We start from the raw sequence: 1,153,433 nt of genomic DNA on the forward strand, positions 1-1,153,433 counted from the left end.
GTGAAGGCCTAAGTACAACCATGTCTACCTGCATGATTATTCAGATGATCTCAACATGGATAATAGCGCTGCCCATCAGCATCTAGATCGTATCCTAAACCACGTGATTCTGCATAAGATTAAGAACTACCGTTTGGAATTGGCAAAGATTCAATGACAATCTCAGAAAACATCACTTGAAAATCACTTCATCTCACCTGTGACAACTATGACTATTCACTCGAAGAAAAATAAATAAATATGACCATCATAAGTCACTATCATCCTTATACCAATTCTATAATATGTCAATTATCACTCTTACTTCACGTATAATAAACCTCTCACTATATTATATGCATATCAATTCATTAAACTGCACGCAAAATGTGCCACGACATTCTTAAAATATCACCTTACTTCCTACCGTCATAGTGTCAAATTTAACATTATAACTCTGAGCAGTACAATGCCTTATTCCTTCATAAACACTTCATATATACGATCTCGTACCATGTGACCTTAATTATATTAGTAAACACTCGTATTAATACCAACTTCACACTTTACTCTTCACTGATAATAATAACAACACTAATCATTTACTCTCACATATCATTGGAAACATCATCATCATCTGTTTACCCTCCAGGTTCGGTTTTTCCCTTGGACTTAGCGAGGGATCCCACCTCTACCGCCTCAAGGGCAGTGTCCTGGAGCTTCAGACTCTTGGTCGGGGGACACAACTGGGGAGTATGACCAGTACCTCGCCCAGGCGGCCTCACCTGCTATACTGAACAGGGGCCTTGTGGAGGGATGGGAAGATTGGAAGGGATAGGCAAGGAAGAGGGAAGGAAGCGGCCGTGGCCTTAAGTTAGGTACCATCCCGGCATTCGCCTGGAGGAGAAGTGGGAAACCACGGAAAACCACTTCCAGGATGGCTGAGGTGGGAATCGAACCCACCTCTACTCAGGTGACCTCCCGAGGCTGAGTGGACCCCGTTCCAGCCCTCGTACCACTTTTCAAATTTCGTGGCAGAGCCGGGAATCGAACCCGGGCCTCCGGGGGTGGCAGCTAATCACGCTAACCACTACACCACAGAGGCGGACCATTGGAAACATTACGATCGGAATATCACTTGGTGACCACGCCTACTAATGGATCTGACGTTACACATAGATGAGTACCTACTTCCTACAACCTCACCTAGACGTTTGTCTACGCACTGTCTTCGCACGGAAGTACACATATCAACATTTAATTATAAAAAGGCACTGTTCTCTTACTTACGAAAACGACTCAGATAATGGACTTAGCTTGTCTTAAGGTGGTCTCGATGTCTTCTCATTTCCGGTCATCTGAGATTAGGATCTCGTCATCTGGTTCCTTCACGAATGATCGGGTTCATCGTAGCTCCTCACAGCTGATTACTGGTCATCTGGGCTGATCAACATCGTATCGCCTCATCAAGGTCCAAGTAGCGTTGCCTTGCTTCTTAACAGGTTCATAGTGGAGTCTCGTATGTATGGAACAGAGCAACAACAAAATATGTGATTCATTGCAGTCATTCTTCAGTTAATATATCTCTTGGGAAGCTTAAATTGTGTAGGTTTTGTTATGGTACAGTTTAGTTCAATATGACAGCTTCAAATCGGCTAGGATAATTGCTAAGTGTTTATTCTGTTTGGAAAATGAAGTTCGCTCCTCTATGTTTTTGTTAGTGCAAGTGCACTCGACAGCTGATCAGTACGTATGCTTTTTACTATTGAGCGGTATCCGATAAATTTATATATACTCTGCGTCAATTCGTGACGTATCTCTATTATAATCTGGGTAATCTCCTTTTTATTGCATTTTAAATTTCGTGCAGCGATTAGATCTTGATAATAGATGTTATGCGTGTAGCCGCGAATTATATTTTCTTCTAAATTACGCTGTTTGCTTCAGATAAGTAGATCCTTTCAATCCAGTTCGATGGCTTCTTGCTGCTTCAAGGTCTGATTGTGTAATGAATGATGAGAGAAATTTTTTTTTATAATAATAGGTTTAAATAATGTCCATTTGTCATTCTTTTCCTGCGCCTTCTAGACATGGTTCTTTCCGTAACCAACCGATGAAAATAACTACACTTCCGTCCGAATTGACGTTAAATGCATTCACATTAACATCTTAATAGCTGGGACTCCATATTTGTTCCCACCAGCTCGCATAAAGAACTGTGAAACGGCACAATAAATACATACATACATACATACATACATACATACATACATACATACATACATACATACATACATACATACATACATACATACATACATACATACATACATACATACATACATACATACATACATACATACATGCATACATACATACATACATACATACATACATACATACATACATACTGTACCGTTTTCATCGTCCTAATGTCGGAATGAAGGTCGTCATACGAAGTTATAAGTTTGCCATGCACGGTAATGATCGCGAATATTACGTAATTGGGCCATACGTCACAAAGGAATGCATATATTAAGTAAATTAGGCCGTGATTTCGAAGTGTATACATTTTACGAGCGTGTATATATTCAAGAAGGCCGTGCACGTGACGGCAAAGATATTTATTTGATGAATTAAAGATGCCTAGATCACGGACCGAGACGGAAAATTGTCAAGGATCCATGCGGCCGTGATAAAATAATAGAAGGTTTTTCAATATTGTTAAAACAAGATCAAGAAGCTGAACAATAAAAAAATCCGCAACGTAAAATCGAAATAAATTTATCCTCAAGAAATATAGCCAGTCTTCGTGTGAATAGAAAGGAGATATTATACAAGTTACCGAGTGGAGAACTCGCGAAGTGAGAGAATAAATTGGAAAACAGACATTCACAAAGGAATATCGTGAAGAGAGTTAGGAAATACCCTAACAGTAGTCGAAGTGGATATTCAAGTCCGTACAAGCAACCAAGTTAAATATTACGAAGTGTAAATTGATGAGCCGAACAGAAAAGAGAATATTTACAGAAATAACTTGCAATAATTTAACTGTCAAATTGCTACTAAAGATTAATATTGAAGTATTGTTTAAAAAAAAACTGACATTAATTACAAGCCTGATATTTATTCCTGAGAGTATGGATATGAAACTAATTCATGGTTTGGAAATGTTTCTTTCTGTTATGATTGACTGCAACATCATGATGCAAGGCTAAACTGGATATGGAGCCGGCTGTCTGACGGATACCGCCCAGCTGTAACTGCTATTCCGAGTCCCGAGTCACAACCTGATGGTGACGTAGCAGAGGATGAAGCTGTACGACGCAATCCCTAGATGACAACATCCAGTCCGAAGCCGACCATCTAACGTCAGTGATCACAAGATAAGTTCCAAAGAGATATGTTATTTTCTTGAAATTGAAATGTAGTAAATTTGTAATGATATTATAGTGTATATTTGGTACGTTGTTTAACCTAGTTCTTCGTGATAAAATCACAGACGTTGTTATCTTCGAAATGAAATTGTCCATGTTGAGCTATTATTACTAACAGGGGAATAGGTACTTCTTCCAGATTCTACAATCTATGCCATAAGATAGGAATGCGTAAAACTAAACCAGGAGAGTTTTGGAATGTAATTTCTAACCATTATGGGATAAAAACTTCGTATTTAAAGTGACGTAACCTTAAATATATTCTTGAAGAAGATAGTTGATTTACGAATAACCTGAATGTGTTTACCGATACGACGCAATGAAATGTGAGTAGATATTAACTTATTTGATTTATATATGCATTTCATTTTTAAGCTAGCGTGTTTACGCGTATGATATATGAATTTTAACCCAAAAGAGTACCATTGTAGTAAAGTAATGTGATGTTGGAATGATTTGCCGTCATGTTGGTGATGATATATGTTTACAGAGAGAATTTATGATTTGAATGGCATGTTTATGTGCAAATGTGAATAATTATTCGTCGTGATATGTTTATGAGATTGAATTATATGATATGATGGTAATTAATCGTAGTAGACGGAGAGATAGATATATTTATGAGTAATTTTGGCGGTAAATACGACGTAATATGGGCCGATGGTGATGATTACCATTTGCGGCAGAATAATAAAATGGTTATGAGTGGTATATAGGGTTAATGGTATACGCGTACGATGTAATACACCGCATATTTCGTATATTTAGGTTACCATACACTGTCTTCGGAAGAAATATCCAAATAGGAAATAAATGAAGGGAAACTTGTCGTCTTCATAGTTAATTTATACCAACGTTGTACTAAATATTACTGGAAGTTTGTTGTCAAGAATGAATTTGATTCAAATAATAATCCCATAATTTAAAATCTTTACCGCAATTACATATAAGAGTTAACCAAATGCATTCCTACGGAATCAGTGATACCTGATTAATTAATGCTAAACCCTAAAACATGTTTGGTACAATTTCTATTAGAAATACAATGATAATTAAACTTTGAACGATACCTACATTTATTTAAGATGTTATTTGAATATTTTAATCTAATGATACTTTCGAGGAGACCAATATTTTTCAATTTAAGAACAAAATATATTTGAAATAGCCATTTTTGGGCCAAAATAATTTGGAACTTACTTGTGATTACTAACGTTAAGACGCCGAAAAGAGTGAATAATGAAATAATGTTGAAATGATAATGACGAAAATAAGCATTTTTTTTCAAATCATTTTTCTTTATTATTTTTTTAATTATCAGTTGATTATGTATAAAAGTAACAAGAACTGTTGGACTTAAACTAAATAATGTTATTAAGAAATTTAATTAGGATTAGGGACTCAGACTTATTTTTCAACCAAAAAATTTCTTTAGTATAGAAGAAGAAGAAGATAATTGATAATGATAAATATTATTTTCTTTTGTGATTCCGGAATCAAGAAATAAAATATAGATTTTCTAATTTAGAGGTTATTATTTTAGGAGATAGGCTGATATTATTAAGATTTAGGTAATTTTTGAATTAATCCATTAAAAATATTTTATTTTTTTTCCACTTATATTCGGATGACTGGACTTGGAAAACATAATAATGATTTTGGATGATGAATGGTACCGAGAATAATTTGTTGATATGGAAATGTGGTGCTTCAGTTGACCTCACGTTAATATAGTATTTTTCGAAAAAGTAATTTAATTATCCCTGAGAGGTGTCACGAGGCAAAGTAAGGATTACCACATCATATATTCTGATGGGAGAATTCTAAGTTACGATTTCGCTAGAATTTTATGAGGCGATAACTGCGTATTTGATGAATATTTAAAGCGAACTTAGCCAACGACACTTTGCATCAAATTTATTATGCATTCATCCATTAAATGAACTATTAGAGTGATGGGAGATTGAGGGGAAAATAGACGGAGCAATCGTTACCCAAGTTAATGTTCATATTAAAAATGATCGTCCAATATGGTGCAAGGATGAAACTACCCCTCAGGATGGTGCAATACATACATACATACATACATACATACATACATACATACATACATACATACATACATACATACATACATACACACACACACATACATACATACATACATACATACATACATACATACATACATACATACATACATACATACTGTGACTTCCCCTCTTGGAGAACAATCATTGAACGAGAAATGCAACCATGCAAGCTAAGGGCGCCAATCTTTAAGTTGATGACTTAAAGATAAAAATTTATAATCAAGCTTGGACGGACTCTTATCACAGGGGTGGGGTGATAGTGCACTAATCATTAAGCAGGAGAATTAGAAATCAAAAGGCTAATTAAGGCAGATTGATTAAAGTGAACTAGGAAAATACTATTTATTATATTGAATATAAATGACGACGGTTTAACGAGAACTGAATTTAAAATAGGAAATGAATTTAACAAAAAGTTGAATGACTCTACTTCGCGAAAACTTGCAATATTTTTAACTCGCTTGCTCACCATGTAGTCTTGTTCTGCTGGTCCTTGGAAAGCTTCCATCCTTGTAGCTGGAACATCACCGGTCGTCTTTGAGATATCTTCATCTGCAGCTCATTACCATTCCTGCCTTGCTAAGTGCACCTCCCACTAATTGGAAGATGGCTTCAACACTAACACTCCCTATTATGCTCTATTCCATATATTGGAGATGAGCCCTAAGTCATAGTTAGAAAAACCTCCTTGGGTTATGTGGAGAGGATACTCAATTAATAATCCTTCCAACTTTACTGAAAATGTGCCCTGAAGTTTCATTTCTATCTAGTTTAATACTACCTATTGTCTTAGACTGGTACAAACCGGTCTAGTAGCCGAGCTGTACGTACTTCCTGATGAGAGTGGCTATACACCCCTCATTCAGAAATTCCTAAGTACCACGTCGTGGTAACGCAGTAATTAATGTAGAAGTGATAAACTATCACACTAGTCCACTATGGTACAACAACCATAAGACAAGTTCACAGACCTACAGCGATATACAAGATCGAAGAATCAAGAATCCAGAAGAATAATAATAATGAATGCAGAATCAAGAAGAAGAATCAAGCCAAGAGCTCCAACACGCCCTTTTATAACCTTCTCTGGCTCTAATTACAGGTCGCTACACGTGGTCCAATCAGTTGACACGTCTCTCCCCACTCCAGATATTAGATTTGATGGGTCTTAACCATGATATCAACTGTTCTTCTATTAGCCCTTTCACTCAGTATCCATGGCAACATGACGCTCCTTTGAAAATATAGGCGGTGATCAGTTTGAATTATTCTGGTCGAAATACGGTAGCTGTCGTTATAACGCTTGAACACGTGCTCGCTTTTCCCAGAATTTGATGTCTAAATTTGTCCTTCCTTCTTCCTCGGTGATGTGGCAAGATAGAGGAAATCTACTGCAAGTTAAATTTAAACGAATGTCGCAAGAATCTAAGTGAATACTAGGATATTCAGCCCTCGTTTACAAGTCGTAGTTACAAAGTAATGAAATGATAGTGAGCAAATGATCAACCATGAATTATAATACAATTACATACCAAGATAAATATCATGACGTTAAATTCCTGAATTAATTACATATAATAAAATTAACATAATTACACTGTGACGTCTGGAACGTTACATACGCCCCCATGAGTTCTTAACAAATATCACATGAGTTGAGAACTCACACTCTTACTCCCACATTGACTTGAAATACCTCTATTACCTGCCCATTACGAGCGACATTATTTTCATACAATTAATTATATCTCACTGTTTCCATATCTCTCTTAGACTGCTTACCATTGCGAATGTCTGTTATTTCAGTTCATCTTGAGGTTTAGATACTAAATTATGCCCAACATGAGCAAATTTCCATTTTTTTAAAAACAAGATTATCTTTGAGAATATAACATAATATATATACAATTCAGATTACAAACTCTCCCGAGTGTCTATTAGTCCTTTTACTCTCCATCTTTCCGACATTCTTTGCTAGATAGCAGTAACACGTTCTCCTCCCATCTTTTACATTAAAACCATGGAAAACAAATGATACAATCAATTTACACCTTAATCACTCTCTCGAATGTTTCAACCTTATCTTGAAGCAGGATGCAATACACTTCACACGAATACACACGCGATTTAAGCTCACGGTAAAATTATTGCAAGTTAGAAATGCACATACGGGAAAATTAATTATTTGCCGTCGTCAGCTTTAATTAGCCTTCGGTAACATCTCAGTAAACAGATAAAATATAAAATTTCATGGCCTCACATACAGAAAACAGATGATCTATCGGCATGAACGAGCGTAAATCTACCGCTACACACAAACACCTCCCTTGTTTACAAACACAACTAGGAAATACCACCACAATTGAGACGGAAACTCATTCCGCTCGTAGTCTGACATAACAGGTAGCAACTTCCCCGAGTTACTGACCTATATCTTACAATCCGGTTCAGCCACCTCACACGACAGGTATCTCCGTAAACTACTAATGTTATATGAACCATTCATTATGCTCTCGCCATCCGCTAACTTGTAAGCACAGGGTCCTAGTTTTCTATGTACTTTATAAGGACCTTGATATAAAAGAAAAAATTTCTTTGTTACCTTATCCTCACTGTTTGACAACATGGGAACTCTCACCAAAACCATATCACCTACCTCAAAGTTATCAAGTACCTTACGTTTCTGCTGCCTTTTACGTTTATCTCCAGATTTAATCAGGTTCTCCCGTGCCAGTCGGACGTAAAATTCAGCATTACGAGGTGGTTCCTCAGGCAAACCTAACACTCTCACTAGTTCATTCTGGGGCTCAACAATTAAGGGATTAACGTATTGACTGTTTGATAATTCAATCACATCGTCTGCTAACATAGCTTGAATTTGATCCTCTACGGCTATGGCATATTTGTGTGGTATCGGATACCGCGGTCCGCTGAATGGACTCTTATCCAGCACAGAAAAAGAATGCTCGTACAGATGGGTAACACCAGGTTTCTCAGAGAAAATCTCCATGTGTTCATATAACACTTCAAATAACTTGTCCTTCTGGATTTCATTTAACTGATTTCTACCTACGGCTTCTTTCAAGCCACATATTTTATCCTCATTAATCCACAACTGGCACAACTTCAGGCCCTCACTAGCCTCTTCATTAACTTTAGAAACCTCTCTCATTCTCCACACTGTACTACCTTCCGTTTTCCGCTGAATTTCCTCCTCAAACTTGACCTTGATATCCTCATTATTCCACCTCAAATTTAGCACTGCATCATAGTAATTTAACTGAGCCAATTTTAACGTTAACCAGTCAGATCCCAAGATAAGATCAAATATCAACTGCGGAATTACCAAACATATCTGAACGCTAATAAAATTATTAATACAGATCGGAACAGCTACTTGTTTACAAATTTGCTTAGACTTCTTTCCAACAGCCGTAATGATGAAAGTAGACTTAACAGGCATTTCCTCCAACTGAATATCCTGTTTCACTAATGATTCATACCACTGAGAACTAATACATGATATATGGCTACCAGAATCAATCAAAACTTTAACCCACGCCCCCCAAACTTTCAATTTAACAACGGGATTGACTACTTTATTACTTGAATCTTCATTATTCTGCTCGGGTTCATACAACAAATCGTCTCTAACATCTAGGTCATATGGTAACACTTTCATGACAAGACACTTCGCTACCTTCGTACTAGGCTGGAATTCTGACCTAAGATTACAGCCTCTAGTTAGTTTAAAGGTTCCCTTTGTGTATTGACGTTGGACTCATTAGTACATTGCTCTGGCCCCCGTTGGGAATTTCCTGTCCTATATTCAGGTGCTCCGCTCCTATTGTTATGCTGAGGTCTGAACTGATTGCGAGCTTCGTGATTCTGTGTTCTTCCGTTATGTCTCATTCCGTTGTGATGACTAAAGCTCTGAATATTCTCCGTTCTACTCCTAAGGTTACCTAAAGCATCAAAACTGCCTAGTAGGTTCTCCATCTCCTGAATAGTACCAACTCTTTGCATGCAGGCCGCTTCTCTCACCCTGTCCGGAAAATGTCTCAAAAGTAGTCTTACTACATCAGACCCCTCGGTTATACCATCTAAGTTCTGACAAATCATGACATGGGCCAGGAAGTACTCGGTCATAGTGACTCCCTCATGCTGTTTGTATCTCCCAAATACCACCCTTTCTCTCTCCCGATCTTGTATCGCTTCATTCCAGAATTTATCTCTAAACTTATTTCTGAATTCTTTCAGATTCGTCATCGTTTGCCTATATACCATGAACCAAGACCGAGTTTCTCCTACAAAAGCATGGTCAATATTTTCCATAACGTCTTCCCAGTCCATAGACCCTTCCTCTAGAAGCATTTCAAACCGTTTTTCTATCATCTTAAGGAAATCTAGCGGGTTCGTTTGTTTCCCATTAAATTTAGGTAGTTCAATTTCCCTAATGTAGCTATTTCCTAGACATTGCTTTCCCGTGAAAACCTGTTTATCCTTTGCCACCTGTTTTAACTGATTTTCTGCTTTCTCCATCCGGCATTCTACATCTTTGTCTCTCCTATCAATTTCGCTCTCCAAATTAACCTGCTTCTCTTTCAGTGTCCGAATTTCAATCTTATTCTCTTCAGCTATCGCAAACCTTTCTTCACTTGTTCCGGGTCTCATCTTCTATTCTAAGCTTTACTGTGTCAATCTCTTGTTGGACGTGGTCTTTGAATACCCGTATTTCTCCTTTTTGAGTCTCAACTCTCTTATCAATACTAGTAACCTGCCTCATTACTTCCTCCCTAGTAGAGTTGTTTTCCTTCCCCATTAATTCCAGGAATTTACTTCTCTGCTCCGCAAACTTTTCTTCTACCTCTTTCCCTTGCCGTTCACATTCACTTTTCTGTTCCTCTAATCGCTTATTAAAATGTTCATTTTTTACCACCAGATCGCGTAACTGCCTACTGTGTTCATCCATTCTCCGATTCGCTTCCTCCTTATTTTCTCTCATCTCCCTGCTTAATTCAGCTTTAGTTTGCTCTAACTGTTCTTTAAGTTCATATTTAATATTCTCAATTTTAGTGTTAGTTTGTTCTAATTCACTTTTAAGCTCAGATTTAGTTTGTTCCAATTCATTTTTTATTTCAGATTTACTCTCCTCTATCTTACTCAACATTAACTGCATCATTCCCATTAACTGATCATTATTATTACTTTCATTGTTAGTGTTTAGTTCCGCTTCGCCCCCCATCCTACTATCATCTGACTCCATACTGACTTCTTTCTGCTTGCCTTCACTCTCCATACTACTTACACTTCTATCTTCAATTCCCTCTACTAGACTACACAACTCTTCCTCTGAACTCAATACGTTATTGCCTTTTATCGCCCGTCCACTGCGCAACATCCTCTCCTCTTTCGTCTGATCAGCCATGACCCTCCCCACAATCAAACACTCCTAATGCAATGTGGATATCCAAATTTTGCCCATAATACGAATTCTGATATCGTTACTGTCATTAACTGCTCCGTACTTAATGATTTTCTCGCCCTACGTTGGAGCGGCATTTATGTGACTTCCCCTCTTGGAGAACAATCAATGAACGAGAAATGCAACCATGCAAGCTAAGGGCGCCAAACTTTAAGTTGATGACTTAAAGATAAAAATTTATAATCAAGCTTGGACGGACTCTTATCACAGGGGTGGGGTGATAGTGCACTAATCATTAAGCAGGAGAATTAGAAATCAAAAGGCTAATTAAGGCAGATTGATTAAAGTGAACTAGGAAAATACTATTTATTATATTGAATATAAATGACGACGGTTTAACGAGAACTGAATTTAAAATAGGAAATGAATTTAACAAAAAGTTGAATGACTCTACTTCGCGAAAACTTGCAATATTTTTAACTCGCTTGCTCACCATGTAGTCTTGTTCTGCTGGTCCTTGGAAAGCTTCCATCCTTGTAGCTGGAACATCACCGGTCGTCTTTGAGATATCTTCATCTGCAGCTCATTACCATTCCTGCCTTGCTAAGTGCACCTCCCACTAATTGGAAGATGGCTTCAACACTAACACTCCCTATTATGCTCTATTCCATATATTGGAGATGAGCCCTAAGTCATAGTTAGAAAAACCTCCTTGGGTTATGTGGAGAGGATACTCAATTAATAATCCTTCCAACTTTACTGAAAATGTGCCCTGAAGTTTCATTTCTATCTAGTTTAATACTACCTATTGTCTTAGACTGGTACAAACCGGTCTAGTAGCCGAGCTGTACGTACTTCCTGATGAGAGTGGCTATACACCCCTCATTCAGAAATTCCTAAGTACCACGTCGTGGTAACGCAGTAATTAATGTAGAAGTGATAAACTATCACACTAGTCCACTATGGTACAACAACCATAAGACAAGTTCACAGACCTACAGAGATATACAAGATCGAAGAATCAAGAATCCAGAAGAATAATAATAATGAATGCAGAATCAAGAAGAAGAATCAAGCCAAGAGCTCCAACACGCCCTTTTATAACCTTCTCTGGCTCTAATTACAGGTCGCTACACGTGGTCCAATCAGTTGACACGTCTCTCCCCACTCCAGGTATTAGAGTTGATGGGTCTTAACCATGATATCAACTGTTCTTCTATTAGCCCTTTCATTGCCCCAGGGGCTCTGAACTTTGGAGCGTGGGTTGGCGACCACGGGGCCCTCAGCTGAGTCCTGGCATTGCTTCCACTTACTTGTGCCAGACTCCTCACTTTCATCTCTCCTATCCGACCGTCCTTGGTCAACTCTTGTTCTTTTCCGACCCCGACGCTATTAGGTTTGCGATGGCTAGGGAGTCTTTCATTTTCACGCCCTTCGTGGCCCTTGTCTTGCTTTGGCCGATACCTTCATTTTTCGAAGTGTCGGACCCCTTCCATTTTTTCTCTCTGATTAGTGTTATATAGAGGATGGTTGCCTAGTTGTACTTCCTCTTAAAACAATAATCACCACCACCACCTTAGCCCTTTCACTCAGTATCCATGGCAACATGACGCTCCTTTGAAAATATAGGCGGTGATCAGTTTGAATTATTCTGGTCGAAATACGGTAGCTGTCGTTATAACGCTTGAACACGTGCTCGCTTTTCCCAGAATTTGATGTCTAAATTTGTCCTTCCTTCTTCCTCGGTGATGTGGCAAGATAGAGGAAATCTACTGCAAGTTAAATTTAAACGAATGTCGCAAGAATCTAAGTGAATACTAGGATATTCAGCCCTCGTTTACAAGTCGTAGTTACAAAGTAATGAAATGATAGTGAGCAAATGATCAACCATGAATTATAATACAATTACATACCAAGATAAATATCATGACGTTAAATTCCTGAATTAATTACATATAATAAAATTAACATAATTACACTGTGACGTCTGGAACGTTACAATACATACATACATACATACATACATACATACATACATACATACATACATACATACATACATACAGTTTCTCAGAAGATGGCTCTGTGTGAATTTTGATGTGTTTTTGTTTGTCATTGATCAAGAAGTGTGGACGTTCTCTACCAGATGTCTCTACAAAAAAAACTATGATCATGCACTCTGGTGCAATGGAATGAACTCTCTTGAAGAAATGTTGTATTCATAAGTTTTGTCCTTACTAAATTTTGTTCTGTGGTTTGTGGGTTGGCAACGTTAATCCTTTCTTTCCGCCTGTTTTGAATTTAGCCAATCCGTAATTTCTGTAATTAATTTTCCTCCAATCATTGCTTTCTTCTTCGAATTTCCATGTGTAATTATTAGTGAACCAATAAAATTGAGGGGGTGTGTCTACTCATTCCTGAAAGGTCTCGAATTTTCCACGAGGGTATAAAAACTGCTGATTTTCTTGTCCCAGCGCCACTAGTTTAACATCTAGCTCAGTGTGTGGATATGTAGCAGGGGGCGGGAAGCGCCTCTTTCTTCAAGCAGCAGCATTTCAACAAGGTAATGGCCTTTTAACATCTTCATTTCTGGCTAGCTCAGCAGTTTAACTCTCGAGGAGGGTTCGAAACCTTTAATATGTAACCTACTACTTTAAAATGTAAATTCCTCTTCTGTTTATGTGAAAACTACAAATCTCTTTCACTGTAAAGCGGGGATAGAGAGTGCTTTACCCTCTCGAACTCCCCTTCATTTTGAAATTGAGGTGACTACGTTTTTGTAACCGTTTCTTCTCTTCATTAATGTATTAAAGTTTCTCATACGAGTCACCTCCCTAGCTTGGGATTAGCCCCTGTATTATCGGCCTAGCGCTACACAGGTTTTAATAAACTTAAGTGTAGGAGTGCATGTATTCGCCTCCATTCAATTTTGTATTTTGGGCCATTTAATTATCCTGATGTTTTGTTTTCTTCATGTGAAGGCCCTGTAGGTTGGGTATTAAATGCCCCTGCTTCTTTGTGTGCATTGAGGGCAATTAGAAGTGAAATTTGTTGCGGCCTTGGATAGGCTTGTTAAATTGAGAGCAGGTCCGCTCTTTCTGGTATTTGGAAAGTGCCTCTAGGAGGCTTAACATTGTAATTAGGAGCAAGTGCTCCTTGGCATGATGGGGTTTTCTGCCCCTTTGTTCAATTTTGTACCTTGGTAAAGTTGGGCTAATAGCTCAAGGATTGTGATTGTGGGGCTCGAAGCCCAAAACCTTGTAAAAAAACCCCTGAACGGGTAAAATTATTTTGTACCAACCTTTCGTTGTTATTTCACCTAGTGGAAATTGTTAAATGTTGTTATCCGTTATTTGTTGATTTTGAAAAGAAAATATAACCTTTGTTAAAGTTTTAAATTAACTTTAATTTTGTAGTTGAGACCTATTCCAGCCCGCACCTTCTTTCACCTCTGCTGTTCCACAGATACCTCGGAATACATACATACATACATACATACATACATACATACATACATACATACATACATACATTGCCAGGCGAGTTGGCTGTACGCTTAGGGGCGATTCGGGAGATAGTGGGTTCGAACCCCACCATCGGCAGCCCTGAAGATGATTTTCTGTTGTTTCCCATTTTCACCTATACCTTACTTAAGGCCATGGCCGCCTATCCCATCGTCGCCGTAAGACCAATCTGTGTCGGTGCAACGTAAGGCAAATTTAAAAAAAGAAACGTACGTATAGAGTGTCCCAAAAGTCCGCTAACTCTTGACGAGGCAATACTTCACAGAATATTGGAGGTAGAGAGATAATAATTGACACACATAATTGGCATGACATGGGGTTTTATTGACACCAAAAAATACACGAAGTGACCAACAGATGGCACTGGACAGCAACACGGTGCATGAGATCCGGTTTGACCGGCCGGGTAGCTCAACATCTGTACTTCAAGCTACCCGCCGGACTCAATAAAGCAAGCGGCCGACACCACTCCTGTGCTTCCGTCTGCCGCCCGAAAGCGCCTTCCTGGATTGCGCCAGGGTGATAGGCCCCTTCTGGTAGGCCTTGGTCTGCGTCCACTTCGAGAAGGTGGTCCATGGTGGAACGGTCTGCGTCCACTTCGCAGTGCCGGGCCGCTCGGCCTGGGTCGCACAGTCGCGGCGCCAGGGGGCGACATGCTTCACCTCCGTGGTGGCGTCGCTGGTCTCCGGGTGGATGGCTTGGGCTAGGTCTGTGTTAACCGCCCCATGCCTTAGCCTCCTCGGCGTCTGGGTGATGGCCTCCCTGGTCTCCGTCTCGGCCCTCCTCCTAAGGGCGCCGGCGTTCATCCCTGGCACGCCGTACCTCCCTGGTAGACGGATGACCTGGAACAGAGTAGAGAGCTCCTTCTCTGCGTCGCGCATCCGCTCCTGGTCAGGATGCCTGATGATGAGGCCTCCTGGTAGGAAGCTCTCGACGGACATGGTCGTCGAGATGATCCTGCCTCCGTGGCGGGGGCGCCGCATTCTATCCAGGACTAGGCCCTGTTCAGAAGATACAGGGCGCCCAGGCCTGTGGTACACGAGCAGCGCCTCGTACTCCGTGTCCGTGTAGCCCTCGGAGAAGAAGAAATCGTTTGGGGGGTCGCACCCGTCCCTGTACGGCTCCATCTCCACCTCGATTTCCGGCGCCTCCTGCTGCAGCTCCGGTTCGGGTGCCAGCGTCTCCGGCTCCGTGTTGCTCTCCGGCGCCGGTGGTACTCAGTTGAAGAGGCTTCGAACCATGTGCCCGAACTCCGTCGCAAGTTCTTCGGCCGTCTTCTGCTCCATCTGGCTGCCCTCTCTGCTTGTCTGCCGTGGTCCTCCTGAAATAAATCTCCTGAAATAGAAGGTGAGCACTGAGAAGTGCTCGGCTCAGACAAAATCTCTTTCCGAAGTGTACCAATAAGTTCAGCTGCCTGACTAGTACTTGGGAAGTACAGATCGCCTGGCGAGGAGAGGTGAGTCAGCGGGAAGCACGTATGTCTTCTCGCTACGACAGTCAAGCTCGTCCTCACTCACGATTGGACTTCAGCTTCTCCATAATGTACTCATACATCTCCGCCATGACCACCACCACCACCACCTCTGTACTCCCCCTTCTATCGGTTCCCATCACCACTATCACAATCTCCCATTCTTCACCAGTTGTACCATCATCCCTTCCTATACCACCAACCTCTGAACGACCCAGCCTCCTCTACATCCCGCCTCTCTACCTTCAACACCAGCAAACTGAAGACGAATCTGCTACGCCACCGATTACGACCGCAACTACCTCAGCAGAAGCCGCACCACCACCGTCGTCACCAAAGCCAGCACCATGTCAACACGCAATGTTCAGTTGTGTTATCAGCGGCGTCGATCCCACCATCTCCGAGAACTCCGCGCAGAAGGCATCCCAGCACGCAGAGCATTCTGGATCATGAACACCTCTGGTACACATCCATCTCCTCACAGAAGAAGACATCCAGCGCCTCCTCAACAACGGAGCATACATCTATAGACATCTGCATAAAGTGGAACCCTCTCGCTCCCCTCCTAAACTATTTCCCAGACATTCCCCCACCAACACACGTAGTCGAACCCAGCCAGCCCCTCCTCCATATCTACCTCGTCATCACGTCCGTCCACCCCTTCTCCCAACTCGTTCCTTCTTCCCCGCACCCTCGACAAGTAACCGCATAAGACTCCTCACTACTTCTCCGTACAATATCGCCCCAACACTCCAAATCCTCACCCTTCACTTCAACCCTGGCACTCTGGTCTGAATGTACACTCCTTTTATACACCCTCCCTCATTCACATCTCCGTAGCCAAGAGGCCCCCTTCATTCCTCCTCCACCACATGATAACTTCCTTTTTCCCATCTTCTTCATTCAGCAAGTCTCCTGATTTCTAACACTTCCCCTGGCTTGTGAGAGGGTGTTACCCTCTGACTTGCCCGCCCCGCCCATGAAAACGCCTCGTCGTCGTCGAGATGGCGTCAGATGCGCCTGGAATCGCATGTTGACGTTACCAGAAAAGGCACTGTTAGTGAAGCCACGGTAGCCACCGTGAGTGAAGCTTTATTTACTTTATTTTATATTCATCATGGTTGCAGTGTATACAGTACAATAGTAATTGTTGTATTAATAATTCTCGTGTGTATATATCGTTGTTAGACAATGAAAACATCGTAATTCCACTCACAGGGGCACTACGTTTCTCCATCTGTCTTATGAAGGCTTGTCCCGTTGTCTGAGAAGGGAACAGAAGACTCCAATGTTCGAATACTTGGGGTATCATTAAACAATGAAAATCCCAGAAACAGTTCTCCGGTCATTGCTGCCCGCTGAGTTTTGGACTTCTTCTGTAAACTTTACTCTGAAGGAGTTACGAGGTTTCCTTTGTCCGGAGACAATTACAGTATATAGACCTACAAAACATCATCGTTATTATTGGGGAACAGGTTGGTGCTTGCCTCTCATCCCAGCAACCGTGGTTTTATTCCTAGTATTGCCGGGGTGAAATCCCGTGGTGTCAGGTAGGGCGTGCGACCTTAAATCCCCGGTCACAACTCTTTTATGCCTCAGTGTTATTATTATTATTATTATTATTATTATTATTATTATTATTATTATTATTATTATTATTATTATTTGCTAGGGGCTTTACGTCGCACCGACACAGATAGGTCTTATGGCGACGATGGGATAGGAAAGGCCTAGGAGTTGGAAGCGGCCGTGGCCTTAATTAAGGTACAGCCCCAGCATTTGCCTGGTGTGAAAATGGGAAACAACGGAAAACCATTTTCAGGGCTGCCGATAGTGGGATTTGAACCTACTATCTCCCGGATGCAAGCTCACAGCCGCGCGCCCCTACGCGCACGGCCAACTCGCCCGGTATTATTATTATTATTATTATTATTATTATTATTATTATTATTATTATTATTATTATTATTATTATTATTATTTGGCATCCAGCAACAATCATTTGTTACTTCTAGTATAAGCGCAGTATAATCGTATTTAGGGGGTACGAAGGTAAAACATTTAATTTTGGAGGTACGCCAACCCAAAAGTTTGAATGCCACTGCTACAGATGGGCGGTTGGCGGGTAGAGTTTGGCATGCCGACTATCATAATTCACCTAATATTCCTCGTGTTATAAAAATAGTCCGGCCCCACGGTGTAGAGTGCAACGCGTCCGCCTGTCACCCGGTGGCTCCGGGTTCGATTCCCGGCCGGATCAGGGGTTTTTAATTGTAAATGATTAATGTTTGTGTCGTCCTTAACGTTCCTTTCCTCACATTCAACACTTTACACTTCCGCCATTTACAAAATACACGCAGGTTCCTCACATATGGTGTAAGGAGGGTAAATATATATGTATATATTAAGGCGCTGGCCTTCTGACCCCAACTTGGCAGGTTCGATCCTGGCTCAGTCCGGTGGTATTTGAAGGTGCTCAGATACGTCATTCCGGCACCTCGGCGTCTCCGAAAACCGTAAAATAGTAGTTAGTGGGACGTAAAACAAAAAATTATTATTATTATTATTATTATTATTATTATTATTATTATTATTATTATTATTATTATTATTAAATGTTAATTCATTGCATCATATGTGTAAGGAATATCTTTCTGTTAGTAGGCTTCATGTTAAGAGGAAAATTGTCCAGCTATTAAATGTTTATTCATTGCATCATATGTGTAAAGAATGTGCCGATATTTTTATTGACAAGTGTCTTAATGTGATGATACAATGTTTTTAAATGAGAAAAAAGACAAATCCAACCGTAAGAGTTCAGGCAGGAATGCTAAAGGTAAAAAAGTAATGCATAAATGAGAGATCAAGCCCAGCAGCGGCTGCTGAGGGGAACTGGCGGAGGGGCACACTACTTTTTCACAAATTTACGTTCTTACTAAGCACACATGAGTAAAGAAATGCATACCCGGATACACACCACACAATGTTAAATACTTGATCATTTCTCACCTACTTCACTGCCATCTTCATTTTAAGAGAAACTGTGGAATGAAATGTTGGTGTCCATTCGAAGAAGGCAGCGATCCAGACTCTTCATCACCCCAAGTACACTGACTGACAGAGCAAATGCAACACCAAGAAGGAGTGGTCAGAACTTTATGCCAATTGCAGGGTAGACTGACGTCACTGAGGTATGCTCATGATGTGAAATGCGCCGCTGTGCTGCGCACGTAGCGAACGATAAATGGGACACGGCGTTGGCGAATGGCCCACTTCGTACCGTGATTTCTCAGCCGACAGTCATTGTAGAACGTGTTGTCGTGTGCCACAGGACACGTATATAGCTAAGAATGCCAGGCCGCCGTCAACGGAGGCATTTCCAGCAGACAGACGACTTTACGAGGGGTATGGTGATCGGGCTGAGAAGGGCAGGTTGGTCGCTTCGTCAAATCGCAGCCGATACCCATAGGGATGTGTCCACGGTGCAGCGCCTGTGGCGAAGATGGTTGGCGCAGGGACATGTGGCACGTGCGAGGGGTCCAGGCGCAGCCCGAGTGACGTCAGCACGCGAGGATCGGCGCATCCGCCGCCAAGCGGTGGCAGCCCCGCACGCCACGTCAACCGCCATTCTTCAGCATGTGCAAGATACCCTGGCTGTTCCAATATCGACCAGAACAATTTCCCGTCGATTGGTTGAAGGAGGCCTGCACTCCCGGCGTCCGCTCAGAAGACTACCATTGACTCCACACCCACAGCATAGACGTGCACGCCTGGCATGGTGCCGGGCTAGAGCGACTTGGATGAGGGAATGGCGGAACGTCGTGTTCTCCGATGAGTCACGCTTCTGTTCTGTCAGTGATAGTCACCGCAGACGAGTGTGGCGTCGGCGTGGAGAAAGGTCAAATCCGGCAGTAACTGTGGAGCGCCCTACCGCTAGACAACGCGGCATCATGGTTTGGGGCGCTATTGCGTATGATTCCACGTCACCTCTAGTGCGTATTCAAGGCACGTTAAATGCCCACCGCTACGTGCAGCATGTGCTGCGGCCAGTGGCACTCCCGTACCTTCAGGGGCTGCCCAATGCTCTGTTTCAGCAGGATAATGCCCGCCCACACACTGCTCGCATCTCCCAACAGGCTCTACGAGGTGTACAGATGCTTCCGTGGCCAGCGTACTCTCCGGATCTCTCACCAATCGAACACGTGTGGGATCTCATTGGACGCCGTTTGCAAACTCTGCCCCAGCCTCGTACGGACGACCAACTGTGGCAAATGGTTGACAGAGAATGGAGAACCATCCCTCAGGACACCATCCGCACTCTTATTGACTCTGTACCTCGACGTGTTTCTGCGTGCATCGCCGCTCGCGGTGGTCCTACATCCTCCTGAGTCGATGCCGTGCGCATTGTGTAATCTGCATATCGGTTTGAAATAAACATCAATTATTCGTCCGTGCCGTCTCTGTTTTTTCCCCAACTTTCATCCCTTTCGAACCACTCCTTCTTGGTGTTGCATTTGCTCTGTCAGTCAGTGTATTTTGAACTATTTAAATGTACAGTACCTGCTGTCACTAAAGTATCTTAAACTATTTAAATGTAAAGCACCTACTGTCATTAAAGTATCTTGAACTATTTAAATGTACAGCACCTACTGTCACTAAAGTATCTTGAACTATTTAAATGTACAGCACCTACTGTCACTAATGTATCTTGAACTATTTCAGTGTGCCTACTGCCACTGAAGTCTATCTGAAATACGTTCACAGCGCTATATACATTATGGAACTACCGTTGGATGGCCTTGTAATAAAGAAGTTCATTCAAATTACTGTACCGACTGATAGGCCTTCTAGTGAGTCTACAGGACGAATGAAGTACAGTCTACTCGCTCTGGCCACACAAATGAATACGGTAGAACCTTGTTCAACGACCGCAGTGTTATCCCTTTATTTAAACACGAATTCCATTCTTCTATGCCTTAAATTCACAAACTTAGAAATGACTTTATCGTCAAAGTCAGGCATATCGTAAATAAGGTCTTTCGCAATAGAAATCATTGCCAGAGCAGATACCGTAGTCGTTCTTCGGTCATTGTGTTGCGTAAAAATGTCTTAATACGAGCCAGTGTCGAAAAACAGCGCTCTGCTTCGGCTGTGGACATGGGTGTTGTCACAATTATCCTGAGATGCTTTAGCGTTTCTTTGAACGTTGATTTCAGATTATTTTCTAAAATAAAAGCAAGAAGTGGTAGAGCTCCTTTGACTTGCCTGAAATCTGTCCGTTTATAAATCACTTCTAATTCCGTCTTTAGCCTTTCTTTCTGCAACATTGGATAATGTAACGTAGTAGAATTTAATACATTTTGTGGAAAGTTTATAGAAAATTTGTCAAATGAATCGGAGTACAGTAGTGTTGCAGCTTCAATGTACCCAGTAAATGCAAACCTATCATGCACCTGATTCATTACTACGTCACATACTTCTTTCGCTGCAATGGTCCTTGTGTCACTTACTCTACGTCTTTTATCGGAATTATTGTAGTCCGTGAGATCACATGAAATTGTATCTATTTCTTCACGTTGTTGTGCTACGCACTTTGCGAAGTCAGAAATAGCCTTTTTTATTTGGACTGAATCTGTTTCGCGTTTTTGTAGCTGATTGTACAAAATGTCAACATGCGGCATTAATTTGTGAAAAATAGACAACCAGAACATGAATATGGTATCCTCAAGAGCACGTCGCAGTCCACTGGCTTCATTTACGCTAACAGACGTTTTACCTTCTTCTTCTATTCTACGAAAGCACTCGATCAGTTTATCTCTATTCTCATAAACTATATTCACCGTACGAATGTTGTAGTTCCAGCGAGTAGTGATTGTCCGAGGGAGTCTAGTCTTCATTATTTCATTCAAGAGGTCACTTCTGTGAGACGAGTTGGAAAAAAAGTTGGAATTGCGGACAGGTTACAGAAAAATAATTTGACTTGGGGATTGTACGAACAAGCCTTCTGCATTGTCAAATTTAGCTGGTGTCCATAACAATGAATGAAATGTGCATTAGGGTAGTGTACTTTCAATTTCGCCTGCACACCCCCTGTCCTTCCGCTCATTACGCTGGCTCCGTCATAACTCTGACAAATAAGTTTATGTGGTGTGTCCCTTAATATGGGATTAATTTGCTCTAACAGACATTGACTCAATCCATCCGCTGTCCTGTCGGTTGGATTCATGAACCCCCAGAATCTTTCATGGACGTGACCCTCTAATGCATATCGAAAAACAAGTACCAATTGGCATTTGTTTGAAACATCCGTTTGTTTCATCTGCTTCTATTGTAACGAATTGGGATTCCCCAATTTCTGAAGAAATTTGTTCCCTGCACACATTCAACATACAATCAAGAAGCTCGTTCTGAATGGTGTTTGAAGTGCCTTTAAATACAGAAGCTTTGGCCAGGTGTTCTTTCATAGCAACGTCTATTTCAGCCGTAAAATTAATGAGACCTTTGAAAATTCCAGGATTTAGAGAATTTTCTGTCTCATCATGGCCACGGAGTGCCACTTCACATACGCCACAGAATTGTATGCACTGAATAATTCTGCGTAATATGTGCCTATTTTTCCTAACCTGATCATTGTGTTTGTTAACGGATTGGCGATAAGCAGAATCCAGTTGAGTCACTATATTAACTTTCCCTAGCACAGCTAATTCCATGCATGAATTGATATGTTGGGAGGAACTTTCGTGTTTTTTAATTTTTTCTTTCAAGTGTTTGAGATCTGTTACTCCGGTTTTCGTCCTCGTCTGGTCATGTCCGAATAACATGCACGGAAAACAGAAAAACGCATTCCTTGAATCACAGCCACACAACCACTCGTATCCTGTATACACCCCTGGCTGGAATCTACGTCGATATTCACGCCCTTTATATTGTCCTACTTGCTCTAGTTGTAAATGAGGCGTTGGTCGACCGAGTGTCTTTATCTCAGTCTTTTCCGTTAGGGACAGTTGAGAAAAAGGTCTATTTAAAATATTACTCACAGAATTCATTGTACGTAGCCTAGATATTAATCATACCTGTGTGATATACCTTAAGAGACTCTTCATAGGGATTCTCTATGTCCGCACACAAAACACGACAGATTTACTTTTAATGACACCACACTAAATATTACAAGATAGGATACTGACTAATTTCATTAGCCAGTACAGCATGTTTATCAGATTGCAGATGACAGACTTGGAACACGATGTTCTGCTCGGCGCGATAAGCCTTCGCGTATTTTCGTAATCGTAGCGGGCTGGCTTCGGTAATGACCCAATCTCCCATTCAGTGCATGTTAAAAATTAGTTAGTTCCACGCATGCGTGAACGAAAACTACGTAAGAAAGAGTCAGCAGCTAAGGGCACAGGGCCCAGCATGACCGGCCAGCGTAGAGCCCGCCGGAGGAAGCAAAGTACGTGTATGATGAAAACATTGACGCTCTAGCTGCATGCGGCGCCTAATATCAAAACTGAATGTATCACCATTCAAATTGCCAGTATTTATAAAACCATGCATTAACAGTTACTTAGCTGGAGGGGCACGTGCCCCTCTGCCCTTTAGAACGAGCCGCTACTGATCAAGCCATTTCATACCAGTCCATTTCACTTCCTGTTTATATGTCTAATTTCAGTCTTTGAATAATAACCTTTTAAACAATTCTTCATTCATTTATCCAGAATTGCTTTAGCAACTTCGAAGTTAATATCTCAATAACACTTTCTTTCTAGACATAATTTATTTATCCATTTCGTATATACATTTCCATTGATATTTGAATTTAGCACGATTTGTTCAGGTCAAGTCACTAGGAGCGCCACCGTCGAATTGTCTCCCATTTTAGCAAGGCGAAATCCGTAAGTGTCGCGTATTATCTCTACTGTATTTGACACCCTATATAGTTTATCCTTGGGGCTAGTCCGTTCTTCATCTTTCATCCTTAAATTAAATTACAATTTTTGTAAATAAATAATAAACATGGACTGTTGAAGTGGGAAGCCTAACCCGTCAGTGACAATCAGTTTGTTATGTGATGTAATAAGGTCCAATTCCCCATGTGTTTTACGCTCCCTCATAGTTCGCCCCTACTGACCGGATCGCCCGGCTGTGGAGTCGTGACCTTAGTTCCGTCTAGTCACTAACCTGCAGCTTCTGCCACGGAACTAGCACGTGAACTGCAAGTAAACAAGTAGGGTTTATCTCCTGTTTCTGACATCAGATCATATTAAGATAACTTAGGGCCACCCCCACTTAGTAGGGGCGGTATAATACATCCACCCTGTCCCCTGCTTGTCGTAAGAACCCGCTGAAAGGGGGATCAAGGACTTTCAACTTGGGCGCGTGGGTTAGTGACCGCTGTTCTGGCATTATTTCCTCTTATGTCAGACTTCTCAGTTTCATTTTTCCTATCAGTAGTACGAGCAAAGTATGTTCTGGAACAACAGGTCCTGAATCTGCGTTTTCCCACGCTGAGTCACCACTTTTTTTTTCTAGTACCGTAGTAGGATAATGCTAGTTCGTTTCCAATAAAATGAAATGGCGTATGGCTTTTCCACTGGGTCTAGTAATGTGACAAAGAGGGTTCTCAAGGGGTTCAATGCCTTTTTGACGAGGTTAAGACGTGAAATAACGTCATAACCTTACGTACGAGAGCAATCCGAATCTCACAGGCGTTTTGGGAGGAGCTTGGCCAAGACAATGGGTGCAATGACAGGGGGTATGGTTGAGACGCCATTACCCTACGTACGTGGGCAATCCTAACTTCATTGTCTTCCCTCGGAGGAGCCAAATCGGTCAGGTGACCTGTAGGTGAGGTTAGGACGTCATAATAACGTGTTAACCTAACCTCGCTACCACGAACGCTAACCTAACCTCACACAGGCTCTTTGCAGGCTCCCCTTGGAGGAGCCCAATCGGTTAAGTGACCTATAAGTGAGGTTAGGACGTCATTATGACGTGTTAATCTAACCCTGCCCACGAACGCTAACCTAACCTCAAACAGGCTCTTTACGTGCTCCCCTTCGAGAAGCCGAATTAGTCAAGTGACCTGTAGGTGAGTCTTAATGTAACCTTGCCCACGAATGAGTAGTGTATTTTGAGGGCTTCATCTGCATCCTTACTCCTCACACCTAAGGAGCAGGCCTGCTCCTTACGGAGCTGTGAAGTCACAGTGCGGGTGATTTGAAATGCGGACTGCTTTTTCCTACGGGACTAGGGAGGTAGTATAAGAGCTAATACGTATGCATTGCTTGTATATGAATTACTTTGGAAGGCGACCTCAGGGCCTCGGAGCTGATCTTGGAATTTTGAACAAGTTGGCGACTATAAATTGTTTGTTTGGGACTAGGGGGGGAGTGGTGTAAGATTTAATACGTATGCATTGCTTGTATAGGAGTAACTTTGGAGGGTGACCTCAGAGCCTCAGAGCTGAGCTACTACTTTAAAACAAGTATGGAGCTTATGTAAGGCCTAATATGTATGCATTGTTATAGGAGTAACTTTTGGGGGCTACCTCAGTGTCTCGGTTCAGAGTGACCACTGCAGCTCTAGTCAGCAGAGACATGAGAGAATGACAAAAGTTATCAGTGATTCAAAGGTACTATACAAAAATAATTGGTCCTCCACTTCTACTTTGGATATCTGCTATGGTGATGAGAGTGTTGGCAACCTTTGTGACTTCTTCCACATGTCAGACAAGAGGAGGTACGTTAATGCTTTCAGAAAGTATGCCGAGACCAGGGAAATTTCAGTGGAGCTGATGCCTTTAATCAAGACTGTACAGACCACTCCATCTCTTCAGCAGAAGCTGAAAGAGCTTTTAGTACCATGAATGAGATCCACACCGAAAAGAGAAATGGGCTGCTGGGTGCAAGATCAAGCGGACTTATTTTCATAAGCAGCGTTGGACCTCCTGTGCATATATTTAACCCACAACCATATGTAAAGTCATGACAGATAGGAAATCTGCCACCTGGACGACTGCCCTAAATGCAGATCAGTAGTGATTGATTGATGCAAACGATAGTACCAAACATTGACACACTACTATCTAAACAAGTAGAAACAAGTACGAAAGGGGAAACGTTCAGCTGATGAAAAATAATTGTCGGAAACACGAGGCCGCTGATTTTGACACCCAATATGAGTCCATTTGGAAATTGCTGAATTAATAAGGTGAGTTCCTGTAAATATTTTGTTCCAACTAAATCACTGGTTATGGTGCCATTTATTGAACTGCGCACCACAGACCTTTGTCTGCAGTTAATGCAGTAGTGTGCAGCACTTGATAGTTTAACCTCATTCTTCTCCATTGCTCCAAAACAATAAAATCAGTCAGGATCTTCATTCATAATCTGACAGAGTTTCATTCATTTTTAGTAGATCCTCAAAAAGAGCTCTTCTTCTGGAGTCCAAAGGATTCAGACTTCCACAAGCATGGAGCTTTCATTCCAGAGCAGTCCACACAATATTTTCGCACTATGATGCTCTAAAAGAGAATTTTGAAGACATTGCAGAGAATGATGAGTGTTGGGACAGTGAGTCATACAATGAAATTCCGCTGTTGGGTTGCTTACCATACTCAAGAAGGCCCAATTCATTTATTTGCTCTGTTTCTATAGAGAAATTGTTATTTATTTAGACCATCTCCTTGCTCTACTGCAACATAAAAGCACATCTGATTTAATTCTGTCCAATACTGAAATTAGAAAACCCACTGGTATCCTCAAGGACATGCGATCAGAAAACACAGTATCCTCTAAAATTGAAATACGTTGCAAAATAAATAGTGAGATAAATGTAGATGATAGGACATACCAAAAGCTCAAAATGTTAACATATGAAGTTCTTGACACTTTAATTATTATGCAAATGGCAATATGGTTTGGCGTTCTTGAAAGCATCCAGTTTGTTGAGTTGTTGGATCCAACTCACTTCATAGTTTACAAAGACAGCTTCCCTGCTATTAAAATGTCTTATGAACATTTACCCCCTTTTAATAGAGAAAGATTGGAAAATGAATTGATTAACATTTATTCCGATATAGAAAAACATTTGCCCCTCATCCCCTCAGAAACGTTTACATTATATTGTCCTCAATGACCTGGAACCAGTGTATATGGAAGTGTCAAAATTGATATGTTTAATATTAACATTTCCTGTGACCACGGCTTCCTCTGAAAGGAGTATGAGCACTCTGAAGAGGATAGAAACCTACTTGCTTAATACAATGAACAATGAAAGACTCAGCAGTCTTAGTACGTACCATTTCTATAAAAAATAATGCTTGTGAAGGAATTGATGAGTGATCGAGTACTGAAGGACCGTGTGATAGACCATTTTGCAACCAAGAAAACTTGACATTTGGAATTGGAATTTATTTACAATTTATTTACAATTTATTTCTAAAATATTTACAAGAAACTTTCAGGTAAGATTTCCTGCCTACCCATTCATTAACTAATAGCTTCGCCACTGCTGACATCCATTCATATAAGACAAGGCAAAACAATACATATTTTCAAAACTATACAACAAAGTTTGGCATTAAGGGAGTGCAACACTTTCTAATATAACAGCATTCCTGACAACATAGCAATCATCTTAAAATGGTGCAATTTTGTACTAAGCTTAAAAAGTACCTCTTAGGCACTCTGAAAATGTAACAGTTATTTCTCTTATATTTTTGATTTCCAAAGTCACTTTAAAAGTCGAAACAGTTCTTCCTCCTGTATTGTTACTTTAATAATAATCCACTTACTTAATGTAATCCTCTCCATTAGGTAAATAGTGATAGTCAAAGCATATGTAAAACCACTATTATTACTCTTTCACTTTTAGACCTCAGACCTTAATCCGCCATTGTTGTGAATATCTATGTATTGTTCCTCTTGACAGAACTTCTGGTCTCTCTAACCCTATTTATCAATAAAATAAAAATAAAAAAATGCCACGTGTGTTCCTATTCCAGGAGGTGTGGCTTGTGACGTTACGCACTCACGGGTCACTCCCAGCACCATTTTCTTGGGAACTGATTAAGATGTTTCTATGGTTAAACATTCTGGCTATACTGGCTTCTCCTTATCAAGGAAAACAATTAATTACCTGTAATTTAATTCTTAAGAAATATGCACAATGTAATCCCGCCGCAATATGTATAGCATTTAAGTGTTTGATCAGCGCCGACAGTAACTCCATAGGAAAGGTTTTTCAAACACCCTTGCATTTCTGATGATCATTAATTATTTAATGCCTGGTTATTTTTATTTTGGTTATAGAGGGTAAAATAATAATAATAAATAATAATAATAGGTCGTTGCATAAGTTTGTGCGGTATTCTTTTGGGTTGGCAACAATGCGGCGTGAAGGGACTGCTTATCGTTATTCCATTGTTTTATCTGATTATGGAGTTTGTGTGTTGTGAAACACAGGTTTTCTTGATTGTGAACGTATTATTTGTGTATATTTCAGACAAACAGATATGGAATGTCAAGTTGAGAAAAGTGAGCATTTCCGACAAATTTTAGTCTTTGAGTTTAACCGAAGATCCAGTGCAGCAGGAGCTGTGAGAACAATTTGTGAAGTGTACGGGAATGAAGCAATTGCTGAAAGAACAGCACAAAAATGGTTTTCCCGCTTTTGAGCAGGACGGTTTGACTTGTCTGATGATCCACGTTCGGGAAGACCTTCAGATTTTGACGAAAATCGCTTGAATGAGTTGTTTAATTAGAATTCTCATCAAACAATGCGGGAAATGGAGCAAGTTTTTGAATGTGATCAGTCAACTATTGTACGCCATTTGCATTCGATGGGTAAGGTACAGAAATTTGGTATATGGGCACCACATGTGCTAAGTGACAGTAAAAAAAATCAACGATTAAACATCTGTTCATCATTGCTTGCCCGGCACCGGTTGGCTTGTGATAGGCACGAAGCATTCCTTTCGAACATTGTCACCGGTGACGAGAAATGGTGTCTATATGTCAAAATGAAGAAGAGGAAAGAGTGGCTCGGCCCATCAAAAGAAGCAACTGCCCATGCCAAGGATAGTGCCCATTCACAGAAGATCATGTTGTGTGTTTGGTGGAACAAAGATGGCATTCTTTACTAAGAACTTCTTCTGAAAAATGTACCGATTACTTCTGCTGTGTATCGTGACCAGCTAAGACGGCTTGACGTTGCTATTGACAACAAAAGACAAAGACAACAACCAGTCTTATTGCTTCATGATAACGCCCTTCTGCATACAGCACAATTGACCAAAGATGTGATTGCTGAACCTCTTTCTCATCTTCCGTATTGCCCTGACCTTGCCCCCTCAGATTTCCATCTTTTCCGCTCTCTTTCTAACCACATTAAGAATCAAGTGTTTCCAGACGAAGCTTCTCTTGACCAATGGCTAACAGATTTCTTCCAGTCAAAACCAAAACACACCGAGCTCGATAGCTACAGTCGCTAAAGTGTGGCCAGTATCCAGTATTCGGGAGATAGTAGGTTCGAACCCCACTATCGGCAGCCCTGAAGATGGTTTTCCGTGGTTTCCCATTTTCATGCCAGGTAAATGCTGGGGCTGTACCTTAATTAAGGCCACGGCCATTTCCTTCCCACTCCTCGCCCTTTTCTGTCCCATCGTCGCCATAAGACCTATCTGTGTCGGTGCGACGTAAAGCAACTAGCAAAAAAAAAAAAAAAAAGAAAACAGTTCTACAGCCGAGGCATTCAATTGCTATCTGAACGTTGGCAGAACGTCATAGAGAGTGGAGGTGAATACATCACTGAGTGATTGTGAGTTACAGTGCATGATAGTGACAGTAAAATAAAATATAAGAACTGCACGAACTTATGCATCAACAGTAATAATAATAATAATAATTGTTATGGGAATACTGTGGTTTACAGAGGTGAAAAAAGGTGCCGGCCTGAATGGAGGGATGTACGAAGATTGAAAGATTGATTTACAACTTTAAAATTGGCAGTTTTATTTCTTTCCCCATTTTTCCTTTTCTCTTTTCAAATGTTAAATTTTAATAAAACAATTCGCTAAGCGAATAACAAAATCTCAGGTACCGGTACAACAATGATTTCGAGAAGTAATATTATGAATTCATAGAACAATTAAACAACATTAATTAACAATACGAGCTTGAAGCTCCTATATTGCCAATGTGACAGGAGTGACCACTGCTCCATTCAATAATATCACTTACAAGACTACCTTTGCTCCACAAAATTATCTAGGAGACAATTCTCCAAACTTTATACCATTCCAGCCTCCCAAAGGCACCATTCAACCTTTACATTAATAGGAAGAGCGTCTTTGCTCTATCAATTTACACTTAGGAATCTATCAAAGGCACAACCTACTGTATATTTAACAAAATCAAACAGTATTCACTGTCTTAAAAATGCCCAACAGTCTGATACCTTTAACCTGAAAAGGAATGCCATTGATTGTAACAGGGGTAGCACGTACCCATTCTACAAGGCCTTTGGTAAAAACAAAAGGTTAACCGACTGGCCCAAAAACCAAACAGGAAAGGAGGCGATCTTTTGCATTCCTAGAACTTTACAATTGAATGCATAAAACCCTAGTTGGGCTTGTGGCCCGACGTTACAGGGGCTACTGAGGTGACTCGATGGAGAGAATATTTAAGTTACGGAAATTAAAACATAGAAAAGGTTACAAAATCATATTCACCTCAAAAGCTAGTTGAAAGGGAATTCGAGAGGGTACCTCACTCTCTGTTCCCTGATTTTGGTTAAGTTCTTTCGACTAGTTTGAAATTTATATTTAAAGTTTGAAACTTACACTGGAGAAAAGAAAAGTTACATTACTAAGACCGGAAACCTTCCCCTTGAGCTAGATTTCAAAGACTATCACATGGTTATACTGAATCTGCCATTACCCGAGCTGGTAGACCTCTCGAAGATGGACGAGGCACCCTCGCCTCCTTTATAAACACACTCTAGACTGGATCGATCACAAAGACAAATTTGTCCCAAAAGTGCAGCTTTTATAGCCGAGGGGAAAGTTCCAGAAAACTCTGGGCTAAGGCCTGACACCCCCCCCCCCCCCAATTCTGATTGGATAATTAAATAAATACCAGAAAATTTTGATTGATAGAAAAATAAATGTACAAAATTTGTCATTGCCCAGCATCTCAAGTTGGCGGGAACAGACAGAAGTGTTGTAAATTTTAACACACTGAAAACAAAGAATAAACAATTCAGTTTAGTTAACCTTAACATACAAAATTACTCTACAATTTTAATAGTTCATCATCACACCAGAGAGCATAACATAAGTTTATAGTAGTGACATCTGTTGAGAAATGTTCAAACTACTTGCACTAGTTGTTGCAAGTATTATATTTTAGATGGCATTCTCCATGGCGCTTAATTTAAATGCACGGGGTGGGTGTACCTCCGGTACAATAATAGTAATAGTACACCCAATGGGAAATAAACTCAGCAGTTATTTACAATTCAACAGTTTTATAAAGGTGGAAAGAATGGTCATAATAGGAAGAAATATTATTGTGCCACATGGCAGTTTGTGAAGAAAAGAAGAGTAAAGACTTAGAACGTTTCCCCCTGTGAATAACTTCTGGACATGTATTTACGGCAATGTAGAATAGCACACAGCACCTTGACCCATTCGAAAATTGATCATGATTAGGCTTGCATGAATACGGATATTTCATGTAGTTCACGTTTCCAAACTATTAAAAGAATGGAGTAGTCGGCGACTGTTATAAGTTTTCAGTACTTTTACTCTACCGTCTCACTAGAAGACACAGTTTGGTTTTAGATAAGAAGGTACCAGGAAGAGGGCAAGGAGGGCCTTAAAACTCATAGAAAATTGGGGCTACCTAAGAAGACAACTAGGAAGCAAGATAGATATTTTAGAAACCAGAAATGAAAATCCTTTCTCATTAGCAAAGTAATGAAGAACCATTGAGTTTCCCTTTTCCCCTGATTATTTCCTCCAATTATTTGAATGGCTATAAAATTATTATTTTTGTGGAAAACTAGTGCATTGTTTAAGATTACATACATCGTCATTATAGACTGTTGTGTCTTTCGGTATTTAGTCTTCAAGCCTCTATGAATTTACTAAACATTGCCACAATCCTCTGTTTGCAGCTAGTGCTCTGGCCTCATTTAGTTCTATACCTCTTATCTTTAAATTGTTAAAAAGTGAGTATAACCAATGTCGTCTTGGTCTCCCCCTACTTCTCTAACCCTCCATAACAGAGTCCATTAATCTATTATTCCTCTAGGTAATCTATCCTCCTCCATTCACCTCACATGACCCCACCACCAAAGCCGGTCTATGCGCACAGCTTCATCCATTGAGTTAATTCCTAACTTAGCCTTTATCTCCTCATTCCAAATACTCTCCTGCCATTGTTCCCACCGTTTGTACCAGCAACCATTCTCGCTACTTTCATGTGTGTTACATCTAACTTATGAGTAAGATATCCTGAGTCCACCCAGCTTTCGCTCCCGTAAAGCAAAGTTGGTCTGAAAACAGACCGATGTAAGGATAGTTTCGTCTGGAAGCTGACTTACTTCTTACAGAATACTGTTGATCGCAACTGCGAGCTCACTGCATTAGCTTTACTATACCTTGATTCAATCTCACTTAGTATATTACCATCCTGGGAGAACACACATCCTAAATACATGAAATTATTTCCAGCTTTGTATCACCAATCTGACATTCAATTCTCTCGGATTTCTTACCTACTGGCATCAATTTAGTCTTTGAAAGGCTAATTTTCATATCATACTCATTGCACCTATTTTGAAGTGGAGAGATGGCGTGGAATGACATCAGTACATGAGTAAGTTTGAGTGGTGTCTTTAAAAGTCGGAAAGATCACAATATGAAGATAAAGTTGGAATTCAAGAGAACAAATTAGGGCAAATATTCATTTATAGGAAGGGGAGTTAGGGATTGGAATAACTTACCAAGGGAGATGTTCAATAAATTTCCAATTTCTTTGCAATCATTTAAGGAAAGGCTAGGAAAACAACACTGACAGCCCGGTCTTCCCAGCCCAAACTTTGCAACATTTTTGTAATGCTACTCTTCTGTCGGAAATCACCCAGAACAAATCGAGCTGCTTTTCTTTGGACTTTTTCCAGTTCTTGAATCAAGTAATCATGGTGAGGGTCCCATACACTGGAACCGTACTCTAGTTGGGGTCTTACCAGAGACTTATATGCCCTCACCTTTACACCCTTACTACAACCCAAATGCCCTCACAACCATGTGCAGAGTTCTGTACCCTTTATTTACAGTCATATTTATTTGATTTCCCCAATGAAGATCTTTCCTTACATTAAGACCTACAGTAGGTACTTACAGTGATCCCTTAAGGGGACTTTCACACCATCAACACAGTAATTAAAACTGAGAGGGCTTTTCCTATCTGTGAAACTCACAACCTGACTTCTAACCCCTTTTATCATCATACCATTGCCTACTGGCCATCTCACAACATTATCGAGGTCATTTTGCTGTTGCTTATAATCTTGTAACTTATTTATTACTCTGTACAGAATAACATCATCTGCAAAAAGCCTTACCTCTGATTCAACTTCTTTACACATATCATTGATATATATATAAGAAAACATAAAGGTCCAATAATACTGCCTTGAAGAATTCCCCTCTTAATTATTACAAGGACAGATAAAGCTTCACCTACTCTAATTCTCTGAGTTCTGTTTTGTAGAAACGTAGCCACCCATTCAGTCACTCTTTTGTCAAGTTCAATTGCACTCATTTTTGCCAGTAGTCTCCCATGATCTACCCGATAGATAGGTCAATCACACTACAGTTCAATTGACCTCCCGAATCCAGGATATTTGCTATATCTTGCTGAAATCCTACAAGTTGAGCTTCAGTGGAATAACCTTTCCTAAACCCAAACTGCCTTCTATTTTTGTGTGCAGGAACCATTCATTTTATTTATTTACTTTTGTCTTACAAAATGCACTCCTACATTTCTACGACATTTTACTGTGATATTATGAGAATATTTTATTTACTACAGCTCACCTATCGTTATTCTTTTCTTTTGGATTGTGAAGAATATTCTTTTATTTACATGTCTTTTAAATGTAAGCATAGTCTCTGTCTTATTTTTATGTCACTATATCCCATTTAATTTATATCCCATTTAATTTATCTCCCATTTTCCATAATTACATTAAGAAAATGCATGGTATGATACTTCAGTAAAAGAGTATGCCTTTAAATGAAACACTAATCACCTCACTAAGATTTTAGTGAAAGTTACACTTCTTCATCTTAATTTCTTGTGTCGCGAGCACCGATTCGCAACACGTCCTTCCGTGGGAAATTATGGGACAAGCGCATCGAACGAGATTCGATCCGTGACCTCCCAGTCAGAAATCCCTAATACTCATGAGTAGTTTAAGTGTAATATATAAAAGGAAGATACAGCAAGAAACAGTGGAAGTGAATAGGAAGTGTAATGGAATATCAGTGCAGTGAATAAGTGCAGAATTGCAATTATGATTAAAAGCATTTCTTAAAGCTAGTCTCAACTTGGAACATTTCAGTGAGCTGAGAATGAGGCAAACTTGTGCAATCAGAATATTGGTCAGAGAAACAAGTAAACAGACTACAAGGTCATAGTTAGAAGCTTTTAGAGGGTGGACCAGGAAAAGCAAACCTGTTGTTGGTCACGTAGCAAGGTGCCCTGTAAAAATAAGAACGCACGCTGTGGTGCAATAATTCTTTCTAGAAAGAATCTCTGGAAGGTCACCAGTCACATGTACATCCATGAGACGGGTGGGACCACACTTGAAGTAACCAATAGGAAACTAACAGATCAGGGATGTGAGGGAACATAGTAGTAGGGGATGACTTGTTCCAGAAGCTCAGAGAAATGATAAAGGAGCCTCTTGGTCATTTGGTCATTTGGTCATTGGTCATTCAGTCATTCGGGCATTCTGCATCATTCTATCATTCTGTGTCATTCTGTTGGTAGTAATCCTGATATCATTCAGGCAGTTATCCTATAACATTGGAAAGGAACGTTCTCTTGGGAAGGGACAGACACTAGATCACTTGGCAGAGAAGAGACACTGTAGACAAAAAAAGTCAGTGAAGATAGCAGAATATGAGGTTAGTCAGATTAGGCACTAGTTGAGCCTGCCATCAGTATAAGAAGTTATTCAAATTAGGCAGCAATTAAGACTGTCAAGCAGTAGAACTGGTTAGCAGTGTTCCACAGGGTAAAGTACAGAGACAGTACTTAGAGAGCTCACCGAGTGTTCGAAGAAGACTGTAGCTTCAGTTAGCATTCACCTTAGAGTTCTGTGTTCGAGTCCTGAAACCGTCAGGGAAGATTCGGAGGAACACCATAACGAGGTTTCAAGAGAGAAGCAAGAAGAAAGAAGCTTCAAAACCCGAGATACGTATCAACTAGTTAAGAAACTTTAAAGACTGAAGGGAATTTATAAATGTTGTGAAGTAAATCATAGAAGTGTGTGTATTTTCCAAGGAAGTCAGAGACTGATAAACTGGTTATTTAAAAGTAATATTGAGAAGAGAATAATTACAAGCGTGATGTAATATTATTGGAAGGGTATATTTGATAGTTTGTTTAAATAAATTAGACTAAGAATTTAATGGTGTCAGAAAGTGTTTTATATAAAGGTCAATCTGATATTCGAACCCAAGTCCTCAGCCTGTCCTGTTCATAGAATACGACACTTGCATCCGAAATTGATATCCGTGCATATTTTAGTGCACAAATATATCAATTCTTCTTGAAAGTGCTTTGCAAAGTTATTAATGTAGAATAATTTAATATGGCCTATATAGACAAAAATAAGGGTCATTCTTTCTTACAATAGTCAGGTGCGATGCCATCTGACAATATGGTCATGGTTGAGACCGCTAACAATTCAGCCAGTCTTTGCACAAAAGAATTACAAAGAAATAGGGGAATGTGATTCCCAATGAATTAACATACAAGTCCTCTCTCTACTGCATATTCCAAGTCGAGCCAGGGGAGCGCGTGGGCAGGTTGGGATGCAATTACTTTCCCCTCTGTGCGTGTTCGGTTCATGTTAGATCTCCCATCATTCGCTTTCTCTCCCCGCTCTTCAGGCGTGTCCATGTGTTATGCTTTCAGCATGGATCTGACCAATGAGAGAGTGTAAGCTGGTACCAGGCGGTTCTGAGGGCTGTACTGATTACTTTGCCTGAAATGAATATTTCTGGCCACGGGATTTTAATGAACACTAGTGCATGTCCCACTAACTACATTTTTTTGGTGGTGATAGTATTTGGTTACATATTTATTTCTTATACCAAGGGTTGATTAATCTTATCAGACGTAATGGATATATTACGAGATGATGAGTTAGGACATGAAACTGAGTATATATTTATTGAACCACCGGGTGTTAATGTTAACACAGATGAAGACTCAGTGAACAGAGGTGAGGGAGGATGTCATTTGGATGTCATTTGCATCCTGTGGCTGAAATACGCTTAGCAAGCAATGAACACATTGGAGAAGATTATCAACCCCTGAAATTTCTTCTGGTACCTTCTCACCATCCATACAGCCTACAGAGAAAATCAACAATAACAACAACAATCTGATAAACAAGCTCCTGATTTGATTATGAAAATATTAGCCAATTCTGATATTTATGAAAGTATTGATGTTGGTATTCCCTTCCCTCCTGAATATGCAAGCTTTTCTAATATGTCTTATGTTGATTTAAATGAATTGTTTCTTGATGATGAAACACTAGAATACTTTCCTGAAGAAATTAATCATTAATGCACAGTACCATAATGAAACCAGCCTTGAAATAACCATGCCAGACCTGTGATGCTTCATTGCTATTTTGATTCTAAGCGGGTACAGCACTTTGACTTCATAGAGGATGTAGGTACTGGGAAACTATGAAGACATTAACAATGTACTAGTCAGCTCTGAGAAGGATTCAATTTCTGTAGTTACAGAGATTTCTTCACTGTGCAGACAAGCTGTGGAAGATGTGACCACTGATGGATAGATTTTGTTCATACTGCGTCGTCGTATAATTAGGTACTATGGACACCATGGTTGTAAACAATTTATACATGGTTAACCCATAAGGTTTGGTTGCAAAATGTGGTGCCTGAATACAAGTGATGGATAAGTAAAATTCAGGAAACTCAATCATAAAAAATTACCAGTGTTTTGCCCCAGTGCGGCATGGGCTCATCAGTTGGATACCACAACTTCCCAAGACACTGGCTGGCTAGCACACCGGTAGCGACACCACTGCAAGCTATTCATATGATAAGCACAATGCAGTACCGATGTACTAGGGGAGAATTGCATCTCCACTTGCTATATATGCCCTCCCGGGCTAGTATGACCAAAATATGGCTTCCGATTGAGATAGCTAGTATGCCGGCACTGCATTGTGCTTATCACATGTATAGCTTGCAGTGGTGTCGCTACTTGCGTGCTAGCCGGCCAGTGTCTTGGGAAGGTGCGGTATCCAACTGATGAGCCCATGCCACACTGGGGCGAAACACTGGTAATTTTTGACGATTGAGTTTCCTGAATTTTATTTAGGTATCTCAATCGGAAGCCATATTTTTGGTCACAAGTGATGGATATTTGATAGATTTGTATGAGGGTAAAAACCTGTGTGGTGACAGTGATTGTGACAAATTATTTGGTAAAGCCACATCTCCTATGCTGGATGAACTGCCTACTAAGTGTATTCTGTACAACATTCATATGGACATTTTGTTCACAGGAAAAACATTATTCAGTTATCTCAGGCATTTAGGGTACAATGCAATTGGTACCATAAGAGAAAATTGCATACCCAAGTTATGCCCTTTGTCAGATGAAAAAGCTTTCTTCAAAGAGCACCGTGGGAAGTTTCAGCATCTTATTGTCCACTTCAATTTGATTCCAATAGAAAATGTGAAGATGTATTCCCAGAAGGACAAGAAGAATGTTATGGTTCTGCGTCCAGCCTGTATTGCAAAATGTTACCCCAGTATGGGAGGAACAGACATTACAGACCAAGGTATTGGTTAATATCGTGTCAGTATTCATGCCAAAAGAAGAAAAGAAACAGAAAAAAGGCACAAGCTCATTCTCACTTGGCTACTGAATACGGCCATTATGAATGCATGGTTCCTGTACCACACGAATCACAAGCACACATCACAACTTGACGTCCGAAGGAAAGCTGTTCAGGTGTTTCCAAGACGCTATGGTGTCCCACAACAATTTCCTGAGAGAGTAAGTGTTGCCCAAAATGCACTGCCAGGTTTGAGATTTGATGGACTCAATCACTTTGTTGTCAACTGTAATAGGAGATGATGTGTCAATGAAGGGTGCAAGTCATCCGGCAGAAAATTGTGTCTGAAGTGTAATGTAGGTTAGTATGTGGGATGTTTTATTAAATACCATACTCAGTAAGCTGTGTCAACAGGTTGGAATAATATTAAAACTCAATTGTACCCTGTACAATGGTAGTAGTGTAAGCATCTGGTATAATAATATTTGTATGGGCTCAGCTACTATATCCAGACATTTTAATTTGATGCCATCTGGCTATTCGCTCTTCACCATTCCATTTTACTTTAGGCCTACTAGATGGCAGAGTAAACGGCATCTCTCTTGGGTGTCTGTGGCTGAGATTTAATGAATGTGGATGCCAACCCAATTTTGACGGGTAAACACCAAATGTGTCACCAGACATCTTTTACGTGCCAATATCGTACGACGTGAGGTATCGAATGGACTTTTTTCCGCTCTTCAAGAATCCGACTACCCACGCTACTCTTTTGTCCAAAATCACCCGGAACAAATTGTGCTGCTTTCCTTTCAATCTTCTCCAGTTCTCGTATCAAACCGGCCTAAACATTCTTTTTTCTTTTAATGCTATAAATAAAATTTATAAGAAGTTATACCTGGAGTGTTATTCTGTATTGGTCGGAAACCTGGAACGTTGGCAAAAATGGAAAGAGAAGATTCGAGACATTCAAGTTTTGGTGTTGGAGATGGATTGAAAGAATACCCTAACGTAAAAGGTGACTAATGAAGACTTGTTTACCAGAGTTGGAGAAAAGAGAAGTGTTTGGAAGGAGGTATTAAAATGAAGAGATTGGTTTACTGGGCCCTTATCCCTGTCAGGGTTTGCTTGTACCTGGCTTAATCAAGTCTATCACCCATGTTCATCTGGTATCATTAGTATCAACCAGGGGTAGGGCATGGTATTGTTATAGTGTTGCACAACTCCCAATAATTTTACACTTCACTTGTCGTCTTTTCTTCTAATTTTTTAGTTAAATAAACCTAGTGTGCAGGGGTCCCGGGTTCGATTCCCGGCAGGGTCGGGAATTTTAACCATCATTGGTTAATTTCACTGGCACTGGGGCTGGGTGTATGTGTCGTCTTCATCATCATTTCATCCTCATCACGACGCGCAGGTCACCTACGGGTGTCGAATCGAAATACCTGCAGCTGGCGAGCCGAACATGTCCTCGGACACTCCCGCCACTAAAAGCCATACGCCATTTCATTTCCATTTCATTCTAAAATATGTTCAAATCAACCATCTTTGGTCATTCAATGTACTAACACTTCGTAATAGACTAATAAATGCTGCTGGCTTCCAATCACACTCAAGGGGTTTGCTTTCCTACAGCAACTTCCAAGTGGTAAGCCTAAGCCTGTATGTAGCTCACCAATATTGGTCCTTGGGTGTTGTACGAGACCAGCAAACCCTCTATCGAGAAACAACTCCAAATGTCCCCGTCGGATTGCTCCACTCTGCGGAGATGACTTCATGCCTGCTTTCTCTCCTCTCGCAACAGTAATTTCTTTTCCACATCATTAGGGTAGGCCATACCAGTCCACCCACAATATTACCAACATTTTGCATCAATTAAAAACAGGAGGGCAAATTTTCAGTTCAAGTGAGGTAAGAGTAACTGAAAGGTAGTTATACTGTATAATTAGCCTCTTATTTCCTGTGTTTTAATTACTGGATATATTTCAGTTTTAATAAGAATGTAGTTCATTACTTAATGATTATTATTATTATTATTATTCTCATATCAGAAACATACATGTTGTACACAGTTATAATTACTATATTACATTTGCCCAAAACTTGGCCACTTCCAATGCATTTTTTGATGCTTGATATAGTTCATCTTCTGTGCAGGAGGCTGGACATAGTCGACACTGGAGCATATGTTGGACGGTCTGGTCTTCTCCGCAGTCACATTGGATTTTTTCTTGATCTATGTAGCCCCATCTTGCCAAATTAACCTTGGATCTGCCAACTCCAGATCTCAGTCTATTCAGGGACTTCCAGGTCATCCATTCTTCGTCGTAGCCAGGAGGTAGAGTTTCAGAAAATCTTATCCAGCCAGGAGGAAGGTAGAATGTAGCCCTCCATAATTGCAACCTGGCTTTTTCAGTAGTGGTTCTAAGTTACTTTGAGGTTCTGAGAAAACTCTTCCTTGACTTTAAACGTTGCAGATGCGGTTCATGCCCATATAGAGGATGGGTCCTTTCCTGTTCCACTGTCTGTCTTTCCTTTTTCACAGCTATTTCTCTTCGAACAGAAGGAGGTGCTATTCCTGCAAGGTGGTAGAGCCATTCAACTGGAGTGGATTTCAAACAACCTGTTATAATTCTGCAAGTTTCATTGAGAGCTATATCCACCTGTTTTGGCATATGTTGAATTATACCAAACAGGACACACATACTCTGCCGCAGAATAGCATAGTGCCATTGCAGAAGTTCGGATGGTTTCAGGTTGGCTACACCACTGTGATCCGGCCAGTTTCCGTAAAAGATTGTTCCTGGTGGAGACTTTCGATTTGCAGTTCATGCAGTGCTTCTTGAAAGTAAGAGATCTATCAAGTGTCACTCCTAGATGTTTTGGAGACTCGCAGTGTTCCAGTTCGACCCCTGACCATACTATCTTTAACTTGCGAGTAGATTACTTAATGATAATAGAGTTTATTGTTATTTCTGTAAGCTTCTCATTAAAAATGTGACTAGAATATTCTGGTGCAACACCCAGCTTCAAATACCACCAGCTGCTACTGGTATCAATGTCCCCATGATAACAACCAGTTGCTTTTTGTAACACTCTGAGTGACTGCACATTCATGGTTGGTAGCTGAACACTTTTTTTTTTTTTTTTTTACAAGTTGCTTTACATTGCATCGATACATATGATGATGATAGGACAGGAAAGGGCTAGGAAAGGGAAGGAAGCAGCCATGGCAGCCCCAGCATTTGCCTGGTGTGAAAATGGGAAACCACAGAAAACAATCTTCAGTGATGCCGACAGTGGGGTTCGAACCTACTATCTCCTGACTACTGGATACTGGCCGCACTTAAAAACAAAAAATGCTGAAGACAGAACACAGTGGAGTATGACTTGATTATACAGTACCTGCATCAGGCAATCTTGATATGTTGATGGCAAACTCCAATTAATGTTATTCTGTAGATACAAGTAGTAGTAGTAGTAGTAGTAGTAGTAGTAGTAGTAGTAGTAGTAGTAGTAGTAGTAGTAGTAGTAGTAGTAGTAGTAGTAGTAGTAGTAGTAGTAGTAGTAGTAGTAGTAGTAGTAGTAGTAGTAGTAGTAGTAGTAGTAGTAGTAGTAGTAGTAGTAGTAGTAGTAGTAGTAGTAGTAGTAGTAGTAGTAGTAGTAGCCGCCACAAAGTTACAGTGATCAAAGGCAGTTACACACACAAAAAAATGTTTTGCATCACCTCAGAATAAAGAGTTCCTGACTCTTTACAAAACAAAAAAAAGAGAGACGTACAGAGGTACCATTTCAGTGTAATTTATTGCCCAACAAAACAACAAATGAGAGCTTCTACAACAACACAGCCATGCTTACTCAATTTGAGTTACTGAATACAGCACACACTGGTATCTTTAATACCAGGTAACATGTCCCCTTGCATGCCTGAATTTGTCTTGACATACTGTCTACTAAATATTGTAGATAAATGAGGTAATCCACTTAATCAATACAATATAAAATTAGTACTTCAATTTATTTTAATCATGCTACTAGTTTCGGCCTATTGATATTAGGCCATCATCAGCCGTAAGGTCTTAAAACATTAAAAAAACTAATTGGCCATAGATATAATAAAAATAGATAGCATAATATTTGAAAATGGTTCCGAATATGTCATTGTATTGAGCATGTAACACAACAATTGAAAATTCTTATGATCTGTTGGTATACGTCAATAAATATAAATCACTGTCTTGAAGTTATAAATGAAAATAATACATGACAATTTAAAAGTAAAACTATAAAATATTAGATCGGAACAATTTTCAAGTATCATGTTATCTATTTTCGTTATATGTATGGCCAATTAGTTTTATAAGTGTTTAAGGTCTTATGGCTGATGATGGTCTAATATAAATAGACCAAAACTAGGGCCATAATTAAAATAAATTCAAGTACTAATTTTATATTGTATTGATTAGGTGGTTTACCTCACTTATCTTCAATAAATATATTGTCATCAATACAAAACATGAAAATTATAAACTTTGATACTACCCACTAGTTCATCTAAATTGTTAGTCCAAATTGACCCACTCCTCAATGGTGATTCAGTATGGATCTTGCAGAGTGGTTGGTGGGTCATAATGTTTATAAAAATGCTTTTGAAATGATAGGGATTATGTCCAGATAACATGGCGGCCACTCTAGTCGAATGATATTGTATTGACAAAGGAAATCATTAACCACACGATGGATGCCTGCATTATCGTCCATTAAGACAAATTTCCCTACAAAATGCTAGCGATATAGTGTCACTGTGGGTTGGAGTATATCATCCCTGTGCCGTACAGCTGTGACAATGCCGTGTGTGACTAGGAGTGGTGCCCCATATAATGCCACCACAAAAGTTCAGAGAACCACCACCTTGCTGCACTGTTGGGCAATGTGTCTTGGACGTGAAGCCTGACAACATTGCCTCCAAACGCATTGCTGACAATCGTCAGGAACAAGGCTTATGTGACAAGGACTTTATGCCAATTCTGAAGAGGACGTTCAGAATAGTTGGGCCCATCTGTACTGCACCCCATAATGTCTCTGTTTGAAAGCTGGTTCTCATCATGTGTGTCAAGAGTGAAGTTGTGCCTCATGCAAACTGTTTCTCACAGTTTGAGTTGAAATGTGGTAACCTGTGGCTGCCAAAGATCATTATTCTGCACGGTCGCATTGTGTTCGGGGTTCCTCCAAGCTGTAATTCGAAGGTAATGGTCATCGACTGCAGTTGTAGCCCTGTGCAAGGCAAGTCAACAGTTCCTGTCTCCCTGTACTGCTTGTATGTTCAAACCACATCACTTTGTCCAGGAAACAGAACCAGTGTTTCTCACCTTTACACATGTTAGCGAAATACCCAACCTCCCTCTACAGGACATGGACTCATCTATCCAACTCCGTGAGTATGCGCTCTGTTACGAAGAAGAGCGACATCTGTGAGAGATTGGTTGAACGGTTAGTATCCAAACTGTTTTTGAAACAGGAACAGCAAAGTTGGACTAACACGTTCAGTACCTGCTTCTGAGCGGGACACTTGAATGCCTGGACCGGCCATTTTCATGCCCGGCCCTCTTGACGTGCATCACTTAATACAATTTACAATTACTCCTAAACTATAAGTGTTAGAAAAATGATACTTTCTGCTTACCTCTTGTAAATATTTGAGGTGCGATATATGGTGTGACAGGTTTCAAAATACGTCTAATTTTATACAGCCTATCTATATTTTCGGCATAACGATTACTGTCACCGAAGTGAAGAAATGAATATGAAGGAAGTGTATTCGGAACATTGTTTTAGAAAATATCGTAGTATGAATAACAGGGTCTTCGGTCCAGTACATTTTTATATCAGGATTTTGGACTAATCGGTTTCCACGATTGCATGATCGAATTCTTTGTGAAAGGCCGGGGCACCGTACTTATCACTTGACTCGCGTATAGATTGGTCTGCTCACACATACTGATAAAATTCGTCATTCATGAAAATACTCACGTAACTCAAAATATCCTGCTTATTTTCTATTTGAACGTTTATACCTGAAGTCTCTGTAAATGGTGGAACGGGTGGACAATAACTAGAATGATATGTACCAGGCACTTCACTTTTCTCTATAGGCCTATCGGATTCGGGAATCACAATTTCCTCACCACTCTCACTTTCACTATCTGAGTCTATTTCAGGAATAAGTTCATCACCAGAATAATCATTGTGAACAATATCTATTTAATCTTCCGTAAGAAACTTTGTATTATAAGCCATTATACTACACTCGGTAAGGACGACACGCACTGCATTGGAATCTCAAGTACCGACTTGACGCGCGAGGAAGTTATGAGATTTTCCAGCTAAAACTGCTGAGATAAACATGAGCCCACTCAACGCGAGGGTTATCTCAACAAGGTCAACCAACTTCCTGCTACAACCAGTAACGCTGACTACGGTGTAAAAATGCATAGATGACGAATATAAACAGCATTGCTTCGCGCGAAACATTAAACGTCTTACGCCGTCCACGGCCCGCAGCATAGGAGCAAGCTTGAACGTCTTACGCCGTCCACGGTCCGCAATGAGTTAAAATTGAGTGTGCCTGTGGCTGTACAGCATGACAGTATCACGAAAAGTTTATTCTTAAGGGCCTAAAAAATTCCAGAATTTACTATCATGTTTACTATCATGTTAAAAAATAAGATCTCTGCAATTAAGCAACACAGGCTAGGGAGCGTGTGTAGATTACGTGTCATTGGTTGGAAGAGAAGCAGAAAGCATCTGATCATACTACTGGAGGTAAAACTGGCTGAAACTACCTGATCAGTTGTCATACAGCTCAGCTGAGGGCACTCACAAGGCCAGCAATTCCCACTCTGAGGTGAGAATGCTGACTGCTGATTTAACTTAACATATTCTCTGTTCCTCAAAAATTTAATAAAGTTTATTTCAGACTGTATCAGGAACATGCAAGTATCATTAGCTGACCACACACACGAAGCGGTAACTCTACAAGTTCCTTCCCAAAGATGAATCTTATGCTTTCATTTCAAACTCCACTTAATCCCAACTTTCTCTTTTAGGAAAAAAAGCAATTTGCCAAGCCAATTTTCAAGTCCCTTATGTTGTTTTGTCGTGTACTTTCATTGCTTGTGATTTTCCAATGGCCAATATGGGCACTGTGGGATACAGGGCTTGCTTAGGATTTTACGTTACCATCATCAGACACTTTGTTTTTCTTACCAAGACACCGTCTTGTTTCTATAAAGTGAGGAAAGAACTTTGATTCATCTCTCCGGCTAGACAGTGTTATATCAGGCTTGTATTTTCTGAAGTTTCATGTACATATTGTTAATATCAGGAAAGCAATTGAGAATATTTCCTTTTGTTCATATTTATTTTCTGAATGTGATCAGAACTGTTATTGTATAGCAAGTGCAGATAGACTTGCCCTTGTGTATAAATTTATACGTCTTGTAAACTTTACTGAGACACAACAGCAATAGTTTTTGACATTTTAAGTGTATCAGCCCACTGATAAGTTAAAAGCTATGTTTACATGCGAATGAAAAATCTCGGCACGGAGGTGGTGAACAGTAAATTGGTAACTCAGCACTTAGAAGGTTGAAAATGAAAGACTTCAAAATGCAATCAGCACTGGGAAACATTGCACTAGGCCATCAACATCCATAATGGATATAAAGCACTATATTTGTCTGTTATACATTTCACCCATCTACAGAGTGTATCAGAACAGTACTGACAAAAGAATCAGGGATGCTCTTTGTGTTATATTAAGAATGATGGTGCAATATGATTGGTGGATAAAATGAGGTTACTTTTTTTACTTCCGGGCGCATAATTCAAAGTGAAGAACTCACCTTATTTGCTATGCCAGAGCACAAGCTGCTGTTGTGCTTCAGGGATGAGAGGGGAAGGGAGGGGAAGTGGGGTGTATGATGGAGACAGATATAACGCTCCACGTGTGTGCACAAGTTTCCTTGTTCGACTCGCACATGATTGTCCTTGTCTCTTACAGGCAATATCCACAATTTTTTTTGTTAAACTGCACAAACAGTACAAGAACACACTGGAATTATGACACACTTGTCAGTCAAGGAATGCTCCAGATCATTTCTCCTCTTGTCTGTTGGCTGCAGTAATGTTCTTTAATGTGTTCAAAGATGCTGTGCTGCCACCCCATGATTGTGTGTTCCTTCACTCACAACATTGTAAATGGAATGAAATATTGAATGACAATATGCTCAATGGTTTGATAAGAGTAGATTTTCAATATGCTCCCCCTCCTACTTTGATACACAGTTTGATGTAGTAGTGACCGTTGAACTCTGTTCAGGATGTGTGACGTGTCACGAACGACCTGGAAAGCTGCCTATATTCTTGGTGCTAGTTCATCTCTTCCTAAGCATAGTAGTCCATTTGTGCAGAACAAACTGTAGACTGCCTACTGGGTCAAATGGACTGTATCGCGATTGACCTATCTAAAGCATTTGACAGGGTGGACCATGGGAGACTGCTGGCAAAAATGAGTGCAATTGGACTAGACAAAAGAGTGACTGAATGGGTTGCTATATTTCTAGAAAATAGATCTCAGAGAATTAGAGTAGGTGAAGCTTTATCTGACCCTGTAATAATTAAGAGGGGAATTCCTCAAGGCAGTATTATCGGACCTTTATGTTTTCTTATATATATAAATGATATGAGTAAAGGAGTGGAATCGGAGGTAAGGCTTTTTGCGGATCATTTTATTCTCTATAGAGTAACAAATAAGTTACAAGATTGTGAGCAACTGCAGAGTGACCTCGAACATGTTGTGAGATGGACAGCAGGCAATGGTATGTTGATAAACGGGGTTAAAAGTCAGGTTGCGAGTTCCACAAATAGGAAAAGTCCTCTCAGTTTTAATTACTGCATTGATGGGGTGAAAGTTCCTTTTGGGGATCATTGTAAATACCTAGGTGTTAATATAAGGAAAGATCTTCATTGGGGTAATCACATAAATGGGATTGTAAATAAAGGGTACAGATCTCTGCACATGGTTATGAGGGTGTTTAGGGGTTGTAGTAAGGATGTAAAGGAGAGGGCATATAAGTCTATTTTTTTTGCTAGTTGTTTTACGTCGCACCGACACAGATAGGTCTTATGGCGACATATAAGTCTCTGGTAAGACCCCAACTAGAGTATGGTTCCAGTATATGGGACCCTCACCAGGATTATCTGATTCAAGAACTGGAAAAAATCCAAAGAAAAGTAGCTCGATTTGTTCTGGGCGATTTCCGACAAAAGAGTAGCGTTACAAAAATGTTGCAAAGTTTGGGTTGGGAGGAATTGAGAGAAAGAAGAAGAGCTGCTCGACTAAGTGGTATGTTCTTTTTTTTTTTTTTTTTTGCTAGTGGCTTTATGTCGCATCGACACAGATAGGTCTTATGGCGACGATGGGATAGGAAAGGCCTAGGAGTTGGAAGGAAGCGGCCGTGGCCTTAATTAAGGTACAGCCCCAGCATTTGCCTGGTGTGAAAATGGGAAACCACGGAAAACCATTTTCAGGGCTGCCGATAGTGGGATTCGAACCTACTATCTCCCGGATGCAAGCTCACAGCCGCGCGCCTCTACGCGCACGGCCAACTCGCCTGGTAGTGGTATGTTCAACAACAATAAAGGTGTTTTAATTTGTTCCACCTATTCAATACAATGAGGTTTATAACAGTAATGTAAGTGGTATGTTCCGAGCTGTCAGTGGAGAGATGGCGTGGATTGACATTTGTAGACGAATAAGTTTGAGTGGCGTTTATAAAAGTAGGAAGATCACAATATGAAGATAAAGTTGGAATTCAAGAGGACAAATTGGGGCAAATATTCATTTATAGGAAGGGGAGTTAGGGATTGGAATAACTTACCAAGGGAGATGTTCAATAAATTTCCAATTTCTTTGAAATCATTTAGAAAAAGGCTGGGGAAACAACAGATAGGGAATCTGCCACCTGGGCGACTGCCCTAAATGCAGACCAGTATTGATTGGAAAGTAACTGTGTGGAAACAAACCAGAAACTTGTGCATTCACACTGGGAATTACCTCTCTCTCCCCCTTCTCACTTCCCCTCCCTTCTCTTCCCTCCTCTAACGCACAGCAACAGGCAGCGACTTGCTCTCTGGCATAGCTAATACAGCAAGTTTGTCAATATGAATCGTGTTTGGAAAACAAAGTAACCTCATTTCCTCAAAAAGAACAATTTTCTTTGCCAGTCCAATTTCACTGTTGCTCCCAACATAACATGAAGAGCATCCCTGATGAATTTTTGTCAGTATAGTTCTGATACACCCTGTATAGAGGGGCTGGTTAAATAGTTTCAATACATTCAGCTCAGGTTCATTTATTTTCATTGCACAACCATGTTCAAACAAATCATTCTATCTAATTTGTTTGTGAGCACATTTTGTTTGAGATGGAAGATGTTGACTGACTAGACAAATGTTGCCAGGCTCAAGAGGAGCATCATGATGGTCAGAGACATGCTGACGACCACCGGTGTCGCTGAAGCAGAAAAATCCTTAAGGCTGCCATCGGCCATAAGACAGCGGAGACCTTCTTGACGGAAGGAAAATCGCACCTGATCTGGGAAACGGCAGTCATCCTCTGAAACATATCACAAGAACGAATGTTAGTTCATTCCTTACATCTCTTGTGACATATTCTCTCCAAGTTCAGAATGGTAGGTTAGGTTAAGAGGCAGGTCACTCCACGTTCTACAGTAACACTGACAAGGGGACTACTTGTGATTACATGAAACTTGGGCGATAATAATGATTTTGCTATAAATTGAGTGGTTGTTATAGATTTCAATTCCCATCTGTCTATTCGGTCATCAGCCCAGAAGCTGGTTGGATCCTCAAATAGCACCACCAAAGGTTATGCGGTTATAAGGAAATCCCAAAAACCAATGGCAGCACCAAAATGAGGCGTACTAGGCAAGAAGAGGAGTGAGGTAGTTTGCCATTGCTTTCCTCTCTGGGTCAGAAAGTACTATTGCAGCACGACTGACCCTATGAGCAGCACCTTTCATAACACTCAGATGCACTAGTCATGCCCCAAATGTCATTACTCAGCACCACCCATACCCCAGCAACTTCCATATTGTCACAGCCATGGATGTTGACTGCGACTTCGGTGGAAGCTACTCTTTACTCTGGCCTGTGCCAAGAGATGGATGTAAAAATACTGTATCCATCAAGAAATGACAGCAGGCATTCATTTCCCGTAGGAAACTTGAAATATTTGTTCTGAACGAGAAAAATCATAATTCCAATATAATTGGGCTCCATGGCTAAATGGTTAGCATGATGACATTTGGTCCAGAGGGCCAGGGTTGATTCCTGACCAATTTGGGGATTTTATCCTTTGTTGATTAATTCCTGAGGCTTGGGGGCTGGGTGTTTGTGCCATCTTCATCATTAGAATTCATCATAGGTACGGCCCCATCCTCACAAATGCGCAGGTCACATATATGGCGTTAACAACTAGGTAAAGTAACCAAATGAATCCACCTAATCGATATAATATATTTTTTGCCTTAGGCAAATTTACATTTCAGTAGTACATGTTTTGTTTAGTATCTAAATATCAGCTACAGCGTGTTTAGGTGACATAATTAAAGGATATAAAAACATTCTTCTCATATTAGCCCTAAAACATTCACAATGCCATAAAAACCTTTGACTTTGTTAAGCCTTGAAGGGGATGAACGAAATTAACTACATCTAGTCTTAGATTAAAACTTATTGCCTAAAAACCTTGTGATAACATATCCAAATATGTTTTAAAATATTAGTCTGCGTGTTAACATGTGAGAAAAAAAAATTATTCCCGTCTTCTTGTAGTATCGTGTCTTGTTTAAGATATTCTGAGTAATGCACATATGAAGAAAACTGGCAATGTTTGCAGTGAAATTTGACACATCATTAGAGAAATGAGTGTGGATGTTTTGCATTTGACTGTGCTTTTTAGGAGTTTGGTGGTTTGCAACTCGATCTGTAACCGGAAAAAGGAGAATAGAAATGTAAGTGTATAATTGTTTAAAAACTGTTTAGAACTTTGTAGACTTACCATAATATTAGAACTGTCACTCTTTCCTCACATTTCTCGGGAGTAGTCTCCCAGCTGTTGCTTCAGCTCTCTGTCTGGTGTTATACTGGTATGTATAAGTTGGAATAGGTTCGCTAGTGCAGCAAGGTGGGGAGGTAGGGGAAGAAGGCGTGTCCTCAACCTCAATGTTGCTTGCTGTTTCTGAGGGGAGGGGGGATTTTGACTGAGAATCAGGGGATCCAAGCTTATTTATGCTGATCTTTGGAATGTCATGTTTCCTTCCTAATAACTTCAGGTAAATTAAGATGTGCTCGTAAAGTGGATTCGTATGTTCGAAGGTGTCGTTCAGACTTTTATCTTTCGCAACGAGCTGGTCTAAATAAATATGGATGTTTCAAGATTATTTATTAGTTTACCTTTGTTCATTCTACTTATGATTGTAAGGTCTTGTTCGATATTGGTAAAACCATGACCTGTCGTGCCCATATGGACCCCGTGGCTGAGAATCTTCTATGTTTTTCGGCATTGACATGCTCCTGGGTACCTCCATCCAGATTGTCTTATATAGGATGCTTCACAGTGGAAGCACATCAACCTGTATATCGATGAATTAAGGTATTTTCCTTTCTTGAGAAAGTTTACCATGTTTTGGTTAAAAGATCTGTGTTTCGTTTTGTTTGTTGAGAATGCAATTTTGTAGGTATATTTCTTAAACAGATTTGTCAGTGCATAAATGTTAGGCTTGTTTTAGGTTAACCTTAGGTATTTCTCAGCCTTCTTCAGTTCTAACGACAAATTAGATTGTTGTTTAACTGTAAATTTATTGATTATTTTATTTATGTGATTCAAACTAAAACCATTATGGAGGGCTTCTTTACAAATAAACAGTAGTTTTTTTTCTTGCTCAAGTTTAGAAAGGAGGATCTTAAAAGCCCTATTGATGAAACTATAATAGGTGGATCTTTTTTTGTGCTTCTTGGTGCAGGGAACTTTTTTATTCCTAAGTGTGTTTATGATGTTGTACATGTTCAGTCAAGCGTTCATCAGTCAGAAAAGGCTGGGAATCAATGGTCTAGATACTTCCATTAATGACTGCTAACTTACCTGTACACTTATTATAGGATGTGGTGACATTCACACTTAAGTAGAGAGGCCGACATGGCCCTGCACCTCCGCAAGGGTTGTCCATATTGACCAGACTCTCCTCATGACCACTGACCTCTATACAGCTGTCGGGTCGTGATACCACCGGCAGCTCCCGGTTCCAGCAGACAGATAGTATTCCATAGCCACTGCCACGAAACTATCATATACATGAAAAGCAAACAGAAGAAATCAAAGAAAGTTATCTTTTTCATCAGATGGCAATAAAGTTAACATTCAGTCAACACTATTTATTATGCATACATGTTTCATCCTATCTTGAAGGCTTCTTGAGTGCATTAGATTTTTTAGATCAACATTGTAAATATTATTTAATGATAACTCAGTGTATACTGAGTCCAGGAGAGAAGGCGCAGGTTAGGCCAATGCGGCATTCGCCCACTAGATCGCACAACCACTGCTTCCTGTGAGTACAGTGTGTACATGAGAACTAAAGCTATTTGTTGGATGTCACATGGTGCAAGTGATTTGCTTGAAAATAGAGTATGTCTTCTCTACCTTCAAAGTTCTGTTAATGCATGATAGAAAAGCCCACTGACTGGGTTACTGGAGCTAAATTAACTTTGCATCACCACAAACAGGTGAGTACACTAGGTTTTTTGTTTTATTTTTGTTAGTGGCTTTACGTCGCACCGACACAGATAGGTCTTATGGCGATGATGGGATAGGAAAGGCCTAGGAGTTGGAAGGAAAGGGCCATGGCCATAATTAAGGTACGGCCCCAGCATTTGCCTGGTGTGAAAATGGGAAACCATGGAAAACCATCTTGAGGCCTGTGGACAGTGGGATTCGAACCCACTATCTCCTGGATGCAAGCTCACAGCCACGCGCCTCTAACCGCACGGCCATCTTGTCTGGTAGTAGGCTAGTCAATGACTATGCTGGTGCGATATGTGCCATGTTGGGCTGACACATTTCCTGGGGCAGGGACGCATTATCTCTCCCCAAACGTCAAGTGAGATGGCGCATTACATTTCTGGGAGAGATGGCGTGATATTCTCCTATGCCATCTAAATATATTGGTCCATTTTCAAGTGCTGAATCTACTCCAACAAAGGTACTTCATAAGATCAGTCGAGTTACAGAATTGATGGCACCAAAAGCGATTTTAAAAAATATTGGCCACTCAGTTAATCACTCCTGAGAATATTTCCAAAAAGAAAGAAGAGAAATCTCAATGAACACAAGGAACAAATTACAAAGAAAAGTTGCAACTACTGCCACAAAGCGAAAGAGTAGGAAAGCAGAAAGACCTCAATCCAATGATATAGCTAAAAAAGATTCAAGATGGGCAAAATAATGCAGAATCTGATGATTGTAACAAGTGTGTGGAGTGTTGGGAGAACTATTATTTGACAAAAAAAGAAGGATGATTGGATTAAGTGCACCAACTGCAACAAGTGGCTGTATGAATAGTGTTCAGTGCATAACAACCTGTGTAATGATTGTGGATGAGAGAGAGTGAGGAAAAACATATCCAAAATGGACTGAGGGGTAATAAATCTTTAAGGTTAGATAATTAATTGATTAATTAATGACCAGTGAATATCAGACAGGTGAATATAAATAAGGCAAATAAATATATCAAAGTTGTAATCATAGTTTACTTCAAAATTTCTTCTCTCCTTAGCAAATCAAGTACATAATGCTGTAACGAATAAAACTCCATCTGTTTCATTACTCCAATTTATTTCAGGATCATCCAATAAAAAGAACACACACACACACACACACACACACACACACACACACACACACACACACACACACACACACACACACACACACACACACACACACACACACACACACACACACACACACACACACACACACACACACACACACACACACACACACACACACACACACACACACACACACACACACACACACACACACACACACACACACACACACACACACACACACACACACACACACACACACACACACACACACACACACACACACACACACACACACACACACACACACACACACACACACACACACACACACACACACACACACACACACACACACACACACACACACACACACACACACACACACACTCTCTCTCTCTCTCTCTCTCTCTCTCTCTCTCTCCCCCCCCCCTCCCTTTGCCGGGCTGAGTGGCTCAGACGGTTGAGGTGCTGGCCTTCTGACCCCAACTTGGCAGGTTCAATCCTGACTCAGTCCGGTGGTATTTGAAGGTGCTCAAATATGTCAGCCTCGTGTCGGTAGATTTACTGGCACGTAAAAGAACTCCTGCGGGACTAAATTTGGGCACCTCAGCGTCTCCGGAAACCATAAAAGTAGTTAGTGGGATGTAAAGCAAATAACATTATTATTATTATTATTATTATTATTATTATTATTATTATTATTATTATTATTATTACTACTACTATTGTTATTGTTATTATTATTATTATTATTATTATTATTATTATTATTATTATTATTCTCTCTCTCTTTCTTTTTTTTCTTTTTTCATTTTTTCTTTTCTAATTAGGTATGAATGGCCACACTTACTAATTACTGTCTATTTACAAATTGCTCTTCCTTATGGCGCAGCAGGCGGTCCAGCACGTTGCTCTACCTGGGGACGCTTAATCTTTACTTTCACTTTCCCCAAGTCCAGTCACCTCATACAGCAGCTGTGTGTAGACCGCTGGATCCGAACACAGGACTACGGGCCACTCGACAGTCGCCAACTGTTCGTTGGTTTGACTCCACAGATAGTCCAGTAATTCACACAGTCACATGCAGTGAACAACTAAACAGCTCAACAGTATTCAACAGCAGGACGATACTCACAACAACAAACATTAACACAGGTCCATTTATCCTCGCACTCATGATAATGGGTTTCCTTGTTGACTCATGACGATCTTCAGTCCACAGAAATACACAAGCACACCGTTCTCTCAGGTAGTACACGTTTTCCGTTCCATCGTCTCCATCCCACCTACTCATTGGATTCTCCGACACAACAACAGCTCCTCATTCAGACCTTGGTGGGATACTAGCAACAGCCAATACCTCTGTTGCCCTCAGCCCAGCCACCAAACCCCAACTCACTGAGAGTCTTACTGACTCCACCACAGAGCCCAACCCTGACTTATAGCTTGGGTGATTTGAGCCAGAATTTTTGAGGTGGCTAGAGACAGAACATTCCCGTTGAATCTCCAAGAAACTCACAGGTAAGGCGGTCGATAAGAATAATACACGGAAAGACCGGCCCCATCCCACAAGCTGGCTGAGAGATCCCAGGTCGTCTGAGTCACTAGCCCCTTCCTGGATGTACTGAAAGGGCTACCAAGGGGCTGGCACATAACAATACCATCTCACCCGGACACTAGGGGAGAGATGGCGCAAGTGACACACCTTCAATCGAAAGAGCTCTTCCGGTAATCTACTTACATTAAGACCATTTCTTTCGTAAGGCAAAGAAGAGAGATACAAACAATGACATCAAGTATGAACACAAGTTAGTCAAAATCTTGGCAAAGACTTGCTGCATGATCACTACAAAATGCACACCATCTCTCCCTCATTTACTCTATACAATAACATAACTCATTATCATTAAAAAAACTCAGTATAAGAAAAGTTATTCAATTAAAAGTGTTTAAAACAAATTAAAATTAAAAATAGGAAATTGAAGGACTAAGACTTGCTTTCAAGTTCTTCAGAATCATAGTCTAAATTACATATATTTTCTTAACTTTAAGTCTGATTTAAATATTTGTAGTACTGGAGCAGTTTCCAACCACAGGCTGAGTCTGTTTGGAACATAAGCCTCTCCATCGTTTTATGCTCATCCACCACTTCTCTTCTGGCACTCTCATCCAGTTCCTTCCTCTTGCCTTGATATTCCTCTTTACACCTTTCAGTCATTTGACCCTCAGTCTTCTTCTAAGTCTCCTTCCCCTCAATTCCATTTCTAACATCTTTCTTGGTATCCTCTCTTCTCCCATTCTCTTAACATGTCCATACCACTGCAGCCTTGATTTTTCTTTTCCTGTAGGGGTACCTAATTTACCATTTCCCAAACTCTCTCATTTCTTACTCTGTCCATTTCTGCTTGTATTCTACATTTATTCTTCTCCTTCATCACCCATGTTTCTGATCAATACATCAAAATTGACACAAAATAAGTCTTGTAGATATTTTCTTTACATCTCTGTGGTACATCCCTGTTCCATTTCAATCCTCCCACACTCTTAAAGAATCCATTTGCACACCTTCCTCTTTCATTGTTTTCATCCTGTTTTTTCCATTTTCTTCTATTACACTTCCCAGGTATTTAAAGCTTTCAGCTCTTTTCAACTGCTCCTCTCCTAATGTCATCCATTTGGTTCACTCTCACTATTTCACCATATTAGTAGGTCATCTGCAAACAACACTCTCTACGCTCCCCAATGGTCTGTGCTACCTTCTGTATTACATCATATCACCACTATATATAGTAGAGGTGAGAAGGTACTTCCTTGCTTTACACCATTTGTTAAATTAAACCATCCAGTTCTTTCAGTTCCAACTTTAACACAGCTTTCGTTTCCATCATACATATTTTTCACCATTGTCACTATCTGCTCATTTATTGCTTTTGCTCTCATAGCTTCCCAGATCTTGTTTCTACAAACACTGTCATATGCCTTCTCTTTGTCCATGAAGGCCATCACCACACTTTCCCCATACTCACAGTGCAGTTCTTGTAACTGCCTCACTGTTAATATGAGGGTCAAGAGTATATATAAACAGTTAAATTCAGTGAACACGAGTCACTGAAAACACTAACCAAATTGATGTCATTTGTAGTCCCACAAACTCTCCAACAATGATTTATTCCTCTCCTTCATCACCCACGTTTCTGATCAATACATCAAAATTGGCACAAAGAAAGTCTTGTAGATACTTTCTTTACATCTCTGTGGTACATCCCAGTTCCAAATCAGTTCTCCCACACTGTTAAAGAATCCAGTTGAACACCTTCCTATTCATTGATTTCCAATCCTGTTTCCTCCATTTTCTTGAATTACACTTCTCAGGGATAATTAAATTTTATTTTCTTCTGCATGTAACTGTAGGTGACCTCAAGGATCCAGCATATGAAACTGTGTGCTACACTCAGTTGATAGCTCATTGAAATAAGATAATATTAATGCTTCAATAACTATTACTGAGTCCAAACATAGCTGACAGGCCAAGTGAAAGCTAGAAGTAAAGATGGTGAAATATTGGAGCCAGTGGACAATAGAAAGGATTACTATGCACCTTTCTACTGCTTTCACTGTGCACATATAGCCACACTCACTTTCACTGTCTGAAGCTATCAAATCATCACCTGAACCATTATTGCGCAAAATATCTTCTTCTTCCAGGATCACCCTATTATTAAAAAATTTACTCATGTTTGAAACTTCGTCTGCTACACACACGCTGTCATTTGCCATTTCACTCTGTCTGAGGAGCACCAAAATTGGCTTGTAAACAATGAGTAAAAGAACACAACAGGAGGATTGTACAGTGTTGAGAAAAGGGGACACTCGAGTCATCTACCAGAAGAAAAAGAAACTTCTAAGTAGAACACTTCTGGTCCCCAAAAACACAAGTATATCAGAGCATGCTACACTAAACGAGCGTTAAACAACTTTCCTCCTCTATGAGCCACAGAAGACGACGTGCTTAAATGACCATACTCCTCACTGGGAGCGAAGGTGTTAATACAGGAATTGTTATAAATTTATGTATGTACAAAGTCTCTCATACAAACCCAGACCAAACGCATGGTGTTTGTACTTTGCGCTACAACAGCTGCAGTATGGGAGGCGCGCACACAGTTCTTGCAAGCAGCCTGCACGTGTTTGACCTGGCAAGCATGAGTTGCCAGTCTGAATCTCAGCTGTTAATATGGTGAGATAGTTATCATTGCAACGCCATATTTTTGTACGTACAAGTTCTGGTTTCATCTTAATGGTCGTGTGAACAGTCATAACTCTCGCTATTGATGTGCAGAAAGTCCTAATTGTGTTTATGAAGTCCCTCATTATGATAGGAAGTTTGGTGTTTGTTGTGCTGTTAGTTCAAGACGAATAATTGGGCCTGTTTTATCCAAGATGACAGTAAATGCAGAGAGATACCAAGATGACATTTTGACGCTATTCTTCCATCAGTTAAAGGAAGAAGAAAAATCACGTGGGTGGTTTCAACAATATTCAGCCCCTGCTCATACAGCAAAAGATTCCCTTCTTACAATCTCGGAAGTGTTTGCAGACAGAGTGATCAGTGCTGGTCTATTTCCTCCTCATTCTCCAGATCTAACAGTGTGTGATTTTTTACTTGTGGAGTAAACTGAAAGAAAAAGTGTATCGAACAAATCCTCACACATTGGAGGAACTGAAAGAAAACATTACGAATGAAATCTGAAATATTACAGTGGCAGAACTCGCTCCCATCAGCCAGAATGTGGTTCCAGGATACAATGCCTGTATAACCCAGGAAGGAGGACACTTTCAGCATCTTTTATAAAGTAAGATTTCATATAAGATTGGATACACGCTTAAAACAGGGCGGCCGCGCATGACATAAGATCGACTGAGGCAGCTGCCATGGCGCAGAGTCCAAACATCGTGCGTTCATTCTGGGTTTGTATGAGAGAACCTGCCTCTGTGTATTTTACTGTGTTCATGCTGATGTGTCTTCCCTTGCTAAATGCTTAATAATAAAATGCAATTTTAAAAGGTATCAGCTAGGAGGATTTGACATTACCTTCAAAGTGACTTTTTTCACTCCCTGGAGATAATCAGGATGTATCCGGTACATGCTTTGCTGGCCAGGTGTGACATAGTCCTCCATCTCACCAATAACTGCTGTGGCATTGCTGTCATCACACAGTCTGCCAATCACATACCAAGGAACTACAAAGAAAAGTTGTAAGATTAAAAAAGTGATGTACAGTAGAAAAACAGTAAATGAAAAAAGCTTGCTCCTCATTCAAAATTCTGTCTAGGAAATGCTCAGCATTCTGTCTGTCTGTTAGGTCATCAACCCAGAGGCTGGTTGGATCCTCAAACAGCACCACCAATGGTTATGCGGTTATAAGGAAACCCCAAAAACCAATGGCAGCACCAAAATGAGGCGTACTAGGCAAGATGAGGAGTGAGGTAGTTTGCCATTGCTTTCCTCACTGGGTCAGAAAGTGCTATTGCAGCACGACTGACCCTATGAGCAGCACCTTCCATAACACTCAGATGCACTAGTCGTGCTCTGAATGTCATTACTCAGCACTACCTATAACCCAGCAGCTTCCATACTGTCACAGCCATGGATGAGACTGGGACTTCGGTGGAAGCTACACTTTACTCTGGCCTGTGCCAAGAGATGGATGCAAAAGTACTGTATCCATCAAGAAATGACAGCAGGCAGGTGCTCAGCATTAGGGGAACATATTTGAAATTCTTGGTAAATACGAGGGCCATCCAGAAATTAAGTTTCTCTATTTAAAAAGAAAAGGACAACATAGTTACACAAGAAATTTTATTGGCTCCTGATACAGCAATGTTGAAGCTATTTTTTTAAATATAATCTCCACCAGAATTGAGACACTTGTCATATCGTGGGATCAACTTTTGTATGGTGATGTCATAGACTGCTGCCTGGGAATGGTGGTGGTGGTAGCAATTTTTGTTCTACGAGGAAGTACAACTAGGCAACCATCTTCTATATAACACTAATCAGAGAGGAAAAAAGGCAGAGATCAGACACTTCAAAAAATGAAGATATTGGCTAAAGGAAGACAAGAGCCATGAAGGGCGTGAAAATGAAAGACTCCCTAGGATTTGCTACCTAATATCGTCGGGGTCGAAAACAACCAGAGTTGACCAAGGTAGGTCGGATAGGATAGATGAAAGTGAGGAGCCTGGCAGAAGTAAGTGGAAACAATGGCAGAACTCAGTTAAGGATCCCACGGTCGCCAACCCGCGCTACCAAGTTCAGAGCCCATGGGACCCCTTTTAGTTGCCTCTTACAACAGGCAGGGATACCGTGGGTGTTATTCTACCGCCCCCACCCATAGGGGGATGCCACCAGGGAATGGAACCAGCATGTAACATTCATCTTCAGCTCTTCGTCCATGTGAAAATGCTGACAGGAGGACAAGGATTTCTTGAGGTGCAAGAAGAGATGAAAATCACTGGGAGCAAGATCAGGGCTGTACGGTGGATGATCAAACACTTCTCAGCCGAACTCTTGCAGAACAGCTGCTGAGCGCCGAGATGTATGTGGGCAAGCATTGCCATGGATCAGCACAACACCTGCATTAAGCATTCCACACCTCTTGTTTTGAATGACCCATTGCAATTTCCATAGAAACTTTATCACAGAACAAACCTTGCAGGCAGCAGGAGAAAGAATACGAGCCGCCATTTCGGGCCGCTGCTGCTGCGCTACTGACACCATGCGGGACTTATGCGGTCCATATACGATTTCTATGTTAGAGATCTGTTGCGCACGCTCATATTTCCTGGCTGAATACATTTACTTTACAAGACAAGAAATATCAAAACTGAATTTCTAGATGGCCTATGTACTTTTGAAATGCACAAAATGAATCATATTTGTTATCACCAGGGCATGAATTTTGATGACATGTTATCTTGTAATTGGTACGCCATACACATTGCTAACTTCTACTAACTCCTGACCATTGGTCCCTCATTACAGAAAGGCATATTTATTATGTCATTTTGTTACCATTTTTTGCCTTTTATACTTACAGGTACTTTTTTTTTTCAAATTTGCCTCATTATGTTGTCATTTCCAGCAATTTGTTGCATTCATTTCTTGTTTTTAAACCATTCTTCTTTGTTCTGCATTATTGTAATTTTTATGCATTTACGTTGGGTAATCAGTGCCTCCGTGGCTCAGGCAGGAGCACACCGACCTCTAGAGGATGGTTGTCCGACTGTACTTCCTATTAAAACAATAATCACCACCACTCTCACCACTGGGTTCCGTGATTCAAATCTCGGTCACTCCATATGAGATTTGTGCTGGACAAAATGGAGGCAGGACAGGTTTTTCTCTGTGTGCTCTAGTTTTCCCAGTCATATTTCATTCCAGCAACACTCTCCAATATCATTTCAGTTCATCTGTCAGTCATTTAATCGTAGCCCCGGAGGAGTGCGACAGGCTTCGGCAGCCAGCACACTTCCTATCCTCGCCACTAGATGGGGGCTTCATTCATTCCATTCCTGAGCCGGTCAAATGACTGGACACAGGCTGTGGATTTTCATTTTCATACTTTGGATAATCGATTTATCTAAGTATCGTAAGAGCTTTCAATAAACGATAATGCTCAAACATCAAGAGGTTCAGTACTCAATTCAAAAACCATGAAATAAAATAACCATCGTAATCTTTCACATCGAGTGAGTTGGCCATGAGGTTAGGGGCGTGCAGCTGTGAGCTTTCATTCGGGAGATAGTGGGTTCGAACCCCACTGTTAGGAGCCCTGAAGATGGTTTCCAGTGGTTTCCAGTTTTCACACCAGGCTGTACCTTAATTAGGGCCATGGTCGCTTTCTTCCCACTCATAGTGCTCTCCTATCTCATCATATGACATAAAACAAATTGTAAAATTGTAAATAAAGTATTATTATTACTACTACTACTACTACTACTACTTGATGACATTTATTAATTGTATTCACTCCATTAGTAAGTTGAAGGTAATGTGGACAGGATTTACGTTCATATGTTGTCATTTTCTCATTCATTTTAAATCATTTTTTGAGGATTTTAGGTCATTTTATAGGTCAATTTTGGGCATTTATTAGGTCATCAAAATCCAGGTGCTGGTTACTTTGAAAAGTTCACTAGTTCCAAATAGGAATCACTTGTACCATTAGTAAAGATTGTATAATAACTTACACAATACTCTGTTAATTTAGGTCAAACTAATCAGTACTTGTATCACTCTTGAGGAGTTACAATTGGTCAGTACATGTTTCGGCTTGTTTCAAGCCATCATCAGCTGACAAACAATGGTAAAGAATAATCTTTCTCTTATAAAATAAAAGACATACATAAAATATACATTAAAAACATATGAATCTACACAAAGATCCTTAAAGTTAATGTCTCTTGAAAACAGTGGAATGTGATGTTAAAATCAATGCACATTAAAATAACTGAACTGGTTTTTTTAAAAATGATATTTGTTCATAGCGTTGACCCCTGTAGATCTTTTGCCACTACTGCGTGTAATTGGAATTGTGGAAATGTAGAGTGTTGAATGTGAGGAAAGTAACATTAAGGACGACACAAACACCCAGTCCCCAGGCCAGGGATATTAATAATTTACAATTAAAAAACCCTGACCTGGCTGGGAATCAAACCCGTGGCCACCGGTGACGGACGGACGCATTGCTCCCTACACCACGGGGCCAGACTTGACCCTTCTTAGGAATTCCTAAAATTAATTTCTCTAAAAAAGAATGTCATGTTAAAACACTGCACATAAATCTTTGGAACATCATGTAACACAGCTTGCTATGGTCGGAGGTGCCAGAAGACACGATGCCATTGGGTTATACTGATGTAGCTGTTTTGGTAGTAACTAAAAATTTGGAGCTGGCTCAGTTTAAGCTGAATTAAGTGATGCGACGTGTAAATGAATGGATGGTCAATCGCAGATTACAACTGGCAGATCCTAAAACAGAAATTGCTCTTTTGTCAAGAAAAAGGATTTCGATCCTCTTTCCAATGCAGGTTGAACAAATAGCAAACAAAACGTCTAGAAGCATAAAGTATCTTGGTGTAACACTTGATACCATACTTCCATTCTGGGATCATATTAAATTTGCGACAGATAAGGTGGAGAAGTCAACTATTGTGCTATGCAGATTAATGAGCAATGTAAAAGGTCTGAAATCCAGCAAGCAGTGGCTTTTGATGTCGATAGTTCAGTCGATAGTTCTATATGGTTCAGAAATTTGGGCTGAGTCTTTGAAGTTTGAAAATTGCCCGCAAAAGACATCTGCAGTACAGCGGAGATCAGCTTTGAGAATTACAAGTAAATATCATACTGTATCCGAACCTGCAATTCTTAGGGTAGCAGCAGTAATGCTGATTGATTTACTTTGCCTCAGAGAGACAGGAAACTGACATACTCAAGGAGAGTTAATAAAGAAGCATGCTAAGAAGGTAGCTTATAGCCAATAAATGTAACAATGACAGCAAAGATGAGGGGGAAGATTCGCAACAGAAATAGACTAAGCAGCTAAGACTATGTTTGATGGACTGGTTATCCCTGGTTTATGGTGAAGTTAACTATTACCTTACACAGCTTTTGACACGTCACAGATATTTTCAAAAATTTCTACACAGAATAGGTAGAGCCAAAGGTCCAGCATGTATTTATTGCAATGATGTTGATGATGTACTTCACACCTTTTAAAAAAATATGATCATTAGTCAGCACAAAGAAGATGTTTAGAAGTTGAGCAAGGAGTACCGACACCAGAAACTATTGTTTTTGTAATGTTGTGGAACCAGGGATGCTGGGATGAGATAGCTGTATGTGTAAAAAGTATCCTGCGACAGAAAGCGGAATCTGGATGCTGTCCAAAGAACTCGCTTCTGAAAAGAAAGCTGCTCATGACAAATATATGAAAGGTATATGTTCTTTCAGGGAAAATGGGTGGAAAAATCTCTATAAGTATGTTAGGAAAAGGAAAGGAACCAGCCATGATGTGTCAATGATAATGTTCAGAGAAGGTGAGGTAATTACTAACAATCTACTAATAGCTAATGAATTAAATCATTGGTATGGGAACATTTTTAATGAGCAGAATAGCCTAGCGATAGACATTATCGATAACATTGATTGTTCTCTCTTCCAAATTAGGTGTAGAAAAATTTGGGAAAGAATTAAGAGCTTAAGGGAAAAGAAGTCAACAAGGCCTGATAATATTGCTGGGGAGGTTTTGAAACTGGGAGGTAAAGCTATTCTACACTATGCCAGTAAAGGAGAAATGAAGGAAGAAAAAGCCTGAGAAGTTAGAAGCACGACGCCACCCTGAAGTAATGCAGGAGCGGTTCAAGGGTGGAGATATGCATGGTAAAAATAGTGTGTGGATTTTAGTAGTAAGAATCCCATATGCTTATGGAGTGTGGACCCTTCACAAGTGAGTAAGTGTCCCATGCAAATTTTCCACACTCCCATGTAAAATAAAAAATAAATAATTTATAATTATAATCATTATAAATTATCATCATCATCATTATCATCATCATCATCATCATCATCATCATCATCATCATCATCCTCTCTCTGCAAGATCTTTTATCCTGTGTACCCAGGTCCTGAACTTACTTCTTTCTTGAAGCAGGTGTCAGGCATTCAAGAGAGACGACTGTAAAACACGACGGCCCTCAAGGCCGGTATGTGGTATGTGCAGCTTCTCTCCATTGGGGGTGTGCCTAAACAGAGTTGCACCACATTGGGATGAGGAAATGTGTTTACTTAGCTATGGACTATTAAGAAGGCCAACCACCATCATCTTGATGCCATGGAAACATGGTGCTATAGTCGGCTGCTTCGAATACTCTGGACAGTGAGTCGTGCCAGTGAATCAGTAAGATGACAGCTTGACATCAAGACGAGACAGTCGACCAGTGTGAGAAAGCGGTAGTTCAGGTACTTTGGCAACGTAGCCAGAAAATCAGAGTCATGGAAGAAACTCCTTGTAGAGAAAGATACTGATGGTTGTCAACCACAAGGACAAACTTGATAGATGGACCAAATGAAGGCTCTGACTGGAAATAATGTGCAGCAATCCATCCATCTCATCCATGACAGGGACACTTGGAAATAAATCATACAACAACTTGCCATGTGATGTTAGACTGAGAGAGGGAGAAGTAAGATGAACTGCCACAGTAGACATTTCAGACTATTCTCAATTGCGCTCCAAAGAATGTTTTCTGACAAGTTGCCGAGAACCAGGCATCCCATTAATCTATCCATGCCATCATGAACTGAATCAAATTTCAGCACTGAGATATGTATAGTTCAAGTTACCTAAGGCAAAGTTGTAATATGACGTATGTTACAAGTTACTCAGTTACTCCACCCCAAGACTTCTCTATCTTTTTGATTTTCCTCTCATTCTTACACTGTCTTTTTAAGTGGAGAAATTCTTGTCCTTAGTCATGATAAACACTGGAAATACTGTTCTTCATTTATAACATTCATACATTGGCTTGAGTAAGGCACTGGCCTTCACTTCATTTCATATGTATTGTGCTAATAACCAATTATGATGTTTATAATATTCTTACCCTGTTGCAACTTCTCCAATGCCATATTCACCACAGTATCATGGTAGCTGTTATCCAATACAATGACAGAATCCATATTGTAAGTATCAGACTGAACGAGGCTTTGGTAGTGATTCACATTTCGACTGGAGGCTACATATAGGAAGTGAACATCTGAAACAGATAAAAGTAAGAAAATTAAAGAGCAGTTAAATTGGCTGATTTCATCTGACAAAATAATGTGAATTAAACTTATAAGATAAATGACTCCAGAATAATTTATTACGCATTTATGACCTGGACCAGTGATAAAAACAGGTGAAAAATAATACTCCCTTATTAGGTGTCACACTTCCATCTTTGAATGCAGGTACAGTAAAACCATGCTTAACCAAACTAAAGGGGCAGAAATATTTTGGCTAACACATTTTTCTAGATAAAACATGGAAACTATTTTTAGAGTGAAAGACTCAAGTATTCCTCACCTATGTACCTGCAATATTGTTTAAATTCAAAACACAAAGTACAGTATCTAGACACAATAATTCATAAAATCAGAAATTTTCTTTTAAAATTTATTCTTGCAACGCTTGCGAACAACCATATCATGTCACCATCTGATGAGCATTGTAATCAGCTTGTATGGATTTGGTGCTTTGTTTGACAAACTGCAAGTGAAACAATGAAGAAATTCCTTTTGTTGTTGTTGTTTAAGTAGTATCATAATAAATATTTCATGTTTGATCCTCATAAGATTTGAATAAAATCTACCTCTAATGCTTTAAATAATTAAACTACTGTTACTCGGCTGACATTGGTTTCGCTTGAGTCTGCTTCCATGTCATCCACAATATCACAATCTGCCATGCCACACTTGGAATCATCAGACTACAGCCATTCACTGAGTTCATATTTCACAATGTCTTCACACGCTGGAATTTGTTGTACTAATTCTTAAAGATGATCACACTCTTCTTTATCTCAAGGAGAAACAATTCCATCATACAGTTTGGTCCATGATTTTGCAATGGACACACATGTAAATTTTACCTCAAGATTGGGTACGCCAATACAGGACATGTTTCAATTTATTTTCAGTCAGATTTTGCTAGATGATCCACTCTCTTAACAAAAATCCATGGTGATGGCATTTCAATGATTCTAGAACACCATGGTCCATGGATTGAAACAAACTTATAACGTTGGTGGGCAGAAACCGAACAACTATATCACCACACTCTAACTGATTTGTGTGTGTTGATGGATGATCTATTAATAGGATGGCTTTTCTTGGTAGCTCTTTAAATTTAAAAAATTTCTCCACATTAGGAACAAAATACCAGGTGGTTCACCTGCCCCTTGCGATTTAGTTTCATGCATCCCGCTGCTTTTACTACAATTCTGAAATACATCGGCCCCTCCCCCCGAACCGTCGTAATATAACAAGATGTGTGGTTATAGGCCAAAAGCCAGCATGAATCATGAGCACCACTATTAATTCATTGTGAGAACCCCGATGGAACCCGTAAACAAAGCACAGATACGAAGAATAAGTATCTTACAACAGGAGGTGCACACACAGACCAGGTACAGGTATTGTATAGGCTGGAAACTTGCGCTGCATGTCCAAGACTGACGTAATATCATTTACTTGATATATTGTATTTTATTTCTTATAACTGCATGTCAAGCCTTGCAATAGCTCACTTTGCAGGGACATGGTGGGAGTTGTGATAGTGAATGGTGTTGGAAGGTTCAAATCCCAGGCAAGTTTATTATTTTGCTGCCAATTGCCTGGGATGTAGTAAGCTTCCACAGACTGATTTGTTTATTTGGCTTTGTAATGGGCCGTATGTATCATGGCATGGGTTGGACAAGGATGAGGAGGTGATGGTCTGTGGCTAGGACACAGGCAACCAATTAGCTACATTGTACATGTTCCTAACTTTGTAGACCACATACATTCTCATGCCATTGTATTCAGTTGATTTACAGAAATGATCAAAATTATTGCTTAAAATTTTCATATGTATAATTTCCCTCTATGTGGGCCATCAAGAATGACCATGTTGAAGGCTCCAACAACAGTCTACCATAATATGTCTATTCCATTTGCCTTGATACCTTTCCTCCATCCACTTCATATTTTGGTGGAACCTTTTCCCCTTGTTCTTCACACATACCACAAAGGTTTCCTGGAAATCTTTGTAAGTGGCTATGGAGATAGTTTACCTTTATCATCATTTTAACACCCAGATTTTTAAATTCTGAAAGCATGATTTGTAAAAGTTCTTTATAATTTTGTACTTTACGGCTACCAGAGTTCTTGACAACCATGAAAAAGATACACCTGGCAAAAGGTTCAGTATCACTCATGCTGTTTGTTGATGAGTTTACAAATTTGAGGGCCACCAAAAATTCCCGGTTTTAACCCAATCACATCATTTGATGACCCTAGCTCACAAAATTTATTCGTGGCATATGAATCCAATGACAAGTTCAGCTCGCTGCGATGCACTCTGTATATCAATATATCTAGTTCAGTTACTAACTCACAGACACCACTTGTATGCATTCTGAGCTGAAGTTTAGACATATGGCTTCGGTTATTTCCTGTGCTCCAGGTTATCACACACTTCTGGAACAAGAGATAAAAGAATCTTTGTTCATATTATTTCGCTCATGGCGTCAAGCAGATGTGTTGATGTTGATGAAGATGGAATACGAAAGCTAATAGATAGTGTTTTAGAGAGTGATTATGAAGACAGTGATGTTTTTGATGATGAAATAGACCCTGAAGGTCTTAGTTCGAGTTCAAGTGATGCGTGTAATAGTGCTGATGACACGGAAAGTGATACAAATGACGACGGTGGTCCAAGTCTTTCGAAACGAGTTCGTACCTTGGCTCAGACTAACTTGAATGACTGGAACTGGACAAAAAGTGATAATATCCCTGTTGTAGATACATTTAGTTCATACAGCGGGGTTAGTGATAACTTACTGAAAAAGTATGATACGCAGCCACTATCTGAACTTGCAGTTTTTTGTGAATACATGAACCCTTTGTTTGACAAAATATCTGACGAGACAAATGCTTGTGCAGCAAGACAGTTGAGCAATCCTGACACAAAGAAAGTGAAAGACGATGACAAATGGTTTGAGACTACACCCGACGAAATTAGGGCATACTTTGCGTTAGTTATACTAATGTCACAAGTGCGAAAATCAAGAATTCAGTTATACTGGAGTAAAAACAGGTGTATAGACACTCCCATTTTTCGTGAAACTATGAGTAGGTGAAGATTCATTATAATTTCACAGTTTTTACATTTTGTTGACGATGAACGAGTCGATAGTAGTGACAAACTCGGAAAGATTAGACCTATAATACAACATCTCTGTTCCAAATTTTCTGAATTATATTTACCTTCACAAGACATTGCTCTAGACAAAAGTCTAATAAATTCAGAGACTGTCTTCCATATGTCCAGTGCAATAGGTCTAAACGTTCAAGGTTTGAATAAAAATTTACAAAATTTGTGAATCTAGTTTTGGCTACTGTCTAACCTTCAAAATTTATGTAGGTGATGAGGTAAAGGATCCACTTCTGCCGGCAAGTACAAATGTGCTCAATATGTGTGAACCATTGGTAGGCCGAGGGCATACATTGTTTTTAGATAACTGGTATTCCTCCCCAGATTTCTTCAAAAATGCAAGAAGACAAATGTAATTGGAACTGTTAGACAAAACCATGATATCAGTAAAACTAAACTCAAATGTGGCTTCCAACAGTATATTATGTGTGAAGTGGAAAGATAACAAGGATGTTTGCTTTCTCACCACTGAACACAAATCAACTGACATGGCAGAGACAGGCAAACTCAGACGAAAGAAATGACAAACCCCTAGGGAGGAAGTGATAAAGCCCAAGTGTGGCCTTGAATACCAGAAGGGAATGGGTGGGGTTGACCTTCAGGATCAGGTGAAAAGCTCTGTTCCCTGTCATACGACGCACAGTAAAAAGATATAGAAAAATATTTTTACCTTCTATATATATGCATTCTCAATTCCTTCACTGTGTATCACAATATCGCTGTTAACAAAAAGACGAGCTACACTGACTTCAGAACTAGCATTGCAAACCAGCTACTTGAAACTATTCATTTGCTGGAGTACTCTGTTCGAGGTCGACCTTCAGCGAGCACCACCCCTACCAGATTACAAGCTAAATCATGGGCCCACTTTCCCATGCATATTCCCCCAGCAGTGAAGAAAACAAAAGTCATGAATAGGTGTATTGTGTGCTACAGCCGGGGTAAGAGAAGTGAAAGTTGCTGGCAGTGCAAAAAGTATGGTGTAGCACTTCACGTAGAAGAATGTTTTGAGGTGTACCACACTCAGCAGATGTACTAGAAAAGCGGCATTGGTAAGCTAATTCCTTCGTTATTTTGCAGGCAAATTTTCTGAAAGGAATCTTTACTGGTTGGTTTTGTATGACTTTTTAAATAATACTATGCGGATGACTGCTGTAGTGCAGGATTTAAATGTGTTTTCTCAGTGAACTGCTATGGTATTTAAATAGGATGCTCAGTCCGGGAAAGAATCTCTACAGCATCCTCCATCTTTGTTCAGCACCCTAACAAATTGCTTCACCAGTCCCACTTAATATTGAGCGGAAGGAAACGATTTTTGAATGTTAATAGAGAAGAGAGAAAATGGAATGAATATTGAATTGTCATGACCGCATGGAAAATGGAAGTTTTTCAGATGGATAAATATGTGAAAAAATGATTAAATAAAGAGAGATTATTTATTTGTTTATTTATTTATTTATTTATTTATTTATTTATTTATTTATTTATTTATTTATTTATTTATTTATTTATTTATTTATTTATTTATATCATGTCAGAAGCAGAGTTTCATATATATATAAAGATATACAAAAAATGTATATAGAAAAGAAATCAACTATGCACCAAAGGTTCATATCATGGTGCACCAGAAATTAGCAACATCGAGTGCCTTCCTTGTCGCCTCAAGCAGCTCTTTCTCAGTGCATGTGGCAGGACAAAGATGTCAGTCCAGCAGATGGGCTGTAGTCTGCACTTCACCACAGCCAGACAAAACAGAATCCACTGAATATCCCCACTTGTGCAGATTGGTCTTGCACCTAGTAACACCCGAGCACAGCCTATTTAGAGATCTTCAAGTCCTCCAGTACTCCATATGTCCGGCTGCTAATTTTTCACCACAAAGTAAGTCTTGCTTGCTGTTGTGTTCTTTCAAGTTTCTGTCTTCAAGAAACTTTTGCGTGAACTTAACCATAATGATGCTGGTTGGAGTCCATGCAGTAGATGAGCTTGGAATTTTAATGATGTGCTCGTGTCCTTATATGCTGCTACCTCACATCAGATATCAGGAGGTGCGATGCCAGAAAGCTAGTACAATTTCTCGTGGTGTAGGTCTCAGACAGCCTGTGTTGGTGTGACACGTTTTCCAGCCTGGTAGAGGTTCCAGTATCAGTCATGCTGTTTGTAAACTTTGAATCGTTGATCAGTTAATGAATTTGAGGACCATCAAAAATTTCTGGTTTTAATACTTCCATACTTCTCTAGTATGGCAAAATCTGTACCGTACTGGGCAAGCGTACTCTGCTGCTGAGTAACATAATGTTAGTGCTGAGGTTCTCACTGTGTCTGGCTGTGCTCCCCAGGTTCTTCCAGTCAGCTTCCGTGCCACATTATTCTGGCAGCCATTTTATTCTGGTGTTCAGACAATGTCTTCTATAAGAAAGTGGGCGGTCTAAAGTAACCCCGAGATATTTCACATTTTTGCTGATAAATTACTGTTTGTTTGGTAAAATCACAAATTCAGAATTCTCTATTGCAAGAAACAAGAGCCAATTCAAACAAAAATGAAGTCTTTTCTGAATCCAGCACACTGCCGAAATACAAGAAATTGGTTCCAACATTCTAGGCAAGTGATTAATTTTTTTATATTTTGTTGAGCTGTGTAACAGAAGTTAAAATATTGTGTAGTATGAAATCTTGTTCATCTATATAGCCTATAAACATGCATCTTATTAATATAATCTTTAACTAGGATTCCTGTTCACAAGCCCCCATTTTGTCTTGCTGTGGTCAGCCTATGTAATCACTGCAGGCAAGCAGCCTTGTTGATCATCCTGCAGAGTTTCATTCCAATTGATGCATTCGATACACTACATTCCATTTAAAACTGTAGCAACGAATTGCTATTATATAAAGTACATAAATACTGTACTATTTTATGGCAGAGTGACCACTACCATAAAGTTAATTAGTCTTAATTGATCATCCTACACTAACAGCACCTTTACATCTCATATTTTGCAACTTTGTACATATTACTAGTATGTACGCCTATCTTTGATGGTCAAAATTATAATGTAAAATGTAATTGAACAACTGAAATGAGCATGTTAATGTTTGTATCTTATGAAAAAGTTACACTTTCCATGTTACGTACTGTACATGTCAATTGTACAGAATCATACAGGTATTATGAAATTTCCATATGAACCATTTTGAGTGTAGTTGCAGATGGCAGTTGTACTTGACATCTATGGATCTCAGGGATCCCATGTTCGATTCCTGGCATGGTCGGGAATTTTAACTGTAATTGCTTCATTCCGCTGGCACGGGGGCCAGGTGTATGTGTTGTTTTCATCATCATTTCATCTTTATCAGGACGTGCAGGTCACCTACGGACGTCAAATAAAAAGACCTGCATCTGGCAAGCCAGACTTGTCCTAGGACACTCCCGGCATTAAAAGCCATGTGCCATTTCATCTATGGACCTATGAACTCATGAGAAAGCTACATATAGGCCCAGTTGTCCGTGGCTAAACAGTGGAATGGAGAGATTTGTCCCAGATGTATGTAAAGTTTTAGAGGAAATTACCTCCATTTAAGAACGAAAGATATGTTAGAATTTTCAGATCTATTCCTGAAATAAAACACGTTCTTCCTGAAGTAGAGTCCATCGGAATTTTATTATGAACAATAGTTTTGAGTAGCTTTACTGTGAAATTGAAATAATAAATAAGGTAGTTCAACCTATTTAATACAAATAAATACAAAATGTAGAGTTACATTCCTATTTAATTATAAGTGGAAGCGGTACCGGTTTCGACCCCAATCCAGGTCATCATCAGCCGAATAAAACGCAAAAAACAATGCATAGGTAAGAAAGAAATTAAAAACAGTTGAAGAGGCAAAATAATGATGACCCGGATTGGGGTCGAAACCAGTACCGCTTCCACTTATAATTAAATAGGAATGTAACTCTACATTTCGTATTTATTTGTATTGAATAGGTTGAACTAACTGATGTATTATTTCAATTTCATTGTGATACATTTCAATACGGAACATTATGAAATTTTTAGCTTTACTATGGTAAGTCACTCCGTTGCTCTATCCAGTATCATTATTTAGATTGTGAAGAAGAATATTACAAGCTTTAAAAGTCGTAAGTTGATCAATAACAGAGAGCAACTGGTATATAATATTTTGGCTCGAACAATATGGCAGCCACATGAGTCCATCTGCTTAAGCTCTGGCAGCACATAGGTATAATGTTGTTTTATTTTCTTCTCGTTGGCTGGCAATGATAGTATTGTTGTTATATTGGTTGATACGGTAATAGGCGCAAAATTCAGCTTCAGCGAGTGAATGCATTACAGTATGTGTCACCCTCTCTCCTTGTCCACTTGAATGAAGTCCTACGAGGACCATAAAGAAAGCCACGTACCTCCCAAGTAAAATCATTTATGGACAGACAAAGTTCGGCCTCATGACAACATGCACGTCAACATGGCACAATCAATTCTCTGAAAACAATGTACTTTTCTTTTAACAGTTACAAAAATCATGGACCTGAGATGTTTGTTATATTTTTATTATAAATGGCAGGTAAGAATATATATATGGTGCCAATTTCAACTGCTGAAACGTCATTATCTCAATATTGCTGCGAATGACACAATAGGGATTTTATACATACAGATTCCCTGTCAAGACAAAGTATAACACCCTCAAGAACTATTCATGAGACAAACTACTCCTCCTCCTCCTCCTTCTCTCACCGCTGGGTTCCATGGTTCAAATCCCGGTCATTCCATGTGAGATTTGTGCTGGACAAAGTGGAGGCGGGACAGGCGTTTCTCCGGATACTGTGGTTTACGCTACCGCCTTTCATTGCAGCAACACTCTCCAATATCATTTAATTTCATCTGACACTCTTTAATCATTGCCCCAGAGGAGTGCGACAGGCTTTGGCAGCCAGCTTAATTCCTATCCTCGCCGCTAGAGGAAGCTTCATTCATTCCATTCCTGACCCGGCTGAAACAGGCTGTGGATTTTTTTAACGTGTGTGTTATGTTTACAGTAGAGTATCAATAATCTGAGGTAAATGGTGGGGAAGGTACCTCGGATTTGGAATAACTCAGATTACACAGACCAATACAGGGAAAATCATGAAACATGAAACAAATTGGCAACAATTGAAGCTAAGGTCCTGTATTGTCATTTGTTACGGAGTTATGGCATGGATTAAGGTTATTTTTTGAAACAAGTTCTTAACTCACTTCTGTTTCTGAATGTTGCATCATTTCTGTGCAGGAATGTCATGCCATCGCTTGCAGAGCAGAGTGGTGTCAGTGGGAGTTGCCTCTGGTTGTTGTTCTGTGTAGAGTAGTGCCACCTCCAACACAATGAGATCCTCACTATTAGACAAATTTGTTGCCATCTATACTAAAACTTCTTCCTCGATATCTTCTGTTGGTTCATTCAACATTTGAATGACTGATGCGTCTATAAGTTCATCACTCTTCATCCATTCTGTAACTTTGATTTCACTAGCATCTTTACACCTGGGTATCTGTGAGATTAAATCTGACAAGTTTGGTATGTCATCATCATTGCTGTCATTGGAGTTACTGTCAGCAGACACAGCACTTCCTAAAATCTTCTTCCATGATTTAGTGAGTGTGGCTTCACTTCATCCCAGGATTCTGCCAACCGATAATACACACTGTTTCTCACGTTTATCTGTTTGGGGAAGTTCATGATGTTTTCCTCACGTTCTGTTGCTTCCAGGAGTGAAAGTAGCAGGTGGTGCTGATACTGGTGTTTTTTTTTTTTTTTTTTTTTTTTTTTACAAATTCCAAAACGCCCTGATCCATATGGTGCATCATTACTTACATCATTAGGGAGCAAAAATAAAGCATGAATTCTATCAAATAGTATTCCTGTTTATCTGGATGTAATGCTGCCTTGTTCAGCAATAAAACTGCTTTCAAAGACAGACCTTTCTTTCTCAAAAATGTTTTAGTTTCAGGCAAGACAACAAACATGCACATGATCTCAGTAGAGAGTAGGCACAGTATGACGATGTTGCGGGAATAAGCAGGGAATAAAATGCTGTAGAAAACTCACTTTAAATTTAAAAGAAAAATTCAAATAATGCTCGGATTTAACAGAGCTTTGGATTTTGGAGACTCAGATTTGCAAAACTCTACAGATTCCCTGTCAAGACAAAGTATAACACCCTCAAGAACTATTCATGAGACAAACTATTCCTCCTCCTCCTCCTTCTCTCACCGCTGGGTTCCATGGTTCAAATCCCGGTCATTCCATGTGAGATTTGTGCTGGACAAAGTGGAGGTATGTATATTTGTAATGTTCATATTGTAACAATGTTTGACAAAAAAAAAAAAATCCTGTTTCTGCTTTTCTGCTCTTCTTACCCAGTTGAACCAACGCCTCAGAATTTCAGATTCTGTCTGTCCGAGAAATGCAAAGCATCCATCCGTACATCCACATTTCGAATGCCTCCACTCTCTTGCAGAGAGTCTGAGTAAGTGCCCATCCTTCCATTCCATACAGTAACATGGGAAAGATGCATACATGGACAAAATGGAGCCTTTAGGTTCAATTGTACTGTAGGTTTTGGTTGCTGAACAATTACCAAGGTATTAATTCTTTGTTTTTTTAATACTTGAGATTTTTAGTTACAAAAAGGATTGATATAAACCTGCAAACACAGCATGAAATTTACCTGTCAGATTATCATGAATTTGAGAATAGATTCGACTTACCTCGCTGCTGCTTGCGAATCAGCTGTACCATCTGCTGAGTCCTCTTACGATCTGTATCACTGATAGTAGCACTGTATCCCAATACAAGGACTACATGGGAGGGTCCTCCCACCATGCCTTCTCGTAAATTCTCCTTGGTTTCCATTGCTAATGTTCCTAGCAGTGTACTCAAGGAAAGAGGCAGGTCCAAGTCTGTGGGCCCTGAAAATATAATATTGTCTATAAACAAAATGATGACCAAATTTTAACATGAGAAAAAACATTGGTAGAGTCTTTCTTTTCTTTACTATTTAGTTATATGTTGTACCTGCCATTGACAAAACAACCACTTTGCATGTGCGTGGTTACATTTTTGTTGACTATTTACTGTGATAATTTGCTTATATTTACTGAGCACCGAGTGGGTCAGCTATGTGGTTACAGTCACGCAGCTGTGAGTTTGCATTTGGGAGATAGTGGGTTCAAACCCCACTGTCAGCAGCCCTGAAGATGGTTTTTCATGGTTTTCCATTTCCCACCAGGCAAATTTAGGGGCTGTACCTTAACCCCTCAGCAATGGGGAACATTGAGTGTCGCTTTACCCAATGGACAGAGGTGATTCGGGTGTGAACAATAAAAAAATGCAGCGATCTCTTTAAAAATTCATTGTTACAACAGTTAAGTCAAATTATTTTCAAATGTTTACTGTAGAGACTCAAAAGAATGTAGTTTACATTCATTGACTTAATATTTATCTTATAGTCTACTAATGAAGAAGAAACCTTCCACACTTTATATGGAATGAAAGTGATGTTCTTGGATTTACATGAGCTGCTTCACAATGCAATAAAAACTAGAAAAATTGTTCCCTTGGGAACGTCGTGCAGAAGAACCACAAACAATAGTTCAAAGATTCATTTAGCACCATGCGCTTTCATTTCTCATGTTATGCACCCACTCTCACTTTGCTCAGTTCCGTCTGATGTAGTGCTGTTATTGTCTGACTTATTGAAACTTATTTACTTCTCTTTCATTCAAACTGCACTGTGCCATGCTTCTGCAACATGCTATATCTTATTTCAAACTGACAGCGAGTCAAGCAATTACAAGTTGGAAGAGGTTTCAAGGCATTAAAAGAATATTATAGTAATCCTCACCAGATGATGCCAACATGGATATCAGTGAAAGATGCTGATCTATACTATCAATCCACATAACGAAACAACTTGTAATGTTACATACATCTGCTAAAATGCAGCAGAAATTTAAGTCTATATGTTCTAATGCAGAAAGAGATCAGACTATTTCAAACTCTTTAAAAAGAAAGAAAAGAAACACTGATTTGGGCTGATTCATACATAGAAGGAAGGTTTTTAAAATTTTACAAACTAGAACAAAATGAAGTTGGTTACATTTGGTAATGTTGTTAAGTCCTTGTATGAAGTTACTGTAGCTGTTGGTTGTATTCACCAACCATCCTGTGGCATAGCCTCGCATGGAGGTCGACAGGATGTAAAGAAAAGCAGGTCTACATGACATATGGAGGTCAGCGTCAAGTGGCTAATTAAGGCCACAGCCACATCTCTCCCACTCCTAGCCCTTTCTTATCCCATCATCACCACACAACCTATCTGTGTTAGTGCGACGTAAAGCAGATTTTTTAAAAATACTATGGATGCAGTAGTTAGCTCGTTTAGTGTGTAGTCATATTTCCACGTGACGGCCACAAAACACTTTTCGGCACTGTAAGTGTTAAGCGTCTTTCAGATATGTGTATTTGTCCAATTTTTAGAAGATTTGGCATCAAATATTATGTAATGATTGATATGTAAAATTTATAATGATTTAATGCTAAGAGGTGTAGAACAAAATTAGGCTACAGAGTTAGTTGGAAATAGAAGATTGTGGAGATGCTTAGTTAATTTACATTGGTTTGTTTTTCTGTAAAAAAAAAAAGAAAAAAAGATGAGTGCCTAAATACAAAATTTAAAATCCTAAAACATGGCTTGAAGAAACCTAATATTAGTTTTTCTTAACCTAAAAAAATGGTACTCAGTGATGATGATGATGATGATGAGGAGGAGGAGGATGATGATAAAAAGAATTGTAAAGTTCACTGTAATGAAGAAATTTCATGAAAAGCCTGTTCTATCTTATTTCCATGAATGAGCTGATACTTACATTTGGTAATGTTGTTAAGTCCTTGTATGAAGTTACTGTAGCTGTTGGTTGTATTCACCAACCATCCTGTGGCATAGCCTCGACCTGCCAGTATCCCCATACTGCTGCCATGGTGAGATACGTACACTCCTTCGGCAAGAGCCCTAAACACAAAATCAACATTAACCTGGCAGTGGTGAGCATAATCAAGCTTACTGTCAAGAAAATGTGAACTGAATGGACTGAGGTGGAATGATACGTATGTCGAGTCATAAGTCATGGCAACTATTTTTTTTCTCGCGAACAGGAGACAACACGAAGAATCTGATATATGTATTTGGAAATGTACGGTATATACTTGTGGATGATGTCACTAGATGGTGTATGTAAACAACAGTGTGGGTCTAAGCATGCCCCCAAGTTCAGTGTGTGAGCGAGAGAATCACAAAATGGTGATGATGGTTGTTTTAAGGGGCCTAACATCAAAGGTCATCTGCCCCTCACAAAATGGAAGTCAACAAGCAGGAGCAACGATCGTATATTAAAATAGCAGTTCTTTGTGGCAGAAATGCACGCCAATGCCATGCAGAGCTGCGGGAAGCATTAGGTGTGTGACTATGATCTAATCCCCAAAGTCAAGAAGCCATTACGTGGACAACGGTTTGCTAACCAAGAGGACATCGAAACAGTATTTCGGAGAGAGGTGTCACACGTTAGCGATACACATGCAGCGAATGGTATTCAGCGCCTGCCCCATCGCTGGCAACGCACAATGGAAACCGTGGGTGATTATTTCGAAGGTCTGTAACCAGTGCAGACCTGTCCTTTGTACGTAGTCTTGTGTATTTTCTGTCTATACCATAATAAAACAATGTTTACCAATGGCCGGTGTTCTGTCACTTTCCTACGAGAATCTCCTGGAGTCAGAATTTGTCTTCAGGCACTATGCATAAGTACATACCCTATATTTTTAAATGCATACCTTAGATTTTCTGTGTTGCCTCCTGTTCATGAGAAAAAAAATAGGTGCCATGACTTATGACTCGACCCTCGTATTTCATCTTGTGACAGGTTGTCAGGGTTCCTAAAACTAAAGTGACTACTCAGTTTTCTACTACAGACTAGATTTATTAAACTAGTGTTGTTGTTTGGGCCATCAGTCCATAGACTGGTTTGAAGCAGCTCTCCATGCCACCCTATCCTGTGCTAACCTTTTCCTTTCTACGTAACTGCTACATCCTACATTTACTCTAATCTGTTTGTCATATTTATACCTTGGTCTACCCCTACCGTTCTTACCACCTACACTTCCTTCAAAAACCAACTGCACAAGTCCTGGGTGTCTTAAGATGTGTCCTATCATTCTGTCTCTTCTTCTTGTCAAACTTAGTCAAATCCATTTCCTCTCACCAATTTGATTCATTATCTCTTCATTCGTGATTCAATCTGTCCATCTCACCTTCAACATTCTTCTGTAACACCATGTTTCAAAAGCTTATATTTTCTTTCTTTCTAAGCTTGTTATTGTCCATGTTTCACTTCCATACAATGCCACGCTCCATATGAAAGTCTTCAAAAACATCTTTCTAACTCCTGTATCAATGTTCGAAGGCCTTCCTTGCTTGTGTTAGTCTGCATTTTATGTCGTCCTTACTTCTGCAATCGTTAGTTATTTTACTACCCAAGTAACAATATTCATCCACTTCCTTTGAGACTTCATTCCCTAATTTAATATTTCCTGCATCACCTGTCTTTGTTCGACTGGCACTCCATTACTTTTGTTTTGGATTTATTTATTTTCATACCGAGCTCAATAGCTGCAGTCGCTTAAGTGCGGCCAGTATCCAGTATTCGGGAGATAGTAGGTTCGAACCCCACTGTCGGCAGCCGTGAAGATGGTTTTCCGTGGTTTCCCATTTTCACACCAGGCAAATGCTGGGGCTGAACCTTAATTAAGGCCACGGCCGCTTCCTTTCCACTCCTAGCCCTTCCCTGTCCCATCGTCGCCATAAGACCTATCTGTGTTGGTACGACGTAAAGCAAAAAAAAAAAAATCATCTTGTATTCTTTCCCCAAGACTCTGTCCATACCCTTCAGCAATTTCTCCACTACTATTTACTGCCACTAGGCCTACTATTATTTACTATTACTACTATTTACAGTTATTAACAAGTTCACTTGAGTATACAATATCAAATAGAAGGAAGGATCCACCTTTCAATACTCTGTTGTTAAGTTGAACCAAATAGAAGTTACAACCTGTTCATTTGTGACTGGTTTCAACACATTTGAAGTGTCATCATCAGCCAATGAGCAAAGCAGTGCAAAAATTAAGTCTAAAGGTCTAAAAACAATGAACACAATGATCACAGGCAAAAAATTAACACTATTTTGTGCTGAAGCAATTCTAGTTAATGTTCATAACACAATACCTACAAGACCTGCCTAGCAACAACTATACATAACTGCATATCACAAGTTCAGTTTTGTAACTACTTATCCTTCAAGTTTGCAAATTAGAACAAGTTCTTTAACTCGTTATTGATCTCAAATACAACATCTTCTTACATCTTCATATGTGAATGCAACATAACAGGATTGTACTAGACCTGCTTATGAACTTCAACTGCATTTGTATTGAAAGGTGGATCCATCCTTCATTTAATATTGTATATATCACTATTCAATACGGAACAATCATGAAATTTTTAACTTTAAAAGTTCACTTGAAATCAAGTTTTACACTTCACACAGTTTGTACGCTCTCCAGCAGGGCCTCTCCCAACACAGTGTTGTTCCCAGAGTTGTCCACTTCACAACTCACCACACTTCGCGTAAGCAAGACTGTCTTAAGGTAGGCGCACATCTGCCGGATTGCATGGATCAGATTTGTCTATGTGTCTATGGCACACCTGATTCAGAGCATCTGCTTTTCCAGCAGGGAGTCTTGCCTTCAAAAAGTGCCCAGTTCATAGCGTAACATTGTTCAGCAAAGTTCATCTTCTTGACTATTCTTTGATTTTTAAAAATTTATTTTCGTTAACTGTTGTGGATAGTGAGGAAGAAGTTGTAGCAGTCAGTTGCTTGCTGGTAGAGGAAGAGGAAGATCTGAAATGGATGCAAAAAGGGAGAATTTGGGTTCACAAAATGAATAAGAAAAGAGTTGATTATGGAAAGTATCATACATTGTTTCCTGATTCGGTCAGGATATCTCAAATTCTACAATTGTTCTTATTGCTGCTCTGTAACAATCAATTATGCTGAATCCATAAAGAGTGATTTGGAAAATTCACAAGTAGAAAGCAGACCGAATAAAAATGAGCTAACAACTGCTAACAGAATGACAGGTTCATTCACACACTTATCGGAAAATCCTAAAGATGTCATCTGCTCCATATGGGCTGATCAAACTGAATGCTCCTCCTGGGAATACCCATCAGCATTAGTACGTACAATGCAGATGAGTGAGCACAGGCTCATTTGAAACAATGTATATAATAAGAAAATCTGATCCATGCAGTTCATCCTATGACAACAGGTATGAGTCTACCTTTACTCCTCACTGACAAACTCCCAAATGGTCGTCATTGACTCTCGACTGTTTTGCGCTCACTCAAGACTACAATTTAAGAATCTCATCATTGATCTTTATTGACTTTACAGTACTCAAGCCTGACTAACTCTCCCCCAGCTTCGCCAATGTTACTTGAACATGTTCAACTACGTCAGTTTCATGTCCGTAATTTACCGGCATGTTAAAGCACTCTTAAAGGACAAAACTCTCAGTACACCAACAACCCTGAAAACCAAAGAAAGAAGTTACTGGAAAGTAAAAACAATAGCATCATTATTATCATCCTCTGATTCTGTAGTCTCTTCAGAATTATTATCTTAATCACCAATTTCAATATTGTCAGGATCATCACCTGCAACATCATCAGTTAAGCCTAAATTACCGTCTTCAGAATAAAGCTGCCTTCCAGCCAAATCTTGTTGAATTTCAAGACATTCATTTACTTCCAGTTCTTCCTTGGCAAATTTCATATTCTGTATTCTTTTGTTTCAACCATTTCTATCAACAAAACTACCGAGCTTGACATGCTCTATTGGTGGAAAAATATCTAATTCCCTCCCTTGGGAACTTAGAATTTCCATTCGGAATTGCTAGGCGGGCAATAATTCCATTGTGGAGTTTTATCTCCCGTATGCAGTTATCAGACTGTGCCTCTTATATAGGGCTTCTGATAAGTTCACCTGCATACACCCCAGCGTCAGTGGGTAGGGTCTGACACATCCCACTCTGATGAGTCTAGTGTCAGACCTAAGACAAAACGCTGGTTAATAGAGCAAACGCCTGAAAAGCCTTAAATCTGATCTGTTTTTCGATAGCTGCAGTCGCTTAAGTGTGGTCAGTATCCAGTAGAAAGGAGAACAATAAAACTTTGTTTTACACCTATTCAATACTTAACTAGCATACAAAATTAAGATTTCATCCTTATTTTATTGCCAAATTATTCAAAACATGGTACATGTTTCGCTCAGTTTCTGAGCATCTTCAGCCATATTGTCATCACAAGGTTAATTAAGAACATTGATCTTGAATTTGTATACATGATTTGAATATCTTGTGTGAGTGAGCAGGGCCTAGGTCTGATGGGGACTCTCAAGCTTTATGTTGATAGTTGAATTGTGATTTCACATAAGATATTCAAATCTTGATTAGACAACAGCAAATGTTGAATTTAACAAGTTTCAACAAATGCTAATATCAAAGTGTGCAACATCATCATGGCACATTAGAGTTTCAGATATTATGATGACGAACACAATAATAATTGTGCCTGATCTCATAATGTGTTTTGAGAGTGTAATATAGTTCATTCTCAAGTTTATATGAAGTGACAATGATTCTTCAAGATTTTAATAAAACATTTTAACCCTCTACTGCATACTGTTGCCTTTAGGCAACAAATAACTTTTCACCTGTATAAATGGATAAATATTGTAGACAGAGGTAGTTTTACGGCACACCTTCAACTGTACAATCAATTAAACACTTATCCCAGTGATGCCTTGTTTTTTTTTTACATAACATAAGACAAAATACAACCAAAGGTACTCCTTCCACCCCGTCAACATCCACGCTAACTAACCACGTGGGCCCTCCCCATCACATTACCACAGGCTTCAGGAGTACCTCTGGCTCAACCTCTAAGACATTACCGACCTACGGTTCTGCAAGTTGTACTTGCGCCTTGCAGTACGTACCCATGGCCAGTAGGTAGTAATGTTCGGTCTTTGAATGTTAAAAGCTTAGCGTAAAATCCTGGAAAATCGTATATATATTCAACTATGGCAATCCACATCACATAAGAGTGTTAAGCTATTAGCCCCAGTTAAGAATTGCTGGTACATCTAATACACTGAACGTATGTTGAACATTAAAGCTTGAAATTTTCTTCACCAAACGAAAACAAAAAATAATTCATGCAGTAGAGGGTTAATTTCGAACACAAACTTTTAAGAATAGTTTTAACAGAATGTGAAAAAAATTGTTACACTTAGATCAACTAATTGACGTCACATACGGGAATATTGTAATAGTTTTAATTTCAATGTTAATAATTTTTATATCCTATCACAGCCATACGAAGTAATATATAAGATAATTATATTTAATCAGGTTGCTCAAAAATGGTATTATTTAAGGTTGCTAATGACAAATTCAAGATCAGTGTTCCTAATAAACCTTGTGGTGACAATATGGCTGAAGTTGCTCAGAAAATGAGCAAAACATGTACCATTTTTGAATAATTTGGCAACAAAATAAGGATGAAATCCAAATTTTGTATGCTAGTTAAGTATTGAATAGGTGTAAAACAAAGTTTTATTATTCTCCTTTCAATTGATTTTCAAAACTGGATTTAAAATGAGAATAGTCTCTTGCAGTATCCAGTATTTGGGAGATAGTGGGTTGGAGCCTCGCTGTCAGCAGCCCTGAAGATGGTTTTCCATGGTTTCCCATTTTTACACCAGGCTGTACCTTAATTAAGGCCATGGTCACTTCCTTCCCATTCCTAGCCCTTTCCTGTTCCATCATCGCCAATAAGACCTCTCCGTGTCGGTGCAACATAAAGCAATTTGTAAAAAAGAAAAAGAATCAACAAAACTGTTACTTTAAAAGTGAAATGACCATAAAATAAACATGTAGACAATTAAAAACATCTATTGTTGTAACTAAAACCCAGATTTTTAACACATTTCAGTATGGACTTCATTCCTTTGAGATTTAGTGCTATCAATATCTGCTGAGACTAACATGGGTTGATAGAATACATAGCAAAAAGCTAGTGATCATGCACATCAAAAAGAACAAATTTGAGTACTTTGGACATATCATTTGAAATGATAAGTATAGACTCCTTCAGCTTATCTCACAAAGTAAAATTGAAGGAAGGAGGAATAGGAAGTATCTACGAATCTATGAAATCTACGAGAATGGTATGAACTCATTACCCCCACTCTTTTCTGACTTGCTGAGAACAAGAATCAGATCATCCTGATGATAGCCGGCATCTGATGAGGATATGGTACAAGAAGAGGAAGTATGGACTATGAAATTTATAACAGTTACTCTGGTCTTTGACAATTTTCAAACATGTTTTGAGGTGACTCGTGTTTGGAAAGTGAGCATCACAAAATTTTGTTTTTGGGTCCGTGGCAATTACCCCTCTACAGTAAGCAATAGGTTTTAATGCAAATGTACCCTTGGATAGGTTGTTCCTTGGACTACATGCTTCACAGAGAATCGTATTGTGCTGATGCCACCAGCAGTGAGCTGCACCATGAACCTTTGAACTCAAATGATTCAGTGCACTTCAAACCACTGCAGCGAGCAAATGGCTCAAATGATGAGAGCCATTCTGGTGTCAATTTGTTTGTAAGAAAACCGACTAACTAATACAATAACCAATAAACATAAGTAATGAACATGCATAGTGAGTTACTAACCAAAATAAAAATTTCCTTTACAGGTTACAAGTGAAATCATCAATTTGACTGTCAAAATATAAATTCCAATTCCCCACAAGGGGTATTGTTAGAAAGCTGTTTCTGAGCCCAACATGATGGTATCACAAAGGTTGCCCTACAACCCTTAGAGACAAAGTTGCAGGAAATGTGAGAATTCCTACATTTGCTTCATATTGATGTCTGAATTTAAGTTCCAGCCCATGATGTGTGTATCATTCAATAAAGATTGCTTCACAGAATGGTACCATTGCAGCAGACTTAGGACAGTTATGACAGAAATAACATAGTTTTCAACTTGCATAAGCACACACGTGCAAATTGGTGTGGAATGATATGGTATGATATGCATCCTTGTGCCATACTATTAGCCATCCATGTTGCCAGGCAACAATCCAGGTCAGTCAGTTCACAATAAATAAATAATATGTCTTTCCTTTCATCCGACCTAGGTCAGGCAAAGTTGTTATGAAAACCGAGCAGGAGAGTCCTTCGCCTGCCCTCGCCTGTATTTTTTTCTGCAACCGTTACAATTCTTTGTGAGCTTATTTTTGTGTTAGATTGGGTTTGACTTTCTACATTCATTTTGTAAATAAATCTTCAACAGCTTGCATAAGTTATTTTTCTAATCTTAAAAATAGTAACCATGATTTCATTAAACATCATTAATGTCAACCGATGAATGTTGTACATATTTTTGTTGCAAAAAACAATAAACTTAATTCTAAATGGGATAGAAAATGTTACTTTTAATGACAAACTTCTATATTTGCATAAATTTTCAAATCTTCATGAATACCATGTACATATTCAAATCGTTGGACATTACTTTGTTTAAGAATGTAATTAAAAAGCATGATGAATCACATGTTGTACATGTTGTTTTTCCCCATGTTTTTAAGGCAGTTGAGGATGATCAATACAGATTGGAACTGGTACTGTAAATAAAGTATTTTTAAGTATAAATACATTGTACTTTTATAAGCAGTATTGATTAGGTGGAATTATCCCCCACTTTACAATCATGAACTTCATCAATACAGACGTGAAAATAATAAACTGTAATAAGATCAAATAGACGGAAAAATTCTAATATATGTATCTATATTTTTTAAGCAGTTGGTCGGTCGGTCGGTTTATAGCAGTGGTGAAGTTAGGACTCATGGTCCTCTCTTACACTTAATCACATCATTGTACAGAAAAATTTTGGAGAATTGTTTTTAAAAGTAAAATAATTTGATCTGTTGGTTCTAAAATTATGTCTCTGAATATTTAGTTTATTGTTTATTAATAGTTTCTGTTTATTTTATTTTTGTAAACATTCCAATGGTGGGTACAAGACCTTTTAGTCTCTATTAAGCAAAAGATGAAAAGAGATTAGTACTGTATGTGGAAATCTTTCAAAGAAGAATTGTGCCTGATTTTACAAATACACACTGTACAGGGTTGGCACAAAGCCCATTACCCACATCCACCCTCACAATTCCTCCTAGTATCTACAATATACGCCACTACTATATGCAAACAAACAAACAAACAAACAAACAAACAAACAAACAAACAAATTTACATAAAAATTGGATTTTAGATTGTAATTTGAACATACCATTCACTGTAAAACCGTTGTCCTTGATCATATCAGGGGTTCTAACTCCCAGTAACCCCCCCGCCCCTAGTTGCACCCCTGAAATCAGTTCCTCTGCAACTAATCAAAACCAGTTAATAAAGAATGTATTGAATATAAAGCATTCTTGTGAAGATATCTGTCCAGCTCTTTGGCTGAATGGTCAGCATCAAGGCCTTTGGTTCAAAATGTTCCCGGTTTAATTTCCAGCAGGATCGGGGATTTTAATTGTGAATGGTTAACCCTCTAAGTGGCGGTCATTAATCCTGTAATGGCAGCGATATTTTACCGGTGTTGCAGACTCTTAGTGTAAACTGTGTTAAAAATCGTTGACATGTTATACATACATAAACAGCACAACCTTTTATCCTCAAAAGTGTACAAGGAATAAGATGATGATGATTCTAAAGCTTTTATTTATCATCCACAAAGTGTAAGACCAAAAATATATTGAATTTGTTTATATTATTTACTTTTGCAAAAGTTTTGCTATATATAATATGTTTATATTTATGTAAATTTAAAAAAATAACACATACAAAAGGAGCACCAGTTCATAGTAAATAGTTGCATACTGGTATATAGTTTATAATACTGTTTTTAGCTGGAAAAATTATACTACAATGTGAACAACAATGGCATGCTACCACTTGTACATTTCACTCAGAGTCACTTGGGTGGGACTTTCTTTTTACTCCACGATTGTCAGGTCTCCAGAAGTGCACTAGTTTATGATATCACACCTGGTGAATACCACCATTACATCCTGGTCATCAGAATTTAGATTTCTTCTTCTTCTTTACTTGCAAGCACACAACACATAGGCGATTGTTATTCTGTGGCAATTTTTCGAGAGCATGAGAGGGGCCTCCTGCATGACCTGTTGACCTCACAACTGGAATTGGGAACTGTTCATTTAGCAATCCCCTAATTATACTGACCATGAAGCCACATCTTGCTAAAGGCTTATCAGTGTTCTTTATGTACAGGATGTATGCGTCAAATAATGTCATATCTAGAAGATATGAAAAAATTTGTTTCCAGTACCTTCTGATGGGTCTGGAACAAGTGGCATGAAAAATGTACTTGTCTTTATTATCTACACCTCCCATGAAGGTATTGTACTTATGAATCAGTAGTGGTTTCAACCCTTCATTTCCGTTTCGACTCCTTACAACATTGTCCTCAGCATGACATCCCGTTTTGAGACAATAAACTGGTTGCCGTGTTTTCGTCTCTTTGTAAGCAACCAGTAGAATGTCACCTTGACTAAAGTAAACGGTTTGCCTAGGTTCAAGTTTTGTACCTAAAACAATCTGAGACAGTCCCTTTGAAGATTTATTCACTCTCCCTGTGAGGAAATGATTCAGTATTGCTGACATGAATGCATATCAACACTTCAGATTGATATTAGAAGGAAAACTGGCTACTAAATATAGCTGGCTCAGCTGAGACATACATGTGGCCGGCCATTGAATATATAGCAGCTAGCACAAGACAGTGGAATTATGACGCTATTTTGGCAACGATTTACACTAGATTAGTGCGAGATGCTATTATACAAACTATTTCATGATTATGACTGAACATTTCTCCTTCAATTGATTCGTAATTAGCACATTTCGATAAATAATAATTATTGAAATAAAATAAAGAGCATGTCGAAACGCCTGATAGCAGGCATTGCCACTGGGCAAACGTATAAAACGCCTGATATCAGGCTTTTGCCACTTGGAGGGTTACTTTCTCTGACTTAGGCAGTAGGTGCTAGTGTTTGTTCCAACACCCTTCTCCTCATATACACAAGATATTACACTACGAACCATCACAGAAACACGCGACAGTGAACACATCTCTCCACAGAAGGTTGGCGGCAGGAAGAGCATCCGGCCGTAACATTGGACCAACTCCACATATGCAACACAATTCGTACCTGGAACCCCATCAAAATGTGGAAGAAGTGGAGTAGAAGAAGAAGAATATTGTGAAGATATTTGCCAAAGTTTATATGAGATGATTATTTGATGGATAATTATCATACTCACTCACCCAAGTAGGCGGACTGCTTCGTAGCCCCACCAAGTAGCATCCAAAATCACATGTAAGATAATCTTTGGTGGCAAGGTGCTGTTATTTGTACAGCTTGCACTACACAATATCTTATCTGAAAGAAATAATAAATTTCCATTAATCATTTCACATACTTCTCGCAGGATGGTTGTTTATTACATACAACTGAATCAAGATGCAGCAAAACTAATACAGTGAACTCATTGTTGTGATCAACAGTGTTTGCTGTACTTGGTTGTACAGGAGTGAAAGTTCAATAGACCTTTTTTGTCAGTTAGAAGTAAGAGACATGAAGGTAGCACGAATGATTGCTGGCAGAAACAGGAGTGTACAATGTCAGATGGGTAAGCAGAATGAGGTGCTAAGTTAAGAATAAAACTGATAGATGAAGCTGTACATAAAAACCAAATTCGGTGATGGGGTGACGTGAGGTGAATGGAGGAGGATAGGTTACATATTAAAAGTCTCATGTAGCTTTTCACTCTGTTGAACACATAATTTCATTATATATATATTACACTATAATATACCTGTAAAAAATAAAAAAGCACACTATTAAACAAAGAAAATAAAAGTAAATCTTTGAATATTAAAGAAGCAATTGAAATTTACATCACACACACACAAAAAACCCACCTAAATGAGCATACATTTAAAAAATCCCCCCCTTCCCCTGCTCCCCCTCTATTCACCCTACTTAATTAACATCTGGACAGCATGTACATTTTTTGCATCAGCACTTAATGAATCCCACAGGAGGTAATCTCTGACTTAAAGGTCTGGAATGTGGGTTAGGATATTCTTATCTGTAGTAAATTCTTTGCCATCCAAGATGATCTTTTAAATCATCATTTATCACTAAAAAAACATCATATAAGAATTTTCTAATTAAAAAAATAAAATTATTCGTATAATAGGCAGACTGTTAAATGATTATTAAGAGCCCTTACATAGTTTTTAAAATGCATTTTAATATAAGAAAAAATAAGGATAGCAACAACAATGATAATACTAAGAGGACACTAGGGGTAAAGCACCTCAAAGGGAACAAAAGAGCTGGAGTGCAGACAAAGCAGGACTTCATTGAGATAAGTTCCAAATTTCAAATTCCTAGGTGTCTGGAGAGAAATAAACATAAGATATTCCCAAATATTGAGTGTTACTTGTATCTGATGATGTTCTTTTAACAACGAAACATGTCATTCTTTGTTTAATAGTGTGGAGTTTTATTTTTACAGTTATATTTGTATTGCCGGACTGAGTGGCTCAGATGGTTGAGGCGATGGCCTTCTGACCTCAACTTAGCAGGTTTGATCCTGGCTCAGTCCAGTGGTATTTGAAAGTGCTCAGATATGTCAGCCCCGTGTCGGTAGATTTACTGGCACTGCAGGACTAAATTCTGGCACCTTGGCATCTCCAAAAACCATAAATGTACTTATTGGGCCATAAAGCCAATAACATTATTATTATTATTATTATTATTATTATTATTATTATTATTATTATTATTATTATTATTATTATTATTATTATTATTATAAGCGGAGCAAGTGGAGCAAGTTCCGATTTACAACTATGGTTGTTAACCACAGAGGTCGTTAATAATGGCATAATTAATAATGGCATACTACAGAAAACAAAACAAGCATATAGTAATAACATTTGACGACTTTAAGAAGGCATATGATTGTATACATAGACCTTCAATGTTAAAAATTTTATGGAATTTTGGACTCCATCCTAAATTAATTAAACTGATAGAACTTACTTTTACTAAAAGTAAAGTTTAGAGGAGAGGTTCCTGAACCATTTTTGATCAAAACAGGTTTAAGACAAGGAGACTGTTTATCATCATTACTACTGGTGTTTAATTGTGCATTAGAATAAGGAAATGGTACAAGGTCAACCCAGTTGGAAGCTCCAAACAAAATTTAAGTTTAAATTGTTTAGGATTTGCTGATGACCTTCCTCTATTGTCCAATAATATTCAGGAAACTTGACACCAAATTAAATCTCTACAGGAAATAGCACAAGCAATACGTCTTACAATATCATTTGAAAACACTGAGATCATGTTTACACATCCCCCACTGGTAAATAAAACAACAACTGATGGGCAAGAAATCAAAATTGTTGATAAATTTAAGTATTTAGGAGAAATCATAACTTATAATCTTAATGAGAAACCAGCTTGGCATAACAGAATAAATAAATTAAACAAAGCAAATTATATTACCAAGACTACATACAATAAAAAAAGTTTATAGATAGCAGCAAAATTAAGACATTATAAAATAGTCGCACAGCTAGAAATAACTTACGCTAGTGAAACAATTTTTAAAACTACTAATACAGCTGAAACAGACAAAATACTTAAGACAGAAAGAAGAATTAGAACATGCATAAATAAACAGTACCAAGTTAACGGAGAATGGAGAATAGCATCAAGTAATACAGTTTATAAGGAAATTGTTATTTGTTGTTTATTATATTGATGGATGAAATCATAAAACGTATTAAAAGAGTATCGTAGCGATGAGTGAATGCTTTGGTATTTGCAGATAATGTGGTGGTTTGGGTAAAGGGAGAAAAGGAAGTACAAAGGAGACTGGAAATTTGGAACGAAAATATGAAGGAGTTTGGAATGGTAATTAGTAAAAAGAAAACTGTAGTCATGCACTGTAGAAAAGGGAAAAAGAGAAGCCAAGTGAACATAGACGGAGAACGGTTTGAGAATGTAGAACAGTTCACACATCTGGGTAGCATTATTAATGGAACTAATGAAATCAACCCTGAAATTAATAACAGACTAAGTAAAGGTGCAACATTTTACCATCAAGTCAGAGAGCTTTTATGAGATGACAAAGTACTGGTACCAAGAAAATGAAATTAACATTATATAAACAGTATTTCATACCAATTGTAACATACAGACTAGAAATGCTGGTAACTAATGAGAGACAAGATAGTAAGATCCAAACATTAGAAATTAAATTTTTAAGAACATCAGTTAAAAAGAAAATAAGAGATAGAATTCAAAATATTAAAATCAGAGAAGGACTAAATATAGAACCGTTAGTACAGAACATACAGAAAGCAAGACTGAGATGGTTCGGACATGTAAAAAGAATGGGAAAGGAACGGGTAGCAAGAAGGGAATTGGAAAGAGAAGGGAAAGAGACCAGTTGGAAGACCGAGAAGAAGGTGGATGGATCAGATTTGGAAGGACATTAAAGAAGCTGGACTGGATGTGGCGGAAGTAATGGAGCAGGAAAAGTGGAAGGACAGAAAGGAGTGGAAGAGGCTTGTTAACCACATCTGGGTGACTGGAGTGGGACATTGACGATGACGACGACGACGATTGAGCACGATTAGGAAAAAATGTATATCATTCTTTGGACATTTTATCAGAATACCTGACACCAGAATTAGCAGAAGAATAATTGAAAAATTATGGAATAGCAAGACCAAGATTAAATGGATCACAGAAATTAAGGAGGAAATTAAAGAACTACAAATAACAATAGATGATCTAAAAAACAAAACAGAAAAAATTAAGATACTTCAAGACACACTACACACCAGACTAAAGACCAAGATCAATAACAGGTCTAATGGGAGGGTATTTTCAACAGAACAAAAGAAGGCTGTATCTCTCAGAATGAAAAAATATTGGGCTGATAGGGAAAAATGTTGTATAATTGACTAGAGTGGTCCAATGCAGGCCATAAAATGTAAAATAAAATCATTATTATTTATATTGAACCTTTGTGCTCGACAGACTGAGAAGCTTTTAAGTTACATGTCTTTTTGAGGCAAATTGAGTAGGATGGGTTACCTAGGAGGATAATGGACAGTAAGACAAGTAGAGGGAGACCATAGCAACTCAGTTTTTAATGATAAGAGGCGTATAACTAAACAAGGCCACAGAGCTAGCAGGAAATAGAGGATTGTGGAGACACACAGTTCATTTACAGAGGCTTACATACTGACACTGGAAAAGATAATAATAATAATAATAATAATAATAATAATAATAATAATAATAATAATAATAATAATAATAATGGCGTGTGGTCTCCAAAGAGGACTGATGCAGGTCTTTCAGTTGATGCCCTACAGGCGACCTGCATGTCTATGTGTATGATGCCCTACCTGTGATGAATTCTAATGCTGAAGACGGCACACACACCCATCCCCTGAGCCATTGGAATGAAGATTTAAATCCCCAGCATGGCAGGGAATCGAACCTGAGACCCTCTGGACCAAAAGCCACCACGCTAACCATTTAACCATGGAGCCAGACACGATGGGGCCCCCTGCGGGTGAGGGATGCACATGTAGATTACACCCACGGTATCCCCTGCCTGTCATAAGGGGCGACTAAAAGGGGCGACCAAAGGATGATCAAATTAGAACCATGAGACTACTTGTAATTAGTACCATCATGCAGGGAACACCATGGGTCGCATTTACTTGCACATAGTACCACTATGTTAGGTACGCAATAGGTTTGTGATTAGTAGCAACAGTGTGTGAATCAGTATGAGGGTCTTATAGTACCTGTGATTTGTAGCCCTATATAAGCAACACCATGGGATGAGCGACACCATGGTTCTGCCTTGCCTATGGTTAGTTCCCACTATGTGAGGAATACCATGGTTTAGTTCGGGTCCCTGTGGTCAGTTCACTTATGTGAGGAACACCATAGGTTTGCGTTGCCTTTATAGGTTTGCATTGCCTGTAAATACTGTCGCAGTGTGCAAAACACCATAGTGCCCCCATTATTGCCTAGCTAAGCCCAGCCAGTGAGCGAGAGATCCCAAGGGGGACTGTTCGTTCATTGGCTATTGTTTTCTAGAGGCATTTAAGGGAAAAGGGTTGATGACCAAGCTCAAAATAAATTTTAAAAACAACACTCTGACATTTATTAACATAAGCAAATCACAAATAAAAATATTCTGGCTGATATTATCTTTTTTTTAACATTGGAACTTTCATAACATCTATTTCTTCCTCCTTCTTTGAGAAGCACGTATTTCTTAATGGACAGCCTTGCTGGTCTGTAACGAAACGCCCCATGTTGGGCGCCATCTTAAATGCCCCCATGATTGCCTAGCTAAGCCCAGCCAGTGAGCGAGAGATCCCAAGGGGGACCGTTCGTTCATTGGGTATTGTTTTCTAGAGGCATTTAAGGGAAAAGGGTTGATGACCAAGCTCAAAATACATTTTAAAAACAACACTCTGACATTTATTAACATAAGCAAATCACAAATAAAAATATTCTGGCTGATATTATCTTTTTTTTTAACATTGGAACTTTCATAACATCTATTTCTTCCTCCTTCTTTGAGAAGCACATATTTCTTAATGGACAGCCTTGCTGGTCTGTAACGAAAATCAAAGAAAAATTAGGCCTACAGCCTTAAAAAAAATCAAAATATAATCGGCTGAAAGAAATTCAGAAACTCAATAAAGATGTTCACAAAATAACTTGATAACTTCTTGCTAGTATTTTACAATACAGTAGTTAAAGGCTTCATGACTTTAAAGTAGCCTCCACACATGGTTTAAGCTGAATTCTACTAAGTTTTATCATTTAAGACATTTAACACTGGTCCATAACACCAGTATAAGCTTTAATAGAAAGTCGAAATTAATTTCAAAAATTCAAAATTAATTAATTATTGTTTTTATTATTATTATCAATCTCTCTCCTTATTTAATTAACACATTCTTCACTATCACACGATAGTGTTCCTAATTAAATTTTCACTGCATCATTCACTTAGCAATTGTCATTAACACTCCAAATAATTATTTTCCAATTAATTATTGTGACTTATTATCACCAGTATTCAAAGTAATTATGCAGCTAGTGAACGTCTACTTCTGATCCTTGCATGGCATTTTATGTTTGAAATTAATTTTAAAATGTTTCCAAATTCAAATATAAATGTGTTAGAAAAACCTTGATATCCACGTGTGAGCTAGTTAATATTTCATTTTACAAATCGATTGCCTTTGTGAAGATAACGAGATGATCTTTCCTTTTAAATCATGTTCATCAACAAAAATAACTCCTTTCCTAGTCTTCCTCGACTTAAACTTATCAAATTTTCCCTTAAGGGTACGAAAATTATTTCTTAAGGTAGCACACAACGATGAATGTAATCTGCATCGTCACTAGCACGTGACCAGATTAAGTTAAATAGAACAAAACATGAAACAAGAAAAATACACATATTTACACACACACACACACACACTAATTCATACTGGGAAACACGTATTTTATATACAATATTTACATCAAGTCCTATTCCTGCAAGTTTACTTTTGATTTTTAGAAGGGTCAGGGCACGTCATATCCAGTAGGAGATAATTTGTGTACAGAAATTCTTCTCATCATTAATGGTGACTAGTGATCGAAGTTAGGGATATCACTTGGGTAAGAATATGCTTCTCATACAGATGGAAATCATCTAACTTTGAAATTATAATCGAAGATTTCAATAAAATCCGTAATCACTACCAGTGCATGGGTTACCAGTTGAAACTATCGCGTCCGTGAGCCTCAATCGCATTATTATTATTCCCTGTCCGTGAAATACACACGCAACACGTGCTCCAATAATTATAATTCATCTTGTGCTCCCAATAACACAAGAACAAGTCAATAATCATACATAAATCATCCAATAACTCAATTATCTAATAAATATCCCGCAGGATTGGTTATATTCCAGACACTTCATAAACAGAGCACATTCAATCTCACATATAAGGAATCTACTGTAAAGTTATGGCTCACGAGCATTTAATTCTCTTTTACCCGATCTTTAGTCATTTTTATTATTAGTCAAGTGATTATTACATCTACTGATCCTCGTGAAATATCATAAAATCAGATGACTCGATCCTAAGGAATGCAAGTGATCTTGAAAAGACTCTAGGTTCGACCCTATCTCACAAAATGTACACGTAAATTCAAGTCCGATAAAATTCAACATTACACAAAAGTAGATTTATCGCGTGGTCAGTGATTTTTAAATATTTAGCTCAAAAGCACGGGAAATCATCCAAAGACAAGCTACATGTCTACTCTAACAGATTCAAAATTCTATTCACACATGTGACTCGTCTACCATGGCACCTTAAGAATTGGAAAAATGAAATGCTTCTAACTACAACAAAACTAATAGCTGTACGATTTAAAGAAGAAAGACCTCTAGTTTACAAAAAGGTGAGACAGCAATTAAATTAAGTGGTACTCAAGTTTTAGATGAAGTTCGATCCCAGGCAGCAGTCAATCATTCCAGCATTTTCCCAGTCAGTTTCCTTCCCATGACCAGAGACGCCTCACATTTTAGAACTCCATGGAGACTTGGTCGTCGATATCCCTCGATGACGTTGAGTTGCAGATGATTGTAGAATTATCCATGTTGGTGTACTGTAGCTTTCAAGACGACTTCTCCAGGCAGAAAATAACATTTTTAATATCCGCTTGTTGGAAATATACTAAATATCGCCAGATTTGACGGGGACAATAGGTCTATGTTACATGTGCGCATTACACTACCTGTGAATAGTACCATAATGTGTGGAATACCGTGAGTCTATGCTACTTTTGATTAGTACCGCCAAATGACAAATAGCATGGTTCTACTTTCCTAGCAATAAGTACCATTATGAGGGTCCGATGACCTGGATATTGGTCCCGTTTCGACTATGCAGCACTGTGGGTCGGTTCCACTGATCGTTTTAAATTCATATCCATCCATTCATTCTTCATCCTCACGCTTTGAATTCTGGTCAGTGGAGGATTTTGGACTTTTAATTTGTCATAACATTTCATCTCACTTCATACCATTAGGGGCCAATGACCTTGATGTTAGGCCCCTTTAAACAACAAATATCCTCATCATCACTAGACATGATGATGATGATGATGATGACAATGATGATGATGATGATGATGATGATGATGATGATGATATTCTTACTGCACTTACCAAGCTGCACCTGGAAGACTGCTGCAGCTTTCTTGCTGACTCCCTCCACATCCAACAGCTGTACACTCTCTCTAGCATTGTAATACAAGACCCGTGCAAAGTTGATGGTCTAAAACAAGCATTTGACCACTATTCAATAACGTAATGCAGACTTAAAATTTAAGCAACTAAAATGAGCAAACAAGTGACTACAGAAAGCTAGGAACATGAGCACATTGGGATATAGACAAAGACAAGTCATATAAAGAGAGATGTACACTGCCAGCCAAAAGTTTCTGAACAAGCATTGAACTGTTAAAGAATGGACTGAGATTAAAAGAAAACAACATACCTATGCAAGGAATTGACAAATGTATTGAGCCCTGACAGCAATCCCTGTGACCACTTTGCACATCTTAATTCTGTATCTCAGTGTTGGGTTACGCCGCGGCAAAGCAAAGCAGTCGGAGATCCATGAAGCCTCCACTATAGGGACGTGCAAGTCCGACGAGTCGGGTCACAGGTTTATATAGTGGACTGTTATCAGTGTGGTTTAAACGTAGAAAGTAATCATCTTTTCTGCCCAAAATTACGCGAATATTCCGCAACAGAATGTTAAGAGATCTAGGATATTGGCATATTCATCAAGATACATTGACCATCATTTCATTTTATCCTAAATTAAATAATTATCCTAGTATTCCTACGCTACATCAAATGAGAACTCTGTAAAATGTTTCATTTATGGAAGGATTTTCCGTTTAATGACTTCAAATAACTTCGAATGTCAGTTACATAATGAGCAAATTATTAGCAACACAAACGGATATGGAAAGAAAAAAAAATGTTACGTTAAAATTGAAATAAACACCTAACTTCTTGCTCTTGTTACAAAGAAATTATAACATCGTCGATCAATAGAAAATCGAAAAACAAAAGAGACAAAGTGTCCCACTGCTGAAGGCTTACAGTGAAAGATCTATTATCCATCACGCATTTCGAAATAAATAACTTGGAATTATAGAATCGTCCACTTCAGAATGCTGTTCCTACTCAAATATCTCATAATATTCCGTCATTCTCATTCAAATCATCGCATTGTTTATCGGTAAATTATCTGCCTAACAACTTGAAAACACCGTTATTCTAAATTCATAAATCATCATAAATGCAAGAGAAATGTTTGAAAGACACAGGATCGTTGTATAATATATCATCCACCAACATCATGCATTTAAAGACAGACTCGATCCTCTCGAACATTCCTCGAAGACTGCACCTAGATAAAGGACATCAATAGACATTGCAGCATCTACAATAACCTTCTCTAACTACGTTGATTCTGCGCCTCCGGATTCCATTCCGACGTTTGGCCTGAAATAACTACATCAGCACTAGGCGTCAACTCAAATGATCTACAAAATATCCAACTAGCAAAGAAATGATTTACTTACCATAGGAGATCATATTCCCTTTACGACATGACCCAATATCTTTACGTTACCGATTATTTTGCGAAGATCCTAAACATCCCTTTAATATCGTGCGTTCTGGTCAATCTTGTATTTAAATAGGATAAATGTGACGACCATCTATTAGTGTTCGTGAGTGCAAAATCCTATAACATTATTCTTAAATACGGCCTCGTGCCTAAATAAATCATTCATCACAGCAACATCAAAATTCACGCATGACCAACACAATTCCTAACGCCAATGCCATTATCAGGACCTTCACATTACATCATCATAAAATACGCAATCCTAATGACACGTCTATAACCATCCACATCTCTCTATCCACGTACATATTTTCAAAGATCCTACCGTATCAAACACCTTATCACGTCGCACAGATCGTCATGCAGAGCGAATTCACAATACCTAAGAACAATCTATTCAGGCAATTACGTCAAAAAAAACTACTAAATACGTTGCCGCATTAACACCATATCACCACAATAATATCACGCTTCCATTATCAAACACCGTATTTCTGCACAAGCACATAATATTTGAAGACCATAGAATCGCACGTCGCAAATACTGAGCTCCTCCGAGGTATTTTGAGCCCCGAGTTAAGTTAACGTTCATCACAATAACATCATAACGGTACCAATATCATCGATGCCGAAAAATCATTCCGTAAAACCTTGCTAGAAGACATTAAAAGAAAACTTACACGACCCATCGCATATTACCACAACATAGATTGACTCACTGCACTAGACGCAACGATCATAAGTAATACAACGCAATGATTATCAAATAACGGTCGCCTTCAAGTTGAAATTATACATGTCAAATCGACATTAAAAATAAATACTACTCTACATCTGAAATAAGCAACTACATGGCGGAATATATATACGATATTCAAGTACTCATCCTGGGTTGTTGCTCCACGACGGTGTCACCTTCCATGTTCAGCTCTCAATTATTAATATTATCCATTAGTGTCCATCACATTCCTGGCCAGATCCTTCGAGGTCCCTCTATTTTAGTTGTTCATGTTAATACGTGCAGTCATCTCATATATATAACCAGTAACTGACGGTTCCATGTTACCTGAAACTCAGAGATATCAATTAGGACAGGGTTATACACCTTGATACAATTTTTACAGTTTAATTAACACACTTGCCTTTGTGCTTTCAATAACAAGATATCTTGTTTTACAATATAATATGTGTTTATAATATGCCAATATCACGCTAATATATCTTCTCAACACAATCTTTCTCCCACGAATTTTTCGCTTCCGATCCTTCTAAGATACAGATTGAGAGTCAACTTCCTCAGAGACAAAACAAATTCTACAACAACATAATAATCGCAGACGGTTTGCTTTTTAGAAATTCTTCTATGCTTCCAGCTCCCATATGCTCTTGACAATTGGAAACATTTGACACATAATGCGTAACGATCTCGTATAAATCAGCTGTACTAGCAAAGGAACTTATTTAATAATTGCTGCCTCGTATTTAGGTTAGTAATCGACAGTTTCATTCTTCATCTCGATCATCGAATCGTGCGAGACTAGATGTACAAGGTATGGCCCTCTCATATAAACTTATTATTCACACATTTCATGGCCCCCAGTAACATTCTGTCATTGATATTCTACCGTTCATGTATTTCAGAAACTTTACTTGAGGGATGTGTATTATTCATTTAATCCTGCCCTATGTTCCACGATGTTTTATTGTCTACCAATATTTCCAAGGCACCACGGGGTTTAGAGCTTGTTATCAATCCGCCGCTATCTTCAATTCAGCGATGCCGTTCACATAATTAGACAAGTCAACTGAACTCAAATTCACCTGGAGATGTGATAACCAGACATAAGATTTCATTGACATTATTTCTCAACATAAACTTCCAATGTGTTCACCAATCTCATCCTGACATACATTGGAAGGTTATAGTTCCCCTCTACTCAAAAATGAAATTTCGTATGAAAGGAGAAATTTCATGTTTATGCAAGATCCAATCATAATTCTCTTCTTCAATGAAATCATCTTTTTTCACGTCTGAAACGATCGAAAATAACTCTGTTCTTGAGATACTGTTATACAATATCCTGCCTTCCAGTCTTGTTTGAACTTCATCACTCGTCATCTGATCCGTCGGTCAGCAAATAAACATCCCAAGCATCTCCGTTTCCTTCGTCTTCCACAAAGATATTAACTTCTTCCTCATCAATGATAGGGAAACTGTACTGCTTAAGACTCGAAGCATTGAAAATAGAAATGTTGTTGGAATCCAGACTCTGTATTTTATATGCGTTATTGCCCAACGCTTCAATAACCCTGAATGGCCCGATGTACAAATGTGCGAATTTGGAATAGAATTTTTCCGTAGGACAGGATATGGCTGGTTTTCTTACGAGAACATAGGTTCCAACCTCCAAAGGTTCTCGAAATTTCTTATGCCTTAACTTCTTGAGACGTTTTTCGGCCTGCCTTTTTATACACGCCTGAGCTTGCTTTATGTTCTCTTCGATGCTAGGACTTTCTTCGACTGGTCTAGCAATGATCTCGTTCCATGGGCGTCTTGGTTGTTCGTTCATGTGAAGAATGCTTGGAATATTGCCGATAGACTCGTGCCATGTAAAATTTATACAATCGGCTATTGTCGGTAAACATGAAGTCCATGTCCAATGACGTTCATGGCAGAAAATTCTACAATATTTCGCAATTTCTTTCATGACCCTCTCAGCCGCATTAGATTCAGGGTGTCGTATGGAACTAAACCGGTGTTGAATGTTCATTTTCCTTAAAGCTTCCGCAAATTCATTTGACGTAAACTGCGTTCCATGGTCCGTTATTATGCATTTCGGTTTACCCATTTTTGGTATCGTTACTCTTTCTAAACTCCTAATAATGGACTTACAGCTGGCCTTCCTAATGGGCTGAAGCGATACGAATTTTGACATCACATCGAGGACTACCAATACAAAACGGTTTCCACGTTTACCTACGGGTAAACTCCCATACAAGTCCATGGCGTATACTTCCCTAGGACGGTCTGGTATTACAGCTATCGGTGGTTGATACAATAATACGGAGTTGTATTTCACCCTCTGACATATATCACAGGTTTTTACTATTCTACCTACGGTTCTCCGCAACCCAGTCCATGTGAACGTCTCTCCTATTGTAGCCGCTAATTTATCTAGTCCACCATGACCAATCATCCTATGGATGTACCATATGAGCTTACATCTTAATTTGCGTGGCACCACCACTCTTAATTTCTTCCGATCTTTATCTATGTATTTATACAAGATATTATTCGCCAGCACATAATCATTTATTTGATCTTCGGGCCCATCGTTAGCTGATCTTCTCTGACAATACTCAATAATCTCTTTCAGAGATGAATCCTCAAGTTGCAACTCCGGCAATCGTTTTAGGCTTTCCAAACATTCCTCATCCTCTTGAGTTACTTCGATCATATTGACTTCCAGTGGCTCTTCTGTTGGATTTCGGCTTAGACTGTCTGCCAACACATTATTTTTACCCGGGCAGAATTCAATTCTTAAATTAAACTGCTGCGCATAAAGTGCCCATCGTGATACTCTCTCGCTGGATAATGTGGTTTTTAACACAAACGTTAGTGCCTTGTGGTCCGTCCTAATGACTACCGGATACCCATACACTATTTTCCTCCACTGTTGTAATGCGTAAACAATGGCCAACATCTCAAGTTCAGTAGTCGTGTACTTAAGCTCATGGTTCCTCAATTTTCTACTAACGAAGGCCAAATAGTTTATATTATTCTCCCTATTATTCTCCTGATACAGTACAGCTCCAACTCCAACTGCTGACGCATCGGATTGAATAATAAACTCACGATCAAAGTCCGGATATCCAAGTTTTATACTGTTAGCTAGTAATTCCTTCGCGTTAACAAAAGCTCGATCATGACTCTCCTTCCATCGCCAGCGATTATTGGTCTTCAGTAAATCTTGCAGGGGAGCTAATATCTCTGTATATCTTGGACAGTGGCTAGCGAAAAATCTCGTCATTCCCAAGAACTGTCGGATATGTTTAATCCTTCTGGGCTTCGGAAAGTTACATATGGCCTGGATCTTAACTGGGTTTGGTCTTATACCAGTTCCGTCAATTACATGTCCAACAAACAAGATTTCGGATTGGCAAAATTTCGACTTGGACCGATTGATTTTGAATCCAGCCTCATCCAAATTACTTAGCAACCGTTCCAACTTGACTACATGCTCCTCGAAAGTTGCTGTCGCCAGTACGATGTCATCAACATAAATGGTTATAAATTCTTTTACTTCCGGCTTCAAGTTCCTGTCTAGAGCTCGTATAAGCGCGGCCGAGGAGTTAGAAATGCCAAATGGGAGTCTTTCAAAGATATACGTTTGATTGTCAAACATGAAACCAGTAAATAATCTAGATTTACTCTCCAAGACTATGTGGAAGTATGAGGAAGTCAAATCTAATATCGTGAAAACTCTCTTGTTCCGAAATCTCCTTATTATCTCCTTTATTACCGGAGCTTTGTCATACTCAGGAATTAACTTGGCGTTGACCTGTCTCGCATCAATACACACACGAATCGACCCGTTGCTTTTTCTTACCACTACCAGAGGGCTAACGAATGGTGAATGTGCTTTAGATATTATGCCAGTATCAATCATTTCCTGTATTACCTTCCTAGCCTCGGGCATGAATTTATCTGGTATTGGGTACGGTTTGATCTTAAACGGCCTCCAATCCTTCACTAATAACTTGTACTCAAAGTTCTTTATTGCTCCAGGCTGGTTCTTAAAAGCATTGCTATACCTTTTCAGCAGATTCTCAATTATCCCTTGCTGCTCGGGACTTCCTGTTATTCCACTGTCGACTGTGTGTCCACATATAGCATCTTCTGTGTCATATCTTTCCATTATCTTCTCGGCAACATGTGTAGCTTCATTTATTGAAATGTTCATGGTTTTCTGTAGCTCACTCGTTTCCTTGTTCTCTATTCTAGCTGTAATATCCTGTCCTCCTTCACCGTCACATCTGATCCTTATTTCTTCTCTATTTAAATCAATTATTATGTTGTTTTCCCTGATGAAGTCGGATCCAATAATTAAGTTGTATTGGATTTTATCCATGACTACAAATGGGTGTTCCATTAAATTTCCTCCAATCTCTATTGGCAAATAAGTTTGTATCTTACATTTCGTAACCTTGTCTGGGATTATGCCCTTGATTTTCATATTGGCTATCGGAATTACAGGTAAGTGTGTTTTGTCTTGTAACTCTGAGAATAATAGCTTGGAGATGATACTAATACTCGCTCCAGTGTCCAATAATGACAACACTCGAATACCCAGTATTGTGACATAAATAACGCGTAGTCCTCTCTTTAATTTCGTTCCTTCAGGTTGACCATCTTCGTGCAGCAATTCCTCGGGTTCAAATTCCCACGATTCGATTCCAGCTATAACCCATTCGTGTTGCTTATAATTTGGATTTAATTTACTAATTCTATCATCTATTGCTGATTCCAAAATGAAGTTTTTTTCCACCCCGTCATTGCCTTGATTATTCTTGTCAAATGGTGTGGCTGCGGGATTTAACGTTTTATCGACGCTTTCTTTTCTTTGCTCCTGCTGATACAACAGACTAGTCGCGCCCACGCAATCAGCGTTCATATCTTGATTTAATATTGCTCGTTCCCATTGTTTGCCTTCCTGCTGTTTTCTTAATTCGCTAAGGTACCTTTCCCTTTCTTTGTTTATCTCCTCGTCCTGTCGAATATCTGACTGTCTCGAATTTTCTCGATACCTGTTTCTGCGATACGGCCATTTGTCTCTGTTCCGATTCCACCTTGTATTTCTGTAGTGCCTAGGATATCTTCGCTCTTCGTTCCGAAACGGTGTCCACTTCTGGCGCGTCTTATCACTCTTCTCATCCCTATGTTCCATTCTTCTGTAGCCTTCATTCGCCACAGGTCTATCTCCTTGACCACGACTGTTATATCTCTCGTTCCTTTCTACACTTTCATCTCCTGCTGGTGTTACAACATTTACCGTCGGATCGACGTGTCTTACTATGCGGCTATTAGTATGCATTGTCGTGCTGTCAATTTGTCGAAGTATTGACTCCGCTTGCACGGCTGATTGAATGTTCGCCGCCGTCAGTAATCTCTGTATATCCGCGGGAAATTGTTTGACTATTGCTCGTACCATTTCTGTCTCGGTAGGTGGAGAATCAAGCTCTTTCAACCGATGAAATTGCATCGTGAAATACTCTGCAAATCTACTCGGTCCCGATAGAGAATATTTCTTTGAGTATAGTTCGAGTCTGATTCCTTGTTGAACGTCGACTCCCCAGAATTTGTCCAAGAAAGCTTGTTTGAAGCCTGCATAGTCCTCAAAAACGTAGCGGAAAGCCTTAAACCAAATGAGTGGTGCACCTTCTATGTGTTTCTCCACTGTCTTTAACTGACGCTCCGTAGATACCTTCGCTTCCCTAAAGTACTCTTCTATCTCTCTGAGGAAACCACGAGGAGTCATACTAGATCCTATATTCCCGTTAAATTTCTTAGGCCTATCCTCATAAGTACGTATAATGTTAACAATCTGGGTTCCACTTCCTGTATGAACTGTCCCGTTGTCGTTAATATCAACGCTAAGTTGCGGTATCTCAAATTGACTGTTTACTTCGGTTTTCCTTCCATCCTCAATTATCGTCTGTCGATCGGTCAAAGATGATACCAAATTTCTATTTGTTTCATTTTCAATCCTCAAGTTCTGTACGTCCTTTTGGATAGCGTTCAGATCGTCTTTTAATCCTTTTATTTGCTGATTCATCAAAGCTTTATTCTCGTCGGATTCTTCCGTTATCAAATTGAATCTGTCATTGATTTGTTCTCTTGCTTGGGCTATCTCCTTCCGTATATTCTCATTAGTGATATTGACTTCATCCGTTACTTTCTTGAGTTTTCCGTCCCAATTATTATCAGACTCTTTCATCTTCTCCTGCATCACATCTACTTCTTCTTTGAGCTCTTTAAGATCATGGTCAACTTGGACTTGCAACTCTTGGATGCTCGACTTAAAATCAACCTTCAATTCTTCGAATTTTTCTTGAAAATTTCTCTTATTCTCATTCATTGCCGCATTCACCTCTTCTTTTAAATTTAATACTTCTCCTTGTACTTCAGCGACTTTCGATCCTAACGATACAATCTCTTCTTGCATTACCTTCATGTTTTCTTGCACCATATCAGTGATTCTGTCAAAAGTTCCTTGCATTTTCTCGTGTGATTCGTGGATTTCTGCTCTAGTAGTATCCTGTGATTCCTGTATTTTCTTCTCCGTATTTTCTTGCGACTCACGTACTTTCTGAATCTTTTTCTCAGTACTTTCTTGTGCCTCCTGAATTCTCTTTTCTGTACTTTCTTTGCTTCTCGTACTTCTTGAATTCTCTTTTCTGTACTTTCTTGCGATTCTTGCATTTTATTCATTTTCCCAGCGAGCTCCTCCAATAATAACTTTACTTGTGCAAGAGACGCCATCCTAATTTCCTATATCGTTCCTTATTAAGAATATATAACTCTCAATCTCTCTATACAGTCCTTAGCCAGTGTTCCCACAACACCTATACTTGCCTAACACCTCACGAATTAAATTCAATAAATTGAACGTATGGGTCTCTCCGGATCTGACCCGAAATATGACGGACATCCAACAATAAGTGACACGGAACAACATATCGTGCTATCCAAGTTAAATGACTCACTATCCCGATTAACAAGAGCTGAAGTTTTACGGAATATCCTTCCATAATGTCATAAAATAAAATTAAGTAAAATCGTAGTACTGTTTAACGGCCAAATCCTTACAATATTATTCATAAAATATACGATTAAATAAATATTTCAAACATCCTTCACCAACGACGTTATAAATTCAATGTTCTCTCTGATTACCAATGTCGTCTCGAGTTTTCTTTTTTTTTTAGTGAAATAATCTCTGCTCTGCTCTCTTCATCTTGGATTCCACCAATAGGCATTAAACGATGATGTATACAGCTCAAGTCCACTGCCAGGTGATAAATAATTCGACTCTCGCTGTTGGGTGATAATATAATTCAACTCTAGCCCCACAGTTGGGTGAAAAGTAAAATTTATACCCTATATGAGCCCTGACAGCAATCCCTGTGACCACTTTGCACATCTTAATTCTGTATCTCAGTGTTGGGTTACGCCGCGGCAAAGCAAAGCAGTCGGAGATCCATGAAGCCTCCACTCTAGGGACGTGCAAGTCCGACGAGTCGGGTCATAGGTTTATATAGTGGACTGTTATCAGTGTGGTTTAAACGTAGAAAGTAATCATCTTTTCTGCCCAAAATTACGCGAATATTCCGCAACAGAATGTTAAGAGATCTAGGATATTGGCATATTCATCAAGATACATTGACCATCATTTCATTTTATCCTAAATTAAATAATTATCCTAGTATTCTTACGCTACATCAAATGAGAACTCTGTAAAATGTTTCATTTATGGAAGGATTTTCCGTTTAATGACTTCAAATAACTTCGAATGTCAGTTACATAATGAGCAAATTATTAGCAACACAAACGGATATGGAAAGAAAAAAAAATGTTACGTTAAAATTGAAATAAACACCTAACTTCTTGCTCTTGTTACAAAGAAATTATAACATCGTCGATCAATAGAAAATCAAAAAACAAAAGAGACAAAGTGTCCCACTGCTGAAGGCTTACAGTGAAAGATCTATTATCCATCACGCATTTCGAAATAAATAACTTGGAATTATAGAATCGTCCACTTCAGAATGCTGTTCCTACTCAAATATCTCATAATATTCCGTCATTCTCATTCAAATCATCGCATTGTTTATCGGTAAATTATCTGCCTAACAACTTGAAAACACCGTTATTCTAAATTCATAAATCATCATAAATGCAAGAGAAATGTTTGAAAGACACAGGATCGTTGTATAATATATCATCCACCAACATCATGCATTTAAAGACAGACTCGATCCTCTCGAACATTCCTCGAAGACTGCACCTAGATAAAGGACATCAATAGACATTGCAGCATCTACAATAACCTTCTCTAACTACGTTGATTCTGCGCCTCCGGATTCCATTCCGACGTTTGGCCTGAAATAACTACATCAGCACTAGGCGTCAACTCAAATGATCTACAAAATATCCAACTAGCAAAGAAATGATTTACTTACCATAGGAGATCATATTCCCTTTACGACATGACCCAATATCTTTACGTTACCGATTATTTTGCGAAGATCCTAAACATCCCTTTAATATCGTGCGTTCTGGTCAATCTTGTATTTAAATAGGATAAATGTGACGACCATCTATTAGTGTTCGTGAGTGCAAAATCCTATAACATTATTCTTAAATACGGCCTCGTGCCTAAATAAATCATTCATCACAGCAACATCAAAATTCACGCATGACCAACACAATTCCTAACGCCAATGCCATCATCAGGACCTTCACATTTCATCATCATAAAATACGCAATCCTAATGACACGTCTATAACCATCCACATCTCTCTATCCACGTACATATTTTCAAAGATCCTACCGTATCAAACACCTTATCACGTCGCACAAATCGTCATGCAGAGCGAATTCACAATACCTAAGAACAATCTATTCAGGCAATTACGTCAAAAAAAAACTACTAAATACGTTGCCGCATTAACACCATATCACCACAATAATATCACGCTTCCATTATCAAACACCGTATTTCTGCACAAGCACATAATATTTGAAGACCATAGAATCGCACGTCGCAAATACTGAGCTCCTCCGAGGTATTTTGAGCCCCGAGTTAAGTTAACGTTCATCACAATAACATCATAACGGTACCAATATCATCGATGCCGAAAAATCATTCCGTAAAACCTTGCTAGAAGACATTAAAAGAAAACTTACACGACCCATCGCATATTACCACAACATAGATTGACTCACTGCACTAGACGCAACGATCATAAGTAATACAACGCAATGATTATCAAATAACGGTCGCCTTCAAGTTGAAATTATACATGTCAAATCGACATTAAAAATAAATACTACTCTACATCTGAAATAAGCAACTACATGGCGGAATATATATACGATATTCAAGTACTCATCCTGGGTTGTTGCTCCACGACGGTGTCACCTTCCATGTTCAGCTCTCAATTATTAATATTATCCATTAGTGTCCATCACATTCCTGGCCAGATCCTTCGAGGTCCCTCTATTTTAGTTGTTCATGTTAATACGTGCAGTCATCTCATATATATAACCAGTAACTGACGGTTCCATGTTACCTGAAACTCAGAGATATCAATTAGGACAGGGTTATACACCTTGATACAATTTTTACAGTTTAATTAACACACTTGCCTTTGTGCTTTCAATAACAAGATATCTTGTTTTACAATATAATATGTGTTTATAATATGCCAATATCACGCTAATATATCTTCTCAACACAATCTTTCTCCCACGAATTTTTCGCTTCCGATCCTTCTAAGATACAGATTGAGAGTCAACTTCCTCAGAGACAAAACAAATTCTACAACAACATAATAATCGCAGACGGTTTGCTTTTTAGAAATTCTTCTATGCTTCCAGCTCCCATATGCTCTTGACAATTGGAAACATTTGACACATAATGCGTAACGATCTCGTATAAATCAGCTGTACTAGCAAAGGAACTTATTTAATAATTGCTGCCTCGTATTTAGGTTAGTAATCGACAGTTTCATTCTTCATCTCGATCATCGAATCGTGCGAGACTAGATGTACAAGGTATGGCCCTCTCATATAAACTTATTATTCACACATTTCATGGCCCCCAGTAACATTCTGTCATTGATATTCTACCGTTCATGTATTTCAGAAACTTTACTTGAGGGATGTGTATTATTCATTTAATCCTGCCCTATGTTCCACGATGTTTTATTGTCTACCAATATTTCTAGGCACCACGGGGTTTAGAGCTTGTTATCAATCCGCCGCTATCTTCAATTCAGCGATGCCGTTCACATAATTAGACAAGTCAACTGAACTCAAATTCACCTGGAGATGTGATAACCAGACATAAGATTTCATTGACATTATTTCTCAACATAAACTTCCAATGTGTTCACCAATCTCATCCTGACATACATTGGAAGGTTATAGTATATTCTAAAACTAATATTTTACAATCAAACTACGTTTTTACATTACATCTGAGCAAGAAATAGACAATATGTACACATTTACTCCCACAGATCACCAGAACACATCAAACACTCTTCTCATCATAGAAATCCCGCTTTGCTGCAAGTACAGTTTTAACTATTCTCGGCATTCTCAGAACAAGTTTTTCTAACACCGATGCAGGTATACTCTGCCAGACATTCTGCAAGATATCCCACAGCTTTTCTGATGAAGGACACTCTTTTCGGACTTGCCAATCCAACTCCTCCCACAGCAGCTCAATTGGATTTAAGTCTGTGGATTCCATTCCAATAAAAACAATTCCCCAGAGTTTTGTTTGTTTTGCAGATAATTGATGCAATAGCAAGACGTGTGTCTGGAGTCATTGTCTTGTTGGAGGACAAACCCATGTTGCTGTCCAGATGGAAGAGCATAATGAGATAGGATGGAATGGTAGCCATTTTTGTCCAGTCTTCCTTGAATTTGGTGCAGTCTACCAACCCCAAACCATCACAGAGCCCCCTGCACGTTTCACTATAGGTGTTATACAGTAGGGTGCATTTTTTCTGATGCTGAACATCAAACATAAACTCATCGCCATTGCCCAAAAACCTTTGAAACTTGGTTACAGTAATATATTATGTCATTAAACAACCATTAAATATATTTGTACGGGTACAAATGTTTTGTAGGGAAACGTTTGGCTGGCAGTGTATGTTTTCAGCACTCTACCATCAGCTGGCTTAGATGGCCTAGGTGTCACTGAAGAAGCATACTAGGAAAATGAGTGGTGGGGTAGTTTCGCATTGCTTTCCTCACCAAGCCAGAATATGATGTTACATATCAGCAGGGTTCGGATGTTCAGGAAATGTCATACAGTAGAGTCTCGATTATCCGACCTAAACGGGACCTGGAGTATGTCGGATCAGCGAAAATGTCGGATAATACAGAATACTCAAACAAACAGGAAGGTCATACTGTATTACTAAAACAATGACGTGTTTTACGGTACATTATTTATTGAAGTATCAATTCAATTGTACAGTACATGCAGTACTGAACCAAAATATTCCAAATGTCTTACGAAAAGAAACTTGTCAACAATTCAGGATGAAAGGAGTTTCCGCCGACATTTCCTCTTCAGTGTTTCTAGCACGTTGGAACATGAATTTGATGTCACCACTTCTAAGTTGCTGTTCATTTGCGTGTGATGGAGCGTTGTCAAGTTGAAGAAGAGGTTTTGTAGGGAGATTGTTTGAAGCTGGAAATGTTTCTACATCTGGAACAAACTGTGTAACGAAACAGTCTTTAAAGATGTCAGCAGACATCCAGGCAGCCTTCTGATTCGTGTAATGGACTAGAAGAGAAGAAATATTTTTAAATGCCCTAAGCTTCTTTGATTTACCAATCACAAGCAATTTTCCTTTTAAGTTGCCAGTAACATTACTACAGCCAAGAACAGTAAATCTGCGAGGGCTGCGAGAGTTTTTGATGGCAGCATCTTGAAATTTCATCCAGTCTGATAACAATTAAAAATCTGATAACCGGTTAATCCTTCAGCAAGTATTAATACTTGACGTTCCTTTTAGAATGTCACAACCTCATCGGAGTTTTTCTCCACAGATATTAAACTGCCTAATGCCGTACCGTGTTTTCCACTGATGAAGCCAACCAGCACTGGCAGGCAGTAAATGTAAGGTCGGTCCCCTTCCTTCTGGAAATACACCGCCTTTTCTTGCAGAATGGGGCCAGATATTGGCAGGCCCTTTTCCCGGTTTTGAATGAACCAAAGAAACAGTGCTTCACTTACTTTTTCGTACACACATTTCTTCATTGTTTTTCTAATTTTCAGTGCTTCACTTGTTGCTCTGGTAGAGCACCATTTTTAAAAACCTTCCCTCTTTATTTTTCCACTCTCCCACTGTAACACGCCCAATACCATATTCTGAAACCACTTTTGAAGAGCTTCCCTTTTGTCCAGTCTTTTTAACGCACTCAGCTTTTCTTCCATAGAAAGAATCACTTTCATTCGTTTACTCGCCATACTCACAGAGGAAAGTATAACATTCGCACCCAACCGATACTACACTGAACAATGACTGAATAATCGCTCCACCTGTTCTTGAGAAAAAATCGGTCCTACCGCCAGCAGTCAGGCCACTAGTGTTCCAACGATCGCACCCTCCACTCCGGGTGTTCCAGAATTTAGTCTCCATCAAAAGTTCTACCAGTGTCGGATAACACGGAATGTCGGATAAGCGAAGGTCGGTTGAGCGAGACTCTACTGTATTTGACTTCCGTCTTGACTCATCATCATCTTGAACCAGCTCCAGTTTCCCAGGTGTGGTGAATAAGCGCTCTCCATTTACTTCTATCCATGTACATGTCTTCTTCCGTCACCTGCTGCAAATCCAAACCTCGTTCAGCTACATCATTTCTAATCTGATCGATCCATCTTTTCCTTGACTGACCTCTTGATCTTTTGCCTTCGAGTTCCTTCTCAAACCACATTCTAACTGTTCTTTGCGAGTCCATTCTTGTGAGATGACCAAACCATTTCAGTCTAGCTTCAACACAGATCTCCTTCTTTAAATTATTTTATTTCCTGCTTTGCTTTATGTTGCAATGACACAGATAGGTCTTATGACAACGAAGGGACAGGAAGGGGGTAGAAGTGGGGAGGAAGCGGGGAGGAAGCGGCCATGGCCTCAATTAAGGTACAGCTCCAGCATTTGCCTGGAGTGAAACTGGAAAACCATGCAAAAACCATCTTCAGGGATGATCCAGACTAAGAATGATACCCTGGTCCTCCAGGTTGGGGGTTGGTATGTGGGGCTAACAACTCCACTACCACAAAACTACATATTGTTCAGAAACCAAATCAAGATAACCGGACGGTCCCAAACTTACGACGACTAAAGCGCGCTAAATGACAATGATACGGATATATTGGAACATGGAATGTGAGAAGTATCTTTCAGGCCGGGGCTAGTAGAAAATTGGAGGAGGAAATACTTAAATATCAGATAGATGTGGCAGCATTACAGGAGATAAGATGGAAGACAATCGAGGTGACAGATCTACAGCACTATATTTTGTTCAATAGTGGGGAGGAAGAAAACAGAATAGGAACAGGGTTTATGGTCAAGAAATCAGTCAGTCACAATGTGATTGAATATGAAGCAATAAGCCCCAGACTATGCAGGTTAAGATTGAGAGGGAGATTTGCCAACATATCACTAATTAGTGTCCATGCCCCAACAGAGGATGCTGAAGAGGAAGAGAAAGAACAGTTCTATGAAAAAATGGAGCATGCCAAAGTAGGCAAAGAGAAAGAAAACCACCCAGTGGCAGGGTATCACAGTAAACACCAAGAATCCAATGAAAACGGGTGGAAATTGATTGACTTTGCATTTAGGAAGGAGCTGGTGATTAAGAGCACATGTTTTCCCCATAAGGAGATCCATAAAGAGACATGCATATCACCAGATGGTCTGACAAAGAACCAGATAGACCATGTGCTGATAGATGCGCGACATGCCTCCAATATAATGGATGTGAGAAGCATGCGTGGTGCAGACAGTGATTCAGATCACATACTGGTGAGGATCAAGTTCCGACAAAGACTGGCAATTAAACCCAGGGACAGAGCTGAGCAGAGCAAGATCTATAATGTAGAACTATTAAGGGATCAGAAGAAGGAGGAAGAGTATAGAGACCGGCTGCAAAGAAAACTACAGATGGGCAGAAACGGAGATGTGGACATCAACACAATGTGGGAAGAAACCAAGCTACCAATAAATACAGTGGCATAGGAAGTACTTGGAGAGAGAAGGAAACAGTAGAAATAAATGGTATGACGAAGAAGTGGATAAGGTTCTGGAAGAGAGAAATCTTGCCCGACAGAGAATGCTAAAGAGACCCACTCGAAACAATATGGCAGTTTTTAAAGAGAAACGGAGAATAGCAAAGACATTGATAAGGAACAAGAAAAGAATAGAAGAAAGGGAGAGAGTGGATGAAATGCAGAAGAATTTTGAAAACAAACAAGGTAGAAAATTCTTCCATGGGGTTGGACAAGTAAAGAAGGGATATCAACCTAAAGTGAATATGCTTAAGGATGAGATTGACAGACTCATTGTTGGGAAAGAACGAATTCTGGAAAAATGGGCAAAACATTTTGAAACATTACTTTCTGTCAGACCAATAAATGAAGAAAGAGAAGGATCAGACCGTATGGAAACTTCAGAGAGAGATGAGGAGGGTGAATATGGAGATGAGTGTGAGGAGGAAGAAAGGAATGAGGAGAATGGAGATGAGGATGAAGATGATATGGGATCACCATCGAGTGAAGAAATAAGAGAAATTATAAAACAATTGAAGAGCAGTAAAGCCCCAGGGAATGACCTCATAATGGCAGAAATGGTAAAACATGGAGGAGAAGTGTTGGTGAAGAAAATACATGAGATAATTTAAAAAGTATGGGAAACAGGTACAATGCCGGAGGACTGGACACTAGCAAATATATGTCCTATACATAAGAAGGGGTCACGCATGCAATGCAAGAATTATCAAGGCATATCCTTACTGAGTATAGTATACAAAATCCTCTCTACAACCATAACAAAGAGAGTTAGTAGTAGAGCAGAAAGAATTATAGGGGAGTACCAAGCTGGTTTCAGACCTGGAAGATCGACGATGGACCATATTTTCACCATGAGAATGACTCTGGAAAAGACATATGAATACAACGTTCGACTGGGACATCTTTTTATAGATTTTAAACAAGCCTATGACAAAGTTAAGAGATCGACATTGTGGGAAACAACGAAGGAGTTTAAATTCCCACAGAAGTTAATAAAATTGACTAAAATGACCCTGGAGAACAGCAGAAGTCAGGTAAAAGTGCAGGGAAGTCTGTTAAGATATTTCAGAACCGAAAAAGGCCTAAGGTAGGGAGACCTCTTATCACCAGTGTTATTTAATCTAGTGTTGGAGAAAGCTTTAAGATCAGTAACTACTAATCCGGGTGGTAATATTTACAATAGACTGATCCAAATTTTGGCTTATGCAGATGATGTGGTGATATCTGCTAGAAGTAACGAGGCACTTACAACTGCCTTGAGGGAGCTGAAAGATGCGGCTCGGTCCTTCGGCTTGGAGATAAGTGAGGCTAAATCTAAATATATGGTAACGGAGAGAAATGGAAGGAACACTGAAAAACTCCAAGTTGATGGTTACACCTTTGAAGCAGTAGATAGCTTCACATATCTTGGCTCAGTAATAACATAAGAAAATAAAGTTGAGACAGATATTGTAAATCGAATTAAGGCTGCCAACAGATCCTACAGGGCACTGTATCCCCTTCTGAGAAGTAAAAACTTAAGCAGGAAATTAAAACTGACTCTCTACAAAACAATAATTAAATCAGTGCTTATATATGGGAGTGAGCATGGGTATTGACTGAGGCCACAGAGAGGAGATTAAATGTGTGGGAAAGGAAAGTACTGAGGAAGATATTCGGACCGGTGAAGGAGGGAGATTTATGGAGAATCAGAACAAATAAAGAAATAAGATTATTGTATAAGGAGCCGGACTTAGTGACATCAATCAAAATGAGATGAATTGGAAGGCTGGGGCATGTACAACGGATGGAGGAGGGAAGACTTCCAAGGAAAGCACTGGCAGGACACCCTGGGGGAAGGAGAAGGAGAGGTCGGCCCCGCATGAGATGGCTGGAGGTGTGGAGACTGATCTGAGGACCGTTGGAGTCAGGAGGTGGCGCAGACGTGCTGAAGACCGGGGCTACTGGAGAGCTGTGGTTAAGGTCCTTAAAGGACCGTAGAGTGAGTGAGTGAGTGAGTGAGTGAGTGAGTGAGTGAGTGAGTGAGTGAGTGAGTGAGTGAGTGAGTGAGTGAGTGAGTGAGTGAGTGAGTGAGTGAGTGAGTGAGTGAGTGAGTGAGTGAGTGAGTGAGTGAGTGAGTGAGTGAGTGAGTGAGTGAGTGAGTGAGTGAGTGAGTGAGTGAGTGAGTGAGTGAGTGAGTGAGTGAGTGAGTGAGTGAGTGAGTGAGTGAGTGAGTGAGTGAGTGAGTGAGTGAGTGAGTGAGTGAGTGAGTGAGTGAGTGAGTGAGTGAGTGAGTGAGTGAGTGAGTGAGTGAGTGAGTGAGTGAGTGAGTGAGTGAGTGAGTGAGTGAGTGAGTGAGTGAGTGAGTGAGTGAGTGAGTGAGTGAGTGAGTGAGTGAGTGAGTGAGTGAGTGAGTGAGTGAGTGAGTGAGTGAGTGAGTGAGTGAGTGAGTGAGTGAGTGAGTGAGTGAGTGAGTGAGTGAGTGAGTGAGTGAGTGAGTGAGTGAGTGAGTGAGTGAGTGAGTGAGTGAGTGAGTGAGTGAGTGAGTGAGTGAGTGAGTGAGTGAGTGAGTGAGTGAGTGAGTGAGTGAGTGAGTGAGTGAGTGAGTGAGTGAGTGAGTGAGTGAGTGAGTGAGTGAGTGAGTGAGTGAGTGAGTGAGTGAGTGAGTGAGTGAGTGAGTGAGTGAGTGAGTGAGTGAGTGAGTGAGTGAGTGAGTGAGTGAGTGAGTGAGTGAGTGAGTGAGTGAGTGAGTGAGTGAGTGAGTGAGTGAGTGAGTGAGTGAGTGAGTGAGTGAGTGAGTGAGTGAGTGAGTGAGTGAGTGAGTGAGTGAGTGAGTGAGTGAGTGAGTGAGTGAGTGAGTGAGTGAGTGAGTGAGTGAGTGAGTGAGTGAGTGAGTGAGTGAGTGAGTGAGTGAGTGAGTGAGTGAGTGAGTGAGTGAGTGAGTGAGTGAGTGAGTGAGTGAGTGAGTGAGTGAGTGAGTGAGTGAGTGAGTGAGTGAGTGAGTGAGTGAGTGAGTGAGTGAGTGAGTGAGTGAGTGAGTGAGTGAGTGAGTGAGTGAGTGAGTGAGTGAGTGAGTGAGTGAGTGAGTGAGTGAGTGAGTGAGTGAGTGAGTGAGTGAGTGAGTGAGTGAGTGAGTGAGTGAGTGAGTGAGTGAGTGAGTGAGTGAGTGAGTGAGTGAGTGAGTGAGTGAGTGAGTGAGTGAGTGAGTGAGTGAGTGAGTGAGTGAGTGAGTGAGTGAGTGAGTGAGTGAGTGAGTGAGTGAGTGAGTGAGTGAGTGAGTGAGTGAGTGAGTGAGTGAGTGAGTGAGTGAGTGAGTGAGTGAGTGAGTGAGTGAGTGAGTGAGTGAGTGAGTGAGTGAGTGAGTGAGTGAGTGAGTGAGTGAGTGATGTGAGTGAGTGAGTGAGTGAGTGATGTGAGTGAGTGAGTGAGTGAGTGAGTGAGTGAGTGAGTGGAGTGAGTGAGTGAGTGAGTGAGTGAGTGAGTGAGTGAGTGAGTGAGTGAGTGAGTGAGTGAGTGAGTGAGTGAGTGAGTGAGTGAGTGAGTGAGTGAGGTGAGTGAGTGAGTGTGAGTGAGTGAGTGAGTGAGTGAGTGAGTGAGTGAGTGAGTGAGTGAGTGAGTGAGTGAGTGAGTGAGTGAGTGAGTGAGTGAGTGAGTGAGTGAGTGAGTGAGTGAGTGAGTGAGTGAGTGAGTGAGTGAGTGAGTGAGTGAGTGAGTGAGTGAGTGAGTGAGTGAGTGAGTGAGTGAAGTGAGTGAGTGAGTGAGTGAGTGAGTGAGTGAGTGAGTGAGTGAGTGAGTGAGTGAGTGAGTGAGTGAGTGAGTGAGTGAGTGAGTGAGTGAGTGAGTGAGTGAGTGAGTGAGTGAGTGAGTGAGTGAGTGAGTGAGTGAGTGAGTGAGTGAGTGAGTGAGTGAGTGAGTGAGTGAGTGAGTGAGTGAGTGAGTGAGTGAGTGAGTGAGTGAGTGAGTGAGTGAGTGAGTGAGTGAGTGAGTGAGTGAGTGAGTGAGTGAGTGAGTGAGTGAGTGAGTGAGTGAGTGAGTGAGTGAGTGAGTGAGTGAGTGTGTGAGTGTGAGTGAGTGAGTGAGTGCAGTGAGTGAGTGAGTGAGTGTGAGTGAGTGAGTGGTGAGTGAGTGTGAGTGGTGAGTGAGTGAGTGAGTGAGTGAGTGAGTGAGTGAGTGGTGAGTGAGTGAGTGAGTGAGTGAGTGTGTGAGTGAGTGAGTGAGTGAGTGAGTGAGTGAGTGAGTGTGTGAGTGTGTGAGTGAGTGAGTGAGTGAGTGAGTGAGTGAGTGAGTGAGTGTGTGAGTGAGTGAGTGGTGTGAGTGAGTGAGTGTTGAGTGAGTGAGTGAGTGAGTGTGAGTGAGTGTGTGAGTGAGTGATGAGTGAGTGAGTGAGTGGAGTGAGTGAGTGAGTGAGTGAGTGAGTGAGTGAGTGAGTGTGAGTGAGTGAGTGAGTGTGTGAGTGATGTGAGTGAGTGAGTGTGTGATGTGAGTGAGTGAGTGAGTGTGAGTGAGTGAGTGAGTGAGTGAGTGAGTGAGTGAGTGAGTGAGTGAGTGAGTGAGTGAGTGAGTGGTGAGTGAGTGAGTGAGTGAGTGGTGGTGAGTGAGTGAGTGGTGAGTGAGTGAGTGAGTGGTGAGTGAGTGAGTGAGTGAGTGAGTGAGTGAGTGGAGTGAGTGAGTGAGTGAGGGTGAGTGAGTGGGTGTGGTGTGTGAGTGAGTGAGTGAGTGAGTGTGTGAGTGAGTGAGTGAGTGTGTGAGTGAGTGGTGAGTGAGTGGTGAGTGAGTGAGTGAGTGGTGGTGAGTGAGTGTGTGAGTGAGTGAGGTGAGTGTGGTGAGTGAGTGAGTGAGTGAGTGAGTGAGTGAGTGAGTGAGTGAGTGAGTGAGTGAGTGAGTGAGTGAGTGAGTGAGTGAGTGAGTGAGTGACGATACACCCAATACCATATTGTATGTGGCTAAGTATAGCGAATTTTTTTGTACAGGATGGGAAGCTAGCAGCTAACATAATACATATCTCCAGGTGCAGGGGCCAAGTAAATGATAAACACCTACACCTTGGTAGAGACCTGGCTATTTAAAGATTCCATCGAACCATTTCAAACGTGATACAAAATCAAAATAGCTTCATGAAATATTTCATAAAATATAATTTGAATCATGGTGTCAGCTCCCACATAGAGGAAATGGAGTCCACATATATGAGGAATCCCCTAAGGCAAGCTCATGTGTGAGCACCATGTTTTCTTCAGAAGGCTAGGCTGAGTGGCTCAGACGGTTGTGCTGCTGGCCTTCTGACCACAACTTGGCTGGTTCAATCCTGACTCAATCGTGTGGTATTTGAAGGTGCTTAAATACACCAGCCTCGTGTCGGTAGATTTTACTGGCATGTAAAAGAACTCCTGCAGGACTAAATTCCAGCACTTCAGTGTCTCTGGAAACCATAAAAGGATTTAGTGGGATGTAAAGTCAATAACATTATTACAGTATTATTTTCTTCAGAATATGCCAGTGGCATCAAAATGTCATGTAACCCTAAAGCACTGCAGTCTACACCTTATAGGGTCTTCAACACAGCACATTAGAACGAGACAGAAACTATTAAGATCTTCTTGCATCGATCAGGAGTAAGTCAGTTGCTTTAATAAAAAATATTGCAATGTATTCAAAACATCAGCAACATAAGGTACATAAAACAACAACACGGTTGAACCCAGAAGAAGAAGTTAATCATAATTTAACAGACCATGGAAGCTTCACATCTAAAAGGCAGAAACCCTCAGACATGTGTTGTCGTTCTGTCAGAAGGGAGAGCTGTCGACTATCGCCAGGCATCATCACACCCCAACTGCAGTCTCTGAACTACTTCTACCGTAAGGAAGACTAAAGAAGTCTAATTGAAGAGCTGACAAAATTGTCATCAACCCACAGCAGTAGAAGAGGATTGTCCTCGATCCCACAATATACTTCGAGAGAGATCCTGCTATTTCTTCAGGTATATGCCATGCTTTAATTCCTCAGAAATAGTTCAAATGTTTACAAGCAGAGGTCAAATTCCTTCCCCTGACGAACAGAAAGGAACCATTTATCGCAAGAATGCCATTATATATGAACATATTCAGAGCAAAGCACATGTAGAAGCATTGAAAGCATATAGGCTGTCTTTCCTTCCCCAAGTTGAAGCACTTCAGTCCAGTTCAATGGGCAAGGTTATCAACTAAAGCTTCCCAACAGCTTCCAAATAAAATAGGATTCTTGATGATTCATTATTGTAATGTGAACAACATCTGCCTCTTACCCGGAGGCCCCGGGTTCGATTCCCGACCAGGTCAGGAATTTTTACCTGGACCTGAGGGCTGGTTTGAGGTCCACTCAGCCTATGTGATTAGAATTGAGCAGCTATCTGACAGTGAGATAGCGGCCCCGGTCCAGAAAGCCAAAAATAACGGCCGGAAGGATTCTTGTGTTGACCACACGACACCTCGTAATCTGCAGGCGTTCGGGCTGAGCAGCGGTTGCTTGGTAGGCCAAGGCCCTTCAAGGGCTGTAGTCCCATGGGGTTTGGTTTGGTTTTTTGATGTGAACAACATACCTCGGATTGTACAAAGCTGTCATAACAAGAGTTCTTCACTGGCATATTCAGCTATGCCAAGAAATGTGAAAGAGACAGCCCATAGAAGAATAATGATACAAAAAAAATTCTAAGATACTGTTGGCTGATACGAGTTGCATAATTGTTCACATTAGTTGTACCTTTTTGTTAATTGTGCTGGTGATGATGATGCTTGTTGCTTTGAGGGACCTAACATCGAAGGTCATCGGCCCCTACTTGGTAATTGTAACAAGGTCTTCTTCTTCTTCTTCTTCTTGCACCATATCCTCATCGGATATTGGCTGTCATCAGGGCAATCTGATTCTTGTTCTCAGCAAGTCAGAAAAGAGTGGGGGTACTGAATCCGTACCATTCTCATAGATTCCATAACGAAGATATTTTCCTTCTTCCCCTACTTCTCCTTCCTTCAGTTTTACTTTCTAAGATAAGCTGAAGGAGTCTAAATTTATCATTTCAAATATATGGCCAAAGTACTTGAATTTCTTCTTTCTGATGTTTTTTGATGCGAGCTCTTTGTTCAGGTGTTGGAGTACTTCACTGTTACTTATTATATCAATCCATGATATTCTGAGCATGTATCAGTAGAAACACATCTCAAAGGACCAAAGTTTTCTGGTAGTATACTCCATTAGGGTCCAAGACTCAGCACCATAAAGTAGGACAGTGAAAACCTAACACCAAAGTAAGCAGAGGCGGAGATTAATATTTAAGTCCCTGTTAAAGATGACTTTACTCAATTTCTTGAAAGCAGCCCTTGCCCATTCAACGTGGATCAAATACACAACCAAGATACTTAAAGTGTTCCTTATATGTTGCAAATTTCTGTGAATATAGTGCTGTTACTTTCACTTGGTATCTGCTGTTATTTTTTTAACTTTTACTATCTAACAAAATTTGTTTTATTACTGTGTATATTGATTTATTACTGCACAAATTATGTAAGATTACACACTAAAATTAACTCTGGAGCCTTGAGTCTTCAAAAAATGCTTTTAGTAAGGCAAACCAAATTCCAGTCTGCAACTCAATGCAGTAAGATGTAGCCTCTTTCTGCTCGCCAGTAGACAACATTACAGCCAACTACTCAACAGCCAATATTGAAGATATTCTATTAGCATCAAGAAACACGCAGGAAGCCACACTAGTTCACAGAATTCTTTCCAAAAGCACCCACATAATTTTTAAAACCTAGTTGCTAATATATTGCACCATGGTTTTAAGGGATAATTTTGGTCCTCTAAAGCAGATTACATACCTCATTTAGCAGCCGCTCAGGGTCGACGAGCTGGCGCGCTTTGTTCCCTCGCATGCAGGCACTGTAGGAGTTGTCGAAACTGATCCCGCGGTTCGAGTAGTACATGTCTAACACCTGCGAAAGTCTAAGGCGGCTCAAGACCTTTGTCCACTGCGTCACTTTACTCGCCAGGATCAGACCTGGAATAAAGGTGCAGTACCTGTATAACAAATGCTGCTAATTCTACTGCTGCAGTGGAATGTGCAGTACAAAAGGTAAATCTTCATGGTAACCAGGGTTTGTGAAGACCAGAGAGAGAGGACCGTCACACATCAGGTTTTTTTTCCTTCTTAATGCTCTCAGTTTGTTGGCAATTTTGATGACTGGCTAGTATTCTAACTCCCAAAAACACCAGGATGGTTCAACATAGCTGAACAAATGTACCTATTACACACATCCATAATTCTAGGATAGGATGGGGTGGGGTGGGGTGGGGTGGGGTGGGGTGGGGTGGGGTGGGGTGGGGTGGATTGGATTGGATTGGATTGGATTGGATTGGATTGGATTGGATTGGATTGGATTGGATTGGATTGGATTGGATTACAGAAGTGATACCATTTCTTTTGCAACCTAGACTGCTAATTAGTTTCCCCTTATTTTGGGTGCTATTATTCCAGTCTTCTGTAATGGTTCTAAAACATGGGCATTGTTAGCTGCAGATCCGTGTGTTAGAGGTATTTCAAATGTGGTAATTGTTCGACTCTTATACCGCTCATAGAACTCACATATTAGAAAGACATATTCTAATCAATTGGTTTGTACAAACACCTGCATTATGAAGAAACCTGACTTCCAAAGAAACTATTGGATCACTGTTGTCTTTCTGGTTCAAAAATTGCATGCAATGTTCCAAAGAAAATTTGGATCAGCCAAGTAGAAACAGAGGCCAAGCAACTGAGGTCAACAATAGAACAACTGAAGAAAGCGCCTACAGATTGACTTGGAAGTAAACCATCAAGAAAGTGCTTGCTGTGGTCACCACAGAAGCATTGGGGGTGCCCTCTCAGCTCAGTACACTACTTCCTGCTAGTTCTAGAGTGACTGACTAAGTGATTGACTTTGCTGCTATTCCTATTTATTCACTGAAATGAGCTCTAAGAATCAGTATGTATGTGTCATTTTTGTATTTGCACAAACTGCAGAGTTACACATTATAGATGCTATTCAGTTAAGGTAGAAAGATCTTTGCCCAAGCATTATCATAAATGAATTGGCATTCAACAATCTTCAACCACAGATCCAAACATGAAGTAATCATGCATCCAGAAACTTGTGAATGAGACTCTAGAAATACTACCAGCAGAATGAGGCTTTTGTATTCAACTTTGATTCATAGAATAGATCTAACTGCCATTGTGATACCTCACCAGGAATTCAGAGAAGCCAAATCCCAGTTCAACTCACAACACAAGCTATCAAAATGGATCCGTCGTCGTCGTCGTCGTCGTTGTTGTTGTTGTTGTTGTTGTTGTTGTACAAGTTGCTTTACGTTGCATCATGTCCTTCAGCAGGCCATGACATACAGTACAATGATACCAAAGTACTGTCAACTACAGTGTTTTACCATGCCCGGCTACAAAGGGAAGCTATTGAAATCTTGAAGCACACCAACAGCTTCAGATGTAAGGAGGAATCTGAATGGGTAAAGATAGCCTGGTTTCCAGACTTAAAGTCTTAAATCCTGAAGGATACGATGGCTAAGGCAGAACAGAAAAAGCAATGGATGATCAGTTGCCTGTCTCCGCCAAGGCAGGTTGATGTACATCGGGCTCCTTAATGCTTCAATCATTGGCCGAAGAACAGCCAATCAGCGACTGCCCCTCCGGCATAGTGGGCAAGTAGGTGAGCAGTGCTCCGTAGCCTGCACTATATAATAAGTTGAAATTACAACACCACTTCATTCCACTGAGAGCTTCACTGCTATTGAAGTCAGTCAGGACCCTTGACAATGCCGAACACAGTCTTTGGTGAAACGTCAGGACCATCACATGCTCCTGGACACCGCCTACAATCCGGAAAATACTGACATGATTTACTAATTGTTTTGCCTGTAAATCATTAATGAGAACTGTGGAACTGTGATGAAACAGAGAAGAACCTTCTGCTGGTTTCCAGCCATCCTTTGCTACCTAGAAATCTCTCAACCAACTTTACACCGGTGTACTGAGATGTAAAGGAACCTTATTAAGTGGCACTATCTTGAAGAAGGCCCACTCTGCCAACATGGGCTAGTCCAAGATGAAGAACAACTTCTGGTCAGTGGGCATCTGACTAGAGTATGCTCTAATGATGACCTTCTTTCATCCAGTGAAAAAACCAGATATATTGCACGATAACATAAGGACACAGTTTAATCACGATGCTGGGTATGGAAACACGCTCAGGTAAGAAAGACAGCAGGACCAAATATACAGGGTGGTAGGAAACAACATGAATCAGGTATATGAGCATTAGAGGGTTGGTTGTACTGATAAATAATTTGAACTATTAACACGGATGAGAAGGTCCACTTATTCAATACTGTATATACAGTTAATATTATGTATTACATCGCGATAAGATTCGACCCTTGTACTGGATCATCTTCAGCCTTAAATTATAAATGGAAAAAAACATTAAATGTAACTTGAAAACACCAACACCTAATATAACACTATTGGCATGTCTTGAGGCACTGATGAGATACGTTGTGGTTACACATGAGTCCATTAAAATTGATGTCTCTTGCACATATTGTAACTGTACGGTCCCCTAAGCTTCTCATTAGAGGAGAAGAAAGTTAATACCTGGGGACACATGAATATAAAATAAACTATATGTGGCTTGCCCGCATATTGCCACGCAAATAGAATTATCATTCCATGGTTTCCCATTTCTCTATGTAATGTTTGGGTGCCAGCGTTACAGTTTTAAACAAAACTGTAAAGCAAAATTTATATTTACTAGCATAGAGACTTATACTTAGATCACAGGGGTAGGATTTTAAATAATTAACCATTAAGTATTGCTTAAGAAAGAAAATTAACGCAATATAAAATACAAATGAATTTATTATACAAAAAAGAAAAGAGAGATGAATCGGAAAAAAAGTTCCTTTAAGCGTGGAGGGATTTGAAAATTTATGTTACTGAAATTAACTGTTGCTTGCTTTATCTAATTGAAGCTCACCAATTGCAGCTTCCGTTGAGGTCATCTATTTTCCGTGGTTACTCGTTCCCCTCTTCACGTTGTAGAATTGGCTCCATGGACATCCTTCCTTCCTCCCTTCCTTCTGTGATATGGTTTGGGCTATCTGGACTAGCACTCCCTAATTGCCTAGTCTTTAAATTAGACATTGGCCCTATACTTGTGAAAATTGATCAGCGTTGATCGTAGGAGGAGAAAATTCAGAGATATGAAGTTTTCCATGTTAACAGAAATCTCTATCCAACTTAGCTGATCTACTGATACTGTACAGACTTGTACCAAATGCCATGGACTTGAACTAAACGTAGTTCTTCGTCCAGAATAATTACTGAATATCTCACAAGCCGTAAGCTTGTTTCGTCTCATGCCGATCCGACAGCATCACAGCAGCTAAGTACTGTGTTGAAGCGATACACACTGTACGAAAATAACTATGTCTCAGAGCGACCACTCACTGTCTCAAAAATCAATAAAGTAGTTGACGTTCTCGTAGTGATGTGAGTCGAGGATTGCTCCGCACTAGATAATATATCTCCGGGCTCTCCCCACTCTTGGTAATAGCTCAATACAAAAAATCTATACAACGAAGCATCTGATTTGTAGATCGCATTATCATCTCCCTCTCTTCATTCTTGACAAGTGACCCATAGGCGTGGCGATGATGTAGTTTGCTGGCTTGCTAGCCTTGCACGCGGGTCGCTGTGTAATACCTTGTGCACATGAGTTTAACCCACTGACTCATCCAACTTCCCCGTTTCAAGAATAACTTTTCCGTGTACACAAGTATGAGATGAAATGACAACAACTCTGTCTCAACATTGACCATATTTACAATACATAATGAATTCCTATCCTACATACTATAATAATTTAAATAATAAATGATGTTCTAAGATATACAATATGATTCCAAAAACCTTATTTACAAATGATTGAAGTTAAAATAAATATGTCATATAAATAATTGCCGATCGCAGATAAACTTGATATCGAGTGATATCGCGTAAAAGGATGGCTGGAGAAGCCTGGGCGGTTACAATATGTCTAATACTTTTGCATCACTTTTTCTGTTAAGATAATCATAGTCCAAATATAAAGCAGTACATTGCACATGTGTCCAACACTTTTGTGTCACATTTTTCTTATAAGATAATCCAAGTCTCAATATAAAACAGTACACTGCACATGTGTCCAACACTTTTGTGTCACTTTTTTCTTTTAAGATTGTTACCGGGTTTTAGCGGTAGTTATGCGTAAAAGAAGGTGCGGGTGTGAATGGGTTTCAAGCTACGAAATTATAGTGCATGTAAAATTAATTTAAAATTTAACAAGGTTATATTTTCTTTTCAAAAACAAGGCAATAACAGACATGGCAGGTACAATGTAGCAAAACAAGGGGAGTTACAATATTTACAGGTTTTGGGCTTCACGCCCTGACTTCAGCGATCAGCTCAGTTTTACCACAAACACAAGTTTTAGCAAAGGGGCAGAAAACCCCATTCATCCCTAGGAGCCCCTGGCTCCGAATTACACAGAAAAGCCTCCACGAGGCATATGACACTCCATTTTCAAAAGAGCGATCCGCTCTTAAAATTTAAGCCTCTCAAAGGCCACACCAAACTCTACCTTCAAGCTGTCCTCTAAGGACGTATTCACAGGGGTAAAATACCCAACCTACTGAGGTCTATTACATAAAAAAAAGGTTGATTACATGACCTCTAAAATAACAATTTGAGAGGAGGCTAACCGCACTCCTTGCTTAAGACCAACTTGGCACTGGGCCGTTAATACAAGGGCTACTCCCATACTACAGAGGTGACTTAAAAAGAACCAATTTACATTACGTTAACGAAGAATAGGTAGGGAAAAATAAGTTCACCTCAAAACAAATGTGAGTGGGAGCTTGAGAGGGTTAGCACTCTCTATCCCAATATGTAGCTTTACAAGAAAAAGATGAAAAGAGTAATTACATTTTAGGAACAGGTTACATGATGGAAATGCTTCGAACCCGCCGCGAGTGTTAAACTGCCGACCTAGCTAGAAAAGAAGTTATTAATGGGCCATTACCTGGTGTTGAACGGCTGACGAAGAAAGAGGCGCTTCCCGCCTCCTGCTATGTACTTAATACACTGAAAGATGGAACAGAAGTGGCCCCGAGACCCTAAAATCAGCAGTTTATATCCTCTCGCGGAAGATTCTAGGCGTTAGGGGAAAGAAAACACCCTCCCACAAAATTTTTATTGGCTAGGCAAAAGAAACCCCTACATAGAGGAAGAAGAAACACATTATTGGTGGAAAATTAATTAAAGAAATTCGGGATTGGCTAGATCCAAAATAAGGGGAAAAAAAAGGGGTATACAGCCAACTTAAACAATGACAGAAAGAAATTTAACAAAGAACAAACTCTTGAAATAAAAATTTCTCCAACAAAATAGTTCTTTGACTCCGCACTAGGTTGCACTATTGTAATTCTTCAGTAGTGTCCTCTAGAAGAGAAAGTTCACACTTCTTACTTCAAGCGAAACAAAAACACATCAAAAGTGACACAGTTCAAAAACTCAAAATTTTCCACGTGGTGACATCTTCTGAGAAAGTAGAGAATTAATAGAATAGATAAAGTTCAACCTTCCTCCAGAAGAGGAGTTTCAACTGGCGCAACTTTTAAATAAACGGTGTAGAGGTGTACCGCCCGGTACAGACCTCCCCCCCCAAAAGTTCCTCCAGGGGTGACACATGAAATCAGTTTGAAACAAGTTCCAAGTTATAAAGTGAATATGAAAATAGATTACAAGATTTTCAGAATGTTGTGCGATTCAGTTTCACAATTTGTTGTTGCAGGAGAAGTAAAGTCTTTCTGTTTGTAGAAGTTGAATTTCTGAAGATAAACTTTTAATACTTGAAGGTGATGAAAAATTTGGCAATGTCCACCAAATATTGTTGTTGAATTCCCCAGTGTAGTCATTGCTTATAGTAACTGTTCATGTAGTTGATGTTGATGAAGTGAGGTGGCCAGACCGGCCGTTGCAGCTTGCGTCCAAAGGAGGCCGCTCGGACCCCTCAAGTACCCTGAGATACCGCTCGCCCGCACTATGAGGGGAGCAGAGGTGTTGAAGCACGCCGCGCCCGCGGTGAACATATACAGGCTGAGGGCAAGTAGCAGGTCGTGCGCCGCACATCAGCCTTGGCCGGGAGGAGAGCTCCGGCTCGCCGGGCACATGTCGTCTTCGCTGGAGAGGAGGGGGCCCATCCCCCTCCCCAGTTGCTGCACGGCGCTGCGTGGCTGCGGGGGCACTGAAACATTAAAGCTAGGCGGCAGAATTGTGTTGGACCATCATGTTTCTTTGAGGGCACAGGCTTGTGGAGAGGTTGAGGGGCCAGCGGCGTGTAGATATCCATGGCATATACTATTATGAAGCCACAGTGTAAGGTGGAGCAGGAGACGGGAGCGTGGTAATGGCCGTGGCAAGAACAGGATGGCAGTTTAACGGGTCGGGGCAGGTTTTACACAAGGCTTACATCTAAAACCAAAATATTACAGAAGGGGCAGAATGCCTTAAAGTGAAACTCAAAAAAAATATAACCTTCATATCCTTTCAAAATAATATGAAGCAAGTTAACACAGAAATTACACCGGTTTCACCTGGGACAGGTGAACTCTAAATATCCTCTCGGTGGCTGGATTACTTAACAATAAGGTAACCGGCGTAAGAAAATCGAGGATGATACAAGGCCCATGAAATCTGGGGGCAAGCTTGCCCGCGGGAACAAAATTTTTGACCATAACCTGGTCACCTACCTTCAAAGGGGTGGGTCTCCGTCCACGATCATACCTTTCCCTAACCTTTTCATGAGACACTTTAAGATTGGCTTTAGCCTTCTTCCAAAGATCTTTAATGTTGTCCGGATCTATTGTCTCGGGCAAAATGTCATTCAGAGACCAGAGGTTAGAGAGCGGCGAGTTGGGAACAAACTTAAACATCAAAGAAGCTGGAGTAAACTTGTGAGATTCATGAACCGCCGAATTCAAAGCAAAAGCTAACCAATGCAGGGACGTATCCCACCTGGAATGATCTTCATGATGATAGGCAATAAGTGCGGACCTGAGATTACGGTTAACCCGTTCAGCCAGAGATGGTTGAGGGTAATAAGCAGAAGTAGTTACATGAGAGATTGATAAGTCAAAACAGAATTTACGAAATAAATTAGATGTAAAAGCCTTAGCATTATCGGATACAATATATTGACACGGACCAAAAGAAGCAAAAATAGAATTTAAGCAGGTAATGGTAGACTGAGCGGTAGCCAGCTTAGTCGGAAATAACCAAGAAAATCTGGTAAAACCATCTACGCACACAAAGATGAACTTGTTAGCGTTACCCTTTGACTGGGGGAAGGGTCCTACATAATCGATATACAGACGTTCCATGGGGCGCGACGCTTGATGCGAAGACAAAAGGCCTACCTTGGTGGACATGGTGGGTTTACTGAGCAAACAAGACTTACAAGCTTTTACAAGTTCACGGATTTCACCGTCCATACCTTTCCAGATGAACATTTCACGAATCTTCTCACGAGTTTTAAAGATACCAAGATGCCCTCCTAATGGGGTCTCATGATAATACTTGAAGATCATAGGTACAAGAACAGCTGGAACGACAACTTTCATCATCTTATCATGCCTCGAAGGGCAACATAGAACACCATTCCTTAGAACATAAGGGACAGCATGTTCCCCAGAAGAAAGGGTTTCCATTATCAGACCCAGCGTCGGATCTTCACGTTGGTATTTCTCAATATCCCTAAAGAGCATGGGAGCATCTGTTAAGATGGCATTAACATCAGATAGTATGGACTCGGAAGGTGATGAACTGCCGACCGGTTCATGGGTCTCGACGTCGTTAGAAAACATACGGCTGAGTCCATCAGCAACAACATTTTCAGTACCTCTGATATGCCGTACATCGAATTGGAAGGCAGAAATACGGATGGCCCAACGGGCTATACGACCTGTACGACGCGGCCTACCTACGACCCAGCTTAAGGCTTGATTATCTGTCTCCAGATCGAATTTGACGTGTTCCAGATAGAGACGGAACTTTTCTAAGGCGAATAAGACTGCCAAACCTTCAAGCTCATATATGGAGTACTTTGCTTCTTGAGCCGATAGAGTCCTAGATGCATAGGCGATGGGTCGCCTCCCTAGTTCAGTCTCTTGAAGAAGGACTGCCGCTACTGCTGACGACGATGCGTCGGTTTGGACGATGAATTTCTTCGAGAAATCAGGCATAGCAAGTACAGGGGCATTACAGAGAGCTAATTTCAGATCTTCAAAAGCGGCTTGTTGAGAAGGTCCCCATTCGAATTTGATGCCTTTCCTACGAAGAAGGTTTAAGGGCGCCGCTCTATTAGCAAAATTAGGAATGAACTTCCTGAAGAAATTCACCATGCCAATGAACCTGGCGATACCTTTAATGTCCTTGGGAGGTTTAAAATCACGGATGGCCTGTGTTCTAGAATGATCGACTGCTACACCATCAGGTGACACAATATGCCCTAGGAATGACATAGAGGGCTTAGCAAAGGCAACCTTGGACAACTTAACAGTTAACCCAGCCTTACGAAGGCGATTGAGAACTTCTCGCAAATGATCTAGATGTTCTTCAAAGGTCTCTGAAAATACGACGACATCATCTAAGTAGTGATATAAGTACTCGAATTTGATGTCGGAGAAGACCCTATCTAGCAGCCTAGTGAGTACAGCTGCTCCCGTAGGGAGCCCGAAAGGCACGCGGTTGTATTCATATAAATTCCAGTCCGTGGCAAACGCTGTAAGATGTTTAGACTCTTCGGCAAGGGGAATTTGATTATAGGCCTGATTTAAGTCCAAGATGGTGAAGAACTTGGCCTTACGAAACCATGAAAAACAAGAATGAAGGTCGGGAAGGGGCACAGATTGCAACACCACCTTCCGATTGAGAGCCCTGTAATCAATGACAGGCCTGAAGCCTCCTTGGGGTTTCGGGACTAGAAAAATAGGCGAAGAATACGCTGACTTAGAGGGCCTAATAATACCATCCTTCAACATCTGATCAATGATTTCTTTTAATGCCTTCATTTTAGGTGGAGATAGCCTATACGGTGGAAAGCGAACAGGAATCGAATCCGTGACCTCAATTTTGTATTCAATAAGGTCAGTAACACCAAGAGTATCAGAGAACACCTCGGGAAACGACTGACACAATTTGCGAATACTATCAGCCTGCTCCTCAGGTAGATGTCTAAGGTCTAACAACATCTCATCCTGGGTAGGCGAAATAGATGAACATGATGCAGAATTACACTTTAATAGAGGGATTTTACAATTAGAGGCAAATTTGAATGTGCACGACTTACTCTGAAGATCGAGCACAAGACCAGTGTGAGACATGAAGTTCGCTCCCAGAATGATGGGGCAAGACAAGTGCTTAGCCACAAACAGTTTGGTTTTCCATGTAAATTTAAAAATACGAATTTTGACATTTACAGAACCTAGAATTTCTAATGGGGATGAATTAGCCGAAACATATTGAACAGGAGATGAATCATAGTCAGGTAATTTACAAACAGACTTCAATTTAGAATACCAATCAGCCGAAATAATGGAACAAACACTGCCTGAATCTAGGAGAGCTGTTATAGGCTCGTTATTTAACTCAATCTTAAGAAAAGGAACAGGTGCGGGGGTATCCGCCGCAATCCTAAGACACTCTCTGGGGCATTCAAAAAAAGAATTTGAAGATTGCTCATTCCCTGAATTCTCGACCTTTTTGCCCGGGGCTGAGCCTTGGAAAGCAGGATTAGTCGACTCAGCCGAAGCCGCTAGTCACTTTTTATTATTGGCATAGGTGGAATTTGCCCCAGAAGTTGAGCAGGAGGGGGTGCTATTTGAGTTTGGGCAATTCTTGGCGATATGTGAGAAAGCCCCACATTTAAAGCAGCCTTGTGATGAACCAGCTCCATTCCTAGTCCCACTTGGCTTGATCAGTGGACACTTGTTGCGCAGATGGTCAGGCGACCCGCAAGCATAACATTTACGGGGATTGACTGGTCGGCGAGGTGGAGGCCGAGTGTTACTAAAGGAAGGCGGGGGTTCTTTCGCGACACGCAAAGAATCGGCGTATCTAACTCCTTCCGCTGAGACGGCCAATGCTTCAAGTTCAGAAAAGGTTTGCGGACACGCCGCGAAACACAAATATGACCTGTAGGATGGCGAAATACCTTCTACAATAGCCTGCACAATCTGATCTTCAGGAAAGTGCAGAGCAAACACCCTAGTGTAGAATTTGATATCTTGTATGAAATCAGCCAAGTTTTCATCCAAGCGCTGTACACGGTAATAGTACTTCTGAATCAGGGAGGACCTGGCCCTAGCTGGGATGAAGTTAGCTAGCAAATGGGCATGGAAATCCTCAATAGATGATTGCTCGGCAATGGCTCTTACGATTTTATCAGAGAGAATACCAATAGCATACGGATAGATAATTTGCAAAATTTGACATGGCGAAAGAGAAAAAACAAGAGCATGATCCTGAAATTCCACTAGAAATCTTAAAAATGAAATTACATCGTTGGTGGTGTTGACGGAAAACTTAGAGATACCTCTAAGCAACATTGCCAATGGATGAGGCAAGCTACTGAACCCAGGTGACATAGTCGTTAAAGGTTTCAATGGCAAAGAAGTTAATTCAGAGCGGATGTTACCCAATGACGCACGGCGTTCAGATTCGTTGTTCGATGGGGCAGAGATAGTTTGAGCAGCAACGGTTATCCTATTGACTTCTCCCTGAGGAGGCTCTTCATCACTACCTACATTCACTGTGGCGGGTTGATCAGTTTTGGGAGGAACTTCGCCGGTTAGCAATTGAGTGACCTTATTAGACAATTCAGAAATAGTTTCAAGGAGCGTATTAGCGTCCTTCCTCTGAACATCATTCACCTTTAGAGACAACAGATCATTAACTCTATTTGCAAAGTGATACAGCCTGCCTTGCACACGCTTAATTTGATTAGGAGACGGATCGTTTTCATCAAAAAGCTGACTACAGATGCTAGCCCAGTAATATTCTCGACGATCGTGGAAAGAGAGTCATCAATTTCTTTCTCTCCCAAATTGGGGATGGAAATGGGCAAATCAAGGGACTCTCTAAGCTTGTTGGTGTCGATTGCAACCGTGCCTCCAGATTGCACATTTCTGATAGTTAACTCGTATATCAACTCCTCTTTGCGCAAATAGTTAAGGAGGAGAACATCGCGAGGGCCGGGCATGATGACAGAACAATTTTGAAAAACTCAAAAATTCCAGCAACTGAGAAAATTGTTAGAGTTCGAATCAAAGCAATGTTTAGCCGTCAAAAGGGGCTAAATTGAGACCCATTCAACCACGCTCTGCTACCACTTGTTACCGGGTTTTAGCGGTAGTTATGCGTAAAAGAAGGTGCGGGTGTGAATGGGTTTCAAGCTACGAAATTATAGTGCATGTAAAATTAATTTAAAATTTAACAAGGTTATATTTTCTTTTCAAAAACAAGGCAATAACAGACATGGCAGGTACAATGTAGCAAAACAAGGGGAGTTACAATATTTACAGGTTTTGGGCTTCACGCCCTGACTTCAGCGATCAGCTCAGTTTTACCACAAACACAAGTTTTAGCAAAGGGGCAGAAAACCCCATTCATCCCTAGGAGCCCCTGGCTCCGAATTACACAGAAAAGCCTCCACGAGGCATATGACACTCCATTTTCAAAAGAGCGATCCGCTCTTAAAATTTAAGCCTCTCAAAGGCCACACCAAACTCTACCTTCAAGCTGTCCTCTAAGGACGTATTCACAGGGGTAAAATACCCAACCTACTGAGGTCTATTACATAAAAAAAAGGTTGATTACATGACCTCTAAAATAACAATTTGAGAGGAGGCTAACCGCACTCCTTGCTTAAGACCAACTTGGCACTGGGCCGTTAATACAAGGGCTACTCCCATACTACAGAGGTGACTTAAAAAGAACCAATTTACATTACGTTAACGAAGAATAGGTAGGGAAAAATAAGTTCACCTCAAAACAAATGTGAGTGGGAGCTTGAGAGGGTTAGCACTCTCTATCCCAATATGTAGCTTTACAAGAAAAAGATGAAAAGAGTAATTACATTTTAGGAACAGGTTACATGATGGAAATGCTTCGAACCCGCCGCGAGTGTTAAACTGCCGACCTAGCTAGAAAAGAAGTTATTAATGGGCCATTACCTGGTGTTGAACGGCTGACGAAGAAAGAGGCGCTTCCCGCCTCCTGCTATGTACTTAATACACTGAAAGATGGAACAGAAGTGGCCCCGAGACCCTAAAATCAGCAGTTTATATCCTCTCGCGGAAGATTCTAGGCGTTAGGGGAAAGAAAACACCCTCCCACAAAATTTTTATTGGCTAGGCAAAAGAAACCCCTACATAGAGGAAGAAGAAACACATTATTGGTGGAAAATTAATTAAAGAAATTCGGGATTGGCTAGATCCAAAATAAGGGGAAAAAAAGGGGTATACAGCCAACTTAAACAATGACAGAAAGAAATTTAACAAAGAACAAACTCTTGAAATAAAAATTTCTCCAACAAAATAGTTCTTTGACTCCGCACTAGGTTGCACTATTGTAATTCTTCAGTAGTGTCCTCTAGAAGAGAAAGTTCACACTTCTTACTTCAAGCGAAACAAAAACACATCAAAAGTGACACAGTTCAAAAACTCAAAATTTTCCACGTGGTGACATCTTCTGAGAAAGTAGAGAATTAATAGAATAGATAAAGTTCAACCTTCCTCCAGAAGAGGAGTTTCAACTGGCGCAACTTTTAAATAAACGGTGTAGAGGTGTACCGCCCGGTACAAAGATAATCATAGTCTCAATATAAAACAGTACATTGCACATGTGTTCAACACTTTTGTGTGACTTTTTCTGTTAAGATGATCATAGTCTCAATATAAAACAGTACATTGCACATGTGTCCAACACTTTTGTGTCACTTTTTTTCTTTTAAGATAATCATAGTCTCAATATAAAACAGTGCATTGCACATGTGTCCAACACTTTTGTGTCACTTTTTTTTTTTTTTTTAAGATAATCATAGGCTCAATATAAAACAGTACATTGCACACGTGTTCAACACTTTTGTGTGACTTTTTCTGTTAAGATGATCATAGTCTCAATATAAAACAGTACATTGCCATGTGTCCAACACTTTTGTGTCACATTTTTCTGTTAAGATGATCATAGTCTCAATATAAAACAGTGCATTGCACATGTGTCCAACACTTTTGTGTCACATTTTTCTTTTAAGATAATCATAGTCTCAATATAAAACAGTACATTGCACAGGTGTCCAATACTTTTGTGTCTCTTTTTCTTTTATGGAAATCACCAAATGGACATACGGTAATAATAATGTACTGGTTTATATTAAGACTATGATTTCCTTTAAAAAAAAAAAAGTGACACAAAAGTGTTAGATATATGTGCAAGAGATACCAATTTTAATGGACTCATGTGTAATCACAACATATTTCATCAATGCTTCGAGATATGCCAGTAGTGATATATTAGGTGTTGGTGTTTTCAAGTTACCGTACATTTAATGTTATTATCCATTTATAATTTAAGGCTGAGGATGACCCAATACAAGGGTCGAAACTAGTCGTGATGTAATGAATAATATTAACATATTATACACAGTATTGAATAGGAGGACCTTCTCATCCTTGTTGATAGTGATAAATCATCAATACAGATGTCCGGCTCCATGGCTAAATGGTTAGCGTGCTGGCCTTTGGTCACAGGGGTCCCGGGTTCGATTCCCGGCAGGGTCGGGAATTTTAATCATCCTTGGTTAATTTCCCTGGCATGGGGGGCTGGGTGTATGTGTTGTCTTCATCATCATTTCATCCTCATCACAACACGCAGGTCGCCTACGGGTGTCAAATCAAAATACCTGCACCTGGCGAGCCGAACCCGTCCTCGGATCTCCCGGCACTAAAAGCCATATGCCATTTCATTTCATTTCATCAATACAGACTAAAATGAAATTCACTTCATATGAAATCATTTGAAAGAATTCAAAAATGAAATTATGGTTTCCTTCTAGGAAATTTATTTTTTGATATAGGTCAAAGGCAGGCATTTATACAAGTGGAGGCACATGCTTCTGCTAGAGCACCATCACTACATTGTCTTACATAGGAGGCTTGCAGTGGTGTCTCAACGGCACACTAGCGCCAGAGTCTTAGAAAGGTGTAGCATTCCAACTGATGAGCCCACTGTTACACTGGGATGAAACACTGGTAATTTCAAGACTGAACAGGCCTACAGGCTTAAGAGCTTAAATATTTTTGAAAGAAATAATTTGATATCTTGCACCATTGACATTTTTATCAGCTTCTGAAGTTAGCCAATCAGATTGCTTCGCAGGTGAATTCTGTATGGCAGTATTACTAAATCTGCACGGGACTTATGAACAGCTTGAGAGCTATGCCGATAAATCAGCATCAAACATAAACACACACTTGGTTTCAGTCAGTGTCACCGTAGCGTACTTGCTTTGGTGTGATCCTGTCAGCTCGGAGGTCTGTATTCAAATCCCCCCAATGGCAAATTTTTTCTTCAATCGGTGCTCTCAAGCTGGTCTTAAGCCACATACAGATTTAGCAACTCCACCTTGCAAAGCCCATTGGAATACTCGATTCACATTGTTTCTGACCACTCTGTATATTATATATATGTATAGGAAACATACGGAAAGATATGACTTACCACGTAAGAATGCGTGGATAGAGTACACACATGTATCTATTCCTTATAAGTATAAACGTAAAACAATAATTATCTTTGATCTAATTATAGGGTTACAGTGTAAGGTGTATTCCAACTTACGGTACTAGAGTGTCTAACATCTGACAATTTACAAATCTGCCGATCCATGTTAATATAACCTTTTTGCCTGCGTTGTGTATGAGGAATACTACCATGCAGTGTTCTTTTACAACACACTGAACTAGGTATTTTTACATCTTCAAATATGCACTGATTAGGTAGGAAATGCTAGTTCATGCTCTATATGTTTATTGAGAAACCTAACCTCTTTCCGGACAGCCTGGGCTGCCACAAGGACAACATATAACTACATAATAAAAGGTAACAAAACTAAATCTGAACATGTAATATTAAACATCTGTCAAATAACTTTAAAATATCAAAGACTAATAACACAATATATATATAGTTTCCTCTTTGTTGAATCTTACCATCCAATCCTCCATTTATTTCTGCGGCGGTCATATCCCAGGGCCCAGACTCCTTTAGGTAAAAAGCACGAGGCACAGTTGTGTCATTCCAGTATCCATTCAGTCCAAGTTCAAATGTTAAATATGGACCCTGATACACTGCCACCTCTGACAGATCACCTTAAAAACATCACAGGCATGCAGTATTTTAGTCATTTAAACCAAAACTATAAAAAATATGGCATTCTTTATTCACTAATAATATAAATCATTAGATGTTCAGATAAGGAAAGATGACAGGAGCAAAATGTATATAAACAGTCTATATGTATACAGAGTGTTTCAAATATACAGGGTAACATTGCAGGATTGGATTCCTCGTATGTAGAGGAGAGAAAAAAATTATAAAAATGTGGGTCCTTAATTTTGTAGTTACCTGAAAGTCTGATATGTCAGTATCATATCTTAAGCTGGAAGGTTGTTTGCTAGAATTTAGTTTGAATTTCCTGTAATAATGCACTTTGTTGATTACCTTACAAGAAGTGTTGGAATTGCCCACCTCCTGCCACATTGCAGACTTCTGTTCGTTGTCTTATTGCATTACAAACATGCTCAAAAATGCCTGGAATTTTGCATACATTTTTTGACAAGTCTGTCCAATTGTTCTATAAAGTGTTGCTTCATCCTCCACAGCAGTTGTGAAAGAAGTCTAACAAGTTCAGATCAGGTGAGAGGGGAGGCCAAGCAATTGGTCCACTTCTACCTAATTAGAGATCAGAACTGTATGTAAACTAGTGCTGACCCATTACAATTGTAGGAAATAACATTCTAACTTATGGTACTAGAGAGTCTGACATCTCACAGATTATGAATCTGTAGACCCATGTTTATATAACCCTTTTGTCTGCATTATATATGAGGAATCCTACCTTGAAATTTAGCCATGTATTTTTGAAACATTCTGTATGTGCAGGAAGCAAGGAAGGGAGCAGCTACAAACTGTGTAAGCACACATGGATAGAGTACACATGAAAGAAAGATGTGTGACCAAATTTTCAGTTGCATTCTTTATCAGTGGAGGAGAGAATAGGATAGGAGGATAGGAGAATAGGATAATAGTGGTAGTTGCTATTGAGTATGTGGCCATTGTATTAACTGCAAAACCTATACCGATAATATGGATCTTCCTATCCTTATTCACACCTGGGCTCCATCAAACCATATTTGATGATTGTTTCACAGTAAAATCCTTCACGTTCAACACCACCATATTTCCACATGGACACTGGCTGTGAACCGAGTCTTTTTCCTGAATTTTAATACTTTATTACACAACAACGAAACATAGTACATACCGGATTTTGTATCATATGAAGGGGTCAGCCAACCAAAATGATGTTAATCAGGGAGTACATATATAGTATAATTTAATTATACTAGTCTTATGAAAAACATTAAAAATGTATGGGAAAAAATTTCACATTCAAGTTATATCAATAAGCCTGCTCAAACAATAAAAATGAATAATTTAATGTGGCTACTTAAGCCAAAAATAAACACACTTACATTTGAAATACAAAATTTACCAATTTAGAAATAGCCATGATGAACATTCTTATATGTTTTCACACTAGTTTTATTTATGAACATTCTGATTGACTGACTGGTAGCAATGATATCCTATATGATATTAATTATTTTGCTACCAACTCTGTATTGTACTTTACGTTTTTAACCTCTGTCAACACGATTGTGTGTTTCTCTCTTAGCCATGATGAACATTCTATGTTTTTCACACTAGTTTTAAGCCTATTTGATTTTCTATAATGTAAATGTTGAATCTTAGGGTACCATATATTTTAAGGACACTATGTTCGGGGCCCTGACCTAACTTTAGGCTAAGATATATTTCAGCTGATGATGCTTACAACAGTTAAGCGAAACATGTCCCAACTTACACCTGTTGTAATGTTTATATCCTAAATGTAAGGAAAGATAAGTATTGGAAAGGTGGTGTAAACTATTATTCTTATTTTAATGTTCATAATCTGATGTCTAATATGGTCTACAATGAGATTTATTACTTGTAATAGTTTGTTTTGGTAGAGTAGCCCTGAAAACATTGGGCTATGTACAATTCAACCTTGCACTACCATCTACTTTCTTTTTCCGGTATAGGTGAATCATCAGCCTGTGTGTCTTCATTTAAATGAAAAAGTAACCCCAAATTTATGGAGGGGAGAAGTGTTTCTCTTGTTTGTATTCAGACTAAAATAATGCAGCTAAAATCTTGCATTCAAAAGTGATGTAACAAATAAAAATCTTGCCCGAACATATCACTTGATACGTTATCTGATTCATAAGCAGAGAATTCATTACTGTTATCTATTTTTGAACCTGCTACTCCAGATAAAATATCCAAGATATTACCATCATTGAGCAGGCATAAGGACATGTTTGTACAGTAACACAGCTGACAGTGCGACAGATTTGGTGCACTCAGTACCTGGAACATCCAATGTTTCGGTAGAGGTCACGGCAAGGAAAAACTACCCTTTTTTTTTTATCATTTCAGTTTAAACTTCCCAATAACTGCTGCATTCTAGTGGACACTAGATAAACTACTACCTCCAAGCAACGGACGGGAACCTATGGGATATATGCCCATATGGTATACAGGCGCCGTCCACAGCCAGGAAAACAGTGCGCCCGTATCCTGTACGGGCATGGTGTTAAAAGTGTTAAACATTTCCCCGCCCCTCAAACATTTTCCCATCCTTTTGCCTTTAGAGATTCTGAAGGTGGACATTCAACTGGTGCTCAGTCAAATCTTAACATTAGATAACTGCTCCTTTTCTATTTTCTTGTTTCACTTAACTCTCCCTTCTCCCTTTGCTTTACAACAGCGTCTGCTTGACGACAATAACTACTTCGCTCCTGCATTATAGCTTCCTACCTGAGGGACAAACAGTGAGCCACTGGTATTATCTTGAAGAGATGACTGAGAGAAACTTCCACCATGACAATGTGGCAACTCATGCATTGCTTTTGATTAGTGAATTGTTTACAAACACAATGGCAACTACCAACCTACTTACCTGATCTAATCGCAGCAGACTACTTTTTATTTCCCAAACTGAAATTCATCCTGAAAGACAATAGTTTCTGGCAGTTGACAAGATCAGACTGAAATCACATGCAGAACTCCATTCCTCTAAATTCCCTATCAAGACTGCTTGTCTAAGTGAAAACGGCATTGGAAGCATTGTATTAACCATACCTCACCCAGTTATGCAGTAATACCACACATCATCATTAATACAGTGAAACCTCATTAGTGCATTCCTCACTGACACGTTTTCCCGCTTAGCGCATTGTAAATTTGAAGTCCTGTTTCTCATCGTATTAAATCTATATAAAAAGTACCTCACTTATAGCATCACAAATTTTTGCTATTACCACTTAGTACCAGCATATTTTTACTAGCCCTGAAAATGTTGTTTGTCATCCCTAGTGAAAGAAACAGGATTTCCAACTCGGGTAAGAGCCTTGAAAAGGCCTTGAATTCCTGAACTTCACAGGATAAATTGCACCTTTGGGGAGCAAGCCATTAGCCTCGGGAATGTTCAATTTCGCTTGCTGGTTAGCAGTGAGATTGCTCAATAACACAGTGAGCCTATTTGTGCTTCTGTTTCGTATTTCTTTCAGAAGTTAGACATTTATTTTGTGTTGAATGTACAGTGAAGTGTAGCAAATATTTTTCATGTGTACAGCAGCCTCTATCTGGATTAGGAACATAATCATGTGAAATTGTGGTGCATATTTGTCACCTATTGGTCCGCCATGCTGAGGAGGCAGTCGCTGATTGGCTGCTCTTTGGCCAATGGTTGAAGTGTTAAGGAGCCCGATGTACTTAGACCTGCCTTGCAGGAGACAGGCAACTGATCACCCGTTACTTTTTCTGTTATGGATGCGGAAAAGGTTGTGAAATTCCTTACTAATAAAGACAAAATTAAAATCTGTCAAAGTGGACAGATTCCCACATCTTTAAGCATGCAGAGCTCATGAATATTGAAACACGCATCTTTGAGTTTCGACTTGATCACTCGAGTTGGTCAAAGTTTTGTCGGATTCAAAATGGCGGCCAAAGTCATTTCTCGCAGTCGCACATGGTCGAGTGTAACTTTCAATTCATTTAGCAATTGAGGCTTTCACGGCCGGTGCTACAAGTCATGTCAGTGTTTTCCGGTCTTATAGGCCGTGGTCTAGGAACATGTGATGGCCCTGATGTTTCACCGAAGACTGCGTTCAGCAGTGTCAAGGGTTCCGACTGACTTCGATAGCAGTGAAGCTCTCAGTGGAATGAAGTGGTGTTGTAATTCCACCCATCTAGTGCAGGCTATGGTATGCTGCTCACCTATTGGTCCGCCATGCTGGGGTGGCAGTCGCTGATTGGCTGCTCTTTGGCCAACGGTTGAAGCGTTAAGGAGCCCAATGTACATAGACCTGCCTTGCAGGAGACAGGCAACTGATCACCCGTTGCTTTTTCTGTTCTGGCTCGGCCATCGTAAGGCTTTCAGGACTGGAAACCAGACTTTGGTTACCTTTCAGATTACTACTTATGGTTGAAGTTGTTGGTGTTCTTCAGGATTTCAATGGTTTCCCTTTGTAGCCAGGCATGATAAGACACAGTAGTTGACAGCACTTTGGTGTCGCTGTACTGTATGTCATGGCCTGCTAGCAGCGAGTGTTCAGCGACTGATGATCTATCTTTACAATGGCGAAAAATGAGAGTATCCTCCTATTCAATACATCATATATTCCGTCATTAGATGGAGCAAACAAATTCAAACATGTTTCAGCTCACTTGAGCCATCTTCAGTGAAAAAATTACGGGGTTTGGAATAATTTACATAATATAAGTTGAAAAAATGCTGAAAAACATAATGAAAGAGCAAATGAAAAAACAAACAAAAGAGAGCCTAGACGGAAACAAAATTAGCACAAATATGCAATATTTACATCAATATGCAGAGCAAAAAAAACAACTTATTGCGACAAAATTCAGTGAAACAGGTGTTAATTTAAAATAATAATTAAAACTAAAAACTGCGTTAACCTAAGAAACAAGGGAATGAGAAAACAAATGATGCAGATGGAAATGAATAATAGTAGCACATGGTGAGGTTGTGGACCTCATAGTTTACAAATTATTGGTTTAGTAAAAATGTCAAAACAGTTTGAAATTGCTGTCAAAATCATCCTAGTGGAAACCCATCACATCAAATTGGTCAGGAGGAGAGCGGGAGCAAACATTTTTGAGAAACCAAGCCTGATATAACCTGCAGGCGAATGAATGTAATGATGATCTATCTGAATGTCCTAGCCAGTTATGTCTGTTGTGTTCAATCGTGTGACGATGCTGCGTTTTGTAATGCCTATGTACATCTGGCTGCAGCTGTACGGAATCTTGTAGACACCTGCTGTGGAGAGAGGATGGTGCTTGTCTTTGGCAGACCTGAGTAGTTCCTGGATTTTCTTTGTTGGCCTATATGTGGTTTTAACCCCATGGGACTCCAGTAGCCTCCCTATTCTCCCAGTTGTTTTCCCAATATACGTCAGAAAGGCTTTAGCTACTGGTCACTCCTCTTCTTTCTCCCTGTTTTTTGGACATCTGGGATGGATATCTTTGTGGCTGTACCTGTTAGTGAGTAGGGCCATATTGAGATAGCTCAGCTCCTTGTTTAAGCGCTGAGGTAGACAAATTCTCCTAGTAAGGCTATCATTTTAATCACGCAATATTTTAATCGCGGGTGGTGGTTGGACATCTTCTGAAGATAGCAGTTTGTGTGGATCGGCTTGTGGTACACTGTGTGCCCCAAGTTTGAATCGGCAGTCTTCATTACCAGAACATCGAGGAAAGGGAGTTTTCCTTCATTTTCTGTCTCCATAGTGAACTGAATATTGGTGTTAATACTATTCAGGTGCTGTAGAAACAGCTGTAGTTGTTCCTTTCCTTAGCTCCAGATCACAAAAATGTCATCAACGAAGCGCAGCCACACCTTAGGTTTCAGTTGTGCAGTCTGAGTTCTGTTTGTTCGAACTTTTCCATAAAGCTATTTGCAATCACCGGACTCAGAGGACTGCCCATGGTGACACCATTGATTTGTTTGTAGAATTTGCCATTCCACAGGAAATAGCTTGTGGTGAGGCAATGGTTAAACAAGTTGGTAATGCCCTCGGGAAAAATCTGAGCGATGTGGTCCAGGGCCTCATTCACAGGTACCTTAGTGAAGAGTCAAAGCTGACAAGAAGATCTTTGGCTTCTAGAAACAGACTGCCAGTAAATATCTCAGTAACTTTTCAAGATATTCATTTCTTGAAATAATTTGGACTAGGATGAAATAGAGTAGAGGAGTACTTTGAAGGACACAAATCTAATTAGGCTACAGATAAGCCCTCTAAAGTTATTTTAAAAGTTTGGATATTTTTTCAACAGGGCTTGTATCCCTTTTTTAAAGCTTTTATCAAAATATAATTCTTATGATGCGACAGTACCAGACAATGTTGCAGCCCACGTGTTGGTAACAGCTTCGCTGTCAGGCAACTCTTGAAGCCTGTCATAGTAGTCCCTTTGTACTGCCTCGAAAATTTCAGGTGAAAATCTGTCTTCCTCTTTATGATGATGCAAGTACCCCAGGAATCCTGAATACTGCTTTAAGTAGCCGTCTGTTTGGAGAGGATCTTGTGTGTGCACATCTTTGGTGTATCGTTGAGAATTTGGGAGTTCCACAAGGCGACCCACTCGGACTTGCTGTGGTTCTAGAGCAGCAGCAATGGCACCGATCACATGGCCTATGCTCACCGTTCCCCACTGGGTATGAATCACTCCACCTTCCACTGGACAGCAGCTTTCAATATTCCTAAAACACAAGGTAGAAACACTATGAATGATCAACAAAAATGGTACAGCTACACAGTTACTTCAGAAAACCAAAAAATTAACTATAGTCTCTGATGATGATGATAATGATGATGTACATCTTCCAAAGGGAAATTCTGAGATTTCTGAAGCCTTTCAAATCCAAACAGGAGTTCAGCAAGGAGATGGACTATCACCACTACTTTTCAACTGTGCTCTCAAGATGTTCTCCAGTCTAAAATAATTCCTAATGGAGTTCAAATAAGATAAACTCGTAATTGTATCAATATTGATTGCCTTGCTTTTGCAGATGACCTCACTGTCCTTACTTCTTCTCCTGAACTCAATTACCTGCATGAATGCACAGTTATGATTGGCCTCAGAATCTCCTACATCAAAACCCACTTCATTTCTAACATCATACATGCTCCGCCACATCTTCTGACTACCCACGTTAGACTCTTGAGAGTGGAAAGATTCAAATACCTTGGTTAATGGATTGAATCCAACAATTCTGAGAAGTTCACCATCTTAATACATGTCAACGAGTTTGAAACAGCCTTCCAACTCACTCAAAACATATATAGCAAAAAGTCTATCTCTTGAAATGCAAAAATGAGACATTATCAAACTGTAATTAGACCTAAAGCATTTAATGCAGCAGAATGTTTAACACTTCAAACACAGAGCTGCTTGAAAAACTGCCAATTAAGGAAAGAAGGATGGTCAAAAAATTCTTGATCCCAACCTCAAAGATGTTGTTTACAGACTTCGGAGCAACTTAGAAATATAAAAAAAAAAAAAAAAAAAAAAAAATTCTTGATCCCAACCTCAAAGATGTTGTTTACAGACTTCGGAGCAACTTAGAAATATATATTTAAAAAAAATTCTTGATCCCAACCTCAAAGATTTTGTTTACAGACTTCGGAGAAAGTTAGAAATATACACCCACGCCAAAAAGATATCAAGTATAATCCGGAAAAGAAGGTTAACTTTTTACGCTCACTTCTTCAGATTGCCAATTGAAAGAATCTGTCTTAAAGCAATTCCTCCTTGGTTGGTGGAGACTGGTAAGGATCGTTTAAAGCAGAAACAGACATTCGACTCAGAGTACCATACCACTCAAACACAAACTTAGAGAGGTTCATCAAGAAGAAGTCCCAACTCGACTGAAGCATGACCATTCTGATGCATGGAAGAAAGCACACTCCGATAGGATGAAAACCTGGTGGGCCCGCAAGAAGACAAACAAATGAGCTCTCACGGTCCTTAGTGGCCGTAATGAATAATAATAATAATAATAATAATAATAATAATAATAATAATAATAATAATAATAATAATAATAATAATAATAATAATAATAATAATAATAATAATAATAATAATCATCATCATCATCATCATCATCATCATCATCATAATCGTATGGCCTCAGCTACCATGTGCAGACATTTCAAGTTGACGCCATCTGGCTGTCTACTCGTCAATTTTGACGTTCCGTTTTACTCTAGGCCCACTATATGGCAGACCGAGTAAACCGAAACTCTCTTGGGCGTTTATGGCTGAGAATTAATTAATTTTGTCGGGTAAACACCAAACGTGTCACCAGAGATCTTTTACATGCCGACATCGTATGGAGTGTCAAATGGACTTTTTTCCGCCCTTCAAAAATCCGACTACCTCTGCCGGGTTTGAACCCGCTATCTTGGGATCCGGAGGCTGACACTCTACCACTGATCCACAGAGGATACTGGATGTTCAAATCTATGGCTACTAATTTAGTAATTCTAAGCACAACCTTCCTAGTTCATAGATCCATCGTGGATTCTGTAGTGGAATTTCAAGCCATTTTTCCCCATCTGTCAATTCCTACTATCAAGTGCATCACCAAGGTTTACATACTAATCAATGCACATACTCCTATCAATCAAGACACTCCAGCAATACTGAGTAACTTGAGACTTTCTGGACTCAATTTGATAATGACCTCTATGGAATTAAGACTCCAATCATTTTTTTTAGGTGACTTCGATGACCAGTTGGGTAAGAAGCGGAAGTTTAGATACACCACAACAGGGAACGCTTCATTGACACCTGCAAGCTTAAAACTTAAAATTACAACTATGACCACCTACTTCAAAAATAATCCGCATAAGTGTATGGCCTGGCACTCACCTAATGACCTGATTAGTAAATGTCAGATAGACCCTGTTGTTACCTCCCATTGCAATTTCCATGAAATATGGAATTTATTAATTATTTATTTATTATTTTTCCATTAGGTCAGGTATATACTGCTATGTATGCGACAATAGATGGTACTACCTGCGACTGTCTGGCCGAGGGTTGGGCGGCTGTTACCAAACCTGACAAACTAAGGGAGAACCAATGGCTATGGGCAGAGAAGTTCACTCTTAGGGGGCTTGTTGAAGCCACTGTGTAGGAAATGACACATAAATTCAACTGGAAGCTGCTGCCTTGCAGATGTGGCAGGGGACTGCTAAAGGCTACGGGAGATAACCCTGACAGAAAATCTTCTCTAATGTTAGGCATAGCAAGTCAGTTGGAGAGTAACTGCAATCGCTTTCAACACTTATACGAACCTCGGATGCAGATAAAGAACTCGGAGTAGATAACAGCACCTGCAGAACTATCCCAGGTGTAATGGCTTCCAGCCTGATGATAGGCCAAGCCTTGTGATTGTGCAACAACCCCGGAGAAGACAACACACTCAAATAGGAATGATCAATGTACTGAGTTTGACTGGGAAATGTGAAGAGTTGGTGGATATCATGGAGAGCAGGAAAATATCAATCCTAGGACTAGGTGAAACTAAATGGAAAGGTAAAGGGAAGAAAGAGTTGAGGAAAAACTATACCCTCTACTGGAATGGTAACAACAGAGAGATGAGAAATGGAGTAGGATTGATATTGTCTAAAGAGTTAGATGGTATTACAGAGATCCAGTACATCAATGAGAGGACAATAAAGGCAACAGTTCACCTTGGGGAAAGAGAAGCTGACACTGGTGCAAGTGTATGCCCTTCATATGAGTTGCAATCAAGATGAAAAGAACAAGTTTCTCGAAGACCTAGAAGAGATCATCAGTGAAGAGAGGGCAATCATCATCAGGGACCTCAACACACAGCTCGGGACAGACAGGAAAGGCTATAAGAAGGCAATGGGACCACATGGCTATGGGAGAAGGAATTCAGAAGGTGAACATCTCCTAGATTTCTACATAAGAAACTGTTTGGTAGTAAAAACAGTTGGTTCAACAAAAGAGTCAGTCACAAGATTACCCGTTACAGCTGGGATGGAAAGAGCAAGACGGTCATTGACTATGTCATTACCTCATTACAGATAAAGAAAGAAGTAAACTTGTGACTGACGTCAAGGTGATTCCAAGTGAGAACCTCAATAGCGACCACCAGTTATTAGCAGCAGATCTGAAAGGCATTAATGTACCAAATATAACAACCAGGAAATTACCTAAGATTAAGGTGTGGGAACTACAACAGATCAGAAAAAGGACCATCTATCAGGACTGTATAAGAGGACAACTGCCTACGGAAGAAGTGGAGAGTGGTAAGGTAGAGTGGACAAGATTTAAAACCACCTTGATAAAAAAAGCAATAGAGGTTTGCGGGAAGACAAGTGCGAGAGTAAGGGGAAAAGAGACACCTTGGTGGAATGAGAGAGTAAGATCCTCATTAAAGGAAAGAAACATGGCACAAAAAGAACGAGATAGAGAGAAATCCTAGCCAAAACAGGTAAGGGATGAGGGGAAGATCAGAGACCTCGAGCAAGTTTACCGGGACAAGAAATTGAGAGTTAAAAGTAGTAGAAGAGGAGAAGATAAATTTACTAAAAAACTGAAGGAAGACAGCAGAGGAAATATAAAACTATTGTTCAGAGTGATCAAAAACAAAAGGAATTTTGTTGAAACCATCAAAGCAATTGAGGATCCTAATGGAAACCTGGCCAGGAAAGAAGAGGACATCAGAGAGGTTCTGAGGAATCATTTTGATCACCTATTGAACAGGACACAAGCAGATCAGAGAACAAAACCAGCTGTTGAAACCTGCACAGAGGTACTTCCCATTACATGGGCAGAAACAGAAGCAGCCCTTACGAAGATGCCACAAGGAAAATCCCCAGGAAGCAATGAAGTCAGCACAGACATGATTAAAGCAGCAGGAGTCCAGGGTTTATAGTGGCTACATAGAGTGCTCAATGCAGTTTGGAAAGGTGGCAAGATACCTACTGACTGGAGCAAGGGTGTCATTATCCCCCTGTTTAAGAAAGGAAATCGCTGAAAATGTTCCAACTACTGAGGAATAACACTCCTTTCTCATGGGCTTAAGATACTTGAGAACATCTTAGAGAGCAGATTGCGAGTCACCTTAGAGCCACAGTTTGAAGAGGAACAGTATGGCTTCAGGCCTAACAGGTCCACAACAGACCTAATCTTCAGTGTCCATATGTTAATGAAAAATATTGGGAAAAAGGCAAAGATCTGTTTATGATTTTCCTTGACATTGAGAAGACATACGACAGCATTGCAAGAGAGAAGATATGGGAATGTCTGAGAAAAAGAAATGTGCCAGAGGGACTGGTGAGAAAAGTTTAGATGCTGTATGAGAACTGTACCAGCTGTGTGCGATTGGGTGACGGACATTCATCCTGGTTCAGCAAGGCAATGCACTATCCCCATTATTGTTTATCACCATCATGGATAATGAAGAACATCAAGAAAACCTCTGGTGAACTAAATGCAATGGCCTTTGCTGATGATGTTTTGATCTGGAGAGAAACTGAGAAACAAGTACAGTCAAGACTCAATGAATGGAAGGTTAAGTTCCAGGAGTTCAATCTCAAAACAAGTGAACTCAAAACAGTAGTTATGGCAATAAACAGAGAGGGACGACCAGCGAACATCACGCTAGTAAACCATCCACTAGAAAGTTCATAAGTACACATATCTTGTCACCACCACAAATGACCAGTGGAATCCTTCTGAGAGGTGAGGCCTTGAATTTGGAAAGCCAGGGCAGTTTTCATTGAGAAGAGTAATCTGTTAAAAAATCATGGGTTGGCAATGACTATGAAGGTCAGACTTCTGCACTTCTATGTTCACAAATAAACACTTCTATGTGTTCTTTGCTCTCTTCTATGGTGCTAAAACATGGACTTTGACAGAGTCTTTATTAGGGCTCAGAAATTGAGGAAAAATATTTTTCTTCTCTAGAGTGTCCAAAGACGAGGCCTAACATAATATATATTCATTCTGGATAAACTGTAGGCCAGATAATGGTGGGTTTTATTTGTCCTTTTTTTTCCTTTTTCACCATTTTTTGGCTTATTGGTCCTTTTTTAGACTTTTTTAGGTCTCAATGGCTTTGTTTTGCAACTCCACCTTTTTTTGACTGCATATTTACTGCCCATCTTCAATTTGAATCTTCGTTAGGTCGTCCATCACCTCATAAATATCTTTTCTGTAGAAAATATATATGTTTGAGCCATATGTGAAAAGAGAGGAAATAAAATGAGAATGAAATTAAAAATGAAACTAGTGCTTTGAAAAAACTAGGGGTATCAAATTATGTGCAAGATAAGTGAAATATTGAAAAAGGAGAAAAGTTTGATGTGAATATCTCATTTGATTAAAGTATATGAACCCTTAACATCAGTTGATGTGCAGAGAAGTTTCTCGATATTTCGGAACACGTCTGAAAACCGATGATTCTTTGCGCCGAAGAACCTGAAGATGACTATTATGCTATACTGCAAAGCCAACTGAGATAAGGTTTCCGAATTCCAATTTCTGTAACCCAAGTGTGGTTAAGCCAAATGTGATTCCAGTTATACTAATTTCAATTTCTTTCTCCAGAATGTCCAATGTGAGTTTGCTAAATTTATTCTCTCTCTCTCTCTCTCTCTCTTTTTTTTTTCTTTACGTTGCACTGACACAGATAGGTCTTATGGCAACAATGGGATAGGAAAGGGCTAGGAGTGGGAAGGAATTGGCTGTGACCTTAATTAAGGCAAAGCTCCAGCATTCACCTGGTGTGAAAATGGGAAACCAGGGAAAAACATTTTCAGGGCTGCGGAACCCACTATCACCCGAATACTGGATACTGGCCACTCTTAAGTGACTGCAGCTGTTGAGCTCAGTGTATTCATTCTAGGTGGAAAAAACATTTCATTCTAAATAAATACTGCAAGTACTTTTTTTAACAAACACAGAATTCCTTTTTTAAATTATGTTAATCTTAAAAATATATACTGTCTGAAAGAAGACTTATTTCCCTCATATATTTTTGGAATGTTGCATACCATGAGAATTTTGCATTTTAAAATATTATATTCCTTCATTAAATATGTAATTAAAACTAAAATAATGACAGAATTTGGATTTAATTTTTTATGTCCTTTTTGCCAGTTCTTAGGGCCTTTTTTATATTTTAGGCCTTTTTATAGGTCTTTTGAGGCAATTTGTAGGGCTTCAACTTCCAAGCCCTAGTCATTAAGTAAACGATTTTAGGCTTTCCAGACGTAGCTATACAGAAGATTATAGAGGGTGCCGGGGACAGACCATGTCACAAATACTGTGATTCTCCAGGAACTGAACAATGACAAGGAAGTACTGATCACTGTAAAAGCAAGAAAGATTCAACACCTTGGACATGTCATGAGAAATGAAAGTAGATACCATCTCCAACAGCCTATTCTTCAAGGAAAAATACCGGGAAGGCGAAGTGTTGATCGGTTTCAAAATATCAAGCCAATCCAAGATGGTGCCAACATGAAGAAGAAGAAGAAGAAGAAGAAGAGTCAAATTTTGTAAACATCAAGTAGAAACCAACTGGGAAATTCCACTTCAAAATAATCTAGGTGTGAGTGGGTTCTTACATTCAGGTCCCCTTAAATGCTAGACATACCAAGTCTTCAACTTCCACCACTCTATGAACTTGTAGGAGGTATCTGCATGGTTATGACAATGTGTTTTCACCAAGAAGTTCAACTTACAATTGGCGCAGACTTCTGCTGTTGAGACTGTAAGGACAAGATGTGTCTTCATCCCCTCTTTGCCAAGGATCTACACTGCTAGACAGCATCATGTGGAGAGCACACTGAAACAGATAACAGGTAATTATTTTGAAGACTGTATTGATTGATCTAATCATTTAATGTTTCATTTTAAGCCCTCTGATAAATTAGACGGAAGTACATGGATATGATGAGTGAGAAGTTTTGAACAGTAGACAGTAAGCAGGTTCAGGATATAGAAAGAGAATGGGTGGCATACAGGGATGCTGTAGTAGAAACAGCAAGGGAATGCCTAGGAACAACTGTTTGTAAAGATGGGAAAAGGTGAACGTCTTGGTGGAATGATGAATCGAGAGTAGCTTGTAAACATAAAAAGAAGGCTTATCAGAAATGGCTCCAAACAAGGGCCGAGGCAGACAGGGATTTGTACGTAGATGAAAGAAACAGAGCAAAACAAATAGTTGTTGAATCCAAAAAGAAGTTGTGGGAAGATTTTGGTAATAACCTGCAAAGGCTAGGTCAAGCAGCAGGGAAACCTTCTTGACAGTAATAAAGAATCTTAGGAAGGGAGGGAAAAAGGAAATGAACAGTGTTTTGAGTAATTCAGGTGAACTCATAATAGACACCAGGGAATCACTGGAGAAGTGGAGGGAATATTTCGAACATCTTCTTAACGCAAAAGGAAATCTTCCTGGTGGTGTTGTGAACAGCCAAGCTCATGGGGAGGAGGAAAATGTTGTTGGTGAAATTGTGCTTGAGGAAGTGTAAAGGATGGTAAATAAACTCCATTTTCATAAAGCAGCAGGTATAGATGAAATTAGACCTGAAATGGTGAAGTATAGTGGGAAGGCAGGGATGAAATGGCTTCATAGAGTAGTAAGATTAGCATGGAGTATTGGTAAGGTACCTTCAGATTGGACAAAAGCAGTAATTGCACCTATCTCTAAGCAAGGGAACAGGAAGGATTGCAACAACTATCAAGGTATCTCATTGATTAGTATACCAGACAAAGTATTCACTGGCATCTTGGAGGAGAGGGTGCGATCAGTGGTTGAGAGGAAGTTGGATGAAAACCAGACCACAGAGGGGCTGACAATTGTGATGGGAGATTTCAATGTGAAAGTGGGGGAAGGTAGGACATCAGACATGGTAGGACCGTTTGGACTAGGAGAGAGGAATTCCAGAGGGGATGATCTTGAAAGATTTGTGATGTCAAATGATTTAGTGATCATGAACACTTGGTTTAACACTAGAACGGCCAGAGCGGTCATTTTGACCGTTAGCGAATTTCAAGGTATTTCCACGCTCGTAATTTTTTACGAACGAGGTTGTTCTTTTGTGACTTTTAATATTTTAGGGTTATGTACATTCACGCCAAAAATTACATCCGTAGATAATAAGGGAACACCGATATTGTCCCTTATACCTAGGAAGGCCATAAGCGGTCATTTTGACCGCTTCACTTCCTTGATACGGAGAGCTCTATTCTGCTCACTGCTTGCTTCCTGTGATATATTTACAAGTGGCGCTATAGGGGCGTATGATGTAACTAAATAGTAGGTCCTATGTCTCTAGCAGTGGTTGCGAGTGGACGAGTTAGTGCCTGTCCCTTGTGTCGTATAGTGCGTAATAATGGCTCGGCGTCAAAAACTTACTCCTGTTCAATTATTAGCAGAACTTGAAAAACTAGGAGAAGACGAATCAGGTGACGAGGATACATTATCAGATATAGACGCAATGAGTGACGATGAGGATTTTATACCTCAACAGTGTGATAATATGTCGGATAGTGATGGTGATTCGGCTGATGAAAATATGCACACAGTAGACTTCGCACCTACGATAGAGCTGGATGTCGAAGGTGTATTTTACAACGTAATTGATCTAGCAGCAATAAATTCATGGATAGTCTACAAGGTAGTAACGGGACAGAGAATCTCTCGACATGATTATATTCTTGAAGTAATACAAGAACTAAGATCTCATTTTGTGAACACAAGATCCCGGTTGATTGAACTCCCTACACTTCAGCCTGAGCCTCAGATTGAGGTTCAATGTGCCAGTCGTAAGCGACGACAATGTCAAGTGAACTCAACAGAACAAAACCTCTGACACATGTTCTTCGTGCAACAAAGTAGTCTGTGGAAAATGTTCGTGTAAGGTAATAATTTGCATAAATTGCTTGTCAAGTGCCTAAATAGGTTTGTAAACAAATAGAAACCGTTATTTTTATCATAATTTTTCACAAAGGCATTCATTAGCAAGTCCGCCGAAATATTTCATTTTTACCTGTTAGAAGTGAGAGAATATGAACAATTATTAATATTTAACAATGGACTGGTCTGTATACAATATATCCTGATGGTTAACTGTTGTTTTAAAATAAATTATTGAACATTCGCATGTTTCCCAGATCCTGGATGCTAGATATATGTCAGTAAGCGGCAGCGGTCAAAATGACCGCCTGCGGCCTTTATAGGTATGAGGAATGTTCGGCCGTTCTAGTGTTAAACTCCCACCTAGAAGACTATATACATGGAAGTCTCCAATGGACAAACCCGGGAAATGTGTGAGAAACCAGATTGATTTCATATGGGTAAATAAACGTTTCAGGAACAGTTGCACCGCAGTAAAAACCTACCCAGGTGCAGACGTCAACTCTGATCGCACACCACTTATTGGAGTTTTCAAAGTCAAGAAAGTGAAGAGGAAGAACAGGCAAAACTACAATTTGAGGAAAATCAAAGACCCAATAGTGAAAGAGAACATGCAAGTAGAACTTAACTTGAAGATTATCACAGAGGAAAACATCACCAGCAATAATGTCAAATTAGAATTAACTAAACTACAAAACGCCGTTCAGCAAATAAAAGAGAAGTACATGAAACTGGATGAGAAAAAGAGAAAGTCATGGATGACAGATGAAATACTGAACCTAATGGAGAAAAGAAGAGTCAATAAAGGAAAACCTGCAGAATACAGAAAGATAAATGCAGACATCAGAAGAAAGATTAGGGAGGCAAAAGAAAAAGAAAAAGTGGAGCATTGTGAGGAGATTGAGTTATATCAAAGTAGGTATGACAGCTTCAATATACACAGGAAAGTAAGAGAAGTAACAGGGAAATACAGAAATGGCATTGGTGGAAAGTTAATAGATGAAGCCGGGAACTTAATGGTGGATTTAGAAGACAAGAAAAAGATTTGGAAAAAATATATAGAAGATTTATTTCATGATACTAGATGTGCTTTTACACAAAATACAAATGCAATAGGCAGCACAGATATATTAGAAGAAGAACTTCAAACAGCCATCAATCAAATGAAGGACGGAAAGGCAGTGGGACCAGATAAAGTAGAAGCAGAGTTCTTAAAACTGATGGATGAACATCATGTAAAATGGTTGACCAAAATTTTCAACTGAATTTATGTATCCGGGAACATTCCATCGGAATGGCTCAAATCAGAGTTCATCACCTTGCCAAAAAAGCCAAACACAAACCAATGTGGAGATTACTGCACAATAAGCTTGATGAGTCATCTCTTGAAAGTGTTCTTGAGAGTGATACACAGAACAATATACAGACTGTGTGAAGATCAGATAGCCCCTAATCAATTTGAGTTTATTAAAGCAGTAGGTACGAGAGAAGCTTTGTTCAGTGTGCAGGTCCTCTTTCATAGATGTAGAGATGTAAATAAGAATGTATTTGCTTGTTTCATAGACTACCAGAAAGCCTTTGACTGTGTAAAACATGAAAAATTGATGGAGATTTTGATAAATATTGGAATGGAAGAAAGAGATCTGCGAATCATCAAGATGCTGTATTGGAATCAAACAGCGGTGTTGCATGTTGAAGGAGAACACACCGAAGAAGTCAAAATCCTGAGAGGAGTGAGGCAGGGATGTATCTTGTCACCTATACTATTTAATTTGTATTCAGAATACATATTTAGAGAAGCCTTGGAAGATATAGAAGAAGGAATTTTGATAAATGGAATGAGATTAAACAACATCCGGTATGCTGATGATACAATTATATTTGCTGATACTATCCAAGCGCTACAATCACTAATGGATAGAATTGTAAGAGTCAGCAGCCAATACGGGCTTGAAATAAACACCGCAAAGACAAAACTCATGGTTATAAGTAAGGAAAATATTTCTGGAATAAACTTGGTTGTAAATCAAAAGAGTATAGAAAGGGTAAAACAATATTCATACCTTAGAACTATAATAAATGAAGACTGGGATTGCTCACAAGAAGTCAAGGTATGCATTGGAAAAGCAAAAAGTGTGTTCCAGAAAATGAGTAATGTGTTTAAAAGCCACAATCTAACTTTAGGGACTAAAATCAGACTTCTGCACTGTTATGTATTTTCTGTTCTTTTATATGGTGTAGAGACATGGACCTTAAATAAAAACACAGAGAAGAAGCTGGAGGCCTTTGAAACATGGCTTTATAGGCGGATCCTGAGAATATCTTGGATCCAGAGAATGACAAACGTGGAAGTAATGAGAAGGATGCACACAGCACCTCAATTGATCAAGATAGTGAAATGCCGAAAGCTGCAGTATCTGGGACATATAATGCGCAACACAGATAGATACAACCTACTCCAAAAAATCCTTCAGGGGAAAATCAACAGCAAAAGAGGTCCTGGAAGAAGACGAATATCTTGGCTTGACAATTTTAGAGGCTGGTGTAATATGTCATCAGTTGAACTGTTCCGTGCTGCCACAAACAGGACGAAAATATCCATCATGATCGCCAACATCCGAAACGGATAGGCACCGAGAGAAGAAGAAGAAGAAGAAGAAGAAGAATTGAAAAATGTTACGACAGGAATAGGCAGTTGTGTTTCATAGATCTAGAGAAAGCATATGACAGGGTACCGAGGGAAAAGGAATTAAATGTAGATTATTAAAATCAATCACAGGCATTTATGTTGACAATTGGGCTTCAGTGAAAATTGATGTTAGAATGAGCTCTTGGTTCAGGGTACTTACAGGGGTTAGACAAGGCTGTAATCTTTCACCTTTGCTGTTCATAGTTTACATGGATCATCTGCTGAAAGGTATAAAATGGCAGGGAGGAATTCAGTTAGGTGGAAATTTAGTAAGCAGTCTGGCCCATGCTGAAGACTTGGTCTTAATGACAGATTGTGCCGAAAGCCTGCAGTCAAATATCTTGGAACTTGAAAATGGATGCAATGAGTATGGTATGAAAATTAGCCCTTCGAAGACTAAATTGATTTCAGTAGGTAAGAAATTAGACAGAACTGAATGTCATATTGATGATACAAAGCTAGAACAGGTTGATAATTTCAAGTATTTAGGTCGTGTGTTCTCCCAGGATGGTAATATAGTATGTAAGATTGAATCAAGGTGTAGTAAAGCTAATGCAGTGAGCTCGCTGTTGTGATCAACAGTATTCTGTAAGAAGGAAGTCAGCTCCCAGACAAAACTATCTTTACATCGGTCTGTTTTCAGACCAACTTTGCTTTACGGGAGTGAAAGCTGGGTGGACTCAGGTTATCTTATTCATAAGTTAGAAATAACAGACATGAAAGTAGCGGGAACGATTGCTGGTACAAACAGGTGGGAACAATGGCAGGAGGGTACTCGGAATGAGGAGATAACGGCTAATTTAGGAATGAACTCGATGGATGAAGCTGTACGCATAAACTGGCTTCGGTGGTGGGGTCATGTGAGGCGAATGGAGGAGGTAAGGTTACCTAGGAGAATAATGGACTCTGTTATGGAGGGTAAGAGAAGTAGAGGGAGACCAAGACGACGATGGTTAGACTCAGTTTCTAACGATTTAAAGATAAGAAGTACAGAATTAAATGAGGCCACAGCACTAATTGCAAATAGAGGATTGTGGCGACATTTAGTAAATTCACAGAGGCTTGCAGACTGAAGCTGAAAAGCATAACAATCTATAATGATAATGTATGTATGTATGTATGTATGTATGTATGTATGTATGTATGTATGTATGTATGTATGTATGTATGTATGTATGTATGTATGTATGTATGTATGTATGTATGTATGTATGTATGTATGTATGTATGTATGTATGTATGATTTCCAGATCTGAGCCAGCCAAGTACTTTTCACCTATTCTGAGCCCCTTCCCAGAGCGCAATCATCTGTCTTTTGTACACACATTTCCCCTATCAACGCTGCATACTCAATACCTTGTAACCCACAAAAATGCCAAATCGAGTTTTTAACAGGAACATTTTCAGTCTTTGTCGCCTCTCCCTACTACAAAATCTTGCAAGCCATTGACAATGATAAAGCATTCATTTTCCATTATAGTGTAAGCCACATGCAAACTTACATCTGAATATGTGGAATGCAATTTCTCGTATCCTAATGAGAGTGGTTTACGAGTTTTTCAGCTTATAAATCTCATATTTTGTCCCATATTGGCTCAACACAACTAAGGTTAAGTTATAAGGAGATTCCCACCTTCCAATACTTATCAATTTCTATATAATGGTTTTATTAATTACATGATATAATCCAGCTTAATCTCTAGGACATGTTTTGTTCCGAAACGAGTTTTTGCCGATCAAGTTCTGCCACACTCGGGTAAGAATCCCTCAACAGAACGTTGTAACAGTATGAAGTTCATTTAACATGTTCCTGAGCATTCTGCGTAATTGATATTTAAACAGGGATGTGCATGGGGCTTCTAGTTTTATTGGCATGTGACTTAGGATGTATCGAACATTAGAGAAATGGATAACATCCTCTGTTCTTTTATGTGGAGAGTTCATTAATTATTGAAATAGAAGTGCGTGTTTAGAATATTGTGAGATTATTCAAACTTACAATTATGATGTTGGTTTGTTAGTTCTAATGCTACAGTATCATAGGTTCATTATCACTATCAAAGGGTAGGAAGGGTCCACCTCTTCAATACCATTAGTTTGTATATTGTCTTATAAAATTGGGACTAGTTTCGACCCCATGTATATTGGGTCATCTTCAGCCATGCTACAATTGGAAGACATAAGCACACATATAACCAATAATGATATAAACACTCTGGTATGACACAATTTTTAGTCTTAATTTAAAATATTGATAAAGTCCGAACAACATATCCAAACTTGAAACTAAATGACACATCATATGGTATTGAGTAGGTGAACCCTTCCTACCCTTTGATAGTGATCAATTGTCAATACAGACCATAATGAAATTCATAACTTATGATCATAGGTTCTTTCTCATGCTATTCAATATGAGCATGATTTTTGATTACAGTATTTAATTTTCTACTTCCAAATGCTGATTTATATTATAATCTGAGTATGGATTCAGATGAATGACCTAGTTCCTGGTTAATGATGAAATTGAACAGTTTTGTGAGCAAAATCTATTTCAAAATAAATGCAGGAAATTAGACAACGTTCCACTCAATCAAAACCGCATATGAAAAATATGGAATTTAATGAAGCTACGGAGTTATCACCTGAACAGCTACCTATAATTTTGAAACCTTGTATGTGTTCTATTTCCAGGTATCCAAAAAGTTTTGTACCGTATTTTTCAGTGAGAAATAACGACTCAATAATTTCTTGCAAATGCATTTTATTCAGCACATTAATCCCCTTCAGCTTCAATTACATGTTCTCAATGAGATAAAAGCTTATAAATCCTGCCTTTATGAAAGTTCTTGTCCCAAGAAGGGAAAATATTCTCTTATGGCCTGCGTGACATAATCTTGGTTTTGTAGCTGTTGCTGACACAAATGATTATCTATTGACAAAAACAGGTGATAGCCTGATAGAATAATGTCCACCAAACACAGATGTTGATGAATGTTTTGTTTGAGGGCAAATGCAACAGAGCCAGGGAATGGACCAATGATGTTTTCTTTTGTCGTTACCGTATAACACACATTTCTGTCACATGTCAATATCTGGTTCAGGAATGAGACTTCCTTAAGGCGTGACAGCAATGAAGAGCAAGTGATGACCCATTGGAGTTTGGTTTCCTCAGTCAAAACATGAGGAGCCCACTTACTGAGCTTCCAGGTCTTCCCAAGGTTGTGCAGATGCAATAGAATAGTTTCCTCCAACATTTTAAACCCTGTGGAAATTCCTTGCACATTTTATGTGGATCACACTCGATGTTCTCCTTCGTCAGGGCTTCATTGATACTGGATGGACATCCATGTCAAGGCTTGTCGTAGAGGTTCTCATCTCTCGATGCAAATCGACAGAACCACTTTCACGCTGTGCTCTTACTCACTGATGCCTCTCCAAACACGAAGTATATTTTTCGAGAGTACTGCTGTCTAATTTGAACTCACAAAGTAAACACGGCCATAAAACATCCTTTGACACTGACATGTTCATTACAAGTAATGAACTTCATTCTGGTTCCGTATTCACTTTAAAATATCTAAGATAAAAATCCTAAAAGAATTTAATTGTATAAAGTCCACCTGTTCAATACACGTTTGCCATTAGATAAAGGGTCTGTCTAATAAAGCTACATAGGACATGTTTCAACCTAGCCCAGAGCTAAAATAACAAAGAGGAAAGACATATACAAAAAACAGTGACACGCCACGCTAGATGTAATGCCATGCTACATAAGTGGGGACATCGAGAATCCCCTGCTTGTGACTGCGGAGCCCCTTTCCAGTCAGTGCAGCACATTATTGAGGAATGCCCTCTGAGAAAGTATGGTGGACCAGCCCAAGATGTCATCAGCCCTACACCCCCTTCTTAGAATGGCTACGGCAACTGAACATGGATTTGTAAATGTGAACGCTACCAACATTCTTGTCCTTGTATATAGTGTAAAATTTCTTTTTCTTTTGGATACTTGCCGTACAATAAATAAATAAATAAATAAATAACTTCAGATAAAATACAATCAACAATTGCAATGGAAATCTGTGTTCAAAAATTTTAGACGAATTTAGTTGTAAGCATGGGTCCAACTGTATTTACAACTGTATTTACTTACAACTAAATTCATCCAGAATTTTTGAAGCTACTGTATGTACATTTTAAACATAGATTTCCATTGCATTTGTTGATTATATTTTATCTCAAGTTTTTTATGTATCACTGCTTTTAGTATAAGTCTTTGTTATTTTAGCTGACAAGGACCTCTAGGCTAGGTCGAAACATGTCCTATGTAGCTTTTCAGACAGACCATTTATCTAATGGCAGAGGTGTATTGGATAGATGGACTTTATACAATTTAATTATTTTAGAATTTTTATCTTAAATACTGACATGTTCACTTCAGGAACTGCTTTCAACATGACCAACATGCCTCACAGCTCTGCAATGACTGATGGTCGACGGGATTGTTAACATCTGACATCATCCACACAGGGTTGCCGACACTTGCCATTGGAATTTAACTTTTCGTCCCAGTGACACAAACTTTTTTGGATACCTGGTACATCAGATTTCATTCCATTCAGAGATTTATATGTACTTTTAAAAACTCACCATTTCTACTTCATTGAGGCTGTTTTCAGGGAAAAACTTGTCATGCCCAGCAAGTAACTTCCCCAGAAGGACAGAGTACTTAGTGTACTGACTTCCTTTCTGTGAGTATGGGATAACATACTCAGTCTCCGACACGTATGGGTCACGTTCAATGCCATCAACCCGTAACCTGAAACATGAGCAGATTTGTACGTTTTAATTATGGGCCTTAATTCCATTAACATAAGTCTCATCTAATGGTCAGTCTTGTAAGCTGTTGACTGATGGAGGAGCAGAATGAAACTTGCTGGTGAACTGGAAGTGAACTCCAAGTAAATGTACTTTAAGCTCCCTCTGTAGAGCGTCAGCCTCTCTGGATCCCAAACTTAGCAGAGGACCACGCAGAATCAACACTTGTTGGCTGTTCTTTTAGCCCAGTATTCCTTCATATGTAGTGAATGTGTGTGTTTCCGTTGCAGGGACCATACTTTGTACAGTTTGCATATTTGCTGGGAGATCTTTAGAAGAAAGGTTCAGCAGCTAATGTTGTTGCTTCCTTAGCACCACCCAGGGGTCACGTGTAGGGCATTTTAAGGTTTAACCTACGGACATGAAGCAACTCAACTCAACAACACAATGAGGATTATTTCAGGTGTAATAAGATCAACTCCTACCCACTGGCTTCCTGTCTTGAGAACATCATTCCTCCTTCATTCCGTAGAGCACAAGCACTGTTGAGAGAATACTCCAAGATAAATGAGAACCCTGACTTGCCATCCACTTTAATATTCCTGACCTTCAGAGGAACCGGTTGAAATCTAGACATCCGCCAGTTAAGTTCGCTCAGAAGCTCACAGAAGACAACTTCAACCCCTATGCCGAATGGAAAGAAGATTGGTTCTCAAAAACAGGTGAATATCTCTGGCCTTTCTTCCCACCTAATTCGAGATCTGATATCCCAAGAAGAACTTGGACCATCCTTAATAGGATTCGATGTGGTCATGGTGTCTGTGCTGCGTCCCTGTATAAATGGGAAAAGATACAATTCCTCAAGTGTGACTGTGGTGCTCCTTTTCAAACCATCGAACACATTGTAAAGGAGTGTAGCAGAAGAGCCTACCGAGATTGGTTTGATTTTCTAGAGGCCAATACAGAGGCTCTAGAATGGATAACATCCTTGGACATTAAAATATAATGTACTTGCTTTCTTGTTTCTGTATATATATATGCCATACGATAAATAAATAAATAGGTACCATACATGTCGGTTAGTCTTTCTCTCATCATCCTCATAACCCTGTGTGAGTGTGGTTTTTCTGATTTCATCTTGGTCCAGTAGATTTGGTGATCCTAATTCCTTCAGGTCTTTCTCTGCCTCTTTGTACCAATTTGATCTAGTGGTTTTATTCTTTAAGAATGTGTCAATTCTGTGACTCAGTCTGTCTGAGTCCATTCTTTTTAAGTGCCCGATGAATCGTATTGCGCATTGTGTCTGTAATTTTGGAGATTATTTTATATATTTCCACATTTGGTTTTGGAAAATGTACTCCATCTTTGATTCTCGGTCCTATGATTTTTCCCTTATTTTACGTTCTTTCACTTCTAATAATTGTCCTTTTAGTGTTTTGTGTTGGAGATTGAGAGTTTCTGATGCACAGAGAGCTTTGGGTTGGATTACTGTAGTATAGTGTCGGATTTTGCAGTTACAGGAGAGAGTTTTTTGTTATGAGTATTTTTTGTTAACTGAAATGCAGTCTCCATTTTCTGGAGTTGTGATTCAATAGATTTCTTTTCATTACAATTCTCAGTAATCCATTCACCTAAATATTTAAATTCTTTCATTTGAGAGATGTGGTTGGACCCAATTTGAAGTTCGATGGGGCAGTTTTGATATCTGTCAAAAATTTTGATTTTTCTAATGAACTTTCTAACCCAGTTTTCCCTGCCTGTTTTGAAGGAGTTTTGGGCAATTAGTGCCATGTCATCTGCAAATGCTAAATAGTCCAATTCTATGCCTTTATGTTTTGGTCCGATTTGATGTATTGGTGCACCTGGTTTTTGCCATTCTCTTACAACTTTTTCAAGCACACAATTAAAGAGTACTGGGGATAATCCATCTCCTTGTCATGCTCCTGTATCTATAGGAAATTCTCTGCTTAATCTATGCAAATAAATAAAATTGAAGTGTCTGTTTGTAATGTCAAAATAACAGCATTTTACTAAGTGCATACGAAAGTATATACGGTACTTATATCTGAAAACAAATTTTTACCATGTCTGTCTGTCTGTCTGTTCTAGCTAATCTCCGAAATGGTTGGACCAATTTTGACGGGACTTTCACTGGCAGATGGCTTTTTTTTTTTTAAATGCTATTTGTTTGGGGTGTCGACCTATAGAGATCTTTTGCCCCCACTTGCACAATATGATATGAACCTGCATGTAATTGGAATTGTGGAAGTGTAGAGTGTTGAATGTGAGGAAAGGAACATTAAGGACAGCACAAACACCCAGTCCCCAGGCCAGGGATATTAATCATTTACAATTAAAAACCCTTGACCCGGCCGGGAATCGAGCCCGGAGCCGCCGGGTGACAGACAGACATGTTGCCCCCTACACTGCGGGACCGGACATGGAGTAACTTAATCTACTTTTAAATTTTCTGTCTGTCTGTCTGTCTGTCTGTCTGTCTGTCTGTCTGTCTGTCTGTCTGTTTGTTCCGGCTAATCTCCAAAATGGTTGGACCAATTTTGACGGAACTTTCATTGGCAGATAGCTGATGATATAAAGAGTAACTTAGGCTACTTTTAAATTTTAAAAACAATTAGGAGTGGGGGGGGGGGGGGCGACAGTAGGGGAGATATAAAAAGAATAGGCAAAATATCGAATTTGTCATACAGGGACTAGACAAAGCTCATTTTAAGCCCCTTGATGCAAAGAACAAAACTTGGTAAGCCCTACAGGCCTGAAAACCATGTTTTAAGGTCCTAAAACCATTGCAAAGAAGCATTATAGAAGGTTGTATAATATCCAGATGCGGAAAAGGAGAGACGGTATTTATAACACGGATTCCCTGCCTGAGCTGGAGCGCTGCTCACTGAGCTGAGTGGTGGCTGCCTTTGATTTATAGCATAAGAGAGCTATGGCTATTCCAGCTGGGTGGTTCATCCTATTGAGTAGATGAGTAATTGCTTCTAAAATGGCCCTAGGTGGGGTATAAGTGCTTAAGAAGAAAATGCAAAAGTAGTCACAGAAAGTTGTCTAATACTTCCCATCTCTGTCACAATATTACATTTCTCTGTCATTTACACTTCTCCCTGTGGGTGGGGATGGTAGAATAACACCCACAGTATCCCCCGCCTGTCGTAAGAGGCGACTAAATGGGCCCCAGGGGCTCTTAACATTTGGGAGCGTGGGTTGACGACTGCGGGGTTCTCAGCTTAGTCCTGGCATTGCTTCCACTTATGCCAGGCTCCTCACTTTCATCCATCCTATCCAAACTCTCTTGGTCAACTCTTGTTCTTTTCCAACCCTGATGGTATTAGAGCAATGGAGCCAAAGGGACTCTAATTTTCATGCCCTTCATGGCCCTTGTCTTTCTTTTTCGAAGTGTCGGATCTGTTCCATTTTTCCTCTCTGATTAGTGTTTAATAGAGGATGGTTGCCTAGTTGTATTTCCTCTTAAAACAATTATCACCACTATCACCACCACCACCTGTCATTTATACTGTCCTTTCTACTATCCTCCTCCCTTCAAACCTTCCTGGAACCAGCAGCACAAAAGCAGAATTCGTTTCTGTTTTATTAACACTGAAATCAGGACGGGGAGGATTGGTTAACAAATTTCTAAGAAAATTATTCTCAACAGTAATCACAAGGTTGCTTTCCTGTGATGTAGATTTCTGTTTACTTGTAAAAACCAGTGCTATTGCAAATATGTTTTACATATGTTTGTAATAGTAATAGCCTAAAACATGTGTGTTATACTGGTGGAAAACAATGTTAGTATTCACCAAGAAACTAACTTTTCCCATTGGTAAAAAAATTCTAGAAATCAAGGCTTTGAAAGGTTGCTCCTGCTTCTGACCAATTCTCAGGACCATTTTTTGCTACAACCATTCAGCAGCAACAACATCGAATTCCACATTTTTGGCTTAGGTAAGTGTTTATTTGATCCTTATGATCTGACTACCTAAATTTTATCTTATAATAAGTTCATATCCACGGGAAAATTAAAATGGTCAAAGTTAAATATGGGAAGCTTCATCACCCAACTTCAAGGAACTGCCACTGGCCTACATATTAACCTTGTGTAAGTGTAGCAAAATACTGAAGCATGTTTAGTGCGATTGGTCTCTGAGACTGGGTATTTATTAAATTGGGAATGGTAAGAATAGAACAGTGCTATGCAGAATATATTACTTTCACCTCTTGGTTAGATCATTGGTTGGATCATTGTAAGTATATCTAGGTGTTATTATAAGGAAAGATCTTCACTGGGGTAATCACATAAATGGGATTGTAAATAAAGGGTACCGATCTCTGCACATGGTTATGAGGGTGTTTAGGGGTTGTAGTAAGGATGTAAAGGAGAGTGCATATAAGTCTCTGGTAAGACCCCAACTAGAGTATGGTTCCAGTGTATGGGACACTCACCAGGATTATCTGATTCAAGAACTGGAAAAAATCCAAAGAAAAGCAGCTCGATTTGTTCTGGGTGATTTCCGACAATAGAGTAGCGTTACAAAAATGTTGCAATGTTTGGGTTGGGAAGAATTGAGAGAAAGAAGAAGAGCTGCTCGACTAAGTGGTATGTTATAGATTTTGATTCCCATAGGGAATCTGAAATATTTGTCCTGAATGAGCAAATTTATAATACCAATATAAATGGTCCGTTATTGGACATTATAAATTTTCCAGCTAGCTCATTCTTGGTTGCCAGCGTTTCGCCCTCGTGTGCTAGGGTGGGCTCATCAGTTGGTACCTAGCACACCTACCAATACGCTGGCTAGTGCATACCGTGGAGGCCACTGCGTAGGCTAACTGGAGCCACCAGCAGTGCCAATGCACTAAGAGACTTTGTCTCATCACTAAAAATTGATGCCTGCTTGGCCATCAGATGATATAGATTTTGATTCCCATAGGGAATCTGAAATATTTGTCCTGAATGAGCAAATTTATAATACCAATATAAATGGTCCGTTATTGGACATTATAAATTTTCCAGCTAGCTCATTCTTGGTTGCCAGCGTTTCGCCCTCGTGTGCTAGGGTGGGCTCATCAGTTGGTACCTAGCACACCTACCAATACGCTGGCTAGTGCATACCGTGGAGGCCACTGCGTAGGCTAACTGGAGCCACCAGCAGTGCCAATGCACTAAGAGACTTTGTCTCATCACTAAAAATTGATGCCTGCTTGGCCATCAGATGATATAGATTTTGATTCCCATAGGGAATCTGAAATATTTGTCCTGAATGAGCAAATTTATAATACCAATATAAATGGTCCGTTATTGGACATTATAAATTTTCCAGCTAGCTCATTCTTGGTTGCCAGCGTTTCGCCCTCGTGTGCTAGGGTGGGCTCATCAGTTGGTACCTAGCACACCTACCAATACGCTGGCTAGTGCATACCGTGGAGGCCACTGCGTAGGCTAACTGGAGCCACCAGCAGTGCCAATGCACTAAGAGACTTTGTCTCATCACTAAAAAATGATGCCTGCTTGGCCATCAGATGATATAGATTTTGATTCCCATAGGGAATCTGAAATATTTGTCCTGAATGAGCAAATTTATAATACCAATATAAATGGTCCGTTATTGGACATTATAAATTTTCCAGCTAGCTCATTCTTGGTTGCCAGCGTTTCGCCCTCGTGTGCTAGGGTGGGCTCATCAGTTGGTACCTAGCACACCTACCAATACGCTGGCTAGTGCATACCGTGGAGGCCATTGCGTAGGCTAACTGGAGCCACCAGCAGTGCCAATGCACTAAGAGACTTTGTCTCATCACTAAAAATTGATGCCTGCTTGGCCATCAGATGATATAGATTTTGATTCCCATAGGGAATCTGAAATATTTGTCCTGAATGAGCAAATTTATAATACCAATATAAATGGTCCGTTATTGGACATTATAAATTTTCCAGCTAGCTCATTCTTGGTTGCCAGCGTTTCGCCCTCGTGTGCTAGGGTGGGCTCATCAGTTGGTACCTAGCACACCTACCAATACGCTGGCTAGTGCATACCGTGGAGGCCACTGCGTAGGCTAACTGGAGCCACCAGCAGTGCCAATGCACTAAGAGACTTTGTCTCATCACTAAAAATTGATGCCTGCTTGGCCATCAGATGATATAGATTTTGATTCCCATAGGGAATCTGAAATATTTGTCCTGAATGAGCAAATTTATAATACCAATATAAATGGTATATAATGTCCAATAACGGACCATTTATATTGGTATTATAAATTTGCTCATTCAGGACAAATATTTCAGATTCCCTATGGGAATCAAAATCTATATCATCTGATGGCCAAGCAGGCATCAATTTTTAGTGATGAGACAAAGTCTCTTAGTGCATTGGCACTGCTGGTGGCTCCAGTTAGCCTACGCAGTGGCCTCCACGGTATGCACTAGCCAGCGTATTGGTAGGTGTGCTAGGTACCAACTGATGAGCCCACCCTAGCACACGAGGGCGAAACGCTGGCAACCAAGAATGAGCTAGCTGGAAAATTTATAATGTCCAATAACGGACCATTTATATTGGTATTATAAATTTGCTCATTCAGGACAAATATTTCAGATTCCCTATGGGAATCAAAATCTATATCATCTGATGGCCAAGCAGGCATCAATTTTTAGTGATGAGACAAAGTCTCTTAGTGCATTGGCACTGCTGGTGGCTCCAGTTAGCCTACGCAGTGGCCTCCACGGTATGCACTAGCCAGCGTATTGGTAGGTGTGCTAGGTACCAACTGATGAGCCCACCCTAGCACACGAGGGCGAAACGCTGGCAACCAAGAATGAGCTAGCTGGAAAATTTATAATGTCCAATAACAGACCATTTATATTGGTATTATAAATTTGCTCATTCAGGACAAATATTTCAGATTCCCTATGGGAATCAAAATCTATATCATCTGATGGCCAAGCAGGCATCAATTTTTAGTGATGAGACAAAGTCTCTTAGTGCATTGGCACTGCTGGTGGCTCCAGTTAGCCTACGCAGTGGCCTCCACGGTATGCACTAGCCAGCGTATTGGTAGGTGTGCTAGGTACCAACTGATGAGCCCACCCTAGCACACGAGGGCGAAACGCTGGCAACCAAGAATGAGCTAGCTGGAAAATTTATAATGTCCAATAACGGACCATTTATATTGGTATTATAAATTTGCTCATTCAGGACAAATATTTCAGATTCCCTATGGGAATCAAAATCTATATCATCTGATGGCCAAGCAGGCATCAATTTTTAGTGATGAGACAAAGTCTCTTAGTGCATTGGCACTGCTGGTGGCTCCAGTTAGCCTACGCAGTGGCCTCCACGGTATGCACTAGCCAGCGTATTGGTAGGTGTGCTAGGTACCAACTGATGAGCCCACCCTAGCACACGAGGGCGAAACGCTGGCAACCAAGAATGAGCTAGCTGGAAAATTTATAATGTCCAATAACGGACCATTTATATTGGTATTATAAATTTGCTCATTCAGGACAAATATTTCAGATTCCCTATGGGAATCAAAATCTATATCATCTGATGGCCAAGCAGGCATCAATTTTTAGTGATGAGACAAAGTCTCTTAGTGCATTGGCACTGCTGGTGGCTCCAGTTAGCCTACGCAGTGGCCTCCACGGTATGCACTAGCCAGCGTATTGGTAGGTGTGCTAGGTACCAACTGATGAGCCCACCCTAGCACACGAGGGCGAAACGCTGGCAACCAAGAATGAGCTAGCTGGAAAATTTATAATGTCCAATAACGGACCATTTATATTGGTATTATAAATTTGCTCATTCAGGACAAATATTTCAGATTCCCTATGGGAATCAAAATCTATATCATCTGATGGCCAAGCAGGCATCAATTTTTAGTGATGAGACAAAGTCTCTTAGTGCATTGGCACTGCTGGTGGCTCCAGTTAGCCTACGCAGTGGCCTCCACGGTATGCACTAGCCAGCGTATTGGTAGGTGTGCTAGGTACCAACTGATGAGCCCACCCTAGCACACGAGGGCGAAACGCTGGCAACCAAGAATGAGCTAGCTGGAAAATTTATAATGTCCAATAACGGACCATTTATATTGGTATTATAAATTTGCTCATTCAGGACAAATATTTCAGATTCCCTATGGGAATCAAAATCTATATCATCTGATGGCCAAGCAGGCATCAATTTTTAGTGATGAGACAAAGTCTCTTAGTGCATTGGCACTGCTGGTGGCTCCAGTTAGCCTACGCAGTGGCCTCCACGGTATGCACTAGCCAGCGTATTGGTAGGTGTGCTAGGTACCAACTGATGAGCCCACCCTAGCACACGAGGGCGAAACGCTGGCAACCAAGAAAGAGCTAGCTGGAAAATTTATAATGTCCAATAACGGACCATTTATATTGGTATTATAAATTTGCTCATTCAGGACAAATATTTCAGATTCCCTATGGGAATCAAAATCTATATCATCTGATGGCCAAGCAGGCATCAATTTTTAGTGATGAGACAAAGTCTCTTAGTGCATTGGCACTGCTGGTGGCTCCAGTTAGCCTACGCAGTGGCCTCCACGGTATGCACTAGCCAGCGTATTGGTAGGTGTGCTAGGTACCAACTGATGAGCCCACCCTAGCACACGAGGGCGAAACGCTGGCAACCAAGAATGAGCTAGCTGGAAAATTTATAATGTCCAATAACGGACCATTTATATTGGTATTATAAGTGGTATGTTCCGAGCTGTCAGCGGAGAGATGGCGTGGAATGACATTAGTAGACGAATAGGTTTGAATGGCGTCTATAAAAGTAGGAAAGATCACAATATGAAGATAAAGTTGGAATTCAAGAGGACAAACTGGGGCAAATATTCATTTATAGGAAGGGGAGTTAGGGATTGGAATAACTTACCAAGGGAGATGTTCAATAAATTTCCAATTTCTTTGAAATCATTTCGGAAAAGGCTAGGAAAGCAACAGATAGGGAATCTGCCACCTGGGCGACTGCCCTAAATGCAGATCAGTATTGATTGATTGAACAGGCTAACAAGTACATTCATATCAATAAAACAAAATAAACTAAAATGCAAACAAAATTAATCCATTGCAATAATTCTTCTTCTCTTTGATAGTCCATTTTATCTAAAGCATAGTAAAATATAAACTAGAATGAAAAGTTCAATAATTCTTAAGTGTAAAGTAAATAATGTACAATAAAAATATATACATTGCCAGGTGACTGCAATGATCACAACATACATAGTGTGGGTAGTCTCAGGAAATGCATTACAGCGTCTTGTCATAGTGGTCACATTTCCCACTACCGAGAGTACGAGCTGCCCGTACAAGGTACAGTAAAATCTTGTTGAGACATTTATGCAGGGGACAAGGAAAGAGAACTTGTTAAATGAGAAAACGTACTAGTGAAAACGCAAATAAATCTTTCCAACAGGGATGTGGAAACACTTGAGACTTTTTCTTTGACATTCATGCAATTTACAAGGTGTACAACTTTGCTTCCGCCATTTGACAATGGATGGCGACAATGGTATGTAGCGGTCAAACGACACAGATCGCAGACGTCAGGCAGTTAGCTTGGACCTCGGTCAACATAACCCCATTCAAACATTAGTCGATGTGTGTCTGCATCATAAAGTTGTTTTCGATTGAGCATGGCAGTGTACGAGCCAAATTCTCGGCATTTGCAGGAGGTGTTACTGTTTTGTTTCAATATGAAGAAAACAGCGGCTGAGTCTCATCGAATGCTCTCACGTACGTATGGTGAGGACGCTATTAGTGGAAGCACGTGTCGTAAGTGATTTCAACGCTTCAAGAACGGTGATTTTAACGTTGAAGACCGGCATAGTGGTGGAAGGGAGAAAGTTTTCGAAGATGCAGTATTGGAGATATTGCTGAGTGAAGACTTGCGTCAAACTCAAGAAGAATTGGCACGATCAGTGGGAGTGACACAGCAAGCCACTTCAAAACGTCTCAAGACCATGGGCATGATTCAGAAAGAAGGAACTTGGGTCCCGTATGAGTTGAAACCAAGAAACGTTGAACGGGGACGAAAAATGGGTTCATCACGATAACCCTAAATGCAAAAAATCATGGGGATATCCCGGCCATGCTTCAACGTCGACGGCAAAACCGAATATTCACGGCTCCAAGATCATGCTCTGCATTTGGTGGGACCAGCTCGGCGTCGTGTACTACCCTTGTATGAGGTGTTAAAACCAGGTGAAACAACCACAGGTGCTTGCTATCAAACGCAATTAATGCGTCTGAGCAGAGCATTGAAAGACAAACGGTCGCAATACAGCGAGAGGCACGATAAAGTGATTTTACAACACGACAACGCTCGACCCCACGTTGCAAAAGAGGTCAAAACATACCTGGGAATGTTAAAATGGGATGTCCTACCCCACCCGCCGTATTCTCCAGACATTGCTCCCTCTGATTATCACCTGTTTTGATCAATGGCGCATGGCCTGGCTGACCGACAATTCCATTCTCATGAAGAAGTCACAAATTGGATTGATTCATGCATCGCTTCAAGAGATGAACAATTTTTTCGACACGGGATTTGAACACAGCCGGAAAGATGGGAGAAAGTTGTGGCCAGCGATGGACACTACTTTGAATGATACATGTGTAAGTAATCTGTTTCATTAAAGCCTCCAATGTTGGGGACACAACGGCAGAAGCAAAGTTGTACACCTTGTATGTCGTGTACATATGCGTACTATGAAAGTTGTATCTACTGTTTCTGAAGATGAGAGGAGAATATTAAAAGATGTGAAAAGCATGAGAGAACAAATGTGAAAACTTTTTGCACTTGGGCTTATAAAATAACAGTGTATTAAAAGGTGTAAAAAAAAAAAAAAAACAGAAGACAACAGATATGAAAACATTTTCACCGGAGCCCATGAGTATCAGTATATTATTGCAGCTCTTCCTAAAAGAAATGTAGCCGGGCTGAGTGGCTCAGACGGATCAGACACTGGCCTTCTCATCCCAAGTTGGCAGGTTCGATCCTGACTCAGTCCGGTGGTATTTGAAGGTACTCAAATACGTCAACCTACTGTCGGTAAATGAAATTAAATGGTGTATGGCTTTTAGTCCCGGGAGATCCCAGGACGGGTTCGGCTCGCCAGGTGCAGGTCTTTTGATTTGACTCCCGTAGGCGACCTGCGTGTCATGATAAGGATGAAATGATGATGAAGACAACACATACACCCAGCCCCCGTGCCAGGGAAATTAACCGATTATGGTTAAAATTCCCGACCCTGCCAGGAATCGAACCCGGGACCCCTGTGACCAAAGGCCAGCACGCTAACCATTTAGCCATGGAGCCGGTACTGTCGGTAGATTTACTGGCATGTAAAAGAACTTCTGCGGGACTAAATTCCGGCACCTTGCGTCTCCAAAAACTGTAAAAGTGTTTAGTGGGACATAAAGCAAATAACATTAAAAATTAAAAGAAATATAATGTACTGTTAACTGAAACCTTATATTTAGCACCAGTGGACTAATAAACATTGTTTTCTAGTCACACCAACCATGATTTACTCAGAGGTTACACTCACCCATGTGCAAGAGAATGACGCTGGTTGCCATCTTGAATGCGACAACACTTCGGCAATAGCCGGCATTGGTTGGGACTGACTCAAGTCGAAACAGCAAGATGCAGAACTTTAACATTCATCCCAAATATACATGCTTGAGATGCAAATTATAGTTTTGTTTTCATTATTAAGCAATTTCATTATTTTTTCCATATCCATAACTAGGCTATTGCAAGACATGTGCATCACAGTATTCAGCTTCCTATGATTATATTACTACTCCTTATGTTTGCTATCAACAACAAATACTCACCACCCTTGACTGTACAAATCTACAGAGAATAAATTTCTGGCTCAAGTGCAAAATACAAGCACAAGCAGGTTCACTGGGTTATTCAGCAATCTAACTGCCAAGTTACACTGAACTTGGCTCAGGCTAACAACTTGCTCCTCTAAGGTGCAATTTACCCTATGAAGTTTAGGAATTCAAGGTTTTTGCTGTTATCATACAACTTTCCCCGGCCTGACTCCTGCGACAAAGGCTCTTATTTGTGTAGGAAATCACATTCCATTCACAAGGGATGACAAAGATCATTTTTAGGGCTGGGAAAAACGTGATTGTACTACATGGTAATAGCAAAAATTAATGACGTGATAAGTGAGGTATTTTTATGTAGATTTAATACGAAGGGAATCGGGACTCTGAATTTATAATGTGCTAAGCAATAAAACATCTTAATGAGGAACGCACCAATGAGGTTTCACTGTATAACAATGTACAATTGCTGAGCTCCAACAGTTGGAAAAATAAATTAGCTTTGTTCCGAAACCCAGAACAAGAGACTGTGCCACACAAACCACAGGTTAAATTACCTCTAGCTCTTATCTTATCTACTCAATGTCACCTATCCAATGACTTTATTCTTTGGAGTTGTATTTACAAATGGTAGGTTACTTGTGGAGCAGCGTGAAGGCCATGGTGCGCATGTCCAGAGCAGCTCGTGGGTTCATCTCAACCTTCTGTATAAGCTCTAGGAGGGTTATCATATTCAAAGGTAGGCCCCTCTCTTTAAGCAGCCCAGCACTATCCTTGTAACATGCCGTTAAGAAATCTGGAACCATTCTTCCAGCCCACAATACATCCACACAACCTGGAAAACACATCATTGTAAATAATAATAATAATAATAATAATAATAATAATAATAATAATAATAATAATAATAATAATAATGTTTAATGCGGCAAATGGCCAAAAGTAATTATAGGATATATACATGAATTATACCTTACTTAGTTCAGGATTTACAAATCAAAAAGTGATGATGAATAAACTGTAGAACTTGCCATGTTTTTAATTCAAAATCATGAATAATTTGAACTTTTCTCATGGTCCCTAAAATTGCAATACTACAAAATTAACAAGATTTGTCTTTAATTCAAATATTATATTGTTTGCTTTGAATTAAAAATACCATGTTAGAACTCTCATATTTTCAGAAAATGTTGTTTATGGATGATTGAACACCACCTGAGCAGAAGAGAGAAATAGTGTAAAATCATGTTGGTACTGGAAACGGAACTGTATATTTTATGAAGTTAAGAAAAGGTTCAAGCTCTTGGCTATCTGAGGGTTTGTTCCTTGAAGAGTCTTCTAGGTGCCAAACTTTGAGTTACAGCAACTGTAGGGTTGCCACCTGTCCTGATTTAGGTGGGACATTCCGAATTTACATGTCAAGTCAGGATCATATTGTTACCAGAGGAATACATTTCTGCAGAAAGGGTGCAAACTGTACTGGCATGGAAAAAGAGGGAAACAAGGAATGGAATGGCATTCATAATCAACAAGAAAATCGATGCTATGGCTGATATTGAATATATTAATGAATGAATTACTAAGCAACATCAGAAAATCAACAAGAACACCCTGACCATTGTTCAGGTTTATGCTCCACAGATTGGGTGAAATCAGGAAGAGAAAGATGATTTCCTTCAAGAATTATAGGACGACGTCGAATAAGACAATACTCTTCTTATGGGGGACCTAAATGCTCACGTAAGAAATGCAAGGACAGGGTATTAGGCTGTGATTGGTCCTCATGGTATGGAAATAGGAACCACGTGGGCAAATGACTCCTTGACTTCTACATACAAAACACCTAGTTTTAAGAACACCTGGTTCAAAAAGCAACTGAATCATAGGATCACAAGATTCAGCTGAAATGGGACATTTATTGGAGATTCTTCCCTTTCTTTTCCCGTTTGCCATTATCCTGCCCCTGCCTCCAAGCATGAGCATGGATTCCATACACTCGTCCTCAATGCCGCCCGCCTTAACTGCACCGCCAATCAAAAATCAAACTCTCTCCATTAAAACAGTCACTGTTGCCCAGGAGATTATTGCTACATTGCCCTAATGTCATCTGAGGCCATGTCACAACAACTGGCGAGAGGTGCTGGTGCAGGGTAAGGGCTCACCCTGTTCCGGCCCAGTCTCCTTCATTATGGCGAACTTGGACACCATCATTAGTGGCAATAGCTGGGATGTGGTTCCACAACAGCCCACGCCATCATTGGGCAGAACTTCAATATTTGGTTCGTGGTGACGATCCCCATGACTATCCCTCTCAAGGTAGTGGGAGAGACGTATCTGAGAGTACTTGGGAGTCAGGGGGACCCCACCCTGGCATCGGCAGTGGCGGCCACTCTTGCCATCAACCGTCACCATTCTACGAAGTCCACAATTACCTCAAGAATTATTTTCTTCAAAATACCTTGTGAAACTCTTCATCAAGAAATTTTCTGACTCCGATCTCTAAATTTCAAATTTTTCTCAAATGCTAAACTTCAAAAACTGTATCAACCGGAGGTACACCCACTCCGTTCATTTAAAGTGAGCACCGTTCAGAAGGCCATCTGTCATATAACCAGTGAAACTTATCTCCGAAGAAGTTTCGAACTTTGTCTTCAGATGTATCTACTGTCGACTTATGTGCCCCCTCTGTTGGGAGGATGTACCATTAATTTTCAAGAGAATTTTTGTATTCATAAGTTTTCTAAACTGAATTGTTTGTAGATTGTTTTTGGTGTTCTAATGTGACTAGCACTTCTATCTCTTCCCTCCTTCTTAAAATTTTATCCAATCTGGAATTTTTACATTTATTAAATCAACAAATTGGAATTGTACAGGACTTCGGCCCAGAGAGTTCTGGAACCTTCCTCTCCGCTATAAAAGCTGGGACCTTTTGTGCCATGTTGTCTTTTCCATCACTCCAGTCAAGAGATTTAGAGTGTGTTTGTAGAGGAGGCAAGGGGGCAAGCCTTGCTCATCAACAGAAGGCCCACCAGCTCCAGGTAATGGCAGACATCTTTTAATCATGTAATAATCTCAGAAAGCTAACTTGAAAGGAAGGTTTCAAAATTCAAAATGACCAGTGAAACTTTATCTCCGAAGAAGTTTCCAACACTGTCTTCAGATGTATCTACTGTCTACTTATGTGTAATTTTCAAATGTCAATTTTCAAACAAGTCTAAAGACCTTATTCTAACTTAGGGAATAAAGAGTGTGAACCCTCTTTTAATTCTCATTCAACTTGGTATTGGGGTGACTGTGATTTTGTAAAAATGAAAATTTATCTCTTCCTTTTGTAATTTAAAATGTTCTGTTCATCAAATCATCTCTGTAGTAATGGCTTAACCTCTGTAACTTTGGGTCATAAATGCATGTAGGGTTTTAAGAATTTTCAAGTGAACTTCAAAGGAGTGCAAATGTTCGCCTCCTGACGTTTTGGTTTTCCACCAACATATTAAATCCTTTTTTTTCTTCTTCTTCTTTTCAATAAGGCCAGGTACAATGGGCACTTATTGCCTCTGTTAATATTTAACTATTCTTATTTAAATGTGACTTAGACTGTAAAGTGAATAAGAGAGTGAAAACTGTTTGTAGGTATTTGATCGAATGTAACAGTTAGATTATGCCTTGGAGAGGCTTGAATCTTGTAAATTTTGGAGAGTAGACTCAAGACGCTCTTTCGAATGTGGTAAATTTTGGAGCCCCATCTCCTTACTTGTAACTGATTGGAGCAGTAGTGCTCTTAGTAATAGTGTAATGTTTGAGCTACCTAACTCATCTCTTAAAAATCATTATACTGGGCGAGTTGGCCGTGCGCGTAGAGGCGCGCGGCTGTGAGCTTGCATCCGGGAGATAGTAGGTTCGAATCCCACTATCGGCAGCCCTGAAAATGGTTTTCCGTGGTTTCCCATTTTCACACCAGGCAAATGCTGGGGCTGTACCTTAATTAAGGCCACGGCCGCTTCCTTCCAACTCCTAGGCCTTTTTCATCCCATCGTCGCCATAAGACCTATCTGTGTCAGTGCGACATAAAGCCCCTAGCAAAAAAAAAATCATTATGTCTATTGTACCTGATCTCTCTTAGGTTTTCAAATAACTATTGTAATAAGAGCTGATGAGCTCCCTTTCTGTCTATCCAACTGTTATTGTTTAAAAAAGTTTAAAATCTGAAAAGAGAGAAAAAAGGAAGGAAAAAAATCTCAAATTTTAGAGTTTTAAATTAAGATTTGATCTTTTCTCTGTCCACCCATTCATGCCCGCACCTTCTTACACCTCTGTGCTTCACGGAGAGTCCGTAACAATTATTATAATATAACCAGAGCCTCCCTGGCTCAGGAGTCAGTGCGCTGGCCTCTCTCCGCTGGGTTCCGTGGTTCAAATCCCGGTCACTCCATGTGAGATTTGTGCTGGACAAAGCAGAGGCGGGACAAGTTTTTCTCCGGGTACTCCGGTTTTCCTGTCGTCTTTCATTCCAGCAACACTCTCCAATATCATTTCATCTGTCATTCATTAATCATTGCCCCAGAGGAGTGGGACAGGCTTTGGCAGCCGGCACAATTCCTGTCCTTGCCGCTCACTCCATTCCTGACCCGGTCAAATGACTGGAAACAGGCTGTGGAATTTCATTTTCGTTATTACATAAACAAGTCAATAAGTATCTGCAATTTTGCCCTAATTGTCTTTAGGTTGGCTCTGTGGTGTTGTGTGCTCACCAGCCGCTAGATGGCACCAATGTCCACATCTGTGGTAGGTTTCAGCGTTATCACGTCAGATCAGTACAGCTTGCGCCTACTCATTCTCTTTGGCTTGCGCTGTTGCGAAGTAATAACGGCCGTGCCACTCTCTGTTTGCACCAAGGAAGAACAGCGTTCCATAATCCGTTTTTTGTGGTCTGAGCGGAAATTCATAGAAGACTTTCAGCAAAGTACGGGGGAAATGTTTTACCACAGCGAAGTGTTTACCAGTGAACTGAACAGTTCAAAAGGGGTCACACGAGCCTGAAGGATGAGGAAAGATCCAGACATCCATCTGCAGCCGTAACTGATGCCAATATTGAACAAGTGCGTGATATAATCCTGATAACAGACGAGTGACTGTTGAAGACGTGGCAAACCATATGCACATTAGTCATGGTTCTGCATATGAAATCATGCATAACAGCCTTCCCTTTCACAAAGTCTCTTTGAAATGGGTTCCAAAACAACTCAATGAAGAGCAGAAGCGCAATCCTGTGAGAATCCATCAGCACCAACTGTACCGTCATGCTAATGAAGGTGAAAAGTTTCTGAAATGGATCATCACATATGAAACTTGGGTTCACCACTTCGAACCAGAGAGCAAACGTCAGAGCATGGAATGGAACCATTCTGGATCCTTAGTCAAAAATAAATTCAAGTCAATCTTCTGCAAGAAAAGTGATGCTCACAATGCTGGAACATTACCAGAAAAAGGGGGAACGTTACAGCAATATGCTGGTTAACATGCTGAAACCTGCAATTCGCAACAAACGCAGAGGTCGATTGTTGGAAGGAATTATTTTGGTGCATGACAATGCGCATCCACATACCATCGCTCACACTCTTCAGATGCTGCGTTTCGAAGTGTTGGAGCATCCTGCGTACGGTCCCGATCTCACCCCATCGGATTACCATCTGCTTGCTCCACTTAAAAATGCTCTTAAGAGGCCATTGATTCAGCTCCGAACAATAGGTGAAGGAAGCGGTGTATATGTGGCTTGCTGTGCTATAAAAAACCTTTTTTTGCAGAGGGTGTCAGAAAGCGTGTGAAATGGTGGACTATGTGCATTGGAAAGCAGGGTGACTATGTTGCAAAATTATACTCTTTTTGTACTCTTTTTGTACTCTTTTTGTAATAAATTTAAAAAAATAATTGTAGATGCTTATTGACTTGCCCTCTTATTATTTCTATTCTCCCTCAATGGATCTATATACTAAGATTCAAGATTGCCATGGTTCAAAACTGGCACTGACCCCAACTTGGCAGGTTTGATCCTGGCTCAGTTTGGTGGAATACGAAGGTGCTCAAATACGTCAGCCTCGGGTCGGTTGATTTACTGGCATGTAAAAGAACTCCTGCGGGAATAAATTCCGACAACTTGGCGTCTCTGAAAACCATATAAGTAGTTAGTGGGGCGTAAAGCAAATAACATTATTTATTATTCAAAACCGGCAGAGGTAGTCAGATTTCTGAACAGTTGAAGAATGTTTCGACACTCCACTTCGTACTATGTTGACGATGCCCGATATCGGCATATAAAAGATCTCTAGTGACACATTTGATGTTTACCGACAAAATGAATCAAAATTCAGCTAAGAGAGATCCAGTTTATTTTGTAATGTGGTAGAGTACAACGGAATGTTGAAACTGCATGTAAGCAGCCTAAATGAAATATTTGTACACGGTAGCTGAGGTCATATCTTCTTCTTCTCCTCGAATGGGACACAGGCCAGTATTCCTTCATACGTAGTGAATGGGTGTGTTTTCATTGCAGGGACCAGACATTACAAGATATTAGAATCATTCTGTATTGACGGTTTGATGTAAATATTGTTATTGTTTTTATTTCCGTCATGTCTCTTTTGTTTTCCTTTTGTTCCTTCATTATGTTTTCAGCACAATTTTAGCTTGTATTATGTAGATTACTTTAACCCCCACCCCCCTTATTTCACTGAAGATGGCTCAAACAAATCAAAACATGTTTGAATATTGCTCCATCTAATGATGGAATTATGATTTGTATTAGGATACATTTAATTTTTCCTTTGTAAAAGGACCATACATGTCTGTTAGTCTTTCTCTCATCACTCTCAAAACCCTATGTGAGTGTGATTTTCCTGATTTCATCTCGGTCCAGTAGATTTGGTGATCCTAATTCCTTCAGGTCTGTCTGTACCTATTTGTTCAAGTGATCATATTTTTATTATTACTATTATATATATATATACAAAATTCGCTGGGGCCATCAGGGACCACGTTAAGTCTTGTTGCATTTGACACTGAACTTGACCTCCTTTAGAACCCAAATTTCCCTCATTCTTTGTGACGGGGCCTGCTTACGCTCCTCTGTCCAAGGGGCACCGTGTCTTCTCTTCGGTTGCTTGTCTGGGTTTAGCCCGTTCATCAATATTTTCTTGCAGAAGAGATCTCTGTTAAGGGCGTCTTCAGCTGAGACTTTTATTATTATTATTATTATTATTATTATTATTACTGTTATTATTATTATTATTATTATTATTATTATTATTATTATTATTATTATTATTATTATTATTATTAAATAGATTGTGAGCTGATAATGGTGCAATATTGTAGTGATAAGAGCAACTTTTACTGGGTGTAACAAAATTCAATACTCAAATTTCTAGAGATGATAGACGAGACTCAAAGAAATATGTTTTATTAACCTTCCGGTGGTCGCGCTCGAAAATATAACGCCAGTAACTTAGTCGCATGGATTACAATCGTAGCCCAATTTTCAGGTGGTATTTTATGAAGTATTTTTGTTTTAAAATATCAATTTTCAAAGTTATAAGAAGGCTGGAGTGTGATATATATACTAATCAGAGACAAGTATATTAAATATAAAATATTTTGACGCAGCATGGAAAGTTTACTTAATTTGAAATTTTTAAAGAAATTTGGTTTCATTTCCTGTAATGAATAAAACCATGGGATATTTGATAACAGATGAGCATTTTTCTAGAATTAATTGTTTATAATGTATTCAGTATTCCTATCGTATACAATGCTATAGCTATACAATGAAACCAACGCAAGTGAAGCGTTCTAATCTGAACCTGAGCCACTGTTCAGCACTCTTAACATTTCACACAAACCTTCTTCGTGTGCTCTTGACGCACCCAATCATGCACTTACTGCAATGCTGCCGGGTGCTCTTGTTCCTCTCGACTGCAAAGAAAACATCCTCCTACATGTCCTTTAGGTGATTCCGCTGGTATTGCAGTCTCTTCTTGAATGCCGAGTAGCAGCTATCCACCTACTCTTATCGCTAGAGCCCGGAAGTTAGGCAAGATGCCTTTTTCATCTAGGTGGATATATCAAAGTGTAACATAGAGACAAACATCCATCTGTCTTTCTGTTTACCCTCCACCTCTACCGCTTCAAGTGACCTGAAGCGTGAGACTGGGTGGGGGAATACAACTGGGGAGGATGACCAGTATCTCGTCCAGGCAGTCTCCCCTGCTATGCTAAACAGTGGCCTTGTGGGGCAGCTGGGAAGATTGGAAGGGACAGGCAAGAAAGAGGGAAGGAAGCGGCCGTGGCCTTAAGTGAGGTACTACCCCGGCATTTGGCTGGAGGAGAAGTGGGAAACCACGGAAAACCACTTTGAGGATGGCTGAGGGGGAATCGAACCCACTGCTACTCAGCTGAGACCTCCCGAGGCTGAGCGGACCCCGTTCCAGCCCTCATACCACTTTTCAAATTTAGTGGTAGAACCGGAAATCGAACCCGGGCCTCCGGGGGTAGCAGCTAATCGCACTAACCACTTCATTACAGAGACGGACGTCAATTATTTTATTCGTAAAATAAATGGTAAATTATTTGAAACGCTAGAAGTCATTAACTGGATGGGAAAAGATCATTTCGAAAGTTCGAAGGTCTCGCTTATAGTTAGGGACGACAGCCACTTTATGTCTCTATGCTAAAAAAAAAAAAAAAAAAAAAAAAAAAAAAAAAAGTGCCGGTAATAGCCTATTTTTTCCTTGCAACTGTTGTATTATTCCAGCTCCATGCAAAATAAACAAATAAAGTTTTCCTTAAGAATGACGTTCTGTGGTAAATTGTAATTTTACCGATTACTTGTTCAAAGCGTAATTTGTACTTGTAATTGAGTAAAATGTTTGTCAGGTAGGCCAATTCAGCCCAGTTACTTTTTTCTTCTACTGGTTACACACCGATTGAATGAAACTATTCCCAGTCCTGAGCAATATCGATAAGAACGAACAATCTTTGCAATAACTTCCACAAATATTTGATATAGACCTCCGAGTCTTTATCTTGGGCGAGATAAACTGCTGAGATAAACCCTTCCCGGAAGAAATAAATTGACAGATTCGTCGATTCGTTGCCGATATGACGTAACAACTGTCACGTGACTGCGGGGAAGAAAAGAATTTGAAAACAGAAAACCATTAAAATCGTTTGCCACTTTTTGAATTCAAACTGACTTATTGAAATTAAATGTAAAAATCGTAATGTAGCCTACTAGGTAGTAATTCTATAGTTAACAATATTTCTGACCAGCCTTATATCAACGCTGTCAAAAACAGCCGCTGTTGGCATTCGATCTCGTTTTGCTACCACTGACCAGGTTAGCATAGTGCGTTGCGGCAAAGCCAGTTATGGCTTTTTTTTAATTAAAAAGTTTAATCGTTTTTCTGGTTCTTATTTTTCTCATTCTTTACTTACGTTTCCTTTTATTTTCTAATTAAAGACGACACATACACCCAGTCCCCAAGTCAGTGGAAATAACTAATTAATGTTAAATTCCCCGACTCCGCCGAGAATCGAACCCAGAGCCCCTTGAACCCAAGGCCAGTACGCTAACCATTCTGCGCGGACAATAGATTTGCTCTCGGGAGACAGGACGTGGCTTGGAATCCCCGTCGCCCGTCCTCGAAGAGGTTTTCCGTGGATTCCCCATTTTAATTCCAAGAAAATACCGGGATGGTATCTTTCTCAAGGGCACGACCGCTTCCTTCCCATTACTTGCCCGTACAATCACACCTACAGTATTTGTATACCCACAGACAACACCCTCACACAGCTGCGCTGTACGTGTAGCTCACTGGGAAAAGCAGCTACAGAACTAGCGAGCCGAACATGTCCTCGGGCACTCCTGACACTAAAAGCTATACAATCATAATAGGGCCTGATAATAACTGTAATTATACACTACAAAGCGTATCTAAACATCTGCACCAAACGTTGGGGGTGATTCCTCGGAACAAAACAAGTAAAAATATCTATAGGCTATGAACCGATGTCCTGCAATGCGTTGGTACATGTCCGTTTGGTTCATCGATGAGGCCTCATTTGGAAGAGAGGGCACCATAAACTTGCCGTTACTCTTGGATTTCTAGACCGGGGCTCTTCAATTGTAATCACATTGGCTGAGTGGGCCTCGAACCAGCCCTCAGATCCAGGTAAAAAAAATCCCTGACGTGGCCGGGAATCGAATCCAGGGCCTCCGGGTAAGAGACAGCCACACTACCCCTACACGCGGGGTCGGCCCATGTTACTGTTATATGATCAATATAACTTCATATCAATAACAATGTTATCATTTCAGTTATTAAACATGCGTTGTACACAAGTTCGTTCCTCATCTCTATTTCCACAGGAATAAGAAATTCATACCTAATTACCGGGCGAGTTGGCCGTGCGGTTAGGGGCGCGCAGCTGTGAGCTCGCATCCGGGAGATAGTGGGTTCGAATCCCACTGTCGGCAGTCCTGAACATGGTTTTCTGTGGTTTCCCATTTTCACACCAGGCAAATGCTGGGGCTGTACCTTAATTAAGGCCATGGCTGCTTCCTTCCCATTCCTAGGCCTTTCCTGTCCCATCGTCGCCATAAGACCTATCTGTGTCGGTGCGACGTAAAGCAAATAGCATACCTAATTAGGCTATTTCTCCGAAACCCCATTATGTGAAATTCATGTATATGTGAGAAAAACCTATCGTTCGCAACCCTCTGGCAGAGTTCATTCTCCTTGACAGGCCTGCTGAAGACCGTCAACGGAACTCAATGGGCCTAGTGTTTTACATAAATGTAAGTCAAAGCTGATAACACTTACTCATTAATACTAGTACCAAGAAGAATGCCGGCTGTCCTGAGCGTTCCATTATAATATCCAACTCAGTCACTTCACTGTTAAACAAAAACTATCTCTAATGAAATGATGATAAACCTACAATACCATAAAAAGATAATCTTATCGAATGCCTGCACTGGGTGATAAGATAGCACAGAGGTGACAGAGTATTTCCTCCCACTTTCTTTCAATGAGTTCATTTTACCATCGATCCCGGCTCACTCCGGTGGTATCTCAAAGTGCAAATTGGGGTTGATGACGTGACTCAAGTAAATGAGTATCCGGCAGTTATCCGGACGGAAAAATATTGTACCAAGTACCCGTTACATCTGGTAAGGATCCGAAAACCCGGTTGCCCGTTACACGTACAGTGGTTTTCGGTCCTGGGTAAAGTGACAATTTTTTCCATGGCTCAAAGCGGGACACACTGATTCCGACAGCCTTCACATAAACGAGAGGTAAAATTTTGACACAGCTATTTTTTACACGTTAAAGTTGGTATTGCAATATTTCTCCACCACACACTTTAAGATAAAATTGTAATTATACAATACCTTCCCTTGTGATACATTCCAGTGTTACTCGTAGGCTACTTCTCAGAGGATATAATTAGCTGTAACAACTGTGGTGATGATTTCAAAAACTTATGAAATTCTGCGAAAAGTTAAACTTGATCATTAACAAAGCCTTAACAACCGGGAACACTTTAACATTTCCGTGGTGGTGGTGATTATTGTTTTAAGAGGAGGCAATCACTAACAGTAATAAGAGAGAAAAAATGGAAGGGGTCCGACACTTCGAAAAATGAAGGTATCGGCCAAAGGAAGACAAGGGCCACGAAGGACATGAAAATGAAAGTCTCCCTAGGCCTCCATACGTAATACCGCCGGGGTCTGAAAAGAATAAGAGTTGACCAAGGAAGGTCGGATAGGATAGATGAAAGTGAGAAGCTAGGCACAAGTAAGTGAAAGCAATGCCAGGATTCGGCTAAGGGCCCCGTGGTCGCCAACCCACGCTCCAAAGTTCAGAGCCAATGGAGCCCCTTTTAGTCACCTCTTATAACAGACAGGGGATACCGTGGGTGTTATTCTACCGCCACCACCCACAGGGGGATAACATTCCCGTGGTTCGAGGCATCCGTTAGCAGTGTAAAGCAATGTGCTTGTCCGAGTTGTTGTTTGACTTGTTGGTCAGATAAGGGGCGCAAACACTTTAGTAATTACACATTCAGTTTTGTCCGTGCACACCTGAATTTTGGCACTAAATATGTTTGGAGAAGTTTCGAAGCGCAGTCACATGAGCGAAAGCTTTGATTTTCTTTAGCTGTATGGTAAGCCCAGGCTCCTTCAGCAGCTTCGATTTCCAAGTCCTTGGACGTAGGTGTTGCACTCTTGAAAAGCTCGTCAATGCTTTGCTGGAACTTGCAGTACTTTCAGCAATTTATGTTTGGTAGAGTGCAAATGTTTGGTTATATCATGCCCACCGCCATGTGCAATGCTAAAAGCCGCCCCACAAGACCGACATCGAACATCACTGTCGGATATTGTTCTCTTAATAAATGGGAATTTATTTTGCAAATCCGTATTAAATATGCATTTGCGTTTAGGCATTGTGGAATCACAGAAAAGAAACCAAACGTTCCAAACCACACCACATCAAGCCAGGAAGCAGGAACTACAGTATTGTGAAGTCTGAAGGGAAGTTCGGAAATTTCGATATCGTGAATAATGAATCGATATAGATAAACGACTTTTTACCAGTTTCTACTGAAGTGCGATGTTTAAAATTGTCAATCTGCAAAGCGGGACATTTAAGCGTCCCCAGAGTTTTCGAGGGGACAGCGGGACAGAATGCCTATAAGCGGAATTGTCCCGCCGAATCCGGGACGTCTGGTCAGTTAAGTCCTGGGCGGACGATTGCATGTAAGCGTGGGGTTGGCGCATGCGGAGTAGGTTACGGCATACAAGTGGCCTCAGACCAGTGGCGTATGCTGAGTCCAAGACGTGGACTACCACTAGACTTAGGTTACCCATTTTCGATGGTTGGTTTAGTGAATGTCAAGCTTTGAGCTGCAGCCGATAGCCTGCTGTGCTTCACAAACTACTGCCCTGGCCTCTGCTACTGTCAATAACCAACACCTGATCAATTGACATGGTAGCCTAAGGTTTAGCAAATTGAAGTCCGGCTTTGTGACTAAATGGATAGAATGCTTGCCTTTGGTCCGATCGCCGCGGTTGAGTTCTCAGATCAACCCCTACGTACCGTAATTTCCCTTGGCTTGAGGACTGGGTGTTCATGACGTCTTCGCTGTTCATTTCATCCTCATTAGGTCACCACCAAACCTATACAGATGTCATGCACCATTATTATTATTATTATTATTATTATTAAATACAAATTTTGAATTTTACAGCATTACCAGAGGTGGTAAATATCGTTCACTGGTTTATTAGCTTCCTCGGGAGATCAGTGGTGGTGTCGACCCAAGATCACAGGTTCAATTCCAACCAACAAAAGAGAACACTACTCCTGAAAGATTGCATTTCATTTTAGCAGATCTACCTATAAAAGGAAAACTGTATTAATCCTATCACGGAAGCACTGCAGTGTCTTTCTACAATGATGTACTGTTTGTAGAAGTAACGGGAGTGAAATGTCAGCACTGTTATCCATGAGTATGAGGTGAGGAATTATGTACGATGAGGAACGCATGGCTGTTAGAAAGCAGTGGCGATCTGATAGACCGAACCCTAGCACACGTATCCCCGCGGTCCTCGCACCTATCGAGCATACCAGCAAGCCGCGCGACTTGCGTCGAGGGGAGAGGGACGTAGAGTCTGGGCTGTAATATCGTTCATCGATGCCTTGCCCTCAGAAATACGTGCAACGTTTTTTCTCATTACTTTGCAGTTTTGTAAATGGAACAATGTGTGAAATGCTTACATTGTAATGTGCTTTAGATTTCTATAGTTTTCATTTTTGAGGTTTGGGCTTCACCGATAGTCTTTGGTAGCGCTCAGTATACGCCACTGCCTCAGACACATGTTCCAAGTTTCATTGCCATGCACTAAGGACAACTAAGTCAAGAGAACAATAAGGGGTGTAAGCGCAATCAGACCCACGCAATTACCACCTTTATACAACTCTCGTTCTATAATGTATATGTATTCATAACACAATATCTGTAATGTATATCAGGCGTAGGATTATGAGGAAAAAATAAAATACCGTATATACTCCTCTTGAATGTATGTATCTAATTCTATGTATGTCATTTGTGTAACTTGTCTAAACAATATTGTAATCAAACATGACAATTCAATACAACTTAGCCCCAAGGCCATAAATTTCCCTTCCATCTCCATTTCTCACATCCTTTAGGGCCTACCCACCTCCCTATTCCAGCACATCTCCCCAACCCGCCCGAATCTCTTGGCCAGAGGGAGGACTCGCCCCACCTCCTCAAGGTGGGGGTGGGGATGAACACATCATCATCTTGTTGGAAATATCCACTTTCTTTCTCATTATCTGACAACAATTTTAAAAATGGTGCATATTTCTGCGGCATCTCTTATGAATTTACCGTATTATTAAAAATAAGTATTTTTAAAAGTAGGAGAGACCATAATATGAAATGAAGTTGGAGTTCAAGGGGACGCACTGGGGAAAATATTCATTTATAGGACAAGGAGTAAGGAATTGGAATAATTTATCGAAGGAAATGTTCAATTCAAGTTCTTCGAAAACATTTAAGAAAAGTGTCCGAGGACAGATTCGGCTCACCAGATGCAGGTCATTTGATCTGACACCCGTAGGCATCGTGATGAGGATGAAATGATGATGAAGACAATTCGTAGGGAGTCTGCCAACTGGGCGACAGACCCAAATGTAGATCATTGATGACTGATTGACTCTTATGCTGATATGGCACACCATACTCCAACTTTAGCATTATGCAAATGCAATGGAACTTCATGAATTAAGCGGGGATTTTCTGTGCTCCAGTAGTTCTGTGAAGCAACATGGCCACTTACGTGTTCGGCTCAATGCCTAAATGGTTAGCGTGCTGCCCACAGGGGTCCCGGGTCCAATTCCCGGCAGGGTCTGGAATTTTAACCATAATTGGTTAATTCTGCTCGCACGGGTGCTGGGTGTATGTGTCGTCTTCATCATTTCATTCTCATGAACTTGCCCTCGGACCCGGCACTAAAAGCCATACGCCATTTCATTTCATACCACTTAAGTGAAACCATGTTTCATCAGAAATAAGTATTCAGACCTTCTAATATCCAATTATAGAAATTACTCGACAAGGGCTCTTAATTCATGGACGATATCGGCAGTTATTCTGTACGATTTCAAATGTAAAAGTTTAGTAGCCGGTTGGGGTGTTTTTTTTTGTTTTTGTTTTTTGTGAGTATTCTAACGATGGGCTAATTTCAGCGATTTTTTCTCGGTTAGAATCCTTCATTCAAGCTTAGGAATTGTATCGTTTATGGTCTGTTTATGGATATAAACAACACTAGAGCATCCCTCTGCGCAAATCTAACATCGGCCTCCTAAACCACGAAAAGTTCGCTATCTGAAGTAGGCTACAGCCTACGGAGTGTGAAAAGAATGATATTCATTCGACGTTATTATTCGTACGAGGTGAGGTACAGTGATCTCCTTGTTCTTAATTTGTTCACAAGACATTTCGCTAATTGAAGCTGCGATGCCAGTAAATGTCATGAAATTGTCTACACACCTCTTTACACGACTTGGTTTTTATATACGTGTCATACATAAAACTCACGGGAATTGAACCAACTTTTCCCGTGATTTTAAAATCTGCGGCCGTGAAAGTCATTTCTGAAATACGCTACATAAAACTATTTGTTGAAGTGGGAATTTTTGGGTTGGTATTCCCATGGTCTAATACACTGATGTAAGTAAAGCAAACGCAGCTTTTAATGAACTCATCGCTCTTAAAACCCCTATACACGACCGAATCTGCAGCGTGACGCGAGTTGAATGGTGTGTCAGTGCGCATCCAGTCTCTACCGCAGTGACGTCCCACTGGTAGCAAAGCAGGGAAGGCGGTAACATTTCTTCCGCTGTAAATAGCGCGCATCGTTCAAAATTTACTTATTTAGGGTTGGACAAACAATCGAGAGACCGCTAATATATTACTATAGTCAGTTTATTATTATGTCATTCATACTCCATGCCTTGTACATTAGCGTTATATCTCTAGCAGTTCGTAATTTTTGACATTTTCTTGGACTTTTTAGTCTGTTGAGCTGTTTTAAGCGAATATAAGATCTTGTTTGTCAAATGTGTAGGGTTCCCCACTAAGGTAGTTACTGTGAAGGTCATTAAATTCTTTCTCCAGTATATTTGTAACTGTCAGTAACTTGTCACCGGGACTCATTAAATTTCCTCTTGAGACCATTTTGACCAGTCTGGTCGTTCGTTTGTCGCTTCTGGCTGCTGAACAATTGTACATAAATAGGAATAGTCGTTACATTACTGGCTATAGCGCTCAGAAGTTTCGTATTTCAAGCCGTCTTGATTAAGAGTTTCTTATGATAGCACAACTTCGAAAGCTTACGTGTTACGTGTTTTGGAGTCGTATTGAAATACATCATGCCCACCTCACCTCTGATTTTCAGACCGAATGAAAATAGTAGCATTGGTTTCCTCGTTTTCGCAATTCTTTCCGTTATCATCAACCAAGCTTTTGCTTAGATGAGCAAGCATGGTTTGTGTAAAGCAATAATCATCGTCATTGTCATCAGCATTATTACGTAAATTATAACAATCATGTAGTGGCTTAAACACAATTCGCTGTTGTCGACTGTGTTCTTATTCTGAGTAAATACAGCAGCAGAATGTTTGTCACAAAATGTACCACCATAATCTAGGTTTGAAGTCCAAGGGACTTCGATGATCATAAGGACCTCCCGTGTGTAGGGCGGTTATACAACTCGGTCGATTTGTCGATATCCATTTCTAAAATCGATCGGTTCTACTGTAGGGGTCTTACTAATAAAAAGTCCTTATACCGCTGTTTAACTCTTGTTTAGTTATACAGTGGATAAACCCTGTATAAGCGTTTTACATTTTTCTTACTAATAAACGAGGTATACGCATTGTATTACTACACAGCACGTATACACTCGTTCCAAGGCGTAGGAATCTCTTCCTGCAGTTCACTGACGTATTTCGCACGTTCACCGCCTTTATGATCGCTTCTGCTGGTTATCTACGAGCAAAACTTTCCGGAAAGTCGCACAGTAGCACGGCATATCGAAAAGGCAGTGGCAACACTAAGTGAGACATCTGGAAATTCGCTTATACTGATGTCAACATTTCTTCAGCTTGCTTGTGTAATGAACGCCAAAAAAAGAAATGGAATGGCTTAAGAAAAGATCAATAGCTCCTAACTGGGATAGTACGGAAAACGTAAGCAATTGTAATTGAATCGGCGGGTCGAAAAGGGTACACATTCCAAAATCCTTACTTTTCAGGAGAAAGGAAAACCTGTTTTGTAGCTAAACGAAAGGTTAGATCAAAAAAGTTTCTATTAGGCATTTATACACCACATTTCTACGTATTCAACTACAAAGTATGGAAATCATATTACGTACGGTTTTCAAGTTATACCATTTTTTATGTCAAGGAATACGTCCCTTTTTATACTCAAATTTGAGAAAGATCTAAGATCTTTGTAGAGGCAGATAATGTATAATAAACTCGCAATTTAAAGTCTATTAAGCAGTGACACCTTAATACACAAACATACGCCCAACCACAATTTCTTTTATAGTTATTCATAGTCATTCCGTGAGACAGCTGGAAATTGACTTATATTGATATCAACATTTCTTCAGCTTGCTTGTGTAATGGACGCTAAAAAAATGGAAAAGCTTAAGAAAATATCAAAAGCTCCCAACTGGGGTAGTTCGGAAAACGTGAGCAATTGTAATTGAATCGGCGAGTTGAAAAGGGTACACATTCCAAAATCCTTACTTTTCAGGAGAAAGGAAAACCTGTTTTGTAGCTAAACGAAAGGTTAGATCAAAAAAGTTTCTATTAGGCATTTATACATCACATTTCTACGTATTCAACTACAAAGTATGGAAATCATATTACGTATGGTTTTCAAGTTATGCCACTTTTTATCTCGAGGAATATGTCCCATTGTATACGGTAGGTACCTACTCAATTAAGAACAATCTTTGTAGGGGCAGATAGTGTATAATAAACTCGCAATATCAAAGGTCTATTAAGCTGTAACACATTTTTACACAAAAATACGCCCAACCATCATTTCTTTTATAGTTATTCATTGTCATTCCGTCTCTTTAAAGTGTTTTACTTGACGAATATGTCTAGCTTCCATAACCTCTGAATGGTGCACGGTACCGTATGTCTTCTATGTTTAAAATATCGTGAAGATCATCAACGTTATCGTCATTCTTTCAACGTGTGTTCAATGTTAAATGGACAAGTCGAATATTTTACAACGATTATATTACTGTCGACAATAAATACCACGAAAATAAACTGCTCACTCGTTTCTTTTTTCCCGCTACACGCTGCTATACAACGCTTATACAAGGGTCCTGGACTGTATAAGCAATTCAGTGAATAACTATAACAGATGTATACATAGGAGGCTTATACACGGTTTATTAGTAACGAATTTCGCGTAAACGGTGCATAAACCTTGTATAAAAGTTATACACCGTTTATTAGTAAGACGGTAGTTCTGTAATAATATTTGTATGACTAAATTCTTTTCTCTATAATAACCACTTTTTAGCCCAATACTTTCTCTTTTGTATCGACTTCTGTGACAACAAAGTCAATGCAATTTCTATTTTTTGAAACGTGGGAAATGAAGAAGCCATGATCACGCGTTTTCAGAGCAGAGCGATCCTCTGTGCCAGCCAGCCAGCCTATCGCAGATCAAGGTCGTGCCCAGCAGATTGTGTTGTGTGGATAACACCACCCGATTTACACTACCCAGCAGATAGTGTCGTGTGTAGAGGTATTTACGTTTTACAAATATAATGTAATGTAATGTAATTCACTGCACTACACTCGACACAGACAAGCGGACACTGGCTGCCTCGGAACTTGTTCTTCGTGTACAATACACCACATGGGTGTCCGACTCCTTGATTAGCACAATGCTCTTCGCTTCAGAGGGCCCCCGGGTTCGATTCCCGGCAAGGTCGGAGATTTTAACCTTAAATGGTTAATTCCAGTGGCCTGGGTGTTTGTACTGTCCCCAACATCCCTGCAACTCACACCAACACATACAACACTATCCTGCACTATAGTAACACGCAGTATCCTATATACGGCAGATGCCGCCGAGCCTCGTCGGAGGGTCTGCCTTACAAGGGCTGCACCAGGCTAGAAATAGCCCCATGAAATCTAAAAAAACACGCAGGTAACACCCGTGTTTTTCCGCTCAGCTCGCTTGCATCATCATCTTCCCCATAGGTTGTTCTGCTATCCAGCAGGTCCAATCAGGGTTGTAACCTCCACATTTCTCGATCTTCCTTTCTTTTTCTAATGCTGTCTAATAACTGATATTGTCTCCTTCCCCTTTTATCATCCCTTCCACTGCTTCTTGTAGTAAAGTATTGTGTCTTAGATTATGCCCTATCCATTTTTTCTTCCTTTTTTTTTTTTTTTTTTGATTAAGGTCAGCATGCTCCTTACTTCTCCCACTCTCTTCAGAACATCCTCGTTTGATATTCTATCTTCCCAGCTTACTCTTTCAATTCTTCTCCAAATCCACATCTCAAATGCCTCTATTCTACTCTGTTCCTCCTCCCTTAATGTCCATGTTTCAGTGCCATATAGAGCTATACTCCATACGTAACACCTTGCAAGTCTCTTCCTCAGATCTTTCTCTTGCGGGCCACAAAACAGTTTTTTCTTGATGAAGCTTCCCTCGGCTAAGGCAATTCAAGCTTTTGTGTCTGTTACAGTCTTCATTCACAATACTTCCAAGATACTTAAACTTATTCACCTGTTCAATAATTTCTCCCCCTATCTTGATTGTTGATTTTTCACCTTTACAAGTATCATGCATTTAGGTTCTTTTTTTTTTTTTTTTTTTTGTTTATGCTCATTCCATACTCTTCACACTTTTTGTTTAATTCTCTCAGCATTTTGTGGAGGTCCTTCACATTTTCAGCTATTACTGCCATATCGTCAGCAAATCTTATGCATTCAATTCTCTTACCTCCAATGTTGACACCTCTTTTACAATCCAAATATTCACAAATAATTTCTTCCAAGTAAATATAAATAAGTTAGTAATGGAATGGTGGATGACTTTTAGTGCCTGGAGATCCCAGGACGGGTTTGGGTCGCCAGGAGCAGGTCTTTTGATTTGACTCCCGTAGGCGACCTGCGCGTCGTGATGAGGATGAAATGATGATGAAGACAACACATACACCCACCCCCCATGCCAGGGAAACTAACCAATGATGGTTAAAATTCCCGACCCTTCCGGGAATCGAACCCGGGACCCCTGTGATCAAAGGCCAACATGCTAACCATTTAGCCATTGCCCTAATACACAAGATGGCGTCGGGAAGGGCATCTGATCGTAAAAGGGAGGTTAGGCTTGCTCTTACGCGAATCCACATTTCCCTACTACTCAAGATGGCGTCGCGAGAATTCACATTGCCCTACTACACAAGATGGCGTCGGGAAGGGCATCTAACTGTACACGTGAGGTTAGGCCTCTCCATGACGTTAGCCTTGCTCTTACAAGAATCCACATTTCCCTAGTACTCAAGATGGCGTCGCGAGAATCCCCATTGCACTACTACTCAAGATAGCGTTGGGAAGGGCACTGGCCGTAAAAGTGATGTTAGGCACCTCCAAGATGGCAACTGTTGCTGTCGGGAAGGGCATCTGCCCGTAAAACTAGGCCGTGAGTTTAGGCATCTCCAAGATGGCGACTGTGAGGTTAGGCCCCTCCAAGATGGCGACTGTGAGGTTAGGCTTTCTCTCTTATGCAAAATCCGGCAGGGAAAGTATGTATGCTAGGGGTCAATGACCTTGCCAGGGTCAATGACCTCGGGTGCTGACTCAGCGCAAAGAAATGCTGATGGTTATTTGTTTTAGAACATGCAGGGCCCTACTACTGATAGGAAGAAGGGGAGAATTGAATATCAGGTTGGAAATACAAAACCGGAATAGGTAGACCATTTCAAGTATTTAAGATGTGTATTCTCTCAGAATAATAAGTAAGTGAGATTAAATTATGGTGCAGCAAAGTTAATGCAATGAGCTTGCAGTTGTAGTCAACAGTATTCTGAAAGAAAGAAGTCAGCTCCTGGATGAAACTATCTCTACATCAGTTCTGTTTTCAAATGAACTTTGCTGTATGTTAGTGAAAACTGGGAGGTCTCAGGATATCTTATTCATAATTTAGAAGTAAGGGATATAAAAGTATTGAGAAGACTGCTGGCACAAATGGGTGGGAACAATGACTGGAGGTAATTCAGAATGACCCTATAAAGGCTAAGTTAGGAATGAACATAAGAGATGAAGCGGAACGCATAAACTGGCTTCGGTGGTCAAGCAAGGCAAATGGAAGAGGATAGGTTACCTAGGAGAATAACTGACTCAGTCATGGAACATAAGAGAAGTAGAGGGAGACCAAGATGATGAAGATGGTGGTGGTGGCTAGATTCAGTTTCTTATGATTTAAATAAAAGAGGTATGGAACTGAACGAGGTTACAGAACTAGTTACAAACAGAGGTGTTTAATAAATTTACAGAGGCTTGCAGATGAATGCTGAAAGGCATAACAATCTATAATGAAGATGTATGGAAAGGACGTTCCAGTTACAAAATATATGAAATAGAACATAACTGCTTCTACAATAATTTTCATTGTTGTCTGTCAGATGACAGTAAGACTGACACCAACACAAAATTAATTAACATCCATCTTTCTCGACTCCTCTGGGTCTTGTGGTTCTGATAATCCTTCCTCTGTGTCAAATTACCAATAACAATAAATAGCTTTCCACGCCTGTGTGTCAGTATGTTTATTATGAAGAATCTGAGTATATGGCAATATGATTACAACTTACAATGAAAAAAATAAAAATATATTTTTCTTGTGAGTGTAAGCAGCATAAAGGACACATTTCGTGTTATAAAAATGGCCGTCACATTCACAATTTGCTGCTCTAGGCCCGGGACTATATCTTAATACACTAATGTGGATACTATGAACAACAGGGGTGAAAGATTACAGCCATCTAACGCCTGTTACTACTTTGAACCAGGAATTAATTCTACCAACAATTCTCACTGTGGCCTGATGGTTGACATAAATGCCTTTGACTGTAATAATCTACCCCCAATCTCATAATCCCTTAGTATATTTCCTTTGGTACTCTGCATATGCCTTCTCAAGATCTTCCTTTCTTGGTCTGTTTACCGTCCAGGGTTGGTTTTTCCCTTGGATTGGGCAAGGAGACCCACCTCTACTGCCTCAAGGACAGTGTCTTGGAGCGTGAGTCATTTGGTCGGGGATACAACGGGAGAGGAGGACCAGTACGTCCAGGCGTCCTTACCTGCTATGCTAAATAGGGGCCATGTGGGAGATGAGAAGAATTGAAGGGATAGGCAAAAAAGAGAGAAGGAAGTGGCCGTAGCCTTAAGTTAGGTATCATCTTGACACTTGCCTGGAGAGGAAGTTGGAAACCACAGAAAACAATGAGGTGGGAATCAAACCACCTCCATCTAGGTGACCTCCTGAGGCTGAATGGATGCTGTTCCAGCCCTTGTTCCACTTTTCAAATTTCATGGCAGAGCCGAGTATTGAACTTGGGCCTCTGCGGGTGGCAGCTAATCACACTAACTACTACACTAGAGGCTGTTGTTCTCTAGATCTACAAAATATAATAGTAACATATAAAACATAACAGTGACATATAAAAAGATTTTTAATCTAACAAAGAAATATATATATGAGAAAGGGTTGCATTTTATTTGGTATTTGCAGTAATATACAAATTATTTACACAACAGAATAATATGGTCAGTCTTGCTAAAATTCAGCTCACTTCATATTTCTGATGAACTGAAAGTTTTAGTGACACTGATTATACCAGAGAAGACTTCATCACTGTTAGAATTATGAGGGATGATGCCCCAGACACTAATAAATAGATACTGTATTATTGAAACTATTTATTTATAAAAGAGTCATTCAAAATTTGACCACATAGGCGTACAGACCATATGCCCAAAACATTGAAAAATGAGGTAAGCTAACAGCATGAAAGTGAGGCAACATACAGTAGATGAAACAAATATATTCTTTAAAAAGAAATTAAATTTTAAATACAAAAGGCTAGTAATATGTCAAAGATGTCAGTTGGTCCTGTAATATTTGCATAGTTTTGACACAATTTTGGGCTTGGAAAGCAGGTTATTAAAGATAGCACCATCACAGTGTTGAAAGACTCAGTATCCATCCGCAGAAAAAAATAATCTCTGCAGCAAATGAATCCACCATTGTACCTTATACACTCTATTCTAATATTTTAAAATTTCATTTACCTACTATTAGCTTTGTCAATACAGATCTATTTACATTTCTTCCTCTCCTAGTTTCATTTTAGAAAGTAGCATTAGTTGTATCTGCTGTGAAAAATACCATTATTTATTAATTTTACCACAGAAATTTCCGCCTTCGTAGTGTAATGGTTAGTGTTATTAGTTGCTGTCCTCGGGAGGCCCGGGTTTGATTCCTTGTACTGTCAGAAATTAAAGAATGACAGGAGGGTGGATATGTGGTTGAAATGGCACACGCAGCTCACCTCCATTGGGGGTGTGCCTGAAAAGAGCTGCACATTTCGGGATGAGAACACAAGTCTACTTTTATCACATAAATGTAATATATATTTTGGCAATCCCTAATACAGGGAAGTATTAACAGAAATGCATCTATAAAATAATTTAATTAGCCACCAAGCTTCTGATATAATCAAAAGAATATTTGAGACTTTCAAAACTCTGCACGTATGAATCACAACAATCTCACCTTAAAAAAGCCTTAACTGACATAATATGATCGTAATGTATTAAAACAGAATAAAACTGTGCGTTCATTTCTGATGTATCAACACATATTCATTTTTAAGAAGTATGATAGGAAAGACAAGTAAGGACATGGTAAGAAATGTTGTCAGGAGGGAAAGTAAGGTCAGAAAAGCTTTCAAACAGAATGGAGAGAAATAATATGAGATAGTTTGGATGAGTTTAAGAGAATGAAAGAGGGGAGAATACCGAAGCGGATGATTGAGGCTAAGACTGAAGGAAGGAGAATAAGAGGTAAACGTAGACTACAGCGTTCGGATTCGATCAAGAACAGCATAACAAGAAGGAATCTAGACTGGAAGACAGCTGAAGAGCAGCAATAATGGATGGACAGGGGAAAGTGGAAGGATACCGTCAACATCCCGACCCAAATGGAGCTAGAAAAAGGAAATTGTAGATGATGATTATGATGACTATGATGATGGATGTCAATATATATAGATCTATGCCTATAAACAAAAAATCTATATGTTTCCTCACTTTCCTTTTGCTGTAGAGACTTAAAAAATTCACAATCTTTTAGTATAAAATTACCTTCCTGCAGGGTATACCGTCAGCAACAGTATACTGGAAACTAGACTATTTAATAATTATTTTGAAACTAATTCTGAATAATAAAATCATATTTTACTGAGTGAATAATTTATATCAATTTTCAACCAGATCAAAGATTTCCTATTCACATAGAAGATTAATAAAATTTAACAGAGAAAAAAACATTGATTTTTACACATAAATAACAGCAATAATACACTTAAACAGTATGTTACAATGTTTGAAACACATCAATTGAGATATTCAAAATCAAAACAGAAGAACAGGAACAAAACAAAGAACACATTTCTTCTTATTCTTTTGGCATCATCCCATGACATATATTTAATTTACAGGTAACAATACAAGCAAACAATTTTCATACTTCATTACAAAATATCTGTAAGATTGCACATCTAAACTTAATAACAACACTGATTTCTTCCAAATTACATGCCATGTAGAAGTTCTTAGGATTTGAATGTAAGAAAAGAAGAAGAAAAAAAAACACTGAACAATCATTTCAGTATTAGAGGTCAAGCCTCAGAACACATCTGACTGGTCTAAAGTTATGGAGCCCTATTTGGAACCATATGCAGGACATGTTAATGTATACATTATTTAACTAATATAAACCAACTGTTAATTATAACCTAAAACTTGTGACATTACTAACATAATGACTGACAGTGAAACAAACCATTATGTAAACCACAGAAATAACTATGTTGCTTACTGTCTGCACCAAATATGGTTAAAATATTTAGAATACAGTATTAATTAATTGAGAGTATACAGTGTAAACTCACTTATCCGATGTAACTGAGACCGAAGATATCTTGGATAAGATGGAACGTGTAGCAGATCGTGGTTCCCTATTATAAATTACAAAATTGTTGCTACTTGTATGTAATGTAAATATTTAATTAATTCAACTTGTCTTATAAATATGGAAATTGTATATGCAGTACTTATCAGAATAGGCCCTAATACCCCCTTTTTAAATAAAGTTAAACTCCCTTTGGAAAAAAGCCCTGTTCTGTTCTATTCTGTTAGTCTTCTTGCTGGCCACAATCCCAACCAAAGCTAATCATGTGTCCTGGGCTCCTCTTGTTATTCTATCGAGACCAGGACTGCCTCGATCATGTAGGCCCTCTGTATGAGAAATACGTTCAACACCTTCTGAACCTAAAACTTCAACAATGGCATTTTCTGTTAGTTTCCACTCCTCATCTCCTTTCAACCAACTAGTGTAGTCGTCTTGATTTGCAGCCTCAGTAACATGAAGACTGCTTGTTGATGCCACAAGTTTGTTATTGATCAGTTGAACATTTCTGCTGCATGTTGCATTTTGCCTTCAATCCACAATGAAGGTGTAGCACTATTCTGAAGAAGTCTGGTATGCATTATTAAAATGTTACCATTAATTTAATGAATTAAATTGACAAAACAAGTGCCTTGGATAATCAGATCTTGGATAAGCGGGTTTATACTGTATTAGAAAAATTACCATTCATTTTGTGTTGATAAAATTCTTCATCAGACAGCCACTTTTAATAACGTTCTTTCTTCCATTTGATGAAACAAGTTCATTTACGCTAATTGAGAAGGATTTGGAGCAATGATTCTCTTTATCATCACATCATTAGACTCGTCTAATGGGTAAGGGTTGTTTGAAGCCAAAATACTGCACTATGCCAGTTCTAAACTTGGGAGTTGCTAGATTTTAAGAATCTTATACAACAAATTCTTGCAGTATTTCAAGAAGAGTTATTTATGAACCATGAGAAAAATACATGAGCTACCTCTACCAGTACACATGAAAACTAGTCTATTCAAAGTGTACTTCTGAAGAATAAAATTGATATAAAGGCCCTTTTCCATCTTTACTGATTCACTAGCAACTTTTTATCATATATCCTAATATGAAATGTAGCAACTCTGAAATGCCATTACAGATACAGCTGTATCGGAAGTGATGGCTCAAGTCACAACGGTGGAATGTACATGACAGGAGAAGCAGAAACGTCTCAGGGAACATGGGGTTGCAATCCGACCATTTGCAGCATAATGGTGGCTGTACCTTAACGCTCTGCCACTGTTGCGATTGCTTGTACACATAGACACATCATGTGCTTAATACATTTGTACGCCCAGTGCAGTTGTCTTAGTACCAAATAACAAAAATACACTCTACACATTGTTAACTATAGCTTTTATTAAAACACATTGTCTGGTCTATAGCTCTGAACAAGGGCAATGTTACATTTTACAATACAGTACAATATTTTGAGCAACTTCTGTAACAAATATGAGTACATAATACTATACTGCAGGTCTACAAACTTTTTATGTCATGCTCCCCTTCGGAAAATAACATTCCTTGTGCCCCTTTATTCTTCCTTCGCACTACTCATATTGCTGGTTGCACATACAGTAATCTGGGGAAACTTTCAAAACCATGTCACCAATTACTTCTTTTACCAAGTCACATCTACTATTTTGTTTAGTTCTGTTAGAATGTATATATATATACAGTAGAGTCTCGCTCATCCGACCTTCGCTTATCCGACATTCCGTGTTATCCGACACTGGTAGACTTAATTTGAACTTTTGGTGGAGACTAAATTCAGGCACACCCGCTGTGGAGGGTGCGACCACGGGACAAGCACTGGCCTGAGGACAGTTTTTTTCTCAAGGATAGGTGCAGTGAGTCTTCAGTCATTGTTCATTGTAGTATTGATTGGGTGCGGATGTTATAGTTTTCATATCCTCTGTGAGTATAGCGAGTAAATGGAAGAATGTGATTGTTACTATGGAAGACAAGTTGAGTGCATTAAAGAGACTGGACAAAGGGGAAATTCTTTAAAATGTGGCTTCAGATTATGGATGTTGGATGTGTTACAGTGGGAGACTGAAAAAAACAGAGGGAAGAAATTTAAAAGTGGTGCTCTACCAGAGCAGAGAAAAAATGAAAAATGTGAGTACGAAAAAGTAAGTGAAGCACTATTTCTTTGGTTATCTCAACACCGAGAAAAGGACCTGCCAACATCTGGCCCCATCCTACAGGAAAGGGCTGCGTATTTCCAGTAGGAGTTTAAAGAACGGGACCCTAATTTTCCTGCCAGTGCTGGGTGGCTTGATCGGTGGAAAAAAAAAAACGGTACGGCATTAGGCAGCTTAATATCTGTGGAGAAAAGTTTCCTTTCGTAAGAAATCTGGAATGTTTTCGTTCAATACTGCATGTACTGTACAATTGAATTGATAATTCAATACCGGAAAACACGTCATTGTTTTAGTACTACAGTACAGCCTTCCTGTTTGTTTCCGTTCGTTTTCAAAGTTATTCTGTATTATCCGACATTTTCGGTGATCCGACGTACTCCAGGTCCCGTTTAGGTCGGATAATCGAGACTCTACTGTATATATATATATATATATTTCAAAGCTCACAACTTGTCAAAACATGAAATAATATAAAAGAGTATTCATAAAAACATTTAAATGACCGGGCGAGTTAGCCATGCAGTTAGGGGCGCGCAGCTGTGAGCTCGCATCCAGGAGATAGTGCGTTCGAATCCCACTGTTGACAGCTCTGAAGATAGTTTTCCATGGTTTCCCCATTTTCACACCAGGCAAATGCTGGGGCTGTACCTTAATTAAGGCCATGGCCGCTTCCTTTCTCATTCCTAGGCCTTTCCTGTCCCATCGTCGCCATAAGACCTATCTGTGTCGGTGCAACGTTAAGCAAATAGAAAGAGAAAAAAAAACAACATTTAAATGTATTAAGGATCAGACCACAGCCATGCCCATTTGAATTACTCTATGGTCCACTGGGTGGGAGACACCACACTTTGCAGACCACTGCTTTTATCAAGTAACATCAAAGCTGAAGACCAGGCACTGGGTTTAATAAAAGCTATTGATATAAAATAAGGTGTGTTTTGGTTATATGGAGCTAATTAGAAGTCAACACCGGGTGTACAAACGTGTGAAGCACACGTGTCCCCGTAAACAAGCAATCACGACAGATCCACCATCATCTTGTGAACGGTTTGATGGTGACCTCATGTTAATCAAGATTTTTTCCTTTACCAACTGCGTATGTTCCATCATTTCAGCTAGTGCCATCACTCCTGATACACTCTGCATGTGAATGACAAACTGTCTTCAACCGTACCTTTTTCTTTGCAAAAAAGGCTAGCTTCACAGAGAAAGCATTCACTACAGGATATGAAAGAAGAATTCAAAATTTCAAAATAACAAGGAAATAAATCTATTAGAAGTATTCAGAGAGAGAGAGAGAGTATAGTTTTGATTCAAGAGAGTGAGAGAACCAAGTATTTTTAAGACAGTATTTGTTAATTTGAGCAACTAAGGAAAAGTGTAGAAATAAAACAAGTGCTCTGTGATAAGAGTAATTTCAAACATAATTCCTGTAATATGTAATGTAAATATTTCTGAAGATATTTTAAATATAGCATTCTGTAACAATCAAAGAGTGTTTCTGAAAAATATACTTCCATCACATTGGGTAGGCTGTACATATATTTAATTAAATTGATCTAATGGGAGGCCAATAAATAAATGACAGTGTTATCTCAGATAAGCAATTCAATAGAAAAATACCAGTGGAAAACACATTTTTTTCTCCTGATTCACATTAGCTGTTCTCTTTGGTTTTTGGAGACATCAAGGTGCCAGGAATTTTGTCCTGCAGGTGTTCCTCTATGTATAAACAAAACATATTGACATGAGGTTGGCGTATTTGAGCACCTTCAAATACCACTGGTCTGAGCTGGAATATAACCTGCCATCTTGGGTTCAGAAAGCCAGCGCTCTACCACCCGAGTCACTCAGCCTGGCCAGAATAACTTTATGACATAACCAGTAGACAAGGTAAGCTGAACTTCCCAAAAATGTTCCGAGGAAATAAAACCAAATATCCAATTTGAATTTAATATACTACGAGAGGACCCGATGCTGCTCTGCAACATTCGTTATAAATAGGTCAGATAACTGTCACAGTCATATTGTTTTGTCTGCCCTTTTCAATGGTTTTAATAAGAAGCATGTTATCGTATGCATTGGTTCATAGTCAGCACTCATCCCTTCTGACATCATCATGCCATCTGTTTGGTAAACATCCATCCATATATTCACTTTTTTTATCCTGCAGTTCTTGATGTAAAGCTTGGTATTGTGAATTGCAGTTCTTCTATATAGATTGGTTGTCCTGTGAGCTCATAGCCTAGTCTCAAAGGAGAGTTTTTTTCAGGCAGAGAACTTTTTTTAAGATACATGGTCTTCTCTCTCTTTAGTGTAGCTAGGTTATCCTCCCATACGTGTTCCCAGATAATGTCCATGGCATATGTGAGGATGGGATCTGTTTATACGTAGACTTTTTTCTCTCAGCAGCATGTTAGTTATTAGGAACACACTGTTATCTGTTGAATATATTTAGAAGCTGGGAAAAGTTAGAGAATCAAAGAGTATCTAGCAGGAAATAGTATTTTTCCATGATCGGAGGAAGTGTATACTCTCTGGCTTGACAAGTAGTAATCAAAAATGGCTGCTTACATTGACATTACTAAGGAAGAAAATCACATAATATATCAGAATATTAATGAAAGTTTTAGTCGCTTAGCAACCTGCTAAGTACAGAATGTATTGCAGGTTAGTGTAAGCCTTCGCCTGCAATTACTGGAGTGATCATTTAATGATTTGATTTTATGATTACTCAAAGTTGGCTGAACTTAGAGACCTATCAATGTCTCATGATTCACCGGCAGGTAGTTCTGCAGAATAAAATAAAAATGAAGCAAGTCGGTCCAGTAGAACAGACGGACAGATTTGCCAAAGCTGTTTTTGGTAAACTCTTAACATATAGATTGAAATGCAATTACAGCAAATGCCTACCTAGCAGCAAACAATGTTTTCTTCTCGTCGAAGCCCAGGGTAAGCGAAGTGAGTTCAGCCTTCTGTGGTTGCCCGATGGGGGGCAAGTGACTAAAGGGGCTGCCCATGATGCATGTAGTTACATTCTCTCCAAGTGCCCAGCTCCAGCATTTTTAAGCTAGCTTTCCCTACTAAAATATTATTCTTTAGAGTGAAGAATAGTGCATTTTATGGCTTTCAGAAAGATATGTCAACTTAATGTTATATAAAGTTTCAAATACTGTAGGTGTCTTACATTTCATATATCACTTCTGTAGACATAAATGCAATTTCAACTGTATCTAACATGCACAGCTGAAGGTAGCCACCTGCTAAACACACTGCTGTATAGGACCTAGAACGAAACCAAATGAAAGAGATAGAACCGCAATAAAATAATTGTAAACGCTAATAGAGAAAAGTTTTGTGTACCATTAAAGAGCTGAAATGGTAATTTCTGAATCCTGTATCTCCCAAATAGGAGGCAGGGAACTTCAGATAATTTACATTGTATTTACCTCAGGCATGCACTCAACAAATCTCTGGCGTGCACAGTGGTTCCATTATTATTATTATATTGTGCTTTTTGAATAAATAGGAAGAAGTTTTTGGGTTATAAATATTTTATGTAAATACTGTATTAATATTATTATTTCATGAAAGGTTCTGTTCAGCTTTCTAAGAAAATAACCAAGATTCATCACTGGGCATTAAAAAATAAGAGAAGTTCATGCAATTAGTTTGATATAAGAAAAAAAATTCTTACTGTTTATTTACTGTGTAAGGAAAAGTGTACACTGGTATGATAAGATATGCGATAAGATATGATTATTAGGTTATTATCCCAAGACGGCATTTATCAAAGAAACATTCTCATTGGAGTAATACGGTACACTATTTGTATACAATAAGCAACACAATATGAGGAAAGGATCACTTTTTGGCTCAGTTTTTATCATGACCTCCTCAAATGAAGAAAATGTTATGGCATATATGTATTTTGCAGCAGTGTGAGAGACAAGCGGGCCATAGAATGTTGCACATATTAACAACAGTTCGATGACTGTCAACACAGAGAAATTTCATGAATTCTACAGGATGAGCCCAGACAATTTTCACAGAATGCAGTTTCAGCACAGTTCCAGAATCAGGATACAAACTTTAGACTCGTTATTTCATCAACTAAGAAATTTTCATTTAAAATCGTCAAATCTGTCTTGGAGTAATTTTTTAATGTGCAATTCCATACACAGGGGTTAGTTTCAACAAGTTTGATGAATGAATACATAGATATTATGTCTTCTTGCGTTTCCATCATGTTAGCAACCCGGTGCAGAAAGTGATATTGATTATACTTCATGTCTCCTCAAGCAATACGACAATGAAATAATTTGCTAGTATGTTGCTATCATACAAGTGTGCACCTGCTTGGTCGCTTCAATAAACTTTATATTTATCCTCACAATCCATATCACGTCAATCATTTATCTCATCATGCCAATATGCAGCATACCTCTTGCTTTGCATTCACTCCTTTTAGGCAACAAACAGAAAATTGTCCAACTTATTTTGCTTATCTACCATTGAAATCTAACCTTTCTTCATTGTTTTATGATGTACCAACTACTATGAAATCGAATAAAAATAGCTGCACAGGAAATGTGAAACATTAAAAAGAAATTTTTTTTAAAAAGTTGAAAATGATGCAAAACATTTCTGAGACGGAAAGGAGAAAGAAACACTATGGTTTATATACAAGTGGAAGTCAAATGAAAACCTTTAAAGTGTAACAAAAATCTGAAATATTGTGACTTGTATCTGTCCATTGGCAGTACTGTTACAAAAGCTTCAATGTATATTCTATAGGTGGCAGCACCATGCAATCATCACCAGAATACCAGTGAAACAACAGCTATCCCACTTCAGACATGCACGAAAGAAGAACAGAAATATGTTATTGAGTTTTTCGTAAGTGAAGGTTTGAAAGGTACTGAAATTCATTGATTCAGCATAGTGACGCATGTTTGCCACAGGAGCAACATGATAATGCGCAATCCCACACTGCCCATGCAACAGTTGCAACCATACAAGACCTGCACTTTTAAGAGTCTTCCACAACCACCACATACACCATATCTCGTCCCTAGTGATTACTACATGGTTGGGCCACTCAAACGAGAACTGGGAAGAAAGACATTCTGTTCAGATTAAGATAAGAGCTGTGTACGAATGACTGTGCAGACAGCTCAAGGATTCTTTTTCACCTATCCATGCACTTTTTACGAGCTGGAGGACTTGCACTGAATGCAATATAATGTAATGTACAGTTGTGTACTCTTCTCAGTCAATAAAATAAATTGAAAACAATATTCAAGGTTTTCATCTGAATCACCTTTTAAAAAGTTGCAAGGTACTGTAGAGCACTTTGGTGCTTTCAAGACAGACATACTTGTTCTACTTTCTGCAACAAGGAAGAAACCAAGTCAGATTCTAGATAATTTAACTACTTTCCTGCAGAGTTGCTATCTGTTATTGCTGATTACGGGTCGATTCATTTCATATATCAAGGTTTAATTTTTCACTTTCACATCACAGTCAAAAAAATTAGCATCAGGTCTTTTCTGTACAACCTAATTTTGTGCTACTTGAAACTACTACAACCAACAAGAAATTGTCACTTTACTTTCAACCATACCACAATCTCAATGCCCAACTATATCATCGCTAGCAGAGGATGTGGGGATATACATACTTCAGACACAGGCACTAGCTGAAGACATTAAAATCTATTTATTCTCTCTATACAGTAAACAAAAATAATAATCACAAATGTGATCTGGGATAGAAGTGGCATCAATATTTCCCTTACAACAAAACAACAATGTCAGAAGATAGGTATTTGTATACATCATATTATTTGCAGAGTCTCTGCAGGCAGTGCTACGGGTAGGCATTTTTTTAAAACTCTTTTTCACCAATCCAAATATTTGAGACAATCCCTATATGCCATCCTTTAAAACATAAGAAGTGTCATGGCTTCAGCAACTCCCTTATTTTTAACAAAACACAAGTATCATGATGAACTGTATACAATATAGAAACACAACAGTATAAAGGGAAGATATTTAAGGCTAGAGAGTAACTCCAACTCTTACAAAAGGAGACCCCAAACAGACTGACAAAGTAAGGTGGAAAGTGGGCAATAGTATATTATTCCTGCATCAGTCACAACAGCTGAAGTTGCATAGTTAGTTGAACTGTTCCTGACAGATTTATTTTTCAGATATTTTGTTATAGACATTAATTATTTAATATGTTTAGTCTCTCAGAAACAAACCAATTCATGTAAAATACAGAATTTATTAAGAGGAAGGTCTTATGAAAATAAGACAAAAGGCACAAAAACAGTTATAATAAGAGCTAGGATCTTAAATAAATTGTACTTATATGAGTAGGTGTTTGGTAATTTATTCAATATCCAGCAGATATCATCCTCGGTAACTCTGCACACCTATCAACTAATCTTTGTTTAACAGTGAGTTTAATTTACTGGAATATTTTATTATTATTATTATTATTATTATTATTATTATTATTATTATTATTATTATTAATAATTATATACAGTCATATCAGCACACACTTTTTTAAAACATAACCGGTTTTCGGACACTAAGGTCCATCATCAGTGTTAAAATTTAAATTTAATTCCACATGATTGTGTCATTAAAATTGGTTAAAATGAGTTTAAAACGTAGCCCTGTTGACATCAACTGTAAAATAAGAAAAAGAAAAAAGAAGTGTAAAAGTATGAAAATAATACATATAAACTTACAATGTTGTTGTAAAAGGTATGGACATACCATAACATAACAACAACATTGTAAGTTTATTATGTATTATTTTCATACTTTTACACTTTTTTCTTTTTCTTTTTTTTACAGTTGTCAACAGGGCTACATTTTAAACTCATTTTAACCAATTTTGACAACACACTCATGTGGAATTAAATTTAAATGTTAACACTGATGATGGACCTTAGTGTCCGAAAACCGGTTATGTTTTAAAAAAGTGTGTGCTGATACGACTGTATATAATTAATAATAATAATAAAATAACTACATCAGCACTGTTAATAAGAAATGGCTTTGATATTTTATAATGATTATAAATACTGGAATATGCTAGATTTCTGTTCAGCATTGTCCTGCATAAAAGAAAAGAATGTCTAGAAAGGCTAGTCTCTGCTAAATAAAATGAGAAGGGTAGAAACAACTTTACAAGAAAAAGGAACATAAAGAACCCAATTTTCTCAGGAAGAAACCTTCTCTGAAGCACGTAAATAACTCGCTAGTCAGTCCCACTCAGAAAATGTGAAGAAACTAAAATGTCACAACTGCCAACATTCTGTGTTTGTTCAGTCAAGGGAAGAGAAGTTGACTGCATGTAAAATGCATTTATTCAGTTTCCCAATAATCAATTATCAAAAATCACTTTCCCAACCAATACATTCATTTGGTTATAAATCAGAACCTTGATTATCTGTCTATCAATTAACAGCTCAGCAGATTATCTGATGGTCTTCCCATTCTTTAAATAATCAATAATCACAGCTACAATTCTATGTGCTTGTTAGAATATAATAAACAACATAAAAGTAAAGTGTAAAACATCCAAGAAAAGACCCTGTATGAAGCTATAGTTGCCCTACACAACACCTATATTCTCATCTGCTGAGCGAGTGGGAGCCTTATTGGCTACTGTTGAGACCAGCTTACCAAACATTACAGATTATTCACAGAAGTTTTAAAATTCAGTCACAAGGTTGCATCCTACCAACTATAGTCAGTTTAGTGTCAGTTCTCACTTTGAGCACAAGTGTTTTCTGTGAGACAATATCTTCAAAACAAGTTAATAAGAGGAAATGGACACTGAAACCAAAGTTAGAATAATTGAAAGATTTGAAAACGCAAAATGGTGGCTGTGGACAGTGATGGAAATGGCAAGGAAGAAGAGACTATACCTCAATTCCATAATCCTATACAATAACTGCACTTGAATCAGCAGAAAACCTCATGCATTTATGGAGCAAGATGATGATACTTCATTCTTGGACATTATTTTACTCCAGAGAATTAGAAAGGGCATCAGAAAAAAAAAGTGCTGGTAGGAAAAGTCCAGAGGGACTTCCTTAAAAGAGTATTAAATAAATGGTAAAAACAAGGTGAACAAATTATATCCGTCTTCACCAATTGTCCATTCCTTCCCTACCCTGCATTTTGATGGACAATTGAGATGGTATTGTACAATTAATTATTTCAATGAATGCTCGACTTCAGCATTATACAAAAATTAAGGCCCAATTTTATTTCAGGGCATGACAAGCTGTTAGGTTATAAGAAGTAGGTCAATTACAGTAAATTAAGAAAATCACTGCACATCACCCAACGGTTAGGACTCTGTTTATAACCTGAAGTACAAAGGGTGTGATAAACACGATACCGTACTTATCAAAACAGGGATATACTTTTACTGAATATTTAAAACAAAATTCCTGTATAACTAATGCAATAACAATATATCTGAACAGTATGAATGCTAACTAAAGACCTCTATTATATTTTTTCACGAATGTTGATTTTGCAGTCGTAGCCACAGGAACTCCAGTTTTAAATGGAATTTGAACCATAAGAACATGGCTTTCCATTTTTAAAAATTCCACATCTGCTGACTGAGATTCAAACCTCGGGTGCCTAGATGAGAAGCCAGTGACCATATCACTCAGCTACCATGCCTTTAAGATCTCTATGATACAGAAAATTCACAGTAATGAATTCTGTTAAGATTCTGCAGATATCTAGTAATTCTCTAGAACTATGGGAAGGTTAGTAATACTGGAAGAAGAAAAAAACAGAGGGGAGGAAGAAAGACATGAAACTCTGAGATCACCTCTCCAGACAAGCATATTCTGATACAGATTTTAGGGTGCAATATCAATAAAGAGCAGGAAAAGAAAAATACAATAAGTCACATTCAGTTTCTATTCCTAAATATGAAGGTTGTTTACACATCTATTATCAGTCACTGAAATCACAATATTTGAATTTCTTAACAATAAAGGCTGTTACACTCAAAGAGAAGTAATGTCAAGTTCAACTGCCCTTTCAAGGCAACTTAACCTTCCTACACAAGAGTATTATTATATAAATAGAGATTTTGCCATAATTTCATTAATAGTTCCTATAGAAAAGTACCATAATAAATAGGGACTGTCTCAACCAATACTGTGCAACTTCGAAGAGAAACTGAAGGCAAATTTGAGGTAGGTTGCAGTAACAAACATTCATTTTACAGGATTTAGAAAATGTTCAAACTCAAAAATGTAAAATAGCATTAGGATGTTCTAAGTTACAGTACAAACTTAATTTGCATGATGACTACAAAAAGAAATTGACTTTAAAAAGCACTCAACAATCTCTGGTCAAAGTGTTAACAATATCAGACAAGGCTGTATCGGGTTCACAGTGGTATCACGATATGTATTGTCGAAGTAAAATATCTAATCAGTATGGGTTTGACAGTTTATCTTAAATTTAAATAAATTTAGACATCTTGAAGATAAAGCCGTGTGTATATGTTTCTGTGTCCAGCGTGATGACTGCATCAACACTGTGTAGGAATTGCACTGTATACCACCAAGTCTCCCATCCTGCTGGCCGACATTCAGATGGTAATTTTTTTCGACTAACGGGACTCAAACTCACTAACAGTGGTGTCAGACCATAAAGAATTCATGCTTTAACATTCATGACCACCAGATGGACAGAAGCAAACCTTTAAAATTAGTTAATTCACTATCTGTACTTGCATGGAACGAAGTTGACAATGAGTTGCTTTTATTAACCTGAGTGATTCATACAAATAGTGTTGTTAAAACAATAGTTGTTAATAAAAAATAGTGCCTGTGGGTTTGGCAGGGTTTCAAGTGTAAGGATATCAATATACGAGTCATTAAGAGAATGTTTTATGATATTTGAAGACCGAGTGAAATGGCCATGTGGTTAGGGTTGTGCAACTATGAGCTTGCATTAGGGAGATAGTGGGTTCGAACCCCACTGTTGGCAGCCCTGAGGATGGTTTCCTGTACCTTAATTAAGGCCAAGACTGTTTTCTTCCCACTCCTAGCCCTTTCGTATCCCATCGGTGCAGAAAAAAAAAGAAGAAGAAATATATCTGAAGCCATCTCTTTTCACACTCGACTTGGTTAATTTATAACTGTTAAGTTCTTCAGTCTGACAAAACTAATTTTGTATACATAAATTTATAAGGATTGTTCCTTTTCTATTTCAGGTATAATTCTGTTACCTTATGTTTTCTTTTTCAAGTAGTTTAGAGCAAAGAAGCCAAAGATCTAATTTCAGAGACTGGTAAGAAGTTGCAGATTGTAACTTGTGACGACTGAAGAGGATGCGAGGAACATGTTCAAGCATTAGTATTTCATATCAAAAGTGGCTTTGAGATGAAGATAAACATGGGTGTGTTTTTTGGTCTGACAGGTGCCTATGACACAGTATGGCAAGACAGACTTCTACCGAAATACCTAAGTGTCATACCTTGTCTGAAACTAATCACTCTATTCTGTGATATGCTGAGCAATAGATAATTTGAAGTGTTCTCAGAGGATTCAAAAAGCAGAGTGCACAAACTCAACAATGGACTTCCAAGAGGTTGCATGTTAGCCCCTTTTACTGTTCAACTTGTATAAGGCAAGACCGGGTGATGTGCTTGCTGCACTCCCTTCAATTTGAAAGTTTGCCGCTATATGTCACTATATGTGCTGAAAATAGTTGAGTTAGGTCAGTAGCAAAGATTTCTGTCGATTGTGTGCACACTTTCACGTATATTTTCAATGTGTTCTTGGTTTTAAACATGTAAGTACAATATTTTCCTTGCAAAAGTTTTAGGAACTCCTCACTTCATTGTTTTGTTACCTGTGTTTTTCTCAATTCTTTTGCATTTAGTAGTTTTAATAGATAAAGCCTTGAAAGCAGGATGCGGCATGTGCCCTGTAGGTTTGGGACAGGTATAAGAATAAATTGACAAGAGGGTCCACTTTTTCAATACAAAATATCAAGTTAATATTACATAAGACTTGGGACTAGTTTCAACAACTTAGTGGCTGTCTTCAGACAATAAACATTAAACAGATTATGTGATAACTAAAACATATGTATAACAGACAAAGACAATGTTGCAGGAATAATTATAACATTAAACTACATATAATAACAAAATTTATGGTTATGATATTCTTGTCATGATATGATGTCTTAAAGTTCACTTACGACCTCAGGCAAAGAAGTAAATCTCTGTCTGATGTAAAACAAGCACTGACTTGCTGCAGGAAGCAGGCAGGCTACCCACTCCTTTGTTACATTCACTTCAATTTTTTTTAGTAGCAGTGTATATAGTAAAATAGTAATTGTTGCATTAACAATTATACTCGCGCACGTGCATGTCATATATTGTTAGGCAATGAAAACCTCGTAATTCCACTCTCGAGAAAACCACATTTCTCCGTCTTTCTTGTGAAGGGTTGCTGCCTTTCCTGAGAAGGGAACAGAAGACTCCAATGGGCTTCTTCTGTAAACTTACTCCGAAATCCCTTGGTGATAGGAAGGGCATGCAACCTTAAATCCCTGGTCACAACTCTTTAATGCCTCAGTGCGTGCAGGGACCCTGAGCAAGCAGGATAAGCTGCGGAAGATGATGATGATTATTATTTATACACTGCTACTAAAAAAACATGAAGTAAATGGGTGGATTTCAAAACAAAGAAATAAAAAAGAGCGATACAGCATAAGGAAGCATTTTTACATACCTAGTCACTATAGTCTGTTAATGTCCGCCGCTGTGGTGTAGTGGTTAGTGTGAGTAGCTGCCACCCCTGGAGGCCCGGGTTCGATTCCCACCTCAGCCATCCTCAAAAGTGATTTTCCGTGGTTTCCCACTTCTCCTCCAGGCAAATGCCAGGATGATACCTAACTTAAGGCCACAGCCACTTCCTCCTCTCTTCTTCTCTATCCCTTCAAATCTTCCCATCCCCTCACAAGACCCCTGTTCAGCATAGTAGGTGAGGCCTCCTGGGTGAGGTATTGGTCATTCTCCCCAGTTGGATCCCCTGACCCAAAGTCTCATGCTCTAGGACACTGCCCTTGAAAAAGAAATGAAATGGCGTATGGCTTTTAGTGGCGGGAGTGTCCGAGGACAAGTTCGGCTCACCAAATGCAGGTCTTTTGATATGATGGCCGTAGGCGACCCGCGCATTGTGATGAAGATGAAATGATGATGAAGACGACACATACACCCAGCCCCCGTGCCAGCGAAATTAACCAAGGATGGTTAAAATTCCCGACCCTGCCGGGAATCGAACCCGGGACCCCTGTGACCAAAGGCCAGCTCGCTCAGCCATGGAGCCAGATGACACTGCCCTTGAGGTGGTAAGAGGTGGGACCCCTTGCTGAGTCCCAGGGAAAAACCAACCTGTTAATGTTTTTTTAAGGTATAAGGCCTAGGCTTGATCATCTTACTATCAACAATCTCCCACAGGCCTGGACTAATAAAATTAAATATCTCGGGTTAACAATGGACAAATGTTTTGCATGGAGAGGAAACATCGAATAGGCCCTGCAGTGAGCATGGGTATGTGTGGTTAACCTAAAACCTCTGCTTTATAATAAATATATCTCCATTTCCATCAAGAGAAATATTTATATAGCATGTATTAGGCCCATACGGTTCTTTATAAAATTATGTTATACTAATTTCAACAGACTGAGGAACCTCACAGTTATAAATTAACTAAGTCAAAACTATTAAAAAAAATGGCTTCCATTATGTAACATATGCATACAGGGTGGTCGGAAACAACGTAAACTGGGTATATGAGCATTAGAGGGTTTGTCATACTGATAAATAATTTGAAATACATAATTCAGTACCTCGCACCGTTGTCATTTTATCAGCTGCTGAAATTAGCCAATCAGATCACTTCGCAGGCGAATTCAAACAGGCTTTGTGCTGCAGTGTTGTTAAATCTGCATGTGACATAAGGAACAAACTGTTGGTTACAGCAAGTTTCACTGTAGTGTACTTGCTTTGACGCGATCCTGACAGCCTGGGGGTCTGAATTTACATCCCTCCCCTGGCAAAGTTTTATTCTTCGACTGGTGCTCTCAAGCCGGTCTTAAGCCACGTACAGAAATAACAACACCGGCACACAAAGCCCGTTTGAATTCTCCTGCAAAGTGATCTCGCTGGCTAACTTCAGCAGCTAATAAAATGATAACTGTGAGAGATATCGAATTATTTCTTTAGAATTATTTATCAGCATGGCCAACCCTCTAACGCTCATTTACCCAGCTCACGTTGTTTCCGACCACCCTGTATATTCTATATTTTAACAAGTACTGTATATTGTAAATGCCAGCCCTGTGGTGTAGAGGTAGCGTGCCTGCCTCTCGCCTGGAGGCCCCGGGTTCGATTCCCCGCCATGCCAGGGATTTTTCTCTCGACCTGAGGGCTGGTTCGAGGTCCACTCAGCCTATGTGATTAGAATTGAGGAGCTATCTGACAGTGAGATGGTGGCCCCGGTCTCGAAAGCCCAGAATAATGGGGGAGAGGATGCGTCATGCTGACCACACGGCCCCTCGTAATCTGCAGGCCTTCGGGCTGAGTAGCGGTCACTGGGCAGGCCAAAGCCCTTTCAAGAGCGTTAAGTGTCGTGGGGTTTGGTTTGGTATATTGTACATAGTTTCCTATCATACAATAAATAAAATAAAATAAACTGGTGACAGCAGAGCAACTAAATATTTGTGGCAAAGGGTTGGAATCGCCATTCAGTGTGGTAATGCAGCTAGCATTTTGGGATGTTATCAGATTCAAAGTCTCTGGATAATGTATTTTATCAACTTAAATCTTTGTACAATTTCTAACTTTTTCTTTGTTCTTTAACTTTTCTTCCACGAATTACTGTTATCTGCCTGTATTAAGTTTATCCTCTCTTACATTTTTTAATGAACAGAAACTATTAGAATAATATGTATACATACCTTAAAAAATGTATTAAGTTATACATGACAGTTACAAATTCCTCCAAAACAGCAACCTCAAATATGCCTTCAGATCTTCCAAGCAACATAACAACCCTCCATTTGAGCCTTTCTCACACACTTAATATATCAGTATAAAAAAATGGGATATGAAATATGGCAATCTATCCGTCGAAAATATTAGTTCTTTTTTCCTTTCTTGCTACTGAACTACAATGTTATTTTTAAATTTTTACTTCTATTTTGATATATTAAGTGGTATAAACTGCTCCCAAAGACAAAGGAGGAGAATAACCACTGTAAGATATCTCAGAGGTTAACCAGTCTTTAAACACTATTTACAATATATTATTTGGATCCTGAGGCTATCTCTTCTAAACGGTTAGATGATACCAAAGTCTCTCTCAAGGACTCTGGACTCTCTGCAGCCACAGAAGGAAGGAAGGGCACACAAATACCCAACTCACAATACATGTTTGTTCCATACAATATTTCCAATTACTTAAGCTCACAACTGTTTTCTGACTACCTGTATGTTTATTTACAGTTGCTCTCATCACCAAGCAAAACAGCTTTCAGAGGAAAAGAAAAGATAGAAAAATATTTCAGAGGTCTTCAAAAGATGCTAGGTATTAATAATGTTTAATATTGTGACAATGAAGGGGGCTGGCAAAGCTACAATACCGGCAAGAAGTGACGATGCGCAATGTGGGCGCTGCAACAACAGTGTGTGCCGAGCCAGCAGCAAACAAAACAAGAATGGTGGTGAAATACTGAAGCTAGTGATAAGAGAGTTCTTCAGAAGAAGCTGGAAGTTGATTAACAACGGAGGAGGCGACAAGAGAAATCGAAACAACAAGAATCTTCTGAGGCTGTATATAAAGATCAAACAGCACGACTATGAGGTCAGTCTTGAGTGAGTGTGAATGCATGCTGATTCGAGATGCTCACAAGTCCTTCCAGCAAAGAGCGACTACGTCAAATGGCTACGCGAAATTCAGTGCAGTTTGTTGGATGTGAGGTTAACTGTTATGAAAGGACACTGCACTGGGAGAAGCCGTTGTGGAGTGCCAAAAAGCTATGATGTGCGTGAGTAAAAACTGTGTTGAGTGGAAAACATAAACAAGAGTGGACTTGTAAATAACAGTGTAAATAGTAGTTGAATAAATTTAGTCTATAGCAAAACATGCTACCTCTCTGTGTAGTCAAAACCTGATGATCTGCCACAATATACCCTGTACAAACCCTATTCTTCTCTATGACTTTCACCGTCATTGCGTATCAGACTGACGTTTCTTTAGATAAATTTCCATGTAACTGAACCATTAACATTTGTGTCATGAAATACAGGAAACACCACACCCGAGAAAGTGAAGTTGGAAAATGATGATGATTCACAGTAACAATATCATCATCATCATCATCATCATATTATTATTATTATTATTATTATTATTATTATTATTATTATTATTATTATTATTATTATTATTATTATTATTCCTGGCTATTCTCCCAAACATCTGGGGTCAGCTTTCCAGGTCTTTTTCTCTTGCAATACTGTCTGCCTTTAACTCTATCCTTGTTCTTTCAGCTCATTCGAAACACAAGCTTTCCATTTTATTTTTGGTCGTCCCATTGCTGGGTTTTCCCCAACCTCTACTTCGTCAACTCGATGTGTGACATAATCTACAGGCTGTATATTCGAGTTCAAATGTCCATTTATTTATCCTAAAATCTACACCAAGTAGAATTTATGCCTGAATCAAGACAGATGAGGATAAACAGTACTTTAGATGACCTAGAGAAGTTGTGTAATTGTAATAACTATGGTCATATGGGCAAAAGGAATTATGATGACGACGATGATATTACGTTTCACCAAGTCAGAAGACATTTTTCTGTCCAAACAGTTAAGTTTTCCTTCATTTGCAAAACAATGAGTATGATTATGCACATTTTTAAAAAGAAAAATACTTCATTTTAGAAAGGATTTGTTTTGAAATTACACCGTAATCATGTTTATGTTTATTACTCAAATTTCATATTTTTATTTACGATTTCAATGCCAAAAGGTACCATGTTTATTCTCGAATATTTTCAAAATTAACTGGTCTTGAACAGAAATATATTTGTAAATGAGAGAAGAAACATTATTAAATTTTCCTTTGGGAAAGTCAAATGATCATACGTAAGTATGTCTTTCAATAAAATGTGTAACGTGATGTTACCTAGCAACCATGCAGGCTGTGATGTGAAGTATTGATGGATGGTCATGACAAACAGATCCATGGCCCGTGCAGCTCTCAAGGTACTGATGCTAGGTAACATCATGTCACATAGTTTGTTACACAGTTTTTTGGATGAACCCCCCAACCTCTTAAGACATATTCATGTCAAAAAGAAACATTTATTGTATTTTAATAGATTAAAGTAGAGGAGATACAAGTTCTTTAAGTTTTTACACTTAACTGATTCTTTCCCTTGGTTTTGTCCGACATGAGCTGACAGACTTCTACCGTCCATACAATCTACTGAATTTTAACTTCTCTATATGATAAGAATACATGGTAAACCTTGGAATAAGAGCATGTTTCTCAATCCCTTCAACTTCAATTTATTGCTATTATTATTATTATTATCAGGTACTCTTATGTAACATATGTCTTAATCTTCTTATTGCACATACATCAATGATGGTTTTCTGCAACTCCTTTTGGAAACACAGAAAGGGATAGTTCAATGCATTCATTAAATGGTCTTCAATACACCATGCTGATGCTTTGCAGACAAGGAGATTTTTCCAATGTACGATTAAAGGTCGTCTTGATTAAAAACTGCACAATAATTCTTATTTCTACAGCTAATATGGCACAAGAACTCCACCTCGCAGAACAAAGCTGTTGTTTGAATAGACACTAATTGTTTCCTACCTAAACATTTTACTTACTTCTCAAGGACATTCCTGAAGACAGATTTTTATGTCCCAACTGAAATAATAAAGAAATACTGTAAATATAAAATCAACTCTTGTTTAAGGACGAGGATAGCTGTTCGAGAGTCTTCAAGTTTGCTTAATCTGTTTGACTACAGACAGAAGTGGGATTCTGAGACCTAATATAGTGTACTGTGCGATAAAAAAAAAAACACGTTTTGAGGAACATACAGAAGTGTACTGTGCTGACAAGAAGACAATAAGGATTCCATAGTGGAACTGTACCTGCTAGCTCTCCAGTAATGTTAGCTGGAAGACAGTGAATAAAGGAAGTCATAAAATGCTTCCCGACCGCTAGTTCTGAAGTCCAGTTACTGCAGACAATTCAATGTCCTGTAACTTCATTTTCTTCTTCTCTCACTTGTCAGTTCCGTTTTGAGTGCCATGAACTGATACGACAGTTGAAGGTTATTTTTTGACAGGAAATAGTTAGTGCACAGTGTAGAGAGCAAACAAGCTTGACCGGCTTTTTTAACGGACCTTCGTAATGCTGTATTGTACATTATTCATGAATTAATACTTAAATATTGCATAACTTATTTTAGGTCTAGTATAAAACTGCATGAACATAATTCACTGTTTTAAGCACTTATACTGTATTCAGGAGGCCATTTAAAGAGTGGTACTCACAATGCATGTAATAAATTTACAGTTAAATTGGGAGACTGGGCAACCTCCCTCCCAATAAAAGAGACATCCCATAAGCAGACAAAAATGTTATGACCCTTTGATGTCCATAAATTAGACGTTTTACTGTATTTTAAACCCTAAAAATATTTCCTCTTTAAAATGTTTTAGCTCAGATGATGAAGCAGAAGTGATTTTCTTCTTAACATACATCATTTCAATAAGAGATAATATACAGTATATTAGAAAATACATATTCCTATATTTACGAGTCAAAATTCGATCAATGTTATAGACATGTTCTTACTAAGAACAGCTCAATGTGAAAATATATATTACAAAATAACAAACATGCTGTGAGTTGTAGGTTTCTATCCTTGATTGTCCAAAGGTTTTCATGATCTTTTCAAAATATCTTTACATAAGATATAACTTGGACTAAATCTTTAAATTTAAAGATTCAGTCACATCAGATAGTTCACAGCAAAATATTTTCCAACTTCTACATCAAAGATTATTCATATTTACACATGTCTGTACACCAAGATATATTACTCAACATACCCAACAATACATTTTTGAAAATATTCGATTGCAGGGTAGCTATAATATCTCATTTGCTAAAAATATTATTATTGTTACTATCCATATGCGAATAATCTAAAGCATAAAAGTTGGAAAGAACAATAATTACATATTGCAGTTCTACTTACTAAAAACTGCCACTCCCTTCCCCTGAACAGCTTTAAAGTCATAACATGCTCTCAACCATAGAGAGGGGTAGCTTTATCAAAATGATCTCAGACACATCAGATATTCCAAGTGCACGATACTTGGACATGTGTATTTAAAATAATCTTAATCACTGAACAATAAAAAAATTCATCAGATCAAGAAGATCTCTTTGTTTTGTTTTCTGTCTGCGAGTCTTCTAGTTTATCTACATTAGCTACACCATTCTTCAAACCTCATCAACAGATCACATAAAGCTATTTAGGTGGAGAAAAAAAGATGAAGAAATAAACTGTAGTCAATAGTTCATTCAGTGTCCGAAACCACTCTAAGAAAGATTATGGCACGTAAGATCTTCCTATGGGGTTGGAGGCCTTTGTGTCCATACCAAGCTACATCTCGGAGAACAAAAGCTAACCTCAGAAGTTCTGCTGCCGCTTTCTCTTCTGATCCATAGCATCAAGGATAGGTTGTCGTTTCGTCTGATATCGGCGTCGCAGTTCATCAATTTCCCTCTCCATCTCAGCATCCAGGTTAGCCATTCTCTGTTGTAGCTCTTCATAACTTAGGAACTTCAGCTGTAAAAGATTCCATAGGATCAAATAAGATTAAAGAATTCCAAAGAAATTAAGAATACTTTTCAAATAGAAAACTTCTTTTCTTATTGTATAATGTTTATGAGAAAACTAGAATTGTTACTAGCATTGAATGAAACCATGACATAAATAGTACTAACAGCTCCATATACAACGTGTTCAGGCTAGAGATATAAAAAAATAACAGCTTATATATTCAGTAGCCTATATATTTGCAGTAAACACTCAAGTCGATATACAGTCTTTCCAAGATTTGATTGTCAACATTTTATGTTGCCGCCAACTTGTAAGTCACGAATCCACAGAAACAGCACGAGATAAGCTTATGCACAAATCTGTCTAGCTTCATAGCTTATTCCCATAGTTCATGATGTTGACTCCACAGCGTAAAAGAGCAATGTGTGCTGCAATTAGCTGGGCCTTCCCACATGCACAGCTATTTTATCAGCGGGGCAAAACTCTATGAGAAAAAAGGAAATTCGATAAGAAAAGGGGTCTTACTGCCTTGTTCGATATCTCCTCGGTGTCCAGATTAAGACATTTTTGCATAGCGATATTATGTACAGGAGAATAACTCGACATGTGACTGGTATGAGACAATATATTACCAAACATTTTAAACATGTGACATAAATTTTTTGATTTACTCTGTATAATAATGGACAAATAAATTTAATACACCTTATGGGTACTAAAATATAAGCATGTATTTTTGTGTACTGCTAGCCTGGATGCTCTGTGTGCGCAAGCATGTATACTCAAAATACGATGTGCATTCAAGTTCTAAGGCCTCCGATTTTTTTTCTCCAGACTGGAAAGAAACAGAAACATGTGCATTGTTTTAAAATGAGCCCGCGTTCGTTGTCAAAACGTCACAGAGATGGCAGCACTATACGACAGATGGAATTTTAGCGCCAGCCGCAAGAATGAGAACTGTTTTAGATACTTAAAATGGCGAAGTTTTCCTTACTTGAACAGCGTGCAATCATTCGTTTTTTGAATTTGCGTTGTGTGACACCAATTGAAATTCATCAACAGTTGAAGGAGACATGTGGTGATGGAGTTATGGATGTGTCGAAGGTGCGTTCGTGGGTGCGACAGTTTAATGAAGGCAGAATATCGTGTGACAACAAGCCGAAACAACCTCGGGCTCGCACAAGCCGGTCTGACGACATGATCGAGAAAGTGGAGAGAATTGTTTTGGGGGATCGTCGAATGACTGTTGAACAGATCGCCTCCAGTGTTGGCATTTCCATGGGTTCTGTGCACACAATCCTGCATGACGACCTGAAAATGCGAAAAGTGTCATCCAGGTGGGTGCCACGAATGCTGACAACGCACCCGCACATCGAGCTAACGTTACGCAAACGTTTCTTCGTGAAAACAACTTTGAAGTGACTCCTCATGCTCCCTACTCACCTGACCTGGCTCCTAGTGACTTTTGGCTTTTTCCAACAATGAAAGACACTCTCCGTGGCCGCACATTCACCAGCCGTGCTGCTATTGCCTCAGCGATTTTCCAGTGGTCAAAACAGACTCCTAAAGAAGCCTTCGCCGCTGCCATGGAATCATGGCGTCGACGTTGTGAAAAATGTGTACGTCTGCAGGGCGATTACGTCGAGAAGTAACGCCAGTTTCATTGTTTTTGGTTGAGTAGTTAGAAAAAAAATCGGAGGCCTTAGAACTTGAATGCACCTCGTAATATTTTTTTAAACCACAAAAACACAAAGTTTTAAAAAGTCATGCAAAAGTCTCAAATAATCCATATTTTTCTCTGAATGGTTGCTGATATCCATTACAAATACACAGGAAAGGGAACAAATATGAGTCTGGTCATAAGTACTGTTACAAACCATTTGCTAAATTCCACTATTTTCCCTGTGACATAGGAAAACATCTTCTGTAAACAGTCTGCATTAACTTCCAAAGTAATTATGAAAATCATGTTGTGATAACAGCACTACACAAGGAAAGAAGACATCTTTTAGACATCTTTTATATCCTTTAGAAGCTTGGAATCAGCAGAATGATTGTCTACTGAACAAATGAACACTCATCTCAGAGAATTAGTGAGAGAGATACTACTAGTAGTACTATGTTACATATTCCCCCATATTTTGAATGATACAGCTCTTAGCTAAAATTTTGTATAGTGCATTTCAGATACATTACTGGTATTTTCTGTATCTCAAAATTTATTTTTAATTTATGTTCTATGTTTTTTACTGACTGCATCTTTTAGGAAAATTATACAGAAAATTTGGTACAAACATTGCACTCCTCGTTGTTTTAGCTTCCTAATCATGTATATAATACATTATCATTTTCTTTTGTAATGTAGTGAAATTGGGGTGGAATTGGAGTTTTTAATAGCAATCTGTTCCAGCATACAAGGCCAAGACCACTCAAGAATTGTTACAACCAAATGTTCCTGAGTTCATTTCTGGTGATGAATGGCCAAATGGCAGTCCAGATCACAATCCTAAGGATTAGAATAAGGTCAGTGGACTGCTGCACCCAATTTTCCCACCAATGTAGTGCACAACACAATCATTGCATGGCCAGGAAAATTTGGTATTCTGCACTATTTGCAGGAGCGGTACATCATTAAGTGCTAAAGGGGCTTAGCTCCACCAGATTTTTGGACATAAGAGTTTAGAAATGTTATATTACTTGTACTTTAGATAATTAATTTAATGAGACCAAATTCATAGCTGAGTACCACTGTCCTGAAGTAATTAATGATGTGAGAAGATGAAAGTATGATTGTTTTACATGTTTCGTTTATCCTGACACAGGGGCTAATTCGTTCTGTCCTCCTCACAGTGAGTATTGGTAACTGCTTTGAAGGTTAGTGAACCTTTGAGGGAGTGAAAGTTTCAATGTATTTTAAAATGTCAAGGCAAGCTAGGGGCTAGCTTTGACATGCCCACAATAAAAAAGAACAATGTAGACGAAGCTGTAGAGGCGGGTTAGTGCAAACTCAACTTGTATTCTTCTAACAGCATGTAAAATGTTCTTGTGACCATTCAGAGTGAAGCTTTCGACACATTTCGAATTTTAGTTTACAGTTCGCTTTTAGCAGTTGCGGAGTGGAGCGCGTAAGTTCTGGATAGTTTTTGTTTAACAGTGATTAGTATGCAGTGTTTAAAATAGAGAATAGTATGCAGTGAAATTATTAATAACTTGTCTTTTGTTATGAATAGGGTAGATACTCTAGTGAAATCTCCATTCTCATAATTAAAGTTAGAAGTAAAAAGACTTGGTGTGCACCAACCTAGAGATTTTAAGCTTCATCAGAGTTGCAAGAATAAGAAAAGAAAATTTGCATTATCTTCGTTTGACAAGAAGAAGTGAGTGACTGAGTGAAGAAAAGAAGTCCCTTTTCTGTTTCATGTGCTTATTGCTTGGTGGGGAAACTAGTTGGACTGTGACAGGCATAACTGATCTTAAACATCTATCGGAAAGAGTTAAGAAACACAAAAATTCACACACACATATTGAAAACAACGTAAAATAATCTTTTTGGTTCTCTAAACATGCTGACTCAATTTAATGATGGCTATCATACTTCTAATCAGAGTCACAACGAACTTGTAGATAAGAATAGACACATTTTAAACAGGATAATTACCTGTATTAAGTTTTGCGGAATACATGAACTACGTTTTCGAGGTCATAACAAAGGTGACAATCCCGGGGTATTCTTGGATCTGTTGTCAGAAATAGCGGCATTAGACAGCATTCTAAGCGATCACCACCTCAATTCTACAGTATCAAAAAATACCTCGAAAACAATTCAGAATGAATTACTGGATTGTATGTCTGCAGTCTATAGAGAGATGATAGTGCAGGAAATAAAAAGAGCTAAATATGCAGCCACTCAGGCAGATAAAACTTCAGATATATCCTGCATGTCACAATTAGTTATATTGTTGCGATATGTTGCTCGTAGGGGCCCAGTTGGGAGATTCATTTCCTTTTTCCATATTCAAGATTGAACTGCAGACGGTTTAATGTCAGTTCTGAAACAACACTCAGAACCGTACAAGCTAGAACAGAAGTTAATTGCTCAGTCCTATGATGGTGCTGCTGTGTTTAGTGGGAGGAGAATAGGGTGCAGGTAAAGATAAGAGATACATTTCCTCATGCACATTTTATCCACTGTTACTTCCATCAGCTAAACTTGGTAATAAGCTCAACTGTGAAATCAGCGGTTATTTTTCATCAATATATCAGGCTTCATCCTTCTTTTTCTGTTTCTTCCAAGTGCACTGATTTATTAAGATCTGTCTGTGGCAGTGCGGTTCTGAAAACTACAGAAATGCATTGGAATTTTCACAGCAGAGTTGTTAATACTGTCTCTAGCAATAAGGATGCTCTTATTGAATCATACCTGCCAACTTTTAGAAACCAAATATAGGAAGATTTTTTTAAATTCTTGGATTTCATCACATATATTCCACCACAGTCTATGTGAAAAAAGGTCAGGATAAAAGGCATACATATCTACAGTTACAATGCGAATTGACCATTAAATTTAAAAACTTCAACTAAGAAAACATAAAAATGGTCACAAAAAATTTACCTAATAACTCTCATTTTTGACACTTACATACGAATAATAATATTTATGTCACACCGACACACGCAACAAAATGCATAATACCGTATTTTCTCGCGTAATTAACGCACATTTTTGAAGAAAAATACAGGCGAAAACTTCGGATGCATAAATTATTCAAGGACTTCAGATCTTTACAAATTATTTACAATTCATTTACATTTAAAAGATACATCAAATATAATATAAACACAATTGGTTCAACTCATTTGCGGTTATCGTCATTTGGCGTAAAATTCCGACGTGAGATTTTTTCTGAAAAGTCAAATAGGGTACATCAGGAAAGTTAGACAGGTGGGTATGAAGTACCGATACTAGAAAATATTCTTCTCATTACGAGCTGATAATACGACCTGAATGACATACCGGCAAAAAAAGAAAACTGTCCAATATGAGATGGGCCGGGCATCGAAGGAGGGACCCTGCTACATTACCCCAAACCGTTCGTATCCAATCGTGTACGAGTGACGTGTCCATCCATCCTTTTTCTTGAATACAGTACAAACGTGGATCACTCGCGGAAATTTAACTTTAAGCATTGTTTTTCATTTTAGAACAATGTAAGGTGCAAGCTTTCTGCCATTAGCTGTTACAGCAAGCATTGCAGTACCAGTACATCGTTGTTTCTTGCTTCCGGAGCGCGTACGATAACACTGCATATTCCTTTCTTTTCGATTGTTCGATTTTGTGGCATATGGAAACTGATTGGAGTCTGACCTGCGGTTCCTGTAAGGGAAATCAAATATTCCTTCACTTTACGCTTCTCAATCACAAAGCGATGAAAATGGTTGAAATCATTCGTCATTTTTTGGCATAATGTTGTTCTCTGTCGACGAGAAAGTCCATTTCTCTTCATAAAATTAATCAAGCCTCGACTAACCTTCAAATCCGAGACACTGATTCCATGTGCCGCTGCTATTTCTCATTCTTTAAAATACAGCATTTCGTGAGAAACGGCTTACCCAATATTGCGTAACAAAATCATATGTTTGAGCAGATACTCTACTTGTGGAAACTTGCCGCTTTTTGGTCCGCGAAATGCTTTGCGAGACTTGTTGGCCGCTTGAAGTGCACTTCTGTTACCGCGGTAGTGCATGTTTGATTTGGACACTGAATACTTGCTGCCCACTGCTCTATTCCCGTATGTTTCGGCGTAACTGATCACCGCGAGTTTGTATGATGCAGTATTACTCCAATACTGTGGACTGACAATTATGAGATCACAGAATGTCCCGTACCCGAAACACTCGTAAAACTAGTGCAGTGGGATTTCCTGACGGCTAATAACAGCACGTTGCCCTGTGTTTGGAATGCCCGCTTTCGCAATAGGAAGCCTGCTACTTGAGTACTGACATCTCTATTTCGAAAAGCATCCGGAGCTGAGTGATGGATGTTCGAAGTTGTGGGTGCGTCAAATACGTGGACATTTCTTTTTCTCCACTTTGGACCCAAAAATATTGGGATGCGTAAATTATGCAAGGGCGTTAATTACGCGAGAAAATACGGTAGTTTCCTTAAACAGACGGTAAAATAAACGGAAATTTATAGGTATCTCTGAACACTTGGAGATGACGTTTGTTATATTTTTTGGCTATAACGAGAAAAAAAATGCCAGAAACTGTCACCGACACAACACCCTTAAAAACATTCAACTCATTAAAATTATGCACTTAAATACGCGAAACTACCACATACAAAACAATTCAATATGTCCCATTCATTATTAACATGCGACTTTGACAGAGGGGGAAAGCACAGAAATGCAAGGGGAAAAAAGTGGCCTACAACTCCAACGAAACTACGCACAGAAACAATGTTAACAGCGCGCGAACAACACAATAACAAACTCATTCTTTCGTCTCGATTAACTGAGTCGTTAGCGCGCGCTAGCATCTTGCTTGCAGGACGATCACCGCCCTGAATTCCCAGCTGTATCAAGCGCACACGCTGCTGTGGTGAGCGGGAAATACGATACACGAAGGCGCCGGACGAAACACTCACGAAATAAAGTATCAAATAAATAGCTTGAAAATGAGGTTTCGTAAATTACATAAGTGCATAAGAATTTATCCTTTATCCTAGGGGAAGAGTATTGGCCGTACTAGAGGTTATTTTAGTAAAAAATCGGAAGAAGTAAAAATAAATCGGAAAATCGGAAGACGAGTTAAAAACCGGAAAGTTTCCGGGTAAATCGGAAGGGTTGGCAGGTATGTTGAATGTTTTGACACCATTCAAAATGACGATGGTTGGGATGACGTTACAGTTTTAGAGAGGCAATAGGAATAGCTAATCTTCTGAATGATGAAGAATTCCTATATTTTCTCTCATTTTAAAATTCCATTCTGATACATGTTGACATTCTGTACAGCACACTGCAGAAATCATCAACTAATGCCCTAAATGTTCGTACTGCAATTCAGAATTTCGAAACTGCAATAAATGTAATCAGAAGGAATTTACTTGAATTGGAACGAAATTTTGAACACCCAACAAAACGTGCGTGGAAAGAAGTGAACATAAATGCCGATGCTAAAGAAGCCTGTAACAATTGTGAATCAGATGAAACGCCGTTTCAAAGAAGTGCAGCACACACAATGCTTGTGTTTAATTGATCCACAATTTTTTGTACAACATAAAGTTGCTTTTTCCTAGGGTACTTGTAACCAGTGCAGTGAAATATTATCCCATGTTTATAAAGGCTAAGTTAAAAAGAGAACTGTGCTTTACAGGAATGATACATTTGCGAGTGTAACAAGTGTACTTTCTCTTTGGACTCTAATGAAGGAAAACAATCTGGAAACAGCCTTATAAACTAGCAGAAATAGTACTTACAGCCCCAAATTCAAACGCTAAACTAAGTATGCACAAATAACTTGAGTCTTCAGAATGAACGAACAAACAAACAAACAAACAAACAAACAAACAAACAAACAAACAAACAAACAAACAAACAAACAAACTTAGTGCTATACTGTACTCACAAACTCAAAGTCTCCATCAACAAATGCCCGCTGGAACTTGGCCTGGTTCTCATGATGATGCCTCGCCTGGAAAGGATCAGGTACAGGAGCAGCATGGTGCAACATGCTACTTGCTCCTGCACCGGATATCTGGTTCAACTGCCGCTGCAAGTGGTTCTGGAATCGTTGTCGCTCCTCAGCAGATAATTGAGGACTAGCATTGTTGTTATTATTGTGCTGGTTGACATCCGAGTTCGGCGATGAAGTATACGCAGTAGGGGATGCGTCACCCCCACCCATTTTGTGCACAGGTGATAGCTGCTGACCATTTCCCTGAAGGAACAAAATGAAACAACATTCTAAAGTTGAAGTGCTTTTCATTTTTCAAGAGTATTGCAAAATAAATGAGAAAATCCCAACAGATTGGTCCTTTTCAACAAAACCTAAATAAGCATCAATATATCTCATTCAAATGCAGTTGGACTTGGGAAAATACAGTAAGTTCCCATCATTTCTCACACATCACTGTTATCCAGCCCAGGTTTCATTGTCAAGGACATTTTAGGGCAGCTACAAAGGGCATATTAGGAGGAACCTAAAATAAAACCTAGTAGTTAAGTCCCCTGCTTTCAACTTCGTGACAGACCATGTAACTTGCGATATCTAGATACCAACACCCAGGTGCCTGCTATATGCGGATAACACTGTCTTAAAAATCTAGCAACCATGCCTGTAGATTCTGCAGATTTCTGCTCTCTCCACATTGTCTAAGCCAATATCTTCTACAGACTTGAGCGTAAGATTTAATTTAAAATCCCTACTTGCAATTTTTATGGGATTGGTTATAGCTACAAGTGTGAGGTACTTACAAATTCTGTCTGGACACTCTAGACACACCCATTTAATTGGTGAAGTCAAGAACATTAAATTTAAATTAAATTAAAAATCGTAGTAAAGCTTGTACGTCTATCCCAACTGATTTCACTGGCTACAAATGTTTGCTACCGAACTACAAAACTATAATCACCCCATACTGACAAAGAATGCTGTGGAGAGGGTTGAGCCACTCTTAGGGGGATCGAAGAGCTAGTTACTGCTACCCTCCAGTATTGCCCTTGACCACGTATAAGGAAATGCACTTTTCTTCCTCACTGCCAATAGAGTAGCAGCATTTCTGTATTTTGTTTAGGAGGGCCCAAGCGAACCCATTTAATTTATTTTTTATTTTGCAATGAGAAATTACTATTCATTAAAGTACAATGGTAAATAAAATGTCTTCTATGAAATTTTTGGACACTAATTTCTTCTGCATGATGTTTCCTAGTTTTTAGGTCATAAAAATACAAACCCTAGTTATATACTTGTTTATTCTCTTTCATTATGACTTCTCCCCCTAGACACAGGACAGAGTAAAACCTTCAACATGAAACATCACAAAGCTCAAAATATGGAAAAATCACCTGTGTTCCATTGGAACTTGGGTAATAAAATTAAAATGTAACCTATATCTTGGGCCAAAACCGGGAACCTCCTAGGACTTGGGATTAGTTTTATGACAAAATAGTGGGACAGACAGGCAAGCAAGTAACATTGTACTTTACCTTGATATTTTCAGCTTCTTTCTTGTCGAAGTGGTCAAGGAAGAGTGGTCGATACTTCTTCCCCGATTCACCTGGTCCAGTATCGTGCCCTATCAAAAAACAATAATAAATAAATGAACAAACATGTTTGATATACATATTGTAATTTACAAGTTCATAATGTACAGAGTGTTGCAAACTTACAGGTAGACCTGTAGGGGTTAGCAGAAGATAAAGAAACAAGAAAGAAGTCCTAATAAGCATAGGTCTGAAAACAAACTATTTCCAAGATATGATGTAATATGTAATCACTAAAGCCTGGAAGTTAGGCAAAATGCCTTTTTTTATCTAACTGGATATATTGAAGAATCAGATAGAGATAAATATGTTTTTGTGCATTTAGGAAGTGTAGAGACAATTTTTATATTGCCTTTTTTGCCTATTTTAAGATTTAAAGCCTTTTTTGCCTTTTTTGATTGTTTGCAATTTTTTCTGCAATTTACACATTTTAAAAAGCACATAATGGATTTCAGTACATCGAAGAAAAAAAGTTGCACAAATTAAATTACATATTGCCGTCACAAATATCCATTTCGAATATTGTTCCCTGTAAATCGTTTATTTGTTTTCAGGCATTCGAAAGCTTATTTTCTCAACCCATTCATTTAACCTCTGTAAATAGCAGAACCTTGATTAGTGAAAGGAATGCACAAGCACAATGAATACCAGGAAAGAGAGAGGATGAGGGAAGTACGTCTTTTCTCCTTCCTCACACCCCTTTTGCTGTGACAATGCGTAATTACCTGGTATTTCCAATTTCGAAATGATAAGATAATGCAGAGGAAGGGGGGAAGTCACTTCTGTCTAACAGGTCAAACATAAAAGAAGCTGTTAGTCTACTGTTGAACTTGTTAAAGGCAACTCGGGTGTTCGCATTGACTTATTTATCATGCCAAAATTTTCATCGTTGCGCGGTAAATTACATGGCTATGTTCGCAAATTTGGTTCGGATACACTTTCTACTGATGGAGCTATACTATTTTGCAAAATCTGTGAAAAATCTATTAATCACTAAAAAAAGTACTTTATAACTCAACATTTTGCAACAATGAAACATAAGTCTAGATTAAATATTGTTGGCCCTAAGATCAATTTTATATCAACAGCAGTTACAACATCCAGCAGGCAATCTCAGTTTTCCCTGGATCTATGTAAAGCTTTCTTGGACTCCAGAATTCCGTTCTGGAAACTGGAAAATCAATCCCTCAGGACGTTTCTGCAGAAGTACACTAAAGAAGAAGTTCCGTCAGAATCCACATTAAGGAAAACATATTCGAATATCTCCTTTGAAGAGACCCTACATGGGATTCGAAGCAGAGTTGCAGAAAAGAAGACCTGGATCTCCACTGATGAAAGTACGGATCCAATGGGACATTACATGGCCAACGTCGTCATTGGAACTATGGAAGCAAAGCAAACTGACCTATCATCAGTATTTCTTTTGACGGCAGAAGAGATGGAGAGAGCAAATGGTTCCACAGTGGCACAGTTGTTCACAAATTCATTAATGTTACTCTGGCCGGATGGAATACGGCACGATGATGTCCTACTTTTTGTTACAGATACGGCACCTAACATGAAGAAAGTAGCTACAGCCTTGAAAGTTCTCTTTCCTAAAATGCTCCACCTCACATGTCTAGCCCATGGACTGCACAGAATTGCTGAAGAGATAAGAAGTTTGTATCCTCACGTGGATAAGTTAGTTTCGAATACCAAGAAAATCTTCCTAAAATCACCCTCCCGAATCCAAGTTTTCAAGGACGTGGCACCAGAGCTCCCTTTACCTCCACAGCCAGTTCTCACAAGATGGGGAACCTGGATCTCGGCAGTCATATATTACAGCAACAATTTGGACAAGATACGTCAGGTACTTCATACCTTATCAGTAGACGAAGTTGCTTCAGTTCATGAGGTAAAAAAGTTGTTGGACCATGAAGAGCTCAACAATGATCTGGCATTTATAACAGCACATTATAGTGTGATACCGGAAGCAATCTTGAAGTTGGAGAAAAGAGATGATTCGCTGGTATCATCTATGGCGATCTTCGAAGATGCAATAAATCAACTGCCGCAGGCACCAGGAGAAAAAGGAAGCAGTGTTAGTGAAAAGTGTAAACGTGTTCTGAGTGCTAATCTGGACATTGAAAAAATGAAGAACATTCGTGATGTTCTGAAAGGTGAAAATTCTGTTTTAACTGGCATGTGTCCTTCCGAAATAGCTTGTTTCAAATTTTCGCCAATCACTTCAGTGGAAGTAGAATGTTCCTTTTCCATGATGAAAAACATTCTTTCTGACAAGCATCTGTCTATGACAGTTGATACTTTGAAAAAGCACCTTAATGTTGCTTGTAACCAAGGAAAGTACGAGTAATTACGCTAATTATGTGATAAATTGATAATAAAGAAATGAATGAGTATTTAAAATACATATTTTCATTAATAATGAGTGAGATTCCTCTTTGCTTTCACTCCTAATGAATGCCTATTTTAATTACAGTACTGCCTATTTTCAGTATTTCAAATGCCTATTTGCCTGCCTATTTTAACCAAAAATAAATGCCTAACTTCTGGGCTCTAGTAATCACATTTCCAACCACTACAACGTTGTTCATGCTTTCTATTCCAGGCACAAGGTTCCACACTTGTCAACAGCATTTTGGATTTGTAGCGGTATTTGAAGAATTTGTCAAGACTGGTCCATCTGTAAATAATAACTGCACAAGGAACTATGGATCATTCCCACAATGTCTACGGATGTACTGATTGAAGGCAACCTAGGCTGGATAGTCATTTGCGGTCAAGTTTTGCACCATCTGTACGCGATATGGATCTGTTGCCAAATAGTAGTTTATGCATCATGTTCTGCTGCTGCAATCCTTCTGGTACTTGTCTGGTGTTTCCTCCACTCTGTGTAATACTGTACTTGTTCTTCCATTTCTGGTGGTGACAATGTTCTGTCTACCTACATGACCTATGCTGGGTAAATGAACTAGTTTCTAGCAGGTGCTGATGTGATCTCATGAAAAAAAAAAACATTCTGGCTGTCTTCTATGAGGTAAAGCTTTATGGTGCAATCACGCTGCCTCTCGTGCACTGCTGTTGGCACATCCATACATCTAGTTACTAAGGACAATAGTATTCCTGATGAACAGTCCTGCTCCGCACTCTGCTCTTCCCTTTTTAACACCTGTTAAGAATACTTTATAATCTCCTTTATCTTCATCATTATCTACCCTTACTCAAATATCATTAACTCCTAATACATCCAGACACATCCTCTTTGCTGATTCAGCCAGTTTTACATTCCTTTTACCACATGCCCTATTAATACCGATAGCTCCGCATCAAATTCAATTTTGTTTGCCAAGTTGTATCCAAGGACTCCCTCACCTGTCAAATGGGAGTGGGACTCAGTTATTCCCATAGGCTTGCTCAAGACATTCTGAACGTGCTCAGTAAAAATTGTGTGAATAAGATGCTACTCTACTTACACAAAGTAATTAATTCATAGAGTTGCTTGGTTACTTCAACTTCTCTTCAGGTGAAGACTTTGGTTTTGCAGCAGCAGCAGCTTGATGTTGATGCTTTCCTGACGTATGATTATCATCATAAATGAATATAAAATGCTAAGGCTTTATACGTTAATGCTTATTTCTACCACATCGATATTAACACTTTTTATGTCATTCGGAATATCCTGTTAAGTGGGTTCAAAAAAATAATCTTTTAATGGTGGTTTTCTTGGAAGAACCTACTGGGAAATTGAAAAACCAACTAATTCTTTTATCATTAAAGATATTGAGTTGGGGCCTTTCATGTTCAATTCCTTGACCCAGAAACCAGAGATGATATTTGTCATACATACATTCCATAAAGTTTAATGCATATTCTTTAAAATGTATCTTAAATCAGAAAGGATCAATTTGAAAGAAACTGCTCTGTTGTCAGTTGATAGCATTACGAAAGTCACTTTAACCCTAGAACTGATAATGCAATGTTATTCACCCTTTCTGTAGTGATAACGTCGCACTGTGCAACACAATGTAGTCATCGTCACGAATCAATCCTTTAAAATGAATGGCATAAGAATCAAATTACATAGTTCTCAAAAGCAGACGTTTCAAACTTCATACCTATTGCAATTTTGGTTTCCGTACTGGGCTATTCTGAGCATTGAATGTAAAACAAATAAGGCATTGTTTTCATTTCTTAGTTCCAGACTGCCATGCTTTACGGGCGAGGTCTAGTTGAGGTTGCTGGTTATTTGTTTTAGCAATATTGTCACCTTATGGCATTTTCTAGTAGGCTAAAGGATGGATCCTTGCAGATCTAGTGACATTCATGAGTGGTTGGAAGATGAAGAAGTGTTTTCTGGCAGTAATAATGATATTTCAGTAGATGATTTGCCGTGTACTGCCGACGAGGTTAGGGATCAAAAGTACTCTGATGATGAAACTGAGGAGAACATGAGGGATATAGTGAAGATCCAGAAACCGAGTCTGATCATCAGAACTTGGTAAGAGTAAGCCTACATTCCTCAAAGTTACAAAGGAATTTCATGTACGGAACCCTGGAATTCTGACAAATGAGATCAGTGATTTTCGACTGTGGACGTGGGGAAGCATTTTTTTTTTAAACAATTTGTTTTACGTTGCACCAACACAGAAAGATGGCGACGATGGGATAAAAAAGGCCTACGAGTGGGAAGGAAGCAGCTGTGGCCTTAATTAAGGTACAGCCCCAGCATTTGCCTGGTGTGAAAATGGGAAACCACAGAAAACCATCTTCAGGGCTGCTGACACTGGGGCTCGAACCCACTATCTCCCGGATGCAAGCTCACAGTTGCGTGTCCCTAACCATACGGCCAACTCATCCGGTAGGGGAACTTTTGCTTTTGCTACGGCTACAGCTAAAAAAAATTCCAAAATTTGTTTATATACATCTAATCAGGGTAAAATTGTGCACATTTCATACATTTTGAAATTTCAATACTGTTATTTTTTAAGTGGTTTCCTGATGTTCAATCTTGAAAAAAGATATTTTTTTCACTTTTTATGTTCTGATTGAGTCTTACTCACTGAAACACGATCGAAATACTATTTTTGTCAAATACGTACAATGAAGCTGACTTTCTGATAAAATGATATGAAATATGTAATGATTACCTTTGTTTTTCATGTCTTAATTGTTTCTTCAATACACGATTTTAACATAGCAGGAACACGCCTATCTTATCAGTTCTAGAGTTAAGATTGGAGAACTGGAATGGAAAAGCTCAAAAGGAGATTCACACCTCTTTCTGTATTAGGAAAAAGCCCACTGTATTTTTCCATGGCTTGTTTTTCTATAATTTAAGAACAATATTGGCTTAACGTCCCACTAACTACTTTTACGGTTTTTTGGAGATGCCAAGGTGCCATAATTTAGTCCCGTATGAGTTCTTTTACATGCCAGTAAATCTACTGACATGAGGCTGACTGATGTATTTGAGCACCTTCAAATACCACCAGACTGAGCCAGGATCGAACCTGCCAAATTGGGGTCAGAAGACCAGAGCCTCAACCGCCTGAGCCACTCACCCCGGCTTTCTGTATTTTAACTTAAATTCTTGTTCAGACACGTGTCCTAGCTTTTCGTTAAAGATAGTTATTGTAATATCATCAATTTTGAGATTCTCTTATTTATTCTACATTATTCTCAAGTATAAGTATTTCTGAGAAAATATTTATAATAATGGTACGAGGGAATGGGGTTTGCAGAGCTAACAACGTGAGGTGTCAGCTGAAAAACGTTGGGAACCACTGGAATATGAGATAAGTAAGGCCCAATGGGATTTACATCTGTTATTTTTGTTGTAACTGATTTGACTGATTTATTTAATTATTAGATACAGCTAATAGAGGGCCATTTTACACTAATAATATAACAAATTTAAATAATCAGGTAAGAATCGGGATAAACTACAATAACAAGCATCAACAGTAATGTTAACAACAATAACAAAGTAACAAGAATGGCAACAATAACTGACAATGGTCAGGAGTTAGCAAAAGGAAAGGTCATGTTTTGGAAGGATGGAAGAAAATGGAAACCTGGAGAGGACTTCAGATGAATCTTTTAATTTTATGTCTGAAGGATGCATAGGGTGTGAAATGTCAATACTGTGTAGTGAGTTACCAAGAGTTGGGAGACAATGGAAGATAGTGCGTTGCTGTAAGGTTATGCGCAGATGCGACATGAAGAATATGGCGGTTGCGTGTTGGGCAGGGGTGGGTGGGATGGGATGGAGGGGGGAAGGAACATGTACAGGGAAGTACGTTGGAAGAGTACTGTATTGCATCTGGTATGGCCATTGCTTCTTTTAGGTAAGTAACAGAGTTCGGAGAACTGTAAACTGCTCCCAGGTCAAGTTAGTTCAAGATCTAAGATTTAGTTTTGTTCCTAAAAACAGGATACTTACTCTTCATGGTTGGCTCTTCTTCTGTGTCACTGTTAATAACCATAGTACCTAGATCTGATGCGAGCTCCACCATGGTGCCAGAGTCGCTGTTCCCCACCAGAGTGCCAGTATCCCGATGAGGAACTAAGGTACCATCTAACAAATCTCGCGAAGGTACCAGGGTTCCTGAATCGGCAGGGTATTGCAGCATGGTTTTGTTGTTGACCACCTCATCTTCGTCCTGAAATATAATTTTAAAAGAAGTTAAATTACTGTGAATTTGTCCAATCAGTGAAACCACTACAAGGTATGCTGCGGTAATTCATCTATCTTCATCATAACCGAGCAACAGCTTTATTGAAATGCTAGCTTCTACCAGCAGCTTCACCTGCATGGTCATAGTTTCGAATAAAAAAATAAAAAAATTCAATCTTGCCAGAAAGGATACAAATGTACGATATCCAATAGAAAATGTGTGGACAGATTTGTTTAGTGTGATACAAGAACAGCTTTAAAAAAGAAAGGCAACATCACGAGCATCGTATATTAAGCATTATTAAGTAAAAGTTACTTAAGGAATTGCTGTATGTACCCAGATGTTAATATAAGGAAGGTATTCAAAGGAGTAATCGCAATAACAAGGTTGTAAATAGGGGTTACAGATCTCTTTATATGGTTATAAGTAAGGCCTGGAAGTTGATGATTTAAAGAATATTTTTTAAATGTTAAAAACGACTATTAAATTACCTAAAAATTAAGAAAATATAATATAAAATGTAAAGTATGATGTTAAAAAATTAATGTTAAAAACTCCTTCAGAAAATAATAGGTTAGTCACAAACTTACAAAGAACATAATATAGGCCTTTTATTTGGAGGCTGCTTGAAGACAAGGAGTACACAACAGTTTGAAAAGAACTCGAAAGACTATTTGTGAAATTGAATTCTATAAAATAAAAATATGATTCAGGAAAAAAAGACTTGAAAGAACAAGAATAAGACTACTTAATATTATACTGAAATGTTTTATTTCAGTATTTGTGCAACTACTAGTTACGGCTTTCAGACATAATTTAATTTTTTTCCCCTATTTGATTTACGTCGCACCAACACTGATAGGTCTTATGGTGACGATGGGATAGGAAAGGGCTAGGAGTGGGAAAGAAGTGGCTGAGGCCTTAATTAAGGCACCTGGTGTGAAAATTGGAAACCACGGAAAACCATCTTCAGGGCTGCTAACAGTGGAGTTTGAACCCACTATCTCCCAGATGCAAGCACACAGCTGCACCCCCCTAACCGCATGGCCAACTCGCCCGGTAATTTCATAAAAGACAAAATGACCTCAAGAGATAAAATTCTCCAAGATACAGGAAAATGCTCTTAAAATATAAAATAAAGGAACCAAAAAGTGCAAATTATGAAAAATAAAAAGGATATATTTGTAATCGAGATGCCAAAAACAGAGTTTGCACATAATGGAGCATTGCAACTGACCACTCAATAAAAAGATAAGATATCGTCAACATCCGGGTCTAGTTATAAGGGTAGTTAGGGGTTGCAGTAAGGATGTAAAGACCATTAAAGCGGTTGACTGATAACATCCAGGCTGACATGCATGATGTTGGCTTAAAACCTGAAGAAGTGAGCAACAGACCGAAATGGAGGAGATACAGCGGACCCCATACATCAGGATGAATGCTAGAAAAGAGAGAGTAAGGATATAACGAAGAGGGCGCATAAGTCTCTGGTAGACCCCAATTAGAGTATAGCTCCAGTGTACGGGACCCTAACCAGGATTTACTTGACTGAAGAACTGGAAATGACCCAAACAATTTGTTCTGGGTGATTTTCTACAAACAAATAGTGTTACAAAAATATTACAATCTTTGGGCTGGGAAGACATGGTAGAAAGAGCATAAGCTGCTCGACTAAGCGGTATGTTAATTACAATAAACAATGAGGTTAGTTACTTGTATGTTCCGAGCTGTCGGTAGAGATGACATATGATGACATTAGTAGACGAATAAGCTTGAGTGGAGCTTTGCAAAACAGGAAAGACCTTGGTATGAAGGTAAAGCTGGAATTAAAGAGGCAAATATTAGTTTATCGAAAGAGAAATTATAACTCACCACGAGAGATGTTTGGTAAGTTTCCAACTTCTTTGAAATAATTTAAGAAAAGAGTAGTTAAACAAGTGATAGAAAATCTGCCACCTGGGCGACAGACCTACCAAAAGATCAGTGGTAAAAAGAAAATGGAAGTAGACTTAGAACTGTATGACAACACTGGAGGAACATAATTTTGTTGCTATAATAATGTGTTCTCTAGAGTGAGCTATAAGTTGTATATAAATTGTATCCTATTAACATCTTGGAAGATATAATTCAATTTTTAATCTCAATCGGAGTTCTGAGGAAAATGTACAATTAATTATGAAAGGTTTTATAGAAAAATTCACTTTAAATCCTATACATATTCTCCTTTTCTGAAAAAACTAACAATCTGCCCTTTATTTTGGTTAATATTGAGTAAAACATGCAACAAAACTATATGTTTCATGAATATATATTCCAAGCGCCAGTAGAGAAATGATAACAACTCACTGAAAATGTACATGATTTACTTGGGAATAGCCTCTCCAAAATTTAACAAGATGCGAGAAAATATAAACTAACCTCTGAAATCAGTGATGCGCTCTGCCATATCTTGAAGTGTAATGCATTCTTACTTAATTCCAATGTACAGTATTAAAATTAAACAAACGTTTACTTACCATTTATTTCGAACAAGTTAACAAGTGCTATCAATCACGTTATTTATGTATTTGTTACGAAAACATGTTCTTTCTTTCTTTCTTTCTTTCTTTCTTTGCGGAACAGCAGTCGACAGGTATTACTAATTGACTCCGACATCGCCTTCGAATGTCAATGAGAACTCGCAAGTGCACACAGCGAGAAAACTATACCAAAGGCCGTATTTTGTGGCAAACGCATCAGCTTACTTATTCAAATGGCGTCATCTAGCCTAACTTAACAGCGTATGTACCTGAAAACATATATCAAGCACTAGTAGAAAAGTGATAAGCTTCTCGCTAAATATTTACATGGGAATAGCCTTACCAAAATTTAACCAGATGCGAGAAAATACAATCTAACCTCTGAAATCAGTAATGCACTCTGCTATATCTTGAGGTGTATTGCATTCTCTTTCAGTGAAGAGTATTCAAATTAAGAGATCGTTTACTTAGCCTTTATTTCTAACGTGTTAACAACTGCCTGAAAAGCCTTACATGTGATATGTTTTTGACATTAACAACTGCTATCGATCATGTTATTTACATACTTATTACGAAAACATGTTGTCTACTTTCATTCCTGATTTTCTTCATGGAACGGCAGTTAACGGGTATTTTTAACAAACTCTAACATTGCCATCAAATGTCACGCAAGAGCTAGCAACAGAAAACAATACAAAAGGTCGCATATTGTGGCAAACGCTTCAATTCTCTTATTCAAACAACGTCAGCTAACCTAACTTAACCGCTTATGTACCATGAAAACATAATAACAGCCTTTCCAAAATTTAACCCGATGCGAGAAAATATGAACTAACCTCTGAAATCAATGATGCACTCTGCCATATCTTGAGGTGTACCCCATTCTTACTTAACTGCAGTATTTAGCATTAAAATTAAGTGATCGTTTACTTCAGCCTCTCTTCTTCTTTTATGACCACAGAGGATCACTTTAGTCAGTCCGTCGTTCAGGTCTCTTTGAAGGGATTGTTCGGGCTTTGCGGTCCTGCCAGTACTTCTTCAGACGCTCCAAACTTCATGCCTTTTCCTCAGTTGAAAATATGCACGTTGTTGGTTTGTTTTATGTAAGGGTAAAGCGGGTGTTTGTATTCTTGAGTTTTGTATTCAATTTTATCTTATTTGTGGTGTCTTCTGTTGTAAAGCCTTTCAGATCCTCTCTTACTTCTCTGATCCATTCAGCCTTTATTTTAAACAAGGTAACAACTGCTGTCGGACACGTTATTTATGCACTTATTACGAAAACATGTTCTCCTATTTCATTTTCACTTTTCTTTACGGAACAGCAGTTGACGGGTATTGCTAATCGACTCCGACATGGCCTTTGAATGCCGACAAGAGAACTTGCGCGTAATTGTCTCCTCCCACCTACTATTCTGCATCTAAATCTGTTGGGTTCAGTTTCACGTGGACCACACTTGGTTTGTACATCATCATCATCATCATCATCATCATCATCATCATGCACAATCTCTAGGTCTACTGACTTCCATGTCTCGCTTCAGCCACTCACCAGCTATGAGATCAATTCTCCTGCACAATGTAGAATGAGGAAGAGCAAGACAGTAGTGATGACTAGGAAAGAGAGAGAAAAAGAAAAGAACAAAGGCTGAAGAAATAATGTGCTGGTTGTGTGTTTGAGTCATCAGTCCATAGACGGGTTTGATGCAGCTCTTCATGCCACCCTATCCTGTGCTAACTTTTCATTTCTACATAACTATTGCATCCTACATCTGGTCCAATCTGCTTCTCTGGTCTACCCCTACTGTTCTTACCATCTACACTTCCTTCAAAACCAACTGAACAAGTCCTTGGTGTCTTAAGATGTGTCCAATCATTCTATCTCTTCTTCTTGTCAAATTTTTCCAAATCTATCTTCTCTCACCAATTCGATTCAGTATCTCTTCATTTGTGATTTGATCTATCCATCTCAACTTCTGCATTCTTCTGTAACACCACATTTCAAAAGACTCTATTCTCTTTCTTTCTGAGCTAGTTATCGTCCATGTTTCACTTCCATACAATGCCATGCTCAACATGAAAGTCTTCAAAAACATCTTTCTAATTCCTATATCAATGTTTGAAGTGAGCAAATTTCTTTTCTTAAGAAAGCTCTTCCTTGCTAGTCTGCCTTTTATGTCCTCCTTACTTCTGGCATAGTTAATTATTTTATACCCAAGTAACAATATTCATCTACTTCCTTTGAGAATTCATTTCCTAATCTAATATTTCCTGCATCACCTGCCTTCGTTCGACTGCACTTCATTACTTTTGTTTTGGACTTATTGAAAGAATAAGGGAGGAAGCTGGTGTGTACCCATCCCTGAATGAAAAAGTGACAAGGGCCCGTTTGAAATGGTTTGGCCATGTCAAACGAATGGACGATAGAAGGACAGCAAACAATGGCTACACACAGTCGTGGCTGGAAAACGACCGGTAGGAAGACCTAGGAAGAGATGGCTGTACCAAGTGAAAGAGGACATAGGATCAAGAGGAGTCAGCTGGGATGTCGTCTTGAGAGAAGAGTGGTACATGGACAGACCAGAAGTGGAGAGTGCTCGTAAACCACACCCGGGCAACTGGAGTGGAAAACTGATGATGATGATGATGATGATGACTCCTTACCCAAGACTTCGTCCATACCATTCAGCAGCAGCTTCTCAAGATCTTCTGTAGTCTCAGATAAAATAACAACATCATCGGCAAATCTCAAGGTTTTGATTTCCTCTCCTTGGATTGTGATTCCCTTTCCAAATTCCTCTTTGATTTCCTTTACTGCCTGTTCTATGTAAACACTGAAAAGAAGGGGGGACAAATTGCAGCCTTGCCTCACTCCTTTCTGGATTGCTGCTTCTTTTTCAAAGCCCTCGATTCTTATCACTGCAGACTGATTTGAAACCCGATCAATGACAAAGAAGAGTGAAAATCTATTTTCAACAGCTCAAATAAAATTTCTGAGAAATATGTTATTAAAGAACAGGAGAGATGTGAGGAAAGAAGACATAAGAAAAGCAAATGAAAAAAAAGAGAGGCAAGGATTGTCAATATTATAATGGATGGACATGATTAAGAACTGTAAAAGGAAAGAGAATCTGGACTAGAACATCGTGGGGAATGATGAGAGGTAGAAAGATGAAGTAGATCGTCATCTAGATCATGCAAGTCTGATGTTTCCTCTGATGATAATGGGCACATGTTTCAATCACCATCACCACCACCACCACCACCTTCATCAATGAACTCCAGTTGCCCAGGTGTGGTGTATGAGCACCCTCCATCTCGTCCTGTCCTTATACCACTCTTCGTCCACTAATTTGACCTCTCTGCAGCACATCCTTCTTCACTAGATCAATCCACTTTCTTCTTGGTCTTACCACAGGTCGATTTCCTTCCATTTCTCTTTCAAATTCTCTCCCCGCAAACAAGAGGTTATATTCAGCACAAAATCCAAGAGGGAAAAGAACTCTTGGGGGAAAGAAAAAATCCATCAATACAACATAGGCTTCCAGATTTAACATTTCTTCTTTATATATACGCAATTCCACAATAACCTATCTTCTTGTCCATAAAAACACTGCACGACATGCAACTATCCCCCTTGTTTTTCTTCAGAAATTACTTTTGCCTGTTAATAACATTACCCCTGCTCACAGACACTATTTACAATTCAAACTGTTTAAATGAAAATGTTTAAATATCACCAATAATGATTCATATCACTACTAAAACCTCAACACTTAGCTCACCTTTATGGGTGGAAGAACTGTTTGTATCTTACAAGGGGTTGCTTTCTTATTTTGAACATCTCTTGTACTAACTGCCTTTGCCAATTCCTTTGTTTCCTTGTAAATACTTATGGGCTTACGCCCATCTCTACAATATTCTACATCAAGCCATGCTAAAAGACGGCAATGAAGAGGCCGATTTAACATATTTCTACTACTAGACATGTTTACAACTACAAACTCTTCTCTACACTGTCAGTGAACTACATGCGGCACTTTTCTAATCAGCAACACCACGGAAGTGGACATCCTCCAGATTATGATAAGGCTTACTACTTCCCTCCATAACAATCTCTCTAACCTCAAAAATAAATCTGTGACGTGCCCATAATTTAACAACATTAAACTGCACATGTGTTTGTATACAGCTAATTTAACTATCAATACAACATAGCAAACCCATTTCCGTACAGGCCATAAAGACCCTCGGTGGAGATGACGGTTAGGTTTCAATTATACACTGACTGACAGAGCAAATGCAACACCAAGAAGGAGTGGTCAGAACTTTATGCCAATTGCAGGGTAGACTGACGTCACTGAGGTATGCTCATGATGTGAAATGCGCCGCTGTGCTGCGCATGTAGCGAACGATAAATGGGACACGGCATTGGCGAATGGCCCACTTCGTACCGTGATTTCTCAGCCGACAGTCACTGTAGAACGTGTTGTCGTGTGCCACAGGACACGTGTATAGCTAAGAATGCCAGGCCGCCGTCAACGGAGGCATTTCCAGCAGACAGACGACTTTACGAGGGGTATGGTGATCGGGCTGAGAAGGGCAGGTTGGTCGCTTCGTCAAATCGCAGCCGATACCCATAGGGATGTGTCCACGGTGCAGCGCCTGTGGCGAAGATGGTTGGCGCAGGGACATGTGGCACGTGCGAGGGGTCCAGACGCAGCCCGAGTGACGTCAGCACGCGAGGATCGGCGCATCCGCCGCCAAGCGGTGGCAGTCCCGCACGCCACGTCAACCACCATTCTTCAGCATGTGCAAGACACCCTGGCTGTTCCAATATCGACCAGAACAATTTCCCGTCGATTGGTTGAAGGAGGCCTGCACTCCCGGCGTCCGCTCAGAAGACTACCATTGACTCCACAGCATAGACGTGCACGCCTGGCATGGTGCCGGGCTAGAGCGACTTGGATGAGGGAATGGCGGAACGTCGTGTTCTCCGATGAGTCACGCTTCTGTTCTGTCAGTGATAGTCACCGCAGACGAGTGTGGCGTCGGCGTGGAGAAAGGTCACATCCGGCAGTAACTGTGGAGCGCCCTACCGCTAGACAACGCGGCATCATGGTTTGGGGCGCTATTGCGTATGATTCCACGTCACCTCTAGTGCGTATTCAAGGCACGTTAAATGCCCACCGCTACGTGCAGCATGTGCTGCGGCCGGTGGCACTCCCGTACCTTCAGGGGCTGCCCAATGCTCTGTTTCAGCAGGATACTGCCCGCCCACACACTGCTCGCATCTCCCAACAGGCTCTACGAGGTGTACAGATGCTTCCGTGGCCAGCGTACTCTCCGGATCTCTCACCAATCGAACACGTGTGGGATCTCATTGGACGCCGTTTGCAAACTCTGCCCCAGCCTTGTACGGACGACCAACTGTGGCAAATGGTTGACAGAGAATGGAGAACCATCCCTCAGGACACCATCCGCACTCTTATTGACTCTGTACCTCGACGTGTTTCTGCGTGCATCGCTGCTCGCGGTGGTCCTACATCCTACTGAGTCAATGCCGTGCGCATTGTGTAACCTGCATATCGGTTTGAAATAAACATCAATTATTCGTCTGTGCCGTCTCTGTTTTTTCCCCAACTTTCATCCCTTTCGAACCACTCCTTCTTGGTGTAGCATTTGCTCTGTCAGTCAGTGTATGTAACCCTGGCATTGAGTAGGATAGAGTAGTTAGCTCTATGCCTCACTGCCATAGGTCAAGTTTCCCTTCAGCGCCATGTGCTTCTCTAGAAGTTAAAGTCTCATTTGAAATGTTTTTGATTTCCTGGCGGGAATCAAACATGTGTCCTTCCAGGTTAACTGAGCGCAACTTCATCACCTTGACTCGGTAGCTTCTATCAACATAACATAAACATTTGATTTAAGAAATGAATATATAAAGTGGCCCTCCTAAGATTTTCACCTCAGATACTGTGTTTACCTTATGTTAGACCCCAATTTCTTTTCATTTTTACAGTCGAAAAAAGTAAGAGTCTAATATGTGAGAACCTCCCATTTTGTGTGGTGAACACACGACTTTTAGACCTACATAACGGTAAAAGGCGAACATTTTTTTTGCTTTATGTCGCACTGACACAGATAGGTCTTATGGCAACAATGGGATAGGAAATGCCTAGGAATGGGAAGGAAGCAGTCATGGCCTTAACTAAGGTACAGCCCCAGCATTTGCCTGGTGTGAAAATGGGGAACCATGGAAAACCATCTTCAGAGCTGCCGACAGTGGGATTCGAACCCACTATCTCCCGATTACTGGATACCAGCTGCACTTAAGCGACTGCAGCTATCGAGCTTGGTAAATGGTGAACACATGACGTTTTGGTCTAGATACCATATTTACTCATGTAATGAACACCTTAGCATAATACAGCAGCCCCAGTTTACCCCTTAAAATTAAAGACAAATTTTGATGCTTTATGGACATTTCATTTTCAACAAAAATAGTAGGTAAGATTTGAAATATTAAAATTAGTTGGATTGCTGTATGCAATAAAACTAGTAAACATAGATCAACAGCTGAACACTCAATTGTGTTAAAAACACAGTACCATAGCATAGCATAGTAATTATTTCCTTACCATATGTGTGAATGGGACAACAGGGTGCAGTACTTTTAGGAGTGTACATACTGTAGTAAATATTGGTGATGATGAGAAATGATGAAAGGTGTGCTCATTATCAAATTCAAGTTTTTAAACAACTGTTTCTGAAAATCTCTAGTTAAGAGCAATTCATTATAACAAGCACAAAATAACCCAGTATTGTCAGAACGCCTGCAGAAGTTGGTTGTGTTGATAAAGTTCTTTTCTTTTGCAATGGATAGGAAATATATTCAACTTACACAGCAAGTTAGTAGTTTAGTTTTACCAATAATTAAATAAGTACAGCTGAACTTAATTTCCAATTTTAACTTATGGTACACCATATACCATACGTGTTTTGTTACATATTAGCTACACAGCTGATGCTAGTTGTTGATCAATACATCAATCATGGACTTGTTTTTCAGTAACACCATCAATACATTGTTTGTAATTGCTACTGGTTTGATCTAAGGCTATTTATGTTGAAGTTTACATTTGAGATGGTACTCGCTTTAATATATTAACCTCCCCCCACCCATATAAATTTTTTTGAGCTATGGCAAAACCATCATTTTTCAACTTAGTTGTATTTTTATTTGTTGCTTTTAATTTCACTTTTACCGAGCTCGATAGCTGCAGTCGTTTAAGTGCGGCCAGTATCCAGTAATTGGGAGATAGTGGGTTCGAACCCCACTGTCGGCAGCCCTGAAGATGGTTTTCCATGGTTTCCCATTTTCACACCTTAATTAAGGCCACGGCTGCATCCTTCCCATTCTTACGCCTTTCCTATCCCGTCGTCGCCATAAGAACTATCTGTGTCGGTGCGACGTAAAGCAAAAAAACCTTTTGATTACTCCAATATCTGATCATGTTAGAAAGAATATTGAATTTTTTGGGTACTGGCTTCACACCTTGCTTTCCTATAAAAGAGGCTAATTTGAAAGAGGTGGTAAAACTACACTTCTTGTTTCTGTATTTTTCAACTCAACAAAACACAAGTCTCTATCAAAAAGGAAGACGTAATTGGCACTGTTGTTTATTAACATTTGAAATACAATTTTGCATTGTTACTGTAGTGCTACGAAAGACTCCACTATGAAGTGGAATCCTTGCTCTTCTTGACAAATTATGTTGAGGGAGGTCTTATATACAGGGTTTTAAGTTTTATTTCCCTTGTCCAGAAAAGCCGGGGGGGGGGGGGCTAATATATGAGGCATCTAATAAACATGAAAATAGGGTATATTTCTACAAAATGAAGATAGTGAAAGGCGATTTTCTTCTAGGTGAATAACAATAAGACACACATGAATGAACATCCACTATGTATCCTATTAAAGTACCAAGACCAAGTTGCATTTTTAAATAGACCTATACCTATTTCTGTTGCTTGGAGGCAGCCATATTCACCTATGCAATTATTTCCATAGTCAAACATGTAACACTGGTGAAAAGGGATATTGAAGTGTGCTCGTGTTCAAATGTGGCATCAACATGCAAAATGCTGATGCGTCAGAGAATGTTTGTAAATCCACTCTGCCTGGCAATATCAACATGAGGTAAGAGTGAAAGCCCTTGGTTTCTTGACATATGGATAATAATTTTGCTACTGTAGATGGTAGATACAGTAGAAGTCAGAGAGAATTAATAACGGCGAAACATTTACTAGCTATAGCGTTTTGTCATTGTATCAGATTTTTTAAAAGTTGGGAAAAACCCCATGTACATTAAAATTGGAATGAGACGGTAATAAGTTTGCTCAAAACTTGCAATTTCGCGGATGATATCCACACTATGGCTTATGTACTTGTTTGTTATTTTTCGAAATCCGATACTACGTGAAAGTGTATGTTTAATTTCATTCTGAAAAAATTATAGTATCACTCCAGATGCTTCTGTGGCAAACATTTCAGTTTTCTTCCTCAAACAGCGACACCTAATCTATTGAAATAATAACAATAAGTTATTTTATTCATCCGACTCGTTGGCTGAATGGTCAGCGTACTGGCCTTCAGTTCAGAGGGTTCCGGGTTCGATTCCCCGGCCGGGTCGGGGATTTTAACCTTAATTGGTTAATTCCAATGGCCCGGGGGCTGGGCGTTTGTGCTGTCCCCAACATCTCTGCAACTCACACACCACACATAACACTATCCTCCACCACAATAACACGCAGTTACCTACATATGGGAGATGCCGTCCACCCTCATCGGAGGGTCTGCCTACAAGGGCTGCATTCGGCTAAAAATAGCCACACGAAATTATTATAGTTATTTTATTAATTTGACCACCTAATCAATACAATAAAATAACTTATTGTTATTATTTCAATCAAATATCATAATTACGGATCCAAAATATATTTATCACATGTAATGACACCTAATCTAACCGTACATGTATCATGAAAACATATTTCAAGCACATGTAGAGAAATGATAACCACCTCGCTAAAAATTTACATGGGAATAGCCTTTCCGAAATTTAACTAGACGCGAGAAAATATAAACTATCCTCTGAAATCAGTGATGTACTCTGCCATAACCTGAGGTGTATCACATTCTTACTTAACACATTGCAGACAGGAGAGAGTTAACTCGTCTTCACGAGACTCGTATGTTCGGCGACATCCGTCGAAACTTCTGAAACTAGCTGGCAGTCAAGGTTACTAGAATCTCGGAGTTGAAGCTTTTGTGTTACTCCACGATAGCTTTGCGTTACGTTCTTCTTCTGTTTTATGATTCATTTGCTAAGTTTTCCAACCTCTTGTTTACATCATTTAAGGAGCCATGTGGTGGGTAAGATGGCGCTTCCCAAAATGAACATGAGCTTAGATGCACACAAGATTTTTAATGAATTATATGCGGATAGGTAACCGGATTGCCCCAGTGATGTTGATTATCGTGAGTTCGAGGTTGAAAGCTATTCTAACAAAAATGGTTTGGTTGATAATAATGATGTACGCTCTCCAAAACAACGTGACGTAGAGCTGGTCGAGAACGAGGCTGAAAGTGATATTGAAGTGTAAATGGAAGTATATGTCTATTTATTCTCATGAATGGGTAGAAAATAATAGTTCACCGACTTAAGAGGATTTCCCAGGAGTTCCTGGCATAATGGTAAGACTTTATGAACCTCAAAAATATTGAGTAGTAGTGCTTACTTTTAGTGATGATTTCTTTGAACTTGTTGCCGAGCATACGTAATTGTATCACCAGCAAACTACTTCATCACACAAAATATTCCCTAAGAGCTTGAAGTGGACTGACGAAACAATACGAAACGATAATTTTTTGCTTTGTTTATACTGATAGGACAGGTAAAAAGAGTCATATTGGAAAGACTACTGGCCAACTGATCCCCTCATTGAAACCACCATATACAATGAGTAGAAGTAGATTTGAGCAGATACCACACCAGGGAACATTATTAAGACTCTTACCAAAGGTCTCCTGTAAATTTCACCATTATCAGTACAGGTTAGTGAAGCTCGACTTTATTTATGTGCATGCACTGTAACAATACGTTACACAGAAAACGGCCGAGCACATGGGTTGAGCAGTGTGAAGTTCACCCGGTCTGCAATGTGTTAATTTCAGTATACAACATTAAAATTAAGCAATCGTTTACTTCAGCCTTTCTTTTTAATGAGTTAACAACAACTGCTATCGGCCACGTTATTTATGCTATTATTACGAAAATTGTGTTATCCTCTTTCATTTTCAATTTTCTTTAGAGAACAACAGTCGGTGGGTATTACTCAGACATTGCCTTTGAATGTCGACGAGAGAGCTTGCAAGTGTACATAGCAAGAAAAAGATACCGAAGATGTTTGATAGTATTTTGTGGCAAACGTTTCAGCTTTCTTATTCAAACAGCGTCACCTAACCTAACTTAACCATACTATATGTATGATGAAAACATATTTCAAGCACCAGTAGAGAAATGATAATCTTCTCGCTATAAATTTATGTGGGAATGGCCTTTCCAAAATTTAATAATAATAATAATAATAATAATAATAATAATAATAATAATAATAATAATAATAATGTTATTTGCTTTACGTCCCACTAACCACTTTTATGGTTTTCGGAGATGCCGAGGTGCCAGAATTTAGTCCCGCAGGAGTTCTTTTACGTGCCAGTAAATCTACTGAAATGAGGCTGATGTATTTGAGCACCTTCAAATACTCGGCCCAAAATTTAACCAGGCACGAGAAAATATAAACTAACCTCTGAAATCAATGATGCACTCTGCCATATCTTGATGTGTATTGCATTCTTACTTAATTTCAATGTATAGTACCGTACTTACGCGAATAATCCCCGCTGCCAAATAATCGCCACACCCTAATTTTAGGAAGGCTAATTTTGAAAAAAGTTAAAAGAACTTAAATTCCCTCCATTGACAGAGTAACATCGGCATAAACAAACATTTCATAACACTCCGCGAGGTCCACATGGTTAACGCAAATATTAACGTGTAAATTTACGGATATAGCTGCTTTGCCTGAACATATTTGAGAAACACATTATCACAGCTATAAAATATATCTGCCATGAAAATTATCAAATTTTCAAGTAGGACTTGCAGTAGGCTCAATTCCCTCGTCTCTTGCATCACTAGTATCCTCTCCTAAATTACTTACAAATTCGTTACACACCATGCCTAAAACTCTTCTCACACGCGGTCTTTTCTTATGAGTAGATATTAACACAACCAGTGGTGGATAATTCTTTTTCATGCAATGTAAACAGCTGAAACAGACACACCGGTGAACTCTGATGTTAGTTTTGCAATATGGTAAAACCTCATTAATATGAAGTCATTGGGACGCAAAAATCGGACTTTGATTTACGTGATTTTGAATTAACCGCCAACTCGTACTTCAGAAATGCCAACCCTTGCTGCATCAAAATATATTCTGAGATCCGTTACTGCATGCAATTAACAATGATTCATATCACTTCGCGAGGTCCACATGGTTAACGCAAATATTAACATGTAAATTTGATTGACTTCAAATGCAATGAAAAAGAACCATTTTCAAAATGTATTCAACAAGGTGCATTTACAGTATTCAAATAATGCACTTGGATAACTCACTGACAAACATAACCTCACGCAACGAAAGATAAAAATATTCAAAGACGAGAAGTCTATGCTGACTCCCCTGTGCAAGTACTGTACTTTATTCATTGGATTACTGTACTGTATGCATTTTTAGATGGCTTGTATTTGCACAGAAAGTACCCGATGGCCTTAAAACATTATGGCTTATCGAACTTTCCTATGATGAGGGGAGGAAGTCTTTCGCTTCCGTCTGCATTGCAACACAGTATAGTGACCCCATCTCCTTTTAAAAAGTCCAACTGGGCTAGGCATTAAAAAAACCAATGCAGTTCAATTGGCATTGACAATATTGTTCGTTGGATACGAATTGATAATTGTGAGCCACGCTTTTTCGCCGACTGTCTGCATCACCAACGAGAATCACCACTGTTCGTGGATTCTTCTTCTTCGCACACCGTCTGTTATGTGATACTGTGGCATTCCTTAAAACACTGAACACAAAAGAATTACTATTTCACTCAAACTTAGCAACTATGAAACAAACTGTCAACACACCGAAGTGAGTGAAAGTGCGGAAAGCTACCCCTGCATGTTCTGGAAGACGCATTCTATCGTGGCAGGAGAAATTTTGAATTTAAATTACTGTATCAAATACTATTTTTAAATGCAAAGGCAGTTTTAAATTTAAAGTCTGAATTGTTTTCCGTTTAAATATGACATATAGGGGCAGTTTTCTTCCACCTGTGGTTACACAAAGCATAACTGTACATCCAATATCGAAAACTAGGTGTGCCAGGAGCATGTTGCCAACACTGATGCAAATAAAACCCGCACCCCAATTTCGTGCCACATTTTTTTTAAAAATGCGGGTATTATTAGTGTAAATAAGGTATTAAAATTAAGCGATCGTTTACTTAGCCTTTATTTCTAACGAGTTTACAACTGCTATCAACTATGTTATTTATGTATTTATTACGAGAACATGTTCTCCTCTTTCATTCCTAATTTTCTTTATGGTACAGCAGTTCACAGGTAATACTAATTGTCTCCTACATCCCTTTCAAATGTCGAAGACAGAGATTGCAAGTATACACAGCAAGAAAACTATACCAAAGGTCACATATTGTGGCAAATGCTTCAGTTTTCTTAGTAGAACAGCGTCACCTAACCTAACTTAACCATATATATACCATGAAAACACATATTAAGCACCAGTAAAAAAGCAATAACCTTCTCACTATAAATTTACATGGGAAGAGCCTTACCGATATTTAACCAGACGCGAGAAAACGAACTAACCTCTGAAATCAAAGATACACTCTGCCATATCCTGAGGTGTATCACATTCTTACTTAATTTCAGTATTAAAATTAAGCGATCATTTACTTCAGCCTTTATTTTTAACGAGTTAATGACTGTTATCGGACAAATTATTTACGCATTTATTATGAAAACATGTTCTCCTCTTTCATTTTGAATTTTCTTTACAGAGCTGTCAACATGAAGCTTGTATTTATCACACTTTCTTCAAATTCAGTTACTTCCTTATGCATATAAATGAATAGCCAGGTGTACATCAAAAATAGGAAACTAGGAAGGAGGAAGTGAACAAAAAAAAAAAAAACATAAACCAATGACAGGTAACATAAGTTCACGGAATTTCATCTGTACTGCTTTTGAATCATAACTATAATACATTTTACTCACCGATTCATCTGCGTGGTTCTGCTTAGCACCTGCTGCAGCGCCTGACTGGACCATGTTATTCCGATACACTTGGTTTTCCCGAATCTCACGAGCTTCCGCAATCATTTGTCCTAAGATATTTGGTTGCTTGGCATTACCTATAAATTAACCAAACAAATGAATGTAGTATGGTTTCAAAAGAACAAGCTAGACTGTAACAGTAATCAAAAAGTAAATTGAAATTGAAAAAAATATAAATGAAATACCCAAATGGATAATCAGAGCAATGTTGGAGAAATATGAAATGTATGAAATGTCTTGGAGAAGGTTAAAAGAAAACAAAATATGGTTATTCCCCATAGAAAGATAACAAATTCAACTGTAGGCAGAATAAGTTAGAAAGTGAAAAAAAAATCAAGACAATTCTGTACTTATGATTAGTTTAAAGATTTAACAAGAGGATGATTAGTAATAAAAGCAGGAAAAAAGCACATCTGATGAAACTGAGGAGAGCTTAAATAGAAATCTTACAAAGAGTAGAAATATCAGACATTAATCTGAGAGAAGAGGGTCACAATCTGAGAGTAACAATTTCGAAGATGAGATCGCAAAGGCAGTAAATAGAATATCAGAGAGGAGTTTTAGGAAGAAGAAGATTACAATAAACAGCAAGTACCTATCACCACCATTTCCCTTTATCCAGCTGTAGCCGGGTAGGGGCAAATATGGTTCCTCTCCACTTTCTTCAGCCTTTCCACCACCCCTCCTCCAATAATGTGTCCCAGTCCAGGTTTCTTTCTATAATACTGCGTTGGATTGTGTCCTTCCATTACTCATATGCTTTATGTGCCCAAACCATCTTAGTCGGCCCTTCTCTATTCTATCATTCATGTTTTCCACTCCAATTTCTTCCCAGACTTTCTCATTCCCTATTTTGTCTCTTCTACTCTTGTGTATAATACTCCTCAAGAACATTTCGGCTACCTGTATTTTATTCTCATCCTTCTTTGTCACTGTCTAGGTTTCTGCTCCTTAAGTTGTTATGGGTACATAATACATCTTGTGCATAGCTTTCTTTGCTTCCATTGGCACATCCTTGTCCCATAAGATGTTTCTTACACTATGATAGAAACAGCTTCCAGCTTGAATCCTCTTACTAATCTCAGCATCCAGTCAAGCATTCTCCAGTAATTCACTCCCCAGGTATTTGAACGTCTCCACTACTTCCAGGGGCTTGTCTGCAATTATAATCTGACCTTTCCCTTCTTTCTCCTCTCTAGTCATAACAAGCGTTTTTCTCTTTTCTACACTTATTTTCAATCCACATTCTTCGATCTTCCCATTCACCACATCCAACTGTTCTTGAAAATTCATGTCCTCTTCTCCCCAAATCACAATATCATCTGCAAATAACATGTTCATTTCTCTTCCTCCATATGCTGCTTTTGCTGTTCTCATGTCATCATCCATTACTATTGTAAACAGGATTGGCGATAGAACACTTCCCTGTCTCAGCCCATTAGTTATTTTGAACCAACTTGTCCTGCCAACTTGTGTTTGCATGACTACAACATTCCTTGTACATGTACATTGCCACGATCATTTTTATTAATCCCTGTCCAATTCCTTTTTGCACCAGACTGTCCCAAACTTTAGTTCTGGGGACACTGTCATATGCCTTTTCAATGTCAATGAATGTCATCACCATATCATTCCCATACTCCCATTGCTTTTCCATTAGTTGTCTTGTAATGAAAATGGGCTCCATTGTTGACCTCTCACTTCTGAAACCAAACTGATTTTCCTGTATCTGATTTTCAACCCTCAACCTTATACTACTTTCCAGTATCTTAGCAACATGGGATATCAGAGTAATTCCCCTGTAGTTCTTCAATACTTTATCGCCTTTCTTGAAAATTGGGACGATTATTCCTTTTTGCCAATCCTCAGGGACCTCCTTATTCTCCCAGACAATCCTGCGAACTCAATATGTCCACTGCAGGCCTACAGCTCCTGCTTCCTTTATCATCTCCACTGAAATTTAATCTATTCCAGCAGTTTTTTCATTCTCCATCTTTTTTACGGCCATTTCAATTTCCTTATCCATTTCTTTATCAACTAATTGCCTTTCCTGGTCGTCCAATGAATGACTTTCCTGGTTTTGTTAATATTATGCCACCTTCATCCTTCACAAATCTGGTGTTTACTTGATCTCTCTTTTTGTTTCTTACGATACCATACAGTAATTTCTTGGTGCCCTGCATATCATCTCTCAATTTCTGTGTGAATAAGGCCGAGCTTCTCTTCTTTTCTTCCTCCACCACTTTACTGGTCAAATTCTTTGCCTCCACACATTTTCTTCTATTTTCTTCAGTCTTAAATGTTTTCCATGCTTTCCATGCCATTTTCTTTTCCTTCATTTTAACCTTTACCCTATTATTCCACCAGTGTGTCTCTTTGTCTTTTACATTTCCTGATGTTCTACCACATACCTTTTCTGCACATTCCTTAAATCTTTTGCATTCATCTTCAACATTCCCCATCTCTGTCCTGGGTACCAAGGGTATTATTTCCCTCTGAAAGTCTTCTTGTATGCTTTTCTCCTTCAACTTCCATACTATAATTCTTTTCTCTCTTCTTAATGGGGGTTTTTCAACCTTTCGCACTTTCAATTTTCCTATCACAACTCTATGATCTCCATCAAAGGCTTCTTCAGACATGGCTGTAATATCTAAAAGGTTCTTCCAGGGTTCTTTCTCTATGATTATATAATCAATCATGGTCTTTGTTCATCTGTCTCCCCAACCATACCTTGTAATCTTCTGACTGTTCTTCTTCTTCCTAAGTACCTACTCCAATCAAAATTATATTACTGTTTGCTCCGTTTCAAACAACAATAATGTCAACACTTAGAATTACTAAATAATTTTATTAAAAACACATCCTATATAAAATTCTGGACAAATGAGCCAGACCAGGTGGTAAACTATAACCTATTGATGGACTCCGTTTCACTTATGATTCAGTCATCCCCATGCAGACCTGCAACACTCGGTGCCAATGACTTACAGAAGCAAATAAGTATTTATTTTAACAGTAAGTGTTTAATAACTTACTACATTTACATAGAACTGGTAAAGGGTTTTACTATCTAACAAACAAACCCATGGCTCAACAGCTTATTAGGGCCTTGGCCTACCAAGCCAGATGGCCTGCAGATACTGGAGTGCCACGTTGAAACCATGAAAACCACCTCAGACAAATCGCTTGGCTTTCACAACTGGGTCCATTGCCTCTTGTATCAGACAGCTCCTTCGTTTGTCTCGCAAGCCTGAGTGAATCCTGTTCCGGCCCGTAGTACACAATCCCAGCCCATGCTGGGAATCAAAGCTAGGCCCTCCAGCTGATATTCTATCCCTACACTATGTAGCAGGCATCTAACAAACAAGCACATTACTGTAAATATAATTTAGTACTTGTTTCAGCCAGCTATGAGCTACAATTACACAACTCCCATAATTTTCTGCAGTTCCTTTTGCTTTTCCTCCTCCTTCCGCAGTACTCCTCGATTCTCTGGCTCACCTTAACTTCTTGTTCTTCTGAGAATATGGACTCAGGCAGAAAGTGAAGTCATCAACTTTATTATTATTATTATTATTATTATTATTATTATTATTATTTACTCATGAAACCACTGAAGAGCTTGATGAGCTAAATACACATGTTTATGCAAGTGTGTGACCAGCTTGATGAGCTAAGTACACATAAATTCATAACCCGTAAGTTTTACAGTCTGTCAAACCACTTTAAACCATGCATGTACATTATGTATAAATTTGCCTACTTTACATAAACCTGATAATGATTGTGAACTAGTGATAATTAGGGCTCGGAAGTTGAGGAAAAATCCTGTTTCTCTCGAGTGTCTGGAGATTAAGCCCTACATAATATATGTACATTCTGAGTCATTGTAGGCCAAAAAATGGTGGGTTTTATTTTTCCTTTTTGTTTTGCCCTTTTTTAAAAGCATTTTCTGGCTTATTGGTCCCCCTTTTTTTTTTACATCTTAACAGCATTTTTTCAACTTCACATTCTTTCGACTAAATTTTTACTGCCGATTCTCAATTCAAATCATTATCTGTTCAATCTTCTCTTAAACATCTTTTCTGAAGTAAATATACTGTATTTATGCGAATAATCCCTGCATATATATATATATATTTTAAATGCGACACGAAATTGGGGTGCGGGTTTTATTTGCGTCAAGGTTGGCAACATGCTCCTGGCTCACCTAGTTTTTTATGTTGGGTGTACAGTTATGCTTTGTGTAACTGCAGATGAAATATAACTGTCCCAATATGTCATATTTAAATGGAAAATTATTCAGACTTTTAATTCTAAACTGCCTTTATGTTTTAAAAAATTAGTACTTTGACTAATTTAAATTCAAAATTTCTCCGCGTCACCTTGATCAATATTTTAACCCTAATCTAAACTTAAACAAGATATCAGAGAAGCCCAACATCCTTTTCGACTTTCTCATTAGGGTTTTAAAAAATACCAAGTTTTCAGGTCAGGGCTCGATCGTACACACAGTACACAACACGTTTTCAGGTTATTTACCCCCACCGCATCATTCCCCCGCTCCACCTTAAACACCTCCCCTTTATCCCTACTACCTCTGTCCTTCTCCCCCTTCCCTCCAACTCCGCCTCTGCCCCGTTCTTGCTTCCACATACAACTCGTAGCTTAGTTCCTCTCCACACATCAGGCTCCACAGCACATTGAGCAAGGTGAGTTTCATACTATTAGTTTTCTTTTGTTTTCAATCAGTCTTTCTTCTTCCTCTCAGTTTCCTTACCTCTTTGTGTCTTTTGCATACGTAATTAGACCTCGTTTTTCTTTAGGTTGTTTACGTTCTGTATCGGACTGAGAAGCATAGGTCTTATATAGGAAAAAAGGGCCTTCACCTTCATAGCTTTCCACTGCTCGACGTACCGCAACACTTTAAACTTTAAAGCCGCTGTTACACATCAATTGGTTTTAAAAGTTGTTTCTCTATTTAGAGATCCATTTTACTCTGTCGCAACAAGACAGCAACTTCAAGATTTTAATGTGTATATTCAAGATTTTAAGCAGATACCCAACTAAGACTCAGCATTAAAGCTTGGCTTTCCTCCTCACATCAAGATTAATCAAGACTATCATGTCTTAAATACATTATAACAAGAAGAATCACGTTTATTAAACTTTAAATGTGGATCCGTCATGGACTATCTTACTTTTAAGTGTTACACTTGATATTTGTGTGTCATGTGTGTGAATATTGTCTTGTACATATTGTTATTTTGCTCTTTTTAATGATCGGCACACATAGTGTCGAAACCGGGTACCATATTAAACATGTTGTGATACATTGCACAATATAGTTATATTGTACAGAAAAGGTGGAATCCTTAAATTTACCTTATCTTATTGTAATTCTCAGTTCAATATGGACCATCCATGAAGTTTTAACTTTAGGTATATGTGCAAATAAGTGAAATACTGACAGGAGAAAATTTTGATGCGAGTGTGTTTGAAGAGCGATTTTCATCACAACATCTCACTTGCTTCAAGTATGCACCCTTAATATCCGTTGAGTTGGAGAGAAGTTTCTCGATGTTTTGCGAAGTGCTGTCTGAAAACAGATGATCCTTTACACCTAAGAACCTGGAGATGACTATGGTGATAGGATTACTACGATGCCAACTAAGACATGGTTTCTGAATTCCAATTTCTGTAACCCTAGTGTGGTTAAGCCAAATGACATCTGTGAAACCAGAGTTTACACATGATGATGAAGGTAGCTATCATATAACCCACCAATGAATTCATGATGTAACAATTCACTTGCAGTTGCTCTCTCTTCAGGATTTTTTACTAAACAGCGGCTAACAAAGTCTATGAATTCAGGTGACCACTGATCTGGTTCCCGAAATGAAGGCGGGGGTTTTGTGGGAATCATGAAGATAGCTCTCATAGGATGGATGTCACCATAGGGCGGCTTTCCTTCAGCCATTTCTAGAGCTGTTATACCTGAAAACAAAATAAAAAATATCAATTAATGGAACAAAACTAAGAAACTATTACTGTATTACTGTGATGTTATTAGTAGCATCAACTTCACCATATTAATATTGTAGGTTAAAGTGTTCTAAATATGATTTTAAAAATCACGAATTCTGAATTTGTTCCAAGGTAAAAATTAGCAGCCTTAAAAAATATATGCCGGTATATAAAAAAAAAGCCACTTAACAACTGGATTGTATTTAATTCAGTAAGTAATAAATTTAGGCAAGAAAATTAAAAATTGTGCACGATATTTTGTACCGAAAACCCAAAAATTGATATTTTTCCTTAAGAATTATTCATATAGGATTTCAATGTAAATACTATTTATGTAGTCTTAAAAATGAGACAGAGGATGCAAAAAAAATGATACACTTGTACACAGAAATTTTTCTGTGGCTTTATTTTCATTAATTATGTTGATGTAATGCCTCAAATCTCGTACATCTGGCGAATTACGTAAAAGTTATTTTTTTTGTCAGAAAAAAGGGATAACATATTTTTAATAATTTTTCTTTCAAAACTGAAACCTATATTTAAAAAAAACATAGGCAGCCGTCTATGTAACAGACTTTGGTGTGTATGTATGTATGTATGTATGTATGTATGTATGTATGTATGTATGTATGTATGTATGTATGTATGTATTGTGACATTTTAGGTCTACTGTGATCGGCCGTGGATTTTATAAAACCGGACTGTACCCCAGGTGTCTTGCGCGGAGTGTCGACAGGGAAATGCAAAGGGGTGATTTTTTTTGTTTATCTTTTGTGTAACCTGCTGAGGAGTGAAAGACAATGTTATTACCACAAGAGAAGACGAGAAAATTTTGTAATACAGCTGAACCTTTCACCCACGACAAGTATTACGTTAAAAATCTTTCGTCATATTACCATGTCAGATCCGACATCCTAATAGTCACTCTCCAACAAGTATGCATAAACACCGTGATACCACACTTCAGGAAGGCACGAATAGCAATAATTGAAAATTAAGTTAATTATGGAATTAATTATATAATTATTTAACAAGAAATTAACGGACATCTCAATTACAACGCCGAGGAATTCAGGACGTCAACTGAATCATGAGGTGTGACGTCAGAGCTCGGAACATAGGTGGCGAGCTGATACTAGAATATTCTCATTCATTCTCTCAAGTTTGTTTCGCTCTTGTTCTCTGCTGGCTACGTGATTGCTCGGGAAGTTACTACATAGGAAGATCTCCTACAGGCCTGGACACAGCTGTTATTCGCTCTACGAGGGGAGCAGTGTTATTTCAGCGCAGCTTTAACAGATCATTTCAACATCTTAACAGACGTCAATAGTGTTAGAAAAGAAGGCACGTATCATCCTTTGCTAATTGTGAAACCACGAGTTCGATGCATTTGTGTTAATATTTTTGTGAAAGTTTCAGTGTACTGCAAGTAATACGAGTTCGATACCGGCCAAGGAAATGGAAGCCTGCAGTGTGAAGTTCGTGTGCCTTGGAGACATCGCTTGGATCATGATGCAGCACTAAAAACCCAGAACCGATGCCAACGGCGTCCTAATGCCTTGAATCCTGCCTAGAAGAACACCATGGTCATCAAGACATCCAAGTTAAGTCGACATTTCATTTATACTGGGTATTATCTGTTCTATGTAGCTGTAATATGTAGTTAACTTTCTTCTTGAAGGGATTATTAATTATACAGTAGTTTGAGTAGCTTTTTAGTATCTTTACCATGTTATTTTCTTGCATTATTCGACGTTGGATTTGCAGTTTCACTTACTACATGATTTTAAGTTGCATAATGACAGGGTGTCAACATCATCGGCCATGCGGGTTTCAAATAGTTATGTCATCGGACATGTATCTGATTTAAATATCGGCCATCTATTAACCTTTTAAGGAATTTTACATTTCTATTCGATTACTATGATATTGAGGATTGTGTACGCGTGATATTTTCATTCTTCGAAATGTATTTCTCTTATATTTTGCCCAAAAGTGTTTGCTATATTTTACACGAGGCAACAGGCTCATCTGACATATTAACGCTGTGCTAACGATACGGATAGCTTTCTTTGAATCCAATTTCATACTTTTTCTAGTAATTTTTTGAACGGATTATTTTCGCTATTTTTACCTCTCACGTTGTGTCATATGGTGAATTATGCTGATTTTATGTGCTATTCGAAGGCGAATATTCACGTCTCTATGGATAGAGGCACATTTAATATATTTTTTGTGATGTTGTGTGCATTGATGAACGGAGATTTTGGAATAATTTATCGTCATTTGACGTATGTGCGAGTTGTTGTTTGTGAGAGAATTATAGGCGATAGCGCCTTCATTAAATATTGAACCATGAGATAAACCACGTCTTCCTTCAAAATAAAATTGAGTGTATGAGATAGTTATTTGTCATACTGGATGAGCGTCATCACCAATAATATTAAATCGAAGTTGTATAATACTATTCATTCCCTCAATACAGTAGAGTCTCGATTATCCGACCTAAACGGGACCTGGAGTACGTCGGATCACCGAAAATGTCGGATAATACGGAGTAACTTTGAAAATGGACAGAAACAAACAGGAAGGCTGTACTGTATTATGTACTATGTTTTACTGGACTCTGTTTATTGACTTATTAATTCAATTGTACAGTAGATGCAGTACTCTTTTCTGTAGTCAGGTGCAGACGTCTTGGCTTGGGCTGCAAGAGTTTTGATGTCATCATCTTGAAATTCAGCCCAGTCTCATCACAATTAAAACTCTGATCACCGGTTAATCCTTCAGCAAGAATTATTTCTTGAAATTGTCTTTTAAATTTCACAACCTCATCGGATTTAGCTGACAGTTTTTCTCCACAGATATTAAGCTGCCCAATGCCGTACCGTTTTTTCCACCGATCAAGCCACCCAGCACTGGCAGTAAAATTAGGGTCCCTTTATTAAACTCCTTCTGGATATACACCGCCATTTCTTGCACAATGGGGCCAGATATTAACAAGCCCTTTTCCTGGGTTTTAGTGAACTTTTTCGTACTCACAATTTTCATTGTTTTTTTTCCTCCTAATTTTCAGTGCATCACTTGTTGCTCTGGTAGAGCACCACTTTTCAATTTATTCCCTCATATGTTTCCAGTCTCCCACTGTAACACGTCCAACAGCATAATCTGAAGCCATTTTTTGGAGAGTTTCCCCTTTGTCCAGTCTCTTTAACCCACTCTACTTGTCTTCCACAGATACAATCACTTTCTTACGTTTACTCGCCATACTCACAGAGGATATGAAAACTATAACATCCGCACCCAACCAATACTACATTGAACAATCCTACCGCATGACTGCCAGTGCTTGTCCCACAGTCGCACCCTCCACACCCCGTGTCCCAGAATTGCATCCATCTAAAGTTCAAATTAAGACTACCAGTGTCGGATAACACGGAGTGTCGGATAAGCGAAGGTCGGTTGAGCGAGACTCTACTGTATATGCTAAATATTGGTAATGTCCTGAGTTCGATACAGATTGGCGATATTTTTCAGTCATCATTACCTAGATTGTTTGTACCAGGTGGATTAGTTACAGGTGCGGATCATTATTTACAGGAGTCTGCCATTCCCAGGAGATGAATGGACGTGTGGACAGGTGTATATTTGTAAATAATACTCTTAGTTGTAGTTGGTTACAATTGTTTTTCCTTGGTGGATGATGGTAATGGGAGATCATTTCGTGCATTTTTATGTTGTTAGTCCACAGGTTGTGTGATTTAATTTTTGTGTGCAATATCGATCGATGTGTGTAACCATCGTTGTTCCGAATTTCAGCGTTGTGTCAGGATTATGAGACATGTTTAAGGATTTAATTTAAATTAATTTTTTTCTTTCTCTCATTTTCTTGCCTACTTTGCCATGTAATATCACGTGTATTACGTTACGCCGAGCAGATAATCATTGAAAAGTCGATTTAAATTGGAAAAGTAATTAAATTAAAAAGTGAAATCAAGCGACAAAAGTAATTTGTTAAATTTTTTTGTATTTTTTTTTTTTTTTTTTTTTTTTTTTGCTCTGTCATATAACTTTAATATTTAAAATCTTGTTCCAGATTTTCCGGCATGAATTGACATGCGTACGAGCATCATTTTCTAGAAAAATCAGATAACATTCAAAGTAATATTCGGTTGGTTTCAATTTTTGGATGTACAGCAAGAGTGATATAAAATTAAAATTTTAGCGATCATTTAACATAATTATCGTTCTGAGTAGGAAGGGATTATTATTTTTGGAATAAATCATCCACCATTTATTTGGATTTCGATGGTTAATTATTTACTAATATCTGCCCATCTCCTTGATCCACACCACTTTCCTTATGGAACATGTCAATCCCTTACTGAGCACCCCTGAGAGGGTCGCGTGCCTCCAAATGCTAGTCGTGGCTTAAACGGGCAGAGTATGTATGTATAGCACCATGCAAATTAATTGGAGTAAGGTTTTAAAATAAATACCAATGTTTGGAAACAGTATAATATAAATAAACAGCTAAATTAAAGCAGATTGCAAATAAAGTCAATGTGTCAAGTGAAGCTGAAGACAGTCTTAAGTTCCTTAGCAAGAAACAAAAAAGAATTGTGGATACAGTGCTCAAAAAATGTAGCACCAGCCCGAAAGGTATGCGCTATTCTAATGAATTTATATTAGATAGTTTGCTTTTGAAAATCAAATCCCCTAAGGGTTACAGACATTGTTTGAAGCATGAGTTACTTCCTCTCCCTACCGAAGCTCATTTGAGATGACTATGCAAAGAGTTCAAATGTAATTATAGTATTAATGGAAATGCCATGAATGCAATTAAAGATTTTAATTTAAATGAGCAACACGAAAACAAGCGGCCAGGTATAGTGATTTTTGATGAAGTGAAATTGAGAGAAAACATTAGATTTAATACAACTACACTGACAGTAGACGGATTTGTTGATTTCGGAGATGAAACTCCCTACGGCAAAAAGAACGTCCTTGCCAATCACACGTTTGTATTTATGTTTGTCTCTTTGTAGCACACCTGGATCCAGCCTGTAGCAGTGTATGCTAGCAGGAATGCAACTCCTGGAGCTATTGTTGAAAATAATAATTCAGGTCATAATTCAATTGGAACAAGCTTGAATGAAAGTAATTGGTTTATGTGATGGAAGTCGGTGTAATAAAAGGGCGTGGATGAATTTGGAAATTTCAGCGAAGAATGATAAAATAAAATGCTCCATTGAAAACCCGACAGATCATCAAAGGCGAGAGTGGGAATTTTCTGATTTCGTGCATATTTTGAAGTGCATACGCAATTATGTCCACGATAACATTCTTTTGCTGTATAAAGGCAAAGAGGTGAATTACAACTTTTATAGACAGTTATATCAAATTGACACTTCTGAGTTCGCTGGTCTTCGAAGTTGTCCTAATGTAACATCCTCTCACATAGACTCAACCTCATTTCAGAGGATGAACGCCAGGTTAGCGTTTCAGTTATTCAGTAATAGTGTAGCCGACGCAATTAAGCTGTTTTAGGAAATCAAGCCTAATGAATTCAGTGATGGTGAGCACAGAGAAATTTTCACATGAGAAATCAATAATCTTGCAGATGCCCTTAACTCCACATTGCCCGTAAAAGGGCTTTATAAAGGTTCTCTGTCACACAAAATATTGCTTGAATTTTTAGAAAACATCACATCTCAGGAAAAGACATCTGCATCTTCGAACTTTGGAATCATTAAGAGTAACCTTGAAAAGTACTCTGGAAATAGCGGACCACTTGTGGAGCAGAGGATTTAGATATGTCCTGACGGCAAAATTTAATCAAGATCGTTTGGAGCGCCATTTGAGTATTTAGCGTTCCCTTAGTTCCGACGATCTCCCTTCCACTGTGGACTTTTTACATTTACACATGCTGCAATCTGTGTATAAACCTACAAAACTCATCTGAAATTCAACTGCAAATTGTGAGTCAATGATAGATTCCCCTCCTCATTTTATTTATTAGTCATATCCGTGCAATGGCTAAAAAAAGTGAACGTAAGAATAAAGAAATTAAAGATTCAGTGGAGGTCAAAATTAAAGAAAAAATAGTAGTCATGGACGGGGAAAATGAAGTAACTCTTCCTTACAAGGGAAACCTCAGAAAACAGAATTTAGTGTTTCACTTGGCAGGTTACATAGTAAGAAAAAGTGAAATATGTTCACTGCTTAGGTGTGCTCACTCTCTTCGTAGTGAACAGCCACCTGAGCTTCCACTGGCAACATTTACCCTCATTAAAGATTATGGCATGAAGAAAGGCTTGACATATCCTTCACCGTGTGTGTTTAGGTTGCTACTGAAAGTAGAAGAGGGGGTCTTTCGTGCTTGAAAGACTGGGACCCTCAGTACCAGTTGATGGGATGATAAAATCTGACCAGTACATCCAAATACTGGAACGACGAGTTGTTGGTGAGCTGAAGAAGAGGTTTCCAGATGGTGATAGAATTTTTTGGCTCTTTGCCGTACTCTAAAGAAAGTGAAGAAATTCTGCAGTGAGAACAATATTTGTATCTTAAGAGTGACCAAGGCTTGCATTTGTCTTGAAAGTGATTGCAATTACTCTCCAACTGACTTGCTAGACCTAACATTAGAGAAGATTTTCTGTCATGGTTATCTTCCTCAGCCTTTAGCAGTCCCCTGCCACATCTGCAAGGCAGCAGCTTCTTGTTGAATTTATGTGTCATTTTCTACACAAAGGCTTCAACAAGCCCCCCAAGGGTGAATTCCTCTGCCCATAGCCACTGGTTCTCCCTTAGTTTGTCAAGTTTGGTAATGGCCGCCCAACCCTCGGCCAGACTGTCGCAAGTAGTACCGTCTACTGTCACATGACTCATTTCCCCAAGCTTGCAAGCTCATACTGTACAAAACATATCTTGTACCAATTCTAACATACGGATTGCAGGCAGCAACGTTGACTAGGTCTGCATAAAGTCACCTACAGGCCAGTGAACTGAAGTTCATGTCTCCAAAAGACAAGGAGAGATAAAATAAGGAATGAAAGTATTCGACAACAACATGGATTGGACAGGAGCCTGTTGGAAACCTTAGAATTAAGCAGATTACGATGGTATGGACATATGAGAAGGATGGCTCCAATTAGGACCCGAAGAGCATACTATAAAAGGAATGTTGTTGGTAAGAGGCCCAGAGGGAAGCCTCATGATAGTTGGGAAAAGCAAATTTTCAAAGACCTTGCCAAACATGATGTACTTCTTCTTGCTAGGGGCTTTACGTCACACAGATACGTCTTATGGCGACGATGGGATAGGAAAGGCCTAGGAGTTGGAAGGAAGCGGCCGTGGCCTTAATTAAGGTACGCCCCAGCATTTGCCTGGTGTGAAAATGGGAAACCACGGAAAACCATCTTCAGGGCTGCCGATAGTGGGATTCGAACCTACTATCTCCTGGATGCAAGCTCACAGCCGCGTGCCTCTATGCGCACGGCTAACTCGCCTGGTAAACATGATGTAAATTGACAGCAAAGGGTAGAACATCAGCTGTGGATGGACAGGACGAACTGGAAAAGGCTCGTAAACACCCGCACCCGGCTTGCTGGAGTGGAAAACCAATGATTATGATGATGATGAGTGACCAGGGAACTCCCCTGACATTAAGTCAATAGAAAACATGCAGGCTATTTGCAAAAAAAAGAGGCTCATAAAACTTGACAGTTCCACAAAAATATGGATGACAAGAGTCAAGTTACAGTGTGGTTTCATGATGAACTTCCACAGTCTGTTATTAGTAATTCAAGTTCTTTTTCTGGGTTGAACTTAGAACAATTAGGGCAAAAGCCACATTGTGCATGAAATTTCAAAAATGACCAAATGTTTTGAAAAGTTACCATATTTTGTATCAGTGGAAAGAGAAATTCAAACATTGAACTGGCTCATCACAACTCTTCTCCGACTTATGAACTGACGAACATGGATTTCATTCGTCCTAAGTCGGACTAATGCCATGTGATGTCACAGAAACCCAGAGGGACCAACCCTCACCAGTCTCCATCTGTACATTTTTGTTTTTAATTTTCAATGCATCATTTATTAAATAAACCAATGCATTTTGAAAATTAAGTAAAAACATTGTTAAAAATTCATATATATTTATAAAACAAATATTACTGGTGGTTAGGACTATACATAAAACCATTAATTATGTATAATTTCAAATTAATTATATTCACTTCAACATATACAGTATATCACAGAAGTTCTACGCATGGATGTGGATGACTTACCTAAACTCCAAATATCAGCTACACAGTCATAACCTATTTCCTGGATAACTTCAGGAGCCATCCAGAAAGGGGTACCTATGACAGTATTTCTTTTTGCCATTGTGTCCTAAAATGAAAAGTAAATATACAAGTATAAATCAACAGTCTGGTTAATATGTGATAATCACAACAATACCTTTAACAAACACTGAAGTGCTGCTTAAATTAGAGTCACAAATGATCCCTGCTGTTATTTAATATGCAATTCAAACTAGAAAATTACCTCAAGCACTTACTTAGAATGCAGTACATATTAAACAGCATTCTAAAAATAAAACATGCAACACCTTCAGATATTTGAGAAACGGAATAAGCCAATAATCTGTTCATGAAATATTTTTCACCAAACCGACTAACCATGGTGTCAGACCATAAAGAGTTGATGTCTTTATAATAATAGCCATCAAACAGGCTAATTTTTTTTTGCTACTTGTTTAACATCGCACTAATACAACAGAAGGATGGGAAAGGGCTAGAAATGGGGAGGTAGCGGTCGTGGCCAATTCTGGTAGAGACCCATCATTTGCCTGGTGTGAAAATGGAAAACTACGGAAAACCATCTTCAGGGTTGCCGACGAGATTCAAACCCACCATATCCCGAATGCAAGCTCACAGCTGTGTGAACCAGACAGGCTAAAATCTGAATACTGTTTTGAGTATTCATAGCAAGCATACCACGTGTGCGAGTGGATTCATATTCAAATTTTCTTTGTGTAGGTTTTTCTTTCCTTTTTGTTGCTATTATTGTTACGATGGAAGCCATACTCCTCAGTGTTAGTTAAAATAATGTGTAAATTATTATATTTTAAGGTAATTTTAGCAACAACAACAATAACAACAAAAATTTGTCAACTGGAAGAGTGGATAACAATTATTGTAAACAGCCAAATCTTCATATAATTCAGTTCTACTGTCCTCTCAAAAATGAAGTAAAACTGAAGAAACTGTATACTCACTGTAAGTTGACCAGCTACACCGAAGTCCGCAAGTTTGGCGTGCCCTTCGGTGTTGAGTAGGATGTTGCCAGCCTTGATATCCCTATGGATTTTCCGTCTCAAATGGAGATATTCTAAACCTTTGAGAGTATCGCACAAGATGGTGGCTATTTCATCTTCTGTTAAAGTTTTCTTCCGTAGCCTCATGATATCCGATACTGAACCAGCCCCGCAGTACTCCATAACAATCTGAAGAAGAGAATTTTCATAAGAAAACAATGTAACATGAAGTTTAATGCACTTACAGAAGGAAATGAACATTTGTTACTAACGTACTGTATATCATAAATGTCCCTTGGGTTATCATTATTCTTGCAGAGGATACATTAAATAATGAATGAAATAACAATCAACACATGTAAATGCCCTCCGCGGCTCAGGCGGCAGCGCGCCGGCCTCTCACCACTGGATACCTTGGTTCAAATCCTGGTCACTCCATGGGAGATTTGTGCTGGACAAAGCAGAGGCGGGACAGGTTTTTCTCCGGGTACTCCGGTTTTCCTTGTCATCTTTCATACCAGCAACACATTAACATTTCATTTCATCTGTCAGTCACTTCTCAATGCCCCAGAGGAGTGCGACAGGCTTTGGCACCCGGCACATTTCCTATCCTGTCTGCTAGATGGGGGCTTCATTCATTCCATTCCTGACCCGGTCGAACAACTGGAAACAGGCTGTGGATTTTCATTTTTTCATCTATATATATATAAAATAAGAGTTTTGTCTGTAAATTGTTCAGAATTTGAGAAGAATGGTATTTCTGTATCGGCCATGTCCACATAACAAGGAAATGCACTTTTGACTTTTCTGTAATTTCTGTCTGTCTGCATACACATCACGAGAAAACGGCTGAAGAGAATTTAATGAAAATCAGTATGTGAAGTTGGGAGATGGGCCACTACAATCTAGGCTATAAATCATTTTACTCACGCTGAGTGAAATGGTGGTTTAGGGGGAGGCCTAAAATTGAATTCTCAAATATTTATATTATTAGTGGTCCCATCAATAAATAATACATAACTAAAGTTATATAGAATTAAATTTCTGACCATTTATGTTTTATTCAATTTTACCGTGCCGATTATGATAAGAGTGGTATTTCAGAGTCAGAAGAAAACTAAATGTGAAGGCCAACAATACTGAAAGCGCATAACATTGATCAACAATAACATTACATTGACCATTGCTTGTTGTGATGTTCTTTGTCTCTTATGCTGCCGCTCAACTCCGATGGATGGGATTACTGCTGCGTACCGAGTATAACAGCCTGACTGAATACTGGCAGTATAGTAGTAGTAGTAGTAGTAGTAGTAGTAGTATGACCTGGTCTAGAATTACAATTTAGGCATATTCCAAATTATAGCACCACAATTCACTAAATAGCTCAAAATTCAACCCTGAAAAGAGCTGTTTCTTAAAAAGAACTTCTTTCTTTTCACTTTTATTAAATTCTACATTCATTTTATTCAAAATTAGCAGTGAAGAGGGGGTTTCTTCCTCTGGCTTGGAGGAAAAAATTGCCTCCAAGTCAGATAGATTTTTCCGTCGCCGGTGTAGTGAATTGAGATTTTCCGACTCATCACGTACTCCTAGAAAACAGATTAGTAAAAGGGCATAGTTTTTGCCCTGGGACTCTCCACTATTCGAACCCCCCCCCCCCCCCTTCCGACAAAACACTAAGAGTGTTCACGGATCATGGCTGTCTGCGGCCTGGTCATTCAAGCTCTGGAACTTTGGACTGTTAGATCGGTGTTCGTTAAAAGTGAGAAAATGTGTGGTTTTTCATTTGATCGAGTATTTCATGTGAAATCATTGCTTTTATTCGCGCCATTCCTACCGACGTCATTGTAATTACTTCTGTTCATTTCAGTTGGGAAAACTACTCAGGCAGTCTTTCTGAGGATGTCAAAAGGCAGGTGGAGAGCGAGTGTCTGCCATTATAATGCAATTCCCCAACCTGATTGTGACTGATGGTAGGCAAGCAGGCCTACCTTTACAATGAAAATTCCCTAACGCAGTCTTAGTACAAGAAAAGACGTTTGGTGACTTCTCCGTCGCGTTTCCATGGGTAACGTTAAAAGCTATGCAATTTCATACAATCTTACTCACAATGTGTACACTACCTAACCTAGAATTCTGTATACAATGTAGAATTCCGTAGCGAACCACGGGTACAGCAGCTAGTATATATATAAAGAAACTACTCTGAAATTATTTCCTTTAAAGTGTGGCCACTAATCATATTCTATTAACCTTTTTAAAGCAATTTATTTCAGTATTAGTATTAATAATCAACAGAGACAGCAACATTATTTAACAATCACTATTTTAACTTTCCTGTCATTTACAAATGAAGGGTCCTTTTCTCTTGACTGTGACCTTAAGGTACAGCCCCACTACAGTATATGCTTAGTGTGAAAATGGGAAACCAAGACAAGTAGTACTCAGAGCTGCCTACAGTGGTTTCTAAGGCCTGCATGGGGATGAATCAAATGTTTTCCCCTTGTTTACTACACATAAAATAGACTGCTGACTTGGAGAACCCAGCTTCACTTCCACATTCTGTTAAGAAATTAATATTTTCAATATAGGCTAATCTGGGATACTTTGGTTCTACGTTGGTGATGATTATTGTTTTTTAAGGGCAAAACAAGATTATTTGTCTCTTAAAGTAATTAACTAAAGGAGGAAAGAGAAGAGTTTCAATCCACAAAATGTGAGAGGTTTGGATAATGAACCCGAAGTACTGTGTATAAGGAGAAAGATTCCATAGGCCTCGGAAACCAAAATATCAATGGTACAAGGTGTGATTTTCTTTTGAAAAAATCAAATCAGATTTTTAAAATTTTAATCAGATTTTCCCCACCTGGTAATTTTTTAAATCATTAATTTCAATTTAATCTATGCATTGGATCGTACTTGTTTGTAATTTTTTAATGTCTCTTTTAAAAAAGCACATAGTTTTATGGGACTGTCATACAAGTGAACCCAAATCTAGGGAAGGACACAGATTTTTTAAAGTTCTGCCACGAAATTCCTCTAGTCTGTCAAACACCTCTCCTGTGTAGGTGAAAATTTGTAACAGAACATAAAAAGAAGGTTTGAAAGCCACAGCACAACAGAAGGAAGAGTGCAAAGCAAGAATAGCATGCAGCTCCCTTCAGGGTTGGTGTGTGACAAATGTATCTTGCAACCCTGCATGCCAGGAGGAGTTTACACAAGGATGTTTGCTTAGGAGATACAAGTCTACAAGGTGACACATAGCAACAGATCCTTTGACAGATTCCAGCAACTTCAAGGGAGATAATTACTTTCAGACATTAGTCAAGATAGGACAGCTGCACTGTGTTGGTCTCTTTTACGAAACTACTCTCAAAGTCAACTTAAAACAAAAGGTAAGACACAATGCCACTGGAAATGAACAACTAATTTTACTGAAAACTTGCTTATCAACCAGAAAATATTATTTCATTAGTTGACAATCATCCTGAACTGCAGGCCTTGAATCCCTCCAGAGTTTAAAAAAAAAAAAAACACTACCAGAATTTTACCTCGGTCACTTAGTTATGACAAAACTGTATGCTTGTTAAAAAAGGCAGAAAGACTGCTCCAAATATCAGTGATTTGGAACAGTTCTTCGATCTGCTGTTACTTAATAATTTGACCTCATGTGTGTTTAGTTCCGCCATCGGTAATGTACGCCACTGACGCAAAAGAGCCGCACCGAGTCTCTCAGCCGAGGACGAACAAGAACACAGCGCGAACGGACAAACCCTGCCGGTGTCTGCCCTAGACTTTTAATCTGTGCGGACAAGAGAAGTCTTTTGTGGATGGGACTGGCGTTGCTGATGAACCAACTCCCCGCGCGCGCACTGAGGCAGTCTGTCACACTACACCTACACTGGGCATTTTTGATCGTGTGCGGAACTCAATGCGACGACGAGCGAAGGCCTGTAACCAGGCAAGAAGTAACTTTGAGCATTTCCTCTGATACATGACCAGAGTGTTCCAGCTGGCGTGACAGACGTATTCGGTATAACAGTGCAACGGTATGGTTGTTACAGATATGCTTAGTGTAACTGTGCAACAGTGTTGGATTCACTAATATTACTAAACAGTCGGGTAAGTCTGTAATTATGCATTTCCGAACCCATGTTGTCACACCCCACCTCTCTATCAATATTATACATCAGGAATCTCTTTCTCAAGTTGTGCCGCTGAGTTTTGATACACTCTGCATTTGCACATATTTCAGGTTCATGTTCATCAAAGATCTTATTTACCCATTTTACCAACTGTTCCGTATCTTTTCAGTAACAACATAACAAAAACGTCTAGCGTTTGGATATCAAATATCATTTCTTACATTACTCTACAGCTCATGTAATACGAGCACTGAAGAAAAGTTATTAGCAACTGAAAATGTACACCAATCTCATAGCAGTTTCCGACAAGAAATGAAAATATCAGCTAAGAAGTAGACTAATTACAAAAATAATAATTCAACTTACGTTTTGTCTATTTTGTCTATTGTGAATGCAGTACAACACTGCAGATTCAACGACCACCACAGCTCCCGATGTCAAATGTCTCAATTTTCCATTGTTGCCAGCAGAGAGACTGAGTTCCTTATCAATGTGTACAAACGAACTAATATTAGGCCTACATGTTGCATCATGTTTGATATCAAACGCTGGGATATTACGGGTTAATTAGTTCACAGTCTCTAGTTTTTGCAGTCATAACACCAACATCCAGTACTCACTTCGGCAGCATGTTCTAATGGTGAAAACACAGAAATTCAACGAATTCGTGAAACTGGACGACGTAGAATTGACAGAAGGCTATTTCCAACAACTGTATAACATGACAAATGTTTAACTTCATGAAACTTGAAAGTCAGCTTCATTGGCGTTCGTCAAATCTCAAACAACATGTGTGCCCCCCTCTCAGATTACCTGACCTAACCTCTCCGGAATTCTTTTTATGGGACTGTCTTAATTAGACAGTATACAAGAATAGACCGCGGTGACCACGGTCACTTGCTGAACTCCGTGAGACGATTAGGAAGGAATTCAATCAGTAACACCGACAAGGATACACTTCAGAGAACGTCGTCAAGGAATATGGTGCGACGAGTTCACCAGTGCAGGTGACATTTTCAACATTTACTCTGAGGTATTTTCCACAATTACTCTGTAACTGCATTAAGACAAAATAGTACAAGAAAATGTATGATAACGAAGGAAGAATAAATTATCAGGTAGATACTGAAGATGAATATTGAAATGAGAAGGATAAGCATGAAGAAACGATCACTCACAAAGAATTAGTTGTGCTTAGTGTAACAGTGCAACAGTGTTGGATTGCACTAACATTACTAAACGGTCGGATAACAGTGGTACACTAGTGCAAAGATGTGGGGCCTACACTCAACCGCATAAAAATTTGCCATGCGAGAAGATGACTTTCTTTCAAAATCTTCTTATTTGAAATAGAATGGTAGGTGGTAGAATTCCAAGTATCATCTCTTCGGCCACGAATATGCTCGCGGTTGACCGTACATTTCTAGAAAACAATACCCTCACATATCTGTTCAAAATCTTAAACAATAAGAAAACAGGTAAGACTAATTACAGAAGTATTTTTGTTACAAAGGCCCAAAAAAGAAAAAAATGGCGTAAACATTCAGAAGGTAAAAATAGAATTCCAGGAACTAAAAATATGATACTAACCCAGAGATCAGTGTTCTTGAAGTAACTGCCGTAGTACTTGACGACGTAGGGACTATCACACTGCTGCATAATGGAGATCTCCTTGATGATCTCCTGCAGATCTGTGTCGACAGGCACCTGTTTGATGGCCAGCACCTGGCCCGACTCCTTGTGGAGTGCCTTATATACACTGCCATAAGAGCTGAAACGACATACAATACCTACATTGAAACAGTTTCCTTCCCCTTCGACATGAATCTTACATTAATGAAGCTTCAACATGTAGAATTATTAAGGCAGAAATCTGCATCATTCAGGTCACAATATTTGAAATAATCGACGGTACATGAAAAAATATTGACTGAAAAAGATTTACTATCAACTGGAGTACAACTTATGTTTCTAGAAATTCATTTAAAAGTGGTTCTATACCTAGACTGATATCTGGAAGTTTAAAAAAAAAATGCAAAACACCTGTCAGTTTCTGGCAGGATTGATAGAACACATGGGATACTGAGTTATGTGAATTATAAAAATCAATCATTGCCTGTCAGATACTGTATTTGCATTGAAAGCCAACTAAAAATCTGGAAGTTTAACTGCGCTTATGTCCCAGCAGAATCGGTTAACGCACTCGTCCGGAGAGCGAGGGATTCGGAATCGAATTTTGAGAGTAGTCATATTTTCAGCTCTTTCGACTTGTATGTTTAGTCCTCAGCCCGAAGGCTGGTTGGATCCTCAACAGCTCCGCCATCAGCTGTCATAGATGGCCTAGGCATCACTGAAGAGGCGTACTAGGGAAATGAGGAGCGAGGTAGTTTCCCGTTGCTTTCCTCACCGAGCCAGAAGTTGCTATTACATATCAGTCTGCCAAGCCCACTGAAATGCATGCACCAACTGGGAGTGCTGGGAGTGCCCAAGGACATGTTCTGCTCCCCTGATGCAGGTTTTTCATTTTACTGTGTGCACATCCTTGGTCATGGAGTTAAGACACTCTTGTGTAAGATGAGAGGGTCACTATGCGTGTTATTCGTGTGTATATTTGTCTACATTTTTTTTTTTGTTCCTCTCCTGAATGGGGAGACGGGCCTCCTAGATGGTAGCGCCGTCTCTCCGGCCAGGAGATTTGTATCGAAGGAGATGATGTGAAGAGGTGAGAGGGTTGGCGGCCAGGAACTGTCCCGGCATTCGCCTTAGTGCAGGAGAATGGAAAACCAAGGAAAACAATTTTCAGGACAGCCGACGGTGGGGACCAGCCCCTCTCCTCCTGAATACAGAGGCGCAGAACCCTAGCGACCCCTCCTCTGCTCGGTTAGCCGGTCGGAGTGCAGTGCTGTCGGACCACGGTCCAGCCATGTTCATTTGGGCCGAGACCCACTCTGCATCCGCCGACGGTGTATATTTCTGTGTGGTGTTTGATGATGATAATGAGAGAGGGGGGTGAAACTCAATGTCCAGCCCACTCCTGCCGAATAACACCAAGGCTTAACGTCTGCAACCGACGGACGAATCACCATCAACAGCGTCATACCACCTCACTCCATATGAACGCTGCGGAGAGGTATGGAGTTGAATCCAGCTTTTGGCACGCAATCTAGTGATTAGAAATTGTATACCACCACCTCTCCGACCCTGCCGGCCAACATCCTGGTGGTGAAAACTTTCTCCATCAATGGGACTCGAACCGGCTAATCACAGTGTCAGACGACATAGACTTGACGCCTTAACTATCATGGCCACCAGGTAGGATGCTGTATCAAAAATGTCTGTGTCTGTTAGGTCATCAGCCCAGAGGCTGGTTGGATCCTCAAATAGCACCACCAAAGGTTATGCAGTTATAAGGAAACCGCAAAAACCAATGGCAGCACCAAAACGAGGCGTACTAAGCAAGACGAGGAGTGAGGTAGTTTGCCATTGCTTTCCTCAATGGGTCAGAAAGTGCTATTGCAGCAGGACTGACCCTATGAGCAACACCTTTCATAACACTCAGATGCACCAGTCATGCTCTGAATGTCATTACTCAGCACCACCCATACCCCAGCAGCTTCCATATTGTCACAGCCATGGATGAGACTGGGACTTCGGTGGAAGCTACAGTTTACTCTGGCCCGTGCCAAGAGATGGATACAAAAGTACTGTATCCATCAAGATATGGCAGCAGGCAAGTATGAAAAATATAAAATAAAATAAAATAAAATAAAGATATCGGTACCAATATACTGATATCAATATAAATTCGATACAAACCAAGATATGTAGGCCTACTAATCCACATCTGTCACATCAAGTCATCCTTAGTATCATTTGACAGACTGCATTGGTTAGCTGTTGGGAGAAATTTGGTTGTCAGCGGCTAGCGTGACAAGTGGCAGAAATAGAATTGAAATTATTTCAGACTAGCTGAACACCCATCGAACACAGTTATGTAAACGCTAATTCCCTCACTAATAATTAATAATCAATGTCAATAAATCTCGGAATGCGTTTAGTGGAAAGTTCGCCCAAGGGAGGTTTTATACTACACATATACATCTTCATAATGTGTAGACTGTTAAACATTTCAGCGTTCAGTCTGCAAGTCTTTCTGAATTAGCTAATCTCTCCGAAATCCTCTATTTTAACTTGTTCTGTCGCCTCGTTTGGTTCGACACCTCTTATCTTAAAAAAATTTAAAAAACAAGTTTATAACCTATGACTAGCCATCGTCGTCTTGGTCTCCCTCTTGCTTCTCTTACTCTCCGTGGCCGTGTCCATTATTCTCCTAGATAACTTATCCTCAGTTCGCCCCAGATGACCCTACCACCGAGACCACTTTACACGTACAGCTCCATCCATCGACTTACAGTAATTCCTAGAGCCCTGCACGGATGCGGGTATCCGCGAATTTGGTGTCTTGGCGGATGCAAACTGTATTGCAGTGCGGATAATTTAACTGATAATTTCTAAATAATGAAGGTTATTGATTTTTCACTCAGGTATACTCTTGCTTGTTAAGTCTATCTGGCTCCTGCCCGCAGTTAGTGGAAGGAACGAATAAAAGTTCGAAAGAGAACCGCTCAATATGTCGGTAGTTGTCGCAAGAGGAAATCCCTCATAAACCTGTGACTGTAGAGGGTCTGGTACCAGATATTAGGCCTGTTGTATTATGTTAGCAGATCATTCCGTTTCAATACCTTGGGATAACCATTCGCGGATGCGGACGAAGGAAATGAGGATGCGGATAATATTTTGTATATCATCTATTTCTCTAACCTCGGCAATCGCTGCCACTCCATGAGGCGAATGGGACGCCAGGCCTAAGGCCACGGCCGCTTCCTTCCCAATCCTAACACTTTCCTACCCTTGCATCGCAGAAAACATTTGATGCGTTAATGCGAAGTTAATCCGCCACAAAAAAAAAAGTTTTCTACGGCAATAATATTATTTTCTTTACACGATAGTGCGTCGGTGTTTACATACTATGTGTATGTATATGTATGTACGCAGGACCGCGCCGTCCCATTCACCGCATAGTGCTAGTGATTGCCGAGGCTAGGGAAGTAATGTGTGTGTCTACGAGAGAAGTGAGAGCATGACACATGGACCGACCGGCCGTCCGCCTCGCCGCTACGCTTGTCTATGCGGTGCTTAAATGAGCAAACTTTGACACCCCAAAACAGGTACTAAATATTCGACTAGGCATCTAATTTTGTTATGGCTGAATAAAACATTTCTACTGAAGTCGTTGTATCAAATCGCAATCAGATCGGAGATTAGCTGATGGAAGGGTTTCCTTGTTAGTATACTACCATCCTGAGATAACATGGTAAGTACTTGAAATGATCTACCTGGCATTCGATCGTCTAAGGTTTCTTCCCTACTGACATAATTTAGTACTGAAAATGATTTTCGTACCATACTCGCTACACCTCTTTTCAAACTCGAGGATATTAGATTGCAAGCTTTCAGCATTGTCTGCTTTTCGGACCAAGTCGGCACTGGCCAAACTGTTTAATATATTTCCACTCAACTTAATTCCTCCCGGCCATTCCATACATTCAGTAAATGATCCATGAACGCTAGCAACAACAAAGGTGAAAGATTAACCCCCTGAAACTACTTTGAACCATCATAAATGCCTCAGATGGCTACGTCTATACCCGTAATATTGAAAGAACCATTCTGACAGTTAGGGCTGGAGGGAGGAGCATTGCACGGTGTTGCCACATTTCTGCATTCCGTTTTCCTTCCCCTCGTTTCCGACTCATTTGTTTATCGTTCAGACCACTCAGAAGTGAGAGGTTTGGCAACTCCAAGTAACTTGATCCAGTCAGCAGTGGGCATGCCCACGTTTCCATGGCAACTACACCCCCTACTCCCTTCTTCCCGCCGAGGTAGGCAGTAAATGGTAGTGATGTGCGCGAATGACGCCTGGAATCGCGAGGATCAGTTTCTACGACTCCGAGGTCGCACTCAATGTCGCATGCGAAGAATCGGTTCCCCGATGACGTCACCGGAGTGTGCTGGGCGCACTCACTAGATTGAGTCGTCTGTATATAAGTGAGGCAAATTCGAATGTGCAATATTTACTATTTCTATTGTATGAAATGTCTTATTGGTTGCCATGAATGAATTATGCCACATAATAATGAAATAATTTATCCTGGTAGTATGGAAATCACATTACACATTTCGACACTGGGTGTGGCAATCGACATTGTTATTTAGGCTTATACTGTATTTTTCTAATGTGGTTTTCAAATATCGCCAGTATAAACGTATAAAGTCTGTAAAATTAAGTCACATTTTTAATAAGTACACAACTTGTTTCATAGCGTACCTGTCTTCCGTTACATTTAATATGCAATAGACATTTCGTATTACTGTCCGATTCACTGACTGAATGGTCAGCGTTGAGACCTTCGGTTCAGAGGGTTTCTGGTTCGATTCCCGGCCGGGTGGAGGGTTTTAATCGCCTCTGATTAGTTCTTTTGGCCCGGGGACTGTGTGTTTGTGTTTGTCCCAACACTTTTCATATTCAGATAACATATTACCAACCACCACAGAAAAACCCAATAGTGATTATATCCCTCCACATAGGGTTGGAGTCAGAAAGGGCATCCGGTCGTAAAACAAGGCCAAAGCAACATGTGCTATACAGTTCGCACTCGCGACAGTTGTGGGGAAAAGTGGTCGAAAAATAAGAACATTTCATACTTCTGCTGAGTATTATTAAGATAAACTGTTAGAGTTTCTATTTTTGTTTTCATCACTGCTTAATATTAGTTGAGGTTGTCTCTTTGTTGAAATAGTAGTATTACATTATGTCATAATCCCCGTACAAGTTTCGATTTGTTGACAATTCATACAATTTGATTAGTTTCAAACAGAGAATCATATGTTCTGATCAAATTACAGTCGCATTAGAGTATATAACTCTAGGACACTATAATGAGAGCAGGCATGACTTGAAGAGTGAACTGATTATAAACCAAAAGGAACTCAATTTACAGAACACATCCATTAGAGTCGATGACATATACAGACATAGGCTCCACGATCGACCATAGGATGCATATTCACAGGGGCGTTTGGTGTTATTTTAGGGTGTACTATCCAAGCACCATGCACCTCCCTTATTTTTAGGAACATCTAGAATTTAAAGAATCATGTTGTAGTTTGGGTCATCGGTCCACAGACTGGTTTGATGCAGCTCTCAATGCTACTCTATCCTCTGCTAACCTTTTCACTTCTACGTAACTACTGCGTTCTACATCTGCTCTAATCTGCTTGTCATATTCATACCTTGGTCTACCCCTACCGTTCTTACCACCTACACTTCCCTCAAAAACAAACTGAACAAGTCATGGGTGTATTAAGATGTGTTCTACCATTCTACCTCTTCTTCTCGTCAAATTTACCCAAATCAATCTCCTCTCACCAATTCACCAACGGCCATACCATGTTGAATACACCAGTTCTTGTCCAATCACCGCAGTTAAGCAACACTTGGATGGGTGACCGCTTAGCAACACTTGGATGGGTGACCGCTTGGGAACACCACGTGCCGTTGGCTCAATTCCCTTGTGGAAGTGGGTTGTTTGTGGGCAAGCTGAACAATGATAGATTCAATGTAAAAAAAAGTAAAAAAGAAATGAACTATAAAGCATATCTTACTGTATATTCATAATTTAGAGTAATTTGAATGAGGTAATTTATTCCCACCCCTTACATCAACTATAATTCGGATACAGTAGTATGTTTAGTCCCCATATTGAAGTAGGATGGGAACCATGCAAATAGCGGATCTATTCTGATATCTATACAAATCGTTGCTTCCATGGCATATTCTTCTCAAGTTTTCTGCACATAACACGAAAACGGACACTTTTACAAGAGGTGGTCCGTATTTTTAAATGGAAAAAAGACTACTCACCCTTCTCCTAATTTACAGATGATGTCAAATACTTCCTCCGGCTGCCGAGTTAAACTCTCTTCTGAGAGCTTCTTCAGCTCACTGAAAAGAAATGTTTAAAAATTAGCATAATATACACCTATGTTCAGGAATAAATTATACTAAGAACACTTCTTAATGCTTACACAGATAATTATGGTATCACATCTCAATGCAATGATGAGATAAAAATATTTTCCTGAACGTGAAGAATTCTGATAGAATGAGCTTCTATCTTAAATCAAACCCAATTAAAGATGTGATACTAATCACGAAACACTGTTCATTTAATGGAATTAACGTATAATTAATAACGCTTTGAGGAAGAGAATAGGATTAACTGAATGAGGAAGGCATAACATTCTACAATAAAAATGAATGAATGAATGAATGAATGAATGAATGTAACTTCTCTTCTAAAATTAGCGGCTTGGCCTGCAATGACGACTGCTGCCCAGACAGATGGCCTGCAGATATTTGAAAACCAAGTGGTCAGCGTGACGGCATCCTCAGCCGTATTACTTGGATTTCTTGAGCGGGGAAATAACATAGACCTACTCTCCTGATACTTTCTTAAAATATGAAAGAAAAACTGAAAAAATCACGATTAGTAGGCTACTGAAGTAAAGTTATAAAGGAGAACTGAACTTTCTCTTTTTGTGCGTGCGTGCGTGCGTGCGTGCGTGTGTGTGTGTGTGTGTGTGTGTGTGTGTGTGCGCGCATGAGGCTGTAGATTTCAACATTCCAAAACTTCAAACGAAGCAACATATGTGAGGCAAAGTGCTTTCATAGTGGGAAAGACATACAAGCAGAGCGACAGGAGTGGATCTAGACCTAGACAGTGGCCAACTGTCCACCTAAAACTAAAATGGTCTTTATACACTGGTGTGTCTACATTACTGTCAAAGCACAACGTTAACGTTCTAGGAATTTATTTTTCCAACAATCTTGCACATACTGAGATACAATACGAAACTGCAACGTAACTCCCGTTATCAGATACGTAAGAAGATCCAGGAAAATTTCACGTCACGGCTTTCCGCGTATACCAACGAAGCATGAAACTACTTAAATAAGAGTCTGTTCATTTTTTTTAACACGATGCTGCAAATATTAAGGATACCTACATGTTTGTAGGTTAATATCTAAGAAATTTTACTGAACTTTACTCATCTTTTTTTGTCTTATGGCGACGATGGATAGGAAAGACCTAGGGGTTGGAAGGAAACAGCCGTGGCCTTAATTAAGGTACAGCTCCAGCACTTGCCTGGTGTGAAAATGGGAAACCACGGAAAACCATCTTCAGGGCTGCCGACAATGGGATTCGAACCGACTATCTCCCGGAGGCAAGCTCACAGCCGCGCACGCCTCTAGCTCATCTTTTAACTTCAAGTAGGGCAAAATACGTGTAAAATATCAACTTTCTATCTTCCTTGGTCAAACAACAAGAATGCAAATAGTAACAAATCACGTTTTAAAAAATCTAATCTCTTTCATAATTTTAGGTACAATTTCCACGGAAGTCATTACTTTTCTTTTTGTTTGTTCAACCCTCGCCCCGTTTCTCTACGGGGTCGGGTATGAGGTAAGATTAATCTGTCGTTGCGGGTTTGTATGACCGGATACCATTTCTGACGTCAACCTCATCAGAGGAGTTAATGAGATGAAATGAGTGACGTGATATATGATAGTAGGAAGGGAGAGGGTGAAACCCGGTGCCGACACATAGCCCACTCCTGTCGAATAGCACCAAGGGGTCTGCTTAAGACTCCCTATCCGACGGGCGAATCACTAACAGCGTCATATGCCCTCACTCCGTATGAGCACTGCGGAGAGGTTTAAAAACGTTATCTCTCATATCCGGTCATTTTACAGTACGAGCAACAACAATGGATATATTTACAAATTTGGAGCTTTATTACTAAGTCCATCAACGGCAATCAATATTGACGAGGAAATACTGCTCATTCGCAATAACCAATGAAACTGGCGTTGGTGGTGATGACTGTCGTCGTGTTTGTGTTTATAAGCTGCAAAAACCCCTGGTCATTAGCCGCTATTTATAAGCACGATAATGAAGATAACTATCGAAATTAGAAAAACAGGAAGGAACGAATACTCCGAAAAGGACGCACGCCCTTGTGCGTGGAAACCCTATCATCAAGCAGAGGAAAATGAAATGTGATGGGCCTACAATGTCCTAAGCTCCTAAACCTCATCAACAATAAAATCACAGTGGCTGTTAGCTCAGGTGTGCTCTGTCTCTTACACTGCCACTCATCTCCATTAGATGGCATTACTGCTGCAATTACAAAAACTAACAAAACAAGGACGGGTTACAACAGCTAGTAGTAAGATAAAACGCATGAGGTATAATAACATTGTACAGTAAATCTATTTTAAATTGGGATAGGCTCAACTATAACAATGAAAAAACTAATTTATATTGAAGCAAAATCAGAATACTTAAAAAAAAATCAGAATAAACTCATGCTCATGAATCACTGACAATACTGAAGAAAATCACAGAACATGTCTTAATATTTTGTTCTGTTATTCATGTTCTATAAATTACAAGTTGTATTTATTGAAATATCTTTTAGTATCCACACTGGCGGTAAGAGTCCATATACAATTGCAGAGCTATTTGGGCAAATTCTATATGACATTTCAGCACAAACACCTCGGCTTAAGTTTCCAGGAAGGAAAAAAAAAGTTCCATTTTTAAAATCGTCGGTTTCGCATTTATAACGAAATTTAGTATAACTTTCCCATTTTATTCCAGATTCAAAATATATTAAAAACTGTTTTACAGGTCGTGGAAAATGCACACACAGAAGCACAAGCCTTCAAAAACAATTCGCGTAATATCGCTATTGCGAAAAATCACTTTGGGGTCAATAGTTTCACCTTTAACGTGTCATGCTTGAATATAAGGAAAGTTAATTATTAAAGTGGAAGGTAATAATAATCTCTGGAAAAGAATGGCAACAGTAGGGCCTATAAAAGCGTAATCGTATATCAGAAAGAAAATGTGTCCATAAATTGGAGCTATCTTTTATATATACTAACCTGTATATCTTAAAAACAAGTATTCTGAAAGAACTACTCAATATAAACGGCTGTATGAAAGTAAAACAAATAATGATTTAGTGATTTCTTAAATATGCCATATTTAGAAATTAACAGAATATTACTGTGGAACAAACTGGACCTAAAAAGAAAGTTAGTACTCAAAGGTTGTATAAATGAATACTCATTCACGGCATTATCTGAATCGAGCGTGAAAACATCGAAGGGATTTTGAGGGAAAAGTTGCTGACCTCACACGCACGAATCTGGAACAAACCATCAAATAAAATTTAAAAAAAAAATAATAATAATAAAAAAGGCAAGAGTTTATCCAAGGTGAAACGCTCTTGAATTTCTAAATTTAAGAGATATCAGATGTGTTAACATTTCGACGCAAGAAAGGATGGACGTCGGTTTTCTAAACTATAAATTTTCATTGAATATTCGCATAAATTAATACATGAAAATACCATATGATATAGAAACCATTTAGAGAAATATGCACTGTACTCTCAATATTCTTCAGAAGAAACAAAGAGAAGAATTCTGTTAAGAATATGGTCATCCGTTCGCCGCATACTTACGCAATGGAGAAACATCATTCAAAGAGAAATGACGAGATTAAGTGAATTTGCCAAAAATTTGAAGCACAAACCAGCACACTTTTCACCTCCACCACCACTACAAAAAACAAACCACACTAACCCTTTGTCCTTCTCTTGGTTAGCACCATTAATCCTTCTATGCCGTCGGTCCTTGCAAGTCTTGCAGTGGATTGTTGGTTCCATGGGACCGAATACGCCTCCATTCTTGAATACTAATGTTTCCATGTCTTTGTTTTAACTCGAAGACCGCACACTAATGTCACACTGGTTTCAACACGTACGAAAGATACACACTTCACTGGAGTTCAGTACTTTCCAAGAATGAAATTCAGTATTTATTAGCACATATCACACGAATGCAGTAGAAACATGAAAATGTTATTGTATGACAACTGGGTAGCGCTGAAAAACCCCTCAAACAGCGAAAATATTCTTGTCCATTATACACGACATTACGACTGCAGTATATAGGTTATGAACTCATTATAATAATGTTCATAATGCACTTCAGCGAACACGGAAACCATCGAAGTTATTCCCTGACGGCTCAACACAGCTCACTGGAAGTTCAAAACAAGCATGTCTCATTACTGTGAAAACCACTGCCTTAGTTAGAGATAGGAGGATTTAACTTCCTCTTCTGCATGCATGGATCACATGACTGTTAATGTGAAATCATATCCTGCACCAAAAGCGTAGATTAGTTTGGTTAATTCATGACGTTTTTTCTTATGCCTTTCAGCAGTTAGTTACAACACATGCAAGAAGAGACGTGCACAAAGAGAGAGGTATTATGGTACCACCAATATGCCACCACCGTTTCTCATTCCACAACAATTCATTCACGAGTTTCTAATACAAGATGTCGACTCGGTTAAATGTAACTTAAAAGCTTTTCAGTCTGCCAAACACACAAATGTAATATAAATACAAAAGCTTTTCAGTCTGCCAAACACACAAATGTAATATAAATACTAGCAGTTTCCCCGCTGGCTCCGCCCGCAATGTACAAAGTATGGTATTGTTCATTACTATCCTCACGGGTGTATTTGCAGAGTTTCGAGTTAATGAAATAAAGCACATGATCTGCTGTGGTAACAGAATGTAATATTATGTCAACAAAACACTTGAAAATACGTCACACAAAGAAACTGAATTAAACATTCCTTGGAACAACACTACGCGCCGAACTGTTAAAAAGTCTTTCGACAAATATACTCATAACTTTTCTCAGAATCTACCAATTTAAGTAGTTATTACCTCAAAAGAAATTGCTTGATCCACCGAGTGTTTTTAGACCAAAACGAACTGCGTGCCTCAATCAGAACGAAAGATATGATTGCTTCAATGAGAAAAACATGTTGAAGAAATGAGACGTCAAATTGAATGTGCACTCATAACTTTCCTCAGAATCAATCAAGTTGCATAGTTACGAGCTGAAATGAAAGAGCTTGATCCACTGAGCGTTCTTAGGCCAAAACGAACTCCCTTACCTCAATTAGAACCAAGGAGACAAAAAATTGAAAAATCAAATAATTTGAGGGAGGCGGAAGTTAAGTGATTCATAGTACCTGCTGACAAATCTGTGCATGAATACCTTTCAGTTTTTTAAAAAATTAAGGAAATCGATAGAATGGCCGGACTGACTGATTTTAGTTTTAATCAATTTTTAATATATAGATTACACTATAAAATACCTGCAAGAAAACACTATTAAGCAAAATAATGAAAATATACACTTATTTTTATTATGACAATACACACTATTACTTTCATTCCTCGTTTTATAGTGTGTTTTTGCAGGTAATTTTATAGTGTAGTAATAGTTATACTGACCTCGTGTGTTCGACAGACTGGGATAATAATTTCGTGTGGCTGTTTCTAGCCGAGTGCAGCCCTTGTAAGGCAGACCCTTCGATGAGGGTCGGCGACATCTGCCATGTGTAGGTAACTGCGTATTATTGTGGTGGAGGATAGTGTTATGTGTGGTGTGTGAGTTGCAGGGATGTCGGAGACAGCACAAAGACCCAGCCCCCGAAACACTGGAATTAACCAATGAAGGTTAAAATCCCCGACTCGGCCGGGAATCGAACCCGGGACCCTCTGAACCGAAGGCCAGTACGCTGACCATTCAGCCAACGAGTCGGGCGACAGAATGGAAAGCTTTTAAGTTACATAAAAAGGGATCTGGCAATTTATGTCAATTACGCCAATTATCGGGATTGTCTTACCAAAAAAAAAAGTTCTATCTTAAATTACTTTATCATTTGGGAGAAACGTGTACCGAAAGTTAATAAAAACACTCAATCTTGAAAGCCTTACCGTTGAAAAGGTAACATATTTTATAAGATAATCTTATAAACAAATTACACTACAGGCGTACAGTGAATTTCTTCTACAGGTAAGTCAACTATTTATTTACGATATAGGCTTTTAGTGTCATCATCTCGTTGATAACATAAGATTTCCGGGCTGAAAGTCCAGTAGGGTTTGATGTTCCCGAAGCTTCACCGAAAAATACACTCAGAACAGAAAATGCCTAGAAAATTTCTGTTATCAACATTTATCATCCTTTATGAGATGATGATGATGATGATGATGATGATGATGATGATAAAATTAAGTCAGCAAAGAGTTCGGCCAAAAATTAAATATTCATAAAACAAAATTCATGGTAATCGGCAAACAGGAAATCTCCAACGCTAGTATATCCCTAGAAACCCCAATGGAAATGTGTCATATTTCAAGTACCTAGCATGGTGTCTAACAAGAGAATGGCATCCGTGTATATAAAAAATAATAAAAAACAGCCTATTTCGGTCACTTTTGCTGCAGTTACTAACACAGCTTGATACAACAGATCATTGAAGGCAAGATAGAAGGGAAACGTGGATACGGGTGCAGGAGATTATCGTGGACGGAGAACCTCCGACCTCCGAGATAGTTGAGGGCTTACGACGTAAAAGAGCTCCAGCTCGGTGAATGGACTAAAGTAGTATTCAGTATTCGGGAGATAGTAGGTTCGAACCCCACTGTCGGCAGCCCTGAAAATGGTTTTCCGTGGTTTCCCATTTTCACACCAGGCAAATGCTGGGGCTGTACCTTAATTAAGGCCACGGCCGCTTCCTTCCCACTCCTAGCCCTTTCCTGTCCCATCGTCGCCATAAGACCTATCTGTGTCGGTGCGACGTAAAGCAACTAGCAAAAAAAAAAAAAAAAAAAAGTATTGTACTAGTTCCATTTCAACAGTTCATAGAAATAGCTACAGATACAGATCATCATTATCTTGTGTCTTCTCCTATCGAAAGATGGCACTATTCTAAGCTTTCCGTATCAGAGTTGCCATATCGTAAATGTCGAACCAGTATCAGAGGTTCTGCGCCCAGGATAACCTTCGCTCCAAGTTCACGTTTCCTTTGATCAGTTGTATCAGGCTGTATTCGTCATTTTGGAAGATGTGTCCGAAACAGACGGCTTTCCGGCGTTTTTCGAGGGTCAGGACTTTGCGTGACTCCCCGACACGACAGAGTACCTCCATGACGTGTAATTCCGGACAACTTTACAAAATAACTCATACAGTAAATTTACAAATAGGCCCAATAGAACTGGCTAATCGACGAAAGATTGTAAATATAAAAAGCAAGCGAAGTAACAACATGATTGCCGATATCGCGATTATAGCCAAGGGACCTCTAGAATTATGTGGAATGTGAACCACTAGAACGTGACTTTTCATTACGAAAATCCCCATTCAGTGACCGGGATTCAAACCGGAAATATCTTAGTGAGAAGGCAGCGACGATGCCACATAGCTGTCACGCTCCCGCGAATAAGTATCTGACTGAATGGAGACATCACAATTCTGATCTTATTAACAGCAACAGTTTTAACAATATATATATTTATCTCATTACGAAGTGTCTGAATAAAAACAAGTATATCATGAGCACACGGGACATTCTCCCATAGATCTCCATATCAAACGGAACACGCTAAGGAAATTAGTATCCATGAACGTATCGGTTAAAACTTTGTGAACGGAAACATCAAGTTAGGAATTCATTTTGAAGAGAACATCCTATTTCAAGACAGTATAAAACGATATAAACCTCCCCTAAGCAAGGCCAAACAGTCAGTACTCATTTCCGGTGTTGATTTAATTTTAGTTATTATGAAGAGGATGTATGCGTTACTGCACGGTCATACAAGTAATAAACTGTTTTCAGCTACAGCCATCCTTATATGCGGTGCTTAGTCATCTCTCTTGAGAAGGATTACACAAAAGGTCTAGGCTTTCGTTTACGTACTCCTATCGTTTTTCCATCCCAAGCTTTATATTATTATTATTATTATTATTATTAGACCTATTATTATTATTATTATTAAATCGAACTCGTATGCCCCCAGCTATCGCGAGAAGGCGTTTTGATCTCAAGCCATTTAGACTGCCTGAGAAACTGTAAATCTATCGGATAACTTATTACGGTTTCAAATAATCATGTAGGGTAAACACCGAATGTGTCACCAGATATCTCTTACATGCCGACAGAAAATGCTTGTTGTATCTCCTGCTTTACTCCATTTTGATTAATGCGAAATAGTTCAGATTAGAATAGGGAAATAAATTACAGTATGCTCAGAAAGCTCCTTATCCTGCACTTCGTTACGATGACCAAGTTACTCCGTTGTACACACAAATCGGATGGTTTCGCTCTCAAGAGCGCCGCACACTTCATACTCTTTGTTTTTTGCATAATATTCTTAAAACTTCTCAACTATCCTATCTTCGTTATTATATCAAAGTGCTCTCCACACGATCCTCCAGCACCTTCGCCTGCAAAGAACGACAATATATGTACATAGTAGTTTTGTCCGTACATTGTTCAGAGTTGCCGTATGTATCGGTCGTGTCCACAGTAACAAGAACATGCACTTTTTAATTTTTCGTCATTTCTGTATGTATGTATGTATGTATGTACATGCATCACGAGAAAATGGCTGAAGAGAATTTAATGAAAATCGGTATGTAAAATTCGGGGATACGGTGCTACAGTCTAGCTTATAAATAATTTTTATTCACGCTGGGTGAAATGGCAGTTTAGGCGAAGGTGCCTAAAATTTAAATTCTAAAATACCTATGTTATTGATTCTATCGGAAAGTATTACACACCGTAATAAAAGTTATAGAGAATACAAGTTCCAGTCATTTGTTTTATACAGTTTTAGCGTACCGACTACGACAACAGAATGAATTTAGACTTAGACGCCAAGCATTGCTAACAAGAAATATTGTCTGAGTTAGCTGGCGATGGTTTTTGTTATGGTAAGGCGCAAACCTCCGTGGTCATCGGTCCGTATCGACAAGGAAAAATATGAAGATGATTATGGAAATTGAGAAAAAATTGTAAAAGAACAATTGCTTGAAGAATACAAGAGGGATGCAAAGTTAGGACTGGGAAGACTTGGGAGAAAGAAGACGAGCTGCTCGACTAAAATGTTATGTACCGAGCTGTCAGCGGAGAACTTTGCGTGGAATGACATTAGTTGACGAATAAGTTTGAGAGGCGTCTTTAAAAGTAGTAAAGATCACAATATGAAGATAAAGTTGGAATTCAAGAGGACAAATTTGGGCAAATATTCGTTTACAGGAAGGGGAGTTAGGGATTGGAATAACTTACCAAGGGAGATGTTCAATAAATTTCCAATTTCTTTGCAATCATTTAGGAAAAGGCTGGGAAAACAACAGATAAGGAATCTGCCATATGGGTGACTACCCTAAATGCAGATCAGTATTGATTGTTGATATTATTATTATTATTATTATTATTTGCATCATTTACAAGAAGTTATAACAGTGTATTAAGTAAAGACTAGTTAAATGAAAGGGAATATATACCTAACTTTACCAGGACAAACCGAACATCTTATTTTATCTAATGACAAAATTTACAGCATATCATAGTAATGGCAGTGATGATATGGAGAGGTTTTGTTTTTGTTTTGGCGGCCATTGCAACACCGTCGTTTAGTTTTTGGTCTTCTACTCCCAACATAGAGGGAGAACAGCGATGAAGCCTACGGTTCTAAGGGTGTTTCAATGCAACAACTTCGTGTCATTGACTTCCAGTATATGAATGAAACACTGCAGGAAAAAATCCGACTCACTGACATTAGTTAAAACTAATAGCAGTTAGAAGGAACGTGGAACAATAATATTATTGTTTCGATGGGGCGCAGGAAAGGATTATATCAAGAATATCCACAGATGAAAACTAAGATATGGTTTTAAGTCCGCTGCGCATATATTTCCAGAAATAAATCTTCACTAATAGTGAAAACGTGAAGCAACTGTTATCAGCCCAAACTTAAAACTTACGGTACGAGAAAATGGAAGAATTCCATCTCATTAAAAAATTGAAGTTTTACATAATACATAGGGAAACACCCTTAGAACCGTAGGCTTCATCGCTGTTCTATCCCTCTATGTTGGGAGTAGAAGACCAAAAACTAAACGAAACGCTAAGGAAAAATAATCGAAATTAAGCGGTTCTAAATTATTTTTTGTTAGAAATAATGTCCAAATAAACTCAAATGTTAACTGCATAATACCACCTATGTAGTTCAATATTTGGTTTCAATTGTTTACTACTGTCAATGTCAATAATTATCACAAGATATTCCATACCCAGGGGTAGAACCGGATAGTCAATGGGGTATAACCAGGTAGTATATTATTTCTCTCCGAAACATGGAACGCAGGTATACACATCCAGTTAATTAGTCGTATTTCCATTCCGTGCAGCACTCTTAGGCCAATATACGGCACTTTCCAGATCCCTTTGTAGATGTACAGGGTTCATTGTAAAGAAGACATGTCAACTCGTGATCACCCATTTCCAATCCCAAAGTCACTGTCCGCATCTTGATTTTTCGTCTTATCCGTTTGGTTGACACTTGCACTGAACAATTTTATATGTATCTGTCTCTCTGTGGGTTTGTTATTATTCTTTCTTTCTCTGTGAGTTCACTTCTGTGTGGGGATCGGTTATGATGGCAGCTTTTCCTCTTGATCTTTCGGAAACAGGTCGTTGATGTTTTGGAACTGGAGCTAAATCAGTGGATGACACAGCAAAGGGAGATGACTGTTGTAGGTGTAGGCCTGAGGGTCTAACTTGTGGCTCACCAATGTTAGGGTTCTTAGCGCCTTTGTTGTTCACCACCTGCAGTTACAGTTCGTTCGGTAGTTTCTGGAATTCGGACATGGCACTTTTCAAGGTTGCTGCTCTAACGTAAGCTTGGCTATCTGGTGTCACGACCTTTCTACGATGATCCAGTAGCCAGGTTTTCATCTCTTAAACCATAAAATGTGTTTAGACGGCTCAGGAAACTGACGTCCAAAGGCTGTAGCCTAGGAGTGCACTGAGATGGGAAGTAAATCTAAAACATTCCAAGTTGTGCCAAATCTATAAATGCCAGATTTTTAACGTGTATTGTATATCCATCAATAAAACCAAAATCCCATAATTAATTTTCTTTCAACTATCAATTATAAAAAACTGTTTTCACGGGTCACAACTGGGTATATCCGATTTTTCCCACGCGGTTTTGCTCCCATTGCCATATTTTAAAAAGAACTGCATTACTGTCAAGAAAGACTTGAACCAATACATTTAACAGGTTTATTATTATTATTATTATTATTTTACCATTGTTTTACGTCGCACTGACACAGATAGGTTTTATGGCGACGATGGGGTAGGAAAGGGCTAAGAGTGGGAAGGAGGATATCGTGGCTTTAATTAAGGCACAGCCCCAACGTTTGCCTGGTGTGAAAATGGAAAACCACGGAAAACCATCTTCAGGGCTGTCGACAGTGGGGTTCGGACCCACTATCTCCCGAATGCAAGGTCACAGCTGCGCGCCCCTAATCGCACGATCAATAAAATATTTAAAATGTTTCGTAATTTTACGATGTTGCAAACTGAGTGCTGTTATAATTGACACATACGTGTAACTCTATACACACTGTTCCATACTTCTTATTGGAGGACGTTTTAAACACGTTTATGCCCTTTATTCACTGCATCTATGTACTCTATCCCCATAATTTTTAAGATTTTATTCTGCTGTCGCAAAGCAATAATCTGTATCTGTTTGCAAAATATGAATGAAGAATACTCCCGCATGCAGTTTTAAAGTGCTGCTGGTAATAAAGACGGTTATATAGCTTACGTCGTTAGAATAGAGATCAAGAACCCTTGCTCTCAGCGTGAACGTGGGACGCGCCTCCTCGAATCGTAAGCGTCATTTACATCCCTTCCATTTCTTCGTTGGCGTCTTCTCCCAACTAAGGTTATCTTTGGAGCACCCGTCAGCAATGATTTTTTAGAATTATAAATTAAAGACGATTATACCATTAAAACTTATCCAGAGTGTTGGTGGGTCTTGCGTGCAGGCATTCAGTGTAGTCCTACTATACATCAGTAATGTTCTTTCTAAAACGTAGTTCGAAACCACTATGATAACGTGTCTGTACCCGGTAAAATGCCTCATCTGTTCTAGTACGTAATTTTATGAAGTGTAAGACTCTACCGAACCGACAGAGAGAGAGAGAGAGAGAGAGAGAGAGAGAGAGAGAGAGAGAGAGAGAGAGAGAGATGATGATGATGATGATTTGTGATATTCGCAAAAACTATAGTTTAGAGACGCAAAAAGCAATGGCTTCGTTTTCTTTGCAACGTAATGATGATAGGAGCAGCTTTCTTTCAAAATACGTAAAAGTCCATCGACTTCGAAAAAGCAGTTAAGGATGGCAGTGGATACTTCGTAATGCCAGCTAGTAAGGTACTGATCACATCATACAAGCAGCTGTCAGATTCGTTGACACTGCACTTCCGAAATAAGGTTATGTTTCACACACCAGGAAGTCCAACGCAAGCTTTCTTTTGAAAATAAGTCAGTCCCAAAAGCGCCAGTTTTTCATTCAAAGCGGTTTAACTCCTTTGTGGACGTGTACGGATATTCAGAATGCATTAACCGAAGTAGTATTAAATTGAACTACTGAAGCAGGGATCTTGAATAATGATGATGTTTGTTGTTTAAAGGGGTCTAACAGTTAGGTCATCGGCCCCTGGGATCTTAAATATTCATTGAGAAAGGTGTTTTGTTGGCTAACCTCTAACTTGAATGATGATGACAGAAAGCGGGGAGGGGAAGATGAAGCACTCATGTGGTATAATGGTAATGTATCCATGCACCCAGAGGATAACTCACCCACACAACACGTAACCTATGGCACCTATGGTGAAGATCAGCATCGTCTCTGTCGAGAATGTGATTGTGAACTATTGCTATATGATTGTACATGCGAGGCGTTTATGGAGTTCCTAATAGTATACATGCAGATGAAAAATGCTGTGAATATTCTATTCCTGGAAAAATTCTGCCTAGTGACCATGATTGTTAAAACGTTGTGTCTATATGGCCTGACATCGTGGTTAGCCGGTTCGAGTCCTGCTGGTGATAAAATAAGTTTACCACCAGAATGTTGGGCGTCAGGGTAGAAGAGGGAGGTGGTGATATCTAACCACTAGATTGCGTGCCAAAAGCTTGAATTCAACCTCAGACCTCTATGCAGTGGTCATACGGAGTGAGGGCATATGACGCTGCTGGTGGTGATTCGCCTGTCGAATGGAGACGTAAAGACTTGAACAGACTCCTTGATGTTATTCGACAGAAGTAGGCTATGTGCCGACACCGGATGCCTCTCGCCACCTCATTATCATCACCATCCCACATCCAGACGCGTAGGGCGTCAAATAGAAAGGCCTGCACCAGCGAACCGAACATTTCCGGCACTGAAAGCCATACGATAAATATAAATGTCTTGTTTTATGTCGCACCGACACAGACAGGTCTTATGGTGACGATTGGATAGGAAGGGTCTAGGAGTGGGAAGGTAGCGGCCGTCGCCTTAAGGTACAACCCCAACATTTGCCTGGTGTGAAAATGGGAAAACACGGAAAACCATTCTCAGGGCTGCCGACAGTGGGATTCGAACCCACTATCTCCCGGATGCAAGCTCACAGCTGCGCGCCCCTAACCGCACGGCCAACTCGCCCGGTAATATAAATGTCTTAAAATAAAGTAATATCAACTTACTCTAGTGTAATATATTTTTAAAATAATTAAATCGGTTATTATCATGCGCCATGCAGTAAGTCGAAACTAAAATTGACTGTGGAAGAATTATTATAATTTTTAAAAATAACAACCATGATAGGTCTCCAATACTAGCTTATTCGGGTTTTATTAAATATCAAACAAACGACTTGCCGGAGAAAATTTAAAATCTGAGCGTGTATGTGAAATATTTCAAAATTATTTTTGATGGACTTACACATTTTGAATTAAGCTCCTCATGTACGCATGCGACCTTAGGTAACCTCAAATCAGTTGTGATTCTGCAGCTAAAATTGCGAGCCCAAAATGAAATCCACCTTGTTCTTCATGGTTTTTTTTTTTTTTTTTTTTTTTTTTTTACGATGATGTCATCCGTTCAGTCGAATCCGACCATTGGCGATTCTATGAATTAGCGCTCTCCAAGTTGTCGTGTTCCACACTGCCTCCTTAGTTGTTCCAGGGTGCTTTTTTGATACACATTGACAAAACTGAAAGAGAAATGAATCGCGCTGCACCGCGTCGTATTACTGGACTCTCGCGCTAGAAGTCTAGCTCAAAACATGCATACTTTGGACGTAAATACAGAATACGATTCCACTGCATGAACCTTTAGACGTCGCAAGTAGCAAAGATTTTGTTTATTTCATACAAATTGCTTTACGTCGCACCAACATAGATAGATATTATGATGGGATAGAAAGGGACTAAGAGTGGGAAGGAAGGCCGTGGCCTTAAGGTACAGCACCAGCATTTGCTGGATGTGAAAATGGGAAACTACGGACAACCATACTCAGGGCTGCCGACAGTGGGGTTGGAATTCACTATCTCCCGAATGCAAGCTAATAGCTACGTGACCCAAACCACGCAGCCACTTGCTCGGTAAGTAGCATAGGGCCTGCCTGATGGACAAGTAGTTTATTGTAGGGTAGAGAAATGAATCTTAGTACGATCGAGTTTGATAACACTAACATGACTCACTCGCATTGTGTACTAACCAACAATGCTGACAACTGCTACAAATCTATTTATACGGTGCTGGCAGCGTAATTTAAGAAGCAAGATGGACGACGTCCTTGCTAAGGACGACACTGTGAGAAACGCCAGTCAGCAACATACCAAGGAAGTTAAGAATAAAACGTCATGGTGTCAAAGTAAAGATGCATCGTATACGCAAAGATTACCTACCCAGCTGGCGCAGTTGTTGATTCGTAAGTACTAGGGACAACTTTCCGTCACTATTCTTGAGTTACACAGTCTAGAAACAATTGTGTCAGAATTTTCAGTCACAGGAGTTCTTGAAAGTGTTGGAAGCGAACGAAACAGAGCTGTCACATTTAAACACCCTTAAATACTAGCGCTCTCAAAGGTAAAGGGACTCATTATCTTGGAAACAGGACACTATTAACAACTGCACCTCTGAAGTCGGCACTCGAGAATTTTTTCTGCGAGGTCAATCGTTACGAGTACATAACTATCACTGTTTGGAAAGCTGAATGGCGTAGTCAATGGCTTCTCACCAAAAACGGCCGGGGTTCGAATCTCGGCTAAGGCAGGTGGGATTTTTTTAGAAACTGTGCAGTTTTTCGTAGTCGATCACATGATCTAGTGGGTTGACTAGAAACTCTGGAATGCAAAATTATGATTAAGCGGGTGGGTAGGCCTATTATTAGGAAGTTCTATCATGCTGCATAATCCTCTCCAGGAGACTTTACAAATTATGCATCACAGTATAATTAACGTATTATGTAAATTATCTTAGGCTGCCTATCAGCTTTGTGTGTGGAAGAAAGAATCAGCCAGATTCTGCTGTCAAGTCCTATACGTTCATGGCGATACCTTTAATACCCAGGCACCGGCTAAATAGCAGTCAAAATATTATGCGCTTTAATATTTGTTTTGAGACCCACCCCCACAGAAATGGATAAGTAGGCTATTAAATTCTACTCTCGAAGCCCTTTGAGGATGATTTAGTGTGTTGCATGAAAATCAACATCATCTCCCATCGCTTATTCCACACCACAGTGATGTTGGGGATGCGAACTGTGTCGCACGTATATACTTGATCACGTTTTATGGCCAAATGCTGTTTCTGATGTCAAATCTATGTCGAGAAATGTATTCACATTGCGTGTTTCTGTGGTGGCTGGGTAGTGAGGTGTGATGTGTATTAAGTCAAACACAAACTCCCAGTATCCGAGCCAGATTAATTAACCAGTCCTCGACCTGGTCAGGAATCGAACCAAAGATCATCTGAACCAAAGAACGCGACACTGAACAGTCAGCCAAGGAGCTGTATAAAGTATGTCGTACAAAAATGTTGTACGGAAAAGTGTATCTCTAATCCGGAAGCTTCGATCCCAGTTCACACACGGTCCATACATAATTGCAGATCCCTGAAGTTGGTGGCTAGCAGGACTGTTGTGTCTGCGTACCGTAGGTTGCTCAGATACTCCCCGTTGACTCGGATGCCCATCTGTAGACCGGCCAAAGCTTCTGCGAAGATACTGAATAGAGGGGAGCGTACGCAACCTTGCCTGACGTCCCTGCGTATTTCTACTAACTCGATGGATTTAGCAATAGAAAATAAATTGGTTAATAACTCTGTTATCGCAGCTCATACGATAAAACTGCATAACACCGAGCGAGTGGCTGCGTGGCTTGGGGCACGTAGCTGTCAGCTTGCATTAGGGAGATAGTGGGTTCGAGCCCCACTGTCGACCCCTGAAGATGGTTTTCCGTAGTTTCCAATTTTCACACTAGGCCTTTCTTAAGGCCACGGCCGCATCCTTCCCATTTATAGCACTTTCCTATCCCATCATCACCATAAGACCTATCTGTGTCGGTGCGATGCAAAAAAAAAAAATGCTTGAGACAAAGGATCGGGTATTATTGTTTCTATAACTTTTGTTAGATACCGTTTTTAAATTGAACGAATTTCTGGAGATATTTGGAAGATTGTGGTAAATATAACCCCTGACAGGTATCACCATCATTACTCCTCATACGGTAAAAACTCAGCAAACATAAAAGATAAATTATATTTTGCACAACTTTTATTATATATAGTGTTTCGATACAGGTGTTAACGAAGAAATTCGATATTTCCTGTTTTAGTCCCCTTAATATTGCTACGCCACTGCATAATAATCACATACTACACCGCCTGGTGCACAACTTGCCTATCCCTGAACTTAAATACCGAGTTTCAAGAAATTCTGCTACGCAGTTTTCCTGTGATGTAACAAACCGGCAGACAAAAGCTGAATTAAACTTACATTCGATTTTAGTACGTACACCTAAACCGAAGAAAGAACGAAGTATGAGACAAGCATTTAAAGTGTACATATAAAATTATAATTTTATTTATTAAATCAGCCTAATATCGGGTCCTATTTGTACCCTTGCTATAAATTCCAGTTTGTGTTCATTAGCCTCTAGCTCTTGTATGTGATTTGTACTATGAATCCCCTGTCTACTTCACCTCCGAAGATATATATTTCTGATGGTGCTTCAGTCCTTCTAATCCCTCTTTCACATCTAACGATCCCTCTTTCCTCAGCCATCCGATTTGGTCGTAATTTGTTGGGAGGGGATGTCCGTAACGAAGGAGGATACAAATGTCCTATGAAGAGAGAACCAATGCACAAAAAAAAAATGGACAAGGCATTTTTGGGAGCTCAGTATTATTCTTCGCTTTTTTCTTGGACAACGCCTTCCTTTTAGTCCCAAATCGCCTATTCTAACCTTAAATTCAAATACTGTAATTTGAATAGACTATTCCACAACCCAATATCAAACATTTCTCATACAGTCGGTTAGTCGTCGTCCGTTCTCAAGATGGCGGGTTCGGTCTCCGCTGATGCCATGGGAACTGAGGATTTTTAAATGCGACAAATCTCGGCACGTTGACGAATTTCTGAGAGACAAAGTTCAGACGCCCTGGTACTTCTTAAATATACAGCAAATAGAGGAACATAAAACGATTATTATTATATATTAGTTGCTTCCATTTAGGATCACGCAGAATACTTGCCTTCGTGCCCATATTTCTTTGCGATGGGCTACTTTTCTCTCTTTGGTCCAAGTACAGTAGTTCCAATCGTTTTCTTCGCTTTGCCATTTGTGAATTTTGGATTTATAGATCTCCCTAGTTTTTTTTTTATGTCTTCTTGTACGATTTCTGCTAATTTACTTAAGGCCGTTTTTGTATTTCACCGATCCATTCCATAGTGTGTTTCGGCAATCCGTTATCAGTAGCTCTGACTTTTTCTGTCATTTGCTTCCACCAAGTCTCGCACTCAAATAGCTTAAGTATTTCCAAACCGTTCCACTGCATTCCCCCCCACCCAATGCAGTCTGTCTTAGGGTATCAACGCTAACATTTCTATTCAGATGTATGATGCATACAGAATATGCGCCATACATATGTGAGCAACGCTATACTTTGTGACTAACCTGTAGAAGGGCAGGAGTTTTATGTCATGAGTCGTATCGATGGCGGTTTTTATGTGCTTTTCACTGACCTAGAAATCTAGAATACCTGACATTTTATCATCGGAAGGAGTTTTCGTGTTGATGGGTATTGATCTGTTGGTTCCAATTCGTCCTTTGTGACTTTGGTCATGACAACATATTTGCCCTGAATTATCGATGAAGTCATGGATAAAAAGCCCTCTGTTCTCTAACTCACGAAGGGGAATTCCAAGACGTCTCGGAAAGTAGCCTCCTTACAATATTTAAAGATTTATGAGAAAAACAGACATACCAAGTTTTTTTAAAAATCACGATCTTCAGAACATTTAGAGGAATTTTACTAAACCGGGCGGGACAGGTTTTCCGCCCTTTAATTCGGGAAAATCCCAGTTTTCCGAGACGTATGGCCACCCTGTGAAAGAATGAATCGTGAAAATAAAGTAACACACATTCATGAAGCAAGGACAGAAGTGGAGAAAGGCGAGATTAACATGTCTCAAGAAAATGTTGAACAGATTGGAAGGAAACTACAGTACATACAGGAATAAGAGAGATGAAGGGAGTGGGTAAAATGGACCAAGCTGGCATCCAGACGACGATGATGTCGGAAGAATGTTTGCTTTTTTTTCCCCCCATCTTTAGTTAGGGCGTTTTCTTGAGCGAAGGTCATTGTTACCCAGTAGAAGTACTGTACGTGCGCCGCTGAAACATTTCGTAGGACAGTGATCATTTATATTGGTGACACTACTGGAGGAAGAATGAAGAAAGCTACGTGTACATAGTATGAACCAATCAGAATGCAAAATATCAATTTGTTACGGCGGCAGGGTATACCACACCTGCTGTGTTGCCAGATTGTCTTATCCAGTGTATTAATTTATATATAATTGCATTATATAAAATATACTGATTATTGGAGCCGATGATTTATCGTGAAATACAGGAAATATTTTTTTCTTCCCTGAGTGATATCTTGGCGAGTACAGAACACTAATGCTTCATGAGAAGTCGTAACTAGACGTGCATTTTAATGAAAAGGGAAAGCAAGCAAGCTTGTATTATTACGTGACAGTTGATTTCGTGGATAATAATAATAATAATAATAATAATAATAATAATAATAATAATAATAATAATAATAATAATAATAATAATAATAATCCCGTGGGGGTTTCAGCCTGTTCCCCTATCGGGCGCGTCCCAGGTGGCGGATAGGGAGGCGCGCCGGACTTGGCCGGAGGGTTTGAGGGAAATAAAATACCTCTCGCAGACCAAAAACAGGCACAGCTCGCCAACATCTTCAGCAACCTCTGAAGCTCACTACTTGAGTTGTAACCATGACACCGACATAGATCGATGTCCCCAATACTTTTAACTTGATAGCATGATGGAATCAACCTACAATATAACTACCCCAGGCCCTAGAAGACATACTAGTTTTTCTCGGTCATCGGATTCTGGGGGACCGAGAACATCATGCGCGAATGTATCCGAGCTTCCCAACTCTCTTCGCCCAAAATGCAAAATTTTCTTTGGTAGTCTAAACATCAACACACTTCGGAAAACTGGAAAGTTAAAACAATTAACAGACATGTTGGATAACTTAAACATCCAAATGTTAGCACTTCAGGAAACCAGATACACGGATGAAAATCATTTTGACTCAGGAAATTATAGAATTTACAAAGGCAAGCCAGCAATCTCCCTTCATAAGAGACCATTACAATTTGGCACAGGATTCGCTGTAAGAAGAAACATTGTAAACTCAGTACTTAACTTTCCTCCGCCTTCTGAAAGAATTTCAACACTATCCATTAAAACAGGAAACAAAGCTTATACATTACTTAATGCGCATGCACCCACCAATAACTACAATCAAAAACATCCAAAAATGGTGGAAGACTTCTGGGAACTGCTAGAAGAAACTACAGCCACAATTCCAAATCATCACATAAAAATTCTACTAGGAGACTTCAATGCCCAAATTGGTAGAGAAAAGGAATTCAGGACCATTGTAGGACTATACCCAGCGCAGAATAGAACTAATAAAAATGGACAAAGATTAATTGATTTTCGCAAAAAAATTTATCTCAAATTAATGTCAACACATTTCCGGGCGCTTCCACACAAGAAAACAACTTGGAGATCGGCAAATTTTCACTTGGGAGAATTTCAACTAGATCATGTGGCTATTTCAGAGAAAAATGAAAAAGAAATTATGAATGTTAAAGTTAAAAAAGGGATCATTGACTCTGACCACCATCTATCCTTAATCAAGGTCAAATTTCAACAAAACAGGTCCAAAATCATAATAACAAAAAACCTGCATGTCGATCCGGAATTTCTTAAACAGAATATTAGTACTTTCTTTGAAAGTATTCCTGCTCACAATCCTTCTAACTGGTTAGAACTCAAAGACATACTTTTGAAGGCTTCTCGAAATGTTGGCACATCACCCAGGAAACGCAAACATAGGTGGTGGAATGAAACCTGCGACAAGGCCATAAACTATAGAACTAAAGCCTGGCAAAATTGGAATTCTCATAAAACTGAACAAACCTGGCAGGAATTCACCAAAATAAAGAAACAAACATAAAAAAATATCAGGTCTGAAAAACGCAAATACGAACACTACAGATTGGCAGAAACTGAACAAGATTTTACAAAAAACAATACACGAAACTTCTACAAAGCTTTCAGAGAAGAATTATCAAATTATCAGGCACTTGGTCTTTGCTTCAAACGCCCAGATGGGACATTGGAAACGAATAATCACGAGAAGTGCAAATTTCTAGCAGTTTGTTTCCAGGATCTTTTAAACTGTGAATCCCCTAAAGTACAACTCACCTTTGAAAAACCCTTATCTAATCAAGATTCAGAACCCCCAACACTGGAAGAAGTCAAAGAAATAATCAATCCATGCACTCAAAAATAACAAAGCCCCGGGGGAAGATGGTATAATTGCCGAAATGCTGAAGATAGGAGGTGACAGCGTAGCCCGGAAAATCCATTCGATTCTTGAGAACATCTAGATCACTGAAGAAATTCCGGAAGATTGGAAATGTGCGCTAATCCATCCACTACACAAGAAAGGGAATAAAACGAACATCAATAATTATAGAGGAATTAGCTTGATACCAGTTGCATACAATTTTTTTTCAAAGCCCTGCTCACTAGACTTGAGAAACAAACAGACCATCTAATTGGTGAATACTAGGCAGGTTTCCGAAAAGGAAGATCTTGTACAAAAGAAATCCTTAATCTCAAAACTATCCTCCAAATGCGCAAAACCAGACAAACAGTCATTACTTTTGTAGATTTCAGAAAAGCATATGACTCTATAGACCGTCAAACACTTTTCAATACTCTAGAAGAATTTCAAATTGATAAAAAAACAAGAAAATTAATCAAACAAACATTAACTGGCACTACTACAAAAGTTAAATTCCTAGGCGAAATATCTGAGCCTTTTCCTGTTAAGACCGGGGTCCGTCAAGGGGATGGTTTATCGCCGTTACTGTTTAACTTGGTACTTGAGAAAGTAATCAGGACCTGGGAAAAGGAAACTAAAGGTTCCTTGGAAGACTACGTAAAGACAGAATTCACGTGCAATGTCTGGCCTTTGCTGATGACATAGCAATCCTTTCCAATAATAAGCATGAAGCAATTCATTCCATTGAAAAACTACATGAAATTGACATCAAAACGGGACTTCAAATTTCGTATGAGAAAACTCAGTACATGGAAGGAGCCTCACGATACTTAGATGAACAACCTATGATAACTAAATTCGGCAAAATTGTTCAAGTGAACCAATTTAAATATTTGGGAGAAATTATTCAGCCCTCTGGCTTAAACCGCGAAGCAAATAAAGAAAAAATTTCCAAATTACAGAAAGCATACAGGATCACTTGGAACAGGTATAATAAAAAATCAATATCTCGGAATGCAAAACTTAGACACTATAATACAGTGATCAAACCTGAAGCGTTATATGCCTCAGAAACCTTAATCATTGGTGGTGGATCTTTAACCAAAGACAATGAGAAACAAGAAAGGAAAATTTTACGAAACATTTTTGGTCCAGTTTGTATAGATGGAATATGGGGGGAAAAAAATCATTCCAGGCGATATATTGTCATTCTGGAAAAATTTCTCACACTTTTCGGAAAAGACGATTGGAATTTTATGGACAAATTATCAGAATGAACACTAACAGGCTAACTAAAAGAATTCTCAACCTGGCCATGCCATTAAAAACCAAGAACAGCTGCCTTCGTGAAATTGAAACAGATCTCCAGGAAATCAACATCTCAGACGACATTGTACAGGGCAGATGTAAATTCAGAACCAAAATCGACAATCACCACTTTGAAGACAAACCCAACACCGGAGCTACTATAACTTGGACAGACGAACGAAGGAAGAAGCTCAGCGAGAGGGTGAAGAGATTTTGGGAGGAAAAGAAGGCCAACACATCAGCTAAGCAAGTTCAACCGTGCTCCTGAGTAGGACATAACGATGTATAATAATAATAATAATAATAATAATAATAATAATAATAATAATAATAATAACAATGTTCCGTCCCACTAACTACTTTTACGGTTTTCGGAGATGCAGTGGTGCCGGGACTTAGTCCCGCAGGAGCTTTTTACGTCCGGTAAATCGACCAACACGAGGCTGACGTATTTGAGCAGCTCTAAAAACAACCAGACGGAGCAGAGGTCGAACCCGCCTACTTGAGCTTAGAACGCCTGCGTTCTACCATCCGAGTTACTCAACCCTGCTGTTGATATCGTGATCATGGCCATGGGACCTCCAGTTTTACATGGAATCCGAATCACAAGGACGTAACTCATTTCAAAAAAATACCACTGCATTGGTTGGAATTCGAACCGCGGCTATTTAGGTGAAAAGCCAGTGACAATACCACTCGGCTATCACGCCCATAAGAAGAGGAAAAGTAATTTGTGGGAATGTATGGGTATCTATTACTGTACATAATACGCTAGAAAGGGCGAAGTATAGTAATTCCCTGAATAATATATAATATTAATATATTATTTTCATTAGTTTCCCTGCAATGTACAGATTTGTCTTTATTACAGTTTTGAGATAATGGTAACAGAATACTCCCATCCCCTAGTTCCGGATCGCCTGGAATTGGAGAAAGAGTAATCATTTATTGCAATTCATATTATTCTGATACATGAATGAATCACATTTAAATTTTCCTACTACTACCTTAAACATTATATTTCCACCTAATTACTATTTCCACCCAATCTCTAAATTGTAGTTTTAAAAAAAACTATTTTTGTCCCAGGCATTAATAGTGTTTTATTGTGTAGGACAGCATGTATCTTACCTTAATTATTAACTGGCGCGAGTATTTGTTTGTTATGAGTCCGAACAGATTTCTCCTTAGCTTGCAATAGACACAGTGAATTCTCGACCTCCAGCTACGGAATTCCGGCAGCTGAGGAAGGCACAGTTCATCTATTGCAAGCTAAGGAGATTCACATGCAATTTAACACATTAACAGTGACAACAATACAACCATGATTCTCAACGTTGACTTTGTTCGTGGTTTCTCTTCATACTTCTACTTAGTGCAAATTTCTTTTCATTTCTTTTTGCCACATACTACTTAAAATACAAAAAACTGTGCTATTCGTCCTGGTGTGATCCATTCTTTGTTTAACAATTTAGCAATTGTATAGAATTCCTTCCCTCTTTCTATTTTTGGTTTATATTCACCACAAAAATATTCAAGTGCATCAGTTCCCAACACTCTAAACAAATGAGCCTCTTCCATTATTTCTCCACAGAGTAAACAATGATTTTCATGATGTTTCTATCTCAGCCCCTTATTTTTTATATCCCCATTAGCCACCACACCATACCTCTTAGTTCTCTATTTGGGAGCCTTTCTTTCCTTGATAACGGTACTAATGCACCTACTATAAATTATATAAAGAAAGCATAAGAGAAACAGTTCAAACCAATTTTAACTGTGGAACGGAATAGGAAACCTAACGTAAACTAACAACTAATAATCAGTTGTAAGATGATTACTGCGGCAATGTTGCGGTTCTTACAAGGTCAAAATAGTCAATATCGCGTTAGCTATGCAGTAAAACTTAAGCAGTTGTACATACGCATTCGGGAAATGGTGAGTTCGAATTTCACCGTCGGCATCTATGAAATTGGTTTACCTTGGTTTCAAATTTTTACTCCATACAACTGTTGTAGCTGTAACAATTAGGGCCACGGTCGTTATATTCTAGTCCACGTCCTCTTCAGTCGCAGTGTCGCCGAAAACCTGTTTGTGTAGGTGCGAATTTTTAAATATAAGAAAGCGACTCGCGTTGCTGTCGAAGCTTATAATAAAGGAATTAAAGTAACACGGTCTGCACCTTTTTGCCCTCACCATCCTGAGTGGCTTACGAGGGCAACTATAGCAGCAGTGCTTCGGAGTGTCATCTCGTTTCTTTTCTCGAAGTTGATGGCCTGGTCGTTAAGACCTAACACGACGTTTTACTGCTTATGAGAATCTTCTTGCAGAAAAATGCTGGTGGTTACACTCAGCTTAAGCTGTAAGAATGCGAACACGTCTCCCGGGTGCGTGGGAATAATGACAGTGCGAGATGAAGGTAGGAACTAATCTGCCGCTAGCCAAACTGGTCCACTTCCTTGAAAGGACATGAAAGAAGACAAAATATTCGTATTTTTAAACTCTAAATTTTACAGTTTACTATTACTTAGAATACTTTACTGTCTCTTTCAAGCTCTGTTCCTGTAATTGGTTGTTTTCTTAACGCATTAAATAAGGCGTAATTATATCGGCAGTGCGATCACTTTATAGTTCTATAACAAATTTGGCTAAATATTTGTGAACGTACGGATGTAGGCGAATCAACTAAATTGCTTCGGATTGAAAATTACCGAGAAATGGCTTGAGGCGTTCATGTAAGAGAATGGTCTGGAGGTCATAATTCTGGAAACTCTCTTCATTCGCACTGCATTATCATAACAATATTATACATTTATTAGCAGGTGAACAACATTTTAAACCCCGTTAGTAACTGAGAAGCTAATTTTTATCTGAAATAAAAATAACTCGTCCTTAAGTCGGTGATATTTACAAATAATTACTATTTACTAGTCAATACAACGAGGCTGACATACAGTATCTCAGTACCTTCAAATACCACCGGATTGAGCCGGGACCGAACCTGCCAACTTGAGCTATTCACCGTCATCAGTCGAAACTATTCTCGAAATGGTTCTAAGGAAGGAAGGAAAAATTAACTTTTAAATGAAACGGGGCTATCATTCTTTCACAAACATCTAGTTTATTTTAATTTTATAAATGAACTTCCTTAGATGAACTACTAATTTTACGTTTCCAGTTTCCTTTGTTAATTTCAAATTGGTGAAAGTAAACCGAGTACTTTAAGAAACGAAGATTACCACATTTCTTATGAACTTTCCAGAATTACGATCACCAGTGTAAACCACACTGGAGTTTATGATATGCATGTAAAACAGTCTCTTTTATTAATTTTCAGTTTTAATTGACACTCATGTTCATAAAAAACATCTTGAAGGACTAGACATAGGAAGTTCATGTTCATTATTACGTTCTGCAGAAACGATTAGCATTTCAATCACCTAGGTTCAACATGTGTCCTGTTGCCTAGTAGGCACTGGGTCCTCCATGGGCACTGACAACTTGTTCCATACGTGATGGCATCGACGCGTATAAGGCGCGAATGACATCCTGGTGTATAGCCATCCATGCTGCATTCACCTGGTTCCACAGTTCATCTTTGGTGATTGGCATTGGGACACAGCACCTCACCCGTCGTTTCACCATATCCCACGCATTTTCGATTGGCGACAAGTCCGGTGGTCGGGCGGGCCAGGGAAACAGTCTGGCATCCTGTGACAACAAGAAGGCACGTGTTCGTGCAGCAACATGTGGTCGCGCATTATCCTACTGAAATATGGCGTCTGCGGTGTCGTGCAGAATGGGTATGGCTATGGGTCGCAGGATGTCATTCACGTAGGTCAAACCGGTCACAATGCTCTGGACAGGCACCAACTTTGATTTATGGTTGTATCCAATAGCACCCCACATTACAAGGCCTTGAGTTGGTGCTGTATGTCTTGTGCGAATGCAGTCAATGTGATGCCTCTCCCCCTGTTTGCGGCTGAACCAAAATGCGGCCATAATTTTCAAACAAACAGAACCTGGATTCATCCGTGCTACCATTCCTGTCCCCAGTGACGTCGTTCCATACACCACTGCAGTCTAGCATGTTTATGCACATTAGTCAAAGATAGGCGAAGAAGTGAACCACGCGCCAGTAACCCAGACCGTAATAAACGGCGACGGACCGTCACTCCTGATAGTGTACGATATGTTGCACTGTTCTACTAGAGCCGAGGAGGACGCAGATCTGTCCTGAAAAATGCCATTCGGATGAGGTGTCGATCTTCTCGGGGGGGGGGGGGTCAGTGGTGCGAACAAACCCATTTTGACGTGTTCTATGGCCTTCTGTGAACCATTCTGTACACACCCGTTCCATTGCCGGACACACTTCGTCCCACACGAGCAGCAATTTCCCGGATGGATGCATCACGTTCTCCCATGCCATTAATGCGCCCTCTTTCAAACTCACTCGTTTGACGGTACGGTTCTCGCATACGTCTGCGAGGCATCCTGCACGTCTGCTCACGTCACAATGTTCCATTACTTTTGGTTTATAGCGACAACGAGAGCCGCAGACACATTTTAACAGTCTGTGGTGGTGCGCCGAGATATCGATGTGGACCTCGAACCTTCCTATCTCCAGTCGTTTAAGGTGTTTCGGTTTTTATGAACGTGGGTGTATTATTTAGCCGACTAATTTCAATGTTATCGAAACGAAGCTCTGCTGAGGATAACTGATGATAGGGGGTTGATAACTTTTAATTTTGAGCCTTATTAGGGCCACTACCGCCCTCTGCTGACTGATATACCGTACTGGAATAAACACCATTAAATCGAAGATCATGTTAATTCTAGCTAGACTCATCGTGAGTTCCGAGTCCTCCCAGCAAACTCAGTAGGAGTGATTTTGTTCAACTTAAGACATACTGCTAAGACTCACAAGGTAATAATAATAAAGTCGGAAGTGTAGAGTCTAAGACCATTCGAAAGAATCAGGACAAACTATGATAAGAACCAAATATTAAACGTTGATCTTGCTGGCGCTAACTTTTGTGATTAATATTGTGCCTCATTTTTCATTCGCTGCTCATGGCGTAGGTTAACGGTTTGCTTTGAACACTGTGCGAACGTCTATGGCTCATTCCTTTTCTGTGAAGTGTATCAAATACATTCCATACAAGGATGTTCTCTGCACCTCTCGTACATTCATTTTCTGTCGTTCTCCTATGCACATGATGAGTCATTAGCATTAGCATTGCTAGCACTGATGCAAGAATGGACCTAACTAGATATAGGACTTCCAACCTCGCACTCAAGTAGTTTCCTTCCCAGATGTTTATGTCCTTTAATATAGCGGAGTATTTATACAAATGTGCCCTTAAAAATATTTCCCCGGGGGAATATGAGAAAAGGAATGAACAACATAAATTTCGTGATTTAGTGTAGTTTGGGTGCGAACCTCCCAATTTAGCTTCGCTATCATTCTTCGGAAATGCATGGCTGTCGGTGATGGATGTTTTTTCAGAAGTGATTTGTATTAATATTTTCGGTTAATGAGGGACTACAGTATGTTTAGCTGTTGTTGTGCGACTGGCTTTGGAAGATAACACCAAATGATTCACAGTGCCGCCGTCTGCATATTTATCAGTGTAGCCTAACTAGACGGGGTCATACGGAGGGCAAGGAACTACTTCCTTCTTTTTATGTTCTCCACAAACCTTCCTAGAGTATTCTCCCTGTCTTGATCTAAAACTGTGGTATTATATCGTTTTAAAATTCGAATATCAGTACAAACTGGCAACTTTAGTGTGATTTTCCCGCTTTTATGCAGAGAAAATGGCGAAGTGATCTCTTTCTTCTTACTTCGGTCTTCCTCTTCCAAGTAATGTTTGTTAGTTTAGTTTCACGCACCCAACAGATACCTCAAAGAAAGCAATTGATATGAAATGTATACTAACAAGAGTAAGGAGGAGAAATTTACATCTCACCGATCCAGTTCCGATGTACCGCAGTATAGCTCTGGTTAGTAAACGAAATAGTTGGGCCTATCATGGTATCTAAAGAGACTACTTCCTGCAGGGTGATTTGTGAGGAGTTACCGCCACTTACGGAGGTGCCTTCGGGCGACATATCGGACAAAAAATTAAGCTGAACCTATGTCCTATTCTCAAATGTAAACATTTTTGTACGAAGCAATTAAGGAAATCATAACGCAAGTAGAACTTGAGAACATGAACCAATTAAATACAAGAATATTTTCTGAGAGTTCATTTCAATTTTACCTTTCCAACGAAAGAAAAACAAAAACTTATTTTACAAACAACTTTCAAATTATTGTAATTATAAGTACTGAGAACAGGGCTTAGGTTCATATGATATGCTTTGCTCAAAATATCTTTAGTAATTAGCTCCGTCAGTGGTGGTAACTCCTCAAGAACCACCTAGTACAGTTTCTTTACAGTGCCTGTTAACCGTGTACCTAGTTAAAATTGTAAGTAAACGGAATTCATAGGTTTAATGTAGAATCCGAACCATAAAACGTTAATATTCCATTGAGAAAAAACAAAAGTATAAAAGACGTCAAGGAGAATTAAAGCATTACAATAACGTCGTCCCGTGGGTTTTGAACGAGCTGCTGCTACCCAACCGCTCGTTCGTTTCTCTTGTGCTTGAGTGTAGGAAGACTAAAACCGTGCTCTCAGTAGGGGGCGTGTTCTGATAAAATTACGTTCCAATGTCAAAGTGTAAATGGGAAGTCCTTAATTAAATTACAAAAGATTTTACCACACAATTAGATAAGAGAATTACTCCCTCGCGTACATCTACGGGACTAATTAAACAGAATGCTTCAGGAGGAAACCTTGGAAATGAAACACCATCGAAGTCGTTCTAAAATAGACTATGGAGAACGTTACGTCAGGATTACAAACACTATATTTTTGCTTCAAACCACTTGTGTATTGGATGGCTGAGAGAAGATTTTAATCCACTCCTCCACGCAATTATATTTCCTAGATATGAGTGCATTCCGTGATTAGTACATCAAACCAGTCTTAAATTCGAGGCACAGGCCAGCCAGGATAAAACGTGTCTTATCTTCGTATTAATTTATATGCGACTGATTCTCATTATTGTTATACTACTCGTAACTGTCCGTTTTTTCCTTCTTATGCACTTTTTATTCTTTCGATATCATGCATTTCTTGTTTTAATATAATTCCTATAATATTAATATAGTCGAGTGCTGTATTTATTTATTTATTTATTTATTTATTTATTTGCTACTTGTTTAACGTCACACTAACACATCGAAGGTTTTCGGCGACGAAAAAATGGGGAAGGGATAGGACTGGGAAGGTAGCGGTCGTGGTATTAATAAACGTACAGTCCCTGCATTTGCTTGGTGTGAAAATGGGAAACCATGGAAAACCATATTCAGGGCTGCCGACGGTGGGATTCGAACCCACTATCTCCCGAATGCAAGCTAACACCACGGCCAACTCACTCGGTGCTGTATTTCTTTGCTGATATGTAATTTATTATTTTAATTTTAATTCGTTATGTTAATTATTACCACAACTTCATTTATTAAAAGGCTACTGTATCGACAAAGCTGAACAAAAACATATCTGCAAACAAGCAATTCTAAAACTAATATTTTTAAATTACTAAATGTTCACATCCACAAATTAATTCATATCACATAAAACAATCAAGGAAAATCATACAAAACGTGTGGATGAAAACAACTACGACGCATACAGATGATTCCGTAGTATATGTACTTGAGTACTGCGTAAGCAATCTTCCCGAGGACCATATTACTTATTCCGAGTCTTCTGCAGGTGCTTGCAAAGAAGGAGGGAATCGTACAACGTGCTCCAACCATTCATCCGATGACTTCAGACTAATTTAGATGGTATTTTTCATTTATAATATGGTGTGGTTGGTTCGAACATAGTTTTCTTTTCTTCATGAACTTCCACAGTTTGGATGGGTTTCAAAACGTACTGCAGCGTCCATTATATATTTTATATTCTTTACTTGAACTACTCTACTCTGTATACCACCCTCAACAGCTTCTTCAGTTCTTCATGTACAACAAACCCTATCTCCGAAGAACTCTGTGATAATCGAATAGATATAGTGATGGGATAACTCCCATCAGCTCTGGTCCAAGAATGTCCGGCTTCTTGGCTGAGTGATCAGTGAAATGGCCTTCGATTCAGACCTCGGGGTTCGTATTCGTCTTAATACACATCTTCATTTACATGCAACATATCATACTACAAAACACCAAAGAGGTACGCAACAGTGAATACATTCCTCCACACAAGGTTGGTGTCTGGAAAGGCATTCGACCGTAAAACTAGGCTTAATCCACATTAGTATCGACCCCAAGACGATGAAAGCCAGAGAAGAACTACTCTGGTCTAAGAACTACGGTATATATTTCATTACAAATAACGCCGATGGGTATTTGAGGTTTGCAGCTGTGTTTGTTGCCTTTATGTCATTTCCCTTAAGTTTCGTTTCTACTGACACCACTTTAGTGTTGGAAATGCTAATTTTCATACCAAACTTCTTTTCAACCTCCAAGATATTAGTTTGTTTTGTTATTTGTTCAGTTCTCAGGCTGGCCAGATTCTCAACAGCTCCACTATTAGCCGTTATCCTTTTCAGACCCAGTCTACACATATGTGTAGGTCAGGAACACATTTATTTTTGGCCTCATATTTCCGACCAGACAGTTTAATTCTGTACAGAAAGTTTTTCAGGCTTTCATTTCCCCCCCCCCCCCCCCCCTCCCCACTCCGTTTCAGCTGGTTAATGTTCCAATAATCTACAAGGTGCTATAGCACTTGGTTGTGAAATGTTGTTGTGTAACTTTCCCTATCGAGGGATGCAAACAATTCCAGAAATTTTCATGAACTAAATTAGAGTATGCTATGTATGTCATTTAACTGTTAAAGGAAAATAGAGTGTAACTGAACTTTTCAAAAAGAACGCCAATTGATTCAGAAAATCGCATAAACTGAATATATTTGTTTCACCGTTTAAACTGAAGGAAATAAACCCTGTGTGTCATTTAATTGTTTAAAAATGTTGTGTAATTACACCTGAAATAATCAATTATAATTATGCAGGAAAATAAAATAAGAAAAATTAATGGTTACCACCCACATCACACAGTAATTTGTCGGTAATAAATTTGCGTAAAGAAATTGTAACTTGCCTTTCTCTTCCAGCATGCAATATATACAACTCATTTATTGTTGTAAATATTGTACTCTCAGGTCTGAAAGGGTTATAGATGGCCTAGGCATCACTGAAGAGGCGTACTAGGGAAATGAGGCGCGAGGTTTCCTGTTGCTTTCCTCACCGAGCCATACGTTGCTATTACACATCGGTCTGTTAAGCCCACTGAAATGCATGCAACGCACGACCCTATGAAAATATTTTCACACCATTCATAGCAGGGACTAGCAGCATAAGGAACGGCATTACTAGCGTCGACCGGGCGAGCTAGCCGTGCGGTTGTGGCGCGTAGCTGTGAGCTTGCATCCGGAAGATAGTGGGTTCGAACCCGACTGTCGGCAGCCCTGAAGATGGTTTTCCGTGGTTTCGCATTTTCGGTCACGGCAGTTTCCGTCCCACTCCCAGCCCTGTCCTTCCCTTCGCCGCCATAAGACCTATCTGTGTCGGCGCGGCATAAAGGAAAATGAAAAAAAAAAAAAAATACTAGCATCGCTCATACCTCAGCCATTCACACATTGTCAAAACCAAGGATAAGGCTGCCACAAATCAACGAAAGTAACAAAATTGCTCTAGCCCATACCAAACGACAGAGAGAGCACTGTGAACACTAGATACGCTTTAAGTATTGCCTGTCATTACTCTAGGACGAAGCCGTCAGCATAGGCCAAATTGCTTACAACATTTTTGTCCAACCGAATCCTTCCGATGTTAAATAGCCATGGAAAAATAAACCAGTACAACTTAAAGGCCAACAAGAGTGAAATATTGTAATAATGGTTAATATATTACGATAACCGAACTCCTCAATTTCATATTTCATCGCCCCCTGGTACTGTTACTGTACATTAATTCAGGAATTATTCTGACACTTTATAAAAAAATGACTCGTTGACGAGTGCTTGTCGCCCACCCGGATGTTTTGTCAAGCCTGTAGGGCACAAATTGGATTGTGGGCACGGGAAGTCCTGCCTGACATGCAGAAACAGACAGGGTGCCATTACCGACCCTGCTCGCTGTCGGAATGGAATAGAACATTCTCTCTCTCTCTGAACCGACCACCCGTCGCTCCCCTTTCCTTATCGCTCAGAGAGTGTTAGGGGAAGTACTGATGGATAACACGCTTTTACATCACCTTACCCCACCATAGCACTTCATCATTACCACCTGTCCATCCTGCCAGATAGATTCCAATTTAAATGTTACTTCGTAGATCCGACAGGAATGTTAGGAATGTTTTTGCACTTACCAATTAATCATCAGCCGGCATGACGGTCCATGAGTAGCGAGTCTGACTCTTACGGGAAGGCCTAGGGTTCGATCCCCGGCCAAATCAGGTTTCTTTTACATGGATCTGAGGCCTCGTTCGAGATCTACCAGTCTACGTATGAACTGAGGAATTATCTGACGATGAGATAGCGGCCCCGGTCTAGAAAGCCAAGAATAACGGCCGAGAGGATTCGTCGCGCTGACCACGCGTTAACTAGTTGTACTTCCTAGTAACAACCACCACCAGTAGCGCTATGGGAAGGGGAATGTAATTAATCATCAAATACAGACTCTTATAGTTCGGAATGGTATGCTGAACAGAAATGGAAACATAATTAATGCACACAATTAAACCCAGGAATTAGGCCACACGAATGTGGAATCCCAAAAATACGAAATGTTTCTATCAATTCAAGGCAAGTTAATTGGCAAAAGAAGTGCAGGAAGATTGGACACCAAAGAGAGGAAGAAGATGAAAGATTTCTTCTTATTGCTATATTGAACCATTCATGCCAAACCCTTCTTTAACAACTTATTAAGTTCTTGTCCTTTAAGTGACATCTATGACCTTGAAATTTCAAATTCCTGAAGTTTTCTCATTAATCAATATGTGAACCATAAGACGGATCTAGAATTTATTGTCGCAGCAGAGAAAATAATAATAATAATATAATAATAATAATAATAATAATAATAATAATAATAATAATAATAATAGGAAGAGAACATTAAAAAACTAATTGCGGAGAAATCCACCGTGTTCAGAAATGTAACTACCTGGGAGAAATCGCACCCCCAAATGGAAATGAAAAGGAGGTACTAAAAGAAAAGGGGAGGAGGGATGAGAAGGCTGTCATACTCTCACATATCTGACAAACCTACGTCAAGCCGAATTACAGCATTCAAGCATTACTGTACAGTGGTTAGAACGGTTTATGTCTATGCGGTGGAAATGCTGACACGGGTGATGGATCCAGTCACTGACACAAGAGAAACAGAAGAGCGTGACCGTGTAACTTGAATTGAGACAGACATTGGTTCCACTTACTTGTCTGCTAGTATCCTCTTTTTTCGTCTTTCCCATTCGATCCCCCACATTAAATTAACGACCTTTTCCTATATCTCTGGTATTAGATTTATGAGGCCTAGGGAGTCTTTTCTGTTCTTTTGGCCGATCCCTTCGTTCTTTTAACAGTCTTATCTTGTCTTCTTTCGTCAACGATTAGTGTTGACAGGAACTAGAAATGTTTCTCCCCCGCTCCCTTTCCAAAACAACAATCACCACCGCCATATCTAGCAATTCAATAACCTACATTTGCATGCAAATAACATGCCATTCATTCCCCAGATTGCAGTTTCAATGCATTATATTCTCATTACTGTGAAAATATGGTCTGCATCTGCTTACGTGACAACAGTGCAAGACAATCAAGTAGCGATGTCAAGTGGGCTTATTCTCAAGTATTACGGTATAGCCTCCATCCGGCAGATGGTCAGTCTCATTACAAGCATACTGGTTATTTCTGGTGACACAGGATACGTAGGCTACAGTTAAAGAAGACAAATCATTTACTTCCAATAGATGATACAACATGATCAAGCACTGCGTAAATCTTCACATCTGGCTAAGTTTAAAACTTGCGCGCGTCTGGTTAAACTGTTACATTAAAAGAAGGCGTGAAAAGATGAGGAGTCTGCTACTACTACTACTACTACTACTACCTGTTTCTGATTCAATCCCCAGCGGGTCGGTTGATATTTAATAACGCTTACATTCGCGAGTTCCGCGTAGGTGGATTTTCTGACAATTTTAAGAATCACTTCTCGGGGCAATTTTCGTACAATCCGGCAAGTCTTAAAATCGCGCGGCTGTAAGCTTGCATCCGGGAGATAGTGGGTTCGAATCCCACGGCCGCTTCCTTCCAACTCCTAGGCTTTTCCTATCCCTATCTGTGTCGGTGCGACGTAAACCCACTAGCAAAAAAGTCTTAAAATCGATAGCGCTGAAGGAGTATTAAGCGAAAACATTATACTAAAACATTGTTACGTGATTTTTACGTCGAACTAAGACATGTCTTATGGCAACGACGGGGTAGGAAGAGGTTAGGGCTGGAAAAGAAACGGAAAAGAAATGCCCAGTGTGGTAATGGGAAAGTACAGAAACCCACTTTCAGGGCTGTCGACAATGCGGTTCGAACACTTATTTCCCGAATGCAAGCTCACAACTACATGTCCTGAACCACGCAGCCAACTCGCTTGATACTACAACTATACTACTTCTAATACTGTACTGCCGAGCAGGGTAGTTCAGACGGTAGTGCGCTAGCTTTTCAAACCCAAATTAGCGGGTTTGATACCAGCTGAGTCCGGTGGTATTTGAAGGTACTCACATAAACCAGTCTCGTGCCGGTTGATTTACCGGCGCGCAAAATAACTCCAGTAGTACAAAATTCCGGCACCTCGGCCTCTCCGAAAGCCGTAAAAGTAGTTAGTTGCACGTATTTCCAAAGAAGATTAGGATAGCTAGGACGGCGAAGCGCTGAACTGTGGACAGTGTTGCTTCGAATGGTCGCGCCACGCCTACCACGCGGTCGTCTGTTTCTGTGTATGTTTATCGTCTATGGTATGTGTATCATTACAGCCTATGTTTACACAAAAGCACACAAGAAAGGAAATGTAAAAAAAAAAATGTCTACTGCTTAAGTTCTTTATGCGTCACACGTCATCCAGACGTACACATTAGAGCAACCATTCCCAAACTGTGGTCCGCGGACCCCTGAGGGACGGTGGGGGGGGGGGCTAATTTGGCCGATAAATGGCACAAGTTAGCAGCGGGGAAAAAAGAAATACTACAAGGCAGTGTAAGTGATGTAATTGTGGGACACTTGGAATTACTAGTATCCACACTCAGACCATATTTTCCGCCTCTGGTTGAGATAATCTCATGGATCAGAAATCTCTTCTTTGAAACTGAACATGAACTGATCTCCCTTGAGGAAGATCAACTAGCCGACGTATATATTCTTAGAGAAAGTGAAAAAAAAATTAAAAAATATGACATGGATGCAGAAACAGATGGAGTAGCATGTTTAGCTCCACGAAGTTCCATGAACGTATCATAACTCCACGTCTCTGATTGATTTCTGGGTCCATGACATCCCTTCTACCCTACAATTTCTAGAAAGGAAATACTGCGTTTAATGCCTACCATGACAACATACCCGTGTGAGTGTACCTTTCCTGCTCTCGCATAAATGAAAACGAAGTACAGAAACAGAGATAATGTACAGACTGATATTCAGCTTCCAGTGACTACGCTTGTAAAACGTTTGGTATTTGGAAAACAGCACCAGCAGTCGCATTGATCCAACAACCGCAACATGTGAAATTTTTGAAGTAAGTTTTCAGATCCACACTGTTGTAATTATTAGCCAAGTGTCACACTGTTTGATAATTTCTGTGCATTTAGAAAGTATGTTACCGGGCGAGTTGGCCGTGCGGTTAGGAGCGCGGAGCTGTGAACTCGCATCCGGGAGATAGTGGGTTCGAACCCCACTGTCGGCAGCCCTGAAAAATGTTTTTCCGTGGTTTCCCATTTTCACACCAGGCAAATGCTGGGGCTGTACCTTAATTAAGGCCATGGCCGATTCCTTCCCATTCCTATGCCTTTCCTGTCCCATCGTCGCCATAAGACCCATCTGTGTCGGTGCGACGTAAAGCAACTAGCAAGAAAAAGTGTCTTTATGTAAATTAAATTAAATTAAACTTTCAAAGCAAGAAATATTAGTTCTAAATTATAGGAATATAATCAAACATGGTATCAATACAAAATTCTGTTTTTTGTTTACTAAATGCAGTATTATGTTCCGTGGCTAACAGGTCCTTGGACATGCGTGCGATATGCTCAGGAGGCCTCGGAGACAAAACGTTTGGGAAACACTGCAGTAGAGTATTACAACTCACATGTGTATTTCAATTAAGCTGCTGCAATCGTGCGGAATATGCTGGTAACAACTCGTCTATAGCAGTGAAACCACGAGGATCCCTCTCAGCAATGTCGTCGAGAAGATAGTGTCACTCTTTTAGTATATCAGTGTTAAAAAACTAGGACGAAACAACAATATTAGATCTAGGAATTATAATGGCAAGCCTGAGTTCTCATTTTGCTACGATCAGTGAGAGGTACACCAGGAAAATGGCACGTCGTTCGCATACAACCGATATGCAAACATCACAAATTATTATTATTATTATTATTATTATTATTATTATTATTATTATTATTATTATATTTTGGAAACAAAAGTTAACAGTAGTAATGAGTCAAGTCCAGATCCATTTCTGATGACAGAGTGTTTATAGGGTACAAGTACTGTACAAGAGCTAAAACATCTCACTTGATCGTATCTGGAATGTAAATTGCGAGGAGGGTTCATTTAGGGTCTGTACACCATAGTTCATTTAAATTATAGATATGTAATCCCCTTCCCCTTGGACAGCTATAACGGCCAAATACGTGCAAACCGCTGATTCAGTCCAGCATTGCTTCCACTACCAAGCTTCTCCTACGCGATGAACACACTTATTTCTACCTCAATAACTTCAGTTATTTGCATTTAAAAATATGCTCATATCAATCTCTGGTGAATACTTTCATTGACCTGTCTCAGTCTCATCCTTGGCTTTGACAATATGAAAGTGACCGAGGTATGAGCGATTCTAGTAATACCGTTTCTTATGCAGCCAGTCCCTGTTATGAATGGTGTGAAAATATCGCTCGTAGGGTCGGTTGGTTCATGTATTTCTTGTGGGCTTGGCAGACTGATACGTAATAGCAACTTCTGGTTCAGTGAGGAAAGCAACGGGAAACTACCTCACTCCTCATTTCCCTAGTATGCCGCTTCGGTGACACCTACGCTATCTATGACAGCTGTTGGTGAAGCTGTAGAGGATCAAACCAGCCTTCGGGCTGAATACCATACATACATACATACATACATACATACATACATCAAAATGTGATTCACCTCCCATGTACAGTAAACACACACCGTGTGGATACCCAAAACAAACATTTCAATGGGTTCAGTTTATTTCCGAGAAGCGTGTATCTGTGAGGAATTTATACAGTACTATAAAGTATTATTATATTTATTTATGCATTTACAATTTTATTTCATTGATAGTCGCCATTTGATAATTAGCATATATTGTGGTACAATTATTATTATTAATATTGTAGAGCATGTATATTTTTTTGTTAAGTTACGACTTGTGCCCAATAGTGGGGTATATTTTGTGTTAAGTTAAAATACCAAGTGCTCATTCTTTTTGAGCGACTGCGCATCTGAATTTTGACTTTAGTCTGTCTATTTACACAAATTACAAAGGTACAATACACTCAAGAAGAAAAAGAATTTAATTCTTTCGAAACTTCCGTAGTTCAAGATTAGAAAATGTAACAACATAATAGGTCTATGTTTGAAAGGATATTTGAATTCGCTATCCTATGTATGATAGACAGTGACGCGCTAAGCGTATGTCTGATGATGAATAGCCTACACGGAAATGCTAGGGGCTTTACGTCGCACCGACACAGATAGGTCTTATGGCGACGATGGGATAGGAAAGGCCTAGGAGTTGGAAGGAAGCGGCCGTGGCCTTAATTAAGGTACAGCCCCAGCATTTTCCTGGTGTGAAAATGGGAAACCACGGAAAACCATCTTCAGGGCTGCCGATAGTGGGATTCGAACCTACTATCTCCCGGATGCAAGCTCACAGCCGCGTGCCTCTACGCGCACGGCCAACTCGCCAGGTACACGGAAATGCCGTTGGCGTAACAGTTGATTCATGTCTGGTATTTTCAAACGGCCTAAAATCTTCAAAAATGATGTCCAAGAAAATATATATTTAAGATATTTCTTTGCTGAAGATTACTCGACAAAACTGAACGTTATCTTTGTAAGCTATGCCGAACATATCTTTCCACACTAAAAGTGTAAATACGCAGTGCTCAGGATTATTTGGACGAATAAATTATCTAAAGAAAATGCAGAAAACATGTACGTATGATACAAGTTCGTATGCCTCCTGTGCAGCGACTCGCTGTGTGCTGTGCTTTTTTACATCTCTGTGGTTATTTTGTTGTTTTAAAAGTTGCTTTACGCCCTACCGACACAGATAGGTCCTATGGCGACGATGGCACAGGTAAGGCCTAGGAGTGGGAAGGGAGCGGCCGTGGCCTTAATTAAGGTACAGCCCCAACATTTGCCTGTTGTGAAAATGGGAAAACACGGAAACCCATCTTCAGGGCTGCCGACAGTGGGACTCGAACCATGTATGTATGTTGGGTATATAGCCCGAAGGCTGGTTTGATGGTCTATAGCTCCACCAACAGTTGTCATAGATAGTCTAGATGTCACTGAAGAGGCATACTAGGGAAAGGAGCGCAGTAATTTCCTCACTGTGCCAGACGTTGCTATTACATATCAGTCTGCCAAGCCCACTGAAATACATGCACCAACCGACCCTATGAGCGATATTTTCACACCATCAAAGCCAAGGATGAGACTGAGACAGGTCAATGAAAGTAACAAATTTATGTTAGCCCATACCAGAAGACATAGTGCACTGAAACACTATATCCCGCCAGCAAACAATAATTAAAATTAAGACTGCTAAATGCGAGAACATACAATGCGTTCATTCTTTTTTTCTTTTGTGCGACATTCTTGAAATGGTTTTCTTTATTTCTCCGTTCGACTGTAGGAAAATTATTCTGATGATGTAGTCTCACGAGCCCCTGGTTTCCATTTGTAACACTATTTCTAATGCAGGTAGCCTACTATGTATACAATACATACGCGGGTGATAACGACTTTCCCAACTTGTAACTTTTAAATAACAATAGAAGCGTAGTATGAATACAATACTTGATAATCATCCAAGTTAAACCAAATGCATACCTACAGACCTCGAACGAAATGTATTATCTACCCTCAACACAGAATAGGGTCAAGAGAGGTACACACTAAACATAAAGCAAAAGTCACGCAATTCACAGGATTGCACAACCAGAACTTGATGTACGCGGGCTGTGCTTTCAGTTCATAATGTAACGTATAACCCATACGTGTATCCAGCACAAATGGGGGCGGATTTATCAACAGGTTTACGCTTTAGTCGTCTCAATATTGTCACAATGAAGACTTCAGCTAGTATGTTATACCTATTCTACATAAGCAATACACTGGAATAAAAACAAGGATACTGTTCTGGAAGGAAACCCAAATGCTGACTGACAGACCCGTGGGATAACAAGGTGGGGAAGGAAGAGGATAGGAGAGAAACGTGTTTACCGATCACGTCCCAGTACCCAATGTGCAAGAGACTGAAATCTTCGCTTGGTCCTTTACAATGAAATGCATGTGTTAGGATATGAATAACGGAATTCAAAAGCATTCGTATTTATGACAACTCGCATCATCGACACTGAATCTATGTATTTTTTTCATCTCAAAGAGAGATCTCTGAGTACAAAAAGTGAATAATTTTACCGTTCAGAAAACATGTCATTGAAAAGGCACGCTGTTCTCCGTTTGCGACCATATCAACAGAGCCCTGCACGGATGCGGAAATCCGCGAAGTTAGTGTCTTGGCGGATACAAACTGTATGGCAGTGCGGATAACTTTGCTGCTAATTTCTAAATAATGACGGTTATTGATTTTCAGTCACATACGGTATACTCTTATTTTTGCTTGTGGTTAGGCGACCCTTGACAGTGGTATGGGAGCATGGTGATATATAAAAGAGCCTTAAAACCATAAAGCCGTAAATCTGACCTAAGCCTTAGTGGCTCCTGTCAACATTTAATGGAAGGAAGGAACAAAGGTCAATACGTCGGTTGTTGTCGCAAGAGAAAATCCCTCAAACCTGTGACTGTAAGGGTTCTAGTGCCAGATGTCAGGCCTATTGTATTCTGTTAACAGATCTATCATTTCTATACCTTGGTTGTAATATACTGTAGTTAAATATTTAGGCGTACAATATCCGCGGATAACCATTCGCGGATGCGGAGTGGATGCAGATATGATTTTGTATATCCGCGCAGGGCTCTATATATGAATTGATCAGAAAGAATACCAGGCTGAGTGGCTCAGACACCAGAGCGATGACGTTCTGAACCCAAGTTCATGGATTCGATCCGGGCTCAGTTCGGCGGTATATGAAGTAAATACGCCAGCCTCGTGTCGTTAGATTTATCGCCACATGAAGGAACTCTGGTAGGGAAAAATTTCGGCACCCTGGCGTCTCGAAAAACCTAAAACTAGCTAGTGGAACGTAAAACCAATAATATTAAAGAAAGGAGTAATTTATTACCAGGTCACAAACCAGACACTCAAACACCAAAACAAAACCTAAACCCCATGGCACTACAGCCCTTGAAGGGCCTTGGCCTACCAAGCGACCGCTGCTCATCCCGAAGGCCTGCAGATTACTAGGTGTCGTGTGGTCAGCACGACGAATCCTCTCGACCGTTATTCTTGGCTTTCTAGACCGGGGCTGCTATCTCACCGCCAGACAGCTCCTCAATATTAATCACGTAGGCTGAGTGGACCTCGAACCAGCCCTCAGATCCAGGTAAAAATTTCTGACCTCGCCGGGAATCCGGGTAACAGGCAGGCACGCTATCCCTACACCACGGGGCTGGCTAGACACTCAAACACGCAGAGAGAAAAAGCTTCTTGTATCTGGAAAGTCTGTCGGTCGCGACCAAAATACTAAGCGCAGGATCAACAGATAAAGAATGTGACAATTCAAAGCACAAAATGCACTCGGAACTTCTGATGGTACGGCAGAAATGACAAATAACTCCAAATGAACATTAGCTTAAGGAAATAAAATCAAAGCTAAAACCAGCCGCGGTCATCTAGAATTATATCCATGTTGCAAAGTACGTTCTCTCTTACTTTACTCTCTTTGTGCAGAACTGAGCATAGCTTTCCGAACATCATTACAATTGGCTTAACGTCACACCAACATTGATAGGTCTTATGGCGACGAGTGGGAAGGAAACGGCCGTGGCCTTAATGAAGGTACAGCTCCAGCATTTGTCTGGTGTGGAAATGGGAAACCACAAAAATATATTCAGGGGTGTCGACAGTGGGGTTCGAACCTAATATCCCCCGAATGCATGCTAACAACTACACGGCCCAAACCACGTAGCCAACTCCCTCTGTATTATTATTATTATTATTATTATTATTATTAATAATAATAATAATATTAGGTAATATATATATTTTTTACATAGTAACACTTCCTCAATTTAGAGATTGCCTAAAAGACAAAGTATACTTAATGCCAACTGATATTGTGTAACAGAGAAAAATAACATAGAAGTCTATTGAATGTTAAAGCAAATCACCAAAGGTGGTTTCTTAAAATACTTATTGATGATTTCACAGCAGGAAGTCCAATATAATTCTCAAGGATTTTGGCAGGTGGAATGCCTTGCAAAACTCAACGAATTTTCTTGGTATCGTGTGCCCCTACTCCCGATTAGCAAGCCCATGACTTCGACCTTTTTTAGCCTGTAAAAAGGAACTGTGGGCTCGAATATTTTCTTCTACTCACCATCAACATGGTCAGGTTGACTCGCGGAGGATTCAAAGCGGACTGCTGGATCGATTATATATATCCTACATTGTTGTCTTTGTAAGCAATTATATCGATCCTTCGAGTGCTTCCATTTTCTGCCAAACCAAGGATCTCTTCATGGACGGTGAATCCGGTTCTTCTGACTGCCTGGGCGGTAGTTCTTATTTGATGATGCCTAACTATGCGCAGAGTTTCACTGTGCTGGCAGGAACCAAGGACGTGTGCAAGTGTTTCAATCTCGTTGAGGCATCGCCTACAACGGTTACTGTCCATGGATCTACAGGGCACAGCACCAACTGCTGCTACATTCCCCGTCATCTTCAGGGCGTCTCTCCATTCGCTGTGCGATAAACCTTCGTGGTGGCTGACCCATTTATTGGAAGCTGGACGTTCTTTAAAAAGGATAACTCCTTTACCTTTCTGAAAGAGATCGCACCAGTTCATAAATTCCAGGTCTCTTAATATCTCCCTGATCTTCCGAGAGTTTAGAAAACTATCTTTGGGAATCACCAGGTTGTCATCAGGTAATAGATTGAGGCTTGTTAAGAAAGTTCTGCTTTCTTCTTCTAGGTTTCTTGTACTGAGGATGTAGGGGTTCCGATATCTTTCCAGGATCCGCAGACCATTTATTTGCTGTAGGAATGCCTCCCATCGGCTGGTAACTGAAGGATTTCCTTCAAGTTCGATTTTATTAATTTGTCTGCGTCGACGAGGAATTTCATAGGGATTAAATTTATAAGAACAATCTGGAAAGGGTACACGAGCGCTGGACAGATAGAAGTGTTGATAACGCAAAATTTCTGATCGGCATGCAACAAAGTGGATGAAGTAATTCAGTCTTAGTGCGCAATTTCTGCATTGTGTTTTGAGGATTAAAAGATATTACATTGTGAAAGTTAACTCCGAGATATTCTATGGATTCCTCGGAAGATATGCTTTTTGATGTCACCTTGGTAAGTTGACAGATTGGTCAGTAATGAGCTGTCCGTTAACAATGTTTACACATACAGATTTTAATGTATTGATTTCAAGTCTAATTTAATTAAATCCTTGTAAGGCCGTTCTTGTCAATTCTATCGCAGAATCCTTGTCCTTTCCGATAATTACTGTGTCGTCAGCAAATGCGAGGACTGTCAGCGGTTTCAGACCAGCTGCTAGTGAAAACCCGTATTTGGTTAGTACAGTTTCTTCGGAACTCTCGTTGAGAATGTGGTCTGTAGCTAAATTATATAGAGCGGGGGAAAGGGGTGAACCTTGCATTATACCTTTCAGTAATTTGATGGGCTTCGTTGCAGAATGATTAACGTCGATTTGTGTCTCATTTCCTTCTTGTAATGATAAGATTAGGGCAGTTAATTTGGAAGGGACTGTGGAGTTTTCCAAAGTTCTCTTAAGATGTTCGTGGTCAATGTTGTCGAAGGCTTTACGAATGTCGAGAAAGACGACTGTTACATCGGACTTGGTGTATTTGGCATTCTTTAACTCGCCTAAAATCCCCGACCTGGCGGGAATTGAACCGGAGGCCCTTTGAACAGAAGGCTGCGACGCTGAATATTCAGCCAATATTGAACTATAATTGTTATTTAAAAACACACCATTTTACTAAATTCCAGTTAATCCAGAAATATACGAATATGCTTTTTCTAGTGGACCTTATTCTTTCGTTATTCCGCTATGGCGGTTACGAACAATTCGTGATTAACAATATTTTGAACAGCACAGGAAAAATCTAAGATTGCCTCAGATATTCCCCTGTCTTTTACCAGTGATCGTTCTAGAAAATGAAAGTATCCGAATACCTTACGATTTTAACAGTGGGGTGTGGTTTTAAAGGCGGTTTACATTTTCTTTATGTACATTACCAGCTTATGAAATAATTTCTAACATTATAGAAATAATTTTCTTTTTGCACAACCTTTCTGCCAATATACATCTATGCATCCTGGATGGCGAGAATGAATAATTAGGTGTATCTTATCTGACCATACAGGAATACCAGTAATGCAGAATGTCTCATCACCAGATTGTCACAAAGACTTCCGATTTATTATCATGCCTCTTCACAGGGAAGATGACCAAGATACCGTTAATGGGCCAAAGGTATAGTACATATAATCTAATGACCACAGTACTTAATCCGGGAATGCTAAGCACTGGGCTCGGGAACCCTGCTTCTAATGGTTGTTCATAAAAATCAGGTATGGTTCCTTATTACATATTTCCTGTAAGGTAATAATATTTCATAAAACAGAAGAATAAAATATACTACTGCAATTGGCATTTGTTTGAAAGTGAAGTACAATAATAACATTCTCAACGGAAGTGAGCATACGGCAGATACAATGAGTTATTTTTACAGCTACATGACTCGCCAATAAACTACCAATGAAACCATTAGAGCCTCCTGAAAGTCAATATAAAATTGTCGTACACAAATTTAATGCCTATATCTCTATTACGGCGCACAATAAAACATAATTTCACTTTTCCGTAATACAGCATTCTTTTATCACATATATGGTATTTTCAAAATTATAAATAAAGAGAATTAAATGGACCCAACTGAACAATGTTTAAACAAGCGACAGCCTATCGAAGGGAACCTTTCGTGAAATGAATGAAGGTCTATTGTTCCTGATTACATCACCGTTTTATGTAAACGAGGATTTAAAAAAAGTTTTGTTTTAACCCCCGCAGCAGGCTTAACACAATACTCTATCGTCCCTATCCTGTTTGATCGGGTCCACCATTCAAACGAATACGATTATTATCATAGTCCCAAAGGGGAGAGCTGTTTAATTTCGACAACATTCTTCTTACACTACATGTTGGAAAAGTTGCACAACTACTGTGCTGCCACCGTGGTTTTAACGAGGCTAGAATACATACACACATATATATTCATTAACCAATGCGACCGTCTCCAGTCCATTACCCAAATTATACAGCTATGGGAGGGGATGCGTTGGGAGTCATATTACCGAGCACCCAATAGAACACAAAGGTTACGATTCGATATGAGTAATGATAAAAGCAGAATGCTACCACATTACGTATAAAGTACTTCGCTCGGGCTGGAATGAAAGTTTTGACTAAAACATATACAGTGCAGTATTTTAAAAGGATATTTCAATGGCCAACCTCAATAATGCTTATGTTCTTAATTTTTTTTTGAACTACTAGGTACATGAAAAGAAAAAAATTACTGTCACAACTTGCAGCCAACCTTCCAAATATAACGATGCCATTTTACTTTTCTGTAAGTGTGATTGTATTTTTTTTGTCATCGATGCTAATATTTTTCTCAAAACCTAACAAAGCAGCAGGGAAACTATTTTCCTTAAAAGAATATCCCGGAATTGAAATTCTACATAGGTGTCACAAACAATGGGTACAAATATGAGACTCCAGTTGTTTACAGGAGCAGAGAAAATAAACACACAATTGCTTAATTATTAAGTTCTGAGGAAATCGCACTTAAACTTTGCTCATTGAAAGAGACTTGTATGCTCAATTCTCAAGTTTTCAGATGCACAACACATCACTGGCTCCTTAATACCAAATATAACATTTTAAACGACATTTTAAACGTTAGAATTTCAACATTCTTATAGGACCAAAGGAAAATATATATATTTTACACAGCTTAACCACTGAAACTCCCCTAAGTTTATCTATAATTACGCCGACTTGACGATTTGAAATTTCTCCATCATTTTCCAGTTAAAAATATTGTTCCATACAGCGGAAGGTCGTTCCATCTGAGGTTGACATTTTCTTAGTGATTCAAAAACCGATAATAATAATAATAATAATAATAATAATAATAATAATAATAATAATAATAATAATAATAATTGTACCGGGAGGTACACCTCCACTCCGCTAATTTAAAATGTGCGCCAGTTGAAACTCCTCTGCTGGAGGAAGTCTGAACTTTATCTACGCTATTAATTCTTTACCTTCTCAGAAGATGTCACCACGTGGAAAATTTTGAGTTTTTGAACTGTGTCATTTTTGATGTGTTTTTGTTTCGCTTGAAGTAAGAAGTGTGAACTTTCTCTTCTAGAGGACACTACTGAAGATCAACAATAGTGCACCCTAGTGCGGAGTCAAAGAACTATTTTGTTGGAGACATTTTTATTTCAAAGGTTTGTTTCTTGCTAAATTTCTTTCTGTTATTGTTTAAGTTGGCTGTATACCCCTCTTTTCCCCCTTGTTTTAGATTTATCCAATCCCGAATTTCTTTTAGTAATTTCCGACCAATCCGATGTATCTTCCCCCATCTTGGATATGTTTCTGTACCCTAGCCAATAAAGTAATTGTGGGCGGGTGTTTTCATTCCCCTAACGCCTAGAAACTTCCGCGAGAGGATTTAAACTGCTGATTTTAGGGTCTCCGGGCCACTTCTGTTCCATCTTTCAGTGTATAAAGTACATAGCAGGAGGCGGGAAGCGCCTCTTTCCTCGGCAGCGGTCATCAATAAGGTAATGGCCGATTAATAAAGTCTTTCTTTGCTAGCTCAGCAGTTTAACTCTCGGGGCGGGTGCGAAGCGTTCCACCATGTAACCTTTTCCTAAAATGTAACAATCTTTCTTCTATTCTCTTTTAAGCTACCTTCTGGGATAGAGAGTGCTAACCCTCTCGAGCTCCCACTCTTATTGTTTTGAGGTGAACTTATTTTCTCAACCTATTCTTCGTTAATGTAAAACAAATTGCTCTTTTCTAAAGTCACCTCGGTAGTATGGGATTAGCCCTTGCATTAGTGGCCTAGAGCCAGATTAGGTTTCTTTAAAAACAAGTGTATTAGGAGTGCAGATTGCCTCCTCTCAAATTGTTATTTTAGAGGTCATGTAATTGCCCCTTTTCATTTAATAGACCTCAGTAGGTTGGGTATTGTACCCCTGTGTCTATGTCCAGTGAGGACAACTTGAAGGTGGAGTTTGGTGTGGCCTGGGAGAGGCTTAAATTTGGAGAGCGAGTGGCTCTTTTGAAAATTAAGTGTTGTATGCCTCGTGGAGGCTTTTCTGTGTAATTTGGAGCAAGGGCTCCTAGGTATGAATGGGGTTTTCTGCCCCTCTGTTAAAACTCGTGTTTGGGGTAAAACTGAGCTGATTGCCCAAGCAGTGTAAAATCAGGGCGCGAAGCCCAATTCCTGTAAATATTGTAACTACCCTTTTTGACTTGCTACTTTGTACCTGCCATGCTTGTTATTTCTTGTTTTTGAAAAGAAAATATAACCTTGTTAAATTTTAAATTAATTTTGCTTTCGTAGCTGGAGACCTATTCACACCCGCACCTTCTTTCACCTCTACCTACCACGGAAAAACTCCGTAACAATAATAATAATAATAATAATAATAATAATAATGAAAAAGAGAAGCCGGTAAATCTACCAACACGAGGCAGCCGTACACCACCGGACTGAGCCGAAATCGAAACAGCCGTTTATCAGCAGTGATTTAGCAACTATATTATCCATTAATGGCCTCCAAATATTATTTTTATGGCCATATTCGAGTATGCTTCCGAGTCAACTGATCGCATATTTCGTAACACACATGACTAATAATCTGGTGATGGCGATAAAACATTAACTCTGAATTGCTAAACGTCCCTCTTGCCACTCTTCGGTTTTGCGGAAATGAAGGGATGGATATAAACATGGGATATCAATGGCTTTCCTAATGGTACGTAATCCTTTTCCGTTCTAGCAAAAAAGGATTTAGTGTCCAATGCTTTCATTAGCAAGAGAACTGATAATGTAACGGTCTTCTTTTTCAAAGAGATCAAATATAATGGTCTTATTTTAAGAGCGATCAAATAATCCTCATCAGTGTAATGGCAGTGGTATCGATCCACTAAAATAGGAAAGAACTCTTCTTCCGTAACTCGAAGGCAGTTTCCTTGTCAGCAGATTCAAAGCTCATTTAGAACGATATCTTGCTGAGAGGACCAAAAGCTGAGTATAAGCCAGGGGAATCCCCTCGTGATTTGAGCACGTTATCAATCACTGCTGCTACCCGTACTTAATTAGGATCAGACCACACTGAGATACGAATCTTTACACAGGGTGTCCGGTAAGCGAGAAATGAAAGGTAAACGAAATACACTTCATTTCAAAACCATACAAGATGTAGTTTCGAAAATATGTACAACGCTTGTGGTTGGCGCGTCGCATGGACGCGGCTTTGCACGTGCTCGGTCTTATGGCGACGATGGGACAGGGAAGGGCTAGGAGTGGGAAGGAAGCGGCCGTGGCCTTAATTAAGGTACAGCCCCAGCATTTGCCTGGTGTGAAAATGGGAAACCACGGAAAACCATCTTCAGGGCTGCCGACAGTGGGGTTCGAACCTACTATCTCCCGAATACTGGCCGCACTCAAGCGACTGCAGCTATCGAGCTCGGTCATTTTTTCTTTTTCTTTTTAACAAGTTACTTCACATCGCACCGACACAGATAGGTCTAATGGAGACAATAGGATAGGAAAGGTGTAGGAGTGGGAAGGAAGCGGCCGTGGCCTTAAGTAAGGTACAGCCCCAGCATTTGCCTGGTGTGGAAATGGGAAACCGTATTGCCTCACCTATCCGTTGTGTAAAGAAGAGGAAGACCGACAAATTACTCACATACTACACGCACGCGTTTGCTTCCCCAGGACTGTTTACAACGAGTAATGGCTGGGCTTGCTGTACTATTTCACGGACATTTTGTACAATAACCGAATGAATTATTGCGAGAGTTAAGGGTGATTTATACTATGCCAGTGAGTGGTATGCCAGCTGGACGGTAACTGGATATGCGCCTGGAAGAACAAAATGTCTGAGGAGAGAGAAGTTGTAATTCAAAATACAGTGAGATCTTTTGATTTAGTTTGCCTGATGGGTACGAGACTGAATGCGTATATTTTAAACATACGGAAATAATAAATTTTAAACATAATTGGGTAATTCCGCTGGCATCGAAACTGGGTGTATGTGTCGTCATCATCATTTCATCCTCATCACGACGCGCAGGTCGCCTGCGGGCATCAAATCAAAAGACCTGCACTTGGAGAGCCGAACATGTAACGACAGGTATTTTAAAATGCGTATATCTCGATGGATATGTGTGTGGGGGGAGACCCAGATCCATTGAACAATTTTACCTCTTCGGCCTTGTGGGCCTTGAGTGCAACTTTCGACAGGGTTAATAGCTGGACTCTATAGATGTAGCGGGGCGGTGGTACTTTGAACGGAATCGAACTGGTCAGGATATGACCTGCACCCCGAAGGGTGATCAGACTAAGAGGGACTTAGGTCTTTTGTAACGAAGACCTTCGGCGTCATAATTTCTCAAGCTGGAGATAAGGGGGTTGGGGTTTGAGTCTAAACCAGAGTAAAATTTCCTGGCGAATTTCAGAATTCTGGAATATAATAAGTCGATATGAAGGTCGTTATGAATGTCACGATCCCGTTCGTACCATTGAGTACCTGAGATCATGCGAAGGGCACGATTTTGGAAACGCTGAACTTGATTTAGGTGCGTTTTGGCTGCGATCTCCCAGACGGGACTGGCATACTCGAGGATTGGCCGAACGGAGGATTTATACAACAGGAGCCTGTTTTCATGACAGGAAGAATTTCATAAAGGCGGCGATACGCCTGGGCCGAAATTCTGGCTGCGTGATGTTTAAACGTCAATCCACTGATGAGGGAAACACCCAGGTATTTGGTAACATCAGATCACTGGATCACTTCGCCGAAAAAGATCAGTGGTTGAGGGTCAGTTCTTGTTCGTTTAGAAAAGAGTGTACCACTACTCTTAGTGACAATTTTGATTCTCCACTGTCGAAGCCAGGGTTCGATAGTGGAGAGGGCTTCTTGAAGATAATTTTTTTTTTTTGCTAGGGGCTTTACGTCGCACCGACACAGATAGGTCTTATGGCGACGATGGGATAGGAATGGCCTAGGAGTTGGAAGGAATCGGCCGTGGCCTTAACTAAGGTACAGCCCCAGCATTTGCCTGGTGTGAAAATGGGAAACCACGGAAAACCATCTTCAGGGCTGCCGATAGTGGGATTCGAACCTACTATCTCCCGGATGCAAGCTCACAGCCGCGCGCCTCTACGCGCACGGCCAACTCGCCCGGTGAAGATAATTTAATAATAATAATAATGTTATTTGTTTTACGTCCCACTAACTACTACTTTAAGGTCTTCGGAGACGCCGAGGTGCCGGAATTTAGTCCCGCAGGAGTTCTTTTACGTGCCAGTAAATCTACCGACACGGGGCTGTCGTATTTGAGCACCTTCAAATACCACCGGACTGAGCCAGGATCGAACCTGCCAAGTTGGGGTTAGAAGGCCAGCGCCTTAACCGTCTGAGCCACTCAGTCCGGTGAAGATAATTTTGGACTCAGGGTGGTTGCCAAGAGACAGCGGTTATGGCGGTGTCATCTGCATACATGTAGACATTCACGCGCGGTGGACGGGGTATGTCGGACATGTATAAGTTAAAGAGCACAAGGGAGATAACCCCTCCTTGTGGGACCCCAGCACAAATGGGGAGGCGATCCGACAGGGAGTTGTTTACTTGGACCTGGAATTTCCTGTCAGAAGATAACTATGGAGGAGCTGGACCAAATGATCGGGAAAACCGAAAGAGTAAGTTTATAGGTGAGACCTTGGTGTCATACCCTGTCGAATGAGGAGCCAGAGTTGTATTCAGCGCGCCGTGGGGATCACGGGTTCCAAATTACTATGGTGTTCCTTTACTAATTCCTAACCTACCGGTATCCACAACTCGTTACCCTGTCGAATGCACGTGAGATGTCTAGAAAACAGACTCCTGTATGCCTCCTATGGTTGTAGTTCTTGGTAATTTCATCAGTGATCCTCATTAGCTGGTAGAGTGATCACTTCGGAACCGAACTGCTCATCGTTGAGGAGACGTGTGTCATCAATAACAGATTGAAAGCGGGTAACTAAGACTGATTCAAAAAGTTTAGAAAGGATGGATAGGAGGGAGATAGGTCTGTAAATTTGTGGAAAAGTGGGCTCGGAGAGAGCTTTGGGGATCATGATAACTTCAGCGAGTTTCCAGGAGGTGGGAAATAGGCGAACCTGAAGATAGCATTGAAGAATTTAGTAATGAAGGTCAGTTTTTCTTGGGAGATTTTTAAGAAAGGTAACCGAAATATTATCAAGACCAGGGGTTTTCCTATTTTTCAGTTTTCGGATGGCAGCGAGCAGTTCGGAGGGGGTTACACATTTGAAATCAGGTGGAAGGGGGTGGTCACCAAGATCATCAATTTCCTCCTCAACAAGATCGATAAAATCGTCATCAGATGGATTAATGTTGGGAGTACAGGTACGTTCAAGAGTGTCGGCCAGCGCGTTGGCTTTGTCATAATCTCAATGGGCCAATCCTCGTTGTCCATGGACGGAGGGTATGCCAGTCCGCTCCCTAGTGAACCTTCTATCCATTCTGTGCAGTGAGTTGTCAGCCACACCTAACTCAGCTATTGATCTAGCAAGTGACCGCGCTGTTTGGGTCACGTAGCCATCATCTTGCTTTCGGGAGATAGTGGTTTCGAACCGCACTGTCGGCAGCCTTGAAGATGGTCTTCCGCGGTTTCCCAATTTCACACCATGCAAATGCTGTACCTTAATTAAGGACATTGTATCTTCCTTCCCACTCCTAGCCCCTTCCCATCCCATCGTCACCGTAAGAGCTATCTGTGTCGGAGCAACGTAAAAAAAAAAAAAAAAAAAAAAAAAAACAACTATTTTCCAAATCTTCCGCATTATCCCACTATATGTGTTGCTATTGAAGTGTTTCATAAAAGTAAAGGTGTGTTCACTTGATGCCCCCACTAGCGTGGGCTTTGGGATCAGTAGCTACGGAATGCCAGTTGTCAGCCAATTCGAAAATGATAGATTTCATCCAGCTACTGGCACACCGGCTTGTCCAGCAACTGGATCTATAAATAGTTGTTTATAGAACTGGCACGCCGATTGGTATCGTCACAATTAGGCATCAGAATAAAGACTCTTCCCTTAACGTTTTACTATTTACCAACAGCTAACAGGCCCAAGCAGAGCGCGGACAACGAGCGAATACAATTGGTTTTACGTCCCACTAACTACTGTAACGGTTTCGGAGTGAGTACAATTAGATCAGTAGTGAGAGAGAGAGAGAGAGAGAGAGAGAGAGAGAGAGAGAGAGAGTGAGTGTGTGTGTGTGTGTGCGTGTGTGTGTGCGTGTGTGCGTGCGTGTGTGTGTGTGTGTGTGTGTGTAATACTGCCTACTATAGAAGGATAATTCAATCAAACGTGGACAGCGGGGTTCCTTGTTAAAGAAAGAAGTGCACCTGACGCAGATGTCTACTAGTCTCGTGGAAATGAACATGCCTCGCTCTGCTGTTCCATGGCATTCCGAAGCCGTACACAAGCATTCGCAGTTAGGACATTCGTTTTTTTCCTTAATTTACTATTCCACAGTATCCAGTATATTTACCCGGTCTGAACCCATGCAACAACATTCTCTTCAATCAAGTAGGAAGCTTTACGTTGGCGAAAATGTTTAAAAGTCTGATAAAATTAGTATACTAACTGACCGTACATTTTAATAAACAGTATCAGGTTTCGATTTCACAGTACGGATCCGCGCCTGTCTCCACATTCGTAAACTAGTTAACATTTAATTACTGATAATAAGAAGAAAAAGAAGAAACAAACGAAACAACAAGAACATCAATGATGACAACAATAAAACTATGTGAATCGAAAGTTTCTAGGAAGGTTAGCCAAAAAAAACTCTCTGTTGCCTGAAGAGAGTTTTCAGTTGTTACGACATTTATTTTCATTACGGATACGCCGAAGAGAGCTAAAACCGATAGGGCACAGCAAGAACTGGAATATACAGTTTTTCTTTCAGGAAAATTGCTCTGATCATACAACCAACAAGAAAACACCATCTTGTACGAAGGCCGGGCTGAGTGGCTCAGACGTTTGAGGCGCTAGCCTTCTGACACCAACTTGGCAGGTTCGATCCAAGTCAGTCCGGTGGTATTTGAAGGTGCTCAAATACGTCAGCCTCGTGTCGGTAGGTTTACTGGCACGTGAAAAAACTCCTGCGGGACTAAATCCCGGCACCTCTGAGTCTCAGAAAACCGTAAAAGTAGTTAGTGGGACGTAAAGCAAATAACATTATTATTTTAGTTCCCTAGGAAATGAAATTCGATTCCAAGTTGTTCTATGCCATTTAACTTCTACAGTACATCAAAATCTCACACACTCTGTGGGTGGGGACGGTAGAATAGCACCCACGGTATCCCCTGTTTGACATAAGAGGCGACTAATGGACGTAAACCCCAGAGCTCTCAACTTGGTAGTGAGGGTTGGAGAACACGGGGCCCCCCAGCAGGGTTTGACATAATTTCCGCCTATTTGCACCAGGCTCCTCATTTTCGTATTTCCTATATAACCTCCCGTGGTCAACTCTTATTCTCTTCCGACTCCGACGGTATCAGGTTTACGGCGTCTGAGGTGTCCTCCATCACCATACCCTTCGTGGACTTTCACTTTCTTTTATGATAATCCTCATTTTTTTTTTAAGGATAGGGCCTCTTCAATATTTTTCTTTGGTTATCGTTAAGAGAAGAGGTTCTATCCTTCAAAGAATGAGGATTCTCACAGAAGTTGTACTTCCACTTCAAAGACCACCACAAATTAATCTTACATCAAATTGTCGGCGTCCTTTTTTTATTTTTTATACAGCAGGCGGGACGATATCAATAGACTAAATCCCTAATCATCAAGTTCACCTACAAGTTAGACTAGGCATCAGGACAACACTTTTCTGTATATAAAATGTTACATTTCACTTTGTCATAGGTATCAACACTTACAACTCCATCTACATCTCCCGATATATTCAACAAAGCAGAATCCGATTACGGCCTAACTATGAGCTGTGTAGTTTCATAAAATAAAATAAAAATCACGAACTTGTTTTAAAGAAGGTGAACGATCAAGCTTCACGGACTCTGTAATTTACTCGTACAGAACTCTACGGCAGGAAAAAAAATCAATAGATATTCAAATCTGCTTAAGCTTAAATGAAACATAAAAGGAATTTCTCGTAATACTGGACTAGAGCTTTATAAAACGTGCTTGAATGCGTTCCTGCAATGCACGCATGTCAGAGAGGTTCGTGCGTATGATATCGAGCGGCGTAAAAATGTGTGTGTATATCGTACCCTGTTCCCCTACCGTTCGGTGGCGACAATCTCCTAAAATGTAGCCTACTGTAGATGTACGAACCATCTTTAGAGGCCATTATACAACAATCCACCCCACCACGCAGAAATATTCCTTCCTTTCTTTCTCCAGACAGTTTATCTGAGAACATATGTGGTGAGACACCAAGACACAATACCACTGGAGTTCATGAATTGCGCTCAAGAAAAATTACATCTGATTGTAACGTACCAGTTACGCTCGATAAATTTGGTACACATGAGTTGGGCCCGGCTAGGATTGGGAAGAAAGCGGCTGTGGCCTTAATTATGGTACAGCCCCAGCATTTGCCTGGTGTGAAAACCAACTTCATTGCTGCCGACGGTGGGATTCGAACCTACCATCTCCCGAATGCAAACTCACAGCTACGCGATCCTAACCGCACAGCCATGTTGTGTCAATTTGTTCTGGGTATGACATCTGCTTCGATTGCTGTCGATTTACTGCCTATCGTATGATAGGCATCTGGGTGACCTCCGTCACCTGCTTAACCCGTCTGCTTGGTGTCCTCCCTCTTGGCCTTTTACCATAAACTGTTCACTGAACTATAGCCCTCTCTAAGCTCTCCCCCCGGTAGTCTTGTACTGAGGCCGAAGAACTGCAATATCTTCTGATAGCATTGTACAGAAAGAGGTCTTCTCATGGACAGCACATTCCTGACTGATACATTTGTTCTTCTTTGTGTCCATGGTATTCTTAGAATTCTTCCCCAACACCACATCTCAAAGGCGTCAATACGCTGATGCTGTCTAGCGCTGATAGTCCGGATTTCACAACCATGCAAGATGGAAAATACGATAGTCTGCACCAACCGGATTTTTATATTTCTAGATATTCCTCTGTCACGCCAGACAATTTTCAACTTTTCAATAATAATAATAATAATAATAATAATAATAATAATAATAATAATAATATAATTGAAATTGGTACGTTGTCCTTAGCAGGCCTCATTGGAAAGAAGAAGAAGAAGAATATGTTTTATGTCTCTTCAATTGCCAATTGCTTTCATCGAAGTAATTTTGTCAGAATTTTAGTCGGAAGCAAGTATTTTAATAAGACAGGATATTTTGTGATGTAGTCCTCTTGGATTTAGAAACACTTAAATGCTGACATGATTACACCGGAATCCGTCCTGTAACCTTCGTCACAAGAGTAGTAAATCAAAATAGTTATGATACATAGCTGACTAAGATTTGATTTGATCAAATGGTTTATTTCAAAACAGAATCTTATTGATTTTGTCGAAGATAGTTGTTCTTTCAAGACTGTTCAGTTATTTTGTTGCGTAGTGTAAAATAAATACATAGCACACAGATGTTGAGTATAGAACTACAATGATGCGGCACGACGGGGACTGACCGAAGGAATTACTCCTATGTAGGGAATTCAATACAGCAGTACGATACAATTCTTACTTGAATGACGGAATTGATTGAGATATCTCCGTATCACATCTTCACATTGCAATAAAATTGTAGGATCTTCTTCCATAGCTAAATGGCTAGCGTGCTGGCCTTTGGTCACAGGGGTCTCGGGTTCAATTCCTGGCAGGGTCGGGAATTTAAAAACCATACATGGTTAATTCCCCTGGCATAGGGACTGGGTGTATGTGCCGTCTTCATCATAATTTCATCCTCATCACGACGCGCAGGTCGCCTACGGGAGTCAAATCAAATGGCCTGCACCTGGCGAGCCGAAGTCCTCGGACACATCCCGGCACTAAAAGCCATACACCATTTCATTTCATAGGATCTTCTGAAAATAATCATGTACTTCATTAAATAGTAGAGAGATCAAAGCATAAAATGTTATGTTAATGTTTGGGTCATCAATCCATAGACTGGTTATCCTATTCTAACCTTTTCATTTCTACGTAACTACTGAATCCTACATATATCTAATCTGTTGGTCATACTCATGGCTTCGTCTACCCCACCCGTTTTTACCCTCTACACTTACTCCGAAGCTATCTGAACAAGCCCCTCCTTTGATCAGGGGTAGAATGTCAGCACTAGTTTCTCAGATTGTGGGTTCAAACCAGCTAAAGATAATCTGATGTTTGAAGAGCAGAAGACAAAAACCCATACGATATCATATTAAAGCTCTCTGGTGATTAATTAAAACTCAGCAACAGGTCACTCAATGAAATTCTTGTTTCCCTAAACCAAAAATTAACCCCTTTGGCACAACAACCCCGAAGGGCCATGGCCTACCAAGCGACCGGGGCTCAGCCCGAATGCCTGCAGATTACGACGTATTGTCTGGACGGCACGACGAATCCTCTCGACAGTTATTCTTGGCTTTCTAGACCGAGACTACTATCTCACCGTCAATATCTCCTCAAGTATAATCACGCAGGCTGAGTGGACCTTGAACCAACCCTCAGATCCAGGCAAAAATCCCAGGCCTGGCCGGAAATCGAAGCCGGGGCTTGCAGGCAAGAAGCAGGCACGCTACCCTTACACCGCGGAGGCGGCTCTTGTTTCCATGCTATATGAAAAAAACGAAACATCGAAATAGACAAGCAAGCTGCCTACATAACGTAAAATCCAAAATACCTGCGAGGGTTACGACTTCACATGATTCCCCGGCACGACAGGGTACCTCTTCGTTCGAGACGTGATCTACCCATGAGATCTTCAACATTCTGCGGTACGCCCACATTTCAAAGGCCAATAGTCGGTCCACAGACGAAGCCTTTATTGTCCATTCTTTGACACCGTACAGCAGCACACATAACTCTTCAAAACACACCGAGTTTCGAACCGGATGTCTCGGCTGCATACAAGATATTTTTATTTCAGAAACACACTTCTTGCAGTGCCGATTTTGGTTTCAGTTTCTACATCCGCATCCCATTTTTGTGTTACCCAGCATCCTAGGTACTTGAAATCACCCTTTCAATGTTGTTTCCGTCCAGGGTGATACCAACACTGGAGATTACCATACATTTTGAATTTTGACATAAGTATGCCTTAAAGAGTTGAGGGCCATCCGAAAATGTGTGTAACGAAACAGAGTCATGTAACAAAATATGTGACAGAATTGTAATCTAACAACCGTGCAGGCTGTGATGTAAAGTATGGATGAATGTACGGGCGGGATGGCCACACAATGTTAACTAGCAACCTTGCAGGCGATGCTTTATGGCCGGCGGTCATCTGAAATTAGCGGTAGGAACCATCGATGGATGGCTATGGCTGAGAGACATATTTATTATCGTTTGATTTTCGCACAGGGAAATATGACACCATTTTTAACGCCAAACTCCAATTATTCGAAATTTAAATAATACTCTTAATTCCTGTTTTGCGCCCAGTTATGTCTTACACCTGATCGGCCTGATGTATTAAAAACGTACTGTAAGAATAAATCACAAAGAAATCTGTAACTGGAACTTGAATCTTTCAAGGCCTTGACTTCCGCATCTGTAGAGATTGATGATGTCTGCTACGACAAAAATAATAAGTGGAGAAGAGCCAAGAAAAGAAGAAGGTAAAGCTGGGAACAGACGTTGTTGGAAATGTTCCAATGAGACTGTCCTTTCTACTGATTCATACCTCAAGTGTTCTACCAAAGAATAAACGTAAAAACAAGAAACTAGTTCATAAAACAGCTGGCAACAAATTTAGTGAAAGAGAATGAATGCCATTTGACATTAGGTACATAAGAAGTCTTCACGTCCTTGCATGAAAAAGGAACACGGGCACTATAGAATGTTATTTCGTACGATTACCTAGTGTCAAATGGCATTCTCTTTCACTAAATATTATTAATATTACTAACATTAAATCAAAGCAAAGTCTGCGATGTACCAAGGTTGTGCAGTAAGGTCTCCATTACAACTTGCAATATCTGCAGATAATAATAATAATAATAATAATAATAATAATAATAATAATAATAATAATAATAATAATAATAATAATAATAATAATAATAATAATTAGAGCTGTTGATTGAATCGATTAATCGAACCGATTAACAGATTAATCTAAATATACGATTAACCGATCAATGTGCAGATGATCTAGCTTTAATTACTCAGAGTACGGATTTGGCACACTGTGAGGATGTACTTACAGAGGACCTAGCTACCATGTGCGACTATTTTCACAAATGGAGACTCCAACCAAATCCTAGTAAAACGGAAGTAACAGCATTCCACTTGCATAACATGGAAGCTAATCGGAAGCTACATGTGCTTTTTAACGGAACAGAAGTCTCCCACAACTTCTTCCCAAAATATCTGGGTGTCACACTGGATCGGTCCTTGTCGTTCAAACAGCATTGCTCGAATCTGTCAAAGAAGCTGAGTACAAGAGTAAATCTACTGCATAAACTAGCGGGCAGCAACTGGGGTGCAGATGCAAACACTCTTCGCACTGCTTCACTTTCTCTAGTATACTCGGCTGGTGAGTACTGCGCTCCTGTGTGGGAAAACAGCGTACATTCGAGCAAGATTGACGTACAGTTCAATGAAACCATGAGAGTTGTTACTGGTACAGTGAGGTCGACTCCTACTCAGTGGCTGCCTGTTTTAGCAAACATTGCTCCTCCAGATCTGAGGAGAAAAGCAGCAAAAGTACAGTTGCTCAAGAAGACCTTTGCACACAGGAACTCACTTTTGTTCAATCCCTTACGAGATCCACCTGTGATGAGGTTAAAATCCAGGAATCCACTCTGGACTGATCTACACTCCTATGAAAAATTCAGTGTAACAGCAGAATGGAGACATCGATGGGAACAATGTCCACCCACTAACGCCTTTCTGATTAAAGACCCAACGAAGAAAGTGCCAGGTTTCGATCTTCCTCGACATGAGTGGTCAAAACTCAACCGTTTCAGAACAGGCCACGGCAGGTGCCGATATATGATGAAAAAGTGGGGATATTGTGAAAGTGCTGCGTGTGAGTGTGGTGCTGAGAAGCAGACATTGCTTCATGTTGTTGAGAGCTGTCCACTGTCAGCATTTAAGGACGGTTTACGGACTCTGAATGAATTGACACCAAGTGCAGTGGACTGGTTGTCGAAGCTGGACATTCTAGTTTAATTACCTCTATATTTTAATGTGTATGTTAATTGTATATTTTTACAGATTATGCTTGTAAATGCCATACGATAATAATAATAATAATAATAATAATAATAATAATAATAATAATAATAATAATCGAACCGAGTGCAGTGAAGGAAACAAAATAACTGTATTGTTATTTGCCATTTGGTGTGCTAGCCTCAGCTATTATATGATGGACTGGTCATTAAAGTAACCTGATGTTCATATCGTTCTCTCATACTGTTGCAGTAGGCTATATTTGCGGACCTTTACAAAACACGCGGTGTAGTGGGAAAATGTGGGGAAGGTACTTGAAGTGACTGCGGTTAAGAAATTTCCAATAATATCCAGGTAATGTGGAAATGGGCAGATACCAATGGCTAGAAAGACACAGTAGAAAATGTGACAACTTAAACCTCAGTTCGTGTGGGTTTGTTATACAGGAGACAGTATATATTCGCATTCGGTGTTTGTGAACTTCAGTTACAAATACGGCTTATGAACCGGTACGAGGAAAAGTTTCCGGACTTAGACTAAACGACTGTTGTAAGGTGACAGACATAGTAAGAAACGCGGTAAAACGTTATGTTGGAAGTACAAGTAGTCTTCAATATCATCTTAAACATATTCAACCTTTCCAAAGTGTACCTGCATCTATCAATGTCTCTACCACTTCATATTCTCAGTCAACGCTGGAACATCTAATAGTGAAGCCTGTGTCCTCTAATACAGAACTGAAAATACGATGAACTAGTGAAATGGATTGTGCAGGATAGCTGGCAATGATGTCTCTGATAGCAGTATTGAAGAGGTTTTGCGGGAAGATCTCATTTCTCACTTACTAGATTCTCTCTACAGACACGGTAACAAAAATAAGTTGTGTGACATAGAAAGGTCAAATTATCAGATGAACTGAATCAAGCAGAATTTGTTAATATCGCTGGGGATTTTTGATCATCCATGTCTAACCGTACTATTTGGGAGTTACAGCTCATTGGACTGATTCAAATGTGTAGTATCGTCATTCAACATTACAAGTTAAACATCATAGAGGAAAGCACAATGCCGTTAACTGCACAGAAAAGTTTGAAGATGTAGTTCGTGAATGGGGGTTGGAAGACGGAAGTTGTCACTGTTTCCACTGACAATGCAAGAAATATCGTTTTAGGAGTTGAGAGAGCAAAGTACGACAATGTTCAGTGTGCAACCCACACTCTACAATTAAGTTTAAATAAAGCTTTCAAGGATACTGTATGAACCCGATTAAAGGCATTCGGTTAACCGATCAAAATTTTCAATCGATCGACAGTTCTAATAATAGATTCGATCGTCAAATGAGGCATTTGTAGCTTGTGTAAAATCGCTGCCCTAGGATTATAATTATGATAAGTAGACGCGCTTGTGCAAACTAATTTAAAAATCCATTTACTTCCCCAAAAGACAATACCGTAAAAACATAAGTTTCAATAATCCTTAATTTGGAAGAAGACGAATAAGACCTGCAAGAAGAAGTCGTTAGACTAGAGGAAAAAACAACACGGTCATGGGACGTAAAACGAGCTCAGTTTTGAGGTGTACCATTTCAATATTACTTCTCAAGTTACGCCGCCAGTACAATCACTCGCATGAAGAACAACAACGTAAAATTTAAAATATCTACATCTAAATTTCTGCGGCTGTCGGCAGGGAGGTTATTAGACATAATTCACGAACATAAATATTGCAGTTAGTACAAGATATTCAATAAATGTATTTTTAACGAGTTTTTTTATTCCGAGGAATAGGCTATTGTAATAATTGTTCACGCTTTCTTCCAATACTGGTTTGCATATGAGGATAAGAAACGATCACAAAAATAAAATAATAAAAAAACGCCAGTAAATCTATCCACACGACCATCTTACCTCTAAGCACTCCCAAATACCAACCGACTGCATCAGGATTCGATCCAACAAATCTGGACATTATAAACAAGTGTCTCTATCAATTGCATTCCGCAACCGGTCGAATTCATTCCTGGATAAAATAATGGGAAGCAATCTGCTCCGATACTAGAAAGATCCTCTTGTTCACATGAGATGTAACGTTGTGCGGGTTAACGAAGAACTTCGTCACACGGTTAGACAAAGAAAGAAGTGTTCCGAGTTTATCTTATGTCACGATATAGTCGATTTTGGCCAACTATGGACCACGTAAATAACTCTTCATGATTTCAGTTTCCTTTGGCGCCCGTTTTCCTTCATTTAGTTACTTGCAGCTACTTTCTCTTCATTCCGTCCAATGTTTCTTCTTCTTCTTCTTCTTCTTCTTCTTCTTGGGCGCTGTTTCTCGTTCCTGGACCGCCTCAAATGTCTGTATTTTGTTTTTGAGCTTTGTTCTATCGTGAATGTCTTTTTCCATTGACGTATTCAGGGTCTTCTTCCCCATCGCGACCCTCAGGGTTTGAGGATTAAGAAAGAAAGTGTCCCACATTTTGAACGCATAAATATTGAAGGATGTCGAAATGGATTCAGAAATGGAAACAAAAGGAAGAAAATCCAATCGCTGTAGTCACAGCTGTTGTATACAGCTGTAACAATGATTCGATCTCGATATTTCGTTTTTGAAGGGATACAATTTCGAAGAACCTTGCGCTTCAATGTTGACATAAGGTAACTTTATTCCCAAATTTTAATTCAATACTTTCGATATAATTACGTACTGAAACCGATAAGACTTGCATACGGATAGTAGTTGCCTAGACCACTTTTCTATTTTACTGTAGAGCCTCTTCCGCTACATTTAGATTACCATTGACAGCTAACGATGGGACTGATTGCGATCCAATAAGCCTTCAAGGCTCAACATACACATGCAAGTTTGATATGTAGGTTTACTCACAACTTAGACTGACAACAAAAGATTGTGAAATTTAAATTTAATTGTTACTACAGTGTGAAGACATGTGTATAAGTACGCAGTTTATATAGAAAAATGCCATCCTTCATCAACAGTGACAACTTAAACCTGAAACTACGTCAAAGGACAAGTAGAACTTACATCTGACCGACTCTCTTATATGGTGTAGAGGATTGGACATTGAAGTTTAGCACCATGATAACACACTAAGTATTTGAAATGTGTATTCATAGACGACACCCACACCCGAAAATAGTATCCTGTACAGATGAAGTGACGAAGAGAAGCCCAAATATTGAACTTCAGCTTGTCTGCCATTAAATGCAGGAAAACTGTCTACTTACAGCAGAACATGTGCTTCGAGACAAAAATATCAGCTGCTTAAACTCGTATTGAAAGGTAAGATAGCAGACGAGGATGTGGTAGAAGACCGATGTCTTTGGCTTCAGAATATAGAAGAATGGTCAGGGATTCACCCTGCTAGAGAATTGTCTAGGTTAATAAAAGATAGAAACGCCTTCGCCATAAGTATACCTTATGTTTGGGGGACCGAGCATGGCACTTGAAGATAAATAATGTGTAAAAAAAAAAAACCCACACATTTTCATTACAGAGTGGCGATTTTTGTCTTCAGAGGTAGTACAACTATGTCGTCTGGGAACGCAAGTTCCCTGAGTAACAAAAGACTTGAAATGTACATGCGCCTGAATGGGTGAATGACGAGATCAGCAATATTTTCGCCATCGGCTAGTATGAGTCGAGTGTTTTCAACAGGCCGAGGTAGTGGGCTACAGAGATCGGCGCACTCGGTGAGGATGTAGGCCACGGGGAATTCGGCACACTGTAAGAACACACTAGGAGGGGGGGGGGGGGGGGGGCGTCTTCGCTCTTTAGGAGGTGGGTACGTATCTCTTCCATGGTCTATTCTCAGCTTGCATAAAACTGCGGCCTCTCTCCGTGAAGGTCGGAAAGAGGACCACCGTGCGCCAGTGCCTTCTTAATTGCTCTGAGCTTGTTACGACAGCAAACCACTTCGATTCTCATGACGTTAAAGAGGATTCGACGTAGCTGAGAACAAATATCCGCAGCAGGTATATTCACAGCTCTAGGCTTCCTTTGCAGCTTCGTCCGCCAGTTCGTTGGCCGCAATCCTACGTGGCTTGGAAGCCACACGAAGGTGATTCTAGAGTTAGCATCAAAAATCCAGGCTAGGTCATGAATCTGCTGCATAAACGAGTGCTGTGGGAAAGATGTATCAACAGAATGCACAGAACTTAACAAATCGATACACATGAGAAAGTGCTCTCGTTCTTTATTATCGATTGTTATGCCTTTCAACGTTCAGTCTGCAAGCCTCTATGGCCTCGTTTAGTTCCATTAACTCTTGTTTTTAAATCATTAGCAATTCTAATCATCGTCGTCTTGGTCTCCCTCTACTTCTTTCACCATACAAGACCGAGTCCATTGTTCTCCGAGGTAACCTATCCTCTTCTAATCGCCTCACACGACCCTACCACCGAAGCCAGTCTACGCGTACCGCTTCATATAATCCGGCAAATTCATTCCTAAAATCCCTCATATCCTCATTCTGAGACCCCTCCTGCCATTTGTTCTCACTTGTTTGTACCAGCGAACATTAAAGCTTTTTTTTGGTCTGTTACTTCTAAATTATGAATAAAATATCTTGAGTCCACCTAGCTTTCACTGCCGTACAGCAACGTTGTTCTGATACCAGACCAGTATAAAGATAGTTCCATCCGGGAGCTGATTTATTTCTTACAGAATACCGTTGATCACAACTGCGAGCTCACGGCATTAATTTTGTTGCACCTATTTTATACCATCCTACGAGAATACACATCCTAAATACTTGAAATGATCCAACTTACCGGGTCCAATTCTATATTCCCAACCTGGCATTCAATTCTCTTAGGTTTCTTCTCTACTGACTTCACTATAGTGTTGGAATTGCTAATTTTCATGCACCTACTTTCAAGTTACAAGATAACTGTCTAATACTCTCGTAGCATTTTTCAATTACCTGGCGCATATTGAAAATCTTGTCCTGACAGCCCCTTGGCGGTCTGAAATCACACTGGTTTTTATCCAATTTACTCTCAACCACTGATCACATCCTCCCTTCCAAAATGCCAGTGAACACCTTGCCTGGCATACTGATCAATGAAATAACTATAGTTGTTGCAATCCTTTCTGATCCTTGCTTATAGATAGATGGGTGCAATTACCGCTTTCATCCAATCAGAAGGTATCTTACTAACATTCCATGCTAATCTAATTCTGTGAAGCCGTTCCATCTCTGCTTTCCCACTATATTTTACCGTTTCAGATCTATTTCATCTATTCCTACTGCTTTATGGCAATGGAGTTTATTTACCATCCTCTCCACTTCCTCAAGCGTAATTTCACTAAAGGAGGATATTAAGAGAACGTACTGACAGAATTATCAGTGGCCTGGGGTCAAACAACCTTACTGGTAGCCCGCATCATTTTAAGGTCATTAAATATATATCAACTTTCGTTGCTATTACCATCTTTGCTTCACGGTGGAATGGTTGTTTTAATGATCTATAAAACAAGATACCACCCGCTAAGTAACAACCACTGAACGTTTCAAGGCGAGTCATGGACCATGACCTAGTCCTAGACAATACATTCATTTCAATGGCTAAGAACTATCCGACAACGATGAACGGCTCTTTCCACCAAAACTACTTAAAATAAATCTGGAGCGATCCCAATACATGAACATATCGCAGAGCATTCACATTTCAGTTCCAGCTTGTATAGAGTGCCAAGGTAAAGAGAGAATTTCCCGGCGAGGCTTAGAATAGCTGAGGCTGGAACAACTCCAATGTCATTGACCCTTATGCAATTCTAATCGCTAATAGATAGTCTCCATACTTTAAACTGGCCTGTGCTGTCGAATTAGTAAAAAAAAAAAAAAAAAAAAAAAAAATTTAAAGCGAACAGCATAATGCGTAACTATACTACATATATGACGCAAGCTATGTAATTAATTCTAAAGTCAATGAATTTTCCTTCTCTGTTACAAAACAGTGTTGGCCGCGACTGTGAATTCTATATTACCTTGGCTAGACGATGCGTATTTACTTCCTCCTTATAAAATACTTGTGATCACAACCACAAATTCACTGCATTTACTTTGCTTCACCATGCCTTGATTTCTTTCTACGAGTATGATCGTAGGAGAAAACATATCTTACGTAGGCCCTACATGAAATGGCCCACCCGCTCCAATTTCGTTATCCCAATATAGCATTAAATGATCTTATATTTCCCCCAGTCGACATAACTTTATCATTAATATTATGATAGAGGGTAATCTGATATGCTTTACTCCTGAGCACTGTGTTTTTACTATGGCGAGCGCGCGCTCCTTCGCCGTTGCTGCTCAAGTAGCGGAAGGGTAAACCGTACACGAACCATTTTAAGTAGTTCATCACTTACCAAATTATGAAAGGAGGCGTTGAAACTGCCTGTCTTCAATCTGCACACATTTCTGGCACCTCGTTAGGAAATTATTCATGTTAACTGTAGTTCAAATCGAGGAATCCGAGCAATTTCCTGACGAATATTATGCTTCAGATCTTGTAAGCTGTGCGGATTCGTCTTGTATACGGCATTTTTTAATTTACCCCAGAGATAATAATAGCAGGCGGATAAATCGGGCGACCGCGGGGGCCGCAAATCCCTATCAAACTATGTTCTGTGGAAACACTTCGTGAATTTCTCTCATAAAATTATTTGTAGAATGGACATTGGGCGAGTCCTGCTGTAAAACAAAATGCAAAATCACGTTCGGTGTCGGTTAATTAATCTGAAAAAGGGGATTAGCTTGATATTCACATAACCAAATCAATCGTATTCTCAACAAAAATTGGCCCTATGACTCATCATACACCGATTTTTGCGTCATGGAGGGACATTCTATTTACGAAGTTAGGTTTAACAGCACTCCAGTAACGACTGTTTTATGGACACAGACAACCATGGAGGTGCAACCAGCCCTCGTCCGAGAAGAATATTAAATGTGGGTCTATTTGTCCGCTGTATACAATTTCCAAACTCCACTCACAAAATGAGCGCCTTCGTACAGACTCGCCTGGTTGAAGAGCATGTCCTTCAGGTATGTTATACGGCTTTAACTGTAATAATTTAGTAGCCCCTTGCCCAGCCTGATATGAAATTTCCAATTGTGCAAGACGACGAAGCGATTTTTAAGGAAAATTTTCCAAACGATGACTACTGGTCTACTGTCACCTATTTTTTCTTCGGTGAGAACCCTGTGCTGCATTTTTGGTTTGACAGGCTAGATACTTCAACTTTCCTGACATTTGTTATAAAGATTGTGGGCTGTTTTACGACTTGGAACGTCTACACCCAGGAATCATTCTTGAAACCATCTTTGAACTTCACGAGCTGATAGAATTAACACATACGAATCGTTCATAAAACACACGCTGTGCCGCTGGAAACGCACGAGCCATAATACCCTCTATGACTAATTACATAATTTTTTTTACAAGTTGCTTTACGTCGCACCGACACAGATAGGTCTTATGGCGACGATGGGACAGGAAAGGCGTAAGAATGGGAAGGAAGCGACCGAGGCCTTAATTAAGGTACAGCCCCAGCATTTGCCTGATGAGAAAATTGGAAACCACGGAAAACCATCTTCAGGGCTACCGACAGTGCGGTTCGAACCCACTATCTCCCGGATGCAAGCTCACAACTGCGCGCCCCCTAACCGCACGGCCAACTCACCCAGTAATTACATAATTAAATAAAAGACCACAAAAAACACACACACGCTAGGGAACAGCTAAAATACGACTGCGACATCGGACACGTGCATAGGGTCAACTAGTAGGGATGTGCGCGCATACAAAACAAGCACCGGGATCAGGGAGCCAATTATGTGATTGTATATCGCACCAGTCTCGTGCTCGTGCATGGGGAACGAACGTGGAGCTCACCCACAGGAAATACCCCGCGACCGCCGGACTAAAGCATATCTGATCACTTTGTATCACACACACGTTTTCAATTTCCAAGTTACCAACAAAGTATCTCCTTAAGCTCAAGTCATCAACATAAGCCAAACTACTTATATTATTTCCATCAAATCGAACCCACTATGCCACGTAAAAAAAAAAGATGATCCAGTGACTACGGTCACCGTATCAAAACTGCAAGCTTGCTTCCTTTTGCATTCTCTTTCGACTGTTAACATAAATGGCTTCGTTTGTGCATGTAATCGCCTCCCTTTATCTCCTCAATTCCTAGGACGGGCAGTAGTAAACCTAAACTAAAACGTAAATTGCAAATGCCACGTATCAGTATACTATCACACTGAGGTTCAACCAGCTGAGATTTAGGTGAAGAAATGAGAAATGTATGACCCCTCTATACGAACTATCAAGAAAACGTAATTTAACATCCATTCAAGTCATAAGGTTACTGGTTGGGGCTAGGGGAACATTGACTAAGAAGTTCGCACAGTTTTACGAACAATTCGAACTGAAACGAACTTTCGTCCATGACGTGAGAGTATGCTTTTTTAAAAGAACAATAACTGTTAGTTCCACTTCCCTTCTTTTCAACATCATCATATCACCATTTCAAGTTAATTGTTTTGTAAACTTCGAATGAAGGAAGCAGAATACGATAACATAAGTACAATATACGAATCCGAACCTAACCTGTTTGTATATGTCTGTAAAGAGAGCCTGCATTTTCACATTTTAGAGCTAAGAGCCTCGAATACAAAACATTCTAAAGCCCCATTTTAAGCTCTCCGACACAAAAAGGTATACTTATAGGAAACTAACCACTTGACGTCCCTGCTGTGTTATGTATAGAGCAACGAGAAATTGATCCAAGTCCCGGGAACAATCAAGCTGAATAGAGAGGGTTTCACTCCCCTTCACCCTCCAGTCTCCCCTATTGCCTTCCGAGCCCTACAGCAGATTCTCGTCCCGAGTAGAACAGAGACATGAACTGTTAATGAGATAAGCTTTACAATAATTCGAACGCCTCCACCATCGAGACAGGTGATGCTCTGATGTGCTACAGCACAATAGCCAAGTAATTGACACAAATTAGTCAGAGAAAGTCAATCAAAACGCAAAAGACAGAGGGAGGCTGATTAAATAGCTTATCGATCACAAATTCAGCCCAGAAGTCTCCAAAAGGAGGCAGGGAATTGGAAGGGATAGGGAGTGGAGAGCAGATGTGCTCAACGGGCCTTCCAAGTTGAACCCCATCATATCGACGGTTCAGTAATTTCCATGAACGGTTTATTGGGCAACGATATAACAAGAAAGGTAAGAAAATACAATCCACTCGGACTCCAGCTCTCATTCCTCGTCCTGTAACAAGGGTTGCCAGATTTCAAAAATGAAATTAATAAAAAACATAGTATACTGACTACGCGCAACCCTTTTAAGTATAATTCTGTCAGTACATTTCAAATGTTTGCCACATACTTCGCATTTGTCTCTGATAAGCTATGGAAAAGATGAAAATAAGTGCGCCTGTTACGATATCACGAGAAAAAGTCTTTACAGAATTTCTCAAAACTCGGCATCAATGTTTACTGGTAGTCACGTTGTCATTAAAATACCGTAGTGCAGCAATGTCAAGGGAAAAAACAGAATACGTCAAATTTCTCCGTAATAACACAGATTTCCGATCATTTATGCTTCATGCGTTGTTACTGTAGGAGGAATAATAAAGGAAATATTCACGATTGGTACATGTTCACAATCTCTGAAATAATTCCGGCAATATTCTATTAAAAAGTTTACACAAAACTTATATAAAATTCAATGTCAAATATGTCTGCCTTAGAAGTAAACGTGGGCTAATGGCCACACAAATGTTGACCCATATAAAATTTTATTCTTAGACTGGATCATTATTAAAAATTACCTTACCGAGGAAGTGGCTGCGTGGTATTGGTCACGTAGCTGTCAGCTTGTATTCGGGAGATAGTGGGTTCGAACCCCACTGTCGGCAGCCCTGAAGTGAAAGGTTTTCCGTGGTTTCCCATTTTCACACCAGGCAAATGGTGGGGCTGCACCTTAATTAAGGCCACGGCCTCTTCTTTCCCACTGCTAGCCCTTTCCTGTCTCATCGTCGCCATAAGACCTCTCTGTGTTGGTGTAACGTACAGCAATTGTAAAAATATATGTATCTTTGCAATAGCAAAGCATTCTCAAATATTTAAGTGTACACATGAGAGGGGTTGAAGATAATATTTAACAATTGCTACGCTATACAGTGTCAAAATCTGTATTTTTAAGTACAATATGCATAAGTCCGATTTTAAAATAACACACAATAAAAACAACAGAATTACTAATAGCTTATTTTATTTAGCGTATGGCTTTTAGTGCCGGAAGTATCCGAGGACATCTTCAATTCGCCTGGTGCAGATGTTTCTATTTGACGCCAATGGACGACCTGCGAGTCTGGGTGTGAGAATTAGATGATGATGAGGTACGGAGAGGGTGTCGAAACCGGTGTCGGCACCCAGCCTACTCCTGTCGAATAACACAAAGGATTGACGTTTCCATCCGTTGGACGAATCATCATTAATAGTATCGTATGTCCCCACTCCATACGAAGACTGCGGAGAAGTTTGGAATTGAATCCAGGCGTTTAGCACGAAATATAGTAAAAGCAAAGCAAAGTCATCTCCGTACAGGCCATGAAGGTCCTTGGAGGGGTGGAAGGTAAAGGCTTCCACTATCCGTAACCTCGGCACTTGATGGGGTAGAGTGGTTAGCTCTACGCCCGGCCGCCTTTGCTCCCAGGAATTAATCTGGTACTCATTTTTGGTGTAGGCTGAGTGAACTTCAGGGCCATGTGCACCTCCGGAAGTGGAAATCTCGTTTCTTAAATTTTACGACTTCCTGACGGGGATTCGAACCCACGTCCTTCCTGGCTAACCAAGCACACCTTTACCGCCTCGGCCAGGCAGCCCTCACGAAATATAGTGATCAGAAATAATTGTATCATAGGCTACCAAATCTCCTACCCTACCGGCCAAAATTTTGATGGTATTCTTTTTCTTTGTTTTCTTTTATTCTTTTTCAAGAATGTACACCTTTAGCTGGTATTTCACCTGATCGTGCTCGTGACATTCGACATATTTTCAAACTTTCTCACCAGACAAATTTCAAACGTCAGTCCATGTCTCGCCAGCTATAGAGTTTACAACGTATTGTAACTTCTAGAGAGTGATAAAACAAGTCTGTTACTTTCGTCGACCTGTCCCAATCTGATTTCTGGCTTTGATAATATGAAGGTGATTGAGATATGATGTACAGTAGGGTCAGTTTCAGTGCGCGTGGCAGACAGATATGTAATAGCATCTGGTTCAGTGTGGAAAGCAGTGGGAAACTACCCTCCTGCGCGTTTCCTTAGGAACCCTCTTCAGTGACAACTCGGCTTTGTATAAAACACTGATGGTGAATTTATTGGAGAGACTACAAATCTTTCAACAAATGACTCAAAATACAGAAGTATCAAGACTAGCATAATGTTTCTTGGCCGACATTTCGCGAGGAATGTGATGTTAAAAGATTCAAACACCTCGTCTTACAGTAACAAAGGAATCACACAGGTAAACGAGCAAGTTGTAACCTGAGAAGAAACAACAATACAATAACAACAGTTAATTCTTCTCAATGCCAGTTCTAAATGTAGAGCTAATGGGTGTGGGATTCGCTACGTTGATCTCACGACACCCGAGTACTATTATAGGTAGCCACCCGTTTGTCAGTGGACTTGTTTCCAAATAAGACTGTTGCGCTATAGCACTGGAAAAATTCAATTTATAAGTGATGTGATTTTTTTTTACATAGTTTACGCCCCCATTGGAGCAATTTAATCAGTCATAATTTAAGTCTAATAGTATTAAATAGAGTCAGCTTTCCGCTCCCAAAACTTCATCCTGTCAGACCTGGGTGCCCTTTGGTTGTCAGTAATGGTATACGTCCTTCGTTCAAATGTTATAAGTTTGAATCGTAAGTGCTTATTCCTTAGAATCCTTTCCTCTTCTCTGCCTTCAATTTAGAGCATTACTTTAATTGTTCTAAATCATTCATGATCTCTGTGAACCAAGTGTTATTTAGTTACTTCTGGAAAAATAAAACAAAGAACTGCTTCACTATTATTATTATTATTATTTATTATTATTATTATTATTATAATTATTTCAACCAGCATTGCGGGATCTATTAAGAATAAGCATAGATTAGATCCCATGACATAATATTCCGAGAACTGGACGATGCGTCCGTCAGTTACTACCACCATCTCCCAAAAGCCTCAGGGACGCGAAACATTTTCAGGAAGGCGATTCACTACCACTTTCAATGCATTGAAGGATTTACTTTTAACGAGTTTTGAACACAGCCGAACTTCTTTCATCACATCAAATTCCCTACGGAAGAAAAAGATATCCCAAAACAACAGCGCTGCGCAGGCAAGCTAAAATGCATCACATCGGAATGACAGCACACGGTAGCTGAGGCCATAAGATCACTTATTTAGGATGATGGAACTATGGACTACGAATGTAATTAAAATGATTTGCGGTTTAAGCTGTTGGGGCTGCTGGTGCATGATGATGCTTGTTGTTTAAAGGGGCCTAACATCTTGGTCATCGGCCCCACTACTTATGTATTCTTGAGAGCTTTCTTCCTTCCGCATATCTTCACTCCTTGTCTTTAGTGTGAAATTGGAACTCAGAAAATATAAAGAATATATGTGTTTTAAAGTTGGATGTAATGAGAGTGAGTCGAAGTGTTGAATTTAAGGTTGCTAGTGATCTCGAAAGACAAGAGCGAAAATAAGAGTATGTATTTAAAGCACGGCCTCTCAGGGTGCATTGCATGCACCGGTGCATTGCGCGGCACAAGGTGCAAAAGACGACTTCGCTAGGCTGACCAGAATGCAGATCCCTGCTCCTCGATTTTGAGCAATAGCTCTGTTCCCTGTTTCCCTACGCCTGTCTCTTTCGCTCCGCCTGTCTCCCCCTTCCTCACTCGCTCTGCAGCGCTGCAACGTCCGAGCCGAATTAAACCGACCTTAGCCGAGTCGCCCCGAGACAAAACGCTGGTCCGAACCGAGCCAAGTCGGACCGACGCACAGTGCACAAAACCTCTGCACCACATTGTGCACGCGTGAGATTTTGGGCTCTTGACAAGCCCTGATTAGAAGCAATTATGTCCAGTGCCGAATGGCATAACATTGATTTGCTGTTGGCCTCTAAATATTCTTCCACGGATAGAAGGTTCGGGTAACCGAGACAACATTAGCATTTCATACATTTAATTCTACAATTCTATGGATTGCACATCTAAGTAAAATTAGGTATACCTGTTGTTTCTTTACAATCAAAAGTCCAGCATTATCTGAAAGAATGTGTTCCATTTCAAAATGTTGATATGGACACCCTATCTGCCTGTTTGACTCATTACCATAAAAATGTATTATGTTGTACCTCGATTACAGTAATACTCGTTATAATTTAAACGGGAAAAGGACGAACCAGAGATGTCATGTGGGAAAGAGGACGATGACACTCGTTTACACTTAGCCGGAAACCCGTTGTCCTGCAATACTTCTAAGAGCACACCCAAATATTACAGTTCCGGACTTATGTTACTACATTTCGCTTGGTCGTGCCGGGAATGTAGATGAAGGAATAGTCTGAACACTGCAGTTCATTAAGTGACAAATAAACAATCCTCTTTCCCTCAAAGTTATAACGGGTTGAGTATGTAGATGATAATGGCGAAATTCTAAATTCAGTCCAGCATGGACTTTGCTAGCCAGTTGTTTTTTTTACGTTGCATCGGCACAGGTAGGTCTTATGGCGACGGAATAGGAAAGGGCTAGGAGTGAGAAGGAAGCGACCGTGGCCTTAATTAAGGTACAGCCCCGGCATTTGTCTGAAGAGAAAATAGGAATCCATGGAAAACCATCTTCAGCGCTGCCGACAGTGGGGTTCGAACCCACTATCTCCCGAATGAAAGCTGATAAGTCAGGCTTATTTTCTACTTCCTAAGTGATGGAACTTACCTCACAATTGCCTACAGCCACTTCCAAAGCGATAATAATAATAATAATAATAATTTAATAAGACACTAACATGTGCTTGCCGTCATGAGAGACAGAATAATACAAAAGTGATTTACATGCAATTGAAATACATTTTGAGCCATAGATTCTTAGCGAAATATCAAGTGCTGTGACAATCGAAAAGATGGTTTCTAACGATTGCTACTGAAAATGTTATAACGGTTGTTACAATCTGGTCCTGAAGTTGTTTTTTCAAACTGATTTCTCTCCACTTTACAAATCCTTTGGGAATCGTTCCTCTGGCTTCAAAGAATAAGCCCTGGCCTTTAGGGTAATTCTGTCGAAGTTATAAGAAGGGAATCACTGGCTCATATATAGTTTTCTTTTCTGTGTTAACCTCCTCGGCGTGCAAATTAGAGTATTCACATCGGATAGTAGGATCTATTATTTCAGCTGAACTTTTGTTGCGGTTAATGGCGTTGTGTCAATGCGACGATTGCTATCACTATCTACTTCGCAATGGACTTCTTCGTAGACCGTAAGTTTCTTGAGACTATAATGATAATTATTTGGGGATATTAGGTCGTGTAATATTAATTATCAGCTGACGCGTTTCGATCCTGCGACCAGGATCGTCTTCAGAGCAATAACAAAGCATAATGGCAACTGTCACTCCTTAGTCTGGTCTTCATTGAATAATCAGGGTCTTATTAAATGATATTTCCAATTATCTGATTTCTTCATCATGGCCTACGCTGACAATATTTCCTAACGTGGTAGACAACTCGTTGGATTTTCAGTCTATTATATCCTATTGATAAGGATTAGATCAAGTCCCATAAAGATTCGTTCGACGAGTTCGCTACCGACAAAGTGAGACGAAAACCTCTATGACTGGCGAATTCGTTTCCATCCTTAAAAGTTATCCGGTTCTGAATACTTCCGTTTTATGTAATGTTAAATAATATTATAGTCATTTCAAGTACTTGGGAGGGGGCGGGGCACAGAAATATTGCCCGCAACTGGCTCTAACAATATGAAAGTAACAAAGGTGTGAGCGACACGAGTTCAGCACTACCATTCTTTATGCAACTAATCCTTGTGATGTATAATATGAAGTGTCGGGCAGGAAGAATCCCAATGCATGTGAGATTTAAGAAAACGAAAGGTTACGTCTCGGTAGTTCGGATCCCGCGAAGAACTGGAGGTCCTATGGTTAATGTAACTATATTAAAACCCTTTCGAGCCACCGTGTACAACAGGTTTGGAAGCTTATATTTGCCTGTAGAAATTATTTAGAGGCATCCAGATGTTCTGTACATAATTCTGCACTCAGATCGACTAAAGTTTGGCACTGGCGCAACAATATAGTTTGCTGACAATGACCATCCAACCACAGGGTCGAACAGACAATGTGATGATAATTTTGCCAGAATAAAAAAAAAAATCAACAAAAAATTCAAAACATGAAATGCATATTTTTAATGCCAAAATACATTTGTCCCGACGCCATTTGGAGCAGGTTTATACCGTTATTTAAAAGAAACAAATCTGCATCAACTTTTGTCTATATTTGATAACACGGTAACTTACCACATGAAACACAATAAGAAATCACAAACATTTTATAGTCCTTCAGTATCAAGATATTTTGACATATGTCACTTTAGCTGGAGTTAAAAGACGCTACAAGTAGCTTATGATTATTTTCTGGCAAAAGGTTGAAACTTCAATTAGTATAGTTTTGTGCGATGAAGTAGTAGACACATGAGCTTTGGGTCGCTTGGAGGCGGTTGACAGACTGCTGTTGGAAATATGGTTTTCCGGACGTTTCATGTAGAATTACCTGTATGACCGGCTAATGCTAATATTAACGGAGGGAGAAAAGAACTGTGGAAAACTTGAGAAAAAGTACGATTTCTATTATTTAAAGTGAAAAATATGAAGGGATATGAACGAACATTTTGCAAAAGTATTATCAAATATTAATTTCGTCGCATGAATTGATAGCTACGCACTGCAAATCGTAAAAATTGCAATATGAACAGCAAACATGAATTTTTATGTTTTGCCTGTCACTAGTTATCATCGATCTGAAATCCAGCTGCGTGGTTAAATGGTTAAATGCTGACCCGATCGGGTCGTGGATTTTAACTTTCATTAGAGGAGTTGACAGAGCTGATCAAGAGAGTAGAGGAAGCAAGCCTAGAAATTGGATTACGCCTAAATCGACAGAAAACCAGTCATGATTGTTGATCGTAAGAACAACAGTCCACATATCAAACAGATTGGAGGGTGTGAAGTTGTACAACAGTATGTATATCTAGGCTCCTTACTATCCAATTCTGGTGGTTCCAAAGATGAAATAAAGCGAAGAATTGAAATAGCAAAGGTAGCAATGATCCGTCTGCGGAAGATCTGGAAAGATAATAACATCACCATCAATACAAAAACGAAGCTCGTTGAATCTCTAGTCTTCTCAGTCTTCTTGTACGGCGCAGAGACGTGGACCATCCTCAAACGTGATCGTGAACAGATAGAAAGCTTTGAAATGTGGTGTTGGAGGAAAATGTTAAGGATTCCTTGGACAGCTCATCGCACGAACACATCAATCCTGAGCCAACTTCAGATAAAAGCTCGTCTATCGTGTAAGGTCTTTCAGAGGATTGTACGCTACTTTGGACATATAATGCGCCGAGATGGTAGTCTTCAAAAGCTGATTGTTGAGGGCAAAGTCCAGGGAACCAGACAACGAAGACGAGTACCAACGCGATGGATTGACATGGTGAACGCCCCCCTGCCGAGTTCTCTCAGAGCAACCACATTGAAAGCCTTAGACAGGGAAGAATGGCGGAGTATGGTTCATCGGCTAGAGGGCTGAATATTATGATAGTCACGACGCCTCAGTCATGAGGCAAGACGAAGAAGAAGAAGTTAATTCCTCCGACTAGGAGGCTAAGTGTATGTACAGTAGAATTATCTTCACAGACGCGCAGGTCGCCTATACGGCATCAACTAGAAAGACCTGCACCAGGCCCCTCTGGAGGCCACACGCTAAAAAACACCGTCTCCTCCTAAAATACTAAAAAAACACTAAGGGCCAAGGTTAAGAAGATCAGTTTATATATTCATATTCATAAAACCAGAGCACCTTGAAAGATTAGAGATAGGAAGTTGATATTCACAGGAAATGTGCATTAGTATGTTCTGAAGAAATGATTAGCATTTGAACCATGTAGGCCCCCAGGCTCAAGGTCCACATCGATATCTTGGCACACCACCACCGACTGGTTAAATGTGCCTCGGCTCTTGTTGTCGCTATAAACCGAAGGTAATGGATCAGTGTGACTTGAGCAGTCGCGCAGGATGCCTCGCAGACGTATGCGAGAACCGTACCGTTTAATGAGTGAGTTTGAAAGAGGGCGCATTGTTGGCATGAGAGGACGTAATGCATCCATCCAGTAGATTGCTGTTCGTGTGGGACGAAGTGTGTCGGCAGTGCAAAGGGTGTGTACAAAATGGTTCTGGCCGTAGAACACGACGAGATGGGTCTGGTCGCAACACCCATACTCCCAAACCCACCCCGAGAAGATCGACACCTCATCCGAATGGCATTGCAGGACAGATCTGCGTCCTCCTGGCTCTGGCGCAACAGTGTAACACATCGTATAGAATCAGGAGTGACAGTCCGTCGTCGTTTATTACGGTCTGGGTTACCGGCGCGTTGTCCACCTCTCCGCCTACCTTTGACTAATGTGCATAAAAATGCTAGACTGCAATGGTGTATGGAACGACGTCGCTGGGGACAGAAATGGCAGCACATAGTGTTTTCAGACGAATCCAGGTTTTGTTTGTTTGAAAATGATGGTCGCATTTTGGTTCTCCGCAGACACGGGAAGAGGAATCCCATTGACTGCATTCGCACAAGACATACAGCACCAACTCAAGGCCTTATGGTGTGGGGTACTATTGGGAAGAACCACAAATCACAGTCGGTGCGTGCCCAGGGCACTGTGACCAGTTTGACCTACGTGAATGGCATCCTGTGACCCGTAGCCATACCCTTTCTGCACGACACCCCAGACGCTATATTCCATCAGGACAATGTGCGACCACATGTTGCTGCACGAACACGTGCCTTCTTGTTGTGGTAGGATGTCAGACTGTTGCCCTGGCCCGCCAGATCACCGGACTTGTCGCCAATCGAAAATGTGTGGGATATGGTGAAATGACGAGTGCGGCACTGTGACCCAATGCCAACCACCAACGATGAACTGTGGAACCAGGTGAATGCAGCATGGATGACTATTCCCCAGGGCGCCATTCGCCCCTTATACGCGTCGATGCCATCACGCATGGAACAAGTTATAAGTGCCCACGGAGGACCCAGTGCCGACTAGGCAACGGGACACATGCTGAACCTAGGTGACTGAAATGCTAGTCGTTTCAGTCGAACATACTAATGAACATGTCCTGTGAATAGAACTTCCTATCTCTGGTCTTTCAAGGTGTTTGTTTCTATGAACATGAGTGTATTACAGAGGTATCCGAAACAGGACGTGTGGTTCGAAAACCAAAGTTCACTAAACAAATCATAATGCTAGGCTCCAAACACCACACACTACCTCCTTGTAACTGAAATACAAATTTGGAATGAGGAAACAAAGGTCTTATAAAGAATTCAGTTAATGCGGCAGACGTTATAGAACATGCGGTACAGGCTTGTTTACACTTTCAAACACACATCAATATCCAGCCTATCAAACGTGTATCGCCCATTATTCATACACGTCCAAAACAGAGACAAGAGTAAGCACACGCTGTGTTTTCATCACACCGAGTGCTCCACACGTGTCCAGAACACATGCAGGTAATTATGTGGAGTGCATGTGTAACGCTTGAAAGTGCCCATCCATCATTGTTAAAAGTTATGTGCCATGAACTTTTAGAAAACTGGGAGGCATATAGAGAGAAGGAAGTCATAAGATCAAACGTACCTCCAAAATTGTTTGAGTCGCCTGCAAATTATTAAACAAAAGAATATTACACACGCTATAACCGAACATTCGTTAGTTGTCCGGCTCCATGGCTAAATGGTTAGCGTGCTGGCCTTTCGTTACAGGGGTCCCGGGTTCTATTCCCAGAAGGGTCGGGAATTTTAACCATCGTTGGTTACTTTCGCTGGCACGGCGCTGAGTGTAGACATATGTGTCGTCTTCATCATTTCATCCTCATCACGATGCTCAGGTCACCTACGGGAGTCAAATCAAAATGCCTGCACCTGGCGAGCCGAACATGTCCTCGGACACTCCCGGCACTAAAAGCCATACGCCATTTCATTCGTTAGTTAAATAGACGTAAATGAAAGAAAGGAAGTTTATAGCTTTGTTCATTAAACTGGTGATATTGTGATCACACAACTTAGAACCTCCAACTTCATGCGGAATCCGAACCATAGGGAAGAGACTTCTCTTTTCAAAATGTATCCACCGGAATTCGAACCACACTCGCCTCGGTGAGAAACTGATAAATATCACGTCCATTTCCAAACCAATGAAAGAATGCAACAGGCAGGATCAGTGACAAGAATTAACTTTTTTCACAAAGCAAAATTTAATTTCACGAGGAGGTTCAAAAACCAGTTTGGGCGCCAATTCGTTAGGAAATGACAATGTAATTTTCGAGTTTGTCCATCTTTATAATCTTTTGTGTATAGAGGTACAGAATTCCCTCGGAAAATCGCAATAATGTACACACGAATAACTGAACTTTAATATTCTCAGCCTCAGGCGTTATTCCCTGAGCCATGTCTAGTGGAGTGGCTGATGCAACAGCAGCCTGGCCCACACACTATAGCTCGTACAGTGTGATGTCATGGTCTCAGGTAGGCTGCGATAAGCTTCCGTACAGCGTGATTGCTTCTTACACAGCAGTAATTGTCCGGTTTAGTGAGGTTTCATGGCTTCTGAATTAACTGTTGAACAGCGTATTTTCGTGTGCTGTGGATGTGTAAATTCAGTTTACACCTAAATTTTGAAGATTAATGAGGCTGAATTGCGGAGAGTGAACCAGAATATCATCACACCCTAGAACGCTTCTCTACATATTTAAGGAGAGCATTTTGAACTCTTACTGTAATGGAGCGACCGCCGTCTCGTTTACCGACACACGACATACAGGAAGGACGGCAACCATTGAGTGACTCGCCCTGTAGTACCTAGTGCAAAACGTGCAGCATTAGTTAGTTGGTTGAAGATAACAACTAATAAAAAATTTGAAAAATGAAAATTACAGAAACCACGAGAATGTGCTACTTCTGATTATTCTTGAAATCGAAACGCGATGTATTCACTAGTTGGGTGCCACTTTGTTTTCTTTCTAATATCTGGATTTCATGGACTTATTTTATTTCACACAGAAGAAATAATAACGTTGGACTGAATGGCTCCGTTTGAAGACGTACGTGGCCGGTGTCATTATGATCTTAAGCTTCTATTGTTGTGGACCACATCAGTTTACACTGGGAATGCACGTACCATGGGTAGCTTATACAGGGTGAATCCTTCCCCAACGGGGAAAACTAGGTGATTCGGGAGGTATAATAATATTAATTTTTTGTGGTTATTTCTAGCCGAGTGAGCCCTTGTAAGGCACACCCGCCGATGAGGGTGGGCGGTATCTGCCATGTGTAGGTAACTGCGTGTTATTGTGGTGGAGGATATTATTATGTGTGATGAGTTGCAGGGATGTTGAGGACAACTCAAATACCAGCCCCCGAGCCATTGGAATTAACCAATGAAGGTTAAAATCCCCGACCCGGCCGGGAATCGAACCCGGGACCCTCTGAACCGAAGGCCAGTACGCTGACCAGCCAACGAGTCGGACATTCGGGAGGTGATAAAAGAAGAAAATAAAGACTATGTGAAGCGTATATTCACTTATGTTTTTGTACTACTGCTGCTAAGCCAGCAGATGCGCATCCACACCTGCATCTCAATACGCTAGAGCAACTGCCAGTCCTAAGTAACACGCAACATGCGCAATTTAGGCATAACTGTGAAAAAAAAAAAATATATATATATATATATAGAGAGAGAGAGAGAGAGAGTGTGTGTGTGTGTGTGTGTGTGTGTGTGTGTGTGTGAGTGAGTGTGTGTGTGTGTGTGCGCGTGTACACGAGACCTTTTTCCTTCTACAATCTGTGGGCAGACAGCTGATGAGTGCGCCTCGTGTAACAGGGTCAACACTGGGCTGGGCGAGAAACGCACAGTAATTGTTCGAAGTGACTTCCGTCGGCACGCAAGAGACAACGCAATACGATGCGCGTTCTCCTCCAACATTGAAAAACTGTAATTTTGCTTTACGCCGCACCGACACAGATAGGTCTTATGACGACCATGAGGTAGGAAAGGGCTAGGAGCGTGAAGAAAGCTACCGTGGCCTTAATTAAGGTACAGCCCCAGTATTTGTTTGGTGTGAAAATGGGAAACCACGCAAAGCCATCTTCAGGTCCGGCACCTTGGATAAATGGTAAACGTGATGGCCTTTGGTCACAGGGGTCCCGGGTTCAATTCCCTGCAGGGTCGGAAATTTTAACCACCATTGGTTAATTTCTCTGGCACAGGGGCTGGGTGTATGTGTCGTCTTCATCATCATTTGATCCTCATCATGATGCGCAGGTTGGCTAAGGGAGTCACATCAAAGACCTGCACCTGGCGAGCCGAACATGTCCTCGGACACTCCCAGCACTAAAAGCCGTACGTCATTTCATTTTTATTATCTTTTTGCTATCGTCAGGGCTGCCGATAGTGGGGTTCGAACCCACTATCTCCCGAATGCAAGGTCACAGCTACGCGATCCTAACACCAAGACCAACTCGCACGGCGGGCCATTCTCCTTGGCGTACTAACCTCTTATCATGGTCCAATTAACCCACCACCTGAGTTTTGCCATAGAGAAACTCGCTCTGTATAGTAGTAGTGATCAAGGATAATTTCGGTTTTTATCAGTTTTAAATAACGCACTTCCAGGTTTTAATACGGTTCTAAATGTTGATTATATACGGCTGAAATCTTAAAAGTCAATAAAAGCTGCACGATACTTTTACGTGACATTTGCAAAGCAGTACTGAAACCTAAAATCATCACAGTAGCAATCTCATTTCTCACACTCTTCTCTCATTAGACTATATCTGTCGCAGTTAGTAAACTGTTAATTACTATCATTTGAAGTGCAATTAACTCAGCAGGCGACATGGCTTTGCGGCGAGATGAAAGAGTGCGGCAATAATGAAGTAATTCAGGCATCATGCTTTCCCAGTACATGGACGTATAGGATAGCTCGGTAAATAATTAAGCGATGGTGCAGTCATGAATATATACTCGTAGCCTGTACGCCCCGGTCTCCCCTGTGATCTTGACTCCCGATGTATTTTTTTAAAGTTCCGCTATACAAAGTAACATTAAATATTTATCTCTTAAAAAAGGCGAAGGGATAATCTTCATTCGTCCCTCGCTTTATTCCCGATAGAGTTAAGTTTCTGTCAGTTAATTTTAGAAGACTCCAATGAATGGTTCAGGGCACCGGAGTACAGGATGGGCAGGAAGAACTTGAGCAACATCACTATTTTTAACCTACATTTTTTCTTGGGGATAACAGTGTCCGCACTATCGAGTGGGTAGTGGTGGCGATTACTGCTTCAAGGTGAGGTACAACTAGTCAACCATCCTCTCTATACTTTAATCAGAAGATTTCTGACCCTTCAAATAATGAATGTACCGGTAAATGAAAGGAGCCGGCAACAACGGGTAAGAAAACGAGAGACTACCCATGTCTTGCAAACCCACTATCATCAGGTTCGGTAAACAAGAGTTGACCAAGGGACGTCGGCAGGAAAGATAAAAATGAGAATGACACAAATAAGCGGAAGCAACGCCCAACAGTCATAGCCACCATGCGGGCTGTAAAGGGCCCCGTGATCGCCAATTACGCTCCTAAATACAGAGCCTTTGGTCGCCCCCCAACAGCACCTTTCAATGAAATGAAATGGCGTATGGCTTTTAGTGCCGGGATGTGTCCGAGGACTTCGGCTCGCCAGGTGCAGGTCTTTTGATTTGACACCCGTAGGTGACCTGCGCATCGTGATGAGGATGAAATGATGATTAAGACGACACATACACCCATTCCCCGTTCCAGGGGAGTCAACCAATTATGGTTAAAATTCCCGACCCTGCCGGGAATCGAATCCGGGACCCCTGTGACCAAAGGCCAGCACGCTAACCATTTAGCCATGGATCCGGACGGCACCTTTCAATAACATCTTAAGACACGCAAAGGATACCGTGGGAGTGTTCTTACCTTCAACAACCCCACCCCCTCCTCACTCCGCAGGCAGATTCGCTATCGAGAATCATAGATGTAATTATGTCGGCAAAATGAGGCTATATAAAATAAGTTTTAGAAGATATTCCAGTATTACAAAACGCGACGTCTGTATTCAAGGGGAATGCCGAGCTGATTGGCTCAGACGGTACAGCGCTGGCCTTCAGAGGCCAAGCTGGGTGGTTCTTTCTAGCGCAGTGCAATAGTGTTTGAAAGTGCTCAAATACACCAGCTTCGTCGCAGGATATTTACTGACACATAAAAACTCCTACGGAACAAACTTCCGATAATTCGGCATCTCCGAAAACCGGAACCGTTAGCGAGATATAAATTAATAACCACAAGCGAGAGGATGACTTTTAATGCCGTAAAATATATATCGGGCTGCGGTTCTGGATTCAAATCGCACAGTCACTGGCATTAGAGGTAGTTATCAGTCGTTTCTCATTTTCACGCCCGGTAAATATCAAGACTATTCTGTAATTAAAGCCACTGCCTCTACCTTCCCTCTACCTTTCCTAACCGGGCGCCGCTTTGCGACGTTAAACAACCAATAACATTTTAAAAACTCAAGACAGTGGAAGTTTCTTATACCAGATTACCTAAGCAATCCTCGTATAAAAGATTTTCTGAGCTGGATATTCAGTCAGAAAAAATATGAAATTAAATTTGAGATTAACACCATTTAAACTTTCCTGAGTGAGAGAACTGTATTCGAATCTCTTAATCCTACAAAGCTATTTTATAAAGATTTCCTACAATTGTGGCAAGAACATTTTTTTTTACGGTTTACGTAGACTATGAGTGTATCTGAACAGAGAAAGATGTCTCAAAAAAATTCATATTTTTATGAAGATATCGAACGTCACCGACCACAGGTGATGATGTGGGGAACGATTTCTAGTCAATAGCTTTCTACCGCGAAGTATGGAACTCGTAGTAAACCGGAACACGCTTAAAGAGTGGTTTGTTCCGCCGTTGTGTACGGGAAGAAGAGAGCTATTCTTCCACAAGATGGGCTCCGGCATACCATATTTTGTCCTCAGGTGACATCAATGTAGGGGAGCATGGTTATGATGGAAAATGCACACTAATGTTACAAATTTAATTTCTTTTGGGAACAAATATAAGTACGAAGCCAGCTTGTAATTTTTCGTTACCGTTGATACACTTGGTTTCCGAACCACGGGGACGTGAAATTTCATTTGAAAAATCCCCCAAAGCATTGGTTAAGATTCGAACCGCAGCAGCCTTGGTGAGAAGTCATTGACTGTGACGATGGCCTTCCCCACCCCCGATACATATATACATATATACGCGCTCGATCCCTGTTTTAAACGGGTTAACGTACCTCGGTTGTTGATTACATTATACAAATAAAAATGTTATACGCCACCCGCGTTCCGTACAAGAGTCTCCTCTGATCTAACGGTTAGATACTGCATACGGTATATTAATGAGCAATTTTATTGTTACAAAAATGTATCATTCCCAACACTATAAGGAAAGAAATAGGAATGCATAAAATAAATGTTATTTAGTAAGACAATTAAATGAAAAGTCCTCAAGGCCGTAGCTACTATATGCACAATATAGTAGAGTGGGTACATACTAGGAGGGGACTGTTGCTCGTGTCCCCTTCCTCGTAAACAAAGGGGAGACTCTTCCCCGGAGTGCAATATAAACAGTGTTATACCTCACTCGACCCCGACCGCCCAGGGCTTCAGAGCCGCAACGAAGTTTGAGATGGGTTATTACAGGGAAAGTTAGACAAGAATAAACAGGGTGATGTGTCGGACACAAACCAAATGGACTTCATTAGAAAGTTAAAAAAACTCATAAGGAGACAGTCCCAAAATAAAATAACCCTCGAATAGGAAATCCTAAAGAACCACTGAGCAAATGAAATTAGCACATCGCGCTTTCCTAGTCAATTACAATGACCGGAATAGGTATACGTTGTTTTATTCTGTTCTGCTGCAGAGACTCGGAACATTGTGGCCAATAGTCCCATACACAATAAGTGTATGAAATAGAACGGATAGGCCTAGCCTTTGTGGCTCGGTGTCTGAACTTGACTTCCTTCTTTACCTTCCTTAATTCACGTTGTTCCTTGTGGAACATAGGGCATCAACAACCCATCTCCATCTGGTCCTGTTGACAGCCAGCCTCTTAACCTCACTCCAGGTCTTGCCTTCTTCCATCGCTTCCATGTGAACAGATCTTCGCCACGTTTGCTTGGGTCTCCCTCTCTTCATTTTACCCTGCGGGTTCCAGTCCAGCGCCTCCCTCTCAACTGCTTCCTTCCTCTTCCTAAGTGTATGCCCGAATGCCCGATCCATCCCCATTTCCGTTGCTTTATCTGTATGGCCATCTCACTCTCTCCCGTCCTACTCCAGAGTTCATGGTTGGAGATTACTTCCGGCCAGTAGTTGTTAAGAATCCTTCGCAAACAGCGGTTAACAAAGGTCTGCAACTTGGATGTAATCACTCCAGTCACTTTCCAAGTCTCGAACCCATATAATAGGCCAGGCAAACTAGATTTACGCGACTTTAATACTTGTCATCAACGAAGCGTCGCTATCTCATCCTGTTGACGACCAACCTCTTTAATTCGTTCCAGGTCTTTCCTTCTGCCTGAGCCTCGGTGTGGACGGATCTTCGCCATGAGTGCCTGGATCTCTCCGAGGGTTCCAGTCCAAAGCCTCTCTCTCGATAGGTAATTTCCCCTTCGTCAGAATATGACCAATCCATTTCTATTTTCGCCGATTGATCTGAAATGACATGCCGATTTCTCCTGTCCTTGTCCAGAATTCATACTTGGAAAGCACTTCTGGCCAGCAGATGTTCAGACAGAGGTTGACGAAGATCTGCAGCTAGGAAGTGATCACTTTTGTTACTTTCCAAGTCTCTGACCCCTACAGCAATACTGGTTTTGATGTGATTTGACAATGCTTCGGAAGATGCGGAGTTTGGTGCAACTGGACATTTTATTGCTCTTTCACACTGGTCAGAGTAGCACTCGCGTGGTATTCGCTTTTCGAATATGGGTGTTTAAACTAGTGTTAACTAACTGGTCAATGAATTAGTGTTCATAGCCTTAAATATTAGGCTCCAACCCGACATTCGCAAAAGTCAAAGTGAGCGAAAGCAAAGAAAAACAGCGAAGGAGTGGGACTTGACCTAATGTTGAGCCATGCACGGCCACTATTATCAAAACATTTCAATTATTCCCCTAACCCATTCTCAAACTTTTCCATTACTAGGCTTAAGTATTCGAGCACTGTAGGCTCTTTCAATCGCAGAACACATTTTTTTGCTAGGATTTTAACATAACACCGACTCTTGTTAGATCTTTTGGCAACAACGGAGTAAGAACGGGCAAGATTGGGAAGGAAGCAAGGACCAACCATCATGTGTAAGGCTTGAGCCTAGCATCCGAATTATCCACTTCAACACAGAATGAAATAATGTAGGTACGATACCTCCAAAGAAACACTTCAAAAATGACAAAAACTAAGCTACATTTAAAAACCCACTGAAATAGGTAATACATAAACGAATATAATCGAGGCTTCGAAAAGAAACTTAGAGATTGCCAACTTGTCACTTTCAATATACTCTGGCTCTCATTGTTTTAGACACGTGGAAATAGAATCTTGTTTCGATAAAAAGAGGAAAAGAAACCAAGAAAAAACAACTATTTTGGCAGCGATCCAGTGCTTTCTCTTTTCTAATACTCCACTTTAAAAATATCCTGGACTAAACCAACAGCTACAGTGACAACGGCCAGAAGCTAAGGGTCGGGAGCACTTGCTGCACGTTATTATGTAGCAAATAACACCACACCGTCGTCGTCAGCGTGTGAGAAGGGGCATCTGCCACGATCTGTACCCGGTTCTGCTAATTAAAACAGCCGTCTATATACAATTTAGAAACTCCACATTTAAAAGCACGGAAGGTATACGTAGGTAATCAAAATATTTTAAATTAAAATTGACGAAGGCGATTTTAGCGACAGAAATTTAGAAATGATTACGTGGATATCCGTTGTTTCTATATAGAGAGGTGGCAGAACTGCATGTTTTGGTGTTTGTAGCAACATATGATCAAGTGAAAAATACATAACTTGTCGGCTGTTGCTTAAGGGACCTCAGTGTACGTCAGTACTTACAGTATTGCAGTCGAAGACGTTTATTGCGACATCGCTTATTACGACATATCGCATCAAGGGACGTATTTTTATCACATTTTCGGAGAAATGTATCGGCTATAACGTCCAATGTTGATTTTTTATTACATATTTGTTTGATTTTTGTTTGTTACATATTTGGGATTAGCCGTAAAGCTTATTTTCCAACTACTGTTTTCAGTACAGTGTACATTTCAAATCAGTCTGTCTAGTAAATAGTAAAGGCAAGCATCGTTGTGAAGATGTTTTAAAATTGAAGAGAAATCAAACATCATATGGCGATTAGAAAATGGGGAAACAAACGTCGGCATCGCGAAGGAATTAGGTGTATCGCACTCAATGATTTCTACGATTTGGAAGGATAGAAGGAACATCTCATTTATTAGCAAAGATTGTGTGCGACATTATTGATCAATTTAGATTGTTGCTATTTATTTCCTCACGTATTATTGTATATTTTGCTGCATATTATTGCTGTACGTACTGTGTCAACATCAGAAGAAAAATTCCTCTCAGCCCCAGTCCACAAATACTGTATCGCAAATGCAGGACTTATTTCACTTAAGTGTTTGAAGTGTTCACTTTATTCTGTTAATTAACCTTGTACGTGTGCACTCTAAAACTTACAGATATGGCATTTTAGCAGCAGCAGCAGCAGCAACAACAAAAACAACAACAACAACAAGACCGGTTTGTGTGACTATCGCCCTATAACGACTGTTAATTGGTGGTCCCCTCGGAGTCGTTATAACCGGTTTCGACTGTAGTTCCGTTGGATAAACCAACATTCTCTGCTCTCCCTGACCGGTCACAACTCGCATGTTACGACACAAGCGTCGAAGTATTGCCAGACTCATTCCGAGTACCATCGTTGCACACTGCAACTAGCATCTCTAACAGCGGAACCAAGAAGATATATTAGAATGACCAAAGTTAGAATTTTGTCATACTAACGCCTTAATGTACAGTCCTCCTTCTTCTTCTTCTTCTTCTTCTTCTTCTTCTTCTTCTTCTTCTTCTTCCCGGCCGTATATGTACCCATAAAACGGGCATTCCCGAGCTCGCTCAGGGTCGGCTCGTCTGACTCGGAAAGAATATGCCCGATGTTCTTGTGCCAGATCTAACGGCACTTCACTTTTCCTTAAAGAAAAAAAAACCGCATGGTATCGTGCAAGTTCCTCACAGATACACATATCTCAGAAACAATTTAAATTATGTTTGTTGTATCCACAGGGTTTGTATTTAAATGGGAGGTGAATTATATTTTGATAATTAAAATTATATCTGATAAAATGTTTAAATGCAAGAAACATTCAATACCATGCACTCAGCCTTTCTTTGAGCGAAAATACATCAAGCCAGCATGGACATAACAGCACCTATTGGTAATTCTTCTGTCTTCAAAAAGCCAGGATTAAAATTCGGAATCCTGAGCCATCGTAGCCAGATCACTGTAACACTAGCCGACAAGCTGACCAATATTGAAATACTGATTTCGAAATTTGATAAGATATAGATTCTAAATCAAGAGCTTGATAAAAGTTATTCAATTCAAATACACGACTATGACTTAATATATTCTACCCGAGAACGAAGGCTCTTCGGGCTGCGTTCACAACCATCCCCTCAGTACGAGTCTGATAACTTGGCCCCACACGAACTTAGTTTGTAACTCCAGAAACTATGTTCTTTCATATAACGAAATAGTAGTTGGAATAATACTCTGTTGGATTTATGGCATGTGAAAAAAGATAAAGTGTCAGAAAATCTCGACGTTTCACAACCTTGCTTCGCTTCATCAGAAGGAAGCACGACTGTTCTAATAATGGCAATGCGTTTGACTCGAGGAAGCGAATAATCATGCGTTTGTAGAAGATCCTGCAAACAACGCGAGAGGTTCATGAAATCTATTAACAATCATCACTAGCAGTTTCCGATTTGCATATCCGTATCCCTTGCTTCATAAGACAGAAGTGTATCTCTGGCAAACATTTAACATCGCATAACTTATCTCGAAATTCGAACACCTTATTTAGTATCCAACGATAATGTTGACTTAAAATTGTGATGTTTCTTTTACACAGACGTGCTAATTCATTATTTTTATTTTCAATTCGGAATTCAGATTATGATGATTATGTAAGTCGTTATGGATACACAAATATCTGTACCAAATTAAATGTAATAATAGACAAGTAAAAATGTTGCTGGCTGAACAGTTTAAACGCCAAATGCCATGACCTTTTTTCCATGCGTCTAATCAACGTTGGTCAGAAGTTCCAAGGTCCCTAGTAATGCGTTCGCAGCACAAATGGAAGAAAAGAATCAATGTCTAGTTCTAAGCTGGACATGAGTAAAGTGAACAGTATGCTCCATCATTATAGGTCATTAATTACTCAACAAAGTAAACAAGCAAAGCGCATTACACAGCTAACGAAGCGTGAAACTCGTGGGCAGAGAGGATTACACATCCTTCCACCGGGTAGTTCAGACAGGACTGATTGGTGTCCGCCTTGGCCTCCCCGCTCAATATACTACAAACCTCATGGCACTACAGCCCTGATGAGCCTTGCTCTGCCAAGCGTCCGCCTGCAGATTTCAAGGTGATGCGTGGTTTGCGCGACGAATCTTCTCAGTCATTCTTGGCATTCTAGATCGGAGCCGCTATCTCACAGACAGACAGCTCCTCAATTGCCCATGTACACTGAATGGACCTCGAACTAGCTCTCAGATTCAGGTAAAATTCCCTGACCTGGTTGGAAATCGAACCCGTGGCCTCCGGATAAAAGGCAAGCTCGCCACCCCTACACCATGTGGCCGACCAGTATACTACAAGGTTTCAAGAAATATTATTTAGGATTAGGCGTTCGATGCCAATCCAAACTGGCATAGGGAGCAAGTAATAGGATATTTAGAAAGAAGTTTAGAAGAATGCCGCCGACCCACGACGTCTGAGGACAGGGAGCCTGCCTCTTACCCGGAGGCTACGAGCTCTATTTCTGGGCAGGGCACAGTTTCTTTACCTGGGTCTGAGGACAGATCCGAGGTCTACTCAGCCTACCTGACAGTGAGATAGCGCCCTATACTGCTAATAATAAGAGTTGGTGTCTGACATTTCTTAGAGGGAGGTCCGTTTACTGCCTGCCGAGGCGGGATAAAGGGAGTGGCTGTGTGGTTGCCATGGAAACGAGGGTGGGGCGACTGCGGTTGCCATGGAGATATAACTTCAGGGCAGCTCGTCTTGCTGGGAGTTGCCAAACCTGTCACTGTCACTGATAAGAACCTGACTGTTTGTATAAGAGTGATCGCAAATGGGACGACACCGCCTGGCCAGGTAGTCTATAACAGATCACAGCGGCCAGAATGAAGGAGGGAACAAGTGAGCCGGAAGCGAGGGGTAAGAGTATGTAGAAAGGAATGCTGGAATGTGGCAACATCGTGAAATGGCACGTGCAGTGCTTCTCCCTCCAACCTTACCTGTCAGACACTAACTCTTATTATTAGCAGTATAGGTCTAGAAAGTCACGAATAACGGCCATGAGGATTCGTCACGCTGATCACACGTCACTTTGTAATCTACAGGCTTTCGGGCTGAGCAACGGGTCACTTGGTAGGTCACGCCCCAACAGGGCTCTAGCGTCATAATTTGTTATTTTTTTTTTTTAATCTAAAGAACCCATATCATCCGTCAATATGAACAAATAACTTACACGAGTCTACATCCATAACCGAGTGTGATGAGACACAAGTCACTGAATTATTGTCCCATTACGTATCACTGGTACGACGCACTATGTTTAATTATTATGTTTCGGTGGGTATATGCATTCGTAACCCTACAATATTTAATCAAGTGTAATCACATGTGGCAATTTTGGTTTATCCTCGTCAATCTGGAGAATATCTTGAAGAATACAGCAAAATTTTAAATAAGCCCGCCTGGTGGCTACGATCGTTAAGGCGTGATGTATATATGAGCTGACACCATGGTTAGCCGGTTCGAGTCTCGTTGGTCGGAAAAGTTTTCACTATCAGAATGCTGGCCAGCAGGTAGGGGAGGTGGCGGTACACAATCTCCAATCACTGGATTGCGTGCCAAAAGCCTGGATTAAATTCCAAATCTCTCCGCAGTGCTCATATGGAGTGAGAGAATAAGACGCTGTTGATGGTGATTCATCCGTCGGATGGGGACGTAAAGCCGGTCATAAAAACTCCCTACGAAGATTCATCTTAGTTCATACTCGACCCCGTGGAGAAACGGGAGGAGGACTGGACACACAGTGTATTTGAGTCACGTCCTACTTCAACGCCCGACTTACTTTCAGCTTATGAGTAAGATATTCTGAGTTCGCCTAGATTTCACTCCCGTACAGCCAAGTCGACTTGGAAACAGCTATGTAAGGATCATTTTGCCCGTAAACTCGCTCCTTTCTTAGAGAATACCGATCAACGCAACAGCGAGCTATCGTTAATTTGGCCACACCTTGATATTATTTACCATCCTGCAAGAATACATATCCTGAGTACCTTAAATGATCCATCTGTTTCAGTTTCGTATCCTTAGGTGTACCCCAAACTGATATCATGTTAGTTTATAGAATCGCTAATGTCCTCATTGCTCTTTCTGTAGATCATTCTCCACTTACTTGGATAAATGGTCGGCTTAGTAGCATTTGGTTCATAAAAATCCAGATCGCTTCAAAACCGAACTGGAGAGTTTAACAGCGTATGGTCAATTCCCCTGATTCAGGGACTGGATGTGTGCGTCTGTTTTAAATTTATTCGTCTACATAGTCCACAATACACCACGCTATATAACCACGATAGAAACATGCATTAGTGAATGCTTTCTCCAAACAGAGTTGGAATCAGAAAGTACACCCGGCCGTAAAACTATGCCAATTCCACATGAAGTGCCGACCTCAATACTGAAGAAAGCCATTAATAATAATAATAATAATAATAATAATAATAATAATAATAATAATAATAATAAGGTATTAGTTTTACGTCCCACTAACTACTTTTACGGTTTTCGGAGACGCCGAGCTATTACGTGCCGGTAAATCTGCCGACACGAAGGTGACGAATATTTTTTCTAGTGGCTTTATGTCGCACCGGCACTGATAGGTCTTATGGCGACGATGGGATAGGAAAGGCCTAGAGTTGAAAGGAAGCGGCCGTGCCTTAAGGTACAGTCCCAGCATTTGGCTGGTGTGAAAATGGGAAACCACGGAACACCATCTTCAGGAATGCAGACAGTGGGATTCGAACCCACTATCTCCCGGGCGACGAATATGAGCACCTTCAAATACCAACTGATTGAACCGGGATCGAACCCACCAACCTGAGCTCAGGAGGCCAGTTCTCTACCGCCTGAGCCAGTCAGCCCGGCATGATGACGACTCTCTATTATTATTATTATTATTATTATTATTATTATTATTATTATTATTATTATTATTATTTTTTCCAAGCTCCAAGATAATAGAGTGGTGATAGTGGTGGTAAGTATTGTTTTAAAAGGAAGTTCTACTGTACAACCATCCTCCCGTAGATTGCAAACTTTCAAAACAATCTACCATTAAGACCAAGTTGTCGACACAGAACAACTGGTTTTTAATTACCACAAATGTACAGTGAAACCATTCCTGCCATCTTATACCTGCCCATAAATCAGTGAAACTATTCACAAGAAGGATGAAGGAATACAGCCTTGTCTAATCCCTGAAAATCTCTTAACAGAAAATTCATTCTACTATCAGTTCTCACTGCGGTCTGTGTGCTTATATTTTAGCAATCCAGAACAGCAAAATAAAGAACATTATATACACTCATTGCTAGAAATGACCACACAGAGAGAGCCTGTATTTTGAGCAATGTAAAGCTGTATTTCGTGCTCTAGTCACGATTGGTGCAGTAAACAGTAACCTTGCTCTGCAGTCTTGCAGGAGGCACGTATTGTACCGGAACAGAACACTCGCACACCGATAATACCCACTATTTCTCGACAGCTAAAGTACCAACACACTTCCACATCACTGTTCACATTATTTATTTAACAAGCCGGATGACTGAATTAAATTTCCAGCAATTAACTATAAACGTGAAACCCGCCATAATGAAAATGTGCGAGACCACGATTTATTTCTGTTGGGCACATCCTTCCGTTAACTAGACGAAAAGGTAATTTATGGCATGCTTTACATACGTAATGGGAAGTGTATGATAAGTTCTCCAAAACCGTATTGATTAATAATTTACCTAATATTGAGATTACATCAAAACATCTTAAAAAAGGAAAACTGCGAAACGCACTTTCAGAAGACATTTACATAACAATTCCCGCAATTAGTTGTGAAAATTACGAAGTTTGTAGAGTTGTGTTTTTTCTTTTTTTCTTTTTTTTCAACCGACACACACCACAGGTCTTACGGCGACGATGAGATAAGAAAGGGATAGGATTGGAAAAGAAGCGGTCGTGGCTTTAATTAAGGTACCATTTTCGAGGCTGCCAACAGTGGGTTTCAAACCCACTCTCTCCCGAATGCAAGCTGACAGCTGCGTGACCCTAACCACGTAGCCACTCGCTCGGTTTATCAAGAGTTTATTTCTGATCGTGAATTTTAGAATTATGGACTATGGATAAAGAGTTTCGCGACCAGCCCTAGAAATGGTTCTCAAACTGTTTCGCCACGTCTAATTTTAAATGTCCATTTTTTTTCTCCGGAAAGTACAACTGGCATGTTCAGAGTGGGTGATCCGTTCAATGAATAACCTTTCCCAACGGGGCAGAGGAAATTCACTGGTAACTTCACTTCTTCAAATCTCACGACTGGAATTCCCCTAAATATCAAATAGTTTCTTGTAGGAAATTCAAATATCCCACAATATATTGCCTCCGTGGCTCAGACGGCAACGCGTCGGCCTCTCACCGCTGGATACCGTGGTTCAAATTCCGGTCACTCCATGTGAGATTTGTGCTGGACAAAGCGGAGGCGGGACAGGATTTTCTCCGGGCACTCCGGTTTTCCCTGTCATCTTTCATTCCAGCAACACTCTCTATTCACATTTCATAGCATCTATCAGTCATTAATAAATCACTTTGGGAGTGGCGACCCGATCGTACTAATAGCCTATATCTGCTTCATTCATTCCATCCCTGACCCGGTCAATGACTGGAAAACAAGTTGTAGGTTTTCAATATATTGTTAAAATTGTACTCCATTTTCTGTCATACAGAATACGGCGGCATTTCTGTTTCCGCATGTAATTCTCACATAGCGTAAGTAACTTCGAATATATTCGTATTAATAATGTTATTGCTTTTACCTCCCATTATTTCTGACGGTTTTCGGAGACGCCGAGGTGCCGGAATTTTTCCCGCAGTTATTTTACGTGCCGGTAAACCTACCGACATGAGGCTGACGTGTTTGAGCACCTTTAAATACCAGCAGACTGAACCATTCTGTCCGGCAAAAATATATTTGTCGAACCATGCAAAACTGGTATGTACTGTAGCTGGTTAGGTACTCGCCTTCTACGCTCAGGCTGCATGTAGGCAACACTAATCAGTGATTACTGTTAAAGTTAGTCACATCAAAAGTTGTACATGTTTTAAACGTAGTGGATAATAATGTTATTGGTCATATGTGCCAACTACTTCTACGGATTTCGAAGACGCCAAGATGCCGAAATTCTGTCCCGCGGTAATTCCCTTTTTAAGTGCCAGTAAAAACTATTGGAGTAAGCCAAAGAAATGAATAATAACCGAGATATTTACGATTTTAGACTTCCAGTTAATTTTCTTTCATAAAATCTAAGACCGCTTTTAGTCAAAAATGTGAGTTATAACTTGTTTGGATTCTTTAATTACAAATATATCCTGCCGTCGAACGCAACTGATGTAACAGGCAAACGTCTCCTATTCCAAATTTATATTCTCTCACTTCCTAACCGGCGGTGCTATTGACTACTTGTATCTTTTCTTGTTTTAATGAGAATCAGCCAATTAAATGTTTTTTTTAAAATATTTTGTATTGGACTTTTAAAATTATTTGATTTGGGTGATTAAAAACGCAAAAAAGTGTCAAATATAGTGATTTTATGAATAATAATGCCGTCATTTTGGCACAAACTATGTACACATATTATTTGAAACATTAGAAAAAGTTTCTTAAAGGAAGACAACGAACCAGCAGCTTCGCTCGCGTGGATTTCGTAATTTGATAAAATAAATCGTTCCTCGGTACTGCACTGACATTATTTGAAAATCCCTAACGTATAAAAACTCAGCAAAAATCTGAGTTTCATTTACCCCAGAAACACTTTGTAAACCACATTTGGGTATTGCCTTTTGGCGCTAAGATGACCTGCGACATAGAACTGTACATGTGTGAAAACAGTCTTCTCACAGGTCGAAAACAAACAAAAAATGCATATTTCTTTACTTTTAAAAAGAGATTCCAAATACATCAAAAAGTACGACTTATTTTTAAAGGACATTCCAAATACCAACTTCCACGCCTGCAACATCTTTAGTTTTTTAGATAGAAGTATCCTCATACAAATAATTCAATTATTTTTTCAGCTCTTTCACCCCCTTACGTGGATTTTCCGAAAACAAAAGAACGTGTTTCTTTATTTTTAAAGGAGATTCCAAATACCAATTTTCAAGCCCGTAACATCTTTAGTTGTTGTGTTATAAGTATCCTCAGACAAAGAATTCAACTAATTTTTCAATTACCGGGCGAGTTGGCCGTGCGGTTAGGACGCGCGGCTCTGAGCTTGCAACCGGGAGATAGTGGGTTCGAATCCCACTGTCGGCAGCCCTGAAGGTGTTTTTCCGTGGTTTCCCATTTTCACGCCAGCCCCCCCCCCCCCTAGTCCGGCTTCATGGCTAAATGGTTACCGTGTTGGCCTTTGATCACAGGGGTCCCGGTCTTAACCATAAACGGTTAATTCCCCTGGCACGGGGACTGGGTGTATGCGCCGTCTTCATCATTTCATCCTCATCACGACACGCAGGTCGCCTACGGGAATCAAATCAAAAGACCTCACCAGACCTCTCCGGAGGCCACAAGGTATTTAATTTTATTTTACCCCCAACCTTAAGTGGATTTTCAAACCAAAAAAATACGTATTTCTTTATTTCTAAAGGAGGCTCAAATACCAATTTTCACGTCTGTAACATTTTCAGTTTTTGAGATATCAATATCCTAATCAAAAGAATTCGACCCTCTTTTCAGTCCTTTTTACCCTCCCTTAAGTATCTTTTCCGAAAGCAAAAAATACACATTTATTTTAAGAGAGATTAAAAATACCAAATTTTCACGTCGGTAACATCTTTAGGTTTTGAGATAAAAGTATCCTCATACATGGAATTCAACTAATGGTTCAATTCTTTCACCCCCCCCCCCCACACACACACACTTAGGTGGGTTTTCCGAAAACAAAAAAATACTTCTTTCTTCATTTTTTAAAAGAGACTCTAAATACCAATCTTCACGTGTGTTACATCTTCAGTTGTTGAGATATCAGTATCCTAAAAAAAAATAATGACCCTCTTTTCAGGCCTTTTTACCTCCCCCTTAAGTGTTTTTTTTTTTCGAAAACAAATACATATTTCTTTCTTTTTAAAAGAGATTAAACTACCAATTTTCACGTCTGCAACATGTTACGTTTCTGAGATATACTGTAGATATAGTCACTTAAAGAATTCACCCCCCATTAACTGGATGTTTCCAAAACCAAAAATTACGTGTTTATTTTTAAATGAGATTCCAAATACCAATTTTACGTCTGTAAACGTTTAAGTTTTTGAGATATGGATATACTCATTTAAACATTTCACCCCCCTTTCCATCCAAGTCATCCCTTAGTGAGCACCTGCACTCTAATATAACTGCATCCCCAAATTTTTTTTTCTTTATGTCCAGTAGTTTTGGCAGGGAGATGATGTATCAGTCAGTGAGTCAGTCAGTCAGTCAGGACATGTTATTTTATATACATACATAACAAGGATGTGTATAGTTACTAAAAGCTTGTTCTTAGAAAGTGCTTATTGTGCTCACTGCACCCGCTGATATGACTGAGTATCACGCCTGACTGAATATATTTTAAAAATTGTTGCAGAGAACGTAGTCAGATAGGAAAACAATGTGGGTCTTAAACACTGCTCTGAAACGGTGATGGTGAAGGCGAGTAATGGATAGAGAGAAATGGAGTTGATTAATCACTATATTATACGGCCTGCACCTGGCGAGCCGAACCCGTCCTGGGATATCCCGGCACTAAAAGTCATACGACATTTCATTTCATCTAAATGCTATTTTATTGTCACTTAGTTAACCAGGAGGATTTTAGGATTTACGTTTAGATTAATGAATTGATTTGATATTAATGGTACAAATGATCACAATCTCTCATAACCTCTCACCAAAGGGTAAGCTAGTGGCCGTGGCTTAGCATTTGCCTGATGTGAAAATGGGAAACCGCAGAAAGGGCAAAATACTGACAGTGTTTACATCATAACGATAAACATAAAATATCAATATTTCCTCTCTTACATACTATATTAAGAAAAACGGCATTCATTTTTCTTAATACTAATAATATTACATCCCACCAACTACATTTTACGGTTTCTGGAGACGCCGAGGTGCCGAAATGTTGTCTCGGAAGAGTTCCATTACGGCTAATGTATTTGATCACCTTCAAATACCCACCGGATTGAACCGAGATCGAACCCACCAACTTAAGCTCGGGAGACCAACGCTCTATCGTCTGATCTACTAAGCCCGGCCAGCTCCGTAACTGGACAACGGTTCTTCTTAAATGGGGCCTGAAATTATTTACCGATGGACAGTCGACGTTAATGATAACAACAGGAACGTCTTGAGTTTTACTACATCTCGACAGGGTCTTCTTTATAAAATGTGTTTGAGCGAACAGCAATATTCGTCAAGTAATATGTTATAATAGTGGTAAATTATTCTATCAGGGTTAAATGAACACGTACTGTCTATATCAAGGTCGGTGGAATGGGACATCTCACAGCGGATGACCTAACAAACCTCAGCGCCTGAATGAGCCTGAGCTTGTCACTCGAGGACCCTAATGTGATTAGCTTGCGGTGCTGGCGGATAGCACTCTGGGGAGACACTCCGGTGACAAGATGCAGCAAAATTCCAAGCGGCGCGCATCAAACTCTCACAGCTCATCATATAATCAGTTCTTCAGGATTTTTTTTTTTTGCTACTTGTTTTACGTCGCACCGACACAGATAGGTCTTACGGCGACGATGGGACAGGAAAGGGCTAGGAGTGGAAAGGAAGCGGCCGTGGCCTTAATTAAGGTACAGCCCCAGCATTTGCCTGGTGTGAAAATGGGAAACCACGGAAAACCATTTTCAGGGCTGCCGACAGTGGGGTTCGAACCTACTATCTCCCGAATACTGGATACTGGCCGCACTTAAGCGACTGCAGCTATCGAGCTCGGTCTCTTCAGGATTTAAGATGCCGTCATTGCTTATGACATAAAGAGATTCTAACAGCTGAATTCAAGTATTGTTATCATCCGTACAAATAAGTTAGAGAGAGAAAATGTAAGAGTTTGTATATGCAGGGTAATTAATCTTGGGAACCACCCAACTCATTTCAGTAATTCTTTCACCGTTGGAAAGCCGATTCATTACAGATTATTGCAGGCTGTATACAATTATGTTAGCGTGCCTGGGGAGCAGGTAGTTTCAAAAATAGTGCAGCAAGGCTGAAAAATTGTGCATCTGGGGATCTTAAATGTGAAAACGCTACCTGAACCGTTAAACTAACAAAAATGGAGCCCCACTATGTGTACATAGAGTTCAATTTTCTACAAGAAAGTTCGTGTGCAATTTCTTCCAAACTCTAGTTCTTTTCCAGGACATATGCTTTTCTGTGTTTTGGTGAATGCCTTACCATATAACAATCAAAACAACGGGTAAACTGTTAGTCCTTACATGCAAGATTTAGAATTAATTTTCAATAAAAATATTCATATACATTTTCTTCGCAACTTTAACGGTTTGCCTAAAACTGCACTTTTACGTGTCGAAGGAGCATTCCGCACGTCGAGCACAGCATAGCTGGGCGTTTAGAATGAAAATGAAAACCTGTGCTCCAGACTCTGACCGGGTCAGGGATGTAATGAATGAACCATATACAGGCTATTATTAGAATAGGTTCGCTACTCCCAAAGTGATTTATGAATGATTGATTAATTCTATGAAATGATAATGGAGAGTGTTGCTGGAATGAAAGATGACAGGGAAAACCGGAGTACCCGGAGAAAAACCTGCCCCGCCTCCGCTTTATGCAGCACAAATCTCACATGGAGTGACCGGGATTTGAACCACCAGCGGTGAGCGGCCAACGCGCCACCGTCTGAGCCACGGAGGCTCGCGTTTAGAATAAACATCGTTATTTGTATCCATCAGTGGTGCAATTCTATTATTCGTTATACCTTTTCACTGTAAGACAGAAAGTTCGTTAAGGAGGACAGTGGGGCTAATTTCAGAAAATGTGGGCCCTTGAAAGAAAAAACACCGCCTAATCTGTCAGATGTATGGGTTCTAGGGTAGAATAAATGATGTTCTTTGGCTACGGTACGGCCTTGGACACGTTAATTGACGTATAGAAAGAAGAGAAACATGCAATTTAACAGAAAGGGTGATCAAGATGTTATGACTGGACTGTTCATTGGTTTTTACATCTCTATAGCCACATTTTTATGGTTTTCGGACATTGGACTGTTCACTACTGTTACCAACAGTGTTCAAATCTAAATCTGACTTCAATGCGGGCGAAGCCACGAGGACTGCCAGTTTTCTATAAAGGTTCTTGAGCTCTGATACTGTTTCTTAAGAACAAATGAATTCCGTAACAAATTACTAGGACAAGATTTCGGTGATAACATGGGATATGAGACGTGGAGATCGGAAGCAGTAAAGAACACTCCTAACCCTCGAAAAATGAGGAGCTTCAGAGTAAGGCCTATCGTGTTGACAAAGCAGACGCAAAAAATGTTTCAAAGCAGTGGAATAAACATAAGACCCAAATGAGAGTGCCTTCTTCACTTAAGGCGCATTAAGTGGAAGAGAAATCAATTGAAATAATGTCAGAAAAGGCCGTTGGACCACGGAATGCAGTCGGCTGAACCACCAAAACCCATAATCATTGTTTGAATGCCCCAGGTCAGATCAGCGCTTGCAAGAGACAATTTTATTTGCCTTAGCAATTAGTTGCTGAATCGTGTAAACTCTGGCCATTAAAAATACCAGATCTAGAACCGTTCCAAACGGAAAATTCATTCAAAACCCTCCATTGCCCATCTTATAGTTCAAACCTTCAACCTAGGCTCCTTCTGAAAAGGAAAAGATAAAGATGATGATGATGATTGTTTAAAGGGCCTAACAACTAGGTCATCGGCGCCTCATAATTGTACGTATCGGTACAAAAGTAGAACCATGGTATTTGTCATACCCTGCGGTACTAATCAAAAGTAGCGTAGACCAGCGAAATTCCACACATTATGGTTCTACTCACAGGTAATGAAATTCGCACATGTAATACAGACCTATGTTGTTTCACACATTGCAGCGCCATTTACAGGCAACGCAAACGTATGGTTTTCATCACATAAGTGTACTAACCACAGGGACTCGTAGTATCCCGTGGTGCTCCATACTTTTTTTTTTTTTTTTTTTTTGCTATTTTGCTTTACGTCGCACCGACACAGATAGGTCTTATGGCGACGATGGGATAGGAAAGGCCTAGGAACGGGAAGGAAGCGGCCGTGGCCTTAATTAAGGTACAGCTCCAGCATTTGCCTGGTGTGAAAATAGGAAACCACGGAAAACCATCTCCAGGGCTGCCGACAGTGGGATTCGAACCCACTATCTCCGGGATACGAGTTCATAGCTGCGCGCCTCTAACCGCACGGCCAACTCGCCCGGTGGTGTTCCTTACATAGTGGGTACTAATCATAGGCAAGTCTTTTTCTTTTCTTTGCTAGGGGCTTTACGTCGCACCGACACAGATAGGTCTTATGGCGACGATGGGATAGGAAAGGCCTAGGAGTTGGAAGGAAGCGGCCGTGGCCTTAATTAAGGTACAGCCCCAGCATTTGCCTGGTGTGAAAATGGGAAACCACGGAAAACCATCTTCAGGGCTGCCGGTAGTGGGATTCGAACCTACTATCTCCCGGATGCAAGCTCACAGCCGCGCGCCTCTACGCGCACGGCCAACTCGCCCGGTCATAGGCAAGTCGAGCCATGGTGTCGCTGAAATAGTGGTACTAATAACAGGTACTGTAAAAGCCTGACCGCACGATGCTCCCGCGTGCTACCAATCACAAACCTATTTGGTACCTAATATAGTGGTACTACGCGCAAGTAAAACCGACCCATGGGTTTCCCCGCGTGGCGGTACTAATCACAAGTAGTTTCATGGTTCTAATACAATCATCCCTTGGTCAGTCGCCTCTTACGACAGGCAGGGGATACCGCGGGTGTATTCTTCGTCTGCGCCCCCCACCCACAGGGGGTTGTGTGTTCGGTCCGCGAGAGGTATTTCCCTCAAGTCCGCCGGCAAGCCGGTTAGGAACCCCCCCCCAAACACCATCTGGGACGCGCCACGTGGGGGTATCACCTCTCCCTCTGCTGCGCCAGTGTAGTAGGTTCGTGGAAGAGGAAAAGAAGAAATTTCAGCTTTCCATTGTATCTGAAATTCTGTAACACAATTGGGAACATGCATAATTTTCAAAAATATTTTTTTTTGAAAAGTACACCAATGAAATAGTACGTAAACGTATTACATTGTGGAATGTTGCCTTGTTTTCTACCATTAAAAAAAATGTTTAATAGTGCCTTTCCGCAAGGCGAGTGAAACGGCCTCTGACGTAAGCGGCGCGCTGTGACGTCACGATCCAGTACCGCATGGAGCTCTACCAGCCGTTGTGCATCAGCCGTTGCTAAAAGCCGATTGTTTGTTATTCATGATCGCGAGTAACTTCGAAATGACAGAAGAAAGGTTCGAAACAGCACAGTCAGACAATCTACCATATGTAGATGTCATCATTCTTGAAAAATGTGACTTTTGTGGCCAAGACGATTTTGTATTGATTAGGTGGTCTAATAAATAACTTAATGTTATTATTTCAATCTACATCATCAATACGGACCAAAAATGATATTTATTACATGTAATAACTGTCCCATGCCAAGATATATTGGTAGAATTAGAGCTGTCAAAATGGTTCATAACCCCTTTGATTTATTATCTTGACATGGATCACCCAAAACATAGGTTAGGTTTGGAGAATACTTTAATAATCAGTATTATTTAATGCACTGTTTATTACTTTCATATTCCAAGATGTAATTGAAGCATTTAACTAAAGCATCATACATTACCACTAGAACAGCTGACATGGAAAAGTGATTTGAAAATTCAAACAAATTCATCTTACGTTAAAATATTTAAAAAAAAAATAATAATAAACTGTAGACTTTTCCGATATATCACCAGCATTTCTCCGGCATCACGTTTGGAGTTATTATTTGTACATTCTGATCACATTTTTGAATTCTGCATGAAATTTTGAATCAGATTAGCATATTTTTAATTAAAACCCCGGATCATGCATGTTCCCTATTACTAGGATCTATAACTCAGTTTTACCAATAGGTGGTGTCTTGGTAAGGCAGGTTATGGCTCTCACAGCAACCGAATCGAAAGTGTTGTGATTCATTATAGATGCTCTCTTAAAGACAAGATATATCACTCAATAGATGATTATTAGAGTACATACAGTCCGGCCCCGCGGTGTAGGGGGCAACGCGTCCGTCCGTCACCCGGCGGCCCCGGGTTCGATTCCAGCTGGGTCAGGGGTTTTTAATTGCAAATGATTAATATCCCTGGTCTGGTGACTGGGTGATTCCTCACGCCCCGAACAAGAAAAGAAAAAAAAGTACATACAAAAATAATAAGAAATCTAGCATACTCAGTCATCTAATTTCCTAATACATAAAATATCTACATGTCTACGTACTTTATATACTGCATGAACAATGATTACCATCTTCAGACTCGTCGACAGATGGGTTCGAATTTACCATCTCTCGAATATAATGTTACAGTTCCACAACCTGTAGCGCGCGGCCAGCTCACTGTACTGCAGGCCGTACACAGTTGTGCATGAAATAAGAACTGAACATGCCTAAGCCAAATAAAGAGTAATATTCTCGAACTGACATAAAAGGAAAAGTATATACAGTGTGCATGCTTAGCTCTTGTTGCATAAACGCCGAAACCAAACAACCATCCCCTTCCGTTAAAGCGCTACGAACAGCTGAGCAAGTCCTATAAGCTAAGCTAATAAAAAAAGTCCAAGTATTTATTAGTCCATTTGTTCCTTAAACTTCGTCAATATAATCCACATACCAGGCGAAGCCCATTAAGAACGCAAGTCTCAGCAAGAAATTATATGGCACAGTCTAATAAAAACTGGACAGTTATTAAACCAGGGAGGGACCCTAATAATAAACCTCACCCGTAACACACACTTTTATGGAAGAATATTCGTAATTCCATAAATGGCTTCCAAATCTCTCCAAATCGATAAAACGCTTCTCCTGGGATGGCAGGCACGAGGCAACATAAAGACTTCAGCAATGTTTCAACAAATTAGGGATCCACAATTAATCAATGTCTTGCACCAGCAATCTGGTAGTCATTAATTCATTTTCATTAATATAGCCGCGGGGAAGGGAAGTCTTAATGAATTGCGCAAACCTGTTCTGATGAGGTAATAAAAAAAATCACATGCCATGCCTACAGACGATTTTTAACAAAGACCAACATACATAACTCCGATATGATAAAAGTCCTTGCGTGAATAATTGGTGAATAGCTGGAAATCTGAAACTGGGAGATAGCATGGCTTTGCAGAAGACTCTAACCGTCTTACTAATAAACGGTGTATAACTTTTATACAAGGTTTATACACCGATTTTGTGAAATTCGTTACTAATAAACCGTGTATAAGCCTCCTGTGTATACATCTGTTATAGTTATTCATTGTATTGCTTATACAGACCAGGACCCTTGTATAAGCGTTGTATAGCAGCGAGTAGCGGAAAAAGAAACGAGTGAGCAATTCATTTTCGTGGTATTTATTGTCTACAGTAATATAATCGAGGTGAAATATTCGACTTATCTATTTAACATTGAAAGAATGGACGATAACGTTGATCTTCACGATATTTTAAACATAGAAGACATACACCATTCAGAGGTTATGGACGCTAGACATCTTCGTAAAGTAAAACACTTTAAAGAGACGGAATGGCAATGAATAACTATAAAATAAATTATGGTTGGGCGTATTTTTGTGTAATAATGTGTTACTGCTTAATAGACTTTTGAAATTGCGAGTTTATTATACATTATCTGCCCCTACAAAGATCTTTCTCAAACTTGAGTACCTATAAAATGGGACATATTCCTCGAGATAAAAAATGGCATAACTTGAAAACCATACGTAATATGATTTCTATACTTTGTAGTTGAATACGCAGAAATATGATGTATAAATGCCTAATAGAAACTTTTTTGATCAAACCTTTCGTTTAGCTACAAAATAGGTTTTCCTTTCTCCTGAAAAGTAAGGATTTTGGAATGTGTACGGTACACTTTTCAACTCGCCGATTCAATTACAATTGCTTACGTTTTCCGTACTATCCCAGTTAGGAGCTATTGATCTTTTCTTAAGCCATTCCATTTCTTTTGTTGGCGTTCATTACACAAGCAAGCTGAAGAAATGTTGATATCAGTATAAGCCAATTTCCAGCTGTCTCACTTAGTGTTGCAACTGCCTTTTCGATATGCCGTGCTACTGTGCGACTTTCCGGAAAGTTTTGCTCGTAGATAACCAGCAGAAGCGATCATAAAGGCGGTGAACGTGCGAAATACGTCAGTGAACTGCAGGAAGAGATTCCTACGCCTTGGAACGAGTGTATACGTGCTGTATAGTAATGCAATGCGTATACCTCGTTTATTAGTAAGAAAAATGTAAAACGCTTATGCAGGGTTTATTCACTGTTTAACTAAACAAGAGTTAAACAACTGTATAAGGACTTTTTATTAGTAAGACGGTAAGCATATACATGTCCCGAACATGAACTAAACACGACAATCTGGTAGGACGGAGGTTTTAAGGGAGGGTAGGTGATGATCACACCAATTCAGAAGCTACTACTACTACTACTACTACTACTAATAATAATAATAATAATAATAATACAGACAAATTATGGAATAATCACACAGGTCCCTTCCTTCAAATATCTAGGAGAAATCATTGTACCATCTGGATTGGACAGGAAAGCTAATTTAGAAAGAGCCACTAAACTCCTGAAAGCATACCGAATAACATGGAACCACTACAATAAAAGAGTGATGTCACGAAATGAAAAACTTCGACATTACAAGACTGTTGTTCTTCCGGCAGCCTTGTATGCCTCAGAAACCACATCTCTAGGAGGTCACTCTGAAATTGATGAAATTGGAAAACAAGAACGAAAAATTCTGAGGAAAATATATGGCCCCGTTCATGTAAATGGCATATGGATCAAAAGGAAATCTGTAGATTTGTACAAAGCAATCGACAAGTTCACCGATACCGTACGCAGGAGACGATTGAAATTCTATGGCCACATCTGTAGAATGGACGACACTAGGTATGAAAAAAAAAAAAAAAAACCTGCTTGGTATAACTAATTCAAAGAAGGTCAAAATAAGCTGGTTTGAGGAAATAAAACAGGACTTAAAAGAAATGAACATCACAGAAGATATAATCAGGGATCGCAAGGCTTTTGGGAATCTGGTTGCAAAGCACACGTTCATGGAAAAGGCTAAAAGAACCACAGGGAAACAATGGACGGAAGAACGCAAGAAACAGCATAGCGAGTTCATGAAGAGATTTTGGGAGGAGAAGAAGAAAGGAAAACCATCATCAAGCTAACAAGTTCCAACGCGCTCTGTAAACGGGCACAACGAATAAAGAAAGAAGAAGAATTTGTCAACCTTATTTATCAACAAATTAATCTAAAAAGCCAGATTAATTTGTTGATTAAACTCATCGATACGGCCATGAAGTGGACAGCTTGCTTATTTATCAAGACAAATTCAAAATATAACGTCTGCATTTTAGTATTGTCAATGAAAATGAGGGTTAAGATGGTGAGGAAACTCGTATGAGGAGCAACTCGCATGAAGATGGTGATGGAAGGTTTTAAGTTGTCTAACTGTGCAAGACTGTCACCTGGCGATAAAGATGAAGAAGAAACGTACTCCATGTCTGAAGGATGAGTATCATTAGCACTTGGAAATGGCATGAGAGCTAAAGTAGCTGACCATCTGGACCATCTAATTCACAAGGTTATTGGTTTTACGTTCCACTAACTAATGTTACGATTTCGGAAACGCCGAGGTGCCAGAAGTTTGTTCCCCAGGGGTTCTTTTACCAGGTGATAAATCTACCGACGCGAGGCGGACGCATATGAGCTCCTTCAAATACCAACCGACCAGGCGGGGACGAATCCGCCAACTTGGGCTCAAAATGACACCACTTCTACCGTTTGAGGCCAGCTTACAGTTGGAAGATGCGTCATATTTTGGGTATTCAAACTGTATTTTCTGCGTGTCCCGTAATCACCCTACATGGCAGTATGATGGCCGTGGACTATGAAGACATTTCGAGCAATCAGGACTACGGAACAGATGTACAAGGGCTTGTTTTAAGATTAGCTATATAGCGCGCAATTCTCCTCCATTTCGCTGTTTCATAATCATTTCATGTAACTGTCTTTTACTATACCTAATCATTTGGCACGATCCAACAATCCATTTGATAGATTAATGTGAACTGATTGAAAGAATGCCGTATTTTTGGAACGGTTTTGTTCTCATGGTGCGAAAGAGAGTCAGTTGAGTTTTGCAGGATATTCATCAGTAGAGCCCGGAAGTTAAACTCCGTACGGCTCTACTTCTAAATTGACGTTTTAGCAGATTTTGGCTCTGTCTGGTGGTTATGCGCTGAAGCATAGACATCCAACCTATCCCAAGCTGCCATTCATATCGATTTATATCGGCTGAGCACGATCTCGAAACCTAGTTGCCAACTCTAATATTTACATTTGCCACGTGGTTAACCTCTCTCGCTCAGAGTGTATGGTATTCGGTACGGTTCGCGATCTTTTGCATTTTCCTTCAATATTTACTGTGTTTTCCATATTGTTGGAGGGTTCCAGTGACTCTGAGATCAGTAGCGTGTTCCCTTTGTAGGCCACAACCCCCTAGCCGTTAGTGATGTGTTATTTCCTCATTCTTTTTTATTGTTAATAGTATATTCTCTTTTAGTGCCAAATATTGTTAGAAAGTGTAGTTCTTGTGAATTTGTTTTCAATCCATTTTCACATTTTTTTCTGAGTACTGTATTACAATTTAAAAGGGATGTTTACCGCGGTCATTTTGCATCAGCTGTTCTCACGGGTGTAGCGCGCTGGCAACAGAGGGAAGGCGATGCTCATTTGTTTTGCGAAACTTCAATTTAGAAGTAAGGCCGTGCGGAGTATAGACAAAATGCCTTTACCATTTGGGAATATATATATATCGAAGTGTCACATATAGACAAACATGTTCCCGTACGTTTGAGAAAGGTAGGACGAGTTATTATTTTGCCTTTTTTGTGTGCCTATTTTAGCTTCCGTAGCCTATTTGATAGTTTAATGCCCTTTTTTGTCCTTTTTAAGTTGTTGTGGACATTTTCTGCTATTAGTTATGTACAAAATGAATCAATGGAAAGAAAAAAATATAATTCCAATGTACTGTAGTAATAATGAAGAAAGTAATTCATTTTAACTTAATAAATAAATAAAAATAACACATGAACGCTATTTTCATATTACACAAATCTCTACCGAAAACTCCACAAGCCAAATAGTGGAGAGAGTTGCCAGGTCCCGTCCTTGCTACATAAAATTAAGTGCTGGTGGTAATTATTGTTTTAAGAGGAAGAATAACTTGGTAACCATCCTCTATTAACACTACACAGAAGGCAAATAGAAGAGGTCCGATACTTCGAAAAATGAAGTTATCGGCAAAAGAAAGGAAAGGACCACCAAGAGCGCGAAAATGGGACTCTCTATGCCTCGCAAATCTAATACCATCGGGGTGGGAACAGAACAAGAGCTGACCAAGGGAGGTCAGACAGTAAAGGTAAAAGCGAACCTGACACAAGTAAGTGGAAGCAACGCCAGACTTAGCTTGGGGGGGGGGGCCGTGGTCGCCAAAACCATACTCCCAAGTTGAGAGGCCCTAGTCCCCGTTTTAGTCGCCTCCTATTACGAGAGACAGGGGATACCTTTGACGCTATTATCATCCCCACCCACAGGGGTATGTAAGATTAAGTACTAAAATGTGATGCAGATGTGTGTTACGTAGCTTACGTTAAAGCATATTTATTATTTTAGTGGCCATTTTTGTCATTATTTTCATTATTTTCATTATTTTACTGCTACTTCCTAAATGTTAAGTGCTTATTTGCCTGCCTGTTTAGGCAAAAATAATTGCCTGAACTTCTGGGCTCTATTCATCAGTGTGCCTTGCAGTGAGTTGTTCCCAAATGGGAGGCAAGCAGAGGAATATATCGACTATCACAAGTAACGCGTATTTCTGGATTACGTATCTTCTAAATGTATAAGGGGCAGCTGGTTTCATCTGGTATAACTCGGACATATTATCCTCTTGAGTCCAGAAGTGTACATATGTACACCTTCAATTTTTATTTTATTCCGACACATTGAGGTTAGATTTTTATGTTTGTGCCGTGTGCCACACGTATGTTTACCTTATTAGTTCCAAATAAAACCACTAGGAGCCCTATATACCGGTTCAGCTGTGAGCCAGACCACATGGAATTTTACATTTGGCCAAGATGGCTGCTAGAGAGCACAGCAAGAGAAGTAAGTACCGGTAAGAATTATATTTGACGGCATATAAATGAAATAACTATTGGAATACGTTCAGTTATATTTAATAATTGAAAACACATAGTATTTAATGTGTTGAAGTTAATATTTTGGTATGTTTTTATCCGGTAAAAATGAGGTGTACATTTGTGCACCTCAGGTCCCAACAACAATATTCTCCCTCTTTGAGGTTATGATGTTTTGCTATGTTTTCTGCATCATTAACCAGTGTTTTACATTTACAGGCATCCTTACTACAGATGCATTAGTAGATTTACTGAATAACAGTGATGCCGAACTGTCGGACACAGATGATGAGTTATTTGAGACAGCAATTATAGAAAACTCATCGACAGACTCTGAATCAGAAAATGAAGATAATGTACATTTAACAGCTGCTACTACACCACTACAAGTAAACACCCGTTTGATGAAGTGGAAAACAACAAGGTATGTTCAAAATATTCTATAATTTTATATTGAAGAAACTCTTCCCATTATGTAAAGCATGTGCATGTACTTGTAAATACAAAATGAGTGTAGGCCTAATTTACATTTCATAAATGGATGTTAATTCACACTAATTTGGAATGCTTTTCAGAATGGAGAGAAGGGGGCCTGAATTTGAAGAGGAACTGGAGGTCGATAAAAATGGTCCTAAAGGAGTACAAGAGGCCTTTCATGAATATCTGCAAACTGCTTTTTGGGAATTGTTGGCTGAGCAAACAAACCTGTATTCAGTGCAAAAACGTGACTTGCGCTCTGTTCAGACCACAGCTGTAGAATTACTACAGTTTACAGGGATTCAGATTTTGATGGGTACTCTCAAGCTACCACAGGGAAAACTATACTGGAGCAGGGAATTAAAAGTGCCTTTAATTTCAGAATGTATGCCTCGAGATAGGTATTTTGAACTCAGGAATTACCTGCATTTCACAGACAACCTAGCTGAGCATGACCTGTCTGATAAACTGTGGAAAATTAGGCCAATGATAAATATTGTTAGGGATAAGTGTCTGACGTTGCCAAGGCCTGCACATCTGTCGATTGATGAACAGATGATACCCTTTTCAGGAAGGTGTAGTTTTCGCCAGTTCGTCCCCTCAAAACCTAACCCACTTGGACTTAAAAATTTTGTCTTGGCAGCTAGAGATGGATTAGTATTAGACTTTTGTATATATCAGGGGAGAGGAACTGTTTGTGAAAATGACATGAAAGAGCTTGGTTTGGGTGGCAGCATTGTGAAACTGTTAAGTGTGACAGTGCCAAAGGATGGACATCATGTCATTTACACTGACCGTTTCTTTACCAGTATGAAGTGTGCAGAGTTCTTGATGAGTAATGGCATTCATCAAACAGGAACTGTCTTGAAAAACAGAATTGGGCCTGTGGTTAGTAAACTGAAAGGTGACAAACAGTTGCAAAGAGGGGAATGGGATGAGAAAGTTAGGGAAGATGGAAAAGTTTGTGTTCTGAAATGGAAAGACAACAAATGTGTTACATTTTTGTCAACTTGTGTTGGAAGTGAGACACAGGCCACATGCATGCGTTGGTCCAAACAGGAAAAAAGAAAATTGAGGTACCACAGCCAGCAGTAACAAGGAGTTATAATCCAAACATGGGGGGAACTGACCTCTGCGACAGATTGTTGGCATACTATAGATGTACTGTACGAACAAAAAGATGGACAGTACGAGTCTTCAACCATTTTGTAGACCTTGTCCTTGTCAACGGCTGGTTAATGTACAGAAGGGCCTGCTGGAAATCAGATATCCCTAAGAGAAAACAAATGAGTCTCTTACAATACCGTCTCCATGCAGCTAATGCCCTGATTAGATCTGAAACAATTTCACAGTCAGTCAGACACTCACCGAGAGGACTGCACACTGTTGGCATTGAGGACTGTGCACAGAGGGAACAGGAAGAACAAGAACCAGCCTCTAAATACCGTAAAGTGATATCACAGCCTATTCCGGAAGTCAGACTTGATATGTACGGACATTTTCCCAAGTATTCAAATGACAGCTTTCCATCCAAGTGTAGGTTCCCAGGATGCAAATCCAAATCAAGAATCATGTGTGCAAAATGCAATATGTACTTGTGTGTCCTCAAGAACAACTGTTTCATGAAATACCATGTTAAGTAATGATTGAGCATGTAATTACAATGTAATATGTACAGTATGCTTGCATTTTTCAAGTATTTTTAGAGTTATAGGTTGGTTTTGACACTGACGTCATGGTTATTGAGGAACATCTTGCTTATTATTACATAAAGTTCTCATGTCAAATTCATACCTTCTATTTTTAGTTTAAGGCATTTATGTAATTTTGTGATTTAATCTGGGTGTAAATGTACCATACTTTTCAACATTAATAAGATATATGTATAATTTTGTTAAATATTTTTATGTAATAAAAACCTGAGGTGTACATATGTACACCATCAATTTTGGACACCCTATCAGTAGAATATTTTTTCTGGAATTTTTCTCAACATCTCTGATTCCCTATTATCCACTCTAGTGAATATCACTGTCAAAATCCAAATTTTTGTCTCCTGGGACTGAAGAGGTTAAAATAAGTGAAGTTTACAATATAGAAAAGTTATTCGTGAATCATCCAAGTATTTTATATAATTTGATGCATCAGTAACAGAGAGAATGTAGTTTTGTTAATCCTGATAGGGTTACATTAGCATAATAACTATACGACATTTTATCCAGTATACGTGTGTAAAGGTAAAACACTAAGCTACAGTCTTAGAAAATATAACTGCTAAAAACGAGAGAGTAATGTAAACTAGAGACCCGTTTAGGTTAATGCTACCTTGATATGAGCAACAAAGGGTGACGGTACAAACAAGTGTTGTTAGGGAATTAGGACAGAATAGTTAATGGTACTCGTAACAACCAGGATATCTACACCTACATATATGGTCTAAGAGACAATCAGAGTTTGTTATTGTAACTGTCCCTGTTTACTACTACTACTACAAGGAAAGGGGTTCGAGGTTCAACCCCATGTAATACAATCACGATATAGATCGACTAAAGAATGTACACAATTCTTTTATTCATCAACTAGTTTTTGCCCTCGGATTCGCCAGCGTAGTCCGGCTCCATGGCTACATGGTTAGCGTGCTGGCCTTTGGTCACTGGGCTCCCGTGTTCGATTCCCGGCAGGGTCGGGAATTTTAACCATCATTGGTTAATTTCGCTGACACGAGGGCTGGGTGTATGTGTCGTCTTCATCATAATTTCATCCTCATCACGACGCGCAGGTCACCTACGGTTGTCAAATCAAAAGACCAGCACTTGGAGAGCCAAACATGTCCTCGGACACTGCCGGCTCTAAAAGTCATAAGCTATTTCATTTCACCAGCGTAGAAATTAATTTTATGGCCAGAAATAATAGAGGAGTGTAGAGAAACCATCAACCCAAAGAAAATCGTTACAAGTCTGTATATAACACCACGATCGGGAAGAAACCCCATTACTGGGTACCTCCAAGTGGTATACCACTAAAAGGCGGTGGTGATTATTGTTTTAAGAGGAAGTACAACTAGGCAACCATCCTCTATATAACACTAATCAGAGAGAGAAAATGGAAAGGATCCAACCCTTCGAAAAATGAAGGTATCGGCCAAAGAAAGACAAGGGCCACGAAGGGCGTAAAAATGAAAGACTCCCTACGCCTCGAGTGCTCTAATACCGTCGGGGTCGGAAAAGAACAAGAGTTGACCAAGGGAGGTCGGATGGGATAGATGAATGTGAGCAATGCCAGGACTCGGTTGAGGGCCTCGTGGTCGCCAACCTACGCTCCCAAGAGCCCCTGGGGCCCTTTTTAGTCGTCTCTTACGACAGGTAGGGGTTACCGTGGATATTATTCTACCTCCCCCACTCACCCACAGGAGGATGATACCACTAAAACTAAGGTCTCAAAACAACATGCTTAGCGCTAGAATAAGGTAATCCGGATGTCTCTGGGTTCCAGATAGGGAGCACAAGGCAAGGAAGTACCAAACACAACTGCAAGAAATCGGTAGTAGACCTGTGTGTTACAGCGGTGGTCCGCGAGAAAGTCGCCGATTCCTTGCTCGCTTCTCCCTGTCTGAGAGACCATGTTCTCAAGATTTAAAATGTTAGCCTATTTCTCAGTTCCCACTTAACGGGAGTTGAAACCAAGTGTAGAACATTCTCGATGTCTCTACTTTCATATGGACAAATTTCATTACAACTGGGTTAACAGTTTGTGCATTAAATCAAAATCGAATAGCAGATAGTCAAACAGACTTTCAAAAATGGCGTATCATTTCTAGAGCCCTGCACGGATGTCTTGGCGGATACTAACTGAATGACAGTGCGGATAATTTTGCTGATAATTTCTAAATAATGGCGTTTATTGATTTTCACACAGGTATACTCTTGTTTTTACTTGTGGTTAGGCGACCCTTGACACTGGTATGGGAGAATAGTGATATATACAGAGCACTGAGAGCATAAAGACAAAAATCTGACCTAAGCCTAGCTGGCTCCTGTCCTCAGTTAATGGAAATAAGCAACAAATGTCAATACGTCGGTTGTTGTCGCAAGGGAAAGTCGAACCTGTGACTGTAGGGGTACTGGTACCAGGTATCAGGCCTATTGTATTATGTTATCACATCTATCCGTTTGAAGATCTTGGGTGTAATATACCGTAGTTAAATATTTACAATATTCGCGAATAACCATTTTCCGGATGCGGATAACCATTCGCGGATGCGGATGCGGGTGCGGATGAAGGAAGTGCAGAGACGGAGCGGATGCGGATATTATTTTGTATATCCGCGCAAGGCTCTAATCATTTCCCTAACGTGTATACTTTCAGCCCTCACAAAATCGCGAACAAGAGAGAAAGAAAAACAAAGACACAAAAAAAAAGTACGAACAGACACTAAATACCTACGGTTCACACAGTACCGGGTTCAATTCCCGAATAAGCTGAGGACCTTAACTGCGTATGGTTCATTCCTCTAGCTCGAGGACTGAGTGTTTTGGGTTCGTCTTAATACAGTTTTCTTCATTCACATACAACATACCGTACTACCAACCACCACAGAAACACACAATAGTCAGTGCATCCCTCCATATACCGTTGGTGTCAGAAGGACATCAAGCCCCAAAACTGGGCCAAATCCACGTCAAATGCAGACTCCAATAAATTGATTTTTGAAGGAGGCCAGGAAGAAGAATTACAGCAAACAACTAAAGAGGTTACGTGGTACTGTCTGTTTAAAAAATCCCTTGTCCCTTAACAAGATACACCTCATATGTACAATATAGAGTAGGCCCTACTACTTCTGGAAAACTTGCATAAAGTTAATTAGTAAATGACCCACCGAGCTCGATAGCTGCAGTCGCTTAAGTGCGGCCAGTATCCAGTAATCGGGAGATAGTGGGTTCGAGCCCCACTGTCGACAGCCCTGAAGATGGTTTTCCGTGGTTTCCCATTTTCACACCAGGCAAATGCCGGGGCTGTACCTTAATTAAGGCCACGGCCGCTTCCTTCCAATTCCTAGATCTTTCCTCTCCCAATCGTCGCCGTAAGACATATCTGTGTCGGTGCGACGTAAAGCAAAAAAAGTAAATGACCATAATTATCATCGAATAATCGTTAAGTTCCATAGCTGATTAGTCAACTGTTTTGTCTTCTGTCTCTTGGGTTCCGGGTTCTATTTCCCACTGGGATTTTAATCTCGAACGTTTAATTCCGCTAGTTCGGAGACTGGATGTTTGTGCTGTCGTCAACATTCCTGCAACTAACAAACTACACTACCATCTTCCACACAAATACACACATTTCTATACACGGAAGACGCCACCTACCCTCGCTGGAGAGGGTCTGCTTTAACAAGGAATGGATCGCGCTAATAACAGCTATACGGAATAATAATAATAATAATAATAATAATAATAATAATAATAATAATAATAATAATAATAATAATAATAATAATAATAATAATAATAAATTAGTTTCAGGTTCCAGAATACAAAAATAGAAATATAATTGTCTATAACAATACCTCGAGTTAAATGTCATATTTTCGGTTGACAGTTTAAGATATTTGTTCATATCAGCGTCTTCAACTCTATCGAAGTATGAATGGACCACAGTAGATTTGTGTCTACGATTATAAGCCACACACGGTAGGTTTATGGTTCATTAGAGAACATGACATAATATACGAGGGTCTTGATTTTCTAAATGATTATATACAACATACAATGAAAAATTTACAATATATACTCGCATATTATTTGAATGTTGATAAATAAAACTTCCCCTAGGTTCCTAGACATTTCATTTAGCACCACCCCACCACCACCACCACCACGATCAGTTAGTAACTCACACTGCAAACAGATCCATTACATATTCAATCCTCCCCTCCCCCCAAATCACTTCCTTTCCAATCTTATTAAGAACTTCATTTATTTATTGGTGGGGAAGGAAGGGGGGGGGTCGTGATTGGCGCAGTGGCTAAGGTACTGGCTTTCATCTCGGACGACCAGGGTTCGAATTCCGCTCGAACCTGGATTGGAATTTTTACCTGAAAAATCACGTGGCGTCCTGCCTCCTGCCAAAACCACAATGAGCTTGGGTGACCCCAGCACCCCAGAAATGTCCGGGATAACTGAAGGGAGTTTTCATGTATTTATTTATTTATTTAAATTTGCTCATTCAGTTCACTTAACTCCGGTAACAATGATCCACTTACGAAGATGCAGGAAGAATATAATCCTTATAATGGAAACGTGGGATGAGTCCAATCAATAAACTAGATTGCTGTAGCGCAGAATGAAGCCAAGCGTGTTATTCGTGGTAATTGGGTTTCCGGCCCATCAGTGCCAATAACGGAACAACTTAATAGTGGCACCTGTCTGTTCAAGTACCCGAACAATGGATGAATGGAAGCAGACTGGGTAAAAACACTTGCGGTTAGCTAATAGGTCCTGGCATGGAGCCTTGGCAAACAAATCTCATCCACGTTCATCGACCCTACCATAATACATAGCTACACACAGAAACCACATTCTAACGATTCACAAACTGTGACCCCTTAGGAAAAACTAGCATAGAGGATTCAGAATAATATACAGTACAATCACGATTTCGAAATTCAATCGTTAATCGTAATTTGCTTAAATATATTAATTCCGTTTAAACTATTACTTCTCTAATCAAAACAACAAATGTTGATAAAGCATGCACTGAAATGTCGTAATTTACATAAAATACTGAAAGAATATATCTGTATTATTCAGACATATAAACTATGTGTTTACAGGTGTCTGTGACGTATGTGATATTCAACATTTTAATTTCCTCATTACTGTACGAATAATATGCTGTCGCTGATTAAAGTCTCTATGCCTTAGGGAGAACATGAAGTTCACCAGCTCCGTAGTACTTTTACTCTGTATACGTGGAAAGGAGTTTTAATATTCTGGATAGGAGCGACTGCAGCTATCGAGCTCGGTAATATTTAATATTTTAAACAATAGTCGAAGCATATGGCTGGTCAGGTGGTCTTCTGGAGGCGCAAACTCGCACACTATATAGTCCAGTCTGTTGTCATTTACGAGTGCCAAATGCACGACACGTGCCTACTTTTCCAGAAAAAAACATCGTAGGGTCTCTTCCCCATCGAAAGCGTTGAGGGGACGCATAGTTGAAAACATGTAAAACAGGTCCCTAAAAACGTGCCTCATTGATATAAACTCGAATAGTTATGAAAATCATCATATATAAAAACAAACAGAACCTCATTGCAAGTAACAATAAAGAAGATTAACTTATCTCAGTATATTATATAGGGTCATCGAAAAAGGATACCCATATTTTAAAAGAATGCTGCTTCTGGTAGGATAAACATATTGGAGCAATTATGGTCTTAAACGGAAGAGGAAGCAAGGGAGTTTATTATTATTATTATTATTATTATTATTATTATTATTATTTTCAACCGCTGCTAGTAGTCGTACTAATTGCTTGACCTTGACCGGGTGATATAACCCTCACCATGAGTACTATGAATAATGCGCCTGTACGTGTGTTGTGTAAGTCAGGTTTTACACGTAGGCACCACGCCTCAATACCACCTTACCAACACAAACATCTGCCTGGTAGCATGTCTGACACGGAAACAGGCCGATACTTCTGTAGTATCACCTCCCACACCTCCCTGCTATCTCTTTCTTCTTAGAGCTAATAGCATATCGGAGGCAGTGTAGAATAGTGACGACTGCCACGCGGGGGAGCGGCCTTCGGAACCCGAAAAAAACAAAAAAACAAAAAAACAAAAACAAAAAAAAACCGGTGTTGTGCAACAAGGCCAGGCCAGTACCATGTGGACCGCCCAGCAGAAAGCTCGGTGCGTGCTTCGGTTCACAGGATTCAAATCAAACGTGCTTGTTCAATGTAACTCTAGAATAACTTATCAGCGTTGTGATGCGTTAGACAAATGCTAGACTGAATGCTAAGTTTCCTAATGGTTGAATTGGTAGAGGTGCCCTATTTCCTGGCCGCTTAGAAGTCCTGATCTAACTCCAATGAACTACTACTTTCTTCTGAGGATACATTAAAAACATTTTTATGGTGAAAATTCACGTGACTTAGTGCATATCAGAGAAAGGATCATTGCTGCCTTCTCAACTGTATCTCCAGACATGCTCCAGCGTACGACGTAAGAAACCGATTGATTATAGCTTCGATGTCTGTCGTGTCACTAAAGGGGCGCATACAGAAATGTATGAATGTATGTAAAAAAAAAAAAAAAAACCTCCCACCATTCCTCTACAGTTTAGGACCATAATCACATTAATACGTATGTTTATCCTACTTGAAGCAGCATTTTTTAAAATATGGGTATTCTTTTACGATGACCCTGTACAGGAAGCTCAAGATGTAATCGTACACCAACTACGTTAGTGAATACATTATTCCATATGACTCTATTTTACATATCTGATATTATCCTAACAGAAAATAAAACATAAATCAATTACTTTCTGAAGTGTTACAGTAGTAACTTTCATGATACGACAATATGAAGGTTAGCAATTGCTCAACAACTCGCAAATCACGAAAAATGCCGTCAACGAGTGAGTTAAAAGATAATTGCCAAGTCCATCGGTAAGCAGGGTATCTTCACTAAAAAGACGGCAACGCGAAATGTAAACCAAAAGTTACGAAATAACTATAGTCCACTAGCTTCTGTAGAAATGGCGGAGAAAGTTTTCTCCCTTGGCGACTTCACGTCACACCGATTATATAACAAGTCTGTTTTTAGCCCAGAGTCGGGTCAGGTACAAGGTACAGTTACGTGGTGGCGGTCCAGCGTAGTCACCGAGAGCCTCCGACTATTACGAATGACAAGGAAGTTTTTCATGAAATGAAACTGACAAAAACAACCGGAGAAAACTTGACTGCTGCGGCTCTGGCAAAGGTTTCACAGGAGTCACAAAGATTTTGAACTTTGGATGAAGTAAAGGAAGGCCAACATCTAATCGTCTGAACCACGAAGGAATGTTTAAACCCATAACATTATTGTTATTATGAGAAAATACAATTAATAGATTTACGAGAATCGGCTACAAAATCAACAATCGGAATTCACCAACGAACCAGTTTTAAATTATGTTTCCGCAGTCGGTTGAACCACAATTACAACTTAGTACTCGTCAACCGCTCGAAAGTGTCCTTTCAAATCTGGTAGTTTTTGCAATTTGCTTTACTTCGCACCGACACAGACAGGTCTTATAGCGACGACAGGATAGGAAAGGTCTACGAGTGGGAAGGAATAGACCGTGGCCTTAATTAAGGTTCAGCCCCACCATTTGCCTGGTGTGAAAATGGAAAACCACGGAAAATCATCTTCAGGGCTGCCGACAGTGGGGTTTGAATCCACTATCTCCCGGATGCAAGCTCACAGCTGCACGCCCCAAATCGCACGGCCAACTCGCCCGGTAAATCTGGTAGTGCTGCCAATTTAACTTTTCATATCTAAATACGATCCAAAATGCTAGGGAATGAAACTCTAGATCGGGTCCCCAGAACAGGTTTTCCTTTTTTCTTTTTCTTAACCACTGCATACTGTGTTTTTCACATCCAAGTGCTATAATGCATTATTTCAAAAATTTGTGTTTTATAGAGGGTGACTCATAAAGAGTTACTCTGAAGCTCAACATTTATATTATTCCAGACGAAAAACGTAATTATGTCGTTAGAAACGTACAGATTTCTGTGCGAAGCAAGTAAGAAATTCATAACACATTTTGACCCTCAGAACACGAGTCACTTTAATAAAGGATTGTTTGCAAAGAGTTTATTGAATTTTATTTTACTCTTTAAACGACGAGACCTACAAACAACCTTCAAATTATTATAACTCCGTAAGTATTGAGAATAGGTGTGTGGCTCCTTGCCTGAATTGGGTAGCGAACTGATCTTCGGTTCAGAGAACCCTGGGCTCGATTCCTGGCCGGGCCTAGAATTATCCATATGATTAATTTCTGTGGCTCGGGGACTGGATGATTGTGTTTATCTCAACACACGTCCCTTCATCTACAGTATATACACAACACAACACACTACAAACAATCACAGAAATTCGCAACAGTAAATTCCATACCCTCACACGAGGTTGGTGTCAGGAAGGGCATCCGGCCGTAAAACTGGGACAAATCCTCACCAATTGCCAACCTCAATAAATTGGGGAAAATGCCATGAAGAATAACAAGTATTGAGAATAGGGCACTTTTTTATATGACAGTTCTTATTCAAAATGTCTTCAGCTCCGTAAGTGGAAGGCCGAGCTCGATAGCTGCAGCCGCTTAAATGCGGCCAAGATCCAGTATTCGGGAGATAGTAGGTTCGAACCCCACTGTCGGCAGCCCTGAAGAGGGTTTTCCGTGGTTTCCCATTTTCACACCAGGAAAATGTACCTTAATTAAGGCCACGGCCGCTTCCTTCCTAGTCCTAGCCCTTTCCTTTCCCATCGTCGCCATAAGACATATCTGTGTCGGTGCGACGTAAAGTCAATAGCGTAAGTGGAGGTAACTCTCCATGAATCACCCCGTATGCAAACCACTTCATTCAACAGTAAGTTTACGCCGACTAATTATACTTTTCTAGCGCTTCTTATTTCCAGCTCTCCCTAGCATGATCTTTCGCTCACAATACTCCATAACTACAGTATAATCCCGCATGAATAAAGAGGTAGCTCACTTGCTCCGTCTCTTCTCAATCACAATCCCCTTGTCTCGCGCCCGCTACATTCTTTGTTTTGCTTTCCCTATGACGACAAATACAAAATACTGTCTGTAGTGCACTACAGTATTATTCAAATAACTAGCTATTATAATATTATACCCGTCGTTGACGGATTAATGTTTGTAACTGCAGCAGTGATGCCATCTAGCGGAGATGAGTGACAACAGAAGAGACCGAGTACACCTCAGCTGACAACGACAGTCAGCCTGAATCGTTCTTAACGTTTTTAGGGGCTTAGAACACTGTAGGCCATTACATTTTTTCTTCCGAGTCGGCAATATTCATAGATTCGAGGCCTAAGCTTTCAACTCCACCGTCTATGATTCATTTTCCCCCTGACAACAAGACTGGGTGGCTCCAGCGACCCCAGAAGTAGCAAGGACATCCGGAAAAAGTTTTTATTCTTCGAGAGATCGTTCCTTCTCATTTCCATAGTCGTCTTCATATCTTTCAAATCAGTAAGGGCGAAAGGACCACGTAGTTTTGCAGCTTAAGAGACAACAACCAGCACAACCGCCAGTAATAATAATGGCGTATGGCTTTTAGTGCTTGGAGTATCCGAGGACATGTTCGGCACCCAGGTGCAGGTCTTTTGATTTGACTCTCGTAGGCGACCTGCGCTTCATGATGAGAATGAAATGATGAAGACGACAGAGAAATTAACCAATTAAGGTTAAAATTCCCGACCCTGCCGGGTATCGAACCCGGGACCCCTGTGCCAAAGGCCAGTACGCTAACAATTTAGCCATGGAGCCACACACAATCGCCAGTGAGTTCGTTATCACGGAAACTGTACAATATTTCCACGTCAGCAATGCTTGCCGTTGAACTTGGCAGTAAAAATCTGAATACATGAATATCCCCAGTATTACAGCTCGTAGGATATAATCGCATATAAAAAAGTAGAAATGATTTTTTCTATCATTTTTGTTATTTACACTTTTTACATAAAATTACTATTTCCGGAGATATTTTGGAAATTTGTGAAAATGTAATTATTACGAGTGTCTCCGTTATTGCTCCTCGTACAGAAACAACGCACTGCAGTTAAAATACCGGCAATTACATTTTGCACATTTGTTATGTACAGTTTTGTAATACAGTTATAAAAATAATATTACCGGAGAAATCTGACATTTCCTGTTCAGTCCCTTTTAACAGTGCACAATCCCTGTACTTAAATGCGAGTTTCAAGTAAATCAGTCCTGTCATTTTTCCATGATGTAGTAACACACCAACAAGAAAAGAATTGAACCTACTTTCAACTATTCCTATTCATCTAATCCGAGATAAAAACGAAGGATGAGGCAAAAATCTGAAGCGTACGGGGAAAAAAAAAAAGTATTTATATAGGCTACGTATTAGGTCAGATGTTTCCAGAAACTACCTACTGACTATTGGTATTGGTATTTTTACTTTAGTTTCCCTTTCGTATTCAGACATTTTTTACAATTTACATTACGTCGCCCCGACGAAGATAGGTCTTATAGCGACGATGGGATAGCAAAGGGCTAGGAGTAGGAATGAAGCGTGGTCTTAAATAACGTACAGTCCCAGAATTTGCCTGGTATGAAAATGCGGAATCACGGAAAACCATCTTCAGGGCTGCCGACAGTGGGGTTCGAACCTACTATCTCCCGAATACTGGATACTGACCGCACTTAAGCGACTGCAACTATCGAGCTCGGTGTAGCTACTTTAGAGACCAGCTGAATCTAATATTGCTTCCATTTAGCTCAATCAGACTCCTCTCATTTATCTTTCCTATCCGACTTCTAGTGGCCAACTCTCTTCTGACCCAACAGTATTAGGTTTCCCAAAGACTCCGGAGAAGAAGATAATAACGTCAAGCAGCAGATGATGACATTAAAACATACTTTCAAAGGACAATTTTCAAACTGAAGGTGCGCCAAGGAAAAAAATGTTATCTTATGAGAAAGAAGAAGAGACTTCCTATGCCTCCTAAAATTTGTATGGGACGATCATGACTCCGATTGCTCACAAATGAACGCGAGTCTATTCACGGTACAGAATTCAATATCTTGAACGATAACTCGTGTAATGTTATGCAGCGTGGAGTACCGTATACTGTTGCTCAACACACTTGTATATGCTACAGGAACGTCGTGCTAAATGCATGTATGTATGTTTAGTCCTCAGCCCGAAGGCTGGTTGGATCCTCAACAGTTCCGCCATAAGCTGTCATAGATGGCCTAGGCATCACTGAAGAGGCGTACTAGGGAAATGAGGAGTGAGGTAGTTTCCCGTTGCTTTCCTCACCGAGTCAGAAGTTGCTAGTACATATCAGTCTGCCAAGCCCACTGAAATGCAAGCACCAACTGACCCTATGAGCAATATTTTCACACCATTCATAGCAGGGACTGGCTGCAGACGGAATGGCATTACTAGCATCACTCATACCTCAGTCACTTTCATATTGTCAAAGCCAAGGATAAAGCTGAGACAGATCAATGAAAGTAACAAAATTGCTCTAGCCCATACCAGAAGACATAGTGCACTGCAAACACTAGGTCCTGCCAGCAAAGGCACGCTAAATGCATATCAACTTGAGAATTAGAAGCGCGGCACGTAGAACAGTTCATCGTCGAAACTGCCAAAATCAGGTCCTAGAGCTGATCACATGCCGTAAGGTTTTATTTCTACGCCAAGAACTCCGCTTTTCGAAAGTCACCACCACCTACACAGCAGTCCATCGTTAGCATTAAACGCATCGCTAGGCGTAGTGTCTTCTATTAAACGCATCGCTAGGCGTGGGTCCGTGGACTATATGAAAATCCCAAGGGACCCGATATAATTACGGGTTGTGAAATCGTTTATAAACACACAATGGACTTTTAAGGACTTCACTTTATTATGAAGCCATTAAAGAGATTTAAACAAAGCACAAAATTATAGTAATTATCAATATGCATTGAAACACGACCTAATATAATAGGGACAAATTCTTTTATATCCTTGACTTGGCGGGGTTTCCCCACCTGTACTACGGGCTTGTCCTACTGAAAATTCCACGCGGAGTCACTACGTTTACATGCGGATTGAAATCGAACTGAGTACACTTACCGTACTGAATACGATCCCCGTTTACATGTAGGCTACTGAGTTGCGTACTGAATCGGACAGCAAGATCGACATAAATATACACATGGCGGTAACATCAAAATCAATTATATTGTTTGATCAACATAACCTATTGCGACGTAATCAACTGTACTCTTTATATTTTCATACGCGTTTTTTAAATAGCCTACAGAAGTGAAGTAGCTTAGTAAGTTAATTATGGATGTATTAAAAGCACTTGTGTTGATGATAATTCATTTTTCTCCTGAATCTGTTGCCTGTAAATATTCAATCGGCCGATTATGAATGAAGATGAATAGCACAGATTCGATTATGGGAATTACTTTTTACAGTACAAATATGGAGTGTGCACAGTCGTTAACAATATGATTTCAATACTATCCTCGTTTACATGGAATTCAATTCGAACTGAATACGATATGATCCCATATTTTACCGTACCGTCCTTGATACAGAATCCGAACTGAGTCCCCGCTTACATACCTTTTCAGTATGGACAGTGTACTCAAATCGATTTGAATCCTGCATGTAAACGCACTAACTGCGACTGAAACCCAGGACTCTCCAATCGGGAGCCTAGTGTGCAAAGTCGGGCAAAACAGCTAAACTATGCCAGTGCTAGTTAATATGTATGCTCATGAATCGAGATAAATCATAATTCGTATTTAGAGCAATTCAAATGAATGTTGCGAACCTACGTCAGCACATATCTCTAATAATTCAGCACATACCGCTAGTCCGAATAGAAAATATTTTTTAAACTTACTCAGGCCATTCAAGAAAAGCAGCCATAATGTTTATTGTTATATATCAGCAACCTTGCGTTTCTGAAAACGAAGCGTGATAGGGGCCTACCTGTCGTTCAGAAAATTACGGTTCACTAAAATCGCATTCTCTTCGTGCGAAACAGAAACTAGAAAACATCGAGCAAGTGGCCGCGCGGTTTGAGTCACGTAGCTAGTAGCATGCAATCGGAAGATAATCGATTCGAACCCCACTATCGGCAGTCCTGAAGATGGTTTTCCGTGGTTTCCCATTTTCACAACACGCAAATGCTAGGACTGTACTTTCATGAAGGCCACGGTCACTTCCTTCCCACTCCTAGCCGTTTCCTATCCCATCGTCAGCATAAGACCTATCTGTACCGGGCGAGTTGGCCGTGCGGTTAGGGGCGCGCAGCTGTGAGCTCTCATCCGGGAGACAGTGGGTTCGAACCCCACTGTCGGCAGCCCTGAAGATGATTTTCCGTGGTTTTCCATTTTCACACCAGGCAAATGGTGGGGCTGTAACTTAAGGCCACGGTCACTTCCTTCCCATTCCTAGGCCTTTCCTGTCCCATCGTCACCATAAGACCTATCAATGTCGGTGCGACGTAAAGCAAAAACAAAAAAAAAAAAGGACCTATCTGTGTCGGTGCAAAGTAAAGCAAATTGTAAAAAAATTACTATGAAACGCTCACTAATCCGCCATAATAATCCTTAGAACGTTCCATTTTCACCGGAATCTTAACGAAATAGAAAAGTAACTCTTCATGAAAGCCAACTTGTTTAACAATAATATAAGTAAATCCATCATTAAACTTACCCAACGTGCCCACCGAGACGCTTGCCTTTCTTTCTTGCATTCAAGCTAATTGAGCTCATATTGTGAAACATGCGATACACACTAGAAACGTGCGTTCACTGAATAATAAAGGATTATTTAAAGGTTAACCACCGATAAACTCAACTTACAGCAAAGCACAGGCCATTCAGTTCGAAATGTAACTGGCAATACCTGGCAACTGCTAACTGACCGAGCCAATGTCCCAGTGTCCCAACCTGAAGATTACACAAAAGGATTAGAAAGGGTGAATACACAGGCGTGTGCCTCCCATGACCTTGAAGAAAACTGTTTCTCATATTACCGTATTGTCAGTAAACATGACAAATGGCAAGCTAGAAGCAAACACTTCATTTGCACAGCTGCCCTTTTACTACGATCACATTGTACTAAATAATAATAATAATAATAATAATAATAATAATAATAATAATAATAATAATAATAATAATAATAATAATAATAATAATAATTAGTAACATACATACATACATTATCATTATAGACTGTTATGCCTTTCAGCGTTCAGTCTGCAAGCCTCTGAGAATTTACTAAACGTCGCCACAATCCTCTATTTGCATCTAGTGTTGTGGCCTCATTTATCTTATCTTTAAATCGTTAGAAACAGAGTCTAACCATCGTCGTCTTGGTCTCCCTCTACTTCTCTTACCCTCCATAACAGAGTCCATTATTCTCCTAGGTAACCTATCCTCCTCCATTCGCCTCACATGACCCCACCACCGAAGGCGGTTTATACGTACAGCTTCATCCATCGAGTTCATTCCTAAATTAGCCTTTATCTCCTCATTCCGAGTTCCCTCCTGCCACTGTTCCCACCTGTTTGTACCAGCAATCATTCTTGCTAATAATAATAATAATAATAATAATAATAATAATAATAATAATAATAATAATAATGATAATTTCTGTCCACAGCAGTAGTCTGGATCGTTTAGAGCCTTTACCACCACGGTAAGACCAATTTAAGAAAATGGAAAGGGTGCTTACATAATAAAAGATGAAAATCGAAATAAAAAAATACGCCCTTTTCTAGGCGTCCCCAGAGTAAATAGCTAAGCTTTAGGCCTAAGCATTTTTTACCTTTGATTTAGCCATGCCATTTTCAGAAATTACCCATGCTGCTGCCGTGTATCAAGGGATGGACTCTAACGGCTTCATCAGAGAACCAACTGCAGGTCTTCGAAATGTGGATGTATCGCAGAATGTTCAAGGTCCCTTGGGTAGACCATGTTACCACGAGGAGTTACTCCGTTGAGCCGGGAGGTCATATGAAGTCTTAACCCTCACAAAACGCAGGTTAGCAGCATATTCCGATCACGCCTTCCGTAATGACAAATACAGCTGACCACAGAAGGCGAGAGAGAATGGAAACTAGGACAAGGGCGGAGAGATCATCATCCTGGACGCAGAATCTCCTACAGTGGTTCGATATTTATTATACTGTAACTCTGATACGGAAAACACAAAATAGGAAACCTTACTCCATATCTCCATAATGGTCGCCAACAGCTTGTGAGGATATGGCATCAAAGAGGAAACAGAATGAAGATTCCCAATAGACGTTATCTTTCATCAAAGCTTCCCAGTTATCTTGTCCTCAATTACTATCAGCAGGAAACTGTGATTTTTACCTTGGATTAAAAGACCCAGATAGATCAGTTCAAGTGCTATGATAAAGTTATTTTAGATGATTTATTCGTGCATCTCTTCAAGTCACATTTCTGACATCTGTCCATGCCACGAAATGTTTAAAACATACGTTTCTACCTCCTTGTATATGTTAAAAACTTCCAGGTAGAACATAATCAAGTGTTTAGTCTGTGAATGACGTTATTGAAGTCCTTATAACTGTAATTAAAACGACAAATTAAATGGAGATGGAAACGGAAAGTTATTTCGTTGTCTTTTAAATATCCTTTGACGAATATGTATTCCTTAGGGTGGAACTAGTCTTATAAAGAAAGCTTTAATCGTCAAGTGAATGAATTATGCATTCATTCTCCCAGGCTGGAACACAAAACTGCAACATGACCGATAAAGATGACACACCCGAGTGCAATGCATTGTGTTAAAAGCCTCTGCAACAGGTTTCCCCACAAACAGTTCCTGGAGACAACAGTAACACTTTCTCGCAGGCTAAATTCCAAGAACACTGACACACTCAGTCCGCGCATACATTACACGAGTGGCTCATTTCGATACAGGGAAACACGTTCATTTACTATACGAGAAACCCTGTACAGTATTTTCAACAAAAATAAATTATTACCGCTGAATCGACGTATAGCTAACAGCACCCATTCATTAATATTCGACAATCACGGGTGTGCAATGGCCCAAAATATGAATTCCTGCAATCTAGATACCGTAAAGTATATTATGTAGCTTCAAGTAAATATTATAAAAAGGACATCAAGGTATAAATTGGATTTTCCCATTTCTCAGCTTGTGCAGAAATTCAACAGCGCTTCAGTCCTACATCGAACAAGGCTAGTTGACGAGGTGTAGTTTATCTTTACAAATTGCCATATTATTATACTGAAGTGTGCAACGGATGACCGTCCTTGCTACTGCTATCACTCACATAATAATAATAATAATAATAATAATAATAATAATAATAATAATAATAATAATAATAATAATAATAATTAGTTTTACGTCCCACTCACTACATGAACAGTTGTCGCAGACGCCGAGGTGCCCAAATTCTGTCCAGCTGAAGTTATTTTACATGAGTTGCCTAGCCAAGGCAGTGAAGGCGCGCCGGAAAGACGTGAGTTCGATTTCCAGGAAGTCGAAGCATTTAGAAACGAGATTTCCACTTCTAAAGAGGCACCCTGGCCATGAAGTCCACTCAGCCTACACCAGAAATGAGTACCAGGTTAATTCCTGAGAGCAAAGGCGACCGGGTATAGGACTAACCACCCTATCGCACTTAGCGCCGAGGTGACGGATAGTTGAAGCCTTTACTTTCCATTCCTGCAAAGACCTTCATGGTATGTGGGAAGATGGCCTTGTCTTAGCTTTTAGAGTTCAGAAAATGTATGGACACCAGACTGGAGTATTTGAACACCTTCAAAATATAACCCGTGTGAGCCGGGATCCACCCGACCCGCCAACTTGGGTTCGAAAAGCCAGCACTCGCCACTAAGCCACGTCTCGCGATGTAACAGACGAAAATTGAATAGAATATTTTCAACATTTGCTTGCCTAACCCGAGATTAAAACGAGCTGTGGGGAAAATATTCAAAGCTTACAAGCAAAATAAGTATATATTCCAACACACTCTGAATATCAGACTTATTAGGCTGCTGGAAACGTAACCGTCTTGGATAGATATAAATATTTGTAATAGTTAACGTATATAAACAGAACTCAAAATCAATATTTACCCCTACAATATCCTCTTCAAATTGTGTAAGACACGCGTTCGGCGGAAAGTCCACTACAGTTTGAAGAATGACTTTCGATATATATCTCTGATGTCTCGGTTAGTACAATATTTTGTTGAGGAAACGCACAATCCTGTGCTACATAGAACGAATGCAGTAGCATTCAAACTAAAATAATGTGTAGAGAACCTTCAAAATCTGAAGAGAATAACAACCATTCAATGAAAGTCACCGATAATGGTTAGGTCGCTGTCTTCTCTACTGACTCTCACAGCCAACACGCGATGTTGATTTAATTCCAGTGTATTAAAGCCCCCTTCGCTTCATTGTTTTAATTTAGGATGTGGCCAAGTTGGCCAATCCTTAAGACAGATCAGCTCACCACCAGCACTAGTCGTGCGATGTTGGAAGAACTCAAGAGAACAGAGAGAGCAGTGAAGCGAAGAATGTGACTGATCGCCACTGATGCCAATTAAATAAAATATATTTGTCAAGAGTTCAATTTTATTTTATTTTTCCATTCAAATGACAAGAACTCAGGACAAATGTGTTCAACAAACAGCTTTCAAATTATTGTAACTCTGTACGTAGGGCGCAGGTTCGTATGTTTTGTTCAAACTGACTTCAGAAGAGTAACAAGATACCATTTTAGCAGGATCCGTAAACTCTGCATCACACCTTTGCTTTACTACAGCCAAGACAAGACTGAGTTACATTCTCGTTAACTACGATAGTCCACATGTGAATGGTACAACTGCCAGGTTCCAACCTAAGTTCCAACCTAAAAAATAGTATCCAAAGAAATATATAAACAACAAATCAACAAGGTTAATTCCCAGGCATTAGATACTTTTTGATGAGAGACGCAACACCCACCAATGGTGTTAACTACCCGAATAGAAATTCAGTGTTCATGTGGGGAGGAATTATTCTAACGTCACGATTACGCCAAGAGTATACATTCTGTTTACAGATTACACTGGCCTGCAAAACTGAGGTCACTCAATATTGTCCGACACATTTCAACTGATTTATGCATAACTGGGCATTGCGATTTTAAATACTGACATTTTTTCACAATCACAAAGCGATTTTTAACAAAGTTGATGCGAAAATGTGGGACATGCACATTAAGGTGAAAGAATGTACTTGCAATAACAAACGATCTTTTCATGCCTATATTTTCGGATAGGAAATCATTCCTAAAACGTAATTACTTAAAAGATCATAACGACCTTTTCGCTTCCCCATAAAGCTCCTTGTACTTCTCTTGTAAGTAGTGTCTGGCTACCATGTATGTATGTTCAGTCTTCAGCCCTAAGGCTGGTTGGATCCTCAACAGCTCCGCCATCAGCTGTCATACATGGCCTAGGCATCACTGAAGAGGCGTACTAGGGAAATGAGGAGTGAGGTAGTTTCCCGCTGCTTTCCTCACCGAGGCAGAAGTTGCTATTACATATCAGTCTGCCAAGCCCACTGAAATGCATGCAACAACCAACCCTATAGCAACATTTTCACACCATTCATAGGAGGGACTGGCTGCAGAAAGAATGGTATTACTGGCATCGCTCATACCTCAGTCACTTTCATATTGTCAAAGCCACGTATAAGACAGAGACAGATCAATGAAAGCAACAAAATTGCTCTAGCACATACCAGAAGACATAGTGCACAGTAAACACCTGGTCTTGCCAGCAAAGGCATCTGGCTACCATGTCTGTCTGTCAGGTCATCAGCCCAGAGGCTGGTTGGATCCTCAAATAGCACCCCGAAAGGCTATGCAGTCATAGGGAAACAGCAAAAACCAATGGCAGAGCCCAAATGAGGCGTACTAGGCAAGATGAGGAACAAGGTAGTTATCACACAAAAATCAAGTTAGCCGGGCTGAGTGGCTCAGACGGTTGAGGCGCTGGCCTTCTGAACCCAACGTGGCAGGTTCGATCCTGGCTCAGTCCGGTGGTATTTGAAGGTGCTCAAATACGTCAGCCTCATGTCGGTAGATTTGCTGGCACGTAAAATGACTCCTGCGGGAGTAAATTTCGGCACCTCGGCGTCTCCAAAAACCGTAAAAGTAGTTAGTGCGACGTAAAGCAAATAGCATTATTATTAAAATCAAGTTATGGAGTTCAACACGGGGAAAAAATGCAGCTTTGGATGTAAAGCAACAATGTATAGAGTCGAAATTATTTGATTATTGAAAAAGTAGAAAGAGAAAAGTTACTAAAGAGTATGAGGATAAATAATAATAATAATAATAATAATAATAATAATAATAATAATAATAATAATAATAATAATAATAATCCGTGGGTCACGCGGCAGCGCGCCGGCCTCTCACCGCTGGGTTCCGTGGTTCAAATCCCTGTCACTCCATGTGAGATTTGTGGTGTACAAAGCGGAGGCGGGACAGGTTTTTCTCCGGGTACTCCGGTTTTCCCTGTCATATCTCATTCCAGCAATACTCTCCAATATCATTTCATCTACCATTGATTAATCATTGTCCCAGAGGAATGCGACAGGCTTCGGCAGCTGGCACAATTCCCATCCTCGCAGCCAGATGGGGGCTTCATTCAATCCATTCCTGTTGCATTCCTGACCCGGTCGAATGACTGGAAACAGGCTGTGGATTTTCATTTTCAATAATAATAATAACAACAACAAGCGAATGACCTCAGCGATCGTGCGCAGGCATTTTAATTTGACGCCATGTGGCTGGCTGCCTGCCGGATATTTCAACGTTCCGTTTTACTCTAGGCCTCCTAGATGACAGAGTAAACCGAATCTCCCTTCGGCGTCTACGGCTGAGTTTTAATGTATTTTGTCGGGGGAATATCAAATGTGTCACCAGATCTTTTACATGCCGATAGCATTACGACATGGAGTGTCGAATGGACTTTTTTTCCACCCTTCAAAAATCAATTACGTCTGCCGACTTTGAATCCGCGATCTTGGGATCGGGGACAGATATTTTATTATTATTATTATTATTATTATTATTATTATTATTATTATTATTATTATTATTATTATTATTATTATTATTATTATTGTACCGGGCGGTACACCTCCGCGCCGCTAATTCAAACATTGCGCCAGTTGAAACTCCTCAACTGGAGGAAGCCTGAACTTTTTTTTTTTTGCTAGGGGCTTTACGTCGCACCGACACAGATAGGTCTTATGGCGACGATGGGATAGGAAAGGCCTAGGAGTTGGAAGGAAGCGGCCGTGGCCTTAATTAAGGTACAGCCCCAGCATTTGCCTGGTGTGAAAATGGGAAACCACGGAAAACCATTTTCAGGAAGCCTGAACTTTAACAACCATGTTAATTCTACAGTTTCTCAGAAGATGTCTCTACTGTAAATTTTGTAGTGTTCTGAACTATGTCAATTTCGAGTCGTGTTTGTCTGCTCCATACACCGCCGTCTCGATCCTCCTATACTGGCTGCTCTATGCGAGCCTTTTTTGCGACTACGCTGCGACAAAATTTCTCCGCTAGATGGCAGACATAGACGCACAATGTTCTAAACTTATTCTAATGACGACAGCCTACAAAACACTATGCAGTATGGTCATATGTTCACTGAAGCTCGTAAATTACATCAGTAATATTAAATATCGGCAAAATTACCTGTATGAAGTTGCAGTTGGCCTCAGTAATATTAAATATCGGCAAAATTACCTGTATGAAGTTGCAGTTGGCCTCTTCATGCACAATTTAAAGATTTTCCTGGACGAAGGCTTGGAGTGGTACCGTACGTTTTGTGTTCTTGCCTACGCAATATAAACAAATAGAGGTCTTACGAACTTGGTTAGGACAATATCACAAACAGTTTGCTGATATTCTTTGACCTCACACTATAAAAAGCACATTCTGAAAGGTTTTCTTTGCTGGTTGTTTTACGTCGCACCGACACAGATAGGTCTTATGGCGGCGATGGGATAGGAAAGGCCTAGGAATGGGAAGGAAGCGGCCTTGTCCTTAAGGTACAGCCCCAGAATTTGCCTGGTGTGAAAATGGGAAACCACGGAAAACCATCTTCAGGGCTGCCAACAGTGGGATTCGAACCCACTATCTTCCGGACGAAGGCTCACAGCTGCGTGCTCTTAACCGCACGGCCAACTCGCCCGGTATTCTGAAAGGGAAGACGTCGCAAGTTCTCGTATTAAGCTCGAACGTTTGAAGGACGTCGACAATAGGGCACAGCAGCTTCAGCGAACTCCTGCATATGCTTCACCAGAGCAACAAAACAAGGTTTTGAATATCGAACTCCTACTCTGTCCTGATGCATAATCAGTTCCATTTAGCGGTTTCGAAGCTCTGGGCAATGAGATGTTGCTGACACAAATGCACACTCCATCCTCTCTTCAACAACATGAACCTAGTATCCGCAAATTAGGATTTGATTTCCTGTTTTTAGTTTGATTGGAATATTATCGACTGGATATCTGAGGTTGTCCAAAATGTCTAAACACGAAGACGTTTGCTTTGTGATTGTCCGTCACAATTCTTATCACAAGGAATCCACTATCCTCCACGGCTTGAATCACCTTCTGAAAAAAAATCTGCAGCCTGTTTCCAGTCATTCGACCGGGTCAGGAATGGAATGAATAAAGCCCCCATCTAGCAGCGAGGATAGGAATTGTGCCGGCTGCCCAAGCCTGTCGCACTCCTCCGGGGTAATGATTAATGAATGACAGATGAAATGATATTCGAAAGTGGTGCTAGAATGAAATATGACAGGGAAAACCAGAGTATCCGGAGAAAAACCTGTCCCGCCTTCGCTTTGTCCAGCACAAATCTCACATGGATTGACCGGGGTTTGAACCACTGAACCCAGCGGTGAGATGCCGGCGCGCTGCCGCCTGAGCCGCGGAGGCTCCATCACCTTCTGAAATAAGGTGTAAAGGCACAGATGCGAGAGTAATCTGAGGATAACCAATTACTTCCTTTATTAGGTCCTTGCCTAGATAAAGCCGACAGCCGCTTTTCTCTTAATTCCCTTCTAGACGGTATTTCATGGAGTCGTATCTTTTCTGGCTGTGAACCACCTTGCCGAGATTGGCAAAATGGTACACAACAGTTGAATATTTCGGGGAAGGAATCTGAAGTTTCAGTTCTACGAAAAATAGGACTTACACAAACGAAAAGAAACAAGTACCAACACCTTAAAATCACTTTTGAAATATCTATTAGCATAACATGATTAATTCATTTCACAGTTCTATACAAAATATCTCTTGTACGAACGAAAGTGACCAGACACGTTTACTTATTGTACGAAATAACTCAGGTTTACACACATTCATGCACCAATAACACAGTGCTACACCCACACTAACAGCGAAGATTGTGCGTCTACTGCTGCACTCTTACGGCGACTTGGAGAAATGTCGGTAGTCGCGCCTTCCTGTGTTAAAATAGTGGCATAGAGCAGGCAGTATAAGAGGATCGAGACGGCTGTGGCTCCATAGCAAGAACTTTCTCTAACAGATGTCTCTACCAAAACTGATAACGCTCTCTGGTGTAAAGGAATGAACTGTCCGGAAGAAATTTAACATTCATAAGTTTTGTTTTTGCTAAATTTTGTTCTGTGGTTTGAGAGTTGGCAATATAATCCTTTCTTTCCACCTGTTTTGAATGTAGCCAATCAGGAATTTCTGTAATTAATTTTCCAACAATAAGGTGTTTCTTCTTCGTCTGGTGTATTCGTTTTTGCTGTTATCCAATAAAATTTTGTGGGCGGGTTGTAATCATTCATGAAACGTCTCGAATTTTCCGCGAGGGTATATAAACTGCTGATTTTCTGGTCTCCTGGCCACTTCAGTAACATCTCTCCTAGTGTGATTATGTAGCAGGGGGCGGGAAGCGCCTCGTTCTTCGGGCAGCAGTTCATCCATAAGGTAATGGCCATGTTATAACTTCATTTCTTGCTAGCTCAGCAGTTTAACCCTCGGGGCAGGTTCGAAAACTTTCCTCGTGTAACCTATTTTTAAAATGTAAAAGACACTTGGTATAAATTCCGTCTCTTTAACTACAAATCGGGATAGAGTGTGCCTAACCCTCTCGAGCTCCCTCTCATATGGTTTTTGAGGTGACTACGTTTTCATAACTGCTTTTCTTCGCTTCATAATGTAATTAATTTTCCTATCGTGTCACCTCCGTAGTATGGGATTAGCCCTTGCATAAACGGCCTAAGAGCCAAATAGGTTTTAAAAAGGTGTAATAGGAGTGCAAGTTACGCCTCCTCTCAAGTTGGTATTTTGGGGCCATGTTATTGTCCTGTTTCTTTAATGAATAGGCCTCAGTAGGTTGGGTAATTTTACCCCTGTTCTTGTGTGCCTGGAGGGCAGCTTGAAGGTAGAGTTTGGTGTGGCCTTTGATGGGCTTGAACTTTGAGAGCGGGTTTGCTCTTTCTTAAAAGTAGATTTTCTGTGTGCCTCGAGGAGGCTTTACTGGGTAATTGGGAGCAAGTGCTCTTGGGCATGATTGAGGTTTTCTGCCCCTTTGTCAAACCTTGTGTATAAGTAAAGTTGGGCTCATTGCTCAGGGATTGTGAATCTGGGGCTCGAAGCCCAAAAACCATTAATAAACTGTAATTGTACTTTCTTAACTTGTTGATATACAACTGAGTTCCTGTTATACTTGTTATTTCTTGACCTTGAAAAGAAAATATAACCTTTGTTAAATTTTAAATTAACTTTAATTTCGTAAGTTGAGACCTGTTCATCCCAGCACCTTCTTTGACCTCTAACTACCACGGATAACTCCGTAACAATTATTATTATTATTATTATTATTATTGTTGTTGTTGTATTAAACAAGCCTGCAAACTCACTCTTGGTTTAACATCACTGTCGATATAGTGATCATAGTCACTGACTGGACTTCCAGTTTCACGAGGAATTCGAACCATAAGGATATGACTCATTTCAAAAAGCCTACACGCACTGGTTGAGATTCAAACCGCAGTCGCCTTGATGAGAAACCACTGACAATGCCACTCACCAATCACGCGTTAAGTCTGGTATCTTTTCACAGAATGTTATAAGAACAATTATAAGGAATATAAATGACTTATGCATTTTGACAACAAAATTGAATTTTTTAAAATTATTAAATATTTGCCAATACTTCGCAAATAGAATTTCAAGGTCCATCAACTGAGTTATTACACGTTGTACCATTTCAATATTCTCCTGGGTACAAAATACTCCTTGCTGTGCGTTTTTTAAAAATCGAAATCTGTTCATTTTATTTCTAGCTGTTAAATGTCGCACTGATTCACGAAATTTTCAGCGACGCTGGTAGGGGAATGGAGTAGACCTGGGAAGATAGCGGCAGCCAACAACAAGGTTCGAACTCACCAGATCGCGAATGCAAGCGTACAGCTCTAAGACCCCTTACCGCGTACTCACTGGGTAAAACTTCTTGAAACTGGAAGCAAAATATCCTCCAACATTTAAGGATTTTAAATAGCTCTTGATTTTTAAATGCACTTAATTTTATTTTGATTCTCTTCTTTATTCCTTTACACGTCGCACTGAAACACGCAGGTCTGATTGCATAGGAAAGGGATAGGACTGGGAAGGAAGCAGCCGTGGCCTTAATTAAGGTATGAAAATAAGAAATCATGGAAAACCATCTTCCGGGCTGCCCACAGTGCGGCTGGAATCAAACATCTCCTGAGGGAAATACATAACTTGCATCTAATACAAAAATTCGGAGCAAGCTTTGTTTTGTTTTTTTTTTCATTTAAGAAGTATAGTTCAACGAAGTTATCATTTGATTAAATAAGAATTGAATGTTTTAAACAATTAATTAATTAATTATTTTGGAAATTGACATAACTTCGGAACGAATATTCCGGACAGCACCAAATACGCCAATTTAACGAACTTCTATGGACAATAGGCGAGGCCAAAATAATTGTTCTGTTAAATAACCATTCACATGTCAGGGAGGTACTTTTTGATGTGATCGCCAACATCTGGAGGACTGGATATGGCACTTGAAGAAGGAGAAGAAGAAGAAGAAGACTAATACTCTTCAATTTAATTGTAATTCTCAATAGAATATTCAATACTGCGGCCTTTATCTAAAGCTCTGCAACAACAAAATCCTGATTCAGCGGTGGGAAGGTTACCATTTGGATTGTAAACTGTTGGAGTGATGCTGTTTCAGTTTCATTTTAACCACGTCAAAAAAGTACCTCAGTTATCACTTTCCGACCTATGACTATTTAATAATTTTGGTCTCTTCTATCATCCCTAGAAGTTTTAGTACTGAACTTTGTTATATCCTGTAGATACAGAACAAGCCCGTGAGTGCCTAAATGTGACAACAAAAAAGATGTGTGTGATTAGCTGCCTTGGAGACTGATTACCTCGGATTGAGTAGGGATATTTCGGTCGTCTTGACAGGGAATACTGCAATACATTCGAAACGTCTGCAAACTGTACGGAATGTACAGAAAACAACAACAACAACAACAACAACAACAACAACAACACCGTTCAACCCGTAAGAAGAACTAAATCATTCTACACACCGCGGAAGCTTCACATCTAAGACGTGTGTGTGTGTACATATATTTATTTATTCAAAATTTCAGTCATACAGTAATTCTCCTACCAGTAACATCTTTTTCTTTAGTTTCCCAGCTGATGCCTCCAGCTACAAATAGTCGCCGGCATACAGTTAAAAAGAAGAAAGAGAACAAGAAAACATGAAGCGTCCTGGTCCCAATGGATGACTCAGTTCTGGAATGCAGGGTTTTGTTTTATGACAACACAGCAAAGCAGCAGCTTCTCGAGATCCCACGATACTACTTGCACGCGAAACATAAACATAAAATAACTCGCTTGGTGTCTCCTTGGAGATTCGAGATTTGCAAGTTGGTTCTTTCAGATTCATATATTTCACTGGTGGTCGGTGATACAGCTGCAGTGATGCACAACTACCAGACACTTCACATCGTAAACTATATTGTTGCAGATAAAATAACTAAGCAGGATTATTTGATCTTCCTATTAAGGCTACGTTAATCAGACGAGAAAACCAATCTTACTATGAACTGAATTGAAAAACTAAAGAATGTTGCTCAGAAAGGAGTACATTAGGGATAAGAGAGGGAAGGGATGTATACAAGATTTCTTCAGTAACTCTATTGGCAGATAGCTTCAGTTGAGTAATCGTCATCCCCAGTGCTTCCAAATTCGAAGCGCTGGATCGACCCGCATTACATAAGTTTATAAAACTGAGAAGGAAAATGTTTATGTAATAATGTCTGCATTGTGAAGGTCTGCGTAAAAGTATTACAGTAGTGCAGTACTTCAGCCGTTAGCTCCATCTTCTTCAGTTCTTTAGTAGTTTTTTTTTTTCTGCATCGCTTCCTAATCTTACAGCGACAGACACGTTATTTTGGCTGAATACTGAAATACAATGTAAACCTCCTAACTTTCTACCGCGAAAATATGAAAAACTCCAGTCCAGTAACAGGAGTATTAAGTAAACATTTTTAAGTTGGCATTTTTAAAGTTATTATTCAACATAATTAACAATAAAACTATTAACAGAGACTTTGAAATCTAAAGAAAAAGTATTTTTACTTCTGTAAAAATAGTTAAATCGGACACGCGAGGTTTTCAATCTTAGGTGTCGATATGTTGAGTCTGACTTCGAATCCGAGTAGGTTGTTAAAAATGTACCCATCAAAGGCCACTTGCTTCATGATTATTTTATTGATGCCCTAAGAAACCAAAATGACGAGTGTGCCCATATGACCAGTAAAAGGAAATACAGAAGCAAACAACAACTTTACTGAAAGTAACGAAGTTACTGGCTGAAGTACAATAACAACGTGACCAGTATTTCTGGAGAACCACTTTTCACTTCTCAAGCAGTTCCCGTGTGTTGAAAGATTTCGGTTTAAAACTGCGTAGAAAAAAATGAAGTTCATATCAATATGAACAAAACACTCCTGAGGTTTTTTTTACGATCCACAGCAAAGACTCAGTAAGTTACAGCATGAATACTTATTATCGCATATCTCTCTTCAATGGACGATAACCTCGACGGAGATGAATCCCGGATGGCCTCATAAGGCCAGAAGGCTTGAGGCAGACAGAGCGCCAAGCAGAAATGGATAATTAAGCAGGTAACGTCCTAAGGGAGGGTCATCGACCACCACGCATATAAGACAAAGAGTGAATGCGTATGAACATTGCTCTGTCAAGGGGCAGGTGTTTGGCCTGTTCCGTTAGCGCCGCAGAACGAACGAATGAGTCATACTGTACGTAACTCGGGCTATTCATTACTGTAAACAACATAAAATGCGTGTGCACTTCAGCAACTGGACAGAAAGAAACGAAGAGTACCTTCAGCTTTTCAGACGCCTTAAATGGAAGTTCTTAAGTTTACTCGCTGGCGACTTCAATGTTGAACCTATACATACAGCCCTTTACAGATCGAAACTTCCTTCGGAAATATTATATTACGTTCCCCAGTCTCTCTTTTTGTTTTCTCTATTTTTAGATTTACTCTCGCGGACTCTCAGTCAATGAACTCATTCATAAGTTAGTACAGTACAGTAGGTCCTTCTCTCTCCCTTTCTACACCGTAAAAGTAGTGAGTAGGACGTACAACCATTATTCTTAGGCGTATGATGTATATATGGTAACCTCTAAAAATAACTATAGCCTAAAGCTAATGTGAAACATAACATCGAAAGGTAAAACAAATGAATCCATTTAAACAGCTAATAATAATAATAATAATAATAATAATAATAATAATAATAATAATAATAGAGCTCATTGCCTAAATGGTCAGCGTACCGGCCTTCGGTTCAAAGGGGTTTCGGGTTCGACTCCCGACCGGTTCGGGGATTTTAACAGTTTTGCTAATTCCTCTAGCTCGGAGACTCGGTGTTTGTGTTCGCCTTCATACACATCTTCATTTCCGTACACCAGCTCACACTACAAACCAACACAGAAACCTGAAGTAGTGAATACACTCCTTCAGACAGGGTTGGCGTCAGGAAAGGCATCCATCCGTAAAAATGAGCTAAATCCATACAAAATGCCGACCCCAGGTGATGTTTATTATATCTAAGAAGAATACGTCAAGGACACATTTTCGATTTCTCCATTTCTATTTTTACCCATTCTGAATTCTTGAAAGAGTAACCTTCTTTTCATTATGAGGTAGAGCATGCTCGAAATGAACATTTTATAGTAGTAGTCTTTCACTGGTAGCCTTAAACATAAGTAGAGGCATGATTTTCTTCGCATTAATTTATAAATGATTTCGCGAAAAGGAAACACTTTTTCGCGTTATTTCACGAAATAGGACTGACCCCACTGCTTTAATTTCGCTTTAATTATTTCCTAAAATTACTCATAAAAAGCTTAACCCGTGTGATTTGTGAAGTATTTATGTGAAATATAAATAAATAAATAAATAAATAAATAAATAAATAGAAACAATATTGTAATGTTTCGTATTTCGTATGTAATCTTCATTAGAACTGTAATATAGCCCTTATACCCTACTACATGGCCATTCCTGTAAAGGATTTCCAAGAATATTAAAACGAACAGATATTTCTGTTGACGTGAAAAATCCTCATTCTGTCTTTTGTTTACTTTCACACTCGTAATAACGAAATACAATTTCAAGCTCATTATTTACCACAAATTTCACTGCAGTTTCACGTTTATCGCAAAATAAATTAATTTCGCTTTAAACTGGCCTTATCGCTGGAATTCGCTGTTTTTCGCAAAAATAAAATCACGATTTTCTTAATCTGAATTTCAAAATCGCTTCAAAATATTTTTTGTCGCGCGTATCGTTAATGCGAAAAAATCATGCCCCTAAACATAAGTAACCATCCTTAAAATTGTATGTGATTTGATAACTGACGCCGCAGCCACGGGACCTGAAGTTTTATGTTGAATCTGAACTACAAGGACGCTTTCACATTTCAAAAATTGGCAATGGCCGGAATTCTAATCGCAGCCATAGTGAGAAACTACGTCACTCAGTTATCACGCCCCATTAAAAAATTAACCCAGCAATTTATGCAGGCTTCCACCTTTGGAGGCAGATTAGTCAATGAAGTCATTGAGTTTTTGGCATCTGGAGAGAGCCGCTGTGTGTGGGGAAGGTATACATTTCTTTCTTTGTCGGAGCAGCACCATTTACAGATCCGTTTCTATAATAAACCAAACATGATATGTGCCGAGTTATTTTCACACCAACGCGGGTGGTTTCCGCTCCACCCTCAGCTGTAGCAAACAGTCGTGTTGATTGTCTTCTGCTGTTCCCGCCTTCCTAGAGAGCATTAGCCTGAACTTTTTATTTTAGATTACGAAGCACCCATAAGCAACTCTTTGAATTGTTTACTCCTTGAATATTTAAAAATAATATTTTCAGCTATCAAAAACATGTCATTCTTGGCGAGTCGGTACAAATTTGCGTTGCCAAAGCAGCGTTACACATTGTTTTTATACCACTGAATACCCAAGTGGGAATTGCTTTCCTAGAGTGAAAATCCCCTCCATTCTTTCCAGTGCGTCGAATTTAGACCGACCCATCGAAATTCGTCTTTGTTTTGCAATTTCCAAGTAGTATTATCTCCAAAATCGCGCAAGTTTTGTGTGATATTTCGAGTCTTATTTTATTATTAGAAGGAACATCTTTTTCGATTCCTTCTTAGGTTGTCTTAGTACTAGATTGATGAGTCGAATTCGTATAAAATATAAGACAAATATAGTTCTTTTATGTTTTTTTGTTATTTTAGGGAATAATGACGACTGCAAACTACTTCTCACCAGTGAAATGAAAAATAATTGTTCTTCCCGTACTATTAACTGGTACTGCAGAAGTTTATTGTTGTTGAAAATGTTCAGCATCAAGAGGGGTAGAAGGAGCCCACCAAACCTTTCCCAGCATGTATCACATGCGGGCGGATTGTGGCACGTGTTGTAACATCAGTACATGGCGTGCCTAAAAATCATTGAACATCTCGTTTTACTGCTGAATTTGCCTGTGTACTTCACTAATAGAAATATTCACAGCAGATTTTTTCAAGATTGAAACATGGGCCAAGTTTCCGTGTTAGCGACAGATGGAAGGACTGGGAAGGGAGGTTATTGTTTGAAGCCAGGTGGCGCTAGCCCTCCACCTGGCCTCAGGCTAATCAGCGTGTTCGTGTGCGTGCCAGGTCATTCAAAGGACACCACCTGCCTACAGAACCGAATATTTCAAGACTGTTCGTTCTTTCATGTCTTCATGGTGTACCGAGCGAATTAGCTACGTGGGAGGACCGAGATGTAACTGTGAACTTGCATTCCGGATGTAATGAAATCGAAGAACCCCGCCGTCGGTAGCCCTGTTTCTCATTTTCGTATCAGGGAAATGCTGGGGGTGAATCTTAATTAATGTTACGGATATGCCCTTTGCTACCCCAGTGTTAGCGAAAAACCTAATCAAATTGCTGGCATAAATACAACGAGAGTTATATCTAATACTTTTTCTTCTTTATGAAAAATCTCCTAGGAAGTCTTCGTTCTATTATCAAGCTTCTTGTCCACTGTAATAAGCTCTTTTCTGTATTTGATGTTATTTTTTATTTCACTTATTCTTGTACTTACCGGTTGCGTAAGTGACTTTAACTGCGCGATGTAGGCTAAATTATCCTGTTCATGAAATGTTAGATGGTGTCTGTCTTGTAGGTATGGTAATCTGCAGAATAGCTGTTGTGAAACGAAAGATAACGAAAACTTCACGGCGACAAATGTTTAACACTGTTTTGGTTTCCAGTTTATTTCGATTATTGCTCTGTTGCTGAAGTACCTGACTTATTTCGGGTTTTGAAGAGATTTTTGAGCTGAAATTACAGTTCACAGTCGCCAAGTTTCGAATCTGGCTCGTCAGGGTGAGACATCAGCAACAAAACGTTTGACCTATCACATCACCCGCCCCCACCCCCTCATTATATTGTTATTACCTCGATGAGACCACTCCCCGACTTCCCACCACTGATACAACCACTCAAACTGAAACTCCCACAATCTTCCAAGCTCAAACAGTCTAAACCTGACACACCTAAATCAACCGAAACCAGCCAAGCAGAAATATCAGCCACTCATACCCGAGTACAATGAGCCGCATCACCCCCCCCCCCCCATGGCACTACAGCCCTTCAAGGGCCTTGGCCTACCAAGCGACCGCTGCTCAGCCCGAAGGCCTGCAGGTTACGAGGTGTCGTGTGGTCAGTACGGCGAATCCTCTCGGCCGTTATTCTTGGCTTTCTAGACCGGGGCCGCTATCTCACCGTCAGATAGCTCCTCAATTCTAATCACGTAGGCTGAGTGGACCTCGAACCAGCCCTCAGGTCCAGGTAAAAATCCCTGACCTGGCCGGGAATCGAACCCGAGGCCTCCGGGTAAGAGGCAGGCACGCTACCCCTACACCACGGGGCCGGCTAGCCGCATCACCACCTGTTCAATAAGCCCCCTCATTGGTCCATCCCGTTGTGATCATAACCACCACGTAGGGACCGGGCGAAATGTGCGAATTTTCTCGGCAATCACGACCTCAAGCCAGTCTCTCAACAACCCCCGTCTCTACTAAGCCTCAAACTCACCCCCCACCTCACCTCTCAATAGCAACAAACAAAGTTTCACAGCCGCACCTAACCATAGAACTTCTAAAATCATTGCTTTCCCTCGTAACTAATTCATCCTAAATCCAGACCCTCACCCCCTCCACTTTTCTCCCTTAAACAGTGCACACCCCACTTAACGCCTGGCATCCCTCACAATCACTCAAAGCCCTCACAAATGGTCCAGTACAGATGACACTCCTTCGTACCTATGCACTACAGGTGAATATCCCCTTTCCCTCTTAAAAAAAAAAAAAAAAAAAACTTTTGTCATGATCGTAAGTAGAATTTCGTCTCCAACACCACATCTCATCCAGTTCACATATCGCATTTTCTACCCTTCCTAAACACCGGAAGTATAGGACATAACACCGACGCCAACAAGACTGCAAACTCGCAAGAACTCAACCGAAGAAACAGGCAATCTATCAACCCGTCGTCGTGGGACCCGTCCCAGCTTTCAACACCATGTGGGTGCCGTGGCACCCAAGGGGGTCGCAGCCGAGTATGGATTTGGGTGGTTTTCTAACAGTAATGATGCCAACCCTGACTGAAGGGATGTATTCACTATTGTGTGTTTCTGTGGTGTAGTAGTGAACTTGTGTTATAGCGGGGCCCGCGTGTAACGGAGTGTTAACCGTTAACAATGGACATAGATTATTAGTAACATTAACATGGCCAGCCGAACACCGTGCAGACTTCGCCATGATTGTGGTCAACTTTCAGTAAAGGAGAAAGCACTTCAAGAAAAAGAACAAGGTCTCGGCGACCGCAAAATGTTAATGTTATTCTGGAGGATGAAATATTAACAAAAAGAGTTAAAGCCAGTTTTCATGTGAAAAACCTCTCTTTAAATCACATTACCTTTTCCACTAACCATACGACGTTAAAATCCCCGACCCAGCAGGGAAAAGAACCCAGGGCCTTCTAAACCGAAGACCGCTAGGCTAATCATTCAGCCAGGGAACCAGACCGTGGTGAGAAATGCATGCTATATAAAGTAGACTGATAAAAGAGATATATGGGAAAGGAAAGGAAAGGAAAGGAAAGGAAAGGAAAGGAAAGGAAAGGAAAGGAAAGGAAAGGAAAGGAAAGGAAAGGAAAGGAAAGGAAAGGAAAGGAAAGGAAAGGAAGCTTTCAAACTGTTGCGGACTGTTAAGTGCGCACGCGCGTAGCGGTGTTACAGATGGAGTGCTGAACTCGCGTGAAACGGAGTGTAAATAAGCCCTAAAAATGATATCCTGATGAGGATTTTCTCCACCTAGCCACTGATGAAACAAGAGGATAGAATTCCACCGTCGGCAGCCCCGAAGATGGTTTTCTGTGCTTTACCATTTTTTTTTTTTTTTTTTGCTAGGGGCTTTACGTCGCAACGAAACAGATAGGTCTTATGGCGACGATGGGATAGGAAAGGCCTAGGAGTTGGAAGGAAGCGGCCGTGGCCTTAATTAAGGTACAGCCCCAGCATTTGCCTGGTGTGAAAATGGGAAACCACGGAAAACCTTTACCATTTTCACAGCAGGCAAATACCTGGACTGTACCTAAATTAAGGCCACAGACGCTGCCTTCCCAATCCTAGCTTTTTCTCATCCTTGCGTAGCCGAAAATCTTCCATGTGTTAGTGCGACGCTAAACCACTCGCAAAAACAGAGTATATGCTTACTGTCTGTAAAAATTATGTAATCAAAACAACTTCGATAATGAAAATGCTAAGGCGGTGTAAATTGCTCCACACAGTCTTCACAAATAGTTATTTTTCGTATGGATTTTACAACTAAAGGATCTTTATACGAAAAATTTTCAAAAAAAATTGAAATACACAACGAATTATCCGCAGTTATCTGAGTTGTGTTTTGCAATATAATCATTACGGTTCATGTAACTCACAGTTCCAGATGATATTCCACAAAACAACGCAAATATATTCGAGAGCAGATTTAGAACACGTAGTCTTAAAACATTCCTCGCCATAGGGAATGTATGAGTTTAATTAAAATACCATGGGCCTACTTTAAGAAAGAGCCTAGAGCTATCGAGAAAAAACAACCAAATTCATATTTTCGGCAGAATCTTAGTAAAATATAAGTTAATATCCGTCATAAAATATAGTTTAAGACACTGAAGCACTTAACAAAGGGCTTATAAAATAGGCGTTTTCAATTACAGATGCATCTATAGAAATAGAATAATATCTTAATAACGAAGGACGGAAAAATGTCCATTCGACAACCCATGTCGTACGTATGTCGGTACGTAAAACGTTAGTAACACATTTAGGGCTTACGCGATAAAATTAATTAAAACTCAGCCATAGTTCGCCCAACAGAGATCTGGTTTACTCTGCAGAGGTGCCAACTTTTGAAGTGGCTTATCAGTAATCACTCTCCGACCCCCCGACCCCACAAAAATTTCCCAGTTAAGTCCAAAACATGCCCCTCCCTTCTCGACAATGACACCCTTTTTTTCCCCTCTTGTTTCGCACCCAGCATCTGCTTTTCAGTGTACGTTTTCTTGAAGCATCCTTCCCACTGGGATGACATTTTCGTATTCCGAACCATAACAGACTTCAGTATAGATGAGTATAGATGAGCTTAATGCAGGCCTCAATTCTGTCTCATTCTATCATCACGATGATTTTCACAACGCTTATGGGTAGCAAAAGGAAGTGACAATCGTATAATTATCATTACCAACTCAAAAACAATGAAATGAGGAGGGTTTAGCATAAATACTAGAAATGATTGAACATTTGTCCTTTTCTTTTTCTCCACAGAAAATGTTTTCCTTGATAATGTCGCTTTTCCGTAATAATTTCCCCTTTGACCGTAATGCCGTAATCGTGAGGTAAAATCAGTAATAATTACGGACAATTCGTAGATGTTGGTACCTCTGTTTACTCTGTAATCTGGTAGAGTAAAATGGAACGTCGAAATTGACCAGCAGGCGGCCTAAGCAGTGTCAAATTAAAATGCCCACACACAGTACCTGAGGTCATACTGTTATCATTATTACTAAAGACACCAACTAACAAGAATATTTTTTCTCTTTCCATAAATGAACCTAACACGAAATCATTCATTCCTAAAGCAGATTACGCTGCTTTCTTTCGAAAGTCGCAATCCTCCAACCGAAAACTGTACAGGACCTCACAGCCATAAGTTACTCATGTCTTTGACTTGCAGCTGTACTACTTTTTCTTAAATTCCACGGTATGGTAAATTATAACGCAATCACCACAGGTGAAATAATACATGGAAAAATTACACAACAGACTTACGAAACTATTCTGCGTACACTAATGAGCTAAGCAGTATCACAATAAGACACTGTGTTGTAAGAAAAAACAGGTTTGTATCCTAGTATTAGCAGAAGTATGTACCTTTTACATTCTAACTCGAAGCAAATAATGGGAGACGATCCTCTGAAGTACTAGGACACTTATTGCATTCCTGAGCCCAAATAAGTAATGTTACACACATACCACCACAGTTTCCTAATTCACAAGTCAACAGGGCTCATGGCCAATGATCCCCGAAAGTTACATTATCCTACTGATGTCATTTTCTCACTACATTACTGTAGTAAATGTTCATTATTCAAGTACATAATCTAAAACGTACAGCGCTGTTCTTACTATTTCACATCATCCATGACCTAGTCAGCAAAGAATGTAGCAAATTACCTCTATTTCTCACCGCACGACGCACTCTTGAGAACCCGCCCTGCAGAAGCTATGTAAGGCAGCAGAAAATCTCACGCTTATGTACAAACAAGATCAGGGAGTCTACATTTCATCTTCCGGTTCATCTAATTAGCTGGTGTTTCCGTGTATGTGACACTTCTGTGCAAATGTTAACAACATAGTCTACATGATTATAACCTACTTATTATTTACATAACAGAACCTAACCAATCTTATGTCAGTATAGCTGGGGACAAAACACGACGGCCTCAGTTCCTGAAAGCGAGCTGGAAACCAGTAGTCAATCACACCCTGAACCCTGCTGAGTTAACGAGTTCTAAGTGATCCTTGTTTGTTTCGGAGAGGCTGCCATACCACTTTCTTCCCCACTGTCTGTAGTATTTACCCTTTATTCGTGTAGAGTGTAGTAGCCGATTTGGCAACTCTGGCTGCAGTACAGGTAGTAAATCCTATAAGTCACTAATAGACACCGAACTGCCCCTGGAAAGTAGTGGTGTGAGGCGAGGTCGTCATGATTTGTCCCCAACTATACTAGCTTTACCTAAAAGTAATATGCACGATGTCCTCGAACTTACATAACCAGTTAGAGATAAAAAATAAAATACAGAATTATTCAAGATGAGTTACCGCCTCTTCCGAAACTGATTGCTTGAAAACATGTTGAACCAAAATGCCACAGAACCTGCGTCGTATTCTCAATACTAACAGTTACAATAATTTAAAAGTTGCTTGTTACACATTTTTTCTTCATATAAATGATTCGTGTTCTGAAGCTCAAAGGGTGTTTTGAATTCTTTAATTGCTCCATACAGAGATTTTTTTTTTTTTTTTTACATGTTTAACTACAAAAGTATAAGATGCTTATGGACTTTTTGCTAATGTTTTGTTTTTAAATTTGTTTTACGTCGCACCGACACAGATAGGTCTTATGACGACAACGCGATAGGAAAGGGTTAGGACTAGGAAGGAAGCGGTGGTGGCGTTAATTATGGCACAGCCCCAGCATTTGTCTTGTGTGAAAACAGCAAACCACAGAAAACCATCTTCAGGGCTGCCGACAATAGGGTTCGAACCCACTATCTCCCGAATGCAAGCTGATAGGTACGTGACCCAAACCACACAGCCACTTGCTTGGCGCTAATGGTTTAACATCGCACTAACACATCGAAGGTGTTCGGCGACGCAAGAATGGGAAAGAAAAGGAATTGGAAAGTTCGCGGGCGTGGCCCAAGCATCTTCCTGGTATGAATGTAGTGGGAAAGCACTAAAAAACCATCTTCAGGGCTACCGGCGGTGGGATTCGAACCCACCATTTTCCGAATGCAAGCTCATAGTTATACGACCCTAACCGCACGGATAACTCGGCCGGTTTTCTTATGGAATAATGGGCGGTATGAATAAAACTAGAATTCTTACTCAAAGTTTATACTCAAGAGTATGAGTTCTTAATAGGAGAATATTTTCAACCTAACTAGTTCGCACTCATTTTCGTAAGAACAAAAAGGTTCTCAATCGGTCTAGTGGACACTCCAGCGTACCTTCATGTAGATCGTTGGAAACTGAGTAGATGCTCGTGTTGTAGGATCGTCAGCCAGTCAGCTGTTCAACATAACCTCGACTGTTGTGTTCCGATCTCCAATCCGTCTGCACGCAAAATAAATTGAATTTTGCACGTCGCAATGGAAAATATTCTGTCAATAACGTTCGCAGACAGTTTACGGAAACACTGTCCTGTTAACAAGTCTCGAAATGGAAAGTTCGAGGATTTGGAATTAATAGAAACTAAATTACAAACCATGTGCGGGAAGAAGAAAGAAACGTGTACTGTAACGAAAAAGAAAAATGAGAGTGAAATAAAAGTGTGACGCTAACCAAACGTGTATGTTAATATTTTCACAGCATTTCATGTTATGTAGGCCTATTTATCACCATCATATGGGTGCAGTCAAAAGAACCTATTGCTGAGGGTAGATTATATTACTACTACTACTACTACTACTACTACTACTACTTCTTTTGTCACATCAAATTATGTATCACTGTGAGGAAATTTAATTCACATTGCAGCTTTAGCAACGATTGGAAATTAGCATTTATTTTTAATCTATCACACTTAAGAGCAATAAATCAGTAGATACTCACACCTGAGAAAACTATCAACCATACTCGAAACAAAGTGAGCATATACTCATCAATCTGAGGAGGTACTCTTTCTTATTCACACCACAAATGAGAATCTTTCCTCAGACTGTTCGAAATGTAAGCTTACACAAACTACATAATTTCCATAACATGAGTGTTTGTTCAGCTAACGGGTACAATCAAGAACTTAATTCTTATGAAATATGGAGTATTCACTCAGGAAAGTTCAGTATATGCTAAATACTCATGTTTATTCATACTACCCGAATAATAACAACTGCTACAAACTGCACCAATTCTAGCCACTCCATGCATGAGTTACATTTTTCATCATTAATGTACAGTCTAACACAGTATACAAAACATTTTCGAATATGCCACCGTCCATTTCGACACACTAACCCGCACGCTTTCGAAACGTAGCAAGTAAGAGATTCAAAACACAATTTGAGCTTCAGAACATGGGCCAATTATACAGGGTGGTCGGAAACAACGTAAATCGAGTATACGAGTGTTAGAGCGTTGGCCATACTGATGAATAATTTAAAAAATACATCGATATCTCGCGCCGTTGTCATTTTATCAGCTGCTGAAGTTAGCCAACCAGATAGCTTCGCGAGCGATTTCAGATGGGCTTTGGAGGCGTTGTTGCTAAATTTGCACGTGGGTTATGACCGGCTAGAGAGCGCCGATAGAACAAATAAAGTTATCCAGGGGAGGGACCTTCCTGCTGATAGGTTCGGCCTACAGCAAGCACGCTACGGTGGCATTGGCTTAGACCCACCAAGGTGTGTTAGTATTTGATGCTCACTTCTCGGCATAGCTCTCAATCCCGATCAAGCCACGTGCAGATGTAGAAACACCGTCTTGTGAAGCCCATTTGAATTCGCCCGCGAAGCTATCTGATTGGCTAACTTTAGCAGCTGATAAAATGAAAAGGGAGCGAGATATCGACGTTTTTTTTTTTTCAAATCAGTATGACCAACGCTCTAACGCTCATATACTCTGCTCACATTAATTACGACCACCCTGTATAAAAGATAATGTATTTGCGACTTTATTTTATTTTAGCTTCTAACGACAGGAAGTAAAGGCTACTGCGTCTTACAAGCAATTTCCAAATTACTGAAATTCTGCAAGTATTGAGAGTAAGATACAAGTTCATAATACTTCCCCCCCCCCCTCAAAATGTGTTCGGAAATCAGCTCCGTTAAGTGGCAGATCATCATGAATCATCCTCTATACAAGAATGAATTTCCACCTAGGGGTACTCGGGCGATGGATGCCAGCTCCAAGTGCTACTCAAGAAGAGTAAATATATACGAATCACGCCTGAACAACGTCCTGCGATAGACAGAATGGGAGACTGAATGCACCGGACCATCCACCCAAACCTTTTACTAAATGGTCTTAAAAACAATATCTAGAAATATATTTTGAAGATGGGCTTCATTTATTTATTTATTTATTTATTTATTTATTTATTTATTTATTCGTGTCAGTAGCACAGTATAGATTACAGATTGCAAATTAGATAAAATATATGAAATTACAATATTACATAAAATTAAACTGTTATTTACAAAATATCGGCCCAGAATTTGGCCACGTTAACAGCACTGATACTGCCCTGTGCCAGATCAAGTTCTGTGCATTTAACAGGACATAGAGGGCATTTAATAAGGCGCCTTGTTGTTTTACCACGCCGCATTCACATAGGATGGGCTTCATTAAGAATACCTCATACTGAACGCTGGTTTATAAATCTAATTAAAACTATAACGGTGAATTAGTGCTTCGCTCGGTCTCTTCATTCAGGTGTGTGGATCTCCTCAGTTTCACAGTTCACCTTTTCTAGCGAATGGCAGAGCTAGCTCGGTTCATATTTCGCCATAGAAAAACTGTTTTCTGGAGCAATACAACAAGCCACTGTTAATATGGCAACTTCTAGTAGGTTCCTTTCATTTCAAGAAAGTGCCGTCCCCAATAAATTGGGATTAAGGCCAGGAAGAAGAAGGGAAAAAAAAAAAAAAAGACGCTGTCTGTACATTAAAAACGTTTGCTTCATACTTAGTTTTTATCTCTGAATAAGTGTACAGAAGTCGGAAACAAGTTCAATTTGTATCTGTATATGTTACACCACGGGAAAATGACTTCAAAAATAAGCATTTTCTCGGAACTCGGCATATAGGTTCTAGGATAGTCGGGGTATGCAGTACGTTATGTATTATTTGAGTAGTATACAGTGATGTAGCAATATTAACGGGGGACAAAACAGAAAATATCAAATTTCTCCGCTAATATTGGCTGTTTCGAAAACTTGTACATGAAGTTGTGGACAACATAATTCTCGACCTCTTAAGTTTAATAATAAAACATGTTATTGCTTTTTACGAGCCACAAACTACATAAAGTTGTGGACAACATAATGTGTCGGTGCGACGTAAAGCAAACGGCAAATTAAAAAAAAAATCGCCAAGCCGGAAGAAAACTATGTGTAGACATACAATATCCCAAGCCCCTTATCAATTATGACATTACACTGACAGACTATTGATGCTAATTGAGATGCACTATGTCTCTTCTCACTCACCACTGTTAAATGGCATTAATTTAAAAACTAGAACAGAACAGGTACACAAGCTAGTTGTAAAGGATTTATAACATTTCATTCTCCAAGAGTAGTTTAATTATTGAAATCCTAAAACAATTAAACGGCTTTAAATTGAGTTTGTGTGTTTGTACTTCTTCTCATTGATCAAACGTTATTTTTGTTGTTAGTATGAAATGAAGTTCCTAGTTTAAGTTTTTTCACTTTGTTTTTAAATCATTATGTACTGCACTCAATGTGGACGCCTCACGAAGTAGTTCACTACCTCAATGGTAAATTGCGACCAATACATTCAAATCTCTGTGCCCCCTCTCTCTGCCAATAAGCACTTCCTCAAGTAATTCAATTCTTACACGAGTAAAAAACATCCTGTAGCTTCGTTAGTTACTCCTTTATATTCAAAACGTCCACCAGATGAGAAATATTTCGAAATTTTGCGTCAACATTACGGTAATATAACCGAAATCAGATTTTAATTTTCTTCATCCAATAGACAAAAACAATAATATTCACTAGGAAGCAGCCATTCATGGCAAAAATGTTAATGATGGGAACTAAGAATTGCGACAGAGGACAATAACAGGTTACACAAGCGGTCTTGTTCCGAGTTGACTACTACGCGGACAGATGCGCAGATAATTTTCATGTGTAGCGGAAAAGTAGCATACTTACGACTAGCAGAACAATATGTCCACAGTTGTAAAAAGTTCCCCCGTTTTTCACGTAACTGTAAATATTACCACGGTAACCTCTCCTAACCTATAAAACACCTGTGTCAGATTGCACTGAAACGAGAACTTACGTACAACAGTTACGCTTACTGAATTCCATTCCTAATAGCACAACTTGTTACAGTTCATATTTCTAGGGTGGCCCTGACACTATTTGTATCGTTTCTTAAAACAGTAATAAATAAAATCAACCCTCCATGCATCATACCACCACCAAAGTTACTAAAATACTAACGCTGAGCCAGAAGAGGGAAAGTGTGGCAATAAGCTGATAGCAGCTGTGACTTACGCGGGATGAATATGGTATGGTATGGCAGAGTAAGAATTTTACACTGAACTAGCGCAGCCTGACACACAGATAACTGCAGGTAGTAATAGCAACGATGGATCTATTTTTGTTTCTCCTTCCTAACATCAACTGGTAACATTTTTAAAGTGTGGTGGAAATTTTCGTTTTAAGAGGAAGTACAACTAGGTAATCATCCTCTTTCTCGAGTTAAGAGTCAGTAAATATGGATACCGTATATTCGAAGACAATAATACAAATAAGACACAACTCATCCTGCGTTCGTGCCCCTTTAATTGGAATTCCCTTCAAATCAACCATAACCTGGTACACGAAAATAAACAGCCTATTTCCAGTGTCAGCCGGATCAGGAATGGAATTTCGACTTAAATTTTACCTCTAGAACTGCAAGCCATAGAAGTCATCGAAATATATATACCGTCAGAAAATGTTAACCCATGTGAAGTTATTAATTTTGTATATTTGACTTTTAATATTCTGATTTTGCATCAATATAACTTTGTTAAGTTAAAAGAATCACCGATCCAGAAAGGAGTGAGGCAAGGCTGCAGTTTGTCCCCCTCCTTTCCAATGTTCGCATAGAGCAAGCGGTAAAGATAATAAAGAGTTATTCGGAAAGGGAATCACAATCCAGGGAGAGGAAATCGAAACCCTGAGATTTGTCGATTATGCAGTTATTTTATCTGAGTCTGTAGAAGATCTGGAGAAGCTGCTGAATGGTATGGACAGATTTTGTGGGAAGGAGTAGAAGATGAAAATAAATAAGTCCAAAACAAAAGTAATGGAGTGCAGTCAAACAAACTCAGATGATGCAGGGAATATTAGATTAGGAAATGATGTCTTCAGGGGCGTAGATGAATACTGTAACTTGCATAAAATAGCTAACGATGTCAGAATTAAGGAGGGTATAAAATGCAGACCAGCACAAGCAAGGACATTCTTAAGCAAAAAAATTTGGTCACTTCGAACACGGATGTAGGAATTAGAAAGATGTTTTTGAAGACTTTCATCCGGAGCGTGGCACTGTATGGAAGTGAAATATGGATGATAAACAGCTCAGAAAGAAACAAAGAAGGAGAATAGAAGCTTTTGATATGTGATAATGTAGAAGAACGCTGAAGGTGAGATAGATCGAATCACGAATGAAAATATACTGAATCGACTTGGTGAGGAGAGACTGATTTGGCTAAATTTGACGAGAAGAAGAGATATAATGATAGGAAACATTTTAAGACACCCAGGATTTCTTCAGTTACTTTTTGAGGGAAGTGTAGGCGGTAAGAACGGTAGGGATAGGCCAAGGTATAAATATGACAAGCAGATTAGGGCAGATGTAGGATGCAGTAGTTACGTACATGAACAAATGGAAACGTTACCATAGGATAGAGTTGCATGGCGAGTTGCATCAAACCAGTCTAGGACTGATGACTCAAACAACATGTTTTAACTTACACGTCAGTTTGAAACTTATACACAATTTTAAAAGACTTAATGTTTTATTTTACTATTGGCTCTATACCTATATGACATTAATTTCATATTAATATTACCAACACTGTTCGAGTCCCGTTGGTCGAAAAAATAATTCACCATCACAATTTTGGCCGCTAGGGTAGGAGAGGTAGTGGTATATAAATTTATAATCATTAGATTTTGTGCCAAATCTCTTCGCAGTGTTCATATGGAGTGAGGACATATGGCGTTGTTGGTGGTGATTCGTCCGTCGGATAGCGACTGACTTCTGACTAGGCATCACTGAAGAGGCGTACTAGATAAATGAGGAGTGTGGCAGTTTCCCGTTGCTTCCCTCACTGAGGCAGAAGTTGCTATTACCAATGCACCAACCGAATCTATGAGCAACATTTTCATACAATTCATAGCAAGGAATGGCTGCAAAAGGAATGTCATTACTAGTATCGCTCATACCTCAGTAACTTTCATACTGTCAAAGCCAAGGATAAGACTGAGACAGATCAATGAAACTAACAAAATTGCTCTAGCCCATACCAGAAAATATAGTGCCCTGTAAACACTAGGTCTCGCCAGTAAAGCCATAATTATACGGTAGCCTACCACAAAAAAGTTATCTTTTAATCATTTAATCTTTAAAGTTAATCCGTGTATCCGTTACTGCTATGTACATAGTCGCTAAACATCAGTTTTGAGCATTTGTTTTGTTAACAATTTGCTTTACGTCGCACCGACACAGATAGGTCTTATGGCGACGATGAGATAGGAAAGGCCTAGGAGTGAGAAGGAAGCGGCCGTGGCCTTAATTAAGCTACAGCCCCAGCATTGCCTGGTGTGAAAATGGGAAACCACGGAAAACCATCTTCATGGCTGCCGACAGTGGGGTTCGAACCCACTATCTCTCGGATGCAAGCTCAACGCTGCGCGCCCCTAACCGCATGGCAAACTCGCACGGTGAAGTTCGCTATTGACGAAACAATTACCGTTACTGATTGGGGAAATCATCATAATTATTTCCAGCGTATTACTGGCCCTAGCTCACACTGCAAAGAAGGAAGGCTACTTTCTCTATCAAATATTTGGAATTAGATTAATAATCATCACACTGTTAAACAGGCTAAACATAGCAGCCTTGTTGATTTCTTGAGTGTGGGCACTGCCCCGTCCGGTACAATGACTCAACAAGCAGCCACTTCCTCTGATACTGGCTCCGACTTCCGCTCACAAACATTCCAGGCTCGATCTCCACTTCCATGCCAACCTGCAGCTTGCTGGATGGATAGCAAGTCAACCAACATTATCGCCCACACCAAACAGGTTCCCCTGCATATTAACAGCATAGTCGTGATTCATCAGGCACGTTCTTGTTTTCAAAAATAAAAATAAAGCCAACATAGATATTATTATTCAGCCTTGATTACTTTCCTTCAAGGTCGGTGCGCAATAACCATAGGTACACAGTATGCAGAAGACCTGTTGTTATAATGGATATCATACTGTAATACTAACACAAATAATGTTTTAATATTAGAAACTACCTGTTGTTCTTTCGTCGTTGACGGGTTAGTTTTTGTATTGCTGTGGCAGTAATGGAGTCTAGTGGAGACCACTGTCAGTTAACTAATCACTGCGACGATGAAATTATTCCCATGACAGTCATGCTCGGCGCTGAATTTGTGAATATCTGTCACATGTACGTTAACACGTATCAGGCACAAATGATCGGAATTTGTTTGTTGGTGCAATATGCTTTACGTGGCACCGACACAGATAGGTCTTTTTTTTTGCTTTACGTCGCACCGACACAGATATGTCTTACGGCGACGATGGGATAGGAAAAGCCTAGGAAGTGGAAGGAAGCGACCGTGGCCTTAATTAAGGTACAGCCCCGGCATTTGCCTGGTGTGAAAATGGGAAACCACGGAAAATCATCTTCAGGACTTCAGGGCTGCCGACAGTGGGGCTCGAACCCACTATCTCCCGATTACTGGATACTGGGCGCACTTAAGCGACTGCGGCTATCGAGCTCGGTAGTAGTAGTAGTAGTAGTAGTAGTAGTAGTAGTAGTGAAAAACTGTAGCAAAGTAAGTTGAAATATTCAAATTTTAGTGGCAAACATAATCCTATTAAGACATACACCCACAGTGAAACACATTATTCTTACCATTTTTAACTGATTTTGCAAAACTGTTAAACACTACAGACGTGGCCAAATTATTAGAATAAAGTTCGATTTCAGTCTAATGGTGCCTAAAATGGCTGAATATGCCCATAAGTAGATAAGTGGTGGATTAATTCTGATAGGCATAATGGTACTTGATATATTTTGTACCTCTGGGATACTTTTGCTCGACAACAGTTGGCAAGAATGAAGAATAAATGAATGATGAAGTGCACATGTTGTTCAGCTGAGATTTCCCGCCTTGTGACTACTGCCGAGTGTTCATATCTTTTGTGTTTCTGTTGTTTTGCACTGCAATTTATTCATTGTTTTTGTGTAATACAGTTCAACTAAAAGGTATTTTGAAGTATTCAAAGTGTGTTCTAACCCTGATGAGTCAGTGGTGTTCTATTATTGTGTGAGTGAAATATTTTGAGGTTATGGGGAAAAAGTGTGACCTTTCCCCAAGAAAAAGGCATAGTAAGGGCCTTACTTGCTGAAAAGATTTACACACAACAAGCAATAGCCCAGAAATTAGGTATTTCACAAACTTCAGTGAATAGAATTAAAAAACATGAAAATGGTGGACAAGTATACGCTCAGCACCGAGCAGGCAAGTGTGGACGGAGCAAGATTTTGAGCCCCAGAAGCATGAGAAAACTTAAGAATCTTGTGAGTAGTGACCTGAGCAAGAAAATGGGGCAGTGTGGGGTTAATATATCCCCCAGATCTGTACGAAGAGAGTTGTTCAACAGCGGCTTGAAAGCAAAGAGACCACGAAAGAAGGCTAAGATTACACCTTCCATGGCTTCCCGGCGACTTCAATGGGCCAAGATTCATCAAAACTGGTCAGCGGATGAATGGAAGAAGGTATGTAGTATTTCAAAGGTTTTATAATCATTTTGTGAGCTAAAACCTGCTAATATATTCGATTTACTTTTATGATTACATGGAATACAAAAGTACCTGCCATTGTTTGCTACATTTTACAACACTGTAATGGACCAGTTATTAGAGGAAGCTTTATTTCTTTCATCAGGTATGCTTCAGCGATGAAAGTATCTTCTCCATAGGAGAAGAGACCAGCCAATATGTGAGACGAAGGGAGGGAGAGGCGTTCAAGGTCGACTGTATACAGCAAACCGTGAAACATCCTACGGCAATTATGGTGTGGAGTGTCATGTCATGGCATGGTTGCGGGGAAATGTACATTGTTGAAGGGACAATGAAACACGATCGGTACATAAAAGTGCTGAAAAACAAGCTGATACCGCAAATGGACCGATGGTATGGGGGAGAAGACTGCATCTTTATGCAGGATGGTACCCCATGCCACAGAGCAAAAAAAGTCATGGATTTTTTTGAACAGAAGGCCATAGAGTTAATGGATTGGCCTGGAAATAGCCCAGATATTAACCCCATTGAAAATCTATGGGCTATTGTCAAGAAAAAATTGAGAAAGACCAAAATAACAACACGGGATGAGCTCATTGCTAAGGTCCAAGAAATCTGGTTTAAGGACGATGACGACAGAAATGCATGCCAAACACTGATTAATGGGATGCCAAGGCGAATCAAGGCCCTAATTCAGTCTAAAGGGTGGCATACAAAGTACTAAAACAACAATCTCCCTAATTTGTCAATGTAACAAAAATTTATGTCAATAAATTCTGAAAATCCAATTTTATTCTAATAATTTGGCCACGTCTGTATACTTTTCTCCATATTTTCAGGTTCCAGCGTATTGCTCTTGTCCGTAAAAATATGAACAGAAAATAGCCTCACAAGAGTGAGGGGACAAAATTTAAAATTCAGCGATAAGCTAAAATTAATGTTAGCATCAATTAGAATCTTGAAGGACTTCGCCAATTTTCCTTAGCTTCGTAAGTCTACTATTTCTTGCTACGATATATGCCATTTCTGCCCACTATTTCTTGCTACGATATTGGCCATTTCTGTCCACTATTTCTTGCTACGATAATTGCCATTTCTACTTCACATCACGGTTATGCTTTCTATTAACACTTTTGATAGTAGCATCAAACACCTTCAAACTTCCAGAAAGTGCTTCTCCGAAAGCCGTCAAAATAGTTAGTGGGACGCAAAACAAATAACATTATTATTACTTCCAGAAAGCTCCGTACCCTGTATTCCACAGACTAGGAAAATTTGATTGTATGCCCCTAATCGTCTTAATGTAACACGAAACATGCAATTGCTAAGTGTTATTTAAGATATCTGGCTGAAGTAAAAATACTCATTTGCATATTCTATTTCTCAGCAACATAACATACTAATAACCGTTTACGTGCCCTATACAAGTTGGTATTCACACCCCAGAGACATAAAATTTCTGCCATTAAGTGGGATGTCATAAATTACAGTTTCGGTCCACCGTTTGTAATATGGGGATATTAACAGGCGCTGGGTACATCTATAACACTGTACAACCCATCAAACTGCCACCCTCGACCAAAAAATCGGCAATATGCATTTCCAACAGGAAAACACTCATCCAAAAGACAGTCAATGAAATGAAAGTCACAACCCTATCGTTCGGACTCCAAGTGTTTTACAATCTGCAGTGTGCAGAATTCAATTCGCGTATTCATTTTTTTTTAATTCCACAATATTTTGGATCCCAGGGTATCACTGGACAGGTGGATGGGATATTCTTAAAATCTTCTCAACGTAAAAGGAAATCTTCCTGCTGACGTCACGAATAACCAAGCTAATGGGGAAGATGATGTTAATGAAACTACGCTTGAGAAAGTGGAAAGGATGATAAACACCACTGTTATAAAACAGCAGGAAGTGATTAAATTTGACCTAAAATAGTGAAACATAGTTGGAAGATAGGAATGAAATAGTTTCACAGAGTAATATGATTAATATGGAATGTTAGTAAGATACCTTCTAATAGGACGAAGACAGTAAATGAACCAACGTATAAGCAAGAGAACGGGAAGGATTTCAAACTATAGAGGTATTTCATTGATCAGCATACCAGGAAAGGTGTTCACTGGCATTCTGGAAGGGAGCGTGTGATCAATGGTTGAGAGAAAGTTGAATGGAAACCAGTGTGGTTTCGGACCACAGAGGGACTGTCAGGATCAAATGTTCAGTATGCGCCAAGTTAACAGTCAGTTTTTTTTTAAGTTTCGGAGACCTAGAGAAGGACAGAAGGACTCAGTTAGGTGGAAATGTAATAAGCCGTTTGGCTTATGCTGATGACTTTGTCTTAATGGCAGACTGTGCTGAAAGCCTGCAATCTACTGTAATATCCTGGAACTTGAAAATGGGTGCAATGAGTATGATATGAAAATCGGAATTTCCTAGACTAAATTGATGTCAGTAGGGAATAAATCTAAGAGAACTGAATGTCTCCCAGGATGATACTATAGTAAGTGAAGATGAATCAAAGTGCAGCAAAACTAACGCAGCGAGCTCGCAGTTGCGATCGTCAGTACTCTGTAAAAATGAAACCAGCTCCCTGACGAAACCATCTCTATACCGGTCCGTTTTCAGACCAACTTTGCTGTACGGGAGTGAAAGCTGGATGGACTCATATCATCTTATAAATTAGACGTAACAGACATGACTGTAGCGAGAACGATCGCTGGTACAAACAGGTGGAAACAATGGCAGAAGGTTACTCGGAATGAAGAGATAAAGGTTAAGTAAGGAATGAACAGCGGTGATGAAGCTGTACGTATAAACCAGCCCCGGTGGTGTGGTCATGTGAGGCGAATGGAGAATGTTAGGTTACCTAGGAAAATAATGGACTCGGTCGTGGAGGCTAAGAGAAGTAGAGGGACGCCAAGACGACGATGGTTAGACTCAGTCTCTAATTATTAAAGATAAGAGGTATGTAACTAAACGAGGGCAAAGAACTAGTTAAAATACGGGGTTATGGAGGCGTCCAGTGAATTAAGAAATGCGTGCAGACTAAACGCTGAAAGGCATAACAGTCCATAATGAAGATCTATGATATATGTATAATATTTTGGTAAAATGTTCATATTTAATTAAAATCTCCACATTAGTATGCAATTATTCGTTTTCTAAATTACAAATCTTGTTTTTGTTCATATCTTGCAACTTACCTCCTTCCGTTAATGTTTTCATTAGTACGGATAGTACAGATAATGTATCGTAACAGTTTTCCAGGAAACACGTGTGAAAAAATAAATATAAGCCAATTTTTCCAACAGGAGTCTGGCAACACTGAAATTTTTCCATTAAACCCCCTCTGAGTGTCCCAGAACACCTATGCCTCTACTATAAACTAGCCAGATACTGTTGTCAGAGCGTATTTCATTTGGTATCGTATGGTTTAATGCAGACACTATTTAATCTACATATACAGGCTTATTTTGTAAATAATGAGGTCCACCTGCTGTAAAAGGTTTAGGAACAAAGATATTTTAGCATTAAAATATGTATTTCATATTCGGAATTCTTAATGTGTTTTGGTAAAATAAATTTCACATTTTGGCAACATTTTCTTCACATTCTGCCTGTTTCCAATAGACTACAGGTCTTTTTCGACCAGTTTCCAATATTCATGATTGAACGTCCTTCACGCAGCTCCTTTTACAAGTAATAATAGCAGGACTTTCGAGCTGACGCCCAGCAGGCAATCTGTGCGTCTGGTTTTACAAGTGGATAGCTATGCTAATGTTTTCAAGAACTATAAATCATCAACCATTTCCCATAATCCGTCATCAGTTTACAGCGTAGGGCCAACAATATGATTTTAAGTGAGGCAACATTTATCATAACGAACATACAAACGACAATTATAATACATTTATAATACATTTTTTTCACGTTCCATAAAAATTCCCAATTTTAAAGCTGGCTAGCTAAATACGGGATAGGTTCATTGTACTCCATTGCTGGACCTCGCCAGAAGTGAACTTTTTATTTTTTTACTATCTCAAGCGGGAATCTCATCCTGCACAATACATGTTCTTGAACAAATAAGTTAGTCCTGAGCCTACAAAATGAATGCAACACAAACGCACTACAAGTCTTTGAATTGTTTCTTCCGCTGTGAAAGCTCCAAGTCGGAAAGTCAGTTGATGATAAACTCTTGTAATGGAAGACTTACTATCATTTTAAATGTATTGCAACTGTACATGATGCTATGAGTGGAAGCGCTTCACAGTATCAAAATATTGTAACTGAAAATAACCATTCACTTCTCCGCCCATTACGAAGTAACCATGAGCTTCAGACACGTTGTGAAAGTACACTCAACCGGATAAAAATTGGCCGGCAAAGATATATTGTATACATTCTCGAAACCCGAGATGGACGAACAGATGATACTTGGTTGAGGGTACACTTCCGGACTAAAACCGAAAGTATGGCGCACGTCATCATAGAGATTTCTTGGCTAGCTAATAGTTCGACTCCTTGGCTAAATGGTCAGCGTAGTGGCCTAAGGTTCACACGGCTTCGGGCTGGATTCCTGGCCGGGCCGGGCATTTTAACCGGATCTGTTTAATTCCTCTACTTCGGGGACTGGGTGTTTGTGTTCGTCCTAACACACATCTTCATTTTACACACAACACATCACGTTATCAACCACCACAGAAATACGCGGTATTTAATATATCCTTCCTTATAGGATTGGCGTCAGGAAAGGCCGTGAAACTGGGATTAATGCACATGTAATACCGAACCGAAGTAACCGGAAAAACGCAAAGAGAAGATGATTTCTTGGCTAGTGATGACGGTGATGGTGATTATTGTTTTAAGAGGAAGTACAATCTTTTTGACTGATTAATGTATGGAGGTTTATGTACACTTTGCCAAATAAAGAGTTTACTTCTACGTTTTCAGAGGGAATGCAAATGATAACATTCGCTACAAATTGCCCTATATGCTGCTAGTCACTTCCCTAACAAGAGGACAGCGCAACTTTATAGGTAAAGTGTGTCTTGGCCAAATGTTTATTAGAGTATAATGCATGAAATACATTCTTACGAAACACCGTAGCATGGGACGAGATAATGAAGAAACAGAAACCGCGTAAGGAGGACATAAAATGCAGACTAGCACAAGCAAGGAGGAGCTTTCTTAAGAAAATAAATTTGCTCACTTCATACATTGATGTAAGAATTAGAAAGATGTTTCTGAAGACTTTCATCTGGAGCGTGGGATTGTATGGAAGTGAAACATGGACGATAACTAGCTCAGCTTTTGAAATGTGGTGTTACAGAAGAATGCTGAAGGTGAGATGGATAGATCGAATCACAAATAAAGAGATACTGAATCGAATTGGTGAGAGGAGATCGATTTGGCTAAATTTGACGAGGAGAAGAGACAGAATGACAGGGAACATCTTAAGATACCCAGGACTTGTTCAGTTTTTTAATTTTTTATTTTATTTATTGGCTTTACGTCGCACTGACACAGATATGTTTTGTGGCGACGATGGGACAGGAAAGGTCTAGGACTGGGAAGGAAGCGGCCGTGGCCTTAATTAAGGTACAACCCCAGCATTTGCCTGGTGTGAAAATGGGAAACTACGGAAAACCATCTTCAGGGCTGCCGACAGTGGGGTTCGAACCTACTATCTCCCGAATACTGGATACTGGCCGCACTTAAGCGACTGCAGCTATCGAGCTCGGTCAGTTGGTTTTTGAAGGAAGTGTAGGCGGTAAGAACGGTAGGGGTAGACCAAGGTGTGAATATGATACGCAGATTAGAGCATATGTAGGATGCAATAGTTACGTAGAAATGAAAGGTTAGCACAGGATAGGGTGGCTTGGAGGGCTGCATTAAACCAGTCTATGGACTGATGACTCAAACACACAAATATCTCATCTGAGGAATTTGGCCATCATCTGATTTTGCTAATAACCAAAGGCAGGTAAAATATGACATTTTACAGCCTAAACGACGGCTGCTAGCGCTATAGGAGCAAGGAATTTTACGATTTACTGTTGTAGAATTCAATTCGCGCGATTTTTTTCACATTCCACAGTATTGCGGTAAAATGTTCGTATATCATGAACATCTTCATATTACTTCATATTGCATAAGATTTTCAATTTTTCTCTAGAAATCAGATTTCTTCTTCATATTAACCAAGTTTGTTCTCCTCCCGTTAATATTTTCATTAGCAATGAATCAGACTTTCCAGATGTTGTATCGAGACAGTTTTCCAGGAAACATGTCTGGAAAACACAATCCATCGTACTCTTTTCTCTATCAAGTTGCATATAAGGTGCTTGAATGTAAGAACAGTGAAATAAAGCAAACATTAAGCTACTAAATATAGCATGATACGAATATGTTCCCGGTATCATGTGATGTGGAATAATCCTTTTGATCGTACATAATAATACTAACTGACGGAATTTGAAACCTTTTGTCAAAAAATATTGAAAAGCTACTGACTTGTAGGTTGTTGTAGCTAGTGTTAAGTCCAGATAAAATAATCAGACTATATAATTGTTGCGATTTATTGGATTCCATCCAATATTGTACTACTGCATTAAACATAGACAAAAATGAATCTATAAAGGCTTATTTAGAAAATAATGGGGAAAACCGGCTCGAAACAGTACAGAGACAAATCTATTTAATATTAAAATATAGCCTACTTATAAAATATACATTCATATTCTGAATTTTTGTTTCCATATTTTCGTATTATGGCACAACTTTCTTCACGTTGTCTGTATCTACTATTAACTATTTCTTTACTTAAGTTCACCACCATCATGTCATCGAGATATTTTTCTTTGTCTAACTTTTCCTCAGCTTCACTAAGAAAGGAAAGCACCAAGCTTTGTTAACACTGACTCAGCATAGCCGTTATGTCACCCTTCGTCCCTCCTTGTTGTTGATAGGTGTTCAGAGGGTGCGCTAAGATGATCACTCTTGTGGACTACTTCTTAGCTTCTAAAGTAGACCTCTTACCCAAATTTATTCAAGAGCGTATACAATAGCGAAAATACGCAGTTTCCTTGCATTACTTATAAGTGTAAGATTTTTTTTTTCACTCTGGAATTTACATCTAACTTTTCCGAACACCACGTACAAAATATGCAGGTTATTCGAAGATTTTTCACTAAAGCCACCTTCACCTGAAATCCCATGGTAAATATCTCTCATAAGACAGTGTTAAGCTTTGTACTTAACATATAAATATTTGTTGCAGTCTTCGATCACTTATGATAGCTAATATTTTAATGAATATTACCACACGGATAACCAAATACAACTGGTAATATAACACATCTTGCGTTGCAACTGTACCGGGCGGTACACCTCCACGCCGCTAATTTAAAATTTGCGCCTGTTGAAACTCCTCTGCTGGAGGAAGTCTGAACTTTATATACGCTATTAATTCGCTACCTTCTCAAAAGATGTCACCACGTGGAAAATTTTGAGTTTTTGAACTGTGTCATTTTTGATGTGTTTTTGTTTTGCTTGAAGTAAGAAGTGTGAACTTTCTCTTCTAGAGGACACTACTGAAGATCAACAATAGTGCACCCTAGTGCGAAGTCAAAGAACTATTTTGTTGGAGAAATTTTTATTTCAAATGTTTGTCTTTGCTAAAAAAATTTTCAGTTATTGTTTAAGTTGGCTGTATACCCCTCTCTTTCCCCTTGTTTTGCATTTAACCAATCCCGAATTTCTGTTATTAATTTCTGACCAATCGTAGGTATCTTCCCGCAACTTGAATATGTTGCTGTATCCTACCCAATAAAAAGTTTGTGGGAGGGTGTTTTCATTCCCCTAACACCTAGAACCTTCCGCGAGAGGATATAAACTGCTGATTTTAGGGTCTCCGGGCCACTTCTGTTCCATCTTTCAGTGTATTAAGTACATAGCAGGAGGCGGGAAGCGCCTCTTTCCTCGGCAGCGGTCAACAACAAGGTAATGGCCGATTAATAACTTCTTTCTTTGCTTGCTCAGCAGTTTAACTCTCGGGGCGGGTTCTAAGCGTTCCACCATGTAACCTTTTCCTAAATGTAACTACTCTTTTCATATATTCTCTTTTAAAGCTACATACTGGGATAGAGAGTGCTAACCCTCTCGAGCTCCCACTCGTATTGTTTTGAGGTGAACTTATTTTTCTCAACCTATTCTCGTTAACGTTAAACAAATTGTTCTCTTCTTAAGTCACCTCTTTAGTATGGGATTAGCCCTGGTATTATCGGCCTAGTGCCAAGTAGGTCTTAATCAAAGTGTATTAGGAGTGCAAGTTCGCCTCCTCTCAAATTGTTACCTTAGAGGTCATTTAATTAACCTTCTTTTCATTTTATAGACCTCAGTAGATTGGGTATTTTACCCCTGTGTTTATGTCCGTTGAGGACAACTTGAAGGTGGAGTTTGGTGTGGCCTGGGAGAGGCTTAAATTTGAGAGCGAGTGGCTCTTTTGAAAATTGAGTGTTGTATGCCTCGTGGAGGCTTTTCAGTGTAATTTGGAGCTAGGGCTCCTAGGCATGAATGGGGTTTTCTGCCCCTCTGTTGAAACTTGTGTTTGGGGTAAAACTGAGCTGAAGTCAGGGCGTGAAGCCCAAATCCTGTAAATATTGTAACTACCCTTTGGACTTGCTACTTTGTACCTGCCATGCTTGTTATTTCTTTGTTTTTGAAAAGAAAATATAACCTGGTTAAATTTTAATTAATTTTACTTTAGTAGCTTGAGACCCGTTCACCACCCCGCACCTTCTTTCACGCATAACTACCACAAAAACACGGTAACAGCAACAATTAAAACGCTTGAATTTAAATTCCTTTCATTTATACATCTATAACTTTGCTCTCTGGTGAAAATGAAAGTACTGTTCAAGCTGAATTCCTTAAAAATTCCCAGTAGTTTTCATTCATATTATTTTTCTGCAGCTTTTCACAAATAGTGGTAGGTTCGCGGATACGAATTATAGCACATGTGGACTGGCCCTATTTTACGGCCGAATGCCCTTCCTGAAGCCAGGAAGTGCAATATGCTGTGTGTGTATGAAGATAAGTGCATTGGGTAAACACAAATAGCCAAATACCGTGTCAAAGGAATTAACCAGACGCAGTTAAAATCACCGAGCCAGTCAGGAATCAAACCAGTGATTCTCTGTACCGAAGGCCTAGTCGCTGAAAATTCAGATAAGGAACTGGACTCTGTTTCATCGCAGGGTTGAGTGGCTCAGACGGTTGAGGAGCTGGCCTTCTGACCCCAACCTGGCAGGTTCGATCCTGGCTCAGTCCGGTGGTATTTTAATGTGCTCAAATACGCCAGCCTCGTGTCGGTAGATTTACTGGCACGTAAAAGAAATTCTACGGGACAAAATTCCGGCACCTCGGCGTCTCCGTAAACTTTAAAAAGTAGTTAGTGGGACGTAAAGCAAATAACATTATTATCTGTTTCATTCATATCACGAGGCATTACATTCTCTGTTCCTTCTTACTGAAGTAAACAGCATTCTTTTTATTTCACCATATATTTATCACCATTCTACTGTCAGATTTAAAATTCATTCTGACCCATGAATCTGTAAACGTAGTATTATATTTATCGGTTGAAACCCAACGATTAAAAAAATCTCAAGTATACGTATACGTTCGAAGTATTCTTATCCAGTCCTAGTCAATCGACGGCAGCCATGAGAGAGAGAAAGAGAGAGACGTTCTATGCCTCGCACCACCAATTCTCGTTTTTACAAGTGAATACTGGGATAGTGCCTATTCATATCTTAATGTATTCTCCTACTAATGCCCATCTCTCTATTCGTTTTGCTCACGACCGAACATCGTGACCTCATTATGGCAAGCTGTAATTCCCGGCAGATTAGACCATCTGTCGCCATCGTTCACGGTGCTCCGCTGCCCTAATCATTCTTCACATTGGCATCTTTAGCTTGATCCATCCATCTCCTGGGTGTTCTTCCTCTGGGTCTTCTTCTGTTCACTACTCCTTGGACTAAAAGGTTTTATGTTAGCATCTGGCCTTCTTACTATGTGGTCTAAAAACTGTAATATTCTCCGATTAAATATCGATGAGCGTGGACTGTGCATTCCTACTTCATTCCTCAATGTCACTCTTTTTAATCCTCTGTATCCAAGATACCTACAGCATCCTTCTCCAGCACCACATCTCAAAATCATCGATAGGCTGTCTTTCCCTACTTTTCACAGTCCAAGATTCGCATCCGTATGAAAATACAGAGAATATAAGAGACAGGACTAAACGGATTTTGTATTCCGCGAATACCCCTATCACGCCAAACCACCTTTAGTTGAAGCACTGCTGTGCGTCCAAGAGATATTCTTCCTATTTCTTGGTTAGAGTTTTCACTATCACTCCTAGAACTAGATCGGAAAATTACTAAGATACCACAGATTTTTTAAAAACACACACCCGCGTAGAGATGTACATTGATAGCACAATAAGAGAGGCTTACTGTGATCAATTATGAAGACACATCTGAATTAAATTTACACGGGAAACCGAAGATCTAGCTCTATTCTACTTGACTAGTACCGGTGCTATTATCACATGGTCCGAGATTTTAACTCTGAGAACAATACTGAAAACCATCCACGTGTTAAACTTCGAAAGCGCGGAGAGGCGACTATGGAGCCCTAGCTGATTCTAGGGATGTGTCCACATATTTGTGCCAAACCCATCCTTTCCTATCTGACTTCCCTTGTTGAACTACTTTACTCCTCCGGTCCTGATGGCGTTAGTCGATATCTTTATTTTTCGAGCATCGAAATTTATCCTTTTTCTTCTGCGATTATAGTTGAGAGGGGAGGGAAATCTCGATATTTTGCCTCTTAATGCAACAGTTCCCATCTTCACCAGAGGCGAAAAGCGGTCCAGTCACGAAGAGAACAGAATAAAGAGGTAGAGCCTCGTATTTAGGACAAGCAATATTTTCCAATCCAGCCAACGTTCCTGACCACCTAATCACCGTATATAGAAAGCCCACAATAAGTAGCAATTAAAACGGAAGTAGTAATTAAAACGGAGTAACCTATCCGTTCAGCAAACGGCTCGGAAATAATGTGCCATGAGATTCGCACGCACTTACGCCCTACCAGGTACGAAAATATGACATAAAAACTAGGAAATTTAACGCAAAAGAAATTACATATTTTCCAAAAGTTGTTTAGAGAAGACATTCTTTATTCTTCACTCTCCAAAAAGTGAACATTAAGCCCTATTGGATACAGCAGACTATTCACCTTAGAAACATAGAATAAACTGAATCATTTTTTCCAGCGAAGACAAGAAAATTTATTCAATTGAATTCACACTCCACAGTAGAGGAGAAACTCCAGGATTCTGAGGGAGAAGGAAAAAAAGGACAAATGCCTGTCCACTGCACAACATGCTTCCATTGTTTGAAATTATTTAACACGGAATGTTCGGAGGATGGGTTTTGAAGAGGGTATAGGCGAGACCGGCCAGCAACAAACGGGCCATATTCCTAACATTCTTGCCTATTTTTACAAACTTTTGACCACAAAATATTTAAATGGAAAGGAAATCCAAATTATCCAAAGCAAAAGCAATTGGTATTATCTCCACAAAACCTGTGAATAATTCTTGGAGAACGGCTAGAGTAATTATAATATGAAGAAAAATATTCTGTTTCCCAATTTTTTGGTTAGTACTGTATGATAAACTAGTGAAATAATAATTTATGACCAATACAAACCGTGCTTAATTTAAGTTTGTTATTAAAAAGAAAAGAAATCACAGAAATCCGAGACCTAGAATCTGCATAGTGTTTTCCTACACTGAATTGCAATCCAGACATGGCTTCGGCACACCGGCAGAAAAGCTGATCGACGAGGTCAGAAACATCTTGAGTCTTAAAAGTGCATCACTCTCGAGAGACGATTTACGATGTACAAGAAGTTGGCTATGATTCATCATCTTGCTCATGGAAGAACACGAACATTAAATGAACCTGAAGGTAAGAAATACTGCATCTACCACTTATCAAAAAAGTTCCTTCACATTTATGGCAGATGCAATAAAAACAACTTCTACATAGTGACCAGGTAGGAATGGAGTGTTTCCAGCCAGATCAATGCCGCAAGCAAAATTCCAAGACAGCAAGGTTGCCAAGGCATCCTGCATCCATCAGTCCACACACAAAACAACGGTGAAATATACCAGGTACATACAATAATAAGAGTACAGTATCTTTATTCAATAGCTGTGGTATGTTTACAGATAACTTAATAATGTTGTAAAATGTATTACAACTGAACAGTAGCGTTTAATTACAGTATAATAGTGTACACTTTATATGAAATATGATGCTGTTTTTGAACAATACGTTACAGGTGACAAAAAATACACCTAAACATAATCACAATACGATTACAGAAAACATAAAACAGCACAACAAAAGTTCGATGACGATAATAATACATATTTTAAATAACAACAGCTGTATCTACCTGTCAGTTAGATACACACAAAGTTAAGTTACGATACCATTATACAGAAATTTAAAATTACACTATATTAACATGATTTTAGTTTTCTTGCAACAACCTACATTTTTGGAAAAATATTCCAAGACACTTCAGGAAATTCATTCAAATTTATAAATTCATATTTTCTTTCCAAGCCGACTATGCTGACCTGGTTGTACGAGTATTGTAAATGGTTTCAAGTAAGCCGTTTTCCTTCTAGCCTCCAGCAATTTCCAACTAAGTTTCGCTATCATTTTATTATACTACTACTAAAACTGAAATCACTAAACACGAACATTTCCACCTTTCTCCGTATAATTTTTGTTTGCTAGGGGCTTTACGTCGCACCGACACAGATAGGTATTATGGCGACGATGGGATAGGAAAGGCCTAGGAGTTGGAAGGAAGCGGCCGTGGTCTTAATTAAGGTACAGCCCCAGCATTTGCCTGGTGTGAAAATGGGAAACCACGGAAAACCATTTTCAGGGCTGCCGATAGTGGGATTCGAACCTACTATCTCCCGGATGCAAGCTCACAGCCGCGCGCCTCTACGCGCACGGCCAACTCGCCCGGTCCGTATAATTTTAGCAGTAAGTCCAGTCTGATATGGATCACACACTAATCCATCGGTCTCAAAAGTGACTAATCACCCAGTGCCTTTGCCTTGGTACTGCTGTACTTTTATCACACCCATCACAATATACGATGATCAGTACGCTTCCAAAATTAGCCTAATGTACCACATCGGGTAGCTATTTGTTTTTCCTTCTTTCACGTTGGGCTCCCAGACAGCACGATTCACCCTTCGCAAGTGTGTATAAATCAATACAGAAAAGCTTTTTCCTAATTCGTTTGAGACTATATTTTCGAATATTTATGTGGCTTGGATGGCTGAAGTTTGATTCCCGGTCGATTCTGGGTTGAAAGTTTCACCTGAAAAATCACGAAGAATCAGGAAGAACACGCGTCCTTTAACCCTCGGACAAAACCCAAAATGTGTCACGTGGCTCCAGGGACCCTAGAAATGGGATGAGCTGAAGAAAGGTTTATTTGGTTTATTCTCTTAAAATGTCTACTTAAGTAGTCAGTTCAAGCCTCCGATAGCCTTGAAATTTCAAACTCGTACCTTCAAATAGTAAAGCAAGAGAAAACAGTTGAAAACCAAAACTATCTTCATATCTGAGTGACAAAAAATTATACGGGTAAGTGTAAGTTCCTTTTCTTTTTGAAAACTACACTGACTCCTTCCAAAACGATTGATCAAAATTTGAATACATTTACAAGATTTAATTTGAGCATTAAGGAACCTACAATTGAAATAAAATACTCAAAAAAAATTGAAAACATATTGTATATTACTGGTTTAAAGTGGGCAAAATTACGAGATTATCATATCGGGCAAGTTACTACATTTAGTACCCAACTTACACAATTTAAGTGGGTCTCATTATGATCCGCCTGAACATTGAATTTCACGCCACCAATTAATGTAGGATAATTTTATGAGTTTGTGCGAACGACACTCCTTGAATATGTTTACATTTTTATTTAATGCTTCTTGTTCGGGGCGTCGACCTAGAAAGATCCTTTGCCCCTAATATGTTTACTTGGTAAAAAAATGAAATGAAATGACGTATGGCTTTTAGTGCCGGGAGTGTCCGAGGACAAGTTCGGCTCGCCAGATGCAGGTCTTTTAATTTAACGCCCGTAGGCGACCTGCGTGTCGTGATGAGGATGAAATGATGATGAAGACGACACATACACCCAGCCCCCGTGTCAGCGAAATTAACCAATTAGGTTAAAATTCCCGAACGCACCGGCAATCGAACCCGGGACTCCTGTGACCAAAGGCCAGCACGCTAACCATTTAGCCATGGAGCCGGATGTTTACTTAGTGTAAGTCAACGACGCCCACACGCCATTATTATTAACCGATTAAAAGGTGTTAACGCTCTCAGAAAAAAAAAGAAAAAACATTCAGAGACTACTCAATAGACGTGTGCTGTACAATACAATAAGCCTTGATTTGAGACCTAAAAGTTGAAACATTAAGTTAACCAACAGGTAGACGTGGCAACACAGCATATCACACAATCTTGCGATCTTTCGAGGGCTGGAGGCTTGACTTTCGGGGCTTTTAAAGATCAGAAACACTCCTTTCACTATAATTGATGAAGGTTCATAGTTCCTCCGCAATGAAGCTGCTGCTAAATAATAGATATCCCAGCACACGATAGTAGAAATAATAATAATAATAATAATAATAATAATAATAATAATAATAATAATAATCTCTTTTGGAAAGTGGTGAATGAAAGAAAGCAATATATGTTTTCAATATATTTCACCATCTGTTTATAACTATTTTGTTGAAGCCTGGTTAGTAAGTTTGTGCGTTATTTTGACATAGTATACTGTACTGTACTATTACGAAGTATATTTTACAGCTACATTTACACTCGAGTGTTATTTGTACTTTGTGTGATGGTTACTACAGTATTCGACGGACTGATACTACAGTATAATTATTTTTCTAGGTATTTTTCCGTGCCACGCCGTCTGTATCATTTTAACCACCGAAATTCAAAGTCGCACGTTCGTTGCATCAGTGCTACGAGTTCGTACGACTGACGTTTTGGTATACATTATTGTCTTCCAAATTAATGCATATACTTCTTTCTGCATGTTACAATCAACACCACTCTCTCCTGAAATTAATTCCCTGAAAATATCCCTTCCTTTCTCGAGTAACAAAATAATATGAATATATATATTGCTAGTAGCTTTGCGGCCGTGGCCTTAATTAAGGTACAGCCCCAGCATTCGCCTGGTGTGAAAATGGGAAACCACGCAAAACCATCTTCAGGGCTGCCGACAGTGGGGTTCGAACCTACTATCTCCCCGAATACTGGATACTGGCCGCACTCAAGCGACTGCAGCTATCGAGCTCGGTATGAATAATTTAAGAAACCCAGTGGTAAGAAACCTTGTCCCCACCGCGGTCAACTTTACTTGTAAAGGCCTAGCAATCCACGCAAGTAAAGCTCATCCGGAGCATAACGAATATCGCTTTTAGTTTCGCAGTCTCAGCAGTTCTCACTATGTTCACCAAGAACCTGTAATGATACACCAGTACAAGGTAATCTGCTGCCAGGAGGCAATCTGTCAACTACATACCACGTCAACGGGGTAGCTCCGCCAGTATCAACAAGAATTTATGAAATGATTTAATCATTTCCGGAATATTACCGACAATTACATTTCTAATGCAATCGACTCTTATTTCTCAGAATTCTTTTCACAATACCACCGCTTTTCTTCCTGGTCAAAAGAATCCAGCTTCCAAGTATGCCGAAGCAAGGAAACGCGGAAACTTATAGAATAATATCCACCGGTTCAAAAATTCAAGTAATCCATAAAGAGCTCCAAAGAATGGATGGATAAGAAGCCAAATATAATTCTGAGCGGGCTCGATATGAATACTTTTACCAACGCAAAAAAGCAATCAGGAAAATTCTTAACATAAACAATAACTTCACCTTAAACGTCAATAAAACGGGTGTAGAAGACCACTTTTTTCTACAGTCCGCAACTCAGATTCATAACAACTTCTCCACTGGATGCAAAGCGAGTATCGTTCTTTCTCGTATCTCGAGCAGCAGTAAAAGATCATATAAAATAAAAGAACCAGAACAAAGAAGCAACGAGGGATACAAATACAACCAAGGACCGACAAGGGACATTGGAAGTCAAATAAACGTTTGGTAAAAAAGCCATGAGAAACACGTCTTCAAATCTACTTTATAAACCACATTGTCTTGATAATTTCAGACAGATGAATTGGTGGAAAGGAGGTCAACGCATAAGTGGTGTGATTCTCACAGACAGTACCGTAAATGAAATGTCAAGTTTCTCCATTTACTTCCCGAAAATAAGAACGGAACTATTTCGTGAAGCATTTCCTACAAGAGGTATGGTACCGTTCAATTGACTGCAGACCACCATCAATACACTCTCTCCATTATTCCCCTTTCCCCTAAATCAAAGTTCACATGGGTATTTTTTCCACTTACACCAGGCTCTTCTTCGCCTTTCATGTCCGATCTCTTTTGGGCAACTAGAATTTAGGACACTAACTTTTCAACAACTGGGAAGTCTTTTTTAATGTTACCATTTTCCATTCTTTAACCGACAGCCTTACCTTTATATTCTCAGACCGAATCTCTCTATTTCATATTCTGCTTAATTGTTAAGAGGATCAGATAATTTCACTGTTCTGCCCCTAGAACATTAATCAACAACGCCCACCACTTTATTACGACCAGTCAGTCCAAACAACAATAATAATAATAATAATAATAATAATAATAATAATAATAATAATAATAATAATAATAATAATAATAATAATAATAATTTTACGCCAGATTAACTACTTTTACAGTTTCAGGGACACTGAGGTGTCTGGAATATTGTCCTACAGGATGACTTTTATTTGCTAATAAATCTACCGAAAGAGGGCTGGCGTATCAGAGTACCTTCAAATACCAACGGACTGAACCGGGATCGAACCCATGACTTTGGGCTCAAGAACCCAACACTCTACCATCCAAGCCACTTACCTCTAAATATATGAAAAATAACATTTTATCCTTTATGAGTTTTATGCATAACGTCAGTAATCACATTCATGAAAAGTGCCATCACCATTAATAAAATAAACGCTCTGGATTAAACGTAAATGATGGGTTCTCACGATACTAACGAACTCCCGAAAGGAATAAATGCTCTAGAACATGGGCTGAATACAACGGACTGCAAATAAACGCAGAAAAGACAGTACACATGGGACAAAATTTACCTCAAACATGAACCTCTACAAACTACGAATAGCTTCAAATATCTGGGCGTAACGGTCCAGACAACAGCACACTCATTCAGAATTCACACAACGCAACGAGCAGCTGCCGCAACCAAAGCCATCTACGACATCATGCCATTAAGCAAACTTTCCCTGGATACAGCTATAGCCCTTTTTGAAGCCAAAATCGTTCCTATTCTAACATACGGAATAGAGATAACATGGGAAAAGTTAAGCTATAAAGACCTAATACGAATGGAAAAAGTGAAAGCCAGATTCTTGAAAGCAGCCCTCGGAATTTCAAAGTACACCAAGTCAAGACTAGCGTACGAACTCGCGAGAGAAACATTTCTAATAGAGGACCTGAGATGGAAATTCAATCTGTCCTGTACAGACAACTGGAAGAAACTGCGCTTAGAGAGGGAGAAGAAAAAGGAGATATGGCCAGAGTTCTACTCTTCAGAGGCCATGATGAACAGAGCATGGACCGGCACAAACCAAGAGCTGAGACATTTTATAAATTCCATGGCAGTCCATGGCTACAATCACAAAATCTGTAGGTCGAAGACATACCACGACCCGGACTCGATGTGCATATGTGAACTCTGTGGAAAACATTGTGACCGATATCACGTACTGTCGTGTAAAAATCGTGTGAAATCAATCATAGACCTCTGTATTGATTAATGTATCCTAATACTGCACAACTTGTGCGCAATAAAGTTTATATATATAAAATTGTTTTTAATTTGAAGAAAGAAACCACAAAGAAAACATGTGGAGCACAAACTGGGAGATTATTTTTCATGACAGAATGAAAGCAGTAGTATAAATTATGCCATAACCTAAAAAGATAAACTATTCTCACTACAAATAGAGTGCAATAAATTCATGTTTAACAATACTTTATAGAGATTACTCAAGATATTTTGAACTCGTCCACAATACGGTATGTAGGATAAGTGACAATCCAGTGATTTCTCTCTGGAATTGAGAAAAATACTTCACAGAAAATGACGACCACTCCATTAGCGAAAATGACGTAACCTCAATGTAACTGAATTCGGACATCCATGAAAAAAATGGTCAAAATACTGAAGTACTCTGCAGTCAAAACTACATATCTTTCAGCGATTCATTACGACTATGCTTACGATATCGAACTGGCCAAAAACGTACTTGTAAGCCTACCAGTTAAGCATCTTCGCACTCAAGAACAAACATCCAGGTCTCGAAAGTATGCAGTGGAAATTTAATGTCGATAATCGAAATCGACTTTCAATCTATTAGGTCGTGTTACATACATTTAGTACGTGTCGAAGGGATGTTAAGTACATAACAAAAATGGCCAACCGGACACCAGTGGGATCCGAACCCACCATCTCTTCAACCTAACAGGTTGACTACAATGAGGTCGTGAAATTCAGTATTCATTGACTTGGCCCTCAACAGGCGACTTGCACGCACTCTACACTGTGATGGTAGTGCCAGACCTGTAGCTTATACCCTCTCCAACAGAACAAAGATGTCCTAGGCCACCACAGCTCAACTGGTAGGGCAACCGAAGCGAAATCGGGAGCCTGTGAGTTCGGATCCCACCGGTGTCCGGTTGGCCATTTTTGTTCAGCACTTAATATCTCTTCAACACATACTAAATGTACGAACACAACCTAATAGGTTGAAAGACGATTTCGATTACAATACGGTCGTGAAAATTCAATAATGATTAATGTCGATAAGTTGTAAACTTTTATTCAGAATCGCACTGCAAACTTCAGTGAATTAGTCACACTGTTTGAAGGAAGACATCTAATTACTATATCGGGGGTAATCCTTGTTCTCTCCTTCGCCCGCTCAACTGCATATCTATCACGGTTTTACACTCGTTCTGCTCGACTGGAGAATGTTCTCCCATCTCAGATAAAACTCTTACATCCACGCAAATTTTAAACAGGTTGTCAGGAAGAAGTCTTGTAAATATAAGATATATGAGTATATAATAATAATAATAATAATAATAATAATAATAATAATAATAACCATACGAATAATCATAAGAAGAGTAAGAGCCTCCGTGGCTCAGGCGGCAGCACGCCGGTCTCTCACCGCTGGGTTCCGTGGTTCAAATCCCGGTCACTCCATGTGAGATTTGTGTTGGACAAAGCGGAGGCGGGACAGGTTTTTCTCCGGGTACTCAGGTTTTCCCTGTCATATTTCATTCCAGCAACACTCTCCAATATCATTTCATTTCATCTGTCATTCATTAATCATTGCCCAAGAGGAGTGCGATAGACTTCGGCAGCCGGCACAATTCCTATCCTCGCCGCTTCATTCATTTCATTCCTGATCCGGTCGGGTCACTCGAAACAGGCTGTGGATTTTCATTTTCAAGAAGAAGAAGAGACAGAGTAGGTGGTGGTGAGTATTAAAGAATAATAGGCGTGGTGTAGAAAACTGATTGTGCAGTATCTGTGATCTGTCATTTTATGTTGTAACTATTTAGGATGGCGTTGTGATACAGCACTGCTGTGTACTTAGGACCAGTTCCTTTTATAACGTCACCCGTAATGTATATAAAGGAAAAAGGAAAAATAATAATTCTAACGAAATATTTATTTCATAATCTAATCTAATCTAATATATATAATTTGATTCATCTTCCATGTACGAAAATATTACAAACATTCCATACTAATGGTACGATAATGTGACAAGGCAGGCATGAATTCAAAAACAATGCTTTCGAAAACTCGCGTATTCTCTGCAACTGATGTCCCCAGCACAAACCTATAGTCGAATGTTTTACTTGAGAAGCATGCCGCTACCAGACCAGCAATAAAAAAGAAGGAACAATGTAGGAAGTAAAATGCTTCATCTGTGGAACACATGTTACGCGATAGTAACCTACTGCTCCCGACGTATGACTTCCATATTGCGCGGCTTAGGAATATAGCTACGAAGTGGCAGAGAAAGTTGCAGCAGCTAATTGGCTGGAGGAGTGAAGTCGTGAAATTTCCATTGAACATCCTGGCTGAAACTACCATGCAAATCTAGTTAAAGTGATTCAACATCGAAAGCAATGCGTTACACTTCACATTAGTTTATCAGTCCACGCACAATGCCATATTTATTTTAAACTGTATTATGTCGTAGTATTAGTCAGTCCATCCATGCATCCTACCACCTTTAACGATTTTCAATTGCTTTATGACGTAAAATAATAATTATGAGTGCCGAATTCTATTACTAAACGACTAGGATCATAAGTCATAACTTATCAAGCAAGAGCAGCGTATTTTAACCTGTGATGCGCGCATGCATCCCTGAGGAACGCGCTGGGACGTTCAGGGATTAGAGGAAAATAATCATTAATGGCGGAAAAAGATGAAGCGATTTGTGTTGTTATTATTATTATTATTATTATTATTATTATTATTATTAGATGCGAAAAAGACCAGAAAACTAATCACGGAAAGCTCACTTAGAAGTTGCGCACTTCCTACTTTGCAAGGCAGCTTTCAATTTTTCTCTCTTCGTGGTTCTTCGTTCTTCTGTCCACTTGGCTCCTGTCTTCTTCTTGTGGTTTCTCTCTCACTCTACTTCCCACTTGCTACCGACTCGTTGGCTGAACGGTCAGCGTACTGGTCTTCGGTTCAGAGGGTCCCGGGTTCGATTCCCGGCCGGGTCGGGGATTTTAACCTTAATTGGTTAATTCCTACGGCACGGGGGCTGGGTGTATGTGTTGTCTTCATCATTTCATCCTCATCACGACGCACAGGTCGCCTACGGGAGTCAAACAGAAAGACCTGCACCTGACGAGCCGAACCCGTCCTGGGATATCCCGGCACTAAAAGCCATACGACATTTCATTTCATTTTCCCACTTGCTGATTTTCGTTCTGTAACAGGTTCGATCTGCGACGTCGGGACTTGGTGGGATAGAGTGGTTATCTCTATGCCCAGCCGCCTTTGCCCCCAGCAATTAACCTGGTACTAATTTTTTGTGTAGGCTGAGTGAACCTCAGGCCCATATGCACCTTCGGAAGTGGAAACGCTAGTTTCTTAACTTTTCTACTTCCTGATGGGGAATCGAACCCACGTCCTTCCGGATGAACCGAGGACGCCTTTTCCGCCTCGGCCAGGCAATCCCAATTTAAAACAAACCCTCATCTGTTATACTTTAAAATGTGTTTTGTGCCTGAACCTACATTGTCGTATGATTTACACTTAGGCATATAGCGCAAGCTGTTCCATATATTTAGCGATTCCTGGTCATTTTAGCAACCAGTTTTAGCTACGTTTCGTCATCAAGTGTTGACAACACTCTCAAACACGCACAGACATAAGGAATAACCTGGTCACTAATATCCATATGAAGCAATAGTTGACAAGCATGGCGTCTTAAGAACCTCAGTGGAGTTACAAATGCTCCACCTCTCACCTTTATTCAAGTAACTGCAAATCAAATAGCAAATCAACTGATCTTAACCTGAAATACTTCTAAATCTAATTTGTTAAGAAGGAAGCCATACTTTTCAGTGTCGACTCAGTTAATGTAACTTTGAAGTTCTTCAGTCAGTCGAACACTAATTTGACCACCTATAACAATATAACATATCGGTAAAAAACACTCTTATAAACAAAGCACGACATGTTTCGTTCTGGAAAGGTCATCATCAGATATTATCAAATCACACTTTCCTTTTAAAATTCGGTTTATCTTCTTTGATACTTGAAAGAGAACTTGTCTTAATGACGTGCTCCAGTAGTACGTCCTTTCTTGCGAGAATCTGATTATGTTCTTTAAAGAACGAAACATTCCATTTTTATTTTAATAGTGTGCTTTTCTTACAAGTATGTTATTAATGTTATAAGTATTACAGATGTTGTAACCAGAGTTCGACAGACTGAAAAACTTCAAAGTTACTTCAAAACCTAAGGCAAACAGAGAAAATCTCGAAAGGTACACTGAAGAAGAGATTGATTTCTTTAAGAACCTGTATACAATACTAGAATGACCCTCAAGAGAATACACAATGTCAGCTTTTGAAGTTCAATTCTCAAATCCTTTTTCGGCATTATAAAATGTAAAAGTAAATATTTCTTTCTTTATTTCCATCTTGTACTGTCACGTCAACATAAGATATAAAGCCAAGAAAGATACGTGAGAAAAATGCCAAGTATATTCAGAAGCTCTACGCATTCGATATAAGCGACAAGATCACAAACAAAAACACAACCAGGCAATCGTTGACCACATATTTCATTAATACATGCATTCGGAATTCATGAAAGGTTTCCACACCGTATTGAAGTAGGGAGAATTATTTGGGGACAGAGAACACCGACTTCGACGTGAGGGCGCACGTGCGTTAGAGGGGGAATCGAGAGAAGGCCTTGACCCCCAACGTTGAGTGAATGGATGAGTACTTCAATCTCAAGCTCTTAACAAGCAGCACTACACTTATTACGGAAAGAAATGCAGTATCAGTGTCAAATCACAAATTGCTCAGTAGGTTGTAGTGACATTTATGTTTTCCCAGTTTTTGTTCCTGTTAAGGAACTTTCAACAGCTCCGTGCACTTACTGTGTGTGTGAAATCCATATTAGGAAAAGTGTTTAGAAATTGGTCACGAAAGTGTTTAGTATAACTACTGCATCTGTTCCGTCGACGAAATTAGCCTCATTTTCCTTTCCCTGTGAGAAAGATATTGATCCAAACCATGGTACTTCGTATTTTTTATTATAGTGCTGTAATCTAAAGCGATATTTTAGAGAAATATGCCGCAGGGTGGTTAAAACTCAGGGATAAATGATCGTACTCAGCAGTTTCCTTACTGCTGACAATTCTAATGTTCCCTCATATGTTTGGCCAAATTCACTGTTCAGATGAGTGAAGTTCATGACTGGGACAATCGGCATACAGCATTCAGATTCCTCAGCATCGGATAATATAGTGCAGTAAATCATTTGCTGTAATTGCTTCTCGATTACATAAAGATGTTAATCTAAAAGGAACACAGTTAAGAAATGGCACGAAAACAAAGTCTCAAATACAGCTATCTTCCTGCATATTAAGACATTAAGCCATGTGATTTTTTAAACTAATTTATGTTTCTGAAATGTTCAAATTTTACAAACCACTAAGTTGTTAGATGTTAAGTTGTAACCTAAATTTATCTTTCATATGAAAATGTATCAAAAGTTATTTTGTATTTTTCTTAATTATTATTTAGATTGTTATTGTTTGAGTCATCAGTCCAAAACAAATTTTGAGCGATCCAAGGCACAAGGAAACGTCCATCTATACCTAAACAGTTCGAAGCCTTCAAGCTATGAATACTGTTTTACTGTCATCCCTGAAGATCTCTCATTTATTCAGTCATACTCCCCGGCAGCTGGCTCAGATGGGACTGGATGGGAATGCGTGACACATGTTTATGATGGTACACCAAGTAACGATGATCCTGAATTTACATACAAATTCCGCTAAGGAAAATTCAGCATTAGAACTGTCATCCCTTACAGTCATTGTCTCAAATGCTTTCAAAGGAGACAACGATAAACGATACAATCGATTCTAAATAAATAAAATAAACACATAAATAGATAGGTAAATAAATAAATAAACAAACAAAAATGTCGTGTGGATATTGCTAGCCTGGTGTAAGGCAGACCCTCCGACGAGGATGGAAACCATCTGCCGTATATGGGAAACTGCGTATTATTGTGGCGGAGGATAGTGTTGTGCATGGTATAAGAGTTGCAGAGATGATTGAGATAGTGCAAATACTCAGTCCTCGAGCCAAGGGAATTCACCATTTAAGACTGACTCGGCCAGGAATCGAGCCCGGGGCTCTTCGAACCTAGGGCCACTCCTCTGACTATTCGGCCAAGGGCCTGGACGATTCTGAATAGAGGAAGCATGTCTAAATAATTACATGCCAAACTGCATCTCAAAATACTAGTAAAAATTAGAAAAGGCAAGCTTGCAGCTTAACGTGGCTCTTGATGTCGTGATCATAATCACGATACCTTCAATTTTACGTGGAATCAGAAATACAAGGATGCGACTTTCCGTTCGGGTTCGAACCACGGCACCTTGGTGAGAAGCCAGTGACAATGCACCTCAGTAAAAATTGCCAATAGTCACTTAATGCATTATAAAATTCGAGAAATCAATGTCACGTCACTACCTTCCTATTCCCTTTCTAAGGGAGCAGCAGAACACCAGTACCTTGCAATTCCACTTCGTAACTAAAATCAAAATTACGCTGTTGCACCTGCGGAAACTGCTGTGTGAAACATTTCAGCTCAGAACTTGGGCCGGTAAGATTATGTCATTTGATGTTCAATACTTTGCGAGTTATGCGAGAGAATTCTCGCTCTTGATGATAATGCGCTGCGGGTCAGTATTTCTCCCACAACATTTTTCACATTGCAGTTTCAGAAGTCGCAACGACGATAAAATGTTTATCAATAGCCGACGATATTTCAAGTTTAACATTGGTGCTGTGAGGTAATAGCCTACAACACGAGCACAAACCACTTAAAACAGACTGACGTAGCATGAGTTTCTCAAAGTCAATACCGATCCACTTTAATCACTGCTCTCAGAATGATTTAGTTCGTCTACCGTCAACATGGTGATACGGGTAAAGACAATACATGAAATAATATTTCAAGGGGGTCGACACCGAAGCTCAGTAACTCGTCAAAGACAAGAGTATAATAAATTATTATTATTATTATTATTATTATTATTATTATTATTATTATGTTGTTAATAATAATAATTTTCATGGTCTTTTCCTTCAGTTCACTGGAGTCGGCATTTCATTAGAATTTGACTCAGTTTTACGATCGGATGACCTTCCTGGCTCCAACCCTACGTTGAGTTATGTACTGTGTGTTGCTGCGATGGTTGGCAGTGTGATATGTAATACGTTGATGAAGAGGCGCGTATTATGACAAACACAGTCAGCCAGTCCTCGAGCCAGAGGAATGAATTACACGTAGTTGTAACCCCAAACTCGGACGGGAATCGGTGACATCTGAATCGCAGATGACTACGCTAGACATTCAATCAATGGCCTGGATGATGATGATGATAATAATAATAATAATAATAATAATAATAATAATAATAATAATGCAACGAGGTAAATATCCCTTCAATTGCTCGAGATTTTAAGAGACGCCTCAGTGCCAGAATCTTGCACTGAAAAGGGATTCTCGAACGTGTCAGCACATTTAAATGCGAATCAACTGCGCCGGAATTCGATCCTGCAGTCTTCAGTAAATAAGGTGGAGACCTGCCGACTACGCAACGCTGGCGGTTGCTGAGGACTTCTGCAGCCAGCATATGGTAGTACTTATTTTGACATGTGAACTTGCAATTAATAAGGGCATAACTTGAGAAGATAATAATAGTGGCAGTCACTTGGAGCTGAAATAGGGAAAACTCTTAAGAATGACTGATGTTGGCATACGAACCCGAGTCAAAATTGCTACCGCCTTACCGCGCCGAACTATCCTTTACACCGTGAGAGAATTGCCATCGTAGTTACCCACCCAACCTTTCTTACTGGAGAGCTACACCTTTCTAAGATTCATGATTCAAATCTCTGTACGACAGTGACCACCCCGAAAGCTTCGAAACCATAGCATTTATATTGATGGCAAGAAAATTCTACCCTCTGTGGGAAGAACACCAGCCACTGTATCCTCTACCTTGTAAGAGGCAACCCATGAGGTTTCTCAGCTTGAGGGAGTAGGTTGGCGACTACGAGATCCCTAGCTGAGTCTGGTGTTGTTACCACTAGTGTCAGGCTCCTCACTCTCATTTTTCCTATCCAACCTCTCTTTTCAAACCTTATGCTCATCCCACGCCGACAGGATTATATTTACTAGGCCTCGGGAACCTCGTTTCACAAATTTTCGCGGTCCTTTCCTTTATTCTTCCAATAGTTAAGCGAGGACGGTTATCTACAGTATTTGTACTTCCCTTGGGAAAATCTGGGAAATTCTGAAATTATATCCTATTCCTAGGGTCGGCAATGTCATGCCGCGAACTGATAAAGTTTTTCTTTCAGGAAAAATTCGGAGTGCCCAGAGGACGGTAACTGCCACAAGCACACCCAAATGTGTAGAGATTCCGTAACTGAATGATAGTAATCACGATAATGGATCTTACATGTAAGAAATGACAAGTAAGGAATGGTCAACTGTAGTAAAGTCCCAGAAGTAGGGAAACTGGAAAGAGCCAATAGGGCAGTCAGGAGAGAATCGGATTAGTGTCAGCCCCGAAATCACTAAAAACGCCTTATGTCCTGGGACCTTTCCTTAACTTTCGTACAGTGAGCGTCTTAAGGGGATTCCTCTTTATTGAGATGTAAAGTGAGGATCTTTAACACCTTTGATCTTTCATCATATTAAGACAAGGAATACTGAGCGTATCCAACGCACCAAAAACCTCTTCGGGTGCGAGTTTTCTCAACATCACTAAATTGAAATGCCTCCGTCATTCCAGAAAATGAGTTAAGTACTTTCTGTTTGTTAAGCCTAATTACACAGAATTCTAGAAAACATACGAGAATTTTCTTTCAAATCATTTCTTTGGTGAAGGATTGAAGCGAAGTGATGGAGCACTCAACTTCATTCTGCATTCAGTTACAAAATATACCACAATTGCAAAATCATCCCACATTCACACTCACTCGTTCCACTCTCCTGAAATGAGGAAATTCCCTTGACAGCCCAACAACTTGCCCTTGCTGGCGGAATGTAGTGTTTACAGTGCACTGTGTCTTCTAGTAGCGGCTAGAGCAATTTGTTACTTTCATTTACCTGTCACATTTACCTTATGCAGCCAGGCCCTGATATGAATGGTGTGAAAATATCGCTCACAGGTTCGGTTGGAACATGCATTTCAATGGGCTTGGCTCAGGAGGGAAAGCAACGGGAAACTATCTCACTCATTTTCGTAGTATACCTCTTCAATGACGCCTAGGCTATATATGATAGCTTTTGGTGGAGCTGTGGACGATTAAACAGCCTTCGGGCTGAATACCCAACACAGCCCAACAACAGGACCCCTATTAAGCCTACAAAAGCTCCAGTTTAAATTCTTTTTTTACGAACCGTACTTTATCAATGTCTACAGATAGGCGATGTAAGGTCCACACAAAAGAAATAGTAAAATAGAAGGGCAGTTAAACAAGGCATCTTAGGGAAGATATGCATCACCAGAGAATTGAAAGCTTTTTCAAATAATAATAATAATAATAATAATAATAATAATAATAATAATAATAATAATAATAATAATAATAATAATAATAATAATCATAGAGCCTCCGTGGCTCAGACGGCAGCGCGTCGGCCTCTCACCGCTGGATAGCGTGGTTCAAATCCCGGTCACTCCATGTGAGATTTGTGCTGGACAAAGCGGAGGTGGGACAGGTTTTTCTCCGGGTACTCCGGTTTTCCCTGTCATCTTTCATTCCAGCAACACTCTCCATTCTCATTTCATTGCATCTATCATTCATTAATAAATAACTTTGGGAGTGGCGACCCCATCGTACTAACAGCCTATATCTGCTTCATTCATTACATCCCTGACCCGGTCAATGACTGGAAAACAGGTTGTAGGTTTTTTTCAATAATAATAATAATAATAATAATAATAATAATAATAATAATAATAATAATAATAATAATAATAATGTATAGAAAAGCTGGGGATCGAACCGAGAGAGATGACGCAAGAAAATGCTAATTCAGGCACAGCAGTGGGTAATATTAAGGTATTCATTTCTGTGCATGCGATAGGTTAATAACACGCCAACACCAGGAAATCTCCCTTTTGTAAGCATTCGATAAGAAAAGGCAAATGTTTACAGGCCAAGTAGTCATGCAATAACCATCTTCATACAAATAGAAAAGTGCGTGCAAACAATTCAGGATAAAAAAGAAACGAGAAGTCCAGATGCAAGTGCCTGATATACTACAAACAAGCAAACAAACCAGTACTCCTGCCTGCAAAACACATTGATGCACTTGAGGGGAACACACAGCTTTTGAAATTGAACTATTTTATAGAACACACCCTCGTTGCTGCTGTTGTCGCATTCAACACTTTTTATCACACAATGAAAACACTCTTTTAATATTTATCACTGTATTTTAATTCATTTATAAAACACAAACAATCAGACGCCGAGCACACGACTACTTCACATAGGTCTTCCATCGACTAAGGGTAACACAACAATGCAGCGGTGATCGGCAGCAAACATCGCGACCGCCACGAGAGAATATGCGCACAAGCACTGCGCAGGTTCGCGCTGGCGCACATGGCTAGCACCTTCTCTCAATTAGCGACTAAGTGCCGCCAGGTTGCCATACGAAGTGCCTCAGAATCGGAAGTGTCTTAGTAGCCAGTCACTTCCTACAGCAATTCACATCCGTGAATGTTTCTTCGACAAACAATGAGGATGTGAGTACTGATATAGTCGAAATCTAACTACAATCTCGCTTCCAAATTGCCCAATGATAAAACACACGCGATGAAGGTTTTCATTCCAATACTGTATTATTATTACTGCTTTCAAAAATTAGCTCTTGGCACAACTGTTACCAGTGGTAGAGAAAAATTCCTATCGTGATTAATAATAATTAAGGCTTGGTTTTCTACATGTTATATTTTTATCACAGTCAAATATATATTTCTAGTTTTTGCGAACGTGATAGCACGATTTTTATTGGTAATATAAATGCATAGCTACTTTGACCATTGTCATGTCTGACGCAAAATAATGGTACAAACGCTTATTTTGTGTCATTATAATAGTTAAGTTGTTCTCCAAGTATTATTCACACAACGCCGATAATGCGAAGTAATTTCGTTTGTGTCTGGTTACTTTAAATTTAATTTCTTTAAAAATGTGTTATGGTTAAATGAAGTTTGAAGGTTGAAGGATTTCGTAAACAGTCAATCAGTTGTCAAAGTAGAAAGGGTTAAAAAAAATTCAGGAACGTGGCCAGTTTGTACCTGGTCTTCAAAGCAAATTTTGGACAATATTTAATACAATTTTTATCATATTTCCAAGTTTATATTTCCAAAAATTTTAGATCACAGAAAAATGAATAATAATAATAACATGCCCTTGCTGGCGAGATGTAGTGTTTACAGTGCACTATGTCTTCTGGTATGGGCTATATCAAATTTGTTACTTTCATTGTCCTGTCTCAGTCTCATCCTTGGCTTTGACAATATGAAAGTGACTGAGGTATGAGTGATGCTAGTAATACCATTGCTTATGCAGCCAGTCCCTGTTATGAATGGTTTGAAGATATCGCTCATAGGGTCAGTTGGTGCCTGCATTTCAGTGGGCTTGGCAGGCTGATATGTAATAGCAGCGGCTGGCTCGGTGAGAAAAGCAACGGGAAACTACCTCACTCCTCATTTCCCTAGTACGCCTCTTCAGTGACGCCTAGGCTATTTATGACAGCTATTGGCGGAGCTGCAGAGGATCAAACCAGCCTTCGGGCTGAATACCCAACATACATACAATAATAACACCAAGCTCGACAGCTGCAGCCGCTTAATTGCGGCCAGTATCCAGTATTCGGGAGATAGTGGGTTCGAACCCCACAATCGGCAGATCTGAAGACTGTTTTCAGTGGTTTCCCATTTTAACACTACGCTACGCCTTAATTAAGGCCACGGTCGCTTCCTTCCCACTCCTAGCCCTTTCCTATCCCATCGTCACCACAATACCTATCTGTGTCGGTGCGATAGAAAGCAAACTGTAATTATGTTGGAGGTTTTTCGATTGACAAAAAATAGTTGCCATTACTTCTGAATCAACACTCGTAGTAAGATTAAACAATGCCTTTCAAATGAAATGTCGTATGGCTTTTAGTGCCGGGATATCCCAGAACGGGTTCGGCTCGCCAGGTGCAGGTCTTTCTATTTGACTCCCGTAGGCGACCTGCGCGTCATGATGAGGATGAAATGATGATGAAGACAACACATACACCCAGCCCCCGTGCCATTGGAATTAACCAATTAAGGTTAAAATGCCCGACCCGGCCGGGAATCGAACCTGGGACCGTCTGAACCGAAGGCCAGTACGCTGAAATGATGATGAAGACAACACATACACCCAGCCCCCGTGCCATTGGAATTAACCAATTAAGGTTAAAATCCCCGACCCGGCCGGGAATCGAACCCGGGACCGTCTGAACCGAAGACCAGTACGCTGACCGTTCAGCCAACGTTCTTCTTTTCACAATCGTTAATATTTTCATATTCATTAACTCGAGGATATAGCAATGATTTGTAACAAAAGTTTATTTGAGAAAATATTTCAAAGTGGATTACTACAACATAAGAATTAAAATGTAAACGAACCCTCCTCCTCTTCCTCAATAATAAAAATAATGTCCGTATAGGCAATTTTAAACAATTCAAATACTGTGGAACCTTGATATCTCATCACCTCGGGAGCTCAATTTTATTTCGAGTTATCGAAATTTCGGGAAATAGAGAATACCGTTTTTGAGCATGTATAACACATAACTGAATCATATGTATCTACGGGCTTATACTGAATACATTATTTTTAACAGTATTTAAAAACATAAAAACAAACTCTATTTTACGACATCACTTTAATTACAACCCTTATTATAGTAACTTTTTAGAAGACTGGGTACAGTACATACAGTAGTGAAACCAGAAACGTACCTCGGTTAACACCTTTGAAAAAAAATCCGTTAGTCTCTTCTGTTTGTTACTGTTTATCTTTCCTCGTTTCACGTTGAAACTTCTCGTCAATACAACGCAGCCGGGATTCGTAAATGGAGCTTGTCATCCACGACTTCGGGGGTTGCTTTCGTACGTGACCGGTAATTAATTCACACCCGAGAAACAGCGAGGCTTCGCCGATTTTCCAATCATTAGAAGTTTTAGTTTTTCGGTTCCAGTCACATAAGCTCCTAGCATTAGTGTAAACCTTTCCTTACTTGTTAACTGTTCCTCACAAACCACAAATGCCGTACTGCACAGTTAATGTTGCACAAAATTCGAGTTAGAGTATTTTTTGCTTCAGGGGAGGAGATGTTTGCTTTGAGAAATAGAGAAATTCGTGTAACCGAATTTCGAGTAATAGAGAAATAAATACACGTGAAGAATAGGACGAACGGCCGGGAAATTTAAGTTACTTCGAGATACTGAAAATTCGAGTAATGGAGGTTTGACTGTAAGATGTAATTATCATTATTTATTTAGTTGCAAAACTAGTATGTGTTCAAAGAATACTGATCCAGTCCTGGCGACCGATATTAATAAATGTAAAATAATCACTTAGTTAAAGGTGCAATGAATACAAGACAGCAAGATTTTTGTTTTTATAGAAAAACCAAGTTAGATGTATTTACAATGTTAACAATAATTATCTTTTCACAATTCAATGTTGGAATGCATATTTATGAAATGAGAAGTGATAACATCATAATAATAATAATAATAATAATAATAATAATAATAATAATAATAATAATAATAATAATAATAATGCTATTGCAACATATTATGGCCAACACAGGCCCAGTCCAGTCAATTACACAAAGAACCTTTAGCTTTTCCGATACCGATATCCTTTCTTCAGTTAAGAACCCTCTACCTTTTGCTCTTTTATTAATTTTGGTCTGTAGGCCCACATGTGAGTCGTTCAGAAAATTGTGTCTGTTTTGTTCTTGAGATCATTTAGTGTTTCTGCAGTTTGTTATTATCATTCTTAATATCAATGATCTATTTAATTCTGGTATTGTTATTCCATTTTTTTCTACTAATTCTAGTTTCCGGTGTTTTAAAAGGATGCCCTAAAATTGAGATGCACTTTTTTCTAACTGTGCTGAATACTAATTCCATTTCCTTATGAACTGTGTTATATGAAGCTATTCTCCAATGGCCATACTTGATATTGTTTATTTATACACTTTCTAATTATTCGTTCTATCTTAAGTACAACAACAACAACAACAATAATAATAATAATAATAATAATAATAATAATAATAATAATAATAATAATAATAATAATAAATAGTTAAGCATCCGTTTCAACTGCTGCAGGCCTCCGAAGACGCTGAGATGTCCGAATTTTGTACCAGAGGAGTTCCCTAACGTGTCGAAAGCCAACAACTCTCTTAAATACGATCGACCTCGGTCGGGATCGAAATCGATATCTTGGGCGCAGAGAACAAAAAACTAACCACTATGGTCGGCAAAAAAATAAAAAAGAGAAAAGTTGCAAAATAATATTTATTACAATCCAAAGGAAATACATAGTGGTATGGTTAGTAATTTGTCATTTCTACATAGTGGTATCGTTAGTAATGTCACTTCTATCTGACAATTATCTGTGTACTTTTACACAGATAGCTGAGGTTGTGTTTAACAAATACAGTGATTAGGGCATGTCTAAATCAACTCATTTCATTTAAAATATACGCTGAATAATACATTGTGAATCAAGCAACTGGTAAAATCATAAGTGTTAATTACACACTTACTGTATTTGCAGGAAGGGAGACAAAAGTCTGTCATCCATGGCAACAATCAAATAATTATTCTAAAATTCTCACCAGGATAAAATATAAAAAGTACAGACTTTCTGGCTCACGAAGTTTAAAAAACCTATTTTTGGGTACATTTTTTACTATTAAATGCATCAAAATGTATTACGCCTTGTAAATCGCACTAATTTAATTTTAACTATCCACGAGTTAGGTAGGCATATACCGGTATCTTAAGAGTATTCAAGTTCTTTAGAGGTTTCCAATCATGAAATTACCAACGTTTCGCCCCCATTTGTCATTGGGTTCATCAGATTCCACAACACAGACGAGTGAGGAAATGGTGGTTGGCCGTCACACCAATCCCATCCATACGGCAGTCCTTTTCAGGACTACCAATAATCCAAAGATAAAATGACTCTGAGACTTGTTTACAAAATGTGTGCGGATTGTCGCCCACCACATTCAATGCAGACAATGCAACATCGAGTGTCCAGTGTCTAACCTCACTGTGTGTACTAACGACCACCACCTCACTGTCAATTCTGCATTAATAATAATAATAATAATAATAATAATAATAATAATAAAATATTTGTTTGAATGTCCCACTAACTATGTATGACTATTTTCGGAGACGCTGAAGTGCCGGAATTTTGTCCCGCAGGAGTTATTTTACGTGCCAGTAAATCTACCGACACGAGGCTGGCGTATTTGAGCACCTTCAAATACCACCGGACTGAGCCAGGATCGAATCTGCCAAGTTGGGGTCAGAAGGACAGCACCTCAGCCACTCAGCCTGGAAATTCTGCACTGTTTAGGCATGCAGAGCATTTGGGAAAAGTAAATACGAAGGTTGGATCATAAGTCATGGCAAATAAATATTTCTGTCACGAACGCGAGATCTACCAGATAAATGGAAATAAACATATAGGAAAGAGGAGCGTACGATGGCGTGGAACGTATGAGTAGGTTTACCAGGTGTAGGATATAAAGCAAGCAAACTGTGAGCCACGAAATCCATGTGCTGCATAATGTTTATTCTCAGAGAGTACAGTAACTTTTACGGTAAACCCTCAAAGTAGTCCCCTAAATTGTCCACAAAACGTTTCGAACTATGTAGGAGCCGTCGGATTCCAGTCGTCTCACCGTGTCTGAATTTTGCAATCTCATGTTTCACAGCTTTGGCAACGTCAATTCAGGCAGTTTCCCATGCAATTGTTCTTTCACGTTGGGGGTGAGGTCAAAATCGCTCGGAGACAGCTCCGGTGAGTATGGCGAGTGTTACAGCACTTCCTATCCTCAGCGCTTAAGTAGTCTCTGTGCCATTTTATGGATGGTTCTTTTTTTCAATGCCTGCTTCGGCTTGTAACTAAAGTAGTGCCCATATTCTGTACACATCCATACACTGGGTAATTAGTTCACGTAACTTATCAGTCCGAATACTAACAGTTCTCCCCGGACCTTTGCACGTTGCTGGGTGTTTCACGGCCGTACTGAAATATTGTTACCCATCTCGTAACGGTTCGGTACGGAAGGGCATTATTCCCCACAGTTTCCACAAGCTCTTTAAGAGATTCTTTGGCATTGCGACCCGGCGAACAGCCAGTTTCATGTACGAAAGTTGTTCTTGCCTCGTCACATCCATTCTACAAGGAAGCCTGACACACTATTGCAGCGCCGTCGTCCTGTTCGAGGTATCTGCCCAGGACACATGACCATTATAACGCAACACCGTGCAAATGCGAGGAAAGAAGTAGTTGCCATTATTTATGCCCAAACCTCGTAAATAAATTTAATAATGTCATTCTTGACATTCCCAGGCTTGCCTTGACAGTGTTTCGTCCCAGACTACACGTTCCTATCAGAATTTTGTACTGCGACTGCTCATGGGACGAAAGGCTGGTAATTTCATGATTAAAAAAGCCTAAAGACTCACAAAATGCACCATAGGTATTTCTTTTAAAAGAATCCGTTATAATCAATACATTACAAACACAGTAGAATTCACTGTATGTGAAATAAGTCAAGGAGCAAAACCCATGTGTTTTACTTTCTTCAACACCTTAATACTTAATAAAACGTTCTACAGCTTATTTCAGTTATTTCTGGGGTGGCTGGAGCGAGGCTCTTTTTAGTTTTGGCTGGGAGTTTAAGGCTGGATGCCCTTCCTGGATTTCTAAGATGGAAATATCGGCCTAGGATAGACCGCGATCCGAACCTCCGTTCTCTGGTGGGAAGTCAGCATCTAAGCCACTGAGCCAATCACATGCACGTAACACCTTAATACTTAATGCCAAAATTAAAATTTTATAAAATGAGCAGCAACTCCCCTTTGCATAACTTCCAAATTTAGAATGGAGGGCATTTTTTAAGGCGATGCAAATTACTGGCCAGAATCAAAAGAATAACAACTGCTTTCAGACTGATAAATATGAACAGAATATCAACTTACAGATTCACTGGTGGCGGATGGGCATCCCCCAACATCTTGAACAGCTACAGATTCACAGGGTCTATGTAGTTCTTTAAGTCATTTAAGTCATTTACTTAGAAGAATATCAATCAAACTGAAATAAAAAACAAACAACCATTCATAGTACATTTTTCAACTTTTAAAAGTAACACATTAACATTTTCTTAGCAAGTGATACGTAAACGATATTTCGATCAAGAAATACGGCAACTATCATAACTTGCTTTAAAGAGAAATATATTGAATGTACTGAATAAACACAAAATTCAAGCAATCTCAAAATATTGTATGTACTGTCATGTAAAATATAACTCTAAATAAATCAGTTATTAAATTAATTATAAATAAATATACGAATTAATTATTACATTCAAATGAAATAGTTTGGAGGAAAAATTGTAATTAAGGCTATTAATATTTTAATTCACATATCTTATATAACTATAGACTCTTGACAAAGTTGCAAATAGGAGCAATTCAACAAACAACGAAAATACATATAACATGATAAAAACACGCGGAAAACCGAAAATAACAAACTGGGTCAGAGGAAACTAGGGAAAGCAAGGGGCACAAAAAGATAATTTTACTGATCGTGTGATAAAATATTATGAATAATAATAATAATAATAATAATAATAATAATAATAATAATAATAATAATAATAATAATAATAATATATCATTGTTACCATGTCACTGGTGTAGCAAAGCTAATGCAGTGACCTCGCAGTTGCGATCAACAGTATTCTGTAAGAAGGAAGTCAGCTCCCAGACGAAACTATCTTTACATCGGTCTGTTTTCAGACCCACTTTGCTTTACGGGAGTGAAAGTTGGGTGGACTCAGGCTATCTTATTCATAACTTAGAAGTAACAGACATGAAAGTAGCGAGAATGATTGCTAGTACAAACAATGGCAAGAGGGTACTCGGAATGAGGAGTTAAAGGCTAATTTAGGAATGAACTCGATGGATGAAGCTGTACGCATAAACCGACTTCGGTGGTGGGGTCATGTGAGGCGAATGGAGGAGGATAGGTTACCTAGGAGAATAATGGACTCTGTTATGGAGGGTAAGAGAAGTCGAGGGAGACCAACACGACGATGGTTAGACTCAGTTTCTAACGATGTAAAGATAAGAGGTATAGAACTAAATGAGGCCATAGCACTAGTTACAAATAGAGGATTGTGGCGACGTTTAGTAAATTCACAGAGGCTTGCAGACTCAACGCTGAAATGCATACCAGTATTTAATAATAATAATCATAATAATAATAATAATGTTGTTTTTTGAGTCATCAGTCCATAGACTGGTTTGATGCAGCTTCCCATGCCACCCTATCCTACGCTAACCTTTTAATTTCTACGTAACTATTGCATCTTACATCTGCTCTAATCTGCTTGTCATATTCATACCTTGGTCTACCCCTACCGTTCTTACCACCTACACTTTCTTCAAAAACCAACCGAACAAGTCCTGGGTGTCTTAAGATGTGTCCAATCATTCTATCTCTTCTTCTCGTCAAATTTAGCCAAATCGATCTCCTCTCACCAATTCGATTCAGTATCTTTTCATTCGTGATTCGATATATCCCTCTCACCTTCAGCATTCTTCTGTAACACCACATTTCAAAAGCTTCTATTCTCTTTCTTTCTGAGCTAGTTATCGTCCATGTTTCACTTCCATACAATGCCACGCTCCACACGAAAGTCTTCAAAAACATCTTTCTAATTCCGATATCAACGTTTAAAGTGAGCAAATTTCTTTTCTTAAGAAAGCTCTTCCTTGCTTGTGGTCTGCATTTTATGTCCTCTTTACTTCTGCCATCGTTAGTTATTTTACTACCCAAGTAACAATATTCATCTACTTCCTTTAAGACTTCATTTCCTAATCTAATATTTCCTTTATCACCTGCCTTCGTTCGACTGCACTCCATTACCTTTGTTTTGGACTTATTTATTTTCATCTTGTACTCCTTACCCAAGACTTCATCCATACCATTCAGCAACTTCTCGAGATCTTCTGCAGTCTCAGATAAAATAACAATATCATCGGCAAATCTCAAGGTTTTGATTTCCTCTCATTGGACTGTGATTCCCTTTCCAAATTCCTCTTTGATTTCCTTTACTGCCTGTTCTATGTAAACACTGAAAAGGAGAGGGGGACAAACTGCAGCCTTGCCTCACTCCCTTCTGGATTGCTGCTTCTTTTTCAAAGCCCTCGATTCTTATCACTGCAGACTGATTTTTATACAGATTGCAGATAATTCTTCGTTCTCGGTATCTGATCCCTATCATCTTCAGAATCACAAATAGCTTGGTTCAATCAACATTATCGGAAGCTTTTTCTAGATCTACGAATGCCATGTACGTGGGCTTGTCCTTCTTGATTCGATCCTCTAAGATCAGACGTAAAGTCAGGATTGCTTCACGTGTTCCTACATTTCTTCTGAAACCAAATTGATCTTCTCCCAACTCAGCTTCAACTTGTTTTTCCATTCTTCTGTAAATAATACGTGTTAAAATTTTGCAGGCATGAGATACTAAACTAATGGTGCGGTAGTTTTCACACCTGTCAGCACCGGCTTTCTTGGGAATAGGTATAACAACATTCTGCCGAAAATCGGATGGGACTTCTCCTGTCTCATACATCTTGCACACTAAACGAAATAACCTTGCCATGCTGGTTTCTCCTAAGGCAGTCAGTAATTCAGAGGGAATGTCATCAATTCCAGGTGTCTTCTTCCTATTTAGGTCACTCACAGCTCTGTCAAACTCTGACCTCAAAATTGGGTCTCCCATTTCATCAGCGTCAACAGCCTCTTCATGTTCCAGAACCAAATTATCTACATCTTTACCTTCATACAACTGTTGGATATGCTCCTGCCATCTTTCTGCTTTGTCTTCTTTCCCTAGAAGTGGCTTTCTATCTGAGCTCTTAATATTCATACACCTAGATTTCCTTTCTCCAAAGGTTTCCTTGATATTCCTGTATGCAGCATCTACCTTTCCCAGGACCATACAGCCTTCAACATCCTTGCACTTCTCCTTCAGCCATTCTTCCTTAGCTACCTTGCACTTTCTATCCACTTGATTCTTTAATCGCCTGTATTCTTTTCTGCCCTCTTCATTTCTAGCATTCTTGTATTTTCGTCGTTCATCAATCAGATGTAGTATCTTCTGAGTTATCCACTGATTCTTATTTGATCTTTTCTTCCTTCCTAACATTTCTTCAGCAGCCCTACTGGCTTCATTTTTCATTACTCTTCCTCTATAGTGTTTCCTTCAGCCTTTTCATTTAGTCCTTGTGCAACATGTTCCTTGAAACAATCACTCACATTCTTTTCTTTCAACTTGTCCACATCCCATCTTTTTGCATTCTTTCCTTTCTTCAATTTCTTCAACTTCAGATGGCATTTCATGACCAACAAGTTGTGGTCAGAGTCCAGGTCTGCTCCTGGGAAAGTTTTGCAATCCAACACCTGGTTTCTGAATCTCTGCCTAATCATAATGAAGTCTATTTGATACCTTCCAGTGTCTCCAGGTCTCGTCCACGTATACAGCCGTCGTTTGTGGTGTTTGAACCAAGTATTGGCAAGGACTAAATTATGATCAGTGCAGAATTCAACCAGCCGACTTCCTCTTTCGTTCCTTTGTCCCAATCCAAATTCTCCTACTGTACTACCTTCTCTTCCTTGGCCTACCACTGCATTCCAGTCTCCCATCACAATTAGATTCTCGTCACCTTTTACATATTGTATTAAATCTTCTATCTCCTCATAAATTCTTTCGATTTCTTCATCATCCGCTGAACTAGTAGGCATATAGACCTGCACTATTGTGGTGGGCATTGGTTTGGTGTCTATCTTGACGACAATAATTCTTTCACTATGCTGGTCGTAGTAGCTTACCCGCTGCCCTATTTTCTTATTCATTATTAAACCAACTCCTGCATTTCCCCTGTTTGATTTTGTGTTGATAATTCGGTAGTTGCCTGACCAAAAATCTTGTTCTTCCTGCCAACGTATTTCACATATACCATCTAACTTTAGTCTATCCATCTTCCTTTTCAGATTCTCTAACCTACCACAACGATTCAAACTTCTAACATTGCACGCTCCGATCCATCTTCCTGATCATCGCCCCCTCTCGTGTAGTCCCCACCCGGAGATTCGAATGGGGGACTAGTTTACCTCCGGAATATTTTACCCGGGAGGAAGCCATCATCAGTACATCATTCATACAGAGAGAGCTGCATGTCCTCGGGAGGTAGTTACGGCTGTAGTTTCCCGTTGCTTTCAGCCGTGTAGCAGTATCAACATAGCTAAGCCATGTTGAGTATTATTACAAGGCCGTATCAGTCAATAATCTAAGACTGCCGCCCTTGCAACTACCGAAATGCTGCTACCCCCCTTTCGATGAACCATTCGTTAATCTGGTCTCTCAACAGATACCCATCCGATATGGTTGCACCTGCGGCTCGGCTATCTGCATCATTGGGACACGCAAGCCTCCCCACCGCGGCAAGGTCACATGGTTCGCAGAGGATGATAATAATAATAATAATAATAATAATAATAATAATAATAGGGGGGCCTCCGTGGCTCAGGCGGCAGCGCGCCGGTCTCTCATCGCTGGATACCGTGGTTCAAATCCCGGTCACTCCATGTGAGATTTGTGCTGGATAAAGCGGAGGCGGGACAGGTTTTTCTCCGGGTACTACGGTTTTCCCTGTGATATTTCATTCCAGCAACACTCTCCATTAACATTTCATCTGTTATTCATTAATCATCGCCCCAGAGGAGTGCGATAGGCTTCGGCAGCCGGCACATTTCCTATCCTCGCCGCTAGAAGTGGCTTCATCCATTCATTCATTCCATTCCTGACCCGTTTAAATGACTGGAAACAGGCTATGGATCTTCATTTCATTTTCAATAATGATTGTACCGGAGGTACACCCGCTCCGTACATTTAAATCAAGAGCTTCTTAGAAGGCTATCTGTAATACTCTGAAAAACTGTAGAACTCTGAAATTGCTAGTGGAAGAAGTTTGGTCGTTCATCGTCAGATGTCTATACTGTCGACTTATGTGCGCCCTCTGGTGTGAGGATGAGGAATCAATTTTCTAAGTAATTCGGTGTGTCAACGTTTCCTAAACTGAATTGTTTCTAGATCGTTTTTGGTGCTCTAAGGTTTCTAACACTTCTATCTGTTCCCGCCCGTTTAAACTTTTAGACAATAGGGAATTTTGTACATTTACTTTATCAACCAATCAGGAATTTTCGATTGGTATTTGATTATCCAATGGTAATTGTGGGTGTGTCCGGGGCTTCGGCCCAGAGATTTCTGGAACCTTCCTCTCCGCTATAAAAGCTGGAAACTTTTGGGCCATGTTATCTTTTCGATCGCTCCAGCTCAGCATTAGAGTGTGTTCATAGAGGAGGCAGAAAGCTAGTCCGAGGAGGTGGTTTCAAAATTCTTTCGTAATGTAAACTTCCATTTATCGATGTAAATTTTCAAACCAGTCTAAAGAACTTCATTTAAATTGCAGAATAAAGAGTGGGAATCTCTTGTATTCCTCTTCAACTTGGCATTGAGGTAACTATGATTTTTTAATCTTTAAAATCTATCTCTATTTTGTAACGTAAAATCTTCTTACCATCTAGTCACCTCCGTAGTATAAGCTTAGCCTCTGCAACTTCGGGCCATAAGCCCACATAGGGTTTTAATGATGCTCTAGTGAATTCCAAAGGAACGCAAGTGTTCGCCTCCTAACATTTTGATATTCGGCCAGTAACTTTAACCTTTTCTTTTTCATTAAGGCCGAGTAGAATGGGTACTTATTACCCCTGTTAAAGTTAACTACTATTATTCTTCTGTTTTTGTAGTTTTGTAAATCAGACTACTGAGCAGATAAGACAGTGAATACTGTTTGATTTTGGTAAAATGTAGATTTTGCCTTTAAGAGGCCTGGATCTTGTAAATTTTGGAAAATAGTCTCCTAGAGAGGAACTGTGTGGAGCAAAACGCTCCTTGTAAACGTAGTAAATTTTGGAGCTCAGTTTCCTTGTGGATTTATTTGGTGCTCTTGTCAAATTTGTAACTGGGGAGCTTCAACCTCATGTTGTTAAACCATGTTGTCCGACTGTTCTAGAATTTTCTAACATTGTTTCTCGAGCTCACGAGCTAAACTCTTGTACCTGATTATTTGTTATTGTCTAACAAAGTTTAAAATCTGGAAGAAAAAAAAAAGGGAAAAACCTAGGAAAGAAATTGTACTTTTTATGGTTTTAAATTTATATTTGATCTTTTCTCTATCCACACATTCATGCTCGCACCTTCTTACACCTCTGTCCACCACGGTATTCCCGTAATAATAATAATAATAATAATAATAATAATAATAATAATAATAATAATAATAAGCGACGGGGTTGCACACCTGAGGAAATAACATTTTGGCAGCCTGCATATCAATGCCGATGTTCCGATCGTCCTGACATCCAGCAGGGAAAAAAACCCTAGTCAACGAGTCCTTAAGCCATGCATGGACATTAAGTGGTTCTTGACGTTCGCACAAATATGTAAAAGAAATGTAATTAAAAGGAACATTTTCCTATTATAATTTTATTCACTGTAGTCTGAAGTACAAATAAACCGTAACCAATATTACTCTACAAATCATTAACCGTCACTGCACTCATTGTCAGTTTGTGCCTCCAAGTACCGATGATGGTGCTTGTAGTTTAAAGGGGCCTAACATCTAGGGCATCGGCCCCTAATGGTACGAAATGTGACGAAATGGAATGACAAATTAAAAGTCCAAAATCCTCCACTGACCAGAATTCAAAACGTGAGGACGAAGAATGAATGGATGGATATGAATTTAAAACAATCAGTGGATCCGACCCGCAATGCGTCACATTCGCAGAAAATGGCGTGAAACAACAGTATTACTGACCAAGGGACTGCGTCTATAGCATAATACTGAATCGATAAGGCTTTCAGTCTAAAGGGGTCTAAAATCCAAGTCACCGGCCTCTCATAATGGCACTTATCGCTAGGAAAGTAGAACCATGCTATTTGTCATGTTGCGGTACTAATCAAAAGTAGCGCAGGCTCGCGGCATTGCACACAGTATGGTACTACTCACAGATACGGTAATGAAATTCGCACATGGAATACAGACCTCTGGTGTTTCGCACATTGCAGCGCCATTTACAGGCAACGCAAATCTATGGTGTTCATCACATACGTGTACTAACCACAGGGACTCGTACTACAGCGTGGTGTTCCTCATATAAAGAGTACTAATCATAGGCAAGCCAGAACCATGGTGTCGCTCCTAAAGTGGTACTACTTTTTCGTAATCACATGTGCTGTAGTAGACGCCGACAACGCACTCTGTTGCAACTAATCACAAACCTATTTGGTACCTAACATAGTGGTACTACGCGCAAGTAAAAGCGACCCATGGTACTCCCCGCGTGGTGGTACTAATCACAAGTAGTTTCGTGGTTCTAATACAACATGGGGTCCTCCAAGTACCGGTTCGTTCTGAACTTCGTGGTGTTTGCTGACCTTGCGCGTTGCTTATTAAGTGGTTCGGGGTTAGCCCATACAGGTCGTCAACATTCCAGTATTTATGAGATTGAGTGCCAAGATGCCCACCCTTCACAGATCGGATACTTTCTCTTCGAAATCATGAACTGGATATACCTTATCTCTGACCCACCAACAATAATATTAACCTTTGAAAGGTTATGATATATATGAATGCTCAGGAAAGTACACTTTTTTAAAGCATCCTTCACTATACCTAAAGTATGGCGCCCAGTTAGTGCGCGTGGCGGACCCCCACCCCGTCTTCCTTAATATCGCTCAACACTGGGGGCCTAATTGTATAATTACAGTTACAAATTAATATTTTCTTCGTTACCCCAAGTTGATATTGATATTTCAGTCTAAAATAAGAATTTCAACATTTGGACATATTTAAATCGAAGCTTACATGAGAGTTGTTAATCGTCCTTCACTATACCTAAACCTGAAGTACAGGCGCCTAGTTATTGCGCGGGGGAGGGGAGGGAGGGCTGTCTCCCTTAATATCTCTAAATACTGGGGCCTAATTGTATAATTTCAACATTTGGACATATTTAAATCGAAGCTTACAAGAGAGTTGTTATCTACTTACATTTTGTAATTGTTTGAAATTTTCAGTGAATTGTTTTTTTTTTTTTTCTGGTAGAATGTAGATTGACCAATGAGCGATGAGTTGACAAACATATACTGTAATGGGTTTATAACGCCTAAAACAATGTAAACTCTGGAGTTTACATTTTTCCTTGGTCCCTAGTGCACCCCCTCCCCTATATATATATCAACGCCGATAAATTGATGGGCATACAGATTTGAATAATAAAATAATATGTGTAGTACCTACACGTAACTTTATATTTCTGTATGTAACATATAAAATCAACTCAGGGGGACGACTTACTAGAATAAGGACCAATGCAACCGTTATTCGTCGCTCCATGATAAGATTATTCTTTTCCATTTCATCAACTGTGGTAAAAATACACTTCTACTTTTGCTCTCGTTACTTTTCTAAGTTGTTCTCTTATTTTTCTTCTTGGTCTCGGGGTGAACAGTGCAGCTTCACTCTCCTCACATGAATTCATACATGCTTGCCTGGTGGACGTGATCGTTAAAGCGTTAAGTCTACACGGTCTGAATCCGTGGTTAGCTGGTTCGAGTCCCGTTAGTAGAATTCATTTTCACCATCAGGCTGTTGACCGGCAGGGTAGGAGGGGTGGCGGTATACAATTTCCGATCATTAGATTACATGACAATAGCCTAGGTTCAATTCCAAACCTCTACGCAGTGTTTTTATGGAGCGAGGGCATATTATGACGCTGCTGGTGGTGATTCGTCAGTCGGATGGCGACTTCAAGCCTTGAACAGACACCTTGGTGTTATTCCACTATGCGCCGACACCGGATTTCACCCTCTTCCTACCTCATCTTCCCTCACACCCAGACACGCAAGCCCATGGGTGTCGAACAGAAAGACCTGCACCAGGTCTCTCCGCAGGCTACGCGCAATCACAATCCATACACTATAAACAGTAGTTCAGGTCACCTGCGTTTATTAAACAACTGAAAACATCAAAGTAAACACGCTTTAAAAAGCCAGGTCACAACTTGTGTAGGTCGCCTGCTGGAATGAAATCTCCCTGCGATAAGTCGCGAGGTTACCATCAATTCCGTGTTCGGCTCCATGGCTGAGTGGTCAGCATCTTGGCCTTCGAAGACATGTCACCATTTTCTCCATTAATATTAGCTGTAACGGAAAACGTCACATAATAAAAGTTAAGCAAAATATAATTTCCCATCTTTTATGATTAATGAATTTCTAAAGCTTAAGAGAAATTCGCGATTTTTACAAACTTCAAAAATTATCACGACGGAAATATTAACTCTATCTAAAAAGCGAATATCACAACATACAAAATGTAATTTCTACTTTATTTTACATCTTATACATTTTTTTCGTATATGCTATAATAATGGAAATATTCTCGAATTTGGATGTTAACTGCAAGTCCATCAACGGAGAGTATCGCTGACGTGGAAATATTGTTCAGTAACGGTAACGAACGGGTGATGATGGCGGTTATTGCCGTGATTGTTTTTATAAGCTGCAAAAATGTTTTCATTCCTCCCCTGAAGGGGGAGGCGGGCCTCCTAGGCGGTGAGGCAGTCTCTTAGGAGAGGAGACTTGTTTCGGAGATGATGATGTGCGGAGAAGGTGAGAAGGTTGGTAGCCGAGGCCTGTACGAGGAACTGTCCCGGTATTCACCTTAGTGCATGAGAATGAAAAACTACGGAAAACCATTCTCAGGACAGCCGACGGTAAGGACCAGTACCTCTCCGTCTCCAGAATACAGAGGCGTAGAGACCCCCACGGTAGAGTCGTAGCCACTTATGGGCTGAGACCCACTCTGCATCTGCCGACCCTATCGAAATAAAAAATAACGTGAGAGAACGATCACCTGAAGATTAAGGGTTAAAAGGAATAATAAAAAAAGGGGTTAGAAGCCTGGACCTCCACTGCCCTAATATCACCGAGCCTAAAGAAAACTACATTTGATGACCTACAATGTCCTAAGAGGGGCTGCCTGGCCGAGGCGGTTAAAGGCGTGCTCGGTTCGCCCGGAAGGACGTGGGTTCGAATCCCCGTCAGGAAATCGTAAAATTTAAGAAACGAGATTTCCACTTCCGAAGGTGCGTATGGCCCTGAGGTTCACTCAGCCTACACCAACAATGAGAAGCAGGTTAATTCCTGGGGGCAAAGGCGGCCGGGCGTAGCGCAAACCACTCTATCTTATCACGTGCCGCGGTTAACAATGGCGGGAGCCTTTACCTTCCACTCCTCGAAGGGCCTTTATGGCCTGTATGGAGGTGACTGTCTTTTTTTTTTGACAATGTCCTAAGCTCCTAAAACTTTTCAACAACATTGCACTAGCGGACTATTGCTCTTGGTCTTTATATCTCTCTTGCTGTCAGTTAACTTTCTCTAGATGGCATTACTGTTCCTATTAAAGAAACGAACCCGTCAGCGACAGTGACTCATTAGATAAATTCAAAAAATCTTGTCGAGGCTACCTGTTATAAGCTACCGACTGACGTGTGCACTGTACAGCAGAACGTGTGAATGACAATGGATTGTGAAAGTGCTATTTTTGTATATGTACAGTAAACTTACTTGCTATAATGTAACAGTCGCTCAAAAAAAAAAAAAAAAAAAAAAAAAATGAACGCATGTGTTCGTTCCTCGCAATGAATATCTTATCGGGTTAATTTTAATTATCAAAATGTAATTCACCTCTCACGTAGATACAAACCCTGTGGATACCCACAACAAGCATTATATCCAAAGGTTCCATTTTGAAAAAAATCGTATAAAATACCATGCGCTGATGTTTATTATTTTATTTTTTAGCGACTGTACAGTATGCTCCTTAATTTCTGCTATGTGTGTGTGTGTGTGTGTGTGTGTGTGTGTGAGTGAGACAGAGAGAGAGAGAGAGAGAGAGAGAGAGAGTTAGTGTGATGTAATTCTGTCAGATTATAAGTTGATGTATCTGTAGATACCAGTTGCTTTGATGTAGTTCAGTCTAAGAGAAGGGCCAAGCGTCTTAACTTTGCCACTTGACAGAAGTCATGATAAATAAACAAACGAATAATGGCTAGCAACAATATACCGTATCAGCTCTGTTCGTCATTTTGAAGGCACGTTACCATGTTCCTCGCGCCCAAGGCCTACCAACTAGTAGAAACATGCCATGATAGGTCACATGGTAAGATGACTTAGTGACCTATTCGTCCAACTATCATACTGTACACTTGTTATCGAGGGACTACGTTGCGCTGTTCGGGTCCCGTAGCTCATCATCATCATCATCATCATCATCATCATCGCTTCCAACTCCAGTTTCCCGGGTGTGGTGTACAAGCGCTCGCCATCTCCTGTCTTCATACATCTTCTGTTCCAGTACATCCATGTGTATCCTCTCTCCTCCACATCTAATCTTACAGTCTCTATCCAACGTTTTCTTGGTCGTCCCTGTGTTCTTCTTCCTACGAGATTAAGGTCAAAATATTTTCTGGCAGGTCTTTCCCTGTTCATTCTCATTATGTGCCCATACCACTGAAGTCTGCGTTTCTTTATGACAATGGTAATAGGAACCTCAATACCAGCTACTATCCTATTCACTTCATTTCTGATCTTATCCTTTCTTGTAGTTTGGTTCATGGTTCTAATGAATCTCATTTCAGTTGCTTGGATTCTACTGAAGTCTTTGTTTAGTAGGGTACATGTCTCTAAACCGTACATGAGGATTGGTACGAAGTAAGTGTGGTACATGATTGTTTTCGCTTTTTGTGGTATTTTGCAGTCCCAGTTGTGAGCTTTAATTCGGGAGATCGTGGGTTCGAACCTCACCACTGAGAAACCTTGAAGATGGTTTTCTGAGGTAAGCTGGGGCTATGCCTTAAGGTCACGACTGCTACCTTCCCACTAACCTTTTCTCATCCTTGCGTCGCTGAAAATTTTCCATGTGTTAGTGTGGCGTCAAACAACAAGTTTCTGACATAGAAACTGAGAGAAATTTTGCACGGAAGTTAATAATAATAATAATAATAATAATAATAATAATAATAATAATAATAATAATAATAATAATACGGGAGGTACACCTCAGCTCCGCTCAAGATGTCACTAATGAATAATTGAGAAGTTTATCATTTCTACGTTTCCTAAACTGATTGGATTTATTTTGCTTTGATTCGCTGCACATCAAGAAGTTTGGACATTTCTCCATAGATGCCATTACAAAAACGGAGGTCATGCACTCTGGTGCAAGGTAAAAGAAGTTTTTATTGAAAGAAATTTTGTGTTTATGGGTTTTCTCAAGTAAGTTAACTTTCATTTATTTTTATATATACACTGACTGACAGAGCAAATGCAACACCAAGAAGGAGTGGTCAGAACTTTATGCCAATTGCAGGGTAGACTGACGTCACTGAGGTATGCTCATGATGTGAAATGCGCCGCTGTGCTGCGCACGTAGCGAACGATAAATGGGACACGGCGTTGGCGAATGGCCCACTTCGTACCGTGATTTCTCAGCCGACAGTCATTGTAGAACGTGTTGTCGTGTGCCACAGGACACGTGTATAGCTAAGAATGCCAGGCCTCCGTCAACGGAGGCATTTCCAGCAGACAGACGACTTTACGAGGGGTATGGTGATCGGGCTGAGAAGGGCAGGTTGGTCGCTTCGTCAAATCGCAGCCGATACCCATAGGGATGTGTCCACGGTGCAGCGCCTGTGGCGAAGATGGTTGGCGCAGGGACATGTGGCACGTGCGAGGGGTCCAGGCGCAGCCCGAGTGACGTCAGCACGCGAGGATCGGCGCATCCGCCGCCAAGCGGTGGCAGCCCCGCACGCCACGTCAACCGCCATTCTTCAGCATGTGCAAGACACCCTGGCTGTTCCAATATCGACCAGAACAATTTCCCGTCGATTGGTTGAAGGAGGCCTGCACTGCCTGCACTCCCGGCCTCTGCTCAGAAGACTACCATTGACTCCACAGCATAGACGTGCACGCCTGGCATGGTGCCGGGCTAGAGCGACTTGGATGAGGGAATGGCGGAACGTCGTGTTCTCCGATGAGTCACGCTTCTGTTCTGTCAGTGATAGTCACCGCAGACGAGTGTGGCGTCGGCGTGGAGAAAGGTCAAATCCGGCAGTAACTGTGGAGCGCCCTACCGCTAGACAACGCGGCATCATGGTTTGGGGCGCTATTGCGTATGATTCCACGTCACCTCTAGTGCGTATTCAAGGCACGTTAAATGCCCACCGCTACGTGCAGCATGTGCTGCGGCCGGTGGCACTCCCGTACCTTCAGGGGCTGCCCAATGCTCTGTTTCAGCAGGATAATGCCCGCCCACACACTGCTCGCATCTCCCAACAGGCTCTACGAGGTGTACAGATGCTTCCGTGGCCAGCGTACTCTCCGGATCTCTCACCAATCGAACACGTGTGGGATCTCATTGGACGCCGTTTGCAAACTCTGCCCCAGCCTCGTACGGACGACCAACTGTGGCAAATGGTTGACAGAGAATGGAGAACCATCCCTCAGGACACCATCCGCACTCTTATTGACTCTGTACCTCGACGTGTTTCTGCGTGCATCGCCGCTCGCGGTGGTCCTACATCCTACTGAGTCGATGCCGTGCGCATTGTGTAACCTGCATATCGGTTTGAAATAAACATCAATTATTCGTCCGTGCCGTCTCTGTTTTTCCCCCAACTTTCATCCCTTTCGAACCACTCCTTCTTGGTGCTGCATTTGCTCTGTCAGTCAGTGTATTTCGAAATTTGCAACACTTCTTTCTCATTCCGCCAGTTTTGAATCTGGCCAATAAGAATTTTCTGTAATTATTGTCTAGCCTATCACAAGCTTCTTGTTGCTTTTTGGGTGTATATTTTGAATTTGCCAATAAAATTGAGAGGGTGTGTCCGGATTAGTCCAGAATCCTCTCGAACAATCCCCTCGGGTATATAAGCTGAGGCTTTTCTGGCTACCTTGTCTCATTGATCGTAGTCTTTCTGAGTGTGTGTGTTAAGACATATGGCCACCAATATTCTCTATCTTTCTAGCTGTCTTCGCAAACTTATCCGATGGGAAGGTTCGAATTTCTAACTATGTAACCAACCTTTTCTAAAATATAAGTTTTCGTACGGCTAATGTAAAATTCCATACAGTCTTTAACTGTAAATCGGGGATAGAGAGTACGTTACCCTCTTGAGTTCCCCTTCAACTTGGTTTGAGGTGTCTACGATTTCGTAACTGTTTTTCTTTCCTGTAATGTAAATTAACCTGCATTCGAGTCACCTCAGTAGCTTGGGATTAGCCCCTGTATCACTGGCTAGAGCCCCGTTAGGATTTTATTCTTCATTATCTAGAAGTGCAAATATACGTCTCCATTCATTTTCTGTTCGGGCCATTAATTTAACCTGTTATTCTTTTTCCACGAAGGTCCAGTAGGTTGGGTACTAGATACCCCTGTGCACTATCTTTTGTTAATTGTTAATTGCGCTTAGCAAGGCCAGAGATGGTAAGGTTTTGTAATGTTGCCTTAAGCGGGCTGTTAGAACTTGTTTAATATCGGAGAACATGTAAGCTCTTTTTTGAAATTCCAGTAATATTGAGGGGTGCCTTTGGAAGGCCGTAAATCGTTACTGTTGGAGCCAAGTGCTCGTGAACACTGTGTATTGGGAGACATCTCTCCTTATCTGAAAGTTGTAAATTTGGAGCCTGAAGCTCGATACTTGTAAATCTGGGGCTTGAAGCCCAAAATTGTTAAATTCCCTTTTCTGGGGTTCTCTATTTTACTATCCAAAGTTGTCATTGTTATTTCACTAAGTGAAAGATTGTTAAGTTTGTTGTTTGAAAATAAATATAACCTTTTAAAGTTTTAATTGAATTTTTGATATGGTAGTTAGACCCATTCAACACCAGCACCTTCTTTCACCTCTTTCTGCTCCACGGATAACCCCGGAATAATAATAATAATAATAATAATAATAATAATGGATTGATGTTTTACTAACTACCTTTGCGGTTTTTAGAGACTCTGAGGTGTTAAAATGCTGTCCCGCAGGAACTATTTTACGTGTCGGTGAGTATCTTCAAATACCACGAGACTGAGCCGGGTTCGGACCCACCAGCCTGGGCTCAGAGAGCCAGCTAGTACTACACCGTCTGTACCACTCAGCGTCGGTCTGTACAGAAGAATCGGCGTCAACATTTTTATACCTCGTACGTGCTATGGTCTTTCGCAACAAAATATTTCTTGTCTTACTCTTTAATATACATTTGTCCAATATACCCTTTGCAATATACTGTATTTGCGTAGTTCTATTATGTTGGTAAAAATACAGCCAGCGTTTAGAGCAGAGGTGCTCACGCTGGGCATTCCGTCCCGCGGGCCCCCCAGCATTGTAAGTGGGAGGGCTGGCAGGTGATGAGCGTATGCTACTCGACCACAGTGACGTGGCTACGTCACAGGCCGTGAAGATTGGGGCAAGTTCTCCCAGTCACTCTCAATCACTGCGGCGATAACAGAGTTTGAAATGTGGGCAGAAAATAATGAAAGAAAGAGGGCAAAAATCTAAGTCATTCTCAATTTATTCATTTATCTTCATGTTATTTACGTTCATTGCATTTTATGTATTTTGACTGGATACAATAAAGAGTTAGGCCTACAACATCAAATATTTTTATAATGTACGTAATGAATTACAGTTTTCACTATTACATTTTACGAGGTGCTTTAGAAACAGTTGTGGCTGTTTGAGTTTAAATTATTTGATAAACTCACCAACAATCCAATCATGCTTACTGGGAATAAAATTAGTGAAGTTATTTATTTGAAGGCATACTGCACATCTATCTGGTAGATATATCTACATTGTTGTTGATACTTTAATCTTATATAGTAAATATATATGACCTCAATAGTGATATAACTCCCTCTCCCGGACGCCTGTTAAATTGTAAATACTATTTTCAGAAATTCAGTGAACAGGGAAAGTCACACAACACTATAACACTGAGCAAAATCATTGTTGTATTATGCAATTATATTACATTTTGCTTAATGAATAACAGATATGTTAAATTTAAAAAAATAGGAATACTGTCATTCCCATCAAAGAATTGTAAATGGCAGCTTGTACGTTAAAACCATGCCTTTGTAGATTGCAACACAAAAGTTATAACGTGTCAGTTTTCTCTGACTCAAATATAAGAAAAGGAAACAGACTGTTTATATCGAGCGCAGTATAAACCAAACCGTAGCCTAATATTTTGAAAATGTCAGGTGTTTGTTATTGCTATTTTACAGTTTTATTTTAAATAATCTATCTCATCAACACTTAGCTGAATAGTGGAGGAGAGCTTCGTAATCAAGTCGAACGTCAATGCTCCCTCGCTTCCCTGCAAAGTAGAGGTGGGGACGGAGCGAGTAATACCGATGAGTAATCCGGTTGTAACGGTGGAGCGCACCACCGATCCCCTCCGCTTACAACTGCGAGTACTCGCGGAGGACCTGAGCACAGTGTAGCGCATAACACACGTACGAAAGTACCTGTATTCAATTTGTGTGTTTCGAATGTATGTATATATTTCCTACGCTTGTTATGTTTTGTAGATAATGTAAAGTCTGTTAGATTATATTTGTGGTGTTAGTGTGATATTTAAACATATTCGTAGATAGTAGTTATATTTTTAGAACATTTAAAGGAATTTAAAGAAATGTTTACAGAACGTTGTTCCACAAATGCCACGAAAACCGTCGGATGCCTGGCAGTTTTTTGACATCACTGATAATAGGAAACACGCAAAATGCAAATTTTGTGGCCGCACATACGCGACGGGTGGTGGCACATCAAATATAATATAATATAATATAATATAATATAATATAATATAATATAATATAATATAATATAATATAATATAATATAATATAATATAATATAATAAAGTGTATTTATAGAAGCTTTCTACTGATAGCTGTTTGGCATTGGGACGTGTACGAGTATGTTGTCAGATGTTTTGTAATCACATTTGCAAAGGACATTCCAGTCAACGTTCATTTACGTAATTACTTTTGTCAGTGTTTTTCATTATATTCTGATAAGATTCTTTATATTCAGGTTATTCTTCTCATTAACAGTGTACCGTATCACATGAACTTACGAAATAATTGCTAATACATTACTTTTCTGTTAACTTCCAATCCCCTTGTATACAAACCCTTTCGGTAGGTATGCGCCATACTTTGTTTCACTATTGACGTCAGAAAAGTTGGATGGCGCAGCCACGCGGTAGAATGTTGAAGCTGCAACATAGTGACTGGTGAGGTATATTTACATGGCGAAGCATTGACGTCGTGATGGAAACAGAAAGAAAGTTGTCAAATTTGAGGAGGTACTGCTCTGTATAAGGTTGCAAATCGTATAAAACGGATGCGAAATCTGGTCACTACTTTCCTGTACAAAAAGTTCAGAGAGAAAGATGGGTTTCCGCGCTGTCAATTGGAAAACGCGTTGCGCGATACATGACAGTGCGCAGTCTGCATTCTCGTGAAGACGACTTCTTTCCACAGCGTAGGTACCGGTACTGTTTATTGTACTCATTGATAGTTATTATCTCTAATTTGTATTCACAAAGATTTAGCTACATCAAAAATACTGATAAACTTGTAGCCTAATACTTCTGTGCCGCACATAGAATGTAATCCGCTCTTTGTAAACTTCTTCATATGTGTAACAGCAGACAGTAAATTAACTATCTACATGTGAGTAATATCTTTAACTGATAGTAATTAAGCACTGAATTTAAATTGCCTATATAATACTTCTATCAATGAAAGAAAATATGTAGTATTTTGCCGTCATAAATTAGCTTTTTTTGCTATTTGTTTTACGTCACACCGACACAGAGAGGTCTTATGGCGACGATGTGACGGGAAAGGTCTAGGAATGGGAAGGAAGCGGCTGTGGCCTTAATTAAGGTACAGCCCCAGCATTTGCCTGGTGAGAAAATGGGATACCACGGAAAACCATCTTCAGGGCTGCCGACAGTGGGGTTCGAACCGACTATCTCCCGGATGCGAGCTCACAGCTGCACGCTCCTAACCACACGGCCAACTCGCCCGGTCATCATAAATTAGAAGCCATAACCTAATTATTTGGTAGAATTGGACAAACCAAGTATTCTTCAACCCCAAACAGCTGTGACTGTAGAGGTTATAGTACTCTTAAATTATAATTTTCCAACTTTGCTCTGCATATTCTGTAGGTAGTTATAATTTTTTTATACTTATTATTGTCGGTTCTAAGTTCTAACTTTTGTGCTGATGGTAAAAATGGAAGAACATTTAAGTTTATGTGGGCTGTTCCAACACAAGCCTGTATAAAGCCTAGGATTTATTTGCTTTACAACATTTACTTAGTAGAATTATTATTTTCTTTCTTCCCCAAAATTACAGTTTACAAAACAGGTAACTCCCCCGTCACCTGGCTAAGAAATTACTCCATAACCTCTAATAGTGGAAAATTACAGTAGCTTAACTGTTAAGGTGAATTAGCGTGTCAGCGGTAACATTTCTCTGACAAACCCGCTTTACATATACAGTTGCACTTCACATTGTCACCCCCTTGTTCAAGACAACATTAACTTTGTGCGGTTTTGAATCGATGTGGGATGATTGTAAACACAACCAGTTTCATCTTCTGTTTCAAACTTTTTACCTACACATATCAAGTAATTACGCTTGAATATCTCTTCCCCTTCCACTAATGGACGAATGAAATCTCCGACAACTCTCAACAGTTGCGCATACGACACCAAAGACATTTTGAACACTTAATAAATCCTACAGACGCACACCCGATCACTGTCGTGTTTACATCCCGTCACTATCTCGCCGCCATATTGGAAACAGCTGACGGTAAGCTCCTCCCCCGTTTCGGACGTCAATTGGAATGAGTTAACTATACGAGTTACTAACATTTATTCCACATACTACCTCCTACTCCCTAGCAGTTACGTATATAACAATTATAGTGAATATATATGCAGTTATTTACAGTTGTTACGTTGTGAGAGAAGGGTATTAATAGGGGGATGCAATACCTTCGCAGTGCCATACCTATAACTTGTTTAAACGTCCCGCGTCAGGACATTCACTCGGTAGTTCACTCGGTACTACCGGGTGATGACGTCACAACAACTGCTCCGCTCCGTCCCCAGCACTACTGCAAAGTGTGTTCGCTCTCGCGCTTCATTGTGACGTATGCTCGCTACGTAACCTACCCGCATTTACGTCACGCCAGCCAGGCCGCACTGGGCTAGCCTCAACGGGCGTCCAGCTGAGCACCTCTGGTTTAGAGCAATGCTATCATGTAAATTCGCTCGAAAAGCAAAACAGTTTTTCGCAAAGCGAAGATAAACCTCCGTGTATTAACTAGCCAAGAAATCTTTATGATACCGTACTGTGCTGCTGCTCTTTTGGACGTGCCTTGAACATGGGGTATTAGTAAACTTGGGCGATCCCGTTTTGTGTGTTTGACACAAGCGGGTCTTATGGGGACGATGGGATAGGAAAAGGGCTAGGACTGGGAAGAAAGGGAACGTGGCGTTAATTACTGTAGTCCCAGCACTTGCCTGGTATGAGAATGGGAAACCATGGAAAACCATATTCAGGACTGCCAACGGAGGGATTCGAACCCACCGTCTTCCGAATACGAGCTCACAGCTAAGCTACCCTAACTACATGACCAACTCACTCGGTTTATTCGCGAAGAAGAAGAAGAATACACCTGATGTCATAGGCCAAGCCAAGCCAAGGAACATCCCGGCGGAAGAACGAGAAGCAGCCCATGACAAGGATCTTCGGCTAGAGTGCAAAGAAGAGCACTGATCTGCGTGACAGAAGGGCAGGTACATTGTATAAACGCGACCCGTATGTGACTGTACTGAAGAATAGTTAATAATAATAATAATAATAATAATAATAATAATAATAATAATAATAATAATAATAATATGGGAAAATAGGACACAAAGATATAGCTCAATCTTGAAACCTGGTGGGACAGGCAGGGCTTCGACAACGAGTGACTTGATATTTAAATGCGACGTCATAAAAATAATAGTACCAAAAAATAAAAATGAAGTATTTCGGTACACAAATATCTCTTACCTGATATATTCTTATGCACAATGAAGACCTCTACGGCACCACAGATCGTCAACATAGAGAGGAAGGGAAGTACTATCCTATATTCCGTGAAAGTCAGTCAATCTGAAACTATACAACAGCCGCTATTAAACATTTTGTTTTGCACTAGATAAGGTCAGCTAAGCTAAGAACATACAACAACTTACCTTTCACCACAACACTGAATATCAATATTACACGGATCAGTGTCTTCTTTCCAACTACTGGATAGAACAACAACAGTTTTGATGATTCATATACATTTCTCGCTATTTTCTTATTTTAATTTTTAACTCAGCAACGTCTCCGGCATCACAACTTAACATTCGTCACACGTAACATGCTGCGTTTTACATGTCACTAACCATTAATTTTCTTTCAAACAGTTTGCGCCATTAGGAAAAACACTTGGACGACATTGGCAGTATATCTCCGCAAGGCCAAGAAAGTACATTTTGTAAGCAAGTCGTATATGGAGAAAATAAATAAATAAATAAACAAACAACTACTTGTAACAAATATATACCTTCTTTTTCATTCCTGCATCAAATGCAGGCTGCCATGGAGACAAAGAATAGTGACAAGAGATGATTATCGTACAGGTTAACCCTGATGCTTGAACTTTTTATTTGTTATATATATTGTAATCCGGACAGCGAGTGATACTATTATAGCAAACAAGTGTAGTGTCTCAATGTTCCGACCGAGTCCCTCAGTAGAGTTGTTGCAATGTCTAATGATGAACGCCTCCGACAAACCAAACTGTTTGCTGAAGTTTTCAAAGAAATGTGGACATATGTACTGATCCCTCTAGCACTAATCATCAAACTGAATATTGCAGTAGTTTTTAGATGGTATTTCTCTTTATAACAATTTATCATTAGTTCATATGAGTCTCTTCCTTTAATATACTTCTGATTGGCGCTCAATAGGCCTCAAACCTGTATACATCTGCTAGAGTATCATGAATCCTCGCGGTCACCTGTAATTTCGGGCAGATTTTTGACATGAAAGTTTTACAACTGCATGTCAAAGTCTGGTTTTCAATAAAGAGAATACCCTTTCTCCTTTCGCAGCTGTTGGATTCATTCATTCATTCATTCATTATTCATGCGTTCACTAATGTACGCAAGTCCTCTCAGTTTTAGTGTAACGACCTCTAGTGAATAAATAAGGTACCGTATGTCTTTACAGGGAGTTTTGACTAAACTATGTATTCATCCGAAATAAAAATACAAATAAAATAATAATCTACTTTATCTCATTCCAGCCAAGTGCTGGGAGCTCCAACTACCACCACGTGGTTGGACCAGGTCTTTTCACACACACTTCCGAGGCGATGGCGAATTTTCTCACTGAGTGTTACAGGAATGCAATCTACACGAGAAACCAGAAATCCCAGAGAACATCCCTCTCCCAAATGTACATAATGTCTCATATGTTCACTGAATTTTGAACTCTGAACGCAGTAGAAAAATGCCGACGCCTGACCGTTTATGTCACGGAAGGGCCTTCTGAACGACGAAAATGCTTTTAAGTTCAATTAACACGCGAGAGGTCGCACCCACGGCAATTTGCCGCACTTTTAAATATTTGTTAATAATTTCGTTGCTAGCCGCTGTAGGGCTTAGGGCTCTCGTTTCATCCCTCCCCTCCCTCTCTCACGCCTGACGTTGATTATCGTCAGTGAATTGCCTGCTGCGTTCCGGAGTAGTTTAAGTTTACTTTCACTCTCGCATCTGCCGCGGCATATTGCCTTCATGCGACCCCTCGCGTAGTGCATTCTTACATGAATGCATTTCCAAGAAAGTTTCTTAAGTAAAGTTCATGAGGTTTATGGTGGCTTTCAGTGAAGTGTGGTGCTGTACTTTTATCTTGAATTGTGACCAAATCATTCATTGAAATGTACAAATGGAAACGTTGCGGCAATTTGCTAATGCGCGACCTCTCACGCTCTAAAATGGGTGCGACCTCTCGCGTGTTAATAAAAATTATTCACTCTTTCGTCTAGCATTAAATTAGAGTACCATATTTAGTTGCTAAAACATTTTCTAAGTCTTTAAATATAATTTTAAAAAGATGTTGAAAATAGGAGGAGATGATCTCATCAGAAGAATTCATACACTCTTAACAGATATATGGGGGACCATGATGATTCCGAAGGATTGGAAGAATGCTATTTACCATCCGTTACATAAGAAAGGCGATCGAGCAGACCCCAACAACTACAGAGGCATATCCCTTTTACCAGTTATATATAAGGTTCTATCTAAAGCGCTATTAATGTACAGTGGAACCTTGGATTGCGAGCATAATTCGTTCCGGGAACATGCTTGTAATCCGAAGCGCTCGTATATCAAAGTAAGTTTTTCCATAAGAAACAATTGAACGCGGATGATTCGTCACAACACAAAAATATTTATTCGCATACCATTTTTAAAACAAAATATAGTGTAAAATAAATTAAAGTGCACTTTTCCTTACAATAGAATCATTGTTGACGTGAGGGAGACGAGAGATGGCATGAGGAGAGTTACTGTGTAGCACGAATTACACTAACGAAATCTCGGCTATCTGTTGGCTCACTGGAATTGTTTTCTTTTCGTGCAACTTTAAGGAGGAACCTGTCAAATGACTGTTGCTTTTGCCTCTTTTTGAGGATTTTACGAAAATGTGGCATTGCATTGTTATTGAACTGATTCATCGCTTGCACTGCTACAGCCTTATTCAGGTGGTGTTTTTCTACAAAATTTTGCACCGTTTCCCACATTTTGCACTTCTGGCGAATCTCAGTTGAAGTGAGAGATTCCATTGACTTTTCTTACCCCTCTTCCCCGGACGAGATCTCCATAACCTCCACCTCCTGTTCGCGATGCAGGTCCATCAGTTCGTTGGTGGTCAGTTACTGGCTATGTTTTTCCACCAGCTCTTGAATGTCCACATCATTCACCTCCAGCCCCATAGTCTTCCCCAAGGACACAATTTCACTGACAATCAGCCGCTCATTGTCACCAACAATCCCCTGAAAGTCACGTCCAAGAACACAGTCAGGCTACAGCTTTCCCCAAGCGGAAGTGAGAGTTCTCTTGGTGACTTCATCCCATGCTTTATCGATGATCTCCAGGCAGTTCGCGTTGGGGAAATGATTTCTCCCAAACTCTCGGAGGATAAGGTTTGTTTCTTCGGTCACTTCGAAGCATCGCTGAAATAGTGCTTTGGTGTATACCTTCTTGAAGTTCGAAATGACTTGCTGCTTCATGGGCTGGAGTAGTGGAGTAGTGTTGCGAGGAAGAAACTTAACCTTAACGAACTTGAATTCCTCCAGTAAGTCGTCCTCAATGCCTCAAGGCCTGGAGGATGAGCAGGAGCATTGTCCATAACCAGCATGAGCGGCAGATTATCTTCTGAAAGGTATTTCTTCACTACAGGACCAAAGACCTCGTTTATCCATTCAACAAACGAACAGGGGAGGGGAAAACGTAGGCATATGTGACGCTCGTATTGCGGAACCTGGCTCGCTTATCAAGTTACAATTTATTTAAAATGTTTGCTCGTCTTGCAAAACGCTCGTAGACCAAGTTACTCGCAATCCGAGGTTTTACTGTACTAAACAGAGTAGAACAACAAACAGATCATTTGATTGGTGAATACCAACCAGGCCTCAGAAAAGGTAGATCATGTTCTGAGCAAATTTGGAGTCTGAAGACGATATTAAGGACACGCCGCAGTACCACCACATTTGTCACCTTTGTGGACTTTAAGAAGGCGTACGACTCTATCGAGATCCTAGGAGAGCCCAGTGTGGACAAGAAGACCACATCTGCCAGACTCTCACAGACACAACATCTCAAGTGAAGTTTCTAGGTGAACTATCGAGCCTTTTGAAGTGCATACAGGAGTTGGGACAAGGAGATGGCCTCTCCCCAATACATTTTAACTTAGTGTTAGACAAAGTCATCAGGGAATGGAGAAAAGAAATCGAAGGTATAAACATTGGTACGCGGGGACAAAGAATTAACACGAAGTGCCTAGCTTTTGCTGCTGATCCAGCTATCTTTACCAAGACTAGGGAAGAAACCAGGTATGCCACAGAGAAGTTACATGAGACAGCATTAAAGACAGGCCTCCAAATATCGTATGAAAAGACTCATATCAAGGCTAATGGACACCAGAATATCCAAAGATTCCCACTATAGACAAATTATGGAATAATCACACAGGTCCCTTCCTTCAAATATCTAGGAAAAATCATAGTACCATCCGGATTGGACAGGATAGCTAATTTAGAAACAGCCACCAAACTCCTGAAAGCATACCGAATAAAATGGAACAGTGAAAGAGTGATGTCACGAAATGCAAAACTCCGGCATTACAAGACTGTTGTTCTTCCGGAAGCCTTGCATGCCTCAGAAACCACATCTCTAGGAGGCCACTGTAAAATTGATGAAATTGAAAAACAAGAACGAAAAATTCTTAGGAAAATATATGGTCCCGTTCATGTAAATGGTATATGGATCAAAAGGAAAACTGTAGATTTGTACAAAGCAATCGACAAGTTCACTGATACCGTACGCAAGAGACGATTGAAATTCTATGGCCACATCTGTAGAATGGACGACACTAGCTATGCAAAAAAAAGCTGCTTGGTATAATTAATTCAAAGAAGGTCAAAATAAGCTGGTTAGAGGAAATAAGGCAGGACTTAAAAGAAATTAACATCAGAGAAGATATCATCTGGGATCGCAAGGCTTTTGGGAATCTGGTTGCAAAGCACACGTTCACGGAAAAGGCTAAAAGAACCACAGGGAAACAATGGACGGAAGAACGCAAGAAGCAGCATAGCGAGTTCATGAAGAGATTTTGGGAGAAGAAGAAAGGAAAACCATCATCAAGCTAACAAGTTCCAACGCGCTCTGTGAACGGGCATAACGAAGATAGGATGATGATGATGATGATGATAATAATAATAATAATAATAATAATAATAATAATAATAATAATAATAATAATCCTTGAGTATGAAATGCTTCTTACGATGCTGTTCTTATCAAAGTTCGTTGACACTTTGAAGAATATTCTCAAAGATACAATGATCTGGATCTGCTATACAATGAATTGTTGAACATATTCCAATATTTCGAATTATGATCCCAGATGAGAGGGGGTAGGGAGGAATAGATTAATTACTATACGCGCACTTTTTCTTGAGCCCGATTTTTACAAGGTGAGGAGCAAGGAGGGAGTGCTTCCAGTTCCGGTTATACTGCCAACTGGATGGAAATGAAATCTGAATTGAATCGATAATATGATCGATCTATATGAATTTTCTGAACATTTATTATCTTACGTCAACAATTGTGTCACACATACATTATTTAACATTATATAACATTTCTCAATGCGAATCTTGTTACTAGCATGAATTATATAGTTTGGCTTTGCTGTGTAAACTACAACAGTACTAGTTTGCAAAGTGTACGCCAGATGTCGCACAGCGATGAATAAGCGATTCATAGTTTGTGTTTCAAAGGTTGCCGATATGGATGTCGAAAATAACCGAGGTCTACCGATTCAGCACTAGGGAGCTCCGGGCTCAAGAAAAAGTGCGCGTATAGTAGTGCACTAGCTACTCTGCTGGATTTTCAGCCTGACGATCGCGGTTCCAATTCCGTTAACAGGGATGCAGGAAAACTTTCGCCTTAAAATAACGTAGTGTAGAATAGCATCCAGCCTTAAATTCCCAGCTATGACTCAAAATGAGCCCGGGAGGCTGTAGTGAATTCTTATATATGCCGTGCCTCGTAACTTTGGTTCCTAAGGGAGCGATCTAACTATTTATCCCCCCCCCCCCCATTACTACTGAAGTAGTTATTTTCTAGCAGTTGGGTTCCATTATGCGTCGCCAACCATACAGTGTAGGGGCCCTGCTTGCCGATACGAAGTTTTCTTTTACCTCTCATGTTGGCCTTATGTCATAATTTATTTTATGCTCGACGATGCCGAAATATAAATATTACATGCCAGAAAACTGAATCATAATGAGGCTCATTGTAGTTCAAGTTTCGTTATGATACAGGTTCTCCACCAATCAGAGGTCAGAATTTCATTATGATTACAACTGTTTGACCAATGAGGTAAGGATAACATCGCACCGGCGCTCAACGCACTAGCTTCACACTTGTTTCCAAAATCAAACATGTCGGACACACGTATTAACATCAATGCACCTTCTACTTCCAGTATTCCACAACCTCACGGGACATTCCCGCATATTCACTTCACCAACTGTACAATAGACAATTTGTATTTGAAATAAAGCTAGGTTATGATAACCTTCTACCAAAGCTTTGAAAACATATGACATTGTCAAGGTCTCTGATCCACTCACGGGAAATCAATAACCCATCGCATGAGCTCTGCGCTCTGTTCAGTAAACTCAACTGTCAAGTGACATCTCGACAGAAATCTACGAATTAAAAAATAATTATCGTCGAGGATAAACAGTCGTATGCAACTCGCCTATAATGGTAATTAAGACACTCGTATGGAAATTATAAAACTCGTGTCTTAATTACTGCCATTAGAGGCTTGTTACATAATGTACTATTCGTGACTTGCGAGATTATTACGTACTCGGTACTGCCGACAGTTATACTGCCGTATTGTGAAAGTCACGGTACTGGTATATTTAGGAAAGTAATTAATGAATATTTTCTTTTTCTGTACGATTGTAAAATTTGGATAATACCTGGTAAGTAAAATAGTGGCATGTTCGAGTAATATACTTAACATTTTACTTTGTGAAGATGACGAGTGGAACAGTTTCATAACAACGTCTATTTCGTCCAATTCCTATGCAGATTTTAATTATGATGTCTGATATCTGCAAGATCTACTCCAAAAAGGAACGCGACGTCATCTGCTCTTCGAACTTCACTTCAGATGCTAAGGTAAATATGTTCAAGGAACTGAAACAATAAGATTTTGAAGAAGGCGTGAGTCGCAGTGATACAACAATCATATTAAGAGTGCTCGATTCGTAAGGGGTAAGAATTTATTTTCATCTTTTTATATGATAAGTTTCTGGCATAATGCGAATCAGGCGAAACTGAAGGAAATTTAAACTTTTGTGATTAACCTAAGGATTATTAAAGTGATATTCTTGATGGCATGGTTTTAGTGTCTTCAGACCTATGCTTTTATGTATTCTTACGGCATATATCTTCCGCTTATTAATCGGCAGCTGTGGAGCTATTCCAAAGACATTTTTAATTTTTGCAAGTTATTTCCGATTTTTAATCAATTAAGCCAAGAAGTGGGCGTTCTCGCACTGAAATGTTCAATACAAATTCTGCAGAAAACTTCAATTTAACGAAGAATTTAACATGTAAATTACGTTTATAACTTCTTTTTATTGCAAATAGTATTCTTTGTCTAATGGCAATCTTCGGTGGCAGAAATAAATTCGAATAAAATAATGCCTGTGTATATTATTGCAGTATGGATTCACTGCAGTGAAGACAGTGATAGTTGAGAGGGGAGTTCCTCAAGGCAGTGTTATCGGACCTTTATGTTTCCTTATATATATAAATGATATGAGTAAAGGAGTGGAATCGGAGGTAAGGCTTTTTGCGGATGATGTTATTCTCTATAGAGTGATAAATAAGTTACAAGATTGTGAGCAACTGCAACGTGACCTCGATAATGTTGTGAGATGGACAGCAGGCAATGGCATGTTGATAAACGGGGTTAAAAGTCAGGTTGTGAGTTTCACAAATAAGAAAAGTCCTCTCAGTTTTAATTACTGCGTTGATGGGGTGAAAGTTCCTTTTGGGGATCATTGTAAGTATCTAGGTGTTAATATAAGGAAAGATCTTCATTGGGGTAATCACATAAATGGGATTGTAAATAAAGGGTACCGATCTCTGCACATGGTTATGAGGGTGTTTAGGGGTTGTAGTAAGGATGTAAAGGAGAGGGCATATAAGTCTCTGATAAGACCCCAACTAGAGTATGGTTCCAGTGTATGGGACCCGCACCAAGATTACCTGATTCAAGAGCTGGAAAAAATCCAAAGAAAAGCAGCTCGGTTTGTTCTGAGTGATTTCCGACAAAAGAGTAGCGTTACAAAAATGTTGCAATGTTTGGGTTGGGAAGAATTGAGAGAAAGAAGAAGAGCTGCTCGACTAAGTGGTATGTTCCGAGCTGTCAGCGGAGAGATGGCGTGGAATGACATTAGTAGACGAATAAGTTTGAATGGCGTTTATAAAAGTAGGAAAGATCACAATATGAAGATAAAGTTGGAATTCAAGAGGACAAACTGGGGCAAATATTCATTTATAGGAAGGGGAGTTAGGGATTGGAATAACTTACCAAGGGAGATGTTCAATAAATTTCCAATTTCTTTGAAATCATTTAGGAAAAGGCTAGGGAAATCATTTAGGAAAAGGCTAGGAAAGCAACAGATAGGGAATCTGCCACCTGGGCGACTGCCCTAAATGCAGATCAGTATTGATTGATTGATATAGCGTTATAAGTTTATGATCTAAAGGAGTATAAAATATGTAAGCAAATATGTCCTAATAAGTAGCTAAATATGACCTAAACAAAGTACAATATAGCTTAAACATTTCAGGGACAGGTAGCAAATATCAGAGAATTACTAAAATTGAACGTGCCAAAAAGTTAATAGCGATAATATAAGACACATTTAATCATACAAACGGAAAAAGCTACTGTAGGTACGTTATCACTTCATACATTAATTCAGTACCATATCCATGAGGTGTCGTTCTCACTCTGTTCTCCTAAAGAAGGACCAAAAAATGAAGTAATAGCATGCTTTTTTTTTGTATCTGTCACCGTACGTTTGTAGAGCATCACGTTCTCGGAATCACGTCTTCTAAACCTGCTACCTATCTGTTTCGGAGAAAGAAAGAAAAATACACCTACTACAGTATTTTGAAATTCTTTGTTGGAAACTCGACGCAGATAACATGTAGGCTACCTTGTTAAGAACGACAACTCAATTTAAACAAAAATGCTCAAAATATAACCAAATATGACCTTATATAATTAAAATGACGAAAATATGACTAAAACAATAAAAATGGCCGAAATATGGAAGATAAAATAGCTTTAAACGGGGTCAGGGATGCATCATTCACAGTTGTTTTTCAGATATTGGGTAAAGTGAGCTCAAGAAAGAAATATGACTTTTCCTCAACATCCGAACCTTAGTGATAATGAATTCGAAATTCTTAATTCCTGAAACAACTTGAAAACTGACCCAATTTATGTTGACGTAATTTGATTCGTTAGTACCCCTGTACGTTTCCCGGGTTTCCCTAATGTGGTAAGCTGGAAGATAAAATCATTCTACAAGCTGAAAACATGTTTAAAAATCTCCCTCTCTTACTACTTATTCAAAAAGGAAGGAAGGAAGGAAGGAAGGAAGGAAGGAAGGAAGGAAGGAAGGAAGGAAGGAAGACTAAGTTCTCACAATTTTGAAAAATCATCATACATCATACAATTCATGTCTCATTTTAAGAATATGGTTATAGCAATGCGTATATCAAAATAAAGGCAGGAAATGCATAAAATTAAATTGAATGAGGGAGAGAGCATGTATGGTTCTTCTTCGCTTTTAATTCCTCAGCCAACTTGAAAACTAACTTGATTATAAATATCGTGATTTATTTCATGAGGTAGTATGAAAGACAATGTTAGGCCCGCATCTTACGTCAGCTAATAATGTACCCGCTATCTTGGGACCAGAAAGCCAACCACAAATCAACTATACCACTGTGGTTGGCAAGGTGCCGATTTTTTTCTTTGAAACAAACTCTGACTCCCGTATGTTTTTAAGATTCCTCTGCAGGTTCATTAACAAGCACAAGACTGCTTGCCGCCAAAAATGTATCCAAGAGGATACTCTGTCAGAAAATGAAGAATGTCCTTTCGTTCGTTGCTGATATTACACCATGAAGAGTATGTATGTTACAAGATACAAGTTAAGGGTTAAAGCTTTACGAAGTTAGAACCGTTCACTGAGTTCCAACGAGACGTTATTATAACTTATTACCGTTCTTCATTTCTGGTAGACGTACTTATGTATAGCACGTACGCCAGGACACATGTCCAAATGCGTGCTGAGGTGTCATAATTATTCACGGCGTGCGTATTACTCAACACCAACTCCACCGCACACATTGTCGTCGAATAAGGAAACACAATCACTGTTTGCAGGTGATCTATTACCGTTCACTGCAGCAATAAGAAATTTCATTTCATTGTACTTATTTTCTCCTCTTGAAGGGAATGTTTTACTTACTTTTATTATTATGTCCAGCCCCGTGACTAAATGGTTAGCGTGCTGACCTTTGGTCCAAAGGGTCCCGGGTTCGATTCCCGACCGGATCGGAGAATTTAACCTTAAACGGTTAATTCCCTTGCCTTGGGGACCGGGTGTTTGTATTGTCCCCAACATCCCTGCAATTCACACACCACACCTAACACTATCCTCCACCACAATAGCACGCAGTTACCTACAATTTTGCTGATGCCACCCACCCTCATCGGAGGGTCTGCCTTAATAGGGCTGCAGCTTGCTAGAAATAGAGTCACACGAAATTAATGTTTTATTATTATTGCACTGCCTGACAAAAAGGTTAAGAACCCAGAAGGAGTGGTTGAAAGTGAATGAAACTAAATATGCTGAAATACCATGTGTCATCATTGAATTGATTACAATATGGCATGAAAGACAAGGCCGTTGGCAGTTATAGGTGGGATTTTTGCACCCGGTCAGTAAGGTGTCACACCCACCCCCCACCTCCTCCCCCCGGCCGCAATGCATGCCCTTATGCGGTTCGGAATGTTGTCAAACATCCTTTAGATCCTCTTCTGAGGCAATTTCGTCCACAGTTGTTGCAGATGTTCCTCCGGATCCCGCAGGTTGGTTTTGGGACGGGGTCCCCTTCCAATGTCATCCCACACGTGTTCAATGATGAAGAGGTTCGGGGATCTTGTTGGCCACGGGAGGACCTCAACATGCTCTAGGCAGTTCATAAACAGGTGGTGGTGATTATTGTTTTAAGAGGAAGTACAAGTAGGCAACCATATTCTACATAACAATATTCAGAGAGGAAAAAAATGGAAGGGATTCACACGTGCTATGTGTGGACATGCAGTATCTTGCTGGAACACTGTACCAGGGTGCTGTGCCATAAGGGGTAGGATGTGTGGATGCAGAATATCTGTGACGTGTCGCTGTGCCGTCAAAGTCTGCCGAAGCACTATTAGATGTGACCTGAACGCATATCCTATGGCTCCCCACGCCATGATGCCAGGGATTACGCCTTGTGTCTTTCCACAATATGGCTCTCTGCCTCCGACGCCACCAAACCCGCCCGCAATGGTCACCGGACGTTATGGAGAAGCGGGACTCATCACTGAACATGATGCGACGCCAGTCGTGCTCAGTCCATGCCTCCCGGGCAGGGCACCGTTCCAAACGCAGGCATTGGTGTTCTGGAGTCAATAGCAACCAACGCATGGGGCGGCAGGACCCGAATCCGGCGGATATGAGTCGTCGAGACACTGTACGGGAACTCCCAGGATGTTGTAGAGTCTCCAGTACATGTTCACGGATCGCGGGTGCCGCAGTTATGGGATTCCGCAATGTTTGGCGCACCAAACGACGGTCCTCCCTCGGGGCGATGTTTCTCGGTCGACCCGAACCTACACGACGTGATTGGGTGTCCTCATGTACCCAATGAGTCCAGCATCGGGCCACTGTGTCATGTGAATGGCCCACATGCCTGGCAATCGCACGATACAACCAATTGCCTCATGCAGTCCCACAATGGGGTCTCTGTCAAATGCTGTCAATTGGTGAATACGTTGTCAAACGCGTCTGCGAGGCATCGCGGGTGCTTCGTACTGTACTGTACGTAGTTCTCTTTACACGTCTTGCGTAACTGTGACTCACAGCAGTCGACTGGTAACAACTTAACAATAGGACGGTACCATCACGAATACACTCTGGTGGGCGTCCTACACATTACAAATGCTTGTAAATCTAGTCATTTATTCACACATCAATGGTATGCATGTATATCGAAATGGGATAATACTGGACCTCTCCTTCTTGGTGCTTAACTTTTTTGTCAGGCAGTGTATTATTACGCCGGGCTTAGTGGCTCAAATTGTTGATGCGCTGGCCTTCTGAACCCAACTTGGCAGGTTCAATCCTGACTCAGTCCGGTGGTATTTGAAGGTGCTCAGATACTTCAGTCACGTGTCGGTAGATTTACTGGCACGTAAAAGAACTCTTGTGGGAGTCCGAAAACTGTAAAAGTAGTTAGTTTGACGTAAAACCAATAACATTATTATTATTACTGTAGTTATTGTATAGCACAGGAGCATTCCTTTAAACAGAAAGGTGGATTGACGTGTACAATATTTTACATAATACAAGACTCGAACATGTCACAAATGTCGAAGTTAGAAAGATCCTTGGCGTCATATGCGAAAAAATGCAGGAAGCTCATCTGAGATGCTACGGGCAGGCACTACGGGAGAAGGCTTGATCAAATCAAGGAAGATATACTGTGGTCAACTACTATCAAGAAGACGCTGCAGAGCGTGCAAAATGAAGACAAATGTGCAGAAGAGCCATCCTTGCTAAGCGGAAAACATTCAGGCTACATAGAGGAGGAGGAGAAGAAGAAGAAGAATCTTTGAACTGTTAGAGATTTTATATATACACTGCTGTGCAGAAGTTAAGGACGAGATAGATGAAGGAACATAACATATCAATTACTCGGTGGAAGTGAACGAAAGTGCGGTAACATGTTGCCAAAGGTCTCCCACATGTGCACAGAAACCTGGCGTGAGGTCAGCGCGACCATAGTGCCGAATGGGTCTGGCCCCACAAAACGGGGCAGTTGAAGGAACAGGACGAGACAGTGTAAGTCAATCAGGGAGCTGTTACGGTGCACTGTGGTGGTGTTATTCATTAGAACATGGCTCGGAGACATTTGGACGACTTCAAACGAGGAAGAATGATCGAAAAACTGGAAGGACAAAGTGTGACGAGTGTAGCCCAGGAGTTTGGTATTGCTCACAGCACTGTTTCACGTGCATGGAGAGTGTTCCGAACCACAGGCACTGCTGCCCGAAGGATAGGAGGGGGGTCGACCATGGTCAACTACAGCAGCAGATGACCGCTACTCTGTGCAACAGACAAGAAGAGACTCACGTCAAACAGCGGGTGCAACTGCAACAACATTTAACAGGACTCCAAGACATCCAATCGCACCTCCACATTCGCACGGCAACGACCATTACGCTGTGTTCCGTTGACACTCGCACATCGGGGGCACCATTTGCGATGGTGCCAAGAGCACCAGGTCTGGACCGATGAGGAGTAGGGTCACGCGCTCTTCTCAGATGAGAGCAGAGTTAGTCTGAGTAGTGATTCTAGAAAACGTACCCTCATCCGGCGAAAGGTGGGAACAGGGAATGCACCCAGGAACAATGTCGACCATGATCATTCTGGTGGTCCAAGTCTTATGGTGTGGGGAGGCATAATGTTACATGGACGTGCCGACCTCCAAATCTTTGAACGGGTTACAGTCACCGGTCAACGTTATTGTGACTGTGTACTCCTTCCCCATGAGCGTCTTTTCAGGGGTGCATTCGGTCCTGGCTTCATTTTTATGGATTACAATGCACGACCACATTGAACAGCACAGGTGGAGGAGCTCTTGGAATGAGAGGATATTCGGTGAATAAATTGGCCTGCCTGTTTCCCCGACTTAAATCCCATTAAGCACGTGTGGGACATGTTGGGCAGATGTATTGTAGCACGTCCACATGCACCAACGGCCATCCAGCAGTTGTCAATCGCGCTGGTGGAGGAATGGAACTTCCTGCTACAAGAACTCCTTACCAATCTTGTGGCCAGCATGAGAACACGTTGTCGAGCATGCATCGCTGTCCGTGGTGATAACACACTCTTTTAAGAACCATGTATCTTCTTTTGTGCTGTCCAGGGGACCATCATGAGTCGCAGTGACTTAAGCATAATTTATTGCCTCTCTATAAAAGTGTCATTTCTGTTCATTTCATTGCATATTCCTTTCAGTTGCCTACCGTACCGTACTGTATGTACCGTACTGTACTATGTATGGTTCAAGTTTCATCGAGCTATGTTGCTTGGTAGTGACAACATGCGAAAGTTACTTTCGTACTTACGTTTTGCACAGCAGTCACAGCAGTATACATCAACGTGTCTAAATCTCGCATTTAATCCCATCAACAATTCCAAAATTCGATTCTGCGATCTTGAGGATACAAGGCGAACGTTTCAACTACACAGCCGGTAAGATTCATAACATGAGATTTATAGGAAACAGAAGCACTCGATTTTATTCAGCAGTAGTAGTAGTAGTAGTAGTAGTAGTAGTAGTAGTAGTAGTAGTAGTAGTAGCATAAAATGGATTTAATGTCTAGATATCCATAGACATCAAAATCATTTTATAGGGAAATGGATAATAGGACAATGCTCGGTTCAATGGCTGAGTGGTCAGCTGCTGGCCTTCGGTCATTGGGGCCCAGAGTTCGATTTCCGACCCGGTCGAGGGATTTTAATATTAAACAGTTAATACCCTTGACTCTGGGAATGGGTATTTGTGTTCTTCCCAACATCCCTGCAACTCACACGCCACACACAATAGTATCCAACCCAGTGAGTTGGCTATGTGCGCTTCGGGTCACCAGCTGTGAGTTTACATTCGGGTAATAGTGGGCTCGAGCCCAGTATCTCCCGAATGCAAGCTCACAGCTACACGCTCCTAACCGTGCGGCCAACTCACTCGGGTAAAACAAAACTGCTACTGACGTTATACACGTATGACTCGAATACCTGAATTACAGATAATTGGATAGGAGCGTGTAGCGTCCACTGTCGACGCGATGATGGTTGCGATGTAGCGTGACAGACTCCGCAACATATCAGAAGCGTTGGGAAGACTTATTGGTCCATGACTACTGCACAGCCTCGCATAATGCGCGAAGATTGGACGGAAGAGAGTCCAGGGAGCGCACATTCCTTTCGACAACATCCCAGTTGTGCTCAACAGGATTGAAGCTCGTTGAACATGGGAGCTAGGCAAGCATCCTCATATTCGTGGAGTGTTTCATCGAACAAACTGACCAGATTTCAGGAGCCAGGACTGGTGCATTGTCTTGCTGTATGTATGTATGTATGTATGTATGTATGTACGTACAAGTCTCCCGCAGGGTGCTGGAGGAGAAAAAAGGGATCTGAAACCAGGTTCCTGTCTCGGTCACAGGTGAGGGATGTTGGCTGATGTACCAGGGCCCCATTTCATTCCATGTGAACAGGTCCCATACAAGGATACCACCACCACCAGCGTAAATTCTACCCTGCTGGCAGAATGACTCCTTTGCCTCATGTACTTGGTGACACACTCATTCCCTACCTCCGGAAGTGTACGATCTGGTACCTCGACTCATCTGTTCAGGCGATTTTTACTATGTTTCGAGAGTACAATGGCGATGTTCCCTTGTCCATGTCAATCGATGTGTCTTGTGATGTGCGCTAAGCAGATTTACGGTTCAGGAATGGCCCGCTCCCACCTAGTGGAATGGAATGGAATCGAACCGACCAGAATTTGTTTTTAACATATATTTAAATGGGAGAGAGAGATGGCGATCGCCACGAGTCGAATCGAATCGAACGGAACAGGATTCTCTGCCAAGAATATTTTTCGACTAGCGGAGTGGAATCGAACAGAATTATGAAGATTCGTGCAACTTCGTAGACGGTCGAGTCGAGATCTTTAGGATGACCATTTGGCGGCAAATGTGTATCAGCTTCAGCTGGAAAGTCAGCTGTTTCTTGGATACGGTCGGTAATGTTCTGTTTTGTGACAGTTTATTTAACTTATTAATACTAGCCACCGAAAAACTTATCAGTTTAGTTCTAAAATATAATTTCCTATACTAGAAGTCCCGCGAGCATTACTACAACAACGTAAAAAATACTACATGGGAGGAAATAAGCAAGGTTATGAAAAACCAAACTTATTAGAATTTCCAATTTTGTGGTAGGTTACTGTAGTCTATATACAATTTATTTCATAATTTTTGTTGACTTCATCACAAAATCATGTCATGTTGGAGTTCACATACAGTATACCAGTACGATAATTGACATCACATCTCACATGGGATGTATCTTTAAGTGTTTATTACATTTACAGTGAACGATTTCATAATGGCATTCCCTAGGTTTCACACTGTCGTATATGTGTTCCTAACAAACAGTAGGCTACTGTATACGAAATTGCTCTGCTGTGGACAGTAAATTCACTTCACGGTCTTTAATTAATGTTACAGAGAGTTGGCCGTGCGGTTAGGATCGCGTAGGTGTGAGTTTTAATTCTGGAGATAGTGGGCACTGTCGGCAGCCCTGAAGATGATTTTCCGTGGTTTCTCCATTTCCACACCAAGCAAATGCTGAGCCTGCACCTTAAGGCCGGGGTCCTAGCCCTTTCCTATTCCATCGTCGCCATAAGACCTATCTGTGTCAGTGCGAAATACAGCAAATAATAATAATAATAATAATAATAATAATAATAATAATAATAATACCCGTGTGGGGATTTACCGGTTACCTCCATCGGGCGCGTCCCATTGGAATTGGAGAAGCTCGCTGCCTCTGCCGCCAGCAGAATCAGAGGGTAGCAGGGAAATAAAATACCACCGTGAAAAAAAACTGGTCCCTTGCCAGGGATACGGCGAAGACTGGTAAATGACCAGAAGCCACAAAACATATTGAGGCAACCTCTAGGGCTAACAACCCTAGTTGTAAAAGGATGGGTACCCGTCCAAAGCAAAGTCAAGTCAAAAAGCATGATGGCACAACATTTCAAGAAATATACCCCAGGGGGTAAATCTTCGGATAAATCCCTCGTCGTGAACGCCACGGCGCACGAGTCTCGTTCGGATTCTGGGGGAGACTCGACATCATGCAAGAGACGAGTCGGAGCGTCTCGGTGTACCCCGAAGAGTCAAAAACTCAGGCCAAAATCTAAAACCTTTCTAGCAACGTTCAACATAAATTCACTTACACAAAGTGGCAAGCTGAAAACCCTCACCAAAGCTCTTCACGAAAATCAGATATCCATAATGGCCCTACAGGAAACAAGGTACCCAGATGAAGAGATTTTTGAATCCGAAGGCTACCGATTTTTCAAGAGCAAAGCGCAAAGAGGAATCCTCAATGGAGCTGTGATGCTTGGAACCGCGTTTGCTGTTAGAACCAAGATCCTTCAATCGGTTGCAAATTTCGAACCTGTGAATGACAGATTGTCTATACTCACAATTAAATGCGCGAACAAAACCTACGCCCTAGTTAACGCACATGCTCCTACAAACGATAAGAACAAATCTGATCCAGACGAAGTTGATAATTTCTGGGACCTACTGGATGAAAAATTAAACAAAATCCCCATACACCATGTCAAGGTTCTTTTAGGTGACTTCAATGCCCAACTAGGTCGTGAACAGAAGTACAAGAGAGTTATAGGAAATTACCCTGCTCACAAAAGAACCAATCCCAACGGCAAGAGACTGGTGACCATTTGCGAAAATCACAACCTGCAGGTCATGTCGACCCACTTTCGCCATCTACCCAGAAAGCAAATGACTTGGCGTTCTCCCGTCCAAGCTCTCGGAGAGTTCCAAATTGATCATGTTGCAATCTCCAGGAGAAACAGCCCTGAGATTATGAATGTCAAGGTAAAGAAAGGCATCAATGTGGCCTCAGATCATTATATGTCTCTTATCAAATTCAAACCAATTCCCGCAAACACAAGGAAGACAACCAAACAGATCGGACGCTTCGACAATGATAAACTTCGGCAAAGGGTCGAGGAGTTCCAGGAGAAGGCTAGACCAAATGACACTGACTTTAACAACGCCAAAAGTCTCCTCGTTGAGGCCGCCAAAGACGTTGCAGAAATCAAGAGAGGCAAAAAGCATGCCTGGTGGAATGGTACCTGCGAATCAGTCCTCCAAGAAAGACTCAATGCGTGGAAACAGTACTACTCTACGAAATCAGAAACTGATTGGGAAACCTACAAAACCCAAGGTGCCCAAGCAGCTAGGGTGTTCAGAACTGAGAAACGTAAATACGAAAAATCTCTCATTGTAAAGATAGAACAAAACTTTAGGAAGAATGAAAGCAGAGAGTACTACAGAGCCTTCAAAGGCAAACTCACTGGCTATAAACCACCATCTCTATGCTTTGAGCGAAAGGACGGCTCACTGGCGACATCAAATGAAGAAAATTGCAGCATTCTGGCAGATTACTTCCAGAATTTACTTAATTGCTCTAAACCGCAAAGCCCCATTGAGACCAAGGAACCCTTACTCAGGTACCCAGATTCCAGACCACCCGACAGAGATGAAATCAAGCGCCACATTGCCCGTCTCAAAAATAACAAAGCGCCGGGGGAAGACTCAGTAGTAGCAGAACTATGGAAATATGCCCCAGAGGAATCACTTGATATCTTGCAAAAGCAAATAGAAGAAATTTGGAACAAGGAGACCCTACCCGAAGATTGGAAAATAGCTTTGATCCATCCATTACACAAAAAAGGCAGCATGAAGAACATCAACAACTACAGAGGAATATCTTTGCTACCCGTGACTTACAAAATTCTATCACTTGCCATCCTGGAGCGTTTGGAAGCACAAGTCGAACATCAAATAGGTGAATACCAAGGAGGGTTCAGAAAAGGTCGCTCAATAGCTGAACAGATCCAAAATCTGAAAACGATCATCAGATATTGTACACTAAGGTCCAGGCAGTATGTGTCTGTCTTTGTGGACTTTAAGAAAGCGTACGACTCCATTGACCGGGAAGTCCTGCTAAACATCTTAAATGAATATGGAGTTGATTTGAAATTGCTGGCATTAATTAGAGCCACCCTGACCGATACAAAATCCAAGGTGAAGTTCCACGGATGTCTCTCGCATTCCTTTGACATCAAAACAGGAGTCCGACAAGGTGATGGGATATCCCCGATACTCTTCAACTGTGTTCTTGAAAAGATCATCAGAACCTGGCTGGTGAGATTACAGGAAACCAACTACAGTCCATTGAGAATAGGAACCAAATCCAAGGGGATCGCAACAGACTGCTTAGCATTTGCCGATGATGTTGCTGTTCTCTCAACCGACATAGAAACCGCTAGAGGTCAAGTTGAAATTTTAAAGGAAATTGCCGAACAAACTGGTTTGCAGATATCGTTTGAGAAAACAGAAGTAATGACTAACATCAAAGAGGCTCCACCAAAACTCCATACAAAATACGGGGACATCACCCGAGTAGACAAATTCAAATACCTGGGTGAGATCATCATGAAAAATGGACTGGATAAAGAAGCACTTCAGGAGCGAGTAAGCAAACTGGAAATAGCCTACCAAACATCCCGCACAATCTACAACAAAAAATGCCTTTCCCAAAACACCAAGATACGTCACTATGAAACAGTTCTGAAGCCAGTAGTTCTATATGCAGCCGAAACCCTGTCTCTAAATGCCAACAAAGGACTCCTTGAAGAACTGGAGAAAAGAGAACGCAAAATTGTGAGAGGAATCTTGGGATCAAAGTACAGAAATGGAATCCATCAAAAGAGATCCAACAATGAAGTCTACAGCAAAATAGAGAAAATTACCGACACAATCAGAAAAAGACGGGCACGATTTTACGGTCATCTGAAAAGAATGGACGGAAGAAAGTTAACTAAAGAAATATTTCACTTTTTTGATTCAAACCCCAAAACCACAATTCCCTGGTTTAGAAATACCCAAGAAGACCTGCAAATGCTACATATCTCAGCTGAAGACGCCCTTAACAGAGATCTCTTCCGCAAGAAAATATTGACGTACGGGCTAAACCGAGACGAGCAGCCGAAGAGAAGACACGGTGCCCCTTGGACAGAGGAGCGTAAGCAGGCCCACTCACAAAGAATAAGGGAAATTTGGGCTCTAAAGAAGGCCAAGTTCAGTGTCAAATGCAACAAGACTTAACGTGGCCCTTGATGGCCCCAGCGAATTATATAATAATAATAATAATAATAATAATAATAATAATAATAATAATAATAATAATAATAATAATAATAATAATGTTGAGGCTACCTCGATTAATGATTTTATCCTGCCACGGGACGCAATCTACTGCATTAAAGTAGTTTTAAAAATGATCACGAACTCCCATTGCATCTGAGGTAGCATTTCCTCCTGTAAAATTGAAATTTTCTGTTAAATTCTACTATCTGAAATAGTTGTTGAAATTGCAATACAGTAACTCTGAAGTAGGCCGACGTTCGAGACTTAGCTTCATCGCACAATAAACATTCAAGTAAGTTTGAATACTCTCCTTTTGGCTATCTTGTTAATTTCATGCACCCAGAAACTCTTATCGGATAGCCGAGGGTGACCCCTTCCTTTACTGAATGTAGCTTATGCTTCGAAGCAGTGTATCGATTCATTCAACAGTCCGAGCGAATGGAATCACAGCAACGGCCAGTTCACGGCATAAGTCAGCTGAGTGGTGCACTCGCGGATCAGTGAGATACAAAACACGCGGAACATTGGACATTGGTAGAGAGCCGAACTTCCACTGAGAGCAAGACAAAGAGCCACGGCTCACTGAAAGAATCGTACGCTTGTGACTTTATTACGGAGTCTCGCTCTCAGCACATTTAGAAATATTACATTCACTTGCATTTCCACTAACAGGGATGTTTAAATAATAGTTTTACAGTGTTATTAAAGTAGCTGAATTATAATTCCAAAGTGCTCAGTAAGTTGATAGACTAATTTATTACAAGTTCTCATATTTATTATTTTAATGAATCTTGGTACAGTATTATAACTTAGTTCATATTCGACAATTGATTCAACTCAAATTTATAGCCTACACTGTGATTATGAGTCATTCTCATGACCACTCAGAAATATCTGGGGGGTTTTCTAGTGGCTTTACGTCGCACCGACACAGATAAGTCTTACGGCGACGATGGGATAGGAAAGGTCTAGGAGTTGGAAGGAAGCGTCCGTGGCCTTAAAGTACAGCCCCAGCATTTGCCTGGTGTGAAAATGGGAAACCACGGAAAAGCATCTTCAGGGCTGCCGACAGTGGGATTCGAACCCACTATCTCCCGGATGCAAACTCACAGCCGCGCGCCTCTAACCGCACGGCCGACTCGCCCGGTGTAATATTGTTTTATACTGGGAGGAACTATTCAGCTATCTCTCAATTCATATGTCGCCTCGTTGCACAAGAATTCAATCATCGAATCATGAGATCACCTGTTGTACGTGGATAGATATTGTTGCATCTAATTTAATGGAGTTGTCACTGTGGGGAAAAGCTTGTTACATCAAAACTTGATGCGAAGAGGTGGTTGCAGGACAAATCTGAATCGGAAGTCTGGATGACATGCTTAGGAAAGCAGTTCATACAACGAAGACCAGATGGAAGCAGTGAGCAATGAATGTTGCTGCTGCCTACCAGTACACACAGATATAATAGGAACAGTGACTGTAATGTGCCGTGCATCGGATCACTGTATCAGTTCAGTAACGTGAACAGAATCAAACGAATCGATTCAGTAAAATGAATCTAACATCCCATCACTACTCTCATTAACACATTGCACACCGCAGCAGTTTCCCTGGCGGCGGCGGCGGTTTTTGCCTTAATCCACGTACTCGGGGCACTCTCTTGACACGTGTGACGTGGGAAGACTGTGCCTGCACAACTTCGGAGATCAAATGACCCATACTTATGGCAACGAAAATCTGTCTACTCTCAAATGCGCTGCGACGTCTTTTCTGACCCACCTGGTGCTCAGCTGTTACTCACACAGCCAGTACAAGGCCTGACGATATCGTACAGAGGCGGACAGAAGTATTCAAATGTAGGGATGTGCAGCTATAAGTGTGGAAATGATCGAAGCAGAATGCGGAATTGTGTAGTATGTCGTGACTTCACCGATGCATTACCATGTGTTACAAACACAGACACAGTATACAAACGACGAGAATACGTGTCTGTTCTGTAACGTGATTTCCTTCAACAACGTTCCGTAACCTGATGACAAGTATTCAAACGCGTTCTATGAGCGAGCAGTACAACCCATTAAACGATGGCAATGTTGACATTTGTACTTTCAGAACACCTCAGTCGTCTCACCAGCCATACAGAACACAAGCAACATCGAATACGAGTGAGCATAGTCGAGATGGGGCGTAAAGGAAAGGAGACAACTCTACAGGAGAGAAACATCATCTTGCGTCTGCATGAACAAAATAAGACATATAAAGAAATTGGAGACGCTGTACGCAGAAATGCGTCCACTGTGTGGTGTGTCATCCAACGTTATAAAACGAGGAATATCAATGTTAATCAGCCTAAGAAAGGTGCTCCGCCAAAACTTACGTCTCGAGATACAAGATTGGTGCTTAAAATGGTGAAGCGAAATCCCAGACTAACAGCAACAGAAATTACAGCACATCTGGAGAAACATCTTGGGAAGGTAGTTCATGAAAGAACAGGTCGTAGGGTTATGAACAATACCGGGTACCAATCCAGAACACCAAGACGTAAAGCGCATGTCAGGAAAGTAAACCAGAGAAAGCGTTTCGAATTTGCTAATGAATATGTATCGCAGGATAATGCATTCTGGGATCGTGTGCTATGGTCGGATGAACAAAAAGTTCAATATATACCGAAGTGATTGCCGATTAAAGGTGTGGAGACAGAAAAATACTGAGTGGGACCCTCAACATATGGAAGCTACGGTCAAGCATGGGGGCGGCAGCGTGATGGTATGGGGATGTATGGCGTCAAATGGTGTGAGTAAGCTAGCTTTCATTGAGACCAACATGAACAAGTATGATTATAAGAACATACTGCAAGAACATCTGAAGAAAAGCGCTCGAAAACTAAATCTTGGAAATAATATTTATTTCCAACAAGCACACCTCCCAAGTTGCTAGATTATGGATCATCTACAACACATCCCATACTCTCAAAACACCACCTCAATCACCCGACTTGAACCCGATTGAGAACATTTGGCAGGTATTGGGAGACAGGATCAGGAAACATCACATCACCAGCAAGATGACACTGAAGGAAATTATTCTGCAGGAATGGAACAAAATTGCTGCGGACATAACTAGCAGGTACGTACATTCAATGCCAACGCGTTTGGCAGCAGTGATTCAACGTCAAGGCATGACAGCCAAGTACTAGAGTGCTGTGTTTTGTGTATTTGAATACTAAAAACCCAATGTTGAGAGAACCTTTTTCAGCACGAAAATGTATTTGTGTAACTTACGTGTATATACACAGACGGACATAAGTGTTCACACAGATTCCCATTGACCCACTAGTCAGTATAAAATTGACACGGTAGCAAACTGCGTACGTTATTCGATCTATCATGAATTGAAACGATACATTATGCATACATACGCTAAAATACGTACAGTAAAATTTTGATCATACTTGACGAGATGAGAAAAATAAGGCCAGGCAGTGGTAGTATGCCTGGACAGAAGTCTACACACACCGATGAAAGCTATCCACAAACCAGAGTAGTACACATCAGTTCTGACTTGGAACATTGAGGAGTGAACACAGTTACGAGCCTTCTTTACATCAGAGGTGGATACCGGTGATTCAAGATGGAATGGGCAAAATTAGGAAGGAAACTACAATTGAAGAACTCTGCATGAAGAAGGCAAACCATTCGCCGAAATTGCAAAAATCATTAAACGAAGCAGATACACAGCGTGCAGTATCAGTAAGTAAAAAACTTCAAAAACATTGCTAAATAAGGAGAGAAGTGACGTCCCCGTAAGCTCACTCTGAGAGACTAGAAGACGGTAATTAGGACAGTGCAAAAAGCTCTGAAAATATCATATTCCGAAATTGTAGCAGAACTTCAGGAGTTCCATGGTAAACAGATACACCCTAAAACCATTCGTAGAACACTTCATAGAGCTGGATATCATGCCCGAAGTCCCAGGAAACACAAAGAAGAGATTGGCATTTGCTCAAGAGTACATAATGAAGGATGACCTTTTCTGGAAAATAGTTATTTTTATGCTATTTGCTTTACGTCGCACCGACACAGATGTGTCTTATGGCGACGATGGGATAGGAAAGGCCTAGGAAGTGGAAGGAAGCGGCCGTGGCCTTAATTGAGGTACAGCCCCGGCATTTGTGAGGTGTGTAAATGGGAAACCACGGAAAACCATCTTCAGGGCTGCCGACAGTGGGGCTCGAATCCACTATCTCCCGATTACTAAATACTGGCCGCAGTTAAGCGACTGTGGCTATCGAGCTCGGTAATAGTTATTTTTCAGATGCAACAAATTAACATTTTTCGCCATGATGGAACAATATTGGTGTGGAGGAAAATGAATATAGAGATTGAAACAGCCAACTTCCGGGCTACGGTTGAACACGGTGGTGGAGGTGTTATAGTGTGGGGGTGCATGGCGGCTTCAGATGTCAGCGACCTAGTGTTCATAGATGTAACAATGGACCAGTATGTTTATTCGGATATTTTAAAAACAATTTACGACACAGTACCCTAAAATTGGGTCTACAAGCTGATTACTACTTTCAGCACGACAATGACCTAAACTATACTGCTAATAACGCTCGTTATTGGATTGTTTATAATACACTTCATATCCTAAAAACCCCTCCTCAGTTCCCCGAACCTTAATCCCATTGAACATCCACACATCCAGCAAAAACCAGCTGAAAGAATTGCTTCTGCAAGAATGGAATACTGTTAGTGAAGATGTCACAAGAAAATTAGTAGGTTCAATGACCAACAGATTAAGAAGTGTTATTCGCAACAAGGGAATGCACACGCATTACTAAACCGTACACAAATGGTGACAAACGTGTAGTTTAAGTTGTTGTGGGAACATTTATGTCCACCCATACAAAGACTAGAAGACTATCTTTATTTTATTTTTTAACAAGTCAGTTCTTTTAAGTTTGTGTATTCTGTAACTAAATATACAGTTATAAACGAAATATATTTCTTTTAAATATCTATTTTAAAAAGCAATTACTATTGCCAATATGTGCATATGTCAAATGTCTCTACTGCTGTGTGAACACTTATGTCCGTCAGTGTATGTGACATTAACATGAAGGTACGATGTATTACAAACCACAGAAAAGGACTGTTTATTTCTATTGTGTATGTTTTGGTCATTAAATTTACTCTTGTAGTAGAATAATGTTGTATTTGAATACTTCTGTCCGCCTCTGTAGTCACGTTTCATGCCGTACTATTACATTCGCCGGGTTTACCACATCGTTTTTTCTCCAAAACGGCAGCTATCTCATAATTCAATTGCTTATCAGTTCATCAGTGTAATACGGCTCCTTGAATGAATAATCAGCGTCAAAAAATTCGGTTCAGAGCGTCCCGGGTCGTAGATTTGGCCCGCGTCTGGTTCATCCCTCTTACACGGGGACTGGCTATTTTTGATCATAGCAATACACATTTCTTCATGTATAAACAACACGCCACGCTATTTACCACCAAATAAACACGCAATAGTGCATACCTATATCCTTCCACATAGGGTTGGTGTCAGAAAGAGCATCCAGCTGTAAAACAGGGCGAAGTCACCCACCAACATAGACGACACAGTTCGCACCCGCGACCCCACGAGGCTGTGGGAAAAGCGGCAAAAGAAGAAGACTGTTATTGGCGTTATAGATGTTGTTCTTCCATAAAATCCCGAGATTATCGACGCAATCCTAGACCTTACTCAGAGTGAAAAAAAAATGTCTGTTACCCACTATTTTACAACCTGTCCCACCTTTTCATGAACCTTCGAGTGAATCCAGCGATGTCCCTAAAGAAAGAGAGAATTTACGTGCCGAAAACTGTTACCACTTTGCCACTGCACTACGATGAAATAGAGTCCTTTTACTTAAATCTTGAAACACAGCGCTGAGTCACTCTTAAATAACGACACGAACAGGGTTGACAACTGAGGAACCACGTGCTGGCTATTAAATATCTTGTCTCACCACGAGCTAGATTGTAATCTGTTGAAGAACAATATCTCTGTATTTAAAATTCGAGTACCATCCATCAAACTCTCTATCACTCATGCATCTCTGTCGTGGTTAATGTAGGATTCCAAATGAGTCCATGAGAACAATGAAGATAACAATCATATTATACCCGACAGAGACATAAATAACGCTAATAAACCTGGAATAAAACACAACAGCAGACTTTGTGACATGAAGAAACTTGATTTCTTAAATCTATCCACATTTCCATTCCAAATTTGGACGCATATGCAGTAATTCATTTAGGCTGCGCGGTCGTAAAAGTTGATGTACTTGGCTCTCCGGCATTAAGCCCTGTGCTGTCAAACAGTAGTATTACGTGGAGAACAGAAGGATGGATTTAACGCCGTTCTTTGTATTTCAGACTCGATGTTCTTGATTATTGATGAACACCAGCTTCGAAATACTACAGGAAACCTCCAAATCGCATTTCCTGAAAGAGGAAGGACTGAATTTTACTTAAGTGATTTCCCCTCTATCGAATATTCTCCCAGGAGATGATCAGGCTTTTCTTGCCGACTCAGAAGATCTAAAGAGAAGCTATCCATCCATAGTTTATTACTTGTTTTTTTCTAGTAGTTTAACGTCATATTAACACACTAAAGACTTTCGGCGACGCAAGGATGGGAAAGGACTAGGATTCGGAAGGTAGCGGCCGTGGCCTTAAGGTACAGCCCCAGCATGTGCTTGGTGTGAAAATGGGAGAACCATGGAAAACAATCTTTAGGGCTGTCAACGGTGGGATTCGAACCCACCATCTCCCAAATGCAACCTCACAGCTGCGCGCCCCTAACCGCACGGCCAACTCGCTCGGCCCCCGTGCTGTCCATAAAGGCTCATGGAAGAGTGGAAGGTAAAGGTTTACACTATTCGTAATCTCGGCATTAAATGGGACGAAGTACTTATTTTTATGCCTGCTCGCCACTGTTCCCCATGAATTTTTTTGCTAGGGGCTTTACGTCGCACCGACACAGATAGGTCTTATGGCGACGATGGGATAGGAAAGGCCTAGGAGTTGGAAGGAAGCGGCCGTGGCCTTAATTAAGGTACAGCCCCAGCATTTGCCTGGTGTGAAAATGGGAAACCACGGAAAACCATCTTCAGGGCTGCCGATAGTGGGATTCGAACCTACTATCTCCCGGATGCAAGCTCACAGCCGCGCGCCTCTACGCGCACGGCCAACTCGCCCGGTTTTCCCCATGAATTAATCAGGTACTTATTTCTGATACGAGCCCCACGGTCATATTCCTCTCCGAATGTAGAACTCTCATTTCTACATTTTTAGTCTTCCTGGCAGGGATTCGAAACCACGGCCTTTCAGGTGAACCGAACACACACACCGAGAAGAAGAAGAAGAAAGAAAACAGCTAAGATTAAAAATATAACATTTGTTGAAGATACAATGGCTCGGTCGACCACATATCGCCTCAAACGCAAAATCTCACTGCCGGCCCTTGTAAATTAAATACCTAGCTATTAATGGTGGTGAATGGGTACCTTCAAGTGTTTCACGTGCACTTCTTCTAAGTATTGTGCACCTGCACGTATTGTGGATACGTGTGATGGAAATACGCAGAGGCCTTTAAGGTGAAAACAGGATGATTTTCCCGCAGGCTGTATTTGTGAAAGCCCCCTGGACTAATCAGTCTGGCTTGGTTTGGATAGTTAAATTCTGAACGCAGCACGTCCACACAACTCGTGCGTGTGACCAGCCAAATGCATGAGATGGGACGAGACAGGCTAACTGCAACTAGCCTCACGCCAACTGCTTTGTCAACAGGGGTGAAAGGGTCATTCTTCCTGTTTCCTGTTACGTCCAGAAACAATGTCTGAGCTGTCTCATAGTATTCCCCCTACTGTTTTATACCTTAATACACTTCGTATACCGTAAAACGTTATTCTCTACGAACAACAAAATACAAAAAGCATTATCTCAATTATTGCCAGAAGTTTTATCAGCACGTTTCTAATCTCAAATTTCTTATGGCCAATATGCTCACACTTCTTCGGCGATTCTGTACATAGCATCCTGGCTTATGGAGCAGGCAATAGCAAGTCAAGGACACGTACATGTATGACTCATACGAGGAGGAACCAACAAAAAACCGCCAAGGGGGAACTAATTAGAAAATAAAAGCAGGACAACATCCTAGCGATTGTAGACGAAGGACGTTTTTAGTTTATTTCGATGCTATGCATTACGATTCACCGAAAGCTGTAGTTTTTTATTACTTCAAATTAGACCTAATGAAATATTTGATTCTCCCGTGTACACTTGAGTGTATAGGAACTGATAAGTTGTGATGGACTACACAACAACATTTATTTGAAGTGAGTGCAGGAATACCTGGAGTAAAATAATATTTATGATAGTCACTCTTAGTGCCAGAAATCAAATCTCAGATATCCGAACAGTGCAGCACTATCTGGGAACAAAAGGTAATAAGGATAAGTACATACCCAAGAAAAATGTGTTGATCATATCCAGAGAACTGCAAGATTACAATGGTATCGGCAAACATACGATTGTTTAAGAAAATCAACATTCATTTTTCACTAAACTTTCGCTTGGTATGAACAAATAATGTTACTTCAATGACGATGAACTTCGATAATGGGATGACATCCACGAAGAATGTGTCTGGCTGAATCTCTTCACGATAAATGAGAAAACAATTTGCCTCACAGCTATTAAGAAAGATTACAACAACATTTCGCAACAAGAGACAATATTATTACATAGAGAATGACAAGATTCAAAATTAGTCAGAAAAATTAATCAAATTTCAAAGCGAAAATAATCATATTAATAAATTAGGTAGATCTGCTTCAATTTTTTTTTTTTTTTTAAAGTTCAGGGTTAAATTTGGTGGGCGAAGCAAATATTAGTTCTTTGTCTATATGGAAACTTCTCACTTCAACCGTACGTAGTAACCTATAGTACAAATATAGTATTTCAATAAAATATCACACGTCGAAATAGCACGTTTGCAAGAAAATCATACGTATCACCATATACGAGAAAAAAATATGGTAATAATCTGATAACTGTCGAGAAAGCATACAAAAGACAAGCTACCAAAAATATAATCAAGTAAAACTAGCAAGATAACTTGGGGAGTCTTTTGAGACACACACACACACACACACAAAAAAAACGCTGAACTCGCCAGGAGCACGATAGTTAAGTAAAACAAAGTAAGTTAAAGGCATAAAAAATAACGTAAACATATTTGACGGAGTTACCTAGTATTTGCATCTGTGGAACACAAAAAAGTCAACTTTATTAAGCGGTTAATTCTCGGTCAAGAACGAATTTTTGTTAGTTACATTCGGAAAGCAAATTTGTGCACCCTGCGACACATGATTATTTTTCTAAATACGCCATCATTAATACTGTAAAATATACTGCAATAATTTCATCTCAAAAAATCTACACGGATTGTACATAGTACTGAATTTCTTATTAATTCATAGTCAGTAAAATACAGTAAAAATAAGTTCTCAAAATAGCATCGAAAATTTGCACAGAATAAAATGAACTGTTACTAATGAATATATGCTGTATTGTAATGATACAATTTATTAGCTTCCACTCGTCAGACTCTCTGAGGATCCAAACCAGATACCAGTTGGTTGTATAGAAGGTAAATTATCCCTGACCCTACGTCGTAACAAACGAAAGACCGCCGAACAAGCCAGTTATTAACTCTACTAAGCTCAACTAAGTCATACGTAAATTAAACACCAGCTGGCGAAGAAAGAGTAAACCACATACGAAATTCTATCTACACCGGATGTTCGCATTAGCTCTGACCCGTCCAACTGTTAGTTTGGATGTAAATCTATGTTCCCTGGAACCAATTGGTCAGCTATTCTAGATTGTTGAATTTGAAAGCTGAATTAGTTGGGAAACCGTTCTTAGTAGACTTGCAAACTTCAACAGCGACTGGGTGATCTCAGCTTTGAGACCCGAAAGCGACTATAATTTTTCTGATGGAGAAACTGGAAGTCAGAGAGAGAAGAATTCTCAGGAGATCTTAGGTCCGGTAAAGGAAGATGAAGAATTCCGTAGATGGCACTATTCCGAGCTCTACGAACACATAGGGAGGCTGTATGATTGCGCTAGAAAAATGAGAGTAGCCTTCTATGGCCATATAGTAAGACTGCCTTCCAAAAGACTAACCAATCGCCTGTTCATCTTCTGGCAGAACAAGAAGATCCGTACCACTTGGCTGACAGAAACTGAGAAGGACATTGCAGAACTGGGAATGTCAGATCTTCAAGATAGACGGTCTGTACGTCATACGCTGAAAGAAGTCCATGGATTTCAGGAAACCCCCGGAAGAAAGGTACCCCCTAGACAGATGAAAGAAAGGAGTTACACCGGCAGAAAATGCGCCAATACTGGGCAAAGATCAAAGCCCAACAGTTGAACAAGCGTGGTCCAAAGTAGGCCCATTCGAACCAAGAAGAAGAAATACATAATACGAAATTAAAGAATTGTGATTTTACGTTTGTTGTTTCTATTATTATTATTATTATTATTATTATTATTATTATTATTATTATTATTATTATTATTATTTATAATTTGCTTCACGTCGCATCGACACGGACAGGTCTTACAGGGACAATGGGATAGGAAAGGAGTGGGAAGGAAGCAGCCGTGGCCTTAATTCAGGTACAGCCCCCAACATTTGCCTGGTGTGAAAATGGGAAACCACGGAAAACCATCTTCAGGGCTGCCGACAGTGGGGTTCGAACCCACTATCTCCCGGATGCAAGCTCACAGCTGCACGTCCCTAACCACACGGCCAACTCGCCCGGTGGCTCCACAATTCTCTGAATATTTGGTTTTACTTAGTACAGTCATTAAGTTCTGAGACTGACCGCATGATGGCGCTGTGGTGCACTAGACTGCATAGGTGGCGCCGTGGTATGGTACCATGCAAGTCTCTCGTCCCTGCAAGAGATAGCTGAGTGCATGCACTGGAAGCAGACGTACGGTCATTGTTGTGACGGTGATTTGAATGCGCCTGTCGGACCATCACATTTCACGGTTTGAGCAACGGGTAAACATCAAGTTCTGCCGGAAATTGGGCCAAACCGCTGCAGAAACGTTTGAAATGATGCAGCAAGTTTACGGTGAGGACGCATTGAGTAGCAGAGTTGTGTTTAGGTGGCACCGACGTTTTGTGCAAGGTCTGGACAGTTTGGAAGATGATGTGCGCGAACTGGTCGGCCACAAACAGTTCGAACGGAACACAAGACCCAAGAAGTTGCAACATTAGTGCGTGCTAACTGCTCCCAATCAATAGACGATCTCGCAGCAGCAACAGGGGTCAGCCATTGTACTTGCCACAAAATTCTTTCGGATGACCTCAAGATGTCTCCTGTTACCCAGCACAGTGTGCCATGAATCCTGTCGCAAGGTCAACGTGATGATCGCATGACGATTTGTGGTGACCTCGTCAGTAGTGATGATGATGATCTTGACGTTTCTCAACCGGATAATAACTGGAGGCAAAACATGATGTTTCCTTTACGATCCGCAACTGAAACGACAATCCGCCACCTGACAAACACCATCATCACCACGACAGAAAAAAACCACAAGGTGATGCTGGAACTGTTTTTTGATTCAAATGGAATCGTTCACGAGGAATTCCTCCCAGACGGTGCAATGGTAAACAAAACCCGCTACAAGGAGATCCTTGGCCGTTTACGCGATGCAATTCGCCGTAAGCGACCTGGACTTTGGCGTACAAAGAATTGGCTGTTGCTACACGACAACGCCTGCACGTCGCTCTTTCCTTGTCCAAGAGGAACTTGCAAGGCAACAGATGACAGTTTTGCGACACCCTCCGTACTCACCTGATCTCTCACCATGCGATTTTTTTCTCTTTCCTCGCCTGAAAGCAGTCCTACGTGGGCGCAGATTTCAGTCATCCGAATAAGTCACGACGGCCATGTTGGCGGTGCTTCCAGCAGCTATACCAACGTCGGCAAACGTGCATAACGACCAACGGCGGCTTTTTGAGGGTGGATGTGGTTCTGTGTAGGTATACGCCGTGTAATGCGGCATTGTGTGCAACATACTGAACCCATAATTCTACGATGAGAACAATATTTTTTATTTTTCTCAATATTTATTTCAAATCAACAAGCTACTTATATTTTTGAGGGCAGCCATGTTGCGCTCCTAGAGCCTCGATGTCGCGTGGGAACGATCTCACCCGCGGCAAGCTCGTGAAATACCGTGACACCTCGGCGGACTTCGAGTGCCCGATAATTCTTCAAATTCACGGAATTCTGCGTAACGAGAGATTTTGGCAACACAGTAGATAAAGAAATAAATAATCTAAATTATTCTTAAACCCTACGTGAAGACAGAACCCCCAGGGTAAAATATAAATGCAGTTAAGCCTAAGTACAAATCAGCGTCAGATCAGTGGACTAGCTCCACGTGCCAAGGTCAATGGATGAAGAAAACCCGCGAAACGCCCGGGCAGAAATAATTTATTTCACCTGTTGCGAGTGTGGTAAAATTATAAGATTAACATCCAAATAAATCACAAGTCTGTCCGGAATTCTGGAACAAGTTTCATGAAAATCGGTCTATTGGACGCGAAATTATCAGATTACGCAATCAAGCTTAGTAGTGTGTGTAGCGTCCCTCATAAGACTATAAAAGGAACCCCCACTGCATATATTTCAGTGGCGATCTGGTTGTTGAAGCAGCGGGAGCTTACGCCCGTCGTCAGCAGAAAATTGTACGAGATTGATCTATGAATAACTTAGTACATAGTCGTGGCTGAGGTCCACATCTTCTGTTAGAAAGGGAAGGTGATAGAGATTTTTCTGAACTTTTTGCCGACAAACTGTGAAAGCATAGGCGTCTGTTAAAGTACACGGCAGATTTTATTGTATCACCTCATGTGCGTTTGAAAGTGGTACGAGAGTTGGGAAGCTAGTCAGAGTAGTTCTGATTTCGTTATCTGTTGAACACCTGTTATGTTGGGGTGACAGAGAGACAACTCTGGGAAGAAAGCAGACATTCGCAGTTGACTGCAGAACGAGGGAGGTTTGTGGTACAAATTATAACGAGGAAAGTGCGTGATTTGTGTTGTAATTTAATATCGTGTGAAAAGGCAGTGTTTGTCCAGATTGATATGTTGGAGAAGATGGTGTTATTTGTACCAATGTGCGGCTAAAGGCACGAGGTCAGCTGGCGACAATGTAGCCAGAATACTGGAGATGACGCCATTTGCAGGTCTGTCTATATTTGTATTATGTTGTAGTTAGATTTTATTGTCTGTCCCAACAAATTTTTCAAGATGATTGTCGGGTTGATATTTACAATTATCAGGCGAAAAGTGTTACAATTTTGGTCAGCGTGTGAAAATTTTAGTTTGTAAATTTCACGTCATGAAACTGTAAAATGCGACGTTTAAATCTGGTGTTAATGTTCTATGAGATATTGTCCAAAGAGAGGAAAATTAGGAAAGCTATAATGGTAAAATAGTCGTGGCGAAGGTCTTAAGTTCAAATATCAGTTGAATTCAGAAATGTTTGTCGATAATAATAATAATAATAATAATAATAATAATAATAATAATAATGCTTCTATGTTAAAAGTGCATTTAACCAGTATGTTTTACAAGGATCGCAGGCATTTAGAAAATTCCAGTGAAATTCGATAGAGTTATATTTATTCATGGGAAGTAAAATTTTTGGACATCGTGTATATCGATGGTACGGAAAATCGCGGTGTGTTCTTGTATTCTCGAGGTCCGAAAGTGTAGTAACAGTAAAGTAAAGAGGTGTATTTTATAATGGTTATTGTTTTCACCAGAGGATTGAAATATGAAAAGGGTCTTGGAAATATAAGAAAGATGGATTGAGAGCGAAGAATTTATATATGTGGAGATGAGAGGGATAGGAATGAAATGAAATGTCGTATGGCTTTTAGTGCCGGGATATCCCAGGACGGGTTCGGCACGCCAGGTGCAGGTCTTTCTATTTGACACCCGTAGGTGACCTGCGCGTCGTGATGAGGATGAAATGATGATGAACACAGCACACACACACCCAGCCCCCGTGCCATTGGAATTAACCAATTAAGGTTAAAATCCCCGACCCGGCCGGGAATCGAACCCGGGACCCTCTGAACCGAAGGCCAGTACGCTGACCGTTCAGCCAACGAGTCGGACAGGGATAGGAATATTGAAGGTGAAAGGGAGCCTGGATTTTAAGTGATACCGCTGGGATAAGGCGAGGAGAATGAGTTTGAGACAGGCTATGTTTGCCGAGGAAGTATTTGGGAAACAAGCTGTATTGTGACAGGCTGTATTGTGTTCCGCTACCAATCCGAAATTTGAGACGACTACTGTGTGAGGCACCGTAGATTTCTAGTAAGATCCCAAGTGAAAACGACTCTTAGTAAAGGTTAAAAATCTTGGTAGTAAAAGTCAGGTGACTAGTTACGTAAAGCCCGTATGAATATTAAGATAATGTGACCTCAAGGATAAAAGAGCATTTAGAATACATGGTTGGTGTTGTATTGAATTTCGTTTCACTGGATATGTCATTGATATAACTATTTGGAATTGACGGTAGGCGATTTGAGAGTTTCCAATGCGGTAGTGATGATTATTATTTTGAATACATCCACTAAATGGTAGACGTGTGTTGGGAATTATCATTTCTTCCCTAAAAACTTCATTGCACAGACTGAGATTGTGTTTGAGTTGGAGAATTGTTCGTCACGTATATTTATTTTTCGAGCTCACGGTCTGTAACGAGATGGAGACTTACTGCATTTTTCGACTTGCATTCGTTTAATAGTAAGAGACGTGGTTCCGTGTGTGTTATTAGTCTGACCAGGTTTACAATTGAAATGTCAGAGTTGGTTTGAAATTGTTAGTTCACCTGATATGCTAGGGGATGCGTATTACGACCCATTTTTACGCCCGACCATAGATTTAGGACGTCACATGTTATCCTTGGAGTTACTGATGATGAGACGTCCTAGTTCACGCCCGACGATAGAATTTGGAAGGTATCGTGTACATTACATATTAGTGTTAGGATGTACAGATTTTAAGTGAGCCCGACGATAGGTCTGGGATGTCAGCTGTACATACTCAAGTCTCAGATTAGATGTTTCTTTTGTTTTTGCGAAGTGACCTGGGCGAAGGTAGCATCTACAGTAAAATATGAAATATGAAGATGGTTAGATCGATAATAATGAGGCCAACTAGTGTGTAGCTCCAACAGCTGGAAGGTGCTCCCTCAGCTAACGGGACCGATATCGGCGAATGAGGGTTGCCCAAATATTGGATATCGACCTGATGGAGATTAAATATTTTACTGTAATTCTCCATGCGTGTTGAGTTTTAATGACTTCGATATGTTATTTTATTTTACGGACTTAACTGTTTTATCGTTCTGACGTCCATTTCGTTTTGATAGTGTGCATATTGACACTCAATGTATTAGTGTGAGACTTGAGCTGCGAATGCGGTTTCGATTCGTCAGCCAGTAATATTATTTTATATTAAATCTTTGTCGTTCTTTCATTTTTAATACGTAGTTGAATTCGATTAAGTGACCACTTTATAGGCAGTGTGTTGGGACAAACTATAAGTAGATGGATCTGTAATGGTAGTCCTTGTTTTTCAAAGGAAAGAATTCCATAAAGCTGTTGTATTTTTCAATGTGGACTGATAATTTTATTAAGCGTAACATAACCATTTCTAACCTGAAAATCGGTGTGATAATAATACTTTTCAAGTGATTTACCACTTTTTAATTAACTTCAGTGTTTGGCATTTCTCCTAAATGCGTGATGAATAAGTGTTTCCTGCATTTCGCAGTTTTGTTCCTTCAGAACGACGTAACGTAAGATCCTCGCGGATCATGTTGTTGTTGGTTCCTTCCGAACAGCTGTTTGGGTGATGCACATCTAGCATCGGGATTACCTTATCACTTAAGGGTGTCATGAATGACAAATACATGGTGGAATTTTATTTCAATCGTGAATGATGCTGTTAACTCGTAGTGAACACCATGCTTTCCCATAATATTTCGCAACCTATCCAAAGCAACTGATAGTCAATTTGGTTCAATTAAGGGTCCATTCGGCGGGTGTTCCGTATCGGTAAAGGGTATTCGACTGGTGGATAACCTTAATTGAGAGGAAATCAGGCGTTCTACTTGTTGAAAGTCAGATTTTCCACGGATCGTGTGGATTAATTCTCAGTTCTCGTTTGGAGTAATAGGTGCCCGGTTTTCAGGTCTTTCCTTTTTCAGTTTTTCAGTTTCGCTGTCCACTAAAGTATTAATGCCTCCGAAGCAACTCTTCGATATTGTGAGAAATAAAATCAACGCTATGCAATGTGACTGCGTTTGAAACATTCAATAATAAATCATTTATAATTTTTTTATTTCAAGGATTTATATTAAAATAATAATGTCGTGTCATTTCGATTTTAATAAAAGTTAGTAAGCACATATTTGCTCCTCATTTCAGGTAGTTAGGCTATCTTCTGAACCCCATCGTTTGGTTAAGATCGTGACCGAATTTATTCCCGCAACGACCCATGATTTAAGAGTTCTATATTGTTCTACTGTAGCAGCCGTGGCCGACCAACGATGGAATGCTAAGTTCAAGGGTTCAATACAGCGTCCTGTGGGTGCCTATCCTCCAGGCGTTAAGTCTCAGAACTTAATGACTGTACTACGTATAATGATTTAAACGTAGCCTTCAGAACACTTGACCTTCTTGTCCCACTTGTTACTGCTTTGTGCAGGTTGCGGGAAAGCTGCCTCTCAAACCAGCCACGGTAGAACACTCTGGCCACGGCTGTGGTCAATGCCATCATGGCTCAGTTTGCCACGCCTGCTCTGGACTATGGAATAATCCTACTTAATTGGCCACAGCATGTCTATTTTTGCAGTAGTGCACCAGATTTTCGAGAAAAATACACTCGGCTCGGCAATCTACCATTATCGTCATTGCGCCTCGAAATACCGTTATGTGAGAATGTTAAGGGGAGAAATACTGACCCGCAGCACACGTATCACAATGAAAATTTGTTGATATACAGTAGTTCATGTAATACTAAACTTTAGATGACAGAACCTTTCTGGTCCGAGTTCTAAGCTAAAATATTATCACACAGCTATTTTTCTAAGCGTAACGACGATATACTTAAGTGATTTACTGAAAAGGTTTCATATTTCCGAATGGTCTACCCTTTAAATCATTAGTTACTCTAAATCCCTTAGTAAAACGGTAAAAAGCCGTATACAATGAAATTAACACATGGAAATAAATTCTATTTTAAACAGCTGCAAAACTAGAAACGTTTACATATCACCTTTCTATGAAGAGTAGGAACTTCCCTCCACATTGGCTTTCATGTTGGATGAATAACTGGTAACAGTGAGTCGAATGTACAATTCCAAATATGCATCATTTAACCCTGTTGTGCCCTAATTCTTAATATCACAACTTCCGGTATCAATTCAAACTACGAAAAATTACAGGGTCGCTCATCATTACGCTTCATTTTTTGTTCTGTCACTTAGAATGAATAACTATGACAATCAACTGCGATATAGTACAGCCTCATTACATCATACACATGCGTGGGACATAATATATTCAGTCGTTGCAGAACCTGAAAGTCGAAATCCAAAACAAAATTCTCCTCGCCCTTGCGTGTGGATTTAGTGCGGGAAATTGAGATGTTTTCGAGAAACCTCTTTTCTCCCCACAAATCTCGCTATCTACTACATCTGTTCTCACGATCTACCGGAAGATCGCAATCGACGTATTGTCGGCCTCTGCTGTAAAAGAAACAATGGACTTGGGATGTATTTGCACCTCTAGATCTTGTTCAAGTACCTGGAAGAGGAGAAAGCAGAGCCTCTCTATACCAGTAACTTCAAAATTCATCAATCGACAAAATCTCTATCGTGAAGGTACCGAGGATTACGTGGGAGCTTGCTGTTAATGTTTCATGTAAGGGAATCGACGATCTTGCCCTTACGGACATCGTTGATTTTCACTCTGTGCACTGATCTCAACAGCATTCAAGAGATAAAGGTGCACCTGTGCAGGTCTCTCTATCCTCCCAACTCAGTGGAGAATGACGCTCTGCGTCGCGTTAGCTTGTCTTGTCCAAGTTACGCTCGCCTTACTGTGAGGCTGAATGTTAGCTTGTAACAGTTTGCTGTTATTGTTTTGCTTACTTGTGGGTCTACGGCGACTATGGGCTAGGACAGTGCTAGGACTAGGAAAGAAGCGACCGTGGTCTCAATTAAGGTCTTTGTTTGGAGCGAAAATGGGGAAATATGAAAAACCATCTTCAGGGCTACCGACAGTCAGGATTCGAATCTACCATCTCCCGAATGCAAGTTTACAGCTACGTAACGCGAAACGCGCAGCTAACTCACTCGGAAATTTGCTGTTTTGTATTTCTATTTGTTGTTTCTCCATCCATTCGTCGAGTAACGGATGTAATCAGCAAACAAAAAATCACGTAACCTTCACAAACCGTTCATATCGGTAGCGAAATCCTTATAGTAGGCAGTACGTTTGACAAGCAAAGAAAGAAAAAGAAAAATCAGGCCTTTCACTCGCTTTCCCCTTTTTATAAACATCCTTGCCGAGTGACTTCCGAGATGGCGTATTCAGTTTTGTGTGCATAAGAACCATGTTGATAAAATGTTCAATTTTATTGTAGTGTCTGCACTGGTGTACAGTATGTACTCGTATTAATGGAGCTCAAGTTGGGGAGGGGGGGAAGCGGTCGTGACTTGTGTTTAGGTATTTTCCAAAGTTGGCTTTCAGTGTAGAACTATTTCTAAAGACTCCGAAAGTGGCGGGGGGGGGGGGGTCGAACTCACTCCTGCTCCCTACGTCCCTTAATGGAGATGAATTCGCTCTATTTCAACTCTCATTCGAAGATCTTCAGGACTGCGGTCAAGAAATGAACCTGGATTGGAAACTCAATGTTACCTTCTCGACTACTATCAGGAAAGTGACCTGGAATTTACTCAAATATATCTAGGTTTTAGGTCATACAATATAATGCAGGTCATGTTACATTCACACGACACAGATAACCTATTTGATTAAGCCGTGTTGATTATTCCCTCGAACTGCTTATTGATTTACGCGTCTCGAAACGGAATTCTATGTACTGTACTAGACAAAAGTTGCCAAGTGGAAAACTCATATTGAAGCTATAATCCTATCAACATTCGGCTAAGTTCCGCTATGCAAGTAAAAGAAGTTGCAAGAGGATTAAAAGAACTGTCAAATTTCCCTTTGAGAAAATCAAATGATCTTTCAATAAACGAATCTCAAACTGATAACGATTAATTTTTTTGCATATGACGAATCGTTTTCGAGAGACATCTGTATGGAGTCCACAAGTGTAGGATTCAGTGAATTGAAAGGGGAGAAACCGACTCAGGTCCTACGAAACTACCACGAATGAAATAATTTGTTCTTCAGGGTATCATGGGATGAGGCTTATTTGATAAAAGAGTCTTCTATCTCTGTCACAGCCATCCACCAATACTTCAAGCACAGCCTGCAAGATTACATCGACGAACTGTACTCTCTGATAATATGTCGCTCAGCCATGGCCATTCATCACTACTGTACTTCACATCACAGCCTCCACGGTTACTAGGTAACATCGCCTAACACCTTTTGTATCACTAATTTCGTTACGGAAATTTTCAGATGACCCCCAGCCACAAGACATATTTTGGTTTTAAAAAAATCATCATTAACAGCGAGATTAGGTATTTTTAGCTGTTATTGGTGACAATACCAGCCCTAAGTTACTATTAATTTTATTTCATGTTCTACCATGAGGTTCGTATTTTCTTTATTTCGGTATTTGTATAGTTTGTATTAAGGGCTTGGGCATAAGAAGCTTTGTTTGCCATTGCGCACGGGATCGTTTAATGAAGAATACTTATCAAGCTCAGCTGACTAGCTTAGAAGATAGAGCGCTGGCTTCTGATCTCAAGTTGGCGGGTTCGATCCTGGCTCAGTCCAGAGGTACTCGAAGACGCTCAGAAATGCCAATCTCGTGATGGCAGATTTACTGACACGTAAAAGAACTCCTGTGGGGCGAAATTCCGGCACATCGATGTCTCCGAAAACCTTTTAAAGTAGTCGGTGTGGCGTAAAATCAATACCAGTATTATTAATACTTATCAAATTTCGTAGTATTTCGGCATGAACTTGTGACATTGATTACACTCAACTTTTGGGCATCAACGCATTTATTACAATGTGATACCAATTCACCGTACACTATCTCATAAACATACAGCGTTTTGCTATATATGACGCAGTACCACGCATAACCATTAGCAGTATTCTTACGAAGGTATGGGATGTTAGCTGAAGACCACAGGACTAGCAGCAAGGCGGACTACTCATGTTCATTCATAACTCATCACCAGAATTTGGTGGTAAGTGCAAGACGCGAACGCAGGATGTCTAATAGGATTAGGCAACTGTCCGTAGAGGGTTCCATTTTTCATTTTAACTCTTTATCAGAGGCTCAGTGCAAACGGTCTCAATACCACATGGTCACCTATACTGTAAGTGGAAATCCTCAATTCTAGATATTAACATACTATCATTTTGAATATAGCACGTCAATGGATCGCGTCGGAGGAAGTCTGCGAGAATGTCACCGCTGTTTTAGGTCCCTTTAACACTAGGTTCTGGGAGCAAAGTCTCTTAATGTGTCGCGGCGGGTGTCGATGAAGGCTTGTCTGGGTATACAAACGAGAACTACTTCGAGCCCTTCACACTAGGTTTCCTGTGACCCGGGCCAAACCTAGGCTACAGGCAACACGTGTCGTACACCGGCTCTTCTCTCTTCGTGAACCGTCATGGAGTCTAGCGTACGTCAATAGCGTTAGGGAGTTCGTTCATATTAGTTGTGGCACTAACTGATGCTGCCCGACATCGTCCTGCGTTGTGGGACACACGTTCCTATCTGACGATCCAGAATTACAGGGTGAACCCATACTTGCGCACTTCTATTTATTTCCTTCTTCTATGCAATAAGTGTAGTAAGCAGCAACATCACACCAACTTATCCGGGTACCATCACTGAACTTAGAGAAAACGTAATGTCCTCTGCACCTCTCACCCCCTAACAGTAATCACATATCTAATTCCATGTTGTTCCAAAGACAAAAATCCAAGAGTTGTCGTGTTTGAAAAATAAACAGAGCTAAATAGGCTCCCTGGTGGTCTGCTTGTGCCTCTTTTTTCACACTAAGAGAAAGTCGAGTTACGGTACCGAAAGACCCGCATTCCTAGTTACACGGAAACTCGGTTCTCTGAACGTAGTGTGAAAGGGGCCTTAGGATTGCTCTCTTTAGTTTGCGGCCATCGACAGATATGTTACATTTCATGTCGTTCTAATAATAATAATAATAATAATAATAATAATAATAATAATAATAATAATAATAATAATATCAGCGAGGAGATAATAATACAATGGCGATCAAGACGATAGTGAACACGATTATGCTTATGTCTGAATCCCACTCAATCTGGGAAACAGATAACTACGAGCAACACAAGAGGACATTTGGAGCTTCTACACGGCTGGCCAACAAAGCTGGCGGAGACAAGTAGGGGTCATTGATTTGGACCCATATGTAGGTCACTTAGATGATAACATCTGGGTGTTCTGAGTATGCTAATAATGAGGACGTTAAGAATAATATTTCCCAGCTAAAGCGCCAGAGGGAATATTATTTCGTAATATATGACTGGATAGATTTGTTAATGAGAAGGATTGCAGTATTCTTTTTTGACCAAGTCTAATGTCTACATACTGACAATAAAGCATGTCAGGTTTAACGCGGAAAATGAATATATATATATTGAGAATCTGAAACTTTCTTGGTTATGTAACATGATGTCTTCAGAGAAGTAAAACAATAGCTGCACGTATAACTAGCAATGACCTTCCTCAAGTTACCAATTTAAGGGAGATAAATAATTATATTAATAAACAGGAGAATCAAGTCCATCATGCTCTTCAAAACAAATTCAGTAAGATCTGCATAAACATTAGTTCTTTGCTATTTACTTAACATTTGAATCACTGTCAATAAACGTGTTTTATTCCTAAGCACAGGGTTTCAATGTATCTTGTAATTTTTAAAAAGTTCGCGTTGGGTGCAAAAATGTTTAAGTTTGCGCTTTGCTTCTGACCCTCAACTTCAAATCCTTATAGCTCGGCAACCTCGGGGAAATCCAGAAACTTTCGAGATTTTTCTAGGGACCATGGAGGCATCAGGTTCCCTGGTAACAAGTTTTTAAGGTGCCTGGAAGAGCGACATTAATTCATGTCTATTGTCATTTCTATATATCGTTAATACTTCGACCATGGAAACCAAAAGCAAACATACCTAGGTTGTATCGTCAAGAACTACCCACCTAATTACTGCAATTTCTAGGAATAGTAAGCCTTGGAAATAAACGTCTTTAATGGATTTACACTAAAACGCTTGAAAATGCACCATACTATCACTCCGTTCATTAGTATGGATATGTTGTATCTGTTTAACGTCCATTCCAACTACTAACGGTATTAACAGGCACCAGTGTGCTGAAAATTCGTTATGCAATTATTTGATCTGTCGGGAAACAACGGCACGGAGATATATTTAACAACACTCAACTGCCGCCGACTTGAGACAGGGTCAAGCCATTAATTTGGGAAACAGAAAGTCGAATTCGCATGCCCCTTGTGAAGCCAGGACGTTCTCGTAATGTATAAATTCAATACGTGGTGATCTGACAACCAGATTGCCTGACACTTTTGTAAGTTCAATGTGACCCAGTATGAAGCGGGTTCGCAAAATTACGATTTAAACGGCGATCAACGTCGACAGAAGTTTCAAGACGAGAACACCCACAAAGCCGGCTAAATGTTATCTCTCAGTGTTTTATCACAAGCACTGACTGTGACGTTAAATTCAGTGGTGCGACTTACAGCGAAAACGGAGTGAACACAGACACAATTCGCCCAGGAGACATTTACTCAAAAACAGACTTCTTGAACTTGGCAGCCGAGAAAATATGAGATAAAAATTACTAGGCGTCAATTTCACAATTCCACTGATGGATCGGGGTATGTTATTTTTCGACCTAGGTGGTATCGTCAATTATTACAATTTCTAGGAATAGTAATCCTTGGAAATAAAGGTCTTTAATGGATTTACACTAAAACGCTTGATAAAGCACCAGACTACTATTAAGCGAAGTAACAAATCACTTTAGCATATGTTCCCCGCATTCAATTCTTCACAGGAGATGTTTCAATTTAACAAATACTGATTAAAAACTAAAACAACGTAAAAACCTGTGGGTTATATAGCTCATTACAGGACCATGACCTTTCCGAGAGGACCGCAGCCTAGCCACTCTTGAAACCACGTCCCGCGGCAAGTGTCGAAGATACCAAGTTCACAAGATTGTCGCGTTTTTTTTTTTTTTTTTTCCAGTCAGATAAATACGTGTTTTATACATTTGTTGTTTTATAGTGAATAATACTGAAATTATTATATTTCAAAATTACGCACCCACACAACACACACACAGTATTTCCGACTTAACATCCGAAATGCAACTAAAGGCTAAACTCTGAAATGATACCGACGTTACGCTGAACTAATGAGGGCTGTAAAGCAAGAGGTCATTGTTCACCGTCATCATTATGTCAAGACGGCTACGCTAGGGGTCGAGAAGTCCTTTACGAATTCTTGGAAATAGCCATGTCTTAACAACTCCGAAACTACAGTATATTAAAGTCTTTCAAACCCGCCGTGGTATAACAACATTGCCGGGTTCAGGCTACCTTGTCATTTCAGCAATGTGGATTTAAAATATTTCTATCATCAGGTTGTCACAAGCCAGCAGTACAAAGACTAAGTGTCTTGTATTTCGCTTTAACATCATAAACAGGCAATACAAAGCACTGCTCTTGAAACAGAACGACGATGATATTATAGTATATCTGTATGTAAGATGTCTGCTGGCCAGAATCAGAGAAATAACACCTCTATAACCTCAATTAAAATCTGCTGTACAAAAATTACTTACCACTGTGTGAAGATGACGGTGACAAGATTATCACCTCCATACAATGAGGGAAAGGGAAGACAGAACAGGCACTCACCTGAAACAAAGACAAAAATATATATATTTTTTAAAAGTTGCTTTACGTCGTAAAGACACAGACAGGTCTTATGGCAACGATAGGACAGAAAAGGGCTATGGGTAGGAAGGAAGCAGGCGTGGCATTAATTGAGGTACAACCTGGTGTAAAAATGGGAAACAACGGAAAACCATCTTCAGGGGTGTCAACAGTGGGGTTCGAGCCCACTATCTTCCGAATACTGGACACTGGCAGCACTTAAGCGACTGCAGCAATCGAACTTGGAAATATATTTCAACAAGATATAATGAGATATACACAAGTGTGTGTGTGTTTTTGTTTTAAAAGGTCAAAAGTAGAGTCATTTTTAAAAACTGTCACTACAGTAAATACACAAGTCACCGTGCTCAGAGCACGCAAGAGTCGATATCACAGCTGTGTATAAAAGAGAGCAAGCATCAAAGTCGGCAGTGGAAACATGGATTCTCACCCACGAAAAGTAGAAAGCCGTACGCACAAGTTCCGTAAAGGACATGGTAACCTCCTCCTCCTCCTCCTTCTTCTTCTTCTTCTTCTTCTTCTTCTTCTTCTTCTTCTTCTTCTTCTTCTGCTTCTTCTTCTTCTGCTTCTTCTTCTTCGACAACAAGAGTCTTCAGTGTTCCACAAAATTTGAGGTTAGAATTCGACAGAGCATAGAGATCTAAATACGAACAAGGCACCTGGAATTGATGATATACCCTCCGAAGTACAGACTGTCTTAGGAGTATGATACATAAGAAGTGCCGATTTTTATAAGAATGCTGTTTTACCTATTCCCAAGAAAGCTGGGCTGACAGATGTGAAAACTACCACACCGTTAGTTTAGTTTGTCACGCTTGTATTATTTACAGAAAAACGAAGAGACAAGTTGAATCTGAGTTGGGAGAAAATCAGTTTGGTTTCTGAAGAAATGCAGGAATACGCGAACCAATCCTAACTCTACGTCTGATCTTAAAGTACCGAATTAAGGAGGACAGACCCACGTACATGGTATTCATGGATCTAGAAATGGCATTTGAAAACAATGATTGCACAAATCTACAGTACTTGGGAATAGAAGGTGATTGCGATTGAAGACTAAGAAAGAAGCAGCTATCTAGAAAGGACTGAGGCAGGGCTGCACTTTGTCCCCACTACTTTTCAATGTTTATACAGAACGGGCTGTAACGGAAATCAGAGAATTTGGAAAAGGAGAGGAAATCAAAACTCTGAGATTTGCCGATGAATTGTATCTGATTCTGTAGCAGATATGGTGAAATTGCTGACTGGTACGGACATGTGTCTTGGAATAGTAGAACATCTAACGTTGGCAGAAGTAGGGACGACATAAAAATCAGACCAGCACAAGCAAGGAAGGTCTTTCTTAAGAAAAAATTAATTAACTTCAAACATTATTGCATAAATTAGATAAGGTTTTTGTTGATTTTGGTCAGGAGCGAGGCAGTGAATGGAAATGGAACATGCACAATAACTTGCTCGAAAAGAAGTCTTTGAAATGTGGTGTTCCAGAAGAATGATGAAGATATGCTGAATCGAATTGGACAAACATATCAGAGTAGATGTAGGATTTAGTAGTTACGTAAGAAAGAAACTGTTACCACAGAATAGGTTGGCATAAAGAACTGCAACAAACCAGTCTATGAACTGATGACCCAGACATCAACCGTAATTCTAGAATAACCTCTGGCTAGTTTGCCTTGATATACGAGTTCAATCGTTATAGAACCATTAGCCGCTAACCTCATTTGGATGTGCCATCATAAAAGTGGGGATAGTTTACGATGTAGTCTGCTTCGTGGTCATGAATAACGGATACATCCGTAACTCAAGATGCGGTACTTGAGGTTTGCTGTGTAAGTCAACACAAACGTTACGGCCACCACTGCAATACCTCTCTGCGGATGTTACTGTCATGTTAGCCTATTCTACAGGTTTAAATCCTCTAATGAATTTACTCAACGAATGATATGTAGTGATGGTGCTACAGACAGATGTGTTAACCGTTTCCACAATGCCAGTCGATGAACAAGACAATCTTATTTGCATCGATGATATCGAATTGATCACCAACTCTTCCTAGCATTATCCCAATTGCTTGGGGTCGTCGTTATACGTGGATTAAAGCTAGTTTATCGGCCTGATACCATTCCTGATGTTAATCCTATGTGGAGAAACTTACTCGCTACAGCGTATTTCTGTCGTAATTACAAGCGTGAAGTGTTGTATGTAAATGTATGGTAAGAAGAATATAAACATCCAGTCTCCGACCTAGAGGAATCAACCATTTATGATTAAAATCCCCGACCTGGTCTTGAATCGAACCCGGGGCACTCTTGAACATTCAATCAAGGAGCCGGATAGTTGGTCGCCAAAAGGATATTTTTAAACATGTTTCTTTAGGCCTTCTCAACCGTGAAATTACCAGTGTTTCGCTCCAGTGTAGCGGTGGACTCATCAGACCTAAAGAGCTGAAATGTTTTTAACATTTGCAATCGATGAAATTAAATTATGGTTTCCTTCTGGGAACGTATTGCTTTTTGACATTAAAGTATTTTCAGTATTTGCCTATAAAGCCTTTTCTTACTTTAAACCAAGGTCAACAACTACATAAAACTGACAGAATTTAAGTTATAGGAAAATAGTCTAAAAACTAACCCGTAAAATACTGATAACATAACACGTTTAATTATTAATAACAATGATAGTCGTAATCATAAGTTTTAACAGTAATAATAGTCACAACTAAATGGAAAGTAGGTATTTATTATACTGGTTTTGGAATGACGAGCCCGAAATCAGGCTCCGTAACTCGTCTGGTATGGAATTCGAGACTCGCACAGCACCCACCGTGAAGGAGTGGATGTACCGTTCGGTGGTATGTGCGAGGATGTTCCCTGTACTGTATAAATAAAATTTCAAACTCCTTACAAGAAACGATTGTCAATGAGAATACGGCTGAGGATATAGTAAGGACCTAAAATTCAATACGAACATTCAGAATGTTTCATTCCTGACAGAAGTGATTTCGTGTCTACTCTGCATGATGACTGGCGGTGTCCTTCCAAAGACCGTATGATAAAACCCTGTAGAATAACGTCATATTAATCTGTATTGACCAACAGTTACATCTTTCAGTCAATACTTTGTAATATTTATTTCCATAACCTACATATTTCGCTCCCTTTAGAGCTCCTCAGTATGACATCTAGATCAGATATGGCCAACATGTCGATCGCATTATTTTTGTTCGACCATTATATGTTGTATGAAGTGAAATAATCAAATCTGCGAAAAATCAAATAATTTATATTCTACTAATATAATAAGAATGTAGAGTCAGTCTGTACATTAGTTTTTTTGTCGCGATTTCGAGAGCGTTGATAGTATACACGAAGCGGAAAGGAGGTCCATGTTTTTTTAAAGTTTTATCTGTCGTTCTGTTAGACTGAATAAACGCAAAATCTGCTTACACTTGGTTTTATCTCAATCCATTAAGTAGGGGCTCAGAAATAACATTTTTACTTCGAGAACACCACCTCTCAGCCACAAAGAAGCGAAAAGGAAGTACGGCGGCTTCCCTCGCAGGTCACCGGTACCACGCTAAGGTCCACTGTTGATTACTGGCTAAATATAACCTAAAAAGACTTTCAGTCTATCGAACACACAAGTTCAATACAAATATTACATTATAACATACCTGTACAAAAAACTACTATTAAACAAGGGGTACAAATACACACTATTAAACAAAGAATTGTTCATTACAAATATCACTATTGCGTTCTGGCACAGCAAACGCGGCGTGTTCGTCAATTTGAACCGCGCGTCTGTACGTAACAAAGCAACTTCGTTTTCTGGAAATGATTTTTTTTTAATTCGCCAATCAGATTACGCCATCGTTCTTTACATAACATGAAGAGCATCCCTGATTTTGTGTACGTATAATTTAGATGCACCCTGAATAGATGACCAAGATTTCATACCACGTAATATTTTAGTTTTTACAATAACGTATAATGAAGTATTAAAATCCTAATATTTTGATTATTCACATACCGCATGCATTAAACAGGATTTTAGAGTGTGAAATTCTATTCGCGTTGTCAATATCTCGTTATTGACGTAAGGTGTCCCATGTAACTTCGAAAGAAAATTATAACGTAGAGAATAAATATGTTATAATAAAACTATTGGTATACTGTACTTCTAGAGTTGAGGCGAGGTCATTAACGTCATCATCAGGTAACTACTCCGAGCACCTATTTTTCAGCAATTAATTATAACACTGTCGTTCATTTTACGGCAAAATGAAATTTGCCATTAAATTTATGGTAATTGATTATTCACGCACGTTTCACCGATGTCTGTCTGGTCCACCACAGTTCCCTTGTAAAAGCAAGAAAAAATGAAAAAATGTGTAACCTTTTCCGCAAAAGAAGAAAAGAAACAAAGGTGAAGTATGGTCAATTCATTAGGAGAGAAGATGAGGATTATCTTTGGTGTGACAAAAATTATTGTGAGGAGAGGACAATCTGCTAGCCCGCGGTTGGCAGTACATTCCTTATGCAAATAACAAAACGAGGCGAGCAGAGACGAGGGCCGCAAGGCAAGGTCATTGTCATTCACAACACGCTTCACAGCCAACACAAATTGACTGTCATATTTTAGTTATGAAATGTAGAAAACCGCAAACACGCACAAAGATAGTAAGAGGACAGGCATGAAGGGGACTATTCAAGTAGAAACGGAATAAGGCGTCATTTTTATCACGTGACATGAGGACGCTCCAATGGAATTTTCGTTCCGGAGTCCTTACTGACTAAGTAAGTGGTTGCACGGATTTGGTCACGTAGCTATCTGCTTGCATTCGAGAGACACTGCTTTCGAACTCCATTGTCGACAGTCCTGAAGATGGTTTCCCTTGATTTCCCCCCTTTTTTTTTCTTTACGTCGCACCGACACAGATAGGTTTTATTGCGACGATGGGATAGGAAAGGCCTAGGAGTGGGAAGGAAGCGGCCGTGGCCTTAATTACGGTACAGCCCGGGCATTTGCCTGGTGTGAAAATGGGAAACCACGGAAAACCATCTTCAGGGCTGCCGACAGTGGGGCTCGAACCCACTATCTCCCGATTACTGGATACTGGCCGCACTTAAGCGACTGCAGCTAGATTTCCCATTTTCACACCAGGCAAATGCTGGGATAGAACCTTAATTAAGGCCACGGCCGCTTCCTTTCCAATACCAGTCTTTCCTACTCCATTGACGCTACACGACTTATTTGTGCCGATGAGACGTAAAGCAAATTGTAATATCCGACCCCGTTGGCGCCACACGACCTATTTGTGCCAGTGCGACTTAAAGCAAATTGTAAAGAAGTTTTTAAAAAAGGTCATTATTTCACATGCCTTGTTCTAAATTTATTCGCAATGATGGCATGGTTGTTTCTATTGATTTCACGTAAAAGTGCCGAAGGATTACGTCACTATTAAATCAAGACACTTCTTCTTTCCATACAACTAGTCTGGTCAAGTTTTACGCCACGATGTTTTCTTGACGCCGATCATGCGTGGACATATGTATTCAACTAACACGTGTTACAGTGGAGGTTGGTAGTGCATCAAGATGTATTTGAGGAGATGTGTATTATGAGTGGCAAACACCTTTAATATGTTCTCATGCGAAGTGTCAGGACCACCAGAACATGCGCACCTTCACTGCACGAAGGACTTCCTTCATGCCTTATAGAGGCTGGTCAGCACTCACATCTACAAAGGGCAACTGGTTGCAGAACACACCTGTAGCCTGTTTCCTTCAAGTGGACAGATACGTTTCGGTCGCAGAGGACGCCTAGTGATCTGACTTCACTTCATCCGAGTCGAATTTACACGGGAATGGAGTCGTCATCTACACAGATTACGGAGCCCAGGGACTTGAACTGACTGAATTTATCGAGGTCAGTTGAATGGTTTTGGCGATTAGAAGTTCACATTCCATGAACTTTGTTTTCAAGACATTGAGACGCAGTCCGCTTATGGTCCATCTGGAATCCCACACATGGGACCAAATGACCCTATTAAATACATGAGCCTTGTCACATATTTGTTTTGCGCTCAAAGAAGTTAATGGTGTGCTTCCAGGTCCTGTGAACCGCGTGATCTGGCCGCGGAGAGATGCTTCCATGTGTCCCAATGAAGCAGGTAGCCGAGCCTTAAATGCTACCATATCGGATGGGTGCCTGTCAACAGATCAGACTAACAATTGGTTCATCGAACGAGGGGCAGCAGCCTTTCGAAAGTTGCAAGGGCAGCAATCTAGATGATTGACTGATATGGCCCAATTATAATATTTAATATGACTTAGCTGTGTTGATACTAGTACTAATACACGACTGAAAGCAACGGAAAATTACAGTCGTAACTAACTTCTGAGGACATGTAGCTCTCTATATGAATGAATGGTGTACTGATGATGGCTTCCTCCCGGGTAAAATATTCCGGAGGTACAATAGTTCCCCATTCGGGTCTTCGGGTGAGGATTAAACGAGAGGAGGCAATCATCAGGAAGATGGATATTGGAAAATGGATAGACTAAATTTCGATGTACTTGGTATACATGAAGTAGGTTACGTTGGCAGGAAGAACCGTATTTCTGATAAGGCTACTAGAGAATTAACAACACAAAATCAAATAGGGAAAATGCAGAAGTTGGTTTAATACTAAATGAGAAAATAGGGCAGCGGGTAAGCTACTATGACCTGCGTAGTGAAAGGATTATTGTTATGAAGATAGGCACAAAGCCTATGCCCACCATAATAGCGCAGGTCTATATGACTACTAGTTCAGCGGATGACAAAATCGAAAGAACATATGAAGAGATAGCCAATTTAATACAATATGTAAACGATGACGAGAATGCAATTGTGATGGGAGACTGGAATGTAGTGGTACACCAAGGAAGTGATGGTAATGCAGTAGGAGAATTCGTTGGGACAAAAGAATGAAAGAGGAAGTCTCCTGGTTGAATTCCGGACCGATCATAATTACGTCTTTGCTAACACTTGGTTCCATCACCACAAACGACGGCTGTGTACGTGGATGAGAAGAGACCTGGATACACTGGAAGGTATCATACATACTTCATTATGACTAGGCAGAAATTCAGACACCAGCTTTTAGATTGTGAGGCTTTCCCAGGAACAGACGTGGACTGACCACAACTTGTTGGTCGTGAAAGTTGAAAGAATGAAAGGAGATGGGATGTCAACAAGTTTAAAAAAAAAAAAAGAGTGTGAGGGATTGTTTTAAGGAACATGATACACACGGGCTAAAAGAAAAGACTGAAGGAAACACGGTAGAGGAAGAATGAACAGTCGTAAAGAATGGTATCAATAAGACTCCTGAAAAGAGATTAAGGAAAGAAAAGGTCAACAAATAAGCAATGGATAACTCAGGAGATACTAGACCTAATTAACGAACGACCAAAGTACAAGAATGAAAAAATGAAGAGGGCAGAAAACAATACACGCGATTAAAGAATTAAGTAGATAGACAGTACAGGAGAGCTAAGAAAGAATGGCTGAAAGAGAAGTACAAAGATGTTGAATCTTATATGGTGCTAGTAAACATGAATGCTGCATACTTTGGAGAAAGGAAAACTAGGTGTATAAATATTAACAGCTCAGATGGAAAACCACTTCTAGGGAAAGAAGGCAAGGCAGAAATATGGCAGGAACATATCCAAAATTGTATCAAGGTAAAGAAGTAGATGATATAAGGGTTCTGGAACAAGAAGAGGCTGTTGATGCTGATGAAAGGTGGTGGTGGTTATTGTTTTAAGAAGAAGTACACTAGGCAACGATCTTCTATATAACACTTATCAGAGAGAAAACATGGAAGGGATCCGACACTTCGAAAAATGAATGTATCGGCCAAAGAAAGACAAGAACCACGAAGGGCGTGAAAATTAAAGACTCCTTCGGCCTCGATACCTAACACCATCGAGGTCGAAAAAGAACAAGAGTTGACCAAGGAAGGTCGGATAGGATACATGAAAGCGAGGAGCCTGGCATACGTAAGTAGAAGAAATGTCGGGACTCAGCTGAGAGCCCCGTGGTCGACAACCCTGCTCCAAATTTGAGAGCCCCTGGGGCGATGCTGATTAAAGGGGTGACCCAACTTTGAGGTCAGATTTCGACAGAGCTTTGAGAGACCTAAGTAGGAACAAGGCACCGAGAATATTGATGACATAATCTCACAATTACTGACTGCCTTAGAAAAAACCAGCATGACTAGATTATTCCATTTAGCGTGTAAGAAGTATGATACAAGGGAAGTACCATCCAATTTTCCGTAGAACGTTGTTATACCTTTTCCCAAGGAAGCCGGTGATGACAAGTGTGAAAACTACCGCGCCACTAGTTTAGTATCGTATCTCAAGTCTGAAAACTTTTAACACGTATTATTTACAGAAGAATGAAAAGACAAGTTCAAACTAAGTTGGGAGAAGAGCATTTTTCTTTTATTTCTATTTTTACTATTTGCTTTACGTCGCACCGTCACACATAGGTCTTATGGCGACGACGGGATAGGAAAGGCATAGGAGTGAGAAGGAATCGGCCGTGGCCTTAAGGTACATCCCCAGAATTTGCCTGGTGTGAAAATGGGAAACTACGGGAAAAAACATATTCAGAGCTGCCGACAGAGGGATTCGAACCCACTATCTCTCGGATGCAAGCTCACAGCTGCGCGCTCCTAACCGCACAGTCAACTCGCTCGGTAGGAGATCAAATTGTCTTCATAAAAAAATTGTCTTCATAAGAAATGTAGGAACACGTGAAGCAATCTTGACTTCAAGTCTGCTTTTAGAGGACCGAATTAAGAAGGACAAGCCCACGTCCATGGCGTTCGTATATCTAGAAAAGGTATTCGATAATGTTGGTTGGACCAAGTCATTTGTGAATCTGAAGGTGATGGGGATCAGATACCGAGAAAGAAGAATTATCTACAATCTGTACAAAAATCAGTCTGCAGTGATAAGAACCGAGGCTTTGGAAAAGCAGCAGCAATCCAGAAAGGAGTGAGGCAAGGTTGCAGTTTGTCCTCTCCTTTTCAATGTTTATAGAGAACAGGCAGTAAATGAATTCAAAACCCCTAGATTTGCCGATGAAACTGTTATTTTATCTTAAGTTTGCAGAAGATCAGGAGAAATTGCTGAATTGCATGAGTACCGGTTAAACAACGCGCCTTCTATAAGGCCATCGAGGTTATCTAACTTACTGATGTAGTACTAAAGAGTCTGTTTTCAATTTTTAGATGTTTCCAGTATAGGTTTAATTGCTCCATCTTGCGGGATAAACTATAATTATTCCATAAAGAAATTTGTAATGTGGAGGTTTTTCAACCTGGTTCTTAGGATTGGTTTTTTTATGTATCATTGTTGTCTACACTTCTGCTACTTCTTTCTTCAATAGCTATGAACCAATCAGAAATTTGCAAATATTTTCGTTAGCCAATTAAAAGTGGGGGTGTGTAATGAAATCTAGCCTATCTGTAAAGGGTTCTGGAAATTTTTCCTCGAAATACTATAAAAACTGGGCGCTTTAGGGCCGTATTCTCATCTTCATCGCTCCAGTTTAGTGAGTGTGGCGTGTTCTTCGGGGCAGGGGCCGCGGTCGGCGTTTGGAAGGCCCAGCAACTCAAGGTAATGGTAGAATTCTCATAACATGTGTTAGCTCCGGCAGATAGCTTAATAATAATAATAATAATAATAATAATAATAATAATAATAATAATAATAATAATAATAATAATGTTATTTGCTTTACGTACCACTAACTACTCTTTTACGGTTTTCGGAGGCGCCGAGGTGCCGGAATTTAGTCCCGCAGGAGTTCTTTTACGTGCCAGAAAATCTACCGACACAAGGCTGACGTATTTGACCACCTTCAAATACCACCGGACTGAGCCAGGATCGAACCTGCCACGTTGGGGTCAGAAGGCCAGCGCCTCAACCGTCTGAGCCACTCAGCCCGGCGACAGATAGCTTGAGAGGAAGGTTTCAAACCTTTTATATGTAAATTTCTAAACCTGGTGGTTTAAATGTCGAATTTCGGCCGGTCTGAGGACTCTGTTCTATTCCCGTTTGGGAAATATGTAATGTAAAGGAACACGGGGTGATTACACTCTGTTGATTCCCATTCAACTTGGTATGGGGTGTCTAAAGTTCCTAATTATCTAAAATTCCTAACACTCTTTTGGAATTTATTATTTCTCATTTAGTCGTCCCGGCGTAAAATAGGCTTAGCCTCTGTATCTTTGGGCCATAAGCCCACTTAGGGTTTAAAAACATTCCAGGAGTGCAAGTGTTTCGCCTCCTAGCATTTTGTTCACGGCCAATTATGTTAAACCTTTTCTTTTTACATTAAGGCCATTTAGTATGGGCACTCATTGTGTTAACTTACTGTTTATTCGGTAATTGTTTATGGACCAGTGTGTAACAAACTGTTGAGCGATAAATAGGCCCACGTCAGGGCAACGATGTGTAAATACTTTAATTAAGAACAACCTACAGATTGTAAGTGCTCTATTAAGAACTGATGCCTCTGTGAGGCTTGACTATGATATAGTTGGAGCCCAGACTCCCTTGTAGTGTGGAGCATAGGAGCAAATAGTGATCTTGTAAATTTTGTACCTGCCAACAGCAATTCAGCTCTTTTCTGTAGAAATTAGTATTTGTAATTCTCAAGTTGTACCCGATTTTTTTGGAGCTGACGAACTGTTGTTGGAGCTGACGAGCTCATTGTTATTCTATTTAACTGTTATTTGTTCTAACTTTTCTATCTATCCAATTTTAAACTTAAAAAAAAGGAAATATATAAAATTTCAATATTTATTGTTAACTTATGCTCTAGTTAATTCCTTGTCCGCCAATTAACCCTAGCAGCTTCTTACACCTCTGTGATCCACGATATTTCCTTAACAGCATGGACAGTCTTAGGCAAGAAGGACAAGATGAAAATAAATAAGACCAAACCAAAAATAATGGAGTGCAGTCGAACACAGTCAGGTGATGCAGGATATATTATATTAGGAAATGAAGTCTTAAAGGAAGTATATGAATATTGTTACTTGGGTACTAAAATAACTAACGATGGCAGAAGTAAGGAGGACATAAAACATGCCGACCAGCACAAGTAGGGAAGGCCTTTATTAAGAAAAGATATTTGCTTACTCCGAACGTTGATATAGGAATTAGAAACATTTTTTAAAGACTTTCGTCTGGAACGTGGCATTGTATGGAAGTGAAACATGGAAGATAACTAGCTCAGGAAGAAAGATAATAGAAGCTTTTCAAATGTGGTGTTATAAAAGTATGTCGAAGATGAGATGGCTACATCGAATCACGAATGAAGAGATACTGAACTGCCTTGGTGAGAGGAAATCGATTTGGCCAAATTTGACGAGAAGAAGAGATAGAATGCTAGGAAACATCTTAAGACTCCCAGGACTTCTTCAGTTGTTTTTTCAGGGAAGTCTAGGCGGCAAGAACGGTAAGGGTAGACCAAGGTATGAATGCGACAAGCAGATTAGAGCAGATGTAGGATGTGGTAGTTACGAAGAAATGAAAAGGTTAGCACGGGAGAGGGTGGCATAGATAGCTGCATCAAACCAATCTATGAACTGATGACTCAAATGACAACAACAACAACAACATCCAAGTCCTAAGTTTCAGAAAGCAAACCCGTGAAACAACCAGAACTGGACTCCACATCCCTTCTTATAATGAACGTCGGCCAAGCCCGCCTGTGCCTGGACTACTATAGCTTCGAAGTGAAAACTCATCTCTCATGACACTTCTACATATTTTGAAATAAATATGTGAGCGCATGTTTTCTAATGCTCACGCACTTGGATACAATCCGCTATCCGTGATGATTGCAGTCTGTGATCTTCATTTGTTTGTGCACACTTCTTTGGTCAACGAGTTAGTTACTCTTTGCGTCAGGGATGAGAATAGTTACGCGAGTGTACATGTTTTTGTGTTCTGCGTGATGACTGCATACTATGTGTTATAGTGTGTGATCGTGGTGATAATGAGATACGGAGAGGGTGAAACCCGATGTCGGGGCATAGCCTGCTCCTGTCGAATAATAAGGGGTCTCCATCCGACAGACGAATCATCATCAAGAGCGGCATGTCATCACTCCAAACGACCCATATCAGCGTTGCGGAAAGGTATGGAACAGAATCCAGGCTTTCGGCACGCAATCTGGTTATTCGGAATTGTATACCACCACCTCTCCTACCCTGCTGACCAACATTCCGATGGCGAAAACTATTTCCGCCAATGAGACTCAAACTGGATAACCACGGTGGCATGCCATAAAGACTTGGCACCTCAACGACCACGGCTACCAGGCGGCCTTGGAAACATTCTTCTGCGTAATCGTCCGGCTCCCTGGCTAAATGATCAGTGTAGTGGCCTTAGACTCAAGAGAGCTCCGATTCCGAGACTGGTCGGGGATTTTAATTGCACATGACTTGGGGACTGTGATTTGTCATCACCTTAAATACTATATCTTCATCAACATACAACAAAAAACACAACCTAATACCGCAGAGCCACACAATAGAGAATACATCCCTCCGTAGAGGGTAGGCGTCCGGAAGGACATCGACCGTAAAACAGGACCGAATTCACACAGAATACCGGCTTCAAGAAACTAGGGGAAAAGGCCAAGAGAAGAAGACGACTCAGGTTAATCGTCCTAGTTATACGGATAAAATAAAATTTTACGCTGCACCATTGTCAGAATATTTGGTAAAACGCTTGATTTTACAAGGTTAACAATCTCAAAGAGGTAAATTTGTCTTGACATCAGAATGTTGTCTACTCCTGCATACAATAACAAAACAGTGACATCAATAGCATTCCGCAAGCTGCCGCTCTTGCTATCTTTCATCAGTTCCTGCTCACAGACGTGGCAAGGGGGAAGAGGTTTCCGGCTGCGATAAATAACATTTAACGCACGATGCCTCACTTGCTTCCTTTCCGTCACACTTAAAAATCACTGATGGCACGGCAGAACGTCTGTCTTACGTTGTTTTGCTTCCTTACATTTTTATGGTAAAAGAAGGTAGCATTAGGAGCAGACACACGTACGGTAGCTTTACAAGCATATCGTAAGGGAAAGGACTGAACGGTAACATTGCACACCTCATTTCATACATTAACTTTCTTCAGCTTATTCCAGTTATTTCTGGGGTCGTTGGAGCCACCCACGCTTATTTTGGTTTTGGCCGGGGGTTTAAGGTCGGATACCCTTCCTGACGCCACGTGATGGAAATCTCGACCCCTGATCGACCGAAATTCAAACCTCAACCTTGTGGGTGGGAAGCCAGCAATTAAGCCACTGAGCTAATCACGGCCCCTACCTTATTTTGTACATAAGTAACGTCATCATAAAACCTAAATTTACATATTTTACGTGGGGAGTCTTACAGTTAAAATAAACAATGCGACGAAAGCGACAGGAAGAAATAGAGATACATACAGTACCAGGCTTTTACATAAGTTTTTGCCTGTTCTTGTGGTAAAGAAAACACGTAATTTTCAAGGGGATTGTTTAAAATTCAAAATAATGGCCATCAGTTTCTACACACTTCGCCCATCTTTCTGATAAGTTATGAATACCACGCCAGAAAAACTGCTTGTCTCTTGCGGCAAACCATTCGTCGAGCAAATTTCAGACTTCCTAAAGTGCTGCTCTGCGAGCGCGTGCCCCATTGATATGAAGAGGTGATAGATGGCGCCAGGTCGGGGTAGTACGCCGGGTGCGGAAGAATGTCCCATCCAAGCGATTTCAATGTGTCTTTTACTGGTTTTGCTGTGTGAGACGGCGCACTGTCGTGTAACAAAATCACTTTGCCATGTCTTCTGGCCCATTCCGGTCGTCTTTCGATCAATGCGTGATTTAAATTAATCATTAGTTGGCGACAGCGTTGTGCATTAACGGTTTCGCCTGCAATTGCTCGTCTTCGCACTTTTGCGGTCTACCAGAGCGCGCACTGACTTTCACATTGAAATCACCATGTTTAAATTGTCGAAACCATGTCTCACATGTTCTAATCGATGGAGCGTATTCACCATATGTTTCTACCAGCAAACAATGACTTTCCACAGTCTTTTTCTTTTGATTAAATAAGAAAAGCAATGCGTGCCGCAAGCGTTCCTTTGCAGGCACAAACGTCTACATGATCACTGAACGATGCAACACAGACGCTAGTATTTAGCGGACTCAACTTGTGTGTGTTGGTAGGTTAATGTCAGACGAACAAACTGACGTGTGTCAAATTCATACGCTGCGTACTGTTCGCACGCGCCATCTTCTTAGTGAAACCGGAGAAGACTCATGCATACACCTGGTACTTTCGCCCGTGTAACGTACGATATTTTATTTTATACATAATATTCTTTATTTTATTTAAATACTATTAATATCTTCCCGCAGGTACTGCAACCTTGACGAAGGCAATATGGTACTGCCGGGTGTTTCTGGAGGCTTGAGTTCTCAAATGACCCTTAGGCTGCCTTCGCACGTACCACTTTGCGACCACACCACAACCACACCATAGTGGTTGGCTGTGGGTGGTCTTGAGCTCTTATGGAAATGCAATCTTGCTTTCACGCATACCACACACTGCAGTCAAGTTCAACCAATGTCGCGATCTGTGGGCGATATCACTCACAAAAACGTCGCTGGCAGTGGTCGAAAGCAATTCACACGTACCACTTCGCAACCACACGCCAACCTCGCATACCCCCACTCTTCAGTCGTTTCCTTCGTTTCCAGTCGGTGATATGTATTTTCGCTCTATTATATAATTAATTATAATTAATTAATTAAAAACTTGTCATCTTATATTCTCAAAGACTGAGACAGTAGCCGGTCTGAGTGGCTCAGACGGTTGAGGCGCTGGCTTTCTGACCCCAACTTGGCGGGTTCCATCCTGGCTCAAATACGCCAGTCCCGTGGGACTAAATTTCGGCACCTCGGCGTCTCCGAAAACCGTAAAAGTAGTTAGTGGAACGCAAAGCGAAGCAAAATAACATTATTATGTGTTATTATTACTACTGATACAGTAAAAGAAACTGACTTTCGCATCTGTTTTCTATAATTGGATGGTCCAATTAACTCTATTTCGATGACGCCCTCTTTGTCGAAGTAACAAAAGGAACAACAGTGCTTCGTCTTCGAAATCAATTTCAGTACTGTGTACTGACGGGTGTAGAGTGGTTGGATTGTGGTCGATACGAACTTCAAATAACCACAAAGAACCACGTAATTGTGGTTAAGAGTGGTCGATTGCAGAGGTGTCAACTTTTGAAGTGGATTATCAGTAATCACTCTCCGACCCCCCGACCCCCCCCCCAATAATAATTTCGCAGTCAAGTCCAAAGCATGCTCCTCCCTTCTCGACAATAACACCTTTCTCCCCCCCTCCAGATAGCAATCTACTCTTAGGTATATCACATTACAAAATAACATTTGCACACTACCTGTTAGTTCGGTGATAAAACATTCCTTGCAGCTTGTTTCGCACCCAGCACCTGCTTTTTAGTGTACGTTTTCTTGAAGCATCCTTCCCACTGTGATGACATTTTCGTCTTCTGAACCATAACCGACTTCAGTATATATGTGCTTAATGCAGGCCTCAATTCTGTCTCATTCTTTGTACTGTATCATCACGATGATTTTCACAGTGCTTATGGGTAGCAAAAGGAAGTGACAATCGTATATTTATCGTTACGAACTCAAAAACATTCAAATGAGGAGGGTTTAGCATAAATGCTCGAAAGGATTGAACATTTTTCCTTCTTTTCATTTTCTCTATAGAAAATGTTTTCCTTCATAATGTCAGCTTTTCCGTAATAATTTCCCCGTTGACCGCAATGCCGTAATCGTGAAGTAAAATCCGTAATAATTGCGAACAATCCGTAGTAGTTGGTACCTCTGCGATTGTAACCACAGATGAACCACTCAAGAATCACAGTTTTGCAGTTCCAAAGTGGTGCGTGTGAAGGCAGCCTTAGAGCTATGGGAGCGGGAGCTGCGGCTCCTGTTAGGGACACCCTAATGAGGAAAAAATGAATGGCGAAGACGCCATAAACACCCAGTCTCCAAACCAGGGGAATTAACTATGAGGGGATAGATTCTGAAAATTGAACCCGAGCTATCGGACTAAATGCAAGCATTCTATCCATTTAGCCACAAAGTCAGACTTTAATTTGTTAAACCTTAGGCTACCATCTCCACTGATCCGGGGTTGAGCATTGGCAGTAGCAGAGGACAGGGCAGTAGCTTGTGAAGCAGCCTTCACAACACAGCAGTCTTCTCCGTTGGCTATTGGCTGCAGCTCAAAACGCTGAAGGCTTGACGTTCACTAAACCAACCATCGAAAAGGGGTAACCTAAGCCTAGTGGTAGCCCACGTCTTTATCCCAGCATACGCCATTGCCTGCCTCTCACCCGGAGACTCCCAAAGGGTGGGGGATATAGAATAACACCCATGGTATCCCCTACCTATCGTAAGAGGCGAATACAAGGGGCCTCAAGGGCCCTTAACTGGAAGCGTTGGTGGCGAATCACGAGGTCCTTAGCTGAGTCCTGGCAGTTTCCACTTGTGCCAGGCTCCTCACTTTCATCTTTTCTATCCGGCCGCCCTTGGTCAACTCTAGTTCCTTTCCGATCCCGATGTATTACGTGTGGAGACCTAGGGAGTCTTCCATTTTCACACCCTTCGTGGCCCTTGATTTTCTTTGACCGATACCTTCATTTTTCGAAGTGTCGGATCCCTGCAATTTTTTCCACCTGATTAATGTTAATATAGGATGGTTGCCCAGTTGTATTCCCTCTTAAAACAATAATCAACACCACCACTCTTACACGGAGGCCCCGGGTTCGATTTCCATCCAGGTCAGGGATCTGGATCTGAGGGCTGGTTTGAAGTCCACTCAGCCTACGTGATTAGATCTGGCTGTAAGATGGCGGCCCCGGTCCAGAAAGCCAAGAATTACGGCCGAGGGGATCCGTCGTACTGACCATACGACATCTCACAATCTGCAAGCCTTCGGGTTAAGCAGCGGTCGCTTGGTAGGCTATGGCCCTTCGGGGCTGTTGCGCCATGGGGTTGGGTTTGGTTTGATGTAACAAAAGAGCATGATATTTCTGTTGTATTTATAGGCTAGTCGAGTACCTATCTGAAATGGAGCAATTCCTGGTGAAAATTACATCTAAAACCAATCAATATTTCAACTATTGTAACCGAAATACTAAAGCTCCATGTGCGACCCCAAAAGGAGCTCCTTTCACTCTACTGGGCGTGAGCCGACTCATCATAAGAACCGTGCACGTGGAGTCTTGCGTTCATAAACAACTACGCTTGACAGTTCTGGAACTTGTTTGTCCGCCAGTATCAACTTGCGCTGCCAGACTGTCTGCTGTGGTATCGTTCCCGTTTCCTGTATTCTGTCGCTGGTTTTAGGAGCGTGTCGTTACCTATAAAACCTTCCAAATTGGCTCTCGAAATGTAAACCGTTAAGTCCAATTCATATATAAGTAAGTTTGTTACTGCTAATAAACCCTGACATCCATGCAGCCTAAGAGACTCGTCGTGAACCACATCGAAGTGTGGCAATTCTGTACAGTTCAGATAAAAACTTGTGAACCCGGAACTGTAGTGACTGGCTGAGTGACTCACTCACTCAAGACAAAGAAGTGCATAGTTATTTCTATACGTTTAATTATTTAAAGCCTGACGTCTTGCTAATGTTCTGAATAACATAAAAACCGAGCAAGTGGCTGTGCGGCTTAGGTCACGTAGCTATCACCTTGCATTCGGGAGATAGTGCGCTCGAACCCCACTGTTGAACACTCTGAAGAAAGTTTTCTGTGGTTGCCAATTTAGAGACCATGCAAATGTTGGGGCTATTCCTTCATTACGACCACCGTCGCGTCCTTTCCGTACCTAGCCTATTCCTATCACATCATCGTTATAAGACCTACCCGTAAATTAATTTCCATTTCTTTTAAAAAACCAACCGAAACATAATCGCACATCGTGGCAGAGCGACCGTTTTCCAGTGAGTCTTCCTTGCGTGAGCTGATTAACAGTAGAACTTCCTTACAGCGAACCGGTTTCAGCAACACCTCGTCTACAGCATTAGGTATTCCGAGGTATCAATGCTATGGTATCGTCACACATGGAAAATGTTTTTCTGTCTTGCTTAACACGAAAAACATACATGCGTAGTCGCATGTAAGGTCATTTCAACCCTCAGTTCGGATTATGATTTTCTAAGAACCGAAATATTTTAAGATCTCTATCATCACTTGAATATTCTGTAGCTGAAGATCATGTCGACGGCAGTGATCTGAATTGCTACGAAAAATAGACTGACATTCCGAATCAATGTGACTATGAACCGTGTAACTACCTTGAGTGAATCGGTCAAGCCACCGCTTTTTGGGCCGACAGTGTGGTCATTATTCATCACGTAACATGCGGCATGCCGCCTTCGCAACTGTAACCTCACCGCTTCTGATAACAAGGTACCAACATAGTCACCTCTCACCATCACATTCACATACATTTCCATAGATCTTCATTCCTCACACGATCCAATCGGTTCTAGGCTATTTCGTACCATTTGACCGGCTGATTACTCGCGAAGTGTCAGCTAATGACTAAAATATTTAAGGGAAGGACATTCCGTGCCACTTGAAAGAGTGGAAAGTATTGCGAAGTAAAAAGAATTTCCTAATGAATGTATTAATTTGTATACCCATTGTTTGCCACTGATGCAGAAGCCTCCACACAGTGTCACCACTACTGATGTTAACCTTCCGATGCGCGCAACTGATCTGCCTGGCACACGTGTTAATTTTTATATCGTATTCGTCATTCGCGAGGCCCTTTCAGTAATTTCATGTCTCTGCCTTCAAGCCCATATCGGCCAGTTCATCAGAATCTTTTATTTTACTTAACTGATAATGAAATAATGCAGTAGTTTATAAATGTTCACAATAATAGTATTATCTGTTCTTATGCTCGTCAGCCACATTGCGCCCGAACACGATGTATATTTCTATTGTATTGTTTTGTTTCAGAATTCATACTCCAAAAATCGACTTTCTTATAATATTTACGTAAACATAAGTGATAAGTATAGTTTAAAGGACAATTATTAAACTAATATGGACGTTTTCTTCAGTAAATGTAAATTATTTTTGTATCTGATTTCTAAAGTGAGTGTCAGGCTCATTACGCTCGTTGGCATGGACATGGAATTCCAATTTGACATCAAGTGGTACGGATTGTCCTGGTGTAAATATTTGGGGATTGCGGGAAAACCGTTCGCGGGTGGATAACGACCTATGTGGTACGAAATGTCCTTTAAAAAATCAAGTGGTACGGAATGCCCATGGTACGAAATGTCCGGACACCGATCCGATCACGTGAGGTCCATGAACCAGCGCAGCATCCTCACCACCATAACATGGAGTGTTAACTTACGTCTGGGAGTTGCAGGCCAGCATTCCGACCCACATAGGGCAACAGAACGAACAACAGACTCATAGATTTCGCCTTTAAGTTCCATTGGACTCTTACGGTCACATAGCACTCTTGTGATTCGTTTCCATTCAAGTCAAGCCGCACCGATATGCGCGCAGACATCTGAAAGGGAGTCACCATCCCTTTCTGTAAGTAAGCCAAGTTACCTAAACTTAATAACCTTTTTCAGTTGTTTTCCACTGATGACAACTGTACCAATAGTTTGACGCCGACATTACATTACATAATCAATACATAACTGTTTGTAAACACAGAAGAAAAGAGTCTTGTGTGATGTCAATATCTCGCATCCCCGTAAGAATAGTGACAACTCAAGAAATGTCATATTTTTAATTATTTATGACATGCACCATATGCAAAAATAATCACTCCTTCAACCTAGAAAACTGTCAAGAGTGTAAATCCCTTCTTTCTCGCGTTAAATCACACATGTCGTTATAGCACTTCAGCATACTGAACATTGTCAGCCAAGAATACTGACCCTTCTTAGTTGTGATTTATGTCATTGAAATCCGAAAATGTGGTGTAATCTATATATTTAAAACATTAGGCTGACTTGTTATAAGAGAACAGCTGAATGGATTGACTCTGATGAAAACTCTTGGTCTGTAGAATTGTGGTGTCATTAAAAGAAAAAATCTGCGGCCGTATACATTTAAAATATTAAAGAAACAAGTTGCATTCTCATTCTCCCATTACACAAGGCCACCTAGACTGTGAGGGCGCAGAGGTATACAACGTGAGAGGAGAGGCGGAAGGGGACAAGCACTCATGTACGGTCGGACGTCTTCCTGGTCAGCTGCTCCAGTCCGCGTTCTCTTGCAGAGAGACGCTATTGTAGTCCAGAAGAAGCTATTCAGCACAATGTTAACGTGTCTTTGTAGCTCTCCCTATACTTGCTAGCTTGAAATGATGCCGGAGAAATGTAAAAACCCTTTCCTTCATGCCGTAATTTTAACACTAGGACTGTGCACTCCTTCCACTCCAATAGCTAGGAAAATAATTTCATCCTCCGAGTTATAATTTACCGGAAACCCGGAGGATTGTACCTTTACCACGAACAAAACTGATAATGTGCCAATTTTCGATTCTGATTTGGCCGACACTGTGCCCATACCAAACCAGGAGCAACTTTCAATTATATAAACAAAATCCTTGACGTGCCCCCAAAAAACAACACAAATGTCAACAATGCATTTTTCATCAATGGTCCCGTGCGCATTGGAAAAACGTATAAATACCGATGCAAAATACAAAAGTGCTTCAATTTAGGGCTTTGTGATATATCAGTAACGTGAACACGAATAGCCACCATTTTGCTTCCCAACATGCTAAATGATTTAACTCATCAGATAAAAAAACTTCCATTTTCGTTTAAGTGGCACCAATTTTCAACTCACTTGGCATTTTGTATGACGATTAACAAAGCTCGAATGAACGTGGAGGTTTCGATTTATCTCAGCCAGTTTACAGCCATGGCGAATGTTGCAATGTCAAGAGTGCGAACTGTTGATGCCCTTAAAGTTGCATTAGGCCTACTGCCAAACAGTATCGTACAAAGAATGTCTTTATTTATGGAAATCCTTCGCTAAATACTTACCCCCATTGACCGGACTGTTTTGACGGGTTTCGGCTAGAATATGATATTTTTTTTCATGTAGAGATAGTCTGATAAAATACTATCCCTGATTTGATATGGTGTTCTAAATTTTTAAACTTGTTTTCTCAGAAACGTTCATTTTTGAATTGTCACTATTCTTGCGGAAGTGCTCTATGTTGCCTCTATGTGGGATATTCTAGATTATACAGGACACTCGGAACCGTAGTTATAAAACAAATAAGAATTAAGCACAGACTTTTATACAAGCCGCCCTACTTTGCATAAATAAGTAGGAGACTATTTATACGCTGGATAACCTACCAAACAAGATGACAATTTACACACATTAATTAGATGTCAACATAGTTGCTAAACATCGTCTAGATCTAGACCAAATAATGGACATCGTGATCCAGCACGGTCTAACAGCAGCACTGAAGCTTGAGTTTTGCAGGCTACAAAATTTGATCATGTGAAGTCAGCACTGTTTGTTAAGAAGAAAGTCATTTTTTCAGTGTTGACACAGTCGAAACACGAACACTATAAAGTTCTATCTCTAAATCATTATCGGAAAAGAGAATGAAGTACTGAAATACAATCGTGCATAACGTTTATTTTCAATACCCTGTCGTATGCGAGATCAAAATATTTTAAATGTTATATACACTGACTGAGCAAATGTCATGGGATAGCGAAGCACTGATGAGCAGGTGTGTTGTCTGCGCACCACACGCCCCCTGTGCCAGCGGCAGTTGTATAGGAGACCTTGTGAGCAGTGGCTGTGCATGTGACAGGTGTAACATGGAACGTCGTCGTGAACTGACACCGTTCGAACAGGGGTATGGTGGTCGGTGCCCGACGGATGGGAAGTGAAATTTCGGAAGTGGTACGGGAATTCGGCTTCACACGATCAACCGTGTCCAGGGTGTATTGTGAATGGTTGAATGTGGGTGTCACCGTCCACAACAAACGAACGACCGCCCGTCCAGCCACTCTCGATGACCGCGACCGGCGACATTTGAGACGGATTGTCAATAGTGACAGATGGGCAATCGTGCAACAAATCACGGCTCACTTCAACACAGGCCGTGCTAGACACGTCTCCCAGTGGACAATCCGTAGGAACATGGGTTCTAAGAGGTATGGGAGCCGACGCCGTACACGGGTGCCACTGTTAACCCAACGTCATCGGGCACAACGACGCGCATTTGTCGCCAGTCGAGAGGGATGGACACTGGAACAATGGCGTAACGTGATATGGTCGGACAAATCACGATTTCAACTGCACCATGCCGATGGGAGGCACCGTGTATGGCGCAGACCGCATGAAGCGATGGATCCCGCCTGCCTCGAAGGTGTCTCTGTTATGGTCTGAAGTGCATTTTCCTGGTATAGAATGAATGGGCCCCCTAGTTGTTCTGGAAGAGACTTTGAATGGTATGCGGTATGTTGAGCTGCTCGGAGACCATCTACACCCGTTTTTGGCCTGGTCGATTATACCACTGTGCTATAGTCATCCTTCTGAGCATGTTCTCCGACGGTTTGAGATCTGTACACGTACTACTGACTCGAACACACTGACTGGCTAGCAAGCATCCCTCCACCGTAGAAGTAATTCGCCTATACCTGCTTTTTTCTTCAATGGGATTCCTTTTCCTGTATATTCTTTCACAATCAGCATTAGAGTTATATTTATTTTATGATTTTTTTTAAATATTATGAACAAGTGTAAAAACATTTGTGTTCTGTATTCAATATGTTATAAGAGGTTTGAAAAGAAGCCCATAATAATCATATTTTCAAGGGTCCACCCGTTCATAGTGGTGGTGTTGAAATTAAAATGCAAACAAACATAACGCCTGTACTAAAATATAAATGTATTGGTGCAGAACTGTTCCACCCATACGCATTCGAGTGAGGGGGTGACAAAACAGAGTGAAAATTCTGAAAGTGCGGCAAACTCACATTAACGAAATATGTTTTCCACCTCCTGTGACTTAGCCCAAATTTCATTTTCTTCAGAACAGGCTTTAATATCATCGTTGAACTTGACAAAGGATAATTTCTTCCAGTCATCGTCAATCTGCTGAAGGCGAATGCTATGATCTACAGGCGCGAGATCGTGAAGTAACTCAGAAAGGAAGGAGCCCACCCTTGGTAAATCCGCGAGCAAACATTTCTCGGACAGGATAAGGCATTCAGATGCATACAGCGATACTGGTTTGATGACAGTGTTGTAGTGACGAAGTTTTGTGTTCAGGGAAAAGCACTTTTTGTTGTATGTGTTGCGGGTGGTTTGGATTAAGGAGAGATAATTGTTCCAATTCCACACCTGGTGATTTTGACTTTGGACGCTTGGAATGCTAGTTGTAGAAATCGAGTGATGTGATTGGCTGCTTTCCCGTCTGTACATTCAGTTGTTAAAGGCTGTTCACCAATCAGTGTTTTCTACTGCTGTGGCTTCAACTTAGAAGATGAATGCGAAACAAAGTAGATGTTTCTGATGAAGAGAAAAAAGAGGAGTATGTGTATTTCGGGAGTCGTGATTGGAAGAAAAGCAGTAATAATAAATATAAAGCAAGTTGCAAGTACTGAATAAAAAACCAATAGCACGTGGTGATCGCAGCGATGAATTGCATCATGCTCAGGAAGATGAGCATATATCTACATCTAGTGCATCAATAAGAACATTTTTTGTAGGAAAGAACAGATCTGTACATGAAAAGGTGAGTAGAAATGGTTGTAAATTTCTTCTGCTGCGTGTTGCTTAATTAAAACCGATAAATATGAGAATTTCATATCCTCGCGAGCAATAGGCCTAGGCCTACAGCGTATCTGACAATACTCCCCCTAGTCATTATTGTCCTTAAGACTGGTCTCGCCTCCTAGCCATATATATTAATATGCAGTTCCTTAAAACCATTTCCGTTGTGTTTATCATCTTATGCTAATGTGTAAAGGAAAATGAACCTTAAACACATTATACTGTAGGAGTGCGTAATTACGGCATGCAAACACACAGTACATTCCTACAGTGCGGTACGGCAAGGCAGAACTGAAACTGTTCTGACTGACTGCATATCTATACGTGGCTGGGAGGCGTGACTAATCTTAAGGAAAATGAAGGATAGGAAGTATATTGTCAGATGCGAGTTATTGCTCGCACAGCGACGATATACTTACTCTAAGTAGTCTTATTATTGCATAAATAACTGTTACAAAACCTTACATGTGATTTATATTGTAGGTTGCCTTGGCAGCAGAGCTGATTCACGTGTTTCAATCGTATAATCGTATAACGCTATGGTCTGTGGTAACAAGCCTATACGGTTCCTGTTCGGGAAATGAGAATATTAACCGAACTGCCATATAAGACATGATCAGGGTGGGCGGGGCGGGGAGACATATCAGCTTAAGCATTAAGAATACCATTTTCCAGTTGTTCGAGTTTCCAGTTCCCTTGTAACTACTATTCTGGGCTGCTTTTAATTGTGCCCCTTACTTTCATCTTCGTCACCTGGCAACCCTGATCACCAGCAAGAAGAGCACACGGCCGTCAGGCCCCAGTAGACGGAGGAAAGAAACCTCGCAAACAGAAAGAAAATGAAACCGCTTTGGGCCAAGAAGCAGGTCCTAGTCGAGAGTCAAGACGAACCCGTGAATCTCCATAGGCCCAAACGACCAGAAACAACAAAAGTAACACAATGGCGACCATGGAAAAGTTAAGCACCCAAGAAGAAGGAACTGTCTAATCTACATTAATTTTAGACTGTTAATGTGCAGTTCGTAACTTGCGAAAAAGTGGTCTGCTGAAATATTCACGTCTTTGAGTAAAAAAGATGAAGCACATTATCACAGTGATTTCTTGGCTATTTAATACATGTCAGTTCATTTTGCCAATAAAAGTGCATTTCTATGCTTTTAAGAAGAGTTGAAATGATAACATTCGCCACAAACGGCCCTAGCCTCTGCTTATTATCTACTTAAACTACACATTTTAATTTGTTTGACGAAGAGCGTTATGTTACAAAATTATATTAAAGAATAAAACAAGAAATACTGTATTACGAAATTCCATAGTATGGGAAGAGGTATACTAAGTCTGACACTGATTCTTCCGTAAAGTACCAAGGAATAGGAGCGTGTCGACTGACAAGTCCTGTTGCACAACTCCGGGGCGGTGACGAATTACGGTATTACAGGACGAAAATGACCGGTTGCTTGGCTGAATGATCAGCGTTCGGTTCAGAGATCCCCGGATGGTTTGATTCCTGCCGAGTCGAACTGCATCAAATTAATTCCTCGGGTTCTGGGATTGGACGTTTGTGTTCGTCTTAATACACTTATTTTCATTTACACACAATATACCACAGAAAAATGCAACTGTGAATACATCCCTCCACAACAGGGTTGGTGTCAGAAAGGACATCCAGTCGTAAAACTGGACCAAATCCACGTTAAAGTACCGACCCCAATACATTCGAAAGATAGGTCAGGAAGAAGACAAATAAAATAAAACAGACGTGCAGGTCACCCATAGAAGTCAACACGACAGATCTGAACAAGACCTCTCCGGAGACCATACACCACCATTTTTTTTTGGTTTGTATATTTTCTATTACAAGTTGCTTTACGCCGCACCGATAAAGATAGGTCTTACGGCGACGATGGGATGGGAAAGGGCTAGAGTAGGAAAGACTCGGTCGTGGCCTTAATTAAGGTACAGCCCCAGCATATGCCTGGTGTGAAAAATGGGAAATCGCAAAAAACCATTTTCAGGACTGCCGACAGTGGGATTCGAACCCACTGTCTCCCGAATGCAAGCTCACAGCCGCGCGCCCCTAACCACACGGCCAACTCGCTCGGTTTATTATTATCCTGGAATAAAACTGCATGGGGTTCCCGAGATTCTGGAGAAAATATGACACCCCCCCCCCCAACTTATTTTTTTAATAAACCAGCACGAATTTCAAATTGAGTCACCACGATTTGAACATGGCAGCAGCGGTAGTAGGCAGACATCGAACCACCTGGGTCACGGAAGGGCCACGTAAGGACAGAAAATGGCTAATGGCATCAACATACATACATACATACATAATCATTATAAGACTGTTATGCCTTTCAGTGTTCAGTCTTCAAGCCTCTGTGAATTAACTAAACGTAGCCACAGTCCTCGATTTGCAACTAGTGTTGTGACCTCATTTAATTCTATACCTCTTATCTTTAAATCGTTAGAAAGCGAGTCTAACCATCGTCGTCTTGGTCTACCTCTAGTTCTCTTACCCTCCATAACAGAGTCCATTATCCTCCTCGGTAACCTATTCTCCTCCATTCGCCTCACATGACCCCACCACCGAAGCCGGTTTATGCGTACAGCTTCATCCATCGAGTTCATTTATAAATTAGCCTTTATCTCCTAATTCCGAGTACCTTCCTGCCATTGTTCCCACCTGTTTGATTGCTTTCATGTCTGTTACTTCTAACTTATGAATAAGATATCCTGAGTCCACCCAGCTTTCGCTCTCGTAAAGCAAAGTTGGTCTGAAACCAAAGCGATGAAAAGATAGTTTCGTCTGGGAGCTGACTTCCTTCTTACAGAATACTGTCGATCGCAACTGCGAGCTCACTGCATTAGCTTTACAACACCTTGATTCAATCTCACTTACTATATTACCATCCTGGGAGAACACACAACCTAAATACTTGAAATTATCGACCTGTTCTAGCTTTGTATCACATATCTGACATTCAATTCTGTTGAATTTCTTACCTACTGACATCAATTCAGTCTTCGAGAGGCTAATTTTCACACCATACTCATTGCACCTCTTTTCAAGTTCCAAGATATTAGCCTGCATGCTTTCGGCACAATCTGCCATTAAGACCAAGTCTTCAGCATAGGCCAGAGTGCTTACTACATTTCCACCTAACTGAATCCCTCCTTGTCATTTTATACCTTTCAGCAGATGATCCATGTAAACTACGAACAGCAAAGGTATCCTAGACAGCCTTGTCTATCCCCTGTAAGTACCCTGAACCAAGAACTCTCATTCTACCATCAATTCTCACTAAGCCTAATTGTCAACATAAATGCCTTTGATTGATTTTAATAATCTACCTTTAATTCCATAGTCCCCCAGTATAGCGAACTTCCCTCGGTACCCTGTCATATGCTTTCTCTAGATCTACGAAACAAACACAACGGCCTATTCCTCTCGTAGCATTTTTCAATTACCTGGCGCATACTGAAAATCTGATCCTGACAGCCTCTCTGTGGTCTGAAACCACACTGGTTTTCATCCAACTTCCTCTCAACGACTGATCCCACCCTCCCTTCCAAGATGCCAGTGAATACTTCGCCTGATATAGTAATCAATGAGATACCTCGATAGTTGTTGCAATCCTTCCTGTCCCTTGCTTATAGATAGGTGCAATTACTGCTTTTGTCCAATCTGAAGGTACCTTACCAACAATCCATGCTAATTTTACTACTCTATGAAGCCATTTCATCCCTGCCTTCCTACTATACTTCACCATTTCAGGTCTAATTCCATCTATTCCTGCCGCTTTATGACAATGGAATTTACTTACCATCCTTTCCACTTCGTCAAGCGTAATTTCACCAACATCATTTTCCTCCTCCCCATGAGCTTGGCTGTTCGCAACACCACCAGGATGATTTCCTTTTACATTGAGAAGATGTTCAAAATATTCCCTCCACCTCTCCAGTGATTCCCTGGGATTTATTATTTCACCTGAATTACTCAAAACACTGTTCATTTCCTTTTTTCATCCATTCCTGTGTTGTATGTTGGGTAGTCAGCCCGAAGGCTGGTTAGATCCTCCACAGCTCCACCAACAGCTGTCATAAACAGCCTAGGCGTCACTGAAGAGGTATACTAGGGAAATGAGGAGTGAGGTAGTTTCCCGTTGCTTTCCTCACCGAGCCAGAAGTTGCTATAACATATCAGTCTGCCAAGCCCACTGAAATGCATGCACCAACTGACCCTATGAGCGATATTTTACACCATTCATAACAGGGACTGGCTGCATAAGGAATGGTATTACTAGCATCGCTCATACCTCAGTCACTTTCATATTGTCAAAGGCAAGAATGAGACTGAGACAGGGCAATGAAAGTAACAAATTTATTCCAGCCCATACCAGAAGACATAGTGCACTGTAAACACTACATCTCGCCAGCAAAGGCATTTTAAATTTGTGTCAGACTAAGATTCTTTATTACTGTCCAGAAAGGTTTCCCTGCTGTTTGACCTAGCCTTTCCAGGTTATTACCAAAATCTTCCAACGACTTCTTTTTGAATTCAACAACTATTTCTTTCGCTCTGTTTCATTCATCTACGTACAAATCCCTGTCTGCCTCGGCCCTTGTTTGGAGCCATTTCTGATAAGCCATTATTTTTACGTTTACAAGCTGCTCTCACTTCATCCCCTTGCTGTTTCTACTACAGCATCCCTGTGTGCCACCCATTCACTTTCTATATCCTGAACCTGCTTACTGTCTACTGTTCGAAACTTCTCACTAATCATATCCATGTACTTCTAATTTCCTCGTCCTGGAGATTTTCTACCCTTATTCGTTTGCAGACAGATTTCACTTTCTCCACCCTACGCCTAGGGATACTTAGTTCACTACAGATCAGATAGTGGTCTGTATCATCGAAAAATCCCCGGAAAACTCGTACATTCCTAACAGATTTCCTGAATTCGAAGTCGGTTAAGATATAGTCTATTATGGATCTGGTACCTCTAGCCTCCCATGTGTAGCGGTGAATAGCCTTATGCTTGAAGAATGTATTCGTAACTGCTAAACCCATACTAGCACAGAAGTCCAGCAAACGTTTCCCATTCCCATTAGCTTCCATATCTTCCCCACATTTACCAATCACCCTTTCGTATCCTTCAGTTCTATTCCCAACTCTCGCGTTGAAATCGCCCATTAGCACTATTCTATCCTTGCTGTCGATCCTGACCACGATGTCACTCAATGCTTCATAAAACTTGTCGACTTCATCCTCACCTGCACCCTCACATGGTGAATACACGGAGACAATTCTAGTCCTAATTCCTCCAACTGACAAATCTACCCATATCATTCGCTCATTTATTGGATACTGGCCGTACTTAAGCGACTGCGGCTATCGAGCTCGGTAGGACCTTTTTAATGGGCACACTGCCCTCCCGGTTTTACAGACCGCCCGGAAAATACACCGAGCTATGGGTTAGTTACAAAATATTAATGCATATTTGAGTCATAAAGTGTTCCAAATTAAAATGTAAGTACCGGTACTGTAGAACTATTTATTTGAATGATAACTGTTCGTTACTGTCAGCATAACTGTTTAGCTTGACTATCACGTAGTGTCGTGCACGAGCGGAGTCTGGATTAGCGTGGAATCGTATGCGAGCAGTCGATTCCGTCTGACGTCACAAACCCATATGGCACTCCACAGTAACCGAGCGGTTAGCCCCGGTGTTACATGATTGCGAACGAGAAGTAGAACACTTGACTTTCAAAATACTCTGTTATGTTTTGTTCGTGGTAATAACACTAAAATAGACTGGGCAGGAAGCCCCAGCATTTGCCTGGCATGAAAATGGCCAAATACACTTGTGAGACCCAAGCGAGATAGGGGAAAAGAAGGAGAAGAAATAATTGTAGTACTGATTTGACCTTTGAACACCTTTTATAGGCCACACTGACAGTTCTCTCCTACGGAGCAAGGCTAATCAGGCTGCCGTCATTCCTACATTCTTCTAAGTCTCTTGTTCTTCTCAATTAGTGAATCCCTTCCACAGGCTGGTTGGCATTTCGGTTCCTTGAATCCCACTCAAATGAAGTCACACAAACAACGCATAAGTTCGAAAGATATGCCAGAATCGGCGTTGAGTAGGTCTCGAATTTCCTGTTCTTCTATATTCGCAACATGTTCCTTTTTTTAAAGAGCCAAACCGGTTGAACAAAGGTAAATAGGTTGAGCGTATATGGTGACAAAACAGGGTGGACGGGAACAATTATGAGCTTTTGCATTTAATCCTATACGAATATAGATGTATACACGATAATACGTCAAAAGGAAGCGACAAAAAGGAGGTCATACCAAGAGTAATTTTAAATTAGGTTAAAACTTATTACATTAAGTCAGAAATAGGGAGCCACCCAGCTAAATGACACTGTGATCGTTTACATGTACCAGAAAATGTCAACAATTTTATGTGCAAGGTAAATCACTCTGAAGATTGTACAACTTTCTTTCCCAATAGTAATCCGTTGGAGATATAACAGGGAAGTGAAAAAGCTACCGACTGTAACGAAACCTTCCAGATCACTTTTCTGCAATTATAGGACTGAGGTTACCACAAATCATAATATAGTTGTACCCTCAACGAGAAGTATATTTCCAGGTAAATTTTCCATATTTTGCGAATAACAGGCCTACTCGATAATCAAGAACTTAGTACGAACAAATTAAATTAGTGCGTTGGGGCACCACTTGGAAATTTCCCCCACATACTGTGAATCCGCGCATATTTCATTAAGGAACGAATTTTCCCATGAAGAAATTGCACAAAATATTCGATCGGAGAAAATGGAAGAATAGATTGAGTAACTGATGCTTCCTTTACATGGCATTAACATATTACCCGCCAATACAGACGAAATGGCTTAAGGTCTATTCCACAAGGAGACTGGGAAGCTAGACTTAAATTATTCGATCCCACATCGATGTCTACTTTCAACAACTTAAGACTGCGTCACGGAGTGGATCCAAATACCATTTTTAATCATTTGTGGGGGGGGGGGGAGGGAGTGTAAAATATGTAAACGAAAAAACAATATAACACTAGGATAATATGAATTTAACAAGCGTTAACATTTTTTATAGTGGAAGCCATTTCTTTTCAGTTTTGACTCAGTTAATCTATAAATTGTGAGATTTTTTCGTTTGACGAAATTAATTGACGATAAACAAAATTAGAAAATATCAGAAATAGAAAACATTAATAACATATTACATCTGAAAAAAGATGTAATTTAATTTAACAAAATGCAATGTTTCTTTCTTGAAGGAACATCATCAGATTCTATCAAATCACAGTTTTATTATTTATTGTTAGATATGTATTTTATGAATGTTTTAATATTATGAACAAGTGTAAAAACATTTGTGTTAAATTCTGTGTTCAATAAGTTATAAGGGGTTTGTAAAGTATCCCATAATAATCATATCTTCAAGCGTCCACCCGTTAATGGTGATGGTGTTGAAATTAAAATGCAAACATACAGTACGCTTGTACTAAAATATAAATCTATTTGTGCAGAACTGTTCCATCCATACGCTGCAGGTCTTGATATTGAATGTACCCTGTGTAAAAAGAACGTAAAGCTTGAATAAAAGGACAATACTGTATTTGTAAACATGTACCAAACAGTTACTAATTTGTAAGATTTTTTAAGAAGGAAGCCATTCTTCTTTTTAGTGCCGACTCAGTTAATATCACTAATAAATTTTTTCCAGTCTGTCGAAACACGAAATATAACACTTAGAACACTATTACATGTCTCTAAAAAATTACGTTTCGACTACAAGAACCACCTCAGATTTTATCAAATCACTTTTAATCATGCGTATATATGTAAAATGTTGTTAACACTGTAAACTTGTCAATAATTGTACATGGGTGATAAGAACAAGTGTGAAAAATTCTATGACTGCTGAAGTTCGTTATCGATACTTTTGTAAATTTGATAAAGTTTCCTGTTCTTAAAACCAGTACTCGTTTCACGTCCGTTTATCTCTAGCGCCCGAGCTTGGGCTGATTTCAGGTCACTGGCCTCGATTGTGACATGCTAACACAAAACATGTCCGTTTTATTTATTTAGATCAGAAGCAATACATCACATAAATTATTAATTAAGAATGAAAAATAATTAGATAGGCCTCACTGGTGAAAACATACTAGAGGTACATTCAAGTAACAATTATATCATATCGGACCAGAATTTGGCGAGATCTCGACCATTTGGTGTGGCCTTCACAAAATCTTGCATGGTGCAAACGAGAGGGCAGGAATTGCAATTAAGGAGGTGCGCCATGGTTTGTTCTTCTCCGCAGGCACAGAGGGTCGACTCTTCAGAGAGACCAGACTACTTTATTTTAAAATAATGTGTTAATAAAAAATCGCTATAGAGTATTTGAACAAATATGTTATACACTAACACTTAGCTAAAGAATATTACATTAAAGTTGCGAAGGAGAATAGATCTGCAATATATGATAAGGATTCCGTAAATAGGTTTAGGGCAGGAACATTATGTCATGTAGAGAGGAGTTTACTGATGAGATTATTGAAGAACATTATCTGTCACATAACCGGTATTTACAGAAGAACAGCACACAGCAACAGCATTCATCACTTCCCAGTGCCAAGATTCCTATCAGTAACAATACACAATCTTAAATATGATAGCAAAATATTTGTAGAGCAGATTGTTAACTTGTGCAAAAATGAAAACTATTTAAGGATCATTCCTGATATAAGCGCACACGTTAAATCCATTCATTTAGAAGTTGAAGTTGATGAATATGAGCGAAATGATGACCAGATAAAATGTAAAAACTGCAAACGTAAAAAAAATTACTAAGGAGTGTACAGTTTACACGACAAAAGCAATGAAGCCACTGTTAAGAAGGGAAAAAAAGAGGTAGCAAACACACAGTGAATAGACACATTCGTTTTCTTGTTACGAGTTTTCTGAATTATGCGAACTTTAAGCCATTAAAAATGACTTACGAATTAAACAATGCAATATGCACAACTTATACGAAAAAAGGACCACTAAAGAAGTGACATTTTCACACTGAGATAATATTCTTTCAAATGATGATACACGGGATTATTCAGCTAAGTTGCCAACCTCAAATAACTATTGAACCGTTCAAGATGTCGACATTCTGTTTTCACTTTCAGCAATGGTACCACGGGGCTCATAATCGGAAATACAGTAATTTTTAATGGAGTTAATATCATCTGAGATAATGGTACTAACTTTGTTTTATAAATACAGTAGAAACAATACTGATTTCTGCACATATCCTTAAACCTACAAACATTATCAATTCACTATGATAAAATTTAACACCCTTAATAGTGCCGTAGGTAACAGGTAAAGGAAAAGCAGTTGGGCGACGCGTTTCCTTTACTATGTGACTTCCCTTAGGTCAACCCTTGTTCTTTTCTGATCCCGACGGTGTTAGGTTTGCGAAGCGTAGGAAGTCTTTCATTTTCACGGCCTTCGTGGCCGGTCTCTCTTTTGATCATTCTTGGAAGAAGCGAACCATTTCTTCTTTTGCCTTCTGATTACTTTAAAATATTCGAACTAGGCCTTTCCTTACTTCTTTTTGTTTATTAATGCTTTTTTTTTTTTCTCAGCAACGTTTCCCATAAATTGGTGCTGCGATCCGTGTCACGGATGTCGATTTGGCCCACGTTTACGGGCAGATGTCTTTCCTGACGTCAATCATGTTATGGTTTTCTTTTTTCCCTAGTGTTGCACTAACTCAGGTGGACCGGTATATGGCTCAATCTGTTTTTCTGTGCATTTTAAGCTAGCATTGTTTGATAAGTGTGATGCACTCATGTGTAGTATGTGTGACACATTTTTCTCCGGTTTGTAAATGCACCACACAGGGTGCCTGAAAATAAGTTACCGTACGGAAAATTCATGAGCATAATAAACCCAATAATATAAGAGAGGATCCGTAACTGATTTTCCCTACACCCTTTAGTTAATCGCCAGGGGTAACCGGTTCATATCTCATGTCCTGCGATGTACTGCACCGAATTCGCAACAGAACGATAGCGCTGCAAAGTATTAACCCTCTACTGCATACTGTTGCCATTAGGCAACAAATAACTTTTCACCTCTGTAAATGGATAAATATTATAGACAGAGGTAGTTTTACGGCACACCTTCAACTGTACATTCAATTAAACACATATCCCAGTGATGCCTTTTTTTTTTTTTTTTTTTTTTTTTTTTTTTTTTTTTTTTTTTTACATAAGACAAAACAGCCCTACAACCAAAGGTACTCCTTCCACCCCGTCGTATATATATTCCAATATGGCAATCCACATCACATACGAGTGTTAAGCTATTAGGCCCAGTTAAGAATTGCTGGTATATCCAAACCACTGAGCGTATGTTGAACATTAAAGCTTGAAATTTTCTTCACCAAACGGAAACAAAAAATAATTCATGCAGTAGAGGGTTAATATCAGCATTCAAATTTCCCAACGAAAATGCACGGGGTACGCAGAAATGATCAGAATCTCTTAGCGAACGCAGTATAGACACGAACGCGTGACTAAGGAACGCACGGTATCAGCTGTTTACATGTGCTGTGCGTTTGGCAAGCAGTACAGTAGTGTGCATTGCGTGACTAAACGCATGTAGGGGAGCGGGGTGGACATTTAAAGCATCATTTGCCGTAAGTTTTCATGTTTGTGCCCTGCGCAGCGTGAAACACTACAAAAAATTAAATAAAAAACAGTATTATTCGCAGTATGTACCATACACAAACAACTGACAGAAATAATTGTCAAACATGGCCTAAGGACTCTAAAGTCGAGTTATAAAGGCCCGGTCTGTTACGTCAGGAAATCTAAATAACGTGAATATGTTGGGTTTTAATAATGGTGTACATTTCTGCTTAACACCTATTAACACCTTAACACCTATTAAAAGACAATAATAACGTACGGATCTACTTTGGACTTTGTTTTATTACCCCAGGATACTCTGTTCCAAACAGCCTTTAATACCCGTCAATACCACAGGACGTGCTTGCAATGTTTAATTTTATTATAAAAATTATGTTACATGGGTATATCATTTCAGTAATTATTTTTGTAGTGTGGCGAACATTAACATGCACGGAATGTACTGTGCTTACCGACATGCTTCATAAAACCAATGCACTGTGCTAACCCGAGACCGACAGGAGTTTTACTACTAGTATTCCAGTTTTGTACGTCAGTTGGTTCAGGATACCTTAGCACATGATGATGATGATGATGATGATGATGATGATGATGATAAGAAGAAGAAGAAGAAGAAGAAGAAGAAGAAGAAGAAGAAAGGCGCTACATTATCCGGGCATGATGAACAGATGTTGGCTCAGTGATACACAACCAGTACTAGCAAGGTTGCATGTGAGCGAGCGACACGTCAGTATACTACGGTACTGCACCGCCCAAAGTTATCAAGCAAGCCAGCTTGGCCGGCTACACGCTGCATAGGCTGACAGAAAAGTTGAACACGACTGAACTTACATTTTTTTATCGGATTTTTCGGCGAGCTTTCACTAGGATGAAATAAAAAATGCAATAGATCGATTTTTGTAACTTATTTTCAAACACCCTATATACCAGGATAGTGTCTAGCTTGCGATACAGATTTTGGTACGTGTTAATATTTTTGCATTGAAAATTATTCAAAAGTTGTGTTGCAAATTTATTCTAATGCTTTTCATGTTAATTTCGAACCGAAACTAAAAAGAAACTACAAGGTACAAAACAGACAAAATTACCTACAGTTTTACGCTGGCGTAACTTCCGAAAATGGAGCACAAGCAGGAATAATAGTTATGATACATAAACTGTTTAAATCAGCCATTACAGATTACACCTTCTGGAATGAAGATGAAGAAGACAAAAATGAAGATTTCTACAACAAACTGCAACAGGTTTTGAATAAAATTAATAGGAATGATTATCTCTTATTGATGGCTGACTTCAATGCAAAAGTTGGTAATGCAAAAGTAGGAAAGACATTTGGCACATTTGACGAACAGGTCTGTGACAAAACAACAACAACAACAACAACAACAACAACGGGATTCGATTAATAGACTTCTCCACTCACAATCAGTTAATGAATGTTTTTTTTTTCAATCACAGAGACAGCTATAAATACACATAGGAGGCAACAAGCACGAGATCAATACTATATTATGCTATTTGCAATATCAAACTAGCAGAGATGGTTTTAGATACAAGAGTTTTTCGAGGCCCAGAATTACAAGTAAGTTATATTATCTGTCACATAACCGGTCATTACAGAAGAACAGCACACAGCAACAGCAATCTTCACTTCCCAGTGCCAAGATTCCTATCAGTAACAACACACAATCTTAAGTATGATCGCAGATAAAATAGAAAAAAACCTCGATGGCAAAGCAAGATGAAGAAACCAACAAAATAAAATGCAACCACTCTCTATAAAGTGCAACTTCTTCATGATCCTAGTATTAGACGACTCTACCTACAACGACTGGTTGAATCCAATCAACTCCAACGGTAGAAAATGCTGAAGAGGAATGGAAACACCTAATAACCATCTTTAAAAAAAAAACAGCCAAAGAGCAGCAGAGTGGAAAGCAATAAACACACGAGTAAAACAGGGTTGCGGTCTTTCCCCTCTCCTGTTCATGTTCTATCTGAATGCTCTCATTAGAGAAATTAGAGAAACAAGACACGGTTCCATCCGCATTAACAGAAATCTACAGCTGGACTTGCAGAGGACTTAGTGCTGGTCGCCAGCTCAGAAGATGATTTACAGCGTTCAATGTATAACCAAAACCTAGTCTTACAAAGGTACTCAATGGAAACATCCCCTGACAAAACTAAGACAATGGTTTTCTGTGGGAAGGAACCAGTAAGAAGCAAGATCCATCAGTAAGAAGCAAGAAGCAAGAGCTGCTTAAATAGTATCTTGGAAAGAGTAATGATTTTAAATACCTCGGCTACAAACCGTCTTTCTTTGAAGAACTGGACATACTCGAGAAAATCTCCGAATTCAACAGATGTTCGGGAATCATTAAAGTTTTTAGACCATCATTACTTCAAAAACACACCCGTACAAGAATCTATGAAACCTTGGCAAGACCTGTACTTTGCTATGGAAGTAAAGTGTGGATGGTGGTGGTGGTGATTTTTGTTTTAAGAGGAAGTACAACGAGGTAATCATCCTCTATATAACACTAATCAGGGGGAAAAATGGAAGGGATCCGACACTTCGAAAAATGAAGATATCGGTCAAAGAAAGACAAGGGCCACGAAGGGCGTGAAAATGAAAGACTCGCTAGCCCTCGCAAACCTAATAGCGTCGGGGTCGGAAAAGAACAAGAGTTGACCAAGAGAGGTCGGATAGGATAGAAGAAAGTGAGGAGCCTAGCACAAGTAAGTGGAAGCAATGCCAGGACCCTGAGGAAATGCGATGAGACAAGAATAAATACAGCTGAAATGAAATACATGTGGGAAACAAAAGGAGTCACTCAGTGGGAACACAAAATAAATACAGAAGTGCTGAACGATCTTAAACGCAGATCTGTATTGGAATACACCTACGAATACCATAGAAATTAGCTAGAAGACTTAAACAGGATGGACAGAAGCAGGATCTCAAAAGCAAAAAGCAAAAACTACTGCCGCGGTGGGAAGAGATCTCTGGGACGGCCCAGGAAGAGATGGCATGAAAATGCAAATCTTTTGTATAGACCGTAACAGTTCTTGAAAGGATGATGGTCAATTTTGAACTGAAATAATCTTTTGATGGCAGTGATATTAAATGGAGTTTATCATAAGTATCAACCCATTCGTTATGAATCCATCCATCCATCCATTATCTAAAGGCTAAGGCTTGTCGCTGCAGCCACATCCCACGGTCTTCAGCAGTCCTTTTCATCATGACATAGGAAGCAAAACCCAGCTGAGTGATTATGTTCCTAAGGTATGAGAGACGTGGTCTTCCTCTCGACTTCTTCCCTAGGACCTTTCCTTCGAAGATATTCTCGAGAAAGGTGTCATGCCGCACGACGTGTCCAAGAAATTTAGCTTTCCTTTGCTCTATTGAATAAATTAAGGTCCGTTTCTCATTAACTTCATTTAAGATTTGGATATTAGTCTCCAACTCGTCGCTGTCAGTCTTCTCCAGAACCACATTTCAGCAGCTTGTGGTGTTAATTGTGCTTGTTTTCCCAAAGTCCAGGTCTCACAGCCGTAAGTTAGCACGCCTTAATATAAAACGCTTATCTTCCAATTTAATCCCATGAAACACACTTTGTTAAATAATGCATGTCTTATAAAATCACTGGACACAGGATCTTTAGGCGCCCATATAGGTGGAAAAATGTATAAAATAGGTTCTTATCGGTTTAAAATAGGCACAATGAAATTAACTAAATACATCTTAAGGAGTACTGTACAAGTAGAAATAATAATAATATTAATAATTCAAAATATTTAAAACAAAGCATGCAAGACATAAGATAGGTTGCGACCAAATCGCTAGAAGTAGCAAACTGCTTACAACACAACAAATTAACTTACGCATCACTGTCATTCTCACTGCGTTTCCGCCATAATTTTGTGCGCAGTAAGTCATTTACAACATTTCCAAACGTCGTGGTGTAAATTTATGTCCGGACAGGATCAATATAAATGTTTCCATCTGACACCCTGCTTTTGTAAACACAGACAATGATTCAGAGAGACTGAATTTTAACTAATTGTTTTATAGTGCTTGTTAATAATGTGGAATTAGCATAGCATGAATATATGCCAGATCTCTTGGTTTCTTCTCTTGCAGTACACACTACCAGTCATCTGAGAAACTACTGACAACGTTTTCTGTACAACGGATGTTCTCGCTGCGATATGGAACAGCCTGTAACCATAGAGCCCATGTTGTTAAAATAGGTGCTAAAGCAGAGGCAGATTTGGGCACGTATCTTTAAAAGCAGCAACTCCAGTACTTTATTTTGAAAATACTTCTTTTACTGAAGAAATTCAATCATTCACTTCGGGAAACTAATTTCTTCTGCTACTCACTGTACTGTATGTGCAAGATAAGTAACGGGCAAACTGTGAAACCCACAAAATACTGGTTCCAAGTTTGTCTTATAAGCCCCACACCGCCCTCACACCTGCTTGGCTTGCAACTTTTTCTTAGATGTCTTCTGTGAAAAGTTAATTATATTATAAATTAATAATATTCCTGTCTATTTTATGAAATTACAAGATTTAAAGCGAATGTTCTTATAGGCTCGGGAAGGCAAAAACAGGTTGTAACGTCGAAACAGGCGCATATTGGCTCTATAAAATTTAATTTATTGTGACGGCAAGTATATAATACAGACAGTTGCCACCGATAGGCTTGATAAGGTCTTACGAAAAACAATGGGTTAAAACCTGAAGATCCGTTGTCTAAAATAATCACATGCTATATACAGGGTTATTTTGTAATATTTGAAGTCATTTCTTTTCAGTTTTGACTCCGTTAATTTACAACTGTTCGGCTTTTCAGTATGCTGAAACTAACTTCGAGTAAATAAATGTATAAACTACCTGAAAGAGAAAACATACGGTAACAGTATCGCACGTATAAAAGAGCGTAACAGTTACAAATATACAGAGTTTTTCACCTACGTTGTCCACATCAAATAACTCGTGAACCGTTCACGATATCGACAATCTGTTTTCACATTGAGGAATGCTACCAAAGGGCTCATAATCAGAATTACATTACTTTTTCATGGTGTCAAAGTCATCTGATATAATGGTACTAACTAATTTAGTTTTAAACTGGAACTACACAGTTTTCTACACATAGCCTTAAACCTACAATGAAAACACTATTCTTATCCATGGAAACAATTTTCTTTTTAATAAACCAACATACATACTGTATCGGTAAAAGATAGCCCGTCCTAACTGATGATTTAAAAGAGCATGGATGAAAGTTCTCAAGGCGATTCCTAAGCAAAAATAGCTAGGGCTTAGTACAGGAGGATAGGTTCTATCTACAATGAGTGAAGATTTATTTTGAAAGTTTAATTTATTCAAAATTATTGCCAAGGTGGAATTCATATCACTTTGGTGCAGTGAACCGCCATCTCCCGAATCACCTTCCCGAATGGTTCTCCTCGCAAACTCGTACTCCGGGATCCTCTCGTCACCATGGCATGGAATCGAACCCGTACCTTGAAATTGAAGGTCTCGAATTTCTCGAAGGTCTGCGGCGATCTTGATGCGGGGTAATCACTCGTGATTGAACTTCATAATACGAGTGTCCACAAGCGTACAGTCCCCCGACACGTTCAAAATCACTTGACACCAAAGACTGATTTTAATATTGATGTAGGCGCACAACATGTAGTTTGAAATATGACAGAACATCACTTGACACTTGCAGATAGAAATGATTGAATGTTACTTCAAAAGTTGAAAATGCAGATAGCATTCATTTAAGAAATGAAATGATGGAACACATTTCATGGCTATTTACCACTGGAAATGATTAAACTAAATACCGTTCATTTGTAGTGCACCGTCTGTGGTTACTTGCCACAACGAAAAATAACATTGTCGCACTTGACACACACAAAAAAAGGCTATTTAAGAGTTTATCCGTAAGACATTGCTAATAGCGATGAATTAAATAATAACTTATCAGTCACCCTTAGCACAGTTAGCCTCGTAAACTAATAAAGTCACTGAAAAATAGTTAGAAGTAATTATGTACAAGTATGAGCAGAAATTAATTCGAATCCAGTTGTAACTGTACCCCTCACCTAGCTTCACACTTGCGAGACGAAAGTTGTTTGCTGTGGACACATGAATATTAACTATATGTGGCTTGCCCGCAAATTGCCACGCAAATAGAATATCAATTATCCTTCCATGGTTTCCAATTTCTCTATGCTTTGATTGGGCGCCAGCTGTACAGTTTTAAACAGAACTGTACAGCAAAATTTATATTGAATAACAAAGACTTATACTGAAATCACAGGGGTAGGATTTTGAATAATTAACCATTAAGTATCGCTTTGCGAAAGAAAATTAACGCAATATATAATAAAATGAATTCTTTACAAAAAATGAGATGAATCGGAAAAGTTCCTTTAAGCTTGGAGAGAATTTAGAATTTACGTTACTGAAATTTACTGTTGTTTGCTTTATCTAATTGTGGCTCACCAATTTCAGCTTCCGTTGAGGTCACCTGTATTCCGTGGTTACTCGTTCCCCTTTTCTCGTTGTAGAATTGGCTCCATGGACATTCTTCCTTCCTTCTGCGATTTTGGTTTGGGCTATCTGGACTAACACTCCCTAACTGCCTAGTCTTTAAATTAGATACTGGCCCTGTGCTTGTGAAAATTGATCACCGTTGATCATCTTAGGAGGAGAAAATTCAGTGTTATGAATTTGTCCATGTTATCAGAAACTTCAATCAAATTACGCTGTTCCCCTGATACAATACAGACTTGTACCAAGTACCGTAGACTTGAACTAATATAGTTCTTCGTCCAGAATAATGTAGAATATATCACACTCCGTGTGCAAATCCGTCTCACCCTGTTCCGACAGCATTGCAGCAGGTACGTACTGTATATCGACAACTCACTGTACCAAAAATACAATTGTGTGTGTCTGAGGATTGCTCAGTGCGGGATAATATACACGAGCTATCCCCACCCTTGGTAACTCCACCATACCAAGTCTCTTTTCCATCGAAACATCTGATTCGTACATCTCATATCATAGCTTTTCCCCTCTCCTTTCTTCACAAGTAACCAGTAGGCGTGTCGACGAAGTAGTCGGTAGCTTCCGCTAGCCTTGCGCGCGGGTCGCTGTATAATCATGTGGTCCTGAGTTTAACCCAGTAACTCATCCCAAACTTCCAGCTTCAAGAATAACTTTTCCGTTTACACAGATATGAGATGAAATGACACAAACTCTGCTTCAACATATTGATCACATTACAATACATAATAAATTCCTATCCTTCATATTATAATAATAAATGATGTTCTAACATATGTAATATGATTCCAATAGCGTTCTTATTTACAATTGACTGTAGTTAAATTAACAGGACTCAATGAATAATTGCCAATGACGGATAATTTTGATATCGAGTGATATAACGTAATTGGACTGTAGAATTACAATTAATATGGCTGGAGAATCCTGGACGGTTACACAGTTAAGACCAATACTATAATGGATTATCAGTTTACGTTGCTCACTTTCAACAGTGCCATTGGCACAGTTTATCGTACTCAAAATTTATCGCCAGTTAAGGATCACTTAAGTGTTGAATTGCAAGAAAATAGGCCAACACTTGTGTTATCACGATGAAATATTTTAAACACCTTTAAAATATCATAGTCGCTGAAATATTGTTTTAATACTAGCATAGCAATGGAATAAGTTAAACACTTCACTTGGTTTCTGACCAAAGAAAAACTAAGTTGCGTAGTTTGAGAATTCCACTGAGTTCGGTTCTCGACGTGAGAACTTACATGTCGCTCTTGATAACCACTACGTTGTCACTTAACTCTACTGTTCACGGACAGAATAACAGAGGGTCTGGTCATGCAGAGCCCTTGTCGACGAATGTTAGTCTATTGCTGGGTAGCCTCGTCTTTTATATGTTCAAGGCCTACACGTCATCAGATAACGTGATTATTTAATAGGGGATTTACTCGAAAATCCCCCAATGGATTTTCTTGAGATTTGATGGTGGAGACGTTCCTGCAATTGGCTATAGAATGGCGTATCTTCCAAGACGAAGCTACCGTTATTAAAGAAGTTTTCTAAATCTCGAAATCGAAAGTTCTACAATGCCTGATTCATTGTTCCAGGTGTATCCATGTCACGAAGCAACTTGATGAGTTGGGCGGGTAGTCTACCTCGCTCCCGTATCTACGTCATTCACAGCTGTTTTGTTCACTTCCTGGCTCGTCCTAGCAGATGTTAGCACATCGAATTTGTACAGTTCACGGCGCGCGTGATGATTTTACGACATCGCTCTTAATAAATACGGCATGCACCGTGCGTTCCTGGTACAATACAATACATACATACATACATACATACATACATACATACATACATACATACATACATACATAACCATTATACACGGACAGAGCAAATGTCATGGGATAGCGGAGCACTGATGCGCAGATATGTTGTCTGCGCACCACACACCCCCTGTGCCAGCGGCAGTTGTGTAGGACACCTTGTGAGCAGTGACTGCGCATGGGACAGGTGTAACATGGAACGTTGTCGTGAGCTGCCACCGTTCGAACGGGGTATGGTGGTCGGTGCCCGACGGATGGGAAGTGAGATTTCGGAAGTGGTGCGGGAATTCGGCTTCACACGATTAACCGTGTCCAGGGTGTATCGTGAATGGTTGAATGCGGGTGTCACCGTCCACAACAGACGAACGACCGGCCGTCCAGCCACCCTCGATGACCGTGACCGGCGACATCTGAGACGGATTGTCAATAGTGACAGACGGGCAACCGTGCAACAAATCACGGCTCAATCCAACACAGGTCGTGCTAGACACGTCTTCCAGTGGACAATCCGTAGGGATATGGTTTCTATGGGGGTATGGGAGCCGGCGCCGCACACGGGTGCCAGTGTTAACCAAACGTCATCGGCCACAACGACGCGCATTTGTCGCCAGTCACCAGGGATGGACACTGGAACAATGGCGTAACGTGATATGGTCGGACGAATCACGATTTCAACTGCAGCATGCCGATGGGAGGCACCGTGTATGGCGCAGACCACATGAAGCGATGGATCCCGCCTGAATCGAAGGTGTGGTCCAGGGCGCTGGTGTCTCTGTTATGGTCTGGGGTGCATTTTCCTGGTACAGAATGGGCCCCCTAGTTGTTCTGGAAGATACTTTGAATGGCACGCAATATGTTGAACTGCTTGGAGACCATATCCACCCATTTTTGGCCTTCCAGCGCCCAGACGGTTCTGCGGTGTTTCAAGATGATAACGCGCCGCCACATCGCTCCCACGTCGCCCGAGAATGGTTTCAGGAACATGCAGCGGAGGTCCAACGACTGCCATGGCCACCCAGGAGCCCCGATATGAACACTATGGAGCATATCTGGGATGTCCTGGAACGCAGGCACCGTGCCATGGATCCTGCACCCACGAACAGACCAGCATTGGCGGCCGCTCTGCAAACGATTTGATGTCAGCTGCGTCCAGAGGACTACCAGGGACTTGTCGACTCACTTCCACGGCGCACTAGATAGATTAGTTGGCCTTGGCTGTGTCTGCCTGTCGACACCGGCTGTGTGCCGCCCTGTGCTGGAGAGTCAACATTTTTTCATCCAGTTATATCTTTAATTCCAAAGCAATGACCCATATTTTTCTCGGGCTTAAAAGTTTCCTTAAAGTCCAAATTAATTTTTAACGTCAATGCCCGAGAAAGTGTTGAGGGAAATTTTCGAGATGTTGAAGGAAGTAAATGGAAGTTGAGAGGGATGGTTCCAGTGTATGGGACCCTCACCAGGATTACCTGATTCAAGAACTGGAAAAATCCAAAAAAAAAGCAGCTCGATTTGTTCTGAGTGATTTCCGACAAAAGAGTAGCGTTACAAAAATGTTGCAATGTTTGGGTTGGGAAGAATTGAGAGAAAGAAGAAGAGCTGCTCGACTAAGTGGTATGTTCCGAGCTGTCAGCGGAGAGATGGCGTGGAATGACATTAGTAGACGAATAAGTTTGAATGGCGTTTATAAAAGTAGGAAAGATCACAATATGAAGATAAAGTTGGAATTCAAGAGGACAAACTGGGGCAAATATTCATTTATAGGAAGGGGAGTTAGGGATTGGAATAAATTACCAAGGGAGATGTTCAATAAATTTCCAATTTCTTTGAAATCATTTCGGAAAAGGCTAGGAAAGCAACAGATAGGGAATCTGCCACCTGGGCGACTGCCCTAAATGCAGATCAGTATTGACTGATTGATGAATTCGAAGTGCAGAGAGCATAGCAGCACGAAAGTACAACAATGTATTCATCCAGTTATATTTTTAATTCCAAAGCGACGACCCTAACAGAGAAAGTGTTGAAGGAAATTTTCGAGATATTAATTAACTCACTAATTACTCACAATACAGGCCAATACATTCAACTGGAGAAAATATTCTTGAATTGGTTACTTTTAAACACCTGCACTGCCATTGTAACCGTGTTATGTGTATTTTATATTGACCGGAAATCTCATAACCTAAAAGCAGCCTTTAAACGTGATTATTGGGCGCGAATTTCAGTGGACTGTTCGTTCACGTTCCCTGCAGCTTTATGCTGGACCATGGCCATAACTACACACAGGCAAACACCACACAGCACGTTCCGTACAGGCACATTCCCACTGGCGCGGAGCATGTAATGTTGCCTCTCGAAGTTCTCTCTACACTGCGCAGTTAACAGTGTCGCGTCCCGTGCGTCCGCTGCACAGTTCAGCTAGTAGGCGAAGGGCAGTGCATAGTGGCGCTTCTGACGGGACAGCGAGTCAGTGTTTCCGGCTCGCTTGAGAATGTTTCGGAACAATTGACATTCGGTGTTCTGGAACAGTGGAACATAACTGTGCACCGGCACAGTGTGGCGAAACAGGGACATAGTGCCCAACCCTACCCTATAATATGGTTTCTCTAGATCTACGAAACATGAACACGACTGTCTATTCCACTCGTAGCATTGTTCAATTACCTGGCGCAGACAAAGTCTCACCCAGACAGCTCCTCTGTGGTCTGAAACCACACTGGTTTTCATCCAACTTTCTCTCAACGACTGATCGCACCCTCCCTTCCAAGATGCCAGTGAATACTTTGCATGGTGTAATAAACAATAAACAATGAGATACCTCGATAGTTGTTGTAATCTTTCCTGTTCCCTTTTAGATAGGTGCAATTACTGCTTTTGTCCAATCTGAAGGTACCTTACCAACACTCCATGCTAATCTTACTACCCTATGAAGCCATTTCATCCCTGCCTTCCCATTATACTTCACCATTTCAGGCCTAATTTCATCTACTCCTGCTGTTTTATGACAATGGAATTTATTTACCATCCTTTTCACTTCAAGCGTAATTTCACCAATATCATTTTCCTCCTCCCCATGAGCTTGGTTGTTCGCAACACCACCATGAACATTTCCTTTTACGTTGAGAATAATTTCAAATTTTAACCTCCACCAGTCCAATTCACCTGAATTACCCGAAACACTGTTCATTTCCTTTTTCTCTCCCTTCTTACGATTCTTTATTACTGTCCAAAAAGGTTTTCCTGCTGCTTGGCCTAGCCTTTCCATGTTACTACCAAAATCTTCCCAGGACTTCTTTTTGGATTCAACAACTATTTGTTTCGCTCTGTTTCTTCCATCTATATACAATTCCCTGTCTGCATCGGCCCTTGTTTGGAGCCATTTCTGATTAGCCTTCTTTTTACGTTTACAAGCTGCTCTCACTTCATCATTCCAACAAGATGTTCGCTTTTTTCCATCTTTACACTCAATTGTTCCTTGGCATTCTCTTGCTGTTGCTACTTACAGCTTCCCTGTATGCCACCCATTCTCTTTCTATATCCTGAACCTGCTTACTGTCTACTTCTCACTAATTATATACTAATTATATATCCATGTACTGTCTAATTTCCTCGTCCTGGAGATTTTCTACCCTTACTCGTTTGCAAACAGATTTAACTTCCTCAATCCTAGTCCTAGAGATACTTAGTTCACTACAGGTACATAGTGGTCTGTTTCATTGAAAAATTCCCCAAAAACCCGTACATTCCTAACAGATCTCCTGAATTCGAAGTCGGTTAAGATATAGTCTATTATGGATCTGATATCCCTACCCTCCCATGTGTAGCGGGGAATAGCCTTATGCTTGAAGAATGTGTTCATAACTGCTAAACCCATACTAGCACAGAAGTCCAGCAAACGCTTCCCATTCCCATTAGCTTCCATATCTTCCCCACATTTACCAGTAACCCTTTCGTATCCTTCAGTTCTATTTCCAACTCTCGCATTGCAATCGCCCATTAGCACTATCCTGTCCTTGCTGCTAACCCTGACTACGATGTCACTCAATGCTTCATAAAACTTGTCAATTACGTCCTCATCTGCACCCTCACATGGTGAATACACGGAGACAATTCTCGTCCTAATTCCTCCAACTGCCAAATCTACCCACATCATTCGCTCGTTTACGTACCTAACAAAAACTATTTTGCGTTAGGCTTAGGGATCACCGGTGCATTGTATAGCCCTAGCCGCCTGAGCACAAGGAGGGCCATGACTCAGAATATGTCCAAGATGCCCACTCCCATTCCGTAGCAACTGCTGGTGACCCGATTCTCATGACCACTTACTGGTCCAATCAGCCGTTGCCCATGGTTCACGAATTAGGAGGTGACTACAGTAACCCACACCATGAATTGGAGATTTTTTTTTTTAGCCCGCCTGGTGGCCATGATCGTTAAGGCGCCAACTCTATGGTCTGACACCGTGGTTAGCCGGTAAAAGTCCCAATGGTCGAAAAAAATTTCACCATCAGAATGTTAGCTGGCAGGGTAGGCGTGGTATCCAATTCCTATTCACTAAATTGCGTACCAAAAACCTGGATTTAATTCCAAACATCTCCGTAGTGTTCACATGGAGGGCATATGACGCTGTTGGTGATTCGTTTGTCGGATGGGGACGTAAAACGCTGCGAAAACCTTGGGTGCTAATCGACAGGAGTAAGCTATGTGCTGGCACCGGGTTTCACCCTTTCCCTTCCTGTCAGTTAAGTCACGTCATTCATTTAATCTCATTAACCCCTGTGATGAGGTTGACGCGAGGAAGGGCATTCAGTCGTAAAGACTCGCTACGAAGATTCATCTGACTTCATACCCGACTCCGTACAGAAACGGGACAAGGGTTGGACATGCATACATTTGAAGAATTTTGTATATGGGAATTATTGAAGTTCCTCATGTGTAGATTTTACCATGACTATCTATCTATCTATCTATCTATCTATCTATCTATCTATCTATCTATCTATCTATCTATCTATCTATCTATAGATATAGTGACAAACTAACACTTCTACAAACAGATTCATTCATCAGAAACTGAGGATGACTTTTAAGAGGATGTGAAGCAAGATATAAAGAAGATACCCGGTTTGTGTAAGGTTAAGTTTTCGTGTATACCCATCAGAGATTGTTGGCTTAAGCAAAAAATTTATGTCTTTGACACAGATATTAGAGGAAAATTCTGTAATGGAATCAAGAAAAGTAATGTTGAACAAATGCAATTTGATCCATAAGGTAAGGGTTATTCTGCCCGAAGGCAGGTCCGAACTTCCGCAGAGGTGTTCCTGAGCCGGAGTTTACGTGCGGTAGGGTGGCCAGTTCCTTTCCGCTCCCCCATTCCCTTACCCCCCACCAACAGCGCGTGGCAACCCATCCAAATCTTGACCACGCCCATGTTGCTGAACTTCGGAGATCTCACGGGATCCGGTGTTTCAACACGGCTACGGCCGTTGGCCTTTTTATCCATATTAACCAACAACAAACTACAAAAGAAATATACATAATACAATCAAGAGAAATTACAAATGTTTAAAATTACATAAACATAGACCTTAGTCCATAGGACAAGAAATACTAAGTAAATAATATAATCGTATACAGCTTTGGACGTTAATAAATAATAAACTAATTGAATTATTAGCCAAGAACATAATTAAAAACTACGAAATAAATTGACCTTCTTAATACAGTACATCTATATTATATATAAAATAAGAGTTTTGTCTGTACATTGCTCAGAATTTGAAAAGAATGGTATTTCTGTATCGGCCATGTCCACAGTAACAAGGAAATGCACTTTTTACTTTTCCGTAATTTCTGTCCATCTGTCTGTGTGTATTATGTACAGTATGTTTGAATGTGTTATATATTTATGTATGTACAAGCATCACGAGAAAACTGCTGAAGAGAATTTAATGAAAATCGGTATGTAAAGTTATATAAAATTAAATTTCCGATCACTTATGTCTTATACAGTTTTACCGTACCGGCTATGATAACAAATTTATTCATGAATTTGTATTTTTGTTGCTAAGTCCATATCAACGCCGAGCCACCAGAAAATGGGTAAACAGAATATAATGAAAATCAGTGTATAGAGTCGGGGAATGAGAAACTACAGTTTAAGCTATAAACAATTTTATTCACCCTGGATGAAATTGTAGTTTAGAGGATGGGCATAAAATTTAATTTTTAAATACCTATGTTATTTGTCATATCGAAAAGTACTACATAACAAAAGTTAGAGAATACAATTTCCGATCATTTATGTTTTATTCAGATTTACCGTACCGACTATGATAAGCAGGGCCCGGATTTGTTGACCTAAACATGCTAAAAAAAGACCTTTAAAATGACCTTAAAATTATCAAATAATGTCCTAAAAACGAACAAAAAAGACCTAAAATCCCAAATATTTATTATTTGAAACTAAATTATATACATTTCTAAATATGAACAATATTGAGAATTGATATTTTCTCTAATTTTTACATAGCAATGTGTCAGTTCTTTGTTTTGGAATCTCGGTTTTCCTTAGAAACAAAATGTACCGGTACGGAGATCTTCTGACATCGGGTACTCCGTAAAGAGAAACGATCTGAAAAGGAAAACAACGTTCCTATAAAGATAATCGTAATTGCCGTCGGTTGCAGATTTAACTGTAAAGTTATATATAATGCCATATTATGTAGGTTTAGTTATATATAATGCCATATTATGTAGGTTTTAATATTTACCTCAGACCGTGTTGCAGTAGATAACTGTGACCATCCGTAAATTCTCGAAGGTAAAAGAACGTCGATTGTCGGCCAAAACGTTCTTGTACATCGAAAATCTTCTTTCGACGTCCAAAGACGCGAGGGGTGCGTACTTGAAGTGCGCTAAATCACTTGGTGACAGTTCTTCTTCAATATCCACTACACTGAAATCTTCCCCAATGAGTACCTGGACGACTGAGCACAAAACCTTGTATCCTGTGTTTTTATCATGAACAGATTTTAGTTTCCGAAACAGCGACTCGCCAACTTCACCACGCACATTTTCCAAAGCTTCCTGCGTTGCTCTCACCAACGTTGTCGCTTGTTCGATTGTCACCCCTCTCTCCTGAAGTCGTGTAATAGCTGACGGCAGGGAGCTAATTTGCCTTAATGTATGCCAACTTACCCTGCACATCGTCAGCTGAAAACATCTCTTGGGCGATTTCGATAGCCCTGGCGTCGTGGGATTCTAGAGAGTTTATCACCCGCTTCACTGCTAAAAAGTTGTCGCTGTAGTACTCGCACGCTTTGATCCACGTACCCCAACGTGTGACTACAGGCTGCGGAGGTAGTGCGATATCGGGAGTTAGGGACTTAATAAATATCTTTTTTTTTCTTTTTTTTTTAACCTGCGACACAAGTCTATCAATGTCAGGAAAATTCTCCCTCACGTCTTCCGCCACTCCGTGTAAAGCATGAGCTAGACAAATTACTGTACATGCACCATTCTTGAATAAAAAGCTTTGATAGCTTTACCAGCTTTAACTATGTAAGGCGTGACATCGGTCACGAAAAGTAAAACGGCATCGAACCTCACACCGTCAGGCCACAGCACAACCATGGCCCTGCCAAACATTCGACATATTGTAGAATGACTGACAGATTCCAGGACTTCAGAAGTTGGCAAAAATATTTCTCCGGGATTATCTATTTGCAGGGTTCCAACAATTACATTAGCTACGTAACGACCTTCAACAGCAGTAGTTTCGTGTACTGAGACAAAAATCCTTTCCGGTTGTTCTGTCCTGTATTCTTTGAAGATTTTTCATAGCAGAGCGGTATGTAATTTTTCCTTAGCGTAGATTCGTCCGGAATGGAATGACCTGCATACTGTTCTAGGAACTGCCTTAATTTACGAATAGGTAGTTTATGGAGAGGAATATTTACTGTGACAAAAACTTCACACAGTTCATTAAAAAAAGGCTGAGGTTGTACCTCTGCTTGATGATGCGTTTTGCATGAGTAACTGTTGAGTACTCTTCTTTCTGCTGATATTCTGAATACCGCGCACATGTTTGTCGCGACTGACGTGCTGTTGAACAGTGAATCTTTTTGCTCCGGTCACTTTCACTTCACACACTTTACAGAATAGTACTTCACCATATGTAGAAAAGGTATCTTCCCCCAAATTCAGAGACAATTTGTCTCAAATGACCTGCCTTGGATGGTTTTACCTTTGGCATTTTAACACGCACTCGAAATTGTTACACACAACTGACATCTGCAAACTGTACAACTAGAACTGACCTGAAGGAACAAGAAAATAGAGTGCACTGGCAGAAATACCTCACTGCTGAATGGATGGAAATGAATTTAAAACGATCAGTGGAACCGACCCACAGTGCCTCACATTCACAGAAGCTGGCATAGAACAATAGTATTACTGACCAAGGGACTGCTTCTATAGCACAATACTGAATGGATGATACTTCTAGTCGAAAGGGGTCCAAAATCCAAGTCAGCGGCCCCTCACAATGGTACTTATCGCTAGGAAAGTAGAATCATGGTATTTGTCATGTTGCGGTACTCATCAAGAGTAGCGTAGACTCACGGTATTCCACACATTATGGTACTACTCACAGGTAATGAAATTCGCACATGTATTACAGACCTACGCTGTTTCGCACATTGGGGCGCCATTTACAAGCAACACAAACCTATGGTGTTCATCACATAATTGTACTAACCACAGAAACTCGTTACTATCCCGTGATGTTCCTCATATAGTGAGTACTAATCACAGCCAAGCCAGAACCATGGGTTCCCTCATCCCATGGTGTCGCTCATACAGTGCAACGAATCACAGGTACTGTAAAAGCCGTCGCGCTCTCGTCTGCTACTAATCACAAACCTATTTGGTACCCAACATAGTGGTACTACGCGCAAGTAAAAGCGACCCATGGTGTTCCCCGCGTGGTGGTACTAATCACAAGTAGTTTCATGGTTCTAATTTGATCATACCGAGCTCGAAAGCTGCAGTCGCTTAAGTGCGGCCAGTATCCAGTATTCGGGAGATAGTTTCGAACCCCACTGTCGGCAGCCCTGAAGATGGTTTTCCGTGGTTTCCCATTTTCACACCAGGCAAATGCTGGGGCTGCACCTTAATTAAGGCCACGGGCGCATCCTTCCCACTCCTAGCCCTTCCCTGTCCCATTGTCGTCATAAGACCTATCTGTGTCGGTGCGACGTAAAGCAACTAGAAAAAAACTAATTTGATCATCCCTTGGTCGCCCCTTTTAGTCGCCTCTTACGACAGGCAGGGGATACCGTGGGTGAATTATATAGCTTCCTGCATACTTAGGAGTTTTGTCAGGCTTGAGGACAGAAATAACAATGCCCTCTCGCCACTGAGACAGAAACTCACCCTCTATCCAGATTCGGTTGAACACTCGAAGGAGATATAATAGACTATCCTCACTAAGGTGTTACAACATCTGGTTATGGACATTGTCTGGTCCAGGAGACGTGTCCTTGCAAAACGCAAGGCGCTGCGAAGTTCCCACTCCGTAAAGGGCACGTTATAGTCCTCTGAAGCTTGAGTGGCAAAACTAAGGTGATGACGGTCTGCCTCCCGCTTCAGAGCGAGAAAATCAAGATGGTAATACCCGGAGCCAGACACATCCGCAAAATGACTTGCAAGATAGTTAGCAAGCGAGAGTGGTTCAGTGACGATACTGCCTGCAATGGAAATTCCCGGTACAGAAGATGATCCTTGTATACCCGAAATACGTCGAAGCTTAGTCCACACTTGAGATGGAGTATGTGACGACATAGACGACACATATCTTTTCCACGCAGCTTTTTTACTTTGGCGAATTAGAACTCACGCCTTAGCGCGGAGTTTTTTAAATGTTACCATGTTGGCTACAGCTTAGTTCTTAGTGGAATCTCTTTGCTGCAGGTATCAGAACGGACAAAAATGCCAACGCCACCGGAAGCCAGGTCGCATAATGTAGTTCTGTCGAGTCTAGTCGAAATCTCTCAAGACCGTATGATGACCTGGTCTGAATTTGTTTCCTGAATACAGACTATACTCGCTAATGAGCTGGTGCAGCTCAGCAAGATGATTATCATAACCGTTAAAATTCCATTGTAACAGTGCCATAGTGTGGATGTGGACTTATTATGTTAAGGTTAGAAGCAGCGTAATGCTACCTAACCTAAACTCACATCCCCAACCGAAGATGGAGATAAATGCTCCATATGCATCGCCTCGTCACCAGACGAAGTGATGTATGCCTTGAATTTCTTCGACGTAGTTCGGGGGCGGGATTTCTTCCTACGAGGGGAGCGCGCAGGCTTTCCAAGAGGAAAGCCCGCTGGCGCAGACTCAGACCCTCCATGTGGAGGGCGTGAGACCCCATCCGTAGGAGAAGTGGAATAATGCCTTGTAAGGGCGCTCTTCTTTCCCACCATCGATTCTTGTTTAGACGGGCTGGAGGATGATTTCCCAGCCCTGGTCGACGATGCCACCTCCGCTGGCCTAGGCACGGTTTTCGCCGACCTCGTGTGGGAAGGAGATGTTGTCTTCTTCCCCTGCGTAGGTTTCTTAGCCGGCACAGGCTTGTTGGTGGTCGAAGGCCGGGATGAACCCGCCTTTGAGCTCTTTCTCTTTGCAGCGTTGCTCACAGGAGCAACTGCCGCCTTGGGCGCAACGATCTTCTGGGAAGGTGTTTCAGTTGTAGATGACGAACCTGGGAGAGACTGTGCTATCAGGCTGAAGTCTAGTGTCTTGGCCGGTGGATTCAGAGAATTAAATTTACGGCGCGCTTCCTGGTAGGAAAGACCATCCAGGGTCTTGATCTCCTGGATCTTCTCACTCAGATAGGTCGGACAGTTCCGATCTCGAGGAGAATGAAGACCAGATCAGTTAGTGCACTTGTACGGAGTTGTGCACTCCTCCGCGCCGTGAGCTACTCTTCCACATGTACCACACACAGACTGATTCGAACGAGACATCATATGTCCGAATCTCTGGCATTGATAACATCGGATAGGAGGCGGGATGTACGGCCTCACATCGAAACGATAGGTCGTTACCTTGACTTTCTCTGGCAACACTTGACAATTTGAAGGAGACTATGAAAGCACCCATGGCAACATCTTCACCGATGACTTTGCGCGTGATGCGCCGGACGTGTGTCACGCCACGGTGCTTCATGTCTTCCATTAATATTCATCGTCAGTGTTCAGAACAAGTTCACGGTGGAAAATAACTCCACGAACCAGATTCAAGGTTTTGTGCTCTTCCACGTTGACGGGGATTTCGCCAAAGTGGTCGCACTTGAGCAACCGATCTGCTTGGAGCGCAGTGCTCGTCTTCAGAAGCAATCCACCATTGCGCATTTTTTTTGAGATCCTCAAGTTCACCGTATACACCTTCGATATGTCGACAGAAAAGAATCTATTTGACCAGCTTGAAATCTTGTCCATCGGTTCTGATAGCAACCAGGAACTTAGGGAAGCTGGAACCCAGACAAATACGCTGCGTTTGTTCCCAAGAGGTTGCCCCCTTGGGGATTCAAAAGTTAAAGACTTGGGTAGCGAACTACCCGAGGAGGCAGGCGGAAGTGTTTTCGACAACATGCCCGAAATCAGCCTCCCCGAATGCACCTACTCCGATCGGGGGTCTCTGTAACCGAACCAAGCAGCCAAGGCAATACCCACCTGGTCATAGCCGGTACTGCCCGGGGTCCGATGGTGGACGATGCGGGATGCCTAATACGGGATGACTGAGGCAATGAGCACTAGGACTCCCTTCCTCCAGTCACCCGCAATAGCATGTACTCCATAGCGTGTACAGAGCATTAAATATAGAGAAATAATAATAATAATAATAATAATAATAATAATAATAATAATAATAATAATAATAATATGTCCTGGCATTCGGCTGTGCGGGGACCTGTGTTGTCATGCGGATACTACTGCAAGGGCACATGACAATCCCACCCGCCGCTTCCTGGATGGTTACTGACGCGGGCTTTCGAGCGTGGTCGCACACGTAGGAGGCCCATTTCCGAGCAGCACGCACATCAAAATTTTCGAATAGGTCTACAACTGACCCTCAAAAACAATAAAAAATAAAGAGAGGACCATCGCCTCATGACCCTTTTAGTCGCCTACGACAGGCAGGGATTACCTGTGAATGTATTCAGCCCCTCCCATCCACAGGAGGTCCAACTCATTGTACCAAACCGCAATCCATGTCCGTGCCCAGGTCGCCCCTTTTAGTCGCCTCTTACAACAGGCAGGGGATACCGCGGGTGTATTCTACATGTGAGTCCCCCACCCGCAGGGGGTAGAGCGACAATTACAGCAAGCTATTAGGAGAGTGGAACAGTGGACTTCAGAACACGGCTTTCGGTTTTCAACCGCTAAGACCTCTGCTGTGCACTTTTGTCGGAAGCGCACTCTTCACTCGCATCCAGAGCTTATGTCGCTCTTCCCGTAGTTGACACCGATTTTTTGCGCTCCTTTTCGATAGCAAATTACAGTGGGAGCCACATTTGAGGCAGAAGTGCATAGCACTAAGAATTTGTTTTTTTTTTAATTGGCTTTACGTCGCACCGACACAGATATGTCTTATGGCGACGATGGGGTAGGAAAGGCCTAGGAATTGGAAGGAAGCGGCCGTGGCCTTAATTAAGGTACAGCCCCGGCATTTGCCTGGTGTGAAAATGGGAAACCACGGAAAACCATCTTCAGGGCTGCCGACTGTGGGGCTCTAACCCACTATCTCCCAAATACTTCGAATATTTTGAAGTTTCTTGGCAGTACTAATTGGGGGACTGACCGCACGGAGTTCCTACGATTTTATATGGCACAGATTTTATCCAGGTTAGACTACGGCAGTGCAGCATATGGATCAGCAGGGCAAAGCGTCCTAGCGAAACTTAATAGCATTCATCACAGCGGGGTTAGATTGGCAACTGGAGCTTTTCGTACAAGCCCCATTCCTAGGCTGCTCGCTGAATCTGGTGTGCCGCCTTTACACCTGAAGTGCCAGCAAATGCTTCTAACCTATGCTGGAAATTTACGACAGATGCCACTTCACCCAAGGTACCGTTGCGTATTCCGAAATGGAAACCGTCGACAGTACGCAGCTTATCCTCGAGCAACGCGGCCGGTTGGAATACGCTTGGATAGCAGTCACAGATTGTTTGATGTACTTTCGGTCCCCTGCCTTTGTCAGACAGCCAAGTGGGGTACCTCTGTGGATAATACGCCGACGCCATTTTGTTTTTTTGTTTTGCCGGTATTTATCGCGAATTTTTCGTCCCTTCGTCTATTCCGTTGAGTAGATACATACCAAACTTTGCAGGTTCACCTCACCTCATAGGGTCTACACGACAGCGTAGAGAAGCGGGACAAGGGTTGGACCTGTCAAGATCGATTTTTATAACCGGATGCCCTTCCTGACGTCAACCTCATCAGGGAAGAAAATAATATGAAATAAATGGCATGATATATGATAGTAGGAATGGAAAGGGTAAAACCCGTTTCTTACCACAGTCCTATCCAACCTCCGTTAGTCATCTCTTGTTCTTTTCGATGTCGACCGCACAGTATCCCATTGCTTCTAAACACATACAAAAGTTTAAAATTAGCGCCTATGTCATCAGTCATGCATACATGCATGCATGCAACACCTATCCGAAGGATGGAGAACTGCCTTCTCCTACCGAAGAGCAGCGAGAGGTCTATTCCAGGCTTTATGTCTCCATCAACACTCCTCCTCCTCCTCCTCCTCCTCCTAAAATGCATCTCTACTTAGTTGAGTACCTGTGCCAGAGTTGACTCCGTTTCAGGCCTTGTACCACTTTTCAAAATTCGTAACGGAGCTGCGAATCAAACACACTGTACATACTTTATGTGTAGTTCTATAATAACGGGACTGAGCATAGCCATAGTAGGGTCACACTGTTTTAACATGCAGCGATCACGTCAACATGGTTATGCATGTTTAGACTTGTTCGTTATCAAGGTCACTCGCTAATAAACTCAAGCCTTTATATATGCTGTAAGTGAGAATATTTTCTTTAGTCTCTAAGATACTGAGATAGAGAATAGAGCGCTTCATTCCATCATGACAAGAACATTAATAGTTGATGTACAAGGCTTTAAAGTGAACGGCAACAAATTTGTGCTCAAAGAGGTGGCTGTGTTGGATTGTATTATTTGATCGAGAAAACTTGCATAGCTGGGCTGTTAAAAACGTCACGTTTTACTGAAAAGACTTTGTATATTATTTGTGGATTTCAAACCCATCGTAAATTCAACCACGAAAAAGATAGCTCACCGTTTGATCACCGTAAATTAAGCAATATTAGACTATATCTCAACGGAATTACGTATCCCTACGGAAACATGGAGATTCATTTTGAGAAAAATAAATTTCGGTTGCTCTATGACAGGTTTTATAAATACCAGTCATCGTATTATGAGAATGATTGTCCTCTATTTTCGCCAGAAGAATATAAAAATAAAGCATCGATTATAGTTATAGATTGCTCTTATCATGAAGAATCTATAAAATAATCTCCTGTCGATATTCGTTTAGAATTTGAGACATCTGAAAATATTCTTGCTAACACAACAGCCTATTGTCTTCATATGTCCGACTCGTTGGCTGAACGATCAGCGTACTGGCCTTCGGTTCAGAGGGTCCCGGGTTCGATTCCCGGCCAGGTCGGGGATTTTAACCTTAATTGGTTAATTCTAACGGCACAGGGGCTGGGTGTATGTGTTGTCTTCGCGCCGGTCGCCTACGGGCGTCAAATAGAAAGACCTGCACCTGGTGAGCCGAACCTGTCCTGGGATATCCCGGCACTAAAAGCCATACGACATTTCATTTCATTGTCTTCATATGAGTGATGTCACCATCCACTAACGAATTCTGTTACAAGACTATAAATAAGGATGGCCCTTCATCATGATCATTAGTGTGTACTGCTTCACCGTACACTAAGGAACGGAAAGAAGAAAAAGACTACACGGTTACAGACAAACGTCTTGATAACAAACAAAACATCTGATTCAGTGTTTACCCCCAGGAATTTTATGTACGTACGCTGCTCCTTTCGTAGATACTTTTTGGGACTTCCTACTTCTCCACAGTAAGATGTCAATCGATGTAGCTTCATGCAGACGCTGTCGACTACATTACAAGCAGCGAAGTGAAAATCACATCGAATGCGATTGCGATGGACCTAATCCGGAGATTGTAAACTGTAGACAGTGTATGGACGAATTCTTTCCCTTCTTTACAGTACCTGATAATGATTCAGAAAGGAACTAAACACATGGATGACATGAAGGTATGAACTGCATCAACTTCTTTGTGAAGCATAACATCCGTAGTATACAATATATTTTGAAAACTTAATTTCATAAACAATAAATATTTTGTTTAATTTGAATGTTGCAGGGGGCATTAAAATTTTGGAAGCATGCTACCTCTTCACAGTACGACGTTAAGGAGTACAACAAACTTATGGGCAGCATAACAAAGACTGAAGTATAACCGGTAGTAGTTTGTTTAATTTTGTAAATAATTACACAATAAATATTTCATTAACATTAAAATGTTCTTTTTATTGCATTTCCTTTTCCTTTATCACAATCATTGTTCATCTCTTACCACGCTCCTATCCTATCTCCCTTAGTCATCCCTTGTTCTTTTCGATGTCGACCGCACAATATCCCCTTGCTTCAAAACACATACAAATGTTTAAAATTAGCGCCTGTGTCATCCGTCATGCATACATGCATGCAACACCTATCCGAATGATGGAGAACTGCTTGTCATTTCTTTAGATAGATAGCGCCCACCGCCATCCTACTTTCTTCCACGGCTAACAGAGTGTGTGAGTAATCCTTATTACAGTAACTTACAAACTCTCCGTCACAGTGTACCTCAAGCTGATGTAATGTGCACAAAAGGTTACTTGTAACACGCTGTATCTCGCATAAGAAAGATTTTAAAGGAAGTGCGTATTCACGTGACAATCAGTTCTTCTTTTAACAGAGGATCAGTTGTTATTCTACTACCTCAGTAAGTCGTCGTAAGAGCGCACTGTTATGTCTCTAGCAGGATATGTGTTTACAGTAACTCACAAAGACGCCGCGAGTGTGCACTGATATGTCTCACCTCCCCCCCCCCCCTCTCCACACATCTGAGCCAGGATCGAACCTGCAAAGTTTGCGACGGAAGGCCAGCGTCTCAACCGTCTGAGCCATTCAGACCGGCAGGGTAAAGTACTGTGTAGAGATGAGAAGAATGCAAGAATGAGGAATGTGGGCTGCAAGCACGAACTTTCTGTTCTGCCCAGACAGATCGGCTCTTATCTGCTCTTATCTGCTACACGAAAGCATTGACTCACACTTTGCAGTTTGCTGGATTACAACTGACAAGAGTGAAGAGCTGCCAGTAGAAGATAATATAAAGTCGCCTGGGTAGTAGCGGAGTTGCTATGGTAACCATTGCGTCACTGCCTCTGCTGGTGGAATCCCCTTCGCCCCGTGCCTCACCGGGCATGTGCATTCTCCTGATCTCCCAACAGTAGGTGGTGGTATACAATTTCTAATTACTAGATTCTGTGCCCAAAAAAGCCTTGATTAAATTCCAATCCTCTCCGCAGTGTTCATGTGGAGTGAGGGCATATAACGCTGTTGATGGTATTTTGTCCGTCGGATGGTGACGTAAAGCCTTGACCAGACCTCTCGATGCCATTCGACAGGACAAGTCTATCTGCCACTACTGGGTTTTACACTCTCCTTTCCTACTATCATATATCATGTCATTTATTTCATATTATGATCTTGCCTGATGAGGTTGACGTCAGGAAGGGCAACCGCTTATAAAAAATCGATATTGACAGATTCATCTCACCACAAAACCGACAACGTAGAGAAACTGGACAAGGAATGGACACACGTTAGGTTATAATGGCATGCACCCTTAGCCACAGTCTGCATTTCAAATCACCCACGCTGTGACGTCACAGTTCTGTTAGGAAAAGGCCTGAGTATTCGGTTATGTAAAGATAAGCATGCATTTTAAATCGCACGCACTTATTACGTCACTGCCCCGTCACTCCTCCAAGGGGAGACGGCAAAGGGCCTCTGTGTGTGTGTGTGTGTGTGTGTGAGAGAGAGAGAGAGAGAGAGAGAGAGAGATATTAGGTTACATGTTAACCACATCTACAAGTCACCTCACCAATTCGGCTCATCCAAGCGGAGCCCGTAAATAGCCTGTCTGAGATTAGGTTGGCGTTCCTCGTGGCGGTTACGTTAACACGTCATCATGGCGTCAGAACCTCAACTACCAGTCACCTAACCGATTGGCCTCCTCCAAGGGCAGCCGATAAAGAGCCTGTGTGAGTTAAGGTTAGCGTTCGTACGCAAGGTTATGTTAACACGTCATAATGAGTCTTAACCTCCATGGGTGCCCAAAAGATTCGGTTCCTCCAAATGGGACCGTGACCTTTCCGACTCGGCTCCTCCAAGGGAGGCCCGTCCTATTCGGCTCGTCCAAAGTGGCCCGTGAGGTTAGCATTGCCCTCGTACGTAAGGATATGGCGTCATAACCTCGCCTAGTGGTCAGAAACACTCCAGGTTGCCCAGTGGGGTTAGCATTGCCCACGTACGTATGCGTATGACGTCATAACCTCACCTAAGGGTTAAAAGCTCCCTAGATCATTCCCTAACCAGTTACGCCCCTCCAATGAAGTCTGTAAGGTTAGGCTTGCTCCCGTACGCAACGTTATGACGTCATTCCGCGTTCAATGGTCTAGAACCTACATAACCTTACTACTCAACTAGGGAAAATGACCTCGTTCTCGTATCTACATAGCCATCTAGGTGTCAATGCCCTCGTGGGAAAATGCTGACTCAGCACCCATTGTTTTAGAACATACATAGCTCATACTACAAATGAGTTTTCGGCAAGGAGTCCCTGAAAACGATGGAATGGACTCCTCAGCAGCCGCAAGAATAAACTGTGTTATGTAATTGATATCGCCGTCCACGCTCCGCCTGGTCACGTCGTTAAAGACAGCTAGTGATGTGAACGCCCAATCAGCCTGTTTAAGAATCAATCGAGGAGCCTCGACGGATTTCCATTTCAACAAAGTAAGAACAATTGGAAAATGGTCACTGTCACAGAGATCATCATGTGCATTCCACCGAAACAGGGAACCAGCGTTCGGCTGCATAGACTGACGTCTATGCGAGAGTATGTGCCGTAACGCACACTGAAATGAGTTGATTCACCTGTAATCAAAATACATAAATCCAGCTCTCTTACTAATGTTTCCAACTCCCTTCCCCTGGGGCAAGCCGTTTCAGATCCCCATATAGTGCGATGGGCGTTAAAATCGCCTTACAGGAGGGAGGCGGAAGCTGATCTATAAGATCAGTTACATCATTTATACTAAGAGGCTGTCCTGGTGGAAAATAAACAGGTCCAAATCTAACAGCCAAGTCTTCATGGACGGGGAGAGCTGGGTTCGTTAATATTTTCCTAAACTCACGAACCAGATTATTTAGCCTACGTATTCTTGGAGATGGTATGTAACCCAACATTGGCAACGAAAAAATGGAGTAGATTTGACCTCACCGCTGACAATGCGCATTGACTGATTCAGGACTGTGTCAATCTCCTTACCATATGGGCTATTCAGCCAGACAGAAGAACAATACTCAGCTGAAGAATATATCAACCCCACTGCTGACGATCGATCGAAGAGTGCATGCCAAGGGTCCCCGTGAAGTTTTTGAATTATACTGCTTCTTGCCCTGAATTTAGCAGCGCTATTCATTAAACGTTCCTTGAATGGTATCACTAATATTCTTTAAATCACTATAATAACGATTTATTGTTGAACAGTATCCTCCTTATTCAATACCTTATGGTTAATGTGAATTGAAAAACTTAAATTTCACATTCGTCACAATTATACATGTTTCGATCCTAATTGGATCATATTCAGTAGATTGCTAAAACTGGCATTACACATTGTAGTTCAATACATTTAAAACTGAAGTACGAATGATATTATGAATGTTGTACTACTCTTTTTCAGAAATCACCCAGAACAAAGCGTGCTGCTTTGCTTTGAATCTTATCCGGTACTAGTATAAAATATTCCTGGTGAGAGTCCCATGCACAAGAACCATACTCCAACTGGGGTCTTACCAGTGACTCATTCGCCCCCTCCTTTTCATCCTCCTCCTTCTTCTTAGCGTGCCTGTCCACCTCGGACGTTGGCTATCAACATGGGTATTCTGGCTTTATCCATTGCAATTCGGAACAGTTCTACAGATGTTTTGTTGGACCAGGTTTTAAGGTTGTCAAGCCAGGAAATTTTCTTCGCCCAGATCTTTTTCCTTCTATTTTTCCTTGCAGGATAAGTTGAAGCAGCTCATATTTTTTCTGATTCCTCATGATGTGTCCAAAATATTGCAGTTTACGGAACTTGACGGTGTTGATCAGCTCTGTTCTCTTGTTAGCTCGGCGTAGAAACTCAACGTTTGTAACTTTCTGAGTCCATGATATTCTGAAAATTCTTGTGTATAGCCAGAGTTCAAATGCTTCCAGTCTAACAGTGGTGGCTCTTGTAAGGGTCCATGTTTCCACACCGTAAGAGAGAACTGAAAAACATAGCACCTAAGGAGCCGGATTTTGGTATCCATGGCAAGGTCGTGATTCCTGAACGTTGAGCTCACTGAGTTGAAAAACACTTCTCGCTTTTCCGAAGCGACACTTTATCTCTTGCGAATTGTCCCATGCTTCGTTAATGATGATGGTACCCAGGTATGGATACTGTGAAACTCTCTCTATACTCGCTCCATTGAGGGACAGCTTCACGCCTCGGATGTTCTTCTCACGGATGATCACCAATTTTATTAGTGTTGATGTCCGGACCGTATCTCTTGCTTGTTTCAGAAATGTTGTTCAACTTATGTAGCCATTCCATCGTATATGCAAAGACAATTGTGTCATCTGCGTAGCGCAAATTGTTGAGAGTTTGACACCATTCACTGAAATTCCTTCTTCCACATCAAATAGGGCTTCTTTGAATACGCGTTCAGAATAAAGGTTGAAGAGTATCGGTGATATTATAAATCCTTGCCAGACCCCTCGGCGTATTCTCACTTGCTCAAATTGGTCTTGATCGATTTTCATGACTGCAGATAGGTTCCAGTATAAATTTGTTATTATTCTTAGATCTTTCCCATCAATTCCCGTTTCTTGAGTACGTCTATCACGAGCTCATGATTCACACGATCAAACGTCTTTGGATAATCAATGAGGCATGCAAATACGTTACAGTTGATATCCCTATATCTCTGGAACAGTACCTGTACACTAAATATTGCTTCTCTAGTGCCAACTGCCTTCAAAAACCCGAACTGGTTGGGCGCAATCTGTTCTTCACAAATACTGTATAACCGCTTGTGTATCACTTTAAGAAACAATTTTAGAAGATGGCTCATTAAACTGATGGTACAGTAGTCCCCACATTTTTGGCGTTTGATTTCTTACGCAAAGCAATAAATTCTGATTTTAACCATTCTGGAGGGATTTTACCTGATGAGTAAATGTCGTTGAATATTTATGTTATCATTTTTTATATTTTCCTCACTGAGCAGTTTGAGAAATTCTGCTTGTATGCCATCTGGCCCAGCTGCTTTCCCTTCTTTCATTTGTTGTATGGCCGCTTCCACTTCACTTACTAGGATATCTGGTCCCGTTGTATCTGATATCTCTGGTTCCTATCTCCTCGTATCATCTTGGAATAACTGTTCCAGATATTTCTCCCATTTTCTCTCTTTTCTTCCTTGTCGATTATGAGGTTACCATTACTATCTACTAGCTTTGCACAGTTCGATTTGCGATTTTTTTGTTACCTTTCTGACCTTCCGGTGCACATTAAAATCGTCATTTCTACTCTGATAAAACTCTATTTCTGCACATAATTCAGCTTTCTCTTTCTCTTTGGCTTCTCTAATTTTCCTTCTGATTGTATTTTGAACCGCTCTGTATTTCATCAAATTTCCTCTTCCCTCGTTCTTCCATTAGGTCCAGAATCTCATTTGCCATCCACGTTTTCCTCTTTCTAAGGTCCGGTCTCATAAGCTCTTCTTTTATCACTTCTGGTACGTGTGTGAGTTTTTCATTAACATCGTCAGCATTGTCAATCAATTTATTGTTTAGAGCTGTCTCGACTGTCTGATGTATAGTAGCATCTTTCAATTTTCTCAAGTCGTATTTCCGTGCTGTTTTGGGGACAAAATATATATCATTCTGATCTTAAAATTTCCAACCACTGGGACATGGTCTGATTGTATGTCTGCTCCTGGATATGTTCTGACAGATGTACAACCATTTCTGTATCTCTTGTTCACCATCATGAAATCAATCTGATTCCTCACAATGTGTCCTGGTTTGTCCATGGACGATTTCCACGTGTATAACTTGCCTGGTGGTAGTTTAAACCATGTATTCATCACTACTAGCTGATTTATTTCTGCAAATAGTTCCAAGTCATCTCCTCGAGCGTTCCTGTCTCCTAGACCAAAGGGTCCGACGGCGTCTGATATTCTTCCTGCCCCAAGTTTTGCATTAAAGTCGTTCATGGCCATGTTGAGGTCTTCTATTTTTAGCTTATTCAGGATATGGTTTATGCTGTTATAGAAGTTTTCGACTTCTCATCCGGTTTGTCTGCAGTAGGAGCGTAGACTTCAATAATATTTAAGTCAACTGGCCTTGCTTTGATTTGAACCATCATAACACTTGATGAGACTAGGATGACGTTGAGAACACACTTGGCTATCCTTTTGTTCAGTATGATTCCTACCCCATGTTCATGCATACCATTTTGTCTGTACCCGAGTAGCAGGCTCGGTGCTCGTCTATGTTGTTGGTTCCAGATCCTGGCCATCGCATTTCGCTTACTCCTAGAATATCTATTTTCATTCTTGTCATCTCCTTTATTGCATTGTGGATCTTTCCCGTCTGGCTAATCGTCTTCACATTCCACGTTCCAATTTTGACTCTATCTTGATATTTCAGTCTTTCTATTGCTGTGCTTGTATCTGCCCCTCCCGGAGATCCGATTGAGAAACTTACTCCGGATACTAATTTAGCTGCAAGCATAGCCATGGTGATTACTAGGGAAAATTGAGGTGGTTTCCCGTTGCCGTCCTGAATCCGCAGTAACCATGTCACATCATAGCATCCAAGGATGCTAGGACGCGAGGCAGCTGTATGCTGATACAAGGTCGACGTATCGATCTTATCAGCATTAATGATATAGCTGCTGCCACTATATCATGTCCTCAGTTGATCCGCGGGTGCGAGCACCACTCTCTCACGAGAGTTCTTATCAGCCATTGGGATGCGCCGTGTCGGGGTTGAGGACTTCCCCATCCAGATCCGTCTTCCACAGAGTACAGGAAAGCCCCTACTCAGTTCAGAGCTCCTCCCCTGCACAAGCTGCATCCTTACTACAACCCCGAAATACGTTTACGAATAAAATTCCGTCCGTTATATTACTAAATTATTTCAGGATGACACAATAAAATGCACACACACATAAATACACACACAATTCTATTCTACCATGAAGGCCTGCTGTGTAAAGAAGAGACACTTGTAAATAGACAGCAATTAATAATTGTGGTATTATCTGGGAACGGCTATAATCCTTACTTTCGCTTGCGCTCACAAGTCCAGTCACCCCATACAGCAGCTGCGTGCTGACCGCTGGGTTTGAACACAGTGCTACTGGTTTCACCACACAAGATGACTGTTCTTGGTTCGATTCCCGAGACAGTCCAGTAATTCACACAGTCAAACACAGTGAACAAGTAAATAGCAACAACTCAACAGTGTTGAACAACAGGACATTACTCCTCACAACGCGATTTTTTTTGTTGCTATTTGCTTTACGTCGCACTGACACAGATAGGTCTTATGGCGACGATGGGATAGGAAAGACCTAGGAATGGGAAGGAAGCGGCCGTGGCCTTCACTACCCAGCATTTGCCTAGTGTGAAAATGGGAAGCCACTGAAAACCATCTTCAGGGCTGCCGACAGTGGGGTTCGAACCCACAATATCCCGGATGCAAGCTCACAGCTCGCGCCCCTAACCGCACGGCCAACTCGCCCGGTAATAACACGATTATTAACATAGTTCCAAATACACTCACGATTGCTGCTCCGGTCGCTGCCTCTACGACAATCCTCAGTCCACATAAGTACACACAGTACTCTAAGACAGTACACAGAGTCTGTCCCCTACGCCGTCTCCAGTCCAGCTACTCAATGGACACTCCGACACCTCAGCAACTACTCCTCGTTCAGACCTCTGTTGGATACTTGCGACAGCCAACAGCCCTGCCACCGAACACCAACACACTGAGTCTCACTCTGAGTCCCATAGTGACTAACACTCAGAGCCAAGCACCAACACCGACTCCATCACGGTGACCAAAACTGACTCCATCGCGGAGTCCAACAGTGACTTTCCACGGCTAGCCTCCCTTTTAATAGCTCGGGTGATGTGTACCAGAATATTCGCGCTGTGGCTAGAGGCGGAACATTCTCGTTGCATCTCCCAGAAAACTCGAAGGTAAACCAGCCGACGAGAACATTACACGGATGGACCGGACCCCGTCCTCCAGGCTAGCTGGGAGATCCCTGACTCACTAGCCCCTTCCAGCGGATACCAAAAGGGGCTACCACATGGCTGGCACGAAACAATACCTATATAACCAAAAGAAGAAATCTGTAACCTTTAATTACAATTCCGTTTATGCGATTACACCGATGAAGATCTTTCCTTATATTAACACACTGTTACTTACACTGAACCCCGTGAATTACTGGCATCCTACCAGCACAGAAACTTACGATCTGATTTTTCACCCACATGTACAATCATACGTTGTATGCTGTCCATCTCACAACTTTGTCAAGGTCTTTTTCCAGTCGCTCACAATCCTGTAACTTTGTAACTGCATACAGTATAACATCACACACAAAAGGCCTTATATGTGATTCCAGTTCCTTACTCATATCTCATATCATTCATAAGTAATAAAAAACAGAGGTCCAATAACACTACCCTGTGGCATCCCCCCCCCCCCCCAACGCCCGTAATCATTTATTCTAAACCAGACTTCATCAAACAGCGATCTGAGGCGCCAGCGCTTCGGCCGCGCTCCTGCTTTGTGCAGCAAGTTTGTTAGGCATCGAAGGAAGAGGGGGACGAAAACGCTGGCAGTATGGCCGCGCAACAACAGCCTTGCCAGCCAGTATTTATTTATCACTTTTTTCGCCGGTTACGTTCCCCTTCCAACTGCAGCTGATAGATCAGCAGTGCAACACCCGGCTCAAGGACATATTCTTGCAACCCCAAAATGTTCAGGAATTTTATAAAATACTTCCTCGAAGAGTGTCGCTCATGCGTCATGCAGGATGTTTCCAAAATGTGGGATGTAGTCGGCGTGTGGACAGTACATCCCAAGACAACACAAGACGTTCCTATGAACATGGTCGACCGTTTACGAGATACAGACATTCCAAAGCTTTAGAGAAATTATTGGTAATAGCCATATCCCACTTCGAGAAGCTAATAATCATAATAATGTTATTTGCTTTACGTCCCACTAACTACTTTTCACGGTCTTCGAAGACGCCGAGGTGCCGGAATTTAGTCCCGCAGTTCTTTTACGTGCCAGTACACCTACCGACACGAGGCTGTCGTATTTGAGCACCTTCAAATACCACCGGACTGAGCCAGGATCGAACCTGCCAAGTTGGGGTTAGAAGGCCAGCGCCTTAACCGTCTGAGCCACTCAGCTCGACCTTCGAGAAGCTGAAGCCACGTGTAAGTTCAAGAAGTGCTCAAGAAACACCTGTAGTCGGATGGCTTTTCGGCTACTGAACAACAATTTTCGATCGCGCCATGACGTTATCAATAACATAATTTTACGCAATTTCGGTCATGGAGGAAGTACATATTATCAACGATGGCAAATGAAATGGTGAGACCTTGTCTCAAAATGTTTATTACTATTATTATTAATGTTATTAGCGAATGGCAATATAAATATCACTAATATGCACCAGAAAAAATACGAAACATCCGAACAGTTTCAGTTGATAACATGAACAGGCATAAATCGGAAAAAATGGCCATAGGACGTGCGTTCAAATGGTCGTTTTGAGTTGTTTTTGGCTGTACGCCAAGATTACTTCCCATAGTTTTAGGAATACCGGTACCCTGTTATAGTGTTGATGAAGGAATTATAGAAGTCTATAGCGGCCAGAGTAGCAGTGTGTAAATGAAGTATATGAGGTGTAATTTAGACAGGTTCAGAACATGCATATGAGAGACAAAGAGAGAGGAAAAGAAGGAAAACAACGGAAAAACAACACTTAATATGGTGAAGATGGCTAGCGATTCAGTTATCAAATTCAGCTTTATAATCCCAGTTGAACACAGTGATGTTGAGAGAAGAACAAATCAGGAACTCCACATTGTAAAGTCAAACATAAAGGGAGATGTATTCATACAGGCATCTAGTTATTGAGCGAGCGAGCGAAGAAACGTGCATATAGAACAAGCTAGAAATGCGCCCAAACTTTCCTTGATATAAAAACTTTCCCAATTACGATGAGCACAACGAGCCTGTGGACGGTATAAATTTCCAGACGGTAAGTAAATGAACCGTATAGCTCTTACAGTACTTGTACACAATACACAGATAATCACTTTATATTTTTTTCCAGTTCATACACTAATAAAAACAAGATAGTTGAAAGAATTAATGAGAAACAGAAACAACAATAAAAGTATCATAACATTCAAAATAAACGATATTTTCTAGATACCGATTTTATACTTCGCAGTTAAAACATATTACTCAACACATCATCGCAATAAGACTTTATCAAAGACACCGATGCAATTCCAACCTCACACATGCAGTAATGTCCCAAGAAATACAAAATTGCAGGAGTTCTGCACGCCGTTCAATCTTGAGAGATGGCTCATTTCTTCAGATCATAATTGCATAACGTCAGCACAAAATAAAATTGCTCTCCGAAAACCGTAAAAGTAGTTAGTGGGACATAAAAACAAATAACATTTAATAAAATTCCTCGTCTAAATATCATTTATTATTAAATAAAATAAATCGAAAATTTTCCATTGTTGATGCCTTAAATCAATGTTCAACTTTTAAATTTTATTTCGGGGAACCGTAGAAGTATTTCATTAAACAATGGAGATTCCCACTCATCTGTCTAACATATATATTTTGGCTAGTTGCTTTACGTCGCACCGACAAAGATAGGTCTTATGGCGACGATGGGATAGGAAAGGCCTAGGAGTTGGAAGGAAGCAACCGTGGCCTTAATTACGATACAGCCCCAGGATTTGCCTGGTGTGAAAATGAGAAACCACGGAAAACCATCTTCAGGGCTGCCGAAAGTGGGGTTCGAACCCACTATCTCCCGGATGCGAGCTCACAGCTGCGCGCTCCTGACCGCACGGCCAACTCGCCCGGTAATATATATTTTAACCTAGGACAAGATATTAAATAGTTTTGTACAGTAGGCGAATCAAATTGCAATTCGTATATTTTCAATAACATTTTAGAGCAATATTTACTCAATTATCTTCATAGAGAAGCCAATATGGTGTTACAACTTTTTTTTAAAATCTGGTATTAAAGCAGTATTTTTATATTTATACGAAAGCTTTTCAAGCAAGGATATTTGTATTAAAACTGTCTTTGCAAAGCATTGCTTTTAAGATACACTCCAAGTTAAAACTTATTCCGTTGGTTGGTCTTAATCTTCGTCAAAAAAGAAAGTGCTTTTTTACAGGAATAAGATGTGGAGAATTACTAGAGCAATTATTTTTAAAGCTTTCTGCGAGATTACAGGAAACACTTTATTTACACCAATAACCAAAATATAGTACATCACAAGATTGTTTAACGACTTTTAGTGCCAGATCACATTTTAGTTAAGCCAATTTCTCTTCTTCTTACAGGTTGAGCAAATGACCTAAACTACTTGGTTACTCCATGAAATTGTTTTTGACGAAGTCATTCATGCCAGATGATAAGGAAGAGGATAGCAGATGGTCGGAAATCAATGGTATAATTTCTTCATACTTGTTTTGAGAATGAAAATGAGGAAATAGGGAACATCTTTGAACACTAACTTTCGAAAGATTTTCAATAATAATAATAATAATAATAATAATAATAATAATAATAATAATAATAATAATAATATAACGTGTCCGCCATTTTAATGTACGGCATTGGAAGGAGCGAGTTGGCCTGGCTCCAGCCGTGAGTGACATCTCCGAGGGAGGGCCCCGCCTTCTCGCCACTGCAGCAAACGGTCAGAGACAAGTCAAGCACGCCTCTGTCATACTTCGTGATCTCATCGCAGGCCTCCCCGATGCGATGGTGTGAGAAACAACCAGAAAGGTGAACCCCAAGCTTTCTGATTCCAGAGAACTCCATAAATTTCTCCTCGTCCGAAGTATCTGGAACGGCCGGCCTCCCTATGTAAGGTAGGGCGAAAGAACTTCACTGATTCAGTCTGGGCTCAGTTCTGCCAGCGATAAAGACTGTCCAGTTCTGAGAGTGACACTGGAGCACTAGGAGTGCTGTTGTGTGCAAACTGACGGCGAATGTGGAACAGTGCAGCTGAGCAACGAGGGACAGTGAACGAAGACCGCCGCACAGTGGGTAATTTCTGGCATCCAGCCGGCCAAAAATAATATTTTCAACCCTTGTCTTTGGCGCGCATTTTCTGTGAGTCGTGTTTATAAGACTCTTGGGTACAGTAATTAAGTATTGAAAAGTCGTGCTGTCTAATTATCTAATCTCACCGAAGGCCTAAAGTTGTTCTCCTCCGTTAGGGCATCATATTCTGGCGAGGCGAGTGCGCAGTTACTATTAGGTGAGGGCTCAGTAAAGACGTCAGAACTAAATATTTCTTTAGCTTTCAGTGTGATTATATTAGATGAAGGTATGCATTTTTATATAGTATGTAGCATTTTCTGAAAATTACTTTATTGTTGTCCGGAATATGTTCTTAAAATCCAGGTACACGGTGTCCAAGCGCTATCTAATTATATAAATTTGAGCTGACTTTCAAAATGGATTGCCTTTGATTTCCGCAATGAAAGTCTTTTGGATGAGTTATCTATACTTTAGTGAATAGAAAACTGTGACTTTTTGCTGCGACCAGGCACGACCATGAGAGTAGTTACTTTTTTTCAGAAGCCATGTACTCTGTAACCCGAAGGTCGGTTTTCGAGCTGTTGAGGAACAGCAGGGAATATAAGAGGAATGATGATATTGCGAATTATGTAATTGAACATTTAGGCTTTGAGGATTGTTCAGAGGATATATGCAAGTCAATAAGGAAATCTGTCAGTATATCGTGTGCTAAAATTCGATCACGCTGGACAAAATATAGTAGAAAAAGGGACAAATTGCTGAAGTACAATAAAAGTTGGTTCGAGCAGAGAATGAGCCTTTCAGAAAGACGTGCATTTCAACAATATCAGGATAAGCCTGCCAGTACTATAGCTCATTCCATATTAAAAAAACAGTATTGCTCTTATGACAACAGGGTTGCCATATCGAACGGCTACTCTCAACGCCATCATGGGCACACCGGCGGCACATAAATTTGTGAAATTCAATATGTAAGTTCAAGACAAAAGGCTGAAGAAACTAAGCTACAAATTACTTTTATGAACTAAAGGGGACGTGGGGTTTACAGGGGCCACTTTTAGTTTATACAGAATCAGAGGTAAACTACGGCTCATAAGAAACCTCAGCTCTGAAATTTAAGGCAAATTGCGGAAGAAAATAGACAAATAATTTTATAGGCTGGAGGGGCGGTGGATGTATTTAATTGCATTTAATATATTTATCCAGACAATAAAAGCTAGAAAACAGAGGCAATAAATATATACTGCAGATGTCTACAAAAGATCACAGTATTTATGTCAAAGATAAATCCCACACGTAGGTTTATCGCATAACTCTCATTCAACACAATACATTTACGAACTGATTTAAAGCCTAAAATACACACGCTGTAAATAAATATAATAGATGACTTCGCTACAGAAGTTCAGGGAGGAAACGCGTCTATTGGTTGATATCCGAAGCAAAGTGCCGGCAATACCAGTGATGGAAACCGCTAGAAGATTCTTCAGAGAGGCTTCGACTTCTGCGGATATTACTGGAGTAGATGTAAATTTAATAAACCATCTACGTGCCATCGTAGAAACTTTCGTGTGGGTATGCCATTGATAAAGTGACATTTGACATGTACGCAAAGGAAACCACACAATAGGGAACATGCATGATCCGGGGTTTTAATTAAAAATATGATAATCTGATACAAAATTGCATGCAGAATTCAAAAATGTGATCAGAATGTACAAATAATAACTCCAAACATGATAAAAATCTACGAAACTGTCACGTCACGCAAGTACGCGATCTCATTGGCCTGACGTCATCGTACAGGTTGACTGAATTAGCAGACGAAATAACACGTAGTGTGCTGTGAGAAGCAGGATACACTTCGCGTATTTCTACTTTACGTTAGTGTCTAGTATGGTTAAATTCGAGGTCTATACATTGGATAATAATCTCAGTGGTATATTTTAGACTTAAAATGAATCCTGCGCAGACAGTGAGGCAGAAAACTTATAAATGGTGTAGAGTTCCGATGTGCTATTGCACATCCCAAACAAATTGTTTATAAACGTTCCAAAGACGCTAAAACTAGGGAGAAATGGATTTTGGCGAGCTGGAGAAATGCTGGTGATATATCGGAAAAGTGTACAGTTTATTTTTTTGAAGATTTTAACGTAAGATGAATTTGTTTGAATTTTCAAATCACTTTTCCATGTCAGCTGTTCTAGTGGTAAAACTTTAAATTTTAATGTATGATGCTTTATTTAAATGCTTCAATTACATCTTGGAATATGAAAGTAATAAACGGTGCATTAAATAATGCTGATTATTAAAGTATTCTCCAAACCTAACCTATGTTTTGGGTGATCCATGTCAAGATAATAAATCAAAGGGGTTATGAACCATTTTGACAGCTCTAATTCTACCAATATATCTTGGCATGGGACAGTTATGTATGTCTTTATTGAAGAGCTTAATTGGTAAAGAAATTTAAGGCTATATCTAAATACCCTATAATGTAACAAAGAATAGGCGTGTACGTCATGAAACGAAACGACGTGAATTTAACAAAAGTATAACTCTACACAAAATCAATGCTTGTCTGTTGGAGTCTTATAAGTTAACAATGCTCAATTATGATAATTATCATAATATTAATGAAATAAATAACATAATTGCATACAGGTGAAAATAGTGATGTAGGTGTTTAAAATATAATCCAACTTAGCCTAAGTTTTAGGTTATACAAGCCAAGTCAATAAACCGAAGGGTAAAAATACCGCGCGAGTTGGCCGTGCGGTTAGGAGCGCGAAGCTGTGAGCTCGCATCCGGGAGATAGTGGGTTTTGAATCCCACTGCCGGCAGCCCTGAAGATGGTTTTCCGTGGTTTCCCATTTTCACACCAGCAAATGCTGAGGCTGTACCTAAGGCCACGGCCGCTTTGTTCCCATTCCTAGGCCTTTCCTGTCCCATCGTCGCCATAAGACCTATATGTGACGGTGTGACGTAAAGCAAACAACAACAAAATAAAAAAATTAAAGTCACAGCACCCAAAGACATTCCTGTATTGAGCGACTAAAATGTCACCAGGACACTTTTCTTTCCTGATATGCTCAGCTTGTTAAAAGCCAAATGTAATTAATGTTACTGGCTTCACGCCCCGCTAACTACTTCTACGATTTTCGGAGACGCCGATGTGCAGGAATTTAGTCCTGCAGGAGTTATTTTACGTGCCAGTAAATCTACCGACACGAGGCTGACGTATTTGAGCACCTTCAACTACCACCGGACTGAACCAGGATCGAACCTGCCAAGTTGGTGTCAGAAGGCCAGCACCTCAACAGTCTGAACCACTCAGCCCGACTTGTGAAAACTAGATGAAGTCATATTTACCTTTATCATGTTTAACTTTTTCCCTCCACAAAGATATTTAATTATCTTTCATGGGCCCCGGAAGTGGGTAGGCCAGTTGTCCCAACCATAAATATATATATTTTTTGGGAATGATAGATTACAGCCCTATAGTACTATGATCTTTCTTTCTTTCTTTCTTTCCTTCTTTCTTTCTTTCTTAATCAGCTTATCCTTCAGGGTTGGTTTTCTCTCGGACTCAGCGAGGGATTTCACCTCTACCACTTCCAGGGCAGTGTCCTGGAACGTGAGACTTTGAGTATGGTGATGAAACTGGTGAGGAGGGCCATTACCTCTCCCAGGAGGCCTCACCTGTTATGCTCAACAGGGGCCTTTGGAGGATGGGAGGATCGGAAGGGATAGACAAGGAAGAGGGAAGGAAACGGCCGTGGCCTTAGGTGCCTGGAGGAGAAGTAGGAAAATACGAAAAACCACTTCGAGGATGGCTGAGGTGGGATTCGAAACCCTTCTACTCAGTTGACCTCCCGAGGCTGAGTAGACCCCGTTCCAGCCCTCGTACTATTTGTTTTCAACTTTCATGGCAGAGCCGGGAATCGAAACCGGGCCTCCGGGAGTGGCACACATTAACCACTACACCACAGAAGCGGACTAGTACTATAATGCTACCTATATGTTTATGTTAGTGCTGAAATCCGATTTCTTACTTTACTAATGCTGAAAGCCCGAAAATGTAATGTTATTCTTTAATAGGGGAATCAGTCTAGAAGGAAATGTTGAAAGTGATGTGATATCTATCCAGATTCGTTGTTATCCTTATACTATGGGTTACAGTACATTGCACGTATATAAAAGACGCCACTTACAAACTTGCTTTTTATCCGCGAATTTCTGCGGCCACAAAAGTCACTATTTTTCAAGAATGATGACATCTACACATGATAGATTGTCTGATTGTGCTGTTTTGAACCTTTCTTCTGTCATTTTGAAGTTATTCGCGATCATGAATAATAAACAATCGGCTTTTAGCAACGGCTGATGCACAACGGCTGGTAGAGCTCCATGCGGTCCTGGATCGTGACGTCACAGCGCGCCGCTTACGTCAGAGGCCGTTTCACTCGCCTTGCGGAAAGGCACTATTAAATATTTTTTTAATGGTAGAAAACAAGGCAACATACCACAATGTAATACGTTTACATACTATTTCATTGGTGTACTTTTCAAAAAAAATATTTTTGAAAATGATGCATGTTCCCAATTGTACTTACAAAAATACAAATCGTACTACATGCCTGTAACTTTGCACAAACTCTTGGTTCATGGAGAGGAGGTTATTAGGCGCTGTATTATACCTATTGGACAATTCTCCGAGGAAGCCCAGGAGACTAGGAATAAAAATAACAGGAAACCTTCCAGAAATGACACAAATACTGACCTTTTCCATAGGCTGCTTATACCATCGGACTCATATTACCAGGTTAGGGAAATCAAGGAGGAAGAAGTTGATTCTGCTTTCACGAGAAGTGCTCAACTTACTGTCTGAGCCTCCTGTATCTGGTTCTGCCGAATGAGATAATGACATTGAAGTTAGGAATTCTGATGTAACTGCATCTAATGACCACATAAGTACATGTATTCCTGTATCTGTTTTAAACATTCTAAACAGCATGTCCCACTATTAACTTCTATTTAATTCCTTAAAGCTATAACGAAAAATGATTAAAATTACAATGATTACTAATTCTATTCCTGGCGTAGTAATTTGTTCTTTGTACTTGATTGACCACACAATTATCTCCAAAAATAGCAGTTACCTACTAAGTTTTATGTAAATCGGTCTATTAGTTTCCGAGATACGATTTTTGGCCGGCTAGATTCCTGAAATTACGCACTGTGCGCCGCGAGTGTACGCACTGTGTATCACGTTCAGAGTTTGGGGACTGTGTTGCACGCGCGCGAACTGTGCGGGCGCGATTATTACGCAGTGAGTTTAATAATGAACTGTCGTCGAGTCCAAGAGACCGTTGCTGAAGCGTGTGTGGTATATTTGCTTTAGCATGTCGAACTGAATAACTAGTGTAGCTGAACAGTGAGAACAGACCAGGAGAGTGGCAGAGAGAACGAGCGGGAGTGTCAATTAATAAAACCTAGAGTAAACGGTACGGTACCAGTCGTGTATTTATTTACCTACGCGCCTTAACGCTATAATGATAATTTTTACCGTTTTCGAAGACGCCGAGGTGCCGGAATTTTCTCTCGCAGGATTTCTCTTACATGCTGGTATAGCTACCGACACGAGGCTGGCGTATCTGAGCATCTTCAAATACCATCGGACTGAGCCGGGGTCGATCTCCCCAACTTGAGCTCAAGAGACCAGCGCTCTACTCAGACGGGCAAGGTGTTTTATGCAATTTCACTGAACCCACAACATGGTGACCTGGAACCCCGACTGAAAATCGCCGCCTCTCATGAAAACCTTGCTTATCAGTGTCAGATATAATATATTAATAGAATCAGTCATTTTGAAAACCATGTATGCCCACTTTAAATTAAAACTGAGTTATATACAAAACTAAGTTATACGAAACATCCTCAATTTATGTGAAAATTTCACATGTCCATGAAGTGGCAGTAGTTAAAATATTAAACTTCAAGGGAGCCATTTTCAAAACACTGTATACTATGTCCCGGACTACGGTTTTGGGAGTCACCAGTCACACTGATCAAAACACTGTTATCCCTGCACTCGCCTGTCTCTCTGAATGTTTTTGTAAATGGAGGGATGTAATGTTGAAAATGTGCCTAGTCCACCGGTTAAAAGTTCCAAGCGTTCAACTATAAAGAGCAAGGACAAAAGGATTTCCATATAACAACCATGCTAGAAAATATGTTCCAGCCCGGAAAGCTCGTGATGACTGCAAGTAAATAAAAATAAGTAATATTTCCGAATAGTATACAAATCATCATTGGAACGAATTATCTGGAGGCCAAATTACCCCCAAGTTATTATTTCATGTTTACTTGTAGGAAGCAGTGCTTCAGTAGCATTTCCGAGGATAACCAGTGAAATAGCATGAATCTGATACAAAATACGCACAAGATGCATTACTTCATAAGTTTCATAGAAAAGGAAAAAATACAGACAATAAGGTCCCGAAGGTCTAATCCAAACGTAATACCTGCAAGAGAATGTAACTTTCGGTATTATGCTGTGGTCAGGAAAATAAAATAAATATGCAAGAATTATTTTGCTAGTTCACCTGGAGTGACTGTGTATAAAAAAGACTGATCAAAAAATTCCAAAAGGTAGAAGGGGACAAAGTGCTCCAAGTCGTCGATCCCTGCCTGCTAAGACGCGTATCAAGATTAAACAACGTACAGTATTTTTCAACCAAATAATGCATTGTGGAAATGTACAGAAAATAAAGTCTTGTCCCCAGGCTGGATGCCTGAAAAATGCATGAACTGTTTAGAAATAGATACCCTGATTTTAAAAAAAATAATGACACTGACTTTACGTCCCACTAACTACTTTTACGGTTTTCGGAGACGCCGAGGTGCCGGAATTTTGTCCCGCAGGATTTCTTTTACGTGCCAGTAAACCTACCAACACAAGGCTGACGTATGTGAGCACCTTCAAATACCATCGGACTGAGCCAGGATAGAACCTGCCAAGTTGGGGTCTGAAGACTAGCACAACAACCGCCTGAGCCACACAGCCCGGCAGGTGATGAAAAATCATTAACAAGTATTTATATATACGTGTGTGTGTGTTCAAGAGAAGTATTGTCTTTCTTCTGGCCGATCTCACGTTTACGTTTTTTCCAAATGTAAGGAACTGAACCAGAAGCTGAAAAGCCCAGTCCCGAATCTACAAGCAACACTGGTGGCACAAAAACTTGAGATGAACAAGAAACGAGCTCGCAAGTTTTTTTTTCAAGTTGCTTTACGTCGCACCGACACAGATAGGTCTTACGGCGACGATAGACAGGAAAGGGCTAGTAGTGGAAAGGAAGCGGCCGTGGCCTTAATTAAGGTACAGCCCCAGCATTTGCCTGGTGTGAAAATAGGAAACCACGGAAAACCATCTTCAGGGCTGCCTACAGTGGGATTCGAACCCACAATCTCCTGAATACTGACCGCAATTACGCGACTGCAGCTATCGAGCTCGGTACACGCCAGTTCTACGATAAAATGAAAGGAACTCGCAAGTTCTACGATAAAATTAAAGGAGCCAAACGATTTGTAAATCTGACGATGGTGGTGCAATTTGCATCGATTAAATCCAGAAGGTACCTATTCTAGATGCAACTTACCTGCGCAAGAAATATCTTACTATAGGCAGTTGTGGGCCTGTACGGCCCACCCTTGGCTGAATGGTCAGCATAGTGGCCTTCGGTTCAAAGGGCCGAAACGTACATTTCAACTGTTACGTTAATTCCTATGGCTCGGGGACTGGGTGTTTGAGTTCGTCTCAATTCATTTTTTCATTTACACACATCACATCACACTATGAAACACCAGAGAAACCTGCGATAGTATCCCTTCAGACAGGATTGGCGTCAGGAAGGGAACTCGGTCGTAAAACTGGGCCAAACCCACATGTTCCTGCCCCGAGGAATTAGAACAAACAGAAAAGGAAGAAACTGTGGACCTAAACGTTCTGTGCAGATGATCTACGCACTAGCTAGTAAATCAGTTTTCCACTGCTACCATAAAGGGCAAACTAATAAAAGGGCCTAATGAAGTTTGCACTTTTCTGAAGGATTATTTCGAAAACTTAATGCCTCATGGTGTAAGAAAACTTCACGATTTCTCTTATTCATACCTTGCCGAAATCGAAATACACTGGTTAGGTGTCCTTAACAGACACAAACCGTTTTTTCTAACATAGAACTCTATTTCCCCATGTGAGGCCTTGTTGTCGAGATTTTGGCAGAATAAAGAGGCAGCTGAAGAAACACGAAAGAATTTGCTTTCCAGATCAGTTTTATGACCTTATTCCTTATGCCGGTCGACAAGGTTAATTTCTTGTCAGGTTAACGAGTACCTATGAAAAAACAGATTTTAAAAACTAAGAAAAATGCAATAACAAAAGGTTTCTTGGGGGGGGGGGGGTTCCATTATATGAGAAGCAGTAATATATGATTTCATTATTCTATCACTTCAGTGTGTTCTGGAGTCGCGAAAACAATGGGAAATTTAGGTAGTGAATCAACGTTCCACTTCCAGCTGAGAATCTGAGACATCCGTTCAATACTTGAACTGCCCCAAGAACAAGCTTATGGAGACGAGGCCAACATCAAACCGAAGAAAATTCAAGACCTCCGGAAGATTATACAGTACTGCCCTGATGCTCATAAAATTTCATGAAATTATCTTCCTTTGGCGTGTAGATCCCATGGAAAGTGATGACTAAGAAACGGGCAATTGCCTAATTCACATAAAGGAAATAGGCCTATGTTTTAGTAGCAAGAAGACTGTATAATAACAATACCAGAAATAGTTTTGTAACTTCAATTCCAGCTTTATTTATTGCCAGCACTTTTATAGAGGGTATATTTTGTACGAACTAGATTAAATAAATTATATATGTTATTCATTTCGAAAACACCGTATCTCCACTAACTTTAAATTTGATTACTAAACAGCCTATCCAGAAAGACACGGATACGTCTTCTTCGTTTTAGATAGAAACGAATCTGTGTAATATATATAAGAATAATGTTGACAGTTGAATTAAAAGTATTTACGTTATTTGGTTGTTAGTCTCTCCTGAAAAATCTGGTTTTTCAAAATGACCGATTCAATTTTTAAAACTCAAGATCTAAGCCGTATTTACTTCTATTGCTTGGTAACACAGATTTCCCGTCCAGGGAAAGTGATGACTACTGAATATGATTTCATAATTTAAATTTAAAAAGTTCGAAAAATTATTTAAGGAGAGACTGGAGTTTAGGGTCCGTTGAAATGATTGCGTAATGTCCGGCTCCATGGCTAAATGGTTAGCGTGCTGGCCTTTGGTCACAGTGGTCCCGCTTCGATTCCCGGTAGGGTCGGGAATTTTAACCATAATTGGTTAATTCCTCTGGCACGGGGAATGGGTGTATGTGCCGTCTTCATCATCATTTCATCCTCATCACGGCGCGCAGGTCGCCTACGGGTGTCAAATCAAAAGACCTGCATCTGGTGAGCCGAACATGTCCTCGGACACATCCCGGCACTAAAAACCATACGCCATTTCATATTTTCATTGCCTAATACTGCATTTGAGTCTTTTAGAGCAGAAATTGCAATTCTTAGAACAAAGGCTTAGCCGGGCTGAGTGGTTCAGACGGTTGAGGCGCTGGCCTTCTGACCCCAACTTGGCAAGTTCGATCCTGGTTCAGCCCGGTGGCATTTGAGAGTGTTCAAATACGACAGCCTCGTGTCGGTAGATTTACTGACCTGTAAAAGAACTCCGGCACCCCGGCGTCTCCCTAAAACCGTAAAGTAGTTCGTGGGACGTAAAGCCAATAACATTGTTATTATTAGAACAAAGACCAGATTGAAGTCCTTGCAAAACGTTGCGAAGAAACCCGGGAAATTACCTCTCGCACCGATCATTAAACTAATGACCTTGATGTTGTAAACTTGATACTCTGATTTGTAGTACGGGATATTTGGATTATATAAGGGGCGGTCAAATGAAAACCGAACACCTGCTACAACGGGATCATGGAATGGTTTATTTAAAAGTAACCAAAAGCGTTAATACATTTATCCCACTGGGAGACGAGGCGATCAAGTCCAGTTTTGTAGAAAGAGGTAGGTCGCTGACGGATCAACAACCACACCCACTCTTGCATTTCCTCGACCGAACGAAACCGACGTCCATGAATATCTTTCTCCCTTCGTGATTCGTCGGTTTTCTCGGATTAGACCATCAGTCCGCCCTATCACATCAAGAGTAATGGTTCGATGGGCCTGTCCTGGGCGCGGATCGTTCAGCGGTGATGTGCGCCCTTCTCGGAATCTCCTATGCCACTTGTGCACACTCGTCATGGACATGCAGTGTTCGCCACACACATGCGACGATGAGTTTCGCGTACTCCAGCACCCTCAGCCACAAGAAAACGAACTACACTTCTCTGCTTTTCTTTGCTTGCCTCCATTTCTAAAGCTGGACGCACACACTAGACCAGTCACGGCACCAACCAAGACATAACCCAACAACTGCGTGCACCTATGAGTGCTGTGAATTGACACTATGCAGTTCTACCACAGCGATGGCTGTACCGATACGTAACCTTTCGCGCGGAATGTGTGTTATGGCGGGTGTTCGGTTTTCATTTGACTGCCCCTTATAGGTGGAGCATTTCGGTGTCCATATCACATAGTTGTTAGAGGCATAATTATGTTATCATGCTTGGTTCTATAATACACACATCAAAAGATGTTTTGCATCACCCTGGTGCTCAGAGGTCCTGCGCCATTACATACAAGTGGAATTTTAGCTCTCTTTATTGCTCATGAAAACCACACACTGCAAGTTGTATAATCATACAGCTAGCCTTTCTGAAGTTGTGGTCCAGAATGCAGCATACACTAGTACCTCTAACACCCAATAGCACGTCCTCGTGCATTGATGCATGCCTGTATTCGTCGTGGCATACTATCCATTAGTTTATCAAGGCACTGCTGGTCCATACTGTCCCACTCCTCATCGGCGTAGATCTCTCAAAATGGTTGGTGGGTCATCTCGTCCAAAAACAGCCCTTTTCAATGTATCCCAGGCATGTTCGATAGGGCTCATGTCTGGAGAACATGCTGGCCACTCTAGTGAGCGATGACGTTATCACGGAGGAACTCATTTACAAAATGTGCACTGTCAGGGCGAGAACTGTCGTCCAAGAAGACGAATGCCTCTCCGAAATGCTGTCGATACGGTTGCAGTATAGGTCGGAGGATGTCACGTGTGTATCGTATAGCCGTTTCGGCGCCTTGCATGACCATCAGTGGTGTACGTCGGCCCAGCATGATGCCACCCCAAAACGTCAGGGAACTACCACCTTGCTGCTCTCGCTGGACGGTGTGGTCTAAGACGTTCAGCCTAACCAGACTGTCTCCAAATATGTCTAGTTGAAGGCATATTGCGACATTCATTGTGAAAAACATGATGCCAATTCTGACGAGTCCATTGAGCATGTTGTTGGGCTCATCCGTACCACGCTGCATGGTGTCTAGATTGCAAAAGTGGACCTCGCTATGGACATCGGGAGTGAAGGTACGCATCATGCAGCCTGTTGCGTACAGTTTGCGTCGAAACGCGACGTCATGTGGCTGCACGAACGCAATATTCAGCATGATGGCGTTGCTTTCAGGGTTCCTCCAAGCTGAAATTCGAAGTAGCGGTAGTCCACTGCAGTTGTGGCCTTTGGGCGACCTGAGCGAGGCATGTCATCGACAGTTCGGATATCTCAATACCTCCTCCATGTCCAAACAACATTGCTTTGGCTCATTCGGAGACGTCTGGAAACGTCCCTTGATGAGAGCTCCCCCTGGCTCATTCGGAGACGTCTGGAAACGTCCCTTGATGAGAGCTCCCCCTGACAACGTAACAATGCGGATATGATCAAACTGAGGTATTACCTTCTAGGCATTGCAGAACTACAGACAACACGAGCAGTGTACCTCCTTCCTGGTGGAATAACTGCAACTGATCGGCTGTCGTACACACTCCATCTAATAGGCCCTGCTCATGCATGATTGTTTACATCTTTGGGCAGGTTTAGTGACATCTAGGAACAGTCAAAGGGACTGTGTTCGTGATGCAATATGAACATTCAGCGTCAGTGTTCCGGCGATCTTGGATCAGAGGTGATACAACACTTTTCTTTTATGTGTGTAGTACATATTCTCTACTCAGCGTCTGTGGCTATCATGATGATACGCCTTGTGCTGCCTATTTCCGAGTTAAAGCTTCTTCCAGTTTTCAATTCAACGGCTGGGTGAAGGTTTTGAGAAGGTCGTACCGACAGAGTGGTCGCAGATAACGCTTTTTGCGGATGATGTTATACTGCAAATAAGTTGCAGGATTGTAAGCGACCTCGACAACGTTGTGAGATGGACAGCAGGCAATGGTATGACGGTGTAAACGAAATGTAAAATCAGATTGTAAGTTTCATCAAAAAAGTATTTTCAGTTGAAATTACCGTGCTGATGGAGAGAGTACTTCATGAGGATCACGTATACGCCGATGAATCTACCAACACGAGGCCGCTGAATCCGAGCACCTTCAAAAATTCGACTGCCACTCAGCCTACCATGACTACATTAAATTCACGTTAAAATTGTTTTCAAATATAGCGTATATCTGGTTCTTAACAACCGATCGTTTACTGGCGTGTGTTGTTATTTCTGAAATCATAATTCAAACATTTTCTCTAAAAATATGGGATGAAACGACACCAAAAGAGCGAGAATTTGAGATATGACATAATATATTTTGAGCTAGATGTGTTCGCAGAACGAGCACGGGCTGTACACCTAATGAATAGCACATAACCAGAAAGACTCGGGCATGACGAACATACATTCCGTTCCACTCTGTCACGGGTGATGCTTCTGTCACAGGAGAGATCCAGCGTATAACAGGCAACTTTCTGAGCAAATATGTGAACATTCTAATGCTCGTATCACGCATCTAGCCTTGAAAGAAAGCCGAAATATCGCCTCTATAATTTTACCTGTGTAAATTTGTTTCAGATTTCGCAACATTTCTAGTGGATTCGTCGAGCTCAGTCGAGAAAAAAATAATTCAAGGATATTCCAATACAGAAAATTTCTGTTTCTGTTATAACTGATTAACTATAGAGGGCTATGGCCACACACAATTGGAGAGGAACGTCCCAAAATCTGTTATGCAAGTTTTTAGCGGTCTTTAATCACGCTGCTTTGTTTGCCCCTTTGCATATGAAATAACAGTCACACAAAGAAATGTACTTCACGCCCACACTAGTCATGTTGATTTTATGTCAAAACTGATAGTTATTTTACCAGAACAAACCCGCCATATTCCGAACCTAAGCCAATGCGCCTGCCTAATATCTATTGCTACAACTAACAAATATTCAATACAAATTTTCAAATGTTGTGAATGAAAATGTAAAACATAACATGTAAACAGTTGAAGTTATTTTCATAACCATGTAATATATTCAATCAATCAATCAATCAATCAATCAATCAATCAGTTCTCATCGATCTGCATTTAGGGCAGTCACCCGGGTGACAGATTCCCTAGCAATTGTTTACCTAGTCTTCTCTTAAGGAGAGCCGTGAGTGGAAATAATGCGATTTTTTAACAAAAATATAATTTTCTATTTTAACCTTAAAAATCCCCCATTCTTCCTCTTTCAAATCCCGTTATCAGTTTTTCCTAACGCCATTTTATAAGCTCTAAATGTCGGATTTGAAAGGTAGTAGTTCCGCATATGCAGATCAAGCCCCCCCCCCACACACACACACACAGACACACACACCAACCCGGCCAACCCCCATCAATACGAAGAAGTCATACATAGCCAAATCGAGCGATCTTGTGACCATTGCATCAAACAATACTGTTCCCTGTTTCATTGCTAAGGCATCTCCCCACTGACATGACAGAGAATCCTGCTTCTAGAAAGGCAAAATGTGCGAATCTATCTGCAATTGGGACATCGATCATATCTGCAGCAGGTCCAAATACAAATGTTCAGTCACAATAAAGAAGAACGGCTTATAAAAACTTCTGGCATGGCAGCGCACAGAAAACGTCCACCTTCGGCGAATCACGTTGACGTTCACAATTAATTGAGATTTGCGGGTATCCCACATATAACAATATTGTTTTGTAATATTTGCGTATAATGTCGTTTCATCGTTGAAAACTATGTGGGACAAAGTCATCCTATCCTACCTGTTGTTGCAGATGGCAACACAACTGGAAACCCTTACTGTTATCAAATTCTGCTAAGGTATGCCGTCGTTGCGATTTGTATGGGTTCGTAGTTGCTAGAGCGGAACCTCTAATAGCGCTGTCATAGTAGAGCGCGATGCTTCCACACAGTCACTGCTGATATTTGGAGCTTTTGGGACGCTCTGTTCAACGTTTTCTCAGTCTCCTTTCTGGCTCTCAATACGTTCTCCTCACCCACACAGGAACAGTCTCTCTTTTCTCCTGAGTACACAATTAACCCGCAGGTAAGGACTTCTGAAACCAATGGCAATTTGTCTTTCTGCCTGGTATCTTGTCATACACAGGAAAACAAAATTCTCGAATGTCTGAAGGACGCTTATTTTAATGAAATCTCAAAATTTCGAGAATTTATCCTTAGAATTATACAGGTACGTATCAGAGTCAACTACTATACGGAGAAAACAAAACCAGTTTCACTTGAAAGAGGTGTTGTGTACAGATGATATCGTTATTTTAGTTTTACGTCCCACTAACTAGTTGTATGCTTTTCGGAGATGCCGAGGTGCCGGAATTTGGTCTGCAGGAGTTCTCTCACGTGCCTGTAAATTTACCACCCACACGACGCCGGCGTATATGAGCACCGTCAAATACCACTGGAGTGAGTCGGGATCAAATCCGTCAACTTGAACTCAGAGGCCAGGGTTATACCGTCTGAGCTATTCAGCCCTGCAATCCGCAACAGATTCATGCGTATTCTGCTCGATTAATGAAAGACCTCTAATCGACTGAATGAATCTAATGCAGAATGAAATACATCGAATAGGATAGAAAACACATTGTGTTGAAAGGTTTATGTAATCGGGGCTATTATTTATTCATCACAATGACAGAAGCAAAATTTCTAGTTGGGGTAAACATCATATGAAAGAGAACCAGCGTAGTACACCTGCCACTGGAAGTTCAAACATCGCCTGAATTCTATATCAAAGTCATGAAACCAAACCACGCACAGAAATGGAGCGTGGGGAGAAAAAAAGTGAGGCATTGTTTCAAACATCCGGTGCGGCTAACGAAAGTAGTCATGTAACTGAACCCGTTGATAATACAGTATGAGGGGATTACGAATGGGCAGTCAGAGTGCCATCTCTAGAACAGATTTCTGTCCTGTTAGGCCATGCCATATTTATTTATAACTGTGTGTATCATCCCTTCTGTTAAGGGGAGTGGGAAAGCCCTATACTGAGAGTTTGACAGAAAAGATATCCCATTATCGCAGGAACTATTAAGGTTAAAGTTTTGAAATTTTTGCCACTGATAATTACAACCTTCCCCTAGATACTGAACTAGAATGAAGAGGACTGAGTGAAAAGCTGCACATTTATTAACTTTTTTAATGTTTCATATTTTAGTAAACATTGCTCTAATTAGAAACCAATTAAGAGAAATACCTTTTTTCTAGTTCAGTAGCTACATTAAGGCATAAAATAACTCTAAAAATCATCTCTCTAGCTTGTATACTTCATGATAATGGGCCAGACATGTGAAAAAAGTCAATTTTTCAGAAACTGAGTTCAAAGTAAGACACAATGTTCACTCACAAATTTACCCATGTCAGCACCTAAAAACAGCCTGGTCCATAGTCGGCATTACCTGAGAGTTTGTTATGACAGTGCCGACAACTTCTTCACACATAATTCTGGAACAGATAGTGAAAACCACAACCTTCTAGATCAACTGTTACAGAAATAGGAAACTTCAAAGAGAAGCCTGCCCGTAGTTGTAAAATTTCTCACTTGTACACTGATATTCCAAAATATTTTTAAAAGTGTTTACGGGTAGCGTATCATAATAAATTAGACACCATTTCATTCAGAAGAGTCCAAATAATTTTATGAGACATATGGAAACAGTCATTTTAAAAATGCTTTCCCACTTCCCTTAAAAAAAAGGATGGATCAATTACGCAGGTGAGAAATCCGATAATCTAGAATGCCGAAAGCCTGCTTTAGATATTACCAAGCTCGCCACCGCAGCGGTTTAGGTGGCAGGCTCGTGGCTCTCCTACCACTGGTTTAAGAACATGAAATGGGACCACTCTGGCCAGTACCTCCTAGATGCGCTGCTCTGGCCTTGGGAATGTATTATGAAAAAAGAATTAGGTAAAATTACCGCTGTCGCAAATCCTAGAAATGGCTTACCGTTGTTTTTCCCTTAAACTCTAGACGAACGCTGGAATGGTAATTAATTTCATACCGAGCTCGATAGCCTCAGTCGCTTAAGTGCGGCCATTATCCAGTATTCGGGAGATAGTAGGTTCGAACCTCACTGTCGGCAGCCCTGAAAATGGTTTTCCGTGTTTTCCCATTTTCACACCAGGCAAATGCTGGGGCTGTACCTTAATTAAGGCCACGGTCACTTCCTTCCCACTCCTAGTCCTTCCCTATCCCATCGTCGCCATAAGACCTATCTGTGTCGGTGCGACGTAAAGCAACTAGCAAAATAATAATAATAATAATAATAATAATAATAATAATAATTTCATATACACTAGCGCAAACATCACCACTACGCAGGTTACATGGCATTTTTATAATCACTAAGTACACAGGGCTGCAGGCAAAGGCGTCTCAATCGTCTACGTAGAAAAATTACCTGTATCAAACATTAAATAAATTATTTATAAGTTGCCTTCAAAATGCTGAGATATTACTACACGCTAACCACAACTATCTTACAAACGACTCATCACATCAATAATAGTATAACCTGGAGCCTTCTTCTTCTTCGTCGTCGTCGTATGGTGCCGTGTTCTCAAAGAACGCTACAGATCACCACGGAGTATTTTCTTCTTCACTATTTTGTGCTTCCGTATCAGAGTTGCTGTATCGTAGATGTCGAACCACAGTCGGAGGTTTCGCGTCCAGGAAAATCCATCCACGTCCTCCTTTCCCTTCTACTTTGTCTTCTAGGATAGGGTGAATTAGGCTGTATTTGTCATTTCTGAAGGGGTGACCAAAATATGCCGTTTTTCTGCCTATTGCGAGGATTTTGCTTTCCCGGCAAGACAGAGTATGTCCTCATCCCTGGTGACGAGGTTTATCTATAGAATCTTGAACATTCTGCGACACATCTGCATTACAAAGATCTGCAGTTGGTTCACTGACGGATGCCTTTAGCGTCCATCCTTCGACTCCGTACAACAGCAATGGTAACACATAATACTTCACGACACGCCAACAAGTTTATCGGGAGGTCACGGTTGCACACAAGATAGTTTAGTTCAGAAACACATTACTGTGCTTGCAACAGCGATTCACGTTCGTTTTTCTATATCCAGGTCCCATTCTCATGTTAACCAGAAGGAAAGGACTAGGAGTGGGAAGGAAGCGACCGTGGCCTTAATTAAGGCCTGATGTGAAAATGGGGAAACCACGGAAAGCCATTTTCAGAGCTGACAACTGACAAGGAAAATGATATACAATATTGAAGAAAAAAAAACCTGATAACATATTTCTGTTTACTCAATCAAAATGTTAAAAATAGCAGTTCGTGATTTCAAAAACTGCTGTGTCGCCATAATATGTAACAATAATCAGCTCGAAAATACGCGAGTGCCTAGTTATAAACAAGGCAAGGTTTGGGCAAAATTTTCAGAGCCCAAAACCGTCAAGAAGAAGAAGAAGAAAAAGAAGAAGAAGAAGAAGGAGGAGGAGGCAAGGTTTCAAATTTCAAAGGTGTTTTAACTTCAAAAACACATCACTGTACTTGCAATGGCAATTCACGTTTGGTTTTTAATATCCAGGTCACATTCTTGTGTTAGCCAGCAGGAAAGGGCTAGGAGTAGGAATGAAGCGACCATGGCCTTAATTAAGGTACATCCCCAGCATTTACCTGGTGTGATAATGGGAAACCATGGAAAATTATCTCCAAGGCTGCTGATAGTGAGGTTCAAACCATCTTCTAAATGGAGGCTCATAGCTACGTAACTCAAACCGCGAAGCCAACTCGCTCGGTCTATGGCTCACACGGTATTACACATTTTTATAATGGACCATAATCAAGAGGATTGTCTTAACATTAAGAATATCCACGTGCGTTGGAAGGGTTTCGAACATCGGGAGCCGCAATCAGAAACTAGCGATGGTATCACGAACCTACCACGCACTAACCCCATCTAGTATACGACCCTTAGACGTACTATACACTGAAAAAAGACATAGCTAGTAATACCACTCACCAAACTTGGAATCACTTAAGCAGAGCAGTGGTATTCCTTACCTGAAATAAAAAAAGACACACAATATTAGACAATGTTGAACTTCGCCCATCAACCAGTAAAATGACTACGAATTTCACAAGTGACAACTAGAATTTGGGATTGTAGTCACTCAATTGAAAGGTCAAATATTCAACAACACTGCTCTGGTCCAATTCCCTCTCCTGTCACTCCACTGATGAATAAAGGTGAACATCGGTGACCTACAGTCATATTCCACTACCTATGGTACGCGGATCTGCAGATACCAGTACGCTGTCTAAGAACAACAATGTAGAAAACTATTATATTTATCAAATTTATGAATTTGTATTTATTTATTTAGTTATTTATTAATGAGTGTTTAATGAAATAAAAACGCATGGCTGTCGAAAGAAAAGCCCACAAATTTCCGAGAAAGATGCAACATTTTTACTCATTTTTTCTTTTTTTCTTTTGGCTTTTCGTCACACTCACACAGATAGGTCTTATGGTGACGATGGGACAGGAACGGGCTAGGACTGGGAAGGAAGCGGCCGTGGCCTTAATTAAGGTACAGCCCCAGCATTTGCCTGTTGTGAAAATGGGAAACCACGGAAAAGCATCTTCAGGGCTGCCAACAGTGGGGTTCGAACCCACTATCTCCCGAATACTAGATACTGGCCGCACGTAAGTGACTGTAGCTATCGAGCTCGGTACTACTACTACAATTACAATGTTCCCATTCCTCCTCTGAGGGGGAAGGCGGGCCTCTTAACGCCGTCTCTCAGCCAGGGGGTTCGTAGTGGAGAAATATTTTTTTTCTAGTTGTTTTACGTCGCACCGACACAGATAGGTCTTACTGCGACTATGGGACAGGAAAGGGCTAGGAGTGGGAAGGAAGCGACCGTGGCCTTAATTAAGGTACAGCCCCGGCATTTGCCTGGTGTGAAAATGGGAAACCACGGAAAACCATTTTCAGGGCTGCCGACAGTGGGGTTCGAACCTACTATCTCCCGAATACTGGATACTGGCCGCACTTAAGCGACTGCAGCTATCGAGCTCGGTAGTGGAGAAAGAGATCTGTGGTGAAGGTGATAGGGTTGGCGGGCGTGGCCTATATTAAGAACTGTCCCGACATTCGCCTCAGAGCAGGAGAATGGAAAACCACGGAAACCCATTCACGGGACAGTCGAGGCGGGGACCAGCTCCTCTCCATCTCCCGAATGCAGATACATACAGCCATGGTGGAGCCGTGGCCACCACTCCTCTGCTCGGTTGGTCGGTCGGAATGGAGAGTTGTAGAGCCACGGACCAGCCATAGCATCTGCCGAAAAAAAAAAAACCCGCACGTTTGATGGAATGGACAACATTGCTTTACTGACAAAGCCTGACGTCTGATGTTTCTTATTCAGTGTGGAACTGAGGTGGTTTTCACGGGAACGAATCGAACGGGATCGTTGCCTTCAGACAGTACCACACAGAAAAAAAATGCAAAATAGTTCAATCAGTGCTTCTGGGGGAGGGGCATGCCACTGGCCCTTCACGGCCAATCCATCTTCCCTGGATATTTTGTGTACAACCACTGACGAACACGGCTGGAGTAATGGGAAGATGCACAGACATGTTAAAGCAATATACGGGGAAATACAATGAGAGGAACATCCTCCAACATCCCTGACGATATCTCTCTAAGTGAAGACAGTGATCACCGTTGAGACGTCCTTGCAGTAAGCAGGGTCCAATCAAATCATTATCCACCACCACCACCACCACCACCACCACCACTACTACCACCACCACCACCACCAATGAGCTGCAACAGACTTCCTCGAATACACTACGATTATTCCCGATAAAAAACGAGGTCATGTAAATAACGAGCGCTCGGATCACAGGGTAGCGATGGGTGTTGGCAGAATGCTCCTCTCGCAGTAGTAAACTGCATCTCTAACCAGTAGGCCTGCCGGATAGTAATTAAGCGTCGAGGTGAATGTTATTGATGGTACCACACTGTCGACCTCGAGTAGAAGCTCGGACACTGTTTCTGCTGATGGTAAGAGGATGCAAGACACAATGTAAAAATTATGTGCTGAATACAAAATTCCATTATGAGTTTATAGTAGAAGAAACAAAAGAGAAGGAAAAAGCAGATACAAACTCTGCTTGTCTAAATTCGGAGAAGGGATAATAATACTTTAAAATGCATGAGATTTGTCCAGTGCATCTCGGTAAAACTATTAAATGATTTAAGACGACGACTTGGCCCACCATTTATTCAAGACACCTGTGTTCTCATCGAGCTCTAGCACGAATAATATTCAAGTAACTCCTGAAATTAACGACATTTTTCGAGACGCTTGCGTTGAAAGTGCTGCGGTTGTAACACCATTTCGTATCTTCGAACAGATCACAATTCACAAACTTAATTCAGAAAGCTAGTGATTTTTGAGCAAAATACTGTTGGAACTTTTAAGCGACCTTCCAACAATATATCTCGCCCAAGCTGTCGTGATTACGGAGAAAATAATGCTAGAAAAATATGAAAAACGGCTGGAAAAGGAGTTCTGACCACTACTACTGATCTGTGGGCAGAAAATTACCATAATAAAACACTGTTCATGCAAAAAGCGTGTCGTTATATAAATAATTTTCTAACAGAACTATTTTTTCTGCTGTATCTATGATATGGCATTAATAATCATACAAGGAAAGCGCTAGCAGCTGAATAAAATAGAGCTGCGGTTAATCAGTTGGAAAGCGAAGCTTCGCAAAGAACTACAAGCAATACTGCTATTACAACTTCCGTATTAATTTTATAAAACATAATAGAACTTGTTTTAGAAATACATTTATTTGAATGATCTATTAACATACGCTTTTAAATATAATAGCCTAGCTCGTTCAAGAAATTTATTATAAACATAACCCTGTCAAGAATTTCAATTCTCTGACGATTATTCTGATAACGGTTCACCTAAATGGTACACTACAGTACATCTGTTTCATTCCAGATAATCTTTGTCTCTCAATAAGATAATCGATTTGGAAGTTCTCTGGTGGCATATGCATTTTGTATAAAGGACATTAAAACTCAAATCGCTGGCAACGCAAATACGTACTGTAAGTGACAGCGTATCAGTTAATACACTGTCATCTAATTTAACAAAGAGAATATAATCTTCATTCACAGATTAAAATATAGCTGTACTGCTTTTTATAACTTCACTTTTATAAATCTCAAAAGGTATAGTAATTGGGGGATATGCTAGGGTAGGCACCAACACAGAGTTGTAGCCTTACCTGAAAAAAATAGCTCATGAAATACACGGAAAACATCCTCTCTAATAACAAATTTATTCTCGAAAGTTTTAATGCACCCTAAAGAATTATTTGTAACAACGCAATCATCACGATGCATTAAATACACTTTGTACCGGGCGGTACACCTCCACGCCGCTAATTCAAACATTGCGCCAGTTGAAACTCCTCTACTGGAGGAAGCCTGAACTTTAACCACCATGTTAATTCTAAAGTTTCTCAGAAGATGTCGCTATGGTAAATTTTGAAGATTTCTGAACTGTGTCTTTTTCGATTTATATTTGTTTTCTCTGTAGTGAGAAGTGTGAACATTCTCTTCTAGATGGAACTACTGAAGAACTACAATTGTGCACCCTGGTGTGAAGTGAAGGAACTGTTTTTTGAGAAATTTTGTGTTCATAAGTTTGTTCTTTGTTAAATTTCTTTCAGTCGTTTTTTGGGTTGGCAGTATAACCCTTCTCTTTCCGCTTGTTTTGAATTTAGCCAATCCCGAATTTCTTTAATTAATTTTGACCAATAATGAGTGTCTTCTCCGATATGGATATGTTGCTTGATCCTAGCCAATAAAGTTGAGGGGGTTGTGGGTTCTCATTCATGAAACGTCTCGAATTTTCCGCGAGGATATATAAACTGCTGATTTTCTTGTCTCCTGGCCACTTCAGTAACATCTTTCCTAGTGTGATTATATAGCAGGGGGCGGGAAGCGCCTCTTTCTTCAGGCGGCAGTTCATCCATCAGGTAATGGCCTTTTAATAACTTCTTTGCTTGCTAGCTCAGCAGTTTAACCCTCGGGGCAGGTTCGAAACTGTTATCATGTAACCTTCCTTTAAAATGTAAAAGACACTTGGTATAAAATTCCGTCTCTTTAACTACAAATCGGGATAGAGAGTGCCTAACCCTCTCGAGCTCCCTCTTATACTGTTTTTGAGGTGACTACGTTTTCACAACCGTTTTTCTTCGTTTCATTATGTAATAAAGTTTTCCTATCGTGTCACCTCCGTAGTATGGGATTAGCCCTTGCATAAGCGGCCTAGAGCCAAATAGGGTTTTAAAAAGGTGTATTAGGAGAGCAAGTTACGCCTCCACTCAAGTTGGTATTTTGGGGCCATGTAATTGACCTGTTTCTTTACTTAATAGGCCTCAGTAGATTGGGTATTATTACCCCTGTTCTTATGTGCCTGGAGGGCAGCTTAAAGGTGGAGTTTGGTGTGGCCTTTGAATAGGCTTGAACTTTGAGAGCGGGCTGCTCTTTCTTAAATTTGGTTTTTGTGTGCCTCGAGCAGGCTTAACTGGTAATTGGGAGCTAGTGCTCCTTGGCATGATTGGGGTTTTCTGCCCTTTTGTTGAACCTTGTTCATAAGTAAAGTTGAGCTCATTGCTCAGGGATTGTGAATCTGGGGCTCGAAGCCCAAAATTCATTAATAAACTGTAATTGTACATCCTTAACTTGTTGATATGCTACTGAGAGTACCTGTTATTCTTGTTAGTTCTTGATCTTGAAAAGAAAATATAACCTTTGTTAAAGTTTTAAATTAACTTTAATTTCGTAAGTTGAGACCTATTCATCCCAGCACCTTCTTTCACCTCTAACTACCACGGATAAATCCGTAACACACTTCATCAGAATGTGAATGTGCATCTGCTTTAATATGAACTACATCCAAGCACACAATACGATCGACACATCATAATATATATTAGTTTTAAAACCAAATGTCAGTAAAAGCATCACAACACTAACGTTTTCTAATAAATCCAAACCAACAGAAAGAACTAAACTGATGCTTTGCACATGCTTATGTTTACATTTGAGCAAACCGAATGCGCAGCTATTTTAGCTAATGTCGACAGCTGGATTAATGTCTGATATATTGTAGTTGGTCTTGGTCGGATGCTCTTACCATTCACTTCAAGTATAATGCGGTCGCGAAAATTAAATATTCACTGAATTAGTATAACGGGCGACTTGCGCGCACTCTGCAGTTGATATGATCTACGCCACCACAACTCAATGGTAACAGCATCGGAAGGTTGTGGATTCGGATTTTGCTGGTGTCCGTTTTGTACTTCGATATGTACTACCTATATGCACTGAACACGACCTAATAAGCTGAAAGTTCATGTCAACAAGAGACTCATCCTAAAATATATACATTTCAAGCCGAGCTGAGTGACTCAAGACGGTTCAGACACTGGCCTTCTCACCCCAACATGGCAGGTTCGATCCTGGCTCAGTCCGGTGGTATTTGAACGTGCTCAAACATGTCAGCCTCGTGTCGGTAGATTTACTGACAGGACTAAATTTCGGCACCTCGGCGTCTCCAAAAACCGTATAAGTAGTGAGTGGGACGTAAAGCCAATAACATTATTATTATTATTATTATTATTATTATTATTATTATTATTATTATTATTATTATTATTATTATTATTTACAAGCTGTTTTACGTCGTACCGACACAGATAGGTCTTATGGCGACGATGGGATAGGAAAGGACTAGGAGTGGGAAGGAAGCGGCCGTAGCCTTAATTAAGGTACAGCCCTAGCATTTGTCTGGTGTGAAAATGGGAAACCACGGAAAACCACCTTCAGGGCTGCCGACAGTAGGGTCCGAACCCACTACCTCCCGAATACTGGATACAGGCCGCACTTAAGCAACTGCAGCTATCGAGTTCGGTATTATTATTATTATTATTATTATTATTATTATTATTATTATTATACATTCCAACTGCAAATTCCACGGTAATAACTGTATTAGCATTTTCGAAATATAACAGTTCGGTTGTATATAGGCCTAAAAATCTCTTAAATGCCAGCAAGATAGATGTACAGTAGAGTATAACACTGTTGTAAAATATCGTATGAATATAAAATATACATCTTTTAAAAAATGCCGCCTGGTAACCCTCCTTCTGGTACAAATAAAAATAATAAGTCCGTTTAGAAAGTACGACATAACTGTTGTTCCATCAAAAACTAATAAAAGTTCTCCCACTGGCAGTATAAAAATCCACTTGAACGTGCTTCCTCCCGCCGAACAAAACGTATTCAATCCACGTGTCCCACACACTGAAGTGTTTACCTTATTTAGAAGGACGGTGGCGCTCGGCTGGCCTTTGGGAGGAGCAAGCCGACTGGTTTGACTGGAACACACACATTACACACTCGCCCTTGTAAATAATGAAGCCATGTAGTAATAAAACCCACGCGAACGAATTCATGCGGTCAGTTACATTATAGTTTGCAAATATGAAAGAATTAGCTGGCACGATATCTACCAGTTCATAATTCTGATGTTGGTTCACCATTTCATATCATATGCTTGGACAACGATGAAAAATCTGTTTCTCAACTCAGTAAGTTTTGTGATTTGTCTATCCACTAACAAGATCGGACACAAAGTGGCACATAGCCAGTTCAAAAAAAGTTTAGCTTACAGTCTTAATTACTAAGTGCTGTGTACCTGTCGTCGACGGGTTAGTTATAATATTGCATCTAACGGAAATGAGTCACATCAGAAGAGACAAAGCACACCTCAACTGACTCACAAGAGTTCGTAAATGTACTGTTATTGTTGATAAGGCCCTTGGAACAATGGAGATCATCACATTTTGTTTTCCTCCGGTTCTGGGATGTGAGGGCATTTGAGGCCTAGGTCATTAAACGCTACCCACCCGCTTTTATTAAATTATTTATCCCCTCCCCCCGTCATCGTTCCTCCACGTTTTTCTTCTCGCTTCGATTCTCATCCTGATCTTTCTGATCAATGGTGACTAATGACCACACAGTTTTGCAGCTCATAAAAAAAAACAAATCACCACCACCGCTAGTTAGTTCGTTACCACGACGACTAAACAAGATTTCCACGTCAGCGATGCTAGCCGTTGATGAACTAAATAATGAAAATCCACAGCATGTTTCCAGTCATTCGACCGGATCAGGAATGAAATGAATGAAGCCCCCATCTAGCGGCGAGGCCAGGATTTGTGCCGGCTGCCGAAGCCTATCGCACTCCTCTGGGGCAATGATTAATGACTGACAGATGAAATCAAATGATAGTGGAGAGTGTTGCTGGAATGAAAGATGGCAGGGAAAACCGGAGTACCTGCAGAAAAACCTGCCCCGCTTCCACTTTGTCCAGCACAAATCTCACATCGAGTGACCGGGATTTGAACCACGGAACCCAGCGGTGAGAAGACGACGCGCTGCCGCCTGAGCCACGGAGGCTACACTCCACAAAGATACCAAATAAAACTAAAACTAATGACCCAAGAATTAGTGTACAGAAAAAAATATAATTTATTCACCTATATAAATGGCCTGATATGGCTAGGTTCTCGAAAGTAACAGATTATCGGTCGACCTACAGTCGCGAGCCATAAGGAGTTAGGCTTCGTTCAGGTGTGTGTGTGTGTGTGTGTTTGTGTGTGTGTGTGTGTGTGTGTGTGTGTGTGTGTGTGTGTGTGTGTGTGTGTGTGTGTGTGTGTGTTTAAATTTCGTTGCAGGTCATTAAAGAAATGAAAAATAAAACTCCTTTCATTTTTGTATAATTTGTTTGAAGATATTATTAACTCTATATATTATTTTAGAAATGGTCAGTTGTTTACAGTCCTCAAATCTGTTCCCTACAGCGCACTGCATGGAAGATCAAATGCAGACTTCCACAACACAAACGATATGTGTCAGATAAACAAGTTGTTTCTGAAGGTGGCACAGAACTCTTGTCTAGGGTATTTTTTTCTAGGGGCTTTACGTCGCACCGACACAGATAGGTCTTATGGCGACGACGGGATAGGAAAGGCCTAGGAGTTGGAAGGAAGCGGCCGTGGCCTTAAGGTACAGCCCCAGCATTTGCCTGGTGTAAAAATGGGAAACCTTGCCTGGTGTGAAAATGGGAAACCACGGAAAACCATCTTCAGGGCTGCCGATAGTGGGATTCGAACCTACTATCTCCCGGATGCAAGCTCACAGCAGCGCGCCTCTACGCGCACGGCCAACTCGCCCGGTGTCTACGGCAAAATCGATCTCAAACAAGACAGTCAGTCCCACCCGAGGTCATTTTTCCATACAAGCAATAAATGAAATGTTTAGAAGAAGGAAACGAGTCTTTTATTTTGGGACATTAGAGTAACAACAAAATAACTGAAGACAAAGTTTCCAAAAAAAGGTAAGGCAAGTGTCAAAATCAAGAATTCAAGAATTGTCATAAAACTGTATTTATAAAATACTTAATTTTAGACTACAGTGGTTTATTTTCGATGGCTATTAGCACCAACGTGTCGCGCCAAGGCGCTCAAATACGCCGGCCTCATGTCGTAAGATTTACCGTTACTAAAAAGAACTCCTGAAGGACAAAATTCCCGCACCTCGGCGTCTCCGAAAACCGTAAAAATATTCAGTGGGACATTTCCTATACACAGGATTGTCCCTGAAATATGCGGTAGAAATGATTCCAATATCTGAACTTCCGACTTAACTAGTGGTGTTTTATTCAACGAACATATCCATGGTGGTCGATGTCAGGCGGACAGAGATGTCAATCAGATTCTCCAAGTCACGAACGTAATGGCCACTAAGCGTGAGATATGAGCTATACACGCACACGGGACCAAAGAACGCACACGCACTGCTTTTAAATCATACAACACCGGGCTCGCACAAAGCTGTATAAAAATAATTACGGAAGGCGGGATACTTTTCCCCGACGTGCATTCCGTTCTACTGTGGGAACAGGGAGATCGATTCAGGCTGCTCAGGGCCATAGCGAGCAAGATGAATGGCTCTTCCATCAACCTAGATGAAGATGAGTTCCGCAAAGTAGGCCTGCACACGGCAAGCTAGCCTCTTCATTTCGTAAAGTAATGGACCTGAGTATGAGAGAAACCCAACAGAAACAGATTTTGTGTAATATATTTAAAAGGCCAAACTCTGTAAGCGGCATTTAATTAAATGATATAAAACAGCTTATTTAATCAGCCGGAATGAGCAGAAGTGCATGAAAGTGAGTTTTAAAACAGAACTGAACTTCAGATTTATAAAAGTGAATTTCTGAAGTTTATTCTCTGTGGGGAAAAATACCAAGCAGCTTCACAACGATCCATTAAGGCTACAACTAAATCAATTTTGCGAAATAAATTTACCTTATTTCAGGTTGTTTTTAGTGCTCCTGATAATGTAATTTACACCAACATTAGTATGTAATTTACAATAACATTATTATACAAAATTATAGCCTACTTACCACACCAACCAGAAATCATATTTCTCCAAATTATATTTTGAGATATATCTCTACAGAATGCATTGGATATTTCGTGTGTATACAAACAGAAAGGAATGATGTTCGGTGTTTGTTATCTAGCATTTATGTACTGACTTCATTAAAATTAAGAAGAATTATAACTCATAAATCTGTATCCATGACTGACGAGCCATGTCTTTTATCCTCACGACCAAACATTATACGGTAGAACTTGATTAATTAGGAGCTTTTAAATGCTAATTTAAGAATAATTCGAACTTTTCTCGCGGTTCCTTGACATTTCTACACAACACAATTTTACGAATTCGGGTTAAGTTTAAAAAAATTCTGATTAATTCGAAATTTCATATTTTAAAAAATGGTTAAGGATGATAAAACGCTGCCTAGGTGGAAGGGAAAACTAGTGTACAATCGTGCTAGTACTGGAAATGGACTGTAGTTGTTGCGAAGCTAAGTAGTATCATTGAAGAGTCACTAGAGTAGCGAACTTCTGAGTTTCGGTACCCGGGAAAATCTGCTTATTAGGCCTAAACTCCACGTGGAGTTGATTGATAATTATCAGCAGATGAAATGAGACGCACTATTGGTTACTAAAGGTTTGCCGAAGATAAAACAGACCTTGAACTGGTATTCTTGGTAAATATAATGTAATTAATATATAATAATATAATAATATTATATATATATATAACAAAAACTCAGCGCCAGAATGTATTATATTTGCACAGTCTCGCACATTCACTGAGGGCATTATGCATGTGTTCGTTCTCTCGTGCACCGTCGTATCACAAATTGCTGCCCGTCTAGATGCTTCATTCAAATTTTTGTTTTTAATATTCACCATTAACTGCTCACATTCACAGCATGCATCAATTCGCGGTCTACCTAATTGGAGGCCAAATTTCCGGTTTAATATCCTCATAGAATGTTCATATTTGATTCGAGAAAGGCGATGTACGACACTGAGAAGTTCGTACATGAACTTCCTAGGTCAGTACTTAAGTAGCAATATGAAATTAAATGGCGTATGGCTTTTAGTGCCGGGAGTGTCCGAGGACAAGTTCGGCTCGCCAGATGCAGGTCTTTTCATTTGACTCCCGTAGGCGACCTGCGCGTCGTGATGAGGATGAAATGATGATGATGACACATATACCCAGCCCCCGTGCCAGAGAAATTAACCCGGGACCCCTGTGACCAAAGGCCAGCCTGAAGATATGTGCTCGTGAACTTCACCAATTTCAAGGTCAGGGAGCGGTAACTCATTGATTTGCCTCGTCCATCATTGGGGCTTTTGCCTTGCAGAAGTAACCGTCTTATTCTTCTTACACCTTTTTCACAAAATGCGAAGAACCTTAGAAACAGAAAGACATTTCCGCAGATTTGGATACGATCTGTTCCCACCATGCAATAATATCTGAAATAATTTGTTTTTGGTTTTCGAGTTCTCTAGGCCATGTCGTCTTTCATTGTCCGCCTCTATTAAAGCGTAGAGATAAGGGACTTGCCCATTTTACGTGTTTAGGTCAAGGAAATATGTAAGGATCGATAATTGATCATCCCTTATCAAGTCAAACCAAGTCGTCTTGTTGAATTTGCAGGGCGGCCCTACATCTTTTGCAGGTATTATTAGCTGACCTCGATAATTACTGTGCTCCAGCTTCTTGACTTTAGCTGTTTTCGTTTCATTTCGTTTGTACTGTTCAGGGTGGGAAATACCTTTCCTCGTCTTCTGAGTTGGTCTATTTTCTGTTTCCGGTTATAGGGACTCACATCCTGATTCATTCATGTTGATAAATACCACATACCACAATATCACAGAAATTCTTTACAACTAGTTCTCTGCAATGGCTTTAAAACCAATCGTTAGTAAATTATTAAAGTTTCTCTTGTTGTAGGACGATCCATGAAACATTCCGCCCTCTAGTTTTGTACTGTTCAATAATCATGAGAGCAAAAGGCTCTACGTCCTGGATATCGGGCTCTCCTACACAGGGCCTTTCTGAAAGAAGCGATTCAATTAAATTATGCCATTATCTTCTTTGTTTATGTATGTTATTAATTTGTGAGTTATGGCACTCCTGTATGACAATGTGGTATCTGACAATCAATATCTCTATTTCATATTTTCAGGGAAAAGCGCGGGGGAGGGGAGAGATTTCACAATTCCACAATCATATGTCAGTCTGAAGTCAGAGGAGAGAAAAATATTGGCAGAAAGACAAAGAAAGCAAAGTAAACTGATACAGTGGAAGAGCTGATACAGAGTTACACCAATGGTCATAAGAACCCCCAAAATTATTGAATTGCACCGATGTTAACGTTAGCGGTAATGAGGTAAAACAGAAAAAAAATCCGAAGAACACTTTTTACTGAAAATACGTTTACAGTATTTACGTACTGGGTCTGACATGAAACAGAGCTCCGCGAGGGCACACTCCCTTCGAGAGATTCTGTGTTATGCGCCCCTGAAGTGTTAGACCACTGTCACTGTACAGGGAGCACGCAGAGCAATAGACACAGTTGTTCAGTAGCTGGTAATTATATATGATGTTGAGAAAGCCGTCGTTTTTTTATTACTTAACATCGAAAAGGCACTGTTAGATTATAGAAATTATTGTAATTAAAGATAGAACAACAGGGTAATTAAGGCTATGGCCATCAGTGCAAATACGCTCCTGAAACTCACCACTCGCGTCGGTGCAGCTCAACTGCAAGTGGAAGAAACTGAGGGAAAAGAGAACCGCTCTGCTGAAGGAACAGACTGATACAGAATAATCAAATAGTAGATATTACCACAATAAATTGGCTATTAGTAAGAGTGATGATGGAGTAAACAAATTTACACGGTCTAGTTGTTTGCACTAGTTACAGAGAGGAGGAGGGTTCTACTACGCTCCACAGTGTATGACGAGACTCAGAGCTATGAGCAAACAGTCAGAGAAAGCAGAGCGTACAACTCACCAATGAAATTTCAATGAAGTGATCCCTTTCATACCCACAGCGAGTCATTTAATGATGTTTCACTACTTGCTTGTTTGCCTAACAATGCAAAGGAGCCAGAAATTGGCCATGTTCATGCTGATGAGAATTAATAATAACGAGGTAAACTTAATGTGGCGAGCAAATTTATTAAATTATAATTAGATCATAAGTAGAACACATACTTCTTAAAGGCATGCCTAGATATTCCATACCAAATCGTTCTGATAAACACGAAAATAAATCGGTATTGAGGAGCTACTGCCTCTTCCTATCAAGCAAACTTGTAGTGTACGTGACTGTTGATATCGTGATCCATTTTTACGTGGAATCCGAACCAGAGGAACGTGACTTTTCATTGCAAAAATCCCACATGCATCGGACGAGAATCGAACCACGGTAGCCATAGTGAGGAGCCGGTGACTATGCCACTTGCAATCGCACCCTCCCTCCTCTTTTCGCCGCCTTTCCCAAACTATGAATGGGTCGTACTGGATTGGACTGAATTGATTAAGAATGCCATCTCTCTTTTTATAAATATATAGTATTGATTCCTATGTTAACTTGAGTACGCGAGCATGTTTTTTATAAATTTGATATCGACATATGGGCCCCGATTCAGTGTTACAGGCCGATGCCCTTCCTAACGCCAGCAATGTGTTCCATTGTAGTCTTTCCACTTCATGCTCTGAAGTTGAGAGTGCCGCTGTCGGTTCGCCCTCTTTAGTCACTTCTTGCGACATCTAGGAAATAACTTGATGTATTATAGTATATACCTCCACCCGGATCGCTTTCAGACAGTCACTGCCAACTAAGATCACAGTCTTCCTGGCTACAAAAGAATCTGGAATATATAAAGCAATAACAAGTTTATTCAAGATTCGCGCCTGATTTTTAAATTCTCAAAGTGATTGTAAGAGTCCCATATCTCTTTCTATAAATATATGGATTAATTCCTGTGTTAACTTGAGTACGCGAGTATGGTTTTTAATTTCATATATTTTACGGGCATTGTAACTGTGGCAATTCTTCACGTAATATTTTGTTAAATAATTCATTTCAGCTTACGGTTTGTTTCCTTTCAGGCTTTGCAGTTTGGCTCATTTTCTGTATGAGATGAACGGAATCTTAAATTAGTTAATTTGTGTAACGTACGTATTTTTATGTATATTGTTGGCAATATGGTCTATACAGACCTCTATCCGCATGGTTATATAGAGTGCGCACAAATTATGGGAGCGGTTTCACAAAATTCCTGTTTGTTTATTTGCTGTGACATTACAAAATTATATAGACAGAAAAACGCACAAAGTTTTTTATGAGCCTACAAGTGCTCCATATGTGCTCCATGAGTGACTCTACACACATCAACTCTATAGTCAAGTTCGTCCCACACCCGACGTAGCATGTCGCTGTCTATTTCACCAAAGGCGTTGATGATACGGGCCCGGAGTTCTGTTAGATCAGCCGGTAATGGTGGCGTAAAAACTGCGTCTTTCACATAATCCAATACGAAGAAGTTGCAAGGGGTGAGGTCAGGAGAGCGTGGAGGCCATGACATGAGGGCGTGATCATCCCCGATACGACCGATCCATCTTTCTGGAAGTCCGATGTTCAGAAAGTCATGAACATCAACATGAAAAATGGGTGGAGTACCATACTGTTGGTAGATGAAGTTCATGCTATCGGTCTCCAACTGTGGCATGAGCAAATTCTCCAGCATATCCAGGTAGATGTGCCCTGTAATGGATTTTTCAGCGAAGAAGAAGGGACCGTAAACTTTAAATTTCGAGATGGCACAGAAAACACTGAGCTTGGGAGAATCACGAACGTGCTGCACACAGGTACGGGGATTTTCAGTCCCCCAAATTCGTACATTGTGCCACCACTCAGAAAAAATGCTGCCTCATCACTGAAAACAAGATTGTCACAAAATTCATCATCTTCCATACGCTCCTGAAAACTTGTACAAAACTCAAAACGGTTCACTTTGTCAGGCGGCGACAATGCTTGGACCAGATGCAAACGGTAAGGGCGCATCTGCAGTCTCTTTTTTTTTGCTAGGGGCTTTACGTCGCACCGACACAGATAGGTCTTATGGCGACGATGGGATAGGATAGGCCTACGCGTTGGACGGAATCGGCCGTAGCCTTAATTAAGGTACAGCCCCAGCATTTGCCTGGTGTGAAAATGGGAAACCACGGAAAACCATTTTCAGGGCCGCCGACAGTGGGGTTCGAACCTACTATCTCCCGAATACTGGATACTGGCCGCACTTAAGCGACTGCAGCTATCGAGCTCGGTCATCTGCAGTCTTTTCCTTACGACTTTCCAAACGGTCGAACGAGGCATGTTTATTTTCCCTGCTCGCTCGACGAGTTGACTTTCGCGGGCTACGTTCAAAACTGCGTCGCACACGCTCAACCGTTTCTTCAGGCACACTAGGCCGGTCTGTTGATTTTCGCTTGCACAGACCTCCCGTAGTTTTGAATTGTTCATACGACCGGCGAATGGAACTGGGTGGATTTTTCCGATATTTTGTTCTAAAGTTTCGTCACACGGTTATCATAGATTGACTGGAATGAAATTCCAGAACAGCATACGCTTTTTCACTGTTAGTCGCCATCTTTGCAACTGTTGGAGTAGAGGACACATCATGTCTGCCGGATGTTGCAACTGTTGCGCTCTCGCGGGCGTTGGGGGGAAGCACAATGTATGGAGAGCTATTAAAACAAAACAAAAACAAAAACAAAAACAAAAACAAAAACAAAAACAAAAACAAAACAAAACAAAACAAAACAAAAACAAAGCTAAACTAAACTACACAAAACAAAACTAAACTTTGAGGGATGCTTGCCTTACAACATCAAACACCATCACCATATCTCTAATGAGCAGAGAAGAAATCAGGGATATTTAAGTGACGGGACCCGACGCCCCTGGGCCGAGACTTCTCTTGCAGTTAGCTATTTCTTCGATTTTCCAAAGAAAATGTATATTGATCGATGCCAGGTCAACATAACCCCCCAACGATAGCACTGGAGTTAAATGTGTGGTTAGTTACCTGAGGCCTAGTGTTATCGTGCAGTAATGACACCTACTCACAGGAACGCAGGTCTACGACCTACCTATTTCAGGAGGTAATATGTTCTTTAGACGGTGAAATACAATCACAATACGCTCCTCAATGTACCGCCAGGTTTCGTAACTAAATACCTGATGTTGAGACAGTACAAATAGCACAAGGTGAAGTCAAAATAGCCACCGAGCAAGTGGCTGCGCGATTTGAACCAAGGAGCTATCAGCTTGCATTCGGGAGATAGTGGGTTCGAAACTCCTCCCAGTACTTTTTTCATGTGTTCTTGCCTTCGTGCCCTTTCTGGCGTTGAAAATATTCGTGTTGTGGGTTTCTTTCTTGCTAGTGTGAAGTGTCCACATTTGTTTGTTTAATTTTATCTTATATATAGGCCATTCTGGTGTAAGCCAATTTCGTTCATATCCCCTCTTATTTCTCTGGTTCATCTGCAGTCTGTAGTGGTATGCCTTGAGTCGAGACTATACTGTACCAGTTGTTTCATAAGTCTCGAATCCTGCGTTCTTATTATGTGGCCAAAGAATCCCAGTCTCCTCTTAGTGGCTGACGCTACCGCAAAACGCCTGCGCGGAGACATCACAATAGTTCATTGGCCAGATCAAAGCATATTGCAATCCTACATGCACAAGTCCAAAATAAAATTTCTCAAAAAATTTCAGTCAGAATAATATGCAAGAACCGATTCATTGCCATTAATTATAAGTAAGAAATTCAATATAAAGAATGCCCTCATGCTTGATCCGCCAAGTTGAATCTCTGGTCTCCATGACGCCGCCCGTTCGGACCGCATTGGATCTTTAACCACAATGCAATAACATCGTCCGTTCGCGAAGGCTCGATGGAAACTTTACCTCCATTCGCCTCCATAGAGTTGGTGTGGAGCGTGTTAAACGGATACGTTGTGCGTAATAATAAAACTTGTAAAAGTCAGAATATTAACGAGACTCGGGTGAGTATAACAGCTGTAATGTGGCGTGCCTTTTATTACGTGGTAACGGAAGAGCTGAGATTCCGGAAATCGGACGGTCTGTGCGATATGACTGTCGATTATCTTGTCAATCCAAATGATACGAGCAAGAGAGAGGGGGAGAGAGGGGCAGAATCCGACTTGGAAGGAGTTCGTTCGTCCTTTAATCGATTCTGATTAGGTAAACTGTCTTTCATATTGCCTTTCCAAAACTACACTTCCCTTCTAGAATTTAATTTAATTGAAATATTAAATATCAAAAGTGTGAATTTTTCCTTATATCAAGTGCTGCTGTGATGATTTAATACGTACTAGCATGTGACCGCGGCTTCAACCACGTTAGATGTTCCTAAACCGTAAAAGTTGCTTACTGATGACGCTCACAGCTTCATTTCTTGGAACAAAAAAGCTCTTTGACACAGCCATGAGTGATCGATGAAATGCTGTGCCCACGTATATTAAAAATTTTAGATCTCTGCGTCCCGTAGATTTGGCTGGGCACCGCACACGTACACACAGACAATTCCGGATATCACGGACTTAAAATGGCATCTTGACTGAAACATGCATTACTATTCCTTTTTCTGCCAAAATTGGCACAGGGTTGAGTGGCTTAGACGGTTGAGGCGCTGGCCTTCTGACTCCGACTTGGCAGGTTCGATCCTGGCTCAGTCCGGTGGTGTTTGAAGGTGCTCAAATACGCCAGCCTCGTGACGGTAGATTTACTGGCACGTAAAAGAACTCCTGCGGGACAAAATTCCAGCACCTCGGCGTCTCCGAAAACCAAAAAAGTAATAATAACAATAATAATTATTATTATTATATTATTATTATTATTATTATTATTATTATTATTATTATTATTATTATTATTATTATTACAAAATTGGTTGTACGTCGCACTGACACAGATAGGTCTTATGGCGACGATGATGTAGGAAAGGGCTAGGGGTTCAAAGGAAGCGGCTGTCGCCTTAATTAAGATACAACCCCAGCATTTGCCTAGTGTGAAAATGGTAAACCACGGAAAACCATCTTCAGGGCTGCCGACAGTGGAGTTCGAACCCACTATCTCCCGATTGAAAGTTCTCAGATGTACGTAGAAGAGCGATATCATCATTGTACTTGCACGGATGGATGTACAAGATGTCCATGAAGACAAGCTTTTCCGTGGCATCGGCGGCGACCCTTCACCTTGCTCTGCTCGCTGTACGCTGTATTTGCAGATTCTACCCAAATACATCGTCGACGATTGTCAAGAACAATAAAATATAAAGTAAGATTCGCAAAAAAATTAACCATCTTACGCTAATTTGCACAGTATGATGATACAATATGTATTCTTCAATAGTGGTTTACGTATCAGATTGCCCTAAATGATTTACCACACTGAAGGAGTTAGATTTTGATTTAGATAGAGTGAACCATTGAGGTAAGTACTGTTACTCGTTCTTCATTCGCTGCTCATGGAGCTAGTTAAAAGCCTACTTTAACTCTGATGACGGCCATCCCCTATCCCTCCTTACACATACGTCTAAAAAGTAGTAAGAATAATTAAAGGTTACCTTCTATGTTAATATTCGGAAATTTTAGAACCGAAAGCGATTGCCGAGCCAACTGTGCTTACCCAGTGAGGTTCACAGATCATTATTTCCTTTTTGGGAAGCTCAGAATATCACTTTTCTGTTCGATTCTCCAAAATATTATATTCCTATTCCCATGTAGATGCTTCTGGCACCATCCATAGGTAAACTTGCCATCAATCTCGTGTAAACAATTAGAAACAAATACTGTGCAAGTAAACTAGACGCTGTATGACACATTTTAATATCAGTAAACATTTAGATTTCCCGACCTCGACGTGGAATAGAATTACGAGTACGTCGTCCAGTGTTATGACCTTTCGTAATACATGTTAGACTATGTTATAATTTTAAAGAACATTTGTCAGATACACATTTTGCCAATAAATTTGCATAATTCTAAGAAACTGACAAGCAGCGTTTAAGGCAATTCGTAGTGAACACTGCCATTTAAACCCTTCTGAAAGCATAGAAGTGCATTCTTGTTAGTCGTACTTTTTTTCTTCACAAAATGGAACGGCTTGTAAGTAAGTGCGCTGTGAGACCTGTAATGATATGTGGAGCAGAAGAATGAGCAACAGTGAGGCCGCAGTGCCAGTGTTTGGAGGTCACCCAAAATAAAAATGCTGCAGTGGATGTGTGGTGCTCCGAGGATAGGCCGACTTAACTCCATAAGGAGCAGTATTAAAATGACAGAAAATCTAGGAGAGAAGGCTCCTCTGGTATAGTAACATAATGCGCAAGAATTACAACCATGTGGGGAGGAAAATGCTAGACCTGGACATGGAATGTATAAGAATGAGAGGAACACCGAGAAAAAAACTGATAGCGTGCGTGAATATCTGGGGGAGAAGTAGTTAACGTAGAATGGTGTTTCGGAGAGGGAGAAACAGAAACGTCAACCCCGCATGAACGGGTGAAGAACATAATAATGATGATGATGATGATGATGATGATGATAACCAAAATATCAGTTAACTTTTGAAGCTTTATTTACTGCATGCTGTATATTTAGTATTCAGCCCGAGGGCTGGTTTGATCCTCCACAGTTCCGCCAACAGCTGTCTTAGCCTAGGTGTCACTGAAGAGGCATACTAAGGAAATGAGGAGTGAGGTAGTTTCCCATTGCTTTTATACTGGAAAGTCGTAAATATTTACGATTATATCGATTTATGATAATGGAATACTAAGAAGCCGCAACCCCCACCCTTCCAGTCTAATAGGTATTAAGAAAAATTAAAAGATGTCAATTGTGCTGTCCAGCGAGATTCACCTACTATCATTATTTCCTTTTTGGAAGTCATAGAATATCACTTTTCTGTTCAATCGTCCATGCACAACAATGCATCTCCATCCGTAAACTCTCAATCTGAGACAGCGAAGATTACAGTCATAATTCTACAACAATGACAATATAATCCCTTCGAGTGGTTTTCGTCCCCACTGCCACGAGGAGTAAGTTAAAATATGGGATATAAATAAAAAGACAACTCATACTCTGCACTCTTCCATTCCAGTTTTAATACACACACGGCAACGGAGGCAGTAAATAGAAGCACGTTTCTAATACGATTCGTCGTGGTTTCGGAGATGGGGGAGGGTGAGGAGCAAAATAGCGACCGCCGTGTGAGTGGTACGCATGGTCCCCGAGGACACAACTCTTGATATGAGCGAACTGCTTTACACAGTCCCAGTTATCTGGTGGCAAGCTATAAAACATCCTCCCTTTCCCACAGCAAGGATGCACCTGGATATACGGTGAGAGTAGGACTGATATTAACAATACAAAAATTGACTATAAATTTTAAAAGGAGATGAAAATAATTTTACATAATTTGCGCAGAATGAATCATTCATTAAAAGGAGTAGTTCTTTCGTTGGATCAGTGATGGTGTGTCGGCCTTCGGATCCCAAGATCGCGGCGGAGGTAGTCGGATTTTTGAAGGGTGGGAAAGAAAGTTCATTCGACGCTCCATGCCGTACTATGTCGGCATGTTAAAGCTCTCTGGAGACTCGCTCGGTGTTTGACAAAATTAATTTAAACTGTCACAGATCGCCCGGCAGAGATCCATTTCTTAACCATCTGGTAGAACAAAACGGAACATCACCGTTGTTGTTGTTCGATATAAGACGCTAGGAGCGATTTGCATACTATCAACATAGATCAAACCCACCAACTTAGCCGATATGGCGTCTGCATTGACGTGTGTGTTTTTAACTAACCTCACCTTGAATAGCAAGGAGTATCTTATTCTTTCTTCTAATTTTCATACACCCTGGTTGGGCTGCGGGTGTGAATGTCGCACATATTATACGGCCGGATTACTTTTCTGACGCCACCACTATATGGAGGGTGGAAAATAAAGTTAATTCGACGCTCCATGTCGTACTATACGATGTGTTCACTACTGCGTGTTTATGTGGTGGATGGCAGTGTGGTGTGGTGTGTGTAGATGAAGAGAAGTGTATTGGGACAAATACCCAGTCCCCGGATCAGGGAAATCAACCAGACGTAGTTCAAATTCCCAACACGGTCGAGATCAAAGCCCAGACCCTCTGAACTGAAGGTCTCTACGCTGACCATTTCGCTAAGGAGCCAGGCACTAGCAATGAATATGGCCTGAAAATTAACAAAGAAAAGTCGAGGATGATAATCACTGACAGTCAACTTGGTCGACGTAAAATGTATATAATTGAGCTCCGTTATATTCAATGTAGCAGGATGTTCAGATGACATCAGCCATGGCCAGGGCAGCCACCACGAAGCTGTACATAATCTGGAAATACCTATCTATAACTACGAACACCAAGTTACAACTGGTCCGTTCTCGAATCTTCCCCATTGAAAACTATGCAAGTAAAAATTTGACAATAACATAGTGAGATAAGGAGAAAATTGAGAGCTTTGAGATGCAGGTGTACTGGCGAATTCTCCGTATACCTTGGACTAAATATCTAACAACCGCCTGTCTGTACAGGAAGGGCTACGCTCCTCCAATGGATAAATAAGGCCTACCTCCCATACTTCAAACTCGTCTCCAGAAGAACTGGCAGGCCTATCATAGAAAGACTGTTGTAGGGAACAAGCTTAACAGCGAAAGTCCCCGAGGAAGCCATCTAATTCGATGGATGGACGAGTTACAGCCTCCGGTAGGCTACCCACATGGCTCTAATCTCCAGACACGGTGTGGCTAAATTAATCAACACACTGGAAATACGTGGAAGTTCTTAAAATTGTTTTGAAGCCAACAATGGTTTCTTTCATTTTCCTCTAGATATTTTTAACTTTATAAAGGCGTTAACATGGACATACTTTCAAGAGTCATTACCTTAAAGAGCAGTTACAGAGTGCAGCATATAAGTAGGGGGTATCAAGACACTTGGCGAAAACTCCCGCGAGGAAACCGCTCGGAAGGGCGCGATAGGCAACTTCTCTAGCACTGTTGCTCGGCAGAGGGTCTGGTTTGGAGAACGTGGGGCACTCAGGGTAGCACACAGTTGAAGGGAGACAAGAAACTTCCGTGTGGACAAAAGTTCGATGAGCAATACATCACAAAGAGGGAGGAAGGTAACATCAAAAGACAAGATTATTCTGCCAATACGAGAACAGAGCGCAATTGCGGAGGGCTGCTTTCTTCTAATCTATCACGAACAAGACGAATATTTTGACGAGATTCTATTCCATCATTAAATTTATTCCACCCCCCCCCCTCCCCCATGGCACTACAGCTCTTGAAGGGCCTTGGCCTACCAAGCGACCGCTGCTCAGCCCGAAGGCCTGCAGATTACGAGGTGTCGTGTGGTCAACACGACGAATCCTCTCGGCCGTTATTCTTGGCTTTCTAGACCGGGGCCGTCATCTCACCATCAGATAGCTCCTCAATTCTAATCGCGTAGGCTGAGTGGACCTCGAACCAGCCCTCAGGTCCAGGAAAATCCCAGACCTGGCCGGAAATCGAACCCGGGGCCTCCGGGTAAGAGACAGGCACGCTACCCCTACACCACGGAGTATCCAATTAATACTGTAAGCAGACACAGTTGAGTCACGAAGTGAGTTCAATGCGTATTTCCGTGATGCACTTTCCGGCTCTGATCAAAACTGTCAGAGAACTGATTGAATTCTTCCCAAATTTAAATTTAATAATACTATCTAAAATGAAATACTTTAATAAATTAAAATACTTGTATGAAATAGTTATCCGGCTTCTTGACTGAATGTTCAACTTTCGGTTCAGTGGGCCCCGGGTTCGATTCCCAGCTGGGTGATGGTGAATACTGTTTTAAGAGGAAGTACAAATGAGCAACCATCCTATTCAAAAGGGAAAAAGGAAGAGGTTCGACACTTGTAAGAATGAAGGTATCGGCAAAAGAAGGCCACGAAGGGCGTGAAAATGAAAGACTCTCTACGCCTCGCAAACCTAATACCGTCGGGGTTGGAAGAGATCAAGAGCTGACCAAGGAAAGTCAGATAGGAAAGATGAAAGCGAGGAGCCTGGCACAAGTGGAAACAATGCCAAACTCAGCTACGGGAACTATGGTAGCCAACCCACGCTCCCAAGTTCAGAGTCTCCAGTGGCTTCTTACGACGGGCAGGGAATACAGTGGATGTATTCTACTGCTCCCACCCACAGGTCGGGGATTTTAACTTTTTCTAGTTAATTCCTGTAGCTCGGGATCTGGGCATTTGTGTTGTCTTAATACACATATACACTGAACACATTCAACTACAAACCACCACAGAAGCAAGCAGTAGTGAATATATCCCTCTTCACATTGGGATGGCGTCAGGAAAGGCCGTAAAATAGGCTAAATAAACAAAGTGCCGATACCAGATAATTGGGAAATGACCCGAAAGCAGAATAAGAAAAGGTACGAAACGACTATTCCTATTTAACAAAGTAAAATAGTACAAAATTCTCATCGATAGCTACAGAAATACTGTATGAAACTTTAAATAAAACTATGTATAAATAAATGAAAAACAAATGCGATGACAAGCAGTCCAATGACGTAGTCATGCGGTTAAGAGGAATTAGGAAAGTAAATATTAATGGACGAATAATATAGCGTACATGAGCATACTGTAATTTTGATACTGGACTAAAATAAAGAAATTATCAGCGGAAACAACAACTACTACTATCAATAATAATAATAATAATAATAATAATAATAATTTCGAAAATAATTTCGTGTAGTTATTATTAATCTACGGGCTGCCTAGCTGAGGCGGTAAAGGTCTCCTCGCTTCGCCCGGAAGGACGTAGGTTCGATTCCCAGTCAGAAGTCGAAAACTTGAGGAAACGAGATTTCCACTTCTGGAGCGTCACTTAGCACTGATGTTCACTCAGTCTACACCAAATCTGAGTTCCACATTAATTCGTAAAGGAAAAGGCAGTCGGGTATAGAAGTAATTACTCTTCCCCACTAACTGCCGAAGTTATGAAGAGTGGAAGCCTTTACCTTCCACTCCTCCATAGGCCTTCATAAGTTGTACGGAAATGGCTTTGCTTGTATTGCTAGCCTGGTGCAGCCGCTGTAAGGCCGATCCTCCGGTGAGAGTGGGTAACGTCTGTCATGTATGGGAAACTGATTGTTGGTGTGCTGGAGGGTAGAGTCGTGTGTGGTGTATGAGTTGCAGGAATGTAGAACACAAACAACCAGTTCAAGGCCAAGGAAATTCATCGTTTTAAATCCCTCATCACGGCCAGGAATCAACCCGGCCCCTCGAGAACCGGAGACTTAGAGGCTGGCCTCTCAGCCATAGACCTACAAATAATAATAATAATAATAATAATAATAATAATAATAATAATAATAATAATAATAATAATAATAATAATAATAATAATAATAATAATAATAATAATGAAATGGCGTATGGCTTTTAGTGCCGGAAATGTCCGAGGAGAAGTTCGGCTCGCCAGATGGACGTCTTTTGATTTGACTCCCGTGGGCGACCTGCGCGTCGTGATGAGGATGAAATGATGATGAAGACGACACATATACCCAGCCCCCGTGCCAGCGAAATTAACCAATCACCCTTAAAACTCACGACCCTGCCAGGAATCGAACCCAGGGCCCCTGTGACCAAAGGCCAGCACGCTAACCATTTAATAATAATTATAATAATTTATTATTATTATTATTATTATTATTATTATTATTATTATTATTATTATTATTATTATTTTACGTCGCACTAAATACACTTCCACGGTTTTCGGGGACGCTGAGGCACAGGAAGTTTTGCCCTACAGGAGTTATTTTACATGCAGGTAGACCAAAGACAAAACGCTGAGGTATCTGAGCACCATAAAATGCCTCCTGACTGAGCACGGGTCGATCTCGGTAACCTAAGCTCCGCAGGTCAGTGCTTTACCGTCTGTGTCACTCAGCCTAGTTAATTTTTTTTATGTAGAGGATAGAGCATCGTGTAGGCGTACATGAACTTCGCCCGACAAAGTGGATATAAATATAATTATTTAAAATTATTCAAAAAATCTAGAATTTAGATAATGTCCTCCTGAACACCAAATTTCTGATGAGACATGGTGTTTACATTGCGCTCTATCTGGTATGGATTTGAAGAAAAAAAGTCATTCGTTGAACTGATTCAGTCTCATCCCTGGCTTTGAGAGTTTGCAAGTTCCTGAGGTACCAGCAATGTTAGTAAAAACCATTCCTTATGCAGCCAGGCCCTGTGTAATGAATGGTGTGAAGATATCGCTCACAGGGTCGGTTAGTGTCAGTGGGCTCGACAGACTGATGTATGGCGTGTTCAGAGCACAAGTGGATCAAGTACATTCACGGACGATTAGAGACATTCACCCGTAACGTTGGCGGATTTTTACACATTCCACGAAGCATGCGATAACAGGATTTCACGCTATAATGACGTAAAACCTTTCGTATGAAGATTATGACAACAAGAACGGCATATTTATTTCTACAGTGTTTGAATGAAAAACAGTACAAACCATAGTTTGGATTCATTTGTGCTCTGAGTATTCTGAACGTGTTATTCAAGTATAAATAGTTTATTAAGAATGTAACAAGATTGGAATCTTCATTTTATAAACGAAACTAAAATGTATATATTTACAAAACTTGAGGCACATAAACTCGTCCTTACGAAAGTCGCTCCGTTCTTGTTCGGGATGACACAAGAGAAGTAATATTCTCATTTTAAAGAAAGAAAACCTGAAAAAATCAGAAGCCCACATAGTACGTTTAAGAAACATTGTACTGAGGCGTGTAAATTGCCATCGTTCCATTAAATTTTAGTGTTCTCATCTCGCACGCGACTTTCCTGTTGCATAATGCTCTGACTTCTTGCCAGGAAAATAAACATTAATACTTCCATCTTGTTCAGTACATACCGTATATTCACAGAACTTTTCTCGGTACTTCAGTCATACAAAATCTTGACGTTGCCGTCATCTTCCTTTGGATCCCCAAGGTGATTTGAAGACCTTGTCAGAGTTTGTACAGGGAGCTGCATAAAATAGGCATGGTGGATCGGTGGAATAAACGGCAGTAAAACCCCCATGCCCTTTTTCTCTGTTTCTGTAATTGCACGGTGTGTGTAGGTAAAGTGCACGCTATTCAATGTTGGATAACACTGTGCGAGAGCGACCACAACCTTACTTTTCTAAAGAAACAGTGCTAAATTATTCTCCTGAATCGAATGCCGTTTTAAATTTAAAGCTAAGGTGAGCTGCCTTTTGAAAACGAAGCCACCGAATATTCGCCAGATGAACTGTTCACCCTTTACGGGTTCCTTTTCCGATTGTCACAGCACATTCCAATGGTTCAGTTGATAAGAAGTCATCTCTCTTGCACTCAATTACTTCATATTTAGGAGATTTGCGTTTAGATTGTTGCATAATTCCTATCCAGTCTTGTGATGAAAAGTAAACTAGCGTTTGTTGCTAGCAATCTCTATAATAGCAAAATCCGCATCATTAGGAACGTATGACTGATCACTAACGATAAACTTGTGATCAATGGTTTTCACTGCCATGTGTGTCAAATTCAATAGTGATAAAGCCATTTTAACGGTGTTTTTATTTTTATTTTGGCCAGTGCATGAGTCTGAATAAAAAACCATCGTTTCATGACCTGAAGCGTAGGCTTTCAGATGATTTATCAAACAAGAAGAAAGGCCTTGGGAGCCCCTCCCCCCTTCTGCCTAATCCCACATGTGCATGAACGACTTGCCAGAATTAAAAGAATGCTAAAATTGTAGACTGCAAATTCCTGTTATAATAAGCTACAGGAGTTAACTTTGGTACTGTAGCGCTTTTTTGCAAATCAAATATGAGAACAAGACGTTTATTAGTAGATTAATGTTTATCTTTTTGCGATGTGCTAGAGTTACCGCTTGATACGTCGGAGACCATACTTTCAATTTAGTAACCGACCTTGAGGACTTGTATTACGTGAGCTCCAAAGACAAATGGCATTCACAAACGATCTCTATCTCTTGCGGACAATAAACAAAATTACAGAGCTTCGCGGATGACAAAAAAGAAAAGGCTAACCTCAGCAAACCAATGCACTCATTATCTCCATTTGTTTACACAATAGACTTGATCCGCTTGTGCTCTGAACACGCCATGTTAGCACCTTCTGGCTCAATGCGGAAAGCAACGGAAATCTATCTCGCTCCTAATTTCCCAGCGCAATTCATCTGTGATGCCTAGGTTATCTATGACAGACGTCATCGCGTAGTTGCTCTAGGCCAGGGATGGCGAACCTATGCCACGCGTGTCACTAGGTGACACGCGAACATGATTTCGGTGGCACGCCACATGAACATAATATTTTATATATACGTCTTGTACTACAGTCTTGTACTATAGTGTTTCACGTGTAAGAAATAAATATCGAAAATCTCAATACTAGTTCCATTCGGACGTGCAATATGGCAACTGCTACACTGATAGGTCCGGAAATCAAGTGAGATAGTGTCGTTTTCTGGTGGTTTGTATACGGACATCGCAAACATGTTTTCGGTGCCAAAAAGAACAGAAACTTAACAAAGGTGGTGACCGTATTTTTTCAAGAACTCCGGCCAAGGGAATTCGGACTGATAAACTTATGTGTTGCCTGTGTTCGAAAACAATTGTATCAACCACATTTAATGTAAAGCGCAATTTCGAGACTGGTCATTCAAATGTTTGTTGCATTTCAAATGAAGAAAGAAGAGAGTGTGTTTCACAAAATATACAACATTACACAAAACAAACTAGTTCTTTTGTATCACCTTTGCGGCCAAGGAATAATATCAGCGCGGCTGTTTCCATCTGTCTCACTGCATAGTACAGCATGCATGGGAAACCGATTTCTGACGGTGAGTTGTTGAAAGAAAGTTTCTTATTAACGTTTGACACATTATTTGAAAATTTCCCTAACAAACAAGTAATAATTAACAGAATTGAAGAATGCCACCCAGCTGAACTGCTGTCAAGGATAGAATAATAAGAATGAGTGAAGAAGTTTCGGAGCAGTTGAAAGCTAATTTGGATAACTCCCACATGTATGCAGTATGTTTTGATGAAAGCATGAATGTGACCTTACAAAGAAGGATGGCTGCTTTTTTTTCTTATGGAAATGTGATGAAGAAGACATTGGTTCAATTGTTGAGCGTACAAACTACAATATGGAAATATAATGAAGCTAATGGAGGAAGTGATGTCCATTCTCAATATTAGTACTTCTGATTTTTATATCTAATAATTTGTTTTTACAATTTGTTTTACGTGCACCAACACAGATAAGTCTTGCGACGACGAGGGGATAGGAGAGCCTTAGGAGTGGGGAAACCGCCGTGGCCATAAATGAGGTACAGCCCCACGGAACAAGTAATCAAATGTATTTACAAGATATATGTATAATAAATAAATGCATGATTGAATCAGTAAATGAATAAATAAATAACATATTGTGGAACATAAAAACATAATCCGCAATTTAGAAAGGAAGTCGCGGGGTGGGGGTTGTATGTTGTAGACATCCCGTAATGGAAATAAAAAAAACAAGTGGCACAGTCAACAGATGAGAATAATAAACCAGAGTTAAAATGGCACACTAGTTGGAAAAGGTTCGCCATCCCTGCTCTAGGCAGTCGGTGTAACTTGCTCCGCTCGGGACAGCTGTTTGTCACGTAACAACAGAGCAGCTGACAAACGGGTTGCATACCGTGGCCGTACTGTACTTGCCGCTCAGAAATGTTACCATATGAACAACAGCTTTTATAATAATAATAATAATAATTTGGAACATGATTCACGTGAGACGAATAGGACACAGAGCACAGAGTATAACAGGACAAGAAAAGTATTCACTGACAAAGGAAATATACAGCAGTGTGCAATATTTCCTGAATAAATACATTTTCACGATTAACTGAAGTTTTGGGACACGTACATTTACCGAAAGAAAATACAATTTATATGATTTGTACATACTATTTGCACTCTCATTAACATACATTTCAATACTTGTATGTCATTTATGACTATGACAACAAATTAAACACGCGAATTGAAACATATCACTGGTGTATTCCTCCTTCACGGGACTTTTGGGCCCGTTTAGATAGTATTGTATCAATGTTAGGTACTAAACTTTTCGTTTGCGTACTGGCAAGTCACAAAACGTGCAAAACGAACATAAAATTCAGTCAAACTGTTTGTGTTTGAAAAACCCATCTTTCATTTAAGTATCGCACTGTAAGTCAATCAGTTCTAGCTGCAGTTCTGGTCTAAGAGTTTGCACATCCACTGAGAAGGGCATAGCAAACACCTGCACATCCTTTTCTAATGTCTGAATATTGTGAAACCTACTCTCAAAATCGTCATTAAAACCTCTTTATATTCTTGTAATGTTTTTAATGTGATTCAATATTTTATTACATATTAAACATTGTGCAGTGTTATTTTCTTGAACTATTAAACACTTTTCTTCCCAGGAAGGTTTGGACCTTGTTGGCCTACGCTGTGCTGAACTCTCTTCCATAGTAAATGCACCGACTAGATTTGAACGTTGTGTGGTGTGAGGATAAATACGGAAACACACTAATGTCACCTCACATGAGTTCACGCGTATCGTGTCGCAATCTGATCTGTCCAGAAAGATGTGCTATACCTTTGCGCCAGTGGCCTACAGTACGTACTACGTCATGCATTTCCCCTACTTGCTCGCTAAGCTGCTCTCGTTCCTCGAGAGCGGGGAGCAAAGTGGCTCCGAAGGCATTTCGCTCTCGATTGACGATGCCTGATCTGACAACCGAAGGCGGAGCTAGTAAGGATTACAACCACCCTTCGGGCTGAGTACTAACCAGAGATAATGTAATCGTATTTTCCTCGAGTGTGCGATGGAAAGTACCTAATGTAAACCACACGCAAGCGTGGCCACCAGATGTAACTGTTTGGAAAGGACCACTTAAATTCGGTTTCTGATCCATATCATTGTACAAGTCTTAACGCGCACGGCTGAACATGCGTGGAGATAAGTGAAGTTTCGGCGTTTGAATTTACACTAAAAAGAGTCAACATAAGAATCATCCGTTACAAAGTTGATGTTTCATCACACAATCACAGCAATTAATTAAAACTACAGTATGTCTTAAAAAGACATCTACCTCTGTTTTATCAACATCGCTAAAGCATCTGAATGTCTGGACCATAATACACGGTGGCAAGTACTAGAAGAAATGGGAATACCACAATATTTCACTTGTTTTCTTAGGAATTTGAACAGTGATCAACTGTATGGGACAACTGAGTGGTTCCCGAATGAGAAAGATGTACGGCAAGGCTGCATACTCTCGCCCATATTTATTTACTGTATACGCCGGTTAGTCACGAGAATGAGGAATCAGAAATGAAATAGCTGGAAGAAACATAAATAATCTTAGATATGCAGATGTCACCACTCTAACAGCAGAAAGCGAAGAAGACTAAATGATCTTATGATGGAGGTGAAAGAAGCGAATGCCAAAGGTGGCCTAAAGTTCAACATCAAGAAGACCAAAATCATGGCGAATAGACCGATAACTTCGTGGCAGATACACGGAGAAGATATAGAGGCAGTGTGTGATTTTAAATAACTAGGTTCGAAAATTTCAGGAGAAGGTGGACTACACCCATGAGATTAAAAGACACTTGCTCATGGGCAGAAAGGTTATGGCTAACCACGACTGGGTTTCTAAAAACAGTGATGTCACCATAAAAAAGAAGATCCGTTTGGTGAAGGCTATGGTGTTCGCAACTGTACCGTATAGCTGCGAGAGTTGGTCGTTAACTAAATCCGAACGACGAAGAAATGATGTACTGGAATTGTGATGCTGGAGTAGGCTAATGAGAAGTCATGAAGAGATATGACTCATTGGAAAAGAATATGATGCTTGGAAAGATCGACGGCAAAATGATATGGCGTATGGCTTTTAGTGCCGGGAGTGCCCGAGGACAAGTTCCGATCGCCAGATGCAGGTCTTTTGATTTGACTCCCATAGGCGATCTGCGTGTCGTGATGAGGAAGAAATGGTGATGATGAAGACGACACATACACCCATCCCCCGTGCCAGCGAAATTGACCAATTATTGTTAAAATTCCCGACCCTGCCGGGAATCGAACATGGGATCCCTGCGACCAAAGGTCAGCACGCTAACCATTTTGCCATGGAGCCTGACAAGGAGTGATGATCCCAAGGAAGTATATATCATCTGAGTTTGGAAAGGCTGCAAGAAGCCTCAAGACCGACCGGGATACTGAACTGTAGTACATGGGGTCACGAAGAGACGGAAACGACTGAACAACAAAAAGTAACCTATAACATGCAATAAAAGAATCACACACGCTTCATTCCTAGTTCCTGTGAAAATAGCGTGTTTTTACCCCCAGTATTTTCCACGTCGAGAAATGTGTAAGTGGTTCTATGAGCGAGGTAACGGGACCTGTAACAAATGCATTGTTTCCCATTTAATTCCACTTCCTACCCAAACCAGAGTAGATACACACTCGCTTATTCTCATGGCCACTACGCGCACCTTTTATCATTTATTTCCAACGCTGTACAAGGGTTGGCATAAAAAATGGTCAAACAATGAGGTATCAAACACGCGAGCGGAAACATCCTGAATTGCTGTGAACAGGTGTCATATTGCTGCACGAAAATACCAAGTCGTAATCAGCCAACTGCATACTCGAGGACATATAGGACATCCTGTGCTAACCTAGCACCAAATGAAATCCCAAGGTCCACTGAAGAAGCATCAGGTAAGGAAAGAATTAGGAACATACGGTGAAATTGAGTGATTTGTGATGTTTTTATGTAAAGTACATAATCCTGATTTCTTTCATGCCGAAATGCTATGGCGTTGTTTACTGCTAAAACAGATGCTCAGGTAAGTGTGGAAACTGTACTGGAGGTACACCCGCCCCGTGCATTTAAAAACAGCGCCTTGGACAAGGCCCTCCGTAAAGTTTGAAGCGACCATTACAAGAAGTTTGAACATTTCTTAACAGATGTCGCTACTATAAACTTATGTTGTGCCCTCTGGTGTGAAGAACTACAATTAAAATTCTAGAGTAATTTTGTATGTTAAGGTTTCCTAAACTGAATTGTTTATACTTTGTTTTCGGCGTGCTAAAGTTTACAACACTTTATCTTTTCCCGCCAACTTAAGATGTTGGCCAATGAAAAATGTTGTACATTTATATTTTGGCTAATGAAAACTTTCTGGTATTTATTTGATTATCCAAAGAGAATTGGGGGTGTGTCAGGCCTTAACCCAGAGTTTTCTGGAAACTTCCCCTCTACTATAAAAGCTGGCACTTTTCGGACCAGGTTGCCTTTGTGGTCGCTCCAGTCTACATCTAGTGTGTGTTCGTAAGGGAGGCGGGGGCGCCTCGACCATCTTCGGGAGGTCCACCAGCTCAAGGTAATGGCAGATCCACTTTAAAATCTGATAGCCTTTCAAAGCTAGCTCGAGGGGAAAGTTTCATATTTTAGCAATGTAACTTCATTTTCTAAAATGTAAATTTCAAACCAGCCGAAAGAATTTAACCGAAATCAGGGAATAGAGCGAGGTACCCTCTCGTACTCCCTTTCAATTTGATTTTGAGGTGACCATGATTTTGAAACTTTAACTATCTTGTAATTTCTGTAAATTTAATATCTTTCTCCATCTAAGCCACCTCAGCAGGCTTAGTCTCTGTAACGTCGGGCCATAAGCCCAAATAGGGTTTTTATGCATTTAATGTAAATTTCTAGGAGTGCAAGAGTTCGCCTCCGTAACATTTTGGTTTTGGGCCAGTAATTTAACCTTTTGTTTTTACCAAGGGCCCGGCAGAATGGGTACTTGTTACCACTGTTTAACTCCATGTTAAAGGTACTAGACTGTTGAGCAGTTAAGACAGTATATTTTTGTTAAATGTAGGATGTACCTTTGATAGACCTGTAAAGTGTGAATTTTCGAAAATAGATTCCTAAGTGTAAAATTAGAGAGCAAAGACGCTCTTCCCATTAATCGAAAGGTATTAATGTAAAGGTCGAATGGTGCCTTGGAAGGCTGGAATAGTAAAATGTTTGGAGAGCAGTCTCCTAGATAAATTTTGTGGAGCAATGGTGCTCTTGTAAGAAAGCATATTTTGGATACGCCGTCTCCTAGTGGTGTAAAAGAAATTGGGAGATCCGTTTCCTTGACTTGTTATTTAAAGGAGCAGTAGTGCTCAGGTAAAATTTGTAATTGGGAGCTTCAAGCTCAGCCTGTAAAATTGTTCCATGATTATTTTAGACCTCTCTAAAAATGTTTTTCAAGCGTAAGAGCTAAACTTTGTAAATAACTGATTACTTGGCAAACTATTAAGATGTTGTTATTTGCTCAGCGAATGGTTTTTGTTAAAATTCTACATTTGAAAAAAAAGGGGGGAGAGATTAAGAAAAGACATAAAACCGGCAATTTTAAAGTTTTAATTCAATCTTTTGATTTTCGTATATCCACCCATTCATGCCCGCACCTTCTTTCACCTCTGCTCTCCATAATAGTTTCGTAACAGAAACAATAAGAAGAAGAATCTGTACAAGTCCACACTATACATTAAAAGAAAACTTTTTTTTCACAAGTTGATTTACGTCGCGTCGCACCAACAAAGATAGGTTTTATGGCAACGATGGGACAGGAAAGGGCTAGGAGTGAGAAGGTAGCGGGGCCGTGCCTCATCTTTTGGCTGGTGTGAAACTGGGAAACCAAGGAAAACCATCTTCAGGACTTCCGACAGCGGGGTTCGAACCCACTATCTCCAGAATACTGGATACTGTTCGCGCTTAAGCGACTGCAGCAACCAAGCTCGGTCTATACATTATACGTTTATGTAGGAGTTAAGTCAATACAGAGGTCGTGTTAGACTCTCTACTGAATCTCCTTCCCATTTATAGCCGTATTCCTTCCTTCACACAGCTTTTTTGTTAAAGTAGTTATTACGAGTAGCCACAATTTCTTATGTTTCAAGGCAGGGTAAAGGTCGACAACCATACTGCACACAATGGGGTGGTCAGAGGAGGTTCACTGAATAAAAACAACACGTTTATACGGCTCACAAAATTATAACAACGTCAGCAATTTGCTGGTCCACCTACAGGAAAGCATCATAATCCTCGCGTCAGGGAACATAACAAGTATCTTGCAACCTGCGTGAAATTGCAGGCAGCCGAGCTAAGAGCTAGGGTAATGTACAGTATATGCCTGTTGTATTTATGAGTCCACTTAAGGCTAAGATTAAGCAGGATATCTTGAACCTCCTCTCTCTCTTTCCATGCTTCAATAGCAGTTACACTAACAAGAGAGGCCAATTCGTTCGCTCACACGTTAGGCAGTTTATCCACCTCCAAAGTAAACAGATACATTACTGAGGGCTTGTGCCATTGCACCTTTATTTAACGAGAAAAATGACCTTTACATTTAATAGAATGCATACCTGTAGCGTGTAAGTATGTGTAGCGTCGCTGGCCTAGTGGCCATCGTCCCTAACTTCACGCGGGCATACCGGGTTCGAGGAGCGCTAACGCATGATATTTACTTTTTCTTTTCTTCTCCCTTTTATCTGTCTTTGTCCCTGTGGGCTAGGAAATATGCAGATACATATTCTCTCACCCATGGGTAACTAATGCAGATATCGAGCTCGAATAATAATAATAATAATAATAATAATAATAATAATAATAATAATAATAATAATAATAATAATCTCTCTTAGCATTAATCCCGACTTGCAGGGTCTGCTGCTTTGCTACATCTCCTCCATTTCTGTCTGTCGTTGACATCTTCTGGTGTTAAGCCAACACTGTGCATGTCTGCCTTGATGTTGTCAGTCCATCTCTTTGCCGGTCTTCCTCGTGGTCTTGTTCCCTCTGGGTTGATGTGGAGCGCTGTTTTGGCAACTGAGTCGTCCTGTTTTCTCATGACGTGGCCGTACCAGCGGAGACGGGCTTCCCTCACTTTGTATATGATGGGCGCGACACCAAACCTTTGCCGGACGTCCGTGTTCCTTATGTGGTCACATCGGGTCAGCCCCATGGACCATCGAAGCATCTTCATCTCCATGGTTGTCAACATTTGCTCCTGTTGTTTCGTCATGGAGCGACATTCAGTCCCATAGATCGCTGCTGGCCGTACCACACTCTTATAAACTTTTGCCTTTAGATATTGAGGCATCTTTTTATCACAGAGGACTCCAGTGACCTGTCTCCACTTGAGCCAAGCTGCATTTACCCTCATCCGAGTATCAGGAGTGGTGTCACAGTTTGAGGTGACGACGGATCCCAAGTACTTAAATTGCATGGTCTTCTGCAGGTCTTCTTCACTGATACTTATGGTACCTCTGGTTTGGGGGCCACATTCCAGGTATTCTGTCTTCTGGATATTGAGGTGCAGTCCATTTTCAGCCAGTCTGTCCTTCCACGTTTGAACCTGATACTGGAGTTCAGGACGGGTTTCTTGTGCAAGTACCACATCATCGGCATACAGAAGGGTCCAGAGATGTGAAGTCTGTATGTCAGCTGTTGCCGTATCCATGCAGAGGATGAATAGCAATGGTGAAAGGGCAGAACCTTGATGAACACCTACAGTGATATCGAAAGGCGGAGAGATTCCAGCAGGACTCCGGACGACACTAGTGGAATTGCGATACAGAAGTTGCACCCAGCTTACATACTCTTCAGGGACGCCATGACAGCGAAGAGCTCGCCAAATAAGTTCGTGTGGGATACGGTCAAAAGCCTTTTCTAGGTCTAGAAATGCCATGTGTACACTCTTCTGTCTCTCTCCGTGCTTTTCCATCAAGAGGCGTGTGGCATGGATAGCATCGATGGTACTGCAACCATTAACAAATCCACACTGGTTTGGTGTTACAGAGACAATACATCTGAGTCTGCTGTCAAGTACAAATTCAAAGATCTTGAAAGTATGACAGAGGAGTCGTATAGGGCGATAGGTCGAGCAATCACTCACATCTCCTTTTCCCTTCCAGATTGGAACTGTTGTGCTAGTTGTCCATGAGTGTGGAAGCTGTTTCTCGGCGATGATTTGGTTGAAGAGTGAGACAAGGAACTCTGAAGCAGGCTTTCCGAGCATTTTCCAGATTTCCGCCGGTAAGTCATCTGGACCAGTTGCTTTTCCAATTTTCATTTTGCTAATGGCAAGCATTACTTCCTCGGATGTAATTGAGGGAACAGGGCCTACGATAGGATCAGGACTAGGAATTGGTGGATGCGTAAATTCTTTGTTGCTGATGTTATTAAAGTAATCTGCCCAACGCTGGAGAATGGATTGTTGATCTCGTAGCAGTTTGGCGTCGGCTCCCTTGATGTGCATGACGTGTCCAATGTCCTGAGTTGAACGGTGACGGGACTTAGCAAGACTATATATATTGTTTTCTCCTGATGGTGTGTCGAGCTGGTCGTATAGTGACTGGTAACAATGGTCCTTTGCTGCAGCTACAGCTCTTTTTGCTGCAGATGTCAGGTCGCGATATTGCTGAAGATCAGTATCAAGACGTGAGTTCCACCAAGTCTTGTAGGCTATCTTTTTCTCCTTGATTGCTTGCTTGACCTCGTCTGTCCACCACCAGGTTTGTTTATCAATATATTTTCGTCCGGGTATGGTTTTTCCCAACGTTTTTGTCGCCCCCTGATGTATCTGTTCCACAGCATCTTTCCACATGTCTTGAACCGATTGATCGGACTTCACGGAGAAGTTTGCCAAGGCTGTCATCAACTCGTTTCGTTGGGCATTCATCCGCCACCACTTAATTCGGTCAGGCCCAGTCTTAGGTTTAGGTTTGGGTTGTGTAACATTGCTACGAATAATATCGAGGACAAGCAATCGGTGTTGAGGGGCAATGCTGTCATACGGAATTACTTTAGTGTCCGTTACCAATTTAAAATCTTGTTGACGGATTAGCCAATAATCAATCTGAGTAGCATGGCCACCGCTTGTATAAGTAGCCAGGTGTGTTGGCCTCTTTTTAAAATATGTGTTGGTAACAATCAGATCATGAGCCTCTGCGCAATCGAGTATCCGACATCCGTCATCGTTTTGCACACCAAACCCATGTCCTCCATGGCATCGCATATATCCTTCTTTGTGAGACCCGACATGTCCATTTAAATCTTCTCCAAGAATAATGGACTCATCCTGGGGAATTACTCGAAGGAGGGCATCTAGACTGTTCCAAAATTCATCCTTCTCATCCTCAGTGCATCCAGTTTGAGGTGCATAGCAAGATACAATGTGGGCAGTGATGGAAGTTAAGTCAATCTTGATAGACATAAGCCTATCTGACACCCTGTTGACACTGGTGACATTGTTGCGGTAGTTCTGGTCGACGACTATTGCTACACCATTTCGTGTACTGGTACCATGATAGATGAGTTTGTAGCCATCTCCGATTTTTTTTTTTTTTTTTTTTTTTTTTTTTTGCCTTTGAACCTTTCCACTTGGTTTCCTGGATGCAGGCAATGTTGACACGTCTGTTTTTAAGCATTTCTGCTAGTTCACGATGTCGGCCTGTCAACGTACCAGTATTGAGAGTAGCAAATCTCAGTAGTTGTTTGGGTTGAACTAGCTTCTTTAGCCTACCCCGTCCATGAGTAGGTAACCCTTGCTCATTTATCACGTCACTCGGGCGTAAGTGGCGCGCGTCGCTTTGAGGGGACGCCCTAGTATGTTCCGAATTTAGAAGAGACGTAGCCATAGATGCGACAAATGATTCCTCAAACGACGGGTCGCTTCGTCTGTCGTTGAGGGCATTTTATAGCTGCTGCCAGCATATAATTAGGCCGCCCCTAACCTGGAGAACAGACGCCTTTTGCAGCCGCCCCTCTGGGGTACAGACGCTGCAGCTCAATGGTATTTCAGCAGCATTTCCTCTGCTGAGGGCCCATTGCCCTCCCACAAGAGCTCATCACCCCGAAGCCGTTGGCTCTTGTGGGGAGCAAATACTTTAATACACCAATACCGGACAGCTGCATCTCAACAGCATTGAGTGGAGTGCGAACAGCGATGGTGGTGACATCTAGCGTGTTGGTGTGAACTGCATACTCGTCTATGCTACAGCTGAGAGGAATGCACTACACTCATTGGAAATATTTTTGTTAAAATAATTGAATAATCACAATAATTAAGAATGAAATCTTAAAATATGAAATTTCTCCTTCATAAACCTTCAAACGAGCATTATGTTAGCCGTGCCTTTCGCTATGTCTTAAAAATTATAAAGCAGAATCTGTTTGAGGATCCACCCAGCCTCTGTGGAAATACTTAATAATTACACTCTCCTCTTCTTTCTAACCTTTTCTCAATTACCTAGCGCAGGATTTTGTATGGACTTAGCCTAGTTTTCCGGCCGGATGCCTTTCATAACAGCAATCATATGTGGAGGGATATATACCGTACTCACTAGTATTTTTGTAGGTTTTTTTTTTTTTTTTTTTTTGCATGTGTTGTATATACTTCAGGATGCGTATGAATACGAACACAAACCCATAGCCCTCGATCTACAGGAATTAACAGACGCGATTAAAATCTCCGACTTAGCCGGGAATCGTACCAGGGCCCTCTGAACCGAAGGTCAGTACGCTGACCATTCCGTGGTGGTGATTATTTTAAAAGGAAGTACAACTGGACAGTCATCCTCTATTAACACTAATCAGAAGGGAAATGGACCGGCCCCGTGGTGTAGGGGTGGTGTGCCTGCCCCTTACCCGGAGGCCCCGAGTTCGATTCCCGGCCAGGACAGGGATTTTTGCCTTTACCTGAGGGCTGGTTCGAAGTCCACTCAGCCTACGTGATTAGAACTGAGGAGCTATCTGACGGTGAGATAGCGGCCCCGGTCTAGAAAGCCGAGAATAACGGCCGAGAGGATTCGTCGTGCTGACCACACGACACCTCGTAATCTGCAGGCCTTCGGGCTGAGCAACGGTTGCTTGGTAGGCCAAGGCCCTTCAAGGGCTGTAGTGCCAAGGGGTTTGGTTTTAGAAGGGAAATGGAAGAAGTCCAACACTCAAAAGAATGAAGGTATCATAAATGGGGGGGGGGGGCACGAAGAGCTAACCAATCAGCCAAAGAGCCAACGGGGACAGATAACCTAACAACATCCATGATTTATTAAGATTTTGGGAAAGAGAAGAAGCTGTAATTAAGAAACAGTAGTTTGGTCCATTATGTTGACTTCTTTCTTCTTCTTCTTCTTCTTCTTCTTCCTCTTCTTCGGTACGGCCGATCTTTCCGAACTCTACAGAGCAACTCAACCTCACGCTGCCATCTCGCTTTTGCCGTTCTTTGAATTTTCTGTTTTACCTCTGAAGACAAAAATACATACCGGTAATATATAACACATATTGGGGTTACGTGAGTGAACTACGATGTTCCTGACAAGGATGAAGGGTCCAGAATTTCCTAAAGTCTCTTTCACAAATTAATGCATGAAGAATTAGCATACACACGTTTTAAGTTAATTGGACTGGTGCTCAAGCCTATGCCAATAATGCACTGAAATAATTTTCTTGCGCCGGGCTGAGTGGCTCAGACGGTTGATGCGATGGCCTTCTGATCCAATTTGGCAGGTTCGATCCTGGCTCAGTCCGGTGGTATTTGAAGGTGCTCAAATACGTCAGCCTCGTGTGGGTAGATTTACTGGCATGTAAAGGAATTCCTGCGGGATTATATTCCGGCACCTCGGCGTGTCCGAAAACCGTAAAAGCACTTAGTGGGACGTAAAGAAAATTATTATTATTTTCTTACAGTAAAAGAAAAGGTGACTGGATTCGAAACTCATGGCTTTAAATTTTCAATTTCAAGACTGCCACGATAACCATTACGCTACAGATCCGCAAGTTTTCGATTGAGAAATTTATGGCACTATTTAACAAGCTTCAGTATACTAGAGTTGCATATTTGTTAATATTATTGGTTTTACGTCCTACTAATATTTCAGTAGGGTATTTGATTGAATTTCTTAATATAAGGGGCATAGAATGTAACCTCAACACAGATGGAAGGTCATTACTTTTTGTAATACTTGCGGTCCTTATCATTTCCCAAGCCCATTATCTTGCTGGGTAATTTGTTCAGCGCATAACACTTTTCTTGGAATATAACTGCAATGTAAGATTATTTAGTGACAAACACCGATACATTATAAACAACGCGGCAGTGCGCCAAGAATCATGCAGATGGCAATATGTTTTTGAAGAGTTGGTCACACCAAGCCATGTAGGTAGCAGCACTATCGGCTTTCTCGCTGAAAACAGCAAGCTGTCCGGTATTATCATATTAAAGTATTTGGTGGGGAGTCAGGTTATTTTCCGCCACCCAACACTCGGCGTCGAGTCCCTGGCTGTACGGTCTACTCGGTTACTGTAGCATGGCAAGCATGGCCAGACAGGAATAATAATAATAATAATAATAATAATAATAATAATAATAATAATAATAATAATAATAATAATAATAATAATAATAATAATACATCATGTGTGCATGCGATATGATCGCGTTGTTTTTGAGGTTATGTCGTGAAACAGGCACTGTATATAAACATTTATATCAGTTCAGTTAATGTAAATATCTGTAAATTAATATTATTTTTTATTCTTACATGTATATTTACACTGTAATCCATAGTTGTGAAACACACTGCAGCCTCCAGAATGGTAATAGGCACGAGAACGATTGAGAATATTCTGTACATTATAATCTGTGTATTATGCAATCTCGAGTTTTCGAGAAGATATATTTTTGTAAGGTAACTTTTCAGACGCCTGGCCAGGCACATATATAAGGAGACAATCTTGACGGTGACGAGTCATCGGAAGTTAGTTATTGAGAGTTACTGTTAAGTGAGTGGATGGAAGTTATTGGTTGAAGAGTCATGTTGTGGCAAGGTTATACTTGTGACCACGTGGACGACATGCTTTTAAGCAGTCAAGTATTTTATTTGTGTTTCAATGTTATCTCGATGTGCAGCGATTGGCAGTTGTCCTTAAATGGCAGTTTGTGATGCGAATGTTGCTTTTGACATCAGTGATTAAGGTTTGAGTGTAATTTGTAAATACGTGTAAATAAATTAATTGTACCAATTGACAGCATCTGGTATGCATCTGTGTACATACGTAATTGTGTACATAACATAGCGGTACTACGCGCAAGTAAAAACGACGCATCGAGTTCCCCGCGTGGTGGTACTAATTACAAGTAGTCTCATGGTTCTCATTCGATCATCCCTTGGTCGCCCCGTTTAGTCGCCTGTTACGATAGGCAGGGGATACCGTGGGAGTATTCTTCGCCTGCGTCTCCCACCCACAGGGGAGTGTATGTTTAGTCCGCGAAGCTATTTTATTTCGCTCAAGTCCGCCGGCAAGCCGGTTAGGACCAGTCTATGTCACCTGCGACGCACCACCTGGGAGTATCACCTCTCCCCCTGCTACGCAAGCGTAGTAGGTTCGTGGTTCTTCTTCCTCTTCTCCTCCTCCTCCTCCTCCTCTTCCTCACAGAAGTTTGGCGACCATTATATGGCAATTATTCCCATTTTATGAAAAACTAATGTCATCTATAATATTAAGTCTCCAATAGTGAAAATTTAAATTATCCACGCCTTCCCGATTCCTGACACCTACGTTACATCGGTTACTCATTCTTCAAATATACAGCGTTTCGCCTTAGTGTAGTAGCGGATTCCTCAGTTGGGCTGTCACGTATTCCCAAGACGCCGGCTACTACACTGTTGAGGCACCAATGCAAGCCTCCTTTGCAGCACAATGCAGTTATAGTTACAGTGACTCTATATGTACAGTGTGGCCAAGGAGAGCTTCATTCTGATTGGCTCCGTCATGTTTAAGACAAATATCCCGTCAGCTGATTTAAACGTATATATTCCGCACAGGGTAAGATCACTCTTCATGCCATTTCAGCGAAGTACAGGCTACCTGTTTTAACCTTAATACAACCGAAATATGCTTCTATTAAACACAGAAGATAATGTAGTATTATTAGTTTCGAAATGTGCGTGAATTACGTATTTCAGAGGTCTGAGTTTTGAAGAAAATTATGCCAGGCTGTTATGCTTATGGATGCAGAAACAGATCCGGAAAGGGTTTTAAAATGAAATTGGACAATTGCTTGTTTTTCAGCTCTGAAACTAGCATGTTATAGCACGTTATAAGACGCTCCCAGCAACGAGTAGAGTTGTCTCATGCGTTATAATGGTAACAACAATAACAAAATCGGTTAGTAATTTTTCGGAGGCCAAAGCAGTAAATGTGAGATTTCTCCGTTAATATTTGTCGTATCGATAATCAGTACATAACGAATGTTGTTTAGAATATAATTTCCCATTTTTACGTTTCGTGCTATTATACCGTGTGAGAAAAAAGAACAGAGATTTTCACGGTTATCTTTCACAAATTTCCAAATACCCCCGAAAATATCTATTTTATCTAAAACCCGTATGATATACAATGACTTAGCAAATGTCATGGGATAGTCAGCTAATAGCGTGTGGGGCCTCCTCTGGCTCTGCGAACTGCAGTGAGACGCCGTGGAAGTGAGTCGACAAGTCCCTGGTAGTCCTCTAGACGCAGCTCACACCAAATCGTTTGCAGAGCGGCCGCTAATGCTGGTCTGTTCGTGGGTACAGGATCCATGGCACGGAGCCTGCGTTCCAGGACATCCCAGATATGCTCGATAGGGTTCATATCGGGGCTCCTACGTGGCCTTGGAAGTCGTTGGACCTCCGCTGCATGTTCCTGGAACCATTCCCGGGCGACGTGGGAGCGATGTGGCGGCGCGTTATCATCTTGAAACATCGCAGAACCGTCTGGGCGCTGGAAGGCCACAAATGGGTGGAGATGGTCTCCGAGCAGCTCAACATACCGACTACCATTCAAAGTACCTTCCAGAACAACTAGGGGGTCCATTCCATACCAGGAAAATGCACCCCAGACCATAACAGAGACACCAGCGCCCTGGACCACACCTTCGAGGCAGGAGGGATCCATCGCTTCATGTGGTCTGCGCCATACACGGTGCCTCCCATCGGAATGGTGCAGTTGAAATCGTGATTCGTCCGACCATATCACGTTACGCCATTTTTCCAGTGTCCATCCCTGGTGACTGGCGACAAATGCGCGTCGTTGTGCCCGATGACGTTGGGTTAACAGTGGCACCCGTGTGCGGCACCGGCTTCCATACCCCTTAGAACCCATGTTCCTACGGATTGTCCACAGGGAGACGTGTCCAGCACGACCTGTGTTGAATTGAGCCGTGATTTGTTGCACGGTTGCCCGTCTGCCACTATTGACAATCCGTCTCAGATGTCGCCGGTCACGGTCATCGAGGGTGGCTGGATGGCCGGTCGTTCGTCTGTTGTGGACGGTGACACCGGCATTCAACCATTCACGATACACCCTGGACACGGTTGATCGTGTGAAGCCGAATTCCCGCACCACTTCCGAAATCTCACTTCCCATCCGTCGGGCACCGACCACCATGCCCCGTTCGAACGGTGTCAGCTCACGACGACGTTCCATGTTACACCTATCACATGCACAGCCACTGCTCACAAGGTCTCCTATACAACTGCCGCTGGCACAGTGGTTGTGTTGTGCGCAGACAACACACCTGCGCATCAGGGCTCCGCTATCCCATGATATTTGCTCAGTCAGTATTCTCGAATTCAAACTTTCATGGCTATTCATCTCCTAAAGAACGTGGTTATAAGTAGCGCCTAGCATCAAGTTGAGTTTTCCTATACATTATAATGATAATAATAGTCCGACTCCGCGGCTGAATGGTCAGCGTACTGCCCTCCGGTTCAGAGTGTCCCGGGTTCGATTCCCGGACAGGTGGGGTATTTTAATAGCTCGGGCTTGAGAACTGGTTACTTGTGTTTGTCCCAACACTCTCCTCTTCATATTAAGACAACATACCACACTACCAACCACCACAGAAACACGCAATAGTGATTACTTCCCTCCATAGAGGATTGGTGTCAGGAAGGCACCCGTCCGTTAAAGAGGGCCAAATCCACATGTGTGGCACAGTTACCACCCACAACCCCATAGTTGTGGGAAGAGCGGTAGAAAAAGAAGGTAATGATAACAGCAATAACAATATATTAGCAAAATCGATAGCAGCAAACAGAATGTTTAAAATACAACGGATATCTGCCAGTACTAACCGAAACGGGGCATAGAATTAGTCGCAGATCACGGGGATCGAACGGCGGGTGGTCGGTAATTGAGTCCTGAATGCAAGTACTCCGGGACCAGGATAACTGCTTGTTTTCACCAAGCAACAAGTAGTATTTTCTCAAACTATAGGCCTATTGTATAGTGATACTAATACTTAATACTTCATTGCGGGGATCAAACCGTAAACATAATTAAAGGAGCACTATACGCAACAACCCAGACACCATGGCAGTTGTTTGTTTTCACCATTAACGAGTAGCAGGTTTTCGTAATTATTTCTACGGGTACCACGAGTAAAATGGTACTGTATATTATATTAACTTATGTTAATATAAATATGGAGCTAGGTTATACAATTTTGTCTACCCATCGGTTAACTAATCATATTATCTTCTATCTTCTGTGTGTGTTAAGATTATATACTTACCGGTAAGCCATATATAAAAAAGTACATTTCTATGTACAGTATAGTTCAGTGATACTGCGTTGTATATTCTGATCTGTAAAACCGTGTAACCTGGAATATGGTATTGTTAATTTATTCAGTTTTAATATAGACTAACATTACAGCCCTCACACACATTATTCAAGACAATGACTACACTATTTTATGCCCCATGTATTATAAAATAAATATTATTATAGACCTAGCTACCTACGCAGAATTTCTAACCTCTTCAATAATTGGGACTTGTAGGCCTATACCATGTATAAATCAAAATTTTGAAGTCTTAACGTCAGGTAGTCAGATTTTGAGTACAGCAAATACCGATAGGCCTATATACACACAGCATAAGCAAAATAAATAACATCTTAAAACATTGAACTAGTCTATTCTTTATTGAAACAATAATAATATCACTCTCCTTCGTCTATCAGCTGATTGAGTACTTGGCTAAAACATGGCGGCTGGACTGGACTTGACCACACTGTACATATAGTCGCTGTAGTTATAGTGCAATAGGGGATATAATCTCCACTTACCAGAAATGCCTGCCTAGATTTTATCAAAAATAAATTATGTACCAGTTTGAGCTCTATCTGTATCAGGTGCCGAATCAAATTTGCTCGTATCAGCAAAGACATTCTTCCATATCTTGAAGCAGTTGTTATTAATTTTGGCTGTCTAGGGATTTGTATCAGTCGGTGCCAACGCATCTTGAATATCCTGACTTTCAAACCTTCCACAGGATCTCTACTTTTACGGCATACGATCACACACATGATATGTGCATACAGTTTGATCGACTGATTCATTACGGTACTAACATTAGCATCGTCCTGGTAGTTACGACGATTACCACCTTGCCTTCAGATTGTAGAATAATCCTGGAGAAAATCTAATTCCCACAGGTTTCCTAGTCGGCAAACGATTTTCATTTACGGCAATTCTAAAACCTTCATCACTCAAAAAGACACCTTCATGGTTCCAACCACATTTCATAACTTCAGTTTACCTCACCATATTAAACATTACCCTGAACATCTGGCTCGCCGAGCTGAGTGGCTCAGGCGGCAGAGTTCAAGTAAAAGCGGGTACGATCTCGCCTCAGTCTACTCGTATTCCAAATTCCTCAAATACGTCGACGTTGTATCATATTTGCAGACACAAATGAACTCATATCGGACAAAATTCCGGCACCTCGGCGTCCCCGGAAACCGTAAGTAGCCAGTTGGACGTAAAACCAAAATGTATTATTACTATTATTATTATTACTTTACAAGTTGCTTTACGTCGCACCGACACAGATATACGGCTTATGGTCACGATGGGATAAGAGAAGGCTAGGAGTGGGAAGGAAGCGGCCGTGGCCTTAAGGTACGGCCCCAGCATTTGCCTAGTGTGAGAATGGGAAACCAACGGAAAACCATATTCAGGGCTGCCGACAGTGGGGTTCAAACCCACTATCTCCCGAATACTGGATACTGGCCGCACTTACGCGACTGCAGCTACCGAGCTCGGTTTATTATTATTATTATTAGCAAGTTCATGTTCTCCTAAAAATCCTCCACATTTCCGTGTTCAATGAATATTATAATGCAGAACAGTTTTCTCTTAATTTCAGTTCAGTGTTCGTTTCTAAAACATTTCTAGATTAACTACTTGTTAATAAATGCTGTAATAATGTTACTTGCTTTACGTTCCACTGAGAGTCGCGGTTTTCAGAGAGACCGAGGTGCCGGAATTTTGTTAGCGGGACATCTTATACGTGGCCCTAAATCTACCGATATGAGGCTGACGTATTTCAGCATCTTCTGATACTACCACAATGAGTCCCCGGATCGAACCCGCTAACTTAGAACTCAAGAAGCCACCGCTCGATCCATCGCCGCCTACCATGTGTACGCCCCGTTCGTACAGATTTAAAGGATGTTTCACTTCTAAATATCGTATGTAGCTTTGCACTCCATTTCAAAATAACCCAGGCCAGGTGGGTTAGTTGCCTTTAGACATTGTCGCTTGTTAGCATAGCGCATACAACCGAGATCATATCGTGGGGGTTATAAGGCAGATGTTTTTCAATGCGGAACGAGCTTAAAGAGGAAGAGTTGTTCTGGAACAAGGACGCGCTCAAGTACGCACGTGTCCCCGCAGAGCCGCAAAATGAGATGTGCGTCATATTTGCCGCTCGAGGCTATTGGCACACTATTCCCTGGAGGCGGTTTTCACCTCCCGTCCGTAATGAGGGAGGACAGTCTGCGCCAGTAACCCATTACACTGTTTACATCGGCTCCTAACAAGGGAGAAACTCATTATAGCCATCTTCATTGAAATGAGCTACAAGCCCATCTAGGTTTGCGTGAGTGTCTGCAGCCTGTAACCACAATACCAACCAGTACTGGTGTCTGTTGGTTCCCGCGGGCAGTTTTCTCTGACACTTTTCCATCCCATCGAATATGATACATTTTACACTTGTTGTATAAATAGAAACAGCTCTATTCTTTTCCGTTCTAAAGGCCAGCTCTTTTCCGGCCATTTCCAAGCGTTTTCCAAGTGTTGGCATGCGTCAAATATTTATCTTGTCTTTGCCAATTTTAAGCTGAAGTTTGCAATTTAGCACAACTAACTTATGTTGAGATAATACAAGTAAATGAGCACAACTAACTCCCTCCGCAGATCAGTGGTCGAGTGTCAGCCTCCGAACGCGGCAGAGGTACAGTAGTCGGATTATTGAAAGGAGAAAAACAGACAATTCATTTCTCTATATCGTACAGTGTCGGCACGTAAAAGATCTCTGCTGTCACGTTTGAGGTTTACCCGACAAAATTAATTGAAACTTCGCGAGAAGTCGCCCAAAAGGAGTTCTGGTTTCTCCACCAGCTGGAAGTCGAAAACGTCCCCAACAATGACACGCAGGCAGGCTAAAAGGCATCAAATCGAAATATCTGCACACGATAACCTATTTTCTTTTGCTTTCTTCGAATGAGCCACCTATGGACTACGAAGGTTAACCAAAATGGTTTCCAGCTAACAAGGGATTGGTTTCACGTTCTTAAGAGCCTCCTTCATAGCCCATATCTCCTTCATTTTTTGGCTTTGTAGTTGTTTAGCTGCTTCTGATCTCTTTGGTCTCTGCCCTTATGTTTAATCTGTGGGTCCTCCTTAAACATTTCCCGCGAAGTTTGTCCTGGATATGTGTTTCAGAGATGTTGAAGATTTGAAGATCTTGTTTAACTTGCTTGTACCACGTTGATGATGTTTTCTTGCAGGAGCTGGCTCTGTCGGTCAGTCTTGACTCGTTCATTCTCTCAAGGTGTCCATAGAATTGGAGGCGTCTCTTGGCGTTGGTGTCCATTAGAGGTTCTTGCTTTAGGTATAGATCATCGTTGGGCCAGAGGTACCTTTCTCCACGTATGACCCCTGGGCCTAAGATCGTTCTCCAAATAGTTCTTTCCCTGACCTCTAGTTTCTGCAGGAGTTTTGATCTTTTGATGGTTAGGGGTCCAGCTGCATAGAGGACCTCAGGTCTGATTGCACCGTTAAAGTGTCTTAATTTCGCAATGATGGATAGGGATTTCTTCTGGTAAACTTTTCTGTATTGGTTGTACGCAATATTCAGTTTCCTAATCCTTTCCTCAAATGCTTTGTTGGTCTTTGAGGTCTTCACTGATCCATTCCCCCAAATATTTAAATTCTCTGACTTTACGGACCCTGTTGCAGGGAAGAAGGTATTCTGGTGCAGATTTGTAATTTGTCATGAACAGTTTTCTCGTAAGACAACTGAAGTCAAGTCTTGGAGGCTAGGGATTGAAGACTATTTATCTGGTCTATTACTGTTTCAATCGAATCTGCTAGTATAGCTACACCATCCGCGAAAGCGATACAATCCACTGTAGTGTTGATTTTTAGTTTCCTTTTTATTACTCTTAGACCTGTTTCACGGAGTATTTTCCTTCATTCTCGGGTTATTTTTTCTAATGCACAATTAAACAATATGGGTGAGATTCTATCTCCCTGACTTACTTTTGTTTTAATCTCAAAGGGTGAGAGATTTTTCATCTGAACTTGACTTCAGATAGGGTGTTTGTTAGGGTGCACTTAACAATGGTTCATGTCTTATGATCAAGCCCGAGCGAGTTTTTGCAGGATATTGAATGGAACTGCTCTATCAACAAAATCGTAAGCTTTTTTAAAGTCAATCCATAACCTATTATTATTATTATTATTATTATTATTATTATTATTATTACAACTTGCGTAACATACAGCCTTTCCCCAGAGGCTCACGACTTGCGAACATGGAATGGCGAGTGCCAGACACATATCTGATCCTTCGAACGGGTAGTCACATCTATGTATTCAGATTCCACGCAAAGCTTCTGGTCCCATGGCTACGATCAGCATATCAACAGTCACGTAAAACTGCAAACTTGCTTTTCTTTCTTTCTTTCTTTCTTTCTTTCTTTCTTTCTTTCTTTCTCGCCTTTTATGACATTTCCCCTTCTTTACCAGATACCTTCAAGGTCAGTTTATTCTCTTTTCTCCTGCGATTAAAGTTACGGGAGGGGGTAGGGGGTTGATCATCCCGTTTCTTGCTGCTTAAAACTACCATCAGCTGCCGATTATATGTTTTTATAACGTTAATTACTAGACAGCGGATTTATATGCTGTATTTATTATATGCATGCAACTATGCTGCAAAAGTGGTGAAATATGCATATAATATGCACTTATTTTTGGTGCTTTTAAACACTTGTATAAAATGCAAATTAGACTCACGCGATTCACCCACAAAATTCATAAAATCAACATGAATAAACAACTGAATGAAAATCACATTACAGCTACGGCTGTTCCACTAATACTGTACAAACAATCCGTGCATAGTTTGTGAGATATATCAATCTATCAATGTTCACTATTTAAATAATATGCGCACGTCTACTAAATAAGACACAGCGGGTTGATTAATACACATGATAAATCAATTAGTAAGGTTGTAAAAAACGTGAACGAACACAAATGCGAAGAAACACCAAGGACCAAGGGGGATGTTTTCATTCCCCTCCCCGAAGGGGAGGGGCGGGCCACCTAGAAGGTAACGCCTTCTCTCTGGCCGGAGATTTGGCGGGGTTCGGGGATTTGGAGTGATTTGAAGTTAGAGAGGGGGTGTGTTAGGTTTTGTGATTTGGGGGTGTTTGGCCTCCTGGCTAAGGGTGCAGTACCTGCTCTTGTGCTTTTTATTGAGTTTTACTAGAGATACATTTAGTTACAATACATATTAGGTTTACAATACAGATGAGATTACAAATACATATATAGAGATTACAATGAGGTTTTACATAAAGTGGTGGTATAGTTGCGGGTTGGACGTGGTGTTGAGGTAGGTTTGGGATGTTAGGAAGTGGAGGGTTGTTGTGATGTTTGTGATGGAGGTGGCTAATAGTCGGAGGAGGTCTAGTATTGGGAGGGGTGGTATAATGTAGTTGGTTTGAGGAATGGGTGGATGGATGAGTGGAGGAGGCGTTGGGGGTGGCGGTGGGCGTGGGCGGCGGTGGGAGTTGTTAGAAGGTATACGGGTGGGTGGAGGTGGGGAGCGGGATTGCTCTACTCGGTGGTACTGAGAGTTGATTCGGACGCCGGTGGTGACGAGGTGGTGTACATCTTCTTCAGCAGGGAGATTGATGCGGACCATGTATGTCGGGCCGTTCCTGTTGAATATTCTGAATGCTCTGAGGGCTGGGATGCCTGCTGTTTTGAGTTGTTCGAGGATGTCACTTGTGGTTATTGTAGGGTCAATGCCCCGTATGACACAACTCGGTGCTGGTGGCTGCTGGGGTGCTGGTGGTGTGGCAGTTGCTTCTTCTTGTATGGCTGGCTGAGCTGTGCTGGTTGGTTCTACTCGGTTGGGCGTTGCTTCTTCTTGAGTGGCTGGCTGAGCTGTGATGGTTGCGTCTACTCTGTTGACAGGGGATTGCTGGGTGCTAGGTTGTGAGGGACTGAGGGGGGTGATGGGTATTGACATTATGGGAGAGGGGTGCATAGAAGTGGTGGTAGTAATGATAGAGGTGTGGGTAGGAGTGATGGCCGAGGTAGTGATGGTAGTAGTGGTAGTGGTTATTGATATGGACGAAATGGCGGAGGGAGGTGGTGGGGGTTCCTGGGTTGCGGGTTGATTTTCCATGACAGTGGGAAGAGTGTTGGGGTTTTCATCCAGTTGCTGCATTATATAGTCAGGGGTTGGTACCACTGTATATATCCTGTTGTTTATTTTTGCTCCGTCGACTTCCAGAACTGATGCGTCAACGTCGTTTCTAAGGTAGACCAAGACTTGCGTAGACGGTTGAGAAGTTGCGCGGTCCAGGAGTCTGCGGACATCGTAGACTCGGAGGCCGGCTTTTCGTAGCTGGGTCCTGATGGCATGTTCTGATAGGCTGGTTTCTACACCTGTGATGAGGGAGAGATAATACATGTTTTAAGGGGAGGCGACAACCAACTAGGAGTCTGCCTATTTCTGCTTGTGTGGGCCGACTGAGTTGCGATTTTAGAGTTGAGGGCACCCCAGCCGAAAAAAATACAGGTGTTGAGTTGATCTCGAGTATGGAGAGGAGATGGAAGAAACACACTTAAATAGACAATCCTCTTTCATTGTACACTGCACACCTTACTTTTGCCGTCCATAATTTGCTTTGCAGTACACTACAACAGCCCTCTCCAATTTTTCTAGTATAAATCTGTGGCGTTTATCTGTTAAAACAAGGTTCAATGCGGAGAATGATCTCTCTCTACATCTACGGCTGTGACAGGATAGTACTTGAATACGGGAGCGCGTGTAGGCTGGTAGGTCCACATTACCAGAACCAACCAAATATTTGTATATGGCTACCATGATTTCGTATCCCGGATTTCCTTTAAGGCCATGTCCGAGGTTTCCGAAATACATTTCAATTCACGTTCTCCATAACGTCCAGCGAATCACTAAGATGAAACCCACTTGTTCCTAACTTCTTGGTTGATTCTGGTATGATCTGGAAGTGTGTCATGATAAGTGCCAGTTGCCTTTGAACCGTTTCACTGCCGGAAGAGTTCACGGCATTAATTACTTTACATTTTCTTGAAGACTGCTTGTAAAACATGTTCAAATATGCACAATGAAAGTGGAAATCATGCACAATAAATCCGAAATTTAAAATGTGTACACTAATATCAAATATATGCAAATATGCACTATTAAACTTAATTCATCCAATTTCACCTTCAAATGCATTTCCTTGTAGGTTTTGGAGGTCTACATATTGGCAAACAAAATCTGCATTTGCATACAAATCCGATGATAGTAATAACAAAGTAAAATGAACGATAACTTCCAGGAATTACGATAAAAGTTACACGCTTTACGTCACACGGACTCAGGTGTTTTGGCGACGGTGGTATGGAACAGAGCTAGAACAGGGAAGGAAGCAACCGTAGCCTTAATCCAAGTTCAACCCCAGAATGTACCTTGTGTGAAAATGGGAAACCACGGAAAACCATTTTCAGGACTGCCGACAGTGGGTTTCTCTCTTGCTCTGTCTTGCTTTTGGAGAGAATAGGGCTGCGTTTCTAGGAGGGAATTTGGATCAACTCTACTATGTACAGTAGGTTTAACGATCTGCAATTTCCTTATTGTTTAGCGCAGGTTGCCAGACTTTTCGATAGACTAGAGACCAACATCACCTGAGCATGTTGAAACAGCTCCGAGGCCAAATCTTAATAACGTTGTTTCGACTCTCAGAGCCTTTGGGATACTATTGTGCTGTATGTTTCATCCCAAGACTCCGTCTACTTCTGACAAATTCCACAGCACGGAGAGAGAGAGAGAGAGAGAGAGAGAGAGAGAGAGAGAGAGAGAGAGAGAAAACGGCGCTTCCAATTATAGGAGTTTATAATATAATTAGAGAGGAAAATGAACGATAACCTCCAGGAATTTGAATTCGGATACAAGTTATAAGTATAAGCTTTACGTAGCACCGACTCAGGTGGTGTGGCGACGATGGGATATGATAAGAACTAGAACAGGGAAAGAAGAGACCGTAGCCCTAGTCAACGTGTTACAAAAAATACTAGCCAATGGATATCACAATAATTTGTGCTCTGAAATGAATAAGCGACAGCTAATGATCAATGCAGTCGACGTTTGACATAGACTCACAGAAGAAAGCCGATGGCTAGATTTTGGAACAATCAGATTTCACGTAGTTATTCGTTTACTAAGATTAATGGTTCCACAAGGCCTCGACCTCATTTATTATTATTATTATTATTCAATATCCCAAAAAATTATAAGCGACCTAAAACTATTTATTTACAAGAATCTGAAGAAATGCAATAACCACGAAATACGATTATGATCTATTTTTGTCAACAGCTTCCTGTAACCTTTCGTTCTCGAAATGGGGCTACCTGCAAGCCCAGTTTAGGGTAATTTTGAGTTCCTAAAGTAGGTAAGTGGTTTTACAGGAGTGCTTAGTGTTTCATCTCCAATGAGTGTTTAAAGCAAAGAGAGACACTGTCTTAATGGAGTACGTCTACTAAGTTAATCGAATTTCTGAACTAGGCCCGTATCACCGAGTGACGTAGATGTGAATCTTTAAATAAATCGACTTCCTATGTGTTTCCGGATTGCCTTAGTTATTTCTATCACTAAACCGTTCACAAGTACGTGCAGTGAATGTTGATATCGTTATCATGTCTATATAGAATATATTTTTGTTTAGTATTACCAATTACGTCCGCCTCTGTGGTGTAGTGGTTAGCGTGATTAGCTGCCACCCCCGGAGGCCCTGGTTCGATTCCCGGCTCTGGCACGAAATTTGAAAAAAATGTTATGAGGGCTGGAACGGGGTCCACTCATCCTCGGGAGGTTAACTGAGTAGAGGTGGGTTCGATTCCCACCTCAGCCATCCTGGAAGTGGTTTTCCGTGGTTTCCCACTTCTCCTCCAGGCGAATGCCGGGATGGTACCTAACATAAGGCCACGGCCGCTTCCTTCCCTCTTCCTTGCCTATCCTTTCCAATCTTCCCATCCCTCCACAAGGCCCCTGTTCAGCATAGCAGGTGAGGCCGCCTGGGCGAGGTACTGGTCATTCTCCCCAGTCGTATCCCCGACCAAGAGCCTGAAGCTCCAGGACACTGCCCTTGAGGGAAAAACCGACCCTGGAGGGTAAACAGATGATGATGATGATTACCACTTACAGACACATTTTAATTAAAGATTCGATCAGAAAAGGAACTGCAGGCAGCAGAAGTCGATTTTACCATAGCAATGATTACAATCGATATATTTAATCATGCATATAAAAAGGACTCGTTTATCTAAATACAGAGTCGACTTGGTACTGTGAATTTTGTGATTCTGTTCTTTCTTGAGAATTTTTAAGCTTGCCAGCAAATGAATGCCGCGCTCCTTGTTTCTTTGTACTACAGGCTGCTCTTCGTTCATATCATCTGCTCTCTCCTCTTGGATGCCTTCCAACACATTACAAAAGATAAAATGTATATATACGCAAAAACCTTCCACAATATTCCGCTCATCCATCAACTATCTCCTCATAACAATGTCTTTCCCAACCAATCTTCTGTCTACCTATGAAACCAAACACCGCCCTTCCTTCTTTAATAAAGAAAAGAAGGCTTTATTAATCTCCAAACTTCAGAAAAACATGGAAAACAAATTAACTATTGGAACAAGGATCACAGGCTTCCTTGATTCGTTTTCAGTCATCTCGAACACTGAAATAGTGCTCAATATTTAGCTACGCGCGGTTAGCCGTTCACAGCAAGCGAGAAATGAAAAGTTCAAGCCTGGCGTGTAACTCTTTCTGGGACCAGTTTTGCGGAGACACGCCATTCCGTTTTTTAAATCTCTCATATACTGGCTGGAATCCGAACCGCGGCTACCTTCAAAAGCAGCCACTTAACTATCAAGCCCTCTGCTTAGTTTCCATTTCTTTGATTAGATTTCTACGCCATGAATCAAGTCCGTCATGTCCACCTCCGTGGCGTAACGGTAAGTGCTATTAGTTGCCTTCTTCGGGGGCCCGGCTTCGATTCCCGGTATTGCCAGATTTTTTGCATTAGCTTTACTTCGCACCGACACAGATAGGTCTTGTGGCGACGATGGGATAGGAAAGGCCTAGGAGTGGGAAGAAAGCGGCCATGGCCTTAATTAAGGTACACCTCCAGCATTTGCCTGGTGTGAAAATGGGAAACCACAGAAAGCCATCTTCAGGGCTGCCGAAAGGATGCACTTCACAGCTGCGCGACCCTAACCGCACGGCCAACTCGCTCCGTGCCAGAAATTTAAGAACGACAGGAGGGCTGGTAAGTGGTTAAAATGTACCTGGAACTCATTTCACTTCTATTGAAGGTGTGCCCAAAAAGAGCACCACCGCCTCAGGAAGAGGGCTCGAGTCCGTCGTTATTTTTAAGATTGTTCTTGGATTATAAATATTATCAATTTAAAACATAAGTGGAATTAAGAAGGATGTTCCATTTCAACGTATTCCTAGATTAATTTCTGACAAATGTGTTCCAGTGCACTATACAGATACAGTTCCACGAACGCTTCATATCACGAAAGAAACTTGCTCGAACAAATCTCGAGGGGATTTTTGTGGTATGAATCTGTGGGGAATTAAGCCACGCTTGACCTTTAATCTATTCTGATGGGTTATATTTTAGGGGATGGAGCCTAGTAACTCCGATGGTAAGAGCACTGGCACCCAAGGTGGTGGTTCGACCGAGGCTCAGTCCGGTGGTATTTCAAAGTGCTCAAATACGGCAGTCTCATATCGGTAGATTTACCTGTACGTAAAAAAAAAAAAAACTATGGGTTTAAATCTTCGTTCAGGAAAATTTTCATGAGCTGTACTTACGATCCACAACAACGTATACACGCTGCCAACGCAATAATCGACACTCGGCGCAATTTTCGCTAGGGTCTTATGGGTCACCTACCTTTGAGTCAAGATTGTCACGTCTGAACCGTTGAATTAAGCATTTCACCACAACGATCAAATGGCTCATGATGCTGGGGAAGCGTGTTTCATCAACCTGCAACCTGCCTCCTTTCTGGAGGGTACCGAGAAACTCGTTCAGCGTTGGCGCAGATACCTGAATTATCTGCAGACTATCTTGTGCTGCTACCAATATATAAGCACAGTGTCTGTCTTTCAAATGACCGAGCAAGCTCCGTGGTTTGGATCACGTAGCTGTGAACATGCCATTAGGGAGATAGTGGGTTCGAACCCCACAGTCGGCAGCCCTGAAGATAGTTTTCCGTGGTTTCCTATTTTCACAAATGCTAGGGCTGTGCCTTACTTAAGGCCACGGTCTCTTCCTTATCTTTCCTATCCCATAGTCGCCATTCGACCTATCTGTGTCGGTGTGGCGTAGAGCAAATTGTAATACATACCTTTCAAATGAAGAACCCTCATCAGAAAAAATTGTCAAAAAATAATGCTATGTCGAACTGAGTTTTAGGAAATCGATAAATCCATAAGAATATCTCAAATCGAATGAATGGAAAATTACAAATTCTACTAATACCATATCACGCGGTAGAGCATTCTAGTCCAGGATTCGAACCACTAAAGAAGCAAAATCCGTGGATAGATGCTAACTACATTAATAAGCTCCAGCTTTCTTCATTACCCTACACCCAATATGTTTTCCTACTCTGGGCAAAAGCACAACTTAATCACCTTTATGGCAGGGTAATGGATATTTATCACAGGCAAATGTCCCCCTTGAGGAGATTAAAACATTGCCTAACTAAAAGTACGACGACGGCCAGTAGTCCATATTGTGGTTTCACAAAAACGTCCATGACCTATCCCAACACGATGAAGAAATCAATACGGGATCAGGGAGGACACCACCACGATGTCCTGGACGCGTGCCAGCATACAAAACACGTAGCAACCAGCCGCAAAGGGAGCAAGAGTGCTGTAGGACTCCAAAACAAAATCTTTACTCAACTCGTCCGTCATGATCATGACGCAAATGCGAAGAGAACATATAATTTACACAAGATACATCGATTAAGCATAAAAACGCGTATTTGAGCAATTGGTCAGTGTTTCAGTACCAGTAGCTGTCGAGATAATTATCTGGGAGATGTCTTTTCTAACTGACAGTAATAAGAACCTAAAGTATTATTCAAATGTAATACTACCCCGTTTTAATGATAGTTCAGTGATGCATACATAAACTGGACGCTACAAGCACAGGTTCACCACGTGTGGGTGCTACAAGGAGGAATAGGTGCGGGGGGGGGGGGGTGCCTCTATCAGCGCACTACCCATTGGATGGCCACTCTCAAGACCAGAGAAAGACGGCTAGCGCAACGTTTTCGAACGAACAAAAACAAACAAACAAGCATGATAGTTACCTGTTAAGCCTTATGTGACTGTTTTTTTCTATCATACAATTTGTCACACCAACACGCATAAGTCTTTTTTTTTTTTTTTTTTTGCTAGTTGTTTTACGTCGCACCGACACAGATAGGTCTTGTGGCGACGATGGGACAGGGAAGGGCTAGGAGTGGGGAGGAAGCGGCCGTGGCCTTAATTAAGGTACAGCCCCAGCATTTGCCTGGTGTGAAAATAGGAAACCACGGAAAACCATTTTCAGGGCTGCCGACAGTGGGGTTCGAACCTACTATCTCCCGAATACTGGATACTGGCCGCACTTAAGCGACTGCAGCTATCGAGCTCGGTCGCATAAGTCTTGTGGCAACGATGGGATAGGAAAGAGCTAGGAGAGGGTACGAAGTGGCCGTGGCCTTAATAAAGGTACAGTCCCAGCATTTGCCTGGTGTGGAAATGGGAAAGCACAGGGCTGCCAACAGTAGGGTTTGAACCCACTATCTCCCGAATGCAAACGACAGTTACGTGACTGGCAAACCGCGCAGCTACTCGCTCGGTTTACGTGGTTGTTGATATCATTATAAATGCCATGAGACCTCCAGTTTTACGGTAATCCGAACCACAGGGACGTAACTTTTCATTTCAATACATCCCATACGCATTAGCCGGGATTCGAACTATAGCCGCGTAGAAATGATGCCACTCCCTCGTTTCCGATCAGTCTGTGTTAACATACAATTATATTTTTATTACCGAGGATCAACTCGTTGACCACGAGTCCATTGGTGTAGTTTTCCTAACACAAGTACGCCATAAAAAGGTATGTCGTGCGAATTAATCCTCTATACTGAGAGTCAACTCAAGACCTTAGCGGTCCCTTTGATGTTAGACTTCTGGTCGGTGAAAAGGCTTCCGCAACGCCAAATAGTTCCCTAGGTTTGTTACTTGTTCCTGAAGTCAGAGGTGATTTTTTTTTTTTCTAGTTGTTTTACGTCGCACCGACACAGACAGGTCTTACGGCGACGATGGGACAGGAAAGGGCTAGGAGTGGGAAGGAAGCGGCCGTGGCCTTAGTTAAGGTACAGCCCCAGCATTTGCCTGGTGTGAAAATGGGAAAACACGGAAAACCATTTTCAGGGCGGCCGACAGTGGGGTTCGAACCTACTATCTCCCGAATACTGGCCGCACTTAAGCGACTGCAGCTATCGAGCTCGGTGTCAGGAGCTTCCTTCATTTTGGTTAGATATTTTGATAAACTGACTTGACGAATTAAAAATTTTTGCCCTGTATAAATATGGAACACATATCACAGGTTGTATGTTATTCGGGTGCGTTACCAACTCTTCTATTTCATACGTGGATGGCTATGAACAGTTATTGTTCTCAGTGGTGTGTGTAGCAAAATAATAATTATTTAATATTATATTGATATCTTATTGTACTGTGTACTTAGTAAGCATTGTTCGAGTTCATTTCATTGCTGATAAGTTCGCATCATATGTGCGAGCTGAAGATGGATCCAAGAAAACTGTTGGCAACACTGGCTGCAACAACACGTTCAGTATTCATAACGGCTGCCAGCTATGAGCAAGACGTGTGTGATGCTGTGACGCTCGAGTCCCCTGTGAAATACTTAAAGCTAACAAAAGTGGAGAAAAATTAAGTAGGAAATATAAACCAAATTGTTTTAAACGTTTCAGGACCCTACGAGATTAGAATCCGCTGTGGACTGTGGAAGACGTGAAAAAGACCGCGCAGCTGACCGGCATTTCTGTGTACAGTGTTTACACCGCTCGCTTGGAATTTAAACTCCACGGAAAATCCAAGTCTCTAATAATAATAATAATAATAATAATAATAATAATAATAATAATAATAATAATAATAATAATAATAATAATAATAATAATAATTTGTACTTTACTTTATATTCGTAACCGTCCTCTACCTGCAGAAATGTTGTCATGAGGGGATCATGAGTTCGTTTTTACCTTCCGAATGACGAGACTACAATATTTACAACATTCCTGGAAACATTGTATTTTGCAATCCCACTCACAGGTGGGTTTTTCAGCTTTCTGAACCGTGAGAAACTGCCACTGGCGGTCGTTGCACGAGAGCGGAATCGTATACTTATGTTGTAAGTCTCCATGTGCCTCACACACATTACATTATGAAATAAAAATAAACCTTGCTTTCCTTGCCTCGTTATTCGTCAGTAATCTGTAGGTTTTACATGGTTAATAAAGGAATAAATAGGTATGGTACGTAATCAAAGTACAGCTATGTGAAAGGAAGTGATTTCGTTTGATGCTGCACTATTTCAGAATGAAGTACTTGTCAGATAGACGCAAGGCGTTAATGATAAGCTGGTTGTGGCGATTAAGGAGAACGGTGACGGCAAGGGGGAACAGGGGACGTGTTCACATGCGGAAGGATACTTTTGCTAAGCTCTTGAGTTGAATTTCAGTATAGACACCGACCAATGGTGTGAATTTTTCTACCGTGTTAAGCAAATTAGTATAACATAAAACAAGCACGTACACAAGCAAACTCCGAGTTTCACGAGACTATTAATCTTAACGAATAGGCCTACGCCAAGGGACCTGAAATTTTACGTGGAATGTTAACTACGGAGACGTTACAATACAGCATTATAAGGAAGGTACTGTTTCGTAATGCAGTTAGCAGACAACAGCTCGCAATACTGTCTGGTCTACTACAGCACTATACAGACATCAGCAGGTCGACTCATGCTATCAGTCTTCCTTCCTGCTTTCAACGTCGGCAGGAAATGGAATACTACAAGTGTACTACCAACTTTAATCAAACGCAAGCATTCTCTTGTGTTTTATAGCACAGTCGCACGTCCCACATGCCTGCCAATATCCCATCCCTCTTCAGAGTCCTTTCTTACAACCTCCCTTCCTCCTTTGGGAATTTCATTTCCGTGGAATAGCAAAATGAAAACACGTCAAGTACTGGCCCAGCTTCTTCAGACGGAGAGAAATTTAGGCGAAGAGGGGAGAAAAAAGAAGTGAGTACCTGTGAGTTCGCAAAGTGAGGAAATTCGCGCCTCGTCGAGATAAACCACCTCATGAAATTACATTTCTAAAGCATTTTAACCCCTATCTGAGTTTATTACGTGCATTCATTCTTTACAAAATAAACGTAAAACTCGTTTTTATTTAACGACATTTCTGAAAGGAAGTAAGGGGAAAAAATGTCTTCCTTTCTATCCTATCTCCGCTTTGTGCACGGAATAGGAGAGCATAGCCTGTATTTCTTTAATGAGTAGAAATGTTCTTGCTTCACATTTGGTACGGTCAACAGTCCTTAGTTACAGGCCTCGATCCGCGTAGCTAACTCGCTCGGTTTAGCGTCTCTAGTGTAAGTTCACCTATACTAGGCTTAACAGACTTTGGGCCTGAATAAGATTTATTTATTTATTTATTTATTTATTTATTTATTTATTTATTTATTTATGGGAGGAGTCCGTGTGGCTCCGGGCAAATGGGAGTGAAATGCGTCGTTGCCGGGTATCTGCAACATAAAATATTGGATTCAGCAAGAGAATCCAACTAGCCTCTTTCACTCCAACTCCAGCACGTAACCTACAAGAGGTGTCCCTGTTAAGCTGAGCAACCCAGTGGAAGGTTGGGTAACCAATCCCAGCGGGAAACTGGGTCAGTGAACCGATCAGTGCTGGGGGCTTCAAGGCTTACAACCTTGATAGTCAACAACTCGTCACTTTCGGATGACCAACTATACACACACTTGTGTGATAGACTGTATCAAACATGAAGTACGAAAACAATAATGATAAATCCCCAGGTGGTAACCAATCCACCCCCGTTCATGATGGGGCATATAGGTCATCGGATTCTGGGGGACCTATGCCTTCATGTGACCCAGTCAGAACTAAAAGAAAAAGGAACATCACATACCTAGCTACGATCAATATTAACTCGCTGATCAAGACCGGGAAACTTAAACATACCCTTGAAATCCTGAAAAACAAGAACATCAGCATTGCAGCCTTACAAGAGACACGGTTCCCAGATGAAGATGCCATGGAGTCTCAAGAATATAGAATATATAAGGGAAAGCCTGGTAAGAGAGTCATGATGAATGTACCCTTCCTGGGGACAGGGTTCGCAGTACACCACAAACTAGTTGCTAACATACTTGGCTTCTCTTCGCCCAATGATAGAACTTCAGTAATATCCTTCAGGTCTAGCAATAGGGGATACTCTTTGGTTAACTTCCATGCTCCTACCAATAACTCTAACAAGAAAAACCCAGAGACTACAGATAAGTATTGGGACACCCTTGAGGAAACCCTAGACCACATCCCACATCATCATACGACAATACTGCTGGGAGATTTCAACGCTCAGATTGGGAGAGAACAGAAATACCGGAAGATTGTAGGAAGATACCCCGCCCATAAGAGAACCAACAAGAATGGGGAACGGCTAATCAGTCTGTGCACCAAGTATGGATTACTCTTGAAGTCGACGGCTTTTAAACGCCTACGTAGGAAGGCCATGACGTGGCGCAGCCCAAACAGCATGATGGGCGAGTTCCAAATTGACCACGTAGCAATAGATAAGAAGCACCACTGCGACATTATGAACGTGAAGGTTTTACGAGGAGCTAACATAGACTCCGATCATTACCTGTCCATGGTTAAGATGAATCTGAAACCACTGTATAAGACCAAGGCTATGCTTATGAAGAAAAAGAAGATTCCTAGGTTTGATATCACCAAACTTAAAGAAGACAATGCAAGTTACCAAGAGAGTCTGAACCAACACATAAATAGGATTAACACCACTACAAATTGGGACCCACTTCGGGATGCTATAACAGACGCGGCTCAGAAGACGATCCCCAACAGACCTAAAGGAAACAAGCACCCATGGTGGTCAAACGAATGCGATGAGGCTATAGAATCCAGGCGACTAGCATGGCTCAAATGGAACCATCATAAAAACGAAACCAACCTACAAGCCTTTATTACACAAAGAAAGAACACCTCCAGCATCATAAGAGGGGCGAAAAGAAAATACAACAAAGAACTGATTAAGCAAGCCGAGGAGGATTTTGGAAAAAACAACTCCAGAGACTTATACAAAGGTCTAAAACAACAGACGACCCAGTTCACACCCCAAACTTTACACTTCCAGAGAACAGACGGATCATTGTGCCTCAATGATGATGACTGCATCAAGACCCTAGCTGATTATTTCCAAGGACTTTTGAATGCTGAAGAACCTGCGCAGCGCCTCCCAGTTAGAGAACCAGCTAACCCGGACACCAAAGACATCCCTCCTCCCACCTATGAAGAAGTAAGAGAGACCATTCAACTTCTCAAGAACAACAAAGCTCCTGGAGAAGACGGAATAGTGGCAGAAATGTTGAAACAAGCTGGTGAGCAAACATTCAGGCACATACACAAAGTAATCCTGGACATATGGGCTAAGGAAAGGCTCCCAGATGATTGGACATCAGCTGTTATCCATCCAATCCACAAGAAGGGAAGCAAAACAGATCCCAGCAACTATAGAGGAATATCACTCCTTTCAGTATCGTATAAAGTCTTTTCCAAGATTCTGGAACAGCACATAACAAGACAACTGGATAAAGAATTAGGAGAATATCAAGCAGGGTTCAGAACTGCAAGGTCTTGTGCTGAACAGATACAAAATCTGAAGACCATCCTTCAATACAGCAAGAAAAGATGCCGACAGTGGGTAGCTATCTTTGTCGACTTCCAGAAGGCATACGACTCCGTGGATAGGATCACACTCTTCAACACCTTAAGAGAACTGGGACTAAACGAAAAAATTAATAGGTTGGTGCAAGCCACCCTGCACAACACCACTTCCAAAGTTAAGTTTAGAGGTCAATTATCAGAGAGCTTCACAATCAAAACAGGGGTGAGGCAAGGAGATGGTATCTCATGCATATTATTTAACTGTGTCCTGGAAAAGATCATAAGAGAATGGACCAGGTCATTACCTGAGAACACCGGATTAAGAATGGGGTTTAAATCAGACAACCTGAGGATTCCATGCCTGGCCTTTGCTGATGACCTTACTTTATTAGCAAACGACATGCATGAGGCCACTATGCAGCTTCAAACACTGCACTCTATTGCAGCTAAAGCGGGCCTCATGATCAACATTGGAAAGACCGAGTTTATGACCAACATCAAAGATGCCCCTACAACAATGGGAGTCAGTGATACAAAACACATCAAGAGAGCTAAAAATGTGAAGTACCTCGGAGAGTGGGTATCGGAGGACCTAAGTGAAACGATGGCTCTTGAACAAAGGAGAATCAAATTAGACACGGCCTGCCATGCCTGCAGAAAACTGTATGCCTCAAAGCATTTATCAAAGAATGTAAAACTGAGACACTATAATGCAGTAGTCAGACCATCAGTCCTCTATGCAGCAGAATGCCTATCCCTAACAAAAAAAACCCACTGAGAGCCCTGGAAGTGCAAGAACGGAAATTCCTGAGAAGAATAATAGGGCCAAGGATCCTACCAGATGGAAGGCGATGGTACAAACCCAACAATGAGCTCTACCAGCATCAAGAAAACCTCATAGATGCCATCAGTAGAAAACGTCTGACTTTCTATGGGCACCTATACAGAATGGATCCTAATAGATTATCCCATAAGATCTTCAAGGTTGCTAACAAAGGCAAAGCTACTGGATTCCCCTGGACCAAACAAGTGGACAAAGATCTTGCAGAGCTTAATATTAATCAAGCCGCCATTACTGACAGAAATGCATACCGTTTAATGGTCAAAACTAAACATTTCCTAACATCCCTTACATCAGCTAGCCACAAAGGAGCCGGGAATTGGTCAGAGGAGCGCAGGAAAGAATTCAGCGAGAAAATGAAGGAATACTGGGCCAACAGGAAGGCTCAAGAGGCCACTAAGAACACAATCCAGTATGCTAAAAGGGGCAGACGAAGACAAAAACACAGCTAGAACACAAGCACCGTGGTCCACAGATGGCCTAAACGCAAAGAAAAAAAATCGATTTTTTGAAGGGAGCAAATACAGATTTTACTACAACTCCGATTCAATGGCTTTTTGTTATTGTTTTAAGAACTTTATCAAAATGTCGGTATTATCCGTTCAGAAGTCTGTCAGATACAGGTACATTCTGTAACTACAATCTACGTGCCTAATTGCTCTAGACTTCAACATAATTATTTTGCCTAGGTTACAGTAGGCACATTTCCGTTTCTAACTAGCATGTATCAATTCATTTTCTTCCAATTTACTTATCCACATTCCCTTAATAATGATGAACAATTTTGCAATTCTTCCCGGGCATATCCACACTCTGTTCAATAACTTTACAATCTATACAACTGAGTTTTGTTCAATTTTCCTCATATCATCTTCATTCATAAATTTTTCAGTAACTTCCTTTGTCTCTAAACAATATTTTAAAAGATATGCCAACCAATTTTTTTAGAACACAGTAAACATGTACTTTCGTCGGTATTCAATAAATTTACAAACTTACACCAGTGAGTTCTTTCAATTTTCCTCGAATGATTCTCATCCATAAAATGTTCCGTAACTTCTCTTGTCTCTATCCAATATTTTAAAAGATGTCCTAAACCCATTGCTTTGCAATATAATAAACATGTATTTTCATCTCTATTTTGTCTATTAAGTTTATTGTTGTGTACTCGCATTAACCACCATATTATAACCCTCATTTCCATTTTTGCCGGATTATCTACGTTAGTCCTCATTCTGCCAATAACGCTGCAAAATTTTCATGTGTCCTCTTACTTTTACACTGTGAAGCAATTTGTTGCTTTTCAATATCCTTAATTCTTAGAATTACATTTTTACATATTTTCTATGTTCTATACAATCCTTTTTTCCCAGTAGAATCCCATTCCTACCGTTTCCAAAATGCTCCGCACCCCCAACCACCCAGTACCCTTGATTTTGATATTTCATCTGGTGCTGGAAAGATATATTTAACATTTCACCACCTGATCCCAACTTCAGTTTTAACCAATACTTAATTATCTTATTTTAAATATCTCCCTATAAACTTACACCATTGTACATTCTTAATCCACAGTTCGCTGCAGAACTGGGTAATCCCATTATTATTTTATCAAATTTTCTAGTGATTACATTTAAGTGTGGAAAACGTTTTCCTTCAACCCCCAGATCTGTGCTCCGTACAACACCCTAGTTTTAACTAATGCATAGTATACACTCTATAATTAATGTTTGGCACTTTTTAACTAAAATGTTAGGCCTAATAACTGACAACGCACTCATACTCATTAGTTACACACTCTTTATTTGTTCTGACAATTTTCTATTGTCTTGACAACTTCTACCTTCGCCTCATCGATTCGCCATTTTGAAGAAAAAGTGAAACGCTAGAAGTTGCGATGAACATAATTTGTTATGGATACTCGTACAATGAAGCACTTAACTGCGAACTACTATGGTCGTCTGACGAGAAGTCATGTGGATGCGGCGGCAAGGAGTACGAGGGTTAAACATGGCTACCACGCATGCGCCTATCTCAAGTCTCAAGGTCTGACAATAAAAAGCTGTTCCGAACGCGGTTACTCTTGAGAAATGAGGTGCTGTTCTGAAGCTTCAAAGTGGTAGTGCAACTGTACTTCAGTTACACATTTAGCATACTATAATTATAAGTGCTGCATATGAACAAGTTAATAGTGAACATGCATCTGTTTCAGAAAGCTCACACTGTATGTCACGACAAATGCCTGTAGCTTAGAGTGTAGTATATGTTACTCGTGCGTACCTACAAGCTGCCGCGACTTCTCGCGAGACGCAGATAGTAAGTACTGCATTTTTGGCAGTCATACTTCAATTTAACCACGTGAAAAATGGAATAGTTTTAGGTCTGAACTATATCTCAGTAAACATCAAAAATTGTTTTTAGATCGAATTTCTTAACAAATAATCTACCAACTTTATTATCAAAACAAAATGTAAATTATTTTGTAAGACGAAAATCTTTTAAAAAAATTCTATTTTTAGAAAGGCTGAGTTAGAAACAGTCGACTTTACTTGCTCACATAAGTTCATCTTAGATTTATGGGCAGATCTGTTGTGCACTGCCTTAGAAAAGAACGATGCAAACTTTTCGTCAAGTTTATACATCGGGAAAGATAAGGAGATAACTTCCACAGAGATTCTCTTCTATGGGATGGACCCTTGTTCATCCCTGTTCAGATTTGCATACGTCTTATCCTTTTACGTCCGAGGAGTCCCATTACGCAGCTTACAGGATAACTTTACTTGGCTGCACTACATCAAAGCTTTACCGGCATCTCTACCGAAAGGGAAAAAATATGGAATAGAAATGGCTTCTTCCGCGTGAGATATTACAATCCACGTATGCATGATTTATAAAAACATTTCCAAAACATGCCTCAGTAACGGTCTGCACTTTAAAATTCACTCTACTACTTAACGGTAGCATAAAACATTCACAGATGTATTTATATTTTCCTACAGAGGCCGGGATTATACTGTGGAGCAGAAACTAAATGTATCGTGCAAAAAGAGTTATCACACGAAATAATAAAAATAAATACGCTAATGGGTCTGTAAGAAACAAGTGAGTTCTTGGACGAAACTATATTTGCAATGATTTGAAAGTGACAGACTTTGCTGTTCGGGAGTGAAAGCTGGTGACTTCATGATGTCGTATTCACTAGTTACAAGCAAAATACATGAAAGTAGCAAGAATGATTACTGGTACAAACAGGTGGTAAGAATGGTACGAGGGTCATCAAAATGATGAGATAGAGGGCAAGTTAGGAATAAACTTGATGGACGAAGTAATTAAAAAACCGATTTCGGTGATGGGGTCATGTGAGGCGTTTAGAGGAGTACAGGTTACACACGAGAATAATGGACTCGGCCAAGGAGGGTAACAGGAGAGAGAGAGATCAGTTTTAATGATTTCGGGTATGAAGTGAATCTTCGTAGACAGTTTATGACCGTATGCCCTTCCTGACGTCAACCTCATCACAGGAGAGAATGAGATGAAACGAATGACGTGATATATGATAGTAGGAAGAGAAACGGTAAAACCCGGTGCAACACATAGCCTACTCCTGTCGAATAACACCAACGGGTCTGCTCAAGGCCTAACGTCCCCATCCGACGGACGAATCACCATCAACAGCGTTTCTAACAACAAAACCACAAACACCTAGACCCGAGCCAGAGCAATTATCTACCCGCGGTTTTAATCCCCGGCCACTACGCTAACCATTTACAGCCAAAGAGCCCGAACATTTACGGAGTCCATTAGATGGGGGGGAAAATATTTGGGAATATCAATCCTTAATATCTTTAATCTATTAATTCTGTAAAGAACGAGCTGATGGACAATTTATGTAGCCTCCTGCTTCCGACAAGCTGTCTTATTTATCCTGTCTCCAACCAAAGATTTACATACGGCTCATGATTAAATTCGCCCCTTCTAGAATGAACAGGAGACATAATCTTCACACTTACAATAACATGGAATTAAATGTCAAAATATTTGTGTGGAAAACATCCTACGAGTCACGCAAAAAAAAAAAAAATGCCCTTATATCTACTGTAAGTCTTTCCCCCCATCTTCTATTTATCATTCCTGTTAGCCATCAGATCTCTCTGTCTCTTTCGTTTATATTACACTAGCCGATGTACCCGTGCTTCGCTACGGGATTTTCAGAAAGAATGACCTTGTGATTTTAATAACTGAAGTCAACATAGGTCATTACAAAAACGTCAGTAGTAATTTAGCGATTAAAAGCAATGTTATCATATAAAATACTCGATCAAATGAAAAACTGCATCTTTTCTCACTGATAACGAACAGTACTACTGTGCCGATCTAACAGTCCAACGTTTCAGAGCTGGAATTACCAGGCCGTGGACAGCCGTGAACACTCCTCTGCCATTACACCGTTAAATATGCACACTGCTCATTCCAATCAGTGCCTCAGAGTGGGGACTGAATAGCTCGAATGCTATGATGAACCAGTGTGTTACGTACCAGTAGTACCAGAAAATTAAAGAGCCAGTGGAATGGCATGCTAAAGAACAAAGTTATCTAACTCTCCAGCTACTTCCCGTCGATATTCAGGCAGGCTGTTACACTCGGTACGACCAGGCAAGTTGGCCGTGTGGTTAGGGGCGCGCAGCTGTGAGCTTGCATCCGGGAGACAGTGGATTCGAATCCCACTGTCGGCAGCCCTGAAGATGGTATTCCGTGGTTTCCAATTTTCACACCACGAAAATGCTGGAGCTGTATCTTAATTAAGGCTAAGGCCGCTTCCTTCACACTCCTAGCCTTTTCGGCAGCCCTGAAGATTGTTTCCCGTGGTTTCCCATTTTCACACCAGGCAAATGCTGGGGCTGTACCTTAAGGCCACGGCCGCTTCCTTCCCATTCCTATGCCTTTCCTGTCCCATCGTCGCCATAAGACCTATCTATGTCGGTGCGACGTAAAGCAAATAGCAAAAGAAAAAAAGTTTGGGAAACAAATCTAATTTACATGGACTTACTGTACGTCGGCAAATGTCAGGTAGATGTTCCAGAACCTCCAACCTCCAGTGTGCCAACAATTCCTTCACAGGAGCATCATATGAAATGTGACAGCGGGCATTGTCGTGCAGGACGATGGGGATGAATTTGGACATGGGATGGTTACCTACGCATGCAGGACGAAGATGATGTTCCAGAAACCTTCGGTAGTATGCGGCATTCACTGTTTGCTTCGGAGGAAAAGTATGATGCAATACGCCATCATACGCCACTATCTGCATCACTTTTATCTTCCCCGGTTCCTGGTACAGTCGTTTGGGTCTGTGTGATGATGGATGACCACAGCCCCATTTGCAAACGCATCAACCTATTGTCCTGTACGACAATGCCCGCTTTCACAATGTTCCGCCCGTGACGGAATTGTTGGCACGGTGGAGGTGGGAGGTCCTGGAGCACCCACCATATTCACTGGACATAAGTCCCTGCGACTTCAACCTGTTCCACTCCGAAAGAACCGTTTCCATACATGAGACGCCACCATCAAGCGGCAGGGCGAACCGTTGCGGACATCAACAAAGACGGCACTGTTACTGGTATTTTGCGCTCCACACATGTGGCAACATGTTGCAGGGGAATTAAATGAAGGCCTGTACAGGTATTGTGGTTATAAAATAAACGGTTTGGTACACATGTATAGTATATTTTTCCACACATCGAAGAAATAATTGAGCGTGTTACTGTACGGTAATGAGCTGCTGCTTCTTTTTTCTAGTGATTAAACGTCGCGCTAACTCAAGATAGGTTTTCGGTGACGAAGGGATACGACTGGGCTAGAACTGGGAAGGAAGCAGCTGAGGCATTAATTAAGGTACAGCCCAAGCATTTACTGGTGTGAAAATAGGAAAGCACGGAAAACTATCTTCAGGGTTGCCAATGGCAGGGTTCGAACCCAGTATCTCTCGAATGCAAGCTTACACCTATGCGACCCGTACTAAGCAGTCAATTCACTTGGCAAAATGTAACTGTAATTGTTATTAACTGGGCTGAGACTGGGATAAATATCCTGGGACTTGAAACATGGCACTGCCTGGCTGTTATTTATTTATTTACTTATTTATTTGAAAGAGAGTTGCCGTTCGCTTAGAAAAAAGCAAAATATGAAAAGTTGAAAAGCTATGAAAGAAACACTTTTTTTAAAAAGTGTAAATGTGTCAATTATTCGAATTGACATTTCTGCGTAAGGAGATATCTCAGGGCTTCTACTTACAGAACTAAAGCTTTGAACTCTTGAGGACAGTAATAAAGCGCTACTTAAACAGTTCCAAAGCTACTGCGCTACATTCTTGGATAACGATGACGATTATAATCAACAGAGAAAGTGATTTGAAAAAGGCCATGTGAACAATGCTCTATCGGTCAAGTCTATGGATCTCTTTTCATGTGAAACGATCGACCCGAGTTACCCCTGTAGATCAATAGTAGTGTGTCGGCCTTCGGACCCCAAGATCGTGGGTTCAGATCCGCTACAGATAGTCGGAATTTTGAAGGGCGAAAAACGCCATGCCGTACGATGTTACCATGTAAATGATCGCCGGTGACATATTTGATGTTTACCCGACAAAATTAATCAATAAACTCAACCAAAGGTCACCCAAGAGAGATCCGGAAACAGAACGTCGAAAATGACGCGAAGGCAGCATAGGTAGCGGTATATCAAAATGCCTACACACAGTAACCGAGGCCACATTATTACTATTATTATTATTATTATTATTATTATTATTATTATTATTATTATTAAACCATATAAATACAATGAAGTTGACTAAGTGCAACTCTATGAGGGCCAACGTCTTAATATTAACTTTAAATATAAAGTGACGGCTTGAGAACTGAATTAGCTCAAGCTTGCTATTTTCTAAGCTTTACACGTCAACAATGACATGCAAGGCATTGTATTGAGTTGTAAATTATCATTTTCTTATGCTGTATTCATAATTCGTCAATCATGACAATTATAACATGTTTTCTCTCAAAACGCTACGCCTACGGAAAGATCCGTCACGCAATACATTCACAGAAGTTGACTCATAAGACTTAGGATTAACTTTCACAATACACAAAAAGACATGAACGCGAGCACATATTCACTACACATTCGAGTCCCCAAGATACAGAGTTGGAATCTGCCATACGAGAAAAACGGAGGACATGAAAAGAACAGACAGTAAATAAAGACAGATAAGTAATAAAAGATGTAGCGGACAACAAATGGTTGGGGAAATGCTTATATCAATCATATGCCTTCTACAGTAATAAAAGGAAAGGAAAGGAAAAGACGTTAATCCATTCGGAGACAAAGAAATAACGATTAAGTATAGCATTCAAACAAAAGAAAGATTATAAGTACAGAATTCTAGTTCGCCCAATTCAAAATCGAATATGCAGCCAATTAGGAAAAACAGAATATCCAAGTACATATTTTGCCGACTACAGGATCTACGAGTAGTGAGCCTGCCTGCCTCTGCAAGCTCCGGATTCAATTCCTCGTATGGCTGTATCGCCACAGGTTAAAGTTCATATTTAATTTCACCCTATGTATCCTACGCTGCTTCTACATAGTTTTTGAGTAGTTTTACATAGTAAACATCGAGCATTTTCATCCTATGGCCGTATATTTCTAAAATATTCTCGTTTCAGCACCACGAAAATATAATAGATTACAATATATCAGCATTAGAATGTCTGACTCTTGTTCCCTATTCCACGGGTTCGATCCTCACCGAGGTGCCCAATCATTTTGAAAGGCACTCGACGTTGGTCGGCCACATTGCTTCTACCAGATAAAATTTACTTAGCCTTCCTTAGGAGCAGCCCTGCAGAACTCTTCTTCACTGCTTGACGGTGGTCACCTCATACTGGGAAATAAGCGAACTCCTTGTTACATATTATTGATCAATATAAATATATAATTTATCTTCAAAGATCTCACAGAAACTTAAATGTAAACATTTCTTTGAGTGCCTAGATTGAACTCCACTCTAAAGAAGTCCATTAAGGGTATCAACAATTACACCAACCTGAAATCAAATTGTGTACTCTTTAACATCCGCTCAAGACATTAAACAGAAAGAAATCGAGATGTTAACAAGAAACAGAATAGTATAGTGATCCTCTTAGTACTTCATGAAAGACGCTAGTCGTTAAAATATGTACTTAAAATCTTGTTTTAGTTGAACAATTTTCAACAAATTATGCTATGCCCTTAAAACTCGAGTTTTCAGTACGTCGCTTTTGATCGAAACCCACAAATACTTGATAAAACAGCAATATAAAAATGGCATATCAGGATATTCCTAGAAAACAGGATAAAATTGAATAATACCGACTCCAAATATGAATTCTAAAGCATAACTTACTACTCAACTGAAAGGTAAAACATTATGTTGCCATTCAAATTTGACAGCTGTCATTTTGCATACAGACAAAGGTAGTTTATACTTCGTCAAATTTTGGAATTTCAAGTTAAGATACCTCAAAAATATGGATTTTAGTTATGAAAGTACAGTACTATTCCGATACGGGCAATTAGCAGAGAGAATGAACCCCAAGCACACAAGCTTGCTTTAAACCCGGACCCAACTCAACAGGAATTGGAGGATAAACATTGCTAGCTTCACAGACACAAATATTTATGTGTCGACAGAGAAGCCCTCTGCATACCGAGCATGAGGGGTCATTACTATGGTAACAGGGGAGAGAGGAGTTCCAGACTCAAACAAGGGCAACAAGATGAGATCGTGCTGAAAACGTGCGAGTGCTGGGAAGAGCTGCACAAGATCAGTGTAGCCTCCCTTTTAATCTCATAATGTACTGATTTCGTTTGACACGCAAAATAAACATTACGGGATGCTTCCTGATTATACTTTAAAACTCTAAACGATGATTAAGACATTGCTATCAGACCAACAATAAATAAATGTTACATAACACCTTTGTACCGAGACGCCTAAAACTGATCAAATCAAACTAGATTTCACTAATTTTAGTTTCTGATTTTGAAGTAGGGATTGAAACCCCAATCTTTCCCGTTCTGATTATCTGGAGAAATGAAAAAAAAAAGTTACATGAAAAGCAACACAATTTACACACTGAACAAGAAACGACCGATATTGAAGTTTCTTTGAAGTTCCTGACACTGAATATTGGTGACGACATATGGCATTATTGAATGAATGCAAAGAAGGTAAGTAGGAACATACGATCATTTAACTAAACGCTCACTTATAATATACAATTAGTTAAAACTATATCAGTGAAAAATATAAGGATATATGTTTAGAAAACATATTTGTTAGGCTATTCTGAGTAACTGCTACAGTGAAAAAGGTTGATGTAGGATAGTAGATACAAAAAAAAAAAAAAAAAGACGGGTGGTCGTGACGTCACGGTCACGTGTTATGCTGCGTCAGCACGCGAAGTTGAAAATCTACGCCCACGTAGTTAGAACTCGTCAAAAGCACGTAGATTTGAAATTCCGCGCTCTACGTCGCTAAGAGCACTACAAAGAATAGCCATGTTTAAAAATCTTGTGAACGTAGCAGTACTAAGAATAGCGATGTTTAAAAATCTCGCGAACATAGCAGCAGTAGGTTTTTTATTTTGTACTGCTAGAACGTGTACACATCACCTATCGATTATGCATGCATCGACTATCATACTAAACTTCTTCCGCTAGAGTGTACACCGATCGCATGTGTGCGCTGCTATCTTAGCATGACCTACGTGCACTAGCTTAACGACGTTCAATTCAGGAAGGTATCTGTTCGTAGGAGAAGGGATTGAATTAACCTCAGTAAATGTAGGGAGGAGACCTTTTGCCGCGAGGAGGAGCCCTTTGGCCCTTTTGCTAGGAGATGCCCTTTTGCCAACAAGCCCTTTCGCAAGGAAGAGTAGCCCTTTTGCTCTACAGATGAGGAAGTGGTCTTCCTTTTGCCCCTTTGCTAGGAGGAGATGCCCTTTTGCTATACGGATGAGGAGGAGGAGGGCGGCTGTGTCCCTTCGGAGGAGGAAGAGGCCGTAAGAGCCTATGTATAGCCGCCATCTTGCGCAAGCGCCCTTAAGCCGTCTCCTAAGAGCAGCCGCCATCTTGCACAGCAACCTCTGACCCAGGTTCTAGGAGTTAACCTCACAAGGGCCCGTGTATGACCGCCATCTTGCGCATAGGCTCTAAGCTAGCTTTCTCCATATAAGCCTGTGTATAGCCGCCATCTTGTGCAAGCGTCCATGCCCATCATCTTTCTCCATAAGAGCCCATGTATAGCCACCATCTTGTGCAATCGCCCATGGCCGACATCTTTATCCATAAGAGCCTATCTATAGCCGCCATCTTGCGCACGCATCCCTAGGCCGTCTCATAAGAGCCTATGTATAGCAGCCATCTTGCGCAAGCGCCCATTAGCCGTCTCATAAGAGCCTGTGTATAGCCGCCATCTTGCGCAAGCGTTCCTAGGCCGTCTCATAAGAGCCCATGTATAGCCGCCATCTTGCGCAAGCGTTCATGGCCGTCTCATAAGAGCCTGTGTATAGGCACCATCTCGCGCAAGCGCCCCCAAGGCCGTCTCATAAGAGCCTATGTATAACAGTCATCTTGCGCAAGCGCCCATAGCCCGTCTCATAAGAAGCTTTGTATGGTCACCATCTTGTGTAATTAGATAGCCGCCATCTTGCGCAAGCACCCATGGCCTTCATCTTTATAAAAAGCCGTGTATAGCCGCCATCTTGCGCAAGTGCCCCTAGGCCATCTCATAAGAAGCGGTGTATAGTCCCCATCTTGTGCAATTGGCGTCGGGAAGGGCATCTTGCAGTAAAACTAAGGATAGCCGCCCTCGAGATGGCGACTGTGAGGTTAGGCTCGCTCTCTTACGTAAAATCCGCAAATCGGCCTAGCCCTTCTACTATACTAGAGGTCAATGACCTCGGGGTCAGCACCCGCCTAGGTACACTACTAAGGGTCAATGACCTCGGGTGCTAACGCAGCAAAAGAAAGTGCTGACTCAACGTCTTTGGGACCCCCACTGCTCCACTACTCATGCGTTTACCTATATTTCTAATTGAAATGAAATGACGTATGGCTTTTAGTGCCGGAAGTGTCCGAGGACATGTTCGGTTCGCCAGACGCAGATCTTTTGATGCGCGTCATGATGAGGATGAAATTATGAAAGACGACACATACACCCAGTACAATTATTTTTAATTGTAAACGGCTTAGGCAAATGAGTCCAAAATTACTGTCTAACGCCCAACACAGGTCTAAAACTCTTCTGAATTTCATATTCAGCATTTAATATGAAACTACATTGATGAAAAAAACGTGAATCCATGATTCACAACCAATTTAGTTACTAGGAAATAGCAGCGTAACCTGGGTAAAAGAGCTGACGAAGCAACAAGTGGTCCATCCTACGCGAAGAGACACGTGTTCATTCGTTACACAGTGTTTATTATACGGGTCATTCGATCGATCTAATCACTGCAGGGCACCAGCTGAACTCCGTAGTACATTTACACTGCAGCTGTTTTACATCTGCTTATATTTATACACAGCTGAGAAGACCCAACAGTTGCAATCCCCAAATAAAAGACAATATAATCAATAGATGTTACAGCAATAGAGACTAATTTCTGGATATGGTAACAGCCTATCTTCGTCGAAAAAGTAGCTAAAAAGCGCTACGCGAGTTGTATCTTTTTAAAAGATGATTAACTTCAATTTACAAGTTAGCTTCAACACAAGAATAAAAGCAAGTTAAGTTGTAGAACTATGATCAAATACAAACTTCATTGAAACTCTGTATTTTTACACAGCATTAACGTCTAATTGGTGTGAATAGTATGACATACCGCATCTGTCAGTTCTGACTTTTGTCAAACGCTGTGCACATGCGACAATGGCACAGTCACATAATTTCTTAGTAAGGTAGGTCTGTCTGTATTTCAAGTTACAAATGCACCGGTGAATCTGTGATATTAATCACTATCGACGTCAAACAACATTTTACACCGCGGTCACCAATTACGCAAAGTACTTTAACAATGAGTTATTTATATGATAGGCTATTCGCGTACATTACAATTCATAGTAGTAACGAATATCTGTTTTATAGGAATGAGCAGAGAAGTTTTAGCCATTCTTAATGAGAAATGATGAGAGATTTAAAGACTGAACCAATACAGTAGCGATGGTTCAGATTACGGTGCCTGGTAATTCTGCCGAAAAATGTGCACAGCAGAAGCATAATTTGTCAGTGAAATAATTTACTTTGTTGAAGGCACAAGGAACCTTGGCAACAGTCATGAAATTTGTAACGTTCGGAAACTGCTGTTCATTGATGAAATGATAGGTATCATTGTTAAAATGACAAACATGAAACTGAAAAAAAGCACCTGCTAAAGCGAAGAATAAGCACACTCAATGGAAAGCCAATACAATATAGAAATTACAGCATGTCAGCTTTTCTAATCTAAATTTCAAATAATCACATATCTATTCTCTACAAATGGAATTGATCGTCATTTTCTCTGTGTCTGTATGTCAGCGAAACCTGCTATATTAAGTCGTGTCTTATTTGACAGTGAGACGCAAAAGAATAGCTGAGCGAGAGCAACTTGGGAATATTTTCAATGTTTGTTCAAAATTGTCATAGGCCTAAGTACTAAATCTCAATTCAGGATTAAAATACTTGAGCAAGCCAAAGATCGAATCCGAGTTCCGGGTAAGAGACACACATGCTACCCTGTATTACGAGGCTGACTCATTAATCTAAAACCTTGCTTAATTTTACCTTATATTTCATGCTTCAAAGAATTTAAGAGATTATGTATGTACGTATGTTGTCTACCCCTTAGTCCCTGCATTCAGGAGACGCGCGGATTCGAAACCCGCCGTCAGCTGTCCTGAGAATGGTTTTCTATAGCTTCCCATTTTTACTTCCTGGCAAATGCTCGGACAGTTCCTGTACGTACGCCACAGCCGATTATTTCCACCTCCTTACGAAAGTTCGTTCACCATCCGACTCGTTGGCTGTATGGTTAGCGTACTGGCCTTCGGTTCGGAGGGTCCCGGGTTCGATTCCCAGCGGTGTCGGGGATTTTAACCTTCATTGGTTCATTCCAATGGCTCTCGGGGGCTGGGGGCCTGTGCTGTCCCCAACACCCCTGCAACTCACACACCACACCCATAACACTATCCTCCACCACAATAACATGCAGTTACCTACAAATGGCAGATGCCACCCACCCTCATCGGAGGATCTGCCTTACAAGGGCTGCACCCGGCTAGAAATAGCCACACGAAATTAATATTCACCTCCATTGCAGTTTTGCGGCTGATGCCCTTCCTGATATCAACCCTAGGTGGAAGGATGTATTCACTGTTGCATGTTTCTGTGGTGTAATGAAGAGAAGTGTATTAAGACGAACAAGAACACCCAGTCCTCAAACCAGAAGAGTTAACCACAGGCACCACTGAGTTAAAGCCTAGGGGCCGGCAGATTATTACAGACAATGAAATGCATATATGTTGGCAATCCGGCCATAGTGAGAATTGATGTTAGAATGAGTTCTCGGTTCGAAGTAGTTACTGGGATTAGACAAGGCTGTAATCGCCCATCTTTGTTGTGAGTATTCACGGATCATTTCTTGTATGTCTTCCCCTTAGTCCCATTTCTTCATATACGGTCGGGGATGAGGTGAGATGGTTTATATAGCGTGTTTTTACAGCCGGATGCTCTTCCTGACGCCGATCAGTTGAGGAGCTAATGGAGGGTCCCGGGTTCAATTCCCGGCGGGGTCGCGTCGACCCCAATATATTGGAGAAAAGACCCCGGAAAATAAGAATATGGTTTCTGCAATAACCAACTCAAAACTCCATAATCCCCCAGTACGATTAACATATTTTCCCTTTGTACTCTTGCCATATGCCTTTCCGAAATCAAGGAAACAACTGCCTATTCCACTCAATATTTTTCAGTTACTTGACGCATACCTGAGTATCTGGTCCTGACAACCCCTCTATGGTCTGAAACCACGTTGGTTTTCAACCAATTTACTCCCCTTTTCAAAATGACTGAGAACACCTTGCCCGGTATACTGATCAATGAAATACATCGACAGATGTTGCAATCCTTTCTGTTCTACTGTTTAGCGATAGTTGCAATGACTGCTTTCGTCCAATCAGACAGTAGGTTACCTTACATGCCATGGTAATACTATTTCATCCCTGCCGGCCTTTCCACTATTTTACCATTTCAGGTCTTATTTCATATACCGCGGGAAGTTTCATTCTTTTCTTTTTTGCTAGTGGTTTAACGTTGCATTAACACATCAAAGGTTTTCGGCGACGCAAAGGATGGGAAAGGGCTAGGATTGGGAAGGTAACGGCCGTAACCTTAATTAAGGTACTGCCTCCAGCATTCGCCTGGTGTGAAAATGAGGAAATCACGGAAAACCATCTTAAGGGTTGGCGACTGTAGGATTCGAATCTACGATCTCCCGAATGCAAGCTCGCAGTTACACGGACCCTAACCGCACAGCCAACTCACTTGGTCATGTGGAAAGAGATCGGGGATGGAGAGTACACCCCAAAACAACAAAAAAAAGTCCCTATGAACATATCTTTCACCTATGTACAATATTCTCCATATTTATATCAGTTCTGTTTTGGAGACATTTTTGATACGTCTTCTTTTTACGTTTAAAAACTGCTTGAATTCGCGTTATTCCATCTTTACACACAGTTGTTCCAAAGCATTTCCTCGCCTTCTATACTGCAACATCCCTGTATACCACTCATTCTCTTTCTATACCCCGATCCTGCTGACTGTTCTTTGCTACTTTTCATTAGCCATAACTAACCATATCCATGGACTTCTGTCTAACTTTCTCGCACTGGACATTTTCTACCCTTACATATCTGCGACAGACTTTCCTTTATCCTAGACCAAGTGCAACTTAGTTCACTACAGATGAGAGTACGCGTATATTCCTAATAGATTAAGAATTCAAATTCAGTTACGACAGTCTATTATGGATTCCCTACCCTCCCAAGAAAATGATGAATAATGATTTAAAAATTAATTCGAAACTTCTAATCCCACACTAGCACAGAAATCCAGTAAACGCTTCTCATTCCTATTTGCTTTCATATCTTCCTCACATTTATCCATCATCTTCTCATATCCTTCAATTCTTTTTTCAGTTCACGTATCGAAATCGCTCATTGACACTATCCTGTCCTTCCCGTTGACCCTGACTACGATGTCACTTCGTCAGTCCTTCATAACACTTTCTACTTCATCCTCATCTGTTCGCCCAAATGGTGAGTACACTACGAAAATTCTCGTCATGAATCCCCCAATCGCTCTATCTATCCACAGAATTCGCTCATTTTCGTGCATAACAGAAGTTATGTTGCATGCAATAGTGTTCCAGATGAACAGTCCTACCCCACATTCTTCCCTTCCCCCTTTAACACATCGCTACCTCCCCATAACTGAATATCAAAAACTCCGAACACATACAGATGCATCCTCTTTGCTGACTCGGCCAGTTCTAATTGATTTCATCCATAAGCTCCATTTATATTGATAGTCCCCCCACTGAATTCCATTTCGTTCGCCAAGCTCGTTTCCAAGGAGTACCTCGTCTGTCAAATACAAGTGACACTCCGTTATTCCCATAGGCCCGAGACTTGCTTAAAATTGTCTAAGCTCGGTAAATTCGGTGAAGTAGGATGCTACCCTATTTACTCAATTCAGAGAAATTCCTACTTACGATGTTTAATTCTTAGATGTCGCAAAACATTACTCTCTGAAGAAAATGAGCTCATGGAGGATTACTAAAAGTTCTCAAATATTTCTCTGCACACGACCAAAGCAGCGACAATGCCAAAAATTCCAATTTGAGTCCGATGAGATCACACCCTAAATAGGATTTCTCGGTCATATCGATCGCAGAACAATTCTGGGAGGGTTAAATGGGAGCTGTAAACTAATCGGCCAAGAAAAAACAGCCCTAATACTGATAAAGACTGTAGAAATAAAAGAGAGAAATGAGAAGGTACGAAACAGGAAATAACACGACAGATAACATTCTTATCGAGCATAAATTATAATTTGTAATAGTCTATTAAACATTACTAGCAAAAAGATTAATTGGACGTAGACAGTCGAAAATTATTTTTGTTAGCGGTTTAACGTCGCACAAACACAAGTTTTCGGCGATAGTCGGTTGGAAAAGAGCTAGGACTCGGAAGATAATGGCCGTAGTCTTTTATTTAAAAAATCAAGGTACAGTCCCGGCTGGCGGTAGAGATCGAGGCAACGCTCTCCCGAATGGACGCTTATAGCTACACGGCTCGTATCGCAGAGCCAACTCGCTAGGTGGCGAAAACAATAGGAAAAACGTTCAATTTTTCCGTCCCCTATCATAGTGGATTCCAAGATGAGAAAAATTATGTCGTGAGCTGGTATCGCACAAAGAACCGCTTGTGACGAAACAAGAGGCAAAGACAACTCACTTCATTTAAGTACTTTCTAACATTTCAAGGATGAAAATACCTCTATCATAAGCGAGTGCCCCCCTACAGATTGTATATATTAGTTTTATAAATTCCTATTAAAATGAGCATATTATTAGATAAGTAAAAGATTCACCATCAACTTTCATATATACGGATTCAGTTTTCCCCTGACCTCTAATACCGCATATAAATTGAAATCAACACACACTTCAAACAGTTGAATCTATTTATAGGAACACAGTCAAGGGAGCACAACCTTATCTCCCAATCAAAGCACATTGACAAAAACCCTTAAGCAAATCAAAGTACAAAGAAATGAGAGCGCTCGAGTCCAATACGGAGGAACACGTGTTACCATGACAGGAATAACAAGATGCTTAAAAACAACCTCTCGTCCATAACGTACCTTCTTAATCACGACTGAAATCAAATATAATAAAAAACATGTACCCCAGTTATTTATCACTTGCACAATGTGATACAAAAAAAAAAGAGAATACACTGCCGGCTGGTGAGCGCTACCAATTTCACGTTCCGTATTTCTCATTGGCTGATGTGAAAGTATAACTTATGGGGTGTAGTAGTTCACATATTGCAGACTGTTAGTGTAATGGCTCTCTCTGTTTAATGAGGAAGGCAACGGGAAACTACATCACTCCCTAACGACCTAATGAATATAAGGCCCTATCTGCAAGATATGTAAATATGTAAATGTTACTAGATGTAGTTTAATAATGTCAATTATTTGAGGAGATTTATTTTTATTTTTTATTTTATTTAAGGTTTTGTAAATATGCATATAAAAAGGTCTCTAGATTTAGTTTCAACTTGGTTATTATTTTAGGAAATTAGTGTTATTTACGTAAGGTGTATTTGTTGTATATTATGTTTTATTGAATCATCTTTTTGGGAAAATAACCTGTTGATGATAAATAAATCTATTATTTTCTATTGTGCGCGAGGCACTTCATTTTCACTAACATCTGTAGGTTGCAAAATCGCCAAAGCAATCACTGACCATATAAACACTTTATAAAGGGTCAATTCTCACATTTTTAACGGATTTCCTTTTCGAAGTTTTCATTAATTACTTTCTTCTGAAACTTTCAACAAGCAAACCTCGGCTTCGTCTTTTAGTCTTCCATTCGAAATTTCATTATGGTTCTAATTTCCAGAAACTATTAGTTCTTCAGTCACCTCAAACTCATTGTTAAATCAAAGATGTACATCCAACGAGAGACACATACGCATTGTACAGAGAAGTCATTTACGGTAATTATTTTCAATCAGGTTCTAATAGGTATATTCCCGTCCTGTTTCGTTTAATTCGATACAACTTTTGCTGATATTAGATCTTGCATTATTTAAAATGGCTCAAATTTAAGAATCACAGTAAGAACTAAAAGTGACAAATCACACAAAATAAAAATGTAATTGGCATATCGATGAACTGTTGCGTTAATGATTCGAGTTTTTTTAACGTCGCACCGACACGGATAAGTCTTACGGCGACAATGGGATAGGAAAGGGCCAGGAGTGGGAAGGAAGCGGCCGTGGCCTTAATGAAGGTACAGCCCCAGCATTTGTCTGGTGTGAAAATGGGAAACCACGGAAAACCATCTTCAGGGCTGCCGACAGTGGGGTTCGAACCCACTACCTCCCGGATGCAAGTTCACAGCTGCGCGCCCCTAACCGCTCAGCCAACTCGCCCGGTACATATATTCTGTGGACTTGGCTGACTGATGTGTAATGAGGAAAGCAACGGGTAACTACCTCACTCAAGATTGAGGCAATTACGTCTCCTTGTGGTACAATCATCAATTCTAGTATCAGCAAGAATCGTGTTCTAGCATGAGTATTATGGTCTACAGTGCCGGGGGATGAAGTCAAACGAAAAGAGAGTTATGTAGAAGGCCAAAGTGTGTTATACGTCTATCGGCCTGTCAGTAAGAACAATACACGATGCGGAAAGTTCATCGGGTTGTTGCATTCAAGGTACAGTAGTCATGAATATGTGCATTTTAATTAATCGTTTCCCTCCCAGAAACGGAGCAGAAGTGGAACGATTATTATCACGTTGTTGAACGGCACAAAAGTAGGCTGTTGTAAGCATTTTCAAGGAGTTTCCGTAGTAAGAGTAGGAATTCTTCCCTTGTGAAATTAGAATCATATTAATGTGAAGAAGAGCACGCAAACCATTCCCAAGGTCACTTCTTGCCATTACAAATACGACAGATGACAATAGCAGCAGCCTACTTTCTCTAAAACATTGTCTCAAGGGAATTATACTATCTTCTCTAAATTCTCCAGAATGATGCTCTCGAATAGATTGTTTTCTCTCGTTCACTCACATCGCGTGATCATGAACTTCATTAATATATCCTGCTTTCTTGAATAAACCACTCACACGCGTTCACTTTTCACTCTTAAAATAATGAAGTTCTAGCCATACATACATGCATATGCACCGAATTACCATGCTCCTCAACGATCCCCTGTTTGCAAGTAGCTCCGTACCCTCGTTTAGTTCTACACTTCTTTCATTATGAACTCAGTCCATCCATCGCCTTCTTTGTCTCCCACTGCTTCTCTTACCGTCCACATAGGTAACTTATCCCCTTCTCCCTCTATCCGTTTCATATCCCGCAACCTACGCCCATCATCACCAATCGAGTTCATTCCTGCGAAGGGTAGGCTTTAAAGTTTGATTTTGCCTATATAAAAACACCATACGATTAAATAATTCCTAACTTAGCGTATACTGGTAGCTGCAGAGATCTTTATCGGCGCGGAAGGGTAAACAGCTGGTGACGAGCATGCTGCGTTGTACTCATGCTACGGTGACAGCGTGTTCAAACAGAAAACATTAGCTACGGTGACCCACTGTAGACCTGAACAACATGATGCTTTCCGAACTGAGCATAGTCACGTTGACGCAAACAGACTGCCCCTCCCACCCCTCGAGAAATAGTATGATCCAAGACCATCTACAGTATGCGCAACTTTTAGTGATATCTGGGCTCCCTATAGCTCACTCTACGTTAAGGAAACAGTATTGCTCTTATGGACCTACAAGGAGTGAACACAACCCCTCTGAGACTCACAATTCCTCGTAATTAAGGAATATTATAATGTACTTTATATTGTATTATGAAACAAATAAAATAGATGAGGTATGTTTTTGCCCGTAAGTTACTAAAATAATTACTTAACATTCTCTATTTAATACTTACATTCGCAGGGAGGAAGCAAAATGGCGGGAACAGCCACCGCTTTGTTGCCTTCTTTCATTTTCCTTCCCAGTTGCTCTGATGCGGTAAGCCTACATGTTAAGCGTAATCCGTTACGCTGTGAATCGCCGGCAGCTTATCACTATTGAAGAGAAGTAACCTATTCATTTATATGCGTGTTCTAATATTCTCGTGTTGTACAGCAGTTGTTACTGAAGATCTTGATACTGTGGTGTGCAGCGATACATCACGGCATGACTTGTACTGATACAGACATCCACTATGATGTTTATCTGTGCTTGATTTTGTTATTTAGCTTTTGTTTCTTAAGCGCAGTTTATTTTAGTCACATTTTTACCACTTTTTCACAAGCGCATTTAATTGTTACCTTTCTATTCGTGGGGCGATATGACGACACAGTAGTACCCGGCGTTGCCTGGGCAAATTTATCAAATGCAATTAACCGCATTATTATATTATATTTATTTTTAATTTATTTTGTTTCTTAATATTAAATGGAGACGATGGATGTAGCACGAGGGACTGAGGATGACTGTCGTGGTGACCCTCCCTTGGGAGTGTCACGTTTCCGGAGTATCAGACGGGCCTCATGGCATGCCCAAGGAGTCTCGTGTTTCTTTTCTTTTGTTGTTAGTTATATGTGCATGGAAATGGGCTGTGTAAACATGTATCGGGGCTAAACGCCTGTTATGTTTAAATAAATACTATACTATACTAATTAACCGCATCCCCCACCTATAAAAAAATATCTGTTGTATATTTTCTTCCAGTCTGCCTTGAACTTCAATACTGAGGATTTATATGTGGAGTAGTTTATCCATGTTACTGTAAAGCCTAAGTAAGCCCTCTGCCTACACTACAACCCCTGTGCCCTAGATTTCAAAAAAAGCAGCAGCTTCCTTCCTTATTTTATTTTGAACTTAAGTAGGCCTACTGAGTTTCACCAATATCACGGTTTTCCGGTGTTGCAGTTGAGCAGAGTTGTTCGATATGGCAACCCTGTTGTCGTAAGAGCAATACCGTTTCTTAACATGGAATGACCTATAATGCTGAATCGGTAGACCTGTTATCTTCGGGATTCGTATTGGCAACCTTTGAAACACAAACTATCAATCGATTATGCATCTGGCGTACACTTTACGTACTAGTACTGCTGTTTACACAGCAAAGCCAAAATACAGGTTAGGATAGAATATAAGTGAGGGAAACAAGCCTTCTAATAAAATGTATGCTGCTGACGTCATGGCTGGTGAAATTGGGCACGTCGTCCTTCGTCTTCCCTCATACAACGGTGATCTGAACGCCACTGAACTGGCATGGGCAAAAATAAAACGCGAATTCAAACGACGCAATATTACGGGAGACATGTCAGCAGTTTTTTTTTTTTTTTTTTTTTTTGCTAGTGGCTTTACGTCGCACAGACAAAAATATGTCTCATGGCGACGATGGGATAGGAAAAGCCTAGGAGTTGGAAGCGACCGTGGCAATTAAGGTACAGCCCCAGCATTCGCCTGGTGTGAAAATGGGAAACCACGGAAAATCATCTTCAGGGCTGCCAACATTGGGATTCGAACCCACTATCTCCCAGATGCAAGCTCACAGCCACGCGCCTCTATCCGCTCGGCCAACTCGCCCGGTGTCAGCAGTTAACTTACGACGACTGACCCAGGGCATTCCATTCAGTATCTGCCGCATATTGGGAGGGGTATGGCAGAAAGGTGAAAGAAATGGAAGAGAAATACTGGAGGCACGACGGTGTCATGGAAATAGCCATGGACGAGATTGTCATTAATAGTACTGCAGAAAGCAGTGACGATTGTGACAGTGATTGTGGAAGTCATATTTCAGGGAATTCATTCTAAGATACTAAAAGGTTTAGAAAATTCATATCGATCGACCGTACTATCGATTCAATTCAGATTCCATTTCCATTCAGTTGGCAGTATTACCGGAACCGGGAGAGCTCCTATCTTACTCCTCACCCCCGTAAAATCAGGTATCACTAAAAGCTACGCGTACTGTACAATAGTACAATAGTATCAGACGCATCGGTTGAATGTAAACAAGCCTGTGTTACATAACCTTCTGATTATCGTACTGAATTGCTAAGTTGTAATAATAACGTGCAGAATACCTTACTTTGGGTAATATAACAAATGCTATCTAGAAATGACTACATCTGGACAAACAATATGTAGAGAATGCAAGGAATGTTAGAAGTTTGAATAGTTGTGGTAGGTTAGAAAATCTGAAAACGGAGATGGATAGACTAAAGTTAGATGTAGTTTGTATAAGTGAAGTAAAGAACAGGAGTTTTGGTCAGGCGACTACAGAATTATCAACACAAAATCAAACAGGGGAAATGCATGACTTGGTTTAATAATGAATACGAAAATAGGGCAGCGGGTAAGCTACTACGACCAGCATAGTGAAAGAATTATTGTCGTCAAGATAGACACCAAACCAATGCCCACAACAATAGTGCAGGTCTATATGCCTACCAGTTCAGCAGATGGTGAGGAAATCGAAAGAATATATGAAGAGATGGAAGATTTAAATACAATATGTAAAAGGTGACGAGAATCTAATTGTGATGGAGACTGGAGTGCAATAGTAGACCAAGGAAGAGAAGGTAATACAGTAGGTGAATTCGGATTGGGACAAAGGAACGAAAGAGGAACTAAACTGATGCTTCACACATGATAATGTTTACATCTGAACAAACCCATCGCGGCTCCGTTGTAGCTAATATGGATAGCAGCAATAAGGTCTGATATATTGTAGTTGGTCTTGTATGATCCCTCTGGCACGGCTACAGAACGCAACAAATGTCAGTACCTCCTCATTCCCAGTAAACTCCTGCCATTGTTCCCACCTGTTTGTACCAGCAATTATTCTCGTTATCGTCTTGTTTGTTACTTCCAAATCAATATCCTCAGTACACCCATCTTTCACTCCAGTACAGCAAAGCCACTCTAAAAACAGTCCAATGTAAAGATACTTTCAACCAAAACCAGACTTCTTTCTTAGAGAAAGCCGCTGATTGCTTAACTCGATTTTACTTCTTATATTTACCGTCCTCAGTAAACGCACGAAGCACCTAAAATGATCTACCAGTTCTAGTTTTGTATTTTCACCCTACAGGTTTCTTCGTAACTGCCATCACGTTAGTCCTGGAAATGCTCATTTTCATGCCATTGTTATTTCATAGAATGAAATTATATGAAATTGATAAATGGATTCACAGTTTGACACACAGGATACCACTACCACCTAATACTTCGGAATGAAACGGAACAAGACAGCCAGTACAACGACGGAATAACGATTACATTAGAAAAAAGATAGGAAAACGGGAAGTAGAGGGGAAGACCCAAAACGAGACGAAAAAACAAGACTGAAGAGGATATCAAAGAGAAAGGGTTGGAGAAGGGAGGACCCCAAGATACGAAAGAATAGCGGAGAAGAATTAAGGAAAAAAATGCCGACCTCTGAAGAAATGGGAAAAGGCGATGACAATCATCATCATCAGCATCATAAGGGAACGTCTACTGCCCTATATATTCACAGTCTGTCATACAACATGCTAGCTAATGATTATGAGAGAGAACCAGCATGCTCCTAATGAGCTTGCTTACTCCATCTACTGAGCAGAATCTGAACTACATAGCATCTCTATTCCTGGGAGATATAAAGTAAAGGACTCTATTTTAAGAAACAGGCTTGAGCACATACACACATCCAGATACAGTAAACAGTAAAAGTCAGATCCCAGCTAGACTACACTCCAATTTTGCCAGTGTTCATATATGCCTGCATAATTATTATACAGAACATAATTTCATCAACAAGCATCCCGTGAAGTTCCATGGACTGATAAAAAAATACGCTCACTGGGTCCAGAATGTTATTTTTCTCAGAAGTTTCTCCACTATACATCTCAATTAAGGTGCCGCCAAGCATTTGCCTAGAGTGAAAAGGGGTAACCACAAAAAAATCGTTTTCAGGGCCGCCGATATTAGGATTCGAACCCACCATTTTTCCGAACGCACATTTGGTAGCTACACGCAACGCAACCAACTCACTCGGTGATCCATCATCTTTCTTATGATGTCATAGTACCTGTATATCAGAACGTTTATTCTAGACATTGTGGTTTCACATTCCACAAACATCAAAATTAAATTCACAAGTAAGAGAAAGTTAAAACGCTGGAAATAGGGGATTACAGATGAACACACTTCACATACAGAGGATTACAGATTGAAAGCCAACGTGGCGAGATCATATTTTGTAATGAAGAAAGTTCTAAGATGAAATAAACTTTCCATCCCTGTTTTGTTGTACAGAAGTGAAAGCGATGGACTAGGAATATCTGGAGGTAACAGACATGAGGGGAGTGGGAATGACTGCTGGTACAAATAGGCGAAGATATTCGCAAGAGAGAATTCGCAACGAGGAGACAAGGGCTAAAGGAACGAACAAGTTATGTGAAGTAAAATGAAGATAGGTTATCTAAGAAACAAATAAGAATAGATTATCAAATAATGAACTTTATAAGCAAAGGTACCAAGGAGTCGTCTACCGATTTCACTATTTTTTATAACCATATGTCAGTTTGGACACCCCCGAGGGGGTGCCTAGTGCGATGCCAGTACCGGTGCGCTATATACCGCTCCTCGCCTGGCCTGTTTGTGAAAATAAGTATAAAAAGAATAAATATATAGTTGATAATAATAATAATAATAATAATAATAATAGAAATGGTGGGATTTTTACTGTATTGTGGGTGCGGTTATATGTGATGTGGTTAAACATGACGTTATTGACCGTATTGACCATGGCTAGGTGTTAAATAAAATTTCTAAATTGCTTTTGAGCCAGCGGCAAGGGCAAGGCCAGGGTGGTCACCCATCCAAACCTTAGCCACGCCCGGTGTTACTTTGATTTAACCGGGCCTTACCGCTGGATTGTTTGCTAGAATAAAATTTTTATTCACGAGTATCGACTGTTTGTGATACTTTAAGTTTAGAAAAAAAACAGCATATGAAATTGCAGCTTTTATGAATATCCGCCTCGACTTCCGGCTGTTTCCAGTGCTTCTTTGATTGTGGTAGTCTGAATTTTTAGGAGGTTGTACTGGTTTTGATTGGGTGCTTTGATTGTATTAGGATGTAGGTGGACTTGATTGGCTAGAAGGTTGTTTTTAGGAAGTGAGAAATTTCATGATTCTTGCTCTTGTCTTGGTGGGGAAAATGACTTGGTGGAGGCGGTTACTGGGGGTGGCATAGTTTTGCGGGGTGGGCATGGGTAGTGATCCGGTTTGGGATGAAATTAGGTTTAGTAGGCAAAGCTGTAGGAGTACGGTTATGTCTGGAGTGGGCGGTGCTGGGTGAGTAGTCAATAAGTCGTATTTTTCTGTATTTGCAGAAAACGTGGGATGAAATCACTCCCCATGTTATTGCACAATAATGCAATTATTTCACACAGAACCTGTTGTTAAGATTCTGAATGACACTAAGGCACAAATATTTCGTTTGATGGGAAATGAAAAATATGTTTTATCCCAGGTTCCCCAATAAACTTCTCGGGGTGAACTTACCCATGCAATTTCAAAACGGTCATAACATCTGAGTAGTTTCATCCAAGCCGTATTTTAAAAATATCGTTGCAGAGTAGGTCGAAATTAAGTTCTGTACTTTCTTCTGTAAACGAAAGCGAATCTTAGTATGAATATTTTGAATTTCATGGCTTAAATACATTACAGTAATATATACAGGACTCAAAATCATCCACTTCTAGTACATCTACGTAATTTTCACGATCTTCAGGAAATTACATGTTTTTATAAATAGCATTTTGCACAATGTTTATCAAAATCTACATAAAATTGTACTTTTACGGGAGAAATATCGATATCTATTGCATGCCATATTTTTAAAAAAGGGATTTTGTATTGTTAATATTATACCATGATATTCATAGGTTTATTACGAAATTATAAGATATGTCTTATGTCGACTGACAGATTAGGTGAATTATAATCATTATACAATATCAGAGCCATTTCTTATTAACAGTGCTTTTTTAAAAAGTGTGTGCTGATACGACTGTATGCCTACATAATAATAAGATGAGGTGAAGAATTCATTTAATTACCGGTATGCCTTTGAAGAATTCGCAGAAAACATGTAAATACAGTATGTAAATTTAAATTTGACCCAATCTACGATAATATTTATTTATAAAAATACGACGAAACGAAGCGAATTATATGACCGCTTTAAAATATTTACAGAAATATTTTGAATTTCAAACCGGGATTATGTGTAATATATGTTGAAATACAGTATAGCGCTTCAGTTCATCACACATCTGGTAAAATGTATAGTCATTCAATAAAAGAATGAGCGCATGGTATTGTATATGTTCCTCGCATTTAATAGTTCAACAGATTTAATATGAATTATCAAAATATAATTCACGTCAGTTCTATCAGTTCTACAGCTTGCTTGCTACAAAATAGCTATGACAAACTGCTGAACATACAGTACGGTATATTTTAAAAATTGGTTTTTACAACTCATTAATTGCTTCCATGGGTTTTGGAGACTGAAGAACCAACCAAAGATCCAGTTAATCTAATTACAGCCATGTCAGGAAGATGACATGAGGCAGGATAGGTGAGCTATGTTCTCCCCTCCAACCCTTAATTAGCACAGTACACTAGATGATTAAATGATGACGTAGTACAGAATCAATATTTGCCAAGTTATTATGTAAATTAGTTATATATGATATCAGATGATGGCTAATTCAATAATAAACACACTGACAAGCTGTAACCTCTTGGAATCTGAATAACAGAGCAATAAAGCTATACTACTATAAAATTGTAAAAATTACTGTAACAGCCGTAACGTGTACTGGAAATAAATTTTTCTTTGCTATTTGCTTTACGTCGCACCGACACAGATAGGTCTTATGGCGACGATGGGACAGGAAAGGGCTAGGAGTGGGAAGGAAGCGGCCGTGGCCTTAATTAAGGTACAGCCCCAGCATTTGCCTGGTGTGAAAATGGGAAACCACGGAAAACCATTTTCAGGGCTGCCGACAGTGGGGTTCGAACCTACTATCTCACGAATACTGGATACTGGCTGCACTTAAGCGACTGTAGCTATCGAGCTCGGTCAGATAGGTCTTATGGCGACGATGGGATAGGGAAGGCCTAGGAATGGGAAGGAAGCGGCCATGGCCTTAATTAAAGTGCAGCCCCAGCATTTGCCTTGTGTGACAGTGGGAAACCACGGAAAACTATCTTCAGGCTTGCCGACAGTGGGGTTCGAACCCGGATGCAAGCTCACAACTGCGCGCCCCTAACCGCACGGCCAATTCGCCCGGAAGAAAATAAATTAACATCACTCCTAAATTTTGTGAAATAAGACAATTTTTACAATTATATCTCATAACAAATACAAACTGGATTTTTTATATATATATCACTGAGTTCCATTCTGCTGGATGCTATTCAGAATTCAGTCTGTGCTAACATAGGCCTACAATTTCACTCAATCCTATCCTACCGACTAGCACAGAATAAGATAGAACACATCACAAAGTGCTGCCAGAGTTAAAGCCTATTAACACGAATGGGCGCCATATTGCTTGATCAACAAATGAGATTTATAGTAAATGCAAGAATTCTGCATTATGATATGAGTTTATTGAGGTGTTGAAAAGAGTTGGAACAAAAAGGAAGGTATGCACTGAGCAAAGAAAATCAGAAACATACATATAAATGACAGAAGTTTAAAATTAGTCAAATTAACTGCAGAAGTTTTGAACCACTTCAAACAACTTCAAATGTCAGTGCCAACAGGATTTATCTACGAAGTTCCCGATCCCTGCTCAGTCAAGTTAAAAATATTCTACACCATGGCCCAAAATTAAGAATTTAAATTAAAAAGGATTGTAAAAGCTATAATCCCAAAATAGTGAATGGCTTCTAAATCTTGGAAATGGAGAACTAGAACAAAACATTATTGAGGTTTCACAAAACCAGATTTCAAATAATACCAATAATAATAATAATAATAATAATAATAATAATAATAATAATAATAATAATAATAATAATAAATATTTGCTTTATGCCGCACTAACTACTTTTCATACGGCTTTCGGAGACGCCGAGGTGCCGGAATGTAGTCCCAAAGGAGTTATTTTATGTGCCAGTAAATCTACTGACACGAGGCTGACGTATTTGTGCACCTTCAAATACCAACAGACCGAGCACGGATCGAACCTGCTAAGTTGGGGTCAGAAGGCCAGCGCCTCAACCGTCTTGAGTCACTCAGTCCGGTGATTTCAAAAAATATTTTACAAGATGTTAAAGATTCTTATACTGAGTGTGGCAACTGGGATGTGCCGTGTGGTCCGATGGCTGCTGTGAAGTATCAGAAGAAGAAGAAAAAAAAAAGGATGCTATGTGCGTAAGGCGCCGTAATGACAATGCCAGGGAAAGACGGAAAACATGCGAGGAGGTTTTTGTGAGTTTGTGTAGATTTGTTGAATATGCGTGCGCTTGTAACATGATAAATGTATTTTGTACATGAATACGTTTTTAACGAAGGTTTATTTGAGTTTTCTTTGCGTCCAAAAGAGAATCAAATTTTTCTGCAAAAGTAGCAGATGATCATCCAACAGATCCCGAACATTTCAAAGGAGATAAAAATAATCCACCTAGCACTGACTCCGTAGAATGCGATACAATGTTAATAAAGCAGTACTGTATACTATCCTGCTGAATGCTTAACTCGATTCATCCTTCAGAAATGCCATCTCACAATTTAAACAAAGAAGTTGGATGCATTATAATTCTTCACCAATACTGATACCGGTTTGGACAGCTAGACAGTAATATTGTTCATGGGAAAATTCTGATGGGATCTGCATCAGGAAGAATATGTTTTATTCCATGAATAGATTTAGCAATGTTGACATACAATTTGTTCTTGAAGGCAATTTTCTCTAAATTCAGCCTTTTGAAGTCTCTTGGACAAAACTTCTATATGGTTTGGATAAATCTCTCCACTCCAGTCCGTGTTCAACCATAGACAACCATACGCAGCTTTCTAACGAGTTTGCAGATCCATAGGCATTGAAGTACAACTCCCATATAAGGACATTTTATAATACTCTTAATGATTCTATAAAATGATATGCACGTGGCATGAGACGTGTAACTTTTATTCCTAATATGCTCATTTAAATTTAAATTTTCCAATTACATTTCACATACTAATTTTGATTGTTGAGGGCAGACTTACTGTAGCTTCATACTAGTAAATAGTATAATGCAGTGGATTATCTTGGAAATCTCTCTTGACTCTTCAGCTAATATAAAATTAAAGCAACAGGTACATTTTCTATAAATTATAAACAAAGTGTCAAAAGAAGTATTATTTCATTTGTAAAATATTGAAGACCAAAACCAACACTTGTTAAAGTAAAGATCACCTATTTTAGAAGCCAATCTCAGAGGCTAAGTCGACAATTTATAGCCCAGCTGTTCTTTGTGATAACGGATTCAATCTGGCTCAGATTGCCTGGCATATTAGGGTGTGTAAATATGACAACACTATGACATTGGCTTCCAGCATTTTAAAGAGCTCCAGTGGGACAAAATTCTGATACTATGGCTTCTCTTAAAATCTTCAGCAATTGAAGGGATGTTAAACAAATAAAATCCCATTATGTTTGTATTTCTACTATATGCAGAGTTGGGAAGTAATTGAGTAAAAGTAATCAAATTAATAGTAACAACAGTAATTTTGTACTTGAACGTTTTTAAAAAGTACTTGAAAAAGTTGTAATTGTCTCTAGTAATAACTACATTCTGGTACTCTATATACATCACATGGAAGCAGAAATGTGAAAAAATAAATTCAGATGAAGATAACTTTTTCAGTTTCACTACAGCATAACCAGTAGCTTCACTAGTTCTGGACGAGGTACTTTCTTACCTCTCCAGTACTTCCAAAGATGTTCTTAAAATTAAACACGGGTATTTCTTCAAGCCCCAGTATGGCATCTTTTCAGTAAATGCAAAGATTCCCCCTCAAGACGTCTAGGATTAGCAATGAGAATTTTAAGAACCAATTAATTTATTTGCAAAGTAAATGGAAAATTATTTCAAATGCTAAAAGCCATTAACTAAAATAAAAATGATGGGAAAAGCCACTTAATGTCTCTATTCTAGAAAAAACCATACACATGAAATGAAGTGGTATATTCCTTTTCTTTGCAAACTTTTGTATTATTCCATCCCAAGCAAAAAAAAAAAATCAGTGATTCTGTAAAGTGATTGTAATTTTACTGATTACTTTTTGAAAAAGTAATTTGTAACTGTAATGGAATAAAATACTTCTCAAATAACTGTAATTGAGCCCAATTACTTTTTCCTGGTCACACTTCCCACCGCTGACTATAATATGTTTGTATTCCAGAGGATGTGGTGGTGTTATATGAGACATATGCCAGAGTTCTGGAATTCTGCAAAGAAAAGGAATTAGAAATTAATGTAGGCCTACCACTAACTCTGCTGACGCAGACTTCTTGCACGTAAAAATGTCAACCGAATGTGCTGCGATTCGATTCCGGATTTTCAGGCACAGAAGACGAGTACCTAATCAATTACATTGTGCAGTCAGTCTAATGAAGTTTCCAGGGGGCTCTCAACCTGGGAGCATGAGTTGGCGCCATGGAGACCCTAGCTGAACGTGGTATAGCTTCAACTTAACAGTATTTGTACGATGTTCCATACTTTCAACTTTCCTATCTGATCTCCCCTGGTCAACTCATTATCTTCTAATCCCACTCAGTATTAAGTTTGCAAGCCCTAAGGACTATTTCATTTTCACGCACTTCGTGGTTTCTTTCTTAACTTGCAGGAGACTATCCTCATTTTTCCGTACTGAAAGTCTGTTTCTTTCTTTCTTTCTTTCTTAACTCCGATTAGTGGTAAGAGGCTGGTTGCCCAGTTGTAATTCCTCTTAAAATAATAATTATCACCATAAATACTGAAGTAAATAGTGATACATGCAGCAACAGATGAGTGTCAATATGAGTTAAATATTTAAAATTTCATAAACCATCCAAGAGCTTATTAACTAGATAGTGGGTTTGAACCCCACTGTCGGCAGCCTGAAGATGGTTTTCCATTTTCACACCAGACAAATGCTGGGTCTGTACCCTAATTAAGCCCACGGCCGCTTCCTACCCACTCCTAGACCTTTCCTGTCCCATTGTCACCATAAGATCTATCTGTGTCGGTGTGACATAAAGCAACTTGCAAATAAATAAATATAACAAACTGTTTACCGGGCAAATAACTTGATTCTGACTTCACTGGAAAATAGCAAGACTGTCTTGTTCTGTTAAAAAAACTGTGATAGAAAAAATCCAAGTGGTCGATCAGCATTTTTTTCTTTAAACTGCTGAGATATACATTTCAGTCTAGTGTACTACTAAAGCAATAGCAAAGACATCACACAATGATACAACTTTCAGACATTTCAAAATGGGTTTAATAACTACCAGGAATAAGTAATGGTTCAGAACTATAACTACAACAACAAAAAATAACCACCAAGCTCTCTAATTAGGTTTCTAATGTGAACTTGTTACAACAACTAATGCCTTTACTAATAAAAGCTACACCTTTCTAGTTAGAGAAAGATTGTTTATAAGAGGTTCATAAATCATAAATCAAACCACAATGTTTATCCAGGGTCTAGGGGTTGGGTACCCCATCGATGGTATCTTTACCTTGTTGTGGTGGTGGGGCTTGTGTGGTCAAAAGATCCTGAGAGCTATGCCGGCGGTAGCTTAGCTACTGGTAGGGCCTCCCTTGCCTGACAGGGCAAAGGTGATGATCCAGGCTAAAAGGGATACTCTGGTCCTCCAGGTTGGGAGCTGGGCATAGGGTCGAAATTTAAAAAAAAACTGTTGAGAAGCCGCAAAGAATAAGAACAAACCGGACGGATAAAATTGATAAACGACCTAGGCGAGGAAATGGTTATGGATTGGTATTAGCGACTTGGAATGTGAGAAGCCTACTGCAGCCAGGGAAAAGCAGAAGACTACAAAAGAACCTAAGAAAGTGCTGGAGGGGCATCCAGTTGGAAGACGATGTAGAGGTAAACCAAGAAAGCGATGGATAGAAGAGGTGGAAGCTGATCTACGTACTATGGGAGTCCGAAGATGGAGGACCAAGGCAATCGACAGAGAGCTTTGGAAGAAGATTGTTGCGGAGACCAAGGTTCTGCAAGGACCGTAGCGTCAAGGAGTAAGTAAGTAAGTAAGTAAGTAAGTAAGTAAGTAAGTAAGTAAGTAAGGGGTTGGGTATATTTTTTGAAGTTCTATCACATTATTTTTAAATAAGAATAAAATTAAGAATCTAATTCTTGCAAAGCTGCACTTTCACACATCATTATTATTTTAGATTCAGGCTAAATGGTCTATATTGCTACTGACTTTTTTTTTGCTAGTGGTTTTTTAACGTCACACACATCCAAGGTTTTTGGTGACAAGGATGGGAAAGGGCTCAGACAGAGAAGGTAGCGGCCGTGGTCTCAATTAACGCATAACCCCGCATTTGCCCTGTGCGAAAATATCGCTATTGACCTATCCAAGATTTCTGATAAGGTAAATCATGGGGGACTACAGATGAAAATGGGAAAAATTGGACAAGACAAAAATGTTATTAAAAATGAATGGCTACATTTCTCAAAAAATAGAAATCAGAGAATTAGAGTAGGTGAAGCTTCATCTGATCCAGTAATCAATGGGGTGGCGGCGGGCATTCCACTAGGCATACAGAGTAATAAATAAGTTATAGGATTGTCGGAGACTGCAAAAAGACCTCAATAATATTGTGAGATGGACAGCAGGTAATGGTACGATGGTAAACGGTGAAAAATCAGGCGATAGTTTCACCAAGAGAAAAAGTCCTCTCAGTTTTAAATACTGCCTTGGTGGGATGAAAGTACCTCATGGGGGATCACTGTAAGTACCTACAAATAGGTGTTAATATAAGGAAAGATCTTCATGGGATAATCACATAAACAGGAATATAAATGAATGTTATAGATCTATTCATATGGTTATGAGGGCATTTTGGGGTTGTAGTAATGGTGTAAAGGGTAGCCTCCATGGCTTAGGCGGCAGCGCGTCGGCCTCTCACCGCTGGGTTCCGTAGTTCAAATCACGATCACTCCATGTGAGATTTGTGCTGGACAAAGTGCAGGCGGGACAGGTTTTTCTCCGGGTACTCTACCTTTTCCCTGTCATCTTTCATTCCAGTAACACTCTCCAATATCATTTCATTTGTCAGTCATCAATCATTGTCCCAGAGGAGTGCAACAGCCTTCAGCAGCCGGCACAATTCCTATCCTCGCCGCTAGATGGGGCTCCAGTCATTCCATCCCTGAGCCGATCAATGACTGAAAAACAGGTTGTAGGATTTCATCCATAAGGATGTAAAGGAGAGGACATGTCACTAATAAGACCACAATTAGAGTATGGTTCCAGTGTATGGGACCCTCACGAGGATAACTTGATCCAAGAACTGAAAAACTCAACAACAACAAAAAAGCATGCACGTTTTCTTCTGGGTGAACACTAATAAGAAAAAACTTGATTTATCCACCTATTCAATACTATATAATTCAATCTGTGAGACTGATACAAGTTACATCAACATTGTAGACATTTTTGAACCCTCTATGGCCATCAACAGTACATTATATCAAGACTATAAAATAATAAACAACTTGACTAAGATACAAAATCTCCTTTGGAGAATTACAGTGTTCAGTGTCTATAATTTAAATATTAAGACATTAAATGGTGAATTAAAAACATTCTTCACAATGCTGCTGCTAAAATACATGGTTTGTTATAAGCCTAACCAGTGGCCTCCATGGTATGCATTTGCCATGCGTCTTGGAAGGTGTGCTATTTACCAACTGATGAGCCCAACTTAGCACACTGGGACAAAACGCTGGCAAACAGGAATGAGTTAGCTGGAAAATTTATAATGTCCAATAATGGACCAACTATATAGGTATTATTAATTTACTCATTAGAATAAATATTTCAGGTTCCCTATGGGAATCAATGTCTTTATCATCTGATGGCCAGGCAGGCATCAATTTTTGAAAATGAGACGAAGTGTCTCATAGTGCATTGGAACTGCCGGTGGCTCCAAGTAGCCTACGCAGTAGCCTCCACGGTATGCACTAGCCATGCGTCTTGGTGGGTGTGCTATTTACCAACTGATGAGCTCAACTGAACACACTGGGGCGAAACGCTGGCAACCAGGAATGAGTTAGCTGGAAAATTTATAATATCCAATAACGGACATTGGATATTGGTATTGTTAAAATCAGGCACTGACTTGAAACTATGAATGAAATAGCATAATATTGCTTATCTTTTTGGAAGTACAGTGATGATGATGATGATGATGATGCTTGTTTAAAGAGGCCTAACATCTAAGGTCATTGGCCCTTTGGATGTATACTCTCAAAATCTAATAACAGGAGTTAATATTTCTTGTTTAGATGTCGATTCTAATACTACTGTCAAATCCAGATCGGAGTGTTGTATGGTAACTAATCTTCTAAAAGTGGTGGAGCCGATACCCTGTAAATGTAATGCCTAAAATTAGAAAAATGTATTGATTAGCTCTTTAAAAAAAACTAAGATTTCATGCGAAGGAAAGAATATTTGATGAGGAAAAGTTCCCTCACCTCATGGTTCGGTGAAGCAGCGCGTGTGATGTGGCCAGTAAGAGTCGCAGCTCACTACTGAATAGAAGTTGAAACGAAGTACGTAATACTGGTATCGTTCATAGTTCCAACAACATTAGTCAATGGCTGATGTAAGTTATTTTAGCAGCAGAACTGTAAATAACTTTTATAAGGAAGAGTGTTCTTAATTCACCATATTACTAATCATTTAATGCCTTACAGACCCTGAACACTGTAATTCTCCAAAAGAGATTTTTTTTTTTTTAAGGTTAATCAAGTTGTTTATTATTTCATTGTCTTGACAGAATGTGCTGATGATGGCCATAGAGAGTTGAAACATGTCTACAATGTTGATGTAACTTGTATCTATCTCACATATTGAATAGGTGGATAAATCAACATTTTTCTTATTTGTGAATTACAGTCAATACGGACCAATGAGTTTCATCTCATCTAATTTTTCTGGGTGATTTCTGACAAAAGAATAGTGTTATGAAAACGTTCAAACTTTGGGCTGGGAAAACCTGGGAGAAAGAAGACAAGGTGCTCAACTATGGAGTATATCCCAAGCTGTCAGTGGAAAGATGGTGTGGATTGACATTAGTAGATGAATAAGGTTGAATGGTGTTTTTAATATCAATAAGTAATGTTACTGGCTTTACTTCCCACCAACTACTTTTATGGTTTTCGGAGACGCTGAGGTGCCAGAATTCAGTCCCACAGGAGTCCTTTTACGTGCCACGAAATCTACCAGCATAAGGTTGCTTGCTTGTTATTTAAAGGGGCCTAAAATCGAAGGTCATCGGCCCACCAACATAAGGCTGACATATTTGAGCACCTTCAAATACCACCGGAGTGAGCCAGGATTGAACCTGCCAGGTTGAGGTCAGAAGGCCAGTGCCTCAACTGTGAATCTGAGTGGTGTTTTTAAAAGTAGGAAGTATGAAGATAAACTTGGAATTCATGAGGACAATTTGGGGCAAATATTTGTTTACAGGAAGAGGAGCTAGAGATTGGAATAATTTACCAACGGAGATGTTCAATAAATTTCCAACATCTTTGAAATCCTTTACGAAAAGACTAAGTAAACAACTGATAGGGAATACGCCACCTGGGCGACTTATCTAAATGCAGATCAGTGACGACTCACTGACCGATACCCTTATAGCTGTAAGTATGTCTGGGAGCATTTGACTCAAAGTACTATTGGTTCACAGTCTCTGTGTGATCCAATTCCGACATTAAATAATCAATTCACGTTCATTATAAGATAATACAACAGTCTCGGAGAATCAGAAGTAAAGTGTTCAACTCATATTCACAGACTGCAAGTTAATTTCTAGTTAATAATAATTATAATTTTGTATGGCTCTGTTAGTCTGCTTCAGTGCTTGTAAGGCAGACCCTCCGACGAGGATGAGTGGCATCTGCCATGTAAGGGAAACAGCGGTTCAGAGAGGTGGAGGATAGTGTTGGGTGTGATGAGTGAGTTTCAGGAATACTGGGAACAGAACAAACACTTAGTCCCCAAGCTAAGGCAATTAACTATTAAAAATTAAAATTTCTCAACTTAGCCGGGTGTTGAACCAGAGACACTGAGGGCAGCAGGCAAAGATCGTAGTCCTCTTTTCATGACTCCCTCTTGTCTTATTCGACCAATCGTTCCTTTACAATTTTTTTCATATTTTATAATCATCTTCATATTTTTCCTTGTCGATGCAGACCAATGACCCTGTAGTTTTTACACCTTAAGACTATCATGACAAAAACCATTGCCAGTTAACATTATTAAACAATAATTCCATGTTAACAGTGCTTGGCGTTGATGTGGACTAAGCAACAAAAGTCTAAATTAATTATTCTATTATCATAGTCGATATGGTAAAATTGTACAAGACATAAATGATTGGAACTTGTATTCTCTATAACTTTTGTAATGGTATGTAATACTTTTCGATAGGACCAATAACATTGGCCTAGGTGATTAAGAAAATTAATTTCAGGCACCTTCCCCTAAACTACCATTTCATCCAGCATGAATCCAAATTATTTATAACCTAGACTGTAGCACCTTATTCCCAGACTTACATACCAATTTTCATTAAATTCTGTTCACCCATTTTCTCGTGGTTCGGCACTGACATGGACTTGGCAACAAAAATATAAAGTTACGAATATCTCTGTGATCACAGCTGGTATGGCAAAAATGTAGAAGACATAAATGATCGGAAATGTAATTCTATATAACTTTAGTTATGTAGTATTTATCGATAGCACCATTAATTAAGAATTAAATTTTAGGCCTTCCTTTAAAATATCATTTCACTCAGCATGAATAAAATTATTTATAGCGTAGATTGTAGTGAATCATTCCCCAACTTTACATACTGATTTTCATTCAATTCTCTTCAGTCATTTTCTCGTGATGCCCATACAGACAGAAATGGCAGAAAATTAAAAAGTGCATTTCCTTGTTACTGTGGATACGACCGATACAAAAATACCATTCTTTTTAAATTCTGAGCAATGTACAGACAAAATTCTTATTTAATATTTATATATTTTCTTTTTTTTGCTAATGGCTTTACGTCGTACTGACACACATAGGTTTTATGGCATCGATGGGAGAGGAAAGGCCTAGGAGTTGGAAGGCCTGAATTAAGGTACAGGCCCAGCATTTGCCTGGTGTGAAAATGAGACACCACTGAAAACCATCTTCAGGGCTGCCGACAGTGGGATTCGAACCCACTATCTCCCAGACGAAAGCTCACAGCCGTGCGCCCCTAACCGCATGGCCAACTCGCCTGTTGTTAATATATATAGACTAAAAACCATTAGAAGAGCAGAAGAAAAATAAATCTAGCATTATACAGTTTATTTATATAAACTACAACTTATTACCACAACAGCACTGTAAAATTACCACTGGAAGATTCAAATTGTATCATTCTGAAAGAGATATCATGATAGCGACATTGAAAACCACTTGGCAATGGAAAACGTTGTTAATAGGTGAGGTAAATTGTGTGTATAAATAGGTTATCATCATTCCTGAGATGCACTAAATATAAAATACAGTTCCGTCCAGATTTAATAATGTACACTGTATACTGCAAAGAATACAAGCTCTGAAAGCCGAGATGAAAATGTGTGGACATCATCTACTTCCGACTGATTCTCTAATGAAGCACCTTCTTACCCAGACTTCAATTTAATTTGATCTACATAACATTCTGGGACACAGAGCACTAGATTTCCCTCTATCAGATCTTGTTGTGGACTTGTATTTAAAAGTGAAGAGAGAAAGAAGAAAAAAAGAAAATGAAATCAACTGCTTTAACCAGATATAATCCTCTATCACATATGAAAGGATTTCTCCCTTCAGTTTTAAATCAACCTGCACAAACATTTTGATACACAAAACAATGCAGAATGGCAAGGTTTTCTACATGAAAGAGAAGAAAGAGGATATGTTGCTGCTAAATATCAAGGTTATCAACCTCATTTTGTGTACTGTCAAAGAATAATTCCATACTAACAAGTTCTATGAGTTAATTTTCTTTTAATCCAGTTAATCAAATATAACATCACAAATGACCTCATAAGCAGAGTTTATGTACAATATCTTTGCCTGCCCTAGGTATCACTACTATCAATCATAACAGATGCTGGAGAGTTCTGTTAACCACATGGAAACCATCGGCAACCCGAACATTTGCATTTAAACATCAGTCAAGAGAGAACTTACTACCGAGCGAATGGCTGCACGGTTTGAATCACGTAGCTGTCAGGAGATAGTGGCCTCGAATCTCACTGTCGGCAGACCTTAAGGTGGTTTTCCATGGTTTCCCATTTTTGCACCAGCAAATGTTGGGGCTGTACCTTAATTAAGACCACAGTTGCCTCCTTCCCACTCCTAGCCCTTTCCTATCCCATCGTCGCCATAAGACCTATCTCCGTCAGTACAATGTAAAGCAAATTTGTAAAAATAAAAAATCTTACTATTTTAGGAACAGAATGTTTTAAAAAAGTTATTAATACATATTAATTCTCAGCATGGTAAGTCAAAGATCTGAAAGTATTAATAATAACAATGACGTTATTGATGTTGTGCCCCACAAACTAGGCCCACTTCTACAATTTTCGGAGATCTCAAGATGACAGAAATGTTCTTACAGATCTTTTCAGTGTCGGTAAATCTACTAACACAACGCTGGCATATTGGAGCACTTCCAAATACCCCATGACTGAGCAGAAATCGAACCCACAAACTTAAGCTCTAACTTCTGAGTCACTCAGCCCGTCATTTGAAAGTAGTGGTCAATGGCATCTTTTTTTTTTTTACTGGAGAAAATATCTCTTAATACAAAATTTCCCTTAATGTGGATACTATAGCATTATAATTCCAATTTAAAAATTAGAAAAACTCTCCCTCTCTCGCTACAATATCTATTTATCATTGCTGTATTTTATATAATGTCACAATGTAAGGATCTTACCTGAGATTCTCCATCAAAATTAGTACTAGGAAAACAAGTTATTTTTATGTTAATTATCTTTATCAAAGATTGTTTTTTAAATTTAAGCCTATCTTGTGAAGGTAAGAAGACCTCACACACTATCAAGACGCAACTAAAAATACGATCAGTTATGTTTCCTAGGTATGAAATAACATGCATAGGAAAATTACCATGTACTCTACAATATTACAGAGGTAGGCTACATATAAACACTAGATTTGAAGAGAAATGTCATCTTATTTCCCAAGAGTCTAGGTAACAAAAGCTCCTAGAACCGTATTAATAAAATTGATGATGAGCTATTTGCATTACGTCGCACCGACACAGATAGGGTCTTATGGTGACGATGGAATAGGAAAGGCTTAGGAATGGGAAGGAAGCGGCCGTGGCCTTAATTAAGGTACAGCCCCAGCATTTGACTGGTGTGAAAATGGGAAACTACGGAAAACCATCTTCAGGGCTGCCGACAGTGGGGGTTTCAAACCCACTATCTCCCGGATGCAAGCTCACAGCTGTGGGCCCCTAACCGCACGGCCATCTCGCCCGGTATTAATACAAGTTAGTCCTCTAGTAAGATATATTAATTTAGTATAATACTGTAAATGCAAAAGCTAATCTCATATATTCTGAAGACCTTTCCATGTGTCAGTGATTATTTCTCAAAACTACACTACAACTAGAAATCCACCTCAGTTTAAATTTGAAAATAATCATTTTCACAAACATAATAAATGTCCAAGTTTTCCCATACTTTAAATGAAGGAGTCATTCAGAGAAGAGAGGATGGTTGACCGGTTGTACTTCCTCTAAAATTATGATCACTATCAGTCATTAAGGGGTAAGGCGTGAATTTTATGTTGAGAAGTCAAATTAAATCATGTACAATCACTCAAAAAAAAAAAAAAGGATGAGTGCATGGTATTGTATAAGTTCCTTGTAGGCACACGTTTCTCAGAAAAAGTATACCTGTGGTTACAAGTTTGTTGTGGGTATCCACAGGGTTTGTATTTACATGGGAGGTGAATTACATTTGTATAAGAAGTAAAATGAATTCTGATAAAATATTAAATGTGGGGAACATACAATAATTTACCATATGCTAATTCTTTTTTTGAGCAATCAATCATATCAGGTTCCTTCCTATTTTTTACTTGGATGGACATAAAATGGAATTCTGTTTCAGGATTAATATATAATTTTATTTTTAGACAATAAATGGTGTTCAACTGGAAAGTCTTCACACTTTCACTGTTTATCTTTTTTGTATGATCTATTTACATCAACGTATCTTTCAATATAACCTCAAAAAAAAAAAAAAAACATCAGAAACTCAAACGTTAGTGCACCATTGATCTTTTGCTCTCTGAGGAAAGGATGTTCAAAAAGAAAGTTTATAGGGCTTTCATATTAAGTCAAAGTGAACATGTTTTGATGCCAGTCTCAATATGCAAATAAAACAATAACTATTTCTTATATAATAACCTGCAGAAAGTGAAGCAGTACATGGTAGAACAGGAAAACAAGCAAGAACATCAATTGCTTAAGTGTACTGGATAATAAAATGTCTTCGCAAACAAATAAACTAAAATTTTCAATAACTGTCAACAGAATGATAGCCAATGTAGCTAAACAAAAACGTTAATAAAAGAAACGCTGCTTTTTCTCGACTATTCATAGTTGACTAATCTAAATAAAACAAAATTCAATAAGAGGTTTCATGGCATGACAATAAAAACATATATTTCGAAAATAATAAGCATTAGGTTATGATTAAAACAGTCCACAACGTCGTACTAATGAAAATGAAGTGATTTCAATAATAATCGCGAAAAAAAAAAGGAGGGAAAAAATCTTATAACAAACAACCTTTTACTGAGCAACGTTTAGGCATAAACAACAGTATATGGTAGTAAAATCTCTAAACACCAGATTAGAAATTAAAAATTCAAGGCTACCTTGAAGATACATGTGCTCTTAATTATATCATTTATGCAGCACATTATGCAATGAAATTCGTTTGTTAGAGGACAGTTTAATGACGCCATCCCTTACAAATCCAACAGCATATCTAAAATAATTCCGAGACAACAAACTTCAAAATTTCTTACAAGAAACTTAACCGATTGTGTCACTTGTTACAGCTCTCAAAAAAGGTTGTGGGCTGAAATACAAGTAATGCAAGGGTTATTTCAAGCACGGCTTAGCCTACTGCTCACCTTTTGGAAGACATTATGTGTTTCTATATCCAGCTTTAACCTAAACACTGGGTGGTTAACTTATGTTTTCATCCTGGTTAAGGTTAAATATCACAAAATAATAACTTCACCGACTAATGTTACGTCCACTCCTCCATGATTGCTATACAGTGATGCCATCCTAAACTCAATGATAGTTCCTTTATTTACACTTCCATAAGCAATATTCCTCACACAAGTCTTTCAAAATTTCAGTAAATGAATAGATGTATATAAGTAAAGCTGTTAAGTAAGCACTATGTCTACCGAAAACTTGGAAGGAAATGGAGTATTAACGCTGTCTAGAGTGCACGTTAATATTGGTAGTACACAACGAACATAGCGTAGCGTTTAATTTCATATGCTACAAGAACAAGAGAATAACGCAATCCGTTTCGCTTGTTTAGATAGCACAACATGAATTCCGCAAAGGCGTCTTTTAAAATTGATAACACCGGCAGTGGTAGATGAGGTTACATCCGATGATAATGAGGCAGCCTAACAATTACTCAATAAATGCATTCCTTTGTCCAATGTAGTGAAAAAATATTTCTTAGTCTAAGGCACAGGAATTACAGCAGAAGTGTTGAAATAAAGTAATATTTCTAACAAAAAATATACCAGTCTGGTTGATATAAAAAGACATTAAAGGAATACGAAATGATAAATTGAGAGGTGGGTTTTCCGAGCAGTCATGTGAAATGTCAGACTGTAGAGATATTACATCAACTTTCAAACCGTTTGTGAAGAGACACGACCTCATTTCAGGGGAGGTAAAAAAATATCCCAGTCGGGTTGATATAAAAAGACATTAAAGGAATACGAAATGATAAATTGAGAGGTGGGTTTTCCGAGCAGTCATGTGAAATGTTAGACTGTAGAGATATTACATCAACTTTCAAACCGTTTATGAAGAGACACGACCTCATTTCAGGGGAGGTCCTTCAGGAACTCTGAAAAGTGGTAGCAAAAGGGGCTCTGGTTATGACGCAGCAGGTCGTTATGCTACTTACCGGTACGTTCCAGAATGGGTAAAAAATAAATAAATGCAATGTTAATTTTAATCGTATACCAGTTGTATAGTATTATTTGAAGTAATTCCACATCCTGTATATAAGTTGATTATGTTTGTAAGTACAGGATATTATTATTGTTATAAGTAGAATGTTGTAAACAACATAAATTTATTGAGGATGAGCTGTGTGTTTAACAGAAAAAAAATGTTAGCGTAAATTGTATAATATTGTATTCTAGTAAAATTAGTGCTTGACAATAATGTGTTTTAGTGTACCATTTGCCACCGAGGTAGACACCTCATTTGCAAATAAAAAGATTTCGATTTTTGATTTTTTTTTTGAAGGTATCAAAATCTGTCGCTGAGGGAATGTAGGCCTAGTCGGCGCGGGAAATTGTTCACATTTCGAAATCCTGCGTGAGCTACTAATAGTGCAATACCAGAGTGAGTTGGCCGTGCGATTACGATCGCACAGCTATGAACTTGCATGTGGGAGGTAGTGGGTTCGAACCCCACTGTCGACAGCGCTGAAGATGGTTTTCCGTGGTTTCCCATTTTCACACCAGGCAAATGCTGGGGCTGTACCTTAATTAAGGCCACGGCCGCTTCCTTCCCAGTCCTAGCCCTTTCCTGTCCCATCGTCGCCATAAGACCTATCTGTGTCGGTGCGACGTAAAGCCAATAGCAAAAAAGAAAAAAAAAACACTGTCGACAGCCCTGAACTTTGGTGAAAGTTCCTTATGGGGATCACAGTAAGTACCAATCTGTTAATACATTATAAAGAAATATCTTCACTGGAGTAATCACATAAACGGAATTGTAAATGAAAAGTACAAATCTCTGCACATGGTTATGAGGATATTAGCGGTTGTAGTGCGTATGTAAGGAGCCTTCGTGGCTCATGCGGCATCGCGCCAGCCTCTCTCCGCTAGGTTTCGTGGTTCAAATCCCGGTCACTCCATGTGAGATTTGTAATGGACAAAGCGGAGGCGGGACAGGCTTTTCCCAGGGTACTCCAGCGTTCCCTGTCATCTTTCATGCCAGCAACACTTCATTTCACCTGTCAGTCATTAATCATTGCCCCAGAGGAGTACGACAGGCTTCGGCAGCCGGCAGAATTCCTATCCTCATCGCTAGATGGGGGCCTCATTCATTCCATTCCTGACCCGGTCGAATGACTGGAAACAGGATTTTCAGTAAGGATGTAAAGGAAAGGGCATATAAGTCTCTGGTAAGATCCCAACTGAAGTATGGTTCCAGTGTAGGCTATTTTATCCTCACCAGGATTACTTGATTCGAGAACTGGAAAAAATACAAAGAAAAGCACTCGATTTGTTCTGGGTGATTTCCGACAAGATATTAGCGTTACCAGACTGCTGCAAAGTTTGTGCTGGGAGGACATGGGAGAAAGGAGACGAGCTGCTCGACTAAGTGGTGTGTTCCGAGCTGTCAGTGGAGAGATGGCGTGAAATGACATCAGTAGACGAGTAAGTTTCAGTGGTGTTTATAAAAGTAGGAAAGATTACAATATTAAGATAAAGATAATATATTTAGAGAACAAATTGTGGGAAATATTCGTTTGTATAAAGGGGAGTTAGGGATTGAAATAATTTACCAAGGGGGATGTTCAATAAATTTCGAAATTCTTTGCAATATTATTTAATAAAAGACTAGGTGAACGACAGATAGGAATTCTGTCATCTGGGCTACTGCCCTAAATGCAGATCAGTGTTGATTGATTGATTGATTGATTGATTGATTGATTGATTGATTGATTGATTGATTGATTGATTGATTGATTGATTGATTGATTGATTGATTGATTGATTGATTGATTGATTGATTGATTGATTGATTGATTGATTGATTGATTGATTGATTGATTGATTGATTACAGGAGGAGTCTGGCACCAAGTGTCTCCAATGCTGGACTCATCCCGGAGTCTGGGGTCGGCAAACCACGTCTCACAATAAAATATTTATATATACAAAATACTGAATAAGATTTGTGAATTCTAAGACTACGCAAAATGAAATGTGAAATCTATCCCCTGTTAATGAAGATGATGAATAATAAACAACTTGAAGAAGGAAGAAAGAAGGTCCGAATCTTTGACGAATGGAGATATCGGCAAAGAAAAAGGGAAGAGCCGTAAAAGACGGGAAAATAAAACCCGCTTTAGGCCTCGAATGTTCTAATACCGTAGGGGTCGGAAAAGAACACGAGTTGGCGAAGGGAGGTCGAACAGAAAAGATTAGAGGAGGAGCCTGGCACAAGTAAGTGGCACCAATGCCGGACTCAATTCGGGACCCGTGGTCACCACACCACGTCTCACAATAAAATACAAGAAAAACTTTGACTGTAAATAAAAACGGGAGACTGTAAAGAATATAATAAGAATAAGAGATGTGAATTCTAAAACTACGCAAAATAACATATGAAATCACCACCTACTTAATATGAACACTAAACCTACACAATATTAAAAAGATAGGGCCGATTGCAAAAACGATGACTAGTTCTAAGACTTAGACAACGTCTAAGTCATGTCATGTTCGATGTTCCGTTGTTTAATGGAACCGAGAAGTGTGATAGGCTCAAAAATGTCAATTTTCGTTTCTGAGCTTAAAAAAATCTCCATTCTTTCCTTAAGGATTTGTTGTATCAATTATTGTGCTGAGGTTATATCTGAGGCAATAAAATTAGGTTTAAACATAACTCTGCATGCTGAATGTCATTCTTTTTGGATTCTCCGTGTCATAGTTTTTGAAATTTTGTGAAACATTTTCTCAGAAACGATCACATCAGTGTATTTGAAACTTGGTAGTCTCTTAGGCACTATATTGATCTTCTTGTGGAAGTAAATTTAATCAGACATCTTGATTAGTTCATGCAGGCCAGCTTGACGAGCAATGAAAATTTTACAGAAAGTTTCAGTTTCCAACTAGGATTAAACAGAATTCTCAACTTCTGTTAGCAATTGGACAATAATTTTACTTCAGCTGCTCAAAAAAGGAGTAAATATTATGCATGCAAAGTTTCTTGGGCCTGATTTGAATATTTTCTCAGGAAAAGGTACATTATTTGAGGGAATTTTTAACAATATTTCTTTTAAATGTTATTTTTATAATGCTCTTTATGACACAAAATATTACACTTAGAAGCTTCATTTTCCACCCAAATAATGATGAATGTATTCTGAATATACCAAAAGAACAATCAAGGACATGCCACTTTTAGTTTCTGAGATATGTAATTAAACATCGGAAATTGCATTTTTCTATCGTTTCACACTTCCAAAAAGAGTAGCGTTACAAAAATGTTGCAATGTTTGGGCTGGGAAGACTTGGGAGAAAGGAGACGAGCTGCTCGACTATACCAAATGAATGTAGAGTTGCTACTGTATAGTAGCCCCTGTGTATAAAGGAAAGTGTGATTTTCCAAACATGTCTAACATAATCAGAAAGAATGATTTCCCAAAGCTTACATGCAATGCATGTCAAACTGACTGGCCTGTAATTTTCAGCTTTATCTCCCACACTTCCACTTTCATTGAAATCATTTAAGAAAAGGCTAGGAAAACAATAGATAGGGAATCTGCCACCTGGGTGACTTCCCTAAATGCAGATCAGTAGTGATTAATTGATTGGTTTTAAAAGAAAGTTATATTTTTCTACCGTTTCACACTTCCCGGTTGCCTTAAAGAAACACGAATATGAATAAATTGTGATGACGATGATAATAATAAAACTGAATAAATAAACTACAGTCTACAACAGTTCTCAAATATGGATTAGCACGCTTAGCTCTCTCATCAATATAACTGTAACCAAATACAGTAGAGACAATACGCGACACTTCCGGATTTAGCCTTGTTAAAATGGGAGACAAGTCGCAAGTGGCGTTCGTAGTGGCTTGACCTGAAAATTCGTGCTAAATTCAAATATCAAAGGGAATGTATATACGGAAATGGATAAACAAATTACGTCTAGAAAGAAAATGTTACTAAGATATTAAATTCAACGTTGCTAAAGCAATTCTGGATAAATGAATGAAGAATTATTTAACAGGTTATTATTTAAAGACTGAAATTAGACATATAATCAAGATGTGAAATGGATTGCTGTGGAAGGGCTTGATCTTTCATTTATGCATTACTTTTTTAGCTTTAGAATTCCTGCCTGAACGTTCACGGTTAGATTTTTCTTTCTCTCATTAAAACCATTGTATTATCATATTAAAACACTTGCCAACGAAAATATCGGCACATTCCTTACACACATGATTCAATGAATTTATATTTAAGAGCTGTACAATTTTCCTTTTAACTTGAAGCCTACTAACAGAAAGAAAATCTATACATTTAGCCTCAAAAACATTCAGACTTCTCCTATAAGCAATACTTGCCATAATTACATTACATTAGTGTAAAGCAAATTAGCTTCATATTGTTTCAACAAAATATGTACATTTCTTAAACCACCCATATTTTCTTCAGTGCTTGACAACACATTACGGCATTCCAAATGGGGTAACTTGGAACACAACCAGCCACACTCATATGCATTTGTATTTTCCTGAATTAAATCAAACCTACAGATCACACCTACAACAACACATCGGTATTGAAGGTTAACTGCTGCACTATACAATAAAATATGCGTTTTATATTTAAAGCCAGTTAAAATATGGGTCGAGCAGGTCAGAAGATTATGAAGTACTATAAAAATCTCTTTGTCACTGGAAGAATATATATGCAAACACAACATTACTGACATTTTCTTGTCACGAGGGAAACGGAAGAAAGACCGCGCATTCTTCTCTACTTCACAGTTACTGCAGCCAAACACAGCACATACCATTCCCCTCATGTTGAGAGGAGATATCAAGGAATGACACACGCTACTATTTAATTATGTCAACTCGCTGAAAACGCATAAATAACACAAAACACTTCACACACAAATACACGTGCTCTTATGACAGAATCAGTAGTTCTCAGGTCAATCCGCTAGAGAGAGCTCTAATAGCTGTCCCTCGATATCTCGCTGAGTGTCGCGTATTGTCTCTACTGTATTTGCTGTAACCCCCCAAACGCTTTCCGCAGAATGGCACGCTCATTCTTCTGCTGGCCTGTTAACAGAGGCACAACGTTTTACACGAATGATACTACTACTACTACTACTACTACTACTACTACTACTAATAATAATAATAATAATAATAATAATAATAATAATAATAATAATAATAATACCGGGCGAGTTGGCCGTGCGCGTAGAGGCGCGCGGCTGTGAGCTTGCATCCGGGAGATAGTAGGTTCGAATCCCACTATCGGCAGCCCTGAAGATGGTTTTCCGTGGTTTCCCATTTTCACACCAGGCAAATGCTGGGGCTGTACCTTAATTAAGGCCACGGCCGCTTCCTTCCAACTCCTAGGCCTTTCCTATCCGATCGTCGCCATAAGACCTATCTGTGTCGGTGCAACGTAAAGCCGCTAGCAAAATAATAATAATAATAATAATAATAATAATAATAATAATAATAATAATGGCGTGTGGCGTCCGGAGAGGCCTGGTGCAGATCTTTTGATCTGACGCCCGTAGATGACCTGCGCGTCGTGATGAGGATGACATGAGGATGAAGACGGCACATACAGACCCAGTACCAATTATGGTTAAAATTCCCATCAATTGATGTAGGGCAAAAACTGCCCAGACTTTTTTTTCTCATTTTCATAATTATCTTCACAATTTTTCTTGTCGAATATGGACCAATGCTTCCCCTATGAACCATGTGGCCTTGCCGCGGTGGGGAGGCTTGCATGTCCCAATGAAGCAGATAGCCGAGCAGCAGGTGCTAACATATCGGATGGGTATCTGCCGAGATACCAGACTAACGAATGATCCATCGAAAGGGGGTAGCAGCCTTTCGGGTGTTGCAAGTACAGCAATCTAGATGATTGACTGATATGGCCTTGTAATAATACTCAACATGGTTTATCTGTGTTGATACTGCCGCATGGCTGAAAGCAACGGGAGAATACAGCCGTAACTAACTCCCGAGGACATGCAGGTCCCTCTGTATGAATGATGTACTGAGGAAGGCTTCCTCCAGGGTAAAATATACCGGAGGTAAAATAGTCCCCCATTCGGATCTCCGGGTGGGAGCGTGGAATGTTAGAAGTTTGAATCGTTGTGATAGGTTAGAGAATCTGAACAGGGAGATGGGAGACTGCAGAAGATCTGGAGAAATAGGTGAATTGCATGAATGGAGTCTTGGGTAAGGAGTACAAGATGAAAATAATTAAGTCCAAAACAAAAGTAATGGAATACAATCGAACGAAGTCAGGCGATGCTGGAAATATTAGATTAGGAAATGATGTCTTAAAGAAAGTAGATAAATATTGTTACTTGTGTAATAAAATAATTAACGATGGCGGAATTAAGGAGGACGTAAAATGCAGACTAGCACAAGCAAGGAAGGCCTTTCTTAAGGAAAGAAATTTGCTCACTACGAACATTGATATAGGGATTATGAAAACGTTTTTGAAGACTTTCGTCTGGAGTGTGGCACTGTATGGAAGTGAAACATAGACAATAACTAGCTCAAAAAGAAAGAGAATAGAAGCTTTTGAAATGTGGTATTACAAAAGAATGCTGAAGGTGAGATGGATAGACCGAATCACGAATGTAGAGATACTGAATGGAATTGGTGAGAGGAGATCGATTTGGCTAAATTTGACCAGAAGAAGAGATAGAATGATAGGGTACATCTTAAGACACCCAGGACTTGTGCAGTTGGTTTTTAAGCGAAGTGTAGGTGGTAAGAACGGTAGGGGTAAACCAAGGTATGAATATGACAAGCAGATCAGAGCAGATGTAGGCTGCAGCAGTTACGTAGAAATGAAAAGGTTAGCTCAGGATAGGGTGGCATGGGAGGCTGCAACAAACCAGTCTATGGATTGATAACTCAAATAACAACAACAACAACAACAACAATCCATGTAAAATACCGCACTAGCTCGAAACTGTGAAATATACCAAAATCAAAATTATCCCTTGAGTGACTCGAGATGTCAGTGCCGCCGGTCCAGTAGTTTTCGAGCGTGTCCGGAACAAACACCATCTCTGTTTTATGTAGGCTATATAAACTGAAGAATAAATCACAAATAAATCACAAACAAATAAAACGCCTTCTAAATTGTAAAAGAGTTACCATACATAAACAAGCAAACTTGCGGTTGATACTGTGATCACAGCGATAGTACCATCAATCTTTAAGAAAACCGAACCACAGAGACGTGGTATTTCGTTTCAAAAATCCCGTAATTATTGACAGGCATTCGAACAATTAATAATGTCACTCAATTAGATATTTATTAAATCAAAGCCGAAGAATTAACTGTCAATTTCGATTACCGAATTGCAGTTTTCGACGTAAGAATACGATTTTGTTTGGTGATGCAAAAAGTGTTTCCTCCGTTTTAACGTCGTTAATCGCAATAGTTTAGGAGAAAGACCTATGACAATATATTTACGTCTAAATTTATTTCGCGGGTGTATAAATAGAAACTGGATAATAATGTTTATGTAGGAATCTACTAACGTCGTATAGCTCGTTAGAAACACATTGCACAAAATTCAATAGATACGTTATTGCAGTTGAAAATTGTGTTTCTATTCATGTAAGCGATTTTTAAAATCGGTTCTTCCAAAATATTTACATTTAAATTATTATTTTTTTTTTTGCTATTGGCTTTACGTCCGCACCGACAAAGACAGGTCTTATGGCGACGATGGGGCAGGAAAGGGCTAGGACTGGGAAGGAAGCGGCCGTGGCCTTAATTAAAGGTACAGCCCCAGCATTTGCCTGGTGTGAAAATGGGAAACCACTGTAAACCATCTTCAGGGCTGCCGACAGTGGGGTTCGAACCCACTATCTCCCGAATACTGGATACTGGCCGCACTTAAGCGACTGCAGCTATCGAGCTCGGTAAAAAATACAATTTAGCAAATGTTTAAATGATCTTCTAGTAATGTGAAACATGTTAAGGGATGAGTAATGAAGAAATGTAATGCCATGTCCCATTTGGTATACGATATTCCGTCAGTGACCTCCGTTACGTGAGAAACGACAGCTAAAGCGATTCAGCTTACTTCTTTTGTAGACGCCTGTATTAAGATTTCATAAAGTACAGAACAGCTAGTGTGAATGCTTGCCAGGGAGTTCGATGATCTTTTGATTCGCTTCAGATCAGAAATAGAAGGCGTAGACAACATATCAAGAGCGTAGAACCACCGAGTAATCAATGTGAGTTGAACTGACATAGAAATGGCTATCATCCTTTTGAATGCTATTGTTGGCTGTTTGAAAGACTACTTAGAATGCGGACATCTGGCACGTGTTCTTAGTTTTATTATTATTATTATTATTATTATTATTATTATTATTATTATTATTATTATTATTATTATTATTAGCCGGGAGATGAGAAAAGGTCTTCTTCCTCGTCTTCTTCTTAATCTGTTTACCCTCCAGGATCGGTTTTTTCCCTCGGACTCAGCGAGGGATCCCACCTCTACCGCTTCAAGAGCAGTGTCCTGGAGCTTCAGACTCTGGGTCGGGGATAAAACTGGGGAGGATGACCAGTACCTCGCCCAGGCGGTCTCACCTGCTATACCGAACAGGGGCCCTGCGGGGGATTGGAAGATTGGATAGGATAGACAAGGAAGAGGGAAGGAAGCGCCGTGGCCTCAAGTTAGGTACCATCCCGGCATTTGCCTGGAGGAGAAGTGGGAAAACACGAAAAACCACTTCCAGGATGGCTGAGGAGGGAATCGAACCCCCCTCTACTCAGTTGACCTCCCGAGGCTGAGTGGACCCCGTTCCAGCCCTCGTACCACTTTTCAAATTTCTTGGCAGAGCCGAGAATCGAACCCGGACCTCTGGGGGTGGCAGCTAATCACACTAACCACTAGACCACAGAGGCGGACGATGAGAAAAGGTAAGCATCTAAATAAGAATTAGGAAACTAGAAACAACGTTAACACTAACCAGAAATCTGTATTACAAGAAATCTATCTCTAGAGCAGCAAAATTAAGACTGTATGACGCAGTAGTTAAACCAGAATTCCCATGTGCAGTAGAGTGTTAGAACATAAGATATATTACATTTCCCCATTACACGAAAAATCAAGGAATCATTGAAATGTTTTTGAGCTTAGAAGACGAGAGACCGAGTACAGATTCTTCGGATGTTCCCCTCTTAGTAGCTCCTTACGACATGTAGGGGGTACAGATAACGCACCATTTCACTCCACCCACAGGGGAGGTTAAAGAGTTCCGACAAATCGAAAGATATGTAGCATCACGATCTACGTCCAGCAATATGGCAGCTGATCCAGCAATTCAGTACAATTTGCTTTACGTTGTAAAGCGGCGTGGCGTTAATTAAGGTACAGCCCCAGCATTTTCCTGGTGTGAAAATGGAAACCACGGAAAACCATCTTCAGGGCTGCCGACAGTAGGGTTCGAATCCACTATCTCCCTAATACAAGCTCACAGCTACGCGACCTAACCGCATGGCTAACTCACTCGGCGATCCAACAATCACACATTTCCATCCCATGTCACAAGATATAATAATGGCGTATGGCCTCCGGAGAAGCCTGGTGCAGGTCTTTTTCTAGTAGACGGCCTAATAGGCGACCTGCATATCTGTGAAGATGAGGGCCCTACTTAGGATGATTTCTAATGTTGAATACGCCACACACACCCAGCCCCCGAGCCATTGGAATTAACCAATTAAGGTTAAAATCCCTGACCCGACCGGGGATCGAACCCGGGACCCTCTGAACCGAAGGTCAGTACGCTGACCATTCAGACAATGAGTCGGACATGTCACAAGATAGCCCCACCTATCAAGATCTACGACCAATAAAATAGACCCTGATTTAACACACACTTTTATCGCCACAAAACTTCGCAAGATACGTATTATGAGAAAAAATGGTCTCACATTTCCTTAAAGGAAAATCAAATGATCGTAAATATGTCTTATTTATGTCTCTCGGTCATGGCCATTCATCAGATGAAATGAAATGGCGTACGGCTTTTAGTGTCGGGAGTGTCCGAGGACATGTTCGGCTCGCCAGGTCCAGGTATTTTGATTTGACTCCCTTGGCGACCTGCGCATCATGATGAGGATGAAATGATGACGAAGACGACACATAGACCCAGCAGCCCCCGTGCCAGGGAAATTAACCAATGATGGTTAACATTTCCGACCCTGCCGGGAATCGAACCCAGGACCCCTGTGACCAAAGGCCAGCACGTTAACCATTTATCCATGGAGCTGGACGCTAATTTCCGATGACCGCTAGCCACAAGACAGCCTGCGTGGGTACCCACGTACCAGGACTGACCCTCTCCCACTGATCTTTTTTGGCGAAGTGATCCGGTGGAGAAATGCAACTAAATACCTAGGAATTATCCTAGACAGAGGACTCACCTTGAAAGATCGCATAAAGTCGATTTCGGCCCAAGCGAACAGACGCTTATCTGAAATTATACCCCTTATGAAAGTCGAAAACAGGCTTACGCTGTACGAGACCTCACTTCGACCAATTCTAGAGTATGCCAGTCCGGTCTGAGAAATGGCAGCCAAAAGATAAGTTGCAGTGCATCCAAAACCGTGTGCTGCGTCTCATCTTAGGTGCACAATGGTTTGAATGGAATCTTTTTTTTTCTAGTTGTTTTACGTCGCACCGACACAGATAGGTCTTATGGTGACGATGGGACAGGAAAGAGCTAGGAGTGGGAAGGAAGCGGCCGTGGCCTTAATTAAGGTACAGCCGGGCTGAGTGGCTCAGACGGTTAAGGCGCTGGCTTTCTAACCCCAACTTGGCAGGTTCGATCCTGGCTCAGTCCGGTGGTATTTGAAGGTGTTCAAATACGACAGCCCCGTGTAGGTAGATTTACTGGCACGTAAAAGAACTCCTGCGGGACTAAATTCCGGCACCTCGGCGTCTCCGAAGACCTTAAAAAGTAGTTAGTGGGACGTAAAACAAATAACATTATTATTATTATTAAGGTACAGCCCCAGCATTTGCCTGGTGTGAAAATGGGAAACCACGGAAAACCATTTTCAGGGCTGCCGACAGTGGGGTTGGAACCTACCATCTCCCGAATACTGTATACTGGCCGCACTTAAGCGACTGCAGCTATCGAGCTCGGTTTGAATGGAATCAGGACACCCATCAATCCCGAAACTGATGAGATTAAAACCAGAATAAAGAAGACGTCCCGAAAATTCTATTCTGAACTTATCTGCAAGCCCAATCCCCTCATCACTACGTTGGGCAATTATGATACCCTTGGCCTCCGCTATAAGCGACCCAAGGTCATCCTAAGTTAGTCGCCCCTAAAAAGGGTGCAGGTCACATTCTGACCAGTAACGATTCCGTTCCAACAGGTCCTCTGACCTTCACATCAATGCAGCCATAGTTAGATCAAGTTTAGAAATAGCACCCAAGACCCTTACAGGTAGGAGGGCTAAAATCCTCATCAGAAACGGTACGTCCGTATTCTGTTTGAGACTTGAGGCAAGGACCGTAATAAATCTCCTGGCCTGAGAGACGGCGTCACCGTCTAGGAGGCCCGCCTCCCCCTTTAGGGGAGGAATGAAAACATTTTAGTAGTAGCGCGGTTGGTAGGTAACATTGTCTGACCATCCATCCGTACTTAACTAGGTTACACTTCTGCCACACATCAGCGATGATTAGGGGGGGGGGGGCGAGAGGAGCCCCACTCCCAATTTTTGGAGAAAATATTAAGTTTTATTCCATTTTAGCCGGCCGAAACTAGGGGTTATAGGAATTATTTTACCTTAGTCACTTACAAGTAAACTATCTATTTTTTTTTTTTTTTTTTTGCTAGTTGCTTTACGTCGCACCGACACAGATAGGTCTTATGGCGACGATGGGATAGGAAAGGCTTAGGAGTTGGAAGGAAGCGGCCGTGGCCTTAATTAAAGTACAGCCCCAGCATTTGCCTGTTGTGTAAATGGGAAACCACGGAAAAACCATCTTCAGGGCTGCCGACAGTGGGATTCGAACCCACTATCTCCCGGATGCAAGCTTACAGCCGCACGCCTCTAACCGCACGGCCAACTCGCCCGGTAAGCAAACTATCATCCTAGAGCGAAGTTCAGGAGTCAATACCTAAAGCACAATAGCACCTAAATACTTAGGTGTGACATTGGACAGGACACTGACCTACCGAAATCATATTGGTAAAACGGCTCCAAAACTGAAAAGTCGTAACAATATACTTAGTAGGTTAACTGGAACATCATGGGGTGCCGACGCCAGTACGCTCAGGACTACTGCTTTGGCTGCTGTATATATTCCCCAGCTGAATATTGTGCAGGCATTTGGTTAAATAGCTCTCACTGCCAACTAGTGTATAGTCAACTTCGCCAGACAATGCGTATCATCTCTGGTACTCTGCGTTGTACTCCCTTCCAATGGTTGCCTGTGCTATGTAACATCGCTCCACCCCATGTTAGGAGACAGCAAGCTCTTGTTCGCCTGTGGTGTAGGATCATGGAAAATGATGCTCTTCCAATTCAACATGATGCCAAACGTCTTTCCAAACCGAGACTGAAGTCAAGAAACCAGGTTCAACGGTTCAACCTCCGAAATGCCTGGAGAGATGAATGGTTAAACTCGACGATACCTCATGGCCTACTTTCAATCAGTAATCCCACTACAGGGCTTGCTGGCTTTAATCTACCTCGGAGAGTCTGGTCAAGGTTAAACAGGATTCGATGTGGTACTGGTCGAACTGGTGCAGCCCTATATCAATGGGGTTGGGTAAATTCTCCCCATCAAGCATATTGTGCAGGAGTGCTCTCCACGTGCATATCCCGGCTCCTTGGATGAACTCCACTCAGCATCTTCAGAAGGAATTAGATGGATTGCAGACCTTTCTATCCATATCTGAAAAGTGGTCCTAATGCTGTAAATTGTATACCGGTATATGTAATCATATAAAAAATGGCACTACAGCCCTTGAAGGGCCTTGGCCTACCAAGCGACCGCTGCTCAGCCCCAAGGCCTGCAGATTACGAGGTGTCGTGTGGTCAGCACGACGAATCCTCTCCGCCGTTATTCTTGGCTTTCTAGACCGGGGCCGCTATCTCACCGTCAGATAGCTCCTCAATTCTAATCACGTAGGCTGAGTGGACCTCGAACCAACCCTCAGGTCCAGGTAGAAATCCCTGACCTGGCCGGGAATCGAACCCGGGGCCTCCGTGTAAGAGGCAGATACGCTACCCCTACACCACGGGGCCGGCCTGTAACAATATAATTGAATGCAATTCTTATTGTCTTGTAAGCATCATGCGCTAAATACTAATAATAATGATAATAAATAATTTTTAAAAATGTAAAAGCCCTTTTGTCTTATCAGCTAATTCTTTAATTATTAATAAAATTATTAACGGAAATACGCAAAAAAATGTTGTTCGTCGCGGCTAACCGATAGCCATACAGCCAGTAGTGGAGACTTCGTGTGTGCTGTGAGGAAGGGTATATTCTTTTTGCGAAGGTCAGTCTGGCAGTCTCTTTAGTGTCTGTTAGTTTCTTAGTGTGTAGTCAAATATTAAGAGATTCTTAATTTACAATCACGCCGTACTTCTATCTAATTGTAATACATGTGTAATATTGTTCCTTTGTTGAAAGTTGTATACAGTAGTATAATATTGAATCAAAATCTCGAAAAACTATTATTCACTCAGAGAGCATCAAAATTGTTACCAATTTGTAGCTTTTTTTTTTTCAGTTGTGAGGTATATACACCCCCGCCCGCTATATCCTACAACCCCGGGTAATTTATGCTGTCTGTACATATTTTGCCCTCCTCCCCTCCCGCCCTCCCCCCCCAACCCCCCACCCTCTCCTCTTTTAATTCCCAATCGCCACTATTGCCGCCACACATATTGTTACATGAAGATCCACAGCCTGTTTCCCTTCATTCGACCGGGTCAGGAATGGAATGGATGAAGCCCCATCTAGCGGCTAGGGTAGGAATTGTACTGACTGACGAAGCCTGTCGCACTCCTCTGGGGCAACGATTAATGAATGACAGATGAAATGAAATGATATTGGAGAATGTTGCTGGAATGAAAGATGACAGGGAAAACCGGAGTACCCGGAGAAAAACCTGTCCTGTCTCCGCTTTGTCCAGCACAAATCTCATATGGAGTGACCGGGATTTGTTTATTGTTACATGACACTATTTTTTACACAAATTTTCCGACGATGCCCAGCTGTAAATATTTATGTAAAAAATCGGCTGCCTTCGGCGTCGTTAGCGTGTGTAAGGGACTTTGGTGTGAGCTAGACTTGGCTAGACGAAACGCCTGTCAAAGGCGGTGGAAACTCGTTTAAAACACGGTGCCACTTGTACCTTCTGTGTACAGAAGACAGAATTCTGGCACACGATAATAACGTGAGGGGGAAGACGATAAATACTTAATATACACAGCTGACGAACACTGGTTGCCTAATTATTACAGTGTCCGTTTTCTGTCCACACAAAATTGTCTACGCTAAATTGATTACGCTAATTTCAAATAGACACCCCCCGCCTCCCCAGCCCAAAAACATATCCATCTTAATAAATACATATATTGAGAAAATTACAGATTCCTTGACGAAAAGAAGAGAAGTCAAAGCTTTGGTGCCATTCCCGCGAAGGATAGGTTAGACATCCAATATGACGTAGCTAGGACCACCTCACAATGCACTCAACAGGCTTGCCAATGTCGGCGCATTACACGCAGCTACGTGGAGTTAGAAACGAGTGTCTAGTGGTAGTCCAGTCCTTGCACCAAACAGAGAGAGCGCATGCCCAAACTTTCGCCTCTTCTTTTACCCATAGATTTCGAAAAGTATATGTCCCGGAACGAAGGCAGTGGTAAATGTATAATTTTGTTCCACCTGCGCGTATTTTTACAGCTGTGCACCTTATGAAGGAAAAATAGTTTAATTTTCTACGGTTTCTTTGCAGAACGAAGGCAGTGGTAAATGTATAATTTTGTTCCACCTACGCGTATTTTTACAGCTGTGCACCTTATGAAGGAAAAATCGTTTGATTGTCTACGGTTTCTTTTCAGGGCCTAAAATCTGTGAAAGAAGTAAACAGTTTCTGTTCGGAATATAGGTGAATATCTTGGATCTCTTTGACATGTTACACCATGCTTTTATCTGTAGGTGATATAAAATCACAAATTCAACAATTCAATGTCTTAATCACCAACGAGGAAGTAGCAATTGACGGATCCTTCGTTGATGCTGTCTAAGACCTGAGAAGTCAGCAAATAGTTTGTCACACAAAATGCACCGATGTTGTCCGTCTCCCTTACATTTTATCTAATGTACTCACTTTTTAATATGCCTGTGTAAACTTTGGGTGTATTCTTACTGCCGGTCACACTCCGAACTCTTAAACATTATGTAATCACGATTGCCACTTCTCGCTAAAAGCAATCAACGACTAGCTGTCACTCGTCATATCTACTAATGACTGGCCTAGAACGCGAAGGAAAATATATTTACGCATCCAAACAGTTGTTATTTTAGGTTTTGAGGAGAAGGGAATTAAATGTACGCGCCCTAACTTGTAAACTTACTACAGCATTATTATTTTGAAGTGTTTCATACACTTATAATAATTTATAAAATTAGAAATCGTATCGATCTTATAAGAAAGTTGATTAATTAGCAAACATTTTGATGAAATGCAATGCTAATTAGCAATATAGGCATACATAAAACTACAGGTATTTCCTCCTTAAATTTCTAGCGCGTAACCTTGGGAGTGGGAAAGGAGATGTGTCACCGAAGGAAGAGGAGAAAGTTCGCGCATGCGCCCTTTCCGTTTGGTGCAAGGACTGGACTATCACTAGACACTCGTGAGTTAGAAACTCTAACCAATGAAATGAAATGGCGTATACACAGTGCCGGGAGTGTCCGAGGACATGTTCGGCACACCAGGTGCAGGTCTTTTGAATTGACTCCCGTAGGCGACCTGCGCGTCTTGATGAAGATGAACTGATGATGAAGACGGCACATACACCCAGCCCCCGTGCCAGCGAAATTAACCAATTATGGTTAAAATTCCCGACGCCGTCGGGAATCGAACCCGGGACCCCTGTGACCAAAGGCCAGCACGCTAACCATTTAACCATAGAGCCGGTCACTCTGACCAATAAAAGGCACCCAGCCATCCCAGATTTTGAGAAAGGACTAGTGCCGTTTGAGGCAATCGGACCCACTGTACTTCACAGAAAAAGGATTTAGAAATCCTAATTTTAAAGCCAACTTTAGCAATTGAAATATGTTCTGTATGAGATGGAATTCACCAATTATTTTACTATGGTCTGAAAATTAAACGAGCCGACACAATATTTAATTTTTTATGTATAAAATGTTACACTTTTCACATAATATAGTATATAATATTACTAATATGTCAAATGGAACACAGGTTTCGTGTGACTGGCAACGCATGAGAGGTTGTGTGATTGTGATATGTAGGCTAGTAACATTGCCATTTTATTGTCATAGGGTAAATGTGTATAATCTCTACCTTTTAACTCATCTACATAGATCATTGTTTATTGCCACGCTTGTATTTCCGATACCTTATTATGTATTATGTTCTGTCTATGCATTGACTTATACATATTTTTCAGTTCATACGCGACTTTATTCTTTATGACTTTCTTCTCTTTCCTTTTTACCTTTATGCTCTGGATTTCTTTTTATTTTATTTTATTTTATTTTATTTTATTTTATTTTATTTCATTTTATTTTATTATATGTTCTTCAAATCTCTTATTTAGTTTAGTTATCTTCGATTTTATGATAGAATAGTACATTTCTTTTATATATGTACTGTATTATCTTGTAATTTACGTGGTTAAGTGTAAGAGAGGGCCACGACCTCTAACTTCGCCACTGATAAATAAATAAATAAATAAATAAATAAATAAATAAATAAATAAATAAATATCATAACCACAAATCGCTGACATTTTCGGTTGTCTACTAGTAAAAGAATGGAATGTGCAATTACCTTTGATACCTTTGCTTTTCCATCTTCGCCCTTCCAGTCTTTATGGTTCTTACGACATGAAACGCTTCCAAAGTTTGGAATATATTCCAAAACGTACTGTAATGTGTATCAGTCTATAGCGGGTCCTAGTCGTGATAGTAAAATATGGGTTAACACATAGAAATGAACAATTTGATGGCAAGGATAGCAACAACTTCATGCATTAATTACTGCCAACTTCACTACTAATTCACTGATCACATTTTAGGCGTTTGTTAGTGTCTAAATCATGAGACTGAGCTGATGGACAAAATGTTGCTTGTTGCAGCTAAAATTTACTTTCATACTTCTCACGGCCATGTTATTACACTTAGTGCATATTCAGTGAATTTTTTGTTCAATTTCCTTTCCATCGCACGGACACAGATAGTTCTTAAGGCGACGATGTGATAGGAGAAGGCTAGGAGTGGGAAGGAAGCGACCGTGGACTTTTAACGTACAGTCCCAGCATTTGCCTGGTTTGAAAATAGGAAACCACGGAAAAACATTTTCAAGGATGCCAAGAGTGGGGTTCGAAGCCACTATCTCCCGAATTGAAGTTCACAGCTGGGCTACCCTAACCGCATGGCCAACTCGCTCGGTATTCTGTGAAGAGGTGAGTTATTGTAACTGTCTGTTTCCCCATTTTCATAGTAAGTGAAACTCGTGTTTTCGCCTACGGGATATCGAATTTGAAAGAAAATACGAATTATCAAGGATAGTATTCCAACTTTGTACATAAATATCATTCCGCATAAATGTCTATTTGCGAACTGGCCACTTAGAATCAAGCTACAACTTTATTTGGTGTTCTTTTTATGGAGTTTCCTGTCTTTTCAGCACTCCTTCATATGTATGCTGATCTGCTACCTTTGCTTTTCCATCTTCGCCCTTCCAGTCTTTATAGTTCTTACGACATGAAACGCTTCCAAAGTTTGGATATCTATTCCAAAACGTACTGTAATGTGTATCAGTCTAAAGCGAAAACCCTGCATATGTAAGTTAAGCTGTTACAATCTGCGTAGCCTACTGACGATCATCAAATGTTGTACAGAACAATCACAAACCAACAATACGTATGTTAATTACTATGGAAATGGCCAGTTTACTGAGAGGCAACGAAACGATATAATAATACCGATCTGTCCCGTTTAACACAATGACTGACCTGGTATCGGCCATAAAACTGATATCAAATGACTCCTCTGTGGAGGTGTGATGTTCAACTCATCTACAAAGGTAATTTCTTTTTCTTATAGGAAGTTGAGAAATGTAGTGCAATCGAGTTAGTGTGTATTTTATTTTTCAAGCAGTCGAGAATGTTAAGTGTTGTGGTTCAGAATATCGTAGTATGCCAGTAATGCCGCTAGCCGTTCCTTTTTTTCTTATACTTCTTCTTCTGCTGCTCCTGCTTTTAAGGCCTCATTCAACCACTTGATTCAATCATTTTCTGGTCATCTTTCCGAATTGCCCAGTAGCTTTACATTCGTTTGGATCTTTTCTGTCGTTCCTCATCTGCAAATACCCTGTTCGGCTCCATGGATAAATGGTTAGCGTGCTGGCATTTCGTCACAGGGACATCGGGTTCGATTCCCTGCAGGGTCGTGAATTTTAACCATCATTGGTTAATCCCGCTGGCACGGGGGCTGGGTGTATGTTTCGTATTCATCATCATTTCATCCTCATCACGACGCGCAGGTCGCCTACGGGTGTCAAATCAAAAGACCTGCACCTGGCGAACCGAATATGTCCTAGGACACTCCCGGGACTAACAGTCACATGCAATTCCATTTTTGTAAATACCCTTTTCATTGTATGTCGTTTGTCTCTTATTGATTTAAATCTTATGTTTTTCAGTTTCTTTAAATTTTCCGTTTGGTTTTGCAAATCGTCCACAGCTATTTATAGTTCATCCATATCCTCTGTAATTTCCTTAATCCATACTACTTGTTGCTTCAGATTCCAGAGTTTCTTTCATTCAATCATTGGACGTGTTTTGACCAGCGTCGTCTCAATCTCTACATAGGATTGAGATGGCGGTGGTTTTGACCGTTGCCTACGTTATAATACAAGGCCTGGAAATAGAGCCCGTAAAACGGTATGGAAGTGGTTACACTGAAGTTCAATGCCGAGCCGCTAGTATCGCTATCTTGCCCCCTGTCTACCAGACTCGCGCCTTTAAACGTGTTCATTAACTGAGTTGGTTGTGAATGTATTATGTATTTGTCTGATGTTAAGCATTCGCAGTTCCAGTCATGGTTTATTCACGAAAAATTAAAGGTAGTGGAATTTCGTTTCACAAGTTTCCAATGAATGTTCAATGTTCGAAACATTATACAGAGGAAGTATTACGCACGGGATACGAATTCAAGCTGATCGAAGTAGGCCTCTGTTCCTAAGTTTTGATCCGAGTTACGTCATAAGAATCGGGCGATCCCAAAATTTGCCACTGGACTTTTTTTAACTATGCTACCGTGACCGGCAATCATTTGAGAGGTATCTTCAAACTCAGAAATCTAAAATTAGGAAACCAACGAGGAAAATAATTTGCCCAACAAATTTCACGAAAATGAATGTAGCAAGAGCTAAAAATATTGTATTTTCCCCTGAAACAATCTCTGGTTTGAAAAGTATGGAGGTGGTTTTGTCCCGAGAGCATAAAATACAGTTTAAAATAAGCCATTTGTTTTATGGAGCATTTTATTAAATTGTTCAATGTGCATAACGTCTGCAACACCTCACATGGGACATATTCAGGAACGAGAACAAACGAGCATCTTTTAACCGGGTGAGTTGGTCGTACGGTTAGGGGCGCTGGCTGTGAGCTTGCATCCGGGAGATAGTGGATTCGAATCCCACTGTCGGCAGCCCTGAAGATGGGTTTCCGTAGTTTCCCATTTTGACACCAGGCAAATGCTGGGGCTGTACCTTAATTAAGGCCACGGCCGCTTCCTTGCAACTCCTAGGCCTTTCCTATTCCATCGTCGCCATAATACCTATCTGTGTCGGTGCGATGTAAAGTCACTAGCAAAAAAAAAAAAAAAAAGCATCTTTTAGTACTGAAGATGAACTCCTCAGTTGGTTAATTAATGATTTCCTGTAATATATTAAGAAACTTCAAATGCATTCAGAGAAAGTAAAAAAGAATCATGAGAGAAATGTATCAGGCATAGATCTTGACTACCCAGTCCACTGTGGCCTGCGTAAAATACCTCATAAGTATACATTTGCATTATGCATTGACGAGGAACCTAACGAGCTATGACATCGAGCTCTTCTTCAGCTACCTAAGACGCCAAGCGGAATACAATGACATTATGGTTCGTGTGGCAAAAGAATAAAACAGATTGTAAAGGCTGTTTAGAACATTACTGTTCTCCAGCTACTCAAAGTCCAACATTGTGTCTTATTCGTTTTCAAGATCGAGGAGCCCTCAGATACCGAAAATCATCGCCTGTGGCACTTCTGCAGTGAACGACAGAATTTGTCGCTTCCGCTACGCAGTACTTGTCCCGAAGAGAGTTACTAAACGGTGTACGTTTATTTTTTCGAAAGACATGTTCAACAGTGAAATTAACTGTGGAAAGTGTAAATGCGACAAACCACCTCTTTTTCTACTATGAAAACTTCTGAGACCTCTGTTAGACATTGCTTTGAGCCACATAAGTAGAAGAGAGAAAGTTTTGAAACTTGTTAAGAAGCCCCTCAGAAGGAAAGTTTTGAAACTTCAATGACATATCCAAGCCAATGCAGCAGCGCTCTATAAATAAAGTACTGTCAATACTCGCAAAAACATTCAGTTCTTTTTATTTAGGATATACTCTACTTATTGACATATACGGCCATGCGAATACAAGGGGGCAAGACCGCGATCCTAGCGGCTGAATGGTGAACTAGGAAGCAACCCGTTTCCACGAGTGCATTTCAAGGCCTTGTATTATAGCGTAGGCAACGGTTTTGACAGACATAATAATCATGGCCACTTGCCACAGGTCTCTGAATATAAACCTTTTTTATAAAGAATAAACGGTATATAAGCTATATGAAAATGAGAAAAAGCATTGTTCAATAGGAGTGAAGTTAACTCAAATTGTTATTCTGTTTTTTGAAGGTTATTATGTTTCTTAACAACTTTATTGCTATATTCTTGATATTTGTTTACGATTCGTATACGTGTGTTTTCATTTCTGTACTAAATTACATTCATGAGCAACGAATAGCAGTTCATCGTTCCAGCAAAGAAAATACCAATACTTTCGTTTCGTGCTAGTTTATAATTCCCTTTCCTTTTAATTTCTTCAACAAAACCACTGCTTTCGTAATAAATACAGGCCGTGTCGTAGGAAACGCGCCAAGCCCATCAGCTGATCGATTAAGGCGAGCTAACCGAATGTTATGAGTTGTACTTGTGAATGTAATGATAAGGATTGGGAGCATTCTTTATATAATTGTGACTGTGAAAGACCGACCTTTATTTGTAAGTATATTGCATGCTTGTTCTCGTAATTTATCACATGAGGTTTTATGTAAACTGTTGTTGTTAGGATAATGAGACCTCATAGTTCAGGTTAAGTATGCTATCTTCACGTAATGAGTATTCGTAATTTCAAGGGACATAATATTGTACTTGTCATGGAATTTATTAACTGAATTGTTGCCGCATAACACGTTTTTGCGGAAATGTGTTGCGAGTTTAAATACAGTGTGTGAAAATTGCCACAATGCTAAGAAGTTGTGCGTACCACATCGAAAACACAGCTTCAGTATACAAGTCGCTATACACATATACATTTCCTTCGAATGAGGATAGGATACTTTTCTGGGAGATGAAAATCCTCACCGAAAATGTATGAGGTACGAAGAATACAGGTGTATGTTTCGCTCATTTTCCCGAGCTGATGGTGTGTCCTGCTTTTCACATTTTTCTTGTTATACAGTTTTATAGTAATATGTTATATTGTTGATACAGAAGACGCATAAAAATAACATTAATGATTATTAACCACGTGACGCTTATATGTTCTTTTTGGGTTAGGTAATGTTCAGAACGCGCTGCCTTTTCTCACCAAAATTAATGCGAAGTAAAAACAAACCCCAGTCTAAAAGTGTACAACTAAATGCAGTTTATAAAACCTAACCTTCTATGAGACCCTATATTATTTTGGTATTATTATACATAAATTTTAAAATTAAACTATTGCAAGTAGGTAACATTTAAGTGTTAGAAGCAATGGAACTTAATTCCTCTGCCATATTCGTGATGTACAATAGGAAGCAACTAACAGATTTTTCTGGTCAGTGCATTTAAATTGGGGAAAACATGGTTTATTCATTAAAAAATACAAAGTATGAAGGAAATGTTTATGTGGAAGAAGGGTAAAAAAATGTCTTTGAAGGATAGTGCCGGAAGTATCCAGAAAAAAGCAAGAGATCTGTTGTATTTATGGCCATCTACAGGTATTATTATTATTATTATTATTATTATTATTATTATTATTATTATTATTATTATTATTATTATTATTATTATTATTACTAGTGGACCCGTGCTGCTCCGCAGCATTCGTTATCAATAGGTCAGATAATTCGTCTTGATATGCCTGTCGTAGTCATATTTTTCCTGCCCTTTTCGATAGTTTTATGAATAGATAATACCGGTAGAAAAGAACAGATTCATTTTTAATGCTGTTTATAATATCTCCTTCGATACAATATTCACTGTACTTCGACAATTTTCAAACGATCTTGTCCCCTCGGTGGATCAAGTAGCCGACACCCTGATAACCAAGTATCCCACCACCTTCTCCCCTCCCCCTCTTAAACCCTTGTACCAATCAGTTGGTAATTCAAACTCGTCCTAGCCGCCACCACATTTCAAATACCGCACATACAAGTCGCAACGTTATAATGACACTTCTACGTCGCAAATTGAATTTTCATCATTCAGTCGAAGCAAGCACCTTATCTACCCCTCGTCACGTAACGAAGGACCCATAGTCGGCAGATGCACAGGTACGCGCTGGCCACGGCTCTACCATGATTCTACACCTCTGTATTCGGAAGACGGAGATGGGCTGGTCCCCACCGTCGGCTGTCTTGAGAATGATTTTACGTGATTTTCCATTCCCCTATTCTAAGGCGAATGCCGGGATAGTTCTTAGTACAGGCCATGGTAAACCCCGTTATCTTCACAGCACATCTCCTTCACCAATACAAATCTCCTTGGCCTGGGAGACGACTTCGCCTTGTAAAAGGCCCGCCGTTCACCTTCACGGACGGAATGAGAGCTTATGTCGTAGGAGTTAATAAGTCATATTCTCATTACGTTCTTCAGGAAGGATGATGGGAAAGGTTTGTCAAATCATGGAGAAGATTTTCATCTAACTTATCAACGTGGACATTTTCAAAACTTTCAATCAACTTCCTCTCGGATCACGAACCTTCAATCCCAACACTTTCGATGCCGTAGATGACAGTGAAGTGATACCAACAGAATTTGTATTGTGGATATTAATACTTGCATTCATTATGTCCTTACTCCGTTTATTTTGCATAGACCTGTAATATGCGGATAGTCATTTCATGGTTGGTGGTATTGGTGATGACTGATGATATTTGTTTTAATAAGAAGAACCATTAATTTTACAGGGGCATTGTTTTATCTATGACGGGGATTGTCACTCGCCCGGTCGCCTACACTGCGAGCCTGTCTCCCGCTAAGCAATGCGGTCAGCGCTCGCCCGGCACTGAGTCGTAGAGTGTTTTTGCACAAGATTTCCTGTACTTTATGAAGGTCACACACACACACACACACACACACACACACACACACACACGCGCGTAATGAAAATGGCACTGGAACAACATATTGAGCACTAAACATGTGAAAACTTGAATAAACTGAACTGTACGCTCACAAAGCCCTCAGCAGACTGCAAAGGAGAGGAGGTGGTGGTGGTGATTATTGTTTTAAGAGGAAGTACAACTAGGCAACCATCCTCTATATAACACTAATCAGTGTGAAAATATGGAAGGGGTCCGACACTTCGAAAAATGAAGATATCGGCCAAAGGAAGACAAGGGCCACGAAGGGCATGAAAATGAAAGACTCCCTAGCCCTCGCAAACCTAATAGCGTCGGGGTCTTTAAAGAACAAGAGTTGACCAAGAGAGGTCGGATAGGATAGATGAAAGTGAGGAGCCTGGCGCAAGCAAGTGGAAGCAATGCCAGGACTCAGCTAAGGGCCCCGTGGTCGCCAACCCATGCTCCAAAGTTCAGAGCCCCTGGGGCCCCTTTTAGTCGCCTCTTAAGACAGGCAGGGGATACCGTGGGTGTTATTCTACCGCCCCCACCCACGGGGGGGTGCAAAGGAGGGGAACTTGTGGCGCCGAGAAACGCATTACGGCAAGTGCTTTCACTTGTGGAACTGTGAGTAAAGGATTTCTGAAATCATATGAAATATGATAAACATGTCAACAAAAAGGCGGCACTTCTTGGGAGCGTGTGTTGGCGACCACAGGGCTCTTAGCTGAGTACTGACATTGCTTCCACTCATCACTTTCATCTATCTTATCCAACCTCCCTTAGTCAACTCTTGTTATATTCCGATCCCGACGGTATTAGAGCATTAAAGGCCTACGGAGTCTTTAATGTTCACGCCCTTCATAGCCTTTGTCTTTCTTTTGCAGATACCTTCATTTCTTGAAGTGTAGGACCCCTTCCATTTTTTCCCTCTGAATAGTGTTAATAATATAGGATGGTTGCTCAGTTGTACTTCCGTTTAAAACAATAAGCACCACCACTATTCATAAAGATACATGTCGAGTCGTCTATTTCATAAACCAATTTTGTAGCAGAATGATGTGATTCGCCGTCCCATTGTTCGTCATTATCTGTAATGTTGAGAAGCTCCATTATTGTTGGAGTTGGTATGGAGAGGACGTTCGATCGTGTTATACACGACTGTGGTAGCTTGAACCCATATCTCTCATCGATACCACTCAAATCATAAAAGGTACACATTCTTCATTTTGAGTCGAAGTAATTTGTCGTACATAGCGATGAACGAATACTGTAGATGTTCACTCTTGATTAATTATGTTCACACCTCAATTCTCAAATAACAACTGTCAGTCACAGAAATCTTTGAAGATATCGTTCATTTCTACGCATTTTGTTTGAACCGTATAACCAGCATACTAGCGTACTAAGCAGAATAATACGATTTTTAATCAATACTTGAAGAAATTCGCAAGTACTACGTTTTTTCTGTTTTTCTTACCTACAACAATGAATTAGCAACTGAATAACCTATTTTTGAAGAGCCTCCGTGGCTCAGACGGCAGTGCACCGACCTCTCACCAACGTGTTCCGTGGTTCAAATCCCGGTCACTCCAAGTGAGATTTGTACTGGACAAGCCGGAGGAGGGACAGGTTTTCCTTCGGGTTCTCCGGTTTTCCATGTCATCTTTCATTCCAGCAACACTCTCCAATATCATTTCATTTCATCTGTCAGTCATTAATCATTGCCACAGAGGAGTGCGACAGGCTTCGGCAGCCGGCACAATTCCTATTGTCGCCGCTAGATGGGGCTTCATTCACTGCATTCCTGACCCGGTCGAATGACTGAAAACAGGCTATGGATTTTCATTTTCAACCTGCTTTTGGATATCAGAAGATGTTGCTTAAAGCCCTGAGATTTGTCTGAAATTCTCTAATGAAATGCTGTATTTTCCTTTTGAAAATAATTTTCTTTGTTTCTCTCGCCTTACACACTGTGGTGATGATTATTATTTTAAGAGGAAGTACAACTGTGCAACCATCCTATATTAACACTAATCAGAGACAAGAAATTGAAGGGATCCGAAACTTCGAAAAATAAAGATATCGGCCAAAGAAAGGCAAGGCCACGAAGCAACTTGTGCATTCGCGCGGAGAATTATCTCTGCTTCCGTCTATCATACATGCCACTGCTCCTTTCCCCTTCTCTTCCCTGAAGCACAGCAGCGGGCAGCGATTTGCGCTCTGGCACAGCAAATACGGCGATTTCGTCAATTTGAATCGCGTGCTCGGAAGTAAGAAAGTAACCTCGTTTTTCGAAAAGAAAAATTGTCTTCGCCAATCCGATTGCGCCATCGTTCTTTATATATTACGGAGAACATCCCTAGATTTTTTGTCGGTATAATTTAGATGCAACCTGTATGCGATGCTAGTTTATATCTCTAATTTCAAGCTCCTTGAAAATCTGCTTCTCCCAAATTTATTTTAAGAATTCAAAGGCACTGTGGTTCGTAACCCGCGTAAGTTAATGATATTAACAGTGACGCGAAATTTAAATCTTGCTCGAAGTTCTTTGCTCTAATTTCGCTATTGTATTCCTTTTGTTTCAGATGGTTGACGTTTATTCAGCTCATCCTGCTGGAGTTTCTGAGACTACGAAAGGAAGTGATACGGTGTACTCCTGAACTCTTTATGTAGTAACCACTTTTCAGATCAGTATAATGATGACTGAGAAGTCTGGACGTGAACTCAGTGAAAACAGTTCTCAACGGGTAACGGGTAACGAGTAACGTGATTTCATCAGGAACATAATTCAACAAACATCATTCCAACAGACGGTGTGTAGTATCTTGAGGCCCTTACTCGATGTCCAAAGGGCAGGAGATACTTTAAGGACTATCCGAGGGCGAATGAACAGCACCGAGGAACATTCGTACGATGTCCTTGTCAGTTTATATAGCGTGGACGGTACAAGGACACGTGGACGATGCAGTTGAGCATGTTAAGCGACTTAACAAGTGAAATCTGTACGAACTAGAAAATGTTAAGAAGCCGCAGAAGACTTTAAATGAAGGGAGGTGAAGATCAGCATAATATTGACTCATTCCCAACTGCCTCTGATGTATCTTGAATCTTCATGAAAATATGTTGGATGTATTCATACATCTCGTGAATGTTAGAAGCAAAGATACAATATAATGTTCATTAAATGCCGGTACGATGTGATCAGAAGATCAGAAGATAAAAACAAAAGTTCGATTCTTCGAATAAAGGAAGGTATGGGATAATGAAAAGGTGTCAAAAAAAAAACTAACCAGGATTTCGAAGAACGTATTTCAGTCTATGACAGAAGAGAACAGGAATGGATCAAGAGAGGTCGAATAGAAAGACTTAATGTGAGTAGCCTGGAGCCAGGTCCCCGTCGTCACCACACTGATGAAACCCTGGAAGTTCACCGCTTATAGATGCAGAGGATGTTGTGGATGTGTTTTACCATAAGGGTTCATGTGTTGTATGTAGAGATGTACTTATGGAAACAGCCCACGAGAAGAGAAACGATCGGAGTCTGTGGAATGGTGGAGCAAACGTGACCGGCGGAGAATTTCGCCCCTCACTCAGTGCCATAAATGGCATTGAATCAAACATTTATCGGAGTAGTAATTTACTGGACATTACAAAGTGTTTTCGACCAAGCGGACGACAAAGAGTGATATTACGATGTTAACAGGTACTGAAGAGTTGAATGGCTACAGTAATGGTGAGAGTAAAGCGTATTCGTATTTTAGTAACCCTCGAGGTGATGGTGGAGTTCCTTCCAGATACACATTCAGTGTACTTCATCTACAAGCCAGGGAGGATTGAAGCCGACTCTCCGAGGACAGCAGCTAACAGCACTGACCGCTACACTAGCGAGCATGATCAGGATCATCTAAAGGTAATCTTCTTATTCTTCTCAACCCTAAGGTCATGGGTAACATGCATTTCTTCCAAGCGTTTCCGTCGTGGCAATAGTGTGCTTGTTGTCGATAAATTGCACTCTAGGCCTTCCTTCGGTCTTTCTGCCTTCCAGTTTCCCTTCAAACGGGTTGGTGTTCCAGTCAGAATGACAAAAAAGTGACAAACGAAGATATTTCTTCTTTTGTTCAAGGTTTCAACCAAGGTGCATATCTCACTTGCTCTTTTGAGAACGTTCTTCTTTGTCCAAGGTATTGATCATTGTCGACACCAGCACCACATTTCGAAGGCCTTGAGTTTCATCACTTCCGTTTTTTGCAGTGTCCATGTTTCTGAGTTACAACTTACAACACTCCATACAAAACTTTTCACGAATACATTTCGTATCTCCTAAAGGTAACGAACTGAACAAAATATTAATTAGTTCCATTTTTAGAAGTGGGGAGACATTTACGGGTCTGTGGCCAGCGAGTCTGCTTTTTTACCCGAAGGTCACGCGTTCAGTTCTCGATTACATCAAGGACTTTTAACCTGGATCTGGGTGCTGAATTGAGGTCTACTCAGCATACGTGAAACCAACTGAGGAGCTATCAGACGGTGAGATAGCGGTCCCGGTCGTGAGAGCCAAGAATCAGTCAATCATCAATGATTGATCGCCCAGATTCCCTATCAATTGTTTACATAGTTTTTCTTTATTTTCAAAGAACTTGGAAATGTATCAAATATTTCCCTTGATAATTTATTCCAATCCCTTCCTTCTCGTCCTATAAATAAATTAGCCCCAGTTTGTCCTCTTAAATTCCAACTTCATTTAATTAATGAATATTCAAGATAAACTTAAATATTATAACTAAGTGGTCCGCCTATTCAATACAATATATAATTTATTATATCTAGTACATGTTTCGTCCCCTAAGGGACATCATCAGCTAATAATAAATTAACATTAATATATCAGAAATACAGAATAAACATTATTACAATTGTAAAGACACATTAAAATTTTTGATATATGGTTACGACATTTATAATAAGAGCTTCGAAATTTTGTTAAAATTGTAAGTCATAAGACAGATAAAACAGTTAAATTGTCCATATTTCTCTTGTTGATATTCTTGGAAAATACCAGTTTTGCTTATAAAATCTTAAAACATCATTTGTTGTAAATAGCGCACTTGATTTGTATCTCCTGGTGAAAGATTTGTTGAAACTTAATAAGTATTCCTTAGATGGTATAATAAAATTTGAATGTTTCAGAATTTAAAGTCAGCTCGGGGCCGTGATGGTAAAGTTCTGTGTCGTAATGGATATAATTTTATCTGAAATAAAATGAAAAATAATATAAGTGTAAGTAACGTGAAATGGAAGATGAAATAAATATACCGTAATGTAGTAAATGAATATATTGTCTTGAATAGGCGGACCACTTAGTTATAATATTTAAGTTTATCTTGAATATTCATTAATTGATTATAGTCAATACGGGATTAGTGTTACTTGAAATGAAGCTGTTAAAGCTCATCACTTGTAATTCCAATTTGATATTCATACAATGAACTTTCCTACTTAAAAATAAAAAAAGCTCCGCTCGGACTTATTCGTCTACGTAGGCCAATTTACGCCATCTCTCCACGGACAGCTCGAAACATACCACTATGTTGAGCATTTTGTCTCATTACTTCAATGGCTCCCAGACCAAAGTTTTCACCATTACTCTTTTGTCGGAAATCACCCCGAACAAAGCGCGCTGCTTTCCTTTGAATTTTTCCATTTCTCGTAACAAGTAGTCCTGGTGAGGGTCCCATACACTGGAACCACACTCTAACTGCGGTCTTACCAGAGATACGCCCTCTCCTTTACATTCTTACTACAACCCTAAATACTCTTATAACCACGTGAAGAGGTATGTAACCTTTCTTAACAACCTCGTAATATGATTACGCCAATGAAGATCATTTCATTGCAACAGGCACACCTACTAACAACTAGGTGGATGCAGTATTTTTGTATCCGTCTCTTGGCACAGGCCAGAGCAAAGTGAACCTTTCACCGAAGTCCCAGTCTCATCCATGGCTGTGACAATATGGAAGTTGCTGGGGTATGAGTGGTGCTGAGTAATGACATTTGGAGCACAAATAGTGTCCGAGTGTTATGAAAGGTGTTGCTCATAGGATCAGTCGTGCTGCAGTGGCACCTTCTGGTCCAGTGAGGAAAGCAATGGCAAACTACCTCACTCCTCATCTTGCCTAGTACGCCTCATTTGGGCTCTGCCATTGGTTTTTGTGGTTTTCCTATAACTGCATAGCCTTTTGTGGTGCTATTTGAGGATCCAACCAGCCTCTGGGCTGATGACCACACACGCACAACTCCTAGGTACTATCACCCCCTCAACACAATAATTAAAACTGAGAGGACTTTTCCTCTTGGTAAAACTTACAACTTGATTTTTTATCCCATTTGCATTCATACCATTGTCCGCTGTGTATCTCACAACATTAAGTCCCCCTGCAGCCACTCACAATCCTGCAACTCATTTACTACTCTATACAGTATAACATGATCCACCAATAGGATCTCTGAATTCAAAAGATTGTGTCAAGATGTCCAGGCGTCACCTCGTAATTTGCAAGCAGCGATCGCTTATTAGACCAAGAATCATCAGAGATGTACCCTCGTAGTGTTTCTATGTTTGTTTTATAATAATTGTTGAATTCATCTTGAATTTCAAGACACGAATAGTTTTCATTCTGCTTATCATTGGTTGATATGCTCTCACTAGCAATGTCCAGGCATCACTACAAAGTAATAATTGCACCAGGGAATAATCCAATTCAGAGTATAAAATACTGGGGACAAATTAACTGTTTACACAGGAAATTAAAATCGTGATTTTAAAATTATTTGCTCTGTTATAATATCCTACAATTTGGAACGGTGCGCAAGGGTCCAGAGAATACTTCATATTGAACTTCCCGAGGGGATAGGAATATGCTGGTATATCTTCTTCTTCTTGCGTTCCGGTCTTCTAAGGATCACGTTACAATTTCAATTCTTCCTCATTAGTTGTTTCCTTTTCTGGTATATCATTTTAAAGTCCAAGGTTACTTTCACATGTCTAGATCAAGGTAATTGATGGTCCCCGTCCTTGGCTATCTGGTTAGCCTGCTGGTCTTTGGTCGATTGGGAAGGGAGTTCAATTTCCGGCCGGTTCGGGCATTTCGACCTTGTTGGTTAATTCCTCTGGCTAGAGGAAAGGCTGTATGTGCCGTCTTCAGCATTAGAATCCATCTTAGGTAGGGGTCTATCCTCACGGAAGCGCAGGTCACCCGTAGACGTCGACTCGAAAGACCTGCCACAGGCCTCTCTGGAGGTCATACGCCATTACTGTTATAGCAATTGAACACCAATCCAAAAATCAATTATTTTAAGAGCTTCTTCTTCTTCTTCCTCACCGTCTTTTCGCGTTCTTGTGATGTTGGCGTTTCTGACTTGTTGTTTCCATTTCCCTCGGCCCCAAACGGCATTTTTTCTTAACTTCTTTTCCCTGAGATTCTCCCGCACGCAATTCATCCATCTTTTTCTGGATCTATATCTCTCCCTCTTACCTTCCACCTCTTCATCTCTGCGCTTAATGTGGCCATACCAGAGCAGTAGTCTTTCTTTGGTCTTTCTAGATATTTTAGTCTCTTTAACACTGCCTCGTATAATGATGCAGTCTTTCCTCGTAACCCCACACATCCATCTCAGCATCTTCATTTCAGATACTTCCAGTCGCTTACATTGTGACTGCACTGTTGGCCAAGTTTCAGCACCATATAGCATTACAGGTCTCCTCGCATATTTTGTTCGGTTATTTAGTCTACTGTTACAGAGGACAACAGACAACCTTTTCTAGTTAGACCAGGCAGCCTGAATTCGGCGGGTAATTTCTAGATCTAGAGTGTATCATGGTGGATCGTAAGAATTTGAAACTGTTCCTTGCCTGGAGCTCACTTCCATCCATTAGAACAGTTTCATTCCCAGTTCCTCCCAGTCTTATTCTGGCTGATTAAGACCTCCTTCCTCTAGAGCTCCTCTACAGCATTCTAGTTTATGTTCAAGCTTTTCTCTATTTGTGCTGTATCACCTGCAAATAACATACATCAAATAGCTGGTTATCATAGATTTTCGGATAGAACATCCGTTATCAGATCAAAAATATGGGGACACATTGTAGATACTTGATGAAGACCAACTTGGACTGTTATGGCTTCCGTCAATCCTACGCTGCTTCTAACTTGCGTCTTTACTCTTGGTACATGTCCTGAACAAGGCGCACATATGTATTTCTCTGGTACTCCCTTGCATCTTGCGCATCTCCATACTTCCTGACGGGGAACCCATTCATAAGCCTTTTCTAAGTCTAGGAACACCATATGTAGTTCTTTCCGTTTTACTCTGTGCTTTTCCATAACCTGCCTAAGAGCAAAAATAGCACCAGTAGTTCCTTTTCATGGCAAAAATTCGGAACTCTTCTTCCCATATTGTCGTCTCCTTCCTAAGCCTACCTTCAAAAACGTTTCCCCATATCTTCATAACATGCGACATGAGTTTAATTCCTCTGTAATTTGCCCAATCCTGAATGTCGCCCTTCTCCTTATAAATAGGAATTACGGTACTCTCCCTCCATTCCCTGGGCATTGTTTCTTCATGAAATATCTGTTGGAACAGATGCCACAACATACCTATTTCCTCTTCCCCCAGGCATTTCCAGGTCTCCATAGGAATTTCATCGGGGCCGGTTGCTTTTCCACATTTTATTTTTCTCATAGCAGTTACAACTTCCACCCTACATATGCCAACAGCGTTACGGGGACTATGGACCCAATATGTTTAGTTTGCCGTTGAGGTAAAAGTATTTCGTGGTCACTGTCAATATTCTCATTCATTATCCTCTTTTCGCCATATCCAACTCCTGCCGGGTCTGGGAATTTATTGAAGTTATCCACTTTCCTCTCTCCTTCCACCATTCCTCTTCCATTTTGTCCTAGTCAAGGTTTCTTCTTCTTGAACTCCTCTTTATTGAATTGATCCGCCTTGTCCCATGCACTTTCCCTTGAACTTCATCACCATCTGTTTTTGGTATTCTTTCCTCCTCCATCCTCTTTACATGTCCGAATCATCTTAGTTTACTCCTATCAATTCCCTCATTTAAGCTTTCCATTCTGACCTCCTTTCTCACATCTTCGTTTCTCAATCTATCTTTGCTTGTCTTTCTTATCATACTTCCTAGGTATTTCATTTCACTAGCTTCAATTCTACTTTCTCTCTCCTTGTCACTATCCATGTCTCAGCCGCATGGGTCAATATAGGGGCATAAAACATTGTATACACTATCTCTTTACATTTCCTTGGTACTTCCTTATTCCAGACAAGGTTTTTTTTACATTTTGGTAGCACGTATTGTTGCACTCCCTTGTTAATCTCCATATTCAGAGTTGTATTCTGCATTAATTCACTCCCTAGGTATTTGAAACTGGCAACACTTTCAACGATTTGGCCACCAATTTCCACAATGCCTTTTCCCTTGTTTTTTCTTCTCTTGATATCGCCAGGGTCTTGCTTTTCTCTGCGCATCAATATTCTTATTATTGTATTAATGTTAATGTTCTCTGAAAAGGTTTCTCTATGATATTTTATCTTAACGAGATATACTTGTGTTTGATCCTCAGAATGAAGAAGTGTTGATCCTAACGAGAAACGTACCTCAACAAATAAATGGAGAGATCTTCCGTACTGAATGTGCAAAATTGATGAAGATATTGTCACCAAAATAATGAAAGAAGGTTTGGAAAGGCTGTTTTCCAAATTTACTCAGAGAATGGTTCAGAATGACTCAACTTTGCATAAAGGTATGCTGATTTGAACACTTTTTGAAATAACACTGTTTCTTTAATGTCTAAAGTGATCCAATGAGCTACCTTCATCAGTTCTAAACGACAAGCGCAGACTTGTTCTAAAAGACTAACGAGCATTTTGTTTACGAGAGAGGTCTAAATTGCAGACGTGAAATAATACTACAAGTAGAAGGGGCAGTGAAAAGTTGAGTAATTTAATGCTTCATTGTTTGAAATCATCATCCCTCTTATGTGTGGCATTACAACCTGCTAATTGTAGCGAGGCTAGACGCGATACTCTACGTGTAGTTGAATGTCTTAGGATAGGATGCGTTGGCACTTTTAACTTTATGCTAACCATGTTTACAACACTGACTATTAACTGATTATTCCTCCTAAAGGAGAAGCCAGAACCCAATGGTTCTTTTGGTAGAAAAACCGCCATAATTGGGTATATTTCGCAGATTGTGATGGCGATTATTGTTTTATGAGGAAGTACAGTGACGACCCTCGGAGCTTTTAACGACAGGCAGGGAATACTGTACACCCCCCTCCCTTACACAGGATGGCTTGTGTGCAATTAAATGCTTCGTAAACTCAGTTGGTGGGGGGGGGGGGGGGTATTTGACATGGATTCGAAAGAATAAGAGAATCTCGTCGAGTAGTACAGCAGCCACATCAGCGGGTTATCGCCTTTGATCGCAGGAAAACTGTAGCGTTTCGAGACTGTGGATTATTAACCATCCGAGACACTGGTACCCGTGTTGGATGGAATACGGCCACATTGATGTGAATGTGGAATCCGTGAGCTGAGGATGGACGACCTGACCGACGTGAAGGAATCCCAACAGCTAGAGCACAACTGAACGAGAGGATACACATCTTGTGCGCCGCGCTGTTACGGGTATTACAGCTGCATCAATTGTTAGATAGATAGATAGATATGTAGGTAGGTACGTAGGTAGACTTATTAGATAGTAATGTAGATAGCAGATAGATAGACATGTAGTTGGATAGAGAGTAATGTAGGTAAGTACGTAGGTAGACTTATTTTTAGCTAGATAGTAGATAGATATGTAGATAGTTGGATAGTTGGTAAGATATATGTGTAGCGAGGTAGATAGATATGTAGGTAGATACGTAGGTATGAGGTAGATACATATGTAGATACATACGTAAACAGATAGATAGCTAATTTGCTAGCTAGCTAGCTAGCTAGATAGCTTGACTGGTAGGTTTGTAGGCAAATAAGTACATATAGATAGATCAATGCATAGATAAGTAGATAAGTAGGCGGGTGGGTAGTTAGATAGGTACAGTAGATAGTCATTACAGTCCATGCATAACACCTCCTTCTCAGTCTTCTGTCCCCAGACTTCTCGATCTTCACCTTTCTTTCTCCAGATTATCATCATCAGTCGTATTACTCATTACTGAGTGTCGTGACCCCATTGTTTTGTCTCTAGAGAGTCACATGCTTCACACAAAGTGTCGCCATCCAACTCGATCTTTAGCTTTTCTTAGGACGTTCTGAAGAGGAGGGTCGGTTATCTTCCTAGCCTGATCTAGCCACCTGCTTGCTGTCCTTCCACGTAGTTTTCTACCTTCTATTTTGCCTTCTATGAAAGACTTCTCCAGGTTGTCTCCATCCCTTCTTAAGGTATGTTCAAGGAACTGAAGTATTCTTACATACCAATGCTTAAATTTTGCAGGTCTTCTTCCACGCTGTGACTCCACATTTTCCTCGGCCACCTCTTCTCCTTCACCTGTCAAGCTATCCAGTAAAGATCCTCTCAACAGTTCAAGTATCAATCATTCTTAATCCATACCCATCTCAACTTACCTTCTACTGATTAAATTTCACCATATAATTAGGCCACCCAAAAGTTCCTACAGTTCTGTATTTGTCCTCATTCTCCGGTCACTTTCACCTCGCACTACGCCAAATATATTCCCTAAGATCCTTCTTCCTCACCAACTCTGCGGTCATCACCCAGCACTCCAAACCTTACAAATTACTGTATATGACTTATTACGGTTGTATGTATATTTTAATCTTAGTAGTGCTCCTGACATTTCTAGATTTATAAGTGTTTTGCGAGATGTAATTGATATTATTTCCGCATATCTATTGCTGTTTCCTTAAGTTATCTGATCCTCTTTGTACATTTCAACTCCCTGGTTCCTTTCCATTCAGTCTTACAGTAATTCCTCTTTGACCCTTCAGCATTTTCCTACTCCATGTATTAGTTACTTAGTTCTAGTTACTGCTCCTTGTTTTCTAATTCAGTATAAATCTCTTCACGTACTTTCTGATGCTACCACGTGTATTAGTCTGTTAGTACTGTTATCTGTTGGTTGATGGGCTCTTGGTGAATTACTTTTTCCAAAACTAAGTTTTATAATAGCGTAGAGAGTGGCCCTTTCTTTCTCCGTTCTTAAATTATTAGGTCATAAAGGGCGTCTTCAGTTCTCTCTCACCATATTTAAGTAAGTGTAATTCAATCCCATATTCACCTGGTTGTTAGCGTTCTTAAACTCTTCCAAAGTTGATGGAGTTGTTCTTCATCCAATTCCTTTCCACACTCACCCATATCCAGATTGTCCAGTTCTCTACCATCTTCCTTTTCTCAATTCATTAACGTAGTAGGTAATACAGGCATGGATAAATGGAAGCTAGTTGCAAACATAGATAGGTAGGTAAGTAAATAATAGATTAGGCTATTATTTGTGGCGAGTATAAGACTCAAGGCAGTCCTTTACAAGTAACGAATTTACAATAGAAGTCTGTGGGCTACAAACACAGATAATAATAATAATAATAATAATAATAATAATAATAATAATAATAATAATAATAATAATAATAATAATAATAATAATAATAATAATAATAATAATAATAATAAAGTGTTGTGTTTGAGTCATCAGTCCATAGACTAGTTTGATGCAGCTCTCCATGCCGCCCTATCCTGTGCTAACATTTTTATTTCTACGTAACTACTGCATCCTACATCTGCTCTAATCTGCTTGTCACATTCGTACCTTGGTCTACCCCTACCATTCTTACCGCCTACACTTGCCTCAAAAACAAACTGAACAAGTCCTGGGTGTCTTAAGGTATGTCCTATCATTCAATCTCCTCTTCTCAACAAATTTAGCCAAATCGATATCCTCTCACCAATTCGATTCAGTATCTCTGCATTCGTGATTCGATCTATCCATCTCACCTTCAGCATCCTTCTGTTACACCACATTTCAAAACGTTTACTTTCTGAGCTAATTATCGTCCATGTTTCACTTCCAGACATTCTCACGCTCCAGACGAAAGTCTTCAAAAACATCTAATTCCTATATCGATGCTCGAAGTGAGCAAATTTCTGTTCTTAAGAAAGCTCTTCCTTGCTTGTGCTAGTCTGCATTTTATGTCCTCCTTGCTTCTGCCATCGTTAGGTATTTAACTACCCAAGTAACTATATTCATCTACTTCTTTTACGACCTCATTTCCTAATTGAATATATCCTGTATCATCTGACTTCGTTCGACTAGACTCCATTTCTTTTGTTTTGGACTTATTTATTTTCATCTTGTGCTCCTTCCCCAAGACTCTGTCCATACCATTCAGCAATTTCTCTAGATCTTCTGCAGTCTCAGATAAAATAAGTATAGCTTCGGCAAATCTCAGGATTTTGATTTCCTCTCCTTTGATTGTGATTCCCTTTCCATAATAATAATAATAATAATAATAATAATAATAATAATAATAATAATAATAATAATAATAATAATAATATCATGTAATGTATAATTATATTATTGTCATTAATAGGATTGATAAAGCATAGGAAAACCTTGAATCATATTTCGCCACCCCCTGTTCGCAGTGTCACACGTCGTCATAGCCTTCAGCATTGAGGTTTTATTCTTTTCAAGGCCCTCTTTCTTCTAGCTATCCTTGTCTACACATCCCAGGTGTGTACGGCTGCAATGAAATAAGTCTCTTAAAACAAATCAGGTTCGTTGTCTTCAACATTATTTTCCATAATGTTCCCATAAGCGACTTCCTCTTGTATAGTTCTTCTAAATCTCCTTGCAGTTGTTTTAGAATTCCAAACCAATTCTTTATCTTTGTCTCATTTTTTATCTTGTGTTCTCTCTAATATCTTCGGCCTTCTCTAGAATTGTCTTCTTATTTCGTCTTCATCTGTCTCTCTAAATTTACTTCACTACCTTCCTTTGAGTGTTTATCGTGTTGCTGTATTTCCTGCATCCCGGTTGACCTCCCGAAATTTTATATTTCTCTCTTCAAGGTAAGGGTATCATGCGTCCAAGATATCTTGTTTTAGTTCCAAAAACATATTTCTGACGGTCTTGTAATTTCTTCTTTAAAAGTCTGCTATATTCCTTCACTGTTTGTTTCAATTCTAAAGTTTTTTATGGTCTCTCCAGTCTTATGCTTGCTTGAACATCTCCTTAGCCACTCTGATATTCTTCTCTCCCTCTCTTCAATCCTGACGTCCTGTAGGAGGTGTGGTGGTCTTTGTGGTATCCTAGAAAAGTTTTCTCCATGATTTCCTGTTACTGACTTGTTCTATTAGGTCATGCATTGTTCTTCTGGTTTGGACTCTTCCTCGTAAGATCTGTCCCAGGCTTGTTTTCTGTATGATGAACTACTACTTATTTTCTGGTCCTCTCCTCATTACATGGTCAAAGTATTTCAGCTGGCGAAGCTGAACCTGGCCTGAGATCCTCCCATCAAATTTAAGTTTTTTTTAGGATGGAGTTAATAGTGTGTTGATCGGTTCATGGAATTCTCAGTATCCTTCTTCAGCAAAACATTTCTGTTGAATCAATTTTTCCTTCTCCTTATTTCTTAATATCCACGACTCGCATCCATACAGTCCTCTTCTTCAAGTGCAATATCCGGTTCCCAAGGCGTTGTCGATGACCCCTCCAGCCCTTTCTTTAGCTAACTTGAAGAGTTGCTTGGTGTCATCCATACATTAGTATGGGAAATACTCGACAGTTTGCCATCCTTGTTTTCAGATTCTTAGAATTCTTTTGATCCTTCCACAGTCTTGTTCGTCGCCATAAGACCTGTCTCTGTCGATGCGACGTAAAGAAAAACAGCAGTCTTGTTCATTTTTTCATTGTCGTCTTAGATTGCATCTTCGTTTCATCTCTTCTCCTGATGACCCAAAATTTGTTTTTCTTAATTTTCATTAAATTCCATATCTTCTTTACCTTTTCTTCTTCACCTCAGAATTATGATCACCTCCAAGGTAAATTTTAGCTGGATTTTGTGTGCCCTGACATTAAACACCTCGATGCTGCAGACTATGTCGGAGTGTGGTTGCGATCTCACCTAAATTAAATGTTTAAGTGCTTTTTTGTGGTGTAGCTGTAGGACCCATAGTAGGTAGAGTGTTTGTGATGTAGTTGTAGGACCCGTAATAGCTACGTCCACTAGGTGTGTACCCTTTCGTTTGGAAGTGTGACGTGGCTGTCGGGATCCTTCACATTGGTCCGTTCGTCTGTCCCGGTCTCGCCGATTTCATACTCGCATCACTGTGGCTGTATTCCGTCCAACACGAGTACCATTGACTCGGATGGATAATCTGCAGTCTCGATGTACAGTCGCTACGGTCATTGGAACCCCAGTCGGCACTAAAGTGAGCGGAACGTCATTAAAAGAAGATCGTACCCTCCAAGTGATAAAGCTGGGCAAAAACAAGCGTTGTTGCCAAATAGGCCTAATGTTCCACAGCGTGCCTGTGTCTAACTCTATTGTGGAGCATTTTGAAAGGAAAAACGCGGAAGTGGGCTGTCAAGCGGCAACAACGTGATACTAGAAGTCCAGCCACGCGCCTTTAATGGCTTTTAAGCGGGCCATACACACTGAGATGTTTCAAGAGACTGATTCATGTGGTGGACATCGGAAATTGTGAACATGTTTACCCCAAATTTTCCTAACAGCCACGCTCAGATATTTCCCCTCTCATGATCATTTTTTCAAAGAAATACACTGGAAAAGCATAGTTATATAGACGATACCTCCCTACGCACATGTTGACACTTGTATCGTGTTGCTTATATCGGTTTCGGTCTCAAGGTCTCTTGTCCAGAGCGAGATACCTCATACATCATGATACCACGTGAAATCAGATGTGACAACGCTGCGCACGATAGAACTGTTACGAGATACGCGTTACATGAGACAGCCTCTTGATACATATCTCAGCGTGTATGGTCCGCTTTAAGGGTAGTGTGTGACGAAAGACTGTTCCGCTGCAACTGAAATGTTGCCGGCTGGGGGTCCAAAGGACGTCGCGACTGTGCCACAGTTCTCCAACGATCGACGTCGACAGCATCCTGGTGTGACTGCTGTATTCCTCAAGGAGACAGTGTTAAAAATAATAAAAAAATAAAAGTTATAAATAAATAAATAAATAAATAAATAAATAAATAAATAAATAAATAAATAAATAAATAAATAAATAAATAAATAAATAAATAAATAAAAAATAAATAAATAAATAAATAAATAAATAAATAAATAAATAAATAAATAAATAAATAAATAAATAAATAAATAAATAAATAAATAGTGATAATAGTAATAATAATATAAAAGAAAAACAAACCAGATTGAACTACATCCATGTTAGGCCTTGGCTTACCAATCGACAACTGTTCAGCCATAAGGCCTGCAGATTAAGAGGTGACGCATGGTCAGGATGACGAATCCTCTTGGCTGTTATTCTTGGTTTTCTAGACCTGGTTCGCTATCTCACCGTCAACTAGTTTCTCAGTTGTTCTTAAGTAGCACTCAGATACTGAAATCGGGGTCTGTCGGTAAGGGGCAGTTACGCCAGTCCAAGACCGTGGGCTGCCAATAATAATAATAATAATAATAATAATAATAATAATAATAATAATAATAATAATAATAATAATAATAATAATAATAATAATAATAATAATTTTTCTTACGGGCTTCTAACTACGTTTTCGGTTCTCTGAGACGTCAATGTAATGTGTCGAAGCCTGTCCCACAGTAGTTCTTTAAGTACCGATAAATCTGTCGATAGGAAGTTGTTTTATCTTGTCAAGGTTTCAGCATTTTGACTGTATAAAGTGCCAACGTAGCTGTTGTAACGCGGTAGAGTCCTGAGTTTCGGGCAACTTGTTACCAAAGTATTGCATATACCATTTCTTTCTTTGGGAGACGTAGAATGAGCTGAATTTATTTACGGGTGTATATCTGTCAGTACTAGCCAGTTGGTACTAATCTCTGACTGTATACGACGTTCATGAATTTCAAAAAACCGTTCCCAGTTACGTACTGGGATAAACAATTCCTATGGGAGTAATGAACTGTACGTTACACAATTTACGAGGATATCCATTATCGCAATCAGAATTCTTAAATATTGAAGATGTTTTTAAAACTGGCTCCGTGTCACTGCAGTGCATCCTAACGCTTAGGTTTATTTTCATTTTAGGAACTCCAGTGACAACTTGGTAACTGTTTGTTGAATACCACACAGGGAGTCTAGATGAGTTTTGTATTAAAAATAAAAACTAAGTTATTGAATTCTGTATTCATTCCAGCCAGTTATTTTGAGAAGTTTTATTTCATGTTTCTGGACCTCTGCTCCCCCCCCCTCCCCCCATAAAACCTACACATCATGAAGGAAAGTAATGAAGTCTGTGTTTATTGCCTAGGAATGATTAAGGTAAGATATCTGCTTTCAAAATTTCTACGTGACGACACTATTTTCACTGTGATTTCTTGTCACATACCTTTATGCAAGTGTTGTACAGTCATCAAAAATGGAAAACTCTTTTATTAGAAGCACACTTGTCACAATTTTTTAGCCTTTCCTTTCCTGTGTAAATAAGCTATAATAAAGATAAATCACTTGTACTTGTACCTGTAAACGGAGAGGTGGCTTGACTAATTTATAGGAAAAATGTGATAAACCATGTTGTGTTTCAATAAAGACTGTACTGTGTTACGTCAGATGTAATGTGTTTATTTAAAACGAGTGTCATGTATCATATGTGGATATATAGGTTTTATTAGAATTATACCGACAAGAATAATCAGCGATGCTCTTCGTGTTAAGAGCGATGATGCAATCGGATTGGCGGAGAAATTCTTTCTTTTCGAGAAACTGAGGTTGCTTTGTTAGTTCCAGGCGCGGCGCGCGGTTCAAATTGACGGACTTGCCGTATTTGCTATGCCAGGGAGCGAGGTCTAACTAATCAAGTTGGCAGCAGTGATGAGCCAATAAAAGAAAGAGACGCGCAGCAACAGGAAGTGGCTGGCTCCCTGGCAGGCAAGCCTAATATTCACCGCCATCTAACACCACGCTTGACGTCACGCACAGCCGAACATAACCGACTCCGCTCCGACCCAAATCAGTATATCTAGCACAGTTATATTTTCTCTGAAAACAGTAATCACTACCACCTTCTCACTGCCATGGTGATTATAAACAGAAATACAGATAATAATAACAACGAGGTTTCGGTTGAAAATGTTAACTAAAGGCATAATTTCTATAGAAATAATTAATAAAATCTGTGTATATTGTCTTCGTACAGTTTATTATTTTTATAATTTCTTGGGAATTGGTATCTAAACAATTCTTCATTTTACTTTAATAATAAAAATACACTGAATTGTAAACTATCATTCGGTGTTTTTTTTTTGAGACAGTGAATAAATATTCTTTATTAGAGAGAGTTTTCCAAGGATTCTGATTAAAGACAACTAGCAGAACAGTTCTGAATAAAATCATTTCATGGTATATTCCTTATTTTTCTGACAAAGTGATATTTAATATCAATTTTATTGTGTAATTTGTATTTATATTTCTGAAAACACTTCGAATGTTAAAATACACTTCCAGTTATTTTTAATAATTATGACCAATGGGGATGATCTCAAGTCATCATTTATAAAATGGGTACTACACTGAAACTGTATATTTCAGTATTTTCTTAAATTATGACACCGATGCGAGTCCCAGTGCTCGCGCGCAGCCACTGGCCTCCATCGGGTGCTAGAGTAAAATACTGTTTCGGGTCGGAAAGTAGTCGGCTATGTTCGGGTCTGGGTGACGTCAAGCATGGTGCTAGATGGCGGTGAATATTAGGCTTGCATGCCAGGGAGCCAGCCACTTCCTGCTGCTGTGCGTCTCTTTCTTTTTATTGGCTCATCACTGCTGCCAACTTAATTAGTTACATATTGTAATCAGGAGATATAACAGTAACTGTAGCTGGCTATGAGATATAACCATCTACAAACTAACCTCAATGTAAGTATCAGTAATGGTCCCGTACCCAAGTAAATGATCAGTCAAGATATAGCCCACTTAATTAAGTCGGTTTTGAAGCTCAGTGAAGAATTAAGGAAATACACACCCTCACCCAATTTTATGTTTATATTTCTGCTCTTATTTTGAGATACGCATTACTATAATTATATTCTTCGGGGGTACGATGCGCATTGGTATCACCCAAATATCACTATAAAATTTGTCACAAATGGAACATAATAATTGCTTTTACACATATCAAGTGAAAAATCTGCGGCAAATTAAGAAATACCGTCCTTATTTGAGAAATATGAAAACATACTTAAGGCTTGTAGACAGGACTGGTTTATGTCGTACTCCGCTGCTGGTGCCGTCTTTTGTTACTTTCTTCAGGTCCACCGTGGAATGGGAGTGCTATGTCTGTAGATTCTCATTATCTTTGTCCATATGACTAGAGCGGCCAGTTCAAACAGCAAAATGGAGGTCAACAGAAAAATAGCATGATCCCTGGACCAATAAATATTTTTATTTATGTTCGAACGAAAGTAGCTCGATCCCTGGACCAATAAATCACTGGTCCACTGAATTTTTCTTATGTACATTGGCCATACCATTTTGTCGCTTATTAAATATTGCATATCGCGATACAATTCATGAAATGATGTCATTGACAAGTGAAGCAATGAAACGAAAGCAAAGAACTTCAGTGAACACAGATATCACACACCAAATTGTTGAAAGTGTAAGACAAAAGACATACGTGTGTCACTGTGAGCGCAACACCAAATGTACTTGTAAAGTGGTAAAGTACGTATACATAATATTCTCCAAAAATCAAATATTTCTTAATTTGCCGCAGATTTTTCACTTGATATGTGTAAAAGCAATTATTATGTTCCATTTGTGACAACTTTTATAGTGATATTTGGGTGATACCAATGCGCACTATACACATTCTTCGGTGTTTGCCTTGTGTAAATAATTCAACTCCCTTCTTGAAATTTGTTACTCCTTTCGGAGTGATGTGAATCCACGCTGTAATAATACACAAAAGCAAATATATTACATACGCATATGCCGTAAGTCAATAAGAATGCACACAGGCTAATAAGTCTACAAACCGTACCATAGTCGTGACAAGACAAGATTAGGTTGATAACGACATTTCCTTCCATTTCAACTGAATTGATCTTTAAAGAGGAGATGACGTTGTTTTCCTTTTCGGAGGAATTCTTGAAGATTTTAAATTTGATATTAAATATCACTTTGTCAGAAAAATAAGGAATATACCATGAAATGATTTTATTTAGAACTGTTCTGTTAGTTGTCTTTAATCAGAATCCTTGGAAAACTCTCTCTAATAAAGAATATTTATTCGCTGTCACAAAAAAGACACCAAATGATAGTTTACAATTCAGTGTATTTTTATTATTAAAGTAAAATGAAGAATCGTTTAGTTACCAAGTACATCATAGTTGAATTCTGTACATAGGATAAACGACGAAATAAGACCGTATTAATAAAACGCTGCGTTCGTCATTTAACATCAACTACGTTATTAAATGCATTATTTGAACATGCCACAATTCTACTTACCTAGTATTGTTTATTGTACATTTATTCTTTGCGTTTAGGCCACCTATGGACCACGGTGCTTGTGTTCTAGCTGTTTGTCGTCGTCTGCCCCTTTTAGCATACTGGATTGTGTTCTTAGTGGCCTCTTGAGCCTTCCTGTTGGCCCAGTATTCCTTCATTTTCTCGCTGAATTCTTTCCTGCGCTCCTCTGACCAATTCCCGGCTCCTTTGTGGCTAGCTGATGTAAGGGATGTTAGGAAAGGTTTAGTTTTGACCATTAAACGGTATGCATTTCTGTCAGTAATGGCGGCTTGATTAATATTAAGCTCTGCAAGATCTTTGTCCACTTGTTTGGTCCAGGGGAATCCAGTAGCTTTGACTTTGTTAGCAACCTTGAAGATCTTGTGGGATAATCTATTAGGATCCATTCTGTATAGGTGTCCATAGAAAGTCAGACGTTTTCTCCTGATGGCATCTATTAGGTTTTCTTGATGCTGGTAGAGCTCATTGTTGGGTTTGTACCATCGCCTTCCATCTGGTAGGATCCTTGGCCCTATTATTCTTCTCAGGAATTTCCTTTCTTGCACTTCCAGGGCTCTCAGTGGGTTTTTTTAGTTAGGGATAGGCATTCTGTTGCGTAGAGGACTGATGGTCTGACTACTGCATTATAGTGTCTCAGTTTTACATTCTTTGATAAATGCTTTGAGGCATACAGTTTTCTGCAGGCATGGTAGGCCTTGTCTAATTTGATTCTCCTTTGTTCAAGAGCCATCGTTTCACTTAGGTCCTCCGATATCCACTCTCCGAGGTACTTCACATTTTTATCTCTCTTGATGTGTTTTGTTTATTGTACATTGTTTATTGTTTATACATTTTTTCTCCAGATCTACATTATTTTCTACCTTGATAATCCTTAATGGAGAAAAAGAATATTGCCCAACCTAGGTATATTCCTTCAACTTCTTATACTCTCCTAAAAACAATACTAATAAAATTACAATAATAACAAAAACCTATTAGGAATAGTGGGCCCTCTCGACAATGCTAACTGCGAGGTCGAGCCTGGTGATAACCAGATATTTGGTGGAAACCAGAAAATCGCAAGGCTGCTCACGATAACAGTAATACTATGGATTAATAGGGGTAATAGCTCCCACCGGCCGTGCTAACAGCCGGTTAGAGCCTAGTGAATACCAGCTAATCTAGCGATTGACATAGGAAAGTGAGGCAGCTCACGAACCACCCCGTCTCTCTTCCAGGGAGGCCAATGATCTGCCTCCTCTGCCCTGAGTGTGTCAACAAACCCAAAATTAAGCGACTATCCCCAATGCTATTTGTAATCCCTTAAAGCCTAACCTGTTCTACTGAGGTTTGCTGACACCCTCATAACTTACGTAAACCGCTGTGTATGTGTGCAACTTCCTCTAGCATTTCAATATGACCATTTCTTTGACCTGGTTGTGTCAACATGTCTAGCATTACATTGTACAGTACATGATGAGACAACCATAACATTTCGTTTACACATTCTACTGTCTCGGGGTCGTCCTAATTACTGCTACGTTTCGAAGTACGTAAATTATCAGCAGTTGTGTCACTACCTTTCCTGCCATCTCTCTTTCCATCACATTTCCTACATATACCAACCATAATCACATATTAATTTATACCGTCACCAAACCTATTGACCACTAAATAAGCTTATCGTATACCACTCATAGTCACTTCATCATTCCTCTAAGCAACCTCTCCCCTCGCCACTACCTCTCTTATCAAACAGACATATAAAGCCAAACAAACTCCACATTTCAAATTATCGTCCACCTCCTCAATTGGTTTCTCTTCCATTCAAATTGCTCATAGTCAAATTCCCCACTTAAATTCCAATCACGTCTCTCTCCACTTTTTACCATACCATACCTATAAACGCAATTACTCTTTCCTCCAGCATACCACTAAATCTTCCTCTTACAGGTAACAGAGCCTGCACCGCCATCCACACTGTCATTACCACTTTTATCACTCAAACATCTGTGCAAACACTAATCATGCTCCATCCGACCTTGTGCCCTCACAACTTATCGTACCAGCTATATCACAGAATCTCTCCATCTTCAGCTCTTTATCAACCATACTCCACTCACCTTCCAACTATATCCTTCTCGCTTTTCCTTAAATATCAACCTTATTATCATTCCACAACACCAACTCTTAATCATCCTCCACATTAGCTTATGTCACCACTTCTTTTTCCTTCAGCAATTACCATAACAAATCTATAGTTTAGACACACTTATCTCACATAGACCACTAAATATTCCTCTTATAAATATTTTCACCATTCTCACATTACAATTACTATTGACAACAACCCACCTCTTGCCAACTAAGTAAACTTTCCAGCTCACTCACGTTCAGTACCATTTCATTCCGAATACAGATATCAACAACCACTCTTATCATATCAGGCTCACTAGACATTACAATTACAAATAGCATAAACGTATACCATGTCAACCTCACTGCACTTTCAACAATCACCTGTTAACTTATGTCATCGTCACCCTCCAACCACCTTCCAGTTAACCTTCATTATGTTACCAATCACATCATCGACCGAATTCCTTTTTACCATCGCTCTCTTACCTTATACCATCCATACTCTGAGCACTCTACGGCCAACCTCCCACATACCATAACAGCACTTATCATTACTCACTCATCTTACTCTTTAAATCCCACCCCATCCAGTTCTTATTCATCATCGCACTTTTCTTTTCACCCATCATAACAGACCATCAAGACCCATCTTACAATTCTATATACATCAATAACAGCAATACAAACAAAACACACACCACTATCAACCATCTTTAGCCCTAAATTACTTACTAGCTTTACTTAGATTTTGACTCCTAGTTACTATACCTTCTTCTCTTTTATCTCTTTTCCCCCATAAATATTTAAGGCTCCTATTTCTCTCTTTATGTAGAACCTTACTTATATTGACTTTCTCACTCTTATTAACTTTCTCACTCTGCAAAGCACATTCACTCATACTTCGGCTTAAACAGCCCTCCCCACCGGACTCTCATCTTAAGTCACTGTTCACCTCTCTCCACACTTCACGCTCTTGATTCGTGTGTATTTCTCTACCTATTTCCCTGGCCCACATTTTCCTTTTCTCACTGTCAGACCAAAACTCGTCGAAACGTTGTTGCCTTCTCTTTCTTTCCTTCGGACTCAATTCCACATTAGGATCACTCAACTCACTGTTTCCTGGACTTGCCTTTTCTGTCTTCTTCGGCACTTGTTTCAACCTGTTTTAAACACTCTTCCAAAGACTGAAGTTGCGGCACCGTCCAATTGCGGGTCCACTTACCATTGGACACCACCAGTGACTGGCCCTTAATATGTGCCCGCAGACCTTGCATTCTTGCCCTAACCATATGTTTCTTCAGGAGTTAAACATTTTTATTCCCCTCTCTTACCAAGTCCGGTTTAATCCATATTTTTCCTTCTGTAAGTTTCCGGCGTTTCTAATTACTATGTCTGCCATTAGTGATAATAGCAGCGTCACCTTTATAGGTCTGCGCCCCCTCGTCTTGCCTACCCTCTCAACGTCGTCTATATCTACCTCACTAAAGTTAATTTTCATTATTTTTTGCATGCCATCTACCACCTTATAGATAATGTCCACTTTTGCTTCTCCCTTATCTTCTTTTAGACTGTACATAAATATGGTTTTCTTCCTCCGTTCTTGATTGTGGGCTGCTATTTATTTCTTCAAATACATTACGTCCTCTTCCATCTTTATTATTTTCTCCCTTAGCAATACTATTTCTCCCTCACTTTTTCCACTCTTCCTTTAACTTCGTTCGAATTTTCCTGGATCCACAGCTTCGTATTCTCGTGTTCCTTGACTTGCTCTTGAATCATCTGTTTTAACTGTTCAAACGGGCAGAGTTCATAGACTACCTCGTTTACCACTTTCTTTATCACCTCTATGTCCTCCCAGTTCATGTTTCCACTGCTCTGCGGGCCTGGAATCAACTTCCACCACCCCCCAGCCACCAAGAGCACCGAGATCACCTCTACCACCAATAACATCTCACCCTTCAATCCCAGTTCCACACTCCCGTCCTTGCTTCTAGTTGTATTCTTCTTTATTCCTCCCTGCCATCTACCTGTGATGGCCCTATATTGTTCTACGCCGATCATATTCCTTGTCACACACTACTCGCCCCGTCGGCTCCCCCAAGACCAACTCCAATACTCAGACCACAATGCAAGAAAAACATGGCTGCCGTACCAGGCCAAAGCTGACATGGCGACGATTAACCTAATGAGAGTCGTAAGAAATTTGTAGTACGAAAATGTTTATCGATGGTTATCAAACACGCAATATTTGAAACATAAAATAGCAGTGGTAATTTAAATTGCGTTTTTTCTATGAGAGTATGTCACGTAGAGCGGACTTCGAAAGCTTTACAACAAACAGTAAGTTATAAGTACGACTTCATTTAAATGTAAACACATATTCAAGAAAATTATAGACTAGGCAAAGTAACATAACACCAACCAAAAAAAAAAAAGTTTTCCTTCTCTTAACACTAACACAACATACCTATTAGGTCATTATTCACCCTTCACCAAAATATTGCAGTCGAACAAAACTAGTAGTGCACACTTGCAACAAACAAATTACGGACTAAGTGACATAACACAAAGCACAGAAAAAATATGTTTTCCTCCTAACTTATTAACACTAACACGACATACACATTAGCTCGTTATTCACCTTTCACCAACATTTTGCAGTCGAACCAAACTAGCAGTGTACACATCCAACATACAAATTAGGCCTACAGACTAAACAACATAACACCAAGCACAGAAAAATCAGTTTTCCTCCTAACTTAATAACACTAACACAACATACCCATTAGATCATTATACACCCTTCACCAAAATATTGCAGTCGAACAAAACTAACACTGTGCATATCCAAAAATAAATAAATAAATAAATAAATAAAGAAAGTTTCTACACCAAAAAATAAACATTATTTAATGACTCAAAATTAATTAATTTATTACCTTAAAGTTACTTGCTGCTGAGTTTCAATTCTTTCCTAATGTTCTGTTTCTACCTGAGAGTTGTTTCATCAGTCTTTCTCTTGGCACCCTGCTTTTCAAGATTTTCTTTTCATTTAAGACCTTTGTGTAATTGTTAATAAAAATATTGGCCAGAATTTTCACACATTTCTTCATAATTCTGATCAAAGGAACACCACACTTGCATACATCACTCGCATTATCAATACTACTTTCAAAGGCTCCAACTCCTAAAGCAACTATTGCATCCCTTTGGTTTTAATTTTGAAAATTATGCTTCATAAACACTACTTATGAGGACCTGAAAGAGCATGAATATTTTACAACACATAGAAACCATGATTCGGTGATGGGGACTTCAAGCCACCTCTGTTTAACTGCCTAAAATATGAGAGCATCTGGTCAACATCACAGTGTATCACCATTTCTTCTTCGGACTGTAGCATCTCAACACAATCTTAAGACTTTATCCTTCGGAAATGTGAAGGCAGAAATTCCCGAAAAATTGCCATAATTAGACTTACAGAGAGGTACACAACACGATCGATCCATGTTAATCTAAAATATGTACATTGCATTCTAAAACGACACTAATAATATTAACAACTGCACACGAACACAAAGATAAACAAACACATAACCTATACGCGACCACGTGTAAATAGGAAATAACCTATACTTAGTATATTAAACTTCCAGAAAAAAAAAAAAAGAATCCGACGACTCCTATACTTCCTTGACACTATTGAAAGCTATTAAATGCAGCCACAAAAGTAGACCCGAAATACTTCTGTCGCAACGATTACTTTAAACTGTCATTCACGATCACACTTATTTCACTTATGGCCCGCGCTCACCGCCATCTTGCCATTAATCGAAACCTGCCTTGAGGTCTGAGGATTGGAGTTGGTCTTGGGCTCCCCACTCTTGCTCCGCTCACCTGGCACACTCCACACAGCACGACCGTTCGTCCGCTTACCTAGGCTCGACTGCGGACTTACCTAGTAATACCCATCCAAACAGATTTACAATCTTATAGAAAAAAGAAAATATGCTTTACTTAAACCCACAAATGTAACACTATCGATTTTCACAATACGATAGTGGCAGTACGTACAATCTTGCAAGTCACGAAGAAATCATGACTCAATAGCGCGAACCTGCAATATTAACAGTAACTGTAAGACGTCATATTGGCAAGTAGGGTCCCTAAACTGTATGGTTGGCGACACTGAATCTAACCCAACAATTAGAAAATAACTATAAATTCCTACCTTCAGTATTAACAGGAGAGAAAGAGTAAGGTTTTACCCTTAGGCTGATGACATACGGAGCGGTTTTGGCCGAGTGTGCTGCCGCCTGTGACTGATACACAGGGCCGTTTTTGCCGACTGTGACAAAACACACGAGCGAGCGCGACGTTAGATGAGGCAAGGCAAACTACAGTTTTTACTGTAGATCACAATACAGAAAAACATGGCTGCCGTACCGCGCCAAAACTGGCATAGCGAGGAGTAACCTAATAATGTACGAATTGATACCATTGATGCCGTGTAAATTCAGCTGAATGTAACTTATGTACTCAGGGTGCGAAATCAGAAATAAATGGTGGAGGGGGGGGGGCATAGGGCTTAACTACTAGTGTTTATTCAGGCAGTATTTCACAGGGGGGTTTAAATTTCTCCTGTAATTTAATTACCCCCTCCCCCCAGACAAATGTAGATTGTAGCTCTTTCTATTGAATTTTGAATTTTGTTGTTATAACGAGAATGATAAACAACAGAACATTATTCCAATCAGCTGAGAAGTATTAAGAGACTGTCGCTTTCTTACGGAAGACCAGACGAGGCGCGATTAGTCCCGATTTATTGCTTTATTAGTGGAACTTTCCTCTATCAGGGCTAAGTTTTGACTTAAAATTTTTTTCGGTTTGTGCACTGCTTAAGTGAATATTGTCCTATTGGCTACTTATCGGAAACATACCCTCTCCAAGAAGTACAGGAGTGGTCTAAGCTCGAGCTACAAAGGAGGAGAGCTTCAAGTAATTTATATTTTTTCCCGGGTTTCAGATGAACTTGTCAGAGTAAAACATGAATAATAGGTTTCAGGTCCTGATTGCCACTGCTGCGTTGTTTTATTGCTGAAGGTCTGGCTATCACTTGAATTATTGCTGATGTGTTCATAAAAATATGTACAGTAAAAATCATTAATTTCAGTCATAAATTATATGTGTTCTACATTTTCCTCATAATTTTATAATGAAAGAATCCACCCGAGCAATTTTAGTGGTGGTGGGGCAGGGCTGTGAGATAAAATTGTCGGTGTGGGGGAAACCCCTCCCTCCCCCCCCCCCCCCCCCGCGATTTCGCACCCTGTATGTACCCAATCTATGGCGCTAGAGCGCGCACAAAATCTTCAAAACGCTCGCAGCACCGCCAACAAACGACCTGCCGCCTGTCGGCGAGCACCGCTGTGTCTGTTTCATCCCATCTGATACAATAGGAACATGCGCCGACTAATCAGAGAGAGAAATGGAAGGGATCTGACACTTCCAAAAATGAAGTTATCGGTCAAAGGATGACAAGGGCCAGGAAGGGCGTGAAAATGAAAGACTCCCTAGGATTCGCAAACCTAATACCATCGGGGTCAGAAAAGAACAAGAGTTGAACAAGGGAGGTTGAATAGTATAGATGAAAGTGAGGAGCCTGGCACAATTAAGTGGGAGCAATGCCAGGACTCAGCTAAGGGCCCCGTAGTTGCCAACCCACGCTCCCAAGTTTAGAGCCCCTGGGCCCGCTTTCAGTCACCTTTTACGACAGGCAGGGGATACCGTGGGTGTTATTCTACCGCCCCCACCCACAGGGGAATGCTGATTTCTCGGCATTGGTAGCTGCTAGGCGATCGGTCTTTTACAGGAATATTCGTTAAACAGCCATGTGGCATGCGTACAGTGGACTTGGACTCACATTGGACCGCAAGTCTTCTTCGATTGGTGCTCCCAAGCCAGTCTTAAGCCACCTGCAGATTTAGCAACACCACCTCGCAATTCCCACTTGAATTCGCCCGCGAAGATATCTAGTTGGCTTACTTCAGCAGGTAATAAAATATCGAATTATTAAAAAAAAAAAATATTTATCAGTGTGACCAACTCTCTAATGCTCATATTCGCGGTTCACGTTGTATCCGACCACCCTGTATAATGAGTTCTGTGGTTATGGCTAGAAGACAGGAGGAATCGCGAGTGCCCCGTGGTGTAGGGGTAGTGTGCCTGCCTCTTACTCGGAGACCTCGGGTTCGATTCCTGGCCAGGCCAGGGATTTTTGCCTGGATCTGAGGGCTGGTTCGAGGTCCACTCAGCCTACGTGATTACAATTGAGGAGCCATCTGACGGTCAGGTGACGGCCCCGGTCTAGAAAGCCGAGGGGATCCATCGTGCTGACCACACGACACCTCGTAATCCGTAAGCTTTCGGGCTGAGCAGCGGTCGCTTGGTAGGCCAAGGCCCTTCCCGGGCTGTTGCGCCATGGGGTTTGGTTTTGGGTACCTTGGATGAACTCGTAAATCGAGGATAGATACGAAGAACACAACACGAGGTGCACATATAGACCAGGAACAGCGGGACTGGGAACTGCCTCGCAATAGCTCAGTTGGCAGAGGCGCGGTGGGAGATGATGATGACTTTTTCAGTTCTATATGAGCAGAACCAGAAGTTTCACCAGTGCTGAGTAATTTACTTTCTTACCTCTCCAATTCTTTCAATGACATCAAGCTTATCCTACAGTAACCATGATTGCCGGGGATATTCTTAAAATTTAACACAGGTATTTCTTCAAGTGCCCCCTTCAGCAAATGCGAAGATGTACCTTCTTCGAGAGGTCGAGGCTCAGCGATGAGCTTTTCATGGACCAAATATTAGGATGGATATGTTTTTGGGCCGGGGATCTATCTGGAATTAGTGTCATCTATTTTTCTATCTGTAAGTAGGGGTGGTAAAATAACACCCACGGTATCCCCTGCCAGTCGTAAGAGTTAAATACTATTTTTCACGTCTGTAACATCTTCAGATTCTGAGGTATAAGCATTCTCATAAAAAATAATTCAACTATTTTTTTCACTTCTTTTCACCCGCGTTAAGTGCCTTTTCCGGAAATAAAAAATACATGTTCCTGTATTTTTAAAGGACTTTCAAAATACCAAGTTTCACGTCTGTAACATATACTGCAGATATACCGGTACTCATTTTAGAAATACACCCGATTTTTCCATTCTTTTCACCCCTCTTAAGTGGGTTTTCTGAAAACAATGAAATACATGTTTCTTTTTAAAAAAATCTGTTTTACGTCGCATCGACACAGATAGGTCTTATAGCGACGATGGGATAGGAAAGGACTAGGAGTAGGAAAGAAGCGGCCGTGGTCTGGTGTGAAAATGGGAAACCACGGAATGCCATCTTCAGGGCTTCCGACAGTGGGGTTCGAACCCACTATCTCCCGGATGCAAGCTCACAGCCGCGCACCCCTAACCGCACGGCCAACTCGTCCGGTAAGTGAACTTCCGAAAACAATAATACGTGTTTATTTTTAAAGAGGATCCAAAATACCAAAATCATGTCTTTAACATCTTCAGTTTCTGAGATAAAAGTATCCTCATAAACATAAATCAATTCCTCCTTTACTTATCCTCATCCCCTCCTATGTCGATTTTCCGAAAAAAAAAACGTGTTTATTTTTAAAGGAGATTCCAAATACCAATTTTCACGTCTGTAACCATCAGTTTTGAAATATAAAAGTATCCCATAAAAAGAATTCAATGTTTTCACTTTCTTTCACCCTCCCCTTTAAGTGAATTTTTCAAAAACCAAATAAAACGTGTTTCTTTATTTACAAAGGAGCTTCCAAACAGCAATTATCGTGACTGTAACATCTTCAGTTTTTGAGATATATGTATCCTTATAAAAATAATGCAACTCCTTTCTTCACCCCTTCACCCCGCAAGTTGATTCCCCCCCCCCCCCCCCAAATGCGTCTTCCTTTATTTTTAAAGTGGATTCCAAATACCAATTTCCACCTCTGTAACATCTCCTGTTTTGAGATATCACTATCCTTATAAAAAATAATTCAACACTCTTTTAAGTCTGTTTCACCCCCTTGAGCAGTTTTTCCAAAAACGGAAAATACATGCTTCTTTATTTTTAAAAGAGATTAAAAATACCAGTTATCACGTCTGTAACAATTTACGTTTCTGAGATGTACTGTGGATATAGTCCTTTAAAAATTCACTCCCTTTGTCTCTCCATCACCCCCATTGGGGGCTGCCTGGCCGAGGCGGTAAAGGCGCGCTCGGTTCGCCCGGAAGGACGTGGGTTCGAATCCCCGTCAGGAAGTCGTAAAATTTAAGAACCAAGATTTCTACTTCCGGAGGTGCACATGGCCCTGAGGTTCACTCAGCCTACACCAAAAATGAGTACCAGGTTAATTCCTGGGGGCAAAGGCGGCCGGCCCTAGAGCTAACCACTCTACCCCATCAAGTGCCGAGGTTACGGATAGTGGAAGCCTTTACCTTCCACCGCTCCAAGGGCCTTCATGGCCTGCACGGAGAATGCTTTTTTTTTGCTTTTTGATCACCCCCCTTAATTGGATTTTCCGAAAACAAAAACATACGTGTTTATTTTTAAAGGATTTTCTAAATACCAATTTTTACGCCTGTAAAATATGAAGTTTTTGAGATATAGATATACCTTAGCGACGGAATATCGAAAAATCCTCCCTTAGTGCACCCACACTCTAATATAAATATATGCCCAAAATTTCATTTCTTTATGTCCAGCAGTTTTAGCTAGGCGATGATGAATCAGTCAGTCAGTCAGTCAGTCAGTCAGTCAGTCAGTCAGTCAGTAAGGACATGTTATTGTATACACAGCGATTCATGAGATTTCGTGGATACATTAATATTCCTTTCGATTTATCGGAACTCTTTATCTCCCCTGTGGACGGAGTCAAAGAATGCATTAATTCTGTACCCTCTGCATGTCGTAATAATAATAATAATAATAATAATAATAATAATAATAATAATAATAATAATAATAATAATAATAATAATAATAATAATAATGAAATGGCGTATGACTTTTAGTGCCGGGAGTGTCAGAGGACAAGTTCGGCTCGCCAGATGCAGGTCTTTTGATTTGACTCCCATAGGCGACCTGCGAGTCGTGATGAGGATGTAATACATACACCCAGCCCCAGTGGCAGCGGAATTAACTAATTATGGTTCAAATTCAGCACGCTAACCATTTATTCATGGAGCTGGATAATAATAATAATAATAATAATAATAATAATAATAATAATAATAATAATAATAATAATGTTTCTCTACAGGGTCGGGTTTGAAGTATGAAGTGAGATGAATTTTCGTAGCGAGTTTTTACGACCGGATGCCCTTCCTGACGTCAACCTCATCAGAGGAGTTAAAGAGATACAATTAATAACATAATATAATTATGATAGAAGGAAAGGAGAGGGTGAAACCCGGTGCCCGCACATAGCCTACTCCTGTCGAATATCACCAAGACCAAGGTTGTTCAAGGTTTAAGTTCCCATCCGACGGACGAATCACCATCAACAGCGTCATATGACCTCACTCCACATGAGCACTGCGGAGAGGTTTGGAATTTAATCCAGGCTTTTGGCACGCAATCTAGTGATTAGAAATTGTATACCACTACCTCTCCTACCCTGCCGGCCAACATTCTGATGGTGAAAACTTTTTCGATCAACGGGACTCGAACCGGCTAACCACGGTGTCAGACCGTTTACACTTCTTGCCTTAACGATCCTGCCCACCTCCGGGCTAATAATAATAATAATAATAATAATAATAATAATAATAATAATAATAATAATAATAATAATAATATTGACTTTACGTCCCACTAACTACTTTTACGGTTTGTAGAGACGCCGGAATGCCAGAATTTAGTCCGGGGGAAGTTATTTTATGTGCCAGTAAATGAGGCTGACGTATCTGAGCACCTTCAAATACCACCAGACTGAGCCAGGTTCGAACCTGCCAAATTGGGGTCAAAAGGCCAGTTCCCCCTGTGGGTGGGAGCGGTAGAATAACACCCACGGTATCCCCTGCCTGTCGTAAGAGGCGACTGAAAGGGACCTTAGGGGCTCTGAACTTTGGAGCGTGGGTTGGCGACCACGGGACCCTCAGCTGAGTCCTGGCATTGTTTCCACTTACTTGTGTCAGGCTCCTCTACTTCGTCTATCCTATCCGATCTCTCTTGGTCAACTCTTGTTCTTTTCCGACCCCAACGCTATTAGGTTTGCGAGGGCTAGGGAGTCCTTCATTTTCACGCCCTTCGTGGCCCTTGTCTTACTTTGGCCGATATCTTCATTTTACGAAGTGTCGGACCCTTTTCATTTTTCCATCTGATTAGTGTTATATAGAAGATGGTTGCCTAGTTGTACTTCCTCTTAAAACAATAATCACCACCACCATCAAAAGGCCAGCGCCTCAACCGTCTGAGCCACTCAGCCCGGCACTAAGAGATGTACTCGCTTTCTCGCCTTCCAAGCACAAAAACATATCCATAATTGTATGCTTTTCCGTATTGCGAAGACAATGTACAAATGCGAAGTTTTTGTAAAGTAAATTATTTGAATAGTCGCGAACTAGAGTAACATAAAAATTATGGAAAATAATTGTGTGAGTACCCAGGTAGCATGTTTATTCTCACTTAGTGGTTATGGCACTTAAAGTGTGTGCTAAATAAATAAAACATGAAATAATATATTTTTCTTTGCAAACTTCGGTATTATTTCAGCCCCGTGCGAAAAAGAAGCCAATGATACCTTTAATAATACCGGCGTTCTGTGAAGGAATCGTAAGTGTAATTTTACTGATTACATGTTGAAGAATTAATTTTGCAAGAGTAATTCAGTAAAGTAATAAGACTCCGTGGCTCAGGCGGCAGCGCGCCGGCCTCTCACCGCTGGGTTCTGTGGTTCATATCCCGGTCACTCCATGTGAGACTTTAGTTGAACAAACTGGAGATGGGACAGATTTTTCTCCGGGTACTTCGGTTTTTCCTGTCATCTTTCATTCCAGCAACACTCTCCAATATCGTTTCATCTGTCAGCTATAAATCACTGCCCCAGAGGACCACGATAGGCTTCGCCATCTGACACAATTCCCATTCTCGCCGGTAGATGGGGGTTTCATTCATTTCAATCCTGACCCTGTCGAATGACTGTGTATTTTCATTTCTCAAGTAACGTTAATTCAGAACAGTTACTTTTTCCTTATAATTTTTCCATCGCTGATTACATTATATTTTTTGCACAAATATTAACATTCGGGCTATTCTTGTTTACATTCCTCCCAGTCAATTTGCATGTTGACAGTTCCACGAACTTCACGCCTTGTAAGTTATAGAGGGCGTTGGTATACGCTTGTTAACAATACTTCTTTCTAATCCCTCGGTTCCTATTTTATATGTTCGGTGCAAAACATTAGAGATCGAAAAGATTTGAATCCCACCCAATATGACGTCAAATTTAGTAAATTACTACTGCAATCTTTATATTTCTTTGAAACACTGAAAATACTCCTAAGGGAAAAATCATAAGTTAGGGTTATGTCTATAAAAAGAGCAAGATCGTTGCTTCAGCATGCATGAAAATGTGTAGACTATTTTTCTCTCCCTGAACAGATAAGAAACCAGAAGTATGTAAAGAAATCTAGTTTTATTAATTATTGACAAAATGAACCATAGGCCCAGCGTTAGAGTAATATTGTAAACAACAGTGTAGCTCAGTATTCGAACATGGTTTGTGGTAGTTACTGAAAGTATGTTTTCGAAATATATTTCTCCATTGCATGTATTCACAAATGATTGTATAATTAGTGACAGTTTACCAATAAGTTTTAATTTCATAGGGCGCATTTGAAGAATGAACTGGTGTCACTTGTTTTCTCGATATCACAATCAAACTCTTCACTATCATAACTCTGTTAGCTCATTATCCGCTATCAAATCTGGTGATGGTGAAGAAGTTGAAGAAGTAGCAGAGGACAAGTTAGACGCTTTATCATCGGTTGAGACTGGAAGATTAACACACTGATGGACTGAAGCCTTGTTCTCTTCTTGTTTCCATGATGAATGGCTTGCCTTTGGGAACTGTTCCACTTCCCTCAACCTTTCACTTAATGCCTTCAAAGCAATTTGTTTCCTTCTTTCTTTATCATATGTATCAACTCCTGGAATATTTATTATAATTCCTGATGGTGCATGAATATCGTATTTTGGTGGTATATGTCGGTAAAAACCAAGTCGAACTAGGCAAGCATGAATTGTGTTGCATATAGGTGTTAGTGGTGCTTGAAATACATCAGGGAAGAAATTTGCAAAACAGAAATTGTCAGCCAGATCACCAATCATTCCATTACTGTGCCGTTGAAAAAATCTCAAGTAAGTCCAGCTTACGATTAGACCCGACATGAACATTGTTGGGTATGTTCCTTCCAATAATTTACCAAACCACAGGATTAAGGACATAAGAAATAAACTCAGGGGCACATTTCTATTCGTTATCTTTCCCAGAGGAGTTCTCACGAGTAAATAATTGGGCATAATTTGTTTCACAGCCACGGAAATGCCGGCCACATAACCTGCTAATCCATGGATATGGACTGAAAACAGATAATCCGTATTAAGAGTACAGATATATAAAATCAAATAAAATAGAGCACTGATTATTGCTACACCAAAGTTAACAAGCACGAAAAAAATTATCATTTCCAAGGTTCCCCACAATGGTTCGATCAGTTTTCCACATAGACCCAGAGTCACAACATCGATGCAAACTTCCCAAAAATGTAACTCCAGGAAACAGAACGTGAAGGAAGTCCAAATCCAGGATACAACTGGAGAGCCTGGTGTGAGGCTGAAGAGACTGACGATCTTCCCGAAGTACGACAAAAAATATCCGCACAGCATTACTAAACAAAGAAATTTCACTAGTACACTTGTGTTTTCTAAGAGAGCAGAGAACTCTTGTCGGATCATTGATGTGCCACTACTGAATACGTTCACTGAAGTTATCTTGAACCCACTTGCCATATTGACTGATTTTCTGAGAAAAACGGTCCTGAACAGAGCTCGCGAGAATTCCATGAAATGAACTAACAATGGTAAAGGCACATGCGCATTTTACCGACTATGTATCGTTTCAAGCGTTCCACGATGATGACATTACTAAATTATGATTCTTCATCTGCATGCTCGAGGTTTTACTGTAAAGTTTAACGAGACTGTAGATCATACGTATCATGTACATAGGCTAACCTAACATAACCTAACAGGAAATAATTTATGAATCATTGTAGTGCATAACTTATTAGTAAGAACGTAGTTCCTGTGGTAAAACATCATAAAATACATTCCTGAAAATGCTATTAATCATAACTTAATGTTATAAATGCAGTTATAGTACACGTAATAAAACTATATAATATTACTAAGCCTATAGGTCTGACTGAATTCATCCAAGACTGGTAATATTATTATTAGTGCCTTTGAGATATGGTCGTATAGGAGGGTACTAAAGATATTGTGGAGAGAGAAAAGAATTAACGAATCAATTCTTAGTGAACTCGTTGTATACAAAGCTATCCTCCATGTGTTAACACAGAATTCTTTGGTCATGCAGCTCGATACAGCTCATCGACAAAAGACAAACTGGCAGTGTTGCCACCGAGCATGAATGCAATAACTCAGGGAGTAAATAATACAGGGAGCTGCCTGCTACACTACTCTCTGTGGCTATCGCTTGAAGCCAACGGCCACGCCCCCCATGGTTACCAAAACATGGCAATTCTTACGTTGTGGATATGTACAAACTAAGACATTTTCTCGGGAGTAGGGAAACTTCGAATCGATCAATTAAGTACAATCGTTTTCAAATAACACGGCGATTATCTGTAACAAAACTTTCTGGCAAACAGACCTATTAATGCTTTTTTCCTGAGTACTAAGGAAGCGTTTCTCATGACCCGCAGCCTTAAATCTACTCTCTCGCTAGTTGACTATCGGTACTATAAACCGAGTATCTCAAAAACAGGATATGCAAATCTTCACCAGATATCAGTAAAGATAAGGAGTAGGCTATTATTAAGGCCATACCGCAATGCTTTACGGGAATGCGCAATAAAATACGAAACTGGACATAGCAACAATTCTTAATACATTAGTGGTGGTGATTATTGTTTTAATAGGACGTACAAACATCAAGTAAACCATCCTCTGACACAAGTGGAAACAACTAAGCTAAGGGCCCATTGGACGCCAACCCACACTCCGAAGTTAAGAGCCCCTTAGGCCACTTGGACGCCAAACCACACACCGAAGGTAAAAGCCCCTTAGGCCCCCTAAATCGCTTTTTAAGACACGTGGTGGTAAATGAAATGGCGTATGGCTTTTAGTGCCGGGAGTGTCAGAGGACACGTTCGGCTCGCCAGGTGCAGGTCTTTTGATTTGACTCCCGTAGGCGACCTGCTCTTCGAGATGAGGATGAAATGATGATGAAGGCGACACATACACCCAGCCCCCAGGCCGGGAATCGAACTCGGGACCCCTGTGACCAAAGGCCAGCACGCTAACCATTTAGCCATGGAGCCGGGCACACGTGGTGGTGATTGTTGCTTTAAGATGGAGTAGGGCCTACAATTAGGAAACCATACTCTATTAACACTAATCAGAGAGAAATGAAGATATCGGCCAAAGAAAGACAAGGGCCACGGAGAGCGAGAAAATGAAAGACTCCCTAGCCCTCGAATCCTCTTATAGCCTCGGGGTCAGAAAAGAACAAGAGTTGACCATCGGAGGTGGGACATGAGATTTAAATTAGCTTGGCACAAGTAAGTGGAAGCAATGCCAGGACTCCGCTAGGGGCCCCGTGGTTGCCAACCGATCCTCCTAAATTGAGAGCTCCTGGGGCCCCTTACGAAAAGCAGGAGATACTGTGGGAGTTGTTCTACTACCCCCAACTCCACAGGGACTTTTACCACAGGCAGGGGATACCGTGGGCCTTATTCTACTCTCACCCATAGGAGGGTATGTGTATTAGAGGTGGTGGTAGTGAATATTGTTGTAAGAGGAAGTACAAGTGGGCAACCCCCCTCTATTAACACTAATTAGGAGGAAAAATGGAAGGGAACCGACCCTTCGAAAAATGAAGGTATCGGCCAAAGGAAGACAAGGGCCACGAAGGGAGTGAAAATGAAAATCTCCCTAGGCCTCAAGTGCTCTAATTCTGTAGGTAAGAAGGGAACGCTTCAAAAATAGCAGGTACTGCATTCTCCTTCAAAACAAATTTATTCATGGACCGATCAAACAATTCCGGTTTGAAATGTGCTGAACATATTCTGGTGTGAGGAGAAGGTATCCAATTTTCCCTTATAATGGCCTTAATCCACTCTGTTCTCCTTCCTCCATGAACAGGAAACCTCAGGAAAAATTGACGATAAACAACAAGTCTAACCTAAAAATTCTTACGAAAAGTGGACAGTATTTCTGAGAATCCGAAATACTAGCACAGTAACAATGGAGGTAATAAACTCCACTACATATGCAAGCCATACTTAGAATCTTATCCGTGAAATGTTATTCCAGGAATATTTTTGATTTCCGATTCGTGCAACCGTATGCACAACACGACATTTTACGTTTTAGCGTCTCGTACAGTGTTTGTATCTGAAAATTCCCGCAATTACAGTTTGCGTTCACCGTATTCACTTCATTGAGCTGTGACAGATTTGACTATCATAAAATAGCATGCGTTCTCGCGCCTATTTACGACCACGCCCCCCCCCCCCTCCCTCCCCATGTAAACCACTATCATTGGGCTTCACTCTCAGAGCTCCAAGACATCTCCCTGTATTCTTTACTCCCTGCAATAACTCTAACATTACCAAAATTTTACCCCAAATTACCCTATATATAGGCCTATTTAAAATACATGAATAAAAAAGAATAACTTCCAGTTTTTTCAATATTATTGTCGAGGTTCGCAGCTCGAAACACTCCCCGTGTCTATATAATATAAACACAGTACTATATCCCTGAATTTTTATATCTTATTTCCGTAAGAATATCCACTATCCTTCGTACTTTATGTTTCCATCTTCAGAAATACAATAGGTTATTTATCATTAATATTTAACACATTTTTCAACTTTAAGAATAAAAGTATTTCATTGCTTTGTCGATGTTAACGAACCTTACTATCACACAGTAAAATTACACTTTTATCTCCCTTAATACAATCAACAGACGCGATAAATACACTCATAATAGGTATTATCAAGGACTCGTTAAGCATTCTGCTCCACCAACTTTGTTTCATAATTATTGTTAATCCAGCCCCCCTATCAATGTGTTGCATTCTGTACAGTATGAATCCGGCTCCATGGCTGAATGGTTAGCGTGCTGGCTTTTGGTTACAGGGGTCGCGGGTTCGATTCCCGGCAGGGTAGAGAATTTTAACCGTCGTTAGTCAAGTTCGCTGGCACTGGGGCTGGGTGTATATGTCGTTTTCATCACCATTTCATCCTCATCATGATGCACAGGTCGCATACGGGCACCAAATCAAAAGACCTGCACCTAGCGAGCCGAACACGTCCTCCGACACTCCCGGCACTAAAAGACATACGCCATTTCATTTGTAAAGTATGAGTCGAAGCAGTTTTTATATTTGTGCATACGATAGTTTTTTTGTTTTTCCCCAAGTTGCAACATTCCGTCTACTAGCGTTTTTATAAAATTCAGGATACTTGTGGGCACACACAGTACGTGTGCTGATGTTTGTTTGTTTGTTTGTTTGTAAGCGAACCCTTGTCCCGTTTCTCTACGAGGTCGGGTATAAGGTGAGATGAATCTGTCGTGGCGGCTTTTTATGACCGAATGCCTTTCCTGACGTCAACGTCAAAGGAGTTAATGAGATGTAATGAATGACGTGATATATGACAGTAGGAAGAGAGAGAGTGAAACCCTGTGCCGGCACATAGTCTGTTCCTATCGAATAGCACCAAGGCGTCTGCTCAAAGCTTAACGTCTCCATCCGACGGACGAATCACCATCAACAGCGTCATATGCCCTCACTCTCCTATATGAGCACTGCAGAGAGGTTTGGCATTTAACCCAGGCTTTTGGCAGGCAATCTAGTGATTAGAAATTGTATTCCACCTCCTCTTCTACCCTGCCGGCCAACATTCTGATGGTGACATTTTTTCTACCAACGGGACTCGAATCGGCTAACCACGCTGTGGGACCGTTTACACTTCAACGTCTTAACGATCGTGACCACCAGGCGGGCTGCTGCACATGTGCTGATGTTCTTGTGAATATATAATTATAGGGCTCGGATGTTTAAGACCTAAAAATAGCCCAAATAAGCAAGCGAATATGACCTCAAAAGTGACGAAATATGACGTAAAAATGAAAAAAATATGACCCGAAAATTATTAATCTAAATATGGCAGTTTTTAAATAGGTTATAAATCGAAACGGCAATTCCTTTGATACACATTTGTTAACTACATTCTTTATTCTTACTTTCATATTAATTTTCAGAATATACATGTTAAGCAGTTATTCACAGTCTATTGTCCTTCATTCACTTATCAAACATTTGTGAATACATACAGTTACTCCCATAAATATTCGGTCAGTCTGATTTTTCACACACTTCTATTGGGTAGTTATTCTTACACTATAATGATAAAGTTAAATACAACGAAACATGTAGGAAAATTAGTAACACGTTCTACAAACATTGTGATGTAATTCAAAATATTCTGACAGTCATTAGTACGCCCTCTGTCGTACATTAAATAAAAGCAATAATTCCAGTGCCACCTCAAAAATATTCGGCCACTATACAAAAAGCAACATAAACTCGCAAAATTCACAACAATGTTACACATTCAGTACTTTGTAGGTCCACCTTGATGTTTTAGGACCTATTCCAGTCGTTTCGGCATACTGGCGATAACTTTCTTGATATAATCAGGGCTTAATGCCGCCCATTCTTGTAGCAGTCTCCTCTTCAAGTCTCTGAAGGAACATGGCCGCCGCAATTGCAGAGCTGCCTTCATTCGACTCCATACCTTCTCGATGGGGTTCAGGTCGGGTGATTGTGGTGGAGTTTCAAGACCTTCTGGCAGTTGTACAACAGCCACTCCCTGACAAGTTACGACTTGTGCTTGAGGTCGATATCTTGGTAGAACTTGAAAGTACACTGTATATCATGTTGTTTCTCAAATTGTTGCAAATTGTTTTTGAGGATAGCCAAATACCCCCCTTTTTTGTCAAAGTATCTTCAATGAAACTCAGTGCACCAACCCCGTTAGATGCTACACATACCTACACGATTGCTCTTCCTCCACAATTTTTTTACCGTTGCTTCAAAATTGCTTGTTCTCAGTTCCTCGTGACGTTTCCGCCACACAAATTGCCTGCCATCGGACCCGAAGACGTTGAACTTTGACTCATCGATAAATAACACATCCTGCCACCAAGCACTGGGTTTGCGTACGAAGGTTTTTGCGAACTCTAGCCGCTTGTTTTATTTACTGCACAAATGTATGGTTTCCTCCTAGCTCTTCTCCGAAAGAACTCATTCCTTCCCAGTGCTCTTCGCACGGTATCAGTACCTACTTTCTTTCCACACTCCTCTAAAATAGCTGCTGCCAGTTTCGGAGCACCAATTTTCGGATTTCGTTTTCCGTTCTGAAGCACAACCGCTCCTCTCGTTGTATCAGCCTTCTTGGTCTGCCTGTATGGGGAATTGAATCATTCTGTCTTCATTTTTGCATCGTCTTATTATATCTTCAATTGTTGTTCTGGTTTTGTTAAGCATCTGCGATATCTTTCTATGCGATTTACCTCGAGCACGATGGAATATCACGAGCTGGCGTTCTTCAAAAGTGGTATTGTGTTGTCTTTTGCACCATTCCGCAACACTGCAGCAAATGATTTCTGCACGACGTGTCACGCGACACCGCACTCCTGAACTGAACATTTTCCAACGCTATCTGCCTTATCTCCGTCAATGAACACAACAGCAATCCCGGCCTTTTCAGGTGACCGAATATATTTGAGGCGTGTCATTTCACCTATGTCCACTATGGCCTTTCTTATACAGCATACTGTACATCAATGTTCCGTGATTCCTCTTCGGCCTAAGCAACCAAATGTAGTTTCATAACTTGGACACATTTGGTTTCACATTCGGCTCATGGGTGCGTTATTGTCACCACTTTTTCGCGGATTTCATCAGTGGCCGAATATTTATGGGAGTGACTGTAGGTACCTATAAAGTACTAAGTTCGCTAAGATTATCAGATCACACAACATTTTAAATGTACATGTGACTGTTGTACTGAAAGTTCCACACTTCCCACAATTGCAGTACTTGCATGAATGTCTAAGCTAGCAGCTTTTAAACGAGTAATTGCACTCGATATAATCCCAAAGTGACTTAATATATGCCAGAATTTCTGACAAACTGTTTGAAAACTATTCTTGCGCAATGTTGATAGAAGAAGCAGAGTATTCCACTTGTATTAACTTCAGATGTGAAAGCGAGAAGCAGTTTTGTGAATACTAGTTAGCATTCGATAAGTTGAAGATGATTCTGCACAGCTACAGCTGTCGTCAAACCGCCGAATTATGACCGAAATATGACGTTTCTACGAAAATAGCTCAAAATATAAGCTTATGACAAAAAATTGCCAAAATATGCATTTATATGACAATTAAAAATCACTTAATTGTGACGATACTCACCTGATTTGCACCAAAATCCAATCAGGCAAGAAAATAGAGACAAATACAAAATATGACTTTTCCTAAACATCCGAGCCCTTAGGTAATTATATTCATACCAAACATGGTGTTGAAGACAGCTTTGAAAACTCAAGAATAGAACAAATCGAGCTGCTTTTCTTTGGATTTTTTTCCAGTTCTTGAATCAAGTAATCCTGGTAAGGGTCCCATACACAGGAACCATATTTTATTTGGGGTCTTACCAGAGACTTATATGCCTTCTTTACATCCTTACTACAACCCCTAAATACCCTAATAACCATGTGCAGAGATCTGTACCCTTTATTTACAATCCCATTTAAGTGATTACCCCAATGAAGATCTTTCCTTATATTAACACCTAAGTACTTACAATGATCTCCAAAAGGAACTTTCACCCCATCAACGCGGTTATTAAAACTGAGAGGACTTTTCCTATTTATGAAACTCACAACCTGACTTTTAACCCAGTTTATCATCATACAATGTCCGGTACCATGGCTAAATGGTTAGCGTGCTGGCTTTTGGCCACCGGGGTCCCGGCTTCGATTCCAGGCAGGGTCTGGAATTTTAACATTAATTGTTTTATTTCGCTGACGGGGGCTGGGTGTATGTGTCGTCTTCATCATCATTTCATCCTCATCACGATGTGCAGGTCACCTACGCGCGTCAAATCAAAAGACCTGCAGCTGGTGAGCCGAACATGTCCTCGGACACCCCCGGCACTAAAATCCATACGCCATTTCATTTTTTCATTATTATTATTAATGTTGCAAAACGTGTCACTCGCAGGGATCGTTGATGTGTGCATTTTTGTTGTTATTGGTAGTGGTTTAACATACTAACTCAGAGCAGGTTTTTGAAACCTTGGACAACAAAGGACGAGGACAGAGAAGAAAGCGCCCATGGCCTTAATTAAGATACAGCCCCAGCATTTGCCTGGTGTGAAAATGGGAAACCACAGAAAACCATATTCAAAGCTGCCAACATTGGGGTTCGAACCACTATCTCCCAACTGCAAGCTCACAACTGCGCGACCCTAACCGCACGGCCAATTCGCTCGGTTTGTAGCATTCTGTCGACAGTTTGGCTTAAAGAACGTTATAATAAATTATCATCCTAAGGGTTCTATAGCCATCCTCAGAAACTACTTGTGTGGTTTAGGGCAAGCGTTCTATACATAATTTAGTTATACAGGGTACATCCAAACATTTGTTACATACGTCGGGGGGTGATTTCTGGGACCAAATCAAGAACGATTTCTTTTACTTACAAGTTATTTTACGTCGCACCGACACTGATAGGTCTTATGGCGACGATGTGACAGGAATGAGCTAGGAGTGGGAGGGAAGCGGCCTTGGCCTTACTTAAGGTACAGCCCCAGCATTTGCCTGGTGTGAAAATGGGAAACCACGGAAAACCATTTTCAGTGTTCGAACCCACTATCTCCCGAATACTGGATACTGGCCGCACTTCAGCGACTGCAGCTATCGAGCTCGGTAGAAAGATTTCGAGGATCGAAACAAGAAAAATATCTTGGAGGGCGTTGGTATTAGGTTGCACATGGCCACCACCATGCCGACATTTTTGTCGTCCATCGTCCATTTTGTTCACCGACGAGGAAAAGTTGGAATAGATTGCATCATAAACTCGCGTAGGTGGTGGTGGAAATGAAATGAAATGTCGTATCGCTTTTAGTGCCGGGAGTGTCCGAGCACAAGTTCGGCTTGCCAGATGCAGGTCTTTTGATTTGATTCCCGTAGGCGACCTGCGCGTTGTTATGAGGATGAAATGATGATGAAGACACATTCACCCAGCCCGCGTGCCAGCGAAATTAACCAATGATAGTTAAAATTCCCGACCTATCCGGGAATCGAACCCGGGACCCCTGTGACCAAAGGCCAGCACGCTAACCATTTAGCCATGGAGCCGGACGTAGTGGTGGTGATTATTATTTTAAGAGGAAGTACAAATAGGCAACGATCCTCTATTAACATTAATCAGAGGGAAAAATGGAAGCGGTCACACACTTTGAAAAATGAAGGTATCGGCCAAAGAAAGACAAGGGCCACGAAGGGCGTGAAAGTGAAAGACTCCCTGAGTTCTGGAATGAGCAAGAGTTGACCAATAGAGGTCAGTTAAGACGGATGAATGTTAGGAGCCTAACACAAGTGGAAGCAATGTCAAGACGCAGCTAAAAGTCCCGTGGTAACTAACCGACGCTCCCAAGATGAGAGTCCATGGGGCCTGTTTTAGTCGTCTCTTACGACATTACATAAAATCAGCTTCATGATCCGTATCGCACTTCAATAGATTCACAAGTAAGTATTTATTTATTTTCCACCTAGTCGATACAATGATTGCTTAAGGCAACTTAATGGTTAAAAGTGGTACATGTTTCGTATATTATCAAGATCTTCAGCCACATAACACTGTTTAGATGAAACATACAGAAATTTTATTGTTTAGATGAAAAATACATGAAAAATACATAAATATAATTTTTGTGTTAAAATATTTGTTAGTATACTTTGCCTATCAGAGCAGCCTCAGAACTTGTGAGTTGAGTCTTGTAAATAAATAAATAAATAAATAAATAAATAAATAAATAAATAAATAAATAAATAAATAAATAAATAAATAAATAAATAAATAAATAAATACATTGGCCTAATATGTCAGGATTTCTTAAGGAGGAAGTTGATCTTCACATAAATATCATACTAACTACATCTGTCGTTTCTGCTTTCATTTCCAATTGGTACAGAGGAGGGATACATCTTTAACTCGTAAATAAGGAGAAATGGTCCTTCTCATCCCTCGGATAAATCCGGCGATGTTTTAAAGGATTTAATACCTCGGTCTTTCTGTCATCCTCCGAGGAAGGGGCGCGAACAGGAGGGTTGTGCTGACATGTTACTCCAGTTAGCGATCTGATGCTTCGAACAGCTCCGAGACTAATACATGTCCGCTAGTACCGCTAGCACACTGCCAGAGGCGCTGTTCTCAACTGTGATGGTTGATCATTGGTCAGAAATCAGAATACAGAATATTTTCATCATAACCGCGCACTTTTTCGATACTATACTATTGTCTAAACCGCGATATTAAAAAAAAAAAAAAAAAACGGAACATTGGGCGTACGGTTTGAAGGGTGCACCGTACGCGGAACTAAATGAGAAAAAACCGTATTGTTCCGGGCAAAACCGTACATCTGGCAACCCTACCCGGGGTTCTCCGTACGGCACCGTTTTTACGTACTGGCTTAGGTTTCAGCATTTTGCGGAGTCTGTTACCTATAGATTAAACTATTTTCTATCAAATCGTGTAGTAGTAGGATCACTGATGTTATTAGTGCCGATATTTTGGTCCACTTTTACGATCATTGTAACCATAAAAACAACCTATATAGGCTACTGTACACAATTGTCAATTGCCCATGACTTGAAAACATTTCTCAACATTTATACTCAGATTCATTATATGATGTGCGACACGAGTGACAGCCCAGAGAATTATAATTCTCGATAATTATAGTAGTTTCTTTTATGCATCGCGTATTTCCTTGATCATTTGTAATAGTTACGAAATGTCGGACCAAACAAATACATTCAATAATATTTATATTTGTGGCACTATCTGGCGGAAGTATACTCACACTAAGCTTTGTGAAGGGAGCAGGTATATCTAGGTGGGAATGATGGAAAAACATGGTAGCAAAAGATCTTAGAGGTCGACGCTCATTAGGAACTAATATTTAGAGGCCCCCATGAAGAAAAGAAGAAGATACACTATAATTCCAAACATGACAAATAATTTCTACGTACTTAAATAAATACACCAGTGATATAAATATCTAATGAAGTCGGTCACACCGATAGTATGAGTAACTAAAGCCAGTTTCTGGTAACCCGTACGAAGAACGGGTACTTCTGCTAGTAAGTTATAACCGAGAATTTTTTTATTATTATGATTATTATTATTATTATTATTATTATTATTATTATTATTATTATTATCCAGAAGACCAGGAGGGATAAAATCAGGAATGAAAAGTCAAAGAAGACGTAAAACTAGAAGACTCCTTACTCCAAAAGATCTAAAAGGCAAGACTGAAGTGGTTTGGTCATGTGAAAAGAATGAGTGCCCACAGGTCTGCAAGAAAAGAGTATGAAAGAGGAATCAGGGGAAAGAGACCAGTGGGCAGACCTAGAGAAAAATGGACAGTCTTAGTGAAGAAGGATGTAGAGGAGAGAGGTCAGGATTGGGAGCGGATTGTGAACGAAGAATGGTTCATGGACAGAACAAAATGGAAGGGGCTCGTATACCACAGCTGGGAAAATGGAGTTGGTCAACGACGACGACGATGATGATGATGATGATTATTATTATTATTAATATAATTGTTGTTGTTGTTATTATTATTATTGTATGGCTTTTAGTGTCGGGAATGTCCGAGGGCATGTTTGGCTCGCCTGGTGCAGGTCTTTATATTTGACGCCCATGGGTCTAGGTGCGGGCTGATGATGATGATGATGATGATGATGATGATGAAAATGAGGTAGGGAGAGGGTGAAACCCGCTGTCGGCACATAGCCTAGACCCTATTCCTGTCGAATAACACCAAGGGGTCAGTTCAAGGCTTAACGCCACCATCCAACAGAAAAATCCCTATCAATTCTGCGGAGATGTTTGTAATTGAATCCAGGCTTTTGGCATGCAATCTAGTGATAAGAGATTGTACATCACCATCTCTCCTATCCTACCGGCCAACATTCTTATAGTGAACATTTCCACCAGCAAATGAACTAAAATTTCTTTCACTTGTGCATTGGAGTTTGGAAGATACAATGTTTCCTTTGCTTGGATGTTCTGTGCTGTTACTTCTCCTCCATATAAGGCGATCGTCATCAGAAAGGCAGATCGTTTAATAAATAAATACCTACCAACTTCATAACCGAAGATAGTTTTTCATCGTATCATCATGCTGTTCCGAAAAAAGATGATTTTCTTGGTTGGCGAATCCACGTGTTTTGGTAAGTGTTAGCGAATGATTGGTGGTGGTGGTGATTATTGTTTTAAGAGTGTTAGTGGATGAGTATCGGCGTCACACAGTGGAGAAAATTTCCTCTCTATCTACCGGATTCCAAAGTTTATGTTCCCGAAAGGCAGGCCACAGGAAGGTACTGATCTTGTGCACCTCGGTAATCTGTACATTTTCTGTCAGAAAATGGAGATAATGTTCTCCGAGCTTCCAAATTTCACCGGTATCTTAATTTGTTGGCCTGGAAAGCGAGTTCAGTTTGCGAAACCAAAGACGTATGAGCTCTTGTTTATCTCCTTCGAGGACGTCATTCTGTTGCATCTGTGAGTGCTTTGAGAATCTTAAGTACCGTAGTTGTTTCACAACATTGTTGTTGTAACCTTCCAGTTTGTCTTGGGCATTCCTTTCTCTCGCCGCCAGCTCCGCGGTGTAGGGGTAGCGTGCCTGCCTCTTACACGCAGGCCCCGGGTTCGATTCCCGGCCAGGTCAGGGGTTTTTACCTGGAACTGAGGTCTGGTTCGAGGTCCACTCAGCCTACGTGATTACAATTGAGAAGCTATCTATCTGACAGTCCCAGTCTAGAAAGCCAAAAATAACGACAGAGAGGATTCGTCGCGGTGAGCACATGACACCTCGTAATCTGCAGGCCTTCGGGCTGAACAGCGGTCGCTTGGTAGACTGTGGCCCTTCGCGGCTGTTGTGCCATGGGGTATGGTTTGGTTTGGATACCTTTCTCCCATTAGGTGGGGGCGGTATAATACATCCGCGATGTACCTGCCTGTCGTAAAAGGCGACTAAAAGGGGACCCTTTCTTCTTGGTAGCGTGGGTTGATGACCACGGGTCCCCTAGTTGGGTCTGACAATGCTTCTACTTACTTCTGCCAGGCTCTTCGCATTCGTCCTTCCTATGCGGCTTCCCTTTGTCAGCTCTTGTTCTTTTCAGACCCCGATAGTGCTAGGTTTGCGAGATCTAAGGGAATCTTTCATTTTCACGCCCTTCATGGTCCTTCGCTTTCTTTCGGCCGATACCTTCATTCTTCGAAGTGTCAGACCTCTTCCATTTCTGTCCTGCGCTTTCACTTAAAACAATAATCACCACCACTTCTTACAGTAGGCATTCCTTGTAGAGCATCATATTGAAGAAACATCGAATTTAGCATAATATAGAGGCTGTTCCACCTTACTTCGACCTCCTGTTTGAATGTGACCTCTAATAAATCCACATTCGCACTATTTGTTTGGAGGCGTTGATGGTCGTCTGATATTCTGACATTTCTTCCGTCATAAATATCTAAACACTGCACGATGCACGGATAACGGCGGAAAGGCTCAAGAGTTTTAACAATATAGGCTATGCTCCTTTACCGGTCACAAAGCTTCATATGTTCAGGATATATTTCCACCTCCGACAGCTTCTCTTCCTTCTCTTCGCGTATGTATGCGCTTGTTTTTGCCTTGTAAGTTCTTTAGATAGACCTTGTAACACTGTTCCCGAAATAATCATAAAGGGACGAAGAGCTGTTGCTCACATTTTGACGCACTTCTACGTAATGTTTTGTTTGACATTTGTATTTGATGGATGCGACGTATTATCCATATTTTACACACGAGTGTTTTCATGTGTGACGTAGAAGATGCAAACATCAATCAGGAAACAGAACACATATCCTACTATCCTGCATGTTGAACATTCGCAGCTGTTAGGCCTACTAGGAAAGACGTTTTCTTATAGTTCACTTTTCATCCTTTTTTTTAAAAAAAAAACCCATGTTCCTTCTCTCAAGTTTTGCTTTAATCGTATCTTTGGAAGTGTGTTCCATGTTCACAGCAACTGCAAATGTGAATCAGTCGGAACGAATGTGGTATATTCGCTCAGACTGCCCAGCCTCCAGCCACAGAAGAGGAATAATGCAAAAAGGAAACCGCTCCAGTACGTGTGTCAAATTCGACTGCGCATGACCAGTGTCTACCATATTGAAACAGAGCAAACTGTCGTCAAACCTAGCTTCGAGTGAACGCTTGTTTTAAACCAACGTGACCTTTAATTTGAAAATATTAAACAGCTGTAGTACTCACTGTACATTCAAATGAGCACTTATTTTTCACGTTGAGTCCGACCCCACGGTGTAGTCTGTAGGGGGCAACGCGTCCGCCTGTCACCCGGCGGTCCCGGGTTCGATTCCCGGCCGGGCCAGGGTTTTTCAATTGTAAATGATTAATATCCCTGTCCTGGGGACTGGGTGTCTGTGGCGTCCTTAACGCTCATTTCCTTACATTCAACACTCTACACTTCCGCAATTCCAATTACACGCAGGTTCATATCATATGGTGCAAGTAGGGGCAAAATATCTCTATAGGTCGACGCTCCGAACAAATAGCATTTTAAAAATTAAAATATATATACATATATTTTGTTCACGTTTTGAATCTACATTTGGTAATGCAGTATTTGTAATTTTGCACGCTTGACAGTGCGTGTGTAGGAAGAAAGTCAGTTAAACATCTAATTGAAAAAAAAAATTTCTAAGACAAATTAAGACAAGTTTTTTCAGATTTCAAAGACAACCAAAGGCAAGTAAAATAAGTGCAACAACAGAATATTCAGAAAATCTTCCAGTGTTCAATTCTGCAATAGTGATGGAACATTCGATTCATTTTACAGAATCGATTCATTTGATTCCGTTCACGTTACTGAATCGATACAGTGATCCGATTCACGGCACATTAGAGTCACCGGTCCTACTGCATCTGTGTAGTATGTACTGATAAGACAGCAGCAACAGCATTCAGTGCTCGCTGCTTCCATCTGGTCTTCATACTATGAACTCCTTTCTTAGCAAAATGCTAGTTACTCTAATACATCGAAGGTTTCCGGCGACACAGGATGGGAAAGGTCTGGGATTAGGAAGGTAGCAGCCATGGCCTTAATTAAGGTACAATCCCAGCATTTCCTGGTGTGAAAATGGGGAAACTACGGAAAGCCATCTTAACGGTTGCCGTCGGTGGGATTCGAACCCACCATCCCCTGAATGCAAGCGCATAACTACGCGATACGAACCGCACGTCCAACTCGCTGAGTCATTTTTGAAAATATGTATTTTTCTATCAGCAGAGGAATTTTTTTAAATCGTCATACTTTGTATCGGCTACCCGAGATGTACAGTAGACCACTGGTTTTCTGATTCAACATACTGTCCACGTATGAATGAAGTCTTGTGCAACGATGTGACATACGAACTGAGAGAATACTGAGCCATTCTTCCCAAAATAAAACAGGTACTTGTGAGTGGTCATGAGCATGACTCATAGTCATAGGGCAGGCTAGAGTCGAGTTTAATTAATTGTCAAATGTCAACTAAGTAATAATACTAAGATTCATTAAACTTTTTTTTTTTTTTTTTGCTAGTCGCTTTACGTCGCACCGACACAGATAGATCTTATGGCGACGATGGGACAGGGAAGGGCTAGGAGTGGGAAGGAAGCGGCCGTGGCCTTAATTAAGGTACAGCCCCAGCATTTGCCTGGTGTGAAAATGGGAAACCACGGAAAACCATTTTCAGGGCTGCCGACAGTGGGGTTCGAACCTACTATCTCCCGAATACTGGATACTGGCCGCACTTAAGCGACTGCAGCTATCGAGCTCGGTATTCATTAAACTAATAAATACCGGGCGAGTTGGCCGTGCGCACAGAGGCGCGCGGCTGTGAGCTTGCATCCGGGAGATAGTAGGTTCGAATCCCACTGTCGGCAGCCCTGAAGATGGTTGTCCGTGGTTTCCCATTTTCACACCAGGCAAATGCTGGGGCTGTACCTTAATTAAGGCCACGGCCGCTTCCTTCCAACTCCTAGGACTTTCCTATCCCATCGTCGCCATAAGACCTATCTGTGTCGGTGCGACGTAAAGCCCCTAGCAAAAAAATAAAAAACTAATAAATAGTATAATCTAATAGCCTACCTACTTACTAGCTACTTTAGAATTATGTTTTGACTACCTTTTCAATACTGCAAATAAAATCCATCTATTATTTAAACCTCCTTGTAAGAAGAGGACAGTGAATGCAAGTGGGTATTATTTTCAAATGAGCTGTACTCGAGAGTCCATTATAGCATACGATTCTTTCATTGTACCATGGCTCTGTATGTATTGCTTCAGAGGAAGTTCGGCTCCCCGCCAATGTCCAGTGTACCGATAATGAACCGTGTGTGTGTTGTGTTTCACTGATCCGCGACTGCGTACGATTCTTTCGGTGTGCCATGGCTCACTGTATGTCTCGCTGCAGCAGAAGCTCCGCTCTCTGCTAGTGTCCAGTGTGCCGATAAGGAGCCGTGACTGTGTACGATTCTTTCGGTGTGCCATGATTCACTGTCTCGCTGCAGCGGAATCTCGGCTCCCCACCAACGTTCAGTGCCCCTCTAGTGAGCCGTGAGTGCGCAACTCAGCACTGTCCGCTGGGAGTAAGCTGAATCGCGTGCCGTGAGCTCGCCGTTCCTGTGAATCGATTCACTCGGGCACTTGAATGAATTGATACACTGCTTCAAATCATGCATTCAGTAGCCTACACTATTCTGCAAGCCTCTGTTAATTTAAAAACCGCCGCCACAATCCTCTGTTTTTAACTAGTTTTGTTGCCTGGTGTAGTTCTATACCTCTTATCTTTACATCATTAGAAACTGAGTCTAACCATCATCGTGGTGGTGGTGATTATTGTTTTAAGAGGAAGTACAACTAAGCAACCATCCTCTATATAACACTAATCAGAGAGAAAAAATGGAAGGGGTCTGACACTTCGAAAAATGAAGGTATCGGCCAAAGGAAGACAAGGGTCATGAAGGGCATGAAAATGAAAGACTCCCTAGGCCTCCATACGTAATACCGTCAGGGTCGAAAAAGAACAAGAGTTGACCAAGGCAGGTCGGATAGATAGATAAAAGTGAGGAGCCTGGCACATGTAAGTGGAATCAATGTCAGGACTCAGCTAAGGGTCCCGTGATCGCCAACCCACACTCCAAAGTACAGAGCCCCAGGGGCCCCTTTTAGTCACTTCTTACAACAGGCAGGAGATACTGTGGGTGTTATTCTACCGCCCCCACCCACAGGGGTTTCTAACCATCATCGTCTTGGTCTCCCTCTCTTTCTCTTACCCTCCATAACAGAGTCCATTATTCTCCTACCTAACCTATCCTCCTCCATTCGCCTCACATGATCCACCATCGAAGCTGGTTTATACATACAGCTTCATCCATCGAGTTCATTCCTAACTTATTATTTATCTCCTCACTCCAAGTACCCTCCTGCAATTGTTCCCACGTGTTTGTACCAGCAATCATTCTTGCTTCTCTCATATCTGTTACTTCTAATTTATGAATACGATATCCTGGGAACCCCCGGCTTTTATGCCTGTAAAGCAAAATTGGTCTGAAAACAGGCCGATATAAGGATAGTTTCGTCTGGGAGCTGATTTCCTTCTTACAGAATACTGTTGATCGCAATTGCAAACTCACTGCATTAGTTTTGCTGCACCTCGATTCAATCTCACTTACTATACTACCATCCTGGGAGAACACACATCCTAAATACTTGAAATTATTTATCTGTTCCAGCTATGTATCCCCAATTAAAGTTTATGTTGAAGAAAAAAATATGTTCTTGTCCTTACATTTGGTGTGGTTTGTTTCCTCACGTCTAACCACTTTTGTCAGCAATAAGAAACTGCTACTTAACACTTTGTTACATAGCCTTCTCCTTCTTCCTAGCCTCTTTCCAACTACTTGGGGTTGATACTATAATGTGGATTTAGCCTAGTTTTATGGCCATTTGCATTTCCTGATGTAATTCAAAATTGCATGTTTCTGAGGTTGTTGGTATTGTGATTTATTTATATAAAAGAAGGTGTTAATAAGATAAAAACAATCATTCAGTCCCTGAGCTAGAAGAATTAACCAGACAAGGCTAAATTCCCCAGTGCAATGGGGAATCGAACATGGGCTATCTGAAGTGAAGGCCAGTATGCTGACCATTCAGTCAAGAGCAAGACATAGCATACAAAGGCGATCAGGAGCAATTTTATTGCCTGTTTAAATCCAAGAGCCAAATATGAATTATATATACAGGGTGATCTTTAATAAAACCGACAAACCGCAGGGACTTATTCCTGACTGGAAATGGAGGAAAAAATGTCCTATGCACATGTGTCCAGAAATGCATCATTGCAACGGTAGATTGCACTGACAAATGAAATTTTCTCATCAATCTGCATAATCTTCATCTGTGGGCTACAGAAAATTCCCGGGGAATGGTTGAAGCGTCTCACCAGCATTGGTTCAGCATCAATGTTTCGGCAGGAATTCTTGGCGACCAAACACTTGGACCAGTTATTATTCCACAACGCCTCAATGGAGGAACATACCTGGACTTCCTGCAGAATATTCTGCCTGGATTGCTTGAGAATGTGCCTCTGGCAATAAGACAGGTTATGTGGTTTCTGCATGATGGAGTACCACCCTACTTCGGCATTACAGTTTGCCAACACCTCAACAACATCTTCGCCAGGTGCTGGATAGGACGCGGAGGCCCTGTTGCATGGCTTCCTAGATCACCAGACTTAAGCCCGCTGGATTTTTACCTCTGGGGACATTTGAAAAGCGTTGTGTATGCTGAACCAGTTCCTGATGTGCAGACGCTTTAACAACGCGTTCACGACGCCCGTGACACTATTCGGGGAGAGACCAGAATGTGCGAAAGAGTGAGGCAATCCAAGATACGATGTCTGAACGCGTGCATTGCAGCCCATGGAGGCCACTTTGATCATCTTTTGTGATGTGGATGCAATTCAGCTATGTACTGTATTCTGGGACTATTTGTTGTTGTTGCATGCACACCATCAATTTCTGGACACATGTTCGTAGGACATTTTTTCCTCCATTTTCAGTCAGGAATCAGTCCCTGCAGTTTGTCGGTTTTATTAAAGTTCACCCTGTATATTTATTTTTTTCAATTCACCTGTCTTTACAACAAGAAATGAATTTCACAATTAGTCCGTATTGTCAACCTTAACAAGTTAGGAGTTTCTAATGGTTAGGTAATACCACCTTTACAATACTATAACATTTTATTCTTTTTTCTATTTAAACAGGGGCATGTTTTGTCTCTCTTATATGAGACATCCTCAGCCTTAATACAATTATAGTAAAAAACACATAATATTCCTGATAAAAATTTAAAACAATGAATTATTCATAAATCTAGGAATAAATTTGACTCAGTCAAATCAAGCATAAAAATACCTGAAAGCTGTTCATGTTGGTTAAAATATCTTGTGAAGAAAGTATTATGTCATGAAGGAGACTGCTGGAAATTGTAAGTTCCCTTGGATTTATAATTCTAAAATTAAACAATACAATAATATTGTAGTATTATGTGACTAATTGAATTCATCACAGGACTACAACTAGATCCTTGTGGGCAACCCCTATTCAAGAGCTTTGAAGAGACTGCTGATCTGACTTGAAGTTTAACTTTCTGATTTTGGAAATAAGATTGTTCTGTCGATTTTTGCGGAGTAAATCCGTATTGGCATTGACTTAAATGATTGTTGCTATATAAGTGGTACATGACCCGATCGATTATTAACTTCTGAAAAATCTTCCCCAGAACTGGAAGAAGGCAAATAGCAGAAGTAGAATGCATGTACAACAATGGAAACACTTTGAATTTTAATAAAACATATACCGGGCGAGTTAGCCATGCAGTTAGGAGCGTGCAGCTGTGAGCTCGCATGCGGGAGATAGTGGGTTCGAACGCCACTGTCGGCAGCCCTGAAGATGGTTTTCCATGGTTTCCCATTTTCACACCAGGCAAATGCTGGGGCTGTACCTTAATTAAGGCCACAGCCACTTCCTTCCCATTCCTAGGCCTTTCCTGTCCCATCGTCGCCATAAGACCTATCTGTGTCAGTGCGACGTAAAGCAAAAAAAAGAATTTATATATATATATATCACAAATCTAAGAGATATTTACCACTGACTAGAAACCACTGTTAACCAAATTTAACATACCTACAAAACCTTAAACTGTTGGTCTCAGGAGGTGAAAACTGCAACATTCACACACACATCAAGTAGATATTAACCAACTTTTTACAGCTACAGTCAGTTAATCACCACCTTTGTCCTTCATCAGACAAGAATTTTCAATAAAGTTTACAACCTCAAGTGAAAATAAAAAAGAGTAAAATATTTTTTAAATTGCTCGAAGGCAGTAAACATTCTTGAAATAATGCCTTTTGGGATTATTTTCACAATTGTAATTTTCCAAGATGTAGGGAAGAGGCTGAACACCAAGCACTTATTAAAAAGGGTGACAAACAGGGAAGGAAAACATAAGTGGATATTTTTGAAGAGACTGCTGATCTGTCTTGAAGTTTAACTTTCTGATTTTGGAAATCATTTTGAACAAAAAGAAAGAGCTTCTCATAACCATCAAGGAGCATAAGCTCAGCTACCTCGGGCGCATCATGAGAGGTGAACGATACAAACTTCTCCGACTGATCATTCAAGGGAAGATTGATGGGAAAAGATCTGTGGGAAGACGGAGAAATTCCAGGCTGAAAGACTTGCGGCGGTGGTATGGACATACGTCGATAGAAATCTTCCGTGCTGCCGTTTCGCGTGTAATCAAAATCAATTGGATCGCCAACCTTCGGAGGGAGACGGCGTCATAAGAAGAAGATTATTTATTTAAAGAATATATCTCCAGGTATCCGTGGAGCACACTTTGGGAACCACTGTGTTTTCAGCTTTTCTTGATACCCTATGTGTGTGGCAGCAGATAGAATATATTCACAGCTTGCTTCCTTCCCACTCCTACCCCTTTCCCATCCCATCATATACATAAAATATACCGTGTTGGTGCAATATAAAAGAAAATTGTAAACAAAATTAAAGAAATTGCACATTACACCACTGCAAAATTATGTTGGTATAATTAAAGTATAGAGTTGTTTGCTCATAAATAAAATTCAGTTTACAATTTTACAGTGAAATTTGCCTTGTGTATCCCATCTCTGGGAAATGAAGTCATCAATTATAGGATCCCTATCCAAAAAGTTGGGCTCTTCATGATGGACATTCAGATTGCAAGATGGTTTAGGTACTTAGGAGTCATTATTGGACTCAGGTAGTTTATCAATTCTCTCGCACTCAAAAAATTACCTTACTGCTACTGAAGTTCATTTACGGATCATTAGTCATCCCTCTGGTGCAAAAAGGAATTGGACAGGGATTAATAAAAATGATCATGGCATTGTATAAGGAATGTTGTAGTTGCGTGCAAACACAAGTTGGCAGGACAAGTTGGTTCAAAATAACTAGTGGGCTGAGACAGGGAAGTGTTCTATCACCAATCCTGTTTACAATAGTAATGGATGACATCATGAGAACAGCAAAAGCAGCATATGGAGGAAGAGAAATGAACATGATGTTATTTGCAGATGATATTGTGATTTGGGGAGAAGACGACAGGAAGATTCAAGAACAGTTGAATGTGGTGAATGGGAAGATTGAAGAATGTGGATTGAAAATAAGTGTAGAAAAGAGTAAAACTCTTGTTATGACTAGAGGGGAGAAAGAAGGGAAAGGTCAGATTAGACTTGCAGACAAGCCCCTGGAAGTAGTGGAAACGTTTAAATACCTGGGGAGTGAATTAATGGAGAATGCTCGACTGGATGCTGAGATTAGTAAAAGGATTCAAGCTGGAAGTTGTTTCTATCATAGTGTAAGAAATATGTTATGGGACAAAGATGTGCCAATGGAAGCAAAGGATACTATGTACAAGATGTATTACGTACCCATAACAACTTACGGAGCAAAAACTTGGACAATGACAAAGAAGGATGAGAGTAGAATACAGGCAGCCAAAATGAAATTCTTGAGGAGTATGATACAGAAGAGTAGAAGAGACAAAATAAGGAATGAGAAAATCTGGGAAGAAATTGGAGTGGAAAAAAGAATGATAGAATAGAGAAGAGCTGACTAAGATGGTTTGGGCACATAAAGCGAATGAGCGACGAAAGAATGCCAAAAAAGGTGATGGAAATACAAATCCAAGGAAGGAGAGGCCGTGGATGACCACGATTGAGATGGAAGGATACCATCCAACGCAGCATTATAGAAAGAAACCTGGACTGGGACACAGTGTTGGAGGAGGAGTGGTGGAAAGACCGAAGAAAGTGGAGAGGATCCATATTTGCCCCTACCCGGCTACAGCTGGATAAAGGGAAATGATGATGATGATGAGTCATCCCTCCAGGTTGAGAGTCCCTCAAGGTTCACCCCATTTAGGTTTGAGGTTTCAAACTCGCTATCTCACGAATTTAAGTAACATGTAATAATTAGGGCCTGGATCTTTATGCACTACTTCAGATATACATGTAAATATGATCTAAACATGTGGAAAATATGCACAAAAAATAAAAGAAATATGCACTTAAAGTTATGTGTAGTTTTATTCTACGAGCTGGTTCATCAGTGACCTTTCGATTTAAGTAACATTTTTCCAGAAATTGTTGCAGAACTGGATTATTTAATTTATTCCATGGATTGTTGCTGTATTGCGGTTGTCAGATTTTAAAGCTGAAAATAAGGGAGATCCGAAAGCCTAAACTCTATTTGACATGGCCATAAAATACTGGATACACTCTTCACTGTTTTAGGTACTATATTACAAAATACCTGCTTAATATTTGAAACTTGGACTTGGCTACATTAACAAAATCAGGATTGGATTTTAAAAAGTTACAATTATTTTTGCAAGAAAAAAAAATATTACGCCAACTTGTAATTCTGTTTATATGAGTTCAACAGATCTCTTCATTTCTTACATCTGTCCATTTGTGATTTTTTAATGAAAACCCACATCCAATATGAGCATATGAGCCCAGAATGCTCATAAAGAAGACAAGAGTTTCTCTAAATTGGGCATACAAACTCTACTTGATATACATTTCTGACAGATATTATTAGTTACATTAACCTTGTTTTGACACACATCTGATTGGAACTGGAAGCTCATAAATAACAATCGAACATCAAAGTTTAATCAAGAGTGTGGAATTTACTATCAGTTATCAACAATATATAAATTTAGATCCCTGCATTATAGTTCAGCTATTCTGCATCATCATCATCATCATCATCATCATCATCATCATCATCATCATCATCATCATCATCATCATCATCATTTTCCTTTATCCAGCTGTAGCCGGGTAGGGGCAAATATGGTTTCTCTCCACTTTCTTCAGTCTTTCCACCACTCCTCCTCCAACACTGTGTCCCAGTCCAGGTTTCTTTCTATAATGCTGCGTTGGATGGTATCCTTCCATCTCAATCGTGGTCGTCCACGGCCTCTCCTTCCTTGGATTTGCATTTCCATCACCTTTTTTGGCATTCTTTCGTCGCTCATTCGCTTTATGTGCCCAAACCATCTTAGTCAGCTCTTCTCTATTCTATCATTAATTTTTTCCACTCCAATTTCTTCCTGTATTTTCTCATTCCTTATTTTGTCTCGTCTACTCTTCTGTATCATACTCCTCAAGACTTAATTTCGGCTGCCTGTATTCGACTCTCATTCTTCTTTGTCATTGTCCAAGTTTCTGCTCCGTAAGTTGTTATGGGTACGTAATACATCTTGTACATAGTATCCTTTGCTTCCGTTGGCACATCTTTGTCCCATAACATATTTCTTACACTATGATAGAAACAACTTCCACCTTGAATCCTTTTACTAATCTCAGCATCCAGTCGAGCATTCTCCATTAATTCACTCCCCAGGTATTTAAATGTTTCCACTATTTCCAGGGGCTTGTCTGCAAGTCTAATCTGTATATAATTAAAAAAATGTAGAAAAAGTTACTTTTAACCCTAGAATTGGGGGACATGATCAGTCATATATATTTTTCTTCCTTCTTTTGTTAGTGTATTTGCTCCAGCCTCATGTATTTTCAGTACTTTTTAAGAACACTGTCTTCAATAATATCCGATAATTATACTCTTCATTGTTGCATTTGAATCAGGACCAGAAAATGTCGAACACTGCAGGTCGAAATGTGTCCCCCACATGCAATTCATGCAATAATGTTTTGTAAGTTTGATTCTTATTTCACTTGACATCTGTAATAAATGTAAGGGAATACCTACATGAAAATGAAAATCCACAGCCTGTTTCCAGCCATTCAGCTGGGTCAGGAATGGAATTAATGAAGCCCCCATCTAGCGGCAAGGATGGGAATTGTGCCTGCTGCCGAAGCCTGTCACATTCCTCTGGGACAATGATGAATAAATGACAGATGGAATGAAATGATATTGGAGAGTGTTGCTGGAATGAGAGATGGCAGGGAAAAAGCGAAGTACCCGGAGAAGAACGTGTCCCGCCTACGCTTTGTCCAGCACAAATCTCACATGGAGTGATCAGGGTTTGAACCATGGAACCCCGCGGTGAGAGGCCGGCATGTTGCTGCCTGAGCCACAGAGGCTATCAAGAGAATACTTACATATCCACCATGATTTCATCAGTATAACTGCCTGTCATAAAAGGTGATGGAAGATAATGTGGGTTGGTGACCATGAGCTGAGTCTGGCATTGTGTCCTCTTACTTGTGCCAGGCTCCTCATCTTCATCTTTCCTATTGGACCTCCTTTGGTCAACTCTTGTTCTATCCTGACCCTGATGGAATTAGGTTTGCAAGGCCTAGGGAGTCCTTCATGGTCCTTCCCTTTTTATAAGCAAAATTATCACAAAAATAATTTATTTATTATCACCACCTATTCAATACAAGCCACGTGTTACATGGTTGAAATTTACATAATACTATATAAACTTCTCAAGGACATGTTTCGCCCCTTCTTAAAGGCATCATCAGCCTGTAGGCAACCTTAAGGTCAAATGTCTGCAACCTTGTCTATCCATACCTGGTTTACAATGAAAGTTCCTTTACACATTAAAGACCTCTTAAAATTAATATGCTACAATTATACTATAAAACGATGCCACATTACACATTTTAAGTATCGGGAATTGATGGTACCTTGTACACATGAAAATTAAAAACTTATTGGTGCTGTTTTTATTGATTGATTGATTGATTGATTGATTGATTGATTGATTGATTCATTCATTCATTCATTCATTCTAGATTCTAAAATAGTCCAAAGCTAGTCAGTTTCAATACAGACCAATCATGAGAGTTGTCACTTGCAACCTTCCCTTTTTGTCGGTACCTTCCATTCTTCAAAGGATTGGACTCTTCTTCCATTTTCCTTCTGATTAGTGTTAAGAGTGTGGTTGCCCAGTTGTACTTCCTTTTAAATAATCACCACCACTCATCAACAGGCTATAAATGTTCCTGGATTATTTTTTTGTAACCATAGGCTTGCATATTATTGCTGATGACATCAGCAATTTGCACTTTCTATCATGCCAGCAGTTAAGAAGAAGAGAATTTAGAGCACTATGAATCATTGAAATAATATTACGGAAAGAATCTTGTGATTGCATTTTTGGACATTGAAAAGGCCTATGGTAGTCCCTCGGAACAAGATCTGGGAGTGCCTGGAAGACTTCAAGGTGCCAAAGTACCTGAAAGACAAAGTGAAGATGCTGTATCAGAATTGCTACAGCTGTGTTCAGATAGGCAATGGAAGATAAAAATGGTTTGAGACAAAGAGAGGTGTCCAAGAGGAGGTGTCCTATCACCACTCTTGTTCACAATAGTAATGGGCAAGTTCATAAATTATATCAAGAAAAGATGCCCCAGTATTTGCTGATGATGTGCTGTTATGGGGAGAAACCAAAGCTGAAGTACAGAAAAAACTGACTGAGTGGAACAATATGTTCAGTAAATTTGAGATGAAGATAAGTAAAACAGAGACTGTAGAAATGGCCATCAACAGGAAAGGAACAAACTCAAACCTCTTTTTGGAAAGAGCAAAACTAGAATCAGTTTCTCACTTCAACTACCTCAGAAGCACAATCTCAAAGACAACATTGTCAGGCAAGAAATACTCAGCAGGACACAGAAAGCATCAAACTTTTACAATCAAGTCAGAAATCTACTCTGGAGCTGCAAAATACCACAAAAAACAAAAACAACTCTGTACCACAACTACTTCATACTGGTTCTCACAAATGGTTTAGATGCATGTACTCTACTAGAGCAGAATTCAGGCAAATGAAATGAGATTCATTAGAATTATGAATCAAACTATTATTGGTACACTTTATCTTGGTGCATTTACACCCTAGTGCTGAATCGGTCGACCTCGGTAATCTTCTCGTACTGACAACCTTTGAAACACAAACTATGAACCGCTTAAGCATCGTTGTGCGACATCTGGCTTACACTTTACGTACTAGTACTGTTGTTGTTTACACAGCAAAGCCAAACAGTGATTTCTACATCACAAAGCAAGATTCTCCATGTATTAAGATCTAACAACATTCAGCTATACATAAAACATCAACATATAACACACACAATGTTTGTTATGTATAGAACACTTTAAACACTTATAAAAAAGTTCATGCTAGGAACAAGATTCGCATCGAGAAATGTTATATAATGTTACATAATGTGTATGTGACATAGTTGTTGGCTTAAGATAATAACGGTTTAGAAACTTCATATTGATCGATCATATTCTCGATTCTATTCAGGTTTCATTTTCATTCAGTTGGCAGCACTATCGGAACTGGGACAGCTCCCTCCTTACTCCTCACCCCCGTACACAAATGCACCAAGATAAAGTGTGCCGATAATCGTCAACAGGACAAAATCAGGAATGAAGTAAACAGGAAGGTAGCTGGTAATAAAGAAGCATGGACTTCAGTGACATGGGCACATTATGAGAACGAAGACCGAGAGACCTGCCAGAAAAAACTTTGACCTTACTGTCCAAGGAAAAAGACCAAGGGGAAGGCCAAGGAAACGCTGGATAGACACAGTGAAATCATATGTGGAGGAGAGAGGTCTCAAATGGGAAGATGTCATGGAACAGAAGATGTATGCAGACAGGAAGAGATGGCGAGCACTTGTACACCACATCCAAGAAACTGGAGTTGGAAAATGTTGTTGATGATGTTTCCCTTAATAGAAAACAACCAATCATAGATATGTCACATGACTAAGAATTATCCCTAAAAATCGCAAAACATCGCAGAAAATACTATACATGTGCTTAGGATCATAATGACGTGAGGATTCGTCCCCAAAAAGCACATATAAATATCATAAGCCTATACAACATCTCTCCACATGGCACAATGTGAGAGGAAAATATCACAGTACAATTTGCAACATCCATCCAAAAATAGAACGGGTAAAATCACATAAATGAGTTAAACCACACATAAGTGTAAGAATCAAACAATGCCCTCCCTTAAAACGTAGAAATCAGTTTCAAAAGAAATTTGTCCGTATCACTACCATAGCATTCGCATGTCAGATGAGCTTAATCCCTTATGAAAATGTAGCAAACACTTTTGAAATAATATGGGAGAAATAAACTCCGAAGAATAAAAATATTACACGTACACATTCCTCAATATTGTAGCAATCGAATGGAAAAGTAATATTTACTAAAGGTTAGCTGATGGCTGATATTGAAATCAGATACTTGTCTGATGACATGACTTATTCAAACCTGCACAATCGATGATCTTGACATTCAGTCATCACGCACATTACAATCGTAAAGTTGAAGAAAAGTACAGACTCAGCATCGTATAATGAAAGAAAATGACATGGTAAAGTTGCTTAAATCTAACTAAACTACTGTTTAACAAATAATCCCTTCAAAAAGAAAGTTAACTACTTATTACAGCTACAAAGAACAGATAATACCCATTGAAATGAATTGTTGACTAAACTTTGACGTCTTGATAACCCTGGTTTCCTTCTAGGCTGGATTCCTGGCATTAGGACGCTGTTGGCATCGGTCCTCCTTCTTAGTACTGCATGATGAAATGGGTGATATCTTTGGGATAAATAAATCTTCTAATGCTGTTCTTCATCACCCCATCCGGTTATGAACTGGTACTTCTTGATGTTCACTGAAACTTGTACGAAAATATTATTGATTCTCAACTCGTAGCTTCACAATTATCACAGAATAATACGTACTTTATTCATGAACATATTGACGTCTGCTATGTGAAACTATATGGTCTTTAATATGATTGAGAAGCAAGACTGCTCTCCTCGTGGCGATGAGTAAACAGCTGTCCAGGTCTACACGGCCTCCCTCTCTGTGTACTGAGCGATGGTAGGTCAGCTGAATCCAACAGCAAGTGAGCAAATGAACTAGTGGGTAGCAATTGAGAGAGTCGTTCGCTGTGTGCATGAAATATATTCCTAGCTCTGTCCTTCAGTGTAACTCATGGTTCAATTGACGTCCCAAATTCCTCAATGTTGTGAATAACATGGCACATGGTTTCTTATTTAATGAATTAATTCTGTTACGGAGTTATCCGTGGAAGGCAGAGGTGAAAGAAGGTGCGGGCTAGAATGGGTCTAACTACAAGTCCAAAAGATGAATTTTAAAATTTAAATAAAGGTTATATTTTCAACAGATAACAACATTTAACAATTTTCACTAGGTGAAATAACAAGAAAAGCAGGTACAATGCAACTTTACAAAAAAGCACTAGTTAATGGGTCTTTACAAATTCTGGGCTTCGAGCCCCAATACGTCAATCCTTGAGCTCTCAGCTCACAACTACAAAATCCCAAAGGGCAGAAAACCCTTAATTACATTGTAACTGTTCCACCTCGTCAAGACACTTGGGGAGATGAAAGTTATAATCTTGGGACACATGAATAATAAATAAACTATTTGTGGCTTGCCCGCAAATTGCCACGCAAATAGAAACAATTTACATTCCATGGTTCCCCATTTCTCTATGTAATGTTTGGGCACCATGGTTACAGTTCTAAACAAAACTGTAAACCAAAATTTATATTTACTAGCATAGCATACTTACACTTAAATCACAGGGGTAGGATTTTAAATAATTAACCATTAAGTATCGCTTAAGAAAGAAAGTTAACGCAATATAAAATACAAATGAATTTATTATACAAAAAAAAAAAAAATGAGATGAATCGGAAAAGTTTCCTTAAAGCGTGGAGGAATTTATAATTTACTGAATTTACCATTGCTTGCTTTATCTAATTGAAGCTCACCAATTGCAGCTTCCGTTGAAGTCATCTGGTTTCCGTGGTTACTCGTTCTCTTCTTCTCGATGTAGACTTTGCTCCATGGACATCCTTCCTTCCTTCTCTGATATGGTATGGGCTATCTGGACTAACACTCCCTACATGCCTAGTCTTTAAATTAGACATTGGCCCTATACTTGTAAAAACTGATCAGCGTTGATCGTATGAGGAGAAAATTCAGAGATATGAATTTTTCCATATTAGTAGAAATCTCAAACCAACTGAGCTATACTATTTATACGGTACAGACTTGTACCAAATTTCCGTAGACTTGAACTAAACATAGTTCTTCGTCCACCATATTTACTGAATATAATACAAGCCGCAAGCTTGTTTCGTGTCACGCAGATCCGATAACATTACCGCAGCGACAACACATTGTACAGAAGTAACTATGTCGCGGAGCGACTACACACTGTTTCAAAATCAAATCACGTCGTTCAAAGTAGATGTTCACAGTAGAAGTACTAGTGATGGAGTTCCACGTAGTTAGGTTGTAAGGTTCTACGGTCGTAAGGCCTTAAGGTCTTAAGCTTGTCAGGTTCGAAGGTAAGGTCCCGTTCTCGTGTAGAGAAACAGTATATATCCGGGCTCACCCCCACTCTTGGTAACAGTTCAATCTCAAAACTCATATACAACGAAGTATCTGATTCGATAGATCGAAGCATCAACTCCCCTTCTCTTCCTCCTCGACAAGTCCAGAAGGCGTGGCGAAGATATAGCTGACCCTCTTGCAAGCCTCGCACACGGGTCGCTGTTTACTAGCCTTGGTCATAAAATAAACCCATGACTAACGCAAAATCCCAAGCTTCAAGAATAACCCTCCGTATACACAAACATGAGATGAAATGAAAACAACTATGTCTCAACATATTGACCGTATTTACAACATAATGAATTCTTATCCTACATAATATAATAATAAATAATAAAACGATGTTATCATATATACAATATAATTCCAAAAAGCCTTGATTACAAATGATTGACGTTGAATAAATATGTTATTACAAATAATTGCCGATGGCGGATAAACTTGATATCAAATGATATCGTGTAAAATGATATTATATTAAGTTAGTAGGGCTGGAGAAGCCTGGACGGTTACAACATGGAGCTCTTGCTACCGCTTAGTTATATCAAGACTCCTAGAGGCACCTTCCAGATACCAGAAAGAGCTGACCTGCTCTCAATTTTACAAGCCTATCAAAGGCCACAACAAACTCTACTTCTAACTGCCCTCAAGGCACACTTACAAAGAAACAGGGGTATCTTGTACCCACCCCACAGGGCCTTCGTATGAAGAAACAAACAACAGGTTAAGTTACTGGCCCAAAGTACAGAGAGGACTGGAGGCGTGAACTTGCACTCCTAAATACACATTTTAAAAGCTAACTGGCGCTAGGCCGATTACACGGGGGCTAATCCCAAGTTAGGGAGGTGACTCGTATGAGAAAACTTTAACACATAAAGGAAGAGTAGAAACGGTCATGAAAACGTAGTCACCTCAATTTCAAAATGAAGGGGAGCTCGAGAGGGTAAAGCACTCTTTATCCCCGAATTACAGTTCAAGTAATGTGAAGTTGTTACAAGGATTGAAAAGGCTTACATATTTAAAGATATAGGTTACATATTAAAGGTTTTGAACCTTCACCGCGAGTTAAACTGCTGAGCTAGCAAGAAATAAAGATGTTGAAAGGCCATTACCTTGTTGAAGATCTGTTGCCCGAAGAAAGAGGTGCTTCCCGCCTCCTGCTACATATCCACACACTAAGCTAGATGTTATTGAAGTGGCGCGGAGACAAGAAAATCAGCAGTTTTATACCCTCGTGGAAGATTCGAGACCTTTCCTGAATGAAACAGCCACACCCACAACCTTTTATTGGTCGGTTAAAATTTACACGTCAAAAAATGAAGAAGAACCTGTGATAGGTGGGAAATTAAATACAGAAATTCCTGATTGGCTAGCTTCAACATAGGCAGAAAGAAAGGGTTAATATTGCCAACCCACAAATGAAAGAACAAAATTTAGTAAAGACAAAACTTATGAATACAAAATTTCTCCAAGAAAGTTCATTCCTTTGCACCAGAGTGCATTATCATAGCTTTTTAAGCAGTGACATCTATAAGAGAATGTCCACACTTCTTCATCAATGAGAAACAAAAATAAATCAAAATACACACGGTGACATCTTCTGATAAACAATTGAGTTGATTCCGTTCAGAGTTTCTCCTGTAGAGGAGTTTCAATTGGCGCAAGATCTGAACTTGCATCGTAGAGGTGTACTGCCTGGTACAAATTCCATAATGAATTTTTATTTCATAATATTGGTATTTTATGTTTTCCTAAATATGTTATTAAATCCATCACACACACGTATTGAAGAGTGTTTGTTATGGCACTGAATCTGAAGATTGGATATTACGGGAAGTTTTAAATATAATGTTTCTTGTGGATAGAGAGTCCAGCAGTATTAATAAATTTATCTGTCTCTTCTCGTGGTGACAATGTTGGTCTACACCCTTCAACAGGTTACACAAAAAGAAAAAGAAAGTTACCCTTTGATTTCACCAGTCAAAACTTGGCATGGAACATGTTGCGTATAGTCCCGTCACATAAAATTAGTTGTCAATCACAATAGACCTAAATGTCACATCATATATACACTTAAAACTATATACACTTAAAGCAGATAGAACTACAAACAGACAAAGGATCAATGGATGGTAATATAACTTACAGTTTAATGTCCAGAGAATTTAACCAGTTCACTGCCTCTTCACTTGCTGCATGAAGTTCATGGTATCCTCCCTGGAAGCTCCAAAGTGAGCACATCATCACAACATGGTGGACTGTCTGAGCCGTGTCACTGCAGTCGCAATGAGGGCTGGAAATTTTTCTCCAAATGCATATTATTATATGACACTATAATTCTTTCTCACCGGGCGAGTTGGCCCTGCGCGTAGAGGCGCATGGCTGTGAGCTTGCATCCGGGAGATAGTAGGTTTGAATCCCACTATCGGCAGCCCTGAAGATGGTTTTCCGTGGTTTCCCATTTTCACACCAGGCAAATGCTGGGGCTGTACCTTAATTAAGGCCACGGCCGCTTCCTTCCAACTCCTAGGCCTTTCCTATCCCATCGTCGCCATAAGACCTATCTGTGTCGGTGCGACGTAAAGCCCCTAGCAAAAAAAAAATTCTTTCTCATCAACTGCATAAAGCATGTAAATAAGAAAAATTCACCAATCATTTCTCTTACAGAATTTGAGGTAAAACAGAAATTTGATTCAGCCTTGAAAATATGAAAAATTTATGCCCCATGAGAGGTTTCAAGGGATGCAGAAGATTTTACTTAAATATATGGTTTTGCAATGACAGCAAAGACCCTCCACTTGAGACTGAAAACCTAGCCAAAGAAAGTGAATATGATCCAGGCTTGCCTGGCCCCCTGACACCACCTCTTCTTGAGGTATATTTATTTCAATTAGTTTTCATTCAAATTTCTACATGCATCTATCATCATCATCATTATCATCATCATCATCATCATCATCATCAGTTCATCACTCCAGTAAGTTGGGTGTGGTTGTATACAAGCCTCTTCCAGTTTGTTCTGCCCATCCACAGTTGTTGGTCATCATGGCAATTCACACATTGCTTTTCAATGTGTTTGAAAATTTGTTTCTTTACAAATATCATGACTTCTTCCCCTAGGTTATTTGTCTATGATAGTCTGTGCAAAGTATATTTTTTTGGCCCTATTTGCTGCCAATTTCTTTACATGACCATACGATTGCAATCTTTGCAGTTGTATAGTTTTAGTCAGGGTCCTTCACAATCCAAGTTGGTATCTTGTGTCTCCATTTCTTCTTTATCCTTCCTTGTCTTTTGTAGACAAGAATGGGCGAACCTCATGTCCATTGCCTGAAGATGACTGTTGGCTGGTCCATTCAATGCTGCAGCTTCCAGTCTATCACTCAAGATTGGTACAAGGTATGTTTTGTACAGAGTGATTTTGGAAGGCAGCAGAAATATTTCATCCCAAAGCATTTGTTAACAGAGTGTAGAATAGGGAAGCTGCTTGTACAGGGTCTCCCATATAAACTAAGACTGAATGCATGGTGTTTGTATCCTGCGCTATGGCAGTTGTCTCAGTTAAACTTATGTCGCGTGCGGCTGCCCTGCTTTAAGCATGTATAAAATCTTATACGAAACTTACCTTATAAAAGATGCTGGAAGTGTCATTCTTCTTGGGTTATACAGGCATTGTATTTGGTAACTGCATTCTGGCTGATGCGAATTATTTCTGCCACTGTAATTTTTCTGATTTCATTTGTAATGTTTTCTTTCAGTTCCTCCAGTGTGTGAGGATTTGTTTGATACACTTTTCATTTCGGTTTACCCTACAAGTAATAATCGCACACTATTAGATCTAGAGAATGAGGGGAATTAGACCAGAATTGATCACTCTGTTTGCAATCTTCTGCTGTATGAGCAGGGGCTGAATCTTGTTGAAACCACCCACGCGATTTTTCTTCTTTCGTTAACTGATGGAAGAAGGCATCAAAATGTAATATTGGTACCTCTCTGCATTTCCTGTTGTCTTGAAAAAAACAGGCCCAAAATAGGCACACCGAACACTAATCTTCCTAACAAAATGAGGGACTTCATCAACACCATTACGATCTTTTGCACACCAATAGCAAGAGTTCAGCTGTTCACATGATCATTGAAATGAAACCAGGCCTCATCCAAAGTGGGTAGAATAAATGATCATTCAGTGATGCAAGATAGTACTGACAATATCCCACTCTTGCGGCTGGATCATCAGTTGTTAAACAATGAGCCCATGTAAACCTGTATGATTTGATGTGTAACAGCTTTGTAGCTCTGTGTACAGAAGAAACCGAACCCCCTACTGTTGTGCTAATTTTGTGAGTGATTTATTCGGTGACCATTCAAGATTCGCACCAATGTCATTTAGCTTTTCCTCTGTTAAAACTGTTCCATGTGCGCACATGTTTCTATTGAGCACTGAATCTGTGCTCGTGAAGGTGGCACTTCACCAGGAAATTGCTGAAGAAAGGCATCGCGTAGCTGTTGAGCCGACTCGTGCTTAAAATAACTTTTACATGCAAAAGATTGGTACAAGGTATGTTTTGTACAGAGTTGAGGAAGGCAGCAGATATATTTCATCCCAAAGCATTTGATAAACAGAGTTTAGAATAGGGAAGCTGCTTGTAAAGGGTCTCCCGTATAAATTAAGACTGAACGCATTGTGTTTGTACTCTGCAATGATAACTGTCTCACCATGTTAACAGCTGAGATCCAGACTGGTGACTGATGCTTACGAGGTCGAACATGTGCACGCTACTTGCAAGGTCAAGAACTACGCACGCGCCTCCAATACTGCAGCTTACATATCGGAGAATAAAAACGCTGCTTGGATGGTCTTAGTTTTATATGGGAGACCCTGTATTCAGTTCCCAACTATCTATGGAAATGAGGATATCTAAATATTTAAAGTTATTGATAGTAATCAATTTGAAGTTTATTGTTCTAATAACAGTTTAAAGCTCAATCAGAAAAAATGCAAGTTAATACATTTTTCTAAAAGGAAAGGTGTTATTTTTTGAACTATAAATTAAATTCCAAAATTCCAAAATTCCAAAATACTATATAACAGACAAATGACTTAGGTGTATTCATCACAAGTACCATGAACTTCAGTGATCATATTAGACACATTTGACAGAAGGCGATTTGGGTTTGGGAAAGGTTATTCCTGTGAGGTTCAACTTGTAGGATTTCAGCAAGATATAGCCAATATTTTAGATTCAGGAGGTCATATTGAATGTATCACTATTGACCTATACAAGGCCTTTGACAGAGTAGATCATGGAAGATTAATCACAAAAATGAGGGCTGTTCGAATAGACAAAACAGGGACCAAATGGGTAGCTAATATTTCAAAAATAGAACTCGGAGAATTAGAGTAGGCAAAGTGTTTTCTGATCCTGTAATGATTAAGAGGGGGTCTCACAAGGACCTCTGTGTTTTCTTATATGTATAAATTATGTGAGAAAGGAATTGGAATTACAGACAAGGCTCTTTGTGGATGATGTTATACTGTATGGAGCAATAAATATGTTACAAGATTGTGAGCAAGAAAAAGTTCTCGACTAAGTTGTGAGATGGTATGATGATTAACAGGGTGAAAACCTTTATGTTTTCTTATATATATAAATGATATGAGTAAAGGAGTGGAATCGGAGGTAACGCTTTTTGCGGATGATGTTATTCTCTATAGAGTAATAGATAAGTTACAAGATTGTGAGCAACGGCAACGTGACCTCGAAAATGTTGTGAGATGGACAGCAGGCAATGGTATGTTGATAAACAGGGTTAAAAGTCAGGTTGTGAGTTTCACAAATAGGAAAAGTCCTCTCAGTTTTAATTACTGCGTTAATGGGGTGAAAGTTCCGTTTGGGGATCATTGTAAGTATCTAGGTGTTAATATAAGGAAAGATCTTCATTGGGGAAATCGCATAAATGGGATTGTAAATAAAGGGTACAGATCTCTGCACATAGTTGTGAGGGTGTTTAGGGGTTGTGTAAGGATGTAAAGGAGAGGGAATATAAGTCTCTGGTAAGACGCCAACTAGAGTATGGTTCCAGTGTATGGGACCCTCATCAGGATTACCTGATTCAAGAACTGGAAAAAATCCAAAGAAAAGCAGCTCGTTTTGTTCTGCAGTCCTAATGCAGTTATCAGACTGTGCCTCTTATAATGGGCTTCTGATAAGTTCATCTGCATACACCCCAGCGTCAGTGGGTAGGGTCTGACACATCCCACTCTGATGAGTCTAGTGTCAGACCTAAGACGAAACGCTGGTTAATAGAGCAAATGCCTGAAAAACCTTACATCTGACATGCTCTATTGGTGGAAAAATACCTAATTCCCTCCATGGGAACTTAGAATTTCCATTTGGAATTGCTAGGCGGGCAATAATTCCTTTGTGGAAATTTATCTCCCGTATGCAGTTATAAGACTGTGCTTCTTATAATGGGCTTCTGATAAGTTCACCTGCATACACCCCAGCGTCAGTGGGTAGGGTCTGACACATCCCACTCTGATGAGTCTAGTGTAAGACCTAAGACGAAACGCTGGTAAATAGAGCAAACGCCTGAAAAGCCTTACAACTGATCTGTTTTAAGTGGTATGTTCCGAGCTGTCAGCAGAGAGATGGCGTGGAATGACATTAGAAGATGAATAATTTTGAGTGGCATTTATAAAAGTAGGAAATGATCACAATATGAACATAAAGTTGGAATTCAAGAGGACAAACTGGGGCAAATATTCATTTATAGGAAGGGGAGTTAGGGATTGGAATAACTTATCAAGGGAGACATTCAATAAATTTCTAATTTCTTTGAAATTTCAGGAAAAGGCTAGGAAAACAACAGAAAGGGAATCTGCCACCTGGGCACCTGCCCTAAATGCAGATCAGTATTGATTGATTGATTGATTGATTGAAGTCAGGTTGTTTCACAAAGAAGAGAAGTCCTTTTGGTCTTAATTAGTGCATTGATAGGATGACAGTAACTCATGAGGATCACTGTAAGTACTTATATGTTAACATAAGGAAAGCTCTTCATTGGGGTAATAACAAAAATGGAATTGTAAATAAGTGTTACAGATCTCTTTATATGGTTATTAGTGTATTTAGGGATTGTAGTATGGATGTAAAGGTGAGGGCATGGTAAGACCCCAACTAGAGTAGAATTGTAGTGTATGGGACCCTCACCAGGATTACTTGATATCAGAACTGGAAAAGATACAAAGGAAAGCATTACAATTTGTTCTGGGTGACTTCCGACAAAAGAGTAGTGTTTTGAAAATGTTGCAATTTTTGGGAAGTAAGGAGACAAATAACTGACAAATAACTGAGTCGAAACTGAAAGTGATGGCTTCAGGTAACACAAAAACAAATAAAAAATAAGTGGAATGTTTTGAGCTGTCGGTGGAGAGATGGCTTGGAAAAACATTGGTGGACGAGTAAGCTTGAGTGGAGTTTTTAAGAGTAGAAAAGATCATAAAGAAGATAAGGTTGAAATTCAAGAGGACAAATTGGAGCAAATATTCATTTATAGGAAGAGGAATCAGGGATTGGAATGATTTATCAAGGGAGATGTTTGACAGATTTCCAAATTTTTTGAAATACCGGTAATTTAAAAACAGATCAGGTAAAGAACTATTAGGGAATCTGCCACCTGACCGATAGCCCTAAATGCAGATCAATGGTGATTGATTGATGTTGTTTGAGTCATCAGCCCATAGACTGGTTTGATGCAGCTCTCCAAGCCAACCTATCCTGTGCTAACCTTTCATTTCCACGAAACTATTCCATCCTACATCTGCTGTAATCTGCTTGTCATATTTATACCTTGGTCTACCCCTACCATTCTTATCACCTACACTTCCTTCAAAAACCAACTGAACAAGTCCTGGGTGTCTTAAGATGTGTCCTATCATTCTATCTCTTCTTCTCATCAAATTTAGAAAAATCGATTTCCTCTCACCAATTCGATTCAGTATCTCTTCATTCATGATTCGATCTATCCATCTCACCTTCAGCATTCTTCAGTAACACCACATTTCTAAAGCTTCCATTCTCTTTCTTTCTGAGCTAGTTATCATCCATATTTCACTTCCATACAATGCCACGCTCCACACGAAAGTCTTCAAAACCATCTTTCTAATTCCTATATCAATGTTTGAAGTGAGCAAATTTCTTTTCGTAAGAAAGCTCTTCCTTGCTTGTGCTAGTCTGCATTTTATGTCCTCTTTACTTCTGCCATCATTAGTTATTTTTACTACCCAAGTAACAATATTCATCTACTTCCTTTAAGACTTCATTTCCTAATCTAATATTTCCTGCATCACCTGCCTTTGTTCGACTGCATTCCATTACTTTTGTTTTGGACTTACTTATTTTCATCTTGTACTCCTTACACAAGATTTCGTCCATATCATTCAGCAGCTTCTCGAGATCTTCTGCAGTCTCAGATAAAATAACAATAACATTGGCAAATCTCAAGGTTTTGATTTCCTCTCCTTGGATTGTGATTCCTTTTACAAATTCTTCTTTGATTTCCTTTACTGCCTGTTCTATGTAAACATTGAAAAGGAGGGAGGTAAAATGCTGCCTTGTCTCACTCCTTTCTGGACTGCTGCTTCTTTTTAAAAGGCCTCGATTTTTATCACTGCAGACTGATTTTTATACAGATTGTAGATAATTCTTCGTTCTCAGGATCTGATTCCAATCAGCTTCAGAATCGTAAATAGCTTGGTCCAATCAACATTATCGAATGCCTTTTCTAGATCTACGAATGCCATGTATGTGGGCTTGTCCTTCTCGATTCGATCCTCTAAGATCAGACGTAAAGTCAGGATTGCTTCACGTGTTCCTACATTTCTTCTGAAGCCAAATTGATCTTCTCCCAACTCGGCTTCAACTTGTTTTTCCATTCTTCTGTAAATAATATGTGTTAAAATTTTCCAGGCATGAGATACTAAACTAATGGTGCGGTAGTTTTCACACCTGTCAGCACCGGCTTTCTTGGGAACAGATATAATAACATTCTGCCGACAATTGGATGGGGCTTCTCCTGTCTCATACATCTTACACACTAAATTGAATAACCTTGCCATGCAGGTTTCTCCTAAGGCAGTCAATAATTCAGAGGGAATGTCATCAATTCCAGGTGCCTTGTTCCTATTTAGGTCACTCACAGGTCTGTCAAACTCTGACCTCGAAATTGGGTCTTCCATTTCATCAGCATCAACAGCCTCTTCTTGTTCCAGAACCAAATCATCTACATCTTTACCTTGATACAACTGTTGGGTATGTTCTTGCCATCTTTCTCTAGAAGTGGATTTCCATATGAGCTTTTAATATTTGTACACCTAGATTTCCTTTCTCCAAAGGTTTCCTTGATTTTGCTGTATGCAGCATCTACCTTTCTCAGGACCATACAACTTTTGACATCCTTGTACTTCTCCTTCATCCATTCTTCCTTAGCTACTTTGCACTTTCTATCCACTTGATTCTTTAATCACCTGTATTCTTTTGTGCCCTCTTAATTTCTAGCATTCTTGTATTTTTGTCATTCATCAATCAGGTCTAGTATCTCTGGAGTTATCCACTGATTCTCAGTTGATCTTTTGTTCCCTCCTAACATTTCTTCCAGCCTTACTGACTTCATTTTTCATGAATATCCACTCTCCCTCTATTGTGTTTCCTTCAGCCTTTTCATTTAGCCCTTGTGCAACATGTTCCTTGAAACAATCCCTCACTCTCTTTTCTTTCAACTTGTCTAGATCCCATCTTTTTGCATTCTTTCCTTTCTTCAATTTCTTCAACTTCAAATGGCATTTCATGACCAACAAGTTGTGGTCAGAGTCCACGTCTGCTCCTGGGAAAGTTCTGCAATCCTACACCTGGTTTCTGAATCTCCGCCTAATCATAATGAAGTCTGTTTGATACCTTCCAGTGTCTCCAGGTCTCGTCCACATATACAACCTATGTTTGTGGTGTTTGAACCAAGTATTGGCAAGGACTAAATTATGATCAGTGCAGAATTCAACCAGCCGACTTCCTTTTTCATTCCTTTGTCCCAGTCCAAATTCTCCTACTGTATTACCTTCTCTTCCTTGGCCTACCACTGCATTCCAGTCTCCCATCACAATTCGATTCTCGTCACTTTTTACATATTGTTTTAAATCTTCTATCTCTTCATATATTCTTTCAATTTCCTCATCATCCGCTCAACTAGTAGGCATATAGACCTGCACTATTGTGGTGGGCATTGGTTTGGTGTCTATCTTGATGACAATAATTCTTATACTATGCTGGTGATAGTAGCTTACCCACTGCCCATTTTCTTATTCATTATTAAACCAACTCCTGCATTTCCCCTGTTCGATTTTGTGTTGATAATTCGGTAGTTGCTTGACCAAAAATCCTGTTCTTCCTGCCAACATATTTCACATATACCAACTACATCTAACTTTAGTCTATCCATCTCCCTTTTCAGATTCTCTAACCTACCACAACGATTCAAACTTCTAACATTCAACGCTCCAACTCGCAGAATGATAGTATCCATCTTCCTTATGATTGCCCCCTCTCGTGTAGTCCGCACCCAGAGATCCGAATGGGGGACCAGTTTACCTTCGGAATATTTTACCCGGGAGGAAGCCATCATCAGTACATCATTCATACAGAGAGAGCTGCATGTCCTCGGGAGTTAGTTATGGCTGTAGTTTCCCGTTGCTCTCAGCTGTGTAGCAGTATCAACACAGCTAAGCCATGTTGAGTATTATTACAAGGCCATATCAGTCAATCACCTAGACTGCCGCCCTTGCAACTTCCGAAAGACTGCTACCCCCCTTTCGATGAACCATTCCTTAGTCTGGTCTCTCAACAGATACCCATCCGATATGGTTGCATCTGCGGCTCGGCTATCTGCTTCATTGGGACACACAAGCCTCCCCACATGGTTGGCAGGGGAGGGATTGATTGATAATGAATAAATTTGTAAAGAATCCTTACAAAGACTTGGCTGCATAAGAAGTTATTCCAGAGATTTTTCTGATTCGCTCACCTATAAACACCTGAATGTAACGTTGGTTCATCCACTGATAGAATATTGTACTCAGATATTGTACCAGAAAAGGTCAAAGGGAAAGGGGCATGAGATTTAACTAAGGGGTCTTCAGTTCTTAGGAGCAGGCACAGAGAATGGTATTTGCAGTGTGAAGTAATAGATGGTACTTTGAAAATTTAAGTTTATTCAACTTGTAGATAGTATGAATAGTTACTCTATTATTTTGAATTTGAAACCAGAAAATCAAATTTAAATATTTTCTGTTGAATTTAATGTTGCCCATCTCCAGCAATATCATAAATTTTCAATGAATGTTGTTAATAAATGAAATTCAAAATTAATTATTCCTTTTATCAAGTTCATAGAGTTCGTCTTGAGCAATAACACAAAATATCATGTGAAAATAAATATCACTTCATTTTGAGGATGGATAATCCTATAGTCTCTCTAAAATGTTATCATATCAAAATTCCTACAGTCTTTTTATAATGTTATCACTTCAAAATTCCTACAGTCTCTTTATAAGTTATAATGTAAAAGAACGTATAGTTAATCTTCTCACAAAGTCGAGTGTTGTGTTCTATTTTATAAGTACTGTCCAACACTTGGAAATATTTTGTGAATTATGTGACTTCCAATCAGCAATGATAGTTTATCAAAAATGAAGAAATCACTGTCTTAAAGTTCAATCTTTGAGAAAAAGTTGATTCTGTTGTAAGATTGTTGGTAAATGCACTTATATCACCTGATAGTCTTGAAACTGGAACTGGGAAAATGCAGTTCAGCGAACACCATTTGGAACTCCTTTGCAACCGATGTCATGATGTCCACAATAGTACCACGTACCATCTCCAGTAATGTACCACATTAAGTCCCACATTGACTTGAACATCAGGTTGATACGATGAAAGAGGCACTCTGTCAGGATTTCTGGTGTCACTAATGAATTTCACAAACATGAGAAAGTTCAACTGATGGTGTGGGTTATGAGTGTCAAATTGGCATGATTTTACTAAGTGCAAAAATGTTAAGTCACTAGCAGAAAGTAATTATTGCTTGACTAATTGGAAGCACAGTTCGAAACACAGTTTATCATACACAGTTTATACTATTTACACATGTAATTCAAGGCTTGTTCAATATATAACAAATGTTTGGATTCTAATTGAATACAAGTTCAAATGACTATCATGCTACGAAGTGTAAAATATGGTTCACTCGCGACACACATCTTGTTTAGTTCAAACTTTCCTAAACATTTGTCGCACACGGATTAAAGAGAGATTATGGATTATTTCCGCTGAATAAAGTTAGTATTCAGCTAAATTGTCGTAAAATAGCCTTAATGTTCACTCAGTTATTCACTATAACAGTTCAAAGTAAATCACATTTGAGTGTTAACATAAGACTAAGTTAAGTGAAGTTGTTCACTTTCTAGCACAAAAATATACTAAGTTTGTGAATTGCAGAAATATTATAAGTTCTGAAATAGCACCATAAAATGTTTAAGTTTGTCTCAAAGCACTGGAAATTTTATAAGTACCAAAATACTATACAATTTTTACAAGTACGACCAAGATTGAATCGAAGATATTACGTGGCAAGATTACCGGGTTCGACTCTTGCAGACCTGTACGCAAAGACCAGAATGAGAGTCTGTCAGCTGTGAGTTGCAAGTTGTAACTGAATATGTATTGCCGGACCGTGTCCTTTTATACGGATTGTCAAGGTCAGATGTTTCTCATCGTGAAAAACTGCAGTTTCTTTGTAGCTGAATATCTTGAAAATCCCTGGACCGATTTTCATGAAATTATGGCATGTTAACATTCAGATAATGAGCTACATGATGATATGTCATTTTTCAATACCTCAGAGGGTTTAAAAGTCCTTCAGGTATATTCTAGAGAGTCAGGTGAAGTTCACATGATAGCTGCGTCAACTGCATACTTGCAGCTGCTGATGTATTTCGCTCGTTGCTTGCAGCTCCATGCCGTACCGTTACCTCGTGCACTCTACACATATGTTTGAGCCGTCCCGTTGCAAATATTCATGTAATCAAAACTATGTTCCAGGCCATAGGCATTTCCTGGTACAGAATGGAATCCTGACTACGTATACTGTTTCCATATCTAAGACAACGTTTATCCAACATACATTTCTGCATATTTATTCTAACAAAATTTGTAACCCCATTTGACTGCACAGAACATGAAAATTTGGAAAACTCTGAAATTACAAATTCTTCAAGAATGATGTGAAAATTTTGGTAATAGTTTCATTCACACACAATTCTCAAATAAAATGCTCTGAATTGTTTCTCCTATATGGATGAGATTTAATGAATGTTTTGAAACTTTCTTCTTCATGTCCCAGTTGTTTCTAGGGTCACTGGATCCTCCCAGGCTCAGCTTGGTTTTGGCCCAGATGCCCTTACTGACACCACATGATTCTTGAGATCAAAATCTCGACCTAGGATCAACTGGGATTCGAACCTAAGCCTTCTGGATAGGAAGCCAGCAGCTAAGCTGCTGAGCTAATCATGCCCCCCTCTCCCAATCAATCTTTTGAAAATAACTGGCATAAAACCAACTGTGCATTCCAAAGTTCAATACAGAAAATGATGAGAGATGTAAATAAGTTGGATATTGATAGCTTTTTAATGTTCACACTCTGTTTATAAAAAAATGCTAGAAAATTTAATATGTTAAATTCATAACTGCTAGTAAACTTAGCTTATTTGTCTTACAATATTGTGTTAATAATTTCATTTTTTCATTACAATATCAATTTTTCCCTTAGTTCTTAGTTACAAGCATTTCTACGTTAATGTAACATGGTCAGAATAACAACATAACCACAGTGGAGATGATACATGCCACAAGATCTAGAACACCATCATGGCAAAGATGGATTTGTGTGTTAAGTCAAATTATTCTAATTTATTACCTTCTTTCACATCCCAGTATTGTCTTTTGCTAAAATAAGTTAATTCTCAATATTTTCTGTGTACATCACCAAATCCTATTTTTTGCCTTCGATATCTTCGAAAAATTTGACCATTTCCGGTCCTTAGTATTGACTAAGTTCATATAAATATACTATGGGTAATAGTTTGGTCCACCCTGTCAATATATTAGCAAGTTCCTAATTTTGTACAATTATTTCAATTCGTACATGTTTTGGGAACCACCACTCCCTTCATCAGCGATTTCTATATCACAGAGCAAGATTCCCCATGTCATAAGATCTAACAACATTCAGCTATTCATGAAACATTGTCAGTATATAACCTTATTTTAACACATACACACTATAAACATTTCTTGATAATGTTATGTAAAGTAGAACACTTTTTTATAAGTGTTTTAAAGTGTTCTATACATAACAAACATTGTGTGTGTTATATGTTGATGCTTTATGTATAGCTGAATGTTGTTAGATCTTAATACATGGAGAATCAAAATTAGGAACTTGCTAATATATTGTCAGGGCAGACCAAACTATTACCTGTAGTATATTTATACTAACAGCTTATTGACTGACAGTGAACTGCAATGACGTGGGAGTATTTGTTTACCTTTGTAGTCCTATTCATGGAATTCTTGAAGGGATATTATTTGATTTCCATGATGGTATTCTAGATCTTGTAGCGTGTATCATATCCAATGTGGTTATGTTGTTATTCTGTTTACCATAAGACCAAGAGTGAGGCATGGAGGAAATGCCAGCCTAAGATGAACATCAGGCTTTCCCAAGGCTCACAACCTGGGTAATAACTTGGTCAGCATGAAACATCACTGGTTCCATTTTAAAGTTTTTCAACCACTGAAGGCATGGAAGAAAGTTCAACATAACCTACTACTCTAGGTTGTAACCTTGAGTCACCTTGAGTGACGCATATTGTCATTCGGATTCTGGGGGTAGGCTTGCACCACCATGCTTGGATGTATCGGAAACTCCTACAAACAAGTTCAGACACAAACAGCAAAACTTCTTGCGACTTAACATGAAGTTCCAATTCACTGACACTCTGACTCAGCATCAAATTCTGATCACAGTAATTCAAGAAACAACGTTTACCAAAGCACATGAGTCAGAAAGTTACAAGATCTTCAAGGGTAAAGCGAGCAAATGTGTACTGAAATCCATCTTGTATCATGGTACATGCTTCATTGTCAGCAAGAAGATTCTAGATTCAGTCATGAACTTCACTTTCCCTAACAGCCAAGTAAAACAGTCAGTTAATTTCTTTTCTATTCACGGAGCAAGTTGGCGGTGTAGGGGCGTGCAGCTGTGAGGTTGCATTTGGGAGATAGTGGGTTCGAACCCCACTGTCGGTAGCCCTGAAAATGGTTTTCTGTGGTTTCCCCTATTCACACCAGGTAAATACTGGGCTGTACCTTAATTAAAACCACAGCTGCTTTTTTTTTTCCTAATTCCAAGCCCTTTCCTATCCCACCATCACCATAAGACCTATCTGTGTTAGTGCAATCTAAAGCCAATTGTAAAAAAAAAAAATTCTTATCTATTCTCTTAATGTTACTGTGTAGTAAAGTACTAAAATGTATTAGATAAACAACCTGAACCCTATTTTCCTTTCATGAGTTGTGCAATTTAATTATACTTAGTAAATGAACAGAGTACTATCTTACATATAGGCCTCAGCTTGGTCCATGAACAGAGACACATTACTTATCCCAGGTCGCCGGGGTTGTCAAGTGGGTTAGTGGGTATATCTCTCTTCATCGTTGGCACTAATATTATGCATAAGATAAACACACAAACTATGTAACAATGATAACATCTGGCTAATTTGCTTGGAAAGATCTCTAGTATATTCAATGAACTCAAACATTTAATGGAAATGAAACAATGTAGCTGAGACTACAAGTAACAATTACCAAATACAAAGGGATTCTTTAACTTTCCTGAGTAAAGATTGACTGCATCTATTAGAATTCCATAACTTGACTTTCACCTCTCAACTGTCTACATGACATTTAAAATATTATCTTGTTAACAGTTCTAAAATCTCAGTTCCATTAATTCCATCCTTCAAAAGATTTCTTTCTTTCTTTTTTTTCTTTCTTTCTTGCGAACCAGCCAAACTTAGGACCATGCCAATACCACTTCACTTCCTTCTTATCATCCCTTCTTCCTTCCTCTTTCTTCACAGTGCCTTCTTTCTTTCAGAATGTTGCGCTCTTCTGTCTTCAGTCCATCTTCCCCCTCTGCGCTCTTTCTTTTCTTCCACAAGAACATTTATGTTGGAAAGTCTTTTCCTGAATTGGTCTCTATCACGACATTCTTCATCTGCAATTCCTAACCTCTTGAGTTCTTCCTTCATCTGCTTGGCATATCCCCCTGGCTCTTCAAGTAGTATATTTTATTAAAAATTGTTTATTTAACCTTGCTGGATCCATTCTGACCATGTGTCCATAGAATCGCAGCCGTCTTTTCCTTATTGTTGTTTCCAGGTCTTCTGTTCTTTTGTATATCTCCCTATTTGATCATAATCTGTAGTTTCCCTCTACCACCCTTGGGCTGTAAATCCTCCTTAATATTCTCCCTTCAATCTTTAGTAGTTTTTCCAGTTTCGTTAGTGTTGCTGTTTCCACCCCATACAGAATCACTGGTTTTACCACAGCATCATAATGTCTTAGTTTGGCATTAATGGAAAAATTCTTTTTGTTGTAAATGGCTTTGGTAGCAGTGTTTAGCCTTTCCAACTTAAGTCTCCCATTTTCTATTTACTGAAAAAAAAAAAAATGTTGTACACAAACAATGTTTAAAACCTGCAGAGCAACAACAATACCAAACATGGTTGAAGAACAATAGCTCCAACACAGCTTTCCTTGTCATAGACGCAAAGCAAAGATAAAATCAAATCTAATACTTTCAATAAGTGAAAAATGTATCATAAACATCAAACATATACTTGAAATAAAAGAATATGGGCTGAAGAGCAAAAATTGCTGTGATAGTTAACCTTTAATTAGTCGCTCATGGAGATTTCCTCTGGGCAGATTACATTTTGCACAGTGCTGAACTTCCCAGTTGAACTGTCGGTCTTCCCATCCCTATACCTTTCTCCTTGTTCATTTGGACTCATCCAGTCAGCATTTCGGCACAATCATGCATCCTGTGTGCGAGTGTGGGATCATTGTTGTGACGAGTGACATCGCCTGGACGTTTCCTCCGTGTGCGATTAAGTAAATTAACTTATATTTTAGTGCATACTTTTTTTATTTTGGAGGTCGATGACCTTGTTGTTTTGTTCTTCTAAACTTATTTTAGAAAAATATTATTTCATATGATGTGATTGTCGTAGGTAATGGCAAATTTAATATCATAAGATCATTAGACCTAGTTAAGGTCTACAGTATTCTGCTTTTAGATCAAACAAACAGTATAAAAATAACCTACAAGTACTTAAAAGGGTTTCTTTTAATTATACCGAAGAATACTGCAAACGAACATGCCAAAATAACATCTCAAAAGACGAAAATGATGCGCATTTTTAACCCCGGAGGTTACCTCCGTGCGTGACTAGTATTGTAATAATTTTTGCGCGACTAGACAAGGGTTAATGCGATTACAGATACTCAATATCTTCACTTAACATACTTTTGCATTCCTTCGATGATCATCTTCCCGATATAATCATATTAATCTCAATGTGACATAATGATAATCTAGAATAGATCAATCACTTACCCTAAGTGACCTAGATTACATGGCTACGCTGCTCTTAGATGACTTCAAAATCTCTAATCTCTTCTATGTGTCAACATGGATAATTCTCCAATCTTCTCGTTTCACTGTTCCACAAATAAATCAATTCTTCTCAAAGACGTCGCTATTACCATAAAAATACAAATTCATAACTCAACTGTGGCAAACTAACTAATCCTGGGTGTACATCACATCGATGACCCTTACACCTCCATGTAAACAAGGTAAGACACACTAACATCTGCCATCGCGAAACAACAATCGTGGAATTCCATCATGAAATTCAGCTGAGGGTATACTCATAGGCTACACTATACTTCCCTTCTCTTCCTCTTCCAATCTACAACTCAGCTCTATTTTATTTCCTCGCTTTTGCTCTTTCAGCATTTTCAAAGATCCATATTGAAATCAAATAAACATCCCATCAACATTATTCTGTTCACACTTATTTCAACTGAACTAAATTCAAGAAGATTCTCCAACTCCAATATTCTAGGTCTTTAACCTAGTCTTTTAAGAAGTGCATTTTTCAAACTAGAAGAAACGTTAAGAATAATAACTAGAACAAATATGATCATAATGAGTGTTTATCAGTCAACTCTTTACCTACCTTGCACCAAATGTCAGAAAGACGCTCTTATGTTACAAATTCTATCTATTATATTTATGTCTTGCTTTAACTTTATGATTTTGACTGATGATGGTCTCTACTAAGACTGAAACTAGTTTCAAATATATGTAACTTTTTTAGGTTACAATAAATGAGTACTGAATAGGTGAAACCTTTTAGCCCTTGTTTTACGTTATGAGGTTCTATTCTCTCTGTTATCCTCACACATTATAACTCCACCTGTAGGAGCTGCTGGGTGAACTGAGTAGCTTAGAAGCTGCTGTTGTCAGTTCCTAAGCCCGGATTAAGGAGGAGGCTTGGTGTGAGGTAGGCAGCCAGCCATAAAAATCTTTCCGAATCTAATATGGATTTTTTTTGGTAGTGGCTTCACGTCGCACCGACACAGATAGGTCTTATGGCGATGATGGGATAGGAAAGGGCTAAGAGTTGGAAGGAAGTGGCTGTGGCCTTAATTAGGGTACAGCCCCAGCATCTGACTGGTGTGAAAATGGGAAACCATGGAAAACCATCTTCAGGGCTGCTGACAGTGGGATTCAAACCTACTATCTCCCGGATGAAAGCTCACAGCTGTGCGCTGGCTAATTTGCCTGGTCTAATATGGATCAGGCTCTAACAATATGAAGTGCTAGTGCTAAGACTTCCCCCAGATGCGGCATGCGGTGGAGAGTGTGAGAAATGGGCAAGGGCTACCTAACAGGTCTGGATGTGTGAGGTTAAAGAAGCAAATTCAGAAGATCAGGATTTCAATATGGAATATGAGAAACCTAACAGGAAAAAGTTATGAATTGTCAGAAACTCTAGCAAGAAGGAGGATCAATATTGCTTATATCCAGAAGACGAGATGGAAAGTTTCAAGATCAAACGACATACGGAATGGTTTCAAACTCATTAACAAAGGTACTGACATAAGAGGAATGGAACTGGCATTGTGCTTGACCAAGACTATATAAAGGGAAACTGGTAGGAAGTAAAGAGAGTGATTGACTGAATCTTAGCTATCAAACTCATGCTAGAAAGTGAAGTGCTGAATCTAGGCACTGTTTATGCCCCACAAGTTGGAAGTCATTCGAGCATCAAAGAAGAGTTCTGGTCTGACTTTGATGTAGTCCTAAGCAACATTGCCCAACATGAATTACTAATAGAGGCTGGAAATCTGAAGAGCCATGTGGTGTAGGAATGATTGGGGGTTTAGAGATCCCATGGAGGATATAGTAATGAAATGAGGAATGAAGGTGAACAAATTCTTCTAACAGCTCAAGGCTTATGATCTAGCCTTGTTCAATACTTTCTTCAAACACTTTATAATGTATAAAAGTAGTGGGGCAAAATCCTTAAATTGACCACATTTTTAGAATGGGGAGAAACTATTTGAAATGTCAAGAATTGTAACATTATCCCAGGAGAAAGTCTTGCTTCCTTTTGTATTTGTGGGTTGATAAATTACATTATGTAGATCGAGAACTACCTGAAGAACAAGCCGGTTTCCGCAAAGGCAGAGGAACCAGAGATCAAATTGCTAATATTCGCTGGATTATGGAGAAAGCAAGAGAATTCCAGAAAGACCTATACTTATGCTTTATTGACTATGCTCAAGCCTTTGACTGTGTCGATCACAATAAATTGTGGCAAGTACTCAAGACTATGGGAGTACCAGATCATCTTATTTGCCTTATGAGAAATCTCTACTCTGATCAGGAAGCTACGGTGAGAACCCTATATGGAACAACTGAATGGGTCAAGATTGAGAAAGGTGTACGTCAAGGCTGCATATTGTCACCTTACTTATTCAACTTATATGCAGAGTATGTGATGAGGAATGCCAAATTAGATGAAACAGAAACTGGAGCTAAAATTGGTGGGATACATATAAATAACCTTAGATATGCTGATGACACCATCCTGTTGGCAGAAAGTGAAGAACAACTTAAGTATCTACTAATGAAGGTGAAAGAAGAAAGTGCAAAAGCTGGACTAAGGTTGAATGTCAAGAAAACAAAGATCATGGCAACTAAACCTATCACCTCCTGGCATATAAATGGTGAAACAATGGAGGTTGTTCCTAGTTTCATCTACTTGGGCTCCAAAATAACTGCTGATGGCGATTGCAGCCATGAAATTAAGAGACGCTTGCTCCTTGGGAGGAAGGCAATGGCCAACCTTGATAACGTTTTCAAGAGTAGAGACGTGACTTTAAGAACGAAGATTCGTATAGTGAAGGCTATGGTCTTCCCAGTAGCAATGTACGGAAGCGAAACCTGGACAGTAAGAAAGGCTGAGTGCTGAAGAATAGACGCATTTGAACTATGGTGTTGGAGAAAACTCCTTAGAGTTCTGTGGACTGCGAAGAGATCTAATAAGTCCATATTACAGGAAATCAAGCCACGCTGTTCACTGGAAGGTCAAATACTCAGGCAAAAACTAAAGTACTTCGGTCATATTATGAGAAAACATGATTCACTGGAAAAGACCTTAATGCTGGGGAAGACTGATGGTAACAGGAGAAGAGGGCGACAACGGATGAGGTGGGTTGATGACATCAAGGAAGCCACGGCTCTCAATTTAGAAAGACTTCGGAAAATAGTATACGACAGGAAGAAATGGCGCACTTTGGTCTATGGGGTCACGGAGAGTCGAAAGCGACTAAACGACTAACAACAACAACAAAAACAAATTACATAAACTGATCAGAGAATTCATGTATTTAGAAGATATAACTACAGTTAAGTGTGGAGAAAACAAAACTCGTGGTTGGTTGCTGCAAGTCTCCCCGAGTATACCATTCTTACCAACTATTGAGTGTGAAATCACGTTTGTTACTCAGAGTTTGAATACAAGGCATTTCCTCTCTCTTTTAAATTGTACTAGTTATGTATATGGTGAAAACTTTACTCGTGTGCGACGTGTGCGTGTAGATCTGCACGGTATAACTCAGGTACAATTTACAAACTTCATCGTATAGATCAGTATTGATACAGTTAAAACTAAAAAACAATGTTAGGTTTTGGTCCACCCAATCAGTACACATCACAGAACCTAACATTGTTTCTTAGTTATAACTCGGGTAGCCGATGTAGCTGGTGTTGGTGTTTGGTTTCCACGGATCACTTGTAGCATCCTCCCGACTGGTGCTGCAGTACCTGCTGCTTGGAAGAATCAAACACATCATAGCCTGAGTGGAATTTTGACAGGTTTGTCACAGGTCAGTTCCTGGTTGTCTGTGTTTGGTTGTGTTCCTGGAAATGGCCTAATTTGGTCAATTTTCCCTGGTGGTTGATCTCATTATGTAGATCTCCGATGCGGGCTGCGATGGTACCGGGAAGCTACTTGTCAAGGTTTGGGTTGCCAGACAGGAAGTAAACGGACTGTCCCGCTTCGAGTGCATAGAACGTCGAGTCCATTTCTGCTTTCTGTTTTTCGCAGACTCTACTGTAATGCGAACGTATTCGGATCTCAGCAGGTTGAGACGTGCTCGAAGTTCTCATTCCAGAAATAGTTGAGATGGAGATTGTCCAGTGGTAGAATGCGGCGCTTTTCGGAATTGATGAAGGAACTCGTTCAGGTTGGTCTGCAGAGTTCCTTCGGTGGTCTTCATTGCGTAGAGGGAGTCATTCACCATTTGGACATACCGTTCTGCTTGGCCATTTATTAATGGAGCTTGTGGTACTTCACACTACTGTTCTGCAAGAAGGCCTTGAATTCTTCTGCGATGAACTGCCTGCCTTTGTCCGAGACGACAGTGACTGGAGTTGCAAGTGATAAATATCATTATGGATTCGTACTGAAGATACTATACTGTAGGATGATAATGAGTTTATTAATAATATCACCTATTCAATACATTAACATTATTAATAATGAGAAATTTGTCATTATTACCATAAGAACGTGAGGCATGTTTTGCCTTTCATAGAAGGCATCATCAGTCACTGTACCTCCTCAAGGTTAAATCAGGTACCTGATTTATATTTAAATTATAATTACTAAGAATATTAACATATTTACAGTAGGAGCAAGGCATATAACAGCATCCATCAGCAGAGGACCGACTTGAAATTCTGACACTACACTATTTGAAATGTTAGGAAGTGTAATTACAAAGAAATATATTGACATATTTACATGGGAGCAGTCTAAGGAAAAAGATACAAGTAATCGCCACCAATGTGTAAAACAACATTATCAGCCATTGGCTGCTGATAATTAGTTGTACCTTTGTCACATTATCAGGCATTGGCTGCTGATCATTAGTTGTAGCTTTGTATCCTCCTGCCATTGTTCCCACCTTTTGTACCAGTAATCATTCTCGCTACTTTCATGACTGTTGCTTCTAGCTTATGGATAAGATATCCTAAGTCCACCCACCTTTTACTCCCATAAAGCAAAGTTGGTCTGAAAACAGACTGATGTAACGATAGTTTAGTCTGGGAGCTGATTTCCTTCTTACAGAATACTGTTGATCGCAACTGCGAGCTCACTGCATTAGCTTTACTACACCTTGACTCAATCTCACTTACTATATTACCATTCTGGGAGAACATACATCCTAAATACTTGAAATTATCTACCTGTTCCAGCTTTGTACCACCAATTCAGTTCTCTTGGATTTCTTACTTATTGAAATCATTTTAGTCTTAGAAAGGCTAATTTTCATACAATACTCATTGCACCTATTTTCAAGTTCCAAGATATTAGACTGCAGGCTTTCAGCAGATGATCTATGTAAACTTTTTTTTTTTTCTTTCTAGTTTTCATTCCCCACCCAAAGGGTGGGGCGGGCCCCCTAGATCATAACGCGATTGCTCGGGCTAAGAGAAGTGACGAGAACTGAGAGATGGGATAAATGAAAAGGGTGGGTAAGCGATTTGACAGATTGAAGGAGGAAGAGCTACGCTGCTGGTAATGAAAGAGAATGGGCATTAGGCATGAAGTTTTAAGGGAGATGGGAAAAGTGAAGATTTACACAAGAGAGGCGGTTTGGAAGTTGAGGTGCTGAAGTGTTGAGACGATGTGGTAGAGGATGGTTGTGAAGTATCTTAGATGTTCAAGTGTCGACGGTGGGGGGAAAGAGATATTCAGATGGTGAGAAGATGGGCGGACGTAGGGTGTAGGTTGAAAGGAAGGATGATCTGGCCGGGTGTGACGATGTGGTGTAGGGATGGGATATCTAGAGTGGGGAGAAGAACGAGAAGGTCGACTTTATGAAGACGGCCGTAGAGGGTTGCACCGTTGGCTACGAGTTGCTCGACGGCTGCTGCAGTAGATAGTTGAAGACACACTAAGTACGTGGGGGCATAGGCGTTAAAAATGCGGGAAGCCTTCCGGACTGGAATGGCGTGAAGACGAAGGTGACGTTGAACTTCTGTTGCTGGAAGGAGAGGGTTGATGCCGCCGCGAATGACACAGCTGTAGGCAGCAGTAGTGGATGAGGTTGACTGCGGTGATGGCAGTTGGCTGGCGGCTGCTGCTGGTGCGGATGTAGACGGTGGTAACGGAGTCGATGGTGGTGCTGGTGTTGCATCAGTTGGTGGTCTGCGTAGATTGCTGGGGGGAGAAGATGGAACACTGATTGAACGAAGAGGTAATGGCATAGAATGAAAGGCGCACATAAGCGGTGACGGATGCGAAGACGTAAGAGTCGTGATAGGATAGTAGGAAAAGGCAAAGGTGGAGGTCGTGGTGGTTGTGATGGAGGTCATTGTAGTCATGGTGGAGAAAGGTAATGGGAAGGCTAACATCCAACGAGGAGTCGGCCAATATGCTTTGTTGAGGTCCGCGGTAGCTTGCAGTAAAGATGGATAGCCACGCGGCCGATCAAAAGTAACAAGAGTTTCTTCAACGGAGATCAGCGAGGTCCACTTCAGAGGTGCTTGTTGAAAGAGGATCCCTCGCATGTAAACTATGAACAATAAAGGTGAAAGATGACAGCCTTGTCTAACCCCTATAAGTACCTTGAACTAAGAGCTCATTCTACTGTCAATTCTCTCCACAGCCCAATTGTCAACATAAATGCCTTTGATTGATTATTATAATCTACCCTTAAAAAATTACAATCCTTTCTTTAACCATCATTATCCAGTTGATTAGATTAGCAATTTGCCTTTTTTAACCACTACGAGTGCTAATGTGAGTCAATGCATTGTTTCACTTAAGCACCACTATGAGCGCTAATGTGAGTCAATACAGAGTTTCACTTAAGCCATTATAACTACATTCGGTGTGGACATTTAAAAAACATCAAACACCGCCTGGGGGTATTGAAGTAAGGAACACATTACAGAAAGAATTATGTAAATAAGTTAATTTGGCTAGGATTTGTATAAAAAAGGAAACAAGTAAAGAAACAAGCGATTTTAGGCTGTTTTTCCGGACCTGCATTTAGGCTGGAAGTGATTTTCAAAATTTGTTTTCTAGTTTGATAGAGCTATCCAAGACTCACAATTTGAAACCTTTCTGGGCCCTTTAACCCTTCAACATTTGGCACAATTGAGGAAATTGCTTAATTTAACATTTTTCGTAGTATTTAGTTTTTGTACTTTGTCTTCTAAGAAAAATTTTCAACAATGAAATGAGAATACAGTGGCAAAGCATTTGTGTACACTTGATCAGATTGGTTGTTGGAAATGTTGCACAATGTTGCAGTAGGTGTTCGAAATGTCCACCGTTGGCAATAATACATGCTCGGCACCTTCAGAGATAATTTTCTTGAATCTGCCTCAGTACCTCGTGACTTTGACTGATCTCCTGAACAGCTTCTAAGGAATATTCCCGGAACTCTCGTAGGGCTTCCATTTCTCTGCGATTGACCTTAGATTTCATGTATCCCCATAAGAAGTAATCTAAGTTGTTTAGATTGGGGTTTCTTGCCGGCATGCCGATAGGCCCAAACGTGCAATCCATCGCTGTGGAGAGGTGGTGGCTCATTGCGTTGGTAATCTGCAGGGTGCTCCATCTTATTGGAAATACATGTGCCATAGGGTTGCCACCTAATGAAGGACCACACTGAAATCAAATAAAACATTTTGAACGTTAATGACTATAATGTAGTGATGATAAAACTAGTTTAACTTTCACTATTGATGTCGCATTATGGGGTGCGGTGCAGCTCCCCTCACCCCTTAAGTGGATTTTCTGAAAACAAAAATTTGTGATTTTATTTTTAAAGGAGATTCTAAATAACAATTTTCATGTCTGTAACATGTTAGGTTTTTGCGATATATTGTAGATAATCTCACTGCTGTAAGAATACTGGAGCTGACGTTGCCATAGTTATGGCAGTTCATTTCTTTATCCGATTCCTAGAACAGGGGAGTGTGGTGCCAATATCTCCATAACGGTTGGTTTTAGGGCCATAACACATGGTTTTCAGGCACATAGGGCTTACCGAGTTTTGTTCTTTGTGTCAAGGGGCTTAAAATGAGCTTTGTCTCCTCCTTGTATGACAAATTCGATTTCGCCTATATTAGCCTATTATTTTTATATTTTTACATCTCCCCCCATCTCCCCCCCTCGAATTGTTTTGAAAATAAAATACAGCCCATGTTACTCACTGGCAATGTAGCTTTCTATAGGTGAAGTAATCTTTAAAATCGGTTCAGTAGTTTTTGAGTCTATCGATTACAAACAAATATACAAATTCTTCCTCTTTATAATATTAGTATAGATATAAATGGTCCATTATTGGACATCATCAATTTTCCAGCGAACTCATTCCTGGTTGCCAGCGTTTCGCCCCTGTGTGCTAAGTTGGGCTCATCAGTTGGTACTTAGCATATTTTATCAAGAAATTTTCACCAATCCAATCAGAGCATCACAGTGTGCTTCAAATGACAAAAGAGGTTTGAATTGTTGCCCTCCAACTTAACTACAGATCCTACATCATTAGTGCAGAGATTGGTGCAAATAGTCAAAGAACTGCTAATAGCCAGCAAACTAACTTGTTGTGATGCAAATACACAGCTACTGAAAACTCCTAAGGTGGTTTGATGGCAGTTCAAATTGCAACACTTCTACTTGGCTGGCATTACATTTGACATATGTGAGCATCTTTAAATTCAGAAATTCTTGGCTGCCAAAATATTATATCGAACAAAAATTTGTAATGAATAAGATTGCTACCTTAAAAATTAGCTCGCCATACACCTATCAAGATGAATGGTTTTTGAAGACCAAAATATTGTTTTATATTCATAATAGTATCTGCAATCAATATAATTTATTACAAAAATAATACACACTTTTCTTCTTCTTCTTCTTTTATGACCACATAGGATCACTTCTTTCAGTCCGTCGTTTAGGTCTTTTTGAAGGGATTGTTCGGGCTTTGCGGTCCTCCCAGTACTTCTTCAGACGCTCCGATCTTCGTGCCCTTTCCTCAGTTGAAAATGTGCGTGTTGTTGGTTTGTTTTGTGTAAGGGTAAAGCGGAGGTTTGTATTCTTGAGTTTTGTATTCAATTTTATTTTATTTGTGGTGTCTTCTGTTGTAAGGCCTATTTCCTTCAGATCCTCTCTTACTTCTCTGATCCATTTACATCCTGTTGTGGTATTTTTTGAGACAAGATTGTGTTGTACTAGTTGTTTCAGAAGTCTTGAATCCTGCATCCTCATGATATGTCAAAAGAATCCCAGTCTCCTCTTACGCACAGTATCTGTAATGGGTTCTAGCTCTTTGTACACGACTTTGTTGATATAATTTCTTAACACAGTCACCCTGCATTTCAATGCACATGGTCCACCATTTCACTGATACCCTCTGCAAAAAAATAAAAGTTTTTGGTTGCACAGCAAGCCATGTATGCACCGCATCCTGTATCTGTTGATGGGATCTGCATTGATAGCCTCTTAGTGCATTTTTAAGTGGACTAAACAGATGGTGATCCGACGGGGCGAGATCGGGACTGTATGCAGGATGCTCCAACACCTCGAAATGCAGCATCTGTAGAGTGTGAGTAGTGTGGGCGGCGGTATGTGGATGCGCATTGTCATGCAACAAAAGAACTCCTTCCGACAATCAACCTCTGGGTTTGTTGCGAATTGCAGGTTTCAGCTTGTTTACCAGCATATAACTGTAATGTACACTGTTTACTGTTTTCCTGGTAATGTTCCAGGATTGGCCACTGAGACTCCGAAAACATTGTGAGCATCACTTTTTCTGCAGAAGATTGACTCTTGAATTTTTTTTGACTGGGGATCCGTGATGCTTCCATTCCATGCTCTTACGTTTGCTCTCTGGTTCGAAGCGGTGAACCCATGTTTCATCTCCAGTGATGATCCATTTCAGAAAGGTTTCACCTTCGTTAGCATGACGGTCCAGTTGTTGCTGACAGATTCTCACACTATTGTGCTTCTGCTCTTCACTGAGTTGTTTTGGATCCCATCTCGAAGCCTGTTACGCATGATTTCATATGCAGAACCATGGCTAGTATATGCATATGGTTTGCCACGACATCAACAGTCACTGATCTGTTATTCAGGATCATATCACGCACTTGTTCAATATTGGCATTAGTTATGGCTGCAGATGGACGCCTGGATCTTTCCTCATCTTTCATGCTCATGCGACCTCTTTTGAACTGTTCAATCCACTGGTAAACACTTCACTGTGGCAAAACATTACTCCATTACCTGTGCTGAAAGTCTTCTGTGAATTTCCGCTCCTGGTACACCCTCAGACTACAAAAAACAGAATACGGAACGCTGCTCTTTCTTGGTGCAAACAGAGAGTGGCGCGGCCATCTTTACGTTGCAACAGCGCAAGCTGTACTGATCTGATAGCGCTGAAACCTACCACAGGTATAGAGAATGGTACCATCTAGCAGTTGATGAGGACACAACGCCATAGAGCCAACCTAAAGACAATTAGATCAAAATAAAGATACTTATTGACTTACCTATGTACAATAAGGGACAATTCTTTCATCTGTAATGCTGTAATTCACATGATTTCATTCCTATGTTTTTTTTTTTTTTATGGGCTTTACGTTGCGCCAACACAGATAGGTCTTATGGCGATGATGGGATAGGAAAGGCCTAGGAGTTGGAAGGAAGAGGCCATGGCCTTAATTAAGGTACAGCGCCAGCATTTGCCTGGTGTGAAAATGGGAAACCACGGAAAACCATTTTCAGGGCTGCCGATAGTGAGATTCGAACCTACTATCTCCCGGATGCAAGCTCACAGCCGCGCGCCTCTATGCGCACGGCTAACTCGCCTGGTTCCTATGCTTTTATAAGAATGTAAATTTTATTCATAGCATATAAAGTTTCATAATTTTATGTTTTTATTTCTGACATTTCAAAGAAGCTGGAGATGGCCTAAAGAGGCCAAAATATGTACTGTGCTCCTTTCCTGACGTTTTTGCAATGGTAAATTGTAAATAAATCTAAACATATTAGCTAGGTGGACCATTTATACTTGTTAATTACATAACAAGTGTAGCTTACTGGTCGTCAGAAAAATCAACAGACACTCCAAATGGAAGTTGAGGAGGGATGAGGAGGATGATATATATTTCTGTTAGGTGAGTTCAGTATAATTTAGGATAAACTGTATGTTAATTTTTTCCCCTTACCCCTCAAATGTTACAGTACATTTAATAAAATGTTTTGTGTGTGTGTGTGATCCTACACTATTTTGTGATATACAGCCAAGCATACAGCGACTAATTGCAAGCCACCAAATGTTTAGCCATTTCTGGCCATTTTGGCACTCAGTTTTAGCTACTCTTGGTCATCAAGTTTTGGCAATACTGTGTGTGAGACTCTTATATCATTAAAGGGGGACCTTATCACAAGAGCCCATGCAATGACTGAAACACCGAACACACCACACATCTTTGACCAAGTGGACCAATCTCTGCACCACCCATGAAGGCTCTCAAATCAATTTGGAGGTCGATCATCTGAACCCCTTTTGTAATAATTAAATTAATTATGTTACAAAGGGACTTCAAGAAGTAAGTTACACATTATTATGGCAGGCCAAGGGACTTTTATTGAAATCTGCACAACACTACAAAGCGACACAGATTCATTTCACCACAATCACCAAGTCGCTGTAAACAACGGCCTGAATGTTCTACCAATAATTCAATTCTTTGGCAATAGAAATCCACTCTTGGTCATCGAGTCATTCAAGAACTGCTGTGTGAACTTCCTCATCATTCGAAAATCTCTCCCCCTCAGATGTCCTTTCAGCTTGCTAAAAAGATGGAAATTGCATGGTGCATGATATGTACTGTATGCTGAATGCTTCCATGCTTCCCATCAAAAACGTTGTGCACACCATGTGGGGTGTTGTACTGTCATGCAGGAGAACAAGGCCTTTGCTTAATTTTCCACGCCTCTTGTTCTTTGTGACATTGCACAGCAATGTCAGTGTTGCACAGTAAGAATTGGCATTAATGGTTGCACCCTTTGCCGTAAACTCTGTTGTACATATCTCCTTCACAGTCAAAGGTAACGGCAACCTTGACCTTCCCTTCTGATGGCGCAACTTTGCATTTCTTCTATGCAGGCGAGGAGGTGTGTTTCCATTCCATAGACGCTCTCTTTGTTTGAAGTGTGAAATAATGCACCCATGTCTCATCGCCCATAATGACGTGGATTAGGAAATCATTGTCTTTCATGGAGTAACGCTGAAGGAAGCTCAGGGATGCCATAAACCTTGCGTTTATGTGTGCAGGTGTCAGAATTTGCAGAACCCAGCGTGAGCACAATTTCCAATACTGCAGATGATCTCGGGCAAAGGAATGAGCACTGTCTATTCAGATGTGCATCTGCTGAGCAATGTCCGCGGTAGTCACTTTGGGATTGCTGCGAATCATTTCCACAATTACCTTGACATTGTCATCTATGGTTGATGTTGAAGGCCTTCCATCCAGATCAACATCACCCACATCTGTGCAGCCTTGGTCAAATTGTTGGCACCATTTCACTATGGCTGGATGCGACACCATATACCGCCAGAATTTAATGGCGAATCTCTGTGCAATTTAGACGTTTTGCCCACAAGAATTGTGCTGTCCCGTGTACCTCAGCTTTGGAGTACGTTTCCAGTTGACGCGCCATTTCACTCGTGCACTGTGATGCACCTGTTATCAATACTGACGCAGAACTGTGTCTGCTTGAGTTTGAACATATACTATCTTCTGACAAGCTCCATTCTTGTTGCATAATGGTCTTAGCATGGGACGACATGTGTAACTTACTCTTTGAAGTCCCTACGTATAATCTTGTTAAATTGGTGGAAGTGTCTTGACGGAACATGGAACACACATCGATAGCCATATCTGACGTGTTACAGGGTCCAAGCCATGCATTTTTGTACATGGGTCCCTTCTTGAAAAATTATAGTTTGCCTTCTTGCACAAGATAGCAAGCTTTATTGCATTCATTCTGAATCAACCTGTACATACAGTCGAACCTCAATTTCTCGAATTTTCAGTATCTCGAAGTAACTTTAATTTCCCGGCTCTTTGTCCTATTCTTCACGTGTATTTATTTCTCTATTACTAGAAATTTGGTTACACAAACTTCTTGATTTCTTGAAGCAAGCGTTTCCTCCCTTAAAGCAAATAATACTCTGTAACTTGAATTTTGTAGAGCACTGACTATGTAATACAGCATTTGTAGTTTGTGTGAAACAGTTGAATGGATGAAAGCTGTAACGTATAAGTAGCATTTTGGTCATTCAGAGAAAAAGGCATTTAATCATCTTAACACTCATATAAAGCATGCTATTTGTAGTTATACCACCCATCACTAGAGTGCAGAATATTACTGCTATTACTTGTATCTCTTTGTTGGTGAAAGGATACATCCTTCCAGAGTTCCATCCTGCACTAAACTAATTTTTTTTTTAAATGTCACTTATACCGTTATGATTTTCATCCATTCAGTTAACAAGTAAAGAAAGGGTTACAGTAATGCTGGGAGCTAATATGATATGAACCGATAAACGACCTTTCAGTGATCTGAAAATTGGCGAAGCCTCGCTGGTTTTTGGGTGTGAATTTATTACTAGTCACGTACAAAAGCAACTCCGGAAGTCGTGGATAACAAGCTCATTTACGAATCTTGGCTGCGTGGTTTTGAACCTATATACAGAGTCAGTCGAATATAAATTACAGTTTCTCACAGCAATAAATGATGTTGAAAAGTATGTGGAAGAAAAGAACGTTAACAGTAAAAAACAGAATAGATTAATGTATTTTTTCAAAGGTGTTAAGGGAGGCATGTTTCTTGTTTCACTGCTGCATGTACTGCATTCTACCTTCTAAAAAGCAATACTGTAAAATACGAGTTTGTTAGTATGTTTTTAAATATTTTTTGTTATTTTTGCTAGTGGCTTTACGTCGCACCGACACAGATAGGTCTTATGTCGACAATGGGATAGGAAAGGCCTAGGAGTTGGAAGGAAGCGGTCATGGCTTTAATTAAGGTACAGCCCCAGCATTTGCCTGGTATGAAAATGGGAAACCACGGAAAACCATCTTCAGGGCTGCCAACAGTGGGATTCAAACCCACTATCTCCCGGGTGCAAGCTCACAGCCGCACACCCCTAACCGCACAGCCATCTCACCCGGTTTTAAATATTGTAAAAAATACTGTATTCAGTATAAGCCCGTGGATACATATGATTAAATTATGCGCTATATATGCTCAAAAACGGTAATCTCTATATCTCAAAATTTCGATAACTCGAAATAAAATTTAGCTCCCGAGGTGATTCGAGATATTGAGATTCCACTGTACATACAGTAAAAATCTTTGTCTCTAGTCAAGGAAACCATTCTGGACCGTTAGCCAGCATGAGGGATTTAAGATTGATGATGCGCGGAAGACATTATGGAAGAGCATCTCAAACTTCAACCACCCATTTGTACACATTTAACAGGACTGGAGTTCTCCAGAGGAATTTGGTGCCAATTGAACCATTTGAGGACTGGTCATGCCCAAACTAATGCAGCAATGTACAAATGGGGAGCAATTGCCTCTCCAGTGTGAGGCTGTAGATCCTCATAACAAATAGTAACTCACATTATTGAAGAATGTCCCAGGAGACATTTTGAAGGCAGCTGGAATGAACTGCTAGATGCCACACCAAGAGCTGTAGAATATATAAAGTTGCTGGGCATCATAGCCTACTCAGAAATAAATATGTATTACCTGTGAATTTTGTAAATATTTATCTGTTCATTACCCTGTAAATAGCTATCATATTTCATAAGATTAAAAATATAATACACAAAATTGAAAGTGTAGACAGTAGGTTATAAGAGATAACATGAACAGTCACAACTAGATTTCACTGAGTTAACCAGGACATCTATTAAGTCTGCTTGTGGTCCTTGGTATCTCACTCGGCTGCCACAGGCAGGTGAACTACGGAAGCCCTATTGATGGAGTAAGTACGCACATCTTCAGTGTTTCGTATGAAGTTGATTCAAACATGTCCAAGTCCTACATGGTAGATCTTAATCTCCCAGGATATGATTTGGATCAGAAAGTTTATACCATTCTGGAGCTAAGTGCGTCCACTGGTGTTTCCATTCTTCAGAAAGCTTAAAAGCTTTCTTTTTTAGTTCCTCAGATATTTTTACTGGTAGGCAACATGATTTCACTCTTTCTCTGCAGGCATCCTTGACATATTGGTGTGTTGTTGAAGATCTTATTACACTCTTCGAGTAGAGAGTTTCAATGGCAAAGGTCAGGAGGTGCAAAATGGGAAACCCTGTATGTTGGAGTGGATCAAAAATTGGCAGATATAATTCTCATTGAGTTATTAAGCTGGGTGTTGCCTTTCTTTGTATGACAGCTGTTCAACCATACTGGACAACTATTCTGCTGCTGAAAAAGCTAGTTCTAGAGCTGAGCTTTTTAACGTAGCTGCTGAGGCATCCCATGAAGTTGAACATTGCTTATGTCTGCAGGGTTTACCTATTTATTAACTTAAATGTGTTTCCTGGTGATGCTAAGCAAGCAACAGTATATAAGTGGACAAAATATCAACAATAGTTGATCTCCAGGCCAGACAGAACAGTTATGATATAGTTATCTGTAGACAAAAAACTGGCAAATATCTTCCGAATGTCGCTCCGACATTGCTTGATCATTTTTTAGAAAGACTTGTTTTGTAGACTAGTTTATTGATTTCGGATTATACTGATATATCCATCTTTCATTGCCTGTTATTGAGAGGTTATGAGCCGCCATTGTCTAAATAATCTACCAGTTCCTTCCACCACTTCATCTTCATTACCTTTTGCTGTTCTGCAGAGTTATAGGACATTCGGGAATAAGCCTCCTTATATGAAGCAATTTGTGAAAGATTTTAAGACTTCTTGCATAAGTATGTTCAGAGACACCTCTATCTTAACATGGATGTATTTTCCATGACTCTTATTATCTCAAAAATCGCATAACAAGACATAACCTCTGAAATATTATCTGCAACTCAAAAGACGCTCAACGGACAATTGGAGTGCGCCTGCGTGATCGTTTGAGTAATTAGTCTGTACTACATTATTATTGGTTTTTCCCTTCCATTCTCAAATGTAGTCTTGGTGGCTGGCTGTGTCCAGTTACTCACCCTCATTTTCGCTTTATTTGTCAGAAAATTATTTTGTCTCGTTAGGGTTTCTTTTAAAATCCTAGGCTGCTGGGCTGCGAACATCGGAGTATAAGTCTTGAGTGTGTGTTGAGTGGAAGGTTGATGATTGTGGCAGGGAATGGGCATGTAAACGAGTAATAGTGTTTGTAATATCTATGTGTGCTGTGCTCATGTATCGGCTCATAGCCCAGTATTCTCCTTTGTTCCGATTGCCAAAATGGCTATATTATTTTAACTTTTTTCAGTTGGACCAGTATGCCCTTTACTCTATTAATTTCCTGTGTGCTTTATGCAAGGAAATTAAAAAATAGTTTCGATAGAATATTAACTTTGTTGAAGAATGTGTTCAATAGAATTAACTTTCTAATTTGTAATTAGTTTAAGTTTGCCCTTTGTAACACTTTGTTGCTGAGTTTATGTAAATAAGCCTGATGAATTAGAGATGATGAACTCCCTTGTGATTGTACCTTACTTTCAGACCACCTTCGCTTCCTCTCTGGTTATTTTCCTCCCTACGGGCCTAACGCTAGTACGGTACCTTCTCTATTTCATGAGAATCATTCTTCACTGTGACTGCCACACAAGCAATGCTTTCCTCTGTGACTATTGTTGCTAGACTGTAACCGCTCTTTTGGGACAACTACAGTTACACATAACTAAAAATAAGATAGGAAAATAATACCCGTAGTAATTAATTTCGTGTGGCTATTTCTAGCCGAGTGTAGCCCTTGTAAGGCAGACCCTCCGATGAGGGTGGGCGGCATCTGCCATGTGTAGGTAACTGCGTGTTATTGTGGTGGAGGATAGTGTTAAGTGTGGTGTGTGAGTTGCAGGAATGTTGGGGACAGCACAAACACCCAGCCCCCGGGCCATTGGAGTTAACCAACTAAGGTTAAAATCCCCGACCCGGCCGGGAATCGAACCCGGGACCCTCTGAACCGAAGGCCAGTACGCTGACCATTCAGCCAACGAGTCGGACATACCCGTAGTAAATAATATAATAATACTTGTAGTAAATAAGATAATACTTAATAATATGAATAAGGAGGTAGAAATATGACGCAGTGGCGGAGAATTCATATAAACCAAAACAGGGAACACTTACAGGCCTAAAAATGACAACTAAGACAGGATGTGGAAGCTGCGGGAAGCCCTTATCGAGGTACATGGAACGTATGACGTTATGGGGGAGAAAAGACTTACAAGAAACACCCTCTAGCTCAACTACATTAAAAATGACAAGAAAGTTTTACAAAATACACTTCCACGACACGGAAACAAGACATACTTAAGTAACTTAACATAAAACTTGCTTTAACAATGAAGGTGAAGCTACATTAAAGGTATAGTTTAAAGCGAAAGTATTTAATGGATGAAAGAATTGAAGGTACGGCAATTGGAACCTAGGGTAAACTCGGACTCATCAAATTAAACTTTTAAGATGACATTAAGCGAAGAAATAATGAGACACAAAAGGAATTAAACAAAATGAAACGTAACCGGAAAACATTGAGAATAACATTGCAAAAACACTGAAATAACACTTACTTCGGAAAGGCAGGAGTTCCCGAGGGTAGCCCTCGAGCGCGAACGCTCGCGATGGTGGTCGGATGGAAAATGACGCCGAGCTCACGCATCATTTTTCCCAAGCCAGTAGGAAGACCGGATATGGCCCGATTACAATCAACCAATAAGATCAAACTTACCCTAGATTCCTGGACCTTTTTGCCAATAGGAACTCTCGTGACCATATATGGTCATTTTAACATCGTTAGCAATTGCACAAGTTCTGGAACATTACGATTACAACACCAAAATTTCATCATAGGAAACCGCGCTTGCAGTACAGGTACAGGATGCTCCAAAATAAATCACCTTACAAATTTTACATCAGATTACATAAAAACTACATTTAAAAAAAATCACTTCAAAACACTTTCACATGTTGCAATGTTCATACAGTTCCATATTATCGTGATGTTTCCATATTTAAAAAAAATTTACAAACATATTTCAGTTACACAAAAACTTTAAAATTTATATTTCTAAATACACTGTAGTTCCAATTCTCCGTCCCACCGACCGGTGACATAGACATCTTGAGTGCCCTTCATCTCTTAGAGTTGTTCTTCTTTGTTGAAACTCTGTAAATCACTCATAAACTGTAGTGAATGCTTTTTATTTTTGCAATTGGTTTTATTTTGTGCTGGCCCGTTCATATTGTAACGAGTTGGTGGGGTAAATAAATGAATAAATGATGTACAGCACCTGGTAGCATCCTATTTCTACGATTTATTAACTAAGCACTATAATTACAGATTTACACACACACAGACGAAAGCAGAGATTACAACTTACACATGTACACGGTCACACACTTACACTGTTCGCGCGCTCTCTCTTAGTTTCTCTTATGTTCCATCTACAATGACACACACACACAGAATCATCGATTATGTACACTACACTCACTCAGCCACTCGGTCACACTCACTAGTGCTGTCACGGTCCACAACCTACACGTCAGTCTCGCAGGTCGGGATAGTATCCGCTGTTCACTCAATCCGTCGAACCCCGTTCGCAGTCTACACACGTCGTCACCCAGTGTACCCTTCTTCGCCGCTCCAGAACACCCAAGGTTCTTCTCTAGCAGCTGGCCACAAGGGACTCACACACACACGATGTCAGGGGAACAGGAACGAGTCCTCGGCTCCCACAGGCAGATACTTCATCAGGCTGCACTCTCCCAGGCCATCATTGACTGCGCTCCAGCGAACTCAATCTCGCTCTCACTCACTCTTTCTCACTAACTCCATCTAACTCTCACTGAAAGTTACTCCTCTCCTTATAAACCTGCTCTGGGCCTTCCAGAACAGTCCGGATGCTAGATGTCTTCAGGAACCTCGCGAAATGGAAGACTCCAGATTAATCGTCGAGTAATTTCCGTCATCCCATGCGGCGCGACCACGGACAGAAGAGAGAAGGACCTGCCCAGCACTTAAATGTTGCTCGCAATTGGCGCGCTCGAGCCTAAAGGGGTAGGGCGATAGGTGACGAGATCGGCGCGTAGCGACTTGGCATGGCGGACGCTATAACCATTACAATATTAAAGTAACAGTTATTCTACGTTAATTGCATCAATATTCATGATATTTTTCATTAAAAGTATGACAAATTCTGATTCAAGAATAATGTTTTGTTGTTGTTGTTGACATCTGTAAAATCGTGCATGTTAGGATTAATGCCCCTTGTATAAAGACTGTCTGATAGTACAAGAAAGTGAAGGTTTTGCAGGACGGAATGTACTTCATGTGGTATTATAAGGCCTGTTAGAAAAATAACTAAACTTCAAAAATACCACACAGATGTGAAGTTCTAGTGATATCTGGTAAGTAGCACCGTATAATGGTATCCTTCCTAAGTAACTAGATATTTGCTAAACTTTTCTGAAACATTATTAGTTATCACTGATCAGCTGTTATTTTGCAAGTATACTGAGTATGTGTTGCAATTGTCAAGATGTCTAAATATTAAGAGCAGTGTATCAACATTCTCGTCTGCTCCAAAATTGGGGAAAACATTTATGGAGACACACAGTGGTATAGAAAAAATTTGATGACACTGAAGAAACCGAGGCAGGTCAGGTCAAATGTGAAAGTATTGTTGACAGTCTTTTTTTTTGACATCAACAGTGCTGCTTATTTACCATTCCCACAAGAAACACTGGTGTCTCCATCTTCTTAGCGTTTGTCCCACATTGGAGCAGGGTTCACTGTTTTGCAAGCCACTCTCCACTTGGCTCTATTAAGCGTATCATTTGGAACAAGATGAACATAGTGCATGTGTCCGACTCGTTGACTGAACGGTCAGCGTACTGGCCTTCGGTTCAGAGGATCCCGGGTTCGAATCCCAGTCGGGTCGGGGATTTTAACCTTAATTGGTTAATTCTAATGGCACGGGGGCTGTATGTGTTGTCTTCATCATCATTTCATACTCATTACGACGTGCAGGTCGCCTACGGGAGTCAAATAGAAAGAGCTGCACCTGGCGAGCCGAACCCGCCCTGGGATATCCCGGCACTAAAAGTCACATGACATTTCATAGTGCATGTCTTCTTGAAGGCGATCAAGCCAGCGTTTCTTGGGCCGACCACGTGGCCTATTTCCAGATGGCATGATGCGAAGTTCTGTCTGTACAATAGATGAACCTTCTCTATGCATTATGGTGGCCATAACACCAAAGTCGGGTCTCACGCATCTTGTCTACAATCGGGGCAACTGTCATGATTTTCCGGATTTCTAGGCTGGTAACATGATCTAGCCGGGTCAGTCCAAGTGACCAGCGAAGCATGCGCATTCTCCATGACATGAAGTGCTTGCTCGTGCTTGACTGTTGCTGGGCAGCATACAGAGTGACTGGATGAACAACAGTCCTGTAAACCTTAGACTTGAGGTGGATTGGTATCTGATGATTGTAGAGAACACCAGTACTTTGCCGCCAATTCATCCAGGCCACATTTACTCGTGCATGGGTGTCTGAAATAGTGACACACTCAGCGTTGACCAAAGAACCAAGATACTTAAACTGTTCTACTTTATTGTGATCATGGCCATCTATCTCAATGATTCCATTTGTCTGCAGACTGCACTATATGTACTCAGTTTTCTTGGTATTGAGTTGAAATCCATGTGCTTTTAGTATAACTGCCTCAAATCAATTTGGCAATTGAAAGAGAAAGCAAAGCCTGGTGGTGGACTTATCTCAGTTGATTGACAGCTAGTATACTAGTGGAATGCAGAAATGGGGCATGAAGGGAAGGTGCTGCTTCTTGTGAAGACTTGACTGAGAAGTATGGTCAGTAGCTTAAAGCAAATTGGTTCTTTTTCAGTGCAGATTCCTACCGTTGAGTTATGGTGCCTGTAAATTCTAAACTGAAGTTTACAACAAAAAGAGGACAAACACGAGAGATTGATCTCATTGTTTATAGTTTTTTGAAGAAAGAAGCTGAAGAGAGAAAGAATAAAATGCAAGAACAATACAGAAGAGTGTTATTGAAAGTACAACAAATAGTCATCATCATCATGTTATTTGCTTTACGTGCCACTAACTACTTTTACGGTCTTCGGAGATGCCGAGGTGCCAGAATTTAGTCCCGCAGGAGTTCTTTTACGTGCCAATAAATCTACCGACACGAGGCTGTCGTATTTGAGCACCTTCAAATACCACCGGACTGAGCCAGGATTGAACCTGCCAAGTTGGGGTTAGAAGGCCAGCGCCTTAACCGTCTGAGCCACTCAGCCCGGCACAACAAATAGTAGCAGACACAACAAAAGTGTCATTAAGGACGGTCAAGAGAATTTTAGTAGAACAGAGACAACATGAGAATGAAGGAACTTTTAATATGCCAGGAAAAACACAGAAAGGGAAGAAGCATGTAATGAATATTGTTGATTTTGCTTGTCTTATTCGATGCACAATCCATCAGAAAACAACTCTATCAATATCTAAATTATGGCCAATGTTAGAAGAGAAGATTGGTTTCCAAGGAGGTTGCATCAGTATTAGAAATTCTGGAAAAGGGTTAGGCTTCAAATGGATGACTAGAAATAATAGAAGGGTTTTAACTGAGAAACACGACATAAGAAGCATGCAAGTATCTTACCTTTCAGCCATAAAGAAGTACAAGGAAGAAGGCCGTCCCATCATATATGAAGACGAAACCTACATACATAGCAGCCATTCTACGTCTAAAGCCACTTCAGGAGTGTTACCTACCCCTACATTTTGAGAGGGGAATGACTGATTATTCTCCAGGACAGGTTTTGTTCCCAATGCGCTGCTTATTTACCAGTTCCACAAGAAAAGTGAAGACTACCACAAAGATATGAATAGTGAATAGTATATTCATTAGTTAAAAGAGAGGTTGATCCGTAATTGGGAGCCCAATTCAGTGCTTGTTACGGACAATGTCTCATACCACCACTTGCAGAAGGACAAAGCCCTGACATCAAATTCTAATAAGGATACTATGAAAAATAGGCTGCCGGTTAAGAATATTCCATTCTGTGATTCCATGCTGAAAGTTCAACTATAGTTTCACAAGCCGTGACACAAAACATGTAATTGATGAAATAATGGCCAGATAGAGGAGGAGACTAAGGCCAAAGAAGTATTAAAATTTACATATGATAACAATGATATTTACAATAAGATACAAAAGTTGAAAACTAGAAAAGCGGCTGGAATTGATCAGATTTCGGGGATATACTAAAGACAATGGGTTGGGATATAGTACCATATCTGAAGTACTTATTTGATTATTGTTTGGTCAGAGGAGCTATACCAGATGAATGGAGAGTTGCTATAGTAATCCCTGTGTATAAAGGAAAGGGTGATAGACATAAGCTGAAAATTACAGGCCAGTAAGTTTGACGTGCATTGTATGTAAGCTTTGGGAAGGCATTCTTTCTGATTATATTAGACATGTTTGTGGAATTAATAACTGGTTCGATAGAAGGCAGTTCGGTTTTAGGAAAGGTTATTCCACTGAAGCTCAACTTGTAGGATTCCAGCAAGATATAGCAGATATCTTGGATTCTGGAGGTCAAATGGACTGTATCGCGATTGACCTGTCTAAAGCATTTGATAGGGTGGATCATGGGAGACGACTGGCAAAAATGAGTGCAATTGGACTAGACAAAAGAGTGACTGAATGGGTTGCTATATTTCTAGAAAATAGATCTCAGAGAATTAGAGTAGGTGAAGCTTTATCTGACCCTGTAATAATTAAGAGGGGAATTCCTCAAGGCAGTATTATCAGACCTTTATATTTTCTTATATATATAAATGATATGAGTAAAGGAGTGGAATCAGAGGTAAGGCTTTTTGCGGATGACGTTATTCTCTATAGAGTAATAAATAAGTTACAAGATTGTGAGCAACTGCAGCGTGACCTTGAAAATGTTGTGAGATGGACAGCAGGCAATGGTATATTGATAAACGGGATTAAAAGTCAGGTTGTGAGTTTCATAAATAGGAAAAGTCCTCTCAGTTTTAATTACTGCGTTGATAGGGTGAAAGTTCCTTTTGGGGATCATTGTAAGTATTTAGGTGTTAATATAAGGAAAGAACTTCATTGGGGTAATCACATAAATGGGATTGTAAATAAAGGGTACAGATCTCTGCACATGCTTATGAGGGTGTTTAGGGGTTGTAGTAAGGATGTAAAGGAGAGGGCATATAAGTCTCTGGTAAGACCCCAACTAGAGTATGGTTCCAGTGTGTGGGACCCTCACCAGGATTACCTGATTCAAGAACTGGAAAAAATCCAAAGAAAAGCAGCTCGATTTGTTCTGGGTGATTTTCGACAAAAGAGTAGCGTTACAAAAATGCTGCAAAGTTTGAGTTGGGAGGAATTGAGAGAAAGAGGAAGAGGTGCTCGACTAAGTGGTATGTTATATGTTATAAATCTCATTTTTGGTCTGTATTGAAAATTTACAGTTCAACAACAATAAAGGTGTTTTAATTTAATCCACCTATTCAATACTTTTATTTCCACTTATAGTGGTTACATAAATAGACTCACAGTTAAATGGGACATGTTTCGCCCTCAATTAAGGGCATCTTCAGCCTAAAAACAATCAAGAGTACAACTAATATTAAAAGTGGAGGATAAAAGTTTAGCCAGTTATTAAAATTCGGGACATAAAAATGTGAAAAATGATACAATATACTGTATAAAAATGCTAATGGAAACACTGTCAATGATTAAACTATAACCTTGTTGGAGACTAAAACTTCCTCCATTAAAATTCCAATTAAAACAGTTCATTTAAAATGTTAGTGGAAAACCAAAGTGGTAATAACATAAAGCCAACGACATGAGGGCGTGAACATAAGCATAAACATGATTGTCATAAATATAATATGTCCAAGGCCGCTGATGAAATTCGTCAGCATGAAGTGAGACAGAAGCATCAGTTGAAAAATTGTAAGTCGCCCTTAGCACCGTAGGTAATACTATTGGCTGAAACCTTGCCAGGAAATGTCAGTAGATATTGAAATAATTTTTTCTGTAAGAGAAGGAAAAGATGAAATAAGAAGTTGAACGTAAGGAGAGAATTCGGATACATAAATTGAAACAGATGAGGACTTACATGTTAGTTGAAAGTTGTTATTTGTTATCTACTGTTGTGTTGGTTGCTGCCCTTCTGTTGGCTCTGAGTCTGGTGTTGTGACTGTTGTAACGCTTACCAATTCTATATAGTGACAGGTTTTTACTTTAAGCCACGGGTTATTTGGTGACACCCCTGCCTGCTTAAGGTAAGTTCTTGTCTATTCTTGTTTCTTCTTGTGCCTTTTCTGGGGTGGTTTTTGCGCTTCCTAGTCTATTTATGTTCGTATAGGCTCATTGGCGGTACCAGGCCAGTACAATATCACACTGCAAAATTTTTAGACAAAGAGGTCCACAACCTGACTATAAACACTTATTGTTCATTTCAGTCTTATCTCATTTGTTTTAATTCCTTTCTTATTAGGTTTAACAGGTTTAACACACTTTTTAGATTCAATTATGTAAAAAGTTCACTTTTTTTCACTGAAGATGTCTCAAACGAATTGTTTATTTCTCCATCTAACGATGGAAATATGTGTATATTGTATTGTTCTTTATGTCCATCATGTCTCTCTTGTTTTTCATTTGTTTCATCATTATGTTTTTAACACATTTTTAGCTTGTCTGTCTGTTAGGTCATCAGCCCAGAGGCTGGTTGGATCCTCAAATAGCACCACCAAAGGTTATGCGGTTATAAGGAAACCCAAAAACAATGGCAGCACCAAAATGAGGCGTACTAGGCAAGATGAGGAGTGAGGTAGTTTGCCATTGCTTTCCTCACTGGGTCAGAAAGTACTATTGCAGCATGACTGAACCTATGAGCAGCACCTTTCATAACACTCAGATGCACTAGTCATGCTCTGAATGCCATTACTCAGCACTACCCATACCCCAGCAACTTCCATATTGTCACAGCCATGGATGTTGACTGGGACTTCGGTGGAAGCTACACTTTGCTCTGGCCTGTGTCAAGAGGTGGATGCAAAAGTAATGTATCCATCAAGAAATGACAGCAGGCAGTATTTTTAGCTTATATTATGTAAAAACTTTAACCCCCTTTTCTTCACTGAAGATGGCTCAAATGACTCGAAACATGTTTGACTCTTATTACTCCATCTAATGATGGAGTTATGTTATGTATTGAATAGGACACATTAAATTTTCCTTTGTAAACCTCACAGCTGCGTGACCCTAGGGTTGAGATCAACATGATACAGAGGCATTCTCAATTCAGTATGTCCACTAGTAGACAAAATTTCATAAATGGCAACGCCTGAAAAGCCATACATCTATTTTTTGATCCAAAAGATTTATGTCACGACTTATTAAATTTAATTAGTTCATTTGTTGAACTTCTCACAGGGAATCACAGAATGGAATATGTTTAACTTACAACCAAGTTTTCATTGTCTCATTTTAGAACTTTATATAGGAGTCTTGTCTGTTTGAGTGTCATGGTATGATGTGTTGTCAATTACAAACACTTAATTACATCCTTCATTAGGGATCAGCTTTTCTTTGAACCAGTAAATGTAGTTTTTACTGTTCATTTCTTTCTCATGGTCCCCACATTTTTTATGGGAAGTAAAAATTAGCTTTGAATTAGGATAGAAATCTCCTTGACCAACAGCACGAAGAATCCTTCCAGGACAAGAAAAAGCAGTCCTGCAGAGCTGTTCTCAGTCCAGGCTTTGAAGAATGGCTGCTATGAACAGTATCTTCGTATGTGATGGGCTGGACATCTTCCTTGTATTTCGTTATGGTTGTTAAGTAACACACCTATTTGCTTCTCGTGTCTTGTTTTTCAATTAAAACACATCTGTTATTTTTCTTCTCCTACTTGAAGCCAAGCTCTTTTATAATGCCTCTTCAACTAGTGCAGCCACCCTGGAAACCAATTTTTTTCTGTTTCCTGTTGCATGCAAAACTCTTGAATTGTACATCTAATCACACACTTGTCATCTATGTTCTTTACTTGCTACTTCCCTTTTTGTTTATTTCCTGGAGTACTAAGTGAAGTTCTTTTAGTTCCATATTGATTACACACTAACAGGATTCTCTTGACAGTCCTCAGTGACAATTCCATTGCATCTGCTGCTCTTTCTTGTACTTTCAGCAGCTCGTTCACATACTGGTCTTTAGAGACGAGCTTATATGATATTTCAGAATATCATCTGTGATTCTGTCACAGGAAGCACGAGAATATGATTATCGTCATGGTCACTCTTCAGTCATGGGCGGCCAGTTTGGAAATACTTCTAGTTGATATGATGACAATGTCGGGTAGTATTTTTCAGAAGATTCGGGACATTAGGAGTGGGAAAAAAACATTCACTGTTATAATTTTAAAGTTTTAACAATGCAGAGGTTGTTAACATAATGTGCAATAAATTAACAAACGGAATGTGATTCCCCCTGTAGTGTCTCTGGGATACCAATTATTTACAGTACCGTACTTAATGTAGGTTTAAAAATAAAATTACTAACGTTTATGACAAGCGTTCACCATACAATATGCATACAGGTACAACATCCACCTTTGCGCTATGAAATTTGAAAAGTGGAACGGGGTCCACTCAGCATCGGGAGGTCAACTGAGTAGAGGACGGTTCAATTCCCACCTGAGCCATCTTCAAAGTGGTACGTAACTTAAGGCCACGGCCTATCCCTTCCAATCTTCTCATCCCCCAACAAGGCCTCTGTACAGCATAGCATGTGAGGCCACATGGGCGAGATTCTGGTCCTCCTTCCCATTTGTATCCCCCGACCCAAAGTCTCTCGCCCAGGGCACTGCCTATAGTTTCTTCGCTAGCAACAAATAAAAAATTTTTGAACTTAATACAAAGATTCCTCCCATATACAGGGTTATTTCCACCTCAAATAATCCATCAACAGTTAAAGATATTGACATTTTGTTTTCACTTTCAGTAATAGTATCAAGGGGCTAATTATTGGACTTACAGGACTGTTTCATGGCATTAATATTTTATGATATCATGGTACTAACTTTGCTTTTTTAAATGGAACCACACTATTTTGTACACATAGCCTTAAATCTACAAACATTACAAATTCAGCACCATGATTATTTTGAAAATCGGACAAGTACTTCTCGAAAAAATATGATGTGTTCAAAGGTGCTTCATTTGCCAGCTGAGGACTGCCCTATTCAATGTGCACTATGTATGAAACATGAGCTAGCTGTTACCATACAGAGTTGCTAGATATGGTATGTATTCTCTCTACTGTGCTCATAAATACACTGATAAAATGTATGATTTAACACCTTTTACTATCTCCATAGGTAACAGGTGACTGAAAAACAGATGTAGACCTTGAGCTACAGCAGATAACATTGCCATGTGAACGTGATCCAAACACACAACATAAACAATATTTTCTCGCAAATAACTTCTGGTACAGCATATCTAATAAATCGGTGACAGACAAATATTGGTGACAAAGTAGCTGGCTGTGATTTATTGACCATCTCTACTGGCCTTGCATTTTACTCCTTGATTCTTCTGCTTCTTTCTTCACAATATTTTAGTCCTCTTTTTGTAGCAAACCTTAGTGTAATTTTTTCTTCTTACAAGTTGCTTTACATCATACCGACACAAATAGATCTTATGGCGATGATGGGGCAGGAAAGGGCTAGGAATACTTTGTGTATTAATGATACGAATCCACATTATTACAAGTAATGAACTTAATTCCGGTTCTGTACTGACTTTAAATCCACATGGCGAACTGGTTGATCCTAAGAAACTCTTTCTCTCCAGCCTGCACCACAAATTTCTCCTTTCCTTCCTGTGCCTTTTCGGAGCTCTGCTTCAGGAGAGTCTGCTGGCATCTGCGATCTGTCAATCAGCTTCAGGTAGCCCTTACAGACCTGGCACTCATGTTTGTTAGAGTTCTTTCAAACGCATGCTAGTACCAGGGATCTAGTCTTTTAATGCTGGAGATGATGTCGCATCATTGTGAGCATCTTACAATTCAAGGGTCAGTGAATTCCTGGATAAATTTCTGATCGTTAGGGTTGTAGTAGCACGAGTTTTGATAATTGTGGTGAGCACTTGTTGATTGTTTCATGCTGCGTCACAATTTTTGTTTTGTTTGAAATACAGAAGGTATTTGTTCAGGTATGCTGTTGAATTATGTTCTAAAATTATTGTTTTAATAATCTATATAGCCAAAATGCATACATTTGCTAAATTCATGAGTAAATCTGATCCAAAATTCTCACCATCACAAACGTGAGTATAGGTCAATAATTGTAGCTTTGTATTTTTAGGTTAAGGCTGTCATCTGGTCATTGTTACGATGGCAGGACATAATTTTGCTTATGATACGGATGGAATTATACAAATACCAATGTCAACGAGGAAATTTCTGATTCAGAGGAGGATAATGAAAGTCATGAGGGAGAAGCTGTTTCTGGAGTGGTCTGGACAAAGACTCCATTTAAATCCAAAGATTTACCATGTGTTCTTTATTGTGCCATAGTAAATGCCTGGCAAGAATACCGCCATGACTGTTCTCAGGAGGTTATAGATCTTCTTGAGTTCATATTAGCCATTGCAGAATATCTGATTGGTGGTCCAATCAGAAAAAGATCAGCTGAGTACCTATTTGGAGTCTGGAGATGTAGATAACACTGCATCAAAGAGAGGGAATCGATCAGCAGCAATACCCAGTGTCGATAAACGATTGGATGGGTACAACCACTGGCCTGCTGTTGACAAGTTGAATGCCCCACTGTGCTGCCTGCTCAAGGGTTGTTCAAGTCGATTAAGAGTGAGGTGCCAGAAGTGCAACAATGTCTATTTGTGTTTAAACAGAGACTCTATCTGCTTTACAAAATTTCATACCCAGAATTAAGTACTATTCATGTATGAAGAAAAATACTGATGCACTCTAACAAAGGTGAGTAATTTTTTCCAACAGGTGTATGGCCCTAACACTCCCAATTGTGAGGGCATATTTTCTGTAAAACTGTGTAGGCCCTACAGAATTTTTCAGGAAAACCAGATACTATGTCATTTACAAGGTGTAACAACAATAAAATCACAAAGTTACTGTAAAATTTTAATTAGTTTCGTTTTAGGTCTATAAGGACCTGCTAACTAGCTTTACTTGATTTTCAAAATGGTAATCATATGAGAGGATGATTGACCTGTTGTACTTCCTCTTAAAATAACCACCACCACCACCACCACCACAACTCTTGGATTCTTTCAAACCCTCACGCCTGTCCAGGTGTGCTTCTGAACTGATCGTCATTTGTTTGTGGCTAAAATGGCAATTCTGATTGGTGCATCAAGGAGTGGCAGTTTTATATATGATTGTTATGTTAAATTTAAGTCCAAACATTGCATGCAAAAATGACACCAGCATGGGAACATACAAGAGCGGGGCTAAAACTAATAAAACGACAACTACACTGGGATGTAAAGGAACACTATAGCAGAGGAAAACTAAAACTAGGATCAAAATGAACAGAAAGAAAGAAACAGGGAATTCATAATGCTAATTTTTATTGCTAAATCACTTCCTTTGGGAATGAACAATCATTATATATTTACTCATCTGTTTATTTATTTATTCATTTATTTATTTATTTCACATCATCATTATATATATGTATAGGATCTGTGTATATATATATATAGCTTTTTTTTCGTACAAAACTGTACAAAACATTTACGTTAATTCTTTCGAATAAAAGGATTACCAGTCCATTCGACTACTCCCACATATAACAGTCAACTTTTAACAATCATCCCTTTCAAAAAATTAAATTAAAAAAATACATTCACCCAAGCTAATTTCACCGAATTCTTTAACAGTACACCATGACATTACAATGGCACGCAGTAACATAATGACACAAAATATTATCCAGCATAGTTGTTAATAAACATTAGGTCCCTCACGGAATTGGCTTGGTCTGAAACTGAGCAGGTTTTATGGCAGAAATGATATCAATCCCTTTATATTTCAGGTACAATACCAAATGCACATCACTGATTGTATAATTTTATTTCAACTGAATGTAGTTTATTTAAAATCTTGACATATGACAATGACAAATATGGCAAAGGAATTTAAACTTCCAACAAGATAGTAACAATATTCATAAGAAAAAAAAAAAAAGAGGAAGATATTAGTAAACTATTTCATCTGAGAGAAAGTCAAAATGATGAATACAATTGTCTTCAAACATTAACAGAAAACACATTTCCAATTTCAAATGTTGGACGGAATTTCTCCCACTTACATAAAAGTGTGTAAGCTGAAGTGATCTTTGTAGAGATCACAAAAATATAAATGGAATTACTGATAAAAATGAACTATGCTCGTTATTTTTCAAATCGTGGTCAAAACACAATTCCTGCAATTTTTAATCAAAATATAAAGGATATTGATTTTCAAGCTTGCCATACAACCTCAAAATTGAAAACATACAACACATAATAACATGGCACTAAACTTCTGCAAATCTTTCAAAGCAGATTTACTAAATTAGACCTGGTTAATGCTAAGATTATGGCATTAAGTACAAACAAAACATTTACTCAGTTACACAGAATTCCCATTTATTCACTCTTGAAGCAAATATGAAGTCTTTTGTTAACCAACAGCACTGACCAAATTCTGTTTCAAGTGTCTACAGTATCATTACCCTACAAAAATATGTGTAGATACCAGTATTATACACAACAGAGATGAACAACAAAATAAAATAAAAATATAGATCCAAGTATGGTATATCTTTACAAACATATACAAATAATACAAAGTCCTGGTTAACATTTTTCAAGAAACTAATTCTTTTCATAAAAACTAAAAACAAAAGCTCAGAAAGGAGACCTATTAGGGACTGAGACTTATATGGAACCTTAACGTATAAATTACTGTTGGATCAGCCTTGATCACGTATTTACAAATTGCTGAAATAATGGCTGAGTTGGATAAATAAAAAAACATACACCACCACAAGAATATTTTTTATTAATTGAACATTTTCACTGTTAGCAACTTCTTTGTTCTAAAATGAATTCATTAAAATAAGCTATAGTATTTTTGGCAAAATTAAACAAGAGAAGACAATATAGCATGTGTGGTTGAGTTCATGAGATTGTTGCTCTCAATTAAAAGAAAAAGAGGCTCTGTGAAGTCTAGTCCATGCCACATAACATTTTATTCCCAAATATTTGATGAAACGTGTTAAAATTAATTTAAAACACAAAACTGCCACATTAGACTGATTTAGCTTTTTAGTTAGCTGAACTTGGAGGACAAAAATGAATGACTGTTTAGTCATATTGCATGTAAAAAATATATAAAATAAGGTAATTGTGAGCATTCTTAATGCTTTATAATAGTATATAGAAGCTGAAAACTAGTTATGAATGAAGGAATGAGGAGGTGGTTCTTAGGTAAGTAATTGACAGAATGTTGAAAGGTCTAACAGACTAAACCAAAAGTGTACTCTATTTATAGTCAAAAAATTGATTATTAACTTTATTACCTGTTCAGCAGATCATAAGTTACCAAATATTGATTTATTTAGTGCATGGCTTTTAGTACCGAGAGTGCCTGAAGACACGTTTGGTTCACCTGATGAAGGTCTTTCTATTTGACGTTCGTAGGCGACCTGCACATCTAGGTGTAGGATGATGTAATGAAGTGAATAGAAATTACTTTTCCTCCTTGTCCTGTCAAAGCTGTTAGGCTATCATAAACATTTCATTTCGTTTCTTCCTGCTCAAATATCTCTCATAGTATTTTTGCTGAATTTAGATAGTCGGGGGTAAACAGAAGCAAGATTTAACACAGCTCTTCGAGGGGTTTGTGAATATTACTGTTATTATATGAATGGAAGATAGAAGTCAAAAATTCTCATAGCAGCCTATCGTTATCAACCTTCATTAGAGGGTACTAGTTTGCTTTATCAATCTGCTATACCCTATCCATTAAAATGGACAACTGATGAAATATTTAAAAAATATCTTAACCTGTAACTGTTTCAAGAAAACTACAGCATTAGACGAACACAGTTGGAAGAAAAAAAAAAAACATCTCTGTAACTGAAATTTCAGTTAAATGCTTATTTTCTCTTTCTTAACACTGATCTGCCATCTACTTATAAGCATAAAAGTGCCATTACTATTGTCCATTCTTTATGTTTTGATGCCAGCTGATCAGTGGCATATGCTGAGGGCTACCAAGGCCATCGGTGAAGCCCAAACCTCAAATGAGAATGATGAAAATCTAAAGCACATTATAATGTAATAAAGTTAACTAATGAAGAAGGTTCCAACTGATCGATACTTTCCTTTTTTATTATTTAGCCTTCGGCTAAATTTTTGTCATTAAAACTTACAGTACATGTTTCGATTAAAAAGATTAAAAACAAAACTTATAAGTTTTTAATATTAACTAACAACTGCCCCCACCCTTCACGTATTCCCCCCCTCCCCCACCACCTGATTGTTCCTTACTAACATAATTTTTAATCTTAATTATGGAATTGTTTTATGCTATTTTTACCTAAGCATTATGTGAAACAACTGATGATGATTGCTAAGCAATTGAAACATGTACTGTAAGTTTTAATGACAAAAATTTAGCCAAACGCTAAATAATAAAAAAGGAAAGTATCGATCAGGTGGAACCTTCTTCATTAGTTAACTTGATTACAATATCGATACGGAATGAAGTGGATAGTATGTAATTATAATGTAATAATCTGGCACATTTTTCCATTTACAAAACTTAAAAGCAATGAGATAAATGTCGCACGTATTTCTGAGAGCAAGGCATCAGAGACAGACATTCCAGCCCAGGCTCCGCGTCCCTCTCCCCTTGACTTTCCTCATGTTACTTGCTGCTGTATGTCCAACAGGTGCAGGGACCGGGGGGGGTATAGGCGTGCTAGGCTTCGCTTTGTCAGGTCGCCACTGCTATCAACCATGCGTTACTCATCGTATATACTTCCTCACCTCATACTTCTGACTTAATTATATAGATAACAGAGTGTTGGTATTTCACTCCCATTTACTTCTACATCCTTCTAGGAAGACACTGCAGGGCTGCTGTTATAGGAGTAATATAGTTTTATTTTTATAGGTAGATCTGCTAAAATCAAATGCAATCTTTTAGGTTTAGTGTTCTCTTTTGTTGGTTGGAATCAAACCCGTGATCATGGGTCGTACACCACCACTGATCTCCTGAGGAAGCTAATAAACCAGTGAACAATGGGTAAGACCATTGGTAATGCTGTAAAATTCAATTTTTCATTTAATAATAATAATGATAACAATGCATGGCATCTGTATAGGCTTGATGGTGACCTAATGAGGATGAAATGAATGGCAAAGACTTTTGTAAACACCCAGTCCCCAAGCCAGGGGAATTAACGGTACGAGGAGTAGATTCTGAGAATTGAACCGGGACCATTGGACCTGTCCATTTACCCACAATGCCGGACTTTAATATGCTAAACCTTAGGCTACCATCTCCACTGATCAGGTGTTGAGTAGTGACAGAAGCAGAAGCCAGGGCAGTAGCTTGTGAAGCAGCCTTAACGAAACAGCAGGCTTCTCCATTGGTTATTGACTACAGCTAAAAACTCTTTAAGGATTTACGTTCACTAAACCAACCATCGAAAAGAGGTAACCTAAGTCTAGTGGTAGCCCACATCTTGATCTCAGCATACGCTACTGCTCCTGATGGTAATATATTAGGAATATATGCTATTGTTTTTTCTAATTTTATCAATGATAGTTGTCATGATTGCTATTACAACTGATATACTGACTTAAACTGTTTAAAAGGAGATCCCCCTTCCATATAGCAAGATGGTTAAAATGTTGCAAGTTAAATATAATAATGTTATTGGTTTTCATAACCTGCTGCTATTTTTTTGGTTACCTACAAAGTATAATATCAAAAATCAAGTTTTAAAGAGAGATACACAATTATATAAAAGTGAAATCATTTCTCTTCCATAAACCTTATTCAGTGATTATAGAGACAAACAGATGAACATCTCACATATTAAATTGTCATATGATGAAACTATTATGTAGAAGATCTAGGAGAATAATAGGACTACTAAATGTCCAGTAATGAACACAATACATCAGATGCACAGACAATTTAACAACACCAAACAACTTCAAGGATCATGGACAAAGATCTCGTTAGCATGGAAAAGTAAATTATAATTCACATTCACTTCAACACCTTTGACCTTAAATTTTAAGAATATTAAAAACATGAAAAGTAACATTAATAAAAATTTAAAAAAACATTCAGTAATGACGTAAGGAGAATGAAAGACAGATCCAACAATGTATATAAATGTACCAAAGAAATGTAGAAGTTTTTCTATAAATGCACAATATAAAGTTCAACATTATATAATATTCACATATATACCTTTTACGTCAGGATAAGGGAAGAAAATATATTGTTTAGACATACACTGTATTCTATGAATGAAAAGCTGCTTATTCCAAATTCATTCACATTCCATTTTCTGAGTTTAGGAACATCTCGTATTGTGAATAAAACTGAAGTTTAAAGTCTAATTGCAGGGAAAATCAAACATAACTTTCATAATAGTATGCGGGATGTACAGCAGTTGAAGTTTATAAAGATATGCCACCTAATATGCAAACTTTAAAAAATACTCATTTATATATAACTGAACTACCTGCCTAAGGGTGCACTAAAATTCGCTTATGAAATACCATCACCTAGTAAGCGGAATCGGAATCATGTCACCACAACCATAAGGTGTTTGAATTTTAAAAAATGAACAGCTTATTACTCAGTTATTTAACCTCTGGTTTAAGAAATTGACAAGCTTTAACATTAAAAATAAAATAAAAATATATCATAATGCCAGTAATGCATATGACAATATCATTCAGTTTTCATCTAGTCAAAACCAATAGATTTCATATTTGGTGTCCATGCAATTCAATTTAAAGTAAATAATTTATTTTCAAAATTAATGTGGAAATTCTTCAATTTTTTTCAGAAAACAATGAATGTATCACCATAGATTAATTACATGGTGGCTTCATATGACACAGAGTGAAGAATACATGTTTTTCTGCTGTTCATAAATCCAACTACCTCTGTTAGGTTTGAACCCACAATTTTGGGATTCAGAGGCTGACACTCATTTACACATCATTACACTTCCACTCACAATCACAGTTGCTTCTGTGACTATGTGCATAAAACTTTGACGAAGGTCATTATGTCACTAATGATGTTAACTGCAGTTGCCAATAAAACATCTGGGTGCAAGAGTAGTTCCAATGGATAACATCTCCACATCCCAAAGGATTTTACTTCTATTGTCACGGACCAGGAACACATTATTACAATAAAAAGAAAGGTAAAAAATGGGCTATTCTGGTTCTAGGAAAAAACAATTAAATAAGAACCTCAGTAAGTATTCTGAATAGAGAATTAAATGTTAGAATCACTATTTTGCATCAAGAGGAAATTATTTTTAAAGTTTGCAAATTAAGTTACATAAATGTGGACCCTCATCTTAACATAAAACATAGACTCTTGTTATTCTCTAATAACTCCTGGTACTCCTATTAGATTCCAATGTTAAATAACACAGACAATAAAACACAGACTTAAAAAAATGAACATCAAATCTCATTTATACAGTTTGGATAATAACTCTTATTCTATGCTGGTTGTCAAGAAGACTGCAAACACATCACTTTGGACCACACAAAATCCATCGAAACAAAATTACGTACAGTATATACATTATACAAACCAAAGAAATATACCACTAATTTAGACTGTCCAATTCATAATATACACAAAATAGGCAAACACTCATTCCTGAGCTTAATTTTCAATCATAACAATAAATAAAAAACAAATTTATGGTCACTATAAGATTTTTCTCAGAATTATTACATTTTCTTTATACAATCATACGGAAATAAATGACATTCTAGTTCACAATATTTAAACTAAGATTAATATTATTCTGGCACCATGTATTTTAACATTCTAACTGACTTAATAAAATAAAATTATAGATGAGTGTCCCAGATAATTTAAGTCAAATTGGACAGGAAAACTGACTTGCCCAGGCAGGGACTTCCTGACTATATTGCCTGTTTCTTCTTATGGTATATGAACTATTAGAGTTAGGAGCAGTTTAGTAATACAGAACAAAATCTATCTCTGCAGAATTATTAGTCATAACAAAAAAGAGATAGGATACATGATACAATTGCAAATTTAAGATTTTATTGATCCCTATGAGCAAACAAATGTTTGAAATAAATATAAGCTTTCACAATTGCATCGTACTTGAAGTAGACTATCATTTTATGGGATACTGTCTAGTACGTATAGCACATGCCAAAGAGATGTGTACCGAAATAAATGGTCAATTGGACACCTGTGGGAAACAAAGTCATTGATTTTGATTTTGCATCCATTGCCTGACTGAGCCATGGTGACCAAGGTCATTTTTGTTCAGTAGACAGGGAACTAGGCTGCAGGACTGGTACATGGCTTATCAGCAGGTGACTGGTGCGCACTCTACGGATGTACTGCCTTAATGCCAGATCTGTAGCTCAATCGGTAGAGCATCAGATGCGAAATCTGATGGTTGCGGGTTTCGTTCTATCTGGTTTCATCTGGAGCGTGTTTCTATACAGCTGCAAGAGCTGGACATTGTCAAAGAAGACCACAAACATCTGGAGGCAATCCAGAACTTTCTTAACAGAAAAGAAAACTAACAGTAAGGTCCTAAACAAAGTCAAAGAACTCTGGCATTTATAAATACAATTCACAGAAAGAAGATATCACTTTTTGGTCATTTCCTAAGGCACAATGCCGTTATTGTGACCATAATTAAAGGGAAAAATCTTCACAAATAAACCAGAGGCAGACTGAGAAAAATAATAGTGAGTGAAATAACACACATCTATCAAGAACTGAAGCAGAAAGAACAGAAATAAAGCACGGTCTCTAGAAGAAGATGGGGTACCAGAATTTTGCTCACGAAAGGGGAGATCGTTAATGTGCCAGTAAATCTACTAACTGTGTTGGGAATCTATCCTGCAATCTTTAATGTAAGAAGTGAGAGTCTAAAACTATGCTATGTAGCTGATCTTTTGTAATGATAGGAATATCTTTGTTGTTGTTGTTGAAGTGGAAGCTTTTCTTTTTCAGTTTTGATTTAATTCATATGTAATTTTTAAGTTTTCCAGTCTGTCAAAACTAATGCATGATTAATAAATACTATGAAATACCTGAAAAGGAAAACATTTAATTAATAACATAATATACCTGAAAAAGATACTTCATTATGCCTCCCCAGTAAAAGTCAAGAATAATTTCATACTGTAATCAAAACTGAAAAAGACCTTCATGAAATCAGCATAACAGGTGACATTATATGGGACAGACCTAAATTTAGAACGTTGGTCAACAAACATAATTTTACTGAAAAACCCATGCATGGACGGAAGAATGGAAGAAAAAACACAGCGACAAGATGAAGAGATTCTGGGAAGAGAAGAAAGCAAATTAATTTGCTAAATAAGTTCAATTGTGCTCCTTAGTTAGGCACAATGTTGTGAAAAAACTTTGAAAAGAAAATATTTAATTAAAGAGAAAATATTTTGTCCCTAGGTATTTTCTAGTATTTATTTACCTTGAATTAGTTTGACAGACTGGAAAACTTACAGGTTATGTATATAATGACAGAAAGAGGTTAAGTTCATCCATAGTTCCAGCTACCTTAGTACTGACCAGGAGGCCTTGTGCACTACTTTCTATTTCATGTCGTGGATAATCTTCATGTCTGGAAGTGTGATGATGATAATGAGGAAGGAGAGAGCGAAACCCGGTGTTGGCATATTTGCTACTCCTGTCGAAGAACACCAAGGGGTTTGCTCAAGGCTTAACGTCCCCATTTAATGGACAGATCACTATCAACAGCGTCATATGCCCTCACACCATACCAACACTGCAGACTTACGGCACGCTGGTCAACATTCTGATGACGACTTTTTTTTCCACTAACAAACCTTGGTACTAATTTGTATTTATTTTATTAGTTTATATACCACACGAAGAAACAAATTATCTGAGATACTCTATATAGTGTTATTTACTAAACACAAACATACTTACATTATACAGAATAAAAGAATCACATTATCATTTGAGACTAACACACAAATTAGTAACTTTACGTACTAGTTAGGAATTAAATGAAAATTAATGGCTTTAACTCAACAGTTGATCATTACTGTTAAACTTGTATGAACAGGAGACAGAAATATAAAATTTCAAATCAATAACTGAGAACATATTTTGTTTCCACAGTTACAGGATTTCTTGATTCGAGAACTGGAAATGATCTAAAGGAAAGCAGCAAAATATTTGTTCTGAGTGAATTTTGACAAAAGAGTACTGTTAAGAAAATGTTGCAAACTTTGGGCTGGGAAGACTTGGAAATAAGGAGATGAGCCGCGTGATTAAGTGGTATGTTCAAACCTGTCAGTGGAGAGGTGGCATGGAATGACATTAGAACAAAGTTTTTTAAAATAGGAGAGATGATAATATGAAGAAAAATTTATAATTCAAAAGGACAAATTGGGGTAAATATTCATTTATAGGAAGAGGAATTAGGAATTGGAATAACTTACCAAGGAAGATGTTCAATATATTTTTAACTTCTTTAAAATTATTATTTAAGGTAAGACTAGGTACACAATTGACAGGGAATCTGCCACCTAGACAACAGTCCTAAATGCAGATCAGAGGTGAATGAGTGATTGAATGATTGAGAGAAAAAGAAAGAGAAACTGATGTAAAGGATGGTGAGTTATCTGCCTTCCTGCTTGTCCTTTTCTGCATGAGTTTCTTGAAAATTTCAACAAATGAATTCTTTACCTTTAGGATGATGGGATGAAGATGACAACAATGGTGATGGGGTTTAGAAAGGTGAAGAGGCCTATAGTCAATTTCAAACTATTGTTAAAATACATACATCCAGCCATGTGTGCTAGGGATCTCTGATTCTCACCCTGAGGTCCAAGGTTCTCATTTATTGTACTCTACTATCAATGTTTAACACTTCTGTAATAAGTTGTTAAAGTTGATGCTGCATAGGGAGTCTCAGTTATTAATATGAAATTCTATTTCAAGGCCTAAAACATTCATTCTTAACTAAAATAAAGGAACAACTTAATTTCCTATATAACAACTAAAGTTCATCAAATTACTAGGTAAAAGTTTGGAATTTGGACTTTCTTGTAATTTCTTGCATTTTATTTTCCAAACAATTCAAGTCTTTAATTTCCAAACTAAATGGCAATATGAAGATGAACCTTGCAAGTGTATTCCAGTAAACACTAATAGATTGGTTACAACCATAAGAAAATGAATTTATGTCATGTTCTTTTGTGTGAGGAGAAATTCATAAACTAAAAAATGAGACCATCCATAAAAATAATTTATATATAAATTATAATAGGAATGGTTGGTCAACTATTAAAAACTCCTTCTCTGGCCACTTATAAATAAAAAAAAAGATGAAGGATGCTTACAAGAAGATATAATTTACTACGATAGAAGAATAAATTCACAAGCTCTAATTCTAACAAGAAGCCATTTTGGTTGGACCAGACAAATTGCAATGGAACTTGGTAGGATGACCAATTAAACCATCAGAACACTGTTGCACACCTTATGGTATCATGTTATATGGGCTGGCCTCAGCACGACAAAATGAATTATTCTGAAAAAGAATCTGCCAGTTTCCTTGTTTGTGCTAATGAAAGATTATATTAATAACATACATGTTATATTGTATATAGATTACCAAGATTTCATACTCCAGTATTCGGGAGATAGTAGGTTCGAACCCCATTGTCGGCAGCCCTAAAGATAGTTTTCCGTGGTTTCCCATTTTCACACCAGGCAAATGCTGGGGCTGTACCTTAATTAAGGCCACGGCCACTTCCTTCCCACTCCCAGCCCTTCCTTGTCCCATCGTTGCCATAAGACCTATCTGTGTCGGTGCGATGTAAAGCAACTAGCAAAATATTTCATACAAACAATGAAGAAGTATTAAAATCTCTAATATTTTTATATACAGTGGAAGCCCAGTTAAACACTGTCTAATTCACTGCAGATTTGGATTGAATGGGATACAAAGTATATCTCCAAAAAATATCAATAAAATTCTTATTTTTTAAAACATAGTAAACTGCATGCAGGAATTCTGCATTACAATTTATAACTGTTGCTGACTCCGAGCTAAACATAATTTCAAGGGATGACAGAAATAATGGGACGTGAACAACTGGCCAAGCTTTGGTTTACACAGGGTAAATTTATGGTGACCTTTCCCCATTCCCCTCAACAACTTCAACATGTTTACTTGCAACTGCGCTTACAAAAGAAGTGATAGTGTTGGTTTTTAGCTTTTATCAGATAATCTCCTAGTTAAGTCTTGAGTTCAGTGCAGGTGCTCTGATGTTATGAAAATGAAAAGCGTACTCTGCAAATGATAAATTGAACATAATTGATCGGAATGTCAAAAACGTGTACTTGAGGTACAGTGTCCATCATAAAATTGTGTTTTCTTGTAGCCTACTTTTTCCCAATCTTCTGTCACCCTATAGCTCATTTTCCATTTACCATGGTTAAGCTATAACATGAGGTAAAGCACGTCCCCTGACACCCACATTAAATCAAGCTTCTACTGAATTGATATATATATATAGTTTTATCAGAAAGTTTAAGGACACACTGCCATTTTAACGTAGGGAACCCTGTCACTATATTATTAGGTTAAATAATAATATTTTTAACTGTTAATTAACGATGGTAAACAAATATTTTTTTTGCCCAAACAAGGTGTTTATATGACGATAGTTACCCCTTCTGGAATGTTTTTAAATTTTCAAAGAAACAAAATTATTTACTTTCTTGACAATAAAATTCAAAATTACTGAATAACTGTGAAGCAATTTTGATTTATTACTGGATTGTTTTTAACATATTGTATTTTACATTAGCGAGGATTAAATATGCCTTGAAAAAATGATTTTGTAAACGGCCCAGCATTTTTTGAGTTTTGCTTTTTCTAGACAAGGGTGAGGAAAATTATGATATAAGTAATTTGATATAACTTCTCAATGGAAGCATCTAGCGTGCCATGGTTTGCACAGCAGCATTCCTTGGGATCTGCTCGGTAAGTAAGATCTGTTCCACGCGTGCTAGGTTCTTCCGTTCAAAAGTTATTTCAAGTAACTTATACCATGATTTCTCCCACCCTTGTCTATAAAAAGCAAACTTCAGAAAATGCTTGACCGTTAACAAAATAATTCTTCAAGACACATTTCATCCTTGCTTATTTAAAATATAATATGTTAGAAACAACCTGGCAATTACCCAGTTATTTTGCAATTTATTGTCAAAAAAGTCCAAAATTTTGTTTGCTTAAAAATCTATAATATTTTCTAGGAGTAAACATCATAGGTTTATTGTACTATACTCTATGTATTCATAAAATAGCTTTGTAGAGCATGAAATTCTGTTTGTGTTGTCAAAATCTCATATTTGTTATAAAGTGCTTTATGTAACTTTATGTAACAGTGCTCTGAGCTGCCCACCTATTTTGCAGCCATTCATTTATAACACTACCATTGACTTTACGGCAAAATGGTTATTACCATTAAATTTAAGATTTCATCATTCACCTGCAAAAACCGCTGTGCGATAATATTGTAGAAGAAATACTGACCTGCAGCGTATATAATCAAGAGCAAGAATTCATTGAAATTACTCGCACAATATTGAATCTTAAATGACATAAGTTACCGGCCAAAGTTCTAAGATGAAATATTTCACATAGCGGTTTTCGAGAGGCGCAACGACGATCATTCTCCACCTTGTGTTGAAACATGTCTGGTCCAACCTCAACAGTTTCCTTGTAAGAAGGATAAGGAACAGTTACAAACCTCAAATCCAGATTGCTTTTTCCTTTTTTCATACAAAACACAACACAGTCACTATTTGAAGTAAAATATTCCAGATCTACATTTTTAGTATTATTTGCAAATGAATTACAGTTAGGCTTGGTTATTTATTTAATAAATATTCTTCTGTATAATTTCTGTCTAAAAGAGGGGGAGAGGGAGAATCTCAGTGAGAATTAATCATTCATTGAATAAATGAATCATCCATCTCATTTTTCAAATATAGTAGTGCATTATTTAAAATCATGAATTTTTAAACTTTGAAACTGTACATGGTAGATTTCTTATCAACTGGCTGAGAGTCAAATGAAGACTTAAGGGCAGATGGTTATGAGCAAATGATGATGATGATGATGATGATGATGATGATAATAATAATAATAGATGTTAGGCCCCTTTAAACAAGCATCATCATTATCAATAATAATAATAATAATAATAATAATAATAATAATAATAATAATAATAATAATAATAATAATAATAATAATAATAATAATAAGAAGAAGAAGAAGAAGAAGAAGAAGAAGAAGAAGGGTGTGTGGCCTCTGAAGAGACCTGGTGCAGATCTTTCGAATTGATGCCATATAGGCGACCTGCGTGTCTGTGAGAATGGGGCCCTACCTATGATGAGTTTTAATGCTGAAAACAATTCAAAATTTTGTTCATATTCATGGCCATCTGCCCTTAAAGGAAATATGAGAATATTGCTACTCAGGATTTAGAATAACTAAGCAATGTAGAATACAGAATAAGCATAGAAAGGTTTTTTTTTTTTTTCAAAGAGAAAGAGTAAAAAAATGTACACAGAAACCAAATTAAGTCACATAAGTCAAAATGAACATTTGTGGAATTCAGTGGCAAAAGGGGTTCCAGAGAAAAGTAATGAACACTAATGTGACAGTTCTTTCATTCCCTCAGCAAACACCTGCCAAATAATGTGTTTCAATTGACATAATTTTTCAAAATGAGGATATACTTAATACAGTAAAACAATAAAGCAATTCCTAGGATGTCGATAGGCATTTAATGACAAGTAAAGATGTAAAAACATGTAAAAAAATCTATGCAGGTCCCTTCTCATAATGAGGGCTAATATGAGCACTGGCAAAGGAGGATTTATGCAGTTCAAACATGTCTGGAAAAATAAGAAAACATTTCTCTAAGAAACACAAATGGAGAGAAACAATGTTGGAAACTTACAGACAGGAACACAAAACAATAGGACTTAGTGTTTCCTTGAGGTTTAATTTATTCATGTAACAATGTTCAGAATCAGGTTCTGAAGAAAAGGGGGAAGTAGACTTTACAGAAGATTCTGTTACATTGTTCCATATCCTTACAAGTAATGCAGAAAATAACTCATACTGATCTTTATCCACTGGAAGGGCACTTTTCAATGCTTAAGATTCTCCCCCAGGAATGTAACACTACCACTGCTCACATACAGAAACTGAATGAACATGATGCCTCAAACATGAAGCAAGTTTATATGTAGGTATACTTTAAATATCCATACACTTTTTTTCTTTTCACATATTCTTAAGCTATTTTAGGAGTTATGCTTGCATAGCATCATAACTAGAAAACAAGTAAAATTTATACTGTTGGAAATAACATAGGATGCAAATTGAAATTATTCCTACAGGACAATTACCAACTTTTCACCAAAATAGCTAAAAATATGTATATGTAATTCTGATTAACATAACATTGCTTGTTTACAGAGATATCAGAGCCAATAAAGATGCAATTAATACAATAAATTTCTATTACTTTGTCATACTGAATCAGATGATCCGGTCATTATATTATATGTTCAAGACATGAATGTACTTGGTCAAGATAGAAAATACTACTGATGTTACACTAGCCAGTTCTAGCGTTAATACAGCTGCTCAGTATGTGTCTGACAGGTCACAGTCTCAGTAACCATCATACGATGTATGATGACATCGTAATTAATACAGAGTACCGGTATGTGATTCCCTTACTATCCTGTTGTATACTTCCTGTGGAGTGTATTTTTGTGTAATCTTTAGCAGAGTGCAAACAGCTATGTATCTGACACATCATTTTGATCTTCTCATTATATCATTTCATTAAAATGAAGAACTCTGTGGACTTAAGATATAATACCAATGTACTTGGTCCGTTATTGGACATTATTGGACTTACGATAAAATGTTTAGTTGGAAGTAATAGAACAAAAAAGTTACAAGAACAATTGCTGGTAAAAACACATGGGAACTATGGCAGTAGGGTACTTAGAATGAGGAGGTAAAGGCTAAGTTAGAAATGAATATGATGGATGAAGCTCTATATATAAACTGGGTTTGGTTGTGGGGTCACGTGAAGGGAATGGAGGAGAATAGGTTACCTAGGAGAAACCATGGAGGGAAATTGAAACAGAGGAGAGCAAGGTAACAATGTTTAGACTCAACTTTTAATGATTTAATGAAAGAAATGTGGAACTAAACAAGGTCACAGAGCTAGTTACAAATAATGGGTTATGGAGATGCATGGTAAATTGCAAAGGCTTGCAGACTGAATGCTGGGAAACACAACAGCCTATAGTGACGTCGTATATATGTAAATTAAATTTAAATTTGCAACATTAATGAACCACATAAATTGTTGATAACCTACCAAAGTTCCATAATGTACAAATTCTACACAATTAAATTTTGTTAATGCAGCAAGTTTGAGATAGATTTGTAGACTTTTGTGGCTGGAGCTGATGCCATTGTCCATGGTGAACTGGAGTTATACTTGATAAAGCCTATAATAAGGAACATGAAACAATGACAACTCATCAATTCAGCACACGGCACAATGGCTCAAATCACAAGGGACACCAGCACAAGCCTGAGATACATATGAACAATTAAAATTTTTTTCTTTAACAAAATAATGAATTTTTTGGAGCCCTTTAATATTACGGTTGTACACAATTGCACCTTACAGGACGGTTACTTTGTCTGTAATGGTTGATTTCTGCTGTGTTGTTGCTGCTGCAATGAACAAATACAAGAAACTCCTTGCTCAAGTGCAATCATATCTTGAATGTATAATATAACAGTAGCATGACTTATGACAGTTATTTCTAAGGATAACATTAAATATTTTGATTGTATTGGTTGAAAATCAATGTCAATTATTAATAAGAAAAGAATTATTGAATAAAAGGAGAAAAATAATTATAAAACTGTATACCATTCACTGCAATGCCATTCATTTCTTATACTGTGTCATACTTTTATCTGATCTACATTTTGATAACCAATATCAAAACCTTGGTGGCAATGATTTACATGAATTAACAATTACAATATACCATAACACTGGCATTAGTTCTAAGAAACATACATTGACATATTGATGACAGAATCACTTACCTTGCCAGCATTAATGTTAAGACCTAGCTCTCAACTTCACTGATTTTTCTAAAATATTCAGACTGGTATTTCTTTTTTACAAGGTGTATCTATTCCATTTATATCGACCTATTCCCTGCTCGCAATTAGAGAGCTTCACCTTATATCTAAGAAATAGCCTAGTAGGCAAAAAAGAAATTGAAAATCAAACTTGACTGCATATAAAGCAAGTTGATTTGTAAACTGTAGATCTGCAGATGTCCTAAATATTTCACAGATGTTTAAAAGTAACAAACATAATCAAGGTAAGGAAGAAAGAATTACAGACCTAGACAGAATTCTGTCCATGTGCAGCTTTCATGTTCTTGCCTAGGTAAGTTACTGCTTTTCTTTATTGTCCCTTAACAAGACATTTTTAGAACAATACGAGGGCTCTGCCACAGGTTGACAAAATGTTTAGTTTGAAGGTACGGCAGAATTTGCATAATGTTCTTTGACGCTACATCTCTAGCTTTGGCATCTAAGGGCTTTGTGCGGTAACCTCTCTCGTTAAATGAATATAGAATTTATCAAGAGGATTAAGGATTGAATCCCTCTTGCATTCGCAATTTTCAGCTAATTTAAAACATGGAGCCAGCCACTGAACCAATTTCTAACATTCTAAGGACTGACAACATGGCCGACAAACAAACAAAGCCCATGGTTCAACAGCCCCGAAGGTTCTTGGCCTACTGTCAGACAGCTTCTCAAATGTAACACATAGACTGAGTGGACCTCGAACCAACCCTCAGGTCCAGGTAAAAATCTCTGACCCAGCCAGAAATCGAATACGGGGCCTCCGAGTAAGAGGCAGGCATGCTACCCCTACACCACTGGGCTGGCTTGATAACATGATCACAAAATTAAAAAAAATAAAAAAAATAGAGATTTCATACTACGTTAGGTATGAAGGATCTGTAATGCATTAATTTTGAGTGACGTCCACTGCACCAAATTTCCTATCATATAGGAATGCAAGGAATAAACAAAATGACATATTTGTACAGTAAAGAATACTAGAAAGCAGAGTTTGAAAACACATAAGGACAAGAAAAAATTCTACTCTTTCACACACGTTTTCGAGTTTTCTGTCGCTCCTTCTCGCTATTAACTTGGTATTGTTGATAAATTTGACCACAATAGGTGTGCTGTTTATTCCTGTATTGACTTGTATAAACTCGTTAAAAACTATCCAAGATAGTATTCTGGTTAAAACCACCTTGTCAATACACTTTCTGTTAATGAATATTATTCATTGCACATATTTCTCTTCATCAGAGTTCATACAAAGATATTTCATGAAATAATGCAAAGTGCTTTGTTTGAAAAGCAGCGAGCAACTGGATCTGTCTTAAGCAGAAGAAGGTTTCATAACAACAGGATCTTAAATTTGAAACAGCAGAACAGTCCGTGTACTGCTGAGGCTCTGGGAAACATCCTGACGTCAACCTCATCAGAGGTGTTACCGAGATGAAATAAATTATGTGATATATAATAATAGGAAGGGAGAGGGTGAAACCGAGTGCCAGCACATAGCCTACTCTTGTCGAATAGCACCAAGGGGTCTGCTCAAGGCTTAACATCCCCATCTGATGGACAAATCACCATCAACGGTGCCATATGTCCTCACTGCATATGAGCACCGTGGAGAGATTTGGAATTTAATCCAGGCTTTTTGGCTCGCAATATAGTGATTAGATATGGTATACCACCACCTCCCCTACCCTGCTGCCCAACATTCTGATGGTGAATTTTTTTTCGACCAACAGCACTCAAACCGGCTAACCACATTGTCAAGCTGTTTAGCAATTATGGTCAACAGGCGGGCTCCAGGTCTGCATAAATGAAAATGGAAATTATTTTAAGCAGCTGCTACATTACGGTAAAGAAAGGGAAATCATTGCCTGTTTTCACTTCTTTCCTGTTTTCTTTATAATAATGAGGCTGTTACCTAATTCCTTCTTGCTGAAGGGAACAGCAGCTGTCTCCAGCAGGAATGACCGGTAGGATTCTGGAGGAATACAGGCTGTAGCCCCTGTCACTTGAGTTTACTGTAAACCCTTGTTTGGAGATCGCTGTATAACAGTGGAGTTGTTTGTTTTCTTCCCTTAACATAAATACATCTATAAGAAAACAGTGCCTCAAATAATTATATTTATTATTTTGGTGATAGCCACGTCCCAGAAGCCCCTTTGATATTGCCACTGTAATGGCTGCTAAGATCAACAGTGGAAAATGGTCACCATTATGCCATAATGTCGCAAAGCCCCCAATAAAAACCAAAGCTTGAAAAAAGAAAATTTGAGACTGTCTGATTCTTAGGATGGGGCAGTTTGAAGATGAGTTTTAAAGAATTTTTCTGATTTTTAGGGTCATTTTTACTGCAACATTTTTGCCACTAAGAATTTTTCACTTCATTAATCAGTGTCTTCACTGACACGTACGTATTAGTTGAAAATTAAGCTATGCAATTAGGCTTAATGAAATCACAAACAGTTAATAATAAGAACTTAACAAAAGAACCATAGTATCAGTATAAAATGAACACAACAGAGCACTATTCTCAAAATATCAATATCAACACACTTATGGCCAATATAAATGGAATATCATTCAGTGGCAGTAGTTGAAGGATGGGTATTTATGACTCTTAATATCCCACCACTGGAATGATTCAGTGGAATATCACATCCAAACAAAGTCCTTGTTCAAGACAACTAGAGGGAGGGAGAGGGAAGATGAAGGAAAAAGGGAGAGGAAATAAATCTTCACCAGAACATCTGGTGATGTGTTTTATGCGGCCCGTTAGTACGGAGTCCATGATGATAGATATTAAAGAGGGAGAACTGGAGAATGGTGCCAGTACTAGCTGCCCACTAACTCGATCTGATGATACTTCCTACGTAGATTTGACACTGGATCTTTGAACAGCACGGGGTCTAAACGCATGTTCGAACGCAGAAGAGGCATGTATCCAAAAACAGCAGCGAATGTATTGAGACAAGTCTGTCGCTGAATGAAATGGTCAGGATCATTCCATGGTGACCTATGAACAAGACATATTAATACATGAGAGCATGGCAAAATAAAAGCAAGCATTCATTCATTTTCACAATGATTAATTATTTGTAGTGGTCAGTCAGCAAGCCTTTGGAGACCAGTTTCAGAGATTATGGTACTTCCCCACAACTAATCCTGCAAATTCATAGATAAGAAATATTTTGAGTACGGGGTAATACAACACAGGTTACAGTCTAGGGATTAGGTTCATCATATGCCTTCATTCACTGGCAAGTACAACAGCGGAAGACCTTGGTGCAAAAACTGGTCAAGTAAACTTTTTTGGAAAATGACATGATGTGTACTGGGTGTAGAAATAGATGCCACACATTTGATATAAGAATCAGACTCAGTTTTAGGTAACATCTCTGCTGTAGAGAAGGACGTGACTGCATCATGAATTTGCATTTTAAAAATGGCCAAGTCTGGACTAGACTGAATCTTGTACTGAAACCTTCTTGCTAGTTGGCAGTAACATTACTTGTGTGTCAGCTGTGATGAAGGACAGTACAAATACAACTCCCTGTTGCACATGTGAAATTGTACACGTTTAGCCCTAAGTCATGCAGCACTACAGAACAAGAACATAATGATTTAACTGAATCAGACTAAAGGCCATAAGAATAATTACAAGATGCAGAATTCCAACAACTGTGTTACATTTGTCACTTTTGTATCGTTTAAATCAGTCTTTTGTGTATGTAAATATGTATAAGACTTCCACATCTGAAATAACTACGATGCAGTTGTCTTATTTGGAAAGTAAACTGAGAAGAAAATGGGTTTTATGGTTCTATTTTACAGCAATTAACAAATAAATATCATTTTAGCATGGCTAATACAGCACTGGATCTTTTCGGGTCAAGAAAAGAGAGAGAAATGCATTTATTTCTGAATTCCCCATTTGGAGGCTGCCAAAAAGACAAGGATTACATAAAAAGTTGATTGACAACTACAAGGGTCATATATAAAATATGTCTATAAATGATTGGTATACCATATTGTAGCCTATTTATTACTTAATAATAATCGTATCAGTCAACAGTTTTGAAATCCATGAGGAACTCCTTATAGGACAAAGATACAGCTAAGAATATAAATGATTTCTTACTATTGTTAATGAGCCTTTCAAGGCTGCTAACCCTGTAACTAACAAATAAATACCATTTTATCATGACTAATACAGCACTGGATCATTTTGGGTCAAGAAGAGAGAGAGAGAAATGCATTTATTCTGCTTCCCCCATTTGGAGGCTGCCAAAAAAGACAAAAAGACAAAGACAAATTAAATTTCTTACAAAAGTTGTGAAATATGTAATAGTATCCCTTGCTCCTATCATCAATCCTAATGCCTCTTTCTGGTGTCCCCCTCCATTCACACACTTAAAATCCCTTTGCTGGTGGGGGTAGTAGAATATATACACTGTATTCCATGCCTGTCATAAGAGGTGACTGAATGGGAAACTCCTAGGGGCTCTCAACTTGCATAAAAAAATAGCAACCATGGCTCCCTTAGCTGAGTCTGGCATTACTTCCACTTACGCCAGGCTTCTCACTTTCATATTTTCTATCTGCCCCCTCACGGTCATCCCTTATGGCATTAGGTTTGTGGGACTCAGGGAGTCTTTCATTTTCATGTACCTCCCCTCCTTTCAGTAACACCCTCATTCTTCGAAGAGTTAGTCTTCTTCCTCCTTTTGATTAAACAGAAGAATTACTTCCTTTTAAACCAATAATCACCACACTAACTTGTATTCGTTCTCTCTCTCTCAAACAAATTCTGGGATGGTACCTAAAAAAATGTCAGGGCCACTTTCTTACCAACTCTGGTGCCAGTTAATTACAAAAAAACACACACACACACAGAGAGAGAGAGAGAGAGAGAGAGAGAAGTATAGATACCTTACTGACACTTTCCCCCTGTGAGTGGGGATGGTAGAATACATCCACGATATCCCCTGCCTGTTGTAAAAGGCGACTGAAATTTGAACATAGAAACCTCAACATTCCAGTATTAATCTTTCAAATATTACATGAAAATATCCTATACTACTTATCTTCAAAGCTGAATTTCCCATCCCCTTTCCACTGGCATAACACATGCTCTGGTAGCACCCTTGCTATCCCTCTCAGCAGCACATAGCTGTTCCTTTGCTGCAAATGGACGTAGAATATGAAAATCTCTTCCCGATAACATTAGAGCCATAAAAATCTTAAATTCCTTTAAGATGTCTTGCCGTGAGCATCTTCTTGTGTGTTGCCAGGTTGAATGAATCTTGTGGAGTGAATGCGTGTGTGAATATACGTTTACTGTGGTTATGCTATTTTGTGCCAATGTTCACTGTAAAGGAAGTGTGGTAAAGTGTAAGAGAGAACCAAGAGTCCTAACATCGCCAATAATAATAATAATAATAATAATAATAATAATAATAATAATAATAATAATAATAATAATAATAATAATAATAATAATAACAACAACAACAACAACAACAACATTGCTTTTATGTACCACTAACTACTACTATGTTTCTTAGAGACATCGAAGTATCAATTTTGTTTTATGTGTCTTCCTTTACATTCTGGCACAAGGCTGGTGCACTTTAAAATATTTCCAGGCTGAGCCAGTATCGAACATGCCAACTTGGCCTCAAAAAGCCAGCATTCAATTGTCCAAGACAGTCAGCACAGCAAAAATCTTTGTAATGTAGAAGTGAATTCAAAATGTTTACCTGGCTCCTCCTGGTGGTTGCTCCTTGTACTGCTTCCGTTGCGTTACTTTAATGGGAGGTCGTCGAGTAACGTGAGACACCAGGAAGTTCATGAGGATATCTTCACAGTTCTGCGATTGTTCCACAGTCTTGTGGAGAAGAGGACTCAACCAGTGAGTATAGAGGAAGTTATAGTATCGATGATAGAACGCTGCACCAGTTAACACAATAGAGTAGTCGTTGGTCCACTTGGAAGTGTAACCCCACGAGCCCTGCAACACAAACACTCAAATTTTCAAGACAAATCTGTGCCAATACTCAATGAAAAGAATGGTAATGAACATTACTGGTAGAAATGAAACAATAAAATCTTGTAAAAACAGCCAAATCAATATTAAACACTAAACATACCACTAGTATTTGATAGATCTGAAAAGAAAGGCATTTTAAGCTTTCTAAGCCAAAATTACAACGTATGATAAAAATTTCATTATGATCCGTATTGACAGTAGTTACAATTGGTTGGTCAAATGGGACCCCTTGCCAAAATTACAACTTTAAAACTTTTCAACTTAAAAAAAAAAGTTAGGCTCTTCAACCTGCTGAAATCAACTTTGAGTAAATAAATTTATAAACTACCTGGACCCATGCCAATAATAGAGAAATGGTTTGTCAAACACCTCACAATAAATGCTGGAGTAGAGACAAAGGAGGACATCATTAAGGTAAGTTGCAGATTTCAAGTTCCGGTTCCTAAGTATTTAAACAGAAATAAACATACAGATTCTACATATTTGAGTGTGATTTGATAGAATGTGATTGTGTTCTTTTAAGAATGAAACAGGTCATTCTATTTTCAGTTGATTCTTTTTCAGGTGTAATACTGTTACCATATCATCTTCCCTCTAACAAACTAATGAATGTGCAAATTGTAAAAAATTTAGGAGAGTTGAAAAAAATTGTGATTACTTATGTCAAATCAATTTTTATATTTAATGATTGGTTTTATGTGTTAGCCATACAGAATGACCTGCAGATGTGAGACTTTATAAGAATAAATTGATAAGAGGGTCCACCTTTTCAATACATCAAGTAAATGAGTCTTGGGACTAGTTTCAGCCACTTAGTGGCCATCTTCAGCCAAATAAAAATTAAACCAATTATGTGATAACTAAAACATATGTATATCAGATAAAGACAATGTTGTAGGAATAATTATAACATAAAAAAAATATATATATATAAATATAATAACAAAAATGAGGTTATGATCTTCTTGTCACAATATGATGTCTTTAAGTTAGGACCTGAGGCAAAGAAGTAAATCTGGAAATGATAGGCAGAATTCAGAATGAATAAATATACAGAAAATAAATTAAAAAGGAAAAAAAAAAAAATTATGAGACTCACCTCTAATGTCTGATGTAGAACAAGCACTGACTTGCTGTCAGAGACAAATGCGTAGAAAGCGATAGAAAGATGAGCCTCAATTGAATTCTAATGATTTGACTTATTTCAAATATGCCCCACGAACATCCTACGATGCTGAGCAGTCTTTTCCCCATTACAAGTCAATATTGCATGAAAATAGATCATTCATCTTTGTAAACTTTAAAATGTATGTGATTTGCTATAGTAATCCCTTCTGATTGCCCATCAAAATGTGACATTTATTTCAATCAGTGCAGAGTCGAGAGTTACCTCTGAACCAAGTAATTAAATAAATTCAAAATACTGTATAACAATTAATATTATTACTTATTTATAATAATGATAATAATTACCTACTATTATTGTCATCATCATCTTTATTGAATGTGGTAGATTTGAAAAGTACATTTTCAATATAGGCTAATGCTAATTTAAACAGTGGCAAGATTTTGAAGATTTTGACAAAGGTATCAAAAAAAAAATGAAGCCTGTCATATTTGAATACTTTTTAAGTCATAAATGCTTGCATTTTTCTAACATTTTTAGGTCATGAACATCCCGGCCCTACCTATTACCATGTCTTACGTTGCCATGTATCCCGTATTTTATGGGGCCTCCTGTATTTTACCCACATTTTCTCTTGACTCCCGTATTTTTGCCAGGTCTCCCGTATTTTGCGAGTTTTTCCGTATTTTTTTCCATCTTACGTATTTAACGTACTAGGTGATAAATGTTTTTTTCCCTTGTCTTTCTTAGTTTTTTATTTATTTATGCTAACATTTCTGTATCATTAAAATATTATCATTCCCAAATCAACAATCGATATTTCCAGTTTATCACCTTTGAATTCTCTCTTTTTCATGTTGGCAAGCTTGAACCTTCCGTGACGAAACTTTCGTCTTGTATTTCGGTAGCATGTTGACGTGCGGCTCGATCTCAGTTCAATGTGCAGTTTGTATTGTATTTAGTACATCTATTTAACCATGGGTAGGGAAAGTGACAACGAGGATCTCTCGAAGACACCACCAAAGAAGAAGGCTCACTATTTGTGCGTGAATCTGCCCCATTGGGAAAGAAACTTATTCTTGAGTGGGATCAGTAAAAAAAGAGCATTAAGGCTGAATTACAAATTGTTACACATTTCACCTTCTCTTGTAGAGAGTTTTTCAAATATGTAAAAGATGATTTAAAATTTTTGAATGAGTGCAAAGCAAATTTATATACACTGACTGACAGAGCAAATGCAACACCAAGGAGGAGTGGTTCGAAAGGGATGAAAGTTGGGGAAAAAACAGAGACGGCACGGATGAATAATTGATGTTTATTTCAAACCGATATGCAGGTTACACAATGCGCACGGCATCGACTCAGTAGGATGTAGGACCACCGCGAGCGGCGATGCACGCAGAAACACGTCGAGGTACAGAGTCAATAAGAGTGCGGATGGTGTCCTGAGGGATCGTTCTCCATTCTCTGTCAACCATTTGCCACAGTTGGTCGTCCGTACGAGGCTGGGGCAGAGTTTGCAAACGGCGTCCAATGAGATCCCACACGTGTTCGATTGGTGAGAGATCCGGAGAGTACGCTGGCCACGGAAGCATCTGTACACCTCGTAGAGCCTGTTGGGAGATGCGAGCAGTGTGTGGGCGGGCATTATCCTGCTGAAACAGAGCATTGGGCAGCCCCTGAAGGTACGGGAGTGCCACCGGCCGCAGCACATGCTGCACGTAGCGGTGGGCATTTAACGTGCCTTGAATACGCACTAGAGGTGACGTGGAATCATACGCAATAGCGCCCCAAACCATGATGCCGCGTTGTCTAGCGGTAGGGCGCTCCACAGTTACTGCCGGATTTGACCATTCTCCACGCCGACGCCACACTCGTCTGCGGTGACTATCACTGACAGACCAGAAGCGTGACTCATCGGAGAACACGACGTTCCGCCATTCCCTCATCCAAGTCGCTCTAGCCCGGCACCATGCCAGACGTGCACGTCTATGCTGTGGAGTCAATGGTAGTCTTCTGAGCGGACGCCGGGAGTGCAGGCCTCCTTCAACCAATCGACGGGAAATTGTTCTGGTCGATATTGGAACAGCCAGGGTGTCTTGCACATGCTGAAGAATGGCGGTTGACGTGGCGTGCGGGGCTGCCACCGCTTGGCGGCGGATGCACCGATCCTCGCGTGCTGACGTCACTCGGGCTGCGCCTGGACCCCTCGCACGTGCCACATGTCCCTGCGCCAACCATCTTCGCCACAGGCGCTGCACCGTGGACACATCCCTATGGGTATCGGCTGCGATTTGACGAAGCGACCAACCTGCCCTTCTCAGCCCGATCACCATACCCCTCGTAGGGTCGTCTGTCTGCTGGAAATGCCTCCGTTGACGGCGGCCTGGCATTCTTAGCTATACACGTGTCCTGTGGCACACGACAACACGTTCTACAATGACTGTCGGCTGAGAAATCACGGTACGAAGTGGGCCATTCGCCAACGCCGTGTCCCATTTATCGTTCGCTACGTGCGCAGCACAGCGGCGCATTTCACATCATGAGCATACCTCAGTGATGTCAGTCTACCCTGCAATTGGCATAAAGTTCTGACCACTCCTTCTTGGTGTTGCATTTGCTCTGTCAGTCAGTGTATATAAAATAGCATTTGCTGACTGACTGATTCATCATCGCCGAACCAAAACTACTGGACATAACGAAATGAAATTTTGGGGATACATTTATATTAGAGCGTAGGTGCTCACTAAGGGAGGATTTTTAGATATTCCATCGCTAATGTGGTGAAAAGGGCGGGGGGGGGGGGTGAATTGTTTAAATGATCATATCTATATCTCAACAACTTCAAAGTTCACAAACGTAAAAATTGGTATTTAGAATCTCCTTTAAAAATGAAGAAACACATATTGTTTGTGTTCGGAAAATCCCCTTAAGGGGGTGAAAAAGGTGAAAAAGTGGTAGAACACATTTTATGAGGGTACTTATATCTAAAAAAATTAAGACGTTACAGTCATGAACATTGGTATTTGGAATCCCCTTTAAAAATAAAGAAACACATATATTTTGTTTTTGGAAAATCCAATTAATGGGGGAAAACAGGAGTGAAAAAGGGGTAAATTTTTAAATTGAGAATATTTACAGAACATCTCATAAACGTAACATGTTACAGACGTGAAAATTGGTATTTTTCACCTTTTAAAAATAAAGAAACGTGTATTTTTTGTTTTTGGTAAAAATACTTAAGGTTGTGGGAGGGGGAGGGTAAAAGGACTGAAAAAGGGGTTGAATTCTTTTTATTAGGATAGTGATATCTCAAAAGCTGAAGATGTTACAGACGTGAAAATTGGTATTTGGAGTTTCCTTTAAAAATAAAGTAATACCGGTACGTAAGTTATTTCTTTGTTTTCGGGAAATCCAATTAAAGGTGGGGGTGAAAGAATTGAAAAAAATAGATGAATACTTTGTCTGAGAGTATTCATCTCTCATTAACTGAAGATGTTAAAGTCGTGATAATTGATATTTGCAAACTACTTTATAAATAAAGAAACACATATTTTTTGTTTTCGGAAAATTCTTTTAAGGGGGAGGGTGAAGGGAAGTGAAAGAAATTCAATTATTTTTTATGGCGATACTTATATCTCAAAAACTGATGGTTACAGACGTGAAAATTGTTATTTAGAATCTACTTTAAAAATAAAGAAACATGTTTTTTTTTCGATTTGAGAGAAGATTGTTTTTCACATGTACAGTTCTATGTCGCACAGCCATCTTAACCCCAAAAAGGCAATACCACAAACGTAGTTTACAAAGAGTTTCTGGGGTAAATGAAGCTCAATTTTTCGGTGAGTTTTTATACTTTAGAGATTTTCAGATAATGTCTTAGTACAGTACTGAGGAACGATTACTTTTAACAAATTACGGAATCCACGCGAGCGTAGCCGCGGGTAACTGCCAGTGGTAAATATGAATAGAGCTATAATGCTATGAAAGTTATTTTAATTAAATAATTTTAGGTACCTTGTACAGTGAGGAATTCTCGTTAATTTTCAACCTGTTTTTGTTTTTGCTATGGGCTTTACGTCGCACCGACGATGGGACGATGGGATAGGAAAGGCTTAGAAGTTGGAAGGAAGCGGCCGTGGCCTTATTTAAGGTACAGTCTGGTGTGAAAATGGGAAACCACGGAAAACCATCTTCAGGGCTGCCGATAGTGGGATTCAAACCTACTATCTCCCGGATGCGCCTCTACGCGCACGGCCAACTCGCCCGGTAAACCTGTTTTGTAAAATGAATTTCAACATGTAAACGTTTCGGGGAGCACTCATTATTGGCTGCTTCTGAATTTTACTAGGTGTCGAATGCGCCCCACTCACTAAGTTCTGGCATGCAGTAACGAGAGTGGAAATAAGGCGCTGTAAAGAAACTGGTAGCAGGAGCTAAAGTTTCTGGAGAAATATAAAGCAAGTGGTAAGTATTAATAGGCCTAGTGCTCTGATATTTATTTTAAATTACTTTTATGTACAGTTGTATAGAACGGCTTCCTAAAGTTAAAACATGTCGATAATGCCACAATGGAATTATTTTGGCCAACATTTTCAAAATCTCCCGTATTTTTAGTTTGAAAACGTGGCAACCCTATCATGTCTACAGTCATGGACCGTTAGTACTGTGACAGTTTCAATAGGCCGGATGGCTTGAATATGTGGATGGAGTGGCATATCTTCGAACTAGTACTCTTTGGAGTCTCAATGAATTCACCTGTGAGCATAATAATTTTCGAATTAATGGTTTAAGCTATAAAACTGTATTTGGATGTCAACGACTAGGAGTAACCGCCCAAGAAAGAAGAAAGAAAGAAAAGAAAAGAAAAGAAAAGAAAAGAAAAGAAAAGAAAAGAAAAGAAAAGAAAAGAAAGAAAAACAGAGCGCGCATCGCTAGCATTCGAGAAACTGAGTTTCACACCGGTCATAACAAACCATATGAACGATTTGTGATACTATCAGAATAGCACGATAGAAAATTAATGTGTATGTCAAAAATAACGATTATAATAATAACGATAACAACGCTCCTGAACATTAGTTTACAAATGAAACCAGTGTGGAAAATTATTATTATTGCTAATTTGACTAGAGTTCCGGCTCGAACGCGCGTGCGTGGAGTATCAAGGAGTCCAGCCGGTCAGCTGTGAAGAGAAGTAGGTTATTGGGTTAGTGTGTATGCCAGTCGCCGGACTTCAGTGGAGTTTGACACGCTGTTGGGATAAGTCCTTGGTTCGAGAGCGGACGGCGATAATTAAAGATTGAATTGTGGAAGTTGGATTGTATTAACGTAGTTGGACCATTCAAATATACTACTCAGAATATTATTCTTGTCAACGTACGTAACATAGCGGACGTCAAGTTAAGTTGAGCTGCTTACCGTGTGTAATATTTAAACGATATTTACAGGAAGTGTTGTGTGGCAAATTTACTAATCTTTCTTGTAATAGTTTCAGCCTGAAATTCAAGAGAATAGTGAGGTATATCATCATGGTTTTGTCACATACTACTATATGTGTTGGTGCTGAAATGGAAGCTTAAAACCATGTGACCAGCTGACAGGCAACAGGATGAGAGGAAGGCACCTATGACTATATTATTCCAGATGACGACCAGTTATTCGACATCGTGAAGACGCCTTAAAGCTAAGTCGACACAATTGTCTAAGATAATCTGTTTGGTAGAAGTGTAGTTACGTAGTAGTAATTAGTAATGGTCTGGCAGTATATTTTAGTTATGTTGTTGTAGTACTTTACCATATTATAAAGACCGTAGAAGATCTTCATATTTATTCTTGTCAGATAATAACGTGATATTGGAACGGCGTATACGGCTTATGTGGTATAGTAAGTGTGTCAGGTAGTGACAATTCTCAGAGTGTATCTTTCAGCTTTATTATAGCCACAATTGGTGGAATAATGTTAGAGCATTCGTTTATGTAGAATAGATGTTTCTGGATGTACAGTCATCGTACAGAGATGAGATATAACCGTGTATGGTATTTATTGGGTGTATAATCGTAAAATATTGGAACTTAAAGTCTTAAAAGAGAAATGATTCCGTCATTTTGGATCAGAACCCGTGTAGATAATCCTACGGAACAAAGATAGTTGAATCCAGATATGAGAACCGGTAGGTGGATTGAATCTTCGAGAATTATACACGCGTAGAACTTGTTATGTGATGTTAGATTGAGTTTGTGATATCCCGGGGTGGATCACAAATGTATAATTGTATAGTAGGAATCGTTATTGGAGATTTTGCTACGGTTAATGTCATAATTTAGTCTTCGAGAGAAGTGATTTTGTAATGAATAAGCGAAGTAATTCTTCGAGAATAGAATCACGCCATATAGTTATTGAGGCAAGTGATAAGTTGATAGTGGATTATGATAGATATTTGCGTGATTTAGGATATGGAACCTACGTATGTTTGAATTTGTGTACGTTTTCGAAGAGGTAATCTTAATTAGATTTATTCCGAGTTTTCTATAATTCACGACTTTAATGTTCACGATAATTTACAAGGGTTCTAGAACACCATTCGAGACTTTGCCTGAACTCGAGATTTCCAGAATATTCGAGGATTTTCATCCAGGTCATCGGATTAAACTTTAGAAATTTCACGATACCTTCAACTATGATAAACTTATACAATGACACTCCGACTATATGATCAAATTATTTAGTAATACTCTGACAATATGATCGTCTTTATGTAGCCACATGTGTAGATAATGTAAAATAGGGTGTAAATAGTAGTGTAGTTTTGTATTATTGTATGGTTATGGTGTTTTGGAGTTGATTTTTTTTTGTCTCAGATATTGTTACACGATGCGGATGATGTTAATGTCTTCGTTATTTGCATTTAGTAGTTGTGATATGGCATTGAAGAAATTGAATTTGAGTTAGGCAGACCATTTTAAATGCGTATTGCATTTTCAGACTTCAGTAATTTATCTATTTAATTTTGTTAATCCAGTAAGCGACTGGTAATGGAACAGATTATTATTTCATTGAGCCGACTCAGTTTTAAACTGAAATTGAAGCATCAAATTATGTAATTGTAAAGAATCGTAAATTTTTGAATCGATAAGTGGAAACTTAATGGGGTTTTGAGCAAAAGTTAATTCAAATTTTTTTCTTTTAATATTTCAGAGCTGATCGTCTGAATCCAGAACTTTCAATAAATCAAACGGAATCTGTCTATCTGATCAAAATATTAAATGAATATGTAATTACGATTTGCTAGGACAAGATAGGGTATGAAATCATGTACCACCCCATTTGATTATTTCTTTTGTACTTCAAGAGATACATTTTGAATTCGTTAACGATCATTCAAATCATCACAAGTTAGGAGGATGACAATGTGAGAGTATTTTGTGATCAATAAACCATGCCATATATTAATTTTATTCTGTATTTTATTTGTTATATGCCACAATTCAGTCATATTTCCTATGCATGCCACATCCTTCGATTTGTTATATGGGCGTCTAATTTATGAACTGAGCACACCTGAGGTGTCTCGGTGTTCTCCGACTGTAGCTGAACGGTTGCAGTACACAATTAGTTTTATAACTAGTACTTTCATCACATTTCTCAATTGATATATTTAAAAATATTACGTGATTATGCTGTATGAAGGATATTTTAGAAATAATTCTATTTTCAAATTTATAACGTGTTACTTGAATTCAGTGCTTCACTTATCTTGAAATCACCGCACGCTACTTAGAAGACATTCCCTACCCCGGAAAGTGGCTGGATTCAACACTTGGTCAAGCGGTCAGCCCATGCTCGGCGCACAATGACTATAGGGCCCAGATATGTATCAACTAATGTTAATACCGCAATACAGTTTTCATTTGGAATGTACAAATGAGCTGCAGATTCAATATTTCATATTCTAGAAGTGAGATACCAATATAATAAATTAACTCTACCTTAGCATCGTCCCAATAGTGAGAGCGAGCAGGATAGCCGACGATGCGATCAGGAAATGACTGCCAAACAACGAAGGCAAAGTCCACTTCGTCTGTGGTGAGCAGACAGTCTTCATCTAGTGATAGTACAGCCGAGGTCTGTACCAGAGGATGGGGATAGAAGCGCTGAGAAATACCAGAGTTAGCAGGTTGTTGAAGGATGTTGAGTGGTACCGACGCCGGCATCTGTGGCCATCGAGCTCGAGGAGGAGGCGGCTTTTCGCTGGACCATACGATCACAATCTGAAAGTAAAATTGAATTTATTAGTTTAAAATGTTCTTATACTCACTGTCTAAAAGAAAGCTGTATGACTGATTGGTATTCAAACAGTATTTATTTAACAGTGGATAATTTAAAACATAGAAATAACAACCTCTTCACATTATAGTACACTGACTGACAGAGCAAATGCAACACCAAGAAGGAGTGGTCACGTGCAGCATGTGCTGCGGCCGGTGGCACTCCCGTACCTTCAGGGGCTGCCCAATGCTCTGTTTCAGCAGGATAATGCCCGCCCACACACTGCTCGCATCTCCCAACAGGCTCTACGAGGTGTACAGATGCTTCCGTGGCCAGCGTACTCTCCGGATCTCACCAATCGAACACGTGTGGGATTTTATTGGACGCCGTTTGCAAACTTTGCCACAGCCTCGTACGGACGACTAACTGTGGCAAATGGTTGACAGAGAGTGGAGAACCATCCCTCAGGACACCATCCGCACTCTTATTGACTCTGTACCTCGACGTGTTTCTGCGTGCATCGCCGCTCGCGGTGGTCCTACATCCTACTGAGTCGATGCCGTGCGCATTGTGTAACCTGCATATCGATTTGAAATAAACATCAATTATTCGTCCGTGCCCTCTCTGTTTTTTCCCCAACTTTCATCCCTTTCGAACCACTCCTTCTTGGTGTTGCATTTGCTCTGTCAGTCAGTGTATTTCAACCTTGTCACAAAATAGTAGTAGTGGTAGTGGTAGTAGTAGTTGTTGTTGTTTGGGTCATCAGTCCATAGACTAGTCTGATGCAGCGCTGCATGCCACCCTATCCTGTGCTAACCGTTTCATTTCTTCACAACCACTACATCTACTCTAATCTGTCGAATTCATGCCTTGGTCATCCCCTATCATTCTTACTGCCTACACTCCCTTCAAAAACTAACTGAACACCCCAGATGTGTCGAGCCAAATCGATCTTCTCTCACCAATTCGATTCAGTATCTCTTCATTTGTGATTCGATCTGCCCATCTCACCTTCAGCATTCTTCTGTAACACCACATTTCAAAAGCTTCTATTCTCTGTCTTTCTGAGCTAGTTATTGCCTATGTTTCACTTCCGTACTTTACGACGCTCCCAACAGAAGTTTCCAAAAACTTCTTTCTAATTCCAGTATCAATTGTCATCTTTACCAACCCTCCACAGCAAATGTTGATATGAAGCATTTCGTAGCTTCTCTTATAGAATTAACCTTAATTTTCTTATTAATTGACTGATATGCCGGCTTTTGTACTTAAAACTGAATCAGTAGTCTGTCCATAATGAGCTTACTTTAAGTGCTACTTGTGAACCGACCGAAGAAATCATACATAAAGCGGTTTTTATAATAATTGTTTACAAGAAGTACGTTATGGAATTTTTCAATACGTCCTTAGTCACAGGTATGACAGCTAGAATCTCAAATGTTATCATTTAGATATTTAAAGCATTGTTTATTCAAGACGAGGAACACTGGATAATAACGGGCATTCAGCTCACTTTTTATCATCAGTTAACTTTTCAGAAAACTTACTCAGATAGGTACATTAGACTTCAAAAATATCGTTGTATGTTTTTTTTTTAAAGTTGCTTTACGTCGCACCGACACAGATAGGTCTTATGGCGACGATGGGAGAGGAAAGGCCTAGGAATGGGAAGGAAGCGGCCGTGGCCTTAATTAAGGTACAGCCCCAGAATTTTCCTGGTGTGAAAATGGGAAACCACGGAAAACCATTTTCAGGGCTGCCGACAGTGGGGTTCGAACCTACTATCTCCCGAATACTGGACACTGGCCGCACTTAAGCGACTGCAGCTATCGAGCTCGGTCGTTGTAGGTAGACACACTGTTGAGTTTCAGACCGCCATATCCCTCCCACCTACATGTTTTTTGTTCCGAAGCATTTTGAACAATTTTTCCTCTTCCACCATTGATACTGCTGACTATCTCTACAAATTAATAAACTTATTCTTACTTACTAATACGTACATTCCCTTCGACCATCCCCTACTCATCACCCCTTCCATAATAATCCCGAATCTCCTGGCCAGAGAAAGAGGTTGTTCCTCTTCAGGTGGCCCGCACCACCCCCTCAGGGTGGGGAATGAAAACATAAAACTAAAAGCTGGATAGTATTGTTGGAAACCGGTGTGTACAGTTAACTGATACCAGGGGTCATCAGATGGCACTTACCCTAGCGACGTACTGACTACGCGCCACATTACGCACTAGACGGTACAGAGGCGAGGCAGTAGGAGTCGCAGCAGCTACGCCTAGTTGAACGTAGATGACGGCTGTGAATCGTTCACCCGGTTGGGCTCCCAGAGCGTTCAGGAAAAATGGATAGTGACGCCATGTATCTGAGAAATTAGGAAGTGTTAGCAGAGCTCCTGGCGATGAGTTCCATACCAGACCGTCACGTGCTGGCTGCGCTGGCAAACGTTCACGGATTATCTGGAAGAGAATAAACATTTTATCAATTCATCATGCACTTCCATTCCACAAGACTTAATCACTAAAAAAAAAAAAGTTCTTCAAGGTTAATATTTAATGTCTCTAAGTTGCAAATTTGAATAGTGCCTCCCTATAACTTGAACCACAGGATACATTTTGAAATAATATTTTCCAGAATTGCCAAGCACAAGACTTAAATAAAGGGAACTCTTTAATAGAACAATATTAGCAGTACTTCAGCGGATGACCATCATTAATTTTTTAAACAGTTTTCAGGAAAGCATACAAGAATATGTTTTAATAACAACGAAGCGAGACAAACACGTGAATGCAAACTTTTCATTTATGCAATTTTACTATCGGATTTAACTCCCTCTCTTTTAGAGGAACTTTCACTTGTCCCAGTATCAACTATCAATGCATTATTAACACTGCATAACTGTTCACAATAATAATAATAATAATAATAATAATAATAATAATAATAAAGCATGCAAGTAGGGCAGCATCCTGCTTCATGAATTTACCGAGCTCAGAACACTTTAAGCAAGCCTCGGACCTATGGGAGTAATGGAGTCCCACTCCCATATGACAGGCGAGGGACTCCTTGGAAACAACTTGGCGAACGAAATGGAATTCGATGGGGAGCTATTAATATTAATGGGGCTTATGGAAGAAAGAAGGTAGAACTTGCTGAGTCAGCAAAGAGGATGCATCTGGATGTGCTAGGAGTAAGTGATATTCGGGTAAGGGGAGATAAGGAGGAAGAGATAGGAGATTATAAAGTGTACTTGACGGGTGTTAGAAAGGGAAGGGCAGAGTCTGGGGTAGGGCTCTTTATCAGGAATACCATTGCACGCAACATAGTTTCTGTTAGGCACGTAAGTGAGCGAATGATGTGGGTAGATTTGTCAGTGAGAGGAATTAGGACAAGAATTGTGTCCGTGTATTCACCATGTGAGGGTGCAGATGAGGATGAAGTTGACAAGTTTTATGAAGCATTGAGTGACATCGTGGTCAGGGTCAACAACAAGGATAGAATAGTGCTAATGGGCGATTTCAATGCGAGAGTTGGGAATAGAACTGAAGGATACGAAAGGGTGATTGGTAAATGTGGGGAAGATATGGAAGCTAATGGGAATGGGAAGCGTTTGCTGGACTTCTGTGCTAGTATGGGTTTAGCTGTTACGAATACATTCTTCAAGCATAAGGCTATTCACCGCTACACATGGGAGGCTAGGGGTACCAGATCCATAATAGACTATATCTTAACAGACTTTGAATTCAGGAAATCTTTTAGGAATGTACGAGTTTTTCGGGGATTTTTCGATGATACAGACCATTATCTGATCTGTAGTGAACTAAGTATCTCTAGGCCTAGGGTAGAGAAAGTGAAATCTGTCTGCAAACGAATAAGGGTAGAAAATCTCCAGGACGAGGAAATTAGACAGAAGTACATGGATTTGATTAGTGAGAAGTTTCGAACAGTAGACAGTAAGCAGGTTCAGGATATAGAAAGTGAATGGGTGGCATACAGGGATGCTGTAGTAGAAACAGCAAGGGAATGCCTAGGAACAACTGTGTGCAAAGATGGGAAAAGGCGAACATCTTGGTGGAATGATGAAGTGAGAGCAGCCTGTAAACGTAAAAAGAAGGCTTATCAGAAATGGCTCCAAACAAGGGCCGAGGCAGACAGGGATTTGTACGTAGATGAAATAAACAGAGCGAAACAAATAGTTGTTGAATCCAAAAAGAAGTCATGGGAAGATTTTGGTAATAACCTGGAAAGGCTAGGTCAAGCAGCAGGGAAACCTTTCTGGACAGTAATAAAGAATCTTAGGAAGGGAGGGAAAAAGGAAATGAACAGTGTTTTGAGTAATTCAGGTGAACTCATAACAGATTCCAGGGAATCACTGGAGAGGTGGAGGGAATATTTTGAACATCTTCTCAATGTAAAAGGAAATCATCATGGTGGTGTTGCAAACAGTCAAGCTCATGGGGAGGAGGAAAATGATGTTGGTGAAATTATGCTTGAGGAAGTGGAAAGGATAGTAAATAAACTCCAGTCATAAGGCAGCAGGAATAGATGAAATTAGACCTGAAATGGTGAAGTATAGTGGGAAGGCAGGGATGAAATGGCTTCATAGAGTAGTAAAATTAGCGTGGAGTGTTGGTAAGGTACCTTCAGATTGGACAAAAGCAGTAATTGCACCTATCTATAAGCAAGGGAACAGGAAGGATTGCAACAACTATCGAGGTATCTCATTGATTAGTATACCAGGCAAAGTATTCACAGGCATCTTGGAAGGGAGGGTGCGATCAGTCGTTGAGAGGAAGTTGGATGAAAACCAGTGTGGTTTCAGACTACAGAGAGGCTGTCAGGATCAGATTTTCAGTATGCGCCAGGTAATTGAAAAATGCTACGAGAGGAATAGGCAGTTGTGTTTATGTTTCATAGATCTAGAGAAGGCATATGACAGGGTACCGAGGGAAAAGATGTTCGCTATACTGGGGGACTATGGAATTAAAGGTAGATTATTAAAATCAATCAAAGACATTTATGTTGACAATTGGGCTTCAGTGAGAATTGATGGTAGAATGAGTTCTTGGTTCAGGGTACTTACAGGAGTTAGACAAGGCTGTAATCTTTCACCTTTGCTGTTTGTAGTTTACATGGATCATATGCTGAAAGGTATAAAATGGCAGGGAGGGATTCAGTTAGGTGGAAATGTAGTAAGCAGTTTGGCCTATGCTGACGACTTGGTCTTAATGGCAGACTGTGCCGAAAGCCTGCAGTCTAACATCTTGGAACTTGAAAATAGGTGCAATGAGTATGGTATGAAAATTAGCCTCTCGAAGACTAAATTGATGTCAGTAGGTAAGAAATCCAACAGAATTGAATGTCAGATTGGTGATACAAAGCTAGAACAGGTCGATAATTTCAAGTATTTAGGTTGTGTGTTTTCCCAGGATGGTAATATAGTAAGTGAGATTGAATCAAGGTGTAGTAAAGCTAATGCAGTGAGCTCGCAGTTGCGATCAGCAGTATTCTGTAAGAAGGAAGTCAGCTCCCAGGCGAAACTATCTTTACATCGGTGTGTTTTCAGACCAACTTTGCTTTATGGGAGCGAAAGCTGGGTGGACTCAGGATATCTTATTCATAAGTTAGAAGTAACAGACATGAAAGTAGCAAGAATGATTGCTGGTACAAACAGGTGGGAACAATGGCAGGAGGGAACTCGGAATGAGGAAATAAAGGCTAATTTAGGAATGAACTCGATGGATGAAGCTGTACGCATAAACCGGCTTCGGTGGGGGGGTCATGTGAGGCGAATGGAGGAGGATAGGTTACCTAGGAGAATAATGGACTCTGTTATGGAGGGTAAGAGAAGTAGAGGGAGACCAAGACGACGATGGTTAGACTCTGTTTCTAACGATTTAAAGATAAGAGGTATAGAACTAAATAAGGCCACAACACTAGTTGCAAATCGAGGATTGTGGCGACGTTTAGTAAATTCTCAGAGGCTTGCAGACTGAACGCTGAAAGGCATAACAGTCTATAATGATAATGTATGTATGTATGTATGTATGTATGTATGTATGTATGTATGTATGTATAAAAAAGCATTTCTAATTTCTGCTTCCTCCACCTGGAAGTTGCTATGTACAAAGCATACAGAAAAGTAGAGATCGATTGTCCATACTTTCGATACTTCGTATTCAAGAGGTATCGATATCAAACGATACTGGCATAGATAATCTCGATAATTTTTCGATTAATACTCAATTTTTTAATTAATATTGTCAACTTGCGTGAAGTAGCAGATTTTACAGTAGTCGCAAGGATCACAAGTCTCAACTCATAAGCTTAAAAATATCGCAAAGCAGGTATAGCAAGGAATTGTAATTGTTTATAACTCTACTGATCCCATAAAAGGGAATTTCCGCGGATGTTCTGATGTCAGTTTGTGCGAAACACACATTTCTTTAAAAGTCAATAAAACGTGCCTAATTATAGCTCGGGGAAGATATTTTCGAACTTAGTATTGCACTAATTTGTACATTTATTTATTTTCAATTTTGACGACTATAGGAAAAAACACGCTTCCGCCTATAAAACAACCTAGTTCTGAGTTAACTAATAACAGAGAGTTTCAGTACACAAATCCTGTGGTCTATTTAAACTACCAAATCACAAGCAAGATAGCAAAAATTATAAAAATGTCACCACCTCTAGCACGAAACATGAGTATGGCTTCAGATACATATGTTAAAATGTCAAATCTGTTGTTATTCTGAAGCGACAGAAGACGGTATTGTAATCTAGCATTTCTGAATAATATGAGTGAAGTGAAGGGATCATGTCAGTGATAACCGTGCTATTTGCCGCATGCGTAAAAAGAGTTTCTCGCGAGGAGGAAATGAGCTATCATTGAACGCACTGTATGATATCTGCCAATCTACAGTAGCCCTAATTGAAAGGACGCTAATTATTCATGAGTGCAGTCCTATTGGCGCTTTTATTTCCCAGATATTTTTGCAGTTTTATGTTAATGTCCACAAGAAGGCGTAAAAGCAATGGACGTACGTAGGCTACTTTGGTGTACATGTTGCATAAGGAATTTTAATTCTTTTGATGGAGGCATCTGGACTGTCTCAATAAAGTTTACTTAAATTGAAATGTCACAGAATAATTTGCAATAAATAACTTATGTATTATATTTGTATTTGTTCTTAGAAGGGCAAACATCTGCAGTTTATATTCTAATGCGCCCTGTTTATTAGCGGAAAGTTTGATATCAAACGGCATTTCGATTATTTATTTTCACTTAAACCAGGGGCACCAACATATTGGAGGGACGGGGCAGTTTATTTTAATTTCTGCGTCAGTTGCGTTATAACACACTGCACCATGCAGGATTATTGTTGTTATAGTAAAGCACAGAATTGTTTGCTCGTAAATAAAATTCTATTTACATTCTTACAGCAACAAATTATTTACGCATCTCTGCCCTAGAAATGAAGGAATTAGTTACGGAATCCATGTCCGAAGAATTGAATTCCTCACGTTAAGCCCCCTTGTGGGTGGGGGCAGTCGAATAACACCCACGGTATCCCCTGCCTATCGAAAGAGGCGACTAAAAGGGGCCCCATGGGCTCTGAACTTTGGAGCGTGAGTTGGCGACCACAGGACCCTTAGTTGAGTCCTGGTATTGCTTCCACTTACTTGTGCCAGGCTCCTCACTTTCATCTGTCCTACACGACCTTCCTTGGTCAATTCTTGTTTTTTTCCGGACCCGACGCTATTAGGTTTCTGAGGGCTAGGGAGTCTCATTTTCACACCTTTTTTGGCCCTTGTCTTCCTTTGGCCGATATCTTTATTTTTCGAAGTGTCTGATCCCTTCCATTCTTTCTCTCTGATTCGTGTTATATAGAGGATAGTTGACTAGTTGTATTTCCTCTTAAAACAATAATCACCACCACCACCACCACCACCACACGTTGAACGCTGGGGCATGCAAGTTGGTTTAGGCGCTTTAGAAGTCACTAATAAAATCACGTTTTTTTAAAAATCTCATCCGACTTGAAAATGATCTCTCTGCTTTACAGGACGATATAAGAATGGTTCATGGGAGTCGAACGAACTTCAACAACTCTGGAAGCAAAGCATTTATTTAACGTCTTTAATTTGTTTAATGGCCTTTGGTCAAAGGGTTCGATTCCCGGCCGGGTGGGGTATTCTAACTTTCATTGGTCAATTCCTCTGGATCGGGGGTTGGGTGTTTGTGCCGTTTGCAACATTAGAATTCACCTTAGACAAGGCCCGATCCTCTCAGACGTGCAGGTTGAATATACACCCTCAACTCGAAAGACCTACTGTACATCAGACCTGTCTGGAGGCCACATAGCATTATTTATTTGCCTAGTTTGAGACAGGGGGCGGGGGAGGAGGGGCACTCCCAAACCGACTGTTCCCTTGTATACTACCTATCGAAACTAAAAATGTGAGAAATGGCGTTTTATTGTGTAAACGGATAGGAATTGTGCTCTTACATCATTTTTAATTTACGTTTCTTGTTTCTTATTTTAATGCACTTACTTTATTTCTTCTTCTGCTTTCATGAAAGTTCTTGTTTTGATGCAATTTCTTGTAATCCAGTATTTTGTTTTTGTGGAATGTTTTTATAATTGTATTTTTTTTTGTTATGTTAATTTTGTTTTAATGTTACTTCGTTCTCATACTACTGTAAGTGAACATTGCCACCAAGAATATTCTCCCAATTTCACTGCATTCTTTGTTAATAATAAAATGTACAATAGTAAGAATCGAACCAACATCCTTTCGGCTGGACCAAGCACGCCTTTATCGTCTCTGCTAGGCAGGTTATTCATATACGTAAGAACTGATGACAACCGTGAGATAGTCATCATTGACAAGAACAGCGTGATAATTTCAAACAGTTACACTTCATTTATAGAGAAAAGAGGAAAATAAAAAATAAAGGTGGATTGTCATAAATAACAAAAAACGATAAAACACACGAAGGCACTTTTTAACAATTTCTTTCTGATTCCAAGACCAATCGAACGCAGTCGAAGATAATATTATTTTATTCTGGGTATGATGACATATGCCTTTGCTGGCAGGACCTAGTGCTTACAGTGCACTATGTCTTCTGGTATGGGCTAGAGCAATTTTGTTACTTTCATTGATCTGTCTCTGTCTTATCCTTGGCTTTGACAATATGAAAGTGACTAAGGTATGAGCGATGCTAGTAATGCCATTCCTTGTGCAGCCAGTCCCTGCAATGAATGGTGTGAAAACGTTGCTCATAGGGTCGGTTGATGCATGCATTTCAGTGGGCTTGGCAGACTGATATGTAAGAGCAACTTCTGGCTCGGTGAGGAAAGCAACGGGAAACTACCTCACTCCTCATTTCCCTAGTACGCCTCTTCAGTGATGCCTAGGCCATTATGACAGCTGATGGCAGAGCTGTTGAGGATCCAACCAGCCTTAGGGCTGAAGACTGAACATACATACACACACATGATGACATAGCCTACAATTGCAAAATTGTCATCAAGTCGTATTTCTTTCACTTTCGTAATAAATCTTCCACATTGTTAAGCAAAGGTAGTCTACATACCGCATATCAGATTACAATGACATTTCCGTCGTTGCTCCAAATGGTATGCATATATCACTCTAATGCGAACTCATTTGCTATGCCGTAAGGCTTAGATGTATAGCTTTCTCACTAAACTGATGAGAATACAATAGGATACATGTATCATCCAGTGTCATGATGCAAGGGTACGACATGAAATATTTCTATACATAAATAAGAAATACGGCCTGGAAATCGCGTGCAACAATAAATACAAAGGTGACACCATAAACTGGCATAAATTACGGAAGCTAATACTCGATCAAAAAAATAAAAAAATGCAGTAAATATATGTCATCTCTCTATATAGGTTTGGTGTCAAGAAGGCCACCCGGTCGTAAAACTGTGATTTTTAAATATCTTTTTTTACACATTGCTTTACGTCGCTCCGACACAGATAGGTCTTATGGCGACGATGGGATAGGAAAGGGCAAGGAGTGAGAAGGAAGCAGCTGTGGCCTTAATTAAGGTACAGCCCCAGCATTTGCATGGTGTGAAAATGGGGAAACCACGGGAAACCATCTTCAGGGCTGCCGACAATGGGGCTCGAACTCTCTATCTCCCGAATGCAAGCTCACAGCTGCTCGACGCTAACCGTACGGCCACTTGCTCGGTGAATCAGGGAAAGGTCAGGAATAATAATAATAATAATAATAATAATAATAATAATAATAATAATAATAATAATAATAATAAGGTGATGATCTGTAGTAAATATATTACGGCCTCCAAATCTCAAGATTGTGGGATCGAACTCTGGCGGAGGTAGCCGGATTTCTGAAGGACGAAATAAAAATCCATTCGATGCTCCATGTCGTATGATCTCTGCCAACATATTTTGTGTTTACTCGACAAAATTAATTAAAACTCTTTAATTGTTGTTGTTTCTTACCAAGTACGTGGCTGCGCGGTTTGGGAACTAGAAAACGGAATGTCTAAATAAACATACAGGCAGTGTAGATGGCGTCATATCAAAGTATTTGCACAAAATAATAATAATAATAATAATAATAATAATAATAATAATGGCTCTACATCCCACCAACTACTTTTACTGTTTTCGGAGACGCCGAGGTGCTGGAATTTTGTCCCGTAGTAGTTCTGTTCCGTTCCAGTAAATCTACCGATACGAGGCAGACGTATTTGAGCACTTTCAAATACCACCGGAGCGCCTCAACCGTCTGAGCCACTCAGCCCGGCATTATTATTATTATTATTATTATTATTATTATTATTATTATTATTATTTCGAGACATCAGGAGAGAAGTGGCTAGTGGTAATGCAATACGCGATGCCTTATCACCTCAACAAGTCTGCCACTTACGCAAGATTTATCGCCGTTCAGTTATCAGTGGTATATACGCCCACTCCTGCACGCCCTTATTATAACCACCAAATCAACACTTATTTACAATCTGATCTGCATTGAAAGCTGACGCCCAGATAGCAGAATTCCTATCAGTTGTTTACGTAGCGTTTTCTTAAATGTATTTCAGAGAACTTGGGCATTTCTTTTATATCTGTAATTATCCTGTAATTTATGTGGTTAAGTGTAAGAGAGGGTCACGAGCCCTAATTCACCGCTGATAAATAAATAAATAAATAAATAAATAAATAAATAAATAAATAAATAAATAAATAAATAAATAAATAAATAAATAAATAAATAAATAAATAAATAAATAAATAAATACATACATACATACATACATACATACATACATACATACATACATACATACATACATACATACATACATACATACATACATACATACATACATACATACATACATACATACATACATACATACATACATACATACATACATACATACATACATACATACATACATACATACATACATACATACATAAATAAATAAATAAATAAATAAATAAATAAATAAATAAATAAATAAATAAATAATATTAAAATACATTCAAATAAAATTAAATTAAATAAATAAATACATAAATAAATACATTTATGGAACATCTTCCTTGGTAACTTATTTCAATTCCTAATTCATCTTTCTATAAAATATTTGTCCCAATTTGTCCTCTTGAATTCCAACTTTATCTTCGTATTACGATCTTTCCTGCTTTAACACATCTATTCAAGCTTGTTCTTCTGTTAACGTCATTATACCCCATCTCTGCGGCGACATCTCCGAACATACCCTCGCCTTACTCCCAAGTCTCCCCGGCGCAAAAATTGTAACATCTTCGTAACACTACTCTGTTGTTGGAAATCACCCGGAACAAATCGTGCTGCCTTCCTTTTCCAGTTCTCGAATCAAATAATTCTAGTGTCGGTCTCAGACGCTAGAACCATACTCTCATTGAGGTCTTACTTCCACTCCATCAACTCTGTAATTAAAACTGAGAAAAACTTTTCCTCTTGGTAAAACTTACAACCTCAGTCGTAATTAATTCACACACTAGCACAGACACCATACTCACACAGGATACTGGACTTTCACATACACTTAAGACACGAGGCTACTGATAGCAATTTTCAAAGTTCTTCTAACATCCAGCAGCAGCAGAAATACATTTCTTCTTGTCAGGAAAACACATATCTGCATCCTGCATCTCGCCTTCCATTTTCTCCACCTTGCAGTATCAACGAGGTTAACTCCTAGGGTTCTCAAGTCTAACTTAAGCAGTCCTTGAACACCCAGTTCGCAAAGGTTTCTGCATCTGCTCTGACCACAGGTTACCATCGAAACTTCACTTCCCTCATTTTCTCTGAAACTGAGTAATTCTGATGGTGTTCCGTACGGTTTCATTTCTGGCACGGTCAAATCGTGTGGCTCCCACAGACCATCTCAGCATTCGCATCTCCACTGTGTGAAACATCTGCTCGTGTCTCTTCGTCGCTGGCCAGCTCCACAGAGCGCCATTGGACGGACAATACTGTGCCGTAGATCTTCATCTTGAGGCACAGTGGGTTCTTCCTTTCGCAGAGGACACCCGTGGCCACGCCACTTCATCCAAGGGGCACTGGCACGAGTTCTAGCATTTAAGAGAGTATCATCATAAATTTGAGGCCAATGTAGCGGAAGTCATCTGGATGTCAGACTCTTAAAAGTAGGCTATTCTATCTTAGACATACTGAGCCGCAGTTCGAAGTCATGAAGCTTCAAACAACAGAAATAATCTGGTTATCAAACTGTAAGCGTAGATAAACGTAATTGTTGCAGGTCATATATTTGGAGAGTGACGCACGGAAATCAATACTGCTGGAAGAGAGGCGAAGGGAAAGATAGTGCTGGTCGTGATTTAACGTTCCAGAACAGGACCACATTCTAAACTTTTACTGCAACAGAACAACGATAACGAAATACTGCCACATTTTATTATAGAGAAATTCTGTCTGACTTCCACCACATTCTAATGGCATTTCACTTTAGCCACTCCGGTTAACAAGTGTATTTTGAACAGAAAATACTCCTCCAGTAACAGCCTTTTTGTTCTGGTACAGTATTTTACAATATTTTTGCATTTGAGGCACTTTTTGAAAATAAAAATAAAACTAAGGTTTCTGAGGAAATATATTGCAACTAAGCTATCGAGATTACAACGAAATTTTAAACGAACTGTGATGCTTGCTTTGGTATTATTTTAATTGTGTGGGATTGTTATCAATTTATTACCCTGTTCTCGGTATTTGGTTTTCAACCACGAAAGAAGATCTTAACGCAAGTTGGTAGAAAAGACAGAAAACAGAGTATGCTTTTAAATGAAAATCAGGCCCACTTCTGAAGGGATGGGAAGGGGGAGATGTTCAATAAATTTCCAATTTCTTTGAAATCATTCAAGGAAAGGCTACAAAAACAAACAGGGAATCTGCCACCTGGGCGACTACCCTAAGTGCAGATCGGTAGTGACTGATTGACTGATAGATAGATAGATACATATATTGATTGAATTATTAATTGATTTAAATTGATATTGTGTTTACAAAAGTGGACTGTCTCTTCTATAGTATGGGCTAGAAAAAGCGTGTTACTTTCATCGGTCTATTTCAGTATCATCTTTGCCACTGACTATATAAAATTTTCAAGGGTATGGATGACGATTTGACAGACTGCTAATGACGTTTGGAAGACTAATCACTTTCTTGGGTGGATGACGTTTCGTGTTAGACCATTGGCTTAACAGCAAAGACATTGTCTAGGAGTTTCTACTTTTCGGTAGTTGGTAATGATGTCTATCCGTGTTGAATTCTGGGAACGACGCCAGATTTAATATATTTCAGCCAATGGCTGCTGACGCCGGAGGTATGGAAAATATCCCACGATTTCTGATATATTCTTATAAGATTATTTCTAGGGGCGGGTTGGTGGGTCCACGACATTTGAAATGAACACTTCCGTCTCCTACATGTTATACAAGGCAAGGTTTCTACTGTAATCAGTCTTAAAAGTTACTCCGACGCTCGGGCATTTTTCACCCAACTATTTACCCCACAAGCCGATTAAAACCCTAACAATAATTTATAGATTACTTTTACATCTTTTCATAATTAAATTAATACAAGTAAGAGTGAATATTTAACTTTCCCGACAGCTTTGTACTGGAAAATTCTTTTTACGTCGCACCGACACGGACAGTTCTTATGGCGACGATGGGGCAGGAAAGGGCTAAGAGTGGGAAGGAATCGACTGTGGTCTTGATTAAGGCATTTAACTGGTGTGAAAATAGGAAACTACGGAAAAACATCTTCAAGGATGTTGATAGTCGGATTCGAACCTACTAACTCCCGAATGCAAGGCCGACAGCTACCTGACCCCAAACCGTACAGCTATTCGCTCGGTACTTGAAATGATTTTCATCTATTAAATTCATGCCTTTGCTGGCAAGATGCAGTGTTTACAGTGCACTATGTCTTCTGGTATGGGCTATATCAAATTTATTACTTTCATTGACCTGTCTGAGTCTCATCCTTGGCTTTGACAATATGAAAGTGACTGAGGTATGAGTGATGCTAGTAATACCATTGCTTATGCAGCCAGTCCCTGTTATGAATGGTGTGAAGATATCGCTCATAGGGTCGGTTGGTGCATGCATTTCAGTGGGATTGGCAGACTGATATGTAATAGCAGAGGCTGGCTCGGTGAGGAAAGCAACGGGAAACTACCTCACTCCTCATTTCCCTAGTACGCCTCTTCAGTGACGCCTAGGCTATTTATGACGGTTGTTGGCGGAGCTGCAGAGGATCAAACCAACCTTCGAGCTGAATACCCAACATACATACACTATTAGATTCTGTTGCTTAAGAATCTGTAAGTGTAAAATGAAGATATTAAAAGGACAAAATTATTTTTTTTAAATTTAATTTATAATTCTTAATTTCCCCTATTTTCTATTTTTAACAATGTAGCAAAATATTTTCGCTATCCTAGAAAATTAAGTTTTCTTTACGTGAAAATCTATTTCAACTAACACAAAAATATTTTATATCCCTAGAGAGACTGCCAATGGAACACGTAAGTGCACCAATAAAGGACTTTGGGTAAAACTTTTAGCAGAGGGGCGTTATAAGCATTATATCTCCATACTTAAACCGCACAATTCAAACTAACAAGATGCGAACATTAGCGCCGTAGTGTACGGATACATATTTAATGGCTGCTCTGTTTGTTTGATGGCGTGCTGCAGTGCATTGCTCACTTGTTGTTCACTGCTTAGTAAAACTGTCCAGTTAGCTATTAAACAAGGAAATGTGGTTAAAGGTAAATCGTAACACCATATCATTGGGTGTATTGTATTAATATTGTAGTCTCTTTCACGCGCCAGTAACCTGCACAAACAGCTCGATTATAATTAACAATGCCTTTGCTGGCAGGACCTAGTGTTTACAGTGCACTATGTCTTCTGGTATGAGCTAGAGCAATTTTGTTACTTTCATTGATCTGTCTCTGTCTTATCCTTGGCTTTGACAATATGAAAGTGACTGAGGTATGAGCGATGCTAGTAATGCGATTCCTTGTGCAGCCAGTCCCTGCTATGAATGGTGTGAAAACATTGCTCATAGGGTCAGTTGGTGCATGCATTTCAGTGGGCTTGGCAGACTGATATGTAATAGCAACTTCTGGCTCGGTGAGGAAAGCAACGGGAAACTACCTCACTCCTCATTTCCCTAGTATGCCTCTTCAGTTATGCCTAGGCCATCTATGGCAGCTGATGGCAGAGCTGTTGAGGATCCAACCAGCCTTAGGGCTGAAGACTGAACATACACATACATATAATTAACACTTTCAATCGTGAGTAGATGCTTCTAGAGCTGATCAGAAGTAGAATGTTAGACTCTTTTTTACATTTCTTTTACAATCTGCTTTACGTAGCACCGACAAAGATAGGTCTTATGGCGACGATGGGGCAGGAAAGGCCTAGGAGTGCGAAGGAAGCGGCCGTAGCCTTAGTTAAGGTACAGCTCTAGCAATTGCCTGGTGCAAAAATGGGAAAACACGGAAAATCATCTTCAGGGCTGCCGACAGGTGGGTTCGAACCCACTATTTCCCGAATACTGGATACTGGCCGCACTTAATTGACTGCAGCTATCGAGCTCGGTTTCTTAGACTTGTGAATCCAAGCTTGTGGGTTAGCTCCCGACCTATTTTTGAAGTGCGGGGAAAGGATTCTTGGCACTGCACGTCGTAATTGTTGGAAAGTTAAAGACCACTGTTGGTGGTCTCTTTTCTTCTTTTTATTAATGCTGTCCCGCAGGTACAGGGACTGTCTTGCGGATCACAGAACGCCATTTTGATCTATCAAACACATCAGCTACATTGTTGTTTGTTGTGTTTGTTGTTTAAAGGGGCCTAACATGTAGGTCATCGGCTCTCAGACTAAATTATACCCAACCATCGCTATTTAGGCCTTTCACGTGGGCGTTGTCCGTCGACTTCAAAATGGACACATTGTATCGGCGACAGTTTCATGTGCAACACGTCTGATATAGCCGTACCGCTGAAAGTGTCTCTTTCGCATTTTTTCATGCAAAAGTGTGACACCCATTCACCGCCTGATTGTGCTATTGCAGACGGGGTCAACCGTGTAATTCCCAAATACCACTGAAGCACCCACTTCTTCATGATATGGAGTTGATGCTCTACATTCTTCGCTGCTGGCCAACATTCTGATTTATTCAGCGCAACCGGGCGGGCTACAGTGGGATACGATGTATATCTTCGATTTAAGATGGATTGGTATATGGCGGTCACAGCGTATGTCAGTGAATTCTCTCCATTGCATCAACGTCGCGTTTATTCTTGCTCGCACCTCGTCATTCAGACCGTCATTACTCTGCAAAGGGGATCCCTGGTATAGCTGGGACGGGCAACCGATCCCCAGCAAAGAAAACGGCATACGTTTGATCTCCCGGCCCCTCGCTTGCCCAGCAGTGGGGGTGATTCATGATGTTAGTGGGCGTTAGAACGGAAGTCCTCATTCCCCAACAGAAATCATCACAGTTCTGTTGCAAATGCGCCAGGGCCCGGATTTTAATGACCTAAAGTTGTTTAGGCTCGACGATGCCAAAATATGAATTTTATATGCCAGAAAACTGAATCTTAATGAGGCTCATTGTAGTTCAAGTTTCATTATGATACAGGTTCTCCACCAATCAGAGTTCAGATTTTCATTATGATTCAAATGTTTGACCAATTAGGCAACGGTAGCAAAATCAAACATGTCGGACACACATATTAATAGAGCCCGGATTTCCATGCACTATGATATCTCAAAATAACGATCTTTCAACATCACAAGAAGTGACAGATGCTTACTTAAATGAAGACATTTGGAAGAAAGTGAGGTCAAATTGTACGTCTTTTGCATTTTCACCACAATACGTCTTTTATAAGCTTGACGAATTGAAAATCAGGATTTGAAGGAATTAATTTATTCAATCTATCTCTAGCTGCCGCAGCTACTTCTCCATGCGATGATTGCAGACACATTTGAATGTCCTCAATAACTGGTAACGATTGCCTACTGCTATAACACGAGTGAGAGTTCCGGGTAGGAAATTCCAGGATAACAGCGGAAAAGGATTCAATGCAAAACCAGAATGTGTAAGCTGCTATCCCAGTAACGCGGTGTCAAAGAAGTGTGATACAAGTTTTGTTTTGTTCGTCTAACATAGACGGAAAAATGAGCCGTCAATGATTAATGCACAATTTACGGTTCAATATATAGCAATGTACAACTGTACAACTGGGACACCTTATTCCTAAGAATTAGAGATCGACGTGGGGCCTTCCGACTTACGTCATTGTTTACTCAAACAACAAACAAGAAAGTGTTTGGTTAATTGGATTATAGGACCTCTACCGTATGTAGGCTACCGTCACATAGGATGCCAGGAATGCATTTCTCCGTCTCTCAGTAACAGACATACTGTAACGAGGAAAAATTGTCCCAAATTCTGCAAACTAACATTCAGAAAATGCACTATCATGTAAGTTAACAATATATGCGCCAAAGTCAGAAGAAGAGTCATATTATGCAATATTAAACGTCCAAATATTCGCTATTAAATCCAAAATCTTCCAAATATGCATTATGCATGAATTTTCTCCTAAAAGGACCAAAACATGCAAGCATGCACGGAAAAAGAACGGTTATTTGGAATTATTAAGCCATAAAACGAATATTTGCAAAGTTTGAGAAGTGTAACTAGCTTATTTAAAAACATGCATTTGCATGGAAATCCGGGCTCTACATATTAACATCAATGCACCTTCTACCTCCAATATTCCACAACCTCACGGCACATTCCCGCATACTCACTTCACCAACTGTACAATAAACAATTTGCATTTGAAATAAAGCTAGGTTATGAAAACCGTCTGTCAAAGCTTTGAAAACATATGGCATTGTGAAGGTCTCTGATCCAGTCACGGAAAATCAATAACCCAGCATATGAACTCTGCGCCTGTTCAGTAAACTCAAGTGCCAAGCGACAGGAATTTATGATTTTTTTTTTAAAAGTTATAATTACTGTCGAGCATAAACAGTCGTATGCAACTACTGGACCGATTTCGCAGAAAATTTCACAATTTGTTCTTATTACCCTGGGTGGGTTTAGGAAGTGGTTTGAACGAAATCTGATGGGTAGTTTGGCATAGGGAGTGAGAAGAGTGAAAAGAAGAAAATAGGGGAAGGTAAGTAAACCGCATGACAAGTCTGTACAGCGGGTTGCCTAACCAACAGTATGTAAAGATTATGATGTGTTTCTTAAAACTCATCTTCATCTCCTTCTAGTACTATAAACGGCATATAAAAACGGAAAGTCGAAGTTCATTCCCCATAGCATAAGGGGTGAGAAGGAGTGAAGAAAGAAAATGTCGAAAATGACAAGGATTACGGGTGAATGTGTATGTTTCAGCATAGCTCTCAACCAAACTAGATACACGTATAATTATCTGGAAAAATTACTGAAGGGACAAGAAACTCCTAGCACCCCTAAAGGAAGAGGTGAAATGTAAAAATCCGAAAAATGGTAGATATTAGTGGCGAGTTCATAGTCGTTGGGGTAGCTGAGATGAACCGTAACACTCTGGATGCCGTTTGAGCCAAAGTTCATCCCCAATAGGGATGCGGATTAGAAGGGGTGAAAGGAATGTCCAAAATGACCGAGATCATGGATGTACGTGTGCATATTCGAGCATAGCTCTCAACCAAACATGATACTCATATGACTTACTGTTAGGGAAAGAAAACTGTAGGATAAGACACCCCTACGGGCAGGGGTGGAAAGGGGGTGAAGTATTAAAATAAAAGGAAACAGCCAATATTAACAGTGAAAAATGAAAAAACAAATGAAATGGCGTATGGCTTTTAGTGCCGGGAGTGTCAGAGGACAAGTTCGGCTCGCCTGTTGCAGGTCTTTTGATTTGACACTTCTAGGCGACCTCCGCGGCGTGATGAGAATGAAATGATGATGAAGACGACACATACACCCAGCCCCCGTGTCAGCGAAATTAACCAATGATGGTTAAAATTCCCGACCCTGCCGGGAATCGAACCCGGGACCCCTGTGACCAAAGGCCAGCACGCTAACCATTTAGCCATGGTATGTATGTTAATAAATATAGTTTTTCTTTTGCATTTAATTAAACGGTTAAAAAATCTAACGCGGTTGAATTAATAAACGCGGGCAAAGACGCCGTCACCTGCTAGTGATCTATAAAATGACGGCAAAAATCTAGTAAAATGATCCAAAAACTAAAAAAAATGACAAAAATTTTTAATGAATTTTTACAATAAGTTTACTAATCGAGCTGTATAGCCTATATTTATGTTATAGACATGATAATAAGCTTTTGGACTTGTGGCATGTCCAGAAAAAAAGGTGAAATTCTTTACATTTTGCAGAGAACGTTTTTCCGCGTATTCATAAGAAAATCTCGACTTTTCACGAGGAAGCCTTCTCCAACTGGAGGTGTCTCTCCTGCAATGTGGACATTTCCAAGAAGTAAATGGCGAACAAACATTCTTTAGTCCCCTGATTGACAAAGTGTTGTGAAGATTCTCAAGTCTCCGCATTCATCCTCACCTGACGTGATAATATCCAATACCACACGCGTAAATGCTTAAAAATCCTCAAACATGTAAGAAAATTACTAAAAAATTATAAAATAGCCTAATAAATTCCATAACATGACCAAATAATGACGTATAATTTTAGAAAATGACCTAAAATACAAAATGAAAAAAAGACCTAATAAATGAGCATTTCTACAATGTGGGAACTATGATCAGGAATTCTATACAAGTTAACAATGTACGCTGAAAATCAAGTAAAAGATGACATGTCATCAAAATCCAAGCTCTGCTTACTGCAACAGACGTCAGTCTCTTTATTCAGCTCGGACAGTTCGTACATGCTTTTCCACTGTTTGAAAGTCTTGTAATATTTACTTCGATAATTAATACTTCATAAAATGATGTAGAGACCGCAAAATATGACAAGCATGGTCTTGACAACGCTCACTTGCCTTCGAAACGACCTGCGCCCCTTGTGTCTAGAGGAGTTTTTTTTCTTTTTTACGATTGGCTTTACGTCGCACCGACACATTCTTATGGTGAACATGGAATATGAAAGGGCTAGAAGTGGGAAGGAAGCAGCCGTGGCCCTAATTAAGGTACAGCTCCACCATTTACCTGGTGTGAAAATGGGAAACCACGGAAAACAATCTTGAGGGCTACCGATAGTGGGGTTCGAACCCACTATCTCCCGGATGCAAGCTCACAGCCGTGCGCCCCTAACCGCACGGCCAACTCGCCCGGTTTGTGTGGCCAAAAGAAAGAAACCAACTGGCAACCCTCATTATCACTAACGCGGGGCTTGAGATCAGAAGCTGGCTCCTGGGCATACGTTCGCCGTCCAAACTTTACTTGAAGAGTAGCGCCTACTATCGTTCGATCTGATCTCTATTAATGGCTTTAAGTCCTAATAACTACTTTTACGGTTTTTGGAGACGTCGAGGTGTCGGAATTTAGTCCCGCAGGAGTTCTTTTACGTGCCAGTAAGTATAGCAACACGAGGCTGTAGTATTTGAGTACCTTCAAATACCACCGGACTGAGCCAGAATCGAACCTGCCAAGTTGGGATCAGAAGGCCAGCGCTTCAACCGTCTGAGCCACTCGGTGCGGCGTTCGAATTGGTCTCCACGTGTTCAGTCTTCTTGGTGTTAAGACGAAGTTCGTATGGGCAGAGACGGTCTTTCCATGATTGGGCCTTCCTTGATACTGTAGATTCAACGGCCGCGGCCGCTTCCTTCAGTAGCTCTCACTGTCGCTTTAAGAATTATCTGTGTCGGTGCGACACAAAGCCAATTGTAAAAAAAAAAAAATAATAATAACAATAACATGAAACAAGCTTACAGATATAATCGCCTGCTTGATGTTCCGTGAAGAAACAGCGGAAGGTGCTGCAATAAGAACAACTGCATCTTCAATGCGGAGCAGTATTTCACCTAGCATTACACAGCACGCGGTAGAACAGCTGATAAGGAATGGACGTCTAACACACAGCGGGGTGCACGGCCCAGATGGAACATCTGATATACACAGTGCTTAGTTCAAGACGGGCCTTTGTGATAGGCGCTATGTGCAGTAACTGCCTACGTGATAGAGTGGATTTCTAAAATATTTAGCCCGTCAATGATCAGGAAACGTAGGCTACTTATAAATTTGTTTTGGGGGAGGACCGCAATCTACCTGTGGGTGGGAACGGTGGAATACATCCACGGCAGTCCCTGCTTGTCGAAAGAGACGACTTGAGTTACTATGCCAGCGTAAACTCTAGCTCTTCTCTGGCTGAAACCCCCCCCTGACAGACGACGAAAGTTTCATTTACTGCGTGCCGGGCTGAGTGGCTCAGGCGGTTAAGGCGCTGGCCTTATAACCCCAACTTGGCAGGTTCGATCCTGGCTCAGTCCGGTGGTATTTGAAGGTGCTCAAATACGACAGCCTCGTGTCGGTAGATTTACTGGCACGTAAAAGAACTCCTGCGGAACTAAATTCCGGCACCTCGGCGTCTCCGAAGACCGTAAAAGCAGTTAGTGGGACGTAAAACAATTATTATTATTATTATTATTATTATTATTATTATTATTATTATTATTATTATTTACTGCGTCGATATAGCGAACTGTGAATAAAAATTTCACCAAATTCATTTCTTGTGCTCATTCCATAATTGTAACACCAGATCTGGCACTTCCCTCGCTATTCCCGTCAACCACTCTTCTACGTACAATAGATCCTTCGTTGTAGCTGGGTCACGCCTTTGGAGTTCACTTCCAGCTCCTGTCAGGAACTCTAAGATCGTGCAATTGTGGTATGCAGACTAGTATCACTGTCAATTTACTGTGCAAGTTAAGTATGTCTTGTAAGTAATATTAGGTTATTGTTAGAGCGTATAATAATAATAACACGAACATAATATAGTATTTATCTAATGTACATCAAGTTTAAGTAATACCCCTAATTATTAGGCTACCATACATGTTTTCCCTTTACGTTATTAAGTATTGTTTTCTGTTTATGCACTGGCATGTTTTCAGTTTTTTTAAAACTTATCTTTCATCATGATCCGGTCTAGAAAGCCAAGATTAACGGCCGAGAGGATTCGTCATGCTGACCACACGACACCTCGTAATCTGCAGGCCTTCGGGCTGAGCAGCGGTCGCTTGGTAGGCCAAGGCCCTTCAAGGGCTGTAGTGCCATGGGGTTTGGTTTGGTTTTTCATCATGATCTGTTGTTTTCTCTTTCTTTTCACTGTTACGCCTCGGATGCATTTCCCCCCCCCCCTTTTTTTCCCCCCGAGCTTTGCTTTGCGTTCTTTCTTTCTTTATTCGTCATATGTTCTCCAAATCGTTTATTTAGCTTAGTTATCTTTGATTTTATGATAGAATAGTATATTTATTCTATTATCTTGTAATTTACGTGGTAAAGAGTAAGAGAGGACCACGAGCTTAACTTTGTAAGAAATAAGTAAATAAATAAATAAATAAATAAATAAATAAATAAATAAATAAATAAATAAATAAATAATGTATGTTATTTTGTACGTCCAATAACTACTTTTGACGGTTTTCGGAGACGCCAAGGTGCCGGAATTTTGTTCCGCGGGAGTTTCTTATGCGACAGTAAATCTACTAACACGTGGCTGACATATTTGAGCACCTTCAAATACCACCGGACTAAGCCAGGATCGAACCCGCCAAGTTGGGGTCAAACGACCAGCGCCTCAATCGTCTGAGCCACTCAGCCCGGCATATATTAATTAAACGAAACTGAGTATTAGTTCATTCAACAGAGTTACTCTGCCATATGGAGAGTAAAATGAAACTGTCAAAATTGACACGTTGGCAGCCTAAATTGCATCAAATCAACATGGCTGCACACGATAAATGAAGTTAAGAGAAATAAATTATTATTATTATTATTAATAATAATAATAATGTTACATTTTATAAATATTTATATGTTTCATAAAATCATTTTATGATTTTCGGAGTCGCCGAGGTGCCAAAATTTCGTCTCACAGGATTTATTTATACGTGCTGATAAATCTACGGACATGAGGCTGGCGTATGTGAGTTCTTTCCAGTACTACCAGACTGGGGGACGATTGTATCTGTCACAAATACAGCACTTTATTGTTATTGTATGTATGTATGTATGTATGTATGTATGTATGTATGTATGTATGTATGTATGTATGTATGTATGTATGTATGTATGTTGGGTATTCAACCCGAAGGCTGGTTGGATCCTCAACAGGTTCACCATTAGCTGTCATAGATGGCCTAGGTGTCACTGAAGAGACGTACTAGGGAAATGAGGAGTGAATAAGTTTCCCGTCGCTTTCCTCACTGAGCCAGACGTTGCTATTGCACATCAGTCTGCCAAGCCCACTGAAATGCGTGCACCAACCGACCCTATGAGTGACATTTTCACACCATTCATAGCAGGGACTGGCTGCATAAGGAATGGCATTACTAGCGTCACCCATACCTCAACCACTTTCATATTGTCAAAGCCAAGGATAAGACAGAGACAGGTCAATGAAAGTAACAATTTTATTCTAGCCCATACCAGAAGAGATAGTGCACTGTAAACACTACATCTAGCCAGCAAAGGCCATTATTATTATTATTATTATTATTATTATTATTATTATTATTATTATTATTATTATTATTATTATTCTTTCGAATGAGCCACCAGAGGACCACGTGCCAATTTCAATTCCTTCTTCTTTGTTCTTTCCTTTTCTTCCAGTACGCTTTCATCTGTTCACTATGTTTCTTCTTTCTGTCTTCAGACCACTTTGAACCAGTCTTTTTTACTTTCCTACCTTGGAATCCTTCTATTTTCAATACTTTTTCCCGAAAGCCTTCTCTATTATTTATTTCTTCTGTTGTTATATTGCTTTTTCTAAATCCTTTGTTACTTCATTGACCCAGCTTGTCGTTGATTTCTTACCCCACAAATATCTGAAAATTTTACTGGTTAATCTACTATCTTGCATTCGATATAAATGTCCAAAAAACATTATTATTATTATTATTATTATTATTATTATTATTATTATTATTATTATTATTATTATTATTATTATTATTATTATTATGCAACCATCTCACATTGGGCTAGAATAAAAAAAAATGAAAATGCACATAAAACCAACATAAACATGTGTTGCAGAGGGATTTGAGAATACTGTGACCTAAATTTAAGGGTAGTTACCTCCTGGTGTGCTATGAACTAGCCGGGCCGGTGCATCATTTTATTCATGCACAGCCATTATTAAGCTGTTTGGATGGAACATTTCATTCTCTGTAACAGTATGTAGCCGACTAGTCGTCGTGTAACAGTTGGTAATTGCTAGGACAGCGCAAAAACGAAGTGACAAGTGAGCACAGCAGCGCGTATGTATATATATATGTTTTTAATCGAAGAGTGTACGTCGAGACCAAAAGTGAGGTTAACACCAGCTGGGTGTAGGACGAAGGATACACTATACAGAAATAAACACTGCTCAATTGATATTTTATGGCATACCATTACGGATGATAGGAGTGTTGCATTTGATCCAAATAAGCCAAACAGCAATAGGCCATATAATAATAATAATAATAATAATAATAATAATAATAATAATAATAATAATAATAATAATAATAATAATAATAATAAAAATGAAATGGCGTATGGCTTTCAGCGCCTGGAGTGTCCGAGGACATGTTCTGCTCGCCAGGTGCAGGTCTTTTGATTTGACACCCGTAGGCGAACTGCACATCGTGATGAGGACGAAATGATGATGAAGACGACTCATAGGCCTAACCCAAGGCCGCACTAGATAGACAGGCCACAAGGCTCGGACCGTGACGTCACGAGAGTGGCTGGCGTTAGGCATGGCACTGTAGGGCCCGCTCTCACTTTCGCCATGACATTGTTCATTTATTCAACCTTAACGATACAACTGAACACTCCTTCAGTTGTGGCTTTAGTTAGGCTTGTATACTACACGAGTTTTATACGGGGAGGAAACTGGCTGGGCAGTATATGTACATTTCTTTACGTAAAATTATGCTGACATCTGTCACTTGTAACTGAACACGGTATCATGTAAAAGATTAGAACGCATAATACGTATACAAATAGTTGTAATGTTACTAGGAAAATACATGATGGCAATTCACAACAATAGTCTGAAACCTTTCTTAGAAAAAACATTAGTATACAGGTTTACATTTTGTAGCTCTAAAAGAGTCTGGTACAACACCTTTTGGTCCAGGGCAGGAGCAAGCCAAGGCCCACTAGATAGACTCAGATAGACATTTTTTTGTCTGACTCAGGGTTGTCAAAGTCAGGATAAGTTGTCAGCTTGATTAAGCTAGTTATTTATTAAGATTTTAAATAAATGACCAGTATCAAACAAATTTTTTTTTTGTTTTTGTGTTTCGTCAAATGGATTTTGAAAAGTGGTTTGTAAATTGCTTTTGCACAGCTTTTCAAACATTTTCCTACTAACACTGTTATTGTTAGAAATTATGCATGCTACCTCATAAGCTATTGGCCTATCTGTTAATACTTTAAAGACTTGCAAAGTTAGTTCTTCTAAGAGATGTCACGTTAGGTTCTTGAAAACAAATCAACAACGTCTTTAGTTTTTTAAAGACTGGATGACAACATAAAAGTTTGTGCAGTTGTAGCTAATGTAGTGCTATTTTCTCCGCTTTTACTACTAAAAGCAACTCCCTCTACCTTTCCTCCTACCAGGTGATTTGGCCGTGCGGTTAGGGGCGTGCGGCTGTGAACTTGCATCGGGAGATAGTGGGTCCGAATTCCACTGTCGGCAGCCCTGAAGATGATTTTCCGTAGTTTCCCATTTTCACACCAGGCAAATGCTGGGGCTGTATCTTAATTAAGGCCACGGCCGCTTCCTTCCAGCTGTTAGGCCTGTCCTATCCCATCGTCGCCATAAGACCTATCTGTGTCGGTGCGACGTAAAGCCACTAGCAAAAATAAAAACAAACAAAAAAACCTTTGCTCCTTTATAGTTCAGCTCACGTTTTACGTAGACTCCATCCAACAAGTTACAAAATCTTTCCTGCTCCTTTAACAATTTTAGTTTCTTTATCAAGTAATTCCAATGTGAATCATCAATACCCGAATTTCCCGTGCCTAGCTTTGCAGTAAAATACTGTGAATAACCGGGTGAGGCATTGTAAGAAACGTTGACTGTCTTATCTTCTTTTACGCCTCAGGAAATGCGAGAAATATTGAAGTGAACCATGTTATTAATATACAGGAGTAAGATACTTTCTTTGCAGAGGCTATATTTAACTGTTCCTTACAAAATTATAATTTATCAGTAATGATAACTCATCAACTTCACTTTCAATTTATCGATTATTTTGTGCACAGATTCTATTTTGTCGTCGACAGCCACTTTTGAGTTACAAGCAGGTCTAAACAGGAAGTTACAAATACTTTTCTAATATGACCATTTAATATCTTGCCCCCGTCACCTAATGCACGTATATCAGGGTTCTGTCTGTCTGTTAGGTCATCAACCCAGAGGCTGGTTGGATCCTCAAATAGCACCACCAAAGGTTATGCGGTTATAAGGAAACCCCAAAAACCAATGGCAGCACCAAAATGAGGAGTACTAGGCAAGATGAGGAGTGAGGCAGTTTGCCATTGCTTTCCTCACTGGGTCAGAAAGTACTATTGCAGCACGACTGACCCTATGAGCAGCATCTTTCATAACACTCTGATGCACCAGTCATGCTCTGAATGTCATTACTCAGCACTGCCCATACCCCAGCAACTTCCATATTGTCACAGCCATGGATGTTGACTGGGACTTCGGTGGAAGCTACACTTTACTCTGGCCTGTGCCAAGAGATGGATGCAAAAGTACTGTATACATCAAGAAATGACAGCAGGCAGATATCAGGGTTATCAATCATGAAAATATCATGTTTAATGGCTTTAAAATCAAGAGCCTTGTTTAATGTTAAAGAGGTACCAATTTTCGGAATATTTTCCTCAGTCATATACATTTTGAAAATACCGAGACTTTGGCTGTTAAAATTGACGAAAACTTTGTCCAAATCTAATTTGCGTTTAATACTGAAATTACCCTGAACGTCATCGAAGTCCTTGGCCCTGTCATATTCTTCCTCAGCTTTCTTTCTTCCCTTCCTCTTCCCGTTTTTCAATTTCTTCTTGTCTTTGAATAGGATTTTTGCTCGGTGTTGGAAGATTTTTAGACAGATAGGCAGGCACATCTTCAAACTTAGGAATAGCGTCGTTTGATAATTTTAAATGGTTAGGTTTTACAGTTAAAATAGACTCATCAGGTCTTTTAACAGAATCGTCCCTAATTACGAAACTTCGTCGAAGTGTTTTATGCACACAACTGAGCTTGCTGAAGGGACGAATTCAGTTCGATGGATGACTATGATCCACTTTTGTTTCCGAAACAAGTCAGTAGGAAATTAAAACACTGAAATGTTAGCCTGTTTTGAACTGTAGTTGATTCTACAACCAGGTATACAACACTACGTGGCCATAATTCACAATGTTCACACACGTTTAAATTATTCAACACCATCGATAGCCTCATTGCTAAGAGGTTCAGATCAGCCTACAAGTCAATGGCGAGAAGTGAAGCGGCTGGCGACTTGTGTGACGTAGCGCCCGAAGTGGAGGGGGAGCCTTATGGCCTGTCTATCTAGTTGGCCTTGCCTAAACCCAGCCCCCGTGCTAGCAAAATTAATCAATGATGGTTAAAATTCCCGACCCTGCCGGGAATCAAATCCGGGACTCCTGTGACTAAAGGCCAGCACGATAACCATTTAACCATGGAGCCGGAATAATAATAATAATAATAATAATAATAATAATAATAATAATAATAATAATAATAATAATAATAATAATACGGTAGAGCACTGGACTTTTGAGCTCAAGTTGGTGGGTTTTATCCCAGCTTAGTCCAATGGTAGTTCAAGGTGCCATAAGTATGTTCGTAGACAAGATCCTGCTTTCTCAAGGATCGATACTAGGTAATAAGGTCTAAAGTAAACTGAATTCCAATGATTTCTACAGACCACAAAGCGACCCTCATAATAACGTAATCTCAATTCCGAACTTGGAATGTTTGGGAACATTATCGGTTATTAAGATGAAACCTCTCAAGTGCAAGGCTAGTTAACCACTGTTGTTTCAAAGTTCTGTAGGAAACTCTCAGCTCTCAGTCTGAGACAGCATTATTAGTTGCATCTCACGCGCAGAGTTAAACCGGCTTTAAATTCTGAAGCAGACCGCCCTGCACGAGAGTACATACACAAACAGTAGGGACCGAGTTTCTATGCACTGATAAGCAGTGGCGAAGAGTGGGAATTTCATTTGGGTAAGCTGAACGGAACATTACCTTTCATGAAATAATAATAATAATAATAATAATAATAATAATAATAATAATAATAATAATAATAATAATAATAATAATAATAATAATAATAGAAAACACTTCGTTTGTAATCAAGTGATTACATATGCGTCTAATATACGCTGCGTTCACTTCAGAACTAACCCGCTTGGTGCACATGAGGCGCCAAGTCTATATGGCCTGACTCCATGGTTAGCCGGTTCGAGGCCCATTGGTCGAAAAAATATCACCAATATCACCATCAGAATGTCCGACTCTTTGGCTGAATGGCCAGCGTACTGGTCTTCGGTTCAAAGGGTCCCGGGTTCGATTCCCGGCCGGGTCGGGGATTTTAACCTTCATTGGTTAATTCCAATGGCTCGGGGGCTGGGTGTTTGTACTGTCCCCAACATCCCTGCAACTCACACACCATACATAACACTATCCTCCAGCACAATAACACGCAGTTTCCTACACATGGCAGATGCCGCCCACCCTCATCGGAGGGTCTGCCTTAAAAGGGCTGCACTCGGCTAGAAATAGCCACAGGAAATTTATTTATTTACCATCAGAATGTTGGTCGGTATGGTAGGAGAGGTGGTGGTGCTATACAATTTCTAATCACTAGATTGCGAATTTTAGCTAAATAAAATATAGCCTAATAAAGTATTAGAATATATTATTCCCAACAATTACAATCCTTTTCTTAATCTTCGTTATCCGGTTGATTAGATCACGGCGACTTGATGCGTCGCTCTAGCTAGGAGCGCAGCGAGAGATCCAGCCGGCCGTGATTAGATTAGCAGTTTGCCTTTTTTCTATCACCACGAGCGCTAATATGAGTCAATGCATTGTTTCACTTAAGCGCCACTACGAGCGCTAATGTCAGTCAATGCAGAATTTCACGTAAGCCCTTATAACTACGGTGCATTCGGTGTGGACATTAAAAAAAAAAAAAAAAAAAAACGCCTGAGGGTATTGAACCAAGGAACACATTACAGAAATAATTATGTAAATTAGTTAGTTTGACTAGGTTTTTAATAAAAAAGAGAACGAGTAAAGAAACAAGCGATTTTAGACTGTTCTTCCGGAACTGCATTTAGGCCGGAAGCGATTTTTGATTTTTTTTAAAAACTCTGATTGCGCTATCCAAGACATAAAATTTGAAACCTATTGCGGGCCCTTTTAACTCTTCAATTTTCAGCACAATTGAGGAAATTGCTTAATTTCACGTTTTTCGTAGTATGGGGTCTCCCTACTTCGTTCATCTGGACCGAGGGCGTATGACGGTGATGCTTTCGTCGGATGGAGACATACAGCTTTGAGCAAACCCTTTGGTGTTATTCGACAGGAGTAAATTACGTGCCTACACCGGGCTTCACCCTCTCCCTATCTCACAATCATCTCACACACAGTCGCGCAAGCCGCCCATGGATGTTGAATAGAAAGACCTGCACCAGGTGATGTGAACATGCCCTCGAACTCTCCCGGCACTAAAAGCCACATGATAAATAAATACAAAACATTCCAAAAATTTTTACCTTGAACAAATTTAATGGTTCTTAGTTTGGTTCTTGTTGTGAGTGGGCGTGAGGGGTAGCGTGATTAGATCAGCGACTTAGCTGTTGGCTTTGCATCCGAAAGGTTGAGGTTCGAACCCAGTCGATCCTAGGTTGCGATTTTCGTCTCAAGAATAACGTGGCGTCAGGAAGGGCATGTGGTATTAAATCCCCGGCCAAAACCAAAATGAGCCTTGGAGGCTCCAGCGACCTCAGAAAATTGAAGACAGGTTTTTTAAAAACTTTGGTTCTTATTGACGAAAAACTCGTGAATTTAGTTTCCGATGGTAAATTTCAGAACCACTGCTGATTGAATTTTATGTACCACCCATAAATTGACGTGGTTTTTTCCGAATAAGAAAAAGAAACTAAAATAAGAACCATTAAATTTATTCAAGAGTTTTGAAACGAACGTATGATATTATGTGCGCCTCTGTGGTGTAGTGGTTAGTGTGATTAGCTGCCACCCCCAGAGGCCCGGGTTCGATTCCCGGCTCTGCCACGATATTTGAAACGTGGTACGAGGGCTGGAACGTGGTCCACTCAGCCTCGGGAGGTCAACTGAGTAGAGGGGGGTTCAATTCCCTCCTCAGCCATACTGGAAGTGGTTTTCCGTGGTTTCCCACTTCTCTTCCAGGCAAATGCCGGGATGGTACCTAACTTAAGGCCACGGCCGTTTCCTTCCCTCTTCCTTGTCTATCCCTTCCCGACTTCCCATTCCCCACCAAGGCCCTTGTTCAGAATAGCAGGTGAGGTTGAGACGCAGAGCCTGAAGCTCCAGGACACTGCCCTTGAGGCGGTAGAGGTGGGATCCCTCGCTCAATCCGAGGGAAAAGCCAACCCTGGAAGGTAAGCAGATTAAGGAGGAGAAGAAGAAGAAGAAGAAGAAGAAGAAGAAGAAGAAGAAGAAGAGGAAGTGTAAAGTGTTGAACATGAGGAAAGGAACATTAAGGACGACACAAACACCCAGTCCCCAGGCCAGGGATATTAATCATGTACAATTAAAAGCCCCTGACATGGCCGGGAATCGAACCCGAGGCCACCGGATAACAGGCGGACGTGTTGCCTCCTACACCGCAGGGCATGACTAGTGTAAGGTTAATTTGCACCAGTTTGAGCAATACTTCCGTTTTATCACAAATGCAACGGACCGACACTGCCAACATCGTCAGCACAGTGACCGCTTCAGAATATCGGGCAGCAGGGCACTTTTTATAACTTCATAGGGCACTGAGTTGAGGCAACCTGGTCAGTCCAAATATACTTCATTTCTAATGAGCTTCCTCTGTGGATCAGTGGTAGAGTGTCGGCCGCCACATCCCAATATAGTGGGTTCAAATCCGGAAGAGGTAGTCGGATTTTTGAAGGGCGGAAGAAAGTCCATTCGACACTCCATGTCGCACGATGTAAAAGATCTCTGGTGATACATTTAGTGTTTATCTGACAAAGTTAATGAAAACTCAAGACACAGACGCCGAAGAGAGATTCGGTTTACTCTGTCATCCAGTACATACATACATACATTATCATTATAGACTGTTATGCCTTTCAGCGTTCAGTCTGCAAGCCTCTGAGAATTTACTAAACGTCGCCACAATCCTCGATTTGCAACTAGTGTTGTGGCTTCATTTAGTTCTATACCTCTTATCTTTAAATCGTTAGAAACAGAGTCTAACCATCGTCGTCTTGGTCTCCCTCTACTTCTCTTACCCTCCATAACAGAGTCCGTTATTCTCCTAGGTAACCTATCCTCCTCCATTCGCCTCACATGACCCCACCACCGAAGCCGGTTTATGCGTACAGCTTCATCCATCGAGTTCATTCCTAAATTAACCTTTATATCCTAATTCCGAGTTCCCTCCTGCCATTGTTCCCACCTGTTTGTACCAGCAATCATTCTTGCTACTTTCATGTCTGTTACTTCTAACTTATGAATAAGATATCCTGAGTCCACCCAGCTTTCGCTCCCATAAAGCAAAGTTGCTCTGAAAACAGACCGATGTAAAGATAGTTTCGTCTGGGAGCTCACTTCCTTCTTACAGAATACTGCTGATCGCAACTGCGAGCTCACTGCATTAGCTTTACTACACCTTGATTCAATCTCACTTACTATATTACCATCCTGGGAGAACACACAACCTAAATACTTGAAATTATCGACCTGTTCTAGCTTTGTATCACCAATCTGACATTCAATTCTGTTGGATTTCTTACCTACTGACATCAATTTAGTCTTAGAGAGGCTAATTTTCATACCATACTCATTGCACCTATTTTCAAGTTCCAAGATGTTAGACTGCAGGCTTTCGGCACAGTCTGCCATTAAGACCAAGTCGTCAGCATAGGCCAGGCTGCTTACTACATTTCCACCTAACTGAATCCCTCCCTGCCATTTTATACCTTTCAGCATATGATCCATGTAAACTACAAACAGCAAAGGTGAAAGATTACAGCCTTGTCTAACTCCTGTAAGTACCCTGAACCAAGAACTCATTCTACCATCAATTCTCACTGAAGCCCAATTGTCGACATAAATGCCTTTGATTGATTTTAATAATCTACCTTTAATTCCATAGTCCCCCAGTATAGCGAACATCTTTTCCCTCGGTAACCTGTCATATGCTTTCTCTAGATCTACGAAACATAAACACAACTGCCTATTCCTCTCGTAGCATTTTTCAATTACCTGGCGCATACTGAAAATCTGATCCTGACAGCCTCTCTGTGGTCTGAAACCACACTGGTTTTCATCCAACTTCCTCTCAACGACTGATCGTACCCTCCCTTCCAAGATGCCAGTGAATACCTTGCCTGGTATACTAATCAATGAGATACCTCGATAGTTGTTGCAATCCTTCCTGTTCCCTTGCTTATAGATAGGTGCAATTACTGCTTTTGTCCAATCTGAAGGTACCTTACCAACACTCCACGCTAATTTGACTACTCTATGAAGCAATTTCATCCCTGCCTTCCCACTATACTTCACCATTTCAGGTCTAATTTCATCTATTCCTGCTGCCTTATGACAATGGAGTTTATTTACTATCCTTTCCACTTCCTCAACCATAATTTCACCAACATCATTTTCCTCCTCCCCATGAGCTTGACTGTTTGCAACACCACCATGATGATTTCCTTTTACATTGAGAAGATGTTCAAAATATTCCCTCCACCTCTCCAGTGATTCCCTGGGATCTGTTATGAGTTCACCTGAATTACTCAAAACACTGTTCATTTCCTTTTTCCCTCCCTTCCTAAGATTCTTTATTACTGTCCAGAAAGGTTTCCCTGCTGCTTGACCTAGCCTTTCCAGGTTATTACCAAAATCTTCCCATGACTTCTTTTTGGATTCAACAACTATTTGTTTCGCTCTGTTTATTTCATCTACGTACAAATCCCTGTCTGCCTCGGCCCTTGTTTGGAGCCATTTCTGATAAGCCTTCTTTTTACGTTTACAGGCTGCTCTCACTTCATCATTCCACCAAGATGTTCGCCTTTTCCCATCTTTACACACAGTTGTTCCTAGGCATTCCCTTGCTGTTTCTACTACAGCATCCCTGTATGCCACCCATTCACTTTCTATATCCTGAACCTGCTTACTGTCTACTGTTCGAAACTTCTCGCTAATCATATCCATGTACTTCTGTCTAATTTCCTCGTCCTGGAGATTTTCTACCCTTATTCGTCTGCAGACAGATTTCACTTTCTCTACCCTAGGCCTAGAGATACTTAGTTCACTACAGATCAGATAATGGTCTGTATCATCGAAAAATCCCCGAAAAACTCGTACATTCCTAAAAGATTTCCTGAATTCAAAGTCTGTTAAGATATAGTCTATTATGGATCTGGTACCCCTAGCCTCCCATGTGTAGCGGTGAATAGCCTTATGCTTGAAGAATGTATTCGTAACAGCTAAACCCATACTAGCACAGAAGTCCAGCAAACGCTTCCCATTCCCATTAGCTTCCATATCTTCCCCACATTTACCAATCACCCTTTCGTATCCTTCAGTTCTATTCCCAACTCTCGCATTGAAATCGCCCATTAGCACTATTCTATCCTTGCTGTTGACCCTGACCACGATGTCACTCAATGCTTCATAAAACTTGTCAACTTCATCCTCATCTGCACCCTCACATGGTGAATACACGGACACAATTCTTGTCCTAATTCCTCCCACTGACAAATCTACCCACATCATTCGCTCACTTACGTGCCTGACAGAAACTATGTTGCGTGCAATGGTATTCCTGATAAAGAGCCCTACCCCAGACTCTGCCCTTCCCTTTCTAACACCCGTCAAGTACACTTTATAATCTCCTATCTCTTCCTCCTTATCTCCCCTTACCCGAATATCACTTACTCCTAGCACATCCAGATGCATCCTCTTTGCTGACTCAGCAAGTTCTACCTTCTTTCTTCCATAAGCCCCATTAATGTTGATAGCTCCCCATCGAATTCCATTTCGTTCGCCAAGTTGTTTCCAAGGAGTTCCTCGCCTGTCAAATGGGATTGGGACTCCATTACTCCCATAGGTCCGAGGCTTGCTTAAAGTGTTCTGAGCTCGGTAAATTCATGAAGCAGGATGCTGCCCTACTTGCACATAGTCCAAGTGAGGATCTCTCCTCTAACGGGTTATGGACCACCGGTGAATTGTGTAGTCCTAGCCGCCTGAGCACAAGGAGGGCCACGACTCAGAATATGTCCGAGATGCCCACTCCCATTCCATAGCAACTGGTATCCCGACTCTCAGGACCACTTACTAGGCCACTCAGCCGTTGCCCATGGTTCACGAACTAGGACGTGACTACCGTAACCCACAAACATGAACGTCGAAACATGCGAGCAGACAGCCAGATGGCGTCAAATTAAAATGTCTGTACAAGGTAGTCGAGGCCATACGATTATTATTATTATTATTATTATTATTATTATTATTATTATTATTATTATTATTATTAATATCATTTTTGCCCTTATGGACAGAGTTTGAACTCGAATATCTCATGATGACACAATTTTCACTTCTTTCTCTTCTTCCTCTTCTCTTCCCAAAATCTCTTCATCCTTTGGCTGTGCTCCTGTTTCTTTTGTTCTGTCCACAATGTTCCTGTCTTCTTCTTCTTCTTCTTCTCATTTACTATAAATTTTGTATTCCTAATTTTGTTTCTGAATTCTTTTCTGTCTCCTATCATTAGCCTGTTGATCCCCACCTGCCTTAAGTCTTCCTCTATTTCATGATATCAATTTGTTTTCTTGCTTGAACTGTTTACTACATCAAATATTTTATTTGTAAGTCTGTTGCTGTCCATTCTCTGTATGCGCCCATAAAAAGTTAGTCTGCGTTTCCTGATCATGTCTGTGAGTCTGTCATTGTGTTGGTACAGCTCTTCAGTAGGTCGTTTCATCCATATGCCATCTCTGTGTATTGGTCCAAATATTTTTCTGAGAATTTTACGTTCTCTTTTTTCTGTCTCTATGATGCCTGATGCTCCAATTGTGGTCGTTTCTGACACATACAATGCTTCTGGTAATACGACTGTTTTGTAGTGTCTAAGTTTGGCTTGTCTTGATATGCTTTTCTTATTATAATGTGACCATGTGAGTGTGTACGCTTTCTAGAGTTTTTCCGTTCGTTCTTAGACGCCTTGTTTGATCCTCCTATTTGTATGTATTCCCCTAAATATTTAAATTTTTCTACTATTTTTACGGATCCATATACAGTATGCATGGTGTGCACATTGTTGTTCTGTCGTTCCATGTATTGGGTCTTCTCGTAAGATATCTGTAGACCTGTTTTGGCAGCTATTTCATGCAGGCGTTCCAGTGGTTCCTTTGCCTCCTGTGTATTATTGCTAAGTATGGCTATGTCATCTGCAAATACCAGGCATTTTATGATTGTTTTTGTTTCACGCGTTCTTCCCAGCTGTATTCCTTTAACTTGTTCCTCCCACTGCTTGATAATTTTGTCCAACACCATGTTGAACAAGATTGGTGAGAGCCCGTCTCCTTGTCGGACACCTGTGTGTATCTGGAAGGTAAGGTACGGGTTATTTTGCCCGAAGGCAGGTCCGAACCTCCGCAGAGGTGCTCCTGAGCCGGAGTTTACGTGCGGTAGGGTGGCCAGTTCCTTTCCGCTCCTCCATTCCCTTACCCCCCACCAACAGCGCGTGGCAACCCATCCAACTCCTGACCACGCCCAATGTTGCTTAACTTCGGAGATCTCACGGGATCCGGTGTTTCAACACGGCTATGACCGTTGGCTGTGTGTACCTGGAAGGGTTTCGAAATTTCTCCCATGAACTTGATCTTGGAGGCGGTGTCTGTAAGTGTCTGTTGTATAAGTGCTCTGGTTTTTCTGTCAATGCCATATTATTCCAGTACGTCAAAGAGCGTCTGTCTGTCTATGGAGTCGTACGCTTTTTTAAAGTCCACAAAGGTAACTACAGTGTTTCTTGTTTGTCTGACTTTCAAAAGTGTTCTCAAGTTCCGGATCTGTTCGATGCATGATCTCCCTTTGTGGATCTGCTTGTGGTTCTAACCTGTTTAATAGCACCTTAGAGAAAAGTTTGTACGCAACTGGTACTAGCGAAATACCTCTGTAATTATTTGGATCTGACTTATCACCCTTTTTATGTAATGGATGGATTAATGCACATTTCCATTCCTCTGGCATTTTCTCTGTGACCCAAATATCTGTGATAATCTTATGTTTTTTTTGGTGATGTTTTCATCTTGGAGCTTCCAGATCTCGGCGATAATACCATCCTCTCCTGCTGCTCTGTTATTTTTCACTTGTTTTATGATTTCCTCTATCTCTTCTATTGTGGGTGGATTAGAATCGGGGTTGGATGTATTTTTCTGGAATGTTAGTTTTTCTGTGGGTTTCTTGCAATAAAGAAGTTTATCAAAGTAATGCTTGAGAATTTTACAGCTTTCTTTCGTGTTTGTTTCCAGGGATCCATCTGTTCTTCGGAAGCAGAGGCTAGGAGGTTGATAGCCTTTAATGTTTTCTTTGAAAGTTCTGTAAAAATTTCTTGTGTTATTTCTCTTGAAATCTTCCTCAATTTCTTTTAGCCTGTTATTGCCGTATGCTGGTTTTTCTCTTCTGATTTCCTTCGATGATTGTTTCTGAACTAAGTGAAATTCCTTCCATGTTTCTGATGTTCTGTTACTGCTGAACTCCCATGCTTGTTTTCTTCTCTCAATGGCTTGATCACAACTTACATTCCACCATCTATGTTTTCGTTTTCTAGGAGGTTGTCCCCAGCGCATTGCCTTCTGAACTGTTTTCGCAAGATCTGTCCAAGTGTCTGTTGAATGCCTATGAATTTCTTCAACGATTTTTTTCCCTGTTTATCTTCAAGTAATCCGGATCAGGTTTGACTATTTTGTTTTGCGCTGTCTTTTCTGTCTTGGGATTGGCCTAATCTCAACTTGTAGCAAATAATGATCAGACTCGAAGAATCCTTTACGCGTTCTAACATTTAAAATTTCCCGCATATTTTTCTTGGAAATGGCCACATGATCAATTTGGAATTCTCCCCACACTGTGTTAGGTGCTTTCCATGTTGTAAGTTTTCGTCTTGGCTTTTGAAATTGCGTTGATATAATTTTGAGGTTAAAATTTTGACAATATTTTATGAGGTGTTCCCCATAAAATTTTGACAATATTTTATGAGGTGTTCCCCATTTTTGTTTGTGCGAATGTGTGCCGAGTACGGGCCTATTATTTGTCTGTATTTTCTCTCCTTACCTAATTGCGCATTGAAGTCACCCATTAAAATTTTCACCTGTCTTTCTGGTACGTTGTTGGTTACTTCTTCCATGTCTTCCCAGAAGTCTTCAATTTCTTGTGGGTTCTTTCTGTTATGGTCATTTGAAGGTGCATGTGCATTGATAATTGGGTATGCTTTATTACCTGATTTGAAGGAGAGTGTGGAGATACGTTATGATATGGAATTGAAGTCTATGATGTTTTCCACGACTGATTTGTGTACTGCAAATCCCGTACCAAACAATAATGGTATGCCTCTTCTGACAGCAGGTTTGCCTTTGTAAATCCTGTAATTTTCTGTGTCGAAATGGTTTTAATCTATAAAGCGCGTCTCTTGAATGGCAAGAATTTTGATGTGAAATTTTTCTAGCATGTTTGTAAGTTGTTTTAGTTTTCCAAGTTTGAAGAGAGTGTTTGCATTGAGAGTGCCAATGTAGTGTTTGCGAAGAGATTTTGAGAAGCTCCGACTCTTTTCCTCATGATGTTCCTGGTCCCCCAGAATCCGATGATCAGGAAAGTCCAGTTCGTTGACTGGGGCCTGGGGTAGCGGATTTCCTTCCTTTTGTTCCATCATGATTACTTCAAGTTGAAGTTGGTTGTGGTGATCTTTAATAAAGATTACGGTAATTACAGACTTGATTGTTGAGATCAAGCCATATTTCACTGCCGCACCAACTAGGTGAACAGACGCAGACTACTAGTCGCTGGATACCAGAACAGACACTAGTGGATTTCTTGATGTTGTGTGTTTGGTCCGCGAGAGCTATTTTATTTCGCTCAAGTCCGCCGGCAAGCCGATAAGGACCCTCCTATCCGCCACCTGGGACGCGCCACGTCGGAGCATCATCTCTCCGCATTATTATTATTATTATTATTATTATTATTATTATTATTATTATTATTATTATTATTATTTCCTAATCTATATGGTTCTGTGGCTCAATGGTCAGCGTTCTGCTCCGACGAAGGGATACTCCATTGAAAATAAAGAGAGAGTAGTTTTGGCGAGAGAATTTTTACAGTAAATGACTCGGTAAAAGTAGGGGGATTACAGTGATTATAAATTCAACTAATATAAGACACTGTCCGCCTCTGTAGTGTAGTGGTTTGCGTGGTTATCTGCCACCCCCGGAGGCCAGGGTTCGATTCCCAGCTCAGCCACGAAATTTGAAAAGTGGTATGAAGGCTGGAAATTGGTCCACTCAGACTCGGGACGACAACTGAGTAGAGGTGGGCTAGATTTCCACCTCAGCCATCCTCGGAGTGGTTTTCCGTGGTTTCCCACTTCTCCTCCAACCAATGCCAGGATGGTACCTAACTTAAGGCCACGGCCGCTTCCTTCCCTCTTCCTCGCCTGTCCCTTCCAAATTTCCCCTCCCTCCACAAGGTCCCAGTTCAGCATAGCAGATGAGGCCACCTGGGCGAGGTAAGCCCTACTAGTTCTCCTCCGCAGTTATATCCTCCGACCTGAAGTCTCGCGCTCTAGGACACTGCCCCTGAGGCGGTAAAGGTAGGATCCCTCGCTGAATCCGAGGGAAAAATCAACCCTGGAGGGTAAACAGATTAAGAAAGAAAGAGAGAAAGAAAGAAAGAAAGAGAAAGAAAGAAGAAAGAATAAAACACTGTCGCCCATAGCTACGTAACGAAACGCACTCAATATGGAACATATTCTCCAACGAGAAACAGTAATAATACTGATTCTGTACTATCATTGAATTCTGTGGAACTGTCTTGGTAATGAAAGCATTTCGATTATGTGATAAAAAATCCGAGTGCAAAAGACAAGTGAATGTAGAACAACGGGTACATTGGATATCCAGCTTTATTCAATAGTTGTGGTTTACCAGCCATATCTGCTCAAATTAACAAAGCCACAGGAATTAAATTCGATGACGAAATAAGAGTAGTCTGCAGAGCAGATGGCTGATAAATATCTTCATTGAATGTCGTATGGCTATTTTTTTTCTAGGGGCTTTACGTCGCACCGACACAGATAGGTCTTGTGGTGACGATGGGATAGGAATGACCTAGGAGTTGGAAGGAAGCGGCCGTGGCCTTAATTAAGGTACAGCCCCAGCATTTGCCTGGTGTGAAAATGGGAAACCACGGAAAACCATCTTCAGGGCTGCCGACAGTGGGATTCGAACCCCTATCTCCCCGTATGGCTTTTACCGCCGGGATATCCCAGGACGGGTTCGGCTCGCCAGATGCAGGTCTTTCTATTTGACTCCCGTAGGCGACCTGCGCGTCGTGATGAAGACGAAACGATGATGAAGACAACACATACACCCAGCCCCCGTGCCATTGGAATTAACCAATTAAGGTTAAAATCCCCGACCCGGCCGGGAATCGAACTCGGGACCCTCTGAACCGAAGGCCAGTACGCTGACCGTTCAGCCAACGAGTCGGACAATATCTTCATTAAAAGTATACAATATAAATCGGCGTTTCTCCCAAAGGGAAAAGGGAATGAATTACCTTCAATAATTCCCCTCAAGAGATCGCAGCGGGGAATGCAGATTCCTGGTTACCTGTATGTGCCACCTATCTCCGGAGAGATAGGTGGTGTGTGAAGTACCGATACCGGTGCGCTTTTTATCGCGCTCCTCTGTCGGTCTGTAATGAGTGTGTAATTGTGTATTTAATCAGTATAGGTAGATTTTATCAGTGTAATTGTAATTCTTTGTTTGTTTTATCTGTACGTGTATGTGTGTGGCCAGTGGAAAAATAGCTCCAGCGTTGGCTGACACAACATTCACGTGTGTGTCAGCATGCGGCAGTCCTGGGCGGTCGCCCATCCAGGTACTGACCACCCCGGAAGTTTGCAGCGGTACTATACCGACGTTGTTACGCAGCGACTGTCGTATGGTAGACTGAAACGTTTACTTTAATGTGAGTGTGCGGATGTTAAATTTTGAATAAAAACAGCATCTTTAATGGGCAGCGGTTTAAGTGTTTGTGCACCCGCCTCGGTTTCCGGTTTCTGGTGTTTCAAGTTCTGAGGGTGAATCTAGCGTTGGGTTTAGAAGGCGGCGTTTAGTGGTTTTGGAAGTGAGAACGGAGGGGGTAACTTGGTATCTTGGTGACTGAACTTCTTGGCTACAGAGTCTCGGCTACTCGATCCACCGAGGTGGCCATATAGTGGGCGGGGGGTTCTGGTTTCGGTTTTAGTTTTAGGGGAGGGTATTGGGGTCGGGAATTTGGAGGGCATGGAGTCCTGGGACGGTAGCGCCACGAACGGACCACGCCGATCCCGCCCGTGATCCGATCGCGACGCATCGGCCGAACCAATCGAACAGGGTGCCGCGGGCCAAAAGGCGAACACCACAGCATCCACAGGAAACCATGATTTCACGACCGTGGCGGATCCATGAGAAAATTTCCCTCAAGATATGACAGGCGAATGGAGGAGGGTAGGTTGCTTAGGAAACTCGGCTGTGAAGAGTAGAAGCAGAATACCAAGGCGACGATTGTTGACGCTGCCACACACAGGAAGCTAAGATAAGTTACGTTAAGGTACGCTATGCTAAACAATGCCAAGCTATGCTGTGCTATGTCGCGAATAAAACGCTAAGCTAAACCGTTTAAAGATGAATGATTAACTGAAGATGAGACTTATCTTATTGACAGCTATGTCTAGTTCTGCACAATCCACAAAACGGGGACCAGAACACTGTGGCCATTCACTTGCCAACTGATGGCACTGTTCGACATTTCTTTGGCGGTGGACTGCCCCTATGCTTCAAATGCATCGATTGTTTCGTTTGTGGTTTACGGTAATGGATCCATGTCTCATCACCAGTCACAAGCCTAGCCATGAAGTCGGCTGGATCTTGATCATGGCGTTGCAAAAGTTCTCTGCACACGTCCACACGCCTCTGCTTTTCGTCTGCAGACAAGAGTCTAGGCACCCACGTGGATGACACCTTCCCCAACTGTAAGTGGCCATGCACGATTCGCTGCAGGCTGTTTCGGCTAATTCCCGTGGCTGCCTCCATTTCCGTAAATGTGATGCATTTGTTTCCTTGGATGGCCTGTTCGACCAGGGCAATGTTGGCTGGTGTTGACACTGTCACATTCCTTCCAGAACTGTTTCCCTTGTCCACCGACGTGCGCCCTGTTTTTCAACATCCAGTTTGTTTTCCGTGACGGCGCATGTTCTCTATATATTGCCACCAAGCGCCGATGAATTTCTGCATTGGTCACGCCTTCTTTCCATAGGAACCAAATCGTATAGCGCTGTCCCTGACGGTTGCTTTCCATGTTGTCTGCTCCTACGCTGACAGTGTTGTTATGAAATGGCCATGACGTGTGCATTCGTTAGCCCCTGTGCGTGTTCTGCTACCAAACGGTGGAACAAGACACTAGTTACACGTCACCATCTTCAAAATTGAAATGTGAACCATACCCGGACGTACAAAAAATAAAGTGTAAAATAATACAGTACACCCCTCGTGCAATCAATTTCCAGGGTTCCATTTATTTCTTGCTGCCAGTTGTCTTTTAATAATTTGAGAAACAAGTATATTTTTATATCTCTTCAATCAGTCTTTTATCCTTTGGTCTGCTTTCCATGATATTTAACAAGCATAGAAACAATTAAGCAATATAATAGCTGATATGTAACTGACAAAAGCCACACACATAAAACGACTGTTTTCTACACGTGGGGCAAAAACAGTGAGTGTGTGCATGCGCCAAGCCAGCTACAGCCATGAAAATAGCCTCCTTGGCGATCTGTAAAATTTAGCTTGGTATTGCTTAGGTTAGCGTAGCTCAGTATAGCAGTCTGCGTGTGCCATTCCATATAACTTCATTGGAGCGATTTGTTTCGTTAGGTTCGTAGCATAGCGTAGCTTAGCTTGGCTTTCTGTGTGTGGTGGCCTTTAGACTCGGATTTGTTTTCAGTAACTTAAAGCTAAGAGGTGTGATATTAAACGGGGCCACAAGAGCCAGCTGCAAGTAGAAGTGGAAGATGATGATGATGATGATGCTTGTTGTTTAAAGGGGCCTAACATCGAGGTCATCGGCCCCTAATGGTACGAAATGAAATAACAAAAAGGTCAAATACATCCACTGACCAAAATAAAATAAAAATTGTCATGAACAATGATTTGATGGACATGAACCCAACAAAAAGCAACCAACCAACCAACCAACCAACCAAACAAACAAACAAACAAACAAACAAACAAACAAACAAACAAACAAAACAGTGGATCAGACTTAAAAAAAAGATCGAAAATAATAGTATTACTGACCAAGGGACCACTTATAAAGCACAAGGATGCTTGATGTCTAAAGGGGTGCAAAATCCATGTCTAAGGCCCCACAGAATGGTACATGTCGCGAGTAAAGTAGAACCATGGTATTAGTCATGTCGGGGTACTAATCAAAAGCACCGAAGACTCACGGTGTTCCACACAAGATGGTACTACTCACAAGGTTTGCACTTCGTACAGGGAACGCAGACCTATGGTGTTTCTCACACAATGGCGCCACTCATAGCCAACGCAGACCGATAAGGTTCCTCACCTAGGTGTACTAACCACACATCCCGTGGTGGTCCTCACAGAGTGGGTACCAATCACAGCCAACGCAGACCCACGGTGTCGCTCATACAGTGGTACAACTCACAGGCAACGCCCAGACCCGCGGTGTTGCTCACATGGGTACGACGCACAGGTACTGGAAACCCACAGGAGAACCCCGTCCAGCTGCTACTAATCACAAACTTATTTCATACCTAATACAGTGGTACTACTCGCAAGTACAGGCAACCCATGGTGTTCCCCGCGTGATGGTACGATTCAAAATTAGTTTCATGGTTCTAATTCAGTCAGCCCTTGGTCGCCCCTTTTAGTCGCCTCTTACGACAGGCAGGGGATACCGCGGGTGTATTCTACATGTGCGTCCCCCACCCGCAGGGGGTAGTGTGTTTGGTCCGCGAGAGGTATTTTATTTCCCTCAAGTCCGCCGGCAAGCCGGTTAGGACCCCCCTATCCGCCACCTGGGACGCCCCACGTGGGAGTATCACCGTAGCAGGTTCGTGGAGAAGTGGAAGCGCTTAGTGAGTTTACAGATACTTGTAGACTGAACCGCGAAAGGCATACCAGTCTACAGGGCGAGTACTGCAAGGGTTGTCGTCCTAGCTGCATACCGCGTGTCGGGAAACGAGACTGCCGTCACCGTCACATCGTCCCTGCAGGCCGTAGAAAACCCACTCACTTCGATACATGGATAATAATCAGATTATAAAAACAGATAGAAAAACTTTAAAACTACCCATTACAGGAAGAGTGGAAAATACTGTTCCTTAGCGTTGTAGCGTGTTCAGATATTCCGGTTCACTCTCTTAATTTAGCCTCACGAATCTCCAAAATTTCGATGCGAACTGAATTTAGAAATCTATAGCACAACTAAATACGCTGTTCAACACTCAGTTCAGAAGCCAAGAAACGCAGTAAACCGGTTAATTACTGCAGTATATGAAACAATTACATTGCACGCTCTACGGAAGCTTATCGCAGACTAGCTGAGACCACACCGACACTGGAGGAGCTATATGGGTCAGGCGGCTATTGCATCATCCTTGCTCAGACACGGCAAAGTGAATGCACGCCAACTCGACTGAGGCTCGCACTGTGTTGATACACTGAAACAACTGTTACTTACGCTATATTTATTTAATACTTAACAATCTATATTATAGTTTATTTTTAAAATAATTCGCTTAATTGCAATTTTAATACTTCGTCTAAATCCGGAACAGTCCGGGTAATTCCGCAGCATGATATGACTAATCCCGCAATTATGGGAGAATTAATTGCCAGTAACATTGCATATTATACTTTTTGAAAGAAGTAATAAATATGTTATCGTAGAAATACTCGCGTACAAGACGCATGTCTTCGGAACACAGTGAACGGAATAAGTACTAAGTTTTTTTTGCTATTTGTTTAACGTCGTACTCACACATCAAAGGTTTTGGCGACGAAAGAATGGGGAAGAACTAGGATTGGGAAGATAGCGGCCATGGCCTTAATCAATGTTCAGCCCCTTGGTAAGAAAATTGGAAACCACGGAAAACCATCTTCAGGTCTGCCGATGGTTGGGATTCGAACCCACTATCTCCTGAATTCATGCTCACGGCTGCGCAACCCTATCTGCACGGCCAATTCGCTCGGTAATTACTGAAGTTTCTTGATACTACCACTTCACCATCAGAGTGCACGATGCTTAGAGGACGTCATAAGCCGATCAGAACTTCTCCTCATGCTGGGGTACAGCCACAGTAAAGTTATATTCCAGTTACTGCGGACTTAACCATACTGTCGGTTTAGTCGAGCCTCCCATTCAGTATCTATCAGGAAAGTGACTCTCTATTAAATATAAACGTGCCTTGAACGGAAAATTATCCGAGTTCCTTCACTTGAGCGTAAAATATAATTCAAAGTACACTGGATTAAGCAGAAACTGTCAAAGGCGGAAACGGAAACCTAAATATGCATTTCAACGAAAAATTTTCAATCAATTTTGTGTATCATTTAGCAATATTTTTACCATCCTATACATTCTAGACGGTCTGTGATGCGAGGGCAGGTAATGTCTATGGTACGGTACATCCCATCTTTCCCAGTCTCTTTGTATTAGGGATTAACTGTTGGATATTTCCTTCGACCGACTGGATCGCCAGGCCTATCTACTTTCCATACGGTACTCTACTTTACAAATAGCTGTCTATCGTCTTTTGAATTTACTACCTATAGTTCAGTAGTTCTCACTCTGGGAAAAGAAGAAGAAAGTAGGAGGAGGAGGTGGTGGTGGCGAAAGATGACATTACCTTCGAAGAAGAAGCGATTGTATGCAGTCTGAAGACATATCAAGATGCCATAAGAAGCTTAAAGGAACTGCAAGAATTCGCCCTACAACGGGATAATTCGAATATTACTAACCTAACTAACCCCATGGCATTGGCCTACCAAGCGACCGCTGCTCAGTCCGAAGGCCTACAGATTACGAGGTGTCGTGTGGTCAGCACGCCGAATCCTCTCGGTCGTTATTCTTGGCTTTCGAGACCGGGGCCACAATCTCACTGTCAGATAGCTCCTCAATTCTTATCAGGTAGGCTGACTGGACCTCGAACCAGCCCTCAGATCCAGGTAAAAATCCCTGACTTGGCCGGGAATCGAACCCGGGGCCTCCGAATAAGAGGCAGGCACGCAACCCCTAAACCACGGGGCCGGCGATTCGGATATGATCGGTGTAATTTGTGAGGTTAAAGTTTCAGTGGAAAGTCAGGCGAACGAGAGTACGACTAATAACATTTAAAAATCTCTGTATTGACTGCTGGAGGATGTGAAGTACAGTACTGCACCGGTAAGAAATGAATTTAATGTATTCTAATAGGCCTATATGACGTCATGTTTTCTGATAATGTTTGACGTATTTTTAATTCTCTAGTGCGAGGAAACAGAGAATGTTAACTATTTTACTAGTACATCTGAAGTAAGCGGAAACACCCTTTAGCATAAATATTGTCCCTGTCCGTTGAAGACACTTTTTACTCTATGTATATATAAAACAAAATTACTGAAATCAGAAGTGGGTAGTCACCAAACGAACGTTTCGAACGTTTTGCGCAAAAATATGCACCTAAAACACCAATTAATCTTTTACAAGATCCAGAAAGCCACTGACGCTAAACAAAATAACACAAAACTGTAGAGTTCCGGAGTTTTTCATGCCTACTGTATAGCTAAAGGGTAATTTTTGCATCTACTATATGAAAGTGGTCCAGCAGCTTTCTGGATTATTTTTTTTTACGTCGCACCGACACAGATAGGTCTTATGGCGACGATGGGATGGGATAGGCCTAGGAGTTGGAAGGAAGCGGCTGTGGCCTTAATTAAGGTATAGCCCCAGCATTTGCCTGGTGTGAAAATGGGAAACCACGGAAAACCATCTTCAGGGCTGCCGACAGTGGGATTCGAAACCACTATCTCCCGGATGCAAGCTCACAGCCGCGTGCCTCTAACCGCACGGCCAACTCGCCCGGTAAATTTCTGGATTTATAATACATCCCGCAAGTATATTTAGTGTGCATTATTAGAAGTACTAAAAGTTTTAGATATTTTTTTTTTTACTCATGTGCCCTCTGAATCGATTTACACCTAAGAACCCTTTTTCACTCAAAAATTATTTGAAGCTCTCATATGGAACCACATTATGCAGGAGTAAGTGGTAGAGCAAGCCGAAGAGAGATGGAATTTCTGTGTAAAGGAAATCTTATGAGGTATAGTTTCTGAAGATATAGCCCGATGAAACTGTGGTGAAAATGAAAAGTTGGCAACGCCAGCGGCCAGTGCGTGGCACGGACGGGACTGGTCAAGCACTGGCTCCGCTTGCCCCGCTTGTCCGTTGTGTATAGCCGTTGCCTACGAGATACACAAGGCCGGAAAATACAGCACACTAAACTTGTCCTCGAGATACTTCCGATAAGCGCCGCTAGAGTTCTCTTTACTATTCTGTCGCGCCCGCTCATTACAACACGTTCGAATATGAAAAACTAAAAAAATTCATTAAAACTAGTAATTTCAGAAGGCAGCAAACAGATATGAGATCAAAGATAGACCAAGAGCAATTGTTTGACTTATTTTCTACAACGTATTTCTTACAATATGCTTAAACGAAATAAGTAATTCACGAAAGAAGCAGAGAAATCTGATAGCGAGTTTGTCACTTCTTACCGATTCCTTTAATTGTGCCTCATCGTATCCGATAAGCGGATCGAGATTGCGGTCATAAATAATTTTCGGTTCAATCGCCCTTTCACCAATTATCAGCGATCCAATCTTTTCCTCCGCACATCTGATATTTTGACATTCGTACTGAAGCCGCTGTTTGGTGAGCGATGTTATGCCCGTTACGCTATATTTAGCGGCGTTTACCCGTATTTCTCTTTTTTCTTCCCGTGTTCGCCTCTGTGGTGTAGTGGTCACTCCCGGAGGTCCGGTTTCGATTCCCAGCCCTGCCACGAAATTTGAAAAGTGGTACGAGGGCTGGAACGGGTCCCCTCACCCTGGGAGGTCAACTGAGTAGAGGTGGGTTCGATTCCCAGCTCAGCCATCCTGGAAGTGTTTTTCCGTGGTTTCCTACTTCTCCTCCAGGCAAATGCCGGGATAGTACCTAACTTAAGGCCACGGCCGCTTCCTTTCCTCTTCCCTGCCTGTCCTTTCCAATCTTCCCATCCCTCCAAAAGGCCCCTGTTCAGCATAGCATCCTCCCCAGCTGTATCTCCCGACCCGAAGTCTGGTGCTCCAGGACCCTACCCTTGAGGCGGTAGAGGTGGGATCCCTCGCTGAGTCCGACGGAAAAACCGACCCTGGAGGGTAAACGGATGAAGAAAGAAGAAGAAAATTAAATTCGTTCTAACAGGAATAAAGCTCCGAAATGACCCATTTTAGCATGCTTTTCAATTTGGTTTGCTTTTTTTTTTTGGGTCAAGTTCAGATACCGTATTTTTTTTCTGATTTCATTACCCGTATCCTACTTCTCAATTTACAGATGCTTTTCTGTAATCTGGTATTTAATTTTCTCATCCGTGTTTTTTTAAAAGATTTAACAGAGATACTCGTAGACTTTCTTTGATATAGAAACGAGACTTGGCTGATGTATGAAGATATAATATGTTCATCGTTATCTGAATCGGAACTTTTACTAAATTTTGAAGGACCGGGCGAGTTGGCCGTGCGGTTAGGGGCGCGCGGCTGTGAGCTTGCATCCGGGAGATAGTGGATTTGAATCCCACTGTCGGCAGCCCTGAAGATGGTTTTCCGTGGTTTCCCATTTTCACACCAGGCAAATGCTGGAGCTGTACCTTAATTAAGGCCACGGCTGCTTCCTTCCCACTCCTAGGCTTTTCCTATCCCATCGTCGCCATAAGACTTATCTGTGTCGGTGCGACGTAAAGCCACTAGCAAAAAAATTATTTTTGATGGCAATACATCATTTTTCTGAGCTGGACGCTTCCTGCGTTTGACATTTTCCTGTTTGTGAACAGGATACACAATGAAAACAGAAGGAAGTTTGATTGATGTGCTTACCCTGAAATCTGTTTTATGAGAATTGCTAGGTACCTAAAGAGATCCTACTATATCACTTTGCCTAGAAATACTTTGCTTCCATTTCTCCCTTAAACCGCACTCGGAAGGGAAACTATGGAACGTCAATTTTCATGCTTTTTTAGTGTCATCCGAAATACATAGAGAGGTACACAACAGTGCACCTTCTTCTCAACCTCACAGACACTCACCGACAGAAAGAATATTCTCAATAAATTGCACAAAATCAACATAGCATCACAATTACTCCGCATATCACAATGTTAAAGTCTGCCAAGAACAGAACGGAAACCTGACATCTAGCGGCCAAACCGTGAACACGGTCGGGCCGCTTTTTCAGCGACAAACTAGTAGCTATTTCCCGGCCTTGTATTTCTCGTATGCAACGGTATAGCAGAGGAAGCCGCACACTACACGCGCGTGTTTGCTTCCTCAGTACTGTTTACAACACGGCCATGTGCGATGTTGCCAAGTTCAACATTTGTTCTCGAACTGCACTCAATGCAGAGCAATAATCCTTTCACGCGCAGCATTCTCAAGAGTTTGACCTGTTCTAATATAGAAGGGACACTTGAATAAAGAAATGATTTGGGCGGGGGAAAGAGTAAAATATAATTATAAGCTTAAATGGGTTTATTTCAATTTCTTTTCATTCATGGTCTTTTGATTCTTGGTTCTAACGAACTTCATGCCTGCCAAAGCGTTACTACAACTACAATAAAGACTAATAAAAAGACGGAAATCAATTATCAGGAAATATTACATAAAACGCAGCATTTGGTTGAGTTCAGCTGTTCGCAGGAGATACCCTCACAATAATGATATATTTCACAAAGCTAATTAACGAGAGAGACATACTTACAATGCACAACGTGTTACAAAGAGAGAGAGAGAGAGAGAGACAGAGACCAATTACGATACTTTATTGACAGCTGTGAGCTTATAATAAAGAAAGAGAGATAATTATAAATAAAACAGTCTTTTGTATAACAACGAACTAAAGCGAGGAGATAAAAAAGAGAGTGAAAGAGGGCGTAAACTTAAAAAAGATAAGCGCATGGAAGAAACATATTTGAGGATATATGCTATAATTTCACGTTAACCTATTAAAGTCCAGCGTACTATTTTGAAGACAACATCGTAATCTTATTTTAAAAATAATACCCAAGTCTCAGCTCGTACATTCATAACTTAAAAAAGAAAAAGCTATCGGAAATGGAAAAAGCATCTGCCAGAAGGAATGGTGACAGGGAAGCGGAATTTGCGGAAGGAACAATGGCAATGAAACTGAAAATTATTTGAAGATGCACGAAATATAACAATACTTTCCTGGTCAAGGAGTATGCTCCAATACAGAATATTCATTGCTATTGGTTGTAGAGCTGCTGGTGGTGATTATTGTTTTAAGAGCAAGTACAACTGAACAACCATCCTCTATTAACACTATTCAGAGGGATAAAAAGGGAAGGGATCCGACACTTTGAAATACTCGTATGAAGGTATCGGTCAAAGAAAGACAAGGGCAACGAATGGTGTGAAAATGGAAGACTTCATAGGCCTCGATTGCTCCAATACCGTCGGGGTCGGAAAAAGTATTGACCAAGGGAGGTCGAATAGGACAGATGAAAGTGACAGCCTGGCACTAGTAAGTGGAAGCAATGCCACACTCAGCTAAGGCAGACGTCATCATGTAGTTGCTCTAGGGAGCCGGTGTTACTTGCTCCGCTCGGGACGGGTGTTTGTCACGTGACAAGAGAGCAGCGGACAGGCGGATTGCATACCGTGGCCGTACTGTACTGGCCTTCAGTACATACTACGTCACGCACTTCCCCTACTTGCTCGCTAAGCTGCTCTCGTTCCTCGAGAGCGGGGAGCAAACTGGTTCCGAATGCATTTCGCTCTTGATTGACGATGCCTGAGCTAAGGAACCCATGGGCGTCAACCCACGCTCCCAACTTAAGAGCCCGTGGAGCATATTGGGTATAAACACTGTGCGCTGCTAAGCATGCGCGGGAAGGGTTACCTTTCTTGGAGAATAAATAATACTAATAATAAAAATCTTAATTTTAGCTTCTTCAGGAAACTGAATTGTTTAAATGATTGTTTAAATGATCAGTATAATGGAATTCATTATTTTGACGAATATTTCTATATTTATTTCTAATCTAAGATAATTAATATAAAACGTAGAGGAAAAACACCTATGCACATTGTTAAATGGCTGGCGATGTTGCTCCGGGCTCCACCGGACTGCCCTTACACCTGCCTGCTCTCTTGCGACAAGCCCATATCCCTGTTCTGGCTCCTCTCACACCCCGTAGACTAATTATATCTAGGAACTTACTGAGGGCTCCCCTCCCACAGCACCAGCGCGTCAAGTTTAAAGAAGATAGGGTAGTAGCCCAGTAGCACTTCCTCTTAAAACAATAATCACCAAGTCTAAAGAGAAAACACCGTGCTTCACGGGCAGCACAGAACAGCAACCATTTTCTGAAAACATTTACGCTATCATGAAAATAGACAAGCGAGATGTTTACAACCACAATAATAAAGATAAGTGTAACTGAATAGGAAACTACCATAAGCTTGACTTCACTGCATTTCTTCATCTCTGGCTGTAATGAGTTACAGAGTGAAATTATGTTAGGTGTTTTTGAAAGGGCCACGGACCGGGACGCTAAAGCATTTCATGAACGAACCGCTAATATGTACAGTGTCGTATAGTTCTTGAATATATTGCTAAAGTACAGCATCCCACTTCTGTTCCAAACTGCACAGCCAACTGAGTGAAATTCGTTGCCGGTGCCCGGAGATCCGTAATGTATCATCTCATCCAGAACCACGCGTGCTCGATCAGGAGCAAGCAGGCCACTGTAGCTCAGGAACAATCTCTAGAGTACGTGGTGTAGCGTAAGGATGAGCGTTATCTTGCTGCAAGAGAAGGTCCCTGTGCTCATGCATGAAAAGGAAACAAGACAGGTTGAACGACTTGCTGCACGTATTGTGCGACTGGCAGGGCACCGTTGATGATAACAACCCGTGTGCGACTATTGTGGCTGGGGAGGGTTCAGTGTGTTTCAGGCAGACACACAGCACCAGGCGCCTCTCTGGAAGTCTACGCTGGACATGCATACTACAGATCGCCATAACCCTCTGTATCCACTTTTTTTCGCGACACCACTGTAGAAATTGTCTGCAGTGCGAACAGGTGAAAGGTAATTTACCTAGATGAACTCGTGATCGAAGACCTGCCTCCATCAGACGATTTCTAATGTTTCGGACAGAGACTTTATCTGCAACCAAAGCTCGAATGCGTGTTGCTGTGTTCGTACGCTCCATTTCTTCTTTTCCTGCCGCTTTCCCACACCTGTGGGGTCGCGGGTGCGAACTGCGTCGCACATGTGGATTTGGCCGTGTTTTACGGCCGGATGCCCTCCCTGACGCCAACCCTATATGGAGGTATCTAATCACTATTGCATGTTTCTGTGGTTTTTTTTTTGCTAGGGGCTTTACGTCGCACCGACACAGATAGGTCTTGATGGGATAGGAAAGGCCTAGGAGTTGGAAGGAAGCAGCCGTGGCTTTAATTAAGGTACAGCCCCAGCATTTGCCTGGTGTGAAAATGGGAAACCACGGAAAACCATCTTCAGGGCTGCTGATAGTGGGATTCGAACCTACTGTCTCCCGGAAGCAAGCTCACAGCCGCGCGCCTCTACGCGCACGGCCAACTCGCCCGGTATGGTGGTTGGTAGTGTGGTATGTTGTCTGAATATGATGAGGAGAGAGTTGGGACGGATACATACACCCAGAGGGCCGATGGCCTTCGATGTTATGTCCCTTAAAACAACAAGCATCATCATCAAGCACATATACCCAGTCCCCGAGCCAGAAGAATTAATCTGAAGCGATTAAAATCCCGACCCTGCCGGGAATCGAACCTGGGACCCTCTGAACCGAAGCCCAGTACGGTGACCATTCAGACAACGAGTCGGACTGGTCGCACGCTCCACTATAGCAGTCCAAATAAAGCACCAGTCTTCGCGCGCAATGGTCTCACGGAGTGGTCCCTGAAAGTCTATGCCTTCGTCTTGCCATCGCCGGAAACACCGATGAGCTGTTACAATATATTGTCGCAGTCTTTCGGAAATTTACCTATACGACCAAGCTCCTTTTGGGACGTCCATTATGCGACCTCTCTCAAAGTCGCACAAACTGCACAAATTCGCTGAGAGTGCATCGTCATGGCATGGCACACTAATGTGTACACCCCAACCTTCAAATGATAACAGATACCTTATCGCCAACTGCGCCCGTAACATGTTGCAGCTCTACCGTAATGCTTCCATCCTGTGGCGGAATTCTGAAATACTATGACATTGTTGCTGTTGCAATACGTTCTCTTGTTCCCTGTTGCAGAGATTACAGCTTTTTCTCTGAGTGTTTTTTTTCCATTTATACCAGTTATTTATTTATTTATTTATTTATTTATTTATTTATTTATTTATTTATTTATTTATTTATTTATTTATTTATTTATTTATTTGCGAGTGGTTTAACGTCGCACTAAAACATCGAAGGTTTTCGGCGACGCAAAGATAGGAAAGGCCTAGGAACGGAAGGTAGCGACCATTGTCTTAAATAAGGTACATCCCCAGCATTTGCCTGGTGTGAACATGGGAAACCATCTTCGATTCGAACCCACCATCTCCCAAACGCAAGCTCTAGTTATTTATTGATCGTCACCTCATGGACAGGTTAGCGTCTTTATAATATTCTTCTACATCTTTCATGCTTTCATCAACAGAAACGTAGCTTAATTAAAATAATAGCACCTGTTCTAACAGAGAACTTCGACATGAATTTATATTTGTTTTAAATCTTCAACTGATTACTCAATTGAAGTAAATTAATAAAATCAATTACAGCAATAATTTCTGTTCTAACAGAGAAATTCGATAGATCATCGTTATTTTTGGTAGGAAATAGCCTGATTAAAAGAAAGTTTACAGTAGTTTCTGTTGTAAGAGGAAACTTCGACAGGAGGTCCATACTTTCAGCATCTTATCGAAAACAACTTAATAGTTTAGAATAATTTCTGTTTTAACTGGAAACTTCGACATCCATTTTTATAGTATATTAAACAGAACATCTTAAAAACATTTCTGCTTTAAAAAGGAAAATTGATGAGTTCTATATTTTTAGCGCCTTAAATCGACAACAGAAACATTTGTTTACAATTACTGTCTCCGTTTTGACAGGAAAACGAACAGTTCTATATTTTTGGGACATAAAATATTACTGTGCACTCATTTAAATTCATATATTGCCTTCTATAGCTCTGATTTCCATGTCCAGTATTAATATTATATCACTAAACCTGTTCATCAGCGACAATTTATTCTACTGCTATATTAACAAGTAACACTCTCATATTTTAATCTACGGGAAAGCATTTTCAAGAATTGAGATACTAAGGATTAAGTGTCATTTATTTTTTACATAAATAGGCAGGCAGGCATGTGATCTCATGAGTATGGGCGATTCAAAAGTGAACGATAACGTTCATAATGGATATGCAGTATCATCAATCAGACAAAGCTCATCCATCACCGCGACAATCGGTCGTCATTATTAAACAAATCCTGAACTACACGACATGCCGGATATGAGCAATGACCTGCAGGAACAGGCAATACATGCACTTTCGGTTTATACAGACAGCCTGTCCCCATTAATAATATGGACACCAGAGGAATTACGTCACAAAGGCGGATAAAATGATCCAGTAACATTCATTTAGATGCTGATTTTAATGCCAGGAGCTGGAGACAACCTGTTCATCATCATCCTCGTATGTTCAAAGCTAGCTGTCCAACATCCTGCTAATGGCTATGTTCATTAGTGTCAACAAACCGGATAAGAGCATACGTATTATCTATCAGCAAGGCCATACCCAGGAAATACTGTATTTTCGGACGGGTTTATGATTGGGGGGGGGGGGGGGAGGGCTTTCGAAAACAAAAAAACTACAGTAACATTTTTTAACTTTCACAGAGGTTTTACAGAAATAAAATTTGAAATAGTTTTAGAGCAGCACCTTTTACACATCAACGGGTGAAGCAGAGAGGTAAATTCACAGCGAACACGCTTTAACATGTGCGTGCAGTGCGACATAAAGTTTTATGTCATTTGTTAAACGATAGAGGTAACAATACGTTTCAGTGAAAGTACATTATGCAATAAGTCTATAATGGCAATAATGAAGACACGAGTAAGTTTGTAAAACTCGCTTCGCTCATTTTATAATTTCCATACGAGAGTCTTAATTACAATTATAGGCGAGTTGCAGATGCTCGATGATAATTATAACTCTACTTTTTAAATATTCATAAATATCTGTCGAGATGTCGCTGGACAGTTGAGTTTACTGAACAGAGCGCAGAGTGCATGCGCTGGGTTATTGATTTTCCGTGAGTGGATCAGAGACCTTGACAATGTCATATGTTTTCAAAGCTTTTATAAAAGTTTATTATAACCTAGCTCTATTTCAAATCCAAATTGTTTATTGTACAGTTGGTGAAGTGAATTTGCGGGAATGTGCCGTGTGGTTGTGGAATATTGGAAGTAGTGGTGCATATATATGTGTCCGACATGTTTGATTTTGGGAACAAGTGCGAAACTAGAGCGTTGAGCGCAGGCGCGATAATATCCTTACCTAATTGGCCAAACCGTTGTATCATAATAAACATCTGAACTCTGATTGGTGGAGAACCTGTATCACAATGAAACGTGAACTGTAATGAGCCTAATTAAGATTCAGTTTTCTGGCATATAATATTCATATTTCAGCATCGTCGAGCATAAACATATTTAGGGGGTTTCATTCATTTAAATAAAATTGTGGCGGCTCGATAACATGAAAATATTTCTATATGTTCATTGACATAGATTTCTACGGTGCAACATGTATTAAGAATTAAAAAAAAAAAAAAACAATCAGTATATCTCACCAAATTAAAATTTCCATTTATGATTTCAGTAAATTTGTTAACTATATTTATAGAGAAACATTTAAAGATGACACAGATTTTATGTTAATTTCAATTGTTTATTTTGAAAATGCTTGTTTTTATCATATTTCTAATTTATTATAGACTATTTCAAAACCCATAAAAATATGCTGTTTAAATTTGCCAAGTTCACTTTCATTTCGGAGCGGGTTTGAACACCTCTAACGTCCCCCCTGGGTACGGCCTCGTCTGTCAGGAAGTCAACACTTTAGTGTCCAATAATATAACTGCTCTGGATCAGACTTTCAGGTTGTTAGGCCAAGACTAACTTTTAATCCTTCTAGACGTTTGTTTGCCTTTCTCTGTCCACTTATTTATTTAATTCAGTCCTATTGGGTTCTTTTCTCTTTGGCCTAATTTATTCCAGTCGTTTTCTTCAGATTATCTCCTCGGTCGACTTGCCGTTTGTGAATTTTGGGTCTAACAAGGGAACTATCGATAAGTTCATATCGAAACCGACAATGACATTTCGCTGCGAGGATGAGGAAACCACAAAATAGCGATGTACAAAAATTTAGCTACCATTTCGAACTGGAAGGTGTCGACATCTTGATTCAAAATCCGTGTGAGAACGCAGCTATTGGACAACCCTGCCATTTTGCTGGCTGATGCGGCGCACAGTGGAGTGAAGTTGCATTTGTGCTAGAGAGAGAGAGAGAGAGAGAGAAAGCGCGCGCGCGCCAAGGCCAAGGCCTCTTTATTGTTGGGGAACGAATGTGAAACACAAATGAGGTGCATTCATCTCATATTTTTATATTGTTGGCACCACGCACAACGAATATGTACTTTAAGGCCACATTGTTCTTCACAGTTTTCCTTACTTATTTGAAGGGATTGCTTCGCAGGCACTTCGAATTCGGCAGGTCTCTCTGTTGTGTAATTGGTTGCAAACCGCTAATGATTAATCATGTCCTTGAACCGTGGGGAAGAAGACTAAAAATGAATGAAAGATTTTTCGAGATGCTATTCTCTGAAAAACATCAAACTGAAAGTCTTTACAAGCCGGCAAAATGTGTGTTAAACGGGGATACAAAGCTTTCCATTACCGGAAGGAAACTTACCCAAGCGCTGTATTTCCCCTGTAATGCCGGGATGGATCTGGAGAATTTCTGTACTGTTGCCGGGAGGAATGTATTCAAGACGGTTTTAACTCTCTTACCTGTTGCTGTCATCTTTGACCGTAGCATTGAGATATGCGGCGTAAATGTAGCACTAACAGTGGTACGGTTATTTAATGTTTACATAATATATTAGTACAATATACCACGAAACCATGTTTCTTGAATTCCTTAGCCCGAAAGGGAACATTAACTTCATGATTTTTTCCAACTCGGTCAGAAAGACGGGAGAAAACTGTTGTAATGTTTGGACCAACAGGGGCGTAGCCAAGGTAGGGTTACTGGGGGTCAGAACACCCTCCCCCCTCCTCCACCAATGGGAATTTTACGAAAATAAGATAAACAGAAACTGACACTAAACAATAAAGATTCAGATATATAATTGCAGAACCAACATATATGTTGCATCTATTTTCTAGGAAGCCTTGAAAATTGGATTTTAGATTGTAAACTGAACATACCACTCGCTGTAAAACTGCTGACCTTGATCATATTGTTCTTGATCTGTACTTTAATGTAAGATTTTTTACTGTACTCAAATGATAGGGTGGATCATGGGAGACTACTGGCAAAAATGAGTGCAATTGGACTAGACAAAAGAGTGACTGAATGGGTTGCTATATTTCTAGAAAATAGATCTCAGAGAATTAGAGTAGGTGAAGCTTTATCTGACCCTGTAATAATTAAGAGGGGAATTCCTCAAGGCAGTATTATCGGACCTTTATGTTTTCTTATATATATAAATGATATGAGTAAAGGAGTGAAATCGGAGGTAAGGCTTTTTGCGGATGATGTTATTCTCTATAGAGTGATAAATAAGTTACAAGATTGTGAGCAACTGCAATGTGACCTCGAAAATGTTGTGAGATGGACAGCAGGCAATGGTATGTTGATAAACGGGGTTAAAAGTCAGGTTGTGAGTTTTACAAGTAGGAAAAGTCCTCTCAGTTTTAATTACTGCGTTGATGGGGTGAAAGTTCCTTTTGGGGATCATTGTAAGTATCTAGGTGTTAATATAAGGAAAGATCTTCACTGGGGTAATCACATAAATGGGATTGTAAATAAAGGGTACAGATCTCTGCACATGGTTATGAGGGTGTTTAGGGGTTGTAGTAAGGATGTAAAGGAGAGGGCATATAAGTCTCTGGTAAGACCCCAACTAGAGTATGGTTCCAGTGTATGGGACCCTCACCAGGATTACCTGATTCAAGAACTGGAAAAATTCCAAAGAAAAGCAGCTCGATTTGTTCTGGGCGATTTCCGACAAAAGAGTAGCGTTACAAAAATGTTGCAATGTTTGGGTTGGGAAGAATTGAGAGAAAGAAGAAGAGCTGCTCGACTAAGTGGTATGTTCCGGGCTGTCAGCGGAGAGATGACGTGGAATGACATTAGTAGACGAATAAGTTTGAATGGCGTTTATAAAAGTAGGAAAGATCACAATATGAAGATAAAGTTGGAATTCAAGAGGACAAACTGGGGCAAATATTCATTTATAGGAAGGGGAGTTAGGGATTGGAATAACTTACCAAGAGGGATGTTCAATAAATTTCCAATTTCTTTGAAATCATTTAGGAAAAGGCTAGGAAAACAACAAATAGGGAATCTGCCACCTGGGCGACTGCCCTAAATGCAGATCAGTACTGATTGATTGATCTGAATATCAACATAATTCACTTGTATCAGTGTCCTTATGTCCCACTCGTTGCCTGAATGGTCAGCGTACTGGCCTTCGGGTCAGAGGGTCCCGGGTTCGATTCCCGGCCCGGTCGGGAATTTTAACCTTCATTGGTTAATTCCAATGGCCCGGGGGCTCGGTGTTTGTGCTGTCCCCAACATCCCTGCGACTCACACACTACACATAACACTATCCTCCACCACAATAACACGCAGTTACCTACACATGGCCGTTGCTGCCCACCCTCATCGGAGGGTCTGCCTTTACAAGGCCTGCATTCGGCTAGAAATAGCCACACAAAATTATTATTATTATTATTATTATTATTATTATTATTATTATTATTATTATTATTGTCCTTACAAGACTTGCATGCACGCACTGCACACGCACAAACACCTTCATTGCGTTCTAACATCATTTCGTAACTATAACCCCCTCCCCGCTCCCATCGGCTACGCTACTGTGGACCAAGTAGGTCTACCTGAAGTAATTCTCGGCTTCTCAGTAATGTAAGAATACATACGTCTGGAAATTTTTTAAAATGTCTTTCTCATGTATTGCAGGGCTGGACGGTCGCCCTCGGTCCCTATGGATTAGGAAACTGTAAAAATAACAGAGTTGTGGAGACGAAGGGGAAATCCAAGAAAATAATAGAAGTTCATGTGGTCGTGCCTTCCATTACTCTTGCAGCTAATAAATACTGTAATAGTTGTAATGTATTTCTAAATAAACCAAATGTTCCAAAGGATCCGTAAAACCTTGTCATCGATGGTCCTACAGGTCATAGGCTAAATGGAATAATAGACTTTTTATCATTCCTCCGCATTCAGGATCTTCAAAATGAATATATTTCCTAGAAACGAACTTTAACAAAAAATGTAATTTTTTCGTTTAGATCGTAAACATGGAACATTTTCGCAGAAACGGTCAATTTTCGCGAAAATTCGCCACACAATTAGAGCCAAGAATTCGTGGCATATGTGAGAAATTGTGCAAATACGTCATACTGCATATCTTAGTTACATTTCGCGTTTATCGCTACTAACACAAAAGGAAGAAAAAACAGACAACAACCTGGCCCTAGATATATTAAACCCAACTGTGTCAGATGTTTTCAGAATGACGATATACCTAAAGAGATTTCCTTTCCATTCAGATTCCCTCTGTGCAGACTGGGCGGAAGATTTTATTTAGATTTTCCTTTCTTGCTTCTCTGTGTCTTTAATTAGAAATATGCTTCTATTGATCAATGTTTCCAATGCATATAATACTTCACATTTGATTACTGTGTTGTAGTATCTTTAGTTTTGCGGTCCGCGGTATAGATTTCCTGTTATATCAGTTCCAGGTGATTCTGCATGCTTTTTTGTAGCTAAGTGCTTCTCTTTTTGATTCAAGATTTAATCCTGAAAGTCGAATGATTCCTACTAGGTACTTGCATTTTATTATTAATAATATCATAGGCTTTACGTCCCACTAACTACTTTTACGGTTTTTTGGAGATGCTGAGGTGCCGGAATTTGGTTCCGCAGAAGTTCTTTTACGTGCCAGTAAACCTACCAACACGAAACTGACGTATTTGAGTACCTTCGAAGAGCACCGGACTGAGCCAGGTTCGAACTTGCCAAGTTGGGGTCAGAAGACCAGCGCCTCAACAGTCTGAGCCACTCAGCCCGGCCAATTATTATTATTATTATTATTATTATTATTATTATTATTATTATTATTATTATCCTCAGTCTCGAGACCAATGCGACACAGCCAGTAGAAGTCGACAAAGAAAAAAAATCTACAGTGGGATCAATCAAGATATTAAGACACCTTCTAAATTCTGCGTACTTTACTGCCAAAAATCAGAAATATTTCACATTTTTATATTTTACCTTAATTTATAAACGCTGAAGGCTATTAATGTATAAACTTGATATAGTATTCGGAATCTTTGTTGTAATTTGTAATTTCAGGCAAATAAATAAATAAATAAATAAATAAATAAATAAATAAATAAATAAATAAATAAATAAATAAATAAATAAATCTATATATATAAAATAACTTGTCCTGACTGACTGACTGACTGACTGACTGACTGATTCATCATCGCAGAGCCAAAACTACTGGACGTAACGAAATGAAATTTTGGGGATATATTCATATTAAGATGTAGGTGCTCGCTAAGAGAGGATTTTTGGATATTTCTTCGTTAAGGGGGTGAAAAGAGGGGTGAAATTTTAAAATGAGTGTGTCTATATCTCGAAAGTTTACAAGTTTACAGATGTAAAAATTGGTATTTAGAATCTTCTTAAAAAATAAGGAAACACGTATTTTTTTGTTTTCAGAACATCCCAATAGGAGGGGTGGAAAGGGGTGAAAATGGGGAAAATGGGTTGAATGTCCTTAATCAGTATACCAGTACTTATATCTCAGAAACTGAAGATATTACAGACCTGAAAATTGGTACTTTTGATCTCTTTTAAAAATAAAGAAACACGTATTTTTTTTGTTTTTGGAAAATCCAATTAATGGGAGGGTGAAAAGGGGGTGAATTTTTAAAATGAGTGAATCTATATCCAAACTTTTAAAGTTTGCAGATTTAAAAATTGGTATTTGGAATCTTCATTAAACATAAAGAAACACATTTTTTGTTTTCGGAAAATCGCAATAGGAGGGATGAAAAGGGGTGAAAAAGGGTTGAATACCTTTGATGAGGCTACATATATTTCAGAAACTGAAGATATTACAGACCTGAAAATTGGTGTTTGGGATCTCCTTTAAAAATAAAGAAACACGTGTTTTTTTGTTTTTGGAAAATCCAATTATTGGGGGGGGGGTGAAAAGTGGGTGATTTTTTAAAATGAGTGTATCTATATCTCAAAACTGTTACAGTTTATAGATGTAAAAATTGGTATTTAGAATCTCCTTTAAAAATAAAGAAACACGTATTCTTTTGTTTTTGGAAAATCCCAATAGGAAGGGTGTAAAAGGGTGAATAATGGGTTGAATGCCTTTAATGAGGCTACTTATATTTCAGAACCTGAAGATATTACAGACCTGAAAATTGGTATTTGGGATCTACTTTAAATGTAAAGAAACACGTATTTTTTCGTTTTGGGAAAATCCAACTATTGAGGGGTGAAAAGGGGGGGTGATTTTTTTAAAATGAATGTGTCTACATCTTAAAACTTTAAAATTTACAGATGTAAAAATTGGTAGTTAGAATCTCCTCTAAAAATAAAGGAACACGTATTTTTTTGTTTCCTGTAAATCCCAATAGGAGGGGTGTAAAAGGGTAAAAAATGGGTTGAATGCCTTTAATGAGGATACATATATCTCAGAAACTGAAGATATTACAGAACTGAAAATTTGTATATGGGATCTCCTTTAAAAATAAAGAAACACGTATTTTTTTTAGTTTTTGGAAAATCCTATTAATGGCGGTTAAACAGAAGTGACAAATTGGGGTGAATTTTTTGAAAGATTATCTTGGAAACGTAAAATGTTACAGACGTAAAAAGTGGGTGTTTGGAATCTCCTGTAAATGTAAAGAAACATAGGTGATTTGTTTTTGGAAACTCCACTTAAGGGGAACCCAAAAGGGGTGAAATTTTAAAATGAGAATTTTTACAGTATATCTAAAAAAACTTAACATGTTACAGAAGTGAAAAATGGTATTTTTATCTCTATTAAACATAAAGAAACGTGTATTTTCAATTTTCGGAAATACCACTTGGGTGGAGGGGGGGGGTGAAAGTGACTGAAAATGGTGTTGAATTCTTTTAATTAGGCTACTGATATCTTAAAAATTAAGATGTTACAGACGTGAAATTTGATATTTGCAATCTGCTTTAAAAGTAAAGAAACACGTATTCTCGGAAAATCCAATGAAGCGGGGGGAGGGGGTGAAAGAATTGAAAAAATAATTGACTTTAATTGTATGAGAATATATACATCTAATAAAAACTAAAGTTGTTACAGACGTGAAAATTCTTATTTGGATCTCCTTTAAAAACAAAGAAAAACGCGTTTTGGGGGGGAAACCATCTTGGGGGGCGGGAGTGTAAAGGAGTTGAATTCCTTTCATGAGGACACATAAATCAAAAACTGAAGAAGTTAGAGTCGTGATAGTTGGTATTTAGAAGATCCTTCACTATTAAAGAAACAAGTATTTTTTGCGGGCAAATTCACTTAGAGGGGGGGGGGGGAGTAGTTTGAAATGAAGTGACGAAAATAAATTATATTTATGGGGATACTTATATCTCAAAACTGAAGGCAATAGACGTGAACATTGGTGTTTGGAATCTCCGTTAAACATAAAGAAACACGCCTTCTTTTAATTTTTGTTTGGGGGGGGGGGGTTGGCAGTAAAAACTAACGGCGATGGGGTGTAAAAGGAGGTGAGACCGATTGATTTTACTGTTCTTAATATACTTATAAGGATCCTCCGTTGCTCAGGCGGCAGCGCGCCGGCCTCTCACAGCTGAGTTCCGTGGTTCAAATCCCGGTCACTCCATATGACATTCGTGCTGGACAAAACGGAGGCGGGACAGGTTTTTCTCCGGATACTCCGATTTTCCCTGTCATCATTCATCCCAGCAACACATAATAGTAATAATAATAATAAGAATAAGAATAACATTAATAATAATAATAATAATAATAATAATAATAATAATAATAATAATAATATTAATAATAATGTTCCGGACCGTCGTCAAATATGCGAACCGCGCTGGAAACGGCTCCTGGACGAGTAATGACTAAGAATGCAGTCCGGCCGCGGGTTCAGTGCCGCCAAGGCACCCAATATGACACCACGCCGGATCTCCTGAAGATTTTATCCAGATTAAAAATGATTATAGGAAAATACGGTATGGCAAAGATTTACGGACCCAACTGACCGGGAAGAATACCTGAGCCTAGCCCGGGAAGTACGAAATCGATTGCTGGAAAGGAAGATTGAAAAATGGGAGGAAGCGTGCCGTAATCTAATAGAAAACGAGTCAGATCGGGAATTTTTGTGGATTCTCGCTGAAAACGTGTCAGATCGCGAATTTCAGCGGATTATATATCTAAAACAATAAGCATTCCATTATTAATTTCAGTATAATACCGTAGCGAAGCACGGGTACCTTGCTAGTAAATAAATAAATAAATAAATAAATAAATAAATAAATAAATAAATAAATAAATAAATAAATAAATAAATACCCTTCATCCTTGTAGTTTATACCTCATTTATGGACAAGTGCATACTCTTCGTAATCGTCCTTCCGTTTAAATGAAGTAAGTTAGTAGATAATCCTGTGGTTTTGTCTTTCAATAAGAAACACTCACGTCCAGCAAGCCTTTCACGCTAGTAGAGCAAGATGTCTTGGTTCCCTCTTATGTGTGCTCTCTGGAGACAATAGCATAGAGAGCTTTATCCTGTCTGTATTCTGGGGGCTGGAGCAAGCCACAGAAGTGTGGTTGCGAGTTACGAACCCAGTAACCCCAAGAGTGCGGAATACTGTGTTAAGCTCTGAACATGTACAAGCAAATAGAACGAGAGACGACATTTATAACAAGACCCTTTTGGTTGGAGAAATAACCTGCAGCAGCAAGGAGCTAGTCGAACATTCTTTGTTTGAGAGCCTTAATTAAGCCGGATTTAACACTGACAATTGAGCGTAAAGGATTTCGCTTCTTAAAATGACTGGGAGTAATTTTGCTAATTGCTATCACTCAGCGGTTCTTAAAACAAAACAGGCGACTTCGTCATTAATTACGTATTTTAAAGGAACGAGTAAAATATGAAATAGAAGGAAAGATAGTTAGGAAACTAGATTACTTAGAGGTGGGATGATTACCCGCAGTCTTGGTTTAGGTTCAGTTCACGCCTCAGCAATGAATCTTAGGACTGATTTTGGAGAAACTACTTTAACTACAAAAATGGACATTTCTTTAGGTTTTTATACCAATCGATAGCAAATGCGTTCTTCTACCTGATGACAAAAGATCATAACTTAGTTCCGAACAGTCTTCTACATAACACAAGGTATGGTTTCCTTACGACTTTTTACTGGAGGTAATAAATTATAAAGCTGCAACATTGTATTATTCTTGACGGTGAACTAATTTTTATAAGATTGAACATTATTTGATCTCTAGTTCTAGGAAATTCTAGTTTAAAGTCGAAACAGAACACAGGCCATTCAATTCTCCTGCTTATTCAGGCCAGCCAATACTTGCTGAGGTAAGAAGACTTCTACTTCCCAAAGTGGTGCATGGAATAGAAAAGTTTTTCCTAGTGGGAGGTGGATGTTGGAACACACTTTACAAGCTAGGCATCCAGCCAGCTAAGCCAAAACCAAACTTGGGTCAACTCAAGTTGTAACAAGTAAAATAAAACCCGCGAAACACGTTGAGAGAGAGGAAGTCACATCCTACCGCCCTCACAACAGCCGCTCCACTCCTTCACCAAGAAACTTTTAGCCAACAAGTTTTCTAACACCACGACAGAATTCCAAACGGGAGGAAGGAACTTACACACGTAATCTAATTATTCCAAATGATTCTGGAAGCAGCGAGAGAAACGAAAAGTGTATTCTACCTCATCTGTTCCCCCCATGACATTCCTTTATATAAATTCTACACATAGCTGTATCAAACTCAGTTCTTCATTTTGCTGTCCCAGAAAGGATGAAGCAATCGGCGAGGACGCAGAAAAGTATGAGTGGGTATAAACAAATAACCGGCATTATTTTATTACTGGGAAATAGAGGCCACCTTTCTTCACATTCACTGAATTATTCTCCCTCGGATACAAAATACAACAGTCCAGCGTTCAGTGCACTGTTCGAAACATTCCCTGAAGCTCATCTTGGAGAGTCGTGTTGAGTGTACCCGACATTTTATTGTTTAACTCCTGATCACTATGAAAATAACGACCCAGAAGCCCCTTTCTCTTTGTAGGAAATAGGTGGAAATGGCATTATGCTAGGTCCCGCGAATATGGTGTTGCATCATCTAAATACCCAATGCAGTGATTGTTTCTTGAGTCTTGATGACGCGATGAGTGGGCGCATTATCTTAATGAAGGATGAATTCCATTTGAGTAAACTGTGGTCGTCTTTCGGCACGATTACTCTCGAGGGGACCCTTCATTGCCTCACATTAGTAATCAGCAGTAACAGTGCCTTGCTTCTTCACCACGTGACGGTATATAATGCCTTGCTGATCAGAAATGACGAAGTGCGTGACTTCTCGTGCACTTGCTTCAACCTTGGCCATAGGGCACTTTCCAGTTTTGTCTCTGAGTCGTAATGATGGAACCAGGTTTCATCGTATGTCATGACTGTGCCAGAAATATCCGGTTCTCGCTGAAGCCTCCTTTTCTACCGTTCACATGCCATCACATGGTAAGCCATCTGCTCGTCGTTCATCACACAAGGCACCCATTTCTCTGCAACTTTGCAATAGTTGCGAACATTGCGTATGTCTCCAGCCTCAGCTCCAACGTACGCTATCGATACACGACGGTCTTCCCGCAAAATGACATCCACTGTGTTGACATAAGGTTCGTTCTTCGAGGATGGGGGTCGTTCGACGCGTAGAGCATCCTCGAGATCAGTTTTACCCTCCTTAAATTGTTTCTAATACCCACATACTTGTGATTATCTCATGACGTGCTCTTTGTAGGCTTGTTGCAACATTTCCACTGTTTATGACGGAGTTCTGTCAAGGAGAATGCAAAATATAATTGATGCACGCTTCTGCAACATAAGATCAATGTTGGGTACAGTCACTGACTTCGTGATATACAGGCCGTACTGTAGCTCCGATGACGTCACGCTTTGGGTGGGACTTGGAGGCGATACGCATCCGCTCAGCCTGAATAACACTCGTTTAAATTACTTAAGAAACTGTTACCTTGAAAAACCAAAAACTATTCATAAATATTTGTTAGTTCTGTCATACAATGCATATCCTTCCCCGTAACGTTCTATTTCTTGCGTATATCCGTTCGTTTCTATGAGTACAAGCTTACACTTTGAGACATATTCATGCGATTTTGTATCCATTTTTTAGTCAACTGGAACATTCACATCATACACACTGATAGAAAACAAGCAACCAATTAGCAATACAATATACTACAAATGTAAATTATTCCTGTACCACCAATTCAGTACCTACAAGAAAGATTACGAGTAAGCTAACCTCCAACAATAACAAAGCATTTACGGTACTGTCACTGTCATGAAGTCAAGTTATTGTTAAAATATGCAAATTTATGAACAGCAAATAACGCCTATACAATTATTTTCATATTCAGTTTTCATGGAGTAACCCTGTACCAATGCCTATGATATGAAGGTTGATAGGAAAAATCTCAGCAGTCTTATTCCGCAATACATTTCGAACAGACATAAATTGGAAATTTTTTCAAGTACACCGAATTCAAATAATCCGTAAGTCTGATTACATACACATATACCTCGTTTTACCCATGTTTATGTCATAAGACATTTTAAGTCTTCATCTGGACGAGGCACTCTTATTTCCCTCAGTATTTGCTCTTCAGGAAAGTGGTTGATACTCACAACTCTGTTGTGATTAACTGTTACATTTTCCCTAGGAATATCCTTCTTCTATAACCTTTTTTTTTTCATCAGAAGGAAACACAAATACTGGAGTGTACTCTGCTCGTTTATAATTGGCTTCACGGCGGGCACACAGCAACTCTTAGGCATGATGATTTCTCTTACTGATAACCTTTCATTATGTACACATCGGAGTTTTTAATAAAACACTAAATGTACTAACTCAATTAATTTTACACTTTATAACATTACAGAAATAAACTACAAAATTACAACACTGAAGAGCAATCTTATTAACCCATAGCCTCACATGAATACAAGCTCACACCAAGTTTTCTTCACTAATTAAGGACTTTTCACTTAATAATGCAGTCGATGACAACTCATCTCATATATATCTGGGTAAACATGCGGCCAACGATAAAAATTTCAATAAAACAGCGAAGAATTTACATGTAACCCAACTAACTCACGTGCTAAACTTCCTTTCCCCCTAACGATCAGCTGATTGCTTTCCCGCGCTCGCTACATTACGGCCTGTACATAACGAAGGCAGTAGTACAGTAAACACGTCCTTTCATTTTGACTGCTTCTCTACAATTGAGAAGCTCCAAGCGAATGACGGGCATGTCGTCGTATCACGCAAGGTGAGACCGCCCGAGTACAAGAAACACCAAACGAAAGCGTGGGCGCATTGAAACGCAGCCTCAGATTCGTCTAGTACGATATTCCGTTAAAGAATATTTATTGACGGTGACAGCACAAGAAGAACAGTTCGTATTTCAGTCGCGGCTGAATGAGGCTGCTGTAAGACAGTAGTGTGGAGACAGCATGGCGCACTACCAAGTAGCGAGGCCAGGGAATTTGTAATGTCACCATCAATAAATATTCTTAAATGGAGCATTGTACTAGACGAATCTGTGGCTGCGTTTCAATGCGCCTACGCTATCGTTTGATGTTGGTTGCACTCGAACGGCCTGACCCTACGTGATACAATGCCACGCGCGTCATTCGCTTGGAGCTTCTGAATTGTAGGGAAACAGCAAAGTGGAAGGACGTGTGTACCGTACCCGACTAGAATCTTCATCAATTAGATTCTACGTTCTCCTCGAAAAAACGTCATCATAAACAGTGGAAATGTTGCAAAAAACTACAAAGAGCAAGGGATGAGATGATCGCAAGTATGTGGGTACCAGAAACGAATTAAAGAGGGTAAAACTGATCTCGAGGATGCCCTACGCCCCGAACGACCCACATCTTCGAAGGCCGAATATTATCTCAACACACTTCGCACCCGCGATCCCACTAGAGTAAGGGGAAAAGGTTTGATGAATAGTAAGAAGCAGCAGCATAAACTTAAGAATATTCTAGGGCAGGGATGGCGAAACTATGCCACGCGTGTCATTAGGTGACACGCGAACACGATTTCGGTGGCACACCACATGCACATAAAAAATTTGTATGTACGTTTTGTACTATAGACTATACATATCTCGTCCATCGTATAGTTATAGTGTTTCAGGTTTAAGAAATAAATACCGAATATCTAAATTCTAGTTCCATTAGAAAGTGCATTATGGCAACACTACAACACCCATAGGTCCCGAAGTCAAGTGAAATAAATGTCAGATGCAGGCGACGAGCCATTCGCTTACCCATATCAGTGAATTAGTGAAGTTTGGCTTGTGTGTGGTTGCCAGCATCGCGTAATTATTCCTAGTGAGTAACTGTTTATTGTTGTGAATTTTGTAAGACAAATAGTTGCCAAGAAATTATCCCAATTTCGGGATATGGAGAAATTATCGCACTTTATTTCAAAACCTCATATTGCACAAATTAGTCTTTTTTTTTTTTTTTTGAGTGGTTAGATATGGACAGTTTAGAAATGGAGTTGACTGAATTTTAAGAAAGCATGTATGGGTGAAAAAGTTCGTACAACTTGATGAAGCGTTAGTGAAAATCGAGTGTGCTGTGGATTGTGAATACTCTCTCCAGAAGACGGAGAACTTAATACTTGAACAGTAGAACAGTCTGCCACAAAAGTTTTCGGCCATGAAGAAACTTGCTACAGCGCTACTTACTTTGTTTGGGTCATCATACGCCTGCAAGCAGAACATTGAACATTGTGAAGACAAGTTATGAACCTAACATAAATGACAAAGCTACTAAGTATTTTTGAGGTATTCGCAAAATACGACCATGAAACATGCAATCACATGTATTTTGTATTTTACAATGTATATGTAATATCATATTATGAAACACAATTTGTAATTAGGGATGGAAGTCAGTGGTGGCGGTGGTGAGTAGGGGCGGGGTTGTATCCATTACAATCGAAAATAACAAGTGGCACAGTAAACAGCTGAGAATAATAATCCAGACCTAAAATGGTACACTAGCTGGAAAAGGTTCGCTATCCCTGCTCTAGGGTGTCGACATTTTGTCCCAGAAAAGTTCTTTGAACGTGCTAGAGGCCAAGGACAAGGAGTTGTCGCATTTTACACCCTCAATGCCAGAAATATAGCAAAGGTCGAATCACAATCTTAGGAACAGAAGGAGAATGGCTAATCGACTGTCCTACTGAGTTTGGCAACAGAGATGGAATTTAGACCTTTATTTAATAAGAAAGAGGATATTCCTAAAACTCTTGCTAGCGTACTCTGGACGATCTACACAAGAGCCGACAAGAGACTTGGTCTCACAATGCTTTCAAAGTTTTATATGATATTCCCAAGTAGCCACATATCTTCCTTATTATCCATCACACTTATTCCAGCATTTCCAAATCCTTACACGAATGCGGATGGTAATTAGCAACTTTAATAAGAAGTTCTCCCGCGTTTATGTCAGATGGCGTTGTTCTACATTAATTTGAGAGCGTCGTAGCAGCAGCAGCATAACTATCACCACAAGAAGGAAGGAGTGCAACTGCCGACACCTCTTCTCTCTTCCAACTCTTGATTAAGGGGTTGCACGTAAACTGAACTAAGAGAGGAACAGACAGGATTGAGGGGCTTAAGGGGTAGAATTAGCACGGCCACAGCTGTTGTGACAGTCCTCTAATTAATGATTCAGCTTCTTCAGTATAAACTCCTGGCTGGCTGGCTGCCTGCAAGGAGACAAAGCCGACACGTCGCGGAGTACAACAATCTTCTGTACCTCTTCCCCTCAAACCAACCCGCAACTCGCTAGCTTTTGCTATTCTTCTCTCTCTTTTCCCTTCATTACATGGACGGAATTTCCATCCCTTTTAATTTTTTGTTACCTTCTTTCCCTTCATATATAATATTCTTTCGTCCGGTCGTTTTGATTAATTTCGTATATCAACCTTCTTCTTCAGAGCAGCACTTCTATTCAAACTTTCTGCCGTTTTTAAAACCCTTTATTAGCTGTATTTTTTTATTTGTTTCTCTTCCAGCTCAAGCCAACCTCATTTCAATTTTAATGAAGTAGCAGAATTTCTTAAAGCTTACCTTAAGTTTAATTTTTTTAAACATCTTTTCGGTTTCTTCTCTGGCTCAACTATTTATTTACGAGGTGATTTACGGAGATGTTTTTAAAGCTCGGCCCTTTGAAGATAATATTCTCGACGAAGAGATGGGAAAGAAATACTGTAATGAACTTTTTTAAAGGTCCTAACTGGCTCCTATTGATCAAGTGACGTAAATAGAAACTTGCCTGCTAATCAGAAGGTTAATAAACTGATTTCTACTGAAATCTAAGAGATATGGCAGATTGGAATTTAATTTTTGACAGAAAATGCATTCAGAGAGAGAGAGAGAGAGAGAGAGAGACAGATATACACACGTGTTCTCGAGTAGAAAGGTCAGCTCTTCCCAATGTTAACCATAACTGCTATACAGATGGTTTTTCAGAATGGCAATTGAACTTTTTACATTCCCAGGCCACAATGTTCATACTTTGATTATCCAATTTGAAAAGCTTCCTGTACTGTGAAATTGTGGTTGTTATGGTATATGTAACTCCAGCCGTAAGACCCACTACTTCGGATTAAACTTGCATTTTTCTGTATAGTATGGGCTTGCTGATTCGCAGGCATCGGACTTCTCTTCGTGAACATCCGATGGTTTAGTTTCAGAGGCCTCAGTTCTAATAGTAAGGTCAATTATAAATCCATGAGTCGAGTCTGCTGGGATGGCTATCATATCTATCCATTCCGAGGATCCATTTGGGCGCAAATCCATGTACTTCCTCATATACTTTATACTGAAGTTTTCTCAAGGCATCAGCGAGCATGGTTCGGAAACGGTGACAGTGGGCATTTCGGAGGGCTTCACTGTGTTTGTAAGCATCCAAGTGTTTCTGTCTCACTGTGACAACGGTGACAGTGGTTTCCTTCTTGGGACCTACCAGGTGTATATGTTAGTAAGAAAAAATAGAAATGAAGGCTATAAAACGACATTTCAAAATAAACGTCATTTGGGGGAAGGGGACGAGATTGATAAAATTTAGGCCCCTAGGTTGGGCTCAGTTTTAAGCCCAGGCCCCAGCATTATTACTGTTCTGATATTTCACCCTCATTAATCAAGTAGATAAAATGATCTGTACTAATGTAATACTTGTAAACACATGTCATGGAAACACCAGACATCGAGCTTCAATAAAATAATAATTTTGATTTCCAAGAAAAGTCAACTAAAAATATTGTTCTAGACATTCTGACAGCAAACTGACGAATGAGAGACTCTAAGTCAATGCCCTGCAGGACCGTGTCGTCTCAAAACTCACGAGTCCCAAAACTCACGAGTTCCAGGAAGAGGATTAGTAAGAACAGGTTTCTCTACATGGGCCAGTCTCAAAACTCACGAGCAAGGCGAGTTCTTCTTTGAATGGATAAATGTCCACCCTATTAGTGATGGGATAATGGAATACTCTTAATAATCGAATAACTTCCATCCGATTATTTAAATAATCGAATGAATAACCAATTTAAATAATCGAATGAGTTTCAAATATCATTCAGTTATTCTGCGCAGAATAATCGGATGCGTCATGAATAATATTTTTCGGTTTAAGTGTGTCGGGTAGATGATCTATTGAAATAAGCGAATAGATGAACTCTTACGAAAAATAGAAATACGCTTTTTTTTCAAGTGAATCTCCAAGTATTAAAACTAAATGAGTGAATTAACTGTCTTGATCTTAAATATTTCTAAATGAAATTCCTCATTCAAGTAATTGCCGCCTTCTGGCCGCACAATGGAACTAAGTCGCAGTACTATCAACCAACAGTTTCTTTAAACTTGCAGCGGGCAATACTTTATACCTACTTTAATTTTGTGTCGTCCGGCTGCTTGCATAAATGGTTAGCATGCTGGCCTTTGGTCCATGGGGTCAAGGGGGTTCCGGGTTCGGTTTCTGGTCGGGTCAGAAATTTTAACTTTCTTTAGTTAATTCATATTGCTGTGGGACTGGGTGTTCGTGCCACCTTCAGCATTATACTTTATTTTAGGCAGGGCCTCATCCTCACAGACGTGCAGGTCGCCTGTACGGCGTCAACTCTAAAGACCTGCACCAGACCTCCCGGTGAAAGGTAAAAAAAAATATCAGCTTTAAGACAACAGCAAAATATTTTAATAATAATAAAAATAATAATAATAATAATAATAATAATAATAATAATACACATCGGTCTCTTTAATTCACCAGCCATTATTCTTCCCCTGTGGGTCGCGATGGCAGAATAACTTCCACAGTATACCCTGCCTTTCGTAGGGGAAGCGTGAGTCACCGCGCACCTCATCCCTCCCGCGGTCATCGCAAGCACCTGCTGTCCGGAGTCGTGAATTTTGAGACTCATTAGAATGTTTACTTTAGCAACCAGTTTGTATTCGTGAGTTTTGATACTATTTGTAACTAATTTTAGCCCGTGAGTTTTGAAACTCGTGAGTTTTGAGACATAACCTGCAGGATATCATCATTCATAGTGAGGAACGCCAAACTAGAATAACTGGATTTTTGCGGGCGGCGTTTATTCTTTTTTTGAACTCAGATTGACCAATCTCAACATTTGGAAAAGGAGCGGTTAATGTTTATTCATGATAAGCATCCAGGACATGCGCAGGTGTCTGTCTCACTGTGACAACATTGACAGTGGTTTCTGTCCTGGGAACTATCAGGTATAGGCCTATTATAATACCAATATAATGGTCCGTTATTGGACATTATAAATTTTCCAGCTAACTCATTCTTGGTGCCTGCGTTTCGCCCTCGTGTGCTAAGTTAGGCTCGTCAGTTGGGACTTGGCACACCACCCAAGACGCAAGGCTAGTGCATACCGTGGAGGCCACTGCATAGGCTCTTTGAAGCCACCAGCAGTGCCAATGCACTATGAGAGCTATGTCTCATTTCCAAAAATAGATGCCTGCCTGGCCATCAAATGATGTAGATGTTGATTCCCATAGGGAACCTGAAATATTTGTCCCGAATGAGTAAATTTATAATACCAATATAATGGTCCGTTATTGGACCAAGAATGAGTTAGCTGGAAAATTTATAATGTCCAATAACGGACCATTATATTGGTATTATAAATTTACTCATTCGGGACAAATATTTCAGGTTCCTTATGGGAATCAACATCTACATCATAGGCCTATTATGTTAGCAAGGAAAAAATTGAAATGTAGCTTGGGCTCTGAACTCCGGTTGGAATATTGAGACATTTGATCTAAAGTTTTACGATATGTCCAATAATTATTTAGCAATGCCCTGCAAGCGTCCCACCTTTTACCGATCAGCTTGCAACTGGTAATTTGTTATCAATGCCACTCTGGTTTACGTCATTTTGAAGTTTAGCCAACGTGAAGTAGACGAGAAATAGTTTTAAATGGTTGCAAGCAGAATTCATTTGATCATCACCACTATCAGTCAAGATGACATCCTTCAAAATTTCTTAAAACTTGACAAATTCTTCTACTAATTCAGACGCTGCATCGTCTGGTTATTTTTCTGTAACATTTCAGAATATTTTCTAGCGTCTTCCAAAGGCAGATTTTTTAAGCAATCGAGGAAACCAAAAACGGTTTCAAATTCAGGGTGCACAACTGCTGTTCTTTTCAGTTCTATTACAAATTTGTCAACTATTATAGGACTGTTTTGATTTTGACGTTTATATATCATTATGCATCTTTTCTATTTTTATTCTTCCTTTACTTTGCCTTTGTTTATCTAGTTGGTAAGACTCTGTCTGAAATAGTTTCATCCCCTTTTGTTCATAAAATTTAAATCGTTCTGTAAGACCTTCGACACAATTCACGAGTGATACAAATGTATAACACTGTTCAAGATAGCAGTAGCATTTTGCAACGCCTTGTTTGAAAAGTAAGCACGCTCCAAAATATCAGTCCGAAATATAGCTACAATGGCCCTTTTATAAATCTGAAAATACTTACAATACCCATTAGTTTGGGCTCTGATCTCTGGTTTCTGACTGGAATATTGATACATTTGTTCTAAAGAGTTATGACATGTCCATTAGTTATTTAGCAATGCCCTGCAAGCGGCCCACCTTGCCTATCAGCGTGTGATTGACATTTTTTTTAAATCACTGTCACTCTGTTTTACGTTATTAAGTTTCAGCCAACGTGAAGAAATATGAAATTTTTTGTTGCCTGAAGAAAAGGGCTACCTCCTGGTGCACCTACAAGGTACGAACAAGGCTAATTGATTGTGAGACTGATTTCTAGCACGTAACCTGAAGGATGTCCAGGCATATTTTATGCATTGCTCTAACACCGTACTCTTATGACTTCTATGAGAATATTTAGGGCTGACAGGGTGTTCAAAACGTGTTTTTCTAGTTCAACTCCTATGTAACCAGATAGTCGGATAAATGTTACGAATATCTATGCACAGGTTCCAGTCCCACAGATGTACCTGAGTACAAGAGTAAACGGGTCAGAATTTCTAGTATCCGGAGTTGAATGCAAGTTGCTTTACGTCGCACCGACACAGACAGGTCTTATGGCGACGATGGGACGGAAGGGGGCTAGGAGTGGGAAGGAAGCGGCCGTGGCCTTAATTAAGGTACAGCCCCGGCATTTGCCTGGTGTGAAAATGGGAAACTACGGAAAACCACCTTCAGGCCTACCGACAGTGGGGTACGAACCAGGAGCTGAATAGACGGTAAATGAGTAGTACTTGGATGTCCATTTTCCTGCACTATTAAGTTACCTTCAATACATTTTCTCGCTTTTCCTCCTACCTCGGGTATCATGTATTTAAAGATTATTCAAGAAGTCGTGATATTCAGCTACGATCCCTAAAGTTCCACAAAGCTTCTATTTTAATTTCAACCAAACATTTAATTGTCTTCCCCAAAACGAAATGGTAACATAACATGAACGCCACGAAAATTAATGACGCTGGTAACTCGACGTAAAACTTGTTTCCAGTAATCACACTCTTGTAAGTACTGTTGATGCAAAACAGAAACAGTAACATGCATTCTCAATGTTTGTTATTAAGCTCATATTCGGTTAATCGCACTGCCTTTACGTAGGGACCGAATATCTCCCGGTATAAGGACATCCCCTATACAAAGTGCCAACAGTCTCCCTGAGAGTGGATGAGCAGGTATAAGTCAGGACTCTCTATTGTCCTAGAGGCAAGAAATTATCCCTAAAGGCGGGGGAACCAAATTTTGGTCAACGCCATTAGGATGCAGAAGACAACGGGAAACCACTGCATTCAAGATCCTCAAGGATATCCCTATAAATTCACATAGTAATGGCTCAGTACAGTGCAAAGAGCAGAGCTGGCTACGTGGATCGCCAACCTCCGTATGGAGACGGCGTCTTAAGAAGAAGAAGAAGAAGAAGAAGAAGAAGAAGAAGAAGAAGAAGAAGAAGAAGAAGAAGAAGAAGGTATGATCATCATGGTGTAATACAGGAATTCTGAATATAGTATCCATTCGCGTTTTCCAACCTTCCCATTATGTATTTCAGAGAAAAACTATTTTCTCGTCGCGTATCTCGATTGCGACGAACACGTTTTGAACACCCTGTCATGTTTCGAGTGATGCAGCCAATTTCAGCGGAAGTTAAATTTAACCACAAAGCGGGATCAGACTGATTTATTTCACTTGTTGGTTCTACAACACTACGGGGAGCTAGTATGTCGGCAACGTCACAGTCATTTTCCCCGGAGTGTGTAGCGTCGATTATGTCGAGGAGAGCAAGATCAACTCGTTCTTATAATCTCGGCTCTTCGACTGGAGAACCTGTTGAACTTGAAGCCGAACCAGTCAGATTTGCTTCGAACACACCTTTTGAACAGAAAAAAAACTTATTTTTGGGACTTTCTTCAGAATTTCCAAAATATGTCTTCCTTTTTTCTTTTCCCACCTTTTGTTTATACGCGCCACTTGCGCTATGCATTTCGCCACACTGAAAAACTGAAACTGCTCTGCCAGACATCCTATTTTTGCTTACCGTGTCCTCATACATCTGAAAGCTGTAAGTTGACTGGTTGGGTAAAAGGGAGTATCCGAATTAGATCAATAAACAGCTGAGTGACAAGATGGGTGCGAATGTTCTTAAAGCTACCAAACTTTATGGTTTTAGCAGCAATAAATATTATTTTATTCTGAATAACTGCTTCTGCTTGAAGGCAATCATGCGTGCTTAAGGCCGCCTACAGTAATAAAACCCTTGTAAGCTGGTACCTGCTTTTGAAAGTAAGGCAGCAGGGAAGCCGCTGCCTCACGACTACTCTGCTAACAATGCGCCCCTCCAACTTAAGGGTATGTCCAAGATGCACGCTGGTTTTCTGAGTCAGACAGTCGGCGCTGAATGTCTGACTCCGAGTGGCAGGTGGGATGTGGCCATTATGAAAGCTGGTTGTCAGCGCAGACAGAGCTGCCACAAAAAGAAAGATATGAAATACAACTGATCAGTGTAGCATGGAACTAACAAGAGAACAGGCTGCAGCTCTATTGCTGCTAAGTGACAATGTTACAACCAAGTTAAAACGAATGAGAAGTGACATACATCCAATAAATGAATTAAGATATATTTACTGGGAGTACAAACACCTTTTTCCACAGTTACTTGTCGACGAAAACAGATTTTTGAATATTTCAGAATGAGTTCGGATACGTTTTGTTTTGTTTTGTTTTGTTTTGTTAAAATTTGAACACAGGCTTACGAAGAACTGGGCGAATTACCACACTCAACACGAAAATCAACAGCCTGCGCGGCAGGTTGTCTGAAACCAGAATGAACGAATCATTCCGGTAAACATCTGAGTCAGGCTACCAGTGCGCAGGCTTCCTGCGCGCAGGTGCATTATGGCCAGTCCCGCTTAAAAATACAGGACATACTTATGTCGACTCGGCGCCGACTGTCTGACTCAGAAAACCAGCGTGCATCTTGGACGTACCCTAACGGCGGTTTGTAAACTGTGCTTCATTTGCAGTGTACCGTACAGACGTATAGGCTTTTGATATAAGAAGTTGTTTGAACATTATACAGTAGATCCTTTTAGTGCCTCGTTTTTGTACTCTTCCCCCACCCACCTACGTACAGTCCCTAGACCTAGTCATCTAGTCATAAATCCCTCCCTGAATGTTATAAACATAATCTTCACCCATAGCCTTTCGCGGCCGGTGTCAATATCTAATGCTTCTTCCGGTGAAGGCTACGTCAATATGTTTGCACTACGACACGTTTCATCCATGCTATGAGATGTCATACACAATGACAGGGCACTCAATATAACTTTCCATTCTACAGACTGGAGGCGATTAAACGCTTTTACAATTTTGGTTTCCAATAACACACATCGGATGCAGAGAGCAAGTTACTGTATGTGTTTTTATAACAGAGATGTGGCATGATGTTATGACCCGATATTTTATCTGTCATCAACACGTATCATATGTAGCCTACATAAGGTGTACGTACACTGGGGACATATTCCAAACAACAAAACGTTAAGCGACTTTCGTGTGAACATGGTCCGAACAATACTTAGTCTCGGAGTTATCAATAATAATTTTATCATTGCATTGACTCTAATGAGCAATCAAATAAAATCTTATTAGTAACTGTTTCTCTAGAGAATACTATGAAATTTGTTTTCCTCTGTCTGCCGTTCGATTGGTTATTTACACGTTGTTTGGGGAAACAAAAACGTATTCAGTAAATGAAATGAAAGGCACCAGGCATGGGCAGTTTCTCCGAAAGGAATTGCACCATTGGTGGATGATATACCTGTAGACGTTTTCGGGGTCGCTGAGATAAACAGTGACACTCCGGATGCCATTTAAGTCCGAAGTTCAGCCACCATCAGCATGGGAGTTGAGAAGAGGTGAAAATGAAAATGTCCAAAATGACCGAGATTACGGATGTATATGTACATGTTCCAGCATAGTCCTCAACCAGACTTGTAGCTGTGACCCCGGCTCTCCTAACCCAAACCCTTACAATATCTCCCCCAGCAGCGACCCTCTCATTGGTGTAGGCGGGGCCTTCACGGTGAGGATTTTAGCCTATCAGCCTGTTGAGTATTTGAGTGCTATTCCAAAGATGTCTTCTTTCCGGGGATGGATTTGTTGTTTGAGGCCGGTTGTTGTTCTTGGTCTTTATGGGTCAGAATATGACCTGCGCCCTTTTTGAGAGCAGTTTGTAGAAGGTGTCCAAGGATCTCTTGTGACGGAGTCCAGGGATGTCATAATTAAGAAGAGCGAAGGAAGTAAAGACGTATGGTCACCCATCCAATTGTTGACCACGCTCGATGTTGCTTAACTGTTATGATTGCTGACGCATCTGTTCCAGTGCTTAGGACGAGAAAAACCAGGGAGTACTTCTGGGAGTGAACTCTTAATATTGCTGGGTGAGGGTGGGATGATGTTTCAGAGCGGGGTCTTCATCATGAGGAATGTGATGGTTTAACTTAGGATTAACTGTCTTCTTAGCATGGTCGGGGGAGAAAGCGGATTTTGGGTCGTGAGTAGTTTGAGGAGAATTTCTTTTAGGAGGGTGGAAGTGTCTTGGCTGGGCTGGGTGGTGTGCTCATAGGTAGCGGGGGCCGGGATTCGCGGGTGGTGGGACTTGGAGACTTAATAGAGGGGGAGGCGTAATGCGTGTGTTTAAATGTTGTGCACGTCTGTAGTATGCTTTAATTGCCTTTTTTTTTAGGAAAGGGCAGCCAGGAAATGAGGCGGCATGGCTGCCTTGGCAGTTTGCACACCTTGCCTGGTCCCTAGGCACCATACAATTAGTGTGATGGTGAGAACCGCCAAATGTGTTGCAGAGGGTGGGCTCTGAGCAGGAGGCTGCAGAGTGGTTCAGTTTGAGGCAATTAAAGCACTGTGTTATGAGTGCTGTCGGGGAGGGGGGTGGGATCGTGTTTCTGAATGTACCCGAATGTTCCCTGAAATACAAATACTAGCAAGCCTATCTATTGCTCTGAGCTCCCCAAATCCAAGCACAACGTACTCCCCTCACCACCTACACCTTACTCCCCCTCACCATCTACCACCTCAGCCCAATTTTCCCCCGAACGTGAAGATCCTGAAGAAAGTGATCCTGATCCTGATGCCAACTACGACAACCCCTTCCTATTCTACCTACGCAACCATCTACCTAGAGCAGGTATCATTGCAATATTTCCCCCCTCTCCTCAACCAGATCAACAGTCGATATACACAGAAAAACGCTTGAAGAAACACTCTCTCATGTGACCAACAGCCTATTTATTATTGAATAAACTTACAATAACCTCATCCTAATCACCGCCTCCCACCACAAAAAACCAAAGTAATCCGCCCCATAAGCAAAGCCCTAAACCAGAAATTTCAGTACTTCCGAATCCGCCACCCGAAAAATAACTGTCCTCCAACCAAGACGAACCTGAACCCAATCTGGACACCACAACCACACAGACAGAAACAAAACTAGACACCATAGTCACACAGATAGAAACAATCACTACAGACACCCACGCACAAACTGACACCACCTTCAACCAGCCACCTACACCCCACGACACTACAGGTATCCAGGCCTCTGTGGCACTGGCTGCCAAACACACGCAAACCCAATGGCCTGGCAAGGGGCCGAAGCCGAAGTCAGCCCCCGCCCCTGCACCTGAACAAAACACACCACCACCAACACAGCTGAAGGATGGAAGGAAGGACAAACACCTTAACTACAGACCTATGGCGAAACTTCACCAAATGCCAAGACACCTCGTAATACCATGTTACAACTGCCAGCGACTAAACCATTCAGCGCACAGTTGTTCTCATCCTCGACCACCACCACACAACCTGCGAAGTGCCCAAATAGAACGCAATACGCAAAAACTGCAAAGGTGCCCCCGCAGCCTCCTATCATGGCTGCCCCTTCTTGAAAGCGGCAATCAGACGAATCCAGGCAAACAAACCGAAACACACAACAAACGCAACAGATACCCAGTCTCCTAAACCTAAAACTCAACACACCAATCACAACCCTATCTCCAGACACAATGAAACTGGCACTACAGGTAATTCACCACACTCATCGCGACGCATTAGAATTAAGCAGAAAAGCCGAGGCGGGTGCAAATAACTAGTACTAAACTGACTTACTAACAATACCAAATAGTATTACAATAAAGTGGACTTATGACAGTAAAGCAACATTGGGCGTGATCACTCACTGGATGGGTCACCATATTCTCACACTAATACTCCGGAACTAGCGGGAGTTCACAAGTTATTCCAAATCAAACCTACTCTAAGGATCTTAAAAACACCCTTACACCACAAGCAACATTGGTACAGTGAGATGGTACCAATGACACACACACACACACACACACACACACACACACACACACACACACACACACACACACACACACACACACACACACACACACACACACACACACACACACACACACACACACCGGATGAGTCACCACGTCCCCGTCCGGCTCCATGGCTAAATGGTTAGCGTGCTGGCCTTTGGTCACAGGGGCCCGGGGTTCGATTCCCGGCAGGGTCGGGAACTTTAACCATCAAGCCCACAATTCAAAATTTAACATCTTAACGTCATAAAGTAACTAGGTGTAACTTGAATGTGCGCTGTGTCACCATCACGTCTGATCGAATGCAAAACTTTATCCTATTAAATTTCTGAAAATTCAGAACACATCTTGCTTAACATACTTAACCATCTGAGATGCAGGTTGAATACAGCCTGTTTCAGAATTCTTAAACACTACTACTGCCTGCTGTCATTTCTTGATGGATACAGTACTTTTGCATACATCTCTTGGCACAGGCCAGAGTAAAGTGTAGCTTCCACTGAAGTCCCAGTCTCATCCATGGCTGTGACAATATGGAAGTTGCTGGGGTATGGGTAGTGCTGAGTAATGACATTCAGAGCACGACTAGTGCATCTGAGTGTTACGAAAGGTGCTGCTCATAGGGTCAGTCGTGCTGCAATAGTACTTTCTGACCCAGTGAGGAAAGCAATGGCAAACTACCTCACACCTCATCTTACCTAGTATGCCTCATTTTGGTGCTGCCATTGGTTTCGGGGTTTCCTTATAACCGCATAACCTTTGGTGATGCTATTTGAGGATCCAACCAGCCTCTGGGCTGATGACCTAACAGACAGACATCGTCGTAAGAGAAACGCTCAGATGCACCTGGGACGATAATAACCTTGCTGTGTCCCCCTCCCCATTGGGGAAGGGGCACAGTGGGGGAACGCAGACCAACAGGGTAGTCCTAGGTGTACGTATGATTTAATATTTTGAAAAAAAAAATGTGGGCACCGCTATGGTTGGGGGTTGTTAGGAGGAGCGACATATAAAAATAATCGGAAACGACCAATATTAGTGTCGAATCCATACTCTTCGAGGTCGCTGAGATAAATTGTGACATTCTGGATGCCGTTTAAGTCCAAGTTCAGCCTCCATCGGCATGGGCTGAAAAAGAAAATGTCCAAAATGACCGAGATTGGTGTCGAACCCACAGTTTTCGGGTTTGCTAGGCCGACTGGGGACAGTCCCAATGGCAGTTGGAATCGTGTACATCATATCCACAGCGCGATGCGTAAATAAATACAGTTATCATTTAATGTTATTCTTTATTAAAAAGGAATAACTACTTGTCGGACAATCTGGGCTGCCACAAGGACAAACTTCCACGCGAAACAAAATAAACAAAAACTTTAAATTAAACACACAACAATAACACTAAAACAAAAAAAAAAGTTCCTAAAATGTCAATGAACGTCATCAGTCCACTACACTGGTTTGATGCAGCTCCTCATGCCACCCTATCCCGTGCTAATCTTTTCATTTCTGCGTACCTACTACATCTGCGCTAATCTGCTTGTTATGTTCATGCCTTGGTCTACCCCTACCATTCTTACCACCTACACTTCCATAAAGAATCAACTACACAAGTCCTGGGTGTCTTAAGATGTGCCCTACCATTCTATCTCTTCTTCACGTCACATTTCGCCAAATCGTTCTCCCCTCACCAGTTCGATTCAGTACCTCTCCGATCGTGATTAGATCTACCCATCTGACCTTCAGCGTTCTTCTGTAACACCACATTTCAAAAGCTTCTACAATCAATCAATCAATCAATCAATCAATCAATCAATCAATCAATCAATCAATCAATCAATCAATCAATCAATCAATCAATCAATCAATCAATCAATCAATCAATCAATCAATCAATCAATCAATCAATCAATCAATCAATCAATCAATCAATCAATCAATCAATCAATCAATCAATCAATCAATCAATCAATCAATCAATCAATCAATCAATCAATCAATCAATCAATCAATCAATCAATCAATCAATCAATCAATCAATCAATCAATCAATCAATCAATCAATCAATCAATCAATCAATCAATCAATACTGATCTGCATTTAGGGCAGTCGGTCAGGTGGCAGATTCCCTATTTGTTGTTTGCCTATCCTTTCCTTAAATGATTTCAAAGAAATTGGAAATTTATTGAACATCTCCCTTAGTAAGTTATTTCAATCCCTAACTCCCCTTCCTATAAATGAATATTTGCCCCAATTTGTCCTCTTGAATTCCAACTTTATCGTCATACTGTGATCTTTCCTACTTTTAAAGACGCCACTCAAATTTAATCGTCTACCCATGTCATTCCACCCCATCTCTCCGCTGACAGCTCGGAACATACCATTTAGCCGAGCAACTCGTCTTCATTCTCCCAAGTCTTCCCAGCCCAAACTTTGCAACATTTTTGTAACGCTACTCCTTTGTCGGAAATCACCCAGAACAAATCGAGCTGCTTTTCTTTGGATATTTTCCAGTTGATGAATCAAGTAATCCTAGTGAGGGTCCCTTCTTTCTTTCTTTCTTTCTTTCCTTCTGAGGTAGTTATCGTCAATGTTTCACTTCCACACACTGCAGACGAAAGTCTTCAAAAACATTCTAAAACCTATGTGAATGTTCGACGTGAGTACATTTCTTTTCTTAAAAAAGGCCTTCCTTGCTTGTGCTAGCCTGCATTTTATGTCCTCCTTACTTCTGTCATCGTTAGCTATTTTACTAGGCAACTAACACTATTCATCGACTTTCTTTAAGACTTCATTTCCTAATCTAATATTTCCTGCATCACCTGACTTCGTACGACAGCACTCCATTACTTTTGTTTTGGACTTATTTATTTTCATCTCGTACTCCTTCACCAAGGCTCACTCCACACGATTTAGAAATTTCTCCAGGTCTTCTACAGACTCAGATAAAATAACAATATCGGCAAATCTCAGAGTTTTGATTCCTCTCCCTGGATTCTGGTTCCTTTTCCAAATTCCTCTTTGATTTCCACTATCGCCTGTTCTGTATAAACACTGAAAAGGAGGGGGAGGGGGGACAAACTCCAGCCTTGCCCCACTCCTTTATGGACTGCTGCTTCTTTCTCATAGCTCTCGATTCTTATCTCTGCAGACTGATTTTTTGTACAGATTATAGACAGTTATTCTTTCAGATCCCGATCATCTTCAGAATCTCAAGGTATTACAAATCCTAGAAGTAAGCATTCAAAAAAAGTATCCGGGCAGTGAAAAATGAAAATCCACAACCTGTTTCCAGTCATTCGACCGGTTCAGGAATAGAATGAATGACGCTCCCATCTAGCGGCGAGGATAGGAATTGCGCCGGCCGCCGAAGCTTGTCGCACTCCTCTGGAGCAGTGATTAATGAATCGCAGATGAAATGAAATGATAATGGAGAGTGTTGCTGGAATGAAAGATGACAGGGGAAACCGGAGTACCCGGAGAAAAACCTGTCCCGCCTCCGCTTTGTCCAGCAGAAATCTCACATGGAGTGACCGGGATTTGAACAACGGAACCCAGCGGTGAGAGGCCGCCGCGCTGCCGCCTGAGCCACGGAGGCTACCTACCCGGGCAGTGCATGGAGCAATTTCATATCGAGACACGTTATCTGACCTATTTATAATGAATTGTGCGGAGCAGCACGGCTGCTCCAGTTATTTGTTAAGAGTTAATAATGATGTTTAAAACTAATGTAGATTTTATATTTCATCAAATCAGATGTTGAAAATTATGTCGATCGTTCTCGATACACACGGTGCATCGGCATGAGAAATTTTGGAACACTCGTATCTCCATCTTGGAAATTACACGTACTAGTCTGATTCCATTTTCGAGGGCTTCAAGGGGATGTGGACTGTTATTGTACACTTTGTGTCCGAAAATTACGCACAAATAAAAATTAACGGACTCTTAAAATCGGGGGAATGAGATGGCCAAAGTCCACGAATAATTATTCGTTCACCATATTGATAGTTAACACAAATAATATTCAAAAACAAATGTAGGAATGAAACACTAGTAACTTGCGCTCAACAAGAACACCACTCGTAAATTAAGTATTCATACTATACGCTTACCGCTAACCATGCTCGTTGCGCTCCCTGACCGCGCACTCTATTCCAACCACTGAGGACTAAAGAAAGCATTTCTCCCAGCCCTCCTGCGCGGCAGCATCTGTAAAGTTCCGCTAACTTTTCGCTGCCTCTGCCTTTATTTTTTGAACTACAGTCGAAATGCGACATCGCTTTTAACGACGTATTGGATATAACGGTGAAATCTAACGGTCCCGTATAAATCCTATATAAAGACTGTATTTAAAAAATCGCTTATTACGACATCGCTTATTACGACATCGCTTATTACGATATCGCTCATTACGACATATGGTAGAAAACGGAGTATTTTTGTCACATTTTAGGAGAAATGCATTGATTATATCGTCCAGTGTTGATTTTTGTTTGCTGCACGTTTGGGGATTACTGACAATAATATAAAACTTATTTTCAAACTCCTATTTTCAGTAGATTGTAGATTTAAATTCAGTCTGTGTGTTAAATAGTCATGGCAAGCATTGCTGTGAAGATGTCGCAAAAGAAAGAGAAAAGTGTTTAATATGAAGAAAAGTCGCAAATAATATGACGTTAACAAAATGGGGAGACGAACGTAACCATCACGAAGGAATTGGGAGTGTTCCGGGATATCTATGGAACGCAGAGGTGAAAGAAGGTGCCGGGATGTATGGGTCTAACTACAAGGTCAAAGTTAATTTAAACATTTTAACAAAGGTTATATTTTCAGAAGAAACCACAAAATTATAACAAAGTTTCACTGAGTGAAATAACAATTTGGAAACAAGACTTAGAAGGATCCAAGATTTCAGTATTTTAACACTCATGGGCTACAAGCCCCTAGTTTTACAATTTTGAGCTCCTAGCTCGACATTACAACACACTAATTTCTTCAAAGGGCAGAAATCCCCTAAAACATGGAGCGCTAGCTCCTGATTACAATATAGATCCTCCCAGAGGCACTTTTACAACACTAGAAAAGAGCTGACCCGCTCTCAGTTTTTCAAGCTTATTCAAGGCAATATCAGAACCTTTCAATTACTTGCCATCAAGGCATAACTTACAGAAATGAAACAGGGGTATCTTGTACCCAACCTACTGGGCCTTAGCAGAAAAAGAACAGGTTAAGTGAATGGCCCGAACCACCAAATTAAATGGAGGCGTGTACTTGCACTCCTAGATATGCATTCTGAAACCTAAAAGGCACTAGGCCGATGAACCAGGGGCTATTCCCAGACTATGGAGTTGACTCGTATCAGAATAATTTAAAACATTACGGAAAGGAAGAAAACCAGTTACAAAACGTAGTCACCTCAAACCAATATGAAGGGGAGTTCGAGAGGGTAAACCACTCTCTATCTCCATATCCCTCGGGTTAAACTGCGGAGCGAGCAAGATAAAAAGATGTTAAATGGCCATTATCTTGCTGAAGGACTGCTGCCTGATGAAAGAGGCACCTCCCGCCTCCTGCTTCACATACACACACTTAGTTAGATGTTGATAAAGTGGCCAAGAGACGTGAAAATCCGCAGTTTATAAACCCTTGGGGAAAGTTCGAGACATTTCATGAATAATCAAGCCACACACACTTACTTTTATTGGCTAGCGTAAAGTTACACACCAAATCGAAGAAGCAGCCTGTGATAGGCCGAAAATTAATTACAGAAATTGGGGATTGGATGAATTCAAAACTGGCGGAAAGAAAAGGTCCATATTGCCAACCCAAAAATGAATGAACATAATTTAGTAAAGAACAAACTTATGAATACAAAATTTCTTCAAATAAAGTTCCTTGACTTCGCACCAGGGTGCATGATCATAGTTTTTGTAGTGACATCTGTTGCAGAAAGTCCAAACTTCTTGATCATTGGTAAACAAAACACGTAGAATTTCATACAGTACTGGAAACTTCACAATCACAAAATTAAGGTGGCGACATCTTCTGAGTAAAAGTTTAAGTAGGTCTAGTTTCAAGTTCAGTGCTTCTCCTGTAGAGGAGGTTTTATTGGCGTAAGATTTAAATGTGCGGCGTAGGGGTACGTCCCGGTACAGGGAGTATCACACTCAAATACTTTTACAATGTGGAAGGAAGGAGAAAACAATTTTACAATTTATTTTACGTCGCACCGACACAAATAGACCTTATGGCTACGATGGGACAGGAAAGGCTTAGGAATGGGAAAGAAGCGGCCGTGGCCATAATTAAGGTACAGACCCAAAAATGATGATGATGATGATGCTTGTTGTTTAAAGGGGCCTAACATCGAGGTCATCGGCCCCTAATGGTACGAAATGAAATAACAAAAAATTCAAATTCATCCACTGACCAAAATAAAATAAAAAATGTCATGAAGAATGAAGGGATGGACATGAACCCAACAAAACACAAAAACAAACAAACACACACACAAAAGCAGTGGATCAGACTCAAAAAAAGATCGTAAAGTAAAGTCTATGGGATGGGTTTAAAGCAGTTGCTGAGGAATATGAAAAGAGGCATGTACCTTTAAAATTAGTAAGGCATGGTCAAGACCTGATATATTATAACAGAGAAATAAAGAGACAAAGAAGGAAGTGAAGGGTGGAAAGAAATGGTTGTATAAGGGACCACTTATAAAGCACAATGATGCTTGATGTCGAAAGGGGTGCAAAATCCACGTCTAACGCCCCACAGAATGGCACATGTCGCGAGTAAAGTAGAACCATGGTATTTGTCATGTTGGGGTACTAATCAAAAGTAGCGAAGACTCACGGTGTTCCACACAAGATGGTACTACTCACAAGTATTGAACTTCGTACAGGTAACGCAGACCTATGGTGTTTCTCACACAATGGTGCCACTCATAGCCAACGCAAATCGATGAGGTTCCTCACCTAGGTGTACTAACCACAGGGAATCGCACTATCCCGTGGTGTTCCTCACATAGTGGGTACTAATCACAGGCAACGCAGACCCATGGTGTCGCTCATATAGTGGAACAACTCACAGGCAACGTCCAGACCCGCGGTGTTGCTCACATGGGTACGACGCACGGGTACTGGAAAACCCCAGGCCACGCTCTTGGCTGCTACAAATCACAAACCTATTTCGTACCTAATATAGCGGTACTACTCGCAAGTACAGGCAATCTATGGTGTTCCCCGCGTGATGGTACGAATCAAAAGTAGTTTCATGGTTCTAATTCAATCATCCCTTGGTCGCCCCTTTTAGTCGCCTCTCACGACAGGCAGGGGATACCGTGGGTGTATTTTTCGCCTGCGTCCCCCACCCACAAGGGATAAAGAGAGAGAGAAAAGAAGAAAGAAGGGATCCGTCACTTCGAAAGATGAAGTAACGGACGAGGAAAGGCAAGGGCCGCGAAGGGCGTGAAAATGAAAGACTCCCTAGTCCTCGAATGCTCTAATGCCGTCGGGGTCGGAAAAGAACAAGAGTTGACCAAGGGAGGTCGGACAGGATAGACGAAAGTGAGGAGCCTGGCACAAGTAAGTGGAAGCAACGCCAGGACTCGCCTAAGGGCCCCGTGGTCGCCAATCCACACTCCCAAGTTGAGAGCCCCTTGGGCCGACCCAAAAATGGGAAACCACTGAAGCTATCTTCAGGGCTGCGTATAGTGGGGCTCGAACCCACTATCTCCCGGATGCAAGCTCACAGCTGCGCGCCCCTAACTGCACGACCAACTCGCCCGGTGAAGGAGAGAACATCTCATTTATTAGCCAAGACCTCACTTATTATTTTATATTTTGCTGACATATTATTGCTGCATGTACTGTGTAAGCATTATAAGAGAAATTCCTCTCAGTTCTACTCCACAAATACTCTATTACAAATACCGTAGTTATTTCACGTATGTTTTTTGAAGTTTTAACTTATTCTCTTAATTAACCAGCAGCCTAAAACTTACAGGTACGGTATTTTTAGCAACAACAAAAAAGAGACTGGTTTGTGCGACTATCACATATAACGACGGAGTCGTTAAAACAGGTTTCGACTGTATAATCATTTTTTGCATTACAAGAGAAGTATTACATCGATTTTTTCCCCCGAAGACTCCTGACCTGAATCTGAACACGCTCCATTTAAAAAAAAATAAGCCACTACTATAACTGGCACTACTGGAACTGCAGAAAGACAAAGTTTCTCATGATTTATTGAAACGTGTTTCCAAGCACTAATTGACAGCCATATCACTTATATGGGAGCCTCCGTGGCTCACCGCTGGGTTCCGTGCTTCAAATCCCGGTCATTCCATGCGAGATTTGTCCTGGAGAAAGCGTAGGCGGGATAGGATTTTCTTCGGGTACTCCGGTTTTCCATGTCATCATTCATTCCAGCAACGCTCTCCAATATCATTTCATTTCATATGCCAGTCATTAATCATTGCCTCAGAGGAGTGCGACACAATTCCTATCCTCACCGCTAAATGGGGACTTTTATTCCATCCCTGACCCGGTCGAATGACTGGAAACAGGCTGTGGATTTTTATCACTTATATGATCCATATGTGGGCATGTTGGACTGAGGAATTATTCGCCAGAGTTGTTATACTGCATAAATAAGCACTGAAAATACCTTTAAATTACCTCTGTTAACTCCTACTGAACCACTGTACAGGCTATGTTCTCTTACTTCATAGTCTACGACAGAAATCTTCATTGGTCATTATATATATAAAATTATTCGTAATTTGGGACACTCAAATACATCATGTAAAACACATTCAGTAATTCACAACTATAATACAAGAATTGCTAATAATATCAATGCACAGTTATTCATTCAAATAAACATGGAAGTAATTCATTGTGGCACTATTCTGTTAGTACAGTAAATTGCCAGATGATATAAAGAACGCCTCTTCAGTACGAATGTTCAAAAAGAAGTTAAAGACTTAAGTAGAATAAAACTGTAGAGTTAATAAATTTCGAAACTGACTGTTACATTTTCTTTCCTATACATTTAGTTGTGTGCTTGCCTGCTTGGTTACTCTTACGGCGTGTCAGTATGAAATAATTCAATTATATAAAACAAAACATAATGCATATTATTATATTTCTATGATCTATTAGTATTTTATGATACTAACGTATGTGTGATATGTAGTACTTAGATCTATTCACGTACCCAAAATTATCGTTAAACTGATTTGATGTTACAAACTTATATTACTGGAGTGTACTCATTTATTTTATAAATTCTCTGTAGCCTTGATAATATTAGAATGTATTGCACCACTGTGAGCCTTAGCTCAGGCGCGTTGACAAATAAATAAATAAATAAATAAATAAATAAATAAATAAATAAATAAATAAATAAATAAATAAATAAATAAATAAATAAATAAATAAATAAATAAATAAATAAATAAATAAATAAATAAATAAATAAATAAATAAATAAATAAATAAATAAATAAATAAATAAATAAATAAAATAAAATAAATTTCTGAAAGGCGCGAAACAAATAAAAGAATGTTGTGTTTATCGCCAAATTTAGGCGTCGAGTCTGAAGAGGGTATTAAAAATGGTACGCTAACCAACATAGAACACACTGTGACAATAGTTATTCCGTCGGGGAACGACAAAGCAGTGGAGGTTTTATGTTACATAAAATATGGTCTCTAATTTACAGCACTGAGTATACACTAGTGAGCGCAGTCTATGTACGAACAGGTTGTGTTTGGAGTGAAATATCAGTAATATAAAAGTGTTTCTATATGTATCTCCATTAGTTACGTTACATAGTATCACAGGAGATTGCACTCTGGTGTCACTGTAAGTAACTGTTACAATTTTGGCACACCAACAGTCATTCGTTACAGAGGTTTCTGTAATTTACGGATAATTTATTAGAAAAGCACGCCTCTGTTAGGTATTGTAAAATAGCGATAGTGTGGGTGGGTTGGAAATCTTACTGATATTATTCTAATGCCTCGGGTGTCGTATTGCAGGTTTTTGAGCAGTCCCATAGAGGTGGTCTGTGCGCCAATTTCGACCTTCCGATTGTACTGCCTTTTAGAAAGGAAGAAGGGACTGCCCGGCGAGCGTGCTCGGTTAAGGACGTGGGTTCGATTCCCCGACAGAAAGTACAAAAACAGTCAGAAACGAGATTTCCAGTTCCGGGGGGGTGTGCATGGCCCTGAGGTTTACTTAGCCTACACGAAAAATGAGAACCAGGTTAACTTGCTGGGGGGCAAAGGCGACCGAGATAACCACTTTACCCCACCAGGTACTGAGGTTACGGATTGTGGGAGCCACCTTCCACCCCTCGAAGTGCCTTCATGGCCTGTACGAAGATGACTTTGCATTGCTTTTTCTAGCAGCGAACAAGTAATCTCCCGAACGGTTAATAATACTAAATTAATTTCACCCAGTGGACCCAGTGTGTGCCGAGAGAGTCAAGGATTATTTCATGAACAGGGCTCGAATTATCTCTAATCGTCCCTAAGACAAACAAGCCCCTACAGCATATGTAAAGAGAAAATTCTTGTGCAGTGCAATGATAAGTACATGAAAATGGTGGCGGCATTTTAAATTTTTACATTCCTGTTTCTTCATGAGGACTCCTTACTCCTTCATTTACGATGACCTATCAAATCATCAAATTCCATTTTAGGATCAACCACCTTTCAGTGCTGAGGAGTGCTAAATGACGAAACCTCAGATACCATAAGTCTTTATCAAATCAAAATCAAAATCTCTTTATTTGCAAATGAGGTGCCTACCTCGGTGGCAAATGGTACACTAAAATACATTATTGTCAAGCACTAAATATTAAATTAACAAGAGAACAAAATTTTCCTATAATACAATATTATACAATTTACGCTAACAATTTTTTCTATTAAACACACAGCTCATCCTTAGTAAATTTATATTGTTTACAAAATTCTACTAATACTATCTCCTGTACTACTTACAAATATAGTCAACTGATATACTTTATGTGGAATTACTTCAAATGATACTGTACAACTGGTATAAGATTAAAATTTACATTGCATTTATTTACTTTTTTCTGTTTTCCTTTACCCATTCTGGAACCTAAGTAGCATAACGATCTGCTGCGTCTTAACCAGAGCCCCTTTTGCCACCACTTTTCAGAGTTCCTGAAGGGCCTTCACAGCTACCGTAGCGGTCCCAGGGCCCTCGAAGTGCCCACTGTACTTCACCCCTACAGGTAGTCCCCTACTTTGGCTGTCCAAACTCCTTAGACTAGGGGATGGAATTAATTTATTCACACACATTTTTTTATTTACATTAACCTGCACTGGTCGAATTTCCTCTAACATTTCATTTATTTTATCTGTTGCTGTTTATTCTCTTCTTGAATATCTGTACAGATTTTGGAAAAGGATCAAACACTACCCCTGGTAAACTGTTCCACTTCTTTACACCCTTCCCAATGAATGAAAATTTACCCCAATCGCTTCTACTAAAATTTCTTCTAATTTTACATTTGTGGTCAGTCCTGCCGATATAATTATTTTCCAACTGAAGCCTCTCACGGATATCTCCCCATGCGGCTTCTCCTGTATAGGCTCTATATAACCCTATAAGTCTAGTTTTCTCCCTTCTCTTACTTAAAGTTTCCCACCCTAGTTCCTTTAACATTTCTGATACACTACTCTTTCTCCTGAAATCCCCTGTTACAAACCTTGCTGCTTTCCTCTGCACACTGTCTATTTCTTTTATTAGGTATTCTTGGTGAGGATCCCAAACACTGTTTGCATATTCCAATAATGGACGAACCATACTTAGGTAACTTTTCTCTTTTAATTCTTTGTTGCATCCTTTAAGTAGCCTCATTATGACATGTAATGATCTGTATGCTTTCCCAACAATGTCATCAACATGACCCTTCCAGTGCAAATTACTTTCAAATTTTACACCTAAGTATTTGCACTTGCCATCTTTTGGGATAACTACCCCATCCAAAGTATATTCAAATTCAGTTTACACACATTAGATTCGAGAAAAAGCGTTCCCTTGAGCAGCTGGTAATCTCCAGTCCAAATATGTTCTTACACAAGGCCCTCCTTGAGAAGAAGCTGACATAGATGTGACAACTTTGAAGGCTTATCCTCAGCCCCCGTTAGACAAACATTCATCGAGCATTCTCCTTAATTTTTAATTCCTGACAATTACTTGTTATTAGTGATGTTTTAAATGCTTCATGAAGTCATACATGTGTTCGTAAACGAAGTGTTCCAAATATATATATTTAAGTAGGGAAAAATAATCTAGCAGCCGCTGCCAAAGTGCCTGACCACGAAGTGCCAAGATTTTGTTTTGCATACTCTTCAAAAACTGAAAACATTGGCTTGGACTGTATCCGCGAACTTGAGAGGTAGAGCGAGACATTCCTCGTCTGAACCACCCGGAGAAGAAGAAGAAAATAGGATTATCAACAAATTGTCCATAATTTCCAGGTTTCCACGGACTTCAGTGGAGTTCTGTGACGTTGATGTATTATTCTACTCATACAATTGTTAATTGAACCTCTTGATATGATTTTCGCCTAATATATGTCTCACAATATAATTGTACGTTTACACTGAGTAAATCTAATTTGTCAGGTGACACACGATTTGTCTTCTATGTTTCTGACGTAGAAATACTGTAATGTCTTTCGCTTACTACCTACCGCAGTACTGAGAATGAGAAACTGGCAATAAAGTATCTCGATATGTGTCACGGAAAAGGCAGCAAGTGGTGGTAATATGATTACAATAGACGGAGCGAATTAACAGCTAATCATAGAGCAATAAATGACGTCATGCATATGACATGATTGGCATTATAATTTAATTTCGTAAGGTTATTGCTAAGCTGGTAAGGCAGCCCTTGTAGGACACACCCTCCGACGAGGGGAGTGGCATCTTAGTATAGGAAACTCGGTGTTGCTGTCATGGAAGATATTGTTGAGTGTGAGTTAGAATAATGTTGGGGACGGCACAAACACCCAGTCCCCGAGTCAATGGAATTAATCATTTAAGGCTACAATCCCTGATCCAGCGAGAATCGAACTCGGAACCCTCTACAGCGAAGGCGACTATGCTAACCATTCAGCTAAGACAATTGGCGTTTATAACATGCTTATCACCCTCCAGATATCCGGCTCCATAGCTAAATGGTTAGCGTGCTGGCCTTTGGTCCATAGGGTCCCGGGTTCGATTCCCGGCCGGGTCGGAGATTTAAACCTTAATTGGTTAATTCTAATGGCTCGGGGGCTGAGTGCGTGTGGCGTTTTCAGCATTAGAAATCATCCTAGGTAGGGTCCTCATCTTCACAGACATGCAGGTCGCCTAATAGGCCGTCTACGAGAAAAAGACCCGCACCAGGCTTCTCCGGAGGCCATACGCCATTATTATTACCCTCCAGATATGAACCGGTTTCTCGCCGGTTCTCGTACTGTGCACACGTATAGAATACAGTAGCTTTCCCTAGCGTAAACACAGGGTCATCAGCACCGTTTTGCATCTTACTTAACTACAGGGCTCCAAAACGTAATCCTTCTTTACAGGAGGTTTAACATCGCGCTAACACAGATTGCGTTTTCTGGGGCGAGAGACAAGGAAGGAAGCGATCGTGACCTTAATAGAGGTCTGGCGTGAAAATGGAAAACACGAAAATCCATCCTCAGAGCTACCGGTGGTGTGGTTCGAACCCGCCATTTCCCCAATAAAAGCTCACAGTTACGTAGAGAACACCCCGCAGTGAAATCACTCCGGCGAAATCACACGAGCCACGTCCACTTGCACATCGCCGCAGACCTGCCCAACGCCAGGAAGATAGGATATGGTAGCATGGTGGGAATAACCTTCCCCCCGCCCCCACTAAATATAAATAAAAAATAAAAAATCCACAGTTCTAGGGCCCTTAAGGCGAGCAACTTAATGTTGAAAACATCCTAGGGATATGAGTTACGAATTTTATTTCTTTATTTCTTTATTTATTGATGTCTTTATTTGTGGCGAAGTTAGGGCTCTTGGCCCTCTCTTACACTTAACCACATTATGCGGCTTAATACTGAATCCAAACTTAATATTCAAACTTAACACAGTGTATATAATATAATAGTAATATAACTTAATAAACTGTAAAACTAAAAGATTACATCCTAAGTCTAAATTTAGAAAAATAAATTCAATATTAACTACTCTAGGTGGAAATCATAAAATATAACAGTAATTTATGTAAACTTTTGGGAACTATTTACTCCAGACATTCACTCTCACATTCACACATAACTACATAATATAGCCTACGTATTCAAGAGGAAATCTTTAGACTGTCTTTTGAAGGTAATTAATGAGGAACAATTTCTAATTTCAGGGGGTAAAGCATTCCATATTCTAGCGCCCGACACAAGGAAAGAATTACTGAAGGCAGATGTATGATGTGGAGGTATTGCAATTGTTGACCCAGATCGCGTGTCACGGTCATGAAAGGAGGATAGAAAACGGAAAATACTGGAGAGATATTCAGGTATATTTTCGGTCAAGAGTCGATAGATAAGGGTTGATACATGGTGATTCCTCTGAGGCTCTACTTTTAACCAAGAAAGTTGTGCATAAAAAGGGGATACATGCGAGGCAAAATTCAATGAAAAAATAAATCTAATGCAGGAGTTTAAAGCTCTCTGCAATTTCCTATTTTGTTCACTGGTAGCATCCAGCAACACAACATCACAATAGTTAAAAATTGGTAAATGAAATATAATAGCGTATGAGAATATATTCTTTATTCATTTTTAAAAATTGCAATCCATTACTTAATCATGGTTATCCGGCCCATTAGATTAGCAGTTTGCTTTTTTTTTCTACCGCTACGAGCGCTAATGTGAGTCAATGCAGAGTTTCACTTAATCCCTTATAACTACACTCGGTGTGGACATTTAAAAAAAAAGTCTGAGGGTATTGAACCAAGAAACACACTAGAGAAAGAATTATGTAAATAAGTTAATTTGTGTAGGATTTGAATAAAAAATAAAACGAGTAAAGAAACAAGCGATTTTAGGCTCTTTTTCCGGAACAGCATTTAGGTCGGAAGAGATTTTCGAATTTTTAAAAGTTTGATAGTGATAATCAAAGCTCACAATTTGAAACCTTTCCAGGTCCTTTAGCCCTTCAATTTTCGGCACAATTGAAAAATTTGATTAATTTTACGTTTTGGGGTAGTATGGGGACCCCTACTTATATAAGAGTTTTTTAACATTAAAAGGCTATAAAAACAAAAATCTAAAAAAAGGGGTATATTTTAGAGCAAAAGGGACGAGCTACCATTTCGAAAAATCTTCTCTTTATTTTTTGAGAAGAAACTAAAAACAGCTCGAGGGCCAAGAAAAGAAACAGCATGCTCTCTCTCTCTCTCTCTCTCTCTCTTTGCCCCGCCCCCCACGGACACACACAGTTGTTTACGATTCCGGTACGGTTAAGCAGAGTTTTGAAATTCACTTTGGCTACTATTGCTCCATGAATGTTAGCAACATGTTGTGCAGTAGTGTTGCATCTGGTACCATACGAACTCACATTGAGGTTCGTTACCAAAAGTTACTTCTTCGGCTAGCTGAACAGCGTGGATTAAGACGCACCACTTTAAAACAGGGCGTGCAGAGAACGAGACATCTCGTCTATCGTTTAACGAAATGAGTGTAGACCATTTGTTCCCAGAGGAAATACTCTTCCTAGTACGCGCCTCTTAGGAAGTGATATAAAAACGTCCCCCCCCCCCCACAGCGAGATGCTAACGAGAGTGCGGCTAGGACGTCTCCCAAGAGAACGGTCCTGTTGTTTCTCACAAGATAGCGCAAGTGAAGAAGATTCCCTACCGTCTCTTCCAGCCGGGCTCTCGTATGGTTTATGAGGAAAATATTTCATTTCCCCTCTGCTATACACCATCGGCAGAAATTTTATGATCTCAATGTCGGATAACATTCTAAAATGTTAACGACTTGCAAAAACTCATAAACAAGGAAGGACCAACATCTGTAACCTGCGGTAGCTCCCCCTTTCCCTACATTATTTTTCTTCTTGTCAGGGATTTATTTACAGTGTGCATTTATTTATTTCTTTATCAACAGGCATTTCTGCCAGCTCACTAAACATTTCTATTAGTTGTGTGCAATGCTACAGAGAACATTATAAAAATAAAAGAAATAAAGTACTATATCTAAAAAGAACTGAAACTATGCTTAAGAAGTATGTAAAATGGTAATTGTGTGTTCTATTGTATTCTGTTAATGTCTCTACAAATATATACTTTAAACGGAATTAAATAATAACATTCTAAGTAAAAAATATTCACATTAATGAGCTAGAGTCCGGATTATTAGGTGCTGATAGGTTAGAATGCAAACTTACTTAAGCCAGAAACAAGTATACCCTACACTGTACAACGGTTATGCTACGAGATTTGCATAGATGTTAGAGGTACAACCTATAGAACTCTTTGAATTTATGCTACTCTTCCTACATTATGATACAACGGGTTGCATGACACTTACTACAAACCAAATTACTTTGCATTCTAACCTATTACCACCTAAAAATCCGAGGTATATAAATGACATACAAAAATTGGTATATATTTAATTTAGGTCTGTTCTTAGCACGAGTTCCCTTCAGATGTACCAAAAAAAAAAGATACTCTCCTCGTGAAATACGTCCATGTTTGACATTTTACTGATGAGCTGACAAATGTTTTTAAAGATGACACCAGATAATAACGCGTGTTGAACGTTTTAATAAAGAAAGTTGCATTATTTTTTTCAGATGGTGTTTTTTATTTACAAAACTGCCTGCCAATGGAGGTAGCCCCAAAGGACTCAGTATACCCACATGACAATAATAATTAACATTAACATTGTAATTACAGTATAAAAATATAATAATATGATCTACATTTCAAACAACATCTAGAGGTATGGATTAAGATGGTGATTCAGAATTTGAAAACTCTTCTTTAGTATTATGGTGACTATCTAATCTCGTACGGAAGTTGGAAGGTGATATTTTTTTCGAGATTCCTACAAAAACGAGGTATAGCACCTCGTGTTCCTATCAGTAGACCTTTTACTGTAAGTTTATCTTTTGAAATATCCGACTCGTTGGCTGAATGGTCAGCGTACTGGCCTTCGGTTCAGACGGTCCCGGGTTCGATTCCCGGCCGGGTCGGGGATTTTAACCTTCATTGGTTAATTCCAATGGCCCGGGGGCTGGGTGTTTGTGCTGTCCCCAACATCCCTGCAACTCACACACCGCACATAACACTATCCTCCACCACAATAACACGCAGTTACCTACACATGCGAGATGCCGCCCACCCTCATCGGGGGGTCTGACTTACAAGGGCTGCACCCGGCTAGAAATAGCCACACGAAATTATTATTATCTTCTGAAATAATTCTTGATTATCTACTTTACCTTTGAGAAGTCTATGTACCTATGTTCTTTAGGCTCCTTAATGTTATCCTAAGATAAAATTAATCGATATAAATTGTATTTTTATTTTGTTAAGTCACAGGTTTTGAACTAGTTTTTGAGATATAGAAGTATAAATACCTTGATATTTAGCTTGAACATTTTCAATGTCTTTTATCTTTTTATTAAATGATAGATCCAGACTAAGAACGCATATTTTATTACAGATCTAAAGGGCCCCATACACGCGCAGACTTCTGGAATACTTACCTGCACAGACTTGCCTCCGGGAGGTAAGTCGGAAGTATGCAGTTGCCCACACACGCTCAGACTAAATTACTATTTACGGAGGAAGTTGAATACGTCACGCTCAGCTGTTTTCTGTTTAAGATTATGGGCTTCGGATGGTTGAAAAATGTATACGGGTCGAAATTAATTAGATAGTCGTTATAGAAGATGAGTTGTTATTTGGACAAAATTTAGCGCTCTGCACGAAAAAGACGCGCAAAAAATAAATTTCAGTTTTCATATTTGTAGGTTACGACATTTACATTTTCTGCCGCAACTCTGAAATGGCGCTTTCGTCGCAAAGTCTTCGGCTGAATTCAAGCAGCGCTAGAATGTCAGAGACTTGCTGCAGACTTTTTGTCGGCAGACTTATCGGCCATACACACAGAGACATGTCTGAAGAGACTGGTTTGTGCAGACTTACCTCCGACTAAGTCTGCCCGTGTACGGGGCCCTCAACTATCGAAAGCAAACTATTTGATATCTAAACAACTGAAGTCTCAATAAGTTGGGTCTAGATTCTGGGTGTGTGATTTTGGTCAAGAAGACAAGGATTCTAAGAGTTTTAATCGGATCTCACAAACGGCAAAAGTTATCACGTTTCCCTATGCAAAAAGGAGTGTTATCCAGCAATTTCAATCTATAAAAGTAAAAAAACATTTACTTACGTCATAATGCAAAATATTCGTAGCGGCAGCCATTTTCTTTTCATAGGTCCAAAGCTTCTGTGTGACACAGTTAGCACACACCTTTTAGATCTGGAATAGCACGGATGTTATATGTCAGAAGACTAAGCAAGAGTGAATTCAAGATGACGATGAACGTGGGTAAGCTGTATCGCTCTGCCGCAAATCAAGTGGATTTAATATGTAATATCTTAAATGGTGACAAACGCACTAACAAAAATTGGTGTCAGGAAGTGCTTTCCTCTGTGGACATGATTAAATACACGCTGGAAACACTTAAAAATGAACTGCTGAAGTTGACAGGAGAAACAACATCTTGTAACGGTACGCAGCATTCCAATTATTCCGATGTTCTCAAATCTGAACAGACTTTAAAGTCGTTGCAATCCACAACCAAAAACAGCACGGCAAGAATAGGAGTTAACAGAGTGAAGAAAATTAGTAACAAAGGAGTCCTTTTAGAACTCCGAAATGTAGAGGAATGCCGAACCGTCGTAGATTCCGCCCATAAAAATTGCTCTGACCTAAAAGCTTCAACTTCACTCAAGAAAAATCCTAGGATTATTATACATAGAATTGAGGTTAGTTTTCCAGATAATGAGCTAACAGACTCTATCATAGAACAAAATCCAGCTATTAAACTAGCGATGTCAGACGACCGGGAAAAGATGTTTCATGCGGAAGTCGAGAGACGGCGACACACAGTATGCCGTTGTTGAAGTCACCCCTGGCATCTTTCAGGTCTTGCAGAACTCGGAGAAACTTCATATTGGATACACCAGGTGCAGTGCCAATGAATACATCTCCGTTATTCGCTGTTACAAATGTCTGGGTTATGGTCATTTTTACACTGACTGTGGAAAGGAACAATGTTAAATCTGTTGCAAATTGTATGTAATTATTAAACTATAGCCCTAATATGCTTTTGCACAATAGGGTTCCCTTCTATTTTCATTGGACATTCAATAAGAAAAATAGCGAACTATACACTTTGCGCAGTCAAAAGTACTTGTTCTGACGTCTGTCATCTCATTATTGACCCCGTTATTGCTAGGGAAATCGAGAAGGCCCATACTGCGCACATGTGGAAATTTAATAACTGCCTTTAGTGTCATACGGAAATGCAATTATCTTCCACACTTTGAGATTTCTAGGCTTAGGACAAGCGAAGAAATATCAGAATATTATACTACTAATATGTTTCCTTCGGCGCTTTAAGAAAATGCTTATTTACTGTGCACCATATATGCTTGCGTTTAACACTAATTTGTATATGCAAATGTTCACTATTTTCATGATTATGCTCCCCTACAGATTCTAAAACCCCGCCATTCTCGTTAGTAAACGTGCGTGAAATACAGTTCTTTTCCATTCCCAGTTAATTTTGTACATCGAAATGTAAAACCGTCGCAAATCAGCAACATCTGCTCTCTAATACATGATACGGAAAACACGGGGATGTTTATATGGACGAATGCCACCTCACACTGCTGTTACTTATAAATGAATACCGAGCGAGTGGCTACCTGGTTTGAGTCATGCAGCTGTCAGCTTGCATTCGGGAGGATAGTCGGTTCGAACACTTTCGGCAGCCCTTAAGATACTTTTTCGTTGTTTTTCCATTTTCACATTAGGACAATGCTGGGGTCGTACCTTAATTGGGGCCACGGTCACACCATTCCCTATCCTAGCCCATTTCTATCCCACCGTTGCCATAATACTTATCCATGTCGGTGCGACGTAAAGCAAAGCATATATATTCCAGATGGTTCGTCAGCGCCGTACTGTCTCCTTATATGTGTCCCGCATGCACTGTTGATGAATGGGATGTCTAATGACTGATTTGCACAGGGGTATTACAGCCTGCAGGTTAGTAACACCAGAATATAAAGATATAACAACCGTTACGGCCTTCGCTGCATGTTCCTGCGCGCTCCCCGTCAAATGCGCCTCCTTGCGCTAGTAAGCCTCGTGTTCGAACGCTCAGTAGTAGACTGGTATTTGGTACAGTAGCACTACAGTTGCTGACACATATGGACAATGGCTGGTGTGTTCAGCAAGGACGAATAAACACACATAACTTTAATCTATGGAGAATCTAGTTAGAATGCAGCCGAAGCTCGCAGACAGTATGTGCAGGAGTTACCAAATAGCCGCCTGCCTTCTATACACGTAACAGATTACAATAAAGAGGTAATGGATCGTTCAAGGCACAAACCATATCCAGCCAACTTTTTGGTAGAGTGTAAATTAATGTGTTATGAAATTTTATTTTCTGCATCGACGTGTTCACAAATGCAACCTGATACAGAACGTGTGTAGTGAAATGACTGCTATTTGTTTCACATCCGAAATATAGCACGTTGTAGCGCTCCTTTATAAACCAGCGACCAGGCACCCCACTCAACACTAGTGCATGCGGGACACTTACAAGTAGAAAATACGGGGCTAGACGGCCACTTGGTATAAGGAAAAACGACTATGAGGCATGGACATGTCATAGAGCAGAGTACAGTGCGGTGTGACTGGTATACTATGTCGCGGTAGTGTTGTAATTAACAGTGACATTAAACTACAAAATTAAAGTACGCATAACTTAAAATATAATATTACATTTCATAACGGAGTTTTAGAGGGGCGAGTTTGAGAGTGGGAGTTTGCCTGCAGCCATTCTGGAAGGTTAATGACAGAAGAGGAGAGTAAGGAATTAGTCTAGACGTCAACTTATTAATGTTCAAGTGATAATAGAAATGTTAAAAGAGCCTACTTTGTTTCTGTTGATGATGATGATGATGATGATGATGATGCTTGTTGTTTAAAGGGGCCTAATATCTAGGTCATCGGCCCCTAATGGTACGAAATGAGACGAAATGACAAATTAAAAGTCCAAAATCCTCCACTGAATAGAATTCAAAACGAGAGGACGAAGATGAATGGATGGATAGATATGAATTTAAAACAATCAGTGGAACCGACCCACAGTGCCTCATATACACAGAAACTAGCGTTAAACAATAGTATTACTGACTAAGGGACTGCTTCTAAAGCACAATACTGAATCGATGATGCTTGTAGTCGAAACGGGTCCAAAATCCATGTTATCGGACCCTCATAATGGTACTTATCGCTAGGAAAGCAGAACCATGGCATTTGTCATGTTGAGGTACTAATCAACAGTAGCTTAGACTTGCAGTATTCCACACATTATGGTACTACTCACAGTTAATGAAATTCGCACATGTAATACAGACCTATGGTGTTTCGCACATTGCGGCGCCATTTACAGGCAACGCAAACCTATGGTGTTCATCACATAAGTGTACTAACCACAGGGACTTGCGCTATACCGTGGTGTTTCTCATAGAGTGGTTACTGACCATAGGCAAGCCAGAACCATGGTGTTGCCCACCTATGGTGTCGCTCATATAGTGGTACTAATCACAGGTACTGTAAAAGCCGGAAGCGCACTTTGTTGCTGCTAATCACAAACCTATTTGGTACCTAACATGGTGGTACTACGCGCAAGTAAAAGCGACCCATGGTGTTCCCCGCGTACTGGTACTAAACACAAGTAGTTTCGTGGTTCTAATACAGTCATCTCCTTGTCACCCCTTTTAGTCGCCCCCTACGACAGGCAGGGGATACCGTGGGTGAATTCTTCGTCTGCGTCCCCCACCCACAGGGAGTCTACTTCGTTTCTTAGAAAATCCTAATCCAAACTGAGGTTTAAAGTAATACATACCAAGTAGACACTCATAGGCTGAAAAACATTTCACTTACGAGGAAGATGCTCGAACCACAGAATACCTAACAGTATAGAAGAGGTGTCGCAGAAACCGATGTCGCTATAACGAAGTAATACAGTACTATAAATCAAAGTCCAGAATGCTGTATAATCCTCTTACAGGCCATATATCGGGGTCGAGTTGTGGCGGCTGGCCAGAGCCTGACCGCAGACAGTAGCAGGGTGGCAACGGGCAGACTAACGATTCTGATGCATTTCTACCTCTCTATTTTTGGAAAAACCGATATAAATATAAAATATAAATATAAAAGTACACCAGAATAGACGGAGCTAAAACGAGTCTCATTGTAACAAAAAAAAAATATGCAGATTCGGTTGCGAATCTCAGGATGGTGATTTAAAACCCGGTAAAGGCAACAAGACAGGTCTCAATGATTGGGTAACTCCATCTTTACAATACCGTACAATATTATTCATTTTCATTTTATTTTAAAAAGGGACATGTTTCGTCTCTTCAATGTGTGACATCTTCAGCCTAAATATAATTAATTCTTGATAATACTAAAACAATGACTTATCCAAAAAAATTTAAGAATCAAAATGATTCAGTCTATTACACGTAGATACAGTTAAAAACAGTTCGTGTTGTTAAAATATTTTATGTCATAAGAAAGATTAATAGATGATGAAAGTTCCACTGAGTTTTGATTCTCAAAATAAAAATTCGAAGTGAAGACCGCAATGTTCTAAAAGTTGAAATATACCGTGCGGCTAGGGTCGCGCAGCTGTGAGCTTGAATCCTGGAGATAGTGGGTTCGAACCCCATTGTCGGCAGCCCTGAAGATGGTTTTCCGTGGTTTCCCATGTTCACACCAGGCAAATGTTGGGACTGTACCTTAATTAAGGACACGGCCACTTCCTTCCCACTCCTAGGCCCTTCCCATCCCATCGTCACCGTAAGACCTATCTGTGTCGGTGTGACGTAAAACATATTGTAAAAAAGTTGAAATAATATCTTGATTATGTTAATGTCGTCTCAAGTGTATGGATGTCTGAGTGCATATGTTGAACAGGGCTTGTTTTTCCTAGGTGCAATTTCCCTATATACTGGTTGTGTAGCCGGGCAATTCGAGTGGTCAATATATCGAGGGTAAGGTTAGTATATAACAAGTTGCCCAGAATAGGTGTTCCTGCGTTCGGAGAGCTTCGGCTACGCTCGGTTATGACGTCATCCAGTTACCCACCGCCAATGTTAGTAACCTTGACTGCCAGTTTCGTTAAAAGTCTGTGCAGTAAAACTCTATGTGAGTAGTGTGTGAGTTTCTTTAATTTGTGCAAGTGAGTTGCAGTTTTGATTTTATAGTCTCATAGTACTTTCTATAACTAGTTCTTGTGGTGAATAGCTGCTTTCTTCTGCCAGTGTTATTTTGCGTTTGATATGAACTGATTTGTCTCAGGTTGCATTGTTGCATATAAACATGCCTGGTACGAGGTGTACGGTTGCTGTGTGCAATAACAGCTGCGTGAAAACCAGGAAAGATCCCTCCAAAAGTCATATCAAATACTCCATTTTCCCAAAAAATGAGGAACTAGGGAAGAAGTGGATTCAAAGATGTAAAGTGGAACGCAGATTCGTGCCGGGTGTGTTCCGAGCATTTTTCGGATAGCGATTTTGAAAGGGATCTAAACGGCGAATGGTTAGGGCTTGCTCACAAACGTGTGCTTAACAAAGATGTTGTTCCCTCTAGAAATTTGGGTGTTTAACGTAGCATAGAACTAGTGTCACATGATAGATTAATGAAGGAAGGAAAGGAGGGGCAATAGGAAAATGGCTGACAAATTGTTAAAAGGTTCAGAACATAATACGACTACGGCAAGTTCACCACCTCTTCCAATCACTCCACCTACCCAGGTCTGTGATAATACTATGGCCCTGACTGAAGAAATTGTAAGGCTGAAAAAGCAGATGAAAGAAAACCTAACGATGTCCTTAAACTGAAAATGGAGACAGCGGAAAGCAAATTACATCAAAGGTACGTAGCTATAAGTATTTTGCGTAAGGAGTTAATTAAATGTAGGAGGTTAAAAAATTCTGTTCAGAGCATCCATACAAAACTGGCGAACGGTTTGAAAGGAATTTTTACTGAAAATCAAATATACTCACAAATCAGCAAAAACACGTGGACTGATGAAGACATATCGGTGGCTTTCACTTTAAGGTGTCTAGGGAAGAAAACTTACATTTATACAAGAGACAAACTTCATTACCCTCTGTCTGGACTTTCAACGCTAGAAAAATGGGCTTCAAAAATTGGCATGCGAAACGGAAGTGGAATCCTGGAAGATATTCTGCGTATGATGAAGATTGCTGCTGTGGTATAAAGACCACGATAAAATTTCAGTCCTCCAGTTTGACGAAATGCGCGTTAAAAGTGCTTTCGAATACGATCCCCTGAAGGATGACATATAGGCCCCAGTCCACAATTGCAAGCTGTGATGGTCAAAGGACTGTTCAAGAATTGGAAATAATTCACGCCGCTTTTGATAAAAAGATGACAAAAGACATACTAGACAATTTGGTTTCTCGTCTTTCGGAAACAGGGTACAAAGTAACGGCATGTGTCTGTGACATGGTTGCAGCAAATCAAGGAATGTGGAAAGCGTATGGCATCAATGAAATAAAAACATGTTTTTGAACCCATGGACGTCAGAAAAGTGTACTTCTTTGCAGATACTCGTCACCTGTTGAAACCAATTACGATCTGGTTTCTCGACACCGGCTTCGAATTTTTTGATGGTAAAGTTGTCTCGAAGGAACCTGTGGAAGCTCTGGTTAAGAATGAAAGCCACGAAATTAAAGGATGCCACAAAATCGATGTCAGTATTTTAAACGTCAGGATAAATGTAAGAAAAACTGCAGAATTGTCACACAATGTAGCTACAGCGTTACGTCATTTCAAATTAGGAGATGATAAAACTGTTGCTGAAACCACGAGCGAATTCAGTTTAATGAAAATGTTAATAATTGGTACCATCTCATGAATTCCTACAGTCCGGCAATTTCTAAAGTTCCTAGCAAAAATGCGTGTGGTCTTCAGTTAAAACAAGAAGGCGAAATTGTAGATAAAATGCGTGGCCTTATTGTATGACCTGCAAGAGGAAAAAAGTTAAGCAAGTGTTCCAGAAAGCTGTCCTTGTAACTATCTCCTTCTTGAATCATCTGATCTCAGAAGTTCAGAATCTAGGAATGAAGCGCATTTAAACTCACCGACTGAACCAAGATTCACTCAAGAATTCGTTTTCCCAGATCCGCTCTCGAGGAGGATTATAGACCACCCTACACCAATGAACGCTCTTTATCGTCTTCGGATTACTATTCTCGGAAATAATGTTCGTAAAATATAGAAGCACGCGAACAGAAACCTCTGATAAATATATCTTGTCACAAATACTGAGGAAGTGCGGAATAACGTGGCGTGGGTTAGAATATTCTCCTGCTGAAAGTTATTTTGAAGAAGGCAAATATGATTATGTTCCAACATTTACCGGTGAAACTGACACTGAATTGGAGATCTAAGGTTTGAATTACATTGCAGGTTGGATGGCTAAAGAACACGAAAGCACTCATCCACACTTAGGTTCCCAAACAGGCGTAGGAGGAAGATACGACAGTACGTATTGTTCGGGGTCCTGGGTTCGAAGTCTGTCATACGGTGGTCTTACAGAGCCGACAGCTGAGTGGTCAAAAACTGTACGAGATACAGAGAAACGTTTCTGTTCTTATCACGAACTTGCAGTCCGAAGAGGGTTGGGAGTAATGCAGAACCTAGTTTCTTTAATATGTGCAAGTGATCCTAATTTAGGTATTGATATGACAGTCACATTTGTGAAAATGAGGACATATGCTCGTATAATTATTTAAAAATCGTGAGGAAAAAGGAAAAGTTGGAAGCAAACGTGTGAACGTTATGGAGGTGAAAGTCAAGAAGATAAAGGAAAGGAAGAAACGTATCAGTTGAAGTGAGATTCACTTTATCATAATAGAACTGTTTGTTCGTTCTTTTGTTCGCTTGCTTGTTTATTGGTCATATTTAATGCTCAGTTTTGTTTAACTCGGAATAGTTTACTGGATTTCAGTGGCGTAGTGTGGCCACTAAAATCCTATTAGCAATAACCACGGTCTTGTGACACAATTAGCTCTTGTATTGTACATTATTGTGTATGTTATCTACTATTTACAAAGTCGGTTTGAGCAGATATAGGGGACACACGAGCTAATAATTGTTTGGTTAAAACATAAAGCAATCACTAATTTCCTTTGGAAAGCGCTGCCGCGATCAGAGAGCAGGTATCTGTGTGACGTCACGCTCGAATAGCCAGTGACCGCAAGCCAGCCATTGTGGGTAACCTGTTATATAACCTTGTATCGAGGGTATGTGAAATATTTTCTCCGCACTGTTTCTCTCTCTCTTGTGCAGCCGGCTTGTGTGCGGTCTTGTGTGGGTTGACAATACAGATTAATTATGAAATGTATTTCTTGTGATAGCCGGTAGAGGTAGTCGGAAGACCTTTGCAGGAGTAGAAGGCAGGCTTTCACTATCTGTGATTTCAACAGTTGGTGGGAGAGAGTAAGGAACTTGCCCTTGCGAGTGATGTTCAGCGGTCCCCCTATTATTAAAAACAAACAAACAAACGTGAACTATTAATTAGCCGGTAGTTGGTGCGTATGAAAGAGTAGGATACCGCGGTGTTTGAGAAATCTATCCGTAGGAAGAAGGTTGCAATAATGTACAGCTGTTAAGAAAAAAGAATGAGCGAATGGTACAGTAGAAGCTCGTCGCAGAGTCTTGGAGTCTTGGAGGGGCGTGCCAATCCAACTGATGAGCCCAAGTGGCACTTCTGGTTGAAACTCTGCAAACGCACACAGCCTAACAACCCAATAACTGGTTCTATTCCCGATATTTTCACATCTGCAGCCGTGAAGGCCACTTTTGAAATTGTGTCACCATGGGGAGGGGGGGTACATATTTTTGGAAACGGAGAATTCACTTCTCCTTTAGCAGGTTAGCAATCCCTCTTTGCTAACACGGCGGGACCACGCAGTTGGTCAACCCCCTCATTTCGTCGGAGCAACCCCTCCACCGTACTAAATCTCCCGTTCTGAGAGACGGTGTCAATGTTAAGAGACCCGCCTCCCTCTTCAGTAGTAGTAGTAGTAGTTGGTCTGGTGTCGGCGGTTACAGAGTGGGCTTCGGCTGGTATGACGGCTCTGCTCTCCGACCGGTCAACCGAACAGAGGAGGGGTGGCCACGGCCTTGTCGTGACTCTACGCCTCTGCATTCGGGAGACGGGGAGGAATGAAAACATTTTAGTAGTAGTAGTAGTAGTAGTAGTAGTAGTTGGTTGTTGTTGTTGTTGCTACTTGCTTTACGTCGCACCGACACAGATAGGTCTTATGGCGACGAAGGGATGGGAAAGGCCTAGGAGTTGGAAGGAAGCGGCCGTGGCCTTAATTAAGGTACAGCCCCAGCATTTGCCTGGTGTGAAAATGGGAAACCACGGAAAACCATTTTCAGGGCTGCCGACAGTGGGGCTCGAACCCACGATCTCCCGGATGCAAGCTCACAGCCGCGCGCCTCTACGCGCACGGCCAACTCGCCCGGTTGTAGTAGTTGGTATCCCACTGCTAAGCAGAGTCGTGGAGGAGCGTGACCAATCCAACTGATGAGCCCAAATGGCACGTCTGGGCGGAATTGCGCAAAAGCACACGGCGTAACACCCCCCAAAAAATTGGTTCTATTCCCGAGATTTTATCCTCGCAGGTACACTTTTCTTGGAAACACTTGCACTCTGCAGATAATTATAATGTCTGTTATGGGATATCCATACGGTTTGTATCTACATGGGAGGTGAATTGTATTTTGACAACAATGAACATTTAGTCAGAAATAATTTATAATAATTTTATTGTTTTTACGTCCCATTAACTACTTTTATTGCGATTTTTGGAGACGCTGAGGTGCCGGAATTTTGTCCCGCTGGAGTTTTTTTACGTTCCAGTAAATCTACCGACACGAGACTGAAGTATTTGAGCACCTTCAAATACCACCGGACTGAGCCAGGACTGAACCTGCCAAGTTGGGTTCAGAAGGCCAGCGCCCCGACCGTCTGAGCCACTCCGTCTAAATAAATAAATAAATAAATAAATAAATAAATAAATAAATAAATAAATAAATAAATAAATAAATAAATAAATAAATAAATAAATAAATAAATAAATAAATAAATAAATAAATGCCTTCATTAAGATACTGCCCCAGCATTTGCCTGGTGTGAAAACCACGGAAAACCATCTTCAGGGCTGCCGAGAGTGGGGTTCGAACCCACTATCTCCCGGATGCGAGCTCACAGCTGCATGCTCCTAACCGCACAGCCAACTCGCCCAGATTTTTTATTTGAAAACTGTCTCCTATCGGAGACAGTGGCATGGGACTTGATATAAGTTACTCTTTATTAAAACAATGAATCATGTACAATTGTTTCATTTATTTACGTGATGGATTAATATTTGGCACGATTTTTTCAGCAATGCTATGACAATTTCCTCTCATAAAGATTGAGATAATTCGAATTTCTTCTGAAGCGATTCGAAGAATTTCGGAATAACACGGCGAGACTCTATTTGAAGGTCTATTACTTCCAGATGTTTCAGATGATATTTTTCCTTGAAATATCCAATTGTTGGCTTGTATATCGATGGCCTAGAATGAAAACATCGTATCTCACAAAGTTCTTCCTATCCATTACTTCCCTTAAGGCTGGTTACGCCTCCCAGCCACACATGAATACGCAGTCCATCAGAACAATGTTCGTTGTGTTCTTTATTTCTCTGCCGACGTGTGAAGGAAAATGAACCTTATCGTACCGTACTATAGGAAAGTATGTCTGCGTGACGTATTTACTGACTCTTACAGTATACTTTTATAAGGTTCATTTTCCTTTACGCATCGGCATAGGAAAATAAACCCAATGAACATTGTTGTGATGGACTGCATATTCATGTGTGGCTGGGAGGCGTGACCAGTCTTAAGGGAAATAACAAATAGGGAGAACTTTTTGAGATAGGAGGTATTCAATCTAGGCCATCGATATGTTCTTATTTTCAGCATTTACTAAATCTGCCTATCGACGTCCCCTTCTACACAGTTTTGTAATAAGATGTTCCTGTCCAATACACTCTTCATCAGAAAAAAAAATCTCGTGTTTTACTACGTTAAGAAATGAACAGCCAGAGTTTAGCGCAATTTGTAGCGAATGTTATAATTTACAATCGTTCAAAGAATATAGAAGCGCATCCTTCCTCTGTGTATTAAGAGCCAAGAAATGTCAGTGATAATGTGCCCGTACTCGGGGATACGGTAATTTTCAGTCGATCACTTTTTTTGCGTCGGAAAGTATACATACATACCGGTATATTAGCCCTCTAGCCTCTTCTACTTCTTCACCCGTGACCTTTAAATAATTAAAACTGAGTCTAATTAAAACAGATATCCTAGGTCTGCCTCTACTTCTATCCTCACCGGGCGAGTTGGCCGTGTGGTTAGGGGCGCGCAGCTGTAAGCTTGCATCCGGAAGATAGTAGGTTCGAGCCCCACTGTCGGCAGCCCTGAAGATGGTTTTCCGTGGTTTTCCATTTTCACACCAGGTGAATGCTGGGGCCGCACCTTCATTAAGGCCACGACCGCTTCCTTCCCACTCCTAGCCCTTTCCTGTCCCATAGTCGCCATAAGACCTATCTGTGTCGATGCGACGGAGAAAAAAAGAAATATCCTCTATGTCCGAGTTCATTTCTGTCCAAGATAAACTATGCTTCTCCATTCGTATCACATGACGAATATGTATTGCAGAGTACGACGATAAATATTTTGTTACAAAAGATCATAGAGCAGGATGAGGAAACCTAAGTTTGATTCTTCCGTACAAAAATGTGTTCAGTCTTCTGTATATATATATATGTCTTCATGTATTTATTTAGTTAGTATAATTAGTATAGTATAGTTAGTAGAATTTAATCTAAAGAGAGGCCGGCTCCTTAGTTGAATAGTCAGAGTAAAGTCTTTTGGTTCAGAGGGTGCTGGGTTTGATTCCTGGCCGGGACGAAGATTTTAATCGCGTATGGTTAATTCCTGTGGGTCGCGGACTGGGTGTTTGTGTTGTCCTAATGCTCTCCTTTTCATACATATGCATAAAACACCACTCTACCAACAACTACAGAAACACGCAACAGAAGACATATCCCCACACAGTGTTGTGTCATGAAGGGCACCCGTTCATAAAACAGGCCCATATACATATGATCTACACAGTTCGCAACCGAAAACCCACAAGGGTGTAGACAAAGCGGCAGAAAAACAAGATTTACTCTAAAAAGAACTCGCAAGTTTAAAAGGTACAATTTGCAAGTTATGTTACTATACTCCCCCACGCCTTCTCCCATATCAGGCAGCAATCCAAAATGACAGAGAGAAAGACATTGTTGGAAATATACGTTATGTAGAAAAGGAATGATATGCCACGAGAGAAACGGAAACCAAACTACACTAAGTAATCGCAAGCATGATATTGTTGGTGTGACTCCTTGCGAAATTGCGGGGTCGGAAGACAAAGGGTGGGTCTAGTGTATGTTCAATTTTCACGCCCTTTCATTCCTTTGCCGAAACCTTCAATCTTGAGTTTCGAATGTCTTTCCATTTCTTCTGTGATTCAAGATGAAAAATATTTTTGCGGGGGGGGGGGGGGGGGGTTAGTATTTTGCTTTAAAATTAACGATCACCACCACAACTCATCGCCGAAGTGACGAGGCTCTACAGTGCTGAAAACCAATCACAACATCACTACTACCAGCAATATAATTTTGTTACAATCTACTATGTTGTGAAAGTAAGCATTTGTTAATGACAAAATGTTGTTTTAGAATATGGTAAATCTAAAAGGATTTTTCCTCATATTTACAGGAGTCACACCCGCCTGAGGGTAACCCGTATAATTGTTCTACTAACAGTCAAATGATGAAACAAAACAATGTATATATTCATCAATTTCATGGGATACAGTACTAAATTACAGTAATGGAAATGAAACAATTTGAAATGGTCATACAAAAATTAGGAACTGGAGAGGCGACTCAAAGATCGATTCCGTTTAATTATTAACAGCTATTAGCAATTTAATATATAATTTTTTAATGTAATTAAAATCATTTTAAAATAGTAACGAAAGGAAACAAGCATGTTAACTGGGATAACGCTGTGTCCGCAAGCTCTTGAAAATGATCCAAGGAAATCCACTTATTGGGGGGGGGGGGGGGGTTGAACAATTTTTAAAAAGCGGATGATATTTTAAAATGAGTATCTCCTTCTCTTCTACCGGTTTCCCCACACCTGTGGGGTCGCGGGTGCGAACTGTATCGCACATGTGTATTTGACGCTTTCCTCGGACACTCCCGGCACTAAAGGTCATACGCCATTTCATTTCTAACAGAAACAATGTGAAATGAACACGCTCCCAGCATTATACACACGGAAATTATTCGGAAGATATTTATAACCTAATTTGTTAAGTGTCGAGTCAGTAAAATGTAACTTAAAACCTTTTCAGTCTGTCGAACACACAAGTTTAATATAAATATTACACTATAATGTGTACGTATAAAGAAACACACTATTAAGCAAGAAATAAAAATACACACTTTGAAACGAAGAACGACACGTTTCGTTCTTAAATGATCATCATCAGTTTCTATCAAATCACACTCTATATTCGGAAATATTTATGTTATTTCTGTCTAAATACCTAGGAATTTGAAATTTGAAACTCCTGGAGTGGAAACAAGGTAGGACTTCAGAGAGAGAAATAAATTTAAACATTTCCAAATATAGAAAGTGATTTGATAGAATCTGATTGATGTTGTATTAAGAACGAAACATGTCGTTCTTTGTTTAAGAGTGAGTATGACAGTGTTAAAAGCTTTTAAGTTAACTTATAACCTAGCCAACAGAGGGCAACAGAGATTAAAGAACTACGTGGTTAAGAAAACGAGAATTCTCGTAGCCTGTTAACTCTCATCTGCCGAGAAACTACGGGAATTTTGGGACCCGTCACCTTTGTGCTAAGATGCAAAAAACATCACCATCACCACCAGATCACCTAGTATCAAGTTAACACATAGCAGGAAATTAACACTGGATGCCCTTCCTGACACTAAACGTTGGTCGCAGTGAAAATCCAGTCGGACGTTCCCGGGATTCTAATCCGGGACAGTCAGATTGTGGATCGAGTAGCTAGACCAGAGGTGCTCAGCTGGGTGCCCGTTGAGGCTAGCCCAGAGCGGCCGGGCTGGCGTGACGTAAATGTGGGCAGCTTACGTAGCAAGCGTACGCCACAGTGAAGCGAGAGAGCGAACGCATTCTGCAGGAAAGAGAGGGAGCCTTGGCTTTCGATTGTGATTATGAAGCTCTCCTCCACTACTCAGAGAAGTGCTGATTGATATACATTATTTAAAATAAAACTGTATAATCGCAACCAAAATCCTGACCTTTTCAAGATATTCCGGGTTGATTTATACTGCGCTCGATATAAACAAACAGTTTTATTTTCTTAAAGTTATTCATTCAAAGGAAACTGACACGTTAACATTTTTGTGTTACAATCTACAAAAGTACAGGGTTTAAGCGTACAAGATATAATTCACAATTGCTTGGATGGAAATGACAGTATTTTGATTTAAAAAAGTAAAATTCCTGTAATTCATTAAGCAAAAAGTAATGCAGGGTGTTTCAAAAATGGGGGGCATAATTTCAGTTATGTACTTGTTATATGTAGACAATCAAAATAGTTCATAACAACATGTGTCCGGAAATGCTTCATTTCCGAGTTATGGCCTTCACAACACTGAACTTCAGGGAAAGTTTTTCTTCCGCAGGCCATTGTCATTACAGAAGATGTTCAAAATGTCCACCTCCTGCTTGAATACTGACCTCACATCGATGTCTCATTGACTTAGATCAAATGTTTCCTGATCGATGGATAGGTAAAGGTGGCCCGATTGCTTGGTCTCCACGCTCACCTGATCTGAACGCTCCCGTTTTCTACTTGTGGGGCCATTTAAAATCATCAGTGTATTCGTCTCCGGTGCCTGATGTGGAAACCATTTGGAATCGAATTGTGGCGTCGTGTGAGGACATACGCAATACCCCTTTAGTTTGAGATCGTGTTCGCTGGTCAATGAGACATCAATGTGAGGTCTGTATTCAAGCAGGAGGTGAACATTTTGAGCTTCTTCTGTAATGACAATGACCTGCGGAAGAAAAACGTTCCGGTGAAGTTCAGTGTTGTGAACGCCATAACTCGGAAACGAAGCATTTCCGGACACATGTTGTAATGCACTATTCTGATTGTCTACATGTAACAAATACATAACTGAAATTATGCCCCCTATTTTTGAAACACCCTCTATAATTGCGTAATGCAACAGTGATTTTGCACAGTGTTGTAGTGTTGTGTGACTTTCCCTCTTCACTGAATTTCTGAAAACAGTATTTAAAATTTAACAGGCATCTGGTGATAATAGCTAGTCTCTAAATGGTGAGAGGGAGTTTTATCACGAGTGAGGACATAGATATTTACTATCCAAGTATAAAGTACAACAACAACAACAACAACAACAACAACAAAATCGTAAATGTATCTACCAAATAGATATACATCATACCTTGAAATAAATAACCTCATTGATTTTATTCCCGGAAGCATGATTGCACTGTTGGCCAGTTTATCAGATAATGTAAACCCAAACCACCACAAGGCACAGCTTATCTACCTTAACTCCGTATTATATTAGAACTGTTTCTAAAACACCCAAACGACCTCTTAAGATGTAATACTGAAAATTGTAATTAATTACGTACATTATAAAAATATCTGAGGATATAGACTAACTCTTTATTGTATCCGGTCAAAATACATAAACTGCAATGAACATAAATAACTTATTTCTTACAACGTAAATTGAGAATGACGTAGATTTCTATCCTCTTTCTTTCATTATTTTCTGCCTGCATTTCAAACTCCGGTATCGCAGCAGTGATCGAGAGTGACTGGGAGAACTTCACCCAACCTTCACGGCCTATGGTTGATTAGCATACGCTGCGCTCATCGCCTGCCAGTCCACCCACTTACAGTGCTGGGCGCCCGCGGGACGGAATGCCCAGCGTGAGCACTTTTGAGCTATAGGTCATTCCATGTTAAGAAAACAGTATTGCTCTTAAGACAACAGGGTTGCCATATCGAACATATCGAACGGCTCTGCTCAACACCATCATGGGAAAACGGCAGCACATAAATGTGTGAAATTCATTATTTAAGTTCAAGACAAAAAACGGAAGAAACAAGCTACACATTATTTTTATGAATTAAAGGGGACGTAGGGTTTATAGGGGCTATTTTGGGTTTGTACAGAATCAGAGGTAAGCGACAGCATATAAAAAACCTCAGCATTGAAGTGCAAGGCAAATTGGGTGGGTGGGGAATAGAAAAATAATTATTATGGGTTCGAGAGATGCATTTAACAAATTTCTCCAGGCAATAAAGGCTAGAAAACCGACGCAACAAATAAATACTGTAGATGATTCTAAAAAAAGATCACAGTATTAATATTAAAGAAAAATTACACACGTTGGCTTATCGCATAACTCTCACTCAACACAATTACGCACTGATCCCAAAATGCACACGCAGCAAATAAATACTGTAGACGACTTCACTACAGAAGTGAGCTGCCGGCGATTCACACAGTGAGGGACTACACGAGCAACACAGAAGAAGGAAAATGAAGCAAGGCGACGAAGTGATGGCTGTTCCTACCATTGTGCTTCCTCCCTACTAATGTATTTATGAAAAATAAAATGTTATGTAGTTATGTTTATAACTCACGGGCAAAAATTCCTCATCCATTTTATACATCTTTCGTAATAGGTTACAGAGTACAGTATAATATCCCTTAATCACGAGGAATTATGGATGTCTCAGAGGGGGTGTGTTCACTCCTTGTAAGTCCATACGAGCAATACTGTTTTCTTAACGTGGAATGAGCTATAGACCATTGCGCCAACACCACTTTCAATCCTGTTACTGTCAAATCAAACCTTCACAAATAAAATTATCATCGTTAGTACTTTAATTATTTTTGGAGACACCAGTGAATGATATCCGCAAGCAGTAACCCTTTACCAAAACAAAAAAGGCAGCCTTTGTAGGCTATTAAATCCCAGGCGTCTGTTAAATTAGTCTGCCTAATTTATAATACAAAAGAAAACAGCACAATTAAATGGCGTGATCAATCTGTCAAAAGTGTGGTACTAAATTAGAAGAACTTTATTTCAGTTTCCACGAGAGCGAAAGAGACAGAAGTATCAAAAAAAGAAAAGAAATATCAGTTTATAAACTAAGACGGAAGTCCGTAAGATTAAAGAAAAATACTACAAGAGAAAGATGGCAGAGAATGAATGAGGTAACATGACAATGACAGATGGAGAGCGAGAAAGAAGGACAAGAAGGATAAAAAAAAACAAGGAAGTGAAAAAATGAGACAATATTTCTCACAAAGTGTTTGTGGGAGCTGCTGCTAGATGGCATCCTACTTCATCACCACTGAACAACAACTTTCCCATCCTCTTTAATTAAACGAAACGTAGAGATAACTTGCTTTTCATAACTGTGTAGAACTGAATTGATTCCATCCCGCAACGAGATTAAATATCACGGCTATTTCCCCGATGCTGTTTCTTTGTTTCCTATTTGCTTGTTTCACAGTGAATGGCGAAACTCATTCCAGTTACTCGGGAACTGGTAAATAACATACTTTCCTAAAAAACAAAAATAAGTTGGCTGCATGCAGAAAAAAATCATATTCAGAATAAATACCCGCGAACTCAATTGGTAACAGGATGTATCAAAAGTCAATACTCAGACTTTCAGGGATGATAGAAGAGACACAACATATATTTTATTATATAACTATTGAAAATGTTGGTGAATACATCTACCTTGGCCAATAAATCAACATGAAAGGAGATATGTCAAGAAATTTTCCGAAGAATTACATTAGGATGGCAAGCATTTGGACGATATTCAACCGTCTTCAAATCCAACATGTCAGTAAACCTAAAGAAGCAAGTTCATGACCAATGCATCTCCCTGTCATGACCTATGCCTGTGAGACATGGACGATGAATGAGTTCACTAAACGGAAACTAAAAACTGTCCAGAGAGGAATGGAGAGGTCTATGCTTGGGTTTACCAGAAGAGATAGAAAGAGGGTCCATGACATAAGAGCAGTCACAAATGTCGTTGACATCATAAAGACAATTTCAACCTTGGTGTGGCAATGGATAGGACATGTGGCCCGAAGAAGGGATGACAGATGGACCAAGGTTGTTCTCGAATGGAGCCCAAGAGATAAACTGAGACCGCGAGGAAGGCCACCGGATCGTTGGGACAAGGGCATCCGTTTTTTCTACTGGCTTTACGTCGTACCGACACAGATATGTCTTATGGCGACGGTGGGACGGGAAAGGGCTAGGACTGGGAAGGAAGCGGTCGTGGTCTTAATTAAGGTACAGCCCCAGCATTTGCCTGATGTGAAAATGGGAAACCACGGAAAACCATCTTCAGGGCTGCCGACAGTGGGGTTCGAACCCACTATCTCTCGAATACTGGATACTGGCCGCACTTAAGCAACTGCAGCTATCGAGCTCGGTAAGGGCATCCGTAAAATCGCCGGAGTTAATTGGCAAAACATCGCTCAAGATCGAGGACGGTTTGAGAAGTTCTCGGAATCACCGCTAGATGTCAGTGCTACAGCAACGAGTTTCCCGCGCAATAATCACTCATCCTTTGTGAGTGAACACGTGGCACGCCAGTGCTCTAGCTGCAGGAGTGTGGTATTGACGGCTCTTTGTTGTTGTTCCCGCGTAGTGATTTGTGACAATAGAAAAAACTGAGATTCGAGCAGTGGTTGAATACTTTGTAAAGAAAGGTATGAAAGCAAAGGAAATTCATGCCGACTTTCAGAACACACTGGGGGACTCTGCTCCTTCATTTTCAACTGTTGCCAAGTGGACCAGCCAGTTTAAATTTGGTCGGGAGAGCTTGGATGATGATCCGCGTAGTGGACGGCCAAAAAGTGTTACGACCCCAGAATTTATCGCAAAAGTGCATAAAATGGTCATGGAGGATCGTCGATTGAAAGTGCGGAAGATTGCTGAAGCTGTAGGAATGTCTTCTGAACGGGTATATTATATTTTAACCGAAGAATTGGGTATGAAAAAACTATCCACAAGATGGGTGCCGCGGCTCTTGACATTGGACAATAAACGCACTAGATTGGAAAAGTCCGAACAAATTCTGGCCCGTTTTCAGTGCAACCAACAAGATTTTTTGCGCCGGTTTGTGGCTACAGATGAAACTTGGGTCCACTACTATACCCCAGAGACAAAACAGCAGTCAAAGCAGTGGAAACATGCTGAATCACCACCACGAAAGAAAGCAAAGGCAGTGCGTTCGGCCGGAAAGTTCATGGCCTCAGTTTTCTGGGATGAAAAAGGGATTCGGCTGATAGATTATCTTCCTACTGGCCAATCAATTACGGGGCAATACTATGCAAACCTCCTAGATCAACTACAGGAAAAGATACGCGAAACAAGGCCTGGTTTGGCAAGGAAAAAGGCCATCTTTCATCAGGACAACGCTCCGCCACACACAAGTGTTATTGCCATGGCAAAACTTCATGAACTGGGGTACGAATTGTTGCCACATCCACGTTATTCACCTGATTTGGCACCATCAGACTTTCATCTATTCCCCAAGCTGAAAATTTTCCTCGGTGGACGGAGATTTTCTACAAGGGAAGAACTGACAGCCGAATTGGAGAGGTACTAGAGGAATCTCATATTCGAGATGGGATCAAGGCATTGGAACATCGCTGGACCAAATGCATTAGTCTACAGGGAGACTATGTTTAAAAATAAAAGCAGTTCCACCGAGGTAAGATACTTAATTCTAGTACATTCCGAAAACTTTTCGAAGCACCTACGTAAGTTCCAGGCTTCAAGAGGCCACATCAGTTATTGATAGAACTGGCTGATTGTGATTGTGACATAATCGTAGGCCGCAAATCAATAGTTGAAGCATATTTTGAGGTGTTTGAAAACAGACATCTATAAATCAAACAAGTTTACTAAAATCAGCCCTGTCCAGTCCGTCTGGCCGTTCTACAGGACCGATTTGCTTAATTAATTTTTTAATGTCTCCGGAATTACCTGCCGGTGGATCATCAGACACTGATAGGTCTCTAAGTTCAGTCAACTTTGAGTAATCCTAAAGTCAAATTACTAAATGACCACGCCAATATAATTGCAGGAGAACGCGTACTCTAGCCCTCAATACATACTGTACTTGGCGGTTGGCATACAAGTGAAGGAGCAATATATTTACGTACATATATCGGAGACCATAAACGATTAAAAATGACAGGCGAAAACAGGCAGAACTGTAATATCAACCAAACTTGGTACACATATAGCTTAAAACCGCATCTGCGCGAATAATACCCGCATATTTTTTTAAAATATTGAGGCACGAAATTGGGGTGCGGGTTTTATTTGAATCAATTTTGCCATTTTTTTTATAAATCAGCCTTCCTAAAATTAGGGTGCGGGGATTATTTGGTGGCGGGGAATATTCGCGTTAATACGGCACTATCTGGAGAGAAGACACGCCTAGCACCTGCTGTATGCATATTAATATGAGTTTATTTAATGTAAGAACACGTAATTGACAGTATGTCATTTATTATTACCTGTATATACGATGTATAAATCCAATGCAGTGTTGTACAACAACGGTACTAATCCAGAACAACGCATCTTTGGCACTAGAGAGTTACAGAAAAATCAATTCTTTGTAAATAGGTTACTGGAGACTCTCGAAATTATGAAAAAAACATGTTGTGTCATATTCTTCTAGAAGCCTGGCCAGGCAATGTATATAAAGAGGCAGTCTTGGGAGTTAAGTGGAGTTGGTTTAACGGGACTTGTAGTGGGAGTCGTTGCCGAGTGTTTGAAGTTAAGTATGTGAACTTTGATGGGTTGGTAGTTGGTTGAAATGCAAGTGTTGCAGTCTTCTTACTCTTCTTCTTCGTAGCAGTGTTTCTTTCAAGATGGCAGTTTATTAGTGTGTGCGTCTTTGTAGTTACAACACAGTCATGGCCAATTTTATGTTGCACTATCTCGGGCAAGATAGTGTGAAAACGTTAAGATCTAGATATACCCGAACGGTCGAAGCACAGTAAATATTGTATGGAAAGAAGTATAATAAACTACATTAAGAATGAATCTATTATTATGTTGAAAAAATAAAAGTCATCTCCGTACAAGCCATGAAGGCCCTTGGAGGGGTGGAAGGTAAAGGCTTCCACTATTTGTAACCTCGGCACCTGACGAGGTAAAGTGGTTAGCTCTATGTTAAATGTTTCGACTTCCTGACAGGGAACCGAACACGCCTTTACCGCCTCGCCCAGGCAGCCCCTATTCAATTATTATATACCGACATTTCATGTTTATAAAAATATTGGAAAGGGGAGGCAAAGCAATGTGACTACGACATGCACATCAAGACGAGTTATCTGACCTTATAACGAATGCTACGGAGCAGAACGGATAAACTATTTATTTTATTATTTTCTGACTTTGAAACTGGACTTACCTCTAGTGTGGTGAAGACAATCTTCTCTATAGATGAGAAGTACCGTTCCCACAGCACTTGAGTCTGCTGCCGTAGAGCTAAGACCTTGGTTGCACTCACGGAGCGGACCATATCAGGAACCTGTCGACAAAACACAAAACATACGTCTTAGTTTGGATCAGTAGATTGTGTTTGAGTTTGTAAATGTAACATTTAATCAATGAAAGATGAACAAATTCGTACGGGCCTGTATCGGGGTCACGTAGAATACGAGCCACGTAGTATTTTATTTATTTTACGCGATCAAGCTCAAAGGACCGCGAGCCGCGACAAGTTTCCTCCGCCATTGTGTTCTATCCATCGCTATCAATCACCATCCGTCTAAATCTATCGCTGACTGTTGCAAGTTCTCATGCAGGCCATCAGTCCACCTCTCCCTTGGCCTATCCAGGGGCCTCCTTCTTGTGGAAATGAAATCCAGGAGCTTCCGTCGCCATCTGTGGTCTTACACCCTAGCCACATGTCTAGCCCACTGCAGGCGCTTGCTCATGATGGTCCCTGCTATGTCGGCATCTTGGTACAGTTCCGCTAGCTCACGATTTGTCTGATCCTCTATTTACCCGTGTTTGCGTCCAACACCGGACCGAAGATCTTTCGCTAACGTTTCTCTCACAGACGAGGAGTCCTGCTTTCGGATACTCCACGTCTCACAGCCATACAGCACAACGGACTGGACCAGGGTTTTGTACAGCCGAATCTCGGAATTATTTTGAAAGACTTTTGGAGCGGAGCAGTTGTGTTAAGCTGTAGAAAGATCGGTTTCCTGCCTGGATTCTGGCGATGATTTCCACTTCGTATGACACGAGTCCTCAGTAAAAAGCGCTCCCAGGGATTTGAAATCGCGGACTCTTATGTAGGACCGATCTCCCACACGCAGTGACTGTAGCTGTCGAGCAACTTGACAGGCAAGAACGATCCGTCTTAGCTTCGTTTATGGAGAACCAGAATTGGTAATATCCTCCTGCGTCCTGCAGACATGTCTGCATACGATCTGCATATTGTTGAACACTCTCTGGAGGGTATGGAACTAGCCCTCCTGAGTCCGTGGTAAGTATAATTATCTATTCAGTACGAGTTTGATATTCTATTGTTCATATTGCATTTTTAACTATCTGTTGTGTACCCGTCGTTGAGAGGTTAGGTTTTGCAGTTCGAGTAGTGATACAGGCTGTCCAAAAAGTAATTGTACAGAGTAAATACAATTTAGGAATGACATGATGGTTTCATCTGTCTGGATACGTTAACAGTCAGAAACTAGTGTCTGGAGCACTGAAAACGCTCATGAGTGGAAGGAAATGCTTATACACGATCAGAAGTTCGGAGTAGGGTGTGGCTTATGTTAGCAGCGTGTTATTAGGCCAATTTTCTTCTAAGAAACCATTAACGCAGAACGTTACCACACTCAAAATATGGAAATTTACGTGGCCGAGTTCAATAAGCGTGAAATTCAAGAGGGCTAATCTTTCACCCTCAATAAAGTGTTAAACAATAAGCAGTGTCATGTGCAGACATGTCTGCAGGATGCAGGAGGACATTACCAACATCTCCTGCAGATAACACTGAACATTTCTACTGCACAGTAATGTTTTGAGCACCCTGTACCTTTCAACGGAGATGAGTAGCAGCAGAAGAGACAAATCACGCCTCGATTTACTCCAGTAGTTAGTGTAGTTTTATTGCTGAAAAGTTTTAGTAACTTAGGACATAATAGGCCATAATATACAATATTGTTTCTTTCATGCTCAGCGATAATGGGGCTTTTATCCCATTCCCCAAGCCCTCTTTCATGATTCTTTCTTGTTTAATTCTTCGATTGGTCGTTCCTTTACGTTCTTCTTTCATTTCAACTTCATTATCTTTCTGATAATGTTATGGTGTATTTCTTAGAAAGCTCTTGCGGCGAGATGACACTGAAAGTGCAAAAATCCGTGTGTCAAAATGTTGCATTTTTTATTGGCACTAAATGTGGTGTTTTATGATCTCCTCTCCACCTGGTGGTAAATCGGCGTGTGCCACCAGGTGCTCTAACACGAGATAGAAGCAGGTGGACGGAACTATTCAATGAAGACCTGAAGAAGAAGAACCTACGTGGGCAGTGGACACTAGACAGAGAACCACACAGCGGCTCTGTATAAAGACAGGAAAAGCTAGAAGGATAAGAATAAGAAGAATTGTATTTATTATTTATTTTTACCATGAAAAGCCTCCATGGATCAGGCGGCAGCTCTTCGGTCTCTCACCGCTGGGTTCCGTGCTTCAAATGCAGGTCAGATTTGTGCTGGACAAAGAGGAGGCGGGGCAGGTTTTTCTCCGGGCACTCCGGTTTTCCTTGTCATCTTTCATTCCATCAACACTCTCCACTATCATTTCATTTCATCTGTCAGTCATTAATTTTGCCCCAGAGGAGTGCGACAGACTTCGGCAGCCGGCACAATTCCTATTCTCACCGCTAGATGGGGCTTCATTCATTCCATCCTTGACCCGGTCACTGACTGGAAAACAGGTTGTAGGTTTTCATTAACGTAAAAAATGCCCAATACGATGCCATGTATTTGTCTCTGTAGTTATCACTGGCCACTTGAACTATCTAACGGGTCTTTTATTTCACCCCAAGTAATACTTGCGCTGTGCGACGTTGTCACGGAAAGCCAAAGGGACAGACTCCTTTCACACCCGTATTGTCTTATGGAATACTTTAAGTGACCTGGGGTCCTGAGAAATGGAACATTTAATCCGGTATATCTGCACAGGATCTTCTGGAAGAGTACAATGGGCCAGACAAAATATTTGCACAGATTCTCATAGAAGAGTTCAAACAACAGCAAAAAAAGAAAAACCTATTATGCGAAAGTGTTTAAAATAGATTTCAAGTGACTGAAGAATACGAGATTTAATGAAAATCCTCAGCCTGTTTCCAGTCATTTGACCGGGTCAGGAATGGAATGAATGAAGCCCCCATCTAGCGGCGAGGATAGGAATTGTGCCTGCTGCCGAAGACTGTCGCACTTCTTTGGGGTAACGATTAATGACTGACAGATGAAATTAAATGATACTGGAGGGTTTTGATGGAATGAAAGATCACAGGGAAAGCCGGAGTATCCGGAGAAGAACCTGTCTCGCTTCTGCTTTGTCCAGCCAAATCTCACATGGAGTGACCGGGATTTGAACCACGGTACCCAGCGGTGAGAGGCCGGCGCTCTGCCACCTGAGCCACGGAGGCTCAGAAGGGTTAATATCCAAGAATATTCAAACAGTTACTTACGGAAGAGTTTTAAGGAATCGGAGAAAAAGCAAATGCTACAAGTGGGAATTTCTGCACTACTTTTAATGAAGGAATTTCAGGAAACAGACCAAGGAAACGTACTATGAAACTGTATTTTCCGGAATTCATACGGTAGTACAGGGAACCGAACTGAAGAAAAGGAGAGTTTTACGCCGGAAAGCGTATTAACAAAGTTTTATCCCAATTAGTAATAAATAACAGGCTAATGATATTAAAAAAACCGTGTCCTTAGGGCACATGCTTACTTATTCATACAGATAGCACGGTCAAAGTTTATAGCCTTGGACGTGATCCAAAAGCGTGTTACAGTGGAAATTAAGACGCGAAATCCATACTACCGCGACGGATTGGGAATTAACGGTTTTTGCCCGGTAAAATACAACCACTAACACCAAGTCTGAAGGGAGGAACAGAATGCGGGGAGGGAGGATATAAATAGGTTTTCTTGCAATCCTGCTCTGGTAAGCAAGAACTTCCCAATACCGACTCCACGATTACTGAATATTAAGCAGTCGTAGAGGATTGTTCTGTCTTGATGCTCCGGCGAATTGGTTTCTCATCCACTAGGGATTAGGTAGATTAAATTAATTTTAAAATTTGTTAGCAAGACAAAGTGTGGCAGATTTATTACCATAGCAGATATCCAGTCTGTTACACCTTCACACTTCATCCACCATAGCCATTTCGACAATGTCTCATAATAATACATGAAGACGTTCTAGTAAGTACAAATCTTATGAGGCCAGGAATCACTTCTGACTTACTTTATGAACTGTATTCTGATTCTCATATTCAAAATCCTGATCATTGCAATTAGCTTCATATACTGAGCATAAGCAATGAGCGCCAACTTGTAAGCCTTATGACTAACTGATTGATGTCTGAGTAGATGGACCAGCCGTTTTTCTCCTTAAATTACATTCGATATGTTTCGTGCCTCATGACTCATAATTTTAAATTTGACCTCGATATGAAATGACATGTTTCATATATTGCAAGCAATCATCCGTATTTTCCATATCGATGTTATACACTGTTAAAAGAAGTAAAAAACATGAAAGTTCCACCTAATCAATACTGTTTATTTTGCCTAAGGCAAATTAAAAATTGTAGAACATGTTTCGTCTACTTAGCACACATCTTCAGCTATATATGTTTAGGCGAATTTCATAATTAACAAGGAAACAACGAATCATGTTTACAATTTTTAATTTGTCTTAAGCAAATAAACACTATCGATCAAGTGGAACCGTCGTATTTTTTACTTATTTTAACAATATTCCATATAGTCAAAGAGGACATTTTCAGGTTCCTTGAATCACATTACAGGTGCAAAGACATTGGGAAAAAATACAGTATATATACACGGACCCTTACGGAATGGTAAACGTGTTTTTATGATGTAAAAGAAAAGTTTGTTAAATTCTTGCAGGTAAGTTACTAACGGGATTTAGGTTGTCATTGTATTTAGGTTATTCTATATTTGATGTTGCATTCTTGTCGTCGTGCAACTGAGCAACTCCTAATACATTTAAAACATACAACTATTTAACTTACTTTTATTTTCCATCACTGTAAAAAGCAAACAATTCGTGAACGTATTATTTAACAATATATATGCCCAAAGTGAATTCCTGGTTTTGATGTGATATAACGATTTTGAGGATGTCCACCTGATCGGACGAAGTGTTTAATTCTATATTATCTCGAAACTCTTTCGCTAATATTATCCACTAGCAGAATTTTCCGTTTTTCAAATGTTTTCTTTTGTTACTAAAACTTTTGTTTTCCACAAGCTTTTAAGAAAATTAAAACATAAAGTATTTTTAGATGCTAAGAGACACATTTCGAGGAGATGACCATGAGATGTCATCCTCTCTTGGAGATTTTTGTTACTTTTCCCGCTACCAAGCATAATAAAAATGAACTGTTACAGCAGCCAGCGACTGATAGTGTAGAAACACTGGACATTTTTCATATTTGACCCTTTTCGCCCATTAGGATTGAATTTAACAAAGAGGATTCTTAGCTATTGGCGAACTATGCCAAATTTCTCACCAGTTCGATGATTCCAGACATATCGTGATGAGTGGACGAATGAAAGTTGGTATTTCGCAATTATATACAGGATGTTTGGGAGATAAGTAGAAATAAGTTGACGGAAGTTAGGGATGAATGTCCGCAGTTCGTAAAATGTTATTTAAAAAATAGCGAATGATTTGTTCGAGGAAAGGACTTTAAGTAGAGTGTGATGTTTGTGAGGAAGGTAGTAGCTTCGTTTGTTCCTCGGCTTATACCACCCGCCGTACCATGCTTCAGGCAGTATGAATACGTTATGTACAAAGGCGGAAAATGAAATCCCAATACCAAGAAGGAGTTTTGATAGATAAACGAAATTCGGAAGACGTGTCTGCACATCTGAAAAATGACGCCTATTAAAATTTGCGCGTTAGTCGACGAAGAGTGGTGTAACTAGCGCTACTATGACCTTGCAAAGCAACTTTGATTAAAATACGCCCTCTACACTTCGTGAGCGTTAGACATCGTCCGGTGTTGACGTTGTGAGGTACATGTGAGTCAAACATGCCTGCAGCTATGGCGTAAACATCTCACTGGTAGCTTAAACGATCATTTTCCGTGGTAGTTGTGTAAATACCTATTGACCTTTTGATGTCATGCAAAGGTCCAGATAGGATGAAATTCAAACAATATTAACCTGAAAACCACACTAATAATGCAGGGTTACACAATAGGTAACTCCTACGAGGCTATTAATAATAATAATAATAATAATAATAATAATAATAATAATAATAATAAATTTTCCTTGGATATAACAAACAAAAGCGGACATGAAGGACGCACGGATTCAACCTGAAGAAATTTTGAATAGAAATATATATAGAAAGAGAATTGACAAGTGGGACGTTACTACAGAGAATGTAGTACCAAAAAGAGCAGGTACCAAGTGGACGGAAGAAAGGAAGATGATCTTTAGTCAACAGATGGAAGCATCCTGGATCCTCCGCAAACGAAATAATAAATAAAGCTTCGTGTGTTCCGAAAGGGACCATTCACGTATAATAATAATAATAATAATAATAATAATAATAATAATAATAATAATAATAATAATAACATCAAAGACGCACCATCAAAACTTCAGACGAAATATGGGGACATCAGCCGAGTAGAAACATTCAAGTACCTGCGTGAGATCATCATGAAAAATGTACTGGACAAGGAAGCACTTAGGGAACGAATGTGCAAACTTGAAATAGTAAAATCTACAACAAAAAATGCCTTTCACAAAACACTAAGATACGTCACTATGAAATGGTCCTGAAGCCAGCAGTTATACATGCAGCCGAAACCCTGTCCCTAAATGCCAATAAAGGGCTCCTCGAAAAACTGGAGAAAAAGGAGCGCAGAATAATCAGGGGAATCATGGGGTCCAAAAACAGCAACCGACTCGAAATCGGGAGGTTGAGGGTTCGGATCCCACTGGTGTCCGGTTGGCCATTTTTGTTCTGTACTTGACATCTTTTCAACACGTATTAAATATACGTAACACGACCTAATGTGTTGAAAGTCCGTTTCGATTACAATTGGGTCGTGAAAAATTCAATATTCTTCAACAGCAATGACATCCACCAAAAAGGATCCAAGAAGGAAGTCTATAAAATATAGAGAAGATTACAGACACGATCCGGAAAAGACGGGCACGACTTTACGGTCACCTCAAACGAATGGACGGAAACAGGATGACCACACAGACGGAGAAATTTAAATCCTCACGATAACGTCATCAGCTGTATTTGAAGAAATGGGAAGAGCTATTATTTTGTAGGCTAAGTCAGATCAAATAAACATAGGTTATATTGTGTTGTAATACAGAAAATGTCACAAAGGACCAGATCATCATTATAGTACACTTGGCAACGAACTAAATGACTAACAAATAATTTGCAAAAGTTTTATTTGTGAATTATCAATTAAGGAATTTCTCGTGTTACATTACTGCTTACTCGCTTTGGTCTGTTGTGAGCTCTGAGACTATGAAATACTTTATGGAAAGATGCATATTTCTGACGACTGCTCAGACGACTGAGCAAGAAAGACAAAGTTTATGAGGACTGCTCCCTCTCAGGTGTCGAAAGAGCCAATAACCTATCGAATTCCAATAAACTATCGATACTTCTCTTCTTACCTCACACACACATAGATACGTGTTGCTAAATGATGAATTGCAGTTTCATTTTACTTTATCCGGCCTGGCCAAGCAGGGCAGGCAGAAGTAGCAAGGAAGAGAGAAGACGACGCTATCTGCACATCGAAAAGCGATAGAGTAGACATTCTATTGGAAACCCATTAAAGCCCAGACCTCTTCCTACTTTATGCATCATTGGGTTTTTGCACACTCCAATTTAAGTGATGCCAATAATATCGAAATTCTACATTCTCTCTTTCCACCATTTAGGAGGCAGTCAATCTACTAGACTAGTGGACCTTGCCCTAAAATACTATTTCACCCAGCGTGAATAAAATGATTGCAGGATTGTAAAACGTAGTGGATTTTACAGGGCAGTATCGTATTCGTGCTAAATCTTCCTTATATTCGTCACTTCAAATGTGGGACAGCAAATGTCCCGTATTTCACAATATTTTGACCTCGAATGAAATACCGTTACTTGAAGTATAAATATATTCACCGGGCGAGTTGGTCGTGCGGGTAGGTGCGCGCAGCTGTGAGCTTGCTTCCGGGAGATAGTGGGTTCGAACCCCACTGTTCTCAGTCCTGAAGATGGTTTTCCGTGGTTTCCCATTTTCACACCAGAAAAATGCTGGGGCTCTGCCTTAATTAAGGTCACGGCCGCTTCCTTCCAACTCCCAGCACTTGCCTATCCCATCGTCGCCGTAAGACCTGACTGTGTCGGTGCGACGTAAAGACAATTCTAAAATATATATATTGTGGCGATTGTGGTCTTAAAACAAAAAAGAAAGAAGGCAGTTTTTGAACCCGCTGATAATAGTTGTACTACTTGTTTGACCCTCACTATGAATGGCGCTCGTGTACTGTGTAGCCAGGCCAGTACACTGTGGACTACACAACAGAAAGCTCAGTGCGTGCTTTGGTTCCCGGAATTCAAATCAAATGTGCTTGTTCAACGTAACTCTAGAGCAACTTATCAGTGTTACCATATGTCTGATAAAGTAAGCAACGCACTGAATGCTGATTCCGAATGGGTGGATTATTAGGATTGCCTTATTTCCTGGTCGCTTAGAAGCCCTGATCTCACTCCAATGGACTTCTTCTTCTTCTTATTCTCTTCTTCGGGTAAAATAGTTTTGAAAAAAATTGCACGCTCCCTAGAGTTCTGCTAGTCGAATCGAGAAGGGAATTATGCATTAAAATAGTGCACAAGAGATGGAGGACGACCCCATTCTTATTGCCTGTCAAAGTCGATGTGGGGAGGACTGAAAACAATAGCAGAAGCCCTCCTTCTGACAGTCACTATCGATTTGCAAAGTATTTAATACCAATGGCAGACAAACCCCTTCTAGATTGCTACAAATCGACGTCAATGAAAGAATACAGTCGTTATACGGAAAGTATAAGGATGTTAACCATCATTTACAGAATAACTGCTGCTAAACGGTACATAAAATCGAAAAACGGATCGTACGATAAGACGCACTTTCTGGCCATATCTTGGGGTCATCAGCTACTCCCGTACAGGTTTCAAATTTCTGAGATTTCTCGTAGTGCCTCATTAATTCACGTCTTTTTTCATTTTTAAATATTTATATATACATCGCTCCAGACCGACATGCTTATATATATATAGACGACGGATAAGCATGAGCACGTTGAAATGTGCAGACTTCCACTTCGAGATTCATATCTCCTAAACGTTGCATGATATTAAGAAACGGTTTGCGCCATCAGACGCTCCATTTATTGCTCTACATGTTTGTTTATGAACCATTTCCTCGTATCTCCCATATTAAGGGTGTAAATTGAGTTCAAATTTTGAATAGGGTGAAATTTGGGTACATTTTTAACATTTTACATTACTTTTTGACTACTTATGTATAAGCTAGAATCATGAAATTTGGTCCACATATGGCCCTTAATCGTGCCAATGTGTGCACCCAACGTGATGATCCTATCATTCTTATAAGTGTGTCAAACAATGAAATATACTTGTAAAAATAACCAAATTTACGAACAATCCAGAAATACGGCCAAATTTAAGGTATAAAGGAGAGAGATACGACAAAATGTCACAGGACCACAGTTGTAGATCACTCCGAATTGAAGTGACACTGTGCCATCCGTTTTGTGATACGACTTACCGCTTAGCCAAAAAATAGCTTAAATGGAATGTCTGCACAGTCATTAAAATTGCTTCCATATTTCGATATATTTGGGGGTAAAAAGTGAAAAATTTGAACATCTTGGAATTTTCCCGTCGGTTAGGGACCAAAAGCTATAATTTCACCAAATTTCAATTGTCTACCTCGCCTGGCAGGTTGTGCCGCCATCTTGATTCGGGGGGACGGGGGATAAAAATTAGGAATTCCCGAAAATTTTTAAGCACACGAAACCTATAGGTTGTCGTTTCGGATATATTATACGACTGCGTTCTTATGCTGAGCCCAAAATTTGAGCCCCCCCCCAGCCTGCCCCCTTCAGGGAATTTTGAGAATTACCGATTTTTCTAGGGATCCTGGAGTCATCAGCTTCTCCCGTAGCAAGTTTCAAATTTCTGAGATTTCTGGAAGTGCCTCATTAATTCACGTCTTTTTTCATTTTTAAATATTTATATATACATCGCTCCAGCCCGGCTTGCTTTTATATATATAGATGAGAGATCCTGTATACTGCAGACCGATATCTTTCAGTGTCCTGCAGTCAGATGCGTATAGGAAGATGGAGAACATCAATGTGTTGATCAGGCGAATTTTAGTGCCGATGGTAATATTATGACATCAATATTTTTGTTAAGCTGTGCCATACCAATTTTACCAATAGCTATTCTTCTTTTTATTTCGGTCACCTGTGTTTTTACTAAGTAGGGCCCAGGTTTTGATGATGATGATGATGCTTGTAGTTTAAAAGGGCCTAACATCGAGATCATCGGCCCCTAATGGTACGAAATGAAATGGCAACAAAAAATTCAAAATCATCCACTGACCAAGATAAGAAAAAAAGCCATGACGAATGAATGGATGGACATGAACTCCCTACCCCAAAAACAGTGGATCCGACGCAAAAAAGATCATAAATAATATTATTACTGACCAAGGGACCACTTATAAAGCATAATCCTGAATCGAGGATGCTTGATGTCTAAAGGGGTCCAAAATCCATGTCTAAGGCCCCACAGAATGGTACATGTCGCGAGTCAAGTAGAACCATGGTATTTATCATGTTAGGGTACTAATCAAAAGTAGCGATGACTCACGGTGTTCCACACAAGATGGTACTACTCACAAGTATTGTACTTCGTACAGGTAACGCAGACCTACACACAATGGCGCCACTCATAGCCAACGCAAACCGATGAGGTTCCTCACCTAGGTGTACTAACCACAGAGACTCCTACTATCCCGTGGTGTTCCTCACATAGTGGGTACTAATCACAGGCAACACAGACCCACGGTGTCGCTCATATAGTGGTACAACTCACAGGCAACGCCCAGACCCACGGTGTTGCTCACATGGGTACGACGCTCGGGTACTGGAAACCCACAGGAGAACCCCCTCTTCTGCTACTTATCACAGACCTATTGCGTACCTAGTATAGTGGTACTACTCGCAAGCACAGGCAACCCATGGTGTTCCCCGCGTGATGGTAAGAATCAAAAGTAGTGTTATGGTTCTAATTCAATCATCCCTTGGTCGCCCCTTTTAGCCGCCTCTCACGACAGGCAGGGGATACCGTGGGTGTATTATTCGTCTACGTCCCCACCCACAGGGAGTAAAGAGAGAGAGAGAAAAAGAAGAAAGAAGGGATCCGTCACTTCGAAAGATGAAGTAACGGACGAAGAAAGGCAAGGACCACGAAGGGCGTGAAAATGAAAGACTCCCTAGGCCTCGAATGCTCTAATACCGTCCGGATCGGAAAAGAACAAGAGTTGACCAAGGGAGGTCGGACAGGATAGACGAAAGTGAGGAGCCTGGCACAAGTAAGTGGAAGCAATGCCAAGACTCAGCTAAGGGCCCCGAGGTCGCCAATCCACACTCCCAAGTTGAGAGCCCCTTGGGCCCCTGTTAGTCGCCTCTTACGACAGGCAGGGGATACCGCGGGTGTATTCTACATGTGCGTCCCCCACCCGCAGGGGGTAGGTTTTATGTAGGCCTAATATTAAAGTACATCAAACTGTATTAAATATCAGAGAAATATGTAATTAAATAGTAATGCATTAAATTTACAAAAATGCTCTTGCATTCCTTTGTTGTGACTTGTGGTTATGTTATGAGACAGTAGCACAGTTTTAAATACCTCCATATTTTAGGACAAAGTTATTGTTGTTGTTGCTTAACATGAAATGAAATGGCGTATGGCTTTTAGTGCCGGGAGTGTCCGAGGACAAAATCTGCTCGTCAGATGCAGGTCTTTTGATTTGACTCCCGCAGGCGACCTGCGTATCGTGATGAGGATGAGATGATGATGAAGCCGACGTATACACCCAGCCCCCGTGCCAGCGAAATTAACCAACTATGGTCAAAATTCCCGACTCAGCCGGGAATCGAACCCGGAACCTTTGTGGTCAAAGGCCAGCACGCTAATCATTTAGCCATGAAGTCAAACGTTGTTTAAGATGATTTCCATAGAGTAAAGTTTTCTAACTTTGACAGTAAGTATAGTTAATTAAATAAACAAATTAAGATCATCATCAAAATACTTCAGATATATAAAAATACTGTTATGTCCGACTCATTGGCTGAATGGTCAGCGTTGAGGCTGTCGGTTCAGAGGGTCTCGGTTTCGATTCCGGCCAGGTCAGGGATTTTAATCGCGTTTGATTAATTCTTCAGACCAACACTTTCCTCTTCATATTCAGACAACACACCACACTGCCATCCACCACGGAAACAAGCAATAGTGATTACATCCCTCTTCATAGGGTTGGCGTCAGAAAGGGCATCTGGCCGTAACTCGGGACCAAATTCCAATGTGTGACACAGTTCCCACAGGTGCGGGGAAAGCGGCAGAAGAAGAAGAAATAAAAATACTGTACTGCACTGAAAATCGTGGAGTGTATGTCCAACTCTTGTCCCGTTTCTCCACGGGGTCGAGCATGAAGTGAGATGAATCTTCGTAGCGAGGTTTATGACTGGATGCCCTTCCTGACGTCCTCATGAGATGAAATGAATGGCGTGATATATGACAACAGAAAGGGATGGGGTGCAACCCGGTGCCGACACACAGCCTACTCCTGTCAAATAGCTTCAAGGGGTCTGCGAAATATTTTTCGACCAAGGGGACTCGAAGCTGATAACCACGGTGCCAAGCCATTTAGATATGACCCCTTGACGATCATGGTCATTAGGCGTGCTGGAATGTAAGTCGCGGAGTTTTTTTTACACAATTTATTGTTATAGCTAATCTCCTGTTGTCCTTATGCCCTGAAAATGAAAAATAGAAACTTTACTAAATCAAGTTAATATCGCTTATATGTGCAAAAATGTTATATTCTTGGCAAAATATTTAATATTGCTAAGAATATGTACAAATATGTAAGAAAAAACCAGTATAACCATATCAGAGCCGCAATTCGTCGACATCTATCATTTTCAGTTGTCTACAAGTAAAGGAATATAATAAATGAAATGGCGTATAGCTTTTACTGCCGGGAGTGTCCGACGACAAGTTCGGCTCGCCAGATGAAGGTCTTTTGATATGACACCCGTAGGCGACCTGCGCGTCGTGATGAGGATGGAATGATGATGAAGACGGCACATATACCTAGCCCCCGTGCCTGGGGAATTAACCAATTAGGCTTAAATTCTCGACCCTGCTGGGAAACGAATCCGTCACCCCTGTGACCAAAGGCCAGCACGCTAACCATTTAGCCATGGAGCCGGACAAGGAATAGAAGATGCAAGTACATAAGAATCCGGGCCTTAGTAATAGCTGACTCTAGATACAGAAATCTGTCCCCTACCTGAAACCTGTTCACATGTTTCATACTTTCGAACCGGTTCGAATTCAGTTTAGTATTTAATGTTTTTTAAAGGCATGGTGCAATAAATACCAAAGTGATACTACTGAACACTGTCGCACCACTTGAGAATACCAATTTTCAATGGGTGAAGAAAGCGAACTGAAAGCCCAGACAAAAGGGTTGGTATTCTGCTGCTGTCCTTGATTAGGAGGTGTGGGGAAAACATTTCTACCTCTATTTGCCAAAATTCTTTTGAATAGGGGTTGAAATGAAATGTCGTATGGCTTTTAGTGCCGGGATATCCCAGGACGGGTTCGGCTCGCCAGGTGCAGGTCTTTCTATTTGACTCCGTAGGCGACCTGCGCGTCGTGATGTGGATGAAATGATGATGAAGACAACACATATATCCAGCCCCCGCGCCATTGGAATTAACCGATTAAGGTTAAAATCCCCGAGTCGGCCGGGAATCGAACCCGGGACCCTCTGAACCGAAGGCCAGTACGCTGACTGTTCAGCCAACGAGTCGGACTGAATAGGGGTTATCTAAATCCCTTCTGTTCTTTCTAACAAAAAGCAGGAGGAAGTCACAGATGCTTAGTAATTCTTTCTTTAGGAGAAATTGTAGGTAAAAGACACCCAATTGTCCCTTCGAATAAAAAAGGTAAAACTCGACATTCGTGAACAGGGTAATATCATTTCTGCAGTGAGGGTGGGTCGCGTAATTTCGAAAATTAAAATGCACATTTCAGCCGTTTTCAATGCAATGCAACGTTGATTTAAGCAAATAGAAATCTAAAGGCATTTTGCATTAAAACAGGCAAACATAGGCCCCGAAATGAACTTATATTAAATCATTTGTATTATATTTGTAAAAAATAAACAATACGAATTTTGTCTAACGTCCGGACTCTAAATCATTAACTTACCCTTCTCTGTCACTAACGGCCGAAGTTAAGAAACATTGGGCATGGTCAAGATTTGGATGGGTTGCCACGCGCTGTTGGTGGAGGGTAAGGGAATTGAGGAGCAGAAAGGAACAGGCCACCCTACCGTACGTAAACTCCGGCTCAGGCACACCTCTGCGGAGGTTCGGACCTGCCTTCGGGCAGAATACACTTACCTTCTCTGTCACACAGACTACTTGTATCTTTCTTTTTGTTCTACAAGTCGCTTTACGTCGCACCCGCACAGATAAGTCTTATGGCGACGATGGGATACGAAAGCGGCCGTAGTCGTAATTAATGTGAAAATGTGTGAAAATGGGAAAGCACAGAAATCTATCTTCAGGGCTGCCAACAGTGAGATTCGAATCCACTAACTCCAGAATGCAAACTGACAGCTACGAGAACAAAACCGTGGAGCCACTTGCTCGGTTGTACTTATTTTGTCCTTATGGTCAGATTTTATGCTCATTTTATCTCGGATCGAGTGAATATACACGAAGAGTTCTAAATTTTCAAAATACGAACTTCCACTGCAAACTTCAAGAGCCGCCACTGCTGTAAGGCGTAATCTAACAAATTCTAAGTTAGAGCTCTTCATTATTCATCTCTTGTTCTTTTGTCAAAATAAATAGTGAGTGAAATTATTGCAAATTACTTTTACCAACAATATCACAATTGGTCGCGGCACTCCCGTTGGGAACCTCTCTACAAGACACGGGAATTAAATACCATAATTATCACAGGCTGCGCTGGAGGAAGCTGCCTACCAGAAGGTCGAAGGAGTGCGGCTCCCATTTAAATCAAGAGCCTATAATTCTTTTACGAGTCTGCGTTCCGTCTCTCTCAGACCTCAGCCAAAGCCTCCTTACAGACGCCATTTCTCCAATTGTAACGTCGACCAAAATAGAACTTTTTGGGCTAGTAATAAAAACTCCGCGTTCCCAACTGAGAAATAGTAATAATAACTTTAGCAGATCGTAATATCTTTTCTTTTTCTAGAGATGAAATTATTCTTCAATGTTATTGTCTATTATAACTTTGTTTTATAATAAACATTTCTTCATTGTTTAATAATTTTAAAAGAACAGGTTTACGTATAACAACGTCCGGCTCAGTGGCTGAATGGTCAGCATAAAGGCCTTAGATATCACGGCCTCGGGTTCGATTCCAGGCCGGATCGAGGGAACCCATCGTTAAACAGTTAATTCCGTTGGCTCGGAGACGGGGTGCGTTTGCTGTCCTCAACATTCTTGCAACTTATACACTACACACGAGACTATAGTCCAGCACATAAGCATACATGACAGATGCCGTCCACCCTCGTACAAGGATCTGCCTTGCAAAGGGCTACACCAAGCAAGCAATAGCCAAAAGAAATTATTATTATTATTATTATTATTATTATTATTATTATTATTATTATTATTATCTATACCGACTATTTCTGTTTCAATAACAATTACAAAATCTCCTCTCTTACGCCAATCAATCAATCAATCAATCAATCAATCAATCAATCAATCAATCAATCAATCAATCAATCAATCAATCAATCAATCAATCAATCAATCAATCACTGATCTGCATTTAGGTCTGTCACCCACGGACAGATTCCCTATTGTTTGTTCATTTCCTTAAATTATATCAGAGAGGTTGAAAATTTATCAATATTCTTCTCATATATCTTCCCTTGTTTTCACTAACTACGGACCATGAATATCACCTGTTTTCGTTTTTTTCCGTGTTTTTTAACTTTTGCCCTGTACTCCCGTACATGTGTTCGAGGATATTTTCTCTCCTCTGTTACCTATCATGTCATTAATTTCGGGGTTTCTTGGAAACCAATATGCGAATGAAAAAATGAAATGGCGTATGGCTTTTAGTGCCGGGAGTGTCCGAGGACATGTTCGGCTCGCCAGGTGCAGGTCTTTTGATTTGACTCCCGTAGGCGACCTGCGCGTCATGATGAGGATGAAATGATGATGAAGACGACACATACACCCAGCCCCCATGCCGGCGAAATTAACCAATTAAGGTTAAAATTCCCGACCCTGCCGGGACCCCTGTGACCAAAGGCCAGCACGCTAACCATTTAGCTATGGAGCCGGACATGCGAATGAAGTTTTCCCCATAATAAGATTCCGCTTCTGCATATCTTTATGTGGGATTCCCACTTCGCCTCGGTGAACGAGGCTCGCTTGGTTTACTTACTTGAAGGTACGGTCAGGTAATCTCCCAGTGGACATTCGAGTTCAGTGACCAGTGAACTCACACAAGCACCTTCATTGTGTTCTATAATCATTTTGTAACTATACCCCCCCCCCCCCTCTCCCTCCAATCAGTCGATCATGGCTATCCTACTGCCAGTATTCGATTTCGTATGTAATACACTCATGAGTAACCTGGATAGTAGTTCGAACCCGCAGTGTAGGAGTGAACGCGTCCGCCTGTCACCCGGCGACCCCGGGTTCGATTCCCGGCCGGGTCAGGGGTTTCTAATTGTAAATGATTAATGTTCCTGGCCTGGGGACTGGGTGTTTGTGTCGTCGTTAACGTTCCTTTCCTCACATTCAACACTCTACACTTCCACAATTCCAATTATCATATGGTGTAAGTAGGGGCAAAAAGATCTGTATAGGTCGACGCCCCGAACAAATAGCATTCTTTAAAAAAACCTGGATAGTAGCGTGCAACACGCACTTTCGACCGGATGATGGAGGCTGTTCTAACTGACTCTACAACAAACCGGACGTTTTGGGGAGACGTGCTGGTCAATGACTACTGCACAGCCACCCGTAATGCGCGGAGATTTAAACAGTGTCGACGGTACGCAAAATAATAATAATAATAATAATAATAATAATAAATAAATAAAAAAATAAAAAAATGAAATGGCGTATGGCTTTTAGTAACGGGAGTGTCCGAGGACAAGTTCGGATCGCCAGGTGCAGGTCTTTCTATTTGACTCCCGTAGGCAACCTGCGCGTCATGATGACGACACATACACCCGGCCCCCGTGTCAGAGAAATTAACCAATGATGGTTAAAATTTCCGACCCTGCCGGGAATCGAACCCGGGACCCTTGTGACCAAAGGCTAGCACGCTAACCATTTAGCTACGGAGCCGGACGACGGTAAGCAAATTCCTCTCGACAGCATCCCTCTTGTGTTCAATAAGATTGGAACCGTTTAACTCTGGGAGGCAGGCAAACGTTCATCGAACGAACTGTCAACAATTTGGGGGCGATGGATCAGTGCATTTTATTACTGTACGTACAGGTCTCCAGCAGGGGGCTGGAGGCGAACAAATGGATAGACATGAACAGACAGCAATATCTATATACAGGGAAATCTCCATAAAACTATACCGGGTGGAGCAGATAAAAATATTGCTGTAGTGGGAATTATCGTTATATAGAGGATTTAGCCGTAATTCATTCCTCTTTCGATACCTAATAATAATAATAATAATAATAATAGTTTTACGTCCCACTAAATACTTTACGGTTTTCGGAGACGCCGGGGTGCCGGAAGTTTTATCTCGCATGAGTTCTTTTATGTGCCGGTAAATCTACCGACACGAGGCTGTTGTATTAGAGCACCTTCAAATACCACCGGACTGAGCCAGGATCGAACCTGCCAACTTGGAGTTCGAAAGCCGGCGCTTCTTTCATTTTTTTACGTCGCACCGACAATGTTCTTGTGGCGACGATGGGATAGGAAAGGGCTAGGAGTGGGAAGGAAGCGACCAAGGCCTTAATTAAGGTAGAGCCCCGGAATTTCAAAGGTCGGGCAGCGCTGTGTTGTCTGAGCTACTCAGTCCGGTATGTAAACATCCTACAACTGAACTACATTAATTAACTCACAATTCACAACAATTAAACCCGACAAAGGCGAGGTTTGAGAGTACAAAACACAAAAAATACTGACAAATTAAAAAGAGAATACTTTCCTTATGTTCAATTGACAACAGTACACTGTTATAACACATTTTTGTTCTATATACCGTTCCAACCTTAAATTGCAGTACAGCAGTAATGGGATAATTCCGTCTCTTTCCTTCTCCCATGTTTTGCGGGTAGCGCTGTCCTACTCTAATGCAGCGGGTTTGCCAAATATTCGTAAAACAGAATGTTATCGGTTAAAATGGGTGAATATCGTGTTATGTACAGAATTTCAAGGCGCATTTGATGCCGTTAACAAAAAAATGTAAAAAATAATTTAGTGTGAAAATGGTAATATAATGGAAAGTTTCGCCAAATGCAAAGTCTTCATTGCATAGAACTTATCATGCCATAACTCCTATTTTGTATTCATTATTTTCCTAATTTTTTCACTGCTGGTAAAGAAGCATTTCAGCTCGATGTAGATAAGTTTATTTTTAAATTTAAATGATAACAAAATGCAGTATATGCGTTTATTTTCAGTCATGTTCAGGGAATTTTATGCGCAGGCACGAAAAAGTCGCTGGCCAGCGTCTTTCCTATTGAATTTGCATGGGGGGTCAAAGCGAGGGAAATGGTCTTCAGATATGGAAGTTATTTTTAAAACAATCGCGAAGTTCTTATCTTGCGACTGGAAGAATATCTCCTTGAATTTTGGTTTCGCGCGTGACTCGGCTGGCTGGCTGGCTGTCTGTCTGGTTGGCTGAAGTACCGGTAGTGATCTCCCAAACACGCGCTTTTAACATTTCCAGACAGTCGCATGCAGTGCAGTGCTCATTTCGTCAGTAGTATGTATAATAGTGATTAAATACATATCAGTGATATATGTACAATTCTTGAGGGCAAGTGCATTTCGTTTGCGTGGTTCGTGAGTTCGTCCTCGTGCGTGGGGATGTAATTTCGAAGAAAAAGTGCAGAAGGATCATGGCGTGGTTAAAGCAAAGCAAAGCAAAGCAAAGCAAAGCAAAGCAAAGCAGACGGTCTTCGTAATAGTTACATTTTCGGTTAGGATTTCCGTCTTGGATATATGTTTCCTGCCTCCATTCGAAGGCAATGAGAATATTGGTGTATAGTCACTTGCACAGCTGGATTTTCGTCGTGGTGCACACAACTTCTTGGCAATGTGACAATTTATTTAAATTTGCAACACATTATATTTCCATAAAAACGTGCTATACAATAACAATTCAATGACTAAATTCCACGAAAAGCATTACGTCTATTGAATTTTCATTACGACGTGAAAACAACATACTTAATATAAACTATGAGGTCTCATTATCTGAAAAAGAGCTGTTTACCTAAATCCTGAGGTGAAAAATATAGAGAACTGGCATGCAAGACTTAAAACTAAAACTAAAGGAAGAACGCCTTACAAATGGAAGGATTCCAAGGGAGGAAGGAAAGGAAAACAGGCACAAAGTGGACTGAAGACAGGAAAAAGGAACACAGTGAAACAATGAAGGAATACTGGAAGAAAAGGAAAGAACAACTATGGAGGAACAATTGAAATTGTAACGTGGTCCTTAGAAGGCCGGAACGCAAGAAAAGAAGAAAGGTCTGTTTTTCAACAGCCAGAATTATCCAAAGAATGCTCTCAATCACTATGTATTACATTCGCAAATACAACACATAACATTCGTTTAGCCGCCCTAATTGATCAGCTGATGGGCTTGGCGCGCTATCTACAGTACGGCCTGTACATCACGAATGCAGTGCTAGTAGCAAAGATGGCGACTGGGGGAACAGAAAGCGCTTTTTGTTTTACAGTTTGCAAGGGCTGAATCTGTAGTTGCAGTGCAACATACGTTCCGTATTAAGCTCCACTGTAATTACCATTCGTCACACGGCACATATCGAGTCGATAGCCAAATTCATCCCACACCTTGCTCAGTGTGTAGTTTTAAGGACGTAGTTTTAAGCGCCTCCTGAAAACTCACCGGAATAGATTTCTTGGGGCTACGCGTGAAGGGCTCTCTCACTCGCTCAACACATGCTTCCTTTGTTGGTCGTCCGGTACTCTTCCCGTTGCAAAGACGGTGGCGTGCCAGATGCGACCGTGCCGCATGCGACCCGTGCCACTAGCGACCATATAATCTGTAACCGTACCGGATGCGACCGTGCCACTAGCGACCATATAATCTGTAACCGTACCGGATGCGACCGGCGTTGACAAGCAAATTATCATTTGATAAGCTTTGTCATCACCCAAGATAAGGTAAGCTAAATGAGAACCAGAAAAAGTTAGAAAAATGGCCAAAAATTGAGAACACTGCTTAGGGGGTAGGGAATGAAATTGTCTTTGTTCTGTTCCGAGAAGGTGTTCGGCTCGCCTGGTGCAGGTCTTTCTACCTGATGCCCACGGGCGGCTTGCGCTTCTGGATGTGAGATTATGATAATGAGGTAGGAAGAGATTGAAACCTGGTGTCGGCACGTAGCCTACTCCTCTCGAATAACACCAAGGGGTCTGTTCAAATTTTTACGTCGTCATCCGACGGACGAATCACCATCATCAGTATCATATTCCCTCACTCCATTTCAACAATGCGAAAAAGTTTGGATTTGAATCCAGCCTTTTGGCATGCAACCTAGTGATTACAAATTGTATGCCACCAAATTTCCTATCCTGCCGACCTACATTCTGACGGTGAACATTTTTTCATCCAGGCTAAGTGGTTCAGACGGTTGAGGTACTAATCTTCCGACTCCAACTTGGCAGGTTCAATCCTGGCTCAGTCCAGTTGATGTTTGAAGGTGCTCAAATACGTCAGCTTCGTGTCGATGGTTTCAATGGCACGTAAAATAACTCCTGCGGGACTAATTTCCAGCACATAGGCGTCTCCTTAAACAAGAAACATAGTTACTGGAACGTAAAGCTAGCAACATTATTATAATTATTTTTTCGTCCAACGACACTCGAACCGGCTAACCACGGCATGAGACCTTTATTTTAGAAAAGACTAAGTTAGTAACTGATAAGCAATCTGCCTTTTGGTGACAGCCCTAAATGCAGATCAACTGTAAGTGATTGATGGGTCGCATGCGGCACGATGCTTGCCCGCTCGGTCGCTATTGGCACGATAATGGCCGGGTCGCATCCGGCACGGTCGCTTCTGGCACTTAACCGCAAAGACAGCCGTTGTCTTTAAACTTACGATACCAACTACGGATGTTATCATCACTTGGAGAATTACAATGGAACTTAATACGGAACGCACCTTGGACTGTAACAACAGATTCAGTCCTTGCAAACTGTAAAACACAAAAAGCTTTCTGTTCCCCAGTCACCTTCTCTGCTACTAGCGCTACTGACCACTAAACACAAGAACCAGTGCATGTGCACAGGTACGAAAGCCCTTTCTAATGGAGGATAGAGGAATCAGTGCATGTACACAGGAAGGGACTCTTGTAGAACAAACTGTCAGAGGTGCTCTTTCGTTTGATGTTTTATTTATTTATGATTCTAAGTTTAATGTAATAAGTACTGCAGAGCCTTAAAATCCCGATACCGGGCGAGTTGGCCTTGCGCGTAGAGGCGCGCGGCTGTGAGCTTACATCCGGGAAATAGTAGGTTCGAATCCCACTATCGGCAGCCCTGAAAATGGTTTTCCGTGGTTTCCCATTTTCACACCAGGCAAATGCTGGGGCTGTACCTTAATTAAGGCCACGGCCGCTTCCTTCCAACTCCTAGGCCTTTCCTATCCCATCGTCGCCATAAGACCTATCTGTGTCGGCGCGACGTAAAGCCCCTAGCAAAAAAAATCCCGATATTAATTTTGAAACGCCCTGTATTTTAATTATCACTTCCACGTGTAATCCACTTGTCCTTTGCTTTAGAAATATTCAATCTATCCTGATTTAGCGTTACAATTTATGTAAATATTATTTAAAAAAGCTACTTCCTAGGCAAACAACTTTGAAGCAGCGAGAAACACGAGTTAGGCTGCTCTATATATAATATATTTTCTAACATTATATGGTTGATCTCATTCCATCTCAATTCCAAGAACTCCTTGCATAGCGAAGAACCTGCCATTCGCAAGGCAAACACGCAGCTCGTAGCCATATGCACGATTGCCCTGCTATCACACGGTTTGATTCTCGAGAACCGTGACACGAAAAATTCACTCACTGTTTCTCGGGAACTACAATCATTTCTCGATTTTCTCTCTCTCTCTCTCTCTCTTGTATGTTACAGAGCGCACGTTCTCTGGTTTATAGCAAGTGTCCCGCTCTAGACACGTTTTTAGTTGAGGCTGCTGCCAAATTGAATCTCGGCAATGACAGCGTGGGAGGAAGATTTTATGGGAACTTCATTACAGATGCTGCACTCAGACTTGATGGGTTCACTGTGTTGAAATTTTACCGCGAGTAGAGTTACCAAATTCCTTTCCAAGACTCAATTTATCTTCCGGGAGGAACTTTCAAAATCAACGTGTGTGTCTAGAAATTGGACCTATGAACCTTTAAATTTCTGGTCTTGACGCACAGACGATATAACAGCTCTAATTCAGGTCATCGGCATATCAAGCATCATTTATCCTTATTTGCTGATAAAAACCTGCCTAACGAGTTTTCACATTCGTTCTTCTTCTTCTTCTTCTTCTTCTTCTTCTTCAGAATTTGGCCAACTGTGGACTGCATAGAACTTAAGGCTTGTTGGCCTTTCTTTTCTTCTCTTCCCAGAACCTTTTCATTCTCTCGCTTCGTATTTTTCTCTCCTCCTCAGAGATTATGCGGTTGGGCTTCTTTTTAGGTGGTTTGTCCTCAAAAAATTTGATTTTGTTGATTATGTTTCTAAACTCTTTCCTTTTATTGATCACCTCTAGTGTAATTCCAACTTCTTCTACATCTCTTTTGACCTCTTCTACCCACTTAGTGGTGGCCTTCAATCCTACAATGTACTTAAAGATCTTTTTGGTCAGTCTGCTTTCATCCATTCTTACTAGATGTCCGTAGAAGTTCAACCTTCGCTTCCTCATTGTGTCTGAGATCTTTTCCGTATGTTTATAAAGATCCTTGTTTTTACTTTTTTTCCAGGTTCCATCAGTAGTTTTCTGGGGTCCCAGAATCTTCCTTAGGATCTTCCTTTCTTTCTTTTCCAGTTCTTGTAGCTCCCCTTTTTTATTCAAAATAAGACACTCTGAGGCATACAATCCTGGTTTGATTACTGAATGATAGTGTCGGATTTTGGCCATGTAGGATATTGCCCGTTTGTTGTACATACTCTGGGTTAGTTTGTAGGCCAATTCTAATTTTCTGATTCTTTGATAGCCTCTTTGTCTAGCCCATTGGGTTGGATCCATCCTCCCAGGTATCTGAACTTCTCTGCCCTTTTAATCTTCCCATACTTTATCTCCATGTACTTCTCATTTCGGTGCCCATACTCCACATACTCCGTTTTTCCGTAAGAAACTTTAAGTCCTGCTTTTCCGGCGATTTCGTGCAGTTTCTCTATCATCTTTATAGCGTCTTCTCGATTTTTAGCTAAGACGGCGAGGTCATCGGCAAAAGCTAGACATTTAATTTCCAAGTTCTGGCCTTCTCTTCCAAGGTGTATTCCTCTTATCCCTTCCGATTTCAGAGCTTCTTCCCAAGTTTTCATTATTTTCTCCAAAACTAGGTTGAAGAGGATCGGGGACAGTCCATCTCCTTGTCTGACCCCTGTCTTGATTTCGAACGGGTCAGATTTCATTTATGGGTAGGCCTACTTATTCCGCACAGGAAACCTCTAAACAATTACTTCATTAAGAATTATTTTAGTGTATGGCTTTTAGTGCCGGGAGTGTCTGAGGACATGTTCGGCTCACCCGGTGCAGGCCTTTCTATTTGGCACCCACGGGCGACCTCCGTGCCTGGGTGTGAGGAGATGACGATGACGTATGGGAGGGTGAATCTGTACACAGCCTGTTCGTATCGATTAACTCCAAGGGATATGCTCAAGGTTTAACGTCGTTATCCGACGGAGGAATCACCATCAACAGCGCCATATGCCTCCACTCCATCTGAACACTGTGGGGAGGTCTGGAATTGAATCCAGGCTTTTGGCACACAATCTAGTGATTAGAAATTGTACACCATCACCTCTCCTACCCTCGCCGGCCAACATTCTGACGGTAATATATTTCCCCAGCGGGACTCGAACCGGCTAACCACAGCGTCAGATCATTAAAGACGTCAAGATTCCCCTGTAGGAGCGAGTTGCTCAGACGCCACAGCGTTTGCTTTCTGAGCCCAAGTTGGCCAGTTCCATCCTAGCTCTGTCCCGTGCAATCTGAAGTGATGGTGCTCAAGTGCGCATGACAGATTTACCGGCATGTAGGACACCTGTGCGTCAGAAGTCTTATTTCTAGCGTATCCGAAACTCGTAAGTAATGGACAATGAAAGAGGAAGGGCAATCATGGAATAGTAATTATTTTATGGGTACGATTTTAGGGGGAAATATTTTTCCTTCTTGTGAGATCCAGCCAACATTCTCGATCCGTCAAGCATGTTTTCTGCATGACAAAGCACCATGCCTTAAGGCGAATGTAATGCAATAGCTGTTGCAAGACAGTGGTATTGACTTCGGGGGGGGGGGGGACTGTTGAATGGCCACGTGCATTCCCAGATGTAAACGTTGCTGAATATTTTGGAATGATTTAAAAAATGCTGTTGAGTCCCTGATGATCCAAGAACGAAATGCCGATAGGTATTCCCAACAGACGTTGCGAGCCCACTTCACCAGTATTTAACAAGACATGGAAGATCCATCTACGTTCGTATCCTGAAAAATAGTGTACGTTTGGTGACTCTGGGAGTGGACACTCCAGATACTAATATATACGATATAGGCCTATATATAATTGACTTTACATCGCATCAGCACAGATAGGTCTTATGGCGACGATGGGATAGGAAAGACCAAGGAGAGCGGAGAAAGCGACCGTGGCCTTCATTAAGGTACAGCCGCAACATCTGCCTGGTATCTTCAGTGCTGCTGACAGTGGGGTTCGAATCTACTTCTACTATCTCCCGAATGCATGCTCACAGCTGCGCGTCCCTAGCCATATGGCCAACTCACTCGGTAAGATGTATATAAATGATTAATAAACATTGTTATATTGACTAGAGAACACAGTGTTCATTTCTTCCTCAGATCCCTGGAAAATGGTTATGTGACACCCAGTACAGTAACTATCTCCGGGCGAGTTGGCCGTGCGCGTAGAGGCGCGCGGCTGTGAGCTTGCATCCGGGAGATAGTAGGTTCGAATCCCACTATCGGCAGCCCTGAAGATGGTTTTCCGTGGTTTCCCATTTTCACACCAGGCAAATGCTGGGGCTGTACCTTAATTAAGGCCACGGCCGCTTCCTTCCAACTCCTAGGCCTTTCCCATCCCATCGTCGCCATAAGACCTATCTGTGTCGGTGCGACGTAAAGCCCCTAACAAAAAAAAAAAAAAAAAACAACTATCTCACATTCGACCTCGGGATACCTGACCGCCTGACCGCTATGCTTGTCATAGCATGAATATTAGTCATCGACGCTCACTGGTTTATTTTTATTTACTGTCACGACCAGATAACTAACCTATTGGCCAGGGTGTCATTGAATGGCTGAAGAAGTGATAGAGGGCGAATATACGTCGGCTCCTTGTTAGGAAGAAAAAAAGAATGTCGTCATCTCTTTCAGGCCGTGAAATCTGCAAGCATTAAAGATGCAATCTACAGTGTCGGTTTAGCGTAGAATGAAATCAAATAAACCAGCCTACAAAAATCATGAAACTGACTGGCAAAGTATGAAGCAACTTAATGAATGTATACCAAAACATTTAAAAAAGTAGATAATGATCAAAGTACCAAAATTTTCCTTGTTGAGTTTTGTTTTAGAAATTAGAGACATACTTGGACATAGGCACAATCTTACAGTAAGACACGGTGAATATGTACAAAAGGAGTAGGCTAAAATACCATACAATGGTTATTGTATTAATACAGCCTGTTCGTTGATTGACCCATGTGTAGAACACAGCTAGTGTCTTTGAGAACAGAAGCGTACACCACCAATTCAACTCCCGCTCATTTCCATATCGATACAAGTCTGCCGCTGCAATTGTAGAGGAAAATCTCACGGGACCCAATTCAAAAAACGCACTTCATAAACATCCATAATAATTTAGCAAGGGGCAATTTATTTCAGGCATGCAAATAGAAGTCAGTTTATAGCAGTATGGGCAGAAACTACTTAACTAAGCAATTTCCGTCCCTGGGGTATGTACCAAAAGGTTAACAATTACAGTGGAGGAATGCCATTGTTTCTAATCCTACAAATTACTTTTATGGTTTTAAAATTTCAAACGTCAAGAATGTTAATGTCCGCCTCTGTGGTGTAGTGGTTAGCGTGATTAGCTGCCACCCCCGGAGACCCGGGTTCGATTCCCGGCTCTGCCACGAAATTTGAAAAGTGGTACGAGGGCTGAAACAGGGTTCACTCAGTCTCGGGAGGTCAATTGAGTAGAGGTGGGTTCGATTCCCACCTCAGCCACCCTCGAAGTCGTTTAATGTGGTTTCCCCACTTCTCCTCCAGGCAAATGCTGGGATGGTACCTAACTTAAGGCCACGGTCACTTCCTTCCCTCTTCCTTGTCTATCCCTTCCAATCTTCCCACCTCCCGCCCAAGGTCCCTGTTCCGCATAGCAGGTGAGGCCACCTGGACGAGGTACAGGTCATCCTCCCCAGGTGTATCCCCCGACCCAAAGTGTCACGCTCCAGGACACTCAGGACACTGCCCTTGAGGCGGGATCCCTCGCTTAGTCGAAGGGAAAAACCAACCCTGGAGGGTAAACAGATTAAGACGAAGAAGAAGAATGTTAATGTAATTCGCCCATATCTGGTTACGTTAAATGGGACCCGAAAACGTCAATGTATATGCAGGCATAATGGTAAATAATACATAGCCTGTATAACGACATGACGTCCTAATAATGGCTGGTATCGCCTTGAAAGAAATCCTTCAGCGACGCATAAGATATCGAACATACCACATTTATTCCTTCTGGCAGCGCGATCCAAAGTTGTTCCGCGGAACATGGGGCGATACACATTTACACATAAACGGCCGTCGTCTTTTCTTATGCGATTTATCATTTCTAAAAGATAAACAGGCCTGCGGGAAGCCTCTGGAACATTCAATTTAAACAGAGACGGGGCGCTATCGTCGTTTGTACGAAAGTAGGTCAGATCGAGCCTCGTCGCACGGGAATAGCACTGATATTTTTTCTTTCCGCAACTAATAATAATAATAATAGTAATAATAATAATAATAATAATAATAATAATAATAATAATAATAATAATAATAATAATAGGTCAGATCGAGTCCCCTCGCACGGGAATAGCACTGATATTTTTTCTTTCCGCAACTAATAATAATAATAATAATAATAATAATAATAATAATAATAATAATAATAATAATAATAATAATAATAAATAATAATAAAGGCAAGGCATTTAATGATTTGCTAATAAATGGCAAATAAAAATTAGATTTTGGTCTAAAATAGTAATAAAAGACTTGGTCTGCCCCTACCGTTCTTATCGCCTACACTTCCCTCAAAAACCAACTGAACAAGTCCCGGGTGTCTTAAGATGTCTCCTACCATTCTGTCTCTTATTCTCGTCAAATTTTGCCAAATGGATATGTATAATATTGGCAGGTATATAAAAAAATGGGCCATTACCTTCTGCATTTATTTAATCCAATGCGTTTGTTTAAGCCAAACCGAATAATAGGGAGACATTATTATTAACGTCGCTTCACTTGCTACGAGATGCCTGGTGACGGAATTCGCTTTAGAGAAGTTCCATAACGTACGTCAAGCACACCAACATAGAGTAGTCGCATTTAAACACCATTAAATAGCACCGCTCTCACCTGGCATCAAACCCAGTACCTTGGGAATAGAAAATCACTATTAGCTAACTGCGCCTTTGACGTTGGCCTTGTAATTACTACAATTATTATTATTTCTTTCGTTTCGCCCTTCTATAGACCACGTTTGACAATCTTTGCAGTATTTTAACTTTCTTTGTCTTCACTCTCTTCCAGTATCTTTTCACCTTTTTTTTTTGCTAGTTGTTTTACGTCGCACCGACACAGATAGGTCTTATGGCAACGATGGGACAGGGAAGGGCTAGGAGTGGGAAGGAAGTGGCCGTGGCCTTAATTAAGGTACAGACCCAGCACTTACCTGGTGTGAAAATGGGAAACCACGGAAAACCATTTTCAGGGCTGCCGACAGTGGGGTTCGAACCTACTATCTCCCGAATACGTGATACTGGCCGCACTTAAGCGACTACAGTTATCGAGCTCGGTTCACCCTTTCTCCTACTTCCTTCTTCTGTATAGGATATCTAGAATTATTATTATTATTATTATTATTATTATTATTATTATTATTATTATTATTATTATTATTATTATTATTATTATTTCTTTAGTGAAAATTAGGAAATAAATATAGGAAATAATCATTCGATTGCCGGGTTGAGTAGCTCGGATAGTACAGCGCTGGCCTTCTGAGCCCAACTGGGCAGGTATTTGTAGATGCTTAAATACATCAGCCTCGTGTCGGTATATTTTCTGGCACGTACAATAAATCCTGTAGGATAAAATTCCGGCACTTCGGCGTCTCCGAAAACCGTAAAAAGTAGTTAGTGGGACGTAAGACCAATGAAATATATATTACACAATAATTTGAACGAATTTCTTCATAACAAGAACGAAAAATTCACTAGAAATTATTGTTTCCTTGTTAAATAACTTTTTCTTTTTCATACCTGTTCAACATTGCTCATGTATAAGTAAGTTTACGACGGTGTAATGATAAAGAAAGGTCTAGGAATGGTTTTGAATTAAGGTACAATTAGTACAGTATCTTTTCATTTTTTATTTATTTTTGTTCGTGGTGTAACGTCGCAGTAATACATCGAAGTTCTTCGGCGACGCACGGATGGAAAAGGGTTAGGATTGGGAAGATAGCAGCCATGACATCAATTAAGGTACAGCCCCAGCAAATGCCTGGTATGAAAATGAGAAACCACGGAAAACCATCTTTAGGAATGCCGAAGGTGGGATTCGAACCCACCATTTCCAGAATACAAGCTCACAGCTACACGACCTGAACCGCACAGTCATGTACAGTATCATATTGACAAACTTGAGTTCAAAATATGTATTTATTGCAGCCGAGTGGCCATAATTAGCATAAAATAGGTCTTATGTATTTACGTTATGTTAACACCAACAATATTGCCCAGAAATTCACTGTTTTGTTAATATTCTCTACAGTAGTCACTCAGTGCTTTGACTCTTTTGAAATACTTAACAAAATGGTAACGGACACCCCCCCCCACACACACACACACACACAGAGAGAGAGAGAGAGAGAGAGAGAGAGAGAGAGAGAGAGAGAGAGAGATCACTAGATTCAAGAAATCCGACTCGCATACACAGCTTACGGTGAAACCCACGCACCGTCAGTCTTGTTATTGCACTTTTCATCTATCAATTCGGTCCCCTTGTTACACATAGCATTCGTTGCGTAGGAATCACTCTATATGTTTTCTGCTTTCATCCTTCTATCCGTGCAGTTCCTGTTACACATAGCAATCGTGGCGTAGGAATCACTCTATATGTTTTCTGCTTTCATCCTTCTATCCGTCCAGTTCCTGTTATACATGGCATTCGTGGCGTAGGAATCACTCTATATATTTTCTGCTTTCATCCGTCTACCCGTCCAGTTCCTGTTACACATAGCATTTGTGGCATAGGAATCACTCTATATGTTTTCTGCTTTCATCCTTCTATCCGTTCAGTTCCTGTTATACATGGCATTCGTGGCGTAGGAATCACTCTATATGTTTTCTGCTTTCATCCTTATGCCCGTCCACTTCTTGTTACACATGACATTCGTTGCGTAGGAATCACTCTATATGTTTTCTGCTTTCATCCTTATGCCCGTCCACTTCTTGTTACACATGACATTCGTTGCGTAGGAATCACTCTATATGTTTTGTGCTTTCATCCTTATGCCCGTCCACTTCCTGCTACACATGGCATTCGTGGCGTAGAAATCACTCTATATGTTTTTTTTTCCATCCTTCTACCCGTCCAGTTCCTGTTACACATAGCATCCGTGGCGTAGGAATCACTCTGTATGTTTTGAGCTTTCACCCCCTGATGTTCAACAGCCCTTGCTCTTATCTAGTAGATGGAATTTGCGCTGTTACTCTGAATTCCGCTATTAAGAAAGGTTCTTGCGCAGGAACATATGTTCCATTATTAAGAAATGTTCTTGCAATGTTCCATTATTAAGACATGTTCTTGCGCGAGAACATACGCTAATTTCGAAAGAAGACGTTTCTGGTATGTCCGATATTACCTGAGTTAACGTACCTTGATGTACCTCGCAATAGCTGCGCAAAATGACGGCCACCATCCTCAATGCTAGTAAGACATCGGCTGTAATAGACAGCAATAATGATGCACGTTGAAGCCCAAATATCTTTAAGTTGGATTCGTAGATCCTAAGTTCAGTAGAACATCCTCTATTTATAGTTTAATTTTTGCACGATTTTTTGTGACACCCTATACCTTAGATAATAATTGAATAACGGTTTTAATATTGATCAAAATAATTTATTTTAAACACTGAAGAAGCTCTTAAAACAGCATGAGACATCTATATATAATTAATAGGTAATAATAATTTCGTGTGGCTATTTCTAGCCGAGTGCAGCCCTTGTATGGCAGACCCTCCGATGAGGGTGGGCGGCATCTGCCATATGTAGGTAACTGCGTTTTATTGTGGTGGAGGATAGTGTTATGCGTGGTGTGTGAGTTGCAATGATGTTGGGGACGGCACAAACTCCCAGCCCCCGGGTCACTGGAATTAACCAATGGAGGTTAAAATCCCCGACCAGGCCGGGAATCGAACCCGCGACCCTCTGAACCGAAGGCCAGTACGCTGACCATTCAGCCAACGAGTCGGACAATTAATACACAATAAACAGTAATGACTGCCGGATTGAGTGTTGCATTTAAGATTAATAAATCTATACGGTTTGTTACAAATTTCTTCTTCTTTTAGGGTGCATAATCGCCGCTCTAATTGTATGTTGTGTATTAAAAGGAGATGACAGTCCGAACAGAACTCGTATTAGAAAAAAAAAAAAAAATGATGTGTGCGCGAGAGAGAATGAATAATCGAATATTCAACCAACCAACATTCAATCTCCACATCCTGCTGCAGAGTGAATTTATTCGTGTGTGATTGAATGACAAGGACCCGCAGATAGCCTGACCTGCCTGGCGTGTATGAAACGCTGGTTGCAGTAGCAAGAGTTGCAGGCGTACACGCTCGCTCACTACCACACAATCCGGTAGTACACCACGATGATGTATTTGAATTTACACAGAAAAAAACATGAAGTTACCATAATTATATTTTACATTATAATAAAAGGAAGAAACGCTGGTTGCAGCAGCAAGAGTTGCAGGCGTACACGCTCGCCCACTACCACACAACCAGATAGAACATCAGAAAAATATAACAAACGGAAGATTCTTACGCACGAAATTATTTGTAAGGAAAATAAAATAGCGCCAATGTGAAAATGTGGTCATTTGCACCAATCTATCAATAAATAAGAATGCCATTCAGAAAAACTATAATTACTTCTACCACTTACGAAGAACGTTCCTGAAGTGCAAACAAACAAGCAAGCTTGTGACTTTCTGTGACTTAATATCTAGATAAGGGTCTCTCAGAATGATGTTTACTAAACTGCCATCAGATCTGAAAGAACTATAACATATATTCAGAAATAAGCTTTAGAAGTGGTCACTCATGCATATCTTTTACTCAGTCGAGGAATACTTCGAAATTAATGAATTTGTTATAACGTCGTTGCGCCTCGACATACCGTTATGACAATATTGAGGGGATAAATACTGACCCGCAGCACAGATATCATTTAGAACGAAAATTCGTTGATGTAGTTCATGCAATATTGGACCTTTCTGGTCAGAGTTATTATTTTTTTTTTTGCTAGGGGCTTTACGTCGCACCGACACAGATAGGTCTTATAGCGACGATGGGATAGGAAAGGCCTAGGAGTTGGAAGGAAGCGGCCGTGGCCTTAATTAAGTTACAGCCCCAGCATTTGCCTGGTGTGAAAATGGGAAACCACGGAAAACCACTTTCAGGGCTGCCGATAGTGGGATCGAACCTACTATCTCCCGGATGCAAGCTCACAGCCGCGCGCCTCTACGCGCACGGCCAAGTCAGAGTTATTAGCTGAATAAATATTACATAGCGATTTACTGAAATTGCATGTGTGTATATTATGGTGTTATTATTCTGACAATGTCTATTGTATGTAACATTCTTAATGACAGAATAAACGTTGTAGAAGATTCTAAAACGGTAAGCAAAACCCTTCAAATATAGCGGGATAACAGTCTCTCTTCTTCAACTTTGAAACAAAATGCTGTCTGGCCCTTGATTCATTCTCAACCTATCAACAAACAACCGTTGTACCTGGTGCTATTTCACTAGGTTAACTTTACGTGTAGATTCTTTCGTCAATATAAAAAGTCTGTCAAAATCTCTATCCATCGAGATCTACTTGACAACACTGACACTAACTTCCAAAACTGTAACGCTCTCCTCACCTTTTTTTTTACCAATGACTAATTCAGCCATAACATGATATACCACGCCTCAATTTCCAGCTGAATGCAATGTTTTCTTTCACCCTTCAGTTTAAAATTATAGTTCGTTCAATATCTCTGTCAGTATTCAAATGGGTACTGTACGGTTCCCTTTAGATACTCAGAAATAATTTTCGCGGTGTCCTTTTTTACGTCGCACCGACACAGATAGGTCTTACGGCGACGAAGGGATAGGAAAGGCCTAGGAGTGAGAAGGAGCAGCCATGGCCTTAGTTAAGGTACAGCCCCAGCATTTGACTGGTGTGAAAATGGGAAGCCACGGAAAACTATCTTCAGGGCTGCCAACAGTGGGGTTCGAACCCACTATCTCCCGGATGCAAGCTCATAGCCGCGAACTTTTAACCGCAATGCCAACTCGCCCGATTTTGGCAATTGCTGACTATGGCAATAATTGTTTTAAGGATAAAATATACCTACGTAATCCCACCAAATCTGGGATATTTTGACTGGAACTGAGGGCTGGTTCGAGGTCCACTGAGCCTACGTGAGGAGCTATCGGACGGTGAGATGGCGGCGCCGGCCTAGAAAGCCAAGAATACCGGCCGAAAGGATTCGTTGTGTTAATCTCGCGTCACCTTGTAACCTGCAAGCAATGGGGCTGAGCAGTGATCGCCTGGTTCCTCAAAGTCCATCAGAGGTGTTGTGCCATGGGGTGTATCTTGGTATGGTTCAGTCAAACCTTCTTGACTCTGTCCATGGCAAAAAAGGTATGATGTTTAGCAGACTGAAAATGTAAATGGAAACGAACAACCAAAGAAGTGGAAAAGAACAAGAGCTGGCCAAAGAGGCTGAGTAGAAAATATAAAAGAGATGAAGACGGGGCTCTTCCAGGGGCCCGTTGTCTCTATTTCACAATCCCAAGCCGCTGATGAAACTAGAAAAGGAATTAGAGCCAAGTGGTATTTACAATGAGTTAGAAAGTCATGGCAAGACAATGAATGTGATGTTAATAACGAGTTGTTCCTCCGCGAGCCCACAAAACGAGAGCAATACGGCGAGGCATCGACTCCACAGGGTGTTGGAATCGTTTTGGAGGGATCTGGACCCACTCACCTTGCACTGCTACCTACAATTGGTCTTGTGTAGTTGGTGCGGGGTTCATGGAGCGTGCCTCAGCATCGACAGCATCCCATAAATTCTAGTTTGGATTAAGATCAGGAGATCTGGAGGGCCAATGCATGGTTGGAAATTCACTGGAGTGCTCCTCCAAGTACCTGCGTGCCACCACAGAGTGGTGACATTGCGCACTGTCCTGTTGAAGCATTGAATATCCATCAGGGTACCCTATGGCCAGAAAGAGATTCAGGTGGTCTGAAAGAATATCCACATAACGTGCACTTGTCAGCGCTCCCTGCAGCCGGACAATGGGGCCAAATTGCGACCATGAGAATGCCGCCCAGATGAGAACTGGGCCACCTCCTGCCTGGACACAACCTTGTTGACACGCAGGATCCATAGCTTCATGGGGCATACGCCACATTATCCGCGCCCATCAGCTCGATACAACTTGTACCGGGATTCATCCGAACATACCACGCGCCGCCACCGTTCCAGGGCCCATTGCAGATATTCGTGGGCCTATGCACGTCGTTGAGCTTTGTGTCGAGGTGTCAGCAAAGGGACAGGAGTTGGTCGTCGGCTTGTGAAGCCTATGCGGTGCGATTGCCTCCTTACAGTCCTGGTAGAAATGGGTTCCTGACTCCCAGCATACAACTGGGCGGTGATCTGACTCACAGTAGCCCGTCGATCGCCCAGTATAGCTCTGCGGAGGCGACGTAATGTCCGTTCATTAAAAACGTGTGGTCTTCCCGTGCGGCGGTATATGCGGGTGGTAACATTCTCTCTGCGATATTGAAGATCCACCTTCGACACTGTTGACCTCGCACACCCGAATTCGCATGTAATCTCCGCAATGCTATGACCCATGCGCAGATGATCATCCCACGTTTAAAGTCGGTTAACTCGCAACATGTTGCCATCTTCACGACACTGGTGTCTGTGACAGACTGTTTAGCTATGCGGCAGGTAGCCGCAACGCACAGGAGCCATACAAGGCACATTTTCTAATGGGACACTACTTCCCATAACTTTTGGCCCCTCAGTGTAGAACAGCAACTTGCCTAACCAAAAGGGCTACAGGCTCTTGGTGGGACGTAGAACCTATTGCCCGCCAGGACGTCGAAAATTTACTTCTGGAGAAGCACAACGGTTTAGGGTTCCCTCAACCTGTACCACCAGAAATGAGCAACAAGTTCATTTCTAGGGCAAAGGTAGTGAAGTATAGGATTAATAACTCTGTCGCACTGACATGAGTGCAAAGGTAATAGCAACCTTCCACTCCTCCGAATCTGTACGGAAATGGTTTTAACTTATATGTCATTACTGACTTATCATATCCACCGTGGTTCGAATACATTTTGAAGTTGTATCCCTGTGGTTGGACTTCGCGTTAAACTTGAAATTCCGTTTCTATAGTACCGTGAAAGTATAACCTTGCCTTTAAATTTAAATACGTGAAACAAGACTGACTCATGGCACACTGCCCCAACAGTAAAACAGACCATGAGAGTATCATACAATTTTCCACCCTAGAGATATGAGTGTGTTCAGGCATCGTCATGGGAGGTCGATGTAAATACTGTCACCACCTGTTGCAGGGTTACTATGAACAGCGCATTCTCTTCCATGTTCATTGGCGGACAAGTCATTCCCTAACTAGCATGGTTCCAGTGTTTTGCAGGTCAACAAAGGTGAAAATGATCGGTATATGGGAAGCACATATGTCTCCAGAAAAATCGCACATGATTATGTAAACTGGAGACAATGTGGAGATCGATGGAAGCCTGAGAAACAAGTGATGAGCAAGCTCTATTAGACCACCGAAAAGCAAAAAAAGAAAAACTGACTTCCGCCGAATGAGACACCGCTGTTGTTTGTGCAATTGAAGAAAATATTTGCCGTAAGGTTGGCAATATGTTTGATGAATGTGGACATTCTTACCCTAAGATATCTACATACCCTAATTCTGTCTGGGTCTCACTGCGATACTGCGAAAACGAGAACGTTCCAACAGTTGAAATTGTCATCATATATAGCCTATTATCTCCCATTTACGAGAAAAATACAAAGAAACTCTCACGACGACGATTTTTGAACATTATAAAGAAAAACATGTTTCTATCAGCGAAGAGATTATATCAACGTCACTATGTTTACGCGCACGGCTCTACACAGCTCCACCTATCGGCATGAGTTCTAACTACGACTCTCTGAACACAGCCAACTCGATGTACACTGAGCTAACTACAGTGACGGATTAAGTCGACCGTGCTCTGAGTTGTGTCACATTCCACAGTGGTATTAAAGGAAACGAGGACGTTTAGTAGGCTGAAGTCGGCACCAGATATGTTACAACAGAGGTGTGCAGGTGGGCGCCCGTTGAGGCTAGCCCAGTGCGGCCGGGCTGGTCTGACATAAGTGCGGGCAAGTTGCGTAGCAACCATACGTCGCAGTGAAGCGGGAGAGCGAACACATTTTACAGGGAAGGGATTTGTGACGTTCGATTGTGATTACGAAACTCTCCTCCACTACTTAGGGAAATTCTGATTGGGCTACAGTATTTAAAATAGAATGCTATAGTCGCAAGAAAACCGACCTTTTCCCAAAATATACCGCGCTCAATATAAAGAGCCAGTTTTATTTATTTTATTTATTTATTGATTCAAAGAAAACTGCCACGTTATAATTTTCGCTTTCAAGCTTACGATTTACACTTGCTTGGATGAGAATGACAGTATTTCCATTTAAAAAAGTAAAATTCCTGCTATTCATTAAGCAAAAAGTAATGTAGTTACATAATTCAACATGTTTACTGTTTGATTTTGCTCAGTGTTGTAGTGTCGTGTGACTTTCCCCTGTTCACTGAATTCCTGAAAATAGTATTTAAAAGTTAACAGGCGTCTGATGATAATAACTATCGTCTAAATGGCGAGGGAGTTTCATCACGAGGGAGGAACATATTTACTATCCAAATATTAATGTACAACAACAATATAAATGTATTCTTTTTGCTATTTGCTTTACGTCGACCGACACAGACAGGTCTTATGGCGACGATGGGACAGGAAAAGCCCAGGAATGGGAAGGAAACGGCCGTGGCGTTAATTAAGGTACAGCCCCAGCATTTGCCTGGTGTGAAAATGGGAAACCACGGAAAACCATCTCAGGGCTGCCGACAGTGGGGTTCGAGCCCACTATCTCCCGGATGCGAGCTTACAGCTGCGCACCCCTAACCGTACGGCCAAATTACCCGGTTGTAAAGGTATCAACCACGTAGATGTACAGTATACCTTCAAATAAATTACCTAACGGATTTTATTCCCGGTAAGCATGATTGGATTGGCGGTGACTTTAGCAGATAAGCCATTTGAACCCAAACAACCACAAGCTACGGCTTATCCACCTTAAATCCGTATAATATTAGAAATGTTTCTAAATTAAATGTACTGGTGAAAATTGTAATTTATTGCGTGCATTATAAACATAGTTGAGGTTGTAGGCCCAACTATTGAATCCAGTCAAAATACATGAACTGTAATGAACATAGATAACTTATTTCTTACAACATAAACTGAAAATGACGACGATTTCTGCCCTCTTTCTTTCGGTACCGCTTCAGTTATCGAGAATGACTGGGAGAACTTCGCCCAGCGTTCATGGCCTATGACGTAACCACGTCACTGTGGTTGAATAGCATACGCTCATCGCCTGCCCGCCCGCCCGCCCGCCCGCTGGGCGCTCGCGGGACGGAATGTCCAGCGTGAGCACCTCCGTGTTACAAGAACCCTACAATGACGACCATAATATTTTCAAAATAGGAGAAGTGCTCTCTATTAGTATGTAAATGTGACAGAACCTTCATCATTCTGGCATATGCAACGACATTACCTCCATATAGAGCCACGAGAGAGAATTCTTGCCACTAAGTTTGTGGAGTGACATCTAACAAATTTTGATTGTGGATGTTTCATTGCAGGTTTCATTCCATGGTAGATGTACCGGGCGGTACACCTCCGCGCCGCTAATTCAAACATTGCGCCAGTTGAAACTCCTCTACTGGAGGAAGCTTGAACTTTAACTTCCACATTAATGCTAAGATTTCTCAGAAGATGTCATTACTATAAATTTTGAAGAGTTCTGAACTGTGTCTTTTTCGCTTTATTTTTGTTTTCCCTGTAGTAAGAAGTGTGAACATTCTCTTCTAGATGGCACTACTGAAGGACTACAATTGTGCACCCTAGTGCGAAGTGAAAGAACTGTTTTCTGGAGAAATTTTGTGTTCATAAGTATGTTCTTTGTTAAATTTCTTTCAGTCATTTGTTTGGGTTGGCAGTATAACCCTTCTCTTTCCGCTTGTTTTGAATTTAGCCAATCCCGAATTTCTCTAATTAATTTTTCACCAATAAGGTGTTTCTTCCTCATCTGGTGTAGTGGTTTTCGTTGTTAGCCAATAAAATTTTGTGGGCGGGTTGTAATCATTCATGAAACGTTTCGAATCTCCCGCGAGGGTATATAAACTGCTGATTTTCTGGTCTCCTCGCCACTTCAGTAACATCTTTCCTAGTGTGATTATATAGCAGGGGGCGGGAAGCGCCTCTTTCTTCGGGCAGCAGTTCAACCATCAGGTAATGGCCTTTTAATAACTTCCTTGTTTGCTAGCTCAGCAGTTTAACCCTCGGGGCGGGTTCGAAACTTTTATCATGTAACCTTCCTTTAAAATGTAAAAGACTCTTAGTATAAAGTTCTGTCTATGTAACCACAAATTGGGATAGAGAGTGCCTACCCTCTCGAGCTCCCATTCATTTTGTTTTGAGGTGACTACGTTTTTATAACAGATTCCCTCATACTCGTAATGTCATAACTTTTTCAATCGTGTCACCTCCGTAGTATGGGATTAGCCCTTGCATAAGTGGCCTAGTGCCAAATAGGTTTTAAGAAGTGTATTAGGAGTGCAGTTACGCCTCCTCTCCTGTTGGTATTTTGAGGCCATGTCATTGTCCTGTTTCTTTACTGAATAGGCCTCAGTAGGTTGGGTAATTTTACCCCTGGTTTTATTTGTCCGGAGGACAGCTTGAAGGTGGAGTTTGGTGTGTCCGTTGATCGGCTAGAACTTTGAGAGCGGGTTGCTCTTTTTGAAATTTGGTTTCTGTGTGGCTCAAGCAGGCTTTTCCGAGTAATAGGGAGCGAGTGCTCCTGGGCATGATTGGGGTTTTCTGCCCCTTTGTTAAACCTTATGTATAAGTAAAGTTGGGCTCATTGCTCAGGGATTGTGTTTCTGGAACTCGAAGCCCCAAAATACATTAATAAACTGTAATTGTACATTCTTACCTTGTTGCTACAGAACTAAGTTCCTGTTGTACTGGTTTTTTCTTGATCTCGGAAAGAAAATATAACCTTGGTGAAATTTTAAATTAACTTTAATTTCGTAGGTTGAGACCTGTTCTTCCCAGCACCTTCTTTCACCTCTGCACATCCACAAAAAAACCGTAACAGTAGAGATATAACTCGGATAAGATGGAATTCCTCATGCCTGGATATACCTCATTAAAAAGCATTCAGTGAGGTGATACCGTTACTTTGGAGCAAGTCGCAACATTATCTACTGTCGATCCTGTGTAAGTTTGCTCATTTGAAATATTCAAGTCACTTTTCACATAGTAATTTTGGCTGTCGAAGACAGTCTTACGCACCAGTAGTTTATGTCGGGAAAATTAATGTTAGTCTATCAGCAATAATACACTGTTTAATTTCGTTTACGGCGGTATAAATAATATTTTATATTATTTGATTATATGATTTGAAAGTCTTATAATATACACTCTTCTACTTCCTGGCCTTCTTTCCAGTTTATCGGGGTTGGCACTTGAATAGATTTGGCTCAGTTTTATGGAGGGGTGCCCTTCCTGAAGCCAACTCTAAGCGGAGGGATCCATTCACCATTTAGTGTTTCTGTGATGGTTGGACAGAGTAGTGTGTTTCGTGTGTTAGAGAATAAGACCTTATACACTCTAAAAGCAACATTTAAATTCCAGATTTTCTTTGCTTGAAACTATTTAGGTTGTGATATTCCGTAGGTACGATTCAAATTTATATTTTATGTAAAGATATTATGTAGGTTTTTTTCGTTTGAATGGATGAAGTTCCTAAAAAAATGTTTACTTTCATACAACGCATGTGCTATAGAAGTAATCTAAACCTACAAATATATTAAATGGAATAGATTTGTAATTTATTGAACATTGTTTAACGAATTACATATAGTGTCGTGGCACTGATGATAATCTCATTAACCCAAACCACTGCGGTTGAAGCATCACCACAGCACATCTGTTCACGCATTGGAAAAGACATGCCGAACTATTGCGTTGTTTAAATACCTTTGACGATTCCTGTACCACTGCAGAGAAGTACTCTGGAGAAAGGATCTCTGGTAGTGGTCCAGAGAAGAGCAGAACAAGATTCACCCTAGCTTTGACAGCCGAAATTAGACAGCTCGAGAGAAAGGAAGGTAAAGCGTCAACAACAGACTTATTCAGAACAAAGAACACCGCACTCTCTTCATCTGACGTCTACAGTTATTGGGACAGAACATACTACTGCGCTCCAGGTCGAGGAACGTTAACACTCGGTCGTACTGGAGGTGAAATTCTAAAAATTAAGATCAAATGACTCGCTCCTGTTAGGGGTAAAAACACTGAACGTAGAACAAGCACATCATCCACTCTACGTGCATCAGCTGGGATTCGAACCAAAACTACCGTGCATAGATGATGTGGTCATCAATTAATAAGACTGATTTGATGTAGGATTCCATCCCACCCTATTCCGTGTCATTATTTTCACTTCTTCGTTACCGCTTACACCTACTCTAGTATGTTTGACATGTTCATGTCTTGTACTATACTATTTTGTCACTCCCTAAAACTCCCTCAAAAGCTAACTGAATATGTCAAGGGGGCCTCAGGATGTGTCCTATCATTCTGTATCTTCGAATCCTGGTCGATCCTGGGTTGAGATTTTCATCTTAATAATTACGTGGCGTAAGGAAAGGTATTCGGCCTTAAACGCACGGCCAAAAACAAAAGCCTGGGTGGCTCCAACGAGCGCAGAAATAGCTGGGATAAGCTGAATAAAGAAGGAAAGAAAGAAAGAAAGAAAGAATAATGGAAAAATAACATAAGAAAGAATGAATGAAAGAAAGAAAGAGAGAAAGAAAGAGAGAAAGAAAGGAACAAACAAACAAACAAACAGACAAACAAATATAGTAAGGGGACCTCCAGCTTATGTGGCGTACCAACTACTAGTACAAGGATTTCATAAATCACATATGATGGATTTGAACCGCAGTCAAAGAGTAAAAAGACAATCTCTTTACGGTATGTATGTTGTGTATATTTCAAAGCTTAGTTTGTTAAAGTGAATTACAGTGACAGAAATGGTGAAGATGAACTCCAAGTGTAAATTATTCAAAGAGACTGTATGCCAACAATATAATCCAGAAGATGTTAGAACTTCGTAAATTGCACCATTTCTGCCAAGACGTAATTTTCTCGCATGCAATTATTTTTATGGGGATACTAGGGATAGAATGCACAAGCTGCCACAGAGAAAGATGATCTTAAGCTGAGAGAGCTACGCACATGGAAAGCAATGATGGTGAATCAAACCGTTCTTCCTGAATGTTTCATGTGGGTATATGTTAATAATGTGCAATAACGTCATACCCAATTCTGTCTCTCTCTATTTCAGTAAATTAGTTTTAGATGACTTCTGGCGCAATATATGATGGGAACAGGAAGATGAAAAACTGCAGTCTTACCAACCACAAATGATCCAATGAATTTATTTATTATATATCGTCTAACAGCATTTGTAGGCTACTACAATTAAAAGCCAATAGATTTTTCACTTTTATCTTTTGCAGTTAAATGAAAACAGGGTAGCTTCAAGTTGGTTGTTAAGTTCTGTAAGTGTGATTTCTGAAGATGAATGATACAAAGAGATTTCATGACAATATTATAATCCAGAATCTGTTAGAACAATAGACATTCAATAGAGACATTTTCTTTTTGTTCCTTGACTGCGGTAGCAGTAAACTCGTGTCCTCATCCCGAGGTGCACCCCCATTGGAGGTGAGCTGCATGTACCACTTCAACCACATACCAGCCCTCCTGCCATTCTTAAATTTCTGGCAGTACCGGGAATCGAACCCGGGCCCCCGAGGACGGCAGTCAATAACACTAACCGTTACGCTACGGAGGCGGACCTTGACTGCAGTTGAAATCCTGCATGTAGGATTTATGAAATCCTTGCGCTGGTGGTTTGCATAAACGTTAGTGAACCCCTATCATATATGCCACTCTCTTAACAGAACCGTAGCGCGGGCTAGCATTTTCTTAGAATTTATAAGACTGCAATGTTAGCTATAACTGCATAAAAGTTCGGGCCTTGGCATTAGGTTCTTATGCATGAACTAATTCACTGTATATTTACCCAGAAACATAGTGTTTTATTGCCGTCGTCATCAGTCACTAGTCTCCAATTCCCTAACTTAGTTATTCCCATATTGCATCCGGGAAATAGTGGGTTCGAATTCCACTGTCGGCAGCCCTGAAGATGGTTTTCCGTGGTTTCCCATTTTCACACCACGCAAATGCTGAGGCTGTACCTTAATTAAGGCCACGGCCGCTTCATTCCAACTCCTAGGCCTTTCCTATCCCATCGTCGCCATAAGACCTACCTGTGTCGGTGCGACGTAAAGCCACTAGAAAAAAAAAGTTATTCCCATTTCTGTAAAAGTTCTCATTAGCTGGTTCACTCGTTAGCGTTTCCGTGGAGAGAGAACGATCAGTTCAATGCTTATCTTAGGTACCTTTGAAGTTAAGTTCAAGCTAATTAAGACTTGTCGCATGCCCTCTTTTAAAGGTAGAAGTTCGCATATCTGTGACTTGCATCAGCTGAGTAATTACGCGTACAACCCAGCTTTAAGTCATGCTACCTTGGATTCCTCTTCAGCTGCAGTTCCAAGTATTAGTTCTCGAAGGTATTTCACAATGCTCTGAAAATATTAGGACTTATAATTAATTGAAGCTCATACGGTTATTCATTGTATATACAACTGTATAAATAATAATAATAATAATAATAATAATAATAATAATAATAATAATAATAATAATAATAATAATAATAAGTCGAATTTTGTGCCGCTGGAGTTCAAAGTACCAGAATCCGAGGGACAGAATTGTACTTAAACACCATAAAATGCCACTAATCTCAGTCGGGATCGAACCCAAAAACATTAAAATAAACATATCTACCACCTTCATTCCTTGTCTGCTGAAATGTTGCAGATTACGAAGACTTTTTACTAAGTTTTCTTTCATCAATCCGTGTCGTCTCGAGAAAGGGAAACGAATTAGGTAAGTCGGAGAAAATTTCTTCTACCTCGCTGAATGCACGCAGATCATGCTGTATTCCAAACTCGCCAGATGGAAGAGTTGCAACTGTTATCGGGGTAAGGATATGTTTTGAAGGCGGTGATTCGTGGCATGTCCAACGCACCCGCCGCGCAATCTAATATACAGTATCAAATGTATGAAAAATGAAAACCTACGACCTGTTTCCCAGTCATTGACCTAGTCAGGGATATAATGAATGAAGCAGATATAGGCTGTTAGTACGATGGGGTCGCCACTCCCAAAGTGATTTTTTATTAATGAATGATTGATGCTATGAAATGAGAATGGAGAGTGTTGCTGGAATGAAAGATGACAGGGAAAACCGGAGTACCCGGAGAAAAACCTGTCCCGCCTCCGCTTTGTCCAGCACAAATCTCACATGGAGTGACCGAAATTTGAACCACGGTATTCAGCGGTGAGAGGCCGACGCGCTGCCGTCTGAGCCACGGAGGCTCTATCAAATGTATAAGGTACAGAAATACGTGCATACTCTAACGGACGTTAAATGAAAACCGAACACCCACCATAACACACATTCCGCGCGAAAGGTAGCAACACTGTTGTTACGTATCGATACTGCCATCGATGTGGTAGGAGAACTGCATGGTGACAACTCACAAGTACACGCAGTTGTTGGTGCGCGGACTGGTCTAGTGTGTTCGTCCAGCTGTAGAAATGGAGGCAAGCAAAGAAGAACAGAGAGTGTGGTTTGTTTTCTAGTGACTGAAGGTGCTGGAGTACGCGAAACTCATCGTCGCATGTCTGCTGCGTATGGCGAATACTGCATGTCCATGATGAAATGAAATGAAATGTCGTATGGCTTTTTAGTGCCGGGATATCCCAGGACGAGTTCGGCTCGCCAGGTGCAGGTCTTTCTATTTGACTCCCGTAAGCAACCTGCGCGTCGTGATGAGGATGAAATGATAATGAAGACAACACATACACCCAGTTCCCGTGCCGTAGAAATTAACCAAATAAGGTTAAAATCCCAGACCCGGCCGGGAATTCAACCCGGGACCCTCTGAACCGAAAGCCAGTAAGCTGACCGTTCAGCCAACGAGTCGGACGTCCATGATGAGTGTGCACCAGTGCAGAGGAGATACCGAGAAAGGCGCACATCACTGCAAGACGATGCGCACCTAGGACAGGCCCATCGAGCCAATACTCCTGATGTGATAGGGCGGATTGATGGCCTTATCCGGGAAAACCGACGAATCATGGAGGAAGAAAGACACTCGTGGACGTCGGTTTCATTTGGACGAGGAAGTGCAAGAGTGGATGCGTCAGCAACCTACCTCTTTCTACAAAATTGGAATTGACGTCTCGTCTCGTCTCCCAGTTGGATAAATGTATTAACGCTTTTGGTGATTACTTTTGAATAAAACCATACCATAGTCACTCTGTAGCGGGTGTTCGGTTTTCACTTGACTGCGGCTCCACCAATGCCATTACATTTTCTCTACTTCTACAAGTTGGTGTTTTAAAACCAGCTTAATTATGTCTTTATTAGGGAACATTCTCATTTTGGATACTTACAAATTCGTATTGAATAGAAGTCTGTAACTTTCCTTTTCCGTTTTGTTGGTAACACTGCAGACTCTACAAATTTCTCTAGCATATTGACAGTACCAACCACGTCCTCGCACGTCCTTGAACGAAGCTGCAAAATCTAGCTAGGACTTGACCAATCCAGCAGGCCAGGTACTCCCAAATTCATACCACCCCGTCCTGTCAACAGTTTCCTGAGTGTTGTGAAGACGGCTAAACAAGGATTTTAAACTGCTATGGTACGCGGCTAGGAGCTGCCTGGCCGAGGCGGTAAACGCGTGGTCGGTTCATCCGGAAGGGCGTGGGTTCCAGTCCTCGTCAGGAAGTCGAAAAATTTAATAAACGAGATTTCCACTTTCCGAGTTGCACATGGTCCTGAGGTTCACTCAGCCTACACCACAAATGAGTACCAGGTTAATTCTTGGGGGCAAATGCGGCTGGGCGTAGAGCTAACCACTCTACCCTATAAAGTGCCGAGGTTGCGGATAGTTGCCTTTACCTTCCACACCCCGAAGGGCGTTGCATGGCACGCGGCTAGTGAAACAATACACTCTGACTAAAATGTAGAGATTGCTTATACTTGCATAAGGAGACAACTTATGTCCACGTTCCTTCTAGAGGAACTAGATTTTCGTGAGGAAGATGTGTACGCATAAGCGTAATGTTGCGCATATCCTTCGAGGTATCGAAAAATTCGAGTAACAGAACCTCGAGTGATTAGAAAATATCTCGTAAAACATCAAGATTCCGTCCGGAAACGAACGTTCCTTCGAAATATCGAAATTTTGAGTTGTAGACGTTTGAGTTATATAATTTTGACTGTATTTAGCAACAAAATCTATGATCGCATCTTAGAAAAGAAGTTAACTAATTCGAAGTCAGCAACGGGATATCAAAGCTGGTATGGTTAATCATTTTGTTGGTAAAGTTTCTTAATGTTTAATATTAATAATATACGTATGAGTTTTATTTGATAACATTTAGTTAAAATGTGTTGATTTAATATTGTTCAATGATAGGGAGAAATCTGACGACATATTGAGAATGTGGTTTTGCAATTCTAGCATTTTTTGCATTAAATTGTTTCTTTTCTTCAAATTTCTTCCTGATTATTTTTGTATTTCTCTGTTTAATATGTCTCACACTACATACATTTTTAAGAATTTAAATAACATTAAATATGTACAGACGAGGAGAATAAAATATCCCGTTGGACTTTGAATGAAAGAATTCGTAGTTGCTTGCACTGTGCATAGTACTTGCAGCGAAATCTGCCCATATTGTTGGAGGCAAGGCACTGTAGCCAGTTATCTCGTAGGCAACGACCTGAGTGACGCTTTTCACTTGTCTTCCGGGTTGTATAAACTACCGCAAAGTTCAAGTTAAATGCAAGTGGCTGTGCGGTTAGGGGTTACCTAGCTATCAGTTTGCATTCGGGAGATAGTGGGTTCGAACCCCACTATCGGCAGCCCTAAAGATGGTTTTCCGTCGTTTCCCATTTCCGTACTAGGCAAATGTTGGAGCTGCACCTTAATTAAGGCCACGGCTGCTTCCTTCCCACTCCTAGCCCTTTCGTACCCCATCGTCACCGTAAGACTTATCTGTGTCGGTGTGACGTAAACAAATCAAGTTAAATGTTTGTGTATGTCCAAGTAAATACCAAATATTTTGTCAGAGTAGCCAGAGCCACATTTATGTAATTATTATTATTATTATTATACTCTACATAGATGACAGAAAAATGTATCTATGCCAGAGTTTTAATTGATGTGTAAATACCAAATCTGCTACCAGTGATCTTTTATGTACCGACATCGTATTTTTTTTTTTTTGGTTAAAAGTTGCCTTACGTCACACCGACAGACATAGGTCTTATGGCGACGATGGGATAGGAAGGCGGTAGGAGTGGGAAGGAAGCGGCCGTGGCCTTAATTAAGGTACAGCCTCCCAGCATTTGCCTGGAGTGAAAATGGGGAACCACGGAAAACCATCTTTAGGGCTTCCGACAGTGGGTTTCCAACCCGCTATCTCCCGAATGCAAGCTCACCGCTGCGCAACCCTAACCGCACAGCCATCTCGTTCGGTGACATCGCATGACATTGAATGTCGATAGACTTTTATCCGTCCATCAAAAATCAGACTACCTCTGCCACTGAACACGCGTTCTTGGGATTCGCAGACCGACTCTCTGCCACTGAACCACAGAGGCAGATAATTAAGAACTGAAAGGCGTACAGGCAAACATCCACCAAAAAAGTTATGCACTTTTAGATATCAAATTTTGAATCTTTCTCAAATTTAGATAATTAAACCTCTAAATCTCATGGCAGTTCGTCCGCTTCAAGAAAAAAATCTGGTTTGAAGGGGAGGGAAAAGATGCCAGTTTCTTCTTTCTTTTGTGAATATCATGTTCTTTAAATATACGGGAAAACAGATTTTCCATCCAGTTAAATTACGAAATATAAGGTCACAACAAAGCTTGATTCTTTGTTCATTCACTGAACAAGAGTATAAATAATGCAACTCAAACAACAAACGTCATGTTATATACAGATCAATGTTGATCTCATACAACACACTCACTCTTCTGATTGAAGCTTGGAACTTTTTAAAATGCAAATATCTACAAGAAAACTACTGGAAACTTCTGCATGAAAATTGGTACAGAGGCGAAGAAAGATGCGATCCACCAGATTAACCTAAAATTATAAAAAATAATACAGTATTTTGCTAGTAACAAAGCCCCTTAACCCTTCTTTAGTCGCGCGAAATTTATTACGTTACTAGTCGCGCACGGAAGTAACCTCCGGGGCTAAACATGCGCGTAATTTTCGTCCTTTGAGATGTTGTTTTAGCATGTTCGTTTGCAGTACTCTTCGGTATAATTAAAAGAAACCCTTTTAAGTATTAGTAGGTTATTCTTACACAGTTTGTTTGATCTAAAATCAGAATACTGTAGACCTTAACTGTGACGAATGGTCTTATGATATTACCTACGACGATCACATCATATGAAATATGAAATAATATTTTTTTAAATACGTTTAGAAGAACAAAAGAACGAAGTCATCGACCTAAAAAATAAATAATATGCACTAAAATATAAGGTTTTTTGCTTATTTGCATTCGGAGGAAACATCCAGGTGATGTCACTTGTCACATCAATGATCCCACACTCACTCACAGGATGCACGATCGCGCCGAAATGGTGACAGGACGAGCCGAAATGAACAAGGAGAAAGGTATAGGGGTGGGGAGACTAACAGTTCAACTGAGAAGTTCAGTACCGTGCAAAATGTAATCGGCCCGGAGGAAATCTCCGTGAGCGACTAAAGGAAGGTTAGTGTACAGGATAAGAGAAACCGTGCCGTCTCAAGTAAGATGAAGTAACAGCGCAGGTGTAAAATGACGCGCGTTAATATTTTATGGAGTGAATATTGTCAAATATAAGGTCTGAGAGATGACATTTACTGCGAGATGATGCTGGTATGTACATTTGTCACGCGTATGATCGATCTGTTTCCTTCGTGACAACTTCTAACTCCATAATATATTAAAGTGCTGTTGTTGAGCGAGCAAGCAAGCACGAGGTTGGTGCTAGTAATATTGAATGAGAAAAGGAAAGGACTGATGTTTATAACGTGAGTGGCGATAGACGTAAAATAACTATTTTATTCTGTTTTATGGCCTCTCTCATTGCTTAAGGTCGTTTAAATGTGTTTCTACAACAGCTGTGCGCGATGACAAGTCACGCTACTTTTCCCGCTCCTACAGCAATTCTCAATCCAAGAGACGCACCTCACACACTTGTGAAGTGTCCGAAACTATTCGTTAAGAACATTCTGTTTTAAACCGGATTATTTTTGAAGTGACGTCTATAAAATTGGAATATATGACTTACAAGGAACATTCGAAAAGTACTTGACTAACAGTGGTATGAAATCAAATACAATGAAAAGTTCAGCTGTAAGCACATTGGATGAATGATGCATTCTCCATTTGGGAGATGAGCAACTCGAATCTTCAGTGTCCCACATAACATTGTTAGGAGCATCAAAGTCATCACATTGAACTGGAAGTCTAGCTTTCTCCCAGGCACACTTAGTTATGTTATTGAATACAGTTGCACTGAACTGAACTGGTGATAGTGTTACTGCTCTGGAAGTCAAGATCAATATTGCAATATGTAAATACCGCCTCTATAAACAGTTATCATATTCTGATTTCCGGTCGATAATCATGAAACAGGTTTACAGGGAATTGTCTGGTTACTGGAAAACATCACAGCTTGCAAGAACAAAGCACTATCCTAGAATTCAGTCCACCATCCCAACGCCAAGTCTGGCTCAAGAAATTTAAATTAACATGAAGACACCTTTCATCTCTAACAAGAATGTGTCTGGGTCATGGATGCTACCCGAATCACCTGCACATGATCAAGGTCTTATGACACCCCTCACTGCCCAGAAAACCCTAGAGAAACAGGTGATTTAAACCATATCCTACTGTCATGTAAGAGGTACTCTCAACAGCAGAACCATCTGTACTGTCCTCTAGTGAAGTAAAATACGCCAATAGCAATCTCAATTGTCTTACTCTTATCAAACCCAACTCCACAATTATGCGCTGTAATTTGTCCATATTTATCACTAGAGACGGGAAATATAGGCACGGATAAGTTAGAATACGAACGTATTTCACCAAGGCTCTACTGAACTGAAGTGCGGTAATAATAGTCTTTTGAGATTTTGATTCAACACTATACAATAAAACTTTCACCAAAGGAAAAATATTCCATATGTATTACAATTAAATAGATGTACGGCACGATTCTACAGTAACAAAGTCATTCAGTATTTGACTACATGCTAACAGGCACGAGATAGAACTACATAGACCCTGAGCGAGTGAGACTGTTAGACAGACGAATGCGTGCGGCACGCGGGTGAAACATACCTCAGTGTCCATGCACCCGGCAAAAATATACCCTTGCTATCCTCCCCCACAGCATTTGTACACATTACTGCGTTGAGTCTCCAGTGACTTGCTGTGGAGCAGTGCAAGTCGGTTAGCCACGACGAATGATATTTTGCACTATTTCCACTAAGTATTTTTTAAATAACACTACTGAACACGGTTTTCATAAGAAGGGCAATAATAACTGAAATGAAAATTCACAGCCTGTTTCCAGTCATCTGACCGGGTCAGGAATGGAATTAATTAAGCCCGCATCTTACGACGAGGATAGAAAATGTGCCGGTTGCCGAAGCCTGTCGCACTCCTCTGGGGAATATGATAAATGACTGACAGGTGAAATGAAATGATAATAGAGAGTGCTGCTGGAATTAAAATGACAGGGAAAACCGCAGTACCCGGAGAAAGACCTGTCCTTCTTCCGCTTGGTCCAGCACAAATCTCACATGGAGTGATCGGGATTTGAACCACGGTATCCAGCATTGAGACGCCGGCGCGCTGCCGCCTGAACCACGGAGGCTTCGCACAAGAAGGACTATATCTATGTAATAATGTTATTTGCTTTACGTCCCACTAACTACTTTTACAGTCTTCGGAGACGCCGAGGTGCCGAAATTTAGTCCCGCAGGAGTTCTTTTACGTGCCAGTCAATCTACCGACACGAGGCTGCCGTATTTGAGCACCTTCAAATACCACCGGACTGAGCCAGGATCGAACCTGCCAATTTGGACTATTTCTATGTAATATGTATGCAGTGATCACGAATATCGCATTGAAAAAGTTCCTACACCTCATCATCAGTGTGTAAAGGCAAACCCTTGTCTATGCAATCGATGTTCTTCGTCCTCAGCCCCTCGTTTCATTTCATAATAGGAACCGTAATGAAGACTGTGCTCAGTCTTGAAGGTATTTTTTTCCTCGGACCTCCAAGGCCTTTCTTCTCCGTGATTTTCCCTTCCAGCGAGATTGGTAAGAAAATTATTATGTCGCAAGATGTGGCCAGTGAATTTACCTCTTCTTCTCTGCATCCTTAGCATCAGTTCTGTCTTCCCTTCAAGTTCTTGCAGAACGCTTTTGTTTGTTCTCTTTTCAATCCATTTAATCTGTAGCATTCATCTCCAGACCCACATGTCAAACGCTTCCAGTTTTTTTCCAGTCCTGATCTCTGATTGTCCAAGATTCCCAGTCATACAATAGCACATTCCATACACATTTTTAATAATCTTACAATTTGTAGTTAGCGAAACATATACAGTTGTGTAAAAACGGACCTAATTTGAACCAGTTTCTTTTCTCCAACGTGGTTCTTTTACGCAATTATATGTCATTTCCGTTCAGTTAAGATACCATACTTTTGAGGAAATGAAATGTCGTATGGCTTTTAGTGCCGGGATATCCCAGGACGTGTTCGGCTCGCCAGGTGCAGGTCTTTCTATTTGACTCCCGTAGGAGACCTGCGCGTCGTGATGAGGATGAAATGATGATGAACACAACACATACACCCAGCCCCCGTGCCATTGGAATTAACCAATTAAGTTTAAAATTCCCGACCCGGCCGGGAATCGAACCCGGGACGCCCTGAATCGAAGGTCAGTACGCTGACCGTTCAGCCAACGAGTCGGACACCTTCGCGCTGATTTATCGTTTTCTTCCCGTTATTATGCGGTTGCGGTACGTCACATCCGGCTCTAGCAGACTAAAGGAAGGGAAACAGGCTTACTGTCGTATTGTGAGCCAAGAAATGAACAATTTTAGGTTAGGTATGATTGTAGAAGCGTTGTGTGTAAATAGTCATGTTTTAACAGTATAAACAGAATCGCAATCGTCGTTCATATAAAACTTCTGCAAATACTTTCTGCTTTGTTTGTGGTCAATTAACTTTGAAATCACAACGTCGATCAATTAGAGAAAATGTAAAAAAAAAAAAAAAAAACTTTATTAGGCTACTTGTATTTTGGCTGTAAAATGGGTGAAAAAGAGAAAAATTGGGCTCCACGCGTGTGTTGTGTAACGTGTTACATGAAGTTAATACGATGGCTGCGGGGGGGGGGGGGAGATAACAGCATGTCTTTTGTCGTTCCAGAGATTTAGCGGCAGCCTACCAGTCATATGGAAGACTGTCACTTCTGCAATACCGAAATGAAGGGACTTTTTTAAGGAAAACTAAATGTAACATTGTGTACCCTAAGCTACCATCAGCTATAAGACCCATGCCACATTCTCCTCAACTTCCTTCTCCCTTCCCCTCCGCCCAGTGGGGATGATTACGTCATTCCAGGGGAACACTAGCTAGCAGAATACTCTGACTACCCTTCAACCCTCGCTGATCCCACCTACGTTCTCGAACATCATAAACCACCACATATGATAAGACAGACAGAAATTAATGACCTAGTTAGGTATTTCCAAGCGACATGCTGAGCTATTAGGTTCTAGATTACAAGAATGACACTTATTAGTTGAAGATACCAAAGTTTCAGTGTTCAGCACAAAAAACAACAACCGAAAACTGACAAGTTATTTTGCAACAGAAAATTCTGTTTGTGCAAGAACAAAATGTGAACGGGCTGATGGATGAATTAAATATTGAATATAATACGGAAGAATGGAGATTGTTCATCGATTCTTCAAAACTGAGTTGAAGAGCAGTTTTATTGCACCACGGCAATACATGTTTGTGGAACAGTTAAGCAACAGCACAATATTAAGAAGTTAAGCATTGGCCTTCTGGACAAGTATATATTCCTGGTGACCAAAATATTAAATATCCTCTACTAGTGCAACATGAAAAAATACTTCTTCCTCCGCTACATATTAAACTAGATTAATGAATAATTTTGTGGAACTTTGACTCGGTCGAACAACAACTGGAGATCTGCACGTTTCGTAGCATGCACCACAGCATCATCAGCATAGCGAATGATATTCAGGCATTCGACACTGATTCTGATGCCGATGTTAAGGAGAGTATGAGTTGAAAAATGTACTGATCAATTTCATGGCCTCCTTAGAATTTTAACGTAGAATATGTGTTTCTTTCGGGAGGACCAAATAGTTCAAAAGGGACCCGCGAACAGTGTCAAAAACAGCTGAAGAGCGCACGCCGTGCACTCTACCGTAGTAATGGTTACCATTAACCATTGTTAAATATAACTTCAGAGGGGGATAAATAAGACTATTTATATATTTCGGTTCATCTATTTTTGCATTTTACGGAGTGTTAGGGCAAATAACAATTTTCTACAAGAATACATGAGCAAAAGTAGTTTTTTTACAGGTTGCTTTACGTCGTAGTAACCATGAAGATACTGCCCCGAAAGGCCATGGCCTACCAAGCGACCCCTGCTCAGCCCGAAGGCCTGAGGATTATGGCGTGTCGTGTAATCAGCACAACAAATTCTCTCGGCCGTTATTCTTGGCTTCCTAGACCGGGGCCGCCATCTCACCGTCAAATAGCTCCTCAATTGTAACCACGTAGGCTGAGTGGGCCTTGAGCCACCCCTCAGATCCAGGTAAAAATCCTTCGCCTGGCTGGGAATCGAACCCGGCTACTCTACGAAAGAGGGCAGGCATGCTACCCCTGCACTACGGGGCCGGCCAACAGAGTATAGTAATAATAACAAACACATTGTAAATACTGTAGTTGAGTGTCTGACTCCTTGGTTGAATGGTCAATATACTAGTCTTCGATTCAGAGGGCCTCGGTTTGATTTCCGGCTGGGCCGAGGATTTTAATTGGGTATAGTTCATTCCGCTTGTTCCGGGCCCTGGGTGCTTAAATTCGTCTCAAAACACTCCCCTTCGTATACACACCATATACCACGCTACTAACCACCACAGAAACATGCAATAGTGAATATATCCATCCACATAGGGTTGGCGCCAATAAAGTCATCTGACCGTAAAAACTGGGCCAAACCCATATCAAATGCCGACCCATATAAACTTGGAAAAAGCTCACGAAGCAAAATAAGAAATTTGTTGTTGTATTTGCTTTACGTCTCATCGACACAGGTAGGTGTTACGACGGGATAGCAAAGGACTAGGAGTGGGAAGGAAGCAGCCGTGGCCTTAAGGTACAGCCCCAGCATTTGACCGGTGTGAAAATGGGAAACCCCATAAAACAATCCTTAAGGAAGCCGACAGTGGGGTTCGAATTCAATACCTCCCAAATGCAAACTGAAAGCTGCGCGCCCCTAACTACACGGCTAACTCAGTCGGTAAGAAAATTGTAAACAGTTATGTAATATTAATAAAACAAGAACGTCCGAGCTTAATGCTTCACGTACGTGAAAGTTCCTCCACAAACAAATGAATATACTAGGGTTATAAAATACCATACATATTAGTGTAATTTTACTGTTATGAAAAGTTATTTTATGCCTGATATTTACATGAATATTTTTTCATTTTTTGTACCACTAAATTCCTGTCTTTTCCTCATACAGTGACAGACGTGTCATCTGCATGGGATGCAGTAGTTGAGTGAACAAGTTCTGGTATTTCATTCTCATATACAAGAGAACGAAAAAGGATGTAAGGCAGTAGATCCAACAATATAGGTGCTGAACGTATTGTATTTTACTACTACAGCCAATGGACTGGCGCCTATAGTGTAGGCACCACGGCATGCATTCATGTGCTACAGTTATTAACTTCTGCGACTGTCACTTACATGGTAGACAACACAGTGTACACCTATGTACGTACTACAGTCAACATGTTCGTGGACTAGCGCTAACATTTCAAGGATCACAGAGCCTGTTATTCCGTCTTTTCGCGTCTTTTTTGCCGTCGTGGTGATCCGGACAATTTCGACCTTACCGCATCATCTCAAACGTTTTGCTAGCGGATTTGCCTAATTTTTGGCAGAACTTGAAATATGCCCGTTGTTCAAACTACGACATTCTTATGTTTCACCGCTGATATTCAACTACCCTTAACAATAGAAACCGTAGTTCTGCTTATACTGTATGCACGTAACTGCCTCTTGCTAGGGCTAGTAGTGATAGGCAAACGATAACCTTGTACGAGCGGGATCGAGCCGACCCGATACGCGCCGAGGTTCGAGCCTGTTGGAAGCAAGCTCGAGTAGTCACATGACCGAAGGGGGAGTCTGGCTCGGGTTACAGCGCGAACGTGCAGATAAGCAAAGAGCATGTGAAGTGAAGCACCGTTCACGCAGGTGTGTGTATGATAATTTATAAAGAAGGTGCGTGCTGTCATATATTGCTACATTCAGTCATTGACGTATATCTTATGGGGAATAAAGATTGTCCATAAAAATAGAAGGCTTGGATTATAATAAGATGCTATGAAAAGGACAAAGCATGTATCTGTAATATTCTCCGCGTATTAACGGAAGTATTCCCTCTCAAGGCAGTCCTTGTGTAACTTGTAACAACCGTACGTTTGGCGCAAAATTATGGATACGGTAATATAATTCTTATGTTGTCATGCTTTGGTCGTCCAAGTACGGTGTAGCGCGGCAGGCGAGGTGTTCCGTCTGTCCTCAATGTAGGGGGGTTTGAATCCTCTCCTTGGGGAAGGATAACCCTTTTTTGCTCGTATAGAATGATTTGAGTAAGAAAGTATTGACATCTCATCAATCGTGTACATAAACACATTTATAAATATTATTATGCAGCAATGTTACTGTCTGATTGCGTGAAATATATATGAAAATCAAAAGTGACTCACGATTTCAAGCTATATCTTTTACCAAACTTCAGGTCAATCGGTCCAGTAGTTTTCGAGCTCATCAGGAAAAAAGAAAGTAAGACACCATCTCATGGTTAAAAATCCCGACCCTCCCGGGAATCGAACCCGGGACCCCTGTGACCAAAGGCTAACACGCTAACCATTTAGCCATGGAGCTGAGCGAAAAATGTTTCAACAACTGAAGACAAAATATCATACATTTATCGTTTTATAACCATTCAAATATGTAACTATTTCGACACGTGTAATGGTTTCCTTTGTCTGTATTTATACGGTCCAAGCAACAGATTTTAGTAGACATTTGGTTTATTCTGATAGGGGCATTTGTAACGAATCATCGCACAAACACAAATTTTGACTCTCTCCAATATACAGATATGGGTCGAAATGATATTATGTACAAAAGACACGGAAGTAACAGTAAACAGAGGACGAACCGGTACCATCCAGCATAATACTGTTAAACATCCTCAAGTTTTCTGGGTGTTAGCAAGAACAAGGCGCTAGGTTGTGGCAGTCATAAAAGCTCGAGTAAAGTTCGAACTTGTTCGAATTCTGACGTCATTCTGTTCGAGCAGGTCGAGCCGGGCTCAAGCGCTTCACTAGGGACTATACTGCTGATAATAAGAGTTGGCGTCTGACATTTCTTAGAGGGAGGTCCGTTTACTGCCTGACGAGGCGGGATAAAGGGAGTGGCTGTGTGGTTGCCATGGAAACGAGGGTGGGGCGACTGCGGTTGCCATGGAGATAACACTTCAGGGCAGCTCGTCTTGCTGGGAGTTGCCAAACCTGTCACTGTCACTGATAAGAACCTGATTGTTTGTATAAGAGTGATCGCAAATGGGACGACACCGCCTGGCCAGGTAGTCTACAACAGATTACAGCGGCCAGAATGAAGGAGGGAACAAGTGAGCCGGAAGCGAGGGGTAAGAGTATGTAGAAAGGAATGCTGGAATGTGGCAACATCGTGAAATGGCACGTGCGGTGCTCCTCCCTTCAAACTTACCTGTCAGACACCAACTCTTATTATTAGCAGTATAGCGAAGAACTGTCACGACAACATCCTGCTGTGCAAGCTCTCCGCTATAGTGCACAATAGCAACACTGGACGGTCAGTCCACGAGCTTAATGACTCTACTACGTATAACATCCTTGCTTTGGTAGCAGCCTTTCACTAGTCTGAAGCCCTTGCAAAAATGTGGCGAAGGAAATTACGGTCATTAAATTTCCCAAGACGCGACTACTATTACATCGCTCACCACCTGCGGTGTTCACTACATAGCCTGGGAACATGAAAGAAGGAAATGAGAAGAGAGAGATGAAAAAGATTTCAGTAATTAGGAGAGAACGGTGTTCTCTTTGGCAAGGCAGAAAGCAGCACAAAGAGTGAATGAAATAAAGGAAATATCAATGGGAGAGTCCTCAAAGGTTTCCGTTGATTGAACTAATGCCGGAGGTACAGCTGCCCCCTTTTCGGTGTCGAATCGAAAAGTATAAAGAAACTGTTCAAAATATTACAGAAAAAAGACTGAAAATATGTATCAGCATCCGTCAGGCTTCCGTCAGCGTTAACGTAAGTGTGTTGGCTACTGGTTCCACCGGTATCCAGTAATTTATTATTATTATTATTATTATTATTATTATTATTATTATTATTATTATTATTATTATTATTATTATTATTCACGAAAATGGATTGGAGGAAGAGATTGAAATGAAGCAAGAATTTGTTGTTTCACACTGGTTCGTTCACATATGAACTTCTTAAACTACGATTCGAACCTAGTGATTGGAATAGCAAACGATGGATAATGAAATATGCTTCGAGTTCCTTCCGGTGGTAAAACCAACCATCGCGGAGGAAAATACAGTCAGGTGAGAATCGATCCCAGCCCATGCACCACTATCTGCCCCATTACAATGTCACGTTACCGGCTGAAATTTAAAGGATCTGACATTTATCATTGACATATCTGCACAGTCTTTACTTTAATTTTCTAGAGACATGAGAACGACTTGGACAGTTCAATGAACTGCACAAGAAATTCATGAAAATACAGAGGTGTGAAAATTATTCGACTCAACACTAATTTTTAAAAATATTTCTACTGTCGAATTACCTATTATTTGCCTGTACTACTGTGAATGTCTTTTACGTGTTATTTGTTATCCGTTTAAAATAAGACTCCTCTATTAATATTAAATTCCAATGTTGAGGATTTTTAATTTCTCTTTTGAGTGTAATTAGATAAAATGGATTTGCACGAAGCAGTTCTGTGATATTTTGCTTACTTGAGTACTGCTATAATTCAAAGTACTTTGTACTATTTACTATCCTAACTCTTGTAAACTGAAATATTAAAAAAATACGAATAATACAATATTCCACGACGTTTAGTAACTCGGATGAATATCTGACTGAAAGATAGGGAGTTCCATGGAACAACTTAGAATGGCAAGTGAGGGCAAAAACTGAATCTAAGGCAATTTGATTTTTTGTGTTCTCCTTTGAGTATAATAATTTGCACACCACTGTACTTTCCCATGTCAGTGGAACAAGTCACTTCTGCCATCGCATTTGGTTTGGATAACTATGGATGAATAAATCAAATTTAATTATTAGAGCACTGATAAGGAGCAACAGAACGGTGCAGATAAGAGTGCTTATGGTAAGATTTCATTCTCGATCTTATGAGAGAACTCATTCGTTGCAAAGTCTCCGACTAAACTGAAGAAGATTGAGCTCGTTAGCTGCAGTCGCTCAAGTGCGGTCAGTATCCAGTATTCGGGAGATAGTGGGTTCGAACCCCACCGTGGATGCTTTTCCGTGGTTTTCCATTTTCACATCAGGAAAATGCTGGGGATGTGCCTTATTAAGACCATGTCGCTTCCTTCCCACTCTTAACCCCTTTCCTGTCCTATCGTCGCCGTAAGACCTATATATGTCGATGAGACGTAAAACAACTTGTAAAAGAAGTCAAGAAGCGCCAGAATGTTGAGACTTGCCTGCGGACGTCTTGTCGGCCGTACACGCACAGCAAGTCGGAAAAGACTGGTTCGCGCAGACGTACCTCAAACTAAGTCCAAGGCGCGCGATCAACGTGGCCAGTTCATCACAGTACATGTTTGATAAACTGTGTATCGATGATCGGGCATTGGCATCGTTCAAAATATCGATGACCGAGCGAGTGGCTGCACGGTTTGTGCCAGGTAGCTGTCACCTTGCATTCGGGAGATAGCGAGTTCGAACCCCACGGTCGGCAGCCCTAAAGATGGTTCTCCGTGGTTTTCGATTTTAAAATCAGGCAAAACAACCTTATTACATATGAGAAAATCATTTTTAGTCCGTATTGACGAATTACATTAACATATAATACTTTTATCCACCTTGTTTACTCTAAAACTAACGCATGGATAGTTTAAAACATAGACATGTTTCGATCCTTTGGATCATCATCAGTACATAAAAATATTATAAAACAATTAAAACATAAAGACATTTGTGTGAACAGTTTCTTTTAAGAGGTATGTCCTCTCATTGAGATTTTCTTTTGTGGAAAAGTTCTTTCGTGTTTCTCGTCATTATAATGTAAATATTGTTATTGCTGTGGTTAAATAATAGATTTTTTTGAATTTTATGTGCCTGTTGGTTTTAGTATAGTTAAATCCGACAGTTCGATGTTGTGCATGTTAATATTCTAAGAGCTATAAAATAGTGGTTCCGTGGATTGGAATCTATAAGAAGGAGAAAATCTATTAGAAGTCATGGCGACGTTAGGTGCTGACACGAGGATTGGGTCTAACTCATGGTACGTACATTTTTCTCACATTTGCACGGTACTACTACTACTACAAGTTTACAGCCCTAAGGTTGGTTGGCAGTAGCTCTCCAAAGGTTCCGGTTTTGTGCCATTCTCTTCAGTGTTACATAAGGTTAGCATCTCAGCTCCTCCACTAGTTGAACAATATATTCCAGTCTAGGCCTTCCCTTACAATTTCTTCCTTTGTGCTACCATAGAATGGCCATATTTTCTGGAAAGCATGACATTCATAGTACATGGACACAGCACGAGATGGCGGTGTGCTGGACAGGTACCACGCATAGGGTGATGGGACTGCAGTAGTGAGTCAGGCTCCGTTCAGAATGGATGTGACGAGGTAAGAACAACGTGCGTATATCAAACTGGCCGTTTGCCAGAGTTCTTGTGGAAACTGTGGCGAATAATACCCTTCCGTGGCGAACCGTTGTGGGATGGGAAGCAGCATTTCACAAATGATGTGAAACAAGCAGCGACGTACAACGGTCCGGAAGACCCGTTAATGTCCGAAATGATGTGCAACGCCAGACCGCAGGTAGCAGATGGAGGTAATTTCAGTGCTGGGGGTGGGAAGTACTGGAATACCCGCCATACTTACCGGACTTGTCTCTGAGCGATTTTGATCTCATGCCCAAAGTGAAAAAACAATTACGAGAGAGAGAGTTTGGGACACGAGAGCATATTGCCAACGCTGTGAAACACAAGACTGCAAAATTCACATATGGTGAGGTGACTGGTATCCGACGTCTCCCGGATCGCTAGCAACGTGTTGTGGACAATCTATGGGACTACTTTGGGGATTCACCGTACAGGTTACTGTACTTTCTGAGAATAAACATTCATGGCTGATAGTCTCCTCGCTTCATATCCTACACCTGGTAATGATGATGATTGTTGCTTAGAGAGGTCTAACATCTAGGTCATCAGCCCCTACACCTGGTAAACCTACTCGGCATTATTCATATATTCCACAGCAATTTACTTTCCCCACTTACACCTGTATATTTGCATTTGTCTATAGACCCCACAATCACGCGAGAAAAAATAATATTATTGGCTTTACGTCCCATTAACTACTGTTATGGTTTGCGGAGACGCTGAGGTGCCGGAATTTAGTCGCGCAGGAGTTTTTCTACTTGCCAGTAAATCTACCGAAACGAGGCTGACGTATTTCAGCACCTTCAAATACCACCGGACTGATGCAGAATCGAACCTGCCAAGTTGGAGTCAGAAGGCCAGCGCCTCAACCGTCTGAGCCACTCAGCCCGGCTGCGAGAGAGAAAAAAATGTTGCCACGACTTATGCATCAATCCTTGTATACGCTTCGTTAACTGCACTGAAAATCGATTTTTAGGCATCCTCTGAATTGCCTAGAACTATCGTCTACGAACTAGAGTTCGACAGTTGAGGTTGAGAATATTTCGGTCTTCTCTTGCAGTCTGCTATTATTAAATAAACCTGCATCAAATCTATACACAAGAACCTCGTTTATCCGGCCCTCATTAATCCGGATCTCCGGTTTATTCGGTTCGAAAATAAAAAAAATATTTTTACTCGTACAGTATTTCTTTTACGGCGTCGACTTTTCTTGAATGTCTTTTCCGCCAATGATAGTTAAGGACAGGAATTGGAAGTAATTCGGCCACGGTCTATCAAAGGTAGCGTCCCGGCATTTGGCTGGAATTGAGAATGGAAAACCGTGGAAAAACATTCCCAGGACGGCCGAAATGGGATTCGAACCCTCGGTCTTCTGAATGCAACGCACTGATGGTGAATTCGAAAATGAAACCGGCGCTCCATCAGAAGAAACAACGACTCATGGAGAGGCAACAATGCTGCTGGACAAACTGATGGCTTATTTAGAATCCTTGACTGAAACCACACCGGCAGAACTGATGTTAGGAAAACGTCGTCGTGATCGTGCTGCGTGTAAACGTTATACAAATGTAAACCAGAAAAAAACTCGCACATTATTTTAGTACATAAAACGGAGTCGTAAATGTAAGAAAAGTGTTCTTATATTTTTTTTGTCATCATCATCATCATCATCTGTTTACCCTCCAGGTTCGGTTGTTCCTCGGACTCAGCGAGGGATCCCACCTCTACCGCCTCAAGGGCAGTGTCCTGGAGCTTCAGACTCTTGGTCGGGGGATACAACTGGGGAGAATGACCAGTACCTCGCCCAGGCGGTCTCACCTGCTATGCTGAACAGGGGCCTTGTCGAGGGATGGGAAGACTGGAAGGGATAGACAAGGAAGAGGGAAGGAAGCGGCCGTGGCCTTAAGTTAGGTACCATCCCGGCATTCGCCTGGAGGAGAAGTGGGAAACCACGGAAAACCACTTCCAGGATGGCTGAGGTGGGAATCGAACCCACCTCTACTCAGTTGACCTCCCGAGGCTGAGTGGACCCCGTTCCAGCCCTCGTACCACTTTTCAAATTTTCGTGGCAGAGCCGGGAATCGAACCCGGACCTCCGGGGGTGGCAGCTAATCACGCTAACCACTACACCACAGAGGTGGACTATATTTTTTTGTACAATTGAAAAAGGCATTACTGTACAACTTATGTTAATATATTGCGGTATACAGGGTGAAGCGAAATTTGCGCACTCGGGCGACACAACGCGACTCCTCACATGCCAGCAATAAAAAATGTCTCTCACAAAAGTTCGTCCTGTGAGTATACCCGGGAGAAAAAGGACGTTGATGAGGTGGCAGTCTGGCAACGCTGTAACCACATGTAGAGTAACTACCTCTGTCAGCACACAACAGTCGTGCTGTACAGTTGGTGCAGTGGATAGAGTTCTGGGTAAGCATGCAGGAGGTCGAGGGGGTCGATGCTGGTTTGAGGCGTATGTTTTTTATTTCGTAAATGTAGTCCAGGTCTGGCATCTTAATCGTCAACAGCGATTGCAGCGCGTCTTCTAGAAACCATTTGCACTTACATAGTACGATCCTAGAAATTGGTCAGCTTTGAAATACGCCCTTTCCACGTCGTGGGCGTGAATTTGTTCGCACCTCTTCATCTACTAGATGCGTTACAACGTGTTCAGCTTTACTAAATTTTGTAAATGTAGGATACATGTGACCTAAGAAACGTTGTCTTACTGTGTTACAGTATGTAGTGTCCGATGGAAATTAGCAAGTAAAAAAGTGCGCCTCAACCCAGGATCGAACCCTCGACCTCCTGCATGCTAACCCAAAACTCTATCCACTACACCAACTGTACAGCACGACTAGTATGTGCTGACAGAGGTAGTTACCCTACATGTGGTTACAGTGTTGCCAGATTGCCACTCTTCAACGTTCTTTTTCTGCCGGATATACTCGCAGGACAAACTTTTGTGAGAGACTTTTTTTTTTTATTGCTGGCATGTGAGGAGTCGCGCTGCGACGCCCGAGTGCTCGAATTTCGTTTCACCCTGTATAATATGTACTGCATTTGTTTTTTAGTTTTTCGGATAATCCCGGATTTTCGATAATCCAGATCAGTGTCGGTCTCACTTAATCCGGATAAACGAGGTTCTTGTGCACATTATTTCCACGCCCACAGTAAGTCGTCCCTCAACAAGATGCAGTGTAATTCCTTCAAATTCCATTGCCAAGTGCCTTATGAACCATTGTTGTCATAAAAAAAAGCATACAAATATATAAATCTATCTGCTGTTAATATTATGGGATATGTTTTAGTCTTACCTGTAAGAGCAGACGCTCGTCAGCCCATATGACAGCCTTGTTCCAGTCGATGGTCTGCGCGAAGGGCAAGGCCCAGCCGTTGGATAGCAACACCGGCACGCAACCTGCTTGCAGAGCTTCCAGGAAGCGGAAGGAACCAAGGCGACGTCCTCGGGGCACCAAGCAGAAGGTGGAGTTCTGCAGCAACACCTCATAGTCGTACCTGAAATGAACACAATGTTTACTGAAGGTTAGCGATATAGTAAGCAGGCAGGTAACACAACATTTGAATATGTACGAGATTGAGAAAATACTATTTGAAAAGCAGCATTCAAGACCCTTAACAGTTTGTACAGACAATAATAATAATAATAATAATAATAATAATAATAATAATAATAATAATAATAATAATTGTACCGGTTGGTACACCTATACGCCGCACATTTGAATTTTCCGCCTTAAAGTTCTCCTCTACAGTTGAAACTCTGAACTTTGAAACTGAATTAATTCAACCGGTTATCTGAAGATGTCACCGTGTTAATTTCGAATTGTTTTTGTTTTCTAATTGTCAAGAAGTGTGGACATTCTCTCACAGATGTCTCTACCAAAAACTATGATAATGCACCCTGGTGCGAAGTGATGGAACTTTTCTTGAAGATATTTTATACTCATAACTTTTCCTATAACTAAATTTCGTTCTTTCATTTGTAGGTTGGCAATATAAATCTTTTCTTTCCGCCAGTTTTGAAATTAGCCAATCGTAAATTTCTGTCATTAATTTTCAGCCAATGGCGTCTTTCTTTACCAATGTCGATGTGTAACTGTAAGCTACCCAATAAACGACTGTGGGTGTGTCTTATTCATGAAAGGTCTCGAATCTTCCCCGAGAGTATAAAAACTGCTGATTTTCCTGGCTCTCCGCCACTCGTACAACATCTAGCTTAGTGTATGGAAGAATAGCACGAGGCGGCAAGCGCCTATTTCATCAGTCAGCAGCCCTTCAAAAAGGTAATGGCCGTTTAACATCTTTAATTTCTTCCTAGCTCAGCAGTTTAATCCCCGGGGAAGGTCCGAAACCGTTTTGATGTAACCTATACCATTTCGATGTAAAATTTTCATGTAAATCGGGGATAGAGAGTGCCTTACCCTCTCGAGCTCCCCTTCATTTTGATCTGAGGTGACTACGTTTTCATAACCGATTTTCTTCTCTTTCCTAATGTATAAAAATTTTCTTATACGAGTCACCTTCCCTAGTGTAGGAATAGCCCCTGTTGAATCGGCCTAGCGCCACTTAGGTTTTAACACGCTTTCATGTAGGAGTGCAAGTACTCGCCTCCATTCATCTTTGTATTTTGGGCCATTAACTTAACCCAGTAGATTGTGTACGAGATACCCCTGTTTATATTTGTAAGTTCTGCCTTGATGGCAGTTAATTGTAAAGTCTGGTATTGCATTTTATAGGCTTGAAAGAGCGGGTCAGCTCTTTCTGGTATTTTGAAAGGTGCCTCTAGGAGGCTTGAAATTACTAGGTGGGAGCAAGTGCTCCATGGAATTAGGGGTTTTCTGCCCTTTGGTATTTTGTGGTTGTGAGCTGACAGCTCAAGGATTGTGAAATTGGGGCTCGAAGCCCAGGATTTGTAAGGACCCCTTAACTTGTGCTTTCGTTTGTAAAGTTATAATTGCATCCAGGAGATAGTAGGTTCGAATCCCACTATCGGCAGCCCTGAAGATGGTTTTCCGTGGTTTCCCATTTTCACACCAGGCAAATGCTGGGGCTGTACCTTAATTAAGGCCACGGCCGCTTCCTTCCAACTCCTAGGCCTTTCCTATCCCACCGTCGCCATAAGACCTATCTGTGTCGGTGCGACGTAAAGCCCCTAGCAAAAAAAGTTATAATTGTACCTGATTTTCTTCATTGTTATTTCACCTAGTGAAAATTTGTTAAATCTTGTTGTCTATTGAAAGTATAATCTTTATTTCTTCTTCTTCTTCTTCTTCTTAATCTGTTTACCCTCCAGGGTCGGTTTTTCCCTCGGACTCAGCGAGGGATCCCAGCTCTACCGCCGCAAGGGCAGTGTCCTGGAGTTTCAGACTTTGGGTCGGGGGATACAACTGGGGAGAATGACCAGTACCTCGCCCAGGCGGCCTCACCTGCTATGCTGAACAGGGGCCTTGTGTAGGGATGGGGCGATTGGATGGGACAGGCAAGGAAGAGGGAAGGAAGCGGCCGTGGCCTTAAGTTAGGTACCATCCCGGCATTTGCCTGGAGGAGAAGTGGGAAACCACGGAAAACCACTTCCAGGATGGCTGAGGTGGGAATCGAACCCACCTCTACTCAGTTGACCTCCCGAGGCTGAGTGGACCCCGTTCCAGCCCTCGTACCACTTTTCAAATTTCGTGGCAGAGCCGGGAATCGAACCCGGACCTCCGGGGGTGGCAGCTAATCACGCCAACCACTACACCACAGAGGCGGACATAATCTTTATTTAAATTTTTAATTCATCTTTCGGACTTGTAGTTAGACCCATTCCAGCCCGCACCTTCTTTCATCTCTGCTGTTCCACAGATACCTCGGAATAATAATAATAATAATAATAATAATAATAATAATAATAATAATAATAATAATAATAATAATAATAATAATAGCTTTACGTCCCACTAACTACTTTTACGGTTTTCGGAGACGCCGAGGTGCCGGAATTTAGTCCCGTCGGAGTTACGTGCCAGTAACTTACGGACACGAGGCTGGCGTATTTGAGCACCTTCTGTGGCGGTATAATTTAAAGGGGATTAGTATAACTACTGCCATCTACGATTGTTAGTACATGTGTAATTTTAAATGTATCATTTAACAATGCCCCATGAACTGCTAGACAATAATTGGCTGCAATTTGTTAATTGTGGTATATCTGATATCTTGATTGGACGACGTGGATTAATTTTTACGGCTTTTATTCCTTGACTCCGCTGTGCGTTTGTCAACTGTCGATGTGCGTTGACTTGTGGACCTGCTCTGTGAACTGGGAGTCGGCAGCTTATCATCTCCTAGATGGCTGCATTTGATGCGACGCTTTGCTTAGCCATTATGGCTAAGGGAAATTATTACCGTCTAGGGTTGGGCAGACCGGAACATTCACTTGTTCCGTAACATTAGGAGCTTGAGGCGGAGTGTTTCGGTACAGAGTGCCGGGACACGGGACACAGGACACTGCGTCCTAGAGAGAACTTCGAGTGGCAACAGGACATGCTCCGCTTCATCTGGAATGTGCCTGAACCGAACGTGCTGTGCCAAGACCGCACTAGATAGATTAGTTGGCCTTGGCTGTGTCTGCCTGTCGATACCGGCTGTGTGCCGCCCTGTGCTGGAGTGTCAACAGTTTTTCATCCAGTTATATCTTTAATTCCAAAGCGATGACCTATATTTTTCTTGGGCTTAAAAGTTTCCTTAAAGTCCAAATTAATTTTTAACATCAATCCCCGAGAAAGTGTTGAGGGAAATTTTCGAGATATTGAAGAAAGTAAATGGAAGTTGAGAGGCAAGGAATTCGAAGTGCAGAGAGCATAACAGCACGAAAGTACATCAATGTTTTCATCCAGTTATATTTCTAATTTCAAAGCGACGACCCATATTTTTCTCGGGCTTAAAAGTTTCCTTAAAGTCCAAATTAATTTTTAACGTCAATCCCCGAGAAAGTGTTGAGGGAAATTTTCGAGATATTAATTACTCACTAATTACTCACAATACAGGCCAATATATTCAACTGGTGAAAATATTCTTGAATTGGTTACTTTTAAACACCTGCACTGCCATTGTAACCGCGTTATGTGTATTTTATATTGACTGGAAAAATCTTAACCTAAAAGCAGCCTTTAAACGTGATTATTGGGCGCGAATTTCAGTGTTCCGACTGTTCGTTCACGTTCCCTGCAGCTTTATGCTGGACCATGGCCATAACTACACACAGGCACACACCACACAGCACGTTCCGTACAGGCACATTCCCAGTTCCCACTGGCGCGGTGCATGTAATGTTGCCTCTCGAAGTTCTCTCTACACTGCGCAGTTACAGTCCCGCGTCCCGTGCGCCCGCTGCACTGTTCAGCTAGTAGGCGAAGGGCAGTGCATAGTGGCGCCTCTGACGGGACAGCGAGTCAGTGTCTACGGCTCGCTTGAGAATGTTTCGGAACAATTGACACTCGGTGTTCTGGAACAGCGGAACATAACTGTGCACCGGGACAGTGTGCCGAAACAGGGACATTGTGTCCAACCCTATTACCGTCCACCCTAGTTAAGGGACTGAAGTGGCTGCGGAGCCTCTTACTTATTAGAACCGACCATGAAAAGTGATTTGCTTGTTTAAATTTACTGTACTCTTAAGGTGGCTGATTAGTAGGTACTGTGTAATATCAGTTCTTTCTGTAAACTAACAGTGTGTGGTGACACTATTTTATAAAATGTGCTGGAAAGGATTATTACGGACCTCTTCGTCCGTAAGTTTTGCAAACTTCATTCTTTGGACGAGGTAGATCGTCTACAGTGACCGTTAGCACAAGGAGTTCCATCGAATTAAAACATGTCTGACGGAAATATTTGCTATACAGCGCGAAGGCGATGCGTTGATAGTTCCTGTGGCATTGTGCAAAAATATGTCAAATTTTGTATTCATCGGTCGAAATTATGTTTGAAGCAGTTTAAAATTGTCCCCCCCTCTAAATTTCAAGGTGATATCCGATATGTACTTTGCCGGCCTTAAAACCAAAACAAACCTTTGGTCTCCGTAATTAATTGTTCTTATAGTATTATATTTGAAGACTGTTCTTGGCCCACCTATGGCCTAATAGCACATTACTGTCATTGTTAAAATTTAAATTTGTCGTTCTCAGATGTGATCTACTTAACTTATATTTCCTGGTTTTCTTCTTCTTCTTCTTCTTCTTCTTCTTAATAGGTTTCCTTGGTAGCTGACTCATTTATTTTCTATAGAATATAGAATGTGCTATTGTGCTTGCTCTTGGAGCCGTATTTGCTTTACCATTATGGATTTATTCTGTTTATTGTAATTCTTATCCTTGCTATTGTTGTTGCATCATCTTAGAACGGTTATGTCATTGTTGTGCCAAGATGATGAGTAGTGATAAGATATGATTTGATATGCATTGCGTCACCGTTACGTATTCATTGGGGAACAGACGCTGGTGTGATATAGTGGTCAAGACCTGTTTGATGATGACTGTGGTTTATTGTACGTCATATTAAGTAACACTGTCTATGTGATTTAAGGAATGTGACCTGTACGATATTTCTTCGGTTTAATTTGCGATGTGATTTTGTGAAATTAATTATTTTTGGTGTTAATATGTTGTGTTTTGACATCTCGCCGTCTTGTAAATGTTCTAGTTTTCTACTTCGCCTTCTGCCATTTTTGGTATTTCGAGTCCGGTGGTTGGGATGTTTCACCTTCCCTTCTGTTTTATTATCTTCATTTTATTTCTTGTGTGCCCTTTAAATGGTGTTTTTTAATGCACTTCAATTTTCTAGTAGAAAAATTTGTCTATAAATAGGGGTACCTCGTTCTTTAAAAAAGGTTAACTGAGAGCTCTCAAACTAGTAAATGAAATGTCGTATGGCTTTTAGTGCCGGGATATCCCAGGACGGGTCCGGCTCGCCAGGTGCAGGTCTTTCTATTTGACTCCCGTAGGCGACCTGCGCGTCGTGACGAGTATGAAATGATGATGAAGACAACACATACACCCAGTCCCCGTGCCATTGGAATTAACCAACTAAGGTTAAAATCCTCGACCCGGCCGGGAATCGAACCCGGGACCCTCTGAACCGAAGGCCAGTACACTGACCGTTCAGCCAACGAGTCGGACTCTCAAACTACTATAGTCATATGACCATCGATTGAAAGGTTTTCTTTTTACAAGAAATGGAACTGCAGTTCGTGCGCAAAATATTTTTAAAAACTATTAAATGGTTTGTGATTTAAAATGGTTCCAGTGAATGCATTGATTTCTTCTTCTTATTTATTTTGTTAAATTTCGTTGTTTTTAAATCTTTTGAATTATTTGTGTGTGTTACTCTCCTTTTTTAATTCTTATTTATTAATTTTTTGTGGTTAAAACTATTTAGTGTTTCAAAGCTATTTCACATGAATTGCTCTATCCTATTCCCCTGGATCCGCTCTCTGTTGAGGTTCTTTTTTGACCTTTGGTTCTGCCCAGATTCCATCGCTTCCCATTCCTGTGTTTGTGTTTTTATCGAGGTCTACCCTAAGTAGTTGGTGTGATTTCGCGCTGGGATGGCCTCTTGTCTCTCTTGTGGTAGTACTAGCAATCGAAACTGAGTGTTTGCGGTGTTGTGCCGTCAGATGTTTTGTCGCCCTTATGTTCGATTGCCGGCACGTCACACTTCAAATACCACCGAATTGAGCCAGGACTGAACCTGCCAAGTTGGGGTTAGAAGGCCAGCGCCTCGACCGTCTGAGCCACTCAGCCCAGCACAGGTAATTATTGAGTTGCTCAAGCACTTTCATTTAAAATCTTTCCGTTCTACTAACGGAGGTTAGAGTGTGTTATCTTGCCAACGTAGAAATTAAAAAGCTTTGTAAACTTTAAGCAATTCTGAAGGAGGGAAGAATATTAAATGTAAAACAAAGAAATTGGAATTATTTGCTAGGATACTGATTCATTAGCTTGTTGTAATTCTCTTGCAGCATATCTGAAAATTTCAATATTATCTGTTTACGAGATATAGTTACACACAAGACTGAAGATGTCGAAAGGTCGAAGTTGCGGTCGAAGTTATTGAATGCGAATAGTACCGAACAGGTTAGCTCAGTGCGTCATACCACGGCCAGATACGGCTGATAACACTGTATTAGGCAGATGGGTGGGTTCGAATCCCCTGAAATGTTTTTCTGTGGTTTCCCGACTTCAAATTCAGGCAATTGCCGGGTTTAGAGATGGGGAATCTGATTCATTTAGAAGAACCGATTCATTTGAAACGATTCACTAAAATGATTCGTTCATTTGAGTCGTTCATTTGATTCGTTTATTCGATTACCACGTGACGGAGAGCCGAAAACGAAACAATAGACTCAGATGAACCATTCCTTTTTAGAGGTTATAGTCGAAAAATGCTACACAACTGTCCGACTAATACTTTCTAAACTTAAGTAGCTACCATTCGAAACTATACGACAATCGAATTTGAAATTTATAGTAGATATGAACATTTTTGTGGCTATGTTCCACACGTTAGTTCAGAGTAGTTCACGAGAACGGGAACGGGAACCTTGAAGTAAACTTAACCTAACATTTAGCAACGAGCTGGAAATTGAGTGTATAACAGTTCCGTGAAGTGTGTGACTTAAAACGACGTGATAATTTCTTATTTAAAAAAAATATTTTTTTCCTGTAAGGTTAGTTTAGGAGTATTTGACTTGTGAACCGGACTTTTAGTTCAGGTTAAATAAAAAATAACAGAGTTATCATTGATTCAAAAATAGTGGATACCCGATTTGGCGATATGAATCAGAACGAACAAGGAACCAACGAACGAGTTGCGGCTGCCATCTCTCGATTCACCTTTCGATTCACAATCGAGTCGATTCATTTCGTTCACTGAATCATGATTCAATCGTTCAGAGCAATGATTCGTTCATTATGAATCACTCGTTCAGAATCTCCCCATCTCTAGCCGGGTTGGTACGACCACTTCTTTCCCATTCCTAGCCCGCCTTATTACATCTACACCCGCAGACACCTTCACACAGCAGTACGAATAGTTCACCCGTCTCCCTTTCGTGTACCAGGAAAAAAAAAAAAAAGCAGCCACAGAACTGGTGAGCTGAACATGTCCTGGAACACTCCCGTCTCTAAAAGCCATAAGCTAAAAAGAAATAAAAAGAAGAACAGTCATAAGTAGACGTTGAAATTCAGGCAAAAACTTATTTTCTTCCTTAAGAGATAACTTAAAATGAAGTTGTATTTATACATTTCATGTATTTGTAAGGCTAAAAACAGTTATCTTATAGCGCCTAAAATTGTCTAAATTGACGTTTATAACCTATATTTGCCTAGGTGGGTAAGGGTTATTCTGCCCGAAGGCAGGTCCGAACCTCCGCAGAGGTGTTCCTGAGCCGGAGTTTACATGCGGTAGGGTGGCCAGTTCCTTTCCGCTCCTCCATTCCCTTACCCCCCACCAACAGCGCGTGGCAACCCATCCAACTCCTGACCACGCCCAATGTTGCTTAACTTCGGAGATCTCACGAGATCCGGTGTTTCAACACGGCTACGGCCGTTGGCTATATTTGCCTATATTTCTATAATTCCTATTGTTATCGCTAAATATATTAAAAATGTTTTCCTTTATTCCGAGAATCTAAAATATTTGATGACTCGTTTTTAGCATCTTGAGCAGTGTATTCTTGAAATATTTTACGAACAAAATCTTAAAATCGGGTGGGAGACAGTGTCCATTGACCTGCTGGAAACGGAACTCTTCATTTCATTCTGTTGAATCACCGGGCGAGTTGGCCGTGCGCGTAGAGGCGCTCGACTGTGAGCTTGCATCCGGGAGATAGTAGGTTCGAATCCCACTATCGGCAGCCCTGAAAATGGTTTTCCGTGGTTTCCCATTTTCACACCAGGCAAATGCTGGGACTGTACCTTCATTAAGGCCACGGCCGCTTCCTTCCAACTCCTAGGCCTTTCCTATCCCATCGTCGCAATAAGACCTATCTGTGTCGGCGCGACGTAAAGCCCCTAGCAAAAAAAAATTCTGTTGAATCATTTCAGTGTTTCCGTTTGGGCAGTGTATGAATTATGCCGAAAGCATCAGCTTCCAAGTCGTCTTTCGTTAAACAGTTGTTACAGGTGTTTTCTCATTTCACATAGGATTGTACAATTATATTTTGTGCCGTTTGCAGGAAAGAGGTGAGTGATATTAATTTTATATTTTCCCCTAACAAGTTATAATCGATTTGGCAAGATAAATAAATACCTTAATGGCAACAAGGGATAATAAGATAAATAAAGGTGTTAAATTCAAGTATCTTGGTGAGATACTACAGCCTATTGGGCTCGATAAAGAAGGAAACCGTGAGAGAGCCAAAAAGATGAAGCTTGCATTCCACACACAAGAAGAAAGCGATTTCTATTAGGACTAAACTACGACACTATCAGGCAGTAATCCAATCAGAGTGCCCGTATACTTCAGAATACCTAGGATTAACAACCAAAAAATACATTTAAGAAATCGAGAAGAAGGAAAGAATGTAAGAAAAATTCTCGGACCAAAAGAAATGTGCTGACACATACCGATTACACAATGACAGAGAAATATATAAATCATGCGGCGGGATTTCAGATATAATACACAAACGAAGGGTTAAATTCTTTGGACATATTTCAAGAATGCCCGACTACAGACTCACTAAGAAAATGCTTAACCATTTTAACACGAGAAGGATCTGCAAGAAATGAACATCATGGATCAAGACATCCACAACAGAACCACTTTTAGAAACAAGATGCACACATTTCAGGGGTTCCTAAAGCCAGAAACAGCGACCAAGAAGAAACAACATTGGACGGCTGAAGAGAATGAAGGGATACTGGCACCAAAGAAAACTAAAATCATAAAGAGTTTTTTACGTTGTCCGTAGTTGGACAAAACTGATTATGAATGAAATGAAAATACGTAAAACTGAAGCTGCTTAAAATACATTTTTAGAACCTACTAGCTGTAGTACCCGGCGTTGCCCGGATAGTTTTTGAATGTTTATATTTAATATTTGTATTACCAGTTAGTTGAGTGTGAAGTGAATGCTTATAGAATTATTTTTGAGATGTTGATTTTACAACTTATCATGTAGTTTTATAGTTATTTAGATGTATCTGACTTCAAGTTTTAGATTATTTAATTATCGAGTAAACACAAATCTCGGTCATTTTATACTATTTACTTTTAAGCCCTTCTCAGCTTCTGCCTCGATGGAGGCTGAACGTGGACTTAAACGCTATCCACAGCGTCACAGTTCGTATCAGCGACACATAAGCAATGGATTTCGACATTAATATTGGTTATTTTCCTTATTTTTGCACGTCAGCCCCTCTCATTCCCCAACACCAGCGGGGGCTAGGTGTATCTGACCTCCACAGTAATGTTTTCTATATAGTAAATCATGTGTATACCAAGTTTGATTGAGAGATATGCTAAAACATACACACATCCTTAAACTCTGTCCCTTTGGACGTTTTCAATTTTTTGCCAGTTCTCATCCGCCTGCCAAGTAGGACTGAGCTTTATCTTAAACGGCATCCAGAGTGTTACAGTTCATCTCAGAGACCCCGAAAACTATGGATTAGACACAAATTTCGGTCATTTTCGGTTAATATTTACATTTCGCCCCTACTTTAGTGGCTAGGAGTCTCTTACCCCCAGGGTATATTTCTCGAGACAGTAGGTCCAGTATACACACATGCGTCCATTCTCTCGGTCATTTTCGAAATTTTGTTTTTCACTTTTTCTCACCGCTATGCGAAAGGAGGCAGAAATTTGATTTCTAAAAAAAATTGGAGCGTTACTATTCATCTCAGCGACCCCGAAAAGAATGGATTCGACACTATTTTCGATTATTTCTAAATCTCATCCCGTCGTAGGTGTGCTAGGGTTGTCATACCTCCACGCACTTTGTCTCCTGATAATAAGTCATAAGTGACCAAGTTTGTTTGAAATTGTTCCCGTAGTCCCGAAACGTATGGATTCAACACTAATATCGGTCATTTTCAGTCTTAATTACATTTCGTACCCTTATCTAAGGATTCAAGGGGTGTCTTTCCCCCTTAGTATTTTTTTCAGGTAGTAGGTAATATTTGTATTAAGTTCTGCTGACAGTTATACTGGAACGTACCAAAAAAACACCCTTAATCTCGGTCATTTGGATATTTTCTGTTCTTGACTCCTTCTCACCCGCCTGGCAATTGGGGATCAATTTGGACTTAAACGACAACCGGAGTGTCACTCCTCATTTAAGCGACACCTTAAACCATGGATGTGACATTATTTTCGATTATTTTATATCTAACTCCCTTCCTAACCACTCACCACAAAAGGGGCCTTAATTTGGACTTTAAAAGTTCAGAGTGCCACTATTCACCTCAGCGACCGTAAAAACTGTGGATTCGACACTAATTACGATTATTTTTATATATCACTCCCCCTTGCCCCCCTTGAAATTAAGAATTTCCCGGGATGTCACTGTTCATCTAAGCGACCCCGAAAAGTATGGATTCGACACTATTTTCGTTTATTTTTATTTATGACCCCCCTTGCCCCCCTCCCCTAATGGTTCCTGGGGTGTCTTATCCCTAAAAATCCGGAGTGTCGTTATTCACTTTGGCGACCCCGAAAACTACGTATTCGACACAATTTTCGATTACATGTATATATCACTTCCCCCTCGCATCCACGCCAAAGGGTCTGAACTTGGACTTAAAAAAATTGGAGTGTCACTATTCATCTCAGCAACCCGAAAAAGTATGTATTCGACACTACTTTGATGATTTTCATATCTCAAGCCCCCCGCCCCCCACTCCTAATGGTTTCTGGGGTGTCTTATTCCCACGTGGTTTGTCTCCCGATATTAAAATTCCGGAGTGTTACTATTCACCTCGGCGACCCCGAAAACTGTATATTTGACACTAAATACTATTATTTTTACATCTCACCCTCCTTGCTCCCCGCCCCAAAGGGGGATGAACATGGACTTAAAAAATCCCGGGGTGTCACTATTCATCTAACCGACCCCAAAAGTATGCATTCGACACTACTTTCGATGATTTTTATATCTCACCCCTTCGCCCCCCGCCCTTATGGGTTCCTGGGGTGCCCTACCCCCACGTGGTTTGTCTCCTGATAGTAAAAATTCGGAGTGTCAGTATTCATCTCAGCGACCCCGAAGAGTACTCGACATTCTTTTCGATTATTTTTATACATCACTCCCCCCTCGCCCCTACTCTAAAGGGGGCTGAACTTGGACTTTTAAAAAATTCGGAGTGTAACTATTCATCTCAGCGACCCCGAAAAGTATGGATTCGACACTATTTTCGTTTATTTTTATATATGACCCCCCTCGCCCCCCGCCCCAAAGGGTTCCTGGGGTGTCTTACCCCCATGTGGTTTGTCTCCTGATACCAAAAATCCGGAGTGTCGCTATTCACTTTGGCGACCCCGAAAACTATGTATTTGACACTATTTTCGATTATTTGTATATATCACTCCCCCCTCGCCCCCACCCTAAAAGGGGGCTGAACTTGGACTTTTAAAAAACCGGACTGTCACTATTCATCTCAGCGACCCCGAAAAGTGTGGATTCGACACTATTTTCGTTTATTTTTATTTATCACCCCCCTCGCCCCCCGCCCCTAAGGGTTCCTGGCGTGTCTTACCCCCACGTGGTTTGTCACCTGATACTGGAAATCCGGATTGTCGCTATTCACTTTGGTGACCCCGAAAACGATGTATTCGACATTATTTTCGATTATTTGTATATATCACTCCCCCCTCGCCCCCACCTCAAAGGGGGCTGAACTTGGACTTTAAAAAAATTGGAGTGTCACTATTCATCTCAGCGACCCCGAAAAGTATGGATTCGACACTATTTTCATTTATTTTTATATATGGCCCCCCTCTCCCCCCCGCCCCCAGGGGTGTTTGGGATGTCTTACCCCCACGCGGTTTGTCTCCTGATATCAAGTCATAAGTGTATCAAATTTGGTTGAAATCGCTCCAATGGTTTGGGAGGAGATGTGGTACAAACCCACCCACCCACATACATACAATGACTTATATATATATACTAGCTGATGTACCCGTGCTTCGCTACGGAATTCTATATTGTATACAGAATTGTAGGTTAGGTACAGTACACGTTGTGAGAAAGACTGTATATTAAATTGCATAGCTCTTAACGTTAACCTAGAAACGCAACGGAGAAATCACCAAACGTCTTTTCTCATATGAAGACTGCGTTAGAGAATTTTCATTGTAATGGTAGGCCCGCTTGCCTACCATCATTCACAATGGCAGACACTCACTATCCACCTGCCTTTTTACATCATCAGAAAGACTGTCTTAGTGGTTTTCCCAACTGGAATGAACATAGGTCATTACAATGACGTCAGTAGGAATGGTGCAAGTAAAAACAATGATTTCACATGATATACTCAATCAAATGAAAAACCACACTTTTCCTCACTTTTAACGAACAGTACTACACTGCCGATCTAACAGTCCAAAGTTCCAGAGCTGCAATGACCAGGCCGCAGACAGCCGTGATCCGTGAGCATTCTTAGTCTTTTTTCGGTGGGGGAGGGGGGGGGGGGGGGTTCGAAGGTGAAGAGTTCCAGCGCAAACCCTATGCCCTTTTACTAATCCGTTTCCTATGGGCATCCGATGAGTCGGAAAATCTATCGGAGTTGAGCGGCAGCATAAGAGACACAGAACAACCATAAACAATGGTCAATGTAATGTTATTGTCGATCAATGTTATACGCTTTCAATATTGTAGGCCTTAACATTTAGTTTCCTTCCAAATCTGAAATACCACTCTTATCATAGTCGGTACGGTAAAATTGAATAAAACCTAAATGGTCGGAAATTGTATTCTCTACTAGCGAATGTACCCGTGCTTCGCTACGGTATTCTACATTGTATTCGAATATCGAAGTAAATAGTGTACATGCAGTAAATAAGATAGTTTTAAAATTGCATGTCTCTTAGCGTTATCCGAGAAAGAGCATGGGGAGGTCCCCGTACGTTTCCAATGTAAAGTGTTTGTTACGGATTTGTGATATAACGGCAGGCTCACTTGCCTACTGGCATTCACAATCAGGTTGGGAAGTTTACATTATAATTGCAGGCCCCATTGCCTACTATGCGGACAGAATCGATTTGGGGAGTTTTCGTTAAAATGGCAGCCCCCCTTTCCTACCTCCAGACAGATTACAGTTTTTATTATAATGGCAGGCAATTACCCTACTATCACTCGAAATTGAGTTGTGCAGTTATCATTATAATGACAGGCCCCTTTTCCTACTGCCAGCCAGCGTACTGCCAGTCACACCAAGTTGGTGAGTTTCCATCAAAATAGCAGGCCACTATGCCTAATGCCAGTCACATTTTAGATGAGTACATTTCTTTATAATGGCGGGCACCCTTGCCTACTGCCAAACACAATCGGGTAGGGGAGTTTTAAACAAAACTGCATGCTCACTTACCTTCTGCAAGTCAAATCGAGAAGGGAACTATTCATTACAATTGTAGGCCTTCCTTACTAATGACAGTTACACAGGAGTTGGAGAAGGAACCCTTTCCTACTGCCAGTCAAAGTCGGTGTGGGGAGTACTGATTACAATAGCAGACCGACCCTTTCTCGATCGCTAAATCGACATCAGTGAATATATATAGATCGACATACGAAAGTATATGCGTGTTTACAATATTGAAGACCTTCATTTACAGATTAACTGCTACTAAACGTACGTCATATCGACAAAGGATTATACCATAAGACACGCCGGATTTAGTGGCCTAAATGGCTGGTCCAATGATATGTCATCTATTCTTGGGTCAGATTTAGAAACGTGGAACAGGGTAAAGGTTTTGTAAGATCATCTCACATTACATTACTTTTCGGATAATAATGTGACAGCTACATACGTAGCATTTGGCTCACATATGGCTACTGAGTGGGCCAATTTTCGTGAAGAGTTTGATGATTCTGTATTTCATATAAGTAATTGAAAGTATGAATAATGCATGTGAAAATTCCAAATTGACTTAACATCGATTAATAGAGAAAAATCAAACGTAAAAGGGATATAGATACGGCATAAAGTCATAAGACCAAGGTTGTAGATCATTCCAAATTGAACGGAGATTGTGCAATCCGTTACGTGATAGGAATTTCCGAAGGTCTGCACCATCATTAAAATTGCCTGCATATTTCGATATTCTTCGGGGATAAAAAATGAAAAATTTAATGATATAGGATTTTTCATTCGTTACAGGCTAAAACGTATAATTTTGTCAAATTTCAATTATCTTCTTATTCTTCTGGCAGATTATGCCACAATGTGGATTTTGGGCGAGGCGGGTAAAAATTAGGACTTTCAGGAAATCAAAAATTATGGAGATTGTTATTATTACCCCTTAAACGGAAAGCTGTACGAAAATTTCGCCAAAATAGTCAGTGTAGAGGTACACAGTCGTTACGATTTGATTTATATAGATAAGGAATCTGCTCCATGTAAAACACCTTTTGGGCTATGTCCGCTGGACTTAACCTGCAAAAGTGACCATTCATGATATCTCCCTTATTAATCCTCCTGACGAAAAAATGCACATGAAAAAAAAGGTTTAGAGGTGGAATTCCATCAGGTTTGGTCGATTTCCAGTCAGGTTGGTCTTGTTCTGTATATATTGTGGAAGAGTAAAATCACCATTTCGGTTCCTTATAAACCGCCAGTCCATTCCGGAACATGAAATGTTATTTACGTTTAAAACCTACCTTTGGACAGGTGGATGCTAAATATAAATTTTGTTTCGAATGTCTTCAGTAGTTTTCAAGTTGTAAGGAATACGCTTTACACGCACCCGCTCGTGAGTTAAGTCCGATGGGACTTGTACAGAAAAACGGTCCTTTAATGATATCTCCCTTATTGATCCTCGTATCGAAATGATGCACATGAGAAAAAAAGGTTTAGACATTAATTTCTACCAAGGTAGGTAGACTTCCATAAACTTTTCTTGTGTATATTTTTTGGAAGTGCAAAATCACTGTTTCGGTTTCGTATAAACCCCCAGTTAGTTCAGGGATTTAGAAACAATATTTGCCCTGAAACCTATCAAGGACAGGTGTATTCTAAATACGAATCTTGGTGGAAATGCATCCAGTAGTTTCTAGCATTCACGTACATACGGCGTAATTAAGGAAGAAAATAATACAGTTAAGAATGTTGAAACTAATAGAAAATGGATTATAACTGAGGACAGCCGGATAACGACAAATAAATAAATGCCGTGAGTTATGGATATAATAAAGCGCTAACAGAGGAGAAATTTAGGTTCAGTGATTCTTAGGTAAACAAATATGAAGATGACTAATGGTGTTATTACTTAATCTATTCGAGGGCGGTTATAACCTCCAACGATATTCCGCCAATATCCCGCAGATGAGCCGATTGATGCCTCTCTTGCCATCTACCCAAGGAACAACCACGAATTTAAAAGCATGATGAGGAAAATGGCAATACGTTACTTCCCTACTGGCATGCAGTCAGAGACGTTGCCATGGTAACCTGTAGGTTCGTTGTCGGTCTGTCGGTCACTAAATGCAGAGCATGATACCAGCAGAAAATTGTAAATTTCTCCGTCATGTGAAGAGTAAGGTAAATTATGAACATAACGAAAGTTGTTTATAATGAAGAGACGTTTCACGTACGGTAAACGAAGTTTACAGAAAATCAATAGTATAAGAGAAAATAGAGGAAAACCACTGTGGTTTTCCTATAAACACCCCGTCTATTCAAAGATTTTAAAATTATATGCATATCGGAACCTTTCCTGGGATGAGTATACTCTAAATATGAAGTTTGGCTGAGATCTATCCAGCCGTTTCGACGTGATGGTGGGAAAACCACTCTGGTTTTCCTATAAACCCCCCGTCTATTCAAGGATTTTAAAATGATATGCATATCTAAATCTTCCCCGGGATTAGTATACTCTAAATACAATGTTTGGTTGAGATCCATCCAGCCGTTTCGACGTGATGGTGGAAAAACCATTCTGATTTTCCTATAAACCCCCCATATATTCAAATATTTTAAAATGATATGCATATGGAAAACTTCCCCGCGATGAGTATCCTCTAAATATGAAGTTTGGTTGAGATCTATCCAGCCGTTTCGACGTGATGGTGGGAAAACCACTCTGGTTTTCCTATAAACCCCCCGTCTATTCAAGGATTTTAAAATGATATGCGTATCTAAACCTTCCCCGGGATTAGTATACTCTAAATACAATGTTTGGTTGAGATCCATCCAGCCGTTTCGACGTGATGGTGGAAAAACCATTCTGATTTTCCTATAAACCCCCCATATATTCAAATATTTTAAAATGATATGCATATGGAAAACTTCCCCGCGATGAGTATCCTCTAAATATGAAGTTTGGTTGAGATCTATCCAGCCGTTTCGACGTGATGGTGGAAAAACCATTCTGGTTTTCCTATAAACCCCCTGTCTATTCAAGGATTTTAAAATGATATGCATATCAAAACCTTCTCCGGGATGAGTATACCCTAAATATGAAGTTTGGTTGAGATCTATCCAGCCGTTTCGACGTGATGGTGGAACAGACAAACAGACAGACAAACAGAAACAATTTTATTTATATAGATTTTTACACTCGTTCTTCACCCCCTTTCCATCCCCGCCCAAAGGAGTCCTATGAGTGCCTTACACAACAGTATATTTTTTTCCCAGATATTAAGTCTTATTTGTACCTATTTTGGTTGACAGCTATGCCCAAACGTACATGCATAATCTCACTGCTCTAGAATCCTGGAGCTGACGTTGCCATGGTTACGGCAGTTCATTTCTTTATCCGATTCCTAGAGCAGGGGTAGTGTGGTGCCAATATCTCCGTAACGGTTGGTTTTAGGGCCTTAAAACATGGTTTTCGGGCCCGTAGGGCTTACCGAGTTTTGTTCTTTGCGTCAAGAGGATTAAATTGAGCTTTGTCTCGTCCTTATACGACAAATTCGATATTTTGCCTATAATAGTATAAGAGAAAATGGAGGAAAACCGTTTTTCCTATAAAACCCCCGTCTTTTCAAAGATTTTAAAATGATATGCATATCGAAACCTTCCCCGGGGTCAGTATACTCTAAATATGAAGTTTGGTTGAGATCTATCCAGCCGTTTCGACGTGATGGTGGAACAGACAAACAGACAGACAAACAGACAAACAGAAACAATTTTATTTATATAGATAGATTTTTTCGTATTTGAGAATATATTTTAGGTACCTCTAAAAACATTTCTAGCTCCTAATAGTCCTGGGTCTAGTCATAAGACTGAATAATACAGCAAATATCGCAGTCCATGCAGCCATATTTCATATGACAGCACTACCAACGTAGGGGATGGAGTTTTCTCGACAAGCTATAGAAGCCCACGGTCTTCTAAAAGAGTTGATGTTGGAACTAAAGAGATTTCAATACAAGCTCGTGAGAACGGTCTTATTTTCTCTTTTCATACTGCACGTATAACACAGTAAGATTATCCGAGAACCATATCATGACTTATGATTTAATTTTTTTAAAAAAAAAACACCATCTCCTTGATCTACATGTCAGCAATGCAAGTTTCCTTTCCGCGAGGGAGATACTGTATTCGATTCCAGCCACTTATACGACTTTTAGACCGGTATGAAGGTGTCACTCAGCCTCAGGAGAAGTTACCTCATCCGAGAGCCATAGTGGAATAAAATTCGATGTGCGGAGTATTCGTTAACCTGGTCCTGCTGGAAGGAAGGAAGGAAGGAAGGAAGGAAGGAAGGAAGGAAGGAAGGAAGGAAGGAAGGAAGGAAGGAAGGAAGGAAGAAAAGGAGGAACGAAGAAAGAAGGAATGGAAAATACAGAAAGAGAAGAGGATAGGAAGAAAAGCAGAAGATATAAAGAAAGAGAAGGAGGAAGACAGACATACCTTAGGAAGGAAGTGAGAGATTAAAAAGGAAGAGGAAAATGAAAAGTAAGGAAGGAAGAGTAAAGAAAAGAAGGAAGGGATGGAAGGAGGAAGATAAAAAGATATAAAATGAAAGTTGTACTTGGGGACAAAGGATGGAAGACAGAAAAGGAAAAACAGGAGAAGACAAGACGGATGGCGGGGATAGGAAGTGAAACAGAGAGCGAGAGAGAGAGAGAAATAAAGATAGGAGATGGAAAGGAAGTAGAAAAAATAAGATAGGAAAGAAGAAGGGAGGAAGGAAAAAAGAAAAATAGAGATAGATAGATAGAAAGAAAGAAAGAATGATAGAGAAAATACCGAATGAAAAGAGAAAGGACGAGAGGAGAGAGAAACCGGTAGTAGGGAGGAAAGAGGTTGAAAAATAAGAGAGGTTACGGGAAGTAAAGAACGAAGAAGAAAGAAGCAAGGAAAGAAGCGATGAAGTAGGAAGAAAGGCGGAAATAAGAAAGGAAGGAGGGAAAAGGTGGAAATAAACGAAGAAATGAAGAAAGAAGGGAAGAAAGTTTTCGCCAATCAGTCACGAACTTCCGAGACTTCGTTAGATTTAGGAAAATCGACATAAGAATAATACCGGATAATTTCAGTCAGAATCGGCATATGATGATCTAAGCTCCGAGGCTATAGCTTCCTAGTCCTATCACCGAACGTTAGTCAATGCGCCTGGCTACGGAAATATTCAGGGAAATGTAAGAACACCTGTAGGGACGGAGATAAAAGCCATCTGTGAGAGAGGATAAAGGTAATAATTTAACGATAAGGAATCTAATTAAAATTCACAAAATGGAATGTCCCACACATCAGCGGTTACACTAAGGTCATCAATCACGCCCAACTCAGGAACTGTCACCTACCAGCTATTTCTATGAGCCATTACCATCGCTCAACAGCACGCCTTCTAATGCATTTACCCTGTGAATGATAGGGTGCATTCCACTGCACACCACAGCATACATTAGATAATTATAAAGCTTATTGAGATATTTGATGGCGCTACTGCTTGTTTACAAAGGAACCTTCACCCTCTATTTCCAGAACCAATGAAAGGGGATCAGGTCTGACTACTCGAAAAATGTGGTTACTTGTTAAAAGAAGGCGAAAAATTGGGGAGTTCCTTAAGGCTCGCAAAGGTCCGGCCCCACGGAGTAGGGGGCAACGCATCCGTCTGTCACTCGGCGGCCCCGGGTGCGATTCCCGGGTGAGTCAGGGGTTTTTTATTGTAAATTATTAATATCCCTGGCCTGGGGACCAGGGGGACCTTAACGTTCCTTTTCTCACATTCAACACTCTACGCTTCCTCCATTCCAATTACACGCAGGTTCATATCACAAGGTGCAAGTAGGGGAAAAAGATTTCTATAGGTCGACGCCCCGAACAAATAACATTTTTTATATAAAAAGAGCCTCGCAAAACTAATACCATAATGATAAGAATGTACCGACGGGCCATACGGCAAGGAGTCCAAATGTTTTGTGCATATTTCGTTCTTTCGTTTCTTCCATCGTTAATTCATTCTTTCGTTTCTTCCATACATTCTTCTTACGTTAATTCATCCTTTCCTATGTCCTTTAATTCCTCTCTTCCATCCCTTCTTGCATTGTTAATTAATCTATTCGTTAATTCCTTTCTTCCGTTTGTTGTTTCATCGTTGGTTCATCCGTTCCTTAATTCCTTTCTTCCATCGTTAATCCATCCTTTCCTTCGTTTCTTAATCCCTTTCTTCGGTCCGTTCTTGCATCTTAAATTCCGCATTTCCTTCGTTCCACATCGTTAATTCATCCTTACCTTCATTCCTTAACTCTTTTCTTCCATTCGTTCTTACATTGTCAATTCATTCATTCCCTCCTTCCACCCACTCATTCATCGTTAATTCATCCATTTCTTCATTCATTTCTTCATTCTATCCAATCATCCATCGTTAATTCATCATTTATTTCGCTCCTTAACGCTTTTCTTCCATCCATTTTTACACTCTTTCCTTCATTCATTTCTTTTATGCGCTCTTCCATCGTTAATTCATCCTTTCCTTTGCTCGGTATTCCCTTCATTTACCATTAATGCGTCAATTCCTTCGTACGAGATATACGCTATAAAGGAGAATTCATCTTAGGGAATTCCAGGTTGTGTTCGATCACGGATAACACTCACAGTGTAGAAGCTTTAGATAACCTAAATTGTGTCTGAAAATCAGTGTCGTCGCAGTCTTCGAAATAATGTCCCACGTTCTTTTATCCACCTAGGACGTGTATTAATTGCATAACCTTGATCGCTGTAATTGTCTCTTTCAATTAGATATTCCAGCCGTCTACGAGCTGCCATTTTGGAAGGTTATTTATTATCTTAGATTTCCCACTTTATAGCCTGGCTCCATGGCTAAATGGTTAGCATGCTGGCCTTTGGTCACAGGAGTCCCGGGTTCGATTCCTGGGAGGGTCGGGAATTTCAACCATAATTGGTTAATTTCGCTGGCACGGGGGCTGGGTATATGTGTCGTCTTCATCATAATTTCATTCTCATCACGGCGCGCAGGTCGCCTACAGGAGTCAAATCAAAAGGCCTGCACCTGGCGAGCCGAACTTGTCCTCGGACATTCCATTTTATAGGCCAACCAATCTACGGCAAAATTTTAAACCGAGATAACACCCATTATCCAAGATAATGTTGTTGGTGAATACAAATGTAACTGTTATCCTGGTTCGTGTAGCTTTAAACTAAGATAAAAGCTTTTACTCGCGATGGAAAACACGGGCCTTGGCATTCAAATTAGAAGTTATGAAATATGCAAAATTAAATGGTAATAGGAAGACACTATCTACTTGGTTTTTTTTCCTATTTTGCTTTACGTCGCACCGACACAGATAGGTCTTATGGAGACGATGGGACGGGAAAGGCCTAGGAATGGGAAGGAATCGGCCGTGGCCTTAATTAAGGTACAGCCTCAGCATTTGCCTGGTGTGAAAATGGGAAACCATGGAAAACCATCTTCAGGGCTGCCGACAGTGGGGTTGGAACCCACTATCTCTCGGATTCGAGCTCACAGCTGTTATCTACTTGTGAATTGTAAAAGTGACAGTATGGAAATACCTAACAGTAATTTGTGTTTGTATACAAATTAAATTATTTCTGTTGAATTTTATTTGAAAATATAGTGAGATTATATTTTCCCTTAAATTTTCATCAAAATATCAGGTTGCGTTCTTATTGTCCGAAAAATACGGCACATCCTCACCTTTCTTTCTTAATTACTTTCTTCGTGATCTTTTCATGTTCCATACCGAGCTGTATTTTTCTTATTTCCGGACATTGGTTGCCAAATGAAAAGTAACACACATGCCATCCAATATCCATCTCAGGAGTTACCGATGCCATTTGGTGGAGCACCCTTTATAAAGTGGGCATTGTAAACGTATCTCCTGTACGTGGAGAAAGTGAGGTGAAATACATAGAAAATATCGACAGGGTTGATGTGTGGACAATTGTGAGGAGCGTTGGACCGCTTCGGTAAACGAAATCTTAAGTGGTAGCACTTTGCTCTCTCACTCCCACATAAAAGTGGGAAAAAGCAGCGGAATGGTGTCTCACAAGGAATAAAGAGAGGGAATAAAACGACCTTCTCTCTGATAATGGCTTCCGTAGAAACAGCAATTCCTACTTAACGTTAGTGTAATCATAACAGCACATACATCGCGCTACATCGATTTGACAGGATCGGTTAATGGCTGCTGCTCTCAAAGAACCGCAACGCTCCATTAACCACATCAAGAAAGTGTATACAACTCCCGAGTACAGGCAATGTTGCCAAGCGCCCTATCGTTGTAATGTTGTAAATTAAGATTATTTTTATGTTTTATTTCTGTTTGGAAATTCTGTCAAATTGGAGCAACACTTCTAAATGAACATCACAAATCATATAACTCCCGCATTCCATGAGCTAAATTGGCTTAAACTTAACCAGAGCCGTAGTTATCATTCGTTGCTTCTACTCCACAAAATAATATACAAGTAGACACCCTCTTATCTAATAGTTTCTTTCCAGTTACTCTCAAACCATTCATAACATCCTGACCAGAGCTGCAGCAAACCTAACCCTCAAAATAGGAAAGGGCTAGGAAGCGGCCATGGCCTTAATTAAGGTACAGCCCCAGCATTTTCCTGGTGTGAAAATGAGAAACCACGGAAAACCATCTTCAGGGCTGCCGATAGTGGGGTTCGAACCGACTATCACCCGGATGCGAACTCACAGATGCGCGCTTCTAACCGCACGGCGAACTCGCCCGGTTAATAAAGGAACAGCCCCACCATTTGTCTGGTGTGAAAATGGGAAAACCAAATAGTAATAACAATAATAATAACCCACCATCTCCCAAATGCAAGCTCACAGCTGTGCACCCCTAACCGCACGGCCAACTCGATCGGTGATAACTGTTGAGAGAGGATAGCTGCCCAGCTGTACTTTCTGTTAAAACAATAATCACCCCCAACACCATCATCTTGCCCAATACACCTCATTTTCGCGCCGCCATCCGTACTTGCGGTTTCCCTATGCATAAACTTCGATAATGCTCGTTGAGGATCAAATCTATCTCCAGCCAAATGACCTAAAAGACAGACAGAACAAAGTATATACATTTATTTCATACTATGGCGTAGTTGCCTTCTTCTCGTACTCAAATGAGTATGAAAAATTATACTTCACCGTGCTGTAATTAATTACATTCCGCACTGTTTTGTTAAAGGGGCTGTCTGGCCGAGGCAGTAAAGACGTGCTCGGTTCGCCCGGAAGGACGTGGTTTCGAATCCCTGTCAGGAAGTAAAATTTAAGAAACGAGATATCCACTTCCGGAGGTGCACATGGCCCTGAGGTTCACACAGCCTACACCAAAAATGAGTACCAGGTTAATTCCTGGGGGCAAAGGCGACCGGGCGTAGAGCTAATCACTCAGCCCCATCAAGTGCCGAGGTTATGGAGAGTGGAAGCCTTTACCTTCCACCCCTCCAAGTGCCTTCATGGCCTGTACGGAGATGACTTTGCTTTTTTTTTTTTTTTACTGTTATGTTAAAAATCGTCTCTGACTGGTTGAACTTCGCTTCACAGTAATGTGAATACTGATAGTCAGAGAAATCATGAATCAAGGAACACCAAACCTTGTTGTTTCTCCGCCTGATTGTAGCACTAGTTTTGTACCCATCTACACAAAAAATGGCGTATCTGCATTTCTAGCTCAAGTGAAAATGAAATGGCGTATGGCTTTTAGTGCCGGGAGTGTCCGAGGACAAATTCGGCTCGCCTAATACAGGTCTTTTGATATGACTCCCATAGGCAACCTGCGCGTCGTGATGAGGATGAAATGATGATGGAGACAACACATACACCCAGTCTCCGTGTCACCGAAGTTAACCAATTATGGTTAAAATTCCCGACCCCACCGGGAATCGAACCCGAGACTCCTGTGACCAAAGGCCAGCATGCTAACCATTTAGCTATGGAGCCAGCTCAAGTAATCTGCCACCATTACAATACTGACTAATGTATAGGTTAATCCATTTCTAACAGATAAATATCGCATATATCACATTACCTTAATTAATACAGGAACATGTTTACGACTCTGGTAACTTAGTGCACTGTTCGCTGTTTCAAATAACGTTAATGTTTCATTACAACACAACTCCATGTACACACCTCTTATATTTTTCATAGTAAGACATGAACAACAAAACAAGAATGCATAGATCAAACATGGACGATCTGCGTCGCGACGAATCAAAATTATTTATAATTTAATTAATTTAATTTAAAATAAGTTAACTCACCACAGGATGAAATATTGTAAGCAACAACCACTAAAGTGATATGTTTGCGTTATTCGCTTAGAAATTCTGCCTTCGCACGCGGGTCGGACGTAAACATCTCTCTGGTAACGTAAAAGATCTCTTCCTGTAGCTTTGCGTAAATAACTATTACTAGGCCTACTCTCGGCCGGGACTACACCGTAAGATTGAAAGAAGCGTTTTGACGGCTAGGACTGAAGGGAGGAGCATTGCACGGAGTTGAACGATTCCTGCATTCCTTTCTCCTTTTCCTCGCTTCCGGCCCACTTGTTCGTTCGTTCAGACCGCTGTGTTCTTGTTCTCTCAGAAGTGAGAGGTTTGGCAACTCCAAGCAACACGAGCCGGTCAGCAGGCTTATTTCCATGGCAACCATAGTGGCCCGTCCACATTTCCATGGTAACCATACCCCCTATTCCCTTCTCAACTCCCAGACAGGCAGTAAACAAACTTCCCTCTAAGAAATGTCAAAACGCTTCTTTCAGTATTATGACCACCATAGAGACTCAGAAGGCAGAACGTTGACCTTTTGAGCCCGGTGGTATTGAAGGTGCTCTAAGTCAACTTCATGTTGGTAGATTTACCGACACGTGAAAGAACTCCTGTGGGACAATATTTTGGCACGACGGCATGTGTGAAACATGTAAACAGATTTAGTGGTACGTGTAATCAATAATATTATTAAGACGCTTTGAAATGGCTAGGGCTGCGAGGGATTCCAGCTACCTTCGCCATAAAAGCGTATTCGTGGAGTAGATTGTACCATTTCTTAAATGCGTGTTAAGAATATTCTACCACATGAGTTTTACAAAAAAAGGATATGTAATGAATGATGATAACTCACTGGCGTTTGATTTCACATTCCACTAACAGCCTCTTGCACGAGTGGAAATTGTAATCGTAGCGTGAGTTTATCGCTTAACTCACCGGGGAGTTCAACGGTCTTCTCTCCCGATTTACTCCATTTGGTGCAGTAGAATACTTCAGGGAGTTCCTAGCAGTCCTTCAGGAACTGTGAAGGGGAGTCAAGAGGGCTCTTTCAAGCTGATACAATTATTGGTCCGCTAAAGCCTTCATTACCCACGGACTAGTGATGGAAATTATCAACGAGCCAATAAAAAAAGTCAGTGTATTTTTCAGGAACGCGGAGGACACAAGGGACCCTGCTTCAACTGGCGGCATATACAAAACATTCCATGTATCACAAGCCCCATATAAAGTAAAACAAATCATCAACATCATCTTCATAATAGTCATCATCATATCTTCTTCTTCTTCCTCTTATTCTTCTTCTTCTTCAAGACTTCATCTACCTCACGGTGTTGAGGTTTGGCAAAAAGCTCGCTACTGATTCCTATCCCTTGCTTGGGTCCTGGCTTCCTTCCATGATAATTATTATTTTGATGACGATAATGATTTTGTATAAAGGAGCCTAAAACATCTAGGTCATCGGAACCTGATGGTAGGAGGTAAAACTAAATGAAGTAATAATTAAAATTTACTCACTGACTAGGATTTTAAAATGACGGTGAAGGAAATTATTATAAATGTAAAATAATAAGTGGATCTAATTCGCAATGCCTTATTTGGCTCCATGTTGTGTTTCCCAAGTAATTTGATGCTGTGGCATTCTGACAAGGTGACAAAACCAGCGGAGTTGCTTTTCCTGGAATAACTTCTTCTATAGGCTATGTCTTATGGCTGAAATTAGCAGCCGTTCATGGATGGCCATGATCGGGAAATATTTTTTTTCGCAAAGGGAAAAGTGGTTTAAACGTATTTTTTTGCTGGCTGTTAAAAATCGCTCTAACCCATCGAACATTTTCAGCAACGGAAGAATTGAAAAGGAGTAGGATTCAGAAGGTAGCGGCTGTTGCCTTATTTAAGGTACAGCCCCAGCATTTGCCTAGTGTGAAAATGGGAAACCACGGAAAACCATATTTAGAGCTGACAAGGGTGGGATTAGAACCCACTATCTCCCGAATACAAGTCAAGGCTCCCTAACCTTCAAAGGCTGAGTTGGAATGATCAGCCGTGATGATGATGATGATGCTTGTTGTTTAAAAGGGCCTAACATCTAGGTCATCGGCCCCTAATGGTACGAAATGTAGTGACAAATTAAAAGTTCAAAATCATCTACTGACCAAAATAAAAAATGTCATGAAGAATGAATGGACGGATATGAATTTAAAACATTCAGTGGATCCGACCCAAAGACTATCATAAAAATAGTATTACTGACCAAGGGGCTGCTTCTAAAGCACAATTCGGAATCGAGGATGCTTGTTGGCTAAAGAGGTCCAAAATCCAGGTCAACGACCCCTCATAATAGTACTTATCGCTACTAAAGTGGAACTATGGTATTAGTCATGTTGGGGTACTAATCAAAAGTAGCGTAGACTCACGGTGTTCCACACATTATGGCATTACTCACAAGTATTGTACGTCGCACAGGTAACGCAAACCGATGGTGTTCCTCACCTACGTGTACTAATCACGGACGCAAGTATTCCCGTGGTGTTCCTCATATGGTGGGTACTAATCACAGGCAACGCAGACCCACGGTGTCGCTCATATAGCGGTCGTAATCACAGGCAACGCAGACCCACGGTGTCGCTCATATAGCGGTCCTAATCACAGGCAACGCCCAGACCCGTGGTGTTTCTCACAATGATACTAATCACGGGCACTGGAAACCCACAGTGAACCACTCTCTGCTGCTACTAATCACAAACCTTTGGTGTACCTAATATAGTGGTAGCCTACTACCCGCAAGTAAAGGCGAACCATGGTTTTCCCCGCGAGATGGTAGTAATCAAAAGTAGTTTCATGGTTCTAATACAATCATCCCTTGGTCGCCCCTTTTAGTCGCCTTTCACGACAGGCAGGGAATACCGTGAGTATATTTTTCGTCTGCATCTCCCACCCACAGGGGGTAGACAGAAAGAAAAAAAGAAAAAAAGAAGGGATCCGTAACGGACGACGAAAGGCAAGGGCCACGAAGGGCGTGAAAATGAAAGACTCCCTAGGCCTCGAATGCTCTAATACCGTCGAGGTCGGAAAAGAACAAGAGTTGACCAAGGGAGGTCGGACAGGATAGACGAAAGTCAGGAGCCTGGCACAAGTAAGTGGAAGCAACGCAAGGACTCAGCTAAGGGTCCCGTGGTCGCCACACCACATTCCCAAGTTGAGAGCCCCTTGGGTCCCTTTTAGTCGCCTCTTACGACAGGCAGGGGATACCGTGGGTGTATTCTTCATCTGCGTCCCCCCGGTTGACCTGCCGTAAGCAATTACAATTTCATAAATTTCCACTTTCCATATTCGTATTCTGGAGATCGTGAACACATGAAATCCGACACACCACGAAATAAAATGACCTGATACATCTTTACGTGTGGCAGTGGATGGCTTATCAAAACATCAAAATTTTATCACATTATTTATTTACGTACCGAAGCTATTCACATCGTTGTAGTTTTGTTTCATGCTTCGAGTCAGTATTGAGATTTTGATAAACCTAGTTCTTCATGTGGTACATATTGCGTGCTATGGCGGCATAAAACGGCTGTATAACGTAATTTTAACTCTCACACATCAATGTAGTTGCCGGTGCGTGGCTAGAATAATTCTGAACGTCAGCATAGCTTTGATTTAATGCTGTAATGCATTTATTTTTATATACGTGATGTCTTGTACTAAATGTGTATTCCAATTATTTAAAAAATGTGGAATGTATTGATAATTACAGGAAATGAAGTAGTGTCAGAGGAAATTTAACATTTTTAATTTAGGTATCAATCTGCAATGTACAGATAACAAAGATTCAGAATCTGCCGAGATCGTAAATGGTGATGATGATGATGATGATGCTTGTTGTTTAAAGGAGACTAACATCTAGGTCATCAGCCCCCAATGGTACGAAATGAGACGAAATGCAATGACAATTTAAAATTCTGAAATTCATCCACTGGCCAGAACTGAAAACTTGATGATGAAGAATGAATGGATGAATACGAATTTAAAATAATCAGCGGATCCAACTCAAATTATTAAAAGGGAAAAATAATTCCGAAATCAATCAACTGACTAGAATTCAAAAAGACGGCCATGAACAATGATAAATGAAAACCCACAGCCTGTTTCCAGTCATTTGACTGGGTCCGGAATGGAATGAATGAAGCCCCCCATCTAGCGCCGAGGATAGGTAATGTGCCGGCTGCCGAAGCCTCTCGCCATCCTCAGGGACAATGATTAATGAATAACAGATGAAATGATATGATATTGGAGGGTGTTTCTGGAATGAAATATGACAGGGAAATCCGGCGTACCCGGAGAAAAACCTGTCCCGCCTCAGCTTTGTCCAGCACAAATCTCACATGGAGTGACCGGGATTTGAACCACGGGACTCATGATTATGAACTTAAAACAACCAGTGGATCCGACCCGCAATGCCCAATCTTCCCAGAAACTAACTTAAAACAACGCTATATACTGACCAAGGGGCTGCTTCCAAAGCACAATCCTGAATCGATGATGCTTGTCTAAATGGGTCCAAAATCCAGGTCAACCGCTCTTCATAATCGTACTTATCGGTAGTGAAGTAGAACCATGACATTTCTCATGTAGCGGTACTAATGTAACGTACTCACGATGTTCCTCACATTCTGGTACTCGTATGGTGTTTCTCACATAATGGTGCCACTCATAGCCTACGCAAAGCCATGGTGTTTCTCACACAGTGGTACTAATCACAGGGACCCGTACTATTCCGCGATGTTCCTCGTATACTGGGTACTAATGACAGGCAACGCAGATCCATGGCGTCGCTCATATAGTGCTACTAATCACAGGCAACACCCATACCCGTGGTGTTTCTCGAAACGCAGACCCCTGATGTCCACAACCAGATGCCGTAACACCGCAGTGAGGATAGCCTCTTTTATCTCTTTGAAGTGTTACAGTCGAACCTGGACAGAGGGAAGCCTCCGTCATAGTGGCGGATATTATAACACGGGTACTGTAAACCCATAGTGATCTACCCACAGACCCATGGTATCCTCACATAATGGTACTAATCGCAAGAAAAGTCGACTCATGGTGTTCCTTGCGTGATGGTACTAATAGCAGGTAATCTCATCGTTCAAAATTCGGCATCCCTGGGTCGCCCCATTCAGTTGCCTCTTACGACAGGGTGTATTCTTCGTCTGCGTTCCCCACCCACAGGGGCTGTATCTATGAAAGTGACCGGCTCAATGGCTAAACGGTTAGCGTATTGGACTTTGGTCCAAGGAATCCCGGCTTCGATTGGTCAATTCCGATGGCTCGGAAATTTAATGTCTGTAATGTCTTCAATAGAATTCATAATACGTAGGGCCCCGTCCTCACAAATGTACAGGTCGCTTACAAGGCGTCAACTCGAAAGCCCTGCACCAGGCCCCTCCGGAGGCCACTCTGACAAGAAGTCGCGGCAGCTTGCAGGTACGGCATGCGTAACAGATACTACGCTCTTAGTTACAAACATCAGCCGTGACAGACAATGCGAGTTCTCTGAATCAATGCATATTCATTTAAGACTGTTCATTATACAGTAATACAGTAAATCTGTAACTACGCTACAACCGCACTACCACTTTTAAACTTCAGGACAGCACCTCACTTCGCAAGTCACCGCGGATGGAACATATGTTTATTGTCACGCCTTAAGACTTGAGATAGGCGCTTCCGCGGCAGCCATACTTACCCCTCGCACCTCTTACCCAGCATTCACGCGTATTCTGCCCCGGGCTGCCAGGGCTGAGAGCAAGCTCCCGAAGGAGATGATGATGATGCTTGTTGTTTAAAGAGGCCTAACATCGAGGTCATCGGCCCCTAATGGTACGATGTGAAATAGCAAAAAAAAAATTCAAATTCATCCACTGACCAAAAAAGAAACAAAACAAATGTCATGGAGAATGAATGGATGGACATGAACCCAACAAAAAAAACAAAACAAACAAAAAAACTACAAAAACAAAAACAGTGGATCAGACTCAAAAAAGATCGGAAATAATAGTACTACTGACCAAGGGACCACTTAGAAAGCACAATGATGCTTGATAACTAAAGGGGTGCAAAATCCACGTCTAAGGCCCCACAGAATGGTACATGTCACGAGTAAAGTAGAACCATGGTATTTGTCATGTTGGGGTACTAATCAAAAGTAGCGAAGTCTCACGGTGTTCCACACAAGATGATACTACTCACAAGTATTGTATTGTTGGGAGATCACAAGAATGCACATGCTGGGTGAGGCACGGGGCGAAGGGGTTTTCACCAGCAGAGCCACTGACGCAGTGGTTACCATAGCAACTCCGCTACTACCCAGGCGAATTTACATTATCTTCTACTGGCAGCTCTTCGCTCTTGCCAGTTGTAATCCAGCAAACTGCGAAGTGTGAGTCAATGTTTTCGTGTAGCAGATAAGAGCAGATAAGAGCCGATCTGTCTGGGCAGAACAGGAAGTTCGTGCTTGCAGGCCGCATTCCTCATTCTTGCATTCTTCTCATCTCTACACAGTACTTCATACAGGTAACGCAGACCTGTGGTGTTTCACACACAATGGCGCCACGCATAGCCAACGCAAACCGATGAGTTTCCTCACCTAGGTGTACCAGTCACGGGTGCCGGTCCCACGGGCCCCGTGTTGTTCCTCACATAGTGGGTACTAATCACAGGCAACGCAGACCCACGGTGTCGCGCATATAGTGGTACAACTCACAGGCTACGCCCAGACCCGCGGTGTTGCTCACATGGGTACGACGCACTGGTTCTGGAAACCCACAGGGGAACCAACTCTCTGCTGCTACTAATCACAAACCCATTTCGTACCGATTATAGTGGTACAACTCGCAAGTACAGGCAACCCATGGTGTTCCCCGCGTGATGGCACGAATCAAAAACAGTTTCATGGTTCCAATTTAATCATCCCTTGGTCGCCCCCTTCAGTCGCCTCTTACGACCGACAGGGGACACCGCGGGTGTATTCTACATGTGCGTCCCCCACCCGCAGGGGGTCCCGAAGGAGAGATAACAAGTAAGTGCAATAGAGATGAAGGGGAATTAGATATATGGACGGACATTGCATGAGTCACAAAAAGAATTCAAGAATTAAAAAACGACCATTTAAAAAATACAGTCGAACCTCGATAGGCCTATCACAAATCTCCATTACTTGATTTCAGAATTTCGAAGTAACTTCAATTTTCCGGCCATTTGTCTGATTCTTCACGTGTATTTATTTCTCTATTACTCGTAATTCGGTTACACGAATTTCTCGATTTCTCGAAGCAAACGCTTCTTTCCTTAAAGCAAAAAATACTGTGTAACTCGAATTTTGTACATCATTTACTGCGCAATATGACATTTGTGGTTTGTGAGGAACAGTTAAGAAATGAAGAAAAGGTACTGTGATGCTGGGAACTAATATGACGAGAACCGAAAAACTAAAGTTTCTAGTGATCGGAAAATAGGCGAAACCTCCCTGTTCCTCGGCTGTAAATTCATTACCAGTCACATACGAAAACAACCCCGTAAGTCGTAGATGACAACCTCCATTTACGAATCTTGGCTGCGTGATATTGATGAGAAACAAGGTGAAGGGAGGAATATCCCCCTGCTCATCCCAAGGTGCTTGTTCAGGATTTAAAAGCGGTCTTCTTGCCACCGAACTTATCTTTAAACTGCAGCCTATGGACCAAGGGGTAAGGGTTATTCTGCCCGAAGGCAGGTCCGAACCTCCGCAGAGGTGTTCCTAAGCCGGAGTTTACGTGCGTTAGGGTGGCCAGTTCCTTTCCGCTCCTCCATTCCCTTACCCCCCACCAACAGCGCATGGCTTAACTTCGGAGATCTCACGGGATCCGGTGTTTCAACACGGCTACGGCCGTTGGCTATGGACCAAAGGCTGATTAAATACTTCAAGCATTTATATAGGAAGAGGGATGCTCAGAGAATTCTGAGAGGAATTGAATCCGAGGAATTATTAATGCACATGCTCAGAAACGGTATTCTATGTATCTCGAAATTTCGATAACTCCCTAGGTGATTCAAAATATCGAGGTTCCACTGTACAAGAACATTTTTCTTCAGTTAAGACGACACGTGACATTTCTTTGATTTCGCCAACTTGACATTTCAATAACAGCAATAATTATACTTTGCGTCTGAAAACCGGTTCGTGTTCACCTCTATAAGACTTGACGTTGGCACTCATACAACAGCGCCACAATCTCATTGATCTGCAAGCGGCTCAAGTTATCATATCAACGACAAATCTCTTTGAGCAGATTCTGTGGCGGCTTTATTACTTTCTCGAAAATGTTTCCGCTCTGAGAGACTGAATATTACAAAACCAACCCTTAAAGTCGTGGTCACATATAAGAATATGCAGTCATATTCCCCAGAAAATCTAACATTGTTGTTTTTTCTTTTCTGTAAAGCTTATGTAACCGATAAAATAAGTGATTCTGAAATCGAAGGTTATCAAGGAACTCTACCTGATTTGGCAACATTAAGACATTATGATTGTTTCACATGAAACGAAAATTTACACAGTATGCATTTCTATTTATACCTCTCTTCATCCAGGAAAAGTAGAGAACGAACGATCTTCGATATTTATATTTCACTTGCTTTAATGTCCGGCTCTTTGTCTGAGTGGTGAGCGCAGTCACCTTCGGTTCAGATGGACCGGGTTCGATTCCCGGCAGGGTCGGAGATTTTAACCTTAAATGGCCATTTCACCTGGCTTGAGGAATGAGTATTTGTACTATTCCCAGCATTCCTGCAAATCACACACAACACTATCCTCCACAATAAAACTACGCAGTTCCCATACACGGCAAATGCCGTTCACCCTCGGTGAACACTTTGCCTTAAAAATGAAATGAAAATGAAATGAAATGCCGTATGGCGTTTAGTGCCGGGATTGTCCGAGGACAAATTCGGCCAGGTGCAGGTCTTTCTATTTGACACCCGCATGGTGACCCGCGCGTCGTGATGAGGATGAAATGATGATGAAGACAACAACAACACATACACCCAACCCCCGTGCCATTGGAATTAACCAATTAATGTTAAAATCCCCTACCCGGCCGGAAATCGAACCCGGGACCCTCTGAACCGAAGGCCAGTACGCTGACCGTTCAGCCAACGAGTCGGACGTCTTAAAAATGAAATGAAATGGCGTATGGCTTTTAGTGCCGGGATTGTCCGAGGACAAGTTCGGCTCGCCAGATGCAGGTCTTTCGATTTGATGTCCGTAGGTGACCTGCGTGTCGTGATGAGGATGAAATGATGAAGACGTCACATACACCAAGTCCCCGTGCCAGCGAAATTAACCAATTATGGTTAAAATTCCCGCCCCTGCCGGGAAACGAATTCGGCACCCCTGTGACCAAAGGCTAGCACGCTAACCATTTAGCCATGGAGCCGGACTTTGCCTTAAAAGGACTGCACCAGGCAAGCCGAACATGTCCTCGGATTCTCTCGGCACTGAAAGCCATACGATAAATATAACTTGCTTTAATCATTACTACCGTAGGCTATTAATTTATAAAATTGCTGTAGTATTCTGGATTATTGCGTTCAATTGTAATTTTGGACAGGTTAATTTAAAAAAAAACTGAATGATTTCCTCAGGCACAATCACCCTCCACCCAACGAAACTAAGTTGTCAGTCCTAGAAACGGTCCAATAGAATTCCGCTTTCGGTGACAAATGGTAGAAAAAACGTGCGGAAATAGCCTGAATTGCGCTCGTTCGAAAAGTCACGCCCTGCTCATTAAGGAAAGGCCAAACAACGATATGCCTGAGCACACTCGGTAAGTACAAACTGAAGGAACAGCCTTCCAATACTATACAATAAAACACATCTGCAAAATAAATTTAATTCTAAAGAAAGCTGTGTTCACCCTCGGGGCTGATCCTGCATGAAACATGGAACAGCGCGATCGAGACTCCAAACTATAAGCCGCGTATAAATTCTACATCACAGCTAAATTTATTGTTGGTGGTGTATTTGAACATAAACGATGCACGATGTCTTACAGAGGGGAAATTTATCTTGTATGCAAGTGTAATGTCTCTATGCTGGTGCTGCGCCGTCCGTTGTATTATTTGGATACAGACCAATCTCTTGCCAAATTGAATGTCCGAGGTAAGCTTAGGCTGGAAATCGTAAGGTTAGGTAATAGAATCAGATCTAAATAAAATATGTGCTTGATACGTGCTCCACTGAGCACCATCCATGACTGTCTTATTCCACAGCTGGAGATTAAACAAAGACTGCTACAACTTTATCCCGTGTAATGGCGCTTTGCCGCCTGACCTACTCAGCCTAAGTCTGTCTACATAGACTAGATATTCTGCTATGTTTCAACATCACCTTTGACTGCCATTCTTAGGTCAGCTTTTAGGTAAATGACCATACAGTTTTCAAGATCCAAAAGCAGGGCCTCTCAAACGCCCAAAATCTCACGCGTGCAGAGCGAGGCGCAAGAGCTCCGTGCACTGTGCATCGGTGCCGCTCGGTGCCGCTCGGTATGGCTCGGATCAACGCTTCGTCTTTGGGCTACTCGGGTATGCTCGGCTCTACTCGGCTATACTCGGCTCAACTCAGCCCGGATTTGGAGCGCTACGGCGCAAGTGGGGGAGAGGGAGACAGGCGGAGCGAGCGAGACAGGCGTGAGGAAAGAGAGAGACAGCGCTATTGCTCCAAATCGAGGAGTGGGGGGTCTGCACTCTGGTCAACCAAGCCAAGTCGTCTTTTGCACCGTGCACAGTGCATGCACCACGCGCATGCACCCTGAGAGGCCCTGTCCAAAAGGCTAGCGCTTTGCCGCCTTATTCAGCCTAAGTCTATTTTTATATATGTTATATGTTTTTAACGACACCTCTGTTTGTCATTCTTAGATCAGCCCTTCATGCTGATGACCGTGCAGTTTTCATGAGGCATACCCTTCAGCTAGACAGATAGATGTTTGTACCGTATTCAGAATTAGATATCATCGTTAGTAGGAGCTCAGAGCTAAATACGAAACAATCAACTTTGTATTTCCTGCCTCAGCGAATTCTTTCATGGTTAATAAGCCAGCTCGTTGGTTTATTGTTTTGGTGAGAAGTGAATCTCACACCTACCGTGCTTCACTCTGCCTTATAACCTGTAGGCTACATGATTTTATAAAGTGTACCATGTCAATATATGTTGGGAGTTCCAGATTCACTTGCTGTATGCTATGTACCTTAGCTCAAGAGCACTAGTACAGCTCTCCCCGAGTTAGTGTCATAAGAGCCAAGGTATCACCACCACTAGCCCCTGTGCTGGACTAAGATTGGGAAGAGCAGCTGGCTACAAGGATAAGGCGACCGAATTAGCCTAATATACATTAGCTCATAGCCCGGCTCCTTAAAGTTAGTTCCACATAACCGATGTGCATTGGCAAAACTTTCCTCGAGAGCCCTAGAGCAGCTCTCCCCGGGTTAGTACCATAAGATACCATGTATACGCAATAGCCCCTGCGCTAGACTGAAGTTAGGAAGGGCATCCAGTTAGGAGGATGAAGTCACCGTATTAGCGCAGTATGCGAAAAGCCCTAGCACAACTCTCCTCAAGTTAGTGCCATGGAAGCCTATGTATCACCACTAGCCCCTATGCCAGACTTATATCAGGAAGGGCAGCCGGTTAGAAGGAAGAGCGCTAGCCCAGCTCCTTAAAGTTAGTCTCAAATAACCAATGTACAGCGGCCATATTGCCTAGTAGTCCCTACCTCAATTTCCAACAGTTAGGCTGATAAAACTAACTGGTCATACCTTACAAGTTATAAGCCCTGAGGTAGCTGTCTACAGTTAGGTCCATAAGCATAGTGTATAGCAACTGTCTTGTCCAGTAGCCCTTGCCTCAGTCCCCAAACGTTAGGCTGATAGAACTAATAGGTCATAAGTTAAAAATTTTGAGCCCCTGAGGTAGCTCAATATGGTTGACAATATGGAGTGTTATATATGAATGAACTTGTATTAACACCCCACGCGCCCATTACCCAAGCCAGGGGAATTAACCAGCCCGGCAGGGCTACAGTAACCATTCGGTCAATTTTTACTATATTGCTGCCCACTGGTTCACGATCTTTGTCGCGTAGTCAACTCGCCTGGTGCTGTATAGAGATGGGAGTTACTATTATCGTAACATGATACTGTATCCTAATCAGTGTTGCCAACTTATATTTTCAAGATCCGCTAAATACTACTAAAATCCGCTAAAATTCCGCCAAGAAATCCGATCTCAAATAATGGGCAATAATAATAATAATAATAATAATAATAATAATAATAATAATAATAATAATAATAATAATAATAATAATAATAATAATAATAATAATCTGAGTAAAATTCTAGGCCCCCGAAAAACAGAAGATGGATATAGACTGAGGACACGCAAAGTGACAGAAGATCTTTCCAACATTGCAGCAGACATCCGAAAAAGACGTCTGAAATTTTATGAACACGTCCGCAGACTGCCGGCAAGTAGACTAACACACAAGATTCCTACCTACATAGAACATCTAAAAAATATTCCATGGGTACTAGAAGTGAAGAAGGATCTGGAAAAAACCCGGATGAACTCAAATGACACCGCGGACAGAAACCTCTATAGGAAAAGAATTAATGGATGGAAACTGCAACCAGAGAACGAAGTGAAAAAGTAGACTGGAGCAAAGTGGACAGAAGAACGAAAAAGAATCCACGGAGAAAGGATGAGAGCTGTTTGGCAACTCAGAAAACAGAATCGTTAGAGCTTTGCGTGATCCATTGGGTCCATACGCACATAATAATAATAATAATAATAATAATAATAATAATAATAATAATAATAATAATAATAATAATAATAATAATGTCTGTACTCACCTGATCTGTGAGTTTCACTAGTATTAACCCCCTGCCTGCAAGCCGGCGAGCTAAAACTTGTAGGCGTTATAGTGCCGGGTGCAAACTAGGTGAATCTCCTACCTCAAGGGCCACACACAGAAAAGGCCAGTTCATTTGACGGTCTTCCTTCATAGCATAAATATACATGCTACTCTATCACAGTTTCATTATCTGTCGTCATTCGTCAACTAAGAGATGAGTACCTTTCCCCACGCATTACAAATTTATGATACCATGATTTCATAACATCAAATCCAAATAACATGTTTTCCTCATGTGACTGTTAGTTCCGGACAAGAAATACGGAATAGCTCAGGGACAGACCGTAGTACACATTTTTTTTAAAAAGTAATATAGATAGAATGCTAAATTCCGCTATAATAAATCTAGAATTCCACCAAAAAATCCGCTGTCCGCTAAATGATATATTTCTCCGCCGACAGTCTTCTAATTCCGCCAAATCTAGCGGAAAATCCGCTAAGTTGGCAACACTGATCCTAATCCGCAACAGTGAGCTGTTCCAGAAATATTATGTTCTTCCGGAGACCCTAATACAAAAGTAAATGTCTCAGCGAAACCAAGGGATGGGTAGGAAGTTTCTGATTAGCTAACGGGTATTGGGAAGCATAGCAGCTCGCTTGAAGCGTGCACTCCTGCGCAGGCGCGAGCGAATCTTTTGTAAAAGTTTAGTGGCAGTACAGATATTCCTATCCTGTTACTTGCTGGTCGGTTACAGATATTCTTTAGTTATTCGAAGGCTTACTGGTGGTGATACATACAGTAGCGTAGTTGCCCGGAACAGTTACGCATGGTCTTCCCACCTTGCATCTCGAGTTTCACTCCGTGTTCTGCACAATCCGATACGATTTATGAGGACAAAACTCAATTACAGGAAAACGGTTTCTTAAAAACTTAGAATTAGACACTTAGAAAATTAGAATTGCTGTAGAAACGCGCTGAAAAAAGGCACCAAATAATAATAATAATAATAATAATAATAATAATAATAATAATAATAATAATAATAATAATAATAATAATAATAATAATAATAATAATAATAATAATAATGGTTAAAAAATACAAATTCTACCGGTTCATATATTTCTGATAATGTACATGGTACTCAAATATCAGGCCCTGAAAAGCTATCGCAAGTACCATCACGTGAATCTGTGCGTCCTGAAATTTCGTCAATCGACTGCAAGCAATAGTTGCTATCATAATTTTTACCGGTACAAAAGAGAAGTGATATAAAAATAAATAAAAAATGTAAAAATAAAAAATAAAAAAAATAAGACGCTGGACAAGCCACCTACACTGTTGTTTACCACATATCCTCAATCTTCTGTAAATGACCTGAGACGACTTTGGAGCCTTTTATAATGGATTTACAGAGCGAGTTGGCTACGCAGTTTTTGTTACGTACCTGTTAGCTTGTATTCGGGAAATGGTGGATTCGAACCCCAATGCCGGCAGTCCTCAAGATGGTTTTCGGTGGTTTCCCATGTTCACATCAAGCAAATACTGGGACTGTTCCTCAGTTAAAGCTACGGTTGCTTCCGACCTAGTCCTGTCCTATCCTATCCCATCGTAAGACCAGTCTGTGTCGGCGCAACGTAAAAAATAAATAACAAAAAAAGTAATGGATTAAACTCTGCTTACGTCTTGCCTGGTAGGGCTATTTTCTCATGACCCATTCCGGCGGCCTCTGAAATGTATATGACACTCTTCTATCAATATATTTTATAATTTCTGGTCCTAATGTCTGTTTAACTACAGATCCTTGGAGATCTACGAATGGGCATAGCAGCCACGGAGCTTTTTATATATAAAGGTTTTGAAGTATTGGTTTTCGGAATGTAAATGGGTCAATGCACATATTTTTCTGGGAATAGTTAAGAATGTGAGTGACGACCTAGCGAAAGGGGCAGTGGGAGAGAAGAAAGCGAGATGAAGATATAGTATTTCTATTTATAAGTACTTACTAAGGTGCGGTTAGGGGCTACAAGAGACAAGAGGTATAAGGAATGTTCCTTCTAAAAGTTGACCTGCAACTTGTATTATGTTACTTTTATATACTAATACTCCAAACTAATACTACAGTGTAACGGATACACTGGAACATGATACTGGAAAGTAACCATTTGTCCCACCAGTAGAGGTGCAGTATTCAAGTCAGTTTACGCCTGACGAGTGTTCGACCAATAAAGTAAAAGTAAACTCGTGTCATACTGGGGTGGTACAGCTCTTTTCAGGCAAACCCCCAACGGAGGTGAACTGCACGTACCATTCTAACCACATACCAGCCCTACTGCCATTCTTAAATCCCTGGTAGTACCGCGAATCGAACCCGGGCCTCCAAGGATGGCAACTAATTGTGCTAACCATTATGCTACGGAGGTGGACGGCCGATACAGTGAAATCGACAAAATACTTCCTCAATGCGAAAGGTGATGGTGGTGATTATGGTTTTAAGTGGAAGTACAACTACCAGCCAACCTCTAAATAACACTAATCAGACAGAAAAATGGAAGGGATCCAACACTTTGAAAAACGAAGACATCGGCTAAAGAAAGACAAGGGCCACGAAGGGCGTGAAAATGAAAGACTCCCTATGCCTCGAACGCTCTAATAGCGTCGGGGTCGGAAAATAACAAGAGTTGACCAGGGAAGGTCGGATAGGATAGATCAAAGTGAGGAGCCTGGCACTGGCACAAGTCGAAGCAGTTCCAGGACTCAGATAAGGGCCATGTGGCCGCGAGCGCCTGGGGCCCCTTTTAGTCCCCTCTTACGACAGGCAGGGGATACAGTGGGTGTTATTCTATTGCCCTAGCCAGAGGGGGCCTCACTGTGATAGTAAAGTACCTTCTCATTTTGTCCACCCCTGAAGCCCCTGCATGATGATATCAACAAAGCGTGTGCGCGATGGAAGTACATGATTGTACAAGCTCAGAAAATTAACGGCGATTCTGGAACACTGTATATGTAGATAAATTCTGTATGGGGCCGTACGATGTGAGATAATAATAATAATAATAATAATAATAATAATAATAATAATAATAATAATAATAATAATAATGATGAAACGAATGAAGGAAGTGTGGGCACAAAGAAAGGCAAATGCCTGCCTCTAAGTACTTTGCGTAGTCCTAATGGGCTCATTCGCAATATATATATAATAATGATGACATGTGGCCTCCCGAGAGGACTGGTGCAGGTCTTTTTATTCGACGCCCATAGGCGATCTGCGCGTCGTGATGAGGATAAAGGTGCCGGGGGAAATAAACGAATTATGGTTAAAATACCCGACCCTGCCTGGAATCGAACGCGGGACCCCTTTGTGCAAAGGCCAGCACGGTAACCATTTAGTCATGGAGCCCGACTATAATACTAATAATAATGCTAATAATAATAATGGTTTTACGTCCCATTAACTACTTTTACGGTTTTCGGAGACGCCGAGGTGCTAGAATTGTGTCCCTCGAGAGTTATTTAATGTGCCAGCAAATGTGCCGACACGAGGCTGAGGTATCTGAACACATTCAAATACCAATGGACTGAGCCGGGATCGAACCCGCCAACTTGAAGTCTGAAGGCCAGCGCTCTATTGCCTGAGCTACCCAGCCCGGCGGTATGCCAAATTTCTGCTGACGACAGATGCCGTCCGGACATGTTTCAATGCTTATGGAGCATATCTATCTGCGAGATGAAAGTCGGAAATTCTTGTACATGGAAGGAGTCAAATTTGACTTCCGAGGGCACTTAACTTTCTCAACCCAAACCACCACTGATACATCCACTTGAAGAGAGAAAGTTTGTTAGAACAAATGTGTAACACACTAAATAAATGTTAAGTTTGCATTTTAACAGACAGACAGCTTCTTCTTCATTCCCTTTCTCCGTCGCACATAATCCCGTATAATGAACTTTAAGAACGTTCTGAAAGCGGCTCAAGTTATCATACCAACGACAGATCTCTTTGAGCAGATTTTGTGGCGGCTTTATTCCTTTCTCGAAAATGTTTCGGCTCTAGTGCCCAGTTAACCGACAGGCTGAGGATTACAAAACTAACTCTCAAGTTGACGTCACATACAAGGATCTGCAATCATATTCAACAGAAAATCTAACATGATCGTCTTTTAATATTGAAAATATTTCTTAGGAGACAAAGTAGGGGTCTCCAAACTACCGAAAACGTAAAATTAAGCAATTTCCTAAATTGTGCCGAAAGTTGAAGGGCTAAAGTGCCTGGGAAAGTTTCAAATTGTGAGATTAAAAAAAACAAATATGCGAAAATCACATCGGGCCTAAATGCAGCTTAAAATCGCTTGTTTTTTTACTAGTTTTCATTTTCATTTAAATCCTAGCCAAATTAAATTATTTACATAATTATTTCTGTAATGTGTTCCTTGGTTCAATACCCAGAGACGCGTTTTGATGCCGAATATAGTTATAAGGGCTTAAGTTAAACTCTGCATTGAATAACATTAGCGCTTGTAGTGGCAAAAGAAGGCAAACTCCTAATCCAATCGACCGAATAACGATGATTAAGGAAAGGATTGTAATTTTCAGGAATAGATAAAGAATATATTCTCAAACTTGATTACGTTTTATTTACCTAAAAATTCGTACCTCATATACCTAGAAGGTTTTCAACATTGAGTTGCTTGCCCGAAGGGCTGGACTGTGGATATTTTTTCTGTAAACCTTATGCAACCGCTCAACCTGATCTGGCAAAGTTCAGACGTAATATTTCCTTCATCTGAAACGGAAATGTACATAGTATGCATGTCTTTTTATAAATCCCTTCACCGAGAAAAATTATAGAACGAAAAATGTTTTAAAATCAGACTCCGATTAAAGTTATTCATGCATAATTTATAGCCAAAAATAAATAATCAAGGTTCAAAATTAAAACGAGTGGTTAGGCCTTAATGCAAATTTAAAATCCAATTAAGTGAATTTGCAATTTTGTACATATCCCAAATGTTATTCCTGAATTGGTAAATTCTAAATATGAAACATTATTATTATTATCATCATTATTATTATTATTTATTCACACACCAAGAAACGTAAAAACAACAAAGCATCAGGGAATGACGGAGTGTACCTGAAATTTTGAATAATTTAGGCCCAAATTCACTCAAAGAAATTACACAAATAATTCTAAACATTTGGCAAACCGAAAAGCTCCCGGATGACTGGAAGATTGCTCTAATCCATGCACTACATAGAAAAGGTAACAAATCAGATGTATCTGTCACCTACAAAATCTTGTCAGCATGTTTTGCATAAAACACAAAAGGGATTACAACCACAGTTAGCTGAATATCAAGCAGCATTCAGACCAAATAGGTCATATCCCGATCAAATTTCAAACCACAAAACCATACTCAAAATGCGAGCTCTCAGACAAAAACCCCTTGTATGCACATTTGTGGATTTCAAAAAGGCTTACGATTCGATCAACAGGACCTCACTGTTCCAAATTCTAGAAGAGAGGGGATTCGATCCCAAAACTTGAGAACTCATAAAACAAACACTGACTGGCACGAAATCTAATGTGAAATTTATGGGGAAAATCTCAGAACCCTTCGACATTCAAACAGGCGTGAGAAAAAGTAATGGATTCTCTCATATTCTGTTCAACGTCGTCCTAGACAAGGTTATGGAAAAATGGGAGAAATAACTCAAGAAATGTGAATTATGGAAGCCAATCCGACTGGGCTTCCCCAAAGATAACCTCTACATACAACACCCCATCGTCGGACTTCAAAATGTATTTCCTTAATGGGAGTTTGTAAAATATAAGGAAGCACGAGTGAGGTACCCGCGTTAACTTCCGCTCAAGCTTAATTTTGGTAACTAAGGTTTTTAAACATTTCAATTATATTTCATCTGCTCGGCCTTTAATTCTTTCGTGACTTCGTCACCTCGTAGCATGGCTTAGCCCCTGTTTCTACGGGCCTTATGCTGAATTAGGTCGTGTGTAAATTTCTCTTTGGGGTGGTTGTATTTTGCCTCCATTCAAGTTTGGTTTCCAACCTTTGTAAATGTAACCTTTCATTATACTTCACTTTTGTGGCCGTGTAGCGTGGGCAGTTTGCCCCTGTTTACTATGGATCTGTCGAACCTTTTTTCTATTGTACTCCTCTATCGTTGTGAATAACAAAGGTACAAACTGCTTTTCAAGCAATGTGTTGTTGCTTTCTCTTACGCTAATGCACTCGTAATATTCTGGTCGATTTCAGGTCGTCTTGTACCTTTCGTAAACTGAACTCCAGGGTCCGAGAGACGATATGTAAAACATTCCAGAAGCTACGGCTTTTTTCTTACGTCGTATTAAGCTTATCTATGAAAAACTGTACAGGGTAGCCAAATCCCATATGTAACGTCTTGTTAGGATCAGAAAAAAACTGACTGTGAAACTGTGAGGTGTCTGAGCTTTAGAGCTTAGCTAATATAATTCTGAGCTTTCGAGCTCTATGTTTGTAAATGATCTCAACAAGCTTTCGAACTACTTTTGTACAAACTGATTCAGATGTGATGAGTATATATGGAATATGTATATAAGTTGCAATATGTAAAGTTCACTGAGTAATTATGCTCAACCTGTTGTTGTCTAAGCTTCCTGCTCTCTCCATGTAGTATATTAGCTTGTTAAATTGGGGTTAAAAATGTTATCCCGTTGAAAAGGAAGAAAATACAAATTTCTCATTTTTTTTAGGTTTCCTCAAACTTTGATTTCTGCTTTGTCCTGCCATTCTCTCCTCACGCTTCCTTCCCTCTGCAAACCATGGCAAAATTCGTAATAATAATAATACTAATAATAATGGAAAAATGACGTTGATACACTGAGTTCTCGCATATTAGAACTTAGATGACTGCAACTATAATTACATTTAAAAAAGGAAGATTCCATATGAAGTTATAACAAAACTGTTCTAAACGAAATGGAAATAAATGGTGGCCAATTACACCAGAGAGCAGCAGCATCAACTGCCGTATAAAATGTCGCGGTAAAAAACACCGTAATTCGTCTGTTTTACGGAACAAGTTAATGGGGACTGTGTTAAACAGCTCGCAGACCGAGGACAGGTGCACTTAACTCTCATCAAATGTGAAACTGCCAACAGGGATGAGAACTAATTCTGCTAAAACTTCCCACCACGTGTGACTGGAACTACTCACAATACCTGACCAGTTCAAATAGAAAGTGTCCCGTTAAGAAGAAGTATAAACAAATTCAGTATTATATTATCATCATGGTAAAAATCTAAGAAGTATTATTCTGTCAGGAAAAAAAAACATTATCATTCGACATGGCCTCTTGAATGGATACGAGAGAAGAAGAATCCTTTAAATCTTTATGAATAGTTGAAAATGTTACCAGTCATAAATTTATAAACTGTTTTACTTCACAATGCATTTCAGATAGAATTAATTCACAGGCACGGATAAGGCCTACATAAAAACATGGTTATGTAAATCCCTTACATGTTTATACACATATACAGTAGAAACCCATTATTGATACATCGTACAAAACGGCGTATTTTCATCACATTATCGGAGAAATATATCGATTACAACGTCCAATGTTGATTTTTGTTTGTTGCGCGTTTAGCGATTGTTGACAACAATGTAAATATTTTCAAACTCTTGTTTTCATTAGATTGTAGATTTCGAATCCGTCTGTCTGTTAAATAGCCCAGGTAAGGCCTTTTGCAGACGGCGCGGGTTCGACCCGCCTCCGCGCTTAGCCGCGGAGCCGTCTAAACTAAGAACAGATTTTCCAAATAGAATCTTATAAATAACGCGGAGGCGGAGAGTAACAGCGCGCGGGAGAAATGTTTGAGGGGGGGGGGTCCGTTCTTATTGCACATTAATATTTATGAATGTCATCACACACAGCGAGTCGACCACGCCCGCGTCGTCACTAGATCTGCGCCCACTCATCGGAAGCGTTGCTAAATTTGGTATATTTATTTATTTATTTTCAATTTATCAATGCATTCGTGTGCTTTTGTCTGTGTGATGTACCGCGGGTGTTATGAAATCCGAAGTAGACAATGAGAACTTGACAACTTTAGTGTCGGAAAGACCAGTGGTGTGGGACTAATCTCTGGAAGAATGCAAATCAAGGACAAACACAACAGAGGCATGGCGATAGATTTGCAGCGAAATCTCTAGTGATTTCGAGAATATGTCTGACAAGGAAAAATACATCTGGTAAGTAGTGATAAATAATTTTATATCCTGTTCATTATTTACAAACCACTCACAACACCAGTATGCAATTAATTATTAACTACTTTTTTCTTTGCTAGTTGCTTTACGTCGCACCGACACAGATAGGTCTTATGGCGACGATGGGACGGGAAAGGGCTAGGAGTTGGAAGGAAGCGGCCGTGGCCTTAATTAAGGTACAGCCCCAGCATTTGCCTGGTGTCAAAATGGAAAACCACGGAAAACCATTTTCAGGGCTGCCGACAGTGGGGTTCGAACCTACTATCTCCCGAATACTGGACACTGACCACACTTAAGCGACTGCAGCTATCGAGCTCGGTATATTGACTACTTGACAACATTGTTGGAATTTCACCAACTCAAATTCTCTTCTATATTAGACTAATTTTCCAGGGTAATGAGCAAACATCTGCCTGATATCTTTGCTTTCAAGGTTCGTCGTTGTGTCTGAGAAGAAGTGATATCATTTCGACCCGTTATTGAGAGAGTTTTGCCTGCTGCCATTTCTTGATGGATGCAGTACTTTTGTATCCATCTCTTGGCACAGGCCAGAGTAAAGTGTAGCTTTCACCAAAGTCCCAGTCTCATCCATGGCTGTGACAATATGGAAGCTGCTGGGGTATGGGTGGTGCTGAGTAATGGCATTCAGAGCACGACTAGTGCATCTGAGTGTTACGAAAGGTGTTGCTCATAGGGTCAGTCGTGCTGCAACAGCACTTTCTGACCCAGTGAGGAAAGCAATGGCAAACTACCTCACTCCTCGTCTTGCCTAGTATGCCTCATTTTGGTGCTGCCATTGGTTTCTGCGGTTTCCTTATAACCGCATAAACTTTGGTGGTGCTATTTGAGGATCCAACCAGCCTCTGGGCTGATGACCTAACAGACAGACATTGAGAGAGTATCTTCAAAACTGTACCCATATCTGACAAAATTGTGAAGGATGCAGCATACTGCAGAGACATTGAGTAATCGATTAAAAATCCTCCACTTGTTTGACAAGATACCTGACCTCTCTGTCCTATCACTGGCTGCACCCACATTCCCCGGCTTCGTTTCCTTTTCATTAAGTGTAGAAAGTAGAGTAGAGTAAACGAAGACGATGATGGTCCGTACGTATTACCTGTACTGAAAAGTGTTGAAAAAGATGTTGAAAAGCGCAGGGAGTTCTGCGCGGCTCTAATTTACTCGCGGTGTGCGAAAGAGTCAGCGGATAAGCATCGCTGTGAAGATGTCGCAAAACAAAGGGAAAGTGTTTAATACTGAAGAATAGTGACAAAAAATATGGTGATTACAAAGTGGGGAAAAAACGTTAGTGTCGCCAATGAATTAGGAGTATCATGTAATGGATTTATAATGTAGTTTTTCCAGACGGGACTTATAAAACATCTCAATCTTGACTTATTGAAGTTCATTCGCTGTACTGTAAGTAGAATAAAAACAGCTATTAAAATGGACCTCCATTTATTAGGGATTGAGGTAGTCACCGGACATAGTAAATTCATTTCACTGAATGCGAGAGTTGAACTCCATATCAGAATTCCTACACACCAAGAAAATTCAAATGGCAAAGAACAGATTCATAAAGCCTACATTCATAAGATGCTAGTAAATTCCTCGTTCCACTAGAATCCATCTCGCAAAAGTATTCTTCAATGTAGACTTATCGCACACATTAAACGCACCAGATGACGCTACTTACCTAGTACACATAGATGACGACCACTTGTTGCCATGGTTACAATGTGTCGGGAACTAATGACGCTAATTACAGATATACGCCCATCCCCAAAACATATCCATTTAATATACATTTTGGACACCAAATAATTATAAGTATTAACCTGTTAGTCTGCACTCAGAAGATGCCGGGTTCGAGCCCCACTTTCGACAACTCTGAATAAGATTTTCTGTGTCTTCCGATTTTCACAGCAGGAAAATGCTTGAATCTTTCCATAATTATGGCGACGGTCACTTCCTTCCCAGTCCTAGCCTTGTCCCACCCCATCGTCTCCATCGTCTGTGTCGTTGCGATGTAAAACCAAATGGGAAAAATAGGCAAGCATAGGTATTAAGAGATAGCCAACGACACCTTTCAGAGCAACTTGTGTATGAAGATGTACGTGCCATAAAAGTAAATATATGAGGGACATTAAAAAAAATAGCCGCAGGCCATAAAATGAAAACCGCTGAAAAGATCGTAATGCAATTGCCTGCGGAAGAAGGTGCGGTCCCTATAAGAGCGCTGAGGTCCTAAACTCGCCGCTGGATGGACATGCGCACGCGTTGATCGTCCATTGCACCCAGTCGTAATGAAACCAGTGAAATGGAGGCTTCGAAAGACGAGCAAAGGGGTGTAGAGCATTTCCTGACAGAAAAAGGAGCGAGGGGAACGAAAATCCATCGAAGAATGGAAAAAATGTAAGCAGTGGACTGCATCCGTTGCAAGGGTCAAGGCATGGCACAAGCGAGTCAGGGAAGGGCGGATGTCGTTGGCCGATGATCCACGGTCTGGAACGGCACACCGCATTACTGATGATATTGTCCAGCAGGTGGACGCACTCATTATGCAAGACCGGCGAGTTACCGTAGCAGCCATTGCCGCAGAGTTCGGAGTGAGGGTAGGAAGTGTTCACGCCATCATTAAGGACAGACTGAAATTTCGCTAAAAGTGCGCCTCACAGTATTCAACCAGCACAGGAAGCATGCCGAATGGACCTCTCTCTTGAACATCTGCGGCGCTGAGCCAAGGAAGGGAATGAGCTCCTCTCACGAGTGGTCGACGGAGACGAGACATGGTATCATCACTTCGTACCCGAGTCAAAACGACAAAGTCTCGAGTGAAAGCACGCAGGGTCGCCGCCACCCAAAAAATCCAATGTGAGCTAAAGAAGGCTCTGAGAGGCAAATTTGCCTCGGACACCGACGTCAAGCAGTATGTTAGAAACTGGTACACAACGCAGCCCCAGAAATGTTACGAGACTGCTACCACCGCCTGGTGTCGCAGTGGGACAAGTGCCCAACAGTTATTTAAATAACTCTACAGGTTTTCATTTCATAGAGTCCGGCTCGTTTCTTTTTGAATGGCCTTATATATTTATATACAGTCGATATCGGTTATAACGACTCCGATGGGACCGCCAATTAACAGTCGTTATAAGCGATAGTATGACTCCGAAGGGACCGCCAATTAACAGTCGTTATAAGCGATAGTATGACTCCGAAGGGACCGCCAATTAACAGTCGTTATAGGCGATAGTATGACTCCGAAGGGACCGCCAATTAACAGTCGTTATAGGCGATAGTATGACTCCGAAGGGACCGCCAATTAACAGTCGTTATAGGCGATAGTACGACTCCAAAGGAACCGCCAATTAAGTCGTTATAGGCGATAGTATGACTCCGAGAGGACCACCAATTAACAGTCGTTATAGAAGATAGTACGACTCCAAAGAGACCGCCAATTACCAGTCGTTATAGGCGATAGTATGACTCCGAAGGGACCGCCAATTAACAGTCGTTATAGGCAATAGTACGACTCCGAAAGGACCGCTAATTAACAGTCCTTATAGGCAATAGTACGACTCCAAAGGGACCGCCAATTAACAATCCTCATAGGCAATAGTACGACTCCGAAAGGACCGCCAATTAACAGTCCTTATAGGCGATAGTACGACCTCAAAGGGACCGCCAATTAACAATCCTCATAGGCAATAGTACGACTCCAAAGGAACCGCCAATTATGTCGTTACAGGCGATAGTATGACTCCGAAAGGACCACCAATTAACAGTCGTTATAGGAGATAGTACGACTCCAAAGAGACCGCCAATTATCAGTCGTTATAGGCGATAGTATGACTCCGAAGGGACCCCCTAATTAACAGTCGTTATAGGTGATAGTATGACTCCGAAGGGACCGCCAATTACCAGTCGTTATAGGCGATAGTATGACTCCGAAGAGACCGCCAATTAACAGTCCTTATAGGCGATAGTACGACTCCGAAAGGACCACTAATTAACAGTCCTTATAGGCAACAGTACGACTCCAAAGGGACCGCCAATTAACAGTCCTCATAGGCGATAGTACGACTCCAAAGGAACAGCCAATTAAGTCGTTATAGGCGATAGTATGACTCCGAAGGGACCCCCCAATTAACAGTCGTTATAGGCGATAGTATGACTCCGAAGGGACCCCCCCAATTAACAGTCGTTATAGGCGATAGTATGACTCCGAAAGGACCACCAATTAACAGTCGTTATAGAAGATAGTACGACTCCAAAGAGACCGCCAATTAACAGTCGTTATAGGCGATAGTATGACTCCGAAGGGAGCAATGTTACCGAGCAACAGTACCTTGAGAGCTGCACAGACCATGGATCTGTAAGTCATGGCCATCCCTCAATACTTCACATCACAGCCTGCTCGGTTGCTAAGTAACATCGTATCACACATTTTAATGAAAAGCATATTTATGAGCATTTGCTTTTCTCAAAGGGAAATTTAACAACATTTTTGTTAATTATTACATTTCAATCAAAATGTAATAGTTTCATTCATTCAGCCAAAAATACCTCAATTATCAACTTCCGACCTACAGCTGCGTAATAAAACATACCTATTTTGGTCTCGTATATCAGCCATAGACGTTTAAGTATTGAATTTTGTTACACCCGATATACTACAGATCCACAGTATGTTATATCGGAGACTCACCGCCAGGAGGAGATTCGCGTCTATGACATTCTCCCGCTTGAGGCGATATCGTCTGTTCGGTCCCTTGAAAAGACTGAGTCTTGATGAAGTGTCGATATATTGTATTGTTAAAATTAAGATACTCTGAAGATAAACACGTTGTAGTCCAGTTCGTGGAAAAGCGGGCAACAAGTTAAGTGGTTCCCCGTCCTACAGACGTTAGTTGCTACGTGTCAAAAACAAAGAAAGTTACAACCTACCAAAAATATGTTACCACGCTACTGCTTCCGACAGCCTACCGTAATTGTCCAATAAAGTAAGCTATTCCTGGAAAGTTAAGATCAATATAGGCCACCGATCGCACGCAACAAACAATTCTGTGGTGGACTAGGGCGTGTCATTCTTCCAGCACGTTTGGAAACAGCAGTGTACTGCGCCGATAGACGTAGCCAGATTATTACAGTAAAGAGGAATGTTAATAATGTTATGTTAACTTATGGTTTGAAAGAGACACATGAAAACAGTATCTCTTTTTTGTGGGTGGTTCAGCATCGCATTAACAAACACAGTTTTCGGCGATGATGAGATGGGAGCCTAGGAAGGCACTGATTGTGACCTTAATTAAGGTTCAGCCCTGTCATTTTCCTGATATGAAAATGAGAAACTACGGATAACTATCATCCGGAATGCCGACGGTGGGGAGGTAGCGGTGATTACTGTTTTATGACGAAGTGCGATTGGAGAACCATGGGTCATTAACACTAATCTTCTTCGAAGAAAGAAGATATGGACAAAAAAGAGAGGACAGCCAAGAAGGCGTGAAGAAGAAAGACTACAGTCCCGGTTGGAGTGAAACAACCTTTTTCAAGGGAGGCGGACAGGAAGTATAATAGTGAGGATTTTGACGCAAGTAAGTGGAGGCAATAACGCCAGACTCAGCTACACTCCCGTGGTCGCCAAGTTGTGAGCTCCCGGTGTCCATTCTAAGTTGCCCCTTACGACAGGCAGGGGATATCGTAGATGTATTCCACTGCTCCCACCTCCAGGGCGTCCTGCGGCGAGGATTCTTTTTTTTTTCAATCTGTTTATTGTCGCACCGATATACCTTTCTCTTTTCATATTTCATTTCAATTTTCCGCAAAACCGTAAGTCACCGCTTCATCTGATCAATAGCGGAATGGTCAGTGTTGAGGCCTTCGGTTCAGAGAGTCCCGGGTTCGATTCCCGGCCGGGTCGGGGATTTTAATCACCTCTGATTAATTCTTCTGGCCCGGGGACTGGGTATTTGTGTTTGTCCCAACACTTTCTTCTTCATATTCAGACAACACACTACACTACCAACCACCACAAAAAACACGCAATAGTGATTACATCCCTCCATATAGGGTTGGCGTCAGGAAGGGCATCCGGATGTAAAACAAGGCCAAATGCACATGTGCTACATAGTTCGCACCGGCGACCCCACAGGCGTGGGAAAAGCGGTAGAAAAAAGGAGGAGGAGGAGGTCAACGCGTCCTCTCGCGGCCACTGAATCGTACGTCGCAGCAATCTTACTGTCCCAACACCAGATTTAAGAATATAAGATGGTGAAAAAGTGGCCAAACATTAAATACTATTTTTTTTTTTTTTTTTACAAGTTGCTTTACGTCTCATCGATACAGATAGGTCTTATGGCGACAACAAAATACTAAGGGGCTAGAGCTAGGACTAGGAATGAAGCGATCGTGGCGTTAATTGAGGTAAAACCCCAGCATTTGCTTGGTCTGAAAATGTGAAACCACGGAAAACCATCTTCAGGTATGCCGACAGTCTCCAATGCATGCTGACAGCTACGTGACCGAAGCCGCGCGGCTACTTGCTCGGTACGGTGAGGATTCGAACCTTCCATCTCCCAAACGCAAAATTAAAGCTAGACACTCCGTAGTGTGAGGTAAAACCAGGAGATAGTGGGTTCGAACCCCACTGTCGGCAGCCCTGAAGTTGGTTTTCCGTGGTTTCCCATTTTGATACTAGGCAAATGCTGGGGCTGTAGGGCCTACCTTAATTAAGGATACGGCCGCTTCTTTCCCACTCCTAGCCCTTTCCTATCCCATCGTCGCCATAGGACCTATATGTGTCGGCGCGACGTAGCGAACTAGCAATATATATATATGAACGAAGTCATCTCAGTACAGGCCATTAAGGCCCTGGGAGGGGTGGAAGGTAAAGGCTCCCACAATTCGTAACCTCGGCACATGGTGGGGTAGAGTGGTTAGTTCTAAGCCCATTGTAATAGGTGTAATCATAATGCCAAAAGGTAAAGGTTTCCAATATCCGTAATCCTGGCAATAAGAGGGAAGAGGGATTCCCTCTCTATGCCTGGCTACCTTTGTCCTCAATAATCAGTACTCATTTTTGTTGTAGACTGACTGAACCCCAAGACCGTGTGCCTCTAAATGTGAAATCTCACTTACCGACCGAGTTGTCCGTGCGGTTAGGATCGCGCAGCTGTGAGCTTACTTTCGGGAGATAGTGGGTTCGAACCACACAGTCGGCAGTCTGGGGTTTCCCATTTTAATAATGTTATTGATTGTACGTCCCATTGACTACTTTGCCCCTGTCTAGCAACAGCCAAACGAAATTATTATTATCCGGCCATCTCTTCTGAGCTCTCTCAACATTTATCTTACATTCCAAAGAAAATCAGGCTTGTAGTTTTGAGTGACTTTTAATATCCTCATCATAGCCATGGGACCTCTGGTATTACGTAGAATCCGAGCTACAGGGACGTGAATGTTCATTTCCAAAATCTCGCATGCATTGGCAGGGATTCGAACAGAGGCCATCTTGCTGAGAAGCCAATGGCAATGCCAATCGACTATCACACTCCCCTCTTGAAAAAAAAAATTGGTATCTTAATGTTTGACCACTTTTTCACCATCTTATAATCTTACACCTGATGTTGGGACAGTAAGATTAATGCGAGGTACGGTCCAATGGCCGCGAGAGGAAAAGGTAACCTGCGGTTTGTTTTTTTTTAAAAGGAAATGAAATACGAAAAAAAGAAAGATATGTGAGAGATTGCGTCGCACCGACACAGATAGGTTTTATGGCGACGATGGGATAGGAAAGGGCTGGGAGTGGGAAGGCAGCGGCCGTGCCCTTAATTAAGGTACATCCCCAGCATTTACCTCGTGTGAAAATGGGAAACCACGAAAACCATATTCAGGGCTGCTGACAGTGGGGTTTGAACCCACTATGATGCAAGCTGACAGCTGCGCGCCCCTAACTGCACGGCCTGTGAGGTCTTATTGAAGCACTTGTGTAAAAGAGAGAGTGAAGCCGGTTAATTTAAAGGATTAAAAGGCACCTGAACGAAAAGGAAGAAAGAGAATAATGATGAGGCAGGGATCTAATTTTTCCAAGCCACACTTACAGAGAGAGAGAGACAGAGGAAAGTGAGAGCAGTCGAATAGTAACGCGAACCATGGTATGATAATAGTTGCTTTAAAATTTCAGAGGGCAGAGTTTCATTTGAATATGCCACGTGTGTAATTACATATAGCCTACAGCTCCACAATGAACGCAGAGAAGTGCGATAGTGTCCATATTATGCAAGTTCATTATTATTATTATTATTATTATTATTATTATTATTATTATTATTATTATTATTATTATTATTATTATTATTATTATTATTATTATTTACGCAGAATTCATTTATGTAATACGAAATGTATTTTTAAATACAGTGTGCAAATGAAGGAATATATCATTAAATTTTAGCGCGAGGTTTCCCAAATTAAACCGATTCTTGTTACATATTCATGGACTGCGTATAATTTGTGTTAGGTGCATTCTAATGGAAGGAGAGACCTCTGATGGAGTAAAACTTGTTCCATTAAAGGTTTTACTCCCAATGAGAAGCATGCAGTTCTTGGAAGCACCCCATTCAAATAATATGATATCACTGAAGGAATGAATGAGTTGTCTGATAAGGCTGATGCAGTGCTGTCAAGTGGATTCAACGCAATTCAGCCCGAAACCCATACATGCCTCTACAGGCACCCACATCAATCCAAACACTCTGTTACTCAGGTCTGTCTCAGCGGAAACGATTAATACATCTGGCCCAAGAGCGAAGTGTTAGTTTGGGTTTCAATTCCGATGCACTGCAACTCCGCAATCAGTCGTCGAACAACTTCAATTGCTTTTATATCTCCTTGACAGTTGCATGGCAGTATTACGCACTACTTATATTATAACACTGACCATATTAAGTTCATATCATCCTGGCTGCATAACACACCTATTAACGGAGGCTATCGGCTTGACAACAAGTTTTTATATCATTTTATATTATTTTTAATACAACCCCACCTGAATTTTACAAGAAAGTATTGGGACACCGAGGACACAGTGATCTTACATCTCATCAGGAATCAGTGCTCAACATTTTACTCATATAGACATCATCCTACTGTGTTTTATTGTATATGACAAGATGGAATTTAATTCCATGCCCTCATCCTTCAATTTTTAACATGTTACATTGTACTGGTCATACTTTTAGATTTCTTAATGGGAGCCCCCATTTTCACTAGGTCTTACTGTATACAGGAGTTTTAATTTAACTAGCTGAAGAAGAGAATGTGCATATTCTCGAAACATGTACTAGACATAATGTTAATGTGAAAGGTAAATATTTAAAAAATTAACACGTAGTATTGACTAGGCGGATCATCCACCTCTCTATTTACTGCCAACAGGAACATGAACTACCAAAAGATCAATGCACAGTTTTGTTTTAATCTTGGCAAGACACAGAAAGAAATTCATGCGACGCTGGTACGTGTTTTTGAAGATCAAACACTGTCCTTGAAGTGTGTGTACGAGTGGTTCACCCGTTTTCGAGGAGGCCGGGAGAGTGTTTCTGACAACCCCCATAGCGGAAGACGAAAACATTGAGAAGGTGAGGACATTAATCACGAACAATCGGCAATTCACTGTGCGCATAACAGCGGATGAACTGCAGGAGAGTGATTTCACGATATTCCTGACATCCAACGAAATGTGACGAGGCGTTTGAACACCATCCCAAAGGAAGCCTTCTTGCAAAGTTTCCAGGACATGTATCGCCGATCTCAGCAGTGCATAGTTATGGGAGGGGACTATTTCGAAGGACAGTAAGGTCACTGTCGTGCATTGTTCATCTATGTTGATAGTACCGGACTATTCACCGAACTTTATTGTCGCAGGTTGTAGAATGAATTGTTAGGAAAAGGGACTCTGTGTATTGGTAGACAAAAACACTAAATCGAAACAAGATTTTATTGAAAGTGAGCAAGATCAAATCTTTCCTGTACTACTCACTAAAGGTCAGAAGCTACGATAAATTTGCGTACCCCTTGAGACGACCCCGCGTACCGCTAGTGGTACGTGTACCACACTTTGAATACCACTGCTCTAGGACACACCGTGCTGCCTCATCCGCCATAACTTTGTCGATGAAAGAAGCCATGCTGGTTAAGAAGTTCAAATCAAACAACGAGCTTCGGGCAGTTGACCAGCAGTGGTACGAAGATACCCCCAAAGAATAATTGCCAGCGAAAACATGGAAACAGCCAGGTGGCTAGACATTGGCCGGGAATACCTCTAATAAAATATAGATTTATTTTGTACCAGTAAATCATCAGTTGAGGTAAAAGCATTTAGTGTCAATCATTTTTAAACGCTCCAAGTATTTTCAGAGCTACAAACTTGACGATGGGTTTGCAACTCACTATCTCCCGAACGTAAGCTTACAGCTACAGGACGCGTAGCCAACAAGCCCGTATCTGAAGTTTGTTAGCGAACTTGTGAGGTAGTGGTGTTTGTAATGATGTCCTTAGAACTGCCAGGATTAGGAAAGAAGCACTTGTGGTCTGTTCGTTTGGTGTTGTCCTGGTAGTAGCTAGAACTGAGTGAGCAGAACAGGAGAAACGACTTCTAGGATGACCGATAACCGACAGCCAGATCAAACCCGTGACTTCTTCCAGTTCCTCCCACCAGTCTTACGTAATCTGTAGCATAATCCCAGTTCACTGCCATGCCTTATAAAATATATTCAATTCAAACAGACAGAGGGGTGGTTCTGAAGCCTTCCTGATCACCACACTGGCACTGTTATCTTGCAAGAGCTAAAGAAACACGCCGCTTGCAAGGAAGGTTTTAAAAAATTATAAGGTAGGTAAACAAAATCTTCTGACGATTCCAGAGGACGAAGAAGGATTAGTGAACTCGTATCTGAGGTGAAACTGATAGGTTGAAATCTTCAACGTAGCACTAATTGCGATAATTACTTCCTGACAAAGATTTGTGTTTGCCGCATTGCTAGGAAGCCCTAAGGGGCTACAGGTCTCCTCATTTACGAAACCAAGAAAGCTGCCGTGATTTATTTTAATTAAGCTCTTATAGTTTGTAAACTTATCGACCGATAAAGTTCATCGTTCCTTTCCTTAAGTTCTCAAGCGGAATATAAACGGAAGGCGGCAAAACATTTCACTAATGGCAACGGTTTATACAGGAGCCAGTAACAACGTACAATTCGATGCGAAAGAAAGAAACATACAGGTGGCATTTTACTCAAGATTCTTAATTGATTTTTTTTTTGCCATTTGCTTTACGTCGCACCGACACAGATAAGTCTTATGGCAACGATGGGACAGGAAAGGCGTTGGAATGGGAAGGAAGCGGCCGTGGCCCTAATTAAGGTACAGCCCCAGCATTTGCCTGGTGTGGAAATGGGAAACCACGGAAAACCATCTTCAGGGCTGCCGATAGTGGGGTTCGAACCCACTATCTCTCGGATGCAAGTTCACAGCTGCGCGCCCCTAACCGCACAGCCAACTCGCCCGGTAATTAAAATATTAGGTGGAAGAGAGGTCCATAGAGATATGGATTATAAAAGTGGTTTTCTGATAATTTTCTATATTCTCAAAAAACTTTTATACCGATATTCCAAGTCTAGAAGGCTGTGGAACAGGTTTTTTTCCCTTACAGTTGGTATCATTACAGACTGTTTGATAGATCTGAGCAAGAAACCTGAATGGTAATTGAATATTTTGGGAGTTATATAATTCTTGATTAAAGTTTACGTACACAATTTCATGTCAAGACAGTCGGATGATCGTTACGGAATTTGTAGATCACTCATGGGCCTTGAATGGAACACAAACCAAAAGTAATTCTTGACCTTTTCGCAAACTACAAGAGATGGCGCTGCGGGAAGTCACCGTTCATTCCTCCAAGTTTATTCAGATAACTTGCAAATGTAAAATACATGTAACTGAAGGTAATCCTGTAATGTATTATTTTCTTACTTTAGTCTTGAGGACATACAAACCGTAATCAGTACTTGTCTACAAGACAGTCAGCTACTGCCACTGCACTCAACGTCCGTTATTGCCTGCATGCAGCGCGGTGTTTGCGGATTGTTTATCAAGTGGTCCGGAGTTTGCCCATGCATAATGAATACAATCAAAAATACATTGTTATTCGTCAATAACCTACAGTATAAGGGCTAGGTCAAGCGGCAGGGAAACCTTTCTGGACAGTAAGAAATAATCTTAGAATGGGAGGGAAGAATGAAATTAATAGTGTTTTGGGTAAGTCAGGTGAACTCATAACAGATCCAGGAATCATTGGAAAGGTGGAAGGAAATGAATATTTTGAAAATCTTTTCTCACTGTAAAAGGAAATCTTTCCGGTGACGTCGGGAACAACTGAGCACGTAGGGAGGAGGGCAGTATGTTGGTGAAATTACGCTTGAGAAAGTGGAAGGGATGGTAAATGAACTCCACTTCATAAAGCAGCAGGAATAATGAAATCAGACCTGAAATGGTGAAATATAGTGGGAAGGAACGGATGAAATGGGTGCACAGAGTAATATGATGGAATGTTACTAAGGTACCTTGTGATAGCATGAAAGCAGTAATTGCACTTACCTTCTGAGTAAGCAAAGCATTAAGTGGCATCTTGGAAGGGAGGGTGCGATCAGTATTCGAGAGTAAGTTGGATGAAAACCAATGCGGATTCAGACCACAGGATTAGATTTTCAGTAAGCGCCAGGTAACTGAAAAATGGTACGTGAAGATTAAGAATGTTTTGTACATTTAGAGAAGGCATATGACAGATTACCGAGGGAAAAGATGTTCACCAGCTGCTACTTGCCGTCAGATTGAAGGTGGACTTATGTCACAAGTGCGGAACAGCTTTTCGATGTTTGTTGCTTTTTTCTTTCTTTTTGCTATTTGCTTTACGTCGCATCGACACAGTTAGGTCTTATGGCGACGATGGGACAGGAAAGGCTTAGGAGTGGGAAGGAAGCGGTCGTGACCTTAATTAAGGTACAGCTCCAGCATTTGCCTGGTGTGAAAACAGAAACCACGGAATACCATCTTCAGGGCTGCCGACAGTGGGGTTCGAACCCACTATCTCCCGGATGCGTACTCACAGCTGCGCGCACCTAACCGCACGGCCAACTCGCCCGGTGTTTGTTGGTTTGAGGCAACAAGAAATTGCACGGTACGTATCGTTCAAAGCAGCATCTACTTCGTTGGAATAAACCAATCTGAACCACATACGAGAAGCATACTTGTCTATAGAGAAACAAAGTACGAAGGCTCTAGTTTGTACAGCTGCTGGATGTGATGCCAAGCTTGACCCTGTTAGTACACGTAGTAAACTACTGTACTCCTGGCTCTGTCCGTCATAGTGACACAATTATAATACGCTTTACAAGTGAGAGACCGATGAATCTCAACGCCAAGGTCTTTGACAACAGGGGTGAACTCAAGTTGTCTTCCTTCCCAATTGTTAAGTTTGAAAGCTACATTTTGCTCCGGCCTGAGCCAAGTGACATGTGGACTTCGTCCAGTTTTACTGCTAGACGACCTTCCAAACGCCAACCCTTTTTGGAGGCATGCATTTAACTGTAGTGGCTGTCAATGTGGTATACTGACTATAAATAAAGAGATGTGTATTAAAACAAGCGCCTAGTCCGCGAGACAGAGGGATTAACCAGACGCAGGTAAATGCTCAGCCTGGCCGAAAACTGAACTCAGGACTCGCCAAGCTCACTATTCAGCAAAAAAAAAAAAAAAAAAAAAAAAAAAAAAAAAAAAAAAAAAAAAAAAAAAACTAGACTCTCTTCGTTACTTCCTTCTTACTTTTCAAATTATTATACATATAAGACATTGAATAGCCAGCGCGGCTTTCTAAGGTTAGTGAGCCTGTTTGTCACCGGGAGACCCCGTATTCGATTCCCAACCAGGTCGGGGATTTTTACCTTGTTCTAAGGGATGGTTAGAGGTCCACTCAACCTACGTGAGAATAACTGCAGAGCTATACAATTGTGAGATTGCATCCCCGGTTTATAAATCCAAGATTAACGGCCGAGAGGATTGGTGGTGGTGGTGGTGGTGGTGGTGGTGGTGGTGGTGGTGGTGATGATTATTGTTTTAAGAGGAAGTAACCGACAACTAGGCAACCATCCTCTATATAATATTAATCAGAGAGAATAAAATGGAAAGGATCGTGCACTTCGAAAAATCAAGGTATCGGCCAAAGATAGACAAGGGCCACGAAGGGGTGAAGTGAAAATGATAGACTCCCTCTACCTCGAGTGCTCTAATGCCGTCGGGGTCGGAAAATAACAAGAGTTGACCAAGGGAGGTCGGATAGGATATATGAAAATGAGGAACCTGGCACAAGTAAGTGGAAGCAATGCCAGGACTCAGCTAAAGGCCCCGTGGGTACCAACCTACGCTCCCAAGTTCACCGGGCGAGTTGGCCGTGCGGTTAGGAGCGCGCAGCTGTGAGCTCGCATCCGGGAGATAGTGGGTTCGAACCCCACTGTCGGCAGCCCTGAAGATGGTATTCCGTGGTTTCTGTTTTCACACCAGGCAAATGCTGGGGCTGTACCTTAATTAAGGTCACGACCGCTTCCTTCCCACTCCTAAGCCTTTCCTGTCCCATCGTCGCCATAAGACCTGTCTGTGTCGGTGCGACGTAAACCAAAAAAGCTCGCAAGTTCAGAGCCCCTAAGGCAACTTTTTTGTCGCCTCTTATGACAGGCAGGGGGTAACGTGGGTGTTATTCTACTGCACCCACCCACACGGGGTGCCGAGGAGATTCACTGGGTTGACCACGCGTCATTTCTTATACTGCAGACTTTGGACTGACAAGCGGTCGCTCGGTAGGTCAAGGCTCGTCAGGGCTGTAGTGTCATGAGTTGTTTTAATAAGACAATGAATAGTCGGTCTGTTGCTTTAATTCACATTTCAACTTGTTCTTCCCTCATTACGAATTAAGACTCCACGTACAGCTGTGTTTCTTATTATCATAGCTTTTATTTTAATTGAAACTAAATTCCTTACTTCCAAAATGAAGTTCTTCCGATTGTATTGTATTTTATCTTCTTACCTCGGAGGTTTTTCACGCATACACGCGAGGAACAGAACAGTATCTCAAAATGTTTTACTGTGCAGAGATCTGGCGGGCACTTCTCTCCGGTGAGAAGCTCTTATCTACCGCTTCTCGCCTCGCAACACCATTCATCTCCATCGCACACCGCAGGCAGTTTCTTCCCTCCCTCAGCTGCGCCGATTGTTTTCATCGGCAGACGGCACAATAATAGGGCCACGTGTCTTATCGCAAGATTTAGTCAGTCATTTCATTGCCACGCGCGCCTAAACTCAACTACGACATAAATTACACTTGTCGCGAATGTTGCTTACTTCTACCTCTGTTTTCTAACAAAGGGACTAACTCACCCTCGGAGTCACCGATTTCGTTCATATTTTGAAACGACATGTGGCCCAAGAGTTCGTGTCATTCGTGCTTATTCAACGAGCAAATGGTCCTTGAAATCTCAAAGCTTACGTAACTGTGGGAAATCTGGATAAGGGTTAAGTTGAAAAATAAAATGACCAAAATCCTGAACAGGTAAACCTATTTTTAAGAAGAGGCATGTGAAAAACGTATTTAAATAGAACTGGTAGATATCCTTTATAATAAGGTTAATTTTATAAACGTTTTACTTGGCGTTAAAATTTTACTAAATTTAATAATGATAATAATAATAATAATAATTTTTATTTGTTTGTTTGTTTATAACTTATCTAAAATACATTTGCAAATATGCAGTAGGATATTATACATTATCTTTGCAATTATTTACACCTGCAAAGCACTTGATGTGCTTATCTGCCGGTGTAGTTGTTTCACATTTGTATACATTGTTGCAATACTTACTGTTTATAACATTAATAAGGTATGTATATTTACATTAGCATTGTAATTTTGTCCTGTGGTGTGAGTTTTTCTTAATCCCTGAAAGTATCACTCAAAGTAGATAAGTCTTTGGTACATTTTTCATTCATGAACAAATATTTAAACTGTAATTTTATTATCTATGATCCATAGTTTCACATGTTTTTTTAGTTGATATTTGGTTTTCAAGTGTGTCAATTCTGACGGCAACTTGTTCAAAAATTTAGGAACTACAACTTGCAGTGTTCTGGATCCATATTTGTTGTAGTACCTCATGACCTGAAAATAACTTATATGCCTCAGTCTTGTTCCATGTGTATGTTCATTAACAATTCTATATTGTGGCTTCCAGTAATTTTCTTTAATTATATTGTACATATAAAGTTGTTTAACTCTCAAGAACCTTTCTTTCTGGTACATCCCTGTTAACATGTCCTCACTTAAGCTAAATATTCCTCTGTTTTCATACCAAAAGAATGCTTTGACAATGCGATTTTGTAACATTTGTACCATGTTTATGTCTGTAACAGAAGCTGATCCCCATACACTTACACCATATGATATAAGTGACTCAACAAGTGTATGATAAACCAATTTTAAGCTATCATGAGGTATTATTTACTTAACCATTTGCATTTTGAACAAGCTTAGCCTCAGTCTTTCACACAACTTATTAATATGTTGCTTCCATGAAAAATATCTATCTATTATTATACCTAAATATTTCATGTTATCAACTTCCTCTATTACATAGTCACAATTGCATGATTTTTGTTCACCATCGTGAATGCACTGAACTGAATGGCCTGTTATCTTAATGTTTTCTCTTTGCATTTTTGGGGTAGTAATGTACAAGACTTTTGTTTTTGAAGTGTTAATTATTAGACCCTTATCATGGCACCATTCTTGAAAGTAGTTGTACTCCATTTGTAAATGCTTCTCTGCTACTTTTGGGTTTTTATGTACTGATACAATTAGTTTATCGTCTGCATACATGACATATTTACATTTTTTAAAACATGAGCTTATATCATTGACAAAAATAATATACAAAATGGGTCCTAGGATACTTCCTTGTGGAACACCTCTTTTAATAGAAGTTATTTCTCCATATATATTATCAATTTTTACCCTATACGTTCGGTCAGTCAGATAACTTTCAAAAACTTTTAGTGGTGTTCCTCTTACCCCAATTTTGCTTAAGGCTGCAATAATTTTTTCATGGGAAATTGAATCAAATGCCTTTGAGAAATCAATAAACATAGCTAAAATGTGCATACCTTGATTTAGCTTCCCATTGATCAAATTGGAGAATTCCTCAAGAAGATTACTTGTACCCTTGTGTTTTTGATAAGCAAATTGATGTTCATCAATAATTTTAAATTTTTCTAAATATGAGATTAGGTGATCAGCAATGTATCTTTCAACTGCTTTACCTATAGTTTGAAGAATAGATATCTGTCTATAGTTTTCATACTGTAAATGTGAACCTTGCTTGTAAATAGGTCTCACTATGGCAGTCTTCAGATCCTTTGGGAATATACCTGTCTCTATTATTTTATTGATTAGCTTCTGTATTACTGGTGTTATTATGTCTATGTTATCTTTCAGATGTTTAACTGTTAATTTATCCATGCCTGGTGATTTATTTATGTCCATTCCTTCAATTATGTGTGCTATATCTGCTGTACTTGCTAGTGGTAGATAAAATGATGAAAGTCTCTCTGTATTAGGTAATGGTCTTCGTTGTACTCTACATTCATGTACTACCTTGTCTAGCTGTTCTGAAAATGTTTTTGAAAAGTTATCAACTATATTTTCTAGTGAGTCTTGCCTTCCTAAATAATGTCTTACCATTTCTTCTATTGTCCATTTCTTTTTAGTCTTTAGCACATCATTTAATACTTCCCAAGTTTTCTTCATGTCCCCTCTACAACTTTCAAACTGCAATCTGTAATACTTTCTGTAATAATAATAATAATAATACATTAAAGACGACAATGGTTTGGATCAAACAAGTCCAAAATGATCTCAATAACGCCAACATCACACCTTCAGATATCGGAGACCGCAAAACTTTCAGACATAAGATCTACACTTGGGAAGTTGCTTCAGAAGATAACCCCAGCAGATCTAGGGGAAAATGGACAGACGAACATCGAGCTAAACGCAGCGACATGATGAAAGAATTTTGGAAGAACAAGAAAAATAACAACTCATAATTTACTTTATGTGATCCTTCATGGCTCGAAACAAACTGAGTGAGTGAGTGAGTAAATAATAATAATAATAATAATAATAATAATAATAATAATAATAATAATAATAATAAATAATGGATAAGGATATTTAATCATGACTGCTCACTAAATGTCAAGAATAATTGGATAACCAAAATTGAAAAACACAGACAAGATATAAACATAACACACGAAATTGTATGGGACAGGCTTAGTTTGAGAACGCTGGTGAACAAACACGATTTTTCTGAAAGAAACGCAAGATGAAAACCAACATTGGATGGACGGAAGGACGGGCGAAAAATCATAGTGAGACGATGAAAAGATCGTGGGAAGAGAGGGAAGCAAAATCATCTGCGAAATAAGTTTAATCGCGCTCCTCAGTTGGGCATAACGTTGTTGTTGTTGTAATAATAATAATAATAATAATAATAATAATAATAATAATAATAATAATAATAATAATAATAATAATAATAATAATAATGCCGAGAAATCAGCACACCGTGGATTTCAGCCGGTGTCACGTAGCGTGCATGTTATGGAGCGATCCTGTCAGCTGGGAGGTCCGTGTTCAAATTCCTCTCTTGGCGAAGTTCTATTGATGCTCTCAAAGTGGTCGTAAGTCGTGTGCAAATTTAGCAACATCGCCGCGCAAAGCCCATCTGAATTCGCCCCCGAAGTAATCTGATTGGCTGATAAAATGACAACGGTGCGAGATATCGAATTACTTCTTTCGAAATATTTATCAGTATGACCAACCCTCTGCCACTCATATATCCGGCTCACGTTGTTTCCGATCACCCTGTATATAAAAATAAAATGAAGCCTGTCTGCTTGTCTTCCGAAACGAGATCCCATCTAAAATGCTGGGCGGAATTTCATGATTTTTTTACACAAACATTCTCAGGAAAAATAGCTAGTTTTTATTTCAATAAATTACAATATTTGAAAAAATAGCGTATATCTTAAAATGAGATAGTGTGTGTTTCTTTATCGATCATTTACACCAAAATTACGGACCCAATTGAGATCAAATTTTGTACGAATATATCTCGGGTATTCAGCTCAAACATAGCTTATTCTGATTTTTCAATAAATTAACCGTTTCAAAATGGTAGCCGTTAATGTGTAGGTATTTACTAAACTTACGGACGTTTCAGGCACTGCAAACCAAAATATTGGACAAATGGTTAGTCCTATCAGGAAACAAAGCTCAGCATGAGTACTCTGTCCCTTCTGCTGCCACTTACCTCCACTAAATGGCATTACAGCTGAAATTATATAAAACAAAACAAATCCGTTCAGAGAAGGGTATATCACGTAGTAGATATAAATCCACATTTAGGTTAAACAATCCTTATCCTTAATAATCTAGAACCGGATTTCTAATCACTAATTGGTTAGAATGCAAACTTACTTAAGCGAGACGGTCGGTGGATGCAGAATGGGTCTGGGCTCATAAGTAGCCACGCTGGTGCGTGCTCCGATAGCTCTGCACTCCGACCGACCAAACTAGCAGAGCAGGGGTGGTCACGGCTCTACGCCTCTGTGTTCAGGAGACGGAGACGAGGTGGTCCTCACCGTCCGCTGTCCTGAGAATGGTTTTCCGTGGTTTTCTTGTGACAGTTCCTAGAACATGTCATGGCCACCATCCCTGTAACCATCTCCACACATCTTTTCCGACATAAATCTCCTGACCTGAGAGACGGCGTCACCGTCTAGGAGGCCAGCCTTTCCTTTTGAGGGGAGGAATGAAAACATTTAGTAGTAGTAACCTAAGCGAATAGTAAGTAGCGTCCACCCCACTCTACAGCTGCGTACGTATAATAATAATAATAATAATAATAATAATAATAATAATAATAATAATAATAATAATAATAATAATAAATTCACCGGGCGAGTTGGCCGTGCGGTTAGAGGCACGCGGCTGTGAGCTTGCATCCGGGAGATAGTGGGTTCGAATCCCACTGTCGGCAGCCCTAAAGATGGTTTAAAATTCCCGACTTGGTAGGGAACTGAACCCGGGACCCTCCGAACCGAAGGCCAGTACGTTGACCATTCAGCCAAGAGTCTGACAGTTATGTATGTGAGTTGCTTAAATCGTAGGGGTTCTAACAGGTCGTGCCCCCTACTATTTATGCAAATCTCACTACGGAACCATTGTGCGGGCTAGGAGGCACTTGCTACTCGCTTAAATAAATTTGCATTATAATTAATGCTTACAAATCCGTGCTCTAGGATAACAGACTCGAATCCTAGACCTACGATAAATTATAAATGTCCACCAAGTTCCATGAAATCGGGATTTCTGAACAGCTTTGGTGCCTCTCATAATTCATGGACACCAATGAGCGGTCTGGGATATTAGCTGCGGTCACACAGTACGACCGGAACTCAATGTAAAGAGAGATCACAGGCCATCGATCGGCTCAAACAATATTACAATACGGATACTCACAAATGAAAAAGTCACTCACAACGCATAGAGCGCGTCAGATGCCTATTTTTTCATCCTGAAAGCTGAATGAAAAAGATAAATATATCAATATTTAGAATACAATTCTCATATCAAAATAAAAAAGAACACAACATTGAAACGCAATATATGTACAAGTGATGAATATATAATGGCCCAGTCATTCATCATATGTAATGTGGAACAATTTCCCTCTCACAACTCACACTACACCAAGTAATTTCTAGGTTTGAATTCCAGTGCTGTCAGCTGTAATCCTGAGTGATTCCCCCTCCCCTTCAACAAGTTCCATAAATGATGGTGATAGTCATTGCCTCAAGAAGTAAACAACGGGATGATCAGCCTGTTTTGCTGCTGTCCAGCGGCACTCGATACCAGATTGAAAGAAAGCCTACAACCTGTTTTCCAGTCACTGACCGGGTCAGGGATGGAATGAATGAAGCAGATATAGGCTATTAGTACGATGGGATCGCCACTCCCAAAGTGATTTATTAATGACTGATAGATGCTATGAAATGAGAAAGGAGAGTGTTGCTGGAATGAAAGATGAGAGGGAAAACCGGAGTACCCGGAGAAAAACCTGTCCCGCCTCAGCTTTGTCCAGCACAAATCTCACATGGAATGATCGGGATCTGAACCACGGTGCCCAGCGGTGAGAGGCCGACGGGCTGCCGTCTAAGCCACGGAAGATCTCGATACAAGATTAATAATGCCAATTTAAATCATCACAGACAATGGAAGAGAGATTCGGTCAGAATTGAACACCATACGAATTGGTTACAAAACTCTAGTATCACATTTGATTGGCTGGCCTTTGCTGACAGTGCCGTGCTTCTTGCTGTTGAACTGCAAACGGTAGTGAAAGAGGTTAAAATACTGCAAAAAAGTAGCTGCTACACCTGGCCTCCTTAGTAAAAACAAAGTACGTGGATACAAGGCGAATGTTAATCGCAAGACTGAAACGGTGTATGGAGTTGTACAGACGACATTTAAAGTGAAATATCTCGATGAGATTATTACCCTTAATGGCAATGAAGAGGAAGCACTGGTGGGGGAGGAACAAGGAAGATGGAAAAGTGATTTAAACTGTGATATGGTACTCACAAATACAAATGTAGACCCATCTCCTAACAGGCAAAACCGAGACATTACTACGCACCCGTTCGAGCAGGCTGCTTCTACGCTGCAAAGATTCTTCGCTTGAGAAAAGGGAAAGGAAGTTCCTTAGGAAGAATATAGGACCTAGAATGTGCTTCTACCTGAATTCCAACTAATATTTACTGTATATGCGTGGATCGGAAATATCACCATCATATGTCTACCCGAAGAAAATGACTGCAGAGAGACTGATGCCTAAAATACACATTCTTCAGGAGGAATGAAAAACCGATCATCGCTGGCTGATAAAGGTGCACAAGACCTACGTGAAGATGGTATAAAACCAGCCGAAATTCAAGACAGACTTGTTTCTCAGAACAACGTTGTGGAATTGAGGGAACTGAACCTGCTAAACCGTAGAACATATCGGCGAAAGAACAACAGAGGAGAAGCAACATCCTTTGGCGATCATGAACAGAAAAAGGTGTAAGCCTGAGAACCAAGCATATCATGTAGGTTGCATATTTGTAGCCCACATAGTTATTATTATTATTATTATTATTATTATTATTATTATTATTATTATTATTATTATTATTATTACACTCAAAGTGCCAGTTGAAACATTTCCGAAGTGATGATAGAGATAAGACGTTCCGATAATTCTGACATCTAGCAGCCTAAGAAGAACTCAATTACGCTGAGTATTCAATTTTGTTGGTTGGACGTAAAAATGAGCCACTAGAAGTCTTAATCTTACCAACAATGATGATATGGCGTTCCAAAATGTTGTCCTCCATTCAGCAAGCGACTGAACATTACTAAGTTTATCAAAATTGTTTCTGGGGTCGTTGAAGCCATCACGGCTCATTATTTTTTTTTTTTTTGCTACTTGCTTTACGTCGCATGAC

General features: G+C 40.3%; 3 protein-coding genes and 2 pseudogenes across 7 annotated transcripts; 1 reads left to right on the top strand and 4 right to left on the bottom strand.

The window, feature by feature from the left end:
- Positions 1-41,842: 41,842 nt before the first annotated feature.
- LOC136878799 (uncharacterized) lies at positions 41,843-182,143 on the bottom strand. Its single transcript, XM_067152281.2, has 15 exons — positions 182,036-182,143; positions 171,801-171,996; positions 159,107-159,275; positions 149,591-149,694; positions 142,193-142,557; positions 135,656-135,814; positions 120,118-120,296; positions 95,704-95,812; positions 87,668-87,782; positions 76,987-77,129; positions 74,827-75,027; positions 64,704-64,856; positions 58,129-58,277; positions 51,286-51,484; positions 41,843-48,735 (listed from the first exon to the last, which is right to left on the bottom strand). The coding sequence occupies exons 1-15, from the start codon at positions 182,082-182,084 to the stop codon at positions 48,563-48,565; spliced, it is 2,463 nt and encodes an 820-aa protein (XP_067008382.2). The 5' UTR covers positions 182,085-182,143; the 3' UTR covers positions 41,843-48,562.
- Positions 182,144-215,421: 33,278 nt separating this feature from the next.
- hpo (serine/threonine-protein kinase hippo) lies at positions 215,422-729,961 on the bottom strand. 5 transcript variants are annotated; one of them, XM_067152277.2, is made up of 13 exons: positions 729,769-729,961; positions 490,873-490,980; positions 470,506-470,620; positions 277,129-277,209; positions 270,735-270,915; positions 264,961-265,188; positions 263,966-264,071; positions 255,426-255,638; positions 249,582-249,718; positions 233,410-233,629; positions 226,911-226,999; positions 225,331-225,642; positions 215,422-217,707 (listed from the first exon to the last, which is right to left on the bottom strand). In XM_067152277.2, the coding sequence occupies exons 3-13, from the start codon at positions 470,538-470,540 to the stop codon at positions 217,549-217,551; spliced, it is 1,761 nt and encodes a 586-aa protein (XP_067008378.1). In that variant the 5' UTR covers positions 470,541-470,620; positions 490,873-490,980; positions 729,769-729,961; the 3' UTR covers positions 215,422-217,548. The 5 variants fall into 5 exon arrangements, with proteins under 5 accessions (XP_067008378.1, XP_067008379.1, XP_067008381.1 ...); XM_067152278.2 differs by lacking the exon at positions 490,873-490,980; XM_067152280.2 differs by lacking the exons at positions 470,506-470,620; positions 490,873-490,980.
- Positions 386,876-388,305, top strand: LOC137501858 (piggyBac transposable element-derived protein 3-like; annotated as a pseudogene).
- A 59,654-nt stretch (positions 729,962-789,615) lies between the features above and the next one.
- LOC136879302 (transmembrane protein 115 pseudogene) lies at positions 789,616-790,734 on the bottom strand (annotated as a pseudogene).
- A 94,874-nt stretch (positions 790,735-885,608) lies between these two features.
- ttv (exostosin glycosyltransferase 1 ttv) lies at positions 885,609-1,084,982 on the bottom strand. The gene is made up of 6 exons (XM_067152887.2): positions 1,084,866-1,084,982; positions 1,021,422-1,021,541; positions 901,718-901,978; positions 899,234-899,515; positions 889,829-890,079; positions 885,609-887,082 (listed from the first exon to the last, which is right to left on the bottom strand). The coding sequence occupies exons 2-6, from the start codon at positions 1,021,530-1,021,532 to the stop codon at positions 886,902-886,904; spliced, it is 1,086 nt and encodes a 361-aa protein (XP_067008988.1). The 5' UTR covers positions 1,021,533-1,021,541; positions 1,084,866-1,084,982; the 3' UTR covers positions 885,609-886,901.
- Positions 1,084,983-1,153,433: the final 68,451 nt, after the last annotated feature.

This window comes from Anabrus simplex, chromosome 8 (assembly GCF_040414725.1).
Source record: "Anabrus simplex isolate iqAnaSimp1 chromosome 8, ASM4041472v1, whole genome shotgun sequence".
Taxonomy (NCBI): domain Eukaryota; kingdom Metazoa; phylum Arthropoda; class Insecta; order Orthoptera; family Tettigoniidae; genus Anabrus; species Anabrus simplex.

Excerpts from the sequence above, each read along its gene's own strand:
- LOC136878799 (XM_067152281.2), bottom strand. The coding sequence starts at position 182,084 with ATGGAACGCTCAGGACAGCCGGCATTCTTCTTGGTACTAGTATTAATG. Across the intron at positions 171,997-182,035 it reads CTTGGTACTAGTATTAATGA|GTTGTGTGGATGTATTGTGG; the intron begins GTAAGTGTTATC and ends TGTGTTTTCCAG. Across the intron at positions 58,278-64,703 it reads ATTGGAGAAGTTGCAACAGG|TTCCTTGGTATGTGATTGGC; the intron begins GTAAGAATATTA and ends TTTTCTTTGTAG.
- ttv (XM_067152887.2), bottom strand. The coding sequence starts at position 1,021,532 with ATGGTCCGCTCCGTGAGTGCAACCAAGGTCTTAGCTCTACGGCAGCAG. Across the intron at positions 890,080-899,233 it reads ACTATTGGGACGATGCTAAG|GGCTCGTGGGGTTACACTTC; the intron begins GTAGAGTTAATT and ends TTTGTGTTGCAG. Across the intron at positions 887,083-889,828 it reads CAACCACCAGGAGGAGCCAG|GTCACCATGGAATGATCCTG; the intron begins GTAAACATTTTG and ends TCTTGTTCATAG.
- hpo (XM_067152275.2), bottom strand. The coding sequence starts at position 281,048 with ATGGAAACATTAGTATTCAAGAATGGAGGCGTATTCGGTCCCATGGAA. Across the intron at positions 249,719-255,425 it reads GTTACATCATGAATTCATTG|GTAATGCCAAGCAACCAAAT; the intron begins GTGGGTTATATG and ends GTTAATTTATAG. Across the intron at positions 217,708-225,330 it reads TTGATGGAGACTTTGAGTTT|CTGAAGTTCCTAAGTTATGA; the intron begins GTGAGTACAGTA and ends AATCTTTTACAG.